General features: G+C 36.1%; 1 protein-coding gene, 1 non-coding gene and 1 pseudogene across 2 annotated transcripts; 2 read left to right on the forward strand and 1 right to left on the reverse strand.

Annotated features, from left to right (window-relative positions):
* The first annotated feature begins 192850 nt into the window (after positions 1-192850).
* Positions 192851-192923, forward strand: TRNAG-UCC (transfer RNA glycine (anticodon UCC)). Its single transcript has one exon. It is a non-coding gene; the product is annotated as a tRNA-Gly (tRNA).
* A 29016-nt stretch (positions 192924-221939) lies between these two features.
* Positions 221940-222314, forward strand: LOC132424430 (anaphase-promoting complex subunit 15 pseudogene; annotated as a pseudogene).
* An 18945-nt stretch (positions 222315-241259) lies between these two features.
* On the reverse strand, positions 241260-964544 carry NLGN1 (neuroligin 1). Its single transcript, XM_060011117.1, has 8 exons — positions 963911-964544; positions 946206-947018; positions 945720-945779; positions 731985-732044; positions 724600-724752; positions 248782-248967; positions 244710-245499; positions 241260-243913 (listed from the first exon to the last, which is right to left on the reverse strand). The coding sequence occupies exons 2-8, from the start codon at positions 946696-946698 to the stop codon at positions 243091-243093; spliced, it is 2565 nt and encodes an 854-aa protein (XP_059867100.1). The 5' UTR covers positions 946699-947018; positions 963911-964544; the 3' UTR covers positions 241260-243090.
* Positions 964545-1121928: the final 157384 nt, after the last annotated feature.

A 1121928-nucleotide genomic window follows, 5' to 3' on the forward strand; every position in this document is an offset into this window, starting at 1 on the left:
GGCTTGCTCATCACCCTTCCATAGTGAAGCTCACCAGAAACCAAATCCCACCTAAGCATATATTTATCACCTTTTAGTGTTTAATTCTTAAAATAGATGTTTAAGGATTATTAAATATGTAAAGAACGCTTCCCATGCAAAAACAAACAGCAAAAAAAGATAACCAGGAGGAAACAGACTATGCAGAGTGAGAAATACTTCAACAAAATAAAATTAATATACCGTACCATAAAACTAGAACAGGATATCATAAATTAGGAACAATCACAGAATAAAGAGTTCCTAAAAATTAGGAATATAATAATAAAAGACAAAGTCAAGGAAACCACAAGAGACAAAAAGAAATGGAAAGTTAACAGGGGTAAAGTCAGAGAATTAATCCAGGATAGCCAGCATTTTTTTTCAATAGAAGTTGCCAAAATAAAGAGGAAAGAAAATCACAATAATGTAACAATACCAATAAGAAAATTACCAAGCTGAAAATTCAGTTTGAAAAGGCACACAGATGCTCACTAAAGAGATCAAAAAGTTCCTAAGAAAAGAAGCACCTACCATTAGAATGGCCTCTGACTTCTCAACAGAAAGACTATAAGAAAGTAGAGGCTTCAGACTTCTGAGAGGAAGCAGCCTGTGATCACCCAAACTATCAATCAAGCAGGAGGGCAGAATAAAGACACATCTAGCTTGTAAGGAAACAGAAGACTTTCCCAGGCACCCTTTCTTAGAAAGCCATTGGAGGCAGAAATAAGATGTAGGTACCAAAGGGTCCTAATACAAAAAGTGGGAAAGAAACATTCCAGAATGACAGTTGTACTAGGCCTAGAAACAATAGCCACAACTGATGCAGGAGGATGAAGGGGTACAACAGGAATATCTCCAGGCCAAAACCAGAAAAAGTTTAATGTAGCCAATCGCTTATGAGTTTCATCTGAATCTGTTCCCTTCTTTATTCTTATCCTTCTCTCTCTCCTCAAGCTCAAGAGGAGTTTATTTTGTTGGTATTTCAGAACACTCTCTCGTTTCTTTTAGATTCTTTGGTTTTTCTTGTATACTAAGCTGAGGACTAAATTCTTTCTCAGGGCCTCTATTTGCTTTAATAATGAAGCCATTCAAGGCCACACTTTTCTGAGAACAACAACAATAAAAAATCATTTTAAAATGTTACTGATGGCCATTTAAACAGTCTTTTATAGAATATTTGGGAACAAATAGTAACAGATATACAGAAAACTAAGCAAACAAAAAAGGAAAGTGTTAATGCTTAAAAATGTATGAGAAAGGGAAAAAAATCATAATCTAAGTCTTGGCTCAGAAGTAAGTGATATTTGGCATTTTTCACAGAACTAGAACAAAAATTTTCACAATTTGTATGGAAACACAAAAGACCCTGAATAGCCAAAGCAATCTTGAGAACAAAAAACAGATCTCGAGGAATCAGGCTCCCTGACTTCAGACTATACTACAAAGCTACAGTAATCAAGACAGTATGGTACTGGCACAAAAACAGAAAGATTGATCAATGGAACAGGATAGAAAGCCCAGAGATAAACCTACGCACATATGGTCATCTTATCTTTGACAAAGGAGGCAGGAATGTACAGTGTAGAAAGGACAGCCTCTTCAATAAGTGGTGCTGGGAAAACTGGACAGGTACATGTAAAAGTATGAGATTAGATCACTCCCTAACACCATACACAAAAATAAGCTCAAAATGGATTAAAGACCTAAATGTAAGGCCAGAAACTATCAAACTCTTAGAGGAAAACATAGGCAGAACACTCTATGACATAAATCACAGCAAGATCCTTTTTGACCCACCTCCTAGAGAAATGGAAATAAAAATAAACAAATGGGACCTAATGAAACTTCAAAGCTTTTGCACAGTAAAGGAAACCATAAACAAGACCAAAAGACAACCCTCAGAATGGAAGAAAATATTTGCAAATGAAGCAACTGACAAAGTATTAATTTCCAAAATTTATAAGCAGCTCATGCAGCTCAATAACAAAAAAACAAACAACCCAATCCCGAAATGGGCAGAAGACCTAAATAGACATTTCTCCAAAGAAGATATACAGACTGCCAACAAACACATGAAAGAATGCTCAACATCATTAATCGTTAGAGAAATGCAAATCAAAACTACAATGAGATATCATCTCACACCAGTCAGAATGGCCATCATCAAAAAATCTAGAAACAATAAATGCTGGAGAGGGTGTGGAGAAAAGGGACCACTCCTGCACTGCTGGTGGGAATGTGAATTGGTACAGCCACTATGGAGAACAGTATGGAGGTTCCTTAAAAAACTAAAAATAGAACTACCATATGACCCAGCAATCCCACTACTGGGCATATACCTTGAGAAAACCATAATTCAAAAAGAGCCATGTACCAAAATGTTCATTGCAGCTCTATTTATAATAGCCCGGAGATGGAGACAATCTAAGTGCCCATCATCGGATGAATGGATAAAGAAGATGTGGCACATATATACAATGGAATATTACTCAGCCATAAAAAGAAACGAAATTGAGCTATTTGTAATGAGGTGGATAGACCTAGAGTCTGTCATACAGAGTGAAGTAAGTCAGAAAGAGAAAGACAAATACCATATGCTAACACATATATATGGAATTTAAGGGAAAAAAAATGTCATGAAGAACCTAGGGGTAAGACAGGAATAAAGACACAGACCTACTGAAGAACGGACTTGAGGATATGGGGAGGGGGAAGGGTGAGCTGTGACAAAGCGAGAGAGAGGCATGGACATATATACACTACCAAACTTAAGGTAGATAGCTAGTGGGAAGCAGCCACATAGCACAGGGATATCAGCTCGGTGCTTTGTGACCGCCTGGAGGGGTGGGATAGGGAGGTTGGGAGGGAGGGAGACGCAAGAGGGAAGAGATATGGGAACATATGTATATGTATAACTGATTCACTTTGTTATAAAGCAGAAACTAACACACCATTGTAAAGCAATTATACCCCAATAAAGATATTAAAAAAAAGAATAAGAAGTAAGTGATATTCACTTATTATTACAAACGTGAAAACAATTTAATGAGCAATTGTGATATAACCGTAATTTTTTTTAAAAGGGAGGATATTTTGGACGGCTGGGTATGAGATCTTAGAAAAACTAATTCTCAACCAACAAAACAAGAAGTCAATAGATAGTATCAAGTATCTATAAATCAAGAAATAACTACTTAAGCATAGAGCTATCAGAAGAAAAAAATAGAAGAGTTGAAAATCATTGTCTCAGGAGCCGCCTGGAAAGAAATATTAGCAAGGTGCTACTTTTAAATTTTAAGCCTATATGAGGTTTAAACTATTATACTTATATAAAATGATGATTAATTTATTTAAATAACTTAATAAAAAGCACCCTAAATTTTTGTTCTTTTAGGACGGAAAGTGAGAGAGGACAGAGAAAAAGGGTGAGAGAGGTAGAAGGAGAAGAATGAAAGATCAGTAAAAGAGAAACTATAGAGAGAAAGCAGACTATAAAGCATCTTAGAAAGTAGCTTTCTTCAAATGTTTTTCATTAAATGTAAAAGAGGTAATCAAAGTAATTTAACCTGATTACTAACTCCGGAATGTGTTAATTGTTGTACCACATTTGTAAATAAGAAATAAGTATCAGTAAAATATGGCTTAATTACTTACACTGTATTTCTTCATTCACTCCCCCATCAGCACCCTAATTCAGCCTACTCCTCATGTGCCTAGATGTCCACAGCTCCCTCCCACCAACCATCCTGCTCTAGTCCCAGCTCAGGATCATTTCACAGAAGACCCTATCTTCATAATGGCACTCCCAGCTCAAGAACTTATTGCAGTCCACTGCCTTGGTGTAACGCATGCTGCCTGGCTTTGAAGGCCCTGCCTCTACCTCTCCTCACATCCAGTAAGTTCCCAGGGCACATCCTCTGCGCCAGTCACTAATGCCTACTTCTCCAACTGCCATTCTCCCTTTATGGGTCATGCTGCTTGGTCACCCCTCCTCCCCCCCAGACAAAAAGTGTCTATTTACCTCTCTCATCTACCCAAATTCTCGTGTCACAGTCCACCTCAAACCATAGTGCCTCTAAATTGCCTTCTCTGAGATGTCCCCAGCACACAGATTTAGGCCTTTTCTAATGACTCTTACAAATATTGCCTTCATCTCATAATTAGCACCTATTTAAATATGTTCCTATTCTCTATTTCTGTATTATATTTTCACTGCCTATTTTGTTTTCCTATAATTGTAAACAGTTCTGTATCAGGAAACATACCGAACTCCTCTATACTCTATAATAATTAAAATCATAAATGGAGCCCAGTAATGCTTTTTGATTGTTTAAAAATATGTATTTTACAGCACCCAGTGCATTTTCGCACACATGCCACATACTTAGGATATGTTGAATGGTTGATTGATTAACCCACTTTAAATGTACTAAATAAACACATTGTATTTTTAAAGCTGTCAAATCCCTTGACTATTAACCTTTGTTATTTAACCATCGCCTTTCATCTTTCTGGGCTGAATCTGTGCTTTAGCTGTATCATCACACATTTCAATTTCCTAATTTAGAAAAAAAATAAAGCAGTATGTAAAAATTTCACAAAAGATGATTCAGATACATGGTTATCAAAAATAATCTGTTACCGGAATTCATCTCTAAATTGTCTTTATAATAGGTATCTTATTTCATTCCCAATTAAAATTAAATGGCTTTAAAATTAAATGGAATGTGGAATGTGGCATGATAGGCATTGAGATGAAAGAGCTTCTGAAAAGTTTTCTTTGAAATTCATGTTACCCAAATGTCACTATTTTAGGAATAAACATCCAGTAAGAGTTTGGAGGTAAAGAAGAGTGATACGGTAGAGAAAGAAATGTGAGAAAAGCTTTGGTTCTCCTGTGTGCAAAATTTTACTCCTAGTAAAAGGACTATGTGTCCCACCCAAAACTGTATTATTCCAGTTTTGAGGGATGTTTTGATTCTCCCCCTCCATCTTCATAAGGCAAAAAGTAAATAAATGGGCTGCAGCTACAAGGAGAAAAAATTCTATCAAATTTTTTTATAGAAAATTTCAAAATACCTATCATTTAGAAAACCCATGTGTAAAGTTCCCTAGTCTCCAGACAACAGGTTGGCATAAGCCACACTATATTGCTGGGAAAAGGCTATGTCCTAATAATATAAAAGAACTGTTTTTGTCTTAGTTCCTGGAAATTTGCAGAGGTATGTTAAAGAAAAAGAGAAGCCAAACTGGGCATGTTAGCATGAACAGACATCCAATAAACAGCAACAGAATGGAGGAAATTTACACCCCTTTGCTCAGACAATTAAAAACAATTAACGTTTTTCTCATCAACAAGCCAGCTTCAAATGTTGTGTGCAAAATTCACAAGCAGTCGTCCTGCCAGTAGCGTACTTGACTCCTTAGTCTTTATAGAAAACTGTTTTTTGTCTCACTTGCTCTGAAAGTATTTTAACAATTGCCTTTGGTAACTTAAGGAGAGAATTTGGCACAGAGAATTTGTTAAAATGTACATGAAATCTGCCTGCCAAGGTAATGGTACAGAACAGGTGCTATCCAAGTCAGAAGGTGGATGCAAAAGAAGGAAACCAACAGACGGAATAAGCACAGGAAGTGACCCCGAAACAAGGCAGCCGGCGCCTCATACTGTTCCCACCACCTGGCCCAGCCAGAGCCAGCCCTCTGCCAATTGTCCGGCCAGCAGTTGTTTACACATCCCACTGACAGGCCTGGCCACATCGTCTGCCTTTCTTTCTTTTTTAAAAAATTTCTTTCTCTTACTAGACGAAAGCCTGTTTTGCGAACTTTTGATTCACTTCTTTACTCTAAATATATAAAGGAGTTAGTAATGTTTCTAATTTGTTTGAGTTCTTGTTACAATAAAGAAAATAATCATTTTTGTCTTATTTGTTATAAATCCCCTTTTGCCGTTAAAGGTGTTATTGAAGGATTTGGGGCTGATTTCTTTGGGCACTTTCTTACTTTAAAGGAAGTAATTACGTTTTCATTTTACTTATTAGAAATTGATACTTGCTGTTAAAGACAGAGGGTCATGTTTTTGCTAAAGTCATTTAGCAGTATGAGGACATTTAGAATGCCTCTATGGTTCAACTTTAATCTCTTCATTAGTATTATTTCACCTGGACCAGCTGTAACCTAGAGGCAGGGCTGTTAAACTGAGATCAGATACCAAGAGTTAGTTTAGATCAAGTGTTGACTTTGATGTGGGGAAGCAAGTTCCTACACTAAATGTTCCTAAAGTGAAGTCCTTAGTACTCAGTATGACTGTGTGGTATAGAACCCTAAGTAGTCAATTAGTAGGGGAGGAAACAAATATTTTTTTCCTCTACTCATTTTAGGTTCATTGGCTAGGTCCCTGTAAATTAGACTGACAAAAGACAGATTAACAAAAGAAAAACAAATTCATTTACATGTGCATTGAGTATACATAAGAGAGAACTCAGAGATGAATACCTCAAAGGGATGGCTGGAATTTGGGGTCTATAGACTTAATTCACTAGGGGAAGGGGAAGGGGAGAAAGGGCACTTACAGAAAAACAAAGGACATTTTGGAAAGATAAAAGGGACCTTAGAAGAACCAATGGGGGTTATGTCAGTTTTGTGACAAAGTCTGTTTGGGTGTGATGAGAAGATTACAGTAGCTTTGCAGAAGCAGATTTAGTGACTTTTTTTTTTTTTTTTTTTTTTTTTGCGGTATGCGGGCCTCTCACTGTTGTGGCCTCTCCCATTGCGGAGCAGAGGCTCCGGACGCGCAGGCTCAGCGGCCATGGCTCACGGGCCCAGCCGCTCTGCGGCATGTGGGATCTTACCGGACCGGGGTACAAACCTGTGTCCCCTGCATTGGCAGGTGGACTCTCAACCACTGCGCCACCAGGGTAGCCTGATTTAGTGACTTTTGAGATCTTTGGGGAGGCTCTGCTTTTAGGCAGATACGGGATTTCAGAAACTAAATACATTCAGCTCAAAATCATTTTGATGCCCAATCCCAAAGTATTGACATATACACACTACTATACATAAAATAGATAACTAATAAGAACCTGCTGTATAGCACAGGGAACTCTACTCAATACTCTGTAATGGCCTATATGGGAAACGAATCTAAAAAAAAAAAAAAGTGGATATATGTATAACTGATTCACTTTGCTGTACACCTGAAACTAACACAACAATGTAAATCAACTATACTCCAATCAAAATTTTTAAAAAATAAAAACAAAAAATGAAAAAAATGAAAACTAGGGACAAAAAAATCATTTTGATGACAAAGAAGCATATTTTGGGGTGGCATATCCTGATCCTTCACAACATTTCCAGTTCTACTGCTCTCATTTCTGCCTCTTTTCTACTTTCATTAGACTTTCTTTAATTTGGCTATTCTTAACCTGTATTTTGAGTGATAGCAAGCCAGAGAAATGTCCATTTTTCCAAAACATTAGGCAGCATTTCTTTGAGAACTGCCTCTTCTTCACTTTGCAAAATGTTAACATTACCCTATGAACAACAGGTGACTCTAAGGTTGAGAGATTCTGTGTGCAACTTGGTATCCTTGTTCATATTTTCTTTATTGCTATATATATATATAGTTTACGTTTGATATATATATATATATATATTTTTTTTTTTTTTTTTTTTTTTTTTGCTGTACGCGGGCCTCTCACTGTTGTGGCCTTTCCCATTGCGGAGCACAGCCTCTGGATGCGCAGGCTCAGCGGCCATGGCTCACGGGCCCAGCCACTCTGCAGCATGTGGGATCTTCCCAGACCGGGGCGTGAACCTGTGTCCCCTGCATCGGCAGGCGGACTCTCAACCACTGCGCCACCAGGGAAGCCCAGGTTTTATATTTTTAAAAGTTATTTTCATTTTGGAAAAAAATATTTTAAATGTCCTAAAATTATCGAGTTTATTGAAACTTCCAGTTTGTGTCTATCCTTAGGTCACTAAAATATCACATGAGAGCTGATATCCTACTCTGTGTAGCCTTGGGTGGGTGTCTTAGTCCTTCCAGGATTTTATGTGGCCATACCAAAAAAAAGAAAAAATCACAGAAATGCTCCACGGGTTTCAAGCCCAATCTGGCAGCAAGGTGACCATAAGACAGCATATTTTAAAGGAATAACTCCAGAAAAGATGGTCATAGCAAAGTCTCTAGAATGGAGAACTTTACAATGGTAAGTTTTTTTTATAACTGAACCCAAAGTGTCCACACTATACAATAATATACACCAGTAATTTTGTGATTTGTAAATCACCATATGTTTTAAAGACTCCTCATTAGTTTTTCTTACAAAACAAGTACACTTTATCTTCTTGATACATTATTTTATATGATTAGTTTAATGATAGTTATCATCTCTTTCTCATTGCAAAAGAAAGCTTTTATAATGTATATTGACTACACAATTTTCTAGAGTTAAAATAAATAAAACTTGGATATATTGGCTATTTCTTCTTTTGCTAAAAATAATTTTCTTCACTTATTCTTAGCTTTCTTCAAACATTTTTTATGTCTTTAAAGAGAATTTACTGACATACATTTTTTCACTTATAAGTTGATACATTATTATTTATTTTAAAAATTGCATTTCATATTGATTTTGATGGAGTCCCCTTACTATGAATCTAAAAATCAAGAGGAGATGCAGAAAGCAGTTTTGCCATTTGTAACAACTGATCAGGGAAAGAGGAGTATAGGGCTTTAAGTAGTCAGTCTTTGTGGGGACCCTCAGTTGGGTCAATCTATCCATTCCCCAGAATTTACATTTGATCCTGTCATCCCACACCACAAACACCGAGAGCCTGCTATGTGCAAAATACTGCAACAGATCCTGGGAAAACAAGGTGCATCAGCCCAGGTCCTTGCTAACAAAGACCTTATATTCTAGGAAATATATTCTACTTATGTAGGTGTGAAGGAGGAAGAATGGCCTGCCTTCCTGGCTATCAGATATAGGAAGCTGGCCCTGTGAGAATTTCATCGGCCTAGTTTGAAGAAAATATTCAGTATCAGATGAAGTCTTTCCAGTTTAACTGCTACTGTTCACAATTATACCTGAATTCCTTGATATAGTTCAGAAGGACATTCATGATGTGCCCCTTCCTGAATTCTTTAGGCACACCTCCCTATCTTAAACACTACACTTCAGACACCATAACTACTTTGTAACCAAAATTTAATATTTTTCCATCCTCTGCCACATCCCTCCTTGAGCATTTATCTCTAGTCTAGCTTAGATGTCCACCTCATTTCTCACTTTGTATCCCATGCTTATCCCTACTGTTTTCACTCATCACATGATGGTGTACTTGCCTGTTCTTGACCGTTTGTCACTAGACTGTAAGCCCCTGAGAAATAGATACATATTCTTCACCATCATGTCCTCAGTGTAAAATAGCTCCCACTTAATAGGTGCTCAATAAATATCTATTGCATGAATGAGTGAATTGCTTCAACTTCTATTTTTCAAGAGAAACAGAATATTCCTAATTGGTCCATTCCATTATCTTTCAAGTAGAAAGATAAATAATCCCAAATGATCCATAATCTATAACTAATTATACTGATTAAAATTTCTTAAAGTATAATTATATGAAGATTTACTTTAATATCCATGGTAAAAGTAACAACTGTTAGTAATTTCTAATTAGTTGCTTTTCTTTCAAATCCATATTAACTTTGGATTCAAATACCACAGTGATGTATTCACATAAGCTGATTCATATAGCTAATTCATATAGCATATGGCTCAGAGTAAGTGCTCACTAATGCCAGCATGATGGCGTAGTGCTGGTGGACTGGTTTACGGTGATGGCAATAATGAATGTGTATCAGTAATGTTATATATAAATCATATGAAAGACATATATCCAAGATAATATTATAAAGAAAGAGTGATAAAAATTTGGACACCTATTTCAAAATACAGGAAGAGCATATTCATATATCTTCTTTTCAAGTAATTGTTATTAGAATTATTATTAGATTAAGTATTATAATAACAAACCATCATGTTAGGGAAGAGGATGTGAATTATAATTGTATAATTTTACGATGCTCTGTAGGGCACGGAATTATTCTCTCTAATGTCCAAAAATGCAAGTAAATGATATTGACATTGAAATGCTTTTTGACAAAAACAGCAGTTACAGAGAGAAAGAGGGAAAAATGTTTTTATACTCTCTAACTGCTCAAACCGTTTTACAAATATTTATAAAAGGTCACCAATAGAGGGCTTACCTGGGGTCAAGTGAAAGAGGCCCTAAACCATCAAAAGCTATTTCCAATGTCCAACTGGGATATCTAAAACAGAGAATAACAAAGACAGTTTGTGACAAAGCTGACACACAGTATCCTGGAAGGAGTGAAATCAATTGTGACATTTTTCATTTATTTGTAAATGCCTCTTTGGCAGTACACTCACTCAAAATGACAGTTGCTTCTTACAGAATAGGGGAGGTGATTGTAAAATAGAGGAATCCTGACAGTTGCTTTAATGAGATTCTGCATTAGGGCTATTCTAACACTTTCCCCCAACAAGGAGCCTGCCCTTCATTTTCAATATCATAACTCAGTAATTTGGAAAATGTTATCTCTGTGAAAACTAAACCAGTGAGTCCTTAATAGCCATCGCTCAGTTTATTTTCCTCTTATCTTTCAATTAGAAGAACACATTCTAAAGCAAGTATCTGAATAAATGTCAGCCATACAGACCAATTATGTCTCTTATTAAAAGAGTACTGTTTTTATTAAAAAACAGTAATATGGAATGTGACTGAATAACTCAAGACACACTCTCCAGTAACTCAGTATTTGTTTGGAAATATCAGGGAGTACAATATAAGCTACATATTTAAAACCTTTACTTTCTATATTTTAATAAGTTCCTCTGGAAAAGGAAAGTATTGCCAAGGTAGTTTCACTAGTCTTTAAAATTTGAGCAACTCCAAATTAAGCAATCTTAATGAAGATTCCACATCATTTCTTCATTTAATTATTCTTTGATCATATGTTAAGTGCTTGGTGCAAAGCAACTGGCCTAAACCCATTTCTAAAAAAAAATGTAAATTATACTGTGCAAGGAAAATGCAATCCAACTCAGGCCTAGCCCAGCACCTATCACCTGTTAGTCAACCAATAGGTAGTTGCTGAACTGGTAAGCTGCACCAAATCAAATCTCTGTGCATAGCAAAATGCATTTTGGCATTTCCCTGCATTATGGGTTCAAAGTCTAGATCCCAGAGAAATAAACTAATTATGAGACCTCGGAGAAGTAACAAACTCTCTGGGTTCCAATATCCTTTTCTATGAAGTAGAGTTAGTACTATTTACTGCATGTGATTTCTGTAGTGATTAAACAAATGTTGGGGCAGTAATAAAGCACCTAGCACAGTTCGTGGCTCAAAATATGCTGTTAATAAAGGGTACCTGTTATAATTATGAAGCTTTACTTGAACCAAAACAAATGACATCTGTCTCAAATAAAACAAGAACAAAAGTAGCAACAATAAATAAGTAAAAAGAGGAAACCGTGGCTGCAGGATACTAAGATAAGACCTTAAGTTCTCTCTTTCTTCCAGTAACAGCCTCTTTGCAACTCAGTTCTCTCATCACAAAAATGGGACTAACGTTCCTACCTTTACATAAAACCCCATCTCGGCTTGGCTATGAAGGCTGTCTGGGTATTTAAGTACCCCAAAATCATACGTTCTTGGAAAATATGCAATGACTATGGCAGTGAGCATCATTTCACATTGGCAAATTAACTGTGGTCTCAGATTTTGTGTTGGTAACCTTTCCCTGCTGGCTGCTGATTAATTTTTAGGTACTGCTCAGTAGAGATGGAAAACTGCTTGAGCAGCTAAATGTGTGCAGATTCATGGAGGGTTTTGTTTCCTTATTCTATCCTCAGTTTACCTAGAGCAGTGGTTCTCAAACTTAGCTATACATTAAAATCACCAGGATTTTTATAAAATGCTATTGATAATATCTATGTGCAACCTAGCACAATTAAATCAACATATTTTTTAAAAGCTCTCCAGGTAATTCTAATTATTCTATTTGCAGCTAGGGTTTAGAACCACTAGCTTAAAGTCAGATGTTTGTTTCTCCAATAGACACTATTGGCTTCCTATACAAACCATCGTTTCCTCTTTTTTGCTAGGCAGAGCCCTGATTCATCTTAGGTGTCTTTTCCCCAAGCAGCTCTGGGAAGGATGACTTATGCCCAGGTTCAGCCAACCCGATTAGACTCAGCCAATCGTAGTGAACCCATTTCCTTTGCCAGGAATTGATTTAAGCGTATATATGTTATCCATATCTAGCCAACAATATGCAAGGAAACATATTCTGGGGGCTTCTAGCAAAGTTTTCCACCCTCCTAACAAAATGCTTTTTCTTCTGCTGTTGTATATGGATATGAGGCCTAGAACTGCTTTAGTCATCTTGACAGCATGGAGGAAGTTAATCTGAGGATATAGCTAACATCTTGAGAATGGCAGAGCAGAAGGGTAGAAACAGATTCTGTGACAATGTCATTCAGCTGCTGAATTAACTTGTCCCACTTCTGGAATTATGTAAAATAAATTCAAACAGCATCAGAGCACTTTGATTTACATAGCATCCCAAAAAAATATTAAACAAGAAAAAAGCTATATCCCAAGCCTAAGTTTAGCTCAAAAATATCTTTCATTGTTTATATTTTGAAATCCTTATGAACTAAACCAATTGGTGAAAAATGTCAATTTTTCTTAAAAACTAAATAGTGTCAGTTTTACTTACGTGGCTTTATAGCACTTATTTTTACTAAGAAATAGTGTTTTGTAGCAAACATAAGAAATTTAATAGCAGATCCTATCATTCAAATATTTTTCAGAAGTACTAAGTTGTTCTAATATTTACATACACACATAATGTACAATATTAAATATATTTTTATACCGTATGTACAAATACGTGCATGTATTTGCTTTTTTAAGTTATTGCCAACCACATCGTGCTTAAAGTAGAGAAAATGAGTTTTTTAACATCTTACCATAATAATCCCATCATTTCCTAATAACTGTGTTTTTCCTTTTAATTGATTCTATGTATAACTTGCATTCCTTGCAAGTAGTACGTCTTACTGTCAAAATCCATATTATAATTTTGCTTCCAAAATGTCCTTTTACTAGAGCAGTAATTTCCTGACTCAAAGAATACAAGGGATATTTTGGAATGATGCTTTACTGTCAACCACACAGTTGGAATGCGATTAAAAGGAATTTGTTCCAAGATCTACCATGGAGTTTTAAAGTGGCACACAGTGTAATCACCATGCTCCAACTTGCCACTTTAAAATCTGGTTACTTCCAAACTCTCTAAGTTCTTTTGTGTTGCTTTCTCTCTCTATTCCATCTGCAATTTCTGTATTATTTATTCAACAATAAAAAAATCACCAGCACTTTTGTGGGAAGGGAGGAAACTAGACTACCCTTGGCAGGTGGTATTTGCTAGATAAAGAAGACAGCAACATGTATTAGGGGTCTTAGCTTTTGGGAGCCAGCAGAGATGACCCCACCAAATCTTCAACTAATTTACAAACTTACAACTGTCATGGTATGCTTAATGTGATGGATTTCTTGTGAAAGCCAATAGAGGATATAGTTTTGGTGCAGGACCAAGTGAGTTTAAAAAGCTAAAACTAAGTGGGTTCCATGAAGAAGGAGGAAAAGAGTGCTGGGGGGAAAAAGGGGCAGAAATTCTGAGAACATTCCTTTCCCCAGAATAGATCAGGATGTGAAACGGGCACTTGAACCAGTTTTCCCTCAGTAGTTTGGGAAACGTCAATGTATCTTTTATCTCCCTCATTATTCTACAAGCCCCTGAGACCAATGCTGCCTTTTACTCTTTGAATCACAACAGAACACAATAAATGAATTTGATTCAGGTGGGAGAGCTCCTCCAGAAAGGGTCTTTGTCCCTGCTACTCCCAAATTTAGGCAAGCTCTGTACGCAACTTTCCTTTTCTACTCAAAATATTAATAAGACTGACTTCTCGATAGCACTAAGAACTTGGCAGAGCTGAAAATCTCATGGGTGACTTTAGTTCAGGCTCAAATCTGTATCTCTGGATCACTTATTGCTTTGTACAGGACACAGGATTGCTTCCACCCATCAAACCCTGCTCTTAACACAGTTCCTGACAGCTACCACTACTTAATAAGAGTAAGAAAGAGTCTCAAAAGTGCAGTATGTTTTCCTGAACTTCATCTGGAGCTCCAAGTTCCATTTCTGGTATCTTTTCCTCTCTACAAAAGATGGGAGTTTCTAAAGTCATAGTAATGGATCTGCACGCTCTAAAGTATTATAGGTGCTCATGTCTGTCTTCAATCCTCCTCCTCCAAAGATAAGTACCTGACATCATCTCTGCAGGGACTTTCACAAAGTAGAGACATAATAAATGTCTGGTGCATTGAACTGAATTATAAATGAAGTACTTATTGTTTGCTCTCTTTTTATTTATGCTATAACTATCCTTAGATAATGAATTTATCTTTTGGAGCACTAAAATACAACCATTAGGATCAGATATTTTATTTCACAAGTACAAAAATCAACATTGGTCTTAAAAAGTTCTACAAATTTTTAAGAGGAATTTAATATTTTGAAGTTTATTTCTGGAGGCAAGCCCTTACTTCTTGTGAATTTCATTTCACTGATAGAAATATATGAGGTGTGTTAAGAACCATTGGTATTTCAATTGTAAATATTAAGGAAAATTGTATTACAATGCAGACAGGTAATCCTGAGCCCCAGGAGAGCAATAATGATTAACAACACGCTCTAGAGGGAGTATAAATTTTAATACTATCAGTCATAAAATCCATGTTTCAAAGGTTACAAAACAGAATCAAGTTTACCAAAAAGCAAATAAATCATTTTGCTTAGGGGTTTCTTGTTTCATCTCTGATTTTTAAATAATCAGCATCATCTCCCCAGAGCAGGAAAACTATACCTACCTGCAAATGAACTATATGAAGTTCTAAAATCCTTACAGAGAATTCTCTCACTGGATTCTGCTCCTCATAAATTCTATTACCAGTATTTATTCAAATTTACTTTTAAAAAGATAAGTGAGACTTCAGGGAGGTGGCCTTTACATGGATTTTATTTGCTGATGATAATGATGACAGACCATGCCTCTTTATAAGATGGGTTAGAGATTAATCCCACACTAATCACAGTACTTTTTGAGAGCGGATCTCAATTCTGGACTCTAAGAGAAAACTAAAATAATCCAAAAAATATGCCAGAAAGTCATGGAAATGACTAAAAAGGCTAGAACTCCATGAGTAAAAGTGCAAGAGAATGTGATGAAAATCAGGGAAGAATATTGAGAAACACAACATGCATACAAACAAAACCAGATAAACTCAAACATCAATAGATTTTTAATGACACTATTTCATGATAGCTTGTTTGCTTTAATGCTTCTTAATACCCATAATCTTACATCTTTTTTTTCAAGTCACATGAACTATATAAGTCAATGTGTTTAACTTCAATTTCTTCAACAAATTAGTTAGCAGTTTCACAAAATAAGGTGATCATACGAGATGAATCAGTTGTCCCATTCAATATTTTAATAGTCACATTTCCTATTTTCTATGTTTGTGATATTTTGTAATTTATAAAAGGCTATCCCTATAATTCTAAACATGCTATGGGAGCTTATAATCTAAAGGAAAGGAAAAGACTAACACATGAAACAGTAGCCATATTTAATCAATACTATTGATGCTCTTAGGAAAACCTAGTGAGGAGAGTTAATCTTTCCTGCAGAGAAAGTAAGAAACATCAAGTTGGAATAAACTCTCATGGGTGTATTTAGCTCTGTCTACTTCAGGGATTGGCAAATTTTTTTCTGTAAAGGTCCATATCATAAATATTTTTGGCTTTGCTGAACATATTGTCTCTGTTGCAACTATTCAGTTTTGCTGTTCCAATGTGAAAAAGCCATAGACAGTATGTAAACAAATTTGCATGGTTGTGTATGTTCAAATAAAACTTTATTTTTGAAAACAACTGGGGGGCATAACTTGACAATTCCCAGTCAAGTTCATCATTGAGAAGTTATGCATCCCATTTTCAATATGGAATAGAAAGCAAGAAAGGGACAGGCCAGGTAGAATTTTTTGTAGATACACCCTGGAATCCAGAACACCAAAAACACTTATATTTGAATGTAATTTCAATAAAATATGATGGATGATTTTATTGATCATTGTTCCACATTTTCCATGCAAATTCCTCCCTCCATTAGGACAGATTCTTTAGAACCTGTCAACTAGATAAAGCTCTTCCTAAGCTTCCTGTCATTGAATTTCCTTGGCAACTGAGATAACTTTAAGATGACAGTCTACATATCAAATTTTGACAATTAAAAGCTTAATTACACTTTAAAATAAAAGACTTTTTTCTATCACTTAGATGTGCCCCAATTTTCTACGTTTTTCCTAGAAACCAGTATTTCACTACATCAGAAGGTAGAACAAAATTATTAAATAAGTACAAGTACCCTGAATCATCATAGCAACTTCCTCCTTTCACTCCATCCTCCATCATGAAATGTATCATAACACATTCAAAATTCTGAACAGAAATGTTGTAATATGGCTCTCAATTATTTCAGTGATAAAACACTAATACAAAATTTCAGTGTTACAAAATGCAATTGCTAAACAAGAGCTAGCCATTTAAAAATTCGAATAAAATTTCCTTTTCCTCTAATATTGTTTCCTTTAGAAAAGTTATGAAAGGTGACCATGATGTAATCACAAATAATAATAGCTAATATTATTATATGCCAGGCAATATGTCAAGTGTTATACATTTATTAAATCATTTAATACTCAAACAATCCTATATAAAAATTCATGTACTATTATTACTCTCATTATACAACGATGAAGAAACAGTGCTTGTCCAAAATCACAGGGCCACTAAGAAGCAGAGCTAGGATTTGAAAGCAGGTGTTCTAGGCTCCCAATGCTAATGAGGTCAAGGCCTTGATTCAGTGTCTGCACAGGAATGCTAGTCTCCTGGCACAGCCAGTCTGCCCTACACTCTGTCTGGGAAACGTCACCACTGACAAAGAGGATGATGAAATAAGAGATGGAGGTGAATGCAGAGAAGTACAAGCCAAAAGTGGTAGAAAGTGCAAGGGGGGGTCCAAACGTCATTTATTCAACAAATGCTACAGGTCAGTCATCCTCCTTACAGACATGGCAACCACATTTATTTCAGGCTTTGGAATCTGATCAGCCTGTTTAAAACCTTGCTCCACTACTTTTTTGATTACTTGATTAAAATTTAGGAGACTCAGAATCCTCTTACATAAAATGAGGATACAAATCAGGATTGTTTTTCAGAGATGTTATGAGGATTAAATGATCTCACGAGGGCCTGATACATAGTGGGTGCCCCCAAAATGGTAGCTGCTACTATCATTCAGGGTTTTATTCATTTTAAATATGGAAGTGTCAAATAGTATGTTAAAAGATAACAGACAACTGGATAAAAAGTTAAAAATGTATCCAATCATTTGAATGGCCTGTCTATATAACTTTGGGTTTTTCAAAATTTACTGATTATCTACCATGTACTAAACTTTATTAGAAAAAAAAAAAAACCCAGCTGTGGTTAGTCATAAAGACAAACTCTCTAGAAGATTGACTGAATTTTTCACTTTCATCTGAAAAAATTACATGTATACAACAGTTAAGACATTACTTCAATTCACAAAGCTTCCTACCTTGTCTATGGCTACAGTATGTTTTGACAAATCCTTCAGTCTTCAGCAAGGCTTACAAGGCCAAGCAGGCTGAACACCCCCTCCTACGAACATATGCTTATTTCCAGTTTAAAGCCACTTCATCCATTTTTCCCAATGCACCATAAAAGTATCATTTTATCACCTTGATACACCAAAGATAGAATTGTGTTGGATGCCATCTGATGTCATCATTAAATGAGGTAGTGACAGTCGTATTTTAATGTAGTTAAATCATACTCCAGTAAAATTTTTAACATATGATGCTATTAATTATGTAACATTGCAAACAAACATAAAGAAACAGATCATGTTTCAAGGAGCTTTTGTTAACTCAAAGGAGGGAAAAAAGAGAAAGACAAAAAAGGAAGAAATAAAGAGACAAACTATATTCAAAGAAAAAAAATTCTTTTGTAATTTTCTCTTAAGAGAATTGTCTGATTATACATTTTCCAAAGAAGACATACAAATGGCCAAAGGCACATGAAAAGATGCTCAGCATCACTAATCGTCAAGAAAATGCAAAGCAAAATTACAACGAGCTATCACTTCACACCTGTTAGAGTGGCAATAATCAAAAAGACAAGAAATGACAAGTGTTGGTGAGGATGTAGAGAAAAGGGAACAAACACTTGTGCTCTGTTGGTAGGAATATAAATTGGTGCAGCCACTATGGCAAACAGAGTGGAAGTAACACAAAAATTTTAAAAAAGAACTTCCACCTGACCCAGCAATTCCACTTTTGGGCATTTATGCCAAGAAAACAAAAACACTAATGCCAAAAGATATATGTACCCTCATGTTCACTCCAGTACTGTTTACAATAGCCAAGACCGGGAAACAACTTGTGGCCAGCAAGAGATGAATAGATGTTAAAAAAGTGCCCCCCAGACAGACACACACTAGAATATTTTTCAGCCAAGGAAAAGAAAGAAATCTTGCCATTTGCAACAACATGGATGGACCTTAAGCATATTATGCTAAGTGAAATACGTCAGAAAGAGAAAGACAAGTACCACGTGATCTCACTTATATGTAGAATCTAAAAAAAAAACAACCTAAAAAAACCCTGAGCACATGGATATAGAGAACAGGCTGGTTGTTACCTGAGGGCGGGGGCGAGGTGGGGGGTGGAGGGAGATAGATAACAGGGTTAAAAGGTACAAATTTCCAATTATGAAATGAATAAGTCATGGGGAATATATGCACATCATGGTGACTATGGTAAATAATACCGTATTGCATATTTGAAAGTAGCTGGGAGAGTGGACCTTGAAAGTTCTCACAAGAAAAAAAACGTTTCCCACAAGAAAAGAAAATGTTTGCAACTATGTACGGTGAACGGATGTTAACTGGCCTTATTGTGGTGATCACTTTGTAATACATACAAATATCAAATCATTAAATTGTACACCTGAAACTATTATAATGTTATATCAATTGTTGTCACTTATACCTCAAAAAGAGAATGAAGTACCTATTGGACTTGTGCTACTCTGTTCACAAACTGAATTTCAAAAGGAGGAAAAAGGAAAATAATGTTACAGAACCATATGATTATGATTACTAAAATAATAAGACACATAATTAGGTTATATTTAAGCACAAGTTGGCAATGACCTGGCAATATATGAATAGCAAAGTCATAAATGAGGGAAAAGACATTTTCCCACAGATGAGATAAACAGTGTGAAGCCTCAGGTGGGTTAGAATTAATGTGATTAGCTCCAGCAGGCAGCAAATCCCACGAGGTAGAATTTATCTTTCATCTGTTTTCAATTCATCCAGCTGGTACAGAGAAGTTTTTTTTCCTGTCACTCCACTGTTGTCATCCTGTCTTAGGTTGTTTTCAAACTTAAACCACCTATTACATCTTTGTTACAGGAAAGCTTAAACAAAGTGCATTTGTATAAGACATGCAGACAAAAATGTCAGAATACTCCATTAGATGACTATCCTTGATCTTTGCTTTTACAGAAAATTTATGTGAATTAAGCCAAAATTATACTGAAATGACAGAATATGAGTTATGACTATAAGAATTTGTATTAAGTATAACCAGATATAAACGATGTGCTTTCCTCATGGGAGATTCTACATCTATTCCAATGATACTGCCATTGTTTAAATATTTTTAATAAAACAAATGAGAGTTTGTTAAACACCAGTTTCATCATATAACAAGGTTACATTACCGAATCAGGTCCGTTTGCCCGACGAGCAGCAAGCCACACACTGAGATGCCCAGGTTTGCAGCAGAGAAAAGTTTTATTCACAAAGCAGCCAAGTGAGGAGATGAGAGAACAAATCTCAAATCCGTGTGCCTGAAGGCAAGGGGCCTGGGCTATTTATGGGGTAGAGCTGAGGCTGGGGAGTGTGAGGAAAAGTGATTAGAGGCAAGAAAAAGGTGAGGTAATTATTGTTAGGGTGGAGTTTTCAGCCCTCTGATGTCAAAAGGTCACCGACGGGACATTGGTGCATGCCCAGTCGGAGGACTGGTGATCCCAACCAGTCTTAACCAGCTTTAGCTCAAACTAGACACAGCTGACTCCAAGTTTCTGGAAAGCAACTCCGGCAGAACATCTTGTTTAGGCTCTGTGAAGCTTGGAGGACCTGCAAGTCTTTTGTAGCAACAATTAAAGCAAGCTTGATCAGTGAAGGCAGATGACAGGTGTAATGGATTTAACTGATGATTACCCTCATTTTAGTTAGTCATCTCTAAGCTCCTGGTTAGTGTTATATGACTACCAAAATAGTCCATTCAACCACTAGCTCTACTAATACTGGGACAAAGTAGAGGACGCATAAGATCATTATCTTATGTGGGACACAGAGGATGCCACTGTACGTGGAATTTCTCTGAAAGGTATTGATACATTGAAAACAAGAGTTACCGGTAAGCGAAGGGCAATGAAAGAAAAACAGGAAGCACAAAAACACACACACACAAACAGGCAAAAAAACCCACCAAAAACCACTACTCTTCACTGATTCATTCACTCTTTTAAACAACTATGCCAAGGACTAACCTTGACCTTAATGGTGAAGCTTTTGAATAATCTTATGTTGCAAAGACTTATGAAAAAAATATCATTTGAAAATGTTATCTCCATGTTTAAGAATATAAAATCTGTGTACTGAGCATACTCTCCGAATGTTGGTTTGAGTCAGGATTATTGATTCTAATAAAACTCTCGTTAATACTTTTTGTTTGATATGCCTGTCTTATAGGTGCAGTGTGTGAATGTGTGTGTGAGAAAGAGATGGAGACAGAGAGATAAACACAAATAGACAGGGAGAGAGATAACTTGCTGACTCAAATAATTTTACGACATACCTTTGTAATGTCAGAGCTTTTCATACTCTGGATAATTCAAATCACTGAGCCTTTATCTTGAAAAAACCCAGAATACAAAGAGACTTATCATGTAAGGGCTGCTACTTCTGCTTTCTTAAAAAGTTGACCACGTCTTTGAAAAGGCAACTGGGACTACCATGTGCTCAGTGCAATTAGAATAGATCTGAACTTTCTTATGCTTTACCTACATCCTCTTCTTCACACATCAATTTGCTGCAGAATGGGTAAGGGGAAGAGGCCTAGGATGGAGGACCACATTTACAAAGACCCATAAACAAGAAAAAATATAAATGTTGAAGGAATTCAACCTGACTACAGCATAAAATATGAAGAGGAATGGCATGAGGTAAAGTTAGACCTGTAACCAAAGACCAGATAATAAAAGGCCTTGTGGGTCATGTTAAGATGATTAGATTTTATTCTCAGGTTAATGGAGAATCCTTGAAAGATCTGAAGTAAGGCTGTGATTTACTTTATAGTTAGGTCATTCCTCTGTCTCAGTGTGAGGAATGGATTCGGAAAGATTAAAAGAGGAGAGACTAGTTAGGAAACAGTGTCATTAATCAGACGAAAGATGATGGTGGACTCAACTAAGTAGTTGAGGTGGATATGAAGATAGATGTCAACTAGTGGAGATGAATGTCAAGTGAATAGAAATGAAAGCTATTAAGGAGGTAGAATTAACTGGGCTTGTGTATTAACTGGTTTGGTGGAATAAGGACAGTACAGCACACCAGGTGGAAACACAAGAAAGGAGAGGGACTCAGAGATGTTGAAGGGAGAGAGAGATGGTCTCTAAACAGTCTTTGTCATCCAAACTGTCAACCTTGGGTCTCGTTTATTTTTAGATAGGTTTAAAAAGTTGGGAATCAAAAATGTTTTTTAAAATCATCTTGCATAAAGATGGTCCATACAAGGTGTTGGACCATACAATGTTTTTTAAAAGTTATTTGCCAAACTTCAAAGATTAGGAAATTAAACACAAACATCCAGATTTTTAGCTTCTCCATACAACTGGAAGATTTGGCAACCCTGGGCCATCATACCCACATAGTAAAAACTGGGTGAAGTTGGTTAGTGACTACTGTCCTTAAATAGAGCACATACTCTCCAGGTTTCTTGAGTCCCCACACTCCCTACTTTCTCACCAGCATAAAGGCCTTTTGTTAGTTACCAGAGATCATCTTTACACTTCATTCATCTATTTTACTTACATGGGCTCTAAGGCATTTGAGTTTGAGTAATTTTTTTAATAACATTCTGGTTTCAGGAGGAAATCAGTGAGTGACAGAAACATACTATAAAATACTGAAAGAAACATATAGAAGGACATGAGAAAGTTAATAGAATAATAATCCATTGTACCATCAATCAAGGAGTAAACGCAAGGTATTTATTTAGCTTGGTGCCATATCACTTGGTACCAATTTGGTCTTATAACTAAAACAAACGTCTTCTTTTCAAGAAAGAAAAACAACTTTTCAAAGTTCAACTTGAATTTAAAACTTCTTAAAACTAATCAAAAACAAAATCAGCTACTCATTAGCTAAATACCTCATCTAGATTTTCTTCAAATATAACTTTTTTTGTGTGTGGTACGCGGGCCTCTCACTGTTGTGGCCTCTCCCACTGCAGAGCACAGGCTCTGGACGCGCAGGCTCAGTGGCCGTGGCTCACGAGCCCAGCCGCTCCGCAGCATGTGGGATCTTCCCGGACCGGGGCATGAACCCGTGTCCCCTGCATCGGCAGGCAGACTCTCAACCACTGCGCCACCAGGGAAGCCCAAGTATAATTTTTTTTAAGTCTATTTTGGTTTTCTTTGGGGGGGTATAATTTTTTTTAACTGATTAAGAAAGAAAAGAATATAATATCCACGGTGAAGCAGAAATACTTGCCATGTTATATTACCATACCAGAAAAACATCCTAATATATGTATCAACACTATTTTCAATCAACTCTAATAAGCAAATATAATTCTAAGATTATGAAAAGGAACTGCTAGGATAATTGTTCTAGAAGTACTGCAATTAAAGATGAAAGTACATAATGCTTTCTTCTGGCAAAAGAACATTTCACTGGCACAGACAAGCAGTCCCTCATGTAACATTTAATAATCAGTAGATGATACATAAATAGTAACAATCCCTCCCCCCAAAAAACTCAATAAATCCAAGTCTTAATCAGAATATGAAAGTTTGTTCATTTTCTCTAATAATAATATAGAAAATAAAATTAAAACTAACCTGTCGGTTGAAAGAAAAACTTAACATCACAATATACATTGAAATCATATGTATTTTACTACAGGAAAATCACAACCATTTAAAAATTAATTTTAGAAGTAACTATAGCAAAGGAACTTTCAAAATTCATTTATTTTTAGTTTTTTCAATTAAAGTATAGTTGATTTACAATGTTGTGTTAGTTTCTGGTGTGTAGCAAAGTGATTCAGTTTTATATTGTTTTCTTTTTCATATTCTTTTCCATTATCGTTTATTACAGGAGATTGAATATAGTTCCCTGTGGTATACAGCAGGAACTTGTTTATGTACGATAGTTTGTATCTGCGGTCCCAAACTCCTAATTTAGCCCTCCCCCTGACCCTGCTTTCCACTCTGGTAACCATAAGTGTGTTTTCTATGTCTATGAGTCTGTCTCTGTTTTATAAATAAGCTCATTTGTGTCATATTTTAGATTCCACACATAAGTGATATCATATGATATATGTTTTTCTCTGACAACTTCACTCAGTATGATAATCTCTAGGTCCACCCATGTTGCTGCAAAAGGCATTATTTCATTCTTTTTAATGGCTGAGTAGTATTCCATTGTATATATCCATTCATCTGTTGATGGACATTTAGGTTGCTTTCATGTCTTGGCTATTGTAAATAGTGCTGCTATGAACACAGGGCTACATGTATCTTTTCAAATTATAGTTTTGTCCAGATATATGCCCAGGAGTAGGATTGCTGGATCATATGGCAAGTCTATTTTAAGGTTTTTAAGGAACCTCCATACTGTTTTCCATAGTGCTGTACCTATTTACATTCCCACCAACAGAGTAAGAGAGTTCCCTTTTCTCCACACCCTCTGCAGCGTTTGTTATTTGTAGACTTTTTAGTGATGGCCATTCTGACCTGTGTAAGGTGGTACCTCATTGTAGCTTCAATTTACATTTATTTTTTAATAACTTAAGGAACAGTTTAAATGTTGTAATAATATTGTTAAATATTAGGCTTTCAAATTTATTCATTTCTTGATATTTTTCTCAAATTTCATAAAGAAATTGCTGTTCTTTGGATGAATAACAACATTATAGACATGACTTAAGAGGTTGACTTAACCTCTTATCAAAGAGGTTGTTCCAAATTATATATACCTCTGGTTTTAAGCAAAGATAATATAAAAAATAAACCACTTTTATTAGATAGCAGTATACAGATAAGTTTTTATCATCTTTGTTCAATCAATAATTTCATAGGAAGCCCTTCAAACTAATCCAAAGGAAAAACAACTCTTGCTTAATAAAGTAGGATTAGCAGGTAGAACTGAAGTGTCTGCAAACAGAAGGTGAGCTACTGTGTGTCTCGGGGTAGGTAGTATTCCCTTTCATGTATATAGTGGTGGGTCAAATGGGTAGATGTATAACTGATATCTGAATATAGACTATATTTAAAATATAATTACTAAATGCCATTAAATAAACAAAAATAAGATTGCTATCAGAATACTGACAAGAAGCAATGTCAATATTTTAGAGGCACTTGCTCCTGGACTGTAACATTTACAACTCTAGTAAGAGAAAAGAGATGGAGACAGTATAGAAAGCATGACGACTAAAATGTTTTTGGTTGCCAATGTAGATTAGTATGAAAATCAATAATAAATGTTCTATGGAATATTCTAGTAGCAAACAGGTAATTGGATCAACCTACCAGTTTATCTCTATTCACATTTTAAGCTACATCTTTTGCTCTTTTCTCCTACTCTACAATTTCTTTCTTCTCATCTCTTTTCCCTTTTGCCCATGCTCAATGTCTATTGTTATCTGAGACTATTTTTGGAACTTAACTAAAAAGTGTTCTTTCTTCTTTCTAGGTATCATATTGAGACAGTTTCACACTAGTCTCAGACAACTTTAAACCACTACTGCCAATTTGGTTCCCCAAACATAATATCATCACTAAATGCAATTCTATCCAATTTAAACTCTACTCTACAGCCTTTAAGGTTTTCTTCCAGTTGTCATTCCTTTGATTCCCATCAGTTACTTACCCAAAAGGTTTCTCTATTTTGGCAAAACACTTATTTGTCCAGTAAAAATTGGCCACACACCTATAATATTTATCAATAAAGTACCTGATATAAAAGCTGCCCCTGCAAAGAACTGTAACCTACCAGGGTGATAAATGAGCATTGTAAAATGTGCTAAATACTGATCTTAATGGAAAAACATACTAAGAGCTGTAATGTAATTAACTTAGTGTTACTATTTGTAAAATATTTTAGAATGTTATTTTTATTTTGATGTTCTAAATTTAAAACAATGTGTTCTGTGTTACATACATCCTGGGTAATTTCATTGCCTCTATCTTCCAATTTAATAATTATCTCCTCAGCTGTGTTTAATCAGCTGTTTAACTCATCTATTACCATTTTAATTTTAATAATTATATTTTTAAATTTCTAATACACACTGGTTATTTTTAATCTATCTTTTAATAAAATAACATTTTCCTATTTTATGTTTTTACATGCTTTTAAAATATTTTTAATTTTTTTTTAATTTTTCACCCCCTCTGGGAAATATATTTATTACAGGAGCTGTTTTTTTAGTAATCTATTTCAAATATATTAGTGTATATATGTCAATCCCAATCACCCAATTCATTCCATCACCATTCCCCCCCAACCTCCGCTTTCCATGATTGGTGTCCATATGGTTGTTCTCTACATATGTGTCTCTATTTCTGCCTTGCAAACTGGTTCATCTGTACCATGTTTCTATATTTCACATATATGCATTAATATACGATATTTGTTTTCCTCTTTCTGACTTACTTCACTCTGTATGACAGTCTCTAGGTCCATCCACCTCTCTACAAATGACCCAATTTTGTTCTTTTTTATGACTGAGTAATATTCCATTGTATATAAGTACCACATCTTCCTTATCCATTCGTCTGTTGATGGACATTTAGGTTGCTTCCATAACCTGGCTATTGTAAATAGTGCTGCAGTGAACATTGTGGCACATATATTTTTTTAAATTATGCTTTTCTCAGGGTATATGCCCAGTAGTGGGATTGCTGGGTCATATGGTAGTTCTATTTTTAGTTTAAGGAACCTCCATACTGTTCTCCATAGTGGATGTATCAATTTACACTCCCACCAACAGTGTAAGAGGATTCCCTTTTCTCCACACCCTCTCCACCATTTGTTGTTTGTAGATTTTCTGATGATGCCCATTCTAACTGGTGGGAGGTGATACCTCATTGTAGCTTTGATTTGCATTTCACTGATAATTAGTGATGTGGAGCAAGCAGTTTTTCATGTGCCTCTTGGCCATATGTCTTCTTTGGAGAAATGTCTACTTACTTCTTCTGCCCATTTTATGATTCAGTTGTTTGTTTTTTTTTGATATTGAGCTGCATGAGCTGTTTATATATTTTGGAGATTAATCTTTTGTCCGTTGATTCGTTTGCAAATATTTTCTCCCATTCTGAGGGTTGTCTTTTCATCTTATTTATAGTTTCCTTTGCTGTATAAAAGCTTTTAAGTTTCATTAGGTGTCATTTGTTTATATTTGGTTTTATTTCCATTACTCTAGGAGGTGAGTCAAAAAAGATCTTGCTGTGATTTATGTCAAAGAATGTTCTTCCTATGTTTTCCTATAAGAGTTTTATAGTGTCTAGTCTTACATTTAAGTCTTTAATCCATGTTGAGTTTATTTTTGTGTATAGTGCTAGGAAGTGTTCTAATTTCATTCTTTTACATGTGGCTGTCCAGTTTTCCCAGCACCACTTATTGAAGAGACTGTATTTTCTCCATTGTATATCTTTGCTTCCTTCATCATAGATTAGTTGACCATAGGTGCGTAGGTTTACCTCTAGGCTTTCTATCCTGTTCCATTGATCTATATTACTGTTTTTGTGCCAGTACCATATTGTCTTGATTACTGTAGCTTTGTAGTATAGTCTGATGTCCGGGAGTGTGATTCATCCAGCTCTGTTTTTTTCCCTCAAGATTGCTTTGGCTATTCAGGGTCTTTTGTGTCTCCATACAAATTTTAAGATTTTTTGTTCTGGTTTTGTAAAAAATGCTACTGGTAATTTGGTAGGGATTGCATTGAATCTGTAGATTGCTTTGGGTAGCATAATCATTTTCACAATATTGATCCTTCCAATCCAAAAACATGGTATATCTCTCCATCTGTTTGTGTCATCTTTGATTGATTTCATCAGTGTCTTATAGTTTTCTGAGTACAGGTCTTTTACCTCCTTATGTAGGTTTATTCCTAGGCATTCTATTCCTTTTGTTGCAATGGTGAAAGGGAATGTTTCCCTAATTTCTCGTTCTGATATTTCGTTGTTAGTGTATAGAAATGCAAGAGATTTCTGTGCATTAATTTTGTATCCTGCTACTTTATCAGATTTATTGATTAGTCCTAGTATTTTTCTGGTGGCATCTTTAGGATTCTCTATGTATAGTATCATGTCATCTGCAAACAATGACAGTTTTATTTTTTCTTTTCCAATTTGTATTCCTTTTATTTCTTTTTCTTCTCTGACTGCTATGGCTAGGACTTCCAAAACTATGTGGAATAATACTGACTAGAGTGGACATCCTTGTTTTGTTCCTGATATTAGAAGAAATGCTTTCAGTCCTTCACCATTTAGAATGGTGTTTGCTGTGGGTTTGTCATATATATGGCCTTTATTATGTTGAGGTAGATTTGGTCTACGTCCACTTTCTGGAGAGTTTTTATCATAAATGGGTGTTGAATTTTGTCAAAAGCTTTTCCTGCATCTACTGAGATGCTCATGTGGTTTTTATTCTTCAGTTTGATAATATGGTGTACCACATTGATTGATTTGCATATATCGAAGAATCCTTGCATTCCTGGGATAAATCCCAATTGATCGTGGCGTATGATCCTTTTTTTTTTTTTTCCCAGAACGCGGGCCTCTCACTGCTGTGGCCTCTCCCGCTGCAGAGCACAGGCTCCAGACGGGCAGGGTCAGCAGCCATGGCTCACAGGCCCAGCCACTCCACAGCATGTGGGATCTTTCTGGACCAGGGCACAAACCCGTGTTCCCTGCATCGGAAGGCGGAATCTCAACCACTGCGTCACCAGGGAAGCCTGGTATGATCCTTTTAATGTGTTGTTTGATTCTGTTTGCTAGTATTTTGTTGAGGATTTTTGCATTTATATTCATCAGTAATATTAGTCTTTTCCTTTTTTTGTAGTATCCTTGTCTGGTTTTGGTATCTGGGTGATGGTGGCCTCATAGAATGAATTTGGGAGTGTTCCTTCCTCTGCAATTTTTTTGGAAGAGTTGGAGAAAGATGGGTGTTAGCTCTTCTCTAAATGATAGAATTCACCTGTGAAGCCATCTGGTCTTGGAGTTTTGTTTGTTGGAAGATTTTTAATCACAGTTTCAATTTTTTTACTTCTGATTGGTCTGTTCATATTTTCTATTTCTTCCTGGTTTGGTTATGGTTATACATTTCTAAGAATTTGTCCATTTCTTCCATGTTATCCATTTTATTGGCATAGAGTTGCTTGTAGTAGTCTCTTAGGATGCTTTGTATTGCTGCAGTGTCTGTTATAACTTCTTCTTTTTCATTTCTAATTTTATTAGTTTGAGTCCTCTCCCTCTTTTTCTTCATGAGTCTGGCTAATGGTTTATCAATTTTGTTTATGTTCTCAAAGAACCAGATTTTAGTTTAATTGATCCTTGCTATTGTTTTCTTTGTTTCTATATCATTTATTTCTGCTCTGATCTTTATGATTTCTTTCCTTCTACTAACTTTTGGTTTGGTTTGTTCTTCTTTCTCTAGTACCTTTAGGTGTAAGGTTAGCTTGTATATTTGAGATTTTACTTGTTTCTTGAGGTAGGCTTGTATTGCTATAAACTTCCCTCTTAGAACTGCTTTTGCTGCATCTCATAGGTTTTGGATCATCATGTTTTCGTTGTCATTTGACTCTAGGTTTTCTTTGATTTCCTCTTTGATTTCTTCAGTGATGTCTTGGTTATTTTAACGTATTGTTTAGCCTCCATGTGTTTCTGTTTTTTACGTTTTTTTTCCTGTAATCGATTTCTAATTTCATAGCACTGTGGTTGGAAAAGATGCGTGATATGATTTCAATTTTCTTTATTTTACTGAGTCTTGATTTGTGACCCAAGATGTGATCTATCCTGGAGAATGTTCTGTGTGCACTTGAGAAGAAAGTGTAATCTGCTGTTTTCAGATGGAATATCTGATAAATATCAATTAAATCTATCTGGTCTATTGTGTCATTTAAAGCTTGTGTTTCCTTATTAATTTTATGTCTCGATGACCTGTCCATTGGTGTAAGTGAGGTGTTAACGTTCCCCACAATTATTATTATCTTTTTATTATTATTATTTTGGCTGCATTTGATCTTCTTTGCTGCGTGCAGGTTTTTCTCTAGTTGTGGCGAGTGGGGGCTACTCTTTGTTGCAGTGTGCGGGCTTCTCATTGCAGTGGCTTCTCTTTTGGTGGAGCACAGGCTCTAGGCATGCAGGCTCAGTAGCTGTGTCGCATGGGCTTAGTTGCTCTGCGCCATGAGGAGTCTTCCCGGACCAGTGCTCGCACCCGTGTCTCCTGCATTGGCAGGAAGATTCTTAACCATTGAGCCACCAGGGAAGTTCCCCCAACTATTATTGTTTTAATGTCGATTTCCTCTTTTATAGCTGTTAGAATCTGCCTTATGTATTGAGGTGCTCCTATGTTCAGTGCATATATAATTGTTATATCTTCTTCTTCGATTGATCCCTTGAACATTATGTAGTGTCCTTCCTTGTCTCTTGTAACATTCTCTATTTTAAAGTCTATTTTATCCAATATGAGTATTGTTACTCTAGCTTTCTTCTGATTTCCATTTGCATGGAATATCTTTTTCCATTCCCTCACTTTCAGTCTGCATGTGTCCCTAGGTCTGAAGTGGGTCTCTTGTAGACAGCATATATATGGGTCTTGTTTTTGTATCCATTCAGCGAGCCTGTGTCTTTTGGTTGGAGCATTTAATCCATTCACGTTTAAGATAATTATAAATATGTATGTTCCTATTACCATTTTCTTAATTGTTTTGGGTTGTTTTTGTAGGTCCTTTTCTTCTCTTGTGTTTCCTGCTTAGAGAAGTTTCTTTAGCATTTGTTGTAGAGCTGGTTTGGTGGTGCTGAATTTTCTAAGCTTTTGCTTGTCTGTAAAGCTTTTGATTTCTCCATCGAATGTGAATGAGATCCTTGCTGGGTAGAGTAATCTTGGTTGTAGTTTCTTCTCTTTCATCACTTTAAATATGTCCTGCCACTCCCTTCTGGCTTGTAGAGTTTCTGCTGAGAAATCAGCTGTTAACCTTATGGGAGTTACCTTGTATGTTATTTGTCAATTTTCCCTTGTTGCTTTTAATAATTTTTCTTTGTCTTTAATTTTTGTCAATTTGATTACTATGTGTCTCAGTGTGTTTCTCATTAGGTTTGTCCTGTCTGGGACTCTCTGCACTTCCTGGACTTCAGTGGCTATTTCCTCTCCCATGTTAGGGAAATTTTCGACTATGAACTCTTCAAATGTTTTTTCAGGTCCTTTCCCTCTCTCTTCTCCTTCTTGGACCCCTATAATGAGAATGTTGTTGCATTTTATGTTGTTCCAGAGGTCTCTTAGACTGTCTTCATTTCTTTTCATTCTTTTTTCTTTATTCTGTTCCGTGGCAGTGAATTCCACCATTCTGTCTTCCAGGTCACTTATCCGTTCTTCTGCCTCAGTTATTCTGCTATTGATTCCTTCTAGTGTAGTTTTCATTTCAGTTATTTTTGTTCATCTTTTTTTGTTTGTTCTTTAATTCTTCTAGGTCTTTGTTAAACTTTTCTTGCATCTTCTAGATCCTTGCCTCCATTCTTTTTCCAAGTTCCTGAAGTATCTTCACTATCATTATTCTGAATTCTTTTTCTGGAAAGTTGCCTATCTCCACTTCAGTTAATTGTTTTTCTGGTGTTTTATCTTGTTCCTTCATCTGGTACATAGTCCTCTACCTTTTCATTTTGTCTATCTTTTTGTGAATGTGGTTTCCCTCCACAGGCTGTAGTATCGTAGTTCTTTCTTGCTTCTGCTGTCTGCCCTCTGGTAGATGACGCTATCTCTGTGTAAAACATTTTTGATGCAACATTTTATTTTTTCCTTAAGGTAGGTTAATTTTGTCCCCATTTTAAAAATGAGAAAAATGAAGCTTGCTTAAGAACACATAACCAGTATATGGTGGTTCAGAATTTGAAGCAATATTTGACTCCAAACCTACATTTTTAACAGTTACAAGTTATAAAAAAATAATGGGCATGAGCCCAACAGTAAAGGGCTATCCTTTGCTTTTACTGTGTTCATATCATCTTTATGCCTTAGAGCATTACTTTCTTCCCCACCTGATATACGTTTTCTGAAATGCTGTTTTCCTTCTATTTAGGACTATTCCAAACTCACCTCATGATGCCTTCCTGACTTATAGTGCTTCATTCTCATTGCTCCCTTAGAGTCATTGCTTTATATCTGAAATCTATCAATATTTTGAATATTAAATATGAACTAACTGTAAACATTCTTTACAATTAATGTCACAGGTGAATACTCTATGGCCTTAACTAGTTATTAATACCCTTGGAAGCACTAGCTTCTAAGTACTTGGTACACTAGCTTCATGGTACCTAGTGTAGTAACTTACAAATGATGACATACAATTCTTTTGGGAGCAGAAATCAATAAAAGAGTAATGTTATTGAGTAAAAGCCAGTATTGTTATTATTTTCCAAGTTGACTTTATTTTTTCCAGAAGTTGATAATAAAACATATATATGATCAAATACCAATATAAGAACATTTATACAATTTTGAAGAAACAATAACATGGAAGCAAACATACTGTTTTATGAAAGAAAGAGTATCAAATTTGAAACAGGACCAATAACATATAGATAATTTGATCTCTTCATGTGTACAACTCATTTTTATTTCCCTAAAAATATTATTTAATAAGTACCTAGTAACTAATAAATTCTATTAATAGTCCAACAAGTAAGACTCTAGATAATCCTCAATTAAATCCATGGGTATAAATGAATAGACACATTTCATGTTAGATATCTTGAATTGGAAACTTTATATTACAGTTGATTATATATTGCAGATATTTTTCATCTGACTATTCACATGACTGTCTTTCTCTTATGAAACTTATATACTGGTAATTATCATTATACTGCTCAAGACTATAATTAAGATAGTAGCATCTGGAGTGCTTCCACAGCCATCAAATCTCCTGGAATAATATACATCTTCAATTTTGAAAATTAAAATAGAAATACAAAATTCAAAAATATACAGCATTATTTCATAAATGTAGTGGGATGAAAAATTCATTATCTTAACGGTAGGCAGCAGAATTTAGTAAAAAAAAAAAAAATGATGTTTCAATTGGGGTGAAAGTAGGACCAGAAGGTCTAGTAGAATAAGTTCCAATACAGGTAAAGAGATAGCTAAATTTCTTTGCACTAGAAATAATCAAAATCTCAAAGGTGAGTGGGTAGAGAGAAGAGAGCTAAGAAGTAAAGGAGTTAGATAAAGAAAAGACATCAGCAAGACTCAGGTAGGCACAGGGCTGAAGAAAGTGGTAAAATAAAAATCTGATGTTGGGGTAACAAAAGGACTTTTAAAAACAGGGATATCTCATGTTTTATGTGAAATTGTTTGTATTACTACATCTCAGTGCTGTCCCTCCAAACCCAGATATTTAATAAAATATAATTTCATATGCTTTTTGTGAATGGATTTCATAAACAGAGCTGAGTTTTACATCTGGGTCAACACTGTAGAGTGTAAACTTAGGAAGCACAAGATGACAAGAGGATAACTAAACTGAATTTTATTCAATAAAAACAAGACCTTACAGAAAACAATATTGACAATGTGAAACACTTCTTTTACCCACCCCTGCAAATGATCTTATCAATATTAAAACAAATCCCCTACGGAATATTAAAATTTACATGAAATTGAAAACATGTCAATTATATAATTTTAAAACCAACTACAATTAAAAAATATGTTTTTTAAAAATGAATAAAATAATTAAATTGTTGTGGCATTGGTGACCCATAAGTAAGTAAATAAATAAATAAATAAGCAGGTAGATACTTGTAACAGAATGAATAATCTAGAAAGAGATGGAGGTATATAAGATATCAGCCTAGGGCTTCCCTGGTGGTGCAGTGGTTGAGAGTCTGCCTGCCAATGCAGGGGACACGGGTTCATGCCCCAATCCGGGAAGATCCCACATGCCGCGGAGCGGCTGGGCCTGTGAGCCATGGCCACTGAGCCTGCACGTCCGGAGCCTATGCTCCGCAACGGGAGAGGCCACAGCAGTGACAGGCCTGCGTACCACAAAAACAAACAAACAAAAGATATCAGCCTATCATTGGAATTCAAACTTATATTCTGACACTGATAATCTTTGTTCAAAGAAATTGTATGCTTCCACTTCAATAAAGATGAAGTAGCAGAAACAAGACATATTCTTACCTTAAACAACAAGAAAACCAGAATAAATATATGAAAACACTGTTTTCAGACACTGAAAAACAAGTAACACTGTGTCTTCTGAGAGAAAGGAAACAATAAAGATGAACCTTATGATTGCCCCAGTTTGTGCTTGGAGGCAGTTTCCAAGAGGTAGCCTGGAAGAAAGAAGCTAAAGAGACCATGGATGTCTCACTGAGTTGGGGAGATAGAGATCGGAGTTTGGAAAGACCAAGGCAGCTTGAATCAATGGGAGAGAATACCAAGGATACCACTACTGCACAGATAAAGAAAGCTTTAAATATCTGCATGAAGTCCATTCCAGGAGTTAGGTGGCTACTGATCTGCCCTATGTAAGTAGAAATCACTTGAGGCCAGAGAAAGAAGCACTGGAAAACAGTAAAATAAACATTTCTCAGAGCTCACAGTATTTGAGAGAAAGATTTCTACCACATTGAATGGAAAGACAATCAAAGAATACCTGGACATTCAGAGGAGACTCCAGTGGGTCATGCCTTAGTGAAAGCAGACAGAGGAAAGAAAGGCTTATTCTCTACAAAAGAACAAAGATGAGACTTACAGCCAACTTATCATCCAAAACTGAAAGACAGAAGACAACTGTAGACACTTTAAAGCACTGAAATAAAACAACAAGAAAAAAGGATTCTTTGCCAGCACATAAGAAACATGAAAGGACATTTCTGAGGTAGAGATAAAGTGATATAAATGGGAATTTGCACAGAAGATGAAGAGTTATGAAAATGGTAAATACATGGTAACTATAGGGTATAAAATGTTTCTCATTTTAATCATTTTAAAAGATAACTGTTTAAGGCAAAAATAATAGTGCATTATTGTAAAGTTTATAACATACGGAGAGGTAAAATAATAAATGCAAGAAAACAAGGAAGGGAGGGGAAAATGGAGGTATGTTGTTAAAAGGTTCTTACATGTTTACGTGAAGTGGCATAATATCATCTGATGGTGAACTGATAAGTTAAAATCATGTTGTAGACTTTGGAGTAACCACTAAGCAAATAAAACAAAAAGGCACAGATGGGAAAAATAGTGAAGATAAAATGGAATCATAAAATATATTCACTTTATCTAAAAGAGAAAAAGGGGGAAAGTAACAAAAAACAAATATAGGGAAAAGAAAACAAATATCAAGACAGTTGACTTAAACCCAAACACAGGAATAAGAATATAGAATATAAATGGCCTGAACAATCTAATGAAATGGTAGAGACTAAATAAAACACTATATACTATCTAACAAAATTACTTTAAATACGAAGGCATATAGATTAAAAGTAAAAAGATAGGAAAAGAAATGACATGAAAACACTAATAAAAAAGAAAGCTGAAATGGCTACATTAACATCAGAAAAGCAGATCTGAGAGCAATGTATAATATCAGGATAAAAAGGATATTTACATAATGATAAAGGGGTCAGTTCATCAACATAACACTCCTAAAGGTTTATGCATTTAAAAACATGAAATAAAAACTGATAGAATTTTAAAAGAACTAGAAAAATACACATTCACAGTGAGAGATTTCAAAATACCTTTCTCAGTAATTGACAGAACAAGTACAGAAAAATGTCAATAAGTATGTAGAAGACTTGAATGATACAATCAATTGACTTAACCCAATTAACATTTGGAGAACATTCCACATTTTTTTCAAGTTCATGTGGAATAATCACCAAGATGGACAATATTCTGGGTCATAAAACAAATCTCAACAAATTTAAAAGACTGAATCATACAAAGTATGTTTTCTCAACACAAGGGAATTAAACAAGAAATCAGTAACACATATATATATGGAAAATCCCACATATTAGAAACCAACATTTTTCTAAATAACACATGGGTCAAAGGAAAAAAAGTCATGATGGATTAAGAAATATTGGGTTGGCCAAAAAGTTCCTTTGGTTTTTAAGTAAAAATAAAAGACACATTTTTCATTTTCACCAAGAACTTTATTAGACAACACATTCACCATTTTGTTCCACTACCTTCTGTTATTTTTCAGGCAACTTCATAATTCCATCCTCCCAAAACATTTTATCTTTTTGAGCAAAGAACTGTTCCAGGCACCTTTTACAGTCTCTTAGGGAATTGAACTGTTCCAGGCACCTTTTACAGTCTCTTAGGGAATCTCTCCATTAAGAGAATTTTGTAAAGATCAAAATAAATGGAATCTGAAGGTGCAACATCTGGTGAATACGGTGGATGAATCAGAACTTCCCAGACTAGCTGTAATAGTTTTTGTCTGGTCATCAAAGAAACATGCAGTCTTACATTACCCTGATGGAAGATTATACGTTTTCGGTTGACTAATTTCAGACACTTTTTGTTGAGTGCTACTTTCAGTTGATTTAATTGGAAGCAGTACTTGCTGGAATTAATCGTTTCATTTTCTGGAAGGAGCTCATAGTAGAGGACTGCCTTCCAATCCCCCCATATACACAACATTACCTTCTTTGGAGGAAGACTGGCCTTTGGTGTGGTTGGTGGTGGTTCATTTCCCTTATCCCACAATCTCTTCCATTCCACATATTGTACAGTATCCATTTTTCATCACCTGTCACAATTTGTTTTAAAAATGGAATGTTTTTTATTACATTTAAGTAGAGAATCACATGCACAAATATGGTCAAGAAGGTTTTTTTCACTTAACTTATATGGAACCCAAATATCAAAGCAAGAAACAACCGAGTTGGTGCAAATGATTTTTCACACTGGATATGGATATTTTGAGTATGCTGGCTATCTCCCGCATGGTATAACGTTGATTGTTCTCAATTAATGTCTCAATTTGATCACTATCAACTTCAACTGGTCTACCCGACTGTGGAGCATTATCCAGCAAGAAATCTCTAGCACGAAACTTTGCAAACCACTTTTGACATGTTCGATCAGTCACAGCACCTTCTCGATACACTGCACAAATCTTTTTTTGCATTTCAGTTGCATTTTTACCTCTCTTGAAATAATAAAGCATAATATGCCACAAATGTTGAATTTTTTCTTCCATCTTCAATATTAAAATGGCTACACCAATTTCGATTTTTTTAAATGCATGCTGATATGACAGCTGTCACAAAACAATCTAACATAATTGTTCCAATGAAGTTAAAGACAACCAAGCACTGCTACTAGAGCAATCTTATGGAAAAAAACAAATGAACTTGTTGGCCAACCCAATATTGTAATTGAAGGAAATGAAAACACCCTATATCACAATATGTGAATGCAACTAAAACAGTGCTTAAAAAGAAAATTATAGCATTAAATGTTTGTATTAGAAAAGAAGGAAACTCTTACATCATCTTCCTTAAGCTTCCACCTTAAAGAACTAAAAAGATTAAAAAAAAGAGGACCATAAACCAAAATAAATGGAAAGAAGGTGTATAAAGATAAAAGAGGACTTCCCTGGTGGCCCAGTGGTAAAGAATCCACCTTCCAATGCCGGAGACACAGGTTCAATCCCTGGTCAAGAAACTAAGATCCCACATGCTATGGGGCAACTAAGCCTGTGCACTAAAATTACTGAGCCTGCGTGCCTCAACTAGAGAGCCCACGCACCACAAACTACAGATCCCATGCCCTCTGAAGCCTGTGCACCACAACTAGAGAGAGAAAGCCCACATGCAAGAACTAAAGAGAAACCCTTGTGCTGCAACAAAGAGCCTGTGCGCTGCAACGAAAGATCCCAGGTGCCACAGTGAAGATCCCATGTGCCGCAACTAAGACCCAACTCAGCCATAAATAAATAAATAAGTAAATAAATAAATTAATTAATTAAATAATTCTGTCCCTTGATTTAAAAAAAATAAAGGTAAAAGTACACACCTATAAAATAGAAGATGCACAAAATATAGAGAAAAATCAATGAAACCAAAAGCTGTTTCTTTAAAAGAAAAAAAATGATAAACCTCCAGACAGATTGATCAAGGAAAATGGGAAATGACACAAAATACCAATATCAGGAATGACAGAAAGGACATCACTCAGACTTTACACAAAGTAAAAGCATAAGGAAGGAATATGAGGAATAACTTATGCCAATAAATTCAGTAACTTAGATGAAACAAAAAATTCCTTGAAATATGTGACTCAACATGGAATAAATAGCCGAAATAGCCCTTAACAAAGATAGAAATTAAACTCAAGTTTAAAACCTTTCCAAAAGAAATTTGCAAGCCAAGACAGCATCTCTGGGAATTCCATCAAACATTTAAGTAAAAAATAATATTGATTCTATATAAATTCTTTCATAAAATAGAAGATGAGGGAAAATTTCCCAAATTGCATAAGGTAAACATCATCTTGATCCAAAACCAAGCAAAGACATTGCAAGAAAGGAAAATTACAGATCAATATCTCTTATAACTTCTTAGACATGAAAATAAGTCCCTAACAAACTTTTAACAAATTGTATTCCCCAATATATAAAATATATAAATTATACTTATATGCATATAATAAACAAATACTTAAAGTGCTATACATGAAAGCCATATAAAACATGCAAGTAAATGAAAGATGGGTTTAACATTCCAAAAATGAATTATGTTTCCCCATATTAATATACTATAAAAAGAAAAGAAAAAAACATATGATCATCTCAACAGATGCCAAAAAACATTTCACAAAATTTAACGGCTATTTAAAATAAATATTTAAGCTACCTGGAAATATAAAGAAACTTCTCAATCTGATATAGAACATCTGTTATGTTCTGAATTTTGTCCCCCCAAAATTCATCTGGAGTTGAAGCCCTAACTCCTCATATGACTATATTGGAGATAGAGCCTTTAAGGAGATGATTCAGATTAAATTAAGTCATAGGAGTGAAGCCCTAACCCAACAGGACTAGTTTCTTTATAAAAAAGGAAGAGACACCAGAAAGTTCTCCCTCCCTCCCTCCCTCCCTCTGTCTCTGTCTCTGTCTCTCTCTCTCTCCTCTCTCACAGAGAAGAAGCCATCTGAGGACACAATAAGAAGGCAGTCATCTGTAAGTCAGGAAGAGAGCCCTCACCAGACACCAACCCTGACAGTACCCTAATTTTGGACTCCTAGCCTAAGGAACTATGAGAAAATACATTTCTGTTGTTTAAGCCACCCAGTCCGTGGTATTCTGTTATTGCAGCCCAAGCAGACTAACACAGCATCTCTGAAAAACCTGCAGCTAACGTCATTCTTATATAGTGAAATACTGAAAACACTGAATACTTTCCCTCTAATATCAGGAACAAAAAAGGATATCTGCTTTTATCACATATATATTCAATATTGTACTGGACATCTACACTAGTAAAATAAGGCAAAAACAAGCAATAAATTATATACAGTTTGGAAAGAAAGGAAAACTTTTTTTCAGAAAAAATATTCATACAGAAAATCCTGAGGAAACCACATAAAGCCATGAGAACTAATAAATGAGTTTACCAAGTACACAGGATAAAATCAATATATATAAATCAATTGTATTTTATATACTAGCAACAAAAATTAAAAATTTTAAGACTGCCACTTCATAACATCAAAATATGAAATACTTAGGGATAACTTTTTAATTTTATAAAACACGTACCCTGTCAATTATCAAACTTTGCTGAAACAAGTTAAAGAATATTTAAATAAATAAAAATACATACCATGTTCATCAATACTGTTACAATGTCATTGTCCCCAAACTGTTGCCTCCAAATTTATTCAACAAAATCAATATTAAAATATCAGCAGGTTTTTTTGTAGAAGTTGGGGAACTGCTTCTATAATTTATATTGAAATGCAAAGGACATTAGCCATTAAGAAAATTCAGTTAAAACCACAATAAGATACCACTACTTACACACTAGAATGGCTAAAATTAAAGAGACTGTCCATACTAAGTGTTGACAAACGTGTAAAACAACTCGAATTCTCATACATTGCTGGTGGGAATGCAAAATAATACAGATATTTAAGAAAACCGCTTGGCAATTTCTTATGAAGTTTCTTATAAAATTATATGTGCACTTACCATTCAACCCAGTAATCCCACTCTTAGGTATTTAGCCTAAAGAAATAAAAACATATATCCACATATGGACCCATATAAGAATGTTCACAATAACTATATTCATGATAGGCAAAACCTCAGCCATATTCATGATGCCTAGATATCCACACGTGACTGGATAAACAAACTGTGTTATATCCAGATAACTGAATACTACTCTGCTGTATAAAGGAACAAACGATTTGAACATGAACAACATGGATAATCTCACAAGCATTATGCTAAGTGAAAAAAAAAAGCCAGACATAAAAGACTACCTGCTGGTATTATTTCATTTATATGAACTTCTAGAAAAACCTAAACTATAATGTATAAAGCAGATCAACAGTTTCCAGAGGCCAACAGTAGAGGAAGAAGATCAACTACAAAGGCACAATGGAGGTTTATTGTAGTAATGGAAATGTTCTCTAACTTGAATGTAGTACTGGTTATACCACTTTATTGATGTGTATGTTATACAATATCTGTATTTAGTGTACTTCAGTAAAACTGATTTTTAGAAATTAAGAAGAAACTGCATATTTGTAACTATGTATGCTGATGGATGCTAACTAGACTTATTGTGGTAATCATTTTGTAATATATACAAATATCGAATTGTTATGTTGTCCATCTGAAACTAATATAATATGTCAATTATGCCTCTAAAAAATGAAACTATTTTAAAATATGTAAAAAATGAATTAGAAAAAAATCACAGATATTTCAATGGAGATATAAGGATGGTAAGAAGAAAATCCCAGTTACCAAGTTTCCAGCTCTTCAAGGATATCCCAAGAGCACACCACAGAATGTCTAAAATACCTCAGAACATAGTTTGAAAACTATTATGATAACTGAGGCATGTCAAATTAGTGAGGAAGGTTGGGCTACTCATTAAGCGATACTTTGTTAACAGCCAAGCCATTTGGAAATATAATAAGTTAGCCTCTTTTCTCAAATCATACCTGAGAATAAACTGCTTATGGATTAAACATTAAACATAAAAAGGTCACAGAAAAAAATTAAAATAATTAATCATAAAACTTTGTGTAGGGTAAGCTTTTGTAAGCATGGCTTCACAGCCAAACCATGAAAAAAAATTTTTTTAAATATTGGGGAAAATATAAATAAATTAAAATTCACAAAATGGAAAAGAATAAAACATACGTGAAGACAAAAAATATAAAGAATTATTATTAAATAACAATAAGAGGACTATACAAATCAAAAAAAATGGGCATGACATAAACAAGAAATTCAAAAAAGAGTGCAATAGCTACTAAGGATTTGAAAAGACAGTTGACCATTGCAAGACACAGGTGTTAGGGGTGCCAACCCTACCTGCAGTCGAAAATTCACTTATAACTTTACAGTCTTCCATAGCTACAGCTCCACATCTGCGGTTCAACCAACCACAGATGGTGAAGTACTAAAGCACACATTTACTGAAAAAAATCCATGTATAAGTGGACCTGGACAGTTCAAACCCATGTTATTCAAGGGTCAACTGTATATTCTAAATCACTAATTAAAAACACACACACAAAAAAAACAATGCTGAGATATCAAAGTTCACTAATCTAATTAAAGAAGACCCTTGTAAGAATGTGGTGCTAGAAGTATATACTTACATCTTTCTAGAGAGCATTTTGTAGTAAGTATCAAATGTTTAAATTTCCACCAGTTTTAGTTTTAAAATTTATTTTATAACATAATCTGATGAATGTAGAAAGTTGTCTTTATTTCAGAATTATTCAACTGCTGAAAAACTGTAATTCTCAATGTTCCGAAATACCAGATGTTACCAACAAAAATATGAAGCCATTAAAAATGAAAATGTAAACCAATGATTATTGACCTAGAAAGATGTCCACTCATCCACCAGAGGGCAGACAGCAGAAGCAAAAAGAACTACAATCCTGCAGCCTGCAGAATGAAAACCACAATCACAGAAAGACAGACGAAACGAAACGGCAGAAGACTATATCCCAGATGAAGGAACAAGATAAAACACCAGAAAAACAACTAAATGAGGTGGAGATAAGCAACATTCCAGAAAAAGAATTCAGAATAATGATAGTTAAGATGATTCAGCAACTCGGAAAAAGAATGGAGGCAAGGGTCTAGAAGATGCAAGAAATGTTTAACAAAGACCTACAAGAATTAAAGAACAAACAAACAGAGATGAACAAATAACTGAAATTAACAATATACTAGAAGGAATCAATAGCAGAATAACTGAGTCAGAGGAATGGATAAGTGACCTGGAAGACAGAATGATGGAATTCACTGCCATGGAACACAATAAAGAAAAAAGAATGAAAAAAAATGAAGACAGCCTAAGAGACCTCTGGGACAACATTAAACACAACAACATTCTCATTATAGTGGTCCCAGAAGGGGAAGAGAGAGAGAAAGAACCCAAGAAAATATTTGAACACATTAGAGTCGAAAATTTCCCTAATATGGGAAAGGAAACAGCCACCCAAGTCCAGGAAGCACAGAGAGACCCAGGCATGAAAAACCTAATGAGAAACATGCCAAGACACATAATAATCAAACTGACAAAAATTAAAGACAAAGAAAAATTATTAAAAGCAACAAGGGAAAAATGACAAATAACATACAAGGGAACTCCCATAAGGTTAACAACTGATTTCTCAGCAGAAACTCTGCAAGCCATAAAGGAGTGGCACAATATATTTAAAGTGATAAAGGGGAAGAAGCTACAAACAAGAATACTCTACCCAGCAAGGATCTCATTCAGATTCAGGGGAGAAATCAAAAGCTTTACACACAAGCAAAAGATAAGAAAATTCAGCACCACCAAAACCAGCTCTACAACAAATGCCCAAGGAACTTATCCAAGCAGGAAACACAAGAGAAGAAAAGGACCTACAAAAACAAACCCAAAACAATTAAGAAAATGGTAATATGAACATACATATCAATAATTACCATAAATGTGAATGGATTAAGTGCTCCAACCGAAAGACACACACTGACTGAATGGATACAAAAACGAGACCCATATATATCATGCCTACAAGAGACCAACTTCTGAGCTAGGGACACATGCAGATTGAAAGTAAGAGAATGGAAAAAGATATTCCATGCAAATGGAAATCAAAAGAAAGCTGGAGTAGCAATATTCATATCTGATAAAATAGACTTTCAAATAATGTTATAAGAGAAAACGAAGGACACTACATAATGATCAAGGGATCAATCAAAGAAGATGATATAACAATTATAAATATACATGTACCCAACATAGGAGTGCCTCAATACATAAGGTAAATGCTAACAGCTATAAAAAAGGAAATTGACAGTAACACAATAATAGAGGGGAAGTTAACACCTCACTTACACCAATGGACAGATCATCCAAACAGAAAATGAATAAGGAAACACAAGCTTTAAATGACACAATAGACCAGATAGATTCAATTGATATTTATAGGACATTCCATCCAAAAACAGCAGATTACACTTCTTAAATGCACATGGAACATTCTCCAGGATTGATCACATTTTGGGTCACAAATTAAGCCTCAGTAAATTTAAGAAAATTGCAATCATATCAAGCATCTTTTCTTGCCACAATGCTATGAGATTAGAAATAAATTACAGGGGAAAAAAAGTAAAAAATACAAACACATGGAGGCTAAACAACACATTACTAAATAACCAATAGATCACTGAAGAAATCAAAGAGGAAATCAAAAAATACCTAGAGTCAAATGACAATGAAAAGACAACAATCCAATACCTATGGGATGCAGCAAAAGCAATTCTAAGAGGGAAGTTTATAGCAATACAATCCTACCTGAAGAAACAAGAAAAATCTCCAATAAACAATCTAACCTTACACCTAAAGGAACTAGAGGAAGAAGAACAAACAAAACCCAAAGTTAGTAGAAGGAAAGAAATCATAAAGATCAGATGAAAAATAAATGCAATAGAAACAAAGAAAACATTAGCAAAGATCAATAAAACTAAAATCTGGTTCTTTGAGAAGATAAACAAAATTGATAAACCTTTAGCCAGACTCATGAAGAAAAAGAGGGATAGGACTCAAACCAATAAAATTAGAAATGAAAAAGGAGAAGTTACAATGGACACCACAAAAATACAAAGCATCATAAGAGATTACTACAAGCAACTCTATGCCAATGAAATGGGCAACCTGGCAGAAAAGGACAAATTCTTAGAAAGGTATAACCTTCCAAGGTTGAACCAGGAAGAAATACAAAATATGAACAGACCAATCACAAGTAATGAAATTGAAACTGTGATTAAAAATCTCCCAACAAACTAAAGTCCAAGACCAGATGGCTGCACAGGTGAATTCTATTAAACATTTAGAGAGGAGTTAACACCCATCCTTCTCAAGCTCTTCCAAGTTATTGCAGAGTAGGGAACACTCCCAAACTCATTCTACAAGGCCACCATCACCCTGATACCAAAACCAGACAAAGATACTACAAAAAAAGAAAATTACAGACCAGTATCACTGATAAATACAGATGCAAAATCCTCAACAAAATACTAGCAAACAGAATTGAACAACACATTAAAAGGATCATACACCATGATCAAGTGGGATTTATCCCAGGGATGGAAGGATTCTTCAATATACACAAGTCAATCAATGTGATAAACCATAGTAACAAATTGAAGAATAAAAACCATACGATCATCTCAATAGATGCAGAAAAAGCTTTGACAAAATTCAACACCCATTTATGATAAAAAAGAAAACTCTCCTGAAAATGGGCATTGGGGGAACAAAGGACATATATGACAAACCCACAACAAACATCATTCTCAATAGTGAAAAACTGAAAGCATTTCCTCTAAGATCAGGAAAAAGACAAGGATGTCCACTCTAGTCAGTATTATTCCACATAGTTTTGGAAGTCCTAGCCACAGCAGTCAGAGAAGAAAAAGAAATAAAAGGAATACAAATTGGAAAAGAAGTAAAACTGTCACTGTTTGCAGATGACATGATACTATACATAGAGAATCCTAAAGATGCCACCAGAAAAATACTAAGACTAATCAATGAATTTGGTAAAGTTGCAGGATATGAAATGAATGCACAGAAATCTCTTGCATTCCTATACACTAAAAACCTAAGATCAGAAAGAGAAATTAAGGAGACAGTCCCATTCACCAATGCAACAAAAAGAATAGAATACCTACGAATAAACCTACCTAAGGAGGTAAAAGACCTGTACTCCGAAAACTATAAGACACTGATGAAAGCAATCAAAGATGACACAAACAGATGGAGAGATATACCATGTTCTTGGATTAGAAGAATCAATATTGTGAAATTGATTATACTACCCAAAGCAATCTACAGATTCATTGCAATCCCTATCAAATTACCAATGGCATTTTTTACAAAACCAGAACAAAAACTCTTAAAATTTGTGAGGAGACACAAAAGACCCTAAATGGCCAAAGCAATCTTGAGAAAAAGAAACTGAGCTGGAGGAATCAGACTCCCTGACTTCAGACTATACTACAAAGCTACAGTAATCAAGACAATATGGTACTGGCACAAAAACAGCAATATAGATCAATGGAACAGGATAGAAAGCCCAGAGATAAACCCACACTCCTATGGTGAAATAATTTATGACAAAGGAGGCAAGGATATACAATGGAGAAAGACAGTCTCTTCAATAAGTGGTGCTGGGAAGACTGGACAGCCACATGTAAAAGAATGAAATTAGAAAACTCCCTAACACCATACACAAAAATAAACTCAAAGTGGATTAAAGACCTAAATGTTAAGACCAGACACTATAAAACTCTTAGAGGTAAACATAAACATAGGAAGAACACTCTTTGACATAAATCACAGCAAGATCTGTTTTGACCCACCTCCTAGAGTAATTGAAATAAAAGCAAAAATAAACAAATGGGACCTAATGAAACTTAAAAGCTTTTGCACAGCAAAAGAAACTATAAATAAGATGAAAAGATCACCCTCACAATGGGAGAAAATATTTGCAAACGAATCAACGGAGAATGGATTAATCTCCAAAATATATAAACAGCTCATGCAGCTCAATATCAAAAAAACAAACAACCAAATCCAAAAATGGGCAGAAGATGTAAATAGATATTTCTCCAAAGAAGACATACAGATGGCCAAGAGGCACATGAAAAGCTGCTCAGCATCACACTAATTATTAGAGAAATGCAAATCAAATCTACAATGAGGTATCACCTCCCACCAGTTAGAATGGCCATCATCAGAAAATCTACAAACAACAAATACTGGAGAGGGTGTGGAGAAAAGGAAACCCTCTTGCACTGTTGGTGGGAATATAAATTGATACAGCCACTGTGGAGAACAGTATGGAGATTCCTTAAAAAACTGAAAATAGAACTACCATATGACGCAGCAGTCCCACTACTGGGCATATACCCAGAGAAAACCATAATTCAAAAAGGCACATGCACCCCAATATTCATTGCAGCACTATGTACAATAGCTAGGTCATGGAAGCAACCTAAATGTCCATCGGCAGACAAATGGATAAAGAAGAAGTGGTACATATATACAATGGAATATACTCACCCATAAAAAGGAATGAAATTGGGTCATTTTTAGAGATGTGGATGCACCCAGAGACTGTCATACAGAGTAAAGTATGTCAGAAAGAGAAAAACAAATATCATATATTAGTGCATATATGTGGAATCTAGAAAAATGGTACAGATGAACCAGTTTGCAAGGCAGAGATAGAGACACAGATGTGGAGAACAAACGTATGGACACCAACAGGGGAAAGCGGGTTGGGGGTGGGATGAATTGGGAGATTGGGATTGACATATATATACTAATATGTATAAAATAAATAATAAGAACCTGCTGTATAGCACATGGAAATCCAGTTCGCTATACAGTGGAAACTAACACAACATTGTAAAACAACTATACCCCAATTAAAAAATAAAATAATGCACTATTTCTAATTTCAAAATTAAGAACTTAACTAGTAAAAAAAAATAAAAAAGCAAGAAAGATGTCCATGGCAAGTTGCTAGATAAAATGTGAGTATATCTTCTGTGAGCTCATTTTTAAAAATCTGTCCTCTACTCATCTATCTCTCTTCTCTACCCACATATACACAGATGCACACACACTGATGCACATACAGATCTGAAAAGTATATACTAAAAGATCAAGAAAAGTTACCTGTGATTGGTAAAATTATGGAAAAGCTACATTTTCTTTTTTGTATTTGTCTATATTTGAATTAGTTATGTATACAAATAAAATTATTTTAAAGAACTATTTATAATATAATTTTAAACTGGGCAAGAGAAAGTAAATTTGGAAGTTTTCTAGAAGTTTAAAAATGAACTATAGGTGGTCATAAGAATCAATGTCTATATAAAATTCAATCAACAATTTTTTTTTTAAGCATCAGACTAAAATTCTAGGAAAATATCCCAAGGATTTCTTTCCCAAATGAATGCTACTTAAGGACCTAGTAAACACTGTCCCTCTATTATCCTTACCTCTGGTGTTTTATGTTGCAACATTATATGTCTAGAAGATAAAACAGGCTTTCATTTTCTTTTCTTTAAAAATTATTTTCTGCCAGGTATTAAGAAAATAAAGTGGAATTATTATTGGCATCTTATTTGAGAAAGATAGATAACCTTGTCTTAAACCTTCTCTGGCATTTTCTTGATCTTCACTAACGATGACCGAGGTAGCATAGTCTCATCTGCAAATTACTAATAATAATCAGCTCTGAGAAATGACCTTGGATGAAGCAATGTTAAATTGGCCAGGAAATTTTTTTGAGGCATCACTCTTATTAGCTCACAATTTTTTCATTTCACTCTGCCACTGATGCTTGGCAGGTTATAATTTTTCATTTTTGCACTTGGATGATACTCAGTGAAGTAGAGATTATGGAGATAGTAGTGCAGAATTTTTACAAAGGTATTTCACCCATTGCTCCATAATATTAGGTTACAAAATGGAGCTCTATTTGGGACAAATTATCAGCTGAGGATACATAATAAGACTTTAATATAACAGTAATGATCTACACCATATTTTAAGTTTTTTTTTAAAGTGCTCCCTTTTGTATACAGAGTTGATGTTATGATATATATATATATATATATATATATATATATATATATATATATATATATATATATATATATATACTTGGAAATATTTTCATTAGTGGAGATGGTTTGGGCTGATTTTCCTTTTGACAACTTTGTGCCTTCATGAGATGGTTGGATGGGGTTAAAGACAATGTCTGTGAAAATGGAAAAAACTTCTTTCTCTACTGAATGAAAAATTCATTAAACTCCATAGTGCTTCACAATTTTTAAGTTTCACACATTTCATATAATCCCATAATAACTCTTTTTTCCCCTACCCCTATATTGCTCCCCACTTACTTGTCCCCACTGGTAACCACTACTTTGTTCTCTATATCTAGAAAACACTTATTTATATAGAGATATCCAATGACACAGATTGGAAATAGACTTGTACTACTATTCGTGAATGGACAGTCTCAGGTAGGTGGCAACTATTTTTATTGCATCCTTCCTCCTTCTTTATCTCCATAAGACCAGCCCCAATGCCAGTAGTATAGTGATGATCACTTATATCCATATCCTTTCAGAATCTGCTTTCAGCATGCTACTTACTACCTAGCTTATAATAAGCACAAAATTAGTGTAAGTTGTCACTACCTTTAGTAAAGGAGGAAAACTCATTTTAAAAATAAAAAAAATATTATAATATAGGATACAACAAATCAAGAACAAATTTGAGTTTGGAAATATTCCCAGAACAGGAGACAGTGTTTAAATAGGTAGTTAGAATGGAGAATTAGAGACCAGTCTCCTCTAGATTGAAAAAACTAAGAATTGCCACTTGAGACACCAAGTGACTTACCTTATCTTGATTTGACCATTAGCACCCAATTGCAACTAGGGTAATAACAAGTTGGAATACCAAACTAGGGACAACTACTTGCTAAGCAAACCATTAAGTTTTGTAACTTCTCTAAGTTTTCTAAGTATGTCATCCCCAGTGTATCATCCCCATATTATTTGAAAGGAAAATTAAATTGCTGCTCTCCCCCAGAACATCTGAATTTGGGGGCTTGGATCCAATTGTGGAATAAAATATCTTGTCCCCTACATAAAACTAAACTACATACTGTTTCACCATAGGACATTATGATTACCTCACAATAGAACTTTGATACAAATGGAGATTTAATTGATCTTTCTTTTGTCCAACCACTGGCAAGATATGTAAATTGACAGAATAGCTGCATAGTAAAGAGCTTCTTTTGAGTGACTACAGTACCCTAGATTTGTACAGATTGGATACTTTTGCAGCAAAATGCTAAGAGAAAGTAACATTTTGCTTTAACTGATGTTCCAGAATAATATGCAGAAATGAAATTAACCATTACATTGAGGCAAAGAGGGGCCTTCTAATCTAAACTTTTTAAAAAAGAGGATCAGCAAAAATTATAATATCATACAGCATCTTCTTTATTAATCTGTACCATATACAGCACATGCTGGAGTTTTAAGAAATATGATTAAGATAAAGTTATTTTAATACAAATAATAAAAGCAAAACAACAAAGATGATAAAAATATTTTTTAATATAATAGAGTACCTAAATGAATTTTTTGTCAATATAATGTTTTTCTATTATAGATACTAATTAATAGCAAATAGACTGTTAAGCCAACATAGTCGATATTTGTTTTTTCTATCAGCCACTGGCGTGGGGGGAAAAAAAGGAAGAGGAGGAGGGCAAAGAGGAGGGAATTTCTCTTTTCTTTATTTCTCTAATGCTCTAAAGACATAAAGACAGTGCTCCAAAGATTAGAATGAGCTCTACTCTTGTCCTACCAATCAAGTCCCATTTCAACCAAAAAGTGGAGTAGTTTGGTTTGCTCCTCTATAAAAGCTGGTAGTACAGAAAAGGAAAGTTAGCTCAGATTTGCTATGCATTAAGGTAGCAGCATTTGGTGCAGAAGCTACAGAGAAACTTACCATTAAAATTTCCTACTTTTGAGAAATACTGTCAAGGTTCATTATTTATATTTCAAAAATTATTGATTTGACTCTTCCAGAGAAAATATTGAAAATTAAAAGATGGTACACAATGACTTATCTTAGCATTAACTCCTAGGAAACATGGATTGATAAGTATTTTATTAGAAGATCTGTTGCAAGAGGGCTTCATTATATTCTAATAAAAAGGGAAATTCTTAGTCAAAACTTGTAAACCTTTTTATTCTTGCAAAATTACTAAATTTTTAAAGGAAATTCATTTGCTGTTCTTATACTATAAGACAATCCAATTAAATGTTTACCACTTCCAAACACTTTCATTTGTTCAAAACTGCATTATTTTTAAATAGCATTTCTAGTATAAGTGAAATAAGTACAAACCTAAGCCAGTCATTTTAGTTTTAAATAGTCAAATTATTAAATTAACATTCAAAAAAGGCATTTTGAAGGACCATAAATATCATCAGGAAAAACAGAGGTTGGACAATTATATTTTTTAATCAGTAAGGTAAATGAACCAAATCACCAAAAATAAACACTGTCTATCCCTTAAGATAAATGTTGATTTTGATAACTTCTTTTTTTGTCTTTTTTTGTTTTTATCATTGACTAAGATAATAAAATAGAAAATATAAGTAGGTAATTTATGGTTAGGTTTGCTTTAAAAAAAAAAAGATATCAAGAACTACATGTAGCATCTGAAAAATCTTTATGTAAATGCAGAAATTTTGGGTACTGTTAGAGTACTGAGTCATGCTACTTGGGGGTAGGAGACATTAGCCTTATGTCCTATATGTCCTCACTGCTCTACAACTTATATCTTCAACTTTTGAAAATTTGACTGACTAAGCAGAATCAAATAGCTCCTTCCTATTTCCCTTGCTTTGGAATTGACCACCCCACCTTTCTTGCACTGTCAACATTTTCTGAACATATGAAAAATACCAATACTATTTTTTATTCATATCAAGCCTGTTATGTTTGCCTCAGAAACACACTTTAAAAAGTATAACATATCATTGAGAAGTTGGAAAAATTATTCTCTCCAATTAACAGGCTCCCCCATTCAAAATTGTAAAACATAATATATATACCTGCCAATAACTAGTATTAGGAATAAAAATGATTGACTAATGAAAACTATAAGAAAAAACATTTGAGATAATTTAATGACCACAAATAATGTGTATCAAAAATGCTATATCAGTTTTTAATAGGTTATCACAATATATTTATTAAATGAATATGATGCTGTTCAAGAAGTAGAAGTAGTTCAGGTAGTTAGAATACCAGGAAAAATTTTGAGCAGTTAAAAATATCTTAAAAGAATTATAAGAATGTAAATTTAACATCAATTAAAACTATTATATATTATAACAAAAATAATAAATATTAATTTAGACCAATGCTCTTAAAGCATGGTAAACTTGAAATTTAGAGCATGTATACTTTGCAAATCAGACAATGCATTTCATTAGCAGCGGCTTTCAGGTTGGCATTGGAAAGGGATGGAAGGGAAATGCACTTAGCTTAAGCATGCATTAAAGTCTTCTACTCTGCTCCAGAGGAGAAATGAGTAACTTCCCCTTAAGCTTCTCTAATTTTCTTCTTAGCCTACAAAATATAAAACTAAACAAAGAAAAAAAACCTGAATATGATCACAGATATCTATCATATGAGTAATCTTTAGTTAAAAAATGTAATAACTCCTTTAAAAACAAAAAAGAAAATTAAAACTAAAGTAAAAGAAATGAAAGAATAAATAATATACTTGAAATCAGAGAAACAGAAAATAGAAGAATTCAATGAAATAAAAAAACTGATTATTTGAAATAATCAGAAAAAAATAAACTTCTAGCCAGACTGACTGAGGAAAAAAAGAGAGAAGATACAAATTACCAAAATATTGGCCCATAGAATCTAACAATATATAATGATCAAGTGAGATTTATCCCAAAATGCAAGGTTGGCTTAACAAACAGTAATTAACAAAATTCACCATATTAACAGACTAAAAAAGAAAACAATTCAATGGATGCAGAAAAATCATTTGACAAAATCCCTTATCCATTCATGATAAAAATTCTTAGCACACTAGGAATAGAAGGGAACATCCTACCCTAATATTACCAAAAACCCTCCATTTAACATCTTATTAATGGTGAAAGAATTAATGTTTTCCACCTAAGATCAGGAACAACATAAAGATTTCTGGTCTCACAATTTACATACAACATAATTCTGGAGGTTCCTGCCACAGTAGTTGTGTGTGTGTGTGTGTGTGTGTGTGTGTGTGTATGTGTTGGGGGAAAGAGAATTTAAAATAATAACAGGCATTCAGATTGGGAAGGAAGAACTAAAACTGCCTTAGTAAATTATAGTATATGATCACCTATATAGATAATCCAATGGAATCTACAAAGAAGCTACTAGAAATAAATGAGTTTACAAGGGTGTAAGATCCAACATTGACATACAATCCATAAAAATTAATTGTATTTCTGCATACTAGCAATGAATTATCAAAAAATTCAAATTTAGGGAAAAAATACCATTTAAAAACAGATAAAAACACGAAATATTTAGGAATAAATCTGACAAAACCTGCACAAGACTTGTGAAGCGAAAACAACAAAACACTGCTAAGAGAAATTAAAGAAGATATATGTAAACAGAGAGACATAACTTGTTCATAGGTCAGAGGATGCAGTTGCGTTAAGATGTCAATTCTCTCAAAATTGATACATAGATCCAACACATCCCAAACAAAGTCCCAGCAGGATTTTTGTAGAAATTTGAAAACTAATTCTAAAATTCAAGCAGAAATGCAAAGGATTCAGAATGATCAAAACAACTTGTGTTGTTTCTAGGGCTAACTCTACCTGATTGAAAGACTTATTATACAGTCAGTAATCAAGGAAGAATAGTGGTGGATCAGAGACAAACAGATCAATGGAATTAAATAGGCATTCCAAAAAGAGACACAGATGGACAACTGATTTTTTTTTTTTTTACAAAGGAAATAAGACAATTGGGTGGGAAAAGGACAGTCTTTTCAACAACTGATGCTGCAACAATTGAAAATCAATATGCAAACAAACAAAAGAAAAAGAAAGTTGATCCATGCCTTAAGCCATATGTAAAATTACTCATAATGGATCACAGATCTAAATTTTTAAAACTTAAAGCTTTTAGAATAATACATAAAAGAAAACCTTTGTGAGCTTGGCGTAGACAAAGATTTCTTAGTATGATATTGAAAAAGCATAATCCATAAAAGAGCAAAATGACAAATTGGATTTCATCAAATTAAAAACTTCTACTATTCAAAAGACACTGTTAAAGAGAATGAAAAGACAGGCCACAAATTAGGAAAATGTATTTGCAAATCACGTATTTGATAAAGAATTTGTATCTAAAAAGCATAAAGAGCCCTTGAATCTCAATAATATAAAGAACCCTCAAGACTCAACAAAAACAATTAAAAATTTGGCAAAAGATTTGAATACATCATCAAATAATATATATGGATGGCAATAAGCAAATAAAAAGATAATCAACATCATTAGTCATTAGAGAAATGCACATTAAAACCACAAAGATATACCACTATACCCTTATTAGAATGGCTAAAATTTAAAAGCCTGACCAAAGGTTAGCAAGAATGCTGTGGACCTGGAAATCTCATTGCACTGCTGATTGGAATGCAAATGATACTACCACTTTGGAAAACAGTTTGGCAGTTTCTTAAAATGTTAAACATGTACCTACCATACAACCCAGCCATTCTATTTCTAGATATCCACAGGTCCATATACAGTCTTGTATAAGAATGTTCATAACCATTTTATTTGTAAGAGTCAAAACATGGAAAACGTCAACTGTTTCTCAATAGGGGACAAGACAAAGAAATTGTAGCATATCCATACATGGAATGTCACTCAACTAGAAAGGAAATAAACGATTAATACAACATGATAAATCTCAAAAGTATGCTTAAAGAAGCAAAAAAAAAGTACATGTTATATGATCCATTTACATAACTCTATAGAAAATGAAAACTAAATATATAATGACAAAGCAGATCAGTGTTTGCCTGGGGTCAGGGCCTGGACAGGAGGGAGGGCTTATAAAGAGGCAGGAGGAAATTTGGGGACCTAATGGGTATGTTCATTATATTGTGGTGATGGTTTCATCAGTGTATACATGTGTCAAAACTTCACAGACTGTTAAATATAGGCACTTTATTGTATGTCAATTATATCTCAATAAAGTTGTCAAGAATAAAAAAGAAAAGAGATACGCTTCCAAAATGTTAGGATTCACTGATTTACTCTTGAAGCATTTAACACGTTTAGTTTGAAAACGTTTGTTTATTTTCATTCCAAAAATACTCTTTGTCAGGTTCATCTTGCAGTTTTTGATATTAAAGACTCTAACATTGAAAACTGTTAGAATTAAATATATTGTCACATATTTAGTCAAAGTCCTCTAATTTTCAACATTATCACAAGCAATCAACAGGAAATGGAATTATTTATTCATTTAAAAAGTATTTATTGAGTGTTGCAGTCTGTGCCAGGTAATAAGGAAAAAAGTTAAATAAGATCAAGTCCCCACCATAAAGGAGATCATGGTCTAGTGGGGAAGAGAGACATTTATGAAGCTAATGTTCAAAAGATGTGGCAAGTACAATAATAGAGGTATACAGAGATGTGTTCAAGGCATAACGTGACCAAGGAGGAAGCATACCGGAGTTGGGGGTAAGAAACACAGTGTAGGCTAAGGGAGGGAAAGCTTTCTAAAGGAAGACTCTTCTAAGCTAAGTGTAAAGTAAATGGTAACATTGAATTAACATGACGATTCAGTTAACAAAGAAAAATCTCTTCCTTTCAGGCCCTACTGACACAAGTTGCAGGACTGGAAAAACTTTAACATAAATATAAGATGAATATATGGGAATGATGCCCCTTTAAAACTAAAGTAATGATTTTGAAATATATTATCTGTTTGCACATCATCTATATAGTAATCCCCTCTTATCCATGAGGGATAAGTTCCAAGACCCCCAGTGGAGGCCTGAGACCTCAGATAATACTGAACCCTATTTGTACTATGCTTTTTCTTTTACTATACATACATAACTATGATAAATTTATAAATTAGGCACAGCAAGAGATTAACATTAACTAATAATAAAATAGAACAATTATAATAATATACTATAATAAAAGTTATATAAATATGGTCTCTCTGTCTCAATCTCTCTCTCTCAAAATATATTATTGTTGAGGAGGATATGGAGAAAAGGGAACCCTCGTGCACTACTGGTGGGAATATAAACTGGTGCAGCCACTACAGAAAACAGTATGGAGGTTCTGTTGAATTGAAAATTGAAAATAGAACTACCATATGATGCAGCAATTCTACTCCTGAGTATTTCCCCGAAGAAAACAAAAACACTAATTAAAAAAGATATATGCACCCTAAGGTTCACTGCAGCATTATTTACAATAGCCAAGATATGGAAGCAACCTAAGTGCCCATCAATAGATGAATGGATAAAGAAGATGTGACATATATATATGTGTGTGTATATATATACATATACCAATCACTTAGTAGTGATACACATGAAATATTACTCAGCCATAAAAAAAGAATGAAATCTTGCCATTTGTGACCACATGGATGGACCTAAAAGGTATGTTTTCATACTGTATATTTATACTTCCATGTGGAATCTAAAAACAAAACAAATGAACAAATATAACAAAATAGAAACAGACCCAGAGATATAGAGAACAAACTAGTGATTGCCAGAAGGAAGGTGGCTGGGGAGATGTGAGAAATAGGCAAAGGGAATTAAGAGGTATAAACTACTAGCTATAAAATAAATAAGTCACAGGGCTGTAATGTACAGCATAGGGAAAATAGTAATACTGTAATAATTTTGTAGGTGTATGTATAAAAATATTGAATCACTATGTTATACACCTGAAACAAATATACTATTATAAGTCAACTAAATTTCAATTTAAAAAAACAGACCTTATTGCACAAATTTAAAGCCTTTTCCATCTTAACTAAACATACTCATCACACACTGTGGCCGTAACTTTTGCAGTTTGAGGTGTGAAAGCAAAACTAGCACAAATTTCTTTTTCCTTCTTTACAATTTAAGTACAGAATATTCATTCTTACCATAGATCTTAGCAACCTCAGCGCACCATTTTTTTTTTCTTGTTAAGTCGATAACTTTCACCTTTTCACTTAAAAGATGAAAAAAAGGTAAGCATTTTACAGCTTTTCTTTGGTATATCCAAACTGTCAGCATCATTACTCTTAATAATGGCACGTTGGGGCCATTATTAAGTAAAATAAGGGTTACTTGAACACAATCGCTGTGATACCAAGACAGTCAATAGGTTTGATAACCAAGATGGCTACTAAGTGACTAACAAGTGGTATATGCTGGACAAAGGGATGATTCATGTCCCTGGCAGGACAGAGGGGGATGGTGTGAGATTTCATCATGCTACTCGGAAAGGTGCAAAATTTAAAACTTATGAATTGTTTATTTCTGGAATTGTCCATGATATGTTTAGACCAAGGTTGACCTTGGGCAACTGAAACTGCAAAAAGTGAAATTGGGATAAAGGGGGGCCACTGTACTTTCAAATATTAAAATATTTTGGCAAAATAATTGATAAGGAAATGTTAAGAAAAGATTAAAGATAAGATTCTAAAGGTATAGTTTTTTGTAAATGAACTAGCTTAAATAGATAATTCACTTTTTGCATTCACGAGCAAGTAATAGAACGGGTAAATAATGGGGTGGGACAGACAGTTCATCTGGATGCTGGCTGCTATTATTTTGATCACTTAGGATGAATTAATTAATACATCAATGAACACATTTAGTCTAGATCTCACTGCCAATAGCCTCATGCTTAACTTCTTGTAGTATTATAGCCCTTGAGGAGTTCCACAGGGATCATGGCAGTTATGATGGTAAAGAGGAATAGTTATGGAAGTGTTCTAACATAATTTGGGTTCAGGGTTATTAATTTTCTATTATTACAGCATCCATCAGAATAATAGAACTGTAAGTGATCTCATCAAGGTCAAGGATAGCAATAAGCTGAGATGGAAACTAGATGTTAACACTGTTTTAACTGAGGATACTTAAAAGATTAATAATTCCAACCCTGAGTATTGAACAAATCTCAGCATATATATATATATATATATATATATATATATATATATATATATATATATATATATATATATATATAAATGGACAAATAATCCTTTCCTTTAACCAATTCTACATTAGGAGAAAATTCTCTGCCTTACAATTTAGGTAAAGGAAAAATAAACCCTTACAGTATATGATCATGCAAATAGCCAAGAAATGAGTCAAATGCATTATCAACATCTAATGTCAACACAGAGAGAGCCAAAGTGCTAATGGAAGTTGCATTTTCTCCTTGGCATATTAAGTGCTTCAAGGGTGCCCAGTGTTCTCATAGACCATCAAATGAGAAAATTTCAGGGTAGTAGAGACAGTATGTGCATGGACTGAACTAGGAAATACTGACAGATGCCTAATGAGGTTATGGAACAAATCAACATAGCTGGCCTGCTGACTGTTCATCAGCCACCCTAGAAAAGCCAGAGGTGTCCCATCTAGAGCAGCTGCTAAACCAAAAGAAAGCATAACTGGAGTTCAAGAGCTCAGGCGTAATAAAATCAGAAAATTTTAGAGCTGGAAAGGCTCTAAGAGACCATGTAGTTCAGTGTCCACAAATCTGTAGGTCATTGTTGTACCTCAGTGATTCCATGAATTTCTTGAAATTACATGTGAAGTTACATGTATACATGCCTAAGAACCACTGATCTAGTTCAATTGTTTCATTTAACAGATGAGGAAACAGTTCCATTGAAATTGAACCACAACTCACTAGTCCTAAATTGGAGATAGCATCTCTTGAGTCCCAGCTATTTGATTTTGCTATCACACCAAGTTGTCTAATATTATCAGTAAGTATTAAAAATCTTAACTGCAGCAGAAAAAGATAGACAGCTGGAATCCCTAATCCCTGATTCTCAAAAGATTCAATATCTTCTGTGTAATCACTCAATAAGCTCTCCATGAGCCCATTTATACTGCCATGCCTTGTAAACACGCCAAATATAACCTGTGTGATGTCTGCTTTCTGGCAGCCTTTGCAGTTGAAACAATATCTGACGTAAGTAGCTCATGAAACCAAAAGTAAGTCTGCCAGAATATGCAAGGGAGAAAATAGAGGATACAATTTTGGCTGAGAACAGATCCAGTCCTGCTTCACTTGTAAGCAGGCAGTACAGTCAGGTCAGAATCTCAGGCAGGTGTCTGGAGGCTGCACACACGGAAGGGACAGATGTTAGGGGGATGAGTGGGCCTTTCCTCCTTTGGCAGGTAAGGGCTCAGAGTGAGATAACTTGGCTTATCAAAGTAAGTGTGGCTTTACTAGTATCTGCATTGGTGAAAACAGGATATATTAGTTGTAGCAGACCAGAAACTCCAAACTCTTAACGCTACTGGAGAACATCAAGGGAATATGTCTTTTTTTTCTACCTTCTCTGAATTTCTCTTATTTTTTGTTCTTATTATAAATGGAAAATATTGTTAATTGAAATTGAGAGGTAAATCAGGTCCCTGTTAAAACATCAATGGAAATACAAGAATTCCAGATTGTATCATTTATCTTCTCAGTTAATAGGATATTAAATACTATCAACTTCAGAAAAAGGATTTGATTAAAAGGTCCCTGGTTTTTTTTTCTCAGATAGAAAATTCTGTGCAAAAAATTTTAAAATTTGAAAATTTTAAAAATTAAAAAGGTTTTGAGAGACTATAAGTGTGCAAGGACAAGGCTACATAGTTACTTACACTGCCTTGTATATAAATGATTCTCAACAAATGTTTGTTAAATTGAATTGAATTGGTGTATAAACCATCTAACAAATGGTCACCCTGATGGTTCCCAGAGGAAGAAGAATTGCCCCCCTTATTAATGCACTAAGGCTATTTTTTTTAAATTGGCTTTCGTTAAGCAACTCCATATATATTTTGATCAATCTTTCAGTTATTCCAAAATGGCTCTCAATTTACAACTAGATGCCAGGACTTTTATATGTTCAATAAATTAACAAGATTTTCTCTCAATGTTGCTGTTATTAAAAAAAATGATACCTTTCCAGTAACGTATTTTGGCTAATGAACAAGAATCTCTCCTTAAATTAATAACACCATTAGATTCACTTTCAGATGGTTTAACAGTGGTCTCCGGGGTCTAATAACATATTGCTGACTTAGGCACGTTGCCAACAGACTGAACATGAATTTGTACAAAGTAAATCTCCATCTCAAATCTAAACAAAGTGTTTCCCCTGCTAAACCTGCTTCTTTCTCTATATTTATTGTGATTAGGAGCATTATAATTTATCTAGTCCCCAGTCCAAAAAGTTGACTAAACTTTCCTCTCCCTCACTTAAAACATGCACTGAATAAGGATATCCAATCAAATATATCTTATAAACATCCATCAGATTCATGCCTTCCTTTTTCCCATGGTCATTACCTTGTTGGAGGCCCTCAACACTGTGAGCCTGAACTGACAGGTCCTCTCTACCTTTAACTGCTCCCATTCTAGTTTTCCTGGAATATGACATCAGAATTAGTTTTCTAAAAAGTAAACCTGATCATTTCTTCCTCCTGCTTAAAACCTATCAGCATCTTCCTATTGCATCCAAGTACACACATTTTTGCCTTAAAATACAAGGCTTTTGGTAATTAAATCTTGGTGTTCTTTCCATTCTCATCTCCAGCAACCCATAGCATCTCCCACAGGCTCTTTAAACCACCTGGCTAGAGATCTTGTCAAGTTTCCTTATGTCAGCCTCATTTTTTATTCCCTTAACTTTTAGCATATACCATACCCAGTCCAGGAAGTGCCCTGACACTTTTTCCATCTGGCACAGAAGCTAACCTTCCTTCAAGGTTAATTAAGGCTGCGAAAAAAAAACATACCTGTCTGCCCCATGTGAAGTTAATTCTTTGCTCTCAAATCTAGCACACTTTTCCATATTTCTAGCATAGAACTTTTAAAACAATATTTTATGAAATATACATACTGAAGTCAAATATATTATCTGAACACAATGAAAGTTAATTAAAAATCAATACCAAAAAGATATCTAGAATCCTGGAATACCACACTTCTAAACTTCCCATGGGTCAGTAGAGGAATAACAAGGGAAATTATAAAACATTTTATACTAAAAGATTATAATACATGTTATATAAAGTACAAGAAATGGAGTGACATCCGTGAAAATCAGAGTGAAACTCCAAAAATTCTCCTTAAAGCAACAAGAGAACTAGAAAAAATTGTTAGAATCAACTTTTTCAGAACTCTAGAAATTAACCAAACACTTGCAACATTCTGGGGAGTTTTTATTCAAGAAAAGTAACTGATCTCAGTAAAAATAGTGATCTTTGTGGAATTTGAATTTGCCCTAGTCCCTTATCCCATTAGTTGAAAATTAATACTGTAGTTCACGTTTGTGGTGAATACCAACAAACCAGCAACTGCTACAAAAAGCAGAATGGGGCTGGCGCATCTTAAAAATCTCATTCCCAGAAAAATGGCATGATTTGACCTATTTAGTGGATCCTAAAAGACCTACTTCAAGCTTACCTATATTTAACCTAAAGCACCTAATGGGAAAAGGCTTTTTCCCAAAGGCATTTGTTGAAAATAATGACAGGCAATTTTTTTTAAACTTTACAGTTGTCTGAGGCGGCGCATAAGAGTGGGGCAAACAATTTTATACATGTAATATATATATATATTATGATTTGTTTAGGTGTTCACTTCTACCATTAGAATCTCTTCAAGGCCACATACTATACCAAGCAAATTTTTGTGCCCACAGATGCTAATAAAATGCTCAAGACATAGTATAAATGTTGGCTGAGGAAATAAGTGAATGAATGAATGAAAAGATACGGAAGAACTAAGATCCCTCTTCTGTTGTATATGTAACTGTTTCGATCATGAATTTTTTTTCTTTTTTTACATATTAGAACTTTCAGAATGTACTTGTTCCCACATCCTTAGATACAATTAAATAAAACTCATTGTTTTCTAGGGCTGCCATAACAAAGAACCACAGATTGAATGCCTTAAACAATAGAAATTTATTTCCTCACAGTTTTGGAGGCTAGAAGTCTGAGATCAAGAAAGAACGAGCAGGGTTGGTTCCTTCTGAGGGCTGTGTAGAAGAATCTGTTCAAGGCATCTCTCCTTGGCTTTTGATGGCTGTCGTCTCTGTGTCTTTACACGGTCTTACCTCTCCCTCTGTCCATGTCTATGTCCAAATTTCCTCTTTTTACAAGGATATCAATTGATTTGGTTTAGGGCCCACCCTAATGACCTCATTTTAATCTAATCACCTCTCTAAAGACCCTATCTCCAAATAAGGTCACATTCTGAGATACTGGCAGTTAGGACTTGAACGTGAATTTTTGGGGAAACACAATTCAACCCGTAACACATATCCTCACTCATATAAAAGGGTGTGTTATGGTTATGTTCTTCAGTCTTTTCAGAATGTTTCCAAATAAGCCAGATTTTTCAGAATATTTTCTATTACCTTTAAAACATTATATCAAGAAGAAATCCCTAAGGTCTCTAGCAGTGGTTTTGAAACCCAGTTGTTACATCAAAGTTGGCACCAGAGCTGAAGGAAGAACAACTGGACTAATATTAGTCCTGGCTCAGACATTAAACATTGAATTTACCCTGGGCACAGGCCTTAAATAATCTGTGCTTCAGGGATATCAACTCAGTGCTTTGCGACCATCTAGAGGGGTGAGATAAGGAGGGTGGGAGGGAGACGCAAGAGGGAGGGGATATGGGGATATATATACACGTATGAACATAGTTCATTCACTTTGTTATAAAGCAGAAACTAACACAACATTGTAAAGCAATTATACTCCAATAAAGATGTTAAAAAATAAATAAATAAAATGGAAAGGACACTGGATGCCTATCAACTAATCATAATTTATGAATCTTGTTAGGATCCTAATCTAAGCAAAGAGAATCAAAATATTCATGAGACAATTGAGAAATCTGAACACTCACTGGATATTTAACGATACTAAGAAATTATTATAAATTTTTTAGGAGTGATGATGGTATTGTGCTTATGGTTTAATAAGAATTCCTTATCTTTTATAGATAGGTGCTAACTTATTTACTAATAAAATGATATGATGCCTGTCCAAAAAAAAAAAAAATCTGTGCTTCAGTTCTTCACCTGGAAAAGGAAGTGTCTGGGCTGAATCCCTCTGCAATCCCACAAGCCCAAAGACTCTGATTCTACCTGGTCTTATTTTGCCACAGCAACTGACACTGTTGGAGGTAACCTAGAAATAACATAGGAGTACTTATTTAAATGAAGAGATTAATATAAATTCAGTCGAGTTTGGAAATGTTTGCACAGCTGAAGACCATGAACCTTCCAGACTTCTTAGACAAATTCCATCCGTTCTCTGAGGACAAACTGCCTTTGGAATTATAAATGCACACAGATGTTGCTTTCAGCACAAAAAAGTACCTACGGTAAGTATCGCTCATGGCAGTGCCTTAAGCTACTCCAAAGTTATTTTCATCAAGATTGAGTATTCTAGCTGTCTTCATTTTCTCAAAAATTAGTCTTAGAAAAATAGAACTTATCACAACAGGTTACAGAATTTAAGTTATATATTAATTTCTAAAAATTATCTTGGATTCTATGATACAATTCAAAGCAACTTACTAAATGGTATCCAGGTACTCTGAAATAGTAAATTTTAAAAGTATATATTTTTTAAATACGCCAAGTGACAACAGAATCAAGACAATGAAATGATCTTTATTGACGCAGGAAAAACAAGAATGCATTTAGAAAAGATTCATTTCTTTTGATAAAAGCACTTTTATAAATTGCATACAGAGTATAATGATCAAAAGTTTTGGGAAACTTTTTGTTGAAAGAGAATGACTCATACAAACATTTCCTTTGAGAAATAATCATGGCATATTACAACACAAACCTATCATATATGTTAGGACAATTTGAAGCAATATCAATGCTGGAAGAAAAAAAAAAATCCAGTACTTCAGAAGATTGTTTAAAACACAAAAGACTCCTTAGAAGGGACATCTACTTAAATTATCAGCTGAGACTAATTCTTGAGGGTATCAGATATATATTAAACTGGTATTAATTTATTTAAGCATATAATAGATGTTAGAGAGTAACAAGTGAGCTGACATCGAAAATCAACTGTCTCAATAACCAATATTGGACAATAATAATAATGACAAATAGTTTAAAGAGTACTACCAAAATGAAACTTTTAAGAAAAGTAGAGTGCGTTTGGGCTTTTTTTTATAACTATGATAATGAACAGCGTGAGTCTAAGATGGTGCTTTGAATACCTTAAGCTTCTAAGACTTAAAAATTTTACTGCGACTGCTGCTGTTCTGGATAGCCAAAAGGTACTACAGAGCACGGGGCAGATGGCTATATAATCATGGCCTACAGTTACGAGATTTAGTAATTGATATAATGGTGAAAAGTGATACAGGGTTGAAAAAAGAACACCAGCAATATTAATGCACGTTACGGTGATCTGAGATTCATAATGTACTTTCTGAGAGTATACTGATCACCCAAAATTGATAAAGTAATTTCTTCCATTGAAGCAATATCCCATTCTACAAGTAATTTCTTACAAGATACTGAGTGTCTCAATGTTCTTATGTGGTTCATTCACTTCTTATGGCTATGTGCTCCCAGAAAATGATTTACTCATTGTTTCTGGCAACAGCTCTGGAAAATATAGGTACTACTTTATATACCTATATAATATTTTAAAAGTAAATATTTCTCCTTTTCCTCCCATGATGTAAACCCCACTGCAAATTTTAATTAAGAGAAGTGGTACTAAATATTTTATGTGTGAATTTAAAGTATGAAGAGATTAAATGGCCAGCTTATTTTGCTAATCATGAAATAGAAACCCACCAACTCCCACTTCACTTAATAAGACACCCAAAAAAAGGCTCTCAGAGGGCTGCTCTCTGAATAGAAGGGCTCTTCCTACCTGTAGGATGAGAGCTGACATTCCCCCCTACTTAATTAGTTCATACCATTATTTTCAATTCACCTAAGCTTTCCCTCCTTTTACTCTCCAGAGGCTTTGCAAATTATAAGACTGCCGCTTTCCTCTAAACTTGAAACCAGGAGTTCTTGACTTTTTAAAAAAATCATCCTTGAGATATAATTCACATACAATAAAATTCACCCATTTGAAATGCCCGATTCAATGTTTTTTAGTATATTCACAAAGTGGTGCAATAATCACCACAGTCAATTTTAGAACATTTTTATCCTTCCAAAAAGAAATCCCATACTTATTTTCAGTCACTCCCATTCCCCCCTCTCACACCACTAGGAAACCAATAATCTACTTTGTCTCTATAGATTTACCAATTCTGGACCTTTCATATAAAAGGAATCACACAGTATGTGGTCTTTTGTGACTGGCTTCTCTGACTTACCACATATATATTTTCAAGGTTCAACCATGTGGTAGAATGTATCAATACTTCAATCCTTTATTGCCAAATAATATTCCACTGTATAGATATACCACATTTTATTTATCCATGCATCAGCTGATGAACAATTGGGTTGTTTCCACATTTAGGCTATAATGAAAAATACTGAACATTCATGTCCGTATCTTCGTGTAGATAGACATGATCTCATCTCTCCTGGATATATAGCTAGCAGTGAAATTTCTGTGTCATACAGAAAGTCTATGTTTAATTTAAGGAACTGCCAAACATTTTCAAAACAGCTGCACCAGTTTATATTCCACTCATCAATATATGATGGTTCCAATTTTTTACATCCTCACCAACACATACCATTATCTGAGTCATACTAGTGGATATAAAGTGGTATGTTATTGTGGTTATGATCTGCATTTTCCTAATGTGTAATGATGTCAAGCATCCTTTCGTGTGCTTATTGGCCATTTGCATATCTTCTTTGGAGAAATGTCTATTCAGATTCTTTGCCCATTTTTAATTGGGTTACTTATCTTTTTAGCATTGAGTTTAAGAGTTCTTTATATCTTTTAGATACAAGTCCTTTTTCAGATATATGATTTGCAAATATTTTCTCCCATCATATGGATTTTTTCACTTTTTTGATGGTATAATCTATAACACAAAGTTTGATGTAATCTATTCTTTCGTCATTTGTGCTTCTGGTGTCATATCTTTAAAAAAAAAAACACAAAAAAAACTGCAGAGCCCAGGTCATGAAGTTTTCTTCATATTTTTTTTCCTAAGAGTTCTATAGTTTTAGCTCTTACATTTAGGTCTATGACACATTTTAACTTAATTTTTTTGTATGGTATGAGGTAGGGCTATGCAACTTCATTCTCTGCATGTGGATATACAGTTGTCTCAGTACCAGTTGAAAAACTCTTCTTTCCTCCTTGAATTGTTTTGGTACTCTTGTCAAAAAGCAACTGACCAAAAATTTGTGTTTAATAATACAGAAAGAATTTAAGGAAAAAGATGACCTGAAAATTTCTAAAATCATAATCTGATGAGATTTATCCAGTAACCAACAATGGGGTCGAGAAATAGCTGGTCAACATCCAGATGACAGATACAATGTGGCAATGCAGACTCTATCCACATCAGTAACAAAGTTGATAATGGGTTAGGAGGGGGAAAGGCTGAAATATCACAGGTAGGCAATAATATCATGTGTTTATTACATCATGTCATGACCAAAGTCAAGTAGGTGGCTGTGATTTTATGTGATTCATCTAGTTTGAAGATGTTATAAAGAGCAGCCTCAAAGGGTGAGTTGGGGTGTTTATAGGTGTGAATGGCAGGAACTAAGCAGGATGTGAGAACCAATTGCTCAGTAGGCTGGCTCAGAATAGGGTTTAGATCCAGTAGAGGCTGTGAATCAAGAAATGAAGGAGGAAAAAGAAATGAAATTGAGTTATTTGTAGTGAGGTGGATGGACCTAGAGTCTGTCATACAGAGTGAAGTAAGTCAGAAAGAGAAAAACAAACACCATACGCTAACACATACGTATGGAATCTTAAAAAAAAAAAAATTGTTTATGAAGAACCTAGGGGCAGGACAGGAATAAAGACGCAGATGTAGAGAATGGACTTGAGGACACGGGGAGGGGGAAGGGTAAGCTGGGACGAAGTGAGAGAGTGGCATAGACTTATATATACCTACCAAATGTAAAATAGCTAGCTAGTGGGAAGAAGCCGCATAGCACAGGGAGATCAGCTCGGTGCTTTGTGACCACCTAGAGGGGTGGGATAGGGAGGGTGGGAGGGAGACGCAAGAGGGAGGAGATATGGGGATATATGTATATGTATAGCTCATTCACCTTGTTATAAAGCAGAAACTAACACACCATTGTAAAGCAATTATACTCCAATAAAGATGTTAAAAAAAAAAAATGACACTGACAAAAAAAAAGAAAAAAAAGAAATGAAGGAAGAAACCAAGCCAGGCAGACAAGGCAAATATGACAAAATTTGGGGAATGCCATCAGATTGTAAAGAAATAGACTAAGAATTTACCCCAGGTACTCTAGATGAGAAGTTGAGAACAGTCTCTACTCTTACGGTAGAAAGAGGCTTTTTACATACTGCGTTCTTATTAAGGACTGGCTTATGAATTTGTAGGGATTTAGGCAGTATATCAATGCCTACAACTAAGAAGCATTTACTGAATCCTTGCTGTATCCCAGGTATGCTTCCAGTTGCTTTGCATATATTAACTCACCTGATTCTCATGAGTACCATAGTAGGTTAATCCTATTATATTAATAGAAGAGGTGACAAAACTAAGATTTATAAAGGTTAAGTATCTTACCTAAGTCTCACAGCTATAAAACAGCTGAAACTAGATTTAAAACCAGATCTAGCTAACTCCAAATTATGTGGTCTTTTGATTATAATGGTGAAGATGAAGAAAAACTGCATTCAGATCAAGCTTAGTCTTCTACTTAAGTAATAAAACGTGGTATGCGGCTTGCGTGCTAGAGGTTCATAGGGCTTCTAATCTTCATTGGTTACTAGTATTACCATCCAACTAATCATCTGTATATGAAACTTCTGAGCTATCTCTGATTTCTTCTCCCAACATGTCACTTCTATCTGACATCCATTTTCCATTCCATTCTCACGGATCTATTGCAAGTAATCATCACTCCTAAACTTGATATTTGTAGTATCTTCCAAACTAATCTTTCTACCTGTTAGCTTTCCTTATACAAATCCAAGTGATTCACTACTGCAAAACTAATCCTGAAATGCAGTTCAGATCATAGTATATCTACATTCAAAAATACTCAATATTCTCCCGTCATGTTCACCAAATCAAATAGAGCTAATTGACCTTCACGTTCCTGGCTTCCACAATGTAGCCATGACTTCCCATTCCAGCCTAGACATTTTAGCTGCCTACAGCTAAACTGTACCGTTTACTATTGTTGAAAACTACTCCATACTTCCAAACTTAATGCATTTATTTATTCTTTTCTCTGGGCATGGAATGCCTCCCCACATGTCTGCCCAGTGAAATCCAATCCATCTCAAATGCCACCTCTTCCATGAAAACTATCCCAATTCCCTCAAAACAATAATTCCTTCCTCTTTTAATTACATTTTTTTCTTATATAGCTCATATAACTCTAAATTATTATATCTTTGTGGATTTTCCTAATCTCCCTTTCTAGACTTCAAGTTCTCTGAAAGCAACAATGCTTGTGTATTACTCTTGTCTGAATTCCAAAACACTTAGCAGTTGCTTTGAAATTATGGCCATTAAAAAAAATCATTGGATTAAATTATTAAAGTTGAAAAAAATATAGTGGTGTATTAATCAGAACTATCTTGGTTGCAAATGACATATGCTCCATCTAACTTAGACCAAAAGAGAATTGTTTTGGGCTCATATGAACAAACTATGGAAAAGGAATGATAGGGCTATCTTCCAAATATCAAAGATACAGGGATTTGTATCATGTTGCTATTCTTCTCTTATGGGTTGGCTTCATACCTACCTATTAAAGACTGACTTTGTCTTCCTTGCCAGAGACATGGCCACTAGCAGCTTCCCAATTTCCATCCTCTAAGCTTCAGGACCAGAGAGAAAAGGAATCTTCTGTAACACTCACCTCTACACCTGCACCTGTTTAAAAAAATACCAGAAAAAAAGTCTCTGACTGGCCCAGCTTGATTCACGGATTCACTGAACTTTTGACAGTGGTCAAACTTGAGCATAAGAAGGTAGTAGCTCCTGTTAAAGACCTCATGGATAAAGTAAGGCATCCATGTGTGTATGAGTTTTTTAGAGTGCTTTCTCAGAAAATGAGAGAAGGGGTTTATATAGACAAATATTTAATGTTTACTATAAGTAGTGAAAGGTTTCAGTGGTAATAACTAGTTACTGCTTCACAGTTGAGTTTAAAAAAAAAAAAGGAAAAGAAAATTTTAGTCTATCAATATATAAATAGCATTTTGGAACAAATGGTATCATTTGTTTTCCCATTTCTCATATTACTGTTCTTTCTCGAGCATTCCTAAGTGGGCAGGTTCAGATTTTGCATAGTTTATGTAGAAGTAAGACTATGTACAACTGTTGATAAATTTCCCAGATTGATATGGAAAAGAAAAAGGCTGCTTATCATAACTATTTGGGAATCCAGTATTCCATGACGGTTAAAACAGTGTTACTGAATATAAATTTCAGCCTTTCTCATGTAGATTATTTTTTTCTACTTCCTTGCATCATATTTATCTCTCCTACTTTTATTGTTGGAAGGATCCCCCATGTATCTTGCAGAGTATCATATGCACAGGACATCAAGAATCATAGTCTCAAATAACTATAATGGCCAGCAAGACAACATAAATGAGTAGGAAATAAGGTGATCTGAAAAGTGTCTACTCTTGAAATGGGCAGCTGCTATGCTACTCCAGCCAACTGAGGGAAGGCAGATGAGTGTTGTTAAATCAGGTGGTTCCTTATATTAAAAAATTCCAGAAAGTCAGGGTTATACATGAAACCCCTTGATTTTTGTGAGCCACCAACTGAAGTATTTTTCAAATGCTTTACAGACCAAACAGAGCAAATCTGCAGGTGAAACCTGACCTGCCAGTGTAATCTTCTGTAGATATGTTCAACAAGTACTCATTGAATGAATGCTTATGTACAAAACTAACGAGTTGAAAATCAAATCATGGTTTTCTACTAATTATGTTCCAATAGTAGAGACTACTTTCTCCAGAAGAAAATGTTGGCCTCAGTCCACTAAAACACTGCTTAAAATTTTAACATTTACATGAGAATCATTCTTCTTTTATTAATGGGAAGCATAGGCAAATCTAATTTTAAAAATGACCCCTGAAGACGTTAGTCAAATGGATAATCGATTCACTCTTATAGATGCCTTCTCATATGGTATTAAAAGGATCACACAGCCAGCATTTATTGGCATTCTTGTTTATTTCTTGTTACTTAAATAACAAGAAGTTTAAATGTTTAAACTGCTCAACTTCATCCTTTTCAAGAAGGCATTTATAACTGCTATCAGCCAAACTGATACCTCTTTCTTTGAATTTCTATAGCCCTTATTTGTTGTATGTCATTTAATCATATTTCCAGGCTTCAAGGAGTTTCTTGACTAATAGAAGTGAAATATCTATACAGTGAAGCAATGGAAAGAACAACAAACTTGTTATTAGAAGATCCAGTCAGATTCAAATTCATTAATTGTGAATTAATTGTGAATATCAGAAAATTGGATTTCAGAGCAAAGAATAATACGAAGGATAAGGGGTTTTATAATGATAAAGAGGTTAACCCCTAATCAAGAAAACATAATAATCCTAAAGATTTATACATCTAATAAGGGAATATCAACATATGCCAGACAAAAATTAATAGAACTTTAGGAGAAATAAATAAATCCATAATTACAGTCAGAGATTAATCACAGAGCAGAAAAAATCAAAATAGAAATATAAAACAATAATGAAAATCAATTATTCTCTGAGAAAAATCAGAACAATTGATAAACATCTAAAATGATGACAAAAAAAGGAGACTCAATACAAATTAACAGTATCATTAGATAAGATGGAAAACCTAACAAGAAGACAGCAACTACCAGAGTTCATTCAAGAAAAATAGAAAACCCTGTACAGACCTATAGCTATTAAAGATATTGAATTTGTAGTTACAAACTTCTCTCACAAAGAAAATAAGATCAAAGAAGATCTAAATAAATGGAGAGAAAAATCCATGTTTATGTACAGGACAACTCAATATTGTCAAGAGGTCATTCTTTCCCTACTTGATCTACAGACTCAATCCCAATCAAAATCAACAAACTGATTCTAAAGTTTATATGGAGAGGAAAAAGACCCAGAATAGCCAACACAATATTGAAGGAGAGGAACAAAGTTGGAGGACTGACACTACCCAACTTCAAAACTTAACTATAAAGCTAGAATAATAAAGACAGTGTGGTACTGGTAAAAGAACAGACAAGTAGATCAATGGAACAAAACAGAGAGCCCATAAATAGACCCAGATAAATACAGTCAACTGATTTTTGAAATAGGTGAAAGGCAATATATAGTGGAGAAAAGATAGTCTTTCAACAAATAGTGCTGGAACAGCTGAACGTCCACAGGGGGAAAAAAAAAAAATTAATCTAGAAACAGAACTTACACACTTCACAAAAACTAACACAAAATGGATCACAGACCTAAATGTAAAACACAAAACTATAAAAACTGTAGAAGATAACATAGGAGAAAACCAAAGAAACTAAGAAAACTCCACACCCAGATACCTTAACTTGTGAATTCTGTCACACATTTAAGGATGAAATAATATCAATTCTACACAAATCCATCTAGAAATTGAAGAGAAGGGAATACCTTCCAAGTGATTCTATTAGGCCAACATTACACTGATACCAAAACCAGGCAAAGACTTAAAATAAAACTACAGAACAATAGCCCTTATGAACACAGGTAAAAGGATCCTAAAAAAAAAAATTAGCACATCTAATCCAACATTGCACAAGAAGGGGAATACATCATTACAAAGTGGGGATTATCCTAAGAATGCTAGGTTAATTAAACATGCAAAAATCAATGTATTTCATCATACTAACAAAAAGAAAAAAGTATATAAACCATTTTAATAGTCAAAGAAAAAGCATCTGTCAAAATCCAACATCGTTTTCTAATAAAAATTTTCAGAAAACTAATAATAGAAGTCAACTTCCTCAACCTGATAAAGGGAATCTGAAAAATCTACATCTATCATCATATAAGTCTGTGTGAAAATCTGAATGATCACCAACAAAACAAGAATGTCCACCCTCACCACCTCTATTCAACATGGTACTGCAACTTCTAGCCAATAAAATAAGAAAAATAAGTAAAAGGCATTTAAAATTAGATAACACAATAACAATATCTTTGTTTATAGATAACATGATCATCTATGTTGAAAAACTGCTGGAATCTATAAAAAAGCCATTAGCACCAAAAAATGAGTTTAGGAAGTTGCAGGATACACTTTAATATAATATTGGAAAAATTAATTTTGTTTGTATATACTAGAAATAAACAACAGAAACTGAAATAAAAACAATACCATTTACAATCATATTAAAAATATGAAGTACTTAGGGGAAAATCTGGCAAAATCGGGCAAGACCTGTACATTGAAAACTTTATTTATAAAAGATGACCTAAACAAACAAAGGGATAAACTTTGTTCGTGGGTCAGAAGACTCAGTAGTGTTAAGATATCAATTCTCCCCCAAATTAATCTATAGATTCAACATAATTCTAACCAAAATTCCATCAGGCTGTCTTAAAAAAATTGAAAAACTAATTCTAAAATTCATGTGTGAACTCAAAGGACTTAGAATAGCCAAAGCAACTCTGAAAAATTTGAAAGTCAATCCTACCTGATTTCAAATCTTATTATAAAGCTACAGTAATCAAGACAGTATACTATTGGTACAAAAATAAGTGAATCAATGGAATAGAATAGAGATTCCAAAAACAGATCCAAATTACATGAACAAAATATTCTGGAAAAGGTAATTAATTCAGTAGAGAAAAGATTTTAAGCGAATGGTGCTAGAAAAATTATAAATTTATTTGCAAAAAAAAGGATTTTAATCCATACTTTACACCATATATAAAAATTAAATCAAGGTGGATCACAGCCTTAGCATAAAATCTGGGACTAAAAATTAAAGAAAAATAATAAAGAGAAAGTGACCTTAGATGAGGTTAGATATGACACCAAAAGCACAATTCATAAAAGAATAAAATGATAAACTAGATATCATCAAAAAATAACTTCTATTATTCAAAAGACACTGTTTAGGAGAACAAAAAGACAAGTCACAAAAGAGAAGAAAATAGCTGGAAATCATATAACTGATGAAGGACTTGTATAGAACATACAGAGTACTTTGAAAACTCAACAATAGGAAAACATACAATCCAATCAATTTTAGCAAAAGATTTAAGCAGAAACATCACCAAAGAAGATATGTGGATGGCAAATAAGCAAACGAAAAGATGCTAAAATCATTAATCATTAGGGAAAAACACATTAAAATGGCAAGATATTACCACTACAAACCTATCAGAATGATTGAAGTTTAAAAGACTAACCATACCAAGTGTTGGCAAGAATGTGGAAGGACTGGAACTTACATACATTGCTGATTGGAATGTGAAATGGTCAATTTTGGAAACCAGTTTGACAGGTTCTTGAAAAGTTAAACATATATCTGCCATAACATACAGCCATTTAACTCACAGGTATTTACCCAAAATAAAAGAAAGCATATAACCATACAAAGATTTGTACACAAATGTTCATAGGGCTTTACTTAGGATAGCAAAAAAACTAGAAACAGAAAGACCTGCATGTGAATGGAATTGTAACTATTGTCACAAATAACACAGATGAATCTCAAAATTACATTGGATGAAAGAATAAGAGTTCATACCATAAAATTCCATTTATATAAAACTGTCAAAAATGCAAACCAATACAGAGTGATAGAAGGCAGAGCAGCTGTTACTTGGTGATGCAAAGAAAGAGATCAAGAGAAGTGGGAGGGAGGGATTACAAAAAGGCATGGGGAAATGTCTGGGGATGATGCATATGTCCACTATCCTGATGGCTATGAGGCTTGGCAATGTATAAACAAATCCAATCTTATCAAATTATGTATTTTAAGTAGGCATTGCACATTGTGTGTCAATTATATCTCAAACTGTTAAAAGAGAGAGAGAGATGCATCCCTTACCAATCTAAGAACACGTGATAGAAGAATTTTGAAAGAGCTTTTTCTCTTGATTACCATAATCAAAAGCAAATGTTAAGTCTAAAACAAAGTAACAGACAACAATTTTCTCCAAGTCATCCATCCTCTATCAAAATTCCTAGCACAAACAGTAGTAAAACAACATTTAGAATGTTAAAATAAGGCTAAAGGTCCTCTGACTCATGATAATGGACAGACTTTCTCATGGAATCCCTCCAATATCGAATGACATGAATAAAAACCAGTTCTCCATCTGGATCAATGATACAACAGTTTCTGAAACATTCTTACTTTAAGTCTTTGATCATGTTGTCTCCCCAACATGGAATTCTTGCCCCTGACTTCTTTTGCTCCATCCAAATGCCTATGATTCCTTCAAAACACATCCCAAATGCCATCTCTTCTATTAAAGTGCTCCTTGATGAATATAATCCTTCATTCCAGGAGTGGGAAAACTACAGCCTGGCCTGCTGCCTGTTTTTGTAGAAGTTTTACTGGAACACAGCCATACCCATGAATTTAGGTATTATCTATCTATGGCCTCTTTCATCATACAATGGCAGAGTTGTGCACTTATGACAGAGACTATATGGCCCACAAAACCACATATTTACTATCTGGCCTTTTATAGGCAAAGTTTTCTGATCCCAGTTTTATTCCTTTAAATTCTCACATTTCATACCTCTCTTAAGCAGCATTCATTATATTATTCATCTTCTTAACTTATGTTTAAGATCTTTAAGGGCAGGGAGTCAATTGTACAAGCACCATGCTGTGCTTTGCGGCAGTTCTCAATAAACATCTGTTAAATCAGGCAATTTATGAATGAAAAGAGTTAAATCAACAGCAGATACTCACTAGGAATAGCTTTTAATTGTGGAATAATAAGAGTGCACTGCTTTCATCAGGTTAGGCTATGATACTGCAATAACCTTTGTCTTTAGCTCAAAGAATTTCAGAGTTGGAATAGGCTTTAAAGCTCATCAGATCCAATCTGCTCTTTTTTACCTGAAAAAACTGAGGTCCAGAGAGTTTAAGTGATTAGCCAAGGATAAATTAAATATTGTTAGAACAAAGACTAAAACTCATGTATGCTAGAGATAATGGAACAGACAGGTCCATGGTCAGGCTTCAAGAGATAGGCTAACTCCCTCAAAATGTATAGCTGCAAAATTTTGTGTATGTGTATGTAAACATCTTCTTGGAAAGGATTTTTTATATATTCTCATCAGAGTCAAAAAAAGTTCATAATTGCAAAATGGTTAAGAAAAAACAAAACTAAGGAAAAGATATTCTTTGGAGAATTACTGATTGTTATCATCTAGTTAAGTAACAAAGCCATGACTGGCCCACAGGTCTAATCATCCCTGTATTCTTTATTACATCCAAGGCAGAAGCCAATACACATTCTACCAGTTTAAACAGACACTGTGAGTAGCAATTCAAGCAATCCAGGTATCCCTCTTTATTTTCCCCTAAGGATACTTCAGTGTATAAGTACTTCTGCAGTACTTATCAAAACAATCAAATCAAGATTGTGTGTGTGTGTGTTTAGCAGGGGGGTGAGGGTGGGAGTTAATGTGAAAGTAAAAAGGTGTATATTTCCTATTTTAAGTAATATTCCAAGGAGGTTATTTGGTATGCGTGAAGAAAAATAATTTAATGAGATGTCAAATAATTTATTATCATTACCATTCTATTTTCAGAAAATCTCTGTCAAAAAAATCTTCCACTAAAATGAATCAATGAGACTGATAATACAAGTACAAACTCAGCATGACATAAAGTTTCTGTAGATAATGATACTTTCAAGAGTGATACTTGTATCAAACAGCGATACTTTCATATAAACTAAATACTAATGTGCACTGCCTCTAAATAGTAGCATTACTATTGCCAAACTTATCAGACCACACTTAAAATTGAGCTTAAAAACCTGTTTGTTATCCTACTTAAAACAAAACAAAATAAAACAAAACACTTATTTGAAAGTTCTACTGAAAGGAAATTAGCAGTAAGAGAATTGGTTAAGGAGATGAAAAACAATATAAACATACAAAAATTTCACTCATATTACTCAAAAAAGTATAAAATACTTAGAACTATTGTTGACAAGAATGGTCACAGAACCTTTATGAACAAAAAACTAAAATCTTATTAGAGGATAATGGAAAGATATTTAATGTTTTTGAATAAGAATTCTAAATATTATTTTTAAAGTAAGTCTCTCAATGTTACTATGTATATTTAATGAATTCCCTATTAGAATCCCAATTTTTGTCCTTTATCAAATAAAATTATCTTAAATTTATTTGGAGAAATAGATGCTCAAAATTTGAGGAAAAAAAAAGTTTTGGAAGTCCTAGACACGGGAATCAGAGAAGAAAAAGAAATAAAAGGAATACAGATTGGAAAAGAAGAAAAACTGTCACTGTTTGCAGATGACATGATACTATACATAGAGAATCCTAAAAATGCCACCAGAAAACTACTAGAGCTAATCAATGAATTTGGTAAAGTTACAGGATACAAAATTAATGCACAGAAATCTCTTGCATTCCTATACACTAATGATGAAAAATCTGAAAGAGAAATTATAGAAACACTCCCATTTACCATTGCAACAAAAAGAATAAAATACCTAGGAATAAACCTACCTAGGGAAACAAAAGACCTGTATGCAGAAAACTATAAGACACTGATGAAAGAAATTAAAGATGATACCAACAGATGGAGAGATATACCATGTTCTTGGATTGGAAGAATCAATATTGTGAAAATGACTCTACTACCCAAAGCAATCTACAGATTCAATGCAATCCCTATCAAATTACCAATGGCATTTTTTACAGAACTAGAACCAATCATCTTAAAATTTGTATGGAGACACAAAAGACCCCGAATAGCCAAAGCAGTCTTGAGGGAAAAAAACGGAGCTGGAGGAATCAGACTCCCTGACTTCAGACTATACAAAAAGCTACAGTAATCAAGACAATATGTTACTGGCACAAAAACAGAAACATAGATCAATGGAACAGGATAGAAAGCCCAGAGATAAACCCATGCACCTATGGTCAACTAATCTATGACAAAGGAGGCAAAGATATACAATGGAGAAAAGACAGTCTCTTCAATAAGTGGTGCTGGGAAAACTGGACAGCTACATGTAAAAGAATGAAATTAGAACACTCCCGAACACCACACACAAAAATAAACTAAAAATGGATTAGAGACCTAAATGTAAGACCAGACAGTATAAAACTCTTAGAGGAAAACATAAGAAGAACACTCTTTGACATAAATCACAGCAATATCTTTTTTGATCCACCTCCTAGAATAATGGAAATAAAAACAAAAATAAACAAATGGGACCTAATGAAGCTTCAAAGCTTTTGCACAGCAAAGGAAACCATAAACAAGACAAAAAGACAACCCTCAGAATGGGAGAAAATATTTGCAAATGAATCAACGGACAAAGGATTAATCTCCAAAATTTACAAGCAGCTCATGCAACTCAATATCAAAAAACAAACAACCCAATCCAAAAATGAGCAGAAGACCTAAATAGACATTTCTCCAAAGAAGACATACACATGGCCAAGAAGCACATGAAAAGCTGCTCAACATCACTAATTATTAGAGAAATGCAAATCAAAACTACAATGAGGTATCACCTCACACCAGTTAGAATGGGCATCATCAGAAAATCTACAAACAACAAATGCTGGAGAGGGTGTGGAGAAAAGGGAACCCTCTTGCACTGTTGGTGGGAATGTAAATTGATACAGCCACTATGGAGAACAGTAAGGAGGTTCCTTAAAAAACTAAAAATAGAATTACCATATGATCCAGCAGTCCCACTACTGGGCATGTACCCAGAGAAAACCATAATTCAAAAGACACATGCACCCCAATGTTCATTGCAGCACTATTTACAATAGCCAGGACATGGAAGTAACCTAAATGCCCATCGACCAACGAATGGATAAAGAAGTTGTGGTACATATATACAATGGAATATTACTCAGTCATAAAAAGGAACGAAACTGAGTCATTTGTTAAGACGTGGATGGATCGAGAGACTGTCATACAGAGTGAAGTAAGTCAGAAAGAGAAAAACAAATATCGTATATTAATACACGTATGTGGAACCTAGAAAATTGTTACAGGTGAACCGGTTTGCAGGGCAGAAGTTGAGACACAGATGTAGAGAACAAATGTATGGACACCAAGCGGGGAAAACCACTCTGGGGTGGGGATGGGGGGGTGCTGAATTGGGCGATTGGGATTGACATGTAAACACTGATATGTATAAAACTGATGACTGACAAGAAACTGCAGTACAAGAAAACAAACAAACAAACAAACAAAAAACAACAACATCAAAAAAAAAATGTTGCTGGAAGCCTCTATTATCAAATCATGGACTTAACAACAAAGTGCATCAGATAATATGATTATTGTCAGATAGATAATCTCCCCAATAATGAGACCAAGGATTTGAGAAAGGGGTCAATGGCTTAAGAAATGGTACTGGCAAAACTAAATATATGTCTTGAGGAAAATCAAATTAGATTACAATTTTACATCATATCTTTAAAAATTTAGGATTAAAGACTTGAATATAAAAGGATAAAACAATAAAAATCCCATAAGAAAATACAGCACATTCTATGTATAATAAAGAGTTTTGAAAGACTTTCATGATCAAGAATGAATTTATTATAAAATTATCAAAGTAAACATATATTTATTCAAAGCTTTGAAACTTTTGTATGGCAAAAGATATTATGAACAAACTCAATCAACAAACTATAAATTTAGGGAAAATATTAAATAAAGAGAGTAAACTCTATGTTATAAAGAATTCTTAAAACTTGGTAAGGCAGATATGAACACCCAGTAGAAAAATTAGCAATTAAAGGGCTATTTACATAAAAGAAAATTCAAATTTGAGGGGGAAAAAACATTAAACAGAAGCTCAAACGCAGAGATTTGTAAATTAAAATAACAATGAACTGTCATTTCACACCTATCAGCCTGGCAAACACTTAAAAGACAGATTACAACATTAGTGTAGATGAGCCAAAAAGTGTAGTCTCATACATAGCTATGATAAATGTTAAAAAAAAAAAGACATTTAAAACAAAATCTGGCATTTCTTTAAAATATATGTTAAATGTTAAAAATATATTTATTTTTAATTACCCATGAATACTATCATTGAATATCTTTTCAACTGATATCTAATACACATTTATTAATATATTTTAATGAGGTTATTTATGAGCAATATATTTTTATAGAATTAGAGGGAAAGAAGATATCCCAAATTATATCTGATTTCTAAAACTGACATATTTTTTATCACGGTTTGAACAAGTAATAATACAAACATTATTTTTTCTATATCTATTAGGAATAGTTTAAATGTCAATCTTAATAGACTCTAGGTATTTGTGTGACCACAGTACGTAAGAGAGTACTGCTTTTCTGATGCTTAAATTCTCGGAAACACTGTTCGAGACTGTCACCGGGGGAAGTCTTGTTTTCCAGAGGCTAAATTTAAATTAACATAAATCTTACAATTGTACATTTCTATGAATAAATATATCTCAGAAGACACAATTCAAAACACAAGACAAAATTCCACCTTCTAATTCAGTCATAAGTTTCTGAAAACACAACCAATCAACATTTGTAAAATATAATGTTAAAGATAATTTTGTTTTATATCATAAGTAGATCACAGTTTTCACATATAAAATGGAAAATAATAAGCCATATTTTACTTTAAATAGCCAATAATTAGGGTATTTTTCTCTTTAGCTAAATATAGAAACCACTCAATTCCTCATTAAACTCCTCCTGCATAGATATATATAATCAATGACCTTACTCCATTAAATCTATGAAACCTCTTTACTTTTTTACCACCTTCATACTACAGTTGTTCCTTAACAGTTTCTATTGAAATACTCATGGATAACAGTGAAAGAACTTGTATAGTTCCTTAGGAAAATTATTCATCTATTCTATGATGTTTCTAAACCAAGAATATTAAGTCTCTTTAGCTCACTGACTTTCCAGTTTTAATCCTTCCCCAGAGGAAATCTATGTGTGGGTAATTTTTGCTCTAGGGCACTTGCAGATTTGTTCCAGATAATAGGAAATGAACAGCTAAGTTACAGCATGCAAATTTCTGCTCTGGTAGCATGTTTCTTAATGCCATAGCTCTTATTATTTCAAAAACAAATTAAACAAGGGAGTTCTGTAGAAAGCCAATTAACCAATTTAGGCAGCAACTTAATACAAATCACTGCCCCTTACTTTCACCCAACATGATGTTTTGTGATTCTGTTTCAGTGCGCATCTGTAGCAAGTGACTGTTTAAAAGTGACTCGAGGTGCCTACACAAGCATTCTACTGGGATGCATATGGTAAATGTAAATTTTGATTTATTTTCACTTCCTACCTCTGTCATGTGGTTTCATTCTTTTAGTGTCATATTATAAACAAAATTGGAAAAAATGTGTAGAAAGAGCACAGAGCTAAAAATCATCAGAATGAGATTATAATCCCAGGTTTATATCAAGGAAACTGTATTTGGTCCAAACACCAGTTACACGATGCAATGGCCATAAGGAAGGCTACTTCATAATTTCAAGACTTTATGCACGTTTTGAAACAAAGTTAATGTATATGGATAATTTTGCTGTTTGTTTTTCTCTTTAATTATCACAGAACTTTAGTCCTGATTATGAGCCGTTGGGGTCAATTTCAACAGGAAATATTTAGTGAGACCCAGCTCAAAAGACATCTGATCTTTGAGACTGCTACACCTTCCCTAGACAGAGTTTCTTCGGCACCTCCTCCTCAGTAATTCCCATTTAAAACACTTAGATTTGTTGCACCATGTTCAACCAATCTGGGTATAATTCATGAAACCACTTCAGTCAATACATAAACATGTATCCAGGGGTCAGCAGAAAAAAATAAACACAACATAATAACTATTGACAATGACAAGTAAATAATGGTTTATAAGAACTAATTCATTTCTAAACATTTATTTACTACTATTTAAAATTAACCTTAGCATTTCTATAACATGCAACATGTATAGTTTATTTCAAAGTTTATATAGTACAGAAACGTTTTAAGAATTGTACTCATTTATGATCATTTATATTCCTAGAAAAAAATTTTAAGTGTAAAGTGAATGGACAACTTGAATAAACTTTTAGAAAATTAAGACATTATAATGAAATATTAGAGACGAGATTAAATTATCTACAAAACAGATATAAGGGCTTCCCTGGTGGTGCAGTGGTTGAGAATCTGCCTGCTAATGCAGGGGACACGGGTTCGAGCCCTGGTCTGGGAAGATCCCACATGCCGCGGAGCAACTAGGCCCATGCGCCACAGCTACTGAGCCTGCACGTCCGGAGCCTGTGCTCCGCAACGAGAGGCCACGATAGTGAGAGGCCCGCGCACCGCGATGAAGAGTGGCCCCCGCTTGCCACAACTAAAGAAAACCCTCGCACAGAAACGAAGACCTAACACAGCCAAAAATTTTTTTAAAAATTAATTAAAAAAAACAGATATAAAACTAAAGAAAAGAGAGGAAGACTGAAAATGAAAAGAGCAAAGTACCACAGGACAAATAAAAGCATTAAATGAAAATAGCCAAACACAGGAAAAATATATCATAACTGATCTCTATAAAGCTCTTAGATATTATGTACCTCTCCTGCTGCTCCCACTTCATTCTATCAGTAATAACTGTGGTTTTTATGTCAAAAGAAGACTGTTCTATTTTTAGCCTTTGAATAACCATTAAAAAATCACAAGGACAGATATTTGGCAAAACCTGCTTACACTTTAATAAACTTGCATGGGGTCCTTGACAAGTAATGATGTTATTCTCATAAAGACTTGATTATTTCATTTACTAAGTATTGTATTTGAAAAGAATGATAACACTTTTGTGTTAAGAATGTACAACTGAATAAGATGTGTTAATACTGTTGGTGTTGATTTGCAAGATCTGCCAACACAGTATATGTTTTCCCCTCACAGAGCTAGAGATATGTATTCTCTGGAATGGCATCTCTGGTATCTCTTAACCAGTTTCCTCGGCCCATCTCCCTGACTAAATGCCCTCATAACAGAGTTTCACTTTTTATCTTAATACCCCTGCACTTAGCATAAGGCGCTATATATTCTAGGGGACTCATTAAGTCTGTTTTTTGGATGAACAGATGAGTGAATGGACTGATGGACTAGGCTTACAAAGGGAAGAGGAAGAGGAAAGGGGGGAAGAAATGCTCCATCCCCAGGCTGTGAATTCCTTGAAAAGAGCTCATTCTTATTCATATTTATCATTTTAGCAGTTAAGTGTGATATCTGGCATATATTAAATCTTCAAATAATGTTTGCAAAATGAATGAGTGCATGATTTATGTTAGAATTTCACTGAGCATGTGATTCTTACAAGTGTAAGTTTGTATCATTAATTAGAAACTTAGTTGATGCTTTCATAGAATATTACTCTCTTCTGTTCTAACTTTAGCCCCTATAACTACTTTTTTATGAGACTAAAAGAAACATTTCACAAACTATACAAAACATTACTCATTATTTTTACAATCATCCCTTATATACCTTACTCATTCACTAATTTAATATTTTCTCTAAACTGTATTTTATATATGCTGTAACATATTGTCTACTTTGTTTCCTGCAAATAGTTCACTTTCTTTCCCTTTTAAATACTTTATGTTAAGAAATCTTACTTTAATTAAATCTGTTTATCTTTTCCCTAATAATGTGTTTCTTTGCTTTTAGAATTTGAAATTCCTTTCCCTTCCAGATATTTGATATTCAATTTTACGTTTTCTAATGCAACAGTGGCTTGATTTCTTTCTCACTCTGCTATTAACCAGTTGGAATTTATTTTGCTATGAACTATGAGGTGAGGATCTAAATATTTTCCTAATCCCTATGAAATAGTCCAAACGCCATTTATTAAATATTATTTTGCGGGACTTCCCTGGTGACACAGTGGTTAAGAATCAGCCTGCCAATGCAGGGGAAACGAGTTCGAGCCCTGGTCCAGGAGGATCCCACATGCCGCGAAGCAACTAAGCCCGTGTGCCACAACTACTGAGCCTGTTCTCTAGAGTCCACAAGCCACAACTATGGAAGCCCGTGTGTCACAACTACTGAGCCCACATGCTGCAACTATTGAAGCTTGTGCGCCTAGAGCCCATGCTCCACAACAAGAGAAGCCACCACAATGAGATGCCCATGCACCACAACGATGAGTAGCCCCCGCTCGCCACAACTAGAAAAAGCCCATGTGCAGCAATGGAGACCCAACACAGCCATAAATAAATAAATAAATAAATTTAAATAAATAAATAAAAATAATTATTTAATAAGACGATTCGTGAGCTCTTATAAATGGACGCACTGATCACCAAGAGCTGTCATGAGTTCTTTAAGAGGTCACACCAGATTTTAATTTTCTTTTATTTTTTAATTAGAATTACTAACCTGGAAAATTATAGACACATCAAAGTTGCTAACAGTAATATCAACACTCATTGAACACTTACTTTATGCCAAGAATTGAGTATTATATCATTTAATCCTCACAATAATCCTATGAGGGAAAATATTGCCATTTTAAAGATAAAGAAATTGAAAAAAAAAAAAAGATGAGGAAATTGAGTCAAATAGACAGTAAAGCAACCTGCCAAAGGTCATGGAGTTAGTCAATTATGGGTGTAGTATTCAAACCCAGAACACTGCAAAGGTTTTGTCCTCTTTTTTTTTTTTTCTGTACGTGGGCCTCTCACTGTTGCGTCCTCTCCCATTGTGGAGCACAGGCTCCGGACGCGCAGGCTCAGCGGCCATGGCTCATGAGCCCAGCCGCTCCGCGGCATGTGGGATCTTCCCGGACCGGGGCATGAACCCGTGTCCCCTGCATCGGCAGGCGGACTCTCAACCACTGCGCCACTAGGGAAGCCCAAGGTTTTGTTCTTATAACCACTATGCATATGGCCTCATATAAGTGGAAAAAATTTGATTAAGGCTCTCATGAAATTATTATAGAAAAGATGGAAAATATTAGGCTGGATGACCTTTCCGTTAGGTAGTTTCAAAGTTGGCTAAACATTTGCCCAAGACTCTGACTGATCAGTAGATCTTTATCAATGTAGAATGTTTCTAGTATCGTGCCTTGTGATTCTATATTTGGACCCAAACTATTAACAATATTGTTATCAGTGAACTGGGTGAAAACACAATAGGCTTATAAAATATTTTCAGATAGCATACATCTTGGAGTTATAACTCATCTTTTAGAAGGCAGAAAGAGTAACTTAAAAGGACCCAAAGTGTTTTAAGGAACAGCTTATATTTACATGTTGAAATATAGAAGAAACAAATACAAGGTTTCACCTTTAAGTTACAAAAATCATTTTGAACAGATAGAATGTAAAACAATAACCTGCCATCTTAAACTATCAAATTGATAGGCACCACAAATAAGAGCACTGTTGGAAGGCACTTGGGAACTTTTTATAAGATTTGAAAATATGCCTGTCCTTTGAACCACCAATCCTATTTCTAGGGATTGTTCATAACAAAAAAATGCTGGAGAAGGTGTGGAGAAAAGGGAAGCCTTCTACACTGTTGGTGGGAATGTAAATTGGTGCAGCCACTATGGAGAACAGTATAGAGATTCCTTTAAAAACTAAAAACAGTTACCGTATGATCCAGCAATCTCACTGCTGGGCATATATCCAGAGAAAACTCTAATTAGAAAATATACATGCACTCCAATGTCCACAGCAACACTATTTACAATAGCCAAGACATGAAGCAACCTAAATGTCCATCGACAGATGAAAGGATAAAGATGTGGTGTGTATATATATATATATATATATATATATATACACATACATACACACAATGGAATACTACTCAGCCATAAAAAAGAAAGAAAGAAGGCCATTTGTAGCAACATGGATGGATCTGGAGATTATCATACTAAGTAAGGCAGACAGAGAAAGATAAATATCATATGATATCACTTATATGTGGAATCTAAAATATGATACAAATGGACATATTTACAAAACAGAAATAGACACAGACAGGGGAAACAAATTTATGTTTCCAAAGGAGAAAGGGGGTAGAGGGATAAATTAGGAGTTTGGGATTAGGAGATACAAATTACTATATATAATATAGATAAACAACAAGGATCTACTGTTTAACACAGAGAACTATACTCAATATCTTGAGTATACTCAAGATACTCAATAACCTACAATAAAAAAGACTATATATATGTACATAAATTATGTAATTTAACATATATACACATAATTGTGTATGTGTATAAATTGTATATGTGTATAAAATTGAATCACTTTGCTGTACACCAGAATCTAACACAACAGTTAAAACAAATTACAGAATCAGTGAATGATGGGGCCATCTATACAATGTAATATTCTTCAGTCATTTAAAACGCCTCTGGAGACAAATGCTTGACACAGAAAGTTGTTCACAACATAGTTCAATGAAGTAATCATTATAAACAGCATGCACAATGGATTTCATTTCTGGAGGAAAAAAAAGAAAGAGAAAGGAAAGGAGGGAGAAAGTAAAAGGAGGGAGGACGACAGTGAAACAGAAAGAAATGGAAAGAAAAGAGGGAAAGTGAATCTACTAATAAACTTTTTTTTCATTGTGTTCCATTCTAATAAATGCATTGTACATCTTCTTCCACATATAGAAGTGCTTAATTAAAACACAGATACAAGTACTTAATCGAAACATTTTCATGGAACAATACTCACTTTTTCTGTGTATAAGGCTGTAAAATATTTTCTAATTTATACTATTCTATTTCTTTTTTTAAATGCTAGTTGTAATTAACTAAGTTAACTTCACAGCTGACTTAATAGGTAGCATCCTACAGTTTGGAGAAACACAGATCTAGAGAATGCCTGCAAGAATACACAATGATGTATTAATAGAGGCTATAATAAGTACAATTTGGAATTTCTTTTTTGCTTTTCTATGTTTTTAACTTCTATGATAAACAAATGAGAAATACAAGAATATTTTCTGTAAGAAATAAAAAGTACTGTAGAGATAGTAATTGTAGAGACAGTAATTAATAGCAGTTCATGTGAAAAATATCTAGTTACTCTAATGGACCTCTAGCTTAAAAATAAGACAACAATGTGCATTAGGTGCCAGCAGAACTCGTATATTCTTAGCATTAAAACATACATACATACATGCATGCGTGCACACACACACACACACCATGTAAAACAAGGCAGGTTTATTTACACAAGGGTCTACTGGTCTTTGTATATTGAGATCCTTGTGTTCACTTCTGCATACCATGCTTCCACTGAAGAACCTCTACAGGAGAAACAGTATGATAGAGTCTGTAAATTATATAACATGAAGAACATCAAAGGAACAAAGGATCTGTAGCCTGATGTCTTTTCAAATATCTGAAAGGCTTTTATTTGAATAAAAATAACAGAATAGAAATAAAATTTAATGTATGGAAGTCATGGAAGAGGTAAATCTGGGTGGATTTTAGCTTTATATAAAGAGGAATTCTAACACTTATTTAAGAATGGTATGCACTGCCTCAAGTGGGAACTATGCTCTTTACAATGTTCCTCAACAATCTGACCCTTTATTTCAGAAAATTGATTTAAAATTTTTAGTATCTGTAGGCTAGTAATATATCCAGTTCCCAGATCTCTGTCCCACCCTAGACAGATCTTTTTTGGGCTTTCTCACTGTACCTAAATATACAGAACTAGCTCCCTTGGGAAGGTAATCAAGTGCCTATCAATGGCAGTGTTCAGACACACAAACGATAACCAGTAAGTGGGGATACTGTAGAACAGAACTTCTACATCAGACAGAACTGAACTAGCCAATCAGTACATTTTCTAAAATAAACAGATTTATATTTTAATGGAGAAAAATCTCCTTTGCTCATTAAAATTGACATAATTTCATAAGGATAAAATTAGGATTCCTAAGAGGGAGTTTATAGTGTAATTCCTAAATAAAAATATTTTGGCTCTATCATATGCATTTGTAATTCTGTGGGAGGTACTTTATGTGCTTACAAGCATATATGAATATATATTATTTCATTCCCTTCTTTATACACAGGAGTCTTAACACACACAGTGTTCTGTACTTTTTTTTCCACATAGTGATGAATCTTAGAGAATTTTTCATTTCAGTATTTAAACAGCTTCAACATTTTATATAGCTATATAGTACTCCATTTTATAGCAGTACCATTGTTCATTTGACCACTCCATGATTGATAGTTATTCAGGATGTTTCTGTTCTTCGCTATTACAAACCATGTTGTAACAAATAACCTTATAAACACATCATGCCTCATGTGTAAGTATACCTGCAGAGATATATATTAAATATATATAATAAATACTATATTAAAGGGAATATGTATTGGTAATTTTCATAAACATTAATAAATTGCTCTCCAAATGACTCACATTTTAGAATCCCACCCACAATATGGGAGGGTCTGATTTCCCTCAGCTTCAACAACACAGCAATTCCATAGTGTTTTAATGTGAAAAGCCTTACATTTCAAGATAGAATATATAAACCATAAAGAAAAAATGTTCTAGAATCCAACAACACATTAAAAGGATCATACACCATGATCAAGTGGGATTTATCCCAGGGATGCAAGGATTCTTCAATATATGCAAATCAATCAATGTGATACACCATAATAACAAATTGAAAAAGAAAAACCATATGGCCATCTCAATAGATGCAAAAAAAGCTTTCTGTCCTACACAGTAGACAAAATTCAACACCCATTTATGATAAAAGCTCTCCGGAAAATGGGCAAAGAGGGAACCTACCTCAACATAATAAAGGTCATATATGACAAACCCACAGCAAACATCATTCTCAATGGTGAAAAACTGAAAGCATTTCCTCTAAGATCAGGAACAAGACAAGGATGTCCACTCTCACCACTATTATTCAACATAGTTTTGGAAGTCCTAGCCATGGCAATCAGAGAAGAAAAAGAAATAAAAGGAATACAACTTGGAAAAGAAGAAGTAAAACTGTCACTGTTTGCAGATGGCATGATACTATACATACAGAATCCTAAAGATGCCACCAGAAAACTACTAGAGCTAATCAATGAATTTGGTAAAGTTGCAGGATACAAAATTAATGCACAGAAATCTCTGGCATTCCTAAACACTAATGATAAAAAATCTGAAAGAGAAATTAAGGAAACACTCCCATTTATCACTGCAACAAAAAGAATAACATACCTAGGAAGAAACTTACCTAGGGAGACAAAAGACCTGTATGCAGAAAACTATAAGACACTGATGAAAGAAATTAAAGATGAAAAAAACAGATGGAGAGATATACCATGTTCTTGGATTGGAGGAATTGATATTGTGAAAATGACTATATTACCCAAAGCAATCTACAGATTCAATGCAATCCCTATCAAATTACCAATGGCATTTTTTTACAGAAGTAGAACAAAGAATCTTACAATGTGTATGGAGACACAAAAGACCCTGAATAGCCAAAACAGTCTTGAGGGAAAAAAATGGAGCTGGAGGAATCAGGCTCCCAGACTTCAGACTATACTACAAAGCTACAGTAATCAAGACAATATGGTACTGGCACAAAAATAGAAATATAGATCAATGGAACAGGATAGAAAGCCCAGAGATAAGCCCATGCACCTATGGTCAACTAATCTATGACAAAGGAGGCAAGGATAAAAATGGAGAAAAGACAGTCTCTTCAATAAGTGGTGCTGGGAGAACTGGACAGCTATCTGTAAAAGAATGAAATTAGAAAACTCCCTAACACCTATACACAAAAATAAACACAAAATGGATTAGAGACCTAAATGTAAGACTGGACACTATCAAACTCTTAGAGGAAAACATAGGAAGAACACTCTGACATAAATCACAACAAGATCTTTTTTGATCCACCTCCTAGAGTAATGGAAATAAAAACAAAAATAAACGAATGGGACCTAATGAAACTTAAAAGCTTTTGCACAGCAAAGGAAACTACAAACAAGACGAAAAGACAATCCTCAGAATGGGAGAAAACATTTGCAAATGAATCAACGGACAAAGGATTAATCTCCAAAATATATAAACAGCTCACACAGCTCAATATTAAAAAAACAAACAACCCAATCCAAAAATGGGCGGAAGACCTAAATAGACATTTCTCCAAAGAAGACATACAGATGGCCAAGAAGCACATGAAAAGCTGCTCACCATCACTAATTATTAGAGAAATGCAAATCAAAACTACAATGAGGTATATCATCTCATACTGTTTAGAATGGGCATCATCAGAAAATCTACAAACAACAAATGTTGGAGAGGGTGTGGAGAAAAGGGAACCCTCTTGCATTGTTGGTGGGAATGTAAACTGATACAGCAACTGTGGAGAACAGTATGGAGGGCCCTTAAAAAACTAAAAGTAGAATTACCATATGATCCAGCAATCCCACTACTGGGCATATACCCAGAGAAAACCATAATTCAAAAAGACACATGCACCCCAATGTTCATTGCAGCACTATTTACAATAGCCAGGACATGGAAGTAACCTAAATGCCCATTGACAGATGAATGGATAAAGAAGAAGTGGTACATATATGCAATGGAATATTACTCAGCCATAAAAAGGAACAAAATAGGGTCATTTGTAGAGATGTGGATGGATCTAGAGACTGTCATACAGAGTGAAGTAAGTCAGAAAGAGAAAAACAAATATTGTATATTAACGCATATATGTGGAACCTAGAAAAATGGTACAGATGAACCAGTTTGCAGGGCAGAAATTGAGACACAAATGTAGAGAACAAACATATGGACACCAAGGGGGGAAGTGGCGGGGGTGGTGGTGGTGTGATGAATTGGGAGATTGGGATTGACATGTATACACTAATATGTATAAAATGGATTACTAATAAGAACCTGCTGTATAAAAAAAGTGAATAAAATAAAATTCAAAAAAAAATGTTCTAATATGTCCAACATTTATTAAGCTAAGAGAGTGCAGTGAACGATATACTAACAGCAGCACTGGGAATTAAGACTTCACCAAAGTGCTGTGAAGAAATGAAGCAAATTATCACAAAAACACTAACCTAAAGAAGTGTATTTCACAATGGACACCCAGATATCCTGTGAGTGAAACCCAATCTCCCTTAATAAAACCCCTCAAACCCAAATTCTGTTAAGGTTGGTCCTGAAGGGACGGTCCTTACATGGGGTCATATGGCTTTAAACACAACTACTGCTTCCTAGGATTTTCTCATTGGGAGTCCTACTAATTATGCTTGACACACCATGCTGCTAGGTCACAGTAGACATATTCCAGAAAAATAGGAATACTGTATCCTTCCCTTGATCCTTTCCTTAATAGCACAAATGAAACACAATTACCAGCCAACAGGATACAAGTTAAATGCAATGGGCAACTAGTAGTGGTCACCTAAATTCATTTTCCCTTGCTTCATAGTAACAGAGTTTTAGCTCAGTAGCCAAGCATACAGAGACTATACTTCCCAGTCTTCCTTGCAGCCATGTGTAGCCATGTGGCAAAGTTCCAAGCAATGGAATGTGAAAATTTTCAGGCACTTTCTTAAAAGGAAATTGTTTGCCTTCTACTTATGCTTTCTCCTATTTCTCAAACTAGAATGCAGAAATGGTAGTGACCCAGATCTAACTTTGCAGACAAGGACAACTTCCTCCTAGACTACAAAGTAAAAAAATGTAATAAACTTGGGACTGGTAACCTTGTGAAACTAACCACTTTGACAACCTTGACTACCCTACCCTACTATTGCTATGTCAAGGAGAAATAAGGTTCTATCTTTTTTAACCCAATGGATATCTTTGTTACAGTAACTTTGTCTCTCATATACACACACAAACAGATATACACAAACATATGCACATACACAAAGATTGGCCAAGGGAGGTATTAAGAAAAGATAAAAATTTTTTAAGTACAAATAAAAGAAAAAAGGTGTGTGTAGGTTTAGGCATCAGGATATAAGACTACAACTAAGAAATAAAAATGAGTAAAAAGTAATAAACAGAAAGAAAATAAAAAACTGACCAAAACAGAAGAATGACATCAGAAACAGATATTTTCTGTGCTCAGAAAATTGATGTTATTGCAAAAGCATTAGAAAGAAAACTACACTGTAGTTCAGACACCTTGTTTTATATTCAAATAATTACTTCTCACAAGCAGAAAAGCACAGTAACTCAAATATAATTAACTGTATTTGGAAATATTTAAATACATTTAAACTTACAGTGAATTATAAAACAAATATGTTATCTTAGCTTGATTAAATAATGACAAATAAGAATTTAGCAGAAAAGATACTGAAACTCACCCAGTAAATATTATTGAATATGTACTAGACAGACACTTGTGCTGGATTTGGGGATACAAAGGTGAATAAAACACAGTTCTTGTTTGGGAAAAGATCACTAGCGAATGTCACTAATTGTGTTGATATATAAAGGTAAACATTCTTCAGTTCAATTGTGTCAAAATTAGTTTATTATCAATTTTTTGAACAGTTATTTTTTAAAAACACACAGAGAATTATACATACACACTCAATCTCTTTAATACAATGATCCTTCAAGAAAAAGTTTTCACTGTGTTTAAAAATAAGTTTCAAGACAAAAAAAATTTATTTTGAAATGTAATGAAAATTCACATTACATATACTTTAAAATTATTAATGCCTTTTTTTTTTTTTTTTTTTTGCAGTATGCGGGCCTCTCACTGTTGTGGCCTCTCCTGTTGTGGAGCACAGGCTCCGGACGCGCAGGCTCAGCAGCCATGGCTCACGGGCCTAGCCGCTCTGCGGCATGTGGGATCTTCCCGGACTGGGGCATGAACCCACGTCCCCTGCATCGGCAGGCGGACTCTCAACCACTGCGCCACCAGGGAAGCCCTATTAATGCCCTTTAATCATTAAAGCATTGTTCCAGAAGTAAGATATTGAAGTTTGTTAGGCCTTTATATATAAACCATCTGCTCAATAAAGACTGTAAAATGCTTAAAAATAACAGCATGTACTAAATTATTCCTTTCTATTCTACATGAATTTATTCTAATTATTGCAGGAAGGAAAATACTGGCAAACACCTTGCTATTTCATTTACATTTTCACCTGAAAAGTGAATCATAGAATATGATATCTTAAAGTGTTATCTACCTAAAAATGACAAATATTTAATCTAATGAAAAATAATCTATAATTAATCTAACAACATTCACTTGGACTTTGCCAAAATCAAACATTTTATTTGTTTTAACTCACTTTAATGCATTAAAATTCTGGAGTAACTAGCTGTTTATTAGATAAATTCTGTCAATTGAAAACATAATTGTAACAATTTTATTCATTTTAAAAAACTGTTTGAAGCTTATAAACTATCCTACCATTGTTATGTAAAGGAGAAATAAGCTTAGATCTTATTTAAGACAATGTAAATGGCTCACTGATGACAACCCCCCCCAAAAAAAGTGCCAGAAATTACAATAATATAAGAAACTAAGGCAAAATTATACAAAAAAAGAAATGAAACTAACAACCAACTTTAAAATGATCATTTTAGAGTTTAACATATGAAGTTTTGTACTACGAAACCTGTTATTATGTAACTTTAAACTAAAAATTGTTACAGATATAGGTTAGAATAAGATACTACAATCTCATAAGTATTATTTCTTTAAATATAAAACACTTTTTAAAACCTTGAACATTAGTTTGTGGAATAAGCCTACAAACTAAAAACAATAAGATCTAAATCAAGAAAATAATAAAGGTTAAAACCAAGAAATATTATAGCTCAGAAATATGAGGTTTTCTGGAATTCCTTATTTTTTTCCACCAATACATATATCAGCATCCTAATTTCCAAATATACCTTCTAACCTCTAGTGATTACTTTTAAATTTATTTCTTTCTCAACTTTGCATTCTTCAGCAACTTTTACTTCTTTTTAAAAAGGCACCTGGGAGAGTAAATTTCAAAATCTGACTACAAAAAGAAAAAAATTGGAAGATAATTAATCATTAGTGTATAGCATTAAATTTAGTTTTTAGGATTCTCACAAAAAGAACTTCAGATATACCTACATATCAGGTATTCTTCACTCAACCTATTGGCTTTCTCCCCTTTGAATATGATAGCTATTTTTCAAAATAAAAGAGTGTATGTAAAATCATATCAGCTTATCTAATCACCCTTCAACTTGACTCCCAGGCTTCCTGTCAAGCTTGCCTATAAAAGTCCTTCTCAGATAGCTGAAATTTTTCATTATTCTTTTATCCTTTTCTCTCAATGTTCCAACACTGCTACTGTTTCCAGCAAATGGAAGGCTTTTTACATAGTAGGACAAAAGCATACAGAGCAGAGATAGTCGAGACCTCTAAGCAGCCCTTCAGATTCTTCCCCACAGGAGATAATGTGCTATAATGCAGATTTCACTGACACTCTGCAGGATCTCACAAAATCTGCAAATCCCTCCTTGCAGACCCAGCAACAAAACCATATTTTCCTAATTGCCTCTTCTGTACAATTGTTTGTTTTATGTAGCATTCCTCTAAAGAAGGTGATTCACTGTGCACAAGTTATCAGAGGCTGAGCAATTACTTTTACTTTTAAACTCTGCATATTTCCAGGGCTAATTAAAGCCCAGAAATTTATAGACTGTTCACAGTAGCTTTGTAATATAACAGAACACTGACAATGAAGCAAATGGGATAACAGAATTACCATGTTTATAAACCAGAATCTACTAGCACCGCTACGTTATCAGTCAATCAATTAAAAAGAAAACAAATAAACCTCAATTTTGTGGGACCCTTCCCTATTCTAACTCTGCAATATGAATTGACTTGTTTTAACTAACTTTGTTGTGTGTTAATACTTGTTCTAAATGGTCCCTTCACCTTTCCTTACTTTCACTTCAAGAGCATAGTGAGAACTACTGTCTCCTAATTCAAAGATGCACATACACTGACACTCACCTCTCTACCAACAACTGACTTAATTCTCTAAACTATCTCAGTCTTGTCAATTTTGAATCCAGATTTATCTTTATTTTTCAGAGCACCAGCCATTTTAAAGAGATTTCTACATTACTGAAGATTTTTCCATTTCATCTTAGCAATTTTTCATTGGTTTTCATAGTACTTCCATATTTTTATTCCTAAAAAATATTTTTTAAAAGTCCTTGGTATCCTCAATAAATATTTGTTAAATATTTTAAGAACTGCTCCATTATTAAAATAGCCCAAAAAATCATACAGAGAGGAAATTTTCCTTCTGATTTCAGTAGATGTGTGAAAATAAAATGATTATATATTCTGATTTGATTTCCATTTGGACATATAGTGCTGTCTTTGTGTTGAGTTCTGAAGAATTTTCCACAAGTCAAGGATACATGCTCTAATAATCACTCATTTATGGAAGTAAGGAACAACATTTAAGAAGAAATATTTAAAGAAAAAATATTTAAAAACAAAAATCAAGGTTTTTCTATGGGCAAACTAATATTTTTCTCATGCCTTCCATGTAAAACAATGGTATTAAATGAATAGACTATTAAAAATTAAAGCTGCTTTAACAATAAAACCCTGAGAAACAATAAATCATGCCTTGTTTCATGATGAATTCCTAAAATAGTCTAAATGGAATACAACCATAGAACACACAATTCATTATATCCATTTCAAATTATTCTTTTAATGAGATGTAAAATTCATAGACTATAATGCCAGATAAGCTATTTATTCTTTAAAGTAATTTTAACATATAGATATTAGAAACACAATAACTCACACACACAGTTATTGTCTTAGAAGTTCCCTCCCCCACCCCCCCACCAGGGATCGAACCCATGCACCCTGAAATGGAAGTGTGCAGTCCTAACCACTGGGCTGCCAGGGAAGTCCCTCTTAGAAGTTCTTCAAAGTACATGAGGGAATTGTGGTATAGAAAGTCTAATGCTATCAAAAAGCATCTTGTTAAATAAAAATGTAAACTAGTTTATAATCATATATTGTGACTATTTCCAGAAATAATCTTAACATTTAATTAATTTATTTTCAAAATAAGCCTGTGTAATAAAATTTATCATAAGGTTAGGAAAAGGGATGTTGAAGAAAGTTTCCCAAAGAAATATATATTATTTTGAATAGCAATCTACTTTTGCACAAAGTAGTACTTTTTCCAACATGAATAAAAAGATCTTAAAGCAGGGAAAAATCTACATAACCTTATCAAGGGATCTAAGGACCAAGCATTTTGCTCAATAATCTTGTCCACAACACTATCCATCTTTTCCTACAAAATGAAAAATATTATTGAAAAGAATAATAAACTCAGATAGGTCCCATATAACCAATAGAATGTTTATAATACAATACTGACAAACTGTTGCTGTACTCTTGAAATCAATAAAAAATACATTATGAGTAAAAACTCAATACTTAATTCATGCAACCATCAGTATTAATACTGGCGTAAAACACTTCATTTTGCACACAACTGAGGTAAAAAACTTAACTAGTGAAAAAACTATAGTGAACGAGTACTATTTCATTCCTTACATTCTATTTAGCATCTTTGCATATATTTATGGCTCTCAAGTTGCATAAGGACCTCCTGTTAAGGTTCAGGGTAACTTAACAAAAGGAGCCATATGTACTTACCTTTTACAGTCACAATACATCCATCACAACTAAGCTGAAGCTGCCAGACCAGTCATAGAGAACAAGGAGTTTTTCAGATTACAAAGAACAGGTAGGGGAAAATTCCAGGAATTAGCCAGCATGTAATTGAGGGGATGGGAGAAGAAAAGGAAAATCTAATCCTAAAAAGAATCTCTTCAATAAGCTAACTCAATTGAACAGAAGAGCCTCAAGAAAACAAACTTCCATTAATTTAAAGATTGAATATTTATGCAAACAACTTGAATGTCCAGCAACAGAGAAATAGTTAGATTTACTATGGCCACGTCAGATGATATACCATGCAGTCATCAATAATTACACTTATAAAGTTAAAATAATATTTTAAAAATACTCTATACATGTTATGTTGAAAAAGCAGAATGTTAAAATATCTGGTATGATCTCAAAAATATAAGGATAAACTAAAATAGAAAAAAAATCAGAAGTAAAAAATACCGAGATTTTAACAGGACATCGCTGGGTAGTGAATTATAGGTGACATTTTTTTCTATTTCTTTATATATTTCTAGGCTTTCTAAATGTTCCGTAATGACTATATTATTTTGATCACTAGAAAAAAGCTTATAAACATAAAATTTTTCAAAGAAAATATTCTCTGAAAGTCAATTTGAAACTAATGTAACAAATCAGAGTAATACTCTACTTTTAAATAGTTGTACAGTTGACACTACACTTGAACAACATGGGTTTGAACTACATGGGTCCACTTATACCTGGATTATTTTCACTAAATACATACGACAGTACTACACAATACTCAGTTGGTTGAATCCACGGATACAGTACCATGGACATGGAAGGCCAACTGTAAGGTTAAAAGTGGAATTTCAATTGGTGGGGGGCAGAGGCGGGGCCAAGAGGAGGGATACGTGCCCCTGACCCTCAAGTTGTGCAAGGCTCACCTGTACTGTGCTCTCAGAAAATAACACAGGTAAACAAGTCTTATATACATGATCTATATCACCTGGATCTTTCTAACCAAACTTTTTCAAATAGAAGTAAATGCTAAATGCTTCCATTTTCACACACTGCTTTTATATATGAACAAAAAAGCCAGCCAAACACAAAACTGATCTTTGAGTTATTTCTCTTCCTTATGCAAGAGGAAAACACATTTAGGGCTTATATGATATGGAGAAGAAAAATCAAAAATAGTTCTTAGTATGCTTTATTCTGTATGTTTGATTCCAGATGCTATGACTCAATGCACTCTAGCATATCCACTTATCATGGGGGATTATTTACGGATGTTATTTGAGGAGGGAGAGGGGGAATTGCTTTTGGTTTTGTCTTGTTTCTTCATTTTGCTTTAGCAGCATGTGTTTATGTTCCTAGAAAGTCAGATTATCTAGAAAGCGGGTTTCATTTTTTTAATCCTGGTATATGTTGCCATTATCCCACTAACATGTTGACCCAACTTTCCAAAAAATTAAATAATTTTTTCACATCACTTCATAATTACAGACCATGTACAATATAACAGGTGGTTTTGAAAACATGAAAAAAAGGCAAGATTGCTGTCATTAGGTGCTGCACTACCACTTTGTAAAGCTTCAGTGGAATCCCATTTCAAAGACTGTATCCAAGTGAAGACACTATCTTTGAAGCTTAGAGTGGTATACTTGAAGATCACGAAGCACTTTAAAAATCAGCATTTTAAATTCCTGTTTTGAGGGTAAAACACTCAGTGATTCCATAACTGGGGTAAGAGTACCAAATGAATCCTGTGCAGACAGCAAGAATTCCAAATAAGCATTCTTCCAAGTCACTGTCTACTGCACGTTCTTCACATGTAAACCTTATTTAACACCAATCCTGAGAAAACCAACTAAATAAACAGTCTTCATCTTCATTTTCCCCATTTCCCCACTATCCTCAAATCTGACATCTCCTCCACTTTAAAACACACTTGTCTCTTAACACCTCTTTCATTCCAGGCATCTAGCCCCAAATGTCACCCAGTGGTTCTATTATAAGAGGCCTCCTCTGGGCTTTTCTCCCTGAACAGCACTATAGATTCTGGATGAGCATCTCCTACACCTTTTGGACTTCACGGACCCATAAAGCTAAAAACAAAGCAGAACAAAACAAAACAAAAAATATATATATATGAGAGTATTGATATAGGGTTATCAACTTTTTCTCAATAATGTTACTAGAAAGAGTAGGACAGATTTGATTATAGAATAAAAGAGAGTGGAAAAACTCACTGCATAATCCTTATTTCCTCATTTTGTTAAAGACCAGTGGAAATTTCCTAAAAACCTTGGGAACCACTCTTCTGGACCATCCCTTCCTTAGAACCCTTCTCCCCTCACTCTCTTGCCCATTCCCTCAGGTTTTCCTCTGCCCTGGAAGAATAATGGCTCGCTAGTCTACCTTCATAGCCCCCTAAGAGATAAGAGAAGCTTGAAGAAAATATTAACTAAATTAGGAAGCAATCCTGAGTCGCTTAGTAGCTCCACTAGAATAATGTGAAATAAAGAATAAAAGTGCACTGAAAGTGCTTCTGCACATTTTAATAAAACAATGGGAAGGCCATTACTTGTAACAAAGTTGGTGTTTTTATTTTTAAACACCAATATGTGGATTTGGATAGTGGAAAAGGCCTGGATTGTAAGCCAGAACACCAACTTCTAGTCCCAGCTTGGTCTCATTTGAGTCAGACCTATGTGAGTCTGAGAAGGTCATTTAATACTTCTTTATAAATGAAAAGGGGTAAACTAGACGACCTCTTAAAGTAACTACACCTCTAAGAATAAGAATAGAGAATACAATTAATTAAATGTAAAACAGTGTCAATTTTTGTATCCCAACACTTGTGCTCATTTATTAGTTTTACTTTAATTAGTTATATATTTCCAAAAAGGATGTGATGTGGCTTCTAATGAAGGACACATAAGACTGTTATAGCAAAAAAAAGTGACATTCTAAAAATATTACACTACTTTTTTCAAGTTTACCAACCTCATTTTTCACACTCAACATTTTCAATATCAGTAGAAGAAGAAATGGAGTGAGCTGAAAATGGAGTAGGCAAAATAAACTTTCGAAGAAGCAAATCCTAAATATATGTTATAAGCTACTGCTATCTAATAATATTAGCATCAAACCATCATCTCTCGCCTATGTAATAAAATATAAATCAGAGTCTCAGATAAAAACAGTTTTGTAAATTAAAAAGAAAAAAAAAATAGGGGCTTCCCTGGTGGCGCAGTGGTTGAGAGTCCACCTGCCGATGCAGGGCACACAGGTTCGTGCCCCGGTCCGGGAAGATCCCACATGCCGCAAAGCGGCTGGGCCCGTGAGCCATGGCCGCTGAGCCTGCGCGTCCGGAGCCTGTGCTCCGCAACAGGAGAGGCCACAACAGTGAGAGGTCCGCGTACCGCCAAAAAAAAATTAAAATAAGACAAAACAATATCTTACCATTTAGTGGCTTTTATTTTCTCATTCCTCCAAGTACAATAAAAGTTCTGTGAAAGGCAAATCAGGGTATTCGTGTTTTCTCTCAGCAAAGAATAGCTCTCAGTGTTTACTGAATTTAACTGAAGTGACCTGAATTCTAGGCCCAAATTGTCTACAGTTATCTGTTATCACTATAAAAATAAAAAATCCTGATTTCCTATATCCGTCCCCAAACCATGTTTCAGGCCATATATCCCTATATTTATTTTGCGAAAAAACACAGCCAAGCTGATTTAATCTTTCTATTTCTCTACTTTTCCCCATGCCATCCCTACCGTGCAGTGTAACTCGTTGCCTTTAAGTGTCCCCAGAAGTGAACATGGCTCCAGCAGATGACATTCCTGAGATCTACATGTGACCCATTTATAATTAAGTTCAGCTCCAGTTCTCTTATTGACCTTCCCTCATTCCTGTTTAGCTCTTCCTGCTTAATACAACTCTTGAACATCTTTTATACTCTCAGGCTTCCTGCTTCTTTACTCACAAAGTTCTCCTTATCTACTTATATCAAGAGTCTTTGGGGACTACCTCAAAACAGACCTCCCTTGTATGACCCTAGGAGTCATGGTCCTCCTCATTCCTGCCCCACTTACCCACCCACCCATTCATACCCTCCCAAGCACACCTACCCACCCCCTCCACCCATCCCCACACACAAACACACACAATGCGTGCGATATCTCAAAAAGGGGCCAAACTTGGCCCTATTGGCTATTCTCAAACAGTTTCAGGTAAGGAAATCCTCACTTCCTATCTATTAGTCTATCTTCTCCTTTCAGTGCACCAGCTTTGCTTAAGCAGCAAAAGGCAGTGAAGTTGTAAGATGAAGTTGTATCTTCAACCCCCAATCACACCTGATGTGAGCCTAGGCAACCTTTGTGTGCCTGGCAAAGCTAAGTACAGGGATACTTATGAGTTTATAATCTATTTGGGGAAGTACATCTTCACAAGGGATGTGGGGGAGGAATTCGGGAACAGCTTTGGTTTGGGCTGTTATGTTACAGCACATTATAGGTACTTAGCTTTTGTCATGAAGACAAATTTATTTAAAAAGTTTAATAAGGGGACTTCCATGGTGGCGCAGTGCTTAAGAATCCACCTGCCAATGCAGGGCACACAGGTTCGAGCCCTGGTCCGGGAAGATCCCACGTGCTGCGGAGCAAACAAGCCCGTGCGCCACAACTACTGAGCCTTTGCTCCAGAATCCGCGAGCTGCAACTACTGAGCCCACGTGCTGCAACTACTGAAGCCCTCACGCCTAGAGCCCGTGCTCAAAAAGAGAAGCCACCGCAATGAGAAGCCCGCACACTGCAACGAAGAATAGCCCCCCGCTCGCCACAACTAGAGAAAGCCTGCTCACAGCAACGAAGACCAACACAGCCAAAAAAATAAATTAAAAAAAAAAAGTTTAATAAGCACACTCTGGGCAATATAATGATAGACAAGGAGGCAAAGAATAAAAGACGTTGTGTCTGACCATGTGGCAAATAAAACATGGCAGGGGTGGGGGATGAAGATACATTCAAAATGGTGCTAATAAAGGCAGCCATATATACAAGGAATATAGGACCACAGTAGAGGGAGTGTGACTGGCTCTGGGGAAAAGGGGTGGGGACATTTACAAAAAGAGATATGGCTGGATATATGAGCATCTGTCATTTAGGGAAGGGAGAAAGGCATTCCAGGCAGAGTGTCCACATGTGTGTAAAGATGGGAGCATAGAAGGAGGATTACTTATATCACAAAGTGTGTTTAGGATAAGGGACAGGACATGAGGATGGAGTCTTTAATGGAGGCCAGATTATAACTGGCTTTGTTCAGTGGGCTAAGAAGTTTAGCTTCATCCCAAAGGCAGTGAGGAGCCACCAAAGACGTTTCAGCAGAGGAGTGATAGTATTAGATGATCAGATATCAAACAACTGTTGGTGGATGGTGACTTGGAAAATCTTCCCGGTCTTTCACCCACAAAGAAAGCCCCTCACTAACTTTCCTTTGGGAACGAAAAGCCCCTTACAGCTTGACAAAGAACACAGAACAAAATGATTTCATCCTAACCCATATCTGATCTTTTCCAGGTCCCCTTCCCCATGTCTGGGGAGAATGAGAAAATGGGAAAAAGAAAAGGGAAATAGCATTTACTAAGTATTAGGTGCCAGGAAATGTACTAAGTGCTTCACATACATTACAGTATTATCAATTTAACTCCAAAACAACCTTCTGAGGTAGGTAAAATCATTTCCATTTTAGAGAGGAGAAAGCAGAGGCCAACAAGTTGTCAAAAATCACAGAGTAATAGAATACCAAGGTAAAAAACTGGCATTTAAACCCAGACTTGACTAACTTCAAATATACTCATGTATGTAGCATAATGTAGTTTCCTCACATGCCATCTTAATTTATTCTTACAATAATCTTACATAGTCGAGTGTTACTAGCATCACTTTATAAATAAAGAAATTAAAATTCTGAAAGGTGGTCATAAATATAAGTGCGCCAAGGAGATGAGGTGCAAGAGAAAGACAAGGCAGATGTCCTAAAGACATTTTTAACTGCTTAAAAGTGAGCTACTGAAACAGATACCAAACTTGACAAGATTCTTCCTTAATCCCTCCACTATCCTTAACACTGCATTAATGAACATTGTTTTATTGGTTATGTTATTTTTGTCTATATTAAAGTGAAGGAATAACTATGTAGAAACAAAAATGTACATGTTATGAAAATAGGTAAAGATTGTTTTTCACTACCCCCCCCAAAAACATGTAAACCAAAAAGAAGACATGAGAAATAGAGCAATTCTAATCAGAGATAGAAACTAGTAATAATGGCAAGTCCATTTTTATCAAACATTAATTTAAAAGTTTTGTAACTACTTTGTCCTAAATACACTCTGATGGGTTTTTTTGTTTTTGTCATAAAAATGCTTAGAAGAGTTCAAACTGGATACGTACTAAGAAGAGTTTAGATTATAATACAAACACACACTGCTTGCTTTAAAATTGAATTCTTAATAACAATAATATGAAAAATCACACAATTAGATTTTTACATTTGATACTGAGCAAGTAAGAGAACAGTTGCTTTTTTATAGATATACACCAGGCAGCAATGAAGTCAAGAGCAACTTTCTCCACTCAAGGGAAGAAATGGTGATGATGAGTCACTTGAATCTCACTAATGTCACTGTCTCTAATACTGGCAATAAATAAAACCCTCAGTACCAGCAGAATCCATACCAACATTCCCAAATTGAGGATGATACAGAAGTTAGAGACACATGGCAGCATACCATGCTAATCTTGGTAAAAGTAAAAACCAAGCCACCCTTTCTTTCTATACTTACACAATGTCAGTTTTTTTATTAACTTTAAAAGTGTTTGACATTTAATAACCATTAAAATAGATTTTTTTCATTCTAAGTGAAATTAAGGATTTGGGGGGGAATTACATCATTTTCAACTGCTGTAATAGAATAAAATATATTTGACAAAATGAGCATGCTCACTCTCTGCCTTGCCCTTCCTGTGCACCCAACTCAAATTTAGTAAAGCAAATGAAAACAATATCTATAGTTATACATATATAATGCTGTTTTCACCTTGGAAAATTGATATGGAACATAATGAAGATGACAATAATCTGGACCTAATGTTTAACTATCACTACAATAATAATATTATGAAGATTATTCAGATAGCAAAGCAAAAACTGAGAAGAGAAACAGAAATTCTTTGCTGTATTCAGATAACCTAAAAAGATTGGGGAAGGACTAATGGACAAGCAGCTATTACTAATTACAGTACAAATTTTCAATAGTATCTCCAAAACTCCAAAAATACTTTATTGCTTGTATAGCTGAAAACCGTACAGAAGATAGCTATTTTATACATTCAAAGTCACAAAGTTTCAAATAAATGAAGTTAAAATATCTTGTAGGGGCTGCCCTGGTGGCGCAGTGGTTGAGAGTCCGCCTGCCGATGCAGGGGACGCGGGTTCGTGCCCCGGTACGGGAGGATCCCACATGCCGCGGAGCGGCTGGGCACGTAAGCCATGGCCACTGAGCCTGCGCGTCCGGAGCCTGTGCTCCGCAACGGGAGAGGCCACAACAGTGAGAGGCCCACGTACCGCAAAAAATATATATATATATATACATATATATTATCTTGTAAATTGCTAAAACTAAGATCTATGCAAACTGTAATTTAACAATACATTTACACTGTTCATATGACAATGAGAATAAAATCCCAGATCATGATTGCTGAAAATACTTCTGAGAAAAACTATCAGGAAGGATTTCTGAGGCCCTAGTAATAGAATAATTATTCTCACATAATCTGATTAAACAAAATAAGAAAGTGAGTGATTCTGACATAGCTGTAGACATGAACATTTAATAGCACTTTTGATAATACTGAAATATTATTTTTCTCCAACTCTGGGTTCCCCAGGAAGAGACAAGTCTGCTTGACTACTTAGGACCTTAAACAAGATCCCTCTTTCTATTTGCTCCCCCATTTTCTCTTTTTTGTCCAGGCAATTCCAGCACACATATAAGGATTAGTCACAAAGATGGATGGAACCACATGGTCCCTACCTTCAGGTATACGAATGTCTAACCTTCCAAAACAAAGGGTTTTTTTTGTTTGTTTTGTTTTTTGTTTTAATTTATTTATTTTTGGTTGCATTGGGTCTTTGTTGCTGCACGCAGGCTTTCTCTAGTTGCAAAGAGTGGGGGCTACTCTTCGTTGCGGTGCGTGGGCTTCTCATTGTGGTGGCTTCACTTGTTGCAGAGCCCAGGCTTCAGGTGCACGGCCTTCAGTAGTTGTGGCACGCAGGCTCAGTAGATGTGGCTCTTGGGCTCTAGAGCATAGGCTCAGTAGTTGTGGCACATGGGCTTAGTTGCTCCGCGGCATGTGGGATCTTCCTGGACGAGGGCTCGAACCCGTGTCCCCTGCATTGGCAGGCAGTTTCTTAACCACTGCACCACTAGGGAAGTCCCAAAACAAAGGTTTTTGAAGACAACTTGAGATTAAGCCTTCAAAAACTTCTTTCACAGATGACTTGATCTGTTATAACTTTTTTTTTATTTATTTAATTTATTTTATTTTTGGCTGCATTGGGTCTTCATTGCTGCACGCGGGCTTTCCCTAGTTGCGGTGAGCGGGGGCTACTCTTCGTTGCGGTGCGTGGGCTTCTCATGGGGTGGCTTCTCTTGCTGCGGAGCACAGGCTCTAGGTGCACAGGCTTCAGAAGTTGTGGCTCGCGAGTTCTAGAGTGCAGGCTCAGTAGTTGTGACGCATGGGCTTAGTTGCTCCGCAGCATGTGGGATCTTCCCGGACCAGGGCTCGAACCTGTGTCCCCTGCATTGGCAGGCAGATTCTTAACTACTGCGCCACTAGGGAAGCCCCGTTATAACTATTTTGATTATTTAAGCTCTCCTGCAGTGTAATGATAATATTTCACCTTTCTCTTACATGGCCCAAAATACAAAACAATGTAGCATTTGTGTAAAAAATCTCAAAAACTAGAAATAAGAAAGTGAATAATTCCTTTACTAGATTAAATTCCTATGATTTTTTTAGTATCTCTTTTGCAGGGTACTGTAAGAGGGATCTCTGTGGTGATGAAATAGTTCTATATCTTGATTGTGGTGGTAACTGCATGAATCCACACATGAGAGAAAATGATGGAACTATATACACAAACTGTACCAATGTCCACTTCTAGGTTTTGATATCATACTATAGTTATATAAGATATAACCAATGGGTGAAACTGGGTAAAGAGAACACAGGACCTCTCTGGTACTATCTTTGCAAATTCCTATTTATCTACAGTTTCGTAAAAAAAAAAAAAAAAAAAAGCGGGGGGGGGCAGCTTCTCACAGAAATCATAATATCTCAATGCCAAAAGTATAGGAAAAACATAGAAAGAGTAAAGAGGAAAATCATTCCCGCAAATTTAAAAGATCAGTGTGGGTAAACATCAGAACAGCAAGTAAACCAAAGCAGGCGGACAATGGTTATAACCTGAAGATTTGATGGGACTGATTATAAGCTTCTGAATATAAGCTTAATGGGACTAAACATGATGGGAATATGACAACCAAACTACTATCTGTATGTCAACCCATATCCTTTCCTGGGGTCTGAAAATATGTTCTATAAAGACCTACTATATGCAAGAAATTATTTTGAAGTCTTAAATTTTATTTTAAAAACTACATATTTTGCATTGGATGTCATAGTCACAATCTTTTTATGATCTTAAACATTTAATTTACCATATAAGTGACTTAACTACTTCCTTCAAAAAAAATTTAGTGTATTTGACATTCCAAGAAGATAGTCATGTTTACCTGTGGCTTGGAGCCTTCCAACATAGCTCAGAGTACCCCAGTTGGAGAATCATCATCTTATTTTACAGCTCCAAAGTGGTGATTTACAAATCATTTAGGCTGGCCTACTCTGAGGTAGACACTAGACCCCTGGTGATTAGGCTATCTTGGGGAAAATTCTTAGAAGAGGGATAACTGCTAGCACTCTATAATTTCAGCTGCGATTTACTGGAAAAGGGCTTATCCTAAGAACCAAGTACCTCCTGTAAACAGAGCCTCCCTGGGAAATATAACTCCAATGCTATCTCATCTCAACAAGAAGCAATAAAGCAAGCATTTTCACAAACATACACACACAAGAGTAGGCTTCCTGCATAATTGGCAGCTGTTGTGCTTGAAAACACCTGGTTTTTAAAGTTTTCTGGGAATTTAGGAAAATTAAAGGAAAGGGTCCAAGACTACAAGCCTTCTTAAGTCATTCCCAAACAGATTCACATCTCGAGAAGGTCAGATAAAGGATGCTTTTATCACCTAAATGTAATTAAAAATTCAAACTGACTTCTACAACCAGCATTTCAGAAAAGCATTACAGTGCACCAGAAGGTGTTTACTTTGGTTTGAGCACTCTCTGAGAGTTCTGAAGCCTAGCGGGGAATATGTTTCAGGTTTGGTTCAGAAAAGCTGAACGTTCCCCTCTGGAAGCTGACTAGGCTGTGAGTGCTTCTTAGAAGCAGGAGATGCTCCAAGAGGTTGTCAAATCATTGACTGGTGTGTTAAATTGAAAATAAATAAATTTTTAAATCATTACTATATACAGAGAGAGTATAATTTGTTTAAAAGTGTTTCTGCTTTGTGTTTTATTTTTTTCCTCCAGTAAGTGTAAAAAGATAAGGAGACCCAAAGTATATTTAGGAATACATTATTTGAGGTTATTTTTTCACCAATGATAACTGGACTCAATGCACAGGAGTAAGAGAGCACAGCCTATGTAGAGTTATAAATTTACCAACAGAGGCTGGACCAATATAATAAAGCCCTAAAACTGAAGAAGTTCATGAATAATTTTCTATGCGAAGGTTGTAAAAAAGCAAAAAGCTATCTGTAATATAGAAAACATTCACATGTGATATTGTATGGAAATGGAAAAGTCAAAGGGTATAGAATTTTCATTATCTGTTTTTAAAGGATTCATAACTCTTCTAAAGTTTTTCATGACTGAACATCTAAAACATAAAGTATCTGTAATATACTCCTAACCAAACACGTAATTAATACTGAGAGCAAATTCCCATTATGAGTAAAACCCAACATTTTAAAAACTGAAACCACATTTATAAGCAAGTAGTTGGGGAAAAATTATGCTGAGCTCAAAATACAAGGTTTCTATGAAAGATAAATCACCTTTCTTATCTGAATTGCTCAGATCAAAATATCAAAACAATTAAATCACAATTTTGTCTGACATCAATATCCCATGCAACAGTGCAAAACAGACAACCCTGATTTCGGGCATACTGTTTGCTTTTAACTGGCAAACAAATTGAACAATGAATCAAATTTTGCTAGAGAAAACATGAGGCACACTGACAGATCACAGAGGTCAAGGAATTCATCAAGACTCGCTTTCTATACAACTGTATGTTTTTGGCTAAGGAAGAAAAGAAATCACCCATTCTCTCATATAAATACAAAAATACACTAACATAAGGACAGATATTTAACTGCTTCTACATCAAATGTGACTAGATATCACATATAAAATGAATCACACTGATTTTATAGTTATACGTGCATGAATTTTTATGTATACATATCTTATATGTGTTCATATGTGTAGACAGGATAAAGGGGGAGATTAAAGTTTTGTGTTTACAAGCCTAGTTCTTCCATGTTGCTATCTCATCTATTTCTTTGAATGTGCCATGTAAAAAGTTACAGCATCATATTTTTGAGCTGTAGGAAGCCCTAAAATGATCTTGGGCTACCTGCTCATTTTTCAGTTAAAAAAACCAAAGGCCAGAGAAGACAAAGGACACAAAAGCAAGCTGGGGACAGAACTGGGACTAGAACTCTGGGCCCCTGACTCCTAATCTTTCGCACCAAACAATCATGTCATATCCTAATGACATGGACTCCTGAAAACTCGTAAATATTGTCAAAAGAAACAATAATAGACTCCTATTGGTATATCATTTTATATTTATTTTCTTTTTAAGTACAGCGTTCTACTTTCAAAAATCCACTAAGGCTTCATCAGAAAATTATGATGTACTAGAATTTTCTACCCAGGCATATTTGGATTTCACACACTATTCACCTCTAATGTACATTCAGGATTAGTCAGCATCCTAAAGCCTTTACATCTATAATCACAATATAGAACTTTACTTAAGTGCAAATCATTGATTTATGAATTTTCATTCTCTAATTGACTAAATTTTTTCATATATGTATTTTTCTATGTATCTAAAGGAAATGCAACATTACAATTAAGGATATAGATGCTGTAACAGGATTGCCTGTCTCCACTACTTAGTACTATGTAACCTTGGGCAAGTTAATGTATGCCTTAGTTTCATTTGTAGAAATAATAGAACCCACCTAATAGGGTTTTGGTGATGATTAAATGAGTTAGTACATACAAACCAAAACAACAGTGCTGGCTCTTAGTAAATGCTCAAAAATTACTAACTTTTAGTCAGCTAATAGAGTAACATATTGGAGCTAAAGGAATATCAGAGACCATATAGAACAGGACTTGGCAAGCATTTTGTAAAGGGCAAGAGAGTAAATATTTTAGGCTTCTCAGCCACATCATCTCTGCCTCAACTACAAAAATATAATCTATGACAAATGCAGACACAGACAATAAACTGATGGATGTAGTTGTGTTCTAATAAGACTTCACTGTTCATGAAAACAGGTAGCAGGCTGGATTTGGCCTGAGGGCCAATGTTTGCAGCCTCCTGATGTAGAATAACAGCCACACTCTACTGAGAAAGTAAAGAACAGAGAGGTCAGTTGAGTAACAGAAAGTCAGCCAGCAAAGCACTGGCAGGTACAGAACTAGAAGCAAGAATTCTACAATTGGCTCAGTTCAATGTTCTTTCTACATCTCCACATAGGAGAGGCTTCATGAAATCTCCCTATCCCGATCTACAAACAGAAACAATTGCTGCCTTCCCTACTCTCACACAACATACAAGTCTGGCAGAAAACTGATAGGTTTTGAAGAGTGATAAGTACACTGGAGTTCATTATGCTATTCTTTCTACCCTTGAGTGTCTGATAATTTCCACAATAAATTAAGAAAAGAAAATCAAAGCATTCAGTTCTCTTCATATGGCATTTATCAATTCTTCAGAATATTTGTGTACGTTCTTTTCTTCTCTACTAGAGACGGTAATTTGAAGGCAAGGATCATGTCATTTGCATCTTGGTATCACCATTTCTTGCCAAGACCTCACACAAAACCCTATTTTACAATTATGATTTAATAAACAAATGGTCCCTAAATAACTGAAGGAAAGTCATTTCAAACAAGGTACTATTTCCAACTGCAAAATTCTCTCCACCTACTAAGTGCAGTGGCTTAGTATCCATGAGCAGTGTTGTCAAGATGCTCTTTCCTTACACCCAATTTGTTGCCAATACAGTTTTCATTACATCATTTTCAAAATCCAACTGAAATCTATTCCTAGCTAACATCTCTTTCCAGGTCTAATACCACCCCTCCATAAGTAGATTCACCACCAGCAATAACACGGTTCTCTATTAGATCACACTTGGTACTTAAAAAGTAAGCTATCTCTTTGATATGATAATAATATTTTTAGAACATTACTGTAGTTAGCCAGCAGCAATGGAGGTAAGATTCAATGTTTTTACTGTCCTCACCATAGCCTTTCTCAGACTTCATGATATAATCTTGCTTACCTTACTTCCCCCTTCACCTCTAGCTACCTTCTATTTTATAATCTCAACTTTCTTTCTAAGTCTTCTCTCAAGCAGAAATTCGAGAAATTCTGAGAATCTCAAAGTATTTTCTCATCAAATACATCCGTGACCAAATGGGAAAAAGATACCATTTCCTACAAATTTCTTATGCACTGTGTGCCACTCATCACAATGAGAAGGAATCCAAAGAGAACATGCACACACCCCCACCTGCACCTGTGTCCACAGTTTTCCTCCTCTCTTATTAGTATAGATAAATAGCCCATAAGCCTAGAAACAGATAGCCTCTCCTGTTCCATCCTTAGAATACTGCTCCCCTCTCTCTCTCCTGCATCATTTTTCCATCTCTACTGACTCTTTCTCAGAAGCATAACATACTTTTTTTTTCTTTGCACATCTTTAAAACTCTTTATATCACATGGCCCTCCAACTAATGATCCAGTTCTCTCCTTTCCTTTTCAATAAAAATCTTCAAGGGATGTATACCATTACCCTCTAACTCCTCTGCTTCTGCTGCTTTGCCAAACATTCCAAACAAGGCTTCACCACCCACCACTCCAAGGAAACTGATATCATCAAGGTCATCAATGATTTCCTTTGCTAAATCAACTCTCAATCCTCAACTTTGACAATCTCCCTACTTTTTCAAACATTTCCTTCATTTGGCTTCTGTGATTCCACACTCCTGCCCTTCCCCTTACGTAGCATACAGCTAGCTCTTTTTCAGAATCTTTTGCTGGTAGCTCTTCATCTCTTAATGTTGAAGGCCCCCAAGGCTCAGTTGTTGGTCCTCTTCAGTTTTCTAACCCCACATATTTTCGATGAATCTACCCTATCTCTTTGCTTTTAAAACCAGTTGTAGGTTGAAGAATCCTAAATGCATATCATTAGCCTGGCCTTCAGACCATCTGCTTGACATCCCCACTTGGATATTTAAAATGCATCTAACCCTTAATATGTCCAAATCCAAATTATTAATCTTCACCACCATGTCTTTCTCCTGCTATCTTCCCCATCTCAGTAAATGTAAATTCTATCTTTTCAATTGCTTAGGTGATTGAGTTCTCCCTAATTTCTTTGCTGTCACACTCCATATCTAATCTGTCAGCAAATCCTGTGGAACATACTATCAAAGCACATCCAGCATATGAACTTTTCACCACCTCCACAGTTACCATCCTGGTCTAAGCCACCACCTCTGTCACATGGATTATCATAATTGCCCAACTGGCACCCCTACTTCTGCCCTGGCCTTCCTTCAATCTGTTCTCAACACAGTAGCAAGAGTAATGGAATTCAACAGTTCTGTTGGACTGTTCTGATCAAAACACTCCAAAGGCTTCCATATCACTTCAAGTAAATGCCAGAGTCATTACCACAGCTTACTAGACCATGCAGTACTATCTAACCTCTATTTCATTTAAGACCACATAACCTACTTTCCTCCTTCCTCTACACCACTCCACTACACTGGCTTCTTTGAACACACCAAAATGCAGGGCCTCTGCATTTTTATCTTCTCTGAGACTGGAAAACTCATGCCCCAAATATCACCTGGCTCACTGCCTCATCTGCTTCAAGTCTACTGAAATGTCACCTACTCTGGGGGCCTTCCCTTGCAATCATATTTGAAACTGCTAAACACATGCACACACACCTTTTCTTGCTTTATGTTTCTTCATAGCACTTAGTACAGGTATACCTCATTTTACTGTGCTTCTCATTACTTCACAGATAACGCTTTTTTTTTTTTTTTAACAAATTGAAGGTTTGTGGCAACCCTGCATTATCAGATGATGGTTAGCATTTTTTTTTAGCAATAAAGTGTTTTTTTTTTAAAGATATAATGCTATTGCACCCTTAATAGACTGCAGTATAGCATAACATAACTTTTTATATGCACTGGGAAACCAAAAAATTCCTGTGACTTCCTTCATTGCGATATTCCCTTCATTGTGATGGTCTGGAACCAAGCCCGCAGTATCTCCAAGGTATTCCTGTACAGTATCACCTTATATTTTTCTATGTATTATATATAATGTTTCTCTCCACTAGAATGTAAATTCCAAAAAGGCAGTACTTTATTCCAGTGCCAAAAACAATGCTTGGCACACAGTAAACATGAAAAATATTTGTTGACTAAATTAATAAATGAGTATTGAGCTCTCTATGTGAATCTGATAATGCTTTTTGTAAACAATAATTGTACCATTTCACTCTTGTTGGTCCTATAATAGTCTATAATACTCTTTGTATGGTACCAGGAATCATAAGATCATTCTTGTGAAGCAGAATTTCTCCTACATTCCCTGTAAGTCCTGAGATCAGAGATTACTGCCAGTTGCAAAGATGAAAAACCTGAGTAGTTTGAGGTGAAAGTTTTTTTTTTGTTTTTTTTTAAGAAGATGTTGGGGGTAGGAGTTTATTAATTTATTTATTTTTGCTGTTTCTGTGCGAGGGCTTTCTCTAGTTGTGGCAAGCGGGGGCCACTCTTCACCACAGTGCACGGGGCTCTCACTATCGTGGCCTCTCTTGTTGCGGAGCACAGGCTCCAGATGCGCAGGCTCAGTAGTTGTGGCTCACGGGCCTAGTTGCTCCGCGGCATGTGGGATCCTCCCAGACCAGGGCTCGAACCCGTGTCCCCTGCATTAGCAGGCAGATTCTCAACCACTGCGCCACCAGGGAAGCCCTGAGGTGAAAGTATTTTTGAAAGATCTCTTCTTTCTATTAAGAATTCTTAAAGGGGAAAATAAAGAAAATGAGGAAAATTCTACTCAAATATCAAAGCCCAGTTTCAAACCTAACCTTTTCATTAATCCTTTCCTCCCCCATTCACCCAGAGCACTTGGTACCACTATCCCAGTGCTCACCATGGTCCCTTCTAGGTATGCACTCTCTGGACGACAGGAACTGGATCTCTTTTCTCTCTTAGTCCTTCACCAGCTCTCCATGATTGACATTCAAAGAAATGTTAGTGGATTGAACTGAATGGAATGAATACTACAAGAACCTATGATGTAACTGCTTGTTTGTCAAGATGTAGTCCATCAACAGAAGCAACACCATGCTCTAAGTTCCTAAGGTTGGTTTCAAACAAACCCTTGTCCTCTGTACAGCATGGCCAACTGAGGCAACAGGACACACAGTCCAATAACTTAATCACACATACAGGTCCAGGATCCAATACTCTGCTCCTCAAGATGCACAAGCCACGGTAAGCAGTCTTGCTAAGGACGACAGAACAGGAAAGGATACTGTCTGTGTACTTGTTATTCTAACAGTGCGGGGCAAAAGAATACAAGACACCAAAGGATGAGATACCCAATAAAGAGGAAAAATAAAAATAATAATAGTAAGTGTGGATAAAGAAAGGGGGAGGGAGGACTAAAGGATGAAGAGGATGGGAAAGTGAGACCGTGGGGGAGATGTGGTAGTAAGAGCCAGACACTAGGGTAGAAAGCAGCGCAGGCGCTAATCACAGGCTGCTCCTTCAACATTCTCTCCTAAACTTCCTAGAGCAAGCGACGGTGCGCGTCCTCAAGAGAGGCGTTCCACACGCGAGGGCGCCCCTCGGGCGAGCCATCCCTAAAGCAGGGTCAGCAGCGCCGCTGTCTACCCCGGCGGGCGGGCGTGCGTGCGTGTGTGAACGTGTCAGAAACGGGCTCTCTGGAGCTTCGGGTCTCTGCACTTAGACGACCGGCTTCGGGAGATGAGCGGGGGTCGCGAGGCGGGGCCGCGGGCTGCTCCGGCCGGCGCGTGCCCGGGAGCGGCCGGAGCCCGGTGCCCCGCGCGCCGCCCCTCCAGGTCGCTCCCGCCCCGCCGCCGCCGCCGCCCGAGCGCCCCTCCGCCCGGGGACCTGACACCCGATCGGCGCGCCGGACCCACGCAGGGGTGCGGCCCGCGCCTCAGCCTCGCCGGTCCGGTAGTGGGGACGGGAGGGAGGGCCGGACGGCTGGGCCGAGGCCGCGCCGCCTCCGAGCGTCGAGCTGGTTGGGGCAAAACTTTGGAAACAGAAGGACTCGAATTACCTGAGCGGCGCGGGCGCGGGCGCGGGCTCGTCTGCGGTACGGCTGCCGGGCGCGGGCCGGGTTTTCAGCAGCCGTAAAGCGGGAGGAGCGCGCGAGCTCTCGCCGCCGAGCTGCTGCCCCGGCGCCTCCGCCGCGAGCGTCAGCCGCTTGGCAAGGAGCGGGCTGGGCTGAGTCATAATAAAAGACACGTTTGCCGAGCGAAGCGGGAAGGGGGCTGAGGAGCCTTGTTAAATGGCAACAGGCTCAAGAATAGGGAAGGTTTTTTTTTTTTAAATGGGCAAAACTGGAAAACTTGCCCCATGGTAGGAGAGAGATGAGCTTCTTTTATAATTTGAATATATTTTACAAGTACTTTTCTATATCTAATAAGACTTCTTAAAGATTACTTTTTTAAGTGCATTGCCTCCGGACAGGTACCTAGCTGGGTATAGTGCTGAGCCTCGTCCCTTCCAGCTTCAGGACCTTATTCTGCAAGTTACTTGAGTTCGTACCTTTGTTTCTTTCATCCCTTGAACGGGGTAATAAAGCCATGTCCTTCGGGCGGGAGAATATTGAGAGGGTACTTGGCATTGTGCTTGCAGTTTGCACTTACTAAAGCTTAATTATGAGTGAAAAATAAAAGGGGGGATAAGTGAACAGCTTTAAAAGGAAGAAGACAGAAAAATAAGGCAAGGATTTTTTTTTTTCACGAGGGATAAATGAGACAAATGTCTCAATGGAAGAAAAGAAACTGGAACCTTCAAGAAGCAAATGAGGCCGAGAGATGTAGCTGAGATGGGAGAGGGAAAAAGTGGGGGGGAGGAGAAAAACCAATAAAACTAGGCCCAGTGGCCAGAAAGCTGAAGCTTCATGGGGGGAAGGGAGGAGGAGTGTGTTTATTTGCTATTTAGAAAAGCATGACAAACTCCCTCTACTGAGGGAGATTTTTTTAAATATTTAAACAGATAAACAACTGTTTAAAAATGAGCCCCAAATGAGGAGCCTTTGCTCCAATGAATGAGATTTGGCAGTTCTGCAAAATGAGGAAATTCTTCCCGTGCTGCCTCCTAGGGGGGTTGAGTCATCAAACCATAGCAAAAATTAGTGGGCTGGATTCCTGAAAGGCATGCCAGATGGATGCATTCTGCTTAGTTTTAATAACTGTATTATGCTCCATCTGTATTGTCAATTTTGGAAGAAAGGAATCTGAATAAAGATTTGAGGAGTGAACTTGAAAATAAAAGCCAAACTAGTTACTTAATGTATGAGTATCCACCCACAATGAGCATGCAGTTAAAGATTCCAAGTAACAATTTCTCCCACTTTCATTCTCCCTCCCCTTTGCTTCTGCTTTCACTGTATTTCTACTTTTGCTATATTATTTTTGTACAATGGAACTGCCTAGGGGAAAGGTGGTTTTAATTAATACTAAGGAATGGAAGGAATTTTAGCTAGGCCTCTGTAAGTAGGGTCAAACTTTTTGAAAAGAAGATTTTTCAGTTGAAGTTTTAATGAGAGTAAGGGTAAATTGACAGATGTGAAATCAGAAGTTGTTTTAGACAAACAAGAAAACAGTAATAGAACTGTTGTGCAAGAATCAAAAAGAAATCAGAAACGGTTCTAGTCCGTAATTAACTGTAAGCACCAAAGGCTAGAGGAAATTTTTTCTCTCAGATAAAGAAAGATGGGTGCCTTGCTCTACCACCCAGCCTTTCAAATAGGAATAAAAGAAAGAAAAAAAGAGAGGAGAAAGAAGAAAAAACAACATAGAAAAACAAAACAAAGAAAAACCTCTATCAGATTCTTGTAGAAGGATTTCTACAGATTTGCATTTTCCTAGGAGATCTCCTACAGGGTAAAATACTTGTAGGTGCCTCTTTCGGTGTAGAAGCACAAGCAAAATATTTGAGGAGATTAAATTTTGTAGAATTGGGGAAAACCCTAAGTAAGATAAGAATCCCACTCTGTTTCTGTTTTGCTAAACCTTGGGGCTGAGGCAAACAGACTATCATTAAACCTGTATTAAAGTGAAACAAAGAGATAAAATCTCAAATGGTGTGAAGCCCTTAAACTAAAAGGAGCAAGAAAACAAAACCCAAGCCCAAAAATAGAGAAAGATTAGGAAGATTTTCTAAGGGAACCTTTGAACTTTCTGCAATATGAATACTTACGACTTGCTTTAGACAAATAGACAATATAAACCAAAGCTGAGAACCAAGAAGATCTGGTCAGTTCAGATAAAAAAGCCTTCCTTGCCTGAAATGTTTTGGTCTGAGGTAATTCCATTCATTTTAGGTAGAGACAAAAATTCCCCACATGATTTTGTGTGCCCATAAACACCTCAATCACCTGAATCCACTTGAATGCACTTTTTAGTTTGACTTCTCGCATTCTGTAAACTAAACCTTGACTCAAGGCCTTTTGAGCATTTTGTGAATTTATCCAAAAGTAGATTTAGACTAGTAAGCATTTGCTTTTAAAACTTTTAAATCCATCATTAATTACTGTTAATAATGTAAAGCATAGAGTGATCTGCTTTTCAAGGCGTTTTATAGATAGAAAGTTATAATTAAATTATATCCATTTGATAACATTACAAGTCCCTTTTACACAACTGACTTTAACCTTAGTGTGTTAATATGATTTTTATTTAAGATTTCATATAAGATTATATTGGAAAGGATTGATTGTTTTGACTGCAAAAGACTGTATTGTTCTTTCTAACTTAAATCTTCAGGGTAGTAAGGATTTCATGTCACATTCTGAACAGTGTTACAACATCATCTGTTGCTAAATTACCATGTAACAGAAGCACTAGTTAAACAGGTAGACAGCTTTAACAAATTCATAGTTTTCTAAACTAATTTCATATACTAAAGACTGTATCAGAGCCGAAGTGAGATTCCCCAGCCAAATTTGAACTTTAGCTGAGAACACTGTGTTCCAAGATTGCTAGTTAATCCAGCTCAGTAGGGGAGGACAATCTTAAAGATACAGATCCTTGTTCTGCCCTGTCAACAGCGCATATGTACTTACGGAATCCATTGTACGTATTTTAGAATAGGTCTACATGAAACTATTCAAACCTAAAAATCAGCACTCTGGTCACTTTAGACAATTGCGGTAGGTTGAAGAATGGTCACTTTATGGGTTTGGTTTTTGGGCACTGTCACAACTAGAAATTCTCAGGTAATTAAAATTTTCATTGGAAAAACAAACAACTTTAGGAAATAGGCATTCTCATACATTTCTGACTGGAGTATAAAATATTTTACCCCCCTACAGAGAACTCTTTAGTAACAATCAAAATTACAAACACCAGGATTATATTCCCCTGGAACCACCAAATTGCTTTTGGGAGTTGATGCTATAGAACTAATGCATGTACAGTATTATTCATTGTAATAACAAAAGTTTGGAAATAACCTAAAAGTCCATCTATAGGAGACTGGTAAAATTAATTATAATACATTCATTCAGTACATTGTACTATATGCAGTTGTTGGGGGAAAAATAAAGAAACAGAATGAGGAACTTTTCTGTAAACAGGTTTGAGAAATAGAACAAGATATATAAAGTGAAAGAAAAACAAGGTACGGAACAGTGTGTAAAATATAGTACCTTTTGTATAAAGAGGAGATATGGTTATATTTACTTGCACATGCATAAAGAAATTCTGGAAGGAAACATAAGAAACTAGCAATAGTTACTCATATAAAGGGGAGCTCAAATGTGCTGACTGGACTGAGAATGGGGTAAAAAGAGACTTTCACTACATACCTTTTTGTTTTCTTGTGGGGGGCTGTGTAAATATATTATCTGTTTGAAAAATCAGGTTTAAAAAAAGAAAACAAATGCTAAATAGTATGCATAATGTGTAAAAAGATAAAGTTGGAAAAGTTATTTTGAAATTGAATAATCTCCCTGTCATAATCCCAAAGCACTGAAATTTACTATTAAGAATTCCTAACTAAACTATGAATTCTATTTACATCTGTTTTGACTATAAAGGTCTGTACTATTTGAAAATATCAGGTAAACCTTCACACACAAATAAAATTCATATTCATTTCTCTCTAATGATTTTAAAGTTCCCAGTAATAGAGAAATTAATGCATAAAGTACAGTGTATTTTATGGTAATAGACTGTCCATTTTCTTTTGCTGCAAATACTGGATAGTAAGTAGCAAGTACTAATATTTTAATTCTGTAATGACTAAAAGAAAATACTTCTTACATTAAAGTACCTTTGGTCTGCAAACTCTCTGTAATTGTTAACTATATAAAGTCCCTGCTATTTCCAATGCTTTTCAAGAAATTAATGGCCTCAGTGTGAGGAACTCAATGAAAAATAAGTAAATAAATTCAAATCACTCGGCTTACAGAGTGTTTTGAGTTTTTGCAGAAATTTTTTGTGTAAAGAAAGTTACTTAGCTGAGAAAGTGGCATCCAGGAGGTGTTGACAATGTGTGTATGACTTCTTGAATATTAAGCAGGGTGGCAGAAGCTGTTCGTTTCATTGATGTTGGTGTGCCCCATACATTTCTCAGCCTCCCATGCAGTTATATTAGTCATGTGACTGAGTTCTGACCAATGCAGTGTGGATGACAGTATGCCATGCTGTCTTTATTTGTTGAGCCGGATGGTTGGAGAAATTTCAGCAGAGGATTCTAAGTACTGTATCTCTCCATATCAAGTCAGCTAAAATAACCACACTCTTTAAAGAGAGGCAATTTCATATCAAGGCAATGATTACACAGAGTGTAATCTGTGAAGCTGAAGAAGTAGAAAGGGAACACTCAGGTAATTCAGAGATAATTGCAGGAGACAGCTACCACCTCCTGGTATTCATGCTTGTACAATAACCTCCCTTTGAATATGGGCTGGATCTAGTGATACTTCTATTGAACAGAATAAAGCAGAAGTAATGAGATGTCACTTCCAAGATTAAGGTATGAAAAGACTATAGCTTCTCTCTAAGCATGCTTTCTTTCACTCTCTCCTGGGTTCCTCATCTGGGGAGAGCCAGCTGACAAGCCATGAGGCAGTCCTGTGGGGAGAAAGTCTCCTGTGTCAGGGAAGTGAGGCCTGCCAAAAACCATATGAGAGAGATTGGAAGCTGATTTTTCCTCCCAGTCAAGCCTGCAGATGTGACTGCTGTGCCTGCCAACAGTTTGAACGCAACCTCATGAGAAACTTTGATCCAGGGGCACCAAGTTAATGTCTCCCCATTCCTGACCTGTAGAAGCTGGGAAACAATAAATGCTTTAAGGCACTAGTTTTGGGTACTTTGTTATGCAGCAGTAATAAATGCACTAGGAAAACAAAAGAGAAAAGATGGATTACCAAAACCTGGGAACTCAGAGAGTGACCATGTGTGATTGGGTTCTCAGTCCTCTGAGGAGGAACTATATTTTATGGTTACCTCATAAAGGTGGAATGGACTCCCTCCCAATTATGGGTGGGATGTAGAAGCTGATAACACTACACACACCACGAGAATTTGAGAAAAAGTTGATGACACATACAAGGGAGCCCTGGGGAAAGAAGAGTAGGCTCAAGTAGGTTCATGCTGACTTGGGGGGAGACAGAGGGAGTGATTGGGCCTCTAGAATGCCTCATAGGCGCTCTAGGGGTGTGGGTCTGGGGAAAAAGTTCCTGTGCATGGGCTGGAGATTTGCAAGGTGTTAAATTGCCCACCGGAGTGAAAGGAGGAGGCACCCTGGGCTTTCTTATCAGCCTGTTCACACATGGGGCCAAATAGGAAAGGGAGGGTGAGGCTTAAAGTCAGAAATCAAAGGTCAAAAAGTGAAGTCAGAGCTCTTTGTTACAGGGTGTCTCCCAGCTATTGCTCATACCTTAGGAGCTCAGAAGAGGGTCCCCAGAAGAATGGTACTCTGACCTCTTAACAAGGGGCATGTTTGGCTGCAGCTGATACCTCTGAGAGAGCAACGCAAGACCAGTTTGGTGAGCAGCAAGAGACAACTGAGACCTTATCTGCTGCTGCTCAAACCATGCTGACAGGGAAAAATAAAGTCTCTTCTCTTCTCTTTTACTTTCCAAAATCCCTTTCGTGCTGCCTGTGAGTAGAAATTCATCAGTGTCTCAGAAATGCAACCTATCCTAGCCCCAGCATCATGGAAGACACTGTGGAAGGGTGGATTTGGAGCAGAGTCCATGGGCAAACACCCAGCACATTCCTCACCTTTGTCATCTCAGCATCTGTGCACATCTCTCCTCACATTTTTTTCACTTCTATAGCAATAACTTCATGCTTCTGCAGTTATTCAAACAGCAATACTCTCACTTTCTCCCTCAAAAAAGGAGACACAGACAAGAGCAGCAACATCACCCTTCTGATTTATTAGTTAGGTTAGTTCCTCTATTGGTTCAATCATAAATCCACCTTGGATACTCTATAACTGAACATGAAAGTAAAAGTAATAACAATCATCACCAAACTTTATTTAAAATAATAAGGACATAAGGAGGAAAGAGGGAAAATACTATATACAAAATGCTGGAGTCCTTGTTTCTGTAACCAGTCAGGAGAAAGTTGATAATTGTAACTTCCATTATCCATTGTACCTCAGCTGGTATCTCTGCTGGTTATGGTTATTAAGCTGGTAGAATGACTCAGATCTTTATTCCCGAAGAATTTAATGCCTCAGTAATTCTGTCTTTTTTGTGTTTCTATAGTTTTCCATTAATTTTTACTATTAAATATGTACATGGTAAGTGGTAACCCAGAGAAGCTGCTGGGTTCCAGATATAGTCCTCTCTGGACATCGTATAGCAGCAGCCTAATTTCTCCTTGATAATCAAGATCAATCGCTTCAGCTAATTAAGTATGCCCCTCATTGACAGTTAATTCAGTGATATGGAAACCTCAAAATGGCCAGCAAGAAGTCTCAACTTCCAATTCAATGGAACAGTAGTCATGTCCCCTGGTACTAACATTCCTTAGTTCCTTGGAAATTGAGATCACTAAATCAGAAGCATCCAAAGTTTCAGTAATAATAATACTATTATTATTACTATTACTATTGATTGATTTTTTTTTTCAAAATATCAATATCCAAGTAGTTCAAAGGATTTCTTTCTATCTGTCTAAAGGATATGTTTCATTAAAGAATCCGTGAAGGACTATTCATGAAATCAAAATTTTAATTACTCAAAAACATTAAACTGAAGTTTTCTCTATTCCTCTTTTCCTCTAATGCACAGTATAATTTGCTTCTTTCCTTTTTTTACTTTTGGTATTCCAGAGTGATTTATTAACTAAAAGAATAACTGTATAATTGCCAGTTTTCTTTTTCATCACATTATAAAGCCTTTAAAATATGTTCACATCTTGAAAATCCAATTTTTACAAAAATTATTGATACATGGCTAGACTGTATGGTGGAAAAGAAACTTGAGAATTTCTCTTTTCCTGCTCTGTCAATATACCAAATGATCCAGAAGAAAATATTAAATGGTATGTACAGCCCAAGCTCTGTTTATTGGATGGATGGCTTAGCATGAATACCTGTGAGACTTTTCCATACTAGAACGTGTCTTAAATAGCTATAAGCAAAACACTCTTAATATAATTTAGAGTCTTCTTTGAAATAGAATAAAATGATCATCTAATGATTAAGAAAAAAGAAGTCTACTAGAATACAGAATGGTTTGAATAACTTAATAAACCTTGCAAAAGGTAAGGACAAGATAACCCATCCCAAATATTACATAACACTTGCCCTCCAACTTTCTTAATATAGTATATATATTTGAGGTTTCATCACTTTCATGATTTTTCCATTAAGTATATGATATAACTATTGATGTAACTTTCATATCTTCCATACTAGCATTCCAGTTTATGCAATGGACATAACTTCTTTTTCCCCTGCCATATGTCCTTGCCTTTAGGAAAATGGTTTTCTCCACCCCAGATGAATTTGATAGAACTATCTAGAAAAGAGCCCTGACTCCACGACCAGAGGCAAATTCTTTTTTTTTTTTTTAAGTGATATTTAGCATTCAGGATTTCATGTTTAAATTTTATTTATTTATTTATTTAATTTTGGCTATGTTGGGTCTTCCTTTCTGTGCGAGGGCTTTCTCTAGTTGCGGCGAGCAGGGGCCACTCTTCATTGCGGTGCGTGGGCCTCTCACTGTTGCGGCCTCTCTTGTTGCGGAGCACAAGCTCCAGACGCGCAGGCTCAGTAGTTATGGCTCACGGGCCTAGTTGCTCCGCGGCATGTGGGATCTTCCCAGACCAGGGCTCGAACCCGTGTCCCCTGCATTAGCAGGCAGATTCTCAACCACTGCACCACCAGGGAAGCCCAGAGGCAAATTCTTGATCCATGAACACCAATTATAATTCTTAAGTGACAAAGAGTTGAAAATCTCTAGAGGAAAGCAGAGTTGAGACAGATATATCAGCCCTAGCCTCTGTGCACACCCTTAAGCCTCCCAAGCACATGAGCCATGAAACCCTATTTTCCTTAAAAAGGTTTCAGTTGGATTTCTGGCATTTGCAACCAAGAGTCCAGAAATCAAAGCTTTCACTTACCACCCTTTTACTGGTTATTTCATCATGCCTTCTAACTTATATTTAATTTATTTATTTATTTTCTTGAATTTTATTTAATTTACTGTTTAGAAAGCAGGTTCTTATTAGTCATCATTTTATACACATCAGTGTATACATGTCAATCCCAATCTCCCAATTCATCCCACCATCCCCACGCCCCTGTGGCTTTCCCCACTTGGTGTCCATATGTTTGTTCTCTACATCTGTGTCTCAATTTCTGCCCTGCAAACTGGTTCATCTGTACCATTTTTCTAGGTTCCACATAGATGCGTTAATATACGATATTTGTTTTCCTCTTTCTGACTTAATTCAATCTGTATGACAGTCTCTAGATCCACCCATGTCTCAACAAATGACCCAATTTTGTTCCTTTTTATGGCTGAGTAATATTCCATTGTATATATGTACCACTTCTTCTTTACCCATTCATCTGTCGATGGGCATTTAGGTTGATTCCATGACCTGACTATTGTAAATAGTGCTGCAATAAATATTGGGGTGCATGTGTCTTTTTGAATTATGGTTTTCTCTGGGTATATGCCCAGTAGTGGGATTGCTGGATCATATGGTAAGTCTATTTTTAGTTTTTTAAGGAACCTCCATACTCTTCTCCACAGTGGCTGTATCAATTTATATTCCCAGCAACAGTGCAAGAGGGTTCCCTTTTCTCCACACCCTCTCCAGCATTTGTTGTCTGTAGATTTTCTGATGATGCCCATTTTAACTGGTGTGAGGTGATACCTCATTGTAGTTTTGATTTGCATTTCTCTAATAATTAGTGATGTTGAGCAGCTTTCATGTGCTTCTTGGCCATCTGTATGCCTTCTTTGGAGAAATGTCTATTTAGGGCTTCTGCACATTTTTGGATTGGGTTGGTTTTTTTTCTTTAATATTGAGCTGCATGAGCTGTTTATATATTTTGGAGATTAATTCCTTTTCCATTGATTCGTTTGCAAATATTTTCTCCCATTCTGAGGGTTATCTTTTTGTCTTGTTTATGGTTTCCTTTGCTGTGCAAAAGCTTTGAAGTTTCATTAGGTCCCATTTCTTTATTTTTGTTTTAATTCCCATTACTCTCAGAGGTGGATCAAAAAAGATCTTGCTGTGATTTATGTCAAAGAGTGTTCTTCCTATGTTTTCCTCTAAGAGTTTTACAGTGTCCGGTCTTACATTTAGGTCTCAAATCCATTTTGAGTTTATTTTTGTGTATGGTGTTAGGGAGTGTTCTAAATTCATTCTTTTACATGTAGCTGTCCAGTTTTCCCAGCACCACTTACTGAAGAGACTGTCTTTTCTCCATTGTATATTCTTGCCTCCTTTGTCATAGATTAGTTGACCATAGGTGCGTGGGTTTATCTCTGGGCTTTCTATCTTGTTTCATTGATCAATATTTCTGCTTTTGTGCCAGTACCATATTGTCTTGATTACTGTAGCTTTGTAATATAGTGTGAAATCAGAGAGTGTGATTCCTCCAGCTCCGTTTTTTTCCCTCAAGACTGCTTTGGCTATTTGGAGTCTTTTATGTCTCCATACAAATTTAAGATTCTTTGTTCTAGCTCTGTAAAAAATGCCATTGGTAATTTGATAGGGATTGCATTGAATCTGTAGATTGCTTTCAGTAGTATAGTCATTTTCACAATATTGAGTCTTCCAATCCAAGAACATGGTATATCTCTCCATCTGTTTGTATCATCTTTAATTTCTTTCATCAGTGTCTTATACTTTTCTGCATACAGGTCTTTTGTCTGCCTACGCAGGTTTATTCCTAGGTATTTTATTCTTTTTGTTGCAGTGGTAAATGGGATTGTTTCCTTAATCTCACTTCAAGAATTTTTGTCATTAGTATATAGGAATACAAGAGATTTCTGTGCATTAATTTTGAATCCTGCAACTTTACCAAATTCAGTGATTAGCTCTAGTAGTTTTCTGGTGGCATCTTTAGGATTCTCTTTGTATAGTATCATATCATCTGCAAACTGTGACAGTTCTACTTCTTCTTTTCCAATTTGTATTCCTTTTATTTCTTTTTCTTCTCTGATTGCTGTGGCTAGGGCTTCCAAAACTATGTTGAATAATTGTGGCAATAGTGGAAATACTTGTCTTTTTCCTGATCTTATAGGAAATACTCTCTGTTTTTCACCACTGAGAATGATGTTTGCTATGGGTTTGTCATGTAGGGCCTTTATTATGTTGAGGTAGATTCCCTCTATGCCCACTTTCTGGAGAGTTTTTATCATAAATGGGTGTTGAATTTTGTCAAAGCTTTTTCTGCAGCTATTGAGATAATCATATGGTTTTTCTTCTTCAATTTGTTAGTATGGTGTATCACATTGATTGATTTGGGTATATTGAAGAATCCTTGCATCCCTGGGATAAATCCCACCTGATCATGGTATATGATCCTTTTAATGTGCTGTTGGATTCTGTCTGCTAGTATTTTGTTGAGGATTTTTGCATCTACATTCATGAGTGATATTGGTCTGTAATTTTGTTTTTTTGTAGTATCTTTGTCTGGTTTTGGTATCAGGGTGATGGTGGCCTCATAGAATGAGTTTGGGAGTGTTCCTTCCTCTGCAATTTTTTGGAAGAGTTTGAGAAGGATGGGTGTTAGCTCTTCTCTAAATGTTTGATAGAATTCACCTGTGAAGCCATCTGGTCCTGGACTTTTGTTTGTTGGAAGATTTTTGATCACAGTTTCAATTTCTTTTTTTTTCTTTTCTTTTTTTTTTTTTTTGTGGTACGTGGGCCTCTCACTGTTGTGGCCTCTCTTATTACGGAGCACAGGCTCCAGACGCGCAGGCTCAGCCTCCATGGCTCACGGGCCCAGTGACTCCACGGCATGTGGGATCTTCCCGGACTGGGGCACGAACCTGTGTCCCCTGCATCAGCAGGCAGACTCTCAACCACTGCACCACCAGGGATCCCCACAGTTTCAATTTCATTACTTGTGATTGTTCTGTTCATATTTTCTATTTCTTCCTGGTTCACTCTTGGAAGATTATAGCTTTCTACAAATTTGTCCATTTCTTCCAGGTTATCCATTTTATTGGCATAGAGTTGCTTGTAGTAGTCTCTTAGGATGCTTTGTATTTCTGTGGTGTCTGTTGTAACTTCTCCGTTTTCATTTCTAAATTTATTGATTTGAGTCCTCTCCCCCTTTTTCTTCATGAGTCTGGCTAATGGTTTATCAATTTTGTTTATCTTCTCAAAGAACCAGCTTTTAGTTTTATTGATCTTTGCTATTGTTTTCTTTGTTTCTATTTCGTTTAGTTCTGCTCTGATCTTTATGATTTCTTTCCTTCTGCTAACTTTAGGTTTTGTTTGTTCTTTCTCTAGTTCCTTTAGGTGTAAAGTTAGATTGTTTATTTGACATTTTTCTTGTTTCTTGAGGTAGGCTTGTATAGCTATAAATTTCCCTCTTAGAACTGCTTTTGCTGCATCCCATAGGTTTTGGGTCATCGTGTTTTCATTGTGATTTGTCTCTAGGTATTTTTTGATTTCCTCTTTGATTTATTCAGTGATCTTTTGATTATTTAGTAACATATTGTTTAGCCTCCATGTGTTTGTGTTTTTTATGTTTTTTTCCCTGTAATTCATTTCTAATCTCATAGCATTGTGGTCAGAAAAGATGCTTGATATGATTTCAATTTTCTTAAATTTACAAAACTCTGTCATGTGGTCACCCTTAACTACAAGATATCTGGAAACTATAATCTTTAGTTGGGCAAATATGTGGCCACTTAAAACTTTATTATAATACATGGAAAGAAGATAGAAAATAAGAGACAACAAGGAATCTACTGCAGATCTCAACAGATCCAGAGGCTTCAACAACATTCATTTGCTTATTTATATTAATTACTTTAGACTTAGAGTATGAGAAAAGAAGGGGAGGAAAATGGAAGTTAGGTCATGATGTTCCTTATGTTGTCTTTTTATCCCTTTTTGTAAGTATTACATGAAACAATACATAAAATATATCCTGAAGAATTCTATAGTGGGAATGCTATCTATTATAACATTTTTAATGTTAGTATTAGTAGTATAGATAGATGTGATAGATTGAGTTATTATATTTAGGTATTCATTTCCTCATCTTTGTAGGAAAATTTTACATCCTTACAATTGCTGCAATTACTATCTCAATCCCAATTTTTAGTCCTTAGCTAGTTCTTAGAGCCACAACTCATTGGCTGAAAAAGAGGCATCTCAAGAAGAAGAACTCAACAATATCACAGCAAGTGTATACAGCCATGATTCCTCCATCGTTATTTAAAGGTATCTATGGCTATTTACTTAGATAAACATACTCTGGGGAAAGAGAAATGCACGTATTGAAGAATTTTGGCTAAAGGGTCTGAATTTATGCTGGACCCAGAGTCCCATCTTGGTTCCCTCAATTAGAATAGGAGATCTGGTTAATAATCATAGCATATTGACAGGTCCTATGAGGGGAAACCTCACTGTCATCAGTTCAGGTGTGGGTGTAACCAGAAGACTTTGTATATAGAGGGTCATTGTGATGCAAAAATGTTTGCTTTTGACTTGTTCTAAAATATCCATCCAGTAGATGATGAAATGCAAAGAGAAACTCACTATTAAGACATTAATACTTAAGACTATTAAGACACTATTAAGACATTAAGATAGTAAAGTTTCAGGCAGGATTCCCCAGCATTCTGCAGAATGAAATTTTAACTGCAGACATATTTGCTGGATGAATCCTGGACTCATACAATCACCCCAGAGTGTGGTCCATGGGGAAATAATTCCCCTGATTAGGGTAAATTTTCAGCAATTGTTTTATATCCTTAGTATTGAGGTCTCCAGAAATATTTGCCTGAACTGCCCTGCAAATAGGAATTATAAGGGGCCAAAAGTTGGAAGATCTGGTGGAGAGAGTGTGGGTACTGGAGCTACAAATATCTGCATTAGAATCCTCATTCACTTCTCACTAGTTGTAGGACTTATAGTTGATAATTTTTTGTGTGTTGCACTTTTCCTATTCAAATTACTCTGTCATTTCTCTCTTTCAATAGGACTAAGATGGATATACCATCTGTAAGAGAAAGCTATCCAGAATTCAAAAACAGCTCCTGGCATACTACTACTGAACTCAGATAGAAACTGAGCTTCTGACCTGAGAGCATCAAATAACCAAGTAGTAAAAATTATCAATCTTGACCTATCAAGTCATAAAATTGGGCGAGCCCTGTAGCAATCTGTTGTAAGATGGAAGTGGTCTATCAATGTTCAGGCTCACATACGTCCAGAGAATATAAGTAACCTATAAGAACAAATGGCCCAGACTCCCATGTCAGCTGCAACTGCTGTATTAACAGCTCTCCTTCAGCTTCTTGGGAGGGGTTCTCCATTACCAGCTGATAGAGGAGGGAAGTTTGGACTTGATTCATGAATGGATTTTCTTGGCATATGGTTGCAAGCTGAAAATAAACTTTTTTTTTTAACCTACATCTCCTACTCCAGAATGGTCCTGAAGGAGGTAAGGGGAAATCCTCTCAAAGGGCAGAGCTTCAGCCAGGGCATCTGGTCATTTACTTTGTGTAGAGAGAGAAGTGGTCCAAAATAAGGGTATAACTGGACGCTTAGGCAGTGCTGAATGGGTTAGCCGTTTGGTCAGAAGTCTGAAAGGAGCACAGTTGGAAGACTGGGGACTGTGTTTAGAGCTATGACAGCGGGCATACAGTGTGAGCATCTTTGTTTAGCATGCTAACGACCCTCCCACCCCCCGCTTCCATCCTTTTATGCCATTTCTCATTAAAGCACCAGATCATTTGTACTGCAGAATTTCTCACATTTTCCACTGGACTGATTATATCAGTGTGGTATTAATTAACATGTTCCTTCACACTCATATCTTTACAGTAGTATGACAGCAGATACAGACTTGATTAGGTCAGCTTTGTTTTCTCTCTCTCTCTTTCTCTTTTGGATAATAAACCACAGAAAGATGATATTATGTGTACTACCTATTGCATCTTATCAAGAAGAACATAATATGATTGTCCTACTTTTGAAACTGTGCACCTCAGATTGGGACTTGAACCCACGTGTCCGGACTTGAACCCAGCCAAAACCCAGATTGGGACTTGAATCCACATGGCTGGGACTCAAACCCGGCCAAAACCCACAGTCTTCCAACTGAGATCACACACTTGGTTTCAGGACTTAATGAAGCTCAGGTTCTTGATGTCTCATCGCAGAAAGAATTCAGTGAGAGACAAAGTGATAGGTAAGAAGTGGATTTATTTAGAGAGAAACACACTCCACAGACAGAGTGTGGGCCATCTCAGAATGTGAGAAAGGCACCAGCGTATGGGGTTGTTAGTTTTTACGGGAGTGGGTAATTTCATAGGCTAATGAGTGGGAGGAGTATTCCAGCTATTTTAGGAAGGGGTGGGGATTTCCAGGAATTGGGCCACTGCCCACTTTTTGATCCTTATGGTAGGTCTTGGGACTGTCATGGCACCTGTGGGTGTGTCATTTAGCTTGCTGATGTGAGCTTGCTGATACTGAGGCTCAAGGTCTAGTAGAAAAAGTCGACTTGTCCACCATCTTGGATCCATTTGGGTCTAATAAGTTTGTCCTCTGGCTATGTCATTCTTTCAAAAGTTGTGCCCTGTCTCCTTCCTTCCTTATATAAACCATATATATGATTTATATATGTATAAATCACATATATATGAGAGACATATTTTGATATCATTTTGATAATGATTGCAGACATTGTCTTTTCATTGCAATTTCTTGCACCTTTTGCAAACCGTGCTAGAAAACAAATTTTTTTTAGAAATAAATAAATAAAGCATAAGTTTGTTATTTGTTTTACTTATCTATTTGATTTTATATTTGTATCTCTTCTGTTACTTTGAAAAACCTTGTTTCTTAATGATATAAATATAATTATTCATTTGCTTTATCAATGTGCATATATAATACATATATTAGTTTCAAACTAATAATATCATTATATGAAATACCAGAATAATGATATCAACATTACTATTCACAAGAGCATTGAATACAATTTCAGTGTGCTTTTGGTATTGTTTCTTTGTTTCCCTTAGGATATGTCCACTAGGGATGTAGAGTCAAAATATTGTGTTTTAAACTTATTTGGAATAATTCTTGTCCATTCAGTTATGGTACCAACCAGATATACACTTAGGTTGACAATTTGTCACTTAGGTTGTTTCAATTTTTTTTCAAATTTGGGGCATGGTTTGTTCTGTCATCCTGATTTATTATTTTTTCAAAAAATATGTATGACATTTATATAATTCTGTATTCAAAACTAGCTTTCATCCTGAGCTCTCTCTCCTGTTCTCTCTTTTCTTGTACAGGTAAACCACTTTTATTCATTTTTGACCTACCAAGATTTTGGATTTTGGACCCAAATAGTCTGGTTCCTTAGTCCATGTTCTTAAAATGCTGGATTGAAACTGCCCCATCAGAAATTACAAAATCTTTTTTTATTGGGGGGAGTGGGGGAGGTGTGTACAGTTGAAAATTGCATATATTTGTACCCAGTTCTTAAGATGTAAACTTGGAAAATATCATTCCTGGGCTCTCCATAAGTTTCACCCCTTACCTGTACCTCCCAAATTCAAAACCACCTGGCAACAGCTAAAAGCCTCTTTTATGGCTTTTTGTATTGTTCCAAAAGCTTACAGTCTTAACCCAGATACCTACTTTATAGATTCAAAGCATGCAAGCTTTGCAGATATTCTTTTGAAGTTTGCATTTATAAGCCTTTGTGTACCAGCCTCTGTAAATTTCCATGTGACCTGTCTGAACTGCTTGAAGACAGAGTATGAACAAACATTACAAGCTTTTTGTGAAAGAGAATGTAGGTTCCATATAAAAGATTTTCCTTAAATCCAGTTATATCTCCTTTAACCATCCCTGTTCATTCTGACAAAGTTTCACTACCCTAGGTTACTATCACATTTCTCTCCTCTCCTACTTCCTGACTGTTAAACTGAAATTCTGTAAAGAAAAATATCAGTAAGCAAAAACAGAAACCAAATTTGATAGCTCCAGTTATATTTTATCTCCCTATTTCATGCAACAATAGACTCAACCACATCATCCTACATTAATTTACTGTTTGTGTTAGGGCTCTATATATTGGGGTTTTTTAGTGTTTTTGTTTGTTTTGTTTTTTTTAATTGTTGACTCTCATGTTAAGATTGAATTTCCCTAGACATAAGTAGGACATTGGTAATTCATATTTCCAATGTTCTTCATTTAAAAAAATTATCCGTGTCATCCTGTGCAAGTTACTTAATTTCTCTGTGCCTAAATTACCTTAACTGTAAAATGGAGATTATAATATGTATTTCCCTCATAGCAGGGATAAAATGAGGGAATATATCAAAGTTTTTAGATCTGTGCCTGGTACAGATAATTATTTTTGCACTCCTTCCAACACCAAGAGAGCTATTTATTTTATTTATTTATCCACCAGAACACTTTATCCCTTTTCCTAATAGTTGGATAGTTTAAATGCCTGATTTAAACTGAGTTTAGCCTCTACCCATAAAAGAGAATGGTGGTTAATTATAGTCAAGAGATGGGGCAGGAGATCAAAATTATTGGAGTTATTGCAAATACCCACTTAGGACATACCTCAGGTACTGGGCAGACTGAGGTAACTGGGGTACTGAAGAGACAATCAAATTTAAAATGAGAATCTTTTATGAGTAAGTAAGTCCCTCTTCTGCCCTCTGGCCATCATCATGAATTATTTGTGAAACTAGAAGAAGGTCATGGTCAGCCGGGGAGCATCACTTGACTGTCACTAAGTAAAGAGTGGCCTGATCTAGAAATTATACCAATGACTGTCAACCTATTATATCCAATGGCTCCCCTTTTAACAAATATTTTGAATATTCTCTTTATTGTGTTAAAGTTAAATTCATAGTTAATATAGCTTATCTACACAATAACAAAATTAATGAATCAATATGTTTAATCTGATATAAGGGAGAAAAAAATGCAATTTACAATAAAATAGTATGTACTTCAATATGTGAATGTTCCATCTCCTTAGTTACTAGACTATATAACAAACTGGACAATTGTTTGTACCATATGTACAATAATTGTGAATGCTATAACCACAAATCTGGACTGATGAGACATGTTTTAATGACAAATCAAGTATATAAGTAGCATTGTCACTGTGAATTTCAGCAATGGTGAACACTCTTAGTTAAATCTTCCCTCAGTTTACACAGTATTAGCTTTATTGGAAAATTCAATATATGTTAAACTTGCAAGAAATATAGTTTTTTTTTTTAATATATACAATGAAGTTAGGTTTCAGAGTCCTATTGTTATAAAAAGGTTTTTAATCTATGGGAAGATTTGGTGGTACATTTTAAGATCTTATGGAATGTGGGGCAGTGCTTATTGTGCAGAACATCTAACAGCCCTTCTTCCACCCAAATGAATACCAGTATCATCTACTAATCTTTGCGACAAACAACATTACTTCCCCTTACTCCAATATTTCCAAAACCTCCCCTAGAGGGTAATACTAAGAGGAGAGAGAAGTGCCAAAACAGCATAAGTACATTACATGGATTAAAGAATCTCCATTTTTTTCCTCATTGCTAGAAAGATATGATAAGCGACACGCTACTCTGTACCTAACTGTCATCTTGGAGAGATTTCTGGGATAGCAACAGATATCTGAGAAGTTAGTAATTTTTACCTGAAGAAAATAGGATCTAATGATGTTGCTTAAATTATTACATAGAACTAAATTTTTCCCCCATTATACATTAGGTGAGGAATTATGGTTTTTCAGACAGCTTAGCTGTACCCAAGAAATAGTTGTCAATAGTGTATTTTAATACCTCAGGGAATAAGCTAACTGCAAAAGCTAACTGCAATATGGAGGCTACTTGTGACCTAAGGGAGAACAATCTTCATGGACTTCTGTGTTGCCATGGGAGATATCCTTGGGAGACAAGGATATGGAGACAAAGAAGCCTGGCTGTGAAAAAAAGAAAAATGTCTTTTCTCTTACTAATCTGCCTTTTGTCAGTGTAATTTGCAGGCCCCCAAACACTGAACATAAGAGGGTAGTAAAAAAGTATTGTTCTACCCTGACAATGGCATATTAACTAGCAGGAGATGAGAAGCAGAGAAGATTTTTTTGTTTTTGAAGATGGGAGAAACATAAACAGGTTTATTTGCTATGGAGAAAGTGTCAGTAGAGAGGAAATGGTTGAGATAATGAAGAGTGGAGCTGATCAATTAAGGGTGCATGCCGCAGGATGAACTGGTAAGCCACAGTGAAGAGATTTCTCTTTCCCAGGGAGCAACTGTGGAAGTCAAAGCAAAATATTTGGGGATTTGGAATCAACTGAAGGGAAAAGCTCAGGAATTCTTGCATTTCATTCAACATATTTAATCATTAAATTTGGATTATATTTTGAGTAAATCTTCAGAGGGTTTATTAACCTAGTTTCAATTAATTCTTCATACTTGTTTTTTTATTGAACTTTTAAAGTATAACATATATAAATAAAATTGCCTAAATCATAAAATTATAGCTCAATGAATGGAATAAACCCCTATAACCACCAGCCAGGTCAAAAGACAAAATATTACTAGCACCCTCAGAAGTCCCCTCTTGGCCTCTTCAAGTGACAGTCTCCCCTCAAGGTTGACCATTAATCTGACTTCTAAATCATAGGTTAGTTTTGCATGCTTTTGAACTTTATAAAATATATGGAATTATACAATATACTCTTTTTTGTCTGACTTCTTCCACTCAACATGTTTTTGAGATTTGTTGTGCGTGGTTGCAGACTTTTTATTCTCATTGCTGTATAGTATTCCATTGTGTGTATACACCCCCAGGGTATATATCCATTCTACTCTTGATTGTCATTTGGGTAATTTGTAGTTTTAAATATTATGCATAGTACCACTATGAACATCTTTGGTTTTGCCTTGGTTTACACACTTACATATTTCTGTTGGATATAGACTTAAGAATAGAAATAAAGGGTAAGTTGGTTTTTTTAACTGCCAAAATTTGTTGACCTGTTTTACTAGCATGGAGAAACAGTGACATCTGGTGCATAAAACAATGAATTTCAGGTTTCGGTATATATTTGAAACTTTTTAGAGAATCTATTCTTAAAGGTGATATGATGTCACAAGAATCCATATGTACAGTGAACTTATAGTTCTTGTATCCGATATTAAAATTAATCTACAATGTATTCACTTTGAACACAAAGAATTTAAGAATAAAATTCTTAAACTCATAAATAATTGATAGGTCAAGTAATTAGGTAAGATTAACAGATTTATGGAAGAAATGCTATTTTGATGTGTACTAATGACAATATTTTAAAATGCAAATCACTATCCTTAATGTTGCCACAAAGTGAAAGGCTTTAAGGTTTGTGAAATACGCAATTTTCTTTCTAACCTAAACTAAAAAAGCTTGAACAAAACAAAATACAAATATACAGGAATACTATGTTTATAAGGTAATTAAAATGTAAAACTAATTTATATGTTGGAATTTTTTAGAATAATTAAGGAAGTTCTCTGTCCCTTAATAAACATTTCTAGGTCTGCTGAAAAAGCTAAACTTTAAAAAGAAATACATTATATGATTAGAAAACATACAAGTGCATACTACTTTACTTTTATGTTTGCATGTAATCTTTGTTACAAAATAGATGGATGGGTCACGTACATCCTTTAGGGCATTGTTTGGTTATATCTACAGTTCTAGAAGGATGGTAGAGTTTTTTTCCATGACACCATGAAGCTCATGTATCAAGGTTTATCACACTGAAACTTAATGCTCTTTAACATTTATTCCACAAATATTTATTATAACCTTTTATCTGCAAGCATATTAGCTAGTGGAGTCCTAGATGAAGTTCCCACTTTCTCCCCCCTGCCCTCCTGAACTCCCTCCTATCCTTTTCTTCCTTTCTTCTATCTCTCTTTAATGTAAGAGAAACATGAGTAAATTTAAATGCTGACAAAAAAAATTGATTACTGGAGATATTGAAGACACATGAGAGAGCTGGAGCGATGGATGGAGCAGAGAAGGCAGAAGAGCAACAATGGAGGAGTAAAAGATAAAAATAGAGCGACAGGAAGCTGAGGAAGATTTGGTTACTGTTTTCTATAAGTAATGATTGAGTTCGTATTCTGAAAGTGACATTGGAAGAGGTATCTTGGTAGTTTGAGAAAGTGAAGAAAATTTGTGGTAGTAATTGTTGACAACTGGGGAAAGTAGGAGCAACTAGAGGAAGTATAAAGGATTCCTGAAAAGCACTGAAAGCCCAGTTGAGGCAAAAGATCTTGAATTGTGATGGGGCTAATTATCAGCAGTGCTTATCAAGCAAAGTTTGGTCAGAGAGGAGGAGGATTGGTGAGCTGGGTTGGGTTGAATTTTTTAAGAATATATATAACAAAAGATAAATGGGCCAGAGAGATAAGGGTCTAAAGGATAATTATGAAAATATTTCATGGAGTCGATGTGGGATCTGAAGATAAGGGGTGTTTCGCAGATAGATTACAGATAGATTTGATGGAGCGAGAGAAGTTTCATGATTCTTCCGTACTTGGAAATTAGATGAAGACAAAGTATTATGGTAATAATGAAATAGAAGAGATGGAAGGACGAGTGAGGTTAAGGTGAGAGGAAAATTGTGAATTGATGACTTTATGAAGCATTTGCAGTGGTGAGTGCAACGGGAGAGTATGGCAAATGTGAAGTGGAAATGGAAGTCATTGGAAGTGAGGAAGTCATTAAATGAGAGGCAAAGATATTAGATGGACGTTTGTAGATAATCAGAATAGCTGCGGAACTTAAGCAAGTCTGAGTGATTTAACAAAGCCCTTAATAAATGAGGGACAGTGATCGGGATATTAGTAGATGAAAGTATATTGGTGAGGACCAAAAGTAAATAAATGAAAAAATTAATAATTTTCAATAGAAGAAAATTAACTGATTAATACGCCTATAAAACAATGTCTGAACTTACAAGTAATAAAATGACTGTAAATAGAAAAAAGAGAAACCTTATATTTTATCTATGAAATTATCAGAATTCTAAAAAATCACTGTCAAGGGTGTAATGAAATAGACACTTTAATAAATGTGAATGTAAACTATTGGAACATTTTGGAAAGTAATTTAACAATATTTATTAAATATGTATCAGTAAACTTTGACCAGGTAATTCCACTTCTGGGAAACTATTATAAAGGGATTGTACAAAATAATTTCAGTGTTACTTAAAATAATCAAAACTGAAAAGAATCCAAGTACTTAACAAGAGAGGAAATTCTTCTTGTGTAATGTTAAGTAGAAATGTATCTTGCAATATTAAATATACAATATGATCAAACTTTTTAAAACCAAAACCTATGCATTAAAAAAAAAAAGAAAAAAAGATTGGAACAAAATGTCCTAAGAAGAAAGAAAAATAATACTTTTTCCTCATTTAAAAATATTTTCTTTTGTGTTTTTCAAAGTTTCTCTATTTAGTGCTTTATTAATTTTTACTGGAAATATAAAACCAAGTTTATTAACAGTAGAGCCAACCACCAACAGCACTACCACCACCAAAAATTCTAACGGGTTAAAAATATAAAATAAAATCAAAAGAAATGTGAACCAAATAAACAAATAAAATAAGAGAATGATAATCTAAATTAAGATTCTAATGATATTTAAAAGTGGAATTTCATAGGTTGATTTGAAAGTTATTCTTGAGGAGTAAATGAAAAGGGAAACATATACATTGTAAAGTTTAATTTGGTAGAGCCTATTTATAAGTATCTCTAAAATTTTTAAGTGTTTAGACCCTTTGACACAGCAATTCCACTTTTGGGATCCAAACTTTAAAAATTGTTAGAACAAGTGCAAAAGATATATTTGTAAGGCTATTTAACATAACATTATTTCTAATAGTAAAATCCTGTAAGTAACTTAAGTGCCTTTCACTGAAGAATGGTTAAATATATCATGCTGCTTCTGTTATGGAATGCTATGCTGGCTCTGAAAAGAATGAGATGTGATATGTGACATTGATGCAAAAGATCTCTAAGACATAGGTGAAACTCATAGCAGTCCTGGCTTCTATCAACAGGTGAAAAAAAATCATAGGAGTTTTGGAGTATCAGACTCATCCTCCTGCTGATAACAATGATAAAATTCTGGGGAAAACATTAGAAACAAGATTGTTTAAAGGCAACCAAAATCAGAAACTGGAGGGAGTTTGAACCTTGGAAGAAGGAGACCCCATACAGATTGACAAAACTCATTCTCTGTGTATCTCCTTATTCTGATTTCTGAAAATTCTAGCTGCACTTGTCTCTAAGCTCTCTCCTCAATTCAGTGAGACTGTTGGACCCTTTTTGCATTTGCCTTCCTTATGCCAAATAATTTCCAGTCAGAGGTCAGGGCCATGATAGGACTCACCTCATTTGATTTCCTTTCTTAAGGATCACAGATCTGTCTTACCTATTGCCCACTATCTAAAAATAGTTGTTTTCTATAATTTTTCCACTTTCTAGTTGACAGCAAGAGGTAATTCTAGACCATATTACATCCCCATGCCTGTAAGTAGAAGTCTCACCTAGAATTTTAGATCCAGCAAAAATATCTTTTGAAAATGAAAGAAAAATAATACATTTTCAGATAAATGGAGGCTGAGAGAACTTGTTGCCAGAAGAATTTGCCACAGTACAAGATATGCTAAAGGAATGTCTTCAGACTGAGGAAATTGATACCAGATGGGAATTCAGGTGTATAGGAAGGAGTGGAAAATAATGGAAATATTATATGCACAGGTAAACACAAAATATTAACTTAATTACTTTCTTAAATTCTTCAAGTCATCAAATACTTAAAAGAAAAGTAAAAGCAGTATATTTTGAGGTTTATAACACTTTCAGAGATAAATATGTGACACAGTATCACAAAGGAGAGGGACAGTGCAAACTGAATTTTACCACTATTTCTTACACAATGTGTGAAGTGACATAATATTAATTCAAGAAGGCTGTGATTGATTAAGGATGCATACTATAACCCCTAGAGGAAACATGCCAAAACTCAAAAACCTAAGCAAAGCAAAACTCCACAAAGCTGTATTAGCTAAACAGCCCCATAGAACAGACAGTACGAGATATTAAAAATTTTATTAAATCAAAAAAAGACATAAAGGGAAGAACAAATAAACAAATAGCAAATAGAAAGCAAATAGCATGATAGTAGATTACATCTCAATTACATCAATAATGTGAATTCAGAGTTTATAAAATGCATAAAAAAGCAAATCCTGGTCTTCCATGGTGGCGCAGTGGTTGAGAGTCCGCCTGCCGATGCAGGGGACACGGGTTCGTGCCCCGGTCCGGGAAGATCCCACATGCCGTGGAGCGGCTAGGCCCGTGAGCCATGGCCGCTGAGCCTGCGCGTCTGGAGCTTGTTGCTCCGCAACAGGAGAGGCCACAACAGTGAGAGGCCCGCGTACCACAAAAAAAAAAAAAGCAAATCCTAACTATTTGCTGCCTACAAGAGATCCACTGAATAATAATAAAGACAGAGTGAACATAAAAAGATGGAAATACACCAAACAGTAAACGTATGAAAGCTGGTATGCTATAGCAATGTCAGACAATACAGACTTCAAGACAAGAAGCATCGTCAGACTTAAAGAGAGTCATTTTATAATCAGGAAAAGATCAGTTCATCAAGAAGACATAAAAATCCTAAAGTGAATACACTTAATATTTCAAGGACTCCCCTGGTGGCACGGTGGTTAAGAATCTGCCTGCCAATGTAGAGGACACGGGTTTGAGCCCTGGTCAAGGAAGATCCCACATGCCACAGAGCAACTAAGCCCGTGTGCCACAACTACTGAGCCCGTGGGTCACAACTACTGAAGTCTGCGCGCCTAGAGCCCATGCTCCACAAGAGAAACTACCGCAATGAGAAGGCCACGCAACACAATGAAGAGTAGCCCCCGCCTGCTGCAACTAGAGAAAGCCCACTTGCAGCAATCAAAACCCAAAGCAGCCAAAAATAAACATAAAAAAATTAATTAATTTAAAAAAATAATGATAATATTTCAAAATACGTGAAACAAAAATGGCCAGAATTAAAGGGAGCAATAGATAAATCCCCAAAGTTAAAGATTTTAATACTTCTTTCAGTAATTGGTAGAATAAGTAGACAAAATATCAGAGCAGGTCATCATATAAGATTTGAACAACACTATAAATCAACATGATCCAAGTGACATTTACAGAACACTATATCCAACAACTGCTGAATATATATTTCTTTCAAGAGTGCATGGAACATGCACGAAGATAAATCATATGCTGAACCATAAAACAAATATTAATAAATTTCAAAGTTTTGAAATCATGTTCCCTGTCCACAACCAAATTAAATTAGAAAAAAGTAGCTGAACAATATGTTCAGTATGATCTTATTTTTGCTAAACAATATTTTTTAACATCTTTATTGGAGTATAATTGCTTTATAATGGTGTGCTAGTTTCTGTTTTATAACAACGTGAATCAGTTATCCATATACATATGTCCCCATATCTCTTCCCTCTTGCATCTCCCTCTCTTCCACCCTCCCTATCCCACCCCTCTAGGTGGTCACAAAGCACCGAGCTGATCTCCCTGTGCTATGCGGCTGCTTCCCACTAGCTATCTATTTTACTTTTGGTAGTGTATATATGTCCTTGTCAATCTCTCACTTCCTCTCAGCTTACCCTTCCCCATCCCAGTGTCCTCAAGTCCATTCTCTAGTAGGTCTGTGTCTTTATTCCCGTCTTGCCCCTAGGTTCTTCATGACCTTCTCTCTTTTTTTTTTTTCTTAGATTCCATATACATGTGGTAGCATACGGTATTTGTTTTTCTTTTTCTGATTTATTTCACTCTGTATGACAGACTCTAGGTCCATCCACCTCACTACAAATAACTCAATTTCATTTCTTTTCATGGCTGAAAAATATTCCATTGTATATATGTGCCACATCTTCTTTATCCATTCATCTCTTGATGGACACTTAGGTTGCTTCCAGGTCTTGGCTATTGTAAATAGAGCTGCAATGAACATTTTGGTACATGACTCTTTTTGATTTCTGGTCTTCTCAGGGTATATGCCCACTGGTGGGATTCTTGGGTCATATGGTAGTTCTATTTTTTGTTTTTAAAGGAACTTCCACACTGTTCTCCACAGTGGCTGTATCAATTTACATTCCCACCAACAGTGCAAGAGTGTTCCCTTTTCTCCTCATCCTCTCCAGCATTTATAGTTTCTAGATTTTTTGATGATGGCCATTCTGACTGGTGTGAGATGATATCTCATTGTAGTTTTGATTTGCATTTCTCTAATGATTAATGATGTTGAGCATTCTTTCATGTGTTTGTTGGCAGTCTGTATATCTTCTTGGGAGGATGTCTATTTAGGTCTTCTGCCCATTTTTGGATTGGGTTGTTTGTTTTTTTGATATTGAGCTGCATGAGCTGCTTGTAAATTTTGGAGATTAATCCTTTCTCAGTTGATTCATTTGCAAATATTTTCTCCCATTCTGAGGGTTGTCTTTTGGTCTTGTTTATGGTTTCCTTTGTTGTGCAAAAGCTTTGAAGTTTCATTAGGTCCCATTTGTTTATTTTTGTTTTTATTTCCATTTCTCTAGGAGGTGGGTCAGAAAGGATCTTGCTGTGATTTATGTCATAGAGTGTTCTGCCTATGTTTTCCTCTAAGAGTTTGATAGTGTCTGACCTTACATTTAGGTCTTTAATCCAGTTTCAGTTTTTTTTTGTCTATGGTGTTAGGGAGTGTTCTAATTTCATACATTTATATGTACCTGTCCAGTTTTCCCAGCACCACTTACTGAAGAGGCTGTCTTTACTCCACTGTATATTCTTGCCTCCTTTATCAAAGATAAGGTGACCATATGTGCGTGGGTTTATCTCTAGGATTTCTATCTTGTTCCATTGATTTAAGTTTCTGTTTTTGTGCAAGTACATATTGTCTTCATTAATATAGCTTTGTCATATAGTCTGAAGTCAGGGAGGCTGATTCCTCCAGCTCTGTTTTTCGTTCGCAAGATTGCTTTGACTATTCAGGGTCTTTTGTGTTTCCATACAAATTTGAAATTCTTTGTTCTAGTTCTGTGAAAAATGCCAGTGGGGGGCTTCCCTGGTGGCGCAGTGGTTGAGAATCCGCCTGCCGATGCAGGGGACATGGGTTTGTGCCCCCGTCCGGGAGGATCCCACATGCCGTGGAGTGGCTGGGACCGTGAGCCATGGCTGCTGAGCCTGGGCATCTGGAGCCTGTGCTCCGCAGTGGTAGAGGCCACAACAGTGAGAGGCCCGTGTACCACAAAAAAAAAAAAGAAAGAAAGAAAGAAAGAAAGAAAAATGGCAGTGGTAGTTTGATAGGGATTGCATTAAATCTGCTTTGGGTAGTAGAGTCATTTTCACAATGTTGATTCTTCCAATCCAAGAACATGGTATATCTCTCCATCTATTTGTATCATCTTTAATTTCTTTCATCAGTGTCTTATAATTTTCTGCATACAGGTCTTTTGTCTCCTTAGGTAGGTTTATTCCTAGATATTTTATTCTTTTTCTTGCAATAGTAAATGGGAGTGTGTTCTTAATTTCACTTTCAGATTTTTCATCATTAGTGTATAGGAATGCCAGAGATTTCTGTGCATTAATTTTGTATCCTGCTACTTTACCAAATTCATTGATTAGCTCTAGTAGTTTTCTGGTAGCATCTTTAGGATTCTCTATGTATAGTATCATGTCATCTGCAAACAGTGACAGCTTTACTTCTTCTTTTCCAATTTGGATTCCTTTTATTTCTTTATCTTCCCTGATTGCTGTGGCTAAAACTTCCAAAACTATGTTGAATAAGAGTGGTGAGAGTGGGCAACCTTGTTTTGTTCTTGATCTTAGTGGAAATGGTTTTTCACCATTGATGATGATGTTGGCTGTGGGTTTGTCATATATGGCTATTACGTTGAGGAAAGTTCCCTCTATGCTTACTTTCTGCAGGGTTTTTAATCATAAATAGGTGTTGAATTTTGTCAAAAGCTTTCTCTGCATCTATTGAGATGATCATATGGTTTTTCTCCTTCAATTTGATGATATGGTGTATCGCATTGATTGATTTGCATATATTGAAGAATCCTTGCATTCCTGAATAAACCTCACTTGATCATGGTGTATGATCCTTTTAATGTGCTGTTGGATTCTGTTTGCTAGTATTTTGTTGAGGATTTTTGCATCTATGTTCATCAGTGATATTGGTCTGTAGTTTTCTTTCTTTGTGACATCTTTGTCTGGTTTTGGTATCAGGGTGGTGGTGGCCTTGTAGAATGAGTTTGGGAGTGTTCTTCCCTCTGCTATATTTTGGAAGAGTTTGAGAAGGATAGGTGTTAGCTCTTCTCTAAATGTTTGATAGAATTCGCCTGTGAAGCCATCTGGTCCTGGGCTTTTGTTTGTTGGAAGATTTTTCATCACAGTTTCAATTTCAGTGCTTGTGATTGGTCTGTTCATATTTTATATTTCTTCCTGGTTCAGTCTCGGCACGTTGTGCATTTCTAAGAATTTGTCCATTTCTTCCAGGTTGTCCATTTTTTTGGCATAGAGTTGCTTATAGGAATCTCTCATGATCCTTTGTATGTCTGCAATGTCACTTGCTACTTCTCCTTTTTCATTTCTAATTCTATTAATTTGAGTCTTCTCCCTTTTTTGCTTGATTAGTCTGGCTAAAGGTTTATCAATTTGTTTATCTTCTCAAAGAACCGGCTTTTAGTTTTATTGATTTTTGCTATCGTTGCCTTTATTTCTTTTTCATTTATTTCTGACGTTATATTTATGATTTGTTTCCTTCTGCTAACTTTGGGGGTTTTTTGTTCTTCTTTCTCTAATTGCTTTAGGTGCAAGGTTAGGTTGTTTATTGGAGATGTTTCCTGTATCTTAAGGTAGGATTGTATAGCTAAAAACTTCCCTCTTAGAAGTGCTTTTGCTGCATCCCATAGGTTTTGGGTCGTCGTGTCTGCATTGTCATTAGTTTCTAGGTATTGTCTGATTTTCTCTTTGATTTCTTCAGTGATCACTTCGTTATTAAGTAGTGTATTGTTTAGCCTCCATGTGTTTGTATGTTTTACAGATGTTTTCCTGTAATTGATATCTAGTCTCATAGGGCTGTGGTTGGAGAAGATACTTGATACAATTTCAATTTTCTTAAATTTACCACGGCTTGATTTGTGACCCAAGATATGATCTATCCTGGAGAATGTTCCATGAGCGCTTGAGAAGAATGTGTATTCTGTTGTTTTTGGATGGAATGTCGTATAAATATCAATGAAGTCCATCTTGTTTAATGTATCATTTAAAGCTTGTGTTTCCTTATTTATTTTCATTTTGGATGATCTGTCCATTGGTGAAAGTGGGGTGTTAAAGTCCCCTACTATGATTGTGTTACTGTCGATTTCCCCTTTTATGGCTGTTAGTATTTGCCTTATGTATTGAGGTGGTCCTATGTTGGGTGCATAAATATTTACAATTGTTATATCTTCTTCTTGGATCGATCCCTTGATCATTATGTAGTGTCCTTCTTTGTATCTTCAAATAGTCTTTATTTTAAAGTCTATTTTGTCTGATAAGAGAATTGCTACTTCAGCTTTCTTTTGGTTTCCATTTGCATGGAATATCTTTTTCCATCCCCTTACTTTCAGTTTGTATGTGTCTCTAGGTCTGAAGTGGGTCTCTTGTAGACAGCAAATATATGGGTCTTGTTTTTGTGTCCATTCAGCCATTCTGTGTCTTTTGGTGGGAGCATTTAGTCCATTTATATTTAAGGTAATTATCGATATGTATGTTCCTATTCCCATTTTCTTAATTGTTTTGGGTTCGTTATTATAGGTCTTTTCCTTCTCTTGTGTTTCTTGCCTAGAGAAGTTCCTTTAGCAGTTGTTGTATAGCTGGTTTTGTGGTGCTGGACTCTCGCAGCTTTTGCTTGTCTGTAAAGGTTTTAATTTCTCCATCAAATCTGAATGAGATCCTTGCTGGGTAGAGTAATCTTGGTTGCAGGTTTTCTCCTTCATCATTTTAAATATGTCCTGCCAGTCCCTTCTGTCTTGCAGAGTTTCTGCTGAAAGATCAGCTGTTAACCTTATGGGGATTCCCTTGTGTGTTATTTGTTGTTTTTCCCTTGCTGCTTTTAATATGTTTTCTTTGTATTTAATTTTTGACAATTTGATTAATATGTGTCTTGGCGTATTTCTCCTTGGATTTATCATGTATGGGACTCTCTGTGCTTCCTGGACTTGATTAACTATTTCCTTTCCCATATTAGGGAAGTTTTCAACTATAATCTCTTCAAATATTTTCTCAGTCCCTTTCTTTTTCTCTTCTTCTTCTGGAATGCCTATAATTCGAATGTTGGTGCGTTTAATGTCGTCCCAGAAGTCTCTGAGACTGTCCTCAGTTCTTTTCATTCTTTTTTCTTTATTCTGCTCTGCAGTAGTTATTTCCACTATTTTATCTTCCAGGTCACTTATCCGTTCCTCTGCCTCAGTTATTCTGCTATTGATCCCATCTAGAGTACTTTTAATTTCATTTATTGTGTTGTTCATCGTTGCTTGTTTCATCTTTATTTCTTCTAGGTCCTTGTTAAATGTTTCTTGCATTTTGTCTATTCTATTTCCAAGATTTTGGATCATCTTTACTATCATTATTCTGAATTCTTTTTAGGTAGACTGCCTATTTCCTCTTCATTTGTTAGGTCTGGTGGGTTTTCATCTTGCTCCTTCATCTGCTGTGTGTTTTTCTGTCTTCTCATTTTGCTTATCTTACTGTGTTTGGGGTCTCCTTTTTGCAGGCTGCAGGTTTGTAGTTCCCGTTGTTTTTGGTGTCTGTCTCCAGTGGCTAAGGTTGGTTCAGTGGGTTGTGTAGGCTTCCTGGTGGAGGGGACTAGTGCCTGTGTTGTGGTGGATGAGGCTGGATCTTATCTTTCTGGTGGGCTGGTCCACGTCTGGTGGTGTGTTTTGGGGTGTCTGTGGACTTATTATGATTTTAGGCAGCCTCTTTGCTAATGGGTGGGGTTGTGTTCCTGTCTTGCTAGTTGTTTGGCATAGGATGTCCAGCACTACAGCTTGCTGGTCCTTGAGTAAAGCTTGGTGCTGGTGTTGAGATGGAAAGCTCTGGGAGATTTTTGCCATTTGATATTATGTGGACCTGGGAGGTCTTTTGTGGACCAGTGTCCTGAAGTTGGCTCTCCTATCTCAGAGGCACAGCACATACTCCTGGCTGCAGCACCAAGAGCCTTTCATCCACATGGTTCAGAATAAAAGGGAGAAAAAGTAGAAAGAAAGAATTAGTAGAAGTAGAAAGAAAGAAAGAAAGGAGGGAGCGAGGGAGGGAGGGAGGAAGGAAGGAGGGAAGGAAGGAAAAAAGAAAGAAAGAATATAAAGTAAAATAAAATAAAGTAAGATAATATATAATAAAGTTATTAAAATAAAAAATAATTATTAAAAGAAAAAAATTAAAAAACAAAATAAAACAACAAAAAAAACTGGACAGATAGAACCCTAGGACAAATGGTGGAAGCAAAGCTATACAGACAAAATCTCACACAGAAGCATACACATACACACTCACAAAAAGAGGAAAAGGGTCAAAAATCATAAATCTTGCTCTCAAAGTCCACCTCCTTAATTTGGGATGATTCGCTGTCTATTCAGGTAGTCCACAGACGCAGGGTACATCAAGTTGATTGTGGAGCTTTAATCCGCTGCTTCTGAGGCTGCTGGGAGAGATTTCCCTTCCTCTTCTTTGTTCTCACAGCTCCCAGGGGCTCAGCTTTGGATTTGGCCCCGCCTCTGCGTGCAGGTCGCCGGAGGGCGTCTGTTCTTCGTTCGACAGGACTTGGTTAAATGAGCCGCTGATTCGGGGGCTCTGGCTCACTCAGGCCGGGGGGAGGGAGGGGCACGGAGTGCGGGGCGGGCCTGCGGCGGCAGAGGCCAGCGTGACGTTGCAATAGCGTGAGGCGTGCCGTGCGTTCTCCTGCGGGAGTTGTCCCTGGATCCCGGGACGCTGGCAGTGGCGGGCTGCACAGGCTCCTCGGAAGTGGTGTGTGGATAGTGACCTGTGTTCGCACACAGGCTTCTTGGTGGCGGCAGCAGCAGCCTTAGCGTCTCATGCCCGTCTCTGGGGTCCGCGCTTTTAGCCGCGGCTCGCGCCCGTCTCTGGAGCTCCTTTAAGCAGCGCTCTTAACCCCCTCTCCTCGCGCACCAGGAAACAAAGAGGCAAGAAAAAGTCTCTTGCCTCTTCGGCAGCTCCAGACTTTTCCCCGGACTCCCTCCCGGCTAGCCGTGGCGCACTAACTTCCTGCAGGCTGTGTTCACGCCACCAACCCCAGTCCTCTCCCGGCCCTCCGATGCCTCAACTCCCAGCCCTGCCGCCCCGGCGGGTGAACAGACAAGCCTCTCGGACTGGTGAGTGCCGGTCGGCCCTGATCCTCTGTGCGGGAATCTCTCTGCTTTGCACTCCGCACCCCTGTTGCTGTGCTCTCCTCCGCGGCTCCGAAGCTTTCCCCCTCCGCCCTCCGCAGTCTCTGCCCGCGAAGGGGCTTCCTAGTGTGTGGGAACCTTTCCTCCTTCACAGCTCTCTCCCACTGGTGCTATTCTGTGTCTGTTTTTTCTTTTTTCTTTTGCCCTACCCAGTTACGTGGGGAGTTTTTTGCCTTTTGGGAGGTCTGAGGTCTTCTGCCAGCGTTCAGTTGGAGTTCTGTAGGAGTTGTTCCACATGTAGATGTATTTCTGATGTACCTGTGGGGAGGAAGGTGATATCCGTGTCTTAACTCTTCCGCTATCATGAAGCTCATCCTCTCTTGTTTTTATATTTTGGAAGTGATATATGTTTTATTATGAGTGTCTTTAAAAATATGGCAATGGTTGGTAAAGAAATATAGAAAATGAAATAAAACTCTAAATTAGGAGGGAACAAGTAAAGAAAGAACAGTAACTTAAAAATCAGAAAAAAATAAGTAGAAGGACAGGGTAAGGGAGAAAATATTAAAGTAAGTAGGAAACAAAGTAAGATGAAAGGAATAAAAGCAATTATATCAGGTACCTAAATATGAATGAAACTAATTTTCTCATTTAAAAACAGAAATGACACTACAAAACAGAAATTACAATAAAAAAAAACTAGGTATATGTTGTTTATAAGAAACAATGTAGGGGCTTTCCTGGTGACACAGTGGTTAAGAATCTGCCTGTTAACATAGGGGACACAGGTTCGAACCCTAGTCCAGGAAGATCTCACTTGACGCCGAGCAACTAAGCCCGTGCGGCACAACTACTGAGCCTGCACTGTAGAGCCTGCGAGCCACAACTACTGAAGCCCGCATGCCTAGAGTCTGTGCTCCACAACAAGAGAAGCCAACGCAATGAGAAACCCGTGCACCACAATGAAGAGTAGCCGCCAGCTCGCCACAACTAGAGAAAGCCCGTGCACAGCAACAAAGATCAAATGCAGCCAAAAATAAATAAAATAAATAAGTTTATTAAAAAAAGAAACAATGTAATAAAGAAGGTGTAAGGTGATAAAGAAAGAGGTTGTTGTAGAGATACCAGGCAAATAAAACCTGAAAACAAGCAAAGGTACAAGATAGACATATTTAGCTATATGAACATATTAAGGGAAATAAGACATATTGCCTGGAAAAACATACCATAAACAAAGTTGACAGTCTGATTATAGATAATAAAACATATTTCAAACAAACATATGATAGATAAAAATTTAATGTCTATTACACAAAGAATTCATATAAATTGATAACAAGAAAACAAATATCCCAATAGAAAAAATATCAGAATATTAAAATGCAGTTCATGAAGGAGCCCATCTAAATGACTGCTAAACACTAATAGTGTGTTAAACTTCCCTAGTAGTAAGGAAAATGCAAATTAAAAAAAACTGAGCTACATACATTTTACATTCATCAGATTGGCAAACTTTAAAAGTAGTAACCCCAAATGTTAGTAAGCATGAGAGGGTAAAGCTGTATACAGCTGATGGAAATGTAAAAGCTTACAATCTTTTTGGAAAGCAATGTGATGATAGATTTTAAATTTATATATATATATATATATATACACACACACACACACACATACCCCTTCGGTCTAGCAGTTTTACTCTTGGAAATCTATTCTGTAGAACTAAAGGGAAACATGAATATATTATTACAGCATCTTTCCTAATGTTAAAAAAACCAGACGCAAGTAAATGCCTCTTGATATGGGTATGTTTGAATACAGTTTTAAAGAGAAGACTTTTTATTATGGAAAATTTAAACATACATAAAAGTGAACGACATAACACAATGAATCCCTATAAATTCATCAAATCACATGGAAAATTATGACCATTTTTTCTGATTTTATCTTATGTGTCTACCCTCCAATTTTTTTTTCCTGGATTATCAAAAGATATCATTTCACCCATAAATACTTCAAATAAGAATTCTTAAAAAAACCACAATATCACTATACCTAGGAAAATTAATAGTAATTCATTAATATCTAACATCACTTGTTGTTCAAATTTCCTCTTTGATTCGAAAATGCTTTTTACAGTTGATTTGTTTGAATCAGAATCCAAACAAGACCAACACGTTGCATCTTGTTGGTATATTTCTCAAGTCTCTTTTCATCTGTAAGAGTTCCCTGCCTCCTGTTTTATGCAATTTATTTGTTGAGAAAACTTGGTTATTTGTTTTGTAGCATTTTCTACATTCTAGATTTAGCTGTTTGTTTCCTTGTGGTCTTATTTAACATACTACTTGATTCTTCATTTTTTTTTTTTCTTGTAAACTAGTCAGCCATTATATACTGAGGGTCTACTAGATTTTAGTTAAATTATTTAGATAGAAATATTTCATAGGTGGTGCTAAATACTGCCTGTTACAACACATTTGTAGGCATGTAATGTCTAATTGTCCCACTTTTCAGTGTTAACATTGATTACTGTGTTCACATGTTATTGGTATGATCACCAATCTAGTCTTCACCTAAAGGGTTTAGCATCCATTGATCATTATTTTCTAGATCCATTATTTCATCAGGTTTTCTGGTTTAATACATTTTGGAACATGTATACCATGAAATAGTATTTTGCAACTATTACAAATAATAATAGCTAATGTTTTTATGGAGATTACTTTGAGTAATGTTCTGTTCTAATCACTCTTTATCGATAAGCAGATTCAACTCAAGGGTGTTGTTCTTCAGGATTTTGTCAATTGGAAGGCATCTTCTTCCAATCCTACCTAGAAAAAAAACCAAAACATTTCAAAGACCTTGTAATTTTTCACCCCATTCCAAGGATACTGGCTTACACCAATAGCCATAGTTTCCCATTATTTTATCTTTCTTTACCTAACAGTTGCTATACCTGGTTTCTAGAACTTATATACTGAAGACCTATCCTAAGCAGAACTCAAGGTTGAACAACAGAGCATACAGCATAGTTGATGGTTCGCAAGTTTATATCTGCAGTTCTGAACCTCAAATCCCAAGCTCAAATATCCAACTACCAACTGTTTATTAAGCCTCTTAAACTTCACAGGTTCAGAAATTGCAAACAAAATTGTAAGCATCACCTCTCTACCTCTAGCTCTTTTTGTACCATTCTCTTCCTGATTTATTGCACTTTGCCACACTGGCCTTCTATTTACTTGAAAACACCAATCTTGTACCAAACCCAGGGGCTTTCCACTGTCTGTTCTCTCTGTCCCAGAAACTCTTCCCTCTGATTTATACATGGCTAACTTCTTCACCTCATTCAGGTCTCAGTTCTAATGTCATGTCCTCAGTGGACCCTTCCCTGACTAAACTAACTCAAGCAGTCCCCTTCTCCATTTTTTAATATCCCACTATGTTTCGTTTTATTTATGACACTTTCACTGTCGGAATTTTTGTCTTATTTATTTGTTATTGTCTGTCCCTCTCCACTATTCACATACTCTATTAGAGTAAGAACATTATCTGTCTTCTTTACCATGTATCTTTAGGCAACAAGAAATTACTGTGTGGTACACAGTAACTGCAGAGTATTAATTTTGTTTTCAATAAATTATTGAATGATATTATTTTTCAATGAGTCCAACACAGCCAGTGTTTTAAAACTGTGGAACATATCACCATTTCTTGTGTTGAGCATTAAAGAAAGTAGTTGGTTTGTTTAAAGGCCATGTTGTACAAATAGTATGCATCTGTAATCCCTAGATTCAAATTAAGAGTGGTATATTGTGGCATAACGGATTTGAAACCTACAAACGAGAAATCAGATTCATATCTTCTGTTTCACTCTCACTCTGTGGTTTTTTCCAATTATAACTTTAGCCTCACTTTAGTTTGCCCTTCCCATAGATAAGATTTATTAGGATACCCAATTACAAAATTATCCTTGTTTTCTGACAGCACTCAGTTCACAGCAAAACCCTACTTCATTGGACTCTCTCCAAAATCACTCAACCAAAATCCAAATCCTTTAATAAGTTCTTTTTGATACTCTCTTACTGAGACACCCCAGGATTCCCCATGATGTGTGTTCTCTCTTCAGGCAACTGGTAATAAACTCAACTTGTTCAATTACCTGTGTTCTTGGGTCTTTGGCTGGAGGACACTGTTGCACCTGACAGCTTGTTACACCTGGTGGCAAGTGGTAAAATCTCATCTATACCCAGGTAACCCCATATAAGGGAAATTCAAGGACTCCTCTTGGGTTACTTTACATAGCAGTGATACGCTATACACCTAAGCAGAGAGCTGCAGCTGCTAAGATCTGCTGTTAGAAATATTGTGTCTTCTTCCTCCAAAAGACCACAGCCCGGTATCTGAGGGCAGTGACACTGAAACTATAATGTGCATATGAATCACCTGGAGATCTTGTTTAAAAAGTATACAGATCCTTTCAGTAGGTTTGGATGGGATCTGACATTTTACATTTTTAACAAGTTCCAGAGTGCTACTAGACTTTGAGTGGTAAGTTTTTAAAGGACCTAGAGACCCCTACTCCCCTTTTCCCCTTAATGAGGATGCTCAGATGACCCCCAGATAGGTAAGATGTAAGTTATGTCCTGAAATGATACAATTCTCCTGCCCTTTCTTCCTGTTTTGGGCCAAAGGGTAGAAAAAGGTGGAAGCCTTTGTATTTAAATTAGAAGTGTATATATGCTTGTGTTCCTATGCTTTAGGCACAACCAAAACCAAAAAAATATTTGAGATTCATTTGTAACAAGGTGTGTTACCTGAGTGTTTTTGTTTGGATTCCCCCAGAAACAAACGCTGAGGCAAAGATTGAGAGTCAGTGGGGAGGTGATTCCAGGAAACACCAGTAGGGAAATAGGGAAGTAGGCAAGAAAAAGAAGGAAGGCAATAGAGAGTAAATTATCAAGCAAGTTACCACTGTGGGCAACAGGAAGGTAATCCCATTAAAGAACTCTGGAGGTCTGTGCTGACCATACTTTAGAATTACCTCAAGAGAGGGGTGAGTATTCTTCATTGGTTGAGGCTTGCTTCTAGGGCCATTAACTCCTATCACTTTTGCCTAGTGTTGATGGCAAGTCTACTGGGCTACCAGGCTGGGGTGGGGTGGCAGACCTCCATTAAGGAGTGACACTTATTCACAATAAGCAGCCTTCAGCTTAGAGGTGAGCACTGAGAAGCTGTGGGTGGGACTGGACAGCACTGCTTCCTGAGCAGCAGGGGCCCTTCACTAGTACACAGGTGAGAGGTACTTCATCTATTACCATCAAGAAACAGATGTTTCTGATCAAGGGAAGAAACTGCCTGAAGCTAGCTTCTGTCACCAACAACCTTCTCCATTGAGAGTTGACAGTAGGGCCTCCTGAGAGACCCTGAGGCATCATTTCAAATGGCTGAGACCTTGCTTTTCAGATAAAAGCTCTGTTCTCTTTATCTTCAGCCACCTATCTAACTAGTAATACCCATTCTGCAAATCTAACCAGGTGAACTCTCCACATTCTTTACAAGCAGTCTATTCATGACTCTTGGTTCAGCAATGAACTGTATGATAATTCACACTCTCTCCATTTCTTTCCAGTCTCCTTTCTCACTACCACAATTGGAGAGGCATATGGGCTATGATGCAGTAATGATCCTATTAACCAACAGTTCTTTAAAATGATCCCTCAGGTCATTAACCTCCTACAAAGCAATCCTCCTAGATTGTTCCCGAAATGCCCTTGAATCCTCTAAGTGATGCCGGGCTGCTCCCCTTGGGCACATCCCACGAGCCAGGCCTGTAGGGACTGACTTCAGTTTTCACCTCAAACTCTCCTTCTGCTCAGATGTTGGGGATACCTCAGAGCGCAAGAAAACTGGGCTCAGGCCACAGGTGTTTCTAAGACAAGACCAAGGAGGAGGGAATAAGGGGTTGTGGGGTTTTTTTTTTTTTGAAGAATATCTGGCCTCTCATGCTTACAGAAGCCTCCATGCCACAGACTTAATCTCGAGACATAGATCTATATCTGCAGCAACGTCCACCGCCAAGGCCTAGGTTAGGACACAGCTACTAGCGTTACACTTGGTCCCAGAAGCTTCTAAAATTGTTGCTTTTTCCTTCTCCTCTGGGATAAAATTCAGTATTAGTGAGAAATCAAGGAAAGGGGTCGATGAACTACTGTTCAAGTGTCTCACATACTATTAAATTTCCAAAACTTCCACAGCTCATATTAGTTAGAAAACTCCTGCTTTTGCTGCTCTAAATGAGAATGGTTTGCTAATTTTAACTCAGAAGAGTGGTTAGGACTCTGCGGTTTCACTGCTGAGGGCCTGGGTTCGATCCCTGGTCGGGGAACTAAGATCCCTCAAACAACACGGTGTGGCTGGGGGGAAAAAAAAACCTTAACAACTCCAACACAAATGTTGAAGATCTTTTTCCTCACTCTTGATGTTGCCATGAATTAAACTTCCAGATTCCTGTCACCCTTATAATTTTCACTCACTTGGTTGACCTAGAGATTTCCATAAGCTGGTCCGAGCTGCACATAACATATCCAGCCTGGAGACTGAATCCTGAGAATTCCCTTTGCCTTTTCCTAGTAGCCCTGTGCCATGGGAGCAAGGATGCTTCGTTCTGGCTTTGGCACTATTGCAGCTCCTCGGTACTCAGGACTGACCTTCCAGGATGTCACTTACCTCACTGGATAGCCTTTCCCACATCCATACTTTCCCTCTCCCCATGCAGTTGTCTATGCAGAAAAGGGGGTGACCCAAAGAATTTTTTTTTGCCCACCAAATGCTAATCATTGATATTTCTATCTGCTTTCAGCCTCATGCCTCCTTCCAGTTTTCTGAGCAGATTCTGTTTCCAGATATTTACCCCACAAATGTAGGTATTGTTATCATTATGTTTTCTTACATATGTAGCTGGTTTATGCTATTCCCTTTGCTTACAGAGTATGCCTAACTCAGCTGCATCAATTAAGATCCATTCTTGTGTCTTTGAGAACATCCATATTTCTACCTTTTTCATCAAAGTTTCCTTTATCCTTTGAAAAGTACTCTGATTCATGTTTTTTCCCAACTTAAAATATTGAAACTTAGGATAGTACTGGTAGGAAAAAGCATTAACAGACACTTAATACTGCCAATCCTTTCATAGATGGGGATATTAAGGCTCAGAAAAGTTGTGACTAAGCAAATGCCAAAAGCTAGTTAGTGGCAGCGCTCAGACCTGAATCCGATATATCACAGTTGTATCAAGTGCAATTTCCTCAAAGAGAGAAGCCCTGTGGGTCGTAAGCACCGGAATTTTTATCAACATAGGACACATCACATTCTGTCATTTATTTATCAATACATGTTTTGTTGTCTTATGTCCGCTCTGAGATTGGAAGCTCTTCACAGGCAGAGGTTGAGTCTCCCTCATTTCTGTATTTCCTTTATTATTAGGCACAGTACCCTGCCCTGAGAAACAGCTGGTGCTCACTAAATGTTTAACCAGTAAACAATGCATGAACAAATGAGTGAATGCTCTTTTGCTAACAGTTATAAGGCAATACAGTTTAACTGGAAGAAGTAATGGATGGTTTGGAATGCCAGTTGTTCTGTACCACATTACCTAAACAGCTGGTTAATTTAAGTAATGTGAGTCAAACCAATGTTCTGTCATCACATCGACAAAAATTGGCTCATTAACTGGATTGTTCACTTTCCAGTTTGTGGCTTTGAGATCAAATAGATAGAAACTCATAGTGTTTTGCATTTTTCCCAAATAAAGCAATGTTTAATTGGGTGATCTTGACCATGTAAATTAAAGTCCCCTTGGGTCTTCTGCTTTTCATCTACTAAACGGTGTAGTCAATCCTACCCTCTCATTGCCTCACAAGGAAATTGCCATGCCAACATTTTTAATTAATTAATTAATGGCTGCTTTGGGTCTTCGTTGCTGTGCGCAGCCTTTCTCTAGTTGCAGCGAGCGGTGGCTACTCTTCAATGCAGTGCGCGGGCTTATCACTGCGGTGTCTTCTCTTGTTGCGGAGCATGGGCTCTAGGCGCGTGGGCCTCAGTAGTTGCAGCACGCAGGCTCAGTAGTTGTGGCTCGTGGGCTCTAGACTGCAAACTCAGTAGTTGTGGTACACGGGCTTAGTTGCTCTATGGCATGTGGAATCTTCCCAAACCAGGGCTTGAACCCATGTCCCCTGCATTGGCAGGCGGATTCTTAACCACTGCACCACCAAGGAAGTCCAGCCATGGCAACATTTTTATAAAAGAGGATTTTGTGGAGAGAAATAAAGGGACAAGTGGCCCAGTTCCTATCTCTTTCCAAGGAAGCTTGTGTAAACGAATGGTTTTATTCTAATCTATCAACCCAGCTTTGTGTTAGACTTTGGCAATTTGTGAGGCATGAACTCCTCAGCATCATCCTTATTGTCACATCCTGACTCTTTGGTTGATTTACTAAATAATGTGATTACAAATAAAGACATTTGATGGATATTCTGGGGTTCCTTGGGCTATAAGACACGTACACACACACACACACACACACACACACACACACACACACACACACACACAAAGAGAAAGAGAGAGACAGAGGTATTTGCTTTTGAATATCTTCAGACTCCTTGGAAATTGGATTTCTGGGTTTTGCCAAAAAAAAATTAATTATTGACTTAAACTGGCATATAATCTATTCTTGTGAGTTGTCAAAGGGAAAGTTCTCAGTTTGAGTTCTGAAGGGGATCATATGTTCTAAAAACCTGACCGACTCATACTTGATGAATGTTGCTTCTTTCTCTTCATGCTTTATACCAAATCTGTTGAGTCTTAGTCTTCTCAAGCTTTATCTGCCTCTATTTTCTCCCTCCCCTAAATCATCGTGTACATTACTGTTAAATCTATCTTCAAAAAACACATCTTTGATAAAATCCCTCTCAAATACCTTCAATCATTTATTATGGGCTATATCAGGGTTGGTAAACTATGGTGTGATGACCAAATTCAACCTACTATTTTCATAAATGAAATGTATTAGAACACAGACATGCTTATTTATTTTCTTATTGCCTATGGCTGCTTTGGTATTATAGCAGCTGAGTTGAGCGGTTGCCACAGAGACAGTATCCCCCACGAAACCTAAACTTTCCACTGTCTTACCCTTTACAGAATTAAAGAAAAAAGTTAGCTGACCTCTGAACTACAGGACAAAATAAAAACTCTACAGCCTGGCAATTATGGCCTTCTGTAAATGGTAGTTAGTGCATAGTGGGTGATCAATAAAAGTATAATATATGTAAAATTGTATGCTGGAAATAAATCCTGCTCTATTAATTCCTAGCTCAGTGTCTTAGCTTCAGCAGTCTCCTGTCCTATGGGGAGACAGCATACAGTGAATTGTCAGGGCATGTACATAGCCTGTGCAGTACAACATGCCTGGGTTCAAGTTCAAACTTTGGCATTTAGTAGCTGTGTGACTTTGACTAAGTTAGTTTTCTTTTCTGAATCCTGGTTTCCTTATTTATAAAATGACTTCAAGGGGTTCTAAGAATAAAATGAAGTAACATATTTAAAGTACCTAGTACAGGGGACTTTCCTGGTAGCGCAGTGGTTGAGAGTCTGCCTTCCAGTGCAGGGATCCCTGGTTGGGGAACTAGATCTCACATGCATGCCGCAACTAAGAGTTCACATGCCACAACTAAGGTGGCTGCCTGCTGCAACTAAGACCCAGTGCAACCAAAATAAAAAATATTAAAATACCTAGTACAGTGCCTGAAACATAATAGTTCACACTCAAGAAAGCCTGTTGCATAGTTTCTTGATTAGTCCAGGAGCTAGGATTGACTGGAAAACATGGTATATTTGTCAGCTTGCGCTGACGTAACAAAATACCACAGACTGGGTGGCTACACAACAGAAATTTATTTTCTCACAGTTCTGGAGGTTGAGATACCCATCAAGATGCTAGCCAGTCTGGTTTCTGGTGAAGTCTCTCTTCCTGGCTTGCAAATGGCCACTTTCTGGCCATGTCCTCACATGGTGGAATAAGAGAGAGAGAGGGAGAGAGAGAGAGAGAGAGAGAGAGAGAGAGAGAGAGAGGAAGAAGGAGAGAGGGGGAGAAGGAGAGAGTGCTCTGTTGTCTCTTCTTATAAGGACACTAATCATATTGGGTCAGGGTCCACCCTTATGATCTTATTTAACCTTAAGTATCTCCTTATAGGTTTTATCTTCAAATACAGTCACATTGGGGATCAGGATTTCAATGTGTGAATTTTGGGGGCACATAATTCCATCCATAGCACATGGCATACAGAGAGTGGTGATTCAGGTTGTATTTGGTGGATTGGCCATTGTGTCTCCCACAGAGTAGATTTAACCTTTAAATGAGGTGTGCATTTGTTTTCAAATTTCAAAACCATGACATCTTAGCATAATATAACATTTATGTATATTGTTAAGCCGCAAAACATATTGTAGGACTATGTATATGTGGTAGGATTACATTTTTGATAAAAACATACAGAAAAAAAGACTGGCAGGATGTATGTGCACAAATTAAATGAAATTATTACTAAGAAGTAGGATAATGGGCAATTAGGTTTTTTTCTTTCCTGCTTTTTATATAATAAATATGAATTATGTATTTAAAAGTAAAGACGTGAATAAGAACATGATTAAAAAACTTAAAATAAGTACAAAAAACACACATTCTGACAGTGTTCAAACTTTTTAGTTATTTAGGTTTTGAAGGTGAAATTCCCATAACATAAAGTATGCAAATCAGTGGTATTCTGTACATTCAAATGTTGTGCAACTACCACTTCTGTCCATAACTTTTAAAAACATCTTTTTTGAGGTATAACTTGCATGTTATAAAATTCCTCTATCTAAAACGCACAAGTCAGTGAGTTTTATAAATGTAGAACTATACAACCAAAACTGAAATCCAGTTTTAGAACATTTCCATCACCCCAATAAGATTCTTGTGTACATTTAGATTTTACTTACATTTTCACTTCTAGCTCCATGCAAACACTAATCAACTTTCTGTCTTCTTAGATTTGCCTTTTTTAGACATTTCACATATATGGAATTACACCAAATGTAACCTTTTGTTTTGGCCTCTTTCACTTTATGTAATATTTTTGAGGTTTATCCCTGTCGTAGTAAGTATCAGTCGTATCAAGTATCAGTGTTTCATTCCTTTTTTTTCTTTCCTCAATAGTATTTCATTGTATGGATAAATCATATTTTGTTTCACTCATGAACACTTGAGTTATTTCTATATTTTGCCTATTATGAATAATTCTGCTATAAACATTCACATGCAGGTATTTGTGTAAACAAATAATTTCATTTTCCTTGGGTAGGATCTTAAAAGTGGAATTACTGGGTTGTATGGTAAACTTATGTTTACTTTTTCGTGAAACTGTCACATTGTTTTCTTTATAACTTGGTTTTTAATTTATACAAGCATGGGACAAAAACAACTACATCTTTGCTTTCATAAGTTGTGTAGCCTACAGTGAGTTCCTATGGCTTCTACATCTGTTTCCTCATCTATAAAATAGGGACACACATGGAACTTATACCATGGAGCTGCTGTAAGAATTAAAGGTATAATGTGCTAAATGCTTAGAAAGTGATTTATATGGTTACATGTAGAAATATTTATAGCTATGTGTTCACAGACGTGTTAGTGTACATGCATATATTTCCTTGTTCTTTCAGGTAAGAGGAACTAGAAACAATGGCACACTTAGAGCTCAGATCTTGGTTTCTAACCCCATTCTCCAATAAATGTATCCAGGGCTGCTTGGAGAAATGGTTGATTCTAGGAATAGAGAGGAAACACACAAGATGATCCTAGAGAATCTACTAGTGCCAGAAAGTAAGGAAGTGTTTAAAAAGAACAATAAAAAACTAATAATAGGGGTATGTCCATGGGACAAAAGAACCAACTGAAATAGCTCTCGATGGCTAAAACTAAAAAAAATTTGAGCACCGAAATACACAAAGTAGTATTGGATTATAACCCAAAGTATAAAATAAATATCCATAAGACCTCACAGATATACATTTTCAAAAAGTAAGTTGATGAAGAATTTGACATGGAAGAATAACTAAGATAAAGCCCAGGGTAGGGTTAGTACAAAAATTCCATCTTATTCTCTATGCTTCTATAGATGGACTGCATATTTCTTCTGAGTTTCTAAGCAGTCAAAACAGAGAATAAAGTAAGTTACAGGACTCCTAGAAAATACAAGCATATGTAAAAAATCAAATTACTTGTTCAGGGGCTTCTCTGATGGTGCAGTGGTTAAGAATCGGCCTGCCAATGCAGGGGACATGGGTTCAAGCCCTGGCCCAGGAAGATCCCACATGCCGCGGAACAACTAAGCCCGTGTGCCAAAACTACGGAACCTGCACTCTAGAGCCCGTGAGCCACAACTACTGAGCCCACGGGCCACAACTACTGAAGCTGGCGCGCCTAGAGCCCATGCTCCGCAGCAAGAGAAGCCACCACATGAGAAGCCCTTGCACCACAAGGAGGAGTAGCCCCTGCTTGCTGCAACTAGAGAGAAAGCCAGCATGCAGCAATGGAGACCCAACGCAGCCAAAAATAAAATAAATAAATAAATTTATTAAAAAAACAAACAAAGAAACAAAACCAAATTACTTGTTCAGGAGAAGGCCAGTTTCTCTTGAAAGTGAGATTCAGGAGACATTTCTTTCTTTGGTTCTTACAACATCCTTGCAATAAATATAATAAGGAGTTTTAATAAGATCTTTTACCATAGACTAATTAATAATAAATTTGTTTAATTTCTTATGGCATATGTACAAGATAGTGTTTATAGGGACTACATAATCTGTACTAACCTAAAATCTAAAACCATTACTTTCTGAAAGAGGAGGTTTTGATTTAGTTGAAGTCTTGAAATCATAGGTGGCAGAAACTGGCAAAGAGTAAAATATTTAAACATTACTTGAAATTTTATTTAGTTTTACAATCCTGACTTTCCCCTGATTATTAAGAAATTGACTTGTTAGAAACACATATTTCCAATTTCAATCCTGGGTTTCATATACATGCATTTAAGAAATGGTTAAGACCCCAGCTACTGACATTAATCCCTCCTTTTAATACTATTGCATCCTCTTCTGGCTATAAACCTCTGCCTATCTTCAGCTGCTTGCACGACTTTATCTATAAGCCAAATTGTTCCAGCATTACTTAGAATAGGTTGCTTACACATTGAAAGGCAGGGGTTTTCATCAACTGCCAGCATTATTCTGAACTTTCTAAGTAAGATGGGCTTGTCTTTCCTAATCTACTGGAGTTGTAAAGCAAGGCTGTGAGATCACACTGGAAATGGTCAATGGGTGTCCCACAGGGCTCACTTCCAGAGGAAGAGCTAGGAGCTCTAGTGGGGTGGCTCACACAGCATTAGGTCTAAGGAGAAAACCAATCTATATTCACCCCCATTGAGGATTGATACGGGAGGGCTCATTTGTTCCAAGAGGGGAAGAAGCACTACAGACTCCCTGCTCTAGGCTGTGTGGGTTCTTATCATTTAACTCATCATGGAGCGTCCCACAGACGCTGACCTGGAATTATTCTGAAGTGAGACTACAGGTGCTTGTGACGGTACTCTGCGTAACTGCTTCCATCAGACATCACATTTTTTTTTTAAACATCTTTATTGGAGTATAACTGCTTTACAATGGTGTGTAGTTTCTGCTTTATAACAAAGTGAATCAGCTGTACATATACATATATCTCCATATCCCCTCCCTCTTGCGTCTCCCTCCCACCCTCCCTATCCCACCCCTCTAGGTGGTCACAAAGCACCGAGCTGATCTCCCTGTGCTATGCGGCTGCTTCCCACTAGCTATCTATTTTACGTCTGGTAGTGTATATATGTCCATGCCACTCTCTCACTTTGTCACATCAGATATCACATTTAAATTACATTATGTTTTAGTCACTCAAATACATTTCTGTAAACAGAGCTCCTGCTTAACTTGCAACACTTCCATTACTTGTAACATTTTATCCAAAATGGGAGGCTCTATCTAAGGAAGTGATTGGCAAATTGACTGAGGCTCCCTTTCCTTGTGTTAAAAGACCAAGACCTATATGCTCTTCACTGTGTAATTTAGTAGTCTATGATTTTAATGATTGTCTTAGATCCAGTCATTTTGTCAGGTATCAAATAAACTCCAGTTGAAATGAACATTACCCTCTTGGTGTTTGTCAGTAGGGTATTATTTAATTTAAGATAGATTTAGCAATTCCCCTTTCAAAGCTTGAGCAGACACTTTAACTGAGAAATGAATTTTTCAAAGTATGTCCTTCCCTACATCAAACCTCTGTTATGCTGTGTTTTATTTCCACAGGGAAAACATTTCTTCTAATGTAATTGTGCTTTTTAAAGTGCAGTATCACTTGGGGACATTTTTTCTTATTTTTTTACCTAGGAACGTGAAGAGAACAAGATAAAAATAACAATCAGCAGAGTACTTTCGTAAAACCTAAATATTTCTATTTAAAGCAGGCTCTTTTAAGGTTTTTATTGATGGATAAGAGTAAACATTAAGATACACTAGAATGGTAAGGTACAGATTAGGTAGACCAGAACTTCAAATATAAAAGTAGTCAATGAGTTCCTAGAGTGGAAGGAAAACAATTGTTACATAACTTTGAAAAGTTAATTAGGAAAAGTAAATAATTTTTAAAAATAATTTAAAAAATCATCAGGAAAAAATAGAGTCTCCTCTACTAAGGAGATTCACTTTTACTTAAATTGTTATCAGAATCCATATTCCATTCTCTCTTGCCACTTTTAGCAAGTTTGCCTGCCTTATCTTCTTTTTAATATCTTCTATCTCTTCCTCTCTGCTAGCTACTTCTATAAACATTCTAAAATAATCTCAGGTCAGAAAACAACTTCCTTTGATCCTGTTCCCTTCTGTGTATTGCATTATAACTTCTTTCATTGACCTATAAACATGGTGAAACTTATTTACCATTCATGTTTCAATCCTTTGCAAACTGTCATTTTCAACTGTATTTGATTCATTATTAATTATCTTCATATTGTCAGATCTCTTTAAGTTATTGTTTGACATGAACTGTGTTCCCTGTATGCACCCCATCCCTACTTCCCACATGAAATGTCTTCTCTCTCCTGGCTTTCTGGATAACATTGTATATATTTTTCCTTTTTTTTTTTTTTAACTGTAATGCTTTTAAAATCTCTTTCTTTGAAGTCTCCTCTATTGCCTGGTCCTAAAGTATTGGTTTGCTCTCCCCAGCCTTCTCCATCTGTGCTAATGCTGAGTGATCTCATCTATTACCAGGGCTGCAGCTCCCATTACTGTGGTGATGAATACAAAATCTAAATGGATCAGACAAAGGAAAGTGGGACTACTTTAAGAAGGAAAAGTGGACATTCTGGGTAATAAAAGTGGAAGGATAATTGTAGACATTATAAGAGAACACTCAATACAGTTAATTACAAAGTAAATTTATAGGCCCTAGTTATTTAAAAAAAGAAAATTAACCCAAGGCATTGAATTCAAAGCATGTAGAAGATAATAGAATTACTTAAATTAAGATAAAAGAGTCATCATAGTATTTTTGAGCTCAGAGATGCTCCCTCCCCCTCTCTGGATAGAGCAGGAATCTCTTGGCCTGTATTCCAGGTGGTGTGTACTAAACGATAGAAAAATGTCATGATATGGATTTTTTTTTTTTTGCTATGATTACAAGTTATGAAGCTTGTGGGATAGGGAGAAGAACCTAGAAAATAACAAACATCAATATTTCTAAATCACCCATAATATATGCTCTTTCTACATCTTGAAGTAGTAAAATAAGATGAGTAGGCAGATCAGTTAAGACATTAAGACAAAGGGTCCAGGACTTCATTGCTGATTTATTGAGAAGTGTATGCTTCAATGTTGAAAGCAAAGCCTGAAAAAATTGCCTGAGTCAGAAATGGGTTTTGTGAGCCAGCAGTAGCACGGCGGACAGGCAGTGCTGCTTCAGATGATAGCCAGGCTTACAGGATGGGGGCCATAGAGAGTACAGTGTACCATTCATACTTAAAAGGTAAAGGGAAAAAAGAACTTCTCTGATTAAATAAAGTCATACAAGTGTTTACTAACAGATAGTATTAGAATCCAGACTTCTGTCTAGTGGGCCATCATACCAGGCAGCTTCTAAAAAATGAGGAGGAATTAGAGGATCTTAAGGAAGTTCTTTCTGTTTCAAAACCACTTTAACAGTGGTTTGCCCCAACTAAGTAAACATCAACATTTATTAAACAACATGCCTTAATTCACAGGGAAAATGCTAAGTTATCGAGGGTGGCTGACAAATGTCTTATTGCTCCTTCTACTGTTCTGCTCCCTGGAGCCTCTTCAGCATTGTGGGCTGCAGGAACAATTCACTCCTTTTAAAATTCTCTAAATTTACAGCCGAGATGCTCAGAAAATCATTCATCACATGTAAATGAACAGACTGATTGTCCATTCCAAAACACTGAAAATCTTGGGAAAAACAGGAACACAAACTTTCCTTGAAGAATGTAGTGTCTTTGCTTTGTGGGCGTCTCCATTTTAAGAGGCTCTTCATTCTGGATAACTCAGAGTCCATTCTCATTTGACAAATCATGTAGTTTTTTTTCTTTTTTCAGTGAGATTATTCTTTTGCAGACTTTCCTTTCTCATTTAGCTTGATTATTAGTAACTTAGAAACACTTACAAATGTCATAAATGATCCAACTTAATTAAAAATGCAATATAGATGAGAGGTGTATATTGAATGAGATTTTGTAATAAAAGAAGTCAATCTTTGAAGGAGAAAAGCCCACTTCATACACAGCCCTTGCATAAATTGACTGCTCTTGGGAATTCCCTGGCCTTCCAGTGGTTAGGACTCCGAGCTTTCACTGCCAAGGTCCCTGGTCGGGGAACTAAAATCCCACAAGCTGTGCTGTGTGGCCAAAAAACAAACAACAACAAAAAATTGACTGCTCTCTCTGTAGCTCCATCCTCCCAGCACAGGAAATCACTTCATGGGTGCTGTACAAAGACTTGGAGCTTTAAAGGATAGGCTATGTTGATTGAGTTTAGGTATTGTTTTTTATTTCATTTTTGTTATGCTACCTGAAATTCTTAGAATATTTGGGCTCAAAAATGAACACTGATAAAATTGCAAACATTTATGTGAACGGTAAATGGGTTTTAGGTATTTACACGTTAGTATGAACTCATTTAATCAGGTTGCTTTCCTCCTAAACTCAGCTGGCCCTTGGCAATATTTGTTTTTGTTTGTAGAAAGGAAAGCAAATAATTTGAAAACATGAAACACTTTGGTTGCTGTGGACCAGGCCTGGGTGGGCAATATTGTGGTACAGGAAGAATATTGAAAATAATTTTAATGAATTACAAGAAAAGAGATTTCTCAAAAAGTATCCTCTGTTTTCTGTGCGGGAGCTTGTATGCACATACACACACGCATGCACACACATACACACAGAGGCTATATTCAAGATCTCTGCTCTGTCAGGAAATAGAACTCAGGGAATAACAGTAGCACCATAAAAATAAGCTATATTGTGGCTTAAACAGCTTTTATGGACTGGCCTTTTAACACCTTTCTGAATTTCAAAGTACAGACCAAAAAAAAAAAAACATTTTCAATATAATTGGATTATACATTTTAGAATCTCTAGACACCATAAATAAAAGGAGAGTCTCCTGGATGTTTTATATAATAAGATTATCTTTAGGGTTTAAGCACCCCAAAAGAGTGGCTCTCTCTTGAAGAACTGGAAAGTTTTCTTTTAATCAGATAATTTTTGTTCCAGTCTCTAATAAATTCAAATTGGAGCCCTAATCATATTAATAAACCTGGTTCTTAATATGGTATTGGCTTATATGTCAGTCATTCCTTTTTATTATTTTCATTTTCAACTTCTAATTAGGCAACCTAAGTATAAGCTGCCTTAACTCTTTTTTTAAAAAAATATGGCAACCAAGAAAAGAAGGCAGAAGAAACAGGATGTTATTGTAAATTATGTGCTATGTGTTACACACGCATTACCTCAGTTATTTCTCCCGTCAGCCTGTGACATAGGTCGTATCACCCCATTTTTATAAATGAAGCTGGGTTCAAACAAATCTGACATGACAGTATTGATACTCAGACTTCTCTGTATGTAACTACTTTATTACACGAGTGAAATTCTGATAGGTTATAACCAGGACACAGCTTTTTTTCATCCATGTTTGCATTCTAAAAAGGTCCTTTGCATCTCCCCCTCACCTGATCAGGAGATGGCACAACTTTCAAGTCACTTTCAGCTTAAGAATACTTTTGATAATCAGGTGTTACCAAGTCTGATCCTTCTTAAAACAAATCTTCAAACGTCCATCTGATTCAAAGTTCTTCCCCTGCCCCAGCTAAGGTCAGAGCTGGGCATCAGAGATTGGAAGTGAGAAAGCTGCTGTAGGCTTTTTACCCCTTCTCCATTTACTCGGCACTGGGTTGCTTCAATGTATTCAGTGGGGGGGGGGGGGGGGCGGCCCCAGGGGGGGCTGGAGGGGGTTGAGGTAGGAGGACAAAGCAATGTCTCTCTTGCAGTAGCTCTATAGTTCATCTCTCGGTGTCCTCTCTGACGGCACACTTCCAAATGCTGGCTGACACAGGGGATTCATGCTCTGGCCGACTCCTTGAAACTTCACTTCGCTTACAGCGAGGAACATTTCCAGCTTCTTCCTGAGGGATGCCCTTTTGGCTGGGGTCCATCGATATGTTTTGAACCCTACCTTCCAAGGAATCCATTTGGCATGAGGGAACTCAAACCTCCTTGCTTCACAAAACAATATAAGTGCCGTCTGCTTCCCACTGCTGCCCTCTCTACTTGCCTTGCAAATCAAATCAGTTCCACCATCCTCCCACCTTTAACATTCTCCAGGTGAGAGGCAGCAACCAGTTTCCATGTTTGTATAGGTCCGGGGAATATATGTCAGGTTCCCCAAACAGCCAACCGGGGAGTGAGATCCCCAGTGTGCCCCTTTTAGACACTCCTAATATTTATGTAATTCTCTTATTCTACTTATCTTGGTGTGGAGGGGGGAATACTTCAATAAGGCTGATGACTCTTTACCTTGGTTACCTCTCTGATGAACTAGTGTTCTTTTATATAGCTAGGAAGTAGGGGTTCATTGCTGCCCTGGTTTTGCTGCCTTAAGTTAGTCTCACATGGATGTGTCTAACACTTTTCTTTAGAATGTAGGAAGTACCTATCATCCATTTTTCTCAGACTTGGGGCTTCAGCTGAAATTTAGAGGCAATAGGACAAGCCCTAGCTAACACCCTGTTATATTGTTTTTAGAGTTAATATTCTTTTCACTATAACATGCTGTTTCCCAAAATTTGAGAGGCACTACACATGGCTGGCCCCAGGAAAGCTGTAGGAGCAGGTGAAGCTGTCTTTCCTTCTGGGCTCTCTCCATCTGTCCCTAACCCTTGTATGCCCCATCTTACCCCTACCAGAAAGTAAAACAACAACAATGACAAAAACCGAAAACAAACCAAAAACAAAACACAGGATGTTTTCATTGTCCATTGCTTTGCATTTTAATAAACAATTTTTAGTGTGAAAAAAAGAAAAAAGTCAGATCTACTCCTATTTTTCAAATGCCCTGTAATCTATGAGTTCAATATGAAAATAAATGTATATATAATATATAAAATGAGCAGACCTTACATTGTGAAGCTCTTTTCTACCTCTCTTGTCTTTTATGAACATGAGATACATATTTTCTGCTACAAATATAATATTGAATTACAACTATAGATCGTCAAAATGTCAGGATTTGCCAAACCCAGCAATATTTCTATGGAAATAGTTGCAATCGAGCATTAAGGACTTTACCACTTTATTCTCGTTTCTTTCCAACATGGCCACTAGTTGGCCAGTAAATAGTGTTCTGCAAAGAACCACTTACTGAAAAAAGGTGAAGGTCTTGTTTTTGGCCTTAGAACTACATAGCTGTGTGAGCTTGGCAAATATGTTAACCTCTCTTCCACTCAGGGTTCTTATCATTAAAGACTCTAAGTAATCTTTATAGCCACAAAATGTTAACCATGCACAGAGTGCTCAGATGAACCATTTCAGGGAAGCACTGAAATCCTTCTAAATAAAACCAGAGCCATTGAAGCTGCTAACTAGAAAATAACCCCTGAATGATAATAAGTCTGGACAAGCCATTATCCAGGATGGGTTGCTTTGAGTTCAGAAAAGTGAAGTGTTAATCTAAGCAGTTAGTTCTTCAGAGTTTCCAGAGACTAAAGAGATGTATACCAACAGATAAGCACACTTACAAAACATGTTATTTCTTAAACTGACAATGCAGTGTGTGTGTTCACTAGTATTCACAAAATATTATTAATAATATTCTGAAACGTTTTCACAAGTACTGGACTAATCTTTCTAGATAGATGTGTTTCAAAATATGGATGAATAACCACTAGTTCCAGGATAAACTCCATGGCATGAATTACTCTGACCTCCATAACGTGACCTCTGCTAACCCCTTTCAGTCTTGTCTCTCGCCTTGCCCTGACTCAGACTCTGTCCTTTGGCCATGCTCAGCTACTTGTTCTTGCTTGAAACACCAGGATGTTTTAAGCCTCCACAATTTTTCACAGGCTGCTCCCTTTGGCTACCATTCTGGTTATCTACTGCTGTGTGATAAATCATGCCAACACTAGCAGTGGTCAGGAGAGTTGGTGGTGCTTAGTTAGGTGGTTCTTGCCCGGTGAGGTCTATGCTGTGGATACAAAAAGATGGTGTCTGGAACTGGAATTGTCTGAGACTTGTTAATTCACATGCCTTGTTCCTGGGCTCAAAGGACTCAAGCAGCTGGTATCTGGAACAGTTGGCTCCTTGGGCATCTCTCTATGTGGTCTTTTGAATTGGTCTCTCCAGAATGGCAGCTTCAGGAGGGTCAGACTTTTTACATGGTGTCTTGGGCCTTCAAACATACATGTCTCAAGTGAGCAAGAGAGGTGGAAGCTATATCATCTTTTAGGACTAGCCTTACAGTAGTCATACAGTGTAATTTCTGTTGCATTCTATGCATTAGAAGTGAGTCACTAAGGACAAACAGTGTTCAAGAGAAGGGTTATTAGATTCCACCTCTTGGTAGAAAGAGTGTCAAAGAATGTGGGGATATGCTTTCAGACCACTATATGTATATAGCAAATACCTGTTATCTTTCAAGACAGTCATCTCCACTATGAAGCCTTTGGACCATGTTCATGTCCTACCTTATTCCTTTCCCTTTTTCAAATTGATCATTTGTTCCATTGTACCTCTACTCCTTATACCTGCTGTTATTACTACATGTATGATTACATGTATTGAATAAGACATATGAGAGTATATATGAAGCTTATGAATACTAGAAAATTTATTTATTACAAGCCAGATTTGCTTTCCAAAATGATATTAAAGAATTTTCCAAAGCTGAGAACATTAGGCTTTGGGCATTTTGAAAAATTACAAGTTGCTTACTACTGTGTCTATATTGAGAAACAGGTGACTAGAAACCCTAAACTTATTTTCTCTTTGCTAGAATTATGGTCATTGTAAGTAAAGTGTCTTAGCCTACATTAATACTCTTAGTTTTGAGGCAGTAAAAAAAAAATTAGAGAATAATGTGGAATACATTCATTTTCTTTCTCTCAAAACTTTAGTCCATGTTAATCTTGTAGATCTTCCAGTGCTGATTACTGTGAGAGCCATCAAAGGTCCATAAAAGCCCAATCCAGTAATGGAGGAAGGAACTTTTCCAAGATGAATTTGAGATGTGATGGATTTGCAAAATATAATGGCTAACTTCCGGGCAGCTGTGTAATGAATGATAAGCAGAAGTTAAGCAATGCACTTCTATTTGCTTTAGATTTATATGTTTGCCTTTTGGATACATGCTGGCCATTGAAATTGACAGCATTAATCTTTGGCATCTTCATTTCATCTCCTATATAAAAGCTAGTTAAAAAGCGTGTTGCAACTCTCACCCAAATTAGTAGAAGCAAGGTTATTTATATATATATTTTTTAACATCTTTATTGGAGTATAATTGCTCTACAATTGTGTGTTAGTTTCTGCTTTTTTTTTTTTAACAGGGGTTATTTACATGTAATTTTCCCAAGAGCTAGACTTTTTACTTCCTATGCATTCCTTTATCAATATTAGCACCCCGTATGTTGAGAACTTTTCAAAAGTTGAGTAGTTTACTGGCATATTTGGCAACTCAAGGTCTCTGGCACACGCAGTTGCAATTGCATGGGGAATGGGTAATTATTCTTTAATAGGACAAGAATAGTAGGGGTCACATTTGACTCAGAGTCATGGGTAGCATTTTCATTAAATATCACCTTGTAATCATTACTCACTGCACACTTTAGCAAGACAGCTGATGAGGAAGGATGACAGAACAGGGACATTGCCATCAACAGGCAGAGCACGCACAGGCTCAAGAGTGTAATTTGGTTTGACTAGTACTTGGAGACACTTACTGTCACATTATGCCACCCTACAACTAAAAAAGAGTTTAGGGGATAAAAACTATTGTTTAGGGGAAATGTGTGGTTTGCTGATGACACACACTTCAAATTCTGATCAAATAAAAGCTAAGACAAGTGAGAGATCCCATCCATTCTATTGTGCCTTCAGGGAAATTTAGGACACAATCCCACAATTTCATAATGTTTCCTGAGGTAATGCATGTAATAGCATCCTTCACTCAAGTCAAGTGATGTGAAATGAGAGATACTACCTAATCATTGAACATAGAGGGAGGTAGAGGCAGGGCTCTTTTACTAATCTTTCTATGCCTTTACAAATAGCATGAAGAAAACTTTTACACTGATTCCCACCATACTTGTTTTGTATATTTTTAATTTTTTCGGTTCAGAAATTGTAAAAAAGATGACCACTCATTTATTTTCAGATATTTTCATTCTAAATATGTTTCTTTGTTATTTTTGGTGTGTTCATAAAGTGAAAAACAAAACCCAAATCCCGACAACCCAGGTATGCATGGTGTTTAGTGTCGGCGCACGTGGACGGCTTGAGAAGATTTATCCCGTTCACAATCTTCATCAGCCACGCTCTTCTCCTTAAGCTTTCCCCAAACAAACATATGTGCCAATAAAACAGAGAGCGTGCACGGCCGACACTTCTCTCTAATAAGTCTCTCAGCCTCTGATTCCAGCCAAATTCCTGTCTACAAGTCCTTTCTATGTAGAAATTTTCAAGTTGCCACTGTTTACATAATTTTCATTAGAACACTTGGCTCCCATTAAAAACTTCCCACTTCTTCAAATAGATATTTGCAGCATATGAGAAAAATAATATCTGGATATTTATTATTTATACTAATTTATGATTTAAATTATGACAGAAGAGGTCTGGGATAAAAACTACTGAAAGAGCATGAAAGGATGGGTAAGGTCATTAATGTGTGATATATAATACTTGCTTGAAGTGATTTTGGAGGGTTTTATAAACTTATTTTGAGGGGAAATTCTCTCTTTACTTCACGCTTCATGCTTTTACTAGTTTCTTATCTGTATGTTGAGTTAGAGTGGTCAGTGTTTGTGTATGATTTCAGCCAATGGCAGCTTTCGCTTGCTCATTAGATGGGAAAAAAGAATAGGAAATAGGCAAAAGATTCGCTTCAAACAAGGAGTCACAGTTTGGAAAGTGATAGATAGCAAACATAGACTCCTTTCCTTATCAAGGATGGTCTGTCATAATTTCCCTTTTCCTACCTATTGTTTGTTTCTAATTTGACTTCTGCCTTTCACATGACCTTAGTGGCTCTGTGTAATCTCTTTTATTTTCCCTTTATTTTCTTAAACTGTGAGATATATTATACAATGCATAGAACATAATGTAGTTTAAAAAATAATTATACATACCCTGTATCCACCATCTACACCCAGTGCTGAATCACTTCTAGCCCCATTCCTCAATAAGTTTAAAATTTTAGTGGGAAAAAGAAAAAAGTAAGTGACCGAGAATAAAGAAATGATATAGATATTTTAACAGACACATGCCTATAAAGAGAGGACACCAAAAATAGGGCGTGGTCAATTGCATTCTTTGGAAAGAGGAAGGAAGAACAGGGATGACTTCATAGATTAAATTAGAGGTGAGTCTTAATAGACCAACAGGCTATTGCTGAGTGAACAATGCATTGGTATAGGATTCTAGGCAGAGAAAGTGCAAACTCCTGACGTGTGAAAAATCTTGGTATATTTCACAAGTGGGATTGTGAGATGTAGGGCAGGGAGAGGGCCTTAGTACCTTACATTTTCTCTAGAATCTCAGTTCTGAAATTTGAGTGGGACAAACCTGGAGTCAGAGTGACCTGATAGAAGGCTGTTTGGGTAATCCAGAAAAAGATTACAGTATGGATTAGGGAACATGGCAACACTATGCCAATTCAAGGACTTTTAAAGAGGTACAATTTTAAAGGAGTACAATTTTCAAGAATTGTTGATTAATTGGATCTAGAGAGTAATGAAATGAGGGTACAAGAATCAGCCCCAAGTTTTTATTCTAAGTGATGTCGCTTAGGTTGATGGTGATACCACTAAGTAAGATAGAGAGAAAATTCAGTAAAATTGCTTTATAACATGAATTTGGATATAATGGGATTTATGATTGGTTCCAATCCTCCTCCCAGCCCCAGGGAAAGAGGAACATGAGGAAAAAAACACAGGGGGGAGGAATATGGAACAAAGAATAGTTGGGAAGTGAGTGCCTTTTGATCATTTGAGCCTTTTTCAGTCAGTGTATGGCCATCTGTACTCAATATATGTTTCACTATCTTTACTTTTGTGCCTATTACAATTTTATAGCATGACTTTTTAATTAACCTTACAATAATGTGACCTTGAATTTTAGCCAAAGCAATTTTTTCGACTCCACATATAGCATTTTGGTGGGGTTCTGCAGTATGTATAAGTAGGGGATAGGATCAAAGATGTTGAATTGAGTTTTTGTGGTGCTTATCTCGCATGAACATGGAATTCATTAAATAGGTATATGAACACCTATATCTGAATATCAAAACTGTTTGAGATGGAAATACAGATTTGGTGGCCATCAGTGTATATTGGTACTTGAAATCATGATTATATTTTTTGTGGGAAACTGACATTTTAAGAGTAGATGGAAGAAGAACCCACACAGAAAACAGGAATAAAACATTTCAGGGGATCAAATGAATACAGAGTCATGGGAACTGAGAGAATAGGAAAAGGTTTTGAGATGAAAAAAGCAAGATGGTAACATAAGACTCGAAATTTCCCCTGTGTTTGATTATTAGGAAGCAGTTTGTGGTCTTGGTTAGAGCCATTTTAGTAATATTCTTGGGGTGGAGGGTAGATTGTAGCGAACTGAGAAATGAATGAAGTTAACAAAGTGAGACTGAGTGTATTCTTTCAAAATGTTTGAATGAGAAGGGGAGGGTAGGATTTGCACGTAGTTATTCAAGTAAGTAGGATCAGGAGGCTTCAAGATGGAGGAAACTTAAGCCTGTTTGTGGTGCCAGGAGCTAGAGAGAGGTCTAAGCCTCAGGAGAGAGAGAGAGAGAGGCTAGACTATTGAACAAATCTCTTGGATATTGACAAGAATTAGATCAAGTGCCAGGATGGTAGATTTAGCCCTGAGAAAGAGAAGGAACATCTCTTTCTCTAAGGTTAACCAAGAGGAAAGTAGGATAAATTTGTAGATCAGAAGTAATCAGAAATAGATCAAGAGGAATCAGAAGGAAAAAGTGACCTTGGCTGATGGCCTCTATTCTTTCAGAGAAATGGGGGGAATGTTGATGCCAAACCATCAAAAGAGCTCTTGAATGCAAACTAACAAAGATTCAAGGCTGTTTGATATGTGTTAGTGAGAAAACTACTGAAATGTACCAAAGTGCCTTATGTTTTCTTAAGTATTGTTAAAAAAACACCCTGTTGTCTTGATTACTAAAAAGAAGTTATGAGAAAAAAACTTGCTGTAAAAAAAGTAGCACTAGACTGAAGGTCTGGAGACCGGCTTCTGACTATAGTCTGGCCGTAGTTCTAGCTCCATTATATTAGAGGAGCCAATTTAAGAGGTTTCTCATCTAAAAGGGGAGAATTGAACTAAATAACCTCTAAATGTCCTTCCTCATACAAACCTAACTTTATCTGTTTTGATTTTGATTAAGGCAACTAAAAAGGGTGGAGAAATGTTTAAACCACACTATTTAATTTATATGCCCATGTCGTTGTGCGGTCACCTGATAGCAGGAGACAAACTATAGTTTTAAGTTTGGGGTAGAATTTTTTATTTATTTCAAAAATATTTATGACATACCTACTTTGAGTCAAACACTGTGCTAGGTGTTGTGGGAATAAAAAGATGTATTAGATGGGTTTAGGTCCTCAAGGGAGCTTACAAACTAGTTAAAGAGTGGAATATCCATCTTTCAGATGTTGAAACTATAAAACCAAGACAGGAAGAGACTATGAACGTTCCAGGACTGAGCATAACAGGGTAGATAGTCTTTGTTCCCAGGCTGTTTGTTAATTGCCAGAAACATTTGCTGTTAATTGGCCAGGACATTTTCCAGTTCAGTTCATGTGATGTGCTGCTAGTTCCCTCTTGTCTACTAAATCTGTTGTCACCATAGCCTGGAGAGATTCTGAAAGTACCACAGAAGACTACAGATATGTTACCTCCCTGCAGAGGGAATTGGTTTGGGCATGAACCCATGAGCAGTTTAACGTCATTCAGCTTATGCCTTGTGTTATCCTTGCGCTAACCAAACTCTGCCATCAGAAGCAGGGTTGCTGCTTGGGGGCTAAGGGTTGGGGGTTTCAAGGGATAGTATTCTATTAAACTTGACACTAACTCATCCTCTGCTTCTCTGCAAACCAAATGAATTTTCAACCCTCCCACCCTCCCTCTCTCTTTTCTTCCCTGTCTTCTTTCCTGCCATTCTCTGTCTCTCTCTTCCTGCTTTATTTGCTCAGGTACTCTATAAATTTTCATCCCAGTGTTATTGGGCCTGTGCTAGGTGATAAAGGTGTAGAGATAAAAAGTATGGTCTTTTTCTCCTAAAGCTCCTAGAGGAAGAATATACAAATAAACAGTAGGAATCCACCTCGGTAACTGTTCAGGCAGTATTGTGCAATAAAGAGAAAGAGGAGTGATCCACATAAAGAGGAAAGAGGGCAGGGACAATGGTGAGGGAAGACGTTCTGAATGGAGTCTTGAAACGTAGCTGTGTGTGAATATTTGCATATGCACATGCTTTCTGGGGAGACGTTACTGCATCTTCAGAAATTCTGAGGCAAAAAGGGCCACATGTGGTAGAATTTGATAGAGGTCTGAACATTTTGTTTCTGCTCCAAATGGTGGAAGAAAGTTGAACTTCAGTCCTACTTCGGCCACTCACCTGCCAAACTAGAGTATATCCATTCTTCTCTCCTATTCTCTCACATCTTCTCTCCTCTTCAATTGACATTTCAGCAAGGAACACCTCCTACACACACACTCACAGGTCTCAGGACCTTGTCTTAATCTATTTGCACTGCTCAACAGCAACAAAAAAAAAGTAACTTTCTTGTTGTTATAGAGTATATGTGCTCATTTTTACTAGTCAGGCTGCTGATGAGAACAGGACAGGGTCATTAGGGGAAGTTCCAGTGGTTTGGAAGGGCTGTAGGGTACAAAGAAAAGAGTGCATAGTATGAGGTTGGAAAGGTAGATAGAGGTCAGATGACGAGGTGCTTAGTATGCCATTCTAAAGAGAATGGATCTTACTCTGAAGGTGATGAGAGCCACTGATGCTATTCAAGGAGGGGAAGACACAATCAGACCTATATTTTATAATGGCCATGATTTATTCTGAATCGTGAATCATATTTCATAGTATGTAGTCAAGAATTTGGCATTGCCCAAAGAGAAGTCTGGCTTTTGTCCTCAGCTTCTTGGAGATAATCCATGTCATACCTGATAGAATTATCTTTGTTCAGAGTGGGGGTGGCCATACCAGATTTTAGGGTGGGGTCAATCACATCTGATAATCTTAGGGTCGAGATTGGTTATAACAGAGAGACCAACCTTGTGATTTTGGGTGGGGTCATGTGGTATCAGTCAGACTGGAGGCTGAGATCAATGACATGGGTAATCAGTCAATCCTATGTAGGGACTTCTCTGGCGGTCCAGTGGTTAGGACTGTGTGCTTCCACTGTAGGGGGCACAGGTTCAATCCCTGGTCAGGGAACTAAGATCACGCATTCAGCATGGTGTGGCCAAGAAAAAAAGAAAGAAAAGAAAATCAAACCTGTGTAATGGAACTCCAATAAAGATGATGAATTCTGATGTTTGGGTGAGCCTCTCTGGTGGCAGTGCTCCATGAGTATTGCCACATGTTGATTCTGGGAGAGTAATGCATCCTGACTCCATGGGGAGCAGACCAAGGAAGCTCACATTCAGAACTCTCCTAGACAGTAAGTTTTATGAGTCTTTTTTATGAATTATTAAAACTGATGATGGCTTTGGGACACCGCTCTTCCCCTACCCAGCCCCCCTCCCCACCACACACACACTGCCAAACTCGCAGCTGGTATAAAAATTGAGGTCAGTCTTGGGAACTGTGCCATCTAACTTTGAGGTTGCCTGAAACTTCTTACACATAGGAGTTAAAAGTAGAAGCTTTGGAGTCACACGTGAATATAAATCCGCGTTTGATTACTTTTCAATCTGTGTTACCTCTCAAACCTTTACTTTCTTCATCAGAAGCAGATGCCTTTGGTGCTCTGTGTCACCTCCCCTTAGCTTACCTTGGGTTTAGCTGCAGCTGTGCTTAATAGTTCCACGTGAGCTCAGGCTCACTTTGCCCTGGTAGTAGTCCAACTCAAGTGTATGGTGTGTATCTTTTCTCTTTTTGTCCCTGAGCTGTAGGAGCCTCTCAATCAACGCAAAAATGGCCCAGGGCCAGTCCTCTAACAAAGGGTGATGGCAGGTGTGGTAAATGGCTCAAACTCTTGTCTTTTGGATGGCCATTTCTTGGAGGCCTTCTGTTCATTTCTCAAAGATTCCAGCTCCTGTTGCCTATAGAAGCAATCATAGCAATACACCTTAAATTGGCTCTTCTTCCCTCCCTCACTTCTGCTTTTCTCACCTAAGACCTTTCTCATGCTCTATTTTAGAACCTAAACTACAACATTATCACACTGTTGCTATGAAGATTAAGTGAGATACATATTTATTTAAAAGAGGTTTAGTGCTTAGTAGATAAAAGCTGCTATTAGAACAGGACACAAAACAAGCTAGTGTTTATATGGTTGGAGAGAAGGAGATTCATTTGAGAGATTTGGGGTATTCATGTGAGAGATTTAAAAGATACTGCATGGGTAAAATATATGGTTAAATATGCTAAGGGATAGTGGGAAATCTGAGATGACTTTGACAGTCTTTGAGGAAGTGACTGTGAGAGAGAGAGGCAGGTTTCGTGGCGGCAAACGCCAAATTTAATATCTGACGTATGAAGCTTGATATTCTTGTGAGTAGACAAGTGTGACTGTCCATTATGATGTCCTTTCTACATCTCTACAACTAGAAAGATGGGTAGTCTAAAAACCAGATTACCACTGATCCTAAGTGACCCTCAACATCATCAGAGAGATGTATATAGAACAGAGGTGGCTTCCGTGGTTGCGCAGTGGTTGAGAGTCCGCCTGCCGATGCAGGGTACACGGGTTCATGCCCTGGTCTGGGAGGATCCCACGTGCCGCGGAGCGGCTGGGCCCGTGAGCCATGGCCGCTGGGCCTGTGCATCCGGAGCCTGTGCTCTGCAGCGGGAGAGGCCACAGCAGTGAGAGGCCCACGTACCACAAAAAAAAAAAAAAAAAAAAAAATAGAACAGAGGTTACCAACTGGACCTGTGAGCCATTCACATAAATGGCTTTTGTTTGGTCTGCATAGTGTTTCCCCACATATTGGTATTTTTATTTTTTGTTGTTTTATTTATTTTTGAATCATTTTCTAAGTGATTTTATATAAAAATCAAGATTTCCAGTTTTTCTTAAAAACAAAATCAGCTTAACGTCACTAAGCTTGCATTTCTGAATGCCAACAGTCAGATGGGCCTGAACAGCTTGTCACCTTTAGAATAGGACACGCTTTCTTCAGTTGACCACAGGCCATTCCACCTGCCTTTAGACCAAGGGTCGATTGTTATTTACTAGGCAGGCGTTTTTTAGTTTTCTTTATAAAAGAACCATATCACTCATTTTTGTCATATGTTTGCTTCCTTGTAGGCATTTGTGTTTGAAACTTGTGCAAAATAAGAGAGTGGGGAATGAAGAAAACCCTGGGCAAGGTTATATTTTAAAGGATGGGTGCTTTGAAATAAGGTCCAAGAAAGGAGCCTGTGCTGAGTTGAATAGTTTCCTGTCAAAATTCATGCTCACTGGGAACCCATGAATGTGACCATATATGGAAATAAGCTCTTTGTAGATGTAATCAAGTTAAGATGAGGTAATATTGAGTTAGAGTGGACCCTAAATTCAGTATGACTAAAATCCATATAAGAGGACACATACACAAATACACATGCACGCACACACATGCACAGACAAAACACTATGTGATGACAGAGGCAGGGATCGGAGAGGTGCATCTACAAGACAAGGAGCACCAAGGATTTCCAGCAGCCACTAGAAGTTAGGCAGAGGCAAGGAAGGATCCTCCTTAGAGACTTCGGAAAGGGTATGGCCCTGCTGACACCTTGATTTTGGACTTGCAGACTCCAGAACTGTGGAAGAAGAAATTTCTTTTGTTTTAAGCCACCTATTTTGTGGTACTTTGTGATAGCAGCCCTAGGAAACTAATAAGGGTAAGATGAAGAAAAGAGGAGATCAACAGAAAAGCCAGTTCAAGGCAAAGTGTGTCATTATTATGATCAAATGCTGAAAAGTGGTCAAATAAAATAGACTGAGATTGGTAGAAGTGACAAGTAGGAGTCTAGTGATGATGCTGGGAGGATCCCTTTCAAGTGAGTGATGGGAGTGAGTGGAAGCCAGAGGGAAGTGGGCAGAGGAATGAATTCAAAAGATGGTGACAGTAAGTAGATTCAAGAAGCTTCTCTTGGAAGGAGATGAGAGCGACAGGATAATTGAGGCACGTAGAACTTAAGGAGCAAACATAACTTCTTAAAAAAGATAAATACTTTGCATATCTGTAGTGACCAATTGCTGAATGTGCCTGCAGATCCACTCAGCACCCTTCTCCGACTCTATCAGGAAGTCGACCTGTATGAATCGCATTATGAGCGCTCGTGCACTCTGACTGTTGGTGAGTTTTGGTCAATGGGAGGCACCAGCAGATGTGGAAGCATTGTCCAAAAGTGAGATCAAGGTATTTATTGCCCAGCCTTCCTCCCTGCTGGTGTCATGGGTTAGCAGTGGCTAAGTGCTCCACAGCTTTTGTCTGGTGATACTCTCCCACAGCAATGGTTCTCTCCCCACCTTCTGGTAACTGCTCCTTCCTCTTCCCCCTTCAGGCCTGTGGGTGGGAACCAGAGAACATCACTTTCTTTTGTTGGTTTCCCTTTACCCTTCCCCTATTCTCATATGCAATCCCTTTCTTACATGTTTCAGTTACTCCATTTGAATGTTCACCTATTGCAAAGAAGCCCATGAAAAAGGCAGTACATAAGGATTGAGACAATAATTGATATATGTAGATAAATCCAGAGAAGTTGAGAAAACATGACTTTCGGAATCTCTTTCTACTTATAGTTGATCCTTCACACAGGCACCAGAGTGATCCCTTTAATAACATTGATTCTCTACCCTGAGCATACAGGGACTTCCCATGTTAGAGTGAAGCTGCAGCTTTCCCCATGACATCCAAGGCTTATATGATCTGGTCCCCAACTAACTCCCTGACCTCGTTTGTTTTTACACTCCATCTTGGTCACTCTACAGTAGGCTTCTACTCTCCCTCTTATTTTCTCAACTAGCTTCCTTGTGCTTCCTCGAGCAAGACATGCATATTCCCTCCTCATAACCTCTGCATTTACTGATCCCTCTGCCTAGAATGTTCTCCTGCAGACATTAAAGTGGATTACTTCCTCACTTGATTCAAGCCATTGCTTGATGTTACCTATCAGAGACAATTGTAACGCCTGCACTCTCTAAAATGGCAATATATATCTGCAAGCATCACATCTGCAGAGTCCGGAGGAAGATTCACAATATTAAAAAATCCCCAGATTCTCTTATCCTCCAAATGAGTATTGTCCCATTTTTATCCTTCAAAACATACAAGGTGTGGTGGCCACAAAAATGCCTCTCTAGGGTCTCTAATTGGGGGGAATATAATTCCTGTATGGCCCTAGCTGCTGTGCTCTGAAATTCAACAACACATTCATGACAACACAGCACTTTCTGGGGGCTGCTCCCAGCCGGTGACTGAGTGCAGCAGGAATACTAAGGCAGGCCCAGTCTTGTGGGATGTGGGACTTGTCTGATGGACAACTTTGCTTTGAGGACTCCCACTGACATTGCTGGATTATTTTAGAAGTGCACCCTAGTCTAAGATTCTTCTATCCTAACTTCATTCCTTCTCTGTCTTTTGTAAGAACCAGGCTTACATTTAGTCTTGTGGCTCCTCCAAGCTTCCCTAGCTTCCTCCTCACTTTCCCTCATAGGCACTCATCCTTGTCAATCTTTTCCACATTTAACTCCGTCTCCCTGTCTGCTGCTTGCAGAAACTGGAATAACACATAAAGGAACTTTCTCCCCAGGGCTCAAGGCACACAGCATTGCCTCTTGCTCAGGTCTTTGCTTTCCTAGAAAGCATGTTGATGACAAATCCCAAGGTATTTACAAATTCACTCCCCAAATCAATAACTTCCAAAGAGGAGTTTCTCCCATATTTTTCATTAGTGTCATTATTCTATTTTCTGACCCTTCACACTTGTCATATTTCCCTCCTTTCCATTCTAGTTCTCTCCACTGCCAGAGAAAGCAAAGACCTCCACCAGTTTTAAGCCATGAAACTTGGCCTGCAGGCCTCCTTTTTTTGAAGGGAATACAACACATCACCAGCAGATGATGGTGAACTATGTGCATAGGAAGCAGGCTTATTGTTTAGAGTATATATGCGTGTGCATGCATGCAAGCACATGTGTATAAATGAGATTTGTGGGCATCCTAGAAATGGCAACGATGAAGAGAAATTTGGTTGGATGTGGCTGAGGTGCCAGGTTCCTTCAGGTCCATGCTCTGCTAGCAAACAGCACATGACCCCTGATAATTCCCAGTTTGCAGTTTTCTTTCCTTTCTCCTGCTTCTGGGGTCCTTTCCTGTGTCCTTCTCAGGGGTCTCACTTTAAAATTTTTCTTCCTTCCTTCTCACATCCTGCATCTGTTACCTCTCAAATGGGTTCTTCTGTGAAGCACATAAGCATGCTTAATTATCTCCCAATGAAACAAACAAACATGTAAACAAACACATAAACAAACAAAACTGTTTTCTATCAAAAATGTAATCCTACCACATAAACAAACAAAAACTCAAAAGACCATACCTTCTCTACCTACTTCACAGGAATGTTATGGGGGGACATGGGTGTAAACTCCATGCAAGTGGGGATTAGGTCTGCTTAATCTGTGCAGCATCTCCAGCCCCTTGCCTGTTACCTGGAACATGACAGGGAACACATAAGCAAACAGACAAATGAACAGTTATGAAATGGATGAATAAAATGAGATAATACATGGGCTTTGAAAGTGGTGTTCAATATAAATAGAAAGGCATATATCATAATTAATTTTTATCTTCTTTTTTGAGTAAACTTTTGCTGAGCTATAAAGTACATGCAGAAACATGCACAAACCACAGCATAGCTCAACGACTTTTCAGAAAGTATTCATGCTTGTGGAGCCAGGACCAAGATCAAGGAACAGAATATTAGTGACACCCAGAACCCCAGCCTTCCCCACCTTGTTCCCTTCCAGAACCTCCTCATACCAAGCTCTCTTGTATCCAGCTTCACTGATGAGATTTTTTGCTTGGGAATTTCATGCATATTATTCTGTGAAGTTATCTATTCTCATGGCTATGCAATATTTCATTGTATGAATAGGTGACAGGAAAGGAGGGGGGCAGGGCTCAACCCTTAAAGAATGACACAGCTGTTGAGAAAAACTGGATACTACAAAAACTGGTTAGAACTGATGAGGCCCAAGATGGCAGAAGATTTGATTCCCAGTAGACCTTGAGCCTCCTTATGAGCTCACTGTAACACATTAGCATATGCTAAGTGACACACGCACAGGCACCATGACAGTTCTGAAGCTGACCATAAAAGGCCAAAGAATGGGCGGTGGCCTTCTTCCTGGAAATCCCCACCCATTCCCCAAAATAGTTGGAATAATCCTCCCACTATTTAGCCTATGAAATTACCCAGCCCATAAAAACTAACCACCTCCACAGCCCCGGGCCACTGTCACCTTCTGAGATGGACTCCATTCTGCCTATGGAATGTGTACCTCTCTCAATAAACCTGCTTTCACTTTACTATGGCTCGCTCTTGAATTCTTTCCTGCACGAAGCCAACAAATCTTACTTGGTGGCCCGTCCCAGGAACTCACCCGAGACCTGGGACATGATCATTCTCTCTTGCCCCATTTTCCTGAAACAAATATTCTAAAATTTAGGAATCAGTTCTACTTTTGATAGATATTAGCTTTATCTCCAGGTTTGGCTACTGTGAATAGTGCTTCTCTGAACATTTTTGTATGTGTCTTATGTTGGATTATATCCAGGAGTAGAATTGCTGGGTTATATAGCTGTTTTTTTAAGGCTATGTATTAAAATGCCTCCTGTAAACACTCCTAAAACATCTAATGAGTAATAGAAACTCAAATCCACTAAAGTAAAGAGGATTTTATTGCAAGCTACACAAATTCCACAGAATTCAAAAAAATAGAAAATTACTAAGAGCAGACATATAAATTCATAAAGCACAGCATTTGTGTTTAAACCACACTACATATTTTAATAGATCCAGAGCACTTAAAATTTTATAACCCAGAAGGATGCTTATGAGGAGGCCACTCAGTCATCAAGAGCAGATTAAATTGTCAGGGTCATGTAATATATTTTAGGAAATTTTCTATTAAAAAATTAAAATATAATCTGAATCTTAATAAGAAAAATATTTAGCAATGTGGGAATATCTTCTACCCCAATCTTACTTTACTCAGGAGTCGAAATAGCTCCTAGTTTTTTGAGAGGAAAAAAGCACACTTTTTGTATGGTGAGGAAAAATATAATGGGGAACACTTAAATTTACTTTCAGCATATTTCAAATAAAGTATATTTTCATATACTTTAAATATACATTTTATAAGAACATACATACAGTAACCATTTAATAAACATATTATTGTATTTATAAATTATGTAATTATCTTACATATAATATACATATAATGAAGCACAAGTAGAAGGACTTTCATTAAAATGTGTTGATTAAATATCTACACAGTGCATATAATATACATCATGTAAATTTTATATTCATCTACCTACACTATTAAAAATTCTATTGGCCACACAGTTCCTCACAGGTGATTAATTTGTGCTGGAATCTTTATGCTGATTTCCACAGTGATATCCTACCTACATCATAAGGGAAGTAATCACTGTTTTCTGTAGGTGCTTACATAGGTGACCTTGTGCTTTGTTATTCAGCCTTCACTGAAATATGTCATGAAGTGCAAGAGAGAACGGGACTATTATATTATTAGATAAGCATACCTGTCCCCTGGCTAGTTCAAAAGGACATTGTAAGAATTAATGAGATTATATCATTGAAGTACCTTTAAATACTGGAAAAATTCAAACGATGTAATGGTTATGACTGTAAAATAATCACCAAAGGTATATTTTAGGAGTTTGATTGTATTCCATTCAAAAATTATTAAGTCAATAAATTAGCTTTATAATGTCATTTTTACTAAATTCAAAGGGTAGAGTCTTGGATTAATTTAACTTTTGTGAGAGACACCTTTTCTATGCAGCAAGATTCTTTCAGTGGCAAGTCTGAAAACACAGCCCAAAGGGGCTTAACTATTATAGGGAATTGATTGGCTCAAGTAATTGAAAAGGCTGCGGGTGGTATAACTTCAGGTCTGGCTGGGTGCCAGAGGATGGAGCAATGAAATGGCCACACTCGTCTGTCTGTTCTCAGTCCTGCTTCCTCCTAGGTTATTGCCATTTTCAGGCAAGTTCTCCTATGTAAGAGCAAACTGGGTCAATAGTAGCTTCAGAGGTTTTTTAACCCATGTGGAAACCCCAGAGGAAACAACAGCTTATCTCTCCCAACGGTTTTATGAAAATCCCCAGACTGCTTTGGCCCACAGTGGTGATGCATTCCCCACTGTGGTCAGTGTAATGTGACTCTGTTAGCCAGGGCTGGGCTGCTAGTGGATCCAGGAGTCAATAGTTTCAGCATTGTCTGATCCATAGAGTGAATGGGAAAGGGCTCTCTGCCCAAAGGAAGAGCAGGTGCTGCTACCAGAGGATGAGACTAAAGGAAAACACAGCAAAGGACCAAGTTTTCTTTCATCAGTGTGAAACGTATAAATCAGAAAGTCCAAAAAAAAAAAATTCTTCCACCAAACCCAGTTTTTAAAAAAAAATTTATTTAATTTATTTATTTGGTTTCACCAGGTCTTAGTTGCAGCAGGCAGCCTCCTTAGTTGTGACATGTGGGCTCCTTTGTTGTGGCATGTGAACTCTTAGTTGCAGCATGCATTTGGGATCTAGTTCCCTGACCGGGGATTGAACCCAGGCCCCCTGCATTGGGAGCGCGGAGTCTTATCCACTGTGCCACCAGGGAAGTCCCCAAAGCCAGTTTTGTTTTTAACATTTCTTAAATATTGATGAAACATTTAATGGTCTGTGCCTAAATGTTCTGCCACTCTAAATTACCTCCTGTATTTAGCAAAACTACTTGTCAAAATCTCATTGACTTTGTATTTCCGATTCACTGCCATGTTCTTCCCCAGCAAGATCACAACTGTACATGTGTTAATCAGGATATTTGGGACCCATAATCGAACACAATGAATACATAAGACAAATTGGATGACCCCGTCAGGTTCAAACACCTATTAATTAGGAAGCTGTGAGGTTTCAGAGAGCAAGTGACTTGTTAAAATTCCGTTAGAGGAAAACTAGAAGACTAATCAACTTGATTTTATCTGTAGAAGAGATTCTCCACAAATAAATAATTAAAAAGGAATTTAGAGCTTCAAGGGGAAAATTCAAAATCTTACAGAATAGTAGAAAAAAGTAACAAGGGCAAAGAAAGTCAAATTACAACAGATGTACTTGTTGGTGGGTCATTTGAATTTTGCTGGCAGGATAACCCCAGCAGGAGAGGTATTTTCACATTGTTTAGCAGAGGCCACAGCAGGGATAAGGACTTTTAATCACTTTATTAGAATTGCAAAGTCATCAAAGGAGGCATGGGCATGTGAGAGCTATTTGTAGAAATATTCAGTGAAATGCTTTTGTGACCACAAGAAATAATGGAAAGTAGATGTTGTTCGTGGACACATTAAGAGAAAAAAATTGATTTATCTTGGCTGAATAGATGAACTCATGAGATTCTCTTTGGTGAAGGAAAATAATTGTTCTGAAAATGAGGTCTTATGCTGGCAGCTTTAGTGCACAATCTTGGACCATCTACTCCAATTAAGTTCTTATGCCTCTTTGGTAATGGCGATTAAAATATTAATCTACCTTATAATGTTGATTGTAACATATAAACTTGAACATAGTTTTGAACTACTGTATTTGGGATTCTGCTTTTCCTACCAATAATTTCTTTCTTTCTTTTTTTTTTTTTTTTTGCGGTACGCAGGCCTCTCACTGATGTGGCCACTCCCGTTGCAGAGCACAGGCTCCGGCATGTGGGATCTTCCCAGACCGGGACACGAACCTGTGTCCCCTGCTTCGGCAGGCGGACTCTCAACCACTGCGCCACCAGGGAAGCCCCCTACCAATAATTTCTTAATGAATTTTTTTTAACCTAGACACAAGAGATCTTGGTGATTTTATAAACCTATCTTTGATATGTAAAATCTGCTGGTTCATTACACCAATCTCATTTATAGCTGAGGTTCAAGAAAGTCAAAGTGTGCATAGCAGTGGCTAAGTTCAGTTAGGCACCTATCACCACAGGCCAGGTCACTTTTGTGCAGCTGGGTATGGATTAGTTTTCAATTGCTGTGAAACAAATAATCATACATGTAACAGCTTAACATCCATTTGTTACCCCACAGTATTTTAGGTCAGAAGTTCAGATGTGGAATGACTGAGTTCTCTGTTCAGGGTCTTGCAAAGTTGAGACTGATGTGTTGGCCAGCTGTTTTTTCACTTGGAGACTCTGGGAGAAAATTTGTTTCCATGTTCATTAAGCTTGTTGGCTGAATTCAGCTCCTTGTGGTTGTAAGACTGCAGTCCCTGTTTCTTTGCTGGCTGTCATGTGGGGCCTTCTCTTTGCTCCTAGAGACTGCCAGCATACCTTGCCACATGGCTCCTTTTAACTGCAAATCCAGCAATGGGGAATCTTGTCAAGCCTTTCTTATACAGTGAATCACAAACATCAGGAAGAGCCCAGTCTCTTTCAAGAGCTCACCTGATTAGGTCAGGCTCACCCAGGATAATCTCTCTGTCTTAAAATCAACTGTCCCATCTAATATAACCTAGGGCTTCCCTGGTGGCGCAGTGGTTGAGAGTCTGCCTGCCGATGCAGGGGACACGGGTTTGTGCCCCAGTCCAGGAAGATCCCACATGCTGCGGAGTGGCTAGGCCCGTGAGCCATGGCCGCTGGGCCTGCGCGTCCAGAGCCTGTGCTCTGCAACGGGAGAGGCCACAACAGTGAGAGGCCCGTGTACTGCAAAATAAATAAATAAATAAAATAATAATAATAGTAATAATATAACCTAATAATGGGAGTAAAATCCATCATATTCACAGTGTCAGGGATTATACAGGCTATGTACCCCAGGGAGGGGGCATCTTGGGAATCATCTTGGAATTCTGCCTACCAGAATATATCTTTCTTTCACCCAAACGTAGGTGGCTAACTCTATAATGGTCTATATTTCAAGCAAAGTATTTTCACTCCAGTTTTCAACCTGTTTCTACTTATCTATCACTGCCCTCCCTCCCCACAGCTGTGAAAATTGCCAGGCTATGACACAACATTAGGTAGTAGTTTCCAAATTTAAGTATGCATGAATCTCCAGGAAAATATTAAATTTGCCGATTGCTGGCTACCAGTCCTAAGAAATTCTGGCTCAGTAGGTCTCAGAGACAGCCCAGGAATACATATTTTAATAGTGATTCTGATGTGTCCATTCAGCAGAACAAAATTCATGAAACACTATGGCTTCAGCATCTGTGCTGTGATCTTGGCAGTCTGGCCACACATGCTCCTCATAGCCTGGCATACATAGCATTGTTCAAACTTGAAAACTGGAATTTCTGAAAATATTTGAGGGCTAAATTTGAGATCCTCTCTATCTAGTCCTGAAAATGACAAATTACTTTAATGTAAAGCAACTTTGGATGAGAAACATAAAACAAAAACTATACATACATATATATATATATATATGTAACAGAAGAATTGCTTTTTAAAGAATTTTAATGTTGTTTCTCTAAGTGTCATTATTAAAAATGTTATCTTTAAAAAAACAATCACAACAAGATCCTTTTTGACCCACCTCCTAGAGAAATGGAAATAAAAATAAACAAATGGGACCTAATGAAACTTAAAAGCTTTTGCACAGCCAAGGAAACCATAAACAAGACCAAAAGACAACCCTCAGAATGGGGGAAAATATTTGCAAATGAATCAACAGACAAAGAATTAATGTCCAAAATTTATAAGCAGCTCATGCAGCTCAATAATAAAAAAACAAAAAACCCAATCCAAAAATGGGCAGAAGACCTAAATAGACATTCTCCAAAGAAGATATACAGACTGCCAACAAACACATGAAAGAATGCTCGACATCATTAATCATTAGAGAAATGCAAATGAAAACTACAGTGAGATATCATCTCACACCAGTCAGAATGGCCATCATCAAAAAATCTAGAAACAATAAATGCTGGAGAGGGTCTGGAGAAAAGGGAACCCTCTTGCACTGTTGGTGGGAATGTAAATTGATACAGCCACTGTGGAGAACAGTATGGAGGTTCCTTAAAAAACTAAAAATAGAACTACCATATAACCCAGCAATCCCACTACTGGGCATATACCCTGAGAAAACCATAATTCAAAGAGTCATGTACCACAATGTTCATTGCAGCTCTATTTACAATAGCCAGGACATGGAAACAACCTAAGTGTCCATCATTAGATGAATGGATAAAGAAGATTTGGCACATATATACAATGGAATATTACTCAGCCATAAAAGGCAATGAAATCGAGCTATTTGTAATGAGGTGGATGGACCTAGAGTCTGTCATAAAAAGTGAAGTAAGTCAGAAAGAGAAAGACAAATACCGTATGCTAACACATATATAAGGAATTTAAGAAAACAAAAAGTCATGAAGAACCTAGGGGTAAGACAGGAATAAAGACACAGACCTACTAGAGAATGGACTTGAGGATATGGGGAGGGGGAAGGGTAAGCTGTGACAAAGTGAGAGAGTAGCATGGACATATATACATTACCAGACGTGAAATAGATAGCTAGTGGGAAGCAGCCGCATAGCACAGGGAGATCAGCTCGGTGTTTTGTGACCACCTAGAGGGGTGGGATAGGGAGGGTGGGAGGGAGAGAACGCAAGAGGGAAGAGATATGGGAGCATATGTATATGTATAACTGATTCACTTTGTTATAAAGCAGAAACTAACACACTATTGTAAAGCAATTATACTCCAATAAAGATGTTAAAAAAAATATAAAAAAACAAAAAAATGTTATCTTTTTTATCTGTGCTATGTCTTGTTAGATTTACATTAGACAATGTAAGGCATTCTTCATTGTGATTAATTGTCATGAATATTGACTGCATTTTGCTTTTATTCATACATAATGATGAACATGGAACAAAACAAGAAAAAAATGTTGTAGACTCTGCACTCATGCTGAAATAGACATTGTATTTTGGGATCATCAGTTAAAGCCTAAATACAGAGGCAAAGTCTTGATATATGGATAGAAATGAGAAATGAAAAATAAAAAATACCACCATATGAAGAAACACATTCAAAAAGAATGCTTTTTTTGGACAGTTTTTTAGAGTTACACTAAATATAGGATTGTTTCATCTTTTCTAACTCTAGTGACTTAAGTTTTATTCATATTTTATTTTCAAGACCTTTCACCTCGTCATTAGATTAAACCTTGTTTGTCTCTGGAAAGTATTAAACTCTTTAAACAAGAAATGTGTGCATTTCACCTAAGACATTTGCAATCAGGCATGCAGTAACTCCCTCTTGATTATGCCACTTTTTGAAAAACAAGGTAGTAGATACAAATTCAGATACTTTCTTTAAGAATTGCAATCCATATAAAATACTTACTTTGTTTCACCTGGTAAAATGCAAATAAAATTTTTCAATTGCCATTAGTACCAATGATTGTGGTAATAAATAAATATGAATATCCAGCTTCACTTTTACTTACCCATTCATAGAAACCAGTATAAGATTAATTTATCAAATTTTCATGCCTGCTAATTCTACTATTAGATAAAAATCTTGGCTTTTTAATAGCAGAGTTCCATTTGATATCTGAACATTGTATATGATATTGTTACTGAAATTTATTAATTTCAAAATATATGTGATAATATATGATGATTACCAAAGTGAATTCTAGAACATATTAATTTGGCTAGTATGATTGAAAATATAGCATATATCAGGGTGTTTTTTTTTTTACCATTGCATTTCCATATGAAGTTGTTCCCAGGAAAAAAATTTTTCCCTTTTTTTCTTTCTTTTTTTAAATTACATTTTCCCAAGTCATCCCTCAATGAATTGAAAGGCAGATTTTTTTCCTCCAGTTCAGATCTTTCTTCAATATCTCCCTTAGGCACATGTCCCTTTCTCGTCTATACACTTCCCTCTTTTTCTTCTTGGTTTAAGTTCCTACGGTCTTGAATTTTCACTAAGTTGCTGGAATGTAAAAGTGGTAATTTTAAAAATTTCCATAATCTTCATTACCTTTCTCATCACCCTTATCACCTGAAGACAAGGCATATGAACTTCCTCCTCCTTTATTGAGTAAAACCTAAGCTCCCATACATAGACTCCCTCTGATTTCTTCTTCTCTGCAACTCAAATTATATTCATATAGCATGTCCTGCTTGCTTGAAGAAGAAATGCCTTGTCATAGAAGAAGAAATGCCTTGTCATATTAATGCTAATCCCTTTGACTATGGTCCAGATTCCAAATGATCATGTCTCTTCTGAGAACTGTTCAATCTCTTGCTTTTGGATCTTCAATTTGACCACTAACTTTTTCTCTTTAGTTGTGTAAGGGAGGGAAAATAATTTTCCCTCTACCCTATTAGGTTCTTGGCTGAGACCCCCATGTAATAAAAAACAGATTAACAGGAGAAAAAAACAAACAAACAATTTAAACTCCTGGTACGGCCCCCTTTCTAATGTAAATTTCCCTTACAAAAGGGAAACTTCTACTGTTTTCAGAGCTTCTTCTGTGTCTGCACTTTTTCAAAATAATCAGCTCAAAATAATCCTTATGCCAAAGGAGCATATTTTGGAGTGGCACCTTCTGCTACCCCTCAGCTTATAAACATACTCAAATCTCTATTAATCAGTTTTCCCACAAAGAGCCAAAATTACCTCTGTAGACCACCAAGTTTTCTTAAAAGCGTAGTCTACATGAACTCTCTCCATTTCTGATCTTTAACCAACAATCTCTTGCAGTCTGGCTTTTCCTCTCATGAATTCCCACTTTCCTTCTGAAACATTTATCTTCTGGTCTTTTCTCTTTCTATTCAGTCTCTGCTCATTTTGATATTGATGATTCCATCCTTTTGGAAACATTCATATAGATTAATATCACTTGGATGATATTCCAGCATTTTTCTTTTTCTATTATTTTATATCCATCTCTATCGCTATTCTAACTTAGTCTTCTTTGTTTCCTCTTACAATGTATAACTATAAATATCAGGGTTGTAGTTTTTGTCTCTGGCTGTTACCTTTTATTCTATTCTCTTTCTCTTGGTGATTTCATATATGATGATAACCAGAAAAATCACTTCCTAATCAGATTTCTCTTAGCCTAACCTCTCTCTTGAATTTCAAAATCACCTTTTCAATTGTTTTATTGAATATTTCACAAGGATGTCCTGCCTGAATCAGAATTTCAAGTTGTCCAGAACTGCCACTCTCATCACAGTAGTCACATTTCCAGAATGGTGCTCCTTCCTCTTCATCTTTATGTCCCTAGTACTTGGGAAGGCTTCAACATATGCTGAATAAGTTGCTCCCTCTCTATCAATGGTCTTTCTATTTTACTTGTGACTTAGGTTAAGGCCATAGAATTTTCTGCAAATTCTTCCTTTTCTTGACCATCAATATCAAGAGGGTCCTGTCAACTCAGTCTTTCCAATATCTCTTGCTGTCATAGTCTTTCTTTCTATTGCTTTTGCCCTCAGTTGCTAAAATGTGAGTCACTAGAGGGTAAGAATGTTAGACTGTTTTGTTCACAATTTTAACCTAACCACCTAGAAGAGTACTTGGTATATAGTCATTGTTCAATAAATATTTGTTGAGTTGGATTGAATCAAAGGTTCATTGTTTTTGTTGTTGTTGTTTTTTATCTGCTTTGTTTTTTGTTTTTGTTTTTGTTTTGCAGGGACTATTACAATAGACTTCCATCTGAACTCTCTGTACCCAGTTATTTCCCTAATCCATCATGCATGTCACGGTCACTTACAAACTCCTCCTCCTCTGTCTTGATATACAAATTCTTATCCTCTGAAGTATATGCCACTCTTTATTCTGACTCATAGTGATCATTTACCAAACTCCTGGTTATTCCCAAACATCTGTCTAAGATAGAGATGCAAAAAACTCATTTTTCTTTTCCATTTCAAATTTTTTCATCACTGAGAGTACATCAGTATTTATGTATATGACCCTCTACATCAAATATCACAATTTCTAGCTCACTGTATCAACCTTCCAGAAACTCTTGATTACCTTTTAGCTTGTTGAAAGTATACAGGACTTTGCTGAGGTATCTCTGTATCTTTTAGTTTGTCCAATGTATTTTAAGAAGGTTTCACCTAATATCAAAAGATAGCTTTCATAGCCTATCTGAGCTTTCATAATCCTTTGGTTCCATGAAAACAAACTGAATACCCACAGAACTGTGTCTCTTTCTTTCTGATAAAGAATGGGATGGGGTCAGGAAGCTCATTTTTAACCAAATTACAAGTTATTAGCTTAATATATGGAGAAGATTATATTCCATAAATGATACTGCCAGACATTGTAGAGGACTGTGTTCTTATGAATAGCTCTCTTGGGAAAAATAAATTATTTCCTGCATTTGAGTTGCCAGTCCATTTATGTTAAACTTTAATCAGGTTAGCGAGACTTTATTTCTCATTTTACTCTTTGCATTATATTACTATAAAGTGATTGGCTTTGTAACTATATGATGCATGTTGATCTTGCTTTATGCTCTAGATCTGTGTTTTGAAAGAAGAAATGTTATAAAATGAACATCGTGATTTAGAGCCATGTTTCTGTTTATATCTGTTACATTTCATTCTCATAGGATTCCTTTGTCAATAAGCAGAATATGTTCCTTGAACTCTCCTCCATATTTTGATTATAATTTGCATGACTTTTGATGTCCCACGTGTTACAAAGCAACCCAGAGGTAATTCCCTTTTTACATTATGTGAAATTATGAGTTATTATCACTAAACATCATTTAATAGTTTAAGGTATCACCTTGCTATTATCTGCAGTCTTGTGCAGAAAGTTTGGATTAGAAATGTTATGAATAGATAATGTTGCAAATCGAGTTCATGAACATTAACGGGCATTTCCTGTATTAACACAGATGCAACAGTTTACATGTTTTAATTCTGACTTGATTTAGAAACTACTAAGGTGAGTTATTTAACAACTGTCATTTAAAAAATCACCAAAATTAAAATTAAGAAAGATAATAAAAAGAGCAAACCGTTTAATACAGTGGAAAACCTTAACGAGAAGGATAATTTTCTGGAAAAGTATAAATTGCCAAATTTGAATCAGGAATAATTTAAAAAATATAATTAGAAAAATACAGGGAACTTGATAATATAATAAAATAATTATTCTAGCATATATTTGGAGTAAGATGGCTTGTTGGCCAACTATTTAAAACTTAAAAAGACATATAATGCTTATACTACATAATATATTACATGGTATAGCAAAAAGGAGAAAACTATCCAAATTTATTTTTGAAACTGGAAAACCTTGATATTAAGCTTGACAAAATAAACCCAAAACAAACTCTAGGTCAGTATCATTTAGAAATATATATGTATAGATTATAAGCAAAATATTAGCATGTTGAATTCAAGTCTGCATTAAAAATTATCATCTATCATGACCAAGTAGAGTTTATTCCAGGAAATATAGATGATTCAAGCTTAGGAAATCTATTAATATAATTTATCACTTCAAACTGTCAAGGGAGAACTGTCTTTTTTTTTTAAATTTATTTAATTAATTAATTTATTTTTGGCTGTGTTTGGTCTTTGTTTCTGTGCGCAGGCTTTCTCTAGTTGCCGTGAGCGGGGGCTACTCTTCCTTGCGGTGCGTAGGCTTCTCATTGCCGTGGCTTCTCTTGTTGCAGAGCACAGGCTCTAGGCGCACGGGCTTCAGTAGTTGTGGCACGCGGCCTTCAGTAGTTGTGGCACGCGGGCTCTAGAGTTCAGGTTCAGTAGTTGTGGCGCACGGGCTTAGTTGTTCTGCGGCATGTGGGATCTTCTCGGACCAGGGCTCGAACTCGTGTCCCCTGCATTGACAGGGGGATTCCTAACCACTGCGCCACCAGGGAAGCCCTGGAGAACAGTCTTATCATCCTTCACATTGAGTCCAAAAAAAGCTATTTCCTGAGAATATTTGTAAGGAAATTCAGAAAGAAAAATCTTACTTAAAAATCATAATATCTACTTTGATCAATAGCTCATGTCATGCTTAATGGTGAAACGCTTAGAAAATTGCCTTTAAAAGTCATGAACAAGATAAGGATGGCTTCTGGTTGTCAGTTCTAAAGGAAATATAGCCAGGATCCCTAAGTCTTCTAATCTCTTCCAGTCATCAGTTGCTGATATAGTTGCTGCTGCCTACCCTTAGTTTTGACACATGAAATGTGATAGCCAAACTGATACCTTTTCTTGTATGTTATGGCTTCAACCATGCTATCATGGAGGATGAATGAATGTGAAGGATCAAACTTTAGCCTGTTATATGGTGTACCTACTAGTGAGAAAGGAGTCAGGCAAGCAGGAAGTCCCATGGGTCTTAATATTATTAAACCATCCACATTAGATAAAAAAGAGAAGAGAGATACACAGAGGGCAGAGAAAAAAAAAAACTCTAAATGAGTGATCCTTCCTAATCCATTTCTACTTATTTAACCTATCTGTTAGTATAGTCTAGGTTTTGCTGTTGTGACAAATTAACTCTGGAATCTTAGATACTCAAGTAATAAAAATTTGTTTCTTGTTTATGCTGCATTTTCAGTGAGGATTGATATGGGTATTGCTTCACTTAGTTACTCAGGGACCTAGGCTGATGATGGCTTCACCATCTTGTACCTGCATCATCTGGCACATGTGGTCTCCTTGGATGGCTTGGCCAAAGAAGATAAAGAATGGACGTTGCTCACGGGCTTTTTATTGCCTCAGTCTAGAAGTGATTAGTGTCGTTTCAATCACACTTCATTGCATAGAAAGTAGGACCCTTTAGAATAACAAGTGGGATATTTGTTGACCATTGCTGTCTACCACAAAGATTAAAACTAATCCTCTTTGGAACTTCCCTGATGGTCCAGTGGTTAAGACTCTGCACTTCCACTGCAGGGGGCTCGGGTTCGATCCCTGGTCAGGGAACTAAGATCCTGCATGCCCCATGGTGTGGCTGAAAAACAAACAAACAAACAAACAAAAAAACTAGCCCTCCTTGGTGGCCCTCTGGCTCTAATCAGTATACAAATGAGATTGCACTGGCTGGGATGGAAAAAAGGTTCAAAAAAAGTGGAGTATTTATTAGTTCAATTATTCCTTACTGTAAGTAACTGTGACCTCCCAGGTTTTACTAATAAATTGATTTGAAATGTAAATACCAAATATATTCTGTAATTGTTAGCTTGACCAGCACACTCTGCTTATGAACAAGCCATAGGAGATGCCAACATTATCAGAAAGTTGAGGTGAGCCTAGCTTCAGAAACAGGAATATAGTTATATGATTTTACTTATAGTAATAGTAACAATATCACAACAACAGATACTACTTGTATTAATCTTCTATAGTTGCATAACATATTGACACAAACTTAGTGGCTCAAAACAATACACATCTATTCTTACTATTTCCACGAGTCAGGAGTCTGATTATGGTTTAACTGGGTCAACTGGTCAGGATCTCATGATGAAATTAAGATATCAGCCAGGGCTATAGTCTCACCTGAGGTCTGAGGTCCTCTTCCAATCTCACTGACTATTGGCAGAATTTATTTCCGTGTAGGTCTGTTAGGTCCTCATTTTCTTGATGGTTTTCAGCGCAGGACCACTCTCAGCAACTAGAGCTTGCCCTCAGGTTCTTGCCTATGGCCATCTCCTCTCATAAAATGGCAGTTTGCTTAGTCTTTGAAACCAGCAGGAGAATCCTCCTAATTTTAAAGGACTCCCCTGATTGTGCCTGGCCTATTGAGAATAATCTCCATTTTGGTTAACTTATAGTCGACTGATTAGGAATCTTAATCATGGAAGCGATTACTTCATCATATTCATTGGTTCCTGCCACACTCAAGGGGAGGTGATTATACAGGCTGTACATGAGAGAAGGGAATCTTTGGGTCCATCTTCTTATTCAGTCTACTATACTCATAATATTTATTGAGTATATACTTGTGCCAGGCATCATGATAAGTATTTTACATGCCTTATCTCATAATTTCATCTCACAAAACCCTATGAAGTAGGTATTATTAGTCTTATTTTATAAAAAATTGGAACGTCCCAGAATAACCTGCTCAAAGTATCACAAGCAGCAACTGCTGGGACAGAATTTGAACCTAGGTTTGAAGGACGCAAAGTCAGTCTGCTTCACCTCTATACTGCATGTGTTTCCTTTTACTGCCACCTACTTAATAGAACAACTGTTGGGTGTGCCTAGCACTACTGCCCTGGACATCGCTTGTGTCGGTGTTGGGTGCTTTGTCTTTTCTCTATGCACCCTTTATGATCACAACCTCTTCTGATGGACATATTCTTTAAGGGTTTAGACTCAAGTGCTACTGACCCTTGAACCATTCTGTTTCCTTGGGAGGGCTTTGGTTATCTTTGACTTGATCCATCCATTTAAAAAATTAAAAAAAATTTTCTCTCTCTTTTTTTATTGAGGTATAATTGATTAACAATATTATATAAATTTCAGGTGTGAAACAGTGATTCACAATTTTTAAAGATAATCCATTTATAGTTATTATAAAACATTGTCTATATTTCCTGTGCTGTACAATGTATCCTCATAGCTTATTTATTTATTTATTTATTTATTTTTTTTGCGGTACGCGGGCCTCTCACTGTTGTGGCCTCCCCCATTGCGGAGCACAGGCTCCGGACACGCAGGCTCAGCGGCCATGGCTCACGAGCCCAGCCGCTCCGCGGCATGTGGGATCTTCCCAGAACGGGGCACGAACCCGTGTCCCCTGCATCGGCAGGCGGACTCTCAACCACTGCGCCACCAGGGAAGCCCGCTTATTTATTTTATACATAGTAGTTTGTACCTCCTAATCCCCTATCCCTATCATGCCTCTCCCCCCTTCCCTTTCCTTACTGGTAACCACTAGTTTGTTTTCTACATCTGTGAATCTGTTTCTTTTTTGTTATATTCACTAGTTTGCTTTATTTTTTAGATTCCACATATAAGTGATAAAATACAATATTTGCATTTCTCTATCTGGCTTATTTTACTAAGCGTAATACCTTCCAAGTCCATCCATGTTGTTGCCAGTAGCAAAATTTCATTCTTTTCTGTGGCCGAGTAATATTCCATTGCATGTATATACTACATCTCTTTTATCCATTCATCTGTTGATGGACACTTAGGTTGCTTCCATATCTTGTCTATTGTAGCTAATACTGCTATGAACATTGGAGTGCATGAATCTTTTCAAATTAATGTTTTCATTTTCTTCAGATATATACCCAGGACTGGAAGTTATATCCATTTTTAATGTAACTTCCTGAAAGTCTGGTTATTTTATCGTGCTCCAGGTATTCTCTACATATACAGAAGTTGTGGAAGGAGACATGAAGAAAAGGCTGAAGACTAGAGTCCATGACTAGTCCAAGACTAGAGTCCATTTCAGAAAATTTCCAATTTTTCTTACAGTAAGATATCTTACAGGTACTGATCTCTGAGAAAGAAGGATGTCTTCTTAAGCAGAGTTGTTGTTTTTAATCCAAGTATATGGAAATCTTAGTTTCACAATTTATCTCTTTTGAGGATGTATCTTCTAAGTGTTATGAAGTTTACTTGTGGTAGTTTCTAAAGAACTGCACAAGATGCCTGGCACAAGGTGAAACTCAGAACTTGAAACTCAGAACTCTCATCCATCTCTGTAGCGATCTGTGTGCTCCTCTGATTCACTTAATCACTAATTCTCTGATTTAGTATTCAGATGATGATTCTCAGTTTGAAAATGAGTACACATTTCAACTAGGACACATTTTTAAATAATTCTTTTTCTTTTTTCCCCCTACCTTTTCTATGGGGTTACACATCCTAAGAAAGATTTTTGCTTACCTCTTACTCATCTCCATTCCCTCAAATCATTGTAATGAACCACCTTACTGGTAGAAGTAGATACTATCTTTTGATGAAAAATTGTTTGAGAATTATTGTCCTAGAAATTAAAATTATAATGGAATCTGTTACTAAATTTTTGAATGGGAAATATAGTTGCAAAGAGAAACAATGCATAGATTAATAGCTGTTAAATTTGTTACTATTTTTTCTAAGGCTGATTGTGTTCTCAAAAATCTGGGGGTATGGGGCTAGCATTGTTTTGTTTGTTTGTTTGTTTGTTTGTTTTGTCATGCCCATTAGTTCTAAGATCAGAGATCTTAGTTCTCTGATCAAGGATTGAACTTGTGCCCCCTGCTGTGGAACCACAGAGTCTTGACCACTGGACCACCAGGAAAGTCCCAGAGCTAGCATATTTGTATGTCACTAACTTCAGAAAACAGAAGGTTTATAAGAAAATCTTGGAGCTGAAGTCACAGAATTTTGGAGGTTGCGGCAGAGTATCCCAGCTGTGGCCTCTGAATGAGAAACCCAGACTCCAACCAGTGACCCTCTGAGAAGAATATGAAGAAAATCAGGAGGGGAGTTCTTTATGTATAGTCAGCTAATTAAAAAAATATACAATAGGTGGTTTAGCAGACTTGAACATTAGATAGGGTTTGAAGCTTTACATTTTATGAAATGGAGTATTAGATAATTATATATTATTTGGATTAAGATGATATTACTTTGGGGCAAAGATGGGGTAGAGGGAAGTACTCTCTCTTTGGGGCCAGACTTTATGGATTCTAATCCCCTCTGGGTGAATTAACTGGAGCTAGTTACTTAACCTCTGTGTTTTCTAATCTATAAAATGAGAATAGTAGTAGCATCTACTAAATAGGGTTATGTGAGGATCAAATTGATTAATGTCTGTCAAAGTACTCAGCATACTGCCTGACACATAGTAATTAATTGATGTTAACATGGTGCCATTGATGTAGTAGGACAACAGAGTCAGTAATATTTTGAGAATTAGGAATAGTCTAGGGGTGACTGCTACATTTAGTGTATAAGGTGGGCTAAGGTCACTTGAAACATTTCAATGGCTTCTAAGCAATATCAAACAGCATTTTTAAATGACTTTGAGGCTGGAAATAATTCTCATGAAGGTGCAGGAAGTGTTCAGGAATAATCCTAATAGGGAAAAACAACAGCCAGAAAAGACTATAAACTTATAAATACACTGGGTTAACTCCAGGAAGAATACATGACTGGTAGTGTGGGTCACAAGATTTAACCTCTAAGGGGAGTTGAAGTGTTCCCACTCCTTCTGCCACATTAGTCTTCGGGAAGAAGAATTTAGATATAAGACAAATATAAAGTGCAACCCTCAATCACATAAAAATTTAAGACAATGGCTTCGGGCTTAATTTGGTTGTGGGAGAGATATACATTACAAGTAAAATTGAATCCATCATGAACACTTTCAGAAGCAAGTTGAGTAAGAAACAAATGTATCAAATCTAGAAACAAATTAAATTGATTCATTTAATCTTTTTCTTACACCCCTCTGTAGGCTCTCTCCTAAATCTTTCTTGCACTATGCTCTTTGATTCCTTTCACTAGCATTTGTAACATATGATAGGCCTGGGAGAACATGAGAAGTCATGCAAGAATCTGGGTGTGTTCAGAGGAAAGAGTAGTGAGGGCCACACTTGCCTGTCTTTAAGCCTTGTATGTAAAGTATGGATGCTTACATCTGGTCCAGTTCTCTTGATCAGAGGAGACCTGATTGCAATACCAATCCAAAGCACCAGTTGGAAGTAAAGAGCATGAAGGAGCTTTGGGGTCTAATACATATACTGCAAATGTGGGGTTAGTTAATGATGTGTGCTTTGAAGTGTTTGGGGTCCTGGTATTTTCCTTTTACATTACATTTACATTACAAATACTCGTATTCACATTGTCCTCAAATTTCTTTTCGATAAGTAGAGATAATATAAGTTGATTCCTGAAAAACCCACATCTAATATCTCTCTGGTACAGAGGCTGCAAAGCTGAACACCTACCACAGGAGTAACCATGTAACCCAGTGACAGGTAAGCATAAGTCCCCAGGAGGGCTTTCTTTCATAATGAAAAGCAAAATCTCACCAAGAGAAAGCCCTTTACCCCTTCACTTTTCAGTCCTTTCCCTGCTGGGAACACAGAAGTAATGCCTCAAGGGGGAGCAGCCATCTAGAAATGGTGATGCAATAAAGACAAAAAACCCAAGCACAAAAAAGCAGAAAGACAGAAAAAGCAGCTGCTAGGCAGATGTGTCTTCTTCCCAACTTCTTTAGATAAACTTTTAGTTGACATATAACAGATATAGAAAAGTACAGAAGTCATAAGAACACAGCACACATCTGTGTAACCACTACTAGAATCAAGATAGTATTAGCACCAGTATTAGCACCTCTCATACCTTCTACCTGTTATTATCCCCTTCCACAAAGGTCATCACTATTGTCTATCATCATTAAATAATCATTAAATAATTTTTAAATAATTATTATTTTAAAATATTTGTTTTAAATAATGAGTATAAATAATTATTTATTCACCATTAAATATTTTTTCCTGTTTTGGAGCTTCATATAAATGGAATCACAAGATATATATACTTTTTTTGAAAATTTAATAACCATGTGGCCAGTTATTACAGTACTGGGAATACAGTACTCAGGAGCTCATGGAGCTTATATTTTAGTGGAAATAAACAGAAAATAAAATAAGTAAAATAAATGTTAGATGATGATAAAGCATTGCAGGGAGATGGAGTATGTTGCCGGGGGGCCCGGAAAGATTACAATTTTAAATCAAGTGGTCAGAAAAGGCTGCAGTGAGAAGGAGACATTTTAGCAAAGGCCTAGGGCATGGGCAGGCAGACCGAGATTAGGAGTCTGGATGTTTGCCAGAGTACTCTATTAGCAATAACATTTTCATGACACATAATAGTACGAGCTTTTCTGTAGGGTAAGGGAACACGCAACAGTGTTTCCTTCTTGTCTTCCTGAAAGCTTTTTCACCAGTCTTTCAGACTCTCATTTTTCAAGACCAAGTGATGGAACTCCATTTAGCAAAAAATGGGGAGGAAGCAATCCTGACAAGATCGAAATTTACAACATGAAAAGGAAGGTGGCAGAATTGGATTACTGACAAATGGGACAGGGGGCATGTGGCATTGAGCCCTTTGCCTTCCTTGCCTACTTATGGGAACTGCGTTCTATGGATTGGTGAGTGTTCCTTTTCAACCATAAAAGGACACTATGCAAACTGATGATGCTTGGCTCTCACTGTCTATTCTAGCAGCCCCAGCTTCACCTCCAGTCCAGGTCCATTTCAGTCCTCCTTTACACTGCTGTCAGAAGGTCCTTTCTAATATCTAAATGTGATCCAGTCCTTCTCTCCTGAAACTCCTTTAGGTAGAAAACTCTCATTAGGATTTACAAGACTTGTCAAGGTTAATCTGTGCCTAAGTTTCAAGTCTCCTCTGTCATATTTCTGCCACATGACATCGAATTCTAGCCAGAGGCTGCACCCTTTTGCCTTTCTGCATGCTGTTATATTTTCTTAGATGTCCTCTCTTCTTTCTCTTTCTCAGCAATGTAGGGGAATATCTCTGCCATGGCTCCCTGGCAACCTTGCACATATCCACATAGATCATGCAGGCAAAAGCTTGAGCCACAGCTAATCTGAGTCTTGGCAGAATGCCTTTTCTTCTTTCCAGGACTTGAAAGGATGAGAGGCTTGTGAGAAGAAGCTATGAGGTCATCTCTCACTTTCTTCCCTATTTCTCTGGGAGGCTGTTGGGAGACAGTTTCTCATCACCTCTGATGAAGTATAAGGCTTTCTGTCCTATCTCCTTCAGAGAACAGCTGTATAACACCACTTAGCCACAGTCTAGAATTGAGTCTTCAGCAGTAGGTTATCCCACAACTCATATAGCAGTCAACCAGCACCTTTTTGTTTTCCTGTCACCCTTTTTGGTGTGTAGGATAAAGACCCAGGGAATTGGTATTTTTAGTTATTCTTTCTTTCACTGTCAGTGTAAGTAATAAGCTTCCTGGATCTAACTGTGGCTTATTATATTTTTACTGACTGAGTCAGTCAGGGCTTACCCTTGACCCTTGCCTTGGCTCTGCCTGGTGTTTTGTGCTTAATAGATAATTCCTGACTCCTTCAATTCCCAGCTCAGCCCTCTCCTCACTCTGAAGCCTTTCTTGTCCCACAGAGGTTGCCTTAAATACCCCTCCCCCCACTTTTATTATATCCGTAAACACCTCTATCCTAACAATTAAGACATAATTAATCTACACCTGCACTGTCAACTATGGTAACTATTAGCCAGATGTGACTATTAATTTGACTTCATTAGACTTGAAATTTGTCTAATGGATTACAAATATTTAGTGTGAACAAAAGTATAAAATTTTCTTGATACTTAAAAAATATTGATTACATGTTGAAATAATACTTTGGAACTGTAAAATTGAGTATGTTATTAAAATTAATTTTACCCATTTTCTTTCTTTTTTTTAAATAGACTTTATTTTTTAGTAGTTTCAGGTTTACAGAAAAATTCCCCAGAAAGTACAGTTTTTCATGCCTCCTCTACTCCCAGTTCCCCTATTATGAATATCTTGCATTAGTGTGGTACATTTGTAACATCGATGAACAAATATTGATGCATTATTAACTAAAGTCCACGGTTTACATTAGGGTTTACTCTTTGTGTTGTACAGTCCATGGTTTTGACGAATGCATAATGTCATGTGTCCATCATTACAGTATCACACAGAATAGTTTCTCTGCCATAAAAATCCCCTGTGATGCATCTATTTATCCCTCCCTTCCCCTCAACCCTTGGAAACCACTGATCTTTTTTACTGTCTCCTTAGTTTTGCCTTTTTCAGAATTTCATACAGTCGGAATCATACAGTATGTAGCCTTTTCAGACTGGCTTCTTTCACTTAACAATATGCATTAAAATTTCCTCCATGTCGTTTTATGGCTTGATAGACAACTTCCTTTTACTTAGTAAGTCTAATTAAAGATTTGTCAATTTTGCTTACCTTTTCAAAAAATCAACTCAGTTTTATTGATTTTTTTCTATTGTTTTTCTATTCTCTATTTCATTTATTTCTGCCCGCGTTTTTATTGTTTCCCTCCTTCTGCTAACATGGGACTTAGTTTATTCTTCTTTTTCTAGTTCCTTGAGGTGTAAAGTTAGGTTTTTTATTTGAGATCTTTCTTCTTTTTAATGTAGATGTTTATTGCTATAAACTTCTCTTTTAATACTACTGTTGCTGCATCCCATAAGTTTTGGTATGTTGTGTTTTCATTTTTGTCTCAAGATATTTTCTAATTCCTCTTTTGATTTCTTTTTTTAATCCATTGATTATTCAAGGGTATGTTGTTTAATTTCCACCTATTCGTGATAGACTTTTAAATGAATATTTTAGTATATGGCTTTCATGATAATTGCTTTTTAAATTTGTATGCCTATGGAACATTTAGCAACTCCTCTCTTCTCTGTAGCATCCCATGCCCATCTCTATAATATACATATCACATTCCATTCTAATAGTTGCTTATACAACTGCACACAGCAGCCTGGATTGAGAGTACATTGAAAGCACATTCTCATCTAGTCTTCACAGTGCCTAGCTCAGTGTTTTGGTGGCTTATGGTTTGCTGAATGTTTGCTGAATCTGTGAATAAGTTAATGGATTTAAATATTAGTGGTGTCACGTGTGTTCTAACATCACCAATCAATAAACATATGTGCCAGGAATAATTGTATGCCATAAATGTTGAATTCAGAAAGCCAGCACAATTTTAAGAAGCATGAGGGTTTGAAAGGAGAGAGTGACATCCATGTCTTAACCCTAGGAAGCACAACAAGTAATCCGTGTTTGAAGGCAAGCATAACACTTCATTACAAAAGTCAGTTTCCAGGACTTCGCTGGTGACGCAGTGGTTAAGAATCTGCCTGCCAATGCAGGTGACACGGGTTTGAGCCCTGGTCCGGGAAGATCCCACATGCCGTGGAGCAACCACAACTACTGAGCCCTTGTGCCCCAATTACTGAAGCCCGAATGCCTAGAGCCCATGCTACGCAACAAGAGAAGCCACCGCAATGAGAAGCCCATGCACTGCAATGAAGAGTAGCCCCCGCTCACCGCAACTAGAGAAAGCCCGTGCGTAGCAACAAAGACCCAACGCAACCAAAAAAAAAAAAAAGTCAATCTCCTACCATATCCCTGGAGCAGCTAACACAGGAATTGTCGGTTTTCAACCTATTTGCAACTGTTTTATTTTCCTCTTCAAGGGCAATATGGATTTTAGTAATTTTAGTGCTCTAGAGAAGCAGCACATTTGAGCATAAGCCTCTGTTCAAATAAAGCAGGTAGCTGACCCTTTAATTCTCTGAATGCTATATTGTTTTTTTGTTGTTGTTTCTCTCAGTGAAATAAAAGACGGGAAATTTTTAAGAAAAAGTTTAGGGGCAGACATTGCTCCAGAGGAAAAGATAAAAGGAAGAAGTCTGGAGAATTCATATAAATCAATTGCTCACTGCATATCACTCAGCCTACAGCAACCAAAGCAGTTTTAAACTTGTAAAACCAATATGTGATATTATATTTCAATTTGCTTTGGACAGATTTCAAAGATAATTTGCTTTAATGTTAATTTTTAAGGTTTTACATATTTCATCTAATATCTATATACTCATACAATCATAAATTTATTTACATGAAAGGGTTTTTCTGTCACCAGCGAAGACTTTTGTCTATACCTATATATTTTTTGCCTTACGTTTAATTTTTTACTTGTCTAGATTTGGCAAGCCTTTATTCCTACTAATCACAAATAGAGATTCCCAGCTGTATTTAAGGAATTGAAATTTTTTTGACTCAGATGTAATTGACACATGCTGTCTTGGTGATAAATCATGCCAATAATTCTCTCTTGAACCTGACCAGAATAATAGCATACTTAATAATGTAACAGAAGTTCGTGGGGGAAAACAATGGTTCCATAGAGTACCAAAACAAGAGCGCCAAGTGTCCTAAGTAATTTGACTGGGAAACCTTATGGAAGGAAATGTGAGGTCATATTATGAAAGAATTTTTTTTTTTGGTCCTTTATAAAATTTCGCCCTTACAGTTTGCAAAATGCTTTCACATGTCTTTTTTTTTTCAACTCCATATTATTATCCTCATGAGTCAGAAGTTCAGAGAAGTTAAGCAATGTCTGCAACATTTCTCATCTCAAAGATGTGGCAAATATGCCAGTTGAACTCATGTCATTCAAGGGCATATTTTACAGACAAACTGTTAGGAACATATCTGTTCAGTGTGTGTTTTATGAAACATGTCATTCAGCCTTGAGAAGAGAAGCAGAAGTACCCTATTTCCTAAAACAAACCAACAAATCCCTAACAACAATAAAGTACATCCATTCATAAACAAATTTCATTGCCAGCACTAAAGTAATTGGTACATCAGTTTCTTCCAAATCTCTTAGGGCCTGTAACAGAGTAGTATTATAATGCTTCAGTTGATGTTGTATGGAATCTTCTTGCACTAGCATTCTGTAATGGCATAAGATCAAAAATTTATTTTCGGAATCCTTGTTAATCGCTTTCAAAGTATCAGCTACTCACCACAATGTCACTTCTGAAAGGTAGTTGTTAATATTTATAGAGTTCTCGTATATGTTAGATTCTGAGCAGTATACAAATGGCCTAAATCTCTGTTCCCTGGAGCAGTAGTTTCCAACATTACACCACCAAGAGCCCTTATTGTAATTTGTCTTTCCATTGACGGTTCAGACAAATATTTTGTCTTCCAAGTAAACTGTTTACAATAATTTACTGTGGTCTTATATTGGGAAAATAGAATTTTTCTCTAAGGATTTTTCAAATATTTAAGTTATGATTACCGTGGCTACTTCATGGATGTCTGGGTTCCAAGAATTCTAGATCTCTTGTGCCAAGGTTTGGTTCAGCTCACACAGTCAAGTGCACAGAGCAGGCGGAACCTTCCTAAAGGGACCAGAGTGGTAACATTTACTCCTTTGCCTGGGCACAGTCCATACCCTAAAATTCCCTCATTTGCCTTTGGTAAATTGAACCTAGGCTCCAGAAGGGTCTTCTGTTTTATTCCAGAAGTAGCTGTGAATGAAAGCTAGTGTACACTGCATTTATCTAATGATTAGTGATGTTGAGCATCTTTTCATGTGTTTGTTGGCAATCTGTATATCTTCTTTGGAGAAATGTCTGTTTAGGTCTTCTGCCCATTTTTGGATTGGGTTGTTTGTTTTTTGATATTGAGCTGCATGAACTGCTTGTATATTTTGGAGAGTAATCCTTTGTCAGTTGCTTCATTTGCAAATATTTTCTCCCATTCTGAGGGTTGTCTTTTAGTCTTGTTTTTGGTTTCCTTTGCTGTGCAAAAGCTTTGAAGTTTCATTAGGTCCCATTTGTTTATTTTTGTTTTTATTTCCCTTTCTCTAGACAGTGGGTCAAAAAGGATCTTGCTGTGATTTATGTCGTAGAGTGTTCTGCCTATGTTTTCCTCTAAGAGTTTTATAGTGTCTGGACTTACATTTAGGTCTTTAATCTATTTTGAGTTTATTTTTCTGTATGGTGTTAGGGAGTGTTCTAATTTTATTCTTTTACATATAGCTGTCCAGTTTTTCCAGCACCATTTATTGAAGAGGCTGTCTTTTCTCCATTGTATATTCTTGCCTCCTTTATCAAAAATAAGGTGACCATAGGTGTGCGGGTTTATTTCTGGGCTTTGTCTCCTATTCCATTGATCTATATTTCTGTTTTTGTGCCAGTACCATACTGTCTTGATTACTGTAGCTTTGTAGTATAGTCTGAAGTCAAGGAGCCTGATTCCTCCAGCTCCATTTTTCTTTCTCAAGATTGCTTTGGCTATTTGGGGTCTTTTGTGTTTCCATACAAATTGTGAAATTTTTTGTTCTAGTTCTGTGAAAATGCCATTGGTAGTTTGATAGGGATGGCATTGAATCTGTAGATTGCTTTGGGTAGTATAGTCATTTTCACAATGTTGATTCTTCCAAATCCAGGAACATGGTATATCTCTCCATCTATTTGTATCATCTTTAATTTCTTTCATCAGTGTCTTATAGCTTTCTGCATACAGGTCTTTTGTCTGGGAGACCTTATTGAAGACAGTCTAGAGGAGAAGATTAAGAAATATGAGGTTGTATTATGAAAGAATATAAAGCTGAGAAAAGATTTTTAGGCTATTCATACTCAAACCAAAAAAGTTCAGTCTGAAATATTAGCCAAAAGTGGATCCTCTAGATTTAACCAGATGTCAGAAATGTTACTGCAGGTACATCTTTACTGAAGAAATAAAACCATGTATAAAAATGTGCGTGTGTACATACATACATACATAAACATAATATTTCTCACTACATAATATTCTTTTTCTTTTCTTATTTTTTTGGCCATACCATCTGGCTTGTGGGATCTCAGTTTCCCAACCAGGGATTGAACCTGGGTCTTGTCAGTGAAAGCCCAGAATCCTAACCACTAGGCCCCACTAGGCCTAATCCTTCCCCACTAGGGAACTCCCTGTATATAATATTATTATTTTCTACATTAATTAATTTTTAATTTTTGGCTGCATTGGGTCTTTGTTGCTGTGTGCAGGCTTTCTCTCGCTGCCGCAAGTGAGGTCTACTCTTCTTGGCAGTGCGCCGGCTTCTTATTGTGCTGGCTTCTCTTGTTGTGGAGCATGGGCTCTCAGTGTGCAGACTTCAGTAGTGTGGCACATGGGCTTAGTCGTTGTGGCTCGTGGGCTCTAGAGCACAGGCTTAGAAGGTGTGGCGCATGGGCTCTGCTGCTCAACAGCATGTGGGATCTTCCTGGACCAGGGCTTGAAGTCGTGTCTACTGTATTGGCAGGCAGATTCTTTTTTTTTTTTTTTACATCTTTATTGGAGTATAATTGCTTTACAATGGTGTGTTAGTTTCTGCTTTATGACAAAGTGAATCAGTTATACATATGTTCCCATATCTCTTCCCTCTTGCGTCTCCCTCCCTCCCACCCTCCCTATCCCACCCCTCCAGGCAGTCACAAAGCACTGAGCTGATCTCCCTGTGCTATGTGGCTACTTCCCACTAGCTATCTAACTTACGTTTGGTAGTGTATATATGTCCATGCCTCTCTCTCGCTTTGTCACAGCTTACCCTTCTCCCTCCCCATATCCTCAAGTCCATTCTCTAGTAGGTCTGTGTCTTTATTCCTGTCTTACCCTTAGGTTCTTCATGACATTTTTTCCCCTTAAATGTGGGAAAAATATGTGTTAGCATACGGTATTTGTCTTTCTCTTTCTGACTTACTTCACTCTGTATGACAGACCCTAGGTCTATCCACCTCCTTACCAATAGCTCGATTTCGTTTCTTTTTATGGCTGAATAATATTCCATTGTATATATGTGCCTCATCTTCTTTATCGATTCATCTGATGATGGACACTTAGGTTGTTTCCATCTCTGGGCTATTGTAAATAGAGCTGCAATGAACATTTTGGTACATGACTCTTTTTGAATTATGGTTTTCTCAGGGTATATGCCCAGCAGTGGGATTGCTGGGATGTGTGATAGTCCTATTTTTAGTATTTTAAGGAACCTCCATACTGCTTTCCACAGTGGCTGTATCAATTTAAATTCCCACCAAGAGTGCAAGAGGGTTCCCTTTTCTCCAGACCCTCTCCAGCATTTATTGTTTCTAGATTTTTTATGATGGCCATTCTGACTGGTGTGAGATGATATCTCATTGTAGTTTTCATTTGCATTTCTCTAACGATTAATGATGTTGAGCATTCTTTCATGTGTTTGTTGGCAGTCTGTATATCTTCTTTGGAGAAATGTCTATTTAGGTCTTCTGCCCATTTTTGGATTGGGTTGTTTGTTTTTTTGATATTGAGCTGCATGAGCTGCTTATAAACTTTAGAGATTAATCCTTTGTCAGTTGCTTCATTTGCAAATATTTTCTCCCATTCTGAGGGTTGTCTTTCGGTCTTGTTTATGGCTTCCTTTGCTGTGCAAAAGCTTTGAAGTTTCATTAGGTCCCATTTGTTTATTTTTGTTTTTATTTCCATTTCTCTAGGAGGTGGGTCAAAAAGGATCTTGCTGTGATTTATGTCATAGAGTGTTCTGCCTATGTTTTCTTCTAAGAGTTTGATAGTGTCTGGCTTTACATTTAGGTCTTTAATCCATTTTGAGCTTATTTTTGTGTATGGTGTTAGGGAGTGATCTAATCTCATACTTTTACATGTACCTGTCCAGTTTTCCCAGCACCACTTATTGAAGAGGCTGTCCTTTCTCCACTGTACATTCCTGCCTCCTTTATCAAAGATAAGATGATCATATGTGCGTAGGTTTATCTCTGGGCTTTCTATCCTGTTCCATTGATCTATCTTTCTGTTTTTGTGCCAGTACCATACTGTCTTGATTACTGTAGCTTTGTAGTATAGTCTGAAGTCAGGGAGCCTGATTCTTCCAGCTCCATTTTTCGTTCTCAAGATTGCTTTGGCTATTCGGGGTCTTTTGTGTTTCCATACAAATTGTGAAATTTTTTGTTCTAGTTCTGTGAAAAATGCCAGTGGTAGTTTGATAGGGATTGCATTAAATCTGTAGATTGCTTTGGGTAGTAGAGTCATTTTCACAATGCTGATTCTTCCAATCCAAGAACATGGTATATCTCTCCATCTATTTGTATCATCTTTAATTTCTTTCATCAGTGTCTTATAATTTTCTGCATACAGGTCTTTTGTCTCCTTAGGTAGGTTTTTCCTAGATATTTTATTGTTTTTGTTGCAATGGTAAATGGGAGTGTTTTCTTGATTTCACTTTCAGATTTTTCATCATTAGTGTATAGGAATGCCAGAGATTTCTGTGCATTAATTTTGTATCCTGCTACTTTACAAATTCATTGATTAGCTCTAGTAGTTTTCTGGTTGCATCTTTAGGATTCTCTATGTATAGTATCATCTCATTTGTATACAGTGACGGCTTTACTTCTTCTTTTCCAATTTGGATTCCTTTTATTTCCCTTTCTTCTCTGATTGCTGTGACTAAAACTTCCAAAACTATGTTGAATAAGAGTGGTGAGAGTGGGCAACCTTGTCTTGTTCCTGATCTTAGAGGAAATGCTTTCAGTTTTTCACCATTGAGGATGATGTTGGCTGTGGGTTTGTCATATATAGCCTTTATTATGTTGAGGAACGTTCCCTCTATGCCTATTTTCTGCAGGGTTTTTATCATAAATGTGTGTTGAATTTTGTCAAAAGCTTTCTCTGCATCTATTGAGATGCTCATATGGTTTTTCTCCTTCAATTTGATGATATGGTGTATCACATTGATTGATTTGCGTATGTTGCAGAATCCTTACATTCCTGAAATAAACCTCACTTGATCATGGTGTATGATCCCTTTAATGTGCTGCTGGATTCTGTTAGCTAGTATTTTGTTGAGGATTTTTGCATCTATGTTCATCAGGAATATTGGCCTGTAGTTTTCTTTCTTTGTGACATCCTTGTCTGGTTTTGGTATCAGGGTGATGGTGGCCTTGTAGAATGAGTTTGGGAGTGTTCCCCCCTCTGCTATATTTTGGAAGAGTTTGAGAAGGATAGGTGTTAGCTCTTCTCTAAGTGTTTGATAGAATTCGCCTGTGAAGCCATCTGGTCCTGGGCTTTTGTTTGTTGGAAGATTTTTAATCACAGTTTCAATTTCAGTGCTTGTGATTGGTCTGTTCATATTTTCTATTTCTTCCTGATTCAGTCTTGGCAGGTTGTGCATTTCTAAGTATTTGTCCATTTCTTCCAGGTTGTCCATTTTATTGGCATAGAGTTGCTTGTAGTAATCTCTCATGATTTTTTGTATTTCTGCAGTGTCAGTTGTTACTTCTCCTTTTTCATTTCTAATTCTATTGATTTGAGTCTTCTCTCTTTTTTTCTTGATGAGTCTGGCTAATGGTTTATCAATTTTGTTTATCTTCTGAAAGAACCAGCTTTTAGTTTTATTGGTCTTTGCTATCGTTTCCTTCATTTCTTTTTCATTTATTTCTGATCTGATTTTTATGATTTCTTTCCTTCTGCTAACTTTGGGGTTTTTTTGTTCTTCTTTCTCTAATTGCTTTAGGTGCAAGGTTAGGTTGTTTATTCGAGATATTTCCTGTTTCTTAAGGGTAGGATTGTATTGCTATAAACTTCCCTCTTAGAAGTGCTTTTGCTGCATCCCATAGGTTTTGGTTGTCGTGTCTCCATTGTCATTTGGTTCTAGGTATTTTTTGATTTCCTCTTTGATTTCTTCAGTGATCACTTTGTTATTAAGTAGGGTATTGTTTAGCCTCCATGTGTTTGTATATTTTACAGATCTTTTCCTGTAATTGATATCTAGTCTCATAGCATTGTGGTCGGAAAAGATACTTGATACAATTTCAATTTTCTTAAACTTACCAAGGCTTGATTTGTGACCCAAGATATGATCTATCCTGGAGAATGTTCCATGAGCACTTGAGAAGAATGTGTATTCTGTTGTTTTTGGATGGAATGTCCTATAAATATCAATTAAGTCCATCTTGTTTAATGTATCATTTAAAGCTTGTGTTTATTTATTTTCATTTTGGATGATCTGTCCATTGGTGAAAGTGGGGTGTTAAAGTCCCCTACTATGATAGTGTTAATGTCGATTTCCCCTTTTATGGCTGTTAGTATTTGCCTTATGTATTGAGGTGCTGCTATGTTGGGTGCATAAATATTTACAATTGTTATATCTTCTTCTTGGATCAATCCCTTGATCATTATGTAGTGTCCTTCTTTATCTCTTTTAATAGTTTTTATTTTAAAGTCTATTTTGTCTGATATGAGAATTGCTACTCCAGCTTTCTTTTGGTTTCCACTTGCATGAAATACCTTTTTCCATCCCCTTACTTTCAGTTTGTATGTCTCTCTAGGTCTGAAGTGGGTCTCTTGTAGACAGCAAATATATGGGTGTTGTTTTTGCATCCATTCAGCCAATCTGTGTCTTTTGGTGGGAACATTTAGTCCATTTACATTTAAGGTAATTATCGATATGTATGTTCCTATTCCCATTTTCTAAATTGTTTTTGGTTCGTTATTATAGGTCTTTTCCTTCTCTTGTGTTTCTTGTCTAGAAAAGTTCCTTTAGCATTTGTTGTAAAGTTGGTTTGGTGGTGCTGAACTCTCTCAGCTTTTGCTTGTCTGTAAAGGTTTTAATTTCTCCATCAAATCTGAATGAGATCCTTGCTGGGTAGAGTAATCTTGGTTGCAGGTTTTTCTCCTTCATCACTTTCAGTATGTCCTGCCATTCCCTTCTGGCTTGCAGAGTTTCTGCTGAAAGATCAGCTGTTAACCTTATGGGGATTCCCTTGTGTGTTATTTGTTGTTTTTCCCTTGCTGCTTTTAATATGCTTTCTTTGTATTTAATTTTTGACAGTTTGATTAATATGTGTCTTGGCGTATTTCTCCTTGGATTTATCATGTATGGGACTCTCTGTGCTTCCTGGACTTGATTAACTATTTCCTTTCCCATATTAGGGAAGTTTTCAACTATAATCTCTTCAAATATTTTCTCAGTCCCTTTCTTTTTCTCTTCTTCTTCTGGACCCCTGTAATTCGAACGTTGGTGCATTTAATGTTGTCCCAGAGGTCTCTGAGACTGTCCTCAGTTCTTTTCATTCTTTTTTCTTTATTCTGCTCTGCAGTAGTTATTTCCACTATTTTATCTTCCAGGTCACTTATCCGTTCTTCTGCCTCAGTTATTCTGCTATTGATCCCATCTAGAGTACTTTTAATTTCATTTATTGTGTTGTTCATCGTTGCTTGTTTCATCTTTATTTCTTCTACGTCCTTGTTAAATGTTTCTTTCATTTTGTCCATTCTATTTCCAAGATTTTGGATCATCTTTACTATCATTATCCTGAATTCTTTTTTAGGCAGACTGCCTATTTCCTCTTCATTTGTTAGGTCTGGTGCATTTTTATCTTGCTCCTTCATCTGCTGTGTGTTTTTCTGTCTTCTCATTTTGCTTATCTTACTGTGTTTGGGGTCTCCTTTTTGCAGGCTGCAGGTTCATAGTTCCCATTGTTTTTGATGTCTGTCTCCAGTGGCTAAGGTTGGTTCAGTGAGTTGTGTAGGCTTCTTGGTGGAGGGGACTAGTGCCTGTGTTGTGGTGGATGAGGCTGGATGTTATCTTTCTGGTGGGCTGGTCCACGTCTGGTGGTGTGTTTTGGGGTGTCTGTGGACTTATTATGATTTTAGGCAGCCTCTCTGCTAATGGTTGGCGTTGTGTTCCTGTCTTGCTAGTTGTTTGGCATAGGATGTCCAGCACTGTAGCTTGCTGGTCGTTGAGTGAAGCTGGGTGCTGGTGTTGAGATGGAAAGCTCTGGGTGATTTTTGCCATTTGATATTATGTGGAGCTGGGAGGTCTCTTGTGGACCAGAGTCCTGAAGTTGGCTCTCCCATCTCAGAGGCACAGCACTGACTCCTGGCTGCAGCACCAAGAGCCTTTCATCCACACGGTTCAGAATAAAAGGGAGAAAAAGTAGAAAAAAAGAATTAGTAGAAGTAGAAAGAAAGAATGAAAGAAAGAAAGGAGGGAGCGAGGGAGGGAGGGAGGAAGGAAGGAGGGAGGGAAGGAAGGAAAAAAGAAAGAAAGCAGATAAAGTAAAATAAAATAAGGTTATATATAATAAAGTTATTAAAATAAAAAATTATTAAAAGAAAAAAAATTAAAAAACAAAACAAGCAAAAAACCGGACGGATAGAACCCTAGGACAAATGGTGGTAGCAAAGCTATACAGACAAAATCTCACACAGAAGCATACACATACACACTCACAAAAAGAGGAAAAGGGGAAAAAATCATAAATCTTGATCTCATAGTCCACCTCCTTAATTTGGTATGTTTCGTTTCCTATTCATGTATTTCACAGATGCAGGGTACATCAAGTTGATTGTGGAGCTTTAATATGCTGCTTCTGAGGCTGCTGGGAGAGATTTCCCTTTTTCTTCTTTGTTCTCACAGCTCCCAGGGGCTCAGCTCTGGATTTGGCCCCGCCTCTGCGTGCAGGTCGCCGGAGGGCCTCTGTTCTTCGCTCCGACTGGACGGGGTTAAAGGAGCCGCTGAATCGGGAGCTCTGGCTCACTCAGGCCGGTGGGGAGGGAGGGGCACTGCGTGCGGGGCGGGCCTGCGGCAGCAGAGGCCGGCGTGACGTTGCAACAGCGTGAGGCGTGCCGTGCGTTCTCCTGCGGGAGTTGTCCGTGGATCCCGGGACGCTGGCAGTGGCGGGCTGCACAGGCTCCTCGGAAGGGGGTGTGGATAGTGACCTGTGTTCGCACACAGGCTTCTTGGTGGCGGCAGCAGCAGCCTTAGCGTCTCATGCCCGTCTCTGGGGTCCGCGCTTTTAGCCGCGGCTCGTGCCCGTCTCTGGAGCTCCTTTAAGCAGCGCTCTTAATCCCCTCTCTTCGGGCACCAGGAAACAAAGAGGGAAGAAAAAGTCTCTTGCCTCTTCGGGAGCTCCAGACTTTTCCGCGGACTCCCTCCCGGCTAGCCGTGGCGCAGTAACTCCCTGCAGGCTGTGTTCACGCCACCAACCCCAGTCCTCTCCCGGCGCTCCGAAGCCTCAACTCCCAGCCCTGCCGCCCCGGCGGGTGAACAGACAAGCCTCTCGGACTGGTGAGTGCCGGTCGGCCCTGGTCCTCTGTGCGGGAATCTCCCCGCTTTGCCCCCCGCACCCCTGTTGCTGTGGTCTCCTCCGCGGCTCCGAATCTTTCCCCCTCCGCCACCCGCAGTCTCTGCCCGCGAAGGGGCTTCCTAGTGTGTGGGAACCTTTCCTCCTTCACAGCTCCCTCCCACTGGTGCAGGTCCCGGTCCGTATCCTTTTGTCTCTGTTTATTCTTTTTAATTTTGCCCTACCCAGGTACGTGGGCGGGTTTCTTGCCTTTTGGGAGGTCTGAGGTCTTCTGCCAGCGTTCAGTAGGTGTTCTGTAGGAGTTGTTCCACGTGTAGATGTATTTCTGGTGTATTTGTGGGGAGGAAGGTGATCTCCACGCCTTAGTCTTCCGCCGTCTTCCCGGAAACCCTATCGGCAGTCATATTCTTAATCACTGCACCACCAGGGAATTCGCTACATAATATTCTTAAACGGTGGAATTTCCTCTTGAAAATTCTGGTTGGTTCCTGTTCCAGATTGGTCAGAACCATTGTTAGCAAAGCAGATGTATAAATCACACTAGCTTAGGTAGTTGTTCTATTTACACATTTAAGAAAAATTGTAAAATACAAAATACATTTTAAAAGCATAAAACATAAATATATAGGTAGTTGAATTATTGTATACACCAACATCTGTGTAGCGACCTCTCAGTTCAAGTAAGAGAATGTTGTCCGCACCCCTGAACCCGTGTGTCCCCTTTCCCAATGACAACTCTCTGTCTCCCCCTTAGAAGTAACCACAGTTCCAGCTTCTGTGGTAATCACTTCTTTGTTTTTTTTTTTTTTTTTTTTTTTTTTTGCAGTACGCGGGCCTCTCACTGTTGTGGCCTCTCCCGTTGTGGAGCACAGGCTCCGGACGCGCAGGCTCAGCGGCCATGGCTCACGGGCCCAGCTGCTCCCCGGCATGTGTGATCTTCCCGGACCGGGGCACGAACCCGTGTCCCCTGCATCGGCAGGCGGACTCTCAACCACTGCGCCACCAGGGAAGCCCCACTTCTTTGTTTTATTTGATAATTTTCACACCAAAGATTGAACTCTTAAACAATAGAATTTAGTTTTGCTTGTTTATGAAGAGAGCATATTTTTGGCTAGAAATGATTTAGCATTTGCAGAAGCCCAGGTCATCACCATTCAGTACTGATTAAGCACAGCCAACATGCTCCACTGACAACATGAGAGGCAGTGTCTTCCCCCCAAACAGCTTAGCTGTGTCTTCGTTAACAAGAAGTTAAGTGATTTTCAAGCAATATTTTCTACCATTTAAACTCTTTTCCTCTTGATTGCTTCTTTTTAATCTCCCTTCTTCTTTAAAATGTCACTGGGGCTTCCCTGGTGGCACAGTGGTTGAGAGTCCGCCTGCCGATGCAGGGGATACGGGTTCGTGCCCTGGTCCGGGAGGATCCCACTTGCTGCGGAGTGGCTAGGCCCGTGAGCCATGGCCACTGAGCCTGCACGTCCGGAGCCTGTGCTCTGCAACGGGAGAGGCCGCAACAGTGAGAGGCCCGCGTACCGCCAAAAAAAAAAAAAAAAAATGTCACTGGATGTAAAGGTTAAACATAATTTCATAATAATGCTTTTTTTTTTTTAAGTCATGAGCTATTTCTATATTCATGGCTGTAGACTGTTCCAACCTTGACTTTGATTAAGCTAATCAATTGCTATTTCCCTACACAGCAGTGCGACTGGCAGAAGCTGGGAGGTATTGATTAGTTCAGTCTTGCTGATGTCTGTAGACTGTTGAGCTGTTTGAAAGAAAGTTGTGGCTTGGACAACTCTCAGTACCATTCTGCCATCTCCTGTGTAGGCTAGTCTATTGATCTCGTAAAACTTATAGATGTACTTCAAATTGTTTTACTTGTACAAACCAATGTAAGAAGAGTTTAGTCCTTTAAAAAGCAGCTGCTGGGCATAGAGAGGCTAAGAGTTCAATACCTCAGAGTATTTGGGGCTAGTAGATAAAAATAAAGTTAGTTTTCTTCAAATCAAAAAAGACTAAAGGGACAAAGAGTCCAACACATTAATAAATGAGACATGACCGTTTCCCCTGATCCCAGATATTAAAGTTGCTTTTCCAAAGTAAGAGTTTTATTCTTCAAGAGAGACAAGGTCATGTGGGAAAGAAAAAGATCAGAAAATGAAAGGTGATGTTACATCAGAGTAGTAATAATTAATAAGTCTTGCTGGAAACACTATGAGAAATGTTGAGAAAGTAAAACACATAATTTTAAATGACTATTATAATCTAGAATGTTGTTTTAAAAAGAAAAAATACTTTCAAAGACAAATTTCCATGTGTTCAATCAGATATAGCTCAGTTGAAATTAGATTAAATACCAGATGTACACGAACTGATTTCAGGGCATGTGGGATTAATCTTTTTTAGTTCATCATGTGAAAAAAGATAGGTCACCCTACGGCCAATGTCTGTTCCTTATTTTGGGAACATTATATAACAACATGTTAAAAGACTTTGTGGTATGGGAAATTTAAAATATATATAAAACTAAGATAATAATGACTCTGTGTTTCCATCACCCAGCTTCAATAATGATCAACTCAGGATTAATTGTTTTCAACCTGGACACCACATAATTTCTTTAGTAAATAATATTTTAACACTCATCTCCAAAGACATGGATGTTTATTGCCATTTTCATAGTTACCATTGATGTTTTATGTTTGTAAAATCCTTTCTCTCAAATAATTACTCTACTTTCTCTTCTCTCTCATAATAGTTCTCAAACATTAGTGTGGGTGAGAATCATCAGGAAAGCATCTAGGACAGAGATCAAGAATGTGTAGTTTAAACACACATTCTGGAAATTTTGATACTGTTGATCTGTGGGACACACTTCGAGAAACATGACTTTGGAAATTCATACTAGAGTTTCAAAGTAATTCAGTGAGGTTAAAAGTAAAGTATTTCATGTGAAGTCCACTTTTAAAGTTGTTTTCTCTGTGTTCATCTTAAATATTAATATTTAGAACTCATCAATGTTCTATTTGCCATTTCCTCTTGTGATAATTTTACATTTGTTCTCTGTTTAAATGACTTTCAAATTTCATGTAAATGAGATCTATATGCTATACTCCTAAATAAATTGAGGATTTATCCCTTCTTTTAGGAGGTATTAGTTTTAGGAAGCAGTCATTTCTGATCCTGTCTACAATATTTGCTATGGGGATTATTAAATATTTAACTTTATACATTGCATAGCTGAAGCTTTATAAATTGCATAGCTGAAGCACTCTTCAGGAAAGATGAAATAAATTTGGGTTTCTATTAGAAAAAATAAATACTAGTTCAATACAAAAAGGCATTCCTCTTACTGGTTAAAGCAAAATTAGAAAATCATTCTTTTGGTAGAGAAATGCTTGGGATGATCTACTTTGTCTTTCTGTCTCGGCCCATGAAGAGAGAGGCAGACAAATAAAAGATAAATGGGGAGACTTAAAAGCCAAGCTAAAAACCTTTGGCCAAAGTTCTGGGAGTAGAAGGATCATTGTGAAGAAAAGCTAATGGTTGCTCTTTTATAAGTTGTAAGTAAGCAGGGGTTCTCACTAGAAAGAGAAACAAAAGCTTTCCCTGTTCAAGAAAGTTAAATAGGCTTTGCAAAACATTCTCAGCAAGCATCATTATAAAGGATTTGGATCTCTATTGGCCAAAAAGGGAAGTCTGACAAGGAGAGATATGTGGTCACCAAAAATTACAAAAGGAAAATGAAAATCATCCTGCTTTTAAGATGAAGGTAAGTGTAGAATTTGCAAGAAGATGCAAAGACCATCTCACACCAGAGCCTGTGGCTGCTTAATGTCATTCTTACACAGTTACAAGTATGTTTGAGGTCCTCCTTGGTCCCCAGTTGTACAAGTCAGCTGGAAATTATTAGTGGATGTAAAAAGCAGATGTGGCACTGAAGGTTGAAGGAAAGCAGTGCAAATGGAACTTATAATTTCCATGGAAGAGAATATTATAGGTAGAGGAATGCAGGGAACTATATTCAAATTCTATGGTGTCAAGTAGATGCACCAGGTATGTGCTAGTAGGCAGTATAGGATTAAAAATTCTCTAATGATCAATGGATACGTTCCACTAGGTCATCAGTTTGATTTCTGAGTTGCGGATGTGTTAATGGAGCCTGAGAGCTCCTTAAATAGTACTGTCAAAAGCTGGAAGACATTTGGAACAAACATACCCTTTTTTTAGAATATATCTGCTTAAGTATTTGGTTGTAAAGTGTCATAATATGTGCAACATACAGCCAAATACTTAAGTCAAAAGAGAGAGGCATAAACAACTCTTGCAAAATGTTAACGACTGGTGAATCTCAGTGAAAGGTACCATTCTTTAAATGCTTCTGGGGCTTCGAGAATTTTGAAAATGAAAGTTGGAGAGTAAAAGAAATAATACAAGCATGTTTATAAATATAAAGGTAAATACCACATAAAACTAGTCAAAAGAGTTGAAATTGATTGTCTCTGGAGAGAAAAACCTGATAATAGTGGCTGTCTGCTGTTTTTCATTATATGACTGCTGTTTTTCATTATATGTTTTTCATTATATGTTTTTCATTATATGAATATATAAACATATTATATATGTTTTTCATTATATGACTGTTTTTCATTATATGACATTATATTCATTATATGACTGAGTCATATAATGTTGCACTAATGTTGCACTATGAGTGCAACACTTTGACTAAAAACTAAACACTGGCTTTAAATGAAAAAAAGTCAAATAGGCAGACTAAGAGATCAGATTGCCAGATGCTTCACGGAATCAGAAAACCCACTGATAAATATGCTGAAGCAGTTTTATCTACGTGTATAAGGAAAAAAAAGTATACCATCTCAATTCATTGAGAATCACTCCAGAAGAGGGTGATAGCCATATGCGGGACAAGTCAAAGATGAAATACAGGGAGTCTGCGTGTCAGGAGAGAGGACAGCATTCCCTATGGCCACTCAGTTCAGTCTTTCTTAAGAGATAATACAAGATAATTTATTCATGAAGGATTACCCGAGCTAGGCTATTTCCCAAATCAAATGAAATCATTACATGCTTTTACTGACATAGGTGACATAGGTCATCGTCTATACCTCAGCTTCATGGGCACATTGTAGGTGCCCTAGAAAATCAATTTACTAACTACTGGTTCTTGCTCAAGAGGTCAGAGATCATTTGTGGGTAGAGGAACGCAGAGAGCTACCTCACATTTTATGATTGTAATGGAGAAAGAGCTCACCATTCTGGTTGTTTATGTTTTTATTTTGTTGTTACCTCTTGAACAAAAACACCAGGTGCCCTAAGAAGAGGGGGAATCCTGATGATATACTTATCTGTGTTCCAAAAGTTGTATCAATGTGCTTTGAAATGGCCTCAGCCTTGATCTCTAAAAGGAAGTATCAGTCATAGGTGATGGCCAGGGTGGACACTGCACCATTGAGCAGCTTGGCTGGTGGGTGAGTGATAGGACTAAGTAGTTGATATGCTCCCGACATATGAATCAATGGAGACAATCGTCAATTTCGACAAGAGATTTAGGCTGACATGACCAAGGTTTGGACCCTGATGCTGCTGGATAGTTCTGAATCTTGGTGCCAGTGAATCTGGGCTGCCAGTCCCCTGTCTCTGTTCTGTTACTCCATTCTTGTTCCTGGCTGAGGTGCCAGAACTGCAGAGCTTTGTGGACTTTGGATCTTGCCTCCTGTCAAAGCTGGTAAATGACCTTAGTGGCTGTCTCCTTAGAGATTGTCAGAAGCTGCAACTCAGCGCTGAGCTGCCTTGGAGGCCATGCAATCCTAACAACTTGGCTTAAAGATGGAGGAGAGATCCTGACCCACATCAGTCTTTGTGCAAATGAGAAATAAACCTTTATTATGTTAGATCATGACTAAAGATTCGGTATCATTATTGTGACAGCTAAAGATGATTATCCCCATTAGATGCAATATGACTTGGAGAAAGAAGTGGAAGATCTCCAGTTCCACAGTGAATCACTACAAGGCATCAAAGACTTCAGAGTTACTGCGGAGATAAGGGTGCTGAGTTCTACAGTGAGGGAGTAGATTCCACATCTGTGATTAGGTCGTGGTTCCTGGCTGGCAAAATTGGGTAGGAGACTTCAGCAAACTGCCACAAGTCAGGCTCTGCAGCACATCTCAGTTGCTGCTTGGGGAGAGAAAAATCAGTGACTTAAAGAGAGAGAGAGGCTCATGAAAGATATTACTCCAGGGTATTCTGGTTGTGTGGGTCCCAGACATCTTCCTGGAGATGGGATATCAAATACCTGCCTGATCTCCAGTCCTGGATGAGAAGGGGACTATGACAGTCATTGGGCATTTGGTCTCAGATCCATTGCCAGCCTTCTCCTGATCTGTATCACAAGGGATTAACCCTGCTGATTTTCATTTGGTTTGGCCAATGGAGGGAATTGGCAGAAAATTGGAAGGCAAAATCAAGAAGCCAGAGTCTATTCTCCCTCTTGTACTCTGACTTGGGAGATGTTTAACATAACGGTTGTGCCTTTTCTTGTGGTACCAGCTTACCATTCAGTTTACCCCCTGGTGGTATTTGTTCGTATCAGGCATCCCTGAGTCCAGGGTTCTAGTAATTTCATATTCTTTTTTAAATCCCTGCAGCCTGAGGGGTGATAGTAGCTTTCTGCTGTTGCTAATGTTAAGGGTTCTCTCATCACCCATTTTGGTTGTGCATCTTTTCCAACACATATGTAAGTAGTTCCCTGTGTTTAAGGTCCCTTTGAACTACATGTCAGGAGCTCTGTTTTGCTAATTGGGCCAGGCTGACTCGGACTGTAGACCTTGCTGAGGTCCCAGGACCCAGAGTTGGATAAGGTACCAGAATGGAACTCTAGATATAGGGGGAAAGACAGAGGGTGATGCCATTGGATGTGTGGGGAGATTTGGAAAAGTGTCCTGGAAGAATGGGACACTGAGGGAGAAAGATGTCTTTTATGGGATACCCACATTTGAGCTGTTAGGTAAGGAGTGTGCATTTTCTGTACCCTGTTAGCCGTGTACTTGGGAAATCCTCAGAGTACCTAACTTTTCTCTTACTCACTCATTAAAAGTATCTGAATCTGAGTTTCTCTCCTAGTGAACAATCAGACTCCTGGTGTCCAGGGCAAAAACTAGACCTCAGTAATATAGAAAGTTGTCTCTGGAACATCTAAGTTGGTTTTCTTAGGTCGACTCTCTCTTCCATCCAGTTGGTTTGCCTTTTGCAGATGGTAAGGCCCTTATGCAGACTCTGACCCTCTTCTTAGGAAAGGGATAGAACTATGCCAATGTTCAAAAAACTTGGACTTAGGTTCACAAATGTAATTATTGAAGTGAAAAATAGAGACTTTAATTAAGTGCCTGTGTGTGTTTGTAAAGAACGAATGATGTCATAATATCCTTTAAAAAGCTCAAATATAGGTTCCCAGATTTTCTACTTATACGTTCACCATTCACACTGAAATGTGAGAGCAAAGAAAAGAAAGAGATGAACTTAAATGCCATGAACTTAAATTTGTTCTAAGCTTTTGGAGAGAAGATACAAATTGCTAAGGAGGAACTTTAAAGACAAACTGAAAAACACTCTATTTCATTGTAGCATGCTTCATTTCATGGGTTTTTAAACTTAACCACAGCGATATGTACTCGTGGTGGCAGAGACGTTCCACAATTGTTTGCACAATTCCACTCAGGCAAACTGGGTCAGGCAAGGAGGCATGACTGAAATGACAAATCATCCGAGTTCTCTTTCAATTCTTCCTCCTCTCTAGCTAGTCGTCTCTAACCTATTATTTAAGGCCACCTCAAACCCTGCTTCTTTTGTACAAATTTTCTTCTTTGGGAACCCTCTGCTTTTTTCTAACCTGTTTGGTTTTACCGTTGGCACCTGTAGTTAGCACATTATGCAGTAGAAAATTTTATTCCAACTTTTTTCCATTGTACCATGTAACACATTTTTTTCCTTCAGATATGACATCACTTAAATTGAAAAGAAAAACCATGGGAGCAGGCATGTTGAAAAGAGCTCAAATAATACTAAATAGTTATAGTTAAAATGGTAAGTCTTTCTATTTTTTCCTCTCCAGGACCATTTCCTTCCCAGATGTAACTGCGTCAACTCAACTTTTTCACATGTGTGCCTTCATGCTTCTGTGCCTTTGGAGTCATTTTTTTCTCTGCCTGGAATGTGTTCTCACATTCTCTGCCCATCTTTCAAGACCCTGAAAAGCGACATGCTCTGTAGACTCTTCCTTGGTGTGCTCAGTCAGTGTTTTTTTCTCTGTACTCATTTCATTCTGCCCTGTTTTGCAACAAGCTCTTTACATATCACATTTACTATAGTATGATATTCTTTCCTTGAGGGAAGGAGCCAATTTTATTCATCTTTGTATCTCTTACAAAATCAAACCCAGCCACTCTTACTACATACTTAGGTCAATGAACTAAATGTATATGATATAGTATATCCATTATCTGTTTTATGAGGCTTTGTCACAGCCAGACTGGCAGCATCTTTGGGACAAGGCTTGAGACTTTTTGCTTTCCTACTAAAATAAAAATGAAGTTAGTTAAAGTATTACAATCACATCTTTCTGTATGTTTTACTTTTTTAAAGAGTTCTTTAATTTACAAAAATTCATTTGAATATCACAACATCCTATATCAGTAGGCTGCATTGGTGTAAAGAAAAAAAAATACATGATCTTTTACATGGTCTTAGAGTCAGTCAGACCTGAGTTTGACTTCCTTCTCAGCTATCTGTAAGCTATGGGATCTTGGGATAATTCTTTAATCTCTCTAAGCCTCAGTTTTCTCATATTAAGGTTAAAAATTAGTCTTACAGAATTGTTGGGAGGAAAGAGTGACATGTGAGTATAAAGACATGTGATACATATTTGACACTGAACATAAGTGAAGATACCTCTGCCCATCACACTGCCTAGGAAGTAGAGCCTTAGATGGGCTAAAAGATTGTCCAAGGCCACATGGCTGGCAAAGGATTGCAAGCAGTAACAAAACCAGGAGTGGAATCAAAGCGTATGCACATACCTGTTCCCTTGTGCTTTAACTCTGGGCTGAGACTGCACATTCCTGCAGGAAGCTGGAAATTCCTCACCTTTGCTATCATCCTGCTACCATGCAAACTCCATAACCTAAGATACCACTGCAGCCTGCTGCTTCCTGGTGTGATGATGAATCTGAGGTTCTCAGAGGTTAAGAGACTCGTCCAAGGTCAAACAGCTATTTAGGAGCCATGTCTACCTTATTGCCCCAGCTCTTGCCTCGTGTGCCTGAGACACTGTGGTTGAATCTGGATGGACCCTGGGTGGAGGAGAGAGCTGCAGCTGCGGGAACAGCAGCACTAAGCCTAGCTCCAGAGCATCACACAGAAAGACAGCAACTTGGTATCTCTTGGCAAGCCAGCCTCAGAACACTGTGATAAGAAGGAGGAGGAGGGTAATTAAGACGAGGAGAGTGAAGACTCAGAGAGCAATGAGGTCATCCAGGATATGGAAGAGATGAATGATTACAGTGAGTAGCCTGATGATGGAGAGTCACTGAGGTGGACCTGGAAGACAACAGACAGGATCAGGACCAGTGGATAATTGAGGTAGACAGGGCAGGGTAGCCCCAGGGAGATTCCATGCCAGCCAATGTGCTCCACACCCCATGCAGAACCAGCTGCTGGTTGTTTAGGAAAAACAAAAATGAAACACAGCAAGAAAGACTTCTGCTCACCTGTTCTACTCATGAGGAAATGTCACACTCAAGCCATCTCCGATTAACAAAATACAGATAATAAAGTTGTAGGTAATTTATTAAATTACAGAGATTTATCTGTTTCTCATGAGTGAATATCTAGTTAACATAAATTGGTTAAAATGATACATCCAGTAATTGAAATTGTTACCCATGAAGTGGAACTAGGGAGAAATAGATATTGACCTGTAATGCATTCCACTTCATCCCAACACATTCTTTCTGCCAACTGCACTCTCTTCTTCCCATACTAAGATTTGTACAACTTAAGTTGGAAAAAAGTAAGAAGTGTGTTTAGTGGAAAAAAAAAAAACCCTTATATGCATTCAACCACTATGCTCCAGTATAAGGAGCCTGGAAACCCTTTGGATGATTGGCTATTTATGATCTCATGGAAAGTGATCAGAAGTAAAAGAAATAAGAAATGTATATGGGCTTGGAGCTCCTGTGATGTCATAGAAATGTTTGCTGGAAGGATTTTAGGAGACAAAATTCAGAGCAGTTTCTGAAATTTCTATGCTTTAGATCAGAGCTTCTCAAATTTGTGAGGTGGATATGAATTACCTGGGGATCTTGTGAAAATGCAGAATCTGATTCAGTAAGTCCTGGGAAGTCACTAGTTTTCCCTTCTCTTACAGGCTCCCATGTGTGCTGATGTTGCTGGTCCTCAGACAGTACTTTGAGCAATAGGGCTCTAGACCATGTTGACCATTTCTGGGTTGCTGAAACACTGAGATCCCCTAAAATAATTGCTAATATTTGCATTTTGAAAATAGTGGTTTTATCTGGATTAATGATGGTGTAGAACCAAAACATGAGTCAAAAGTAAACTCCAGGATGAGCTTCAGTCATAGTGACATCAGCTTTAGAACTTGTCTTAATCCATGTGACGATAAGCCTACATTGTTTCTCATGTCTGTAAGTGCTGAATTATTCATATGAATGCTTCAGAGCAGCCTTCTATAAATCAAATGGCGAGAATTGAATTGGGAATTGTAATGGTGAGAAATTTTGAGCTCCTAACCTGATTTACCTGGGCACTCTCTCAGTTATCTTTCTTTTGTTCCGACCTAATCATTCCTGGTGATTTAGCAGCACCTAAATATAGCCCCAGAGACTCTTTCATTGCAGTATGTGATTTTTAAGCTCTTTGATTTTAAAGCCTGGTCAGGTGGATGTTAGAGTCAAAACTGAAATCTCAAGGTGTCATGTCAGAGACTTTATAGAGAAGGTTTGCAGTTGGTTCATCCAAATGCTTTTACTTGGTTCACAAGGTTGGGCTAATATGACTCTCTCATAACAAGTTATTTGTGATAAAACACCTGATCTGACTCGTTTGACAGCAATATTTTATTATTCCTTTTAATGAAAATACAATATTCTCTCCACTTCCCCTCAGGACAACTTGGCTTATGTAAGGATTGAAATATTTTATATGGATGATAATCATTCACTTCTGTTGATTTTCTATTGATAAATAGATCCTGAATATTAGAGACTAAGAATTTGACCAAGAACCCTGATACACTGATTAGAGTAGTAAGAAACTGAGCACATTGCAAGTTACAAGCAAAGCTTTAAAAGTAAGTTGAAATAATTGTCAATATAATACAAGTGTTTTTTGATGATATAACAAAAAGGTTGGCCTTTGATAATGCGTTGTCTTAACTGTCTCACAAGGTTGCTGTGAGGATCAAATAGGAAAGTGTCTTTGAAAGTGATCTATAAAGTCTAAATAGTATTTCTGCCTTAATTCTCCCCTTCTACCAATCTATTTTACATAAGACCACCACAGGAGTCTTCTTAAATCATCAGTTTGATGTCATCATTTCCCAGTCCAAATACCTCCAGATGCCCATTCCAACCTCCTTCTGATGAATTGGGTTTGGCTTCCCTTGGCATTTAAGAAACCTCATGCTACCTTTCTAGTCTTATCACCAGTTATTTTACTGTTCTAACCTCATATTCCAAGGCTGTTGGGTTATATCTGATCTCCTCTGAGTTCCTGGACCAAATTTTCCACTGTCTCCTGGATATCTCCATCTGGTTGTTGCATAGTGATCCTAATTCCAAAGTGTCCAAAACTAAGATCATAACCTTTCCTTATATATTTCCTATTATCTATTTAGTTGCTTAAGCCATAAAATGGGGAGTTTGGGGGGGTTGTTTTGTTTTTGCTTTGTTTTTTTACCTACACCTCTCTCACAAGCTCACTGTCAATGAGCGATGGGAAGTTTTCCTTTACCTGCCCTTCTCTCATAGGCGCACCCTCTGTGTTACCCATATCCATTAACTCTATCATATCCATTAACTCTATCAGACATTTTTTTCAGGCCTAATATCCTGTGGTTCTTTTAGTGAACAAATATTTATGAATCACCCGCCATGTGTTGGCTACTGTATACGTTTAACTACAAATTTGGTGGCTTAAAACTACACATTATTTTACACTTCCAGAAGTTAGAAGTCCAACATGGATCTTACCAGGTTAAAATCAAGGTGTAGGTAGAACTGTGTTCCTTCAGGAGGCTCTAGGGAGGACTCCACTTCCTTGTCTTTTTCAGCTTCTAGAGGCTGCCTGCATTCCTTGGCTTGTGTCACTTCCATCTTCAAAGCTACTGATGGTGTTGGTCCAACCTGTGCTTCTGTTGACACGTCTTCTCTGACTCTGACTCTCCTGCCTCTGGCTTTCACTTATAAGGACACTTGTGATTACATTGAGGTCACACCTGGATAATCTCTCCATTTCAAAATCCGTAGCTTAGTCACGTCTGCAAAGTTACTTTTGCCGTATTAGGTAACACGTGAACAGGTTCTGGGGATTAGGACATGGATGTCTTTGGTGGGGGCAGAGGTGGGTAGGTGAACATTATTCCATCCACCACAGCTATCTTCCTAAGCAGTGTGAACAAAAAAGTCAACATCATGATGTAGTTCCTGCCCTCAAGGAGATGAAAGACAAAGCAGTTAGATGAGTGGGCAGCTACAATATTATGTAATTACTGCTGTGGAATTATAATACAAACTCTAGAATTTCTTTGGGAATCAGGGAAGACTTTGGAATGAAGTGATATCTAAGACATGACTAAAATTCGATTTGAGGTTTTTGTTACATCTTAGGAGGGAGAATAATGGCACCAAAATAAGTTTGGTATAGCAATTTAGACTCTAATAACATCAATCTGATTCTCTCACTTTTACAGTGGTCATCAGACTGGCTTAACATGGATATTAGTTCTGCTGCAAAGATACAAATATGGGTACTGTATGTACATACTATGTTTATACACATAATCTTCATGTATATGCAACATGCCATTTAACAGCTAATATAAGCTATAGAACCAACACATAAATGCAAGGCACTTTTCTATGGGCAAAGGGGAATAGCAAATCAGGCACAAATTCTGCTGTCCGGGAAGTCACAATTCAGAAGGGATACAAGACATGGGCATACATCTTTACAAAAATATGAGGGAGAAAGAGATGACTGTCATAAGAGAGATATAGATATAATATTGTGTGTATACAGGGCTGGAAGGGAGTACTTTCAAGTTAGAGGAAGCAGGGAAGACTTTGCAATTAATGTCTGATTTGAGCTGGAGTATTGAAGGATGGGTGGTTGGGCTTTGGTTACATTGGCAATGAGAGAAAACGTTAAAAAGTCATGTGCTCCACATTGCTCTTAAGTAGAGGAGAGGAACGTTCCTGCCAGATATCTTTGAGTCTTTGAAACATCAGTTGAACAGATGTGAATTCTAATTACAATTTCACCTGTACCAAGCAGAATTATTCACACATTTCTATTGCTCCCACCAAATCTTCAGAAGGATTTCTGCTGCAGTCTGGTAAGGAAAATGTATAGAAATAACTCACATACTTCCTTGTTAGAAAAGGAAAGATTAAGAAATTCCCAAGGGGGAAAAGTACTATTACTGAACACTTTCTAGAGGAAACACAGAAAAATTTGGAAAATTATTTTACAATAAATCATTTAGTACATATTAAGCACTGGCACTCTGCAAAACACTGTGATAGATGATATGGGGAATACAAATATTTTAAGACATAGTCTCTATTTTTAATCCATCTATTTTGGGAGAAAAAACAAGAGATTGAGTACATGATAAAGCCATGTTTGATTCACATTACATGGCTAGGAGATAAATCAGATCAATTCTAGTGGGTCTGATTTGGGAATGCTCATGAGAGAGAGAACACCTGAGTCTGACCTGGAAGAATAAGCAGGGTTACAATAGACGAAGGCATGGTTAGAGGGCTGGAGGGAGGGTAAATTTGTAGGGATGAAATTCAGGCAAATAGAGCTGCAGGTGAAAAATCACAGAGGTAGAATAGTCAAGTCATTTTCAGGGACTTCCATGTCATTTTCTTTCCCCAAATCTGAACTGAGCAGTAATCGTGGGGAGTGAAACTGCAAAGAAGATGGTCCCTGACTGATGAATTTATAGCCTTGAGGAAGGTACAGAGAAAGACAATCAAGTAAAGTGTGATTTATATTGTGGCAGAGACAAAACAGAGAGCCCAGTTTTTGCCTAGTTTAGAAGTCACCAAGACCAGAGAGAGCTACCCAGAGGATGTGGTCCATCTGAGCTGAGTCCTGAGGGATGACTTTGAGTTGGCCAAGCAAAGAGAAGGAAGATGGAGATGTCTGTGCAAAGACCCAGAGCAGAGAGACCAGGAGCACAATGCATTTGAAGAACTTCAGAAAATTTCTTTGTGGTTGAAGTCTAGGCTTTTGGGAGAAGAAGATGAAGAAGCTTATTGATGGTAAGCAGCAGCTGGATCATACAGGATTTTAGAGACAATGTAGAAGGCTGTTTTAACTTCCAGATTAGAGTGATTGAGAGTCAAAACTATAAAATGTCACTGGGGATTAATAAAGATGTTACAGATGAGATAGATATGAGATACATGAAAGGAGATTCCTTAGAAACCTGCCTAACTGGGAGGGCACTAAAAGTGGGCTCTACGAATGCATTGCCATAGAGAACAATAAGGAAAACCTACTCAGGAGTAAAGTCGAGGTGAGAAAGACTAAGTAGTGCATCTGAGGAGAAAGGGCAAAATAAGTTACAAATAGGAAAAGAAAGGTTGGGGGCCATGGAGGGCAGGAGAAATGAGGGAGAAACTCAGGATTTGCAATGAGATGTTCATTTGCATAGAGGTGAGTGTAGACAAAACTATGTAGAAGGAAAAAAAAAAACCCACCAAAATAAAAAGGTAGGTAGAAGGTAGCCTTTGCAATGGAGTCACCTTAGCTGGGTAAATGCAACTTGATGGATCTTTTTATCTAATGTACAGAAGAGTGGTTTGACAATTTGACCAAGATATTTAAGGCTGAATCCTCAGAAGAAAAAAGCAATCTCATGAGTGTTAATTCACCTCTCCACTTTACTGTTTTTTTGGTCCACATAGCAAAGAAAGGACAAAATATTTTCTGATAGATTAGCATAGTTACCTCCATGTCAAATGTATATAAGCTATAGTATTATGTTTCTTGGTTTTTGGTAAAAAGGACTTTCTGATTTAGGACAGGGAAAGAAAATGTAATTTAACATAGAATTTGAACTGTGGAAAATTCAAGGGGAAATTGATGAGATTGAATCCTATCAAAGAATACTGTCTTGATGACTACTTCCTTCCTCTTAAGAATGATGATTTGTCAGCTTCAGCTCTAATTTTGGGGGGCCTCACTCTTTTCTCATAGTTTTAGAGCCCTTGAAACAGACATATGTGCTTACTCTTCAAAGAACCTTTTGGTTGCCAGGGGGGAAAAATACTTAAACTTTTCTCTCTTTAACACATCTTTTCACATCTGCTGGGCATCCCAGTTCTTTCCCCTTTCCCTTCCTCACCTAACTCCCCAAAAATGTTTTATTATAAACTGTGCACACGTTGCTAAGCTCTTTTATTTTGTCTCCCAAAACACTGTGTAGACTTTGTGTAGAACAGCAGCCTGATGTAGACATAAGATATATGAATATTAAGTGTACTTAAATCATCAACTAAAGGGTTCCTTCTATATACAGTCTTGCTCACACTCTACCCAGTTAACCTTTTATCACTTTTTAAAACATACACAGCTTCATGGCATGAGCTCATTCATCTTTGCTAAAAGGCTTCATGGAAATCTGAACAAAAGTAGTTTCCATTAGATATTCTCCAACTCTAATGTGGATCCTTTCTTTTATCACTTCCTTTTAGTTTTTACTTCTTTTTTTTTTTTTTTTTAAATAGCTAATAGCTGTTCTTAAGCTCTTTGGGACTTAGAGTAAAAAAGCATAGTTATAAGTCATATAGCATTAGCAAAGTGTGGTCCCCAAGAATCAACCTCAAAAAAGATGGCCAGAAAATTAGAGTTGCAATAGACCTCTTGGGCAGTGGTTAAAGAAATTAAGCAAGCAATTAAATAAGATCTTTCTCAGTAGCAGGGGAAAAAGTGATTAGAGGACTGTCTATTGCTGTACAATTTGGGAAGAAACTCAAGACCATCATGTAAGGTATCTTAAAGATGTCAAGACAACCACTCTTGTCTTTAAGATACCCTACTTGGGAGACATCCCATGCAATCTTGTGGCAACATTTATTAAGCATTTGGTTTAGGTCTGTAAATCCAGGTGCAGGTGAAGATATACTTTTGTTGTTGCTCTTTCCTGACTCCAACCTAGATCAAACTACTAACCCACCACAATACTTTTCTTACTACTGATTTTCTTCTGATTATAGGGCCAGCAAATTTGTTATTTTTAAGCTAGTTTGATAGTGAGTAGCAGTTAGGAAATATGGTCTGTAGATGTAAATATACTTAATAACCCAAAGCCCTATGATGGCACCCATGTACAGACTGGGATCATAAGCCAGAGGACCTTCCCTTCACTGGCTAGATAGTTTTAAACTCCTTGGGAATTTCCCATCTGGTTGTAAGATGTCACATACTAAGGAAACAGGTAGGTTTCAGTCATAGGCATGGAAGGAGACAGAGGTAGTAATGACCTACATGTGGTTTAGCTAACATCTTGCTCTTCTACAGTCTTGTAGATTTCAGTAGCTAAAACTAAAAAGTTCTCAGTTTCACAATACAATAGCATTCATTTTACTCAGGTCTGAAATGAATTAAAATCTTGACTTAGCTGGGGGAAAAAACCCCCAAAACCTAAATTCCTCCTTACCTGTCACATCAATATAAATTTCAGATGGATCAAAAAATTGAACTATAAAGGATGAGACTGTCAATACAGAAGATAATATGAGCAAATTAAAAAAAAAAATTGGAATGCGAAATGTATTTCTAAGCAAGACACAAAATCCAGAAAACGTAAAGGAAACACAATACACTTAAATAACAAAACACAAACATTTCTGCCCAGCACAAAATAACATAAAATTCAAAGGAAAATTGAGCAAAATTATTTACAACACACATGACAGAAAGTACTGATTTTATTTATCTATAGAGAGCTCTCATAATTCCATATGAAGAAATTAATAAATAGAAAAATATACAGAGTAAAGAAAGATTTTTAATATAAAAAGAAATACAATGGCTTATAAGCATAAGAAAAGATGCTTTACCTCAATTTAAAAATGCAAATTAATACAATAATGACTTTCCACTTATAGTAAAATGGAAAAGATAAAAAAGTGATAATTACATTTTTGGCCATAGTGGAGGGAAATGGGTACTTTAATACACTGTTGTTGGGAGTGTAAATTTGTATAACATCTTTGAAAATCAATCAGGAAATAGTCAAAAAAGAGAAAATATCCTTTGAACCAACCTTTCTACTTGTAAGAATTATCCCTTAAGTGTACTTCCATTCATGTGCACAAATATATGTTCAAGGATTACATTCCATTTCTTATAGCACTTTTTGTTTTTCTCTGTATCAACAATGATCATTTTATTTGTTGCTTAGTTTTCTACATCCTTCTCAAATTCAGCAAAAAATTATAAAATCCATACAAATGACATTCTTTTTACATGATGAAACATATCAGATACTCCATCAGTTTCAATTTTATTCTACAGGCCTCTCTATTGGGGTCCCCAGCATCACACTCTGAGTGGAACTGGTTGTTCTCTGGCCTCCTGAGCAGTTGTCCTGGCTGTTCCCTCCCTCTGTCTCCTGGATCCATGTCTTCTTGGACTGATACATTGGACTAATATTTTGTTTATATATAAAATTCTAAGTAGATCATAATTTCCCCTAAAAAATGTGAAGGCATTTGTTTCCAGAGCTGACGTTGAGAACCACTTCTCTTTCTCTCTGGAAGCTGTAGAAACTTTTCTTCTGATGCCCTGACATTTCATGACTGTGTGCCTTGATGCGGTGCTCTTTCCATCCATTATGCTAGACAGTTGGTAGACCCTTTCATTTAATAAACTCATGTCCTTTAAGGCTGAAACATTTTCATGTATTACCTCTTTTATTACAATTCTTTTTATTTTATTGTAAATTATGATACAGGTACAGAAAAACCTCATGAAATAAATGTTTATTTAATAATACATCATTGTAAGAAAAATACTCTGGAAAAAACCACCCAGATTAAGAAATAAAACTTTGCAGACCACCTCAGAAGTCCTCCACATGCCCCGTGCTGATCACAACTTCTTTCCTCTCCTTTAAATTAACACCATCTTGGGTGCTTGTTACCCATCTTGCTTTTCTTTATAATTTTATCACCAAGGGATACTTCCCTAAGCAGTTTTTTTGTTTGTTTGTTTTTGTAAATTTCTTTTAATCTACAGAATATCTCACCATATTTTTTTCTTGAAATTTGTTCATTGAAGAAGCCAGGAAATTTAATTGATAAAATATCCAATAGTATGAATTTTGTTGTTTTTATCCCCATGGTGTATTTTAAGCTGCTTCCTTGTCCTATGTATTTCTTAGTAGTTGGATATAGAGACTTCATCAGATATAGGTTCACTTTTGGGTACAAGACCTCTTCAGAATTGGTGCTATGAATTTCCATCCAGAGGCACATCATGACTGGTTGTTTCTATTTTTATAATGATACCAATGCTCAATAGTTAGCTCCATTAATTTATTGGAAGTGAGAAAATCTGAAATTCTAATACAATGATCCTTCTTTTATTAGCTGAAATAATTCTATAGTGAGTAAATTCCTTTCATCTATGATTTGGCTACCTAATTACATAGTTTATAGAAGAATGATAGGACAAATTCTTTAATGCTTCCTTTTATTTATCGTTTTCAAAACAATGAGTTGAATTCCAGTTATCCTCCATAAGTGACAGAAGAGTTTTTTTTTTTTTTTGCTGTTATTGACTTATGGATTCCAATTTGATTTGTTTCAATCAATTGAAATGATCCTTATTGATACTCAAATCGTCCCATCTTTAGATAGTGAGATCTTCAAGGAGGCTCCTGAGTCCTTCTGATATATTTATAGAAGTCTTTGACAAGATGTTCCAGATTCATCTCGGACAGTTTGTTCCCCAGGTGTCTCTCTCTGTTTCTCCCTCTCTCCTTCTTTGTCTCTCTCCCTGTGATTTTCTTTTAAAGTAGTGACTTATTTCAAGACCACAATGTGAGCTCTGGAGATTCTCATTGCTACTGGCTAGGTCATTATTTGCTTAACTTTTTTTTAGTTTTTATTCTGACACTTCTACTTTAAAATCCAAACCACAGGGCTTTTACTTAACCTATTCTATCTTGCATCAGAATATCCTTTCTTCTACATTAAGATTGCTGGTTCTTTACAGATGAACCTGTTTGCAGGGCAAAATTGAGACACAGATGTAGAGAACAAAAGTATGGACACCAAGGGGGGGAAAGCGGCCGGGGGTGGTGGTGGTGTGATGAATTGGGTGATTGGAATTGACATGTATACACTAATATGTATAAAATGGATAACTAATAAGAACCTGCTGTATAAAAAAATAAAATAAAATAAAATTCAAAAATTCCATAAAGAACTATTGCTGGTTCTCAAAACAGTGGGGATGATAGAATTAGCATATCACAATATTCCTTACTTGCTGTATCCCTCTTAACAGGTAACAGTTTCAGTGCAGCAGTAGCACTATTACCAACACCAATATGATTACTGAAAGTAATGAAAATTTTTGCATATGATTTTCCTATTCTCACATTTTTTATAAATGTATTATGTCTACATTGTCAAAGTATATAGCCATTGTCTAATGTACTCTCTACCTTATAACCCTCATTTAGTCATAGTTCTTTGAGTGAATATATATTTAGTGTTCATCATAAGTCCTTACATCAGTGTCATCTTTCTGTTTGTCTGAGGTCACTTTCTGCTAAATTTCTCAAGAAGTGTTCATGGAAACAATATTTTCTAAGCTCTTGAATGTCATTAATGATTTGTCTATGGCCTTCATACTTGTATCTTAAGTAAAGTTAGTTTATGGCTCAATATAAAAATCATTGGCTCGCATTCTCTTTCCTTGAGCGTCTTGCATATGCTACTCGATTTTTTTCTGCCATAAAGCGTTGCTTTTGAAAACTCTGATGATAACCTAATTATATTATGAGACTATCCATCATAAGAGACTTGATCTTTTTACCTGGCTGTGAATGCCCAAAGAATTTTTTTCTTTGATATTCAGTAATCTTAATAGAATATGTCTTAATGTAGTCATTTTTTATCAGTTTTCTCAGATACTCAGTACATCCTTTCAAAATATAATTTCAAATCTTTTTCTATTACATTGAGAAAATTTTCTGTAATTATACTTTTATTGTATTTATTTTGTTCTCTGTTTTGGTTTTCTTTTTGGAAGATTCCATATACACATATGTTGAGTCTTGTTTGCCTCCTTATTTGTCATTTATACTTGAATCCTTTTTCTTCTTTCTTTTCTTTTTTCTTTTTGGACCTTTTCTCCTTTTTACCTCTATTTGTCTTGAGGCATTTTTTAAGTTTCTTAAAACATTCTTTGCTCTTGTGTTTCTTTCAATTTAATCTTCACGTTTGAAATCATTGTTTCTTTTATTTACAATTATTTCTTGAGTTCTATTAAGGCACTTTTTAACCTCTCTAATTCTGATTTATGTTATTATTTATAGTTTGTATTATTTCCTTAATATCATTTATCTAATTTTTATCATCCAGAAGCTTTATAGAAATCCCAATCTGTAATCTCTTCTTCTATTCTTCTTGTTCTGATGGATTTATGTATTTTTCATCTTTCATATTTTTGTGAGGATTAGGGAGAGGGAAGAAACAAAGACATGTTTTCAATCCACAATATTTCATCAGCCCCATTTTTCTTGTGGGTTATTTTCCTATTATTTACAGGAGATTTCTATTCAACTCATTAATTAATCTTTCATTGCTTACATATGTTGTAAATATTTACTTTCAGTGTGTGCTTGTCATCATTAAAAAAATCTTATCTGAGGTATTGAGATTTTGATTTCAATTCTTATCCTTTCATTTATAGTTTATACTATTTTATTTCTTGTTTAATAAATTCTTCCCTACTTCAAGATGTTACAATATTTTCTTATGTGTTCTTCTAAAACATTTAAAGTTTGCTTTTCATATTTTTATCTTTAATTTATGTGGGATTAATTTTTGTGTGTAGTAAGACATAGAGATAATTTTCTGTCATGTAGGTAGCTACTTTTAGCTGAAGAATTTTTCCTTTCCCCTTGATTTGTAATGTTACTCTGGCATACACCAAATTCCTCCTTTTTCATTGATCTATTTATGAGTTCACTGTTTTTCTCCATCTGTCTCTCTTAATTGATACTACACTGTTTTAATTACCACAGCTTATTAGTAACTCTTGAAATATGGTAGGTGAAGTTGTTGCCCCTTATTCTTTTGCTTCGAAATGATCTTGGTCATTCTTGACATTTACCCCTCTAAGGTCTGGAAAGAAACAAATATACTCTGCTGCAATTTTGATTAGAGTAGTTTGGATTCATGGATAAATTTGAAACTTATTTTTATTTACTTCAGTTATCTCATAAAGCAGACCTACTGTGCTCCCATGGAGCATTTCCAGATAAGTTAAAAAAGAATATATACATATTCTCCATGTCCAGACATAGGCAATGCACATTTGCACCTGTTCATATATGAATGGAATACTCATAGAAATATATATAAAAACTAGTAACTGTCAATGTTTCTGGGGAAGGAATTGAGATCTGAAGTGAGACAGATGTTTACTTTTCACTGTAAAATATGTTATACTATTTCAATTTTTCTACTTTGTTCATGAGGTAGTTTTTCTATTAAATGATCCCATTTGAAGAGTACAGTTGTCTTGCCTAAGCCAGCATCTTAATTATGACAGACGATTAGTGTAAGAATTGGGGAAAATATTGAAGTGGCAAAACCACATTCTTTTTTTGTGATATCTTCTACCATTTACCACAAAGCTCTAGACACTCAGAAATCTTTAAATAGAAGTTCTAGGGTAATTACCCCAATTTTCTTACTAAAGATGACTATGATGTCATTCAAATATTTTAAATGACAGAAAATCAATTCTTCAAATTTATCTGATAATGTCTCAGGCTATGTGTGTAAACAAGATGAAGAATTAATCATTTGGTTGCTAGTAATGGGTGAAAAAGGCTATAGTTTATTCACTTTTCTATCACAAATAGCTCAGTGACTTGTATGTAAATGATCTTTAATAAGTATCTTTTAAAGAATGAATTAATGAATAAGTGCATAGAAAATGATTGATAGGTACTGTGAGGGTGGTGTGTGGTGGTTTGTTGTGGGGTGTAAATACAGAACCTAGAATATAGCAAGTGCTCAGCAAATATATCTATTGCTGTTCTCAGTACTATACATACTACTATTCCTATTACTCCAGAGCTTTGTCCTCAACTTAACTCTGGACAGTATTTTTGTTAATGATCTGGGTAAAGATAGAAGGATGTTCATCATTTTAATGGATTTCACTCCTCTTGAATGGAAAGAACTTCATAGGCTAGAACAATGTGCTGAATCTAATGAAGTGTCATTTAATAGTGTTCAGTATCCTAAAGATGAGGTAAAACTCAAATTATCAAGGACAGGGTGAAGGTAGAATTTCCTTAATGGCTGTATGTGTAAGATTTTAGAGTCTTAGTAAGGAGTATGTCTCAGCCTGAATTACTAGTGTGCTATGGCCACTAAAGAAGGTGATACTATCATAGATTTTATTTTAAAAACTTATTTTCTACAATGAGGACACTTACAGTGGTGTTCTGTGAAGTAAAGATCAACCTATACTTGAAACATTTGTTATGTTCAACTCTTGACATCATACTTCCTGAGAAACTTAGTTTGGTAGGATATTCAAAAAAGTGTTCAGAATGGTGTATTGAAAATAGAAATTCTTCCTTTGAGAAGAGAATGACTCATGGAAGATATAATAGCTGTCTTAAAATATTTAAAAGGAAGTCAGATGATGGAGACTTTATGACTTTTAGGGGGAAAAAAAGAATAGATCAGTATAAGGAAGAAAGTCCAAATGGTCCCAAACGTAGCCAGCTGCTTTAGAATTCCTGATTCATGGTATTGTGCAATGATAGGGTTCACAACCACATGTTAGGATTGTAGTAGAGGATTAAGGAATTAGTTACGTGGTTGGATCAGGTGAGCTTTAAGCTGAGTATTTCGTATTCCATGATCTATTTTGGCCTAATATAGGGTGACTTCAGATATGGCCATATTTATTATTAGGAAGCATTATTATACACCTGCCTCTGTTGATGGACTTGCTCAATAGAATTCATATAATATTGTGGGAACTGAACAAATGTTGTTTTATCTTTACTATTTTTAGACCTATCAAATAGATAAAACAAGATGTTGCAAAATGATGTGATATAGTTGGTAGCACAAAAGGTGATCTGAGTAGTTTAAGTGTTTAAAACTATTCCTAGTGTGGCAATAATTGTTATTGGGTAAATCACAGAGTTGGTTCATGTGTCTAACACTCAGTACATTGTCTGGCACACGTTGGGCACCACTTGTTGAGTGAATGGATGGCTAATTCCTCTCATTGCTTGATTGGTGATCACTAGCTTCCAACCTGCCTGAAGCACCATTTATTTAATTCACCTTAAGACTTTCCCCACAAATTCTACATCCTTGAAGAAGGAGGCATACATAATAATGGGAGAAGGCATGGGAATGGAAGCTGCAGGAACTGGTGGGGAGATCTCTGGCAGTGCAGAGGAAGTCAGCTCTGAGAGTGAGGCTGAGGGTTTTCAGGAGAGAAACAGAAATGTTTAAGGGGAGATTCAAGGCAACTCTCCAGGATGGGGGCAGTAGAGAAAGTACTTCAAATTATGGCACTCCACTAGAAAAGATTGCTTTCATATGAACATTTATAGAATATATTTGGGACATCTCTTTTGAACTCAAAAATAACATTCTGTAACCTGTAAGGAAATGTAAAAATGTAATGAAAAAGTGTAATCATATAAAACAACATGAAATCCTACTAAACATCAAAATCCTTTTGTGGAAAGTGAAACTCTTAGAATGTGTTTTTGAACTGTTTGTTTATTTGGTACTGATGGCTATATGTGGTCACAGAGACCAGCAAGGCCATGACAGTTCTATTTAGCAGTTTGAAAATATTGGTCTTTAGACCATGCATGGGGAAATTCTATGATGTCCTAATTGTTTACTGTACTCTTATCTTGGATGATAGTCAGATGAGAGATGTCCACACTTCACTTAGTCTTCCCTACAGAGATCATTATTGATTGGATTGTACAAGACGAGAAATACATATCTCTAGATTTTATTTTTGTTTCTAGTGACACAATTTGACAAAGACTTGTATCAACGATTAAATTTTGTGCCTCTTCCTAAACATTATGAATCTTCTTCTCTAAGGACAATAGATTATGGTTTAAAGGGATTTATTTAAATCCCTTTGTGCTCTTTTTGAGTAACTGTCATATATCTCTGCTTAGAAAAAAAAAACTATTTGGAGGCAAGAAGTCATTAATTAAAAATTGAGAAGTTTTTCTTCCTTTCTTTCTCCCTCTTTCCTCAGTCCTTCCCTTTTTCATTTTTCTCTTCCTCCTCCCACTTTCCTCTCTCTTTTCTGACAAGCTGTGTAACAACTGTATCCAAGTTCCCAAACTTTTTACCCTCCAAATTCTTTCCCTGCCTTCACCAAGAGGTGAACAGACCATAAAATACTGTTTCCATGAAATCAGAACTGTCAGCACATGTGTGGGCAAGAGAAAGGAGTTGCAAGGGAACATTTATCTTGGAAATGTTTTTGTGTGTGTCAAACAGAGATGAAATTATTTCTGAGTTTAAAAATGGTCAACACAACTTGGAAAACATGGCAATATTTATTCATGATAATAAACCTGTTTTTAATGAAATCCATGGATGTCCAAACACAAACTGAATCATGACAACCCAATGGCCTTTTGTTACAAAAAACATGACATATGTCCCATTAATTTGCTAAATGATACGAGTGCAGAGAAGGATGAATCAAAAACACTAAAATCCTTTTAAACACACCATCTAATATAGATATCAATCCTGGAAACGGCATTCAAAAATAGTTCCTCTGCTTTAATTTCATCTGCTGATTTTTTGTTACTGTACTTTTACAAATTTCTTTAAAGCTCTAATTGTCATCATTCATTTCAACACAAAACTGCTAGCACTTTGGCTTGACTTTTCATAGAGGACTAAATTCTATCACACTAATACATATGTAGGGAGGTATACAATGTCATTTGGAAATATATGAGTCTGAAAGGGCCATCATAAATATCCTACAAACTATATAGTTCATAGGCTATATATACCACATGGTATATATGATGGTTGACTAGATAAAATTATATACCTGTCTGATTTGATTGTCCCTAACAACTTCAGACTTCTTTTACATTAAAATTACTTATTTGGCAGAAAAAGTTTAAGTTTGCTAGAGATTTAAGTTTCCACACGTACAATTAAATCAAATTCCTAAATAACTGTTGCTTTTCAAAAATTCACCTTGCTCTTTTCCAGAAGTCATTTGGACCCATTTGATAACATACAAAAATCAAACTAAATGCAAGAAAAGACCTTTCTAAATAAAATTTTCTTATTGTTAACTTATAACATGGTCACCCTATTATAACTTTTAAATTGAATTATTAGGATCTGCAGATTTAAAAAAGACAATAATGTTCATAAATAAAATCCTAGAAAGAAAGGCACTTATGCCCTGCACATGGTTATTCCAGTCTGTAGATGCTACAACCCTTTTCAAATGAAACTGGTTTCTGGCCTGCATACAAATACAGCAAAGTGCCAGAATAAAATAATATCAGAATGCTTATGAAAAATAATCAAGTTTGTTACCAAATGTTTCACATCAGTAGGAAATTTCTTTAGAGACTTCTGATGGAAATTTGAAGTGTATGCTGTTATATCAAGTGCAGGAGAGGTATAAGGCTGTTGGAGAAATTTCCTTAGTTTGTTGACTCAAAAGCCAAAACAATTGTTGTAACAAAAAGCTTGACAAGATAATTAAATGAATGACAACAAAATCTCGTCAGGGAAGTGCCCATTAATTGAATTTATTTGGGAGCATGTTTCACATGTATAACCAAATTATCTAATTTTCACTCATATTAAAAAGTGATAGTCTATAACAACTAATTACTAGAAATGAAGGGAAGGCCAGTACTTTGAGCCAATAACACAGAAGAAAACAAATATCAAAGGACTGCCACCATATTCGACAGCTTCCTAAGAATTCCATTCATCATTTTGCCCTATGAAAATATTTCTGTGAAACTCGCCAAAGAAAAGAATCCCAGTAATTTCTATGTAGTAGTGTCTTTAAAGCTGGAACACAAAACCACATTCTCTGAATCCTTTCATTACATTAACATGTGTCAGTATAAGTGTGCCAACAGGTGAAATAACTGAGAATAATATGTTATAGATAAAACAATTGAGTTCTGGTATTTCTTTTCTGTAAGAAGATTAGTGCCATCCTTGTTTTCTTCTTTAGTATTACGTATGGTTGATTGTTTTTTAAAAAAATTTGTTGCTGTTTTTATGTTACACAGATAAAAAAATTGAATTAAAGAATTATTATGGTCAACTTTTAAATTTGAAATGAAGAATGAAATAATCTATACTTTACTCAGATTTTCTACTTTGAGCTATTAGCATGATCTCTCCAGATTCAAATTGGGTATTTTTAATGCTTTAGCAAATGACTTTCCAGTTTCCTAAAGTTAATAGTGAAACTCATGATGTATCTGTAGCAGTCAACTAGATTTTGTTCACAGTCAACATATTCAATAAAAATTTAAAACTATGAGATCTGTCACTCTTATATTGCTAATGCCATCCTCTAAAACAACATTAATCTGTTGGAAAACATTTGGCAAGAATTTTGTATACTAGCAAGACAATGAAATAAAGTCAATTTTGGCTTAATGTTTGTATAAACTGTAAGCAGCCTTGACTATTTGCAGTTTCATCAGAGGCAGGAAAATCTGAAGTAATAAGTGATGACAGGAATATTCTTTCAATTTTGCAACTTTTTTCCTAAAGAAAATTATCATCTAAATAAATATACTTTAAACATATTGGGTAAAATTTCATAACAATATTCAAAATATTTCTTGCATTTAAAATTTATGTTTCAGCTTTAAAAACAGTTCTTAATGTTCTTTTTATTGTGGGACATCATTTTACATTCAGAAAACTAGCTGTTGTAATTATAAATCTAGCAACTAACACTCATTCACAATGACTTCATCACGACCTGAAACAGTAATAAAACCTACAGCTGCTTTATCTTCCACAAAGTTGATGCTACATTAATTTTAAAAAAAAGAATAGGGCTATGCTTTGTTTTCCTAAATCATTTCCCTAAATTAGTATAAAATAGATGTCTGTTATGGTATAGCTATGTAGATCAAGTAATAGATAAGTTTAGAGCAACAGATAGGTAGATATAAATATGGCCATCATTAAAATATAATAGAATGGTTTTGCTAAGTGAAGTAATGCATGTGAAAGATTTCATTTATATCTTATTTTGTTGTCATTTCTATTTCTGTTTTTATCTTTTGTTTAATCAATACAGTAAAAGACAGTTTCTGATTAAACAATATTTCAGATGTTAAAACAATTCTTTTTATTTGTTTACATTGGCAGTTCACAGTCTAAAAGCATAACCAATCAGGCAAAAACTGCACGTAGACTGCTCTGGATTTTGAAGACTTTTTGCTTCTAACAGATTTTTATTTGAAGTTACGGAGCAATATCTACATTTTACTGATAGTTAATAATTGGGAGGGGGAATTATAAGTAAACAAATTCCTTGAAAGAAAAGATTTTTATCTTTAGTGTTAGCTTAATGTCTTGCTCAGCACTTTAAAATTTTCTTAGAAGGATAACTTTCTAACCACTACTTTATGATAATTTAATCACCCTTATATTGTGAACCTAGCTATCCTATTTCATGAATATTGCACATTTATTTCCAATAGACCTGTTCCTTGATGATCAGAATTGGAACCTGTGTTTCTAACTGAAAACAATTGGCACATTTTATTTCCACACCACTTTCACATAAGAGGTATTTAAAAATACAAAGCTAGTATTTTTTTCATGAGTTCCTGGGCTTAAAAATTCAAAATATTAAAGTTTCATCAGTTTCATCTTAGATGAGACTTGCCTTTAAATACATGGTGTGTTTTCTGTAGAAGTTACCTATATGTCTTCAAAAACCTGACTTGTCTAGAAAAATGACTCTCTGAGACAGTCATGTTTCTTTTTCTGTTGTTCTTGTTTTTTTAAAAAAAGACAAAACAGCAATAAACATTTTAGCTCTTTAATGAGCAAAGATCATGTCTCTTAGCATTGGACTAATAGTCATTATTATCTTTATTTCACGCAATGACCAGTGACATGGCCAAGATGTACAAAGTTGTTTCCATCAAGTAGTATACAATTTTTTTTTTGTATAATAAGCTTTCATTCTTGAAAAAGAGTAACTGAAAAGAAAGGTTTCTGTTACTGCAGTTAGTTTGTCAGAGAAAGTTCTTTGCATTATCTTACAAACTATCAAAATTGCTAGTCATCTGAAAAAATGTAAAAAAAAATCACATAACTTTAGTCTAATAGAAATATAGTACAGGTAAGAGAGAAAGTATTTATCAGGATGTGCTCTTTAAGTCCATCTCAATTTTTTTTTAATACAAATGTACATCTGATTACATATACAAACATTTGGAAAGGTCTGTGATATACTGTTACTGGTAAACAACAGGGGGATGAAGAGTTTCCTGTGGTCTTAGAATATTCATTTAAAATCACACGCATGTGTAAGACTAAAATCCTCCAGGTGTTGACTCTCCTTTTAGGTTTTGCATCTACGTTGCACTCTACTGAGATTGCGTGAATAAATTCCAGTGAATGAACCTCAGCGAGAAAGATAAGTGACGTGAGAAGGGACATAACTTTATATTGAGTTATTATTAGTAAACATTTTGTCATGCAACATGAGTAAATCAATGAACTGAGAACTGTAATCAGAGTGGTAATTTGGGGCATCCTTGTATCATAAAAGACTAGTAAGTAACTCTTTGGACACACTTCACCTTACCAAAAGGAACAAAACACAGAGTAACAAAAACCACAGCAAAGTATAGATCCTGTAACACATGTCCAATTAGGGTTATATTTCCATGAAGTACTTAGATGGGAATGAAAAGAATATTAAAAATATAGGAATTTTTTTTTCTGGGATTCATATCAGCGAGTATTCACCACTATACCTATAGTTTCTTCAAATACCTTTCATAACTAATTCCATCTGTTATCAAAACTACTATGAATTATTTTATTGTAATTACTTTTGCCCCTTAAAATCTTCTTTAGGTTCTGCCAATTGATGGAGGAAGCTTCTATTAAAAACTCCAATGGGATGAGAAGAATTTTAATTACAGCTTAATCAGCAGCACAGCCACCAAGCATATAAATTATCATGCACATCGTGCTAAAAATATCCAGTTTCCTTTATCCCCACAACTTTATACTGACAGCACTTATGTGATAATGTTGTACCTGCCAGTCTTTAAACTTCGTTGTTTTACTGGCAAATTTCAGCATGAGCCTCCGCTAAGGCCATTAACAGCATTGGTGCTTTGTGTACTTATCCAAATATGTAAATATGGTCTACACAATAAAACAGCTCCAAATAAAAACTGGTGAAAATTAGCTGACATTCCATTGGTGTGTCCCTTGTGCATATTCATGGTTGTTTTTTAAATTTTTTATATTTTATATTTCAGACATAGTTCTTTCCTGTTTGGTGTTCCACATGCCTAATTCCATCATGTAACATAAATCTTCAAAAAATTAATTCTTGAATGTGAATGAAAAAGTATCATTCAGAACAATTGCTTCAAGCAATTGAAATTCATTTTTAAAGTTGATTTGTGTATATATGTACAATTCATGTTTTTTTCAAAGCCCCCAAAGTTCTTGATATGTATATTCACATAGTATTCCTCCTTATTTAAATAGTAAGCGTCTTGTAGGTTGAAAGCCAAGGAATCTTCAGTAATCTTTTACTGCAATCCATCAAAAAAATAGAGTTTGCTTCTCTTATCTGGCTATACCCTGGTTGTTGAATGTGAGTGGGGGTGGGGATGAGGATGGGGCAGAGTATTGTTCTGTCCTCCAGTAAATGTATTGAATGTGTGTAAGGGTTGAATCCCTGGTATAGTGTTGGGAATCATTGTAATGGTGTTGGGTGTCATTAAGGGAACATCATCAGGTGACCTCCTCATAGCTAGTGTGTAATCTGGGGGGCAGGCGGTCCGAAGAACCACCTCATGTGGATGGATGGACTCACATTCATGATCCAAATCGGTGTGCTTCATTTGGAGGGACATGATCTCCTCTTCTTGTGCGTGGGTCAGATCATTCGTAGTCGTGCGCTGAGGGCTGCATCTCCTGTGAACGTCATGTCTCCTCTTATCCTTTTTGTAGTACAGGGCTGCAAAGGCCAGGATGTTCAGAAACAGCAGTGATGCTCCAACTGCAATAGTGACGCTCAGCTCTGTTGAGTAGTCCCTTTGATCCACTGAAAATGGACTCGGTTGTTGTTTGGGATCATCCTGCTTGGCAGTGGGAAAGGCTGATGTGACAGATACAGAATTTTTTCTCGTAGGTCTGAAAGTGATGTCAGTTGATGGCACTTTAGTTGTTGTCGAGGTATACTGAGAAATGTCATTGAGATTATGCAGATGAGGTACCAGCTCCAACCAGAGGTTTACTTTATTGGCTCTGTAATGTTCTTTAACTCTTGGTTTTAATCCAATATGGAGATAAAGTTGGTCTTTCTGGGAATATCTGGTCCATGCTACTTCTTCAAAGCGGTTGGGTTTGGTATGGATGAATTTTGTGTCTTGAGGGACTGGTTGATTTGGGTCGCTAGAAAAGAGAAATTATGAGAAAAAAATTGTTTTATTCTTTTAAAAATCAAAACAATACTGGTTTAACATCTAATTGAAGAGGGTGAACTCAGCCAGGCTTTAGACTGTGTTTTAACATAACTTGGGTCAATTTAGAAATATCAATCCCAGCTCAGGCAGGTTGTTGGATGATAATGTAGTATAAGTAAATCTCACATTCTTGTTCTCTCTACCCACGGGCTGCTATATACCCAAAGATTTAAAAATTCATGTACATATGAGTTGTCTCATAGGCAAGCTAGCAGAGACAGCATTGGAAAAAACTTGGCATTTGGAATTGGCAGGTGAGGATTTGAGTCCTGATGCTGCTGTACACTAAACATATGAATACCGAGGTAAAGCTCTCGTAGCCTAACGTCCCTTTTCTGTAAAATGGGATTATAGTATCTGAGCTGCTCACCTCACAAGGTAGTTGGGAGGATCAAAAGGCATACAGTACTGTAAATTGAAAAGTCTTTATAAAATATTTGTCACTATTGAATAACAATAATAAGTCCTGTGTAATTAAAAAAACAAGATAAATTTAATTATTGAGTAATGCAGTAAAGGTATGACTGTCTTAAACTTTACAAAGGAAGAATAAAGCAGTGATTTTTTTGAAACACCACAAATATAAATTTTGAATAAAGGAACTTAATGTATTGTTGGTATTAATCTATTAAATTAAATCATTTGGACACAAAATATGTATTTTTTAAGTGCTTAAGAGGATATTTTAATTAAATTATAGCAAACTTCATTCCTTAGGTACATACCCAGTTTTAGCAAAATTTGTCCAGTATGTCATTACGACTGCACTCAGCATCACATCATTTTTGGAGAAATTGCAAGGAAATAACTCTGTAGGTCCAATCATGGGGATTCCTAGTACGTAGGGAACCTCATCACCATGAGCTGCATCAGCCCAAGCTGGAACCTGATCTGTTTGGCAATGATGGTAAAAGGCATAGAAATATGTGGGTGAACCAAAGTTTGAGTGAAGATCTGCTGTAGCTACAGCTGGTGCCACCCACTGATGGTCCGTAAACAAAGCTAATAATGTCTTCCTTCTGGTTTCAGGGTTATGACGGTCAGCCCAGTCAGTATACATGAATTTAATGGTTTCTCTCAAAACATCTTTGCCTTCAGGGTATCCATATAAGTTATCAACAAAATTAGAAACAGCAAAGTCAAAATCACTAGCGGAGATACCATCATCGCTATCTACTATATTTTCAACAAATTTTAACCCTTCCCCTTGGTTAACTCCTAACATTATATCATAGTTGAGAAACTCTCCTTGCTCCATCAGTATCTGAGGATCATCTGGTATTACATCACCATCAATCACAGGTCCAAAGGCTATGTGGTATCGTGCTGGTTGAATATCTTGGTCAACAAGTTCTTTGTAAGGCTTCTTCTGTAAGCATTCCACTAACTCTACTGTATCTGAAACATTGCAACCAACTTTTGTGGCCAACATTCTAGCATATTTTGCAGGTTGGAAACTAACAGCCCAGCTGGAAAGGGCAGTTCCACTTTGAGCTATTGCTCGTTGAAAAAGTCCTATAGGAAAAAACAACAAAGAGTTTCAGATGACCTTTGAATAATGCTGTGGTAAAACAATAAAATCTGATATTTGAGACATGTCCCAGATATGACTCAAGAAACAGGGAGATAGAGACAGTTTTGCTTAAGAGAAGGTACATAAAGTCATCCCCAGGGTATAATGAATTCGAGAGGTGGACATTAGTCCTCTGCTTTGAGTAGCAACTACTTTGGGATCAAGAGATCTAAATTGTGCAATGTCTCAAAAAAGCAGTAAGCAAGGAGAGAAGGAGAGTGTGGAAATACTTGGCCCAAGTATTTATTTGCTCAGCATGTAAACACCTACGCTGTTACCATAGCCAACCAGATGCGGCTAACTCTCTCCCCTTTAATTCATCATCAGACTTTGTATTGTCTTTTGAGTATATTTCCTCCAATTTGGCTGCAAGCATTTCTTCAAAATGGCTCTGTGTGTTTGTTTTAATCAGATTTTATCTGAAAAAAAATTGTTCAGACCTCACATAACTACTGGGGCTGGGTATTTGCTAATACCCTGGGGATGGCCCTAAAGGCACACGAAACAATATTACTTTAGACATACTCTTTCCAGTTCTTTATGTCAGACATAGTATGCTGAATATTCATCTTTCAGAAGAAGTTATAACATTTGAAGTATTTTCACTAGGTTAAAGAAAAAGCCATCAGCAGAAGGATTTAGTGGGGGGGTGATTTAACTTTCTCCACTGTTGAATGTGCACTGCTTTATTTTATCATAAAAGATGAAAAGTACATGGTCCACTGCTTTTCACTTAATTACATTTAAGAATTATAAATCATGGTCCCATATGCAGCTTGATAAGAGCTGCATACCATTCAAATTTATAAATGAACTTTACTTATTAAGGTATTCTCTAATAAAATTCTTGTTTTAAAAATATAATTTATCTATTTTATTTAAGAAATTACATTTATTGTCAATTTCCAAATACAGCTTTGTAGTTCAGTTATTCAAACACATGCTCAATCATTCATATGTGTTAATGTGTAAGAACTCTTTCACAGAGGTGTTAAAGTAATGACTGAATTAGAAGCAAAGTTTTCATTTTTTCTCCAAACACATATATGTATTCAAAATGTCTGTAATATGTTTCTAGATAATTATAAAAATATTCAAAAAGTCAAACAATACTAATTTAAATTTGTTTTGGTTTCTGACATCTTTATGAACATATTTTCAGTTTGCTAGAGCAAAGTTTGCCAGAGCAAATAATATAAATACAAATAATTTTAAAAAATTATATAGGCTATGTGTTTGTCAACATTTGCTCAGAGAAATATTGTACTGCTTAAAAACTTTATAGCTAAAATAAGACTTCTATAAGATTCTTTCCCATTTTAGGGACTTAATGACATTAATTAAATATATCAAAAAAGGTTTTAAGGACAATACACATCACATTTGATATAGTCTGAAATATGCCATCTAGATGATACTGGGAAAAACCACATATTCTGTTGTCAGCAAGAGTGCTTGTTATGTGTGGTTGACTCCTGATAGATACAGGCTTGAGCATTGTTGCAGCTCTGGGAAGTTCCCAGACCTTAAAGTCTATGTCTGCAATGGAGATAAAATTAGCCTGATGATTTCAAGACCTCTTCTGGGCATCTCCTGGTCAATTCAGGCAGCTTTGCTAATAGAGATAAACTTATGACTAGATCAAACGTAAGTCCATTTATCTAGCCAGGCATGGACAGATTTCCTTGAAGAGTGTGATGGAATGCTATATTTTCAATTGTTTGCATAGCCATTTGCCACTGTTTACCATATTATGAGTTGATGAATAGCAATGCTAGCTGATGAACTAATTGATTCATCTCTTTATGCAATGCTAGTGTTATACTGGCTGAAAATGGCTTTGGTGCCCATGTTCACTTTTACATTTAGAAAAAGTTTTAGAAAAAATCAGCACAAAGAGCATTTGAGACCAAATGATCCTAAGAAGTCTGAACAGATTGTCCATTGTTATCCTAGATAAGTATTGGCGTTAGTATAGTCCTCAGGCTAGAACAGTCTAATCTGTTCAATTAAGAAAAACAACAGCAACGAAGTTTGTTATTTCAAAATAAGTCATTTCACTACAGACCAAAATCTCTATACAATTGAAAGAGTTCTCACACATGTGTCATTTTGTCATCTCGGTTCAGAACTCTACTAATACAAACGAGATGTTACATAAACTATGTCTATAAATTAAGTCAATAATAATATATGATCCTCCAAATATACAAACTCATTTAATGACTGTTATTTTGAAATTCCACATTAATGTGTCTTTGATACCAAAACCAAATATTCTATGTCTGTTGCTCATATCATAAAACTCAGTCTTACAAATTAAGAAGCTTCATGAATTACAATTGACAGTGTATACTTTTGTGGATATTTCAAGTTAATAATGCTTTAAGAATGGGTGACTAAACTCATGGTAAAATGGGATTCCATCAAGATCAGCATGATAAGCCTTGGGCAGGCATTTTGGAAAACGGATGTCAAGGCCAGAAAATGGAGACAAGAAAAATATTTCATGGATTTAAGCAGCCTCAGTGCTCCATGCTGCTTTGCCAGCCTTCAGGGGAAAAAAAATGAACACTTTTGGAGTTGAAAATAGAAAAAGCACAAATTCAAACATATTTTTCTTTTTAATCAAAAGCTCTACTAGTGACCTTGATGCTTTGACAATTCTGGATCACGCATGCAAAATAATCAAACTCCATTCTCTACTCAGACAACAAGTGAAAATCACGTTTCCAGACAAACTAGCTTACAACTGCCTCCGTATTATCTTCATACTAGTAAAGGGTTTAAAACATCTACTATCTAGAAAATAGATTATATACAAGCCTTGCATTAAAAAAAATAATTAAAAAAAACTCTTGTCTTTGATTTTGATTACTGAATAAACAGAGATAACAGAACTGTGAACATCTTTGATTTTCCCCAAAATCACCCTTTGGAGGAGAGGAAAGTAGTGTAATGTTAATTATTCTGAAGTGTGTTTGAAAGGGCATCCATACCAAGCTCCACAGGAGACAAAGAAAAGAGTTTGACAAAAATTTAAACATGCATAGAGAAGCTGAAGAAACAAAGTTGTAAACAGTTATTGAGTTCAACCTAACAGTTTAAACAGAGAAATATATACAGAGCATCACATACTACTGATGGTCGTGGCATGCAGACACCAAATTTGTCAAAATTTGCAACCTGCATAATACCTTTGGTTGAATTGCTCCAACGGTTACCTTCAGAATAATGGGATAAAGTCAGCAGATTGACACATGAACCCCCAGCACCAGATCCAAAAACAGTGATTCTTAAGGGGTCACCACCAAAGAATCCAATATTCTCACTAGTCCATCTTAAAGCCTGTATGAGATCAAGGAGTCCATAGTTTCCTTTTGCAGCCTGATCCCCTGTGCTCAAGAAACCTGGAAAACAGAAATAAAAAGACATCAGAGAACACCCTTTTGAGTTGACATGAATCAGATAGACATCAAATTTAAATAAAATTGAAGCCTGTGTTCATCAAGATGAGTACAATCCAAGTTCTTTAGTAAAAATTTATTTCCCACCAGAATAGCATAATTTACTTTAGGAAGAATAGCAGAGACTAAAATCTGAAAAAAGACATTTATCTTCCCCAGATGTTCCCAAGTTATCCAGGTAACAGGTAACAGGGGGCAGATAAAGAGAATGAAAACATTCTGAAAGACCTCAAGGGAGATATTCTAGGGGCCAAGTTACCTGGTGGAGATATTTGGGATAGTATCATGGGGTGTATGAGAATGTGTTTTTGCATAAATACTGTCAGTCCTCAAGTTGCTCGTGGTCTAATATGGTTGGAATTTAAGGTATGTGTGGCAGAGTGGCAGGATATGACGGTATAGAGCAGGGGTATTTTTCCAAGACTGGTGCATAAAATTATACGCAACTCTTTGCATATATAGGTGTATGCACATTTTTATTGATGATGCCCCATGGTTAAGAATCACTGTACCTGACGTAATTTGAGGTTACATTTTAGAACGCCCTAAATGCTAAACTGAGGAGATCTGCTCAACTAGAAAACAGTGTAGAATATTTGAAGATTTTTGAAAAGTTGAGATTCATATTTCTCCAGTACTCAAAGCTCCATTTTATAGTGAATTTAATAATGAAAAGAAATATATGTTGAATAATAGAAAGAATGGAGGTGGTGAGACATTATAAAGATCTAAACTGATAGAGTGGAAAAGGCAATTGAAGAAAAAAGGAGAAGAACAGTCTAAAATTAATGAAAAGAAACCTCAATTAAAATAGAATTGGGAGGTCAGAAAGGAAAGCGCTCATGCCCTATGACAATAGCAGAGCTCAGCAGGAAGAACAAAAACTTTCCTTGCCTGGCAAGAACTCAGCCAATGAGAGACTCTCACAACTCAGCCAGTGAAAAGCCACTCTACTTCAAACTCTCAATTCCTCCAATGGACTCTTTGTTTACTACAGCCCTCCCAGCTTCCTTTTCCCCCTTTTAAAAAAGTTCTCCTCTCCTTGCTGTGAGGGGACTTGCATGTGGCTTGCCATAGTTGTAGACCCAAACAGCAATTCTCTCTTGATCCCCAACAAACCCATTTTTACTGCAGAAATAGCTGGCAGTCTACTTGTTTTAGGTCAGCCTTTTGATAGCCTGCATGGGGATCAACAGAAGACCCTTGATGACTTCCAGGTTGGTGGCAAACAAGTGTGATACCCTCATTGAGCCTGTTGTTACTCACTGCTTTACTCGCCAGCCCTGGAATTGAAGAGTAAGTTTTTCTCCACTAAAGTGTCTGCTCTATTTGCATTTTGAAGTCCTCCAGGTTTTACTGGGGATCTGTTTTTTTTTTTTTAATTTAATTTTATTTCTTTTATACAGTAGTTTTTATTAGTCATCCATTTTATACACATCAGTATATACATGTCAATCCCAATCTCCCAATTCATCACACCCCCACACACACCCCCCCCCCCCCCCCCCGCTGCTTTCCCTCCTTGGTGTCCGTACGTTTGTTCTCTACATCTGTGTCTCAATTTCTGCCCTGCAAACCGGTTCATCTGTGCCATTTTTCTAGATTCCACATATATGTGTTAATATTCAATATTTGCTTTTCTCTTTCTGACTTACTTCACTCTGTATGACAGTCTCTAGATCCATCCACGTCTCTACAAATGACCCAATTTCGTTCCTTTTTGTGGCAGAGTAATATTCCATTCTATATATGTACCACAACTTCTTTATCCATTCGTCTGTCGATGGGCATTTAGGTTGCTTCCATGACCTGGCTATTGTAAATAGTGCTGCAGTGAACACTGGGGTGCATGTGTCTTTTTGAATTATGGTTTTCTCTGGGTATATGCCCAGTAGTGGGATTGCTGGGTCATATGATAATTCTATTTTTAGTTTTTTAAGGAATCTCCATACTGTCCTCCATAGTGGCTGTGTCAATTTACATTCCCACCAACAGTGCAAGAGGGTTTCCTTTTCTCCACACCCTCACCAGCATTTGTTGTTCACAGATTTTCTGATGATGCCCATTCTGACTGGCGTGAGGTGATACATCATTGTACTTTTGATTTGCATTTCTCTAATAATTAGTGATGTTGAGCAGCTTTTCATGTGCTACTTGGCCATCTGTATGTCCTCTTTGGAGAAATGTCTATTTAGGTATTCTGCCCATTTTTGGATTGGATTGTTTGTTTTCTTAATATTGAGCTGCATGAGCTGTTTATATATTTTGGAGATTAATTGTTTGCCCGTAGATTCATTTGCAAATATATTCTCGCATTCTGAGGGTTGTCTGTTCGTCTTGCTTATGGTTTCCTTTGCTGTGCAAAAGCTTTGAAGTTTTATTAGGTCCCATTTATTTTTGTTTCTATTTCCATTACTCTAGGAGGTGGATCTAAAAAGATCTTGCTGTGATTTATGTTCTTCCTATGTTTTCCTCTAAGAGTTTTATAGTGTCCGGTCTTACCTTTAGGTCTCTAATCCATTTTGAGTTTATTTTTGTGTATGGTGTTAGGGAGTGTTCTAATTTCATTCTTTTACAGGTAGCTGTCCAGTTTTCCCAGCACCACTTATTGAAGAGACTGTCTTTTCTCCATTATATATCCTTGCCTCCTTTGTCATAGATTAGTTGACCACAGGTGCCTGGATTTATCTCTGGGCTTTGTATCTTGTTCCATTGATCTATGTTTCTGTTTTTGTGCCAGTACCGTATTGTCTTGATTACTGTAGCTTTGTAGTATAGTCTGAAGTCAGGGAGTCTGATTTCTCCAGCTCCGCTTTTTTTCCTCAAGACTGCTTTGGCTATTCGGGGACTTTTGTGTCTTCATAAAAATTTTAAGATTTTTTGTTCTAGTTTTGTAAAAAATGCCATTGGTAATTTGATAGGGATTGCATTGAATGTGTAGATTGCTTTGGGTAGTAGAGTCATTTTCACAACATTGATTCTTCCAATCCAACAACATGGTATATCTCTCCATCTGTTGGTATCATCTTTAATTTCTTTCAACATTGTCTTATAGTTTTCTGCATACAGGTCTTTTGTCTCCCTAGGTAGGTTTACTCCTAGGTATTTTATTCTTTTTGTTGCAGTGGTAAATGGGAGTGTTTCCTTAATTTCTCTTTCAGATTTTTCATCATTAGTGTATAGGAATGCAAGAGATTTCTGTGCATTAATTTTGTATCCTGCAACTTTACCAAATGCATTGATTAGCTCTAGTAGTTTTCTGGTGGCATCTTTAGGATTCTGTATGTATAGTATCATGTCATCTGCAAACAGTGACAGTTTTTCTTCTTCTTTTCCAATTTGGATTTCTTTTATTTCTTTTTCTTCTATGATTGTTGTGGCTAGGACTTCTAAAACTATGTTGAATAATATTGGCGAGAGTGGACCTCCTTGTCTTGTTCCTGATCTTAGAGGAAATGCTTTTAGTTTTTCACCATTGGGAATGATGTTTGTTGTGGGTTTGTCATATATGGCCTTTATTATGTTGAGGTAGGTTCCCCCAATGCCTGTTTTCTGGAGAGGTTTTTTTTTTTCCATCATAAACGGGTGTTGAATTTTGTCAAAGCTTTTTCTGCATCTATTGAGAGGATCATATGGTTTTTATTCTTCAATTTGTTAATATGGTGTATCACATTGATTGATTTGTGTATATTGAAGAATCCTTGTATCCCTGGGATAAATCTCACTTGATCATGGTGTATGATCCTTTTAATGTGTTGTTGGATTCTGTTTGCTAGTATTTGGTTGAGGATTTTTGCATCTATATTCATCTGTGGTATTGGTCTCTAATTTTCTTTTTTTGTAGTATCTTTGTCTGGTTTTGGTATCAGGGTGATGGTGGCCTCATAGAATGAATGTGGGAGTGTTCCTTCCTCTGAAAATTTTTGGAAGAGTTTGAGAAGGATGGGTGTTAATTCTTCTCTAAATGTTTGATAGAATTCACCTGAGAAGCCATCTGGTCCTGGACTTTTGTTTGCTGGAACATTTTTAATCACAGTTTCAATTTCATTACTTGTGATTGGTCTGTTCATATTTTCTATTTCTTCCTGGTTCAGTCTTGGAAGGTTATACTCCTCTAAGACTTTGTCCATTTCTTCCAGGTTGTCCATTTTATTGGCATAGAGTTGCTTGTAGTAGTCTCTTAGGATGCTTTGTATTTCTGTGGTGTCTGTTTAACTTCTTCTTTTTCATTTCTAATTTTATTGATTTGAGTCCTCTCCCTCTTTTTCTTGATGAGTCTGGCTAATGGTTTATCAGTTTTGTTTATCTTCTCAAAGAACCAGCTTTTAGTTTTATTGATCTTTGCTATTTTCTTTGTTTCTATTTCATTTATTTCTGCTCTGATCTTTATGATTTCTTTCCTTCTGCTAGTTTTGGGTTTTGTTTGTTCTTCTTTCTCTAGTTCCTTTAGATGTAAGGTTAGACTGTTTATTTGAGATTTTTCTTGTTTCTTGAGGTAGACTTGTATTGCTATAAACTTCCCTCTTAGAACTGCTTTTGCTGCATCCCATAGGTTTTGGATCATTGTGTTTTCATTGTCATTTGTCTCTAGGTATTTTCTGATTTCCTCTTTGATTTCTTCAGTGATACCTTCGTTATTTAGTAATGTATTGTTTAGCCTCCATGTGTTTGTGTTTTTTATGTTTTTTTCCCTGTAATTCATTTCAAATATCATAGCATTGTTGTCAGAAAAGATGCTTGGTATGATTTCAATTTTCTTAAATTTCCTGAGGCTTGAATTGTGACCCAAGATGTGATCTATCCTGGAGAATGTTTCGTGTGCACTTGAGAAGAAAGTGTAATCTGCTGTTTTTGGATGGAATGTCCTACAAATATCAGTTAAACCTATCTGGTCTATTGTGTCATTTAAAGCTTCTGTTTCCTTATTAATTTTCTGTTTGGATGATCTGTCCATTGGTGTGAGTGAGGTGTTAAAGTCTCCCACTATTATTGTGTTACTGGCGATTTCCTCTTTTATAGCTGTTAGCAGTTGCCTTATGTTTGAGGTGCTCCTATGTTGGGTGCATATATATTTATAATTGTTATATCTTCTTCTTGGATTGATCCCTTGATCATTATGTTGTGTCCTTCCTTGTCTCTTGTAACATTCTTTATTTTAAAGTCTATTTTATCTGATATGAGTATAGCTACTCCAGCGTTCTTTTGATTTCCATTTGCATGGAATATCTTTTTCCATCCCCTTACTTTCAGTCTTAATGTGTCCCTGTGTCTGAACTGGGTCTCTTGTAAACGGCATATATATGGGTCTTATTTTTGTATCCATTCAGCAAGCCTGTGTCTTTTGGTTGGAGCATTTAATCCATTAATGTTTAAGGTAATTATTGATATGTATGTTCCTATGGCCATTTTCTTAATTGTTTTGGGTTTGTTTTTGTAGGTCCTTTTCTTCTCTTATGTTTCCCACTTAGAGAAGTTCCTTTAGCATTTGTTGTAGAGCTGGTTTGGTGGTGCTGAATTCTCTTAGCTTTTGCTTGTCTGTAAAGCTTTTGCTTTCTCCATCAAATCTGAATGAGATCCTCGCTGGGTAGAGTAATCTTGGTTGTAGTTTCTTCCCTTTCATCACTTTAAGTATATCATGCCACTCCCTTCTGGCTTATAGATTTTCTGGTGAGAAATCAGCTGTTAACCTTATGGGAGTTCCCTTGTATGTTATTTGTCGTTTTTCCATTGCTGCTTTCAATAATTTTTCTTTGTCTTTAATTTTTGCCAATTTGATTACTATGTGTCTCTGCATGTTTCTTCTTGGGTTTATCCTGTATGGGACACTCTGCACTTCCTGGACTTAGGTGGCTATTCCTTTCCCATGTTAGGGAAGTTTTTGACTATAATCTTTTCAGATATTTTCTCGGGTCCTTTCTCTCTTCTCCTTCTGGGACCCCTATAACGTGAATGTTGTTGCATTTAATGTTGTCCAGAGGTCTCCTATGTCAGCCTATGTCTTCATTTCTTTTCATCCTTTTTTCTTTATTCTGTTCTGCAGCAGTGAATTCCACCATTCTGTTTTCCAGGTTCACTTATCTGTTCTTCTGCCTCAGTTATTCTGCTTCATTCCTTTTAGTGTATTTTTCATTTCAGTTATTGTGTTGTTCATCTCCATTTGTTTGTTCTTTAATTCTTCTACATCTTTGTTAAACATTTCCTGCATCTTCTCGATCTGCCTCCATTCTTTTTCCGAGGTCCTGGATCATCTTTACTATCATTATTCTGAATTCTTTTCCTGGAAGATTTCCTATCTCCACTTCATTTAGTTGTTTTTCTGGGGTTTCCTCTTGTTCCTTCATCTAGTACATAGCCCTCTGCCTTTTCATTTTTCCTATCTTTCTGTGAATGTGGTTTTTGTTCCACAGGCAGGATTGTAATTCTTCTTGCTCCTGCTGTCTGCCCTCTGGTGGATGAGTCTATCTTATTGGGGATCTATTTTAAGGCTTTCTTCTCTGGCTACGACTTTGTTCTGTATGCAAGTACTTGTTTGGCACTTATGCCTGATTTTTGAAATTGGGCTTTTTGAATTGGAACTGTGCTCACCTTTGGCAGGATTCCTTTTGGAACGGGGCTGGCTGTTTATCCTGGAATCGCCTAGCTTTTTGCCCATCCTTCAGGAACAGGGGCTGTTTCTTTAGAACTGTGCCAGTTCAGCTTTTGACCCAATTCCTTTTATAATAGGGGTGTTCCATTGGCACTGCAGTATTAAGCCTTCAGCCTGACTCCCTTCAAATTGGGCTGCTCCATTAAAGCTGTACTTAGCATACTTTGGCTTGGCTCCCTCTGGACTAGACTGTTCCTTTTCAACTGGCTGGTATTAGGCCTGCAGGCTGTTTGAGCTCTTTGAGTTGCTTGAGCTGTTTAGGCTGTTTGAAAATGATTCTTTTACTCTAGGTTGAAACCTCTGAGGAATGGGATCCCAGTTAACTAAACATTTTGAGCATGCCCCACTTACAGGGACCTTTTGACCACTTTTATGTTTAAAAACTATGGTCCTGGGGTTCCCTGGTGGCACAGTGGTTGAGAGTCCGCCTGCCGATGCAGGGGACACGGGTTCATGCCCTGGTCCGGGAAGATCCCACATGCCACGGAGTGGCTGGGCCTGTGAGCCATGGCCGCTGAGCCTGCGCGTCCGGAGACTGTGCTCTGCAACAGGAGAGGCCACAACAGTGAGAGGCCCCCGTACCGCAAAAAAAAAAAACAAAAAAAAAAACTATGGTCCTTTTATTCAAACAGAAAGTCACAGAAATTATAATCATCCTCATCAGTTCACTCAGTCCCATGTAATTAATTTTTTTTCATCTTGATCTTTTGTTAGCACTTTTATGAATTCATCAGTTTTCCATTAGAGTTCTGAAAATGCTTATTCATTCAGTTTAGCAGTATAGTCAGTTACCAGAAACCTGTACTTGTCAGAGTCTTTTCCATGAATTCCTTGAAGATGAAACCCTTTTATAGGAAAATATTTGCAAAAGCATCAGAGTACACCCAGAACTGACTGTAAATGACAAAAGACTTAAAAATGACCACAGTTAAAGATTTGATGAAAGTTCATAATAATGCAATTGACAACAGAGGCAAAAAATATACAAATCAATTTTCACTGCAAAGTAAAGGAGCTGTTACAGTGGAGGATTACTGGACTGAATGTCAATATTATGACATAGTATGAGTGTTTCGTGTTTGGTAATTGCAATCATTTTTGCTTTTGTTGTGGTCATCCATTTACAATGCTTGGTGTCAGTTTATTTATCTCTTGTAAGAATAAAATACAGTGTGTGTGTGGAAAAAAAAATGAAAATAATATTAAATAAAAAATAAAAGAAACCCCAAAAACTATGGTCCTTCCTCACGTACCTTTCTAACTAATGGACCAACCTAACTAAAGGTGATTTAGAATATCAGTGGCCATTATGGGAAGCTTTTGAAATCCCCAAACTTACTTTTCTTGAAACTGAATTGGGCAACCATAGCTCTAAAATTTCCAAAAACTGAATGTAATACGTACTTCAATTGGTATTTTGAAGCTTCCAAATGTTATCAGGAGCCTAAAATTGCCTCTTTGCAAAATAAGAGTTTTAAGATTAACTGAGGCAGGGCTTCCCTGGTGGCGCAGTGGTTGAGAGTCCGCCTGCCGATGCAGGGGACACGGGTTCGTGCCCCGGTCTGGGAAGATCCCACATGCCGCGGAGCGACTAGGCCCGTGAGCCATGGCCGCTGAGCCTGCGCGTCCGGAGCCTGTGCTCCGCAACAGGAAAGGCCACAACAGTGAGAGGCCCACGTACCGCAAAAAAAAGAAAGAAAAAAAAAAAGGTAACCATGTGCTTTATTAAGGCCAGCCAACTAATAAAATCGTATCTCTTTAGACTTGTTAAAGTGATATTATATGCTTGTATGAATTCTTTGATTTTTGGTTCTATATCCAAACAAAACTTTGTGGCTCAGCTAAGGGCACAAAATGAAGAAAGTTAAATAAATTGCTACCTTGAAAGAGCCACAGTTTGCTAATTGTCCAACTTATGTGCATTGGCAGTATTCGTTATACCTTGCTATTGAATGAAGTATTCATTTAAAGTTCTTTTTAATATCGACTCAGCTGTCATGTCCTTAACAGCAGAATCGTTTCAGATCACTCTAGCTGTAACTTTACATTTGTATTCAACTCTTTAACTTACTTGACTCATGACTACAAGACCATGAAAAAATTATTACTTTTAAATTTAAGGCAAACTTACAAAATTCAAAATTACAGTTTTGTCAAGGATGATGTCACTGGCTCATGTATCCACTACATTTGCCATTCAACTATGTGTTCAAATATAATTTACTTAATGTCATTCCTCCCACCTAAAACTTTATTCTATTTTTTAAAAATCTCCCAATATTGTTGTACCTACCTACATGGAACTACTACTGATCTGATTAATTTGCTGAGCAGATTTGGCTTCAATTTGATGATTACCTGATTTAGCAACTAGGATTACTTTCTAGGTATTACTGAGAAACCACGTAATTGATCATAAGTCCACAGGCCCTTGGAGTAGAAAAATCAGTTTATGCCTAAAATAAATTGGGAAAGGGGAAAAAAAGTAAAGAATTACTGTGACCAAGGTATTGGCTTGGGTTACTGATGCACAATGAATTCAGACAGCTCTCTGATAGGCAGACCCTAAGGAGTGTGGGAAGAACTAAGTTAAATTGTCTGGCAGCAGCCTTGCAACTTAGTGGTTGACCCAATCTGTATCCAGATCTCTTACAATACAACCATATAGGCAACATCTTTAGAATGTAAAACGAAAGGAAAGAATCGTGTTTCTTAGTAGAAAAAAATATCTAAACATATTCAAGGAGAAACCTGGGATTAGGAAAAATGCAGAATGTTTACATTTGAGATGACATCTAGAATGTCAGAAGTTTAAGATATCAGGGATTCTATACTTTCTTTTCTTTGGGAGGGGGGAGATTTGAATGTCTATGTTTATTGTGTTTAATTTCTAAATGTGTTAAATAGAATATATATACATTTTAGATTCTACAGTATGTAATTCATGATATACAGAGTAGAAAAGAAATCTTTTGTGCTTATCAATGCTGTTGTCTGGATACAGATGATTGTGGTTGACTCCTTGAGTCAAATTGATAAAGCACTTCAAGAGACCATAATGACTAGTAAAAAGCCAGCCTTGCAGACATGAGACTTTGAATAGTAGTGAGGCATCCTTCTAGGGACTTGGGAATACGGATCAGCAAATTAGCTCATTAAGAATTTTGCACCTTTAACATAACTGAATTTAAAACTGTGGGAATAGTAGCTCAACTTCTCTGGCTAAAAATACACTTGGAAATCCCATGGGCTAACTCTCCCTATCTTCTTAGTTGCCAAGTCAAGTCAGTTCTTCCTCTGCATTATGTTTGTGTCTTCTGTCTTCTACTCATGTTACTGACTTAGTCTGGATCCTCCTCTTTTCTTCTTAGACCCATAAAATCCTTCTAACTAGTCACTCAACCTTCAGTCTTCCAGCAAACAAGATTCCTTTTTTTCTGTTCGCAAACTCACTTTTGAAAAATACTCTGTTCTGATGGGGGACACTGTTATACCCAAATAAAACTCTCACTGGGAATTCCCTGGCAGTCCAGTGGTTAGGATTCCATGCTTTCACTGCTGAGGGCCTGGGTTTGATCCCTAGTGGGGGAACTAAGATCCCTCATTCAGTGTGGCACAGCCAAAAAAAAAAAAAAAAAAAAAAAAGATATGGGAAAACCCTCATATTAATACATAATTGGATAGTTTCCCTTTATATTTTTGAGTCAAGATTGTTTAAAATATGATGGCTTAAAATTCCTCAAATTGGATAACTTGGGGTCTGTGTAGGGAAAAAGAACACACAGCACCATTTAATTACCCATCATCCCTACCTAGCTTCCTTGCTGTTGTGTTCTCTTGAGAGCTACTGTCCAAATTCTTCTTGGAAAGTGACAAAAGATAAAGTCAAAATAATTTCCTTTTCGTATGTATACTCTGGAAAAAAACTGCTGTAAAATGAGGCTGATATCTTAATATCATATAACTTGGTGGTATTTCTAAACTTTTATGTTTTGGTGCATTTTTTTATTTGTGTCTTGTGAGATAGTTTGCTTTTTAATGACCCATCTTTGGGAAGAGCAAATTGAGTTACTGGCCAAGGCTTTTATTCCTGGTAGCTGAACATGAAGGAATACAATGAGAAAGAAGGTGACTGCTAACAGATACCTGGAAAGAAAACACCTGTAGATATTTCTAAGTCCCCAAATTCTCAGTATTTTCAATATTTTCAAGGTCAGTAGGTGAGATTGATCCTTCTATATTATAATTTAATTTTAACATTTTGTGATTCCTTCCCCCAAACAGGACTAAAATATTTATTTTAACCAATTTCTTCTGAATATAGATAGTAATAGAGAGGAAAAGGCCATGATTTGCTTAGCCCTGAGTTGTGCATGCTATTTCCATTACAAGAAGGGCTCAAGATGCTGGGGAAAAAGTCATCCCCAGCCCCAGCTCCAACACCTTCTCCTCTATTCTCCACCCCAACCTAAGGTTGTTAATGTTCACACTTCTTGGTCTGCATGTCAAGAAAAGCTTATCCAACATCCACTGAATTAGGCTATTGTGTACTTCTTGTCTATTTGAATCTGGACAACAAACCTGTACCAAAATTGAAAAAATTTCTGTGCTTTCCGAATAACCTGTTCTCACAAAGAAGTGAAAAAAGAGAAGTCTCCCTTTTAAAAGGCCTACTGAGAGAAAAGAAATCACATTGTTCATTTCTAACTGTTTGGTTATGCAGGAATGCGTCTAGCAATTTAAATGCATACTTTACTTTACAATGAGGGACCCACAGTGGTTGCCATATAAAGAAAAATTTTCACGAACTATGTAATTTAGAGCTATGCTATATTGCCTTAGGAACAATAAGGACTATAAAAATTTTTGTAAATATCTAACCATCTAACATATATTTTGGTCTCTCTCATGCACTCCATTGCAATGTGTGTGTGTATGTGTGTGTACTTTGTAAATTATAATTTGTATTCATAATTTGCCCATCTTTATCTTTTCTGGATTGGGTGTTCCACTATATCTGCCCCAAATGGCCATGCTATACCTGTTTGCTGAACAGGCATTAATATATTACAATTCTGTTACCACATGGAGACAAACAACTAAACTTTCCAAATGAAAGAGGTCTGTGTGTATTTCTTTGATGGCAGCAGCAGAGTGAAATTTAGGAGCAAACCCTCTCAAGCAGCCAATCTCTGGGGAAAATGCTCCTAGACATAAAGTGGGTAGCAGTAATTTTAAAGGGAGAAAAATAGGACAGTACTGGGTAAGGCCTACATGAAAGAAGAGAACACATGGACCAGCAGGCTGGCCCAAAATATTGGCCCAGATTATTGCCCAGGGACACAGAATTTGAAAGGCATTTGAGCTTTTCTCAGTAGCTGGTGTTGTGAAAAGAGCACCCGGACGTAGTAGGACAACTTGGGTGTATAAGAAAGTTACAGTGTGAGCACTTTTGTTAGCTCCTCTGAGACTATTTCCTAGTAGACAGTGTTAACAATCACAGTTCTACCCTGCACAGTTATCATTATTAAAGGAGATAATGTCTTTTGGTGCACAGGAGGGCTTAGTGTATGTTGGGTAAAAATGCTTTGGCTTTAATCAACTAAATTGGACATTTTCTTTATCACTTATTAAAAAAATAAGCCATTATTCCATTTTTATTGAAAATCAATACAAATTTCAAAAAGATTAAAAAATGTTTGAAAATTATAAAATAGTTGAATATATATATATATATATATATATATATATATACACACACACACACACAACAAGGTTAAATTTACCACAGAGGTTTTTTAATTGTTCTACAGACTGCAGCTGGTGAGGCAACTGAAAATACCTATGTTGCCCTCTAAGTCTTATTCAGGTAGTAAGGGTATTTGCTATGATATAAGCCCATTTAAGGAATCCCGCTAAGGGTAAAGGACATGTTTGTATTCACTGCAGGTAGTGCCTTAGAATTTCAAGTCAAACATTTAATTGGGTTTATTGTAACGAGAACAGTTTTGTGAACCAAAATACTATGATGTTGATTAAGTAGAAGACATTGTGAAACCCAGGGTCTTCCCTGGAACAAATCCTTTCCCTGTCGCCTGTTTCCTGTTCGTAGGAAACAGGCTTCATTCAGCCTCTGAGACCTTCCCTGAGTTCCAAAGGGCAGATTCAACAGTTGCTAATCAGGGAAGTGAGGGAATGCAGAAGCAAAGGACGAGCAGTCAAGAAACAGTAGTGCAGCAATTAAAGCGGTATCCTGATTCTTGCTTAAAGAATATATATAACACTTTGAGTTCTTCTGCTGGAACTAAGGCCCACACTCAGGTGGAAGATGGTAACTTCAGGCTGAGCCCAAGATTCCTGGAGCACCGCCCTGTTACCTCATCACCAACCAATCAGAAGAAAGTCACACACCCTGCCGCCCTCACCCTAAATTTTCCCTGTAAAAACTTTTCAGGGAATTTGAGTTTTTTGAGCATGAGCCACATGTTCTCCTTGCTTGGCCCTGCAATAAAGCTTTCTCTGCTCCAAACTTCAGCGTTTCCATTTGTTTGGCCTCACTGTGCACTGGGCATAGGAACTTGGTTCAGTAAAGGCTCTGTCTTGACTTGCTGATGGCTCATTATTTTAGAATGGTTAGCAAAATTGTTAACACATATCTTAGACTGTAGGAGGAAATAGAGAAAAAAAAAGAAGACAAGTGATATTTGAGTAATTTTGACAATTATAAAACAAGCAGCAGTAGTCAACTGCACAGAGCTGGGACCTGAGTGGGAAGGAGACAGGTGGTGTTCCTCAATCCCACACTAGCTGACCCCTGAGAAGGACACAGAAAATAAAAAGGGAAGAACAGGACATAAAGTCTGGGCAATGAAAAAAGCTGACAAAACAATTTACTTAATTTCATACTAATATTGACCAAACCAGATTCTTTTTTTTTGTTCCTGAGATAATTTTGTTTTTAATTGAAGTATAGTTGATTTATAATGTTGTGTTAGTTTCTGGTGTACAGCAAAGTGATCCAGTTATACATATATATACATATTCTTTCTCATATTCTCTTCCATTATGGTTTATTACAGTCTATTGAATATAGTTCTCTGTGCTCTACAGTAGGACCTTGTTGTTTACCTATTTTATTTTATTATTATTATTTTTTTAACATCTTTATTGGAGTATAATTGCTTTACAGTGATGTGGTAGTTTCTGCTTTATAACAAAGTGAATCAGCTATACATATACATATATCCCCATATCTCTTTCCTCTTGTGTCTCCCTCCTTCCCACCCTATCCCACCCCTCTAGGTGGTCACAAAGCACCGAGCTGATCTCCCTGTGCTATGTGGCTGCTTCCCACTAGCTATCTATTTTACATTTGGTAGTGTCTATATGTCCATGCCACTCTCTCACTTTGTCCCAGCTTACCCTTCCCCCTCCCCGTGTCCTCAAGTCCATTCTCTAGTAGGTCTGCATCTTTATTCCCATCTTGCCCCTAGGTTCTTCGTGACCATGGTTTTTTTTTTTTTTAGATTCCATATATATGTGTTAGCATATGATATTTGTTTTTCTCTTTCTGACTTACTTCACTCTGTATGACAGACTCTAGGTCCATCCAGCTCACTACAAATAACTCAATTTTGTTTCTTTTTGTGGCTGAGTAATATTCCATTGTATATATGTGTCACATCTTCTTTATCCATTCATCTTTTGATGGACACTTAGGTTGCTTCCATGTCCTGGCTATTGTAAATAGTTCTGCAGTGAACATTGTGGTACATGACTCTTTTTGAATTATGGTTTTCTCAGGGTATATGCCCAGTAGTGGGATTGCTGGGTCATATGGTAGTTCTATTTTTAGTTTTTTAAGGAACCTCCATACTGTTCTCCATAGTGGCTGTATCAATTTACATTCCCACCAACAGTGCAAGAGGGTTCCCTTTTCTGCACACCCTCTCCAGCATTTATTGTTTGTAGATTTTCTGATGATGGCCATTCTGACTGGTGTGAGATGATATCTCATTGTAGTTTTGATTTGCATCTCTCTAATGATTAATGATGTTGAGTGTTCTTTCATGTGTTTGTTGGCAATCCAAAGCAGATTCTTTTATTTCTACCATCATAGGATTTTTTGAGAAGATAAACATCAGTATAAGGTATGACTAGTAAAATCTGGTCTTTATTAAAAGACCAGCTGTTTTTATTATATTCTTCTCTATTAAAAGCTAATCTGACTGATTTAATGATTTTAATACTCTTTAGTTTTGAAAACTTTCAGTGTTACAGGAACATTTCAAAAAATAGAATAAAAAATGACCATGTATCCCTTCACCCAGATTTCTCACATCCTAACACCTTCGTTTTTCCCTCCCTTCCTTCCTCCCTTCCTTTTCTTCCTCCATCTTTCCTTCCCTCCTTCTCTCTCTTTCCTATCAAATCTGGAATCACATGTTGAATTTAGTTTTCCACTTAATCTCCTTAACTTCAAACAGTTCTTTGGTCTTTGTTTTTCTTGACTTTGAAATTGTTTTGAGAAATACAGGTCAGTTATTGTGTAGAATGTCCCTCAATTAGGGTTTATCTGCTGTTTCCTCATGATTATATTTCCTCAGCTTATGAATTTTTGCAGAAAAATCATAGAAGTAATGTTTTTATCTCAGTGCATCATAACAGGGGGCACTTGGTTGATCTGTCCCATGACTGTTTGCCAGGTTTTTCTACTACTAACTTATTTTCCCTTTCCAGTTAGTAAGTATAAAGTAGAGAGATTACGTTGAGACTATGTGAAATCCTGTTTTTCATCACACTTTCATCCACTAATTTTAGTATCTGTTCATTCTTATCTGAAACAAATATTAATTTTACCACATTTTATTATTAGTTGGAATTGGCTGTAAGAAAAAGGTTTTCTTTCTCCCCAATTTGCATTCATTCATTCCTTCCTATCATTATAGCCTCATGGGTTCTTATTTTATCCTGGGGGTTATCATCTTTTACTATTATTATTTATTTTGATGCTTAAATTGTCCCATATTTGGCCAGTGGGAGTCTCTCCATACTGGTTCCTATGTCATTTTGACATGTATCCATCATCTTTGAGCACATTTTTACTTCTCTTTGATGCAGTAAAATAGCATGTTTTGCAAGAAACCTCTAATAGTTGGGGTCTTTAACTTCCTTTTGGTTAAAATTTTTGAATAGTGTTTTCATATATAAAGCAATAAAAAATATTTAGTAATTACAAAATTAAGTAAACTTACAAAGTAATTTAGTAAAGTGTATTAATTAAGATTACAAAAATTAATTACAAAGATTACAAAAAATTTTAGTGTTTTCAAAAGATAGAAACTGAAGCATCCTGAATTTTGGAGTATAGGATATCTCATTTGTGAAAAAGTGGCATATAATGAGGTTAAAACTGCTAATCTGGAGCAACACTAATCTCACCAATACCACATATAGAAGTACCAACACCCCATTACACACACACACACACACACACACACACACACACACACACACACGCACACGCACACATCAAACAAAACAGGTAGCGATAATAAATCTATAACTCTCCCTAGCAAAAAATAATTTTAATGACTTAAAGTTTGAGGATTATGGAAATAGCATGGTAGTTTGAATAACCTAGATGATGCCAACAGAATAAAATAAAGGCAATAAGGAGAATAGGGGAACAACTCCTTCCTTGAACACTTCAAATGTACTTTGAAAACTGTAAAAGACAGGAAAGATATATACAAGATGGTTTAGCACCCAATCTCTGGGTTATCTCTACCTGAGCTCTTGCCAAAGTGTATTATCACTGGTGTATAGGTCTATCTCCCTGAGTAAACAGAAACCATCTTTGTGTTCCTGACACTTAATTACCATTGAATAAATATTCCATGAAACAATCCATAAATAACAAATGAGTGAATTTCCTAGTAGAACTTTTATCACTATGCTCTCTTGCCTGATGGAGCATGTAGCTAAATTTGTATAGTGCCTTCAGTTGATTGTCAAAATACCCTAGGAATGCGATAATATTAATATACACTATATTTAATACATTTAGAACCCCCTTTGTCTGTTTTGAATAAAAACTTTCTTTTAAGAAAAAGCCTAAGCACTATAATAAACTTGAATATTCCCTTTAAATCTCAAAAGTCACCAAAATACTACAGTCATTGCAGTTAGCGAGAACCTGGCTTTGACTGCATCACTTCATCACTCTCATCCACTGATTTTTCTCTGCAGAGGACCACTGTTTTTTGGCTTGCTTAAGTGGTCAACTTCTACTCAGTCTCCAGGGCTCAGCTCAAATATTATTGTTGGGAGAACTTCAAACACAGCTAGTCCACTTTCCTCTAAATGCCCAGTTTACTCTGGACATTCTTTTGTAAGTATATACGAACACTGGATTGTAATTATTTGTTTGTCCCTATCCCCAGATGGGGCACAGTACCATACAAATAGTAGGTGTACAGTAAATGTTTGTGAAGTTAAAGATGGCTCTTTCTAAGTACCTTTGATTCTAGGAAAAAATAGTTAAAAATACATATGGCAAGAGAGAATTAGTTAATGATTTTTTTATGCAAGCCTAAATATGCATATAATTGAACTATCCTGGTTTACAAATACCAGAAAAATCTAGCACCATTCCTGATGTTACATAAACACAATCACTAAGTAAAAACTGAACATTCACAAGATAAACCTAGTGAAGGTAATATGTTTACTTTCCTCTAATACAATTATCCATGATTATAGGCATAATAGATTCAAAGGCGAAAACCAAGAATGCTGTAAGTATTCTACAATAAATGATCTAGAAACATATGTCAAAAGAGAAGTCTCAGGTTAAAAGTAGTAAAATCTGCAGTATAAAGAAAATTACACTAACTTACTTCCCAATAATCAGATCTCTGATTAAACTTGAATGAAAATCCAAATGTCTCACTCCTGCAAATTTTAAATTATAACGATTTTTTTAAAACCTAACGTTTCCTAGGAAGTTTCAATTAGTGGTTCTTAAAAGACAAGCTTGTGAACCCTAGATTAGGGCCATATGGCATGCATTTTGGAGCAGCTGCTAAGTGTATACATAAAGGCACTAGAACAGAGACCCAAAATATCCTGAGGCAAATCACTAATTCCAGAGTCCAAGGTAGCAGCACCGACGCCAGCCTAGGGTAATCTTATTTACTGATGCCAAAGGGATATACGATAGGTCTTGATTAGATGTTAACAGTAAATCCACCTAATATTGAAAACTGGCATAAATCTTTGCTTTTGGATTCTACTGAAGCCTAAGTAGCTTGGTGATATTGGCCCCTGCAATGCATCAGAAATATTGCCTGAAGCCCCAAATCTATTGCTGTGTTAACCAGTGAAGGCTCATCATAGAGGAAATTATTCGTGTAACTTGGCTTTCAGCTGAGAAATTCTTCAAAAGTTTTCCTAGCCCAGCAATTTTTACAGTAGCTAATATGGATCTTCAGCTTAGAGGGTCACGGAATACTGTTTAATAGCGAAGGAAATATTGAAACAAGTAGAAGGTCAATTGAGAAGAAGCAGTGATCTGAATCTCCCCCAGGGTGCCCTCACATTAAGCTTGGATTTGTAATTGAAAATAAATCTTTCATGTCTGGGTGACAAGTCCGAGGTCCTGTCCCGGGTGCAGTTTTCACGAAGCATTATATTTTCCAGCTTGAAGTCACTGTCCTTTTCAGCTGCTTTTGACCTGCAATGTTACAGTAGGCTGTTGGCTGCCAAGTGATTAGCTGTTCAAGAAAAAAGTGAAACTAATCACCGTATTAATGTACATGAGATGAAATGAGAAAGAACCTGAGGCTTGGAGGCACAGAGACTGATGTTACAAGCTGTGCAGCGAGGCATACTCCCCCGGATCCGGTGGCAGAATCAAACCCCAGCGAGGAAGGGTGACATTTGGCAGAGATGCTGCAAGAGACAGTTGCTGTGGGTTGAAGTGACAGCTTGACTTTCTTGCACTTAAATGTAAAGAGTTAGTCCTCTTTTCAGAGTAAAAAGAGCATCCTGTTATTATGCCACTTAGCAAAAGGCATACAAGGGCAGAATTCAAGTTTTTTTATTTTTTTACTTTGAGGTTTGTAAGGGAGCCACATTGAAGAGAAAGTATGATTAAAAAAAATGCTAACTTACAAAGTACTTCTGCATCAATTTGTAGTTTCTGAGAAACCTATATATAGCCTATCTTCCCTCTGTTAGAAATACCCCTTCTTTCTCTTAGAGAATCAGATAATTGTGGAGATCAATTAATATCACAAATATGAATCTTTTAATGAAAATTAGTTCACTGAATCAACATTCATTGGGTACCTACTTTTTCCCAAGCACTCTGCTTGTTACTCAGTGTACAAAGTCTAATAAGACATGTCCTCTGTTATTCAGAAGGTTAGGTTTTATTCAAATGTCTCTTGAATATATTTCTTGGCCTTCCTGCAGTCTCAACATTGAGAAAGTATGTGAGAAAGATTCTTTGGAATCTATGTCTGGGAAATCAGAATGTCTGGGGAAGGAGCCCAGAATCTCCATGTACACTAAAATTTGAGAATTCTGATATCTTAGAGGTAAAGAGTGTAAGAAATTCCTACCAAAAATATTAGGGCTGGAAGGCATGTTAATAACTAGTGTAACCACACAATTGTACAGATGAGAAGCTGAGGATCAGAGAGTGAATATAAATTGCATGATGTCACACAGCTGTTTAAGACTCCAGGTTTCCTATCTTCCAAGCCCCATGCTTGCAAAGGGTAAGAAATAGGTTGTGGATTTCTTTACTCAAACTTATTCACTACATTGTTTCCTCTTCTTTTTGCTTTACTAATCAACTATTTCCATGTAATAGTGTTTTGTGTTATAGGACTATGATGGCAAAAGTTTGCTATATGAAGCTATGTGCTCTGTTGACCTGTTCTCCAGACTACCTTTCATCTGCCCTTTATTCTAGACAAGAAAGGGTATTTACTCATGCAAAAATCAGTTCTCCCACAACAAAAAATGAATGTGTGAAGCCTATTCTATGTACCTTTATTAATTTTTCTTGCAGTTAAGAATGCCGATTATTATCTACAAATTATCCCTACATTTCCAAAGGAAAGGAAAAACTGGATTTTAAAATGTGGGGCAATAAAATCCTTAATATTACTTTTAAAGTTCTAGCTACCTTGGGAAGAAAAGTTCTCTTATCAACTAATTTTATTATTCTCTTTGCTAGGAAATTCTTTTCAGAGTTGAAGTATCTATGTAGTTCAAGCCAGTTTCCTTTTGTTTTGCACTCTGAGATGCTAAACATCTGGTGGGTTCTTCTGGCAGGATATTCAAGGAAAATCTTTACTCTTCAGGCAAAATAATCCAAATTCTTTTTGGTCTACATTGTATGAAGATATTCCCCGGCTCTTATACCAATGGATAAATACATAATATAGATGAATATTTGTTGATCAGAGCCAAGTTATAGTAGTTTAATTTGCAATTTATTTGAATAAAGTTGATTATAACAAAAGCAATGTTATAAATTCTACAGAAAATAATTTGCTTTTTAGGTTTTTCACCTCTTATCCATGCCCAGAGAAAAATCATCATGCAGCACGATAAGGATTTTTTTCAGCTTATCTAAGAGGAGAGGCCGCTGGCATTTGACCAGCTCTGCCCTGGTACCATAGGGTTGCACATAAACAGGGCCACCTGTGTGAGGAAATTGTCGCAGCACAAGGGAGTTGGCCTGCAGGGGGCGCCTTTTTCTAATTTGCACATAAGTGCATTATGAGTTAGTGGTAGCTGGTCCAAGAGGTCCACAACACGCTTCCTCCCATTGTTTAGGATTATATTTGTGTGTAAACAGGCTTAGACTCTTTCCCTATCCCACGATTCTTACAAAGAAAAAAAAATTATACTCTGCAAACTGTTCCAATATTAAATGCACATTATTTGTAAAGTTTTCATTTCTTAGTAATCATTTCTGTGAATATTTTAGAGTTATAAAAATAGCAGTTTTCTATTTTATACGTAGTTTCCTTGTGTTTCTTAAAATTAGAGTTGGTTAATATTACTAGCATCAAAGATAAAAAATTCCACCAAAGCACACATGGTGGGCTGACTCATAAAAAATAGCCCGAGTTACAGGTGCAAGTTTGGCAATAGAGCAAACCTTGATTTCCTCCTCAGCTGAGCTGGTATAGTTATACAGTGGTAAAACAGAAAAGCCCTTTCCTTATTAAAAACAGCATGTCAGATCCTGCCCAGAGAAACTTCACTCAGAGGAACAAGTACGGCTTCGAGGGTAAGAAGGGGTGATCAATGTTTGATTATATATATCCCAGGTCACAGCTGCTCCTTTCCTGAGCTGGGCCACAGCTCCTCTTAAATTATTTGTGATCAGAAGTAAAGAATGTTAATTTCTCAAACTTCCAGACACAGCACCAAGTCTGTTCCACTAGTATGACCTCCTTCTCCTTCTCTTTTTTTCAGCCTCTTTGATTAAGCCAGGTCAGACTTCTATTCCTTTTTTTTCTCCAGTCTTCCTCCAGGCTTTCAGTTAAGTCGATGTCCTTCTACTTGTGTTTCCTCTACCATCTGAAAGTTTCTCTGCATTAGATTCTCACTCCTCAAGCCGCCATTTTTTCTTTTAACAAAACCCTTTCCCCTGCACACAAATAAACCCCTTAATTTAAACCAAATAAATAAAATTTAAAATATTTTAATATATATTATAATAAATTATGTGTTTTTATTTTAATACATATATAATTATAATTTTATATATATATGGTCTTTCCAGAATATGGACTAATTACATGATTTTTAGTAATACCAATTCTAATACTATGTAGAAATTAATAATAATTCTTGTCCTATGTAATATAACTAGAATTTATTGAGAACCTTACACTATTCTAGGCTCTTGGCTAAGTACTTTGCATACCATGTTTCATTTAATCTAGATAATGACCCTGAATAGTAGATAAGAGTTTGAGGTCACCTAGTGAGTTATTGACAGAGTAAGATAAAGGTTTTGTCCTAAAAAAAAAAAATGCACTTAATATTTTGATAAAGAAGTTTGCCTTTATGTATGATCTTTTTTTAAGCCAAATATTCATCTGCTGTAGCAACCTAAAGGATGACTTTTCCTGGGCTTCTAAGCATTTCTCTTCTGAACACTTAACTTTTTTCTCCCTTAACAAATCATCCAACCTACATAACCTCCTTTTCTTCCTTGATAATATAATCTTCTCCTTTCTATAGGTCACACATTGGAACAAATGCATGATCCATTTGTGAACAATGAAACACAGCAGCCTCCTTCTTACGATACAAAAGGCACAATCAGAGAAGAGAAAAATAACGAAGCAAAGAAGGAAAGTGAAGGAAACTCCTCTGGTTTTAAACATAACTCAAGAGAAAATTTGTCTTTCATCAAAAGTATTTCCGGGCTAATGACTTGTGGTTTCTTCAGCCTTCATGTAAGTAGAATAGGACTCACTTTTCATAAAGTAGGTAAGTGGATAAAGTACTTATTCATTTCTACATTAATTTTAAAGGGAATGTGAAATAGCTTCACTTGAAATCAGCACTCATCTCAGAGAAAGCCAGCTGTCAGTCAGAGCTCCTGGGGACAGAACTGTCTAGTCTTATTTCAAGGAGGGGCTATCTATGTTCCCTGGTCATGTAACTTAAAGAGACTGGCATTGGATCTTTGCCTGAGTGCTCCATTCTTCATATCTTCTATATAGGACCATACGGTTCTGGCGGGAGGGGGCTGTCTTCATTATATTCATAACATACCTTATAGTTCAGCTCAAGGGAGAATGCACTGGAGCATGTGCAGGCACAACGCTGGGCACCGAGTTTAGAGGGGCATGGGAAATAAGCAACACATACATTGGAACAATCACATTATAATAAAAATGAAGGACGAAATGCAGTTCTCAGCTTATTGCTGTTCTTAAATGAAGCAGTGACAAAATATTAAAGGTGGGGGAAGGGCTCTATCCATAACAGGTATGTTTTTAACATCTAGAAACTAGGACTTCAGGTGTCCAACATTTTATTCAGAGTCTAAGGCTGTACCATTAAGAGACAAATATATGCGCACTAATACAACTGTTAACATTCCCTTGAGGGCTCCTTACATTGTCATCTGAAACCTTCCATTGTATGGAGAGCCCTCACAAATCTTTTGGACATGGAAAAGCCACAGAGTAGAGGGCAGAGAAGCAAGGGCGGGGAAAATGACATTATGGAAGTAATATAAAGAACTCTAATATCAAGGCTGTATATGGGATTATAGTGTCCATTTTTGGTTCTAACCTCCCACGCTATAATCTGAAATACAATCTTTATATTAGAATTCTTTATTTTGCAGTATGTCCCCAGTACACTTCCTAACAAACCATAAGTACTCAATAAATGTGTGCTGAATTGGTGACTGTACATACTTATTGTGGATAATCTTTATAAATACATGACTCTTCCATATCAGACTATAAACATTTGAGTGAGATGGAGGGGAGAGAAAAAAATTTCAGCTTTGTATCCCCTGCCAGCCTTTAGCACACAGTAGGCCATGATTTGTAAAATGATACAACGTATAAATGAATTTGAGTATCATTTCTCCTAGCCAGTTCGGGGTCTTGGCTTTGCTGTTCCCTCTGTGCATCCCCTCACTTGCTAATGATCTGGCTGAGCTCCACTTGCACATCTGAAGGTGGAGCTGGAAGCCTGGCCCCTACCAGATCTGAAACTGAACTGACTGTGCAGTGATCCACGTTGCTTGCTAACACAGCCAATGTGAATGATTGAGGCATTCCCGGTCTGTTTATTTCTTGTGTACAGACACAGGCTAAAAACATGTCCTGTGGATGATTATGTTTTCAAGAATCTGTAATTTACATACATCACACATTGGCAAATTTTCAGGCAAATTTATAGACACTCTGAGTCCTTATTCAGATGAGGTCAGACATTGGAGCAAAACAGAGCAGTAGCCATCGCTGTGGAGCCTGAAACAGCTAGTCTTTCACAGCCGGGAGGGTTGCGGCTGAGATGGCTGTTAGTGACTTCCTGCCATAGCTGTGATGGAGTGTTGGCGTAGGCTTGCTATCTCATCTTCTTTATTGGTGAATGATGAATGCAAGTTGGTCTAGCTGACAGCTGTCTACTACGCAGGGATTATAGATAACTGTGAGTCAAGTTAAAAGATCAGAGAGACTTCCCTGCTGAACTGATAAAATCATTTAGATAAGAAGTCTGAATAAGAGGTAGAGATGTGAGAGAGAGCTGGGACGAGAGAGACCCGTCACAAGGCCCTTCATACAGGTTTTGAGAAACAGACTCTTAAGAGAGAAATGGAGGTGGGCTTTTCTTTCAAAGACATTGAATATACCTTCTGCCAGATAAGGATGAAGAACCCATGTTAAGAAGAAACTCAATGATTGATGAGCCTGTTGAAGTGAAGGATTATTTGTACAATTTCCAGGAATTGTGTATTCCTAGGGCTTACCGTAAAATAGGCTCTCAATAAAAGTCCATGGACTTGAACTGAAAATGGACACAGTACTGTCAAGACTAGAGAATCATATTTGATGCTGGTCTCTAAGTAATGCCTAAAAACATGGACGATTCATAAATTTTAGTGGCATTATAAAGAAGCATAGATAATCTTCCCTAATGCATGATTGATTTACAGTAATTTAGAGAATGCTTAAGATGTATCAATCTTCAGACTTGGAAATGCTCCAATTAAATAGGCTTTTGAGCTATTGGTTCTTGAGGATTATTCTGGCCCATATGCCTACCTGGCCCATAACATAATACTGTTAAGGATCGATGGGCATTTAAGTTGAATTAGCTCAATTTACTTGTCACTTTCCTAAGGTAGACTAACCATGCTCTCTTTGGTTCCGACTGATTCCATCCAAGAGTGTGGCCCTGCTGATTATCAAGAGCCATTTTTCTTCACTGCGAGAAACCTAACCACCCATTCATTCATGAGTGTAATTCCTCTAGAATCAAGAAAATGTCTTATTAAAACTGAAACTAGGGCCATCCCAGTGAGATTTTTACTAAAGCATAGCCTTGCCTATGCTTCCCACAAAATTTCGTCTGTGTGTGGAAAGCTGGATTTGCAATTATAACCAGTTGGATTAAGAGATAAAATCATATATAGAGCAACCAATACAACTGAAAGATGAATGACTTCATTTTCATTAAATTTGACTAGGCAAAATAGATAAGTAAGCGTGTGGTGGGAATCTTGCCATTTCCGCATTTCTTTTAGATCTTTTTGCTTTCTTTTAATCTCAGCAGGCCTTAACCAGGGTCAGCACTACCACTCTCATTTCTGAAATACTTGTTTTGGGACTAGCTAAATAATCTGGTGAATGACTATTGAATGCCTAGGAGCCACTTGGTGTATATCCCTAGGGCTTATCACATAATAGGTACTCAAATATACCTTGAATTGAATAAAAAATGGGCACAATTTTGTCAAGGCTAGAAAATCACCTTTGATGTTAATCTCCAAGTAATGCCAATTAGGTTCCATATTAAATAACATATTAGGTTACCATACCAGGTACATTTTCATGTAATAGGAGACTTTTGGATATAACATTCAGAGCTGGTTATGAGTCTTAAGAATGTGAAAAGAAATTGGGCAGAATATTTGACTCAAAACATAAATTGATCAATTTGTCCATATAGAGAACTTATGAAACTTACTTTTAGAAAACACCTAGAGGTATAATCCTTGATATAAATAATATTTACTAGTAATATGGAGAATTAGGGAATAATTTCATCATTACTTTACAGCCTTTGTGGAGCTTGTATCTATATCTGTTCAGTTACTGTGTGTTTAGAGACCAGATTTATTTTCCTCATGGTTTTTAATTCCAGGTAAAAACTATTCAAACAAGAATATTTTCCCAAGTGACACTGGCTAGAAAAAACAGAAGACCATAGTTTTAAATCAGTTGCCTATTAATACATCAGTTATTGGCAATATATTCTTCCAAGTTTTTAGAATTGATAGAATGGAATGCCTAATATAGAGTTCACTCTTGTTGCCCTTCCCCACAATCTCAACAGAAAGCTTAAGTCATGTTTCATATATTAAACAACAGCAGCTATGTAGAATTAGTTTAAAACAATAGGGTGGTTGTCTTTTGAATTAAATATCACGGGGACTCTAAATGCCACTTTGAAAAAGAATGAGTGCTATGAATCTACGCTTTCCAAATGGAATCTGGGGAGATTAAACTACTGCTGGCTGCACATCTGTTACACAAAACAGCTGCATCAGGGGGTATGGATTAAAATAGCAATAGACTGTGCAGATGCTCTTTTGGCTCTAGAACATCCTTATAAAGCACCTAGTCACACACAGTCTCCCTCTAATTTTCTATCAACAATTTAAATAAATACAAGATGTCAGACAATAGTCCCAGTTCAGGGAAAAAAGTGCTTCAATTCCACCCAAGTTAATTGAGGCTAGAATCATTCCTGTGATATCTATGGCAATTTCACATTTGTGCACTTCAATTAAAGAATAATAAGAGTGCAAAGTAATTTAAACTCATAGATTAGATGTCTGTGAAAAATTACCGATTAACTGAAAGGTGGCCTCTGGAGTGCTCACCAAGCATTTTAATGGGGGTCTCTCTGTCACCTCTTGTCCTAATATCTGGTCAGAAACTAGGAATACTCTAAATCTGCCTTTTAAAAGATTCAATATACCTGTTTTGCACATCTATGACTTCGCCTTTTAAAAATTCTCCAAAACACACTGTTTTGCAGTAATAATTTTAATCTCCTCTTATATTTCTATTGTTTTCCCTACACTTTTTTTTAAATTTCAATTCTTCAAGTTTTACTTAGCGTTTTCTTCAATAGGGTGACAATAAAAAGACATTTGGGGGGGAATAATGTTGTTATTCAAATGTTCTGTATTGTATTTCCACCTCAATGAGCATACATAACTAACTCTCAATGAGGAAATGTGGTGTTCGTAGTAGAGACCAGATTCTTAATTACTGCTTTCTCCAAACTAGAATTTTAAGTCTTAGTTGATGATGATTATCATGTAGAAAGTTTTGTGCATAATATTTGACCATTTTAAACTCTCCACAAATTAAGCAGGAGGATTATCCCTTGATTATCAGCTCTCAAATCAGTACTATCTTCTTTAAGTGTCTAAAGACATGGTTAAGAAACATTAAATGAAGAAAAAAAAAGACTAAAAATAGCTTTATTGAAATCATTACTCCCTTTCCCTTCTTCAGTGATTGTCTGAAGAAAAACAAACTAAAACATAAAGAAAACCTGCACTTATTTTATTAGGAAAGAAAATGATCTAACTTTCAGTTGTTAGTAATTTATTCTAAGAGATGAAAGACCACAATTAAACACAAGTGAAACAAGTTGACTTTCCCCCTTTCTCTGTGATGATGGAAGTGTCAGAGAGCCTGGACCTAACAAGTCAGAAAATCTGGGTACTAAGGTGAGTTCTCCCACTTATCAGAGCTGTGAATTTCAGTGAATATATTGCCTCTTGCGAAACAGTGTTCTCTGAAGACTGGGACAACACCTCATAGGTTGTTGTGTTGACTAAATGCATTAACATGTGTTGACCCCGTGTGCTAAGGGCAGTTGTCATTTTTGTAGGGTACTTTTCAAGTAGGATCCCAGAAAAACTTTTAAATGTTTATTTCTATCTGTAACAAGTATTTTGTGGTTCTTTTTTTAAGAATAAGGAATTATATATACTGTAATTAGTGAGAGCCTGAAATATCACCAACCTAACATGACTTCCAGAGAACATATTAGGAAAGTTTAAAAAGAAGCTGGGACAGAAAAAATTATACAGAGGGGGATTTGAAAGAGATTTCGAGAAAGAAAAGACCCAGGGGTAGGGACCCGGCTAATCTAATGTTAGGTAAAAATTTCTGAGCTTACAGTCATGGTTCTGAGTTATGGTTCTGAGTTTGATTTGGAAGTCTTGCTTTGTGGCAGCCGCTTATTTATATTGCTGACACTGTTTATTTAAACCTGTCATTGCCATAGTGACTGTGGTCTCCAGCCTGCCCACCCACAAGCCTGAAAAGCCAGTTAAGTCATTCTGTGGGCCCTGGACCTGGGAACACAGACATGTTTAAAAGGAGGAATTTAAGTATGATCTTTGTCTTCCTTGAAGCAAAGGGTTATCAAAGCAGTAGGCAAAGGGCATACTTGTTTTAGAAATTAGAAATGTTTGTAAGTGAACATTTAAATACCCCAGTGCCTTGGGCCTGTTTAGATATTCTATTCAGCTTTGCAAGATTTGTGATTAAAAATGGTGTGTGATTAAAACAGGCCCAACACACCCTCTCTCAACTTTCCCTCAAATAATGAAAAAGACGTAGAGAAATAAAACACTTTAAATGACAATAAAAATCAAGTCTGAAAGTTAGACTATGACAAACATCTTGGAGAACTTTGAACTGATCATAGAGTTGATCAAACTGGATTTTATATATTTAACACCTATACATCATTTACAATATAGCTAGCAGTCTAAGCAACTTACAAATGTTGACTCATTCAATCCTGATTAATCTTATTAGGTCAGTAGTATTAACTGATAATTATTATTATCAGCTCAAACTCACACAGTTGATAAGTAGTAGAGCCTGGATTTGAACTCAGATGCTCTGACTCCAAAGTCCATGTTCAAAACCAACATACTCTGCTACTGTGAAAACCAGATAAAAGACTACTTTTTGGAGCAGAGTTGCAGTGCTGCACACACAGCCAAATTGGCAAGGATGTGTGTGTAGATAGGTTTATTGGTTTAGAACCTGTCTCCCCAAAAGACTGTAAGATGCTTGAGGACAAGAGCTGTGCTGAGTTTGTTCTCTTATGTAAGTTAAGTACCAGGAAGGTGTTCAAAAATAATTTTTTTTGTATTGGCAAATAAGCGTATGCCTGACTGTTGGTTGCTTAGGAAACTGTTTCCAAGGACTCCTGTCTCAAAAGTCCAAGGTCAACATCTGGTGGTGAATTCATCTCTCTACTGCATGAGAACTACTTTAAAAATTTTTAATTGCCTCTGTTTTTTTTTTAATGAAAAAAGCAGTGCATTAAAGAAAACTTGAAACCTGTAAAAGAAAACAATAAAAACATAAAATGGAGAAAAAAAATCACTCAGTTATTACTAGAAAGACAGAAAAACTGTCTTAGGTTTGAAATAAGAATTTTCAAAAGATACAGAGGGCTGCAATTACATTTTCTAGTAATTAAAATGATAACAGGACTTCATTCACCTCTGCTTTTCTAGGTGGAAAATAAAGGAGAAAAAAAGATGTGGTGTTCAAAGCATTGTGTAACTCTCAACACTAAGTTTTGTAATTGTTAGCAACTGTTAGGCTAGGATAGCACCTGTTATTTTAAGTAGACACCAGATAAGTCATGCGAGGCCATCTTAGTTGTAAAGTGGAAGGTGTGGCACAAAGCGCACATCTTGGAAATTGGTGAAGTGTGGAAGCAGAAGACAAAGAGCTGAGGAAAAATGTAGAACCTAGTATCTCCCCTAGGTTGCAGAATTCCCTGACAAGACAGTTTCCACCTGGACTCCTGAGTTGGGACCGAAGTAGGGAAAGAACCATAAACTCTCTTACATATATCATGTACTTGAGTTCTTACTTTGTTTCAAGATGAATGCAGGTGTGGTATTAATTCCGAGCCCTTGAATATCTGAGAACAGGAATTTTGTTGTGTGTAATGTCCTTGGGTCACAATGTTTTTGCCTAAAACTCTGTGTGTGCTGCTCTGTTGTCTTCTGGAATGAAGTTGGATATAGGGCTTGATTTTTTTTGTTCCTTTCTAGGTATCCTATTGTGTGTTGGTTTTCTTTATATACTTTATTTGGGCGGGGGGTGAGAGTATGCATTTTTTCAGTCTTTGTAATTAAAAAAAAGTTTTAGGGCTTGTCTAAATGTGGGTATCTCTTTTTAGCCTTTGCTTGTAATAAGAAAAGCTCTCTCAATTTGGTTACTCATTTCTTTCAACTCAAGAAAATTCTTCCATAATACATTTCTTTATGCTTCTGTTCCAACTTTTATATCTTTCTTAGAAAACTCTACTATTCTAAAGTTAGTTTTCTATGTTTTTAACATCATACCTATCATTTTCTCCCTCCTCATTGCAACTCTAGTCTCTTTTTTTCCCTAGATTATAAGTGGGCTTTTAAAGTATAACCTCCACATCAATGAATCAGTTTTCTACTGTATTGATTCTACTCTTTGTTAACATCAATCATTGTTGACTTAAAATCTGCCACTTTAATTCTCTTGATATCCTTCCTTATCTCACCACCCATTTTAAAATATCAGACTGATGTCTTTTATTTCAATTTATTTTTTCTAAGTTGATTTATACCTCTGTTGCAGAGGTAATATATTATACATTCTAGGAAGAATGTCAAATTTCTAAAATTATATTCTGGTTTCTGTATCATTTTCAAAGGTCTGCTTTTCTTTCAGTATGGCGATACCTTTCTTTTGCTTGATAATGTTTTTAAATAGGAAAATATTTTTTTAGTTTTGATGTTTTCTCCTTTTTTTTCCCTTGAGCATGGTATCCAGACCTGGAATCTGTCAAATTATGAGTTTTGACTTGTTCTTAGTCCTACTCAGTCAACTTTTCAACTGGCAAAATTCCCTTCTTAGATCTAAGACTGAATAGCTGGTTAATGAACGTGCTCCTTGACCTGGTTTTCAGCAGTTACAATTTTACAGACTGCCTCAGTCTCTAACATGCTAAAACACATAAAGAAATAATAACTATTGTATTAGCTAAGATTCTTTTAATTTATAAGAAAGGAAAATGTTTAAAGGAATCAAGCAAAAAAAGCAACAATAATAAAAGGAATTTATTGGGTCATATAATAAAATAACTAAAAAGTAACTGACATCATGCATGGGTTAATCCAAAGGTTTAATCTCCTCTACCATCAGGACCCTCTCTTGCATAAATTCTAGATACAAGCAGCCAAGAGGATATCAGTATAGTACAAATATGCTAGATGCCAGGATACAAATTCTCGGATTTGGGCAACACATTCTGCCTTTTAGCTATAGGTATGAAATGGGTATGTAACTAGCTGGTAGGTTATCAAAAATCAGAGCCAGGACATTTCACCCACCCTATTGAGTAGTAAATATTCAGTGTAGATGCCGTTCCATTTGAGAATAAGAAAAGAAAATTAGAGACACTGAGAGAAAGAGACAGAGAGAGAAAATATCTGCATGACTGAGAGCCAGTGCTTATCTCTAAAAATTTTTACTATGGGGATTGGAAAACAAATATGGACAATACTACTTTGCATTCTTTGTGTGGTACAAAAATATATAGTATATGAAGTTGGATTAGGAAGTTATAAAGATAAAATAAGTCTGAACTGAAAATGCAATCTGCAAGGAGGAAGAAAAACTTAAGAAGCTCCCCTATAATAAAGCATAAAGGACAACAATACAAAAACAAAGAAAGGAAAGAAATTAGAGTTTGAGAAAATGGCTATGTAACCCGAGAGTTATAGATATACATTTTAGAGGAAAACATCATCAGGGCAATTGCAAAGAAGGCGATTAGCAAGTGCAAATTAGCAGGGCAAAAATTTAAGTACAATGATGATATTTCCCTGAGTTTAAACATCAGTATTATAATGGCCTAGAATAAAAAGAAACAAATATATAAACACCTACTAGAACAAAATGTTTGAATCACAAGTATAATTAATACATCCTACTGTCAACTATACAGGTAAAAAGGTTCCCCAGAAAGGAATGAAAGTCTGACTAGCAACTGACTACTTTGAGACATGAACTATCTGGAGACAACTAAAAAGGTGCTACAGAGTTTCGAGGGCAGGATATCAACCGATGGCTAAAAATTTTTATCCTAATTAAATATTTATTCACACATGAAAGCAAAAGAGTGAGAATTTCAGATATGCTTGGCTCAGAAATTATGTCCATTTTGCAGATATTACTTAAAGATGAAGTCCAGCTGACTGAATGACGAATTAAAACTCAGAATTTAAAAACTGGAAAAATGTATCATTAAAGGACTGGTGTGATGTAAAATTATAAAACATAGTTAATACTCTAAGTAATTGTGGCTTTGGATAGACAAATGAATAAAACATAAAACATTACTGGAATAGAAGCTGTTTAAGCTGTAAATAAAAATTAATGTAAAATTTTAGGTCTAAACAAGTAGATAATATTAATAAGGCCTTTGAATGGAGGGCAGCAAATAAAGGTGAAGATAACGTATTTGAAATTCTTCACATTAAATTAGGAAAGCAAAAAAGACTTTATTTAATTTTTGACTTTACCCATGAATTAACTATAATATAACTATTGTTTCTAATTTCTTAAATGCAACTCACTATTTAGATCTTCTGCCCATTTTTGGATTGGGTTTTTTTTTTTTTTTTTTGATATTGAGCTGCATGAGCTGCTTGTATATTTTGGAGATTAATCCTTTGTCAGTTGCTTCATTTGCAAATATTTTCTCCCATTTCTGAGGGTTGTCTTTTTGTCTTGTTTATGGTTTCCTTTCCTTTGCAAAAGCTTTTAAGTTTCGTTAGGTCCCATTTGTTCATTTTTGTTTTTATTTCCATTTCTCTAGGAGGTGGGTCAAAAAGGATATTGCTATGATTTATGTTAAAGAGTGTTCTGCCTATGTTTTCATCTAAGAGTTTTATAGTGTCTGGACTTACATTTAGTTCTTTGATCTATTTTGAGTTTATTTTTGTGTATGGTGTTAAGGAGTGTTCTAATTTCTCTCTTTTACATGTAGCTGTCCAGTTTTCCCAGCACCACTTATTGAAGAGGCTGTATTTTCTCCATTGTATATTCTTGCCTCCTTTATCAAAGATAAGGTAACCATAGGTGCGTGGGTTTAACTCTGGTCTTTCCATACCATTCCACAGTATGGAGGTTCCTTAAAAAACTAAAAATAGAACTACCATATGACCCAGCAATCCCACTACTAGGCATATACTCTGAGAAAACCATAATTCAAAAAGAGTCATGTACCACAATGTTCATTGCAGCACTATTTACAATAGCCAGGACATGGATGCAACCTAAGTGTCCATCCACAGTTGAATGGATAAAGAGATGTGGCACATATATACAGTGGAATATTACTCAGCCATAAAAAGAAAGGAAACTGAGTTATTTGTAGTGAGGTGGATGGACCTAGAGTCTGTCACACAGAGTGAAGTAAGTCAGAAAGAGAAAAACAAATACCAAATGCTAACACATATATATGGAATCTAAAAAGAAAAAGAAAAAATGGTTCTGATAAACCTAGGGGCAGGACAGGAATAAAGACACAGACGTAGAGAATGGTCTTAAGGACAAGGGGAGGGGAAAGGGTAAGCTGGGAGGAAGTGAGAGAGTGGCATTGACATATATACACTACCAAATGTAAAATAGCTAGTGGGAAGCAGCTGCATTGCACAGGGAGATCAGCTCCGTGCTTTGTGACCACCTAGAGGGGTGGGATAGGGAGGGTAGGAGGGAGACGCAAGAGGGTGGGGATATGGGGATATATGTATACATATAGCTGATTCACTTTGTCATACAGCAGAAACTAACACAACATTGTAAAGCAATTATATTCCAATAAAGATGTTAAAAAAAAAGCAGCTCACTAGGATTCAAGGTACATGTTTTTTTGTGTTTTGATAACTGATGTACCTCAACTGCCTAGAACATTTCCTAGCATATAGTAGGTGCTCAATAAATATTAGTTGAATGAATTAATGAACTTACTTTTAGAGTTAGAAGCACAGTGTGTATGTGCATTTACTTCTGTAGATTTGGAAATACCTGTACTCACTGGAAAAGTAAAAGTAAACCGAATCCATACAATAAAAACTACTAAAATAAAGATAACTATCAGGAATTATAACCGAGATAAAGAATAGAAAACACTAAAGCTAAAATACATACAGCCAGGAGAGTGGCGATGATAATACATATAAATAGGATAAATTCTACTTTTAAAAGATGAAGAATTTCTGACTGGTTAAGAAACAAAATCCGAATACATGCTGATTATAAGTAGCATGTAAAAAATATAAAAGTCAATGGATTGAAAAACATTACAAGGTTAAGAAACTAAAAGCAAGCATTGAGGGCAGTATTAAATTTAGATAAAGTAAAAGTCAAGAAAGAAAATATTAAATAACATATTTATTTCCTAAAGAAAAATCCACATTTTGGATCAGAGTTATAACCTACATTGAAAATAGCTGTCATGAATATTTACATGACAAAGAGAATAACATTAAAACATATAAAAATAAGCCTCCTAGAAATATAACAATTTTAAAAATTAATAAGGAAAACACTGGTAGAAGAACAATTATTTTAGAAGAATTTTATGTAACTCTTTGCGCATTTGACAGACTATGCAGTAAATATAAATGGGCACAGAGAACTTGAATTACATGATTTGAATTTTGTGATGTTTGGATTACAGGTTGGATTAATTTGCCTGTATTATACCATAAGCACCCTACAGAGAACACAAGTTCAACGACCTATGTCATATTTACCAAAATTGATCACATGCTAGGCCCCAAACCTTTGTAGATTTCAAAAAGCATATCAATAATATTCATTCCATCATTTATTTATTACTATTCATTGAGGGTCTACTATGTACCAGCAATCTTCCAAGCATTGGAGATACAGCCATGAACAACACAGACCAACTCCTGCCTTCTTGCATTTTAATTTTAGGTGAGGGAGACAGCAATAAACTAATAAGCCAGTAAATATATTGAATATCAGAAGGTGAAAAGTTCTACAGAGATCAATAAAAGAAGGGTAAAGGGGAACAGGGGGTGATGATTTTGGAAGAGTTCAATTTATTCCTTGTCTGTTTGGGTCATTTTTCTCAAATCTATTCTTAGTTCTGCTCTTTAAGAAAACACTATTCTATTTGGAATGAAGCCTTTTATAATTTTATATAAGCTATCTGACCATCATACAGAGGATAAGTTAACAAATCCACACTTTTAATATTCAAGTAGCAACCATAAATCCTATTTTTAATCACAAAGGACATACATCAATAAAATAGCAAGCCTATTAAGGAGGATTTTCCATTTTTAATTAAAACACATCCCCTATTTTACTTTCTCCGGGTCTTAGGAATCTGAAGTTATGATGTATCGGACCAGGATATTATAAGAGATAATAGGGTAACATGTACTAAAAAAGGTTTGTTAAACCACTGAGCTGGAGTCACATTATCTCACACAGATACAGAGAAGTGCTGGAGTGTGAAGAAGTAACTGAATTAAGAAGTATGTGCTCTCCACTGTTCCTTTTTCCTCACACCAGTTTCACTGAAGTTAATTATTATCACTGCCTAGAACTGAGGTCTCAGCCAAGAAGAAAAGTTCAGGGGAAGGAGCTGGAATGAGTGGGAGTTACAGGTTTTGAATATACCAAGGAGGGGTAAGGAGGTGGACGATTCTTGTTTAGTTCCCGGTTTCACTGGGTTAAATGTTCTCAAGAGTAGATTTCTAAATGAATTTAGGGGAGACATCCTTAAACTTCAGAACATATGAATTATGAATTCTCAGCCCAAGTCAGTGACAAGGTTGATAAAATTCCGATCTAATGCTCTTCATGTTGGTTTGATGATGTGTTAATGCTACAAACAACAAACTAGCCATCATTAGAATGATGAGAGTAACGATTGCCTTTTTTTTTTTTTACACAGTCCAGCAGGATGGGATATAAAACATGCATCAGAGGAAGAAATGTGAAGGGAAATTGTTTAAAAATTCAAGATACAAGATAATTTTAGGAAGAGAAGGTTTTCTTATATATTTAAAAATTGCAGTTATAAACTGCACAATTTTATTTTACATTAATTTGTTGCTAAAAGCATAACTGAGTGATTTAGTGGGGCAGGACTAAGTTTCATATTCTTTTATTCACATGAAGCTTAAAGTAGATTACTGAAAAGAAATACAGAAAATTAACGTTTAAATGCCCACATAAAGAATAAAAGGAAAGAGAAACTATATGTCAACTTGTCATAGGCACAACCAAAAATAAGCTAGAAATTAGCATATAATACAGATTGTAATAAATACTGAATTTGCATTATTACCAAAGAAGTAAAAGGCTGGGGTGGTAATGGTGACCACTCTTCAGAGATTTGTATTCACTAAATGCCATCTTCAGTGCCGGACACTCTCGTGGCTGAAATTCCCATGCTTGCAAATCATTCCTTTGGCTCAAGAGAATACTCATCTAAAGGTTCAGCTATCACTATGCATAAAGCCAAGGAATGTGCAACTCCATAATTTTATAGAAGATCAACCCAGTCTTAGAAAGGCAAACCCATTTCTCTACATAACTGCCAGGAAAAGGAACCTTGGGGGTGGAGTCGAGATAAGGAAAGAGGCAAGTGTGGAGCACGCCAGCACTGGCGAGGCCAGCTTGACTTAGAAGCGATATCCCAGTTTGGGGTTCTGGGGTGACTGACAGAAAGGTATGAGAGCCCTGGATATCAGGAATCATGAGTGTGGAGACCCCAAATTAGGGAAGAGTGATACTTTGCAGAGAAGATGGAAAATACCAAAGGCAAAATCCTCTCCTTCAATGCCACTCGTCAATGCCATCTTGTTGGCAGCCTGCAGTCTTGAACATTGAAGGCACATTGCTTTGGGAAACTGTGGAAGAGTCTGTTATCCAGACTACTTATCTCCCCTCACTTCTACCATAAGTATTTCTTTTTTGTCGTAAGTTAGTCACCCATATTTAGACTCCTAAGGCCCTAATTTTCTCCATTCCCCTTTGTAAATCCACCATTAACAAGCTGACTCATTGGAAAGACTGATAAACATCAATCAAAAGTTAAATTTCATTTACTAAATATTCATTTTTGAGCACCAATTCCTAGGTACTCTGGGAAACAGAGACATATACGATCCAGTCTTTGCAGATCAATAAGGAACACAGACCTACAGTAAAATATAGTATGAAAAGTGTAACAATAAAAGGTGTAGAAAACAGTGAGGTAGCACAAAAGAACTAGGGAAAGATTCCTTAAGGAGCTGATATAGCTGGTTTGGGCAGGATAATAAAAACAAAAGCTAGCATTCGTTGAGTATTTTCTATGCTGTTGGTAGAAGCCATATTATGAAGGATCATATGTGCCATCTTAAAAAGCTTATCTTTTAACCTTACACCATGAGGAATTGAAGAAGGGCTTTAATAAGCAGGGGAAATAGGAGGTTATATGGATCTTCTGTCAATTTGGCATCCACATGGAAGGTATTTTGGAGAAATGTAAGGCTAGAGAGAGGGAATTTATTTCAAAGGCTATTGGATTACTTTTAGTGTGGTATGATGTCACCTAAAACTAAAGCCATAATAATGAGAAGGGAAAATAGTAGACGGTTTGTTGCAAATAAACAGCAGTTTAATCTGCTACTCTTCGAGGTATATTTGCATAGTTTCAGGGGTTACAACTTCACTAAACTAGGGCATTTTGAGAATGAAAGGGGACACTATTAACAATTGTATCTAGACAGGAGGTATAAAGCAAGAAGGACTATTCTAGGTAACCTGTTTAGATTAGTTTTAAGAAACTAGTGGTAAACTGACAGAGGTCACTTAAGGGTGGAAAGGAAAGAAACACCTCAGAATACCTAAGATACAAGTGGTCAGCTCTGAAAGACTGCCCTGCTGAAACCTAACTCAATGTGTTTTTTGGAAAGCAGAAGGTAGATGTGCATACTTCTTCATCTATGACTATCAGTTATAAAGCTACCCAACATTTAGAAGCTTCCAGACTTACTGTAACCACTAACTTTTCACTGGGGCGATTTCTCAATACCACACACTTCCCCCTGGCTCTAGTATACTCTTCCTTGGGACATCCCCTAGTTCTCTCTGAGCTCCTCAGAGGGACAAAGCTGAAGGGGCAGAATATTCCATTAACCCAGCTGGACTGTAACTGATACAGCAGAAGCTTTCAAAAAACTCTCAGAGTTTGAGCAGCATAAAATTTAGCAACAAGTCAGATGTGCTTTTGAGCTGCTGCTGGTCAGCAAGTTGACACTGAGATGAGAGGAGAAAATACCAGAAAACACTCTGTGCCAATGGAATTTCTTCCCCTTTGAATTCATTAGAAAACTTCCTGCCATGTGGATTAGGGATTAAATTAATTTCCATAAGCCAACCATATGTTAATATTTTTGAATACTTTGCTGTGTTTCATAATGTCATTTGTAATCACATTTCCATAGTTTTAAAAGGCATTTAAGTGACAGTAATAGCAGTACATGCCATTGCTGGAGAATTAGGAAAAAGAAAACTATGAAAATGAAAATAATTATCCATCATTTCTTCATCCGAGTACCTACTGTTAAATGATAAGAGAATTTCTTACATTTATATACACAATATGTACAACTTTCATTTGGCTTTTTCATTTAAAATTGTATCAGAAATAATTTCTTATACCATTAAAGTCACTTAAAAGTATAATATGTAATAACAGGATAATACTTTGTCTTATAAGTGTACTATAATCTATTAGCTATATCTTTATACTTAAACGTTTAGATTAATGACAATATTTCACTAAAACCAATAATGCTGAAGTAAACAGCTTTGTTCATAAATCATTTTTTTCTATATTCTGATCTTTAGATTTTTAGTAGTGAAAACACTGGGAAGAACTCTATTCATATTTTAAGGTAGATATATATTATGAAATTTCTTTCAAGAAAGTTTATATCACTTTACACACCAATACTTGTGAATGTTAGCTCCATATCACTGTATTAATCTTAGCACTGGATATCATAATTTTTGTAATCACCTCTGATAACTTCATGGGGGGAAATGGCATCTCATTTTCTTTAAATTCGTATTTCTTTGATTTTTTAGTGAGGCTGCAAATTTTCTCATGTTGTTCATGAACACATTTAAATTTTCTTGATTGAAATTTTCCAGGAAAATACTCAATTCTCAGTCAGCTTTTGAGATTGAATGCAGTGTTTTTTCAATTTTACACTTCTCCAATGATGGGGGCTCATGAGGCACAGAGGAAGTTGCTGTGCACACAGTGGGTGTTCAAGATATATCAGGGTGAGAGCCTTATTTGAACCTTGCTACACTTTCACCTAGGAACATGGGAGGCCTTCACGTGAAAGAAAATCTTCTGGAAAAAGTGTATTGGAAGACTATAATGAAATGGGGGAAAAATTTTTTTTTTTTTTTTTTTTTTGCGGTACGCGGGCCTCTCACTGTTGTGGCCTCTCCCGTTGCGGAGCACAGGCTCTGGACACGCAGGCTCAGCGGCCATGGCTCACGGGCCCAGCCGCTCCGCGGCATGTGGGATCTTCCCGGACCCGGGCACGAACCCGTGTCCCCTGCATCGGCAGGCGGACTCTCAACCACTGTGCCACCAGGGAAGCCCGGGGAAAAATTTTTTAATGAGAAGGAATTTAAGCACTTTTCTGAACTTCTTTTAATTCATCAATTTAGGATGAGTGTGTTTCCTGTCAAATTAATATCACACAAGAACTGGAGGCTCAAGTATATTCTGCTCAGACAGGAGTGGAGAGATAGGTCCCCATATGCAGGCAATATAAACAACAATAACAGGCTTAGGGAAACCAGGCCTAAGAATCAGTAGTCACCTTCCTACTGAAAGAAATCCTTCTAAAAGTGGTATCACAACATCACAATTACAAAAACTTGAAAATTTATTATATCCTTTTGTTCTTATTGAAAACTTCCTTGAATTAATTAGCAAATCCTACAGATACAATATATATATCTGCTAGTTTTCTTTTTAAGCATTCATTGGTGGGAGAACTTTGCCTAAGACAAAGATCTGAAAGAAAGTGTATTATACCTCAAATCAAGCAACTAAAACAAACATCATTCCAATTTTATTGATTTGGGAATTATATAGTTTGATTTTGTTACAAATTTGTAAACTGAGAATTTGAGAAGAAGGGGAAAGGGGTTGGGTGGGTGTATATCATGAGCCAGGCTTGATGGAGATCTCAGTCCCATTTTAGTCCCATTTGAAACACAAATTTTAAGAAACTTGCCCAAGATTACACAGTTAATACGTGGCAGACTCATAATTAAAATCTACTTCTGTCTGGCAACAAAGCACATTTTCTTTCTGTCTCTCAGGTCTCCTATAAGTCCTTTAGAAATAGTAGCTCATTTAATTTTCTTAATAATTCTATATGGTGGGAACTATAATTACCCCTAGTTTACTGTGGCGAAGTTAAAACACAGAGAGGTAAAGAATTTACCCAAGGCCACACAGCTAGTAAGTAGCAGAGCTAAAAATTAAAATCCAAACAGTCTGAGGCTATAGTCTGTGCAATGAACCCCAATGTGCTATGGAAACAAATGGAATCGCTGATCTTCAGTGGGAAGAGGACACTACAGACTAATTTCTATGTGGTAACACCCTCCAGGAAATTATCAATGTGTGCTTTATAATCTATATAATACAAGTCTACCTACATGATATTTGTGCTATTTCTTGGTTCCCACAGAAACCTCACAGACTAGAAAAAGCATGTTATTATTTCATCACTAGATTTGTATAAACATACTTATTGGGAGCAGGCATACTCTGAAGAAGAGCTGTGGAAAGGATGGGCATATTTCATGCTACAGTTTGAAATGATTTTTTTTTTTTTTTTTTACGGTACGCGGGCCCCTCACTGCCGCGGCCTCTCCCGTCACGGAGCACAGGCTCCGGACGCACAGGCTCAGCGGTCATGGCTCATGGGCCCAGCCGCTCCACGGCATGTGGGATCCTCCCGGAGCGGGGCACGAACCCGCGTTTCTGCATCGGCAGGCGTACTCTCAACCACTGCGCCACCAGGGAAGCCCTGAAATGATTTTTTTTTTCACCTGATGTAGATAAAGGGCAAATGGAATTTTATTTGCAGGAGCATATCATTGTGGAATTAAAATAGCAACTATGTAGTTATCACATGCTGAATAGCATCTATGTCACACTTATTTTCTTCAATAAGTGGTGCTGGGAAAACTGGACAGCTACATGTAAAAGAGTGAAATTAGAACACTCCCTAACACCATACAAAAAAATTAACTCAAAATGGATTAAAGACCTAAATGTAAGTCCAGACACTATAAAACTCTTGGAAGAAAACATAGGCAGAACATTCTATGACATAAATCACAGCAAGATCCTTTTTGACCCACCTCCTAGAAATAAAAACAAAAATAAACAAATGGGACCTAATGAAACTTCAAAGCTTTTGCACAGCAAAGGAAACAATAAACAAGATGAAAAGACAACCCTCAGAATGGGAGAAAATATTTGCTAATGAAACAACTGACAAAGGATTAATCTCCAAAATATACAAGCAGCTCATGCAGCTCAATATCAAAAAAACAAACAACCCAATCCAAAAATGGGCAGAAGACCTAAATAGAAATTTCTCCCAAGAAGATATACAGATTGCCAACAAACACATGAAAGGATGCTCAACATCACTAATCATTAGAGAAATGCCAATCAAACTACAGTGAGGTATCACTTCACACCAGTCAGAATGGCCATCATCAAAGAACCTACAAACAATAAATGCTGGAGAGGGTTTGGAGAAAAAGGAACTCTCTTGCACTGTTGGTGGGAATGTAAATTGATACAGCCACTATGGAGAACAGTATGGAGGTTCCTTAAAAAACTAAAAATAGAACTACCATATAACCCAGCAATCCCACTACTGGGCATATACCCTGAGAAAACCATAATTCAAAAAGAGTCATGTACCACAATGTTCATTGCAGCTCTATTTACAATAGCCAGGACATGGAAGCAACCTAAGTGCCCATTGACAGATGAATGCATAAAGAAGATGTGGCACATATATATAATGGAATATTACTCAGCCATAAAAAGAAATGAAACTGAGTTATCTGTAGTGAGGTGGATGGACCTAGAGTCTGTCATGCAGAGTGAAGTAAGTCAGAAAGAGAAAAACAAATACTGTATGCTAACACATATATGGAATCTAAAAAATATAATTTTTTTTTTTTTTTTTTTTTGCAGTACGCGGGCCTCTCACTGTTGCGGTCTCTCCCGTTGCGGAGCACAGGCTCCGGACGCGCAGGCTCAGCGCCCATGGCTCACGGGCCTAGCCACTCCGTGGCATGTGGAATCTTTCTGGACCAGGGCACGAACCCGTGTCCCCTGCATCGGCAGGCGGACTCTCAACAACTGCGCCACGAGGGAAGCCCTAAATATGGTTTTGAAGAACCTAGTGGCAGGACAGGAATAAAGACGCAGACATAGAGAATGTACTTGAGGACATGGGGAGGGGGTAGGGTAAGCTGGGACGAAGTGAGAGAGTGACATGGACATATATACACTACCAAATGTAAACTAGATAGCTAGTGGGAAGCAGCCACATAGCACAGAGAGATCAGCTCCATGCTTTGTGACCACCTAGAGGGGTGTGATAAGGAGGGAGATGCAAGAGGGAGGAGACATGGGGATATATGTATACATATAGCTGATTCACTTTGTTATAAAGCAGAAACTAACACACCATTGTAAAGCAATTATACTCCAATAAAGATGTTAAAAAATAAAAGATATTTTACATCCTCTTATATACATGGTAAAGAAAATACATTGATGTCTTTAGTTTTGTTTCCTTAGTCCCTACTATGTAGTAGGTATCCTACAAGTATGTGCCTTTGGGGATGAAGGTAAATGATCTACGCTAACAGAACAATGATTAGACTCATAATTGAGCCAAATCTCTGTTATGTGGAACTGCATGACATTTGATTTGCAAAAGTTGTTCCATCTGACTTTACAGGAAGATACGCTGATGATGTATCATTTTAATTTCTCTCCTGAGCACTCATTGGAAAACAGTAGCAAATGACAAGGTTGTTTATTTGTTACAGTAGTGCTCCTCCAAAATCAAATGAACAAAGGTAATCTTAATTTCATGAATCAATTTTCTTAATAAATACCTACATAATTAACTGAGGAATTCCCTTTGGAAAAGCCAACTGAGAAATGATTTCAAGATAAGGAAATAGCGAAAAAACACAATTCTGAACTAATATCAAACTTTCTCACTACTATCAAATATGATGTAAGAACTTTCATAAGTATACATACAAATATATATTAAAAATCATTTAAGGGCTTCCCTGGTGGCGCAGTGGTTGGGAGACCGCCTGCCGATGCAGGGGACGTGGGTTCGTGCCCCGGTCCGGGAGGATCCCACATGCCGCGGAGCGGCTGGGCCCGTGAGCCATGGCCGCTGGGCCTGCACGTCCGGAGCCTGTGCTCCGCAACGGGAGAGGCTGCAACAGTGAGAGGCCCGCGTACGGCAAAAAAAAAAAAAAAAAAAAAAAAAAAAAATCATTTAAGTATATATAATGTGCAAATAATGTCAGATTTGATTCTGTTATTTGTGCTCATACTCTGGCCAAATTTAATGGCAACAAACAAAATTATATTTTTAATACACTTGGTATATTTGTATGACAAATAAATATTAGATTATGATAGCATTAATTTCTTTTTCCATCTCTGTACTTTAAATATAATTCCACTTGAATTAATTAAATAACACTATTTAATAAATATTTTTAAAAGACTTGGAAATCTAGGTTCCAACACTTGAAATATTTACCACCAGACATCTATTAGTCTTTAAGAAATTTTCTTTGCCTTTTTTGGTCACAGTTTTCTCATCTGTAAAATAAACAGGTTGAACTAGATGAGTTCTGAAACTCTTTTTCTGTTATAAAAATTATACTCTTAAAAAATATGACTACACTGATAAATTATGAAATAATTGGAAGTAAAAATAAAATAATTATATTAAGTGTTATGACTACTGTGTGCTGTAGATAAATCAAGAGGAGATTAAGGAACTGAAAACATTCAAATGAGTTTTGTGAACTTCCATTGACTTTTCTAATCTTTAGATTCCTCCTTACTAAAATGGAGATGATAGTAAAAATCTTAATTCTTTTTTTCCCCAGTAAGTAGCAAGAGTGGGTATTCCCTTGGGTGGCTATGTTTTAGTCACAATTTCAAGGAATTCGGTTGACGTAATGAATTCATTGTGTTTAAAATTACCTAAGTGTTCAATTAGCTAATTGTACAGGTAATAAACATTGCCTTATGTTTTTCATATACTGTCTATGTGAACCTGGCAGGTAAGTATAACAATTGCTCGTTCCCATTTACAAATTTAAGTAAAGCCTATGAAATTAATCCTTATTATCCTTAACTTGCCTATTATAAACCTTACTAGACCTAGCCTGGAATTATTTTCAATATTTGAGTCACTTAAAGTCAAGGATCCTATCTCTATTTGCTTTTAATTTTTGTATACCAGTAACAAATAACCAGGTCTTTAAGATGTAACTTCATTAAAACACATGCACTCCTTTGCAGCTGGGACAAATGGAAAAAGTCATCACCTCCAGAAGTGAATAATTCCCTGAACTGCCAATTTGGATAGAAAGGCCATAATCAGGCAGCCCAAGAAATGGGGGGAATATTCACAAAGGAATATTTCAGCAAGTCACTTCTTCATTTTAGTGTTGTTTTAAATTTTAGTGGATGGTATATAGCCCTTTTTAATTGAGTAACAGACATACAGCACCTGGTCCTTATGTTGTAAGATACTTAAAAAGTAGGGGAAGTAACAATAAAATTCAATGCATCATGAGTTTAGTAAAAGCTGAGCTCAACAAAAACTAGCCTAAAAGCATCTTATATATTGTCTTTAATAGTATCCCAATGTTACAGCAATATTGAAAGTCACATTCAAACTAGAACTTAAAATTACCACTTCTGTGTCATGCTAACTGAACCTGGAAAACAAAAGAAAAACAAAAGAAACAAAACACAACTCTGGAGAAGATCCCTCTCACAGTATGGCCTGCTTAGCTCTTCATACTGAGCTAGGTCAAGGTCTTGCATTATATGAGAAATGGATGGTCACAAATACACCTCGATAATGAGGGGGGAGCAGCTAACAGTCCATCTCTTCCCTCTAGATAGTATATGCCTTTAATTAGAAACCATGTACTTTCTTAGCATCCACGATCATTTCCTAGCTGTGCTTATAAAGAACTTCCACGCTCTCTTCATAACAGAGACAATTCCAGCCATCTGTCTGTTTGAACAGATTTTGATGATCCAGGGGGTAATTAAGTCTTGGTGGCCATTAGTGAATTTCAATTTTATTTCATATAGGAAACACGACATTCAGTATAAAGGAGAAAACTATATGGAATTTTGTGATGATGTCTACACAACTTCTAATAAAATAAGGTCTTTATGCTTCTTTGCTATATTTCATACTGGTATTTCTGCTCTAGAAATCTTTTCCTTGATGTGCATAATATATCTTGCTTTTCTAGAGTTTAATTATAGTGACACACACAAAAAAACAAACACAAAAAGGACTCAAAATACCCCCCAAAATGAAGATACTTCATGGTCCTAACTATAAACCTTGTTTTTCTGCACCCTTGTATTTTGTTTTTTTTTTTTAAATACCCATTCTTTTTTTAAAAAATTAATTAATTAGGGCTTCCCTGGTGGCGCAGTGGTTGAGAGTCCGCCTGCCGATGCAGGGGACGCGGGTTCGTGCCCCGGTCCGGGAAGATCCCACGTGCCGCGAAGCGGCTAGGCCCGTGAGCCATGGCCGCTGAGCCTGCGCATCCGGAGCCTGTGCTCCGCAACGGGAGAGGCCACAACAGTGAGGGCCCTGAGTACCGCCAAAAAAAAAAATAAATAAATAATAATTAATCAATTTGTTGGCTGTGCTGTGTCCTCATTGCTGTGTGCAGACTTTCTCTAGTTGCGGCGAGCGGGGGTTACTCTTCGTGGCGGTGAGCAGGCTTCTCATTGCGGAGGCTTCTCTTCTTGTGGAGTACGGGCTCTAGGCACGCAGGCTTCAGGAGTTGTGGCTCGCGGGCTCTAGAGCGCAGGCTCAGTAGTTGTGGCGCATGGGTTTAGCTGCTGCACAGCATGTGGGATCTTCCCAGACCAGGGATCATACTTGTGTCCCCTGCATTGGCAGGCAGATTCTTAACCACTGCGCCACCAGGGAAGTCTCCTCCCTTATCTTTCTGACTTGCAAGAATAATCTAATAATAATAATACAAGGATAGACCAACAGTGCAAGGCATATTGCATCACTTTGGCTGTTTATGTTGCAAGTTGGTTGGACCAAATGCTGGTTGTTGAATTTCTTCTCCCCTTGCCCATTACACAAATTGAAAGTCCATGGGATTTCTGGAAGGGTTTAGTGGCATCTGAAAACCCTTAAAATTCTGGGCATACTTTTGTTTGTCTGGAGAAAAAGGCTATATTTTTCATTAAAATTTCAAACAAGATTCAAAACTCCTGTCTTGGGATTTTTTTTTTCAGAGTATTATATTGTAACTAACATCTCAGACTGCACAGACAGCCCTTCCCAACTCAGGTATTGAATTAATGAGATACTTAGGACTGTTGTCATTTTCTGTTCTGGGAGAGGGGAAAAGGGCAGCAGAGATGAGGAAAGAACCTGCATCAAACCTAAAATAACAACAAGGGCTACTACTTGGAAGGTTTGGGTTTTCCTTTTGATTCAACCTCTGAGAAGCTCTCTGAATTTGGACACATCAACTGTCCCCTCTTGGCCTCAGGTCCCTTACCTCTAAACAGAGTGTGCTGGGCTATATCAGCGATGTTCAAAGCATGTTCTGTGAAAAATCCTGGGGGTTCTGGAAAAGTATTTGAGTGACTCTCCAAAGATGAAAGACTAGTGCAAAAAAAGTTCAGTTAGCTTCACACATCTCCTAAAGGGAAAGGTAGAGATGGTAGATACCAGATGAGTGTATGTGTATACACTAGCTTTCTGAAGACAACAGCTTTAAGTCAATTCCTTTGGATTTCCATGTCATCCCTTTCTTGAGATGTTGAAACTCTTCAAACTTCTAAAATATTTTATATTTATAATTTTATTAATATTTTATATTTAGATCTATATTTTATATCTTATATTTATTAGTTTACAGTTCTGTTTCCTCTGCTGGATTGTAAGTAACTCAGGAGAGGCATTATTTCTTGCTCATATCTAGAACCTAGAAAGTGGTGGGTATATGGAAGGAGAAAGATAAGCAAACATCATTAAATAGTGTATGCAACAGGATGGAAGATGGGTTAAACGTCATGAGACAGATAAGAGACAAGCAGCACTATCGGAATTATCATGCAATAATAGTCCATGCGGTGGGATAGACAGTTGGGGTTAAATTCGAGAGATATTTAAGAAGTTGAATGCTAATGACTTGGTGGCCAACTTGGTAAGAGATGTAGGAGAGTCCAAAATAACTTTTGGATTTCTGTATTAGGGTCTCATAAACCAGGAGAGAAAATACAGAAGGAAGAGCAATTTGGAAGTAGTGATGATTTGTTACATTATGGTCATGTTACTGGGAGCGCCAAGTCACGCAGCCCTTTTGTGTCTCTGGGTATACTTTGTGATTTGAAATGCAAAATGCATTTATTTCTGTGGAAAGAAGTCAACAAAGTTTGAAAAACATTTCTTGGAAAAGTACACATGAGATATTCAGTTGTCAACAAAGTACTTGTTCTGGATCTAGGACACATATTTAGAAGTCAGCAAAAGACATCTGGCTGCACACACTGATTTGAGAGTTACCAGCGGGCAGGTTGGTTAAAGGCAGGTGAGTGGGTGAGATTAGGAAAAGGCAAAATGAGAAGGAAGAAACCCTGTAGAATAACAATATTAAGGGACTGACAGAGGAAAAGGAAACAGGGAAACAAAGTGAAAGTGAAGGAAGAAGACCAAGCTAGTTAGGAACTTAATCGCATGTGATACTTTGGTTTAGTGCCAAAAAAGATTTGAACCTTCCCTTTATCATCAAGGACCAAAAAAGGCATTCACCAGATTAACAATAAATATAAAAAGCAGAAGCGCACACTGATTTGGCACAAAGGGAGAATAAAGCGCATATTTAGTTAGGAAGGCAAGGGTAGATGTGGGAGGTTCTGGGGGTGGGAACAATGTGAAGTTGTCAGCTCTCCTCTGATCCATGTGAGAACCCTGTGAGGAGAAGGTAAAATATTCTCAGTAATATATGGAAGAAATATAAAACCCCCGAGGAGTCGAGATTGGCTACTCCCCTCTCTGGTGGCACAAACCATGTAAGAATCCCAGCAAATAAGTTCCATGAAACATGAGAATTGATTTTGAAAATGTGAAAAAATGATTAGTGGTACATTTTAAAAAGTAAAGTATGACCTTAGAATAGTAAAAGGCTAAGGGGAAAAGTGATATTTTCAAATAAACACTTCCATTTGTATCAATTCAACAACTCTGTATGGTACAATAGATACAAACGGCAACTGGGATTGTCTAATCAACACCTGGGAAGAAATGGAAGAAAGAAGTGGATCCGTGGTGTGCATAAGGGAGATTACATTTACATGTGTCTTGTGAACATGAAAAATGGAAGAGAATTGCAAACTCAGAGAAAAGAAAACTTTGCTTGTCCAAACAGGAATCTTATTTGGCCATATATATTGACTGCGCTGAATCTAATGAGTTCTTGTGCCAATGCAAAGTGGACCCCAAACCTAACCTAGGAACCTTTTATGCAAAAATATGATTAAGTGAGACAGCACCATGTTGATTGTGAAATAATAAGTTATTTACTTTGCAAGCCACATACTACGTCGGTTTACGATATGAAATAATGTGTGCACAGATTGGGGCAGGGAGAAGGCTCTGATTTATCAGTTTTCTAAACTTTGAATCAGATTAGCGTTTGCCTACCAAGTTTCTGTACACAGCAGAAGAATGTACTCTTAAGCCTAGAAGTCTTTTGTTAGTTGAAGTGCTTGCAAAGTAAAATACAAGAAGGAATTCACAATCTGCATGAGTTTTTCAGAAAAGAAAATGTTTATGTATGTCTGTGTTAAGTACTGCTGCTCCAGGAAACTGGTTTTAAATAAACTTCAAGGACTGTTCATGACACCAAGAAGTTGAGTGACTTGTCCAAGGTCATTTGGTAAATCTGTGTCATTGTTATAATTGGAACACAAGACCACCACCCATTTGGAGTCTTTGCTGTAGTCACTGTCTCTTGATGCCTCTGACTTTATGAGGATAATGCTATAGAAAAATGACTCCTGTAAATTCTGTTGTCAGTCAGTAGGAGCTGGCAAAGCACCCGTGCTGATGGCTTTCTTGATTAGAATGCAGTGCAAACAGGCCCACACTCTGGCTTGTAAAACAAGCTAAAGTGTCGCCTGCTTCCTTACCTCATCATTTCTAGAATGGTACTTATCTTTCAAGCCACAAAACAGTACTGATGCCAAGGCCATAAAAAGTATTATATGGTTCTCCCTGCCATCTTTTCAAGGTGGGCTGGCAAAGCAGAGGACCACAGACAGAAAAATGGAGTAATAAAGTTTAAATAGTAGGCAATAATATTAATCTGCTGTGCTGCAGATTAAGAGATGGAACCAACTCCCTGCAGTTCTAATTGGACTTTCCTGTGTTTCCTACAACCCTTAGGGCTTTACCCTGGTAAGTCCTATTTTTGCTTGCCATCTATTCCCCATGAATGACTCGCTGTAATGGATTTATGTGTAAAAGCACACAGTGCTTGTACTGCCATAGAATTATTTTGTGGTTTTCTTTGCAGATTGCTGGCAAGTTACTTTCTAAAAATCAAGTAATTAATACACTGAATTGCTGGACTGACTGCTGCCTAAATATTTCATATGCATAATAAGATATAAGACTATAACTCAGGTACTGGGAAAGCACAATCATGTGTAAAGTGATGCCCTAGAAAACCGTATTATGATAAGACTAGGAAAATAGATCCATACATCATATGGACAATGTCTGAGGTAATCAACTGTAAAATGAAAGAGGAATAAAGCTTTAGGTACACATATGTCAGGTATATTTCTCAAATCCGTGAGATCATTCTCACATGGTCAATTCGCTATTATTTTTGGAATAACGCTATCTTCCTCTTAATTTGTCTTCAAGTGTGTGTGTGTAGGCAAAGAGTACTTTTGTCAGGATATTCTGCACTTAAGGATCAAATCACTGCTTGGTTATGATTCCACTAACAACCATGTTTGCTCCAGTTATAAAACATTAATTATATATATTCCTAGGTCTAGATCAGAGGTGGAGAGTGTGTGAAATAGGGTCCCAACAGGTGCATCTCTGCAGGAGATCGCCATACAAATTTACAACCAAATTTTTGATTAACTGGGCCTGCTCAATTTGTCTGATATTATCATACAACTAACGATGCTTCTAGTTTTGTTCAGTATGTTTTTAATTTTGATTTAGTCTGGTACCACCCCTGAAACTGCCAACCTCTGATGATTTGCCCACCAGATCTCCCCGAAAATTCCCACACTCAGCTGGGTGCCCAAATTTTCTGCTTCACACTCTCAGGGCAAAGTCTCTGCTCTTCATCTTGTGGTGTCTTGTCCTTCAGATTTTGTGGACACCTTAATCCTGATTGCCAATGAGTTCTGCATCATCTCTCTGCCTGGTTCCTTCCTGCTACAGTATCCATGATATTTCTAACTTCTTCCTTCCACTGTCTTCCTGATGGTTCCTACCTGATACCTGGTGGCTGCTTTTCCCCACGAATGCTGACATCTGGAAAACTGAACTGCAGTGAGCAATCCTGCTTATTTTCTGATGGGATGTCTTGTTTTTATGCTGTTGCACTTGAACCAAACATTCTCTGACTCTCCTGGTCTTTGCTTCCAACTCTGACTAGTGATTTCTAACCATCCACATCAACAGACATTTACAGAGCATCTGTCATGTGCCAGGGTATTGGACTAATGGTGATGCAAGGGTGAACAGACAGCAGCCCTGTTTTCCAGGAGCTGATGATTTGTCCAGGATAGATCTGTTTTGTTGTACTCCTACTATGTACCACGTGGTTTACACTTAAATCTCACAGCTGTGGTTTTCTAGGCTTGGCAGGCTTGGTAAGATCTGAGATGTTTGCTAAAATGTCAGAGATCTGGGCTGCATTCCAAATTTATTGAATCAGAAGCTTCAGGGGTGGGGTCTAGGAATCTGCCTAAGCAAGCAACCACTATGATTATGTGATTATGGAGCAGATGATCTGAGGACCCTATCTTGAGAAGTACTTTCAGAACAAGTCTATGGAGTAGGTCTATTAATCCCCTGTTTACAGATAGAGATACCGAGAACTGGAAAGTTATGTAACTTTCCCAACTGAAGAGTGGAAGAGGCAGGGTCAAAACCTAGTCTATCTGGTTTTAAAATCCTTGGCATTTCCACTCTACTCCTTCACAAAGCCTCTTACCTGTCTCTTCCATGGGTCCTGGTTTCCATTTCAGAGTGGTCTCCCGAACAATCCGTGTGATTACGGCACTAGCTGGCACTATTAACAGCTGCAATCGTTTATTTTATGTGTCCGTTTGACTGGGTCATGGGGTGCCCAGACATTTGGCCAAACATTATTCTATATGTGTTGTTTAACAATACTTTCTGGATGAGATTAACATTCGAATCAGTAGACTGAGTAAAGCACATTCCCCTCCCTAATGTGGGTGGACCTTGTCCAATCAACTGAAGACTTGAATGGAACAAAAAAACTGAGAAAGAAGGCCCGACTGTTGAGCTGGGATGTTGGTCTTTTCTGGTCTTTGGACTTTGGACTGAAACACTGGTTCTTTTGGGTCTTGTGCCTGATGGCTTTTGGACTGCAACTACTGTCAGCTTTCCTGGGTCTCCAGCATACAGATTGCAAATCTTGGGACTTCTCAGCCTCCATAATTGCATGAACCAATACTATGTATATACTGTGTGTGTGTGTGTGTGTGTGTGTGTGTGTGTGTGTGTGTGTATTCTTTTATTGGCTCTGTTCCTCTGTGGAACTCTGACTAATACAAATGCATTAGAAAATAGGGAACCACCTTTTGGGTATCTTGACAAGTTACCTGCAGTAAAGTTGGGTATCTCGTACTTATTTGAAAGAGGGAAGACTGAGTATGAACAAATATGGCAGAAAATCATCTAGGTCAGAATGAGTCACCAGCTGAACATAAACCAGAATTGTTCTGTCAGAACTAGAGCATCATCTCAACCTCGATAAACGGCAACAACAGCCAGAGGCGATCCTCCCACTTTAGGGAACTGATGAAATGCTTCCAAACAACAGAAAAAGGGCTACTGTCATCTGGATCCCTGCACAGAGTGGGAAACTTAGAGAATGTCAAGAACCAAGAAACTACAATTACAGTGAATTCTGTGGGGGAAAATAAAGCTTGGGAAATGTTGGTGACCTATCTGATCAAAGGCTTAATGATCAATGCTTCAATTACATTGTTCTGATATACTTCTCTTCAGGGTGGTCTTATTTTTGAAGGGACACATTGGCTTCCATCCAAGAGTTTTCCAAAGATGAGAATGCCTTTTTTGAAGGAGGTCTACAACATGGACCTTGGCTGCAATACTACATGAGGTGAAGTTCTCAAGGACATAAGTGCTGTTTATTGAAAAAGCAACTCTCTGTGCCGAGGGGCAAAGAAAAAGAGTATTTGTGCTAGGAAATATTTTGGTTAAACTAAGAAAAATTTATAAGACTCAGTGAAGTAAAGCAGCATCGTACTTAAACCATTTCTGAAAACCTCCTTACTATTCCTTAATCTCCCTCAATGAAAAATGATGCAGCAATTATGGAAAAAAGCACAAAAAACAAAAAACCCATATTGGGAGCATTTTTATTATCTGTCTTAAATCCTCCCTACTGCAACTTTACCTTATTACTCTCAGGAAGGTAAGGGGTGGTCAAAGAATGGTATTAGTCATAGTTTACTTGGTAAGAGATATTCCCCTGGTGGCAGGTTCTATTACCATGAATATTCTCATTTTAGCCTTGCTTGATTATTTAAAGGGAACTTAAGTGGTATGGATTCAACTTGTCTAAAGTATTAATTTTTCCCATGAAAAATATAGTATAAGCCATAAAAGTACTGTGAGAGGGCCAAAGACAATTTTCTGAGGAAATTATTCATTGACTTAATTGACTTTAAATTGCAAAACTCTGCTTCTAAAGTTCATTTATCTTCTGGCACAGGCAAACTTATGAAGTAGGTAAAGTCTTCCTCACCACCCTCACTCTTTTCGCTGGCATAGTCTTTGGGTGCCCCCCCCCCCCGCCCCCTCTGATGCCTGATATGTTTCTGTGGTCTTCTGGTTGACCAAGGATTTTTCATCATTGCATCTTACTTGGGGTTGCCATAGTGGCTTCATTCCGTTCTCCTTCATATTTCCTCCCTGCCCTCTCACCCTCCCCCTTCACTTCATACAAACTTTTCAGCCCTCTTTACCATTCTTCCAGGGTTCTTGCTTCCTGCTGGGGTAAGGTCTAACTAATCTGATAAACAACTTTATGTGTTAATGGAAACTGCTATGGATTGAATTGTGTCCCCCCAAAAGATATGTTGAAGTTCTAACCCTCATTACCTCAGAATATGACCTTATTTAGAAACAGGTATAATTAGTTACAGGTGTAATTAGTGAACATGAGGTCTTCCCTTGCCTTTTCCAATGTCTGGTAGCCTTAGGTATTCCTCAGCTTGTGGCAGCATACTCCAATCTCTGCCTCTGACATCTCATGGTGTTTTCTTTTCATGTGTCTTCTTCTTATAGGACCCCAGTCATATTGAACTTATGGCCCACCCTAATAGAGTGTGACCTCCTATTAACTAATTACACCTTGTTAATACCTGATTTCAGAGTCCTAACCTCCAGAACTGTGAGAGAATAAATTTCTGTTACTTTAAACAACCACAGTGGAATACTACTCAGACACGAAAAAGAATGAAAATTTGCCATTCGCAGCAACATGGATGGACCTGGAGGGCATTATGCTAAGTGAAATAAGTCAGACAGAGAAAGATGAATACTGTATGATATCATATATGTGGAATCTAAGAAATACAACAAACTAGTGAATATAACAGAAAAGAAGCAGACTCACAGATATAGAGAAGAACCTAGTGCTTACCAGTGTGGGGAAGGCACAAACTATTGGGTATAAGACAGGCTCAAGGATGTATTGTACAACACAAGGAATATAGCCAATATTTTGTAATAACTGTAAATGGAAAGTAACCTTTAAATATTGTACAGAAAATTTAAAAATTAAAAACAAATAGAGCACTTAAAACAGTAAAAAAACAACCAAGTTTGTGGTACTTTGTTGTGGCAGGCCTAGAACACCAATACAGAGCCTAATTTGTTAAAATGTTATTTCTGAATAACTTGCATATGTCTATTACAATAAGGCCTTCAGTAGACATAGCAGAAGCAATCCTACTAATGATGTGACTCAGGTACCTGACAGGTCAAGGGGAAAGGTATTTTGAGATGGAAAGGGATGTGTGGCATCCATCAACCACACATGACAGATCCTGGTGTCAGGGTTCTCTGAGCTTACCCAATCTCACAATCTGACATCTAAACTATCCTAAATATTGCTCTTCCTAAATACTGCAAATACAGAGGGGAACATGGCCAGGGGTGTAGTTATCATTGGTTGAGAGCCTAAAGAATCAGGCGCTCTTGTAGATCCTTGGTCTTCTCCTGCAATTTTGCTCCTCAGACAGCCTTCTCCATTTTAGGAAGGGGCACTTCCCTCTACCCATTTGTTCAAGGCCAACATAACTGACAGATGGAGGAAGAGAAATATTTGTTCCCCTTGAATTCTCAGCACCTTGCATAGTGCATGGTACAGAGCATGTGTTCAAAACCTGTTTGAAAGAATGAATGAGATAATGATCAGTCTGGAAAACTTGAGCTGACTTATCCTCCTGATAGGGGTCACCTGTCACCTGTACTGGGGGAACCCTGTGTCTCTCTGTTTAACTCTCTCACTGGTTCCATGAAGCCTTTTTAAAAATCTTAGAATGCAAACCCATTTGCTGATGACAGGATGTATAGAGGGAGGTATAAGGAGTCAATGGGAGGAGTCCAGATACTGGCCTCAGCTCAGCTACTAACCAGATCCCCAAACCTGGACAGGGCACAATTTAACAGGAATTATTAATGAACACCACACTGCAATTGAAAGTGAATTGGAAATCCAGTAAAATTGGATTTCTAATCTCTGTACCGCCAAAACTTCACCCGTGGGGTGTTCATGAATCTCCTCTGGGTCACAGTTTTCTCTTCTGAATATTAAGGAGATTTGAATATTTAAGAGGAAAGCATAAAACCATTTGGTTCTGTGGGGTAAAGGGGTCTGCAAGAGTGAAAGGAATGGAGGGAGGAAGGTTGTCATGCTGGGAAGCTGGAGTAGAAAAGATAAAAACACCATTTTATTTGGAGCCAGTGATGAGTGTAGAAATAGTTTTCTTTTACTGTCCTCAAGTATATTCACTGGCAACGCACTGCCCTTCTGTTAGATTTCCATGGTTTTCTGCGACCTACATTTGCTGTAATGTTTTACTGACTCCTTCATTTGAATTAGCTGCTTTTTGTACATGCCTCCAAATGCCATTATGAAGCACTGAAGCTCGAGACCATCTATCACAGTTACAAGGCATATAAAAGATGACAATCGTCAGTCACATATCTTCACTCTTCCTGAAACAAAATTTTCTCAGTACAAAATAAATACTTTCCCTCCTGCTAGCTTAGCTAAAATGTATACTCCTAAAATGCAAATAGTTCTCAGATTTTTATATGAAGGAAAGTATTCAGTGTGTTGGTTCAATCCTAGGCAGGAGATATAATTTTAAATAGTGTTTTTATTTTGAGGCTTATGCACAGGCTTCTGGAAGTATCACATTTCTATTAGTGGGACAGCAAGTGGCACTCATATGCTTAAAAATTTCTCCAAAATGTTTTTAGTTTCTGTCTTGAGCATTCCAGAAGCCTATATAATAATAGTTAAATCCAACCATAATTTGTTTCTTAGGCCAAGAAAGAAATATTATAAAAATAGGAAAATATAAATTTTATAATTTGTATTTTATTATAAATAAATGTTATAAAATCACTGGATTTTTGAACTGGAAGAAACCCAAGATATGTTCACTGTTAAGTCAGATGACGATTTGAGGTTCAAAGTTTAGGTCATTAACCAGGGAAAACTCCTAATTAATAATAGCTCGACCTGAAATTCTGAAGTCTTGACTTTGATTAGAGCTCCCTGTCAATTCCATCAGATTCTAACAGTTTAAATAATTAATTAAACATGGCAAAAACTACTCATTGCCACCGAATATTAATTTTTCCCTTCTTTTTCTGATTTTATTTGGGGCATCCATGCATCCAATCAAAACACTGCATTTCCCAGTACATTTCAGACAATAACATCTAAGTGTAAGGATTTGGTGCAATTTCTAAGAAGCTGCCATCTTGGATTGTAAAATGACTTTAAGAAGGAACTCAGGCTAGGACTATAGAATCCTGGGTTGCTGATAACCATAGATCTACCCTACTGATCATCTGTGAACTTCTTTTACTTGAGAAACAAATGATCACCTTTTTATGAGCCACTATATTTTGGGTTTTCTATAATATTACATATAGTCAAGACTAATCTAACTGCTCACTAGCTTATTCTATACTTAAAAAATAAAAACAAAAAAAAAACAAAACAAAACAACTGAAAGCTTTCTAAAAACTCTCAGTAACTGAATGTTTAGGAATCTGCCATCTTGGGTAACCAAAAGGGGTACCAAAGGGTCTTGTGAGTATGGCTCCATTCTTAAAGATATAAGCATTATCTCAAAAGATAACACTACAATATATGCCCATAAATGTGTTAAGTACTTATTAACACTTTTAATAGGGACCATTGTTGTTGCATGGCAAAAAAGACTAAGTTCACTAATAATTGTCTGTTTCTATAAGCTAGTTTCACAGAAATTTACTAAGCATTTCAGAATAGCTAATATAAATTCAGGTAAATAATTGCATAATTTAGAAACTCAATATAACATGTGTTTATCTTAAACATATATGAGAGTCCTATTTTTAACTTTTGAAAAATTATACTTTAACACAAAAATTAACTACGTCTGTGGGCAACTATTTCATCAGAATTTTATTAACATTAAAAATTGTCTACAACTCAAATGGTGCATACTCCAAAAGGTAAACCATAGGGATTTTGAAAGAGGGAGAGTTATCAATTTTTTTTTCACATTGCTTCTTGGAGGATGAATAATGCACCCCCCCGCTCCCCAATTTTCATAGTCTCTTCCGCACAATGTGCGAATCTGCTACACAGTGGGAGGTTGCAGATGGAATTAAGATGGCTAAATTGCTAGCCTTAAAATTAGGACATTATCTTAGATTAGGCAGGGTGGTCCGGTGTAATCACAAGGGTCCTTAAATGTGGAAGAGTGAGGCAGAAGAGAAGGTCAGAGTGATGAGATGTGAGAAGGACTTGACCAGCTGTTGCTGCCTTGAAGTTGGAGGAAGGGAACATGGTTGGCTTCTACAAACCAAAAAAGGCAAGGAGATGGGTTCCTCAACTAGATTCTCCAGAAGGGAATGCCGTCCTGCTGACACTTTAATTTTAGCCCGGGGAGACTTGTGTCAGACTTCTGACGTACACAATTGTCAGATAATAACTTTGTGCTGTTTTAATCCACTATATTTGAGGTAATTTGTTATAGCAGGTATGGAAAACAAACTTCTCTGCATTTAAAAATGCCATTTGTAATAAAGCTAATAGGGGAATACAGTTTAGAGCCTCAAGTTCTTAAGCTGGGGGTTGGTAAGGAGAGGGAAAGCAGTACAAAGACTTTGAACTTAGCCTCAGTTTTGCCAATTATCAGCCAAGAGACTAAGAATCTCATTTCCTTTGAGCCTTAAGCTCTTTCCAGCTTCTAAATTCTATGACATTTCAGGGTCTCAGAAAATTTAGTCATCGGGGAAAATAGGCAATGATTCCCCTTCTCTCCGACCTTTGCTAACATCAGTCACCTCACTAATCCTGCCTACAGTTCTCTTTGAAGGGCACATTATTTTTCCAGAAATATTTGTTGTACATCTACTGTGTACCAGGCACTCCTCAAGGTGTTGGAGATACAACAGTGGGCAAGATAGACAAGGCCCTTAGTCTCATAGATCTTTTATTACAGTGGAGAAGAGAGAAATACACAGGGAACAAATATGAAAATCAATGTAAGTTCAGATAGTGGTAAGTAAAATGAAGAACATCAAACAAGGGGATGTGACAGATAAAAATTGGTGTTAATGTGTAAGAAAGAGGTCAGGGAATATAGGCGATGTGACTTTTATGGAAATAACATATGAGCTCAGAAGGAAATGTTAAGGGGAAGCCTGCCTGTCGTGTGACAATCTGAGGGAAGAGCATTCCAGGAAGAGGCAACAGGAAGTCCCTAAGATAGGGATGACCTCAGTGGGTCTAGAAAGAGAGAGAATGCCAGGGTGCCCAAGGCATAGCGATCTGGGTGAGCAGAGGAGGAGATGAAGGGTAGAAAGGTAGACAGGGTAGCCAGTAGGGATGTACCAGTGTGGTGAACATCATCCTTCTCCAGAGTGACAACATGCCTACTCAAATCAACACGTATCCCATCTGATCCAACCACTTCATTAAACATTTACCTGCAGGAATGTGTCTACCCCTGTGTGATGGAGAGATCCACTAGAAAATACAGGGTAAATACTATATTCATGGTGACAAGAACTAAGTAACAACAAACTTTGTGATGTTCTTCCATACTCTGATTTGAAGAATGTATAATGCAAAGGGCTAAAGATTGCAATACGAAAGAAACAGAGTAATGGTACGGTCAAAGGGAAGGATGAAGGAAGAATTTAACAAATCATCAAAACAAAAGTAGCAGCACCTCAGTTAAAAACATAGAATTACTACCTACCTATATCACTAGGGTAAGACACACATTGCTTCCTGCCGCAAATGTACTAAAGACCTTCACAAACACAGACGAAGAAAGAAAAATGAGTATTCAGTACTTTTGCGGCTGTTGGTGATTTCCTTTGGGTCTTTGCTGATTGAATTGAGGTTCTAGGCACTGTGCTTATTTTCTTAACTCTTGAGATTGATGAATTATCATTCTCTTTTTACTCTGTAATGGCATTATCTAGTCATAATGGTACACCTTTGATGGCAAAATATAGACAGGCGGTCAGATTTATAAATGCAAGTTACCTAAGGCCAGCTATGTGCCAGCAATACTACAGAGGATTGGGGAACTTTCAGTGAGGACTTAGACTATATCTGATCCCAGTCTTAGCTCTTTGAAGTAGATCTGATCAGATTTAAATTAGGTGTTTGAAATGGGGGTCATGTCAGCTACAGTAATGGTGAATCATCTGCCTTGGCCTACCATTTATTTCCTCCTCTTGTCTGAATAAACTCACTGTTAAGCTGTGGTAGCAAACTGGATCACCCTCACCCTGCTCTTTGCTTCGTAGATTTAGTACAAACTTTGCTAAGACAAAGTTTGACTTGATTGAATTCAACTGCGTCTTCCCACCTCTCACAGACTACCCTCTGTTTGAAATGAGGATAAAAAGTCAGACTGCTGCTTTCCTTTGGGTGGTCAGGCAGGAAGCACAGAATTGGAAATGAATGATATTTTCATGATCTGGAAATAATGGTGAGCGGATGCCTTTTTTATATCATTCATTCATGTTCCCCAAAGGCATTCTTAAGAAGTCTCTGTTAAAATAAATTGATTTGCCTTTTGCGAAAGCTTTGTTTTATAATGTGTCAAGGGGTTTGAAAAATATAGGCAGTATTAAAAGAAAGCAAAGCAAACACATGTGGTGCTTGCATTATTTACCAATTAGAATTTGGCAAGCACTTCTAGTTTGCATATATTTGTATTAAGAGAAATTCATTTATACATCATTAACAAGAATATTAATTCAACTTTTACTGAAGGTCTAGAATGTGTAAATTTCTATGCTTGGCACCATGAGGGGTTCAGAGAGGAAAAAGAGATTATAGTTTGGCCAGGCAGCAAGACACACAAAGAATTAATAGTTATAAAAAGTACAAGCAAATGTCTGTGGGGACAGTTATTTCTGTCTTACTTGGAAAATAGGATAAGAAAATAATCCTGGAGTACAAAATGTCCTTATAGTAAAAATGTCTCATAATCTGTGGTACTTATGTACAGGAGCCATATACATTCAGTTCACACACTTAGCTTGGCAAGACAATATGAATCAATTTCTTTGTAATAAAAAAATACTCATTTCATTTCTAATTGAGCTAAGAACAGTACTGCATGCATTCGGTCTGTATCCTTGTACTGGTGCATTTGTTGGACAGATAAGCATTGAGTGCCTACTACATGCCAGGTCCTGTGCCTGAGGCTAAGAATCTTTCGGGGTCTCATCCTATGTGGGATCTGGGCATTGCCATTATATTGAATAGAATAAAAGGTTACATTGGCCAAGTATGTTGTCTTTGTTCATAATTACCATTTTTTTTTGGTAAATCTTGCCCTCTTCATCACAGATGAGCTGTACAAAACACTGTAGAGTCCTCATGTAACCCCTACAAGTCTAAATGCCAACCTACTAGGCCTGAGCACCCAGATCGTTTTTATTTACTGTTCTTTTCACTCTTTTCAGACCTACTTAGTTCTCCAGAGGTATAAATCCTCAAAACATAAGCACCATTCATTTTTCAAATCTCATCGGGCTGGAAGAAGAGGAAAGAGAAAAAAGAAGTTTTAATATCCTTTCACTTTTCCCACAGAAGGCTAAATCGGCAGCTCTTGGGGCTGGGCAGGGTTATTTTACCCATTGTGAGTCTTTGATGTGTGTAACTCTGAAAGCAGTCCAGAGTCTAGGGAAAGGGAGGATAAGGCAAATATGCAGGAAATCATACTTCACACTCCCAACAAGAAATATGGAATAATCTAGCAGGCTCATGCCAATCGAGTATCAAGTTTTTTCCAGTCCTGTACTAGGTCTTGCTGGGTAAATAAAGGCACATCTCTGCCTTCTAAAGCCTATTAGTTTCACAAGAATAGGAACATCTGGTGCTGCCTGGGTTCTAATGCTCTTTTCCCTTTTCCACACAGGTCTTCAGAATGCTACTTAAGAAGGGAAGCCCAGCAAGTAGTTCTCAGTAGAGATCTTAGCCTGCATTATCTCACCAGGAGATGAAAAGAAGGTCTGGGAAACTCCAGGAGGCAAGTTCTCTAGAGTACTGACAGGTGTCCAAAGCAGTTCAGAATGAACAGCAGTGAGAGGATGAGTCTAGAACATAAGGCACTCCTTCCTTGTCTGGGAGTAGGGGACCTCAGTAGAGAGCAGTGATGAGAGGTATTGAGCAAATTAGGGGTTTGAGCGGAAGCCTGTGAGTCAAGGGAAGTGGTGTGAGGTAAAAGAAGGGCTCTCTCCGGAAAGATGGAAGGGTGTTGTAGCTAAAATGCAATTCATAATTTTGTCAAGGATTGGCCCTGCTTCCATGGTGCCTGATATTGCCTCCTCGATCTGGACCTGCCTCCTTGACCTTGGTGGCTGACAGCTGATGTGAGCCTGGAGAACACCATCTGAGTTCACTCCTCCCACCGCAGACACAGAGGAGACCAAAGGAAGAAAGGAACACGATGCCTCCTCAAGGCCTTTGGAGCATCTGCTCAGGAGATGACCTGGGATTATTCTGAGAATGCATGCTGCATTTTCTTGATTTGAAATCAAATCATGTGTTCTTACTTTTCGTTTGAAACAAATATGGTCAACATAGCTAAAGAGTTCTGGTAGACTCATTTGGACTTTAACAGTTGAGGTGTTTGCCCAGTTGCTCCATTTGTTATTCTAGGTTCTAGACTAATCAAATTAACCATATGACTTCCATATTTACTTCACTATGTTGATTAAAATATTTAATAAAAATAATCACAGCCACTGGCTATTGAGCACTGGATATCAGGCATTATATTGAAGCACTTTACATGTAGTTATCTCAGTAACCTTCACAAGGGCCTTGTAAGGTTGAACTTACTGAATAAAAGCCCTGACAAACAGTCTTTAAAACAGAGTCCTTCTCTACAATATATTGTGGAAGCATATTAAAATTAAAAGAGCACACATTTACTAATCAGAATTTAAGTGCTACCGTATTTCTTATTTAAAAATATATACAATGTATAGTCATCTGTCTCAATATTTTCTTTTTAAATGCAAAATCATAGAAATTAGAAAGAGGGATATACTTTCAGGTGGTTTAATTATTTTACTGTTGTAAAACTTAACTTCCAAATGCCTATGCTAATACAACTTAAAAAGAAATACAAAAGAACTGCACATATATAGGTACTGTGACTGCAAAAACATATAAAACTCCTGAAGAGTTGAAAACTTTAAAAATGGCTGCTATAATAGAAAAGAATGAAATAAAATAATGCCATTTGCAGCTACATGGATGGACCTAGAGATGATCATATTAAGCGTAGTAAGTCAGACAGAGAAAGGCAAATACCATAGGATATCACCTATATGTGGAATCTAAAATATGACACAACTGAACTTATCTACAAAACAGAAACAGACTCACAGACATAGAGAACAGACTTGTGGTTGCCAAGGTCGGTGGGGGGAAAGATGGACTGGGAGTTTGGGATTAGCAGATGCAAACTATTATATATAGAATAGATGAACAAGGTCCTACTATATAGCACAGGGAACTATATTCAATATCCTGTGATAAACCATAAGGGAAGAGAAAAAATGGCAGCTATAATATAAGCATTAAAATATTTTCAGTAACAAAAATAGTTACTTTGATGTTTCAATGTTAACTAAAGTTAAAATGTTCATTTATTATTATGTTTGGAGAGTTGTACAGACTAATTATAAAAGAAGTGTTGAAGTAATAGTGAACAATGGAATTTTAAACATCTCCATTTTCTTTTTGAAAATTGTAATGATATAATATTTAGCTTTAACCTCAGGCTAATTGTATTCTGAAAAGGGAATATGACAGAATCAATGTTAAGATTTTCAAGGGCTTTGATTTCAATATCTTAGTTTTCTTAAGAGGGAAATTCAGTGGATTCCTAAGGGTAAACTTACCACAAATATATTTTCATGTCACTTGAGATATCTGTTGAACATATAAAAATGGTTTTTTATTTTGAATCATATTGAAATTAATAAAAGTGCCACAATAATTTGCTAACTATTTGTGTTAAGCACAATTAAATAATTTCTGGATCAAGAGGCTTTGAGTCCATATGATCACGTGACTACTTTTCTAAGTTCCATTTCTGCCAACTCATTGCCGGTAATCACGTTTAAATCCTTCTTTAATAAACCCCTGCAGACTAAGATATGCTATCTGGAGGTGTGTAATCCAGAAGGATTTACAGGTGGCATCTAAAAAAAAAAAACACCTGTTTGAAGTTTAGTTAATATGCATTTTAATATTTTGCCTGCCTAGAAATTCAAAAGTTGGAAAGTTGTGGTGATGATATACTAAACTGTCTTAGACATAAAAGAGTATCCGTGTTAACAACAAAGTCTTCATCTGTGAAGCTTTTCTAGGGTGTTAGTCATAGGAACACCATAATCTTCTATAATTTACCATGCACAGATACAAATCCAACTAATCAGATTACATTTTTTGCTTCCTCATGAGCTTATACTGTCTCAGAACTTTCACCCCAAGGTTTATTGTTTAGGAAAGAAAAAACCCTATATTTAGTGGAGAAAATACCAACAGAATCTGACACACTCCACTGAAACCACAAGGACTTCAGTTACCACTCATGAATGAGTTTATCTTATGAACTAATCCAGTGACTGATCAGCTGAAATGTCCAATAAAGACTTCTTTACATCAGTGGAAACACAATTAATCCATGCTTTTGCTTAATTAAATTTTAAGTTAAAAATTTTTTTTAACATGCAGAGACTACTTCGCCCTCTGGGAACACATATAGGGTATTGTAGAATCTTAAAATATATTGATTCATTGTCCTTAAAGAACAACAAAACTACTCTGGCATTAGAAGTTATTAAAAACTTGAGCTAATGATATGCTAATTTTATGAAGTTTTTAAAAAACAAAACAAAACCCCCCACTACTGTAAAAAAATTAGAGATTTAGAGAAATAAACCATATTTAATTAATGATTATCATCTGATTTAATTTTACTTATGGAGATATAAGTCTGTTTTCTCTTACGTTTAATAGAAAAGTATAAAACCTGTTTTGGGCATGAGTTCCTTTCCTTAAAAATCTTAATATTATTGCTTCAAGAAAAATATCTGTACAGTCATTATAATTTTAAAATAGAAGTTCTGTATTATCTGAATCAAATTATGATATTACCCAGAAAATCTGTTTTGTGTCTATGTTGCTATGGAGATGTTTTTTTTAAATAAAGAATGATTTGATTAAGTCTCTGATAATAACAAAATAGCCACGGCTTTATCACTTGAATCTAGGAATTCTGTAGAAGTAGACCTAATAAAAAAACCTGCCTCTTTCAAGACCTTGCTTCATGAGAAATTCCACAACTCCTAGTCTATATTCATGTCAGAAAGCATCCTATGTTGATGATGCTGGAGGAGAGGGGATGGAAGGGTGTTCTCTGGTCTTTCATCCAGTTTCTTCATATATCTGGGTACCCTGGATGAATCGGAGCTATATCTGCCTTCTGAAGCTGAAACAGCATGGTTGATGATGGGATAACAGTGCCCTGGGCAAGGGAAGAAAGCCCTAAGACAAAACACCACAGGAAACATCCACCTTGAGCTGTCCCAGAACAAATGTGCAACCAACTAATCTGCCAGGTGAATGCTTACATCCTCCTGTCACTCTCTGCCCACCCCAGGACCCTCCAACAAGAATTCTAAATGTCTCTCAATGAAGGAAATCCTCAGTAGCAATTGGAATAGTAACCTTTGCCAGACTGCACAGGGGCAGAATACTACTTCTCTCGTCTAGGTCACTGCAGCATCAGGGAATTTCTGCTAGGGGGGATGTGAGATGGTGGGTACCCATGCCAAGAACTCTAATAATCATAGGAGAAGAGATCTTAAGTGTGTGTTTCAGTAAGCAAGCCCTTCATACAGACATATCTGTTCAGTGACACATTCAAATCTGTCTGCAAAAAATTGTAAAGGAAGTGCTTTCTCTTTTATAAGAAAAAAAATCCAGAAGTTCTAACAAAAAAATAAGGGCAATTTACCTGACTGATATGTATCAATACTCACTGAGGACTAAAATCCTGCCCTCCGCCACTCCTGTGCAACTCACTGACTTTGGTGAGGGCCGGCCAGATATTTAGTCTCAAATAACAGCTTTTTTAGATGAGTCACACTCAGGTTCTCCTCTACTTCTTCCCCACAGTAACATCAGAATATTTCATCTGCATCTCTGTTGCCATGGAAAAAGGAACATTCTGAAAAGCAGGCAGGATTATGAGTTGAAGGCAAAGCCTAATAAGTAGGGGACAGAAAGAACTCAAGTTGAAAACATATACATACCACAGCTAATATTACAGAAAAATGGCAACTTGAATAACAAGGAAAAAAGAACAGAATTCCATTGAATCTTTGACCTTTTAGATAAAATACTTTGAGTTTCAAAACTATTTTTCAGGTGTTTTTTTTTTTTTTTTGTCTTTTACTTTTTGGGTTTTTTTTTTTTAATAGTAGAAAAGCATCCTCATGCTTAGGAATAAAGTAGGCTCACTATTTTCACCACCTGGCACATGGCTGGCAGATACAAGGCCATTGTGCAGCAAACAGCAGATAATTGGATTCCATCTACACAGTTGGAAATAGACGTGACTAAGAGATGCCGGGAACCAGCCTCTGTATTTAGCTTAGTGGAGCAAGAAGGTTTGTGTGGGACCCAGGTCATTTTATCCCAAATTCCTCAGGTACCATGGGTATTGTGCATACAAGACACGTGTCAAGGGAGAGAGATAAGAAAAAAGAGAGACATCAAGAGATAGGATGTGTCAAGATAGTAAGACGAGAAAAAAGAAGTGGATTGAGAGTGTAAGAAGCAAAAGGAAGAAACAGAAATGGGAAAAGAAAGATGCATAAGAGAAAAAGAAGGTATGATCAAAGAATAATGAGCAGAGAGAGGAAATGAATGGGAAGAAATATGAATGAAAAAGAGAACACAAAGGGGAAGAAAATCTGCCTTCAACAAGAAATTTCACCAAAAAGGTCTGGGAAAATTAGGTAAAGGGGAACCACGGAAAGAAGTAAGTTCAGTGCATGTTAACATTGTCATGGACTCATTATCTTGTCCATTTAATGAGGTTTCTATTCCTCACACCCTAAGCATGTAACCCAGCAAGACACTATGGCATCTTCCTGGGACCGACCCCTGCCCCCATGTCCTCTGCCTGCCTCTTGTTTGTAGAAAAACTATAGTGTCCCAGGCCTCCCCTGAGTCAAAAAAGCCTGGCTCAGAATGAATGACTGAAAGGATGTGAATATGTAGTGACACAAGGAACAGTCAGGCCAGCAGAACTTGTAACAATATCTGATGCACATTTCCTGAGTTGTTTTACAGATACCAAAACCCCTACACAATGGAAGACATTAACTACTTGATGATCATGAACTCATAGCCCTCAGACCTACTGGAGCCTGAGGATTGATAATGTTAACCCCCGTGACACCTATTACCGCACCTTCAGCCTATCAGAATTTTTCACAAGCTGATCACAAACCCAGTGACTCCCCTCCCTACCTGGCCTTTAAAAGTGCTTTCCGGAAACCTATCAGAGATTTTGGGTTTTTCGAGCATTAGCTGTCCTGGACTCCTTGTCTGGTGTCTTACAATGAATGCTGCACTTTCCTTCACCACAACCCGGTGTCAGTAGATTGGCCTTACTGCAAGCAGGTGAGTGGAACCAAGTTTGGTTCAGTAACAGGCACAAACTTTAGTTGAGAGTGGATGGCAATCCTGGTGGGAGATATTTATGTGTGACAAACCTCTTTCAAGGTTGCCCTCACCTTTTACATTTAAGCTCTGAGAAGAACTTGAGGATTTTCTGACATCTTGATCCCTACTTCTTGTTAGACCTCATTCATCCAAACTTACAATCCCTGGATCTCCAGGCTGCAATTTAACCCAACTGTCCACAGGGTGAGAAAGCTGTCAGTGACCCACCATTGCTGAGGGGAGGTGATGCCATGCAGTAAGGAGAAGAGTAAAGAGGTGAGAGACCTGGAATCAGTCTCAGCAGAGCCACTAAGGAAAAGAGACCCTAGCAGGGATGAGAACAAACAAACCAGTTTCTACCTTCGGGATCTAAGCATTTACAGATTCTGAGGATACTACTTCTCTAGAAGAGCTAAAGAGGTTATCAGCACTTTGGACCCCCACGCTATTGAAATATTTCTTCTGATAGCTAAGGAGAATAACTAGTGAGAGGAGGGCTAACTGGTCTTTTTAAGATCGAGTAAGATAAAGTTGCCCACTTTAATGGCTGAGAGGGAGGCTGGAGTGAGATTTTAGTCCCAGATAAAAGCCCATAGAAGAGGAAAGCATTGTTAATATTATTACCTTGTGACCTTTATTAGTTGAAATTAATCTTTCCTCAACATTCATAGCACTGTCTCTGAAATCTTCTTCTACTGAAGTATTTACCACTTTCTGCTATGTGTACCAATTCGCACCTCATCGCGTCTGATAGACTGTAGGGACGTTCAATGCTGAATCTGTGTCTGATTAATCTTAATGCCTTCCACAGCACCTAGATAGAGCCTGTGCACAGTAAGCACTCACCTTACATTTGGTGTATAAATGACAGAAGCAGTAGAGGAGGTGTTTCTGGGCCAGGATATGAAGACTTAAGCTCTGTGCTGATTTTGAGACAATTGAATTGAGAACACAGAATTCAAGCCTTAGAAGTTGAGTGGCCAGTGTCTGAGTTATTATTAATAATAACTATAAATTACTATCATGTGCTAGGAGCTTTCAAAGTTACATTTCCTCCCAGCATTGACACTGAAAGGTAGCTGTTATTATTTCCACCTTACAGATGAGGAAACAGGGAATTAAGTACTTTGTCCAAGGGGCCATAATGAGTAAAGGGCAGAGGCCAGAGGCAGAATTCAAAGCCAGGGCTGTTGGTGCCTTAATACTGGAACCCACGCCCCCTGCTGGCCAGACCAGGAACTCCCAAACTTTCCCTGTCAAATCTGGTCTCCAGAGAGAGGTCTTCATGCCTAGATGTCCAGAAAAATGGCCACTGGCAGGGGAAAAAAATGGCAGACGAACTCGACTATAATGTGGGCTTTGGACAGATGTGTATATGTGTGTGTGCATAACTGTTTGTAGGAAGAAAAAAGGGAAAACGTTAGTATGTCAATGCTAGAGAGCTCTTGGGATTATAGGTGACCTTTGTGTATTTTCCAAATTTTCTACAGTGGATATGCGTTACTTTTATAATCAGAAAAATATACTAAAATATAATTTTAAAGCAGTTTTCACAACAGATTGCTTTAATAAACATACAAACACACTCACACACGAGATAATGGTAATTATTTTGAAGGTTGCAACCATGGATTTTGTGGGATTTTGACTGACCATATGTATTTCCGTTTCCTAATAGCAGGCTCAATTGTCTTTAGGAAACATATGTTGTCCTCACTGAACATAGCCTAGCAGGATTGTATTCCAGTTCCCTCCCTCTCCTAGCATTTTTTCAAAGTCAAGCTAATCGGTTCCTCCTTTATTAGAATTTGAATCTAGAATTTCAGTAGAGCAGCAAACAGGTTGTAAATATTTGGAATTCACTCATCTTGGTATGGCTCCCCTGACCACACTGTACCTGATATAAATTGTACCTATAGTTCTGTCTTACTTCTCCAGCAACATGACTTGGTTCTTGCATTTCCAAGCTTGGTTCTCCAACCTCCCTGTGATTCTGTGGCCTCCCACTGTATTTCAGTACATTTCCTTTTGCTTAGGGTAGTCAGAGTTGTCTTCTGTTTCTTGCAACCAGAGATCACTTCACTTGTATTTAATCTATAGGTTTGACGAAATGGCTAAAGAAAAGGTCATTAGCTTATTAGTGTTGGCTTCAAGATATACAAGAATTTTGGCTCATTATTAGAACACAACATATGCACTACATTGCTGAAATGTAGCCTTGTTTTTTCAGTCCTACGCTCTATTTGTTAAAACTGTTTACATAAAACTTTCTCACTTTCTGTGGGTATGGCCTACTCAACATTTCAGCAAAGGTGATAGCTGAAAAGGATAGTGATTTTTTTGCCATTCATGGGTCCGCAATAACAAGACACGCTACAAAATACTTTGTTCCAAATAGATCAAATGAAATATTCATTAAGAGCATGGACTCAGGGGCTTGACCACCTGAGTGGTGTAATTAATTCCTACTTCTCCACTTGCAAGCTAAATGACCTTGGGAAAGCTACTTAACCTTCAGTTTTCTTCACCTGTAAAATTGAGATAATAACAGTTCCTATTCATAGAGTTGTTGTAAAGATTAATAAAGTCAACATATTTAAAGCACTTAAGATAGAGCCTGGCATATACAAAGTTCTACGTGTGTTAGTTAATTTTTTCTACACACTGTTGATCTTGACAACGTTGATTATTGGCCACTATTTAAAATGTAACTGATTTATTTTTCACATTATAACTTAAGTGCCATATGAGTATTTGTTATAGAAAATAAACCCCAAAATATTTCAGGGTGCTTTTTGATCTATGATCAATGAAAATGCTGCAGAAAAGAGTCCAGTCTATAAAAACACACCAAAACTCTAAAGAAATAGCAACTTCTGTGCATGAAAAGTTAGGATCAGTAGTCATGGTAGATGGTTATAATAATTTTTTAAACATATATGTATTTTAACTTATAGTCTTGCATACAAGATGTATCCAAGATGACAAAACTCAAATTGAGAACTTTTGAAAATAAATTTCAGTTTTACTTTAGTTTATAAGTGAATATTAATGAAAATCTAAGTATAATTTTGGATGACTATTGGGAGATTTTCAGATTACTTATAATGTGAATAAAATAAGAGAAAAGTTGATACACAGAATTATCCTCTGAATTATCAACAGCTATAAAGTTATGTTAGGTTCTGGAGATAAAAACTGAGTATGACAAAATCCTAGATTATAGAAAGTTTAGAAACTACCGCCAGGTACACAATAGGCATTTGTGAACGAAATGATGCTACTTAACTGAATGCATTACATTAATGAAAATCTTTTTAGGAACCAAATTTTTAAGTTTATTATTGTCAGTCTATGCCTTCTAGAATAGTCTACCTATATACACTGCTGAAGATTCAACTTACAAATTTAGAGCTGCGTCTTTTCTAGTTAATCCTCATCAGATTAGGAGTTCAATGACCTTCAATATTTGGGGTCTAGGAGTTAGGTTTACTCTCCAGGCCTGGCAATTGGTGAACCTGAAATGAGCTCGCTGAACTGCAGCCTACCGCCAATCTGTATGAATGTTTGGCCATTCTCTACTAGTAGATTTCCACTTTAACCTCTGATTATACTTCATCTCTCCTGAAACAGGCAACTTTTTCTAAACTGTAGCCTGCATCACTGGTGGTTTCCAAGAGTTGGGCCATGTGTTCTGTACCTGCTGTTCTTTAGTGACATCTCTTCTAACCTAGATGAAACATGTGGAATCAAGATGATGTGGCACATCAGGAGAGGGGTATTGCTTGTACACAGACACTTGGCCTGTCTTGTACAATCAATGGGTTTGACCCTAGAGATTTCCCTAAGCCCCCACGAAGTCCAAGTCCAAATTCAGACTTGATATTTGGCTGGATGTACAATCTCATAGATTAATTGGCCCCCTAATATCTGTAGTGTCTTTTCCTGGTTTATTAATCTGTTTCTTCAGATTGTCACTTTGAGTGTTAATATAATAAACGCTTAATTATTCATACATCTACTTACTGCAGCTTTTTAACTTGTGTTATAATGATACAATGATAATTGCTGTTAAGAATTATGCCTCTGAAATATCATCAATGATATCTTTAAAAGCTCCATTTTCCAGACACAGAATCCTGGGAAAACTGGCAGAAGTGAGCAAGGGGTGAGAATTCTTACCAAAGTCAGCTCTTCAGATCTCTATCTGTGGTGCCTGGTCAAGAGAGGAAGAATTATGCTCACTATTCAAACAAAATAAAAAGGAATTGTGTGAGCTGCGATGAACAAAAATGCATAGTTGGAGACCGCCCTGCTGTGTTATCCTTTATCTCATAAATACCCCAGCCCCTTGTCTTCTGGGAGCCAGATTTGAGATTTGTTCTCCTGTCTTCTCCTTGGCTGCCTTGTGAATAAGCCCTGTCTTCACTGCAAACCTTGTATATCTCAGCATTTTGTCTTGCTGTGTTTCTGACAAAGGGAACCTGGCTTGGATAAACTGCCCAGAAAAGAAAAATCCAAGACACCAGTCAGATTTTTGCCACAGTTGTCTATGCTGTGTGACTGACAGGGTCTTGGTGCTCCAGCCAGGACTCAGACCCAAGCCCCTGAGGTTGGAGAGCCGAGTTCAGGACTTCGGACCACCAGAGACCTCCTGGCCCCATGTAATATCAATCGGCAAGAGCTCTCCCAGTGATCTCTGTCTCAATGCTAAGACCCAGCTCCACTAAATGACGAGCAAGCTACAGTGCTGGACACCCCATGCCAAAAAACTAACAAGACAGGAACACAACCATACCCATTAGCAGAGAGGCTGCCTAAAATCATACTAAGTTCACAGACACCCCAAAACACACCACTGGACGCAGTCCTGCCCACCAGAAAGACAATATCCAGCCTCATTCACAAGAACACAGGCACCAGTCCCTTCCACAAGCAAGCCTACACAACCGACTGAACCAATGTTACCCACACCAGAAACAACAGGAACTACGAACCTGCAGCCAGCAAAAAGGACACCCTAAATACAGTAAGTTAAGCAAAATGGAAAGACAGAGAAATATGCAGCAAGGTATAAAAACAGCAGACTAAACACATGAAGAGGAAATAGGGAGACTACCTGAAAAAGAATTCAGAGTAATGATAGTGAAGATGATAGAAAATCTTGGAAATAGAGTGGAGAAGATACAAGAAATGTTTAACAAGGCCCTAGAAGAACTAAAGAGCAAACGAACAATGAAGAACAACACAATAAATGAAATTAAAAATTCTCTAGAAGGGATCAATAGCAGAATAATTGAGGCAGAAGAACGGATAAGTGACCTGAAAGACAAAATATTGGAAATAACTGCTGCAGAGCAGAATAAAGAAAAAAGAATGAAAAGAATTAAGGACAGTCTCAGAGACCTCTGGGACAACATTAAACACACCAACATTCGAATTATAGGGGTCCCGGAAGAAGAAGAGAAAAAGAAAGGACTGAGAAAATACTTGAAGAGATTATAGTTGAAAACTTCCCTAATATGGGAAAGGAAATAGTCAATCAAGTCCAGGAAGTGCAGAGAGTCCCACACAGGACAAATCCAAGGAGAAACACGTCAAGACACATGTTAATTAAACTATCAAAAATTAAATACAAAGAAAAAGTATTAAAAGCAGCAAGGGATGAAATTGAGCTATTTGTAATGAGGTGGATAGACCTAGAGTCTGTCATACAGAGTGAAGTAAGTCAGAAAGAGAGAGACAAATACCGTATGCTAACACATATATATAGAATTTAAGAAAAAAAAATGTCATGAAGAACCTAGGGGTAAGACAGGAATAAACACACAGACCTACCAGAGAACAGACTTGAGGATATGGGGAGGGGGAAGAGTAAGCTGTGACAAAGTGAGAGAGAGGCATGGACATATATACACTACCAAATGTAAGGTAGATAGCTAGTGGGAAGCAGCCGCATAGCACAGGGAGATCAGCTCGGTGCTTTGTGATCACCTGGAGGGGTGGGATAGGGAAGGTGGTAGGGAGGGAGACGCAAGAGGGAAGAGATATGGGAACATATGTATATGTATAACTGATTCACTTTGTTATAAAGCAGAAATTAACACACCATTATAAAGCAATTATACCCCAATAAAGAAGTTAAAAAATAAATAAATAAAATCAAATAAAATACAAGCAGTAAGGGGAAAGCAACAAATAACATACAAGGGAATCCCCATAAGGTTAACAGCTGATCTTTCAGCAGAAACTCTGCAAGCCAGAATGCAGTGGCAGGACATTTTTTTTTTTTTTTGCAGTTAGTTGGCCTCTCACTGTTGTGGCCCTTCCCATTACGGAGCACAAGCTCCGGACACGCAGGCCCAGCGCCCATGGCCCATGGGCCCAGCCGCTCCGTGGCATGTGGGATCCTCCCAGACCAGGGCACGAACCCGTGTCCCCTGCATTGGCAGGTGGACTCCCAACCACTGTGCCACCAGGGAAGCCCAAGCAGGACATTTTTAAAGTGCTGAAAGGGAAAAATCTACAACCAAGATTACTCTACCCAGCAAGAATCTCATTCAGATTTGACAGAGAAATTAAAACCTTCACAGATAAGCAAAAGTTAAGAGAATTCAGCACCAACAAACCAGATTTACAACAAATGTTAAAGGAACTTCTAAAGTCAGGAAACACAAGGGAAGGAAAAGACCTACAATAACAAACCCAAAACAATTAAGAAAATGGTAATAGGAACATACACATCGATAATTACCTTAAATGTTAATGGATTAAATGATCCAACCAAAAGACATAAACTGGCTGAATGGAGAGAAACAAGACCCGTATATATGCTGTCTACAAGAGACCTACTTTAGACCTAGGGACACATAAAGACTGAAAGTGATGCGATGGAAAAAGATATTGCATGAAAATGGAAATCAAAAGAAAGCTGGAGTAGCAATTCTCATATCAGACAAAATAGACTTTAAAATAAAGACTATTACAAGAGACAGAGAAGGACACTACATAATGATCAAGGGATCAATCCAAGAAGATATAACAATTGTAAATATTTATGCATCCAACATAGGAGCACCTCAATACATAAGGCAAATGCAAATGCTAACAGCCATAAAAGGGGAAATCGACAGTAAGACAATAATAGCAGGGGACTTTAACACCCCACTTTCACCAATGAACAGATCATGCAAAATGAAAATAAATAAGGAAACACAAGCTTTCAATGATACATTAAACAAGATGTACTTAACTGATATTTATAGGACATTCCATCCAAAAAACAGCAGATTACACTTTCTTCTCGGGTGTTCATGGAACATTCTCTAGGACAGATCATATCTTGGGTCACAAATCAAGCCTTGGTAAATTTAAGAAAACTGAAATCATAACATGTATCTTTTCTGACAACAACACTATGAGACTAGATATCAATTACAGGAAAAAAATGTAAAAAATACAAACACATGGAGGCTAGACATTACACTACTAAATAACCAAGAGATCACTGAAGAAATCAAAAAAAAACCTAGAAACAAATGATGATGAAAACCTGATGATCCAAAACCTATGGGATCCAGGAAAAGCAGTTCTAAGAGGGATGTTTATAGCAATACAATCCTACCTCAAGAAATAAGAAACATCTCAAATAAACAACCTAAGCTTACACCTAAAGCAATCAGAGAAAGAAGAACAAAAGAACCCCAAAGTTAGCAGAAGGAAAGAAATCGTAAAGATCAGATCAGAAATAAATGAAAAAGATATGAAGGAAACGACAGCAAAGATCAATAAAACTAAAATGTGGTTCTTTGAGAAGATAAAAAAAATTGATAAACCTTCAGCCAGACTCACCATGAAAAAAAGGGAGAAGACTGAAATCAACAGAATTAGAAATGAAAAAGGAGAAGTAATAACTGACACTGCAGAAATACAAAGGATCATGAGATATAACTATAAGCACCCTATGCCAATAAAATGGACAACCTGGAAGAAATGGACAAAATCTTAGACAAGCACAAGCTTCTGAGACTGAACCAGAAAGAAATAGAAAATATAAACAGACCAACCACAAGCACTGAAATTGAGACTGTGATTAAAAGTCTTCCAACAAACAAAACCCAGGACCAGATGGATTCACAGGTGAATTATACCAACCATTTAGAGAAGAGCTAACACCTATCCTTCTCAAACTCTTCCAAAATATAGCAGAGGGAGGAACACTCCCAAACTCATTCTATGAGGCCACCATCACCCTGATACCAAAACCAGACAGTGATGTTACAAAGAAAGAAAACTTCAGGCCAATATCACTGATGAACCTAGATGCAAAAATCCTCAGCAAAATACTAGCAAACAGAATCCAACGGCACATTAAAAGGATCATACACTATGATCAAGTGGGTTTATCACAGGAATGCAAGGATTCTCCAATATATGCAAATCAATCAATATGATACACCATATTAACAAATTGAAGGATAGAAACCATATGATCGTCTCAACAGATGCAGAAAAAGCTTTGGACAAAATTCAACACCCATTTATGATAAAAACCGTCCAGAAAGTAGGCATAGAGGGAACATACCTCAACATAATAAAGGCCATATATGGCAAACCCACAGCCAACATCATTGTCAATGGTGAAAAACTGAAACCATTTCCTCTAAGATCAGGAACAAGACAAGGTTGCCCATTCTCACCACTTTTATTCAACATAGTTTTGGAAGTTTTAGCCACAGCAATCAAAGAGGTAAAAGAAATAAAAGGAATCCAAATCAGAAAAGAAGAAGTAAAATTGTCACTGTTTGTAGATGACATGATACTATTAATAGAGAATCCTAAAGATGCTACCAGAAAAGTACTAGAGCTAATCAATGAATTTGGTAAAGTAGCAGGATACAAAATCAATGCACAGAAATCTCTTGCATTCCTATACAGTAATGACAAAAAATCTGAAAGAGAAATTAAGGAAACACTCCCATTTACCATTGCAACAAAAAGAATAAAATACCTAGAGATAAACCTACCTAAGGAGACAAAATACCTGTATGCAGAAAACTATGAGACACTGATGAAAGAAATCAAAGATGATACAAACAGATGGAGAGATATACCATGCACTTGGAGTGGAAGAATCAACATTGTGAGAACGACTATACTACCCAATGCAATCTACAGATTCAAAGCAATCCCTATCAAACTACCAGTGGCATTTTTCACAGAGCTAGAACAAAAAATTTCACACTTTGTATGGAAACACAAAAGACCATGAATAGTCAAAGCAATCTTGAGAAAGAAAAAAGGAGCTGTAGGAATCAGGCACCCTGACTTCAGACTATACTACAAAGCTACAGTAAACAATATGGTACTGCCACAAAAACAGAAATATAGATCAGTGGAACAGGATAGGAATCCCAGAGATAAACCCACCACATATGGTCACCTTATCTTTGACAAAGGAGGCAAGTATATACAATGGAGAAAAGACAGCCTCTTCAATAAGTGGTGCTGGGAAAACTGGACAGCTACATGCAAAAGAATGAAATTAGAACACTTTCTAACACCGTATACAAAAATTAACTCAAAATGGATTAAGGACCTAAATGTAAGGCCAGACACTATAAAACTCTTAGAGGAAAACATAGGCAGAACACTCTATGACATAAATCACTGTAAGATTCTTTTTGACCTAACTCCTAGAGAATAGAAATAAAAACAAAAATAAACTAATGGGACCTAATGAAACATAACACCTTTTGCACAGCAAAGGAAACCATAAACGAGATGAAAAGACAACGCTCAGATTGGGAGAAAATATTTGCAAACGAAGCAACTGACAAAGGATTAATCTCCAAAATATACAAGCAGCTCATGAAGCTGAATATCAAGAAAATAAACAACCCAATCCAAAAATGGGCAGAAGGTCTAGATAGACATTTCTCCAAAGATGATATACAGATTGCCAACAAACACATGAAAGGATGCTCAACATCACAAATCATTAGAGAAATTCAAATCAAAACTCCAATGATGTAGTAGCACCTCACTGGTCAGAATGGCCATCATCAAAAAATCTACAAACAATAAATGCTAGAGGGGGTGTGGAGAAAAGGGAACCTTCTTGCCCTGTTGGTGGGAATGTAAATTGATACAGCCACTATGGAGAACAGTATGGAGGTTCCTTAAAAAACTAAAAATAGAACTACCATATGACCCAGCAATCCCACTAGTGGGCATATACCCTGAGAAAACCAAAATTCAAAAAGAATCATGTACCACAATGTTCATTGTAGCACTATTTACAATAGCCTGGACATAGAAGCAACCTAAGTGTCCATCGACAGATGAATGGATAAAGAAGATGTGGCACATATATACAATGGAATATTACTCAGCCATATAAGGAAACAAAATTGAGTTATTTGTAGTGAGGTGGATGGACCTAGAGTCTGTCACACAGAGTGAAGTAAGTCAGAAAGAGAAAAACATATACCGTATGCTAACACATACATAAGGAATCTAAAAATAATAATTTAAAAAAGGGTTCTGAAGAACCTAGGGGCAGAACAGGAATAAAGACGCAGACGTAGAGAATGGACTTCAGGACACGGGGACGGGGAAGGGCAAGCTGGGACGAAGTGAGAGAGTGGCATGGACATATATACACTACCAAATGTAAAATAGATAGCTAGTGGGAAGCAGCTGCACAGCACAGGGAGATCAGCTCGGTGCTTTGTGTTCACCTAGAGGGGTGAGATAGGGAGGGTGGGAGGGAGACGCAAGAGGGAGGGGATATGGGGATATATGTATACATATAGCTGATTCACTTTGTTATACAGCAGCAACTAACACAACAATGTAAAGCAATTATACCTCAATAAAGAAGTTAAAAAAAACCCTCCATTTTCCAAACAAGTGAGATCATAAACTTGCTTGTTTACTCTATTTTGAACGTAAAGTTCCAATAATTATTACCTATTATGGAAAGAAAGTAGTCTAAGTGTTAAGACTTCTGTGTTTGCATCCAGGTCTGCGTGGAATAAAAAATATGACCCTGAGTAGGTCACTGAATCTTTCTGGGCCTTTTTTTTCCTTTATTTTTTGAGTGAAGAGGTTGTACTTTATTATCAACAAGATTCTTCTTAGTTATGAAAGGTAGTGCTAAATCTATTTATGTTTATATCTATATCTATATCATCTATACCTATCAATCTAATTTCTTTTCAAAGAATTTAATTCTTTCTCTACAAATAGTGCTTTTACATCACAGTTAGCTTTAGTTCTGGATATAATCTAAATAATTTGATTTAGTTGAAAGCACTGAAAATGGATAGGTGGAAAATGTATAAAAGAGAATAATAGAGATTATTTCTCAAATTTAGAGTAAGATTTTGCACTTTTGGTATTGGGGGAAAGTTTTAGAAAGTGAATCTGAAATCCAATTAAGAAATATGGTGTTCCTTTAGTATAAATAAATAGAGGAGCATCATGATACAGTGAATAGAAGCACCATTTAACAATGGTGTGGTGTGGAATTCCATGGGTAAATATAAATGAAGAAAAATAATAAAAAAACCTAAATTTATTCTAAGCTCTGGGTGACTCTTGGCTTTTAAATTAATTTTAAAAATAAACAACAAATGGAAAACCTTATAATACCAGAAAATAATTTTTTAATGTACATTATCTGAAGCAACACTTAAAAATAGTAATGTTATACCAGATAGCACAGTGGTGTTTTTAGAAATGAGAGATGGATCATCTTTTTGGCTTTCTCTTCATAAAAGCACTTATTCATTCACTCTTCCCATATGCCCATTTACACTATTTTTCCATGGCAGGATGGAATAATCTTAATCATAACTCATTTCCCATATAATAGCAATATGTCCATCTCTCACAAAAACCTCATCAGGAGACACAGGACTGATACTGGTGGAGTGGGAAGAAGTTTTTGGGTTGTGTAGGCCTCTGAGAAAACTGTTCCTACCTTTATTTCTGCTGCTGCCTGAGACCTCACAATTCAAAATCTACTTCTTTGGCTTAAGCTCATTTATCTCTCACTGAAATATAAATACCCCTGGAAAGAGTATCATCATTAAACCAATGATCCCTTTCCAAACTGTGGTGTGGAAGACTTTAAGGTGAGAGGCTTTTGAAGCAGAGGATATGTGGGGAAGGTACGCTAGGGAATCCGAAGAGCAGAGAAGTCTAAAGGAAAGGGAGAAAGTTGGAAGCAACCACAAGACAGAATTATCCCATTTAATAGTTTAGCCAATACTGGCAATGATTATTCTTGGACAAAGTCTGAAATATCCCCAACTCCATTTTTCTATAATATGGTCATCTTCTTTGTTCCACTGTACCAACTGTTCTGTGTCATCTTATAGATGTTCATATGTGGCTGGGTATTTGATATGGTAATTTTGATGAGGCTATACCAAAATGTAAAACTGCCAATTTGCCAATAGATATCTTTTATGGTCATCCTATCCCTCACTCTCACTTTCTCACTAACCTCTAACCTATCACTGGTTCTCACCCTATATTTGAACCTTATTCCACTTCTCATCGTATCTGGCACGAGGCATGTGGACCAGGGTTCATATGTGGTCTGTTTATAGACTACTAGGTAAATTTAAAAGGCTGATATTTATTTATTTTTTTAGATTGTTTCAAAATAACCCTGGCAGCAAAACAGCATGTGTCCCACAGTTGCTGGCAAATAATAAAAGCTTAGAATATGTTTTTCAAAAATATGGAGGAGGGCTTCCCTGGTGGCGCAATGGCTAAGAGTCCGCCTGCCGATGCAGGGGACACGGGTTCGTGCCCCGGTCCAGGAGGATCCCACGTGCCACGGAGCGGCTGGGCCCGTGAGCCGTGGCCGCTGAGCCTGCGCGTCCGGAGCCTGTGCTCCGCAACGGGAGAGGCCACAACAGTGAGAGGCCCGAGTACCGGAAAAAAAAAAAAAAAAGGAGTAATAACTATGTGTGTCTCATTGATTAGATTTAATTCAGCTAACACTTTTTGAATACCTCTCCTGGGCATTAGGCATTCTCCTGGGCATTGTGAATGCAAAGACAACAACAACAAAATGATACCAAACGTCTAGTAGCTTAGTGAAGGGGGGAGACAATTACATACCAATGAGGTAAGTATTTTAATAGTGGCAAGTTTCGAAGGAGGAGTTAAGTTTAAGGACAAAGGGGCATAGGGCTTTTTTTCAGGTTTTTAGCAGGAGATGAGCAATAACAAAGTCCTTGAGATGTGGAAACACAAGTCATTCTGGGGAATAGTGAGTAGTCTGTATGGTCAGAGTTCCTTGGGGGAAAGAGAGTGGCAGGAAATGAATGTGAAGGGAGGAAGCTCATAAAACATGCTCTTTATTGGTCAAAAAAAAAAAGTTTACTAATCTATCAATAGTTCTTTGTGGAAAGCACTTTGGAGAACACATAAGACCATACAGCTTTCCCCAAGAGCTTACAGGCCAGTGAGGAAGACAAGGCAAAAACACAGAAAAACTAAGCAACAGTAATCGTGGCAGGAACTACATTGTCTGTATTATATGTTTCTCTGGGAGCCCAGTTCAATGCTAAGCCCAGAGCAGCCACTTAATAAATAAATATTGAATGCATACTTAAATAAATATATTTCCTCTGTTAACTTGTTGAGAAAAAAATTCATGAGTTATAACATCTGCACAGTATCACTGATTTCTGTAAGAATTTAATCTTCTCTTAAATTGCATCTTAGATAGGACACCTAAGCACCTAGTTGAAAAGGTAATGTTCCCCGAAGAAATTACTAGTCATCAAGTAGGCAAAAAACCCTGGTCACTTGAGTGAATTCAATCATTTTTCAAAAATTAAATTGAGAGTAAATAAGGTTTCTGTTTAAGACTGAATTTTTCAAGTCAAAATTTCTCTAATGTGTTTCAAAAATCCTATTACAGTGTATCTTCTATGATCTCTTCAAATGAAACATTGTTTTTTTTACAATCTGACACCGTCAAAAATAAAACATATATCTGCTCTGGATATCCTGCTATATGGCCAACACACAGTGAAATTTCAGGCGTTTAGGCACAGTAGAAAAATTGAAGTATAAGTATTATAAGCCACAATCATGTTTGTTTGTTTGTTTAAATAAACCTCTATTAAACTATATGGACAAGTAGTTCTAATAGATGTCATTTGCAGGACTGAATAAGGAACCCACCTGAAGTAAATTTTAGAGACGGGTACCATGCTCAAACAGTCAGGTTATCTTATTTGAAGACAGACCTTTGAAACAGAAAAAAAAAAACAAAAACCCGAAATCTGAAAGTCTAGGTTCAAGCCCCAATGCCTGGAATGCAGCTTCTAAGTATTCTCAATGATTCCACTTGATGCGTTATTGCAGTTGTAATTTTGCTAAGCAGACAGTGGCTGTCAGAACTTTCTTCATAGTTTCAGTGAGGCGGTCTGTTCAAACAAGTACATGAACACTATCAAACAACATGTGATTTGTAGTTTCATTTTTGGCAGGGAACACGCTTTTACATAATGACAGGCCATAGAGTTGCAAGCCAGCCCCCTTTTTGATCTCTGTCAAGAGAAAAACTGGGAGGCAAAAATAACTTCGCTCATTTGTCTTTTGCTTATTAGCTGCATAATTTGACTAACAGCTTAAAAGGAAGCATAGCTGTACCACTCACTATGTACTAATAAATAACTACATACCGTACTTTGATTACTTCTTCTCATGTGCATAGCAAAGCAGTAATTGTGACACCAAAGGCTCCTTTCTAATAGCAGGTGGAACTCCGATAGGGCAGAAATATGTTAGGGAGATCACTGTATAGGTCTGGTTATTTGCATAAGAAAATCTCCCCACAATAAACTTATGGAGAACAGAAAGTGGATTTCTAAGGAAGACTTGATCTATGAAGGGCCAAACAAGTCTGGCAACTTTGGCTTCCTTTCACAATGCATGCCATTTTTACCACATGCAAAAGCTTCTGTTAACTGAAAAAACAAGTGTAATATATTGGGTTTATGTAGGAAAATAAGTTTTATAAATACATCTGTTATTTAAACATAAATACATATTGATATAAAATATGCAAATATATTTATATAAAATCTGTGTAAGTTTTATATATAAGTCTGTATTACATATTATATATAATACATGATATACATAAATAACATATAAGTATATACAGTTTTATAAATATACTGTTATATACACATATGATTTATTAGTTGGCTGTATATAACTGATACCTAAATAAGTTAATATATATATAGTTTATATAATGTATTACTGTCAACAGAAAGAGGAGAGAATAGAATAAAATCATAGCAAGTATTAGGTATCTCTGCTCCCAATCAAACCCTTAATATTTGCCTTTGGAAGGACAGATTTCTGGAAAATCAGTTCCTTTGGCTATGTGAAGAGTCAAATGTGACATTCCCTGATAACTGTATGTAGATCAGAACCTGTTTGGGCACAAGGGAAAGGATTTTGGAAATGTACAGATACCACTAAAGTGATGTGAGCCTAAGGTATTTAGGTAACAATTATACACAGCCAACGAATAAATCATGTGCAAACCAGTAACTGTATGTAAACATAATGAACTTTCTTCCTTAAATGTGTACACATGCACAAATGAATATACTAATGATTAGAATAAAATAATCTTGGTGAACATAACCTACATTAAAAATATCTGATGTTTTTATAATCTTTTACAATCATATATAATTATATATACATATTATATAATATATATAATTATAATCTTTTATTGTTAATTTAAAACTAATTGTACTTCTCCAAGTGCCTTAAAAAGTTGCATGTTTTCATTTTTTTTCTAAAAGTGGTTACCTTTTATAATACTTTCACAATAGGATGAGGGTTTTGGTTTTTATTTTTGGCTTTTTTAACAGTCCAAAATTCTGGTAGGTGCTATTTTTTTCACTTGATATTTTCTTTCTTTTTAAAAATATGGAGCAAAAATTGCATTTGAAATCATAAACAAAAAAGTCTAAAACTCTTATTCACTGTGCTACTTAAATACGACTCAACAAAGTAGAAAACATACTTTCTAAATCACATAATAATTCACTTTTAGAAACTGAATTGTAGTAGAGCGCTCAAGTGTTGTACCTTTTCTACTCTTAAATCCCAAGTGGTATCATGTTCTCATTTATTGAATGCCCCTGATATTCAAGTCACCTAGCTGTAAACTGGCTTCCCTCCCAGCCTAATAACTTGGAGACTTTTTGTAAAACAATTGTAATATTAAAATTCAGACAAGTGACCCAAAAATGGTCCTAGAGGGCAGGCCTGCAATTTCCTGATTCACAATTTCCTTATTCCTTCATTTGTTAAGTTTCGCAACATCAATTTTTATACTGTTGCTGTTTTATCCTGGCCAAATGGTTGTTGAATTTTAATGAACTGTCTCCCTTTGACAAATGAGTTGTTGTTTGATATATTACATTAGGGATATAGAGAATAAACTACTTATGGATACTAGATATTTGGATAAAATACATTTACATAATACTAGACTATTAGTCTAATGAGTTTTATTAGTTGTAAAAAAGATAATACACAGCAGATTTTGAAACCTGCTCAAGAATGATGGACATATACATAATTTAAATCCCACTACCTCAAATGCAATGGCAAGTTCTTTCATATAACTTGAATTTTTTTTCCTCATGGTGCTAGGAAAATTTCACTTTCATGAAATAGATTCGAAGGATGGGGAAAGTTTTCCTGATTATTAACAATTACTTAAATAGGGTGGTAGTTGAATGCACTATTAATGGAATGAGTTAGATGTTAAAGAGTAATTTAAAAAATTGAGGACACTGGAGCTATGCTACCCTTCTCCCATAATGCTTCCATTCCACTAGGGAAGGGTGATATTTTTTCTCTCATGTGAGGGTGTACGGCTTGGATTAAAAGTACTCTGTGCTCTGTGCCTTCCATTCATACTTGATTTCAAAACAAATTTACTCAAACACAGTTGCAGTAAAGGAAAATGTTTCAAGCAAACTCCCACATCCTCAGAAGCTAAATGGCCCAAAGGTTCTAATACCAGCACTTTAAAAATATTATTATATGCTAATTATGGGCATGATGACGAGGCACTTCAAGATTCTGAAGTGCCTTTCTAATCATTGTAGAAAGAGGAAATTACACTTGGTATGACTTTAATATTAAGTGTAGGTATGTTATTTTATTCTAGCTATAGTAAAAATTCATATACTCTAAATATAATAATTTCCTCCTAACCAGAACACTTAATTTTCATTAACATCAGGTGGTGATTAAGGACCCTGCTGGCTCTTTGAAGTGAATTTGAGTCTGTTCTCTACTCTACCACTGACTAGCTTTGTAAACACGGGCAAGGAGCCAAGATTCTTTAAGCCTCGGTTCTCTCATCTGGAATACAGGATAATCAAACCTACAACTTCCTATTGTTTTGAGGATAAATAATACAATGAAGATCCAATACATGGAGCACATGATGGGTTTATAAATAGTATTAGTTCTTGTTATTTAGCACTGGGGAGGCAGCTTAGCGGGGTGGTTAAGAGCAAGGACTTTGGGGGCAGACAGATTTGGGTTCCAATCCTGGTCTTGCTATATCCCTGCTGTATGATCTTTGACATTCTAAGATTTCTAACTCTGAGTTTCCGCCATGGTGTCAGGGAGCTTGCAATAGTTCCTATTTCATAGGATTGCTGTGAGGATTAAATAAGATGGCACATGAAAGGTACTTATTATACTAGCTGGAACATAGCAACTACTCAGTGAATGGTAGCTCATGTTTTTGACCTTATTGTTGTTATTATTTTTACTATAATTGGCTATTATTTTATGCCTTTTCATTTCTCGAAACTTTCTGGGTGAAAAGATACTTATTTTAAACAAATTCAGATGACCATATTTCATAAAAATACAAAATATAAAGCTAAAAACCGAAAGAACTTTAGAAAAGCATAAAGTGCAATACAAACATGCGATATTATCATAAATACTATTTTTATTATTAAAATCATTTGGCAGCTGTTAGTTCTGCCTTCAAAACTTTCTTCTCTTTGATAAACATCATTTAAGTATTTACATTCTGGAACTCAAATAGCTATTTTAAAAAACTGTTTTACAAGTTTTTAAACTTTACTATTGAATAAAACTAGAATATATTCATTCAGTAATATGTCGTTTGATTCATTCATTCCATAAATATGTAACAAGTATCTATTGTGTTCTAAGAGCTGAGCTTAGAGGATACAAAGGTAACTGAAGCATCGTCCTTGGCATCTAGGACATCCTGGCAAACACATAATATTAACTTTTACCAATGAGAAAATCATGAGTAGAGGTTAGTGATTAGGAAATGTTTCTCCCAGGAGCCCATCAAGTCAAGGTGGAGCTAGAAATAGTTAATGTCATCATTCATGACTTCTAAGAAGCTCTCCAGTTAGAGGCCTCATCCTAAGATCTGCAGGTTTTTTTGGGACCCTGTCGGATTTGGTTGACTCCCTATCATGGTTGCCAAATTTCCTAGGCAGCTCTCTGCTTACAAATCCCCAACCTTCTGATCTTAGTAAGCATGTCACTAGGATGGGTTTTTTTTTGTGTGTTTTTGGCTGTGTTTGGTCTTTGTTTCTGTGTACAGGCTTTCTCTAGTTGAGGTGAGCGGGGACTACTGTTCATTGCGGTGTGCCGGTTTCTCATTGCAGTGTCTTCTCTTGTTGCGGAGCACAGGCTCTAGGCCCGTGGGCTTCAGTAGTTGTGGCACACAGCTCAACAGTTGTGGCTCGCAGGCTCTAGAGAGCAGGCTCAGTAGTTGTGGCGCACAGGCTTAGTTGCTCCGCGGCATGTGGGATCTTCCCAGGCCAGGGCTCAAACCCGTGTCCCCTGCATTGGCAGGCGGATTCTTAACCACTGCGCCACCAGGGAAGTCCCACTAGGATGGGATTTGAAGTTGTTCTTCTCTCTGGCCCCTGATCTAGCTACTAGATGAGGATAAAATAACCAACCATTATTTCCACAGATCTGGAACCATGTTTAAGACAGGATACATCATGAAGGAATTGACCTGATTTGAGATATAAAGAATGGCTACTTTCACACTTACCCCTCACTGAGTCCTGGTCCTGTGGCCCCTTTCTTTTTTATCCCTCACCATGATGTTTGTACATATTTTCCTCTACTAGGTAATTACTCCTGTGAGAGCAGAGACCATTTATATTTGTGCCATCCCTCCCCACGGCACCTAGCATGGTACTTCATACACTGTAGACATTTAATATTTAGATAAATACAACTATTAAGAAAATTAATAACCTACACCAAATCTCCCGGCCTTTGGAATTATTGTGTATAATGTTAACACCCTTCTTCTTAAACCTTGCCTTTGCGTTTTCTATATCTAAATCTTATCGGTCTTTCTGTCTCAGATAAAATTCAGGTAATCCATACAGCAGAAACATCATTTCTCTAAACTTAGAAAGCACTTTGCTTTGTGCCAGGTACTGGCTAAGTGTTCATACGTGTGCCAGGAACAGAACAATGTTAAGGTAGCACATGCTTTGTCTCTTTCATACTCCACCAGAGGGTTTGCCTTTATTCAAATTATAGCTCAAGAATCCAGAAACAGAAATCAGTATTCTTCATTTCACAGATGAGGAAAATAAAGCTCAGAGAGGTTAATGTATCTTGTCTGATGTCACACAGCTCCTAACATGGGAGGCAAGATACAAATCCAAGGCTGCTTTCCCAGGTCTGTGCTCTAAACCATTGTACTAAATTTATTCATTCCTGCTTTGGAACTAATATATACATATCTGAAGTTCCAGAAGAGACCATGTTCTTTGAGTTCAGGTTCATGCACGATTTACCTCTACATCCCTCAAAGCACTTAGAACGTGGTCTTGCGTAGTAAGTGCTCAATAAATATCTTTGGAATTACTATGTTTCATTTAAGCATTGACAATCAAAGACCTGCTTTCATATTGATTCCTGAGCCCCTTGGAGGATGGAAAAAAGTAAAGAAGGTAGCCAAACTTGGAGAAGTAAAAATAATCCCTTCTGACGTGACAGGGTGGAAAACTATGCTTTGAGAACCATCACTGGCTGGAAAATATAAACTAGACTCTAGTCTATCAGAAATGATAAATTGGATATGCTAGTCGATGTGTTAGGTCTGATGCACAAGCATTAGGCAAAACTCCTGCAATCTGTTCTGATTAGTCTATGGTGATGTTTTTCTCCTTGCATAATGTTAACCACCTACTATGAGAAAGTGAAGGAAACTCCATTCCAATTCCTTAAGGTCACAAAAATACAAAAAGAAAATAGTGAAAGAGCTGAAAAGGCTGACACCAAATGTAAAACTAAAAGCAATGGGACTCCATAGAACAACGGGTGGGGGACAGGGAGAAAAAGATAATTGAGATTTTGTTTTAGGAAAAGTTACTTGAAATAACACAACTTTCTCAAGCACAAGGTGTAAATGTACACATAAAGTAGATGCTTCAGGATGCTTTATTGCTGAGAGTCACTTAGGGCCTTTGAAATAGCAGCTATCTTTCCTTTCTGAACATTGACTCTGCTAGTTTTACTAATATAGTTTATTTCCTGTTTTATCATTTGTTTCATTTACCCAATAAACATTTATTGAGTGCCTACTATGTTCTAGGCTTTATGTTAGGATCTGGAAATACAGTGAGATTAAAAGTCCCTGTTCTCAAGGAGGTCACAGCTTAGCATGTGAAGACTTAAATATAATGAAGAAAGTACAATGTAAGGAGATAAATGTAGTTTAAACCTTTGTATATAAACTGTATAGAGCATCAGTATTTCAGCAGATTTTTTTTTGTTAATTTCTATTCTAGGCCACCATTGCCAGTAATTATTTAAAAGTATGCCTACATGCCTCATTACTTTCCATTCTCATCTTTTTTTTTTTTTTGCGGTACACGGGCCTCTCACTGTTGTGGCCTCTCCCGTTGCGGAGCACAGGCTCCGGACACGCAGGCTCAGTGGCCATGGCTCACGGGCCCAGCTGCTCCACGGCATGTGGGATCTTCCTGGACCGGGGCACGAACCCGTGTCCCCTGCATCGGCAGGCGTACTCTCAACCACTGCGCCACCAGGGAAGCCCCATTCTCATCATTTAATACTTATTTTAAGTACCATTAAGATTTGTAACTTTTTCATGTATCTAATATTTACATTCATTACTTTGTCATACACACTGGGATCCATCAGATTTGAGCATTCACTCATTTATTCATTCAACAAAACTTGCTTGATTACTTTGTTGAATACCACCGTGATTGAACATGCTGAGGTATATGGATGATAGTACACAATTCTTTCCCTCAGGAAGCTCATAGTCTAAAACTGCACTGTCTGATACAGTAGCCACAAGCCACATGTGGCTGGTTAAATTTTAATTTTAATCTATCAAATTCAGTAACATAAATTCATTTCTGCTGTAACAGCCACGTTTCAAGTGCTCAGTAGCCAATGTGGCTAGAGGCTCTTGTATTGAAAAATACAGAAATAGTTTCATCATCACAGAAAGTTCTACTGAGCAGTGCTGGTTTAGAATATGTGGGGAGGTTAGTAGAGGAGTTGGTAGGTTGATTATATAGAATCATGGCCTATGGAGAGAATTGTTAATAGATGTACAGAGTTGGATGCCAAGTTGAGGATCTGGAAAGGTTTCACAGAGGCAGAAATGTTTGGGTCTCAAAGGACAGAATCAACTAAGTTCAAGGAGGCTTAAAACAGCACAATGTGTTCAGGGAGCTGTACAGCAGGGCCTCTGAATACAGCTGGGCAGGTTGTGCGTGTAGCAATTCTAAAAGGTCCCACTTAAATCTTAGTTGTGCTACAGGCACCTGGCTGTGTATTATACTCATTCCTGTCTCTAGATCTATAATCACACCTTTCCTGGACTCCGAAGAGCTTTACATCTCCTCGTGTCTCTTCACTCTGGACTTCACTTCATACCTAGCTCCTCCTGTAAGTCTTTTTCATCTTTCCATCCCCAACCCATAAAACCAAGCCTGAATTGTAGAACTTCGCAACACTGAATCCCAACAGCACTTTCATTCTGAGCTACAGGATAGAGCGTATGTACTAGCTTCCACAGTTCCTCACTGTTCTCACTGTTTGTATTGTCTTTTGTCTACATTTTAATGCCCAGGAAGGTAGGCAGTGCCCATGTGTCTGTTTCTTCTATTTCCTTCAGTGTAGTGCTCAGCATATAGGCAGATGCTCTGATTGACTGATATGGTAACTAATCATAAATCATTTTTGTTCGACTTCAATAAGTATTGCATTTATAACCTGGTAAAACACTCTAAAGTATTGGGGGTAAAAAAGATTAAAATGAAGGATGATATAGAAAAGTAATATTACAATTTTGGGGGGAAATAAATTACATATATTTAATTGTTATAGAAGAATTATCTGAAGTAAACTTGAGGCTAATACTTACATAATGTGACACTATTCTTTACACTATAACTGCCCATTGATGTTTCTATTTACATTAATTTTGATTTAGTGCTTTTTGTTTGGAGTGAGATGTACAGAATACTTTTAAGTCATTTTACTTATTGTCAAGTTCCTTTCATATTAATGATGTAAGATTTCTGAGTAACAATTCTGATAATATAGTTTATTCAGTGTAAATGGCAAGTAATCTTTTCATCTGTTTGCTTATCACTATATCTAATATTTTTGACTTTTATATTTTTTCTATTGAGAGGTGGTCTAGAAAAGATGCTAAAGATATTTTCTCTTTTACCAACGTGGTCATTTATGTGGCTTTCTTAGGCGTTGCTATGAGGCATGATTTATTTTTATTCAGGATCATCTTTGAATTGCTCCCTGACATTCAAGGTTGAGCTTCGCTTTCAACTGAAAAATAATAATTCATATATGTTGTCTATAAGCCCAGCCATGCCTTCTGTAAATAGGGGGAACGTTGACTGTTCTCACCATGAGACCCTCATTTCAGTTCAATCCAATATCTGAGACAGGACTTCCAGGACTTAGGCAAATAATAAGTGACCTGAAAATAAGGAGTATTTACACACTTTCCTGCCTTTTCTACTGATTTCTGGAGGTTAGCTCAGATTTGGTAGGATTTTTTAGGGCAGCTTAAATTACGAATGTCCTGTGCATGTGTGCATGTGTGTGTGCAAGTGCAGGAGAGCAGAGACAAGTGTAAGTGACAAATATCTGTCCTCCCTCTCCTGTTGCAGGGTGTCCTAGAATTTCCCTCCTCTACTTTCTTTCTCCTCCCCTTTCACCCCAACATTTGCTTCCTCCGTATATTGAAAACTCATCCCAGTATGTATTGGTTTTGTTTATTAGTGCTGTTATAAATTGTTTTTTATAAGTTAAGATATTTAAGTAAGTAACTAGTTGGGATTTATTCATTCATTCATTCATTCATTCTCTTAGCCAATGGTTATTGAAGCACCTTCGATATTTTGAACAAAGTCTTATAGGTAGAAAATGCAAAGAAAGATGAGATTCAGATCCTTCCAAATAGAGGCTCATATGGGAGCAATGGCATCAGTGGAAATAAACAGAAGAATGCAATCATGTGTTTTGTGCTATGGAACTAAAAGGGGCACTGAGACACCTAATTCTGCCTTGCACGACAGACAGGATAGACAATGGGGCAGGGCTTTCCAGACAAAGGCAGCAGCCTGTGAAAAGCAGAGGTAAGAAAGCATGAGGTAAAGGCTGGCAAACACAGCTTACGTGTGGTGGAAGTGGTGGAAAGTGAGGCTAGAGAGCTGGGCACTGCTCCTGGGGGACAGATCTTCAAGTCTGGAATTTATATGGCAGGTGACGGGAAGACACTACAGGGCTTTAAGCCTACGAGTGGCAACATCAGATTTGGATTTTATACAGATCTTTCTGAGTGTACTTTAGAGGACAGATAAGAATGGAGTTGGGAAGAAGAGAAGCAGTGCTGCGGAGATTCACAGGCCTTAAAGAGATGAGAAGTGAGCCAAGTCCCAAACTGATTGGAATAGGGCACAGACTTGCATCTTCTCGGCTTACATTCTTTTCTCAACCTGAAGACTTTCTCATTCTATCTCCTGCTGCCTCGGAACTCTGCCTGCCCTTAGAATCTTCACTGTAAGGCCACTCTAAGTCACTTAATGGGTTTTACTTTCTTTCTACTGAAAGGATGGTGCACAGGTCAGCGACACAAGCATCACCTGGCAACTTATTGGAAATGCAAAATCTCAGGCATCACCCAAGACCTACCGAGTCTGTATTTCAGTAAGACCCCCAAGTGATTTGCATGCATAACGCACTTTAAGAAGCACTTTCTAACGGTTCTCCATGCCCATATGACAGTGTTTTGGGAGTAGAGTGGCACTTTCTATGCTCTGCTTCTTCTGACTCCCCCAAAGCACATAACAGTGCATATTGTTGGCGGGTAGCAGGTATTTGCTGGTTGATTTATTTTCAAAATAAGAGGGTTACTTTAAACAATTCAGCCATTTCAATTTAATAGGCATTTACTGCAACTGGGAGACCAGTTAAGAGGTTATTGCAATATTGTCCAGGTGAAAAATGAGGTACTACATTAGGGCAATGTTAGTAGAGATAAAAAAAGAAGAGGCAAGGGAAAAGAAATATTTTGAAGGAAACATTGGTAGGTTCTGCTAATTACAGATATGAAACGTGAAGGTGAGAGGAAGTACAAGACCTATGGTGAGGTGAATATAATCACTTACTGATTTTACTGGCCAACTGAAGCCTGGATGAGATCCCAAGTTTATTCAGAACCATTCTTTCTACATTTTTCTATCTGTATTTTTCCCAGTCAACGAATATTTATTGAGTCGGTGCCTTCCAGAAAGCAGGCTCTTTTCTAGGTGTTGTAGATAAAAAGGCTTATCCTAATATTATTTGGTCTTTGCCCTCAAGGAATTTACAGTCCAGCGGAAGAGACAGAAAAACAAACTGACAACTGAAATAGAATGAAGTAAGTGCTATGATAAAGGTAACAGCAATGGGCTGGTGGCCCTGAGAAGGAATATTTAATCTAGATTTGGGATGCATGATTTCAGAAAATGCTTCTCAGAAGAGGGGACTTCCCCAATGAGCCATCAAGACCTAATAAATAGCCAGGTATATGTGCATATGTTCAGTGGATAAGATGGGAGGGTGGGTGAATACTGATGTTTTTCATTATTCTATTGCAACACTCCAATATATTTTCTCTCCCACATATGTGCATATGTTCAGTGGAGCCATCAAGACCTAATAAATAGCCAGGTATATGTGCATATGTTCAGTGGATAAGAACACAAAGGAAACCACGCAGAGAAGGCCTGCGAGAGGGTTTGTTCAGTAAATTTATGTTGTTCCATGTGGCAGTAGTATGCTGTGTCAAGAGGAGGTTTGCTATATTGAAAAATACAGGTAAATAATGTTATGAAGTGTCACTCGTCTGGTTATTGCAGATCAAGGTACACAGTAATTTCTTGCAAACCATGTCTCTCATGTGAAAAACACAGCAACTTAGTGATATCCTTGCTCCTCGTTTGCAAAGAAATAAATCAAATATAAATCTGTTTTCTCTGCAAGCCAATCTCGTTAGACTCTTGTTGATCTTTCAAAACCCATTTAAATACCTCTTTTTTCTTTTTAAAGAAGCTAAACCATATTCTTTCTCCCTTTTCCATAGTTCCCAAGTTTTCTGTACCTCAAAATTCATAGGCTGCCTTTTCTCTTTCTTATAGTCTGAGTCTTCTAATTGCTTATGATATCCAGGAAGTAAGGAATATTATCTTATTTATTTTTATAAACATCACAGTCATTGACATCATGCTTGGTACAGAGTAGGCGCTCAGAGAACAGATGTATTATCTCAGACAAATTAACTGGATTCTTAATTATTGAATGAGGCAGATAATTGATGAAGGTGAGATTTACCATCTTTACAGGAATAAAATTAAAAGTGAGCTTTTCCCACATTTGCTTTATATGTATAAATCATCAGTAACTTAACACTAGGCTTTAAGGGGCAAAGGATTAACACCTTTGCCCCTTCATTAAAGCCATTTGTACCCTGTAAAATATTCCTGACCACCACATCTGCTTTTGCTATAATGGCATGACATTTCTCTACAAACAGTTCAAAAACAGACTTGCACTTGTTAATTTTCTTTGTTAGCTAAATGCAACCATTCAGCTAGGTCAAATTCGCACGAAAATTGGACAACACATTGTAGTCTACAGGAAAGAGAAAGAAAGAGTGATAAAGCTGCAAACTTTCCTTCAGTTACTGGTGGTTTCTTTTTGTGAGGGAACGATTGCCCGCGATACTCGTGTCCTTGATATTTTACTCTCATCTCCCTAATGTATGCTAAAAGGCACTCTCATTTTTGCATTGTGTTTAATTTTTCTTTCATCTCTAACTCTTCTTTGACTTTTCTGCCTCCTTACTAAATTGAAAGAAGGTGGCTGCGTTCTTTTCATATAGAAATGGTGGCGTGGGGCATAAATGGTTCTTGACAGCTCTTTTATTTTATTTTATTAAAGGAAAATAGATGGTCTCACTGAATCAACTTGGGATGATATTGCTATAATTCTGTCACTGTTTTGGAAAAGAATGTCCCTCCCAATCCAGGGCATCATAAATGATTAACTATGAGTGCAGATCAAAACTTCACTAGGTGGCTTCTACAGGAGGAGGTCACACATTAAAAGAAGGTGTCGTAGGGTGGCCTTTTGGATGTTGCCCCTTAGAAATGGATTTCAAATTAAAATTCTCTTCTTAAACTGTTAAGGATCTTGTGAGAAAGCTGAGATCACATTTGGATAGCAGTCTTAGGGTAATAACCCCCAGAAATGTTCCATTTCGCTAGAGCTGAAACATACTCATTTGTCTAAAGCAGTGTAACTACTCTGGGTTTGCCACAGACTCTGCATTGCCCTCCTTCCTCTCAAGGGTTGACACGGTATTCTTTAAAAATCAACAAAATAAATGTATTAAGTTTAAAATACATTTATACCATACTAACCTTTCTTCTTGCCAACATCTAACAAATAATCTTAAGGTGGCATGATCTCAGTCGGGGAGACTAAAACAATCTACTTGATGCTTGACCCTGACTATATATACAGCAGAAACTGTCTGAATACTGATGTTTTTCATTATTCTATTGCAACACTCCAATATATTTTCTCTCCCACTGCAGCCATCACTTTCTCAAATACACATATTCAATTTTACCTACCCAAGTCTTTTCTGCAACTTATGTTTCTAAATAATCTTGTAGGTACACATAGACCTTGGAATCTCATTTATTCTTCATAATGAAGACAACAAGGTAACTGATATATAGCCAAAAACTCAGTATCATCCTATCTAAGCTTTAATAGTTTAAAATACTATTCTCTTATGAGGCAAGCAATTTATTTTAAAATAAATACGGCATTTCTTATATCATAATCTTGGCCCTGCATTTGTTGAATATTTGAGGAATCTAATGACAACCTTTAGTTTATCACTATGGTTATCATAATTTCACTACTAATAATAACCTACTGACTTTAAAAAATAATCTGAAAAACAATGATATGGTAGTTGAAATGAGTTTGAATTGCATATACTTTATACTCTCCCCAGATCTATCACAGAATGGTTTTATAACCTTGGGAAAGTCACTGAACCTCTCAATATTTCTATTCTCATCTCTCTAAAATAAAGATAATAACTTCACCTTATCATCTACTTCAGTGACGAAGGTGTGAAGACTCATAACCACAAAAAGAACATCAGGCTTTATGAAAGCCAGACTCGGGATAAATATAAAGTATTTTTGAGAAAGAGCACATGAAGAGTTTGTAAGTACAAAGACATAGTTTTTATAAAGTGTCTTGGAAAAAGAAAATACATAGAGCAAATAAATCATACCTCGATATTCATTTTCTGAGGTATTTCTGTGTCCACCATATCCCCTGCATTATCAGTTCAGTTGAAGGACCTGAGGAAATTTTTACATGGCTGCATTTAGCATTCAGCTATGGCTTCCCATTGCTAGGCAGTGAAATACTCATCTTCTACTTTATGCACCGGATTTATTGCTTCTAATGGAAGATTTGCATTTGTTCTAAGATTACAAATAACGATTAAGCCAAAGTAATTACTCTTAACCTCAATTTGTAGCTCTTGCTTGCAGCAGGGCACTTTTATCTGTTCCATTTCATTTCTTTTCTTCTTTTAGGATTAAAAAGAATAAATTTTATTTTATTTTTTTTACATCTTTATTGGAGTATAATTGTTTTACAATGTTGTGATATGTTCCATTTATTTTCATTCTCCTTTTGGTCTGGTGGTATTTCTAAATAAATCAATTACAGTAGACGTTGGAACAGGTCTATTGAATAACACCTAGGCTGACTACACACATTGTGTGGAGAATGGAGAAAATTATAGCTATAATTCAATTAAAAATGAAAGCATACTTCAGGGGTCAGTTATCTGAATAAACCAAGGGAAAAATCTTTTGCCCTAGATTAGTTAGATAGTTTATTCTTCTTTCCGCTTATTCTTGTGAGTACAGAGATAGCACTTTAAGTGGCAAATATAAAACAAATAATGCACTGCCTGCTTTATAAATAATTTGTGAACACTCCACATAGTATGTAGAGCTTCCTTTATCAACAACCATAATTGGTAGAAATCGCTAATGACTATAATAATTGTTAATCTTCATCAAGAATTTCCTACCACGTCAGGCACTATTAAGCCCATTACCTTTTTTTATACCTATTTTACAGATGAGAAAACTGAGGCAAAGGGACATTAAAGAACTTGCCCAAATTCATGAAACTAGTGTGTGGCAGAGCTTAGAATTCATCTTGGGCCTGACTCTGGAGCCTGTGTTCTCCTCACTTCACTCTTCTACTTTCCCAGGATGAGCCAAATGCCTCACCGAGCAGTACTGTTGTCTGAAATGTCATTACGTCATGGTTGAAGACTGACTGCAGCATGAAGAATAAAGCATAAGTTAATTAATTGTGACTATGCTTTTACTTCTACTCTCTAGACTAATATTTCTCAGGAATATAACACAATGAAAGGTCATGAGTGATATTTTGACTGTATGGAAGTATATTAAATTAAAAACCTTGCATTTTTAAAATATTGAGACTTGTTAATAAAAGAACCATCTCTTACTTGATATCCAAATGATTATTCCTTAACTATAAAACTGAAAAGAATTGTGTTCCATAAATTTCAGTAATGTCCTCCCTTGCTGAAGACAGTGCCTTGTACTTAGTTATTTCTTCATATTTATCACATACAGTACATATATATAATCAATAATGGAGCTTATGAACAAAGGAGTCAAACAGAATTTATCACCAGTCAATATGGCCACTCCTTCTAATCATAATACAAATGAATGTTTCTCAGTAGATATTAAAATTTTACACTCATTTATTTTTAAAGTAGCTTTTTAAAACCCAAAGCTATAAAATATGTACTGTAGGAAACTGGGGAGAAATGAAATGTAAAAAGTAGGAAAAAATCACCCACAGTACCCTCAGTTGGAGAAAAATAATGATACATTTCCTTCCAAATCTTTTCCATGAATATTTTTGTTATTGAAGTAGAGTGTCTATATAGCCAAAAATTCTGAAATAATTTCCAAATTTTCAGTATAGTGCACAGTTAAATTACAAGAGTATATTTTCCTAAACTATTTCTATGTTGTACAATAGCATCATTTCAAATTAAATATTTATAGCTTGTCAGGTTGTAAAAATCTCCTTCTCTAGGGTTGACTAGATAACTCTTTATCTGATGTGTTCCATAAAATTTAGCACTGAGCAGTTAAAAGTTTGCGTGGATTAATTTTGAGTCATCAAAACCAAGGCAACTTTCAGTTGAGGCAAGACATACACATTATTAGGAACTCTCCTTTCTGTACACATTATTAGGAACTCTCCTTTCTGTCTGTATGTTATGCATATAAATTATGGCTAAATGATATTAACTGTGAGTGTGCATGAGTGTCTGAATGATTGCATGTGCACACTTGCATTTAAAGATGTATGCTTGGGCTTCCCTGGAGGCGCAGTGGTTGGGAGTCCGCCTGCCGATGCAGGGGACACAGGTTCGTGCCCCGGTCCGGGAAGATCCCACATGCCGCGCAGCGGCTGGACCCGTGAGCCATGGCCGCTGAGCCTGCGCGTCCGGAGCCTGTGCTCTGCAACGGGAGAGGCCACAACAGTGAGAGGCCCGCGTACAGCAAAAAAAACAAAAACAAAAACAAAAAAAGTATGCTTTTGATTTTTCGGTCCAATTAAAATGATGTTACTGGTCTCTGTTCTTTTCCCTTTGGATAGCCAATCTATACCACAAAGTCATTATTCACTGTTCCTTCACTATTTTGCACTTGAACAGGCAAAACAATTTACAATCTTTCTAAAAAAAAAAAAAATTCAGAATACTAAGCTGTTATGGCTTCCTCCTTCCCAAGGAGGCAGTCTGTTCAGTAGAGAAAGGGATCTTACAGCTGATGGCCTGCAGAAAAGCTGTTTACTATAAACACAAAGTCCTGTTTTTCCATACATCATGGTTGGAACTTTTAAAATGCCTCTAGTGATTTATCTTATTTATATCTGTGTACAACTAGAGTTAACTTAAGACAGTTTTAAACATCGTTTGAAAATTTTTCCTGTAAAAATTCTGAATGTTCATGTAGGTAACAGAATTAGGAAAATTCTTATTTGACTGCTTCCTATATTTACTTGATATAAATATATTTAATGAGGCTTTACTAGGGTACTGTAAGGTAAAAGGTGAAGGGTATTTTGCACTTAAAAAAATATACAATTGCATTTTCCTATTTCCCAACATGACTTGTAAACTACACCGTAAAATACAATATTCAACAAAACTGATTTCAGAGCCAGAAATTTGACCCCAAAACAGAGCTCATGGATGTGTGTTAAGTACAAAACCTTCCTAATAATGTATTCCTTGACCTGTTTGTGGATGTGGATGTGGTTTTAATACACAAAACATATGCTGAGCGTGGTGAATGGGAAAGACAAATCTAATATTTTCACCACAGGTGGGAAAAGAGAAATATTACAAAGATTTTTCATTGGCAATCACACCAGTGATAAGCATGGCAGAGTTGTTCAGAATGCATCATAATATCTCTAGCATGGAGCCACCCATGATTGGCTCTTTATTGTACTAGGATTGCATTACTTTGGGCAAGTCTTTTAACCTCCTCTGAGTCTCCTTTTCCTCACTCTGAAAATGGTGAAGAAGATTTGTGGTCCCTCACAAATAATTTACAATAATTAAGTATCGAAGCACTTTATAAATGCTAATACCTTCTGCACATGTGAGGTAGAGGGGTTAGTAGATAGCACAGGGCTCTGGGAGTGGAACTTTAATGATAATCTTCCATGCAATATCCATGTCACTAAAGTAGTGAGTGGATATTTTAAAGACCAGAAGAGCTGCGAAAAGAGATATTTGGCATAATAGAGAAAGCCTTGGGAAAACTCTTGGCATCCAAAGATCCAAATATCCAAGTTTAAACCCTATCTAAGGATTACATTAGAATTTGGAGTCTAGCAAGTAAATTAGGAAGATGTTATTATATTGACCAAAATGATGACTAATTTGGCATAGAAATAAAAGTTTGGGAGAAGAATGACAGAATTGACTTACTGTCACCCAAGCTGGTGACCCTGACATGTGGAATGTGAGCTTCTCAAGGCCACAAAACTTGGAGTGAGAGGTGAGAAAATTGGTGACAAGGAGAGTCCTGGGACTATGAAAGAAGAAGTCAATTGATGTAACTAAATGTTTCAAGTTTGGGAGTAATGTCATACCTGAAACTTCAAAATCGTGAAGTAAAATATGATTTGAGGTGCTGGTATTATGAGAGCTCTGAAAAATGCTTATGAATTCACTTTACCCAATTTTATTAGTGGCCTTAGAAGAAAATTAAAGACTTTAATATTAAATTTTCAACATAAAAGATCTCTTTAAAACACTAAATGAGTTATTAGAAAAGGGTCAAAACTAGTTTACAAGCTTATATTCCAAATCAGTGTTCTCTTTGCCCATAGCATAGTGTGTCACTATTTATTTTTAATGAGCAAATCCTACAGTTGGAAAATGGTGCAGAGGGGGGCATATTCAGGGTAAGAGATATAACAGACTTTGTCCTAAAACTCATTTTGTTCATGATGCTATTTAATTTAGGAACAAAGTAGAGCAGCATAGGCAAATTAAAATAAACATTAACTCTTGCAAAGTTCATGTTTTTCATACAACTCTCTAATGACAATCAATAAGAGACACCTGATTTTAAATTATTTTTCATAGAGTTGTATATTTATTGAATTTGCTTGCAAAAACATTTGACTTTATTATTCTCAAAAACATGATGTTACTATATTTTTCAAACTGATTTCTCTAGAAAAAGAAAGAAATTAACTTAGAGATTTAATCATATAATTGTCTACCTATTCTTCCAACAAACTTATTAAAATCCTATTAAATGTCAAGTGTCGAGTAAATGGATAATAGGACTCATGACTGCTTTTCCTTAATAAGAATGCAAATTTTTGTTTCACGTTTTTCATGTATAAATATGTAAACAGATATATTTAAGTTTAGTGACAAATCTGTTACCCAATAAGGATACAAAATGCAGAAAGTAGTTAATTAAACATTTGGGTTAACAGAGCCATAGCATACATATGTAATACGTTACTGAAGAACCAAAGTTCACGTATTATAAAACCTATTCTGGTATTACTTAAATCTTTTCTTTAATTCAGATGATCCAAAGTCTCTTCAAGACGTTGTTGAATACGGTGGTCACTGTTACGCACGTTAGCTGGTATCATCATTTTAAAACAAAAAGAAAATTCCATCTTGCGAACTAGAAAACTTCGGTGGCTACTCTCACGTGTATATAATTCAAACTAGAGCTGGAAGGTATAGTGAGTTTTCCTACTCATCTATACCCTTTCAAACCATTATTTCTTTCATTAGGACTAAAACAATTTATGAAAGAGGCCTGTTTGAAGCACTTTCTTTCCTGTCAGCCTCTGGGCTGATGATGTAATACAATAACCCATCATGGAGCCAGGGAGCCCTGTTGATGGATTACAGCAGTGGTTCATCCACCTGCCGCTCTGCTCTGTAATACACCATTACTGGGGCACAAAAGCAAAGTAGCTTTTAAAGAAGTAAAGATTCCAGGAAAAGCACTGTTTGGATTTTATTTTTCAATCTCAAAAGATATTATTAAAGGTTGTAGCAGGTGAGAAATGTTGATGGACAAATTGAACAAAACTTAAAAGTTATCACAGAAAAGAAAACAAAGTTTTCTAGGTTCTGATTCATATCGAAATTTACTTTATATATTAAAGAAACAACGTAAGCTTGATTAGAGAGCTTAGAAATCACTATGGGTAGTGAATGAAGATTTCGTGAAAGGAGGAAAAAGAAAAAAATTAACTTCATAACCTTCGGAAGAAGGTTGGTATTATCCCCAGTCCTATCTAGAAAATATTCTAGTCTAGTAGATAGTGGTGTCCTGTTAGTAATAATCTTAATACAAATAGCACTTAATGAGAATTCTCTTTGTAAGGTTTAATCTCATTTGTTCTCCACTATAAAATGTAGATTCAAGGAACTTGCTTAAAACACATGGCTAGCAAATGGTAGGGAAAAGATATAAACCTAAGCCTCTGGACTTTAAAACCAGTGTGGTAGAGTACAAAGAGAACAGATCTGTATATATCTTCCTCTTAGGATTGGGTGTCAATAAAGAGTGATAACTCATATACCTAATCCTGTGCCTGACAGAGAACAAACCGAAGAATTAAAGTGATTTTTTTTCTTTCCTTTCCCTCATCCTCATGTAATCAGATGCCTCTGCCTTGAATTATAGGCTATAATAACATCCTCGATGTTAACCCATGGAGAGTTTGCATATTCACAAGATGGCAGAAGAGCCATTAGAATGCTTTAAACTCGCCATGTTTCTTAGTGCAAATCCCTAATCCGGATCCACAGCCATTTTATCACTGAGGACAATCCCATCGTTTCTTTGGAAAATAATGAAGTAAAATTTAGAAGAATGAATACAAAATCTTGAGTAAATTCAATAAACCAATCACGCGATACAGAACTGGACATAATTCAGTTGATATTAAAAAGCAGAACAAAAATATTTGTCTTATAGATTACTTTCTTAATGAATGAAAAACTATGAAGCAGCTGCTCTGGAAGTTAACGAAATGGGAACAGCTTTTGATTAGAGTTTATAGTCCTGCCAAACTCAATCCATACCTGGATTACTTGGTGCGGATCTGGATATTTCATTTTGACAAACTAAAGAATGATGTCAGAGTCCGGAAGCCATCTCATGTTAGTAAGGCACAGAAAAATTGACTACGTAGAGCCAGGAGAAAGAGGGAAAAAAAGCCCTAAAAAGAACATGAGAGTTCTAATTTCTATTTGTGGGTGAGGGGTACAGGGTAATCATGTTTATATTTCTCAGAAGTCATAGCTAGGACACATTGTATGAGATACTGGGGGGCCAGATTGTTCCTCACTTTAGATACTAAATTGTCCTGAAATAGGTTCTGCTGCTTTTTTACGTGACTACCGAGGAAATTGTTGAACTACATGCTGGAAGATTCCTGTATTGGATGTAGATTTGGATCAGTCCTCTAAGCCCTTCCAACCCTGGAATTCCTGATTTTGTGGAAGCAGATGGAAGCTGAGGCTCACGATGATGAAAATCTTGAGTCATACTGAAACAGCCTTTTATTTTACAAAATATTTTTGGTGTTTTGTCAAAATCGGCGATGTTTGTGGGAGTGTTTTCCACGGTTTATATTGTGGCAGAAAAAAATTGAGAACTTCTGGTCTAATCTGTAGGCCTTGTTTATTAAGCTTAAGGAAAATTAAAGAAGACAGTTAGAACTCCAGTGCTTTTTAAAAATTGGTATAGTGTAGCATTACTTTCTTTTATTTGAAACTGTAACACAAAAGAGACAGCCCATAGAAATGAAAATATCTCAGGCTTGTATTTGTGCTAATATTTAATCAACAGGCTCAAGAAATTTTATGGAGAAGAGAAATGAAGAAAATTTGGAAACTTCCTGTATTAAGCGCTCAAAGTCTCCCTAAACACATAGTGAATCTTGGTCAGTGGCTGTTGAACATCCTGAACTTCTCAACAGTAGAAGGAATACTTGACATCCTGTGCATATAGTCAGAGGGGAAGCGATAAATCAGTCATTCCTTAATTTCCCTTAAGAGTACTAATAGGTAGGGTAAGATATCATTGTTTTTCATTATAGCTTAATAAGAATTCACCATTTTTTAATACCTCTGGTGTTTCTTCATTTATTTTTAAATACTAGTAATATGCTTTCATTTTTTCTTGTGGAAGACTTTAAATAATAATTAAAGTCCACTTGTGTATCCACTATAACTCATATAACTCAACTGAAATGACAACAGTATAAACAGTTATGGCCAAGTAATCACATCACAGTCAATGACAATCACATCAAAATTGCTGTCTGGCTCATAGTGATTGTAAGATGCCATCAACTCTTAGAATTGAGTCAAAACATAGGGGAAAAATTGTCTCTGTATTGATGAAATGCGATATATGGAGGGAAATTGAGCCTGGCATATTCCTCATGTGCCTCAAACTATTTTATGTAAAGGTACAAATATTCAATGGCAATCAACCCTCCTTAATAGATTGTTATTTTAAAGCCATGCACTTGATCAATGCAAAGAAAAATATACTATAATAAAAATAAAAACAATTAAAATTTAAAAGCTTATTTTTAAAAATCCAAAATGGAAATCTCTTTCTCCGGTTTAGAAATCTGTTCATCAGAAAATTAGGCCTATTTACTTAAGATCTTACTACCATCAAGATAGTTGAAATTTCTAAGCAATATGCACAGTGCTGAAATTAATATTATATTTCTTTATTATTTAGCTCTTTAGTTTTTTGCACAAAGTTCCTAAGTAGAAAAAAGTAACTTCAGTAGATACTATGCTCTTTTTCCACAAGTTTTCTGGATTCTAAATAATGTCAATTCAATAACAAAAACTAACCTTATAATACTTTACTTTAAAAATTATATTAAAACTTAATTATGTACAGAGAGGAGTAGTAGCTAAGTATTTACCAATTAAATGGTGACTATAATAAAAATTGGCTAATACTTGTTAGAAGTTAATATTACTTCTTAATCAAACTGTAACTAATATATTGATTATATTCACTGCAGAAATTTGTCAATGAAGTGAAACATTTAATTGAACCCTATTTTTGGTATTGTTCTCTCATATTTTTCCACCAAAGAACTTTGGGGTAAAACTAAGTTTAGTGCTTTTTTTCAGTTGATTTAAACTAACAAACAAACAAATAAGGAACAGTTCACTCATTTCTTCTACTTCCCACCCCTTACCACTGGCAACAAGCAATCCTTTCTCTGTATCTATGATCTTGTTTTTGTTTTTTACATTTAATTGTAGGAGAGATCATATGGTATGTGGTATTTGTTTTTCTGTCTCCTGACTTACTTCACTTAGCATAATGCTTTTGAGGGCCAACCATTTTGTTGCAAATGACAAGATTTCATTCCTTTTTATGGCTGAATAATATATATATATATATATCTCTCACAATTTCTTTATTCATTCATTTATTGATGGATACTTAGGTTGTTTCTGTATCTTGGTTGCTGCAATGAACATGGAGGTGCATAGGTGCATATATCTTTTCAAGTTAATGTTTCTGTTTTCTTCAGATAAATACCCAGAAGTTGAATTGCTGGATCATATGGTAGTTCTATTTTTAATTTTTTGAGGAACCCCTATAGTATTTTCTATAGTGGCTGCACCAATTTACATTCCCACTAATAGTGCACAGGGGTATCCTTTTCTCCACATCCTCACCAACACTTATTATTTCTTGTCTTTTTGATAATAGCCATTCTAACAGGTGTGAGGTGATATCTCATCACGGTTTTGACTTGCATTTCCCTAATGATTAATGATGCTGAGCATCTTTCTGTCTACCTGTTAGCCATCTGTATATCTTGTTTGGAAAAATGTCTATTCAGATCTTCTGTCAACTTTTTAATTGGATTGTCTTTTTTTGTTTTTTTTGCTATTGAGTTGTATGAGTTCTTTATATATTTTGGATATTTAAATCAGCCATTTGGATATCTGTTGATATATATTTTGCAAATACTTCTCCCATTCAGTAGGTTGCTTTTTCTTTCTGTTGATGGTTTCCTTTGTTGTGCAGAAGCTTTTTAGTTTGCATTAGCCCCAGTTGGTTAACAGTTTTGCTTTTATTGCTTCTGCTTTTGGTGTCCTATTAAAAAAATTGTCACCAAGTTCTATGTCAAGGAGATTACCACTTATGCTTTTTTCTAGGAGTTTTGTGGTTTCAAGTCTCTGTACAAGTTTTTAATCCATTTTGAGTTAATTTTTGTGTATGGTGTAAGACAATGGTCAAGTTTCATTCTTTTGCATGTGGTTTTCCAGTTTTTCCAACACCATTTATTTGAGACTGTCCTTTCCCTCTTGTATATTCTTGGCTCCTCTGTCATACATTAATTGAGCATATATGTGTGGGTTTATTTCTGGGGTCCCTATTCTGGTTCATTGATCTATGTGTCTGTTTTTACACTAATACCATACTGCTTTGATTACTATAGTTTTGTAATATAGCTTGAAATCAGGGAGGGTAATGCTTTCAGCTTTATTTTTCTTTCTCAAGATTGCTTTGGCTATTTGAGGTCTTTAGGGGTTCCATACAAATTTTAGGATTATTTGTTCTATTTCTATGAAAAATGCGATTGAAATTTTGATAGGGATTAAACTGAATCTGTAGATTGCTTTGGGTAGTATGGACATTTTAACAATATTAAATTTTCTAACCCATGAACATTGAGTATTTTTTTCATTTATTTTTGTCTTCAATTTCTTTTGTCTTCAATTTCTTTTGTCTTCAATTTCTTTTCTTTTGTCAATCAATGTCTTATAGCTTTCAATATATAGGTCTTTCACATCCTTGGTTAAATTTATTCCAAGATATTTTATTATTTTTGAAGCAACTGTAAACGGAACTATTTTCTTAATTTCTCTTTCTGATATTTCATTTTATTTCAGTGTATAAAAACACAACAGATTTTTTGGTTTTGCTTTTGTATCCTGTAACATTATGAATGCCTTTATTACTTCTAAGAGTTTTTCCTCTCTACATGCTTTTCATTGTAGAGCATGCTGTCATGTGGTGGGCTGGTTATAAATGGCTTTTCTTATGTTGAGGTATGTTCCCTCTATACCTGCTTTATTGAGAGTTTTTATTATAAATAGATGTTTTTGTCAAATTCTTTTTCTGCATATATTGAGATGATCATATGTGTTTTAACCCTCCTTTTGTTAATATGGTATATCACATTGATTAATTTGTGGATGTTGAATCATTCTTGCATCCCTGAAATAAATCTTAGTTGATCATGATGTATGATGCTTTTAAAGTATTGTTGAATTCAGTTTGTTGATATTCTGTCAAGGATTTTTGCATCTATGCTCATCAGGGATAGTGGCCTATAATTTTCTTTTCCTGTCATAGACTTGTCTGGTTTTGGTATCAGGGTAATACTGGCCTCATAAAATGAACTTCCCTCTTCTACTTTTTGGAAGACCTTGAGAAGGATTTGTATTAATTCTTCTTTGAATGTTTGTTAGAAATCACCAGTGAAGTCATATGGTCCTGGACTTTTGTTTGTTGGGAGGTTTTTGATTACTGATTCAATCTCCTTACTAGTAATTTGTTCAGATTTTCTATTTCATCATGATTCAATCTGGTAGCTTGTATGTTTCTAGGAATTTATCCACTTCTTATAGATTGTCCAATTTGTGGGCATATAATTGTTCATAGTAGTCTATTATGATCCTTTGCATTTCTGTGGTAACAGTTGTAACACCTCTTCTTTCTGAAATGACTTTTATACAAGCACATATAAGCACACATTTATTGAGCACATAGTAGATACTCAATAAATATTTCCCTTTCTTGATTTCCTCCAGAAGCTTCTGGTAGACACTGCCTAAAACTATGTGGAAGCCAAAAAATAATATTTTCCTTCCTAAGTAAATATTTTACTTCTGACATATGAAAATCTGCCAGTGAGAAACAGTTTTCAGGTGAATTGTTTTGGTTGTTATTGCATTTCTAAGCTATGATCCACGAGCATGAATATTATTCATACAGTTTTCCATCACAGATTTGGAATTGCTTTCACAATCCTTTACTCAACTGAATAGGAAAAGGGAAAGATAAAGAAAACACAAAAATCTACATTATCAGGTTGTTTAAAAATTGGTCACTATTTGTTCCATAAAAATGGAAGTGACAAAATATGTATGTAAAGGAAGTACTACAATTGACATTTAGTTATGTTAACCCTTTAAAGACACACTAATCTTCAGTTTTCTCGTGTTGCCACATTGATTCAAGAATGGAACTATAGATAACACTAAATAGAATTTTCTCCTAACAACTGATTAAATCCAGAGATATTTCAGTTAAAATGTAGCATAACAATAAAATTCCACATAGGACTTTATATTCTACAAAGTACATTCACAAATATTCTCAATTAATGGCTAGATAAAAAGAGAAATACATTGCAGTGAGCAGGAGTATTTGGTGTGAAGAGGCTGAGGTAGGATGTTGTGTTTCCAAGACCTTGGAAGAAGATCACCTGGGGAAGGTAATCTGATAATGTTGTATAGAAAGACTGGATGGGAGGAAGAGTTGGAACTGGGGTACTAATGTTACAGCAGACATATGATGTGGTGAGGTCTGGCCCAGACTGGAGGCAGTAACGTCAGGAACAAATGCAATTACAAAAGTAGAAATAATCAGATGTGTTTGCCTAGAGGTAGAAGTAGGAATGAAGTGACAAGAGAACAAGAGAGAAAGTTGACGATCACTCTAAGAAATTGAACCTATGTGGCTAAGAATATGACATAACCATGGAGAGTAGTAGGAAAATAACGGGAAGGGAAAATGGTTTTGAAGAATTATCTGATGTTAAAAAGTAATAATAGCAGCTCTCATACAAAACTTACTACCTGCCAAACATTTTTCTTAAGTGCTTTACATTTATTAGCAAACTTAATCCTCAAAAACTTATGTACAGACAGCCAAGTTGACATGATTTCAGTGAAGTCAGAAGTGCAAAAATTGTTGTTCTGGAATTTGATACTGACTGCCCAAAATAAACCATTTTCAGTTCTTCAGTTGCCATTGTTAAAGGTGTATATTATATTGATCTGTTTGGAAGTGAGATAGCATCACACTACTTGTAGGGTCAAGCACGAAGTTTAGGAAGGAGATGGGGATAAATATTTATAGAAAAAAGCAAAAAATGTTCACTTAAGGTATTATGCTTTGCAGTCATCTCCTCCAAAATACTTCACAAAAGTATAAGAATGAATATGGAGAAATGAGATATCAGCAAATCAAGTAAACCTCTTGTGGAAAAACAAATGTTATATTAAAAAGATGTTCTTAAATCTCGATTTTATTATATATAAGGTACACAGTGGTGGAGGAGGCCAAACAATCTTATCAGTAGAAACAATATTTAAATAACTGATTACTATAAGTAAATGTAAAAAAAATCTTTTTCCTTCTTTCTTTCCTTTTTTTTTGGAGGGATGGAAATACTGAAGTACTTGGGAGAAAGAGACAATCAGGATCTACAGGTCTACAATGTTCTCACAAATGGCTCAGATAAAAAATGAGAGAGAGAATGCCAATGTGATAAAATATTAACATTTGAAAAATCTTGATGAAGTTTTTTGTATAATTCTTATAACACTTCTGTAAGTTTGAAATTATTTACGAAGAGAAGTTGAAAAAGAAAAACAAGTAATGGATTCTGTTTGTAGAGTCTGTGCTTGTGTGTGCATGTATCTATTTGGGGGTTCTGGAGCTAGGTGAAAGGAAAAGAATCCATGCTAACAATCAGGGAATAAATGGAATATATGCTTTGCATGAAAAAGAAAATCCCACAAGAAACTGATTTCATCTGTTCCATTCTAAGTACTTATGAAATGATATTGCTATGGTTGTAACACTGCATCTAAGAGAATGAAATCAATCCCCTGTGGAGGCTGTCATGGCATCTTGTTAAATGCCTTCTTAAGGTTAAGCATAATAAGAATAGTTGAAGAGCAATGTCTAGTGGATAACGGCTGAAAAGCTCATTGGAATTTCAAAGGAGAGGGATAACAGGTGATCACTTCCTTTGATGGTTATAGTACAAATAAACTGGAGTCAGACTGGAAGCCTAACTTGATTAACACAGCAACTTCACAGCCTAGAGAACTTGTCTCTTGCTGCCTCTCTAAAGTTTTTCTCTTCTGTGTGATCTGCTCTTTGTAAATATTTCTTCCCTCTCCACCTCTTTTAGAAAATCTCTTTCCCTACTGAGCTTTCTTTCTCTTTTCCTCTCCCAGATGTTCATTAGATCCTGTTTCTCTTTCTTATCTTTCCTGTCTGTATAATCAGAATAAATTGGCCTTTATGAAATTGAGTTGGTGTATTTAGTGAATACAATGTGAGCCTTATCATATTTAGAACTGAATTTTTAAAAATGTTTCTCTCAATTAAAAACTACCCTCAAATTGCTATTTCCTTGGATTTGGCCCTTTGTTGATTTGTTTGTTGGTTGGTTGGTGGTTGAGTGACACTTATCAGTTCTAAAAATGGATCAAAATTTAACTGTAGTCAGGTAGGTACAGACACCAAAGATGAAAATCTCTCAAGTATCTTATTTCATACTGGTTTTCAGAGTGCCATAAATTCAGAGAACTGTGGATAAAGAATAGGAAGTCTTACTTTTGTTGTTGTGGCCGTTCCCTAGGGAGCTAGTCAAGATATTTTACTACAGATAACATGGTGTCCAGTGCATACTGGATGAATATCAACCTGGCTATTCCTGAGTTGACCCAGTGGTTACTCAGGAGGGAATTCTTCTCTACCCCTCAGAAAGGAAATTTTTATATCTTTCATATACGTTGTGAAGACTTCAGAAACAAGATTTTAGAAAGGAAGACTAAAAAAAGATAAGGGCATCCAGGAGTTGTGAGCAGCTGTTATGGTCTAGATTAACATAGAAGGTGACAGGAAAGACCTGAAGAATGACGAAAATTGATTTATAAGGTGGAATTCAGGAGCTCAGACATGATGAGCCTGATGTCTGTATTAAGTAAGCCTTGATAGTTTGATTAATGGCTTTTTCAAACTGTAGTACATATATCCTGCCCTGGCTCCCCTCACCTGCTTCCCACCTCCCCAGCCCCTGACCTTATGAGATACATATACACCCATACAAAAAACACTGTTCCCCATAAGTGTTTCTCAACATCAATTTGTTTTAAATTTTGGCATTAATTGTAAATTTTGTGCAAAACTCAGACTTTGTTAGTATTATTAATTTCATATTTTTAAAATCTGCACATTACAAATTATATTTACCTCTTAAATACGAGGACCTCCTTAAGTGAGATACCCCCTTATGTTTTATGTTAGATATCTTAACATCATTCTTAAAACGATTACCTTTAATGTACATAATTTTAACATATACATTATATGTTAACATAACATAATTTGATAGGAAAAAACTCACTCTTCCTATTGACAGATGAGTAATTATATGAAGCCATTGAATGAAAAGGATTTCTAAATATTCCATTCAAATTTGATCATCTCATTTTTATTCAGAAAACTAGGAGCATTAAAAAAAACAAAACAAGGGCTTCCTTGGTGGCGCACTGGTTGGGAGTCCGCCTGCCGATGCAGGGGACACGGGTTTGTGCCCCAGTTCGGGAGTATCCCACATGCCGCGGAGCGGCTGGGCCCGTGAGCCATGGCCGCTGAGCCTGCGCGTCCGGAGCCTGTGCTTCACAAGGGGAGAGGCCACAACACTGAGAGGCCCACGTACCCAAAAAACAAAACAAAACAAAACAAAACAAAATAGGTCAAAAAGAAAACCAGGTGCTATGGACTAAGTTGTGTTGTTCCTTCTCCCAAATCATGTGTTGAAGCCATAGCCCAAAGGTGACGGTCTTTGGAGATGGGAGCCTTTGGGAGATAATTAGGTTAAGATGAGGTTGTGAAGGTGGGACCCTCATGATGGAAGTAGTGTCTTCTAACGAAGAGATACAAAATACCTCCTCTCTCTCTCTCCCTCTCAGTCTCTCTCTCTCTGCCTTCTGTCCCTTCTGTCTCTTTCTCTCTCTCTTTCTCCCTCTCAGTCTCTCTCTCTCTCCGCCTTCTGTCTCTTCTCTCTCTTTTCTCTCTCTCTGCCTCACACTTTGCCCACCCCAACCCCACAATGTGACCCAGTGAGAAGGTGGCTGACAAGGGGCCCACATCAGGGAACCAAATCAGCTGGCAACTTGATCTTGAACTTCCCAGCCTCCAGAACTATGAGAAATAAACGTCTGCTGTTTAATCCACCCAGTCCATGGTATTTGCTTATGGCAGTCTGAGCTGACTAAGATACCACACAAGACGGTGAACATATTTCTGGAAGCCCAGCTGACCCTAATTGAAATATCTCCTGGACAGATTTCCCAGAGAAATGAACTATTCTGGAAATAGCTGTTAGTTTAAAAGGCTTACTGTAGTATTACGGCAGCTGACTGGCTTAAATGGTATTCCTAAAGCCACTATCCAGCACACAGCATGTTTCAGCTGCCTTTACCCCATATAGGCCTTCGAGGAGAAGAGAAGTGGAGCATGATGTTATTTATTAAAGAAACACAACTTTTTTTTTTTTTTTAACCAAAGCCGCTACCATTGCTCTTTATGCCTTGGCTGGTTAAAGCGGATGAATTTTCTTCTCCCAGCCTGTGTACCATGCTACTTAAAATAATCAACATGTGCCTTGAATTTGGCCTCCTGCCAGTTTACGTTACCACGGAAAGGCTAGATTACAAATGAAGACGGAAACAATTGTAAGGAAAAAAATTAAAGGAATAACATTCTTTCTGTAAGCGCATAAAATGGATTTCACTAAGATCTACTTTGCTCTCTGAGAACCACGCAGTGTTTCCTTTACATTACAAAAAAATGTGAACACACACACACACTCCAGCTCTTGCCACCCTTACTTTTTTTATTCATTTTGATACTTCATTATTCACTTTGCATGTTCTTGCTTATTTTCATTGCAATTTGTGCTATATACTACTTCTGTAACATAAAACAACTCTAGCCAAGGAGACATTCCTTTTGTCTGAAAATGAGAACTAAATGGTAAAAAAAAATCCATTACACCCTTAGTAGCTATGCTATTTGACATCTCATTGAAACCTGAAAAACATACCCGTAAGATTTTCCCATACTGTCTAGTGAAAACTTTGCAAGCATTTTTTCACAGTATATTGTTCACAAATGCTTCATTGTCCCCTGACAAATGGTCTGTAGTGAATCTCTAAAATCTTTTCTCACAGTACTACGGCCTAAAAGATTCATACCATCAAACACTGCACCTCAAAGGCTAATGTCTACTGTCCAAATTTCAAATACCATAGTCTAATAAAAATTTTAAAAGTCCGAGCGCCTCTCCAGGGAGCAGCTGTCAAGCATCTCTTGAAAGAAAGAAACGTAAACAGCCTCCACCTAGAGCACCAATGTCTTGTCTTTGAAAAAAGACCTAGTAAGGGCAAGGTTTTTTTTAATAAAAAAGGAAATTCAAGTTATGCTAGTTGATGTTAAAATGATGGGCTTTTGATCTCTCAATAACCGAGGAACAAAAGTGTTTCAAATATATCAGATGTATTCAGGAAGGAAAATGAAAATCTTTTATATACACACACAAGCACATATACACAAACATATACACACATATAGATTCTATTTTGGGAACACTGTGGTTTCTTTTTAAGTGCTTTCATTGCCAATTTTCTGTGCAAAGTCTGATTTATTCTGCTCATAGCTGCATTTCATTAAGTCAGGGCTGCCCTGGAGACAAAACAAAGTTCATTTTAGTTCAGCAGCATTTCACATTTTGCCCTCCTCTCAACACATTTCATAAGTGATCCTTCATTTACACTTTCTGGTTCAGTAAAATTCCTTGTAGTAATATTTCTTCATAAAATATCTGAAAATTCCTGTGTAGAAAGGACCAAACCGCTTTCTTTATGTCATCTACAGAACAATTTACTTGAGGACAGAGAGCCCTAAATTAAATTGGAAAAGTCACCACTTATTCCACAGAAATGCAACCTCATTTTTCCTTTGTAGAATCTTAAAGTGTATTATACTATCACTCTAATAGAGAAATTTATTTAAAATCAGTTTAATATTGAAGTTCTTTATAAAATGAAGTGTAAACTATCTCTCTTGAGATTCATTTTCTGTCCAGGATCCTTCTGCTAACTTCTGCTTTGAGAAGAAAAATATGCCATCTTAAAGAATAATGATAGTTTTAGACTCCTTCTTAATTCTCTAATAACCTAATATAATTCAGTGAAGACCTTCAAGATTTTGCCACGAGCCATTAACCAAGTATGGAAATGAATCACAGTTACATTTATTTTGGCTACGTTGTGACTCTTCTGTAAATGCCAAAGATATCCAGGGTTTTCTCTATTTGAGAAAACCCTGGATAGCCATTTTGAATTGGCTAGTGTTTGGAAAAATGGTGAGGCTTTAAAGGGACAAAATTCAGATGAATTCACTTACATTGTCTGCATTTATAAATGAAGTGATGAAATTCATATTCATCCATTATTTCTTAGCCAAAGTATATTGATAATTTGATTGGACCCAAATATTGTAAGCTATTATAATCTAGTACTGTTTAAGAAAAAAAAAAAAAACTTAAAAAATAACCATTTGGCAATTGAAATTTGGTAATTGAAAATGCTACTCCATAAAAAATATATAAACATATAAACATAAAAATATAAACAGCACTCACTTAAAAATTTTAAATCCTTATGGTTCAAAGTGCAGCTGATTTAAAAAAAAATATATATCCTACAACATATTGTAGTTTTGTTCTGTGATAATGTGCCAACTTCAATTCAATTTAAATTTAATAAAATCATAAGCATTTCAAAGATGTTTGCTATTTTAAAATCATGAAAAATTAAGTATAAATATGAATGTAATTATTAAGTTGTACAGTTGACATTGTAGATAAAGATGGGAATTCCCTGGCTGGTCAGAGGTTAGGACTCCACGTTTCCGCTGTAGGGGGCCTGGGTTCAATCCCTGGTCGGGGAACTAAGATAAAAGATAAGACTAGCCAGACTATAAGCTGTTTTAGTATAATTTGCTCTGTAAGCAAAATGCTACATATATCTATACCTATGGGTAATTTAAATACGTTTGGGAAAGTGAATATCACCACTTCTACCTATACATTTTTTTCAAACCTGAGGGAAATTGAGTTGAAAATTGTCCTTGAAATGTTACCTTGCTTATATTAAGTACACACATTACATTGACCATTGGCCTATAAAATACAACTGTCATAATTTGTCAAAATTATAAATTGCGGTAAGTTCTAGGACATGCTGGGGAAGACGTAAGAGAGTAACGTTTTAGAGATAAACCTCTTCAAGGGAGGACCACTTAAACTAAGACTTGAAGATAGAGAAGTCACCAACAGAAGAACCTAGCTGCCCATGTGGAAGACAAACACGTGAGCTGGTGTTTTCAGGCTGCCTGGAGTGTAGTGAGACAGAGAGAGGAAAGAATGAGGTCAAGTTGGAAAGGTAGGCAAGGGCTAGATCATACAGAAACTAGTAGAGACTGGCAAGGAATTTGCATTTTATTCTAAATGCATGAAAAGCTATTGTAGACTTATAAGCAGATGAGTAAAATGATTTTATAAACTTTTTAAAATGATCATACTGGCTAATGCCAGCGAAAATAGACAGTGGTCACAGCAGGTGGTACATAGGAATAGATGGTTTAGGATCATCATGTTACATTAATTATCTGGATTTCGTAGTTGAGTATAGAATTGTTTAAATTTTCCCATAATATGATAGAACTCTCTGGATCCTCAATGAATACTACATATGAAGGCCTAAATGATATGTCCTTTAAAACTAATATATTTGGTAAGCAAAATACTATTCATCTTTAAATTATTTTATTGTTTCATTGAAATTGAGAACATCTGGTTCTTTCCTTCTGGTGAAGAATCCTAAGTATGCTAAATATGGTTCAGATGATACATTTATATATATATAAATATAGATAAGTAGGTAGGTAGGTAGATAGATATTATAAGTACGCTATCTGAATAGTATATGGTACTTTTGGGGCAGGCCTAGATGAAAAGTTTAGTTCTACTTTTCTTTAAGCAGTTTAGCATTTTAGTTAATAATTTTTATTTCCCACCATTGTATTTTGCAATTCAGAAGAATAAAAAATTCAGACCTGGGACTTCCCTGGTGGTGCAGTGGTTAAGAATCCTCCTGCCAATGCAGGGGACATGGGTTTGAGCCCTGGGCCGGGAAGATCCCACATGCCATGGAGCAACTAAGCCCGTGCGCCACAACTACTGAGCCTGTGCTCTGGAGCCCACGAGCCACAACTGCTGAGCCCATGTGCCACAACTACTGAAGCCCACGCGCCTACTCTCACCGTAACTATAGAAAGCCTGCGTGCAGCAACGAAGACCCAATGCAGCCAAAAATAAATAAATAAAATAAAATACATTTATTTAAAAAAAATCAGACCTATTTTGGTTGGCTGCTTTTGCACATGGTTTGTGATTGAAGCCTTTTCTTAAAGTTTTGATATGAAAACTGATATACAGAGGTGTTTTTGTATATGTATTCTTTCCTTCATAGCCATTTTTTTTCTATTTACATTATGAGGTCAAAAAAATGCTAATAAATGTTCATGAGATATTCTTTTTCTCAGCTAACTTTTAACTAGGAAATGGGTTTTTGAAATAAATCTTTTGTGCACTTGCAGTGTGGGAATCAGCTAAAGAGAAGAAGAGGAACTCTGTTCAAAGACTTTACGAATATCTGGATCCCTGTTTAATACACAATGGTTCAGGCAGCATATTTCACCTAAATCAGTCACTCAGTCCTTGATGCAAAAAACTTTTTAGCACTAGATCTCACAAAGAAATCCGTCAACAGAACACAATGATCTGAATAAGTCTGTACCAAGCTGTGCTTGTTTTCTGGAGGCTATGTAAAGGTTTACAAAGACCAAATATTCTAGAGATTCCTGGGAACTTAATCTGTCTGTGATCAGTTCTTATGAGAAATTTATTTGGGAACATAAATATGTTCTACCTTAGAGGCCTGAGGACAATTCAACATTCCAGAGAAATGCAAACACACACATACTATGGCTGAGATGTCAGAAGAATGTTTGAAAGATTGTGCACACGATCAGCATGTTCAACATGAGAAACTATTTCAAACACCTGTGGAGGTTGTCAGGCGGTAATGAAGGTAGAAAGTAAAATTTTTAAATATTAGCATGTAGAGATCGATTGATAATCGATAGATAGACAGCAAAACGTTATATATATATATATATAAAATACAAAACAGCTTTTTCTAAACTTGTATAAGTAAAAGTGAGGAATTAACTTCTTTTATGTAACTCACTGTTTCAAAATGAAGATTGCTTTTGTTGATTTCTATGTGTAAAGGCCACCACTTGCCAATATATGATATCACAGCCCTGCTCTGTTAGACGTACACTTAGAAAAGAAAGAGGGAATTATGTGAGCAGTAGAAATGTTTCCAGACTTGGGGAAAACATGTCTACGGCCCAGGGTATTCAAAGGCAGAGGAGAGTACCTGCAATGTGGAAAATGCTGTTAAAGACAAATGACCTGTTATCTATCATATGTTGTTCTGGTTTTGACATATAAATCACTTCAAATATTTTTAGAATTACTTGGGTTAAAATTTTTGAATTTTATTCAGTTTATCAAATATTTGTTCAGCACCTATATCATTTAAAGAAAGTAATGAAAGGTTTGAAAGCCATAAAAAATAAAAACCTGTCTTTACATTAAAGGATGTTTATTTGAAATGCAATTGAAGATATACAGGCTAATAACTATTAAACAAAGCAGAGAAATTAGAGAAGAAGATAGGGACAGACTAAATGTTCAAAATACAGAAGTTCTTCTCTTTGGGAAGGAGAGGTGTATGCAAACCTCAGGATAAGTTTCAGTTGGCTACTGAAATGGAGGTTTTTAACAGGTGAAGATGTCAGAAGAAGAAGATATTTCAGAGGAGTCCTATGAGGGAAGATGAAGATTTAAGAGAGGATGTTAAATCTGGGTTACAATAAGTGTTTGTGGCAGATGCTACTGGTGATTGCTCAATACTTCTGGCTAGGGCATCACTGGGATCCAATTCTGGCCAACTGAACCCTGGTGGAAATTAGGGAGGGGTTTAATGTTATCTGAAAAGTTTTCCTTCTTATTAAACATAAAAATATGAGAGCTAGATGAGGTCATGACTGCTGGATGAAATCACACCTTAAGAATGTCGTTATTCACCAGGTCCTTGCAAATACAAGTATTCTATTAGTGTACATACAAGAAGAGTAGGGAAAAATGTCAGAAAGAGCTTATGTACTGTTGCAACAGGTTTCAGATGGTATACTATGGCAACCTGTACTTCATTTGGTAGGTCTATAATAGCAGAATAGTATAATTGTGGAAATGTGTAGTATAAGTAATAAAAGCTTTACTGCTGTATTGTTCACACGTATACTTCAGTCAGGCATATAGCAGGTGCCAAGTAAATATTTGATGAATAAATGAAGGGTTGAAACCACACAAATAGTTATTATAGAGTCTTCAATAATTCTTAATAGCTTAATATCTTTGACCCCTATTTAATAATCCTACTTGGATTTATAACATGTAAAATTTCTTAGAATACATGTATACGTGTAGTTGGTATCTGAATTATCAAGATCTATATACTTAAGTGGGAGGACACAATTAACTGCTAGTAAATTCAGTTATGCTGCTGAGTATTAATTATATGTTACTGAAAATGAATTTAAAGGAATATATGCAAGAGAGTGGGAAGCAGAGAAAAAAATGTAAGTGTAGCTATTGGATCATGGTAATTTGTCATATATTTCCAAATTAGCTAGGGGACAATTTCATAAATTTATATATTTATGCATATGTAAGTAATGGGGAAATACCTTCCATCTAGGAATCATTACTTTTACTCTACAACTTCTATAGATAATGTATGGCTTCTGCAAGATTGTCCAGGACATATTATGTCACTTTTGAAATCTAAATTAGTGAAACTGAATAGAAAAACAGTATATTCATAAGTGACACATTTTCCTAAGGCCTTTTTTGTTAATTAGAAAAGGGGTGCAAAAGTGGGAAAACACCCATACCCCTTAATCAAATTGGAGAATAGCTGATGTTCGTCACTGACAAAATTAAAAATTCATTGTTCAGTTCAGTAGCTTGAAACCCTGTTATGTCACATTCTTCACTGAATGACACACATTCTTTTGTAGAAGTGTTCTTCTGCTAAATGCACACCAGAATGTTGGTAATTGGGGCATGCAAATTTGTTCTGCAGCTAAGAACAAGAGGAGGACTTAGAAGCTATTTTAACGTGGTAGTACATTTATGTTTAAAGTACAATAATATTCATGTCATTATCATGTATTATTCATATGCAGTGTTTGAAGTGGAGGTCTTTCCAAATATATTAAGAAACTCTTATTCACAATAATCTAATTAATTCCCACACCCTCCCTTCCTCTGGTTTCAGCAAGTATAAATCTTCAGGATGAATTATATCACAGCCTCTAAACTGGCACCTCATGGGCCAGATCCAGCTAGCAGTGTGTTTTGTTTTGCCCACACGGTGTGTAATATTTTAAAGATTATTTGCCAGAATCCAGAAATAGGAAGCTATTACACAAAAATCTAGATTTTCAGTCCCTTTTGTAAAAAAAATCAGAAGAGCTGGCAACAGGGAGCCTACACTTCTCATGCCAACGACTTGCTGTAGCTCGGTAGGCCTGTAGGGGACACCCTTGCGCTCTGATTCCACGCATGCCCCACTGCACGTGACTTGTCTTCCTTAGGTCTAAAGAGGACTTCTCCAGGCTCTGGGAACACTTAGAGCAACTCATGACATCCTTACACGCAGCCCAGTTCAACTTAATAGTCTACGGTGTTAGTTGTAGTTTGGCGTGAATAAAAAATACTGGCTACATTTGGAATGCTGTTTCTGTAACTGGGGATGAATGATAAAGCCAATCTCAACTATTAGGGGGGTTCACTGGGTATCTATATCCATAAAACGTCTTGAAGAAACAAAGTTTTCAATTCTGCTTAAAAAGGTGTTTTTCACCCTTGTTAAAGCACAGTGTCCATGAACCGATTTTCTTTCTCTCATAAACCTGTTCTATGTAAACCCTACTAAGGGAAAGAGTATACCATAGATTGCGGATTACTGTTTTAAAGGCTCACTTTTTGTAATTCAGATTCACGTCAGCTATTGTATAACAACAAATTTTATTTGAATTATCTTCAAATATTTGGAAGTATTTGGTTTGATTTAAAATTCAAACTACTAACACTTTTATTGATACCTAACATTTATTGAGCAATTACTACTGGTTATAAAATAGTGCTATCTTTATATGCATTATTTCATTTAATCTCACAAAATCCATATGAAGTATACCCAAATTTTACAGCTACAGATTAAATAACTTCCCTAAGGTCTGAAAGTGGTGAAGTCGTCTTGAGGCCACTTTTGTTTGATTTCAGAGTCATGTTTCTTAACCACTACAACAGTGTGAAAGAAAGACAAGAAAGAAAAAAAATAAAAAAGAAAGACTGCAAAGGATAAAAGAAGGAAAGAAGAAAAAAAGAATAGAGGAGAGTAGAATAGAATAGAATAGAATCGATTAATAGAAGAGGTTATATTTTGGCACCTGTATATATTAGTGGTAAATTTTGACTCTGAAACTTTTGATGCAGTTATAAGATTTGTGTGTGTGTATATATACATGTGTAAACATGTGTGTGTACATGCTAGGAATAATGTAAAATATTTTCTTACTGGAAATTTGGTCAAAAAGTTTACAGCCACTGCACTAGAGCATATTGTCTCCACCTGTTAGAGCTGATAATATTTAATGAAATTGTGTTACTAGTTTAGGTAGATACGGAGTTTAGATTTAAACATCTTTTTAAATACATTATGTTCCTTTAGCTTTATAGTGCAAAAGAATTACTAAAATGTATTATAATTTTACAAACTAAGAATAATGGTAGTATCTTAGATTTCAGGGAATTTTTTGGCACTTTAAAACAGAGAATGTTATTAGAATAAAATCAATGTGCTGCAAAATGCAAGCAGCAATGTCAGAGATTTAAGACTGATGCCTCATTTAAAAAAAAGTGCAATATGTTTCTTCAATGTCTTTTTGTATAACTATTTTGTCTACTTTATCTTACATGCCTTCTATCTTCTATGAATACAAGGTAGACACATTAATTAATCAAGCAACATTGATTTATTCAGCTCTGTAGATGTTGTTTAATCAGTAATTAATTTCTGCTGTGAAGAGTTTGTTAACAAATCCTAAATTCGTGTCTGATGGAGAAAAATAAACACACTGGAGCTTTAAATAACTGTTGAAGGAGGTAATTGAGAGGATGTGACTGCCTTGTCCTGAGAACTGGACCTGGGCAATTAGAGGCTCCTCAACCCCTCCCTGTCCTTGGAATGTACATCCTGCCCACTGTTCCCACAGCGGGAGCCATTTTCAAGGGCGCAGCCTTGAGACAGCGATGTGTCGCTAAGACCATCTGGACAGTATTTGTGACTGAACCCAGGTAAGGCCTCTATATACACTTTTAAGATGCTGGTAGGAGGGGTGTAAAGATCTACTCTTCTTGTGGCCGCCCAAGAGGAGCCTTGTACGGAAGTTCCCTTGCTAATTAAATCTGCCGTCTACCAATCTGAAGTGGTCTGCCTTTTTCTTCAGTTTCTCCCTACCCTCCGTGTAAGGGGGCCTGTTTGGGAACTAATAACTGACCATAAATTCATACTTGAACTCCTTCTCTGTGGTTGTGCCGACAGGTGTGTTGTGGAGAGAGGCTTTCCACCTCGATCATCTCCATCAGCACCTCACAAAGTTCACCCTGAATAAAGAAAGCTAGATTTTAATCTAATACAAGTCTCTGCTGGCTACTTCTTAGCCAGGCTACACAACCACCGAGGCCACTTGGAGCAGAGAGATAATTAGAGGTGACATCTTGTGGAAAAGCAATTGCATCTTATGATGCAATAATAATTGTAAAGTTATGGCCAAACATCAATCATAGCACCTTAGCTTCTGTGGTTCTCTTCACTTTGGTTTCAGAGCTTGGAGTTTTCATAAAACACAAACTTCCCAGTGGCTAACTGTGGCTTCAATTGTCTCCCTGTTCTACGTAGTCTGTAGCAGTCTATAAAAAATATATATATAATTTTATTATCTTATAAATTATTTTATATCTCTATTCTACATGATAACATGTATTATACATTTTGTAATACATAACTGTGTATTATAATGCATTACTATTTATTATCAACATATATTATTGATAGAAATTAATGTATATATATTTGAAGATTACTGACAATTAAGAGTAGTACATACAATCATGTTCTTATCCTGATCACTATTTCAAAGGTCCTAAAGGCTCTATCTGATCTAGCTGTTTCCCAACTTTTAGACCTCTTGCTATGTTTTAGCTTTTTGGCCTTTCTTTCTTTTCTTAGAACAACCGAGCTCATCCCACCTTATGGCCTTTGCTTGTATTCTCTTTGGGTGGAACATTCTGTGTTCAAACAGTCACATTTCTAGTGTGCATAGGTACTACTTGAAAGAACAGAAAATGTATCTAGAAAATGTGAACACAAACTTACCCTGTGACACAGAAATTCCATATCTAGGTACATACCCATAGAGAAACACATATGCATCAGATAAAAAGCATGATTTAAAAAAAGTGATCAGAGTTATGTTAGCTGTAATAGCAAACAAGAAGAGAACAAACAACTTGAAAAAAATCCAAATGTCAATAGAGAGCAGGATGGATAAATACACTGTGATGAATTCACACACTGGAATATTATAACATAGCACTGAATATGCATAAATATGCATCAGCATGGATGAATATCAGAAACAAAATGTAGACCTAAAAAAGCTAGTTGCAGACAAACAGAAAAAGCTATGATTTATAACATTTTAAGCATGGAAAACTAGACAATCGTATACATGTGTGTGGTAAAATCATTAGGAAAACTAAGCAAATGACAAACAAAATTAAAAATGGTGGCAAATTCTGGAGGTGGTGGTAATGGAGAAGTTGAGATCAGCAGGTATATGAAGGCTTCAAATGTTTTATTTCTTAAGCTAGATTTTACACATTTGTGTATTTTATTTCTATATATGTGGTATAGACATGGAATAAATAATATAAATAATAATATTTTTATGTATTAAATTGGCCATCCGTCCCTCTGTATTCATGTTTTATTTTCTCATACTTATCACTAACTGAAATTACTATATTCATTTACTGATGATCTGTTTATTGTTTGTCTCTCTCCTTTTCCCCACCAGACTGCAGGATAAAACTGGTACCTGGTCTCTCTGGGCTCAAAATAAGAGAGTACCTTGCACTTAGTAAGCACTGAATATACTAATCTGTTGATTTAATGAATCACTAGTGGATATGTATTACAGATATATTAACTACAGAGTACTGTGAGGGAGACATTTTTTAGGTATTTATATATTGATCCTGTAGGGGACTTAGATTTTAATTGGATTTATTTATATCTTCAGCGAATCAAACCATTTTCTCATCAAACTGAGTTTCCTGTTTCTGCACCCATTGCTCTTCCTTGAATAGCTGACCATCGAAACGTGTGATTTTATTTTCTTCATGGGAGGCATTTTGAATTTTGACATCTAATGAATCCTAATGTGACAAGATGAAAGATTAGGAAACACTTTAGCAACCCTCCTCTCATCTATTCTATCAACTGGATAGGAAAATTACTCGTAAATTTCCTGAAGGATGTAATCCTATTCCTGTTAACTGCCTGAAAAATAATTTGCTTGTATTAAAGGAATGACTTTTTCTTGTTAATTTCTTAATGAAAAACAGTGTGAAAACTATTACTTAAATGGCATGGAAAAGCCAGAAGTACTTAATTACTAAAGGAAGACCAGAAACATGTTAAGTGAAGTGTAACAACAATTATAAAATGGGCCAAGAAGCCATTAAAGAACATTTAGCATATGTATTTTAAAATTTTGCTTTTGCTCAAATTGGACTCTTTGGCTGTTTAATTATTTCAGAAATAATAAATGCTAATACTTTAATGTAGAGATTAAAAATAAATTCCTAACATCATTCCCAAGAACTGAGTCATTAGCTAATATAATTTTTTTTTCCAATCACAGAGTTATAAAAAAATCCATTCAACTTTTGGCTTTACAATTTATGAAGTAACCTAATCTTCCTTCTCAGCTTTTTCCTCAAAATTTAATCACTGTAAAAAATTGCTGATTAAAAAAATAATAATAATCCACAAGACAGAAAACTGAAGGAGATACTACCAACCAATAACAATCACAGATTTAATGCTGCAGAGAGGAGAAACATGACCTACCATAATGGGATGTAATAGCTCAGCCCCAGGTTTCTGGACTATAGTGCTGGAGTCTGAATACTACTTTTGCTGCCCAGGCACTAACCTTCAGAAAGTTACTTTCTCTTTGTCTTGTTTCCTCATCCATAATATGAGCATAATAATAGCAGTCCTTGTCTCATAGAGTTTTGAAGGTTGAATGAAGTAATACATATAAAATACTTGGAATACCCCCAGCATATAGTATATGTTTTACCATTGGTTATCTGAAATACAAAACTTTAAATGTCAAGATTAATGTATTTGACTCTTAAGTTCTGTGTGAAAGAAATGATGGGTGTCTTACAAAATATCTCTTGAAGCCTAACAAGACAATGAACATGTCTAAAAAAAGCTGAGAAAATATATTAGAAATAGTCAAGTTAGCATATAAATTTATCTGGCAAGAAACCATGGATCAACTCTATGTTTAAATTCTTATAAATGTTTTTTGCTTGTCTAAAATACAGGATGTCTTTAAAGTAGGATAAAATAAATAATATATCACGAGTCACCTGAAAGGTATAGCTAATATTTCTACAGAAGAAAAGTATCTGGTCAACAGAAGGAGGAGACAAGCCACAGACTAAGAGAAATTATTTGCAAAAGACACAAATGATAAAGGACTGTTATCAAAAACATAAAAAAGAACTCTTAAAACACTACAGTAAGAAAAGAAACAACACAATTAAAAATAGGCAAAAGTCCTGAACAGCCTCCTCATTAAGGAAGATATATAGATGACAAGTAAATTTATGAAAAGATTAGGGAATTGCAAATTAAAACAACATTGAGATAGCATTACACACCTATTAGAATGGCCAAACTCTAAAACGCTGACAATACCAAATGCTGACAGTGACTTAAAGCAATAGGAACTCTGAGTCATTGCTGATGCAAAATGGTACCCACTTTGGAACAGTTTGACAGTTTCTTATAAAACTAAAATATTCTTATCATACAATTGAATAATTTTGCTTCTTGATATTTAGCAAAATAAACTGAAAACTTATGTCCACACAAAAATCTGCACACAAATGTTTAGAGCAGCTTTATTCTTAATTGCCAAAACTTGGAGGCAACCAAGATGTCCTTCAGGAGGTAAATAGATAAGTAAACTCTGGTACATCCAGACAATGAAATATTATTCAGCGTTAAACATAAATGAGCTATCGAGCCATGAAACAACATGGAAGAAACTTAAATGCATATTACTAAGTGAAAGAAGCCAATCTGAAAAAGCTACATACTGTATGATTCTAACTATGTGATAGTCTGAAAAAGACAAAATTATAGACACGGTAAAAAGATTAGTAGTTGCCAGGGCTTAGGGGGACAGAGCACAGTATTTTTGGGGCAGTGAACCTATTCTGTGTGATACTACAATGGTGGATACATGTCATATATTTGTCCTAATTTTGTCCTAATTTGCTTGAATCCCATGGAATGTATATCACCAAGAGTGAACCCTAATGTAAGCTATGGACTTTGGGAGATAATGATGTGTCAATGTAGGTTCATTATTTGTAACAAATGTACCACTCTGGTAGGGGATGTCCATAGTGGGGGAGGTAGTATATATGTGGTAACAGAAGTTAATGGGAACTCTTTGTACTTTCCCTTTAATTTTGTTGTGAGCCTAAAACTGTTCTGAAAAAATAAAGTCTATTCATTAAAAAAAAGTATCTGGCTTGTAGATATCGACTAAGCAATAATACAGTAATGTTAGCAGAATACAGAATCTAATTTTTCTGCATAAGAATTTGAAACTAGGTATTGAAAGTATGTTTTGCTTATATATGCTTTAGCCATGATTATAAAACAACTAGAAAATTAAGTTCAGATAGACAAACAAAAAAGTTGCAAGTTTACTGCCCAAAATTAATCAACTAGGTGATTTAATTTTTTTACCTTAAATACCTGGCCCTTCTTTTGTATATTTTTGTGAACACCCAAAATTGAGGAAATAAAGATTGAAAATTGAAGTGATATACTCATAAAAACATTTACAATTATACAGTTATTGAGAACAAACTAAATATTAACCCAAGAGTTGTATAAATTAGTAATAGTAGTGAATGTAGAATAAATTATAATTTAAGAATAATGATATCAATAACCTATAATGGAATAGAATCTGAAAAAAATGAATCACTATGCTGTACATTTGCAACTAACACAATTTGTAAACCAACTATACTTCAATTAAAAAAAATTATATCATTCTGAATTGCAACTTTGAGTTAAGCCTTGAAGAGGTAAAAAATAACCTTATTAAAAATAATTTGCATAAATTTTGGCAACCAACATTTCTTTCTAGTAGCTTGAATTAACTTAAAGAGACCCTATTCCTTGGAGACTAAATTTTTATGCCAAATTTCAAGTAATTTCCATATATATATATGGCAGTTATATATGTATATGTATACTTACATATATATTTATATATATATATATATATATATATATATATATATATATATGCAAACAGGCAAATTCTACTGAGACCAAACTTGCTATCTGTTACACTATTTTATTTACCCCAGTGTCAAGTTATTTGTATTTTATATTAAGCATTATGTTAGATTTTAGGGGACCTGAAATTTCCTAGTGTTCTGAATGATGCCTATAGATTAACGGATAGAATGGTTGGAAAACAGTGTCAGTTCTAACTTTGAGTCAAATGGATTAGCAGTCCAACTGGAATGATCAATTTCTTCTATGCTAATGGTGTTAACAAGCAGAATGACACTTGACCAGATAAACGGTTTCCAGAATAGTTTGAGCACCATATGTGTAAATAAAGCCTGTTTTTGTTTCTTTCTAGAAATCAGGAGCTGGAATAGATGTTATTGCCCCGTTCTGCCCCATAAAACCAGAGAAAATGACTTCAGTTTTCAGTATTTAAGTTCCCCCACATGTAAAATAGCTGAAATAATACAGACTATTCTTTTTTCTACCCAAAGAAAAGTCAAAATTAATATGTCTGTACTGATTCATTACACATATTTACAGCCTTTTGTTATACCAGGACATTCAATGACAGATAGTATTTCTGGTGGTACATCATAATAATCCTTCCATGCAAGATTTTTGAAAGTTGTTTCATATCTATGACCTTGTCTGAGACTTTTCAATGTTCCAGCAAGGTTGTCAAAATAGATATTAGTATTCGCATAGAACAGATGAAAACAACTGAGGTTCAGAGAGTTGACATTGCTTTCCCACGATCATTTCGCTAGTAAGTTACGTGGAGTCTACATGAAAACCTAGGTTAGTGACTCCTAAACAAATCCTCTTAGCTGCAAAATGATGTTGTTTACATTCTTAATGTTAGAGTGCAATATTTAAACAGTGTTAAGAAACTGCATAATTCATATTTGTTTGTGATTTTTTTGTGTTGTGCTTATTGGTGTATTTCATTTTCTTTTAGGTCATGTAGAAACATATTCCAGGAGATATTATTCAAGGCAATAAAATTTACAGCAGTGTTTCCCAAACTGTTCAGTGGGACACATGTTTTGTGAGACTGAAGTTAATGAGTATTCCAGAAAAAAACCAGATTCTACAGTCAAATTAGTTTGGGAAATCTAGCATATTAGTACCTTTTGAACAGTCAGTGTACTAAGTCCTGCAGTAAAGCTGCCTGTTTAACTTTGTTACGTATCCCTCGTGCACCGATGATATAACTTAAATTGATTTTCTTATGGACTGAATTAGAGTATAATTGACTTTAGAACAGTTTGTGAAATACTTCTTTAGAGAAAATGTCATGAAAAATAAATTATTTGTAGTCTTTACTTTTTCTAGTAAAAAAGCCTTGACTTGTCACTAGTTATAATGATTAAATTATCATCATTTTAAGCACTTAGAGGGCAGATACTAGATGTTGCTCATCCTCTTCTTTCCTACTAACTAAAAATTGCTGGGCACACAATGGTTTGTTTTTTTTTTTCATGCACCTTTATTGGAGTATAACTGCTTTACAATGCTGTGTTACTTTCTGTTGTACAACAAAGTAAATCAGCTATATGTATACATATATCCCCATATCCCCTCCCTCTTGAGCCCGCTCCCACCCTGCCTATCCCACCCCTCTAGGTGGTCACAAAGCACCAAGCTGATCTCCCTGGGCTATGCGGCTTCTTCCCACTAGCTGACTATTTTACATAGTATATATGTATGTCGATGCTACTCTCACTTTGCTCCAGCTTCCCCCTCCCCTCCCCGTGTCCTCAAGTCCATTCTCTATGTCTGCGTCTTTATTCCTGCCCTGCCACTATGTTCATCAGTACCATTTTTTTTTTTAGATTCCATATATGAATACAATGATCAGACACTTATGGAGTTACTATGAGGAACATGCTACTGCATTAAAAGTTAAAAACAAATTATAACCAATTTGTAATAATTTTCCTTGACTTGAATAAATAAGTGACAAGGAAAAAAGAAGAGAGCTCTAACCTTGAGATCTTTCTCTTTTCAGATGACAATACAAATGCATCCTACTCTGCAAGAGACCAAAAGAAGAGGCAGAAATCACATTTCTCCTGCAAAATCCCCACTTGAACAGGGGAAAATTGGTTCCACTGTTGACAAGATAAACTAGAATTATACACAATCACACACACATTTCTTTAAGTAAGATAAATGCAATATAGCACCGTGGGGAGGGGCAGTGCATTGACTGAACACTTACTTTCATGAAAGAAAGTGTGCATATCTTCAAACATTGAGTGTAACACTTTATCATTTTTAGCAGAATGTTATGGCTAAACTCTTAACTCCCATGAAGGCAAAGACTGTATTTCCTTCATCACACAGTACGTGGAACTTGGCTGACATATGGTAGACACATGTTGTATGAATGAATGAATGAATGAGTGTACCATCAATCCTTCCCTTTTCAGTATCATTTGATTAGTTTTCTCACTGGGCCAGAGAGTTAAGAGTATCTTCAGTTGAAAACTCCTACTATTTTCTTCTCAGAGTTTTTTCTCACTAAATAATTTTTCAGGAAAACACTCTTTAACCAAGAGGTGAAAAGCAGTGACATAATACACAGTATTGTGTATCTGGTTAAATCCTCAGGCATGGAGTTGCACAGCAAGATAATTGCAGGGTTAGATCACTGCAAGCTATGCTAGTAAGTCTGGGCCAGGACCAAAATGGCCTTTAGGTCCTATTACAATTCTGAGTGATGGCTCCTCTTTCGTCATATCTGACCCTAGAGATACTTAAGGAACCTAGAGGGTTTTGCCTAACACAGGAATCCAACTCCCTGTCCCAAAGTCTCATGCAAAGCTGACCTGCCTACAGCAGACATATTTTCAAATGGAAGAGAGCTAGTTTATTCATGGTAAACTGAGTTGTTTCACTTGAATCTAGTGAAAAATGTCAAGAAAAGAGTATTTCTCCCTTGCTTCTAGTAGAATCCCCTCCCCCAACTTCCTCTTAATAATCAGGTGGTCTGTACTAGGTATGCTTTTCCTAAAAAAAAATTATAGTTAGATAATTTTCACTGTCAGAAAAATGTTGCTCTGTCTACCCCGTAAGTATAAAGTTTTCCTTATATTTTACCTGCCTCTGTAGCCTCGGAATTCAGTGACCTAAGTCAAAATTTGATAATAGTGAGACACATATGTTTAGCATTAGGTTCATGAAAAGTCTTGAGTATTCATTTGACTCAGTTCCTTCCTATAGCATCTGAAAAGTGGAGGTAACAAATGCCAATAATATTAAGTATTGCGATGTGGCTTTTATTTTCCTGTTCTGAACATTAATGTGAACCCACCAATACATCAGACACATTTTCACAGCTTACAGACGTCTGCCATACCCTGTGAGTTGCAAAGTATTCAGTAATCGAGGACTGTTTCAATCTTATGATTTTGGAATTATTTGCAGATTAAGCAAAGATCAAAGCCCCCTATGTATGTGCATAGCTTTAAACACATTAGAACAGAAACTAAGCCATGTTTGTTGAGAAAAAAAAAAGGAAGGTAGAATTTTAAAATTTAAAAACAATAGTCTGCAAATAATAGTCATTTTCCTCTTTATTGAATTTTAATTTCCAATGATACACTAATATCTATTTCTTTACTTCAACAGATTTGATCTAGGTCTGAATCTTAAAAATGGCTTTTCCAGAAGCTACTAGTTTAAAATAATAATTACTTAGTCAAGATAGTTCTGTACATTTTATGCTACATACTTAGTAATAGATAAACTTCAATTTTTATTTTAAATTAAGCTAAAGCATCAGATGATCTCAGTGATCATTTCAGCACTGGACCCTGTAGCCCCCAGTATTTAACAGGCCATATTTTGAACCCTATAGGTGGGTACATTTTGTTCTGTGAAAGATCTGGAGATGACAGAATATATTTTTAAACGTCAAAACTGTTAGAACTTTAAACCCACTTACCCAGGACTAGAGTAAACAGTAAAGCTGGCTATTTCAAAAATATATTTGGATTATTAATAGGAATCATTAAAACCTTCAGAGGGTTAGAAAAATATTTGCTTTCAACTATGTATTTTATAGGAAACTACCCCCCTCTCCAAGCATATTTAACACTGTTAACCTTCAAACACATGTTACACCTTCCCATCTTCTGCTTGTCATTAGGATATAACAGAAAACAAACCTATTATATGTTCTAGCTAACTACTCACAATCTTATTTGCAAAAAAATACAAATAAAAGTTGTACCCTATCCACTTACTCAGTATTTTTAGACATTTACCTAACACATGATTTAAAATAAGGGCTCTGAGTAATATAATCTTCATGAAATTGCCTCAAAAGTGGTTAACTTAGGAAACCAAATGTCTGATTAAGATGCATTAGAAATCTTAAGAAACAATAATGTTAGAAGTGGGATGATCAGAATGATAGCTATTATAATAAAGATATTAGGAAAATGGTTTGAATAATCTCAGAATTTTGGCAGAACGTTAAATTGCCTTTTTCTATATCAGAAGTAGTTACAATTGTTTCTGAAAGGAAAGAATAAATAGCAGGTTCTTGCAGGGAGAGCGGCAGCCCCTCCAGGAAGACAAGAGGGCACAGCCCTGGATCTCTCTTGCATACCCTTTGGAGAATTTGCTTGATATCTGGGAAGATGGGATTAGACCCTGGCCTCTGCTTGCACCTGGGCACCCAGCTGTACTGCCACTGCTCAGGTAGCATTTCACTGTGTATGATAAATTGATCAAGTCTTCACTCCCATGGTAGCATAAGAGAGTTTCTTCAAAATTGCCGGGGCCCACACTATCCAGCTTCAAGTCATTTACTCAGAAGCTGCAGGCTCCTCTGGGCTGTCCAGAAATATGAGGATAAGTCAGGTTTCTCTTAGTACTTCACATACCTCAGTCTCTTTATGTAGTGTCATATTGGGTACCCACCATGGGGTCGGTTACTTAGCCTCTTATTACAAAGTCAGGAAGGGGACAGGACATCTCATTCAGGTTCACAAAGAAATATAGCTTTTCTATTCCAAAGCCTTAAATGCGGATATAATTTAAATTATAAAGATTCCCAAAACGATTTAATTAATTTTTTTGGCTAAGTAAATGGCTTCATGTACATGAAAGTACTGAGCTGATAACCAAACAAGATGGGCCATGTTGCTTTCTCATTTCTTTTTCTCTCGTAGACTGTGTAAAAAGTGTTCATTTTTACCTCACCAATTCCTCATAATCTTTTCATTCCTTAATGTTTTGCAAACTGGCTTTCCCATTCATCACTTTCTAAAATGGTCCTTTTGATTCTCTCCTTAGTCTGTTGACTACTTTTCAGGTTACTCTCCTATTTCTGTTCTTGAATCACAGCCATTCCTTCTTGGTCTTAGAGCTACAATAAAATAATTTGCCCTCTTCCTTCACCTTCAAGATCAAAACAGAGGATGAGGAATGCCTTGCCTAAGAAATTATTAACAGTTTAAGACCTTATTGGTTGTAGCTGCAAAGTATTTTCTGGGTATTGGAATAACCAAAAGAGTTACCCAGGTCTATTTCCAATGCTTAAAAAGGCTCAAATAAAAAATGTGTGTGGGTGTGTATGTGGGAGGTATGTATGGGCTTGTGGTGTGAGGTTGTGTGTGCTAATAGTATTGGGGGGGTATTGTATGGGGCGGATGGTAGGGGAAAGATTTTAAAAATCACTATTTTTTGTGATAAGAAGTATTCATTCCATTGTGAGAAAGATGGCCTTGCTAATTAAGAAGGCAGGTAGGAAAAAGTTTTCTTTCATAAGATTGACAATCTGCTTCCAAAAAGTTATTGTTTATCTTTGCGAAGTGTGTGAATTTGCTCCTACAGTCAGAGGAGAAATTAAGGTCTTCGCTAGAGGGAAGACCTACAAGGGGACTAGGCTGGGAGGTCTTGTCCACCATAGACTATTTCGCCTGACTGGGAGTGCCAAAGCCTCTTCCCCCATCCTCCATCTCATTGGTACCCAACCTTCCACCCACCTCCTAACAAAAGTCAAAACTGTGCTCGATTCAAAGGGCAATATCCCTCCAAGAACTAACTGGCAGGTCACCCAGGGATTAATTCACACTGAATTTTTTAGACGTGAGACTTGTACTGTTGGGAGAAAGAGAGATGGATCCTGAAGGAGAGATTAAATAGATGGGATTGCCTAAAAAGTAGTTGGAAATTTAGATGGCAAAGGATAGAAAGACATTTTTCCAGTGAGGCTCAACCTAAAGATAAGGAAACAGGATAGGCTCTGGAATCTTTTATGATCTGTGAAGGTTTTAATTCCTTGGCTGCTTTTTCTTTGGTTTTACATTTCTCCCCTTCCAACATACAATTAATGTTATTGACCACATGACCTCTCAAAATTCCAATAAATCATAAAATCCTTATTTTAAAATCAAGAAGTGGGGCTGAGCTGACATGGATGGAATGAGAATGGATTCACTGGCAGAAGCTGAGTAGAGTCTGAGGTGACCATGAGACTTTGTGGTACCCAGGAATTCACAGCAAGTTTGGGGAGGGCGCTGGACTTTCCGCAAATCATGGACTAGAGCTTGAGCCTAGCTTATCTGTGGCCAAAGGACAGAGTGACCCTAGCAGATTCTTGGATTCCATGCTTGGTGAACATTCCCTATGGTTCTCTCATCTACTCCCTTGGCACAGAGCACTGAGTCTTATACCTAGAACATAATCATTTGCCAGATTGAATTTCCTTATTCAGATCACTTAAAATAATCTATTACTGGATAAAGAACAGAATCATTTTCCTGACACCTGAGGCAGTGACAGAGTCTACTCTGAACACTGTTAAGCCCACAGTGACTAGCAGAGTGCCCTGAACTCTGGGAAGTGCTTAGTAAATGTTTATTGATGATTAATCCAAAAGGTTCCAGAAGATTTACAGGAGGTTACAAACAGACTGAAAAAAAAAAATCCATAAATCCCTCAAGACAGGGTCAGTCTTACAATCTTATTTTCTCTGAAGCAGTTTTAAAAGAAAAGTTTTCTTTAAAAGAAAAAGAAATTTTCCTTTCCATGAAAGGAAAATTTTAAATATCCTATGTTTATGATACAGGTTTGCAAATACAATCAGAATGCCAAGTATTACTATAAAGGGCTTGATTTTTTTGGTTTAACCTTCCCTTTTCCCCCTTTTTGTTATGAAGAATTTCAACAACAGGAAGTTGAAAGAGTAATAAAATGAGTGCTCATATACCCACCGTCTAAAATCAACAATTAATATTTTACCATGTTTGCTTGCCCTCTCTCTTGCTCTCTTACTTTCTTTCTCATTCTGGGAGGGACTATTTGAAAGTAAATTTCATACATAAGTCTTTCTCTCAAATAATTCAGTTTTCATCTTCTAAGAATAAGCATATTTTCTTATGTAGCTATAATATCACTATCACACTTAAAAATACAATTCTGTAATATCATTCAATATCCAACTCATATTCAAATATTCCCAATTGTCATTAAAATGTCTTTTATAGCTATTTTTGAAAACCAGTATCCAATAAAGGTTCCCATATTGCACTTGTCTGTTATATCTAGAGCAGTACCCCACCAGTTTTTTCTCCCATTACACTGACTTTTAGAAAAGACCAGGCCAACTGCCTTGTAGAAGGGCTTACAATCTGGATTTCTATGTTTCCTCCTGGTTTTAGTTAACCTGTGCCTCTGTCCTCTGTACTTCCCGTGAACTGGAAGTTATATCTAAAGGTTTGGTTAGATTTAAGTTAAATAGTCTTGGCAAGGATACCCTATAAGCAATACTTTGTTCTTCATATTACTTCAAATCAGAAGGCACATAATGTCAGCTTATCCCACTATTAATGAAGTTAAATTTGATCTCTTGGTTAAGGTGGTTCCCACCGATTTCTCCATAGTAAAATGAAGTTTTCCCATTTGCAATTAATAAGTAATCTATAGAGTAATACCTTGAAACCTTGCAATTATTCTGTTACCACCACTCCCACTCCAAACTTTCACATAATGGCTTTAGCATCCATTGGTGATCTATCAACTGTTTCACTGGGGATTACTCAGCACTTTTTATTACTACTATAGACACAAGTGACATCCTAGAGGAAGTGTAAAGAGGAAGCCAAACCATTAATAAAAATGTTTTGTCTTGAACTCATTTGGAAGCCTCCAGATCAGCATAGGACAGATAAACAGCAAGGTCCTACTATACAGAACAGGGAACTATATCCAGTCTCCTGGGATAAACCATGATGGAAAAGAATATTTTAAAAAAATGTCTATATGTGTATAACTGAGTCACTTAGCTGTACAGCAGAGATTGGCACAGCACTGTAAATCAACTATACGTCAATTAAAAAAAACACTAAAAACACACACACAAACAGATAGCAGATGGGATATGTCAACTACATAGTGGAACATATTTGCTTCTATGGAACAGATATTTGAAAAATAGTTCAAAGATTTAGGGAAGTTTGAAGAGGATAATCTTTACAGTTTGTCATTATGACCACTTTGGTGGTCTTCATCAATTGTTGGTTACTTAGTCTATGAGAATCTGGAACAGTTTGATAGCAAGCATATTAGAATCACCTCCCATGAAAGAATAAACATAGGAGGGGAAAATCACATAAACAGCAAATACCTTTGAAGTATGAACAATAAGATCATAAAAGTAATTTAAACTAGAAAGACAAAAGGATATCTTCAAGAATGGAAAGAATTCCTTAATTTCTCTAGTTCAGACCGTTTTAACACTACCAAAATCAAGGACTGAATGAGTACAAAGCGATGGGAGTCTCTGACATGTGAAGAAGCACAGCTCATCTGCAAACCTGAGTTTGTGAGTTAGAGTTACCCAACTGGTTTAGTCAGCCTGTCATTTTACAAGCTTATCTTCTGGTTTTATGATTTAAGATAGAAATATGAGGTTTTCCTTTATTGTTTTTTCTGAATATAAAAATTGGATATGCCATTAACAGAAATTATAAAAAGAAAAACAAGGATCACTCCTAATTATGCCTTCCAGACATAATCTTTTCTATTATTTTGGTATATATCATTCAAGATGTTTTTCTATACATACATTTTTTTTTTTTTTTTTTTTTGCTGTACGCAGGCCTCTCACTGTGTGGCCTCTCCCATTGCGGAGCACAGGCTCCAGACGTGCAGGCTCGGCGGCCATGGCTCACGGGCCCAGCCGCTCCGCGGCATGTGGGATCTTCCCGGACTGGGGCACGAACCCGTGTTCCCTGCATCGGTAGGTGGACTCTCAACCACTGCGCCACCAGGGAAGCCCCCATCCACTTTTATATGATACTTGTCTGCTTGTATTAAGTCTTTCATCTCCAGATTTGACAACAGGCTTAACCACACGTATTTGGACATGTCTGCATTGAGGATTGTTTCCTATAATGTCTAGGTAATAGCCTCAAACAGATGCAGTTGTTCTTTTGCTCTTCACAGGACAAGGACACACTCTGAAAATAAATTTGTTTCTAATTTCCTTTGTTTCCTGTTTCTATTTTGATTTCCTAAGCCTGCTGTATTTGGCAGGCAGACACATTTTCCAGATGAGGCAGTGAGGAAGGCAAGAATCAGGACATGTTTTATGATGTTCTTTTCAGGTTGCTTTACGCAGCACCATATCTAAAGAACCCAGCCTTCCTGAATGTCCACACATGTGGCTCCTTTATGAAGCCACTGAAATAGCTCGCCCCAAAATGGACAAGTGACAAGCTCCCAACTGAGTAGGTAAAAGCACTGCACTCGGGGTTCTCTAAGGTCCGTCAGTTTGACTAAATGTACAAAGACAAGAACTACACTGACTTTGGGTCTGCTTTTAAAATGGGTCAATAAATAATCACCATTCAATCAGAACAGCAGTGAAGAGACTGGATGTATTCAAAGGCAATTAAATGGAGGTGAGAGTAACTTTCTTTCCATTTAACTGAGCTGTTGTAAGGATCAAGTGAGAATCCAAATGAAAATGTTTCAGAAAATGTTAAGTGTAATTCCTATCTATCCAACACATTCTCTAAGTATTTAACTAGTTTTCATGATTCCAGCCAGAGAGAAGCTAGAAATAGTACCCAAATTATTACCCTTTACAAAATTGTTAGAAGAGAATTCCCTCTTAAAAATCAAATGTAGGATGGGTAGCAAACTGCTGGCTCTCAGGTCAAGCTTGATCAGTAGATGTATTTGGTCAGAGCATACTTTTCATTTCAATGGACTAGTCATCAAATTTAAAAATTCAGAATGTTTCCAAAAAAAATTTGAACTTCTCTTATTTATTGAGAAAGTGGGAGATTTGGGAGCCTGATTTCTCATTTAGCATTCATTCATTCATTCAGTCACTCATTCAACAAATATTTATTGAGGTTCTACTATGTGCCAGGCACATTTCTAGGCATTAAGAACATGACAGAACAAAGTAGGACAAAAATCAGCTAAAAGTAGCAGGAGCTGCTACTACATACAAGAATATGTTCTTTAGTTTTATCAGAGCCATACCACCCCTACTTTACATTCTGACCACCAAGCCCACTATATTCATTTATTTTAACTGTCTGGTCCCCGTAAACATTTGTGTTGGAGATGCCTGCAGTACACCTGCAGTTTGCACATATTCATTCAAGTTGTAGAAAGAGACATTTAATGGACCCAAATTATTCATTCTTAATAGTACATGAGGGATTAAGTTAGGAAGAAAATTGCTGTCTGTTATTAAATTCAACTCAAGCCTCTATTGAGTCTCTGCTACATATACATTCCTGGAGAGGGTATTCTGGGAATTGAACCTTGGAAGGAGGGGAATTTCCACAGTAGGATGCATGGGAGGTATATGCCATTTCAGGAGAAGGTAGTAGAACCGGCACATTGGAAAATGTTGAAGAGACCAGTTTGGCAGGAGCATGGGATGAGGGAGAGAACAGCACTATTTCATGGCCCTACACATGATCCAAAAGGTACTATTGTCACTCTGTCCAAAAAATTAGCAATCACAGGTAAACAAATCCTCCAGAAAAAAACAGGATAACAAAGAATCAAGTGGTTTTAAAATATTATGTTCTTATAATACCTATATAATAGAAAATGAGCAGTATACTATACCTGTAAAGCTTTGAAAGGGAGAAAAACAGACAACTGAGCAGTTTTTAAACATCTACATTTGGTCCCAAATAAATTCCCTCATACTTGGGCATGACTGAACCATTCAGATAAGAGTTCTCACACAGCATTCCAGTATATTAAGTTTGATGAGTCATGATAGTAAAGTACTTATTAAGTCTTGGCTTCAGTCTAAGAAACATTTTTAGCTTGTTCGTGTGTCAAAAATAACCTCTGAAATCATATTTTTCCATGACATTTTTGGAAAGGATGATAAGATATACCCTATATATCTTATCAGATAAGATATACCCTATATATCCAGTGTATGCCTATAACCTGTATAACAAACAGAAGTGAGTGTGGTAGTTAGGAAGTTAGAATGCCATGCTAGCACCTGACATTTTGTAGTTCAGAAAACTTTTGATGTCTTCAGGGGCCAAGAAATCTCTTCTTCATCAACATGCAATTTGTTTATTTTATTTTAGTAAGGACTGTGTAAATACCATGCACCTAGGGCTAGATTAGGTACAATGGAAATGGTAGCTTGGAGAAATCAAAGAACTTGTTGTCAATGAGCTCGTGATTTTCAGGGGTCTAGTTTTCCAATGTGGCATTTGCACAAGTTTAAGGAAAGGCAGAGTATCTCATTATCTATTCTCTTCTCAGTCCCAGGGTAAGGCAAGTTTTCATTATTGGGAGTGGATTGACTCCTAAACTATATTAGCAATTATGATGGGTACAATTAACTGATAAAGAATTTATTATCACTTACAGTACCCTAAGAATTAAATTTGATATTTATTTAACCTTACTCTGTACAGCACACTGGGCTGAAAGGGATACAAAGAAATAATGAAAGTCGCATTCAACACTTGGCTCATCTGTACCTGTCACTCCGCTAGACACTTCATGAACATTATAATTTTTAAACTATGACCGAGGTCTGTCAGGTTGCAAAGTCTATTTTCTTTCCCTACACTATGCTCTGGTGCTTGCCCTTAGTGAACTCATAAATCCAGTGGGAGAGACAAGGCTACTACATACATATAAAGCAGTAAGAGAATAAACAGAATCTAGTTCTGTGGCCTTGATTTTAATACCAAAACAAACAAACAAGTAGCAACAACAAAACCAAAACCAGTTTAGGGAAGGGCTTAAGTGGCAGAATAGAAGTATAGGGCTCTATGTCTCCAACATCATAGACTTCGGTTGAAGCCCAGATTTGCCCTCACCCTTTCCAACTCTGTGACCTTGAACTCTGATGCTCAGTTTCTTCATCTGTCCCATGACAATAATATGTACTGCACTGTGAGAATTAAAGCTAGATGTAAAACACCTTGCATAATGTCTGCCCCAAAGTAGAACCTCTGTGTCATGCAATTCAATGGGCATTTTCTGCCTCACGTTAAATGACCTACATAATTTTTGACAAAGTGACTGGTGACAACTCTCTAGAAACATCTTCATTCCTCATGACCTGAGATTTCAGTCTTAAAGCTTTCCTCCTACCTCTTTGGAACTTCTTGATTTTTTTCAGGGCTCAGTGCTGGATCTTAGTCTGCTTCTTTTATCGCTGTACTCTCTTTCTATAGAATCTCACATACAACCATGACATATACATGTATATTCTGATAACTCCAAAGGTATTTCAGAATTCAACCTTGCTTTTGAGTCCCAAAGTGGATTATACAATTGCCTATTCAATACCTCCATTGACTGTCTACTTGACCAGTTCCCAAGGGGACTATGTCCACACCTGAACTCTGTGGATCACACCAACTCCCCCAACCAGTTGAAAATCCACTCACACCATACCTTTACTTTAAGCACTTCAATGGTTTTCCATTGCTCTTAGAGTATAAAAATAAAATTTTTGCCTTTGCCTACACTGCCACACTGTAATTTGCCACATAAGTATTTCTCCAGCTTCATCTCATGCCACTCACCATCACATTCAATAATCTTCAGCTAGACTATTCTTTTTTAAGTTCTTCAAATACCCCAAGTTCTTTCCTGAGTCACACGTTTTGCACCTATTGTCCTTCCTACCTCTTTGCTTAGTAAATTCTTTGTCAAATTTCAAGTTTTAGCTTAAACTTTTCAGAGAAACCTCCAGGAACCTCCAAATTAAGCAGACTAAGCTTGGTTCTTTTGTTACATGCTTTCATAGAACTCTGTATTTCTCCTTCCTAATACTTAGAGCATTTATTTATATATATGTATATGTACATATATATATGTATATATACATATATATGTACATATATATATGTACATACACATATATATATATATATATCTTCCATCTCCCCCTGAAGATTGCTTCATAGGGCAGCAACTGTTCACCAGTTCCAGTCTATCTCCCCTACCCACTACAGGGCCTTATACAAAATAGGAGTTCAAGAAACATTTTTAGTGGATCAATGTTCAATGTCCAGTGGATTAATGTTCAATGTCCAGCAGATTCAAGAAATGGTGGCTATTAATAGAGCAACAATGATACTAGTTACAATGTATATTAATCTATTAAGACTGCTATAACAAATACCACAAACTGGTTGCCTTGAACAACAGGAATTTATTTTTTTATGGTTCTGGAAGCTAGGAAGTTCAAGATCAAGGTACTGGTCAATTGGGTTCCTGGCTTGAAGATGGTCACCTTTTTGCTTTGTCCCCACATGTCAGAGAGAGAGAGAGAGAGAGATCTCTTCCTCTTCTTACAGGGTTCCAATCCTATTGGATTAGGATGCATTCTTATGACCTGATTTAATCTTTTTTTAAAATTTTTATTGAAGTTTAGTTGATTTATGATGTTGTGTTAGTTTCAGGTGTATGGCAAAGTGAATCATTTATACATATACATATATCCACTTTTTAGATTCTTTTCCCATACAGGCCATTTAATTTTGATTACCTTTTAAAGACCCTATCTCCAGATATAATCACACTGAGGGTTAGGATTTCAACATATGAATTTTACATGAATACAATTCAGTCCATAGCATAAAGTTTCATAAAACAGGTAAGACTTAAGATGGGCCAAAGTATATGGGAGGAGAAGAAAATTAAAGTACATAGTATATATTACAGATTTTAAAAGCCAAGTAGAAGTGTTGATTAGTGCAGGAGGCATTAGGAAATAACAGCAGGTATAGGCAGGATGGATCAGATGGGTTCTGGCTATGATATTCAACCATGCATAAGGCATGGAAGCAAGAGCTTCAGTAATGACAATGGGAATAGATGGAAGAGAGTCATTCTAGGAGAATTTTTCACAGAAAGAGAAAATAAACTTATAACAGCTTGGAAGAAAAAATATATATATTTATGACTCTATGAGGCAAGAAGGTGAAAAAAGCACTATAAGAATGAGGAGGCTGTGAAGGAAAAAATTTTAAACTGGAGTAGAGATCTCAAGGTAGACCTGCAAACAAAACAACACAGCCACTTGACAACAAACTCAGCACTGATTGCCCATGGGCAGAAATCTGACCACCACACCAGGTACAGGAGCTCTCTGCTCTCTATCCTGTAATTCATCAGCAACGAATCCCAATGTTCAGGTGACCATAATTTTTCTGCCTTTGCCACTGATTTTCATCTTCAAAACCTACCTGCAAATGGCTTTCTCTTTGCCTTGGGGTCCCCAGTTATGAATCCTGGTGAGCTGGTGTGGTATATTAAGAAATATATTTGGTCTTTGTTTCTGATTCCTAGGACAGAGCTTCTGAAACCTTTGGAATTTCCTTAGAGATAGGAGTGTCTTTTGTTATTCATAAGGAGCCCTTTGAGCACAGCTGAATTTATGCTAATGAGGTGACAGGGTAGGGTCCCTAGATAGCCTCAGGATGGGGCTGGTCATGGGAAAGACCAAGTGACTGGAGGGGTTCTCAGCCCCACCCACCGCCTCCAGGAAGGGAGGAGGGCAGAGAAGGCTAGAGATTGAGCTCTAGAAAAACTCTTGAACAAGCAGATTTGATGAGCTTCTGGGTTAGTGAATATGTGGAAGTGCTGGGAGGGTGTGCACCCAGACATAGCAAGGAAGCTCCACGCCTTCTCTCCCATGCCTTGCCATATGCACATCTCCCATCTGGCTGTTTCTAGGTAGTTTCCTTTCATAATAAATCAGTTAATGAAAGTAAATATTTCTCTGAGTTCTGTGAGCCATTCTAGTACATTATCAAACCTGTGGAGGTGGATTGTGGGAACTCAGAATTACAGCTGATTGGTCAGAAGTATCCACGACACCTGAATTTGAGATTGACATCCACAGTGGGGGCAGTCTTATGGGATTGAGCCCTTAATCTGAGGGATTTGATGCTATCTGCAGGTAGACAGTATCAGAATTAACTTTGTAGGACACCCAGTTGTTGTCTGCTGAGAAATAAAGAATTGCTTGATGTAGAAAAATCCCCACACATCTGGTGTCATGAGAAAAAAGAAGAAAAATCTAGTTTTCCCTTACAGTTAGAGTCAACACCAGAGCGCCTCAGGTTAGGTGAATTTATCTCAGATTGAACATCTATGGTTATACTTACCAGCTACCTAAACGCATAACTGGTAGCATTTGGCATCCCCATTCTTGGTGGCTCCAAATTATGCTCAAATATCAGCGAATATTTGAATATATGCTTACCATCTTAAAAAGGTTCCTCCTTATTTATGTGAAGGATGGGATATGTATTCATTGATTAGTGTATCTTTTATTTTTGTCTTTAAATAACATGCTGCTGAAACAAAATTTTTTGGTACATCTGTGACTACAGAATCTACCACCATGTAAGCATGCCATGTGTAAGCATGGCAGATCCAGCTATAAAAAAAGAGAAGAGGAATCTCTCTTCTCTCTGTTATTTAAAAACATAAACTAAGCAAGGCTAGGCATGATTTTCCGTGTGACAGAGAAGCCAGAGCAAGCAATCTTCGCTTTAGGAGACCTAGCTCTAGGTTTTGGCTTAAAAACAATGTCATTGCTGAATCTGAAGGGCAAATTTGCCACACGATAATCATGGGGATGTCATAAATTGCATTCTTTCCTTCTCCCTGAAGAGGTTATTATAGAACAAGGATTATTTTGAAAATGTCATCAGAGAGGTGGAAAAAAATAATCTCCCCCTCTAGGTAGAAGATAATGAAAGACTAAGGGATCCTGGTGGATTTTCAGCTAACAGAGGGCACAACCTTCTTTCAGTTAAAGCAAGAAAGAATGCGGCAAGGTTACATCTCTTTTGTACAACCCTGCTATTTTTATTTTATGGTTATCAAGCCTTTCCTTCATGCTCAAGCTCTTATAGAACACGCAGAAAGACAGTTTTCAAAATGGGTTAAAGTTTTAGGTGAAAAAAATTTTTCTCTCAAGAAGGTTACCTCCGGAAAGAGAAAAAACAATTAGATGCAGGCAGCATTACACAGATTGCTATGTTTTTATGGATACTGAAAATAGACAGTATGACTGGGCTTGGGAAAAATGTTTACCCATTTTTCTTTTCATCTATTTCCTTTATTCCACAGGACACTTCAAGGCAGCATGATTAAGAGCCAGTCCACAGGTAAAGGGATTTCGAAGAGGAAAAAGAGAAGTCTTTACTTGTGAAAGATGGGAAAATTTTCCACATATATGAAATAGGGTAAAAGAATAGATGGAGGAGAGTGTGGGTGTAAATTAGAAGCAGTAAAGTCTGCTTGATTTAAAAAAGAAACTGACAAGTGTAAGAATAGTGAGTTCAGTTTCTCATATTTATATGCTCATGTAAGTTCAGTTCTACAAAGAAAAGAAATTAGAAACATGCCCTAGTAGTACATCCTAAGCTTTGATTTTGTCCCCATAAAATTCCATGTACCTGAAATGATGGGTGCTTTAACAGATGGGTGTATAGATCCTGAAGGTGTTGAAGTTTAAAAGTGAAAACTAGTTGTTTATATTTGATGGAAAATTCCATGGTAATATTGGAGACTTGAACATCCAGAAATGAATCTATTAGACTAAATTTTATTAACATAGCTATGAAGCAAAGCTTAAAAATTTTTTTTAAAATACTTTCCTGTGCTGAAAGCCTACTTTATTTTTTTTTAATTTTATTTTGTTTTTTGAAATACAACAGGTTCTTATTAGTTATCTATTTTATACATATTAGTGTATATATGTCAATCACAATTTCCCAATTCATCCCACCACCACTACCACCAATTCCGCTTTCCCCGCTTGGTGTCCATGCATTTGTTCTCTAAAACTTTGTCTCTATTTCTGCCTTGCAAACTGGTTCATCTGTACCATTTTTCTAAATTCCACATATATGCGTTAATATATGATATTTGTTTTTCTCTTTTTGACTTACTTCATTCTGTATGACAGTCTCTAGGTCCATCCACGTCTCTACAAATGACTCAATTTTGTTCCTTTTTATGGCTGAGTAATATTCCATTGTATATATGTACCACATCTACTTTATCCATTCATCTGTTGGTGGGCATTTAGGTGGCTTCCATGACCTGGCTATTTTTAATAGTGCTGCAATGAACACTGGGGTGCATGTGTCTTTTTGAGTTATGGTTTTCTCTGGGTATATGCCCAGTAGTGGGATTGCTGGGTCATATGGTAGTTCTATTTTTAGTTTTTTAAGGAACCTCCATACTGTTCTCCATAGTGGCTGTATCAATTTACATTCCCACCAACAGTGCAAGAGGGTTCCCTTTTCTCCACACCCTCTCCAGCATTTGTTGTTTCTAGATTTTCTGATGATGACCATTCTAACTGGTAGGAGGTGATACCTCACTGTAGTTTTGATTTGCATTTCTCTAATAATTAGTGATGTTGAGCAGCTTTTCATGTGCTTCTTGGCCATCTGTATGTCTTCTTTGGAGAAATGTCTATTTAGGTCTTCTGCCCATTTTTGGGTTGGGTTGTTTGTTTTATTGCTATTGAGCTGCATGAGCTGTTAATAAATTTTAGAGATTAATACTTTGTCCATTGATTTGTTCCAAATATTTTCTCCCATTCTGAGGGCTGTCTTTTCATCTTGTTTATAGTTTCCTTTGCTGTGCAAAATCTTTTACGTTTCATTAGGTCCCATTTGTTTATTTTTGTTTTTATTTCCATTATTGTAGGAGGTGGGTCAAAAAAGATCTTCCTGTGATTCATGTCAAAGAATGTTCTTCCTATGTTTTCCTCTAAGAGTTTTATACTGTCTGGGCTTACATTTAGGTCTTTAATTCATTTTGAGTTTATTTTTGTGTATGGTATTAGGGAGTGTTCTAATTTCATTCTTTTTACATACAGCTGTCCAGTTTTCCCAGCACCACTTACTGAAGAGGTTGCATTTTCTCCATTGTATATTCTTGCCTCCTTTGTCAAAGATAAGGTGACCACAGGTGCCTGGGTTATCTCTGGGCTTTCTATCCTGTTCCATTGATCTATATTTCTGTATTTGTGCCAGTACCATATTGTCTTGATTACTGTAGCTTTGTAGTAAAGTCTGAAGTCAGGGAGTCTGATTCCTCCAACTCCATTTTTTTCCCTCAAGACTGCTTTAGCTCTTCAGGGTCTTTTGTGTCTCCATACAGATTTTAGGATTTTTGGTTCTAGTTCTGTAAAAAATGTCATTGGTAGTTTCATAGGGATTGCATTGAATTTGTAGATTGCTTTGGGTAGTATAGTCATTTTCACACTATTGATTCTTCCAAGGACAGGGTATATCTCTCCATGTGTTTGTGTCATCTTTGATTGCTTTCATCAGTGTCTTATAGTTTTCTGAGTACAGGTCTTTTACCTCCTTAGGTAGGTTGATTCCTAGGTATTTTATTCTTTTTGTTGCAATGGTGAATGGGATTGTTTCCTTAAATTCTCTTTCGGATCTTTCATTGTTAGTGTATAGGAATGCAAGAGATTACTGTGCATTAGTTTTGTATCCTGCAAATTTACCAAATTCATTGATTAGCTCTAGTAGTTTTCTGGTGGAATCCTTAGGATTCTCTATGTCTAGTAACACATCATCTGCAAACAGTGACACTTTTAGTTCTTCTTTTCCAATTTGGGTTCCTTTTATTTCTTTTTCTTCTCTGATTGCCTGTGGCTAGGACTTCCAGAACTATGTTGAATAACAGTGGTGAGAGTGGATATCCCTGTCTTATTCCTGATCTTAGAGGAAATGCTTTCAGTTTTTCACCACTGAGAATGATGTTGGCTGTGGGTATGTCATATATGACCTTTATTATATTGAGGTAGGTTACCTCTATGCCTACTTTCTGGAGAGTTTTTATTATAAATGGGTTTTGAATTTTGTCAAAAGTTTTTCTGCATCTATTGAGATGATCATATGGTTTTTATACTTCAGTTTGTTAATATGGTGTATCACACTGATTGAGCTGCATATATTGAAGAATCCTTGCATCCCTGGGATAAATCCCACTTGATCATGGTGTATGATCTTTTTAATGTGTTGTTGGATTCTGTTTGCTAGTATGTTGTTGAGGATTTCTGCATCTATATTCATCAGTGATATTGGTCTGTAATTTTCCTTTTTGGCAGTATCTTTGTCTGGTTCTGGTATCAGGGTGATGATGGCCTCGTAAAATGAGTTTGGGAGCGTTCTGTCCTCTACAATTTTCTGGAAGAGTTTGAGAAGGATGGGTGTTAGCTCTTCTCTAAATGTTTGATAGAATTCATCTGTGAAGCCATCTGGTCCTGGACTTTTGTTTGTTGCAAAATTTTTTTTTTTTTGCGGTACGCGGGCCTCCCACTGTTGTGGCCTCTCCCGTTGCGGAGCACAGGCTCTGGACGTGCAGGCTCAGCGGCCATGGCTCACGGGCCCAGCCGCTCCGCAGCATGTGGGATCTTCCCGGACCAGGGCACGAACCCATGTCCCCTGCATCGGCAAGCGGACTCTCAACCACTGTGCCACCAGGGAAGCCCCCAAATTTTTAATCACAGTCTCAATTTCAGTGCTTGTGATTGGTCTGTTTATATTTTCTATTTCTTCCTGGTTCAGTCTCAGAAGATTGTGCTTTTCTAAGAATCTGTCCATTTCTTCCAGGTTGTCCATTTTATTGGCATACAGCTGCTTGTAGTATACTCTCATTATCCTTTGTATTTCTACAGTGTCAGTTGTTACTTCTCCTTTTTCATTTCTAATTTTATTGATTTGAGTCCCCACCCTCTTTTCCTTGATGAGTCTGGTTAATGGTTTATCAATTTTCTTTATCTTCTCAAAGAACCAGCTTTTAGTTTTATTCATCTTTGCTATTGTTTCCTTCATTTCTTTTTTTGTTTTGTTTTGTTTTTGGCGGTACACGGGCCTCTCACTGTTGTGGCCTCTCCCATTGCGGAGCACAGGCTCCAGAAGCGCAGGCTCAGCGGCCATGGCTCACGGGCCTAGCTGCTCTGCGGCATGTGGGATCTTCCTGGACCAGGGCACAAACCCATGTCCCCTGCATTGGCAGGTGGATTCTCAACCACTGCGCCACCAGGAAAGCACTCTTTCATTCCTTTTTCATTTATTTCTGATCTGATCTTTATGATTTCTTTCCTTCTGCTAACTTTGGGGGTTTTTTGTTCTTCTTTCTCTAATTGCTTTAGGTGTAAGATTAGGTTTATTTGAGATGTTTCTTGTTTCTTGAGGTAGGATTGTATTGCTATAAACGTCTCTCTTATAACTGCTTTTCCTGCATCCCACAGATTTTGGGGCATCGTGTTTTCTTTTTCATTTGTTTCTAGGTATTTTCTGATTTCCTCTTTGATTTCTTCAGTGATCTCTTGGTCATTTAGTAGTGTATTGTTTAGTTTCCATAGGTTTGTATTTTTTACAGATTTTTTCCTGTAATTGATATCTAGTCTCATAGCCTTGTGGTCAGAAAAGATACTTGATACAATTTCCATTTTCTTAAATTTACCAAGGCTTGATTTGTGACCCAAGATATGATCCTTCCTGGAGAATGTTCCATAAGCACTTGAGAAGAAAGTGTATTCTGCTGTTTTTGGATGGAATGTCCTAAAAATATCAATTAAGTCCATCTTCTTTAATGTACCATTGATAGCTTGTGTTTCCTTATTTATTTTCATTTTGGATGTTCTGTCCATTGGTGAAAGTGAGGTGTTAAAGTCTCCTACAATGAAGGTGTTATTGTTAATTTCTCCTTTTATGGCTGTTAGCATTTGCCTTATTTATTGAGTTAGCCCTATGTTGGGTGCATAAATATTTACAATTGTTATATCTTCTACTTGGATTGATCCCTTGATCATTATGTAGTGTCCCTGTTTGTCTCTTGTAATAGTCTTTATTTTAAAGTCTATTTTGTCTGATATGAGTATTGCTACTCCGGCTTTCTTTTGATTTCCATTTTCTGGAGTATCTTTTTCCAACCCCTCACTTTCAGTCTGTATGTGTCCCTAGGTCTGAAGTGGGTCTCTTGTAGGCAGCATATATATGGGTCTTGTTTTTGTATCCATTCAGCCAGTCTATGTCGTTTGGTTGGAGCATCTAATCCATTTACATTTAAGGTAGTTATTGATATGTATGTTCCTATTACCATTTTCTTAATTGTTTTGGGTTTGTTACTGTAGTTCTTTTCCTTCTCTTGTGTTTTCTGCCTAGAGAAGTTCCTTTAGCACTTGTTGTAAAGCTGGTTTGGCGGTGCTGTATTCTCTTTTGTTTGTCTGTAAAGGTTTGATCTGAATGAGATCCTTGCTGGGTAGAGTAATCTTGGTTGTAGGTTTTTCCCTTTCATCACTTTAAAAATGTCCTGCCACTCCATTCTGGCTTGCAGAGTTTCTGCTGAAAGATCAGCTGTTTACCTTATGGGGATTCCCTTGTGTGTTATTTGTTGCTTTTCCCTTGCTGTTTTTAATACTTTTTCTTTGTATTTAACTTTTGATAGTTTAATTAATATGTGTCTTGGCATGTTTCTCCTTGGAATTATCCTGTATGGGACTCTTGGCACTTCCTGGACATGATTATTTCCTTTCCCATATTAAGGTTGTTTTCAACTATAATCTCTTCAAATATTTTCTCGTCCCTTTCTTTTTCTCTTCTTCTTCTGCAACGCCTATATTCGAATGTTGGTGTGTGTAATGTTGTCCCAGAGGTCTCTGAGACTGTCCTCAATTCTTTTCCTTCTTTTTTCCTTATTCTGCTCTTGGTAGTTATTTCCACTATTTTATCTTCCAGGTCATTATCTGTTCTTCTGCCTCAGTTATTCTGTTATTGATTCCTCTAGAGAATTTTAAATTTCATTTATTGTGTCGTTTATCATTGTTTGTTTGCTCTTTAGTTCTTCTAGGTACTTGTTAAACGTTGCTTGTAATTTCTCCATTCTATTTCCAAGATTTTGGATTGTCTTTACTATTATTACTCTGAATTATTTTTCAGGTAGACTGCCAATTTCCTCTTCATTTGTTTGGTCTGCTTGGTTTTTACCTTGCTCCTTTATCTGCTGCATATTTCTCTGTCTTCTCATTTTGCTTAACTTACTGTGTTTGGGGTCCTCTTTTCACAGGCTGCAAGTTTGTAGTTCCCGTTGTTTTTGGTGTCTGCCCCCAGTGGCTAAGGTTGGTTCAGTGGGCTGTGTAGGGTTGCTGGTGGACGGGACTGTTGCCTGTGTTCTGGTGGATGAGGCTGGATCTTGTCTTTCTGGTGGGCAGGACCGCATCTGATGGTGTGTTTTCTGGAATCTGTGACCTTATTATGATTTAGGCAGCCTCTGTGCTAATGGATGGGGCTGTGTTTTTGTCTTGCTAGTTGTTTGGCATAGGGTGTCCAGCACTGTATGTTGCTGGTCATTGAATGGAGTTGGGTCTTAGTGTTGAGTTGGAGATCTCTGGGTGAGCTTTTGCTGTTTGATATTACGTGGAGCCAGGAGGTCTCTGGTGGACCAATGTCTTGAACTCGGCTGTCCCACTTCAGAGGCACAGGCCTGACACCCGGCCGGAGCACCAAGACCCTGTCAGCCACATGGCTTAAGGTTCCACTGGGGGAGGATTTGCTTGCAAGCTGCTATATGGTTGCAGGCAGGATTCAGTTCTTTGAGGGCTGTTGGACTGACAGCGTCAGTTCCTCAAGGACTGTGAATGAGCAGCTCCCTTCAGTTCTTTGCCATAGGGACCTCTCCATAGGGCAGCTCACATATGGCATCTCAAGTGTGTCAGGGGACTCAGCTCGGGTCCAGGTATGATGGGCTGGTAAGCCCTGAGTCTCTGGAGCAGCTTCAGGAATGGCTGAATCGGGCCTGAAGCATCGCTGCTGCAACTGCTCTTCCAAGAGGAAGCATAGGTGTTTGTTCCTTAATTCTTCTAGGTCTCTGTTAAACATTTTTTGCATGTTCTCGATCTTTGCTTCCATTCTTTTTCTGAGTTCCTGGATCATCTTCACTATCATTATTCTGAATTCTTTTTCTGGAAGGTTGCCTATCTCCATTTCATTTAGTTGTTTTTCTGGGGTTTATCTTGTTCCTTCATCTGTTACAGAGACCTCTTCCTTTTCATTTTGTCTATCTTTCTGTGAGTGTGACTTTCATTCCACAGGCTGCAGGGTTATAGGTCTTCTTGCTTCTGCTGTCTGCCCTCTGGTGGATGAGGCTATCTAAGAGGCTTGTGCAAGCTTCCTGATGGGAGGGACTGGTGGTGGGTAGAGTTGTGTGTTGCTCTGGTGTGCAGAGCTCAGTAAATCTTTAATCTGCTTGCCTGCTGATGGGTGGGGCTGAGTTCCCTCCCTGTTGGTTGTTTGGCCTGAGGCAACCCAGCACTGGAGGCTACAGGCTTTTGGTGGGGCTAATGGTGGATTCTGGGAGGGCTCATGCCAAGAAGTACTTCCCAGAACTTCTGCTGCCAGTGTGCTTGTCCCTACGGTGAGACACAGCCACCCGCCGCCTCTGCAGGAGACCCTCCAACACTAGCAGGTAGGTCTGGTTCAGTCTCCTATGGGGTCACTGCTCCTTCCCCCGGGGTCCTGATGCTCATACTACTTTGTGTGTGCCCTCCAAGAGTGGAGTCTCTCTTTCCCCCAGTCCTGTTGAAGTCCTGTAATGAAATCCCTCTACCCTTCAAAGTCTGATTCTCTGGGGATTCCCCCTCTCATTGCTGGACCCCCCCAGGTTGGGAAGCCTGATGTGGGGCTCAGAGCCTTCACTCCAGTGGGTGGACTTCTGTGGTATAATTGTTCTCCAGTTTGTGAGTCACCCACCCAGTAATTATGGGATTTGATTTTATTGTGATTGCGTCCCTCCTACCATCTCACTGTGGCTTCTCCTTTGTCTTTGGATGTGGGGTATTTTTTTGGTGAGTTCCAGCGTCTTCCTGTCAATGATTGTTCAGCAGTTGGTTGTGATTCCAGTGCTCTCGCAAGAGGGAGTGAGCGCATGTCCTTCTACTCCGCCATCTTCTCAGTAGACTTCTGAAAGCCTACTTTAGAACTAGTTTACATGGTGACTTGAAGCTTAAGACCCAATCGCTGATTGAATTAGCTAATTTCATACACTTGCCAACTTGTCCAGAATACATATGTGGACCAATGTGGCAATGTTGCCCTGTGCTCTACAGACAATCTTTTCACATAAAGCACAGGTCATCCTATTGGATGGAAATGTGTATGGTCAGTAATCTCAAAATAACATGCTGCCATAGACAATAGCACTCTCAGGAACACTCATTCCACTTTGGAACTGTGGGCAGAGTGGAGGTCAAGTAGAGTTGAAAAGGTCAAGTGGCTCTCAGACAGAACTCACTGCTTTTGTTCTTTCAAATGCTGTTGCTAGTCACTGCTCCAGAGCAGCAGAAATAATGGGCATATGTACTTGGCCTGAACCCTCCATGTTTTACCAACTATAGTTCACACTCAAGGCTACGCAGTTGACTCTAAAGGTATCATTCAAGTTGAACTTGAATTTCTATGGCTCTAAGGTACTTCCTAGTGTATAAGTTACAGAGACTTGAAAACTGCAAGCTATTAAGTCACTGAAGTGAATCGCTAACAACAAAGCCTATTGCCCTGCAGATTCAGATATACTGCGGGTCAAATAATGACTGCTGGGCCTTATTTTACTGATAGCTGGGAACACAGCCAGCAGAGTACTGTTGAGTGAAGCCTGGATTTGGACTGAAGTAGATCTGAGTTCTAGTCTTTGTTCTAGCACTTATAAGTTGTGATAACTTGCCCAAGAAACTTTATATTTTTGAGGATTAAAACTTTACCTTTTCGGGGGTTTAACTCTCCTCTGTCAATGTAACCTCCACAGTGCAGAGAGAGAGATTTTTCTAAAACTCAAACATGACCGTGTCATATCCTGCTTTAAAATCTCTAATTGTTACTCAGTGCCACAGGGTAAAATTTGAATTCCTTAGGAAGGCAAAGTGGATCTCTGGTAAATATTTTCTAGAGAGTTAAATTAATAAATGAACCAATGGGATGACCAGATAGAGGGGACTAATAATGACAAGACTTAGCATTTTTTGAATGCTTGCTATGTGCTTGATGCCCAGATGTTTCATATTATCATCTCATTTAATCCTCACAACAACCTAACACCTATTTCTAAAGATATTTCTAGCTCTATTATTTTATGATATTTTGTATTTAATTTGTTAATATTTGTTATTTTTAATGTTAAGGGACATTTTGTGAAGTATCTAGGCATCTGGACCAGTGGTTCTCAAGCTGTGCATACCAGTATTTCATGAGATACAGCTATTACTTTAAAAAGCGTTCAGCATTCATATTAAGAAATCCTAAATTAAGCAAATATAAGTGTTTTTTTACTATAGGAACTTCCTGACCTTTAATAGAAGTTGGTGCATTGTGAATATCCATGGGAAACTATTGTAATACTGTATTATATGACAAAGCAATTCCTTTTGGTTGAATGCCTATTGGAGATACACTGGTATTCTATAGAACACAGTTCGGGAAATTCTGATCTAGATAAAGTAATCTTAGAGTGATGAGTCCTTGGCAAATATTCCTGGAACACTTTCTTAGTCAAAAAAAGCCTGCTACCACCTGAGGGCTTGGCGTCTAAGTAAGTCATATAGTAATCCTGCAGTCATTCCAGGAAGAAACAATTATGTTGAAGCAATTTTAGAGCCCCTAGCAAGAGCATGTGGTATGGAACAAGAGGGTCCTGATATAAGTCCACAGAATAATTGGGTATATGGCAAAGCTTTCATAGATCTATGTGAAATACAACATTGTCTAGTTTAATGAGTTTGCACAAAATTTTAAGATGGGGGGATTTAAAAAATATTACAGTAAATCCAAGCTATGGAGTACTTTGGAGTGATTAAAAAGAATGAAGGAAACTTATATGTATTGTAGGGAAAGTTGTCTATGGCATATTACTAAATGAAAAAGAAACAAAATGAAGAAAGCACATTATATAATGATTGCACTTATAATGTTAAGAAACATGCACATTTAGAAAAGAATAGAAATGGGTCTGGAAATACACACACAAAACACTCAATGGTGGCTTATTTCTGTGGGATGATGAGTTGTGGATGAAGAAAGATATTCATCTTTTACTCTAAAAGCCTTAGTATTATTTGACATTTCATAACAGACATGTATTACTGTTGTATGAATTTTATTTTAATTGAATCACACATATTCTAACCATGAACAAATAAGATATTCCAGTGTTTTTTCCCCTAGTTCCTCTGCCTTAGCTAGAGTTGGAATATCAATTATTATCACCTTTAAAAAGATTACAGAGAAGAATATTGAGAGTACACAGGGTTATTTACTATAGATTATGGACAACATTAGGTAGAGCTCACATCCAACTATGCAATCTATATAAGCTAGGGGTGTTAACAGGAAAAGGCACACAATTGCCTTTAGTATGGAACACAAACCCACCGGTACCTTACTTTACACTCCACTTGTACATAACTTCTTTCCAGATCCTGCCAAATGCTTAGATTTTTTTGTGTCTCTTTTTGATCCCATTGGTAGGCAAATGCTAGAGAGAGCCTTCTTTCTACTCCCATATCACCTTCATGGTCTCACTGAACATCTAAGAATCCATCAAGAATAACTTTAGGATTTTACTCTTTCATGAAATGTTTCCTGACTTAGCTCCTTGTGCACTACAAGTGAATAAAGGATGCTTTTAAAAATGTAAACCTTAGCACTTATTATAATGTATTGAATGAAACTGCTGTATAACTTTAGCTTTTATCGCTAAATTATGTACCCCCTAAATACATCTTCATTTATTTATTTTTAATTCCTAGTGTCTGCATACAATAGGGTTCATAGTAGGTGCCCAATTAAGTGTACAGAAAATGGATGGCTTTTGTTGTGGTGTTAGGATGCTACGTGCAATATATTACAGTAAGCTCTCTGACGGCTCTGAAACTGAAGCAGGTATGTATGCTCCCTCTAGGAAAACAAGTTAAATGCCTACAAATAAGTATAATACTAAGAAAGTGATCAGGGTCATGAGAGAAATTTGGAGAAAATATATGCTATTCCCTTCCTCCCTGTAAAAACAACCCTCAGCAGTGCTAAATGGTAGTGGCTCAAACAATTTATGAATTTTAAAAATAAAAATAATTAAAAAAAGAAAAATTAGCAATTTTAAAGGTAGATGAAAAATCAACAAAAAAAAAGTATTCATGACATGCATGTGTGTTTTGGAGACTGTGTATTATTAAATTATAAGGCTGGCTGTCAATGCCAGCTTATACTTTCTCCCTCTGTGGAATAAAACTCTCTTTACGTGCATCATTCTGTTACTTCTAAGAAGTGAGAAAATATTATAAGTGAAAGTCATTCAGGACTGAAATGAAATTTAACTGGGACATGGCTCCTATGTGTTCTCTTTCAATTGCCATTATCTAAGAATATTTGAATTCTAAACAGGCACCAAGTTAATACTGAAGTCCAAAATCAACATTCAGCTTTCTGAAATGTGAGCATACAGTTTCCAAATGCTATTTTAGCCTGTGAGGAACCAAAATTGTTCATGTCCCAATCCATTTTGCAGTATATAGAACTGGTGTTCATAAATGTAAGGTAGTAATGTTGATGCTGTTGACAATGATGGTGGTAGTAATGATAATGATAATGATAAAAATCTCTTCCATGTGACTAAACCTCTGTGTTTTCTAAAGCTCGTATATTATCTAGTGCAACATTTATAAAAGTGATAATACAAGTTCCGTGGAGGCTACTAAGCTTGTAAATTGAGGGGTTGATTGTTTTCCTTCTATGCTGATTTCCTAGATGTTTAATATTCCAAGAAATTTTTCTTTTATGAACTTTTAGGAGGTAGATGGCATATACAGAACTCCCTATGGGAACATTTCATTCTCTCACCCTAAAACATCAGTAGAATATTGAAAATATTAAGTATTTAGTGGAATATATTTTATGATGCTGTCACCTAATGTATAGATACATAGAACCTTAGTGCTGGAGGTGACCACAGTCACATGTCATCCAGTTCCACATCTTAATTAAGCAGATAGGGTTTTGAAGATCAGAGGAGGTAAATGACAGTTTTAAGGCTCCACAGCAAATTAGTGGTAGAGGAGAAATGACAGACCAAGCTTTTAAACCCTAGGGCTTTGTCTTTTTTATTATATCTTCTAAGATGGAAGAATAGCCCCAGGCTTCCTTTATCTCTGCCCAGTGTCTAAGTTAATCCTGCCACCTTTCCCTTTTCACCTATTCTTAGACATTTTTATACCTTTAATTTCTTGGATCAGGAATTCAAAAGTTATCTCCATGACCTCCAGGCTCTCTGCTTAAAGGACCTCTCCATGAATCATTTATCTTTATATGGATTCTGTAATATGGTTTTATATCTGTTTAACAGATGAGGAAAACAATATCCAGACAGTAAGATTTGTTCAAGGTCACACAGCAGTTAGTGATACCTAGCCAGGGCTAGGTATTGTCTGATATCTAATCCTCTTTTCCCACATTTTAATTTTTACAAAATAATGGCTATTATTTATTGACTTTAAGTGACAAGCGCTGTCTTAACTAAGCACTTTAGTTATCTCATTTAATCTTCTCATTGGCAAAGAAGTAAACCCAGGATGATTGTATCACTTTCCAAGGTCATAGTGTTAGCAAGCAGCCATACAGGATTTGAACCAAATGTAACTTCAGTGTACTATTCCATCGACCATACTCTGCTGACTTTAATTTTTAATTTGCAAATAGGAGAAACCAAAAATCATAATAAATTTGGACAGAGACAGTCTACAATCATGGAACAACTTTATATGTTAGTGTAGTCAATAGTCATTTGCTAACCAGGCAGCACTGATGTCTCTATCAATGTTTGGAAAACCTAGGTTCTTGTCCAACTTTTACGCTTTATTGGCTTTATAATCTTGAGCAAATCACTCTGAACTGCAGTTTCCTTGCCTTTAACAGATGAATAATTATGCCTACTAGTTTGTAGTAGAGGTCTGAGATCAAGATCTGGAGAGTGAGAGATGACTATAAATTGGAGGGCCGCAGTCGCTGAGAGAGGAGACCTAGAAGCATTGTTGGAACCTTCGAGCCAAGGTAAAAATGAGTATTCGACAGAAAGATGTGTTTGCTGGGTACATCTGTGAGGTAGACAATGATAACAGCACCTTACAAATAACGTAGAAATGCATGTAAACTATGCAGCATAATGTAAATGTGACAAACATAACCAGAAAGTATGTGAATAAAATCATGTTTACCAAATTTGTAACTTAAGAGGAAACAGATTTTGAAGGAAAGAAAGCACGTTTATATTTTTGGGGTTGTTTTTGACATAGTAATTATTTTTGTGACTTGATCTAGTTGAAATTGAAAGGCTCACTGAGTGAGGCATCAGATAAACTGGTGTGAAGCATCCACTTTACAATATTTAGAGCACTCCTGGGAGTTTTGAAACTCTTTATATGCCATTTAAAAATAGAGGATTATGCAAAATGAGAGAAGAGATCATTTTTACAACTTCAGTCATATTACTGGGGGCTTTAAGTTGATATTCATAGATTGGTATTTTAATGAGCTACATAAAGTCTCCCTCTTAATGTTTATGACATATGTTTGTTCCTGCAAGCTGTGTTTCTAAGAACTTAAATGCCTAAATACTTCTAATACTCTAATAGCCACAAAGGTGAAAACAGCAAGGAAATACAAGCAGGCTGGATCAGCTGGCATAAAAACCAAAGCTTGTTCATGTACAACACTGAAAAAACTGGTACCTTAGCCTAAATAAATATGATGCAGAAATATGCTTCTGTTACACAAGAGTAGTTCCATTTAACATGTTGAAAATTTCTAGCTAATCTTTGTACCACTCAATCTAAAAATAGAGAAGGAGGGGGAGATAAAGGTAGAGAAGAGAGCTTCTGGCAAAGTGAAAAATTACCTTTATTAGAGTGGCACCTACCTCTGCTGTGCTGTAGTTAAGTTCTGTCTGAGCTGGTGTTATAAATCCTGTTTTCCAAAGATTTATAGTGTGATTATAAAAAAGGGCTGATATAGAGCCTTCAAATTTTCAGGCCTTAAGATTTAAGTTCATTCATCCATGTACAATTACTGATATATAAAAATTTAACAGTAGGCTTATCAAATATCAGAAGTATTTTAAAGTATTAATATATTTCTAAATATTAGGCACCTAAGACCTATACAAGAATCATTTTATTAAATCTATATGACAGCTCTATGACACTAGTGCTATTTGTATCCATATTTTAAATAATTAAAATGAGTCTCAGAGTAGTTAAGTGATTATTCCAAGGCCACACAGCTAACAAATGGCAAAGCCAGGATGCAAACCTAGAGAGGTTGAGTTTAGCTCCAATTATTTAATTGTGTAGAAGTTAAGCTCACTAGTTCCTATTACCAGATCTAAAACAACACAGAGCATCTCCAGTTGTTTTTATGGCAATAATTGTTGCAAAGTTCTCAAGACAAAAGGGGATTTAAATTCATTTAGCTAAGGGATGCAAGAATGAAAAGAAAGTCATAGTTTTAAATCAAAGTCTTAAATCACTTTTTACTGACACTTTCCCCTAATTAACACTAGAATAGAATATATTTAAATAGTAAAGAATATGTGTCAGAAAACTTTGTCTTACTTTGGAAATAAAACACATCCTTTATGCATTGCTTTCACTTTACCATTTTTCCTTAGAAACATTAGGAGCTCAAAATCTCTGTATGTTATTGTTTGATTCTTTGAAGATCAATTCTTTGAACGTATATGAAATTAATACCCTAATCTACTTGCATGTGAAAATGTGTCTTTTGGAGCTTATAGAGTGTTGATAAGCAGATGCTCTTAGGAGTGATGCCTTCAAATGAAGAAAAATGTCAAAGCATTTACTCATGGTATAGAACATTAAAAAAACAAAACATTAAATATCTGGTATGAGTAGTGGGATTATTTCTATTTTGACTTTTCTCATTTTCCCATCCTTACTAATGTATCTGTTCTATGATAATGCTAATATTCCTTGAAAATGAAAAAGCAAAAATTATAGAGGATACCATGTGCATGTAGGCATATATGCTTATATACATTTTCTACAGGAATAACATACATGCTGGTGTTTAGCCATAAAGGTTTGTGGTTTGTATCATTGTTCTGAGGATCAATTAAAAAAGAAAAAAAGGCAAACCATTAATTTATTTGTTCACTGACTACTGAATACCTACTTAAATGCTAATCACTGTGCCTGTTATTGTTACTACGTAATAATGAGACCAAAGTAAAGAATAAGTTATATTTGGATTTTAGTATAACATATCTTAAAAATGTGATAGTATTGGCTTATAAATAAAGACTTTTAAATCAATTTACTTTGGTCTCCTAGTGTTTGAATTCATCATTTTAATAGAGAAGCAGGAGTAATGAGTGACATTTTAAAATGACTTTTCAATACAGCTGGAGATACACAGTACATTCTGCATCCAACCTGGGCAGTTAATCTGTGTCCTGGATCTATTGAACAATGAGCAGAACAGAGTGGTATTAGCAAAACATCACTGAAATAGCACTGAGTCAAAAAAAAAAGAGAGAAAAATAGGAATTTCAGTGATTAGTTCAGTATAATAACAATAACACTGATTTCTCCTACATTTACTTTAATGACTGTATCCATGAACTTCAAACTCTATTTTGGGAATTAGTTCCTTTATTCATAACAGCCTTCTGAAGTATAGGGAGTTTTTTTGTTTTTTTAAATTTATACATATGGCAATGGAGTAAGAGAAAGTTTAAATTAATATCTATCTATGTATCTATTTCAATATCTAGGTGACTTTATTTTTCAACTGGATAGTCTGACCTTGTGAAGTTCCTACATTTAAACTACCTATACATTAAGACTTGGTTCTTATACCTCATACATACATCTTCCTAAGCAATTAGAGATTTCCCTAATTCATGACCTAGTGTCAACTGCCTATATATTAATTTGGCAATTATTTAGATATTACTTTGTGACCTTTCTTTAGTCATTCTATTAAACTGTTGTTGATCTTACATATCAACTTCTCACCTACATAATAATCTTGCTAGCTGGGTTTTTCTCTTAGGTTGAAAATTCGTGGTTCCAGGACTAGGTTCACTGGTAGATCTAATAGCATGTGTATTTAGCTTGGTCTAATACACTTTTTAATTAGACTTAATATGCACAGAATTTGACCCTTGTCTTATGACATACTTTCCTTTTAAGTTCATGAGTAAGTTCATGTGTTCATTTATTTAGTTCGTATTTTATTTTTAATAATGTAATGGTATCCAGTAACCCTCCATTCAATCCATAAGACAGGACCTTAATGATAACATGTATCTAATAATTCATTCCTTTTCTTCCTCCACCAAATATAATTACCATTCTGTATCACTTGTGTTCATCATTTCATTGCTTTCCTTTTTCTAGAGTTTTACTGCACATGCATATATTCATTAAAAGTAGATTTTATAACTTTAACTTTACAAAAAGTTAAAAAAGCTATATGAAATATTTTGGGATTCTATTTTTTATTTAATATATTGTTAAGCTTCATCTGTATTTTGCATCTTCCTGTAGCTCATTTGTTTTAATCACAGTTGGTTAAAAAACACAGGAAATATTTGTCTACATTTATGGATTGGGAGAGGAGAGTTTACATAAAAACTCAAAGTTCCAGCTTCTCTGAAACAATTGTATGATCTGGAGCTATTTGGTCTGCAGTCTTAAACATGACCGATCAGAGCTTAGAAGCAGCTACTGCTTTCCCTGGGGAGTGTGCATGCTTTACAGTCCCACCCCTGCCAACTTCACTACCTCACCTGGCCATATGGTGGAATATGAGTTGGTACCTCCGTTCTTAGACTGGCCGATTAGTAATTAATAAAAGTAATAGCTAATAGTTATGAAAATCACAGAACCTCAACCCTTTAAAATGCTTTTTTTAAAAAAATTAAAATGATAATTTAAAAATGATCTACTCCGGATGATTCACGAGGACAAATTTACTGCTGCTCAGTACCAGGTGGTACCCAAGCGTGTGTAAGAAGGACTGACAATAAATATTTCTCAACACTTGCCTTGGGTCTTTCTGAGTGTGACCTTAAAAAAGCAGCAGTAACTATTTACCAAAAGCCAGAAAAGGTCTGGAATAATACATTTCTTGTTTAGTGCTTTAAATTCGTTTAACCTATCTACATTTTACCCTGGGTCATTTATTAAAAGAAAATGTTCTAAGGTTCTGTGTTTATATAGTCAAAATATATTGACAAATTGAAGCATTCATCCAGATAACTTAAGCAAAGAGCCATGATGTTAGGAAAATAATATCCTTGACTAGGGTCCTTGGTCAAAATGACATTTTTTGGCAGTCTACTTCAAGCAAACATTCTTTATCTCTTATTCATTTGTTCATACACTGGAATATTTTTTGAGTATTTACTATGTGCTAGGCATTGTCCTTGAGGTTTATGTCATAATAGCTCTCTTTTGATAATATTCATTCACTGCCACAATGTACTTAAACCCAAAGAAAAAATACTTGAAAAGCCAATTAGTAAAAAAATAAAATATTTGTTTTCTATTGATTTCAGGTTTTTATGCTTTTCTTCTGGATGTTAGATCCAAACAGCAAGAAGAATAATATCTAACCTTACCTGAAAAAAGTATCAGGAAATAAACATCCCTTTAAAATAGCTAGATAGAAATAAAACCCAGACACAGCCAAACTGAAGGCTGTGATTAGTTCATTTGGGATGTAGAGATATGGAAAAGAAAGTACAAATCTACAAGGAAATGCAGCATAGGACCCGATGGAATAGGGAATTAAATAACTACAAATCAGGGAAATGTTCGCTGAGGAAGAGCCACCCAAGTGAACATCTGTAGTTTCAAGCTTCCCCAAGTCTGGGGAAGTATGTACTGGTAGAATGTTCACTTCTAAAAATGACATATCAAGTGTATACCACCCTGAAAACCAAAAAATGTGGAACACTTCACAGAATTCAGCGAAGGCAGTGTTTTAGATTTTTGCAGTTCTTTAACATGCCCTAATTCACAAAAAGGCCTTTGCATTGTCTCCCTTTTCAGTTGGCCAAGCGAGAAATGGTTTAGGAACTTATGGACAGCTTCTGATTTTACTTCAGACATGAATGCTACAGCATCAGCAGACACGAATCCACATTTAAATTTCAAAGGATTTGTTCCTGGAGAGTAACATCAAATGTAACCCTGAAAGGAATCTTTAGATGCTTAAAATATCTTCACATTTTTGCTTATCATAAATATTCCAACAAGGTACAACATATTAATGGCTAATGCTTTTTTCCACCCTGGATAAAAATTCAACTGAGCCAAAATAAAAAGGATAAAAAAAATTTTTAATATGTTAGTTTCTTTATAAAGACATAAGTTCAGCAATAAAGAAAAATACTATCAAAGAAAAAGAAAGAGAACCTTTTTGACAGTGTAGGTCAAATAAAATGTTTATGAAAATTAAGTGGCTTAATAAAATGTGCATGATCAAACAAGAGGAAGGAGTCCTTGTAAGTTAGGCATAGAGAATAAAAACTGAGAAGCAACTCCAAAAAGCTGTAATGGCCATTCAGTAGCACCTAACAATGACTTCAAAGCTAGTTAAATCCAAACTAGAAAGTGATGAACAAGAAAGAATGCCCACTCAATAGGGGGCTGCAAATAGACATAGGGGAAAAGTACTTTTGAAACTTTAGATAAGGGAGGTTATTATTTTTACAAGTTTCCCCAGAAGGAGAAATCACCCATAAAGTACAATAATGTTACCTTAAAATTATTAGAAGACACTTGTTTCAGATTATATTATACCATTAATTGTTCTCCATTTCTTTTTCCAAGTAAGCCAATTAATTCTAAAAGCTTAGCAACAAAACAAAACAATAAGACAATTCAGCATAAAAGTTATTTAAAATACTCAGTATGCAACTCTACACAGTTCTATTAAAATTTACAGAGCATTTTTTGCTATAAACATATCAAACACCCACATTTATAAAATACATAGATTCACTCAATATTAAAGACACTGCTTATATTTTAGTATGCAAAAATATAGATATAAATATATATGATATCACCTGGATGAATCTCCAGAGACTTAGGCCTAGTGAAAAATGCCAATCCCCAATCTTACTCAGATGATTACATTTACACAGTTTTCTTGAAATGATAAAATTATAGAAATGAAGTGGCTGCCAAGGATTAAGGATGGGGTGAAGCTGGAGGAAAGTGGGTGTGGCTATAAAAGGAAGCATGAGAGATCCTTGTGGTGATGGAGTTATTATTTATCTTGCCGTGTCAATATCAATATCCTGGTTGTGATACTGTACTATAGTTTTGCAAAATATTACCATTGTGGGAAACTGGGTAAAGGCAACATGGGACCTCTCTGTATTATTTCTTACAACTGTATGTATATCTACAATTATCTCAAATAAAATGTTCAATTAAAAATTATGGTGTTACAGAAATGCATGGCTATTAATCACTTTGAATAAATGAAATGAAGTAAAATAATTCTAAAAACCATTATAAAAGACAAGAAGAGAATATTTTGTTGAGGAAGCCTGAGCATGGATGTCTGAGAGAATTTTATAATTTGCTTCTATATCCAGGAATATTGAGCGAAAAATCAGATAGAAAAAATCTAGCTTCAGTTTATAATGGAAAAATGTAACCATTCTTGAATTTTTGAGAAAGTATTATATACAAAGGATAACCCTAAGTTCTTGGAGAAAAAAGCGTATATGAAAGAGCTCCTTAATCTCAAAAAGTTAACAATGTCTTATAAACTTTAAACTAGGGCTAGATTCTAACATCGGTTGAAATCGTTCCTCAGTGACTCTGGTAGTGAGACTTTGGTCACATGATTTAATCTTTTTGAAATTCATTTTACTCATCTGTAAAAGACTAATGGTTCCTACCAAAGACTGCATGAGATATTTTGTGTAAAGGTCTTATCTCTGGGTCAGGTACAGTATAGATATCCAATCAATGGTAGTTATTACACTGTTTTCAGGGGTTCAAGCATTTGAGGCAAAGACCGAGCCTCCACCTTCTTGAGCAGTTTACCCATGTGCCCAGCACACACTTCATGGCCGTAGGATATTGTAACCATTCATACAATGGCTCCCAAACCAGCATCACTGGTAACATACATTTCCAAGGGTCCCTAAGCGTCCTCTGTACTATTATTTTCTAATGGAGAAGTGGCAGGAATTCACTAGCTAAAATTTAAAAAGGTGGAAATACCTGAAGAGTCAGAAAGAGTTGTATATACCCAAGAAAGAAAACAATCCTTTCAATATGGTGAAGACACTTTCCCAGAATGAAAATAATCTGGGGTCACTGAGTTAAGTCAACAACAAAACCCTTTGATTCAGTCAAGCTAGAAACTCAATCAGTTTCAATTCCTCCCCCTCTGGCACCTTCCACATCCAGCGAGAACTTAAGTTCCATGAATTAAACTTTCTAACCTACCTCTTGGTTGCTCTTCAGCCTTAGCTCTACCCTACTGGCCAAGACACAAGTGTATATTATTTTTCACCTATATCTATGCAATAGCCTCCTCACTGAACTCTGAATGCTCATTCTTTTCTTGCTGCTAGTTACAATCTGAGAACACACAGTTACGCTGCGCATTCTTTCCAATGATTACCACTAGCCATATCCTGAAAACTCATAATGTCATGTAATTTCCTGGTCAGAAGAAATCTTTGGTAGATTTCCATTGGCTCCAGCATAATGTCTGAACTCCTCAGCATGGCACTTAATATCCTCTGTGATCTGACCCCGATTTCATGCCACCCATCTCAACACAATCTATGATCCTGCCAAAAGAAACTAACTCTAATCCTGCTGACTTGCACATCTTCATGAATATGGGAATCTCTCCACTTCTCCATCACTTACAAAAATCCTACTCATCTGCAAGAATGAACTCAAATCCTACTTCCTCCCTGAAACCCCTTTTAATTCCTAAGAACAATGAAAGTAAAGAGAAAAAACTCAACTTTTATGTAGCACTACAACTCATCAAATATGTTTATTGTATTATTTCTTTGATTTTTATTTAGATTATATTTAATTTTAATATATCTAACTTGGATTGTATGTTGAATTAAAAAATAATGTTATAAATACTCAAAGGCCGAATCTATGCCTAGTAAGACTATCTTTGAATCCACAGTATGCTATGCTCCTTGGTATTCGCCACACACAGTACACTGAGTTCTAAACATTCAACAGATATTTTTTGAGTAAATGAAGGAATGACTGCACACATCTGTATCCCTGGACGAATATACCACAGTGCAATATATCTAGTAAATACCCAGTAAAAGCTATTTGAGTAAAATAGCTCTAGTGAAATATTATTATATTTCTAGAACTCACAGAGTCAATTTGAGTGAAGCATCACTATAATATTTTTGAAGCTTAAATAGCCAAGCCATAGAACGTGGATAGAAGGACAAATAAACAACTGCGGAAGAAATAAGGAAATAACAAAAGCTTAAAGAAAGGATAGTTTGTAATGCTGAAGGATGAAATGAGAAGCCATTGTGAAAGAGTGGGAAATGGAAAACTCTATTAAATATGTAAGAGTAAACAAAAGATAAAGTGAAATATCATGACTCTATGAGATGAGAGGAAACAGCCAGTTGTTTTTATTTTTCTGCCTTTACACAGAAGCTAAGCTAGGAAATGTTACTAAAAACCAATATATAGCAAAAGGAAAATGATAAATGTCAGTTGTGTGAAGTACACAGTGTTAGGTATCAGGGATACATGAAAGAAAAAAAAAAAAGGAAAGATGTTGTTATGCCCTAGCCATTTCCCCTCAAAATCTTACAACATGTGTATAGAAACTTAATAGGTAAATGCACGGCTATGCCACACAGTACAAATTATATTCAAGAATATTGGTGATGAGGGATTTTGGTGGGATTCTAATAGGTAATAATATTTTTATGTTATGTACAGCAGTTCACCATAACACTAATACACTGCAACACAGCAAAAGGCCTCTGATTCAAAGACATACATTTTTGTAAAATGTTGATGGGTTTATATATATATTTTTTATATTTAATATATTTGATATGTGTCCATTCTCCAGAACATTTACCTGCCAATAAAAACCCATTCTCCCATCATTGTGTTTAAAATAAAATCTACTCCAGTTCCAAAAATTTAGATGAGAAGGTTCTCTGGCTATCTGTGACGGTCTTTCTCAACAGAGAATTTTTAACTGGAGGAAAAGGTGATATTTGGATAAGTAAAAATGAGCCTTTATCTATAAAATTAACTACTCTGAAATATTTTTGAAAGGATTTTTGATATGCTAACAGCAATTATTACTCTTTAGAATATTCCCTCTTTCCAGTCCAAAAATTTTTGAGGAAATTGCTTTTTATCTATAATCAGTTTTATGCTTAATCAAAACCTTTCCTGAAACATTTCAACAAATGTGACACACCAGGAAATTCTATGTAGCAAAATGAAATGTTACTCACTATGACTAACTTCTAATGCAAATAAACCCAAATGTCAAAACAATGTGGAAGTTATAAGAACAATTGCAAGCTGAGAAAAAGATTTACAGTTCCTCCCAGTCCCCCATTTATTTTATAGCAGCCATATGAGATTTTATTTCTGGATGAAAGCTGCATTGATAAAGAGGTTTAATTGTCTTGTCAGTGTGCCTTATGGTGAAGTTGCTTCATTTATTTCAAGCCTGAATCTCATTACCAGTTCATTTCTCCAGGCTCCTCTCCATCTTAAGGCAGTGCTTAATTAGTGTGGCCATGGTGATGAGGGCAAATACAGCTTGCTTTCCCTTCCCCATCTTCTCCTGAGGAATCTAATACACTATTGATTTTCCACCCTCAGATAGATCAGGCACCATTCAGTCATGTTATTAGCTGTCCATTAACTTGAATTCCCCACTTTCATGGGCTGTCAACACCATCAAGGCCATCCAATGAACCAATCAACAACTAGGTAGCACCTGCAGTTGGGAATCTCTTTGAAAACCATGCCTAAAATACTGTTCTTTGTTATTTTTTCTCCAGAGGAGTTTATATTCCTATCCTCATTTTTCTTATTTAGCATTTGAATAAGGTTTTCATTTCCTAACAACTATACTTGGAAAGAGGTGTTTGCTTTTGAAAGGTTGATTGTGTTATCTGCCGACAAGCCATAATTTTACTCAAAACTAATTCTACCCCTTTTCCACATCTGTAATATTTTGAAAATAATCTGACACTATAAACAGTTAGAACTTGTCAAAGCAAATAGATCCTTCTAATTTTAGAAAAAAGATCTTTATTAATTTTAACTCTAGTTTTAAGAGACGATTGCATCAAAAAGCAAAGGGGGAAAAAATGAACACCTCACTCCACCACCACACATACACATGAATGTTCAACCGTTAAACCAAGAGGAAAAAGAAAACCTGACTGTGATTTTTTAAAAGTGTGTATCAACATAGGAGGATTCACATTCAGCAATACCTGTGTCCTTGAAAAAATGGCGACCACAAAGGTCTCTTCAGAGGGTGGAAAGTCTGAACTTTTGCATTCAATTTTAGAAATACTCTTGATTTTTTTAAAGTTATATATTATTTACAAAGATATTCATTGTACAATGAAAATATAGTGATCATGCCCTTTGTCTGACATGTCATTTCTTCTCTACATGTTGAAGCTCTATTCAAGTACCCTTTTCTCTGTGAGTACTCCCTGATCTCCCCTATGAAAACAACTGCAATTTCTTCACTGTTCCCATTGTCTTTGATTTATTAGGGCACTTCTGACATAGCATGGCTTATAGTAAAAGCACTTTTCTTCCCTTGAGGACAGGTAGTAAGTCTTCATTCATTCATTCACTCAGTCAGTTGGTCAATCATTCTTCTAGTCATTTATCCATTTGATAAACATTTATTACAAATCTATAATGTGGTAGCTACTGTACTAGGCATCAAGGAAAATTAGATAAAAGATAAACAGAGGTCTGTCTTTAGGAAGCTCACGGTCCAGTGAAAGAGGTACTATATAATTAAAACACACTGTCATTACTAAGGTAAAAATCAACTGTAATTTACTGAGAGCTTACAATGTAGCAGGCGCTAAACTCTGTGCTTTGCGTGCATAACTGGATTTAAATCACAAACTACCAAAAGTTAGTTATCATCGTCCCAATTTTATGGAGGAAATTGAGGCCAAAAAGAGTCAGTTAACTGCCTATGTTCACATCACACAGTTGATAGAGGTAGAAGCCTTTGAAATCAGACCTGGCCAACTTCACAACAGTCATGTTCTTGGCATCTTTCTTGCTGCACAAGGGAATGTGGAGGCCCTAGAAGCAGGATGGCCACATAACATATCACCCAACCCAGGACAATATAAATACTATATTGAGAGGAAAAGGGGGTACTAACCAAACAGAATGCTGAAAATAGACACATAAATCGGGATTGTCCCTAGAAAACCTAGAAAAATGTACACTCTACCCAGAGAGGTACCTTCCTTACCCTTTACAAGGATTTTAGAAAGCTTCTGGCGGGGATGACTTGTAAACTGAACTTGAGGAATTTGGGAGAAAGAACACAAAGTAACTTTTTAGATATAAACCACAGCCTGTGTAAAAGCCTGGTGGCTTGAGACAGTGGTTCCTCCAATGGGCCATTGGGGAAACCACCCTTAGAAGTTAATATGACTGGAAGCCAGGATGTGAGAATGAAGAAATTGGATTGTAAATCAGGGCAGGCATGGTCAGATGACAAGGAACCTTGTTTGCTGCACTAAAGAGGTTTGACTTTATTCAAAAGCTTTGGGAAGCAGAGTCACTTCAGGACTTCAAACCGAGAGACAAGATTAGCCATCAACTTTTAAAAGATGATTTCATCAGTGAGGCAGAGCTTTAATATAAGCATGTTAAATTCATAAAAATAATTTACTTCATGGTGGACATTAAAAAACAACTGTGGGTAGGTAAACACTTTTAACATAAGGATGTGCTGAGTCATGCAAAATTTAACCCATGTTGAAAGATTCCTATGTTGTCTAGAGTCTGGCTTAGCAAAATGTGAGCGGCAATGAGAGCATATGATTGCATTGTGGGTTTTCATTTTAAGTAAAATATTGGAAAACTCAAGGAAGATTTTTCTTCCCATTTTTTTGCTCGACAAGAAACACAAACTCCATACTCCATTAATACAAAACCTGAATAAACTAAACTAATCATGCCTTCTGTGATCCACAGAAAGCTCGAAGAGTCGCCATGGGTCATAGCAAAGTTTTAGGGGACGTCTTTAAAGAGGACGCATCAACCTTGACAGCTGCCATGAGGAATCCCTGACTCAGCAAATCACATCAGCACTGCATCCCAGCCAGAGCATCGAGAAACACTGCAACTTTTGGAAAAAAATTCATTGCCTGACAGAATTAACTCCACAGATTTTTTCACAGTTTATCTCTCTTTGAGTCTCTGCATTGACTAACAGTAAGTTTTCTTTTCACAGGGGCACCTATTTCATGCTAGCAAATTCTTTTGAACTTTTTATTTCTGAGATTAATTAAATTAAGGCTTCCTTCTCAATTTCCTTACCATGTTTAACTAAATGGTTAAAATGATGGCATATATACTGCCAGTTAACATAATCACTGATACCTACCACTAATAAGTTTTAATCACTTTCTGTAACTGTTTATCCAGATACGGAACTGTATTCTCTCCTTTAATCTCAGAACTCTAGGGACAGCCTTCAATGAGAATGAATAATGTTACCACACATTTAAATGGAATCTGTGCCAAGAGAATCTCTAGCATATTTTCAGATGAAACCGGGCCTTTTTGAAAGTGTACTACCAAATAAAATTGAACGCTCTCTCCCTCACATATGTTAAAACCTGGAGATCATAAACAAAATCAAACACTGTAAATTAGCACATATACCAGCATGGCCTATATCATGGCTGGTATCTACAGCAGAAAATAATATTTGCAATTTTAAGAAGGTTTTAGGTATAAGTTATAAATTATTTCAAAATGCATACATGTGGATTTTCATATTCAGATCTCACGACACATTTATGAGATTTGGATCAGATGTTTATCATCTTCAATTTATAGAAAAAGAAAGCTGGTTCCACACAGAACCTGGACTAAAATGTCTGCTTCATACCTCCTACTGTTTTCCCTTGAACATTTGCTTTTTGATTTATACAGCTGATTCAAGGACTGCTTTTGGTTTTAATAGAAATGTCCAGTTTTAATAAAGCAATTTATCTTTAATATGAGTAACTATCAGAATTTCACATCAGGGAGCCCAACTTAGTTGATACCTTCATTTTGTGGCATTTTCATTCAATTAATGAGATCTTATTTAAATAAACAAAGCTAAGATTCCTGATAAATGCATAACCAGGCTCTTATGTAATGGATTTTCTAATGGCTTATGTATTTTTAAGACATTGTTCACTTTCTGATTTTTGGTTATAACACTCATTTGCTTTATGTTCTGTTCTTTAAACTGGAAGTGATTCTATCTATTAGTAGTTTAATAGACAATCCTTTTACTACTCAAAGTGCTACTGATTTATGGAGGAGCCGCCTTTATGGGATTTGGTTAGAAATGCAGAGATTCAGGGCTCACACTGAACTAATCAAAATCTGAACTTTAACAAGATGCCTAAGTGACTCAGATGCATATGAAAGTCTGAAAAGTATTATTTTATACTCTATTTAGTGTATCACTTCTGAATAGGACTGCAGAAAACTGTGACTACCAGACACCCAACTTTTAACATATTTTCTTATTGTCTTCCACACTTGAAACAACCTTTGAAGCAGCAAATTCCCTGCTATTGATAAAAATGTTCTCCTCCTTTTACCTTTACCAAATAATTTTCTAAGTGGGTATATATAGGCAGATGGACATAGACATATATGTATTACACAAAGAACAATTTTATCATTCACATCTGAATTTTCTACTTTTACGATAAAACAAATTTTCAAAGACTGAACTACAAGATGTGAAATATAGATAATCAAATATACTAAGTATATAGCCATAAACAGAGGAAAAATTTTTGTTCAGGGAGGTTAATGAAACTCTCAGTGGAAACAGGTCCAATCCTGTAAAATCTCATTAAGAGCTTTATTGCAAGTTGTAACAAATTAGCAGCATTATGCATGAGATTTGTATTTAAATTTCCTTTTCCTGTGAATTGCGTTTGCTTTGGTCCAACATTTATGGGGAAACGCTTTGATTTTATCAGATGAATGTTAATACCACCTCAGTGATATGCTGCAGAGAAAGTACTTGGAGAAGAAAGACAGATAAAACAGCTAACCCAGACATAAGTTTGGAGCTACATTAATTAAACTGTGGGCAGTTACGCTTGTAAGTACATACCACTCACTCACTGACAATGAATCACTGCATTATTAGGGGGAACTGGTGTGGAGTGATAATGAGCAGGTATCTTTGTCATTAATTAGAGGCTGTGCCACACCTCTGACTACTTCTGTCAGGACTTGATCTCTCTATGAAATTCCAGGAGCTATTTCAGTTACTCTTTATAACTGCTTTCTTTGTAAACCTAGAGCAGAGATGTTCCATTATACACTGTGTTTTTATTCACAGCTGGATACACTGACTCCAAAACACTACATAATTGTACCCTATATTCATATCAATTGAAATAATTTTGGATTTAATGATTGACTACTCAAAAGGCTGAGTGAGTGACTAGAGGAATTATCTGTTTTTAACACAGGCTTGATAGAATGGACTCATACACATTATATTAATACATAAAAACAATTCTTTGCAGATCTAAATCCAAACAATTTTAAAGGCTCCCTTTGGGGCCATGAATATTCCATCTGACAATCTACACTGATCAAATAAATTGAACAGCTGCCAAGTTTTCACTTTGCTGTTTGGTGTGTAGACCGTCCAAAGTTATTCACATTCATTCACTAATTTTTGCTCTGAAGAATAAATATGAATGGTTTCTAAAAGTGATTTGAGTTCTAAGCAGAGCTCTACTTGAAACTTTGAATAGTTACAAAAATGAAATGATTAAGCCTTTGAAATTCCTTGCCATGAACGGAAATTTCCCATCTGCTTATTAAGAAAACATTCAGAAAATTGGATAATTATAATCATTTATATGTAGCTAGCATCTTTCTACAGTGGTACTCATAGACCCATTGTCTCATTAACCCTCAAATCATTGCCAGAGTGGAAAAATGGAAGCCCTTTGAATATTCAGTGGTGGTGAAAGCCACAAGTTATTAGTTAAAAAAGTACACAAACACATATGCACATAAACACACATTTGTTTGTGTGTTTGTTTACTTAATTACTTCATTTACTCCAGGATGTTATTCCCATAAAGATATTGCTTTACCTTTTAAGGTCACCTATGAAAGTCTCAGAGAGTTTCTAAATACCACTAACATGGGTTCTACAAAGTCAATCACATTTAAAAAAAAATTAACAAATATTCTTAATTAATAAGGGCAGTGTTGAGAGTTCCCACTAAAATAACATAATTCAGTAGGTTTTCTCAAAAATTATTACTCCTAACAAAAACCTAAATAATATAAAAGAAACCAGTGGTTTTCCATTGTTATAAGTTCTGTTATTCAAAAAAATCATAAAATATTAGCAGAAATCCCATCTCAGTCAAACATAATAATTTATATATTTTTGGGGGGGTTTCCACATTTAAATTTTATCCATTTTCAAACTGAACTCCTCTCTACTTTTGTAATCTAGCAGTAGAGATATAGTCATAACCTCTTGCCATTGTATCCCTAACACTCCAGTTAGGATTATTTCCTCTGATTAAGCCTTATAGATCATTTTAAATGCATGTATTCTCTGCAAGAGTAAAGGAGACCTAGGTATTAAGCTATTCTGTTAATAACACATATTTATTAATCGTAATACCACATATTTATTAATCATAAATTAATTGTGAATTAGTTTACTAGATGAGCTGACTCTCATATGGAAATCCAGATTGTAAAAGAAAAAAATGAATCTGTATAAATGAGTGTGATGGTAGGAGGTATCAATGATAGGAGAACTGGCTTTCTTATGAGTAGTTCTCAGGGACAGAACTGGGGAGCTGTGTCATCTGTTCCTGCTCTCCTATCAGTATTTTAGGGTGTTACCTAATTAAAAGCAGAAGCATAAAGGAGTCATGCTATCTTGCTCCAAAAAGAATTTATCTACATTCTTAGTTATCAAGAGTGCTATTTGTTGGCATGATTTGAGTTTATCCATTCATAAAATTAATGTTCCTATATTAATGTAAAATTGAGAGTCTCCAAAGGACCAGGGGCTGTGATAGATACTGTGGCTACAGTGACAAAATTACACGGTCTCTGTCTTCACAGAATCTGTGGTTCATTTACCACCCACAAAAATACTCACGTACCTCCTGGACCATGTGAAAAGCATTATGATGGAGTCTTAGGGGATAAAGGAATAGAAAAAAGAGGTCGCTGGCCCAGCCTGGGGGAATTAGAGAGTTAAATTCAGTTGAAAAAGGGAGTCAGAGGAAGGGCACCTTGTATTAGTGTGTTCAGATGAGATTTCAATACTTAACTACAATTGCTTTGCCATTTCTCAGCAAAGCATAAGAAAGAATATGAAACCAAGAGTTCCTAAATCTCAGATGGTTCTTCAATGTTCTATGTCAGATGTCCTAATTTTTACTTAATTCTCATCCACACAGAAAAAGAAAGAAGGCAGCACTGACACTAACTGACTGATGACAAGCTTCTGTGAACAGGTTACAAGAAGAATTTCAGTCAACTTAATGAAGTTGCAACCAGCCACTCACCGGAACCATGCCAGAAGAAGAGGTTAATAATATGTCAAGAGAAAATACAGCAAATGCTTACCAATTTGAGGAGAGGTTTATTTTCATTTTTTAAAAAAAATTACTTCAATTGTGTTTCCCAAAATGAACAGTTTCCACATAATAGAAACTCACAGCAAGTGCTATGAAGCAAAAAGAATCATCAATGTTCAGTTTCTGAACTCATTCTACAAGGTTAGCATCACCCTGATAACAACACCAGACAGAGATATCACACACAAAAAAAGGAAATTACAGGCCAATATCACTAATGAATATAGGTGCAAAAATCCTCAACAAAATATTAGCAAACTGAATCCAGCAATACATTAAAAGAATCATACACCATGATCAAGTGGGATTTATCCCAGGGATGCAAGGATGGTTTAATATCCAAAAATCAATCAATGTGATACACTACATTAACAAATTGAGGAATAAAAATCATATCATCATCTCAATAAAGGAAGAAAAAGCTTTTGACAAAATTCAGCATCCATTTATGTTAAAAACTCTCCACAGAGTGTGTATAGAGGGAACATATCTCAACATAATAAATGCCATATATAATAAGCCCACAGCTAACATCATACTCAACAGTGAAAACCTAAAAACATTTCCTCTAAGATCATGAACAAGAGAAATTAAGGAAACAATCCCATCAAACACAATAAAATACCTAGGAATAAATCTCACAAAGGAGGTAAAAGCTCTGTACTCGGAAAACTATAAGGCACTGATGAAAGAAATTGAAGACAACACAAAACAGACGGAAAGGTATACTGTATTTGTAGACTGGAAGAATGTAAAATGACCATACTACACAAGGCAATCTAGAGATTCAATACAATCCCTATCAAAATACCCATGATATTTTTCACAGAACTAGAATAATCCTAAAATTTGTATAGAACCACAAAGATCCCTGAATTGCCAAAGCAATCTTGAGAAAAAAGAACAAAGCTGAAGGTATCACTCTCCTTGACTTCAGGCTATACTACAAAGCTATAGTAATCAAAAGAGCATGGTACTGGCACACACACACACACACACACACACACACACACACACACACACACACACAAAACAGACACATAGATCAGTGAAACAGAATAGAGATCCCAGAAATAAATCCACATATCTGTGGTCAATTATTCTATGATAAAGGAGACAAGAATATACAATGGACAAAAGACAGTGTCTTCAATAAGTGGTGCTGGGAGCACTGGACAATAACAACATGTAAAAGAATGAGATTAGAAAATTTCCTTGCACCATATACAGAAATAAACTCAAAATGGATTAAAAAACTAAACGTAAAACGTGAACTCATACAACTCCTAGAAAAAAACATAGGCAGAACACAGGCAGAACATTTATATGACATAGATCACAGCAATATTTTTTGGGGGTCTGCTGCCTAAGGCAAAGGAAACAAAAGCAAAAGAAAACAAAAGGGACCTCATTAAACTTAAAAACTTTTGCACAACAAAGAGGACTATTCACAAAACAAAAATACAACCTACCGAATGGGAGAAAATATTTACAAATGATATGACCGATAAGGGGTTAATATCCAAAATATATAAACAACTCATACAACTCAATATCAGAGAAACAGATAACCCACTTAAAAAATGGGCAGAAGAACTGAATAGAAATTTTTCCAAAGAAGGCATACAGACGGCTAACAGATACATGGAAAGATGCTCAGCATCATTAATCATCAGAGAAATGAAAAACAAAATCACAATGAGATATCACCTCACACCTATGAAAATGGCTGTCATCAAAAAGAGCACAAGCAACAAGTGTTGGTGAGAATGTAGAGAAAACAGAACCCTCATAAACTGTTGGTGGGAATGTAAATTGGTGCAGTCACTGTGGAAAACAGTATGGAGGTTCCTCAAAAAATCAAAAATAGAGCTACCATATGATCCAGCAATTCCACTCCTGGGTATAAATCCAAAGGGAAAAACCCCCACTAATTTGAAAAGATACATGCACCTCAATGTTCATAGAAGTGTTATTTACAAGAGCCAAGACAGGGAAGCAATCTAAGTGCCTACAGTAGAATATTATCCAAGTTCTACAATAGAATATTATTCAGGTTTAAAAAAGAATGAAATTTTGCCATTTGCAACAACATGGATGGACCTAGAGAGTTTTATGCTAGTGAAATAAATCAGATAGAGAAAGACAATTACTCTACATTATCACTTATATGTGGAATCTAAAAGATAAAACAAACCAATGTATATAACAAAACAGAAACAGACTCACAGATATAGAGAACAAACTAGTGGTTACCAGTGAAGAAAGGAAAAGGGAAGGGATGAGATAGGGGTATGGGTTTAAGAAACACAAACTATTATGTATAAAATAAATAAGTAACAGGGATATATTGTACAGCACAGGGAAATATAGCCATTATTTTGTAATAACTTTAAATGGAGTACAATCTATAAAAATATTGCATCACTGTGTTGTACACCTGAAACTAATATAATAGGGTAAATCAACTCTACCTCAATAAACAACAGTCATCAATGTTCATGTCCTTTTCAATACTGATTTTGAAAACTCACATTTGTAATTTTTATTAAGGATTATGATGATAATTAATATTATAATTACTCTGGCACATTCTTATTTTTGGATTTACTTATTTTCATGATGTCTACAAAAATGTTCATGGATTTCATACAGCAGTTGTCATTATTGGGAACCTGAAAGAGCATACTGATAGTAGTGATTGAGAAAAGAAATGAGGAGCAAACCTTACACAAATCACTTACTTCTCCCAGGTTTCTGGGGCCAGAAGCTAGTCCATTTACACCCAGCATGCATCTCTCATAGATTAGCAATGAATCTACACTTGGAAGTCTCTACCTATTGCCTACTTCATTTCTAAATATGAATATAATCTTCTATCATGACTTTGTGCCAAAACAAAGTAAGTGTGATCCTGGGAATCTTTAAGTAGAAAGCTAGTCTGGACTGGAGATCGACTTGGGTAGTCCACCTTTTGACTCCTTTCCCCTAGTACCACATTGATTTCTGAGGCCACGAATCCTTCTATGCCTGGGGCATGACAAATAGAAGAAATCCATTTCACTCTTTCTCTTTGGGAGTGGAGGTGATGAGAATGATTTCTGACCTCCCTCTAGAGTCCAAAGCTTTGCCATTCAGACATTTGAATATTAATAGAAGTCTACTTTGTTAAAATTTGCAAAGAACTGTATACTTGGATATTTGCAAATTCCTTTAACACAGTTAAATATATTGAGCAGCTTGAGAAAAAGAGCATTGTCTTACTGTATGATCTGGTCTTCTTTGATCTTCTAATTTCAGACTACTCTGATCTGAGGTCGTTGTGAATGTACTGATCTCTGTCATTACATCTGATATTCTTCACGACCCTTACGATGACTAACACATGGATGAATATGTTTGCTATGCAAGTTCCAGGAAATGGATTTCTAATGTCAAATGCAGAGAAATCATTTGCTCTTTACTGCCCATGCCCTCCTAGGAAAAGTTATGAGAATAAAACCACTATGAGCCTCATTTTCTTCAAAATCATTTGTCAAATTTCCCTCAAAGCCTTTCTGAATTCAGTAACATTTGTGAAATATTTATTTACTTTCTGATTTGTTGCTACAAAATAAGGTAAGACATATAACTTACACAGGTAACTAATGCTCTATGAAATAAGGTTTCCATGATTATATTAAGTGCATTTTAGAAAGTTTTACACTATTAAAGTATATAGATTGTATTGGTACCTGATTAAATCAGCCCAAGTTGTGTAGAAGACCTTTAGGGGTCACCATGGGAGACAGGTGGGAAGGCCAAGTGCGTGGGGTTTCCGATTCTTCCCCATAGTTGTTTTAACCACAGTAGTTCCATTTTAATCTATTTTATACACTCAGTGTCCATTAAAAATATCATACAAAAAACTATTCTACTGGTAAACATGTTTGAAAATTCACTCCTTGAATGTGATATTTATAGTAGTGTCTGTAAAATGTTACACATATAATATGTATGTATATATGGGCTCTTACACAAGACAGTGACTCCCCTATCATGTTTTTTAGCAATCTAATTTAGCACACATCATTGCTATTGCTAGTGACTTTCCAGGTAACCTGCAAGATGTGTGACAACTGCCCTTAATTTAATTTTCATTAAATTGATTTCATTAATTTTCAGGCTACCTGTTTGTTACTAAAATTAGATTTTTCTTCTTGAACTAAATCCAGCTCCATACCTGTGTTACTTTTTTTTTCATAAGCACCTTTATAACTTTAACTTTTGAAACTTCTTCAGCAGGTTCAAGGTCTGTTTATCTATTTTTCAGACCCTGTCAAGTTACCCTCGTACATTTAACTCAGTCATGTTGACCATGAAGAAACAACATGACAAGGGTGCTGAGGCAGAAAAAGGCTTGTCCAGTCACAAATCCACAAATGCCCCCAAGAAAGTGTCCACAACATTTGATATGAGGGCTGCATGCCTGATGAACTCTCATTGCCCCTTGCTGGGGCAGAGAGAAATGGTGAGATGCTACAGACAAGCCTCCTCTGATCAACCTGATCCCTCTGCCTCTTTCCACTCTGATTAGGCTATTACTTTTCAAAAGGTGGGACCGCTGCTGGCCAAGTCCCACAGCTGCTGAGATGAAAAAAGTTAGTCTTTGTGACTGGGTCACCAGGTTTCCCTTTTCTACCTGAAAATATATGCTTAACTCTTTTTTGTGTGTAGGGCCAAGGAATGCTGAGCAGAAAAGCAATTTATTTTCCCTAGAAACACACAGGGAGAATATTTATCAAGGTTTAATAGGGTATAACATGGAAATCCTAAAAAGTAAATAATAGATACTATTATTTATACCCTCAGGGCAGACTGCCTGAAAGAAACAGAAGAATCAGCAATATAGGTTTTAAATGATGTTTGAATGGTTACCAAATTAAAGCTAAATTATGAGACAAAGGATTTGAAGATGTGTTGTAAACAACTTTACAAATATAACTGATCGTTATTACATATCATAGCTTGGCTCTACAAAGACTTATAGGAACTACTGAACCTTAGCGTAAGTAAATAAGCACTAAGCAGGAATTGACCATGTGTATGTCACTATGTTATGAACTGTGATAACTAAGAGAATCCCTGCCCTTAAGATTTTTATAATTTAATAGGAGACAGCAGCATACAAATAAGGATGGAGGAACTGAAGACATGGACTAGTCAGGAGTTATGCAGATTTTCAGATAAGAGACACATGAATGTAAGATAAGAATGAAGAAGATACTTTCAGAGAAGGAAATCTATTTGGATGTATAGAGTGAAGAAGATGAAGGACCTAAGTATGATCCCCAAGTTTACTTTTAGACTAGGAGGTGGATGGAGCCATTTTAAGAGCTGGGCAGTGCATAAGGATGAGCAGGTGAGTACAGCAAGTAGAGAAATAATAATGAATTAAGTTTAAGGCATACTAAGCTAAAATGTTGGCAAAAGATGCACAAGGAGATGTTCGTCCAACAATTACAATGACCTAATCCAGCCTTCCGAGATGGTGCCTCTGGACAAATTCTAATTTCACAAGACACTAAAAATTATATTTTCTCTGTTCCTTTTATTAATTTACTCATTTAGTCAATAAGCATTTATTGAATGCCTTCTATGTATCAGGTACTTTGTTAGATACATGGGGAGGAACAAAACAGACATGGTAACCCTCTCGTATGGAGTTCACAGTAAACTGGAGGAGGCAAACAACAAGTAAGTAGATAAACAGATACATAATTACACAGTGAGATCAATGCTATGAAGGAAAAGGAAAGGGTAGTAATAGGTGGAATGTGTTGTGGATTTGGTAGCCAGAGACATCCTCTCAGATGAGGTGACATCAAACCTAAGACTCAAAAGATGAGATTATTTTAGGCAAAAAGAACAATGTGCATATAGATCCTGAGGCCCATAAGATCTTGCCAATTTTAGGAATTCAAGAACATTGTACTGTGCTATGAAATGGGTGGGCAAGTTAAGTTTGCAGTGATGGAGACCTCTAAATGGAGATGTAAAGTATGTGTCAGATAAGAAGCCAGTTTTGCTGGTGACCAGAAAGAGGAAGGATGTTTACTAAGAACAAAGGACTCCTTTGAAAAGATACAAATTTTTCTGATTTCCATTCAACTGACATCACTCCTTCCCCCATTCTGAAGCATCTCACTGAAATGAAGCAGAGCAGGAATTCAATGGAGAAAATGCAGGAGTGATGTTTCATCATTGTGGGTCTGTGCTATGAGACAGGGAAGGTGAAATCCATGTGAACTATTGTTATGGTTGAGAAGAAGAAAGCCATGTGTTTATAAATACCATCTAACATGGAATGTACATTTTTAAAATCTGTTATTTCAAATGTGAATGCAAAATTTTGTTTGCTTTTCAAAACACACAAAAAAACCTGGCAATGGCAATTTTGAGAGTGATATTACTGATTGATATCAATATATATGTAGTCCAACTTCACAACTTATAAAAAGATTTTTATACATCCATTTATCGAATATTTCTTACAATAATCTAGTGAGACAAATGTTGTTATTATTATTATTAAGGAAGAAACTGAAGCTCAGAGAGAAGAAAATTGCCTAGGGCATTATACTTGCAGATAGTTAAAGCCCAGACATTCCTAAAATCCCACGTTTATTCCATGAGATAATTATGCTTCACAACGAAAGTTTCAAGTAGAATTTTTCACAGAGATTTAGCGTAGATTAATAGAAATTGTAACCTTCAAATATGAGTCCAACCAAAATAAAATCCAAAGGATACTTATTAAATCTTAATAGCATATGGTGTGATAATAAGTCCCATTTCACATATGGGGACACTGAGGCAAAGTGACATGAAAGGACTTGAGCTTCAAGCCATACAAACTTCAGTCAAGCTGCAAGATGGTGACTTCACCTTGTAGCTACCAGTTCCTGTAAGAGATATTGAGTCCTTAAAATATAAATGTTTAAAACATATTCGATGTAAAACAAAAGGTAGAAACCACCTTTTCATTTTTGTTTCTACACTATGCTATTTTGAGGATGTAAAATCCATAAATTGCTTTTTAGACTATTAGTAAAAGATGAAGTTATTAAAAAATTTAAGAAAATATGTAAATATTCTGTAATAACCTATATGGTATGAGAATCTGAAAGAGAATAGATATATGCATATGCATAACTGAATTACTTTGCTGTACACCTGAAACTAATACAACACTGTAAATCAACTATATTCCAATATAAAATAAACATTAAAAAACAAAATAAAACAAAAAAGAAAATATGTAAAATCGCCTTGCTACCCTAGATTTGGATTAGGGTCACTGTACTATAATTGTATAGTCTATACTATATAGAACACTAGGATATAGATTTTTACTTTCTTGGATAATGTTCAGATTTGTACATCCATGTAATAAAGACAAATTTCCTCAACTTAATTTCCAGGGAAAATAGAATTTCCTTATATAATTTCCTTTCCTTATATTCCAAAACCATAATATTAAATTTTATTATATTTTCCCCTTTAGATATATAAGAATACAGAGAAGACCATTAGAGAGGGAGAAAAAAAAAAGATTTATGAAACACTTTAGAATGAGTATGTGTTGGGATGCGAAGAAGCAGGAAAGAGGCTCAATCTTTGTATTTTAATAAATATGTATAGTAATAAATAGATATTAACTAAATTATTGTGACATTGGCTAAAAGGATTGTCCAAATATTAAAGGTATACCAGCTTGCAGAAAAAATTATATTCAAGGTTTGAACAATTTATTTATAAGGTCAAACTTGGGAAAGAGGCAATCAAATTCACACCTTTATTAAATGTTTTCCGGGGTTTCATTTATATCAAGTAGGCTAAAGTGTTGCATTAATCTGTTGCTAGGTATTAGCATTATTGATGAGTTTGTGTGTAACTATTAATCAGTTCGCTTCAGAGAGACAAGCTACTGTTTTAATTTTTCTTAACTACACTGTAATCTGCCTTTCTTTCCTTCCTCTAACCAATATCTCACAGACAGCGGGGTATGTATTACAGTGGCTTAGCTGGAAGCTGTGCCTCTAAAATGCCCTCCTCTTCTAACAGGCTATGTGGGATCTTATTAAAGAAAGCACTATTCTGAAAACATGTATCTTTATTGCTTGCACTTATTTAGCCATAACTGGATCCTTGTATCTGGTTAAATTTACTTCAGATAGATATCTCAATTCTTCCTTTTCCTTCTCTCCTGCAAAATTGTGTTTGCAGAAAATAAGGTTCCGTCTTGTCACAATGCCTTTCTAGTTAATGCAAATAAATGGAAGATTGTATTCCTTTAGATCGTGATGTGCCAGGCAAGGCTAAAGCTTCATTCTTATAAGAAAACTAAGCTTTTTAAAGCCATCCCACATGTGGACACAGAGGCGGAAGTGGAGGGTGGGATGAATTGGGAGATTACGTTTGACATAAATATGCTACCATGTGTAAAACAGATAGCTAGTGGGAACCTGCTGTACAGCATAGGGAGCTCAGCTCGGTGCTCTGTGACCACCTAGATGGTTGGGATGAGGAGAGGTGGGAGGGAGACGCAAGAGGGAGGGGATATAGGTATACATATAGCTGATTCACCTCATTGTACAGCAGAAACTAACACAACATTGTAAAGCAATTTTTCTCCAATAAAAAAAATAATAAAGCCATCCTAGAGTTTGATTTATTTTTTTGTATTCACTGTTTTAGGTATGGCCCTTAGAACTGACTAGCTCAGGGGAATAAGAATGAGCTACGGGGCTGCTCCCTTCCAGAATCCTGGTACAGATTCAGTTCATTTTGATAATGGCCTAGAAAATGTAAAGACTCGATGGATTAAAGATAGGGGGAAGGGAGATAGAGGACCGCTTTGAAGTTAGAATCCATGGGCCACATGTGAAATGGCAATTGCCCATTAACTTTTGAATAACCATAAAGCTGAATGTTCATGTTTTCTTTAGGAATATTATGATTGGACTAACTATATCTTCATGAGATGACCAGAACTGTCATGTACCAACATGTACCAAAGTGCTCCAGAGACCCACTTTCCCCTCTGAAGTGAAAGACAGAGAGAGAAAGAGAGAGAGACAGAGAGAGAGAAATGTCATGAATAATATCACTTCTTGGTTTGTCTCAAAAATGTGAAACACAGGATCCTGTCGTTGGTATCACTTTCATTTATTTTTTCTAAATGGCAACTTATTTTGATAACAGTTTTTAATAAGACATAACCACAGCTCAGTGTACCTATGGATAAATGAAACCTTCTGATATACCAAAATTCTCATGTTACCTTCCACAAAATTTTCTTATAATTGCTAAGAAAACAACAAATCTTATCTGTCATACCAATGGTAACTGCTGTCCATTTTTTAAAATGAGATTATTCTCTCTCTTTTTTCTATTATACTTGTATATTATCCTCTGCATACCCTCTTTCCTCTGGTTTTTCTTATGTGTCTTTTCCAGCTCATAGTTGCCTCCTTGCATTTGCCGGTCCACTACTGTCTTAAAAGTTCTAAAGAGTCACCTGTTTTTGGTACCTTCTCAGAATAACTCCTTCACTTTATAGCCACAGTCATGTGGCTATGAGGTACTTGAGGGATGCTTTTCACAAAACATATTTTTTCTCTTTCTTCATACTTTTTAAAATTCAATGTATTTTTATTTGTAATTATAATTTAGATACATTTGTCTATTCTTTCATATATACAGGAGATCCAAAAGCTCAGAGGTAGTCAGAGATTTATTTTTCAAGTCATTTATTCTAGGATTTCTTTAGCACAGTATTTGTAGAGTAGATTCAGCTACTTCATTTGCTCTTCACTTTGGGACTTGGCCATATTTGAGGAGACTTATAATAGTAGTGATAAATCAAAGTTTAGATGACAGAAAGAGGGGAACCATTGGTTAGTAATTAATGAATTATAAATTGCCTTTTAAACATATTTATAAATTTAACTGGAATTAGGTAGACTTTATAAGGTTTTATAATGTATCTTAAATGCAAAAGAAAATTCCCCTAAACAAATGTTATTACTTTTAGAAAACCAAAGTTTAACACTTGGTTTTACAAATATGTTTTCTAGTATCTAAAGAAAGGAGAAATAAATAATTTATCAAACTATCTTAAAGAATGATATTTCTGGATTAAAAATGATAGTAAACACAGTATGATCTCTTTGTTAGTTTTAAAGAAGAAAACACTGTGAAAGATGAAACAATAGTTCTGGATCTAGTATGACCCCTGGCTAGATACTATACTATACTAGCTAAAGAAAATATTTCTGCAACAGGCAAAGGTTAAAGGCAAGCTTATTATTAATTTGGACTTTCCTTGTTAAGTAATTGGAAAATATTTCCTATCATTAGGTCTAATTCATAAATCACCTTAAGAAATTAAAAAAAAAATTCCCAGAATGGAAATACATTCTTTACTTGTTGAATAAATAGAGAAACTGCATGAAGCACTGGCAATCAAAATAGAAACTATGAAAACAAATAGCTGTTCTAAAAAGTTTAACTAGAGATGAGCAGCATTGAAGCCCTCAAATAATCCATTTGCCAGATTGATTAGAGATAACTACAATTTTCACCTTGGTTTCACAACACCAGGTTAATTTCCTTCAGGCACCAGGTCATCTAAGATCAATCATTGCTCTGGGTAGGTCAGAGCTGTCTGGAAAAGAGAAATTCTGCCTCATTGCTTCAGCACTGTTTCCTCAGGCTACACAGATTATGGTCTATCAATGCATCAAGGTTGCAACGTGATTTACAATTGTGAAAATCTGGAGGAGGCAGCAAATATCTTTGAAAGTGAGACATTACTACTCTAAAGTGAGTAAAACTCACCTAGGTGGGTCAGACTAGGGCCAGAGATCAACATTTCTAACCAGCTCCCCGATGATGTCTATGCTGCTGGTCTGAGGACCACACTTTTTTTTTTTTTTTGCGGTACGCGAACCTCTCACTGTTGTGGCCTCTCCCATGGCGGAGCACGGCTCCGGACGCGCAGGCTCAGCGGACACGGCTCACGGGCCTAGCCGCTCCGTGGCATGTGGGATCCTCCCGGACCGGGGCACGAACCCGTGTCCCCTGCATCGGCAGGCGGACTCTCAACTATTGCACCACCAGGGAAGCCCTGAGGACCACACTTTAAACAGAAAGCAACTAGAAATCCCTGGGTTTTCTGGAAAATTGTTATGGTTTCCTGCAAAAAATTTTTGTTTTCTTAAATTTCAGTATGGATCATGTACAAATATTGCCAGTCCTCGGGTTTTTGATCCGTATGTGCCTTTGTATTCAACCTGAGTTCTACTGGTTTGGTTATAGAGAGTTCCTTTTAGTTTGGTTCTCAAATAGCCAACTCACCCTGTATGAATTGATCCAAGTGTTCTTTCCCTTTGAAATATCTTTGTGAAGGCTTCCAGAGCAATAAACCATTCCTTCTTAAGGCACTATCTATTTTGTTTCTTTTTTCTATTTAAAATTCCAATGCAAAGTAATTTGCATTATATATATAGAACATTTTGTTGATTCTTACACAGAAACCAAATGGGTACACATAGGGATGCATGTTCTTCTTTACAACAGGCAGGTTGATTTCTCTCTACTTGTACAGCTCTGGTCTGTCTTATATTCATGGAAAGTTTTTTCTTTATTCCTCAATTTAGAAATCAATGCATTGAGTGGATGCCTATGTTATGAGACAAATGGTGGCAGATCCTTAATGAAAAGCAAATCTCTATTGAACTGCTTCTTGGCTGATAAAGAGTTAATGGGTTAAAGAAAAATGATAAATCTAGATATAGTAAATGTACCACCACAAAAACCTGGGTCTACCACATGTTACCTTGAAAGAAAAAATGGTCTGTTTATACAGTCTCTAAGGCAAATATTGTGTAGTATATTTTGCTTTCTGGATACATTTGTGAATTGGCCATAGAAATTTTGGATGCCTATCAGTGAAGGAATCACTTCTTGAACATAATTGGATGAAATGGATCTGTTGCACACTCCACATGAATACTGCAGAGCTCTCCTGGATGATTTATTGGTAGCCTAACCCTTTACAGTAAGAATAAAAGTGCTGCTGAAATATGTTTTAGATTAGTATTTATTAATTACTTTAAAATTTTTTAAGTAGAGGTCCCTTTTACCCCAAGGACTTATAAACACAAAGGGTAAGAAATACTTCCAGGTCCTTGGGAAAAACTATGTGCTTGTAAATTGTGCATTTCTTTAAGCTTGCGAAACTCTCAATGTAAATATTTTAATATCTTCTTTTGGAACAAGGCTTCTGTTTTTGTGGACTCTGGACTACATGTACACAAGCCTGAGGCAAAAGCCACAATTTCATAATATTCTGCTCAAGTTCTAGTTGAAAGAAGGAAAGCAGTAATAAAGACCAGGTTAGAGGAAGAAACACATACTGAGAATGGCTAGATAAGTTTCTAGGGAAAATATTTTAAGCAAAATGGTACCCAAGGCAGGTTATATGTTTATTTATGGGACAAACTTCCCATCTTCTATTATGCTCTGCAGTGAAAGAGTGCTGATCATTCTCCAGTCCCTGGAACTATATGCATTTAAATTAAAAATATAGAAAGTACAGTATACACTGTGGTGGGATCTACTGACTGTGTCAGTAACAGCAGTGTTTTCATTTTTCCTTTTGTATTAGAAGTCATCGTGTGTGTTCAGGATGGATTCTTGGTCTTTACTAATCTCAGCCATGAAAGCGTTTGGGATTTTAAAAGCTAATGACTTTAAAAAGAGACCGTAGCTCTATTCTCTGGTATCCTCAACTTCTATTTGAAATCTGTCATAAAATGGGTCCTTACTGCAGACGGTCCAGCACTTGGTAATGCATTTTAGGCACCTTCCTTACACTGTCTTGAAAAATTTGGATACTTGTTTAATTTTAAAGAATAAAAAATCATTTTCTTTTGGTTGATGATTTTTCTTTTGTCCCCTCTTTCGACAATTTAATAAACAAGGCCTCAACTGTGACAACAGAGGTTGCAAAATGGGCACTTTTCATGTGGTTTTTATTTTTATATTCTCTCAAGGCTCCTAAGTAATCTATTTTCCTTTCTGGTCACTTTTGAAATTTTCACTTGCCTCTGAATCTTACTGCCTTCTCTCCTGAAGGAAGGTATCTGAACTTTGTTGGCCCCTAGAATGAATTGTTTACACTTCTACAAATTAACCTTTAACTTAGGCTATTAAAGTCAATGCAAAGTAAATCTTGAAACAAAATGGATTTTTTCCCATCACTCTATGATGTTACTTTATTTTACATCATGACATCGTAGGGAAAAACACAAAATGTAATGAATGCTAAATAAGTATCATGTAGTAAAACCTATTAAAATTTTGTTTGCATTTATAATGATTTAAAAGTCTCTGCCTTGAGCAGCAAATGGTGCCACACTGCAGGAATACAAAGCAAAAGATGACAATAAAAAATTCTTTCTGAGGGCTTCCCTGGTGGCGCAGTGGTTGAGAGTCCGCCTGCCGATGCAGGGGACACGGGTTCGTGCCCCGGTCTGGGAAGATCCCACATGCCGCGGAGCGGCTGGGCCCGTGAGCCATGTCCGCTGAGCCTGCGCGTCCGGAGCCTGTGCTCCGCCATGGGAAAGGCCACAACAGTGAGAGGCCCATGTACCGCAAAACACAAAACAAAACAAAAAAAACTCCTTCCTCAGATTGAGAACTCATTTGCTTTCTTTCTCTGTTATGTAGTTCGAGATTAAGAGAATTCCATACATCACCACAGTTCTCACTTATAACTATCCAAATGAGAAAAGCATGGGGCAATGGATCCTTACGGTCAATTATGAAGAGTATCATAAGAACATGGGCAAACATAAACATGCTAAAAGTAATTTTGTAGTGTCCACAGGTATAGCTGTGTCATACAACTTTACACCACGTTTAAAGGCCAGGATACAGAGTCATGAAAAATCCCAGAGAATGAGTCTATGCAAAGATCTAAACCTCATATTTGGATCTAGATTTGAGAGAGAGAGAGAGTAGGGCATACTTGTTAGTTAAATCACTTAAAACTTGGCAACAGTATACATTTTTTTTCTTTCATACTATCTTTGTGGCTCAAGATAATAAAGGCATTTTATACCTTTAGCAATTTACGTATGCATTGGTAAGCTTTGTAATTTTACACTTAACTATTATAGAAAGGTTGATCAGCTTGTTCTTACTGTGACAAATATAAAACAAAATGGCTCTAAGGAGATGAGTGCTTGAAACAAACGCCTACCTGCTTATTTACAAAAAAAAAGTAATGGTTTGTCTATGAAAAACTGATAGTATCCTTCAGAAAAGATTTTACATTATGTCCCCAGATTAATTGCATTCTGGATGCTAAAAAAGATTCTGAATTTGTCTTTGGAGATGTAAAACTAGAAAAAATTTAAAACAACAATACAAACTTAACTTTATAGAGATTCTGCTATAATCTTTTTATTTATAATAAGAAAAAATAGATTCCTGTATTATATATTATCTAAGATTGCATTTCTCAAATATTTATTTCAAATAAAGTAATACTTTGAATATTTTGAAGGTTTTGAGATTGTTTTAGGAAATAGGAGGAAAAGTTTTCATGAATTTTACCACAGAGACACAAAGGCTATTAAAATTTTTGAGTTTTCCGTCCCAATCATTTTAAGCAAGTATATGATTTATATAGTTGCTTACATTAAGTTATAAAATTTGTACTGTTTTCTGAACTTAACATTATGCTGTATTCACTTCTCTATATTTCTCTTTTAAAAACATATTTATTTAGGCCGCTCTGGGTCTTGGTTGTGGTATGCGAACTCTTAGTTGCGGCATGCATGTGGGATCTTGTTCCCTGACCAGAGATCGAACCCAGACGTCCTGCATTGGGAGCATGGAGTCTTACCCCCTGGACCACCAGGGAAGTCCTACTTCTCTGTATTTCTACCAAAGCTTTTTATCCTATCGCTTCAAAGGCTGTAATGACCATTTTTACATATATGACCTTTTTCCTCTAAGAGTACAAATTAAAGTTATTAATAATTGAATTAATGTCTCAAGATCAGGAAAAAAAGTTAAAAATGACTTGTTTAACAGTCACATTAAATCCAAAATTGTATATATACACATAAAAATATATATATATACATGCTTCATCAAATATTTATGAAAGGACAAATTGTGGTTGACATAAGAAGTTGGTGAGATACTTGGTACATTCGGTCAGAGAAGAATAACTTTACACTATATATATTTTTTGTACTATTTGACTTTTTAAAAATCACAGATGGGGCTTCCCTGGTGGCGCAGTGGTTGGAAGTCCGCCTGCCGATGCAGGGGACATGGGTTCGTGCCCCGGTCTGGGAGGATCCCACATGCCGCGGAGCGGCTGGGCCCGTGGGCCATGGCCGCTGGGGCTGCGCGTCCGGAGCCTGTGCTCCACAGCGGGAAAGGCTACAACAGTGAGAGGCTCGCATACCGCAAAAAAAAAAAAAGAAAAAATCACAGATGAATATTAATGATTTGAACCAAAAATGCATTCATTTACTTGAAAATCAATTGACAATCTTTTTTGCAATGGAAATTAGAAGACTTTTATTCAAAGACTTTTCTTGACCATGGTAAGAGCTAAAATACTATTTGTTAAAAACTACAGAATAAATAAATTCATTTAAAAAATCTGAACTTAGATTCCAATATTTTAAAAAATCTGTTTGCTGACAATAAACTGGGTATACTAGCTATTTCACTTTCAATAAGCTATTTAACAATAGATAAAAATTAGAATTTTACCAATTAGATTTTTAATTTGAAGAATTAAAAAATGCCTTCTTTCCTCTCTTCCTCAGGGTCTCCTTTCCCACTCTGTAATCCTCTGCTGTGAAGGAAAAAATACAAAGGATCTCCCCTCAAAATGTTAAGAATCAGACACAGTGACTACAACGCAATTAGAAGGTGGGAGGTAGCTTAAGAGGAAGAGCTATGTGTTATGAAAATTCTTCAGCATGAAGTTTTGAGTAATGGAAGAAGGAAATTTGAGCAAGACCCACTGGATAAGAGTGAAATCACTTACAGGAACTATATTGCCAAGGAAATGACTTGACTCATACTTGATTTATGAGAGTACAGCTTCATGAAAGCATATTCATAAGTGAGTGATAATAGAAAGATACTTCAGTGAAGCAACTGAAGGCCTAATAAATGCTATTTTCTTAATTTCAATCAGGAGGTTTTAATTGTCCCATTCTAAGAAGTATATTTTCCCAAACATTTTATTTGGAAAAATTTCAAATATACAGCAAAGTCAAAAGAATACAGTAAGCATTCATATAACAACTATACCTAACATTTTATCACATATGTACCACCTATCCATTCCTAAGGTGCAAATTTTAAGAAATCATTTTTATATTTTTATAATTGTAGCTTTTATGAAATTGGATTGCATTTCACAACCAACTATCAACATATGTTTTAAATATGATACTGCTGTTTTTCTTTCAAGGATTGTTTCTAACTTGGTGATAATTCTTTTTTTTTTTTTTTTTTGCGGTACGCGGGCCTCTCACTGTTGTGGTCTCTCCCATTGCAGAGCACAAGCTCCGGACGTGCAGGCTCAGCGGCCATGGCTCACGGGCCCAGCCGCTCCGCGGCATGTGGGATCTCCCCGGACCAGGGCACGAACCCATGTCCCCTGCATCGGCAGGCGGACTCTCAACCACTGCGCCACCAGGGAAGCCCAGTGATAATTCTTACAATCAAAGATATTTTATAATTGAGGAAATATAGTCTTAATTTTGATAAAAAAAGATGAACTACAATTGTCTTCCTATTAGGTTTTTTAAAAAGAGTTAGTTTGCACAGTTTAAATATTTGAAGTCAACTTTAGTAAGCTATCAAGACTGAAGCTCATCATTCTAGTGTAAAAACATGAATCATGACTGAATTACAGAAGAATCGGCTTTTGTGGCATATAAGAGTGAAACAAAGATTATAGGAAGAATTTGGAGCATTAAATGTTAGGAACAGTATTTTCTCAGAGAAGTTATTAACAGGTTGACATAACTCTATTTAGACCAGATAATCCTTTCTAATCACTCTTTACTTTTGAATATTGACAAACCCAACCATAATCTCACCCTTATTTCAGTTATCTGGGTTCTCCTGAACAAAGAATATAAGAATATAATTTACATGTTCTTCAAGAACAAAGAATATAAGAATATAATTTACATGTTCAGTTTCTTTTGACTCTCCCTCCCGCATCCTCGTTTTTCACTCCATACCATCTTTCCGAAGAGTGGAAAAGAGTATGTTGTTTTGTTTTTGTTTCAAGTAAAACCTAGAGAGAAAGGGCTATGAGAAGATATATGGATTTTTATTGTAATCTACTCATTAATAAATCTTCAGGAATGTATGTTAGTTAAATAAATTGACTGTAGCTGTAATTTAAGTGCCTGTACAATCTTAGAAAAATATATGAGAAACTCAAAAGGAGAGAACTTTAAAAACTGTAATTTGGAATTTCTGTATTAGTACTCAGTTATCTGAAATTAGGTGATCAGCCTTTTCATGTAATTATTTCTTCCCATATCCCTTCCCACACAAAAGTACTAAATTAAAAAAAAAAACCTTCTAAAATGTGTGAAAAAATGTTTCTGCTTTATGAGATAGTGAATTCGAATTGTAACTTACTAACAATTTAGCAGAAGCATCATCTTTTTGTATTCATTGTACTGCAAAATACAAAATTATATTTTTTCTCCCAGAAACTGTCCTCCACAGAATGAATAATTCTTGGGCACTTTGTTGTTGTTGTTGTTTTTCATAATACACGGCTATAATGTCCCTGTCCTAACAATCTGGCTACTGGCTAACTCTCCGTATTCTTGTCAGAAACCCTGTTACTATGGCCAGCATTTTTCATCTGCCTTACTTGCTGTGGTTAGAAGGGAAAAAATTGAGATCAGGGTATTAGCACTGGTTGCAAAATAAGAACAATTACTCTGAAGGTTTGAGAGTTTTTAAAGGATGAATTACACAAGAACTATATATGAACTTTCTTACATCTATCTTTTAAATATTCAAAGACTTAAATATCCATTTTTAACTATGTTCCAAATAGCTAATTATGTTACAAATTTTAAGTAAGTGACCTCAAAATATGGGATGCTACTGAATATTATAAATCCAATTCTAGATATAACTGTGTTTTCAAAGAACACTGAATGTTAGGTTGTTCTCAATTTGCAACGTTCTTTAAATTATAAATTTAACCATCATAGTTAATACATATGGACTACCTCCAATGTGCCAGGCACTATTTTAATTGCTTTATATACATTAACATGATTACTCACAAAAGAGAGATGAGTGAAAACTCTTTAAGTATCCACATTTCATAGATGAAGAAATGGAGGTAGAGAAAGTTGAGACAACTTGCTGAAGAGGAATCACCTCTCAAGCTCAGTCAGTCTGGATCCAGAATCTACATGCTTAACCACTTGGCTATACTATGCAACATCATATTAATATATGTTCATCTAACATATATGTTATTTTGCTTTAAGAACGAAATCTGTGTTCATTAAAGAAAACTATAGAGGAGAAGCAAGAAGAATTAAATCCTGCAGCCTGTGGAACAAAAACCACATTCACAGAAAGATACACAGATGAAAAGGCAGAGGGCTATGTACCAGATGAAGGAATAAGATAAAACCCCAGAAAAAAAAAACTAAATGAAGTGGAGATAGGCAACCTTCTAGAGAAGAATTCAGAATAATGATAGCAAAGATGATCCAGGACTTCGGAAAAGAATGGAGGCAAAGATCAAGAAGATGCAAGAAATGTTTAACAAAGACCTGAAGAATTAAAGAACAAACAAACAAAGATGGACAATACAATAACTGAAATGAAAAATACACTAGAAGGAATCAATAGCAGGATAACTGAGGCAGAAGAATGGATAAGTGACATGGAAGACAGAATGGTGGAATTCAATGCTGTGGAATAGAATAAAGAAAAAAGAATGAAAAGAAATGAAGACAGCCTAAGAGACCTCTGGGACAACATTAAACAAAAACATTTGCATTACAGGGGTCCCAGAAGGAGAAGAGAGAGGGGAAGGACCCGAGAAAATATTTGAAGAGATTATAATCGAACATTTCCCTAACATCGGAAAGGAAATAGCCACCCAAGTCCAGGAAGTGCAGAGAGTCCCATACAGGATAAACCAAACGAGAAACACACCGAGACACATAGTAATCAAATTGGCAAAAATTAAAGACAAGGAAAAATTATTAGAAGCAGCAACGGAAAACGACAAATAACATACAAGGGAACTCCCATAAGGTTAACAGCTGATTTCTCAGCAGAAACTCTACAAACCAGAAGGGAGTGGCATGACATATTTAAAGTGATGAAAGGGAAGAACTTACAACCAAGATGACTCTACCCGGCAAGGATCTCATTCAGATTCGATGGAGAAATCAAAAGCTTTACAGACAAGCAAAAGCTAAGAGAATTCAGCACACCAAACCAGCTCTACACCAAATGCTGAAGGAACTTCTCTAAGTGGGAACACAAGAGAAGAAAAGGGCTTTCCCTGGTGGCGCAGTGGTTGAGAGTCCGCCTGCCGATGCAGGGGACACAGGTTCATGCCCCAGTCTGAGAAGATCCCACATGCCATGGAGCGGCTAGGCCCATGAGCCATGGCCGCTGAGCCTGTGCGTCCGGAGCCTGTGCTCTGCAACGGGAGAGGACACAACAGTGAGAGGCCCGCGTACCGAAAAAAAAAAAAACAAAAAAAAAAAAAACAAAGAGAAGAAAAGGACATACAGAAACAAACCCAAAACAATTAGGAAAATGGTAATAGGAACATACTTATCGATAATTACCTTAACCATGAATGGATTAAATGCTCCAACCAAAAGACACAGGCTTGTTAAATGGATACAAAAATAAGATCCATATATATGCTGTCTAAAAGAGACCCACTTCAGACCTAGGGATACATACAGACTGAAAGTGAGGGGATAGAAAAAGATCTTCCATGCAAATGGATATCAAAAGAAAGCTGGAATAGCAATACTCATACCAGATAAAATAGCCTTTAAAATAAAGAATGTTACAAGAGACTAGGAAGGACACTATATAATGATCAAGGGATCAATCCAAGGAGAAAATATAACAATTATAAATATATATGCACCCAGCAGAGAAGCACCACAATACATAAGGCAACAGCTAACAGCTACAAAAGAGGAAATCAACAGTAACACAATAATAGTGGGGGACTTTAACACCTAACTTACGCCAATGGACAGATCATCCAAACAGAAAATTAATAAGGAAACAAAAGCTTTAAATGACACAATAGACCAGATAGATATAAGTGATATTTATAGGACATTCCATCCAAAAACAGCAGATTACACTTTCTTCTCAAGTGTGCATGAAACATTCTCCAGGATAGATCACATCTTGGTTCACAAATCAAGCCTCAGTAAATTTAAGAACATTGAAATCATATCAAGCATCTTTTCTGACCACAATGCTATGAGATTAGAATCAATTACAGGGAAAAAGGTAAAAAAACACAAACACATGGAGGCTAAACAATACATTACTAAATAACCAAGAGATCACTGAATAAATCAAAGAGGAAATCAAAAAATACCTAGAGACAAATGATATAGAAAACATGACGATCCAAAACCTATGGGACGCAGCAAAAACAGTTCCAAGAGGGAAGTTGATAGCAATACAATCCTACCTCAAGAAACAAGAAAAATCTCAAATAAACAACCTAAGGTTACACCTAAAGGAACTAGAGAAAGAAGAACAAACAAAACCCAACATTAGCAGAAGGAAAGAGGAGATAAATATCAGAGCAGAAATAAATGAAATAAAAACAAAGAAAACAATAGCAAAGATCAATAAAACTAAAAGCTGATCCTTTGAGAAGATAAACAAAATTAATAAACCATTAGCCAGACTCATCAAGAAAAAGAGGGAGAGGACACAAATCAATAAAATTAGAAATGAAAAAGGAGAACACCGCAGATATACAAAGCATCCTAAGAGACTACTATAAGCAACTCTATGCCAATAAAAAAGAAAACCTTGAAGAAATGGACAAATTCTTAGAAAGGTATAACCTTCCAAGACTGAACCAGGAAGAAATAGAAAATATGAACAGAACAATCACAAGTAATGGAATTGAAACTGTGATTAAAAATTTTCCAACGAACGAAAGTCCAGGACCAGATGGCTTCACAGGTGAATTCCATCAAACACGTAGAGAAGAGCAAACACCCATCCTTCTCAAACTCTTTGAAAAAATTGCAGAAGAAGGAACACTCCCAAACTCATTCTATGAGGCTACCATCACCCTGATACCAAAACCAGACAAAGTTACTACAAAAAAAGAAAATTACAGACCAATATCATTGATGAATATAGATGCAAAAATCCTCAACAAAATACTAGAACACAGAGTCCAACAACATATTAAAAGGATCATACGCCATGATCAAGTGGGATTTATTCCAGGGATGCAAGGACTCTTCAATATATGCAAATCAATCAATGTGATACCATATTAACAAATTGAAGAAGAAAAACCACATGATCATCTCAATAGATGCAGAAAAAGCTTTTGACAAAATTCAACACCCATTTATGATAAAAACTCTCCAGAAAGCAGGCGCAGAGGGAACCTACCTCAAATAATAAAGGCCATATATGACAAACCCACAGCAAACATTATACTCAATGGTGAAAAACTGAAAGCATTACATCTAAGATCAGGAACAAGACAAGGATGTCCACTCTCATCACTATTATTCGACATAGTTTTGGAAGTTCTAGCCATGGCAATCAGAGAAGAAAAAGAAATAAAAGGACTCCAAACTGGAAAAGAAGAAGTAAAACTATCACTGTTTGCAGATGACATGATACTATACATAGAGAATCCTAAAGATGCCACCAGAAAACTACTAGAGCTAATCAATGAATTTGGTAAAGTTGCAGGATACAAAATTAATGCACAGTAATCTCTTGCATTCCTATACACTAATGATGAAAATTCTGAAAGAGAAATTATGGAAACACTCCCATTTACCATTGCAGCAAAAAGAATAAAATACCTAGGAATCAACCTACCTAAGGAGACAAAAGACCTGTATGTAGAAAACTTTAAGACACTGATGAAAGAAATTAAAGATGATACCAACAGATGGAAAGATATACCATGTTCTTGGATTGGAAGAACCAACATTGTGAAAATGACTATACTACCCAAAGCAAGCTACAGATTCAGTGCAATCCCTATCAACTTACCAATGGCATTTTTTACAGAACTAGAACGAAAAAGCTTAAAATTCGTATGGAGACACAAAAGACCCTGAATAGCCAAAGTAGTCTTGAGGGAAAAAAATAGAGCTGGAGGAATCAGACTCCCTGACTTCAGACTATACTACAAAGCTACAGTAATCAAGACAATACGGTACTGTCCCCAAAACAGAAATATAGATCAATGGAACAGGTTAGAAAGCCCAGAAATAAACCCACACACCTATGGTCAACTAATTTATGACAAACGAGGCAAGAATATACAATGGAGAAAAGACAGTCTCTCCAATAAGTGGTTCTGGGAAAACTGAACAGCTACATGTAAAAGAATGAAATTGGAACACTCCCTAACACCATACACAAAAATAAACTCAAAATAGATTAGAGACCTAAATGTAAGACCAGACACTATAAAACTCTTAGAGGAAAACCTAGGAAGAACACTCTGATGTGAATCACAGTAAGCTCTTTTTTGATCCACCTCCTAGAGTAATGGAAATAAAAACAAAAATAAACAAATGGAACCTAATGAATCTTAAAAGCTTTTGCAAAGCAAAGGAAACTACAAACAAGATGAAAAGACAACCGTCAGAACGGGAGAAAATATTTGCAAATGAATCAATGGACAAAGGATTAATCTCGAAAATATATAAAAAGCTCATGCAACTCTATATTAAAAAAACAAACAACCCAATCCAAAAATGGGAAGAAGACCTAAATAGCCATTTCTCCAAAGAAGACATACAGATGGGCAAGAAGCTCAACATCACTAATTATTAGAGAAATGCAAATCAAAAGTACAATGAGGTATCACCTCACACTGGTCAAAATGGCCATCATCAAAAAATCTACAAACAACACATGCTGGAGAGCATGTGGAGAAAAGAGAACCCTCTTGTACTGTTGGTGAGAATGTAAATTGATACAGCCACTGTGGAGAACAGTATGGAGGTTCCTCAGAACACTAAAAATAGAATTACCATATTATCCAGCAATCCTACGACTGGGCATATACCCAGAGAAAACCATAATTCAAAAAGACACATGCACCCCAATGTTCATTGCAGCACTATTTACAATAGCCAGGTCATGGAAGCAACCTAAATGCCCATCGACAGATGAATGGATAAAGAAGAAGTGGTACACATATACAATGGAATATTACTCAGCCATAAAAAGTAAAGCAATTGGGTTTTTTGTAGAGACGTGGATGAATCTAGAGACTGTCATACAGAGTGAAGTAAGTCAGAAAGAGAAAAACAAATATTGTATGCTAACGCATATACGTGGAACCTAGAAAAATGGTACAGATGAACCAGTTTGCAGGGTAGATAATGAGACACAGATTTAGAGAAGAAATGTATGGACACCAAAGGGGGAAAGTGGCTGGGGGGTGCTGCTGGTGGGATGAACTGGGTGACTGGGATTGACATATATACACTAATATGTATAAAATGGATAACTAATAAGAACGTGCTGTATAAAAAATAAAATAAAATAAAATTCAAAAAAAAAAGAATACTGTAAATAGGAAAAAAAAGTAGAAAGAAAAAAAAGGATCAGAATTTTACCACACAAAGGAAAGGAAACTTACTATTTTGGTATATTTTCCTATTTTTAAAATGTTTCACATTTTTTATAAACAAAGCTCCATTCATGTTTGAGATATATTATATATCCTTTTATTCAATTTACTATTATATCTTAAAATCTCCAATCTATTATGCAGTTCTTCTTATTATTATTTTTCAGTGACTGAATAAAATGCCACCAACTGCTTACATACTGGTCTTGTTTTAAACCAAAAGTCATAGAAAAATGATTGCTAAAGCTAGTATGAATAAGCCTGACAGAATATCTACCATCTACCTCTTTAAATTGCTACTTTCTTTTTTTAATGAACTTCTCCTTGGCCCAGTGATCTAAATAAAGTCTCAGATTAAAGTATATTAAGATGCATATAAAAAGGGAAGAATGGGCAGTCATATCAAGAAAGTACTGAGAATATATGTATACATCTCACATAAATGTGTGTTTTGCCTCATTGGAAAATCCCCAAATTGAAGGTTCTTTTAAAATTGCTTGATGTTTTCACTTAAACAGAGAGGCAAGTACAAAGTATAATTTGAATAATGAAATCCATTTCTTAGACTCTCATTTTAAAACATATCACAAGTCAAATAATAATAATAATACTGTAGCCATTGTACACTTTTCAGTATCAGTCTTACAGCCTAAATACCTCATATAAGAACCCCTCTTTTGCTCTCTGATATGAACAAACTGGGTAGTAGAAATGTCCTTAAATTTGATTAAATAATTCAAGGTAAACTTCTATAATTTAAGTGACATTCTTTTTCCAAGTTATAAATAAATACAATGCATGCCGTTCTCCCTCTGACGTAAGTAACATGGAGCAATGCAGACTTTTTCTTGTGCAGTTTACAACTCACAGTTAAGTCCACGGCAGAGATGTGCAGCCCACCCACTGATGAATATGATCTTCAAACTCAGTCACCCACACAATACAGCAACCAGATTTCTGATATTTAATCTCTACCAGAATGATAGAAAAGGGTTAATTTATTCTGTCTCTTATGATTTAGCATCTCTGTCCCATTGGCTATACGTTCTGGATGTAGGCATTGTTGGTGCAATGCTTTTTTGGACAAAAATTATGACAGCAGAGTGAAAAGAATCAGATGTAATACTTGGAGATCATGCACAGTCTTTAACACTGCAATCTAACAGAAAAGAAGGAGGAGAAAAATATACTTATATTTACACTCACACACATGCACACACGTAATTATATCATGGTATTTTGTTTCACTAAAGTAATAAAGAAAAGTAATCTGAATTTACAGAAATACAGCTAATATAAAAGTAGATTTGTAGATGGGGAAGGATTATGCAAGATACTCCCAGAGTAGGAAGTTGCAAAGCATGACTGAAATAAAATTTCTCTTAAAATGACAAATCCAATATTGCTTCTAATGTAAAACAGCCATAAATAAATTGCCAGTCCATTTTTTTTCAGAGACTTTAATGCAGAACTGGGAAAGTAATTTCTATCTTTAATATCACCTTATGAAAAAGGAACCAGGTCGCAAAGATTGGATGATAACCCTAATGTTACCTATGTAGGAAGTGGCAGTCAGGATTTAAGTTTTGATCTTTCTTCTGACCCTAAAGAGTAATAAGCTCTTTCCATTAGGCCATTACCATTTTTTGTTTGTTTGCTTTTGAAATGTCCATATGCTTTCTTGTGAGGAAGAATCCTATATATACATGAATAGGAGAACAAAATTGAGACAACATAGAATTTTAGTGTTGTAAGAGCCTTCAGAAATGATATGGTCTAAATTTCTGCCCAGAACCCTTCAGATGGACAATTGATTACTGTTAATACTTGTAATAAATGCTACTGAACACCTCTGATTTCCTCAGTGAACAGACTGGGCTGATTCCAGAACATAACACAATCAAGTGTTTGCAAACTTTTCTCCAAAAGGGATGAATCTAACACATATGCTGGTCATCCTTTTGCAACACGACATGTCATAAATTGATTAGCAAAATGAACTTACATTTGCTGCTCTCCTTAAAAACCTCACTAAATAGTAATTCTTTTTCTAATAATACAATAAATCCATCATATAAATTAGATGTTAAAAATATTCTACTTAAGTTTTAGCAGTACTATTTTCCCTTTGTAGGCAAAAGGCTACATAGCATATGTAGACATTTAACTGTTTGAATTTGTTCCTCCATCACTGACATCCCCATGGACTGACTTCAGGAAACAGCTTTGTAATTCATCAGAGAGTAACTGCACATCAGTGAGATGTTTCTGGCTTTTGTTCCCTCTAGAGACCAAATTTTTGATATTTTGAGCTCTATAAAAATGTGCCTTCCTTGCCTGATTGCTGTTAACCAAAAATTTGAGCAATGAAGATAAAGGTCTAAATATGCCAACTTTCTTCATGTTATTTGACTATTTTCTGAGCATTTGCTATTATCTATATAATTAGTCTTACATTACCTACTCTATTATAACAACTTTAGAAAGTAAACTGCTTTGCTTAAATAAGACAAGTTTCACTTAAAAACCAAGTTTGTGAAGCTATTTCACAGATTTCCATGATGTAGTAGTGCATTAAATTCCTGTAAAATTAGTCAGGGTATCTACGTTGATGCATTCTGACCTTAATGGAGCAACACTTTAAAAGTAATGCAATACTTCATTTCCTCCCACAATAGTCTCCATAATCTCATTTTAAAAATGAGATTTCAAGGGGGATCTTCAAGATGGCGGAGGAGTAAGATGTGGAGATCACCTTCCTCCCCATAAATACAACTGAAATATATCTACATGTGGAACAACTCCTACAGAACACCTACTGAACGCTGGCAGAAGACCTAAGATTTCCGAAAAGGCAAGAAACTCCCCACATACCTGGATAGGGCAAAAGAGAAAAGAAAAAAGAGACAGAAGAATAGGGATGGGACCTGCACCTCTGGGAGGGAGCTGTGAAGGAGGAAGTTTCCACACACTAGGAAGCCCCTTCACTGGCAGAGACGGGAGGTGACGGGGGGAAGCTTCAGAGCCATAGAGGAGAGTGCAGCAACAGGGGTGCAGAGGGCAAAGCGGAGAGATTCCCACACAGAGGATGGGTGCCGACCGGCATTCACCAGCCCGAGAGGCTTGTCTGCTCACCCGCCGGAGTGGGCGGGGGCTGGAGCTGAGGCACTGGCTTTGGAGGTCAGATCCCAGGGGGAGGACTGGGTTTGGCGGCGCGAACACAGCCTGAACGGGGCTACTGCGCCACAGGTAGCCGGGAGGGAGTCCAGAAAAAAGGTGGACCTGCCCTACAGGCAAGGAACCTTGTTTTGGGGTGCACAAGGAGAGGGAATTCAGAGCACCACCTAAAAGAGCTCCAGAGAAGGGCGTGAGCTGTGGCTATCAGCGTGGACACCAGAGACGCGCATGAAATGTTAAGGCTGCTTCTGCAGACACCAAGAAGCCTGTGTGCAAGCACAGGTCACTAACCATACCTCCCCTTCCAGGAGGCTGTGCAGCCCGCCACTGCCAGGGTCCCGTGATCCACGGACAACTTCCCCGAGAGAACACACAGTGCGCCTCAGGCTGTTGCAAAGTCACGCCAGCCTCTGCCGCCGCAGGCTCGCCCAGCACTCCGTACCCCTCCCTCCCCCAGCCTGAGTGAGCCAGAGCCCCCTAATCAGCCACTCCTTTAACCCCGTCCTGTCTGGGGGGGTAACAGTTGCCCACAGGCAACCTACAAGCAGAGGCAGGGCCAAATCCAAAACTGAACCCCAGGAGCTGTGCAGACAAAGAAGAGAAAGGGAAATCTCTCCCAGCAGCCTCAGGAGCAGTGGATTAAACCTCCACAATCAACTTGATGTACCCTGCATCTGTGGAACACCTGACTAGACAACATATCATCCCAAATTGAGGCGGTGGACTTTGGGAGCAACTGTAGACTTGGGGTTTGCTTTCTGCATCGAATTTGTTTCTGGTTTTATGTTTATCTTAGTTTTGTATTTAGAGCTTATTATCATTGGTAGATTTGTATATTGATTTGGTTGCTCTCTTCCTTTTTTTAAATATATATATTATTTTCCTTTTTTTGTTTGTATGTGTATGCTTCTTTGTGTGATTTTGTCTGTATAGCTTTGCTTTTACAATGTGTCCTAGGGTTCTATCTGTCCTTTTAATTTTTTTAGTATACTTTTTAGCACTTTTACCATATGGTGGATTTGTTTTTTTGGTTTGGTTGCTCCTTTCTTTTTTATTACCTTTTTATTCTTTATTTTAAAACGTTTTATTTTTCTTTCTTTCTTCCTTTAATTTTCTCCCTTTTCTTCTGAGCTGTGTGGCTGACAGAGTCTTGGTGCTCCGGCCGGTTGTCAGGCCTGATCCTCTGAAGTGGGAGAGCTGAGTTCAGGACACTGGTCCACCAGAGACCTCCTGGCTCCACATAATATCACACAGCAAAAGCTCTCTCAGAGATCTCCATCTCAATGCTAAGACCCAGCTCCACTCAACGACCAGCAAGCTACAGGGCTGGACACGCTATGCCAAACAACCAGCAAGACAGTAACACACCCCACCCATTAGCAGAGAGGCTGCCTAAAATCATAATAAGGTCACAGACACCCCAAAGCACACCACCAGATGCAGTCCTACCCACCAGAAAGAAAAGATCCAGCCTCATCCACCAGAACACAGAAACCAGTCCCTTCCACCAGCAACCCTACACAACCTACTGAACCAACCTTAGGCACTGGGGGGGAAACACAAAAAACAAAGGGAACTACAAACCTGCAGCCTGCGAAAAAGAGACCCCAAACACAGAAAGTTAAGCAAAATGAGAAGACAGAGAAATACACAGCAGATGAAGGAGCAAGATAAAAACCCACCAGACCAAACAAATGAAGAGGATTAGGCAGTCTACCTGAAAAAGAATTCAGAGTAATGATAGTAAAGATGATCCAAAATCTTGGAAATAGAATAAATACAAGAAACGTTTAATAAGGACCTAGAAGAAATAAACAGCAAACAAACAATGATGAACAATACAATAAATGAAATTAAAAATTCTCTAGAAGGGATCAATAGCAGAATAACTGAGGCAGAAGAACGGATAAGTGACCTGAAAGATAAAATAGTGGAAATAACTACCACAGAGCAGAATAAAGAAAAAAGAATGAGAAGAATTGAGGACAGTCCCAGAAACCTCTGGGACAACATTAAATGCACCAACATTTGGATTATACAGGTCCCAGAGAAAGAAGATAAAAATAAAAGAAAAGACTGAAAAAATATTTGGAGGGATTATAATTGAAGACTTCTCTAATATGGGAAAGGAAATAGTCAATCAAGTCCAGGAAGTGCAGAGAGTCCCATACAGGATAAATCCAAGGAGAAACATGCCAAGACACATATTAATCAAACTATCAAAAATTAAATACAAAGAAAAAATATTAAAAGCAGCAAGGGAAAAGCAACAAATAACATACAAGGGAATCCCCGTAAGATTAACAGCTGATCTTTCAGCAGAAACTCTGCAAGCCACAATGCAGTGGCAGGACATATTTAAAATGATGAAAGGGGAAAACGTATAGCCAAGATTACTCTACCACTCAAGGATGTCATTTAGATTAGTCAGAGAAATTAAAACCTTTACTGACAAGCAAAAGCTAAGAGAATTCAGCACCACAATACCAGCTTTACAACAAATGCTAAAGGAACTTCTCTAGGTAGTAACCACGAGCAAAGGAAAGGACGTGCAATAACAAACCCAAAACAATTAAGAAAATGGTAATAGGAACACACATATCAATAACTACCTTAAATGTAAACGGATTAAATGCTCCAACCAAAAGACACAGACTGGCTGAATGGATACAAAAACAAGACCCATATACATGCTGTCTACAAGAAACCCACTTCAGACCAAGGGACACATACAGACAGAAAGTGAGGGGTTGGAAAAAGATATTCCATGAAAATGGTAATCAAAAGAAAGCTGAAGTAGGAATTCTCATATCAGAAAATATTGACTTTAAAATAAAGACTATTACAAGAGGCAAAGAAGGACACTACATAATGAAACAGGGATCTATCCAAGAAGAAAATATAACAATTGTAAATATGCACCCAACATAGGCGCACCTCAATACATAAGGCAAACGCTAACAGCCATAAAAGGGAAAATTGACAGTAACACAATAATAGTAGGGGACTTTAACACCCAACTTTCGCCAATGTACAGATCATCCAAAATGAAAATAAATAAGGAAACACAAGCTTTCAATGATACATTAAACAAGATGGACTTAATTGATATTTATAGGACATGCCAACCAAAAACAGCAGAATACATTTTCTTCTCAGGTGCTCATGGAACATTCTCCAGGACAGATAATATCTTGGGTCACAAATCAAGCCGTGGTAAATTTAAGAAAATTGAAACCGTATCAAGTATCTTTTCCGACCACAAGGCTATGAGACTAGATATCAATTACAGGAAATAATCTGTAAAAATTAAAAACACATGGAGGCTAAACAACACTACTAAATAAGCAAGAGATCACTGAATAAATCAAAGAGGAAATCAAAAAATACCCAGAAACAAATGACAATGAAAACACGATGATCCAAAACCTATGGGATGCAGCAAAAGCAGTTCTAAGAGGGAAGTTTATAGCAATGTAATCCTACCTTAAAAAACAAGAAACATCGCAAATAAACAAGTTTACACCTAAAGCAATTAGAGAAAGAAGAACAAAAAAACCCCAAAGGTAGCAGAAGGAGAGAAATCATAAAGATCAGATCAGAAATAAATGAAAAAGAAATGAAGGAAATTATAGCAAAGATCAATAAAACTAGAAACTGGTTCTTTGAGAAGATAAACAAAATTGATAAACCATTAGCCAAACTCATCAAGAAAAAAAGGGAGAAGACTCAAATCAGTAGAAGTGGAAATGAAAATGGAGAAGTAAGAACTGACAATCCAGAAATACAAAGGATCATGAGAGATTACTATAAGCAAGTATATGCCAATAAAATGGACAACTTGGAATAAATGGACAAATTCTTAGAAAAGCACAACCTTCTGAGACTGAACCAGGAAGAAACAGAAAATATAAACAGACCAAACAGAAGCACTGAAATTGAGACTGTGATTAAAAATCTTCCAAGAAACAAAAGCCCAAGACCAAATAGCTTCACACACGAATTCTATCATACATTTAGAGAAGTGCTAACACCTATCCTTCTCAAACTCTTCCAAAATACAGCAGAGGGAGGAACTCTCCCAAACTCATTCTACAAGGCCACCATCACCCTGATACCAAAACCAGACAAAGATATCACAAAAAAAGAAAATTACAGGCCAATATCACTGATGAACACAGATGCAGAAATCCTCAACAGAATACTAGCAAACAGAATCCAACAGCACATTAAAAGGATCGTTCACCATGATTAAGTGAGGTTTATCCCAGGAATCAACGATTCTTCAATATACGCAAATCAATCAATGTGATACACCATATTAACATACTGAAGGAGAAAAACCATATGATCATCTCAATAGATACAGAAAAAGCTTTTGACAAAATTCAACACCGATTTATGATAAAAACTCTCCTGAAAGTATGCACAGAGGTAACTTACATCAACATAATAAAGTCCATATATGACAAACCCTCAGCCAACATCATTCTCAATGGTGAAGAACTGATACCATTTCCACTAAGATCAGGAACAAGACAAGGTTGCACACTCTCACCACTATTATTCAGCATAATTTTGGAAGTTTTAGCCACAGCAATCAGAGAAGAAAAAGAAATAAAATGAATCTAAATCAGAACAGAAGAAGTAAAACTGTCCCTGCTTGCAGATGACATGATACTATACACATAGAATCCTAAAGATGCTACCAGAAAACTACTAGAGCTAATCAATGAATTTGGTAAAGTAGCAGGATAGAATATTAATGCACAGAAATCTCTTGCATTCCTATACACTAATGATGAAATATCTGAAAGAGAAATTAAGGAAACACCCCCACATACCATTGTAACAAAAAGAATACAATACCTAGGAAGCAACGTACCTAAGGAGATAAAAGACCTGCATGCAGAAAACTATACATTTTCATCAGTGATGAAAGAAATTAAAGATGATACAAACAGATGGAGAGATATACCATGTTCTTGGATTGAAAGCATCAACATTGTGAAAATGACTAGATTACCCAAAGCAATCTACAGATTCAAAAGAATCCCTATCAAACTACCAATGTCATTTTTCACAGAACTAGAAAAAAATTTTCACAATTTGTATGGAAACACAAAAGATCCTCAATAGCCAAGGCAATCTTGAGAAAGAAAACTGGAGCTGAAGGTATCAGGCTCCTGGACTTCAGACTATACTACAAAGTTACAGTAATCAAGACAGCATGGTACTGGCACAAAAACAGAAATATAGATCAATGGAACAGGACAGAAAGCCCAGAGATAAACCCATGCACATATGGTGACCTTATCTTTGATAAAGGAGGCAAGAATATACAATGGAGAAAAGACAGCCTCTTCAATAAGTGGTGCTGGGAAAACTGGACAGCTACATGCACACCAGTCAGAATGCCCATCATCAAGAAATCTACAAACAATAAATGCTGGAGAGGGTGTGGAGAAAAGGGAACCTTCTTGCAGTGTTGGTGGGAATGTAAATTGATTCAGCCACTATGGAGAACAGTATGAAGGTTCCTTAAAAAACTAAAAACAGAACTACCATATGACCCAGCAGTCCCTGTAGTGGGCATATACCCTGAGAAAACCATAATTCAAGAAGAGTCATGTACCACAATGTTCATTGCAGCACTATTTACAATAGCCAGGACCTGGAAACAACCTAAGTGTCCATCGACTGATGAATGGATAAAGAAGATGTGGCACATATATACAATGGACTATTACTCAGTCATAAAAAGAAATGAAACTGAGTAATTTGTAGTGAGGTGGATGGACCTAGAGACTGTCATACAGAGTGAAGTAAATTAGAAAGAGAAAAACAAATACCATATGCCAACACATATATATATGGAATCTAAAAAAAAAATAAAAATGGTTCTGAAGAACCTAGGGGCAGGACAGGAATAAAGACGCAGATGTAGAGAATGGACTTGAGAACACGGGGAGGGGGAAGGGTAAGCTGGGATGAAGTAAGAGAGTGTCATGGACATATATACACTACCCAATGTAAAATAGGTAGCTAGTAGGAAGCAGCCGCATAGCACAGGGAGATCAGCTCGGTGCTTTGTGTTCACCTAGAGGGGTGGGATAGGGAGGGTGGGAGGGAGATGCAAGAGGGAGGAGATATGGGGATATATATATATGTATAGCTGATTCACTTTGTTATAAAGCAGAAACTAACACACCATTGTAAAGAATTATACTCCAATAAAGATGTTAAAAAAAATGAGGTTTCACAGTAATTTGTCACTTGATGTGTCCATCAGAGTGCTGATTTAGCAGCAAAATATGCATATAAGATACATAAAGTAAACACTCTTTTGGGAATGTGTTTAATATCCAGTTGTTTGAACAATTCAGCTTCTATTAACAGCTGCAGAAAATTCTGTAGGTTAATTGTTCACATGCTGGCCTACCCAGAGCTGCTTTGGACAGAAGAAATTTGAGCTATCTAGTTACCATTTTCAGTGACTTCCAAGATTTCCAAATGATCTCAGCTTGTTCACCAAGTGATTGGTGCTCTTTAAAATCAACAGAAGGCATACAGACAGAATATATTAGCCTTTTCCTGTATCCAAAATGTATAGTCATCCAGAAAGAGTCAATATTATTAAAGAAGAAATCTTCTTGACTTGCATGTTTGATTGTGTTGGTTTAAAATATTCTGTGTCCTCTGCCAGCCTTCTCCCTGGTATTTTCTTAGTGGGTAAGGTTAATATCTTGAGTTAAGAAAGGCCATGTCCTTCTCATAAAAATGGAACTCAGAGGTCTTTCCTTGTTGGGGAAGATCAGAAGCTACCCACTATTAAAGAGAGCTGTTAAAGGTAATATTAGCACCAAATTAAAACTCTTTCATGGCTACACTTGGAATTAAGAAAGAGATATGGGCAGAAGCCACTCCCCCAAACATTTTTTACTAAGAGGGTAAATAATCCTAATGGCAGTTACATCAGTTTTTGATTACCTGTGATTTATGAAAGATTTTAAATATGTCACCTCTAATCATCTCTAAACTCTGCCAGGTAGATACTATTGTCTTTATTCCACACATGTAGAAATAAGGGATCAGAAATTTTAAATTGATTAGTTATGATTATATCAGTGAATAAAGGCTAGGTGTAGGATTTGAACCTCGAATTTTGATTTCCCTGACTTCAGTGTGTTTGTTTCTTCTTTTTTTGTTGTTTCTTCTTTCTCTACTACAATGTCTTTATTTTTGGGTCTCCAGAAACTTGCCTTGCAAAAATTACATGTGAACAGGAAATAAGGGGAAAAAAGCAAAGAATTTTATTGTTCTAGTATGGGACCTTAGCAAGACTCTATTGAATGCAGTGATGAGTGCAAAAAAAATGCTAAGCTTACTCACTAGTTCAGTGACTTGCTCTCTTACATCTACTTTGCAGTTTCAAAAGAAGATGATTTAGGTTTTGTGTTGCCCGACGCTTATGCAATCAGGGGTAACTTCTTTAAAAAAAAAAAAAATCCTAACACTAATTTAGGCACAAAGTAAATATTTATTTAGAATAAGAAAGTAAAACACAGCTAATATTGAAATCTTGGGGATTCAAATGCCTTTCTTTTGAGATCTCTTCACCAGAAATACAAGCAAGTGGTTCATTATATACCTTCAGGTAATTGCCAGTACTCACAGGAGCCTATGCAAATAAGAAGTCCTGAATATTAAGCTTCGTTAGCGTCATGTAAATTACAGTGAGTGTGAATGATTCAAATGCATTTCAGTAATATTACAAGTTAATCCTGATAATTAATCTTTGGGCTACCCACCTTAAATCCACCCGCAGTACTTTTAAACACACACACACACACACACACACACACACACACACACACACACACACACACACACACACACACACAAGCACTCTAATTTTATGGTCCCCGAGGAGGGAGGAACTAACCCTTAACTCTCCCTGGTAGATTCAAGAAAGGTTTCATAGGAGATACGACAATTTAATTGTATTGAGAAAGATGTGTAGGAGTCTGTTAGGGAAAGAGAACGTAGAGAAGCATTTCTAGTTGCGATGAAAGCTTTGGTTGAACACAGTGGAACACTGTCTGGGTCTTCTCTGACCCACCCTGAATCGCTGTAATCTGGTGTGGATTCAGACCCACTGTGAGTGTTCAGGAAACCTCACTGAAGTTCGAATAGAGTGATGGAAAGAAGGCTAAGGCTCTCTCTGTATGCCAACAAAGCAGCTAAACCAATAAAGGAAAATTGGGTCTAATGGTTAAAGACCAGATCTTAAATATATTCTAAAATTTAAAATTACGACATGCCTGTATCACTTCTAAGAAGAACAAAATTCATTTGAAAAAATATTTATTTTTAAAATTACAAAATATCTTGGTGATTTATGGGTCCAATTTTGGACATGAGATATATATATTGGACAAATAACATATAATATGTTATATGGTATAAGTAATTATAATATAAATTATAATTTAATTGGGTTAGCAATTACAAGCTAATTGAATGATAGAGCGTGGGCAGAGATGTGTAAAATAAAGTGCTGTTGCTTAGTTTAATTACTACCTCAGACGTTGTTACACCCACAGTGATTCTTCATAGAACAGTGTAGTGTATATTCTTAGTATTAAATTAGCTATTTCCATGCATGATTTGATACTAATAAAGTTAATTAAAGCAATGAAATTAAGATATTAATAGCTTATTTTTGGTTGCATGGAGACATATCTAAATACTGATATACATAAGGATCAATAATCCACATGTGGATTACTTCTATGTACTCTTTATTTTTCTTTTTAGATCTAACAGTAAAAAATAAATATCTTGAAGTATATTTTATTTTATTTTTCCTCTAAGATATTCTTTAATACACAAATGCTTATGAGGTTTAGTGGTTAAAAATGGAAGGAAAAGTCATATTAATTTGCAGAAATGTCTACTCCTATGTGGCTCCATTCTGCCCTCAGCTAGGACGTGTGATTTCTGGGCAGGTTATACTGCCAACATGAGTATCAGAAATAAATTTTGATTCATTTTGTGACATTTTAAATCATGTCTGTCATTTATTTTAAAGATCCACTTAATCAAAATTGTTTCTAATCTAGGGGCTCTGATTATCATTTAAATTGATTTGCTATTTATTTATTAAGGAACACAATCAACCAATATTATGTGGTTTAAAATCATTATCTTCATGTAATAACAACTTGATACTCTGCTTCTTTAAAATAAATTATTGATTATATCCTAAATTTCTCCAGATCTGAGGACATGGAAATATACATTTTTCAAATATTGCTGGAATTGTTTTTTTTTTTAGATGCGTTAAAAATTAAGCTAGATTATTGTAAGAACACCCTTTAAGTGCCACTCAAATTTGGGATGAAAATTTATGGTAGATCCTGTAGTCCTCTGTCAAACAGCTCCTACAGCTCATCCATGGATCTGTTAGCATCACTCCAAGAGATATCTAGGTAACTAAACCTTGCTCTGGTTCCACAGCACTAAATTCAGGAATGTGCTTGGTTCAAGTGAGGTAATCTTAGGAAGGGCAAGAGTGATGGAGGAGAAGTTTGTTCAGAATTAAACAAACAAGGTTTCTAGTATACACTAGCTATCATATTGTGCATTGTAGAACCCTAAGATTGATCAGAAACTCCTGGCTCAGGTGTGGTGGTCATCAGCATATATCTGGACAAGGCTGTGTCCCAGCCAGCTTAACCTTCGTGTTTTTTAAGGCTGGGCTGAAGGGAGCAGTTGAGCTTTTAGAAGATCTGATGTGACCCTTAAGCACTAAGATCATGCACAATTGTTTCTACTAGTGAGGCCCCTTTGGGGAAGCCCAGAAACGTACACCATGTTTGCTATGGGATAATGTGGCTGATTTCTCTGCTGTCAACTTTGACTGTGCTAACTATACGATCTGTTCTTTAGAAAAGTAAACCCTGTGTAATTTGCTAAAGCTAAATTCATGTCTAATCCTGAATATTATGACTTCCATTTTGTTCCAGATTTTCAAAATGTTTTCAACAAGAAAATAATACCTCAGAAATTAAACTCACTCTTTTCATATTTTAATTGGTTATAACTATGAAAAATAGCTTTGACTTAAATATTTCCTTTTTCATGTCTATGTTTCTACTAAAATAAACATAATTTAAATTAGTGGGAAGTAATCACAAGCAACACCTAAATCACAGAAGCTTAACAATAAATATTAGCACATCATCATCTTTGCCAAAAGAAAATGGGCAATAATTGTGATTTATAAAGTCTGTTTGATTCTCTTTATTTTCCTAGGACTTAAACAGAGCTTGTCTGAGGCAGTTATCACTTACCTCAATCCTCCATTTGGAATCAAGTCTTTTATTTTGAGATGATCTTTCTCCACTGAACTCCAAATAAGCTTATGTTACAAACATTCCCAGAAGAGTCTTGTTCCTGACCTTTTCACTGCTTTCAATTTGATTGACGTCTTTTCTGCATATTGTATTGGCTTTTGCTTTCTGCTAGTGTATCTGATAACCCAGTCTTTGCTTCTGTATGAGGTGGGAGCCAACAGTTTATTGTGTCATTCCAGGCAATATTTACATTTTAAGTCAGGATATTATGATTACTTTAAAAATAGTGGTTCTTGTTTTTTTTTAAACCACAGAGGATCACTTTACTTTTTCCCCCCGTTGATCTCATGTTTTCCAAGATTTTGGCTATCACTTTGTATTTCTGTGGAAATAAGTGATCGAAATGGGCACTGTGATGACCAGTAAGCGAGTCTTCTACATCCATCACATCCCAAAAGTTTCAGTGATGACACTAACAGTTAATCCGAGCTTCTGATTAGCATGAAATTAGGATTGCTATATGTTCAACCAAATGTGAAGAAGTAAATTAAGGTTTTTATGAGGATTTCCAAAATATTGAAAATAATCTTTTAGGCTTCACTGCTACCTATGAGGACTTCTAGAAGGAAGAGAACTGAGGCAGAGAATCAGTGTCTTAATCCAAAGGAGTGATTTCAAGGTTTAGAATTTTCTACCAGTGGAGAAAATGATTTTAGGTAAATCTTGTCAGCTCTATGCTCAAAAGATACACTCTTAAACATTTCATCCTGACGCTACTCAGATATTCTAAAGCGGCCTCCCCAGGCAAAAACTCTGAAATCTATCCCTTAAAAGTTATTGAAATATACACAGCATAAACTCTTAGTTAATCTTAATGAAATAAAATACTGAAACATGTAAAAGTTGCATATAAACTTCATGATTGATTAGAATATTGTTATTCTAATGGTATTAAAGTAATGGCCTCTGTACCCCTAGTATAACTTTACATGGTTTCTTCATTCAAGAAAAAGAAAAACCCAAAAGGTTAGATTAAATATTTTCTAGGTCTTTCTTTGACAATCCATGCTTCTTGAACACATTAAACCTAAAATTTTATTTTTTATTGATTTGTTTTCTCTTGAGAATCTGAGAAAATAAAATAGTTGAGCTATATGTTGTACATATTAATACCATAAAAAGAAAACTTAAGGAATTGTTTAGGTAATGGAACTATTTGATGCAGATGAAATTCCACATAAAAAGGCATGTTTTATTCAGAGTCGTTCACTTTATTAAGAAGGGAATATTATACTCTTTACGTTGGGAGCAGCAATATATCTTAATGTCTTTAATTTGAGTCTTTTATGTTTCAAATACACTGCACAGGTATGAACACTTTCTAGTGGTAATGATTCACTCTTCTATTCCCCAGTCACTTGTACACCATTAGCTTCTTCATAGGTGCTCCGGTCATGAACTTCTGTGGGGTTCCCCAAACAATCCTCAGTAACCTATTACCTTATGCTACAGCAGCCACACCAACACCTTTGCCTCTGACACCCACAGTGTCTGCTTTGTCTGTTCCTGCCCTGGACTGAAAACATTGTGGGAAGCAATTAGACAGCTTTACGGATCCAGCTGGCCTCATATTCATGTTGCCCAGTTTCAACTCAGACCTCATCGTTGAAACACAACCCTTTATTTTGTTGTCAGTACCTTTGATGTGCCTACCACTTTCATAGTTTTATTATTATAAGTTGTCAACTTTTAACTCCTGAGCCTACATTTTCCAGTCTTGATTTGGATGTCCTGCTGGAATCTGTTACACGGCAATCTCAGAACAAACTCTTCATGATCATATGCCAAAGTTAGTTTTCTGCTGGCTTTCTTTGGTCCCTGTATAACAACACCATCTTTCAGCTCACCCAAGATCCTCTTCTGTCCCCTTCCCCAAAGACATAAAGTCTCTCCTTGGAATTGGGAGTCCTCATAACACACTTTCTGGTTAAATGATGTTAGACAAACCAATGAATTCTCTGATTCTCAAATTTCTCATGTGTAGAATAGAAAAAGCAAGCAACTACCACTTAGTGCAACTGTATTAAATATAATAATGCAAAAGTATTTTCCTACCCCAGACTTACTTTCCAAAGATTCTCTACTATATTTGCCCTTTTCTGTAGCCAAGTAGCACAACTGTTCTTATTGCTACGTTAGCAACCATACACCTCTTCTACTCATTTATTCATTCAGATCTCTTCCATACGGAACGCCTTCTAATCTCTGCTTGTCTAAATGTTTCTTGAAGGCATTGGCTGTCCTGATCCTGCAACCAGATCTAACCTGTATATAAACTACTTAAAAGCAGAAAATTATCTCTATGTCCTTGGAAATTCTTACCATGGTTTCTCACAGTAAACATGTGCTTAATAAATAACAGAATGACCTGAGACTATTTCTTACCTGCTTGCCAGCTTCATATTTTCAAATGTGCAGCTGACATCTTCTTAGGTGGTATAGCCAACTCTTTTTGTCTCACATTCCACACAACACAATTAAGCATTCATCACCTCCTTTTTAATTAAATTTATTTCCTTACAAACCTATGTCCTTCAATATTCTACCAACATTTCTCTGGCTTTCAGGATCAAATCATCAGTCATCTTTTTTTAAAATAAAGGCTTATCAAATGATAGAGTAACAGAAAACTAAAAGCTGCCTCAAATCCCTGTTCTTCTTTCATGTGGGCACCAAGAAATAGAAAAGTTTTCCTATTTAGACTTTCATTTTTTAAAAAATGTCATATGTTAGCCATGCTCCTTACTCTTAATTGGTAGACCAACTTCATAGTAATTTATCAGTTTATATAATTAGCCATTCCAGACATTTTAATAAGATAAATATTCTGATATTTAGCATACAAACTTTTATACTAAAATGTCAGGGACTGTGAGGTGCATGTTATAAATTATCTGGCAAATAATAACCAACTATAATGCATAGTTACAAGACTTTTATTTTCAATTTAATAAAAAAATCTTAGGCAGAAATCTTCTATCTAAGTTCTCTTTAATTCAGCCTTTTACAGCCTTAGTTTCCCCTTAGAGTTGTAGAAAAGATTCAACTTCAACATTGCCTCTAACCATCTCCCAAATCATCATTCTAAGTTCATTTGTCCATGTTATAACAGCACCGTAATAACAACAGCAACTAATATTTATGTACTGATCAATTACTGAATGCCACCCTTAGTACTGTACATTAGCTGTCTCATTTAATCCTCATAATCACCCTATAGGGAGGCTCTATTGTTTCCATTTTGCAAATGAGGATACTGAGACTTAGTGATGTTTCCACCCAGCCCAGGTTGCACAAGTAGTAAGATTTAGAGTTGGAACCAAAACCTGTTCTTTCTGCCTCTGGATCCTGTGTGAAGGGGAGCAAAATATGCCACCCCAAATATGCCACTTTGGCATATTGATTATTTTGATTTAAATTTACTTAAGAAACTACAGATGCCAGAAGGACACTCTGATCCTCCTTTATTCTCCTGAAAGCAATAAATAAATCTCCCATGTGAAGGGGAACCTCCCTGTACCAGGAGATAAAAAGACATCCTATCACCAGAGACAGGGAATTCAGGGCCAAAGTCTGTATAAAGAAATCTTGTTACCTCTTCACTAATTTGTTACCCCAAGCCCCAAACCCTTTGTTTTGTCAATTCAACACAAAGTTATTGTTTCTTTTCCTAAAAGGTATAAAAGCTACCTGTTTTGGTCACTTCTTTGACTCTCATATCTTTGGGGCTACCATACATAAAAAATTAAATTTGTTTTTCTCCTGTTAATATGTCTTATGTCAATTTAATTATTAGATCAGCCAAAGCACCTCAAAAGGAAGAAGGGAAAAGTTTTCCTCCCCTACATGTGTTAATAACCACTCGAGAATACAGTTTTCTCAAAAATAACAAGACTGAGGTTCAAACTACTTTCCTGACACTTACGTGACACACCGAGATGGTTTCTTTATCATCTCTTGACTTCCGGGCCAAAAGCTATCTAGACAGCTGCGTAAGCAATGAACTCCCTACACTGTCCCCTGTGTGGTCCAGTTTCACACCTTCATGCACTACTATCAACTCACTTGGTTGTATTTCTCCTTTATCCAACCTTAAAATATTCACTTGCTGCAGAAAATAAATGTTTAGATAACACAGATTTTATTTTTACCATATATAGGAAGAAATTGTAGGATACACATGCAGTTGGGTATCTTAGGGGTCTCACAGCCTCCTTCATGTGCTATATTTACATAAACAGAAAGTCTCATTAATTACTTCTTCAAAATATCTCCCAGGGTATTCCCTTCCTCTTCATTCCCACTATCATCATTTGTCTGGTCACTGCAACAGCCTCCTAGCTTCTTTCCCTCATCTGGTCTCTTCCTCTCTAATCCGGCCTGTGCCTGGCTATCATTTACATTTCCAAAACACCATGTTGATCATATTACACACAGGCTCACAAACTGCAGGGCACACCTGCATCAAAGGCAATGAAGTTCTTCCTAAGTATTTAAGCTTACTACCCTGTGAGGTTCTGCTACAGGTAACACATGACTTATTCTGACTTCTATATCATGCAGCTTCTTCTGGCTTTTCCGGAAAGATTAAACCCCATTCTTTATCCCTCTCCAAAGCCTGTGCACGTCTCTTGTCTGCTAATGATTCCCTCCTGTGAAACCTTGACTCTACCCCACAGTTCAACACAGAATCACACAGATATATACACACATATGTACAACGATAACGCTTTTCTCCCCACCAACTCATTTCTCTCCATACCTGGCATGTTACAGGTGTAAATAAATGTCTGGTATCACTCCATCCCCACACACCTTAATGTGGTGTATACTTGCTGTTCAACAAAATGCTTTCAGTTTGATATTTTACATTAAAAATTAAAAATGTATTTTTACTCCATCTATTATTTTAGGTAAACATCATGTTAAGAGTTTAAAATGAAGCAGAAATAAGGTTGATTAAAGGGCACATGTGGCTAGGATCATTTCTATATCAAATATAACTCCTTCAGGTACACCAACATTTCCTAAATTAATATTTTAAAACAAACTTTAAAAGCCTGCAAATAAAGTCAGTCTAAGGTGAACATTTCTGAAAGGCAACTAACGTTATGTAATTCTAAGTGCAAAATGTGCCTATCAGGTTCAAATTAAGTACACACGTGGTTTTGAAAGGGGGGACGTAGAGGTCAGAATACCTAGCAGACTGGGCTCATGGTGGTGGGCTGGGACAGACTTGAAGCTTTCCAATAGATGTTCCTGTATTTCATATAATGTTTGCATTTCATACAACATTTTCACTGTACTCACTAACTTATCCTCAAGATAGGGCCCTGGGGTGCTTAGACAGAGCAGGCAGCCGCTGTATAGTGAACTTGGAAAAGCTCTGAAAGGTCACCATACTCAGAAACACTTTTCTCTCAGTTATTTTCACAGCACCTGAAATGTCAATTTCCAATAGTTAAAGCAAGGAAGCCCAGTTAAAATGCAAATGCACATATAGTGCTAGAAGGAATGACACAAGGGGGAAAAAGGTACTCTAACCTTACCTAATTCCCAGTTCTGCCTCAGGCCAGCCTGCTGAGAGGAAATCCTGTATAGCTTCAAAGTAAAGAACTAGGGTGTGCTTTTCGGGACTTTTGTGTCCTGATTCTCAAGATAATTCTCTCTGCTTGAACATTCTACACTTACTTTCTTTAATATTTATGTCCTTTTGAATATTCTCTCAAATGTCCCAAAGTATTTTCTTCAAAGAGATGAATTTGATTATTCCATTTCTTCAAGGGTGTCTAAGTTTAGACATCTGGGGACCCTGGCACAGGGTGTAACAGATGACTTAAACTAGGCAACAGAGCTGGTCTGCACAGATTCATAACAAATTTGCCAAATGAAATTCCTCTGGTAGAACACTGTATGCCCATCAGAGCAAGGGAGACCTGACAATAATTATTTTCATAGGAATCTACTCAGATCTGCCTACTTTAACCCAATTAAGACTTCATCAAACTCTGTAATGTCACTGAGAAGAAAAGTAAACACTTTCCATGTGGACTTTTAAGCCACATTTTCTAAACAAACACCATTATAAATCTCTTCTCTAATTTAAAACAGAAGAAAATCAATTCCAGATGTTGAATTTGCAATTACTGATCTACTATTTCTGAATATTCAGTAGAAGTAAAAGTTACTACTGTTCAGACTACCTCTATAGTCAGTAAAAATATAACCCCCAAATATATTCTAGTTTTACTGAATTCCCATTTGTACTATGATTAATTTAATGGGGCCTGGCAGGTAGAAAGGTAAATTTATCAAATTTATTTCAGTCTCTTAGCAACAGAAGGAAAAAGATCAAGATTTGCCAACTCTGATGACTTTAAACATAGTATCATTATTTACCTATTTTCCTTCGTGATTATGTTTTTGAATTTTTTTCCTTATCTGGAGTTACCAAAGGCAACTTCTTTCAGTGCAACAGAGAAACAGTTATAATGTTTATCAAGCAAAGAACTCAGGAATAGAGGGAAGGAAAAGGATTTTAGATTGTGTCAAATAAATTTCTTTGTGTTATTATTTTTATCACCAAGAGGATCACAATCTGAGAAAACCACATTAACTTCAGTGAGAATATTTGAAGAACTTACTAGCTATCAACTCTCTCTTCTATCAAACACAAGGCCAGTCGCTTGAAAGATTGTTCGTTCTGATTTTTTGTATACAGGTCATAATTTCCAACACACACAAGTCATTCACATTTGAAGTCCTGCCAAAACACACTTTGCCCACAACAAGAACCAATTTAAGGTTAGCGCTGAAAGAAAAAGGGTGTCACAGAGACATGGTTTTACCTCGAGATCCTGTAAGACATGCTTGTTGACAAGATACTAGTTACTTCACCACAGTAGAATTGACCATAACCTAAAATCAACTAAGTCTACAAGATACACATACTGATACACATACAAAGATTCGCTCCATAATCCATCTAAAAGCTATATTGAGATAGAATTGACATCTTGGTCAACAGTGAAAACTAAATAAGAAAAGAAACTTTTTAAAAGCATACTCAACCTTGGAATATGTTGACAGGTTACTTATATACAGATTTGAAATAAATTGACTGGATGTCAAATACCTATCTTGATATAACTTCACTTTTTTCTTTGAGCCAGAGAATTCTGAAATCTTTTCATTTTAAAAAGTCCATTATTTTCAAGAGGGTTTAGTTACTAGATCATCTGTTCTAAATGAGGGGAACAGAAGGAAAAACAAAAAAAGAATAAACTGCCTCTGCAAATTTGTATTAGTGAGACCATGAATAATTAGTCTAAGAATCATTTGTATAGTGGTGAAGTTGGCATTAAGTCTATTGTAACAGCCCTTTTAAGATCTCAAAAAATGTCATTAAGCTATTCAGCTATTCAAATTTGTTTTAAAAATACACTTCTACAAAGCCAAGTATATTAGTTATTTTGTGATATGCAACAAATTAACCTGAAACTTCATGGCTTAAAACAACGACATTTATTATCTTACGTTTTCTATGGGTCTCAAATTTTGGTGCTGCTTCGCTGGGTCTTTTGGCTCAGTCTCTAACAAGACTGTGGTCAAGGTATGGACCAAGGCTGCAGTCATCTTAAGGCTCAACTAGGGGGTGGATCTGCTTCCAAGCTCATTTATGTAGTTGTTGGCAGGATTCAGTTCCTAGAGGGTTGAACTGAGGACTTCATTTCTCTCTGGCCATTGGTCAAAGGCTGCCCTAGCTCCTCGCCTCATGGGCCTCTCTGTAGGGCCGCTCACAATACAGCAGCTGGCTTCCTCAGACCAAGTAAAGTGAGGAGAGCTGGTGGAGGGGGGAGGAAATTAAGGACAAGACAAAAGTCACTTTCTTTTATAACCTCCTCACATATTAGACATATTCTCTTCACTAGAAGAGAGTCAGTAGGGACTGTGCTCACACACGAGGGGAGGGGATTACACAAGAGTGTGATTATGAGGACGTGGGATCATTGCAGGCCAGTGTAGAAGAAGACTGTCACATCATGCAGATGGATTTAAAGTAATGTCTTAAAATGTTTAGATCATGCCTGAGTTATTCCGCTGCACCAAGAGAATCTCTCTTTCAAAAGTCAAGGTTTGGTTATGTCTTTTGAATATTTTCCGCATGTATTTCAGAAGATATGATTAAATAACTGACAAATAATGAATGAAGAATTTGTCATAAAAATTTTATTCTGGGGCTATATATTGTATTTATTAATAAAATAATTAGATACCTCATTAAATATACAGCTTTCTTTGAAAATATTTTAAAAATTTTAATATAACAAAAGCTAAAACTTCTATAGTACTTATCATGTGCTTACCACTCCTTTAAGTACTTTATATATTAAGATGCGTATATGTGTGTATGTGTATATATATATGTGTATATGATGTGTACATGTACATATATATGTATATCCCTATATCAACTATACAGACAGTATTGTAATTAAACTTGTTCAAAAGTAAGACATAGAGAAGTTAAGTAATTTGTCCAATATTACATAGGTAGTAAGTAATGGAGTCAAGATTCAGACTCAAACTATGAATCTGGCTCCACAGTTCATGTTCTTAATTACTATACTATATGTTTGTTAAATTAAGAGGGTGGATAAATACTCAGAATTATTTTCCTTTTCTTCTTTCTAATCTCCCATCTCTCAAGTTCCTATTCATTAACTAACTTACCCAAAATATTTTACACCTACTAAATTCTAGCATTATATTAAGAATAAAGTATTGTCTTTATGCAGCTTCCAATATCTTTTTCTTAGACTCTTCCCTTGTTTGTTTCTTTTTCATCCTTAAAATTTATCCAGTTAGGTACTTCAGAATCTGCTATTTCCTTTATTCCCTTTTTATTATTGAAGTTTTTCAAACTATAAAAAGTTGAAAGACTAATAAATACCTATAAGCCCTTTCTTAAATTCACCAACTATTAACATTTTTACCACATCCTCTGTTTTAATCTCTCTCCCTCTCCCTCTCATACACACACAAGCCTGTGCACACACACACATATTATTCTTTTGCTAAGCCATTTGATAATAAATTTTAATACTTCTTTTAAAATATGAGAACCTCACAAGAATATAATTTCATTTATTCTCCCATCCTTTGTTATTGTTGTCATATACTTTAAGGCTACATGTGGAATAAATCCCACAGTACATTATTATTTTAAACAGACAGAAATTTTTAAAGAAATTTTTTAAAAGGTGATTATCTCTTATTTACCCCCTCCCAGTTTATCATTTCCAGTGACCTTCATTCTTTCCTGTAGATCAAAATTTCCACTGGTGTCATTTCCCTTAGCATAAAGAACTTTTTTTTTTTAGCATTTCTTATAGTACAAGTCTGTCAATGATGATTTCTGTTTGTTGTCATTTATCTAAAAATGTATTTATTTAATCCTTAATTTTGGAAGATGTTTTCACTGGAAATAAAATCCTGGGTTCAATTTTTCCTTCCTTTCAACACGTTTGAGATGCCATTCCATCCTTATCTGTATTCTGCTATGGCTCGTATCACTTTTCCCATGTACATAATGGTATTTTATCTCCTCTGGCTGGTTTGGGGGTTTTCTCTTTAACATTGGATTTTAGCAGTTTGAGATCTATCTGAATCAGGTTCTCTTTCTATTTATCCTGTCTAGTATTGACTGAAATTCTTGAACTTGATATTTTAAAACAAATTTGGTAAGCATTCAACTATGATTTCTTCAAAAAATTCTCTGCGCCAATTTTTCTCTCTTCTCTTTTTGGGACTCATATTACATGTAACTTAGATCACTTTGACATTGTCTCTCAAGTTATTGAGACTCCACTTTTTTCAAGCTTTCCCTGTTTTCTTTGGATAAAGTACTCTCTATTGGTCTGTTTTCAAGTTCACTAACCTTTTCTGCATTCTCCAATTTTATTTTAAGCCCTTCCTTGATTTTTAAAATGTCAGATATTGTCATTTTTAGCTCTAAAATTTTCATCTGGCTCATTTGTATAGTTTCTACTTCTCTGCTGAGATTTCTCCATAGATTTATTTATTGTGAACACCCTCTCCTTTAAATCACTGAATATACTTAAAATAGAGGCTTTAAAGTCCTTTTCTAATAGATCCAAAATAAGAATCACCCAAGTTCTATTTCTATTAACTGCCATTTTGTTGATTATGAGGCATACTTCCTTGATTCCTCACGTCTAACATACTTTAAAGTTTTTCTAGTAATCATTAAGGATGATATTATTGCTGAGAGTCTAAATTATATTTGTCAACATAAATATTATGAATTTTGCTTTCTTCAATTCACAATATATCATAGAGACTATTCTATATTTTTAATCAGATATTTCTCATTATTTTTCACAGTTTCATAGTGCTCCATTGTGTGCATGTATTGTGGTCTATGTGCACTGTTTCCTAGAAAATTATCTGTGTTATCTCAGTTTTCTAATCCATTTTCAGAGAGTTAGGAAAGAGTCTCGTAATTTTTAGTTGTTTTTGGTTTCAATATACAGTAAGATATATTATCTAATCTGTTTTCAGAGAGTTAGGCAAAGAGTGTCATAATTTTTAGTTTTTTCTGTTTCAGTCTATAGTAAGATATGTATCTTATTTCCATTTATTTTTTATTCTCCCCTTTTTTCTTGATCTAGGTAGATAGTGGCTTGTTTAATTTATTAATGTGTCAAAATGCCAATATGTAATGTGTCTATTATTTCTTCTCTTTTTCTCATTTCTATAATACTTAATTAACTTCACTCTCTTTCCTCATTATTTACTTTTTTCTGGTGGTTTTTTTTTTAAAGCTTTACTTGTTATGTTTCTGGGTTGAGAAATTAATTCATTTATATCATTCTTTCATATTTATATAAATATTTAAGATTATGAATTTTTCTCTTATCATTGCTTTATTTGTATCACTTAGATTTGAATACATGGAGTTTTAGTATTAATTTTTGGAAATTCTGAAATCAGTGTTTGTATTTTCCTTTTTCCTCAGAAGTTGTTTAGTAGAGAATTCTGATATTTCCAGGTTGAAAAGTCTTTTAAAATTAATATTTAGTTTTGTTGTATGTTGATAAGAACATGTCAGTATTATTGAAACTTTATAACGTACTAAGATTTGCTTTATAGCTTAATAAATGGTCAACTTTTATGAATGTTCCAAGTGCATCTGAGAAGACTGTATATGCTCTATTATCATGATGTACATTTCAATATATATTTATAGTATCTACCTTATTGATTATGTTATTTAGTTCTTCTACATCTATTTCATTTTGTCCTATCTTAGAGTGAAATTGATGTACAGTTGACCCTTGAACAATAGGAGGGTTAGGGGTGCCAACCCTCTGCACAGTTGAAAGTTTGTGTGAGGCTTATAGTCAACCCTCCATACCCCTGGTTCCTCAGTACCTGAGGTTCCTCCATACTTATGGTTCCTCTGCATCCACAGATTCAACCAAGCATGGATTGTGCAGTACTCTAGCGTTTACTACTGAAAAAAATCTAGCATATAAGTGGACCCATGCTGTTCGAGTCAACTGTATTAAAATCTTCTTTTACTTTGCTGTGCCATTTTAAGACTGCAATGTTATAAATTAAAATGAAAGATCTATGCTTTTCAGAAAAACTTGCATGCTCATATGTTAAGAAATTTCATGGTGCGATCAACCTTACCCCTTAAGTCTTTATGAGACATTTCCCTGAAATTTATACTCTAATATTCGACTCCCTTGCCATGCTTTTTTAGACCATCTTACTGTTCTATTTTTTATTCCTGCCCCTTGGATCAACTTTCCTTGTCCAGCAAATTCCAATTCATCTATCTAAGCTGCTGCTTCTTCCTCCACTTTTTCTCTTCAGTGAAGTCTTCCCAATCCACTCAGGAAGCTAATAAGTCCTTCCCCTGCAGGTTGCTAAAAGCATGATTTAAGCATTTATCATTATGGAATGATGTAATGATTTTATTTCCCCTATTCTTCTATTGTCTCCTTTACTTGGCAGTAAGCTCTTTGAGGGCAAGGAGATTGTCCTTTTTACTTTTATATCTAAAGAGTCTCGTACAGTGTGTGGCACATAGACGATCCTCAATACATATTTGGTAGATGGTGATCCAGTTAACTCTAATAGCTGTGAATACTTTCTGAATGCCATACCCTTATCTCACTTATTTCTCACAACCACCCTGATTTCTTATATATAGCAAAGTACCCTTTCGACAATGATTCTACTTGCTGTACGTACCCTTGTACGCTTCTACTATATACATTATCATGTTGGACTGCCATTATTTTCCTATATATCTGGTTCTCTACTAGATAATAGGCTCTTTTCTGAGGGGAAAGTTACAACAGGCTGGTATAGAGCAATTGCTAGAAATTGTTTGTTGGATGCGTGAATAAATGAGTAAATAAATGAGTAAATAAATGAGACTGGTACCATTGCCAAGAAAACACTCTGGTTGCTATTATTAGTATTTAATATAATATTATATTTAGGGGTGAACATAATGAATGTAATATTTATTATACATAATTATCATACTTAAATCATTGTTAAATTAGTAACCAGAGTGTTTTGGGTACATATATTTTAATAGAAAAGGCAGTTCTAAAGTAATAAAGACATAACATATTAATAAATGACTATGTTTCTTGATCACAAAGCCAATGATTTCACCAACACATACTTTGGAAGAAAAAAATCTAGACAGAAAAATAGCTATCTCTTCTGAACAATGAGACTATATTAATGAATGGTATATATGACACACATAAGTCCTTCTAGTTCTAAAGGATTGTGATGTAACATTCCAGTTCATACAATCATTGTTTTCCTTTCAAGGAATACTTTCAAGCCATCGAATTACACTGTCTTCTTAGTTGATGTATAATCAGTTAGAATTTTTGGACAAATTTTTTTTTTTAAATGTTGGGATTATTATATGTGAACAATAGCAAGAGATACTCCACTTGGCCCAAGGAGGTCATTTATAAAGTGTTGATAAAGAAAATGAATCAATTTCTATACAAAATAGAGTGCCACCTATTGAAAATAGAGCTATAGGTAGGTTTTCTACCTTAAATTATAGGCTCTGAAACCTTAACATTTGATAATTACAAAACAAGCTTTTCAATAAAATTATCTGTGATTTCCCATTGCCCTTTACTCCCAAACTTTCTAAAAAGTCATTTTCATTTTTCTAAAGCTTTTAAATCACTCAACTTAGATCAATGGAGCTGAATCAAGTTGAGACGCCTAATAATAGTCTTAATTTTATGACATATCTTACTGACTCTTTATCCTTCTGGAGGAAAAGATTTCTTATCCCTTCCCCCTCATACACACACAGAGAAAAGCCCATGAATAAATTAAAGAAACACACTGAGCCACATATTCTTATGGATTATCTAGACTTCTAATTATTTCCAAGTAAAATTCAGAGAGCTGACTTAAGTCAACAGATGGTTTAGGGCTTGTTTAAAGAAGAAATTATTTCACTCCATATGTAAGCTTGTGAGACATGCAATCAACTGCTGCACTTTTGCACATAATTTCTAGAATTCCATTTTAAGAAAATGCATCCAGAGGATATTCAATAGAGAACCAGTAGCTTTAGAGTTTCTTCCCCTTTTAGAGTAGCCAAGACCCCATTAGCTTATCTTGCTGGTCCTTAATAAACTGGTTTGAAGCTGCTGCTATTTTGATGTTATTTTCATCTCAAATTCATTTAATTAATTCTGTTGATGATGATTTTAAGCATTTTAATTAGCTATACTTGCACTTCTGGACTACTGAAGCTAAAAACAATACTGTATATCCTTCTAAGAATTAAAGTAATCATTTATGCAAAGTTCTTCTGAGACAATTATTTCATATGGGTTGATAATACTTCTTAGAGTAGCAACCAGGAAGGCTGATGTGCTTTATTCCTCTAGTTCTACTCTTCTTTATGGCCGACCCATCTACAGTGAATTCACCAATTCCACTGGCTTTCCTCTGAGTGTAATGACTTTCCTTGTACTGTGTTAAAAATATATCCCCACAAATCAAGAAGAAGCAGATTCAGACTAAGTGGCTGAGAAGATTTACATTCTATTGCTAACCCAGTTATTACTCTGCTGAAAACCCCATAGCATCAATATAATGAATCCCTCAACTTCTGCAGCAAGCACAATTTTTACTCCCAACCTCACTGGCTCCCAACTTTCTGCTTGACCTTTTACAATCTGTGTGTGGCAGAACTTCATTACAACATTTTAATGATGCACAAATGGCACACAACACCAAGGTCACAGAAGATCCCAAGTGAAAACTTTTCAAACACAACTAGAATAGATATTGAGACCTCATTTAAGAGGCAGAATAACCTTATGGAGAAATCATACCTTAGGATTCAGTGTGTTCCCCCAAGGGCTGGTAATGCAAAATATTGACAAGGTGGTAAGTTGAATAACTATCCTCAACAAATGTTTTTTAAGAGGAAAAGAATCTGATTTCACAAGCTATAAATGGCTAAGAGATCCTAAATGGCTCTTCCGGTGTCCCATCTCAGTGCTAGAAGGATAATAGCTTTAGAATTCCAAGCCAGACAGGTTTCATTATATAATTCACAACGTTGATGTAAGCTCAAGAAGCCAACACTCTTATATATTTTTTCTTATCAGCATGAGCCGGCAAAAGGCACCTCAAACTCCCATTGTAAAGTAAGTTAAGAATGTGAAAAGCACAAAATTACAGCACGGCTCTTCTCATCGTTTATTGACTGAAAGTGGAGGAATCTTGAATGCGTAGGAAGAAGCAAGTTGAATCGTAGGGCAGGATGGGATATGGCAAGAAAGAGGGAGAGTTTGATTCTGATCAGCAATCTCCTTCAAGAAAAACGAATATCTGCCTGGGGAGGGAGAGAGTAAAGATAAGGAGCCTCAAGGAAATGTTTGGTTCCACTTGCTTTAAACCTTACTGCTCAAGGAGAGTAAAGGCGAACACACGTTCTGGTTCTTTTTGCAGTTTTAAATCAGTTCCAGGGTCGTTCCCATTTTCTCTTTTCCTGCCCTTCCTCTTTTTCCTCTTTCTCTATTTTCACATCAACTCAAAAAGTCCAAGTTATGCATGGCTGAAGTTGTGTGATCTGCTAACATATAAGATGGGGTAGCCTGTTCAGGTTTAGCTGGAAAAGGGAAAACATTCCAATTCACTGCTTCCCCCACCATATTCATCCCCCAACTCAACTTTTTTTATTATAGAGTACATACTGAATGCCATGTGAAAACACAAATGAAAAATAAAAATGATCCTGAATTGAGGCTTCTAGTCCAACATTGGTGGTACCATGATGATTACTCTCAATGCCCTTAGGAAAGCTAAGTAACTTCTTTGGAGGCCTCTCCTCCAACCCACACACTCACCAGCAGTTTTAAAGGGGACAAAGATGAGAATTCAGAAGCCACATAAATTATTTCTAACTCCATGAGGGCCTTGAGCCCTTAGATGCAGTGTATACAACAATGTGAGTTATATATCATACAGCCAGCTTCAAATCTCCAGCTTAGACACGACAGCCATGCAAATTCGGCACAATTACTTAACTTCTCCGTGCCTCAGTTTCTTCCCGTCAGTTAGTGATAACATCTAACTTGAGTGGTTATTAAAAGAATTAGAAATAAGAATCCAAATAGAGTGGCATATGACTTGATTCAAATATTGCCAGAAGTCATAGATGTTCATTTTCACCAGCCAGAGTCTCAAGATTTAAAAATGGCTATTAGCTTAAAGAACATGTACTGCTTTCCCAAGGTTTTTGCAGAAAAGGCCATCTGATTTGGTTTAGCACGCTATTTAATAGGAGGTGAAACTGGGAGTAGAGGCTGATGCATATTATATCCTATTCACAAATTTGATTACTAAAGTTCCCCCACACTCCCCTAAAACCCCCTCATTTATAGTATCTTTGTCCTTAAGCCATCTTATCCCACTGGCACTGAAAATACTGTTATGTGGAATTCCAACATAGTATCTTTTCCATGCAAATTTGCCTTGGAGGACATGCTAACCCATGGCTTTATTTCATAGTCTAAGTCAATGCTGGGCACAAAGTGATCCCTTTACTAGATTAACTGCCTAGGCTTGCCCAGGAAGAAATACTAGATTGCACCATTTACCCTGTCAGGCTCTCTGCCATAGGCTTCAGGGCCCAAGCAGTCTGATGGCTGGCAGCTTTGGTAGTGAGCACAGATGGAGAATAATTGAGGTGCCCTAGTTAGCACCAGGCACATTGTGGAAGCTCAGAAAAGTATTAAACAGCAATGGGAAACTGTTCATATTCTCTTTACATACAGCTGTTATACACATTTGTGAATATATCTGCAGATCAGATTACTCACATTTCATCCTCAATCCTGCAGGGTTGAATGTGAAAGACCTGGCATTTGCTTAAGGGTTCTCAATATCTTGCCCAAGGATATGCTGAACTTTTGGCAACAGAAATTATCTATAGGCAAGGAGGTATCGACAAATTCAGTGCTTTAGATATTTCTGCATAGAAATTTGCTGCTTTAAAATCTTAGAAAAATGGTATGGATTATTATCTTTTCACAATAACCGTACAATGCATATATCTACTTCCAAACTATCCTTACACTTTCTGGCAGAGGTAGGTCAGAAAAAATTAATGATAGGAGATTAATTAATATTTTTATTAATATTTAAAATATATATGCAAGTTGATTTATAATGCAAATTCCTCAAGTAGTTTTTGATTGGTATTCATCTATTTATTTATGAATTCTTCAACAAATATATATGAGTATTTACCTATTGTGTTTCAGGCAATTTCATGGGCCCTGGGAAACGGCAAGAAAGAAGCAAGATGAAATACATAAATCTCTTTATTAGTGCTACAACATGGCACTCCTAATGCTCTTTTCCAAAATCTGTAAAAGTGAGATTCATCTGCAGTGGAATGGGAAGTGTGTCCAATTCATGTGCTTTTTATCTAGTTTAACTGAAACAGGTACTCTCCAGTATAAATGCTTTACTTTGCCATAAAATTTCATTACAGAATATGTCAAAATGATGTACAAGCAAAGGGAGTTAAAGAAGTTCAATTTTCATAATTCTAAAAGTCAACTGTGAAAATAAAAACTGCCTCTCTGCCTAATTCCCCATGCACAGACTGCTTTTACATGAATAATGATATAAAAGGCTCTGAGCTCATTCACTTGACAAAGGAGGCATAAAAAATTCTGGTAAATATATTCTTACCTGCCTTGTTACCATTTGCCATGTGTATTGTTACTGCATTCTACAGTCACTTCACTGCAAATGCAAAGAAATCATCTTAACTACAACTCTCTCTTCCCTCAAAATCACAATCAATGCCATGGGATAATACCAATCCAAATATTTTACTCTATCTCTGACTACACAAGGACTTCGCTTCAGCATCTATCTCCTTTCTATTGTAAAAGAGGTAGGAGGTCTTAGCAAATTACAGGAAATGATTTAACCCCACCTCCCAGCAGAGCTAATTTTGTAATTATACCCAGGGAATTCAACAATTCTCTTGACTGAAGATGATTCTCCTCTATATTGGAAGGTCATCCTTTTTGACTGAGCTTTGCAATGGATACAGATGGACAGTTGAAGGGGAAAAAAAAAGGGACCCCCACTTAGCAAGTTAGACGACCAGAATCAACTCTGGAGGCTCAATGGATGACAGATGTGGCAGCCAGACTACCCTCCCATGGACATCCACACCACGACCACTGCAGGATCAAGGTTACTTTCAGCCAGAGCTGGCTACTGGTGGCAAGGATGATATATAAGGAGGATGAGAAAACTTTATGGAAGGGCATTCCTCAAACCCAGTTGCCGAGCAACTCATTTTTATGTCCTGTGTCTTGGTGGGAGGTTTCATATACATGTCAAATTATCCTTTCACCTTTCTGCCTGGTCACCTACAGACCTGGGGCTAGATTGTTAGAATGAGACATCCAGGAGTCCCTGCTGGCAAATTAAGGTTCATCAGCATCTCCACCGGGGCTGGCTTCTTTTTCTGCTAAGCGCTGCATCATTAACACATGTCTAATTACCAGGAAGTTTCCTCTCCCCCCACAAAAACAGTGCCCTGACACATCAACGCCTCTAAATTTTGTTGTGATAAAAAACACCTAAGTTATGACTTACTTCTCTCCTCCTCTAATTACAGTTTAAGGCCAATTTAAAGCCAATTAAGTTCTTGGTTTTTTTTCCCCCAGTCTGCCATTAATAGGCCCTAAATTACAAGAATATAAGAAGCTGTGGAACATCAATCTACAGTCACAATACTTTCAGTAGAGTTGTCATGAAATTATAGAAGGATAAGGAAATGATTAGATGTAATTAAGCGGGAGGAAAATAGGACCCAACTCAAACTGTCAATCAGCAAGTAATTAATCTTAATGTAGAAAAATGAAAAAAAATAAAGTGGCTTAAAAGTCATATTATAAAAACTGTATTTCCCAAGGGAATGAAAGCATCCAAAGATGAATTAGAAGTCCTTTACTATTAATTTGATCAAGTTCATATTTACCATAATAAATGACAAGGCTTCTCAATTTATTAAAATGACTGAAAGGAGAATGGTTTTCTTAAATCTGAAATATAGCACTTGAGCTTATTAGCAAATGACATAGAGAAATTTAATGTTTTATTAAATGGTTCATTACAGGAAAATAGAAACAGAAATGGCCATTTATCTTCAACGAGTAACTATAAAAATCCCATTATATACACTGGTCTTACAGAACTTCTATGGTGAGAACTTTGAATTCTCCTTTGTACTGAGAGTAAAACCTGCTCCAATGAAAGATTTAAGGTTTACTCACCTTTCAAGAAAATTATAACACTGAGTTAGTAAGAAAAAGCTCAAGTAGACTGTTTAAATGACATCTGAATGATAATAATTCTGTACTACATATAATTCAATAAAGAGAAAAAAATTATTCTCAGAAGGGAAAGATTACAAAAGATCTTCCAGTCCATCTTTCTTCCCATCCATATGAATTGCTTTCAGAACCTCCAAAACCTGACTCTAAAAAAGAGAGAAAGAGAAACTATTCTACTCTTAGTAAGAAAACGCATTTGAAAGAGAATGAAGCATGAAGGGGGAAAAGCAACATAAGGAATTACCCAATACACTTATTATATAACTGCAAATTATCTAAAAGTATTTCTGGAAAAATAGGCTATCATGGTTAAGAGCTTGATTTCTGGGGACAGATCTTTGCTCAAATTCCCTAGTGCAAATTCCTTAACCCCTTTAAGTTCCTCATCTTTAAAAAGGGGATAATAATAGTATCTTCCTCATTGAGTTGTGAGGATTAAACAGTAGAAGTAACACATGCAAAGCCCTGAGCACAAAATTTGCTCTGCATACTGGAATACTGAATACTGGAAAAAAACAATGTAGACTTAGATTCTGCTGGAATAGATAAAATTGGCTGTAACATACTTCTGAGAGGCAAACAGAACTAATTCAATGTCCAGTTGAATTGGATAGACATACCTGACATTAAGAACGTTGTAAATTCATTTATAATAAGATCAAGGAAGAAGAAGTCAGGCATGTATTGGGGTAACATTTAGGGAGTGCTTACCACTGTTTACAATGATATGCAAACAATGCTTATGATAGCATTATTTTATCTGTTTACAGGTCAAATCATTTAATTCTCACCCAAAATTTTGAGATAGGTTCCACTGCTGCCTGTCTGGATATTCCATTAGCTATTTGAGAATGAGGTTTATGTTTTAAGAGGAGGACCAAACATAGTACATGACATTCAGTTACTTAGGAGCTATGGACTGAAATCATGAATGAATCTTTCCAAAATGCCCAAAATCTTTAATGATTTCACACATCCCACAAGGTAAGTCCAAGTCCAAGGTAAGTCTCTCTCTCCAGATTTCTCTCCAGCTTTATCTGAAAAAGGCCCAGCATTCTAGCCCTATAAAACAAGTCACGATTTCTTGATAAGTTCACGAATTCATGATCAATACCTCTTTTTTTTTTTTTTGCCCTGGCCTTTCTGCAGCCTAAAATATGTTGCCCCTTCCTATGCCTGCCAACTTCCTGTTCTTTCCAGGGCTAGTTCAAATACAGTTTCTTCAGTGAAATCTTCTCCAGTTCCTTCAACCAGAATTAACATCTCCCTATTCTGTGTTGCCGGTGCCACTTAATGTGCTTTGGTTCATTTGGTGATTCATTCATTCAGTAATTAAATATTAAATGTCAGTGTTGAGCACCAGGCACTTTTAGGCACTGGAGAGAAAAGACAGACCTTTCCTTTAAGGTATTCATACTTAGAAAAGTAAACCCTTATGCTTGAATGCAGGTAATGAGTACTGTGATATATGCAGAGGGTAAGCACAGTAATGGGGCTTTGAGTCACAGTCTTGGAAGGCTTTCTGGAGGAGGTGACTTGAGGTGCTGAATTCTGACAGGCAAGTCAGGGGTTAGTTGGGAGAAGAAGTCAGGGTCATTCCAGGAAGGAGAAACCACAAGTGGAATGGCAGAGGGTGCCACGTGGTTTGCAAACTGCAAGTAATTTAAAAGAGTGTTATTTAAAACTGTGATCCCCCAACTCGATGGCAGACTGTCCAAAAGAGTTAAGTTCAGAATTTGGGAGTAAGTGTGCAGAAACTTTCGTGGAAGTTTGATCCTGCTGTGACATCAAGCATCAATGGACTCATCATTGCCTTGAATATGGTATAAAACAATTCTCATTGTTGAACAAATGATTCACATGTGGCATAAGCAGTGTCCTAGTCACATGCAGTAGGACCATGTATGCGTCCAATGTGAATTAGAAATAAACAAACAAAAGTAATCGGTCCTTCAACCCAGTTTGAGAAGCACCGATTTGGAACACCTGAAGCACTGTCAGAGGAGATGGCAAGAAACTAAGAAAGAGAAGAAGTGAAGGGTCAGATCATGAAGGGTTATGGACTAATATAACAAGTTTTATTATAGAACTCATTTAATTCGTCCTCTCAAGGTTATAAACTCTTTGTCAATGATTTTATTTTAGACATCTTTGTAATCCTCACAGCTGCTCAGTTCTGCACTGTCAAATAATTTTTGAGTACAATTATGTGTTTGTGTGTGTGGTTTTCTCCATAGAAAGAGTCTAGTTGGTCTCCATGTAGTAATTGAGCTTTCTTGATGTGTTAGTGCAACCTCTTTGCTGTTTGAAAGCACTGACTTAGGTTTACCAATCTGTCAATTTTCCATTTTGTTTAGTTACTCAGAGCTCCAAGTGAGGCGCTGGGAATAGAGCCATGAATTAGACCCAGTCCCAGCTGTCTAGTTGCTCATAACTCAGTGGAAACACTTGAAAGAGTCATATCTGTTGTTCACAATGGAACAATATTTTGAACAAATTATGCATAATTCCTATTCTGAAGATTTTTAATAATAGTGAAGGAAGGCAACAATTTTAAAGTAATCAATTTTAGGTAACGTTGTGAATTTTCTTCTCTAATAATTAGACACCCCAGGAGAAGGTAGCAAAATGAAATGAAGGAGGAATTGAAGAGTAGCAATTGCGAAAGAAGGACAAGGATCAGGGAATTAGAAAATGAGAGAGGATGGCTCTGGGGAAAAAGAAAGAAGGATAAGGAAGGGCCAAAGCCAAAAGGGAAACAACTGTTAACTGTTAGTACCTGGAGCCAACGAGCATTTAGCCTTAGCCACTCCCTACTGTTCCTTTTCCAGACACTAATCCATCAAAACGACAACTTCAAGAGTATACAAAACAAAGGTTTACTTGGAATGATTTCAAACGAATAGAAGTTCAGTAAAACCAACTGAAAAAAGTACAGTAAATTAAATATGATGTCAAAACTGTATATAGATCTGTGCGGGAAGATGGCGGAAGAGTAAGACGCAGAGATCACCTTTCTCCCCACAGATACACCAGATATACATCTACACGTGGAACAACTCCTACAGAACAACTACTGAACGCTGGCAAAAGACCTCAGACCTCCCAAAAGGCAAGAAACACCCCATGTACCTGGGGAGGGCAAAAGAAAAAATAAACAGAGACAAAAGGATAGGGACGGGACCTGCACCAGTGGGAGGGAGCTGTGAAGGAGGAAAGGGTCCCACACACTAGAAGCCCCTTCGCGGGCGGAGACTGCGGGTGGCGGAGGGGGGGAGCTTCAGAGCCGCGGCGGAGAGCACAGCAACAGGGGCGCGGGGGGCAAAGCGGAGAGATTCCCGCACAGAGGATCGTTGCCGACCGGCACTCACCAGCCCGAGAGGCTTGTCTGCTCCCACGCCGGGGCGGGTGGGGCTGGGAGCTGAGGCTCGGGCTTCGGGCGGAGCGCAGGGAGAGGACTGCGGTTGCCGGCGTGAACACAGCCTGCAAGGGGGTTAGTGCGCCATGGCTGGCCGGGAGGGAGTCCGGGGAAAAGTCTGGAGCTGCCGAAGAGGCAAAAGACTTTTTCTTACCTCTTTGTTTCCTGGTGCGCGAGGAGACGGGATTCAGAGCGCTGCTTAAAGGAGCTCCAGAGACGGGCGCGAGCCGCGGCTAAAAGCGCGGACCCCAGAGAAGGGCATGAGACGCTAAGGCTGCTGCTGCCGCCACCAAGAAGCCTGTGTGTGAACACAGGTCACTATCCACACCCCCTTCCGGGAAGCCTGTGCAGCCCGCCACCGCCAGCGTCCGTGATCCACTGATAACTTCCCTGGGAGAACGCACGGCGCGCCTCACGTTGTTGCAACGTCATGCTGGCCTCTGCCGCCGCAGGCCCGCCCCGCACTCCGTGCCCCTCCCTCCCCCCTGCCTGAGTGCGCCAGAGCCCTCGAATCAGAGGCTCCTTTAACCCTGTCCTGTCTGAGCGAAAAACAGACGCCCTCTGGCGACCTACACGCAGAGGCGGGGCCAAATCCAAAGCTGAGCCCCTGGGAGCTGTGAGAACAAAGAAGAGAAAGGGAAATCTCTCCCAGCAGCCTCAGGAGCAGCGGATTAAAACTCCACAATCAACTTGATGTACCCTACATCTGTGGAATCCATGAATAGACAGAGAATGATCCTAAATTGAGGAGGTGGACTTTGCGAGCAAGATTTATGATTTTTTCCCCTTTTCCTTTTTTTGTGAGTGTGTATGTGTATGCTTCTCTGTGAGATTCTGTCTGTATAGCTTTGCTTCCAACATTTGTCCTAGGGTTCTATCCGTCCGTTTTTTTTTTTAATTTTTTTCTTAATAATTACTTTTAATTTTAATAACTTTATTTTATTTTACTTTATCTTCGTTCTTTCTTTCCTTCCTTCCTTCCTTTAGACAACGAATCATCACAAATTGAGAAGGTGGACTATGAGATCAAGATTTATGACTTTTTCCCCTTTTCCTCTTTTTGTGAGTGTGTATGTGTATGCTTCTGTGTGAGATTTTGTCTGTATAGCTTTGCTTCCACCATTTGTCCTAGGGTTCTATCCGTCCGTTTATTTTATCTCTTAATAATTATTTTTTATTTTAATAAATTTATTATATTTCATCTTACTTTATTTTACTTTATCTTCTTTCTTTTTTTCCTTCCTTCCCTCCTTCCTTCCTTCCTCCCTCCCTCCCTCCCTCCCTCCTTTCTTTCTTTCTTTCTTTCTACTTCTACTAATTCTTTCTTTCTACTTTTTCTCCCTTTTATTCTGAACCATGTGGATAAAAGGCTCTTGGTGTTGCAGCCAGGAGTCACTGCTGTGCCTCTGAGGTGGGAGAGCCAACTTCAGGACACTGGTCCACAAGAGACCTCCCAGCTCCACATAATATCAAACGGCAAAAATCTCCCAGAGATCTCCGTCTCAACACCAGCACCCAGCTTCACTCAACGACCAGAAAGCTACAGTGCTGAACATACTATGCCAAACAACTAGCAAGACAGGAACACAACCCCACCCATTAGCAGAGAGGCTGCCTAAAATCATAAAGCCACAGACACCCCAAAACACACCACCAGAAGTGGACCTGCCCACCAGAAAGACAAGATCCAGCCTCATCCACCAGAACACAGGCACTAGTCCCCTCCACCAGGAAGCCTACACAACCCACTGAACCAACCTTAGCCACGGGGGACAGACACCAAAAACAATGGGAACTACGAACCTGCAGCCTGCAAAAAGGAGACCCCAAACACAGTAAGATAAGCAAAATGAGAAGACAGAAAAACACACAGCAGATGAAGGACCAAGATGAAAACCCACCAGACCTAACAAATCAAGAGGAAATAGGCAGTCCACCTGAAAAAGAATTCAGAATAATGATAGTAAAGATGATCCAAAATCTTGGAAATAGAATAGACAAAAACCAAGAAACATTTAACAAGGACCTAGAAGAACTAAAGATGAAACAAACAATGATGAACAACACAATAAATGAAATTAAAAATACTCTAGATGGGATCAATAGCAGAATAACTGAGGCTGAGGAACGGATAAGTGTCCTGAAATATAAAATAGTGGAAATAACTACTGCAGAGCAGAATAAAAAGAAAAGAATGAAAAGAACTGAGGACAGTCTCAGAGACCTCTGGGACGACATTAAACGCACCAACATTCGAATTATAGGGGTTCCAGAAGAAGAAGAGAAAAAGAAAGGGACTGAGAAAATATTTGGAGAGATTATAGTTGAAAACTTCCCTAATATGGGAAAGGAAATAGTTAATCAAGTCCAGGAAGCACAGAGAGTCCCATACAGGATAAATCCAAGGATAAATATGCCAAGACACATGTTAATCAAACTGTCAAAAATTAAATACAAAGAAAACATATTAAAAGGAGCAAGGGAAAAACAACAAATAACACACAAGGGAATCCCCATAAGGTTAACAGCTGATCTTTCAGCAGAAACTCTGCAAGCTAGAAGGGAGTGGCAGGACATATTTAAAGTGATGAAGGAGAAAAACCTGCAACCAAGATTACTCTACCCAGCAAGGATCTCATTCAGGTTTGATGGAGAAATTAAAACCTTTAAGGACAAGCAAAAGCTGAGAGAGTTCAGCACCACCAAACCAGCTCTACAACTGCTAAAGGAACTTCTCTAGGCAAGAAACACAAGAGAAGGAAAAGACCTACAATAACGAGCCCAAAACAATTAAGAAAATGGGAATAGGAACATACATATCGATAATTACCTTAAATGTAAATGGACTAAATGCTCCCACCAAAAGACACAGATTGGCTGAATGGATGCAAAAACAAGACCCATATATTTGCTGTCCCCAAGAGACCCACTTAAAACCTAGAGACACATACAGACTGAAAGTGAGGGGATGGAAAAAGATATTTCATGCAAATGGAAACCAAAAGAAAGCTGGAGTAGCAATTCTCATATCAGACAAAATAGACTTTAAAATAAAGACTATTAGAAGAGACAAAGAAGGACACTACATAATGATCAAGGGATCGATCCAAGAAGAAGATATAACAATTGTAAATATTTATGCAACCAACACAGGAGCACCTCAATACATAAGGCAAATACTAACAGCCATAAAAGGGGAAATCGACAGTAACACATTCATAGTAGGGGACTTTAACACCCCACTTTCACCAATGGACAAATCATCCAAAATGAAAATAAATAAGGAAACACAAGCTCTAAATGATACATTAAACAAGATGGACTTAATTGATATTTATAGGACATTCCATCCAAAAACAACAGAATAAACATTTTTCTCAAGTGTTCATGGAACATTCTCCAGGATAGATCATATCTTGGGTCACAAATCAAGCCGTGGTAAACTTAAGAAAATTGAAATTCTATCAAGTATCTTTTCCGACCACAATGCCATGAGACTAGGTATCAATTACAGGAAAAGATCTGTAAAAAATACAAACACATGGAGGCTAAACAATACACTACTTAATAACGAAGTGATCACTGAAGAAATCAAAGAGGAAATAAAAAAAAATACCTAGAAACAAATGACAATGGAGACACGACGACCCAAAATCTATGGAATGCAGCAAAAGCGTTCTAAGAGGGAAGTTTATAGCAATACAATCCTACCTTAAGAAACAGGAAACATCTCGAATAAACAACGTAACCTTGCACCTAAAGCAATTAGAGAAAGAAGAACAAAAAAACCCCAAAGTTAGCAGAAGGAAAGAAATCATAAAAATCAGATCAGAAATAAATGAAAAAGAAATGAAGGAATCAATAGCAAAGATCAATAAAACTAAAAGCTTGTTCTTTGAGAAAATAAAGAAAGTAGATAAACTGTTAGCCAGACTCATCAAGAAAAAAAAGGAGAACACTCAAACCAACAGAATTAGAAATGAAAAAGGAGAAGTAACAACTGACACTGCAGAAATACAAAAGACATGAGAGATTACTACAAGCAACTCTATGCCAATAAAATGGACAACCTGGAAGAAATGGACAAATTCTTAGAAAGGCACAACCTTCCAAGACTGAATCAGGAAGAAATAGAAAATATGAACAGACCAATCACAAGCACTGAAATTGAAACTGTGATTAAAAATCTTCCAACAAACAAAAGCCTAGGAACAGATGGCTTCACAGGCGAATTCTATCAAACATTTAGAGAAGAGCTAACACCTATCCTTCTCAAACTCTTCCAAAATATAGCAGAGGGAGGAACACTCCCCAACTCATTCTACGAGGCCACCGTCACCCTGATACCAAAACCAGACAAGGATGTCACAAAGAAAGAAAACTACAGGCCAATATCACTGATGAACATAGATGCAAAAATCCTCAACAAAATACTAGCAAACAGAATCCAACAGCACATTAAACGGATCATACACCATGATCAAGTGGGGTTTATTCCAGGAATGCAAGGATTCTTCAATATACGCAAATCAATCAATGTGATATACCATATTAACAAATTGAAGGAGAAAAACCATATGATCATCTCAATAGATGCAGAGAAAGCTTTCGACAAAATTCAACACCCATTTATGATAAAAACCCTGCAGAAAGTAGGCATAGAGGGAACTTTCCTCAACATAATAAAGACCATATATGACAAACCCACAGCCAAAATCGTCCTGAATGGTGAAAAACTGAAAGTATTTCCATTAAGATCAGGAACAAGACAAGGTTGCCCACTCTCACCACTCTTCTTCAACATACTTTTGGAAGTTTTAGGCACAGCAGTCAAAGAAGAAAAGGAAACAAAAGGAATCCAAATTGGAAAAGAAGAAGTAAAGCTGTCACTGTTTGCAGATGACATGATCCTATACATAGAGAATCCTAAAGATGCTACCAGAAAACTACTAGAGCTAATCAATTAATTTGGTAAAGTAGCAGGATACCAAATTAATGCACAGAAATCTCTGGCATTCCTATACACTAATAATGAAAAATCTGAAAGTGAAATCAAGAAAACACTCCCATTTACCATTGCAACAAAAAGAATAAAGTATCTAGGAATAAACCTACCTAAGCAGACAAAAGACCTGTATGCAGAAAATTATAAGACACTGATGAAAGAAATTAAAGATGATAGAAATAGATGGAGAGATATACCATGTTCTTGGATTGGAAGAATCAACATTGTGAAAATGACTATACTACCCAAAGCAATCTACAGATTCAATGCAATCCCTATCAAACTACCACTGGTGTGTTTCACAGAACTAGAACAAAAAAATTCACAATTCGTATGGAAACACGAAAGTCCCCGAATAGCCAAAGCAATCTTGAGAATGAAAAACGGAGCTGGAGGAATCAGGCTCCCTGACTTCAGACTATACTACAAAGCTACAGTAATCAAGACAGTATGGTACTGGCACAAAAACAGAAATATAGATCAATGGAACAGGATAGAAAGCCCAGAGATAAACCCACCCACATATAGTCACCTTATCTTTGATAAAGGAGGCAGGAATGTACAGTGGAGAAAGGACAGCCTCTTCAATAAGTGGTGCTGGGAAAACTGGACAGGTACGTTTAAAAGTATGAGATTAGATCACTCTCTAACACCATACACAAAAATAAGCTCAAAATGGATTAAAGACCTAAATGTAAGGCCAGAAACTATCAAACTCTTAGAGGAAAACATAGGCAGGACACTCTATGACATAAATCACAGCAAGATCCTTTTTGACCCACCTCCTAGAGAAATGGAAATAAAAACAAAAATAAACAAATGGGACCTAATGAAACTTCAAAGCTTTTGAACAGCAAAGGAAACCATAAACAAGACCAAAAGACAACCCTCAGAATGGGAGAAAATATTTGCACATGAAGCAACTGACAAAGGATTAATCTCCAATATTTATAAGCAGCTCATGCAGCTTAATAACAAAAAAACAAACAACCCAATCCAAAAATGGGCAGAAGACCTAAATAGACATTTCTCCAAAGAAGATATACAGACTGCCAACAAACACATGAAAGAATGCTCAACATCACTAATCATTAGAGAAATGCAAATCAAAACTACAATGAGATATCATCTCACACCAGTCAGAATGGCCATCATCAAAAAATCTAGAAACAATAAATGCTGGAGAGGGTGTGGAGAAAAGGGAACCCTCTTGCACTGTTGGTGGGAATGTAAATTGATACAGCCACTGTGGAGAATAGTACGGAGGTTCCTTAAAAAATGACAAATAGAACTACCATATGACCCAGCAATCCCACTACTGGGCATATACCCTTGGAAAACCATAATTCAAAAAGAGTCATGTACCAAAATGTTCATTGCAGCTCTATTTACAATAGCCCGGAGATGGAAACAACCTATGTGTCCATCATCGGATGAATGGATAAAGAAGATGTGGCACATATATACAATGGAATATTACTCAGCCATGAAAAGAAACGAAATTGAGCTATTTGTAATGAGGTGGATAGACCTAGAGTCTGTAATACAGAGTGAAGTAAGTCAGAAAGAAAAAGACAAATACCGTATGCTAACACATATATATGGAATTTAAGGAAAAAAATGTCATGAAGAACCTAGGGGTAAGGAATAAAGACACAGACCTACTAAAGAATGGACTTGCGGATATGGGGAGGGGGAAGAGTAAGCTGTGACAAAGCGAGAGAGAGGCATGGACATATATACACCACCAAACGTAGGGTAGATAGCTAGTGGGAAGCAGCCGCATAGCACAGAGAGATCAGCTCGGTGCTTTGTGATCACCTGGAGGGGGGGGATAGGGAGGGTGGGAGGGAGGGAGACGCAAGAGGAAAGAGATATGGGAACACATGTATATATATAACTGATTCATTTTGTTGTAAAGCAGAAACTAACACACCATTGTAAAGCAATTATACTCCAATAAAGATGTAAAAAAAAAAAAAGAATCATCTGTGAAGGGGTGTTCTTTTTAAAAACTCACATGCTGTGTCATATATATGTCTTTCCTTTCTTTCTTTTTCTTTCTCTAGAACTTTTCTACATTGCAAACTGAAGCTTTGTATCTGTTAAACAACTAACTAACCATTTCCTCCTTCCCTCAGTCCCTGGAAACCACAATTCTATGTTGTTTCTTTAAGTGTGACTACTTTAGATAGAAATTTGTTTTGTTTTGTTTAATGTATACATGAATTGCTAGCTTCAAAGCTATTGAACACTTTCTTAACAGCTTTGTTGGAATGGTATTATACTATTAATTATTTGATGCTTTTTTTTTCCTATGGTAAATAGCTAAGCACATTGTGCAATATTAATGGCAAAGCATTATAGACATACATCAGTTATGACAATTTGATCTCTATTAGAAACATTTATAGCGTAAAAAAACCCAAAAAACTGTATATAAATATAGAGTTCATTTCAAATGGTGCATTTATAGTTAGTAAAACTGTGTTTGTAAGACTACTAGATGCATAGATTTAAAAAATATAACAATGGGGGCTTCCCTGGTGGCGCAGTGGTTGAGAGTCCGCCTGCTGATGCAGGGGACACGGGTTCGTGCCCCGGTCCGGGAAGATCCCACGTGCCGCGGAGCGGCTGGGCCCGTGAGCCATGGCCACTGAGCCTGCGCGTCCGGAGCCTGTGCTCCGCAGTGGGAGAGGCCGCAACAGTGAGAGGCCTGCGTACCGCAAAAAAAAAAAAAAAAAAAAAACATATATATATATATATATATATATATATATATATATATATACACACACACATATATATATATATAACAATGATCATTTGCTTCTTGCCTCAGAGTTTGCAAAATAATTTCAACCTCATCATAATATTTAATTTCATAATGGCACTGAGACCTGAGTGGAACAAGGAATTCTACTCCTAAGCTTTTGATGAGCAGACTGAGACTCAGGGATAGTGAGGAATTGGCCCCTAATTGCATGATATTAAGTCTTGAAGGCAGGAGACTCACCCAAGTTGCTTTTTTCTTTTAAGGTCGACTTCAAGGCACTTTCTTCCACACTCCAGTATCCCGCTAAAAGATAATATTGCTCTGACAGAATGCAATAACTCTAAAAAGTCCTATACATGTGCTTTGGGACTAGTACAAGGATAGGCATGGAGTACAAATAATCTCATTCTATAATGTTCCTCCCTGGATAAGGTAGTGATTAGTTAGTTATAAAACATTATTGCCACATCTATTTTGTTAGAAGCATTTTTGATAGAGTATTGCTGCTACTTTCACAAAGCAGTTGGCACTGTAATGTAATAATCTCGACAGATTAAGCCAAATTGGGAATTCTCTAGAAATCTACTGGTTCCAAGTTTTGTTGTCAGATTTGCAGTACTGAAAATCTCACAGATCTCCGCCATTAGTGGCAGTGACACGGATGCTTAAACTGTACACCCTCTACAAGAAGCAACCAATTACCTCACCTTTCTCTTATTAATGACTAGTAAGATGAGAATTTAAATAAATGGTATAGTAAAATATTAGCCTCCAGGCTCACCATCATAAAAATTTGGTTTGTTCCATTTGATTTTTATTGCTATATTGAAATATACCTGTATATCACCCTATTTAATGCATTAAAATATATGAAATAATAAGAAATATGGCTATTCACCAAATGTATTCAAGTTAAAAAATAAGCAGGTCCCAATGAAATTTGCTTCATGGGTTTTAAGTGTTGATGCTTATTTATTACAAATTATGCATTCTCAAGTATATTCCTTGCTTAATTAAAAAAAAACTCATCAATTCTCTTGTTAACTCTTCAATGAAGTCTCCAGAGAAAATAATTAACATACTTATGAAGAAAAAGGAAAAATAAACACGCTATCAAAAGAGGCCAGAATTGTGTCCGAGTCTTTCTCACACATGCATTACAGACTGATGCACTGAGTAATTTTTCTCCTACCCAATACATGCCTTCTCTTTGCCCCAGTTGAAATGAACCTCATTTTACATTTCCTACCCGACACATTCATAAAGTTCATAGGGGAAAGAATCCAGTGACATCTCAATATCAGTGTGAGGCTGCAAGTAAAAAAGAAATGAACATCTTACTGAAGAATTGCTTGGAGTTTGTGAGCCTTGAGTTAAGTGTTAGAACAGTTTATGCTACATGAATAACTAAATTTCTCCACAGAGGGGAAGGGGGTCTTTACTGGCCCTGGAAAGGCAGAGAATCCACGTCTAGAGCTATTACTGTCAAGCATATAAATCTACATCTCGTTTCAAAACTATTGCATTGCATTTTTATTCAGACAAACAGAAAATTAGATAGAGCGAAAGCATATGAAGCTCGTCTGTCTGCCAGGGATATAATTTTGACTTCTGGATGGGTGGGGAAAAGATTTTAATGACACAAAGCGTAATTTGACATTGTTTTTGAGGCTCTCACACAGGCTAATGCCACTTACTTTCAAGCAGTAGCTCCTTTTATTAGTTTGATCCAATTAGTTCTCCCCATAGTACTGAGTACTGTAATTACCTTCTTCCCTCAGTTTTTGTGACATGCCCTGGTTTATAAGGTATTCTGTCTCATTCTCGTCCTTCAGTCCCTGAAGCATCCTCCAGGCATCCATGTAGAGTTGATTGCCATATATAAGGGTAAGAGAAAGTCAGAGCCATTCCAAATTGATTGTAAGAAATCTGCCTTGCAGACAGTTAGTTCTGCTACAGCAAAAGACAATGCACATAAAGAAAGAGGGAGCTCTCCTTGGTGTATGTGGAGGCTGACCAGCTCACAAAGGTGAGAATGGAATGGTCTCATCAGTGAAACCCCAGCCTTGGCAGCCCTTCAGAGGGACATGCCAAATCTTCCTTCACTCTGTCTCTTAGACTCGGGCTATGAAATTCAGCCCACTTGGGTCTCTTCACAAATCAGCCTAATAACATTAAGTGGCACTCTGAAACGGGAGACCAGTGGGAACCTAGGTGAGTCACTTTATTCCTCGGATCCCAGTTACTTGACCTTAGGAGTGGACTCTTATTTCCTAGCATAATAATACTTGGAACATGGTAAACACATCAAGTAAAACATGTAAAAACAGAGTTGGTGCAGCAGAACCAGAAGTAGGGAACCAGAGGCCTCCCTGCTTGGTCCCTTACCTCCTGCATTTGGCCATGAGGGAAATCTAAGGAACATTAGAATCTCATAGAACTCTGTTTGAAAACTGTGGGATCAGTGATTTCACACACCCATCTAACTCCCTATGAAATGCCCCTGCAGTTTCTGGTAATTATACTAACAACATCCTTAGAAGTGCTGGTAAGGGCATCCCTCTACAATGCTCTGACTATAGGATGCCAGAGTTAGCCAAGCCTTTTCCCAATATCTGACCTCTCAGCCCAGAACTCTCTTCTTCCTGTGATGAGACTCATTATGCTCAACTGGTCGGACAAATAGAAAGAAGTGACACCTCTCACCCTCAGAGCAATAACTCTAGTCCCCATTTTACCATTATAGCTTTCCTCTTGTGATTCTAGAATGTTCTTCAGCATTCATGAGTACATTTTAAAGAAAAAATGGATATAAATGAACTTATCTACAAAACAGAAATACAGTTACAGTTGTAGAAAACAAATTTATGGTTATTAGGGGGCATGGGGGAAGGGATAAATTGGGAGATTGGGATTGACATAAACACACTACTATACAGAAAATAGATAACCAACAAGGAACTACTGTCTAGCACAGGGAACTCTGCTCAATACTCTGTAATGATCTATACCGGAAAAGAATCTAAAAAAGAGCGGGTGTATGTGTATGTATAACTGATTCACTTTGCTGTACAGCAGAAACTAACACAACACTGTAAACCAACTATACTCCAATAAATTTTTTTTTTAGAAAAGACATTATCAGCTGAGAGAAGAAAAAGCTTTAAAGAAACTCTTGATGAAAAAGAGGCCAAGCGGCTGGGATGGTAACATTTCAAGAGAAGGAAGGGTCAAAAGCCAGACATAATTAACTTCACCTTTTAATCCAAAATAGAGCCTCCTCTCTGCACACAGCCATGACATTAGGTGTCCATCTGTGACATTGCTTATTTGATGCTAAATGATGCAATATTTTCTACCAGTTGATTACAGACTTTTAATCTGTGATAAATACTAGGTCAATGTGATCCATAATCACACTAGGAAAATGCAAAAAAAATAGAAGTTTCAAACTCTCAGTTTCACTGACTTGGATTCCTTTCTTTTCATGGTTATTGATACAGGTATCAGCTAAAATCCTGATCCTAACATGATTTTTCTGAGCACTTTACATCTACCCCCCAAGGTCAGTACTGGTACCCTGTAACTGTGCCCATTCTTTTGAACTCTAGTCGCCTGACTCTAGTCACTAGAACTCTAGAACTGTAGTGACTTGTCTTTGAATTAAAGTGCTATTCTATAATGTGGCTGTACATAGAAGTGTTGACCACGTTTGGTGTAAAATTTAGAATGTACACCTATATGTATAACTGCTCTAATCCATTTTCACCTCTTTTTTTTTTTTTTTTTTTTTTTTTGCGTTACGCGGGCCTCTCACTGTTGCGGCCTCTACCGTTGCAGAGCACAGGCTCCAGACGCGCAGGCTCAGCGGCCATGGCCCACGCGCCCAGCCGCTCCGCGGCATGTGGGATCTTCCCGGACCGGGGCACGAACCCGTGTCCCCTGCATCGGCAGGCGGACTCTCAACCACTGCGCCACCAGGGAAGCCCCATTTTCACCTCTTTTCATAAATGTTACCAATGATCTAAAATAAAGTGACTTTTATTTTAAGCTTTTTTCTTTTTACTTAATATTTACTAGGGAACCTAAAATACTTACTCTTTCTTTAGAAATTATTTAACGTAACATAACCCTCTTTCATCAGTCCTAACTCCCAAATGCGTTATCCTCCTCTATTTCCCTTTCACTCAGTATCCTTCTATCAATGTCTTTAGCCTCCACATTAAACAACATATTGATTATCCAGCTTCTTTCTCTCTCAGTAATCTTAAACAGTTCTCTTGTGTAAGCTCGGCACATCCATCATCCTGTGTTCCTCTTTTATACATAATGAATAATCGTATTTACATAGTATCCAGTTCCAAGGAATTAAAGCACTTTAGATTACTTTGGGGAAATATGTGTAATCAATTCTGACAGCCTTTCTGAGACAGGTAGAAGCAAAACACTGTAATCCATTTTTACTAAGTAAGAAAGATGGCAGTGAAGATAGGGAATTAGCCTAGGTCACGCTGTCATTTTCCAGTAGTTACAAATTGACATTCAACCCCTGGCCAAGTGTGCCAGCCCTCTCAATCTCTTTCTTTCCATTCCCACTGCAACTTCCCTAGTTCAGGCCATCTACATATACTTTGCCATAACTGGACTTCCTCTGAGACCTCCCATTCCACACTCCCTGTGCCAATCCTGTTCCGCTTCGTCCTATTACTGACAAATGTGTCTTCCTGAACTTCTCTGATCATGTCACTTACTAGCTCAAAACACTTCAATAACTTCCTATCATCCAACAAATTAAATATAACTTTTCTCACACCAGCATCTGAGCGACTCAACCTAACTTTTCAAACACATCAATAAGTACTGCCTTATATATACTTGAATACTCTATGTGACCAACATAGTTACTAGCTGTTCCCCGAAAGTCTCAAACTTTTTCACTTCCAAGTCTTTGCCCATGTTGTTTCTGATGCTCAGAACACATGTCTCCCCCTCTATGCTCTAATCCTGTGGCTTTTGTTCTCTGAGGATCATTTTCAATTTTTCTACTTCCATTAAGCTCACCCTGGACCTGCTAGCCAGACGTAACCTATATTTTTCATAGGTGCAGAAATTTTTGCTTGTCTTTTGGCATTTATGATAGTCTAACTTATTCTCTCTTTTTTTTTTACTTATTTCATCACTTTTTATACAATATAAAATATTTTTATAGCAATAACTGTTTTACTAGTATTTTTAAAACTTTCTTTGTTAACTAGCATCTATAATTACTGATCTAATTAAAGTTTTTTATGTATTTAATTTGAATTCATTAATTGTATTGCATCAGGGACTTCCCTGGCAGTCCAGTGGTTAAGACTTTGCCTTCCAATGCAGGGGGTGCGGGTTTGATCCCTGGTCGGGGAGCTAAGATCCCATATGCGTCTCAGCCAAAAAACCAAAACATAAACCAGAAGCAACATCGTAACAAATTCAATAAAGACTTTAAAAATGGTCCACATCAAAAGAATCTTTAAAAAAATCAATTTTATTGCATCATACTTATTAATGTATCTTATCCTCAAGTATTATTTTTCATTGCAATTCATCATTTATGATATCCTTTTAAAATTCTTGAACTCTGTTTTTCTCTATCACTTTTGTTGGCTCCTCTTTCATCGCTTAATTCTGGTATTCCTTATGGATTGATTGTCACATCCTTCTTTATGGATTGGTTCTTGTCTCTTACCTATATACTCCCTCCAGAAGAAGTTCTTTTTCTCATAGCTCTAATTTGTGATACATGTCGTTACCTACAACTTTTGTTTTCAGTCCTGATCATTTTCTGTTGCCCTGCTTCCAACTGTCTCCTTAATGTTTCTGTGAGGATATCAACTTATATGTGACCAAACTCACACTTCTTCCTCTAAGCCTCCTTTGCCCTCATTGACACCAATGACTTCACCTCTTTGGCGCATTAAGCTGAAATTTATTCTCTAAATCATCTAATCAATCTAATTCTCTCACTGTTCACGTGAAGAAATTAAAGCTTAGAAAGGGCAAGTGACTAGTCCAAAACTACAGAACACAACTGATCTTCAGACCAAATTAATAGTGAACCACCAGCTGATCTGAAGGGATGTCTTAGAAACAATCTCATGAAATCCGTTGTGTTTATAGCAATGATGTGTTGCAGATGTTGACTCTCTCCCACAACATTCTCTTCTTGAGGATAGATGGAACACACTTCTCTTCTTGCTGAGTTCTGAGAATAGATGAGTTTCTTCCCATGCAACTGCTTTCCTTAGACCTTTTAAATGACAAACTTTATCAGATCTCCTTTTTATTGCCTTCTAGAAAGTTCATACTCCAATTTTTGCCCACCCATAGAATATGTTTAAGACCTCAGAGCTCCCAGTTAGAACCCTAGGGTCCCTCTTGGTTTCAAATTACTGTTCCTTCTAAAATATTTCCTTCACATAAATGTCATCAACTATCTTTGTCTGAAAGAAATAACTTGTAAATTATAGCTATTTTTTGGACCATCTTGAATATTTCTGGGGAATAAAACAGAAAAAAATAACTAATTGTAAAAATAAAACAGTGATAGAGACAGAACTTGGTACAAGGTCTCTAGACTACCAGTAGCACACTCTATCTTGCCTGGCTGTTCTCTATATTTTACTTGATACATATTGCTATGTGTACTTATGTGTGTGTGTGTTTGTGTGTAGGTATATATGTGTGTTTAAGATTTATTCACTTCTTATCCCTCCTATCAGATCATAAAATCCCCAACGACAGGAACTGTCTAGAAATTTTTCTTTGTAATTTTCTCAAGCAAACATAATAGTACGTGCATATGGTAGCAGCTCAATAGATGGATCTGGATGATTCTCAATCTATTGCTAAATCCTAACTCATACCTCAATTGTCAGTCACCATCTCACTTATATATAGAACTGTCTACCTGACCTTGGCTAAAACTGTAATCCTTCACTTGATAGAATAGATATGTAATCTAAGGGTTTACTGTAAAATTAATTTCTGTAAATGGAATCTTGTCTTCTCACTAACTTAAAGGAAATGGAAAAATTTGCACTTCATAAAAATATACAAGCATACCTCACAGATATGGTGGGTTCAGTTCCAGACTACTGCAGTAAAGTGAGTATCAAAATAAAGCAAGCTACATGAATTTTTTTGTTTCCCAGTGCATAAAAAAGTTATGTTTACACTTCATTGTAGTCTATTAAGGATGCAATAGCATTATGTCTAAAAAATGTATATACCTTAATTAAAACATACTTTATTGCTAAAAAATGCTAGCCATCATCAGAGCCTTCAGCAAGTTGTAATACTTTTGCTTGTGGAAGGTCTTACCTGGATGTTGACGGCTGCTGACTGATCAGGTGGTGGTTGCTGAAGGCTGGGTGGCTATGGCAATTTCTTAACATAAGAAAACAATGAAGTTTGCTGCATTGATTGACCCTTCCTTTCACCAATGATTTCTCTATAGCATGCAGTGCTGTTTGATAGCATTTTACCCACAGTGGAACTTCTTTCAAAATTGGACTCAATCATCTCAAACCCTGTCATTGCTTTATCAACTAAGTTTATGTAATAATATTCTAAATTCTTAGTTGTCATTTCAACAATCTTCACAACTTCTTCATTAGAAGTAGAGTCCATCTCAAGGAACCACTTTCTTTACTGATTCATAAGTAACTCCTCATCCGTTCAAGTTTTATCATGAGATTGGAGCAACTCAGTCACATCTTCAGGCTCCTCTTCTAATTCTAGTTTTCCTATTTCCACCACATTTGCAGTTGCTTCTTCCACTGAAGACTTGAACCCCTCAAAGTCATTCATGAGGGTTGGAATCAGCTTCTTACAAACTCCTGTTAATGTTGTCATTTTGACCTTTTCCCATGAATCATGAATGATCTTAACAGCATCTAGAATGGTGAATACTTTCTGGAAGGTTTTCTATTTATTTTGCCCAGATCCATCAGTGGAATCACTGTCTATAGCAACAGTAGCCTTATGAAATGTATTTCTCAAGTAATAAGACTTGAAAGTTGAAAGTACTCGTTGATCCATGGGCTTCAGGATGGATGTTGTGTTAGCAGGCATGAAAACAACACTAATCTCGCTGTACATCACCATCAGAGCTCGTGGGTGACCAAATGCATTGTCAATGAGCAGTGATATTTTGAAAGAAATCTTTTTTTCTGAGCAGCAGGTCTCAACAGTGGGCTTACAATATTCAGAAAACCATATTGTAAACAGACGTGCTGTCGTCCAGGCTCTGTTCTTCCATTTACAGAGCACAGACAGAGTTGATTTAGCATAATTCTTAAGGGCCCTAGGTTTAGCCAATGAAAATGAGCATTGGCTTCAACCTAAAGTCATCAGTTGCATTAGCCCCTAACTAGAGAGTCAGCCTGCCCTTTGAAGCTTTGAAGCCAGGCATTGACTTTTCCTCTCTAGTTATAAAAATCCTAGATGGCATCTTCTTTCAATATAAGGCTATCTCATCTACATCGAAAGTCTTCGTCAATTATCTTAGCTTTTCTGGATCAACTTGCTGCAGCTTCTACATCAGCACTTGCTGCTTCACCTTGCACTTTTATGTTCTGTAGACAGCATCTTTCCTTAAACCTCATGAACCAACCTCTGATAGCTTCAAACGTTTCTTCTGCAGCTTCCTCGTCTCTCTCAGCCTTCATAGCACTGAATAGAGTTAGGGCCTTGCTCTGGATTAGGCTTTGGCTTAAGGGACTGTTGTGGCTATTTTGATCTTCTATCCAGACCCCTAAAACTTTCTCCATATGAGCAATAATGCTGTATCTCTTTCTTACCATTCTTGTGCTCACTGGAGTAGCACATTTAATTTCCTTCAAGAACTTTTCCTTAGAATTCACAACTTGGCTAACTCTTTGGTTCAAGAGGCCTCGCTTTCCTCCTACCTCAGCTTTCAACATACCTTCCTCACTAAGCGTAATCATTTTTAGCTTTTGATTTAAAGTGAGAGATGTGTGATTCTTCCTTTCACTTGGACACTTAAAGGCCATTTTAGGATTATGAATCAGCCTAATTTCAGTATTGCTGTGTCTCAGGGATTAGGGATGCCTAAGGGGAGGGAGAGAGACAGTGGGACGGCTGGTCGGTGGAGCAGTCAGACCACACACAACATTTATCGATTGGCTGCTGTCTTATATAGGCATGGTTTGCAACGTCCCAAACTAATTACAGTGGTAACATCAAACAAAGAGCACTGGTCACAGACCACCATATCCAATATAATAATAATAAAAAAGTTTGAAATATTACCAAGTGTTACCAAATTACCAACATATGACACAGGGATACAAGCAAATGCTGTTGGAAAAATAGCACCAATAAACTTGCTCAACACAGAGTTGCACAAACCTTCAATTTGTAAAAAATGCAATGTCTGAGAAGCACGATAAAGTGAAGTATACCTGTATTTAAATGCAGACAGTATTCAAAACTCGGGCAACTTGATGACATTCAAATGCACTTAGAATGTTCAGAATCTAGTAATCTTGGTTTGCGCTTATGATAAGTTAAATATAAGAAACATAGTAAGTAAAGGCAGAGAAAAATACAAGAATTTCTGACCTAATGACACATTTCTATTATATTTAATATTTCTTTCAATGTGAAGATAGAAATATTTAGAACTCTAGAAATCCCATCGATTCATCATTGGTAACTTCCCCTAACAATTTTAATTTTACACTCAAGGTGGATTTGTTTTTAACTCTTTAAAATCTTTCAAAAACTATTTTAAGTATACTATACAATTTTCACAGATATTCACTATTAGCTCTTGTAAACACTGTTGGATGGTTGATACAACACTAAATAAAATTAAGGAATGAGAAAGCAATTTTTTGCTTAGCAGTGGAACCCACCCTCTGATACTTCATAAATATACAATTATTTAGCAATTTTGTTTAATCCTCACCTCAATTTTAAAATGTAGGCAGCATGGGTGTAGGGAGGCCTCTTATGAATTAGAGGTATAAATCTGTATTTCCTAAGATATAGTCCTTAGGTTGCACTTAGATTGTTTTCTTTATTCCATGTAAGCATAGAAAAGCATGTGTTTGTTGGACCCAAAATGTGGGCTCAAACACAGAAACAAGAGGTAACTAGAGTCCAACAAGTGTTACAATGTGGAGATTGTGACTGCAAGATCATTAGCAGAGCTCAGAAATTCTGCACAGCCCCATTTCCCATGCACTAATGTAGAGCTCCAGGAAGCATTAAACAGTCACACAAACAAACAAAGGAAAAGAATTTTTTAAAAAGTCTGTTTGTTTCTATTAGAGGCATTGGTGCCTGCTCTTAATGAAACGGGTAAATATATTATTCTGCAATGTTCAATTTTCCATTATTATTTAAAGAACAAAACTCTTGTTCCATCTGAGGAAATACTATTGTTATCTTTTTATATATAAAAGCAATTTCAAGTCACTGCTAAACTATATTTAAGAAAATATAGTATGGAGCCTCAATGTTTCACATGCTTTTGCAAAACAGAAGGTACAGTTCTTAGTAATATGCTTGCAATAAATCTCACACATATTGAGATAACACCTTTTTCTTTAGGTCATTGTTGAAACACTAAGACTATAATGACCAAATAGTCTCCAAACAAGTAGTTTTTACCCTAGTAGTACTCTAAATCATAGCGCCTTTTTTTCAGACTTCCTGAAACTAAGAAAATCTGATTTGAGATCAGACCTCTTGTTATATTCAATAGAAGTTATTTCAGAGGATTGAACAGCCTGCTTTGTTTCAACAAAGAAAAAGGAATTTTAAAAGCTCAACACTCTATTCTTAATCTCTGTTACACTATTTTCAAATCATATTTGCAAGTAGATTTAAACACTATAAGCAAAATATAAAAATGAAAACATAAGTCATTAAAGACATCATGATACCACTTTTTTTTTTTTTTTTTTTTTTTTGCGTTATGTGGGCCTCTCACTGTCGTGGCCTCTCTCGTTGCGGAGCACAGGCTCCGGACATGCTGGCTCAGCGGCCATGGCTTATGGGCCTAGCCGCTCTGCGGCATGTGGGATCTTCCTGGACCAGGGCACGAACCCGTGTCCCCTGCATCGGCAGGTGGACTCTCAACCACTGCGCCACCAGGGAAGCCCATGATACCACTTTTTAAAATGCTGGTTTGAAATTCCAGTTTTCTCCAGGTATTGTATAGGTTCAAATTTGCCTGTTTTCTAGATAGTAGAAGCAGTCTTAGCTAATGTCGTCACTTCTCACCAGGTGAAATGTATGATTGGCATATTGATCTTCATTACGGGGTGATACAGCACACTGCTTTGGAATGCAGTTTACACATTCAAATAGACCTGGGTCAAGTTTTGGTTTTGTCACTTAGGAGTTGTGTGACTTTAACAAATTTTTCTACCACTATCAGTTTGTTTCCTTATCTCGTAGCTGGCATTATAAAAATGTTTATTTAATAGAGTGGATTTGAAAATTAAATGAAACAATCTATGCTAAGAAACAGCACAGTGACTATTAATTCTTGGCTATTTTTATTAGCACTGTTTTTTATTAGCCATACGCATTTTGGGAAAGGACGTAAATAGCTTTTTTCAGTCAAATGTGATTTTTGACTTTTGTTCCTTGGCCTACTACCTGTGAAATCTTGGGTAACTTATTTAAAAGTCTCTGAGAAGAACCAAAGCAATACAATAGAGAAAGAAAAGTCTTTTCAGCAGAGGGTACTAGAAAGTTAGATATCCACATGGAAAAAAATAAAACTCAACAACTACCTCATATCACATACAAAAATTAATTTGTAACATCCAAAACATTAACGCTCTTAAAGAAAATACTGGAGAATATCTGTATGACTTGGAGCTAGACAAGCTAGCTTAGATGATAGAAAACAGTAAGTATTAAAAAACGGATAGATTAAAATACAGCAAAATTTAAAACTTCTGCTCATCAAAAGATACCAGTAAGAAGATAAATAGGGAAGTCACAGAGTGGGAGAAAATATCTATGAAATGTGTATCTGATAAAGAACAAGTATCCAGGACATATATAATTCTATATTTTAATAATAAAAAGTCCAACAACCCAATTTTTAAGTGGGCAAAATATCTGAACAAACCTTTCATAAAAATAGATAAATAATGGCCAATAAGTACATTAAAAGTGCTGAAGATCATTAGTCTCCAGGAAATAAATTAAAACTACTACAAACCCTACCAAACTGAATAATATTATAGTCTGAGCACACCAGTGTTGGTTAAGGATGTGAAGCAGTTGTAACTGACATATATTGTTTATATACAAAATGGTACAGTCACTTGGAGAAATATCTCACAGAAATTCCATTCCTAGGTATTTACACAAGAAAGATAAGAATAGATATTCATAAAAAGATTTGCATAATAATATTCATGGAAGCTTTATTCATAATAGCCTCAAACTGCAAACAGCCTAGGTGCCCATTGATAGAAGAATAAATAAATGGACTATGGTATAATAATAATAGGATGAAATAGTATTCAACAATAAAAAGGGAAAATGTACTAATATACAAATGACATGAACAGTTCTCAAAATAATCATGCTGAGTAGAAGAAGCCTTACAGGAAAAAGTGTATACTCTTTGACTCCATCTGTAAGAACTTCTAAACAGGCAAAATTAAACTATTCTAGAAAAAATATCAGAAGAGTGGTTGCCTTTTGGATTGGGGAATGACTGGGATAAAGCATGCTGGCGATGCCAGTGTTCTGTACCTTGATCACAGTTTTGTTACACAGGTCTGTTTGCATTTGTCAAAACTTTGTTAAAAAACACTTAAGATTTGTGCATTTGTATGTGTGTTTTCTATCAAAAGAAAAAAAATTATGAGCAAAATATTGAATTCTAGTTATACATGTGCCAAAGTATTTGGGGAGAAATGTACTGATGTCTGAAATTTACTTTGAATTACATCAAAAATTAAGATGGATTGACGGATAGATAGAGGGATAAATAGATGGATAAATATGTAGTAAAATAGGTATAAAACATTTTAATGACAAAATTTAATAGTAGATATATGAATGCTTACTATAAAATTCTTTCAACTTTGTTGATGTTTGAAATTTTTCATAAAAATTATTGAAAAAATTAAAACTTTCTGATGTTTTTCATCTTCTGGAAAAGAGGAGATTTTAATTTCTCCCTAAAGGATTTTCCTGAGATAAAATGAGACCATGACATCTCAGGCATATGTTTTGCAACTACTCTTTCCCACACTGTGGATTACCTATCCATTTTCTCAGTGGTGTCCTTCAACAAACAGAGGTTTTAAATTTTGATGTAGTTTAACAATTTTTCCTTTTATAATGAATGAATGTGTTGCCCAGCACAAAGTTGACCTACAATGTGTATTGCTTCTTTTATACTTTACTTCACCTATATTCCCCTTCAGGTTCACAGGAAGCTCCTTTCTGAGAAGGCTAGAATCTACTCAGATTTCCCCACCTAACTTTCACTCCACATCCCTCCTGTACAGAGTTGGCAGTCACTTGCTCAGTTTCTTTTGAAGGGTGTCCTTGACCTGCCCTAGGAACAGGCTTTCCTCTCCCTCTCTCCCCTCACAACACACAGAGCTAATCAGAAGTAGATCCATGGTGGACATTCAGCCTTTTGTAGCCTCCTGCACCTTTTCTCTGAAAAGAACAGAGTAGGCAAAAAGAAAGAGGACAGAAGAATGTAGCAGGCTGGGTGTCAAATTAGAGACTATCACGAATAGTGGGGAGCCAGAGTCAACTGCTACGGAAAGTCAAGGAGAATTAGGACAGAGAAAAATGCCTTTGACTTGTGAGAACTGTGAATATTGACCTCAGAAACATCATTTTCAGGAAAATGGTTGGAACATGCGAGGATTGGCCTTATTTCTATTCTGGGCTTATCAGTAGCTCAACTTCAACAAACTTTCCAGCTACCGTTGCCCCAACCTGAAGGTCCTACCTATTTTACTTGAGTTTCTCACATTCTTACGCAGAAAACTGTTACCTCTCGACGTTCCTTATCTTCCTAAGCACAGGCAGTCACAGGCCTACAAAGGCACCGTGAACACAGACAATTCCAAACACACCGCACCCTCACTGCCAGAAACCCCAACTGCGTTGGTTGGTCTGGAAGTCACCCCATTGCTGTTTTCATTTTTCGGGTATGCATATTTTGTCCTTTGCAAGGAGTGAGCTCCAACAGCTTCACTAACTTACTGAGTCTTATCTTTCTTCCCTGATGTCCTTGAATGCTTCATTCTCAAGGGAAAATAAATCCCTTGGAGCCAGTGAAAAGGCTTTTGGAAATACAGAAATTAACTGAGGGATCTTGGACTGTGCTTCCCATAAGATAACCTCTTTTGAGGTAAAAAAAAAAAATTATGTTCTGGATCTGAAGGTAAAATTATGATGCAACTGGCACTGGAGACTGGGTACTTCCTTCCTAAATGACTGGCTTTTAAGGGAGTCTCTCTTGTTTTCTTTTGCCTGAGGGGTCTCGTACTATGTGAAACGAATTCAATTGAAACTAGAGCTCGCTAAGTGAATTATGTTTACATTCAATGAGCAATTTGCGATGCTCAAGACTATGATGGGTTGTGTGGAGTACATAAAAGGAAAATGTCACATGGTCTTTGCCTCAAGAGTTATATACATCAAATAACTAAAGAATTTAGGGGCTTCCCGGGGCTTCCCTGGTGGCGCAGTGGTTGAGAGTCTGCCTGCCGATGCAGGGGACACGGGTTCGTGCCCTGGTCCGGGAAGATCCCACATGCCGCGGAGCGGATGGGCCCGTGAGCCATGGCCGCTGAGCCTGCGCGTCCAGAGCCTGTGCTCCGCAACGGGAGAGGCTACAACAGTGAGAGGCCCGTGTACCACAAACAAAACAAAAAACAAAACACCAATTTAAAACAAAATAATCAAGCATCACTGGCTACTGTAGGTCTAGAAGGGAAGGGATTAAGGGAGCTGGAGTATGTTTCTTCAGTTCTTCTTCAAGATTCCTAGACAAGGAGGAAGAAGACCACTTTAAGAATGTGTAGGGATTATGAAAGGTCACCTGAACACTCAGGAAATGAAACATAAGAGATTTAGGACATCTTTAGACCCAGCACGTAATTTTTTTCCAAAGCAAAAGACTTTAACTCTTTGTAGTAGCTGTTCTTGAAAGAAAGGGGTTTCTTTAAATAAATCAGTGATGGACTCAGTGGGTAACCTTAGGATATTTCATAAGCTACAGCACCTGCAGGAGCATTCCGAACAGACTTGTACAAGAAAGATGACAGAAGTTGGCATTGAACTTCATTTTTAGTATGTGTTTACATGATGAAAAGACTATCCTTAGAATAAGTTGTAGAAGTGGCTTACTGCTGAGAATCTTCTTATGGAAAGGTGTTTCAGGTAGAGTACATGTCTCACATCACAAGAAGAGCAAAGGATATAGTTACATTCATTGTCAATACGGTGAATGAGTTGAGAATGAAATGAGGCTATAATGGCTGACCCTCAGTGAATCTCCTTGGTACAATGAGTAAGATGTGCCCACTGGCCACAGAACACCTAGACAATAGATTTTTTAAAAAATTAGTTTTGACCAAAACCTAACAATTCATTGGGGCAGTAAAGTTCCATAACTTGCACACAGAAATCAAATGAGAGTTAAAACCCAATGAGAATCATATTCTTCAGATTCACACTGACTGTTACATTCTCTCTTTATTACCTTATTTTAGTTATTATTCTTCAGGAGACTTCACACCTCATGACATTCTTTGAATAAGAAACATAATTTTCCATATTGGCAAATATATTTTTGTCATAAAATTCATTCGATATATTTTTATTATTACTGGAGGCATTAACATCAGGCATCATCTCTGCCCTTTTTTTTTTTTTTTTTTTTTTTGCGGTACGCGGGCCTCTCACTGTTGCGGCCTCTCCCTTTGCGGAGCACAGGCTCCGGACGCGCAGGCTCAGCGGCCATGGCTCTCGGGCCCAGCCGCTCCGCGGCATGTGGGATCCTCCCGGACCGGGGCACGAACCCGTGTCCCCTGCATCGGCAGGCGGACGCCCAACCACTGCGCCACCAGGGAAGCCCTGCCCTTACTTTTTTGCACCAACACTTTCTCTTTCAACCTATTAAAATCCCAGTCCTCAGAGCACCATTCTTCAATAATGTTTCATCACATTGTCAATTGTACTTTTTCATTGTTGAAATTACCACTCAGTTAATATGCTCAAAACCACTGTCTTAGCCTTCCTCTATGGCTGTTTAATTACTCTTTTCATGTGTTTACTTCAGAGGAAACAAAAGGTGCTAAAACATGCAAAATAGCATGAGTGACACAGTGGCCTTTAAAAAATTAATTATACTAAATTAACACACTACAAAATGAAGTTCATCCTTAACTATCAACCTTAGCTGATATGTAAGTAGTTTTTCTTCCTATTTCCCCACCTGTGCGTATTTGTAAATAGTATTTTGTGTGGTGGCACCACCTAGATGCATGGTTGACCTTTGAACAACGCCAACCCTCAAAACTTCACACGTAATTTATAGTGGGCCCTCCCCATCCACAATTCCTCAGTATCCATGAATTCAGCTAACCATGAATGGTGAAGGATGATAGTATTTACTATGGAAAAAAATGCAGGTATAAGTGGACCTGCACAGTTTAAAACCATGTTGTTCAAGGGTCAACTGGGGTTGTTCACGGAGCTCTGTTATTAAGCCTTTTGCACGGAAGGACATTACATTGGTAGTTCTTTACTCAACGCTGTGATCTCTAACGTCAAGAGTTAGTTTTCTCAAGCTCAGTCGTGCTAGTGGAGATCAGCCCACTCAACAGAAAGGTGGTGCACTTGTTTCTGAATTGAGTTTATGGAGAAAATATCACTAACAATACTCAGTTTTGAAACATAAACAGAGGTGAATGTAAGTATGCCTGTATATTTTGAGCTATAGATAAAAACCTCTTTCCATAAATACTAGGAGTCACCAGGTAGAATTTATTTGGGTTTAGCTACCTAATTTTTCTTCCTAGGAATTCTCAGCCTTCAGACTTGTTGAAGCAGCCAGCTGAAAAGTGAGGGATACGGTTCATATGAAAGGGAGTATTTGGGAGCTTCGCTTTTCACTCTATGTCAGTGGTTTAGCTTGCATGAAAATCACTTGGAGAACTTGTTAAATCACATATTTCTGGATCCCAACCCCAGGGTTTCTGATTCAGTAGGTCCGGTGTAGGTTCTGAAAAATTGCATTTCTTATTTATTTATTTATTTATGGCTGCGTTGGGTCTTCACTGCTGTGTGCGGGCTTCCTCTAGTTGCGGTGAGAGGGGGCTACTCTTCGATGTGGAGCACGGGCTCTAGGTGCGCAGGTTTCAGTAGTTGCAGCACGCAGGCTCTAGAGCACAGGCTCAGTAGTTGTGGCACACGGGCTTAGTTGCTCCATGGCACGTGGTATCTCCCCGGACCAGGGCTCGAACCCGTGTCCCCTGCATTGGCAGGCAGATTCTCAACCACTGTGCCACCACGAAGTCCAAAATTGTGCTTCTAACAAGTTTCCAGGTGATGCTGAGGCTGCTCAGACCACACCCCGAGGACCGTTGATTATCTCATCTTTTCCAATGAATAACCTGCCACCTTCCTAATTCATGGACCACTTCCTCCATTATCCTCCCCTACCAAGCACTTTATGCTCTCACCTGTACTCCCACAGGCTATGTATCTTCAGGCCCTATTCATTTCCCTGTTGGTCCACCCAGTTCACTCATTCTCAAGAACGTTTGAAACATTATCTTCTCTGTGAGGCTTTCTCTGTGTTACTTTTCTCTGTGAGCCTCTAATAATTTTGACCTATCTCTACCTCAGCAGACTTAAACATCTATCTTTCCCACTAGACTGAGCTTTTTTAAAAATTTTATTTATTTTATTTATTTTTGGCTGTGTTGGGTCTTTGTTGCTGCGTGTGGGCTTTCTCTAGTTGTGGCGAGTGGGGGCTACTCTTTGTTGCAGTGTGCAGGCTTCTCATTGCAGTGGCTTCTCTTCGTTGCGGAGCAGGGGCTCTAGGCGCACGGGTTTCAGTAGTTGTGGCACATGGGTTCAGTAGTTGTGGCTCTCGGGCTCAGTAGTTGTGGCTCGCGGGCTCTAGAGCACAGGCTCAATAGTCGTGGCGCTCGGGCTTAGTTGCTCCACGGCATGTGAGATCTTCCCAGACCAGGGCTCGAACCCGTGTCCCCTGCATTGGCAGGCAGATTCTTAACCACTGTGCCACCAGGGAAGGCCCTAGACTGAACTTTCTGAAGACAGAAGCCTAGTCTCTCACTTTGTATTCTCAGAACATAGCCTTGAACCTAGTTACACAGCCTAGTACCTAGTACGTAGGTACTTATAATTTCGTTGGCTACCAGGATGAATAAATACATTTAAGTAAGATCTGCTTTGTCCAGTTAGATGTTGTCAGATAATACCAAAAATAAATTAAAAAACTAGAAAACATGTCTGCCCCGAAGGAAAAGAAAGTGAGGAGCTATGCACCTACCCTTCAAAGATGTCCTGAGAGGAAAGGGGGAAGCTGGGTTGGAGACTTGCTTTGTCTGAAACAAACTGGAGTTACATTCTGACGCCCAAAATAACTGAAATATTCCAGGAGATGAGAGTGACTAGAACTTCTACTTGGGATCCCCAATCTGTCATCTTTTGCCCACACCAGGCTGCCTCACTCATTTGACACTGTTGTTGCTGTTTTCCATTTATCCAAGGGGTCGCAGTCAGTGTGGAGGTAGACAGTATAATTCTCATCAGATTGTTCCTCTTAACCCTGTAAATCTCATTTGGTTTCTGTTAGCAATTCACTAAACTTCACTGCTCTACTTAATTGTTAGTTTGGGGTTAAAACTGCTTTACATCACATCTAGTTTCTCTGCAATCAGTAAACATCTAGGGTGTCCTTACATGTATCGTGAAAGAGAATAATAAACTACGCTTCCATAGAATGAAGAGTCTGGCTTGAAGTAATACTGAAATTTAGCCCTGGGAATACACTCTCGTTGGGTGAGATGATAAAACACAGATGTGGTTATAATCTGAGATTATGCAGCAGTTCTGCCTAGGTGGACTCTCAGCCCTGCCACTTTCTACGTGACTTACAGCATGTTACTTAAGCTTCTTGTGTCTCAGTTTCTTAATCAATAAAGTGGGGATAATAATAGTACCTATTTCATACAGTTGTTATGAGCATTAAATGATGTCATATTTGTAAAGTACCTAAAAGACTATCTGGCATAAAATGATCACTACATAAGAGTGTGTTAAATACAAGTTGTATGTATAAAATAAACCCCCAAAGCCAGGAAGTGTGGAGGAGGCCTGGGGCATGAATATCCAGGTTAAACTATTTGCTTGCTTGTTTTATTTTGTTTTTAAGTCCAATCTGGGCTTTACTTATTATGGTCCTGTAGTTGATTGACAATTTTTTAAAAGAATAATATTTATAACACTAAAATGTTAATTTCTTGCTTAAAGTTAATGAATTGCCACATACCCTTAATAATGAATGACACCAACTATCTCTTTACTGTAAAGATATAAAAAACCAGGCCATTTTCCACATCAGACCAAATAATATATTGTCTACTTTTTAAATGGAGAGTGTATAAAGTTGGTAATCCAAAGGATCATGTATCCATGAATAAGGTCAGTGGCCTGAAATACTGAAGTACATGGCAGTGGTAATGAGATGTAGCTTTGCCAGCACGTGGATTTCTCAGGCAGTTTCACGAGCCACATCATCAGCCCTTTCTATTGTTAAATGGAGTTGCAGATCACTGGCAACAAGACCCTGGATTCCAGCCAGCCCAGCAAGACTGAAGCCACGCTTCCTCCAGCTCTGCTCTGCAGGGTGAGATGTTTGTGGATGATAGATGGTAGCAGGATACTGAGGCAGGAGCTGCATTAAGTGGAGCAAACGCAAACTTGGCAGGCAGACGAAATTTGCTAAGCACATACCAAACACAACATCAAGCCATGTGGCAAAACTGTGAGACACTGGGAAGCAGTCGAAATTGCCACCAAGATTGCATGTGACAGAGACTGCAGGGCATCAGGAGCATACGAGACAAGACAAGATAACCACAGACCACACAAGGCAACAGGCCGAAGTGAAAGGTTCTGCTGACCACACGTCTTCCTGGGTCTCTTGTCTACCTGGGAGCAGCAACAGTGTCAGCAGTTTTGAATAGGCTTATATGACAATAATCAGTGTAATACAAGATGAGCAAACATGATGTCGCTTTGAGTTCCTGTTTGTAGTTTTCAAGTGACGGTTTTCTGTCTGCTGTTTTAATGAAATGAATTTAATAAAATGAAACCAAGGCACTGCCATTTTTTGCATCTTATTAATTTCCTTATATTCAAAGAGTAAATGCCTCCTAACAATTGTATTTCCGTGAGGAATAAATGAGGTAATGTAAGTGAAAAAAGGTGTCATGATATTAGACACAGCGGGTGCTTCCTCTGTGATACCCTTCTTAATTCCTGATAATCTCTCTTGTTCTGAAATCGTCTACCTCTGAAGTTAACGTTGCTCCTCCAGCGTTCTTTTTTTCCCATTTCCCGTTTGGTAACCGTAAGTTTGTTTCCTATGTCTGTGAGTCTGTTTCTGTTTTGTAAGTAAGTTCATTTGTATCATATTTTGGTTTCCACATATAAGTAATATCATACGGTATTTGTCTTTGTCTGGCTTACTTCATTTAGCATGATAATCTCTTGGTCCATCAATGTTGCTGCAAATGACATTATTTCATTCGTTTTTATGGATAAGTAACATTCCATTGTATATATGTACCACATCTTCATCCATTCCTCTGTCAATGGACTTTTAGGTTGCTTCATGTCTCGGCTATTGTAAACAGTGCTGCTATGAACATGGGGTACATGCATTGTTTTGAATTAGAGTTTTCTCTGGATATACGCCCAGGAGTGACATTACTTGATCATATGGCAACTCTGTATTTAGATATTTAAAGAACCTTCATACTGTTTTCCATAGTGGCTGCACCAATTTACATTCCCACTGACAGTGCAAGAGGGTTCCCTTTTCTCTACACGCTCTCCAGCATTTGTTATTTGTAGACTTTTTAATGATGGCCATTCTGACCAGTGTGAGGTGGTACCTCATTGTAGTTTTGATTTGCATTTCGCTAACAATTAGCGATGTGGAGCATCTCTTCATGTGCCTGTTGGCCATCTGTATGCCTTCTTTGGAGAAATGTCTATTTAGGTCTTCTACGCATTCTTTGGATTAGGGTTAGCATGGCACATCTTTCTCCATCCCTTAACTTTTTTTTTTTTTTTGCGGTACGCGGCCTTCTCACTGTTGTGGCCTCTCCCGTTGCGGAGCACAGGCTCCGGATGCGCAGGCTCAGCGGCCATGGCTCACGGGCCCAGCCGCTCCGCGGCATGTGGGATCCTCCCGGACCGGGCCACGAACCGTGTCGCCTGCATGGGCAGGCGGACTCTCAACCACTGCGCCACCAGGGAAGCCCCATCCCTTAACTTTTGACCTGTCTTTATATTTAAAGTAGGTTTCTTATAGATACATATATTAGAGTCTTGTTTTCTTATCCACCCTCAGAATCTGCCTTTTAATTGGTCTGTTTAGACTATTCATAACTGAAGCAACTGTTGATATTGTCGGACTAATATCTAGTTTGTAACTCTTTTCTATTTGTTACACTTGTTCTTTGCATCTATCTGCCCACCCTCCCTTTTTATGTCTTCCCTGGTTCCAAACAGCATTTTATATGATTCTATTTTATTTCCCCTTTCAGTGTATCAATTTTACTTATTTTTTTTAAATTTATTGGCTGCATTAGAGTTTACAGTACACTTTTTAAACTAATCTAAGTCTACCTTCAAATAATATCATGCCACTTCTCATGTAGTACAGTGATGTATAACAGAGAATCCTCCATTCCTTCTTCTCATCTCTTGTGATATTGTTATCAGGCATTTTACTTATCTATACACCATAATCACCCAATACATTGTTACTATTATTGCTTTAAACAGTTACATTTTAATTCAATTAAGAATAGGAAAAATGAAAAATTTTACTTTGCCTTCATTTATTTCTTCTCTGATGCTTTTTTTCTTCATGGAGATCCAAATATCTGGTGTACAGTATTTTCCTTCTGCCCAAAGAACTTCTTTTTAACATTTTTAATAAAGTAAGTCTGTTGAAAATAAACTTCTTCAGTTTTTGTTTGTCTATGAAAGTCTTTAGTTCTCTTTCACTTTTGAAAAATAATTCTGCTGAATATATAATTGTAGGTTGGTGGGGATTTTCCTTTTTTTTCAACACTTGAAATATTTCATTCCACCCTCTTCCTGCTTGCATGGTTTCTGATGACAAGCCCCATGTAATTTTGTCCTTATTCCTCTGTAGGTAAGTTGTTTTTATCTGGCGTTTTTAAGATTTTCCCTTTGTCTTTGATTTTCTGCAGTTTGAATATGATATGCCTAACTGTAGGGGTATTTTGTTTTTTTTCTTTTTAATTTTTATTTTTTGGTATTTATCCTGCATGATGTTCTCTAAATCTCCAGGATGTGTAGTTTGGTGTCTGTCACTAATTTTATAAAGTTCCTGAACATTATTACTTCTTCTGCTGCATTCTCTCTTTCTTCCCCTTCTGGTATTCCAATTACATACATGTTACACCTTTAGAAATCTCCCCTCAGTTCTTGGAAATTCCAATCTGCCTTATTAATTCTTTTCTTCAAGAGAATTTGCATTTTAGTTTGGGAAGTTTCAGTTTACCTGTCTTCAAGCTCATTGATTATTTCCTCAGCTGTGTCAAGTCTAGTAATGAGGCCATCAAGGGCAGTCTTCACTTCTCCTACAATATCTTTGATTTCTAGCATTTCCTTTTTATTTTTTCTTAGAAGTTTCATTTTTCTGCTTCTAAAGAGTTTTAACCAATATTCCCTTTTTTAAAATTCCAATTTTATCCTCACTTCTAGAGAGATCTAATTTGGTCATTTCCTGAGCCTTTGTGGATTCTGTAATTTAAATTGGGTTGGTTTTAGTTTAGGATTTAGTTTCCTTGGTAGTATTTAATCATTTATAATTTGTTCATCTGCTTTCCAAATTCCAAAATTTTATTATTTTCCCTCTACCACCCTTTCTCTCCTCCACACCCCTACCCCATCATGGATATAGCATTTTAAAATATCCTTTACTGTTATTTTATTATGCTTTCAGGAGGAAGAATAGGTAAATGTATGTTTATTCTGTCATCTCTGACCAGAGGTCGATTCTTCTTGAGGTCAGCAGTCACAGTATAGTGTATGATTAAGAGCACATGCCTCGAAATGAGACATACCTTACATGGAGATTCAACTTGGCCACAAACTGCCCACATGCTTCTGGACACAGTACTGAGCCTCACTCTCCTTCTCTATACAATGAGGGTAATAAGAATACCTAATTTAAAGAGTGGTTATAAGGATTAAGTAAAACAGTGAATGTATTATCCAGTGCCACAAAAGTGTATACTATTATTAATAATAATCATAGCCAACACCCATTATATATTTATCATGACCTATACAATGGTCTATGAATTTATGTATATTAACTCGTGATTATGATTTTTGAAATTGATGTACAGAACCACATTCCCTTATCCTCAATTTCATAATTCAAAGGTATAAAAATCAAACTTTTAAAAACTCATTTGACAGCAAAACTTGACCTGATCTGAATTTATTTCAGGGTAAAACTTGACCTGAACTTATGTTAAGTCTCAATTCCATATAGTGTGAATATTAATATGTTTTGTTGCAGAAAAAATAATACAGCTGTGATAAATAGTGCAGTAGAGTCTCCTTAATAGTGTTTCTTATGCACTGTATTACTTCCAAAAATCTGGAAAAAAATGGAATTCTGAAATACATCTGTCTCCAGAAGGACTGTCACCCTATGTAAGTGTTTTATAATCTTCCTCCCTGAACCTTACGTGCTAGCCTTTTTTTGTGTATTAGGGTAATAAGTAGAGCTGTGGAGCTCAAGATGAGAACAGAAGTAGCTACATTAGGAAGAAGAAAAACTAAACAAAGTTTGAAAAGAAGGTGTGAGAGAGAAGGGTTGGAATTGTTGAAAGAGTCCAAGAAGATACATTTTGGAGGGAGTAGTTGCCAGGATGAATAGGACTTTGGGTAGACAGCTGGGTAAATGGCATTTTTCAGAATTCCTGCTGGGTGCTATACTATGAAACAATTTCAGTATAGGCTTATATTGCTTCAAAGGCTTGGTGAAGTTCAGTTTCTGTTTTAGTTTTTCTCTATTTTTTTTTAATGGAATTGGACCTAACTTATCCAAGTTTTATTTATAAGTTTTATAAAACTTATTTATAAGTTTTATTTGGCTTACCCTTTTGGCTACACAGTATTCTTTTTGAACACCTAAGACAATCTCTCACACACAACTGCTACTTAATAAACGTCTTTGAATTGAATTATAATGATCCTTATAGCATGAATACATTGTGGAAATATTTAGTTTAAAAGCAGTACACAATATAGAAAGAGGGTAAGATTAGGAACAGAGGTTTTGTGAGTTTGCTCCAAGTTCTGCCTTTGTTGTTAATAAACTGTATAATAGAGGAGGTTTTGTTTGCTTATTGGATCTCAAGGGCAGAGAATTGGGTTAACCATTCCTAACATTTCATGGCACATGGTCATGACAAGTATCCTAAAGCTATTTATTTATTTATTTCCCCTTTTATTACTGACCACTTCTTTTATCTAATCTTCCCCCACCTCATACTCTATTATGCTTGTTATGTGTCTTCAGTTATGCTTGTAAAATATGTAGTAGTATTTTATGTTTATCTATTCCTTATTTATATGAGTAGTGTTTGTGATATAGTCTACATTTTAGTTGTGTTTTTTCTTTTTTTTTTCCCCACTTATCATTTTTAAAATTAGCCATATGGCTGTATGTACATGTTGGGTTATTAGGATTTTAAAAACTCATCTACATTAATTTTTCTTTTCATCTAAAACTATTTATTAGTATCAAACATGTTCAAGGCACAATAATGGGCATAGTGTTTGGCCTCTGGGAATAGAGGATTAAATAAATGACTATATGTGAAAATTTTTTTCACTATTTTTACTAATTTAAATGTCTAGTAAAAGGCTTAAAACTACTGATAAAATGGCCTCCTTTCCCTCTCATAAGGGGATATTTCCCACAAAATACAAGTTGCTGTCTCTTTGTGACTTTTTAACTATATGAGTTTTGCATAGCTAAGTTCTGCTGTGTAGCCAGTGTCACAGAGCAGTCTTATAAATGCTTCTCTGCAGCAATAACTTTTTCTCCAGAAGAACTTATCCAGTTTATACTCCTATCAACAGAGCACAAGTGTTCCCAGCTTCCCACATCCTCAGCAATCCTGATAGTTATTCCTTTCTAGTTTTTGTCAATTGAATTGATATAAAGTGTCATCCCGTTGTTTTAATTTGCATTTTCCCCTCCTTACTAATGAGTTTAAACATCGTATTATATGCTTATTAACCATTTGGGCTTCCCTTTCTGCATCTTTCCTTTCCTAAATACTTAGCTTATTTTCTCTTGGAGTCTCTGGAATTGTTCTTGATTTGAAGGCGTTCATAATATGTTCTAAATAACAATCCCCTTTATCAATTTTAGATGCTGAATACATCTTCTGTTAAGCTGTGATCTTCCTTTCAGTTTTGTGTATAATATTGTTCACTGAAAAGAGTATCTTAATTTTCTTGTTTATGCTTTGTACTTTTGGTTTGTGCTTCTTGAGTCATGTTTAAGTCATATTTTGTAACCCTAAGTCAGAAAGAATACAGGCTAGTTACTTAACAATTCTCGGCAATGGGTGCCCTCATTTGGAAAATCTAAGTTTGGCCTATGTGCTTGTTAATCAGTTGTTCAAAACTGCATTTCTAGAAAAATCTACATAATATTATGATTAGGCAGAACTGGGAATGTAGTTAAATAAAATAATGTGTGTAAAGTATCTCTAATTCTTGGCCCACAGGAGGCATATACAAAACAGCAGTTATTATTATTACTATTAGAGGAGATTATTAGCCAGAAAGAGTTAAAGAAAGAGCCATCTGGGCTCATGAAAAATGACGGGTGTGATTTAGAGGTAGGCATTCAATCTTTATTTGTTTATCTTGTGCAACTAAATGCTGATAAAATGGAATGTGTTTATTTTCTCTTTTAAAGATTTCTATGTGAAAGATGCCACAAACTCCAAATGGCATCACTACAGAGCCAACTATTTAACTACAGCTAGACTGACAGTACGGTAGTGATTTTATATTGTCAATAAGCAGATGAAAGGATTCAAGGAGTCTTTGGTGTTTATGAAAGACTTAATTCATGGTGCCCTTTGGTGGGGAATCTGACTTTTACCAGACTTTTCAATGCTTCTGATAGAAGACTTCAGAATCTTTCATGACTCTGAATGATGACTATTTTTTAAAATATTACTTTATTTTATTTTTTGCCAGAAATGCCCTGGGGAACTCTATGGAGGACCACATACAAATGACTGTCTTGTGTACATGGAGAAAAATTTTCTCAGTGGGATATAGAAAGTGTAACTCTGCGATGTCATATATGAGTCGTAAACCTAAAGTATTCCCAATCCTAGCCTCTTTCCCATTCCTTAAAATATAATTGATTCTACCCAGAAGATAACCTGTTTTCCTGAAGAAAGACATGGTAGCCCTGTGGTCCTCATTGCATGTATTACTCATTTAGCAGGCTAACGTTTACTGACAGGAACCATGGGACTTCTCTTCTAGTCCCCTAAATAACTAACACTCCAAGCCTTATACCCAGCAGATACTCAAAAAATATTTTCTGATTTATGGATAATCTATGTGTTACTATGGAAGTTTAACTATGGTCAAGCCCATGTTATTATTATAGGGCTACTAGGAACACCAGGGAGCTATGAACTTCTGGACGTAGTAGAAAAAGCCCTGGTGCCCTGCTTGGATTTTTGCAATGAACACTAGTTTTATCTTCTGTCTACACTAGTATCTGTATATACTCTTCCGCAACTTGCGATGTTACAAGTGTGTTTTATTTCCTAAGTGTCTACATGTGATGAGTGGTATACAAGGAGTCAGGGGATGCACTGAACAAAACCCCCTGAAATGCTAATTGGCAGTCGACCCTTCCCATTTTCCAGATCAGTCTGCCCTTCACATAAAATCTGCAGCTGCTGACTGCAGGGCCTGTCACTGTTACCAATTCTGCCTCTTCATCACACAGCATGACTTTTTTGCTCAAACTTACCCAGATTCGAATTGTTCTATTGAAGTGGTCTGGCTGCTGCTGCTATTTCCCAGCTATTAACATAGACATTACAGCGCTCCAGCCACTTGAAGGCTGCAGTCATCCTGGACGGCAGCCACTTGAGGGAGATCTCAGACAGATGGCTGTTTGCAGAGAATTTAACAGCAGTGCCTCTCCACACTGCAATGATGGATTTCCACCTCAAAGGAAGTAATGGGTATTAATTCCCTTGATACTCATTCTCTGCCTTTCTACCCATATCACATTCCTCACCCTTGCAAACAGCAGGCAGATGCCAGCATTTCGGATGCCTGTGAAGAGGGAGCACCTGTGATTATCAAAAAGCCTTGTACATAACCTAGGAGAAGGAGCCCGTCTCCAAAGAGAACCCCAGCTCCTGCAGATACCAGGTTTGGGACCCTAGAATCATATATCTTTGCAGTTTTTTCATAGGTAAAATGGAGATGATGCCTCTCTTACTTCTTATTTTATTTTATTTTTTTTTTTGCCTTTTCCTTTTTATCTCTCAATGACTCCCCCTTCCAGGAGTTTATGGTAGTAAATGTTCCAGTCGTATTTAAAATATCCTTTTAGATTTTTTCATTTTTAAGTAAACCATATGCAGAGAAAAGTGCTCAAATCTTAAGTTTAGAGCTTAATGAACATTCACAAGGTGAACAAATCTGTGTAACTGACACCCAGATCTAAAAGAGACCATTACCATCACTTCCAGAAGACCCCTTTTGTCCCCTTCAAGGTCCTGTAAGGTTTTTGTTTGTTCGTTTTTTAAGGTCCTGTAAGGTTTTGAAGAGCAAGCCAGATGTACCCAGAAGATTTAAAGGATCTTGAGAAACTTTGTATCGGGGACAAATGATACATTGTACATCAAATGAATGGTCTTTAGAAGAAGAAATCTAGAACCATGATTTCCCCAACTTCCCTCTAACTCTGCCTCAGTACTCAGGGACAGCAATGTTTCAACAATTTACCCCAGGGCTTTCACTCCAGAGATTTCTTTCCTGACTTTCTGGAATAAATATTCAGTAAACTAGATTCTTTAAAATCTAGTTTAAAAAGTTACTCTCTCTCTTGCATCTTCCTACAAGCTAGTCCATAAACGGTGTCTTCGCAATGGGGAATTCATGCTTCAAGAGGCAAGATAACCCACCACCAGCCATAACTGTTGGCCTAATGGTATTTATTAGACATGGATTCTGTGGTGACACTGTTAGATAACTCAGAAAAAACTTTAAAAATCTCTAACCATTAGGATTTATTTATGAAGACAACCCTAAGATTTTTATGTTATGTAAACTTGTATTGGTACAACACTAATTATTCAGTTCAACATGGGGTATAGTCAATGAGAGTGACTGAAAATTTTAAATTTTAATTATTACTATACTGCATACGTAATTACCAGTTTGTTGTCAAGTGAAGGTACTTCAGAAGATAAGTTTAAATGTTCTAAAATTAGCATAGCAATTGTTTACAGGTATATGCAGATTTAAGGTGCTTCAAAAATTAGTTATTAACTTAATAACCATGCTTATATTATTAATTTTCTCTGTAAAAAACACTGTCCTCTTTATGAGGATAAAGATACATAACTTTACAATAAATTTCCTATCTGACTTATCATAAATTATATATTGCTTGAGTCTGACTTAAGGAAGATTTATTATTTAATGGCCTTAAGATAATAGAAATATGAAAACTATATGTCATTAGAAGAGAAAGAAGGCAAAAAATTGGAAATAAATACTAGACATATTTTAATAAAGAGTTCCCAAGATATGAACTCATACAAGTATATGAAAATAATGTGTTGAAAATCATACAAGCCCCCAATCTCTTTGTTTGTGTACTCACAGCTTTTGAAAATTAAATGCTCATGTATTCCTTTTCACCTTGTAATTCTAGGATTTTCTAGATTGTTTTATGTCATGGTAACAAACCTATGTTAAATTTCAACTCAGCCTCAGAGCAAAAGGCTATGTAAAGCAAATGCAGTAAACAAAGGGAGCTGCTTTACCGGGTTTGAAGAGAGATCCCAGGGCTGCCCATCTGACTGCCAGGGAGTGCTAGACATTAAAAGGAGGTTTATTCTAAGTAGAAATCAAGCAGGCATGCACCAAGAAATCTAGAGACATCAGCAGTTTGCCAAAGGTGGCAGAGATCTCCACCACCTACTGGCCATCTGTTAGAACACCAAGCAACACAGCCTAGAGAGGGAAAGGCAGCATCACGGAACCCTCCCCTTGGACTTGCGCCCACCCCTGTAACCCAGGTCAAGGTTCTCACTCCCATGTCTGCCTGTGGGCATTGCTCTTGAAAGAAAATGTTCAAGGGCCCCTCTAAAGAAACTGGAGATTGCCTTTTCCAGAAACTCCTTCACCTGGACACTGTTGTTTGCAAGTGACTGAAACCCAACTCAAACTATCTCATGCAAAAAAAGGAATGTATTATTTCATGTAACTAAAATCAAGAGAAGAGCTGGACTTAGAGATAACAAACCAGAAATGTGATGACCTCTGGGTCTCTCTCTCTCTCTCTTTCTTTCTCTCCCCCATCTCTCTCTCATCACTTTTCTCTGACTCTATGCATAAAGATCTATTCTCTCAAATCTATTTTCTCCACACACTTAGAATCATGGCATCTGGCAGTTCCCAGGTGTGCATCTTTACCTGAATGCTGAGAGGAACTGCCTTACTTCTTACTTCTGTTAGTTTCTATTACCTGGCTTCCAATATGACTGTGTTTCATAGAATAGTAAAATAAAAATAAAAATATATATATATCTGGGAAACCAAAACAGAATTTCCATCTAATTGTTTTCCCCAGAAGAGATATAAAAAACAAAACAAACTTTCTTCTACTAACACTATCATTTCATTAAACAAAGGGGTATTTTTAACTCAAAGAAGAGAGTTTTATAATCTCAAAATAAAGGGCAGTTCTTTAAATTGAATATATTTAGCTTTAGGAAAGTTTTTTTAGGAAAAACTTTATTTTTTCCATTTCACCCATGAATGTCTCATCACTGGCAAGCACCAGTCCTTGTAAATCATCGTTCAGTGATACTAAGAGATATGAGAAAAATATTATGGGGATGTGCAAGCGGTATGAATATATTTCTCGCTCCATACAATCTCGTTTTAAGTTTCTCTTCACACTGACCACCCCTCTCAATCCATCAGTTTACCAGATACCAGAGCCAAGACAGTCTTGCCGAAAGGAAGAAATCAAGGGGAAAAAGCAAGCAAGAAAAAACAATTAGGTAAAGAGATAAACTCAGTGGTAAAAATCATTTGTGGGAAAGGTGTGAAGCTTGAAGGGAATTAGGATATGACACCTGGAAGTAAGCCACTTTGACATTAGATTTATTTGAGCTGAAGGCATTTGAGTTCCTAAAATCACCTTCTGCCTAAAAGCACAGCCTCCCAAAGAACTCAGTTGTCATAAATTCCCTCCCCTGAAGCAGGTCATAGAAACAGCAGGTGCTGGGAGGCCTCTCTGACCTCCCTTGTCTCCCATGAAGCAGGTCAGAAGCCCCTCCCAGGACAGGTGCCCTCCCTGTACCGTCAGGAAAGGAGCATCCTATCTGCAAAGACAGAGGCACACCCGAGGCGTGCAAACAAACAGGCCTTTTTGCTCTTCCCCTGATTTACCTTCCTTAGAGCACACCCTTTGTCCTATCATGGTTTTCCATGATTCTCCACTCTTCATCAACCTAGAATAAAAATGCTCAGGCTTAACTCTTTCTTTGGGTCTTCGTTTTCTTAAGAGGGCTCCCATGTCTCATAAAACTTATGGTAAGTGAATGTGCATGCTTTTCTCCTGTTAATCTGTGTTTGTCAGTTTAATTTTCAGGCCCAGTCAGAGACCCTAAGAGGAAAAGCTTTTCCCCCTCTTACAAGTATCTCATCACTTTCTGGACTATGTACTTTTAAATCCTTTCCTCTCTTTGAATCTGCTACACAATAAAAAAACACAACCCACACCCCTAAATCTTTACTTTTAGCACCAACTAAAGGACACAAAATTAATTCTGAATTCCAAATAGTCATGTAAGAACATGCATGCTAATTTGCTGGTATTGTTTTCTAATTGCGTTTTACCCATCCCTCCCATATATTCATAAGCATAATGAGGTCTTTAAACTGAAAGTTCTTCTCCAGTGCTAAAGAGCATAACCCAAACTGCTACACTGAAATACATTCAGTCAGTCAACTACAAGCCAAGCTTTCAAATTAGTGGATGACTCAGATATAATATAAAATTAATCCTTTACAAATTTATACAGGCTTCCTCAAACTGTGAGTGTAATGGATTTCCTTATGAAAGCACATTTAATTACACCTTTTAGGGAGAGTAGTACATCAAGACCTAGACATCAGTGTTTAAAAGATTAGGTAAAATTGCATTCTAAAGAGAAAAAAAAAATTAAAAAGTAAAAACTAAAACAATACCAAAATTATCGACATAATTTTCAGTCTTCAAAAAGAGCTGATAGAAATCCCATCAATCTCTTCGTGTCATTTTTGGCAGGAAAAACAAATCTGTCCTTCCAAGGCAATGCAGCTTTTGCTCAAAGCTCAAGTGAAAATTTTTCTCTTTGACAAAAAAAAAAAAAAAAAAAAAAAATCGCATCATATTCATTTCACTTCCTCAAGCATTTATTACAGAGAGAATCAATTAACAGTAAAGTTAATTACTAACTATAAAATTGCTAATTGAGACAAATTACACATGATGGCTTTGCAATTTGGGTAAATGACAGGTTCAGATGGATGTGAGACCTACAACTTATGTTATCCAAGATATTTGTCTTTTTAACAAAAATTTCAAAAAGACACATGCGTTAAAATATAAAAGCAACAGAAGCTACCATAAGGCAATGTATTAGAGCACAAAATTCAGTAACAGGATGTCTCCAACCTGGAGGCTTTATTACTTCAAGTTTCAGAAGCAGGTTACTGAACATTGTTAAACTCATCATGCAATCTTGTGACACAGACCTTGAGGGCTGAGTAACAAGAGTCAAGGAATACTGTTCGAATGGTTTCTATCATGCTTGCTATTTACATATTATTATTCTAATAATAGGCAACCACTTGTTCTAGTGCATACCTATGCAAACATTTTAAAGTGTTTAAACCAAATGCTAAAAGAAAATAAAGCTCTTTGGATTTTTTTTTTTCCTTTGTGAAAACTAACTTCTCCCTTTCTCCTAGTATGAAGTGATACGTATCCAGAGCAGAAAACCTAAATGAGTAAGAAGAAAAGCAAAAATCACTGATAAGTCTATCATCCAGAGATACTCATATGAAGATGTTGGTGCCTTTCTATGTACCTATCTCTAGGTATATTTTCATGCTTGTAAGTGTTTACTTGCAACAAAATAGCATCCTACTGTACATATAATATTATAATCTACTTGTATAATATATAGATATATTTGGGAACACATTTCCTTGCCTAAATTCAACTATGTATATACATATATATGTGTGTATATATATATATATATATACACATATTTTTTACTACTGGTAGTATTTGGTGTTATTGAAGAAGTGGTTTAACTATTACTCCATTTTTGTGACATTTGGAAGTTTCCATTTTTGATACAAAGACACTGCTGTGGTGATCATCCTTTTAGTTAATATCTGTTTAGGGCTTTTTCTAGGTTTTCTTTCTTATATTTTAAAATAAATATATATGCATTGTTATTGGTTTGGTCCTATTTTTAAAAAATACGGTATTAAAGTTACACACACACAAATAAACACACACACAATCCACATTGTATGGGATCTAATTTATACACAGGAGTATTTGGCTACTTTAATCAAAGGTAATACTCAGTCTTGTACTTTCTAACGTACAAATGAGGTTGCAGAGGCAAAGGAAAAGTAGGGAAACCAATCAACATACTTGACTGTTTCACAGGCTTGAAAGGAGAACCTTGTGTATAATGTCCTCTAAAGGCAATTTAAATTTTGTCTTAAGTATGTGCCTAAATGTATCTGTGGAATCTCACTGCTTGAGAAGTCAGGTAGAACCTTCTCAATAAATCCATTCTAAAATGACCACAAACTCTACCAATCTCTATGATTCCTCTAAAGAGACAAAATCACGTGAATGGATCTCAACTAAGAATACTTGGCCAGGTTGCCAAAGAAATGATTTATTATATACAACCCAGAGATTAAGGCACACAGATCTGCATCATAAACCTGACTTCGATTAAAATGTTGGTGAAGCAACCATACACTTCTGTACAATGAGAGACTTTAGATAAATGAAAACTAAGTCCCTTTAAAATCGAGAGCTATATTGAGTCTATGGTTAAATATTAAAATATTTTTATATATAGCATATAATTTGATAATAGATTCTGTAAGAATATAATGTGCTGTTTCTTAACTGATGGCCATAAAATTAAAATAATGACTTAACATAAAACTATAGCAATAAATAGAGCAAAAATATAGTTTATAAAGATAAAAACACCACTTTGAGTCACAGAGTAAAGAAGACTATGCTTTTGTTCATATGAAAATCACTTAGATATGTGAGTTGCTGGAGATTTGCTCCAGCTACTCAGTTTGTTCACCAGCCCTGCCCCTACTGACCATTTCCACTTTCACTGCCACTCAGACTTGGAAATGATCTCCTTTCTCCTATTCTTCTCTCAAGAATAGTGATCACCATTTATTAAGTCTCTGCTCAGGGTTAGGTACTGTACCAAGTGCTTTACGTGGTATCTCACTTGATTCCCAGAACAAGCTTGAGAGGTAGGTTACTACCCTTATTTTATAGATGAGCAAACAGAGGGTTGTAGAGATTGAATGATTTGCTCTGGGACATAATACTTGTGAACTAAGATTCAAAATCCTACCTTGTTTGTCTAGCTCTAAAGCCTCTATCTTCTATGACATGCTATCAGAGCCTAAAGGGAAGGATAAAGTACGATCTCTTTCCTCTGGATACAATTTAATGGTGAAACACAGGTAAAGGATGAAATGCAATCACATGGGGAGACAGTAATAACGTTTAAGTATGCACCAAGTGTAACAGGTGAGGGGGAGGTGATTATTTCTTCCTAAAGTGATAACATTTAAATAGTGCCGTGAAGAATAAGTGGAATGTCGACAGATGGCAAAAAGAGAGCGAACAATACAGATGCGCAAGCACTTGACAGAAGTGGCTTAAACTTAAGCAAAATACGGGTAAATCTGAAAACATAGGTTGTGTTGATACAGCAAAATGTTTAAGACGATATGTTAAGAAGTTTGATGTTTCTTATACAGGACAAATAAAAGGATAAATTGGACACTTACTCATTTATATAGACCTATGTGATTTACATACCCTAAGATATTTAGAAGCTATTTGGCAATTAAAAAAAATTTTTTTTTACATTTTTCCATGGAACTTGGTTTGTTTTCAATTTTGAGAACCTCTTAACTATCTTGTTAACTTTGCAACACTTGTAAGATCTTTGACAAAGTTTCAGTTTACTAAAAACATGTAGCAGTATCAACCATAATCTTTAGAAAACACTACTTCTAGATGAGAATAGAAAAATGGAGATTTCTCTGATGTTTTCTCTGGCATAAAGAATGTATCTGAGGCATCACATATGCTTAAGTTCTGTCTTTTAGTCTGAAATTTTAAGGTCTATTCGATCGCCAATAATTTTAAATAACTGCTAGATGACCTTGTAGTTAATTAGAAACTGACACCATTGTATTGAATTTGATCTTCCTGAAGATAAACTATCACTCAACGACATAACTGCCTCTGGGTTAGTAAGATACTATTATTTTAGCATTTAAAAAAATGATTTCATCTAACTGTGTGCATATTGGTCTTAAACTCAATTGTATTGTTATTTTGAAAGCAAAAACAGTTATTTGCAAATCATACAGCACTAAAGCCTTTCAAATTCTTTATAGTAAAATATTAACAGTGTGAGGACTGCTAGGAATAAAGAACTTATTCAAGAACTCTCAAAATCCCAAGTGTCTGTTATCATTCTAAGAAAATACCCTTAACCAAGAATTGGACTCATCAAGATGCACTGTTTTGTGCAAAATCTGGAGGAGTTATTTGAAAGACTTCACCTGTCATGCGCATCACAGTTTAAAGTTATTCTCATTTCTGAATTTACTGTCCCCTCACATTTTTGCAGAAGCTGCTCTTTATATTTAAAGATGACAATTTTGATTCTTTTATTGCAATCTGTAAATATCAATAAAGCACCTGTGTTTCCTCCTTACTATCTGATGCACTTTTATTGCTCTAAACTTTGTGCTCTGCCTTGGTAACTTAATGTTGAAGTGTAGCAGACTGTGATACACCAAAAGGTGCCACTTTGGCATACAGATTATTTTGAGTTGAAAGCAGTTGAGAAGAAATAGATACAAAGAAAGTTCTCTGCTCTCCCCCATTTGCCTAAAAGCAGGACATAAATTTACAAAGGTGTCTCTCTTCCTTGCTCTACCAAAAAGGACAAAGTTTAATCCCCAGAGACAATTTTAGACCTTATCAGTCTGGAGAAGGCATGAAAAGAATCTATATAACATATTGTACTAACTAGCCTTTACCCTTAGAAGCCTGAAACTGCTTTTCTTTATCATTTCTTCAAAAATTTATCGTTCTCTGTTGACGATACTATCTAAACTGAAATTCTAAGCCACCTCAGGGAGTTACTCACTTTTCCCTGGGTTCTCCCTTGTGTACATATATACTTGTTAATCAACTTCTTTGTTTTTCTCTTGTTAATACATCTTTTATTATAGCAGCCTCAGCTAAGAACTCAGAAGGGTAAAGGGGCAATTATTTTCCTCTCCTACAGCATCGTATCAAAAATCCTCAAAAGAATGAAGTGCTCTTGGTTGTTATATTCAAATCTAGCATCTCTACTACATCCCTTGAAAGTGGTATGTACAATCTCAACCATATTACACAAAGCATGACAAAGAGAATGTAGTCTTATTTTCCTGGAGTTAGATCTGTAAAAGGGAGTAGACCATCTGCTGCTATCATCTTAGGGCTGAGCTATGACCAAAATTTGACCCTGGTTTCTCTGACACTGATGGTGAGAAAAGAACTGCAAATCTTCAAGTAGCTGGCTTCAAAACTAAGAAGCTTTCTCAAGGACAGCAGGAGGAACTGTAGAACTCCTCCACTGGAGGAGAAATGGTAAAGACAACATGGACTGGACAATAGGTACCCCATAGTGTTAGTCAAGGCTGATTGCTCTGTTCTGTCAGAAGCTGAGGGTAAGGACACATGCTGTTTGAGTGGGAAATGGTATTTCCTTTGAAACCAGTGAGATTTCCCGGTCATTCATACTGAAAAAAAAAGGTCAAATTAAGGGTTAGAAAATACTGATAACAGCTAGAGAAATGGGCCTCATCAAGAAAGGAGTTGGGGTCTTCCCTGGTGGCGCAGTGGTTGAGAGTCCGCCTGCCGATCAGGGGACACGGGTTCGTGCGCCGGTCCGGAAGGATCCCACGTGCCGCGGAGCGGCTGGGCCCGTGAGCCATGGCCGCTGAGCCTGTGCGTCCGGAGCCTGTGCTCCGCAACGGAAGAGGCCACAACAGTGAGAGGCAGGCCCGTGTACCGCAAAAAAAAAAAAAAAAAAAAAAAAAAAAAAAGGAGTTGGGATAAATTCTTGTTTTGCCTACCGGGCAGTAGGGCAATGTGGGCTCAGCATTCCCTGAGACTCGAGTGCAGGTACTGAAGGAGGGTGGACAGGGCCACGCTGGGGGCACTGGGCTGTGCTGCCCACAAGGTCAGAAGCACAGACTGACTGTCATGGTGGGCTGAGGAGGGAGAGAAGGGAGAGAACTTGAGCAAGTTCTCTGAGCTACACTAGAAGGCTCCTTGGGGGCTCTGAGAAGCGCTGAATGATGCTTTGAAGAGAAGTTCTGGCCCTACATCTATCAATTTGGCATTTAAAAGAAATGTCATCTCATAGTTATAGGCTGGAAAGGTCTGGAAATAGCGAACACCTACTCTATACCATAAAATTGCCATTTGTTTTTCTCATATGACAAAAGTTCCAAGGGAGAAGTGATTGTTCTAGGTTTTGTTTACTCCTGTAAGTTTTGCTTAGCCCAGTGTCTGGTACAAGATGAGCCTCAGTGAATATTGTTGAATATTTGTTATTTAGTCTCATCCTTACAATAACTCTGAAAGCAGCTAGTAGTATCCCCATTTTACAGGTGAGAAAATAAAACTTGAAGAAATTAACAGAACTGCCAGGGCCCCATGGCTTCAGAAGAGAGAGAAGAATAGCTTAGACTTGAACCTGGGTCTCCTCATTACAATTACACAGCTACAACCATTGTGGCATAGTTATGGATCCAAACAGCATGAACTAAAACTTTGACAATAAGTAGAAGCTTTAAACCCCCAAGCTAGTTTGCATTTTGTGTTTATAGCCACTGTTCTGAGTTGAAACTCTGAATATATACTTTTTTTTCTCTTAGGGGTACACCAAGGAAATTAAAAGAAACGGGCCACATTCACTAATGTGAAATTGGAACCATTTTCCCTCCAGCCAGTTAAAAAAATGAAGGCACATTACACAATACAGCAAAGCAAGGATGGCCGAAAGGAGGGAAAAAGCCAACAAACACTAAAGCCAACTTATTACTCCAATAAATGTCAGGTCAGTAATTGTGTGGGACACAGATTAATACTGAAAAGAATGGATTTGTGTCGTTCTTAAAATATAAATATGAATGCTTTTCACAGAGTTAATAAAAGTATGTTGTCCACAGTGACTGGTAATTGATGTGAAACAGCTACCTCTACTTTATCCTGTAAATGGCAGGAGCAAAGCTTCTACTGAGGGTGCTATTCACACATAAATTTTGTTTAATGGTTTCTCGTTAATGTGTTCTATTTTTATAATGAAAGTCTAGCCAAATTATAGGAGAGATGCTCTTAACTCCTTTACTGCTATCAAATTGAGCAGTAATTGAATCAAGCAAGAAATCCCTTTTTGACCTTGAAGGCTGATTGTACCTTCTCATCCCATCATCAGATTTGAGAGAGATATGGTATTAATTTTTCTAGCCTTTTATATTTTGTACAGTAACCCAATGGTACTAAATAAAATGCTTCCAAATGGAAAATGCAATAAATCATCAACAAACTCATTCATTTTCATACAGAAACAAGTCATTTTGATGAAGCCCAACTTTCATTCACCGATTCAAGTTTTTCATTCAATATTTTACCTGCTATAAAACATTAACTAATGAGCAATTTGGCTGTTATGTATAATCTGTCAGAAGAATTGTGACTATTTGTAGAAAAATCAAATCAGGAAGAAATGTAGTATATGGAATAGACAATACTACATATAGATGCCTTAACAGAATTATTCCTGAAACATTTAAATAATATTTAATTCAACTGAAAAGAGTTTTATCCCTTTATATTATTATGCTGTAAATTTAAAAAATCAAATAATGTTTGAAAAATGTCAGCATTTGGGTTTAACATGTTGAAAGGACTGTCCCTTTATATAACGTCAGTGATTTTCAGAAGAACATGATTTACGTGCAATTGCCAAATTACGAGCTACATGAGACAGATCCATCCTCATCTTGAGGGAGAAAATGGCTAATTATGTTCATGCTCATTTGAACTTCAGAGACTAAATTGGCCTTAAATATCACAAAGTTTGTCTTCAGAGGTATATTTTGATTAAAGATAATTTTTAAGTCCTTTTTGTAACCCATCTTTAAAGTTGTCATTCCATGTTCCCTAGAATACCCATAAAAAGTTGATAATGATTTAGAGGGGAAGCACCTCCCTACTGACTTCCATAAAAATGTCCAAATTCCACTACTATAGTTGCTAAGGTTCTTTGTGATCCCAACCTTCTCTAATCTCATACGTATCCTATTCATGCATCACCCAGATCTGTGCCCTGTCTTCTCCACATGGTCACATCTCTCTGATCTTCCTCAAGCCATAAATGCCCTCTGCATATGGAATTCTTACCCATCCTTTATGCTCAGCTGAGTCATTGACTTCGTGATGAAGGATTCCCATGTCCCCTTTCTGCTGTCTGTTAGACTTAATCACTCCTACTTTTCTCTCTTCTCCTATGAAACACAGCTTACAAATACCATATTTTGCTTTCTACTTTTAATTTAACCTAGATATTTAGAAATCACTACTTCCACTCATTATGAGCTATATAATAACGTTCCTGAAGAAGCAAACTATGTACACTTCGTGGTTGAGAGTGCCGACTCAGAAGTCAAAGAAACCATGATTGATTCAAGCCCCAACTCCACCAATTTCTAGCGAGCAAATGTGGCAAAGTTATGTAACCTCTCTAAGCTTTTTCTCTTCTACTATACAATAATACTATCTATCTCTTACGGTTCTGTAAAGATTTAAAGAAATAATGCACCTTGAATAATGCATTTATCATGGTGTCTGACATATACTAAACACTCCATAGCTATTAGATATTTTATAGTTATTTAGTATCTTTCATAGTGGAACACAGAATGTAACACAGGATAGATGTTCAATATTGTTAGATTAGTGACTGAGTAAATGAATGAAATTAAGTCAATAGAAAAAGAAGAAAAGGCTATAATTTGAAAGGGCGTTTTCAATCCTTCCCAAGAAACCCTGTCTATATATCCAAGACCATGAAAGAACCAAGTTTCATAAAGAAATTTGCTTCCTTATTGGGTAGGTGATTATATATGAAGCTATGGCCCTGGTGCCATTGTCTTACATTAATCTGTGTTTCTCCCTAACTCTACAGAGCTCTATTTGTACAGTAGAGTGAGGATCAGTATTTTGAATACACTCAGGACATGTTCTCCTCCTCTAGTGAAGGGCATACCTGTACAAGCAAACCTGTGTGTCTGCCTGAAGAGCCAAGAGTGAATCACTTTCTTAGGAGGTTAGGGCAAGGGTACAGGTGAGGAGAAAACAGAAAAGAATTTTGGGAAAAAAAATGTTGGGGTGAGAAGCAAGGGGAATTTAGGATTTTTCTGTACCTGCCTTAATTTTCACATATTTTCTTCAAAATCAGGTACTAATATAACCCTATTCATAAAGGGCCCCTCTCTGTGGGGGGAGGATATAATTGCCATCCCACTGACATCAGGCTTGGCCATGTGACACGCTTTGGCCAATGAAATGTGAGCAGTAGAGACATATGCTACATCGGAGCAGCTTTAGGAGATATTCTGTGGTCCTTTCATTAACCTTTTCCCCTCTACTGACATGTGCCTGGCAGAAATGAAGAGGGAATGAAACAGAGACAGAGCTAAACCAAAATTTGTATTGTTGCAAGGATGAAAATTGGGGAATTATTACCACAACATAACCCAGCAAAAGCAGACTAATACAGAACCCTTTTGGGGTTTATTCTTAGGGCAACTAAATCTTCCTACAAACCCCTGCGGTGGCTTCCCCCACACTCCCAACACACACACACACACACACACACACACACACACACACACACACACACACACACACACAACCCCAAGATTAGTCTGGGCCAGCAAAATCACTGTAGTCACTCTACTCATTCTGGAGAACTCAGTTAACAACTGCACACCTAAACAGCATCATTTTGTTTGTGCATGTTCACATGTTAACAAATGTGTGTGTGTGTACCTATATAGAGATCTAGCTATCTATCTATATCTAAACCTAACTGCATCTCCAGATATATGTACAGTGAGAAGATCTGACTTCTGCTTTCTAGGGCTTGCAATACTGATGGGATTCCACATATGAAAACTTGGGAACATGAAAAAGTAGTTCTCGTTTCATTACATTCAGCACTGCTTTGTCCCATTTAGTGTGCTAAGTACAGAGGATGATGCAAACACATCTTACTACATGTGGTTTCTCTTATCAAGGAGACGACTTCCTAGCTGGGGATATAAATATGCACACGGTCAGCTATAGCCTATCCTAAGATATAAAGTAATATGTGCCATAAGGGAAGGTGAAACAAAGTGCTCTGGGAGGTCACAGTCAGGAAGGATTCAGGGGATGTTCCGCAAAGAAGTGTTTTTTTGTGTTGATTGATGGGAGGAGAATTGCAACATTTGAAAATAAGAGAATGGCATGATCAAAAGCACAGAACAGGAAATAAAAACTCGTTTGATTAAAGTATGAGACTGTGAAGGACATAAGAGGTGTGTATTAGTTTGCTACAGCTGCCAAAACAAAATACAACAGAAGGGGTGGTTTAAACAACAGAAACGTATTTTCTCACAGTCTGGGGGCTGGAAGTGCAAGATCAAAGTGTCAGCAGGTTTGGTTTCTCCTGAGGCCTTTTCCCTGGACTTGCCATGGCCACCTTCTCACTGTGGACTCACGTGGTCTTTCTTCTGTGCAAAGGCATCCATGGTGTCTCTCTGTGTGTCCTAATCTCCTTTTCTTATAAAGCCTCTGGTTCTATCAGATATGGGCCCACCCTAATGACTTCATTTTAATTTAATTACCTCTTTTAAAGTCCTATATCCAAATACAGTCACATTCTGAGATGCTGAGGGTGATGGCCTCAACATATGAATTTGGGGGAGACACAATTCAGTCCACAACAAGGTGAATAGACAAAATAAGGTAGAGGCTGGTTGGAAACTGGAAAGAATTAAAAATGTGTAATAAAGAGCGGGACAAACAATTAGAACTGTGCTTTAGATAGATCATGCTTGTGCATGAGGTAAATAAGATAAGGAGAGAGACTGGACAGATCTTTTCAAATACAGGCAACTGATGATCTGATTAAAGAGAATGCCAGTGGAGTTGGAGGGAAGGGGACACGTGTGAGAGAAAATGTGAGACAGAATGAATAATGAATATGAAAATATAACTGATTTTATATTTGTGACTGGATGACTATATACTGATGGCCACAAAGTCAAAACTCTTGATGAGAAGAGAAATAGAAGTCTTGAAACTAGAAATACAGTCTAGAGAGATAGAAAGCGATCCCGGAACGAGCTATGAAATTAGAGGAGGGAGCATTTACAAAGTCACTGGCATCTTTAAAACTGTTAATGCGGAAAACAAGAACAAATTCCAAGAAAGGTCATTAGATGTGTGAACCAGGGAAGTATTGATAATCTTATCAAATAGTCCAGGAAAGACAGGGGTAGGTTATGGAGGAGATGAAGGTGGAGGCTGGGGAAGGAAGTTTGATTGCACTGCACAGGGGAGTATGAAAACAAGGTCTTAAAGATAGCTGAAAATATGATAAAGTCAACTTTGCTAACTATTTGGTGATTTAATTTTTACAACATCCTATGAGCTAGATGCTATCACAATCCTCTTATACAGATGGGGAAAATGAGACACAGGTGAAGTATCATATTTAATGTTACATAGCTGGTTAATCAAAGAGCTAGATTTGACCTCAGGCATCTCGCTCCAGTACACACATATATAACTGTCATTCTTTTGTTTCTCTATATAAATTTAGTTTGATGGTAAAAAAAAATCATTTAAGGTGGCAAGAAAAGCATGAATAATTTCATATGGACAAGAATGAGTAAGGCATAACTTTGTGTGGGTGAGGGTTTGGGGGCTGTGTATACTGAGATCAGGCAAATGCAGCAGTGGGCTTATGTTGTATACACATAACAGATAAAACAAGAGCAAGCTGATGGAATGAGTAAAGTTTATGTATTTGGACTTTGCAGTTGGAGTGATTTTCTAAGTGAAAGAGTCATACATATGATACTTTGTTAGTACCTTCATTCAATATTTATCGAACATCTACTACATCCTGGCACTTACGCTAGAATCTAAAGATATGATGAAGAAAAATCCAGAACTTATGGATTTTCCAGCTAGTGACACTTAAAGGGATCATCAGCAATTTTCTTTTCTTTTTTTTTTTTTTTGCGGTACGCAGGCGTCTCACTGCTGTGGCCTCTCCCGTTGTGGAGCACAGGCTCCGGACGCGCAGGCTCAGCGGCCATGGGTCATGGGCCCAGCCGCTCCGCGGCATGTGGGCATGTGGGATCTTCCCGGACCAGGGCACGAACCAGTGTCCCCTGCATCGGCAGGCGGACTCTCAACCACTGTGCCACCAGGGAAGCCTGGATCATCAGCAATTTGATGAAGAATGGAGCTACTATTTTATACTAGAGGTCATAGATTATAATAAAACTGCCTTTATCATTAATGGGACATACAATTCAAGGAAAGTCATTACACCTCTGATATCCCAGTTTGTCCACCAATGAAACAGAGATCAAATTGTAACAGACGATTACATCCTTGAATAAAAGGTACATTGGAGAGGTGAAGTCATGTTAATAACTGAAGATAGCATGTAATACTATTTAATAAGAAGAAATCTTTATTTTATTTTCATTAGGGAAATATTAATTATTGGATTTGACCCAGATAGACTTGTTATTTTAAATACATTGAATAATCTTTAGAGGTTGTTATCATTTTCTCCACCAGTAATAAAGCTATAATTTGTAAAATCAGAAGTTAATAAAAAAAAACCTTACAGTAAAATGATGTTATGATCGAGATTTAACACGAACATAATTTAAGCCACTGTTAGGACTCCCACAGTAGCCATATCTGGCCATACTTCATCCTCTCTATGTAGTCTTTTACTCTGTTTAAACAACAGATGCTAATATTTGGACTGATCAAATACAGGAAAGTATTTCTGCATTTTGAAATCTTGATGACTATCACTCCATTTTAAAGGTAAAGTAGAAATATTTTTCCTATTGCTTACAAATTAGCATCCTTTTGTTCAGAAAGTACCAAACAGAAGGAGCCAACATAGAATCACATAGGACCTTCTTCCAAACTAATTTAATTTGTAATCAAGAATATCTTGATTTTAACAGCGTACTTCCTTAGGCTTGAACATTTTGGTCAATTACTTAAATAAGGATATAAAAAGGTATTAAAATTGGCAGATGGCATGAAACATGGAGGGATAGCTGATATGAGAAGTGACAGAGTCAAGATTCAGATTTATCTTGACAAATACTAACAAGCCAGTCCTACACCTAAACAACTGTCAATGCAGCAGTTATATTTTATTTTCAAAAAATTCTATTGCACAAGCCTAGACTGGTAGACAACACTGTCAAGAATTCATGGGAAAGAGTTCTGATAGTTTTGGTTAAGCATAATTTTAAACAAATGCTCTAAATAATGTTAATAAAAAATAGAGTAATAACAAAGATAAAAGGAATCTTCAAGCTACACAAATTGAAATATAGATTCCAGTTCATAAAAAGTGATCATTGCTTGTGGATCTGGTGCTTGGTTCAATTCTGAGAAACATATTTTAAGTGATACAGATAATCAAAACCTCATACACAGACACAGAGGAAGGAACTGCAGAACTGAATGTGAATTATTTTAGGTCATTTATAAGGTCCATTCTAGCATTAAAATTCTATGATTCTATGGAAAGTATAAACTACTGCAGAGCATGCTTATATCAAACAAATCCCATAAATGCTGTACATATAATCTTTGATTATGCACTACAAGTACTTCTTAAATATGAGTTTCCATCAAAATTATTATCTTGATAAGTTCAATTGTGAAGCAATACCAGACCATATCCTATTTACTCAGAGGAAAGCCTAATCATATAGGCTTTACAGGTAAGATAGACAAATATATTTGTTCTTCAAAAATCTTATTTTCCATCCATTTTTAAACAAACCCTATTTTTACACTGAAATTTACTTAAAGAGATATGCTAGAATTTAAAAATATCCTTTTTTGTATTCCTGCAGGAAAAGTATCTATTAGATAAAAATCTTTTAAAATTGTTTTTAGGCTCAGCAGGATTTAGAATATGAAGGGTTTCTCAAAAATCATTTTATTTTAATATACATATGCTCAACTTTATTATTTAGAGCAGTGCTTCTCAAATTTTAATGTGCATACAATACACCTGCAGATCTGGAGTGGAACCTCAAATTATGCATTTCTAGCAAGCTCCCCGGTGACACTGATGCTGCCAGTCCGTACTGACCACTCACTGACTAACAAGGATTTAAAGAACTCTGCTTCACTAGTGCCATCAATTATTCTAAAACAATTCCCACTCAATATATAATGTAAAATAAAAGAAATTACTTTCTAAAGAGGAAAAGAACCTTTGCAATTTTCTCTTCCTTAGAAGTCCTTAGCATTTCTGATGCTATTCATCTGATTAATGCCCCTATGTTTCTTTTGAAACATTAAGTCCTTCTTCCCACCTCCCTTACCTCAAAAGGGCTCACAGACTTGTCCCTTGCCACCCCAGGCTCACTTCTCAATTCCCTGCTACTTCCTTATGGTGGTGTGCTGCACTCCTTTTCACAGGCTTTTGAGGTTGTTACGGACTGAATGTTTGTGCCCTCTCCAAATTCATACGTTGAAACTTTATCCCTCAATGTGAAGGCATTAGAAAGCGGGGCCACGGGGAAGCGATAAGGGTGGAGCCATCATGAATGGGATTGGTACCCTTAGAAGAGTCACGAGAGAGTTTGCTTCCTCTGTTCTGCTCTCCACTGTATGAATCTGCAACACTGAAGAGGGCCTCCACCAGAACCTCACATTGCTGTTCCCTGATCATCCAAGATCAGCTTCCAAAAAACAGATTTCTGCTGTTACATGCCACCCAGTTTATGATATTTTGTTATGGCAGCCTGAGCCAAGACAGAGGTCTTCTATGCACTTCTCTGATTTCCTTTTACTGAAGTATTGATATTTTATGGGTAAATGAATTACTTAAAAGGCTTTATCCCAACCTACCTTAAAATACTAACTGATAAAGAAAACTTCTACTCGCTGTGAATAGTCACGATGCTGACTCAAACAGAGCCATGAATGAGAAAATGTGGGGCAGCACCAACATACTTCCACTCCACATACCTCCACTGCTCTTCCAAATTTCTTTCCAAAAAGTGGTGTAGAATGACTTCCTCACTGGGCAGAAAATTTCACTAGAAATGCACTGTGGCCTTTAACATTTGTCTGCTTCTGGGAAACAAAATTCAGGGTCTAGTTTCATACATTCTTCTACCTATTCGTGATTTTATCTAGGCCAGCATTGTCTAGATGCCATTGGAATCACTTGGGAAGTCTTAAAAAATACTGGTCCCTGGACCCAGAGTCCTATTCCATTGGGTGGGGCCTGAGCATTGTTACTTAAAAAAAAAAATTCTTTGGTGATTCTATTAACGTATCCCACTTTCATTTCAAACTCCCTCATTTTTACGACTATGGCATCTTTTTACTCATGTTAAAGCATTTCTTCTATATCAGGGTTTCTAACCCCAGCAGTGTGGACATTTGGGACTGGGTAATTATTTGTTGTGGAGCTATCCTGTACGTTGCAAGATGTTTAACAACATTCCTGGTCTCTATGAGTAGATGCCCATGGCATTCGCCCAATTTTGACATAAAAACTGTCTCCAGACATTGCCAAATGTCCCCTGGTGGGAAAAATCATGTTAAGAACCTACTTTTACATCATTACCGTCATTATATTTCTACCACCATCACATTAACTATTATTCTCCAGATGTCAAGACACAGCTAACTGCTGTACACAGATTATCTAATCTCATTTACTCCTCAAAATATGGTTATAAAGTAAATACACACTTTACTTATGAGCAAAGTGAAGCTCAAGTGATGCAAAGATGGTACAAAAATTGCCAGAGGTCCCAGCCTGGAAACTGATGGGTGCAGAATTCAAACTTACATCTGTCTGATTATGACTCTAGGGTCTAAGCTCTTTACCCTTACAGTATATTTTTATTTTACATCATAGACTCTTTAGTTGCAGATCTCCTCATAAGACTATAAGCCCTCTGGAAGCTTATCACATGATTTATCCTCAATTTCTAGCACATGGTAGCTATTGAATTAATATTTATCAAATTGAATAGTATCTAACAATGAGTTTTTGTTTTTCATCCAAAGCCTACCTGCACTCCCAATTTTCTGAATTTTTCAAAGGTATCTCCATCTGTTTCTCACTCTAGTACTAAGTTCTCCTGTTGGAAGTCCATCATTTTCCTAGGTACCTCACACCTGGGCCTTTCCAATGGACTTTTTAAAAAATTAATAAACTTTATTTTTTGGAGCAGTTTTAGGTTCATAACAAAACCGAGTGGAAAGTACAGAGGATTCTGATATACACCCTGTGCCCACACATGCACAACCTCCCCGCTATCGACATTCTCCACCACACGTTGTTACACATGGACCTACACTGGACACCTTCATAATCATACAAAGTCCATAATTTACATTCGGGTTCACTCTTAGTGTTGTACATTTTAAGGGTTTGGACAAATGTACAATGATAAATATCCACCATTATGGCATCACACAGAATAATTTCACTGCCCTAAAAATCCTTTGTGCTCTGTCTATTCATCCTTCCCTCAACCCCAAACCCTGACAACAACTGATATTTTTACTGTCTCCATAGTTTTGCCTTATCCAGCATGTCGTATAGTTGGAATCATATCGTATGTAGCCTTCTCAGACTGGCTTCTTTCACTTAGTAAAGTTCATTTAAGTTTCTTCCATGCCTTTTCATAGCTTGATAGGTCATTTCTTTATAGTGTTGAGTAATATTCCATTGTCTGAATGTATCACAGTTTACTTACCCAGTCACCTTTGAATAACATTTTGGTTGCTTCCAAGTTTTGACAATTATGAATAAAGCTGCCATAAATGTCTGTGTGTAGGGTTTTTGTGTGGACAAAAGTTTTCAATTCATTTGGGCAAATACCAAGGAGCATGATTGCTGGATAGCCTGGTAAGAGCATGTTTAGTTTTGTAAAAGACAACCAAACTGTTTTCCAAAGTGACTAATATTTTGCATTCCCACTTGTAATAAATGAGAGTTCTTGTTGCTCCACATCCTTGTCAGCATTTGGTGTTGTCAATGTTTTAGACTTTGGTCATTCTAAAAGGTGTATAGTGGTATATCTCCTTGTTATATTTGCAATTCCCTAATGACATATGACATTGAATATCTTTTTATATGCTAACTTGCCATCTATGTATCTTCTTTGAAGATCTTTATAGGAAAACTTCTAAGTTTTCACCATTAAGTATTATGTTAGCTGTAGCTTTGTTGTAGATGTTTTTTGTCAAGTTGAAGAAGTCCTCCTCTCTTCCTAGTTTGATGAAAGTTTTTATCATGAATGGGTGTTAGATTTTGTCAAATGCTTTTTCTGCAATAACTGATATAATCTTGTGATTTTTCTTTCTTAGACTATTGATGTGTTGGATTACATTATTTTCAAATGTTGAACCACTCTTGCATACCTAGAATAAATTTCACTCAGTTATGGTGTATAAGTCTTTTTATACAATATTACTTTCACTTTGCTAATATTCTGTTAAGTATTTTCACACTGTGTTCTTGAGAGACATTGGTCTGTAGTTTCCTTTTCTTGTAATGTCTTTGTCTGGTTTTGGTATTAGGGTAATGCTGGCCTCACAGAATGAGTTAGGAAGTATTCCTTCAGCTTATGTCTTCTGAAAGAAACTGTAGATAATTGGAATAATTTATTTTTTAGATATTTGATAGAATTCACCAATGAGCCCATCCACATCTAGTGCTTTCTGTTTTGGAAGATTATTATTGACTCAATTATTTAATAGCTATAGGCCTTTTCAGATTGTCTCTTTCAACAGCCTTTTTAAAAAATTAATTAATTAATTATTTTATTTTTGGCTGCATTGGGTCTTAGTTGCTGTGTGGGCTTTCTTTGCGGCGAGCGGGGGGCTACTGTTCGATGCGGTGCGCAGGCTTCTCATTGTTGCAGAGCACAGGCTCTAGGCACACGGGCTTCAGTAGTTGTGGCATGCGGCTCAGTAGTTATGGCTCACAGACTCAGTGGTTGTGCTCGCAGGCTCTAGAGCACAGGCTCAGTAGTTGGGGCACATGGGCCCAGTTGCTCTGCAGCATGTGGGATCTTCCCAGGGTTCCCAGGGTTCAAACCCATGTCCCCTGCATTGGCAGGCAAATTCCCTATTACTGCGCCACCAGGGTAGTCCTCAATAGCCTTTTAAAAGTCCTTTCTCATTCCTATATTTTCCCCTTTAAACATAGACTCTATTTTGAACAAAGATAAATATTTTTGCAAAAGCAATAAAAACAAAAATTGAAAAGTGGGACTACATCAAACTAAAAAGCTTCTGCACACAAAGGAAACCATCAACAGAAAGAACAAGTGACCTACTGAATGAGAGAAAATATACGCAAATCATATATGTGATAAGGGGTTAATACCCAAAATATATAAAGAACTCATACAACTCAATAGCAAAAACAATCCCATTAAAAATGAGCAGAAGATCTGAATAGACATTTTTCCAAATACAGATGGCTAACGGGTACATGAAAAGATGCTCTGCAGCATTAATCATCAGGGAAATGCAAATCAAAACCACAATAGAGATATCTCACAGCTGTTAGAATGATTATTATCAAAAAGACTAGAAATGACAAGTGTTAGCAAGGCTGTGGAGAAAGAACCTTTGTGAACTGGCAGAGGGAATGTAAATTGGTGCAGAAACTAAGAAAATCAGTATGGAGGTTCCTCAAAAAATTAAAAATAGAACTACCATATGATCCAGCAATTCCACTTCTAGGTATTTATCTGAAGAAAACAAAAACACTAATTTGAAAAGATATATGTACACGCATGTTCACTGTAGCATTATTTACAGTAGCCAAGATATGGAAACAACATGTGTCCATCAATAGACAAATGGATCTAGAAGATGTGCCCTATGTATATACATGTATATATACAATGAAATATCACTCAGGCATAAAAAAGAATGAATTCTCCTCACTTGCAACAACGTGGATGGACTTGGAGGGCATTATGCTAAGTGAAATAAGTCAGACAGAGAAAGACTGATACTGTATCATCTCTCTTACATGTGGAACCTTATGAGATATATATATGTATATAATACACACACACACACACACACACACACGTATTAAACCAAGCTAACAGATACAGAGAACAGATTGGTGGTTGCCAGAGGGGAAGGTTTAGGGGTGGGAGAAATGGGTGAATTGTTCTGCTGGGGATTTTTTTGTTTGTTTAAATAAATGGAATTTTAAAAAAAACAACAACAAAAAAGTAAAATGTAGAAGTGTTCCAAACTCTAGTAGAGCATCTGCACGTGCTAATGGTGCCAGTGTAAACTGGTACAACTTTAAAAAAAAAAACTTTTTAAAACCTGGATTTTTAAACTCATTAAATAACCAGTTCAAATCATTCTCTCATAAACTTGAAGGATAAAATTGGAAATTTTAGGTCAGTTTGAAAGCCCATTTTAATTTTGTCCTTATCTGCTTTGTCAACTTTATCTTCCATGGAAAATGTTAGATTAGCATGCTTTACAAAGGTCCTTTGCTGATGAATCCTCAGCACAATTAAATCTTGCATTTAAGCCTGATGAAGTAGATCTGAACTATGGGGGTGGGGGTGGGGCTGGGGTGGGAGATAGTTTGCATTAGGCTGAAGTACTACACAACAAACACTACAGAAGGCAGGCCCTGGCTGGGCTCCTTAGATCTCCTGGGATTTGGAAGAGCCCAAAGGAAGACCAGTGAACACCCCATTTCCCCCAGTCAAGCAATTTAATCCTGACTACCACTGAACACACCTGACACATGCTGTACTTGCCATATTGCCCCTGTCAGGTCAATTTTACCCTTCCCTCCTTTATCTCAGGTTTTTAAGTTTACCTATCATCTAAGTTCCACTAACATCATGAATTCTTCTCTATCCGTCTCTACCCAATGAGTTCTTTGCATTCTTGCCCTCATTATGTGACTCTCACACTAGGTGTTTAACATACCTTAAACAAGACATACAGATAATTTCTCAATGTACTAGAATTTTCTTATATAACCTCGATTTAAACAATTCTGTGGATTCATCAATCTCTCTGACCTTTGTAAAATCTACTGACGGCTTTCCAACACCTACAGAATCTGGGAGATGGTAAGATTTTTCTCTGATTCCTCCACTCACTTCTGCTTCCACAAGTAGAGTTGTCTGCTTGGCAAAATTGTTCCAACACTGTTTATGCTAGTTAAATTTGTTTATGTATATAAATTAATTATTTACTTTAACAATGAAAATGAACGTGAATAGAGTCATTGCTATGAAAACTAACAAATACTTTGGAATAATTCAAGTTGCTGTAAATTAGGTGTGGAATTATAATAATTAAAAATAGGAAACATTTAGAAGTATTTTTTTCTCATACTGATGAGCAATTTTTTTAAAGTTTTTACTCCACTTCAAAGAAATGAAAGCAGGAAATCTGTAGTCAGGGTATTATAGATGAGAAAGAATGTGAGGAATTCCCATTAATGGACTAGGACACAAAGGAAAGTTGCTGGTCTTACATCAAAAGATTGGCACAGTAATGTGCACTTATATGTTTAGGGATAATAAAATGTTTAAGGTATTCACGCAACTCTTTATTATGAGTCCCTACGTTAATTGACTTTTAAAGATCTAGTCATATTAGAAAAGAAAACGTCTGTTATTTCTTCAAATTAATAACTTTAGAAAGACATGGAATTACCACATTGTTTAAAATAAGTTTTTACTCTTCTCTTGAAGATGCCACTCTACTTTGAAATGCTTTGCCCTGTGTACTTGTTAGTGATATGCTTTCATTATTCAAGGGTGGATTCTGTTCTCTGGAATTAGTTAAATGTCAATTGAAGCTACTTTTTGTGAATAAAATAGTGATCACAACTGGTTAATACGAGCTATGGGCAAAAATTAGGTGTAACTAGAAAGGAAATTAATCTCTTTGTCTTATGAATTGGCTGTGAAGAAAAATTAGAGGTAAGTTCCCAAAACATTATTAGGATTTTAAAATACAAAGTGGCAGCAGGAGAATAAAGGTACCCTTTAGCTATAACTCTTGAAAAAAATTTATATTGATTCTTTTAAACAGTGATTTTTAACAATTTTTCCACATATATTCTACAAAGTGTTCATTATTTGTATCATCTTACTGTTAGTAATTTTTTCCATTATTATAAAATGTACAGCTGAAATTATATTTCTGGCTATTTACAACATAGATTCAGAGATATCAAAGGTAAAATCATCTCCTAGAAGTTCTGTAATGTCATTCATCTAGGACCAAGTACTTCAAATTAAATTCAGTCCTAAAATGTTTAAAACCTTGCTGGGTAGAATATGGGGGAAAATGTCATCTAAAAGCTTTCTTCAAAATTCCTTGAAATCCATTTTGAGGAAGATTGTTTTTGTGTTCTGGGAAAAATACCAACCAGACTTTCTATTATGAGAATATCAAGGAACCACCCTCTTCTGAAATGGATATGACTAATCAATTGTATCTCTAAGGAGTTCAACTGTTCCATCAAGTAACAAAGACTATTTTACAGGGCATCCAGAGTTCACCACATCTCTGGAGATATTGGCTCCCATAGAGACAGTTATCTAAGTAGGAGAAAGCATGCTCTATGTCTGAAGACTGTTGCTGGCCATCATAGAAGTAAGCATGCCTCCTTTGTTGGTATGTACAACTTCTGACAGGAGATTAGGAGCTGAAGACCAGCAGTACAAAGAACTATTTGCAAGGGATCTTTCGTAGACTGTGTTATGGGTAATAATGCTTTCAGACCCAGGTGATAATGTCTGGTGTGGAGCTGGAGGGTGCAATAAGTGAATGATGCTCCTTTCACCTTTGTCCAGAGCCTAGCATCATACCAGCGTCTCAGGGGTTGGCCGCTTTGAGAGAACTGAAATCAGCAGGACCATTGGTTTTCTCTATGGGAGCAGTGGTAGGACAGTCAGTGACACCTGATGAGAATAAAACAGTGTAAACAGATTTAACCTGGAACACGTGTCAATGTTCTGGGGACTCTGTGCAATAACTGGAGTATAGGTGGCTAATCCCTAGTGGGTAGGGAAGGGATGAAATTGACATAGTTTGGGCTTTAATAAAAGTGATGTTTTTTATTTGATACACATAATCAAGTGAAGCTTGACTCTGAGATTACACTTTATCATTTCTTCTTAATATATTTTAGTCACTTGCTAAAAAGAGTCATAACATTATTATCTTCTCCACATAAACACTCAAGGCACACGGACATTTCCTTCTAAAGATGTAACAGTGTGTCTTAAGCTTGGATAAATTACATATGAATAGGAAAGCAGCCTCTGAAGTAAGCATATTCCAAATTCAGAAGTAAGGTGACAAGAGAGTACCTGGCAAGTGAAATATCAATGAATGAGGTGAAAGAAATGAATGTTTTGGAGGCTGGTTGTCCAAAGTGTAAAGCTCACCTATGCCCTTTACTAAAACATAACATAGGAAAAACTATGCATCCTTGTTGGACTTCACTTTCCTCCTCTGTAAAATGAGTATAAAAAGAGTACCTACCAGGAGGTTTTGCAGATCATGAAAGCTAGCCATGGTCATCCCTTCACCTAATCTCAAGTGTGGCTCAATCCATAGAGAAATTTGCACTGATGGTATTATGTTGCCCACGGGATATTAGTTGTCAAAGTGCACAGACGATGGGCAAGACCTTGGATGACTCCTTATTTAATGGGAAAAGCACTAAACAAACTGTGAACCTCAATTCTAGCCCTGAAACTGTGGAGCTTGGTTCTAGTGTTTTACTTCATTGAGCTTTGAAAGCCTCCTTCTTAAATTATGTGGTTAGATTAGATCAGGATTTTTTAAAAATGGATTTGTTTGTTTTTAACTCTGGTGTAGTGGTGCTCTGAGAGGTACAGCTGTAGTGTGATGGCTAATAACACAATCTGAAAACCTGGACAATCTACTTAAATGCACTATACTGTAGTTCCCTAATTAAAAATGGAGACGATGATAATACTACTGGTCTCACAGGATAATTATGAAGACGTACGGTGCTTAGTATAGTGCTAGGAACATAGTAATAATTCAAGAAACATTATTAACCCTAGAATCCATTTGATAAAGAGCTTTAATTGAAGTAGGATTAGGGATCAAAAGCCCCACTCACATTGGCCTCAATTTCACAATTCTTAGCAAACTTAATATACTCTTAGGATTCTGATCTGACTGATGCTCTATTCCTCTTGAGCATTTGATACATATTTGTTGACATTTGGGAACTAATTAGAGTCACTGCTATGATTATAAACAAAACACACAATAGTCTACCATTAATCAGGGGTATTTTGGAGTGTCTGATCAATTCACAATAATTTTTCCTTAATTCTCGCTTCGCATGGCAGAAAGTCCTCTGCAGCATTTTGTACAATAGGATGCCATCTGTGCACATTTGATTGGACCAGGATGAGCACCTGACCTATTCCAGCTCAGAGTCTCCCTTTTAGGAAGTTGGGATTGAGATTCATTCATTCATTTTCCTTTAAGCAAACAAGATTTGAAACATAAATTCAGGAGCTGAGCAGTGGCCAAGTTTCCCTCCATGTGCCTTTGAAAGAGAAAATGCAGGTCTACAGAAAGAATGAGGTAGGCGCCCAGAGAGAAGCACCTGGTTCCACCAGGCTCCAAGTCCCTTGCTGTAGTCCCTTGCTTGGGAACAATGGCATTCTGGCCTTTGGGTTTCATGACACCTGAATAATCTTCTAATAAAATCTCCTTATAGCTTAAGCCATCTGAGTTAGTTTCTCTCATAAGCAACCAAACGTTGCAAACCTTAGGCTGGTAGCTAGATAATTTTTAAGAAACTAGGAGTAGGAAAAATAAATTCTTTGGTCCAAGAAAATCCACAGAAGTGAGCATGTAAAAAAAGAAAAATGAAAGAAAAACACAAACATTAGACATTTTCACTTAAATTCAATATTTTTTTATATCTAATAGTTTCTGAAGGTTTGGTGCCCAATTCTGTTAGCTTCCATCCTTCTCCTTCTGCTTCTTCTTTGTAAGGTTAAAGCTTCAGACATTTCCTCTGTAAAGCTGTTGATGTTGGTCTAGCCTTCTGCTTTGTATTATTATAATTATTTGACATTTGTAAAGTGCTCATGGTGTTCCAAAAATTGTTCAGGGATTTTCAAAACAAAAAATATCCATCTCCTTCAGGCAAAGCACATGTCCCTAATTCTAACCTAAAGCCAAGGAATTAGATGCTGGTAGAGAGAAATAAAGGGTTAATGCTGTCACCTAATTTTGTCTGGGTCCTTTGATAAACAAAATGTTTCACTCTAAAAGAGGAATAAATCTCACATGAGCTTCAAATTTTGCCATCAGATGTAAGATAGAAAGCTAAATTCTGATGGGTTTTAAAATAGAGTTAATGCATTACAAATTAAAGCTTTTTTTGCTTCTTATCAAAGTTAAATATGGAAATATTCACACAAAAGAAAATCTTACTAAGCTAGTATCTACCAATATATCATCTATGTGCTTCACAGTTTTTAAAGTAAAGTATGAAACATATGTAAGTTTTCTAATTTATTTTACTTTTTCCATGAGCTAAACATGCAAAATCCTTTATGGTAATCCACTTATACTGACTGATGTGAAATAATTACCTATAATATCATGAAAAAAATGTATTTACTTTAAATTGATTTGTGTGCATATATATATGTGTGTGTGTATGCATACACAAACACACGCACATTTTACAATTAAATTACTGAATGGAAAATCTGAGCTACTTCTAGCTACCATGAACTATACATCTCTATATATACTGTTATGAATAAAGCCAAAGTATAAAAAAAATAAATAAACATTTCTGGGACCTGCAACTCCATCTACTGATCGCAAGTTACCATAACATTTGTAGGGATACACAAAAATACAGACAGACACACACACACACAAACACATCCTTTCTTAACTCTTGACCTAGCCACTAGTAACTCTATTCATTTCATGCTGTAATCACTTGTGCTACTCTGCAACAAGGAGAGTGAATCATATGTCCAAATTCCATCTGACATGATGCTACAAATATATTTAGCACAGAATGGACCATTCAGTGCACACATGGTATATCTTTTACAAACCACAAGTAGCAACATGAATAACTAAATGGGTGAATTTTCTTGGCCACATACAAGTGAACTCATGAGGAATTGATCTGTAAAATGGTTGACATATTCCCACAGCACATTTAAGACATCTCTATAAAAATGTTATATCACTGAATATGGGATCCAACTGTGTAGAGACCACTCATTATGAGAGTATTAAACTGTGTCCCAGTGACATCAAAATAATGAAAATGCCTGTAAGGTGTCCCTCTTCTATTTATTTACATATTTTAACAAGAAACAGGAGGAATAGTAAATGATAATGAAGAACCATTTATCCCCCCAGGGATTGAATAGCCTCTTGTCCTATTATACCAGACAATCATTAATTTTAATGGCTTCAGATTTATAACTCACAAGATAAAATTAAGAGCCATCCCAACATGAGAAAAAACAGACTAAGATTGCTGTAAACAGAAATATCTCCCAGGATTTTTTTTAACAACTAAGCACAAACATTGCTGCATTATTTGTCTTAAGGATCTATGATAAATATTTAGGTTTTTAAAATGAACAGAACTTCACACTATATGTATGCTATTAATATATTCTTGCCTTTTCTGGATCTATAAAAATGAAAAAAAATACATTGAGAGTATTGTATTTAAGACACTGAGAGTGTGTTAAAACTACTCGTTTAGTATTCAGCATAAAAAGTTACCACTGTATCTATTTTTGGACCAATTCATCATCATATTTAAAAAAAGGTAAGCCTATTTTACTTACGAAAATAATTCTTCCATGAGACATTTATGTTTGATTTTTATGGCAGCTAGACCATAAATATGTGGTTTACTCTTGAATCACTTAAAAGTAAAAAGAGAGCGAGCCACTGGTGCATGTGTTGAATCAGAAATTTCTTAGTGCCCATGGCTTAATGCAGGGTGGAACAAAAAAGCTTTCTCCATTTGCTGCCTCTGAGTCTCTGCCCTGAGGTACTATGGGCAGCTTCAGGGCCTGAATCATGACTCTACCACAATTTTTTTTTTTTTTTCACTTGAGTCCTGACACACTGTTGAGTCATAAATCATTTTAATGGGTCATCACCAGATTCTTAAAAACTGAAAGCAGAATAGAATTTAAAAGATCAGAGTTCATTGCATTAATAAAGGTAAATATGGTTTTGTGAAATTTATGTCTTTTTGGTGTGATACATATACATTATATATATATGTAGTATACAAACATAGATACATACATTCATGTGTGTGTATGTGTGTTCTGGAGAACGATAAACTTATTGCTTACTATGAGTTGTGGGCAAAAAGGCAGCAATGTTTGAAAGGCACTCTACAAGGGAGAGCAGCCACTGGTGCTGGTTCCTGTGGACAGGCAGGGGAGAGGATATAGGCAGACCTTAGAACAATGCTCTTCAAAGTGTAGTTCTCAGAACAATTGTATCAGAATCACCTGATCTTAGACCCCATTCAAAACCTACTGATCAAGCAACTCTGATGTTGAGGGGCTTCAAGTAAAACTGGTTCTTCAGGTAATTCTTCTGTGTCCTGATATGTGGGATTCATTGTACTGGAGACTCCACACTCTGAGAGGGGGGTGTCTAGAACCTTCAATAACGTATGATAGAAATATTCTCCCTTATAATTTACATTTCCTTCTAGATCTGTGATATCCAACATAGTAACCAGTAGTCACAGGTGGCTATTTAAATTCAAATTTAATGAAAATTTAATAAACTTGAGAAATCAATTCCCCAGTAACATTAACTATACATCAAATGTTCAATAGACATATGAGCTAGTAACTATGGTGTTGGACAGTACAGATATAGAGCATTTCTATCATCACAGAAGTTTATTCAGACAGCCCTGCTCTAGAGGTTTTCAATGAATTATAGAATTCGGCACACTGTGTTCTGACATTGAATATATTCATATACATTTAGGATATTGAATCACATACAATTTCTAAAATGCATATAAGTCATAGACACAATATATTTTTTATTGATTTTCAAAGTATTTTCTATTAGATTATATCAGTTATTAAGGTATTTTTAACATTTCAAAAATCAATGCTTAGGAAGGAGGGAGGGATGAACAGGTAGAGCACGAGGATTTTTTTTTTTTTTTTTTTTTTTTTTTTTTTTGCGGTACGCGGGCCTCTCACTGTTGTGGCCTATCCCGTTGCAGAGCACGGGCTCCGAACGCGCAGGCTCAGCGGCCATGGCTCACAGGCCCAGACGCTCCGCGGCATGTGGGATCTTCCCGGACCGCGGCACGAAGCTGTGTTCCCTGCATCAGCAGGCGGACTCTCAACCACTGCGCCACCAGGGAAGTCCAAGCATAGAGAATTTTTAGGGCAGTAAAAGTACTCTGTGTGGCACTAAAATGGTAGTTTTATATCATTATACAGTTGTCCAAACCCACAGAACATACAACACCAAGAATGAACCATAATGTAAACTATGGACTTTGAGTGATAATGATGTGTAAATATAGGTTCATCAGCTGTCAGAAATCTATCACTCCGGTGGAACATGTAGATAATGGGGGAGGCTATATATGTGTGGGGTCCGGGAGATTATGCAAAATCTGTGTACTTTCTCCTCAATTTTGCTGTGAACCTAAAACTGCTCTAAAAAATAAAGCCTATTAAAAATCAGTATATGCTTAGAAAAAACATTTTCAATAAGAAAATAAAACAGACTCAGAAAGCACATTTTATATTCTAATATCCTTTGCTATCTTTCTTAAGAAAAAATAAAACTAATATATTTTATTAGGATACAATATTTATGAATATTTATAACTATACACACGCATTTCATACCAAATAGCTGTGAGTTGTTTACTAATGTTCCCTTTAAATTATAATGACATTATCTCAAGAAGACACATACTGCTTGAACTGCCATTATAATCAAGTTGCCAATAGAGCAAACGATTTTCATGATAGTGGCTGCATCAAACAACATTCAAAATGGATTAAGACCCTCTGAAAAATAAAACTTTAAGGCAATGGAACATTCTTAACTGGAATTGTTATGCAAGTCATATAAAAATCTGCATGCTTATTTGCAAAAATTTTCAAGCCAGTTGCAATCTTCAGTGTGTTCGTAAAAAAAAAATGTATCTCTCTAAAAAGGTACTGTTGACTCTCTTTTTTAAATGTCTTCACCCAAGACAGGGAGAGTAAAGAAAACAGTTAACAGCTGAGTTTGGATGAGAAAGGTGAAGTAAGCAGTACCTGGAGAAAATTGTGATGTTGCCTAGCACCCAAAGACTTAAAAATATAGGCAGTCACATTTTCCTAAGAGTATAACTATATAATCACTCAGTGGGGTGGGGTGTGGCAGTCATTCATTCTAGCCTATTTCCTACTTCTTGCTGGTTGAGAGAATCCATCCCCCATTCCCTTCCTGGGTGATTTTATGCCCAGCTGCCAACCATGGATCATGATTATTCTAAACCAGTTATGCCAATCCTATTCTTCTATGCCAGTAATTTGTCTAGAGCTGAGCTGGTGATCCAGGTCTGCCCAAAGAGCAGTAAAGTGGGAGGGAGAGCTTGGATGAGGTGGGGTGCAGGAATGGTTCTGATGAGAGAGAGCTGAGAGATGAGAGAGCCTTCTGGCCCTGTCCCTCCCTTCTTGACTTGTTCTATGACGACTTGAAGCTGTGAGAACCATGAGATGCAAAACCAAAACCCTGAGCATGGGGGAAAGGAAGGTTGGGAGAAGGTCTTCCATGACATAATCGAGCTGCTTGCTATACTTGGCCTGACACTGCAAACTCTCAGACTTCTTTTTAAATGTCTTTATAGTTTTCGCCACCATGAATGGGATCTTTTGTTACCTTTGGCTGGACACATTCTAACCATTATAGTGGGTAAGACTGAAGATACACAAAGTCTTCTTAAAGCTATGGAGGAAGACTCTCCTAGGTCAGATTATGACTTGACTCAATGTGTCATCATAACTTAAAAAGAATTGTCAATCTTCAAGGAGCCTGCTCAGACATGGAAGTACGGAAAAAACAAAACATCGGAGAAAAATATAATCCTTGAATGTCCATTCAAGCCTGCCCATGGGAGAGGGGATTTTGGCAACACACTTGAAGCATTATGACGCTGTTGTCCAAGTTATCTTTAGAGTGGACAAGAGTTCTTCAAGCTCTCTTAGGTAAAGATCATTTCTGAAGAAAAACTGACTCAGGTTGTTTTGAGTACAGCATGTGATTTCCCGTGCAGATTTGCCTAAAGGTAAGGAATGTGTAAGTCATGCTGATGCTGTTATAGCAGCTGATGTGAGTGTGGGTGTTCTCATTTTATGATAACAGCTGCATTATATCTCAGGCTCTGTGGGCTTAGTTAACGAGTGACAAACTGTGAGAGAGAGATGGAATGCAGATAGCTGAGCCAAAGCCTGATGCATTCACCAAATTAAGTGCCACTTCATGAAGATTCTTGTCAATCAGCTGGCTGGTCTCTCCTGCCTTATCTTTCCTTCCACATTCTAAGTGGGAAAAACAAAAGTGGATTGTGCAATAGAGATGGACAGAGAGACAGCAAAGTTGAGAGGTGATTAAATAAGATGACAGGAATAAGTAGAAATGGCAGGGAAAGTAGGAAGATGCTGAGGAGAGAGCAGTGGTATGAAGGAAAAGAAAAAAAGAGGTCTGCACTTAATACAAAAATTAAAGTAGAATCGATCAGTTCAATTGAAGAAAGCACTAGATAAAAAAAAAATATTTAGGGATAAATAAATTTTAACAACCGAACTAGCAGTATATGCAATTTAGGAAAGTTGAGCAGGGAACAAAGAAAGTACAGGAGAAAAGGTTAACTTCTGCCTGGACAGTTGCACTTCCAGGAAGCATTATTAATAATTATTGGAAGAAATATTAGTATTCCTTGGAAGTCATGATAGGTAGACTTGTGCGAAGAAGGTAAAGCCCTCTCACCTTGGTTCTTCCAGTTAAAGTCAGAGCAACCTGCTCTTTTTCTTCATTTATCCTAGAACTGGCTAAAAATAGTGGCTATGGGAAGCTCTAAGAATACACAGCAGATTATTACAAAGGATTGAGAGAAACATGGTAGAAGAGAGAATAAAAAACTCTGCATCTTCACCTTTTTGTTTTTTTTTTGAGAATGAGCTTTTCCCTAACTCACACAGAGCCTTTATTCCATACAAATAAAGAACATTTAAGCTAGGATCTGCCATTTGTTGTAACCCTTTTCCCACAGAGAGAAGCAAACTGTGATGACTTCTGGTTCTAGCCCCCTGACCATAGTAATCAGACTAGACAGATTATATTTTATAGACTTGTTCCTGTTTACTCCAATGTTTGTTTCCCCAAATCTTTTATGCATTTGGAAACAAAATAAGAAATGAGCACATGAAGCTACATTTCAAAAGTGAGTATATTCAGTAATTGGGTATCTAATTTTTCTTTAGGTGGTAGAGAAATGGTGCACTTTCCCAAAATGTAGCTGTGCATCTCTATTGTGGCTTTAGTCACATTACCCGAGTAGAAACTACCAGCTTTAATAAAATGAAAATATACTTTAAAATGTTCGTATTGATAAGAAAAGGCATTTAGAATATTTGACAGTAAAGGCATGACTAATAGACAATCTCATTAATTCTCAAAGCAAGTGAGAATACAGAAGTAAGACCTCCTTTGCTGATAAAACCGAAAAGAATTATTAAGTCATTTTCTAAGTCCCACTGAATCACAGTATGGCATATACTCAATACAGTGATATAATTATAAATAACCACAGGGCAGAGTTGGGTCTGCACATTACTCTTTGCACAGGTTCAGGGGGATGAGGCACTGAATGACTGTTTAATTGATGAAAATGAAGTTAATGGTGACGATGATGATGTTGCTGCTGATGAAACTACTCTACTAAGGAAAACTGGGTTAACAGATATAGAAAGGAACCACAAACAGAGAAACAAATATAGAAAATGTCATGGAAATGTTTATAAGCTTTAGATTCAAGCCTTGATCTTTTTCATATTATTTCCATATTTTTTTCAACCCTCTTACATTGAAATTAGTGCTCTACAGAATTTAAACATGGGCACTAATTCCTTTTCTAACTGCAAAACATCAAAAAGAAAATGGAGCTCTAATTTAATTTTCTGAACTGGTAGCATTCCCACAGTTGATTCCCTCAGATTTGGATTTCTTGATTCAATAACAGGACCAAAGTCAATTTGAAGTAACATCTGAACTAATTAGTGACAAGAGCAATTTAACTCTTCCCTTTGTTACAAGTGCCATTTAAAGCTCTGACCCCTCTGTGTTAGGCTGAAGAGGCAGGAATTGCATTAGGCCAGTCCTCAAAGAACACTGGCAAGGGTAGCAGTAATTTCAGGGAAGATTTCGCTTCAATTTTCTATGTTACCTGCTTCTAACAACCACTTTAAAAATCTAGGCAGTTTTGCCCAAAATGTTGTTTGGTCAACCTTATGAGGCTGTACAAAGTGTGTTTCAAAGTAATTTCATTGCCTTTTATCTTTCCAAATGTTTGTAATTTCTTCCAATCTTTGCTTATTTCAGCTGAAGCAAAATACTCTAGAAGAGTAAAGTTAAGTTCAGCAAAATGTCATTAAGGGATCTACTCTGAGACGTGAGCTATTCTAGGGTACCAAGAACCAAAGAAAGTGGTCTGGAGAGGATCACTCACTGACTTGCTCCGTCACATCTTAGGACCACTCAGACATTTGGTATTCTGGAGGAAGGAACTCATCTGGCAACTGGATAAGCGTATATATAGGACCAAGAGACCTGATTACAACATTTAGACCCTGTGTATTAGTGGGCTAGGTCTGCTGAAACAAATCGGGTGGCCTAAAGAACAGAAATTTATTGTCTCATGTTTGTGGAGGCCAGAAGTCTCAAATCAAAATGTTGGCAAGGTCGGTTCCTTCCGAGGGCTGTGAGGGAAGGATCTATACCACGACTCTCTCCTTGGATTGTAGATGGCATCTTATCCCTGTATCCCTTCACATCACCTTCCCTCTGTGCATGTTGGTCTTGATGTCCAAATTCCTCCTTTTTATAAGGACGCCACTCATATTGGACTAGAAGTCCTCTCTACTCCTGTATGACCTCATCTTAATGTTATTAACTTTAAACTAATTACACCTGTGATGACTTTGTTTCCAAATAAGACCATATTTTGAGGTACTAGAGGTTAGGAATTCAACGTATGAATTTGGGGGGATACAATTCAACCCATAATGCAATAGTTTCTTTAAAAAATCACTTTATTACCAAATGCATGACTTCAGGGATACATGCATTCTCTTGAGCAGATGAGTCACCTGAAGTATGGCAACATTGTGTCAGTAACAGTCAAAGGGAAACTTTAAAACTCCCTGTTTTTTCAATGCATATTTTCTACAGAAATAGACAAAATGTTCTCGTTAATCCATCATCTGGCACAAGAATGAGTTTCTGCTACCTGGGTAAAGGTTCTCTTGGCCTGAACCCTTTAATTTTGCACAGCTTCTGAGATTCAGGATTTGTTGGGATGGAGTGGGAAGGCTGCCTGCACATGCTCTCATAGAAGGGGGCTGATCTTATCCAGCCCCCTGTGGATGTTGATGAGTGATTTCAGCACAGAAAGCAGAAAGTTTCGAATCACCATAGTTCTTTTTTTACTGCAGATGTGCAGCCAGTCCCAGGGGGATTACAGAATTTCTAGAGTGGGTGGCAAGCATGCTTGTAATGTGGAACCAGACAATTTTGGACCACACGAACCAGAAGTCAGCTTTAGGATCATCTAGTCCAGTATTTCTCATACTGAATTTTGTGGAATATTAGTTCAGAGTTGTAGCAGGATAAGCAAAGGTGCTGTGATCAGATACGTTTGATGAATTCTGGGTTAAATAAATATAAAGAGATTTATTTCCAGAGGATTTTTATTATTTTAAAACTACAAATGTGTATTGAGAATCTCTAAGAGAGAGCTTAGTGGTCAGAATTTCCTACATTTTTGTACCATACAAGCTTTTGCAATTTCTTGCATTATTTTTAGCGAGCCAATATTTAGGTTTTAATGAATTAGCATTTTGTAGAACCTAGTATGGATTACTAATCTGGTCTCATTCTCTTGTTTTATATATGCAGAAATTTAGACTCTGAGAGATAAAGCATCACCATGAAGTCCCTAAAGTCTACAATCTTTGGTTATTTGGCTAAATGAAAGGTACATAATAAACAGCAGAGCCAGGACCCAAAGCTAGGATTCTTTGGTCCCAGCCAGTAAACTTTTGCGCTGTCACAGGGCTCTTGGATGTACTTGAGCACTCCTGGAGGGTTCAATTAGGTTTGATTTGCCTCTGAGAAGATCTACTTATGCTGAAGAACTGGAATCACCTCAGCCACCACATTGCTTGGTTTTAATTGAGAAACATATGCTAGTCCTGAGACATCCTCTAGCCCCAAGGTGTCAATTTTGAGGATGTGTGACATTAACCTGAGGAGCTCGTTAAAAATTCAGTCATTTATTCTACCAGTACTTGTTGGAGCACCTCCTGCAAATACAGCTGTGAACAAAGCACAGAAAAGTTCCTGTGCTGGTAGAGTTTCAACTTTATCATAAAGAGACAGACGCTAAATGTTAAAAATAAAGAAATAAACAAGATCTGACATTGCTAGCTACTTTGATATGCATAAAACATATTAATGAGATAGAAACTCTTGGGTGAGAGTGGGGGGTTACTTTGGGGAGTCAGTGAACTCTGCTTTCTAGAGGCGACAGTTGAACTGAGACTTGAATGAGGAGAAGGAATCCTTCATGAGAAAGTTGGGAAATGAGAGATCCAGAAAGAGGAAAAGCTGTGCATGGCCTCTAGTGGAGACATACTTGGCATGAGTCAGAGACCAAAAGAGGCTGGAGCATAGGAGCCAAGAGGTAGGTAGAGAGCTGGGCATTGAGATCAGATTCCTGGAATCCAGCCCCAAGGATTTTGATTGAATAGGTCTGGGACAGATTTGCCTTTCAAACAAACGTCCAGGTATTTCTGATTCAGGAGGTTCATGAAAAACACATAAGAAAATTCTGCACTAATCCTTTGGGCATGCACTGAACTCAAACATTGTAAAGCAATTATACTCCAATAAAGATGTTAAAAATAAATAAATGAATAAAATATATGTAATGTAAAAAAAAAAATGTAATAACCATTCTCAGTTCACAGGCAGTACAAAAAGAGGCCAAATGCTGGATCTGGTCCAAGAGTTGTAGCTTGCTAACCCCTGTTACTGTATACCTGTTACAGTTCTAAGGATCTATAAATATTAAATCATTCTAGCGACCTAAAAAAAAATTAAAAAAAAAAATCCAGAAGCATTTCCTGAGCAGAGTGGGACCAGTGCTCTCCATTCACAGCTCATATATTCAGGGAAAATGGGGAAGAAGTCAACAACTGATCTGGGGAAATTTAAGGCAAGGGTGTCCTGTAGTCACGCTTTAAATAAAGTAACTTACTAGTTGCTTCTTTAGTACATGCCAATTGACAAACGTCCTGACAAATCCATGTAAGACCAAGTAATGTGTTGCCCTTCAAACATGAAGGTGAAATAAAAGAAAACCGACAATGTTTATGAGAAATATGCTAAGGAGTTTATCCAAAATAATAAAGGAAAAAAAACAGAAGAAATCAATAACTGTAGTTTTAAATTTAATTATTCTGTATTTGGTTCCTTTTTTTCCTTCAGAGAGAAAAAAATAAAGGTAATAGGAAACAAAAATGTTTTTATGAGGAAAACTGTAGAATTCCAATAGCATTTCTATTATTCTCTGTCCACTGTCTTTAGACAACTATCCACATACTACTCACCTACCTAGCAACTAATACCTCTTCAAGATGGGTTCCAGATATGGAGTTGCATCATGTTGCCAGGCGACAAAGAAATGTTTGGTGGTGACAAAGGAATGTAATGCATGAGCTAGAATTTGGAATGTATTTTTCAAAGTAAACTGCAATCAAAACTTAACTTCAAAAAGGGAATATCATATTTATAAGGTACTTAAATGTTCCAGGTACATATCAGCATTGCCATCACTGAAACTCACAGTAGCAACAGAGATGAAATCAATTTTATTACCAGTTGGGATCACCCTTACCAATATGACAGGAAGCAGGTTTGACTCAGAAATTGATACAGGGTATGTCTGACTATGACCATTAATCAATCATTTACTACTTTTCATTCCTAAATTTTCTTATTCTCTAGAATGATCAATCATTCTTCACCTTATAGAGTTAACTGCCCTTACTCTAAATTTACTATCCATGACATCCTCTGGCTCCCTATCTGTGGGCTCTTTATTAATTCTATGCACCAAGCATTCAGAGATATGTGGTAGAGTTAGAATGACAGCAAGGCTGTTGGAGTTCTATTTTTTTTTCTTCTAAAAGCATTTTCTTTTTCCTCCCATTAGTCTTATTCTTTCTTAAGAAAAAAATTGCATGGAATAATTAAATATTAAAATATAAATTATGCAGTTTCTATTTTTTTATTATAGATAAAGCTTCTTAGCATGTTTCTCGGCAAAATTGTCTATTTTCTTTTCATCCTTAGGAACCAGAGTGCCTCATTCTTGGCATTTACATTTATACCAAACTAAAGAATGGCACAAATGAGTGGTTTGAATAGAATTAATGGTTAGAGACCTGGATCCTAGACCTATTTGTTTCAACTTTTTATACATATGACCATGCAATATGCTATTTAATGTCTTGGAGTCTTAACTTTCTCATGTGTAAATTAAGGACACTAATACATGTTCTCTATTCCTGACATGTTTGAGGTGAATATCAAAAGAGATTTAAATAAAAATTTGAGAGTGAGGGTGTTTTGAAAGTCATAAGTATGGTACAATAGTGTCAGTCATTAAAATCATTTTACTTGAAACAAAAAGAAAGCAACATGGCAGGTTATTTCTGTATTTATGACATTCCTATGTGTATGACTTAATGAATGCTTGTAAAATGCTTCAAAAATTACAAAGTGCTATATAAGTATGTGTATTATCGCTAGAATATGATTATCTGTAAGAAAATATGCTTGGTACCATGGTATACAATGCAAAGAGTAGACACTATAACATAGATATAAGTTAATTCTATATCTTAAAAAAGGACACATCTAACAACATTAAAATAAACAGCACATCAAAATATGCCCCTACAATAGCAATACAAGAAACAGAAGACATATCTAGCCAATGCCACTGAACAACAGATGTAATACATTGAATAAAAGGAGATCCCTGCTTTAATATAACATAGAAATAGTTGGGATTATACAGTGTATCAGTGATACCTGTGAGCAATGACCTACACTCTCCAGCACTTTGAGCTAAAACAACTTCATATGGAAATGTATTTGGTCAATAGTCCTACTAAAGATTTCAACATTCTATGTTTTTATTTCCGGTATAAAACCATCCAAATACTATCAGCTCACATTGTTGGTGAATCTACAAGAGGATGATAAAAATAAAATGAACTAAAATAAAATCAGTTATCCTGACTTGCTCGGCTGATAAATTAAATCAGTGAATAGCTGGACTTTGTTGAACACAATGCTTCAGTACTTTATATTGAATCCTCCCACAACTGCTATACTGTAGTTATTAGTATCTCCAGATGAGGAAACCGGAGGTTAAAGTTACCAGTAGGACAACTAGATTCAGAGCTGGGCTCCAAATCAAGTTTCATGTGACTACAATGTCCAGAGCCTCAGACACTAATATACTCTTAAATATAGGCTGCAAGTAAAGGTTGGATAGAATTTATTTAATAAAATAAATTGTAGAATTGTGTATAATAGACATAACTGAACTTTAATAATTGGGAAGGTCTGAACTGGGAAGAATATATGGATCAAATTATAAAGAATTGGTTTCTCCAAAAAAGAACTCAAATAAACTGATAATAAATAATTGATATTCCTCAAAATATAAATGGGCAATTACAGTACTCAAATTTTGGAGGAATATTTACACTAATATGAAATGACATCCACCCCCACCCAAGCAAATCAAGCAGAGGAGCTATTTTATATATATTAAACTAACAAGAACTTTTATACCTGATGAGATGAGTCTGGAACAGTACGGCATTATACAACCTTTTTTTGAAAGCATATCAACTATCACATGAATGTCTTTATCTTTTGATCTGGCAATATATACCCATACGTATATATCCTAAGGAAACAATCCAACAAGAAAGAACGACTATATTCCCAAAGATGTTCATTAAAGTATTATAATGAGGAAAAAAATAGAAGTAACTAAATGTCAAACAAAATAGGAATAGCTGAGTAAATTATAATGTTTCAACCCAGTGGCATTTTTTTGCTGTCACCAAAAATGATAAATATGAAGACTATATAGCAACATGGAATACTTTTATGATATAATGAAAAGTGAAATAAAAATAATATTGTATGATACTATGATTAAATAATAGAAAGTATGAATGAAAGGTGAAAATAACATGAAGGAAAATTAAAAAGAACATACATTTTAGGATAATGTAATTTTTAGTCAATGTAGTCCTTTATGCATTACTTCTTACTTAATAGTTAATGTTTTAAATGGGAGGTTTATATGTTAATGTTATAAAATCATTTTTCATTTTTCAAATTCACTTTCCAGCGATTTAAATTTGGCAAGAGGCACAACTGGCTGGTTCAACCCACTGTATTTGTATTGAGTAGGTGGGTTTGGATCGGGAGCAACAACACACTAATTCTAGACCTTTATACCCTTAAGACACAATTCCTCAATCCAGAAAATGAGATGGAAGTAAATTTTTGCCATTGCTACTACCTGGGAACTCAACATTAACCTCAAAAGTACAAATACAGTCATCACTAAAATGGCTAATGAGGTCTTCCCTGGTGGCGCAGTGGTTGAGAGTCCGCCTGCCGATGCAGGGGACACGGGTTCGTGCCCCGGTCCAGGAAGAGCCCACATGCTGCGGAGCATTTGGGCCTGTGAGCCATGGCCACTGAGCCTGCGCATCCGGAGCCTGTGCTCCGCAACGGGAGGGGCCACAGCAGTGAGAGGCCCGCGTACCGCAAAAAACAAACAAACAAAAAAATGGCTAATGAGAAATCTCAGCTCAATCCATTGAACACATTTATTGAGTACTTTTATATTAAAAAAAACCTTGGTGTGCTTAAAGCAAGGAAAAAAAAGTATTCTAGGGGCTCATAATCTAGACTTGCCGGGCAGATACATAAGCAATCAAAAAAAGGATATGATGAAAAGACTAGAATAGGAACACAAAAAAAGTCCCATGGTTGTATAGGAAGATAATGTCCCTCCAGTAACCTTGGGAAGACTTCCAGTCTCATGGCTATCTTGAAAAATTTTGCACTGTGTACCAGGCTTAGCACAGACTATGTTATGACAGAACGTTCTTTAGATATTGCTGCTCAATTAACTAAACGGAGCCTTCGTTTGTCTCATTGGAGTCTTTACATAATTGGTACTTTTTTACTTCTTACCCATTAACCCTGTCTTATCTTCATGCATGTCCTATTCAACCTAGATTCTATGAGCCATTATTTTAATAAGCTCTCATGTTTAATAATCCTGTGACCTTGTACCTGACTTGTAAAAGCTGTATTTCATACGCTGAATCTCATCCCCTCCCATCTGTTGATTTCCCTTTTGTTTTATGTATTTCTAATTTCTTCCTCTCTCTTAGATTATTCCTATTTTTAACATTCCCAAGTGTCTCTCACCAAACAAATAAAATCACCTCTCTGATCCCACTTTCACTCCTTAATTCACTCCAATCTGACTTAATTCTCCCCTCCCCACCGGCCTTTGCCACCAGTTTATTAGTGAAACAATTCCTGATGTCACCAGTGTCCTTCCTTGTTAATTAAAATGAATATTTTTTTGTCCTCATTTTACTCATTTTTATTTCACTTGATTCTCAGGGTAATTTGACAAAGGTGATCACTCCCTTTTTCTTGAAAGTCCTTATTCCCTTGGCTTCAGTGATACCACCTACTTTTGATTTTCCTTCTTCCTGACTGCTACTTTTTGTTCTTATTCATTGGCTGTACATCTGTTCCTAATCCTTAAACGCTGGAGTATCTCAATGCTAGGTGCTAGGCTCTCTTCAGTTTCTTTATATCTTTATAAGTAATTCCATACACTTGCATAACTTTACATACCACTTTCTTTTAATTTTAACTGCCTATTCAACATCTGCACTTGGATGCCTCACATATCTCTTAAACTCAACTAAATTAAAAATTTCCCTCCAAAACTGTTTTTCCGCTGTTTTATTAATCTTAGTGAATAATGCCAATATACCAGGTACACAAGCCAGAACCTGGGATCCATCTTTATAAGTATTGTACACTGATCAATTGTGCAACTGGAGCTCCCAGGATCTGTCTTTAATATTCCCTTCTCACTCATCCTTCCATCCAATCACCCATGGATGAAGATGGGGCCAATGCCACAGAAGGCAGGAGGAGATATATGATTCTTGGTGGCATTGTGTCTGACTGAGACTTGCATGAAGCCAGACCAATGCTGGATATTATAACTGCCAGAGTCAATAAATACCATTTATTTGTTACCTGTAAAAATGAGAGTCATGACCTTTCATCTTTTCCTTAGTCTCTCATGGACAATGACATTGTTAATACTTTCTCTTCCCTTGGCTTCAAAACAATTGTCTCCTGGTTTTCTTCCTATTTTTTTGCCTCTCCTTTCTACTTTGTTGGCATGCGATCCTCATTCAAGCTACAAGATGTTGACAATCTTCTAAAACTGCTCCTTAACTCTCTCTCCTTTTCTAACTTGATATTTTCTCCCTATGTGATCTCATCCATGCTCACAGATTCAATTATCATTTAGTCACAACCGATTCATACAATTATATCTCTAGGCCATAACACTCTTCTGAGTTCCAAATTTGTATAACCAACTGCCTACTTTACATCTCCTCCTGGGTATTTCAAAGACATCTCAAACTCAACATGGCCAAAATTGAATGCATGAATTTCCTTCCCTCATGCTCCTAGAACCTGGACTCTGTCCATTGTTCCCAATCTCAGTAAATCGCACCATTAGATTTCTAGAAACACAAACCTGATCATTAAAGCCATCTTTGTCAGCCTTAACTTCTCATATGAAAAGTTTAAATCCCTGCTTAAAAAACTTCAGTGGTTGCCCATTCTTTTAGGGTTAAGAAACTCCTTAATATGCTGTTGATGACCTTACATGCTTCAATCTCTACCCACCTTATCAAATCAGATAAAGCTCTCCTTCACCCTTTACACTCTGGTTACACTATTACATTACTATTACGCCTATCCTTTGCCATAATCCCTCCCATCACTGAATCACAGGCAACTCCCCGCATCTGCATCTCCATCTGAAACATGCTTTATTCCATTTGTCTAATTACCAACTGGTCATGCTTCAGATTTCAGTTGAAATGTTATTTTCTCAGAGAAGCCTTCCCTTATCCACTTGGAGATGTCAAATAGCCTTGTTAATGGTTCACATAGCGTGGATATCTTTCCATTCTAGCATTTGGCACAGTTGTAGTCATACATATATCCGTGTGTGTGTGTATGTGTGTGTGTTTGGAAACTATAAAGGAAGGACCTTGACTATATTTGCTCACATTATATCTATAGTACCTAGCACACGGTAAATACTCAATACATATTTGTTAAATGAAAGAATATATGAAGGAATGAATGAGCGAGTGAATTTCTTTGCTGTAGTACTCAGAGATTGAGTATAGAACCTGGATACAAATCACTGAAGTGACAATATATACACTTAATAAATTGGCAAGTGGTCAAAAATCAAATTATTAAGAAGTTAAAAAAGTATTTATGAGGAAAGATGAAAAGAACTGCCAGTGTTTACTTGAGAAAATGACAGTTAAATATGAAAGGTCACAGATTCCTTAAGGGCACATGTCATGGAAAGAAGCGCTGGCTTGTAGAATCGTGCTCTTCGGTGTAGCTTGGAAATACTAACTGAAAATAAGAAAACTAGAGAGGCTAGCTTGTAGTAAGTCATACTTATCCATGATAGAGAATCAGTAAAAGAATAACTAGTGTTCATAGCCTTTTACAGCAGAGGAAGTACTGACTGAGAGCCAGAAAATCTGTGTTCCAGTTCTAGCTTTGCTATTACCTCTCAGCTTGACTGGTTCAATCACTTAACTATGCTGACCATCAGTATGTTGTCTTTAATGCTTCTAAAATTCTGATTTTGTTATTTCAGAAGAGTTATACATGAAGTGAGACTATAAACTACCCAAAAGAAGGGACGGCATCTTATTCATTGCTGCACTCCCTGGGGCCTAGCATGGACCACTGCACCTAGTAGACTCTGCTAACACTGTTGAATTGTGTATCCTATAGCAAATCCTTCAGAATATCTTGGGTCAATAAATCTCTCATAAAGTATATACAAAATATTATGTGTAGGTTGGATGTGAATTTTTCTATGTGGGTAAAAGAACAATTGCTTTTATAATATAGCCAAATAAGAGAATAAAACCCCCAAACGTGGGGTTTGGAATATTTATGTTATCTGCATAACTCCTGTTGCACTCAATGTATCAATATATCACTCAGTTGCAATTACCCTGATTTATCAACACCTAACCCGCTTTTTTATAGTAAATAGTCAGTTAATAAATATTTCTTGTGGATTTACCAATAGTGTGCTGGGTGCTGGGGATACAGCAGTGATAACCAGTTGTAGAAACAGTGGTGAACAGGATATATTATTGTTCTCAGGAGACTTAGTCTCTAGTAGAATAAACACACAAACATGAGAAAATCAATCAAAATGACATGAACACAAAAATGCCACGAAAAAAAAGATGAAGGGTAATATGATAGATGATGATCAGAGTGGAAGGGAGCTGCTGGGATGGTTAGGGAAGGCCTCGACATTTAGGTTCCAAGAGAAAAGGGCACTGGAAGAGGAATCATAAGATACTATCTCCAGAAAAGAGCTCACTAGTTGTGCAACCTTGGGTAAGTCAGGCACCCTGCCTGAATCTCCATTTTCTCATCTTTTCAAAGACACCCTGCTGGCACATATTTTTCATACTTCAAAGAAATATTACACTTGTAAGTATTAGTATTAAGGCATTTCCCCTCCTTGAAGATCAATTACATTTTTGCTCTGGAACCAATATTATCCCCTGGTTTACACAGCACCCAATTGTCACCTTCTTCTCATACCATAATTCTTGCCTTGTCATTCTTGCTCTCTTTCATTTATTTAAATGTAAAACACACACTCCCTATTACATATCTTATAAGAAGGCACTATGCCCTCCATCCATCACAGCAGGGTGGGCGTCGGCGTCGGGGAGAAGAGTTGAAAGCCCAAGTGTGAGGAGTCCAGGGCACAGGTGCCATGACCTGAATTAGCACAGCTCAGCTCAAGGGACATAAAGGTTGTAAATTATCTGGGCAGCGTGCACAGTAGGGCTCACTAGACCTCACGGGTCCCTAAGCGCTGGAGTGGGTGGTCCCCAAGGACATTCCAGAGCTGGAAGAGGCGGCAGCGGGCCCTGGGGGGTTCCCGGGGGGAGCAGGGGCAGTGGGGTTAGGGCTGAGGGTCTGCGCTGGGGGGAGGGGGCAAAGGGCGGAGTTCTGGGCTGCAGGACGTTTTGGAGAGCCCAAACGCTGAACCTGGACGCCCATTCTGATGGAAGGATTTGGCAGCCTCTTTCCCAGCCAACTACTCCTCACTGATTGGAAAGGAAAGTGGTGGATAGTAGTGGAGAGGAACCAAGGGAGGGATTTGGGGGAGATCCCCAGTGTTGAGCCCCATCCATCAAATATCCATGTGAACTCACTCTCTCCTTTCCCTGAATCCCCAAATTGATGAGACAAAAACTAGATTATTTTTAGGCCAAGGTATCTAGCAAAAAACAATGGATGTATCTGAAGACAGCTGAAGGTATAAATATACTCATCTTCAGAAGTAGGTAAAATCCATTTCTATGTGATGCTGACACCACCTCAAATCCCAGCCTTGGAAATATATAAATCCCATTAGCCCGTGTTCTTTCTTTATCTAGAGAGGTATGATCATGGGTCACCACTATATTTGAGCTCATTGAACCTAATAATAAATATTCAGGGTAGCAAGTGAAAAGAGTGTCACTGGATCTTGTATCAAAATAAGAGTGGAAAGCCTAATATTTATGACTTATGACCCATGGCTTTGCTTCTAGTTTCACTCATCTAGGAAATAAGACAGTGAGACTACAAAATCAAATATATACTTTCAATCATAAAAAAATACACATGGAAGGATAAAACATAAAATAGGGCCCCCCCTAGGGAGTACTGTAAAACAAAACATTCCTACTTTTACCAACATGTGTCACAGATTCTTCAAACTTTTAAGAATTAGGAAGCAATCCTAAAGCTTTCTCTGAAGTCCCCACAAAAGTATTCACTTCTTTTTTTATCTTTGCTAGTATTTTATCTATACCTTTGCTAAAGGATTTTCTACTTTCCTCCACCTTGAATCATAGATTTTAAAATTTTAATTCTCCACCAAAATCTAATTTCAAAGGTCAGGATTTGTGGCTGCTTTACCTCTTCTCAACAGTGTTTAATTTACAGCCTCGTATATAGTAAGTGCTTAATAATTATTTGTCAGATGAATGAATGAGTCAAAGTTTGAGGACTCTAATAAAAGTACAAGTGTTTTATAAAAAATACCAATGCAGTATGAAAAGTCTTACATGTTTCATAAACAATGTTATAAAAACATAAATGATAATTCCATCTTTCAAAAATTCAATGATTACTCTAGAACACCGAAACATTTTTTTAGGAATGAAGTAAATCTTTCATCAAATACCCTCTTAAAACTTTACAGTTTTATCTTTCAGCCTCTCTTAATCCTAATTGCACTATAAGACTTTTATTAACTCTAATTGCTCTTTGATCAGACTTTTGATTATTTACCCTGAGGCTACATTGCAGATTCCAAGTTGTTCTGCACGGTTGTAATTACCATATGTTTTCATTAATCTAATTCTGTTAGCCGGCTGTTTACTGAGTGGTCTTAGTGTCAATCAATTATCCTGCTAGCCCATGCATCAAAACAATTAGAATGGGATTTAGTTCTCAAGGTGTAGTCATTAGGGTATTTTATTACACATTTCCAGCCTAGTAGAGTAACACCAGAAAAAGACAAATAGGAGATTTGTAAATGTAGCTTTATCACTGATACTAAGTACAGAACTACTGGGGAGGCATCTATGTGGCTAACATTATGATCAAAGGATATGGGTCTTGGAAAGCATTATTAAACACTCAAAGAATGAAGCCATGTAGATCTAAGTAAATGGAAAAATAATCAGTGCAAATTGACGTTTTCTTTCAAATCCACTGGAAACCAGGCTTCTCTAGTTAACGCAGAAATTGTCCTTCACTGGACCACTACATTGGATATGGTCTCCTAGCAATATTTCTTCAAAGAAATACTTCAAATGTTTTTAAAAATATTCAAAACTATAATCTTACTCTTCAAAAATGAGTTATCACATTTCTGTTCAGAACTCCTATGCATATGCATTGCTCTGCACACATCATTTCACTCCTTCCTCCATTTCTTCCATCAAACAGTCCCTGAGCACAGGCCTCATGCTGCTAAAGACATTGCAAAAAAAGGAAAAGATGACACAGCTCCTGGGCTCACAGTCTTGTGGCAAGGGATTAAACCAATGAGTCCACGCCACTAAGGGGGCAAATATCACAAAGCAGAGCCCATTAGACTAATCAGAGCTACCAAGTCTTAGAGGGATAATTAGCATTTTATTTTATTTTCCACAATAATAATAATTAATTTTCAATAGACCAGAGACTGTTCTAAAGACTTAAGATGCATTGAGTCATATAGACCTTACAAGAATACTGTGAGCTGGTTGCTATTAGATATCTTCATTTTACAGATGAAGAAACTGAGGCACACAGTGGTTGAATAATTTGCAAAAGGCACTGATTTAATAAGTGACTGTGCTATGCTGTAAACATAGAACCTGCGCTTTTAAACCACTCTGCTGTACCAGGGTGGTTCTCAAATTCTACAGTGTGTGTGAGAATCACCAGCTGCTTTTGTTAGAACACAGATTGTTGGCTTCCACCCATAGAGGTGCGGCTGGGGCCTGATAATTTGCATTTTTTTAACAAGTTGCCAGGAGATGCTATGCTCCTGGTCCAGAGAGCACACTTTGAGAACCAGTGCTGTCCTATATCCTAAACCTCTATCATCCTCCTCAATCTTTCAATCTACCTACCACTTCATTACTAACTCTCAGCAGGGAAGTTCATCACTTCCCAAAGAAACTAGGACATTTCTCTCAACTTATTTCTGTTCCCTCACCCCGTCCTTCAACTACATCTTACTGTTATTGTCCCTCATTATCTCCTTCCTTCCACATTTGTGAAAGTTTGTTGCTCAGGGTCAATTTTCCCAAATGTGGGCTTCATTACTCTCACCTCCTTGGGACCTTATTTAACAACATGTACCAGTAAGCTCAATAGCATGACTTGTGTGTGCACTTAAACTGCAACTTTATTTTTGTCTCCTGTCTCTACATTTATTCACTGGAAAAGTACTTCTCCTCTACCACTACAAAAATCCAAACAATCCATGACTTTTCTGGTCTTTTTCAGGTAGTAGAAAACTAATCACTTTAAATCACAAATACTGTATCTACTAAATACTAATCCAGTCCTAAAAAGTAATCAAAACTCTGAACTCTTATCCAAGCTGAACCTACTTCTATTGCAGGCAGGCAGGTCTCCTGACATCAAGGAAAGGAACGTAGTAGCCTGTGTTTCTTACTTTTTCCTCTCCTACTAGGAAAGGGAAAGTGGAACATTCTTACTTGATTAATGCTACTGTAAGATGCTTTATGTTTTCTAGTCCTGTTATATACTTAAAGACTCTCTTTATGGGGATGTTGTGTGCTCTTCAGAAGCTCCTCAGCTGGGCACTTCCCACTGTAGCTGTCATAAGTGGCCAATGAATTGCTCCTTTTTTGGCTCCTGGTTTCCTGGAAGTCCACTCTCCAGAGACCCCTCCATCTCATTTGCATTCCAGGCAGTCCACTTGGGCAAGAGTCAATGTCTACATGCCAGTTCTCAGTTGTGAACTGTATTGGTTCAGAGGTAATCCTCACACATCCTTAGCCCGGGCAAATTCTGGGAGGGCACTTTCTTTCTAGATGTGCACAGGGAGGTCTTAACTTCTTGGTGTGAGTTGGGTACCTGTTCTCTGTGCCCTGTGACTGCAGGGAACCCATATGATGGCCTCAGAGAAGCCCAAGAAACCTAAGCTGACATCTCTAAGAGGGGTCTGGTACCTGACTTTAGAATTTCACATCTACTGTTTCTCTGTGTTCCAGGGGAACTTTCCAAATAAAATTTCTATTACAAAATTATTCACCACTTTTCTTGTGTACTTATCCTCATTAATCAGCTACTTCCCTGGGGTGTGGTAATATGCTCAAATTAAAACAAGATAAAACACATCCTTAACCTCCCCTCTCAGAGTCATGTCTCTCTCTCTCTCTCTCTCTCTCTCCATTTTTAGCCAAATCTCTATACTCTTTCTCCATTTCTTCATGTTTCAATCACTTCCCATCCCACTGCAATTTGATTTTAGCCGTTTTCACTCCCTGAAAGTTGCCAGTGACTCCCTAGTTGCTCTTTTCTGTGGATATTTTTCAGCTCTTATCACAGCTGATTTCTCATTGGCATCCATAGTATAAACAATTCCCTCCCTTGGAATCTTTTTTTGACTGTTGACACCACTTTTCCCTAGTCCCCTTTATGGTTCCCTCTCCCTAATTCAGAGGCTTTGATTTTTGTTTGTTTGTTTTTTCCAGACTAGTCCTCAAATAGTAGAGAGTGCACCCCGGTTTTCACCATTGACATCTTGCTGTCTATATCCTCTTTCTAGGCAGTAGAATGAGTGGTGAATCACCAACACACAGCTTTACCATTCATCACACCATTACCAATAACTCACAAACTGATTTCCACAAGATCTCTACTGTCCATCTCAGATTTAACATGTCTGAAACACCAAACTCCAAACCTACTCTTCTTCCTTTATTTCCAGTCAGTTCTCCAGTAGCACTCAATACCTCCATTACCTCTAGAATTCCATCTTCAGTTTCACTTTTTAAGAAGCAGAAGTAGCAGCTAGCATCATCAGCAACAGCTACCACTTATTGCAGAGTAACTATACACTAGGCAAGTATTCTGTAGATAAGGACACTTACGTTTGCAGGTTAAATAACTTGCTCAAGTCACAGAACTCTTAGCTTGCAAGGCCAGGATTTAAATCCAGATCTAGACAGGTCCTCCATGCTGTGCTCTTCTAGTAGCTCTGGAATCTACCCCTCCTATAAATGCCTGAGCTTTAATGCTTGCCTTATAACTTTGGATAAAATCCAACTTTCTTTCCAGTGTAAGCAAAGCCCTCATTATCTGGCTCCTACATCCATCCTCCTTAATCTCTTCCTACCTATCTATAAAACATCTGGACTACAGCCACAGTGAACTTCTTGGATTTGCATTCAACTCGGTGAAATGCTGTTCCTTCTAGCTAGAATGACTAACAATGAAATGGCCTTCAGGGCTGAGGCTGGTAAGGTGACTTTCCTCTGTTTTCACAAAGCACCCTGGATATCTTCTCTCATAATACTTACCATAGACTATCACAAGTCTTTTCTAACATTTACTTGAATCACCCATGACTAAACACATGTACTCTGTTGGTCTTTAGGACTGGGCTTACCTTCCTCTAGGGGCTTAAGAGACTAGAGTACATTTTTAAATTGATATGTATTCAGAAAATACCAATCTAAATTACTCCTATTATTTCAGGTATCAAAACATATGAAAAGAGTTAAAAAGAGAAACCCTTGTCAGCAATGCAGTACATGATATTCATGTATTGAGTGCATTAAAATAATTGCATATAGCTCATTTAAAAATATTATAGTGATGAATAAAAATAGGCCGTTTAAAGGTTTTATTTTATGGTTAGATTTTTTAAGCACAAATATCGTCTCCGTGCTTCACAAAGCAGAACTCTGAGATTTTCAATAAATTATTGGGCAATTACTTAGGATGAGTCAGAACTCTCTTTTGGTAACAATTTTGATTCTACTTGTAGGCACCACTCTGTGCAAAAGCGGTGAGAAGGCAAATCACGTTCCCAGATTTCCTAACAAATGTTAGTTCTAACACAGACTTATATCATGTTTAAAGAATATGGATTGCTATTGAATCAACAGCATAAAATACTGACACTTCAGAGACATCATAGAATCTAGCCCTGAAATGACTACAGCTTGATCTTAAAACAAACTCGTTTCAATCTAGAATATTTGAGACAGACTGTTTAAGGGACAGGCTAACTCTTGCTTTAGTTTTCTATATGCTGTCCATGTGTTAATTTAGAATATAAATTATCAAAGTTTTAGATAATCCCTAAAATATTTACTAATGGTATTTAATTCTTGGCTTTTTATAAGTGGATGATATAAAAGTATTTGAAGAAACTTTGCCTTTCTTCTGCAAAAAATACATTGCAACTATATTACTTTAAAACCCTTTGTAAGGATTCATATGATAAAGTCATATAAAATTCAATACTAGGAAATAATTTGTCTCTCCAGATGAACTGGTTTGCACTACTTTAGCAAATAATTAAAATCATGGCACATGGCATATTGTCCTTGTTACTTTGACTACAGGAAAACTGAAACTCCTTATAATTTTTTTTTTTTTGCGGTACGCGGGTCTCTCACTGTTGTGGTCTCTCCCGCTGCGGAGCACAGGCTCCAGATGCGCAGGCTCAGCGGCCATGGCTCACGGGCCCAGCCTTTCCGCAGCATGTGGGATCTTCCCGGACCGGGGCACGAACCCGTGTCCCCTGCATCGCCAGGCGGACTCTCAACCACTGCGCCACCAGGGAAGCCCAAACTCCTTATAATTTAAGTTTTGTTTCCTTTGGTCACATTTTGATGCTGAAATCATCCTCAAGTCATTTTCATTTAGGCAATAAGAAATAAAAATAAATAAAATGAAAAATACATATATACCTATTAAACACATTGACAGTGACAAGCAAATTTTCTTTTAAATCTCCTTGCATATTCCTGTCTTATCCAATTTGGTCGTGTTAAAGAAGGTTTCTCAATAACTGTAGAGTGTGAGAGAAAATGTTTGAATTCATCAAAGTTCGCTCTGTGATAACTTTCCAGAAAGCCTAGGATTCAATAAAGCATTCATTGTGTATTTTCTGGCTATAAAATATATTTTTCTGGTTAACACACTTTATTAAAAGCCTCAGGCAATATTGTGTCAAAGAAGTAAAAATTGTCATTAACCCATTTTTCAGAACTAGTGAAATTGTACAGGGCTGTAATTGTTTGAGAGACCTATATGGGTACAGAAAAAAAATATATATATGCACACACACACATATATATGTATGTATGCGTGTAGATAAAGATATATCTCATAATCCATTGTTAAAAGACATTAATTATATTTGAAAAGCAAAAGTCCAGTAACCATATAGCTTGTGTGGCAGGTAAAATGGCAATTCAAAATCCAGTCATTATTTTAAAACTTCATTTTGCACAGGAGGAAGAGATACTCTTAAGAGTCACTAAACTAGATTAGATATCGTAGACTTGAGAAATGCATGCTATAAGTTACATGCCTTATTTTACCACTGAAATACCAAGATGTTTTCAAGGGTTGTATAATTTCTTACTGTAATTTTATATTTATTACTATAAATTATGGAAAAACAAACACAAATGTGAACCACTCAACTTTTAAGGGATGAAGGTAATGTTGAAAACTCCAGCAAGTTTGATATCATGACATTTGAGTTATATATATACATTACGGGACGCATGCCACCTACCATCAGAGCTTACAAAGCCTGAGCCTAGGCTCCTTAAGGCTAGAAACTTGAATCTATCAACTTTGTTAGTTTGAGAAGACTTCATGCTGGGCCTTAGACTTTATGTCTTCTTTATGTTTTTGTCTAAGGAAGAAAAATGAGTGTTTAAAGAAATGGCAGCAAGGATGAAATAAGATGATGCATATTTACTTTTTTTTTTCCTTAGTTCTGTGAAAGTAAGGACTCATAGGACAGACAAGTTCAAAGACAGGGTAAGGCAGAGGGAAATGGGATGAAATGCTTTCCGGAAGGATTATGAATAATAGTAGACCTTGAAAGCGAGAAGTAAGGATCACACAGAGCATGCTGAAGGGGGCAGAAGGTAAATAAATATTTCTGAGAAACTGAAATGTGTAGTAATATAAAAACTTAACCAGAGGTTATAGGGAACTTTGGGGTGGCTTAGGAGTGAAAAAAGGCCCCTGTGAAGATGCCAAAGGACAGATTTTGACACGGAGTCTTTTTTAAAGGAAATATTAGTTGTGTTCAAATCAATACAATAAAGACCTATCTGTATTTAAAGTATTTCTAAGAGAAAACATATTATTATACAACCCTACAGAGTGACCTTATTACAGTTCAGGCAAGAGTCCTAGAGCTTGCCCAGCACGGTCACTGGAAGTGAGGCTCGCAGGTTCTGACTGCTGTGCACCAGCACGGTCTGTTTGCTGCAATCACTGTCTGGCAGTCAGGAGTTCTGCCACATTGCTTAAAGGCCTTTGAGTATTCCTTTGGCCTACTGTGCTTACAGTCACTCCATTTCAGCTATTCTATCAGCTGCTTCACCACCCTGCTGTTATTCATCTTCTATACATGTCCAGCCCAGTAAATCTGAATTTCAGTGAGCTTGACTTCCATGCTGATGTCCCAGGATCCTGCTGTTGTTGACCTTGTCTTGCTATTAGATGTTAAGTACGACTTGTAGGCAAAGTTGATAAAACTGTTCTAGAAACTGTATGATTTTTTCTTCTGATATTCATTTCCAATTTATCTACTGAAGAAATTTTGGCCTTGTCATTATTTAATCCTAGACTTTTCTCTTTGAATGAATGTAAAGGCTTGGTTCAGGTCATAGTTCTGTATACTGTACTTACCTTGCAAAATGTATTCTAGTTCATGAAACCACTCTCAATTTGGGGGTTTACCAAGGTCAATGCTAGACATTGACACTATTTTAAGGGAATATTTCCTCTATTTTCGTATAGTGTTCTGTTCAACTTTTGTCTTTTTAAATCTATCAGATTATCATGGTTGATTCTGCTGAGAAGGAATCACAACACAAAGTCTGCTTATTACTGAGTCTGGTGATACATGGCAGATAGTCAGTGTATGGAATGCATCAGCAATCAGCTGGGGCATCTGAACATTCTTAACTTGATATCTGTAAGTTTCCATATTCTTTTATGTAATATAACAAATGGGTGGTACAAATAATTCACATACTTTCTTAGTTTATTATTTAATTATCTTTATATTATTTGTTGGGTAACATAGTAATATTTGTTTCTGATGACAGCTTTTTCAAGATTGACCTTTTACTTCCTATTAGTATTTCATATCAAAACAAACAAAATTATATCTATCTTGGCATCTTCAGATTAACTCATGTGATACACTTTTGGGATTCAGGAAAACATGCTATCCCCTAGAAAGGGAATGCATGAAAGTGTGCTTTGAAAGGCAGAGCTGTAGACTTCTGACTGGATCAGAAAGATATTAACCATAAGAAGAAGAGATTTTAGGTCACTGGCTCCATTGTTAACAGAAAGGGACAAGAAACCAAAGTGCAATGGAAATAACATTTATCTCAAATATCAGTTCATGCTATTGAAAGTTAAAATCTTAATTGTCAAAAAGAATACAAGGTAAATACTACTAAATTGTACAAAATTGAAGCACCCTTAAGATATGAATAAGCCTGGCTAAAGACAGATAGCTGCATTGCTAGTTCCCTCCCCCCAAAATCTACACACAAACATACACGTGCATAATATAAAAATATGTATACTTATATATTTTTTAAGTTATTTTTTACTGTATTAGTATCAGTAGCATTTGCATTACTATAGCAAAGTGTGTCATGTTTTCTTCAGCTATTTAGCTTAGCAGTTCCTTTAGAGCAGCATGTGAACCTTTACTTCAGGAGAAGATAGGCAATTGTGTTCAAAGATGTTTTAAAAATTTGCCTACTTAATGAAAGATCCTGAAGGAAAAAAGAAAACAACCTAAGAAAAATTTCTCCCAACTGTGGAATACTTCTATATACGTTTTCACATAGTGGTAGGGAGAGGCAATAGTAAAAGTATAGCATCATTTGATCACAGACTTATTTATTGAAATAATACCTGTAAATAACTCAAGAAACACAATTTGGAAAACAATGGCTGAAAATATAAACCAAGACACTGGCACGCCACTCTTCAGTGTTGACCTGCAGAGCTCCTTATGATTGTGTATTTTCTTACTCAGAACGGCCATGCAGATCTCATATCTAAACAGCTACCACAAAATCCAAGATCTTCTCTAAATTTAATCCATGTGATTGCCAATCCTATCCTCACATACTACTTCAAAATGTTAAATGTAACTCAAACAATATTCTTATTGTTAAAAAATATTGGCATAATATTTCAAAAAAATGTTATTTGGGTTCAAGGACATAAATATATAAGACTATCATGGAAAATGAAACTGCCATATTTCAACCATGCCCATTTTTATCCATTTAGGAAGAACCATTATTAAAAATTAAAAGAAAAAAAAGTCAGAATTAGAGCTGATTCCTCCAGCTTTCATGAGCAGGGCAAGTTTAGAAAGCAAGAGGACTGCGTTTCAAGCTTCCACCTCATATCAGGTGAATTCGACTTTCAGGACGCTGCTGCGAAGAAGTGCTTTAACATCTGCCACCAAAAGCAAAAGTTTAAGTCTTTGTTTCCAGGCATAGTGGAAAAAACACTGAATGGGGAATCAGAAGCCGTCTTGGCTCCGCCGCTGACTAGCTACATGATCCCAGGCAAGTCCTGCACCCTCCTGAATGTGCTCAAATGTAACATGTCCAGGTTGCAGTAGACAACCTTGAGGTACTTTCTAATGACAACATTCTGTCATTTCAGTACGGTAACGGGATGAACTACAGGACTTTGTTCTGTCACTCACTATTCAGAAGTACATAAAAGAAGTACATATGTATATGTATAACTGAATCACTTTGCTGTACACCTGAAGCTAACACAACATTGTAAATCAACTATACTCCAATATAAATAAAAATTTTAAAAAACAGTAAAATAAAATTTAGTGTGGAAGATGTATGAAAATACACAGATTTACTTATTCTTCTCAAGGGGTAATGAACCCCAACCAAATGCTACAATCATTACAAATAAAGATTCTGCTTTGCTATGTACTTAAAAAATAAAAAAGCAAATACATTTTGGCTAACTACAAAAGTATACAGTAGGTCTATCTGATGTTGCTTGTCATTTGTTTCTTCATCTAGCTATCCAAAGATGATCAAAATGTATGCTACATTCCTGTTTCAATAACATATTTGACAGTAACTGTTAAAATTGTGTTTGAAGTTTGAAAGCTTTTCTATAACATGACATGGAGAATTGGAAAAAAAAACAAACACTGCCATTCTTATGCTAAATTTTGGGCTGCTACTAGCAAACACTTTTGCAAATTAGAAAAAAGCCACCTCTTCTGGGAGGATGAATTGTAAAAGGTGTCCTTTCTGCGAAGACTAAATAGAAAAAAAGTCCCATTTGGTGGGACTATTAACAAAAAAACACCATCTTCTCCAGCTGACATGGCTGGGCAAGAAAGGCTCAGGCTGGATTTCAGCATCCAGTCTCCCCTCCCCCAGTGCCTTATATCACCATCTGGGGCAGCCTTCTTGGGACATCCTGTTGAGATCTACATGCAGGAATTCCTTCAAGATCTCCTTTTGGTATCATCTATCTCTCTTATATCTTGATATTCTCTCTCTCCACAAATACATGTGTTTCAGTCCCTCTAATAAAATTCTCCTCTGGATTTCTAGCTATTGACCTCGTAATCTACTTCTCTGCACACTCTGGCTTCTATAAAGTTTCACTCACTTCCCCACTAGCCACCTAACACATGCTCCTGAAAAGAGCACTGAGCTTTCAAGCCTGCCCACATCCTCTTGTTCCCTTGTTAACCAATTGGCAAACCCACTAGATACTTTCAAGCCTTATCTTACTTAATCCCAGAGTTGAACATTCTTGACTATTTCTATATCATAAAATCTCTCTTCTATTAGCTTTGGTGATAACTCCCTGTTTGAATGAATAATTCTCCTAATATCCCTAATTTTTATTGCTTTTTAAATACCAATGTTTCCCCATACCCTATCTTTTGTCCTCTTTTCTACTCAGTCCACACAGTTCTTTTAAATTACATTCTCCATACCTCAAAGTTCAACTTCTACTATATACTGATGACTTTCAAAGCTATAACTCAGACCCCTTTCCTGAACTCCTGATTCCTACAACCAAATAATCGGCAGTCCCTCCTGAAATCTCCCATAGCATGTTACGTGCAACACGTGTGAAATGGAATTGGCCATTTTTATTTTCTTCTGTATTTTCCTTTATCTTTCCACATTATCTAAGGCACAAATACATTACAAAGGTAACGTATAAACCTACAAAAATGTTACTTTTAGGATTTTTAAAGTTCTTTAACGAACCCCTTTTCTAACTGCTCCCTTTACCCCCCACTCAACTCCATGGCTTCCATCCTTGTCTTATTTAAAACCAACCTCTTCTCTCACCTCAGCTGCTTTAACCATAGAATTGGAATAACTCTCACATAGTCGTGGCATGAGTCAGATGAAATAATACATTTAAAAGGCCTAGAACACAGCAGGAGTGCAATAAAGGGTAGATTATTGTTATTGTTGGAATTATTATTTTTATTACAATAGAATTATGGGGTTCCATAAATTGCAGCTCGACCATAACTACCACTAACTTTATTTGCTATAGTAATAATAGTTTAGGGTTGAACTTGGTCTGATTTATTAAATTAGCATTTTTTCAACTGCTACACAGCAGTGAAAGACTATAGACTAACTCAACATAAGAGATCCCAGCTTAATTTAGAAATGCAGAGAGATATGGTATACTGAGTATCAGCTTTCAAATTTTTAATTAGAACGCACCCTTAGGCTATTCTGTATCAGAAGGATAACTTTGTAGTTACTAAGTCACATCCAAGAATGTATTTGTTAGTTAATGGAACTAACACAGGCCTTTGTATTAACAGAATTTCCTAGTTTATTGCATAGTAAATTCTTTATCCTTACAGAACTTTAATCTTTGGGACTAGATTTCCCATTTGAAAAAGAAATGATTTTTTAGGAAATATTTGAGCCTTTCTAGCATCTGTTTTAGAATTGAAAGCTACTTTCAAGTATGTTCAAATAAAAGGGAGAAATAAAACATCCATGTTGAAAGTTTTAACTAAAATGTGACAGTTCATGGTAAAACTTTCACCAAGAATAGATTTGGGTGAGTAAGCTCAGACTGAAAAGGATGTTTGACCTAACAACATTGTATTATAAAAGAGAGGATGAAACACTTTCTTCATTGCGCCTCCAATTTAAGATAGCACTTGACTAAGAAGCTTCAAATTTGACTCCTCCTTTCAGTGACTTCCAAAATGACTTCAAAAACACAGAAAATAAAACTATATATATATATATATATATATATATATACACACACACACATACATATATATATGTGTGTGTGTGTGTGTATATATATATATATACATATATTCTGTATTCTGAACTTAACCTTGTTGCAAACCCAGTGTCTTGCATTTGATTTTCAAAGTCCAACTTCATTTTTAAAAATCATCTTCCCAGTAGAAACTGTTCATGAACAGAGTACAAAGACTCAAGGCTTTAAAAAACAGCTTACTACTTTTCTGTTTCCCTGTCACTTTTTACTCAGACCAGCAGAAAGTTAAGAAGCAGGAGACAGAGAGATGCTTTAAGGAAGAAGACCTTCATGAGTGACAGAGTAGCTGTAAGTCACTTTGGGGCTCAAGATAGCTAAGTAGATAGTAGGGACTGCCCTCATTAAGGTTTAAGGTCAAGTGACAGATGAAGCTTCTCTGACGTGGGGGAGTTTATGTGAAGTTATTTTCTCAGTTTTCTTCTCAAAAGAGAGGAGGAATTTTCAGAAGCCTGAATCCAGACCCTCCATGCAGCATGGAGTCTATCCTTCCTCATCTGCAGAGAAGGCACCATCCCCATCTCTGCTGTACTGAGTCCTTTGTCTTGCCATACGGGTTTTCTTCAGGTTTACAAAAAATTACATCCACCTTATATTCAACACCTATATTTAATGCCCTTCTCTGTCTTCATCTTAAGCAGTATACAAAAGAGAACTACACGTGCATACATTTCAACTACTACAAATGACTTGTCTACTTTATAACGTTTTCAAAAATAGTCCATATGTATAAACAATATTTTCATAGAACTCCTAAAATGGCCCTGGAATGGAAGAGAAATCGATTATAACAATTGTGATTAGTTAAGTTGGGAGTAGATTAAAGGTGTCCCCAAACCCAAGAACTGCTACACATCTTTGGTATACGTTCGAGGTACTAATTTTTTGAGCTTCCCTTCAATTATTTCCACCATAGTAAAGAAAGAAGCAGGAGATGAGCCTGAAAAAAAAGTATGAAGAGATAGACAGGTAAATAGATAGAAATAATTTATATTCTAGTTCATATAGCTAAAGGGTGTAAAGTATACATAGAATCACAAAGAATCACAAAAATTGAAAGTAGGTTATCAAATTGGCTTACAATACCAAATCCAAATGTGACCCATGACACCACATCTAAAGAATGCGCTATAGGACAATTAAAAATAAAAAGACAGATAAGGAAATAACATCTAAATTTGATGTGAAGATAGGAATCACAATAGTATAAATCTAAGTGGTATTTCAGACACTGATGGTGCAACACTGATAATCTGTACAATATATTGACCAGATATAAACATTCACAAAAGGAATAATATATTTAAACATATAAAGAAAAAAACTTTTATAATTTCAAGATAAAATGGGCAGAAACTTTAGAATAAAGGAAAAAAATAACTTGCCCCTCTGTTTTTACTTAAATATGTAACAGATAAGGATACCAAGGATCTAAAAATAAAATTAATACATATAAGTAATATATTTCTCTTTATATAGTTTATAATTAAAGTCTATATGCTATATCTTTGTTTTAAAACTCCATGAAAATATTTTAAAATTATTGTATATAAATACCAAAAACCTGAATAAATTCCAATAGTACATAGCCCTTAGGCCATATTCTCTGATCCCAATACAGTCAGCCCTCTATACTCTCAGGTTTTGCAGCCATGGATTTAGCCAACCACGAATTTAACCAACTGCAGATGGAAAATATTCAGAAAAAAAATTCCAGAAAGTTCCAACAAGCAAAAGTTAAATTTGTCGAGCATCAGCAACTACTTACACAGCATTTTACATTATATTTACAACTATTTACACACCGTTTGCATTGCATTAGGTATTATAACTAATCTAGAGATAATTTAAAGTATATGGGAGGATGTGTATAGGTTATGTGCAAATACCACAGCATTTTATATAAGGAACTTGAGCATCTGCAGACTTTGGTATCTGCAGGGGGATGAGGGGTCCTGGAACCAATTCCCTATGGATACAGAAGGATAACTGTACTATAAAAAATAAGGTTAGAAATAAAATTGCAAATCTCCCAAAATTCCCTGAAATTTAAACAAAAAGGACTCCACAAAGTAACTTTTGGGGCCAAAGAGAGGGAAAAATTCCATTCAGATATTAGTAGAAAAATGACAGTGAGAGTAGTACATATCAAAAATTGGAGGGCATGGTCAAAGGTTTAATCAGAAGTTAAAATTTTATCTGCAAATGCTTTTATTATTAATCAATAAAAACTAAAAATAAATAAATCAATTAAATTTTGCAGTGAATAATTTAATGAATTATAAAGCAGAAAAAAATCAGTGAAAGTTATTTGACAATGGCAATCAAATAGACAAATTTATGCCTTATGTAATACTGAGAAAAAGAGGAAAAAACCCAAGAAGCATCATTTAAGAATGAAAGAATATCCAAAATCTGAGAAAAAGTTTGAGAATGTGATATACGAATCTGTAAAATCTGGTATACAAATCTCAGCATAAGGATGATTTTCTAGATATATGTGGTTAACCAAATTGACCCTCCCCATCCCCTAAAAAAAAAAGGAAACCTTAAAATATCAGTAATTATGGAAGAAACTGGAAAAGCTGGCAAAAATGTTTGGGACCAAAGTGGTTCAAAAGCAACTAGCAGGAATCTGATATCATAACATTAAAAAAAAGAAAAATTTCCAGACTAATAGAACTTTTTATATTAACATAAATAGCCTAAATAAAATTGTAGCAAACTGAATTTATTGCAAACTTGACCAAGTAGAGCTTATTTCAAGAATGCAAGATGTTCATTCACTGAATATTAAAATTCAATATTCATGTAATTCCTCATAACATTAAAGAAAAAACAATGAATCATCTTGATAAATAACAAAACTTTACCAGCTAGGTTATAAAAAGTAAGTATCTTTCTCATGCCTCAGTGTAAGAATCATCAATCCAGGGTTCATATGCTGGCTCCAAGCATGGAGGATTCAGGCGCCTAGGTCTTCTTATCATTCTGCCATCCTTAGGTATTTCCTCCTTCCAACTGGATAAAGAGGGCTCACTACTACATCTTTATTCAGGACAACAGGAGGGGGATGGAAAGAAACTTCTGTTCATGTCCTAGTAGACAGAAATTATGCACATGCCCCATTTAAATGATTGTTTGTTGTCTAAATAATACAGCCATTATTCTGGGCTAAAAATCAGGGGTTAAGGGCTTCCCTGGTGGCACAGTGGTTAAGAATCCGCCTGCCAATGCAGGGGACACGGGGTTCGAGCCCTGGTCTGGGAAGATCCCACATGCCGCAGTGCAAGTAAGCCCGTGCGCCACAGCTACTGAGCCCACGTGTCACAACTACTGAAGCTTGCGCGCCTAGAGCCCATGCTCCACAAGAGAAGCCACCGCAATGAGAAATCCGTGCATCACAACAGAGTAGCCCCCGCTCGCCGCAACTAGAGAAAGCCCGTGCGCAGCAATGAAGACCCAACGCAGCCCCCAAAAATTAATTAATTAAAATAAATAAATTTTTAAAAAATCAGGGGTTATCCAAGAAGAATGGATATTGGGGAAACCCAGTAGTATCTGCTTCAGATCAATGTTTCTTTTATATGTCAGTATTTTATTCTAACCCATAAAAGAAAATAGACAAAGCAAAATAATATTTCAGAAGTTCCCAACAGACTATAACTATCTAAAATATAATGAGCTTTGGTATTTATATATGCATTATGATCTGCAAGGTTTGAGCATCTGTTTGGAGGAGAAAATTTTCATAATATTGCCCTTTTTGACTTCATGTAGGCAGTGATTAATTAAGGTTGGTTTAATCCAAACAACTTATCTACACAGATAAATATCATATTTTCCTCAGAAAGACATGCACATTTAATGCTAAGATATTTAAAATTCATCGTATATAGTACCCTTCAAATAGTTATTTTTTTCTGTAATTTTATAGCATGAATCATAGTCCTGTAGCTATATCTCTTATATTCTTTGTTTTGATAGCCTTTCACATAGATGCCTGAAATCACCATTTCATGATGCTCACCATATTATCAACTCATTAAAAAATATCCAGCTCAGTAGGAATCAGTGAGTTCTCTAAAGAAAGAAAATCCTTCATATGCTTAATTTAGTGGGGAAAATAAATTTTCCCATCCCCATAGAAATCTGTGAGCTATTTAATATGCAGGATTTTGCTAATCTTTCTTAGGATTCATGGATGAGAAGATTACATTTAATGTTATTTATCAATAAGTTTCAATCATGAACAGTATCATCATGCTTTCTTCTAAATAAAACAAATACAACTGAATACAACTCTTTAAGTGTATTTAGTGTGTTGGAAATGTTAAGAAATATTCAAATATACAATCAGGACCACCATGGAGGAATTAATGTTTCATAAAATACAATTTAATTGAGAATACATTTTTAGGATAGCAATACCTACAAATAATATTCAATTACATCTAAATTGAATTAATTTAGTTTCTTTTAAATTACAACATTAAGCTTACAACTAACTTATTAAAGAAGAAGGAGGAGAATGGGGGGAGTGAGTAGAAGAGGAGGAGGCAGAAGAAGATGGTCATGGCAATGAAAGATCTTGTGGCCAATTTAAAATACTGTCATTTTCTTTTCTCAGTTCACAAGCTGGCTTTCACTTGCTTCCTTTGATTGTAGAATATTGTAAGAGACAAAAAACTGGATTCTTATTTTGATTTACCACTAATTTGCCGTATAACCTTAAATAAGTCTCTTTACATCTCTGCTTAATTTCCTTGTCTAAAATGAAAAACTTGGATAGACCACATGGTGCAATTAAGTATTTAAACTCTGACTCACCAAGTGACTGTGTTCCAATAAATCTTTATTTACTAAAACAGGCAGCGGGCTGGATTTGGCCTACTATATAAATATAACACATAGTTTATGGGCCCCTGTTCTAGATCTTCAGTTAAGTGACTGGTTGACAGATGATCATTTTATTATTATGCTTCATAATTTTCAACCCTGCTTACATATGAAATATTAGATAATACATTTTAAAAATAAATTTTAAAATATATATCTTGAGACAGTTGAAAACATCTGAATAAAATCTGTAGATTAGATAACAGTATTATAATAATGTTAAAAAACCCTCTAAACACAACACTGTAAAGCAATTATACTCCAATAAATACGTTAAAAAACAAAACAAAACTCTGCTTCATCAAATTTGGATGTTTTTATTTTAATGTCATTATGTCATTAAAGATCTCTATAACACCTAGAAAAGGTTTTTCTATGTAGTTTTATGTTAAAAAAGAATTTACTTCACTATTTAAAAACATAAAAAAATAATTCTATATTTTGCTAATAATTAGCATTAGATTATAATTTACTCTTTCATATGATAAGCTGTATTTATTCTTTTTTTCTTCTTTTTTTAACATCTTTATTGGGGTATAATTGCTTTACAATGGTGTGTTAGTTTCTGCTTTATAACAAAGTGAATCAGTTATACATATACATACGTTCCCATATCTCTTCCCTCTTGAGCCTCCCTCCCTCCCACCCTGTATTTATTCTTGAGTGTTCGGAATGGTCTATAATTCTATTAATAATACTGATCTATATAATGGAAATGTATTCAAAATGAAGTATTTGACTAACCAATAATTTAAATATCAAACACTTTCAAGGTTCTTTCATCATTAGATCATGTCTTAGTTATAGAAGCGACAATTTTAGGATAATTCCTAATACATTCATATGTTAGTAATATTGTTCCTCTTCAACTATTTTTACCTAAAGTTTAAGTCAAGCAATTATTCTCTAGTTTCCTGTTTATATTCCATATTCCAACCTATCAGTCAAACTATGATTATGCCTAGCCATGATGTCATACCTATCTATAGCATTATTTGATTGGCAAGGAAGCTGGTTATACATGAAACTGAAATCATATCTCCACATAATAAAGCATTCTTTTGACAGTGTATTTGTCATGGACTCTTTATGTAAAAACCAGTTAGAAGCTGTTGTTATAAAATTTTCCCAGTGCTATAATATTCTGAATTTTCTAAGGGAAGAAAAGATACAGCTCCTCTTTTTCAACACATTATATGTATCTTGAAGCACACTGGGGAAGGTTGGTTGAATACCACACACAATTCTTTATTATTTTTTCTTCCTGATAGGGCACAGTGTTAATGCTCTCTGACAGGGGTCTGCAAACTATGGCTCACAGGCTAATTGTAGTCCCTTGTCTGTTTTTCTATGGCCTATGAGTTAAGAATGGCTTTTGTATTTTAAATGGTTAAATAATTCAGAAGAAGAGTTTTATTTCATGACTTGTGACAATTATATGAAAGCCAAATTTCAGTGTCCATGAATAAAGTTTTATTGGAATATAGCCACACATTACTGTTAATGTTTTATCTATGGCTGTCTGTCTGCTACAACGGCAGAATGAAATAGTTGCAGCCAATGTCATATGGTCCATAAAACCTACAACATTTACTATCTGCCCCTTTACTAAAAAAGTCTGCCAATCTTTCCCTATGGTCTGCTGATACCTAAAGGGGTTTTCATGGATCCTGCAAATACACAGTATTATTTCCAGATTCAATGGATAATAATCATATTTGTGAGCCAGCCCACTATTCCTATATTTGTGTGTATATGTGTATGTGGCAGTATAAGGTAATCTAAATGAAATGATGGAAATATATTTAAAAAGAAAGTCCAGGAAAAGCAGCTTTGGTTTTAGTTTGTCCACTGTGTCTGAACCTAGTTTATTGTGGTTTAATATGAATAATAAATTATAAGTAAGTTCTAAATAATTAGCTTTTGTTTCTTTTAATGCTTCAGAAGTAGATTGTGTTTCTACTCAAAGAATCTACATGAAGAAAGCAGGACACAAGAGAAGTAACAAATCAAGAAGTGACATTTGGACTAGGTGGCAGATGTAGTAAAATGATGATTTCACTTTAACCTAACAGTTTATCCAGGAAGTAAAAAATGAAATTCATCTTGCAAAGCAAATTTTCTGTAAATTTTAAATGCAGGTTTCCCAATGAAAATGGTTATACTTCTATGCACTTCAATGATAATGCTAATAACAATAATAACATTTTACATTTATCTCAAGATTTACAGTTTAGAAAGAGCTTCTTAGTGGTGACTACTGATGTAGATGATTAGTAAAGAATGCTTCATTTACCACAGAGTTTTGTTATAGAATGCACTGATGTCGATGAACCAGGTACTATCTGTGAGTCATATTTGATTATTATTTTTCAGGAACAGTTTGTTGAAGGTTAGTGAGTATAGCAAAATTCATCAATAAGCATCTACATTTCTTCCATTCTTTTCTTCCATAAATTACAGTAGTATAATGATGATAATATTTTAGATTTTATAAATTGTTTCCATATGTACCATCTGTAGTTATGTCTCTCAAATACATCATTTATTGGCCTTTTTCTTTTACCATTTGGCTATGGAGTATCTTTGGTGGCTGTATCTGGGGTGACCATATAATTTTTCTCCAAACTGAGATACTTATGATGGTAAAATGAGGGACCATTAATAATTACATCAGGAAAACAGATGTCAACTGAAACAGGCCCGGGCAATCCAGGACTGTCTACCATTAACTAGGTTATCACCCTAGTTTTGCACCCATTTGGAGTGCAGCTCTAAGAGTTAACAGAACTTACTTCAAAAAGTGACAGTCGGGCTTCCCTGGTGGCGCAGTGGTTGAGAGTCCGCCTGCCGATGCAGGGGACATGGCTTCGTGCCCCGGTCCGGGAAGATCCCACATGCCGCGGAGCGGCTGGGCCCGTGAGCCATGGCCGCTGAGCCTGCGCGTTCGGAGCCTGTGCTCCATAATGGGAGAGGCCACAACAGTGAGAGGCCCGCGTACCGCAAAAAAAAAAAAAAGAAAAAAGTGACAGTCTTTTTTTTTTTTTCAATGAAGCTCTTTCTGCAAGACAATTAATATGTTTTCTGGGGGTTTAAACAAAGTTTGTCTTGTGGTAAAACAATTTAGGTAATGATAATAAGATTTGGGTATTAGGCAAGAGAACCTAGTACAATAATCTCATTTATAAATGTGAATTTTTTCTTTCACAGTCAATTATATGGTTAAATACAATTGGTTGCCTTTATTAATTTTTTAAATTAATAATTTTAAGCTACGATGAATTTTCATAAATAGCAGAGTAGGTAATTAATCACTGAAAGATATAGAGGTTAAAAAGAAACTAGGTACCTTTAAAAACTAGTGTTAAGAAAAAACGTAAAATGAAGGAAAGCACTAAATACTTATGGTTTATTCTGATATAAAAAACATATGTGCTCTCTGTTACCAAGTCCATATAATCATAAAAATAGAATTTGATTTATGAAAGAGAGATCATGGAACATCTATTCTAGTCTTTTGTTTTATAGATGAAATAACCACAGTACAGATTACTGTATCTGTCAGACATATTTCAGTTGCAAGTAATATAAGTCCAACTTAAACAAGCTTAAGCAAAAATAAGGTCATTTATTAATTAAAAAATCCAGGGTAGTATTAGTTTAAAACGGGACAGGATCCCAGAATCAAAGAGTCACAAGGATTCTTCCTTGCAGGATATCTCCTCTTATGGGCAATATGGCTGCCAGAAGCTCTAGGCTTTCATTTCCCATCTCCGTGGCTCAGTAGAAAGAGTCGGACCAAAGTCTGGGACTTGAGACTCACTGATCTGACTGGGGCACGTACCCACCCTTAAACCTGTCTCTTTAGGGTGGAATGGATTGACTGGCTAGTCCCGGGTCACATGCCCATCTATGGGTCTGTAGGAAGGAAGTTCTCACGCCTAAACTGTATGGACTGACGAGGTGAGAAAGAGGTGTTTTTCCCAGAGAATACTCACCCCTCATCCTCTACCCCCTGCCACAATAGTGTTTTTACAAAAAAGAAGAGGAAATCACACCAGGTACATCATCAAGTGTGGTATTATGTGTCCACCACAGTATGGCCTTTATCACAGGTACATGTACTTTCTAATGCACTGTGCGTGAATTATCCTGTGGAAGAATTACATAAAATGATGTAACATTAAACCATGGTGAAATTACGTGAATATATAAAGACATACATTAAAATTCACAAAAATTCTATAAGATACAGAATACGAAGATCAGAATGATACTTGCTCTTAAAGAGGTTATATCTAATAGGAAGAAACAAGATCACCTGTGCTGTGGCTTCAGTATTATTAATATGCTAATCAATACTGTTAAAAATGCCAAGCAAAAGTCTTCGACATTGTCTGATTTTATCAGATAATATACAAATGTATTCGACTAATTTTAATAAACTGAAAAGCTACCACAAATTTTCCAAAGAAAATTTTCTTAATATTTATTTTTCAAGTAGGATGGAGACATAGTTCCATATATAAACATCTTTTGTTTTTATTACTTAGGACCTCTTATGAATAAGTGTGAATATGAATATATTTATTTAAACTCTCTTTTGCATATAAACATATATTTAATATGATTAAATTTACAGTACACACTTAAACATTCCAATTCCAGATTCTTTTGTAGCTATGAAAAGATATTTTATATTTTCCAGTAACTATATTTTTTATGTCAGCAAATGCTTAACTAATATTTATAAATGAGACTAAAACTTGTCTAAATGAAAGTCTTAATATTCACAGAGACAAATTTGAAAGTTTTTACCAATTTGTTCCATTTCGTTAATATAATTTAAAAGTTTAACGTAAGTTACTCCATGAAATATTCTTTGGAGCATTTTAAGAAATGAAGAAAAACAATAATTCATTAAATACCCTTCATTTTCTTAGTTACAAAATACGGTTCCAACGTTTGTTTAAGCCACTGTAACCACACAAAACCTGTTTGTATCTTTCAATTGCTAACACTTAATAAGTACTCTGTTGAAGCATTTTCCAGGTCTATAAATGGAAATCTTTCCAGAAGCAGATGGTTAAACATCCATCAAAATCAGAAGACAAAATTTATTAGAAGCTGCAAAGGTAACTGATCCAGCAATGCAAGACATATGATTTCCTCCTGACACATTAAAGTCTAGCAACACTCTGGTAAATCTACGGTAATAAATTCATATAAATTCTAGTTTTATTTAATTTTCATTTATTATTGCAATGCCATACTTCACTTTCTGACACAATTTTATAGATATTCTGTAGTATTTTTTAAGCTGAATGTTTATTAGATGCCTTCATTTTTTAGGACTTGGTTCTACCAATGGAAGACTATTTAACTATTCATCATATTTAGTCTCCAGGTAGTAAAGACAGGGTTTCAAAAGCACAATTCAGATGCCTCTGTCACCTCAGAGTCTATAAATTGACATTTATAGTACTGGCTATTAGAGGAGTTTTTCTGAAAATATAAATAAGCAGAAGTAGAACTTGTAAAATGCCCCAAGTCACATAGGAAGACAAATCTTTCTAATTATGTTTTGTTTACAGTTTTGCTCTTTTCCACCATGTAGATTAAGAAGTCTTGTATTTCTTAAATGTATCATTTCTGCTAGGAATGAAAAATGACTAAAGGCTGCATCATACATAAAGCTCCCCTTTTGGTAGCCAATTATTGAAATAATTAAGAATAGATGCAGAAAGCATATTTATACGTTGAGGATTTGCAACCATAATAAAAGGCATCTAAAAACATGCTCTCCTTACATAAAGGGAACTGTAAGTCTAGATAGAATGTGTGAGGAGTTTTTCTCCAGATGTTAATTTATACTGATTATCTAATTGTTTAACTGTTTCTCTTTATGAGTAAGTACCATTTTCTTTTTTTTTTTTTTTTTTTGCGGTACGCGGGCCTCGCACTGCTGTGGCCTCTCCCGTTGCGGAGCACAGGCTCCGGACGCGCAAGCTCAGCGGCCATGGCTCACGGGCCCAGCCACTCCGCGGCATGTGGGATCTTCCCGGACCGGGGCACGAACCCGTGTCCCCTGCATTGGCAGGCGGGCTCTCAACCACTGCGCCACCAGGGAAGCCCTGTTAAGTACCATTTTTTACATGGGTTGACAGCAGTTAAAAAACAGAGTGAAGAAAGATGTCCTCCCATTGGGCAAAACTTTTCTAGGCTACAAAATCATGATTCCTAAAAGTTTAACAAACTGTGCCTTCCATTTTTAAAAATGTCTTTTAGAATGCATTATTTATCAATTTCCACAAATTCCTTTATTTTAGCTAGGGTTTTTTTCTGGATTGCCAGTAAATTAGAGTTTATTGTAATCAATTAAAACTTCCAGACATAGAATACTTTAAAATAAAACTTTAGTAAGAATCAAGATAAAAAGCATTACTTTTTAAGATTCATAAGCACAAGTACTGGAGTTTTAGAGCAGTTTAAGACAAATACATAAATATTCATGAATCTGTCCACACATTTTTGCCTTCCCTCCTGTTGCTATGGCATAGACTTCCCTCTTCCTATCTCTAAAAAATGTTCTCTTCCTGTGTCCTAGGCCCAACTCCTGCCTACTTTTTCAGGTACCATCTTTCTCCTGAAACTTTTACCTCTGTCCATTTATTTACTTGCCCATATACTAATTGACAAACAAATCCATTTCTCAAGCTCAGATCTTTCTTTTGAATTTAAGGCAACCACACCTACTTATCTTCTGGTCATGTTCACATTTATCTTCTGCAGATGCCTCAGTATCAAATCTTGACACATCAACAGAACACATGTTGGATAATTCAGCATTGTCCATATGGTAATAATTATAAAATCAACAACTAACATTTAGTTTAGTAATATGCCTTGTGTTCCAGGCCCTGTGTTATACGTTTGGCATTCCTTATCTTATTTAATTCTCACATTAACTTCTGAGGTAAATATCCTCATTTTGTAAGTAAAGAAATCAGAACCTGGAGAATTTAAGTAACATTCCCAGTGCCAGCCAGCTCGAAGTGGCAGACCTGTGGTTTGAAGATAGGTTTTTCTGACACCAAAATGTGTGTGCTCAGGGCTTCCTTGGTGGCGCAGTGGTTGAGAGTCCGCCTGCCGATGCAGGGGACACGGGTTCATGCCCCAGTCCGGGAAGATCCCACATGCCGCAGAGCGGCTGGGCCCGTGAGCCATGGCCGCTGAGCCTGCGTGTCCAGAGCCTGTGCTCCGCAACAGGAGAGACCACAATAGTGAGAGGCCCGCGTACCACAAAAAAAAAAAAAATGTGTGTGCTCATAGCCATATCTCTGTGCCTCCTCCTGCATTGCCTCACAGAGTCTTAACTGTTGATACTAACTTTAAAACACACTCACTCATGGAAGCAACCTGAATGTCCATTGACAGAGGAATAGGTAAAGATGTGGTACATATACACAATGGAATACTACTCAGCCATAAAAAGAACAAAATAATGCCATTTGCAGCAACATGGATGGACCTAGAGATTGTCATACTGAGTGAAGTAAATCAGACAGAGAAATAAAAATATATGATATTGCTTATATGTGGGATCTAAAATAATGGTACAAATGAACTTATTTACAAAACAGAAATGGAGTCACAGATGTAGAATACAAACCTATGGTTACCAACGGGGAAGGGGGAGGGGGATAAATTGGGAGATTTGGACTAACATATACACACTACTATACATAAAACAGATAACTAATAAGGACCTACTGTATGGCTCAGGAAACTCTACTCAATACTCTGTAATGGCCTATATGGGAAAAGAATCTAAAAAAGAGTAGATATATGTATATGTATAACTGAATCACTTTGCTGTACAGCTGAAAATAACACAACATTGTAAATCAACTATACTCCAATATAAAATAAAAAATTAAATTTAAAACAAAACAAAACAAAAAGAATATCAACCGATGATTTTAAAGGTTATGTGTTTTTGAAATGGAAGTGAAGGCAAGCAGTGTTGATTGTTCCTTCAGAAGAAGATAACATAAGCAAACAGTATTTTTAAATTAAAAAGAAAAAATCTCAGAGTCTAGCATGATGTCTTGCATTGGATATTTGTTAAATAAGTATTATCTGGAAAACAAATGTAAAAAAATAAATAAATAAAACACTCACTCATCTCCACTGGAAGCCAAATATCAGGACTTTGAGGGGCAAATGAACAAATAGTTAACTGTTTGATCTTTCAGTTTCTTGACCTCTGATAGCAGCAGATAGTACAATTCAGTAAAATGGAGAAATCATTGTTTTTTTTTTCTTTTTTGACTACCAAATAAATTGCCTCCGCTGTTCCAATTCACTGAATATCTACTTGATTCTACTCCATGTAATCTGTATGTTCCAATTCCAGCAATGAGTAAGAACACCGAACACTGGCACTAGGTATGTCAATAATAGTGCTATTACTTAGTAATCAATTTTTTTCAAACATCCATCCTTCTCATAATTTTGTCTTACATTAAGCAAAAAAACAAAATTTAAATTGTTGCTCACAATAGTTAACTTCTGTATTGGATATTTTAAAGCAATTTTATGTGGATGATTTGCAAATGTTTTAGTAAAATTACTTTTCATCCATAACATTAGTCCCTGTGCTGCACATGCCATGAGAAAAACATATTTACAAAAATAACAGTTAATGTTTATTGAGGGTAGCAAGCATTGTGCTAAATGCTTTATCTATAACTTCATAATATAGTAAAAGAGTTAACATATATAAAGCACTAAGGACAGTGCCTGGCATGTAGTGAGTACCATAGAGATGTTTATAATATTATTATTTTCCCTCTTATTATTATATGTGGGAATATATTAATCCTAACAACTAATCAGTGAAGTATTTGCCACTATTGTCTACATTATACAGATAAGTTAAGACAGTTGTCTCAGGCCACATGACATGGGTGAAACATTGTGGAGGACCAGGCCATGTGATTCGAGAAACCCCTCTTTCAAAAATGACACTAAGCTACTACTTACGTTCGTTTTTCCTTCTAAATGAAATGACTATTAAACATATGATAACCATTTGACCTCACCAATGTGAATTAAAAAAAAAATGTGTATTTCACTTGTCATATTAATGATTAAAGACAATGAATGTCCCATTGAGCAGAGGCCAGTGCAGAGAAAGTCATTCTCTAATAGTAGAAGTATGAGAAGAGTTCATCTTTCTGTAGGGCAATTTGCAATAGATATAGAAAGATTCAACATGGACATAGCCTTTGATTCAATAATTCCATGTCTAGGAATCTGTCCTAAAAATATGATCCTGGAAATGCAAAGAGATAATCTGTGCAAGAAATGAGCTAAATATCCATTAATGGGGGAGTAGGTTAAGTAAATTATCATATTGCCACATGACAGTGTACTAAAAATCATACTGTAATAGTTACTGACGTGGGAAATGTTCATAAACTATTGCTAAATAAAAATGCATGCTACAAAAATAATATAAAATGCGATATACCTTTCCTGTGAACAAAACAATAAACAATAAACATCTGTATGTAGATACACACACACAATCGAACAGAAACTTTTACATGAACCCCCCCCCCAAAATGCACCAGAATATTAAATTGATTATCTGTGTGGTGGCTTAACAGGTTATTTTGGTTTATTCAGTATAATTTTTTGAGTTGCTTACATTTCTTCAGACTGAATGCGTATTATTTCTCCTATTTAAAAACTAGGTGGTATTTTTAAATATCTAATGTAACAAAAGAAAAAACATTGAATGGGCTTTTTCCGGTTATATGAAAGTTAGTCTCTGTAGAAGAAGTTGATGACATATCTAAGGAAAGAGACAGATGACACAGACACATAAATACACATGCTGTGCTCAGCATTGGTTTATGGCACCAGGGAAAGTCATACTGTATTTTTTTTTATTTTTTATTTATTTTTTATTTATTTTGCGGTACGCGGGCCTCTCACTGTTGTGGCCTCTCCCGGTGCGGAGCACAGGCTCCGGACGCGCAGGTTCAGCGGCCATGGCTCACGGGCCCAGCCCCTCCACGGCATGTGGGATCTTCCCGGACCGGGACACGAACCCGTGTCCCCTGCATCGGCAGGTGGACTCTCAACCACTGCGCCACCAGGCAAGCCCCTCATACTGTATTTGACTCAAAGTTGTGGCACTAAGACCCACCCTGACAGCCTGGAACTGCCCTCTCTTAAGAAATGCAGTCTACTTTCACAGGGAGGCTGCAGCTCACCCCTGTCCTTTCCCTAGGAATGCAACACATAGAGTGGAAGGTTGACAGCTTGTTAAAAGCTAATTAGGAAGAGCAGAAAAGAAGCAAGCCTTGTACAACCAAGTGGGTACATTTTCCTCCCTCAGTTATGCTGAAGACCAAACCACTTGTAAATGCAAGTGGGAAAATAGTACATTTTTGTATACTGAATGTATCACGTTAATATGTTTTGAGTCAAAATCGTGGATTCAGAAAAATAATATATGTGTAAAATAAACAACTTTTCATTGGCATTGAAAATATGTGCATATTTCTTACAGGGGAAATGGCATTCTAGCTCATTAAATTATGTCAAGAATCATAGCTAAAAGTCAACACAGGCTGTCACCAAGCATCATACAAATAATATGGCATGGGTTTGAAGCTGAATACTACAGACTGTGCAAATAATGACAAGGAAAGCCTTATTCCCAAACCACTTAGTGCAGATTCCAGCCAGCTCTGCACACTCCAGAGGCACTAACATTATGCACAGGGAAATTAGGTTTACACACACATCCAAAAATGTATTTGTTAGGATACAGGTGTAGGAGGAAATGCTGGTAGCTGCACAGATGCAACCAACATCACCAGAGAGATTTCTGGTTCCTGGTACCACCACCCTCTCTGAAGGAAGCCAAGATGTGATGAAAAATACCATCTATTTCAGAATTTCCAAAAAACTCCTGATATCAAGCAGATGAGGCATATATTAGAGTCCTGCTATCATATAATGTTATTGACTTTCAAATCAGGTCAAATGAAGCTCAGATTGGATGAAAGCAATCCAATCGAATTTCTATTTAAGGCCAGGTAAAGGGGACTTAAGGATCTAAATTATTCAGAAAGTGGCCTCCATCTCATTTTCTCTTCACCATCAAAGTCTGTCAATATAAAGTTTCCCATAGAATTCTCAGACAGAACAAATATAAAGCTTTGGTTAAAACTCTTCTCTTTATTATATATTAATTTATACAAATAATGATTACTGAATACCAACTCTGGACAACCAATGTGAATTTGGCATGGTCATTTCCTTCAAGGAGCTAACAATCCAGGAGGCAAACAAAAATACAAAATGGATAATTAAAATACGGTGCATCAAATCGTCAGGCTAGAAAACACTGGAATGGAGCAAAGGGGTAGTCAAATAGCAGATAGCCTGGGGATGATGGAGAAGGTGAAAGACAGCCTTCCTTACAAGTGAGTCTCACAATTTTCCAGCTACACCAAAATCGAATATAGGAAAAATCAATGAGACTAGATTGGGAGAATTCCCTTTTCTGCTGGAATCACATCTTTCTTCCCTCCTAGCTAGGCTTGCTAGTCAAACTCCACCCTGACAGTGAACACCCTGGGTTTAGGAGAGGGATCGCTGACTGATAACAGTTCGTCCCGACCAACCTTTCCAGGACCAGAGGCTGCCCCTCCCAGTTTCTCCCTGCAGTCCAGCATAGAGCGACGGGGAGATGCTGCAGGAAGGTTTCCACTGACTTCACATTGCTTGTGTAAACAAAGCTTCAGACAGAAGTTCACTTTTTGTCCTTTTTAAATATGGTATTTTTTTCCATATGATCATTCATGATTTATTTTAATTGAGCTCAATTTGGAATTATCATAAAATACAATATGAAAATACATGTTCTTGTAAGAACTGATTGTCCTTAAGAAAGGGGTGCAATGTTTTCTTCCTGGGATGTTTATTTTAATTCTCCTTTCACAGGGAAATGTCTGGTAATATTAACTGGACATTTAAAATGAGGTTCTATTACAAGAAATGATAAAATGTTTCAGTTTCTTATTTCATATTTTGCTTTGTCTAATATTGGCTGGCACACTTATTTGTCTGTCAAAGAGTTGCTCATTATCTGCGCTTCTTGTCACTTCTCTTGGAAAATATAAGAAAACATATTTATTACTAATGATGTTATGAAGAGATTGATTTTCCTCTGTTTTACTACTTACTGAATAATTCTTTAGCAGCTGCAAAACATTAAATGTTAAGTAGAAATACAACACTGCTTCCTGAAGTGGTTCTGGAATAACAAAATGTCATAGCGTCACACTTGGGAAGTTTTGCTGGGCTCCCTAAATGCTGTTCTTACTTTTATAGGCAATAATAGTAGGAGATGTGAAAAATCAGATGGCCGGAAAGGGAATTTGCCTGTAAAATACAACAAAAGCACAAACCCTCCAAATCTAAGAAGTTGAATTCCTCCAAAAGCTTCAATCATTTGGTTCATTTTCAATTCTTAGCATTCCCTGATAAAGCAGATAACACAAAATGTTACCCAACTCAAGTAGGAGCAGACACTCCAAGTACCTAAGGAAGAAAAAAGCTCCCATGTAATTGATTGTGAATGGCCTTTCACTGGAGTTAACTTCTAGTCTTTCCTGATCTGGCTTCTTTTCCTGGTGGGAGTAATGGGTGCCGCACTGAAACCTGAAGAACTGATTCTTAAATGCAAAGAAAGGATGGGTGGCTCAGCAAGGATCTCGCTGGAGTTACAAGGCATAGAGAGATACATAAGGCCCCTTTAAAAAAGTAATTGGGGCTTCCTTGGTGGCGCAGTGGTTGGGAGTCCGCCTGCCGATGCAGGGGACGCGGGTTCGCGCCCCGGTCCGGGAGGATCCCACGTGCCGCGGAGCGGCTGCGCCCGCGAGCCATGGCCGCTGGGCCTGCGCGTCCGGGGCCTGTGCTCCGCAACGGGAGGGGCCACGACAGTGAGAGGCCCGCGTACCACAAAAAAAAAAAAAAGTAATTAATATGGGAGTGCTTCCAAAGAAAACATGTTTAAGACTATGTTATGTCCTTTATTACTTTCAAGGCTACTAATACGCTAAACTGTCAGTCCAAAAAGAGAATTAAAAGTAAATAAACTGCACTTTTAATTAAATTAACATGAACATTTAGTTTTAACACTAACACCCAGATCTGTACCTTTCATCCTTGTAATGACTCTCACTATTTTAATGGAAGACTATCAGTCATGCAAGGAAATATTTGAAGCTGTAATAAACTATGAAAAAAGGGAAACAAATACAGGTTTATTCCCATAAGCACAAGAGTTTCACTTCTCTTTTGATTGCATTTTGCTCTTAATGGATGGAAACTTTGTTTCCCCTCCAAATTGAAAGAAAAAGTCTTTAAACCTCGAACTCTAAAGCTCATGCCGCACATTCAGTAAATGTTGGTGCTGTTCCGAGATTGGAATATGCTGGAAATACAGTAAAATCTGAACCACATCATAACCATCTGAATCAACCTGAGGTGTCTCACCCTCATCCTATAATGGCTACTAGGCTGGTCTCCATTGAATAACAGAGGTCAGGTTTACATTTTGATCCTGTTTCAAACCAATACCATTAGAGTCAGTTTTTCTTTCTGGTGTTACTTTTATGAGTTAATTAAGTAGATGTAAGTCTAAACTTGCCGGACCATATAGCTCTTAGCTCTAAAACAGTATAGCAATCATTATAAGCTGCCAAAAATACAGGCAGTGCTTCACTAAATATATATATATATATATATATATATATATATATATATAAATGTGTGTATTTTATATAAATATAAATACAAATATATATTTTCCTCAATATTCCTGATCATGATATTTCCCTGGAAAAAATACTCCAAAGCTAAGAACACAATAGTGGGTAAAGAAGGATCATCAAAGTTCTACAAATGTGGAGCAGTGGGCAGCCTCCTCCATCAGTGTTGACATCTGCTTAAGAACAAAGAGCCAGTGTCCTGTAGCATTGTGGATGTTGTTCATAAGTAGAATGCTTTTAAGGTAGATAATGCCCGTGTGTTCATGGTATAGTGTCAATTAGAAGCTGATAATGGTGTCTAATGAATAGCAAAATGGCCAAAATGGGAGAGACAAAGTCTAAATAATTCATCAAATGCATAGTTGGCTTCTGAATAATCCAAAGATGATGGCAGAAGGGCAGTTAATTCTAACTTCATCTTGTTTTCCCTTGAAAGAAATTAAAGAAAAACTGTTTGAGAGTCAAGGACACATAAGCCAATACAAAAAAAAATTTTTATCTATCTATCATCTATCTATCCCTCTCTCTCTCTCTCTCTCTTCTCTCTCTATCCATCCATCTATCTAAACAAGCCCTAAAAAGCCTTTGGCTTTTGTTGATTGGAACATCCAGCTTAATAATACATTCTGATGTGTTTAATGTAGTGCATGAAGTGAAAGTCATATCCAGTCAACCTTTTAAGCCAATTGTTTTGTTTTAGGCTTCAAACCATGGGGAGGTGCAATAGGATGATCCAAGCTGTCACTCGAAAACATTTAGAGATGCCTGATTCTAATTAAGCACATCAACTCTGATGCCTGACTTCAGTGAGACAAAGGGTGCCATCAATTTGATAAGACTTCACTAAGCAGGGTTTAAAATTAATTCACAATTTCTTTTATGTTTGTCATGTGTAGTGAAAATGAACTGCCATTCCATTTTTCATAAGCCATGCACAAGCAGAAAATTTAATTCCAGGCAGTGTTCTGGAAGGCCTGGGTAGTTTGGGGAGCAAATTATGATTCCATACTGTGATCTTCATATAATTGGAGCAGCAAGCAAAACTATCCGGCATGTGGATATTGACATTCACTCTCAAAGTCTATACACATTTATACAGCTAGACGACTTCCACTGTTTTCTCCCCATAATTAACCCGTGAAAGCTCCTCTAAAGCCCTTTTACCAAACTGTACCAAGTGTAACATTTAAAACTTTTAAATCAAATGTTCTATAATTATGGAAAATGGGGTAAGAATTGTGAAGTTTCAGAAGCAGTGAAAATAAATGGTGGTAAATTATGATCATTAAAGCCATTTATAGTGAGCACTCATATAATACAGTATGTCAATATTTATTACTATAAATGTAAAATAATAAGCAGCTGGCTGGTTTCAAGAGCACCTGGTTGACAAATGCACACAGAGATTCAATAATCTTAAACTGTTTATGAGAATTATGTCTCTATCAAATATCATCTGGGGAGAAATTATAAGGTTACTTTATGAAATCAGGAAATAGTAGAATATGATTATGGGAAGATCTCAAGGAATTTTAGATGAGATGTTGTCTCCCTACGTTCAAGTGTTCTCAGATGGGTCAGTCTCCTTCATTTTGTTATTGGGAGCTGGAGTAAAAGACTCATTTTGAAATTTAATTTGTTCACATTGGCTTTTCAGAATGGAGAATATCAAATCTATAGTTTTATATAAATGTTTCAGGACAAAACTCAGGAAAGATAAACTCATGTTGATCAAGTTAATGGGTTCCATTATTTCCTCTGATGAGAATGAGGTATAATGTATACTGTAGACCAGAATCTACAAGATACAAGAAATTTTTAAAGGTGAGCTTTAATTTAATCATGACTTTATTTTCTGTTCATAGATCAGTGCTTGAAGCATAAGTTTCAACATATTTAAGTTTATTATACACAATGTGCTTTTTAAGACCAAATAATCATTTTTGACTTGAAGATGCACTGAACCACTTTTTAAGAACACTAAGATAAATATCATCCAGCCTGTTAGATGATAAAAGTGGACTTGAGCGGATGCTTTATGCAAAAGCAAGGCAAAAAACAAAACCAAAAGCAAAAATAACCCAGTAATACTCTAAAGGTGACAAAAGGCATGTTTCTATTTGGGCAAAAAGACAAAGCAAGAATTTAACTGTCTATTAAAATAAATTTTAAAATGATTTTTTTTCACTTGTAATATCATTATAGTGAGTCAAGGAAAGTGGATACGAAAGCCAAATGTTAACAAAACATGTTTCTGTCAGCTGGAAACCCTTATGTCTGTTTTGACAATCCTATCGCACATATACGGACTGCCACAAAGGGAAAATCTTTCAGTTTCCTCTCAGGAAGATCATTATGAGACTTTTTTATTGATTGCTTGCTGCGGTATGTATAATCCTCTTTGTGGTTTTGTGCTATCCATGGAACCTGTTGTGTGTAAACAACCACAGGTGATTAGCGATCAATGAGTGATTTTAACCTACAAGATAAATGTAACAGGACACGGACCTTCACGTTAAGGGCTGTTTAGTTTTCATTCCCTACAGATTTAACTTGATTCTTTTCAGCTGAAGGGAGAGGAACATGGAAAATCAATGTTGCTGGTTGAGTCCAACACAGTTGAGTGCTTCTACTCACAAGAACAGTTAGATGGACGTTTCCAGTTGAAATTTAAGCTACATCATGGACTGTAGTTTTTCTAGTATGTGCATATTTGGCATTTTGAGGTGGGCTTTTATAAAATATTCTGCTAATGACTCATTTCTATAAGCCCATTTTGCATAACCCATACAGTGCTTCTCTAACTTTAAAGAAATGTGAAGAAAGGCCCAAAGAAGATCTAAGGTCAAAGTTATTTAATTGTCAAGACTAAACAGATGATGGTTTTATGAAGAACCAATGATACTGTCACAATTTTATCATTTATATGGACATATCTCAGAATCTAAAACTCTTGGAGCTAAAAGGAATATTACAGATTACCTACTGCAAAATTTTTCAGTGTGACTGACTATTGGAATTACCTGATCAGCTTTTTAAATATAAATATTTCTGGAGTTTTTCTTCTAGATACAGTCAAGCAGAGCCTGTGGAGGCCTAGTAATTTGGATTTTTAAAAGGTCCTCAGATGGAGATATATTGAGAAGAAAAAGCCACATGTATAATGGTATCATAAATAAATCTATTTTAGCAAAATAAAAGATTAAAAGTGTTTACTGTATACATATATTTTTTTCCATGTGCTACACAAATACATACATACATTGAAAATTTCTGGAAGCATACAAAAACTGTTTACACTAATCCCTTCTTGAAATAAGATTTACAGTCTAGGTAAGGGAAGAGATATATGTTCACTGTCTTATAACCTTTTGGTCTGGCTTGTGTTTTCCTTGTGTTCAACTTTAATTGCTTAAAAAAAAAATTCAACTTTTAAAATAGGTTCATCAGGCCATTGTGTTGATCAGCTAAATTTAGGAAACACTGATTTACTCATTTCACCCCCAAATATCATCCCTGATTCAGCTGAGAGATAGAAAGTTGTGTGGGGTACAGATCACCATCCCTAAACTCCACTCTTACCATCAAGGACATCTGCCATCAATCACTGATGCCGAGAGCTCCTGAGGTGAGACTTTTTCTCAGTACCTCTCTCCGTAGGAGTTGATCAAACGGGATGCAGAGTAGAGAACAAGGGGTAGGAGCCTCCCCCCGTCTGGAAGGTGTTCTGGTCCTCCTGTCAAGCTATAACACTGCAGAAACCAAGCTAATGATTAATTACTCATTTGATCTTATCTGTCATAGCCTGGAATAGTATGTAGTTCCTAACTTGTGCCTCTTTGACATTTTACACACAACTAGCAGTATCAGTCAAGAGAGGCTAAGATGGACAGCCAAGATGGACTGCAGTCTCAAAGAACTCCAAAGTCTCAGTGGTTTAATACAACAAACAAGTATTTCCTAGCCATTGTGCACATCCGACGCAGATCACTGAAAGGCCTGCTCATTCTAGTAACTCAGCCACTGAGGCTGGGGTCCTATAGGAAACACATGCTTCAGTGCTCAATGTGCCATGGGGAGGGATAGGATTGTGGTGAATCATAGTTTAGCTCTTAAATTTTCTGCTATAGAATGATACTTTTGCTTCATTTAATCTGTTAAAACTTATCCAAGTGGCCACACCTAACTTCGAGGAACTGGGGAGTGGGATTCTACTCTGAGCTTGGAAAGAGAACTGAATTTCTTGTGAACAGCACCAGAGACTACTCAACTACCTTCAAAATACAATGCGATTTTTCTCTGCTTTCCATGCTAGAAAATAAGCTTCTTGAGGATAAGCACCTTCACTTAATCATCATTGCATTCCCAGTGTTTGACAATAGATATTCAATAAATATTTGAAAACACAATGACCAATTTAAGTGTGATATTTACCTAATATTAACCCCAGAAGCATGATTTCAACATCAGGACAACTATATTAGTGGGTCACAACTACAAATTTTGAAATGTTAACAGAACATCGAGTATTAACTTTGTAAGCTGCAAACACTAATATATATCTTCTTACAAAATTGAACAGAGCAACTACTTTACAATTTTTAATGGAACACATTTGCCTCTACTATCCTATCGTAGGCTAATCACATTTGGACAATGCCCAACACTTTAGAGAGATACAAATAAAGAGTTACAGATGATACAGAATCACCTGTCAAGTGTAGTAGCTATTAGTGGTTCATGTCTAACAACTGCTTACTAAGTGATATGGTATAGGTAGGAGAAGTCACAGATTATATGCTTTCTTCTGCATGCTAGTCTGGTCTCTTTCTTTGCATTCTAATTGATGAAAAAACAAACTTTGTATATTTAATTCTCAGTAGTAATAAATCACTTGTAATATAAAGAGCTGATCAAGGTATACCTACTGCTTGTAATATCATCGTGAGAACTGAGCTCATTTGAGTCCAGTCTCCCCATTTGAGCCACTACTAAGGTTCGTAAAATCTATTGATTTTGTCCTCTGAGGCAGAATCTTTGCTTCATTTGTACGTACCCCAACACCTCTCGTTGATAGGCACGTTATTTCATAAACTTAGTAAATGAGACTCAATTTATCATTAAGAAAGAAAAAAGGCACCTGAGAAGCTAATATATTCACAAAAGGCGTTAGCTGAAGATTCTGCACTCATAACTAAGAGCTCATGCCCTTACTTCGAACCAAAGTATCTTAAATCTGGCCGTTTTTCTAACAGTCTTGATGATCTTTTTGCTCATTAAATGGTCTGGGAGCTGCCGTATGGAATCAGAGGAGGCAGATGGGAAAGAAATAAAATTATTAGTTCCATAATTTGAAAATTTGTGTTACAAGTTAATTCAGAAAACTTGCCTTATATGTCTATGTATGTATATGTCTCTGTGTTCACATGAGTTTTCTTTTACATGGTTTTACATGCTACTCTAGGTAAAAAACCTATATTTTAGTTACATTTCTAAACAATGAAAATAAATGTATTAATTCAAGACAGAAACAGTACAACTAGAATCACTTAAAAATCCTCCAATTTGTTAATATACTCACTGCCTCACATATGATAGTGAATGCTGAAGCAAAAGTACCAATGCTAGAGTAAAAACTGAGGCAATAAAGTCTTCCTTTCCAGGCGATAATGTTACAACCGTGCAACAGTGGTACATCAGTACAACAGTGGTACATCAAAACAAGGCATATACCTTGAAAACCTAAAAGAATGATAGAATCAATATGCTGATTCATGAAAGGCTGTACAAGTTGTTTCCTTTTAAAGGTACTTTCTTCAATATTGTAGCACCCTTTCAGCTGAGGATTTTAATTTAAAACTTGTGAAAATACAACAGTAAACTGCAATAATAATGTCCTTGGGTTGCCATCTGCCATTGTAATTCTGGTCATCCAAACAGATTCACAATGGTGTCACACTACTTAGATGTAATTACCTTTATAATGCTAGAATAAATGAGAGAAATAATTTTTATAATGCTTATTAACCTGAAGTGTCTAAACTCACAGTGTAGGAACCTGAAATAATGCAAATCAAACACACTGTAATAAACATGAAATGCATGGTACTTATGGGGAAGTGTAGGTAGACACCTATATGGCCATGCTTAGGGTGAAACATGGTACCCTTAAGGAGAAAGCACATGCAGAGACTGGATTTATAAACTAAAAATCAGAATAAGTCTTTGAAACATTAAAAAAAAATACAAAATCCGACCACTCACTCCTAGCCTATTTTGTTAGAGCTGTTACATAGGATTCTAGATCTAGTTTTTGCCTTAAGACAACAGAGAGCCCAGCTAGCATTCGACTAGACACAGAGAAAGATTAAAATACATTGACAAGCTATTACAAATTAGAATAGTACCCTCAAAACCTGACTCGTTTATAAAACTTATTACATTTACACTTCACAACAAACTTATGAAGTTGATATAATTACCCCCATTCACTGTATGAGACAGATCGAATATCCTACCCAGGAATTTGAGTCAACATTCACACTCTTTCAATTACAACATAGAGTCTGAAGAAGAACAAGTTTTTTTCTTTTAAAAATGAGATTTCCAGAGCCATCCTTTCAACACAGGCCTCTGTTTAGAAAATATTCTCTCAAGAAAATATTTCTTGTAATTAAGCTTTTAATCATCTTAATGGCTGACATTACCAATTTTACTGATACAATGAATAGGCTAGGCCTTGAGAGAGACCTGATAAAAGTAAATCAAAGGAGGTTCACATTTTGGAAAAAAAGGAAACATGTCTTCCACGTTAAAAGTAATTTTAGAAGACTTCAGAGTTATTGCCTTAGATCAGGATTTAGCAAATTTTTACTGCAAAGGTCCAGATATTAAATGCTTCAGTTTTGCGGGTTACAGGGTCTCTGTTTCCACTAATCAATGCTGCCACTGTAGCATGAAAGCAGCCATAAGCAACAATTAGATGAATGAACAGGTCTGTGTTCCAATAAAAGTTTGTTTATGGACACTGAAATTTGCATTTCATAGTTTTTACATCTTGAACTATTTTTCATTTGATTTTTTTCAACTATATAAATATGTAAAAAGCATTCTTAGCTTGAGGGCTGTACAAAAATAAGTAGCATGCTGGATTTGACCTATGGGCTGCAGTTTGCTGACACTTACCTTAGATAACCCTGATCTTAGAAATTATTGTGTGAAAATAATACATGTTTGGAAAAAAATAAAAATAACATAAAAGAGGAAACTATTCCTTTTAAAGGGTTAATATTAATGTAGAGACCCAAAAATCTTTATGAAGTAAATGATAATTTTGCACAACAGAATCCATGTTTGTGAGAAGTTTTGGCAAATAGTTCAATATTTTCCATGAGGCATTATCCTTGAAAATATGTTTAAGAATTTTTAACTAGCTCAGAATAGCATTGCTGAAGTCTTTCCACTGTCCATGGGGATTGATATATGTCTTTCGGGTCTAAATATCTGTATCAGTTACCACCTTCCCTCATGGTGTAATTCAATATTTCATTTGAGTTTACAAATTCTAATAATTTTTGTGGCCTGGTTACTAAAAAAAAATTGCTTTTAACACTAACCATTGGTTACAAAGACTCAAAACTACATACACAAAAATAAGACAAAATCTCAAACAAACTCGTTAGTCTAGACAATCAAAAATCTAGTTTCTGGTTTTAATGGATTTTTTTTTCCTTCATCACTTTAATAGAAAGCGTGTGTGTGTGTGTGTGTGTGTGCATGTGCATGTGCGTGTGCTACATAGACTCCATATTCTCATAACAGATGGAACCAGCCACTTTGAACTTCAAGAGGCTGGAACTTGGTTGACTTTGTGGAGGAGTGGCTTTATTGGATTTTTCGTTTCTCCTGGGTTCCAATAAAACTAGCATCTATTGCCTTTCGGTGAAGGTAGAAAATCCATACATTTATGCTGGACTGCATAAAAACGTTTTAGGTTAGACTTTTATTATTGATTCTGGTCGCAAGATTTAAACTAAGAATTGTATCTCTTATTCCTAAGTTGCAGCTAAATTCCATCTCTGATATGTTTTTGAGCTGTATGACCATAGGCAAGACTCTTAACTTATAAGCCTCAGATGATTTAACTATAAATGAGCTGACATGAGCAAGATCATGAAGGGCTTTATGTGCTAAAGAACTAGTTTGGATTTGAGCGAAATGATGAAGCCCTGAACTAAGGCAGTCAAATTAAAAACGAAAAGACTCCAAATTTCTGAGAAGGAGGGAACTTAGCATAGAAGTTAAGAACAATGGCTGGGCTGAAAAGCTACCTCTGTTTGTGAACAATGGAAAGCACTAGTAGAGCCCACATAACCACTAACTTTCACTTTATTCATTTGTATAATGGAGATAACAGTACTTACCTCACAAGGCTGCTATGAGCACTTAATGAACTCCTGAAAATAAAATACCTACAACAGGCACTGGTATGTCTTCATAAAATGCTGGCTCTTTTATTGGAGAGTTGGCCAGAGGCATGCATGATCTCTTATCTCTCCAAAGAGAAATTTATGAGTTTTTAAAAATCAACCTCATTGGATATTTAAATAATGACATGTTGGTGGCAAAGCTATGGACTCAACCTGCTCCGTGATTTGATCTTTTCTAATCAAGACCGATCTATCACCAGAGGGCAGACAGCAGAAGAAAGAACTACAATCCTACAGCCAGTGGAACAAAAGCCACATTCACAGAAAGACAGACAAGATGAAAAGGCACAAAGCTATGTACCAGATGAAGGAACAAGATAAAACCACAGAAAAACAACTAAATGAAGTGGAGATACACAACCATCCAGAAAAAGAATTCAGAATAATGATAGTGAAGATGATCCAGGACCTCAGAAAAAGAATGGAGGCAAAGATCGAGAAGATGCAAGAAATGTTTAACAAAGACCTAGAAGAATTAAAGAACAAACAAACAGACATGAACAATACTATAACTGAAATGAAAACTACACTAGAAGGAATCAATAGCAGAATAACTGAGGCAGAAGAATGGATAAGTGACCTGGAGGACAGAATGGTGGAATTCACTACTGCAGAATAGAATAAAGAAAAATGAATGAAAAGAAATGAAGAAGCCTAAGAGACGTCTGGGACAACATTAAACACAACAACATTCACATTGTAGGGGTCCCAGAAGGAGAAGAGAGAGAGAAAGGACCAGAGAAATACTTGAAGAGATTACAGTCGAAAACTTCCCTAACATGGGAAAGGAAATAGCCACCCAAGTCCAGGAAACACAGAGAGTCCCATACAGGATAAACCCAAGGAGAAACATGCCGAGACACATAGTAATCAAATGGGCAAAAAATAAAGAGAAAGAAAAATTATTGAAAGCAGCAAGGGGAAAACGACAAATAACATACAAGGGAACTCCCATAAGGTTAAAAGCTGATTTCTCAGCAGAAACTCTACAAGCCAGAAGGAAGTGTCATGATATACTTAAAGTGATGAAAGGGAAGAACCTACAACCAAGGTGACTCTACCCGGCAAGGATCTCATTCAGATTCGATGGAGAAATCAAAAGCTTTACAGACAAGCAAAAGCTAAGAGAATTCAGCACCACCAAACCAGCACTACAGCAAATGCTAAAGGAACTTCTCTAAGTGGGAAACACAAGAGAAGAAAAGATGCATAAAATATATATGCACCCAACATAGGAGTACCTCAATACATAAGGCAACCGGTAACAGCTATAAAAGAGGAAATCGACAGGAACACAATAATAGTGGGGGACTTTAACACCTCACCTACACCAATGGACAGATCATCCAAAATGAAAATTAATAAGGAAACACAAGCTTTAAATGACACAATAGACCAGATAGATTTAATTGATATTTATAGGACATTCCACCCCAAAAAAAGAAGATTACACTTTCTTCTCAAGTGTGCACAGAACATTCTCTAGGATAGATCACATCTTGGGTCACAAATCAAGCCTCACTAAATTTAAGAAAACTGAAATCATATCAACCATCTTTTCTGACCACAATGCTAAGAGATTAGAAATCAATTACAGGGAAAAAAACGTAAAAAACACAAACAAATGGATGCTAAACAATACATTACTAAATAACCAAGAGATCACTGAAGAAATCAAAGAGGAAATCAAAAATACCTAGAGACAAATGACAATGAAAACATGATGATCCAAAACCTATGGGATGCAGCAAAAGAAATTCTAAGAGGGAATTTTATAGCAATACAAGCCTACCTCAAGAAACAAGAAAAATCTCAAATAAACAATCTAACCTTACACCTGAAGGAACTAGAGAAAGAAGAACAAACAAAACCCAAAGTTAGCAGAAGGAAAGAAATCATAAAGATCAGAGCAGAAATAAATGAAATAGAAACAAAGAAAACAATAGCAAAGATCAATAAAACTAAAAGCTGGTTCTCTGAGAAGATAAAATTGATAAAACATTAGCCAGACTCATCAAGAAAAAGAGGGAGAGGACTCATATCAATAAAATTAGAAATGAAAAAGAAGTTACAACAGACACCGCAGAAATACAAAGCATCCTAAGAGACTACTACAAGCAACTCTATGCCAATAAAATGGACAACCTAGAATAAATGGACAAATTCTTTTTGTGTGTGTGTGTTACGCAGGTCTCTCACTGTTGTGGCCTCTCCTGTTGCAGAGCACAGGCTCTGGACGCGCAGGCTCAGTGGCCATGACTCACGGGCCTATCCGCTCTGTGGCATGTGGGATCTTCCTGGACAGGGACACGAACCCATGTTCCCTGCATCAGCAGGTGGACTCTCAACCACTGCGCCACCAGGGAAGCCCTGGACAAATTCTTAGAAAGGTATAACTTCCAAGACTGAACCAGGAAGAAATAGAAAATATGAACAGACTAATCACAAGTAATGAAATTGAAACTGTGATTAAAAATGTTCCAACAAACAAAAGTCCAGGACCAGATGGCTTCACAGGTGAATTCTATCAAACATTTAGAGAAGAATTAACACCCATCCTTCTCAAACTCTTCCAAAAAGTTGCAGAGCAAGGAACACTCCCAAACTCATTCTATGAGGCCACCATCACCCTGATACCAAAATCAGAGAAAGATACTACAAAAAAAGAAAATTACAGACCAATATCACCGATGAATATAGATGCAAAAAACCTCAACAAAATACTAGCAAACAGAATCCAACAACACATTAAAAGGATCATATACCATGATCAGGTGGGATTTATCCCAGGGATGCAAGGATTCTTCAATATACCCAAATCAATGAATGTGATACACCATATTAACAAATTGAAGAAGAAAAACAATATGATCATCTCAATAGATGCAGAAAAAGCTTTTGACAAAATTCAACACCCATTTATGATAAAAACTCTTCAGAAAGTGGGCACTGGGGAACCTACCTCAACATAATAAAGGACATATACGACAAACCACAGCAAACATCATTGTCAATGGTGAAAAACTGAAAGCATTTCCTCTAAGATCAGGAACAAGACAAGGATGTCCACTCTCACCACTATTATTCAACATAGTTTTGGAGGTCCTAGCCATGGCAATCAGAGAAGAAAAAGAAATAAAAGGAATACAAATCGGAAAAGAAGAAGTAAAACTGTCACTGTTTGCAGATGACATGATCCTATACATAGAGAATCCTAAAAATGCCACCAGAAAACTACTAGAGCTAATCAATGCATTTGGTAAAGTTGCAGGATACAAAATTAATGCACAAAAATCTCTTGCATTCCTATACACTAATGATGAAAATTCTGTTAGATAAATTAAGGAAACACTCCGAATTTACCATTGCAACAAAAAGAATAAAATACCTAGGAATACACCTACTTGGGGAGACAAAAGACCTGTGTGCAGGAAACTATAAGACACTGATGAAAGAAATTAAAGATGATACCAACAGATGGAGAGATATACCATGTTCTTGGATTGGAAGAATCAATATTGTGAAAATGACTATACTACCCAAAGCAATCTACAGATTCAATGCAATCCCTATCATATTACCAATGGCATTTTTTACAGAACTAGAACAAAAAATCTTAAAATCTTTATGGAGACACAAAAGACCCCAAATAGCCAAAGCAGTCTTGAGCGGAAAAAAATGGAGCTAGAGGAGTCAGACTCCCTGACTTCAGACTATACTACAAAGTTACAGTCATCAAGACAATATGGTACTGGCATAAAAACAGAGACATAGATTAATGGAACAAGATAGAAAGCCCAGAGATAAACCCACACACCTATGGTCAACTAATCTATGACAAAGGAGGCAAGGATATACAATGGAGAAAAGACAGTCTCTTCAATAAGTGGTGCTGGGAAAACTGGACAGCTACATGTAAAAGAATGAAATTAGAACACTCCCTAACACCATACACAAAAATAAACTCAAAATGGATTCGAGACCTAAATGTAAGACTGGACACTATAAAACTCTTAGAGGAAAACATAGGAAGAACACTTTTTGACATAAATCACAGCAAGATCTTTTTTGATCCATCTCCTAGAGTAATGGAAATAAAAATAAACAAATGGGACCTAATGAAACTTCAAAGCTTTTGCACAGCAAAGGAAACCATAAACAAGACGAAAAGACAACCCTCTGAATGGGAGAACATATTTGCAAATGAATCAACAGACAAAGGATTAATCTCCAAAATATATGAACAGTTCATGCAGCTGAACATTAAAGAAACAAACAACCCAATCCAAAAATGGGCAGAAGACGTAAATAGACATTTCTCCAAAGAAGACATACAGATGGCCAAGAGGCACATGAAAAGCTGCTCAACATCACGAATTATTAGAGAAATGCAAATCAAAACTACAATGAGGTATCACCTCACTCCAGTTAGAATGGGCATCATCAGAAAATCTACAAACAACAAATGCTGGAGAGGGTGTGCAGAAAACAGAACCCTTTTGCACTGTTGGTGGGAATGTAAATTGATACAGCCACTATGGAGAACAGTATGGGGGTTCCTTAAAAAACTAAAAGTACAATTACCATATGACCCAGCAATCCCACTACTAGGCATATACCCAGAGAAAACCATAATTCAAAAAGACACATGCACCCCAGTGTTCATTGCAGCACTATTTACAATAGCCAGGTCATGGAAGCAACCTAAATGCCCACCGACAGATGAATGGATAAAGAAGAAGTGGTACATATATACAATGGAATATTACTCAGCCATAAAAAGGAACAAAATTGAGTCATTTGTTGAGACGTGGATGGATCTAGAGACTGTCATGCAGAGTGAAGTAAGTCAGAAAGAGAAAAGCAAATATCATATATTAACGCATGTATGCGGAACCGAGAAAAATGGTACAGGTGAACCAGTTTGCAGGGCAGAAGTTGAGACACAGATGTAGAGAACAAACGTATGGACACCAAGGGGGGAAAGTCGTGAGGGGTTGGGGATGGTGGTGTGATGAATTGGGCAATTGGGATTGACATGTATACACTGATGTGTATAAAATTGATGACTAATAAGAACCTGCTGTATAAAAAAATAAATTAAATAAAATTAAAAATATTTTAAAAATTAAAAAAATTAAAAATAAATAAATAAAAAGAAGAAGCAGACTCACAGATAAAAAGAACAAACTAGTGCTTACCACTTGTGGGGGTGGGCATATAGGGGTGGGAGGAAAAGGGTTATCATGGGTTTATATGAAGTCACGTGTGTGAAACTTTTGGAAATTGTAAAGCACTATAAAGATTTTAAAATTTTTCATTCAATACAAAATTATATATATAGAAATAACTGATCCATCAAGAGGTTTTCTAAGAAAGCAGTTTGAGAATACAAAAACAAAGAAAAACAAGAAAATTGTAACTTATTTATAGAATGTGGTTTTCCAGGATATATAAGGGGAAAATCTTAATTGCTAGGAATAAGGACAACGTGTACAATGTGATCTCTGTTGCAGAAAAGGGACAGAAAGCTAAGCAGCCCAATGAGAAGTGGATAGTTACTCAAAATAATTCTTATCCTTCATTTATTTGAGTTGTATCACAATATGTGCCTATAATTCAAATGCAAATCTTTACTATTCACTTTTTCTTGCAACTTCTTCATAAAACAACAAAGTAGAATGAGCAACTAAGATAATTTTTAATTTATCTGCCACAGAATGTAAACCATCCCCGATTTCTCTGTGTGTGTGTGTGTGTGATTCTGGTAAATTGTTAGATGCATTTAAAACAGTTCATTTACATATAGTTGTTTTACTTGTGCATATGATTTTTCTCTAATGATATTATAGTCTTGGAAAACAATCAAATGTCTTTTGCAGCTCCCCTAACACTGAGAGTAGCACTGCGCATTGTTCAGGTGTTAACATTTCTCCTCCAATGAGTGAAGCATTTGTTTATCACATTGTTATTTAGTAAAGCATCCTTACTCAATTACAATATACATTTATAGAAAGCACTGTGATCTGACAAATATCTTAAGAAAAGAAAATCTATCAAAGCCAATCTGAGCCTTTGAGATTTGGCAAAGTAGCTGAGATTAACATCTCTGGAGTGCTCTAAGAGTCTGCTTGATGTTATTCAGAACACAGAAACCACCTAGTCACTGCCTAATGGGATTTGTGTCTACATTAAGAGAAAGTAAATAAAATATCACAAGAAACCTCCGCTGATTTATCTGATAGTCATTATCATCTCATCATACGTTTCTGAAAGAGGAAACAGAAAAGGCCAGAAGGAGTAATAACTAATTACATCAGATCTGACTTCTCCTAAAGTGCTTGGGGTCCTCCCAAGCACGAGTGGGTCTGAGTCACTTGTAATTCTGTGACAAACTAAATACACTGTCTCAAATGCCTGCTATTTTTATTCAACCCCCAAGACAGCCATTTTCCTACCCCTAACATGTGGTCTTAACTGAACTGTGGTTTACTGTGAAATGTTCTGCTAATGGAGGCTCAATTTTTATCTACTTGCCAGTCCAGTGGTGGGAGGCATGTCCTTTCTCTGCACCATGAGGCTTCCAAAACACTACCTTTCTACTTTCCTTTCTCCTGCCATTCACTGAACTTCTAGTGTCTCACTTGTGGTACCATCAGTCACTAGAGACTTTGACATCTGATTTATGGTCCTTTCTAATCCAAGTTCTAAAATTGCCCTGGATGTCTCCAGTACCCCTCTGAATGTTTAATTTGTTTGCTTTCTCATCTCTTAGACCATTGATTCCTTCTTTTCCCACTTGATCGTTCCATGACTCCCAAGATACCAATTTTTGCTCATCACTGGTACCTCTCCTACTTGTTCCTAAGAATCCTAAGATTCCCTAGGCTTCCTTGTTGTCTGTCCTTTTCAAGGTCTGGTTGTTTAGGACTTCCTGTGATTCTCTGAGCATACTTCCAATAAAGGCAACCCTCACCTATCACACCAGCCACCTTTATGCTTATGTTAATCTCCTTCGATTTCAGGTGGCTTATACCAAAAGAGACTTAGCAGATATCCCACACTTACACATGAGCTAAGCTGTAACACAGCAGCTACCTGAGGCAGTAGTGTCAGGGACTCATCCTGCACACACACTGGTCATTCCCTGGTCTTCAGTCAGTCATCTACCAGGTGGTCCTCAAGAGTGCTAACTCATTCATTCTCTTTAGCCCATAAGACATGTGATGAAACCATCACTCTAATCAAGATTAACAAATAAAAACCAGTTTAATAATTCCATCAGTTTAGTCCTCTCTACCCCCTGCCACCACAACCCTAAAGAATCTGTTCACACACCCAAAATTCAGTAACCATGGCTGATGCTACTATCCTAACAGTTTTCCTGAACAATAATATTGGAGCTACTTTCTTTCTATTTTTCTCCCAGATTTAACATGTAGAAATAGTCTATCAATTTTTAAAAAAAAAATAATATGAACCTTCCTTTTCTCTCACAGATTTCCTAGCTGAGGATGGGTTTATTTTCTGATGGAACACAATTCATTGCTCTCAGCATACTGGAATTAATCATAACATACCAGTGTATTTTTCTCTATACATCTATAGTTTAGTAATAAATAACAGAAATGACATAGAAAAAGGAGTCATAGCCTAATTTATTCCTTATGAATCCATCTTTAAAAAAACAAAACTAAGGACTAACCTATTGCCACAATAACATAAATCAATTTGAAATAGTACCCCTTTTTGCTTGATAGTTGCAGGAAAACTCATACTACTAAGTGGTAAAAAAATAAACAAGTAACTCATCTAATATTAATCTTAAGTACCAACGAGCTCACTCAGACACAAGCACACTAAAAAACAAAACAAAACAAAGCAAAGCAAAATCTGCCCTCAGTTAACAGGAACCAAATCCTTTCATTTGCTCAGGTGAAAATCCTTGGCATCATCCTGCCTCTGTTTTTCCTACCCCATCTCTCCTCCAAACTATGAACAGATGATGTTGGCAATACCTCCAAAGACATCTAGAATCTTAACACTTCTCACTCCTCTCTGTGCTACTACCCTTCCCCAATCTACTATCTTGTCTCACTTGGATTATCACAGTGGTCTCTTACGTGGTCACCTAACACCTCCACGCAGAAGTCAGAATGATCCTATTAATATACAGGTCAGACCTGTCATGTGTCTCCTCAAAACTTTCTAGTGCTTTCCTTTCTTCTATGCATGCACAGTAAAAGGTCAAATTCTTCAATGACCTTAAACACCCTATGATATCTGGCCTCCTATCTCTGACCCTATTTCTACCTATTTTTTCTCACACTCACTTCTTTTCCATTTCCTCAAGAGTTATTGATCTTCCTTGATCACCAGGGGCAAACTTCTGCCTCAGGACCTTTGCACTTGCTCTTTCTTCTGCCTGAAATGCTCTTTCTTAGATATCCATAGAACTTGTTTCCTCGTGTACTTCAAAGTCTGTCTTTAAATATTTGCATATTGAAGGCTTCCATGACTAATCTATTTTGAAAATACTGTACCCAGCTCTCCTACATCCCCTGCTACTCTCTATACTCCTTATTCCACCTCCATGCTTTATTTTCCTCCAAAGCACTTCTCATCTATAACAAACTTAATTTGTTATGTAGTTATTATGTTAGATTCTTGTTGACATTCCTTAACTAAAACATAGGGTTCACACAGGTAGGATACATTGTTTGTTATGTTTATTGATTTACCCGACCCCTAGAATGATGCTTGCAGTTTAATAGGTTCTCACTTAATATTTATTGATCGAGTGTCTGAATTCATTTATTAATTCATCTATTGCAAGAAAAGAGAATAGAGTCGATGAATGTAAAAGTGTCAGTATAACTAAGCAATCATTGAGGTTGGAACTAGGCTACACAAGTATACTGAAATAAATACTAGGAAATTATAACAGTAAATAGTTTCATAGTTCTTTATCATTTATAAAACACTTCTGCATACACAAACTCTCTCTCTCCTTAACAAGACCATGTGAGTGAGGAGGTAGTGTTATTCATTTTACAGGTAAGTAACAGCCTCAGAGATCTTAGCAACTTACTAGAGACCACACAGATTTGAAGAAGCAGGCCACTGTGAGTGCTTGAACAGTGCTATCTCCAGAAGACTACATTTCACTAGCTCTTCCAAGGGAACTCTCTAGACCTTCAAACCACCTCCCCAATTCAGATTATTTTGGATAGGATGTTTAAAAAATGCTCTGTTCCCTTTTACTGTGAAAATTGGGCATCAGAAGCACCAGGATAAGTATGACAATTGAATTAACTCTCCATCTTCTTACTTCAGAGTTTGGGATACAAAAGGCATGCTTTAAACTCTGTCCTCCTTTCTTAGATTATCTCATTCTATCCTGTTTCCTTAGCTGAAGTGGAATAGCTTTTCACCTACTGGTGTTGCATTACCTTCAGTACTTAAATTTCATTTTCATTGAAAATGAAACCCTGTTTAATGAATATTTATGAGTATGTCCCTGCAGTGTTCATTCAATGTGTAGACTTCCCTTCACAGCAGGCTGCAGTTTTACATTTTGCTTTTTATTGCTAAAATGTTAGCCACACAAATCGATATTGCTTAGGCAATATGAAAATAACAGTTCCTCGTCTAACTGGAACATTTCCGCCAGTCACTTGGTGCAACACTGATGGTGATAAAAAAATAATAAATAATAAATAATAATAATTAGAATAATCGGCCCCAACCCCAGGGTAATATGCAATTTACATTTTTGATAGATGACATTAAAGTATAAGTCTCCCAGTAGGTGCAGAGTTTCCTAGCTAAAACATTCATCATTTCTAAAAGCACCACGTGCAGATGCTGGGATACATATTCTCGTCTTGCCATGAATAACATCTACTAGTTCTTTCACTATCAGGTGTCATCAGGAGGAGTTCTAGGGAGGAATTAATTTGAAAGAGCTTATTGGATAGACATACACTTTAATAAAGAGATTTGTTCCTCCCAGAAAAGATTTGGGAAAATTTAAGTTGCTCTTTTTTTCTTCTTTTTTTGTAAATGACAGTGATTACCTATAAAATATTCCATTATAACTACAGAATCAAAAGTCACATAATTCCCATCCATTCAGCAAAAAGCTAACAAATTAAAAGTGGGTGGTCTGACATCTGATACTGTGTGGGCAAATCTGACAACCTGCCATATACTTTACATTCCTTTAAGGTGAATGTACAACTTAGCTGGTAATTTGCGAGAAAGAAAGAATATGCAAGAATGCAAAATAAATGACGCCAACCATATGGTGCTCAGATTGTAAACCCTTGATGACAAGAACATAGCTGATCACGGTGCAACTGTTACAAGTTTTTCCTCCATCTGAAGCCACTGTGAGGCATTGAATTATGCAAGTAGCACTTTGCTCCTCTCAAATCAAGGGAAAGTAAGAATTTCATGTAACTTTTGTTCATGAAACATGGATTAAATGGAACGTATCTCATTTGCCAAGTTGATATAAAACCTCTGGATTAGGTATGTCTACAGAAACTGACTTTCACAAGAAAATTCTGATGTTCTATTAACAGAGAATTCTATAAGAATGGTATTTACAACTATAATTGACCTTTCTTTTAAAATTTTATTCCTTTCAGAAGTTAACTATACATTGTCTATGTGAGAGTACTTCTAAATGTCATGACATTGTTGATAGAGGAAGAGAAAAACAAATCTCAAGTTGAAAATTAAGGCAAAAGCCATCTTATTACCTGTGAAACAATTCAATTCAAACAATATTAAGTGCCTTCTATGTGTCATACACTATGTGACATAGTCCCTGCCCTCAGGTATTGTAGATTTTAATTATTCCAATAAGTCCTTGAGGTAGATATTATTAAGATTATTTTATTTTAACATAAGATCGTTGAAATTCAATATTTTGTCCATGATCACAGAAGGTAATGTACCACTCAGTTGGGGTACACAGCACTCCTCACAAGGCAAATTGGAAAGTTATCAAAGTTTAACTGGCTTCCTAAAGAACAGAGGATCAAAAGGCTCTGTCACAAGTATGTGGTTGTGGGGAAAATAATTAAACTTTCTAAGTCTCAGTTTCCACACATAAGAGAATACAAATACTAACCACTCCCTATGATTAACAATACATAACTCAGCACTCAGGATGTAAAATCTGAAGTTTTATATTAAAAGTTGTTTACAACAACTCCTTGGTCATGGCAATAAAAACAAACTATAGAGATCTATCTACACTTGTATTCCAGGAAATCTGTGTGTGACCCTGAATGTTGGGGAATTTCAAGGACTCAGAAGAGGGTTCTACAGTTCCTACATACAAGGCCTTGGGCTGGACATGACCAGGTCTTCAGAGAAGTATGAGACTCTCAGAGCCCCTCTTCCTACCACTGCAATGGCAGGGTACAGGGACACAAGGGGTAGGACCCCTCACCAGCTGCTCCCTGGCTCAGAATGAAGAAAGGCTTTGATGTTCTTTTTGGCACACATAATGGCTGGATGAGAATGAAAGACCAAGGTCCCCCCAATGGTCCCCACTGTCTCCATCAATCCAAAAATGAGGCCACTCTTGAAAAATGTACAGACACTCACAGTTCCAAGAAAGCTCTTTCTAACTTCAAGCTCTCTCTTATTCTTCCTCTCTTTCCAAAGCCCGGGGAAAGCCAGAGAGGTACAATAGCTAGAGGTACAAAGGCCAGAGAGGTACAATAGCTAGCTAGTACAATAGCTAGAAAAGACTAATTGTGTCCCCATCCCTGCCCATAACTTCCTGAGCCTGGGTCAGGCCTGAGTTAGGAGAGGGGAGAATTCAAATTAGATGAGATACTTCAGCTTTGACAGTAGACTTTAAATATTAAAAATTAAAAAAAAATTAATTCACAAAATGTCCAGGAAAGGTATAAGAATATTTTCAATTATGGGAAGAAAAAAATGATTTGCCAAAGCTTATTAAAAGGGGAAGTGATAATAAAGACTCAATTGGCTTTTTGCATATACTCTACCAAAATCAAGAGGTAGTAAAACTACAATACAGCTATGATGATATTTTGAAAGAGGTACTGGATTACTGGATTGTCTTAGGTTTGGTAACACTGGGTTAAGGCTTATATTGAAACAGGAGGGAAGGGGGCAGGGCACAAACTTTAAAAGAATGACATAGCCATAGTACTTCAGAAAAACTAGTGAGAACCAACTAGGTCCACGATGGCGGAAGATTCTACTTCCAGTAGACCTTGAGCCTCATTATATGCTCATTGTAATACACTAGCATAAGCTAAATGACACACCAACCAGTGCCATGACAGTTCTGAGGCTAACCATAAAAGGCCAGAAAGTGGGAGGTGGCCCAATTCCTGGAAATCCCCACCCCTTCCCCAAAATAGTTGCAATAATCCACCCACTCATTAGCCTATGAAATTACCGAGCTTATAAAAATTAACCACGCCATATTTCAAGGCCTCTTGCCTCTTGCCTTCCAAGATGGCCCACACTCTGTCTGTGGAGTGTGTTTCTCTCTAAATAAATCTGATTCTTACCTATCACTTCGTCTCTGAATTCTTTCACAACAAAGAAAGAACCTCAAAATTCACCGGCAACAATATCAAAGTCAGAACTTATAATGCATCTGACACTGCCTCCACCCATCCCCCCCCAAACTCAGTTTCTTAAAATTCTTAACATAGATGTGTTCTCTGCCCTCGTGGAGCATGTAGCCACATATACATGTAAAAGAACTTTACAAGACACATATACGATAGGTACTAGAGATAGAACCAGTAATAAAAAACTCATGAGATCAAAGAGATGAAATTCACTGTGTACTAGTCCAGAAAGGGAACTAAGTTTTAATGTGGATAGAATCTGGATGGGTGGTAGAGGATGAGGATATGTGAATATATAAGACAAGTGGGTTTGTTTGAAGCAGATTGTTCTCAGAATTTAGTGGGAAATAAGGTTGGAATTGGACAATAGGAATCCCTACAAAGCAGACTCGGGTGAACTTTAATTTCTATGGGAAGCTAGAAGTTGATCTTTGAGTTTTATGGTTGGAAAGGGAAAATGAAATAAAAGAGTATTATCTAGGGAAACTAGAGCTGGGAACATAGACTTTTGTGAGGTTTCACGGTATAATTTAATTACAATTAGGAAAACTAAATGACCTTTTCCAGAACACAAGAGATAACTTTGGTAGTTAGAAAGGTAGTCTTTTATGATCTGTTTATTCATAGATAACATGAAAACAGAAAAAAACACAGCATTTAAAGAATGAAATTATACTTTAACAAATTATCTTTAGGCCTACAGATTTAGAAGTATTTCACTGCACGGTCACTATAAACTATTTTTAAATAGAACTAGACTATAGTAAGATCTTAGAGTTTTTAGCACACCACGATTCTAATGAAAAGGACAGCACTAAAATAAAAATGAATGACAGCTAGAGAAGTTTTGAATGACATTTATAATTTTTAAAAATCTTTGCATCCTAATTGGAGTGGGAGAAATCAGAATAATGACATAGATGTTACTTTAAAGAAATAATTTTTTTAAAGGTATTGTTCTAGTTCTTAATCTGGGTGCTGATTTAGTATTATGTAAACTATGAATATATATTTTTCAAACTTTTAAATCTATGGTATATTTTAAAATAAAAATTATAAGTTAGAAATGTTTCAAATTAGTCTTTTTAGAATAAATTTACAAATATATATTTGTCAACAGATCCATTCTTCATGGGAAGAAACCCCATAATTATCTTCCCCTGTTCTATAGATGGGCTTTGCTCTGGGAGCAGGCTCTCCCTTTCTTTTGTTCTATATCCGGAAATGGGACTGTAATTCCTTCAGCTCCCAGGTTAGCGGGAAGAAGCATGGTGGTTCTGTGAGGTGGGCAGCTAAAGAAAACATCTGGACAATAATAGCTGTTACTAGTCTACATTTTGTCCAGGTAGATTTTCTTTTTGTTTTTTTTGTTTGTTTTTGTTTTAACATCTTTATTGGAGTATAACTGCTTTGTAGTGAGATGGATGGACCTAGAGCCTGTCATACAGAGTGAAGTTAGTCAGAAAGAGAAAAACAAATATCATATGCTAACACATATATACGGAATCTAAAAAAAAAAAAAAAAAAAGGTTCTGAAGAACCTAAGGGCAGGATGGGAATAAAGACACAGATGTAGAGAATGGACTTGAGGACACGCGGAGGGGGAAGGGTAAGATGGGACAAAGTGAGAGAGTGGCATGGACATATACACACTATCAAATGTAAAATAGATAGCTAGTGGGAAGCAGTCACATAGCACAAGTAGATGTTTTTTAATTGTTCTGAATTGGTAAAATAAAAAGCATCTGCCCCAGAAGTTTCTCTCCTTATTCTTGAATGCACTGGGTTGGTTTGTCAGTCAGAGAGTTACTACTCTTTGAATTTTTTAAATGAACTATTTTTTTTCTTCAAAATGTTGTTAATCCAAAACTCACATCAAAATACCAACATCCCCAAAAGAACCTCAGTGGCTTAATTTCATTATCCACAGACAGCTTTCTAAAATGTCACTTTTTAATTAAGTACTTAAAATGGATTATCTTATTAACATCTACATAAAGGATTTTTCTATTACAATAAATAGTGCTTTAGTGAATATTCCTGGCTTCTCCCTTCCCTCCTACTCTTCTGCCCAAACGACCCCAAAGGTCTTGCCCATCATGTATCTCTATGTGTGTGTTCCTAATCCTTTTTTAATTTTCAGGAAGACTATCAAGTTGTCAAAGAGAATTTCCACACCAAAAAAAAAAAAAAAAAACCATAAAAAATTGAAAATAGGTTTTTGAAGATCGTAACACTAAATATTTCTAAAGCAATTCTTGATAAGATTTCAAAAAAATTTTATTAAATGCACTTAAATATTACTTCATTTTCAAAATAATCATATAATCTTAGGACCAGATGATTCCTTAAAAGGTTTCACCAGTGTGTGGTTTTTAGGTTTTTTTTTGTTCATATACCTTCTAAAGGAATATTTTTAAAACTATGAACTTTTATACATTTCACATCTAAAATGTTTCCTCATAAATTTAAGACTTGAAAATATGTAATTCCCAATACACCATAAATATTGGCAGGTTAAAATAATGTTTGTAACTCTTTTATTTGTATCTAATTGTCACATCAACTTAATAACCACCATCATATATTACAAAATAAATGAAATCAATAAACTTTGCTGAAACAGTTAAAATATTTTGCGTTTTCTTTTTATTATTTATTTTTGGTATAACAAAAATATACCCCGTGGCTTGAGGGATCTTAATTCCTCCACCAGGGATCAAACCTGCGCCCTCAGCAGTGAAAGTGCTAACCACTCCTGGACTGCCAGGGAATTCCTATGAATTGTTTCTTTCTACCCTTGAACTTTAGTTGATTTCACCTCTCCCTCAACATTGTATTTTAATAGAATAAATGTTTTACATATGAAAGACCTCTGTTGATCATCCTCTTACAATTTTTCTGCCACAAAAATATGTATATTAAAAAACTTAAGTAAAAATTTCCTGTGATCGTGAGAATCTGTGTTAACATTTTTATTCCAGTTTTAACTTTTAGTATAACTATTTTTAGTATATACTTGATCAAGACAAATAAACATAAGTTTTGATAATTACTAACCAAAATTAAAATGTTGGAAATTTGTTTCTTCATGAGATGGATGGCCCTTGATTCTACAACCAGTTCTTGTATTCATGGCTGAATATTTTTATTGCTCTAAAAAGATGGTATTCAAAATAAATTTTATTGTTAGTTTTTATATATCAGTCCTGAGAAAACTAATTCACATAAATAAGAAAGTGAGAATAGAAGGAGTTTTGTTATAGAAGTGTCATCTGATTCTTTAAATTCCTTCCAAATTATGTGCCAGAAATCACACAGTAATCTGTAATAAAAAATTACCATTAATGATCTCTTAGCTGACAACTCAATTAACATCACCTTCAATTTTGTTGAAAAGAAAGAACTGGAAATTAACTGACTTGTAAAAGGATTTTTTACTCAGCCATTCTCTTTCTCAATAAAATCACCAATATTCTAAATTTTCTTTAAGACTCTGAAGATTTTTTAATTAATTTATCAGCTATATACTGAAGATTCCATGAGCTAGAAGACGGAGATTATATTATATATCACTTAGAAAATTTTAAAAGTATTTCCTCAAGATTGCTTCATCTTGGAAGATGTTTAACCCATCCCTGAGAATTTTAAACCACAGGGATCAGTAAACTTTGGAAAGCAAGAGATGGATGTTGTTCTCTGTGAAGTGCACTTATAAAAGGAGAAGAAAAGGAGCACATGTAATACCCCCAAAGCAGTCACTTTCTCAGACCGATCCATCTTAGAGTGGAGTGTGTATCACCATTCAGGATGGATATTGATTCCTTTAGAAATACTGATTCTGAAATCTTTGGAATATCTTGAACTTCCAGGATTTGCTGGTTTAGTTTGAGGATCACAGTTATCAACAGGACCCTCTACTAAAAAGTCCAATCTCTCCTGCTTGTCCTCTGCCCTCTCTCACAGACCCTAGTGACCATGGTTATGATTTTTTTTAAATTGCGTATGATCTTTTCAATTATTACAGAAGCAGTTCATGTCCATTACAGAAAAATAGGAAATACAGACAAGTAAGAGGGAGAAAAATATAAAATGTGTGTAATCTCATCAACCACAAATAATCACTTTTATAATGTTATCTGTCCATACCTTTTCCTGTGCAAATAGTTTTTGTATAAATGGGTAATTTTTACATAACTTTTTTGTAGCTTAATATATCAATTAATATCACTTGCATATTGTTTCAATATTGTCAGAAGTAGTATCTTATAAAATGTACTGTAGGACTAAATTCCACCATTTCTTCTAAGATTTTATTTTATTTTTTCACTTACTTTTTAAACATTTTTTTATTGAAGGATAGTTGATTTACAATGTTGTGTTAGTTTCAGGTGCACAACAAAGTTATTCAATATTTTGTAGTAACCTATAAGGGAAAAGAACCTGAAAAAATATATATATATATATCCTTTGCTGTATACCTGAAACCATGGTTGTGATTTGACTTTTTCCCTCTCAGCCTTTCTTTTCGTCTCCAATTCTAAGACCAATATAATTAAAAAGATTTGAAAATATTGGACAAGAACATCTAGCTCATCCTTTAGCTTTTTAGGTAAGACTCTGCTAAGAAAAAAAAAAATATATATATATATATATGTATATATATATGAAACCACAAAAATGACAATGATGATGAGAGCAAACAATTACGTAACACTTATTTTGCCAATCACTATAACAAAAGCTTTTCATACATTAACTTATTTAAATCTCAGAACAGCCTTATGAGATGGGCACTACTGTTCTTCCCATTTCACAGATAAGGAAACTGAGGAATGAAGAGGTTAAGTGACTTGCTCATAATATTTAACCCCCAAGCAGTATGCCTGCTGTGACTGCACACCTACCAGTATCCCAGAAAAAAGTCATACTATTAGTCAATAAAATTGCTTTCCAGAGAAGATACACAGCATTAGAACAAAAAGGCAATGTGATAAGTTGTTACCAATAAAGAACTTCCTACTTCTTTTTTCCAATTACCTTTACCCAAAATCTGCCATCTTGCCTATTCTGAGAAGAAACTCTGCAGTTCTTGAAGATGGACGCAAAATTAATAAAAAATAAACTAGGTTGAAAAAATTCAGCCAATGTCCACTTGGGATAAATTTTAAATAATTGTGTGAAAGTATAATAGCTTTTATAAAACATAATATTAAAGTATATATCTATTTCCAATGAATAACTTCTCAATTTCAAAAAGTGTACAAGTGTGTTTGGATGCATGAAGAGAAATGGTTCTTTCTAAATTTGAGCTATATTTCCTAACAAAGTTAACATTATATATGAAAATTTGTTGAGAAATAATTAGCCACAAAATTGAGTTGATTGGTTTTAAAGTGAAAGATGTGGTATTTGAAAGACATTCAATTTTCTTATCAATTTTCATTGGATTATATTTTCACATTTAATATTCATGCAGGAATTATAATTAGTTGAAAGTTACAAAAGGAAAGCATTGTGATACCTTAGTTTTTTAATGGTCAAAAATGCAGCTCCTTAGCATTTATATAGTATTTTTACTTTAAAAGTACTATTAAGTATATAAAAATATATAGTGAATACTCTTGCTCACATAATTATGATATGGAATCTTTGTAAATCATTGTTAGCACTAGTAAAGATTATTTAACATAGTAATATTTGCTTTCATATACCCAAGTTCTGGTTTCCTTCAATAACCCACATCAAATATCTCTGAAAATCTGTAGAATACGGTTTGTAAGATGACTATTGGTCAGAACTTTTTTTCTTGCTCATTTGTTTCTTTTACTATGTTGTTATATGTTAATAGCTATAAACAAGATCAGTCATGATTAAAATAACTAGATAAAAATCTATGCCACCATGACAAAATATATTTTGTGAAATTAAGTATGAATGGGCCCTTGCTAGATAATACAAGGCTTTGTTATTTATTCATGTTTTGTCCAAGTAAATCATATTGTATTTTTACTAAATTGAATCCATAGTTTATCTTAAAAGGAAAACAATGAGAAATCAAAGAAGGAAATAATAAATGTACAAAATCAAATTTGAAAATATATAAAAAGTTAGACCAGCACACATAATTTTATACAATAGTTATAAAACAAGTATATTTATATCATTTAAAAAAAAACAGCACTTTATGCTAATAGCACAAGTCTCAAACCCAAATGCCTGCAGTGGCCAGGAAGGTAACATAAATATGAAGTGGGCTAGGTAGAGAGTGTGGGAAAGGGAAGTTTCACTCTCTGTCTAAAAGAGGTAGCCATTAGTCAGTTACAGAAAATGGTTGCCAGAGTTCAGTGGAAGACAGAAATACGGATTTTTTTTTAATGTAAAATATTCCAGTTTTTCAATATCAGCCATTGGCTCCATTTCTTTTTAAACTACTATGTTAGTTTACTTTCAAGATGGCCACTATCAATTCTTTAAGCTCTATATGCACATGACATTCCCCAACAGGGAGCTGGCACAAGTGACACTGTATCAGCAGCAGACATACTTTTTAATAAAGTCAAGGCCAGCTTCACACAGGACCCCACCTTCACGTGGGGCCCTGCATTTTTACCTTGCTCTGGGCTTCACAAATTACATACAATCTGTGAAGCCCTGAATAGGACTTGCCATCTCTGTTTCCTGGCTCTTGTTGAGAAGTCCGTGCTGCTCTGCTACAAAGAGTGGCCGCACAGAGGAATACAGAGGCATCTGATGTGTGAGTGAGGAAGCCGTTTTGGATGTTAAGCCCATTCAAATCTTCAGATGACTAGAAGCAAAGAGATCATCTGACTGAAAACCCATGAGACCTAAATGAGAACCATCCAGATGAGCCCAGCGAACAACAATATCATGAGACAACTCAAAAATAAATTGTTGTTTAGGCCACTGCATTTTGGGTTGGTTTATGTGGCAATGGATAACCAGAACAGGCACCCTGTGGGCCATACAAACATGTGCCTGCGGGCCTCTATGACCTTTGTCTGCTAGCCTGTGGCATATATTAGCCCACTGACCACCAGGGTTGACGGCTATGAAGAAATATTCATCAAAATATTATTTTATGTTGGTATTTTAACATCTTGATTACACTGAAGAGTTCAGACAACAGATTTTCTTTTCTTTTTCTCATATTGAGCTGTTTTATCATTTGACCTGATATTAGACAAAAAAATTAAAATATGATTTAAATTATTTGAAATGGTTCCTATAATTTGCTGCTCAGTTGACATACATTTGATTAGCGTATGTTGCCAATTCAATGTTTTTGATTTTGTTTTCATCTGAAGACAACAATTTGATTTGAAATAATTGCCTTATTACTGAGTCATTCCAGATACCTTTCACAAACACGTGTCTAACAAGCCATCAAATCCTCTCCCAAGTGCCCAATTCCCACTCCCCTCACCCCAAAATCTAAAACTATTTCTTTCTTCCAGAAGACAATTCCTCCAAACCTTTAGGCCATGTACCTTAAATTATTCATTTAAGGTGCTATGAAAACAAATGATTAAATAATTCTCTTTGATTTTATTTTAGTAAACATGAATATAGAGACAAATTGCCTGAACTATATTTATATTTTCTTTCTTCTATCATGCTTGGCAAATAATCTATGTTTGCCTGATTCTCTCCATTTGAAGTCCAAGGAGAGTTTATTAATGAAAATTGATCAAAAATATTAAAACATAAATATTTAGTTTTGTATACAACTTGGTTTTTATTCCAAGTCAGAAAGAAAATCTATTTCTATATTCTTCCTTAAAGATTTCTAGTTGTATTGCCTGGATCACTGAGGCTGTTTCCTTAAAACATTATTTTGTAAGTGTTATATTTAGCAAATAATCAAGGAACACCAAGACATTACACAAGACTTAGGAACTGTCTGGCAGCACCCTGGTTGCTAAGGCCTTGAACTTGGCCTTGCTATATATCTTTTGCTGTAACGCATTCAGAATGGCACAGAGGAAAATGTTCTGCTCAGGATAGAAAGTGAGTGACAAGTAAGAATAGTCATGTCCTCGGGGTCTGTTTCAGTCAATCAAGCGATTCAAATAATCCCAAGTACTACAATTAGCAAAGATCAACAGCACTAAATTCTTCATGGTGTCAATTTCTGAAGTTTGTGCTGCCCAAGTTTTTACATATAGAAGAAGAAACATCATGGTGAGAACACATACTAGTTGGTAAGAGTCTAGTTTCCTTTCTCATTTTGACAATCATTTACTGTATAATTTGGGACAAGTCATAGAATTCATACACACTTTAATTGCTTCCTTCAATGAGGATAATACAATCCTGTTGGAAAAATGCCTTGATAATCTCTTAAGTGAAGTGAAAATTCATATTTATATGTTCAATTAAATTTGAGTTGTTGAGAAAGGATTATTTTCTTAGGGTAAAATAGATGAGATTTGATCACAATCAATATAAAAGAAACCAAGCCTTTAGATGAATGAAAGAAAGCAATTTTGAATGTCTCCAGATGCATTCCTAGTATCAACTGAACTTGAACACAGAAAAAATAAATCACTACGACCGAAACAATAGATTACTAAAGTCAACTTCATTGTTTCTACTGTATACACAATAAGCATCGAAGTGTTGTAAAAACAGTTGATGTACTCCATGTAAGTTCCAAGTTGTTTTGGAGGGTTTTTTAGGTTTAACTCATTTTGAGTCTCAAAACTTGAAGTCAACATGTTAGTTGAAAAATAAGTCAACAGATCCTGAAATTGAAACACATACGCTGAATTTTAATTTACTTTTATATTATGTTCCTTGAATTTATAATTCCATGTTTGAAATTACAAACTGTTAATTTTAAATATGTTAATGCATTTGTCAACCAGGTATGAAGTGCTAGAACAGTGATTTTCAAACACTTCTCCCTCCTTCCATCTCTCTCTCTCTCAGTCAAAACAAACTAAGAACTGAAAAGCTCTGGTTGACATAGGTTGGGAGACCTGGAGCACTTAGTTTTCCTTTTCTCAAGAATCCTTCCTTCTTCATTTTGGTGGCTCCTAAATGAATTTGTGAAACTGTTTAAAACCTGTAGGTTGGGCTAGAGATTAGCTAGGTTACTACAAAGGTGGAGTAGAATACCTGATAACTGTAAGTAATAATCTTACTTCCATTTCACTTTAGTGCCTTTAAGTAATTGTATTTAGTCTTATTAGATTGGAAGATCAATATTGGAACTGCTGAATTCATAAGATATAAGGTTTTCTCCTCTTTTCTCAATGTCTCATTGAGAAATATCTCAACTATTCAGGGCAGTTTGCAGTCTAGGGCCCCTCTACTACAACTTAAAAAAGAAACAGCATCTCAGCATGCTCATTTGATTAAGTAAAGTCAACACTCTTCAGCAACCATATTAACATTTTTAATATTATTTATCTTCTAAAATGTATGTAAACCTTTAAAAAAGTATTAATTATCTTTTATGAAAGAAAAAGGAGATTACCCTGAATTATTAGGGTGGATCCAGCAAAATCATAGGAGTCCTTGCAGGGGAAAGAAGGAGGCAGGACACTGAGAATCAGAGAAGATGTGATGATGAAAGCAAAGGTCAGAGAGAGAAAATGAAATTTGAAGATGCTGGGCCGCTGGTTTTGAAGACAGAAGAAGGGGCTACAAGCCAAGGAATGCAGGCAGCTCTAGAAGACAGATAAGGCAAGGAAATATATGCCTCACTAGAGCTTCCAAAAGAAATGCAATCCTGCCAACACCTTGATGTTTGGATTTCTGATTTCTAGAACAGTAAGATAATAAACTTAGGTTGTTTTAAGCTTCTAAGTTTGTGGTTATTTGTTACAGCAGCAATAGGAAATTTACACAATTAGTGAAGATAAGAAATGACTTAGAAAAGGCTGCCACTCTACGCATTTTAACATTTTGTTGTCTAGTACCCTTTGGAGAACACATCATGTAGCATTGAATAAGTAGAGTAAAGATCCCATAAAAATATATACCAAAAGGATTACAAACATCAAACTTTGAAGATATTAATAAGTAATATTTAATGTACTGTTTATATTAATAAATAATAATAAAAATTACTACATTTGACTGAATATTTACTATGCATCAATGAGATAAGCATTTTATAAACACTATCTCATTTAAATCTGAAAATAGAGATAAGTGTTCATACTTCAGTATTACAGATGAGAAACTAAATCTATGTTTAACTTGAAAAGGACAAACAAAAAGAAAGTGAAAGGATTTTAACCAGAGTCCGTTGACTTCAAATTCCATGTTATTCACCCAAAATAAATTGAGATAAGGAACCAAAAATGAAAAGTTGAAGTATAAGAGGTTGCTCTGTGGGAAAAATTTGTGAGTACCTCCTTCCTGACTTCAGATGATAGTATTTAAACTTGTCATAGATATGAGGCCTCTCAAACAAGGTGGAAGGCATCAGGCATCCCAGAATTTCTGCCTTACTTTTAGTTTGAATATTTTCCCTAATAGGGAGTAACTGGTCTAACCATCACTAGAGAACTCAGGAGTGGCCATTTTAGGTCATGGCTTAGAAAAATCTAGAGGGGAAAAAAAAGGTATGTTTACATACTTTGTTTCATAGAAAATCTGCTTTTGTATTCAAATGATGTTCTAATGCTTGCCATTTTCATGAATATTGACTTTTACCTGGTCTTATACCAGTCACCATAACATATTATATTTTATACGTATTAGTGTTCCCATTTTTACAAAAGAGGTACCTAAGCCTCACAAAGTTTGTCTAAAATTACACAGTCAATTTAATTCCAGGCGTGACTGACTCCAATAGTTATGATAAAAGTATCAATCCAGAGAAATACAAAATAATCCAAAAGATCATTATCTCCTTTAATCTTCCTTTATGATAAAATCCAAGAACTTCCTCCTCATCCAGTGAAGCTATATCAGATTCTGCACATCAGGTCTTTCATCTCTAAATTTAGCCCTATTTTCTGTTATGTAAATTCTCAAATTCCCTTTGGAGTGAACTTACTCAGATTTTCTTGCTAGAACTAGTTTTTCAGCAATGTGTACCTTCTTCCTTTTCTAAGTTATTCTCACTTAATTAAGTAGTATGCTGGAAGTCGCTTATTCTGCAACTGTAGTCTGAAGTTGGGAGGAAAAAAACCACCCCAATTGACATAAAACAAGGTCTGCTTTCTTGCTCTCTGCTTTCTTTGACAGTTTGGTCCAATCACCAGAAACCATCCAGAACATTTCATTTGCTCTCATCTTCCAACATTACTCTAATTAAAGCCTTTAGATTTGTTCTCAGTATTCTCCAGGAGCCAGTGACCCCTCAGCCTCATAATACTAGGATATCCTTTATGGATAAACTGGAACATTCATTCTATATTACAGTCAGGTCAAATTCAAGCACTTTTATGAAAAGGTAGCCTCATCTCTGTTTCCCATACATTTTGTGTAATCTTCACTAAGCTATGTATCTTTTTAGGCTTTACAATAATTAAAAATTGCATTAAAGGATACATTCTACTCAAACTGCTACCTTGAAGGTCACCAGTGATTAACTGGTCACCATTTTTAGTGGTTTTCATGAAATCCTTTATTGTCACTATTATGACAACATTTACAAAGAACTTTTACATGTATCCAATTATTTGATACTAAATATTATAATTAGACTGTATGGTAATTATGTGCCTCCCTTATATATTTCCTTAAGCTGGAGTTTAATATTTCTTTGTTCCGAAAATCCCTCAACTTACAGTGATCAATAAATGAATGAATCAATGAATGAACAAAATATTTCTAGCATGCCACAGGTGTGTTTGACCAACTGTGTTTGTGGCTTCATAATACAATAGATAAAATATCTTCAGTACAATATTAATATCTTCCAAAGTGTGGGATTTGTAATTTTTTAATCCATTTTATATAGGATGTTAACTGTAGTTACTGAGTGTTTCATGATGTGTTGCAATATGAAAGGACCTAGTTATCAGATATCATAGTTCCCTACAACTAGCTCATTAACCTCAGCAATAGTGGGGTAGCTGAAAGGGAATTGGACTCAGACCCCTCAATGTCTGATGATCATAATAAGTAATCATCAAAACACTAACTTTTACTATGTATTGATACTACTGTATATGCTTACACTCTGCCAGTTTAAATAATGTGCTTATCTGATCTCATCCTCCCAAGAAGCCTAAGATAGAGTGAATCATTACCTAAATTTTACAGATTTGAAAACAGGATTAGATAATTTAAAATCATGCTCGTGACATCCATGTTCAAACTATGTTGCCTCTTTCACACAATCTTAATTCAGCCTAAAATGATACTTTAATCAAAACAAACAAAAAAAAGAAATGAGAAAAGAATAAGAAAGATTAGGATAGGTAGGATAGGCATTAAACATGAGCATGAATTGGAAAAAGAAGCTGCATGGACATTGGAAACAAAAGGAGACAAACACATAAGCATTACGGTTCTCGAAAAAAAATTTAAAAGACTAGTCAAGGCCTGAATAGGGGAGCAGCAGATGACAAGTTACATGACTTGAGCTTATAAAGTAGCAGTTCACCATCACTATTTCTGACACATTTACTACAGTATCTGCCTGGCTTAACAAATGAAATGGGTCTTTATTAAGTAGTTTGTATATTACCAACGCTGAAAATAACTCTAGAAGTTACTTGATTAGTTGTAAGGTAAAGAATCATAGGCAGGAGAGTATGTACATATTTTTTTTCCTTTTTGAACGCTCTTAGAAAATGTTGAAAAACTTAATTGTATATTATTCAAAAGCAATAAATTTCCTGCCTGCAGATATAGACTTCGGTCTACCTGTCAAGAGTAATCAATGTTTTTAATGTGAATTTGTTTTATCTTGATATCCATGTAGACATTTGAAAATAAATTAATCAATTACGTCTTTCATATGCAAAACGCTGGTTACTCATAAGATGTAGGTCATAAAATTTGAGTCTTTTTCCAATAGGAAATCGATTCCCATTCCCAGTCACATTCTCTTATAAAACACCCCTTGAGACCAGAAGAGTCATTTAAAACTGGCAGGTTGGGGTTAGAAGTCTAATCTATAACCATGGAATGGAGTCAGGTTAGCCAGGTCTGAAGAAATTCATGCCTGAAATCTCAGCCTTGTTAATATGCTGCCCAAACAAGCTAATCTAAAGGGCCAAAGTCAAACTTAAGGTGGAAATGATTTTAAAAAGTCACAATTAATGCTATTAGTAATTTTATTAAAAACTCATAATCAAAGATCATATGTCATTCAAAATAAAATCTCATGCCACATTCAAATACAGGCACATCATCTAATGAACGTCCCACCACACAAAGTATGGCACTCTTTTAAGTTAAAACAAAGTCAAAACAAATAAACTTGAACCAGTTATTGATTTATGAAACAGTGATCGCTGGAGCTGACCTAGCATTAGTTTGAAGGGCCTATATCAGGGAGCTCAAATCGTTACTCCACTCAACCTGGTGATCTTGTCGTTATTGATTCATGTTTGCTTTAGCCTTTCTCTGTCTCTAGGCCTCAACGCTTTCACTTTCACTTTCACATAGCAACAAAAACCACACACACACACCCCCCACATACACACACATGACTTTATTGTGTGTTTTGTCCTGGACTGTGAAGGTATGCATCTCAGTAGATAATACTGTTTTTCCTCTCTCTGTATGTTCTCCTTTACCTTTTTCCCTATTTTAGTAGCCTCTATGCTTCATTGCCTCTGGCGATATATAAGGCTGATCACAAATCAGGCAGAGCCTGTAAGCCTTGCCAGCTTTTTTTTTACATCTTTATTGGAGTATAGTTGCTTTACAACGTTGTGTTAGTTCCTGCTGTATAACAAAGTGAATCAGCTATACATATACATATATCCCCATATCCCCTTCCTCTTGCATCTCCCTCCCACCCACCCCATCCCACCCCTCTAGGTGGTCACAAAGCACCCAGCTGATCTCCCCGTGCGATGCAGCTGTTTCCCACTAGCTATCTATTTTACATTTGGTAGTGTATATATGTCCATGCCACTCTCTCACTTCATCCCAGCTTCCCCTTGCCCCTCCCCGTGTCCTCAAGTCCATTCTCTACATCTGCGTCTTTATCCCTGTCCTGCCCCTAGGGTGGCACACATATATAATGGAATATTACTCAGCCATAAAAAGAAACGAAATTGAGTTATTTGTAATGAGGTGGATGGACCTAGAGTTTGTCATACAGAGTTAAGTAAGTCAGAAAGAGAAAAAGCAAATGCCTTGCTGGCTTTTGCTTTACAAAAGCCTAAACCTTTTGAACACAGGCTGAAGTGGAGCAGAGGTTCCCTCTGATTCAAAAGTGATCTGCCCAGGAATTTGGGCGAGGGGAGAAGCCGGTGGCTAACAGAGCAATGGGAACTTAGCCACATCCTAGAGAGAGATGAGATCTCAAAGACAGATGGATGAACGAGGGAAAGATGGGTGAACTAGGGAGGGAGAACCATGGTCCAAAACTATGACCCATGCGTCATAAGGAAGCACAGGGCCACCAAATTTCAAGAGGCCACTTGGGCTTGTCGGTGAGAATGCCAATGACACAGTACTTGACTAAAGTGTAATTTCCTTGTTTTGAGTATACCATATAAGTCCACTGGAGTGTGGTGTGACTTTGGCCTACAGAGGGGACCCTAACAATGAAGGAGACATAATTTACCAAGACCAGTAGGATAGAGTTTCAGTCTATATTTTTAATCTTTTTCAATATATATCCTTCTGCTTTAAAACAGCAACATAAAATTCAACAGAGACTCTTCAGGTACATTAAGAATCACCTCATGGTTGGGAGCAGAGCAGTCTTGGTAAGAATACTGTAAAAAGGCATCAAGCACTTTTCTTTGGCTATTACTGAGTTCTTCTGCTTGACATACTTTTTGCATGAAGTGAAATGTGGCCTGTCCTTGGCAGAGTAGATAAGCGTACCTGGACACTAGCCAGTTTAACTAGGATATTGAGAGAGGAGAGCATGTCAGCATTCACTGTGAGACTCACCCAGCTGCCTCGTTCAATGCCTTCTTATCTGTCTTCCTCACTCCTTCCTGGGCTGTCAGCACCGAACCTGGCACTCAATGAACCGCTCAACTGCTACTTTAAAAACTCAGCTAGGGCTTCCCTGGTGGCGCAGTGGTTGAGAGTCCGCCTGCCGATGCAGGGGACGCGGGTTCGTGCCCCGGTCCGGGAAGATCCCACATGCCGCGGAGCGGCTGGGCCCGTGAGCCATGGCCGCTGAGCCTGCGCGTCCGGAGCCTGTGCTCCGCAACGGGAGAGGCCACAACAGTGAGAGGCCCGCATACCGCAAAAACAAACAAACAAACAAACAAACAAAAAAACTCAGCTAGAAAATCATGGCTCTTAGTTCCTGTGATCATTAGTTTGAGGTTATAATGAATTTTTAGTGCTACGGAAAAAACTAGAAGGTGGACTTACAGCTGTTCCTTCCATATGCTAGGATATCTAAGGTCTAAGTCCTAAATTTGAAAGAAAATTGCGTTCCAAATGCAAACCACACCTTTTAATCAACCTTGCAAATTGCTTTCACTTCCACTCACTATCTCCTTGGTGCATAAACTGCAATTCTTTCACACATGGATTCTTTCTTGAAAAGTCTTTTCTGTTTCTCACATGAAGCAGCACTGCTCTGGGGACATCCAACAGTGTTAGCAGAGCCACATTTTAGTTCCTGTCTTGGAGTTTGGGTGAACGGTTTTCTCTTAAGTGAAAGAGAAAGAGGGACGTAGGGGGCATTCCAGTTGCTGCAGGCCACTGAGGGTGCTCACCTTGCCACTCCAACCTCTACATTTTTTCTTTCATTATATATTTTTAATTGAAAAGATAGTAAAGTACCATAAAGGAGGTGCTCTACATTAATACAGTAATCACTTATAGCCATACTACCTATACTATTTTCGTTTGGAAAACTACCTTCTTCCTAAATGTATATTTCACACGATAGTGTAATATAAAGCCCATTATTCTACTTCTGCTATTTGTAATGCTGCTGTTTTTATATTAAGTTATAAAAGTTCCCCCATAAGTCCTATTTTTTTAAGGTCAAAATATTAAATGATTACATCATATTTAATTCTGTTGATATACCTAATTTACTAGTATAGAATTTACTAACTCAGATTTCTAATTCAGGGCATGTGCATTGTTTCCAGGTTTTTGCTTTACAGACGATGCTGCACTGAGAAGGGCTGCATACTGAGAGCTCTGATAGATACACGAGGCATAGACCAGACACCTAACACATATGGTTTATAAGGCTCCCAATCACTGTTCAGGATGGATACTCTCCAGTCTGTTTTACAAATGAGGAAACTTGAGGCTCACAGAGGTAAAATGCTTCCCCAAGGGCACTCAGTGAGCAAGTGGCAGAACCAGGATTTGAAATTCATATCTATTTGACTCCGAATCTCATTCTTTCTCCCCTATGTCACAGAACTCTTTCTTTAGTGGAATTTCCTCAAGACAAAAATCCCAAGAGTGAAATTGTGGAATCAAGGAGTGTGACTATCTCAATGGCCCTTGTTACTTACACATCAATGAAAATTAACAGTGAAAAGGAGACAAGAAAATTTATGTGCAACCTATTGTCTACCTTCCCTAAAGATCTCATGCTCTTTCTGATCAGAGGGGAACACTATCAGGCTCTATATTTTTTTATATTTGAGAAAATGATATGCAGGGAAATTTAATTATTAGCTCATATTTCATGCAACCAGACTTCTTGTGATTTTATGAAAAATATTAGAAAAATGATGCTCAAAATCTAGCACATTGTAAGTAAAATATCATTATTATCATAAACGATTTAAATACTTGTTGTTTGTAACTCTATTGGCGTAGATGGAATTCTTAGTAAACAGAGAAACACATATTTAATCTGTGAATAAATAAGGGGGCTTTGTGTAACAAAAATTAGAGGGGTCCCTTTAGCCAGAATAAAAATAAACGTCAAGGAGACAAAGGGACGCTTTCATGGTTTGAGATACACTATTATTATTATGCCTTTTCAACAAGTATCAATGCTCTCTCTTCCTTTTCACTGGAAACAGTGGAACCTTTGCTGAACTGACAGTCAATTAGAGCCAGTCAACAGAAACTGCTTTGGGTCACATGGCACCAAGAACTGTTGTTGCCATCGCAACTGCACTATGATAAATTAGCCTGTCTCCAGTAAGTATCTGGTTTGCCTACATGCCCTAGAAGGTGCCGTTTTGATATTCTCCTTGACAGTTTTGAGCTAATCTCTGATTCAACCTTTTCAGCAGGCAAGCTAACATTTACATATATTGGGGGAGAGTAAAAGAAAATTAATATTTTTGACTCATTAGATATATGTGTCAGTGTTTCTGAATGATTATCATATTTAAGGAGTATTTTTGCATTCTCATGAAGTTTGATCATTGTTTTAGAAGCCATTTTATGCAAGGTTAATATGAATTTATTTCACCTCTTAGATACTTGCATATTAGTGTCACATAATAATTGAGATAAACTATTAGATTTCGCAAAGCTAGAGGAAAAAATGTTAGCTATAAAACCACTGGAGCTTGTAATAGCTTAAATAATTATTTCTCAAAAATTAGCACATTTTTATTTTTTAGGGGATTACTTTCTTAATAAATTCTGTGTGTATATTATAAGTTTGTTTCTTTCTAGAGGTACAGTGAGTTTAAGGAGTTCTGCTTTTGTTTTTTAATTTACTATCTCTCTTTTACTTACATTTAATGAGGTTCGTTGATACTGGCATGTGAAGTGCAATAAAACATATTGTGATTTCAGACAAGGTATACGAAAACAATGAATCAGCAATATTTAGCAACGATACAAAATGCTTTCAGTTACAAGGTGTTTCACGTAAATTTCCTCTTTTAATTATCATAGTCATTTTACAGATGATGAACAATTTAAGAAGATAAGAAAATTGCCAGTTAAAATGAAATTAAAACAGCCCAAACAAAATCAAGTATCTGACTCCAAACATAGATTCTTTATGCTGCATCACCACCAAGGTGATTGTTTTCCTCAAGCAAGCACACAATTATTTACATAATATACACATTGGCTGAGAGCCTTATATATTATTTATAAAACTTTAGTAATCTTAAAATCTTAAATACAGTAGAATATATATGCTGAAGTTGCATGTAAATCTGTATACCATATATAGAACTTAAAAAAAAAGGATACCGAAGAAATATGAGCTATATTAAGGAATTTTCTACATAATTTTTCCCATTTTTTTCCTGTGTGGGAAATGAAAAGAAGAAAGAAAAAAGAGAGTCACAATAGAGCAGAATAAAATAGTAGCAAATTTCAAATTTTTGACTTAGAATGATCACATGAATTACTAGAAGGGAAAATGAAGGCTGGTATTCAGTTTGTTGAAGGAAAAGATTGCATTCTCTCCTCCTCTGTCCTTCATGGTTTGGCTCATTCCTAAGCCAATGCTTCTCCAAGTGTAGCCCATGGATAAGCAACACAACCTGCATCACCTGAGGGCATTGGTACTGCAGAATCTGAGGCACCACCCCAGTTCCACTGAACCAGAATCTGCCATTTAGCAAAGCCCTGGATGATCTACGTGGCCTTTAATATTTGAGAAGCACTGTATCCACTGGAACTTTTACCAACAATGAGGAAAAAGAAGAAAGATATTGAATATCAACCCCAGTGGTTTCAAGTGCATGGATTAAGACTACAGTGACTTTAGGGTTTAAAACTAGGAGACCTCTGGGTTAATAAATTTCTCGCCCATTGACCTGACAGATAAGAAACCACATAATTCATCAGCAACAATGAGCATCTTCAGGTGAACTAATTGCTCAATAGCAGAGACTGAACAAGTTGAGTCTTAAAATGAGATTGTAAGGTCTAGGATGCCAGGGACTGTACCTGGCACAGCACACACACACACAGAATCCCTTTTGAATAAAACTTTGTTATGGGAAAGGCCCAAAGCCGGCAATCCTTTGGTTTGGGAAAGTCCTATGATAAAGGATGATCCACAACATAGGCCCCTGGGAACAATTTATCCACAGAAGTATCCAGAAGGAAACAGAAGATCAACAGCTTGCTAGCCTTGATAATGAGTCAATCCCAGGGTTAAAATGAAGTTTGCATTGCTTTTCTTTTCGAGATACCAAAGGCCAGTGTCTGGGCTTTTTCTATATCTTAACTGAGCCTCCCCGACCCCCCTCAATCAAATCCTTCTTGCCTTGAATCATTCCATAAGGACTTCCTGACTTAGTAACTAGCTAACATAATAAAATGCATATGCTAGTCATTTCCTAAAAATGAATAACATTAATTTTGGGAGACAATGTCCTAATCCAAATGTGTGCCAGTAATGGAGGAATGATCCATTTTCCTGTCCCACTGGTAGGAAGAGGTACTTTGTGATAGTTGAGACAAATGGTGACTCTTAAGGCACTGGGTTTAAGCTGCTTGAGTCTGGCCAGTTGATGTTATTACATTTTAATCTTTAGATAAATTAATAAAGCTAAAAAATATCTTTAGCCTGCCAATAGTTCCCATTAAAAAGGTTTGTACAGACATTAAAATTATGTTAACAGAATTCAAAATGAAAGAAAAATAATTATTGTGCAGTCCCTCTATTTCAACAAGCCAAATCATTTTCATTTTTCTCAAATGAAAGAAAAATAATTATTGTGCAGGCCCACTATTTCAACAAGCCAAATCATTTTCATTTTTCTCTATTTCCTTCTGGTCTTTTACAAGCAGTGTCTTTTTTTAAAGTCTAATTTCAGAAATGACATCAGTACTAATTGTCCCTGGCTTTGCCAACCCCACTAGAGTCACAGATAACTGCCACCAGTAGGCTTCATTCTGCCTGGTTCCAGAGCCAACTCTGTACTAGACAGGCTTCAAGCCCAACACAGGCAGGTGGTGCTATATTGGTGGGTGTGGGGTGATGGGGATAGAAATTATTATTGTCCATTAAATATTTAAACTCTTTAAATTTTTATGTATAATAAATAATTCTGAACTCTTCTCATGTAGCTCTTCGCTTAGTTTGAATTATTTCTTTAGGATAATTTACTACCAGTGAGATGATGAGGTTTAGAAATGCAAACATCTTTGTTGCTCTTTAAATATTATGAAAATCTCTTTCAGAAAGCACTTTTTGCTCCATCCCTAAGGGTTTGGGGTGGGGATGGAGGCTGGCATTGGAAAGTTGGAAGAACTCCCCAGGGTGTTCTGATGCACAGCCCTGAGTTGAAACTACCAGATGAGTGTGATGTTTTCACTGCAATCAAACTAGCTTTGGTATTAACATTTAAATACTTTTTTTTTAATTTAGTAACTATAAGTATTCCCTTAATCCCTTATTTTTATAGCTTTAACTGACATTTATTTCTACAGAATGTGCTGTTTTCTCCTTTTAGCTCTACAGTATGTTGAAAAGTGAAAAATAATTGAAGCAACTGTAAGTTACACCTTCTCCAGGATGCTTCTTTCATAGTCAGTCTCAACTCTTCATATGGGATAAGAAGAGAGAAAATGACTTAGCTTGAGGACAGAAATGTAGGGACATGGGCAAGGAGAGTGTTTGTCCTTGACTCCAAAGAAACCCTCTGTGGAATCCTGGACTCTGGAAATACCATGAATGCACTGCTCTCCACCAACTGAAAGGGGCAATGCACATTTTAAATTGTGCCTCAAAGTCAGAGGGTATCACCTGACATAATACTTCAATCTGAATAACAAGGACTTGCTGGGGAAAAACTCTTACACTTAAATATCCTTTCAGAAAGTGAAGTGAGAAATGCTGCTGGTGGCATTTCTTTATAATGAAGCTGAGCTGTAGGCTTTCTGGGTTTCGAATCTTTCCTGCCTGCTGAGCCTGGCCAGGGGCAATAATAAGTAGATATTTCACGCCACCATTTTTTCCTCTTTAGGTTTTAGTGATGTCTAGGCCCAGACAATGGGAAAGCCCTTCAACTGTTCCTAGAGGAGAAAAATGCCAAAAACTATAGGAGAAAATAGCTTATAATTTGCTTAGGATTTGAGGCTTTCAAAGACCTTTTCAAGCAGTTATTAATTAATCAAAAAGAGCCTGAGTAAGGTAGACATTCTTAATATTTCATTAAAAGAAGGGGAAAAAAAGGAAAGAAATCTAGTGTTACAGAAGAAGTAGATTTGAAATAGCCCAAAGAAGCAGCCACTGTTTTGGCTCTGTGTTGGGAATGATGGAAAATGTAGTTGTAACTTTATCACAAATTTGTTTACAAATAGTATTAGGTTGTCTAGATAGATGGCAGTGCATTAATGCTCTGGAATTTTTCAGGGCAGGGTGATATCTCTTTTACATTCTTAGAAACTATCACAAAGTAGGTACACAATAAGTGTCATAAGACATTGTCTTAACACAAGTCATATATTAGTTTATCAGGCGCTTACTAAGTCAAAAGTAGCAGAGATCTATAGAGTGGGTGAATTGGATAAAGAAGAGAATAGATGGGAGGAATGATAATAAGATAGAGAGCGATATAATCTTGTGCAAAGAGCACAGGCACTTAGGGGCCAGATAAAGTTGGGTTCAAGTTCTAACTATGCTACTAACCTAGTTGTATAATCATAAACATATTACTTAAACTCTCTGCTTTCAAGTCTCCTAATCTATAATAGTTGTTAGTAGCTAGTGAATAAATACTAGTTTTCTTTCCCCCTGAAATCAAAGAGAACTAGTTGGTTAGGGTGCTTCAGTTTCCTTGACTAGAAAGCCATAGTACTGGATCAATGACCCTCGTGTTCCTTCTCACTCCAAGAGGTCTTTAATTCTACAATTTATTCATGTAGCAGAGCTCAGTTTCCTTAGTATATCACAGGGATATGTTCCCTGTGATTAAATTTCAAGGACTGCCCACAAACTGATGGAAGAAATTTTTATTTCTGTTAGGGCAAGAGTTCTCAGAACCCCACAAGTCCTACCATGTCAGTGACATCCGTTTTGCTTCAAGGAAAGACTATGTGCTGAGACTTCCCTGCAATTATAGAGGCAAATCTGCTAGAGAAATTGCTTCTGGATCCGTGTCTTCTGTTATTTTTACCAAACATCTCTGTGCTTGCTTGAAATGCCCCAAGTGATGTATTTCTTATCACATCCATCGTCACTGGTAGATCTGGTAATCTAACTCACAGACAGCATCCAACAGGCCAGTGTATGCCACAGGGCGGGCCACATGAGAGGTCTGTCTTCTGCTCTCTTAAAGATTTCGGATAGTGATAGGCCAGGAATGGGAAATGTCAGGAACACATGCCATTGCTGCCTTTCCCTGCCAATGGAATATATCCCTGATAGACCAGGGCTCTCTCTCACTGAACTAGCATGAAGCCTTGGCATCCTCCTTAACGTGTTGCTCTAAGCAGGCAGTACAAATTGGGGTTGGAAGTTAATACGAAATCTTTGGCTTTCCTTGCTCTAGAGTCATTTTAACAACTGGGCTCAAGTTGCAAATTCAAACTGTGCAAAATAAGAATAAAGAAATAACTAAGACATTCGCAGTGCCATTCATCTGTAGAAAATTAATATAATCTGGAACTTGTAGGAATAGACCTCAGCAGGCCTGAGGCCTCATCCTGCTATGGAGATGGTCCATTTGGGAAATAGAGCTTAGGCAAGCACAGAGGTTCTGGAATTGTTACCAATTACTTGCCTCAGGCAAGTAACCAGAACTTGCCTGAACTTACTGTCAGGAGGTGCCAAGGGTGTTCAAAACCCCATGATACTAGAAAGGAGAGCTTTTCCAAAGTTCTTATAAGATCCTCACCTCAAGAATATGGTGGAAGCAGTGGTATCAGGGTCTTTCTGGGTCCCAGAAATCCAGGGCACCTTGGTCTTCTCACCGGGAACACTGAAGTGTCTCCAACTTTGTGTAGTTTGTATTGGGAAGCTTATCCTGCATCTCCCTGAGTGGAGCTCACTCTAGTCTACATCCGTTGGCATTTTTCTGTCAAATCTCATCACCATCACTTTGCTGGCTACCAAGCAGGCGCACAAACACAAACATATCTTTATATGGTCAGATCTGGCCCCAAGCATTCCCTCCCAGAAGTAGAAGTGACCCAGAAGAAGAAATGAAAAGCTAAACCATCCATATCTTCCTCCAGCCGCCTTGCTGAGGATGGAAACTTTCCGTGGGCCTATATGTCTCGTATTTGTGCTTGCCTACTTGAACGCTGAATGGAAAAAAAAATGCTATCTACTCACATACGTACAAAAGTGTAGTCCACTTAGGGAAAAAAAGGCAGAACAAATAAGGCAAGATATATTTTTAAAAGAGGTGAAAGTTAAAAAGAGAAAAGCAGGAGAGAAAGGGATTCTAAACACTTGACAGTAGGGATAGCCTCTTTTTCTTTTTGAGTTTCCAAAGCCTCAAATGTATTAGCCCAAGAATAAATATTTGTTGGGCCAAAACTGAATAGAGGAAAGGGAGAGCTAAGGAGACAGAAAAAATGAGAAAGGAAGATTTTTACACCATACCTCTTTTTTTTTTAAAAAGTCCACACAATAATGAAATAACGTGTGGTGCCTAAAGGAACCCACAAGAATTTCTATGCGGACTAAGAACCTCAGAGAGTTTAACTTTTCAAAAAATAAAATTGGCAGCCTGAAGTCACATAAAATGAATATATTACAAAGTTCTTAAAGTTCAAATTGTACCATCATGTAGAAGACCTTCAAAATTTCTTGGAAAAGTAAATCTCTACTTCAACAGTAAACTTTGTAGCTACTTGAAAATGGAAAAAGAAAAAAAAAAAAAAAAGAGAGCACCTTCTGAGTCTGTGCTGGGGAAGAAAAGACTATAAGTATTTTAAAGCCAACTTCTAGAGGGCACATCAGGATTAGAAAGGATGTAATAAAAGATCCCCTTACAGCTCCCTGAAATATATGACGGTATTTCAAGGAATCTGGCTGAGACTGACACTGACTCTCATTTGAGACTTTAAAATAGAAGACAAACTGTCCCAGCTTTCAGCAACCGCTTCATTGTTTCAGAAGGTATATACCCACAGGTATAGTTTCCTACCTTCTCTCCTATTTCCTGTATCTCAAATGCAACTGCCTTGATGAGGTAGCCCTGGCCTCACCAATAGATAATTCTCACTTTTTAATCACCTCTTCCCAGTCTGAAGCTGCCATCTGTCTCTTCTAGAAAGGAAATATGAAACTGCAGTAGTAGAGAGCTTTATTTGTTAAAGAATTTAAAGGAGGGCTTCCCTGGTGGCGCAGTGGTTGAGAGTCCGCCTGCCTACGCAGGGGACACGGGTTCGTGACCCGGTCCGGGAGGATACCACATGCCACGGAGCAGCTGGGCCCGTGAGCCATGGCCGCTGAGCCTGCGCGTCCGGAGCCTGTGCTCCGCAACGGGAGAGGCCACAACAGTGAGAGGCTGGCGTACCGCAAAAAAAAAAGAATTTAAAGGAACATTTTTATATTTTATATAAATATTTTATACATATTTTTAAATGGTCAAAGCACAAAATTAGATCATTATCATACAAAAGCTTTTTAACATTAGCACATACATGTCCTAAGGTAAAAGTTTCATCATCTGTCCAGGTCATGATTACTCCTGATTACTCCATTTCCTTCCTTCATTCAGTCAGTAGCCAAGTCAGGTCTGGTCTGTTCTTTCTCCAAACCATCCCTTCTCTTCATAGCAATCCCTCTTCCTTAGATCTAATCAACACTCTCCCAGACTGTTACAGATCCGATCTGATAAGGCCATAGCCCTCCTAAAAGCCCATCAGTGTGGTGTCCTTTTGTCCCCTGGGTAAACTTCTTAATCAAAGAGGCAATGCCCTCCCTGACCTGGCCATTGTTAACTTCACAAGTCTCTTCTCCACGCTAAACTTTTCTAGACTTTTACATGTGCTGTTTGCCCTGTGTAGGATGTCCTGATCCACTAAAGCTAAGTTAGGTGGCAAACCCAAGGGCTCTTATAGTATTTTCATCATGGCAGTAATAGCATAGTACTTTGTGTTTATTTGTCTTATCCTATGGAGGCTCTTTAATACAAGTAGTGAGTCTCACTTTTGTTTCTAACACCAGAACACTGTCTGGCAGATAGTAGTCAGGAAATACATATTTGTTAAATAGATGCTCCTGATATCTTTAGACTGGATGCTGTGAGTTCACAGAATAGTTAGAGTCTAATACAATTACAATCGTGTTCTCAGCTGGCCCAGAAGCAAGCCAAAATGCACTATTCCATGTCTACTCCAAGCTTTCTCAATGACAAAGAAAAAAAAAAAAAAAAAAGAGTAAGGCTATCTAGCCTGTTGAAAGAACCAATGATCAAATAGTAAAATATAGTTGCCAGCTGAAAAACTGAGTTGAATAGCCCTGGTTACTCAAAGATCATGTGGAAGAATAAATACAATCTTAAATTATTCCGTTTTGTGAAAAGCAAGTTTATGTAACCATTAGAAAATGTTGCTATATGAAATCAAGTTGATCTATAAATTTGAGATATCACATTTTTCTTTATCCTTACACAAACTCTCTTAAAAATCACATTTTTAGTGCCAAGAATCAGCTTTTTTTTTTTTTTTTTGGCCACACTGCACGGCCTGTGGGATCTTAGTGCCCCGATCAGGGATCAAACCCTTGTCCCCTGTAGTGGAAGTGTGGAGTCTTAACCATTGGACCACCAGGGAAGTCCCAAGAATCCGCTGTTTCTAGTCCTGAAATCCTCACCAGACAAGGAGGAATGTGAAGACACAGGCCAGTCATGTATCCATCCCTGTGGGAAGGCCAACACAAAGGACAGAAGCTAAGACCCCTATGTGGACTGTTTAATGGGTCCTATCCAAGAGGAATAGGAAAACTGTGGGATTTGGAAAAAGTTAAAGTATCCAAGCTAAAAGAAGTTAGGATACAGAGATATGGCAGAATGAGGGAAACTGGAGGGTTTCTTGAAAAAAGTATGAGCACTGATTAGGATAATTAAATAACATTTATTCAAGGGCTATCTGTGTAAGCAACCAGATTTTCTACACCAGAAGAAAATCTACAAAATCTACAAAAAGAAAATCTACACCAGAAGATCTGATCATTAGTTTTTATACTAGCTTGTCATTAAAATGACTTAAATATAAAAGTTGTATTTTAGACAAGCAAAATCTATCTGAAGTTTCAATATATACTGTGTAATTCTGTGAGACAAATGACTCTGTCTCTGATATAGCAACTGCAATATGTCCTTTCAATTCAGTTCAGAGTTCTTGAAGGGTGGTGCAGTGATTTTCAAAGTAAATCAATAAAATTCCACACCATTTTAGGGCCTATTCTTGAAAAAGAAGTTAAATCCCCTGCGTAAATTCAGATCATTTCCCAACATAGTTTCCAAAATGAAATGAGCAAAATCAAAATGTCCCAAGTACCATGAAGAGAGTTATCACTATTTTATACTTCAGTCTTGAAAAACAGAACCCTTTATCACTTTGTAGGGATCTTAGAAATGAGGATCTCACTTACCTAAGTTTTATACACAAAATATGCAAATCTTGAAAAAGCAAACTAGGAAATATTCTTTAGGGGGCAGCTAACAAATGGAACAAACTCCAAAATGAGATTGCAAACAGATTTAACCATAATTTTATTATTCAACTCTAACACGCAATAGAGAAAAATGCCAAGCTGCTAAAAGAAAACACATTCTTTAAAAAAAAAAAAAATCACACAAACAACAAAAAAATCACACTAGCTTCCAAATATTGTTTCTATTTCTATTTTTTAGTTATTGGTTTCAGAAGTGAGTCTATGTATTAATTGTGCTTCTTCCTTCCTCCCTCCCCACACCGTGGTGGGCCACACACTGTACACGAACATCTTGAAGAGAGCAATGCATGTGAATTCCTAATGCATGCTCGGTCACAATGCCATGTTCAAAACTGGAAAAGCGTTCTTCTGGAAGGTGAGGGAAAATATATCTATATTCTAGCTTCTGCTAGGCTAAACGACAGTAACTGAATATTTTTAAATTAGATGGTCAAAAAGTCCTAAGAGAGAATTTCTATGTGCTTTTCTTGAACTCTATGCTGCTTTCCTTGAAGAACAGTTGCAAAAGATAGGAGTTTGGAGACAGAAGACTTGGCTTTAAAACAGGACTATGTTAATTATCGCTTTTACAACCTTAAAATAGTCACTTCATAACTACCTAGTTTTCTCTGCAGCAGTATTGGCAATATATCACACATCCCCTATCAGGATAAAATGCTAAGCAAATAATAATTAAGCCTGAATTGTTTCACTGAGTTTCTAGGATTACTTTCTTGGTCAAAATAAATGTTGCCCCGTCTCAGTGTCAATTCTGTCTCTGAACCTTTGTACTTTGCATACCTGCCTTCCTCTGAAACTCTGAAGACCTCAAGATGGTTTGGGATTTGGATAGGTAATCCTAAGTAAACCCTACCTCTTAAAAATGAGAAGTTACAGTAGATTCCCTCTTCTACTCCCCCCACTGCCGTCCCCCCATAGTTATGAAAACCTACACGGGATAGAGATGGAGATAGAGTTATTCAAAACCACATTTAATTATAAGGAAAGTAATTAAAAGGGAACCATGGGGAGAAATCCATGATATTTTAAAATCCATTTTTTTCTTCATTTGGGCAGCCTTAATCCAGCAATAATTACTTTTTTTTTTTTTTTTTGCGGTACGCGGGCCTCTCACTGTTGTGGCCTCTCCCGTTGCAGAGCACAGGCTCCGGACGCGCAGGCTCAGCGGCCATGGCTCACGGGCCCAGCCGCTCCACGGCATGTGGGATCCTCCCGGACCAGGACACGAACCCGTGTCCCCTGCATCGGCAGGCGGACTCTCAACCGCTACGCCACCAGGGAAGCCCAATAATTACTTCTTTTCCTCTGGTTGGCTACCTGCATTTGCATATAAGCAGGACAAATGACATTAGGGTATAGTCACATCTACAATGTAACAGATGCACCCAAAGCTATGGTCAGACTCTGAGAAGGTCCAGATTATTCCAGTCAAAAACTTGGGCACATATTAAAGTTTATGTTTGAGAAATCAATGTTTTTAGCATTCAGTAAAAAAGAATACAATATCATTATGAGCTTTCTTCTTTATTTTCTGTCTTGAGCATTATCTTTACTGATCTCTTTTCAGTATTTCCAAAAGGCTTTGCCCTTTTATCCTCTGTGTTTTGGTGAGGAGAGAACATGAGGAGTAGAAGATCCACCAGCTGCTCAAGAGCCACTGGCTGGAGACAACTGAGGGGAAAGGGAAAATCTGAACACATAACCTGCAATGAACTCAGCTGATTGATATGCACTGTTTTATTTCCATGTTTAGATGTTTCATAATTAACTTATGTAGCTCTTTGATGCCCTTAAGAAAACTGTTGATTTTGCTAATTTGATTCAAGTAAAGGAATGGAATAAAACCATCAAAAAAAATAAGTATAATTTAGTCCCTGCTTAAGCAAATTTCTTTTGTAAAGGGACATACAGTAAACATTTTAGGCTTTACAGGCCATATAATCTCTGTTACAACTAGTCAAACTCTGCCATTATGGCCTGAAAGTGACCATAAGGGCATGTAAAAGAATGGGCATGGCTGTGTTCCAATACAACTTTACTTATGGAAATTTATATTTCATATAATTTTTACATCACAAAATACTTTTCTTTTGATTTTTCTCAATCATTTAAAAATGTAAAAATCATACTGAGCTCAGCAACTGTATAAATCTGGTGGTAGGCTACATGTGGCCTACCAGCCAGAGTTTGTCAAGCCTGGTTTAATCTCGCTGGTCTAGTTTAAGTAGGAGCTGTAAAGCAGTGACCAAGGGTCACTCATGTTCCCAACTGAAGAGTTTCATAGAGGTAACATCTTTCAGGCTTGTTTTTTGAGAGAAAGTTAAACAATGTAGTCTACTAATGCAAGTCACTCTAAATTATTTTTTACCAGTTAGTTTGAAAAAAATTTCAGTGCATTAATTTTAATCACAAAAATCATTAATGCAGACTGTTTCAGGTTCAGCAAAATTTTGTTTTCTGAGATCATCCTTTAAGTTTTGAAGCTTATGTACCCCAACACCTCAAAGCTTTTCACCTCTGCTAAAGTAATCAAAGCCCACAGTTTCATGGAGATTGAAATGGGGGTGAGGAAGGAAAAGTAGAAGGAATGGAATTGGCTTCCTGTCTATCTTATTTTGCCAAAAGATTCAGAGATGTATATGTCTATCATTCTCTCTCTAAACTGAATTATTTTAACACAATATTATCAAATAATTCTATTATCTTTGGGAAAAACTAATTTCTTAACCCACTGATCAAACTTGATTTTTTATTGCTACTATCATTTTCAATGTTCCTTTAAGCTCTATATGAATCATCCACAGGACAATTTCATCTTTCCTTTAAATTTCAATTTGCTTAAAGTCCTTGGATCTCTTTGAAAGTGTGTTGACTCTGTGGCTGATAGTCTGTTTATTACAGTGACTATGGTTGGTGCCCTGTCAAGGAGTGCACAACCCCACTATTAAAAAAGGATTCACAGTTCATACTGGCAGTTTTACCACAGAAATGGATAAGTCCCTAGTCAACTGCTAAAAAAAAAACAAAAAAAACCCCACACAAACAACAACCACCACACAGATGACAACAAAAACAAAACAAAGCCAATTAACCAGTTCCTTTGGCTCCCCAGATCTAGCAGCTAAGTATATTAGGGAAATGTATATACCCTAATATCAGTGGTATGCTGGTTAATACTTTAAAAACCAGCTGTCTGGGGAGAAGAGCCCTGATCTGTAGCTTTTGCTGATTTCTATGGTGTGAATATGCCAATTTTAAGCTACGAATGTGACATATTTGAATGCAGAATTGGGGAAAGATGGATGCAATTGGCTTTTACAAACCAGTATGAGCTAGCTCCAGCACATCACTGCCTGCTACTGTATTAAGAAACTATAGTAATTTTTCTCCCTATATCTAAAAGAGAAACTGAAAAGGAAAACTCCTTCCTATATTTACTTAAGCAAAATGTAAAATAAAAATGCATGGTGAAATATAATTGTATAAATGTACAGTTATAAAAATAAAATCCTCCAAATGATTAAAAGATGGAAAAATATTGGACTTTAAATACATCTTCAGGATAACTTACAAATAAAGAGCTTGACACTTTATAGTTTTTAGTAAGTTCAAAATTGTTACATATAACGAGGGGCCACCTAGTAGAAAGATGATCATTTACGTCAGTAGAAGCTAATTGTTAAGACATAACCTTTCATTAGATATATTTTCTCTTTCAAATCTTGACAATTCAACTATAATCTCAAAATGCATTTCTTTTATGTGTGGCTTTTAAATTCTTTTTTTCCTCAATATTAACTTTTTACAGTACACCGTGGCTTTTATGAATAAATTTGATTGATTGAAATGACTCATGTAGTCTAAAAGGGGCAAGAACACCCTGCTATTTTATTAATATTGATTTGTAACATGAGTGGTAGATGTTTATGGCAAGGAGAGAAGAAATCTATAGCTTCCTTGTAGAACTGAGTCCTTAAAGTTTATCCAGCTCAGTGAAAGACTTGCCTCTTGTTAAGATATTTATTGTTTATCTTGCCTTTCACTAGTTAGAACAAAAACACTTTACTTGTTCTACATTCAAGTGAGGGTATCAGTATGACAGTATACCTAACCTAGATATAATAAGATCAAAATGTAAATTCTCACTGGATTTAGGGTACACACTTTAAAAGTAAAATCTCTTTATTAGGATGAACCGTGCCTGTTGGTGACTGAGACTATATTTAGACTATAGTTAGTAGCTTAACAACTTATCCAATCTTAGATATTCATATTTACAACCTAATTTCTAGGTTCTACAGATCCACAGTGGGCATCAGCCAGTGTGTTTATTTAATAATATATTTATAGGAATTGAAAAGGGTAGCAATGATATGGAAAAGTACCCTTTGAGGGAAAGTACCAAATCTCACTCTCTCAATTTAACATGGTAGTTATTTAGGGAAATAGTAGGTGCTTGAAGATTTTATTACAAAGACATCTAGGTGCTACAAAGGTGATGATCTCTACTAGGATTTCCAGAAGGGAAAGCAGTGAGGCTGAATCTTGGGGGATCTTATTATGAGGCAAAAAAAGCCCAGAAAGATGGTAAGAGTTTAAAAATATGTAAAAAACAAAAGAGTAAAAAATCATAGATTCAATGGAATTGAGTTTCAAAAAGGAAGTAGTTAAATGCAAAAGAGAAGTAAGGTACTTGCTTGTGAGTGACAGAACATTGGTCTGACAAAGAAGATCTTTGGGGACCCTGGAAACAGCATTTGGTAAGGCATAAGAATAATTATTGTGAAAATTTGATGGGATATATTTACTAGTAGGTTTGGGAATCAAGGCAGGTTGGGAATACCAACTGACAATCCAGTTCAAGGAAAGGGAAAAGGGAGTGTGACAAGGAAGGAAGTATCTATTTGAGTGAAATGAGAATTGAAGTCAAGGTCCCTTGCTGAGGAAGAATATGATTAGGTGAGAAAAGGGAGAGGGAGTGATGCTATATAAGAAGGCTGAATTGAAAGAATTGGACATTTCAGGCCTGAGAGGCACCTTATAATGATGTATGCCAATGTCCACTGGGTGAATGGGAACTACAGTCCAAGGTTGGAATGGAAAAGAGAATGAAAAGCAGAGGTAATGTCAGAGAATTCCTAACAGAGCATATACCAACTTTGCTCCACATGCCTATATTTTGTAAACCAAACAAACACATGCCAACTAAGGTCCTAAATACTAGGGAAGTAAAATGCCTTTCCAGGGCATGGGGAATTCACATAAGCAATCCCCAAGCCTTGCTACACTGGAGATGGAAGCCTATCTAGTTCTTTCAGATACTTCACAGCAGGCTATTTGGAAGACTCAACTTAAAGGAGACGTCCTATTTCCCAGAACCAAAGAGACTTTTATTCTACATACTATAAACCTCCTAGTTCTCAGACGGACCAGCCTGACAGTAATTATTGGGTTCTGTGTACACTAGGCAGAATAATGCTCCCCAAAGATGACTATGCCCTAATCCTGAGAACATGTGAATATGCTCCCTTCCATGGCAACAGGAACTTTGCAGCTGTGCTATCCAGATAGACCTAATCTAGTCACATTAGTTCTTAATGAATCCCAGCCCCACCACTGCAAGAAACTGAATTCTGTCGACAACCTGAAAAAACAAGGAAACAGGTTTTACCGTAGAGCCTGCAATAACTAACGCATTCCTGCTGACACTTGATTTTAGACCAGTGAGACCTGTGAAAGACTTTCTAATTCCTTGATAATAAATATGTGTTATCTTAAGCCACTAAGTGTGTGGCAATTTGTATGGCAGCAATAAAAAAACTCATATACTGTATGACTGAAGTATCTATTAGAGTGTATCTTTACACTCAAATAAGAACATCAAAGAAGATCTTCCAGGACAGTGAACGACTTGGAGACTCCTTCCCCCACCCCAAGTGGTTGGAAAACTTATCAGCTACCAAGGACTACTCCATTCTTATAAACTTGACTCTCTGAGATGAATTGTGCCTGGCAATGAGCTTGTATGTCTTCCTTTTACCTCTTGGTAAGCCACTATGCTCCACTGGTTTCCCAGGCTTCTGCTCAGGTTCCTGTTAGGTGTTGTGCTAGATGTCGGCATCCAGTGGGACCAGAGTAGCTATATAATGGTAATAATAATTATCATACTGTTGCATTATTATTATTGCAATACTCCGTGGTAGTGTTACAATGGAACTCAATACCAAATCCAGTATGTCATAAGAGAGAAAGCAACCAGTTTGGGAAGGGGAGGAAAGAGGACACGGAGGTGCTTCATGGGATTTTAAATAGCGAATAGGAGTTTGAAAGTTGGATAAATTGGCAGGATGTTTCAGGCAGGAGTAGGGGCACAAGTAAAGGCACGAAGAGGGGGAATGACTTTGGTTCCGTCTCATTCACATCCTGCATGAAAAAGAATGAAGGGTATAAGTGGCAGGATGCCAAAGATGTTGTTAGATAAATATTCAGAGTTCATATCACACAAAACTTTTTATGATGTGAAAAGGAGTTTGGGATTTATAAACAATAGGCAAGCTACTATAGAATTTTAAGCAGAGGAAAACAAAATTGTATTTATGCTTCTGGGGCAGCATAAAGGACAGATGGAGGTGGGTTAAGCAAGAAGTAAAGAAACAGTTTAGGAGCCCATACAATAATGATTATACAAAAAAAGATCAAGGATTAAGGCAAAGTGACAGACATAAGGTGAAGATCTGAAAGTACTTAGAATGTGTAGGATTTGGTAACCTGTGGTGAGGATGAGTGAGGAAAGAGTCAAGGACCATCATTAATCATCACGGTCATCACCATAATTAATTTTTGCTGTGTCTTAATATATGCTTGTCACTATGTTAAGTATTTAACTTGGATTATATCATGTGACCTGCACAATAATACTAAGAGAAAGGTATGATTCTTATATCCATTTTAAAGATGGAAAAACTGAGATTTAAAGAGGTAAACTAACCTTTTCAAAGTCACACTGTTAGTATGAGAGCCGGATTCCAAATCATGGCAATTGACCTCAAAACCCACTTACTACAAAAGCTGTGCTCTTAACCACTATGTCATTGCCCACAAGGCTTACCCCCATGTTAATGGCTTGGATGACTGGGTGGACGGGGGTATCTCTAACTAGAAAAGTCAGAAAAGAGAGATAAATAGCTTGAGGCTGGAAATATATTCAATTTAGGATGTGGGTTTGAGGTGTTAGGAGACATCCAGGTGGAGAGCCAAAGGGCCCTTAGATATTGGGATCTGATTTCTCAGAGAGTTGTGGAAGGGAGATACTTGTTTCCTGTCTGAAGCTCAGGCTGGGTCAAAAATTAATGTAACTAGCAGGTATACAAGAGGCAGGGGCCCAGGAGATTCATAGCTGTAGTATAGATTCACTTCAGATATTAAAAAAAAAAAAAAAAAAATTCCCCAAATTTCCAAGGTAGTACAATATCGCCACCTACTGCAATGACTGTCAAGGACAATATATCTTCTGAGTCAGCTTAAAACCTCACTGCTGCTTATGGCAGTAACCCTTTGGCACTCTTCACTTCCCCTTCCCCTCTACTTGCTGCAGTCACTGTTGTCTGTTACCTCACATTTGCCTGTCTCGTGGTTCCTGAACCATAATTGGGATATAGAGCTGGGTAGGAACCCCACAAGAGTAGAGAGATATGGAAGTCATAGTAAGCGTTCAAATTTATAGATGTTATGATATAATGTCTTATGTCTCTCATTTCTTAACTGTCATTTTCTTTTTTTGTTGTTTTGTCTTTTCCTGGTTCTGAATAGTGTGCTGATACATTAGCCTGCGGGAAGTTATACACTTTTTGAAACTCAAGTTTTCTCCTCTGTAAACTGGGGCTACTGTTAGTTACCTAACAGTGCTATTTTGAAGTTTAAAAGAAAATGATGCATACCAAACATGTATAGGAAAATCCTAATAATGTTTTGTTCCTCTCACCCTTCTTCTGGCCAACCCACATTTAGAAAGAATGCATCACATCTGAAAAAAGAAGTTGCCTAAAATGGAAACAGAGAACAGAGATGGCAAGAGCTACTGGAGGCCATGATATAGAAACTTACAAAGCAGTCTGTGTTCACAGGCCCAAACAGAAAAAGGGAACTAAAAACGAAAATACATAAAAAATGAAAATGCATAAAATAAGGCACTTGCAAAAAACTATTTAAATATGTGTAACAAACTCTGATATAAAATATATTTAAAATAAGTAAATACTAATAAAACAAAAATAGATGATTTCTCTCAATTATCAAGTTTCCACGATAAACAAAACCATTTCATTTATGTGCTTCAGTAGAACAGTGACGCAGGCGACTGTTACTTCCCCGTGAAGTCTGCTTCCAAAATGTAATTGCTCTGACCTTGGCTGTAGAATATGCATTCTGCTGTTTAGTGCACTTGCCTGCATATTCATTCATCAAGTATTTATTACTTACTGCTAGGTGTGAGGCAATGTGCTAGAAGCAATTTTGTCTTTTCTGCACGATGGGCATTATTATGACTTGATTAGGACAGAGCTGGAGGGTTTATTTAGGGATAGCATAATTAGATTTCATTTGATCACTGGGTATTAGAAAGGACCAACCTTTCTGAATTTGAATATGTTGGATTTGAGAAGAGTCCCCAGGAAACCTCAGTGGGGGCCACTCACACCCACTATCCTGGTAAGCTTTGGGATTGTGCTGCGGAGGTTGGCAAATGGCCCTGAACATTGGCCAGGAGTAAATCATCCCCGCTGTTCAACGTTTGTGGATGTTTCAGCTAGAAAAAATTGGATTCGGGAATTTTAGAGGAAAAGGTAAAGGTCAAGCTAGGCATACAGGTGAAGAGGGATGTACTGGGCAAAGGCATAATGTACATAAAAAAGAGAAATTATTTTAGGGTTGTGCTTTGACCAAATGCAATACACTGCAGGGATTTGAAACCCTTTTTCTCTATAAATATTTTAAATGATTTTCAGATTATTCAGATAACTTGAAAATCCAACAAAATACCACATCAAGTTACAGAGAATCTAGGGAGATATTATTAGCCTACAATGCTCCCAGCTGGGAACCAAGAGATCGATGTACGTATTTGCTACTTTTGGTTATTTAGTAACCATTGCATCTGATCAATAGTCCAAAAAATGAACAGTGTGCAGTATTACTGTTGTGTCCAGAAAGTTCACAGTGCTTTACTGACATTACCTGTCAACCTTTCCAACATCTCTGTGTTGCGTGGAACAAGTGGTCTTGTTTCACCCTGTTTCTCACAGAACTAGACATGCAGGCAAGGCTTTGGTTGGAGAACAGGTCCTTAGCAGGAAAGAATAAACAGAAAAGGGGCCATGTCTGCTCATCTCCACTCTTCTCCAGTCTATACATTGTTCCCTTCAAGATAAACACTCAGTGACGAAGGATTCAATATTTATTTCCTTCTAGTTTTTTTGGGTTTTTTTTTGCGGTACGCGGGCCTCTCACTGTTGTGGCCTCTCCCGTTGCGGAGCACAGGCTCCGGATGCGCAGGCTCAGCGGCCATGGCTCACGGGCCCAGCCGCTCCACGGCATGTGGGATCTTCCCGGACCGGGGCACAAACCCGTGTCCCCTGCATCGGCAGGCGGACTCTCAACCACTGTGCCACAAGGGAAGCCCTCCTTCTAGTTTTTTTCCCCAAAGTTATTTAATTGAATTCTCATTACAGGTGCAACCAATTCTTTTTCTATTTGTAGCTGAAAATTGCCATAGCACACAGATCCGGACCATATTTTAATGAAGACTTTTATCAGCACAGTGGCTCCTACTGCCACGTGTGAAGGAGCTCTCAGATTTTCCATTAGAGGCCACACTTTGGATGGGTTTATAACTTGGAAATAGACCTTTTCATCAGGTTGAAGTAAGGCAAAAATGTTTTAGCCTTAAGAGTACTTTGTTATTTCATGATAATAAATCAATTTTCCTTCAAGGTCAGAGTGCAATAACAATTTGCCTCCAATGCTATCTCCTTGTATTTCTTCAGGTTTATATAAATGACCACCTTTCACACGTTTATATCTCCAGAAAGCATTTGTTTGGGGTCAGGGAAAAGGGTTCAAGAGTAAGGCAGCTGAACATTTTGTGCATGATGCTAATGCAATATCCAATAAGGGCGGTTAGATTTTACACTGTGGAGCATCTCTGTACCAAAGGCACAGGCTGCATCTCTGATCCAAGCAGCCTTTTCACAAATGCATTCTGTCAATCACCCAGGAAATAGACAAGCATGTGTGGGTGGTTCTGAATAAACCTCTCACGGCTCTCTGAAAAACAACTGAGGGGATAGGTCCCAGGAATGAGGGTCAGTATTTTGGTCTGAACACATGAAAGACAGTTCCCTGTGTGAAATGGGAATTTAAAAGGGAATTTCCTCTCATAGTCCAGGTTAATACAGAATGTTAATGGGGACAGCTTTTGGTTGCAGATTCCTATGCTATACTCTTTATAGGTAAGTGGAGTGACTGAAAATGATTACTGGGTAACCAGAAAATGATACCGAGTCCAAATAAACTCATAAAATTTTACCTAATCATACACACACAGACACATGCTCACACACACACACACACACAGTGAACACTTTATTTTTGGCAAAATCTCTCCTGATTCTCACAATTCGACACACTCTTTTTTATGTCTATGAGACTGAGGAATTTAAATGTTTTTTCGAGTCATTCAGAATTGGAGTTGGTGATGGTGCTTTTTAGAGTATACATTTATATACTGTATATCTTTTGAAGGATGTGTATTTTGTTGGATGCATCTGAATTAAACAGCTTTCTCAACCAGAACAACTAGTCCTTATTATTGGTACTGGCAGCCGAACAACTAGCATGGTTGTTGCCAGATCTCATGTTTGCTGTGTTCTTTTATTCCTTTTCATGTTTCGCTGTCTTTCAGACACAACCATCCTAGCTACCTTCTTTAACATAAATTGGACAGGATTTTAAAACATCATTTAACAACAATGAAAAACCTTTTACTTCTTGACAACCCAGAGTAATGGATCCTTCTAAGGAGGAACAGGTTGCTTAAAAAACCGGCATGTCACATCTAAATGGTCATGCCACCGAGCTTTATGATAAAAGGTATTAACCCTTTGGGATTCCTACACTGACCTCTATTTTGCTCTCTTTGTCACAGTCTCCAGTATAGCAGTAGCAGGTAGGTGGCTAGAGACTACAGTTATGCAGAAAGAGGACAGAGAAGCAAGATGGCTGCAAAGATGGGTAATCCACCTGTCAGCAATTCACAAACCTCCTCCCCTCAATAACCATCTTGTCATGCTGCCTATAGTCAAAGCTCCTTTTGCTTATATGCAGCTCTGACAATTATGCTTATTATTGCCATGATCTCAAAAAGGCAAATTATTATTATTATTCATTCCCATGTCCTACTTTCACCCTGAACAATTATGACTTCAGATGAGAAAAAACAGTTTCACATCAAAATGCTCAGACATTTATGGAAATACATAGCTGTCATTCTGCATAAAATTAGAAGCTTTCAACTTTGGTTTCAAAATTATTCTACATGCAAATAGTGAATACAAACAAAATATTTCTATAGCTGCTGTGGAATGTAGTATTCTACCCTAACAATAGGAAGCTTCCAGCCAAAGAAGTTAATTAACAACTAAATAACCCTGTCATGATAACCCTGTCTTTGTGCATGTCTTGTAAATGATGAGCTGTCAATAGTCCGTATTCAAATGACAAAGAAGGTAAAAAAATGAGGACCTCTGAGTTTTGGTTTTAACTGGGACACTGCAGAGTTGAAATACTCCCCAAAATCACAATGCCCTCTTCAACACCTGAAAAAAAAATCATGTAGGTACATAATGTAGAGAAAGACACACTTCACAATAACTTTCTGCTATCTATTATTTTAGGTAGAAGTTCTGGGGAATCAAATATTCATATTAATACATTTTCATAGTATAATATACATTCATTCAAAAGATTAGCCTATATTGAAATGAGCATAACACAGAAATATGTTCAACACTCTTTAGTTTATCTGTGATGTCAAGAAGCACTTCAGTATCTTATTTTGCTTTAGGATAGCTGTTAATACATCAATTATTATTGGACTGGGAAGTTCAGATATACTGATAATTGAGAGTCCTGGGAATAGAATAAACAGGGTATTGTGATTCACAAAGATTCTATTCCCTGCCTCATATATGCATATCACATACACCAGCATGTTCCACTGTCACTGGCAATAAACATTTCCTATTGATGCTACATATATGCATTATTTTAAGGAATGAGATACAGTTAGAATATCAGTTAAAAGTCACTTAGAAAGTTCTAATTAAAGTTCATAAATTATTTCCTTGAAAAGAGCTCATATTTTGGCGATGATGGTAGTGGCTGAAGTGTTTTTTTTTAATGTTGTTTTGAATTTTCAGAGTGAAATTTTTATAAATACAGATTGATAATTTTAAAAAACAGTTATTAAAATATGATAAAACTTGGAAAGATCTCTTTCAGAGCTGGCTATTTTTAGAAAGCCAAAAAATATGTTTCCCTAGTATATTTAGAAAATGGCTGTGCTTTAAGACTAACCATGGAAAATTAGAAGTAAAATTATCCTCAATAGCAACATAATATATTGGATAGAGCACTGAACAGGAGTTGAGAGACTTGAGTTTCCTGTGAGAACTCTGTCCCTAATTAGCTGTTGCCCTTCACTTAAAGTTTTCAAAATTTTTGTGAGGTGGAGAGTGGGAATTGGATGACAGTTTTTACGACTTGTTCCAGCTCTAAATATAACATATTTATTTGATATTTTAGACAAAATTTACCAAATACTTTTTTATCAAGATCACTAGAAAAGTTAAGTCCACATTTTGACTGGATTTTGACTTTACAAGTCCAGCATTTAGCTATGATGGTGAAAGAAGTCAAGGAAACAAAATTGAGAAAAGATGTATGAGATCTGAATTATGAACTATTTAGGCTTTTATTGATAAAATGCATTATTAAAATTACGTTTGCTTCTAAAATATTTTGCCTTATGTACAGTTTAAGGGCTTAGTTTATAATTTAAGTGCTATGGAAATCCTGAGAACCAGAGGGATACTTGCACTTGGCTCCTGTTTAATACTCTCTGTCTTCATAAGGAAAGAAAAATAATAGTTGGTAAAACTGACGGAAGTGTTAAAAATGTTGACTACGTATTAGAGTATTTCTGGTATTCAACATGCAAATTTAAAAATTTTTATACCTAACATTTATTTATTTATTTGCAGTACGCGGGCCTCTCTCACTGTTGTGGCCTCTCCCATTGCGGAGCACAGGCTCCGGACGCGCAGGCTCAGCGGCCATGGCTCTCGGGCCCAGCCGCTCCGCGGCATGTGGGATCTTCCCGGACGGGGGAACGAACCCGCGTCCCCCGCATCAGCAGGCGGACTCTCAACCACAGCGCCACCAGGGAAGCCCCTTAACATTTATTTTTGCAGTTAAAAAGTAATATCCATATAACAGTAAATTTGAGGAGTAGAACAAGGAAGACAAATATTATTCATAGTGTCTCCATAATGCACATAATTTTACAATTTTGAAGTACTTTCGTTTTCTAAGTGTCCTTCTTTTACATAGCTATAATCATATTGTTTTTATCATTTTGTATGCTGATATTTCATATAGCATTATATAATAAACATGTTGCCATAACTTTACAGGGTCTAGTGACCATTATTTGTAATGGCTGCGTAAGAGTCTGTGTGTACCATAATATACCTAAATAGTTCTCTACTGATGGGCCTCTAGGTGGTATGAAATAATTCTGTCTTAAATAACATTGAAACAAGCATCCCTACGGTAAAATTTTTTTCATATTTTGGATTCTTTCCTATTAATGCATTCTTTGTAAAGGAAATTATGACAAATAATGTTATCATGTATATGATTCCTGATACAAATTTCCACTCACTTTCTAAAAAATCTTTTACCAATCAAAATACAACTGATACTATAAGATACTATTATTTAACAATTGTTGATTTCGGGACTAAAAATAGATTTTTAATGTCATTTCAATGTACATTTTTTTAAAATTTTTATTGTGGCCTCTCCCGTTGCGGAGCACAGGCTCCGGACGCGCAGGCTCAGCGGCCATGGCTCATGGGCCCAGCCGCTCCGCAGCACGTGGGATCTTCCCGGACCGGGGCACGAACCCGCGTCCCCTGCATCGGCAGGCGGACTCTCAACCACTGCGCCACCAGGGAAGCCCCAATGTACATTTCTTTAAATACAGAGGGGTCAACTCTTTCTTATAGATTTATTAATTACTTTTTTTGGCAGTGATTACTTCATGTCTTTGTCCATTTATCTTCTGAGTTTTAATATACTTCAGTATTTAATGCTTTAGTAATAAAGATTTGTATTTTTTAATATTTGCTGAAAACGATGTCTCAGACAACTAATTTTTTTTTCTTTCCTGCAGCTTATTTCTTCTCTGTGTTTTCTCTGTTTCCTGAGTTTTGATTTTCAGCATTTAAAAAATATTCAAGTGTTTAACTGAATATTTAGTGAATTGATAATGTTGACATACATTTTATTTCCTGTAGATACTTATCCCTTAATCACTTACTGAATGACCTTCCTTTTTATTAATGATCTAAAATTCTTATTTATCATGTATTTAATATAGTACATATATCAAATTCTTATATGTAACAGAATCTATTTCTAGGCTAACTATATAGCATTTACTATCTTAAGTATTTCAGTTTTGTCTTAAAGTGTTTCCTTGCTTTCAAACTCTAATATGGCAATGACAATAAACAATTTAGCCATTCTTTCACTTCTCAATCATCTACTGTACCTAGCACAAGTACTTTGAGTTTCCTTTAAATAAAGTGCTTCAGATGAGCTGGACGGATATAATGTATTTATGAAAAAATAACAGAATACAGGATATGAATATTGTTCTAAATTGCGTGGGGAGTTGATTACAAAAACCACTTTAAAGAATAAAGTGGAGGTCAGGGAAAAATGTGCAACATAATTTCACAGTAAAACATTAATATTTGCTAGATTCCTCAGGAATGATCTTCAGAGGATTGCAAACAGTTGCGACAGTTTAGCTGAATCTTACTGTATTGGTAGATTATATATGTGTTCATCTGATTTTAATTTATATGAGATAAAAATATGTGTACAGATAGAGTCTAGGGTTTTATGCATATACATACGTAGGAGACTTCCTTTCAGTTTCCTCTGTGTGTTATGGGTATATGTGGGTGTAAAAATTCCAGCTCACTCCAAAGTATGTAGGTCCTTATTAAGTAACCTAAATCAGAACTTCCCATCACTCACTGTTAACAATATGTTAGCCAATAGTACAGAAAGTGCTATATTTATATTTTTTACTTGAAGATCACTCTGAACAGGGCAGGCCATAAATCTGAAACCACCTATATTCTAATGTGCCTCATTACAAATAGCACATAAGGGTAAAACTTTAAGACTAGGACAGGTAGTTTTAGCATGCCCAGAAATAGAAATTAGATTCTAGGAAACAAAGTCATAAATTGAAGTTGATCCCTTCTGTCCGATTTTTCTGGCTTATTTTTAATATTTAAAAATCTCTATTTATAATTCTATCTCCTCCAGAGAATTCTTGTCAATTACAGAGAATTCTGTGTAAAGGCAATGTAAATTTATTATTTTTTTAATGCTGATCTAATTTCACAAGAAAGAAAATCTCTGAATTATCAAACACGTCAATAGGTTTAAAACTTAGAAAGAAAAAAGCATATCTACTTATAAACTACAGGTACAAAGTAATGAAACTTAAACAAAGTCTAGAGAATTTATCTCTCCAGTGATGGTCTATATGCAAAATGCTCTTCTGATGCTCAAAGCACTTTTTTTTTTTTAACATCTTTATTGGGGTATAATTGCTTTACAATGGTGTGTTAGTTTTTGGTTTATAACAAAGTGAATCAGCTATACATATACATATATCCCCATATCTCCTCCCTCTTGCGTCTCCCTCCCATCCTCCCTATCCCACCCCTCTAGGTGGTCACAAAGCACCCAGCTGATCTCCCTGTGCCATGCGGCTGCTTCCCACTAGCTATCTATTTTACATTTCGTAGTGTATATATGTCCATGCTACTCTTTCACTTCGTCCCAACTTACTCTTCCCCTCCCTGTGTCTTCAAGTCCATTCTCTACATCTGTGTCTTTATTTCTGTCCTGCCCCTAGGTTCCCCAGAACCTTTTTTTTTTTTTTAGATTCCATATATATGTGTTAGCATATAGTATTTCTTTTTCTCTTTCTGACTTACTTCACTCTGTATGACAGTCTATAGGTCCATCCACCTCACTACAAATAACTCAATTTCATTTCCTTTTATGGCAGAGTAATATTCCATTGTATATATATATATGCCACATCTTCTTTATCCATTCATCTGTCGATGGACACTTAGGTTGCTTCCATGTCCTGGCTATCGTAAATAGTGCTGCAATAAACATTGTGGTACATGACTCTTTTTGAATTATGGTTTTCTGAGGGTATATGCCCAGTAGTGGGATTGCTGGGTCATATGGTAGTCCAATTTTTAGTTTTTTAAGGAACCTCCATACTGTTCTCCATAGTGGCTATATCAATTTACATTCCAACCAAGAGTGCAAGAGGGTTCCCTTTTCTCCACACCCTCTTCAGCATTTATTGTTTGTAGATTTTTTGATGATGGCCATTCTGACTGGTGTGAGGTGATACCTCATTGTAGTTTTGTTTGCATTTCTCTAATGATTAGTGATGTTGAGCATCCTTTCATGTGTTCGTTGGCAATCTGTATATCTTCTTTGGAGAAATGTCTATTTAGGTCTTCTGCCCATTTTTGGATTGGGTTGTTTGTTTTTTTGATATTGAGCTGCAAGAACTGCTTGTAAATTTTGGAGATTAATCCTTTGTCAGTTGCTTCATTTGCAAATATTTTCTCCCATTCTGAGGGTTGTTTTTTCATCTTGCTTACACTTTCCATTGTTGTGCAAAAGCTTTTAAGTTTCATTAGGTCCCATTTCTTTATTTTTCTTCTTACTTCCATTTCTCTAGGAAGTGGGTCAAAGAGGATCTTGCTATGATTTGGGTCATAGAGTGTTCTGCCTATGTTTTCCTCTAAGAGTTTTATAGTGTCTGGCCTTACATTTAGGTCTTTAATCCATTTTGAGTTTATTTTTGTGTATGGTGTTAGGGCGTGTTCTAATTTCATTCTTTTACATGTATGTGTCCGGTTTTCCCAGCACCACATATTGAAGAGGCTGTCTTTTCTCCTTTGTATATTCTTGCCTCCTTTATAAAAAATAAGATGACCATATGTGCGTGGGTTTATCTCTGGGCTTTCTATCCTGTTCCGTTGATCTATATTTCTGTTTTTATGTCAGTACCATACTGTCTTGATTACTGCAGCTTTGTAGTATAGTCTGAAGTCCCAGAGCCTTATTCCTCCAGCTCCATTTTTCTTTCTCAAGATTGCTTTGGCTATTGGGGTCTTTTGTGTTTCCATACAAATTGTGAAAGTTTTTATTCTAATTCTGTGAAAAATGTCATTGGTAGTTTGATAAGGTTTGCATTGAATCTGTAGATTGCTTTGCATGGTACAGTCATTTTCACAATGTTGATTCTTCCAATCCAAGAACATGGTATATCTCTCCATCTGTTTGTATCTTTAATTTCTTTCATCAATGTCTCATAGTTTTCTGTATACAGGTCTTTTGTCTCCTTAGGTAGGTTGATTCCTAGGTATTTTATTCTTTTTGTTGCAATGGTAAATGGGAGTATTTCCTTAATTTCTCTTTCAGATTTTTCATCATTAGTGTATAGGAATGCAAGAGAATCCTGTGAATTAATTTTGTATCCTGCTACTTTACCAAATTCATTGATTAGCTCTAGTAGTTTTCTGGTAGCATCTTTAGGATTCTCTATGTATAGTATCATGTCATCTGCAAACAGTGACAGCTTTACTTCTTCTTTTCCAATTTGGATTTCTTTTATTCCTTTTTCTTCTCTGATTGCTGTGACTAAAACTTACAAAACTACGTTGAATAATAGTGGTGAGAGTGGACAACCTTGTCTTGTTCCTGATCTTAGAGCAAATGGTTTTAAGATATTCTTGAGAAATGCTTTCAAGAATCATTTTACATGCAATTACATTTCTGGTCATGGCCAAGTGGCTTCTGTTGGAACAACTATCCCTAAGATGACAACTATAAGTTCTGACAATTATAAATCACACAAAACTATCTGAAGACACTGGACAACAACTGCAAAGATATGCATATCTTTGGAAGAACATAACAGAACCTAGAGTCTCTACAATATATCATTCATAATATCCATTGATATATTCGAAATTACATTAAAAGAATAGGAAAACATGATACACACTCAATAGCGAGGCAACTAATGAAGACTGATTCTAAAGTACCCCAGGGTCTGAATGAATAGACAAGGATTTTAAACAGCTGTTATAACTATACTCAAGGATGTAAAGACACTACACTCAACATTAATGCAATAATAAATTATGCCAGGTGAGAAATAGAAGCTGTCAAAAAAAATGAACCTTTAGAGCTGAAAAATATATTATCTGAAATAAAATTTCACTAGATAGAGTTAACATTAAGGGAGACAATAGAAAATTCAGTGAATTTGAAGATCGAACAACAGAAATTATTCAATCTAAAGAACAGAGAAGAAAACATTGCAGAATCAGTTTACCAGGACTTTCTAAAACATTTCTGATGGGTTTTTAAATTGTCATAACTTCTTTAGACAATAATGTTGCAAATAGGTCAAAATATATTAATATCCATATAACTGTTGACTCAGCAATTCTACTTCTAGGAATTTATCCTAAAGACTATGAGATCCTTGGACTTCCCTGGTAGCACAGTGGTTAAGAATCTGCCTGCAAATGCAGGGGACACAGGTTCAAGCCCTGGTCCAGGAAGATCCCACATGCCGTGGAGCAACTAAGCCCATATGTCACAACTACTGAGCCTGCGCTCTAGAGCCTGCCAGCCACAACTACTGAGCCCGCATGCCACAACTACTGAAGTCCTCACGCCTAGAGCCCATGCTTGGCAACAAGAGAAGCCACCTCAATGAAAAGCCCTCACACCGCAACAAAGAGTAGCCCCCACTCGCTGCAACTAGAGAAAGCCTGCACGCAGCAATGAAGACCCAACACAGCCGAAAATAAATAAATAAAAATAAATAAATTTATTTTAAAAAAAAGGAATATGAGATCCTTAAGGGCAGAGGATAACTTCTTTTTTTGTCTGCTATACTTCTGGCACCTAGAACAGTGCCTGGCACTAGTAGGTAAAAATAAATATATTTGAAAGAATGAATGAGAAAAAGTATGGATGAATGCCTAAATGTATAGATGGAAAATGATACAAGAATGTATAGCTGACCCTTGAACAACACGAGTTTGAACTGCAAAGTCCCGCTTATAAGTGGATTTGTTTCAATTTCTACCATCCAAGATTGGTTGAATCCACAGATGTGGAACCTTGGGTCCAGAGGAACTGCATATACAGAGGGCTGACTATAAGTTATACGTAGATTTTTTACTGCATGGAGGGTCAGCGGCCCTAATCTTCTCATCGTTCAAGGGTCAATTGTATATACAAGGATCTTTATAGCAGCATTGTTTCTTAAAACAATACCAAATATCCAAACTTGATTACATGAAGTCTAATATATTCATTGATTTAAATGCTTTTCATATTATAAGTGATGAAAAAGAGTATTTATCTCTAATATATCCATGATACAATGTTTAGTGAAAAAGCAGGTTGCAGAACAGTATATACATGCCATGTATTTTAATAGAGAAATGTGATTAAAATCTTTTCATTAAAATTTAAAAATAAAACCCATAATAAAACAAAAAAACGCTGAGGTCATTACTAAATAACCACATCTTACTTTTTATTTAAAACTACCTAGCTCACGTGGCCCTATATGATTTTTAAAGACCAAAGACATTCTCAAAGGACAAACATTAGCTAGCATACAGGTTATTTTATAAAAAGTGCCACAAACTGTGAAATAAATTCCCAAGGTGTTTAAAACAAAGGTAAAACCACTACAGTAACTGTATTCCTTATAGGTAAGTCACTTATCTTGGAGACCATTAGAGAGTGGTTTAAGAGTACATATTCTAGAGTTACAAGCCTGAGTTGAAGTCCCAGCTCCACAATTATCAAGATGGATGACTTTGGAAGAAAAAGGTATCCTCTCTTTGCCTCAGTTTTCCTATCTTTAAAATGGTGATGCTAATAGCAGTTATATGATAATACTGTAAACACTATATAGTTAGTATATATAAAGCATTTAAAACAGTACCCGGCACACATTGCTGTATAAATGTTACTCATTACCTTATACTTGTATATGTCAGTTTTATTATAATAGCTTTAAAAAAACCTTTTTATATTGAGATAATTTTAGATTTGATATAAGAGTAGCAGTTCCCATATATCCTTCACCCAGGTTGTCTTTATGTTGACATCTTATATAAACAGAGACCATTTATCAAAAGTAAGAAATTAACCTGGTTGCTCTACTATAAACCAAAGTACAGAATGTATCCAAGTTTTTCCAGTCTGTTTCACTAACATATTGTTTCTGTTCCAGGATCCAGTCCAGAACCCTACATTGCATTTAATTGTCATGTCTCTTTAGTCACCTCCATTCTCTGACAGTTTCTCAGTCTTTCCTTATCTTTTATGACCTTGACACTTTTGAAGAGTAATGGTCAATTATTTCATAGACTGGCTCATGATTTGGGTCTATCTAATGTTCTCTCATGATTAGATTCAGTTTATGTATTATTAGAAAAGATACCAGAGCAGCATTGTGCCTTTCTCAGTGTGTGGAATGGAGGTATATCAATCATATCATTATGTATTGCTGGTGATGTTAACCTTGATCACTTGGTTAACATAATGCAGTATCTGTCAGGATTTCTCTATTGTAACGTTATTATTTTTTCCTTTGTAATTTCACATTTGGGGAGGAGGATACTTTGAGACTATACAAATATCCAGTTTCTATTTAAACTTTTTTTTTTTTTTTTTTTTTTGCGGTACGCTGGCCTCTCACTGTTGTGGCCTCTCCCGTTGCGGAGCACAGGCTCCGGACGCGCAGGCTCAGCGGCCATGGCTCACGGGCCCAGCCGCTCTGCAGCATGTGGGATCTTCCAGGACTGGGGCACGAACCCGTGTCCCCTGCATTGAAAGGCGGACCCTCAACCACTGCACCACCAGGGAAGCCCTCTGTTTAAACTTTTACTCACCAGTTTTAGCATTCATCAGTGGATCTTGACTAAAGCAATTATTACTTTGGGGTTTAATGGTGATTTTTCTTATTTTCTTCATTCTTTCTACATTTATTCATTGGAATTCTTCTCTAGAAAAAGTTGTCACTTCAACCCCATTCATGTATTTACCTACTTACGTATTTGTGTCAGTATGGATTCACAGATATTTATTTAAGATTTGGGATATAATCTAAAAATTATTCATTTATTTAATGTATTTATTATGCTATTTATTTTGTTGGTTAAGTTGTTCTAGCTTTGGCCATTGGGAGCTATGTCAGGTTAGCTTCTGTGCCTTTTGAATATGGCCCAATTTTTTTAGCACTTTTTACTTTCTGGCAACACAAGATGCCCCAGGCTTATCTTATGTTTTCTTGCCCCAGCTCTGGAATCATATAATAACTTTTTAAATCACACTATTTTTAGCAATGCTCCATATTTCTTTCACAGAAATGTAAATTAACAATATCGGTCTAAAATTTTCCTATTATTGTTTAATTGTTTAATTTGTTTAATTAATATTGTCCCTTCATTAATTGTTCTAAACTGAAAGGTGTTGTTTCAATTTTATGCATGTAAAAAAACAGCTGACCATTATTTTAATTAATCAAAATTAATCAATTCTTGCTAAATTTTTTAAATAAAATGAAGTTCCCCAAATGTTTTAAACTGAGATATAAATATTCGATGACTGAGTTACAAAGAAGAAAAAGTATTTTGTAAAAGGGATTTAACTTGTTCTGACGCACAACCACTGCAAATGTGCTATCAAAATTACCCACTTCCACAGGTGTCATAACCTACTGTTCAAAACGTAAACATCTTATTTCCTCTAAGAACTCCTACCAACTTGACATTTCTTAGTATGTGCCTGCCTTCCAGGAAAATCAATTTGATTTTTCAGCTCTTTAGCACTGTTACTATACTTAGAATGTTATCACATTGATCAATCACTATCTTCAGTTTTAAAATTTTCTCAGGGTTTGTTTGTTTGTTTGTTTGCCGTATGCGGGCCTGTCACTGCTGTGGCCTCTTCCATTGCAGAGCACAGGCTCCAGACGCGCAGGCCCAGAGGGCCATGGCCCACGGGCCCAGCCGCTCCGCGGCATGTGGGATCTTCGCAGACCGGGCACGAACCCGTGTCCCCTGCACCGGCAGGCAGACTCCCAACCACTGTGCCACCAGGGAAGCCCCCTCAGGGATTTTTTGAGAGGCTTTTCAGGCACATGGTAAGCTTTAAAACCTCTTACCTACCCCAGCCTGACCTGCACTAAATTCTTTGTAAGCATCTCTTAATTTCTTATTGGGTAGTTACATTTCATTTACAAAGTACATCTGAGGTCCTGCTTGCTTATCTAATGAAAATAAGTCTGTCATTTGATTAGACAAAATGTTCAATTGAAATGCTGAACTCTTGTTAGAATTTTAGAAAGACAGAAGTTTCCTGACATCTATCCTGTTTAATATCATAAAACCAATTGAAAACGTAACTCTAAAAATGTAGGACATTGTTAGGACTACTTCTGGACTAAAGATTTAAAATCAAAGTGCTTTCTCATTAAAAAAAATTGTGACGCCATTTTTTATTTAAAATTGTTTTGAATAAATAAAAAGTCTTGCTACATTAATTTTCATTTATGAGTACAATGTTCAGTATGCTTATTTTTACTATCATGTTATTATCCGTATGTGCATTGTTTCACAACTTACAATAAATGGTTTTTGCATGTATTACTACATCTGATGCTTTCAACAAATCTTTTCAGAAGACAGAACAGATTTTATAAATGAGTAGTCCAAGGATGAAGGAAATTCAGCATACAGTGCAGAGTCAGGACTTAAGTACAGATCTTATGAACTGAGGTTCCAGACACAGAGTTTGCCTGGAAAGTAAAGTTTGGATGAAAGGAGGAGGGAGCTGAAAGTCACTGCCACATGTACAACTAATAATTGCTGTGGATTCATGAATTTCTATACTGAGTGTCTTAGCTCTTTAGGGCTGCCGTAACAAAATACCACAGATTGCCTAGCTTATAAAATGACAGAAATTTATTTCCCACAGTTCTGGAGGCCATAAGTCAGAGATCAATAGACTAGCACGGTCTGGTGAAGGCCCTCTTCCAGGTCTCAGGCTTCTCCTTGCATCCTCACATGGTAAAAGGGGCTGAGGAGCTCTGTGCGGTTTCTTTTCTAATAACACTAATCCCATTCATGAGGGCTCTCTGCCTCACCTAATCACTTCCCTAAGGCCGCACCTACTAACACCACCACCTTTGGGAGTTAAGATTCCAACATGAATTTTGGGGGGGACACACACATACAGACTAGAACACCACCCCACCAAAGCACACATTCTAGCAGTAGCCAAACATCTTTTGTGCTTTTCTTGTGGTGCTCAGGTGGTGCTGGCAGTCTGACAGGGAGTGGAGAAGCTTGTGAAAACTCTTTGCTCTGTTACAGGAAAACCTGAGAAGACAGGGTTTATACCCCAATACTCCTCTGCCTTTGAAAACCAAAGCCTGCTAAAATTACTAACCATGACTAGTTGCATTGCCTTTAGAGCATGTACTCCCTAAACACTTCAAAATCCATTAATTAAAAAGGGCACTGTCTTAGGGCTCGGGTTAAGTTCTCTCCATCTGTAATCAGAGTGCTCCCTCCTTTCATCACCTTTCAAAAACACTCTACTAGTCACAAAAGGGAATAATTAAGAGATGGAATAGATCTGTGCAAATTTATTTCTCAAAATGTACCTCCTATTAGGTAGTCTCAAATCTTTACCTTTTTATACAGTGGAGATCATGCTGTTATTACTGCTCTATGACAGGGGTTCATGACTTCAGTCTGTGAACTTGGATGAGGAAAAATATTACATGTCTATCATCACTAACCTCTAACTGAAATTTTGCATTGTGTTCCATTTTGAATGTAGGCAATAAACCACAGTAGTATTAACAGTACCATAACTATGTCATCATTACAAAGCATAGGTATTTTCATATCACATTATAATTGATACAGATACGCCAAAATATTATTTATGCTCATCACTACTTTGAAATGATGTTTGTTATTAGACCCACTTGCTAGATATTGTTATTCAATGTGTTAATAAGAACGTCCATATAATCTTAAACTTTACATTTAAACATATTTTGATATTTTATGTTTCCATATAATTGGTTTCCTTTATAATTTTACATATTTTATTTTACGCATTTAAAACATTATTCTGAGAAGCGATCCACAAGATTCATCAGATTGCCAAAGGGGTCTGTAGCCCAAAAAGCGTTAAGGATCTCTTCTAAAAGTGAAAAGCTGACAGTCTACACACGTGTATACCTCCAGGGGTAAGGGTAGGAAGCCTTTTGACTGTCCAATATCATAAGATAGTTACTGTCCAAAGTCTACAGTCCAAGAGACAGGATGTGTAGCTGAAGGAAGAAAATATTATATCTGGAACCAGGTCATGACAATTTAGTAATACTAAGCTTTCACAGTTGACCAGGATATTCTAACTTGCATAAAAGACTACTTCAAAAACATTTACAATATTTGTAAGTATCTTTTACTAAGAAAGAAAATTCCACAGTGAAACGAAACAAGAACTTTAAAGAATTTCTTGTTCTATATAAATATGGAACACAAACATCTAGAATTACAAATGGATCCATCTTTTAAATAATTTACAGTTAAAACTTTGAATAGAGTTATAAGTTAATTTTCATTATATTGATAAAAAATTTTAAAGCATCTCCTTAGCTTACAATATTTTAAAATCCGTAATACATGGATTTTTGCAGTTAGCAAGTAATAATTGAGTTCCTTCATGTGCCAGGCTCTGTTGACCTCAGGGTTTGGGTCACTTCATCGTAATACAATGTGAGTGACATCATGTCATCAGACTCTGTAAGGTCTGGCTCACATCCTCTTTCACCTACTTTTCCTATATCCTGTCTCCCTGTCTAATAAAGAACAAAAGACAAAGCTGCCAAAGGACGAAGGGAAGTTCCAGACGTTATCCAAGAGAAAGCCCTTTGTGCATGGAAATAAACTAGATACTTAGTGAGATTAAAAGCTTTAAAACCCACTTCAAAACTTTACTTTTAGAGAAGCCAAATAGAAACCAAACAGAAAATCCTTAAAGCAAGCTGCAGGGCCTCAGTGGAAAAGAAAAGGAGTCATTCTTCTAGCCCTGAAGGCACTTAGGCTCACCCCAAACACTGAAGAATCCTATGCAGTGGGCCCTCTGGTTAGCCTGAGGGAACTAAGGCGGTTCAGAAAGCTAACACACACACACACACACACACAGTGGAAAGACTTTTCTACAGCAAAAGTAGCAGAAAAACAAATTCCCTTAATAAACAAACAACCAACAAAATTTTATTTAGTCAAGCCATCGTTGGACAAATCTAGTGATTATTTAGGCATTTTCCCAGAGATCCTGCCTGCCCACAGAGATAACGAGAACATGGCAGAGATAGTACAGAAGTCATTTGTAATTCTAGATTTTTTTGCTTCGTTTTAGTTCAGATTACACTGCAGTCTAAATCACAGCCGCTCAGTCATTAGCACAGGCCCACCCTGGAGACACATTAAAGACCCTTCTATTGCCCACACGTTCAATTTAGACTAAAGAGCTAGCCAGTTAGTCTGTCAAATCAAATTGTCCTCCTGACTGTGTAGTGTTGGCCAGGGGACTCCCTCGGTCCACGAGAGGGAGGCAACTTCAATGTCCTTGCCCACATGATCACACTCCCCTGTCTCATTACCCAGCTACCCTGGCTACAGCTAGCACTGCCTCACCTGGTGGATCACCCAGCCAGTCTTCATTTGTTTAAATTATAAGCCAAAGGTGCTGTTCAGCAATTTATTTCTCATGAATTCCAGTAAACTGCCATGACTGTTTGACAATAAAAAGTTTTATGGATAATAAATATTTCATATTTTATTTTAATGTCACGCAAGTTTAAAAGAAATCTTTTTTTCAAGTTTTAAAATTTTATATCCTAAGTAATGTCCCAAAAGTTCCCAGCCGAATCAAGACAACGATTAGGTATTTCACACATTACCTGAAGCAGCAAGCAAACCTGAATGCGTGCTCTTGTGGCCTCTATCAAGACCATTCTAGTCCATATCTGCACCATGCTAGACCATGCTCCTGTGGCCTCTATCTAGACCAAGCAGCAAGCGTACCTGAATGCGTGCTCTTGTGGTCTCTATCTGGACCATTCTTCTTCCAGAAGAAAGGTATCAACAGCAGCAACATGCAGGTCTGACCCAGTTGGGAGCTTGTCCTGATACATTATCAAGATTGTAGTCCAGACATGACTCTATTGTACCAAGTTGTCTGGGTTTCAGGTATCGTACACATGTTTAGCTACTAGTAGGGCTATACTATCTTTTGGAGAACAAAAACCAGTGATCTATCTCCAACTTGCTTTTTAACTGAGATTGAGATATTTCAATTCAAACAACATTTACTGAGATCCTCTTATATGCCAGGCATTTTGTTAACTCCTAGGGAAACAACAGTCAAGAAGATCTTTCTGCCTCTGGTGGCTCCTCAGTGTAAAATCCTCACTGAGCAAACATTTAATTTCGCACTCTCCCATTTCACTGAGAGCTAATGTAAGAAACATGAAGATTGTTTCTGTCCCTTTTGAAAAACTATAAAGCGTCAACTATCTTCCAGCTTGATATATTTTTAAATTCAGAACCAGGTAAATCTCTCATCCTGGGTACTCCTTTTACTGGACCATTACAGCAAAACTCAAACAGTTCCCCTTTTTGCTCGAATTATCAGAAACCTCTGAGCTAAGACAGAGAAAGACAAACATCTATGATCTCACTTATATTTGGAATCTAAAAACTAACAAGCATGGACTTCCCTGGTGGTTCAGTAGTTAAGACTCCGCACTCCCAGTGCAGGGGGCCCTGGTCCGATCCCTGGTCAGGGAACTAGATCCCGCATGCTGCAAACAAAGGAGCCCGCATGCCGCAACTAAAGATCCTGCATGCCCCAACAAAGATCCCACATGCTGCAACTGAGACCCAGCACAGCCAAATAAATAAAATGAAACAAAACAAAACAAAACAACTAACAAGCAAACATAAAACCCCAAGCTCACTGGCGAGGGGTCGGGGGGGGGGAGGCAAATGGGTGAAGGGGGTGAAAAGGTACAAATTCCCAATTATAAAATAAATAAGTCATGGGGATGTAAGGTACAGCATAGTGACTATAATTAACAATACACTATATTGCATATTTTAAAGTTGCTAAGAGAGTACATCTTACAAGTCCCTATCACAATAAAAAAAAATCTGTAACTATGTAGGGATGTTAACTAGACATATTGTTGTATACGTTTTGCAAAATATACAAATATTGAATCATATGATGTATACCTGAAACTAATAAAATGTTGTATATCAATTATACGTCAATAAAATATAAAAAAAACCTTAAAAAGAAGAAAACACTGAGCTACATTAGCACAAAATTTTACCTAAAACCAACCTCTAGGGCTCATGTTTTTCGAGTTATTTTTAATTTCCCAAGCTGCTTCTAACTAAGCAAGTATTTATTATTTCAACAAATAGTCAACAACTAGGTGAGATGTACTTTATTAGGTTTTTGTGATGATGTGGTCCTTAATTTCATGAAATTTATAGTTTTTGGTTTTGAAATCAGGAGCAGATATACATAAATAAATTTATTTAAAAGCTTGAATTTCAAATAAGATAAAAATAATGACAAAAATATATTTAGGCAACTTAATAACAGGCCTGAAGAGATACATGGTAACGTGTATGGTAAACACCACAGTTTTTTGATGCAAAAGTAAGGATCTCTGCTAAAACCTAGGAGGATGTGTTCTGAACAGACTTTCTGATAATCCAGCATGCTTCACACACTGAAATGTATTTGTACTGGTCAGCACTTCCTCTCTCTCAGCCTCTGGATCTATTGCTGAACATCACAGCTAGCAATGAAGTCAGCCGTGTCTAGAATAAAAGATTTTCTTTCAAATGTGTGCTTAATTTATCTGAATCAGATGCCTCTGCCTGCTGGAATTCTCGATACAGACTGAAACTAATTTGTCCTCTGTCGGTCATCTGATGCAAGCAGCAACAAAAACACTAGTCAAAGAGACAATGAATTAGAGCCTCATTTGCCATATATATATATATATACACATACACACACACACACATATGTATAATACATATATATGTATAATTCCATAGAGCCCAGTACAAAAATTGGAAAGTAGAAGTGGAAAGATGGGCTTTCTCTCATGCTGATTTGAGGGCCTCTTCCCACACCAAGGAGCCTGTGTTTCCATTGATGTGGTCAGGTTAGGTTACTGACCACCCGCAAATGCAGCTTCCTAAAGACAGACTTTTTCATTCATTTCCTATTCAAAAAATAAAAAGTGTCCTCTTAAGGTAGGTTCTGGGTATGGATTTTAAGAGAAACTTCATTTTTCCTTACAATAAAAGATTATAGATTTCTGGTGTCCAGGGAATAAAACCAAACAACATTTTCCATAGGCCATTAGTTAGCATACATATACAATCCTAGGTAAGATCATCTCGCAAAGTTCAAGATTATTTATCATTTTCATCAAATTTATGGGCACTCTTTAGTAGGATTTTTATATGTAGAACTGGTTTTAAAGGCATATATTCATTTCTATGTTGAGAAAACAGCTCATTTTTATCAAATATAAGCAATTAGTAATTGCTTTTATTTCTTCCTGAATCTGATAGCAATTTCAATAGTGGTGCATGACTCTGCCATTTAAACTACAAAGTTCAGATTTAATGCTACTCACCATCTATCTGCACTTAAAAAAAATAATGGTGTAGCCAAATGATATCCTTTGCAGTTGGAATTAACTTTTTTCTGATCTATTGCTATGTTCCTTAAAAGTGTGAAATATCACTCAGTAAAAATATACTCAAAAATATGAAAAATGACATCTAAGTCGAGAATAGACTATCTTATGCTCTTTCAGAATCTATCGATAACTTTTGCCTTTTAGTTCAACTGAGGGTGTTTCCAAGGCTTTTCTCCTCTTTCTGTTTTCTTTACTCTCTCTTTCTCCCTTTCTCTCTCCCTCCTTTGTTGCCTCCCTCCTTCTTTGCTTCTTCCCATTTTCCAAATGCCTCATGCAAATATTATGGGTTTAGGCCCAACTGGCAACTAGAGTACCTCAAGATATGGAATATGGTCAGAGGAAATATGCCTTAGAGTATCTGAAGTGTGTGTAAAATGCAAGGGTCTTGTTCCACCAGAACTAATGAATCAGTATCCTTGGCCACAGGACCCTGTTAAGTTCACATTTTTACGGAAGTTTGATATGCCTGGTGAAGCTTGAGAGTCACTGCTCTAGACTTTCTTTATGTAAAACTTCAAGCAGTCAGACCCTGCCTGATTTCTGGTTGAATCCTTCTTTTGGCCATAACTAGAACCATTTTACTCTCACTTAAAGATGTGGAAACCACAACCAAGAGGGACACAGATGTACGAGTGCCTTTTTATTCACTAATAAGTGAATAGTGGTCAATGTAACTTTACTTCGTGATTTACTGTATCCTAATTATTTGAAAACAACAACCCAAGTAAACCCTACATGATGCCATATAAACCAGAATTTCTGGGTAGCGAAAACATGGTATTTTTCAGCTGCTGAATGATATCAATATAGACAAAGGTGTTGACTGAACATATGCAGATAAATCATTTGAAATATTACTGCCTTCAGCATCTTGCCTTAACTTCTTGGTTATCCAATCTCCTTATATTCTCACATTCACCTTCTCCATACTCACCCACATCAACTACTTCTCCCCCCACTCAGTAATTGGACCCATAGGATTCTGTAACTGCTGAAAAAAAGCTCAGGACTCTCCAATTGTTGCACTTTTACCAACCATTTACCAATCACTGATGTGAAGAGAAAGCCACAGATATGAATTGGATGGCATTTATGAATGTAACCGGGAAATATTAGAAAGCTACAGTTTTAAAATCTGCATTAAAATTCGAAGACATGTAGAAAATCTGGACTATTGTCTTTGCAGGGATTAAGGTTTTGGATAGCGAGTTACTTTAAAAAAAAAAAAATGGGGCTTCCCTGGTGGTGCAGTGGTTGAGAGTCCGCCTGCTGATGCCGGGGACACAGGTTCGTGCCCCGGTCCGGGAAGATCCCACATGCCGCGGAGCGGCTAGGCCCGTGAGCCATGGCCGCTGAGCCTGTGCGTCCGGAGCCTGTGCGTCCGGAGCCTGTGCTCCGCAACGGGAGAGGCCACAGCAGTGAGAGGCCCGCGTACCGCCAAAAAAAAAAAAAAAAAAAAAAAAAGGCAATAAAGCCACATAAGAACACTCTCCAGGGCTATAATTGGAAAAGCTAAAGCAAATCTAACTCTCAGTTCGAACAAGTGAATCCTGGTCCACCTCACTTTGAAAAAATATATATACATCCAAGTATTCTTAGTAACTGAATTGGAAACTTCTCAGCCTATCACATGTCCCCCTTACCCTGCCTCTTCAGGTGATTATTTTCTAGGAGTGAAATGTGCCTACATTATTACAATAGAAAGAGTAATTGACATATCCTCCCAACCACCATCACCTAATAATAATAAACCACCTTTGTTCACAATGTTAATTAGCAGCTGCCTGATAATTAATATTAACCAATATGTTAGTTTACTAACAAGCCATGAGGCAAGAGAATATATGTAGATTGTATGTTCCTTTAAAAACTAGTATAGTTAGTTTAAAACTTCTGGAAAGTGGATTTGTAATATTTATATTTGACATAGAATTATTCATAAATATCCATAAAAATCAGTTTATCTATCAAAGATAGATAAAAATCAAAACCATAATATAAGTGACACACATTGGTAGTTTCAGTAACCTTGTGCAAAAACTTCTAAATTAGCAAATACAGAAAAATATATATTTCTTTTCATCTAAGACAGCCCGTTTACTAGATGTATGAACTCAAGCTATTGGCCACAATTGCCTCTACTTTCTGGTCAATACAGCAAACACATTTTTGCTAGGTTGAAACTAAATTTAGGAGACACAGCTGACTGATTGTTGTGCTGGGATCTGGTATCATTTCTGTAGACTTGGTAAAGACAGGGTTACATTTTAAATTTTACTTGACGGTTTCTATACAAATCAGTTTTAAGAGTGCTAATTAATCACAAAATTGACCCTTAATGTGCTGCTCAGATCTTCCTAGTAGTACAGATGGGTTGTACTGTTGGAAGATAGTATTGTGCCTAAGACAGCCATAAACATTCAAATACAGTTGGAAACTTACAGTTCTGAATGATGTAATTTTCTAAGTTTTAACTCTTCTCCATTTTTACTACTCTTTCCCCATAAAGACATTAGAAATGTTGCACATCTTTCTGGAATAAATTAAACCCTATTATATCTAAGTACAGGATAATGACTATCCCCAAAAGGGTGCTAGGTAACTAACATCATCACTGTATAAATCTCCACTACCAACCTAATACATATATTCTTAAATAAGAAAACATGGCTTTATTGAAAAAGTGGTCTCTTCGGTGGCTACGTGTTAACACAGGCACAACATCTTCCATGAGATAGATTCCTTTTTGTTTAAAACCTGAAAATCAATTGGATGCTGCTGAGGTTTCGAATTTGATATTGACTAAAACTTAGTTGAGAATATAAAATCAACTCTATGTAAGTCAATTGTCAATCTCTAAAATAGTTTTACTCATAATAGGTGATACCAAACACATGACTGCTTTCTCAAAAAAACAGCATTATTCTCTCAGCCTCTCTCACTATCTAGTCTTTCATATAAAGAAACAAACCTTAGCTCCTATTAACTATATAATGTAGAGAAAGGATTACTGTCTATTTAATTACTGTCATTACTGTTTTCAAATGCCGGCCCCCCACCATTAGAAATTCTCAAAGTAATGAGCTGCCTTATTATTTGCTTGCAGAGCATTTCACAAAAATATTCTTGCAACCAGATCTCCTAAACCACAAAATTACCCTCATGAAAGAACAGATGTCAGGCTCATGGGAAAGAAGCAGATGTGTTCATAGGTGTCCTTTTTTTTAGGGGGTTCTCTCAACTGTGCAGGCCTGGTGCTGTTAAACTAGTCACCTGAAGAGGGAGCCTACCACCCCTTACTTCTCAGACTCCAGAACACATGGCTAACAGCATAATACAGTTCTCACACATTTTTCTAATCAAAATTGTCAAGCAAGGGTCTTGTGTTTCTAAGATTCTAGCATCTCAGCTCTTTGTCATATTTCATTCCCAAAGAGCCATCCCTCTTCCAATGTCAAATTTATACTCATCCAAGTTTTCCTCCATTCATTCATTTTGAAGCATAAATAATGTCTACTAGCCACATTAAAGAGCATCCTTCCAAGAGGCATCTGTATTTCCTAATATCAAAACTCCATGTTTAAGATTTAGGGCAAAGTCTGAAATCAAGCCACCTGAATTTAAACTTCAAAATTTTTAGTTCCCAGCAAGGTTACCTTGATCAAGTTTCTTCATTTTTGTGTCTCAGGTTTTCCTCTGTAAGCCTGCAAATATAACAGTACCTCTCTCATTGGGATGCAGTCAGGAATAAACTACTTAGTGTATGTAAAGCACTTAGAGTGGTTCTTGACACATTATATGTTCAATAAATGTTGGCTATAATTATGCATGCATGAGAACTAAGCACAGTCATTGAGGTTGGAGCATTTTGGAGGCAAGGAAGTATTAATATCTTTCCTAAAGGCACTGAAACGATAGTATATACGTGATAGTATAATACATCGTGATGTTAAGACCTTAGGGGATGAAAGGGCTGAAAGTGAGTTTCAAAACTGAGATTTAAAAAAAAAATGGATGAACTGAAAATAAATACAAAGAGTAAAAGTGAAGAATAAATACAACTGGGGTTATATTTACTTCATACCAAGTCTTTAAAATAAAGCTAAAGATGTCACTTAGTACGGAGTAGCATTTACTTTTGACAAATATCATACTGCACTCACAGTCTTACTCTGGAATTAGTACTAGCTAACTATACCATCAAATTGGCAGTCCAATCTGAAATAATTTAAACAAAGTTTCATTAGTTAAACATCATCTACATACACTTTGTTTTACTCCCAACAAAAGCTGATGGATGGGCACACGTGATTTTTTTCCCCTCAAAATGTAGTTCAGACTCTTTTACTCTATTTTTTTCCATCTCTCTTCTCCACAACCCATGTGCCCAGAGTTCCTCTACAAATAACCCCTTTTTACCAGTAGAACTGTTTACTTAGGCCTTTATAGGTGAAAGGGATGCATATGTGTCAGAGTTAAAACTGTAGAAGTGGCTTCTGCCTTCAGAGCTGACCAGAAGTGTGTGATTATACCTTGCACTTAAGTTTCAGTTGCATACATAAACACTGCCTTAGTCTACTCAAATTTTTCATGGCGTGGTTACGAAATTAATGGCAAAATAATTACATATTGAAGGTAAAGGAAAATTTCAGCATTTTGTAGAAGGCAAATATCACAAATATTTTTACTAAAAATAAAATAGTTTTCATTATTTTTTTCAAGATGCCAAGTAGTCTGAAAATTCAAAAATTAAATGATTCTTATTATGGTTTCCTCCTTTATGTAACTGTTTTGGTAAAATTGCCTTATGATAAATAAAGATTTTGCTTAAGGGAAAGAAATTTGTCATCCATGACGTAAATAGATTAAAGACAATGGAAGATCACATTCTAATTTAAAAAGTGACAGTAAATGATAATCTACTAAGTGAATTGCCAATATGTACATCAATTAACTGTCACATCCACGAACTAGGACAAATTTATAATATGTTACTTATATCTCATTTCTAAAATGGAGACAAGTGGTTATTTTTCCTGTCATATTATGCTAGTTAAATAAAGAGTATAATATTGTATTTCTTGAATACTATACTAAGTTCTTGCATTTAAACAAGCCATTCAACAGCCTATTATTGGACTGACAGCTTTATACCAAAGTAAAATGGTTAAATTTTTCCTTTCTGATCATAATTTTTCCGTTTGAGACAGATCATTACTCTTTCAATTTTCCTCTCACCACCATCATCAGAATATCAGAAACAGCTATGTCAGGTTGTACTTTGAGTTTGAAGAGAAAATTAACTATGTCTTTTGCAAGAGACTGATCAATTTCCCTTTATTAATATAAGACGCAGACTCCATGACAACTGACCAAGTTCTCTGCCTGAAAACTTCCAGACCTCATCTTCTAGGTTACTGTATTATGGTTACCATCCTACTGTGGAGTGCCAGTCCTGTCAGTAACACAACTGACTTACTTAAAGCTAAATCAGAGCAGCAAAGTACCTCTGGCATCTTGCATTTTAAATACTTTTGCTTTCAGCTTTAGTCCAAAGCCTGAAGGGAAATGGAAACTCATCGGAAGCCATAACCATCCAATTAGTCCATGTGCAATTCTCCCTTTTCCTCACTCTGTTCATGACTGAGGCTTATTGTCTATTAAAGACATTCAGAATAACTTCATTGACACAAGTTCTAGCACATTCACAATGAAATTAACTGAGGAAGTAAATGCCATTACATACTCTTGTACTCAACAGGATTTTATTGTAGGTAGAACTTACGAGAAAGAAGCATCACTGCTTATCAGAATTCTAAAACCTAAAAGTAAGCAAAGATTTGCTGGTATGAAGGATGATAATGAAGAAGCTTTAGGAATTGTATTATCCGTTTTGGAGAAATCTGGATTAAACATAAACTGCGAAGAAAGGCAGGTATATGCCACTGACAGAAATAAAAAGGCACAAGTGAGAATGTTCTGTTTGTAATCTTGAGCCAAAACAATCTGGAGTTAACTTTTTAATAGCTTTTTTATTTTAAAAATGAAATGTGTGTACAAATAGATCATCTAAAAACTACAGAGAGGAAAATAATAGAAAAAATAAAGTTTTCCACCAGCCATCACTCACATTGTTATCTGAATGATTTTTAATTTTAATTACTGAAAGCTGTTCGTTCTTACTAGTTCATATAGGTTATTTAACAAAACAAAAGCTTTCATCTATTGCATACCTTCTATTAATATATGTCACATATTATATTAAGAAATTTGCTTAAATTTATGAATTCATTCCAGAAATATTTAAAGAGTTGCTGTTGTGGTTTTGTGACTGACCTGGTCTGGCTGCTGAGCCGTGACCAAGGCACAGAGAGTTCCTATACGTACAGAGTTGAAAACCTGAACACTGGAAGCACAAAGTAAACTAGGTTAAGTTAGATATCCTGCCAACTAACTTACCTAGAATCTCTTTTATGCTTAAAACTGTACTATATAATCAATGCATTATTGTAGTGAAACATTTATTTAAATAATACAACGGAATACAAGATAAAGCACTGTCCAAATAGTCACTGTTATTAGTTTGGTGTGTTTCTTTCCTGATACTTTCCATGAATTGATTAATAGAAACATATATGTATCTTTATCATTCTTAAACAATCAGAATATGTAATACACACCATTATATGTATTATGTTTTTATTTACTTATAAATATATTGTAGTCCTCTTTCTATATCAGTAAATACAGATGTAGTGAAACATTTATCTGAACAGTATTCTTTGCCTGAATATAGGATGATAAATAAATTATTATGTCAGACTCATAATTAAATATTTTCAACCACACAGAGAGGTATAAAACTAAAAGTTCAGAAACACACACACACACATATATACATAAACTTCAGTCCATCTTCACTACCCAAAGTTTTATTTTTAATTGTTTTGTTGGCAGTCATTTTAACTTTTACTGTTATTTGTTAAATATTATAGTTGTGTATTTACAATTACATAAACACATACATGCCAATTACTGGAATTAACAACTCATAACAATGTCTATTAACTCACCAATACAAAAAATAAGAAATTTAGGAGACAAAACACTATCCCTCTCTTCCTCTCCATCTCCCAACTCTGGATTTTGTTATTTCTTTTATTTTATCACTATTTTCAAAAAATTTCTAGTGGTTGCCATAAGGACTTTAAGATTTATAGACCTTTACTTTTTTCTCTTGATTTGCCAAAATCATGCATCATCTGTAGACTTCACAGTATAAAGATAACAGGAAGTAGTCACTGTTCTTTCAAAACTGTACCTTTACCACCATCTAATATGTGTTATTTTATAATTATTATTTTTATGTTTTCAAGGTTTAAAACATGCACTTTAAATTTTGAGATATAATGAAGTCTTCCCTGACTTTACATTAGGCTAATTAAGAACACCTAAAAACAGATAAATGGCATTAAGAGTATAAATCATGTACTATATTGAACTATAGAAGGATATACAAACCTATATTGTAACTCAAAGAAGATGTCTAATACTCTTTGGATGTCCATTTATGTTTATGCTGACTAGTATAGGCAACTGGTATGCATTTCTGTGACAGTCTTATAAGCCTCTATCCCATAGGCCTGTCCTTGAATGTGCCCTCTTACTGAAGCAGGGCAGGCAGACAGACACTGTGGAAGATTCTTCTTTAAGAACAATGTTATGAAGAATTAAGTGAGAGAGCAGCATTGACATATATACACTACCAAATGTAAAACAGATAACTAGTGGGAAGCTGCAGCATAGCACAGGGAGATCAGCTTGGTGCTTTGTGACCACCTAGAGGGGTGGGATAGGGAGGGTGGGAGGGAGGGAGACGCAAGAGGGAAGAGATATGGGGATATATGTATATGTATAACTGATTCACTTTGTTATAAAGCAGAAACTAACACACCATTGTAAAGCAATTATACTCCAATAAAGATATTAAAAAAAGAATTAAAATCATTTACATTTCATCTCTTTAGACAGTATTTCTCTTTATAAGAAAACAGAAGTTTGGATATAAATGTCCTTGCCTTTTGGAATCTTTAAGGAATCAACCTGATCACATTGTTCACAAGGGTAGGTTATTTACTCTTTTAAATGTATTTTAACTAATCCGTTGATGACACTCATCCTTCCTCCTGCTATAATATATATATATATATATATATACACATATATACCTTGATTTATTAATTTTAGAAAACATTTTTGAATCTCTGGAATGAAATAGATAATATTTTTATAACAACAATGGGCCACAGAGGAACATCTGAACAGACATAAAATAACTGATAGGCTACAAACTGCAGTCAGAAAAATCAATATAATTAGAAATTTAAAAGTAGCCAACAATTCTCAGAAATTCAAAAACAAAAAAAATGCATATAAATAATGCATTGGGTCAAAGAAGATACCATAGTGGAAATTTCTAAATACGTAGAACAGAACAACAGTCAAATATTACCTATAAAGTATCTGAGATACATCTAAATGTTAATGTCAAATAATTAATAAAATATTTACTAATGTTAAATAAAAAGTAAGCTAGGGTTAATAAACTAAGCGTTCTAATAAAAACTATAAACTATAACAAAGTAAAACCCAAACAATAAAAAGGAAGATAAAATAAACAAAATAAATAACTACTAATACGGAAAATAAAGAAACAAAACAGTGAGGGTTAATAATACCAAAAATTGGCTCTTTGAAAGATGTATAAAATAAGCAAAACTCTGGTAGGATTGATTAAGAAAGTAAGAAAGGAGCACAAACTTTAAAAAATTAAGACTAAAAAGGAGGAGGAGTGATATAACTACTGATACCCTTGAGATTTAGAAATACCATGAGAATAGTGTGAACAACTTGATGCCAAAAAATTTTAAATTTGGATGAAATGGACAATGTTTAGTGTACATGCCCTGTATAACATCTAAGAATTTCAAATATGTAAAATAAGAGAACCCATCTATACATTATTTAGTTCAAGCCCCTAAATAGACAGATAAGAAACTGAGGCCTAGAGAAGAAAATTCAGCTTTTCAATGGGGGGAAAAGTATTTTAATTAACTGATTTTATTTACTGTATCAATGGAGTCAAAAAATATTATCAAATGTCTCTTTAACTGTTATCTCTCTCATTCATATCACATGAGAGTATTGTCTCCTAAGGACTAAAATCACAGCTCTTAAAAATATTTTCCAAGACTCCTACCTGCATAGTGGTCTCTCTGAATATACTGGGTGTGGCCTGTTATTGGTACAAAGCAATAGACTAAAAAACAAGCCAAAATAATTTTGCTAGGTCACAGTTACATATGCCTGAGAGGCAGAAAAAAAAAGAGGCCCAAAGGCATACATTTTTAGAGTGCAAGAGTACTAACAGGAAGACAGTGTTGTGTTGTTGATTTTTTTTTTAAGTATAACAATACTGTAAGCTCTTTGAGAGTGTGATATCGTTTTCATAGTATTAGTTATTAGAAAGATGCTCAAAGTACTTTTATTTACTGTCAAACTAGATAAAATACCAAATCCCTTGAATTGGGAAGATTTCATTTCTTTTCTTTCTTTCTTTTTATTTTTTCTTTCCCTGAAGTATTTCAGGCTTCATTGCTGTGCAAAGTGAGACAACAACAACAAAGTGAAATTAAGCCATACACAAACAGAATATTAAATATACATATTTTTATTAAGTAGAGAAACAATTTGAAATTATACTATGATTTTCTCCAATCCAAAACCTTAGAAGTTTTTACTGTATACAAAAGCTACAGAGGCATTTTCAAACTAAGACACGATCCATGATTTCAATTAACTACTGACATTACCTGTGTGGCTTCTATGGTTGTGAAGACGTGTATAAGTGATCTGAGAATCATTTTCAGACCTAGAATGAGTATTTTGCAGGGACATTGTATTAATGAAAAATCCAAGGCTACCTGTATGAACTATACATGCAATTTATTCCTAATGATGAATAAGGAGTTTCATATAAAAATTTCATTTGGGCTCAGTACTTACAGGTTTAAAACTGACATTCCAAATGAAATGAAATCAAATAATGTATGAGTTAGGAATTATCATGGGAACCATCTATGCTGACTCCTTTCGATATTAAAGTTGTATGTTTACAATGAGATAACTAATGATAGAAATCATGACCCATTTTAATCAACAACTGGGATAAATAAGAGAGTTCAGAAATTGGAAACCTATCCAAATGGCAGTGCTCTCTGAAATATATCAAATCTTAACATTTTACCCAGGCCATACATGGGTTTGATTACTAGATTAGAACTTTAAAACAGAAGGTAACTGTTTTTCCAGACCTTGAAAAAGGTGGCTGAAATTAAACATCCCAGAACAGGAAATGACAAATCATTCTATCCTTCTATTTTGCCTGGTGTATGGATATAGGGAAAATATATGACTCAGTCTAAAGCAGAGAAATCTGATGGACCTCATTTTTCTTCACTCATGCTTCTTTTAAATCCAGCACAATGCTGTCCTCTGAGATTTCAAAATGGAAAAGAAAAGGCTGGAAATCTCTTTCCAGGCTCACTATGCAAGTGGAGATGATAACAAAGAGGTAACTGCAAAATGAAGTCATTGAAATAGTAAGATATATATGTATGTGTGTGTATATATATATGTACACACACACGTGTGTGTATGTGTGTATTAAATGAAGTCACTGAAATAGTAAGATATATATGTGTGTGTGTATATATATACACACACACGTGTGTGTGTGTGTGTGTGTGTGTGTGTATATATATATATATATATATATATATATATATATATAAAATACAAAGAGAAATGTTTTTGTACCGAGGGCAATACTGAGATTTAAACAGTTTTTTTAAAACTATTGTTTCTGTTATTAGCACTTGGTCATTATTGATTTAATTTTTAAAAAATATGCTTGAGAGAGGGAATAAGGGGATCCTGGAATTCTTGGGCAGTAAAATAAAAAAAAGTAATATCCTGAAGATACCCAATAGAGCCCAATAAATGGAATCTATTTCAGAGGCCACAGTCTTTAAGAATTTTATCCCTCTTTTCTCCTTCCAAGGTGGTAACGTGATTTTTCGCAATTTTTTTTTTTTTTTGTACTTGTAGGTCAATTTTCAAAGCTTGTTCGATATTGACAATTTGCAAAGTATTTATTTCGTGTCCACTTCGTACGACTGGGAGGTGAGAGAGGAGGAAAATCATTCAGGTTAGTTAAGAAAATTGGAAGTTAACTTGGGTTTTGAAAAATAAATGATAAAATCTCCAAGACTGATATGGGAGGGAGTCTTAGGTTGAGAAGACTGTGTGTTTCAAATCATGATACTGGGGATGTTTAGAGTATACAGGAGACATCAAGTAGTTTTTTAGGATTTTGATCACGAGTGTGCCGGGCATCAGCAGCCAGTGGGTTCAAGTTGGATCAACAGAAAAATTTGGATCAACCCAAATTACCGTGGCTCTCAGCTTCAGTCTGCTTGACTTACGGCATTTCCACTCAAGGTCCATCCACTTCAAAGCCTTTGGCAGTTATTCTTACATGTTTCTAGAATGTTAGCCAGTAATTCTTACATGAACTTCTTCTTGTGCTCAAGAGTGAGTCTTAAATAAAAACATGAGCCACATGAAAGATCTTGTTTCTTCAGTTTTTTCTGTTTTGTTTTGTTTTTTTAATTAATGCCCTGGGAAAATGCCAAAAGAACGTTTTCCATATTTCCAAGTTCCCAGGGTCCCCAAAGCCAGAGTAATGTTGGGTTCTGTGTGGTAGAATGGTGACTCTGTGCAATTTGTACTTCCCTGTGAATATGAGCTCTAAAGTTCATTCTATACTGAGTCTCACAAAACCTGTTATGAAATTGCATCCGTCAACCTCTGGCTTTCCAGTGATATTTTGGACCTCTTGCCATTTGCTCAACACTCTAGTCTTCTACTACTCCCTGGTCTTCCATTTACAAACCAACTCTCATTTTCTTCCGATTCCCTGTGGAACAGTCTCCATGCATATGCATTCATGCAAATAGATTCCAGGAAGGATCATCAGCCTCTCTGTTTTTGCAGAGCTGGTTTTGAATCTAATTTGGACCGAACTGTCACACCTACGGTGTATAATATCGCTGCCACTTTTGCTGGACAATAGCTCCTGGCTACAAGGGAAGTTTTCTGTGACAGAAATATACGTGCTACTTTCTTTTTTCAACCTCTGGCAAATACAATTACTAAATATCAAGTTTTGTATCTATATTCAGACAGTTTTCACCTGAGAGAGATCTGCCTTATATTCCCATTTCAACTATGTGACTTAGACAAAGTTTTTAAACACTTTTTAAAATTCAGTTATGCTCAGTTGGAAAACAGGATTAACACCTCCAAAATACAGGTGGTTTTAAGGAGGAAATGAGATAGCATGAGCAAGTAGATAATGTGTAGTGAAAGAGCTACAAAAATGCTACTCATATTTGGCAATGTTACTATTACTACTATGGCAACAGCATAAACGTGTTGCAACTACACTCCTTAGAAGTGAAGTCTCTGCAACATTAGGAAAGTCTCTTTTTTATTCTATCCACACCAGAATAAGAGGCTGTACACTTGACAAAATACCCCGAGAGGAATGCCTTAAGATCCTGATATTGGACACGGCTGAATAACAGAAGAGAACTAGTATCTTTCCTTCTCTTTGCTGTTGGTGGGAAAAATAAGACCTGGCAATGAAAATTCAGGGAGAGAGAAGATTCTGAACAGCATTACTATTTCATCACAAAGTAACCGATATGATGAGGAAATGTGAAATTAAATGTTTTTAAAGGATGATAGTGCTGTGGCAGTGTATGGTCCCCAACCTTCAGTGTGGCCACCATAATAATATAAATTATAAAAGATTTGGCATATTTATTTATAGAGTTGAATTGTAATGCTGCCTTGTCTCTACTGGGGATGATGGGCAATACTCAGAATTATCTAGAATTTCATGTTAAAATTAGTTACAGTATTTCTTGACATTCAAGCCATGTATGTTGAGTAATAGAAGTTTGTTAGAAAGTGTTAGTATTGGCAATTCTCTTTGAACAGTCATGGTCATCCTTTACTTTACATATGGCAGGCCTCTTGGTGTGTGACTCTTAGGAAAGATTACAAAGTGTGGCACATCTTGGAAGCCTACAAGAATGCATTATGTTGCCATAGACACATCTAAAATTAATGTTTCAAATATGTAGGCTTAGTGCAGAAAACTCCTTTGCCAAGTACATCTCAACTTAAAAAAATCAAGACTATTTTGTTATTAGTAGCTTCTAGTTAACCTACCAAAATAGACATTTATTAAACAATGTTTAAAGTACAGTTACTTCTAAAAATTTTAAATATTTTCATGAATTTTTTTTTTTTTTTTTTTTTTTTTTTTTGCGGTACGCGGGCCTCTCACTGTTGTGGCCTCTCCCGTTGCGGAGCACAGGCTCTGGACGCGCAGGCTCAGCGGCCATGGCTCACGGGCCCAGCCGCTCCACTGCATGTGGGATCCTCCCGGACCGGGGCACGAACCCATGTCCCCTGCATCGGCAGGCGGACTCTCAACCACTGCGCCACCAGGGAAGCCCTTTCATGAATATTTTAAGTGACAATTTTATTTAGACATACACACTTGAATGACAACATGCAAACATCCAGAGGAAACAACTTGAGCAAAGAAAATGTTTTCATATTAATTGTATTATAATTATTCTTCCAAAGAGTCGACTTTAGTCAGTAACTTGGTGCACAAACAGGACTAATTTTAAAATACAAGTTTTTATATCACCACTTTTATGAACACTATCATCAATTGTTAATGTAACGATCCTAAAAAAATTCATCCACATTTTGGCAAATACTGTTTGTTAAAGCATCTAAAGTGACAGACTATGTCACATTTCCTTTTTACTCCTTCCTTCTAATAGTGAAAAATGTGATATAGTGCATTAATATTTATAAGACAGGATTGATACACTTTGCTCTACCAAAAAATAATTCTTCATGATTTTGAACAAAATGTTTAGTCTCTTCTGATTTTTGATCTTGTAGTATGCTCAAACAGGCAAACCAGCCTGGCAAAGATCTGAGCTTTTTTGGTTCGACTTTTCTAGCAACTAGGTATAAGTAGGAAGGTAACAATCTTGCCAAACCTCATCTTGGCAAAACAGTAGTGACACCTTTCTATATGTCTCCCTCTGTTTCAGGGCTATATGTCTTTCAAGCCCCAGTTATCAATTCCTCCACACTGTTTTTCCCAATGAATATCAATTTTAATGGCAATCCATCCGCTGTACTTCCATACTTTTTTATCAGTCAATAATTTTGAATTTATCATGCAACTTTCTTCTTGGGCTGTCATTACTATAATAAAAGAATGAATAAATATTGATTTGAAAAGAGCTAAAGGAGTTATTCATTATCCTGTAGATAAAAAGTTAGTCCTGGTTATGATATGAGTGAATATTATATACACACAGAAAGTTAGCACAATTTCATACTCACATAACCTACCCTTCTTTCTTTATAATAATTATTATTTCCATATATGCTTCAAAAGAAAGGGTCTTCCTGGGCAAACCCAAAAAGAAGTGAAGCCTTCAGTTGGCATTCTTGCACTGTTTCCCTTTTTGTATATTGAAATTGAAGAGTGGTTATGGGGGGACTTCCCTGGTGGCACAGTGTTTAAGAATCCGCCTGCCAATGCAGGGGACATGGGTTCGATCCCTGGCCCAGGAAGATCCCACATGCTGTGGAACAACTAAGCCCGTGCACCACAACGACTGAGCCTGCGTTCTAGAGCCCGCGAGCCACAACTACTGAGCCCGCGTGCCGCAACTACTGAAGCCCAGGCATCTAGAACCCGTGCTCCACAGCAAGAGAAGCCACCACAATGAGAAGCCCATGCACCGCAACAAAGAGCAGCCCCTGTCTGCTGCAACTAGAGAAAGTCAGTGTGCAGCAACAAAGACCCAATGCAGCCAAAAATAAATAAATTTTATAAAAGAAAAAAAATGAGTGGTTATGGGACATTTAATTTAGGTACAAATATAATTTGATTACTTTAATTAAAATGAGTTCCCAAGTAGCTAACATTTTTAAAAAATCTGTACTGGTGTACTTTGCAAAGGAAAATGGACATTTGAATTATTTGAAAAAAAAAGGTTTTTTTCCCTATATTAAAGGTGCATTTTGCTTAAAAATTAAAAAAAACTAACAAAATTCTACAGCATAAAAGTGATAAAATGAGAACCTGGACATTTGGTAAATGGTAAAAAGTTACCTACTTTGTTTTTTCACATTTCTGAAGTGTTTGATCAGTGTTTACAAATAGCATTTATAAATACATTAAAGATATAGTATTTTTACATATAATGAATAAAAATATTTGGGGTGTAATATATCAATTATATAAAACAAGGTACATCACCATCAAAAGTATATTCATTTTGGTAACTAACTTGTAAAATGATTATCACAATAATTTTAATTAAAACTCAGAAAAGATACTATCACCATTATTGCTGACCCTGAGTTCCTAACACACTATTGGGTTGATTTATTTTGATGTTTAAAATCGTGAAATTTCTTAAGGCACAGGAAAAATCTGCAGAAAACATGAAGCTTAAACACAATCTGTCTTTGTTAAGTAATGCAAGTTTTAAAGATTGTATCAGTTTATCAAAAGAGGGGGTGTGGGTTCGATCCCTGGCCGGGGAGCTAAGATCCCACATGCCTCGGGGCCAAAAAACCAAAACATAAAACAGAAGCAATATTGTAACAGATTCAATAAAGACTTTAAAAATGGTCCAAATAGAAAAAAAAATTTTTTTTAAAGGACATGTATTCAGTACAAAGACTCAGTCAAAATGCACTTAGTAGACACATACAAGAAATAGTTGATGTGTTAGTGTATAATTCAATCCATTTGTGAAATTCAGCCACCGAGCATGCTGCAGTGTAAATATGCAATTTTCTCGGTGTTAGACTTTTGGGACGCTCTGTAGTGTATTTGTTATACTTATTTTAGATTGGATTTAATGTTGGATCTACCGCTTTACTTACAAAAGTACTTCTTCTGTAAAAGGGACTGAGATTAGAAGAAAAAGTTATTAAGGATATTATTTAAAAATGTAACCAACGTTGTATAAAATTCAGTTCATACTGTTTCCTGACTTTTCAGATGTGCTGAAACTATTTTATTAGTTCATACTTAAACTTAATTCTTTAAGCGCCAAAAGCATCAGCAATAGGAACATTAAGAGAGAGAAGTATTTCTCCATCTCACAAATAATTGACTACCTGCCAACCTTAGTAAGGAAAGGTATCATTTGTTGCTATTCTTTCTGTGGCAGCACCACCATGCTGACAACCTACAGTTAATATCTGGGAAGACATCTAAGGAGTTGACTAATGAAGCAGGTTACATGTGATTGTGGCTGTGTCTTAAAGATAGAACAGTATGCAAGGTGAACAAGATATGGGTATAAAGGTGTGGAAGATTCAGTGTATTTCTCCTAAATTTCTGATCAGCAATTATACTAAAATAGCAATAATATAGGAAGATTGGAAGATCACAAATAAACTCACTTGAGACTAACTGGAAACATCTTTGCATTTATGCTCTATCAGTATCAGCTTGATGAGATTAAAAACAACTCATCAAGTTGTTATTGATAATTTCAAGAATATAAAAGACTTACAATTTAAACAAGAGCATTAAGCTCCACTAGAATATAAAATCTACAGAGAAAGGAAAGGATGTTTCTCATTTGTTTTTACAAAATAAACGTCACTGATTCACAATTTTACATGAATCTTAATGCAAAAATACCCCTACAAATATATTAATAACAAATAGAAGTAAACAAGATATTTAATGAATTATGTCATGACCAAATAGGGTTCACCTCAGAAACACAAGGTTAGTTAAATATTAGAAATTCTCTATAATTCACAACAACATGAATTTGATAAAGCTTTAGATTCAATACCTTTTATTCCTAGGGAACTCTCCCATGGCAGCTTTTCTTTTTCCATCCTAAACAATTATTCACTTGCAGACTCAACTAGGCATTCATAATTCTGTATTCCTTTCTTAAAGAGAGTCCTTTAAATTGTATACGTTTTAGGCCCTGTATAAACTGGAAACACTCTAATTTACCATATTGATAGGTGAAAGGAAAAAGTGCCAAATGATATCAAACGGCATTTGATAAAAATTTTAAGTCTATTTTAATAAGACTCTTAGCGTATAAGAAATGGATGAGTAGTTCTTTAACATTTTAACATGAGTATGTTGTGACTCTGATCAAAAGACCAAGTCTGGTTTAATGGTAGAATTCTTGAAGCATTCTTGAAATTAGGCAAAATGAAGGTTGCTCCTTCTCTTATTTAAATCCTAAGCTAGAACCACGAGATAAAAATCTTTAACACACTCACAGTTATTTATTGAGCATCTTCCAGGTGCCTGGCATTGTTAATGAAGGGGATAATATTGTTAGCAGCCAAACCTGGATCTAGTCCTCATTCAGTTAATGTGTATGGAAAGCTGGGGATAACATTATTAATATTTTCAAATATCTTGGTTGTTGGAAATTTAAGTTATTAGAAAAGTTATTAGAAAGTATAAAAATCATTCTTTAAGCTGGATGTTTAGGAATCACTTCAGAACAGTAACCATTTGTAAAATATAGTTTAAAAAACTTGTCTCAAATGTACCTTTACAAAACCCTGAAAAATCAAGGAATACATATAATCACAAACTTATATGGCCTAGATATATGTGTCTATTGAAATAAACATCAGAGACCTGAAAATAGAAGAGACCTTATTCTTGAAAATGAATGACTTGACATTGTAAAAAGCGTTTATCTTCATTAAATTAATTTATATATTCACTACAGAATAATTACAACCCTATAATGAATTTCAGGAAGTTAGATTTGATGAAATGTTCTAAAATTTGTCAGAAAATAAATTTTTGAACATAGGAAAATGATGAACAAAAAAGTAATGAATGTGTGTGAAGTGATCTTGACCCATCAAATATTAAACCATATTATAAAGCTAAGTAAAAATGCCATGATATAAGCAACATAAAAGATTAAAAGACAAATAGAAGAGTAAAGAGAGTCTAGAAATAGACCCAAGTAAATATATAATTCTTAATGTGTACTTCACAAAATTATTTAAAGTTAGTAAGGAAAATACTTGTTTCAACCAAAAGAGTAGAGAAATGGCCATCAAACAGGGATGTGTGTCTTTAACTCATTCTTTATACTAAATTCCAGACAGAGTCAAGAATTAAATATATTTTTTAAATTCCCACAAAGGAAGTACTAGAAGAAAGTAAGAATAAACATGTTTCTAATCATTTGGTGAGGAAAATCTAAGCATAACCCAGAAATTATAACACGGTGATTCTTAAGATGAGAACTTGCCCCCCGGGGACCTAAGAGGATCACCTTCTGTAATTATTATATGTTATTGCATGTCATCATTAATAAGTATGGTCATTATCATTGAGAGATGTCTGGCTATATTGCTAAATGGAAATATATATAAATATACACATATACAGATTTATATGTATAAAATGCAGTTTATATAAAATTTTACATTACCTTAGTATGTAAGGATTAATGCAAGCATTAATGTTTGGAAAGTTGTTCACAAAACTATTTTTACTGGCTGTCTATGAGCAGTAAGACTTTAGGGCTTTTTACACCCTTCATTATATTTTTTTCTGTATTACTTGAGTTTTCTGCAGGAAGTATTACACTTATATGAAGAAATGTGTGTGTGTGTGTGTGTGTGTGTGTGTTTGTGTGTGTGTGTGTAATTAAAACAAATACATTAATATAGAGAAAACATTATGCTTAGGTAAATATATTTCATTTTAGTATATATGACTCTTACATTTGAGCTCAAATGTACTTGGTTATATCAATGAACTATGAACACATCTATTTATTGAATGGAAAATTTTCCATAGTCATGGGATCTGAGAATTGCATCACAGTAGAGGAACATAGAAATCATCTGGTTTAATCATCTGTCATAATACTATATATGAAGAGGGAGCCTCAGGTAGTTTAAATGAGTTACCAAAATCCACATTAGAGGCTAACGCCAAAGCAGGGACAATTTCCTAATCAGTACCCTTTTTAGTGTATCACACTGTTTGCTTCCCATGTTCCCAACACTGCCCTAAAGTGCTTGACTAAGGACAAGTAATTAGCATTGGCTTAAAGCAGTATTTTAAGACAGCATGGAATTCATACCTAATTCATGCTGAATTACGAATCCTAAGAAGTACTTAACATTTTGCACACCACAGGTTTTGTATTAATAAAATGGTATGAATTTTCTTTTTTAAAAAATTTGTTTGCTTATTTATTTATTTTATTTTTGGCTGCATTGGGTCTTCGTTGTTGCATGCAGGCTTTCTCTAGTTGTGGCGAGTGGGGGCTACTCTTTGTTGTGGTGCGCGGGCCTCTCATTGCGGTGGCTTCTCCTGTTGAGGAGCACGGGCTCTAGGCATGAGGGTTTCAGTAGTTGTGGCACGCGGGCTCAGTAGTTGTGGCTGGCGGGCTCTAGAGCGCAGGCTCAACCGTTGTGGCGCACAGGCTTAGCTGCTCCACAGCATGCAGGACCCTCCTGGACCAGGGTTCGAACCCGTGTCCCTTGCATTGGCAGGCGGATTCTTAACCACTGTGCCACCAGTGAAGCCCAAAACAGTATGAATTTTCAAACAAGCTTCTAGTAACGTGAACCCTTCTAATGTTTGTAGGTTGTCAGACATATTCAGATGAAGGAGCCACTGCACTCTGCAGTCTCTTGCTTTGCCTAATTAGTCTTATGGTTTTTTAGATGGCTGAGTGACAACACATGGAGTCAACTAGAGATCGAATTTGTCCTTTTTTCCCTTAATGTCTATAAAGCTCAGTAGAGACTTAGAAAAGTGACTAATCAATGTGAGCTAAAATTAAGTGCATATTTATCTGGAACCACATATAGAGTAATTCAAACAAAACAATATCAAGTTGAAGGAAAAAAATATAACCCTTCCCCCCATGGAAAAAAATGATCTTTTAATTATACGTTACTTACTGTAAAGCTTATATAGTATTTCAAAAAATCATCTGTAGTCCAGGAAGAGTTGCTGATAAGCTGTACATAAAATGATTAGAAATATCCTATGTCCCTCCTGCATTTTTAGGAGGTTGTGAACCCTTCAACTGGTTTCTCATCTCATGTGCAACTAGCCACTCACCCACCCTTCCCCAACACACTTTCTTTATGTGTAGAAAACAGCTTTTCTGTTCTTTATGGGTGGTTTAAAAATACACCTATTGCAGGTAATTATAGCTAATTTTTAATGTCAATAGATACTATTTAATTCTATAACAGCTGGAAAATAAAATACTTCACATCTCATTGAAACCCAATAGGAGGTAAAACAATTCACATAAAAATTAAATGAAATATCTATTAAAAATAGAAGAAAAATTAGCTGAGAAAATCAACAAAGTATTCCAGATTGGAAGGTGACTGTGTATACTTCAATAAATGCAGGCCAATATTCTAGAAGAGCTATTGCTTATTTCACATCTTCCTTTTCTTAGCAGTTCAGAGGAAAATGGCATTTTATATATATATTTATATAAAATATATACATATATTTATACATACAAATATATGTAGAAATGTATACATTTCTATATTTTAATGCTAAAAGCAGTGAAAGAGTATTTTAGCATTCACAAAGATGACATTTGCAATAGAAATAAAATATATAGCTTTATACTGTTACTACCCTGTGAGATACATGACTTAAAGGTTTCTAATCGTTAAAATTAATTTGAAAACCATTGTGAAGACCAGTGGAATTGGGAGTCTGCTGAGCTGACACGGGACTAACTCATGGCTCTGTCCTCTCTAGCGTACAACTTTGGAAAGACTTGATGTCTCTAAGGTTCTCTGTCTGTCAGAGATTACAACACCTACCTCATAAATGTGGAATGAGGATTCAAGTTACTAATAGCTAATATTGATTTCATGCTTACTGTGTGCCAAGCACTCTTCCAGGATTTTTACCCTTATCAGTTTATTAAACTATCATAACAACATCAGGTATTACAATTATCACTATTTTACAGAAAAGGAAAAAGCGGTTAAGTAACGTGCTCAAGGTCTCACAGCTAGTAATTGGCGAATTTTTATCTGAGTCCAGGTAATAGGGCTTGAAAAATCATGCCCTGCCATTAAGAAGATGGCTGGCATAGAGTAAATGTTCAGTAGAGGGAAATATAATATACTTGTTTGTTACTTACTCCTTTCATTAGACGGTAAGCTTCTTGAGAACAGAAAGTTTTTGTTTACTGAATAACTTTTATTCATCTCTTTGACACTATAATCACCTAACCTGTTTCAAATCTTCAATAAATGTTTCTTGACTTATACAAGTACATAGCAGTGAATGTAAGCTTTTCTCCTATTATATTATTGGTTGAATGAAAATAATTATCCTTAAGGGGAATAATTAGTATGGTTCACTTTATTATTATTTATAAAAATGTTCCCATGCAGCCAAGGCTGTATTTTAGAGAAATACAGGTAGGAAAAGGTGAGAGTGAATGAATTTCATAATATAAAGAAGTTTTATCTTTTTCTCTACATACTTAGAAAATAATTTTATAATGAGTACACTTTTTAGGAGTGCCTAAAGTAATACAATAATATAGCTTTTTAAAAACTTCTCTTCAGAATAAACCACTGTCTTTAAAGCTAACGTTTCTAATATAGCTGGTAACTCATTGTTAGAAACATTTATTTGAAGAATTGAGGACTTGATCAAAATGTCTGTTTTCCCTTTGTGTTTGATTTGCATTTTGTAAGTAATATAAAAACCATACCATCTTTGAGATGTGAGAAAAATGCACTGAGAGATCTAAGTAATGTATAAAAAGCTTTCTGGCAAAAAAAGAGCAAAACAAAGCTATTCATCAGTTGTCATCTCAGAATGCAATCCCAAGATACGCTTTAAACAATCTTCTCATTGCAGTGTTTTTTTTTTTTTAAACAAGAACATATTTAACTGTCTTTTGCAAGTTCATCATTTCAAACAGTTGTTCTTTAAACATTTAATCAGGTAAAGGAAGACATGTAAGAGAGTCACCTTTAATATACTTTTTAAGACAACTACTTTGGAATATTATTAAGCATCAGAGGCAGTTTAACATTTTCCTTTCTTGTGCACTCATGGAGCAGTAGGAAAGAAAAAAATGTTAACTACAAAGGAAGGTTCTAAAATTTTTTTAGACTATTAATGCTTCTGGGAGATATGTATTAGAGTGGTTCTTGATTCATTTAGACATAAGGGCAATGTCTGTCCACCATTCACATGGTTATTAAAAGAAAAGCTTCCATTTAATTTAGTAACTCAGACTCACAGATGGCATAGCTCATGACCATCAAGAAAATTACCATCCTTAAGGTGAGTGATATCGGTTTGAGTTCAGTGATACTAAGACGTGGAAGGGGAGTATCAGTTAGGTGTAATACTGTGAGCACACGTAATTCATCTTACCCTTGAGCAAATGAGTTAATCTTCCCATGTCTTAATTTCCTCCTCAGTAAAATATCATCATTCTCTCCCCAGCAGGATTCTCTCTGGTTCAATTCATTTGTGGAAATGGGAGGGGATGGCACACAGTGAAATCAGATTCCCCATCTTTCCAGGTCAAGAGTCATGGTTGTAGCATCCAGAGGATTAAGAAACTTGCAATTTTGGTGGGATCTGAATGAGGATTTCCCCAGCTTGGGTCCATCCTATCCTCCTCCCATCTTCTCTCATCCCAGACACTCCAGGTAATCTCCAGATCTGTTTCTAACTTCCATTCTAAATTGCTTAGAAATGTCCCTGAAATACCAGGGCCAGTTTACCTTATATGAAAGCACTGAGCCCTGGGTCTCCTGTTAGCTGCTGAGAGTGTACCCTAGTAAGCCAGAGGATGTAACAGAGTGTGGGCAGGTTTTTCTGTTCAATGAGGCTTCATTCAGTAACACTGGATGGAGTCCTGAGTGGAGGATTTATAAATATGCATCTTAGATAAGATGGCTCATTCATTCATTCCTACTAATATTTTCAAACTAATATTTTTAAATATCTATTATGTTCTAGGAGCTGTACTTGTACCTGGGACACAAACTAGCAAAGCATAGCTCTTGCCTATCAAGAAAATTACCATCCCAGTGGTGAGTGATAAATAGATGACTAAACAAATGGTTATAGGACAAAGTGTTGAATACTATGATATCAAAACATTTTAAATTAAAATTTAAAATGAGAGTAAAGAGAACTAGATTCAGCCCTATTTTTTCTTCTAATACCTCACCTCAATTTTTAACCTATAAAGAAAGAGTTGGACTAGATACTATTTAAATCCCTTTCACTTTTAACATTCTTTTTTCCCTATTAAGTTGCTCCTGGATTAATTCCTATATCCCTATCTATCTATCTATCTATCTATCTATCATGAATATTACTGAATCCTAAAGAAATATTTGAAAAGAGTAGATTTTTAACAATATAAATTTCTCATTATAATTCCAGGGTGTGTGTGTCTGTGTGTCTGTGTGTGTGTGTCTGTGTGTATGTGTTCTGGTTTATTTTGTTTCTTTGCTTTTGTTTATAGAAGATCATTAGCCTAGATGTTCTACAGTAGAAAGTGGATAGGATTTGGCCTTACAACTCACAGCACACCAGCCATATAGTGAAGGCCCAATAAAGCACGCCCTATTATGTATTGATACTGTAATAAAATTGCAGGGTTTGCCCATTAAGGCACAGACTCATTTTACAAGACTACTTCAAAATTATATTTGTTCTACCATTAACAATGATATGTCTGTTAATAATTAGAATTTGTTCAACTAACATCAGCAGGATGGTGGGAGTATGGAATTAACAAAATGAAGAGTGAGCTACCTTTATGGAAATCACTATCTTTTAAGATCACTGAGAAACTCCTTTTCACATAATCCAGTGGCTTTTTCCCCAAACCCTTTTCTTCCCTAGAGATACCATCTTAAATGCATGGTATTTTGCCAGTTCAAAGAATTTCCACAGATCATAAGATAATGTCTTTATTCTTATGTCATAATCTTCTTTGCTTTATAACGGTTGGTCATTTTAAACTACTGAACTGTGAACTCCTTGAACTTCGCAGCAACTCTGTGTTGTTTTTGTCTTTTCTGGTATAGTGTGTAAACCAAACTAGATACTCAATAAAAGTTGTCAAATGAGTGCAAATGTTGAATAATCATGCCAAATAAGTTCAGAACTATGCTTACTCTGTTAATGTCTATAATGAAACAATGAAAAACATTATTATTCACTGTTCCTTCCTTCCAATATTTACAGCCTAACTCAAGAAATTTAAATGTAGAAGCAGATGAAACAAATTGAAAACTTTTCTTACTCTGCTGTTAAATTTACAGAAAAGGTAATACCTCAGCCCCTCCCTCGTGTTTCAAGAACTTATTGCATCAAATTTGCATCCCGTTAACAAAGTATTATTCTCCACAGCTTTTGTTTTCATATTTAATTTTTCCTTAGAAATGTTTTCACATTTAATTTTCCTTAGGACCACCCTTCCAAACATACCTACCCACATGCAACCAAACCCACACACTCCATCAATATATGAAAACAAAATAAATACAGCACTTCCCTTCACTCTACTTTCCCCTCATAACACTCCCTCTGTCTTACTTTCCTTCATTACCAGAGTTCTTGATAGAGCAATCTAAAAGGGCTACCTCCCTGCCACCTCAACCCCAGCTAAACATAGGTTCCTTAACCATTTGCCATTTGAATTCTGGCCCTATCATTCTATAAAAACAATGTTCCCCAATGTCACGCATGACCACCAAAGTCACCAGCATTTCTCCATTGCCTTCTTGGAGAACTAACCATTCCTTTTCATCATACTTCATCCTTTGGATCTCCTTTCACTTCTGTGTTTTTTCTTACTTATGCTGATCCATCTTCTTCGTTGTGATTTCTTCTATGTAGAAATTACCCAAGGTTTCTACCTTCAACACATTTTGCCATCCAATATTACTCCTTTAGTCATTTCATTTGCACCCAAGACTTCACCTATGCCCTCTATGGATACCATCCAAACGTCCATCTCCAACAACAGGTCCCTCCAGACCTACTGATCAGTGTTTGCTATTGCTCATTGGGCATCTCCACCTTGCTATCTCACTACAAACTTAAATCAGCAAACGTGTAAAAGACTGAACTCATCCTCCATCCCCCGAACAACTTTCTCTTATCCCATGTAGTTTGTGAATGCCAAGACAATTCTCCAATTTCATCTACTTTAGGTGCTAGATTCAAAATTTTTCTAAAGCTGCCTTAACGGATAAATATACTCTCATTTAAGAGGGGTGGGATGAAGTCATACCAGATGATCTATATTTGGGAAAACGTATACACTGGAAATAATGATCCATTTACAATAATACAACAAACAATTTTACCACATTTGACTGGTATTTGATTTGGGATATATACACGTGGAACAAATATGAAGACAGTTAATTTGGTAGAGTGTTTAAATTTTTCCAAAAACTTTAGATTTGCTTAGACATTGAGAAAAAAAGTAGGAATAATTATTATAAAGCTAGTAGCTTCTATGCTCACAGTGCAAAATGATCTGTGTGTTGTAATTCTTAGAGTGGGGTGACAGCTATAATATTCACAGAGATGCTGGAAGAAATGAAGTTGTACAGGTAAGTTGAAGTCAGGTTGTGAGAGTATTAAAAACTGGGTAGGGAATATCAAAAACATAGTTTCACCTTTTTTTTTTTTTTTGCGGTACGCGGGCCTCTCACTGCTGTGGCCTCTCCCGTTGCGGAGCACAGGCTCCGGACGCGCAGGCTCAGCGGCCATGGCTCACGGGCCCAGCCGCTCCGCGGCACGTGGGATCCTCCCGGACGGGGGCACGAACCCGTGTCCCCTGCATCGGCAGGCGGACTCTCAACCACTGCGCCACCAGGGAAGCCCCCTAGTTTCACCTTTGACTCCTCCTTCCTGCATCCATTCATGAGGTGTCCTACAATGTCTCTCACAAACAACAACAACAACAAATCCTCTTTCTTCTCATGCTCATATTTATAGTGCAACCCTCCTTGCTGTGTAGGTATGTGATATCCTCTTTATAGTCTCCCACCATTATATACATACTTATTATCTCTGTTATTTTGTTAATCACAGTCCAAGCATATCTTTTTACCTCAAAAACCATCACTAAATTTCTAATCTTAATTTGTCTGTCAAATTAAGTATAAAATATACCCTTACCCAGGTTTTCATTTGTAAAACAGCACAGTAGTTAGGCTGGAATCTCTGCCTCAGGTTGTCTCTGGGTTCCAGTGTCCACAGAAACCACTTACTAGCAGTGTAACTATTTCAAGTTGTATTTTTCTGTGCCTCATTTGCTTTATCAGTTAAGAGGGAACAACAATAACAGGGCTATTAGGTACATCCGTAATACATCCTCTCTGACTGCCACACTTGTTTGGATGATTTAAGCATTATCCGCATAGCCTGAAACATTTGTTAAGAGGGTAGATCTCATGTTAAATCATCTTACCACAATAAAAAAAAAAAGCACACATTAGTTTTTAGAGCCCCTCAGAGGGTCTTCAGGGTCTCATCATGCTGATGACTTGACCTAGCTCAACACTGGGTAAAAACTCACTGTTTAAAAATACGACAATTTCGGGCTTCCCTGGTGGCGCAGTGCTTGAGAGTCCGCCTGCCGATGCAGGGGACACGGGTTCGTGCCCCGATCCGGGAAGATCCCACGTGCCGCGGAGCGGCTGGGCTTGTGAGCCATGGCCACTGAGCCTGAGCTTCCGGAGCCTGTGCTCCGCAACGGGAGAGGCCACAACAGTGAGAGGCCCCCACACAGCAAAAAAAAAAAAAAAAAAAAAAAAAAACACGACAATTTTATATAATAGGTAAACACTCTAAATCCAAGTTCACTTGAAACTAAAAAAAATTAAAAAATGACAGGGCGATAGCTATTGTGTTACATGATTTAAGTTCAATGATTTAAGAAAAGGTTGGTGGATTGTTTTCTTTTACTCACATTAACCAAAGGTGAAATAAATTACTGGCTTGTATCCTAATCTCTAAAGAAAAAGTAGTTATCTAATTCAAGGAGTTAAAGAAACAGTAGTGTGAGGGTCTAATTTTCTCTTCAAACTTTCGTTCTTGATAATATTAAATTAAACCAAGAAAACCTATTTCCTGAATAAAAATAATTCATACACTCTAACATCTTGAACTGGATGAATATATGCAGAAGAAAACTATAGCCCAATGTCAGTAAGACTTTTCATGTGAAGCATCAGTCAACCTCGACTGCTTGCACATCATATTTTTATTCGCACTCTCAGGATTCCAAACATAGAGACAATTTCACTCTATGAGTATAGAATCCATTGCCTCAGCAATCGTAAGTCCCAATTTTTTTATTCTCTCTCTAAGCAATTCAGAAGTTCTTGGAAATATTCTGAAACTCCACCAACATCATTATCTACTTTTTTTTAAAACAAGTTCTATAGAAAAGCAGCAATGAATCATTCATTCATTCAACAAAGATTTCTTGAAAGGCTCTTTGTGACAGGCAGGGATTTAGGGCTGGGAATCCAGCATTGAATCAGGCAGACAAATCCCCAGTTCATATTAAACATACATTCTAGTGGAATGACTTTAAGACTAGGGTTGGCAAAAGTTATTTATCATACTAAAGAAGAACTTAACTTCTCAAGGTATACAAAATTACTAAGAAACTTTTCACTTGATAAGTGTGATAACCTGAATCAGTAATTGAACAAACCATAATGTAAAGGCTAAAAGTTAACTTTCAAAATAAAATATGTCATAAATGTGCAGTTGGCTGAACATAATCTGATACACTTAAAGTATCCCAAATATGCTAAATGTAAATTATCCAAAATTAGGGGGTCATACTTATTTTACAAGGCTACAAATTTGGCCAAATCTGATGTTAAAACTGATACAAATAAAACGTTCTTATATAGCCGGTTATCAACTTTTCCTTGTCAAAATAGCAAGTTGACCAGGTGGTATGCAATTTCAAATGTTCACACTAAACAAAATTCTCAGGTTAACCAGGCACAATGTAAAAGAACAAGCCTTGACTTGGGGATCAAAAAATCTGGTTCTAGACTCAGTTCTTCCATTACTTCCTGTCACTTACCTGCACAGCACTATTTCCTATTCTGTCCAATCAAAGTAAGACTAGTTTTTTTTTTCAACTGTAAGTGTGCCATTTGTAAAATTTCAAAAACACAAGTTTCAGTGACGCACTATTCACAACAGCCAACTTATGGAAGCCACCTAAATGTCCATCAACAGGTAAATGGATAAAGAAAATGTGGTATACGGGCTTCCCTGGTGGCGCAGTGGTTGAGAGTCCGTCTGCCGATGCAGGGGCCACGGCTTCGTGCCCCGGTCCGGGAAGATCCCACATGCTGCGAAGCGCCTGGGCCCATGAGCCATGGCCGCTGAGCCTGCGCGTCTGGAGCCTGTGCTCCGCAACAGGAGAGGCCACCACAGTGAGAGGCCCGTGTACCGCAAAAAAAAAAAACAAGAAGAAAATGTGGTATATATATTTAATGGAATATTATTCAGCCTTAAAAAAGAAAATAAATCCTATCATTTATGACAATACTGATGAACCTGGAGGACATTATGTCAAGTGAAATAAATCAATCACAGAAGAACAACTACTATATGATTCCATTTATATGAAATGCCTAAAAGAGACAAACTCAGAAACAGAGAACAGAATAGTATCACCAGGGACTGGGGGAAGAGGAGGATGGGGAGTTGTTTCAATTGGTATAAAGTTTCACTTATGCAAGATGAATTAGTTTTAGATATCTGTGGTACAGTGTAGTGTCTATAGTCAACAGTAGTATATTATGCAATTAAAAAATTTTTAAGAGGAGAGTCTTATATTAAGAGTTCTTACCACAAACAATAAGGAGAGACAAGGAAACTTTTGGAGGTGACGGCTTGATACCTTGGTTGTGGTGATGGTTTTGTGGGTACATGCATATGTCCAAACTCAATGAATTATCTACATTAAATATGCCCAGTTTTTAGAATATCGATTACACCTCAATAAAGCTCCTTCAAAAATACAAGCTGATTATTTAATGACTTGAAATTATATAAAAATTTCAGGATTACCCATTGTCTAGAGTTGCATAATCTCCACCCCTTCCCACCGACCTCCTCTGCACAGAACCTAATAGCCACACACATACATTTTGGCTAGTTATTGTTTTATTTATTTACTTATTTTTGATTTACCACAGTTAAAAAGAAAAATAACATAAATGTATACTACTAAATATGCTAAATACTCTGCAGTAGAAAGAGTTAATTAGCACTTTAATATACGGATACAAATGAGAACATACAGTACATTTGAATTTGAATGTTCAGTGTGTCACTGAGTTTGCACTTCCATGCTAAGACTCACATACTCAGCGTCTACCTCAGGTGACAGCTATTCCTTTTGCTCAACATATTGTACATTAATGAATATCATTATGGAACAAAGGCTTTTCAGAGTCTTCAGATACGTTTACAGCAGACGTTCTTTTAAAATTCAGGTTGTCTCATAAAGAAGGGGGACTTGTCTATGTTTACTGTCCTAAAGCAGATTTTCCTTTATTCTATAGTTTCTACGAGGAGCACATTTAAATATAGATAAACACATTCAAATGTTAATAGAAATGTTACCCTAAAGTATATGTATGGTTTTATTTAATTTTATATGCATTAAGAACTTAAAAAAACCCTCATTTTTGTCTTGAAGGCAAGGAGGAGAATTAAGAATGAAAATGGAGTACGCTTAATTTCCTATTTCTTGTCATTTTCATGCATAGTTTGGGGAAAAAGAACAAAACTGTTTCCTCAACGTACAATTTTAGAATTATTTAGTCCATTGTGTTAACATGTAAAAGGGATGCAAAAGTTCCAAAGGAGATATTAACATCTATTATGTAAGTATATTTCAGATGATTTTCGTAACACATATTACAGTGATTTTCAAAAATGACTACCGTGTTACCTAGTAGATCAATATAGGGGCCTTGAGATCAATTTAGCAAGTAATTATATATTCTAGATCCACTTCCCCATGTGAGCATTATCATTTTGTTGACAGCCTTAGAAAAAAATCCCAACCAGAAATGCTCATTTTAACTTGAAGTTATAGAAAATGCTATATTGTTCTAACTTTTGATGCCACTAATGGATTGTACCACACTGTCTGAATAGAAAAATTATGACACAGGCATAGTAATAGGGGCCTGAAAACTTTTCTTTTTCAGTAATAGAGTCTCAAAAGTCTAGAAAGTTCTTTCATGAATCATAATACCACATTAAAATATGAAATTAACAAAGTCAGTTAAATTTAAATTGCCTGGAAGAAGTTGCTAAAGAAAATTCCATGAAACCACAATTATTTCCCCAAGTTTATATTGTTCCATCGGTGAGAATATGTTGTCAGGACTTTATACTTTTTTCTTTAAAAAATAAATTTATAAAATCCTCCAACTTGTATATACAGTAAGGTCTATAAATGAATAAACTATCATTAATATTGTTTTAACTGGTATTATGATTATTACTACTATAGTATTAGTTGTAGTAATAATAGAAACAGCAGTTGTAGTAATGTGGTGGTAACCTCGAAGAATAGTTAACTTCATAGTATGAATAACACTTCAAAATTCCAATATATGTCTTACTTACAATAACGTTATAGGACTCACGTCATTACAGAATTGTCATAATGGTTGAGACGATATATTAGGCATTATAAAGTTAGGACTGTACTTCAAAACATTCTAGTGTCTTTAATATCCCCTATAGTCATGATGCTGTAGATTTATATTACAGATTTATCTTAACCATTTTGAATTTACGTTTTATCCTGAGTGAGGATACCTGGTTGCAAGTTCCAGCTCTGGCATGCAAACCTATCAGTAGTGCCATCCTTACTCACATCACTGAGCCTCACACGTCCCACATACAAACTGGAATTATTAATACGTGCCTTGCCAACTTTACAGAGATCTTATGAGGATCAAATGAAAAAAGAACTGTGAAAACAATTCATAAATGTCAGTGATATGTAAATCTATTATTTTTCTAACGTCCTTTAGTCTATGGAGCTATATTCATTCTCCAATTCTAAGTTTCTCATTTTCAAGGTGAGAAAGACAGATGACCACTTCTTTTTTTCTTCCCGGAAGGAAACATCTAGTATTCTTGGATTGTGACTCATGACTGTAATTCAATATTAAAAATTTTTTATGTATCTGTGGTAGCCAAATGCTGTTTTAAATCATTTTGGAGATAGAGAAGACATAGATAAAAGAATGTGTGTGTGTACATGCGATATTGACTATATTATTATCTATATTAATTGCATATAATAATAACATGTATATTGTTCAATATATACTACATCTCTATTAAAATGAATAACCCACTGACTTAGATTATTGACAATGAAATGTGTTCCCAACGAAAACATTTGGGCCTAAGTTTTACTGTTGCAAATTTAAATGATCACTCCAGAAAGAAAATTTTATTGACTATCAGTTGCAAACTAAACAGATCTTTTATTGAGAAGCCTCTCCCCTTTTGGTAAATAATACATGCCTAACACTAGCACAGCCTGCTTTGTGTTCTAGAAAATTATATTTTATTTTCTCCTAAATTTTAAAAAAGCTAAATATCACAACATATTTTTAAAAATAGTTGGGTTCCATTTGTTACATGATTGAATTTCTTCGATATTTCCTAGCTCTATGGTGTCATCATATTTTTTTAAAAAATAATAAAGCAACCATGTGTTCTAAATAGATGGATAATGCCACACTATATTGTTGGAAGGAACATAGAAATGAGATTCATATTATAAGAGCTATATATTTTCAAGAGGCTCACTTCATAAATAACTTGCCTGTTGTGCATTACAGTTGACGCTGTTGGCATATCAAGCACTAACTTCTTGTTTATTACAGATAGACCCATTTTGTCATTTTGATGGTACAGATTCAAGTATGGCAATCTTCTTTCCTCTCTCTGCTTCACTGGCTACATGACTTCCCTTGGCTAAAACCATACCGAAACATATACTTGAATGTCACAAGTTATGACAGCCTGGGAGCTGAATGGGAATCCTATTAACTGACCTATGAAATTAGAGAATTATAAATCCTGATGGGACAGGTTGGGCTGTATGCATAGCTTACTATATTAAATAGGTATCTCTTTAACATGCTCAGATAAGTCCAAGTAAAATAAAAACATAGGCTAAACACATGGAAACATATTGATAAACTGATTGAATATATATATTCATATACATACATACATACATATTATATATATGTACACATTCACATATATAATACATATATGTACAAACCCCAACTCCAGTTATTCTATAACCTGATAAAACTCATCTTGAAAGTAATATTATGGCCACTCAGCAGGGCATCTTGGGATCAATTACCTATTTGCTGTAGATAAGAAGAAAACATCACAGATGATGTTTAAGACCGTTAGATATACGACTATGCTCGAGGCCAAGTATTAAATAAGATGGGCTGCATGTTAACTGTTAGAATACAAGAGGGCAGAAGAAAAACATAAAAATCTGAATGAAACAGATTTGAGGAAACAAATCAGGTAAACCCTACAAAAGAATCCAAACCCCAAAAGTCATGATTATTTGGATTATGAAAAACCACTAATTTTCCCAGTTTTTCTTTCTCGCTGGACCTCTCCCCTAAACTCCAGACTTGCATATCCAATTACCAAGTAGAAACCTCCACTTTAATACCTAATAGGCATTTCCAAATTGATATCCAGACCTGAGCTCCTGCCTCACCACTGCAAAGTTGTTCCTCCCGCCATCCTCTTCTCAGGATATGGAAGCTCCCTCTTGCAGTGGCTAAGGACAAAAACTTTAGAACCATTCTTGACTTTGTAAGTCCATCCTTCAAATCCTATCAGCTCTATCTTCAAAACACTCAGAATCCAGCCACTTCTACCACCTCTACACTTACCACTTTGGTCTGAGCTACCATCATTTTGCCTGGATAATCATGGTAGTCTCCCACCTAATCGCCCTTCATACACTCTTGCTCGCCTCCAACCTATTCTCAACACAGAAGCCAAAAGATCACAGTTAAAAAGTAATTCAGGTCATGGTATTACTGCTCAAAACCATTCAAAGCCTTTCCATATTACTCAGGGAAAGAAAAAAAAGAAGCCACACTCCCTCCAAAGGCAACTCTGCATCATCTGCAGAGTCCCCAGGGCCTATCTGACTTATCTGTAGGCTGAGTTGCTGTTTCTTGAATACACATAGTCCCTCTCTCAGCTCAGTTCCTTTGCTTTTTGCTTTTCCCTCTGCTTAAAACCCTCTTCCCCAGATATCTATTGGTACAGACTCTCAGGCTTTATTCAAAGCCTTCTCTGGCCACCCTATTAAAATTCACTACTCCTTTTGCAAATTTACCATCTACCTTCTATGATGTGTTTTTCTCCTCAGCACCTATCACTATCATAACATACTCTGTATTTTACTTATTTTTGTTTATTGCTTTTCTCTTCTCATTTGAATATGAGGCACAAGGAAGAGAATTTTTTCTCTTGTTTGCTGTTGTGTCCCCAGTACCTAAAACAGCATCTAGCGTGGTAGAGTAGACTGTGAATATTAGTTGGATGAATGTTGAAGGACTCTTACTACCTGGAATCACCTGTCTTTATCACATAGAAAGAGATCCCTATTTCTGGACATACACCCTCAGCCTAGGTTTTTAAATCTCCTAAGCTTTTGAAGGGCCTTTAAAATAGTTTAAGTCCTGGAAAACATGACAGAATTCACACTACAGAAAGAAACCTGCAATGTCAAAATTAACGTGTTTAAATAAGTGTCTACATAACATGACAGCAACACAAATCATGCCATTATGTATACATATAATGAAGAAGCTTCAATCATAGGAATGATTTTAGCGAACTCACGATTATGAAAACTATAAAACATCCTTTAATTTTGTTTTCTTTAGATAAGCAAAATGTTAATGTGAGAAATGGTACAATTTTTTCTGATATTTTTTGTGGGGCCCACAAAAATAAAATGGCTTAAGGTGCTTTCCCTTTGCTGTCCATGCCTGCAAATTCTCGGCACAGTCAGATATATATTTACAATTCCCTTCCTCTCATTTTCAGCTCTAATAATAATGTACAGCTTAACATTCCCTGCATGTGCTGACCCTCAACTGTTCTGGGCCAGCTGATTCATATTCATTCTTTAAAATCCAGCTCAGGCACCCTTTCTCCCCAAGCAGTTTTTCTCATTGATCCCTGCCCTGCTGTAAGATAATAGGTCCAATTTGGTGCCCCTAAATAGAATAAGCTTATTTACATTGCTTCACTAGAATGCTCATCTCATTATACAGACCCTATGTAATCTACATTTTGCCTCCCTCTCCAGATTCAATCCCTATCACACTACTCCTGATATGTTGTGCTGTAGCGCCACTGGTCTGTTTTCTCTAGTCTCACTAATCACAATTTAAGAAACTTGGTCCTTCCTGGTCTTTCCCCATAATGCTGTGTCCCTCCATCTTGGAATGGATGGCTCCTCAGGTCTCAGCAGGAAGGGCCCCACCTTGGGCAGTCTTTTCTGATCACCTAATCTAAAGTAGATTTTTTAGCTTCATCTCTGAGCATCATAATGTTTTACTCTTCCTTGCAGTACTTACTACTCTCTGATATAACTTTTTTTGTTTTTATTAGATTTCTTATATACTCTCTTTACCCTCATGTAGAATATAATCACTATGAACCAGAAACTTTGTCCTGATTCCTATTATAGGACCTGGCACCTAACTGGTGATAAATAAATACTTGTTGAATAAGTGAGAGAACTCAAAATGTATACGTTTAAGTATCTTTTTCACAAATCAGTAAGCTTCTTAAGAGCAGAAAGATTATGTTTCACTCTTCTTTGTATCCCCAATATCTAGCTTAGGATAAATTAACCGTTTAATTATTGTTTTTCAAATGAATTAATCATTATCAATATCTTCACCAGAAGCCCTTATTTTCAAAACACTGCAAACTGGCTTTTTAAGGAAAAGTATTCAGACAGAACCTTAGAATGAATCTCTGAGAAATCAGACACACAATGTTTAAGTGTTGCCTTAAATGACTAAAGCATCATGGCTGAAATAGTAATAACATGTTCTATTGCTTCCCTATGTGTACTCTTGCAGTAATAACATGTTCTATTGCTTCCCTATGTGTACTCTTGCAGTTAGTTGGAGGCATATCACTTGCTGTGGCCAACGCCATCAGTTACTTTGAACTGAGGCAATGAAAAGCTATGTGAAATTCTGTGATCTTCCTCTGCCTCAGGAAACAAGGAGGCCATGTATTGCGATGGCAGAGACACAGGTCAAGATCAAGACAATCTGAGTTATAGAAATGTCACACAGAGGACAGACGATCAACAGAGTTGCCTGTATCTCCAAAAGAATTTGAGTGAGCAAGAAAAAAATAGTTTGTCATATTAAGCCACGGATATTTTGTTTTTATTGCTGCAGCAAAACTTAGCCTATTCTGACTAATAGAGAAACATCCTCCTATTTAAACACACACACACACAGTCAATAGTCAATGCACTCTTTGTTATAAAAAGCACTCTGGAATTAAATTGCATAAATTTGTCAGCTTCTTGAATAAGTATGTCTCATGGGTGCAACTACATAAGAAAAGTAGGAGATGAGTGTCCATTTTCAGTGAGGTGGCTTAACCTTGCCTATTTCCATCAGAGCCTTGACTCAAAATGCACTGTAATTTGCTCTACAATATGAACCAAAATCACAATTTAGGATTAGCCTCCTTCTTAGCTATCTGAGAGAAAATATCTTAGAGCAGAAGATGAGTAATATTTCACCTGGGAAACCTCAAGTATTTTAGAATCTGAAATAATAGGACCAATCAAATAATTTGATAATTTGAATAATCAAAAGGAAGCATATGGTGATTTCAATTTTATCATTCCTTTGATCTAATCCTCTTAGATCTACTTCTCATTAGTGGAAAAGAGCATATCAAGCACCATGTAGGCAAAGATCATGTTACATGGAGATGAGCATCCAACAAATTTGGCCAGAAAGTTCTTGAGTTTGGAGAGCACGGTATAAACACCAATTATTTTTTGACTAATAAAAGGCCTTATATTTGGGGGAAATAGGAAAGAAAGGAAAATATTAAATAATAGAATACATTTTACTGATATTAGCCACTACAAATATAGCAAGCCAAGCAAAGGATATACAAAACACAATCAAGTTGAAAGTTTTGAAAAATGATATATGCTTATGTTTTTTCCCACCATGAAATATGAAAAAGGATCTTTGTAAGTGCTCATTATCATAATGGCATTTGCAAATAAGTGAAAAATAAATGAAAATCATACTTCCAACACTTTAAAACATCCTTTAAAAAAGTTTTTTTTTTTTGGCTAAAAAGTTTTCTCAATCCCTTTTAGCAGAGTATCATAATCTGAAATGTAATAAAGCCTAATTTGAATTCTTATGAAGTGAATGATATGAGGAATATTTTAAAAATAGAGATCTTAATTCCTCCACTCTTGCATTTGTTCATTGGCTGGCACAGTTTTCTGTGCTCTTCTCCTGGGAACAGTTTGAGGAGGATTAAGTGGATTTTTGGGCCCACTTTAGGCTGTGAGATGTTGGATGGAGTTTTTTCAACTTTCACAAAGTTGAAAGAGCCCATATAAAATTTCTAGCCTGCTTTAATAATATCATGGTGTTCAATGTTAGACAATGAAAGATATTTCTAGTTACTTATATTTGATATATTGAAACTACTACCAATGATCAATGAGAAAAATCCTCAAATCATAATATCTGTACATAACGTCACTGAATCATACTCCTTATGATAAAGAACATTTAAACTTAGATCAGTAGTCTTCATAATGGTAAGTGCTTTCCCAAGGGAGTCATGATGTGATTCAAAGGAGTGGAAGAAGAAAATAGCAAAACATATATTTATATTTATCTACCATAAAGAAAAAAAGAAATATAACTTTTCTAATATATAAAATGACACTGAAGCCTTCCTTGGGTATGTAAATCAAACACACCATTTATGTGCACATGTCACATACACATGTCATATACAGTGCATGACAACTCCTGAGGGCAGGGAGGACATTGCCTAGCAGCCTTTTATGTCCTTGTTAATTTCATTGTTCTAAGGCATACTGCACATTACACGAGCCCAGTTAGGTAGATTTATTGTTTATGTTATCTAATTTTAACAAAACTAGCACTCACCGGGGGGGGGGGGGGGGGGGGGGGGGGGGCAAGTGGCTTCAAAGGATTCCTGCAATAAACCCACAGATTGAAGGTGTTACAAGTACCAATAAGACACAAAATGACACTTTTATTTTTCTGTTAAGAGTGAGCTTGTAGCCAACTACATTCCAAGGCAGAAACCATGACAGTCTAATCCTATCTAACAAGAATTCAGCCTTCAGAACTATCAAGACATTATATGGATTTAAATATACTATGATTAGTAATGAACTGCTCCTTAAATGTACTTTGGTGTCTTTGTGAATCATCTTTTTCAACCCTAACTGCCATTAAAACTAAACATTAGACTGATCTTAGAAACAGTCTTCTGAATATCTGGATGACAAAACATGAAACGAATATCTTAAACAGAGCAATGCTTTTAAAACACATGTCTTTAAATGTGCTTAAAAATGAGTAAGATAGTTCTATTTTTAGTTTTTTAAGGAACCTCCATACTGTTCTCCATAGTGACTGTATCAATTTACATTCCCACCAACAGGGCAAGAGGGTTCCCTTCTCTCCACACCCTCTCCAGCATTTATTGTTTGTATATTTTTTGATGGCCATTCTGACTGGTGTGAGGTGAGGGTAAGCTGGGATGAAGTGAGAGAGTGGCATGGACATATATACACTACCAAATGTAAAATAGATAGCTAGTGGGAAGCAGCCACATTGCACAGGGAGATCTGTTCAGTGCTTTGTGACCACCTAGAGGGGTGGAATAGGGAGGGAGATGCAAGAGGGAGGAGATATGGGGATATATGTATAGCTGATTCAATTTGTTATAAAGCAGAAACTAATGCCATTGTAAAGCAATTATACTCCAATAAAGATGTTAAAAAAAATGAGTAAGATAAAATAACCATTGTTTTAAAATGATATTTCATCTTTAAAACTTCTGTTTTCTATGTATTTTTATAATATAGATAATATATTAGTACCATAATATATGTATATAATTTACAAATATATTCATGAACTGAGGGTTCTTACTTCAAAAGTGTATCCCAACAGGTGAGTATAATCAAAAAAGTTAAGAAACAACAGTCTAGAGCAGCGGTCCCCAACATTTTTGGCACCAGGGGCCGGTTTTGTGGGGATGGGGGATGGTTCAGGCAGTAATGCGAGTGATGGGGAGTGATGGGCAGCGGCAGATGAAGCTTCCCTCAGCCCGCTGCTCACCTCCTGCTCTGCCGCCTGGTTCCTAACAGGCTGAGGACCACTACTGGTCTGCGACCCGGGGTTGGGGAACCCAGGTCTAGAATAAATGGTGCCCAGTATGGTAGCCACTATCCACATGCAACTATTGAGCACTTAAAATGTGCTTTGTGTTACAGAACTACATTTAAAATTTTTGTTTAATTTTAAAAACAAAGCAGCGTCAAATACTGTTTTCTGTTAAACTCAACTGTATTATTTTGGTAGAACTACATTTTACTTTATCTGTTGGAAATAAGCATATGAATTGAGACGTTCTGTAAGTTTAAAATATAAACCTTATTGCAAAACAGAAAAAATACATAATGTCCATTAAGAATTTCATATTGATTCAATCTAGAAGTGATTATATTTTGGTTGAATAAAATATTAAGGTGAATGAAATAAAATTTTTTAAATTAGTTTTATTTGTTTCTTTCCTTTAATGTGGCTACTCTAAAATTTAAAATTACATATATCAATTGCATTATAATTCTTTTGGGCAGCTGGGCTAGAAGCAGTCAGTGCTAGATAGGGAGTTTTACAAAAGGAACATTTAGGAGAATAGCTCCATAACCTTTGCAAGATTCAAAACTAGACTAACAGATCATTTTTTTAACCTGAAAAAGTACATGTATATATACAACTTCAAAATAATGTGAAGATATTTTTAATTAGGGTTTACTCAGTTTAATACAATCAAGAATTTCCATTGACATCTACTGAGTCATATAGAAATCATGTACAGTTAACTGACATGACATTAAATTGTAGTTACCCAATTTTAATTCTACTTCAGAAAAAGAGTAGATTTTTTACTTCTATGTAAAGACTGGAGCAACGAGGACTGAAAAAAGAAAAAAGATAATATAGCAAGTTGATCTTTTTAAGAGAATAATAGACAGAAACAAATTTGGGTTCTTGATCATATGATACCATTTAAAAAAAAAACACAAAAAACTAAGTGTATTATCCTTTCCTCTTAAGAATAGCAGATGAACTGGGCCAGCCACAGAGAGGCTTTTGTTTTTTTTTAAACCAAACTCTCTGATTCCGTTTGCCTATAAAAATAATGGGTCAGCAAAATAAGATAACTAGTAGTTTTCTCATACAAAACAAATATCCAATTAGAAAACTTACTTACAGAATGTGTACATAGCTTAAAAATCCGTCCCTCTACATGCTTTATTTTCAACATCTCCTGCCCCCACCTGCTCTTTATCTGAAAGATTCATTTTGCTGGACTCTAGCAACAGGTGGAGAATAGGTACCCTATGGGGTAGATGATTGTAGGTAAACAGAGCACATCAAAATATGGTGTATAGGGGCTTCCCTGGTGGCGCAGTTGTTGAGAGTCCGCCTGCCGATGCAGGGGACATGGCTTCCTGTCCCGGTCCGGGAAGATTCCACATGCCGCGGAGCGGCTGGGCCCGTGAGCCATGGCCGCTGAGCCTGTTCGTCCGGAGACTGTGCTCCGTAACGGGAGAGGCCACAATAGTGAGAGGCCCACGTACGGCAAAAAAAAAAAAAAAAAGGTGCATAATTAAGCTTAAATTACAGGGTTTTGGCTGTTTATTTTTAAGCATTTTCATCATAGAATTCTATTTGTATAATTGTCCTTTGAACATGAAATAACACATGAGGAGCTTTTTTTGAAAAACTCAATGCCTGGAGTATCTTTGATTTCTCTGAAGAATTGTCATGTTTCACAGTTAAACATAAATGAAACTTGGTAGAGTCCCAACTCAGAGCCCAAATCTTCAACTCTGAAAATGTTTTGAGACTATGTTTTTTCCCCTTTTCCATGTCTTCTATTTTCTATAAACCCAATTCATTATTTATATATAACCATAATTTTATTGTATATACTCTGATAAGCTGCCACAAATACTTTGTAGAAAATGGAAGGTTAAAAATAGGTGTTTATTTAATATGTAGTTAATAACCTTTCTAAATATCAAGATTATATAACTTATGGTGAAGTATTCCTAAGGAAGTATGTAGATACTACTCATTTCAAAGCAGAGTTGCTTATAATTAGGGAACAGTTATATAGGGTTGCTGTGGTTCCTCTAAACATGTTCTTCTAGAAAATTAACCTCAATATAAACTGTAGACTAAAAAAAATCTGCTTTGGTAAATATTACACATTGGCTCTAAAACAGAAGGGTCGAACATACACTCTGAAAAACAAATTTCTTATGAGTTTAAACAGATAACGTTATGATATGTTTCAAGGGAAAACACTATGTAGTGGAGCACTGTTTTTATTTATGTTAAAAAGGAATAATGAATATTTGTTAAAGCTTATTTTCATACAAAATAAAAAAAACAACTCTAGCACAATTAAATAACATTAAGAATAGTTACTTATTTTCTGTCAGAAAAACTATCCCTAATTATGATGATACTAACACAAAAATCCTTTTTAAAACTTATTTCTATTTGAGTGTGTTGTATATTCTCTATGAGAACTGACTTTTCTAGAAAAGGTGCTGTTTTTCAAAGGTCAAATACAGGAAGCTAGCACATACCGGAACAGAAATTAATATTTCTCTTGGATCTGTCTCAGCTCTTTAGAAAGGTTTCTAAATGGTGACTTTATTGATATATGAATCAGTTATGAAATATAACTTGTCTCATATATGGAAAAAATTTCGAAGAATAATATTTAAACCTATGGTCCTAACTGCCCTATCAGAAAAAAATGGGTTGGAATGTGGGTAATCAACAGTCAGTTTAAGATCTCTCACCCCAACCGCTGTCTGTTCATGGCAATAGGTGAGCACCTGTAATGCTATTCAAGACAGGTAAAGTATCAAAAGGCAAAGTTAAAGAAATTACGAAAAATTTTTCCTTTTGTTTCCCTTTGTCTTTACAAAGGAGCAACCCTAAGCTGAGTTCAAAAACTTTATAGATTTCATAGCCCATTACACATATAAAGTCAATAGTTATCCTTTCTGCCATATTGTATATATTTTAACTCAAAGAGTGGTGTTTTAACAGTTTTGTTTTTGTTTTTGTTTTGCGGTACGCGGGCCTCTCACTGCTGTGGCCTCTCCCGTTGCGGAGCATAGGCTCCGGACGCGCAGGCTCAGCGGCCATGGCTCACGGGCCCAGCCGCTCCGCAGCATGTGGGATCTTCGCGGACCGGGGCACGAACCCGCGTCCCCTGCATCGGCAGACGGACTCTCAACCACTGCGCCACCAGGGAATCCCTTAACACTGTTTTTAAGTTTATCTATTGCTCAGGAGCACCAATCTTTTCACTTACCCCGTGCTAAGCAGGAAACAGAATACTGTAAATATTAAATACATGGTAAATGCAGAAATCACTAATCAGTTTAAAATAAATTACAGCTTTCATGTGTTACCGTTCCAGTACACAGGGTGTTTCTCCAGAGGATCCAGGGGCTTTTCTTGCCATTGCTACTGGGGGCAAAGTATTGCTACCATTAACAAGATCTAACTTCATTTACGTGGGACTAGGCATGAGGCCTGTGTATGGACATGGTTAGTACTCTTTACTATCCACATCCTCCAGCAGCAACCACTATTTCCACTTGCTCTGTATCCTAAGACATGTATATCCTGAGAAGAGGACACAGTGAATATTAATAGCTTTTGAATTATATATGCAGAGTACTCTATTCGTCTTAAGGAAACTGGAAAACCAGATAACATACAGTGTTTTTTTCTAGTTTGGGTTGCAAGGCAGCTACCACATTAAGCAGTTAATAGATGCATTCTGCATGCCAAAGTGAAGGTTATGGAAGCAAAAGAAGAGATAGATCAATCTGGCCTGGGTTAGTTTTGCAGAAGGTAGGGTGATAGCTGATTCTTGGAGACTGGGCAAAATGTGGCAAGTAAGTGGTTGGAAATGATCCAGGTAGGCTGTGAAGAAGTCATTCTGGATTGGGTGGAAGGAACTTTCCAGAAATGAACAGAAGATACAGTTTGCTAAGATGAAGAGCAACATACTTTAGCAGATCTGCAATGGCAGGAAAAATCTGGAATGGATCCCAGAGTTGATGAAAACCATTTAGAGATGTAGACCAGAGGAAAATAAAACAAAACAGAACAAACAACAACAACGAAAACAACCAAACTGATACTCTTTTGTATTTTTAAGGTATTTTGCCTGCTTGTGGTGTGGAATGAAATGACACATACATTTGAGTCTAGAGGCTGGAAGGTCAGCTAGAAGGCCTGTTAACCCAAGGTGAACAGTTAGTAGCAATAGAAATAGAAGGAAGGAAGCAAATATAAGCAATTAAAAAAAATTTTAACTCTGCCAATTAAAAACAGGAAGACAAAGGAAAAGGAGCAAAATTTGAATGTTTATGAAGTAGTTCAAGGAAAGACTTTAGAAAGAAAAAGAGAAAGACCTCATGAGATGTCCTGGCAGATGAAATTGCAGTACGTGTTTAAGGCAAAGTAGTGAAAGTGAGTGGGATATCAAGGACTACGGCACTAGGTCATGGGAAGTTGGGGGAGTCCTGCCTTGGTCTGATATTGAGGACTCATCAGAGGGAGGAAAGGATCATTTGAAAGCAAACCAAACTCAAAAGCAAATTCCAAGCCCTCATTGTTTGTTTGGAACAAAAAGGAAAAACTGACGCTGGATGAAGAAGGGACCCATATCTCCGTTTAATAATAATAATAAAAAAGTCAGTAATGGGACTAACTTACTACTTTGCATAGATCATCTCAGGGATATAAGGCAGGTGAGGGAGGACATCTTCAATTGTCTCTGAAAAGTACTACTGTTTAGCTCTCAATTTATAGATCCAATAGCTAAGAGCTAGTCCTTCTCTGGGGTTCTTTCCCTGTGTATTTGTATTTCACAAGCCAATTTTGCTCACTTAATTCTGATAGAGACCTTTGCCTGGTTGATTGTGGGTGGTCTGCTTGTTTGTCTGGATTTTTGCATTTTTACCCCAGCTGCTTGTTTAAATGACTTTTTTTGCTTCTAATTATCTTACATCTTTTAAAATTATTTTCAAAATATTTATCGATCTTTTAATATTTAACTGTGTAAATGCATGGAGAAAAACAAAAACTAAAAACTACAACTGTGCTGGCATGAAAGGTACATAGAGGCCTTTCCTAAAGTTCTCAGTCTACATTTCACCACAAATATTCTTTTTCTTAACAGTGTATTCTTTTTGGAAATACAACTTATCAATATTTGTGCTAAGAGTTTTGTTTATTTGTTTAATGGAAATCTTTTTACTCACTGTGAGGCTCAGAAAGGAAGGATTGGGTCTGATCTTTTCTCAACATTGTGAACACAGACCCCCAACTACCAGGAACCAATCGTGGGCATATAGTAAATGTTTGTGGAATTAATGAGTGAATAAGTGAATGACTGAGTTAAGATGATGGCCTCTGCTCTGAAAGGGAAACAAAATATATTTTTGTTCATGTATTGGTGAGTTGCAGTCCTTTTGAGTGCCTGAAAGTTGTTCAATTCTGGCCCCAGAAGAACACCTTGACTAGAAATGAGGGAAATGTTTCTTCTATGTACTAGGCTTTATTCAAAATCACTGATCTTAATGAAATCTTAAACCACAGACGTCCAACTTTGTCTTAGAATTGAAAAAAAAGTCTCTTTTTTAGGACAACCCAGAGCTTAAATGAGGTCATATTAATAACACAGAAACTCAAATAAGAAAACATCATAATACAGTAATTTATTACAGTTTTTTTTATTGGCCAGTCTCTGGAATAATAGTGATCATATTGATTCATACTCCTCAAAGCAGGAGTTCAGTAGACCTCTCCACAATGATGGTTTGATTCTTTCCATTATCAAAAAAAGGAGGGAAAAGCAGCAAAACCCCTGTGTTGCTCTTTGTATAAAGGACAGATTCCCATACTCACCTGAGTCAGGCAGTGCCCAGCTTATCCCTTGATCCTCTATGAGTGAAATATCTGTCTCATTCACTGACTTTACCAAGCATCTCACCCTAATGAGGCACAAGCCATGTTTTTTTTTTGTATCCATAGCAGAATGTCAACTTTGATCAAGGTCTAGGCCTACTCAACACACTTTTTAAAATGCAAATCTAATCATTTCACTTATCTGCTCAATGCCCTATCATTGTTTCTCATTGTTCTTAGAATTCCTAAATCTTTAATGAGATACTGTGTGGCCTGCTGCCTGTTTTCAGCCTTACTTGACACTGCTCACCCCTTACTCAAAGCATTTCAGCTGGCTTTGCTCATCTCTTTCAACATGCCAAGCCTCTCTCTTCCCCTGGCTTTCACCCAGACTTTTTCTCTGCCTCAAACCTGGCCTCCTTCACTCCATGACCACATCAAATCAACACCTAGTGACTCTTCAGATCCACTTTATATTTATTTAACAAATATTTTCTGAGCGAATACCATGTGCCAGGGACTACTTTAGGCTTTAGAGAACTAGACAATAATAAAACAAAAAAACCCATCCAAATATAAATAGGAAGTAATTGGGTATGATCAATGTAATAGAGAGAATTTTAAAAGGTAGATGACTTGTAACATGGTGGTTCTTTTTAGATTGGATGAACATGGACAGTCTCTCTGAGAAGAAGACATTTAAACCGAATCAGGAGAATAAGGAACTGGCCCCACAAAGATCTGGGGCAGAGGGAAGAGCAAGTATGATATCCCTAAAATGGGAATGAGTTTGGTGTGTATGAAGAACAAAAGATGGCTTGCATAGAGAGGAAGAGCATTTTGAGACAAACTAAGAGATACAGGTACAAGAGGTACAGGTACTGAGAGATACAGATACCTATTCATGCAGGGTTTTGTGAGACAAAGGGCAGGGAAGGACTTTGGATTTTATTCTCAGTGAACAGTCAGGAAGCCAGTGGAGGGTATAAGCAGAAAAGTGAGCTGGTATAATTTATGGTTTAAAAAGATAATTTGATTTTGCTGTGTGGAGAATGAATTACAGGTAGGGAGCAAAAGTGAAAGAGATAAATAATATAAGAGGTTCAAGGAGAACTGGCTTAGTTTGGCAGAGGGGGAAATGGAAAGGAGACAGACCCAGGGTGTACGCTGGAACAATTCAGTAAGAGAAGCTGATGAATTGTATGTTCAGCCTAAAGGAAAGACAAATTGGAAAAAAATTTTAGAGGTTTTGCTTGATCGTCCAGATGGATGGCAGTGCCAATGCCATCAGTGCAGTGCTGTGCCCAAGAGAACACTGTCTGGGTTAGAATTCTGGCTCCACCACTTAACACTGACCATATGACTGTGAATAAGTTACTTAACCTCTCTACTCATTTGTTTCTGTGTTTATAAAATCGGGAAAATAACAACTCTACCTCATAAGCTTACTGTGGGAATTTAATAATGTAATCCTTGGACTCCCCAGTGGGGAGCCAAAAAGAATGTCACCTATACAAACTGCCCAAACAGCTTTTGGAATATAAGTTCTCAAAGAATGTGCCTGTGATTGTTATTACTGTTGTTGCAAGTATTATTATAACCTAGATGTGGAAGACAATGAAATATGCAGACCTGAGAAAATCAACATATTTTAGCCATTAAGCTTGAGATATTCATTAGTCATTAGAGATGTTGGTAGGCAGAAGTACACAAGTCTGATGCTCCGAGGAACAGTCAGTCCTGAAGATACAGTTTGGAAGTCACTTATCTACAGATGGCATTTAGAGCCATGCATAAATTCCCCTAGGGAGATATGGTAGGGAGAGAAGAAAGGGAGCCAAAATTTCTGCTTAGTGGCACTTCGACATGTAGATTTCAGGGTAAGAGAGGAGCTAGCAAAGGAGGCTGAGAAGGAGCAGACCGTGAGGCAGGAGGAAACCCTGGTGTGATGCCAAGAAACAAGCATGACCGAAAGGGACTGCTTAACTGTGTCCTGTGCTGTGGAGAGATGAAATAAGATGAGAACGGAGAAGTCACCAATGGAATCGACAATCTCGAAGCCCCGGGGAGTCTCAACAAGGCCTTTTTCAGTAAAGTAAAAGAAAGGGAAACCTGAATGTCACCTCCTCTGGGAAACCTTTTCTGAGTGTGTAGAATAGATTAGCTGCCTTCTCACTGCACTTACTAGGTAATTATAAAGAAAGTTAACTTTGCACTAAATCATTATCTATGTAAAGGACATCATTTTTGTAATGATTCATTTATTTTCTATATCCCCCAATAGCTAGTAATCTACTGGACAGCAGAGATCACATCCATCTTGTTTTTCACAATATGCTCAATAAGTATGCCTGATACTTAATATTGCTCAATTTATATAGAATTAATGAATGGCTGAATTAATCAATTAATGAATGATACTACATGACTGTACCTAAAACACATTTTTGTTGTTTTTTAAACTAACTTCTTTTAACTAACACTCACACTGACCGACATGCTTACTTTCAGGTTTTCTATGTTTTTGGCATAACTAAATACTTGCTTTTATTGCAACCTACCATTTTGGAGGGAAAAAGTAGAATAAAAATAATGAACAGTCTACTTTGCACTGTATCGTTATCTATCTAAAGTTTCTATTTTTCCAAAGGACAAACAATATCTCTACTCCAGGAGATCATTTTAGCACTCAATCTAAAATTGATTACCATCCAGCCCTTATTAAAACTCAGTTGACACAACTGGTATTTGAGAGAAGAAATCTATGGACTCAGTTAACTGTCATTGCTCTAAATTGGTTTTTAGCTCTACCTTATTATAAGTGAATTCTTACTTGAATTGTATTTGGTTACCTCTTTGCTGAAATGACACTATAGAAGTTGTGGTCATTTATTATTATGTCTTTGGCTTTTACAGAGGGTTAATACATAATCATATGCTTGAGAATATTTCTGCATCTTCTAATGACATAAAGACTATCACACGATTCCTATAGTTTTCTTGGTGTTCCAACTAAAAACAACTCATGATAAATTTCTCTGTACTATAGTGTGAAAAAAAACTTTGTGTATTTTTTATAAAATATAGATATATATGTTGCCTTTATCTGATAATAACAATTATGAAATTCAATCCATTATCCTTTTTACCTTGCTTCTAGGAAATTGGGATATACATTTATGTTCAATTCCAGTATATATTCGTAGTCTAAGTTTCTCCTCTTTCTTTATAGTATGGGTATTCATATTCAATATGATTTTAGCGACCTATTTATATGTGTGTCTTTGCCACAAATTACATCCGATTTTTTGAAGTAGAAAGAGTATGAATAAATAAAAATAAAAAAGGATTTCCTTCTCTCCCCTCTTTAGTTAATCCCAGAGACAGTCCATCCTTCATGGTTTTGCTCAAATACTACCAAGTTCATGAAGACATTTTTGACTCTTCAAGTACAGACTGATTCCGTCTCCCACCTCCTAAGAACACATTTGGATGATAGTGGGTTATTATCATCTTATAAAATTTAATAATTGATTATATATTACTCTCAATATAAGGTCACATTTAGCATTGTTTCTTTGCTTTAGGATTTAGAGCCAAACAAATAAAAACAATGCAAAAAAAAGAAAAATAATGACAAAACACTGTGCCACTTGAGAAATGAATATGCTTTTCTTTTTAAATCATAACTACCTAGAGTTTACCAAATCTCCTTTCTGCTACACTGCTCAGATTCAAATAAGAATTTTGATCACTGCATTCATATTGACCCATCTGATATTCTATGCTTCCTTTCTTTCTTCATTGTTCTGATTTTTTTTATATATCAAGTGACCATGTACATACAAATCAATTAATAAATATATATTATTATGAAGTACAAAATCAATTATTATTCTCTATTGACTGCTTGTTTTCCCCCTCAATTAGATTGAAAACTCTGTAAAGATAAGGACTGTATTTTTCTTACTTTTTATCCTGCATAGAAGATGTACAGTTCTGCAAACAAGTGTTATATATTTGATGACTGACCACACCAAAGTTATATTTATTTCTGTCATTTGTCTGATAATACTTGAAGCATTATTATTGCATAGACATTATAGTTTATAAGAATTAACAGGTCTCACAACCATTTCTAATAGAATAAATATAAATTTAGTTGTTCATTAAAATTGATACACAGTAACGTTAATGAAAGCTTGTTTTAAGTGGTTTAGCCTCACATGGCATTATGAAGTTAGCTAAATGTAATTCTTCAAATGTAACTAGTAAATAAACTAGCAGTCTATTATTTTTTCCATAGATGGGTAGTAGAGACATAAGATTACTAAGTAAAATATTTAATTAGACCCTTTACTAAAAATTTGCCAAATATCCAGAGATATCAGTAGTTCTGAAATCTTTGAGAATTTTTTTCTAATATAAATCACATGTGCTTGAATTATGAATGCATAATTGTCGCTAAAATATCCATAGCAAAATAAAAGTATCTTATTAAATTTCCATCAGATAAAAATCTTATGTTTGCCTAAGTTAGATCTCCACAAAGATAATTTTTAAAAATTTTTCTCTAATAAATAACATAATTTTATTCTAAATTTAGAGAGGGGGCTGAAACACATTTTTAACACTAAATTAGTTAATGTATTTTTTCATTTTTAATATTTGAAAATATATGTAGATAGTTTCTATTTTCAAATAGGTTTACTGTATAATACCTCATCTTAATAGTGAAGAATTTATTTCATATTCTCTTTCAATGCTTGTCCATAAGTACATATGTTTACCCTAGTTACAGTAAAAATATTTAATACTATTTTCCTCTCTTAAGACCACCTAATCAAAGCATTTCTCACTGTTTCCAACACGATAATTTTTATTTTTATTTTAACTATATACCAGAATATTAAAAATAACTCAATAATTATTTTAAATACATTTTAAAGGACATTTATATAACATGTATTAGATAACCAAGGACAAAGAGTTAAAACTGGCTGAGGACAAAGAATGTATATAACCAAAAGTGAAAGAAAGTCTAACTGTTTACTAAAAGAAGTGTGAGACTGAATGAGATAAGATTATGGAGAACTCTAAGATGAAACTGGGGAAGAGAGGTTAGCAGGCAGAATCCACTACCCCCTAGGCTTTTTTTTTCCAAACTTATTGCAGTTTTTCTTACCACCAGTAGCATTTTCAATGCAATGATATTGATAGTCTGTGTTACCACTTCAAAGGAAACCACAAAAGGGTCTTGGCTGAGAAACTAACTCCAACCTGTTGATAGCTTCTTCAAAACAATGCTATCATAGGAGGTATTTTTTTCTTCTATGCTAATTCTTCTTTGTAATGAACAAAATATGTTTTTAACATTAAATACTTTAAACTGGAAATTTGGCTGCTAGATAGCTGTATGAAATTTTTTACTGAAACATTATCACCTTTTTAGTTACTGCTAAAACAAATAAACTTGTAATATATTTTTCCTCTGGGATGGCAAATTCAATTCAAAATGAATTATATTATCTGTTTCAGACATCCTGATATTTCCTGGCAATCAGCTGACAGTAAGTCTCTTAATTAGCCAATTTGTACATTGGACCCCAAAATTCATTTCCTTAACACCAAAACATCCAAATTAAAACACAGCTCAGGATTTCCTCTGACATGGGATCAAACCTTATTTTCTACTTAATGTCCAAAACTCTTCCAAGTGCCAACTAAACAGCAATACTTTTGGATCCTACACCCAAGAAACCTTGGCTTACCTTGTTACTGTTAGACAAAGTATTAACAACAACAACTAAAACCCTACAGTCTTTATTGTTGCAGTTCTCCTGGCAGATCAGCTGTTGAGCTGGTTGTGGTACACCACACAGGCAAAGTGTGCTGAAACAAATGTTATGATAACTTATTCTTCATGAATTAATTCATTTAAATACATTTTCACAAGGCCCAACACATATTTTAGAAGTGACCAGAATACATATGTTCTAGAACTAATGTCCCAAAACTCACCTAAGAATGTTTCACTAACAAAGTTTTGTACTTTATCATATTGAGAGGAGGTCTATAAAGGACAGCTGATTCTTAGTAGTGATTATTAGTTTACAACGTCTTTAAGAGGAACAAAGGAGGCAACTAAAGGTTAAATCCTAAACTGCAGTAGAGCCAGAACAAATATTTACCATTGGAAAAATCATCCATCATCAACACCAACACTGCCTGCCATTATACAGACAAAGTTCTTCATTTTTTAACTGGTTAATCTTTTGTCCTGAAATCCAATTATTCAGAGTATGGAATTTAAAGATAGGATATGAACATGAATATAGGATTCAAATTGGATCAAAGTCAGGTCCTCATCAGTTCTGAACACATTTTTTAAAATGGGCAAAGCTTATACCAACATAACACAGTTTATTTTATGGGACCTTACTGTATGTGAGTACAACCAGTAACAGAGTGAGGCAACGTAAGGGGTGGCCAAAAGACTTTTTAAAAATAAAATCAGTGTATATGACTTTGTGGATGTTCAAGTCCTTAAAAATACTGTTACCACAATTTGGCATCTAATTTGAAATTTTCAATTGGAAAACTAGTCACTGCATCAGGATTTTCAATTTAAGAAATTCACAAAAATATGAGAATAATAATCGCTAAAAACAACTAAGCTATAAACAATGCCATGATTAAAGTTAAATGCATTAACGATAGTGCAGATCCTCACATTCAAATCTTGCCTAAGAAACAGATGACAACACTATAATATTTAAGATTAATTTAAGAAGATTATTATTAACATCTCTTTATATATATTCTAATATAGAGAGTTTTCATTGGTGGGAAGTCATTCATCCCTATGCAGCGAAATTATAAGAATAACTGAAGCAATGCATGATTAGACATGATGGGGAAACTAATGTGTACTTGAACAATGGTACAGAAATACTTTATATCTACATTGACAGAGTGTATCTATTATATCGTCCACCATACTCCAAATTCAAAATAGAAAACTAGAAAAAGATCAAGCTCTCACTTTGCTTTGCTAACATATCTCCTTCCCCAAGACACACAAACGTGATTGACAAAAATCATTCCTTTTTATATTTTGAGATTGGCATAAACACAGATTATGATTACATAGAAGGGATTAGAATAATAATAACTAACACTGAAGAGAAAAATAAACTGATTCTCAATGGTTAAAATAAATTATATTAACAATTATTATAAAGGAGAATATAATTCAAATAATTTTTTCAAAATATTTCAGAGTAAAGAATGAGTGAGGTATCTTTTTGTGCCCAAATAACACAAATGATAACTTTTAAGTGCATAAGAAGGGAAAAGACTTTGATCAATTAAGATTAAAAAAAAAACCAACTTTTGTAATGAATTGTACTCTTAGCAAATACCTTTAACTAATACCACAGATAAAGGTGTCTTATTAAATGATACAGTTATTTTACTCACCAAATTGTGACAATACTATAAAAAATAAATTAATACAAGTAGAATAGCAAGTTTATGCCTATTTCAGAGTACTTAAAAATTTATTTTAAATAATATTGTTCTATACTTTTCTTCAAAACGAAAGATAACTAGTTTGATTTTGTTTTACATGTATATACATTATTGAGTTGAACTCTTTGACACTTTATGAAATCAATGCATGTTTTGCAAATCAAATAATTCAATCAAAATACATTTAAACAAAGTATTTCTAATTATATTTGATAAATTTAAGAAACAAACAAACAAACCTACACAGAAATGGCAATCATTCCCCAAAGCTAGTCCATACACATATTCTTGAAGAGAATAAAAACTTATTTCTACATTCATGGCAAACCTCAGGCAATTTTATAGCACTGTAAAAAAGAAAAGTAGAAGAGAGAAAAATCTGCCCAGGGACTAATTCTTCTTAAGAAAGGCCCTGCCATTGCTGCCTTTCACATTTCTATAAAGCCAAGCTAAGAAGAGCACTCCATAACAATGTGAATAATTTCATTACCTTTTATATTAAATATTAAAACCAACCCTAGCTGTCTTTTGTCAAGTAATTTATGAATATTTATAGAATTTACTGAAAATATCAAAAATTTTGCTTCAGAATCAGCAAGCATAGAACAATGAGTGAAACAAAGCAAAGCAAAACAAAACAATTCAAAACAAAACTATCACATATTTCATGGATTAATGGGGGGGAAAAAAGAAATTTCTTACCGAGTACCCCAAGTCGATAGTTGACTGTGATGACGATCACATTGCCATAACTTGCCAAGACACTCCCATCATATAAATTTCCAGTCCCTTCCATATATGAGCCACCATGGATATACACCATCACTGGTTTGGGACCCCCACTGTCCCGAATATCTGAAAAACAAATGGTTGGGAATTGTTCTTATCCTCAACACGCATAATGAAGCAGAGAATACATTTTCCATTTTAGGGACAAGAGGGAATGATTTTAACATAGTTCCTTAAATTACTGTCTTTGTTAAAGTGTTTCTTAAGCAACTTATGTTAAGATCTATTGCAGAAAAGAGCAATAGATATCCATTGTTTTCTACCTAAAATTTTGTTAAATATCATAAACTGAATTACAAAACTTGGACAAATTGGAAGTAGGTGTGAATTTCAGTGCTTTTTTTTTTTATTGATTCCTGATGTGACAGTAGAATCAAAAGAAATAATAGAATGATAATGATTCTTAAAACTTCGTTTTACAAATGTTATAAACTTCATATGGAATTTATGAACCATAAACTAAGTACAATGGTATCACTGCTACTATGAATAAAACACTGTTTTTCCATTTCTTAATTACTGTAAAGATATGTACTGAATGCATCATAATTACATGGAATAACTTATGCTCCAATTTGAGAACATAATTACAACACTGTGCTATAGAAGTTGCAAGAAGTTTCATTTAACTATTCAAGTACTGTCAGATGAATGTTTAGGCAATAGAGTCCAAACATCTATATTTCTGTCTTTGTTGCATTTAGGGGACTTTCATTTAAATGATATTTTTCAGTTCAGTCCAGGTCTTCTGCTCACTCCAATTACCCTTACCCTTTGGAAGAAGAAAACAGATTAACTTATTTTTTACCCTCTTTTTGTAAATATTCTACTCTTCTTAGCCCCACTTTGGCTCTAAGATTTTGTCATACAGATTTGAGACAGAATACAGCTAAATCCAAGTGCAAAATGCTAAAGTTTAGGGTGATGTTAAAGTGATTTCTACAGCTCTAAATTTTAATCAAATGTATGTGCTTTTCTAAGATACTTTACCCTGATTATGCAGTTTCAACAAGGGTCTAGAAATAATACATAAGGGAAACATAGGATAATTATAATTGGTATTAAAAGATACTAATTTCTAGAGATAAAAATGCTAAACAGTATATTGGTGAACATGGTTTTAACTATTATGTAGATTGAAGTATTATATGTGTACATGTATCTATATGATTATGAATATAAACATACCTAAAACATTACCATTAGATAATGGTCGATGATCTCTTCTGCCCACAATTGAAACAAAATTACATCGTGTATTATCTTTCTTTTATGACAATATTAAAAGTGTCATTTAAAAGTATGGCTTTGTTCCTTTGCTTTTGACATTTTTTATCAGACAAATCTCCTACATCATAACAACTGAGGTTTCAACTTTCAGAATGGACTAACATGATATAAACTCATTGAAAAAACTGGTGATAATTTAGAGGCTGCTTTACATTTCTTGTAAAAAAGATGACTAGTATAAATGCTTCAATTTTTCTACTATAATAATAAAGTGATTTCCTTCAACGAAAATCATTTTAAGATCAGGAATTGTAGCTCAACTTGTTTGTCCAGATTTTCAAGTTGGGGAAATAGCTAATTGCAGAATTTAGGACTTTAAAAAAAAAGACTACTTTATGTTTGACTTAGTATTTAATATCAGTGTATAAATTTATCAAAATCTCCCCCTCTCCCTGTGAGGGTGTACCTGAGAAGAGTGTCTAATTTTTTAACTGGTGAGATGAGGATACTTTGACATTCACCAGACTCAGCTACATTTAGTGAAAAAAACCCTAAATTTATTTTCTCCTTAAATCGTTGGGAGGGAAAATGATATTCACTCATTTGTAAGATCTGGGGGCTTGTGGAGATGTTAGGCTTACAGAGAGAAAACAATTCTTCTGAAATTGTCAAACTCTCCTCCTTAAACGCCTGTTCGCTGCACACAGTTTTAGCGTGTTTTTCTAGTATGTCTGGCACTGAAAAAGCAATAATAAATTATTAAACTGAAGCCATTAACTGACTGTTCACAGCAGACTCTGTGCTCTTCTAATTGTATGCTTGGAGGTAGCACAGAGGGAGGCTGTTTCAGAATTCTTCTTTAATTAAAATTACATAGAATTACAAAGCACCAACTGTGAACAGTAATGAAATCTTGGTAGAATCGTTCTGTTCACCTGGAAAACAATGCAGGCACACATTGGGAAGACCTGCCATATTTTATACCTAATAACAGAATGAAGTGGACTTTGTCAGGAAACACTGAAAATACAATAATAGATGCTAGGAGCAATTTTGAGTGGTATATCTCTATTTTTCTTTGAAAATTAGATTTGAAAAGATTACTGATTGTTTGGGCTGATTCTAATTTCCAATTTGTCTTCCCAAACTTCTCAATGATTTCAAATTTGCCTAAGAACTTAGTGTGTCCAGCAGTTCTTTTCCAGAATGTTTTATAAAATTCTAATGCTGTGTTCTGAACAGTATTTCTTTTTGCTTGAAGTAACCCTGAAGTTAATGCTGTATGGTGTATTAATTGCCAAAATAGGTACAATTTTTGTACATAACAACTCAATATTGCTAATAAAGCTTGGAAAATGCCATATTTATATTACAGAGCAATTAGAATTATTTGATAATGTTTTATCAGAGTGGTCAACCTTAGACTTTACTTTTGATAGTGTTTTATCATAAGTTCTATCTTAGACTTTACATTTTTTCATAGTCTACAGCTCTTTTTTTTTTTTTTTTTTCCGGTACACGGGCCTTTCACTGTTGTGGCCTCTCCCGTTGCGGAGCAGAGCACAGGCTCCGGACGCGCAGGCTCAGCGGCCATGGCTCACGGGCCCAGCCGCTCTGCGGCATGTGGGATCCTCCCAGACCGGGGCACGAACCCGTGTCGCCTGCATCGGCAGGCGGACTCTCAACCACTGCGCCACCAGGGAAGCACTACAGCTCATTTTTGATGTAAATATAATAGTAAATTGTTTAAATATGATAAATATAATATCATAATAATATAACAATAAATGTAAATAGTTTAAATTATATCTCTATTTACTTTGATTTTAAAAAGAACCAGACCTCTATAAGTGAAATTGATATATCATATAGCCTACCATTGAATGCTATCTGCTAATGCCATCATTTTAATAACAAAATTTCGGGTGGCCACTGTGTCTTAGTTCAAATATATTAGATGTAGTGGCTTATAATGAATTTATTAGAGCCATGTTGTCCCTCTAAACCTTGTCTCATATTTTCCCTTAGAAATAAAGTAGATTTTACCTAAGATATCTGAGTTTGCCTAAACTAGCTGCTACTGACCTTACTAAAATCAAAAGAATACCCAAAGACTAAAACACTAGTTCAGGTTTAGTAAAACTACAAATATTCCTAAAGCATGTTTATATTTTCTGTTATTTGCAATGTTTTAAAGCTTTGCTAAGCATCTAGGTCTCTGAAAAAAGTGGGAAGATAAAAGAGAAATACTACACTGATGATTATTTTTCTTCTAAAATTTTTATGGTAAGAAAGTATTTAAGATTTTCAAGTTAAAAAATAATAAACTGGAATCTGAGTAGACATCTTGATTTTTAACTTTAGTAACTTTTTATCTTTCTGATAAACCAAAAATTTAAGCCAATGTAGCAAGTGCCAACAGCTCTAGAGCAGTTAATGTGGATTTATTTTTGCCTGACAACCTATGTTTGAAGTCATAATTCCCTTTAATAGTCCTAGTGAATTCATGTGCCCCAGTGTTCATTGCAGCACTGTTTACAGTGGCCAGGTCACGGGGGCAACCTAGATGCCCATCGACAGATGAATGGATGGGAGGAATGTGGCACACATATACAATGGAATATTACTCGGCCATGGAAAGGAATGAGATTGGATCATTTGTAGAGACGTGGTGGATCTGGAGACTGTCATGCAAGGTGGGGTGGGTCAGAGAGAGAAAAACGAATATCATGTATTGACGCATATATGTGGAACCTAGAAAAATGGTACAGATGAACCGGTTTTCAGGGCAGAAATGGAGACACAGATGTAGAGAACAAACGTATGGACACCAAGTGGGGAAAGTGGCGGGGCGGGGTTGGTGGTGGTGGGATGAATTGGGAGATTGGGATTGACATGTATACACTACTATGTATAAAATGGATAACAAGAACGTGCTGTATTAAAAAAAATAAAATTAAATTAAAAAAAAATAGTCCTAGTGAATAATTATTAGTCACATAACTCCTTAAACATGTCTACTGGTTTCTCTTTCATTAAAGGACTCATGAAGTTTTTAATTGCCCATAATTTTGAGTTTTGGAGCATTTAGCAGTTTTTAAATTGTGGGGTATTGCCTCAGTTAAATCTTTCCCTGATAAATTTAAAGATATTTCAAGATTTTTTTTGCCCCCTACTCATTTGATGAACCTCAGCTATTATTCAGGACCAGCAAAAGAATATAGAAGTGTTGGATAAATCTGCGTTTGTTAAACTGGACTTATGATCAAAAGTACAATTTTTAGTTAAAAAATATACAAAAATCTACAAGAGTAACTTTTAAAAAGCTCTATATAGGATAGAAAATTGCATTTGAATATTGAAAAATTAAGGTATTCCCAGCACAGTTTAAAAAATTAAATATTTCTTAAATTCCCAAAATAAATTGGTAGAAACCTAGGATTTTGCTTTGACCCATTTTTAATCACTTCAGATTAGTCTTTCTGAAACTAGGGAAAAAGCCAATAAAATATGCAGCTCTTATGATTATTATTAAAATTTGATACAATTGTGTTTGGCCTAAAAGTGGCAAAAAATAATGGCAAAAACACAAATGAGAATTAGAAGTAAAGAACAGTGCTCCACTGAGAAGCTTTGGATGAGTTTAAGTGAATGAGGGGCGCGCCCCAGTCAATGTCTCAGGTAGCCTCTGAATACAGTGTTGAGACAGAAAGCTAGAAATCAAGTAAAAGAGTTGGGCTATCAGGAAACAATGGACAATCCCATATAAATGACCAGATAACTAGACTTCTGACTGAAGTAAAAGGAGTAGTTTATCAAGTAGTTTAAATCTGTTGCTTTATCTAATAATGCTGATTCAAGATTTGAAACAAATTAAATGTGAAAATCGGCCTCGGTTTTCATTCACCCTTACATCAACAGAAAAATTTTCAAACAAATTCAACAGAAGATGCTCAGACTTTTCTATGAAGGTTTTTGTCTGGAGGGTATTTGAATTTATCCTTCTTGTCTTCTAAACAATTACCCAAATAACACAGAGGAATTGACAGAACTTGAATTGAACTGCTTTGACTCTACACTTTTGAGCATTTAAATATATTTATTGATTTGATAACTCTTATGACGACTGGCTTAGTACGTAACCTAAATACTACCTGCCAATTTAAGTAGGGGTTTAGGATATTTTTAATGGCTATTTAAAAATGTTACACGTGCTTCAAAATAGGTCTCTGAGATATATTCATGTTTATAGGGCTTAGCTCACTGTGGTTGCTCAGAGGTATCATCTGTAAACATGTAAATATCTCACTTAATGCTGTTTTACCAAAAAAAAAAAAAAGCATATTAAATCAGCAATCAAAATATTTTTAAAACAGGAAAATGATGTATACTAACCTTGTGAGTACACACTAAGAACTTAGGAAGTCTTAGGTATTATTTAGATAACAAATGTCTAAGAGTTAAGGATTTTCAGAGGGTTCAACAAATCTCAAAGCCCCCAAGTGGCAGCACTCTTCATAGGGAGAGCACTAGGAACAAAAACCCATGTCCTCAAAGTGAATAAATGTCTTTGATGTTTTAATACTTCAGATTTCCAACAACGTTAAAAACAATCACAATTTGCATTTTGATATTATGTCTATTTTTAGCTATTTCGCATTCAAAATGACAATCTTGTGCAGCTATAATGATTTATTTCAACTATTAATGACTGCATTGTATTTAATCTTTAATCCACTGGTGGTGTTCATGATAAATGAATTTTTAATCAAATGTCATAAATTTCATTTAATCAGAAGAATTCTTAAATGTTATAAATATATTAACACTCAATATAATTTTTAAGCTTTTAATACTTTACTTCTATAATTTAATTTTCTACTATGAAGTAGTTTATTAAATATATATATCTTAATGAAAACAGTTAAGGATGCATTCATTCATAGTTGTACCTCATGGAACTAGCATGTCTACTGACTTGCTTGTGGATTATTTTATTTTGGAAAATCTTTCTTACCATATTATTAATATCCTTATGAGATTTAATTGCTAGGGTTCTGGGAATTATTTTTAAGCCTGAGATTACATTAATTATCTCTATAAGAATCATAACTAGGATGGTATTAAAAAAAAAAAAAACTAATTGGAGCCAAAATGAACTGAAAGAATCAACGGTCCTCTCTAGACACTCCATTTAATACCAGGTAAAGGTACACAATGGAATGAGAAATATCAAATCAATCTAGTGAGTACTTACATTTACAGAGTATGTCAGAATTGTATGTCATAAGAAAGTTGGAAAGAGAAAAGAATTTTGTTATTAGTACAGTAGGAAAAAATTATTACTTATAGTTGGCAACAATTTGAAATTCAGAATATTTTCATTTGTCAATCTCAAAATTACGTGCCTTTGAAATTAAGGGATATCCATCTAATCTTCTCAGGGTACTTAAGTGGTTGCATAATGTTTACTACAGTTATCTAAATAGGTGTAATATCCTTCATATCTATACGATTTCATTTATTTATGTGATATTTAAGCACACCAACAGAAAACAGTATTTTTTTAATCTAAATTATACTGCTCAAGAAACACTTTATTTCAGTCTTTAGCTTGTCCTTCATTTTATTGGGTGTGGGTTTTTTTAAACAAATATCAAATGTAAAAATGAAATATTTTGATATTGGGTAAAATATTTACATAGATTAGAAAACATGCAAAATGGGTACAGAGAGACTACAGGGGAGAGATTGTTAGTTCAGAGAATATGGACAAGTTTCAGTCAAAATGTGGGATGAAACATATCAAAAGTCAGTTCAAGAAAACAAAAAAATGTCCCCTTTTTAAAAGGTTGTAATGGTTGGCATCAAAAGCAAAACTTAACACTCATTTTTTAAAAAATTAAAAATGCGTATTTATATGTAACAACAAGCAAGAAGACAAAACACATCAAAAACGGGAATTAAAAACAACTCTTCAAAAAAAGACAAGAAGTAAAAAAATAGAAAGGGGTGGAAAAAGTGATTGAGGCCCTTGTCATGCAAATAGATTTGGTGGAAAAAAATACCTTCATCTTCAGCACCGTCATTATCACCTAAATCATCTGTCTGTTTCTTTGTAAGGGGACCTAGGATTGAGAACGGAGAAATGGAGGGAAAAAAAAAAGACAATTCAAGAATAAACAAGACTGAGGGGAAAAAATAAATGTAAATACCAAAATTCTCAAGGATATTTCCAAAAAAGAGTGGGAAAGTGGTTACATCAAAGTTGATTACCTATTTTGTTTAAGAAAAAATACCCTTTCCCTAAAATATCTCATAGAAGATTTGGTTTGTGAATATATCCAGCATAAAAAAATACGTTATGGTTTAAAACTCAAGTCATAAGCAAAGGAAATGATTTTTTTTTAAATACCCACTGCATACAAAAAAAGTAAACAGTTTTATTAGATGAAAGAACTTAATTTATTCAGTGTCTTTTCTAATCTGAATTGGAGACAACAATAAAGAAAGTAGGCCAAACTCATTCTTTAATTTGGGACAGTATAATAGCATTAGGGAAAACAGAGATACGAAAAAATTTAGGCTTCTTTTTTCTTTTTTCTTCTGTTTTTTTTGTAAAAGCATTAACACTTAAGTTTTATACATTTTTATATCATACATTTTTCAAAACTGTGACTTTTTAAAATTACTTGTCATTATACAAATATTTCCCCATGTGTTTTGATTAAATATTAACTGTGGATTTAAGAAATTTCAACTTGCACAAATGTATGAATAAATAATCTCATCACTTGGTAGAGCAAAGGTACCACTGTAGAAGTTGGTGTTTAGCAATTAAGGTAGTTACAGAGTCAGGGCTTATATTTCATAATCAATTTAGAAATATAATGGAATTATGCCCTAGTGCAATTCCATGCCCAGTATAGTTATTTATAATGGGATCATATTTTAGGATAATAATTGTATTAAAATACTGTGGATGTTTAATAAATGTTTTATTATTCTTAACCACACTAATTTGCTAAGAATAAAGGCACACACCAAAGGGGAAGTCACAGGCCATATGAAAGTAATTTTAAGTGTCACATGATTGACATATTCAGTGTACAAAAAAGCAGGTGAAGCCCTGCATTTCACAACCATTTAATTTGTATGGCATTTCATAATCCTCATGCAAAAAGCAATCATTACAAACACATAACACTCAAGTTAAAAGACAGACAACCACATAACGGTAAGCAAGAGAATTTTGTCATGCATAAAATAATAGTTATAGAAAAAGGAAGAAAAAAAAGAGGGCTGAAAGTCATATGTTGATTTCAATAATATAAATAGTAAAGAAGCAGGCATTAACTCTAAGCACACTTCATAGGGAAGGATTGTTAAACATTTTGAGAAAGATTTCGAACTCTTCTCAGCGATTACTATGCATTATGTTTGTAATTCAAAACTACACCTAATATCACGGTCTTCAAAGAATTCAAGAACACCATCCCAGAAAACAGAAGGAAAATATGAGATATAGATGAGTTTTGTCAGCTCAGAGAGACAGCCTTGAAAAACAGTAATAACTGGCAAAGATCTAAAGATTGGAAATGGAGAAATTGATGATGTAACTGAAGGGACCCATTGACTACTTGATTGTAAGGTCATAGTTTCAAGGCCATTCCAAATACAGACAGAGGAGCTGTACACAGTAAGTTAAATGATATAGTTCACAGTTCTGCAAGCAATCATTCCATTAAGAAAAAACCTAGATGAAAGCAATAGTTTATAATTAGCACTCAGTTGCAAGTTCACAGAAATCTACATGTCTTGAATATGACCCTGTTTAAATGCAGAAAGTATCTCAGTATTATTTAATGTTCATGCAACAATGTTGCTGCATTTCTGAAAAATAAAAAAAAAATAAATTTAAATTTAAAAATTGCTGTATCAGAACTATATTTGAAATATTTCTAATTTTAAAATATCATGTAACATATTAGACTTAGAAAAATTTTAATTTTTCTGTAATTACCTAAAGGAGTAAATGGACAAACCTCAACAAAAATATTTTCTTGCATTTTTATTTTCAAGGATACTATATAAAAATTATGGTTTTATTTACTAGTTAATGACACACATTAAGCGGTAGTTATTTATTGCTGCCAAAACCACACCTGTTTTCCAATTTTAGTTAAATTACTTAATTTGCTTGACTCTTGGCTATATTAGGAAACTGTTAATGTGAGCTCAAGTTTTTCTTTGCTGAATTGTTAGTTCAATAATTTTTGGAGACAAATGTAAACCTATCACAATTAAATTAAGTGTGGGGCTTTATAAGGTGTCTCTTGGATGATTATCTTTATTTCTCCTCCTAGGGTAGCCAAGGCAATTTACATGACTCCCTTCTTTGGGAAATCATTCAGGTTCTACAGACAAGAGCCAATAGTTTTACATACTTTGCACACATACAGAATTGTTAGCTCTTGGTCTTCATGAGATGGGACAGTAACAAAATCTTTATTAACATATGATCTCCCAGTTGTTTGCATGGGGAACATAGATCTCAGTTGCTATTTGACTCTGGGTCTGCATTAGTAGATAAACCATGGAAATGATACTGTATATACGAGAATTTTTCTGTGAAGGGAATGGTTGAACCAGCCTTTTGCTACATTATTTATTATCACCTTCCCTATTCAGAAAGCTGCATGCCTCTAACTGATGTGGGATAATGATTACATACATACACTATATAGAACATCCTTTACTGTAGCAAATTGGAAGGGTTAGAAACAGATTACAGATATTGCTTCAGCATCATGAGTAGATGAGGGCATCATTACCCTAGGGAAGGATAAAGTCACTCTCCCAGCTAAAGAATTTCATTTATTGAATACTATAGGTTTTATTTAAAACCTTATTATTGGATGATATTAAATTGTTCCCACATTATGGGTTCCAGCAGTACTTTAGTGAGTCAAGCATAGCTGGGTTTTCTTAACATCAAGAATTTTTTACACATCTGATTTTTTGAAGGTTACCTGGGAAAAAGAGGACTGATAACAGTTTTCCCACCAAAAAAAAAAAAAAGATTATAAAAAGAAAGAAAGCAGATTTCCTTTATGTCGTGTGCCTAAAGAAACTGAGAATACATATCTGAGAGGTTTTGGGTTGCAAATTGAGAAACTAATTCAACATTGGTTTCCCTGAGGAAGCCTCAGTAGAGTAAACATATGTTTGTGGATTACAGAAACATCCCTATATGATCTCAAGATTCATTATTCCCAGGCTGGAAAGAAAACCATTGTCTTGATCTCCCTTCTTTCAAGGATATTAGCAACTCTGGCTCATTTTTCTTTTCTTTTAATCTATTACTGTTGATATAATTACTGATGTTAAAAAATTTTAAGCAGAAATAAAATATCGTAAGGGGTAACTGTCATTAATTTTCTTATGAAAATTAGGCAACCACTATTTAGATTATGTATTCCTGCAAGTTGATCAACATGATTTCCCTAAAGGGTAAAACATTTATCCGTCATAATAAATAACAATCATTATCAACATTCCAACCACAGCTTATGATTCTTTTAAACTACAGATAGTGCATCTTCAATACCAGCAGTTTAAAGGGGTATCTTAAATCACCAAAATATAAAGCAAATGAGTCCTCTAAAACCTGAGTGTAGAAGTGATTTATCCTATCTTGAAACACTATAGGGTCTGTCCTCCTTGAGGAACTCACACATAACTCTTATTAGAGTTAATAAGAAAGTGGACCTCATGTCTTTTTGAAAGGGAGTGAGAGTAAATACTATATTTTATATCTCCTAAGGGCAACAAATAGATTCAGTGGTGAAACAACAGTACTACGAAAGGTAAAGGGACTCCTAACCATGAACTTTGAACTCACTTAAATCTAAAATAGTTCCTTTGCTATTAACATAAGTATAATTCAAAGTTATCAGCCTTTACAAAAGATGTATGATGCATTCTTACATTTCAGAATCTGACCATAGTGCCTTTTACTTTTTCAAAAAGGAATAAAAATACCAGCATTTCTCTGTAGTTAACTGGAGAATAATTACGAGCTTCGAAATAATTACTATCCACCCACATTAATGCTGCTTCTTATCATTCCCTTTGATGAAAGTCTAATATACTTTAGGTCTCACCTACATTAGAACTGATTATAAATTCCTTCATTACAGGTTCAATTCAGCAGAAATTTTCCGTACTTTGTGTCACACATATCTGCCCAAAAAGGCAAGTAGGTTGAGGGTATCATTAGCTCCTGACTTAGAAAGCTGTCCATGAGAATATGTGTCCTTCTTAAGAGAATATGTCTTTGAAATTTTTAGGATTATTGAGAGCTCCAGGCTCCAGTGAGTCCCATTGGGATAAATGGCGAGCCCTGGCTAATGACACTGCTATACTCTTTCCCCACCCTCTTTACCCAACAGCCTTTGAGGTAAACTGACTCTAAAGGATTCCTAAGGCAGTTTCCACAGAATGGGAAATTTTAAGGATGTTACCATTGTGGTTCTGGAACAACTGGAAGCAGGCTAAATCTTTTCTTTACCCAACAGTCTTTGAGGTAAACTGACTCTGAAGGATTCCTAAGGCAGTTTCCACAGAATGGGAAAATTTAAGGATGCTACCACTGTTATTCTGGAACAACTGGAAGCAGGCTAAATCTTTTCAGGGATGTTCTTAGGACAAATTTATTTATAAAACTAAGGTCAAGGATGTAAAAATCTAACTACGTCTGAAGAACATATGGAGGGCAATACCAGAATTTGATCCATTTTAGATAAAAATAGCAGTATATTACTGTATCTGATTGTTTTCCAAACTGATAAACATTAAAATACAATGACTTTAAGAAATCAAATATCACAACAATTGGTGTCATTGCAAAGGTATTAAATTTTACCCGTTGAAATTTAGTCGATTTTATATAACTGCAATACACACCTCTTAAGAATGGAGAAATGCGTGAAAGAAACTGATTTGGAATAATAATTAATTTGATACTACTGTATTACTTAAAGTTATCACCCTTCTTAAACTATCAATTATACGAACATATATCAAAAAATCATGGCTGGAAAATAACTTTCTTTCCTGAAAATTTGTCAATTTAAAAGACATCTTTGAATAATGTCATAAATCTACATTATGATAAAATTAAAATGTAATGCAAACAGCTGTGCTGAGACACTGGAAGCAAACTTTGGAACAATTGATAGTTTTCAAAGAATCCATACCTGTGTGAATTTTGGTGGCACTAGCATGTCATTCATGACTTTTGAGTATCTTTTAGGTGAGCTGACTATTTAGGCTAGTGGTTCATATGTACACATGCTATGGAAACTGGCATCCAAGGGTATGAAAGCAGCAGGCATGCTTTATGTTTATCTTTGTGTTGGAAGAAAATGCCAGTATGAACACAAAACATATTCCCTTGGACAGTTCTTTAGAGGAAGAACACAGTAGAAAACATGACTCTTGGGAAAAACAGAATCTGATGTTAAAATCTAGAGAGAGGGGAAGAAAAATCTTTTTGGTCCAGTATACTAAGAAGACCTTATTTATATTTATATGAAAAACAAGTTTTATCTTCATAAAATTACCCTGATTACAACACTTTGAAGTCAAAAGCAATCCTGTCTAAAATAAAAATTATAGGATCTGGGGAAAATTTTTTTAACTAGATAAAAAGTAACTAAAATAGGTTAATCCCTAATCTGAGCATCACCAAATTTGCACATGCTCATTATTTTTTATATTTGTTTGATTTTTTTAAAACATGCAGATGCAGTATTTTTATAGCTTGAAGAATGTCAGAATAATGTTCCCTTCCCATCTGGAGCAGCATGGCTGTATGCTATATAAACCCTTCAGTACTTTGTGAAGATACACTCTCCACTGCCCTGGCTTTCCACATATTATCCAGAGATGTACCTGGAGTATGGTGAGGACACAAGTACCACCAGATGCTCAGCACTATCTCAACAAGGCTGGAAGATTGAGATAGCATCAATAGTCCAACCTCCCTGTCACGGCTGCCAGTATTCAGTCATCTAGTCATTCAACAAATGCATATTATGCTAGGTCCTTAGGATACAGTGGGAAAAAAAGCAAGACACTTGCCTGCATGAAAATTAATTTTGTTGGAGAAAGAAACACTAAACAAATAATCACACACATAAACACACACACACAAATTGTGTTAAGGATATTAAGTCTTGATGTTACCAAAGGTTGTACAAAGGGACCTGGTTGAGCCCAGGCAGTCTTCATTGAATGAGTGCAATGTAGCCTGAAGAGTGAAGGATAAGTGAGTACTAAGCAAAAACGGAGGCTGCAGATGGGTAGGCAGGGTGTGAAGAAGATGCCAGACAGAAAACAATGACGTGTGCAAAGGCTTAAAATGAGAGGGATGCCTGAAGGTCACTGTGGCTGCCATATGGGGAGTAGAAGAGAGAGTAGTGCGTGGTGAGAATGAAGAGATAGACAGGCATCATTCAGAGCATGCAGCTCCTCTAGCCTGGGGATTTTTGTCTTAATCCTAAAAGCAATAGGAAGTCATTTAAAAGGTTTAAGCACAGACTGATAAACTCTGCCCTATCTGAATCTTAAACAGAAAATTAGAAAGAGGCAAAGTCATTCGAAGAAATATGGCGGAGGATATTTTATACAGAGGTTTTGCATTATATTTTTATCAGATGAGAATAGCTTTATTAGAAGAAATTAGATCAGGAAAAAGAGCCTACAATGTCTTATTCTATTTTTGTTTGCAAATAAAATGAATGTCACAAAATATAAAATCTAAGACTCCAGCATATCTGAGATTTTATAAATATTTTAAAGTTTTCTATTAAACACATATTTAGATCTATTTTGCCTGAGAATTAACATATCCTAACTATTCTTATATTCATAGAAAAATATAGTCCACAAGCTATTTCTGCTTGGATATCTCACTCTTATCTCAGTATAACAGGGATGCCCAGCATGTCCACCTCAAAACCAGTTTTACCTCCCAACACAGGTTTTGCTTTCATAGGTATAACGCTTCCCTCTGTTTCTAAACTATACATGTGGAAATAATCTTGAACCATTCCTTCTTCCTCCCTTTTGCCTTAGCCAGATTTCATAAATTTTCCAAGAGAAATTTTGTTCTTGTCACCCTCTCCCCAAACTGTCTATTTTTAACCTGGTCTGTGGCCACAGTTACCATATGCCTGAATTATTACAGTAGTCTTGTAGTTGCTCCCACGATCATCCAGACTCTAGACTGTCTCTCAAGCCATTTTGTATTCTATAAGTTTTTGAAGTAGTAGATTATAATAGTGGTGAACCCAAAGAGAAAAGGATTTAATAATCATCATCAGCTAAAATGTACACACATTCAACTCCTTCTAAGACTAAAACTGAAAGCACTCCAAGGGAATGGGAATGCAAAAGTATATACAACAATCTTGTACTGTGAGATTTAAAATAGCTATAAAGACAGATGAAAACTAAATATAGTTTAGCACTCATTTTGATGCTTTAGAAATTCATGAGCAAAAATAAGATTTTTTAAAATTCAAAATAGAAACAAATCATGTAAAATATTTTTTAAAATACAGTTCAGATTAGTGTTCATTAAACACCACTTTCATTGTTTCACTACTCTATTTAAAAACCTTTACTATCTCCTTATTCTGTATTATCTTAGACTAAATGCCCCAGACTGAACCATAAGACCCTCTCTACTATTTCCAGATTTTATCTTTTCATTCCACTGAAAAGATACAAAATACATTGTATCTGAATTCTAACAAACATTTAAAGAAGAGCTAATACCAATTCTTTGTAAACTCTTCCAAAAAATAGAAGATGAGGGAGTGCTTCAAGATTCATATTACGAGGCTAGCATTACTCTGATATGAAAGCCAGACAAACACACTACAAGAAAAGAAAATTACAGGCAATATCCCTGATGAACACAGAAGCAAAAATTCTGAAGAAAATGTTAGCAAACCAAATTCATTACAAATACATTATCATTCAAATACATTAATGGAATCATATGCCATGATTGAATGGGATTTATTCCAGGGATGCAAGGATGGTTCAACACTTGCAAATCAATGTGAAAAGACCACATTAACAAAATGAAGGATAAAAATCAAGGACCATTGATTAGGAAAAGCATTTGGAAAAATTCAACATCTTTTCATAAAACAAAACAAAACAAAACGCTTTCAACAAACTCTGTATAGAGGGAAGGTATCTCAATTTAATAAGGGTCATATATGACAGACGAATGTAAAGCTGAAATCATATTCAATGGTGAAATGCTGAAAGCTTTTCCTCTAAGATCAGAAACCAGAAAAGGAAGCTCACTTTCACCACTTTTCCTCAACATAGTACTGGAAGTCCTATCCAAAAGAATTAGGCAAGAAGAAGAAATGAAATGTATCCATCAGACAGGAAGAAGCAAAACTGTCTCTATTTGCAGATGATCTGATATTATATATAGAAATTTTTAAAGATTCCATCAAAAAAAAAAACCTGTTAAAACTAATAAACTATTTCAGTAAAGTTGCAGGATAGAAAATCAATATACAAAAATCAGCTGTGTTTGTATAACAATGAAATATCAGAAAGAGAATTTATGAAAACAATCCCGCAAGTAATGCCATCAAAAAGATTAAAATTCTTAGGAATAGATTTAACCAAGGAGGTAAAACATTTGTACACTGAAAATTATGAGACATTGATGAAAGAAACTGAAGAGGACACAAATAAATGGAAAGATATTCCATGTTGACAAGGTGAAAGAATTAATATTGTTAAAATGCCCATACTACCCAAAGGGATCTACAGATTGAGTGCAATCCTTATCAAAATTCTGGTGACATTCTTCACAGAAATAGAACAAGTAATCCTAAAATTTGTATGGAACCCACAAGGTTCCAAATAGCCCAAGCAATTTTGAGAAAGAAGAACAAAGCTAGAGGCATCACACAACCTGATTACAAACTATATTACAGAGCTACAGAAATCAAAACAGTATGGTCAATAAACCCACGCATATATGGTCAATTAATTTTCAAAAAAGAAGCCAAGAATATACAATGGGGAAATGATAGCTTCTTTAATAAATGGTGTTGGGAAAACTGGACAGCCACATGCAAAAGACTGAAACAGAACCCCATCTTACACCATACACAAAACAACTCATAATGCATTAAAGACTTGAATATAAAACATTAAAACTCCTAGAAGAAAGCCTAGAGGGTGAGCTCCTTAACGTTGGTCTTAACAATGATGTTCTGAATTTACCAAAAGCAACACGACAAAAGCAAAAATAAACAAGTGGGACCACATCAAACTGAAAAGCTCTTCACAGAAAAGGAAACCATCAACAAAATCAAAAGGCAACCTATGGAACAGGAGAAAACATTTGCAAACTACATATCCAATAGGGGGTTAATACCTTAAAATGCATAAGCAACATGTTCGACTCTGTAGGAAAAAACACAATTTAAAAATTCAGGACCTGAATATATATTTTTCCAAAGAAGACCTCCAAATGATAAACAGGTACATGAAAAGGTGTTTAGCATCACTAATCATCAGGTAAATGTAAGTCAAAACCACAATTAGATATCACCTCACATCTCTTAGGATGTCTCTTATCAAAAAGACAAGAGATTGGGCTTCCCTGGTGGCGCAGTGGTTGAGAGTCCGCCTGCCGATGCAGGGGACACGGGTTCGTGCCCCGATCCGGGAAGATCCCACATGCCGCGGAGCGGCTGGGCCCGTGAGCCATGGCCGCTGAGCTTGCGCGTCCGGAGCCTGTGCTTCGCAACGGGAGAGGCCACAACAGTGAGAGGCCGGCGTACCGCAAAAAACAAACAAACAAACAAACAAACAAGACAAGAGATAACAAATGCTGGAGAGGATGTGGAGAAAAGGGAACACCTGTACACTGTCGGTGGCAATGTAAACTGGTACAGCCAATATAGAAACAGTATGGAGGTTTCTCAAAAAGTTAAAGATTGAAGTACCATATGATTTAGCAATCCCACTTCTAAGTATATACCCGAAGGAAATGAAATTATTATCTCAAAGAGATATCTGTACTTCCATATTTATAGCAGCATTATCCACAATAGCCAAAGTGTGGAAACAACCTAAGTGTCCATCAACAGATGAATGGATAAAGAAAATGTAGCATACACATACACAATAAAATATTATTCAGCTTAGAAAAGAAGGAAATCCCCTCATTTGCAGTAACATGGATGAACCTGGAGGGCATTATGCTAAGTGAAGCAAAACAGACAAAGAAAGACAAATAGACAAATATTGCATGGTATCAATTGATATGTGGAACTCATAGAAACAGTAGAAAAATAAGTGGTAGGGTCTGGGGAGTGGGGAAAATAGAGAGTGGTTGGTAAAAGGGTAAAAACTTTCAGTTATAAGATGGATAAGGTCTGAGGATCTAAGGCATAACATGGTGACTATAGCTATAGTTGATAACACTGTACTGTATAATTGAAATTTGCTAAGAGAGCAGAGCTTAAATGTTCTTACCAAAAATCATATGTGAGGAAAAAACAAACAAACAATAAAAACAGAATACTTCTTTTTCCAGTGTGAGTCTTATCACTGTTGCACAGAAAAGAGCTCGCACACTCACACCTTGTGTGTTTTATACCATAGAGTTAACTCATTAAAGTTCTAATTATAATCAACTCAGAGAGGAGGAAAAGAGATGGATAATCATGGGTATCTCCTCTAGAGTAATGTGTAAAAATTTTTACACCGAAAAAAAGGAGTACTACTGTGTGTTTCAGCCTCAACTGCTGTCTTCAGGATATGAACTAGAGGTAGTTCTATACTCCTCAGCAAGACCTGATTGTGAAAATACCTTAATTCCTCGACCGTACTACATTCTATCTCCAGAAGTGAGATAAATAAATTGAACAAGTAATTATGAAGTTCCAGTTATTAAGTTCCTATTATCCAAGTGGGTCTCATTGAGAAATAAGCCAGTGAAGACAAGCCCTCGAATGCTAAAGTCCTGAGGAAGCCAGGCTAGTGACGAGTGTGTGTTCCTGAGATGACTTCTTGAGTTTCCAGTCTCACACATGCCCGTCCTTGTTAAACATCTGTGATCCTCAGTGAAGCAGTTTTATCCTCTTTCTACTCCATGCACTCCTTTCCACACGGGTTGTCTCTCTCTTACCATGCAAGTGGAAATCTGCTGGGGACACAATTCTGTGCTCCTTCTCGCCTGACACAGTAAGTGTAAAGCTTACACTAGATACTACAGAAACACTTTTGAATCCAGTGATCATACATGCCCAGATTCACAGGGCAGACACTAGAGCTGGAAGGGACCCTGCTGAGTGACTATCAAACCCTCTCACTTCACAGGTCCTGAAGAAAATAAGAGTGTGAAATGACTTTGCCTAGCCCCAGAGCTAGTCAAAAGTAGAGCCAGGTCTAGATCTCAAATTTCTTATCTAGTTAGCTCCTTTACAATAAGTCACATGGCAATAAAAGACAAGCAGAGAAATGGAAAAATTGGGTGTGGAAGTATCTGATGTAGTATAGATCTCTTTTAAATAAACCACAAACCAATAGACCTACCATAATTATATAACAACTATAAAGCCATTAGTATTCCCCTAATCAGCATTTTATTTAGAAGTCATAGAAATGCCTTTAAATAGAAAACCAGAAAAATATCAAAAACAAGCCAACAGATTAGGAAGGACAAAGAGCATAGGGTTTAAACCAAATAAGTAATACAAGTCAAGAGGAACAGTTTCCCAGTATGCATATTATTAAACTGAATTGTTTATGGAATAATTTAAGTGTGGACAAATTAAAGTCAACTTGACTTAAAAGAAGAACAAGAATAGCTAGGGCTAAGGTATGGCCATATAGGCCAATGAAATAGTGAAATTCTTGCACAGATTAGCAAATTACTTTTGCCCAGAACCCTGTACTCTACGACCTAAGATGCTTTGGCTTTAGTCCCTTCCCCAGATGTCCTCACTGCAGCAGGTTTAAGAAACTAAAGGGTTCATGCCTGGCATAGCAGGGGGCTCCTAGCACCTAGCCACATTGCTAGGCTGATATTCTTTCTAACTAGACAATTTATATTTTTAATATTACCTCTGGATTAATCTCAAAGACATTTCCAAACCCAGAAGTCTATGACTCTAAAATGTATTCCCTAAAATATATATTAATACTTCTTGATATTGCCACTACGTTGTAATGGGTTTGGAGATATATATATATCTCCAAACCTATACGTATACATATATATATATATATATATATATATATATATATATATATACACACACATATATACACACATATATATATATGTTCAGATCCTGACTCATTCATGTTTGGACATGTTTTTTTAACTTCAGAGATTCTTAGTAGCACAATGCTAACCCCCCTAAAAATATTGTTGTAATAATTATAAATGGCTAGGAAAGGGCTTAACATAGAGAAGTTTGGTTAAATTTTTGTCTGTCTTTCACTTCTCTCCTATCCATTGCCTCAAACCAAATTCTTAATATGCACATACACACACACACACACACACACTCACACATATACCTCCTATCGTATCATGTACTAAAGAAAAAAGACTTAGAATTAGGTCATCCCTACTCAGCCATCTACTAGTTATGTGACTTTTGTAATGTTCTTACCCTCTGTATTACTGTTTCTTCAAATGTAAATTTGGACAGTGCCCACGGAACAGAACTGAACAGAATCCAGAAAGATTATGTTAAAGTACTTCTTCACCCAAGAACAATTTCCCTATTAGCTACACATAGCTCCATATTTTGACAATGACCATCTGGCAGAAATAGTTTTCTGGATGAGCCATCAACTGAGTGTTTATCTTGTGTCTAACACATAATGGAATTTCATATAATTTTAATAGGCTAAGCCAAGCAATACAGCATAGTGATTAAAAGTAGAGGTTCTAGAATTATGCTACCTGGGTTCAAATCCTGCCTCTGCTACTTAAAAGCTCTGTGATCTTAATTTACCTATTTCTCCATTTCTTGGTTTCTAAAATAAGGATATTAATAATGTTACTATCTATGGAGTTGTAATAAGAACTAAATTAGTCAATATATCAAATTGCTTACTTGATGCAATGTAATGGTCAATCAAAATCTTAGCTATTGTAATGACATAGGTGGTATTAACTTCATTTAATAGTTTGGGAAATAGAGATGAATAAACTTGTTTAAGAAAACATGCTATACTAACTACTCCACAGGGATTATCTCACTGACTCCTCACAACTATTCCAAATCCCAGAAATATTATTATTCCATTTACGGGTGAGTTGGAAGGGGAGTCCAGGGCTTAGAAAAATGACAAATTTGTCCAGTATCTTTTTCTAATAAGTAGGGAGCCAGGATATGGAGCCAGATCTATATTGTTCTGGAATTCATACCATCAGGATTATTCTGTGCCCCTGCGGAATATCACAAAAATGTCATTAAATTGCTTTCAGGGAGATCAATGGAATAGCAGTCAAAATCCAGGAGTGTCTCATTGGGAGACATATATATATATATGAGACTCCCAACCCACTCAGAGTAAACTCTGCTGCTAATTTATTATATGGCATTAGGTGCATTAAAATGATGAAGAAAACAGTAAATGAATCATTTACAAATGTGGGAAAGTGGAAGATAAGATGTGCTGAGTAACTCTTCTATGGTATGAGGAAAGAGAAACAAGGTTGTATACCCAGGATTAAAACAATAAAGACATACGTGAGTACTGTGGTCTGCAGAAGGAATGGGTCTCATAGGGGCTTGTCCCTAACAGAGATGCTAAGTAAGCAGGAAATTAGCTTTATGCAAGCAAGGCAGCCTGGAAGAAGGCAGGAAGCATGATCTATTTAAATGGAGAACATCACATTTGAACCTGAGTCTGTTACTTTGTCCCAGCGGTATGGATCCCACAGGCACACTAGGGCCCAGATGGTGAAGCTGTAAGGCAATTGCGCTCACAGTAAGTACCCAGAGGAATTAGCGGCATGAGATGGCTCATCTCAAAATGACAGCTGTCAGATTCTGTAGTGAAAGAGCGCAAATTAGTAACAAAAGGCCTGGGTTCTAGGTTGAACTCTGCCACTTAACTAGGTGATAATCTGTGTGACATTGTTCAAGTTACTACACATCTCTAAGCCTCCCTTTCTTTAGCTGTAAAAAGGAAAAGACACTGCCTTCTAGCCATCTCAGGAGATTATTGTAGAATCAAATAAGATGATGGTTCTGAACATATTGTGAAAGACTTTTCACATGTAACGTGGGAGCTTTGTATTATTGGAATTAAGTGAAGTGGAAATAGTGGGGACTACCAGTTACAAAGGTCATGGCTATGACACAAAGAACTGACTGCATCACATGTTCAAAAGAAGAGTATTTGTATTATCTTAAAGAAGAAAGTCCATATATACTTAAAACAATTTTTTAAAAATTAAAATCCCCTTGCTTCCTATTACATGCCTATTAATAATACAAGTTCTGGAATCAGATTTCCTGTTGTTGCACCCTGGCTGCACTATCCTATCTGTTATCAGACTTTAGGCAAGTTACTTGATAACTCTGGCCCTTGACTTAACCATCTGTTAATTGGGAATAGAAATAACACCAAGCTCATACATTAAATGTAGTAATAAACCAGTCCCTGGAACATTTTAAGGACACACTAAATATTAAGAATTATTAATAAAACACAGTAAATGAAACATTAAAAAACTAGACTGATACTAGAACTGCACGAGAAAAAAATAGGTATTTTTATGGTGTCTTTATAAAAGGTTCCAAATGTATTTAATATAACCATTACCCATTTAATTTTTAGTCATTATAGATTTGAAAATGATTACCAGCAAATGAGGATTAAAAAGTACTTTTTCATTTTTGGCAAAATGTCAGGTCTGAGTTTGTAGCATGAGGAAAAAAAAAAATTTAAAAGCAAAATGTCACAGCAATTCTTTATTTCCATTGTAATAATACTCATCAAGAAGTGAGTTCAGGTTTGGGACAAGCTAGCATTCTCATACTTTATCCAGTTAAGATGCCAAAAATTTTTGCAGAAAGGTTAACAATGATCTTCTGGATGACATTATGCTTTTAAATTATTTGAATATTAAAATATTATTGTTAATTCTATTACCAACTTGGATGTTCTAGCTTTATTTTTATAATGTGTAGCATTGCTTAAAAGGTGAAATCGCATTGTAAGAAGCGATTGCTTGAAGGTAATCCCACTCACAATGTGCCTTTAAGACACTCAGCTTAAGAATATCTGTAATAGATGCAGAGAACAAACGTATGGACACCAAGGGGAGAAAACGGCAGGGGGGTGGGGGGGTGATGAGTTGGGTGATTGGGATTGACATGCATACACTGATGTGTATAAAATTGATGACTAATAAGAAACTGCTGTATAAAAAAATAAATTAAATTAAATTAAAAAAAAAAGAATATCTGTAATAGGAAGCATGACCACTGAAAGCTTGCATTCTATCCTGTGCATGAACTGTATTTTGGGAAACCCATGAGCAAAATTAGCGTATTTGATCTTCAAAATATAAACATGCCATTTTAAAAGAGGCTTATCTCTCAAGTATTTAATGGTTACTGGATTATAAGAATCAATATAGGATAAGAGGTCCCATGCTTTATTGATTTCTCCTTCCTCTGATTTTCATTCTTCCCTCTAAGCCATTAAAATGCCTCGAATCAAGCTACTTTCTGTAAGATAGTTCAGAATAAAAATATTTATCAAAAACAACATATTTAATAACTTATATTTTGCTACTGGCAGTCAAGATTTCCTTTGAAGAAAAAAAAATATCTTACCCATATAAACACTTTTATATTTAGTCTCCAGTTTTTTACAATGAAAACAAAAAGCACATTTTTCAAATATATGGAAATCACATTTGATTTTGTGAAATATTTCACATTTAGTTAAACAGCCATGTCACAAATATCACAGAATTTTTATTTTAATACAGAAAGCTCAAAACAGCTGTACTAAAATTTAAAGCAATAAAAAATATGCAGTTGACTTCAAGCAAGAGATGTGTTTCAAAAATTTGCACATGAATCAATGTTTGTAAATTTCAAAGACACTAAGAGATGCTGCATTGTTGAACACCCTGTGGTGAATTATTTGGATAAATAAATCCCTTTTATAAGAGAAAAATCACTCCAATGTGAGTTTTCTAAGTTACCATTCCTAGGTATTTTTCCTTTGAATAGGATTACATCTGTATTTATTTAGTATTAAAACTCACCTTTTCTGGAACACATTAAGAAACAGTATCTAATGTTTTAACTGCATAGAATCAGCGTTCATTTACCCTTTGTGATTCACCTGAAAATAACTTTTCCTTGAGAATGAATGAGTTTCAACACTATTTTGTTGGAATGGTGTAGAAATCTGTAGGCAACTTAATTGTTCTAGATATTCCTTATTAAGCAGAAGGGCAGTGAAGAAACTCACAAGAGAACAGGAGCATAAAAAGACTAAAATGGTTCATCATTTTAAAAAAGGAAGAAAGAAAACTTAATAGATAGGGATATTCAGGACAATTTCATTGCACAAGATTCACAGCTGGAATATTTTCCCACATTGTCCTTCATCTGTATCTGAACATATCTTTCAGAATTAATCCCTGTAAGAAAATCAATATAATTTAGTTCTCCAGATAGTGCTTCTCCAACATGTGTGGATAAAAAATACCTAAGGAGCTTATTAAAAATGACAATTCTTACTTCCCCTTCCCCCTGAGATTGGTCAGGGTTCAGTCTAGAATTCAACAATTTAATGATAAATGAAGTCCCTGGGCCATACTTTGAGGAAAACTTGGGTTCTAGACCCTTTTCCTATTTGGGGAATCTTGACTCTTTTTCTGTTTTAACTCTCAACGTGGAGTAAAATGAAAAGTTGTACATAAATATATGAAACTGACCAAGTTGCGTACATGTTTGGCTATGACACACATCAGTTGGAAATGTCTGTGTGACTGCAAGCTGAAGGCCAATGGTGCTTTCTGTTTGAGAAGACAATGCCCAGAAGAAACAGAGTTGCCCATTCCCCAAAAATGCTGTATTTCGTGGGAATATTTAAATAGGTAGATAAGTAAATAGATATATATATATACAGATAGATTGTGTGTGTGTGTGTGTGTGTGTGTGTGTATATATATACACACATATATATATAGATCTCCATGTAAACATGTATGTGCCATTAAAAGTACTAAGTAGCACCATTCCTTTGCTTTCATATTTATGTCTAGTCAAAAAATAATCTTTACCTCAAAATGTTTTATACCATATTGGTGTGAATAAATAAAATTTATTTAATACGGATAATATTTTTGATTCTTTGGGGTTCACCTATTAGTAAGAATATTCACTTTACTATTATACATAATATAGGAAAAAATGCTACGTAGGAAATCCTAAATAGGAAAATGTCATTTTTAGACAAAACAATGACCCCAACCTGAAGCAGTTCAGAACTTTCCTTTAGGATAATTAAGGAGTGTAATGTAAGGAAGATGTGAAAATTGTCAAGAAATATCCAAGGGGGATAAACATCAAAGAGTGAAAGAAATTTGTTCCCTAGAACATAATGAAATGAACAGAAATATAAAAATGTAATAAGAACAGAGCACAGTAATCCAAGGGTGGTGGCGCCATCTGTGGCCTGGGAAACGAGGAATTCCTGGCCCTCTGCCTGAAGCAGGAGCCAGGGAAGCAGGCAAACTTTGGAACAATTATTATATTAAGAACTAAAGTCTTATTCTCTTTGTCTCCAGGCTATGGGTATCTATGTCTCCCTTCCTGTTTATGTGTGTGCCTATCTTCGTGTGCATGAATGTTACATCTGTCTCTCTGTGTTTTATTTCTCTGTATGTGAAGGTGTGTGAATTTTTCTGTCTAGTTAAGTGCATGTTTCATTCTTGTGGAGTTACATGTCACCACTTTTCTTGTGTGTCTAAATGGCTCTGAATGTATGAGACTCTGCCCAATTATGTCTTGCTGCTTATTTGCATGCTTCGCTGTGCCATGTGTATCTCTCTGACCAGGCGCGTACTTTTTTCTATCTGTTGTATATATATTTCCCTGTGTCTCCATTTATGAGTCTCTCTTTTGCTGCTTCTGAAATGTCTTTGACACTCTGTGTCTCATTCTATCTGTATTTTTGTGTATTTCTCCGTGAGCCTCCCGGATCCATCTCACTGTATCTCTGCAGTGGTTGTCTCTGAGATTGTGTTTCTGAGGGCATGTATCTCAGTTTCTGCATTTTTCCCTGTATGTATCTCCCTTTCTCTCTCTTTCCTTCTGTGCCTGTGGGTATAGTTTGTGGGTCTTGCTTGTTTGCTCCCATTTACATGGGCATCACTGAGTGGGTGTCTCAGTGTGTCCACTTTTCTCTATATGTCTCTCTGTTGAGAATGCCTGTGGGACAGTAGGCAGACAAGAGAAGCTCCCATGATACATACCCTCTCTCAGACCCAGTCTGTCAGTGAAAAGACTTAAAGAAATTATCTAGCCCTTTATTGCCTCTAGACAGGGCTACAGCTAACATATTCTATGGAGGGATGTTAATATTCATCTTCCTTGCCTTTTCAAATACATTCTGTTGACACTCAAGTTTTACACTTAGAATATCTATTCCATGATCTAAATATCTCTAAGCCCTATTTCCTCAAGAGGAAATATACAGGTAAAAGCAACTTTTTGTAGGGTTGGTGTGAAAATTACAGACGTAAACTTCCTAGTACACTACCTGGGACATAGGTGATGCTCCATAAATTCTATCACTATTATCAGGGCATATTTCTAGGCTAAAATTTTGTTGAAAAGTTAAATTCCTCTAAGGGAAACTGCTATATAATCAAATATTTTACAGAGAGATTATTTCACGCAATGTCCCTACCTTTAAAAAATACAGCTAGAAGAACATTATAAAAGGGACCTCTTCAAAGAAATATTATGACAACTTTTTGGATGGAAAATACATTAGAAGATATGTTTGCATTATTTCAGTGGCCTATGGCACTAATCCGGTAGCTCTAGATTATGCACAGTCTTAGATCAATTAAAATACAACCCAAATGACATCTAGGTCATGAGATAGTCTACTGCAGCCTCTTCATCTGAAGCAGGTGAGGACATTGAGGCCAGGGAGACTGAGAGTCTCAGAAACTTGTCCTAAGTTACAGGCTACAGTGACACATGTGCTACAAAAACCCATTCCCTTCAGGTTTATAGTCCGTGCTGTCTGCAATGCATTTTGCTACATCCACTATGAATTTCAAAATTTTTTTTCATTTAGTGTATCTTTTAAATAGACAATTCATTCACAAAGTTGAAAAATCAAATCAATAAATATCAAAGTACATTGAAAAGTCATAGTCCCATTTCATCCACCCCTAACTCCCCTATTCCTGCCTTTTATTCCCAATCCTATAAGTAACTACTCTTCAGTGTGTGTCCTTTCTGTATCCTTCATGCAAATTCAAGGAAATTACTTATACAGACACAAGCAATTATTAACTATATGTATTTTTATTTTTACTCTTTTTTACATAAAGGATGATATTCTAAATTCACTGTTTTGCTCCTTGCTTTTTTTTACTTAATGATATATCCAGGAGATCTTTCTATACCAATAAATGTAAAACTTCCTCATCTTTTTTTTACAGTTGCATAGTGATTTTAGATTTTTGAAAAGAAATCTAATTAGTTGTGAATACTTAAACCAAAGAAGGGGGGAATGAAATGTGGTAACTAGATATAAGTCTACAGTTTGAGAAATTCCTGTAACAATTTTAATTCATGGGTGCTAAGGAACAATGCAAAGAAAAGGGAGTAGGCAAGCTTTGAGAACACAATAAAAGCTGCCTGGCCACACCACACCTGTTCCCTTTCCTGTTCTCCCAGGGGCTGCCTGAGGCATGGAATGAGTAGATAAAATACCTGCAGTTATTTTACTATTTACTCCCAGGAGCAAAAGTCCATAAAATACAAACGTTCATAAAATAGGAGCTGTTAGAAGGTACTGAATTTTTTGAAATATGCAGTGCTCAGAACTGCCATAGTAAGTTACCAGTTTACCAAAACACACACACACACACAGTTTTGTACAATACATTTTTTATGGTTTTATAGTAAAATGAAATATCTTGCTGAGATTTTTCTTTATTATAATTCCACTACCTATTGCCTTTACTGCATCAGCGGTCCCCCAACCTTTTCTGCACCAGGGACCGGTTTCGTGGAAGACTATTTTTCCACAGAGGGCGGGGGAGGGTTCAGGTGGTAATGCGAGCAATGGGGAGCGGGGAGCGGCAGATGAGGCTTCGCTCTCTCGCCCACCGCTCGCCTCCTGCTGTGCGGTCCGGTTCTGGTCTGTGGCCCGGGGATTGGCGACCCCTGTACTACATTACGATTAACTTGGTTATCTATGTAACAGGAGGGAACTTTGCTAGGTGTTGCATGTACTTTATCCTAGCCTAGTTAGCACTTTCAAAGTCCTATCTTCCCCAATTGCCACAGGGCCACAAATTAGATTCCACAACTGATTTGTCTTACTCCTCTCTATCCACAATTTACAGATAGACAAAGATAACTAAAAACTTCAGAAGACTCTCCGACAGTAGGATTGCTTTTGCTGGGCTCACAGGACCAGTTGTAATAACAGTAACTAAAGGCACAAGGAGAGGCAGATTCATCCACTGTGTCTTGTGTGTTGCCCAGTGAGACCTCGAACTTCCCTTAAGTCTCAGATTAAGTAAAGTCTAATAAAATAAAATTACCAGAAGTTCTTTTTCCATGACTGAGACATGTAACATTGTCCAGATTTGAGCTAACAGTTTACAACTCTATAAGAGCATGGGACGCTAAATCTACATTTAAAAGAGACTTCATCTTTTTCAAAACACTAAACACACATTCTTTCACTGTGTTCTCCTAACCACCTTGTAAGTCAAGGGTTGATGTTCCTGTTTTAAAATATATCCATCTGGGACTTCCCTGGAGGTCCAGCGATTAAGACTCCATGCTTCCACTTTAGGGGGTGCGGGTTCCATCCCTGGTCAGGGAACTAGGATCCCACATGCCACGGAAGGCAGCCAAAAATAAATAAGTAAAATAAAAAAGAGTCAAAGGAAAGCTCTAAAAGAACAATAAAAATAAAACATATCCATCTTATAAATGTAATCACAGAAACATTGGAAGTTAACTCCACTGGTCCAAAATCCCATCACTAACTAGTGGTGGCAACTCTGTTACCCATGTTTGATCCAATACTTTTCATGGAGACCAACTTAAACCATCTTCAGCTTCAGAAATAACCAACTGCCCATGATAACACACGGTAATTAAGTCAATCCAAAAATGGGAATGATAAAAACGCAAAATGGAAACTAAAATATCTATTAAAGTTCATCTACTCACTAGCAGTGAACCAATTCACTCTTAGGCATTTGTTAAAATGAATTAGATCCATATGTTCTGATATTAAAGTTATGTAACACATGATTAAGAAGAGAAGGCAAATTTCAGAACAATATGGAAAGCATCATCTCATCTGTATAGAAAAAGGATTAAAGACACACATGTTTAAATGTACACAGATATTCCCTGGAAGGATATCCAGAAACTGTTATAAATTGTTTTCTCTAGGGAGTTAGTATGGTATGTGTTATAGGGAAAGAGTGTGAACGTTTACTTTTTCACCTGCACTCTTCTCAGTGTTTCCATTTTTTTATCACTAAAAATATCATATGGTCATAATTTTTAACTTCTGTTAAACCTGGGACAAATCAAATAAATATTCAAGGCATACCTTTAAATGTCTGCTTTTCTTAGATTACTTCTTGCTCTATGATGCTTTGACTTTATTTGTGCCAAAATCTCTATTGACTTCTGAATAAATATTTAATTTCTCCAATTAATTATAACGCTAGTGGGGAGTTTAAACTACACAGGGATAAATGTGTTGAATTTTTACCTCATCAATAAAATGGCCACTCAGAATGATATTCCGGTTGGATTAGCAAGACACACGCTATTATCTTGATTACCAGTGTACATGACATTGAAGATGCAGATGGGCAACTCAAAAGTGTATATGTTTCATGAAACATTCTCTGAACCTTTTAAGTCTTCCAGCTATTTGAACTTACCACAGCAATTATTTCAGCTGATAAACTACAGAGTATGATTTGAGACTCACATTTAGGACATAAATATAACCTGTGAATCCATTTATGATCCCAATAAGCACATACATACACATGTATGCATGTATTTCTGTATCATACAGAGAGAAACATGTAAGAGTCATTGTTATTATACTGTTAAATATATGAACCAAGTGACAGCACTAGCAACTATACATTAATACAGTCCTTAACTCACATTATTATGTAGGGAAGTTAGAAGCATCGCAGCATGAATTAAGGACAAAGTGTCAACCTTAAGTTTAAATAAGGACTTTTCAAAGAACAAATGACATATTCCATGGACAGCTGTCTAGAAAACGTGTAGCTTTTTACATTTTTGCAGAGCAAGTTTGAAAGTTTATTCATGCATTTTAATTCCCTGACTCACAGACCTTGCAGATTAATGGATAGCACTTTTTTGGCAAAAATAAATAAATAACTAACAGAAAATTTTTAAAAATGGTTAGTTGTAAACTGAAGCATCAATTTGTGAACATTTCATATAATCTTGTAAAAATAGTAGTTGAGGGAAAACTAGTAAAACATTTTTTGTTATTTGACTCCATATTCAGCTACTCATCCTTAAGGTCTGTTACCCCAAGCCTGGGACCCATACAGTTAGATTTGTAGCTGACAACTCTTCTCAAAATCTACTTAACTGAAATACAATCAGCTTAATTTTAACATTTCTGTAATATACAGATTTAACTTATGCTCCACAATAATTAGTCCAAACTACATTAATCCCTGCCATACTGCTTTCAGTTGGTTTGATGTTTCTCTGGTTTCTCCAATATATTTTGAGCATCTGAAGGAGAGAGGCCATGTCAAACTCATCTTTGCACCTGAAGTCACTGCCCAAAGCTTGACACATTTTAGAACTCAGTAAAGGTTTGTTAAATAAATAAGGGGGAGTAACAAAAATTAAGGGAAATGACTTGAATCAAAGTAGCACTTCACCTAATCTGGATGTCTTCTAAAGAGTCAAACAAATCTCTTCTACCTATATAGCTACAGGTACCACATGCTATAAGTTTAATGGATAGCATTCACAATGTTTATTCTGAGGCTTTTCAGACACCTTATACATGAAGAAAAATAAAAATAAAAAATGCAGTCTGTGTTCAATAAAGTACACTCAACTAAGAAAAATCAAGCAATATTTTCCAGAAAAAAATGAAGTATTAAAATAAAATGAATATTTGAACTAATGTCTAATTAATGAGAATATTCAAATTTTCTAGCTTATCAGATCTTACTATTTCTACAATCCTACTATTTATCTCCACAGATTATTGATGTAAAATAATCAAGTATAACTATTTCTTATTTAATGAATATTCTTATTATTAAAATATTTGATATTTTATGAATAAAACATTAAATGTGATACTAGCCCACTTACCTTAAATTATTTGTTATACCAGGGATATATTAGATATTCAAATTAAATAGGATAATTCTGCATTTATTTTTACTCCATAAGAATAATTTTTACCATTATAAGTATTATTGGTTAAACAGTAATATATCAAAATCTTCAATCACATTGATTATTATTTTTGTTTGTATAACCCTTAATCCTAAATTCTATTTTTTGTAATGTATAATCCTAAATTCTACTTTTGTTCCTCTATTTAAAGAACATGAAGTGATTTAAGTTGCTTATTGAAAAAACATTACCTGACAGTTAAAATTGATTTCTGCCATCCATGTTTGGAACACTAACTTCATTGTTAAGAAAGAGACGACTAAGACACAAAATACGCTCAACAGTAATATAATATTTTTTGACAAGAAATATGGAGGTTAAATATTGTCTTTCTATAGCAACCTTAAGGCAGATAAAGAAAAGGAAACAGATATTATTAGAGAATGATGGCAAAAAATTATTTTTAAGAGGTATATGTTATATTATTCATATCTTCTTAGGAAAAAGATGGCAAGTTTATTGGCTTCCCTCTGCCCTTATCCTCTGCCAGCAAGAGCCATCTGTAATAAGATGGAAACACTGGCACACAAAAAATTCACTTCTGTTTCCTAAAACCACTGCTTAATAAAGTCTGCTGAATATTTTGCAGGGCTCTAGTCTTTTCCATTTTTCTTATTTTTCAACAATGATAGGGATACTGAGGTACTTGTTTTGGACAATTTATAGTCTAATTTCAAAATAAATAAGAGATTCATAAAGCTAGAAAAAAATAAAGTGGACCCACATGAATAAGACACTCATATTGTAAATATAAATGTATGATCACAGGCTATGAAAAACGTGATTAAAAAAAGAACACAAAAGAAACTGTATGCTATTTTAAAATACACTTTTACAATCCCAGCTTCTATCATCAGGAATGGCCTTTCAGGGACCAAGCATCAACTTTAACACCTTAATTGAAAAATGAATTTGATTAATGTTCATAGGATTATACTCCTTAGGAATGCACTATAACCACTGGAGCATCGGTTGCTTAATAAAATGTTTATTCTCATTATTAGTCACAAATGTGCTAGATTTTTCATGCATGAAATAGATACTTAGGAAAGTTGCATGAACCCTTTCAGACCAGCATGGAATTTGGAAAAGAGTGGTAAATGCTCTTTAACATAAGTCATTTGAGTGTTCAGGGATAGATTCTACCACTTATTTATGAAGATTCACTCACAGAATCTATAACACACTACTTTGGATATTCAAAGTACTATCTTATGGTTGTAATAAAATCTAATAAAGCTAGCTTTTATTATCTATTATACCCCGGGCACTGGCAAAACAACCTTGCATGAATTACCTTATTAATTCTACTCAATAACTCTGTGAGGTAGATACTGTTATTATCCCCATTTCATAAGTGAGTAAACTGATATTTCTAGAAAGATTAAGTAACTCGTCCAAATCAATGAGTGGAGAACCTGAATTTAAAGCAGTGTCACAGAGCCTGCAAGTTTAATCATTATTATTGCTTACTCAGTTATATAGATACTCTATTTTGACTAAGTTTTATTTTTAAAATGTTTAATTCATCAACACCTCTCTATGGTCTACACAGTCTACACTGTTGGCTTGGATATAAAGATACTGGCAATAATGAAGTCAGACTCACAGGTTTGATTTGTGTTCAGCTGATGTTGTCTTATGAAAGTCTATTCCATTGCTATCAAAAACCCATCTATCAAACCTCCCTACAAGAGTTCCTTTTCAATGAATCATAAGAAAAGACTGGAGAGGTATCTGCATCTAGTTTGGCAAAAAAAAAACCAGTCACTCTCGTTGGAGAATCACTGTAGGGTCACACATATTATTTCTGTGTATAGAGGAAAATAAACATATTAACAGCCAAGTCATTCACATGGCTTCCACAGGAATTAGATTTGCCATCAGAGAGTGATCAATTATGAGGAAATCCCCTTTAATCATTCAATTGATTTCCTTCTCTTACACTTAAAGTAGCAAAGATTGATCCAGATGGTGGAGTGGGAAGACTTGGTACTCACTTCCCCCCACAAACACATCAAAAATACATCAACATGGGGAAAAAATCTTACTGAAAGCTAGCAGAAAGACTCCTGTACAACCAAGGCTGTAAGAAAGATCCACATGGAATTGGGTAGGAAGGGAAGGAAAATGATCAAGTCAGAACCTGTGCCCCTAGGAGGGGACTCGGAGGGAAAGGGAGATTACATGGGCAGAGATCTAGCCTGGGGAGTGAGCAGTTCGAGCCACAAATTGGGTGCCTCAGTCCTGGAGTCTGACATGGAAGATGAGCCCCCTTGGCTGGTTGGAGGGCCATTGGAACAAGAGGGCTGTGGGAAGTGTGTACTCCACTTGGGAGGAGTGTGCAAGTGCTGACATACTCACAAGGTAGGGTGGGAGGGTGGATTGAGGACTGCCCCAGTGGCTGCCCGGTTTCCCATGACCACCCCGGCATGGGCCTCAGCTTGAGCCAAGTGAATGCTCCATCTCTGCATACTTCACCTCGCAATTCCACACTGGAGTGAGGGCTGCCATAAATGGTGAGAGAGCTCAGCCCTCAGCCATGGGACGCAAAGGCGACTTCGACCCTGGGCAGTGTCTGATCATAGTGGGGGTGGCCATTGTTGGCACTTACACAGGTTGCACATCACAGGTGGTCCTGATCTCTTGAGAGTGGCTGGACTGTGACAGTCTGCACCCTGATACACACTAAGAGCCAATGCAGGCCTGCCTGCTCCACAAAAGGGTGGGGGCAGCAGAGGCTGGGGGGAGCAATCAGCTGTAAAGGACAATGGAGACTCTGAGACAGTGGAGGCTGCCATTGCCAGCATCTGCACAGGCAGCGCATCAGAAGCACTGCCTCTGTCTGTGGCCAGCCTACTCCAGCTCACACCATGTCATGAGCCAAGAGCCTGCATGGGCCCCTCTTGCTCCAATACTTTTACCCTTTGGGGCAAGGATGCTGGTGCTGGGAGAGAGAACTGGGAATAGAGCCAGTTTGGCCCTGACACTCATAGTTTCTGCTCCATCACCTTGGTATCTGACCCCACCCCCAATATGGAGACGATAGTCCCTGAACAGAGGGGGAGCCCCACCTCACACCTGGCTCCAGCTCTAGCTCTTCCATCTCCAGCCCCACTTCTTACCAAGGTGACAGCTGCACCCTGAAGAAAGACGTGACTTCTGTTCACATCAAATCCAGCTCTCCCACCAAAGACATGGGCACATGCAGACTATATAGAAATACTCCTACATAAGAACACCTCTTCAAAACCTCAATAGGTAACTGTTTCACCTAAATTCATAGAGAAAGAGAAAGTTAAGCAAAATATAATGACAGAGGAACTGGTCTCAACTGAAAAAGAAAATCCCTCAAAAAATAAATAAAACAGAAATAAACAATTTACCACATAAAGAATTTAAAGCATTAGTAATAAGAATGCTAACTGAATTAGAAAAAAGAATAGATGAACAAAATGGGAATTTTAACAAGGAACTAGAAAATTATAAAATAACCTATCAGACTGAAGAATACAATAACTGAAATGAAAAACCCTAGAAAGAATGAATGGCAGACTAAGTGAAACAGAAGAATGCATAAGTGATCTAGAAGACAAAATAATGGAAATCACCCAATTAGAAGAGCAAAAAGAAAAACAAATTTTAAAAATGAGAACAGTTTAAGAGATCCCTGGATAACATCAAGTATACCAACATTTGCATTATGGGGTCATAGAAGGAGAAAATAGAGAGTGGGGTTAAAAATAAATTTGATGAAATTATGGCTGAAAACTCTCCAAACCTGCAGAAGAAAACAGATATCCAGGTATAGGAAGCACAGAGCATCCAAAATAAGGTGAACCCAAACAGACTCACACCAAGACATATTATAATTAAGATGGCAAAAGTTAAAGTTGAAGAGAAAATTCTAGAGCCAGCAAGAGAAAAACAAAGAGTAATATACAAGGGAACCCCCGTAAGGCTATCAGCTGATTTTTCTGCAGAAAATTTGCAGGTCATGATATATTCAAAGTGCTGAAAGGGAAAAACCTGCAACTTGGACTACTCAGCAAGATCATTTAGAATTGAAAAAGATATAAAGACCTTATCAGGCAAAAATTAAGAGTTCATCAATACTAAACCTACACTAAAAGAAACTGTAAAGTGTCTTCTCTAAGTGGAAAAGAAAAGGTTGTAACAAGAAGAAAGAAACTATAGGAAAGGAAAAATTCCACAGGGAAAGACAGGTAGTAAGAACAGAGGATCAACCAATTAAATGAGCTAGTACAAAGATTAAAAGACAAAAAAATTGTAAAAGCAGCTATAACTACAATAAGCAGTAGAGAGATAAACATGAAGATGTAAAGTAAGACAAAAAAAACACAAAATGTAGGGGAGGGGAGTAAAAAAGGCAGATCTTTTAGAATGTGTCTGAATTGAAATGTCTACAAATTTAAAACACATAGATATAGTTATAGGTCAACATATAGGAACCCCTTGGTAACCACAAATCAAAAACCTACAATAGATACACCGAAACAAGAAAGAAAGGAACACTATTAAAGAAAATCATCAAAACACAAGGGAAAAACAAAAAAACAGAGAAAACTACAAAAACAACTGTTAGAAAACAAATAATAAAATAGCAATTAGTGCATACTTATCAATAGTTACTCTAAATTTCAGTGGACCAAATGCTCCAATCAAAATACATAGGGTGGCTAACTGGATTTTAAAAAAGGATCCATCTATATGCTTGAAGTGCTAAAGACTGAAAGTGAGGGGATGGAAAAATATATTTCATGCAAATGGAGATGACAAAAATGCACGGGTAGCAATGCTCTATCGTACAAAATAGACTTTAAAACAAAGTCTATAATAAAAGTCAAAGAAGGGCTTTATATAATAATGAAGGGATTAATACAAGAAGGGGGTATTATACTCCTTAACATATATGCACCCAATACAGGAGTGCCTAAATATCTAAAGCAATACTAACAGACATAAAGTGAGAAACTGACTATAATACAATAATAGTAGGGAACGTTAACACTCCCTTGACATCAACGGACAGATCATACTGACAAAAAATCAATAAGGTAACAGTGATCTTAAATGATGCAATAAATAAGTTAGATTTTACAGATACCTACAGGACACTCCATCAAAAAACAGCAGAATACACATTCTTTTCAAGTGCACATGGGACATTCTCCAAGATAGATCACATACTAGGCCACAAAATAATTCTCAACAATTATAAGAGGATAGAAATTACATCAAGCAATTTTTCCAACTGCAATGGTATGAAACTAGAAATTAATTACAGAAAGAAAAATGAGAAAAGAACAAACACATCGACACTAAGCAACATGCTAATTAACAAAAATAGGTCAATGAAGAAATCAAAGAGGAAATCAGAAAATACATTGAAACAAAGAAAAATAGAAACACAACTTTCCAAAATCTATGGGATGCAGCAAAAGCAGTTCTAAGAGAGAAGTTTATAGCAATACAGGTCTTCTTTGAGAAACAAAAAAATCTCAAATAAACAACCTAACCCACCATCTAAAGGAATTAGAAAAAGAAAATTAGGGCTTCCCTGGTGGCGCAGTGGTTGAGAGTCCGCTTGCCGATGCAGGGGACACGGGTTCGTGCCCTGGTCCGGGAAGATCCCACATGCCACGGAGCGGCTGGGCCCGTGAGCCATGGCCGCTGAGCCTGCGCGTCCGGAGCCTGTGCTCCGCAACGGGAGAGGCCACAACACTGAGAGGCCCACGTATTGCAAAAAAAAAATTAAAAAAATTAAAGCCCAAAGTCAGCAGAAGGAAGAAAATAATAAAGATAGAAAGGAAATAAAAGAGTGCTTTTCCTTATTGTTACAATATTTAAACTCATTCAAAACTTTTAGTTGCACTTTTAATGTAATATCTACTAGTTTTGAAAATTTTTCAGATTTGATACAGTAGAGTTGTATTCCTCAGGTATTGAAAATGTTGTTTAAATTTTTTATCAATGCATTAAATTAATGCAGACAGTCTCCACCAAAAAACTACTAGAACTAACAAATGAATTCAGTAAATTTGCAGGATAGAAGATTAATATACATATATCTGTTGCTTTTCTATAAACAAATAATTAACTATAACAAAAAGCAAGAAAACAACCCAATTTAAAATTGAACCAAAAAGAAAAAAATGCCTAGGAATAAACTTAACCAAGGGGGTGAAGACCTGTCCTCTGAAAACTATAAAAGATTGATGAAGAGATTGAAGATGATACAAAGAAATGGAAAGATACCTTGTGTTGAAGGATTGGAAGAACTAATATTGTTAAAATGCCCATACAATTCAAAGCAATCTACAGTTTTAATGCAATCCCAATCAAAATACTCATGATGTTTTTCAGAACTAGAACAAATAACCCTAAAACTTATAGAGAACCAAAAACGACCCCAAATTGCCAAAGCAATCTTGAGAAAAAAGAACAAAGCTGGAAGGATCATGCTCCCTGATTCAGACTACATTATAAAGCTAAAGTAATAAAAACAGCATGATACTGGCACAAAAACAGCCACACAGATTAATGAAACAGAACAGTGAGCTCAGAAATAAACCCACAGGTCTATGGTCAATTAATCTACAATACTGGAGGGAAGAATATACAATGGAGAAAAGACAGTCTCTTCAATAAGTGGTGCTGGGAAAATTGTACAGTTCCAAGGAAAGAATCACACTCCATGTACAAACATAAACTCAAACTGGATTAAAGACATAAATGTAAGACTTGAAACCATAAAACTAGAAAATAAAGAACATGAGCAGAATACTCTTTGACATAAATCACAGAAATATTTTTTTGGCTCTATATCCTAATGCAAAAAAAAATAAAACCAAAAGTAAATAAATCTTTTAATCAAACTTAAAAGATTTTTTGCACAACAAAGGAAACCACTGAAAATGAAAAGACAATCTACTGGATAGGAGAAAATATTTGCAAAGATATGACCAAAACAGGTTAATACCATATGTATATATATATACCTCATACAACTCAATATAAAAAAAAAATCAGAAAATGGCCAAAAGGCCTGAATAGACATTTTTCTGAAGAAGATATATAGACAGCCATCAGGCACATGAAAAAAATGCTCAACATCACTAATCAGATGAGAAATGCAAATGAGAACCACACTGAGATATAACCCCAAACCTGTCAAAATGGCTATCATCAAAAAGTCTAGAAATAACAAATGTTGGTGAGGATGTGGAGAAAATGGAACCTAATAGACTGTCAGTGGGATTGTAATTGGTGCAGCCGCTATGGAAAACAGTATGCAGGTTCTTCAAAAAACTAAAAATAGAACTACCAAGTGATCCAGCAATTCCATTTCTAGGTATATATCTAAAGAAAATAAAAATACTAATTCAAAAAGATACATGCACTCCAATGTTCACAGCAGCATTATTTATAGTAGCAATGATATGGAAGCAACCTAAGTGCATATCAACAGCTGAATGAATAAAACAAGATGTGGGATATATATATTATATATATATATATACACAATAATGCAGATGGACCTACAGATTATTACACTCAGTGAAAGAAATATACTCTATATTATTACTTACTTGTGGAATTTATAAAATAAAACAAATGAATGTATATAACAAAACAGAAACAGACTCACAGATATAGAGAACAAACTAGTGATTACAAGTGGGGAGAGGGAAGTGGGGAGCGGTGATGGGGTACAGGATTAAGAGACACAAACTACTATGTATAAATAAATAAGCAACAAGGATATATTGTACAGCACAGGGAAATATAGCTATTATTTTGTAATAACTTTAAATGGAGTACCATCTATAAAAATATTGAATCACTTTTTGTAAACCTAAAACTAATATATTATTATAAATCAACTATACGTCAATTAAAAAAATACATGCACTAAGGTTGACACAAAAAAGAAAGAAAGAAAGAAAGAAAGAAAGACAAAGAAAGAACTGAAAATGTGGTACTCGATGGCAGTTGCTGAAGGTCCATCAGCTAAATCAATTTCTCCACACACATTACTGGAGTAATCCCAGTTGTATCAGATTGGCAACACTACAGTAGATTAGACCTTATCATTGATGTCAGTTGATTATATCAATCTACAGTAAGAAAACCAAATATCTTCAAATAACTCATATCATCAAATATTAAAATAAGAAAGGATAAAAGATGCAATTATACTTTTAAAAAGCCATTATTCCTTTATTATATCTCACCAAATTCTTCATATAATCCATAATAAATAAATTCCATTTATGAGCATATTATTTATATTTAGCTTAGGGGCTCCCTAAAACCCGCTGATGAAGTTTACAAATGACAGATGTAGTAAAACATGATAATTTCTAAGGAAATATTCTTGTTTGGTACACAAATATTTGTAAGAAATTGCAATTATTTAGAATTGCACATTTGGGACTAATGGTTAAGGCAGAAATTTAGTTAAAGAAAAATATGAATGGGGCCTCTTTACCTGGATGTTTTGTGATGAAGCAAAGGGGAGAGAACCTGTAGGAAAAATACAAGTTGATCGGACAAGCTAATGTTGCTGGTAGAAACTGGCTATAATGCACGGTAAAGAACTCCAGCAGAAAATCTGAAGTAGATAGACAAGAGTTGATGTTTCCATATCTGATACTGATTGTCTATTATGACTGTCCACATTTAATCTCAGTGCTGTGTAGTCCTACTACATGATTACTGTCTTTATCTTTCCTTCTACTCTGTAATTATGTAATAGTGATGTATTTTCTGATGTCCTAAGTTAAGAAAAGTGTCACTTTAATTCTGTTTTGCAACCTTTGCATTTATCAAATACTTTATTGTTTTTAAAGTACTTTAGAATCTACACTCATATTTAATTAACCCCTAAATTCTATGCTCTCAGAATTATTAAATTGCTTATGTGAGATTATATCAACACAACCAATAAGTGGTGATGCCAAAATTGAAATCGAACGTGGAATCGGGAAGAAGAACGATAGCAATGAATGTTTATTAAAAATCTGGCATTATGAAAAAGACTTAAATACATTACATCACCAAATTTCCACTACCTCCTGCAGTAGACATGATCCCAATTTTATGATGGGAAAAAGAAGTAACAGAGATTAGTATTTTACCCAAGGTTACAGAGTGCACAGCTAGGAATCAAATTCAGGTCTGGTCCACTCCAAAGACCAAAGTCTTAAGGGAGAGCCGCACATTCCCATTAAAAGATTAAAAAGTAGACAGAAGACACATATGTATTTTAAAACTCATAAAAGTAATGAAGGATGTAAAGCCATGAAATAATCTAAATTATATAATCTGAATATATAATAATGAGTTATATTTGAAAGATTTAAGTTCTTGTAACTTTAATTTTTAATTATTGCAAATTCAATGCAGATTTAGTAAACCTAGTATTTCTTATAAATACTCAGAAAAGACAAGCATATTCGATTATGGTAATAAGCATCTAGATGAAAAAAAGACAGGAAATTCAGGACATATAAAATTATTTTATTGACTTAAGATTGTCTGCATTAACTTAATGCGATGATAAAATGTTTAGACAACATTTTCAATACCTGAGGAAGACAACTGTAATGTATCAAACCTGATTTTTCAAAACTAGTAGATATTCCATTAGAAGTGCAACTAAAAGATTTGAATGAGTTTAAATATTGTAGCAATAAGGAAAAGCACTCTATATTAAAATGATATGTAATATCCAGTGTGTGTGTGTGTGTGTGTGTGTGTGTGTGTGTGTGTGTGTGTGTGTTGCAGGGCTGTATTAGAGACGTTCAAGATCAAGACAGTTGATTAAACAAAAGCTAGAATCTCTCTCACTCCCCACATATCTTGAAATTCCAAGAAAAAGATATGAATAAGACTACCAATGTACTCAGAAATATCACGGAATTCCAGAAATACAGAAAACAAATGAAATTGGATTGAACATAGAAAACACCATCAAAACACTCACTGAAAATTACCACAAAAGGTGGCTTCAGTACCAAGAGAGACCAGAAGTAGAAAGGACTCCAAAGAACCCATAATGTAGCTATTTGGGATATGATAGTAGAAGCAGTTGTGGAACCTTATAATGTCCTCCTACCCCTGTCTTGGGCCAGGCCAGAAACAGGAGTCACTGTTTGTTGAAAGGATTTTTAAATATAGCATTTGTGTTGGAAAGATAGGCTGACCAGGTAGCCAAAAACTCAGAGGAAGATTAGGGAGTGCCCAGAGGCAAAGACTGGCTATTTGAAGCACCTTATGCTGCAGGATGTCCTTTTCTTCCCCCATGCGCACTTCCTATGAGTTCTCTCCATCTCCACTACTAATAGCTTTATCTGAGCCACTAACATTTCTTGCTTTGGCTATCTCAGGAGTCTTATAATTAGGGTGATCACACATCAATGTCTGCTTGTGACAACTTCAGTTTACACCTTAATTCACTCTCCTGGCTGAAAACCTTCTAATTTCTTCCAGTTGCTTTTAAACTAAAATTTAGAGTCTTCCGGGAAGATGGCGGAAGAGTAAGACGCGGAGATCACCTTCCTCCCCATAGATTCACCAGAAATACATCTACACGTGGAACAGCTCCTACAGAGCACCTACTGAACGCTGGCAGAAGACCTCAGACCTCCCAAGAGGCAAGAAACCCCACACGTACCTGGGTAGGACCTGCACCAGTGGGAGGAAGCTGTGAAGGAGGAAAGGTTTACACACACTAGGAGCCCCTTCGGGTGGCGGAGGGGGAAAGCTTCGGGGCCGCGGAGGAGAGCACAGCAAAAGGGGTGCGGAAGGCAAAGCGAAGAGATTCCCGCACAGAGGATCAGGGCCGACCGGCACTCACCAGTCCAAGAAGCTTGTCTGCTCACATGCCGGGTCGGGCGGGGCTAGGAGTTGAGGTACGGGCTTCTGTCGGAGCGCTGGGAGAGGACTGGGGCTGGCGGCGTGAACACAGCCTGCAGGGGGTTAGGGCGCCATGGCTAGCCGGGAGGGAGTCCGGGGAAAAGTCTGGACCTGCCGAAGAGGCAAGAGACTTTTTCTTCCCTCTTTGTTTCCTGGTGCGTGAGGAGAGGGGATTAAGAGCGCTGCTTAAAGGAGCTCCAAAGACGGGCGCGAGCCGCGGCTAAAAGCGCGGACCCCAGAGACTGGCGGGAGACGCTAAGGCTGCTGCTGCCGCCACCAAGAGGCCTGTGTGCGAGCACCGGTCACTATCCACAGCCCCCTTCCGGGGAGCCTGTGCAGCCCGCCACTGCCGGGGTCCTGGGATCCAGGGTCAACTCCTCCGGGAGAACGCACAGCGTGCCTCAGGCTGGTGCAACGTCACGCCGGCCTTTACCGCCGCAAGCTCGCCCCGTACGTACTGCGTGCCCCTCCCTCCCCCGCCCCGGGCTTAGAGAGCCAGAGCCCTCGAATCAGCGTCTCCTTTAACCCTGTCCTGTCTGAGCGAAGAACAGATGCCCTCCGGCGACCTACACGCAGAGGCGGGGCCAAAGCCAAAACTGAGCCCCCGGGAGCTGTGAGAACAAACAAAAAGAAAGGGAAATCTCTCCAAGCAGCCTCAGAAGCAGCGGATTAAAGCTCCACAATCAACTTGATGTACCCTGCATCTGTGGAATACCTGAATAGACAGCCAATCATCCCAAATTGAGGAGGTGGACTTTGAGAGCAAGATATATGATTTTTTCCCCTTTTCCTCTTTTTGTGAGTGTGTATGTGTATGCTTCTGTGTGAGATTTTGTCTGTATAGCTTTGCTTCCACCATTTGTCCTAGGGTCCTATCCGTCCGTTTTTTAAAAATTTTTTTTCTTACTAATTATTTTTTTATTTTAAAAACTTTATTATATTTTATCTTACTTTATTTTATTTTCCTTTATCGTCTTTCTTTTTTCCTTCCTTCCCTCCTTCCTTCCTTCCTTCCTCCCTCCCTCCCTCCTTTCTTTCTTTCTTTCTTTCTTTCTACTTCTACTAATTCTTTCTTTCTACTTTTTCTCCCTTTTATTCTGAGCCGTGTGGATGAAAGGCTCTTGGTGCTGCAGCCAGGAGTCACTACTGTGCCTCTGAGGTCGGAGAGCCAACTTCAGGACACTGGTCCACAAGAGACCTCCCAGGTCCACATAATATCAAACGGCGAAAATCTCCCAGAGATCTCAGTCTCAACACCAGCACCCAGCTTCACTCAACCACCAGAAAGCTACAGTGCTGGACATCCTATGCCAAACAACTAGCAAGACAGGAACACAACCCCACCCATTAGCAGAGAGGCTGCCTAAAATCATAATAAGGCCACAGACACCCCAAAACACACCACCAGACGTGGACCTGCCCACCAGAAAGACAAGATCCAGCCTCATCCACCAGAACACAGGCACTAGTCCCCTCCACCAGGAAGCCTACACAACCCACTGAACCAACCTTAGCCACTGGGGACAGACACCAAAAACAATGGGAACTACGAACCTACAGCCTGCAAAAAGGAGACCCCAAACACAGTAAGATAAGCAAAATGAGAAGACAGAAAAACACACAGCAGATGAAGGAGCAAGATAAAAACCCACCAGACCTAACAAATGATGAGGAAGTAGGCAGTCTACCTGAAAAAGGATTCAGAATAATGATAGTAAAGATGATCCAAAATCTTGGAAATAGAATAGACAAAATGCAAGAAACATTTAACAAGGACCTAGAAGAACTAAGGATGAAACAAGAAATTATGAACAACACAATAACTGAAATTAAAAATACTCTAGATGGGATCAATAGCAGAATAACTGAGGCAGAGGAACGGATAAGTGACCTGGAAGATAAAATAGTGGAAATAACTACTGCAGAGCGGAATAAAGAAAAAAGAATGAAAAGAACTGAGGACAGTCTCAGAGACCTCTGGGACGACATTAAATGCACCAACATTCGAATTATATGGGTTCCAAAAGAAGAAGAGAAAAAGAAAGGGACTGAGAAAATATTTGAAGAGATTATAGTTGAGAACTTCCCTAATATGGGAAAGGAAATAGTTAATCAAGTCCAGGAAGCACAGAGAGTCCCATACAGGATAAATCCAAGGAGAAATACGCCAAGACACATATTAATCAAACTGTCAAAAATTAAATACAAAGAAAACATATTAAAAGCAGCAAGGGAAAAACAACAAATAACACACAAGAGAAACCTCATAAGGTTAACAGCTGATCTTTCAGCAGAAACTCTGCAAGCCAGAAGGGAGTGGCAGGACATATTTAAAGTGATGAAGGAGAAAAACCTGCAACCAAGATTACTCTACCCAGCAGGATCTCATTCAGATTTGATGGAGAAATTAAAACCTTTACAGACAAGCAAAAGCTGAGACAGTTCAGCACCACCAAACCAGCTTTACAACAAATGCTAAAGGAACTTCTCTAGGCAAGAAACAAAAGAGAAGGAAAAGACCTACAATAACGAACCCAAAACAATTAAGAAAATGGGAATAGTAACATACATGTCGATAATTACCTTAAATGTAAATAGACTAAATGCTCCCACCAAAAGACACAGATTGCCTGAATGGATACAAAAACAAGACCCATATATTTGCTGTCTACAAGAGACCCACTTCAGACCTAGAGACACGTACAGACTGAAATTGAGGGGATGGAAAAAGATATTTCATGCAAATGCAAACCAAAAGAAAGCTGGAGTAGCAATTCTCTTATCAGACAAAATAGACTTTAAAAAGACTATTAGAAGAGACAAAGAAGGACACTACATAATGATCAAGGGATCGATCCAAGAAGAAGATATAACAATTGTAAATATTTATGTACCCAACATAGGAGCACCTCAGTACATAAGGCAAATACTAACAGCCATAAAAGGGGAAATCAACAGTAACACATTCATAGTAGGGGACTTTAACACCCCACTATCACCAATGGACAGATCATCCAAAATGAAAATAAATAAGGAAACACAAGCTCTAAATGATACATTAAACAAGATGGACTTAATTGATATTTATAGGACATTCCATCCAAAAACAACAGAATACACATTTTTCTCAAGTGCTCATGGAACATTCTCCAGGATAGATCATATCTTGGGTCACAAATCAAGCCTTGGTAAATTTAAGAAACTTGAAATTGTATCAAGTATCTTTTCCGACCACAATGCTATGAGACTAGATATCAATTACAGGAAAAGATCTGTAAAAAATACAAACACATGGAGGCTAAACAATACACTACTTAATAACGAAGTGATCACTGAAGAAATCAAACAGGAAATTTAAAAATACCTAGAAACAAAGGACAATGGAGACACGATGACCCAAAATCTATGGGATGCAGCAAAAGCAGTTCTAAGAGGGAAGTTTATAGCAATAGAATCCTACCTTAAGAAACAGGAAACATCCCTAATAAACAACCTAACTTTGCACCTAAAGCAATTAGAGAAAGAAGAACAAAAAAACCCCAAAGTTAGCGGAAGGAAAGATATCATAAAAATCAGATCAGAAATAAATGAAAAAGAAAAGAAGGAAACGATAGCAAAGATAAATAAAACTAAAAGCTGGTTCTTTGAAAAGATAAACAAAATTGATAAACCATTAGGCAGACTCATCAAGAAAAAAAGGGAGAAGACTCAAACAGAATTAGAAATGAAAAAGGAGAAGTAACAACTCTCACTGCAGAAATACAAAAGATCATGAGAGATGACTACAAGCAGCTCTATGCCAATAAAATGGACAACCTGGAAGAAATGGACAAATTCTTGTCAATGGACAACCTGCCAAGACTGAATCAGGAAGAAATAGAAAATATGAACAGACCAATCACAAGCACTGAAATTGAAACTGTGATTAAAAATCTTCCAACAAAAAAAAGCCAGGACCAGATGGCTTCACAGGCGAATTCTATCAATGATTTAGAGAAGAGCTAACACCCATCCTTCTCAAACTATTCCAAAATATAGCAGAGGGAGGAACACTCCCAAACTCATTGTACGAGGCCGCCATCACCTTGATACCAAAGCCAGACAAGGATGTCACAAAGAAAGAAAACTACAGGCCAATATCACTGATAAACAAAGATGCAAAAATCCTCAACAAAATACTAGCAAACAGAATCCAACAGCACATTAAACTGATCATACAACATGATCAAGTGGGGTTTATTCCTGGAATGCAAGGATTCTTCAATATACACAAATCAATCAACGTGATACACCATATTAACAAATTGAAGGAGAAAAACCATATGATCATCTCAATAGATGCAGAGAAAGCTTTTGACAAAATTCAACACCCATTTATGATAAAAACCTGCAGAAAGTAGGCATAGAGGGAACGTTCCTCAACATAATAAAGGCCATATATGACAAACCCACAGCCAACATCATTCTCAATGGTGAAAAACTGAAAGCATTTCCACTAAGATCAGGAACAAGACAAGGTTGCCCACTCTCAACATTCTTATTCAACATAGTTTCGGAAGTTTTAGCCACAGCAATCAGAGAAGAAAAGGAAATAAAAGAAATCCAAATGGGAGAGGAAGTAAAGCTGTCACTGTTTGAAGATGACATGATACTATACATAGAGAATCCTAAAGATGCTACCAGGAAACTACTAGAGCTAATCAATGAATTTGGTAAACTAGCAGGATACAAAATTAATGCACAGAAATCTCTGTCATTCCTATACACTAATGATGAAAAATCTGAAACTGAAATCAAGAAAACACTCCCATTTACCACTGCAACAAAAAGAATAAAATATCTAGGAATAAACCTACCTAAGGAGACAAAAGACCTGTATGCAGAAAATTATAAGACACTGATGAAAGAAATTAAAGATGATACAAATAGATGGAGAGAGATACCATGTTCTTGGATTGGAAGAATCAACATTGTGAAAATGACTCTACTACGCAAAGCAATCTACAGATTCAATGCAATCCCTATCAAACTACCACTGGTATGTTTCACAGAACTAGAACAAAAAATTTCACAATTTGTATGGAAACACAAAAGACCCCGAATAGCCAAAGCAATCTTGAGAACGAAAAACGGAGCTGGAGGAATCAGGCTGCCTGAGTTCAGACTATACTACAAAGCTACAGTAATCAAGACAGTATGGTACTGGCACAAAAACAGAAAGATCAATGGAACAGGATGGAAAGCCCAGAGATAAACACATGCACATATGGTCACCTTATCTTTTTTTTCTTTGTTTGTTGTTTTTTTTTTGCGGTACGTGGGCCTCTCACTGTTGTGGCCTCTCCCGTTGCAGAGCAATAGGCTCCAGACGCGCAGGCTCAGTGGCCATGGCTCATGGGCCCAGCCACTCCGCGGCATGTGGGATCTTCCTGGACCGGGGCACGAACCCGTGTCCCCTGCATTGGCAGGCAGACTCTCAACCACTCTGCCACCAGGTAAACCCGGTCACCTTATCTTTGATAAAGGAGGCAGGAATGTACAGTGGAGAAAGGACAGCCTCTTCAATAAGTGGTGCTGGGAAAACTGGACAGGTACATGTAAAAGTATGAGATTAGATCACTCCCTAACACCATACACAAAAATAATCTCAAAATGGATTAAAGACCTAAATGTAAAGCCAGAAACTATCAAACTCTTAGAGGAAAACATAGGCAGAACACTTTATGACATAAATCACAGCAAGATCCTTTTTGACCCACCTCCTAGAGAAATGGAAATAAAAAGAAAAATAAACAAATGGAACCTAATGAAACTTCAAAGCTTTTGCACAGCAAAGGAAACCATAAACAAGACCAAAAGACAACCCTCAAAATGGGAGAAAATATTTGCACATGAAGCAACTGACAAAGGATTAATTTCCAAAATTTATAAGCAGCTCATGCAGCTTAATAACAAAAAAACAAACAACCCAGTCCAAAAATGGGAAGAAGACCTAAATAGACATTTCTCCAAAGAAGATATGCAGACTGCCAACAAACACATGAAAGAATTCTCAACATCATTAATCATTAGAGAAATGCAAATCAAAACTACAATGAGATATAATCTCACACCAGTCAGAATGGCCATCATCAAAAAATCTAGAAACAATAAATGCTGGAGAGGGTGTGGAGAAAAGGGAACCCTCTTACACTGTTGGTGGGAATGTAAATTGATCCAGCCAGTGTGGGGAACAGTATGGAGTTTCCTTAAAAAACTACAAATAGAACTACCATATGACCCAGCAATCCCACTACTGGGCATAAACCCTGAGAAAACCATAATTCAAAAAGAGTCATGTACCAAAATGTTCATTGTGGCTCTATTTACAATAGCCTGGAGATGGAAACAACTTAATTGTCCATCATCGGATGAATGGATAAAGAAGATGTGGCACATATATACAATGGAATATTACTCAGCCTTAAAAAGAAATGAAATTGAGCTATTTGTAATGAGGTGAATAGACCTAGAGTCTGTCATAGAGAGTGAAGTAAGTCAGAAAGAGAAAGACAAATACTGTATGCTAACACATTTGTATGGAATTTAAGAAAAAAAAATGTCATGAAGACCCTAGGGGTAAGACAAGAATAAAGACACAGACCTACTAGAGAATGGACTTGAGGATACAGGGAGGGGGAAGGGTAAGCTGTGACAAAGGGAGAGAGAGGCATGGACATATATACACTACCAAACGTAAGTTAGATAGCTAGTGGGAAGCAGCCGCATAGCACAGGGAGATCACCTCGGTGCTTTGTGACCTCCTGGAGGGGTGGGATAGAGAGGGTGGCAGGGAGGGAGACGCAAGAGGGAAGAGATATGGGAACATATGTATATGTATAACTGATTCACTTTGTTATAAAGCAGAAACTAACACACAATTGTAAAGCAATTATACTCCAATAAAGATGTAAAAAAAAAAAATTAAAATGTAGACTCTTTACCATGGTCCACATGCTCTGCTATTTGAATGAATCTACTCTCTGCCTTCCTCACTGTTCTATAGCTATACAGTCCTTCTTTCTGTTTCTTAGATATGTAATTATATCCTAATCTTATGACTTCACAGATGCTACTTTCCCTGACTAGAAGGTTCTCTTCCTTACACGATTAGTTCCACTTGATAATCCACCTTAAATGCCATCTCTATAAAGAAACCTTTTCTCCCCCAATTCATCTGCTTTCATACCCAAGTCACTCTGTCACATAACCATGTTTTGTTTACTTTATAGCACTTATCAACTTCTAAAATATTGGATATATTTATATATGTAATTATCTGTGTGTATTATACATTTATGACTCCTCCTCCAACTACAATGTAAGACAGAGTACTTTTCCTCCTACTGTTATATCTCCAGGATCAAAAACAGTGCATGGCACAAATAGGTATTTAATCTAATTATTAATTCAACAAATTTTAATAAAGTAATGAAAGTTATCTACTTGAAATTTATAACAAAACCCACATTTAGTGGTAACAGATCAGCTGAAATCAAGAATGGCCAGGATTTTTTTTTTTTTTTTTTTTGCGGTACGCAGGCCTCTCACTGTTGTGGCCTCTCCCGTTTCGGAGCACAGGCTCCGGACGCACAGGCTCAGCGGCCATGGTTCACGGGCCCAGCCGCTCCGCGGCATGCGGGACCCTCCCAGACCGGGGCACGAACCCGTGTCCCCTGCATCGGCAGGCGGACTCTCAACCACTGTGCCACCAGGGAAGCCCCAGGATTTTTTTAAAAACAAGATATTTAGGGGGACTTCCCTGGCGGTCCAGTGGTTAAGAGTTCACCTTCCAATGCCAGGGGTGCATGTTCGATCCCTGGTGGCGGAGCTAGGATCCCACATGCCCCAAGGCCAAAAAACCAAAACATATACATATAAAAAAAACCCCAGAAACAATACTGTAACAAATTCAATAAAGACTTTAAAAATGGTCCACATCAAAAAAATCTTTTTTAAAAAAGATGTTTATATGAATTTATATGAATGTTTTCTTTCTTAGACAAGGTCAAGAACAAAATTACTCGTAAGTGAGCTTCTAGATTGTCTATGTAAAACTAGCAAAAGAGGTGACCAAAAAGCTGGCTTGTGACTCCTACCCCAATACTGATTATACGGAAATAAATGATTTATACGTGGACACATTTTCCTTCCCCTCCCCACGGAGGAGGGAAGATGAATGCTTTGCCTCACTTCCCATTCAGTATGAGCTTCAAAGAGTGGATTGGAGAGCTTGGTATGCATGCCTTGGAGCTCAGTGGGAAAAAGTACAGGCAAAAATTGACTGAAATGGGGCTTCCCTGGTGGCGTAGTGGTTGAGAGTCCGCCTGCCTATGTAGGGGACGCAGGTTCGTGCCCCGGTCTGGGAAGATTCCATATGCCGCGGAGCAGCTGGGCCCGTGAGCCATGGCCACTGAGCCTGCGCGTCCAGAGCCTGTGCTCCGCAACAGGAGAGGCCACAACAGTAAGAGGCCCACATAACAAAAAAAAAAAAATTGACTGAAATGAGTCATGGCAGAGGGGCAGAATGTTGTATTGGGGCAGTAACTGCCCTTGCACTGATTGAAGACCAAAGGTGAATACTTCCAGGAGAGTGAATATGGAATTCATGGTAGAGATGTTGACCACGGGTTATTTGAAAAGAAAGTTTACCCAAGCAGGCTTTAGCCACAGTAAAACAGCTTTTTCAAAAGATGTCCAAGTGGTGCCCTTGGATGCAAAATTGAGAGGAATTAGAACCTGCTGGCAGAGGGAGAGGAAGCTGCAGTTGAAGGAGTCAGGCAACCCACAAAAGAACAAAAGAACACACTCAATGAGTGGGAAGGAGGATCAGAGTCACTAAGGAGCAGGAATGGGAAGAGAAAAAGGCCACCACACCCCATTCTCTGGTGCAGGCTTCTGATCTGAAGCAGTAGCAAGTAGCAGTAGCAAGTTGAGGGAGAAGAGAAGTTTAACTTTGAATAAAATGTGAGTTTTTCACAATTACAGTGGTCTAGGGGACCACTGTAATTTCCTCCAAGGGACGGGAAATTGTCCACCAAGTGGATAAAAAGGCACAATAGGAAAAAAAGAAGTTGCTTTATGATTGTGATATAATGAGTCATTAATTCCATCATTGATTCTACTCAATAGAGAAGAATTTTATGCCAAAAAATAGAAACCCCCCCACAAAGATGTATTTATAGGAAAAGAAGAAACAATATTTTCAAAATCTGTAAGAAATATTAGCATTTACATAGATGACTTAAGAATCTAGGTCAAACTATAGGAATGAGTTCAACAGGTTTAACACATAAAAATCAAAAGCTTTCAAATATAATAATTATATTTGAGCAATCAGAAAATATTATAAAGAAAAGTGTCCATTCATAATAGTAACCAAAAATATGAGCTAAACTTAAAAAATTTTAAATGCATTAGAGATAAAGCCATTAACTTACTAAAACGTACAAAAGACCAAAAAAAGGCAAAGAAAAAGGGTGCAGAATGATGTGTATGTTTTAAAATACACATAAAATGTTCTTGCAAACTCAATGAGTAGGCCTGTAAATATATAGGAAATGATGGCAGATATACTGATTACAGTAGTTGTTTCTGGGAATGGAAGAGAGTTTGGATAAGGGTAAAGGGAGATTTTAACTTTATCTTTAGAGTGTGAGTGTTTACAAACACAATATAATCACTTTTTTTTTGTAATTATAACTTTGCAAAGGTAAAGTAAAATAAAGGAAAGAGATTATACAGTTCTGAATACATTGACTTGTTAGGAAATAAGTGAATTTAAACATATATGAAAATTTGATTTTGTGTAAATTTGAGAAGCACAATCATTATAATTTTGCTTTATTCATTTTTTCATATTCTTTTTTAAACAGAGTATCTTACAAAATTTCATTATTCAGTATGAGAAAATGTGAAAAAATTTGATTTTTACTTCATTATAATAAAAAGTGTTCTTTCAAATTAAAAAAAAAATATTTCCACTGTACGCTATTTAAGATGAGAATAAGTTAGTCAAAACTTTAACCTCGGGACTTCCCTGGTGGCACAGTGTTTAAGAATCCGTCTGCCAATGCAGGGGACATGTGTTCGAGCCCTGGTCCAGGAAGATACCACATGCCACAGAGCAACTAAGTCCGTACACTACAACTACTGAGCCTGCGCTTTATAGCCCGCATGCCACAACTACTGAGCCTGCATGCCACAACTACTGAAGCCTGTGTGCCTAGAGCCTGTGCTCTGCAACAAAGAGAAACCACCACAATGAGAAGCCCACGCACCACAATGAAGAGTAGCCCCCACTCGCTGCAAGTAGAGAAAGCCCACACACAGCAATGAAGACCTAACACAGCCAAAAATAAATTAATTAATTGATTAAAAAAACCCAAAAATTTTAACATCTACATAAGGGAAAATGGAAATGAGTCAATAATCTTTTAAATCTCTTCTCCCTTTAAATAACTGAAACACATATTTATATGACTAATAAAAATGTACCAAGGATTTTGTTCCCTCTGATCAATACTAATGAATGGTCAATACTAATGATTAATGATCAATACTAATGATCAATAATGATCAATACTAATGATTCTATAGTTCTCTTTTATCAGTGTACTGATAATTACTATCATTCATCAAAGAGACCTATAGAATTTTTAAAAATAAGATTACACTTTACTGTTTTTTTGTTAATTTCAAGACTGAAAAGACTTCAAGTTAATTATAACATGTTAAAATGTGAATGCACAGCTATTTGAAGATGTATATATATATATATATATATACATATGTATGTATATATATATATTTAGAATTAGAATATTTTAATTTGTTTCCCCATCTTCTTCCTCAAAGGAGTCCCATTCTTACAATACAGCATGTACAAAATAATTTGTTTAAATAAATATCAAAACTTATTTTTAAAATCTAAATCAGGTGTAAACATTCTAATTATCAAGTCTAATATTACCATATTTTAACAATATTGAAATCTTGGAGGGTAAGGTAATAATATTTTAAATTCTAGAGCCCTATTGAAATCTCAATAAATATTTGAAAGAAATGAATGGATAAATGAATGAAACTCAAATTACCCATTTACTAACTTATTTTTAAAATACAGTGTCACATTCAAACCTTGTACAACTCAAGTTCTCATTTTATCCCTTGAGTACTTACTCATTCAAGGAGTAGTTCTTTAGCCCATCAATTAAAAATGAAGGCATTCAAAATGACCGTGTAGGAAGACCCTGAACTCACCTCCTCCCAAGGATACAACAAATTTATACCTACATATGGAATAATTTTCCTTGAAAAGGACCTGAGCAGTAAATGAACAGTACCTCCATAGTAAAAAAAACAAAAGAGATGTATCAGGAAGGGTAGGAGAGTCAGAAACACAGCCTTCCTCAGACCGCCCCCCCCCAGCTGTGGTGTCCTCATAATCAGAAGAGATCCCAAAATTACAGAACTCTCCCTCTAGGAGTGAAGGAATTATGCCTCACATCAGCCACACCAATCCTGGGGGCTGGGACTGGAAAGATGAGCCTCCAAAAGGTCTGGTTTGAAAATCAAAAGGGATTACGATAAAGAGAATCATAGGCTGGTAGGGAAGAGAGATCCTGCAATTAAAGGGCTTGTGGACAAACCCACTGGCCCTGAGATCCAGTGCAAAAGCAACAGATTGAGAAGCAGCTATACCATAAGTGAGGGAGACCCACCTACTAATTTTAAACCATCTGTCAGAGAGTTAGGGACCAACAGGAATTTTATCTGAGGATGGAAGCACTGGTGGATGCCATTTTTATAATCTCATTCTAACTTGCTGGTTATGGAGCCTACAGCTGTCACTTTTGGTGCACTATCTATATCCTGCTAGTACCAGAGGAAGGGCTCTGACCATCCCATGCCACACCAGGAAGGATGAGAGTCCTGAGCTACATCCTCCCAGCAGCTGAGCTGCAACTGGGCCAGGCAAATGCCCCAAGCCCTGCCTATCTCATACGAACATGAAGCTGTAACCAGGACAATTAAGTGACTCAAATCTGATCCTCCCCATGCGATGACTGAGCCATCATCTGGTCGGGGGGAGTTCACTGAGCCCCTCCCTCCCTGCACAGCAGTCGTGGCCCTATCACAGCCAGTGGATGCATGCAGCCCACATGAGGGACATCCATAGAGTGCCTGGCTCTGGTGGCCAGGGCAGATTGTGGTTCTGGGCTACATGGATCTGCTCCTATATAGACCACTCCTTCAAGATTGAGAGAGGTAGCCATTTCAGCTAATACATATAGACAAACACAAAGAGATATGCAAAATGAGACAGAGAATTATATTTCAAAACAGAGAACAAGGCAAATCCCCAGAAAAAGATTTTATGAAATGGAGATAAGCAACCAACCTGATAAAGAGTTCAAAGTAATGGTTATAAAAATGCTCACCATTCTTGAAAGAAAAATAGATGGATACAGTGAGAATTTCAACAGAGATAGAAAAATATAAGAAAGCACCGAACAGACATTATAACTTAAGTGAAAAATACAGTAGAGGGGTTCAACAGCAGAATAGATGAAGTAAAGCACAAATCAGAGACCTGGAAGAGAAAACACCCAGATAGAGCTGCAAAACTGAAAACGAATGAAAAGAAGTGGGGATAACTTAAGGGACTTCTGAGTCAATTTCAAGTGGAATAACATTCACATGATATGGTTCCAGAAGAAGAGAGAGAGAAATGGTCAGAAAATTTATTTGAAAAAAATAATGGCTGAAAATATCCCTCATCTGGAGAAGGAAACAGAAATCCAGGTCCAGGAAGCCCAGGAAGTTCCAGATAAGATAACCTACAGAAAAATACACCAAGAAACACTATAATTAAAATGTTAAAAGTTAAAGATAAAGAGAGAATCTTAAAAACAGCAAAAGAAAACCAACTTATTATGTACAAGGGAAACCCCATAAGGTTCTCAGAAGATTTCTCAGCAGAAACTTTACATGTCAGAAGACAGTGACGTGACATACCCAAAGCTCTGAAAGGAAAAAAAAACTGCCAACCAAAAATTTTGTACCTGGCAAGGTTATTATTCAGAAGTGAAGAGGAGATTAAGAGTTTCCCAGATACGCAAAAGCTAAAGCAGTTCATCACCACTAAACCAGCCTTACAAGCAAAGTTAAAGGGACTTCTCTAAACTAAAAGACACTAATAATTTAAAAGGCATACAAAAGAAAAATTTCAGAGAAAAATATAAATACTTGATAAAGGTAGTGAATCAATCACTTCTAAAGCAAGTATAAAAGGTAAAAGACAGAAGTAGTAAAATTAATTGACATAAAATAATTACTTGAGGAATACATAAAAGATAATACATAATACATAAAATGTGTTATCAAACATATAAAATGTGCCGGGGGGAGTAAAAATATAAAGCTTTGGAAAGTGTTCAAAATTAAATTACTATCAAACTAAAAAAGGCTGTTATATATATAGGATATTATATGTGAACCTCATGGTAACCACAAAGAAAAAAATTATAATAAATACACAAAAGGAAATGAGGAAGGAATCTAAACATAACACTAAAGAAAACAATCAAACTAGAAGGGAAGAGAGAAAGAGAAGAAGAAACAGAGAGGAACTGCAAAAACATCCAAAAACAATTTACAAAATGGCATTAAGTACTTACCTATCAATAATTACATGTAAATGGACTAAACTCTTCAAACAAAAGACATAAGATGGCTGAATGGACTAAAAAAAAATAAGACATTTCTCTATGCTGCCTACAAAACTCACTTCAAATCCAAAGGCATTCAGACTGAACGTGAAGGGATGGAAAATGGCATACCATGCCAATGGAAAAAAAAAAAGCTGGTGTAACAATACTTATATCAGATGAAATAGACTTTTAAACAAAGACTGTAACAAAAGGTGAAGAGGGTATTATATAATAATAAAGGGGTATTACATAATGATAAATATAAACATTTTTGCATCCAACATAAGAGCACCTGAATATTTAAAGTAAATATTAACAGAAATAAAGGGAGAAATTAACAGTAATAGTAGGGGTCTTTAACACCCACTTACATCATTGGTAGATCATCCAGACAGAAAATCAATTAAAAAAAATTGGCCTTAAACAACACATTAGATCAGATTCACTTAATAAACATATATAGACTATTCCATCCAGAACAGTAGAATACAAATACTATTCAAATGCTTGTGGGATATTTTCTAGGATAGATCACATTTAGACCACAAAACAAGTCTCAATAAATTTAAGAAGATTGAAATCATATCAAGTATCTTTTCTAACCACAATGGTATTAAATTAGAAATCAATTATAACAAGAAAACTTAAAAAAGTACAAACACATGGAGACAAAACAGCATGCCATCAAGCAACCAATAGGTCAATGAAGAAATCAAAGAGGAAATCAGAAAACACCTTGAGACAAATGAAAATGAAAACACAATGTTCCAAAATCTTTGGGATGCAGCAAAAGCAATTCTAAGAAGGAAGTTCATAGCAATGCCTGCTTACCTGAAGAAACAAGAAAATTCTTAAATAATCTAATTTACATTTAAAGGAACTAGGAAAAGAAAAATACACAAAGCCCCAAGTCAGTAGAAGGAAGAAAATATTACAAACATTAGAGTGGAAATAAATGAACTAAAACTAAAAGAAAAGAAGGAAAGAAAACATCAATAAAACTAAGAGCTGGTTCATTGCAAAGATAAACAAAATTGACACATCTTTAGTCAGACTCATCAAGAAAAAAAGAGAGAGTTCAAATAATTACAGTTAGAAATTAAAGAGGAGAAAGTATAACCAATACCACAGAAATACAAAGGATCATAAAAGAAAACTATGTACAAAGATAATACAACAAATTAGACAACCTAGAAGAAATGGATAAATTCCTAGAAACATATAATCTTCAAGACTAAATTATGAAAAAGAAGAAAATCTGAATAGGCCAATTACTAGTAATGAAATTGACTCAGTAATCAAAAAATAACTCCCAACAAACAAAAGTTCAGGTCCAGATGGCTTCACGTGTAAACCTACCAAATTTTTTTTTTTTTTTTTTTTTTTTTTTTGTGGTTCGCGGGCCTCTCACTGCTGTGGCCTCTCCTGTTGCAGAGCACAGGCTCCGGATGCACAGGCTCAGCAGCCACGGGTCACGGACCCAGCCGCTCCACGGCACGTGGGATCCTCCCGGACCGGGGCACAAACCAGCATCCCCTGCATCGGCAGGCGGACTCTCAACCACTGCGCCACCAGGGAAGCCCCCAAATATTTTAAAAAGAGTTAATGCCTATCTTTCTCAAATTATTCCAAAAAATTGAAAAGAAAGGAACACTTCCAAACTCATTTTACAATGTCACCATTAGCCTGCTACCAAAGCCAGATAGACACTGAAAAACAATTATAGGTCAGTATCCCTGATAAACATAGATGCAAACATCTCAATAAAATATTAGCAAGCCAAAGTCAACAATACATTAAAAGGATCATATATCATAATCAAGTATGATTCATTCCAGGATTCAAGGATGGTATAACATCTACAGTCAATTAACATGATACACTACATGAACAAAATGAAGGATAAAAATCATATGATCATCTCAGTAGATGCAGAAAAAGCATCTAACAAAATTCAACATCCATTTATGATAAAATGTCAATAAAATGGGTATACAGAAAACATATCTCAACATAATAAAAACCATATATGACAAATCCACAGCTAACATTATACTCAGTGATGAAAAGCTGAAAGTTTTTTCTCTAAGATTAGAAATAAGACAAGGATGCTCACTCTTGCCACTTTGATTCAACATAGTATCAGTAGCTGTAGCCACAGCAATTACACATACAAAAAAGAAAGTAATAAAAGACATCCAAATTGGAAAGGAAAAGGTATAACTGTCACTGTTTGCAGATGATATAATATTATATATAACAATCCTAAACACCACACCAAAAAAGGTATTATGTGAATTCAGTAAAATTTCAGGATACAAAATTAATATACAGAAATATGTTGCACTTCTATACACTAGTAAACTATCAGAATGAGAAATGAAGTAAACAATCCCATTTACAACTACATCAAGAAGAATAAAATACCTAGGAATAAATTTAACCAAGGAGGTGAAAGGCATGTACTCCGAAAACTATGGGACACTGATGAAAGAAACTGAAGGTGACACAAATAAGTGGAAAGATATTCCATGCTCATGGATTGAAAAAATGAACATTGTTAAAATGTCCATACTATCCCAAATGATCTACAGCTTCAATGATATCCCTATCAAAATTCTAATGGTACTTTTCAAAGAAATAGAACAAATAATCCTACAATTTTTACAGAACCACAAAAGACCTTAAATAGCAAAAGCAATTTTGAGAAAGTAGAATAAAGCAGGAGGTATCATGCTTCCTGATTTCAAACTATACTACAAAGTCATAGCAATCAAAACAGTATGGTACTTGTACAAAAACAGACACATAGATAAACGGAACAGAATAGAGAGCCTGGAAATAAACCCAGGCACAAATGGTCAATTAATCTACAACAAAGGAGACAAGAATATTCAGTGGGGAAAAGACAGTTTCTTCAATAAATGGTGTTGGGAAAACTGGACAGCTACATGCAAAAGAAGGAAGCTGGACCACTTTCTTGTACCATAAAAAAATAAGCTCAAAATTGATTAAGTACTTAAATGTAAGACCTGAAACCATAAAATTCCTAAAGAAAACATAGGCAGCATGCTCTTTAACATTGAACTTAGCAATAATTTTTGGATATGTCTCTTCAGGCCAGGGCAACAAAAGAAAAAATAAACAAATAGGAATACATGATACAGCCAAGGAAATCATCAACAAAGTGAAAAGGCAACCATTAATGGGAAAAGATATTTGCAAATCATATGTCAATAAGAGGTTGATATCCAAAATGTACAAAGAACATATATGACTCAATATAAAAAAGCATGCACTCTATCAAAAAATGGGCAAAGGACCTGAATATACATTTTTCCAAAGAAAACATGCAGATGGTCAACAGGTATATGAAAAAGTGCTCAGCATCACTAATTATCAGGGAAATTCAAATCAAAACCACAGTTAGATACCACCTCACACCTGTTAGAATGGTTATTACCAAAATGACAAGAAATAACAGGGGTTAGTGAGGTCATGGAAAAAGGGGACCTCTGGTGCACTATTGGTGGGAATGTAACTTGGTACATCCACTATGGAAAACAGTATGGATGCTTCTCAAAAAATTAAAAATAGAACCACCATTTGATCCAGCAATTCCACTTCTAGGTATTTATCCAAAGAAAAGGAAAATACTAAATCAAAAAGATATATGCACCCCTATACTCATGGTAGCATTATTTACAATAGCCAGGATATGTATTCAACCTAAGTGTCCATCGATAGATGAATGGATAAAGAAGATGTGATACACACACACACACACACACACACACACACACACACACACAATGGAATATTACTCAGTCACAAAAAGGAATGAAATTTTGCCATTTGTGATAACATGGATGGACCTAGAGGATATTATGCTAAGTGAAACAAGTCAGACAGAGAAAGAAATACTGTATGATTTCACTTGTATGTTGAATCCAGAAAGCAAAACAAATGAACAAATAAAACAAAACAGGAATGGACTCATAGATACAGAGAACAAACTGGTGGTTGCCAGAAGGGAGAGGGGTCAGGGGACAGACTAAATAGGGTAAGGGGATTAAAAGTTATAAACTTCCTGTGATAAAATAAATGTCACAATAATGTCATGTACAGCATAGAGAATATAGTCAATAATATTGTAATAACATCTTATGGTGGTGACAGATGGTAACTATACTTATGGTGATCACTTTTAATGTGTAAAAATATCAAATCACCTGAAACTAACAGGATATTGTATGTCAATTATAGTTCAATAAAAACTAAAATAAAAAATAAAAAATGAGTGAATTTACCACTGCTCTCCAGTCAAGAAAATTACTTCCTCTACAGTTTTCTAGAATTATGATATTCCTCAATGTGCTCAAATACCCTAATCATCACATCTGCATTTACGTTTATAAATTTGTTTCTAAATGATGGCATATGATTGCAAAATTAAGATGAGTCACAAGGATAATGAAGTTCCTCATTTTCTTTTCAGTTTAGAAGAACCTACTATGCACAAAATTGTGCTAACCATTCCCCATATGCTTACAGATCTCATCATACTATGGGAAGATAGACTTGCAGACAATTTTAAAATCAGGATGTTTGAAATCAGTGATAACAGCAAACTACTATGGGAAGGGAAAAAAGGGGGGATTCAATTTTTCTGTGCAGTCTTAGTGAAGGCTTCTTTGTGGAAGTGCATTTGAGGTGAAACTTAAAGCATCATAGGGATTTTGAGAGGTGAAAGACAAGAGCAAGACTACTGCAAGTTGAGGAATCAGCTTGAACAAAGGAGTGAGCAAATGATTTTTACTTTGTAAACTGAGTGAACTCCAAGTTCAGTTCTGAAGTGCTATGTTATTGGTAGTATGTTTTCTGATTCACAGACTGTACTATAAAGACTGTATATAAGTGGCAAAATGACAAAAATAGCAAACTTTTTTCCATTTTATTGAGTGCTTACTATGTATGTTGCATGCAGTGTCTTATTAAATCCCCTAAAAGCCATATGTGGGAGGAACACTTCCATTCTTATTTCACAGATGAGGAAACTAAGAGAGAAAGGTCAATTAATTTGTCTGAGGTTGTATTTTTTGTTAAGTGGTGGACTATAGCTGTGATTCATGTGGCTCTCACTCAAAAGGCTGTTGTCTTTATCAATATACCATACCTTCTCTCAAAGGAATTAGGAGTCTATGAGGGACAGCACTGACCTGAATTTTAGATATACTGCAGTAAATACTGATTTAATATTCTACCAGTAGAAAAGCAAAACATCAAAGGGTAACAACAAAGTAATTAAAATATTCATATATCTATAGTTTACAAAACTTTTAAAAACAATTTTAGAAAGAGCAAAGGATAGAAGTTAACTCATTTGTACGCTACACTTTAGATCAACCACCAATTTTCTGTGCATGAGGCTTTGGGCAAATCAACTCACCTCTTTGGGTCCAAATTCTGTAAATGTTTTATCTGTGTAATTACCTTATTAAATGGCATTATTTCTAACTAGACAGTGAACTCCCCGAATAAGAGCATGCTTACTCTTTTTTGTCATGGCACCAGGCACTTTCCTGACATTTTCAACTATGAAATGGATGATGGATAAATAAGCAAATGTTTCCTCACTTGTAAAATAAGGAGTTGCTCTAGATCTCTTAAGATTCCTACCAGCCTGAGAATTCTATTAGGGTGTGACATTTTCCAGAAGTCCAGGAAAAGAACGTAACTTCCAAACTTTGCTGCATCTTTGGAACACAGTAGAAACTGGGGACCTCCATTAACTGCCTTGAGCTTTGAAAAGTATAGATTTTGTATGAAGAAAATATAAAAAACAAAAATACTGTATATTTTTCTGTTGTCCTGTAGGAGAAATGCCACCTTTTTCCAATGGGGTGGGTGATGTAATGGAAGAGTGTATCAGAAGCCAACTGACTCTGAACTCTTCTTTTGTGTATTTCAAATCATAACAAGATGCTCCTGTTCATTTATTCACTGGAATATGACTAAAGGAAGTTAAATAGATGAACTCAACTTTATACTCTTCTATCTTTCCATTCAGTGTCTCTCTCACCAGCTTAAAGCCTGTCTCCAATCCTGCCATTGTGTGTGCCAAGCACTGAGTACGTGATTCTTGAGACATAGACCCACCTCTCAAAGAGCTAAGCACCTAGAAAGGCAGACAGCTGCATGCATAGCATGTTTTACTCCAGACACACACATGAGTTGCCAAGGGAGCACATGCTGAAAAGTTCAAAAGAGTTTTCTGAGTGGAAAGTTGGGTTTTTCTGAGCTGAGAAGAAGTATGACTGGCAGAGAACACAAGACACTAGTATATATGCTTGGGGAGAATGTTGGGAAGTGAAGTACAGATTGAGAAGGCAAATGGTTTAGTCACTTGAATATGTACTGTAACTCAAGCATTGGTGGAAGATGAGGAATGGGGCAGGTTATGGCTGCTCTTGTAAACCATGCTAATTAGCTTGTTTTTTCTCCTGGAAGAAACAGTTAATCACTGAAAGATTTTGGCAGAGGAGTTTCATGGTAAATATGATATTCTGACAGTTGTGAAGAAGATGGATTAAAGGGGAAAAAATCAGTTAATACTAAAAAAATCACTATTAATCACAATAATCAAAGCTATGCTTCCTGGGCTTCCCTGGTGGTGCAGTGGTTGAGAGTCCACCTGCCGATGCAGGGGACACGGGTTCATGCCCCGGTCCAGGAGGGTCCCACATGCCGCGGAGCGGCTAGGCCCGTGAGCCATGGCCACTGAGCCTGCGCGTCTGGAGCCTGTGCTCCGCAAGGGGAGAGGCCACAACAGTGAGAGGCCCGTGTACCGCAAAAAAAAAAAACCCAAAAAACAAAACTATGCTTCCTGATTCAGACTTTTTGAGCCATGAAGAGTCTCAAATAAAGTAATGGAGATATACCTAGGTCAATTAAAATTTAAGTTTTGTTGTTTTGCTTTTGACTGAAAAAATAATTTAGTACTTGTGATTGGATATCATATGTATTTGATAGGTAAAAGGAAGAAAATTAATTAAAACATAAATGTAGTTTGATGGAAATAATTTTCTTTTAAAAATACACGGTCCTAGGGAGAGGTAAATAAAAGGTGACGTTGAGGAAATACTTAGCATATGTAATATGTAAAGTGTAAGCTGATGAATGGTGACCATTCCAAGAGTTTGAGCATCTTTGAAAGAGGTACATTTGAGATGAAAATCTTCTCAAGATGCTAAGAAGCAAATCTGCACAGGATTGTTTACTAGAATTGGAGGAGGGGGCTATTCATTCATTAATAAACTGCTTAGTGCATGCATTGTCTCAGCAATTTTTCTCTCACTTCCTGTTGAATCATCTTGAGTAACTGACAACTGATGAGTAAACTCATTCTTTATCAGATAAGAGCTTCACAAAGAACATCTCAGCTCTCACATAGCAGAAATTGGATATTTTCTAAAAAATCAGTGAAGTACTATTCTCTGAAAAATAACTCTAATCTCTCTCTCTCTCTTTTTTTTTTTGGCCAAACTCAGGTATTGGAAAGTCAAATTGTTTTTGGTTACCTAATTTCCAGTTTCTAACGTGGATAAATTTTCTAAGTATTTCATGAATACATATGAATTTGAGACAGAACTTCAGATAGGAAAAAAAAAAAATAGAAGGCAATATCAGGAACTTTTTTTTTTTTTTTCTTGGCGGTACGCGGGCCTCTCACCATTGTGGCCTCTCCCGTTTCGGAGCACAGGCTCCGGACGCGCAGGCTCAGCGGCCATGGCTCACGGGCCCAGCCGCTCCGCAGCACGTGGGATCTTCCTAGACCGGAGCACGAACCCGTGTCCCCTGCATCGGCAGGCGGACTCTCAACCCCTGTGCCACCAGGGAAGCCCTCAGGAACTTATTTCTGAATAACTGTGCTTAGGTAATACTGAGATGAACAGAGAAATTTAAATAAAATTAATCTTTAAACGTTCAAAGGAACCTTAAAAGTTACAATTTAAATTACAAAAAATTATTGTTCAAAAGCAGAAAGTGAAATGATTAGGGATGCAATTGTATCAAATATGAAGATTCCTTTAATCGCTGAACTTTGCCAAATGACTTGATTTGTCCAGACTAGTTTCTAGATTTTGAAATTATCATTTAATTTCAAAAAAATTTTGAAACTTTAAAACATATACAATTAGAATATCAATTAATGTGTGCCTTACTCCTCCAGATTGAATGGGTCACCATTGTTTACTCTGAGTCCACTCTTTTTATTTACTAAACAATGTATTCATATGTTGAATGATTTAATGAATTAGCTGGATAATTTAAAACAAATAATAAATTTCTGGTGGAGAGGTCTTGAAAAGTCAGTATCTGAGACTGTCTGAATAATTCTCTAGTATTATTATTTTTAATATCTTTTAGGTGAAAATGCCTGTTCCCTTGTAAATACCTTTGGACCCTCCAAGATTTTGGCCATCATCCCTTACATATTAGAAAATATCTTTTATGCTAAGTACAAGCCAACTTCGGTCTATGTTGTCCATCCCTCATTTATTCACCAACATATGCTGAATATCAATTATGTACCAAATATAATTTGGTCATCAAGTGTAAGAAATCCCTTTAGGCTTACATTATTGTTTTAAGTACCAATTTCATATTACTGATTCAGTGTCTATTGGAAGACAAATGTTCAATATGAAAGGAACACATGCCAACCCCTTCTTTTGTTTTTCCAGGTTATTAATTTATTTCCACATTATAATTACACATTAAACATTTACAGCCAGTTATAGTTGAAGTTTTAAAGTACCCTCTCAAGATAAACTGTAATTACTATTTATCATTACTGATCTAGAGAATGGAGCATCAATGAAGGAGATATTTTAGGGAGATAGGCAGCAGAAACTTTTAACCAAAATTTCGAAATTATTATTTATCTAGATAAAACTTTGGTAAGAATCATTTTCAATTAACACAGGAGTTTTTAAATGGCACTATAATAAGATGACAGCCAGAAATAACTCATGTCCACACCGTGATTTCATTTATAAACTTGTCCCGAAATTATACAAATGGAAATATTTATCATTACTTGCATATGTAAAACAAGTTTACCTTTGCTTCTTTCAACATCCATTGAGACCAGTCCTCTTAACTTTACAAATTGTGAAATTTTAGTTTCAGCACTACCTGACTTTTAGAATAATTCAATGCAGGGATCCTGCTCTACTAACTCTGTGAATTAACATTTTCCCCCCCTCTGTTTCTACCCCTATAAAGTGGGGAAATACTAACATTTTTAGTGCTACACATAATGTATGTAGGCTGACAAGCACACACCAAACATATGGTCATTGTTCAATAAGTAGAAGATATTACTGTTGCTATTGCTACTAGTAATAAAAGTAGGAGGAAGAGGAGGAAGGAGAATAAGGTGAATAAGAAAAAGTATGAGGAAAAGAGGAAGAAAAGACAAAACATAATAAAGAAATTATGTTTGTGCGTGTGTGTATATATATATATATATATGCATCTATATAATAACATGAATACAGTGACTTAGAAAATAGATTTTCTCCTCCACCAAGTTTTACTATGTCACCAAAACCCTGAGTATGACCTACCTCCAAAGGACATAATGGATGTAACACAAAGGTGATGGAAGGATCTTGACCAAATAATTATATGTTGGAATAAAATGTGCTGAAAAGAAATGGAAATCAATTTTTTCTTTTCTCATTGAAGCAGATAGTAAAAGTGTGTAAAGCAACTTTTCTTGGAGTCCTAACCTCATAATATAAGAGTAGGACTCTCCATGGCATCAGTGCTCATTCCAAAACCCAATAATTAAAGGAAACTGGACAGAGTTATAGATTTAGACTGGACCAATGGAATGTATGGTTTGAAAACAGCATGTAAAATTCTCTAAAACAGGATACCATTCCAATTAGATGCTCGCTTACTCTTTTGGGTTCTAGAGAAAGGAGGAGGCTATAGGAGAAAGATTTCAATTTCAAAATAAGAAACAAGAAATTCCAGATCCTTTTTCACCTTCTGCTCATACTGGTAAATTTTCTCTTTGTTTCTTTGCATATCATTTTACCATCTCTCCAGGGACATTATCACTGATTTCTCTCAATCTGCTTAGTCTACAATGTAGAAACAGCTCTTGCCTATCTGGTCAATTACCTATTATTATTAAACCAATGGAACTTTCCCCTCACACTGTTTTAGATTCTGAAAACTCATTTTCCTGTATATCTTTCTCCACGAAATTAAAGTTTTCTCTGCTACGCCAGATTTCGTGTCTCTTTTTCTTTCTTTCTTTCTAATATTCACAAACCAGAAGTAATTCTGTGAGCCAGAAGTAATTCTATTCCTAAATAGACAACCTCCTCCATACAAATGTTTGTGTACATACGCATCTACATGTGTAATTTCTGGCACATGTCTTCACTTATCCGTCTTGAAGCCCTAATGATGGACATAAGGATATTTTTTCTAGTGAATAAGATAGAAATTATCATATAGTATCATGCAGTGTTATAAAAACCAATATAAATGACTGGTTCATTGACATAAGGTAATAAAAATTATTTATTGAGGAAAACTATACTAAGATATTTATTAATACATATACCTTTTGATAGACTAGAGAACTCTATATTTCTATTTTCTATTAATATTCAGAAAGTTATGTTTTCGAGTAGAAGGAGACATAGAAATCCTTTCATTTAGCTATCCACCTGATGATCGAATCTTTCAACAATATTCTTACCGGGTAGGTATCCAGATTATGCTAATTGTGGCTAATAGGAATTTGGCATAGCCCAATCTATTACTGGCATCTGTGAGGACGAGAATACCCTTTAAAATGTGAGCTGGAATATACTTCTTACTCCTAATGCTGTGAGGCCATAGGAACAAACATACCTGTTCCACATGGTGGCCCTTCAGATAAGTAAAGACAGCCATGCTGTACCCCTAGTTCTGCTCTCATCTTGCTTACTCAACAGTCCAAGCCCACAGGAGGCAGTTTACTCATTCTCCTGGTCATACCCTCTAAACGGAGTATAGGAGTATAGTCTGTCTGCAGTCCTCCGTGATGAATGTAAAACCTAAGGCAGGTCTAATCAGACACAGTATAATTATCACCTCCTTTTTGCACATTATACTTCTATTACGTCACTTAAGATCATATTGGTTTTCCTGATGATCACATTATACTTTAACACATTTTTAAGACCGCACTCTACTGCAATCCCAAGGTGTGTTTTGTCATGAGCTCCCGTTAAACTTTTCTCCATCCTGAACTGTAGAGGGTTTGTTGTTGTTGTTTGTTTGCTTGTTTTGTGCTGTTTGTTTGGAACTCATCTGTGAGAATACAAAAACTTCACAGACAACTTCAAAAACTGAACATGCCCAATGAAAAGAAGGTTTAAAAACAATAGATGAATAGTGTTTTGTAATTTTTTAAATGCAATCTCTCAGACATTTGTTAGATTATTGGACACAGTGAGGATCTGCTTGTAAATGTTTGGATAATAAATGATTATTTACCTCTTAGGAAACAGTGAGGGGCTGTGCTTGATGTGTGAAACAATAAATAAGTATGAGTTTGCTTCTGTCTTTAACATTACTTATTGTTTCCCCACTTCTGAATTTCCTTGTCTTCCTGTTACATACTATCCCTTTATCCTTTCCATCTTATTTCTTTCCATTTTTTTGTGTTCCCTCTTCTGTTTTTTTCTTCCTCATATCTCTCCTTTTTCTTATATCTCTGGCATATAATAAAGGAGAGTCCACCAGGAAGAAGCTCAGAAAGAACAAAGTTGAAGGCATGGGACAGTTCTATTACCTGTTAACTAATAAGTTCTGTTAGCTGTACCATGTATGCAAATTAAATGAGAGACTTCATGGTATCAAAAAATGTTTTACAGGTCTAGGAAAATTTCACAATGAATGAGATATAAAGAAAGGTAAACTAAAAAAATCACAAATGTCCTATCAAACCAAAATTATACTTGTAATATAAAAACAAACCAAAACCGTGAGTTTCTCTTAAGTGTTTTCCAATTTTATTCAAAAGGACATGGATATATATATCTTATTTTTTTCCTACTCCTTGCATACTACCTGGCACATAGTAGATATGTGAATAAATGTTTGCTGAATAAAGAAATAAATTCAATCAGACAAGGGAATATGTATTTATACTTTCTAGTAGAGATTGGAACAAAAAATGGAGGGGAGCTTCCCTTACATCATGTGTTGGGATAACATTAATGAAATAATCAACAGTTAATTATCTCTGTCCTTAGCAGTACAGGAAGTATAGAAAAATTTTCTGACCAAATACGTTTAACAGATTGGAGGAAGAGAAAGAGGGAAGTAAGTTCTCGAAACCCTGTACATTTCTCTAATCATGTCCTTATCAGCAGTGGTATCAGGGGAAAGGCTACAGACATGCCTCGTGCCTGTTAAGGACCTATGTGAGGGGGCGGTTAGAAGGGCATGTCAGAGCCATACTCTTTGATCGTTTGGAGAATTCTGTGACAGTTATTGAAATGGATACCCTAGAGTATCATAAAATCAGCATTGAGAATTTCTGTTTCAATGAATTGAATTTTTCCCCTCTTCTTCCTTTTATGTTTTATGACATGCTCTGACCCCACTCCTAACTTTATCCTAATCTTGGCAGAATCAGAGTCAATGAACAAGCAGTCACTTTTCAATGTCTAAGTTACCTTGTTGTAGTGAGCTAAGCACTTAAAGAGATACATTAACTTCCAGGACTCTTGGGTGCTATTCAGAGTAATGGTTTATAACAGTTAATAATGTATAACATAACTAGAGAATGCCTTAGGCAGACTCATTGTGTAGTAAACATAATAAAACAGTTTCTTTTTAGTATCAATTGGAAGTACATTATTTCCCCGACCATTAAGATATAGTAAATGAAGAAAAAGATCAGATCATTTGCATATTTTATGTAACCATGGTATATTTAATCTCATTTAGATTTTAATCACTCAACTGTTTTGTTGTTCACTTCTTTTTATGTATTATATTTTTAAATGGGTCAAATATCTGTTTACATCATCACTTTTATGATGGATCTCACGTTTAGCAACCCACTGTTATAGTAAACTGCTTTTCATTTTATGACAAAACAAAAAGTGCTTCATTACCAGGGAAGGCAAGTTAGACCCAGCATGTTTGCTTGTCAGAGAACATCATTCTCTGGTGTCTACTTTAACACTGTTCTTTTGTTATTTCCCTTCTTTCCAAGGGAGTCACTTCTCTGCATTTCCTCTAAACTCAGCACCACCCAAACCACCCTTGGCTTATTTCCTGTACTGGAGAAATAAATAAAATAATCAGGATTAAATCAGAAGAATGTCTCAATATTACTGACTAGCACTAAAATTACTAGCAAGCCATAGGATTCTTTTCCCTCTGACTTTCTCTAACCCTTCAACTGCTTTCTGGGATTATTTCTTTGCTTTGAACTCTGAGAACTAGATGTGTCTACCGGCCCATTCCAAGGATTTAATCAAAGACTTTGATATTAAGCTGATGGCTCTTGGCTTATTGTTATTAGGTTGGCCTTCTGACATTGATTTGTTCCTGGTAAAAAGTCTATGTTATCTCAAATGAGAAGCTTAAATCAGAGAAAAAAAAAAGTAACAAGGACAAAAAGAGCATCCACTCAATTCATACAACAATGGCCAAGGCCTTGTTTGCTCATTTTGCTAATTTTGGAGTTACCAGGCTAGAAGAAATATTTCTGTAGGAAATGAAGGTCATTAAGGAAGATGAAGTCTATTAAAACATTAATGGAGGGCTCCTGATCTCAGAAATATGATGATTTATTTAATAAAAAATCTCAGAAAGAGCTGCCCAAAATGAGCTGAATAACCATATTTAAAAGTGGCAATGTTCCATAAATCCTGCCTATCAGTCTGCCTCATCAGGACCCCTTAGCTTTTGCCCCAGTGCAACTGCACTTTTGACTCACACTTTGAGCATCCTACCAGAACAAGCAAATTAGGGTGTTTTTTTAACACAAGGACTGCATCTCAGTATTATCATTACATGCTCATTTGAGTATTAAAATTTTTTGCACACTGCCTTATATATATATGCTGAATATAAAGAAAGAAAACATTATGTCAAAAAGGGCAAAATTGAGTCAGCTTTCAGGTTTTCTCAGTGTATTTCACAGAATGGCTGGAAATGAAGCAGAATTTCCTATCTTATTTTACCCAGAGGCTACCACAAACAGTTCCTCTGCAAATTGTTATAGGCCCAGAGCTAAAGCTGCAAGATTTTAGGTAGCTCCAGGTGAACATTTGTTAATCCCTCTTTTTTGCTGACTTGAATATCAAGATTTATGTAATGCGAACATATTAATGAATTAGAAATTTTAGTTGCTCTGATTGTTGTTTGTTATTGTATTACAGCAGAATTGGCATTTCAAGAGCTGTGATTAAGAAAAATATGTGAATAAACCACCTTTAATAATAAATGCTTTTCTCTGGTTTGGTTTAATATTATCAAAGTTTTCTGGATCTTGTAGATGTATGAACTCATTTATGTCATTCATGACTTTATAAGTGGGAAAAGGTACTAAGTATAAAACTAAATTAAACTGAACCACTTACTAAATGTTCATATAGTAGAATGAACTATGCAAGAAGAGTTTATACACCAATGAGTAAAACATTAAGAGATTACATAAATAAAATTTCTTGGTTCAAATCCATTCACTGTAGCAAGAACTTCTGAGGTAAAACAAGAACAAATCCTGCATCATCTTGATTAGAATCACCATATTTGGGGTTTCTAAAACTGTATGAAACTCTTATGGTTTTCATAATTTGTGTTTAATCATTAGTGTGTTCATTCAATAACTATGTCCAAAGTTTCTAAATTGCTCAAGAAACTGTGGAACGTGCAAAGATAAATTAGATGGGCATTTTTCCCTTAAAGGATTTTATAGCAAAGTAGAGACGTGTATAAGCAACGATAATTTGAGGTAGGAAGTGGTAATTGCCTTAAGAGAAGTAAAAATAAAGTACTATGGGACCCCAAAGCAAGAAGACAGAACTTCCAACTAGTAAGAGAGAAGATTTTATATGAATGTAAAATTTTAAAGCCACTGGCAGAGAGGCACACATGGCTCAGAAATAGATCACAGTATATTGTGGAATATAATGAATCACTAAGGAGGTTTTTCAATTTATTTGAAAAGGATGGTCTAATTTAGTAAGTGAATATTATAACTGACTATCCATTAGAAGAAAATACATTGGATCCCTGTCTCACCCAATTCCTGTTGATTAAAGATGTAATTATAAAACAATAAAAATCTTAGAAGACAATTTAGAGATTATATAATACAACCTAGATGTTTCAGAGTTTGTTATAAACAAGACAAAAGACTTAGAAGGTATGAAACAAAAGATAAACATATTTACTATATAAACATTCAAAATTCATCTATGAACAAAGTAAAATTTTTTTTTTTTTTTTTTGCGGTACGCGGGCCTCTCACTGTTGTGGCCTCTCCCATTGCGGAGCACAGGCTCCGGACGCGCCGGCTCAGTGGCCATGGCTCACGGGCTCAGCCTCTCCACAGCATGTGGGATCTTCCCGGACCGGGGCACGAACCCGCGCCCCCTGCATTGGCAGGCAGACTCCCAACCACTGCGCCACCAGGGAAGCCCCCAAAGTAAATTTTAAGCAGTTAATAAATGATAGATTAGAGAAAACAAATACTTGTAATGTAGATAATTTAAAAGGGTTATTATGCTTAATATTCTAAGTTATTTAAAAACAGATAACAAAAAGACTTATATCTCAGAAAAATGGGCCAAAGATAAGAATAGATAATTTATAGAGCAAATCAAAATGGGCAAAGATAGATGGAAGTATGATGAACCACCATGGAGAGTGTGAGAAATGCAAATGAAAGTAAACCTGAGATACGACTATTTTCCCCAGTGGATGGCATATGACCAAAAGTGTAATAATGCCTAACATGCCCCCATGTACTAGGGGACTCTTATACATGGCTTAAAGAAATGTTAACTCTCACAAACTTTTCAGAAAGCAATTTGAAAGCATGTGTTCAAATTAAAATCCACATATTAGTGATTCCACTCCCACAAGGTGTTAGTGGCAAAACTAGAAGAGGACAAGTGAATGCTTATCAATAGGGAGATGGTTGAGTAAACTGTGGTTTATCTCTGCTGAGAATATTATGAAGTTATTTTGAAGAATGAGTCAAATCTTCATCATCTGATGAGGTGGGATTTCTGTAATGAGCTGTTAAGTGAGAAGGAGCAAGATGCAGAGAAGTATAGATGAAATATTCCCATTTTGTAAACCAAAGACTGAAACTTTTGTATGTGTGTGTGTATATAATTACATGAATTAAAAGAATATGGAAGTAGCAAGTTAAAATCAACATCCTGGGGGGCGGGGGTTATGTAAAAAGAAGGTGATGGGAAAGAAAATGTGTAAGGTAAAAGAAAAGCAACACAATAATATGGGCTGAACATCCTGCAAGTATATAAGTGCAAAACTATGAACTCATCAATAAAGGTATTGAAACTAGGAAACATGCCTGCACCAATGAAGCTCCCAGAGTGAGAGTCATAAGAGAGGATGTACAGTTCTATCTGAAGTAATTTCACAGCCACATTGATTGAAGGTTATTACCAGTTCCCTAGGAAGGAAGAATCAAGGGGTGCTGTCGGAACCTATGCAGCCTTCATTTATTTGGTTGCATATAATTGGATATAGTAACTGTTCAGTTATCTTTTTTATTTTAATGTAAAATTGAGCTGAACTTGAAGAATCATTACAAATATAAATGGAGAGAGGGCATTTTTGGTAATGTAAAGTTAGTTTCTTTTGTTAAAGTATAAAGATGTGTTACAGAGAGCAGAGAGAGACATTTCTGGAAATATTTACTTAGAGCTTAATTATGGGAAAGACTGGCTGGCTAAGCAGTTTGGATTGTCTCCTGTAGGCTGCAGGCTGCTAGTGACATATTAGCAGGAAACCTACAAGATCAAATGGATTGAGGTTAGGGGACAGAGTAGTAAAATGAGAATTCTATTTTTAAATAACATTTTATTTCTACTGACATAGGTCAGAAACTGTCAGCAGAAGAATTTTTTGTTTTCTAAATACATAAAATTAGAAAGCCTAATATAATCAATTCCCCCCATCCATTGTCTTAGTCTGCTTGGGATGACAAGACAAAATTCCATAGATGGGGTGGCTTAAACAACAAAAATTGATTTATCACAGCTCTGGAGGCTGGGAGATCTAAGATCAAGGTGCCAGTTAATTCAGTTTTAAGTGAGAAATCTCTTCCTGGCTTGCAGAAGGCTACCTTCTTGCTGTGGCCTCACATGACTGCTCCTCGGTATGTGACTGCATTGGGAGAAAAACAGAGCCCTCGCTCTTCCTCTCCTTATAAGGCTACCGGTACTATTAGATTAGAATCCCACCCTCATAACCTCATTTGATCTAAATTATCTCCTGTAAGTCCTATCTCCAAAGTCACATTGGGTTTAGAGCTTCAATAGGTGAATTTGAGACAAACATAATTCAGTCCACAGCACCCATCATCCAAGATTGATGAAGGTTTTTAAATTATACGTCCTACTTCTTCTTTTGTTACAAAGTATCTCAAAGCAATTTTCAGAAATCATATCATTTCAAACCTATAAACTTCAGCATGGGGAGACTTTCAAGATGGTGGAGGAATAAGACATGGAGATAACCTTCCTCCCCACAAATACATCAGAAATACATCTACAAGTGGAACAACTCCTACAGAACACCTACTGAACGCTGGCAGAGACCTCAGACTTCCCAACAGCCGTGTGGCTGACAGGGTCTTGGTGCTCTGGTCGAGTGCCAGGCCTGTGCCTGTGAGGTAGGAGAGCCGAGTTCAGGACATTGGTCCACCAGAGACCTCCCGGCTCCACGTAATATCAAACGGCGAAAGCTCTCCCAGATATCTCCATCTCAACGCTAAGACCCAGATCCACTCAACGACCAGCAAGCTACAGTGCTGGACACCCTATGCCAAACAACCAGCAAGACAGAAACACAATCCTACCCATTAGCAGAGAGGTTGCCTAAAATCATAATAAGGTCACAGACACCCCAAAACACACCATCAGACGCAGTCCTGCCCACCAGAAAGACAAGACTCAGCCTCACCCACCAGAACACAGGCACGAGTTCCCTGCACCAGGAAGCCTACACAACTCAATGAACCAACCTTAGCCACTGGGGGCAGACACCAAAAACAACGGGAACTACAAACTGGCAGCCTGTGAAAAAGAGACCCCAAACACAGTAAGTTAAGCAAAATGAGAAGACAGAGAAACACATAGCAGTTGAAGGAGCAAGATAAAAACCCACCAGACCAAACAAATAAGACGAAATAAGCAGTTTATCTGAAAAAGAATTCAGCAGAATGATAGTAAAGATGATCCAAAATCTTGGAAATAGAATGGAGAAAATACAAGAAACATTTAACAAGGACCTAGAAGAACTAAAGAGCAAACAACAATGATGAACAACACAATAAATGAAATTTAAAATCCTCTAGAAGGAATCAATAGCAGAAAAACTGAGGGAGAATAAGGGATAAGTGAACTGGAAGATAAAATAGTGGAAATAACTACTGCAGACCAGAATAAAGAAAAAAGAATGAAAAGAATTGAGGACAGTCTCAGAGACCTCTGGGAGAAAAATAAACACACCAACATTTGAATTTTAGGGGTCCCAGAAGAAGAAGAGAAAAAGAAAGAGACTGAGAAAATATTTGATGAAATTATAGCTGAAAACTTCCTTAATACGGGAAAGGAAATAGTCAATCAAGTCCAGGAAGCACAGAGAGTCCCACACAGGATAAATACAAAGAGAAACATGCCAAGACACATACTAATCAAATTATCAAAAATTAAATACAAAGAAAAAATATTAAGAGTAGCAAAGGAAAAACATCAAATAACACGCAAGGAAATCCCCATAAGGTTAACAGCTGATCATTCAGCAGAAACTCTGTAAGCCAGAAGGGAGTGGCAGGACATATTTAAAGTGATGAAAGGGAAAAACCTGCAACCAAGATTACTCTACCCAGCAAGGATCTTATTCAGATTCGACAGAGAAATTATAACCTTTACAGACAGGCAAAAGCTAAAAGAATTTAGCACCACCAAACCAGCTTTACAACAAATGTTAAAGGAACTACTCTAGGCAGGAAACACAAGAGAAGGTGAAGACCTACAATAACAAATCCAAAACAATTAAGAAAATGGTAATACGAACATACATATTGATAATTACCTTAAATATAAATGGATTAAATGCTCCAACCAAAAGACATAGACTGGCTGAAGGTATACAAAAACAAGACCCATATATATGCTGTCTACAAGAGACCCACTACAGACCTAGGGACACATACAGCCTTAAAGTGAGGGGATGGAAAAAGATACTCCATGCAAATGGAAATCAAAAAAAAGCTGTGTAGCAATTCTCATATCAGACAAGATAGACTTTAAAATAAAGACTATCACAAGAGACAAAGAAGGACACTACATAATGATCCAGGGATCAATCCAAGAAGATATAACAATCGTAAATATTTATGCACCCAACATAGGAGCACCTCAATACATAAAGCAAATGCTAAGTCATAAAAGGGGAAATCTGCAGTAACACAATCATAGTAGGGGACTTTAACACACCACTTTCATCAATGGCCAGATCACCCAACATGAAAATAAATAAGGAAACACAAGCTTTAAATGATACATTAAACAAGAAGGACTTAATTGATATTTACGGGACATTCTATCCAAAAACAACAGAATACACTTTCTTTTCAAATGCTCATGGAACATTCTCCAGGATAGATCATATCTTGGGTCACAAATCAAGTCTTAGTAAATTTAAGAATATTGAAATCATATCAAGTATCTTTTCTGACCACACACTATGAGACTAGATATCAATTACAGGGAAAAAAATCTGTAAAAAATACAAACACATGGAGGCTAAACAATACACTACTAAATAACCAAGAGATCAGTGAAGAAATCAAAGAGGAAATAAAAAAATACCTAGACACAAATTACAAGGAAAACATGACGACTGAAAACCTATGGGATGCAGCAAAAGCAGTTCTAAGAGGGAAGTTTATAGCAATACAATCCTACCTCAAGAAACAAGAAACATCTCAAATAAACAACCTAATCTTACACCTAAAGCAATTAGAGAAAGAAGAGCAAAACCCCCCCAAAGTTAGCAGAAGGAAAGAAATCAAAAAGATTAGATCAGAAATAAATGAGAAAGGAATGAAGGAAATTATAGCAAAGGTCAATAAAACTAAAAGCTGGTTCTCTGAGAAGATAAACAAAATTGATAAACCATTAGCTAGACTCCTCAAGAAAAAAAGGAAAAAGACTCAAATCAATAGAATTAGAAATGAAAAAGGGGAAGTAGCAACTGACATTGCAGAAATACAAAGGATCATAAGCGATTACTACAAGCAATTATGCCAATTAAATGGACAACCTGGAAGAAATGGACAAATTCTTACAAATGCACAACATGCCAAGACTGAATCAGGCAGAAATAGAAAATATGAACAGACCAATCACAAGCACTGAAGTTGAAACTGTGATTAAAAATCTTCCAACAAACAAAAGCCCAGGACCAGATGGCTTCACAGGCAAATTGTATCAAACACTTAGAGAAGAGCTAACACCCATCCTTCTCAAACTCTTCTAAAATATAGCAGAGCGAGGAACACTCCCAAACTCATTCTACGAGGCCACCATCACCCTGATACCAAAATCAGACAAAGATGTCAAAAAAAAAAGAAAACTACAGGCCAATATCACTGATGAACATAGATGCAAAAATCCTCACAAAATACTAGCAAACAGAATCCATCAGCACATTAAAAGGATCATACACCATGATCAAGTGGGGTTTATCCCAGGAATGCAAGGATTCTTCTATATATGCAAATCAATCAATGTGATACACCAAATTAACAAATTGAAGGAGAAAAACCATATGATCATCTCACTAGATGCAGAAAAAAGTTTTCAACAAAATCAACACCCATTTATGATAAAAATCCTCCAGAAAGTAGGCATAGAGGGAACTTACCTTAACATAATAAAAGCCATATATGACAAACCCACAGCCAACATCGTTCTCAATGGTGAAAAACTTAAACCGTTTCCTCTAAGATAAGGAACAAGACATGGTTGTCCACTCTCACCAATATTATTCAACATAGTTTTGGAAGTTTTAGCCACAGCAATCAGAGAAGAAAAAGAAGTAAAAGGAATCCAAACTTGAAAAGAAGAAGTAAAGCTGTCACTGTTTGCAGGTGACATGATACTATACATAGAGAATCCTAAAGATGCTCCCAGAAAACTACTAGAGCTAATCAGTGCATTGGGGAAAGTTGCAGGATACAAAATTAATGCACAGAAATCTCTTGCATTCCTATACACTAATGATGAAGAATCTGAAAGAGAAATTAAGGAAACACTGCCATTTACCACTGCAACTAAAAGAATAAAATGCCTAGGAATAAACATACCTAAGGAGACAAAAGACCTGTATGCAGAAAATTATAAGACACCGACATATGGTCACCTTATCTTTGATAAAGGAGGCAAGAATATACAATGGAGAAAAGACAGTCTCTTCACTAAGTGGTGCTGGGAAAACTGGACAGCTACATGTAAAAGAATGAATTTAGAACATTCCCTAACACCATACACAAAAATAAACTCAAAATGGATTAAAAACCTAAATTTAAGGCCAGACACTATAAAACTCTTAGAGGAAAACATAGGCAGAACACTCTATGACATATATCACAGCAAGATCCTTTTTGACCCACCTCCTAGAAAAATGGAAATAAAAACAAAAATAAACAAATGGGACCTAATTAAACTTAACAGTTTCTGCACAGCAAAGGAAAACATAAACAAGAGGAAAAGACAACCCTCAGAACGGGAGAAAATATTTGCAAGTGAAACAACTGACAAAGGAAAAATCTTCAAAATTTACAAGCAGCACATGCAGCTCAATAGCAGAAAAAAAAACAACCCAATCCAAAAATGGGCAGAAGACCTAAACAGACATTTCCCCAAAGAAGACATACAGACATATGAAACAAACACATGAAAGGATGCTCAAAATCACTAATCATTAGAGAAATGCAAACCAAAAACTACAATGAGGTATCACCTCACACCAGTCAGAATGGCCATCATCAAAAAATCTACAAACAATAAATGCTGCAGAGGGTGTGGAGAAAAGGGAACCCTCTTGCACTGCTGGTGGGAATGTAAATTGATACAGCCACTATGGAGAACAGTATGGTTGTTCCTTTAAAAACTAAAAGTAGAACTACCATATGACCCAGCAATCCCACTACTGGGCATATATCCTGAGAAAACAATAACTCAGAAAGAGTTATTCAGGAGAGGTCAATGACAGAAGGAAGGAAAATAAACAAGGAAACTATAATATAATTACTGGGCAGCCTGAGAACCACTTGAAGTTGGCAGTATATTTAGAGTGGCCAGCCACTCAACGTGGTTGTGGCCTTTCCTATCATATTTAGCAGAATGAGTGAAGAAGCAGACAATCAGGGTCTAGGAAGAGAGGGGTAGGGAATTAAATATAGTTGTAGGTAAGAGATAACAAAGATGGACTGTGAGCTTCTTAAACCTGGGGAAGAAGATATCAATGGGATGAGAAACAAGGAAGAGTTGGTTGAATCAACAGTTGCATTACTGAGTAGGACTGAAGAATTTTAAGATTTTGGGGCATCAAGGGTAAGCTTGGAAAAGAGTAGTTGGTGATTGGAGAGAGGAATACTTGAAAGCAAGCTCATGGAGGAATTTCTGCTTCTGATGGAAGATACAGGGTGTGTCTGTGGGAGTGAGTGGTTGACATAGGGCTGAGGGCAAGAAGGAAAGAAAAGAGTTCAAGAGGTCAACAGTCTTCACAGCAAAAACTGCGTACGTTTTCCAAGTTAAAAAAAGTCAGGTCAAGAATGCAAATCTGCATTTTTCAGAAACCAGAAAATATATGTTATTTGCCACTCAGAAGTCTGGCAGGAGGGATATTTGTTATCACCATAATCCTGGAAATAACTCACATTCATGAATGAAATTTTGAAGACCAGAAAAATACAAACGCAGTGCACAGGGTCCATAAGATCTTCACCTGCCTGGTAAAGAGACTGTGTTTCAGCCACTTTTCCCAGAATTCTTTTCTCCAGCTGTGACAAACCACTCAGTCTAAGACTCAGAGTTTTAAAATCACAGGAAATGGAGTCAGAACCAGATTCAAGTCACAGCTCCATGATTTACTAGATTTGACAATTTGCTCAAGTTATTTAACCCTCAGCTTCTTATCTGTAAAATTGGGAAAGTAAACTTAACTTGAAGGATGGTTATGGGACTCATAATAGATAACACTAATATTATAATATTAGAGAATAAAATAGATTATTATATTATAACATTAGATAATAAAGTTCCTAGCATAGTACCTAGAACAGGGCTTACTAACAATTATTATGTTTTATTCCCAAATTCTCTTAAGCTTTCACACTTCCATGACTTTATTTCTGTTGTTCTCTTTTATGGATAATCTTTTCCTTCCTGTATACGACAAAATCGTTGACTTGTTTATCTAGACTCTTGATGCCTTGGCGGAAGACTCTGTCTTATCAGTGTCTGATTCTTAGCACAGTAGGCTCTCACTCACAGAGGTAACTTAGTTAAGGCCTGTTTGAATGAATTGGACAAATGGATGCAACACGTCTGCATTTAGGAAGATGTGATAGTTGTGCTTACATGTGTTTCCTTTTACAAAAACATACAGCAAATAAAATGGACGGAATTAAAACTACTTCATTAAGAACTAGAAAACTGATAAATAAGTGTTAGATTAAATCCACAAGTTATTGGAACAGGAGGGAAGGGGGCAGGGCCAAACCTTTAAAAGAATAACATAGCCCTTGAGGTGAGGATATGACATAAACTGGTTAGAACCAACTAGGTGCAAGATGGCAGAAGGTTTGACTTCCAGTGGACCTTGAGCCTCATTATATGCTCATTGTAATACATCAGCATAAGCTAAATGACACACCCACCAGCACCATGACAGTTCCGAGGCTGACCATAAAAGATCAAAAAGTGGGCAGTGGCCCAATTCCTGGAAATCCCCACCCATTCCCTGAAATAGTTGGAATAATCCTCCCACTCATCAGCTTATGAAATTACCCAGCCCATAAAAACTACCCACTCCATATTTTGGGGCCTCTTGCCTTCTGAGATGGCCCACACTCTGTGGTGTGTGTTTCTTCCAGGGCCATTCTTGCCTTTTGAGACAGACGACATTCTGTCTGTGGAATGTGTATCTTTCTAAATAAATCTACTTCTTACCTATCACTTTGTCTCTCACTAAATTCTTTCTGAGATAAGACATCAAGAACCTGAGCTTCACCAAGTTCTGAGACCATGTGTGTGATCTCAATTAAAAGACAGTGGGTTCAAGTCCCAATCTGAGTTGTGTGGTTTCATTATGACCATGATGTCTTTATTATATATATTAAATAATTGACAAACATATTATATGCTTCTATGATCCTCTGTGGCAAGCAATGAATGGAAATGCAGAATATTTAAGTCATTTGAAATTGGATCATGTCGGTTTTGTTGTTGTTGTTTTCCAAAAAAGCAAATGGTCTGTCTTTGCACAAAACATAATTATAACTAGTATAGTCCAATTATAGATATTCCCCTACTTTGGTTACACTAAAATCATATTTAAAAATTCAAAGCTATACTTCTATAGTTTGTAACCAGAATTCAGTTTCAAGGGACATATCTGTCACATGGTTGAACACTTGGCCTTCCAACTGTTTTTTGAAACACGTTCTCTGGAGCTATTACACTTAATGTGATTTTTGCACCATCCACCATAGTTAAAGTTCTTCCTCTACAGCACTGTTCTTTCTTCAGGCAGTTGAGTTGTGCTGAAATGTTCTGATGATCCCAGGGTCAAGTACATTACAAAGAACTTTTTTGCCTTTGAGTTTTCTTCCACACAACTCTGTTGGAGTTTAGACCTCAATGTAAACTGCAGGACACCTGCATTTGCATAAAGAGATTATGTACCATCTAAAGAATTAAACTACAGGGAACTTGATTTATCTGCCTTTCTATCAAAAGAAACTTCTACTAACTGCTATTTCAGCAGTGTACAATAGTAATTAGTGTGCATAATGATTCCTCTGAGGCACAGAAGTGCATTCTGAATTCTCAACAGATATAAAATTATTTTGGTACAGATCCACAACTACTTGTACTGTACCGCGTTCTAATTCTTAGAAAACTGGCAAATTCCATTCAGTCTGTAAGCTAATATTTTGTTAAGTTTTGTTAAGTACAAAATATAATACCCTGACTATGCCAAGGAAATGAGTTTTCTATCTTAGTTCAGTAACCTCCAATTTGCAGAGGTGATGCAATTCAGTGACACACTGTTACCAGAAACTTCATTATCCAAGTTTAAAACAAATACAGGAAGCATAAGGTTATGGTATAAGACATGAGAAAAGGGTTGTTGTGATAATAAAATTTCATTAAATATGGAGCAAAATAAAGTCCCAAAGCCTGGACAACATGAAATAGGCTTCAGCAGAAAGTCCAAAATAATGAGCAGAGTTACAAGGGGTGGAAAGAGAAGAAGGGCAGGGCGTAAGAAAGATTGCTTTGGTATAGCGTAAATCAGGGCAGGGCAGTATCCACATTCTGGAAGAAGCCTCTGATGGGATGACAGAATCAACTCAGTCTAGGTCTCCACAGTTCCAGTTGGACAAATTTCTGACCAGAGCAGAGGAAAAGCACAGGGGAGAAGACTGGAGACAAACTTCATTAAGTTTACCTACTTCGGGCACTGTTATCTTCAACTGAGCACGAATAAACAAAAAGTATACAAAATTTACCAGTGGAACATTCCCACTGTCCAGATAACTTAATGTAGTTTATGAAGATTTTATTGTAATATAAAAATTTTACCCTGTTACACAGGGAGTTATTCTCAGAAAACCAGGTGATGGAGAAACACTTCATTCTGTTCTTAGTTAGTATGTATTGGTCATCACAGCCCAGTGACAGCAATGTTTAATGGGTTATAATCACCTTTTGCCAGAAGAGAAACATTTTGAATAAACACATTACCTTCACAGTTAATTTTCACAGTAGAAGTACTAGTTAGGAAATGATGTCTTACATGTGGAATAAGGATCACTGGTGTTGTTTCAAACTAGAAAGTTGAGCGTTTATTTTGGACAAAAGGTCTTTCTGGTTAATGAAATCATTAGTTATGCTTTGGTTTACTGACATCAAATTATTTGTCTACATTAATTGAATTTGTCACTAACATGCCAAATTCTCAAGTCATGTAACCCAATGTAAAATGTATAATATTACAATTAGAAGGGATCCTTAGAGACCATTCAGCTAGGACAATCTCATTTTACAGAAGAGGAAACTGAGGGCTAGGAAAGACAAATTGATCCATTCAGGGCCTGTTCAATAGCCTTTTGACTAAACTACGTGATCATACAAAAAAATGACTTTGTAAATCTCACAGGCCATAAATCATCGTCTTATTTTTTCCTGTGACTTTATTCCAAGTTTGCTTTCTAAATTATAGCAAAAATATGCTTAAATTAAAAAAGAAAAAGGACAAGTGAAACATGTTTTGAAGACAAGCTGTGTATTTAATTCAATCATAGTGTTCTCCACCTTATATTTTCACCTTCACTTTTCAGTCTTTGATTAACTAGAGTAAATTAGGCATAAAATAAAATATAGTCTACCTAAGGTTTTTCTTTCTCTGTCATAGCATTTCTGGTTTCCTAGAAAAAGAAGTCAAACAGAAAGAATGTAGATGAATAAAAGAAAGGGTAAAAAAAAGTAAAGAAACTGTGCCTAAGAGTATGACCGGGAAAAGATGACCACAGATCCAATTAGGTGTCAAAATAGGGGATGCAGCCAGAGGGGTTTAATCCATGTACCAGAACCTCTGAGTACACCTGAGTGATACCCAGGTATTCTGTTCACCTCTATATGATGGCATCAAGCACACAGAAGATGCCACATATATGCAAACAAAATATAAGCATGCATTTGAACTCAATTTCACAACTTAATCATACTATATGCATATCATGACTCCACATGTTTGCAATCACAGGGCCACAAAGAGCCTGGATTCTCTATACCCAGAGGCAGCACCAAGGAGTAGCCATTTTATTACATCAATTAGCCTCTCAGCAGCAATCAAAACTTCTCCAAATAAATAAGCAGTCTTAAACTGCAGGCTTGATCTACAAATGTAGCTTTCAGAGGATACTTAGACACAAATCTCCCATTCTTCCAACTGTATTGCTACCAAAATCCTCTCCTTTCAGGAACTTTAAAATTTCTTCTGATCATTTCTTTATGAGAATTGTATAGGTAGGTTGGATCACACTCATAGAGTAACATTTAAGAGAGAGGATCTAGGCCTTAGGCTAATTTGTAATAGACTTTAATTTGGAGTCCATGTGAGAATTCAGGTCCAATAAACCAATGAGCAAAGCATTTATCATAAGAAGATGCAAACTATTTTAAAGAATAGAATTATTGCCTATGTGTAATAAAGAATTTGGCCTCACCTACAGAGAGGTCTGGGTTTTGCCCGGGCTCCTTTTTAAACTCTTGGAATTTCCTGAGTGATGAGAGTGTCTGTACCTATCGTGTCCCTCCTCTCTTACCTAATCATTTTTCCTAACCGGATGACTCATGGAGGGCCCCATGGACCATACCTGATAGTTTATGTTAACAAGGTGATTTGGGATTGGGGGTTGACAAATCTTAAAAAAAAAACAAAAATCAACCACATGGTTTTGAGCCACATATCTCTACATATGTCCAAGGAGGAGAAGGTGGCTGATTGAATTTAACTCTCCTGGCAATAATTAAATCAATAATGCCCAGGTGATGAAGCCTCAACAAAATGCTGGACACAAAAGGCTCAGGTGAGTTTCCTGGTTGGCAATACTCTTTGAGTATTGTCATATATCGATGTCAGGAGGGTAACTCTTCTGTGAAAATGATGGAAGTTTCTCATTTGGAACTCTCCCAGACTTTACCCGACGTGTCTCTTCCTTTGGTTGGCATGTGAGATACAGTGTAATATAATGAGATACTGCTGTGACCACTGTGGTGGCCTTGCCCACATACCCTTTATCAGGCAAGTGAACTCTCCTCAGTGGCCGCTAACAGTCACAGTTTCCCCTTTCTTTGGAGAGTTGTCTTTGGGCACACAGGAGCCACCTTGCCCAGGAGATTACATATCGCACCCCTGGCATGCCTTCCCCCATCATGCACACGTTGGACAAAAGGCCACACCCCCATACAGCAAGATGGGACCAGCTCTGTGGGGTAATTAATGCTCCAGGACTCCTGGAGCCATCAGGCTAAAGCTCAGTTCCCACTAAGACCACCTTACTTATAAGCTTTATCTCCTACCCTATCCTGCTTCTCTCATGCCATTTCTTGCATGAGCACTCCCTCAATAACCACCTGTACAAGAATTTTCCACCTCAGGCTCTACTTCTAGGTAACTTGAGATATGATGGATAAATTAGCCCCTATATGAGGAATTGAATTATAAATATTTTTTATATCTTTTAATTGTATAGTTCACATCTTATATTGAGAAGAGATTCTTCTATTTGATACTGTTATAAGAATGCTAGTTTGTTCCTTGACTTTAAACAGAACACAAGAGAATGTACTTTCCTATGTTTTAAGTACTGGATATGGGTCCACACTGTGCTGGTCACCACCACGCCATGTGTGTGCTCCTGTGCATATGCACATAATCGTCTCAGCTCCTCCATTTCTCCAGGAGATCAATCATTCTTCCTATCTTACAGAAGGGGTAAAATCTCCTTAAGTTTACACATGATGACTGCGGAGATGGGGGTCAGAGACAGGTTTGAGTCCAAAGTGCATCATTTCTCAGGGGCCATGTCATTTTCTCAGAGGCTGATGGAAATGTACTATGAGCTATAACCCCTGTAAAAAAATATGAAAGTAAGTAAATAGGCTGAAATTCTGACAGTTTTCCAATGCCACTTCTACTTTGCATGCATCTGTATTTATTTATCTATTTATCTATTTATTTACTTATTTATTCTCCACTTTGTTCCACAAAGGCCTTTTTAGATAGTTATAGTGAAAGTGCCACATTTCTGGTCATCTATGGGGAAGGAGAACGTCTCAGCTAACTCTCCATTCCTAAACACCCGCATAAAATAACCTAGAAATAGGTAATCCATATATACCCAAGTAAAATTAATTTTAAGGGTAGTGATTTCAACTTACTAAATTAAAAAATGAGCATTAAATGCTACTAAAATTATTTCAAATTAAATTTTAGAGGCAAAACAAAATTTATCATCTAGATAGAAAATCACTGGAGTATCTTTTTACCTGTAACTTTAAAAGTATTGATATTTCCAAAAGACTGACAGATACTAATGCTAATTATATCTGCTGACAGATATAATGCTATATATATATATAAAGAATTACAGCAAATTAAATTGTGTACACAAACTAAATATTTCCAAGTTGTGTTTCCAAACTATTTCCAAGTAACACTTTATTACCAGTATAGTATTTTCAATGAGATAGATATTGTTGTTAACAAGGGGCAATGTTAGCAATAGAAGAACCTGAATGCACAATATGTTAAGAGTTTATACACTAAGTTTCTGAAACTTTTTTTTATCTGGCTGTATATTTAATGGACACGATTTAAATTGATTATGCTCAGAGAATAAGACTTGGCATCTGAAAATCTGGATTTGACTCCTTTCTTTAACGTTTTTGTCACCTCAATCAAGATAAGATTCTGATGATATTTTTACATCCTTCAGAGAATCATTGTGAAGATTCAATGAGAAAACATATACAAAAACACTAGGTAAACTTTCAAAGGTAATTCAAATGTTGGACAATATTGTTATTAGTAAATAATAGCAGTCTATCTAGCCATGATAGATTCATACAGAAAAAGTTGTTGACACCTGCATCGAGAAGAATTTGGAGCCACCATCAGAATTACTTCTCAGACCTTATGTCAATATTCCAATGCTGTGTTGCAGTTGTTTTAAATACACTTTTTAGGGTTATGATATAACGGCCACATTTATAGACAGGTAGATGTCTACACATTTTATACAGGTAGATGTCTACACTTTTCATTCTCCAGATGAAAGGTAAAAACATAAGGCCATGCTCAGGCAGTTTTTAGTAGTTAATGGTTGATCATATGGAGAAAGATGATTTTTTAAAAAAAATTATATCTGGATGTTGTGATAATATGTAGATACAGCCAGTCACTGTGAGGCTAATTCCTCACATCCATCCTTTTCTTATTCTCTCTCCCTCATCTAGATATGGGAAGGCAAACAGTCAATGTTTATACAGAGATGAAAACTCTTCTGCTCACATACATTGGTGGATAACTCTGGGAGAACCATCCCACCATTACATTTTCTTCCCAGAAGCTGTCACCAGGTATCAAAAATTGTTCCACACATACTAGGTAGATATTGATACCATTTCCTCCATTATATTCAATAACTTCCACTTTCCTTATGTGATATATTGAACAAAAAGACATGATCTGTGTTTCGTGGGGATTACTTATCTTCCGGTGATAAAGAAGATAAGTAATTTACATATCTTGAGTAAATAATTGCATACATAACTATATTATGATATCTGTTACTATAAAGCTATCATCTGCCCCCACTTCCCTTTTTTCTTCATTTAAACTGTAGTAAGGACATTAGTCACAAGCAAGCCATTTCTGAACTCAGAAAACATGGTAAGAGTTGAATTATCAAGTCATTAATTCTACAGACATTTCACAATAGATGAAGAATACAAGTGCCATTGTGCATGTTTGCCACGGACTGCCCATACACAGGGCTCATCTACCAGGGTCAGGAATTGACCATTAGGAATGCCCACCACTGACCCAACTGGACTTCCCAGTTTCAGTTTAGTGCTAGGAAAGACAGGTAGCCTGTTAACAATGTTAGGAACATCTGGAGTTGGTGATGTGGACAAAGAGTGAGTGATGGACTCTGCTGAAGAAGAGAGAGGATTTTAATTGTTGGAAGGTATGTACAGTAGATCTATCAGCCTTACCCCAACAAAGCAATAAAGAAAACAAAAGATTAATAACAGCCTCTTCAGTACCACTGCTGATCAGCAGCCTCCAAAAGTGACCAAAGGCAGGGGTGTGCATACAGAAAGGCAGAAGGAAAGACAACGATGTGATACACAGCACAATTTAATGAATTGCAAAATTTGGAATGGAGTCTCCTTCTCTGGAAAAACATTAAAAGAGGCTCGTGTTTTATAATGGTGATGGTAGGGATAATGATGATGATGATGATGGTGGTGGTGATGATGATAATGATGATGATGATGATGGGTTTTCACCCCCTACTATGCCTGGTTAACTCCTAATTCTCTTTTAGACCTTAGATCAACTGTCACTGCCTTACAAAAGTCTTCCCAGACCTTCATGGCAGACTCAAATTCTTCTGAAATATGCTCTCATCTGTCCCTCCTTTCTGTAGTACCTGTTCCAATGACAGTGTACCTCTATTTGTATGATTGTTTTTTTGTTGTAGTTCTCTCCATTCAGTTATATACCCCCTGTGAGCAGATAGTACATCTGCTTTTGCTTATCACTGTCTCCTTAGACCAAAGCATAGTGTCTGAGGGCTCAATAAATGTCTGTTTAAAGGAAGAGGAAGAAACGGAAGGAAGAAATTAAAGAAACTTTTGTATACATATTGTGTGGTATCTATTATCCTGATATGATATATATTTCTCATGTCAACCTTTCAAGGTGAGTCCTATTATTTGCATTTCATTGAATCTCAGAGAATGAAGTCAATGGTCTTAGGTTCCATAACTAAAATATGTGGAGCACAGACATAAACCTTGATCAGTGTAGCCCCAAATCCATGCATTTTCCACTACTCCTTACTATATCATGCTGCCTCTTTATGTTACAGAAATTTGTCTGAATTCCTAACTGGCTTATTTTAAATTTTTTAAAAAATGGTGATGCTCCAGTGTTCAGAAATCTTACACAGTTGACAACTGCCTCCTCTGACAGGTTTTACAATATTAAACATTAAACATATGACAAATGAAATATGAGTGTCTATCTCTGAACATCGGATTCTGCAGGTAGTCAAAGAAACTGCAGAGGCTGGAGTTAACCTTGAAGGAGAGACAGAGAACTTGCCTAGTGAATCAGAGTTCATTCTTGAACAATTCCCACCCCCTCCACATCAAACTGCCCAATGAGAGGCCAGCAGCTTGCTGCTTCTGTTATTTCATCCCTGTAGCCCCACAAAGGATGAAACACTTTTCCCTAAGACACAGAAAACAGAATGTTGGCAATACTGTTTCAAAGCTGAAAAAAGTGAAGAGGAAATTCTAAAGAAAAAAACTGATTCTCTTCTCAAATTCTATGTGAAGGAAGCAAAGAAATGGATATTTGCTATGATATATTTGATAGTACAAAGCCCTGACATGAAGTAATAAGAATACTAAGTAGCAGCTGTTCAAAGAAGGAAATATAACACAGTAGAGTAAATAGTGTATTTGTCCCTCGAGCTGATGAGTACTTAGTCACTACGAAATCATTATCACAGAGAACATAATTTAGACTACACTCCAGGACAAGCTACTCAAGATGCTATACATGTCACCACTCCTTGTTAGATATTTGTGTGATTTTAAATATTAAAGCTGCTATCAAATATTAATGATAAATTAAATTTAGACTGCAGAACTCAACTGTTGCCATATATTGCTGAAGTGTGAGTTTATTATGAGTCTTTAAGGGTCAACAGCAGAAAACTTCCATCTACAGAAAGGTCTCAATAATAATACAAGTTTTGGTAGACAAAGCATATTGAGGGAAACAAGCTACGCCCCGTAATGATCTTCTGTAGCAAAGTTGCTGCTATTAAGACATAGGTCTAGCCAGGCAATCTCTACAAGTTTTGGGGGAAATATACTAAATTCAAACATGTACAAATAATTTTACAGGTAATATACAAACAATCCACCCCCAAATCTAGAAAAATAATTTATCCAAAATAGCATTAAATATGCTTTCTGCTTTTCCTACGTTAGGGATGACCCATAGGAACAGGTTCCTAAAACCTCAACTAAAATAAGGAAACCAGAAGCCACTTTCATGAGAACAAAATCACAACTTGCCCTCTTGCAAAGGAATCTAGCATAAAGCAAAAGTGAAGGAGAAATATATGCCTGAACTCAGGTAGAATTTGTTGCATCAATATGTCATATAAAAAATTAAATCTTTATTTTCATATATGGGCAATAATGTTTTATGAAAGAAAGTATAATAAGAGTCTAGAGCTATTTCTATAATATACCTAGTTATGAGTCCTTAACGAAAGCTCAATCTTTCTGACACTGTTTCTTCATCTGTAAAATGGGAATACAGTAGCTACCTTTTTAAAAGATCCTTGTAAAGATTAAGTAAGATAGTGTATATAAAATGTATGCATAATGTAGTAGTCATGTATAGCATGTAGTAGGAGCTTGAAAATATTTCACTCACTTTCTTTTATTAAGGAAAACAAAGTATTTTGGAAATGGCATTAACTACATTTAATCAATTGAGACAAATAGAAAAATTCTATATATACTACGTGGTACAGTAACAATTGGTCATAATTTTAAAGAATCTCAGCTCTTTTATCTCCTCCCTCTTCTTCTTCAATGTCCCTGTTGATGACTACTTGAGTCTTCAGTTTCACTAAAAGTGTCAGCCTCCTTTAAAGGGAAAATAGATATACTGTTCATCCCTAAGAGAGGTAATATAGTTATCCTTGGAGAAAGGGAAGTGGAATGGGGTTCTGGAAGGAAGAGAGATGGTTGAAACAAATCATATTACAGAAAGGATGGACAGCATTGCAGGATAAATTAAGACATCTCTGTGACTTGGTTGATGTAAGAACTGAAGTGAGACCAGTTCTGCTTGCTCACTAGAGGGCTTAGAGGGAGCAAGAATGCCAGCTTCCATGAAGGGAGCATGAAATAGAGGGATGCGGTAGGTGTATGGATACATACTCAACTTTCTCAGGGATAGAAGCTTTCTTACTTTTTCCAGTCTTTGTATCTTAGATTTTCTTAGCTGTAACATAACTATGTTTTCATGAGTTCGAGAGCTGTTATAAAAGACCACAGTAAATAGAATAAATGTCAATGAGCCCATTTATGCCATTTCAAAGTTTATCAACCCCTCAGAACATGTGTGTCCTGTGTCCCTTTTATCTGGCACATAATGGGCATGTAAGAAATATTGGGTGAAGGTCAATAATATCATCTGCTCTGTGAAGGCACTCGATAAAACGTATTTATATACTAACTCAAGAAATAGTTATTGATTGCCTGCTATGTACCAGATATTGTGCTAGGCACATGAATACAGTTGGTGCCACTTAATGAAAATCAAGCAGTAAGTTAATGGATTATTACTCCTTTGATTCTTATGATATTTAAGATATAATACTTATGTACTAATAACTATCTTAATTAGTTTATAAAACTCTATTAGTTTATAAAATATCGACTAAGTCAAATTTCTTTGTATTTAGTCATTCTGATAACTAATTCCATATCTATTTGCTAAGAGTTTTCCTAAATCTACTAGCTGGTTTTTGGATGTTAATAATACAGTGTGTGTTGTATAAGGTCAAAACTTTTTCTATAGGCCTTGAAAGTGTCACAGAAGATAATTTGACTCCTTCTTGATTTCACATCTCATCTACTTTCATTTGGTTCTTCTTTGTCAGTGCTGGTCCTTAGCCCTTACCTCTTCCACCTATGTACAGCTATTTTAGTTTTTGAGAACAATTTATTCTTTCAGTTTCTCCTTCAATTCCAAAATCTGTCATTATCCAAGAATGCTTCCTTGCCTATGACCTGTGGTATGAGAAAAAGCAAGCATATTTTCACTTTAGACGTTGTTGCCTGTCGTCATTAGTTTTGTTTTCTGTATTCTCTATTTCCTAAACTTCACTGTATTTTGTTTAACTTCTATTCCTGAGATTTTTCTTTCTTTTTTGTCTTAACTCATTTTCTTCTCTTTCCAGTCAGCATTTCTTGGGAAAAGGGGGTTGGGTGAGGGATTAGGGAGAAACTATGGCCAGGACACTGCTTTTATATTGGTTTTATATCTGACTTTATCTAAAGAGTCATATTCATTCTGTACCTTGTGCAAAAGATGGTCCATTCTTTCACTGTTAAACTCACCTAAGAAGGCCATGAAAGTGGGAATCCACTTTTTTAAAGATCAGAATTTTTCAATTACCCTTACTGTAGGATTAAACCAGTATTTTCCAAAATCACTGATGTCGTTCCAACTACCTAGTTCAGTTGATGCCCAGCAATTTTAATTGTTTGGCTTCTATGGCAGCCCCCAGGGGTAGGACTGTGTATAAATTTACCTACCTTCATATTTTATGTGTTTATCACAGTGAGTTGGATCCACGTGGAGGAATGAACTGGTTTTGAATCACAATACTCTCTTATCAGACTATACAACCAAAAGCTAAAGTAGGTTTATTTGTTTCTTTTTTTTTTCCTTTTTTAAATAAACAAACTAAATTAGGGAAAGTGAGGAAAGCAAGTACAACTATTTCATCCCTAACATATTTCGAACTATCTATTAGGAAACAAATTACTGTTGTATCATTCTGTTCAATTTTCTTGTGAACATCAATCCAGAATGAAAGAAATCCCGTTTAGAATCCAGGAATTTCTATCAACATTATCAAGACAAGCAATGCTGAAGTGTATTCACTATCTTTGTTTTGTTTACAAATAGTTTATTCACCAAAGCCGCTTGATTGGAAGTCCAGAGCCACTAGATAGAGAGCCAGCCTTTTTTACATGGTATAAAAATATTTTGACCCGACATTCGTATTTTATCATTTTCCAAGTCATTTTTTATCTCTGCCCTTGCCATGATGTGACGTTTAATCATGGATTCCCCAGAAACCATTCCCTGAGGACTTTTACATCACAAGTACCTTTTCTGGAGGACTCCAATGGCGTTTATCATCATGATAGCAGCTCCCCATGGCTCAGCTTGCTATTAAATCCTGAATTAATATATGCAAACCCCTTCCATTGACAAGATAAACAATGGTTCCCTTTGTTTTCCAGAAGATCTACTAGGTTGGTTGTCAGAGCGTGGATCTTTAGTAGGTAGCCTTTTGTGCAGGTTAAAACCTTTACAGATACGTGTGCTTTTCATCTAACCAGATTTTGCACGTCTATTATGGCACATCCTTAATCAAAAGATGGCAGTGTTTTTCCATTGCTTACCAAGTAAAGGCTAAACCCATAGAAAGTGACATTCCTCAGCAAATATATTTTAATTTTTGTGAGAAGAAGATTAGGTAGATAGATATAGATAAATAGATAAGATAGGTAGATCATATATAGATCTACATCTACAACTTTTTCCTCCTTACCTCAAAATGGAGGCAGGGACATTTTCTTTCTGGGACACCTAGATTCAGATTCAAAATGTTTTTCCTGGTTATAAACTGGAGGTTAGGATTGGCATGATTTTGGTATTTTATGTATTTCTTTAGCTATGTCACTAATGCACACGTATATTTAAGATACCAAATACTTTAAATTTGTATCTCCTCATTTTTGCTGCTGATGACAAACATGTTGAATGAAAACAGGGCAAGGGTGGATGCATAGTCTGTTTGTATCTGTCTTTCAGCCTGCTTTTACAAGTGCTTTGCATTGTAGAAGTGAGTATGCTTCTAAACAAACTACCAGCAAATTATATCCAGGAACATATAAAAAGATCATCTGCCATGACCAAGTAGGATTTATCCCAAGAATCTGAGTTTGGTTTTACATTTAATTAATGTAATACACCATAACAACAGAATAGAGGACAAAAATCACACTATTACTTCAACATATACAGAAAAAGCATTTGAAAAAAATCTACAGCTCTTCATGAGAAAAACACTCAATAAACTAGGAATAGAAAGGAACGACTTCAGTCTGACATAGGACATGCTCAAAACACCCAGAGCTAATTTTACCATTTTAATGGTGAAATACTGAATGCTTTCCCATAAAATCAGAAACAAGACAAGCATGTCTTTTCTTGATACTTCTATTTAACATTGGACTGGATGTTTTTGATTTTGAAATAAAAGGCACCATTTTAGAAAAGAAGTAAAAAATCTATTTGCAGACGATGTATCTTGTTATATAAAATCCTAAGGAATCCACTCAAAAACTATTAAAACTTATGAGTTCAGCAATTTTGCGTTGTGCAAGATCAATATAAAAAATAAATTCTAATTTTATATAGTAGCAATGAATAATCAGAAAATGAATTTAGAAAGCAATTTATTAAAGCATAAAAATAATTATAAAAGAGTTAGGAATAAATTTAACAAAAAGTGTAAAACATACTCTGAAAACTATAAAACATTATTGAAAGAAATTTTTAAAAACATAAATAAAAGGAAGACATCTCATGTTCATCTATCAAAATACTTATTGTTTGTTAAGATGGCAGTAATTTCCAAGTTTATCTATAGATTCAACACAATTCCTATCAAAATTTCAGCTGACTGTTTTGCAGAAATTGGCAAGCTGTTTCTAAAATTTAAATGGAAGTTTGAGGGACCCCAAAAAGCCAAAATAATCTTAAAAAATAACGAAGTTAGAAGAGTCACAATTTCCAGTTTGAAAACTTACTACCAAGGAAGATTGTGTGGTACTAGCATTAAGGATAGAAATATAGATCAATGGAATAGAATTAAGAGTCTAGAAATAAACCCTCACGTTTGCAGTAACTAATTTTTGACAAGGATTCCAAGTCGATTCAATGGGGAAAGAATAGTTTTTTCAACACATGGTACTAGGTCAACTGGATATCCATATGTAAAAGAATGAAGTTGGACCTTCCCTCACACCACACACAAAATTAACCCAAATGGACCATAGACCTAAAGAGCAAAGCCAATAAAACTCTTAGAAAAAAATACAGGAGTGAATCTTTGTGACCTTGCATTAGGTGAAGCCTTTTTAAATATGACACCAAAAGCACAAATGGCAAAAGACAAAATTTATAGACTGGATTTCACCCAAATTAAAAACTTGTGCTGCAAAGAATACTATAAAGAAACTGAAAAGACCACCCACAGAACAGGAAAAAGGAACTTGTATAGGTACATGGATTTTCAAGTGAAAACTCATTTTGGTCACTCTAATGACTCCTCTCTCACACTGCAATCCTCCCCAAGCTCCCAAGCCTGCCTCCTACATAGGAGAAAGCTCCATGAGAAGTGACAAAGGAAACATTTTTGTTCAGAAATAGAAACAAAAGGGAGAAGGCTTAATCACATCTCATAACTATGTTCTGATCCCTTTCTCTGTTTGCATTTCTTCTCCATTCCTTTGATACTGGTTCTGCATTCCTGTCTATAAATTATGTTCCTTGGACATTAAGCTTGCCAAGACATTACATACAAAATGTACATAATGAACCTACATGCTTTTTCTAAGCTCAGTGATCACATTTGCAGGGCTTTGCAGGGAAGGAGGGTGGGGCACAGGATAAATTTCCTCCTTCTTCAACCACAGAAATCAATGAGCAATTTCACTTCCATAGTTGAGAAGGCTGGGGGGAAGAAGGAAGGCCAAAAACAAAGGTAGGTAGAAAGAGTTCTCATTTTCATATATTGTACAAAGTCGTAAATATAAAGCCTAAAAATGAATCAAGCTGAGTTCATTTTTACCCCATTCCCACAATCCTAAATCCTGGGAATTATCTCTAACCTAGGGCATCTACTTCCTTCGGTCTTTGCCTATCTTCCAATCATGGAGTCTTGCAACTTTTCTGTGCTCCCATCTGTTTGGTGTCTGCCTGAGAAAGAAGTTTCTAAGAGCTCCTCCAAAGACCAAAATCACCCTAAGGGAGAGTATGGGCATACAAAGATAAAATATGTATTTTTATAATGTGTTTGAATGACCCACAACACAGGAAAGTATTTTGAAATGCCACCTGTAATTGGAAAAATAATATTTATATATAAAACGTATTTTTTAAAAGTCATGTGGATATCATAATTCCCCTGTACGAGTCAACTTTAGACCTGAAGGTGACAAGCCTAACTGAATTGTCAATCTTTAATGTTATTTCAAGATCCCAGAGCAGAAAATTATTATACAGTGTCCTGTGAAAAGGGAATAACAAAACTAGCAAAACCAAATTTCGTCCCCAAGGGTCTCTGCTCCTCTCAAAACTTATCTCTAGGCAGATTTGAGACAGAAGAGTTGGCCTGGTGTGTAAAGAATCAGCCAGCTGACAACAAGCTTTATATGCAGAAAAAGAATGAAAAGTTAAATATAATTTGTGAACTGGTAAGAAATTTTAGTCCTTCTCATAAATTCGTAAGAGGGGTCTTTTTCCTAACCCTTTGAGTTTGATTTGCGGCACTCTGGGATTGTGAGCTGACATTGTTTCATTAGTATTTTACATTCCATTTCTCTAGCTCTACAGAAAATTCAAGTAGCCAAGGATGAACTGGGAAAGAAGAAATTTGTTTCACTGGTTCTATGTGCAAGATCTGAAGGGAGAAAGGATATGAAAATAAGCTCCCATGAATAAAAAACAAAATATTCACTCCCTGGACCCAAGATCATTAGGACTTTGTATTTTGGTTATTATGTTTTTCAATAGCAGTTGGAGTTTGAATGAACCGTGTATACATTTTGCATCTATGTCCACTCCTAATAATAAAAACCTGGAAAATGGAACATTAATGTAACGTACAAACCAATGGAGCTTACACAGGCAAAATGAATTTCATTCCCTTCATCAGAGACCTAGCAGACCCCCATTTTCATAGCCTGATTTATAACTGACAAATAGTGTATTAAGTTTAATTCTAAGAGGGAAAAGAAAAATTTTTGAAGAAAAGGATGTGTGATGCCATGTTAATCATACAGAAGGAAGGCCCATTATTTTATTTGCTTTACTCTGCCATTGCTGATACCAACTGGTCTGACCACTTTAAATCAGAGTTAGAAAGGAACCATTACAATAATTGGTTGAAGAATTAACTCTGGGAGGGAAAATTCCTACAGAAAAAAAAAAAAAAAAGGAGAAAGGGGACGTTTTATGAAAGGAAAAATGTGATCTATTCCGATTGCTTATATTAAAATGAATCAACTATCCACATAGTCTAATTATTATCTAATATAATTCATAATAAATGGAGAAACAGCACACCTATTACTTTAGGAATATAACTTAGTTAACAACCAAACTAAAGCATCAGAAACCTGATGGTCCAAATAAACTCTAGGGCCTTAAAATTATCCTTACTACAAAACAAAATATTACTTAATAAAAACAACCAATAAAGGGATTCTCTAAAGTTAATGCAATTATAAATTGCTCTCTGATTATTTCTGTAGCAACAGTGGACTATTTAGCACTTTTTTTAGATTTAATAATCAAAATGTAAGAGTAAAATATACTGGATATGCTCATGGAAAGAAAAAACACTAGGTATGCAGCAGTATAATGTCCATTGTTATTTAGGTACTATGGTCATTCACTAGTGTTAGTACATCTAACTTAAAAGTGCACTATATATATATACATATATATATGTATATATATATGTATATATATATATATATATGAGAAACGGAATCATTTTGCTGTATACTTGAAACTAACATATATATGTTAGTTTATATATATGTATATATATATATATATATATATGAAACTGAATCACTTTGCTGTACACTTGAAACTAACACAACATTGTAAATTAACTATATTTCATAAAAAATGCACAATCTACCGAAAAGCAATGATTTTTGATGTCCGGTTGAATTTGGCCAAATGGTAAACTCTTTTCTGGAGAATTTAGTACATAAACACCATCCTTCCTACTTGTAACAAATGCGAAAAGACATAACTTTGTTACCTTTCAGACCATATGTGTTTTGAGGATTTAAGAAAGTGAAGTCACAGTAAAGAATGCTGCATGCTAATAACCACAGGCAAAAAGAGAGAGCAGGCACAGAACAGTGAACCTGGAAAGTGGAGCCATAAACATATACTAAGATTTCAAGATGAAGGTAGGAACCTCCTTGAATCCCTCCCAGATAAGAAAGTGATGCACTTGCAGACTACCTGCTGGAATCTCTCCCTGTGCACCTGACTGTAGAAACAATATATTACCACTCCTACCACCCAGGTGCTCTGCTTTGGAGAAAAGATTTCACCCTTCCTACCTGACAGTACAGCTGCTGAAAGCCACTGTGGAGCAGGAAACAATGATTAGAGAAAAGAGGGAGGGAGGGAGGGAAAGAAAGAAAGGAAAAGAGTTAAGCCTCTCAATTCCAGAGATACTTCAGAATCCCTAAATAATATTTTCCCCTCTAAAATGTAATGACTCCTACAGAATAAACAAAAACAAGAGCAACCATCCCTGAAGACTGTGCAAGATTTAAAAACAAACAAACAAACAAACAAAACTCTATTCTAAATGCACTTATAACTCAAGCACCACCTGCTGGCTCAATGCTGGATTTTCCCACTCAATAGCAATTCCAATTTGATTTGCATTCAAGTCGGCCACGAAAACAATTCAATTTTTCATAGGAATAAGGCAAGACCACTACTGATTTTTAAAATCAGATAACCCAAAATTTTGCTAAGATTTAAAACTAGCTTTGTATTTCCATCTTACATTTAATCGCAAACCAACTTTTGGTGAAACATTAAAAATGTACTATTACAGGAATTGGAAGGTAACTTGTTACTCTGAAAGATATAGTAACCTATACACCAACTGTTGAAATTTATGTACATTTCTGTGGTTCAGCATCTCATTAGTTACTTGGTTACAAATACTGTCTTGCTAATGTTTATTTTTATTGTAATAAAACTTTTATGATAATATATGAACGTTGCAATATCTTAAAAAAATAAACTGTGGTATGTCACACAGACTAAATAAAAATGTAACAATAAAAGAAACTATCAAATGAAGAAGCTTATAGAGATGATTCCATCTGATTAGCTAGTTACCTTTTTCAGTACTTCAGTAACAAAGAAAATTATAATCTTGGAGAATGGCCTGAGAATTAGGTCACTGAATCAATTTTGCATTTGTTTTATAAACAGTCACTTTTAGCCTGTCTCACAGAAAATTACACTAAACTAAAATAAAAATAACTATTAGCAATGTAACTACTCAAAAAATACAGTTGGTTATTTCATTAATCAAAATGCACCTCCCCCAAAGTGTCTCTGTTAAATTTCTCTAATTTATTAAAAAGCAGCTATATGCAGCACTTCCAGGCATGGCTTCAAAGCCTAACTGGTAGCAGCATCTTAGGGCTACATTAACTGTGTATCCTAGGCAACCAAGTAATGGCTAAAGCACCACAGTGTTTGTTTAAAACGTGATGTGGAAAGCAATCAGAGGAGCTTCAATTCCGGGGAAATTCCTTTTCAATGTAAGCCTCACACTGTATTAGAGTGGTGCTATTTGCACCATTATAATTAAGATTGTGTCACCATATTCATTATTTTCAAGGGTTTGTAACTGAGCTGTAAAAATTAGTCATAGTAATTAAAAGACGGAAAACATCTAGTTATGCTAAGACATCCTACTGGGGCATGTAGGGTTCTAGTGAAGCAGGTTTAAAGCAATTTAAATGACATACAATATTTTATCTTAACTAGCTTAAAATACTGTCCTAACCACTGATAAATTGGAGGTGTGCATTAGAATAAATGTAGAAAATAATTTAGTCTGTATTTCTCTTGAAAAAATATACATCAGTTATTCTAAACTATAATTCTTTTATGATTTTTATTGAGTTAATTCTTCAGTGATTTTGTCTTTTGATTAACCTGTTGGCAAAGAGCAGTATTTTCATTTTTGATTTTTTATTTTTTGACTGCTTCAACTAATCAGTCATGATCGAAGAACCTAAATGCATGTTACTTTGCACTTTTTGTTTAAATATTTATATGCCTACATAAATTATAGGAGCAGGATTTTGTTCTTGATGCATTATTTTTTAAAACCAAGTTTTTTTTTTAATTTTATCAGTTTCCTTAAGAAGAAAAAAAATGTTTCATCTGCTGTTGTTCAGATTGAAGATAGAACTTGGTTTTTTTGTTTGTTTGTTTGTTTTAACAGAAAAATAAGCCGTGATTATGGTAAGGGAGAAGGAGTAGTTAACCTTTACTAATAGTCACACAATGCTGTGATACTCTTACAACGCTGTATGTCATATTTATCTCATCTAATCCTCTCAACAGACCTGCAGTGAAGGTAGTATTGTTCCTATTTCACAATGAGGAAACTCATAATCCTGGTGGGACCCAAGATTCAAAGTCCATACAGTTTTCATACCATTTGTGCACCTCTGAAGTAAAAATTTAAAATTAAACATAGTCTATCCTATAATTAAATGATTTTACAAAGTGTTAGAAACAGAATTATAAAGTAACTCCATTTCTCTTTTCATTCTCCAGATTTCAGTGCTAGGTTTCATTGTCATATTAAATTAACAAATGTATAAAACTCATCAAAACTATAAACTCATCAAGAATAAAATGAACCTAAGAATTGCAAAAAACCTATTTTTCGTTAAAGCCAGAGTAATAACACAATCTAAATTATGCATAAAATAGTACTGAATTCTGCCAGAGAAAAAGAAAAAAATCATCATCTGAGACTCAACGTGATAGATATTGGAAAGAAAACAGTAACAGGTTATATTATAAAATTCCTCTGCAGAGCTGCTCGAAGAGAAAGAAAAATCCCTTGGTGCTGGCCAAAGATCTCTCAAGGCTCATATCATGGCTTCTTTTGAAGTCTTTTCCAAATTTCTTTAAATTTCTAAACTTAGAAAATATCATTTGCTCAGTTATTTTCAAAAAGCATATATCAGGGATTTTATTATCTGCTTCTGATATCCAAATCTGATACTTTTATAAGCAAGCTATGAACATTTTAGCTTTATATTTTTTAAATGTCCTTTTAATAAATCCTATCCTTTGTGTTTTTATTGGAATACTGGAGAAAATAATTGAGTATAAATCCTCGCTTTTCTCCCCCATCTTTTCCATTTGTAGAATGTTGAACTAGAGAAAAAAAAAAAGATCGGATGTCCCTATTTTAAATGGAAAAGGTAAGGAAAAAATCAAGGCATTAGATAGGCACTGTGTCATATAGTAACCACTAGCCACGTGTGGCTTTGAGCACCTGAAATATGGTTAGTCCAAACTGAGATATATTGTATGTGTGAAATACCCATTGAATTTCAATGCTTGGTACAAAAAATGTATGATCTCAATAATTTTTACACTGATTACTTGTTAAAATGATAATGCTTGGAAATATTAGGTTAAATAAAATATATAGTTACCATATATTTTAATACATTTATTTAATATATTAAATATATTCCATCTATTTTTCTTTACATTTTTTAAGCATGGTTGCTCAAAAATTTAAAATTACATATGGTGAAATTTGTAGCTCACATTTTATTTCTTTGGGACTGCACTGTGTTAGAAAATCAAACCCTGAGGCAGTTTGAGTCAGAAGTCATTGATATTCTGTATGTGATATTTCGTAAAACAATTTTCTTTTACTATTTCTTTTATATCCTAGTATTTCCCAGAGAATTGATCAAATTAATCTCTTATGTATGCATACACATAAGCATATAACCATATTTTACACTCTCCTGTTCGTTATTATATTTTCAATATCTAGAATAGTGTCTGGCCAATAGTATGCACTCAATAAGTAAATGTTGATTGTATTACGAACCAATGCGTTTTTCTAGCAGTAAACACAATTCAGAGCAGAGGGCAAGCAGAGGAGAATTTGCCTCCTAGACCCACTCAGAAATTATAAGTCCGATAAATGAAATATTTGAAACAAAGAGACATGTAAATGAAAATTGAGATTTCTGAAGCATTTACAATAATATGGAAATTGGCAATAAATAAAAATTTATATGATATTATTGAATCACCCATTTATGAATCCAACAATGTATACATTTATAATGTGGGAAACCTGGAGATTTAAAAATTGAATTTACCTTCAATATATACAAGCATGGCTATGAAAGACATTTTTATTTATTTATTCATTTATTTTTATTTATTTATTTTTTTGTGGTACGCAGGCCTCTCACTGTTGTGGCCTCTCCCATTGTGGAGCACAGGCTCCGGACGCTCAGGCTCAGCGGCCATGGCTCACGGGCCTAGCCGCTCCGCGGCACGTGGGATCCTCCCGGACCGGGGCACGAACCTGTGTCCCCTGCATCGGCAGGCGGACTCTCAACCACTGCGCCACCAGGGAAGCCCGAAAGACATTTTCAAAGCGTTCTATTCAATATTGGTGATATTTCTCCTTCAAAAGGAAAAAAGTTCATTTGCCAGTGTACATCTTCTATAAACAGCAGAAACTCCAAAGTGCAGATTTGCATTCCATCAAAGGCATTATGATAAATTAAGAAGAAATCATTAAAAAAAGCTTAAATATTTTGCATATTGCTTCACTGAGACTCCAAGTTTATGGAAGTGTGTGTATTTTAAACCACCTACACAACTTATGTCCCTGTGTAAAAAACTTTAGAGATTATAAAAATCTTTAGTTACCAAAGACTGGAGAATTGGGAAGGATGGAAACAAAATGAAGTTTTTGTAATCCCCAAAGACTCAGAGGCCCACAGAAAGCCCAAGAAGTCTAAGCATAGGAATAAGATGTCTTATCTGGGGCAGAAACACTTGACCCATTCCTAATTCTAATTACTCCAACGAAAAACGTTTTTCAGAGACCCTTAAACCTTGAAATACATTTCCTAGGAGTTGCTCTGAAGCTGAAGGAATGGAGGAGAGGTCATTTGCTTGGTGGATCTTGAGTCCAACTGTAATTTTAAGAATCCCAGCTCCACCAGATACTACCACTGTGTTCTTAGGTCCAAAGTCCTTCAAAGCCTTGGTTTCCTCATTTAAAATGTATGTAATAATAAGCCCTCCAACACAGATTTCTGTGAACTCATCTGAACAAAGCACTAAGTACAGTGTTTATAACAAATTACCACAGACTTGGTGGCTTGAAATGAGAGAATTTTATTCTGCTAAAATTCTAGAGGCTTGAAATCTGAAATCAAGCTGTCACCAGGGCCATTCTCCCTCTAAAGTCTAGGGAAGCATCCTCCCTTGCCTCTTCCTAGCTTCTGGTGGCTCTCAACAATATGTGGTGTTCCTTGACTTGTAGCTGCCTCATGCCAAAGTCTACTCTGTCTTCACATGGCATTCTCCCCTATATGTGTATCCCTGTGTATTCTCTCCTTGTCCTGTAAGGACACAGGTCTTTGGATATAAAGCCCACCCTCATCCAGCATGACTCAACTAGTTACATCCGCAAAGACCCTATTTTCAAATAAGGTCATATTTTGAGCTTCTGGGTGGACATGAATTTTGGAGGGGCACTATTCAAACCACTATAGATACTTAACTAATTCTAAGCCTCACATGGCTTGAAGCAAGATAAGAGAAAGGTCAAAAAACAAAATAATCACCTCTGTTATACACTGTTTTCTCATACATACCTGCAATGTTTACCTAGATCTGTAGTGTAAAAATATTATTTTTCCATTTTCCAAAACTTGCCTTTAAGAGAGCTTCTATGAAAGTTTTTCTGTTTTTGTTTTTCTTAGGACTTACAGTCTAGCCACATCTTAACCATTTGTCACTCAAATCTATCACTAACTCTAGTCATTTTTCTCTACTACACATCCAGTTGTCTTTCTCACTTCTAATTCTACCCAACCTCAGCACCTCACACCAGCATGAGTATAACCACCTTCAAAGCAACACTGGCCTCAAGGTGTATGACTGAATCATAGGACAAACCACTAAAGATTACTTTCTTACTTTTTTTCACATTTCCTCATAATCCCTAAACTCTCAGTGGCTCCCTATTTCTTTGGGGTAGAATCTAAACTCCTTAGACCAGGTACAAAGACTTTTATGTTTTGACCTGACTCACCTACTCAAATATACTTTGTTTTACAACTAGATGGGAAACATCACTTCCAGTAAGCCAGAGTGTATTGTGTCTTTTGCCCTCCTTCACTTCTTGCTTGCAAGAGGCAGTAATTACAAAAATTCTTTCTCAGCAATATCAAAAAATGTACAGAATACATCATATCAGAATAATTCTGCCTTCATCTCAAAGGGTGCTATAAACCAATGTTCCAGGGTAGAAAAGATTGGTAAATGTACCAGAATGTCTTCCCTGAATGAAGGATAAAGAATTCAGATACATTTTTGTGGACTGAGGGCCCATAGCACATGCCAGGTGTGGATGTTCTTGTCCTTATACAGATGAAGAAGGAAAAGTGGCTGGGCAAGAACCAGGTTGAAAGGTTAGAAACTTGCTTTTGCTGAAGTGAATTTCAGTTGAAAGAAGATTTATTTGGAAATACCCAGCAGATGGTGAAAGGCGACCCTGGACGTGTTAATATTATTTCTAGGAGATCGATTGAGATGCTGAAAGAGCATAAAACTCCAGCACTAGAAAGACAGTGACAGGCATAAATGCAAAATATTGACAAGATGCAATTATTTTAAATGATGAGCACTGGAAGATGTGTTTAATGAAATAAAAAAAATTAAAACAAATACAAAATAGATATTGTTCTACAAAGAAAATATGTTTCTTTCCCAGGGATTCAGCTCTGTATATCACATAAGTTTTCTGGGAATGGTCATTTAAGCTTGCCACTTTGACCAACTGACATGGTCCCATGAAATAATTATGGTACCCAGATTGCTCAGTTCCCCTCCTAATGTTTCATTGTTTTCTCCTCCCAAATATGAATATGGTTCTTCTGGGAGTTGAGGAACCATCCAAATCAAGCAAATCCCCAATTTTGTTCTCAATTGAAAGATGCTAAGTAGCAAATTTAAGCTTCAAGTTTAAAAGTTTCTTATTTCTTTCTCTATCTCCTTTTTTAATACTCCCCTGATAAACCACCAGAAGGTTTTCTCATCTTTTTTTTTTTTAATAAGAAATGGAAAGTCGGTTGCTTCTGAAGCAAGTATCATAACCTTTATTATCCCTATTCCCTGTTACTGACTGTTATTAATTTTAAATTTTTGTTGCATTTTTCAGGTAATAAAAAAAGCAATAAAGTAGTCCTTTAGTACAAACTGTGCAACACTTGTGGTTTCTCTTAAAAATCAAACATACTTTATAAAAGAAGGTAAAACTATCTATGGCTCCCAAGATAAACAAAACTAGTTATAAACCAAATGGAGAAAAACACGTCTTACTTGTCCAATAAATATTTGAGAGCTTGCTATGGACAAGGTTTAGAGCAAAGTGAAAAGCCATAAGCCATTTATAATATTGCTGTATCCTCCCAGATGGCCAATGAAAGTTTAGAGAATTAGAGTATAATCATCATATAGAATATTGTCACCTTATAGTTTTTGTATTGTCACTACTTCATAGCTCAAAATTCAATTTTACATAAATTATTTCATATCATACTCATGAGAGTCCTGTGAGAAAAGATTCTAGAAAGACACTGCCACCACCATTTTAAAGATGGGAAAACTGAGGTTCTGACAGTTAATTACATTGTCATATTCACCTGATAACAGTGAAAGTACTCATAGTAGAGGTCATGTCTTTTTAACCCCTAGTTTGTGCTCTCCTATTTCATAATCACGATGAAGAACAGAAATTTAACACTTTTCTACAAGTTCCAGGTTGTGAAGAATACCTGAATAAAAAGGAGAAAGGCAGGAGGACACACCTTAAGGTGACCTCCAATAAGCCAGGTCCTCTTATAGTCCTTTCCCCTATGGGCATAACAAATGACTTGCTTCTGACCAATAGAGTATGACAAAAGTGATTTCACTCCCTTGATTATATTATGGTGTATGGCAAAGGTTGTGTTGTCATTCTCATGATTATGTTACATTATATGAGTCCATCTTAGCAGACTAGAGTTTGAGAAATTCACCTGCTGTGCTTGAAGAAGTAAGATATATGCTCTGAACTGTCTATGGAGAGGGTCAAGGAATAGAAAAAGGAGGTGGCATCTAGAAGCTGAGAGTGACCCCTAGGAGACAGCCAGCAACTAAATACTTCAGTCCTACAACTCTAAGGAGATGAATGCTGCCCACAGCCTGAGAAGCTTTGAATTGGATATTTCCCCAGTTGAGCTTCTGATGAGACTACAGCCCTAGCTAACACCTAGAATGTAACCTAGTGGGATCCTGAAAGAGAAAACTCATCTAAACTGTACTCAGACTTCTAAGTCATCAAAACTGACATAATATATGTATGCTGTTTCACGTTACTAAATTTGTGATTATTACTTATACACCATAGAAAACTAACATAGTACCTATTTCTTTTTCTGTAAACTACAGCCTGAGTCCTCTAACTGTAAGACCGGTAACAATAAATCAAGGAATATTTGGGGGAGGGAGTGCATTTTAATAATAAAAATGAACATTTTTTTGAAAACTTAACTTTTCGAGTTAGGCATTGTTGAAGATATTTGCATATACTACATCAATTAGATTTCTAAATGTTGGAGAACTCCAAGGTTCAGTCTTCGGAACTCATCTGTTCTCCATCCTCATTGTCATTCTAGGCTATTGCTTTTCAAGGTGAGAAACATGCAGTAACTTGTGGTTTTTGAACAAAAGGAGAAAAGGAGACAGGAAAAACAAAATGTATCACACATAGTAAGATAAAGTTACATGGAACAATACCTCTTTCTCCAGTGTGTATGTTGTGTACCTTTGTGATGTAAAATGTTATTTTAAGTGTGGATAGTGCCAAAAATATTGAGAAACACTGCCCTAGGTGATGCCATCCTGCTTCATGGTATTAAACAGCATCTATCCTAGGATGGAGTCATTTTATGTCAATTTTGATTCTCTAGACTGTACTTCTCCAAAATCCAGGCCCATTTTCTAACTGCCTACTCAACATTTCTATTTGAATGAGTAATAAGTTTCAAATGTATCATGCCTAAAATCAGACTCCTAACCTTCTCTGTGGACCTTAAACCAACTGCCCACAGTCTTCCCCATCACCTGAGAGTCATTCTGATTTCTCTTTCTCTCATTCCCCATACCCAATTATCAACAACCTTGTCAGCTCCAGCTTCAAAATATATAAGAACCTAACCATGTCATACCATTTCTGAACTACCACTGGAGTCAAACCACTACCATCTAACTGAATTATTGTAAATAAAATAAACCTCCTGCCCACTCTCTGCCTCCACCTTTGCTCATTTCAGTCAGTCTATTCCCTTTATGGGGACAAGAATGATTCTTGAAGTAAATCATCACCCCTTTTCTCAATACCCTCTCTTCTGAATTTCTATCTCATTTAGGCCTATATTTAACTGATAATAATACACATTTACTTTTTATATATGAAATCAAAAGGTGTATGATATTTGCTGTCAGCCAGGTGGCAGTTTTGATATAGTGGTCACTGCTTATGCATGAGCAAACTTGGTCATAGGTGCTCACAGCACCATCACTTCAGCTGAATTATAGATACTGTTGGGACTACATATCTTGAGTTAACATCTTCAATAAGTTTCTACTATGATTCAACATTGAAATTAGAAGTTACTGTGTTTGCAACAAGACACAGTGGCAGGCTAGAATGAATGGCATAAAGAAGAATCTTTGCCTAAATAAAGCTAAATGAGCTCTTTAAATAAAAACAAAATAAAAAAAATTAATTGGAAAACACTGTACCACCGTTTACATGGAAGGTTTGTTTTTTTCTTAGTCATATATGGAATAATGGTGAAACTAAAACTGTCTTAAATGTGATGATATATGGTAAAAGCCAGTACTTATAATGTTCTACAAGGCCCTTATATGCTCTTACCATCCTGATATCTTTTTGAACTTATCTCTGCAAAATTCTCCCCTAACCACAATGGCCTCTTTGCAGTTCTATGACTATGTCATGAACACTCATGTCATGGCCTCTGCCTCTGCTAATCCTTCTACCAATATGTTCCCACTCCCTCCACACCTGTAAGACTTATTCACTCATTTCTTTCAGTTCTCTGCTCAAATGCCATTTTATTAGCAATATCTTCCCTACACATGCTATTTAAAACAGTCCTCCTCTCAAATTAACCTTTCTCCATACTCTATTATTTTTTTCTTTTATTTAATGTCTTTCTTTCTTCCACTGAAAAGTATCATAGTACCTAGCACATAGTAGGTGCTCTTAAAAATGTGTTGAATGAATAAATGAATGAATGGGTCTTTACAAAAATCTTATGATAGGTATTAAGCTTATCAATGATAGTGAGAGTATTATCAGTCTTATTGTACTGATAAAGAAAGGGAGGTACAGAGAGGTTAAGTAAGTTTATGAAGGTCACATGATAGTATAGTTGTCAGATCCTGGATGTGGTGTGGCTACAGTGCCTGCACATGAAACTTTTCTTAGTATTGTCTCCTGTGGCTTAATATATGAGTACAGTCTAAGACCGCTTATGAGGATAAAAGAAAGCAAAGTCTGTACAGGGTAATGGCTTTTACAAAGCTATCACAGAGTTTATTACTGAGACAGCAAAGGATACCAACCCAGTCTGTAGATACTAACTTTGGAGCAATTTTTCAATCAATTCTGTTATTTTACTAATCTCTCAGAGGTGCCATTGCTTAAGGTATTTCTTCATTCTAAGAAATTTACAGTTTTACAACAGACTCCTGAAAAATACAAAAGACTCTAAAACTCTAATAATTAAATATCTAACTCAGGTCCATGGGGGCCCTTTTTTTGCCCAGCATATATTCATGATGTCCACCAAGTCATAGCAGCTTCCTACTCAGGACCAATGCCTGCCTGGTACCTTATCCTGGCCAAATGGGAGCCACTTTTCCATTCCATTAAAATGATTAAATGGGTATGCAGAGAGAAGAGCAAGCCGTAGTTTTGTGACTACCATACTGCAGAGATGATACAAAATTATTTTATAATTGTTCTAGCAGTAATAAACATATTTTCTTACTTTTAAAATTCTCTACTATCTCAAGGCCTTCTCTAATAATCTCTATAAATAATTACATAAAATTTATATAGTGTGTTTTGCCTTTGAAAAACTCATTGGGTTGTTGTAAAGATGAAATAAGATAATTCATAAATATACTAAGAGCAGTAGTTAGCACACAGCAAGCACCCTGAACATAGTATTATTATTATAAATTATTACGCATTTGTATTTTACCTTAGAGTTTGGTGACCAAACTGACAAATTTGGAAGTAGAAAGTAAAGAATTGATTATGTACAACTAAAACGATAGAGTTTACTTAGAAAATACGTGCTGTGCTGCATATGAACACTCAAAAACAAAACAAAACAAAACATCTTTTACAAATGAAAGGATAGGCTCTTCACTGATGCTGTCTCTGCCTGAAATGCTTTACCTGACCCTTTGCCTGGTCATCTACCTCTTGTTCATTTTTCAGGACTGTGATGAAATATTATTCCTCAAGGCAGCCTTTCTTGACCCCTAAGGCTGAATCAGGTGCCCTGGCCTCCCACTCACATACTTCTCATTGCAACTGTACTTCGGTATCATTAAAAATTAACTTCACAAATAATTATCTCCTTAGAATTATCAAAAGCTCCATGAGAACAAGTATGAAGTCTTTGTTTCTTCCTCCATCTCCAGATCTTAGCACTATGCCTTCTATCTGGTAGGCATTTAATAATATTCATTTAAAGAATAAATTTAACTCTGTTACCCTCGCTAGTAGAGAAACTCAGATGGAAAATCTAAAGGTCTCGAATATTCAGAATATATTTGCATAGAAATACGAGTAAAACATTTAGTTTTGTTGTGTTTTTTCCTTAGTGGATTTAACTTCCAAATAATGTGTAGTATGATGAACGTTTTGGGTTTTTTTCCCCTGGAGCTGAAACAGGATTAAAAGATCATCTACCTCTATCGTCTCAAACATTTTTGGTCATTACTAAGTAAATAATCTGCGATAAATGAACACTAGCTCTGCCTATTAAGGAGGTAGACTTTTGATAAGTCTTGATAAGTAGTCTAGAATTCACTGTACATTCCTACTAAACTGTGCTTTCATGTCACATGGTCCCAAAGCCCATTTATAATGCAAGAGGAAAAATAAGTGATGTTTGGATCACTTGAATAGGGGGACATTGAAACTTATCTTCAAACAAGTTATCACAGATACTTTGCAACATGCAAAAAAAATATTTAAACTGTGGGTCTTCAGTTTAATGCATGTGTACCACTTGAGACAGTTTATTTTAAAATAAAGATTTCTGGTTACTATATTCAGAAATTCTGATTTAATAGGTCTGATTTATGACTCAGAGACTGACCCTTTTTAGAAGCACCCCAAAATCCACAACCACAGTTTGAGAAAACTCTCCTATAGGGAGGGTGGGAGGGAGACACAAGAGGGAGGAGATATGGGGATATATGTATATGTATAGCTGATTCACTTTGTTATACACCAGAAACTAATATACCATTTTAAAGCAATTATATTCCAATAAAGATGTTAAATAGATAGATAGATAGATAGATAAATAAATAAATAAATAAATAAAAGAAAACTCTCCTAGACCACAGAAAGGTCTATGTTCCCAGCGTAGTGTCAGTATTTTGAGGAAAGTTCAAAATCAACCATATGAGGTTATTTGTGAGACAGTGACAAAATATCCTCCTTTAACTTTCCCATATCTTTCTGACAGTGCTAATAACACCATCCAATAGGATGCCTTCTCCCAGAAAAGAGATGTAAATTCTTCTGAAAGCAGTTATACTATAAGCAATTAGTGAGATTTCTTCATTCCTTTACATGAATTAATTAGTGTGTAACTAAATGGACTGAAGAACCAAATAATGGGCATTAGTGTGTAACTAATGATCTGAGGAACCAGATAATAGGCTGGTCAGTTTTGTGAGGAAAATGTAAAAAGAAGATGGTCAGGAGCTAAGTCAGGCAAGAAGGTACTCAGAAGGAAGTGGTTTAGGTGAAACGAGATCAGAATGGGTACATTTACTAAGGGAATTAAGTCCAGGAAGGACTAAAAGAAAGTAAAACCAGATATAATAAGACAGTTTTGTTATTTCTGGGTTGTCTAGTACAAGCCTTAATAAAACAAACTTACTTATCCATCCATTGATCCATTCATTTACATTCATAGACTCTATAAATACCCAGTGAGTGCCATGGAACTGGGCCTAGAATAGTGCCTTGCTTTGGGAAAAAAATGGTCAATGGGTCTTAAAGACACAATGGCCCTGTCCCCATGAAATTTCCATGACAGCCTGGTCTATCCTGGGGACAGAGAAAATGATAGTGGTGTGAAAAGTGGATCTCATTACATAAATTACCTTCAACTGTGGCTCAGCAATTAGGAAATTATTTTATATTAGTGGTTCAAAAAAGGTTTTTCACATTCAGTTCACCAATTGTAATACTCACATATTGTACAATAACTGTAAAATTTCAGGTATTTTTATAAGCATTTTTTGGGGATTATTAAAAAAATGTTCTTTAAAAAATCTTACATTTTACCACTTATTTTAGAAACAATTTGCATCAGAAAGGCACATACTGAATGGGATCACACAGGCAGGTGATGCATCTATCGGCCTAGTCAGGATATTCATTGATTTGAATCTACCACGTGAGGATCACATCTACATGCATTTTCTAGTCAGAGTCATAGATTTTTACAGTTGGGAGGAACTTTTAGAAATAGATTGCATGCCTCCCTCTATTCTGAGTTGTGTAATTTGTGGTCTAGAGCAGTGTTTTACAAACTGAGACCCATTCATGGATGGTGAAATCAATTTAGTGATTTGTGACCAACATCTCTTCTTAATGAAATAGAATAGAAAATAGAGTCCATTGTCTGTTACAAAAGGCATTATTCTGTGAAACTTTTTTTTTCAATTTTTAACATACTGTGTATACTGTATGGAAAATGTGCTGCTTACTAAGGATCATACCCTAAACACTTCGGGAGCCACTGGTTAGGAGCCGTTACATAGCAAGCTGGGACCAAGACCTCTAGTTTCCTGCTTCTTATGCACTCCCAATTTTATCTGGCGGGATAAACCTTTTTTCCTGAAAATGGAAATGAGCAATATCAAGTGAATGCACTTCCCTTAAGAGATTTTAACAGCTTAAAAATGAAAACTACTTGACTTGATTCTTTTCCACAAATTTCTCAACCATAAAGTCTGGCAGGAGAGAAAATAAACAGAACCATTTCAGACCAGATCACATCAAATTCTATTAAAACCAAAGTTCACTCGCAATGTCCACTAACCCTCAGGATTGCCACGGCATCATCATATCGAATGGCTAGCTGAAGTTTCTTTTATTAGATGTTTCTTAAATGAACTTCTCATGACAATGCAGTGCAAGGATGGGCTTAGCAGTTGTTAAAAGTCATCTGCTAAGGCGGAGTCACTTAATAAAAAGTAGCTTGTAATGGTTGCTGGAGGCGCAATCAAATACTAGAAATGAATTCAGGTCCTGGGATCAAAGGCACAGTTTCACTGATTTATGTGTCAGGATAGACGTTCTGAGGCAGTTCCCTCCCCTCAGTGCCTTCAATGTGTTTCAGTTGCTGTGATATCTTCATAAAGATAGATGGTAATTATTCACCTTGGAACAGTAGGCAATAAATGAGTACAGAAGAAGGGAAAAATTAAAAGGCCAACTTATCAAATAATAATCTAAGCTACGTTATACTTCACCCTGATTGCAGTGTTCTCTCTTGGACTTAAGGATACATTTGGCTCCCAGCAACACTAAAGCTCATTATAATCATCATTAAAATAACACTGTTCTTAAGCCAGCAGGAGTTGGGTGTCTTACTGAAGCTGTGCGTTCAGCCCCCAGGAAGAAGGAGAATCAGGCAGTGCATCAAGTGACCCCTCGGGATAAATCTGAATGGGCTCTGATGAGCTCCAAAGGTGTGAGATCTGAGGTTCTCTGGAGGTAAAGACCGCGCTGCCTCTTGCTTCCTATATATTAGTAGTGCTTAGGCTGCTGTAAGAGAGACTAGAGTTTAAATGAGTCACTTACTTATAGATTATATGAATGATACTTTACCTGAAATGCAAACATTATGTATATATGGTATATATTATACATAAATAAAAAATTATCCTACTGACAAGCACTCATGTTTAAGTAAAATGAATATATCTAAAAAATTTGTGACCCATCTTTCCAGTAAATGAGATATTTTAGTTAAATTCAGAAATTTAAAATGTCTGTAAAGATTAATTCCTTTAAATCCCTTTTCTAAAACTTCAAATTCATTTTCTCAACCAGATCTTGTATATAGTCAATTTTGACAGGAAACCAATAAGGTTGTAGACTCAATTTTGTTTTGTAAAATAACTCAAAGAGGGGCTTCCCTAGCGGCGCAGTGGTTGAGAGTCCACTTGCCAGTGCAAGGGACACAGGTTCGTGCCCCGGTCCGGGAATGCGTGTCCGGAGCCTGTGCTCTGCAACGGGAGAGGCCACAACAGTGAAAGGCCCGCGTATTGCAAAAAAAAAAAACCCTCAAAGCTTTTTATATTAATGGTAGAATTGTTTTATGAATATCTCTAGCTATTAGTAAACATGTTTATTAGGGATTTTAAACATAGTAAACATGTTTATTAGGGATTTTTAAAATCCTCCAAATAATTTAAAATACAACTCTCTGCTGTCTTATGTAATTTTATTTGTTCAGCAAGAGTTGAAAAAATTCATTAACTCTAAATAAAGAAAAAAAATAAGTCTGAAACCCTGTTTTCTTATTGTTATGACATAAAAGACAGTGTGAACAGAACAAGGATTTTATTTTTTCATTTAACTATCAACCAATGCACTGTGTGGAATAGTTTATATATTTTTGACCAATAAACTTTCTAACTATAGAAACAATGGATGCTACTCATCTAAGTAACTTAATTTTTCTCATCAATGCAGTATCAGAAAGCATAATAAGACTTCTATATACTGGCCAATGGATAGAAAATGAGGAGAAAACTGAAGTCAAGTTTGTTTGTAATAAAAAGGATGTAAAACCTTTCTCCTCTCACAGAGAAATAGTCCCTTTTTGCTACCTTTATTCTGTAATAGCACAAAATCAGACCCTCAAATGTTAAAGCTCTTTAATAAGTGAGATGAATCACACCAAGAAAATTGTTTGTCACTTATGAAATAAGGAAAAAAGAAGTGGCGTATTTATTTTGCCTCTTCTTCTCTTGGTATTGGAACCACGAACCTAATACATTTCAAGCAGAAATGGTCTATATGATAGTTGTGGAATTGGGCAAGAACAATGCTTATACTGAGGCCATCAAACATGCATATTATAAGTTCTTATTGGGCAAAACAAATTACAAGGTCCAGATTTATACTCAGGAAATAAAGTGAAAATGGGTATGGAATAATCATTTGAGGGAAGGTCTGTATTCATATTTAAAGAAGTGAGGAAACATCAAGTTCCCTTGATTCCACCTGAGTAAAATCCATCCACTTATCCCTCTCCCCACTGTTGGGCCCTTTTGGGGGCTACTCTGACCTCGTGACTGGAGTTTAGGAAGTGTCTCCAAAGGGGTTGCCTTGCCAGAAACCTCCTTCCTTCCATCTTCTATGTTGTACCAAAGGGACCTTCTACAGCTTCATTCTCAACATGTGATTATTCTGAGGAATCCCTGGTGGTCTAACCTCCTTGACACCTATAACAAAACCCTTCTGATCTTACCCCTGCTCACTTTTCTTCTTCTATCAACTGTTCCGCTCTCATCAGCCTACTCGCTCACTTTTCTCCAGCAATACTAGACAACTTGAATTTTCCCAAAGTATCCTGGGCACATGCAGTGCCCTCAACTTTTGATACCCTTCCCACTCTCTTCTCAGGTTAAATCTCATTTTCTTAGAATCCAGTTCAGAGATCACATTCTCCAGAAAGGCATCCTTCATTCCCTAAAATGATTGGGTTCTCATTACTCATTATGAGCAGCGACCTATACATACTTCTATCTGCTGCAGAATAATTACCATACCATATTACAGAAGCCTATTTACTCTTCAGTGTCTTCCAATTGACTTGCAATCTGCTTGAGACCAAGAACAAGGGGTGGGGGGAGGCAAAAATTGGGAGACTGGGATTGACATATACACACTACTATACATGAAATAGATAAATATTAAGGACAGACTGTATAGCACAGAGAACTCTACTCAATACTCTGTAATGGCTTGTATGGGAAAAGAGGCTACAAAAGAGTGGATATATGTACATGTATAACTGATTCACTATGCTGTACACCTGAAACTAACACAACATTATAAATCAACTACACTCCAATAAAAAGAAAAAAGAACAGCAACTTTCTGATCACTGTCCCTCCTAACCCAAGGATTAATATAATAAGTTACAATTAGGGAATGCAAATGTGGCATCAAGCACAGTTCTAAGCCCTTTATGTGCATTAGTCCAATAAATCTCACAACAACCTCTGTGATAGACATATCGTTTGCCCTTTTTTTTCAGATGAGGAAATCAAGAATTGGAGAGGTCAACCAGGGTTGTAGCTATGAGTGATGGAAATGAATTTTGAACACTATGTCATTTGCCCCAAGAACCCATTTTCTTTTCTTTTTTTTTTCCATTTTCAGGGTCCTACTTTATTCAGTATATGATTAAAAAGAAAAGATTTTTTTCTTTTGTTTTTCAACAAAATGAATCAGTTATACATATACATATGTTCCCATATCTCTTCCCTCTTGCGTCTCCCTCCCTCCCACCCTCCCCATCCCACCCCTCCAGGCGGTCACAAAGCACCTAGCTGATCTCCCTGTGCTATGCGGCTGCTTCCCAGTAGCTATCTACCTTACGTTTGGTAGTGTATATATGTCCATGCCTCTCTCTCGCTTTGTCACAGCTTACCCCTCCCCCTCCCCGTATCCTCAAGTCCATTCTCTAGTAGGTCTATGTCTTTATTCCTGTCTTACTCCTAGGTTTTTCATGACTTTTTTTTTTCTTAAATTCCATATATAGGTGTTAGCATATGGTATTTGTCGCTCTCTTTCTGACTTACTTCACTCTGTATGACAGACTCTAGGTCTATCCACCTCATTACAAATAGTTCAATTTTGTTTCTTTTTATGGCTGAGTAATATTCCATTGTATATATGTGCCACATCTTCTTTATCCATTCATCCGATGATGGACATTTAGGTTGTTTCCATCTCCGGGCTATTGTAAATAGAGCTGCAATGACCATTTTGGTACATGACTCTTTTTGAATTATGGTTTTATCAGGGTATATGCCCAGTAGTGGGATTGCTGGGTCATATGGTAGTTCTATTTGTAGTTTTTTAAGGAAACTCCATACGGTTCTCCACAGTGGCTGTATCAATTTACATTCCCACCAACAGTGCAAGAGGGTTCCCTTTCTCCACACCCTCTCCAGCATTTATTGTTTCTAGATTTTTTGATGATGGCCATTCTGACTGGTGTGAGATGATATCTCATTGTAGTTTTGATTTGCATTTCTCTAATGATTAGTGATGTTGAGCATTCTTTCATGTGTTTGTTGGCAGTCCGTATATCTTCTTTAGAGAAATGTCTATTTAGGTCTTCTGCCCTTTTCTGGACTGGGTTGTTTGGTTTTTTGTTATTAAGCTGCATGAGCTGCTTATAAACTTTGGAGATTAATCCTTTGTCAGTTGCTTCATTTGCAAATATTTTCTCCCATTCTGAGGGTTGTCTTTTTGTCTTGTTTATGGTTTCCTTTGCTGTGCAAAAGCTTTGAAGTTTCATTAGGTCCCATTTGTTTATTTTTGTTTTTATTTCCATTGCTCTAGGAGGTGGGTCAAAAAGGATCTTGCTGTGATTTATGTCATAGAATGTCCTGCCTATGTTTTCCTCTAAGAGTTTGATAGAGTCTGGCCTTACATTTAGGTCTTTAATCCATTTTGAGCTTATTTTTGTGTATGGTGCTAGGGAGTGATCTAATCTCATACTTTTACATGCACCTGTCCAGTTTTCCCAGCACCACTTATTGAACAGGCTGTCCTTTCTCCACTGTACATTCCTGCCTCCTTTATCAAAGACAAGGTGACCATATGTGCGTGGGTTTATCTCTGGGCTTTCTATCCTGTTCCACTGATCTATCTTTCTGTTTTTGTGCCAGTACCATACTGTCTTGATTACTGTAGCTTTGTAGTATAGTCTGAAGTCAGGGAGCCTGATTCCTCCAGCTCCGTTTTTTGTTCTCAAGATTGCTTTGGCTATTCGGGGTCTTTTGTGTTTCCATACAAATTGTGAAATTTTCTGTTCTAGTCCCCAGAACCCATTTTCTTAAATGCCATTTTTTTTTAAGTATTTAACAAAGACTCTATAAATGGATGAGTGAAAGTTTATGTCCTTAGAGTTATCAACACTTGCATTTCCACTTTCAAGACATTCTCAGCTGAGCTGATGATATAACACAAAAAATTGAATGTTTTCAAAACATTGTTATAACCAATTATTACAACTAATGTAACATTGTAATTTGAATCTTAACAAGTTAATATCCTTAAAAGATATTATTTTCTAATAACACAGAGTTACAAATATATTCCCATTATTCTTTGCCTTCAAATATTCATCCCTCTTTTCCTTAGTTTATTTGTCTCTTCATATTTCTCTTTTATCTTTGTATCCTGGGCCATCTCTAACTTGGTTGGAGGGAGCAAAATATAAAAAGCATTAACTCTTTAGGAATAAAGCCATAAAATATCACTGAAACATTTTTATAACATCTAACAAGTGCATATGTAGCCTGGTTAATGGAAAGTCAGCTAAAGAACATAATCACATACATAATATCTACTGCTAATAATAAACATCTATTGAGTACAAATAGGTGTAAGGCAGCATTCTAAACACTTTGCATATTTATCCTACTTAATTCCCACAAGAACCCTCTACTATCATTAATCCCATCTTAAAGACAAAGAGTACAGAAAGGTCAAATAATTATCCAAAGTCAGTCATATAGTAAGTGGTGAAGTTGGGATTCAAAGCCAGGCAATCTGGCCATATATTATAGGATTATTATAATTTTGAAAACGGAAATAATTTACAGTTTTTCCCAAAAAGGAGGGCAATTTTCAGTGTCCTAAGCATCATATCTGAAAATATAAAGCTAACATTTGTGCCATCCTTTTCCTTTCTTTAACTGTTCTACTCTTACACTGTACTAACTCATTATCACTTTGCTCCCCACAGATAAAGAAAAAATAAAGTTGATTTTTAAACAAATGAGAACTAAGTTATGAAGCCATGTGTCTCTGTAATTTGTAAACCCCAAGATGGTAATATTTTATTGAGTAAAGAGAACACAAATAAAGTATCCATTTTCTTATGTTTTGCTTATTTGGGACCTAGCCTCTGTTCTTTATTCTGATTCCACATTATCACAGAGTTCTCAGTGATATTGTGACAGCTATTTTTTTGGAAAGCCTTATTTAAGCCTCCATCTGAATCAATACAAAGAGAGGATATTTTGATGTCTGCCTAGAATTATGAAAATGCAATCTTGTTTAAAGTAATAGTTCATTTGAAATCACAAGCTAATTGTATTGCTTGATGAACAGTCTCTTAGAATGTACATTTGCCTCTTTGTCTTTGGGCTTATCATTGACTCTATCCTGGCTGCTGCTGTATAGGTCTCTCACTGTCTCTTTGTCCATGTCTGTCTGTCTCTCTCCTTCTCATGTTTTCTTGCTGTTTTGCATTTCTCTCCACCCTTGTCAGTCTGTTTTGAAGTGTTGAAATTAATCTGTTACTTAACATATAGCACATTGCTCATCATAACTTTAAAAATTTGAATTTTAATACCCCAAGTTAAAAAAAAAGTCATTTATTTATAAGGCTTTGTTTAGTCCTTACTTGTAGGGTTGGTGGTATTTGATAATTAGTAATAGTAATGATAATGATAGCAATAATAGCTGCTATTTATGGAGAACTCACTATGCACTAGGCAGGATTTAGTCTAAGCATTTCCCATGTATTAATTCGTTTAATATTAATGAGACCCCTAGGAACTGAATTCTATTATCCTCATTTTATAGTAAGAAACTTGAGCTTCAACAAAGTAAAGTAACTTGCTTGAGGTCACACAAGTAGTAGGTGGTGGAGCCAGGTTCTTAACCCAGACAGCCTTGTATAGAGTCCAAATCTTAGCCGTTATGCTAAAATGACTAGACAAGCTTAGTGATTCAGAATCTTAAGCATAGCTAGCTTAATCATAGCTAATAAAGAGTGGCTAGCTTAGGCTTGAAATTCAACAAACATGGGTGTGAATCCCCCTTCTTACTAGCTATGTGTTCCTGGACAAGCAACTCACCTTCTCTAAATTTCAGTGTCCTCAGATGGAAATCCACTAAAAACAAAAAAATCACTATCATATACTACATGCCTTATAAATTATTATTAGGCACAGCCATAGAAAAATGTACAGTACTTCCTGATCTACATTCTGTTCACTTTTTAAAGCTGCTTAAAAGCAGGAACCAAATAATACACGTGGCTCTTGACAAATGTCAGATTGAAAAGTAAAATGACCTGTATTGCTCTGTGCCCTCACAGTTTTCTATTGCTCACTCTCTGACCCACTTAGTGAGTCATGATCTCTGTGCCACTCCAAACCTGGAACAAGTATTGTCCCTGCTCTGGGAAATGTAAAGGGCTGTTGATCAATATGTCAGGTGGCATCCAGACAGCCTCACTGCCAGTCAGGTTCTAGGCCCTAACCTTCCCTCCTTAGGTAGCTGGGCTCCCATTTCATGGGGACTTGGCAACACCTTGGTGAGCCAATTCCCATAACAAGCATAAGCAGCCACCATACTTACTGGGTACCCCTAAGAGCAGGTAAAAGATACGAATGATGGAGACACATCCCCTGGCAAAAGGACAAGTCCCTTCAGCCTCCATTTTTTTTTTAACCCTTTGATTGACCTGAACCTAGTAATATGAAAATTATGAGCCTTGCTGCCTTCATATGTTAGCAAAGAAAACAGACGTGCAGTAAGTGGTAGCTTTAACAGTTTTTGTTTCATTGGGGGACTTCTTTTCTTTATGCTCCATGTTTTGACTTAAGAGATTGCCTTTTACCTCCCTGACTTGAAAAGCAAGTTACACACTGATTTTTCTCCCTCGTCACCAGACACAAGCTAATAAGCCCACTGTTGGTTCTAAGCCAGAAAACATCTAAATTGGGATATCTGTGAAATAGTACCCTGACTCACTTAAATCTTAACAGATAGCCCAAATGAGCTCAATAATACCAAATATCCATCATAAAATCAATACTATTTTCCATCCACAAATGTCTGCATCTCTTGATTTTGTGTTTTTCCTGTTTCCTCAATTTAGAATATGGCAATCTATGGACCTTCTTATCTGCATTGGTAAATACAGAATATTAAATATGTATAATAAGTGAGAATCTGAGTTCTAGAGTCTCAAACTCAGAGCCCATAAGAGTGTTTAGTTTCACTGGCACAACACTTTAAAAGAGCTCTAACGGATGCCTTTAGGAGATGTATGCACTCCCAGGTCACCGCACGAACCATGAGTTCCTCTTTTCTTATAGACTACCTGATCTACTCTCTCATAGTACTTGACTGGTTTGGGTTTTTTTTTAATTAATTTATTTTTATTTTTTATTATTTAAATTTTTATTAGACTATAGTTGATTTACAACGTTGTGTTCGTTTCAGATGTACAGCAAGTAAATCAGTTATACATGCTTTGGAGTTTGCTAAGCCTGAATTAGATGCCTCTAAAAGTATGTAGTACCTCTAAACTGTCTCAGGTATGAAGGGACTTCACTGTGAAAAGACCCTCAGTTAACAAAAAATTTATGGCTACAATTAAAAATGCAATTATTAAGCTTTCATTAATTTAACAAAAGCCCCGCTATCAGAGACACTGCACTCATGCACTGTGAGGCATTCAATGGTCATTGCAGACATAGACTTAGTATTCTACGTAAACCAAGCTTTAGAAAATTAAATCATCTTTAAGCAATATGACTTGTTTTTAGTTGCTTTCAGTAGGTAATAACTGGAAATAATTCAGAAACTTAGCATTTAAAACTAAGTTTGGGTACTTAAATGCTGAAAAATTAGACTGTGCTAGACAGTCAAGTAAGAAAGAAAAGCATGAATCCTGGGAAATCAATGCAGAGATTTTTTTTGTTGTGAGTGTGAGTAGGAATACAGCAAGTAGAGTATTATTAAATGAAATGTTAAACGTGACAGTAGTGAGATTCCAGAACCTATAGGATTCCAAAGAAGTCAACAAGGGTACCTTCTTGTTCCTTTTCTATTTTATGTAAGGCTAATATTTTCTACTGTATCTTTTCATATGTTCATTAAAATTTTCTTACAGTGTCAGATTAAATATATATTCATTCATTAAATATTTGAAAATCCAGAATTAGTTGTGTCTACTGAGTGTCCAATTTAATGAAAGATATGTCCATCACCAGTTTGGCATGGCATAAAAGAAAAAGTAATGTTAGGTAGACAAATATTGAAATTTCAACATATAAGTACTGCATTAGGTATTTATACCTTTAAAGTCTATCAATGGCTTTAGTTTTAAAAATATTACAAAGGTACTGAAAGCACAAAACATTAGAAATATAGACTCCACCCCCAAGGAAACCATTGTTAACAATTTGTTGCATATGCTTCTAATGTTTCTTATGCTTTTCTAGATATATACTTCTATACGGTGTACAGGATAGTCATTAGTCCTGCTGGACAAATACCTAGACTCTCCAGACTTGTGCATATACCTATAGCTGTAGCATTGTCTATGTGAACTATTTGGTACACTTTGTGACTTTGACATATAGATTTCTTAATAACTACATGCCCTACAAAAATGTTAAAAAAGAAATCATACCACAACTCAACAGAAATCACAGAAATTTTGTTTCAAACAGAAACCTTGTTTTTAAAACAAAATTAATATACCAAATAATGCATTGGTTTAAATATAAAGCCTTCTTTATTACATAAAGTGTATATAATTTAAAATCAGTATATGAGACATTATTATCTTTGAGATATCTGTGGCATTATCTATTGATAACTCTGAGATATATTCAAGTCCTTCATGTGCAATCATTACCACCCCTAGACCTAGGTGAGGTGGGCCCCTGGACCCCGTACTTTTTAAGGCCTATCTATGACTCTCTGTGATTCTGCACTCCTCAAGTGATAAAGAATATGCAGGGCCAAATGGATGTGCCCACCTGCAGGTTATGGTACCTTTTCTAGACCATTCTCCAGGATATGTAAAACTCTGACATTTCCTGCCCTAATCTTCCTAAGGTTAATCCAGGAACTTGTAGGACTCCTTCCTAGTCCATCTTCCTAAAGGTAGAATATGTGTATCACTAGACCAGAAGGTTGGCCAAGACAGAGCTTTGGGGGCTGGGAAGTAGCATCAAGGGACTTAGAGATAGGATTCATTAGAATCGGAGCATGAGATCCCTTGTGGTGTAGCGTTGAGCTGGGGATAGAAAAGTGATGCCTCAGTCAACAGATGAGAGACCTGCTCTTCAGCCAAGGTCTGACATAGAAACCCAAGGGTTAGAGAATTCTAAATTCAAACCTGGGCTTCTAGGTCATTATGAAAATGTATTTATCAAGAAGAACATATTTAAGAATTCTTTAATATTTGCTCATGTCTCACAAACTGTTAGGGGTAAGACTATATATGATTAGTACTCTTAACCTCAAAGTAAAACTGTGATAATTAAAATAGAATTTCTTATATAATTGCTAATATAAATTCAATCTGACTGTAAGGACTTTTACCTGTCACTGTTAATTAAAACTGTGCTTTGTCATCTGTGATGATCCACTTATTACAGTAAAAGTCGTTAATTTTTGAACCAATGATAAATTACAAAATGTAATTGCAAGGGCTGTTTTATTTCTAAGGACAGGTAGCAAAATTGCCTTAATATTCAACAATGTGAGGTAATTTCAAGTGTTACCATACCCCTATCTCACAGTCCATTGGGTTTTGTATTGGCAGCAGGCAATGCTGTAATTTTTCAGTTTCTTAATTAGATTTAGCCATTAATTTAACTATTCCATCATACAGGAAAGAGAGTATAACCCTATTTGTGAGTTGATTTTCCTTTCGGTTTTTACTAAACAGTTTCTGATGGATGCATATGGTCATAACATTTACAACTGGAATCTTGTTATCTATTTACCTACTTAAGATTCACATCATTGGAAACACATTGGGAGATGGGGACTCAGCCTTCTTATTTACTTTCTACTGACACAAAAATTCACATCTTAACCCTAATATTTACGATTATAGAAAAATGTATAAAGCACTTATCAAACTATTATTTATTCTTCATTACTACTTTGTGAAGTATATTGTTATTATCTTAATTTCACAGATTAATTAAACTGAAGTGCACAGAAGATGAGGAACATCCCCAAATCACACAGCATGTAAGTGGCAAATTCTCTGACTCCATATCCTATGTTTTTTTCCCAAAACACCATATTTCTCAAACATCACACGTTTTGTGGCAGACAACGATGGGAACCCATAAGTACACAACACTGACTTATTACCTTCCCCAAATCAATAAATATTGCCAAATCATAAGGTAGCTGTGGAGGATGAAAGATGGGTAAGACATAGTTCCTGCAATCAGGGAGTGTACCTACTAATACTGAAGTTGAGAAATGCCTATGTCAAATTAAAGAGATAGGATAAGTCTAAGTGTCCCAGAGGAGTGCAAGGCACCACAGACGTCCTAAGGAGGGAGATACAATTTCTGACTCTTGCAATCAAAAGAGTTATGACTCAGTAGGGATGGAAGAACATGAGCTCAGCTTCCCAGGATGAATCAAGGTATATAGGGAGAAACCCAAGTTTCTAGATAGATGAAACAGTGTAAGCAGAAGCTAGCGATGGGGAAAAGAAATGTGTGTGTTTGTGTGTGTGTGTGTGTGTGTGTGTGTGTGTGTGTGTGTGTCTTTGTCTATGTCTATAGTCTATATCTATGTCTACATCTGTGTTTACAACTATATCTGTAACTATATCTATAACTATGTCTATATCTATATGATCTATAATCATAGATATCTATAGGGAGATATCCATGTCTACAGGTTTGGTAATGCCTGCTAGATCTGATGGCTGAAAAAAACAATAGTCTACTAATAACAGAGAGCAGCGGATTCAAAAACCAACTGAATATATTTTCAATTATCATAGCAACACAGAACAAAAAAAGATAGTTAAGAACAATGTAAATGAGGGATGTGGAAACCCAAAATTTCATATATCGCTGGTGGGGATGTAAAATAGGATTAACGGCCTGTACACCTTGGAGCCAGCAAATCCAATTCCAGAAACCGATACCCAAGATGTACCTGAACAAGTACTCAAAGACATATGCATACGCACATTGATTATAGTAGAATAGTATGGTAGTATTTTTATTTATAATGGAGAAAATTTGAACAGTCCGAATCTTAATCATATGGAATTTAAAAAATAAATTACAGAACATCTTTTTCTAAAAACTGGTAAATCTACATGTATTAACAAATCATCATTATATTGTTAAGTGAAGAGAGCAACTGATGGAACAGTAAATACAGTATGCCTGCATTTAAGTAGATAAAATATATGTACATATGTATGACAAGTATGGAAAAGTCTATACCAAATCATAAACAATATTTATCTCTGAAAGTAGAACTACAAGGAACTTTCAAGTTCTACTTAACACTAGTACTGTTTGAATACTTGCAAGGAGTAGGTTTAATTATTTTAAGTTTAAATATTATAAGTTGTCATAACTCATAACACATTATTCTCCCCAACCTTACTGCCTTTGAGGGGTAAATTACTCAAAAACTCAACCTCTTTTAGAATTTTTTTCTTAATTATGTTTGATCTGAAGACCACAAAACAGGACTACAACAACTAATTTTCATAAATACAAACAAGGTTTTTTTGTGGCCAAAATGTCCAAAGAAGAAAAAGGACAGATAGGTTAGGTTTTCCACTTGATGACAGAATAATTATTCCATGTTTTTATAACCAAAGAAGTCAGATTATTTCAAATAAAACTTCCTACCTGCTAAAGTTATTCTTGGATTTTCTATTTTCTTCGTATCTTTTCCATAAAAAGAAATACTCCCTCAATCTCTCATCAATATTTTAATTAGGCAAGTACTTATACAACTATAAACCCCTCTTAGGATTTCAAAGATCTCAGGTATGCTTCAAAGCAACAATATGCATTTTTACCTGTCTGAAATCCATTACCCAAAATGGAATCTACCAGGTAATGTAAAGGTGTTTTTCTATTTTTTCCTTTACCTTGGGGGGAAGACAAAGAAAGAAAGAGAGAGAGAGAGAGAAGAAAGAAAGAAAAAGAAAGAGAGAAAGAAAGGAAGGAAGGAAGGAAGGAAGGAAGGAAGGAAGGGGGAGGAAGGGAGGAAGAAACATCTTAGTACCACTGGTTGCTATGACAACATTTTCACAATGACCTATTTCTTTATATCAAAAATGACAGGTCATCCCACTCCCCACCGGTATATTTCACTGTGGCTCCTGAAACTTCACATGACATTCTTCAAAGTTAGCTTCAGGTTTGCCACTAGATTTAGGTCACAAATTTATCTAGTTTTTATTATTTCAGTAAAAAAAAAAAATGTTTCCAAAGGATATTAGTTGAAAAATAATATTGATTTGTACATGCATATATCTAAAGCTGTCAGTACCTTTTGGGGGTTGATAATGCCTGACACTGTAGATTTGAGTGAAGATGGCTTGTCAGTCGGGATGGTAAAAAGCCTAGGCAAAGTAATTTTCCACTAAAGAAAGTTGTCAAGATTGAGAGTACCCTGACTGTTATTGATTATATGGTAGCAGAAGTAGAGTTGCCTGAGCAACCAGTAACTGGCTAACAAATTGAAGATACAGAGAAGGAAAAGCACTGTTAAGTTCAAGGCACATGCAACAGTACACACATAGAGCTTACTGTCATTTGATGAAAGCTTTTTGGAAAGCGAATACCAACTCTTCATCTCTATTTGACAACTCTAAGTAATACGCAGTTTATACAGGCATTTTAATACAGAAACAACAGTGACTTTCATCATCATTAAATTATTAACAGTAATCTCATTGAGTCCTTCTGTGTCATGGAGAAGCTCAGTAGGCCAAGTGGCCAAAATGTTTCAGCAAAATTTTCTACTGTAACATGAATTTCTCTCAAAATACTATCAAACTTTGCAACATTTTTGACAATGCCTCTATCGGATCTCACCAGGGGAGTCTCTGACTCATCATATAAATTGAACTCTCAGAAATGAAATGTTGATTGTGACCACTGTTATGAGCACGTTTGAAAAGTGTCCCCATTATTTACCTCACTGAACAACAAATAATTCCCAACTGACTATGGGAAGCAAATAAATTATTTTGGTTGAACAAATCCATACGTCCGAAAAGACTGCAGTCTGACCAACTCTGACCACCATTTTAAACAATGAAACCACCCTGCCATTTTAGAGAATGGTTAAAGACTTGTTCTTCTATGATTGAGAACATAAGCATTGTGGGGACAATGTTAGACATCAGGACACATTCTGCCATGTGCCAGACTTATGTAACATGTTCCTCTTCCTAGCTTATGCCTCCCAATCCAAGCTTTTGCACTGGCTAACAATTACTCTGTGTACTCGCAAGTAACTGAAGCTTTTGCATCTGCTACTGCAGGTAAAAAAAATAAAAAGCAGGCAATAAAAAATATGTGTGTGATTAAAGGAACAGTTCTGCCATAGCCTCTAATTGCTCTCAGGATCTGAATTGGCAAAACCATAAGACATTCAACAAAAGGTTCTATGTAGGTAGGCCTATAAAACCTAATAATTTCTCACAAAGCAGACCATTCCATTTAAAATAAAAGAAAGCTATGAGCAATAAAGACCATGCTATTAACAATTAGTCTTCTGCACACATGATTAGACTTAGAGAGATAAAGAAGCCTCTAAATTTAATGGTGAATCCCATATTTCTGGCAGGGTTCACTATTCTGTGCTAATTATGTTGAAAGACCTTGTGCTACTTAAAAGTACTTAGACTGCAAAGTATGACACCATCTCCATAGATTCACTGTTAACACTTAACATTTAACTTTGATATTAAAGTGCATTTGAATGTGTGAATTCAGGAGTAATTTTTTTTAAATATCTTACAACCATTTTTAGGAAAGGTTTTAAGCCTTCACCAACTCTAATATTTACTGATATGTATGTAATTCAGCATTTCATAGAACTTAAAAAAAAACAAAACAGTAGGCAGAGAATCCTATTTTAAGGAGGAATTAAAATGAATCAAAAGATCTACCCAGTAAGTAAAGCCAGTGTAAAAAGGAAGTTTGGAGCAGGAAATCCTATCTGTTGTTTACCAAATACATTTTTAAAAACTTATTTTAAATGATGCAAAAGAAAACAGAATGGATCCACCAGAATCCAGAAAACAAACGCTAATGCGAATTTCTTTGTTAAATAGAATCACATGCCTCTTCTAAGTAGAAAAGACTTGTTCTTTCATATAGCTTTATACTAATTTGGTTGTATAAAGGGTACTTTCCTATTAGCATACAAATGTAACTTCAGTTAATGTAAATGGAAGTTATCTACACACCACAGTTGTACAAAAGATCAAAGGTAAAGTTATTGGTAATGTTTAATGTATAAGTTATTAAAAAGGAACTTAAGAAATATAATGCCAAAAACTTCTAGATTTATAAAGCAAACACAGGAAACACTATCTTTGCCATTAGAATGGGATGGTCAGAGAAGATCTCATTTTCTGTTGGACTGTATTTAATTTGTAAATGTTTACAGTCTTGGGGAAATAAAAGAGAATCCTATTGGCATTCAGATAACATTATTTGAAAAGAAAACCATTTTAATTTTATTTCTGAATACGCAGAATAGGAAAACAAGTAAAAACAGTTTTAAAGCCACAGGGAAGCAGAGGAGTCTTTTTTCCCCCCCTTAACTGCACAATAGTTAGTGTCTCCATAGAAACTGATGGTAACGCAGTAAAGTGTCATCAGCAAACCTGGGCTTCTAAAATATACACAAGTATGTTTCCAAAGATATTGAAAAACACATATATCCATCCTTCCCCAAAGTAACAGGTGATTATGAAATCTCTACAGGGCAAGAACAACAGCTCAAAATTATGGTGGTCTCTTGGTGAAACTAAATTCTTTTTTGGTTATCATCTTATTCAAAGACCATATAGATTATGGGGAAAACTCCTTGCATATTGTGATTGAAGGCTTCTTTGCAGAATCTTCCTCCTTGCAAGTTATTTATTAATTGTAATTGTTTATGTCTGCCTTCCTAACTAACAGAAACCAAGAGGGCAGGGGCCATGGCTAATCAGTTCATGACTGTCTGCCTAGTCTTGAATTCAGTAGGACATGTATAAATTCTTGTTCTGAAGTGACCCCTCCCCAGCCCTATGCCCTCACCGTCACACTCACTTTTACCCCTGTTCCTTATCACAACATATGAAAACACTTCTTAAGCACTGACCTTTTGTAAGCAAATGTTTTCATATCATGAAACGGAGGCAGCTGAAGAGAAATTACATATCAGTAGTCTAAGAGTCTTATGTAGCCCCAAAGTTACTCTGCACTGTAACTAGCTGTGTTACCTTGAGCAGATCATTTATCTCCTCTGGCTTTAAGTACTCAAGTGCAATAGGCTTATATCACTAAGATATATTCTAGCTCTGTTATTTGAAAAGAACTAAGAGCATGGCTCAGGGTCGTGTCTGAATCACTCTATTCTAATTTAAACCTCAATCTATATTCTAAAGTTGAAAAGTCAGATTAACAACTGTCTATTAGTTTCTTGTTAACAAATTTCCACAAATTTTACTGATTTTAAAATGCCAGAAATTTATTATCTGACAGTTCCAGAGGTCAGAAGTCCAAAATCAGATTCACTAGGCTAAGTTAAGGTGTCAGCAGGGCTGCATTATTTCTGGAGGTTCTAGGGGAATTGCTTCCTTGCCCTCTCCAGCTTCTAGCAGCTACCCTCTTTCCTGGCTCAAGTCTGCATCACTCTGCTTTCAATTTACTTCCTCACATCTCCTCTAACCTTAACTCTCCTGCCTCCCTCTTATAAGGGCACTTGTGATTACATTGGGTCCACGCAGATAATCCAGCATAATTGCCCCACCTCAAGGTATTTAACTTAATTATATCTGCATGTAAGCTTTTATATATAGAATGAATAAACAACAAGGTCCCACTGTATATAGCACAGAGAACTATATTCAATATCTTATAATAAACCAAAATGGAAAAGAATATAAAAAAGGAATGTATAGATGTATAACTGAATCACTTTGCTGTACAGCAGTAATTAACACAACACTGTAAATCAACTATACTTCAATAAAAAATAAGTAAGTTACATCTGCAAAGTTCCTTTTGCCATATAATGTAACATATTCATAGACTCAGATTAGAACATGGACATCCTTCGGTGGGGGGGTGGCATTTTTCTGACTATATGCTTCAGAAAATCTTTAGATAAACTTTAATGGGATTTTCTGGCACGTTTGTGAAGTCTCGGTTTTAAGATTTCTATTAGCCACTCCCAAATACACACATTAGCACTCTATTCTGGCTTCTTGATAATTGCCTTGCCCTGCCATATATCAGTCATAGCTTCTATAGCAAAATCTTTTGCATGCAAAAGATAAATGTGGCAGAAATCTTTGGAGACTGGAAAGATGCAAAAGATAAATGTGGCAGAAATCTTTGGAGACTGGGTTATATTCAGGTAATAGCTAAACACCAAAAACACAAACACAAGTTTCTGCCTAAAAATGATGCATCAGAGAGGAAAAACAGGCATTTTGTTACGTACAGATGCTATGAAAACTCGATGAAAATATGATAGAAATTCTCCATTCAACACCAGAAACTCACTGTGAAAACATAAACCACTACTGCCCAGCTTCCTTCATAGAGTCTTAATGATGGTGGAATTTATTTGTTTCTACTTGTAGAGTACAAAGTACATTATAGTAATATGGAGGTTTGGGTATATCTTTTCTCACCTTGAGAAAGTCACTAACTAGGATTCACATCTATAACAAGGCAGTTTTCCATAAGATTTAATTCAAATGAACTAATCTGGTTCTTTTGATTAATTTTTAAATTATCTTGTATTTTTCTGAGAAACAGAACATTATAAGACATAAGGAAATAGAGCGCTTCTGCAGTAGTGATTAACATGAGTGCATTTACAAGAATTTTTGTAGATATACAACTAACAATAATATTTTAGTATATTTCCCAGGAGCCTGTGGTTTTCAGCATTTCGGAATACATTTCATTTTGCTGATTTACTCCATTGCTCATATCTTACCAAGTTATTTCCCAAAAGATGAATAACTAGCTATGCAGGGTCTCATCCTTTGGATGGGAATAATGTAAATTTGCTCAGTTTGGCAGGTGAATTAGCTCTTTTTAGCCACAAAGGTCCACTTAATAAATTGCACCCCAGTGCACTAAATGGTTCCTCTGTGACCAGCAAAATTCTTTTTTCTTTTTCTTTTCTTATCATCCTCTAACCTTCCAATAGTAGGTAATTTTCTCCCCACTGGTAGGAGAAGAGAGCTCATTATTTGTGAGGCAATTTACAATGTCTCTATTATCCAGTCCCCCCCAAATTACCTGCTGCTACTCCTATACCTTTCTACATTATTCTTTCCTCCAAACCTTAGGACATAAAATGCTCTCGATCATATTATAATTCCCATTTTCAAGACTGAAAAACAAGTCAAGGTCACAGAGGCTATGATGACAGTACTGGAGACGAGGACTCAGGCCTGTGACTTTAAACCGCGCATTCTGTTGCTTAGCTCACTGACACAGGAAGCTTACATTTATATTCACTGCAAGAGCAACTTATTTCAAATAATCCATGAGAAAGCAGAACACTTTTTGCTTCTGGCCTGGAAAAATCAGGCCATCTGGCTGCCCTCATGACACATATGAATCAGAATACCAGGCTGGAAATTTAGGTCAAAGCAAACAAAGAAGAAAAGAGCTTCACAAGAGTAGACTAACATATTTAATATCAGGCTGATTTTGGATTTTTCCTAAAATTTATAGATGTATGTTTTTAACTGTATTGGTGACATTTAGTTTGGATTCCTTTATCTTATATTCATGCTTGGTAAATCATGAAATTTGGGCTCTGAAATGGAAAAATAGATAAAGTGGATAGAACACAGAATAAAATTAAGATGAAGGTGGTACTTACATTTTAAATCTCTCCTTCAAGTAAAAAAAAAAAGCTTATTCATATTCAAGGAAATAAAACCAAATAAAAATAGGATACATTACAAAAATCAACAATCAAGTTGCTGAAAATATCTATGTATGCACAGCTATATAATGCACAAATTGTCATTAAGTTTTAAATCAGAGTCATACAAACATTTGTCTTTGAGGTAAGGCTTTGCAAGGTGTTTTTTAAATGAGGCATCCCATAATTTTAAGGCCATGTCCTGTTTTTGAAAGGGAAATGTAATTTAGTATCCATATTATTATCAATTTTGATTACAACTATGAATGCAAGGAGAAAGGCCAGAAGGGTGCATATAACAACTAAAATAAAAACAGTTATCTTACAGGTTACAGGAGTGAGGTCATATGTGCTTCACAAATTATGTAATGATATTAATTCAAACAGAAGAAAATTTAGATTACTTTTAGATTAACCCCCTTCAATTAATTATAAGAAACACTGTGACAAGTGATATAGTAACTCATACTATTATTAAAACAAATGAGGTAATTCTACAATATCAGTCAAAGCATATATTTGTCAGCCTTACTGTATAATTAGTTCATCTAAAATTGTTATTTAGAACTGGCATTTGCCTTACTTTTTTTACACAATACACAATGTGGAAAATTGGGAGAAGTAGGGACAATAAATATATGTCCCTAAGATTGGCTATTGCAAGGATTAACCATGGTTTATGAGCATGACCAAACAGATTAGTAATCTAAGAAATGGTTTTGCCATGATTAAGAGGTAAATGGTCCTAGTTTTTGTTGTTAAGAATTTCAGATATTTTTTCATAATGTAGAAAATTTATCTAGCAAAATATTGCTTTTTGAGGACATACTTCTTTAGTATGTCCCACAGGGCATGGTAAAGAACAAGGTGTAGACTAAGAGCACAGGCTCCGGATGCGCAGGCTCAGCGGCCATGGCTCACGGGCCCAGCCGCTCCACGGCATGTGGGATCTTCCCGGACCAGGGCACGAACCCATGTCCCCTGCATCGGCAGGCGGACTCTCAACCACTGCGCCACCAAGGAAGCCCCCAGTTTAAGGCATTTTGCCATCAGTGGGTGAAGTCTTAACATATCAAAAGGGAGTATTTTGTTGTTCTCCCATTAGAAAGTGCATGGAATAAGTTAGGTTACCAGAATCTATTTAATGGAATAGTTTGAAAGGTTTTTTACTTCTCATCAGTGGAAGAATCAGTATTGAAAAGAACACCTGAACACTGATTTTATTTTCACTTGTATATAGAAAAAAAAATCTTCAGTTTGATAATTCATTATTGCAATGTGATGCTTTTCTTTTCTGAATTTCCATTTCTTGAGGGGAAAAGAAAATACCACCATTATCTTCAAGTAGCATTTATTGAGTGTCTAATAGTTGCAAAACAATACAAAGCTCCACAAATCAACAACCTCCTGCAACAAAGCAATGATTCTCCAAAAAATTTATGGACTGATACACTAAAACATGGAAAAGCAGATAGTGTTTAAATTAGCTAGAGATAAGGCATATTTTTTTCTCACTTCTTAAGCCTTATCTTAATGCTCTTAGGCCACTGGTTACCATTCAATGCACTGCAACACACATTTACAAAATGGCCACAGTAATCTGAAAAATATTAATGTAACAATAAAAGGTGAGTAATTTACTCTCTAATTACAGAGAGGGTCCAGCCTATATGAGAGAATAGGCATGAAAATTAGATTGAAAATCTTTTTCCCTCTCCCTAACTAACAGTATAAACATTTGCATATTGCTCTCAATCTTATTTAAAAATTCCATAAAATCAGACAAGAGATAAAAATGGTCACTAATTCATTTATAATCACCTCTATTATCACTAACCTATATGAAAGCACTGTGTGCAAGATACTTTGCATGCATTATTTATATTTCTCAAAAAAGATCTTATGAGGTAAGCACTATTTATATCTGCATTTTCTTTGTTTACCAGATGTAGAAACTGAGGCTTAGAACTTGCTTGAGGTCACATAGACCTGGAAATCCAGACCCCCAAAATATCCACAAAAAAACAAAGAAAAAATCACTGGTCCGCTCCCAGACCTGTGCTTCGCACACAGTGCCACGTTGACTCTCACAGAGTTCTCTATGGATAGCTATGAAATCTCACTGTAATTAAAATATGTATTTATACATTGGTTAATAAAAGATAGCACAAAAACTGATAATTTAACTTTCCCCATGATCAAAACCAATATGATAATATTACTTCTGATCATAGTTTTAAAGTTATATGAGAAGAGTAGCATTGGTAAGTACAGCCAGGGATACTCGGGCCTCCTCTATGGCTATAGTAGACTGTCCACTTTTGGAAGAGTCATATCTTCCGATCGTTTTCTTTACAACAAACATGTTCTTATTTGGCAAAACACTCCTATGAAACATATTACTCTGTTAGGTATTTACCCCATAATGTCTGTAGAACTCCTTGCAGGTGAATAATGATCATAATATAATCATGGAAGTATGATTAGACTGCAGAAATTGAGAATTTTTTGTGTATGTGGGGCAACATGTCTATGTGGCTCAAGGAAACAAGTCTAACTGGTGTTAGAAACAAGGAAACAAGTCTAACTGGTGTTCCTTCAATTGTCAATTGGCCATATTTTTAGGTAAAGGAAAGAGAAGAAACGTGAAGGAAAGGAAAGAACTAAGAAGCATAACAAACAGGGTTGTTTGCCCAGCATTTGTCTTCCATTTTCTAGAAACTTCAGTCTACACCCTCCTCATAGACAGTTGCCATATGAATGTTCACTTTAGCTCAGAATGACTCCATTTGGGGCCACAGATGATTGGTTTAGCAGTGAGTAGACCACTTAAGCAACATGGTCAACTCAAAGTCCTTTCCCTAGATTTAAAGAACTAGAGATGAAAAAGAAGGTCTTAGGAGATTACATAGCCATTCTCCCACTATGTCATCAGAGAAGTTAGAGTGTTCAGGGAGGCCCTGAAGTCAAGATACCAAGACAAACAGAAATAAAAGCTAGGGAGAGAATGCTGTCAGCAGTTAAAGCTTTGATTGTAGTTATTTCTGAGGGCCAGTTGCTCCTGTCGCATGCCACTATTTTATTGTTCACTCTTTCCTTGAAATATATAATCTAATAGATTTCCAGTTTTTGATCAAGTTAGTAGGAACTTAATCTCTTCAGAGGCACCATAAAGTGTCACACATAAATGGCTACCACATATTGAGTGTCTCAACATATGCTAGGCACTGTGACAGACCTTTCACAAACTCTCTCTCTAATGTTCACAGACATCCTATGATAAAGGAATTACTCTCTGCATTTTACAGGTAGAGAGAGAAACTGAGTGAGAGTCGGAGAGTAAATTGCCCAAGATTTTACTGCAAGAGTGAGGAAGACAAAACTGACTTGCAGGTATGCCTCCTATATCCAAACCAGAAAGTCTATGGATTACTCACCGATATCCAATTAAAAGAAACAAACAAAAACAAAAATTTTAGAGGTAGCATACCAGTGTAAATAGCATTGGAAAATAATAGGATCAAAAGATTCAACGCAACGGGAGAGGCCACAACAGTGAGAGGTCCGCATACTGCAAAAAAAAAAAAAAAAAAGATTCATATATGAGGCCAAGTTTTGCCACTAAAACTTTACCAGTAACTCAGAACAATAAATGGGTGGTAATAAAAGCCCCAGTATGAATGTATCCCATGAGCGGCACTTATTGAGGAGGATTTTGTGAGTCAGTCTGGGAACCTAATCACCATTTCCTACATAAAAATATGTATGTATACTATTTTACTTCCAAGAAATTGACTAACAAGTGAATGTTAGGACACAACTCCTTTGAAACTTGGGGACTGACTGTATTAATACTGTTCAGTTTGATAGAATATTTAAAATTACAGTACTACATTTTCAAAGTACTTTAGGTTTTGAAGGTAAATATTCTTCCCTTTTTCTTCTGAAAAATTAGTGTATTTTGAAATGCATTATTTACTGGCAACTTTATTTGGCCATAAAATGTGTAATACTTTAAAAATTGACTAATTTTAAAAAATTGGAAGTCCGTGACTACACATAAGGCTCCATATACACGGTTAAAAGTCTCTGGAAAAGTGTCATATAACAAAGCTAAAGAGTCTCAATACCATTACAAAAAAGGAGGACAAATAAAGATATAGGTAGAAATTTATTAGTAGAATCTGATAAACCTGCAAATTTTCAACAGCTCAACTATCTGTCTACACTTCAGTGAAGGGCTGGCAGCAGAATATATTTCTATTTTCCACCTTTGGAATTCATTTCTTGTTAATACTCTTTGGAGCAGCTGGTTGTACGAATGCCGCAAGTGTGTTCTGTCACAGTCAATAAAAGGCAACACAAAATTGCACATGAGAGTAACCTTCCAATCAGGAGCATTGCATACATATGCTGAGGGTCCTAGCTTAATAATCTTACTTTTCAATTTACAATCAAGGCAGAAATCCATCAGGCAAGTAATATTTTCAATGATGCCTATGCAACAATGGCAGGCTTTCAATCTGGATACCTGAAACTAGGCACAAAAGCATGTCTTATTTATCCAACCATACACTCTGACAGACAAACAAGAGCTTGTGCAATGCTGCTTCTTTTTGTAGCACAAGACAATGTAATAACAAAATATGTGTTGTTGAATCAATTCATATCTTGATATCGTTGAAGCCCTCGATCACGCACCCCTCAATGTGTCCCAATGCACCAAACACACTGAGACACTAAATAGGACCTCGTCATTATTGTTCACAAGCTTTCAGCACACCACTTGCCCCTCAAGCGTCCAACTCATTTTCAGGTTGCTTAGCACCTCTACATTATGTTTAGCTTTATTTGGTGGTTCATCTTGCCCTATTTTGTCCTACCCTAACCACAATGAATCACTGACTTAAACATATAGAAAAATAGGTATAATTGATAATTGATATTATTTAATTTAGAGCACAAAGAGAAAAACCCCTGAGTTTTACAACACTTTTAACCAGTAGCAACCAATATATGTCCCACAAAATTACTAATAGGGTTGGTCAATTTCACAGCACTCTCTGTTTATATATATAAGGATACAGTTTCCTCTGGACTTTCGCCATGCTTTTCAAGAACTATTATTTTCCTGATATTCTTCATATCGCTGTCAGTGTGTTGCCCTTAAAGTGTGTGCTTCTTTTTTTTTTTTTTTTTTGGTACGCGGGACTCTCACTGTTGTGACCTATCCTGTTGCGGAGCACAGGCTCCGGACGCGCAGGCTCAACGGCCATGGCTCACGGGCCCAGCCGCTCCGCAGCATGTGGGATCTTCCCGGACCAGGGCACGAACCCGTGTCCCCTGCATCGGCAGGCGGACTCTCAACCACTGCGCCACCAGGGAAGCCCCTGGTGTGTGCTTTTATGCTTTCTTTATAAATTTCAGTGTGTGCTTTTATGCTTTCTTTATAAATTTCATTCTGCGGCATGGATTAAATTAAGATCTCTTATATTAAGAGTTTTCTAATCACTTTTTCTTTTTCTCCAATGCAGTATCTCCAATTCCCCCTGAAAATATTTGCTCTGGATATCTGGAGACCCAAAATAAAGCCCAAGAAAAAACCTTTTTTGGTAAATTCACTTCTTTTTTCATCTTTCTAACCACAATTTCTTGTTTTCCTTTTGTTCATTATTTTCCATGTTTTCAACCCCAAATATTAGTTATCTGTGATTCTGTCCTACAGCCAGTATTAGAGAGAAAAAATTCTTTAATTCATGCTACTAAATTCAGGAGAATAAAGGCTAATATGAATTAAAGTTCTAATAAAACACAAGTATAACCAGGTTGTTAAAGTGATGCTTACAGAAATTCTCTTCAATAAATGGATCATTTAACTTATAAATACCATATCAATATTTAGGTAACTTTTTATGTAGTGTTTGAAGTATTGGTAAAGTTTGAACTCATGGTTTAGAATCTCTACTAAATGTTATTTTCTAATTACAGTCTTAATATTTCTGGAAAACCCTTTGACATATATCAGAGAGCTCAATCTAAAATACTGCAACCTGAAATTGGGCCTGCAGATGTTTGTTTTTCTGGCCCAAATGCAAAAGTGTAAGTTGGATTTGAATACATGGTGGGTTATTTATTCTTCACTTTCCTACATGCTCCATTATTCTCCTTTGCTTTTACCTCTGATGCTACCACTCACCTATGCAGGAATTTGCAATAATGGCCCTTGTTTTCTGTAGTTGATAGGTAAATTTTATTTCAGTTGCTCCTTGAAATTTATAGTTAAAACATATTCCCAGTCCTTAATAAGACTGACCTTACAGATGGTTCACTGGTCACCCAAAATATTTCCCCCATATTGCAAGATCCTCAGTATTTCATCTCACTCTACTTTAAGATGTCAAAATTACTTGCTGTATTATTTTTCCATAAAATTATCTTAGAAAGATTCCTAAGCCAGCTTCTCATAATTCTTACTCTCACTTAGTGTATTCTTGAGGAAATCATGTAACAAAACTCTCCAAGGCCACACATTTGTACCATGTGAAACAGCAAAGATATTTGATTTGATTGACCTGTCCCACTAGTGGAGAAGACAGTTGTGTAATCAGCTCTTTCTGAAATCAGGCACGTACTTTTCACTCTATACAGTAACTGTTAATGGGGAAGTGACCCCTCCTTATTTCTATCAGTGTTCTTTCCGTTGCATTTAACCCTGTTCACAGAGACCATCTTCACAGATGTATTCTGAGTATTAGACGTAATGCAGCTAAAGACTTCAGAGTATCTTGCAAAAAAAGTTAGCTTTTGAGTATAAGGTATTACCATTTTAGTTCATATTAAATTCAAGTAGCTCATCTTTGCCTTCAGGGTTCTGAAGATTTCTGTGCACTTCCAAATCTCAGCTATCAAACACATTTCTAAAATAATATAAAAGTTAAACTAGTACGTTACCAAGGATTTTCAACACCCACTGCAGATATTTGATAAGTCCAATCTTACCTCTTTACTTCAGAGAAATGTGGTTGAAAAGAGTCACAGTTTGCATTTATATAGTATTCTATATTTTCAAAGATTGCTTGCTATATTATACAGCAGTCACATGGTATTTGGGCCTCAGAGATATTTATCAGTTAATTCTTATGCCACATATGTAAATATATCATTGCTTTTTAAAAAATAATTGAGTAAAAATGCACTTCTGCCATGCACAGAGGAGTGATATCTGCCAAACAAGGTTTACAGCTTACTTATTTTATACCCGAAAAGACAGTGGCTACCTCAGTAAGTGATGCAATGACATTTACCAGGTTAATATCAGAACAATTCTTTCTTTAAACACTAGTGGGCTTTAACAAAATCTTGATTTCAAATAAGAATTTCTTATCTCTAGAAACTAAATACAAAGGAAATCATAATGATGCCAGTTTTTTCTAAAGATGCCAGATTTGACATAATAATCAGTACACTGAATTTATTTGTACATTGAATTTTACTTACTAATTATTGCTACCAGAAAAATAAATCTTCTACTAATTTCTGATATATTAAATCCACAGTACGCAAGATATATGTATCTAAGAGCAATGAAATTAATCTTGTATTCAGTTATAAAAAGATGCATTGTGCTAGACCATCTTGGCTTTCACATGACTACAGTCCTTCTGCAAATGGGAATTCAATTTGTCTATTAGTTACCACCTAGAAGCCAATAACTTTTCCAAAACTTTCAACAGTGAAAACATTTCACCAAGAGGAAATATTTGTTGCTGCTGCTTAATTTTATTTTCTTTTTGAGACAGATCAATATCATTCAGAACCAGGTATGGTGAGCCTAGCATATGATCAGTCTAAAACACCACCGAGGGTCAAAAGTGTGATACAAACCATTGGTACTGATTCCATATTTGATCCCAACACAAGCTCTGAAGAGGACTCTAGGTCCCTTCTAACCCTTAAACTTTATTTATTTCTGAGCTGATAACTGGGTCATAGGTTTTTCCAGTGTAACTTAAAGATATGTATTAATCATCCATGCACCTAGATCTATTCTAGAATATAATATACAATCCCTTCCTGCAGAGACCTTATTTTCCATCGATGTACACAAGAAACTCTGGACTACTGAATATGACCATAAAATAAAACAAAAATTAAGGGGCTTCCCTGGTGGCGCAGTGGTTGAGAGTCCGCCTGCCGATGCAGGGGACACGGGTTCGTGCCCCGGTCCGGGAAGATCCCGCATGCCGCGGAGCGGCTGGGCCCGTGAGCCACGGCCGCTGAGCCTGCGCGTCCCGCAACGGGAGAGGCCACAACAGTGAGAGGCCCGTGTACCACAAAAAAAAAAAAAAAAAATTAAGGAGTCAATTATGAATTAAGAAGAAAGAATTAAGAAGGGTGCTAATTTTGTAGTGAATGCAATGGGGTGCAGGTGGGAGAGAGACATTGAGAGAGAGAGAGAAAGAGAAAGAGAGAGAGAGAAGGAGATTACACACGTTGACTAGAATCATCAGAAAAGCTTCAGAGATGGAGGGCCTGAACAAATCTTTGAAGGAAAATGGGCTAAAGAGAGGTGGGAAGAAAGGAAAAGAAACCTTCCAGATGGGAAAACAGCATGAGCAAAGGACAGGAGTAGGAGTATTCCCTAAATGTTATTTCAAGTTCCCCTTCTCAGAAGCCAACAATGGCTCCCAATTATCCCTTGAATATAATTAAAACTCCTAATCACAGGCTTCAAAGCTTCCACCTCCCCATCCCCTAGATTCTCCAGCTAATACTCCATTCAGGCATATCAACTTATACTCTACACAGAACTTGTCTTCACCCTTTATAACTTCTGCAATTTCTAAAGCTTCTCCTAAGCCACTTTTTCCAAGGCACCACAACTTTTTCAGCCTGTACTTCAAAAACGGTTTAAACTCAAGTTCTTTGTCTTCGGCTCCCTTCACTAAGCACACCTGGCTCTGATCTCCTCATATACAAAATTAGTCACGTATCTATATTTATGCTTCACTGTGCTTTTATTCTTGCATGCATTCAGTGTTGCTGTAAACAGAAGCAGAAACTATGTCCTTCATTAACTAGATTAGATAATGAGGCCCTTGAACCATTTATGTACCAGGAATTTCTATGGAATCTAGAATCATGGGTTTTTATTACATACTTCATGTATTTAGTCACCAAATAATTACCAATAACTGTGAGCAAAGCGCTATATACATTTATAGTATATAGTATTTGGACCACAACATGATTTCAACTCAGTGGGAAACCAAACAGTAATTCAGGCAGTATGTGAAAAATGCCATATGAGGTAATTACAGGAGCTGAGAGCTTATTTCTAGATGTGGTATTCAGAATTAGATTCATGAATAAGGATGTGTCTAAGCTGGAAGAGAATTATGATGCCTAGAAGTGAGAGCATATAACGTTCCAGGAATGAAAAAGAAAAAAGCACAAAGGTATGAAATATGTAAGCTATGACGGAGGTGGTGAGCACCCTAGTTTAATTGGAGCAGAGGATATTTTATAGCATAATATTTTATACAAACCAGTCAGACCGACACTCACGCCAGAATCATTATTATTTTTAAATGTCACCTGTAAAATGGGTTCACTCAGAAAGGATTCTGGAGTTCGGCCTCTACTCCTGACTCTCCCAGTAACTAAGTGATTAATATTTGAAAAGTTCTAAGTCTCAGTTTCTTTAAATATAAACAAAAAATCAGAATCACCCAATATCTTCAAGCCCACCAATATTCCCTGCTTTAACATTCTGTTTACTTTTTTGGTATACTCATTTCAATTTATTTTATTTATATTAATACTTACTTATCTTGTGTCCATTCTCCACAAATAGAATGTGGACTCCATGAGAATAGGGATAATGTCTACCTCTCTACCACCGTTATCTTAAATGCTTAGTTTACTGGGGATATATTTCGAAAATTATCAAAGTGCTTTTTTATCATGAGAAGAGGATTTTTATTGCAGTTCACCCAAAGCACCTAATTGAATGGGGCGAGGTAGAATGGGAAGATCAGGATTTGTTAAAGACGAAATACAAAAAGGAAGAAAAAATGGAGAAAAAAGTTAGCTTTTATTTTAGTCAAAATCTGATTTTTGTGCACATCTAAGCCTTGCAAACGAGGTTCCCGTTATCTTGAGAAATAATTGTCAAAATTAATTAGGCTCCTCCTTTAGGGTAATGAGGGTCAGACCTTGGCAGGGTCAACAGGAAAAGGCCATGGAGCCAAATCCCACTCTCCCCTTTCTGGCCCCAGAGAACACTGGAAAGAAGGAAAGGAAAGAAGAAGAGCCATTTCAGTAGATGCATGTCCTGACTTTCCTAGATTGTCCAAAACATAGGGAGGAGCATCAGGTAAGTGGGAGGAACCTTAAGAGCGGAATGGGTCTTGTACTAGTTGCAAGCTCCACCATGACTCTATCTAGTCTCTATGACTTGGCGAAGAAGCCAACTCATGTGCTATCCCACATGGTCTTGGAACACAACTAAATTTCATACCCTTAGAAGCATAAGTAGTCAGACAAAGAAAGGCTCTTGGGTAGGTTTTGCTATGTTGCAAGCACTATCTTACATGGTCAAGATATTGAGTTGAGAACCAGCAAACCTGCTGAGTAGTCCACCAGGATAATGTAGAAGAATCCAAAGAAGAGGCTGGAAGTGAATTAGGGCAGAAAACAGGGTCTGACTGTCTGGATGCCAAATGGGGCCAATGCAGCCAGTCAGAGCAGAGTAAGGTCTATCAGAGCAGGACATAAATTGCACTAGTTTCAGATGTCAGTAATTAGTACAAATAATTGGTACACCCACGTGGAATGTGCAGGGACTAAATTTGACAACAGGATGCTGAAATGGAGAAACTCAACTTTTGCCATCGTCTCATACATAACACCCTTCCAAATACTCCTGGACAGTTTTAGGGAGAGAAAAGGCAATAAGAAAAGTTTGTTTCAGAAATTGGCAATTTGTCCGTGAGATTTTGAAGACCACTTTTGAATATTGACTGTAAGGACTGTTTAAAACAGATGTAGAGGAAGGCAAGATTAGTTTTCCTACACATCCAGTTAGAGGGAGAGTTAGACCATGAGACTTGCCTACAATGTCTTTAATAACATAGTGCCTGGCATATGTTTAGTATTCGATAAACAGCCTTATTTTGAGGACTAAAACAATTAAAGGGCTCTCTGAGTGACTATGATTCTTTGATTCCAGTGGATTACTAAGATTAAAAAGAAAATGCAAATGACCTTTTAGTTGTTCTCTACTTCCCAGCCATGCAGCACTCCGAGGAATACAAAGTCCTAAGAAAACAGTATTGTTTTGGGGGGCCAAAGTTCAAATCCTAATGAGTCATTAACTTTGTCTAAGCTTACTTAAACTTACTACCCCAGGAGAGCACACAAATTAAAAGGATTCCATTGCCTTTTAGGAGCCATTAACAAACCCTTATGTCAGTATTTAAGGAAATTTCCATAATAGAATTGCTAGCTGAGCTCCCTGTGCTATACAGCAGGTTCCCACTGGCTATCTATTTTACACATGGTAGTGTATATATGTCAATCCTAATCTCCCAATTTGTCCCACCCTCCCTTTCCCCCTCTGTGTCCGCATGTCCATTCTCTACGTCTGCGTCTCTATTCCTGCCCTACAAATAGGTACATCTGTACCATTTTTTTAGATTCCATATATATATGTGTTAATATACAATATTTTTCTCTTTCTGACTTACTTCAACTCTGTGGATGGACTCTAGGTCCATCCACATCTCTACAAATGACCCAATTTTGTTCCTTTTTATGGTGGAGTAATATTCCACTGTATATATGTACCACATTTTCTTTATCCATTCCTCTATTAATGGACATTTATGTTGCGTCCATGTCCTGGCTATTGTAAATAGTGCTGCAATGAACACTGGGGTGCATGTGTCCTTTTGAATTATCATTTACTCAGGGTATATGCCCAGTAGTGGGATGGCTGGGTCATATGGTAGTTCTATTTTTAGTTTTTTAAGGAACCTCCATAATGTTCTCCATAGTGGCTGTATCAATTTGCATTCCCACCAGCAGTGTAAGAGGGTTCCCTTTTCTCCACACCCTCTCCAGCATTTATTGTTTGTAGATTTTTTTGTTTGTTTGTTTTTGTTTTTGTTTTGTGGTATGCGGGCCTCTCACTGTTGTGGCCTCTCCCATTGCGGAGCACAGGCTCAGGATGTGCAGGCTCAGCGCCCATGGCTCACGGGCCCAGCTGCTCGGCAGCATGTGGGATCTTCCTGGACCGGGGCACGAACCCGTTTCCCCTGCATCAACAGACAGACTCTCAACCACTGCACCATCAGGGAAGCCCTGTTTGTAGATTTTTTGATGATGGCCATTCTTACCTGTGTGAGATGATACCTCACTGTAGTTTTGATTTGCATTTCTCTAATAATTAGTGATGTTGAGCATCTTTTCATGTGCCTCTTGGCCATATGTGTGTCTTCTTTGGAGAACTGTCTATTTAGGTCATCCACCCATTTTTTGATTGGGTTGTTTGCTGTTTTGATATTGAGCTGCATGAGCTGTTTATATATTTTGGAGATTAATCCTTTGCCAGTTGCTTCATTTGCAAATATTTTCTTCTATTCTGAGGGTTGTCTTTTTGTCTTGTTTATGGTTTTCTTTGCTATGCAGAAGCTTTTGTCAAATTACCAATGGCATTTTTCACAGAACTAGAACAAAAAATTTTTTAATTTGTATGGAAACACAAAAGACCCTGAATAGCCAAAGCAATCTTGAGAAAGAAAAATGAAGCTGGAGGAATCAGGCTCCCTGACTTCAGACTATACTACAAAGCTACAGTAATCAAGACAGTATGGTACAGGCACAAAAACAGGAATATAGATCAATAGTACAGGATAGAAAATGCAGAGGTAAACCCATGTACCTGTGGTCACCTAATCTATGACAACGGAGGCAAGAACATACAATGGAGAAAAGACAGTCTCTTCAATAAGTGGTGCTGGGAAAACTGGACAGCTACATGTAAAAGAATGAAATTAGAACACTACCTAACACCATACACAAAAATAAACTCAAAATGGATTAAAGACCTAAATGTAAGACCAGACACTATAAAACTCTTAGAGGAAAACATGAAAAACTCTTTGATATAAATCACAGCAAGATTTGTTTTTGACCCACCTCCTCGAGTAATGAAAATAAAACAAAAATACTTAAATGGGAGAAGTTTATTATTTTGATTTTAATTGTGTGATGACATCTGAGGTTTACAAAAAGTAATGATCTGTCCACACCCACTTTAAACCCTCTCTTAAGGCTTGCCTGTTTGATACAGTGTATATAGAAAATCCCAGTCCCTGCTTCAGAGTCACTCAGAATCACCCAACCTTGATTTAGGTTGATTTACTGAATTTCCTGGATTTGGGTTCTTACCTGACACATTCGTCTCCCTTCCCTATCAACACAGAGCTCACCTTTTTGAATCATTGACTTTCAACCTATCTCTGATAATTAGATCCTAATATCCTCCTTTCTTCATGCCTAGCAGCCCATGTTCTATGCAGCAGCTATGGAATAACAATGATACCTAATAACTTAAGGTCTCAAAAACCACACAGCAATATTGTGTGGGTAGGAATCTTGGGAACATTTTTACCATAGTGTTTAGAACACTTCAAATTATTGATGCATTCCAAAACATTAGCACTTAATTTTCTTAAGATATTAGTAACCTCAACCCACATAGCTCATAAAACCTGAGGATATGTCTTAACCATACAAAAAAAATGATTCAAATGTGTCCTCTTCTTGTCCACAGAGTTCTTAATGATTTTGTCTCATAATTAGTAATTACCAATATGTTTCATTTTGTGTCTATTGTAATACTGGGAGCAATTTATTTAAATTGATTTTCAACTGGGGCAACTACTGGGTATCCTGTAATTATCTTTTATGTAACACAAACCGTACATTATTAAATGAGTTTCCATTATGAAAGAGAAAGCCCCTTAGATAGTCTAATAATGAAGGCTAACATCACGGTAGGACTCATCTGGCACCATACTGGGGCATAGAGGCTTAAAATGGTGACATAAATTAAGTTCTATCAGTATGAAGTAATATATTATCCTCAACATAAAGAACTTTATTAAAAACAGTAACTTCCGAATCATTAGATGTAGGACAAGGATTATTTACCTTTAAAGCTTCTGGAGTATCATTCCATTGTTCATTTGCTCAAGTTTTAGAATAGCTGAGTTATGGTCTTAGCTGCTATGGCCAGGAAAATACTAAATTGAGATGACTATATAGTCAATTAAACTACATACAACTTTCAGATTTTAAATATCTTCTCCAGGAAATATAAATTCCACATAAATTCTCCGTATATAATTTTAAAACTAACAAAGAAGCAAACAATAACCTGAGTCAGTGACCAGCACTTCCAATATGCTCTAAATTGGGTATCACATGAGCTCACAGATCTAATGGGACCATTTCAGCACATTTTAAACATTGAGTTCTTTGGACATCACAAGCATATTTTTCTTTGGCCTAGGTCTTCAAAGTCCAGATGTGAGAAAAGCTAATGTCCTGTAAGTATATTAGAGCAATAAACATCGCTTATATCTTATTACTCAGGTACAATTCAGACTTAAACTATGCTGAACATGGCAAGTACACTATGCAGATTCTGATGTTTAACCTCCAAATTTATCCTTGTCAAATATGCTTCATCTACTTTCTGAGCTCAAAGTGAAAATGCACTGAAGGGACATGTCAATTTAGGCAAACCACGTTTCTGGAAATTTGAATATAAATGAAGTCTTTAAATATCAAATTGTATCTTAATTGCACTAGAAAAAAAAAGTTATATTTAAAAGACACTATTGTGTCATCAAAAGCATAGAATTCTTTTGAAAAGTTAATAATCACTCTGAATTATTTTCTGTTTTAGCAGGTTTGAATTTTAACTCACTGAACAAAATAAGGTACTCTTGTTATATATAATTAAGTAATAATAATAATATCTTACATTTGCATATTGTGATAAAAAACAAAAACCACTAGCTTTGGAATCAGCTGCATCTTGGTTAAAATCAAACCCTATAGACAATTACTAACATGTATCCTTAGAGTCTGTTTTTTCATCTGCCAAATGGTGATAATATGCATCTCTTAGGGTTGAAAGGATGATTAAATTTGAAAAAATTCACAAAAGCATAATACTTGACATACCCTTCTCAACTTCACAGTTTATCCTGTGCCTTCATCATATACATTATCTTATTTGATCCTATCAACCAAGTGAAGGGAATTACTTGTGTCTTAATTGTATGGACCTGAGGTTAAGTATAAATGATTTGCTCACAGGAAGTGATTAACTTGTAATTAAGTCATTTTTTTTTTATTACCATGAAAATGGGGAGTGCGAGAAAGAGGATAAGAAAACTATATTTTGTGTTACTACCTCTAGGTTATCAAATCTAGTCTTTTCTCTAATTCTTTACCTTTTACATGTCTCAGCACTGGTCATCGTTCTGTCACTGGGAGATTCCCCCCATTTGGAGTCAATTTCACATCCTCAATTGTGACAGGCTGAGGAAAACTTAGTGGGATCTGGGGAAATTTCAACCCTATTTTCCAGAAAGATAATGCCAGCACTCACTAAACATGGTGTTTTCAAACACACAGTGCATGAAGCAGCATTAAATTCATGAGGAGCAGAGGAGGGGGCTGGGAAGGAGAACCTGACATATGCAGGAATGATCATTTCTTCCACTGAGAACACAAGAGGATTAAAATGAAAGAAAAGTGAATCAAATGAAATTCTGTATTTTAAAAGGAGCAAAAAATAGCTACTTATACATCAGTTATAAATACATGCCAGCTGCATATTAATACTAAATGAAAGAAAGCACATTTAAATTTATTTTTGTAAAACTAACCACAAAAACGCATGCTGTATACAGAATGCCCTATAATGAAAAGCACAGCTTTCATCTCTGTCAATAGTTGCAAGAGCAGCAACTTATACAGGATGACAATTTAATAACAATCTCTAAATATTCTCTCATGATGGAGAAAACTCCTTAAATTACAGTGGCTTTGGTGGATTTCTTCAACTAAAGAGATACCTAAGTTTAGGTATGACCCTCAGGTTTCAACATCCATGACATTCTAATATATAATTCATTGACACCTCAGGCAGCAATTTAAAAGATAAGGAATATCTTTTGGAAAATCATGGCATATATAGTAATAGCTATTGTTATTGTAGGTGGGCAGAGATAACTTCATAAAGGGAATCACTTAATGAAAAATTTCAGAGTAATATTAATAATAACAATAGTTATCATTTCTTGAATTCATTATGTCAGCCACTATGTGAAGTGGTATATATATACTTTCCCATCTAATTCTTTCAAAACCCTATAAGGTGGATATTACTAGCATTATGACCATTTCAAAAATGAAAAACAGAGCAAAGAGAGTTTAAATGAATTGCCCACAGACAACACTAGTAAATGGCACAGTCAGGTTCAAATCAGGTCTAACAAACTTCATAGCCTGCTTTCCTACTTAATAGGGCTTACACCGTCTGTCAATTCTTAGTAAGTTCATTTTACAAATCTCAGAATCTGTTACAAATATTGTTAAAAAATAAGGAGGTTGAGTGGGGTAGTTAGATGAATTCCCAAACAAACATCATAGTAAGTACAGTACTGAGCATTCATTGAGCTCAGCATTCCACGCCTGCTCATTCAGCTTGACATTCCTGTGAGGTAGGTTGCTGTCAGCATTCCCATTCTCAGTGCAGGAATCTGGTGCAGAGAGCTTAAATAACTTGCCCTGATCATATATCAAATAGGTAGTTACCAGCAGGTTTGAGTCCAGAGCACAAGTGCTTAATCAAGTCATTCAACTGCTTCTTACTCAGGGAGTTCGTCATAAAAACAGTTCGAAAAGACTGTGCAGGTCTCATCCTGAGAGGTAGGGAGTGCAGAGGTACACCTCAAGTACAGCAGCCAGGGAGGGCTGAAGAAGCCAAGGACAGATTCATCACACAGGCTCCAGAGGGCTGACTGTCACAAAAATATCCTCTTACAATTACTGATAACAGCTTGAGCCACAGAAATATATAATTTAGAATGACAGCAAGGAAGCATCAGTGCAAATTCATCCTTGTCTTTAGAAGAGTGAGAACAGCTAAGAGTCAATCATTATCCATCAAAACATCAATCTTCTATCCCTCTTTCATACCCAAACACTGACCATAAAGTCATTTTGTTACCTTGGCTTGGAGAAAACATTTCATGTTTATATTTCCTTACCGTATTAAAAAAAGTAGTGCTCAGCATATAAAACAACCTCTGCTTATCTCATCTTACAGGACAGAAAATGCTACATGTATTTTGAAGAGAGAGTAGTCTGAAGGTATATCAAGTGAACAGTCAATCTTGTCATCATGTATTTGATAGAATAACAAATTTCAAATAAAAAATGTAGCTGAAATCCCTACTGGTAAACATTATTTTCTTGAAAAATACTGCTTTAACATGAGACAAATGGGCAATCTTTAAGATGAATTGTTCTAGCTTTCTTTTTAATGTAGCCTGAAGCAGAAAGAAAGTCTGACCCAATTTCCCATGTCTCAAATTCCAATTCCTAGGCATCAGATTGCTTAATTTGGGTTAGAAAGGGTGCATTTGTTTCAGTTCTTGGTTCAGAACATTCTTTAACCTTATATTATGTATATGATATATATATATATTATGTATATATCATATACATAATATATAAATATATCATATCTAGTAGGTATATTTAATATGTACTATATATTATATATGTATTGTATATATATTTTTAATATATATGTGTATGTATATGTGTGTGTGTATATATATATGTGTATGTGTGTGTATATGTGTGTGTATGTATATATATATATATATATATATATATAAAAATCAGATCAAAAATGTTCTGCACCAAGATCTGAAACAATTATATATACATATAATTCAATCCCCAAAGTCACTTCAGTTTCCTTACAAATCCCCTAGTGACAGAGGTCTAAATGGATTGTCAACCAACTTCCTCTCCTTCAATTATTTGCCCTTAACACATTTCAAATTCACGCTGGAATATCATTATTGTCATAAAATGGTATTATTGAGAAAGCACAGGGACCATGCATGACCTTGATCCATCTTGCCGCCTGACATTCAGAGAATTAGAATTTAAAATGAATTTAGTTGTTTAGAATTTTTAAAATTTACCACCTCCATAACATAGAGAACAGTGTTCTAAAAACTAATGATTATATTTTAAATTAATCAAAAGATTACATTATTGACCTTTCCACCTTTGCTTCTTATTACTTTTAGGCATTTCTAAAACTATGACAGTGGTGATTCATACTAAAAGTATATCTCTGATTACCCCTAAAATGGCATCTCCTTTTTCAAATAAATGCTAAGTTACTATTCGACAAATGACTTTATCAGTAAGCAATATACAAGTAAAATTTCTAAGAAACCTGCAGTATATTCACATAAATTAGCACAAAACTCATACCCCTGCTAAAGAAAAAAAAAGAAATTTTAAAAGACAGGATAAAAGATTTCCAACCTCATCTTCTTTTCACTGTAGCCTCAAAATATTTGCTATTCTGAAATATTTCCCTCCAACTTCTTCCTCTTTTCTCCTCCAGTGAAAATCCTATACACCTCCCAAGTATTAGTCCAATATTTTATCTTTTGTAGAACATTCCCTGACTTCCCTCAATCATAATCAATTGTTCCTTCAGCAGGCACTTTCCAAAGAACTTTTATCATAGAACAGGCCATATTCTTTAGAACATGGAGCTGGTTTCCATGACTCAGTCATCCATGGTCAGCATCTGGTGATAGTACTCATGCAGTTGGTTTCTCATCAGACACAGGGGTTACCTCAGGCATTGTCCTGGCTTCTGGCTTCAATTTTAAGAATATTATTAATTCATTCTTGAAAAAGTCCTTTCTCCTTCAGGCCAAAATATTTTACTATACTATACTTCACTCCTCACGCTAATCATTTCTTTTACTGATCTTCAAATCATTCCCCTATATTCACAGAAAAAAATAACTTGGCTTACAATCTCCCTTTCCAGTCTAACTCATGTAATGATTTTGAGTGATTTCAGTACACGTATCCAATTTCCTAGCTTCTCAGTTTTTTGATCTCTTCTTTTATAATAAAATTTATCCTCAAATAATTTCAGCAACCCATTCATATAACCTTAATCTATAGAGTACCATATGACTCAGAATTCTTCTACCTGTAAAATCTTTAAACTATTTTCAGCTCTTTCATTCCCTTATTCTTTCTGAAATCCTGGGACCTCTAAGTCCTTGATCTGTGTATTTTCTGCTGATCTACCAGTTTCTCCCTGTACTTATTCATTTTTACCAGCCCTAGTGAATCACATTTTTCTCTCACAAAAAACCTCAGTCAACTCATCCACTTGTCCTTCATCAACCTTAGGTTGCTTCTAAAATCTAATTGTACATTTTTAACATCTAGACTGCATAACATTGCAGAATGGAATTCTTTGTACTGACAGGCTGGGTCAGTACTAATTGATGGTCTCCAGAGTATTCTCAAACTCAGCAACATAGCTACACCAAATTTATTTAATTCTCAACAAAACCCTGCTCCACTAACTATATTCTCTATATCAGTTCATAGAACCACCCAGCTTTTACAGACTCTTCAACACCAACATGTTACAGAGCAACATATTCTTCTAAATATCTTTAAAATCCGCCCCTCTTTTCAATTCCTATTGAATTGACCCCTGTATTTCTCACCTAGATTACATTCGTGGCCCCCTAACCAGTATTCTGCTTCCAGGGCTTTTTTTTGGTTTTAATCTTTTTTCCATGCGGTTGCCAAAGTGATCATTTCGAAATTTTTATCTGATCATGTCACTCTCCTGATAAAAAACTAGCTCGTGAATGGTTTTCATTACCACCAACATGAAGACTAAACTCTTTGGCTACTGTACAAGTTCCTTTAAAATCTGGCCCCAGTGTACCTCTCTAAGCCTCTTCTTCAGCCACTCCTCAACTTTTTACTCTGTAGTTATTATAACAACAATGAACTATCACAGCACCCTTGAAACCTCAGGGCATGAATCTTTCTCTTTAGAATGACCCAAGATGTGTCTATCTGATAATTCCTACTACTCCTTCAATTCATAGTCAAGCATCATCTCTTTTGTGAAGCCTGCCCTAGTTTCCTCATGGCTTCATAATAAGTAGGCAACGATAAGCTCTCCTTTCTTTGTACGAGCAATATGGCCTTTTCTTTTACCTCTAATGCTAATTACTCTATGGAGTTCTTATTTCTTACATATCCCTTCCACCAATCTATAAGTTCCTTAAGAGCAGGAATCATGTCACATTCATCTTAGTGTTTCCAGTATGTAGAACAAGTACTGATAAATAGTAGACATTTACTATATGTTTGTTGTATGACTACATCAGAGACACTGTGAGAATGAACTGCTCTTGTCACATTAAAGGCCTGTGGGCACTCAGGTTGACTAGATGTATTGCATTTCAATTCAGAAACTGTTTCAACAGCTTAAATCATAACTGCTTCCACATACATATAGCAAGATAAGGGACAAACTGCGGAAACTGCACATATCCCACTGACAGAATTGAACATAAATTTTAAACATTACAGCAGAAATTATAGATAACTGAAAATTAAATTATATTTTACTGGGCCTTTTTTTTTTTTTTTTTTCCTGAAAATAGCCACTTGATGTCACAGAATAAACAGGGCTCTGTAGTCAGCCATCAAATTTAATCCCACCTCAAGTATTTTTGTATCTCTTTCAATCAATTACTTAATGTTTCCAAAGTTTAGTTTCTGTACCTACCAAATGTGTACATTAGTACACAATGAAGGGATGATTATTAGGAAGATTATATGAGTGGTTAGCACACAGTGTCTGGTTGATCGTGAGACGGTTCATTTATAGTAGTTTCTTTTTGTCCCATGGATGTAAGTATTTAGATATTTACATCTCTATTTCTATCTATGTTAAAATATTTTTAAGAATACACGTTCAGAACACATAAGCTTCATATATTGGTTATACAGTTATCAAGTCTATATGGTGGTCTCTAAACAAAAATATTTCTGTCTATCTGTGAAGAAACTGTTCTAGTTCAAAAAAATTGTTGCTAAGGAAGTCAAAATCAAATTCCCTCCAAAACAGTTTAAAGGCAACTTGAAGACCTTAAATGATAAATTTATTAATATGTTATGAGGAATGAAAATGAAGCAATAAAAGCAGACAAAAGAGATGTGAAATGCATAGAATTACATGCAAGAAGAGCTTAAATTTCGTACACTTTCTGGACTAGACTGGATGTCAGAAATATATTCCAGCATCTAGCTCCAAGCAGATGTAAAATGGAACTATTTTTAGGTCTGGTAAAAGACAAAATTCTCTAATAATTGGCTGGCTTCCTATTTGTATCCTCAGGTGTGAATCTTGGTCTCCAGATCACCCTTCTGGCCCCGATGATAGGCATTTTTCATTCCATACCTGTTTGGACATCTGTATATCCTGCCCTGGTCCCTCAACAAAGCACTTGTCTGATGGCTTTAGAAATATTCTTTCTCTGCGTCTCAGGTCCTTCAGTTCCAATTCTGTAGCCTTCTCCTTCCCTGGAAATTTAATATGCTCTGGGCAGTTATACATGCTATTTTACCCTTTTTCTCCTCACCATTCACTTTTATATTATTTCAACACACATTAATTAAGATCACTATTTGCATGGTATTATGCCCACAGTAAAAGAAGAAGAGATTTAAAAAAAATGAAGAATTGGCCCACAATCCTAGGACTCAATGTCTAGACAGGGGAGAACATGAAAACAAATAATGAAAAGAAAGTATGAAAAATTGCTTTGTTTGGAGTATATTGAGACGTGCAGTGGAAATTTAGGCATTCTTAAGTCTAAGGATGGATATTTACTCAACATCTCCAGTATGTAGCAACTATATGTTCACAACAAAAATATCATTTGTATTAAATGTATTTTCTGACATATAAATGTTCATGAACAGTACACCAAAGGTATACACATAAAATCAATTATACATTTAACATAGTACCTTTATTAGGAAAAAACCCTAAAATTTCATTTTATCTAGAAAAGATAGCCTGTGTATTCTCTCTTTTATCAGTTATTGGGGGCTAAATGGCCACTGTCAGGGCCCAAGGAGGGTGGACTGGCTAAAATTCTTTACATGGCATTTGCACTTATTTGAAATATAGCAGGGCTCTGGCCCTACTACCAGGCCTTGTTTTTTTTTCCAGTTTTCCATCTGGACCCTGTTAACATCCAGTCCTGTTGGTCTGCCCGTTAGCCTGCTCAGATTTTACAATCTGTCCAAGGCATCACTACCCCACCTCTCTGACCGTTCAGAAAGCAGGAAAGATTAGCAAGCCCCAAAGTTTGCTGAAGGTTTCCCTTTCTGCACTCCCTTTCCTACCTTTTTAAAATTAAACTTCTTATTTTAGACAATTGTAGATTCACATACAGTAGAAAGAAATATTGCAGAGAGATCCCCTGTACTCTTTGCCCAGTTTCCTTAATGGTAACATCTTACAAAACTTTAATACAATATCACAACCAGGATATCAACATTGATGCAATCCACTGACCTTACTCAGATTTCCACAGTTTACTTGTACTTCTGTGTGTATGTATGTGTATATGTATGTATGTGTATATGTATGTATGTGTATATGTATGTGTGTATATGTACATGTGTATATGTGGGTGGTGTCAGTGTGTGTGTGTAGTTCTGTGCACTTTTATCACTTGTACAGTTTCATGTATCCACCACCAGAGTCAAGAAACAGAAAGATACATGCACCCCAATGTTCACTGCAGCACTATTCACAATAGCCAAGACATGTAAGCAACCTAAATGTCCATCGACAGATGAATGGATAAAGAAGATGCTGTACATATATACAATGGAATATTACTCAGCCATAAAGAAGAATGAAATAATGCCATTTGTGGCAACATGGATGGACCTAGAGATTACCATACTAAGTGAATTAAATCAGACAGAGAAAGACAAATATGTTATCACTCATATGTGGAATCCAATTTTTAAAAAATGATACAAATGAACTTATTTACAAAAAGGAACAGTCTAACAGATATTGAAAACACACTTATGGTTACCAAAGGGGAAATGTTGGGGGAAGGGTAAATCAGGAGCTTGGGATGAACATACACACACTACGATATAAAAGATAGATAACCAACAAGGACATACTGTATAGCACAGGGAACTCTACTCAATATTCTGTGATAACCTATAAGAGAAAAGAATCTAAAAAAGAATAAATATATGTATGTGTATAGTTGAATAACTTTGCTGTACACCTGAAACTACACAACATTGTAAACCAGCTGCAGGCCAATCAAATTAAACTTTAAATAAATACAGTAATAATTGTATAAAAAAAAAAGAAACAGAACAATTTTATCACCACAAAGATCCCTAGTATTATTCTTTTGTAAAGACATCCACTTCCGTCTTGCCCCTTTCCACATACACTCCCTCCTAACCCCTAGCAACCATTAATCTGTTCCCCATTTCTACAATTTTGTCATTTCAAGAATGTTATATAAACAGAATCACATAGTACATAATCTTTTGGGATTGGCTTTTTGTTTTTTTCACTCAGCATTATTCTCTTGAGGTTCATCCAAGTTGTTTAGTGTATCAACAATTCATTATTTTTTTATTGCTGAGTAGTATGTCATGGTACCATTGCTACATCTTTTATTACACTGCATTTAAAAATGGCATGATAGAAGAGATGGGCTTTTGCATCAAGCAAGCAGGGGTTTAATCCCAAGTTATATAACCTTATACAAGTTACTTAACCTTTTCATGTATAACCTTTTTCATGTATAAACCAACCTCGAATGTTTTTTAGAACATGAAATTATATATTTACAAAACATCTAGCTTGGTTCCTGGCATCAATAAATGATAGTTAATAAAGTATTAGCAGACACCAAGAATAAAAGAATTGGTTAAAACGATTGGGTAGGGCTTCCCTGGTGGCACAGTGGTTGAGAGTCCGCCTGCCGATGCAGGCGACACGGGTTCGTGCCCCGGTCCGGGAAGATCCCACATCCCGCGGTGCGGCTGGGCCCGTGAGCCATGGCCGCTGAGCCTGCGCGTCCGGAGCCTGTTGCTGCGCAATGGGAGAGGCCACAACAGTGAGAGGCCCGCGTACCGCAAAAAAAAAAAAAAAACAAACAAAAAAACTATTGGGTAATGTGATACTTCCCCTACTTACAACCGCTTTTTTCTCATTTACCTGTAGTTTGATTTTCAGATTACTTCTGATATGTAAGGACTTCTCAGTTGTTTTTGTTTTTGTTGTTGTTCTAATAAATTGCTCGGTTTACTTCTGCTACCTGAAGCTCCTAAACATATTAATATGATCAGGTCTGGATATTGAGCTGGCTGGTCAATTGAGAAATGTATGTGCAATGAAATGAGCCTGGGATACCGGCATTTTGAAAATCAACTACTTTGAAGACCAAAAAGAACAAAAAAAGGATATTCTATTGACATTCATCCATATTTGTGTAAAAAGATTTCATTAAAAAAGATCCACATAGATTTCAGTATAATCATTTCCAAATATTTAATCAACAAAGATTTCTTTTTTATTGCTTCACTCCTTCTTTATACTAAATCCAAAGCTTCATATTTTTAAAGACTAACAAATACCATTTATTAATAATCAATGCATTTTATAAATTAAAAGCATATAGCTGTCAATCAAAACTCCTGGTCAGCTTGGGGAGAATAATGTTACCTTGCTGGTTGATGGATATGAGTAAAAAACAAAGAAATGTAGTGAACCTGAATAACCTCATCATGCAAAAAACATGAAAAGAGTTAGATTTTTTGTAACAATAAAAATAGATCTCAGGGTCCTATTACTGCCATTACAGATACCTGGGGACAGAAAACTTTGCCTAATTTGGATCACTTCCTCCAAGTTTATGAACTTATGTCTTATGCCAACTAAGACTCTCTAAATTCTTTTACCATGTCTTATTTACATAATTTCAGAAAAAAACTAACTTCAGGAAAGGTCTTTGCAATGGAAATTTTTAAAGCTAACCTAATAATTACTGGGCTTCAACCCTTAATTTACTATTGTCCTAAAAACTCCCCAGTACTGGTTTCTTATACAGATACCATTTTTGAAAGGATAGTCTTTTATATCTTTAACAAATTTTCCTACAGCTTTGAATAATGTGTTCAAACTTTACCACATTTTTTCCCCTACAGGGCTTCCTCTTCAGCCCAAGAGAAAACAAAGCTATTAAGTGCACAGACTTTGAAGTCATCCAAACATTGGCTCAAATCTTAGCTTTTCCAGTGAAGGCCTGGTGACCTAAGTAAGGTATTTAAACTCTCTAAGCCTTGGTTTCCTCATCTTTAAAACTGAGATAATAATGTGAATGCTTAACGTTTGGTATGCAATAAGGGCTCAATAAATATGCTTGATAAAATGACGAATAATTCTTATATGAAATAAGTAAATTTCAGACAAGACCATTTTACTATTGATTGTCCTTATATTTTCTTTTATCTTTTACAGAAATCTGCCAAAAGAAATTTTTAATATTGTACACTTTTCATTCACTTCTTATTACTCCAGAAAATGAAACAAACCTTCATGACCTTAATATGGATCTCCAGACACTAATGATTATTGGGTGACTGCATGTAATTAAAACAATAAAAAAAAACTAACAAAAATGGATATTGTATTCAGAGATTGCACTGTAATGTCTAACTAGTTGTGTGACATTAACAAGATGCTAATCTTTTCCAAGCCCCAGTTTTTCTCATGTGTAAAATGAGATAACACCACTGAGCTTACAAGGTTATTCTAAGAACTAAATACAATAATGTAGGTAAGATACTGGTATCATGCTCGATACTCCCTTCTTTTTCTTAAAAATTGGCATTTTAACATCACTGCAAAAATCATGGTCAGAAGGTATGCTACCTTGACAGACCAGACCAGTATTTCAAAAGGCGGCCGTATTTTAAAGCTTCTCCTCTTAACGTATATCCTAAAGCTCTTATACTGCTTTCAGGGTAAATGCACAAGGATTCTGCTGTAGCAAACAGGAAGACGTTCTCTTCCTCTATGTGGATGGCATGACCACATCATCATACGTTAAAGATTTTATCAGGGATTAACTAGGACTGGAACCTAATTATTGCCAAACAAATGACATAACATGAATTATGCTCAAGTAAAATCACTGTATTTGGAGACACTCTTCACAGTTCGACTCACTATGTCTTTTGGCAATTTAGTTTGCTCAGTTACCCAGGGGTACATTTCATAGCATCAGAAAATGCTGTTTTGTCTCTTCCATATTATTCACGAGGAAATAAATTTATAATTTATTATAAATAAATACAAATCTTTGAATTATAAATAAAATTTCCTAAAATACCCATTTAGTCCTTTAAAAAAACAACTTTTATTTACCACAAACCAGCTCCCTTGTTATACCATAACAGTTCTTAAAAATAAAACTCTGTCATTCCAAATTCCCTTACTCTGAGAGATCAATTGCTTACTGAGAAGGCCTAAGCCAGCAAAACCTCCAATGAGTCCCTAAAGGTCTGCTTCCTTCTAAAATGTCCCCCAAATAATGAGCATAATCATTTATGCTGTTATAAAGTGACATTGACCTCTATTTTTCAGCAAGGAGAATAAAACAATTCAGTTGAAAGAGGCACACTATAATAAGTACTTAAACTTGAGGATAAAACTGCAAAATACTATAAATATGATAACGAGGTAAATAGTAACTAGGCTTGATTGAAGTAAACTAGGCTGAAATCATAAAGAAGTGCCTTAGGTGATGGAGAGAAGAGAGAAAGGGAAGAAGCATGTTTTCTTGAATGTGTCAGGCCTCTATTAGGGAATTTACATGCGCTCTCCCATTTAATCCTTAGGTCAACTCTATCCAAGACGAATTACCAGCAGCCCATTGTACTGATGAAGCACAGAGGCTCTCAGAGGTTTAATAACTTGTCCAAAGCCATTGAGAATTCAGCCAGGATTTAATCTTTATCTCTCCAAGGGTTTCTAAATCATTAGGTGTCAGAATAGACTGTGCTGTAAACAGTGGCCTTATGCAGGTCCCTTAAGCATTTGGGCCAGTCTTTATCTACTCTAATAGTCACCATCTGCTATCTCACAGGTATAGATTAATATCATTTGAAATATTTATGTATTCTCTTTGAAGGAAGGGTAGCAGATAAATCCCAAGTGTTACTCTGCTCAAATCTTAAAGACCAGTATAGCTTCATGACTAAAAATAAGCTATTCCTTTCTTGCTTGAACTCTGATGAGCCCTAAATCTTTACTCTGCACTTAAAATATCATTTTATCCACAATACTTTGTAGTGGATCTCTGACCTCTAGAAGACCCAAATTCTTGTCCCAGGTCTAGCCTGTGTTTGCCTTTGGGTCAAATACTAGAAACACCAGAGGGTCACTTTTTTGACCTCGTTTGTCAAGTGGGATTTCCTACTGGCTCCATCTGCATCCTGGGGAGGAGCAAATGAGCCAAGTGTATGTGAAAGTGTTGGGAAGTTGAGCAAAGAGCCAAATATAAAGTGTCAGGAGAAATATTGTTGCAGGTATAGTGAGCATAGAGTCATTTCCTATGCAGGTCTTCTCTCTTCCAAGTGGATAAACATGTTAAAGTAAAATGGTCTAATTCTATATCACTTCATTAAAGGTTTTAGGCTACTTCCACATGCTAAGAATTTCGCTGAGGAAGCAAAATTATATTTTCCCAAACACATTAATAGCCACATATGTATCTATGTGTATGTGTATCTAGGTGTATGTGTGAAGGGTATACTAACCAACCCTCAGCCCACCTATAGTAGTTAAAAGCCAAGGCAAATCACCTTATAGGAATAAAACTAAAGAACATGCCATTATATGCTATAAAGGTGCTTGCTACCTATGTCGTTCTTAGCTATTGTAATTTATTTGAGTATTTTTAAAGTACTCAGATACTTATTTGAGTACCTTTTTAGCATTCCGTTTTCTTTTTGTACATTGGGATATACACTACCATAGATGCTTAACTTTTAACCTTTATGTTTTATGTTAAGAACTTCTGACATTTTAAATCTCAACACTGATGATTAACAGTTTTGCTTTATGCCTGAAGCTAAAAACTGATAGGCCCCTGCCTACAGTGACACCTTTTAGTAGTCACACACTCCAGCAGTTACTAATTTTCCAACCCAGTACCTGAAGATGACATTTTGATAAATTTGCAAAGGACTTTCTGAACTATTTATTAGTTCAGTATATGACAAAGTACACCTTCGGTAATGACATTTTGTTCTCAAAATAACTTCACACACTTTGCCCATTTTTAAATTGAGCTACTTATAGAATTTCTAAAAATACCACCAATAACTCATAATTAACAAACGGCACACCTCTATTTCTCGTTTCATCTTACTCAAAAGCAGTGCCTTTTTAGGTGGCGTCCAAAATTATTTTTTCCTGAAAGAAAAAGCTACCATAATTCTTCTGTAAATGAATGAGATGATCAACACTTTTTCATCCTTACTCTAAGTTAAAATGAGACTGAGTTAAACATTATCTCTCTCAACATCAAGAAATGGGCCAACAGTTAAAACAAAAATGGAATAGATGCAGTTAAAACAATTCAGCACTCTACTCACTTTCCATGTCACATCTGAGCTGTGGTATTAATAATCACATCAAGGCACGAAGCATTTACTAAGCTTCTTCTATATGCTCAGAATAATGATGATAGGTTTCAAACTGCATGGAAATCAAGATCTAGAAGTCAAAGCAATCAGTTTTAACAAATCAGCTGATGTTTTGGATTTATCTGCTTTCTCTTTATTTATAGGAAAAATCAACTTAAAGACAATTTTGGAAAAATTCATAATCATAGCATCATAATAAAACTAACACTTCTTTTTAGTATGTTAAATTTTAGACATGCACATACATGAATATTCCTTATATAGCTTTAATTATATTATAAACAAAATTTTATACTTTGCTTTGTTAAAACCTGATATCACTTAATAATTTTAAACTGCCTGATCCATGAATACATGCATAATTAAGAGAAGTTATAGGCACCATCCCATACTTGCCCAGTATTTGAATGGTGAGGTTTGTTTCTGATTAGCACTGATGAACAGAGGCAGTTGGTTCTATAATAAAACTGACCTTATAACTACAAAGTAGCTTTGAATTCTCACTCTGTAATCTTTACCACAATGCTCTTTCTGAAGTCAGAAAGAACAATGTTATATCTTGAATTGTGTCCTCCCAAATTCATATGTTCAAGTCCTCACCCCCAGGACCTTAGAATGTGACTTTAGTTGGAAATAGGATAGTTGCAGATGTATTTAGTTAAGAGGAGATCATACCAGAGTAGGATGCGCCCCAATCCAATTTGACTGGTGTCTTTATGAAAAGGAAGCCATGTGAAGGACAGACATTCACACAGGGAGAATGATGTAAGAAGACTGGAGTGATGCTGTCACAAACCAAAGAACTACCAGAAGCTAGATTCCTTCTTAGCACCTTCAGAGGGAGCACGGCATTTCTGACACTTTGGTTTCAGATTTCTGAACTCCAGAACCGTGAGAAAATAAATTTCTGTTGTTCCAAACCACCTAGTTTATGGTACTTTGTTACAACATCCCTAGGAAACTAATACAAACAATATATTAAAAGATTGTCCCACATTACCCTCTACACACTCAATAAATGTAACACTTTCCTAAGAAGTCTGTTTCTTAAGTCCCTTCAAGTCATTCCCAAATTGCCACCACACTGCTCTTTCTTAAATTAAAAACACAATCATCTTGAGGATGCAAATTGGTGCAGCCACTATGGAAAACAGAAGGGATGTTTCTCAAAAAAAAATAAAATAAAAATAGAACCACCATATGATCCAGCAATCACACTTTAGGGTATATATCCAAAAGAAATGAAAACAAGATATGAAAGAGATATCTGTATTCCAATGTTCATTGCAGCATTACTCACAGTAGCCAAGATATGGAAACAACCTAAGTGTCCATCAACAGACGAAAGGATAAAGAAGATGTAATATATATATATATGACAGGATATTATTCAGCCACAAGAAAGAAGGAAATCTTGATATTTTTGACAACATGGATGGATTTTGAGGGCATTATACTAAGTGAAACAAGCCAGCCAGAGAAAGACAAATACTGCATGGTATCACTTATAAGTGAAATCTTAAAAAAAAAATTTAAAAGTCAAACTCCTAGAGGGTAGAAAAGTGGTTGCCTTGGGTTGGGGGTGGGGGAGTTAGGGAAAGGTTGATAAAAGGGTCCAAACTTTCAGCTATAAGATGAATAAGGACTGAAGATCTAATGTATAATGTGGTGACTACAGTTGATAACACTGAATTGTACAATTGATATTTGTTAAGAGAATAGAACTGAAATGTTCTCACAAAAAAAAAGGAAAAAAAGAAAAATACATGAGATAATAGATAGAAAAAAGAGAATGTGATCATTTTCCTCAACTAAACTAAAAATGAAAATAAAATTATCCCATCCCAATTTTTTAATAAAAGAATGTAATCATTTACTTTCCTGCTTAAAATGGCAGTAATGACTTCTCAACGTCTATAGGAAAAAAAATAAACATAGCACAAAAATACAGCAATGATAGCTTTAATATTTATGATAAACTACTACAGTCTATGCATGGGGTTTAGCCACAACTAGTATATACTACTAGCATCCTTCTGAATTAAGCATTAGTATTCCCATATTAAAGATTAAAAAAATAATAAGACAGTGAGGAAGTGAATTGCCCATGGCAATACCACTAAAGAAGGGCCAAGCCAGGGTTTCACCCAGGATTGTCTTTCTTGAGAGCACAGATAGTTATGGACCATGTGAAAACTACAATAACTGAAAAGCCCATTCAGATATGGTTTCTACTTGTGTTGTAATTCAAGATTATTTCTTCACGTCACACCAACCTTCCCACTACCCTACCTACCATCTCATACACTCATTTTAAATTATGTGCCTTTTAATTTAGCTGGGTGTTTCCCTGTTCATTATTTCTGCTAACACCTTTCTTTTTCTTCAGATTTGAAATCTCAACCAAACTGACAACTGCCTTCTCATATTTGAGACCCGTCAACTACCATTTCCATGAAGTCTAGTTAGGTTCTCCTTAAGGAAAATTTGATGATCACTGCCTACTTTCTGAATTCATGATAACCTGGAAAAATTCCAATTATAGTATTTAGACATTTATATTACTATTCACAGGTCTATATCCTCCTTCTAGACTGTAAGCTTCTTAAGGAAAGCACATTGTATCCCTAGGGCCTACAACCTACAATAAACATATATTTATGGATTACATAAATAAATGAATGAGATATAACATTATTTTTCAGGTTTATTGAGGTAAACTGACAAAAAAATTGTAAGATATTTAAAGTGTACAATGTGATGATTTGATATACATCTGCATTGGGAAAGGACTCTACCATCAACTTAACACAACCATCACCTAATATTTTACAATTTTTTTCTTTTTGGTGAGAATATAACACAGTATTAAGTTTTCATGGTTCCAAGTTTTTGCTATTACAAATAATGTTGCAATATTTGTACTAAAATGTAAATCCTCTTTCTCTTTAAGGAATCCACTCTAAAGCCAGAGAATAAAACATTCTCTGGCCCCATAGTAGCTGCTCAATAAATCTGACAGACAAGATGAAAAGGCAGAGGGCTATGTACCAGATGAAAGAACAAGATAAAACCCCAGAAAAACAACTAAATGAAGTGGAGATAGGCAATCTTCCAGAAAAAGAATTCAGAATAATGATAGTGAAGATGATCCAGGACCTCAGAAAAAGAATGGAGGCAAAGATCCAGAAGATGTAAGAAATGTTTAACAAAGATCTAGAAGAATTAAAGAACAAACAAACAGAGATGAACAATACAATAACTGAAATGAAAAATACATTAGAAGGAGTCAATAGCAGAATAACTGAGGCAGAAGAACAGATAAGTGACCTGGAAGACAGAATGGTGGAATTCACTGCTGCAGAACAGAATAAAGAAAAAAGAATGAAAAGAAATGAAGACAGCCTAAGAGACCTCTGGGACAACATTAAACACAACAACATTCACATTATAGGGGTCACAGAAGGAAAAGAGAGAGAGAAAGGGCATAAGAAAATATTTGAAGATGTCATTGTCTAAAATTTCCCTAACATGGGAAAGGAAATAGCCACTCAAGTCCAGGAAGCGCAGAGAGTCCCATACAGGATAAACCCAAGGAGAAACATGCCGAGACACACAGTAATCAAATTGGCAAAAATTAAAGCCAAAGAAAAATTACTGGAAGCAGCAAGGGAAAAATTACAAATAACATACAAGGGAACTCCCATAAGCTTAACAGCTGAGTTCTCAGCAGAAACTCTACAAGCCAGAAGGGAGTGGCATGATATACTTAAAGTGATGAAAGGGAAGAACCTACAACCAAGATTACTCTAGCCGGCAAGGATCTCATTCAGATTCGATGGAGAAATCAAAAGCTTTACAGACAAGCAAAAGCTAAGAGAATTCAGCACCACCACACCGGCTCTACAACAAATGCTAAAGGAACTTTTCTAAGTGGGAAACACAAGAGAAGAAAGGCACCTACAAAAACAAACCCAAATCAATTAAGAAAATGGTCATAGGAACATACATATCGATAATTACCTTAAACGTGAATGGATTAAATTCTCCAACCAAAAGACAGGCTTGCTGAATGGATACAAAAACAAGACGCATATACATGCTGTCTACAAGAGGCCCACTTCAGACCTCTGGACATATACACATGGAAAGTGAAGGGGTGGAAAAAGATATTCCATGCAAATGGGAATCAAAAGAAAGTTGGAGTAGCAATACTCATATGAGATAAAATAGGCTTTATAATAAAGAATATTACAAGAGACAAAGAAGGACATTGTGTAATGAACAAGGGATCAATCCAAGAAGAAGATATAACACTTATAAATATACATGCACCCAACATAGCAGCACCTCAATACATAAGGCAACTGCTAACAGCTATAAAAGAGGAAATGGACAGTAACACAATAATAGTGGGGGACGTTAACACCTCACTTACACCAAAGGACAGATCATCCAAAATGAAAATTAATAAGGAAACACAAGCTTTAAATGACACAATAGACCAGATAGATTTAATTGATATTTTTAGGACATTCCATCCAAAAACAGCAGATTACACTATCTTCTTAAGTGTGCATGGAACATTCTCCAGGATAGATCACGTCTTGGGTCACAAATCAAGCCTCAATAAATTTAAGAAAATTGAAATCATATCAACCATCTTTTCTGACCACAACACTATGAGATTAGAAATCAATTACAGGGGAAAAAAACGTAAAAAACACAAACACGTGGAGGCTAAACAATACATTACTAAATAACAAAGAGATCACTGAAAAAATCAAAGAGGAAATGAAAAAATAGCTAGAGACAAATGACAATGAAAACACGATGATCCAAAACCTATGGGATGCAGCAAAAGCAGTTCTAAGATGGAAGTTTATAGCTACACAAGCCTACCTCAAGAAACAAGAAAAATCTCAAATAAACAATCTAACGTTACACCTAAAGCAACTAGAGAAAAGAACAAACAAAACCCAAAGTTAGCAGAAGGAAAGAAATCATAAAGATCAGAGCAGAAATAAATGAAATAGAAACAAAGAAAACAATAGCAAAGATCAATAAAACTAAAAGCTGGTTCTTTGAGAAGATAAACAAAATTGATAAACCATTAGTCAGACTCATCAAGCAAAAGAGGGAGAGGACTCAAATCAATAAAACTAGAAATGAAAAAGGAGAACTCACAACAGACACCGCAGAAATACAAAGCATCCTAAGAGACTACTACAAGCACCTCTATGCCAATAAAATGGACAGCCTGGAAGAAATGGACAAATTCTTAGAAAGGTATAATCTTCCAACACTGAACCAGGAAGAAACAGGAAAAATGAACAGACCAATCACAAGTAATGAAATAGAATCTTTGATTAAAAATCTTCCAACAAACAAAAGTCCAGGACCAGATGGCTTCACAGGTGAATTCTATCAAACATTTAGAGGAGAGCTAGCACTCATCTTTCTCAGACTCTTCCAAAAAATTGCAGAGGAAGGAACACTCCCAAACACATTCTATGAGGCCACCATCGCCCTGATACCAAAACCAAAGATACTACAAAAAAAGAAAATTACAGACCAATATCACTGATGAATATAGATGCAAAAATCCTCAACAAAATACTAGCAAACAGAATCCAACAACACATTAAAAGGATCATGTACCATGATCAAGTGGGATTTATCCCAGAGATGCAAGGATTCTTCAATATACACAAATCAATCAATGTGATACACCATATTAACAAACTGAAGGAGAAAAAACATATGATCATCTCAACAGATGCAGAAAAAGCTTCTGACAAAATTCAACACCGATTTATGGTAAAAACTCTCCAGAAAGTGGGCATAGAGGGAACCTACCTCAACCTTAAAGGCCATATACAACAAACCCACAGCAAACATCATTCTCAATGGTGAAAAACTGAAAGCATTTCCTCTGAGATCAGGAAGAAGACAAGGATGTCCACTCTCACGACTATTATTCAACTAGTTTTGGAAGTCCTAGCCATGGCAATCAGAGAAGAAAAAGAAATAAAAGAAGACAAATTGATAGAGAAGAAGTAAAACTGTCACTGTTTGCAGATGACATGATCCTATACATAGAGAATCCTAAAGATGCCACCAGAAAAGTACTAGAGCTAATCAATGAATTTGGTAAAGTTGCAGGATACAAAATTAATGCACAGAAATCTCTTGCAATCCTGTACACTAATGATGAACAATCTGAAAGAGAAATTAAGGAAACACTCCCATTTACCATTGCAACAAAAAGAATAGAATAGCTAGGAACAAACCTACCTATGGGGAGCAAAAGACCTGTATGCAGAAAACTATAAGACACTGATGAAATAAATTAAAGATGATACCAACAGATACAGAGATATACCATGTTCTTGGATTGGAAGAATCAATATTGTGAAAATGACTGTACTACCCAAAGCAATCTACAGATTCAATGCAATCCTTATCAAATTACCAATGGCATTTTTTACAGAACTAGAACAAAAAATCTTAAAATTTGTATTGTGACACAAAAGACCCCGAATAGCCAAAGCTGTCTTGAGGGAAAAAAACGGAGCTGGAAGAATCAGACTCCCTGACTTCAGATTATACTACAAAGTTGCAGTAATCAAGACAATATGGTAGTGGCACAAAAACAGAAATATAGATCAATGGAACAGGATAGAAACCTAGAGATAAACCCACACACCTATGGTCAACTAATCTATGACAAAGGAGGCAAGGATATACATGGAGAAAACACAGTCTCTTCAATTAGTGGTGCTGGGAAAATTGGACAGCTACATGTGAAAGAATGAAATTAGAACACTCCCTAACACCATACAGAAAAATAAACTCAAAATGATTAGAGACCTAAATGTAAGAACGGGCACTATAAAACTCTTAGAGGAAAAACATAAGAAGAACACTCTTTGACATAAATCACAGCAAGATGTTTTTTGATCCACCTCCTAGAGTAATGGAAATAAACAAATGGGACCTAATGAAACTTCAAAGCTTTTGCACAGCAAAGGAAGCCATAAACAAGACGAAAAGACAACTGTCAGAATGGGAGAAAATATTTGCAAATGAATCATCGGACAAAGGATTAACCTCCAAAATATATAAACAGTTCACGCAGCTCAATATTAAAAAAAACAAACAACTCAATCCAAAAATGGGCAGAAGAACTAATAGACATTTCTCCAAAGAAGACATACAGATGGCCAAGAGGCACATGAAAAGCTGCTCAACATCACTAATTATTAGAGAAATGCAAATCAAAACCACAATGAGGTACCACCTCACACCAGTTAGAATGGGCATCATCAGAAAATCTACAAACAACAAATGCTGGAGAGGGTGTGGACAAAAGGGAACCCTCTTGTACTGTTGGTGGGAATGTAAACTGGTACAGCCACTATGGAGAACAGTATGGAGGTTCCTTAAAGAACTAAAAATAGAATTACCATAAGACCCAGCAATCCCACTAGTGGGCATACACCCAGAGAAAACCATAATTCAAAAAGAGTCATGTACCACAATGTTCACTGCAGCACTGTTTACAATAGCCAGGACATGGAAACAACCTAAATGCCCATCGACAGACAAATGGATAAAGAAGATGTGGTGTGTATATATATATATATATATACACACACACACACACACACACACACACACACACACACACACACACACTGGAATATTACTGAGCCATAAAAAGGAACGAAATTGGGCCATTTGTAGAGATGTGGATGCATCTAGAGACTGTCAAACAGAGTGAAGTAAGTCAGAAAGAGAAAAACAAATATAGTATATTAACGCATATATGTGGAACCTAGAAAATGGTACAGATGAACCGGGTTGCAGAGCAGAAATAGAGACACAAGTGTAGAGAACAAACGTATGGACACCAAGGGGAGAATGCGGCACGGGGTGGGCATGGTGGTGTGATGAATTGGGAGATTGGGTTTGACATGTATATACTGATGTGTATAAATTGGATGACTAATAAGAAAAAATAAATAAGTAAAAAGTAATATTATAAATAAAGCTGCTCATCTTTATTATCCATTTAGTTAGTATTCATGGAAATGTAGGCCTTTTTTTTTTTAATATGTGACTGGAACAGAGTTTTCACCCTCAGGATAGCAATGAAGCTATGATACATTCAGAAAGAACTGGGATCATTTTCAAAGAAAGACAACATCATCAGGAGACTCCCTGTTATGGAATGATTGATCTGTTAGTCATATCTCTGTACAGGAGAAAAGGTCCTTAAATTCTGACATCTTCTGATTAAGACAGATCTAACTGAACACAATTTTCCTTCAAAAACAATAAATTGTTTTAACATGAACACATCAGGCATGCTTTCAACTCCCTGCAGAGTATAACTTTTAACTCTCACTGAATATAGTTCACTCAAAATGATACACATCTTGGTCAGAGCGTATGGTTTGGTCCAGAATTGCATCAGTGTATTCTATTAATAGAGAAGAGGATCCTTAGGCTTGTGTGTATCTATGTCAATAGAATATGATTGGCAGAGGGGGAAAAGGCTTCATATAACTTCTGCAATGCTATAATTTTACTTATCAGGAACTCAAAGTCAAGAGACATTTAAGAGAAGATGTGGAGCTAGAGTTTCCAGTCCAGGCATGATGCTTTTTCCAGTTATATCACAGTTTGCATCCTCAATCACATACAACAGTACTGTAAACTACGAATTCACCCATTAACCACCAGCAGGGATACAAAGATGAATAGCCAGTCCCTGCCCACCAGGAGTTCACGAGAAGAGGTCAGACATAAACAAAATACTTGGGCAGCACTCCATTATAATATCAGTTGGGGCTAGAAACTAATACCAATTACAAATGCAAAAAAACGTGAACAAGTATAACAAAGTTCCTATTATAGAAACAATTTACCAAAAGGATTTGGTCACCACTACTTTAGATCTTCTAATTACAGGTGATTTGTTCCCTTTGCACATTGAGAAATACACACACCACATAGGTAAATGTAAATGTTTTCCTTTGAAATACATATCTTCTTATTTTTCCCATGTTGTTTTAGACAAACACTATTTTTGAACACATACCTAAAGAATTGGGTTTTTTTTTCGTAAGGTGATTCAAGTAGACAGAAGTTAAGCAGTCTTTACACATGTTGAAGTCTTCAGTGTCAATTACGTAAACTCTGTCACTTCAGCAGAACTAAAACCACACGTTTATTTAACATTGACCTTCAGAATATATAAATGCTTTGACAGGTATGCCATTCTACAACCTTTGCTTGACAAATGGAGGATGATGCACTTTGTGAATGTTTTCAATCTTGGCATCTATCTAACAAATATTTGTAAGGACCAACCATATGCCAGTCAGTAATACTGAGTATTTGATGAGCACTAACATGTGTAAACCCTGGCTTCTGACTCTGAAGAACTAACTCATCTAGCAGTGGAGATTTAAGGTGGTTGAGGAAGTTTTTTTAATAGAAATACATATAAGAGAACAGCAAAGAATGTAAGCAGTGTGATTAGAGGAAAGGGTATCAAACTTTAGAGACCTCACATTTGGACTCAAACTCTGTCTACTCACTAGTTGAATGAGCTTATTTAACCTCTCTGCACCTCAGTAGTCTCATCTATGAAATATACACAATACAGTGCCACTCACCCTGCATGGTGCCTCAAAGGATTCCATGAGAACATATGTGAAAGCATCAGAAGAGTGCTTTACCCACTGCAGGTGCTCAGTGACTGGAACTTCCTTATCCTTTGCCTTAGGATCACAGAGGAGAGAATTGCTAGTTCTGTCTAGTGCTCACTTTTTACTTTTAATTTTTCTCTTATCTAAGCTGCCCATTACTTTCTCATAAAGGGGATGATTTGGCCATACTTTTTCTAGAACTTTTTCCCTGCACAATGAAGTGATTCTGTATTTCTAAAATTTAGACACTGCTTCTACTTAAGTGTTCATTTCCGGAAGGAAGCAGCTCAGTAAAAAGGCAAGAGATAGTAGATGTAATGTGTTGTAAAATAAAGATGTGGTGAGCTTTCAGGGCATCATTAAAATTTTTCAAAAGTTCATTTTAGGTCCAACTAGAAGAGTAGCCCTTAAAAATGTACTGATAAAGATTTTAAGTGTTTTGTTTTTGCAAAAGGATGTGGTTTTTATTATTCAGAAAATACCATCCTCTTAGCTAAGATATGTGCATAATTCCATAGGGATCCAGTCCAATTGTTTCATATTGTGAAGAAGTACATTTTTTAACAATTTATATTGTTTTGGCACAAAAATAAATTACAGTGCTGAAAAAGCCCTAGAATAAATATAATGACAGTATACCTCATGCTGAATACTCCTCCAGCTACCCAACGGTTTGCTAAAGGGGAAAAACACCTAAGAAGTACTCCTGCAGTTCTTTCCAACAATGCACTCCTACTCATCAGCCAGGATTCCTTTGGGAAAAAGACTGCTCATAATGGGAAAGAATAGCACTGATTTATAGATTTTAAACTGATCATTTTCAGGAAGCTCGGCTTTCAAGTATCTGAATTCACTGCTCTACACTTGACCATTTTCTGGTCATGGTTACTGACCCTTACAGGTCACATTAGTACAGAAAAGATGGAATATTTAGAAAAGGAGCATGTTGAAGATGGTTCCCAGCTCAATTACCAGTACATTTCTAGTCATCTTTCAACTGTAGCTTTTTTCTGATTCATTTGTGGGTGGTTTTAATATCTTTAGGAGCTTCTCTTGTTCAGCACAGTTCTTTATAGTATCTTTCCAATGCTATTTATTATTTTGGCACCAGTTTCTATATATGCAAGTACTTTCTTTCTTACAGCATATAAAATTATTTTTTTCCATACATTATTTAAAAATGGGAAAAAACTTTTTTGAAAGTTGTTTTTGTCCTATTTTCTTTTCTAATTTCAATAAGAAACAGAAGCATCACTCAGTATTTCTTTTCTGCTGTAAAACCTTAATAAGTCAAACAACTGGTACAAAGAAATTTTTGATTCATAGAATTTTTTTAGGAAATCAATTAACAAAAGTATACTATTCATTGAAATCACTGTTAACATAATCATTGCCATGTGTCAGTTTTAAACAGCTTTTAGTTATAAGCACTTAATACTCTCTTTTAATATGGGCTATGAAGTTATATCTGCCCACTCCAGAATCTCTCTTACTATCTATCCCACTGCCTTTCAAATATTCCTCTGTAGAAACTGAAAAACATTATTTACAACTCAATGTTGCTTGATGGATTTAAAATAGGTAATGAATTGATTTATATATTTTCCCTGTAATATGTTATATAATATGGTACAAAGTAAGACCCCCAGACTAGTTCCTATTTACTCTAAAGTGCATATTTAGTTTAGGATTTCTCAACCTTGGCACTGTTGACACTTTATTCTTTATTGGGGGTAGGGGTCTGTACTGTGCATTATAGGATATAAAGCAGCATCCTTGGTCTCTACCAATAGGTACCAGTATTATTCCCCGATCTGTGACAATCAAAAATGTCTCCAGACATTGCCAAATTCTTCCAGTTGGGAATTACTGATTAAGTTAAAGGAAATTAATAAAATTGTATGCCAATGAATTAAAAAAATCCAATTTTCCAGAGAACCAAACATCTAATATTTATAAGGAATAAAAAAGGAAAGACTGTAGCTATCTTGAAAGAGATACCACAAATGGATTTCTGAATCAACCTTAAACTGCACAGATTATTCTAACAATTTTAATATAGTTTATGAAATTAAACATAGTTAGATGACCAGGTTTTAGGATATTATAGATGAGAAACACCCTAAATTGTACAACCTCCTTATTTCATATGTGAGGAAACTGAGATAAAGTGACTTTGTCAAGGTTGAATTTTTTTTTTTTTGTAAGTAGCAGAACTATGTCTAGAAGCAAATTATCTGAGTCTAAGTTTATCATCCCTTCTTTATGTATTAAGTTTAGGACCTGCAAGGGCCTATCTGACAATGGAATTGAACAGCCTTAATATTTTTCTTCTTAAGATCCCATAATGTCCTTTGTCATGAGTGCACATGGGCTGAAAGGAGACTTCAGTAACCAGTGAAAGATAGCTTGTTTATCTTTCACTGGAAGGGTAACAGAATTATAAGCTATACAAAGAAGAGTGAAATGATTAAAGAATTTACCCGTGCAAACACTGGCATGAGTCTTGTCATTTGAGTTCTGACAGACCAATGCCTTCAGCAATCATCCCACAGCAACTTAATTAGTAAAAAGCTGCGGTTGTCTGATTAATGGGGATCCCAAATGTTGTTGCACACACTACTTCTTGTTCTGATTTGCATTACTATGCACATAGCGTAAGTAGATCACTGTTTACATTAACTATATTGGTAAATATTCCTTTTTAATCAATAAAATGGTTATTCTAATGACCTTCACTAAACGGCCCAAAATGCTGGATTACAATCTTTACCTAATGATTCTGGATAATTTATAGTCATGAATGGCAGCTGTATTTAAGAGACAGCTGAAGACAAGTAATAGTATACCTTTCTCTAATGAGAACAAAGACTTATGTCTGGTGATACATAGCTCTAGGAATACACATGCCAAATATCTAATCAAAGAAGAAATTCTTCTTTCAAATGGTGGAAGGAAACTCAGAATCCTAAGGGGAATTATTAGTGCTTTGTACATACCATCACTACCACTATGTAATGTAGTATCAATACTAACCATATACTGTTACCATATAGTTTGGTTTGTACCTAATTCTGGGAGCTTAGACTTTGAATTCAGACAGATGTAGAGTCAAATCCAGATGCTTCCACTTCCCAGCCACGTAATGCTAAGGAAGGCACATGCCTTCTCTGATTTCAATTTCCCCATCTGAAAAAGGTGGATAATATCATTCACCTTTACTAAGACACATAGCAGTAAGCCATTAATAAACATTAAGTATTATAATTATCATAGTCATCAACCAAATATTTTCTCTTGGAGTCCTAGAGAAACTCTACAAAATTTTTCAACTCACTACTCTACCTTTAATTCTCTTGATCTTCTTCATCTAAACATTTCCTTAATTAGTTCATTTCTCTTCAATTCTGCCGCTACTACATTTACGAAAGGCACAATCATTCTCAAGTGGACTATTATAATAGATCTTTAACTGGACACTACTCATTCCTGCTTGCTCTCCAGTCTCTTCAAAGAATGTTTTAAAAGCACTCTCATACTCTCCTGGTTTACAGCTGAAGAAACTCAAGCCCAGAGAAGTTCATTAACTTGAGATCATACAGAGTAAATAGCTGAGTCTGAAATTGAGCCAAACATCTTTCCAGGGCATAATGATACCTCAAAGTGTAATATGAAGAGAGGACAGACTGGGGAGACTCATATAATATATGAACCAGTATTTTTGTTACCAGTCAAAAGGACTTTATCATGGAGAACCTCATGTTTCTTTGATTCTGATTCCTCATTTTAAACTAGTAGTAGTACATTTTAGCATTTTAATAGTGTCTTAGATAAGATAAAGTATATTAAAGCAGTTTTTGTTGCACAAAATTGTTTTGTTTTTAATTCCAAGTTGTAAAGTTGAATTAATATATAAAGCATCATGTTCCAAAGATCTTCACTCAAATAGCATTCTCATATTAATTGACTAGAATGGTTTTGATCCTCAATCATTCAGGCAATTTAAGAGGTTTGACAACTTTCTAGAAGTTAAAATAACGCACATATGTTCAGAAACCTATAACAAACACAACACTTGAAAGTTGGGGGACATAAATTTCAATGCACATATACAGAAAATGTCTTTAATGTACCCCCAAATATGTTTTTCACTTGAAAAGAATATAAAAGTACAATTAGTCCAATGTAGTGTTCTGTCTTTCTTTGATAACCAGCTTTTGCCCCAATGGCTGTGATACCTGAAACAAGTGTTCCATGGATGTCAACTGACTTTAATGAGTGATTCATTGTACAATGGAAACTACTTTGCATTCTCTCTAGATGCTTTCATTGTGTGGAAAAGATAAAGCCCCATTTAGCTTGGGGCTGACATAGAGGAACATAATTCACCTGCCTCTGCTGTCTCTATGTCATGGAGGTTTCTACAGAATGGCAAGAATAACCACTCATTTTACTACAACATGTATCACATCTTCTCTTGCTATATACTTAGGATAGGAGACCTACATAAACCAACAGAGTACAGAAGAAGAAAACTTATTTTCTATTAATTAAATACAAGAAGTTAAGTAAATTCAGAACAAAACACATGACTTTCAGGAATCACACTTAGCCTACAAGATATTGAGGTGGGAGACCATTATGATAGGGGATTTTGACAAAACAGAACCACACACATATAACTCCTAGCTAAAGACAAACACAAGCATGCAAATGATGAAAGCAGTGAAGAAAATACACTCAAAGGCACACGAAGAAGCTCAGAGAGTCACAAATAAGCAGCAACAATACACACGTCAAGATTTGAAGCTAGCAATGCTCTAAAATGTGTGAATCAGGGATCAAGGCATCACAGTGTCCCTCTTATATAATAAACCCAGGATGTTAGCTGTCAAAGAAGACCCTGTGGCCCAAGCCTATTTTTTAAACTGCTCCTCTGGAAGGTTCTAAGTGCTAAATGATTCTGGTCATACTTACTTGCTTTTTAAATGACTCCCACATGGTTAATATTTCTGACATACCCTTGTATACGCCAGGTACATGGTTATATCATGCAGTGATTGTCATTTTAGCTGTGTCACAAAGAGTTGACACACAGCAAAAAGAGAAGTCAGCAAATAGAATAGACTTAGAAATCACCACTTGTTTATTTGAAAAAAATAACAATACAAGTGCCTTTTCTTTAATCCACTTTGTTTTTAACAGCTAATACATCACAATTAAATATAATATGAGAATATGTATATATTAACTTGGCACCCTTTTGAACTCTAGAATTCTTCTATATTTTATTTTCACTGGATATTTTATTATTACTTGCACTGGCTATTGCTCACAGTGACACAAATGGTAAGCCAAGATTCTCTGGTTAAAATATAAAAATAGAGGCAATAGAAGTTAAGGGACTCATCTGCCTAATGAGACGACACTAGGTTTTACATTCCTTGTGTTACATTTCTCCCTTGTAGAAGAGAGGGCTGTGATAATTATGTGCCTGTCTTCACAGAAGTGCCAAATAAGGCTATCTGGGATATTTATTCTCTTTGAATAACTTTTTTACTTTATAGGATAGTTTTACAAATGTTTTAAGGATGGACCTCCATTCTATGCATGTGTATAAATCATACAGACACAGTCCTGTAAGAATAGATTGCAATGTACATTATAAACCATACAGAGATATTAGGCCCAGTGGATCATTTGGGGCCCCCACTTAAAGACCATGGCTAGCACTGGAATCAACACCCCACCTTCGTACCCTTGAAACAGGGCCCTGGGGAGAGACTAGCAAGATTAACCCAAAGAGAGTCTTGGGTTAGCAGCACCTTTAGCTTTGAACCAAAACAAAGTAGCAAGAAGGCTTTGATACCTTTTCACACTGACTCATTTTTGCCAGCTCCGCAAAAGCATGCACACCTGAGAGCGGACATATCAGAAGTCATCTGATGGAACAGGAAGGTTCTATGCTATTTCCAGATTAAGGTTAGAGTAGCCAAAATGTTTCAGTATAGAAATCAGAAGTAGCATTATCCTAGCATGTACAAAATTCAGATTATCATTCTTGCAGGTCACTATCCTGAATTCCAAGATCCTGCTGAATGCTAATAGTTGTAGGATGTGGTATCTTGGACTTGTGTTATAAATATGTACAGCCACAGCTTCTACTAATATATACACTGTCACCTCGTCTGTTAAGTTACTTCAACTTAGATATACAAGTTATACTGTTTTCCTCTCCTTAATTATCTATGTTTTATTGGTAGAGTTGCTATAGCCTAATTTCTTTCAGTCCCTTTTACTGAATTTTGGTGAAAGTGTCTATGCACTTTCAAACTTAGGTTTATCACTCCCACAGCAGATCCGGGCATACATCTGCTGTCACATTTATCAGCTTTTATGAGAAAAATAACATGAAGTAATAAGAAACTTTTGGGAAGAACATTTCCAACAAGGATCATCATCCAGTACTTCTCAAAATTATCCATTATTCATGGCTCTGTCTCTCAGGAAGCCCTGGTGTTTGTTTATTTAGTTAGTTAGTTATCTAGTGTTACTGAGGATGAAGTGAGTGAATCTGGGACTTTGGAGTGGGTGGGATAATTCTAATTTCTTTTTTTAGCTGAAGGCAGAATATATGCACCATATTTTGAAACATTCTAAAACAAGAGTGTGTTATCAGGTTTCTAACTAATGATTTTAAGGAGGAAGTATTTATACTTCGATAAAAATGAATTCAAAGCAAAAACCTTGTGTTAGCAGTCCTCACTACTCCCCAGTTCCCCTTAAAATGACAGTTCAGATCCTTTGAAAGAGGCAAAATATCAAAATAACAAAAGAAGAGAAAGCAGACAATCGTACCATTTTGGAAGCTAGAACACTGAAAAACAAGAAATGAAGTACTTAGCTAAAACAGTTGATTTCTAAGCTGCAGTAGGAAGGTCAAAAACCAACCCAATTTCACTGCAGAACTCCAAATAGTCCAAGAATTGGCAAATAAGTAGTTGAAAGGGTGGTGAATCAAGCCTAAAAACTTCAGGATTGTTTGAAAATCTATTTAACAAGCAGAAGGATCCATAGATTCCCTCATCCCCAGAATTTAAGGCTCCTACCTGAGATACCATAGTGAGTGGAATTCAAGAGGCAAACACACTATGGGATCCCAAAGCCATACAACTTCCTTAACACTGCTAGAAGGGCTATTAAACCAGAAGGGCTATTAAACGCCACGTCTTCATGTATGAGTAACCAAGAATTTGTAGCCATCTTCAATCAACCATATCAACACATAAATTCATTATGATGTCTACAAAAATGCTAACTTTTCATTTTTTGAGCTAAAAGAGTTAATTCTAAAGTTTACGTAAGAAAATAAACATGCAAGAATAGCTAGGAAATCCCTAGATATGAATAATTGAGTACCAGTCCTGCCACATATGAAAACATATTCTTCAGCCTTTACAATCTTAAAACTATATGACGCAGCTCTAATAGAACAAAATAGAAGACCGAAAGTATACCCAAGGATATGTGAAAATTTAGTGTATTATAAAAGCAGTATTCTAGGGCTTCCCTGGTGGCGCAGTGGTTGAGAATCTGCCTGCTAATGCAGGGGACACGGGTTCGATCCCTGGTCCAGAAAGATCCCACATGCCGCGGAGCAACTAGGCCTGTGAGCCACAACTACTGAGCCTGCGCGTCTGGAGCCTGTGCTCCGCAACAAGAGAGGCCGCAATAGTGAGAGGCCCGTGCACCACGATGAAGAGTGGCCCCCGCTTGCCACAACTAGAGAAAGCCCTCACACAGAAACGAAGACCCAACACAGCCAAAAATAAATAAATTAGTTTAAAAAAAAATAGTATTCTAAATCAATAAGAAAAAGATGGAGTGTATAAATTATGTTGAGACAAGTGGATGGTCGTTTTTAAAACAATCAACCTGGCTCTGCATCTAACATTACTCAATAGAATACATTCCAAATGAAATACATTTAAGTGAAAAAAAAGTAAACCATGTTGATACTAAAAGGACATATAAGTGGATGAATCACTTTATAAACTGAGTGTGGTTTCTAAATTATAACTAAAGCTTTCTTAATTATAACCAAATATCCAGAAACAATGAAAGTTTGATAACTTCAATTACAATTAAAACAAAAAAAACTACCATGTTCTAAAAGATACCATAAGCAGAAACAAAAGACAAATTACTAACTGCAATAAAATAATTGCAGTTTATCTCACAGAAAAACCACCCTAATATAGAAAAAGATTCTAAAAATCAAAAACAGAGACAGAGACAGAGACCTAGAGAGACTGACAGAGATGAAAGTACAGATAAAAAGATACCAATGGTCTTTGAACATATATTAAAGGGTACTCAACCTCATTATAACCCAAATAGTAAAATAATACCAAATTTAACCTAAAAGGTGAGACCATTCCTAATCTGTCAAATCGGTAAGACTTCAAAACTTTGGCAACACACACAAAGGAGAGGCTGTGGGGGAAATGAGTAGACTATAGATTGCTGGTGGCAGTGTAAATGTACAACCACATGGAGTGGAAGTTGGCAATTTCTTCCACAATAAAAGCAAATCCACTTCTAGGAATTCATCCAGAAGATAATCCTCCAAAAGTAAAAAACAGTACATGCAACAGATTATTCACTGTGTCATTATTTGCCATGGCAAAATAGTGGACACCATCTAAATGCTATCTATAGGAAACTGATTTGAGTAAAGAATGATGAAAGAGAAATGTAGGCAAAAAGACAGTCTGCCTTCTTCCATTTAGAATAATTATTCTGAGATTCACTCATGTTGTTGCTTGTATCAGTAGTTTATTCTCTTTTTATTACTGAGTGGTATTCCATTTTATGAATATTCTACAATTTATCTATTCAGCTGTTGATGGATATTTAGGTAGATTAAGGTTTTCGGCTAATACAAATAAGGGTTTTAAGGACATCACATATAAATCTTTCCATGGACACATGCTGTCTTTTCTCTGGGTTAATTACTTAGCAATCAGATGATAGGATCATATAGTAGTGTCTGTTAAGATTCTTAAGGATCTGTTAAACTGTTATCCAAAGTAGTTGTACCATTTTACATTCCCACCAGCAATGTACAAAAGTGTTCATTCCCCCACATCCTCCACCGACTTGGCATGGTCAGTCTTATCTATTGTAATACATATGTAGTGGTATACTGCTGTTGTGAGTAATTATGAATAATTATGTTGAGCATCTTCTCATGTGCTTGATTCCTATCCCTAAATTTTCTTTGGTGAAATATTTGTTCAAATATTTTGACCAGTTTTTATTTTGTGTTTTGGTTTCTCATTATTGCTTCTTGAGGTTTTGTTATATATAATCTGGATATAAATCTTTTATAGAGATATGATTTGCAAATACTTTCTCCCAGTGTGTGGCATTTCTGTTCATTCTCTTAACAGTATCCTTTGATGAGCCAGAGTTTTAAATTTTGGTGATGTTCAATTTATTAATATTTTTCTTGAAATCAGGTAGTACTAATTATCCTAATTTTTTCTTATTTTTCAAAGTTGTTTTAGATAGTCCAGATTTTTTGCATTTCTCTATGAGCTTGAGAATCGGGTATCAATCTTTGTTTTAAGAAAAAAGCCTGTTGATATATTTATTGGCATTACACTGAATCCATAGATCATTAGGGAGAGAACTGACACCTTAACAATACATATTCTTTTGACTCTTTTGACCAAAGATCAAGGTATATCTCCATTTATTTCAGTCTTCTTTACTTTCTCTCAACAATATTTTTCAGGTCTTGAATATCTTTTGGCAGATTTATCCCTAAGTACTTCATGTGTTTTTATATTAAATTTGAGTAAAATTTGCTCCTAATTTTCTAGATTCATAAAGTAGAGGCTGGTGCCATGGATTTGAGACCATTCTTTTATAATATAGGAGTTTATTGTTATAACTGTCCCCCTATATTCTGCTTTAGGGGCAGCTCATATATTTAGATATATTGTATTTTTGTTTTCACTCAGTTTAAAATACTTTCTAATATTCATTTTGATTTGTTTTGATCCATGTGTTATTTAACAGTATATTATTTACGTTCCAAATATTTGGGAATTTTCTAGAGAATTTCTCTTTCTGATTTCTAGTTTAATTCCATTAAGGTAAAAAAAAAAACATAGTTTGCATGACTTTAATCTTTTTAAATTCATTGAGAATATTGTGGCCTAGAATATGGTTTATCTTGGTAAATGTTCTGTGTGCACTTGGAAAAGAATGTGTATTCTGCTCTAGGTTGAGTGGAATGTTATATATATGTCAATTAGTTCAAATTGTTTGTAAAACTGTTCACCTTTTCTACGTTCTTGTTGATTTTCAGCCTATTGATTCTATCAATTATTTAGAGAAGATTATTCTAATTTATCTATTTCTCTTTGAAGTTTGATCAAGTTTTGATTTATGTATTTTGAAGAACTGCTATTAGGGCATAAACATTTAGGCTGGCTATGTTCTCTTAACCTCTTTGTCATTTTGCCATGTTGTTTGCTGTCAGACCAAGTTCTACACCCTTCACTCTACTTCTGGACTCAAATTAGTCACCTGCCTGGCTGAAATTTCAGGACTGTAAGACCCCAAATAACTATCTCACTCCATTGGGTAGGTACGAGAGAGATTGCTAATCAGCAGCATTTTCCCTAGGATATAGCCCTGAGTCAGAAAGAGCATGCTGGCCAGGAAAACTGTTTATTGATTAGATATTTTATTCTTAATGGTCTGTCCCATTCACATTTATAGTCAGAAAACAAATCTAGTGGAATCAAATTCTAACTGGGTGAAGTACCTTGTATCAAAGATTCAAGTTCAACAATACTGCTACTTTCCCTATCCCTGCAGGTCTCACAAGGCCTTCAGCATTCCTGTTTAGCACATGAAACAGGCTAAAAGTAATACAAGGAGTGACAATCACTCACTTTAAAGTTTCAATTCTTTTTTTTTTCTATTTTTATTAAAAATAGAATCCCTTAATTCATATTTTACATGAATGATTAACCTTTGGTAACAGCAAATATGAATACGTTATAATTTGTAAGTATGGGTGGTATCAAACCTGGAGCTAAGTTCGAACTTTTTCTTAAATTCCCACTTGTTTGACTTTTAAACATTGTGACTATACTTCTTCAATTTATGCAACACTTCCTTTAATGTGTGGCAATACCTTCCTGTACTGTGTGCCTATACTCTATCAGCTGGGAAAGCAATTAATGCCTTTAATTAGTACATGAAAATTAATACAGCAAAAGAATTCCTCTCTCCAAAGCTACTTTGGGTGCTTCTTATAATGGTCTTATAGGAAAAATTATCATAGAACCATGAGATTATAGATCATATTTAAAAAATTGATATTCCCATAAAAAGCACTTCATGGAGATTTCATCTCTGACAAAATAACCCATTACATGCAAAGGGTGATAGACAACTCTTTCACATTTTTTCATCTAACTGCTCATTAATCCTTGTATAGTAGGTATCACCTTCATTTTACAAATGAGAAACAAAATATCAAAGGAATTAGAGACCTAACCTCACATACTTAGGAGGTAACTGTTAAAAAAATGAAACAAAAATATTTATAAGACTATGACCAAAAACTTTATTTTAAACTTCTCCATATACAGTTCTTTTAACAATGTTCACAAAGCTGCAACTTACTGTACTTTTTTTTTTTACTTTTTGAATTTTATTTTACTTTTTTATACAGTAGGTTCTTATTAGTCATCAATTTTATACACATCAGTGTATACATGTCAATCCCAATCGCCCAATTCATCCCACCCCCACCCCAACCCCCCACCGCTTTCCCCCCTTGATGTCCATACATTTGTTCTCTGCACCGGTGTCTCAGCTTCTGCCCTGCAAAATGGTTCATCTGTACCATTTTTTCTAGGCTCCACATACACGCATTAATATATGATATTTGTTTTTCTCTTTCTGAGTTACTTCACTCTGCATGACAGTCTCTAGATCCATCCACGTCTCTACAAATGACCCAATTTCGTTCCTTTTTATGGCTGAGTAATATTCCATTCTATATATGTACCAAATCTTCTTTATCCATTTGTCTGTTGATGGGCATTTAGGTTGTTTCCATGTCCTGGCTATTGTAAATAGCGCTGCAGTGAACATTGGGGTGTATGTGTCTTTTTGAATTACGGTTTTCTCTGGGTATATGCCCAGTACTGGGATTGCTGGGTCTTATGGTAATTCTATTTTTAGTTCTTTAAGGAACCTCCATACTGTTCTCCATAGTGGTTGTATCAATTTACATTCCCACCAACAGTGCAATAGGGTTCCCTTTTCTGCACACCCTCTCCAGCATTTGTTGTTTGTAGATTTTCTGATGATGCCCATTCTAACTGGTGTGAGGTGATACCACATTGTAGTTTTGATTTGCATTTCTGTAATAATTAGTGATGTTGAGCAGCTTTTCATGTGCTTCTTGACCATCTGTATGTCTTCTATGGAGAAATGTCTACTTAGGTCTTCTGCCCATTTTTGGATTAGGTTGTTTGTTTCTTTAATATTGAGCTGCATGAGCTGATTTATATATTTTGCAGATTAACCCTTTTTCCATTGATTCGTTTGCAAATATTTTCTCCCATTCTGAGTGTTGTCTTTTCTTCTTGTTTACGGTTTCCTTTGCTGTACAAAAACTTTCATGTTTCATTACATCCCATTTGTTTATTTTTATTTCCATCAATCTAGGAGGTGGATCAAAAAAGATCTTGCTGTGATTTATGTCAAAGAGTGTTCTTTCTATGTTTTCCTCTAAGAGTTTTTTAGGCCTCTAATCCATTTTGAGTTTATTTTTGTGTTTGGCATTAGGGAGTGTTCTAATTTCATTCTTTTACATGTAGCTGTCCAGTTTTCCCAGCAACAATTATTGAAGAGACTGTCTTTTCTCCATTGTATATCCTTGCCTCCTTTGTCATAGATTAGTTGACCATAGGTGCATGGGTTTATCTCTGGGCTTTCTATCTTGTTCCATTGATCTAAGTTTGTTTTTGTGCCAGTACCATATTGTCTTGATTACTGTAGCTTTGTAGTATACTCTGAAGTCAGGAAGTCTGATTCCTCCAGCTCCGTTTTTTTCCCTCAAGACTGCTTTGACTTTTTGGGGCCTTTTGTGTCTCCATACAAATTTTAAGATTTTTTGTTCTAGTTCTGGAAAACATGCCATTGGTAATTTGATAAGGATTGCATTGAATCTGTAGATTGCTTTGGGTAGTAAAGTCATTTTCACAATATTGATTCTTCCAATCCAAGAACATGGTATATCTCTCTATCTGTTGGTATCATCTTTATTTTCTTTCATCAGTGTCTTATAGTTTTCTGCATACAGGTCTTCTGTCTCCCTAGGTAGGTTTATTCCTATGTATTTTATTCTTTTTGTTGCAATGGTAAATGGGAGTGTTTCCTTAATTTATCTTTCAGATTGTTCATCATTAGTGTATAGGAGTGAAAGAGATTTCTGTGCATTAATTTTTTTTCTTTTTTTTTGCGGCACACAGGCCTCTCACTGTTGTGGCCTCTCCTGTTGAGGAACACAGGCTCCGGATGCGCAGGCTCAGCGGCCATGGCTCACGGGCATAGCCGCTCCGCGGCATGTGGGATCTTCCCGGACCGACGCACAAACCCGTGTCCCCTACATCAGCAGGCGGACTCTCAACCACTGCGCCACCAGAGAAGCCACTCTGTGCATTAATTTTCTATCCTGCAACTTTACCAAATTCATGGATTAGCTCTAGTAGTTTTCTGGTGGCATTTTTAGGATTCTCTATGTATAGTATCATGCCATCTGCAAACAGTGACAGTTTTACTTCTTAGTTTACAATGTGTATTCCTTTTATTTCTTTTTCTTCTCTGATTGCCGTGGCTACGACTTCCAAAACTATGCTGAGGGCTTCCCTGGTGGTGCAGTGGTTGAGAGTCCGCCTGCTGATGCAGGGGACACGGGTTCGTGCCCCGATCCGGGAAGATCCCACATGCCGCGGAGCGGCTGGGCCCATGAGCCATGGCCGCTGACCCTGCGCATCTGGAGCCTATGCTCTGCAACAGGAGAGGCCACAACAGTGAGAGGCCCGCATACTGCAAAAAAAAAAAAAAGAAAAAAACAACAACTATGCTGAATAATAGTGGTGAGAGTGAACATCCTAGTCTTGTTCCTGATCTTAGAGGAAATACTTTCAGTTTTTCACCATTGAGAATGTTTGCTGTGGTTTGTCGTATATGGCCTTTATTATGTTGAGGTAGGTTTCCTCTATGCCCACTTTCTGGAGAGTTTTTATCATAAATGGGTGTTGAATTTTGTCAAAAGCTTTTTCTACATCTATTGAGAAGATCATATGTTTTTTCTCCTTCAGTTTGTTAATATGGTGTATCACATTGATTGATTTGCGTATATTGAAGAATCCTTGCATCCCTGGGATAAATCCCACTTGATCATGGTGTATCATACTTTTAATGTGTTGTTGGATTCTGTTTGTTAATATTCTGTTAAGGATTTTTGCATCTATATTCATCAGTGATATTGGTCTCTAATTTTCTTTTTTTGTAGTATCTTTGTCTGGTTTTGGTGTCAGTGTGATGGTGGCCTCATGGAATGAGTTTGGGAGTGTTCCTTCCTCTGCAATTTTTTGAAGAGTTTGAGAAGGGTGGGTGTTAGCTTTTCTCTAAATGTTTGATAGAATTCACCTGTGAAGCCATCTGGTCCTGGACTTTTGTTTGTTGGAAGATTTTTAATCAGTTTCAATTTCATTACTTGTGATTGGTCATTCTTATTTTCTATTTCTTCCTGGTTTAGTTTTGGAAAGTAACATCTTTCTAAGAATTTGTCCATTTCTTCCAGGTTGTCCATTTTATTGACATAGAGTTGCTTTTAGTAGTCTCTTAGGATGCTTTGTATATCTGCCGTGTCTGTTGTAAGTTCTCCTTTTTCATTTCTAATTTTATTGATTTGAGTACTCTCCCTCTTTTTTCTTGATGAGTCTAGCTAATGGTTTGTCAATTTTGTTTATCTTCTCAAAGAACCAGCTTTTAGTTTTATTGATCTTTGCTATTGTTTTCTTTGTTTCTATTTCATTTATATCTGCTCTGATCTTTATGATTTCTTTCCTTCTGCTAACTTTGGGTTTTGTTTCTTCTTCTTTCTCTAGTTCCTTTAGGTGTAAGATTCGATTGTTTATTTGAGATTTTTCTTGTTTCTTGAGTAGGCTTGTATAGCTATAAACTTCCCTCTTAGATCTGTTTTTTGCTGCATCCCATAGGTTTTGGATCATCGTGTTTTCATTGTCATTTGTCTCTAGATATTTTTTGATTTTTTCAGTGATCTCTTGGTTATTTAGTAACGTATTGTTTAGCCTACATGTGTTTTGTCTTTTTTATGTGTTTTTCCCTGTGATTCATTTCTAATCTCATAGTGTTGTGGTCAGAAAAGATGCTTGATATGATTTCAATTTTTTAAAATTTACTGAGGCTTGATTTGTGACCCAAGACGTGATCTAACCTGGAGAATGTTCCATGAGCACTTGAGAAGAAAGTGTAATCTGCTGTTTTTGGATGGAATGTCCTAAAAATATCAATTAAATCTATCTGGTCTATTGTGTCATTTAAAGCTTGTGCTTCCTTATTAATTTTCATTTTGCATGATCTGTCCTTTGGTGTAAGTGAGGTGTTAAAGTTCCCCACTATTATTGTGTTACTGTCCATTTCCTCTTTTATAGCTGTTAGCAGTTGCCTTATGTATTGAGGTGCTGCTATGTTGGGTGCCTATATATTTATAATTGTTATATCTTCTTCTTGGATTGATCCCTTGATCATTATGTAGTGTCCTTCATTGTCTCTTGTAACATTCTTTATTTTAAAGTCTATATATGCTCTTTTAGACAGCATGTATATGCTCTTGTAGACAGCATATATATGGGTCTTGTTTTTGTATCCATTCAGCAAGCCTGTGTCTTTTGGTTAGAGCATTTAATCCATTCACATTTAAGGTAATTATCAATATGTATGTTCCTATGACCATTTTATTAATTGTTTTGGGTTTGTGTTTGTAGGTCCTTTTCTTTTCTTGTGTTTCCCACTTAGAGAAGTTCCTTTAGCATTTGTTGTAGAGCTGGTTTGGTGGTGTTGAATTTTCTTAGCTTTTGCTTGTCTGTAAAGCTTTTGATTTCTCCCTCAAATCTGAATGAGATCCTTGCCGGGTAGAGTAGTCTTGGTTGTAGGTTCTTCTCTTTCATCACTTTAAGTATATCATGCCACTCCCTTCTGGCTTGTAGAGTTTCTGCTGAGAAATCAGCTGTTAACCTTATGGGAGTTCCCTTGTATGTTTTTTGTCATTTTTCCCTTGCTGCTTTCAATAATTTTTCTTTGTCTTTAATTTTTGCCAATTTGATTACTATGTGCCTCAGTGTGTTTATCCTTGGGTTTATCCTGTATGGGACTCTCTGTGTTTCCTGGACTTGGGTGGCTATTTCCTTTCCCAAGTTAGGGAAGTTTTCGACTATAATCTCTTCAAATATTTTCTTGTGTCCTTTCTCTCTCTCTTCTCCTTCTGGGACCCCTATAATGCAAATGATGTTGCGTTTAATGTTGTCCCAGAGGTCTCTTAGACTGTCTTCATTTCTTTTCATTCTTTTTTCTTTATTCTGTTCTGCAGCAGTGAATTCTACCATTCTGTCTTCCAGGTCACTTATCTGTTCTTCTGCCTCAGTTATTCTGCTATCGATTACTTCTAGTGTAGTTTTCATTTGTTATTGTATTGTTCATCTCTGTTTGTTTGTTCTTTAATTGTTCTAGGTCTTTGTTAAACATTTCATGCATCTTCTCGATCTTTGCCTCCATTCTTTTTCTGAGGTCCTGGATCATCTTCACTATCATTATTCTGAATTCTTTTTCCAGAAGATTGCTTATCTCCACTTCATTTAGTTGTTTTTCTGGGGTTTTATCTTGTTCTTTCATCTGGTACATAGCCCTCTGCCTTTTCATCTTTTCTTTCTGTGAATGTGGTTTTTGTTCCACAGACTGCAGGATTGTAGTTTTTCTTGCTTCTACTGTCTGCCCTCTGGTGGATGAGGCTATCTAAGAGGCTTGTGTAAGTTTCCTGATGGGAGGGACTGGTGGTGGGTAGAGCTGACTGCTGCTCTGGTAAGCACAGCTCAGTAAAACTTTAATCCACTTGACTCCTGATGGGTGGGGCTGGGTTTCCTTCCTGTTGGTTGTTTGGTCTGAGGCAACCCAACAGTGGAGACTACCTGGGCTCTTTGCTGCGGCCAATGACAGACTCCGGGAGGGCTCACGCCAAGGAGCACCTCCCAGAACCTCCAACTCCAGTGTCCTTGTCCCCATGGTGAGCCATAGTCACCCCCTGCCTCCGCAGGAGACCCTCCAACACTAGCAGGTAGGTCTGGCTCAGTTTCCCTGGGGTCACTGCTCCTTCCCCTTGGTCCCAATGTGCACACTACTTTGTGTGTGCCCTCCTGGAGTGGAGTCTCTGTTTCCCCCAGTCCTGTCAAAGGCCTGCAATCAAATCCCACTAGGCTTCAAAGTCTGATTCTCTAGGAATTCCTCCTCGCGTTGCCAGAGCCCCAGGTTGGGAAGCCTGACGTGGGGCTCAGAACCTTCACTCCAGTGGGTGGACTTCTGTGGTATAAGTATTCTCCAGTCTGTGAGTCACCTGCCCAGAAATTATGGGATTTGATTTTACTGTGATTGTGCCCCTCCTACCATCTCATTGTGTCTTCTCCTTTATCTTTGGATGTGGGGTACCCTTTCTGGTGAGCTCCAGTGTCCTCCTGTCAATGATTATCCAGCAGCTAGCTGTGACTCTGGCATTCTCACAATAGGGAGTGAGAACACGTCCTTCTACTCCACCATCTTGGTTCCTTCCTCAACTTATTGTACTTTTAATTTTATAACAATTTTTGCATTATCTATTCCTATTAGAGGATAAAATAAACATATGCCTACTGAAGTTGATGCAACCATCAAACTCACTTCACACCCACTTCATTTCACAGCTATAGTTACACTTCTTCAGCCTGGAACATCAAAATAGAGGCACATCCATGGTTTTTCACCTTTACTGTATATAAAAGAAATATTGTAGCAAATGCATTCCCCTATCTATTCACTGGTTTTAAAAAAAAGAACAGGAACTGTATTGATAAACATGAAGTGGCATAAAACCAGAATTTTATCCTAGCTGAAAAAAAAAAGTCTTATCTCAAGTTTTAGATCTCTGGAGGATGTAGGGAAAGAAAACACCTCTACTAAAATCTATCAATATACCTAACAGCATACACCTTCAACTGCAGTGAGTGGTTTACCATCAATTTCACAACTTTCCACTTCCAAATGCTGAAAGGTAAGGAATGAAACAGTGTGTCTAGTGATTTTTATCTGGGTCCAGAGGGCCAAATCCAATACATAGATACAGAGAAGCACAAGCACCCATCAAAGTTTATATCCTATGTGCATATTATAGTGACCTAGGCACAAAAGAAACCATCTTTATGTCCTTGCATAATAGTATAGCTAGTGATGTAATTTCCCCATGGCCTTCTCACCCATAACTCAGTTCTGTATGTTAAGGCATCACAGAAGGTTCCCTAAGCTCAGCTTCCAGAGAACATCTGTGCTATGTAGACACGCCTCATAACATCACAGTATCCCAATATCTCAACTATAAAATAATGCCTGTAAAAGCAATAAGGGTCATAAAAATCAAATTCTGATTATATTAGTAGCCTTAAATAGGTATACGGTACTGTTTTTTAACTCGTTTTTTAAATGTTACTTTCACCATTTTCTAGTGACTGAAACAAAGTCATGTAAAAGACTTACCTATAAAGGAATAGGTATAAAAAATTATTTTCTATTTGACTCATACCAAGTGTGGGTCATTCAATTTGAATGTTATTCAGAAACCAACTATGGACCATTGTGATCACTGTTTCTTTTATGTATTATAATAGCAGAGCAAATGAAAAAGCAGGAGGAAACTAAAATTAGTCTCAATATTTTAAACTGCATATTTCCAAAGCTATTTTATAATAAAATGTCTCCTAGATACAGCTACCTATTCACTCCATGTATAATATGCTAAGACATCTCACAGGCCTCTTGATTTTCCTTGACCTTCAGATTTTACAGATAGGTGAGCCAAGTCCTTTTCTTGAGAATAAAGGACCCAGTATGTGTCTTCAGCCAAGGTAACACTTTTCTTATGAATGTATCAGAGTAACCTACATTACCTTATTCGCTGTGAGACTAATACGAGACAAAAAATTTTCCCGGAGCTTATCTTACTTCTATTCTACTTTGAATCAAAGTTAACAATGGAGAATTTACTTTTTACACTGGTTTAAGTACAGCACTGTCATGAGACACCCAAAGGTCCTCTTTTGACCTCTTTACATGGGAAGTCATTTTCATCCTAATTCTTTTAGATTTCTAATTTTCTTTGTTATTGTAATCTTTTCCATTATATTTATTAATGATCCCAACAGTGTATGAATCCAATAGAAATATGAGAGTCACTGTGTTATCTGGAAGATTAATATCCTTTTGTCAAGTTAACAGTAAGTACCCATAGAACAATTTTCCAGCTAGTCCCAAAAATGAACAAAAAGTTTACTATAATCGTGTTCTGAAATTCCATACCATGAACTCAATTCTCTTTTGCTTAGAAATTTTTAGTTATACCAAAAATATCCCAGGCTGAAGAGTTTAAAAAAAGGACACACTAAAGATGAGGAATGAGGGGTTTTCTGGTTAACAAAATAAAATAAAAGGAAGAAAGGCAGAAGAAGAGACAGAAATGTCATGGACAAATTATGACCTTAGGGAAGATACTCAACTTCTGAATCTCAGTTTTGTAATCTATACTAGGTTATAATTTCCTTTCAGGGTTTACCCTCCCCCTCTAACTCTGGTACTGTGAGTCTTACTTTTCTCTGGGGCTCTATATTACCTCTAAGTGTAATAGGACCACTTCACTGCTCTATTAACTAATTATACAGGAAACAGGTGGTTGACAGAAAGCATTTTTTTCCCTCTTTCTTTTCTTTTCTCTTTTGGCACTGGTGGAAGTACCAAAAGGGAAGGACCAAATGTGAAGTTCTGGAAATCAACAGGGGTGAGTTCTCCTGGAACTCAAGAAATGAGGGGTGAGGTAGGGGGAATCACAGATACAATTTATACAGAGCAATTTTTCCATATACTGACTAATTACATCCTACTAAACAATCAATTGATAAATACCATTGTTAAGGTCCCTTCTTATTTTTTAGTAGGCATACAGAAACTAGGGTAGGCAATTTGGCAAATACCAAATTAAAATAATTTAGAAGTTGGGAAAAAAACACTCCCTCCTTGATGTCTTTGCATGGCCAATAAATAAACTATAGTTCTCCTCTGCTTGGAATTGCACATCAGGAGGCTAATGTTCTTGATCACTATCTTCTTCCATACCTATTTATTAACAGACTCAGTAGTAAAATAATTCCACAGAATTGTGGGTCTCATTTTACTAAACATAAAACTCAGTCCTTTCAAGAATGTTTTATATACTGAGCTCCCCATAGACAGAGTCTCTAATAATTTTGAGGAACGAATGAATGATATTTTAAGCTTTTCATTGATATAAAATGTCTTCCAATCAATAACAGTAATGAAAAAATTAAGATAATAAAGAAAAATTATTTCTGAGTATAGAAACCCAAGCAAAGGGAGAGAATTCAAATTGTAGTCAGTTCCTTGAATGGCCTGAGCATACATTCCAGAAAAGTGTGTTCTGAAATCATTTTCTTCAGAAAAATCTTGTATACTCCTATTAGAAATATAGTCAAGACACCATAGATCTCTGTGATTGTTTTTCTCTTCTAACAAACAGAAAAAATAAACCCAAACTTTCAATTCAAAACAGAAAAGTGGAACGATAGTACCTGTATTTCAAAACTAGACAGAGGACTCTACTTCTATTGCCATCATGCCTTATTTCATGTTTATTAGAGAACTAATGAGAATTAATATAGGAAGCAGGAGCTCCCTTGCCCTTATCTGCAGAAGCAGCATAGCTCCAAAGATAATAACTCCTTATAAACTTAAATTACTTAATATCTCTGAGCCACACAGATAAAATAAAATAGGGATGACAATGCCTGCCTCACAGGGGGATTGTGGAAAGTGGATGGCATGTGTATAAGAAGCAAATGGCAAGTGGAAACATAACAATGGCCTGTAAATATTTTCTGTTATTATTTATGGTATTATATAACTATCAGTGGGTTTTAGGCAAAATTAATGTTCATGGACTCTGTTGATGACTTTATTTTTTTAAGTGTGTTTTATTTTAGAAGAGATCCAAAATTTCAGTCTATCTATGTGTCACAGTGGCAACGTTCCTACACTGTGTGACAAAGCCCTCTCATCTTCTTCATGTCCACTCAGATGTTCTACTGTCATCCCATGGGCCCCTTCCCTGACTGTGCTTCCTCCAGCTCTCAGCTTCAGCCCTTCCTCTGCACCATCCCAGTCTCTCTCCATCTCAGATCGGGATGATCACAGGGAGAAAAAATATCTTATTGCTCTTCTCGTGCACCTTCTTTCCCAATTTAAATTTCTCCTGAACACTGATGACAAAGCAATCTTCCTAAAGCACAGTTTTCATTAACAACAGTAAATAAGCTAAAGTATAAATGCATTAAATAAAATAATATTTAGTATGCATCTTAAAATATATTTTCAAGACAGGAATGGTTAAATGAACCATGGTAAAACCTCCTATTACATGTTTTAAAAATTAGTAAAAAAGAAAAAAAAGGGAATGTGGGAATATGTCTATAATTTACTGCTAAGTGAAAAAAAGCAAATTGCTGAATAACATCTATTATGTTATCCCGTTTTGTAAGAGTTAATTATATACTTATTCATATGATAGATATTTGTAATATGTATGTAAGAATATATTACATGAGGCACAGCAATATATGTAAATATAGAGGATTATGAATTTGTTCATAGTAATCATATTTGTGGGATGGGATTGGGGAGCATGAGGGAGGAGATTTTATTTAATTATTCATTTCTTTTATGGGGCATATAATGGGCATTTTGTTTAATTTGTGTTTTATAACCATATTTTTCATATTTTCTGTCAGTAAATTATCTAGTAAGATGCAAGAGGTCAATGGAGATTTTCACTTACTGTTTTATCTAGTATTATATTGTTTGTTTTTTAAAAAAACAAGGAATATGTATTTCACAAGTAATCTGAAAAATTTAAGGGCCTATAATGTTTTAAATTAAAAATATGGATTTAGGCAAGGTTACCTTTATTGGAATATAAAGCCTTGAGTAGATTGTCTTTATTATAGTAGGGAACTATTTAGACAAGTTGTCATTCATCACACCATCTCAGAATTCTACTAAAATAGGCAACAGAACAATGCCCTGCAGTGTCGTTTTTAGTATAAGCTAAGAGAAGCAGATTATGCATAAGAAGTTTAACAAGCTGTGGGAGATCAGTAAAGGTTAAGAGTAAAAATAAATCCAGACCAATATATTCTGTTTTTCTATAAATACTGTACTGTTAAATGAGAGCTAGAAGGAGAATCAGGAAGTTTCTTTCTGTTGTGGCCCTAGAAGTCTAATTTTCTTTACCTGATACACTTCACCAGGAATTCTTTTCTCAGAGAAGTTGTTTCTAATAGCTCAAAGGACTGGGCTTTCTTACAGGTGGCAATTCCTTTGCCTGTCGCTGGAGGTGTCCACATAGAACCCAAGTCGCCATTTTGGAATGCTAGGAAATTGTTTGAACCAGATACCTCCAAAGTTTCTTCCAAGGGTGAACTCCTGGGCTACAAAGTACGTCTTTTAGGAACTTACAAAATCTCCCACTTCCTATCAGATCAGTTGTAAACACCCATCTTGTCACTTAATGATATACATATATATGGCTAAGAGCATACAATAGGAGAAACTGTCCTAGTGAAAGTACATTAGAAATGTTAAAGGAAGGACAAAGTGAAGGCAGTCCAGATAGCAAGGGTGAGTGTGGAACCAGATAAATCTAGAAAAAATTGGCAGAGACCAAACCACGAAAGATATTATAAGAAGAGCAAATGAACACCACAGAAGGTTTTTAACTAGAGTATGAAAGGATGGTAAAATAATCTGTCATGTTTTGAAGATATCAATTCTGGATATACTATTATTAAGATTGAAAGGAGCTAAAAAAAAGTCAGCTCATTATGATTCTTGACTCAAGATCCTTCAAAGACTCCTCATTTCAAACAGAGTAAAAGCTAAAGTCCATAATGTAGCCTACAAGGCTTTCTATGATCTGCTCCGTACCCCTCCCCCACCATTTATCAGATTTTAGCTCCCACGAACCTCTTTTATATAACAAATATTTCATGGTATCAAAAGTTAAGAATATTTTAAGAACTACAAACTTTTCACTACCGAAGAAACTTTCCAGAAGCACTTAGACTCATAGTTCTCTGAGACTAGATACTGAAGTAATCTCATCCCAATCCTTCTTTGGAAGACAACTACGAAAACCATCCTTCAAGGTGAACCCTCTGTAGTTATCAAAAATCCTGTCTGTGTACCTAGTGAGCCCACAGTATCAGAGGAACACAAATATCTGGGAGCTGGTTTCCCTGTCTCTTAATTTCAAGAGAGAAAGAATGGACAGGGGGAGCAGAGTGACCTGTAAGCAACCCTGCCTCCTTGAGCTTTGCTAGACAGGCAGAGATTCACTGTGCTGCACACCTGGAGCTAACACAACACTGTAAAGCAATTATACCCCAATAAAAATTTTAAGAAATAGTCAAGCACCCAGCTGGTATTCAAATATCTAATGATTGATTGACTGAATTCTCTGGCCTTCACCTGAACATAAAGCACAAAATGACAAGGCGAAAAGTAAACCAAGGTCGTTTTTTTCTGCTGCAGTTTATGGCCATTTTTTCTGAGTGTTTATAATATACAGACCATCAACAGAAGCATCCCTTCAGATAAAATAATCTCACAGTAACTTCAGGCATTTTCCACAAGACTAGGATGCACCAACATTTTTGAAAGGAAAGTAAGATGAAATTTTTTACTCTATTCCTAGAAACTTCATAGCTACGGTTTCCAGACACTCTGGGGAAAAAATAATGCAGAACAAATGTTTGCACAACCACCATTTGGGAAGCCCCATGTTATAACCAAAATATATAGCAAAATTCAAGAAGCACTAAGTGAAATGTACAGCATACTAAACCCATTTCCACTGATGCTGCCCTCAGCAAAATGAATTTTTTTTCTCTAAGAGGAAGATACTTTATTTCCTACAATCTGGACTGCTCAAGATAGACATTGCAGATGCATCTGAAAACAAACTTCTATGTTGTCAGCAAATCATGAAGATTGAAGGTTGCCTCCTTTCACTGCTAGATTTAAAGTTATGGCAGCATTTCTATTATAAAAAACGTTTTCCAAAAGTTTATACCCCAGCTGTAAAATAATCTGCTCCTGGATCAAGTTTTGTAGGCTTAAGACAGGAGAAAAATATTAAAGTTCATTATGAAATCAGGAACATTTTTAAACTGCATCTTTAAATTATAAATTACCAAAAAACAATTTTCAAGGCTTTTGTGCCACAACTTAATTTTAATGTACAATGCAAGAAAAATAATGACCAGAAATTTGTGAGATGGAAACCCGTTTTCACTTATTCTGAAGGCATGCTGGAAAATAATTTCCCAAGTAAATAACTGTTATTCCAGAGTAGATTTTACTTGTAGTTGGACTGGATTTACTCTTGTAACCATGGTTATAGGTAACTACAAATATCTACACTTACTGAGTTGTCAAATGATATTATACTTCAAAAATAACTCTCAGACAAAAACCAACATTTCTGAAGTACAAAGACAGAAGTGAAACCCTTGCTCCTAGTAGCAGCACTTTCTTTCATATATACATATTTCATAGAAATATTTACTACCCGCCAAACACACGCATACACATACACACACAGAAACACAGAAACATATGAGCCAAGCACAAAGTCTTTTGTTGTTTTTGGCTGTTCAGGAGTAAAAGGAAAGTTAAGTCCCAAAATAAATAAGAAAAAAAGGAAAGAAAAGTTAACCCTAAAGATTTTTTTTAAATCTACACTTAGGATGAACAAATAGCATCATAAACAATCTTTTTCAAAACAAAGAATCTGTATTCTCTACATGTAAGAATCCCCTGCCTGCTTACTTAATAGAATACTCCTTATTCAGTGATCAGTTAATAGATACTTGCTAATAATAATGATTTGAACCACACATTTGATATAAAGTAACCACTTTCAGAATGGACTTGTCTCTCTCCAATCATTGAAATCTAAAACTATCTATGAAGTTACCAATCAGAAAGATCACTGAGAAGGCCAAATTGTCATACCACATTTTAAGTCCTGAGAAGGCAACTTACCTACTGGCTCTTATCTTGGAATTTTATCTGAGGCTCCCCATCTGGACCAACTTCAACCAAACCATACCTCTTCCTTACTACATCCCTCAAGTCTCATCTCTCTCAAGAGGCTTCCTCCTCAACCTTCAACAACTCTAATATTTGTATGCAGTGTTAATTGGGGTAACAAAGTCAAGGAGGTTTATAACACTTGAAATAAAATGTAAGCAAGGCACGTCAGAAGCATATTGTTCTACCTCGAGGAAACATGTAAGAAAGGAAATTTAAAGAATGCTGGTACCTGACAGATGCCCTTGCAGAGACAGACCTCACAAAGGATTGAGCTTCCCTCTATGGAAAAGAAGAAATTCTGAAGGATGATAATATTAAATAAGAATGCTGTTAAATTGATTACTGCACAAAATTGGTGGTGGGGTGGGGGGTGTTGTCTAAGTATCTAAGGTCAGTAGGAACTACCTGAAAGGAATATACTGAACCACTTGATTTGGGGAGAAATGCAGAACACTGCCATCCACACATATTTTAATAAAATTTTCTTTTCTTTCCTTTCTCTCTCTCTCTCTCTCTTTTTTTTTTTTTTTTTGGTTCTATCTCCTTAAACATAGCAGACTTACTCCGAAATTAGAGAAAAACAGGTAAGATTATGAATAATTATAGTACACTTAGGGGTTCTAGAACTTCATATTCATTACTTTAAAAAACATTACTGTTCTCTATTCATGATGCCAACAGGGGAAAACATTAGCTCTGTGCCTTGAAAATTTTCCTCATCCTTTGGAGAGAATGTCAGCCATTTAAGCGCTTCCCTGGAAATACTTTTCTCCTTGTCTGTGTAGACTTGGTAATTCCTTCCAAAATAGCTTAGCTTCCCAATTACACTTGACTGGCTCTGCCTTTGTTCGTTTTCCCAGGCATGTCTCATAAGTAACCAAGAAACATAGTTTATTCTAAAGACATGCATTTTTCTCTCGTTTCCTTTGCTAGAGAAAAGAAATCCTCCTCAAACAACTCCTACCTTTTTTTAACTTTCAGCATTTTTCAAGTTCTCTTGAATTTTTGGTATACAGTATTAAAAAACTTTTCTATAAAGGTTAGAAAAAGAATTTATTGAATTTTGAAGGCTTTTTCAACTATAATTATACAAGTCTGATAAAGTCTGAAATGGAGATCGATTTCTTCAATGTCTTAACAGAGTCAAGCCTTCTTTTCTTTTTTTAAAGCAATGAAGGTACAGATGTTTAAACCAGCAATATTAAACAAGACGCGAAGGGGTTGGAGATAAAGGGATTAGTTATGCATACATGACTCAAAGGGAGTTGTCTAATAGAAACTTGCTTAAAAGCCCTTTATCTAAGGATTCCCAAGTTTCAAATAACCTTTCATTGGATATTTTACAACCTATTGTTACATGGCTCTTCCTTTAAACCTAAATTATTTTTTTCTATTTTAATGATAACCAAAGCTAAGTCTCTGAATAAAGAATATTTCTTTTTAATTTGAGAAGTACTTGTTAATTAAAAAGGTAATTGTCTATTGATCATTTTGCTATTCTTGAAGTCTAATTTTTAAGAACTTAGAGATGGTGTTTGCCAACCTAATTAATATTGGATCAACTTTAGTCTGAGGATTTGGTCCATGTGCAAGGAAATAATTAGATCCTCCTGGTTAGAGGACTGAAAAAAAAAAAAGGCAACAAGATATTCTACAAGTCAGATATGCCCCTTACCACTGTAATTAAAATAAACAATAAAGAAAAAGATTATAGGAATCCTAAAACTGCTTATAAAGTAATAATAATTACTTATATAAAGCTCCACAAAGTGTCTTTACTTCATTAAGTAATGAAAATATTACATTTAGCTTCTTAAGACAAAATTTTAAAGTTATGTCAGGTCCCAAACAAATTACTTTCCTAAAAAATAATGTGGCTTAAAGTATCTCTAAGATTCTCCTCAATTTTATTAAACAGTAACTATACAATGTTTTACATATTGAGTGAATATATGTTTAAAACTCTCATTTGGCATACCCTCTAACTCCTTTCTTTATGTGCATATTTACATGGATTCCTTCATATGTAACCAATCACAAGGCCAATATGTTGCTCTGCACAGCTTGGATGCTCGATGACTATTGTTAAAAGGCAAAACCTAAAATTCGTGAAATGTGTGGAAATTCATATGAATTGCAGGCAGAAAAACTCAGTAATAATGAAAGAATAAGAAAGAGGTTTTGTGGGGTTTTTTCCCTCCAGATGAGTGAGCTCACCCTAAGGTTAATGTCAAATGACATCCTCACATCTATAAACAAGAACAGAAAACAGTCTTCACTAAGAAGAGCATGTTACAGAGCAAGATTATCTCACAGGTGAGGAATCCAAGCCGGTTCAGATGACCCTGGGGCTTCAGGAAGGTTGCTTATTCAGGCAGGACAGGCTCAAGTCAATAAGAACTATTTTTCACTGCTTAAACTCCCAGCTATGCAAATGATAGAAGATGAGAGCAGTATCTGACAAGAAGAGAAGCAAGCATTCACGTAAAAGAGAAAGATACGGAGATATAAAAGAGAGAAGTTCAAAGGACAAATACTGGATTCAGATACAACATCAACAAAAGCTTCATGGGAAGACAGCCGAGAATTCAGACAATGAATACAGATTTTCAGGAACGATTCTTTTGCTGAACAGGCAGCAGATAAAAAGTCTCACCTGGATGATAAGCACAGCCAGCTTCTTGAAAGCTTAAAGCATGAGTCCTTGTGACAAAAAAAGTATGCAAAATAAGTGACATGTAATCTTCTTAAAAATTAGAAACAACTCAAGCTGCTATTAAGAAAATCATGAGTAAAAGAATAATAGCCTTAAAAGCAAGAGGTTTTGTACCAAGGGCTGCAATGAACTCATTTGCTACAAACAAACAACAACATCAAAAGCCACGCTAGGTGAGATGATGCAATACTGCAAGTTAATATACTAGAAAATCACAAATTGCAAATGTTTCCATATAATGCATTCAGCTTAAAACCATAGTAATCAGAGTAAAGAAAGAAAGGCAAGAAAGAAGACATCACTTTTGGTGACGTTGGCTTACTCATGAACCAATCTTTTTTTTTAAATAAATTTATTTATTTATTATTTATTTATTTATTTATTGGCTGAGTTGGTTCTTTGTTGCTGCACGCGGGCTTTCTCTAGTTGTGGCGAGTGGGGGCTACTCTTCGTTGCAGTGCACGGGCTTCTCATTGTGGTGGCTTCTCTTGTTGCAGAGGACGGGCTCTAGGTGTGTGGGCTTCAGTAGCTGTGGCACACAGGCTCAATAGTTGTGGCTCGCGGGCTCTAGAGCGCAGGCTCAGTAGTTGCGGCGCACGGGCTTAGCTGCTCCGCAGCATGTGGGATCTTCCCGGACCAGGGCTCAAACCCGTGTCCCCTGCATTGGCAGGTGGATTCTTAACCACTGCACACCAGGGAAGCCCTCATGAACCAATCTCATGAAAATGTTTTTGTTCCCCAGACAGTGAGTTTCAAAAGATCCCGAGGAAAATCTACTTTTGTCTCTCACTGGGATAGTTTTGCCATTTTTGGCAACAGCTAGTTTTTGAAAATGAAGGATAGATTATGATTCATCAGCACAGTCTTAGAAAACGATTTGAAAATTCAACAGTTATAATGGTCACTTTAAAATCTCTAAAAACAAACCATATGACAAGTTTGTAAGCTGAGAGTCATAAAAACAACTAATAAAAATAATTCCAAATGATTAAGTCACTATTCAGAGACCAATTCTAGAATAGCTAGGGGAATGTGGCCCACAATGGTATATGTCCTTGAGAGAAAATTTGGTAAACATTAGTTTCAATAACAAAAAGAAGCTCTTAAGTATCTATCTCTCTGAAAAAAATATTATCAAGAGTACCCTGTATAAAATAATAACCTTTGATGCAACAGACTGTTCTGAATATCTTTTGTTTCAATTTTTCATTGATGATAAAATTTCAAGGAAAAAATTTTGCAAAGAGCTGGTTAAAATAAATTTTATAGTGTCCTATTCTAAAAATGCCTGAAATTAAAAATAATCATACTTGACATATTCCATTTGAATAAGTTCCTTTTTTGTAACAGTTAATAGCTATTATCTTCTAAATTCAAACTCATGAAAATAAAGATACTAAGTTTTTACTCATATATGAAAATCCTAGATAACCCTTATCTTTCTTCTGGTGATACTAGTATTCATCCTCTAGCTTCACTGTCCAAAATGGTAGCAATTAATCATAGATGGCTGTTTAAATTTTAATTTGTATTAATAAAAATTAAGTAAAATTAAATAGTTTCTCAGTCACATTAGCTATATCTTGAGTTCTTAATAGCCTCATGTAGTTAGTAGCTGGCATACCAATCAGAGCAGATATAGAACATTTCTATGACTACAGAAAGTTCTATTAGACAACATTGATCTACAGGCTATAAACAGAGAAGAGACTTCATAATTTGAATGTATTGTGATACAGATGCTAATATAAATTCAATTGCCAAAGCTATATATCTAGCTACAAGAAGAAGTAATCACACTAAATTTCAAAGATGTTTCTATCACCCTTTATATTAATCAAAGTCCATAGTCCTAACACTAAGTTTTTTCAATTTGGTACTGAGCTTTTCAAACTGATAACTCTGTTAAAAGTCAATTGATTTGTATCTGTAGACTCCTTAAATACTTATTTTATTACGTTAAACATTCCAAGATTTTTGAGGCAGATTTAGGTGACTAGGTCAGGCAAGTTGAATGAATACTTCTTAATTACCTTATTATTTTACTAGTTAACAGTTGCTCTTAATTTTGGATCAATAACTAAAATATTGATGTGTTAGTTAATTCATAAATAATACATAACAGATTATTTAGTAAATGGTTCATGATTTGTAGCTTGAAACAAACATGTCTTTTGTATCTTCTCAAAGAGGAAAGGGAAAGACCAAGACCCATTTGGAAATGCTACCTGGGAGACGATGTAGAAGCATGAGTAAATGTACACATATCCCCACTTAATCAAATATACTAAAACCGATAAATAAATCCAAATTTGTTTATTCAACTGCAATATGAGCAAAAGTACCAGGTGGTAGCAATGATGGTATGTGTGTCTGAGGGAGGGTTAGGGTGGGAAAGAGGCAAAAATTTTCCATTTTCTACAACGTCAAAATACTTGTCCACGTCTCAGAAAACAGTTCACATTAGCTTATCTCTAAAACTCATATGAAGGATACTGTTCCTAATGTATTAATGTCATTCTTTTACCCTAATTCTTTACCACCGTAGTTCACCTGTCCATTTTTCTGTAAAATTAAAGAAAAGGGGAGTGGTACTTCTAACAGTAGTATCCCCAGTCCCCCAATGACTCAAACTCTGTTTGCTGAATACTGTTTAAACATAATAGAGTATATCCAGAAACAGTTGATGATTCTCTAAATAGAATCAGGAAAGTGGCAAGGGAGTAGAGTTAAGAATATTTGACCTATCTGTCTGACCAAACTGACATGGATGAAATTACATACAACTCAAGAAGATTCTCACTGAAATACATATTAATAATGTTATCCTCACAAGCCTTTTATAAGACTATCTGGAAGCCTCCAGAAAAAATATATAAATAAAGAAGGAAAGAAAAAAATATAAGAATTATAAACCATATCACCTCCCCAGTTAAGAAAAATTAGGCAACCTGTGAGCTATAAATCAGTCTTGGAAATACTACCATTGGTTGCCTAATGCTAGCTATGTTCTGTTATAATTTAATTAATTAGTAGAAATAGCCTCTGTTTGTTCTTATTGCATGCGGCAGCTGTCTTGCATTCACGTCTTTAAAGTATTACACTTCATAGCTAGCTGATTTAAATTATTCCCTTGCAGATAAAACTAAGATATACCAATATTACACCACAGCTAATTTATTTAAATTGGTATTCTAAGTCTTTTTAAATATAAAGAAGAAACTATATCTTTAAGGTATCCTTAATTCATTGTAAGACGGGAACAGACATCTGCAACAGTTTAGTTTCCTGGAAACAGGGAAAAACAGCAAGAGTAGCATGACAAGAAAACATTAAAGATGGCATTTAAACTGTTGCAAGAAATGAAACAAGCTCATGCTACATTAAATCCACGCACGAAGTGAAGTGTTCAACTCATCCTCCTCTCTAGAATTCTTGGTGAGTCAGTGAAATAGGCGGAAGAAAATGTAGACAGACATTAATCCTTTATCCATTGCAATTCCCTTTGTTCCTATTAAAAAAAGAAAAAAAAAACTGAAAGAGTGAAATATGAAAATGACTCTAGAGGTCATGGAGCCCAAACCTCATTTCATAAATGAGGTGAAAACTGAGGCCCAAAGAGGTGACACGACTTGTTCAAAGTCACACAGCGATGCAATGACAGAAGGAGAACAGGAAGCCATGAATCCAGCCCGAGCTCTTTCCACAGCTAATGTGCTGACAGGAGGCTGGAGGGCCCAACCCCTTTCCCAGAAAACAACCTTTCAACTTCATGTACTGGTTCTCCTAGCACAACTTTCTTTCTTTGAAAAAAAGAAAGAAAGAAAGAAAGAAAGAAAGAAAAAGCTAATAATGTTCTTTATACTCTTTTGGAGTCTTTTAAACAGATATCAGTGGGACTACAGGAAATTTTAAATATTTATAAGATTTTTTAAATTACTGATCAGATGACACAATTGTAAAAGCCTATTAACCAATTTTTTCCAAGTCCCAGCCTCTTGCAACATCAATCTAACCAAAGACAACTACCAAATTAATCTTCGTAAAACAGTTTTAGTCATGTCACTCTCTTATGCACAAACATCTGGCGGCTCTCCTTTGCCTACCAAATTAAATGTAATATCCTCACACTGGCATTCAAAGTCCTTCACAAAGTCCCAATCAGTCTTTCTTTCCCGGTACTCCTTGCCTGCTTCCCAGCCCAACTCCAGCCAGGAGACAGTAACAATCCTTGTTCTTTCCTACCTCCTTGCCTCTTCTCATTCATGCTCTTCTGTCCTCTTGGCACACCTGCTCTCCTTCCATATCTGCTTGTCAAAAGTCCAGATCACCTTAAATACTGTCATTTTCTGATTGCCCACTCTCTAACCTGATCTAAAACACATTCACAATTAGATATCATCCCTCCTATCTTTTAAGCCTCCAAAGACTCCACTTTTTTCTTCTTTCATGAAGATTATCATACTCCCTTATACTTACATTATATACGTACCTGTCCTAACTTCCTTTCCCATCCACTGAGCCCTTTTAAAACCCTGTCATAGGCTCCCCTGCTGTCAACATGCAATCAGTATCACTGACTTTCATGCCAAAGGATCTTCAGGACAAAACACATAAGAATGATGTAACATTCACTAAGTTTAACCTTCACTGAGGTTTATGTGGAAGCCCATATTAGAGGCAGGCCACCAACATGGACATGGCAAACAAGATGGACAGAGAGGAATAAACATCATGCATTGCTGTGATGGGACAGGATGGTGATGGGACAGGATGCTGGATGCTGGCATGTGGGGTTTCAGGAATAGTCATAGTTTGGTTCTTCCCACAGCTGAGCTTCCCTGAGACCCAAAATTTCCTTGGGTGTAGAACATATTTAGATGCTTTTTTAACTCTTTCAGCATAATTAGTGCACTGCAGAAGTCATTTGTTCAATGATCTGGAAGGCGGCGTGCAGCTCCCCTAAGGCCTGCATCTGTTATTGGGCAGGAAATATGGCAACTTGCTGTGTTTACTAATTGGGTTGGCTAGTTACTTTGTTCTCTTTTTATTTTTCAGAAATCCCCCCAAATAAGTAATTTTCCTATTTGAAACTTACTATTAAAAGTGATCACTGTGATCACTTTAGAAATGTAAACTTTCATTTTCCTAAAATCTCAAAATGAGTTTGATTTTTTTTCCCCCTTTTTCCTGGGACTATTTTTCTTCTTCTTCTAGCAGGTCAGCATCAGAAAGCAATTTGGGCATTCTATCATGCTCTGATCTTGCCAGATGTTCCTGCCACTGCTTTAGATAATTTTCTACCTCATGTCCCACATTCTGTATTCTCAGTCTTTCTCTGAGGTTTATGTGGTTTTAATGATCTAGGAGTATGAGTCTCAGGGAAAAGCCTCACCAGCCCCTGCATGTACTTCTCACAGCAAGACATGCGGCTATGCTGCTTTCAGGTTCTTTGGGTCCATTCCACTTCCATGCAAGTAAACACAGCCCTTGATGTGAACAGTTAAATAGCTGGAAAAACAGGCTGAGTCTGTGTAATTGGCCTTGTATACATTTCTCAATCTTGGCTTGTCAATGAGAATTATACTCACACAGGCTATGGCAGTATATGGGTGGCTTTTTTCTGAGCAAAGTATTATGCACCCTATTCATTTCTCTTTTGGAAATCTAGAGCTATACTCAGCTCTGAAATGACAGTCATAGAGGAATTTTAGTGCAGAAGATGCATCATCTTTTTTTCCCCTCTTTGATAAAAAAATGAATGTAGGGTTTTTTTCAGGGGCTTTCCTTGCCTTGATGAGGTTAATATTTTATTTGAACACACTACAAAGGCATAAATAGCTTTTCTTGTACTTTCATTTTGATAAGAATACAGGAAAGGAGGGCATATTCATTCCCATGATCAATTTTGCTGAAAACTTCACAAGCTCATCTACTCCTGGAGTAGATCTGGAAATATGACTTGTTAACAGCATCAATTTCCTCAGGATCATACAGTCTCCTATCTTCTGTCAACTTTGACAATGGCTCCTTGTTCACTGTCCACCCCCATATTTTTGCAATCAATTTCCAATTCTGCTAATTCTGCTTTGAAATCTCTCTCAAATTCATCATCTTTTTGTTTCCACTGCAAGCCACTTTTCATTTGAACTATAGGACCATTATTTCCTATCTAGTCCCCTTTCCTGTAATCTAGTCAATTCTCCAACCTTCCTGTTCCTTGCCCACTTTCTTCTGAAACCACACTTATCATAATCCCTTGCCCCCAAAATCATTAATGCATAATCGTTGATAGTAAAATCACTCATCTTAGCCTTCTAATATTTCACTAAAACTAGTACTGATCTTTTACTATAATTCAATATTTTCTGTGATATAAATAACTGAATACTATTGTCCCCAGTCTTTGTTAATTGCTATGCCTTTCCTTTTGCTGGATACAAGTCCTACATCTTTGCCTGCTGAGAGTCTACCCATCCTTCAAGGCTGATTCAAAATATTACCTCATTTAAGGAACTTTTCTGATTCACACCCAACTTGATGAGTTCTTGCATTCTTAAAAGGATCTATAACATGTCTTTCTTTAATGACCTCTCTAGTCTTTTAGTACACATACTTGATTATCTATAATTTACCTTCATACTAGATTTTTTTTTTTTTGCGGTACACGGGCCTCTCACTGTTGTGGCCTCTCCCGTTGCAGAGCACAGGCTCCGGATGCGCAGGCTCAGCGGCCATGGCTCACGGGCCCAGCCGCTCCGCGGCATGTGAGATCTTCCCGGACCGGGGCACGAACCCGTGTCCCCTGCATCGGCAGGCGGCCTCTCAACCACTGCGCCACCAGGGAAGCCCCATACTAGATTTTAAGTACCTGAGTACAGCATGTATAATGTGTACGTCTGTATGTGTCATTAATTTGTACAGACTGGAGTTTATATTCCAATAGCTAGCATGAGGCATACCGCACAGTAAATGCTCCACAAATACATGTTGAATTCAATCAACATGTATTTTCTGAGTTATTAGTGTTCTGAAAATTTACGTTCGTTTGTCTAGTCATTAATACAAATCTACATAAATTATGCACCTGTATGTTCTTTTTAACAATTTACATGTAACTAAATAATTTTCCTCTCTTTCTAGTTGACAGTTTGTGATTTGCTGTCTATGCATTTCTTTCTTATCACTTTCAAGCTTGCACCAACCAAGGGTAGGTTACAGACTCAGGACTCTTTCTAAGCGTCTAAGTCTTTCTCGTGCTGACATACTTCTCTCTCCCTCTAAGTTCTACTGTTAAAAGATGACTCAGTTTATATATATATATATATGGCATTATTTTCAGAAGTTTAACTTACATTTGGCATATGGGAGATTAAAAACTTGTTCAGTATACTATCCTGTCCTTTTGTTTGTTTTGTTTTCTGGAAGCTTTTTTCCTTTTCTCTTTCTCCTCTGTTACTGACATTTTCCCTTTTCTCAAACTTCATTTCTTAATTTTTTTTTTTTTTTGGCCTTGCCATGTGGCTTGTGGGATCTTAGTTCCCTGACCAGGGATTGATCCCGGGCCCTTGCCAGTGAGAGCATGGAGTCCTAACCACTGGATTGCCAGGAAATTCCCTCAAACTTCATTTCTTTATTGTAACTCACTCTCTATCCTGCCCTTCCCTCTTGAGTCCTGGTGAAAAAGCACGTTAGAGAAGGCTGGTTAGGGGAAGCAAGGTCAATGGGTCAGAATGGAAGGCGCTGGGCACCGAGACATCCCAGAGACATCCTGTGCTCCATTCCTTCCTCGCCGTCCCAACACTAGTCAACCCCCAATCCTATCAGGCTGCCAATAAACATCTCTTACCCTTCATTTCCTCCTTTCTACCCTCCAGCCATTGCCTTTGGTAAGGCCTGCATAGTCACTAACACACCATTACAATAGCCCTCTACTCATCTCTACTGTGGTTTTTCATTCGTGGATTTACACTGTTGTCAGAGAGAATATTCTAAAGTGCTCATCCGATCATGTCAAGTCTTTGCTTAAAATGTTTAATGACTTGCCATCACCTAGATAAAACCTCCAAGGTCCTTAGACACAAAGATCTGGGAGCTGCCTTATCAAGGCTTCAGTGTACTCTCTGACCACATGCTGCTCTCTACCTAGTCAAGCCCCCTCCCTCGTCATCCCAGGAGATCCTCTTCCTCAGTGGATGGGCCACCTCCTCATGCTTCACAGTCCATTTCAAGCAAGATGATTACAATAAGCCCTTTTCTCTCCAGCTCCCATCCAAGATGGAACTAGCCATTCCCTCCTCAGGACAGCACCCTACCACACATAACTGTTATTTACTTCCCTCATAGCACCCCTAACATCTGTTACACTTAATGACGGAGGGCACTGTCAAAGGAGTTAAGCTGCTTGGTTCTGAATCCTGGCTCCACCGCTCTCTAGCTGTGGAATCTCATACAGTTTATGGAACCTATCTGTGCCTTACATTTCTCATCAGTAAAGTGGGGACACAAACAGTAACAAGTTCAAAGAGCTTCTACGAGAATTAAGTTAATATATAAAATGCTTAAATCGATGGCTAGTCCACGATAGGCATTGCACAAATGGTAGCTATTATAATAATTATTTTTTAAAAATTATTCCTTGCTTGATTGCCCCTTATGGGCAAATACCATATCTAGTATATCTAGTTGTTTTTATTCTCAGCTTCTAGCATAGTCCTTAGGACATATTAGACACAGTAACTGCTTCATGAAATGAACAAATGCATAAAAATAGCAATAAGAGAAAAACAGACCTTTTATTTCCCCAAATTACAACATGTCCCTTTTTCATTGTTCCCCTTAGACGTGAAGGGAACTTTAAGGGTACAAACACAAGTGTTCATAGCGTTTCAGTTGAGAGTTTTAATCAGACTTTCCGACATGCACAGAGGGTTTCTGTTCTACTGTCTCTCAGAATTACAAGAGCATCTATGGGTATGCAGAATGGGGAAAATGCCAGCAAAGCCAGGAAGCAGGACTGGCTGCATAATTTGTGAGGCCCAATGCCAAATGAAAATGCAGAATCCCTTGTTCAAAAATTCTTATGAATTTCAAGATGGCAACAGTAGAGCATTTAACTAAGTGTGAAGACATTCTGCATACAGGGATCAGTTTGACTGCACAGACTACCCTCCTATGAAGCCAGCCGTATTAGGAATCTAATATCCTCTACTCATCAGCTCTGCAATGTGTTCTGAAACACAGATTTAGTCTACGTTACTGCCAGATTTGTCTCTCTCAACTAGATTAAGAGATTCTAGGTCTACCATGCTCTTACTATGCCTCTCCATCCTGAATTGTACAAGATCCAGCCTCCACCATCCACTAGAAAAGCCACTGGCCTCTCCATTTATCTCAGTAATATAAGCTGCCCATTATTCGTCAGGCTCAAAATACTCCTTCATTTATCAGTCATTTGGGGGCACAAACCATGTTCCAAAACTCTGCCTATGGTGCTGTACATAGAGGAAGGTCTCAATCTCTGGTTTGCCTCATTTTAAAAAGAAATTTCTGGTTTTTCATAGGAAAGCCAGTAGTTGATAATACCTAATAAAAGAAGAAAAGGGCAAAATAACCCTCTGGATACACGCACATGCTAATGGTGATATGAACGAACTGAAGCCTAAATCATAAGGAAGGAGTTCCCCAGCACAGGCCACTGGAGGAGTTATTTCATACTATCTAGAAAATCCCTTGAGCAAATTCAGTTAGACCTCCTCTTAGCTCATCTAGCACTCAGGTGCTGCTTCTTGAGTAACCTCAAATGAAATGCCTTAGTAGAAACAGTGGCGAGGAGTCCTATCACAGAGGTAGATGGTAGAACAAGGACAAAAGAATGTAAAATAATTACAAAAGAAGGCAAAATAATGACAAAAGAAGATATATTTGTCACAGGAGGGAACTTGGGGTTGGGTAAGAGGGAGAGAAAATTAAATTAGAAGGTGGGAAGGGAAAATGAAGCATCTGGCCTGGAAAAGGAAAATCATTCTCCGTGCTCCTATTACACAAATGCGTTGCTGGCGTCCTATATTAAAATATAAATTCAGTGCAGAGGCAATAAGGCTGGCAGAAACGTGCAAAGGCAGAGGGCCAAGAGCCTCGGCTCGGCTGTTGGCAGCCACTCGGGCCCCTGCAACAGAGTCCAGGTTATATCTGTCAGACACTGAGCCACTGAACACTGTTATTTCTTAGTTAAGGACTCTGGTGTTGGCTTTGAAATTTTCTTTATTTTGGGAGCCATAAACAAATAGTGATTACATAGCAGAGAGGAGCAGAATATATTATTACTTGCTCTGTCTGGTGAGGAATGATAGCAGGTGCAGTATTACTCAAATAAATGTAGATGGTGGGAGATGAAGGCTTTCTCCAACAAAGTGCATTGTTTCTTAAGGTTGTTTATGTTTTGGATGAATATTTATTGAATCCCTTGTGAGTACTGAGGATAGAGCAGTGAAGAAGAGAAATGTTCTTCTGGGGCAAAGTATATATGTAAGCACATAAATGAACAAGATAATTTCATATAGAGATAAAAATATAATGAAGGAAATAACCAAGGGGATGTAAAAGAATAAGTGGAAGAAAATGATGAGGTGAGGTTACCTTAACAGAGTGTTCAGCAAAGGCTCCCTTGATAAGGTGGCATTTTGCCAAGACTTGATTTACAAGACTTAGGAAAAGAGGCAGACATTGTACATTTGAGGTAGAAGGAATAGCAAGTGCAAAGGTCCTGAGGTAGGATAGAAATTGGCTATTCCAGTTATCAAAACAGGATCAGCAAGGCTAGAATTTAGAGAGCAAGGGGGAAATATATGGAAGGAGGCTGCAGAGGTGGGCAGGAATCATCATGTAGGATCTCGTAGACCATGGTTGGTAGTACTACATTTATTCTAAAAGCAATAGGAAACCCCTGAAGGGATTTGAAAGGGGTGATAGCATCTGATTTCAGACTTTAAAGATCACATTGGCCACTATGTAAAGAATGTACTGCAGGAGCAGGAATGGAAATAGAAAGACCTGCTATAAGGCTATTGTAGTGGTTCAGGCAAGAAATGATGGAGGTTCTAGATTAAGGTAAGGGACGTGGAGAAGGAAGGAGGGAAGGGGTGCACTGAGGTGGAGGGATAATGCCTGCAGTATCCTGAGTATCAGGAGTAAGTGATGCCTGCACACATCCCTGAGGGGTCACCTCATGAGGACGAGGTTGGCTCCTATAGCTTCACAATTAGTAAACACCTCACTTATCTGGAGGCTACGATCTTCAAAAGCCTCAGTTATTTAGAACACAAAATTTTAAAAAAATCTTTGAAGAGAGACCATATATTTAAGTTGCTATGGATTACTCATAGTGGAGACAGTCATTTCAAGCCTATTTATTTTTTACTTCACAAACAAGTTTTTTTTTGTTGTTTCTTTTTAATTGTGGTTGCTCAGTTTCCCAACCCATGACAGATCAGATTCATTACCTCAGAAGTGGGCAGGCAGTGTTTGTAAAGCCTGTCAAAGTAAGAGCAGTAACGGAAGACAACTGATATCTGGGCAAAGAAGGTGGAGACACACAGATACACATACTTACACATCCCTACCCACAAATAAACAAGCAAACATTTGAAATAAACACTCAGAGATATTTTAATCTGGAGTTACTTGGTAAAATGGTCCCACAGACCATGCTAGCCTTTGAAGGCATGAAGGGACTACAATATTTATTCCTGGGTGCTCACATAGGGGACAACTTTCTACCACGAGACATCTCTAAACCACAGACACCTCTCCTATGTGTTCCCATAATGGTCCTTGCTTCCCTTCCTCAGGGCTCTTACTACCTTGTTGTTTTCTCTTTCTGTATCTGCTACCCACACAAGACAGGGAATGCTTTGATGACAGCTCTTTAATGCCCTTTTTATCTCTGTATCTCCAGGGCCCACCACAGGGCCCTGCATAGAGTAGATGCTCAACAAAAGTGTGGAAAGAACCACAGAGCAGCAGCTGACAACCTACCTCTGGAGGAGACAGCCTGCAGCCCAGAAACTTGGCAGCTGTTGTATCAGTAGCCAAAGCATTCCCAAGGTTTACAGAGATTTGCAGAGGTACAGCATAGGCTGTTTTTTTTTTTTTTTTTTAAACAGATGGATAGAAAGTTTTAAACCATTGCTTCTTGGCAGAGCAACAAAGGTGGGCTCAGGCAACAGGACTGATATAATTATAGTTTTGGTTATGCCTGATGTGCATATTTTGTTCTCCAAACACATTTAAAGATTTAATTAAATGTTTTATTATAGGGAACACAGTGCCAAATATCAGCCTCATTACCTTTTTTTTTCTCACAGAAACAGCCATTCCCTCATTTTGTTTTGAGATTTCAATACAGATCAGGCTTACATTTGCTTGGTCATATTGACATGGTCACTAACAAAAATGTCCTGTTGGCTGTCACTGCAGGTTAAGCTCCCTGAGAGCAAAGAATATGTCCTGCCCAACTGAGCCTCCAGAAGTTCTGGACATGAGTGCTTTGTCCACAGTGGGCTCAGGCAGAGGGAAGAAACAGTCATGTAGGAAATCTGAAGCACCGCTTTCTGGATGCAGAACACAGAACAGAGCAAAGCAACATCAACACCAAAAGAATAATACATAAATATATAGATATACAGATAGATAGATAGATAGATAGATACATAGATAGATATATAGATAGATGATAGATAGATATAGATAGGGAAAAGCACGGCTTGGATAGTCAAAGAGTCCACTAATGGCAATATGAGGCCCCAGTAAATATTCTACGTTTTACGTGTGTGTGTGTGTGTGTGTGTGTGTGTGTGTGTGTGTGGTGTGTGTGTTCGTGTATGTGTGTTTCCCTCAAAAAGCCCTTTGCTAAACTGCACAGCTGACCAAAGATCTTCATAAAATAAAAACAGGAAAAAAATCTCATCCCTGGTCTTTCAGAGTAAATTGAAATACAAAATATTTTAAATGGTCATTACAGAAAATATTCCTCTTCCGAATCCAAATTTATAGATATTTCAGTTCTCATTGAAATAAAGTTAATCCCCTAAATAAATGACTTCCAATTTTTTTTAAACAACAGAATCCCGCCCCTTCCTTTTTTCTTTTTTTTTTAAGAAATCTTGACACGGTAGGTAGTCTCTCCCTATATGTGTAAGGAATGAAAGCCAAGTTGTGCTGGTGGTGTGGATGTGTGAGGGCGTGGCACTGGGTGATGGTGGGGACTTGGGTGTGGGTCAGGAGAGGCGCTGGCACTCAGAATCCTCAGGAACTGCCTGGCTTGTAAACTACTGTGCCAAAGGGACATATCAATTCTTTCTGGCCAAAGCTTAGAGCTGCAAACTGAGGCCTGACCTTTCACTACTTGGAACGATGGTGAGCTTGAAGAAGATGGTGAATGAGAACTTAGCAGGAATGGAGAGTGATCACTAGCCAGGGGCATTCCCCTTTCCACAGACCCGCTTCATGGGGACATATCTGTTCCTGAGAGGCCTAGGAATCCAAATCAGAAGGAGCATAAATGTTCTTAATAATTCTACCCAGGCCTCCCTCTTCCTTTCCTGGCAGCAGCAATATTTACAAATGCTTCATATCTACTTGGAAGTGTTACATTTGTCCTTATGTCATCCCTGTGCTGTGCACACTTATCCCTCTATCCTCTCTCTTCCTCCTTCCACTTGGAGAACTTGGAAAAGAAGGTTCTAGAAGAGGAGCCCTGAACCGTTTTTGGAAGAACAGAATGTGAGCCAAAAAGAAGAGAGGGAAGGTATTTTTGTATCATCCTCCTAACTAGGAGACAATATGTCATTTCCTTTTTGACGTAACAGTGGCAAAAGTCTTTGCCTCAAAGGAAAGGGATGAAGGGGAGAGTGAAAACTTCTTCCTTCAGTCCTGAAACAAGGAACAGAATATTAAGACTATTATTGATTAATCAGTTTTTCTACTTTTGAAAATTATAATAATGGTTGCAAAGACCCCAGCTTTTATTAAGATTTCTTTTTGTCATTGTTGAAAACTAATTTTTGCAACATTTCACATACTTTAATGAAAATTATGGGCTATAATTAAATTGCTCTAATGCTATCATTACATAGATACCAGATGAATAGGATTAAAGTGAACAAAGAAATAGCTCTTCAATTAAAAATTATTTTAAGAAGAACTTGGTCCAATTTCCTAAATATGACAAATGAAACAGTATTGAAAATCAATGCTACTACAGCTTTAAATTGGTAAGATCTTAATCTTAACTAAAACAGTGTTTGCATGTAAGCAACCATCTGGATAAAATGTTTAAAATTCAGGGAAAATTTTTTAAAAGTCTGAATCATTTTGTCTACACAAAGTCAAACACTTAGATATTTAAAAGTATCTAGATTAATGCATAGTACACTATCTTGATAGAAAAATGCTTAAAAACAAATTAAAGGAACTTCTCAGTAGAGGAGAGAGAATCTGTGTCTATTAGAAGGACTGGATATCAAGTGAAATTTGAGTTTTGATTTGAAAAGAGCCCCAGCATTCCTAACTAGCAGCCATGTGACCTTGGGTAAGTTATTTAACCCCAACAAGCAATAATTCTTCAACTGTAGAATGGGTATAATTATAACACCGTTTTGAGATCTTTCCAGGGATTCAGTTTGAATGAAAAAAATGGAAGAGTGCTTGGTATCCCTCAAGAACTCATATCCAACTAGAACCTCAGAATGTCACTTTACAAGTTAAATTGTGTTACCCCAAAATTCATATAGTGAAGTCCTAACCCTGAGTATCTCAGAATGTGACCTTATTTAGAAATAGGGTCTTACAGATATAATTAGTTAAGAGGAGGTCATTAGGGTGGGCCCTAACTCAATATGACTGGTGTCCTTATAAAAAGTGGTAATTTAACAATTCAAGAGCAAAAAAACACAAAAATCCAATTAAAAAACAGGCCGAGGATCTGACAGACATTTTTCCAAAGAAGACATGCAAATGGCCAATGAGTATGTAAGAAGATGCTCAACATCACTAATCATCAGGAAAATATAAATCAAAACTACAATAAGATACCACCTATAAGAATGGTAATTATCAAAAAGACAACTAATAATAATCGTTGGCAAGGATGTTGGGAAAAGGGAACAGTTGTGCATTGCTGGTGGGAATGTAAACTGGCACAGTCACTATGGAAAATAATGTGGAGGTTCCTCAAAAAATTAAAAATAGAACTACCATATGATTTAGCAATTCCACTTCTGGGTATTTATCTGAAGAAAATAAAAACACTAATTCGAAAAGATGTACCCACATGTTCATTGCAGAATCACTTACAATAGTCAAGATACGGAAACAACCTAAGTGTCCACTGATAGATAAATGGATAAAGAACACATAATAGAATACTATTAAGTGTCCACTGATAGATAAATGGATAAAGAACACATAATAGAATACTATTAAGCCATAAAAAAATGAAACCTTGCCATTTGAGACAACATGGATGGGCTTTGAGGGCATTATGCTAAGGGAAATAAGTCAGTGAAAGACAAATACTGTATGATCTCACTTATAAATGTGGAATTTAAAAATCAAACAAACAAACAAACAAAAAAGCAAGCTCATAGATAGAACAGAGGCTGGGGGTGAGGGGTGGTTAAAATGGGTGAAGGGGGGGGGTCAAAGGTACAAACTTCCAGCTATAAAATAAATAAGTCATGGGGATGTAAGGTACGGCATGGTGACTATAGCTAATAATACTGTACTGCATATTTGAAAGTTGCTAAATCTTAAAAGTTCTCATCATAAGAAAAAATGTATAGGGATGGCTGTTAACGAGACTTATTGTGGTGATTGTTTTACAATATATACAAATATCAAATCATAATGTTGTGCACCTGAAACTAATATAATGTTACATGTCAATCATGCCTCAATAGAAAAAGGGAGAATGTCCTGTGAAGAGATACAGGGAGAAGATAGCCATTTACAAGCCAGAGAGACCTACAACAGAATCTTCTACACAGCCCTCAGAAAGAACCAACCATGCCAGTGTCTTGATCTCAGACTTCCAGCCTTTAAAACTGTGAGGCCAAAATTTTCTGCTGTGTAAGTCACGCAGTTTGTGATACTTTGTACAGCAACCCTAGCAAAGAAATGACCTTATTTGGAAATAGGGCCTTAGCAAATGTAATTAAGATGAAGTCATACTGGATTGGGAAGGGTCATAAATCTTATGACTGGTATTCTTATCAGAAGGCCATGTGAAGACACAGAGACACTGGGAGACACCCAGGGAAGAAAGCCACACGACAACAGAAGTAGAGACTGGAGCAATACAACTACAAGCCAAAGAATGCCAATGACTTTTGGCAACCAGCAGAAGCTACAAAAAGAGGCAGGAAGATTCTCCTTTAGAGCCTCCAGAAGTAACCAAAACTGCCAACTCCTTGATTTTGGGCTTCTCCGCTCCAGAACTGTGAGAGAATGTATCTCTGGTGTTTAAAGCAACACAGTTTGTGGCAATTCGTTACAGCAGCCCTAGGAATCTAATATAGGGAGTATTACATAGAGTATTCTGTCCACTTACAAAGGACTATGTGAAGATTTATGATTAGAAATTATGCTTCCACATCTAGTCCAGAGCTTCAGATGATCAAATCCAGAATGAGATCATGTGATTGTTACTAGCAAATATATGTACTGGTGTGATTTTTGAAGTTGGTCATTTCCTAAACTACTTCAGCATGTACCTCCATGGGAGGAAGAAGAAGAGGGGGAGAAATATGAGAGGACAAAAGATTATCAACAAAATCTGTAAAAGAAAGTAATGTAGAAGTTAATTAAAGCAAAGATTACATCATAATTATGAAGCTAGTAGTATATTCTATATGTGAAAACAACACTTTAAAACACGTATCATTACACTGGATAGTAGAAAGGAAAGCATTTTCTACAGAGGATTTATTCTGTGACATAGCTCTTTTTGCTGGTGGCATGTCATATGTTTTCAACTTCAACCCCAATTTCTACAAGAAAAAAAGTATTTATTCTCTGGAAAAAATGAGTTGGACACCTATAACAGTCTTTTAATCATCAGCTTCAGGAGACTCTCTCTGCCTATCAGTAGACAATGGAACAATTGATGTTGTTCTTTTAAAACTTTACAACCCTTTTAGATCTGCTTCATTTCAGAGTTCCAACTTAAACTGTTTAGCTTTTAGAAGACTTAACCACATCTGTCCAAGGATACTAATTCAAATATGAAGCCAAATCTCTGGTTTAATCTGATTTCCCATTTATCTTCAGACCCCAAATAAACCAGACGTTTTAATTATTTCAGTATGTAGTGATTTTTCTACTAGCAAATTGGCCACCAAATTTTCTATTTGATCTGGGATCCCACATAAACAGAATTGTTATTGTTGCTGCTATATTGTTTTGCTTTATTCCCTCTGTTCTAAAATCATCTCCTTAAAGAAAATACAGTTGGCCACTAACAAATTATGTATATTTGGGCAGGATACTTAACCTCTTTGGTCCTCCATTTATTTCTGCATTTGTAAAGTGGGAATAAAAATCTCACAGGATTGTTGTGATATTAAATAAATGAATAAGGCTAAATGTCTAGAACATATTAAGAGCTCACCAATGCTAATTCTATCTCCACTTCCCTTAATGTTACACACTGAACAATTAAAATAGGAACAATCAGATGAGAATAGAATCATATTACTACTTCTACCCATGTACTCATACTCATGTACTCTGCCTAGCTACATGTTAATTTAAATTATCTACTAATGCTCTTTTTAATCTGAAACCTCCAATTGTATACTAGATCCCAACTTTCTCTAAAGATATTATTCTAGAAGTCTATCATCTTTCCTCTATATTTTTAATTGTTCCCTTCCTACTATATACAAACATTTCTCTTTTTTAAATTTTCTTTTATTATAATAAAATTGCTTTACAATGTTGTGTTAGTTTCTGCTGTACAATGAAGTGAATCAGCTATATGTATACATATATCCCCATATCCCTTCCCTCTTGCGTCTCCCTCCCACCCTCCCTACCCCACCCCTCTAGGTGGTCACAAAGCACCAAGCTGATCTCAGTGTGCTATGCGGCTGCTTCCCACTAGCTATCTATTTTACACATGGTAGTGTATTTATGTCAAACTTAATCATACAAACATTTCTCTATTTCTTCCGTCTTAACCTATAGCAACAAAACAACCTCTATTGTCCTTACACTTCCATTTTTTCTGCTCCTTCTTACAGCAAAACTCCTTAAAATAATCATTTATGCTTAGTGATTCCAAATCTTCCGCCATTCTCTCTTCAACCCACTCCAGTGTGTCAGACCCACACCACCCCACAAGAGTTCATTTGGTAGAGTTGATCACTCTTGTCTATTTTGATGCATTTTCTTTACTTAGCTTCTAGGACAACAAAAATATATTGGTTTACCTCCCATCTCACATGTGACACTTTCTCAGTCTCCATAGTCTTTCCTTCTCTTCTTCCAGACCTCTTAATGTTGGAATGTCCCTGGATTAATCTTTGGTGTCATCTCTTTACTCTATTTTCATTCAATTCCTTTTATTCTCACTCAGACTCATGACTTTAAAACTCTACCTTCTATATCACAATGACTCCCAGATATATATCTCCATTTATACCTCTCTCCTGAATGCCAAACTGGTTCCTTGATGTCTACACTTGGATGTCTAAGAGTCACCTCAGATTTAACATGTCCAAGCTAAACATCATTCTTCTACTGTGCCTCCTCCTACACTATTCTACATTCCTTTTTTCTGTCTTAATTGATGGCAAATCTATTTTCCTAGACATTCAGACCAAAATCTAGGAATCTTCTCTGACTGCTCATTTTCTTTTACAACCCATAACCAAATGAGCAAGAAATGTGATGTTTGTAATATATCAAGACTATGACTTCCACTGTTACTCCTCTGGTCTGAGCCTGGACCAGGCTGACATCTTGTCCAAGCTACAACAACCTCTTCTTTGCTCTCCCGGTTCCTCCATACTCTCCTACAATCTACTCTCAATAAGTCAGTCAGAATGATCTCTTTAACATAAAGTCAGATCATTCTGAATCTCATTGCCTCGCTCTCTCTACTCTTTCCAGATTTACCATACCCCTAGTTCTTCCTTAAATACACAAGGCAGAATCTCATCTTAATGCCTTTGTGCTTGCTCTTTGTCATGTTCTTTCCTCAGATACTCATTTCGTTTCCTTCAGGGCTTTGTCCAAAAGAAGACAATACTGGCTAACTTATTTAAAATTACCTTCACCCTCCACACCAGCACACCCAAGCCTCCATACTCTGTTTATTTCTCATCTTCTTATACCCTCTAAATTTAGTTGTTTATTGTGTTTATTGTCTACAATGTGTCTCCACACACTAGCATATAAGCTCCAGAAGGGCAAGGATTTTTTAATTGCTTTTTTTTTTCACTGATGTATCTCAGGGGCCTAGAGCAGTAATCTAATCAGTACGGAGTAAGGACTCAATAAACATTTGTTAAGTGAATAATAAATCAGATAGAAATGTATAAGCATGAAGGAAGAGCATTCTGGAATATAATCCCCTTTTAAAATCCTAAACACACTGACAGTGATAGCAGTCATTTTTATACATATCTAATTAGGAAAAAAATCAGTCTCTATGTTCAACAAATGACCAAATAAACCCTAAATTTATGGAGAAGGCTCTTGAATGAATTCAATATTATCTCAGGTAAAGACTACTAAGCAGAGTGTGTAAATGTTAAATACTTATGAAAATCAGGAATAAAATTCTCAAGGAGTCAAGAACTGTACCACAGCCATCTACAGAGATTGTAATTTTCTATACAATAAAATTGGGGTAAGTGAAAAAAGTGAGTTAACTTATGCAGAAACGAAAATTAATTCTGTATTCGTCTCACACGAGCTATGCAAATTATAGTCAAAGTACTGGAGAAATACAAAGCTAAACAACTCTAGGGTATCCGTAAGCCAATCAATTTGCTGTGGATTCTCCGGGTCTCTTGTTCCTCTTCTCATGTTTACTGCCTAATATTTGACCACTTTACGGTTTGTTGGCAACTCTCATAAGAGAGTGAACTAGAGAAGCAAAATGAAACATAAGCAAATTAAAGCTACTCCTGATAGCAGCCAGGAGGAATACGCTGGGATCTTTGTCTGGACAGTGAGAAAACGTGTACTATTTAAAAGTATTCACTAAAATGTGTACTAAGCATGTTTTCTGGAAGTCAGTTGCTAACATTGGCTTGACCCAATTCAATAAGGTGAGCATTAAACCCATCTAAAATAGAGTCAACTGATAGAATAAAAAGAATTCACGATATATTTGAATGTGCAAAAGCAAGCAGGAAGAAAAGGAGGGTAAAGGGGTGGAGACATACAAGCCTCTGCTGTAGAAATCATCCACAGGATGTAATTTAACATAATGGAAATGCATCTAATATAAGCAAGAACTAGGGCCAAACCTGACTCCACCCACTTACTAGCAGTAGAAACTGGGTCAGAATGCTTAACTCTGAGAACCTTCTTTCAAATTTGTAAAATAAGGACAGTCATATACTTTCTTCATAAAGTTTGGTGATAAATTATGTCAGTCTCTACGTCCAAATTCCAGCTTCTATCACATGTTGCCTGCCTATTTGGCCAAGTGCTGACAGTTATCTCATTTTAAGCACTCATCCTTTCTTTCAGTTTTTCAAGGATAAAGCCCTGAAGAAATATCTACAAGAGTAGTTAACATATGGCTAAAACTATCATGGGAAATTTAAAAAGATGGATTAAAAAGTGCAACTGGGACCTTTTGTAAATGAGAGGCAGCCTATTGGTAAAAATATGTTTTTTTCTTCAATTGTATAGGAAAAATAGTATAAAAGCTCTGTTTAAAAATTACAGCAAAGCATCTTTTGGAGGAGGGAGAAGATGTTCTTCCTTTCATACAGATTAAAGTGCAGAAAATGCTTTGTTCTTTGTAAACTTACTTGAACACAAGTTCTATGGGAAGAGAGATCTTTGTTTCATTCATTACTGATAGTGCATATAATAGGCAATTAAGAAACAGATTTGAATGAATACAGCATACACAGATTGGCACAAGGGTGGTGGTCCATCTGCCTCTGCAGATGACCATACACAATTAAAAAAAAACAGATAAACAATAAGCCAGAATTTTATTAGCACCTAGATAAAATGCAACACAACTATTTCTATACTTCCTAAACTTCCACAATTCTGTTGAAGAACTCAAAGTCCATATGCAGTATATATATTAGCATATGCATAAATATGAAATAACTAATATTTTTTGAACCAGGAAAATATGATTTCCTGAAGTGACTAGACCCTTCACGATAGAGAAGGAAAAAAAAGCTGAAAGTTTGGGGGGAAAAGTTCTATTCCTCTGCTTAAAAGTCAAGCTCTAAACTTTGATTTTGTTTATTTTTTAAAAAAACTATTTATATAGAAAATTACATTTAAATTATTTATTATTTAGATGTTAGGATAATATACAAAGAGCTAATAAACAGCATAACTTAGTTATAATAATATATTAAATACCAAAGTGAACAAATGTTTTAGAATTCTTAATATGAAAACACAGTAGATTTGGACTATAAACCACAGACTGATGTAGGTATCTATAGATCTTGTCCTCAGGCTAATTATAAAGTAGTTCAAAGTTTGCCAAAGTAAATAGCACAGCCTACATACTTCTTTGCCAACTCTCTCATAAAGCAGATGGAACCAACCATCGAAAGAACCATGAAAAAGAATTTTTTAATGAATCCATTTCTTTCTGAAGTTGTATGAGGAGAAGGTCACTTTCTCACTTACTAGCTTACCTTTTGATGTCCTTATCAATTTTTAATTGTACACATTTTTATGTATTATGCTATATTTATGCATTCTTCAATGGCATCTTTATTTATGACTTTGTGAATCAACATCTTTGTGATAGGAGGCAAAAGTCACTTAGCTAATTACACGTGCTTGATAAGCTGCATAATAATAACCACTGCAGTACTGTACATTAGTTGAAAGCATATAAATTACTGCAGTTATTCTCATTGGGGAAAAAACAAGAGACTTTTTTAGTTATCTAAAACATCTTTGTTGCCTCCATATCCACATTCTTAAGTATACTATTCTTTTAACCCAAATCATGACATTAATAATAAAATAAAGGTTAAATTCCATTCTATCAGTCTGACCAAAGAAATAAGAACAAAAACAAAGCAAAATTCAATTTAATGCAAATACGTCTGATCTGCAATTGAGGATTTGGTGATATGAAGCTTCTTCCACATAATGCAATCCCAGTGAAAAAAAGCAGTTTAGACGTTCCCCACCCCACAAGAATGTTGTAATGAAATCTGACTTGGTCCAGCCAGGAGATTAGAAATGCACAGAGAGAGAGAGAATGTACAGAACTGGAATATTAATATGACTTCTGTATGAAGATTGAAAATTCTACAAAGTTATAATAAGGTCAAAATAACACAGATAATTTACTGCCAGAGAAAATCATACTCTCCTATGAGTGATTTACTAGATGTTCTATAAAAATGGAGTGTGGACAAGCTACATTCAGATGCAAGCCTGCAGCTGTCAGTGTCTACATTTGCTCAATCTGGCTAGAGGATGCTTTGAAGGTTGATTTAATTGTAGCTTCTGAATCATGTTCTTCCCTATGCTTTAAATTGTTTAACATAAATATAAAAATGTTAAAGCAATTTTAAGACTGTAAATATTTAGTATAAAAAGCTGCAAAATCTCATTTTTTTCTGGAAGAGTGACTGAAAACAGAAAGACTGTCTGGGAAAAAATACCATTACTTAATAATGGTAATTGCCCAACAGTTATGGAAAATTTACCCTTACATGAGAAAGTTCATAGGGTGTTCAGAAGGAACTAAGGATAAACAAACAAAAAACTAGGTTTGTGACTGAACTGATCAATTTTAACAGAAACAGGAATCTATTATCTGTAGAAAAGGGTTCAGAGATCAAAGCTGAACAGCTGGGAAGGCAGCATCTTTGGGTTCCCTGCAGGCAATGTAACAACCTAAGTATCTTTTTCTCTATACACAAACTCAAAGCAGAGATTCAACTCCTGTCCATGCCACCAGCGCCAGCACACAGGGCACCACCAATGAGCTTTGTCAATGTCATCTACTCAGCTAGAGCTCTCCTCAACCCTCTTTCTATTCTTTGACAGCCTTCAATAAATTCCAAATATCGCCTAACCATTCACTTCCCAGCGTCAGCAAGTCATCCTTAGGGAGAATATCTTGTTCTTCCTCTGCAAGCTGTTTCCCCCATTTTTTATTTTCACTTTTATACATACCTCCTTTTCTACATATTTTCTTGCCGGGTTTTCTGGCACATTCCTTGGATATTCTTTTTACTGAAAAATGAATAGAAGACTAGAAAATAACATGGCGCTCCATCACAGACCGCCGGAACATGCAACACCACTATCTAACTTAATACGCTCCTGCATTTACTGAGTGCGAAAGATCCCCAATTCGGTGAGCCTGCACATGCAATGGAGAAATGTTGATGCATCTTCTCAGAAGTCATTCGGTAGGAAATGGAAATTAGGAACCCATTTCTACCTAAATATACGTGCTGCAGAGGAAAGAAAATGAGTAGGCACAGGAAAAAAATAAGAACGCCAACACACATAAACAAAAAGAGCTGCATGCACACATGTAAAATATGTCTACATGCCGACAGGAAAAGCCATGCATGCTACCAGTACACATGAATTAATATTGTTAGAATAGAAAAATATAAATATATCTCCCTGTTTTTCCTGTAGTAAACTCACCATCCTCAGTTGGGACGTATATATTTAAATACAGGCAATCTTCACTCTGGTCTTGTACGTACGATGAAACCACATCCAAGTTATTAGTAAACCACACAGGAAGCATGACTTCTGGCAATCTGCCATCAATGATATTCTGGGGACACACAGGAGCAAACTGAGTAGCATTCCTGATATCTGACCAAGGAGATGGTGGTTCTGGAGGCTGAAAACGATGTTCTCCTGTTGGCGGGGCTGCATATGGAATGCCAAGAAACTGAATAACTGGACCCAAAATTTCATTATTGAGTTCTTTCTTAATCCCTCTTATCTTGCCGAAGTTGGTAGTCACCAGTGGGTCTCCATCATCCAATTTTTGTGAGAGCACGTGAGCAGCCTGAAGCAAACAGCCCAACACACAAAGAGTCAATGAGGCACCCAATCCCCTGTGTACCAAGCATGCCATTACTGCTCTCCAAACATAAGCTGGCCACATGCATCTGGGCAGTGCCATGGTCCCACATCAGTTGTGTAGTTGTCTGGTTGCAGTGAGGCAAAGGTGTTTGTATCCACTTGAGAAAAACCGTATAACGGTAGAATACACCTCAGATTTCTCAAAGGCGAGCTTGTCAAGAAAAGCTCAGAAAGCTCTTCATGCAGCCAGTATCTCCCATTGATTTCACATGTATTGAAGTAGCATCTTCAATCATCGCTATTTATCAGGCCATATCCTATTGACCATTCTGTTTTCCATAGTAGCAACATAGTGAGAGTGGCCATTGACTGTACATTTCCCTCTTATAAATCAAATCCAGTTAGCTGCAGGTCTATATCCTAGAGAAAATGAAAATAAATCATTAGTACAAACAAGCTAAAATAGACAGAGTGATAACTAGATGTTTTACAAGCTACAGAAATACTTTTATAGTGGCTGGACTCAGGTGAGTTAAATACTACCATAGGAAAATTATGGTTTGATGTGAGATGACAGATGAAATCACCGATAATTAGAATATTGAGAAACTTGCCTCCTGGCTTTATACACACTTAATAGAAAGCAGGCCTTGTTAAAATATACAGTTTCAGGAGCATTTCACAATATAGTTTTCTTAAAATACTGAAGGTTATGTGTGAAGTTTTCCCTTTATTGAAAGTCTTCAATCACTTTAAGGGACCACAGTATTAATCACCAAACATACTAAAAATTAGAATTCAGTAGCAGAAAAACTCTTTAAAAATATTGGTAGGGGGCTTCCCTGGTGGCGCAGTGGTTGAGAGTCCGCCTGCCAATGCAGGGGACACGGGTTCGTGCCCCGGTGCGGAAGGATCCCACATGCCGCGGAGCGGCTGGGCCCACGTGAGCCATGGCCGCTGAGCCTGCGCGTCCGGAGCCTCTGCTCCGCAACGGGAGAGGCCACAACAGTGAGAGGCCCGCATACCGCAAAAAAAAAAAAAAAAAAAAAAAAAAAAAAAAATATATATATATATATATATATATATATATATATATATATAGGTAGGGAATTAGTGGAATATAAACAAACTTTTTAAGAATGACTATTAAACAAACAAATAAAAGGATGGTTCCCCAATCCTGTGCTATATAGAAAAAACAAAGATTATGCTAGAACAAGAAAACCAATATTAGCTCAACTATGATCATTTACGTGCAACTACCTTATAAGGTCATTCACCTTAAATTAAGATTCAAGAATTTAAAAGACAAAATGCCTTTAGACACAACTTGAAAAAGAGACAGAAGTTGGCATCATTTTTTGCAGACTTTTTCTTTTTACCATCTAGCTAGCTATATATTTTAGATATCAGTAAATCTGCAACAGGAAAATTAACTTCTGAGTCAGTCAATATATTTTAAATTACAAATGTTCTCACTACCTGTTAAAGGTCAAAGGAACAACACAAAAAGAAGAGTGCGGCAGTTTCAAAGAGCAACCATACCTAATCATAGCGTTGCATACTGACATTAATCAAACATCTAACACTCTTTACCCAGTCCAACTTAGGATGCATCAGAATAAAATGTAACATTCAGTGCAATGCAATTCACAGTGTAATCTTGCGTTAACTGCAAAATAGCACACAACTGGACAAATCTGTCTTTTCTTGTTCAAGCAATGTTTTAAAGTGCATAGTTTGAAAATAACAGTGTTGATTTGTATTGTAGATGGTTCTATCCTGTCATATTATGGGGAAGATTCCTGAAGAAGTGCTGGTCTGGCAGTGAGGCTGTCCTGACTTTATATTATTGAAAAGGAGATTGCAAAAACTATTTAGGGCAGCAGGAGATTTGGTTCAAGCCTGGTGTTCCTTTAGCTCTGAACAATTCATCACAGCTGGCAATAAGATAAATGCCTTTCTTCAAGAATACTTGTCTGTGTTAATGCTCATACCTTTGTTGTGAAAGCACATTAACATACAAAAGACAGGCTTAGACCCATCCCATTTCTGTGCCAGAACTCTAGCATGTATTGAAGATTTAGCTACACAAACCCACCTCTGTTAAGAGTACATAATGCTCATTCTTGCACAGAATCGTGGTGGGCCACAGCATGACTCAGTCTTCCCTACTCACCTTTTGGTGTTAAAGAGCAGCATTTTGACACCTAAAATAGAGAACCTGTGGTGAGGACTTAAAAATTTCCATCACCATATTTTATTCAGCTTAATTTTCAAATACAGTGATTTCTAAAAATTCTTCTTTACATACTTGGTATCTCACCCAGAATAAAAAGTACTTGATTGGCATATGGACACCAAGGGGGGAAAGTGGGGTGGGGTGGTGGTGGTGGGATGAATTGGGAGATTGGGATTGACATATATACACTAACATGTATAAAACAGATGACTAATAAGAACGTGCTGTATAAAAAATAAATAAAATAAAATTTAAAAATTAAAAAAAAGTACTTGTTTGGTTACTAACAAAATAACGCTCATTTTTGTACTCACAAATCCTTAACTGTGTTAAAAATAAAAGGGCTGCTGTTTCCCACTTTAATGTGCTACTTTAACACAAACTGTGGAGGATGAGAATTCTGCATTCCATGGTAAATTTTCAAATTCTAATGGTTAGCTTTTAAGGTTACATAAATATCCCATTATACATGGGCTTACCTGTATAATTACAGTATCGACCCCAGATATTTTTCAGAGGTCACTGTTATAATAATAACAGTTGCCCAAGTTTAATGTAAAAATATGGCTTGTTTAAGTAACTGAAAATTTACATATATACGTATATATATGCCTAAATATAAAGACTCTCAAATTTGCTGGCAGGGTTTTTTTTTTTTCCTATTTGTTGGTGCTTTATTAGTACAGTATATGCCAAACCCTTAGTTTTTAGGCATTTACATCTCATTTACAACAACTCTAAAAACTAGCTTCAACAGTTATCTCCTTTTTACTTACAAGGAACTGAGACTTAGAGGTTAAGTGTCTTGGCCCAGGTCTCTCAGCTAAACAACAGCAGATCCAGGAGCCCACTGGCATCTAATTTAAAGGCCATCCCCTTGATCATTACACATGATACAGTCTCTCACTTCACAATGAACACTTTTTAAAAAACTGATCCTAGTGCATTTAAAATTGAATTGTAAAAGTGTTTTATGTTCCTTCAGAAGACAGAATGGAGGTAAATACTCTGACAATTTCATAGAAACAGAAATTTAAATGGTCTACCTTGTTCTTACTGGCACTTTAGATTTTGTTACCTTTTTTACCTTTTTTTACTTTACATTGAATGCAGTGATTGGGTATCTATATGTGTTTACGCAAGATCATGTTAAAATAATGAGTAACCCCAAAAAGCCCAACTTCATAATAGGATAAATGTCCATTAACAGATATTGATAAATGAATTAGGATATATTCACAAATTAGAATTCTATACTTCAGAGCAAATAAAGAACCTAGACCTAAATATATCAGCAAGAATAAATCTCAGTATTTTTGAAAAAGATTAGATATAGTAAAATGCTATTTAAATAAAGCTTAAAATATGAAAAACAAAACTATATATTTTATTCACAGATGCATAAATATGTAATAACAGAATATTTGCTATCCATGGGTAGGGAGAAAAGGTATGAAATTAGTTCTAGCAATTAATGTTATTAATTGATTAATCGGAACTCTGAATGATAATCTGGGATGAGGCCTTAAAAGACCACAATTAACTACAGCAAGTTTTACAAATCTAAGATTTGATGGTGTTGGGTGACACACGCAAACACACACAAGCACACACATCTTTGTTATGGAATTCTCTGTATTTTTCTGTATGTTTGAAATATTTTATAATAAATACATTAAAATAATGAGGTCAGAAAAGCCTTATTCAGTAGTCCAGGCAAGTAGATGAGCTTATCAATCCACACAGGACTAGCTTTCTCTGACTTTGCAGTAGGTGGAGATACTAGCTCACAAATTCTTCCATTATTCTTCCCTTTGGGTTAAAGCATGTGCAATCCCACTGAGATAAATAAAACAAAAATAAATAACATTTAAAAAAACAAAATAGATGGGAATATATTACCTCCTTGCATTAATTTATCATAACACCTGGTCCATCAACTAGTTTGTTCCTGAGTGACCCAGATCAAAGAGATGATGCTGGAGAGAGTAGAGAGAAATTTCTAGGACATTAAATAATCACAGTGGGTGGCCACATGCATCCAATTTTTCCTTCACTCAACAAACATTTATTGGATATCTATAACGTATAAGTTATTGTGCTAAATCCTATGAGAATTTAAAGATAAGTACAATCTAGTCATTATTCCCAAGCAGCTACAATATTGTAAAGATCTGAATTGACTACACGCTTATCACCAGAGCTGCATGGAGCTTGGCCAATGCTACACAACTGATGGTTGTTATTTACCATAGTTATGTTCTATAAAGTCACTGCAAACACTGAATTAGAGAATATGAATCCATTGCTCCGAGGGAAATGCATGTGTATACATACATGCATGTGTGCATGTGTATGTGCATTTACACACAAACATATATTATATATACATATTTCACATAGTTACAAATTATCATCTTAAACCCTTAAAACAATTCATCCTAGTAGAGTCTATTTTCTTTATTTTACAAAAGAGAAAACAAAGTTCAGAAGTGTTTAGTGACTTGTCTGAGGCCACCTCACTGATAGATGCCAGAACTGGGATTCAAGTCCCCTCCACGGGCCCCAGAGCTGGAGCTTCTTTCACTATACTGCATTCTCTACCATCTCCATCCTCTGTTCATCTCTGCGTGAGAGCTGAAACCAGAAGTCACATCATCACCTTGCTCAACCTCAGCAGGAAGCACGCTCATGGGGTGACTCACATTTTTTGTTGCTTTGCTCATGTCTGTGAATGACTGCAAAAGCACCGTGAGTATTGACTTTGGGGCTATGAATAAATTTTAGTGAACATGCAAATTTGCAATCCAGATCCAGAAATAAATGACTGACTGTATTAACTAAAGATAAATAATGTTTCATACCTATGAATCTATAAGTTGAAGTCAGAACATAGCCTGGCAACAGCACTTAGTAATAATAATCGGATTTAAGAGCTGGATTTAGTAATAATAATTTAATAATAATTGCATTTAGTAATAACTGGATTCAGTGGAGTGTGACAGTTTACAATGGCCAATGCTGGCCATGTAACTGAAATGTGCTTATGGGAACGGCTCACTGTAAGAGAACCTGACCACCAGCAGATTGTGGGCTTCCTATACCAAGATGTTTCACATGCACACTGTTGGTGGTTCAAGACCTGGAGACAAGGGGTATCCCGTGGGACCCAGGAACGGGAGAACAAAGAAGCCTGAGTCTGAGATTTACAGACCCTATTCAGTGCATACCCTTCTCCTGCTGTTGCTCTTTTATATTATTTGCCTGTAATAAAGCTGTCCAGTGAGTATAACCTATCTGAGTCCTGTGGTTCAGTTCAGTAACTGACCACTTAAAGTAAATAATGTGTAATTAATTCACATAGTAATTAAAAATGAGACAAATAAACAAATGAATGCAATCAGAAAAAAAAAATGTTCTTAGGCTTTAAAAGGAGAGACAGGTCTACCTTGAATTAGTGGATAAGGAAAGAGTTCATGAATCAAGGGGAATATGAGCTGGGCCTCAAAGAATTGGACAAACACTGATGGTTACAGAAGGGGTTCCAGGTAGAGGGCATATTCTAGAAACAGTGGAAAAGATATGTAGTGGTAGTGTGGTGCTCAACCTCCCTGGGAGCAGCTCACACTCCAAGTAGAAAGTCCACACCAGTGTAGAAAGGTCTGGTCTTCTTGCTTCAATGCAGACCCACTCTGAGGGGCCATCCCAGATGCAAAGCTCCCTGTGGAAAGGGGCCGAGGGAGGAGTTGGTTGTGATTCCCTGACTGCCCTCCCAGGTGTTTTTCCCGATGGTATGTCCAAATAAACTTTTAGCAGGCAAACCTCCATCTCAGAGTCTTTTTATTTTTTTTTTCCCTGGGAAACCTGACCTACGACAGAAAGGAAAGCAGCAGCCACATTTGAGGAGGGCACAGTTTAGTTTGGGCAGAACACAGAGTAAATGAGGTTGAGCACTGGATGAGACTGGAAAGGCAGGTTACAGCCAAATCAAGCAAGCCCTTAATTAAAAGGCTAAAGAGTTTGGATTTTATTCACTGGATGATGAAAAGCCATGAAATGTTCTTAGCAGGGGAAGAGTATTATCAAATCTATTCACAAGAAAATTAAACTGGCGGTACTGTGGAGCAGAGATACCCAGAGCAGTGTGTTCATACCCCACCACAAGAGTACCAGATGAGAGAAGGGAAGTAAATCATTGAACTTCTATGTATTGTAATTTTTTTATAAAGCAAAAAGAGGAAGAAATTAAGCTTTGCTAATATGAATATATGGTTTCATGCCAGTGTCTTCACGTGGTTGTGTGATGCACAGAACACTTGAGATGTTCTTTGGAAGGTGATGGTTCTACACTGCGGTGGGTTTGCCAGCAGGTGGCATTTTGTTGTTACCGCTCCTTTTCAATGTTTGGTGATGTATTAGAGTTAATATCACTGGATAAGCAGATGTATACCTTTTTCATCATGTTTTAGTTCATGTAACACTCAAAAAATTGGCCACTACATTAAGATTTTCCCACAAGATATAGATTAAAGGAAATACTAGTAATAGAATAAGGACAGGGCTTCCCTGGTGGTGCAGTGGTTGAGAGTCCACCTGCCGATGCAGGGGACACGGGTTCGTGCCCCGGTCCGGGAAGATCCCACATGCCGCGGAGCGGCTGGGCCCGTGAGCCATGGCCGCTGAGCCTGCGCGTCCGGAGCCTGTGCTTCGCAACGGGAGAGGCCACAACAGTGAGAGGCCCGCGTACCGCAAAAAAAAAAAAAAAAAAAAAAATATATATATATATATATATATATATGGACAAAAACAGAGCAGAAATGAAACTTCTCCTAGTTCTAGCATAAGTTATTTTTCAGCTACATTGCAAGACTGAAAATAATGGCTATCTAATCATATATAATAACAAGCAGACAAAAATATTTGCAAACATCAGAAAGATAATTTTGAAATGCAAATTTATATCCATTTTAGTAGCTGTGAACTGTGCCCTAAGAATCTCTACATCTTGAGCTATTAATGAATCATGGGAAGAAGGCATCAAGTTTATGTTAAAAAAAAAAAACTGACATCTTTCTCATCACTTAGTGTCTATTTTTGTGTATGTTTTGCAACCTGATGGTAGAGATATTTATGTAGGAGTATAAGTATATATTTTGTACTTTTTTATGATTTGGTTATCAAAAACAGAGGATTATGTAACCACAAAGGTGTGGAAACCATTACTTTAGTGAATGAATTGGTGGGAAAGAAACTGGAAACAGTTTTATTTTCATGTACAGTTTGAAGTACAGCTAAATACATCCACATTTATGGGAAAATGACGTCAAGAAAAGCTAATATTATAGATCATCAAATATTTGCCAAGCTCTGTCCAAAGCACTTTACATTCAGTCCTCACAACAAAATTATAAGCCAAGTATTATTATCTGAGATGAGGAAAATGAGGCTTTATGTGGTTAGATAACTTTCTTAAGGGCACAGAGCTAAAATAAATAAATAAAAAGGCAGACTCCCTAACTCTAAAGAATATGTCCTGAACCTTTATGATACATGACATTTTGCTTTGCTCCTGAATGAGACAAACTCAATAAAGTCGTACGCTCAGTTTGAAGGTATTCAGGAGAGTGAAATACACAGGACACCAACAGGAGGGAAATAGGAAGGTGGCTGATTAGCTTGCTGAGGTTAATTAATAGGCATAATTTGGAGCGGCTCCAAATGGTGTGGTATTGAAAGTTTTTCCAGCAACATTCCATAACCTGGGTCAGAGAGTAAATGACAGCAGTTAGGAATAGGGATAAGCAAGGCAAGAATGGTAGAATTTCAAGGAGCAAAGGTTATAAGAAATGGTAATTCTAGTGTTGAATAGATTAACTAAATCTGGGTAGGAAGGCAGGCAGAACCAGAAGGGTACAAGGAGAAAACGTAAGAAAGAATTAGAACCAAAAATCACAAAGATGGGAATATCAAAGTTCAAGACCTTAATCATGTAGAAGTTCAAGGTCTATCACAGCCCATGTTGTGGCCATACCAACCCGTAGCTATGGACAACATGGTGACAAGTATATACTGGCATGATCATCGTTAATTAATTAATAACTTGATTAATGCTAGCACCAACAAGTATGGACTGGGGCCAGTGAGCTAACTATATCATCTCATTTAGCTGTGTCTAAATACCATGAGTTAGAGACAATTATCATCTCTATGTAAGAGATAATTAAACTAAAGATCAGAAACACAAAGCCACTGAAACACTTTTCAACAAAAAAAGAAAACATTTTTATGAACGTAGGGAGTTCCAACAAATAGAAAGAGATAAGGCAGAAGAATTCAGAGACTCTAAAGATAAACCCTGCCTCTTCCTCAATTCTATCCAGAGCCTCCTTCTAGGAGGAAGGGTAAGCAGGCCTCAGTGGGTTCCCAGGTTACATCCCGTTCTCCCTTCCTTCACAGAACATGTAAGCAGGGTTCTACTTGTTCTCTCTCTCCTTGGGCTATTTCTACTCTGAATGAACTTCTCCAATGATGTAAGTAAATAACAGAGAAAATAGAATGTTATGGAGAAAAGGCAAACTAAAATTTGACAGAAATAGGAGAAAAAAATTTTACCAACAAAATATTTTAACAGGAAAAAATCACAAGTATATCACAGAGGTTATACCTGGTAGCAAACTATCTTTGTGAAAAAACAATATTAACTAAAACAAACAAACAAAACACAGCACTGGGAGCCATGGTCAGTGAATTGGACCTAACTTGTTTACCAAGATCTTCCTTCCTGAAAAATACTCTCCCCATCAGATTTTGCCTGGAGGGACTCCAGCTAGGATCCCTCAAGGTCTGGCTCAAATGTCAGTACTTCCTTCTCAGACCCTCCCAGTCACAAAAACACTCCCTCCCCGCAACTCTCAAAGCATTTGTTGCCTTTCTTGTAACGGAACCTGTAGTACTTTTTACTGTAGTAATTTGTAAACCTGGATTCCCTATTCATTCTTATATTATTACATCATTTATTGTCAGGCACGGGGAAGGCCAACATGAAGGAGAGAGGCATAGTGATGATTCCCAAAGAGACTAAAGTTCAATGGGGAAGACAAACTTTATGTAAATATATCACACAGGTAACTATTTAGTCATAAATGCTTTGCCAAGAAGGATAATGCTCTGAGGGGAGAGTTAATGAGTCTGGAGTGGAAAGGATGATCTTCCTGAAGAAGTGATCTGTAAACTGGGTTCTGAAAGATGAGTAGAAGTTGTCAGGGGGCAAACTGCGTCAGACAGAGGCAAGGGGAGACCCAAATGCTGTGAAGCCTGGGGCTCCCTATTAACAAAGAGATCAGTGTAACTTGAGAGAAGGGTGGGGCATCAGGCTGGAGAAGAAGTGACATTTCAAGAAATTCTAGGCCAAAAAATTAGGGATGTGAGATCTTACTCCAAGTATGATGAGAATAATTATAATCACAAAAATAACGTAATCAGATTAGCCTTAATCTTTGAGAACAGAGGCTATGGCTTTTGAATTGCTGATTTGTAACTACCATCCCCCAAACAATTTATTACATTGTAGGTCACTGGAGAATATTTCTTGACTGAATAACCCATTCATTCATTATATTGTTTTTCACTAATTAACCCTATCCTCAGATTTTATTTATTCATCTGTGATACCTGACCTCTGTGAAGGCATTACCTTAATTACAGTTGCAGCAAGAGAAGATAAAACAGAGAAGAGGTGATGACAAGTTGAAGTACAATGAAAATTCCTCATCATGCAGAGGTGTGCATGGACGGTCATATAGACTGGTGACTAATTCCATTACTGTTTGGCAAAAATTGGGATTTTAAGATGCTATAACAGCTTTCTGACAACACAAAGAAAAAGAGATCTAAGTGGTAGTGTTTCCTTCTGCATTCTGCAACTGAATATTTCTACTAAGACCATCATTACACAAATGGCTAAACATTGGGTGGTTCTTGTTTGTTTTGTTTTGGGTATGCAAGTAAAACAATCCATTTAACATCTAACTGTATAAAACAAGTTTTACTTTCTGTTTACTCTGAACCTATTCTCAGATAGAATATCTAAATATTAATTGTTAAATTTAAAATCTACCGAGGAGCAAGAAGGTTAAGGGGGCAAGAAGGGCAAGAACTGTAAAACAGGTTGTTAAAAAAAAAAGCATGGGCAACAGTTTTAATGTATATGTAAAATACCACAGGACACATTTTTAAAACCATTTGGTGACCCTGTGATTCTCCCAAAAGAAATGAATAATCACTCAAGAGCTCAGGAGAGACAGCTAGGTAGAGCTGATTACTTCCCTTGATATTAATGAGGCTTTTGTCTGACAAGAGCCCCTTTTGGGTTGCAAGTCATCGTATCCAGAAGCAACTTAATTATGCCTGCCAGTATCTTTATAGAGAAGGCAGTACAACCTAAGAGCAATGCTACCTTCTCAGTTCAGTATTTAAGCCTATTTTTCTTTCTGGTGAGTTGCTGTGCCTGGGAAGAGTGGAGAATTGCCATTCCTGGTGCCCTGTTTAATTAAATTCCTCTTTAAAAAATCCCGTGCTGCCAGAGAATAGCTACAACTTTGGCAGAGGAAGGGCTAAGTTTCTCAGTATGGCCCTGTGCCAGGGTGAGTCAATCTTGACCCCTTGGAGGATGATTAGCAGAGAGGGGGGAGTTAAACCTTTGTGCCCATTCAGTCCTAGGCTTCTGCTGGAATTGGCAAATACTATAGTTACTATTGCTTAAGCAGTAACTGTCTGCTAGGAACTGGACTGAGACCACCAACTCCTTTCGTGTAAGGCACCAAACAACAATAAGGGTTCTGTCACTCCTGACCTGGCTTAGAGCTCAACCGGTGCCCCAAAGGGGAAAGGCTATTACACTTGCAATCTTCTTCAGATATCCACATCTTTTATTTTCTCTTCGTATTACAGATCCATTATACACTGATGCATTACAGTATTATTAGTACTAATAATAACGAAATTCAAAACAATGCTCTATTCATGGGCCATTTGTGTAACAAAACATCAATGAATATATATTCACAAGAATTTAATATACACATGGAGTAAGTTTAAATTATTTCACCATTTAAATAAAACTGAACAATAGGAAATTTGTAATTATAAATGGCTTTAAAAATTGAAAAAAGAATTAATGGCCAAAATGCCAAATATCATTATATTTTAGATCTTACTGCCCGTGTTCTAAGTGTTTGAAATAATGTTTAGTGCTTCCAAAGTTCCTTGAGATATCACATTTTCTACATGGCAGAAAATAATTCTAATGTACATTTTAGTAAAGTATAACCACAAACAATCCTATTATACTTATGAGTCTTGATAAAATAATTTAACAAAATAAAATAAACTGTATAAAAATTTCACTAAAAAGTTTTAATTATTATTTATCTTTGATTAAAATGCAATCTTTTAAATATATTCCTTTCTACTTTTGGAATTTTGCACATAGCTTTAAATATCTATCAATTCAAACAACGATTTATGTTAAGAAAAAATTAAAAGCAAAAATGAAGAGATCAGGTATTAAGCAAGAGGTTACCAATTTAGTTGTTAACATCCAAGGTTAGAACCAGGTCTCTATATTTATTTAGCAATATTTATTGGTCACTACTGATATACCAGGCACTGTTCTAGGTGTTGGGGAGAAACACACATAGCTTTGAAAAGCCAGACAAAAATCCCTGCCATTATGGCTGTTATACAGACTACTACTACTGTATTATTGCAGCATGTAAAATGTTTTACTCTTATATATTAAATAATTCTCAGATTTATTACTAAAGACCACAGCTCTAAATAATAGAAACTTTTGGCATCAATCTTAGAGCAACATATGCAATCTTAGAGCAACATAGGCACAGTTAAAGAGGTAAAGAAACTAGTAACTTTTTTTTTTTAACCCATAATAGAAAGGATAGATAACAATGTCACTTGCATGTAAAGTTTTGGATAGCTAAGTAATATAGATTTAAATTAAAAATGACAGATGCACTGACTTGCAACATAATGGTTACAGAAGTGAAATTTTACTCCTTTTAGCTTTACGGTTAACGAATTGATGGCTCAAGTATTATTTTCAGGTGTGAATACTGTGATAACTGTTGGTCAATGTGATATGTAGTAATCACTGTTTTCCTGGTCAGTTCTATCATAAGCGGAATGGTTGTCCTATGGGAAAAACTTACGCCAGTGATAATTCTAAGTTAGTTTTTTATCAAATCAGTATTTATTGATTTAACGTGTGACCATGTTAAAGTTCCAATATGGAGTATTCCATACGACAGTATGAAAGTATTCACCATAACTATCTAAAAAAACGGCAAGATTTTCAATTCATTTTGAAATGTTACAACTAACCTCTTTTCTTCTGAAGACTCAATATTCATTGGGTGTTTCAAGGAAGAAAAAACTACTGTTACACACAAGTGATGCCAAAGGTCTGTATGAATAATAAATTAGCCTATCAATTGGATGTTTCCAAAAAGGCAGTTGTTGAGGAGCATACATAAGACCTTCATATTATTGCCTGACTGCTTCACTCTTCCCAGAATGTACCTACATTATTTAAATACAGACAAAATATGAGAAAACCACATTCTAAGGAAGTATTTGCCCAATATTCTCTCTCTCCTTCAATTTCTGCCCCAATATACAATGCCACTACCAAATAAATAAATAAGCAAGCAAACAGATAAATAAATCCACTTATTTTCTAAATTATGCCAGAAATTAAACTATAGGTGCAGGTAAATTGATATATGAGCAGACCTCCTATGGAAGCACCACTTACAGCACACCCAAAGGGATGGCATGGGTTTTGGCAGGTAGCCCTACCTGCAGGCATATGTGGTATTAGAAAAGTAGACCATAGAAAAATGAAAGGCTACTGTGTGGCCTGTCTCAAGGGGACTAATACAGAACATGCCTGGATACAGAGTTAATGTACTAAACCAAAATTGCTACAGAAGAGTGAAAACTGTGAAAAAGTGTATATTCTTCGATTTCATAAGTCAGACCCAAGCTCATCAACTTAAAGGCAGGTCCTAAGATGTCAACTGCATTTAGTAGGTCTAGTCTCAGGCTGGAACTTTATTTCCTGTGATGTATCCCTGTGATTTTTGATTTTACATCTGTAGAAATAACTTAACTTGCATTTGTTCCAAAATGAATTTCATGCTCAACTTGTTTTTCTTAATTAAACTTCCTTTAGCAACCCCTAATATGTGTATTATTCAAGCTCATTAGTCCCATTCATGCTTGCCTGTCATTTTTTTGGGTACACATTCATATACTGAAGTGCTCTGTTGCTATATATAGGAAGAAAATTAAATAATAAATATGGGGAATTGAATGTTTTATGAGTGTCAGGATGAGAAAGTGCCTGTAAGGCCCATAAGGTTTCACACAAAAGAGGCATTACTGCTAAAGCTAACATGCTGACACATCTCTCATCTATAAAGTCTGCAGTAATGGCAGCAGTAAAGCATTTTGCCATTGACTAGAATTTCTCTTACATGCAACGGAAATAGACACAGAAGAGATTATATCGACTGTTATAAAAAGACTTCATATAAAATCCCCCAAAAGTTTAATGTCTAATAATTTCAAATGTCTGGAGTGATTTACTAGTTTTCCCTGACTTCAGTTAAGCTTAGAGTTGGCAGTCTTTCTCTTTCAAACATGTTTGCTACCAAATAGGTGGGTTTTCTTTGGGGGGGGAGATATTGAAGGCAGAAATATATCATATCCTTTTATAGCAACATAGCAAAATTTGACATTGTCAATGTGATGCCATTAATAACAAAGCATAAATAATCAAACCTGTTACTATTAAGGAATTATTCTTAGGAACAGTTGAGAATGTAGCTATCCCACAAGATTAAGAGGTTAGCTACCTCAAAATGTTTTAAATTACCTTTTAAAAGGCATTTAAAAGGACACCTTAAATTCATCGTGAGTGTTCTATATGTTAATTTTTTAATGTTTCTGTGCTTTGCAAAATTAAATATTGAAACTTTTTAAGTTTTAAGGGTTTTATTTTTTTGCATTTCTTGATAAAGCAGAAGAGATGGAAGATTGGCACTTTGAGAAGCCATGTGTTAAATTTCAACAAATCATTAAAAAAGGATTGCCCTTTTCATTTTGCATTCAATTAAGAGTGTGTAGCAATTTTCTTTAAAAAAAAATCAGTTAATGTAGAATAATATTTAACTGTATTTAAATGTCTCAAAATCATGGAACGAATCTGCAGCAAATGTATTCAGCACCCCCTGAATGTTAGGCCAGCTAGAACACATGGAAGGCTTTCGAGAGACAGGTGCAGCAAAGCTCCAGTGAATCAACATCAGTTTTCCCATGGTGATAAGCTTGGGGGAATCCAACGCTATTTCTTGTCACATACATTAGGAACTGTGCTTGCAACTTTCAGGGCTAATTGAGAGTTTCTATTTCTTTACCCCAAACTACCACATTTTGTGTTATTCAATAGCAAAACTGAAACAGCTGATCAAGGCTACCATGTTCTTTTTAATAATCATGACCCAAAAAACATGTATTTGGATAAAGTAGAGCAAATGTAATTAATTTTCTAAATGAACTCTTCAGGTTTTTCAATAGTTCTTAGAGTCATCCACTCTATTAATAGAGAACTTTTATGTAACTGGGTAACTTGCTCTTCATTTACTGGCTACAGCTTTAAAATTTTTTTGTGGTGTATCATTTTGTTTATTTTTATTTCTATCATTATTAACCTTCCAAAGTGGATCTACCACCTACAAAGTTTACCAGAGTTTTATGTAGGAACCGCTTGTAGAAACCATAGAGTGGGCCGAAGTTTCCCCCTTTTCATTTTTACTGCCAAAAGAAAATGGAACGAGGGACTACTAAGTATTGATTATTCTTGACAAACGAAAATATTGTTCAGCCATTACAAAGGTCCTTTAAGCTGACTCTTCTGGCGTTAGCACTATGGCACATGCCATGACCACTGCGTCAGTGGTTGTGAAATATGCAAATTAAAATTTAAAATGACTTCCTCTTTCATATTTCATACTCTCCATCTACTTTTATAGTATCAACATTATATTCTCTACTAGTCTAAAAAGAGGAATCCCAGCCCATCTCCCATTCACCTTCATTATTGATTTACTATTATCATTTAATATGTTACTTGCTAGCTGTCTTTTTTAACTTAAACTTTGAAAAAGATGTTAATATTAGTGGACTCTGGCCAGCATCAGTGGCTAGAATGTAACAAAATGCAGAATATCCATTCTTCTAGTTCTTGCTGCACATAAACCACGTGATTTAGAGCTGCGTTTTTTTTAAAAAAAAGGCAAACCCAACCTCTCAGATATCTTCTTAAAACTAACAGTTAGGCTTGTAGAAACTATTTCTTACTGTTTTTATCATCTCTAGAAAAACTTACGCAAAGTCTGCAGAAGTAAGTAACTTTTCCACTGTAGAATCCTTGGGAGACAAGAGTTTCATATTTTACTATTTAATCTTAAAAAAGGAATGGCATTGTTCTTGTTTCAGTGTTTAGATTTACGAAACACATATACACACACAAATCCAGGAAGAAAGTTTGGTGAGGCTCCTCTTTTAATACCTGAACGTCTGATGTATCTGGAATTCCTGAAATAAGTATTGGGATGATGAGTGCTTTAGATGATATTGAAGAGTTGCCTTTCAATGAGTTCACACTTAATGAAGAGGTTTCAATGTTAAAACCATAAAGGTCACATTTCATAATCTATAAACAGAAACCCCTGAAAAAATATTTGATGCTTTTCTTTAAAAGATTAAAATGTAGAAAATACATTATTTTATAGTTTAACTATTATATATCTCCATTTTATTCTAATACAGCTGAATGTCTGAGGTTTAAAATTTAACAAATTGGCCTTAAATAGGAAAAGCCAACTAAAACTATGATGCTGAGGTATTAGAAGCTTATAAAGGGAGGGGAGTGCATTAACTTATTTAACGTATCTATCTACATATTTTAAACGAACCTCTTCTTTATATGTAATTGTTCTGAACCTATGTGGACTCCAAAATTGGTTCAGAAATAATATGCTTTTCTGATTCCAAAGCAACTTACAGTTTCCTAAGTCAATTAATATTCACTCATTTGAGTGATTAATTTTAATTATATCTGCTGAAATTGATTTTCCTACTGTAAATAACGACGAGCTTTTACTGAGAGCAATGAAGTAACATTTTAAAAGAAAAAGAAAAAAAATCCCTGAATTCAGTTGCAAGAAAATGTCTGGGAACGCGCGCACCGCTCAGTTGGAAAGAAAAGCCAGTAACTGGCGAGGGAGCCAGGGTAGGGATCCATCAGAAATGCAGCCGGCTGCCTGGCGCACTTGCCAGCCTGGGCCCTCGGCAGAAAGGCTGCAACGCCTTCCTGGACTCGTCCAACTCGAAGAAAGTTACCTCGGACTGTATTATGCAAAGTCGAGCAAGTGAATTACAAAACAACATGTGTGGCCAGTCACCCACTTCTACTGTCTCTATCCGATGCAGTGACCCTGTAACCCTTTGGTGTTTCTGAGAGGAGAGGCGGGAAGGGGAAGGAAGAAAGAGCGAGGGAGAAAGAGACAATATGAAACGGCCAATTCCCCCTGGAAGCCAAGACAGCCACCAAAACCGCGGCCGAGGCAGCAGCGATTTCTACTTGGGTTTCCCCCCCTTCCACATGCAGGTTTTCCAAGGCGTCGCTGCCGCCTCTCCTTAAAGTATCACTAGGAGAAAGCACTAGATCCAAGAGGGATCTCCCAACTGAGAGATTTTCAATGCAAACTTGAGAGCTTGGAGGGTTGCTTGGCTTCCCCACCGACGCCACAAAATAAGGTTTTTGAGCTCGATCTAGGTAGCTCCCTAGCGATCCACCGGAGATGCGCGAGGTGGTCTACATCCCCCACTTCTCTTTCCATTTCACAGGCACCCTGTCCGCAGCACCTTCCGCGCGGCGGCACACAGACCCAGGCAGCCCCCTCCCAATAAAAGACCCCACACTTACCCTCAGTAAGATAAATCCACAGAAGGAGCCCCCTCATCTTCCCCCAGTCCCCTTCCAATAATTCAAGGAGACAGTTTCTGTAACACTTCGCCGTCAAATTCAAGCTGAATTGCTCTAAGTATTTACCAGTTCCTAGACGCTTATTTTGGAATCTCGAGCACCCGGTTAATTCTTGCTTCAGAATTCAAGATGCTTCCTTTATTTTATTTATTTTTTTCTTCTCTAAGCAGCCGCAACCCCAGTTTTGCGCCCCCCCTTCCTTTTTTTTTCTTTTTTTTATTCACCCACGGACACTTCCAAAACGTGTCGATTGATCCTTTTTTCTCTCCAGATGCAACCACGATCCAGAATCCTTGAGACTCAAAGCCACCTCCATGTAAATCCGACCATCAGGCGAAAAATACAAATGATCAAACAACGTTACTTCTTTCAGCTGCAATCAGATAATCCTACTAATCCAATAGATTTATCTCGATTGGAAATTGACCTCAAAAATGAATCCCTGGTGCTGATGTCCAGTAGAGCGATTTCGTAGCCCTGTTCAGATGACCAAAAGAACTGTGGATTCTTTCCTTCTTTCTTTTTAAAGTCTTTTTTGGATTCTGGGTGCACTGCTCGCAAAAAATGCCGAGGACCCTGGTTTTCCCCTAATATAGGTTTCTACTCCAAATCAGTGCAGGATGAAAAATGGTACAAAGATACCCCTAGTGGCTTGACGTGATATTGCAGGGATCTCACTTTTTTTTTTTTTTTTTTTTAATCCCCTCTCCTCACCGTTTTTTTTTTTTCCCTCCCCTCTCCCCCCTGTAGATAACTGGCTGCTATAGTAGTGAAACAAGAAGAAGGCTGAACAGAGATTAACATGAATAGTATGTGACTACTTGAAAAAATCGTCTGATCTTTCTTCTTTGTTTTACTTTAAAGACTGAATCTTCTGTGCTTCTGTCTCTGCAGTATTCCATCTTTTTTCTACAGAATTTTCCCCAATGGCTTATAGTAGCTAAAAGGCCAATTTGGGGCAGCTAGTGATTTCAAAGCAAATGTATTTGTTTCCTGAATAACTACAGATATCAAAAGAAGCCTCAGTATTCCTGAGATACGCTGTTTTTAGAAAAATCCTTAACATTCTGTTTCCTTTAAAGGAATATTCATATGTGTGTGTGTGTGTGTGTGTGTGTGTATATATATATATATATATATATGCATTTTTGGCAGGTTTTAGAGAAAAACAACCAATGCAATGAATTTCAGGATTGTTTGGTAAGCAATATTTCATAAACTTTAATGTGTCTACCAATAACCCAGGGATCTTTTAAAAATGAGGATTCTGATTCAGTAGGACCAGGGAAGGGATGAAATTCTGCATTTCTAGCAAGCCCTCTGACTACACTCTGATTTATCAAGGGCCTAGTAAACTCGGGAAGTTGAATTCACTTTCCTGCTGGTGGGTGCAGTAGCTGCAAGGACTCCAAGGTCTTTCTTAACTGACTAAATAATTAAATGTTTTTAGTGTACGAGCTACTAAGGAGTCAAGAGATCTTCCTTCTACCACTGGTTTTGTTATTAATTGGCTATGTGACTTTGAGCAGTCACTTCTGACCCAGGGTTAATTTATCTATTAAAATTAAAGAGTAAACTCAAATAAACTAACAAGTATACTTGCTCCTGGATGGAAGACTCAGTTGTAAATTAATCTATAAAACTGAAGTAATTATTATTGAAAGCCCACTGTAGTTTTTCATAGAACTTGAAAAGTTAATTCTAAAGTGTTTATACAAGAGGAAAGGGTCAAAACTTGTCAATACAATTTTGAAGAACAAGGTATGGGGAATTTCTATATTGACTATTAAGGCTTAATATATAATGACAGTAATTGAGGCAATGGAGCTTTGGTTCATAGCTAGAAGTTGGTCCAGGGGAACAAAATAGAGGGCTTAGAAATCTATCCCCACATTTATGGAAACTTGATAAATACCAGGTGGCATTAGAGGGCAGTAAGGAAAGATGAATTATTCAGACAATAGATTAGGCATATGAAAAAAATGTATGTACATACAAAAAGTCAAAGCATAGACTGAGAGAATATATTTGCTATGCGATATCTCTGGTTATATAACCAAAGAAGGATTGGTATCCAAGTACATACAGATTTCTTATAAATCGATAAAGACAAAAATATTATAGAAAGGAAATGAGCCAACAAGATGAACAGTCAGTTGACAGAAGAGGATTCTCAATGTCCAATAAACATCTGAAAAAGGTATTCAATTTCCCTAGTTAGTAGAGAAATGCAAGTTAAAATGATGAAATACCATTTCACAACTATGAAATTGGCAAAATTTTATAAGTCCAGCAATATGAAATATTTATGAGGATGTGGAGAAACCGTGAAGAACAGGTAATAGTACAACTTTCAAGAGAATGAGCAATAAAGATTCTTCCATCCCAAAATCCAGTCTCTCCACTCGTGCATTCTTCTCTAGGTCTCTATGCATGTATGGAAAATACCCATTGCAAAATTACTTGAAAGAGAAAAAATAAAAACATCTTTGGATATATTAGTGAACAAGGAATTTATAGAATATTCACATACTGCAATATTAGATGCAGTAAAAAGAAAAGTGAATGCACTATAGCTACTTGAGTTAGCATGACTGCACCTCAAAAGTGCAATGTGGAGCTGCAACAACAAAAGCAGAGTTGCAGAAAGGTACTTGTGGGATGATATATTTATGTATCAAGTTTTAAAACATTATTATATCTAATTATATCTATTGTTTTGAGCATATCTGTATGTAGCAAAATTATATAAACATGCATGATAATGATAAGCATGAAATTCAGGGCATAGGTTATCTCTGGGATGAACCAAAGTTAATGAAATTGGAAAGACATTGTGGGGAGCCTCAACCCAATGTTCAGCGCTTTCTTTCTCATACTTAATGTTGACCACACAGGTATTTATAATATCACATTGTAAAGTGTTTGTAGGTCTGAACCATTTTCTTAAAATGAAATATTTAAATTAGGTGATTTCTACGAATGCTTGTAGTTTTAGAAAAATTTCTGTTTAGAATAAGTATATGTAGAAGTGAAAAAAATAATATGAGAGTTCAGAATTTCATAATGTACTGTCTGCATAGAAGTCTATATAGATTTTTTAAATCTATACAGATTTTTTTAAATTTGTAGTTCTTTATATTTCTAAGAACTGGAAATGCATAGATGCTTATTTATTTCTATAAGGGGTATAAAAATTTCCAGCTAGCAAGCAAAAATCACCACCTAAATGAGAAAAATATGGTTGAAATAGGGGGAAAAAGTAATGCTTAACTAGCTTTTTTGGGGGGCGGTATTTTCCTCTGATCTTACATATAGCAACTGGGCCTCTGAAATTGTGAAACAGGCAATTAATTGACCATGTTCAGTTCTGACCAGTTAACTGGAAACCACCAAATTCAGAGTAGCCCCAAGCCAAACTACAACACAAAAGAAGATTCTTCCAGAACATTTAAAACACACATGTGAATTCAAATAAGGCGACTTTGTTGATGTGAAACATGAGAACTGGAAATCTCATTTCAAAGTCATTAGATAGTATTTTTCATAATTAATGCAAAATAGGAGAAGGTACCAAATATTCGGGAAGAATTTTTTAGAGCCCAATCTTAGAAGTAAAATGAGCTATATTAGCAGTTAATATTCTCAACTCACAGTGAACTCAGGAAAGATGTCTGGACAAATCGTCAAACAACAGATTGTAAACCATTCAGAACAGTGTTCCTGGGCAATAAGCAAAGAAGCTTTGTTATAAAGAAAGAGTAAGAGAACAATTTAATTTCCTTTGAGAATAGAGCAGACAAGGGGTCTACAAGAAGCAGATACAATATTTCTGAAATTTGGAGAGGCTGACATATTCTTTCAGTAACCACTTATTGAATACCTCTTGCATACTGGGCACGGTACAAAGCATATCACAGAAGACTTGACTTTAAAACAAACAACAACCACAAACCCTGAATTTGCTATTGATGATTGATTTGTTGATTGTAAATGGTTACCAGTTATTCTGAATTAATACTTCACCATGCATACTGAAGAGATAGAGATATTAATATAAAAATGAAGGTGCATTTTTAGTGTGTTTAAGTGCAAACTTGTTTGACAGGTTGAAAGAGTCACTGAAGGTGGAAAAGTAAAAGAAGAAGTAGGAGGATGAGAATAAAATATGAATAAAATTCACTTCTTTCCCTGATGGTTTACTTTACAGAGATGATAGAAACTTACTTAATCTTTATATTCCTCATAGTGCAAATGATTAGTGAATGAATGACTCAATAGATCAAAGAGTGAAACTAGTCAGTACATGAAGAAAACAAATTTATTCTCTATGCTGGATGGGCTCACTAGTCTCTCTTCAGAGAATGAAATAGAGGAGGGAAGTAAAAAATTACTATGACTAACAATAATGGGAAATGAAGGGCCAAGAAGGGCAAACTTGAGTGCCAACTGGAATATGGGATTCTAATTTGATTGTGTCACTAAAATTTCAGCTGAAAAAACCCACAGTAGGTAGGATTACACATCCTATTTCAATTTCTTTACTGTAAACAAATTTAAAAATGATTAATACCAAATGGATCATATAAAGAAATTGCATGGTTCTATGAAAAACTAGATGAGAAAGTATTTAATTGTTGCTTTTAATACAAGAGTCATTATGAAAAGAGAACTGTAATTTTTTTTTGGATAATTGATATAAAAGCGCACTTTTACGACCAGGTCAAATCAATCAAGTTCTGCCTGGTAGTAAACATGTTAGGATGTTATGAAAGATTGGTCTATGTCTGAAAAAAAAATACCTTATAAAATATTGTAAAACATATTTCAAAAGCAAGTCTTCGGAAAAAATACTCCTCTACCATCTTCAGAACTCCCCTGATGTAACCTCATTTTAAGTGCTCAAGTCTTGAATCTAAATGAATGGCAATTGGGGATTATGAAAGGCATAAAAATAAAAAGTGTTGCAACATTACAAGGTCTAACTACTGCAAAGGTGGCTGTTTACGAAGAGGTTCTTTCTACAGGGAAGAATCTGCTCACATAAGCCTGCTTAATTAGAAAAGACTACTTAAAACACTTGACTGATACTGAATATTTCAGGTATGTATTGGGAGAACACACCTGCTTGAATGCTAAATTCACCAGATGCATCTTTATATTTCTTGGTTTGAAGACCTGTAATGGAAACCAAAGAAGGAATGATCAAGACTAGATATTTTAGGATGAAACTATTACATAGAGAAATGGGGCTTCTTCATCAAGGGTTGTATGAGATAATGAAACATATTTTCAAAGCTCAGAGACTTAGTCAGAAATACATCCAAAATTTCAAAACAAGCTTAAATCATTTTGATCTATTAAAAACTTCCAAATGTTTGTGCTATTATGCTAATAATATGCTAATAATTAAGAATCTGTTTCATTTCTTTTTGAAGGAGCTCTTTTTTAAAATACCTATTATTGATACTTATCTTTAATTGGTACAATTATTCTTTACTTAAAAATATATACGTTTTCAAAGGTCATGAAGAACCTAGGGGTAAGACGGGAATAAAGACACAGACCTACTAGAGAATGGACTTGAGGATATGGGGAGGGGGAAGGGTAAGCTGTGACAAAGTGAGAGAGTGGCATGGACATATATACACTACCAAACGTAAAATAGATAGCTAGTGGGAAGCAGCTGCATAGCACAGGGAGATCAGCTCGGTGCTTTGTGACCACCTAGGGGGTGGGATAGGGAGGGTGGGAGGGAGGGAGATGCAAGAGGGAAGAGATATGGGAACATATGTATATGTATAACTGATTCACTTTGTTATAAAGCAGAAACTAACACACCATTGCAAAGCAATTATACTCCAATAAAGATGTTTAAAAAATATATATATATATATATATATACATTTTCAACTTCAAAGATTTTAGTTAATAGCTTAATACATTATCATTTTGTGGAAAATCTGATTTATTTTAAATTGTAGATCTTTATATATTTGTAAGATTGAATAGTATTTATGCTGACCCTCTCATAACTGTCACAGCAGATTCTCTTGATATTTTAGCTGCTTTTGACTCCATCATACCATGATTAATTTTAATACATTATAGTGCAGTCTAAAATGTATTTTATAATAAGTATTAAAAGTATTCCTTAAGTATTCCTTTAGTACCAAATAAATACAACCAGGAAACCAGGAAACCATCCTATTGTGCATCATCCATTAAAGTTTATTGTATATTAGCTTATTTGAGTCTTATTTCCAGTATTAATAAAATTTATTGTAAAATTTGACCGAACTATGGAAAAGTCACATGAAAATTAATGTTCTGTAGTTCAAGCTGGAAAAAAAATTTTTAGTTCTATCCCAATGGCATTGCCATCTCATTGACTTCACACACATGGGTTGGTTACTCTTTCTTCTCTGAATAGGATTTTATGCCAATTACACAATTAAAAGTAAACACTAGCCTGGATTTTCATTATTGTTCAATTACTGATTTAATGAGCATGATCTACCTGTCCCAAAATATTTAGTTCCATAACTTCCTAAAACATTAAATAAAGGAGACCTTTAAATTACATCTTAAAAAGGAATGGATATTCCCTTTCTCTCTCTCTCTCTCTCTCTCTCTGTTTCTGTATGTTTCTGTGTGTGTCTCCATCTCTTTCTTTCTCTCCCTCTCTCTCTCTGTTCGTGTCTGTCTCTCCCTCTCAGGATCTCTGAATACATAAATCTGCCTCTTTAGTTAATGTTTGATTATTTACATTGAACTAGGAATTATGTAACAAATGTTTCAAAAGGATGTTTTTCTAAAATCACATGTATTTGGATTTAGAGCTTGTTTTTTGATTGTATGTGAATAAAATCATTTCTGATACCTGGAAACAAACAGTAGAATGATGCAATCAAACAGAATGATAAAACCACATTACACTCAATGCCTAAGAAGTTGTTCAACCTTCCAACCATCCATTCTAAAAATCATGACCTTCAGCTTAAGCATTTTGGTTTTTTCTCTAAAAACTTCCCAAACCTCCCTAGAGATAAGCAAGCTAATAAATGATGTTTTGTTATTTTAAAAATGAAATCTTGACCACTTATATCTAAGTTTACTAGAAGGGAGGGAGAGAAGGAAAGAGACAAAATAGTAATTTTTAAAAAGTAGTTGCTTAAGTACATTATGCAGAGAAGATAATGTCAAAAAAGTTCAAAGCAAGATTTGTTATAAGTCACAAAGTTAACAGACTATAAGGTAGTTTAGAAAAATGGAGTTTACCTATTATACAATGAAGCAAGTATAATTCTTAGCTATCTGCAATACATTAAACCAATTAATAATTCATATTCTCATTCACAAATCTGATAAAAGATACAGGAAAAATAGCTGAAATTAGTTGTACCAGGATTCAAACTAATCATTAAACAAAGTAGAGTATATTTGAACTGTGACCCAAAGAATTACCGTTTTATAGTCCTTGCATAGACATCCCAAATCTCCTTTTGCTAAACAGAAAAAGCCCAAGAAGGCAAATGACTGATGTAACTAAGGTCACACTGTGGTCCATGGCATTGATAGATGAGAAACCATTGCACCATGCCACTTCAGACTTGTTTCTGTTTCTGTTTGGTTGCTTGTATTAAAGTGTCATTGTTCTTAAACTAGATTTTAAAAATTGTAATTAACAAACAAACCAAGGATGCATAACATTAAATGTACTTAATATAGTAAACAGAACAATGGCCCTCCAAAAATATCCACATCCTAATCTCTGCAATCTGTGAACATGTTACCTTATATGACACAAGGGAATTTGTAGATGTGATTAAGGATCTTGAGATGGGCCTGATGTAATCACAAGGGTCCTTAATAAGAAGGAGGCAGAAGAGTCAGAGTCAGACTAAGAAATGTGATAACAGAAGCAGAGATCACAGGGAGATAAATAGAGAGAGATCTGAAGGTGCTACACTGCTGGCTTAGAAAATGGAGGAAAGGACCATAAGCCAAGGAATACAGGTAGCCGCTAGAAGCTAGAAAAGGCAAAGAAATGGACTCCTCCCTTGAGCCTCCAAAGAAGACAGCCTTTGCCAACCCACTTTAGACTTCTGACTTCCTGAACTACAAATTAATAAATTTTTGTTGTTTAAGTCACCAAATTTATGGTAATTTGTTACAGCAGCAATAGGAAGATAATACAATTAATTAAAAATATTAGAAGTATTCTGAGAATAATCAATGCTACCCAACAGAAACAAGTGTGTGTGACATATGCAATTTTACATTTTCTAACATGTTTTTTAAAAAGAAGTAGAATCAGGTGAAAGTAAATTCAATATTTTATTTAGCTCAATGTATTTTTTTAAAGTATCATTTCAACATGCAACACTATTAAAAATTATTGAGATATTTTATAATTTTTTCATACAAAGTATAAAATCTAATCTTTATATCGGACATCTTGGTATCCAATTCCATTTCAAGAGCTCAAAAGCCACATATAAGTGACTACCAGCATCAGACAGTAAGAAACAAATTAAAAAGAAAAATTCATATATTATTCTACAGTTGATTCTAATATTCTCTTATCTATAACAATCTAGATTAAGAATCATAAAGGAATCTAAAGAAATCAGGATGATTATATGGCCGATTTTCTTGTAACTTTGCACTTAAGAAGTATGTTTAAAAAGAAAAACTGGGAAAGGAAGAACAACATAACATGTAAGAAGAATATGAATACCTAACAATACTGAGTTGTCTGATGTTTGTGAAAAATGCTGAGGATATAAGAAAAGAAATTTCTCTGATATTTTCAGAGCAAAAAGATAACCAAGGATAGGATAAGAATGACATTGCTTGGGGCCAACTAGGTAATATGAACAAATGACCAATAGAAAAGCAAACCATTAAACCCTAGCTTCCAATTTCTCCACAGAGAAGAATGATGCTCGAACTAGAAAAGAATATGATGGTGAGGAAATGGTAAGAAAGCCTAAGGTGATTTAAATTAGTTTTAAGATTCCAAGTCTAAATCAATTACCTAATAGGATACTAAAAATACATGAAGATGTATTCTGGGAACTAATATCTATTATCTTTGAGTCACCATGGAAAAATGCCATGAAAATTGTTAACTGTCCTGTTTTTCAAACAGAATTCCAGAAACTGAAGTTTACTATTCTGGACATTAACTGAAATTCTAGAACCCACATTCACATGTGTTCACTAAGTGTATGACAAATCAGAATAAAATCTTTTTATTAGAATTACTGGGGTGGCAGATCAAAAATGTGGCTCGATTTGTTTATCCTGACTCCATCCAAGGCCTTTTATAAAAACCACTCATAATTTTCTTCTGAAGCTGAATGATGGAGTAGTTGAGTAGATCCTTTGAAAGTTGAACAATCATTCTCTGTGGCATCCAATGAATGTTCTTTGATGACCTGTTCTTTTTTCCCTTTCTTTGAGGATTAAAGTTTCCAAAGGAATTTGTTTTGTAATCAAGACTGTCCATTAAGCAAATTAGTCTAATGATGGGTATAAATGAGAAACTTTGGTAGGAGCCTGCCTTGGATCATACGCTTTTAAAAACAGAATACCTAAAATGATCAAGTGTTTTTGGAAATATGCTTTCCAATAATGTTTTTTCAAACTACTTATTTATAGGAAGCCTGATATAAATTATTTATTAAATTTCAAATTGAATTTTAATTTTATTTAATCAAATTTTAACATCTAGTATCTTGCTCTATCTTCTAGTGCAGTAAGGTCTCCTTATTTCTGGTTTACTCATCAATATTATGTGAATATTTCTTTTTAATTAATCAACCATATTTTTATCAAAAGGTATTTCTTTTTTTTAACAGATCTTTATTGAAGTATAATTGCTTCACAATACTGTGTTAGTTTCTTTTGTACAATAAAGTGAACAAATGGCATTCTTCACAGAATTAGAACAAAAAAAATTTACAATTCGTATGGAAACACAAAGGACTCCAAATAGCCAAAGCAATCTTGAGAAAGAAAAATGGAGTTGGAGGAATCAGTGCCCCTGACTTTGAACTATACCACAAAGCTACAGTTATCAAGACAGTATGGTACTGGCACAAAAACAGAAATATAGATCAATGGTACAAGATGGAATGTCCAGAGATAAACCCATGCACATATGGGACCTAATTTATGACAAAGGAGGCAAGAACATACAATGGAGAAAAGACAGCCTCTTCAATAAGTGGTGCTGGGAAAACTGGATAGCTACATGTAAAAGAATGAAATTAGAACACTACCTTACACCATACTCAAAAGGTATTTCTTATTGATAGCATTTAATTGAGTTACAAAGAACTTTGGGTTATAAATAGAGTGTTTTTAATAAAAGCTTCAAAATTAATCCAAATCTAAAACAAACTAGTCAAACTACAACTCAATATGAATCTTAATTTTGGCTACATACATTTGAAATGAAATTTTATGATATAATGCTAATGTTCTTTCATCTTTTTTGACTCCTAATATTGGTGAAATTAAAAAATCTTTCTCTATCCTCTTGTTCCCTGAATACCTCAAGAAGTAGACCAGAAACCAATGTAAAAGACAAAATAATAACAATAATAATAGCAATAATAACAGAAAACAGAATACAGTCTCAATATAGCTTGCCTCCCTCCTTTTCTCATTCTCGCTTTCTCCCCTTCTACCTCTCTTTTAACATACATACAATACAATATATAATGTATAAGTGTATATAATATTAAATATATTTAACTGAATTAAACTGGACCTTCTAGCACAGAGTGATGTGCACAGGATTTGCTTGCTAACAGATGGATCTGGGTTCAATTCTTAAGTGTTCCACTTGCTAGTGACACTTTATTCCCTCTGAGTTTCTCTTTCCTCATGTGCAATATTGAAATGGCCACATTATTTGTGGAAAAGCAGAATTATCTATTTTCCTCAATTTTTTCACCTATTCACCTTGGATAGAGAAAGGTCTCTTAACCTAACACATGTCTAAGTTCTGTTATTGGGAATGATCAGCATTAATAAGAGAAAGGTTTGTTGCTTTTGTAAATGCTCTACTAAAACACCGCCAACAATCAAGAAAACCAAACATCTAAACCTACTCTCCAGAGCTTTGTAAGGAATGTACTATGAACAACAGATACATTTTATTTCATACATAGTATCTCTATATACTTGGGAGAGGGAATGTATAACTCAAGGAAACATCCTGAAGGGAATTCCCTGTCAGTCCAGTGGTTAGGACTCAGTGCTTTCACTGCGGTGATCTGGGTTCAATCCCTGGTCAGAGAACTGAGATCTCGCAAGCTGTGCAGCACAGCCAAAAGAGGGAAAAAAAGGAAAAAGGAAAAATCCTGGGATACAGGGTTACCATCACTGGTCAATGAACTATATAATGCTTATTAATATTAAATTTTATTAAAATAAAACTTTAAAATAAATAAAACTCATTCTGATATATCTTGAACGTTGTGGAGAAAGTTGTCCACTACAGAGATTTTTATCTCAATTCTAGGTAAAGGAATTTGAGCCAAGAAATGTGTGACATAAGTGTGATACTTCCCTTAAATAACCAAATCCTTCATGCCAAGAGCATCTTTGATATAAGAGATTCTTGCACATAGAAAGACCTTTCAGTATAGGTGATATTTTCCTCAAGAATATCAATCATGGTTGTACTTTGAGTATTAAGTACTTTAGCATAATCTAATTTTATTTGACTTGTAAAAAAAACCTTTGAGACAAGAGAGCAGATAATATTTGTTCCTTTTTATTACTGAAGAAATTGACTAAGAGGAAAATTGAGTTCCTTATGGTCACACAGGGGTTTGTCAAGTGTAGAAATCAGACCTTGGACTCCCAGTCTGACGTTTTTTTCTAACAGTACACATTGTTATTTTTCCTAAATTGGCAGAAAGACCTAAATAGTTTAGTCTTTTAGTTCCCAAAATATTTTTGGCGGTGATAAGTTTTTCAAAAAAATTACGTGAAATTATAAGTCAAATATTTCAGATGAAAACAGAACTGATGTAGTAGAAGGGAAGGAGGCAGGGGACCAAGAGGTCTGCCCACCATGCTCCTCCAGCCCCTAGGAGGGCAATTTGGAGCACCACTGGAAAACCACTTGCTCCTTTTACAGATAAGAAAACAAAGTAATCAAGTGATTCGTCCAATAAGCTCATCCAGTTAGTGACGTCATGTCTCTTGATTCCTCCTGTCCAGCCATTGCACACACTACTTTCTCTAAGCATGCTGAGCTACTTGTGATTTTTCAAATCCACCGTGGCCTTTCTTAAGCATTTGACTTCTTCACATGACTTTCCTTTTGTCTCGAAAGTTCTCTTTGAAAGCCCTCTTTCTCAACCAATTCACCGTTCTTACCTGTACAGATCCATCAAATCTTACTATAGTCAGCACTGACTCTAGAGCTCATGACACCACTCACTCCACCCAACCCCACCTCTTACCAGCCTCTGGTCTCACTCCCAACCTGGGCTAGGGAGGAATTTTAGTCAACCTTTCCTTTTCCTTTTCTTTTATCACACTTGCACTTTTTTTTTTTTTTTTTTTTTTTGCGGTACACGGGTCTCTCACTGTTGTGGCCTCTCCCGTTGTGGAGCACAGGCTCCGGACGCACAGGCTCAGCGGCCATGGCTCACGGGCCCAGCCGCTCCGCGGCATGTGGGATCTTCCCGGACCGGGGCACGAACCCGTGTCCCCTGCATCGGCAGGCGGACTCTCAACCACTGCACCACCAGGGAAGCCCCACACTTGCACTTTTACTAATTGCTCTTTGAGGGAGAGAGTCACCTTTATTCACAAGCACTTTGAACTTATTCAGTGTCACAACAAAAAATTTTGTTGAAAGAAAAAACGCAAGAATGAATTAATGCTATTTTCTAAGTAATTTTTTACAAAAAGCACGAATGTGGGACAATGTGGTATACATTCCAGAGAAGTGGGCCTCACTTGAACTTGCTGCATATACTGTATCACACTGCCAGAAAATAGGGCAACCATGATCCTCAGCGGCTCCTAATTCACAGCTCTAAAACTTTCCATTACCATGAGAGGACAACCTTGCCAGATACCTATGTTGAACAATCTAATCTTTTATTCATAAATTCGAACAGAAAACCAGCAAGCATTTAAGGAAAACCCATAGCATTAAAAAGAAAGAACAAACAAATAGGAAAAAAAAGAGAAAGAAAGAAAACCATGGTGGGGAAATATATATTTAAGAAAACAGAGGAAATTGTTTTTTTCATTTAACCTGTTACTTTTTTTTTTTGGCGGTACGCGGGCCTCTCACTGTTGTGGCCTCTCCCGTTGCAGAGCACAGGCTCCGGACGCGCAGGTCTCAGCAGCCATAGCTCACGGGCCCAACTGCTCCACAGCATGTGGGATCTTCCCGGACCGGGGCACGAACCCGTGTCCCCTGCATCGGCAGACGGACTCTCAACCACTGTGCCACCAGGGAAGCCCTAACCTGTTACTCTTAATGAGACTCAAGGGACTACTGTTTTAAGACAACAAAAATAGGCTTCTCTGAAACATACCTATAAAAGAATGATGAGTTCTTATAGAATTTAAATACTGAAATGAAAAATGTAATAGAAGCCCTCAGTAACCAAATGAACATGGCTACAGATTAAGTCATAAACTGAAGATGAAGTAAAAATCTCTGTTTTAAAATCTAATACATAATAGATTGTGAAGAAACATTTGTATGAAGGCTCACAATCCTGGGCTTTCCCTTGGTTTCTTTTACTTCTTTTGCTTTTAAGGTAAACAATACAATAATTTTATTAAAATTAAGTCTAATCAAACATATTTTCCATAGTACAAAACACTCTCACAAAACTGATAGGGTAAACTAGTACATTATTGGTGTTAAATACTTTTGGAGAGTAATTTTACTGAACTTTTTAAGAACCATAATATTTCCATTGTAATTTTGCATTTTTCACCTCAGGCAAAAGTAGTGACAAAACAAACACATAGTGCTGAAGAAATAATTCCTGGAATCTTTTTTTGTTTTCTGAAGCTACCTTTATTTCCCCAATTTCTTTTTTTAGTTTTGTTTGTTAAGTAATGGTTTTAAATATTCATGACATATCTCAAATTCTTATTTGTCATTCATTTAATTTAGCTTCAGGATTTTGACGCTCAACAGAAGAATTCTTTATTAAGAAGGAAAATATTTCCCCTTTCCTATATAGGTGTTTACTGGAGGTAAACTTAGCCGAGTGGTTTAATTTATCCCTACTCTAGAAATTTAATCCAAAGAAATAATCCCAAAGAAGGAAAACCTATTTACAGAAACATGTTCCTTCCAATATAATTTATAATAGCAAAATTAGCAACAATCAAAATATCCAGAATTAGTGAAATATTTAAGTAAAATATGGTAATATGCTTGATAAATATTATTAGGAAATTCTGTAGCAACTTGGAAAAACATTCAAGATACAATGCAAGCAAAGGAAACAGTATTCAAAATTAAATTTCTGCTCTGATTTCAATTATATAAAAATGTAAACATTTGGATTTGAAGAATTTTGAAGGATAACAAAAACATAAAATATTTGATTTATTTGAATCAATGTATACCTCCGTTATTTCTATTTAATAAAACTAGTACACTGGATTTTTAAGAAGGAAAAATAAAACAGAATTTTCCATCCTTCCCATTAATATCTCAAACTTAGTGAGATTAAGAGTACCCCAAAAGAGGGCTTCCCTGGTGGCGCAGTGGTTGAGAGTCCGCCTGCCGATGCAGGGGACACGGGTTCGTGCCCTGGTCCGGGAAGATCCCACATGCCGCGGAGCGGCTGGGCCCGTGAGCCAGGGCCGCTGAGCCTGCGCGTCCGGAGCCTGTGCTCCGCAACGGGAGAGGCCACAACAGTGAGAGGCCCGCATACCGCAAAAAAAAAAAAAGAGTACCCCAAAAGAAAAAAAAATGATTCAGTTTAGAATTAATAGTAAAATATATGTATGGTTCATACATTCAACCCTAATATTAAATAGGGGTTCTTGAAATTGATTAATGCCTTTTCTAATTTATTTTATAGAAGGTGACCACTTTTAATGGAGCAGTGGAAACTTACATGTTTTAACATATCATGGTTTTCAGAATTTACACACACACATACACACACGATTATGCAATTCTCAATTATCTTCAAAGCAAAGATTAAAGTAGATAATAGGAGTAGGTATTATAGGTATTATCATCCTTTTTAACAGGTAAAGGGGTTAAAATTTTTTCCTAAGGTCCTATAGGGTCATAGAATGAAACTCATTGCAAACCTTTCTTCTACATTAGTGTCATCTTATGACACCATTTGATATTAGAATAATTCATTATATATTTGACTTATGGGTGATAAATCTTTTTTTTTTTTTTAGTTTTCAAACTGCAGGAAAATTCTTCTTTACGTTTCATTTGTTCATTCCTTTTTTAACCAAAAAAAATTGAAGACACACTATGTACCAGGCCGTCTACCAAGCCCTAGAGATAAAGAGATGCCTAAGTTACAGTTTATCCTTAAAGGATTTGCAGTCTAGGAATGGTGGCACAGTGGTTAAGAATCCAACTGTCAATGCAGGGGACACAGCTTCGAGCTCTAGTCTGGGAAGATCCCACATGCCGCGGAGCAACTAAGCCTGTGCACCACAGCTACTGAGCCTACACTCTAGAGCCCACAAGCCACAAGTACTGAGCCCATGTACCACAACTACTGAAGCCCGTGCACCTAAAGCCCGTGCTCTGCGAAAAAAGAAGCCACCGCAATGAGAAGCCCGCACACCGCAATGAAGACTAGCCCCCGCTTGCTGCAACTAGAGAAAGCCCGCACACAGCAAAGAAGACCCAATGCAGCCATAAATAAATAAATATTTATTTAAAAAAAATAAAGAGGTATGAGCCAAAGAGATAACTGCTGAAGTAGAGCTATCGACAGCACATAGACAAGAAAATGTTTAATCATTTGTGTGATGGGGATATAGAGGATGTTGGGAAAAATACTTGAGAAAGGCTAAGTATGGAAGAGGAGCATCAGTTAGTATTGAGATATAAAGTGGGGCAGAGAGTGATACTATTTTAGAATGCAGATTCTTTTTCGGAATTTAAGGATTTCATAGAACTTTGTTAATGAGTGTCACTAAAGAATCTAATTTTACAAGCATTATTTAATTCCCAAATAATTTAGTCTTGATTTGCATATGGTTTGTTCAATTATACATGTTTTGGTGACCTACTAACCCATATAATTAACTAATTTGTCTGAATGCTGTTGAAGTTGAGGTGAGGGAAGGTCAAGAACAACGCCTAACAATTAAAAGCCTAGGGGAAAAGCTAGACTCTGTAGCTTCAATCTCCATCCTAAAGCTATTTCCTATTGAAATCATGACGCATGAAATTTGTGGATGGTTAACCCATTAACAAACAGGATACGGTGATGCATGCTTTCAAGCCCTCTTTAGACTAATTTGAAAGAATAAAGTACTATTTTGTAATAACTGCCTGACATCAGCTGCTCTCAGTGCCATTAATTATAGGCTTACATCTCTCCATTATACCTCACCCCTTATAGCCCATTCTTTACCTAATCCCACTTCTCTCAGGCCCTCTTCTTTATGAATAATTCTGTTTGCTTTGAGTTTGAAGAGGATGAACATAGTGATGGATTAAATCTCTATTCACAATTAATGAAAAAAATCAGTTTAATTCACTGAATTCTAATATGCCTAAAACAGCTTTAATTGGCATTGTTTTCTTTCATTCAAAGGAAATGCTCTTCAATACATACATCTATAGTCTTAATAAAATTCTCATTGTAACATCTGCTCCATCTTCACTCCAATTAATTCTGAATTTGAAACTGTCAAGTCTGTCAGAGCATTTCTTTCTGTCAAAGCACCTTGGTGGTAGTATGAATCAGTTTATCTTTATGTGATATTACATATAACTAGGAATCTGAAGAGCCATGTCTCAAAATCATGTCTCTGGAACTTTTCCTCCTTTCTCTGTGGTGACAGATATCTTACAACTTCTCTCTTTTTCCCTATGCAATGGGAAAAATAAAGCTATCTCTCTGAAGAACTGCCCATGTTACTTCCACCATCTTTTAGTACCTAGCCTTTCCTAGGCCCATCATAATTGTTAGAAGAAGGCTCCAGCTTTCTAAATGCACTCTGGTTCTTTTCCTGGCTTCAGAGAAGTAGAACAAGTAAGAATTCAGCAGCCCAGATCCTGGGATTTACTAGAGTTTGCAAAATATAATTTTGCTGCTCAGCTACCAAATCCCAGTCACTTTCAGGTAATCTCCCTTTTCCCACTCCCATGCTGCACCACTGCAAAATACTTGCTCTCACCTTGGCATCCGCTTTATCCTCCATCTGTAAGGCAGCCTGCAACCTATCTTACTCTATTCAGTCTACACGGGGGACTTCTTGGGATGCTGCCATCTCTTCATGAGCTCAGAGTTCACAAAGGAGAAGAAAGCATGGATAATTGCACACTGGCTCTTAGATGTACAAACAGCATACCTTTAACATCTTCCCATATGACCAAAGTAAGTTATATGGTGACTACTCTCTTGAATTCCTCACCTGGCTGCCTGCTCTCTTTCACATCCTCACAGTGCTCGCCTTCCCCGTTTCCCAGGACTGAGTTCTAATGGTCCTCTGCTGACCTCCCCAACTTAAAATGGTTGTAATCTAGCTCCACATCCCGTCCAACTTTGCCCTGTGCTCCTCATCCTCATCACCTTGGGCTGGGTTTCCCTCTTGGCAGGACATTTGCTTCATAGTTCCCTCTACCCAACACTTGATTCCAACTTCTCCTAGACTGTAAGCTCTAAGAAGACAGGAAATTTTACTTATCACTATATTCCCAGTATCCAGAAAATAGGCGTGGTTAACACATATTAACTGAATGGAAGATTTTCCTCATTCATTCCTGTTAGCTTTCTGAACTCTTAATTGTAACCTTGGTAAACATGATAAGTGAATTAAAACAATAGTATGTTATTCAGAAAAGATTAGGTTGGGCTATAATAATAACTTTAAAATCCCTGTTATTCATAACAATAAAGATTGATTTCTTGTGCATGGCATGTACAACATGACTCAGTAGAGATTCTGGTCCTTATAGACACTGAAGAGTTCAGGGAATGAGGATTGAACCATCTTGTGATGCTTCCATCTCTTCAGGAGCTCAGAGTTGATGGGATGATATCCTTAAGCATCCATTTCTCAGTAGGATCAGCATAGTTCTACTTAATGTCTTTCTACTTGAACAAGTAGGATAAATAGAAACCTGCACTCTTCATTATTAATCCTATATCCCTATATTGTTCCCTTCACTGAGGTTTATAAAGGGCATAGAGAAAAAGCAGAGGTATTTAACAGAAACCTGTGCCTACAACAGGTGGAAGGTGCTCAAAGAAGCAAACTTCTTTTGGGGAGAAAAACATTCTATGCAGATGGAAGAGCAAGTAAGTACCTGGTGTGCCTGGTATCTTTGTTCATGGAGCAGCAACAAGGCCAGTGTGGCTAGAGCAGAGAGAAAGGGGAAAGAGACTGAAGATGAGGTCAGACAGGTAATAAGGTCCAGATCACATAGGATCTTACTTGCCATTATAGGGATTTTGACTATTATGAGAAATGGGAACCCCTAGCAGGATGTTGAACATGAGAATGGAAAATAAGTTTTATTTTGTAAAAACTCAGTCTCCTGCTGTGTTGAAGATGGATGTAGAGGGGTAAGTGTGGAAACAGGAAGACCAGTGAGAAGCCAGTTGCAGAAATCCAAACGGCAGATGCTGATGGCTCTCACTGGGGTGACAGGAATGGAGGTAGTGAGAAAGGTGTGGGATTCCCGTATCTTTTGAAGGTAGACGCAAGAAGATTTCCTGAATATAGGAGGGAGTGAGAAAAAGAAATGACTCAAGGATGACTCTAAGGTCTGTGCCCTTGTTGCATAACATTATCACATTTTCAAAGATCTCAGTAAAATATAAATCTGTTTGAGAGCAAACATATACAAGCAGATTGGAGAGAATCTAGAGTCCTGGTAATGCTAGAGGCTCTTAATTAGATAAAGTTGTTGTTGTTTTTCTTATCTTTTTAGTAATATAATTTTACTACTTGATGTAAATAAATGTCTCTTGATAGTCAATAAACTTAAATCATTCCTGGCTTTTGGCGCCCATTTACCTACATTTAACTTCCTTTAGCTTTTCCTACAGATATACTTGTTTATTCTGAATTTCTCATGCAATACCTTTTCAGGTGAGTTTGGAGCATCTCTAAAAGGCCCCGTTGATGTTTTTCAACTAGCAAATGCATGTATATTATCAATAATTCCAAGTTGTTTTCGAATTTTTATCGAACAGCAATTCACCCTGAGCAGGCACACTGTGTTCTCATTACACAATGTTTGATGACTGCAAAGCTGCAGGCTTGTGCTGTGGCCAGCTCATGTCTTCAGATGACCCATACTGCAAGCACGTTTATCTACTATTGCAACATATACTACAAGCTGAGTGACTGGAATGGTGGAATCAATATTATCTCAGGTGGCGAGGCTGCAGGTTGAATAGGCTTTTTTTTTTCGGAGGATGTGAAGAGATAAGGATTGCAACTTTGGATATGTTAGGCAAAGTTTATGAGACATCTTGCTGGAGTGTCCAGGAGGCAGTACTGACTTGTGCCTTTATATAAAAATTTGGAATTCAAAAGAACTTCCTGGAATAGAGATGCAGCTTTGAAAAACTATAGCGTCTAGATGCTACTTTCAGCCATGAGACCGAATGAAATAACAAAGGTAGTGAATGTAAACACATAGGATGAGAACCAAGAACTGAACCTCAGAGCACTCCAATGTTAAAATGTCTAGAGGAAGTGGAGTAACCAACAAAGGAGACTGAGTGACGACAATTGCTGGACAGATTAAATAAGATGATATATATAAATATAGATTGCTATATATATTTTAGTTACTGCAGTCTTTAGTGGTTGAATTAATGATGTAAGGCCCCTTACATCATTACCCACTTCCAAGACACACATTCACACACACACATACACATCTGATCCTGGTCTACTTCTCTAGGATTATCTCCAGCTATACCATCTCCACATTCCCTAGCATTTGCTCAAATTGCACTGTTTTTCATTCCTTGAGCATATGCTTCTCAGTGGCTCCCCTTTATTCTTGGCTCACATTCTTTTTGCTGTCTGAAATATCTTCACCCTTCTGCCTCTCTACAAACACATGAAAAGATGCTCAACACCACTAATTATTAGAGAAATGCAAATCAAAACTACAATGAGGTATCACCTCACACCAGTCAGAATGGCCATCATCAAAAAATCTACAAACAATAAAATGCTGGAGAGGGAGTGGAGAAAAGGGAACTCTCTTGTACTGTTGGTGGGAATGTAAATTGATACAGTCACTATGGAGAACAGTACGGAGGATCCTTAGAAAACTAAAAATAGAACTACCATATGACCTAGCAATCCCACTACTGGGCATATACCCAGAGAAAACCATAATTCAAAAAGAGACATGCACCCCAATGTTCACTGTAGCACTATTTACAATAGCCAGGACATGGAAGTAACCTAAATGTCCATCAACAGAGGAGTGGATAAAGAAGATGTGGTACATACGTACAATGGAATATTACTCAGCCATGAAAAGGAATGAAACTGGGTCATTTGTAGAGACGTGGATGGACCTAGAGACTGTCATACAAAGTGAAGTAAGTCAGAAAGAGAAAAACAAATATCATATATTAGTGGAATCTAGAAAAACAGTGCAGATGATCTTATTTGCAAAGCAGAAATAGAGACACAGACGTAGAGAACAAACTTATGGATACCAAGGGGGAAAGGGGGGATGGGATGAATTGGGAGATTGGGATTGACATATATACACTATTGATACTATGTATAAAATAGATAACTAATAAGAACCTATTGTATAGCACAGGGAACTAAATTCAGTGCTCCGTGGTGACCTAAATAGGAAGGAAATCCAAAAAAGAGGGGATATATGTATATGTATAGCTGATTCACTTTGCTGTACAGTAGAAACTAACACAACCGTAAAGCAACTATACTCCAATAAAAATTAATTAAAAAACTAAAATAAAATAAATAAAAAGTCCAACTGTGCTGATCTTCCATGACCCAACTTCTTCAATCCTTCTGCCACAACACTTCAAAGAAATTGGACCATTAAAGCATTTTCCCAGAATGTTGTATAGCCTTCAGCAGATTATACCTCTCATTATACTTTTTAATGTACATATTTCATCTCTCCTACTGGATGGCTAAATTCTTTACAGGCAGTGATAATGTCTCAAGTAATCTCTATACTTTTCACAGCATCTAATTTAATGCTTAATATGTCATATGGGCTCAATGAATTAACTAGTAATCCAATGAATCAGTTAATGAATAAAGTAATACATATGTTTGTTTTAAGCAATGTCTTACTTCTTTTGCAGCAAAAAGTCTTCAACTAATATTTTTCTTATGATATAGTACTTTTTAATTAATTTTATATTATTGCCAAACGTATGTAATGCCTGCTATTGTGTTTTTAAGTTGAAGGTGGAAGTCCCTGTGCTGTTTGTGGCCCTCAGGGGATCTTGATGTGAGAGGTATATCTACAACCATAGTGACCTACACCCCTGTTTCTGCCAGAAGATAATAAAGCTTTTGGATGGGGTTTTGAGCTAAGACCTAGGGAGACATGAGATCTGAAAACAAAGACTAGGAAAAATGTGGAAGGGAGTACACAGATCTTAGAAGTCAACATCACAACCATATAAGCAACCAATGTGTTCAGGGCAGACACAAGAGGCTGAAAGTGAAGGCGATGCTTCCTCAGATAGAAATTCTCTGATGGTTTGCCTGCTAGAGCAGGACCCAATGATAACCTTCCTAGAGAGCAGCCATCACTAAGCTGAGGCCACCTAAAGCTTCTGTCAAGTAATGACAAACTTTTTTGCAGTGGCTGAAATCTAAGCCCAGAAGGAAGTACTTATTGATTCTCGAGTGTATTGTAGACGATTCTTGACAGGAACAATCTAGGCTTCTCTTTGATATAAGACTAAGGAAACAAACAGAAAACAAAATAAAATAAACCTTATTGTACAGATGATAATTGATAAACTGTTATATATTTTAACATCTTGATTTTTCAGCTAAATAGCTTATAGCAGTATATGATCTTGTGTTCTTCAACATACTTAATCCTTATCACTGATGCAAATGATGAGAAGGTATGGCTATATTACCTTGTGAAAGCCCAAGAATATCCAGGCCTGAACAGTCTTACAGTCTTGAAGAGAAGAATTTTCCAGAGACAAATATGTATAAAGATAGATAGATAGATAGCTGGGTAGGTAGATATAGATATGCATACATACAAGTTATTGTGGCATTTTAGTTAATCTTGAGTAATTTCACCATTTCTAATGTTTGCCTTTTTATCTTGGGGTAAATGCAACTAACTAAAATTTTCTGTAAGTTTTATAAACCTCTGCAATTTTAACATGTTAGAATATATCTAAGAATCTGTCCAAAATGTAAAGGCCTGCAGAAAAACTAGCACTGACCTAAAACTGGTATTTGAACAAGGAAAAAAATCACTCTGTTGACTGCTTTAAATTTACAGCAGTAAATAACCAGGCAGTGATAATGTCTCAAGTAATCTCTATACTTTTCACAGCATCTCCCTTTTCCTTCCCTCCCCTCTTTCTTCCTGTTCTTTCTCTCTCTCTCTCTCTTCATTACAATTCTACATCTGTAGGACTATAAGGAAAGTCGTAATGCTCAGATTTACTGCAAAGCTGACCTAGATAAAGTAATTTTATCACTGAAGTCAATTGATAATATACTTTACTGCCTTTTATTAATGATCAGATGTATTCTCTTCATGGGAGAGAATATTTCATATACTATTTTAAAGTCTACTAATATATAACTCTCATTTAACTAGCCATATAAAATATATATATAAAGCTTTCTAGCATTCACAGAGCATAAAACATACATTAAGCTAAAACGTTTCTTTAAATCTATTGTATATCTGTCTCTATCTCTCTCTATATCTCTATCTCTAGTTATATCTGCAGAGAAAGAGAGTATTGATTTAAAGTATTTACTTGCTGGTGTGTCTTCTACTTCCAAATAGGATGTAGAGGAGTGCAAAACACCTTCACTACCCTTGTAATAATAAGGAAAAACTAGACAAATAAAAAATCATAACATTCTGTGTGGTGAATGAAGCATGGTAGATGCTAGGAAGCCTTGATGAACCAAATTCCAGACAAGAACAGGCACTTAATAGGTGAGCCATGAGTGTAGCAGCTTCTACACACTGAGTTAAGTGCTTGATCTGGGCAGAGAGAGACTAGGTCTGTCATAGACAGAGAGACTTTTCAAGGACAAGGGCAAATCAGTCATGCCTTAGATAACAGTGTAGGGCATGTAGGTTGTGCGTGTATCTAAAAGATACCCAAATGCTAGAACAAATTGTTTGGACCATCAATTCTTCCCTCCTGAATCTTTCCAAGAAAGCAGCAGTGGAGGAGGGGCTGAAAGTTGAGAGATTGCACAGTATTCCCAGCACCTCAGATTTGGGGGCTCTGCTAAGGGTCAATCCAAAATAAACCCAAATATCTGAAAGTACAAGCTCTTTCCTCTCTCTGGTAGTTAATATGAGCGATTGCTCTTTCAGCATCCTTGCAGGCTGAGTTGATCTGGCAATGGCACTCATATTTAATTAGATTAAATTCATCTACAATTAGGTGTACCAACTACCATCAGTGATGCCTCTGCCTTTTTGAACTTACAATATTGGAAGTAGGAGGGTGTTGCATTGCAGTTTATTTCTCAATTTGTTTAAAAACAAAGCAAAATGATAACAAAGTGTCAGGGGTTAGTAATATAGAAATAAGTGTAGCAATAGGACAAAATATAAGGGAGGAGGTTCTGTGAAGTCGTAAGTAATAAATACTTAATTTAAGGTAGACTTTGATGAGTTAATAATCCATATTATAAATTCTAAAGCAATCACCAAAACTAAGAGGTTTTGCTAAAATTTTAACAGAAGATATAAAATGGAATGTTCAAATACACTCAATTAATTCAAATAATATAAAAAAGCAGGAACAAAATAAGAGGATTAGATAGGGTAAACAGAAAATAATAAAAGAAGATAGGAGACTTCAACACAATCTTACAATAATTATATTAAATGTAAGTGGATTAAATAATTCAAAGACCAGACTAAAATTAGGTTAAAAGGTGAGATGAATTATATGCTGTGTACAAGAGTCACACTTCAAATATAAAAACACAAATAGCTTAAAAATAAAAAAGATAGAAACAACTGTGCCATGCAAACCCTAATTATAAGAGCACTGGTGTGGCTATCATAATAGCATAAAAATAGGCTTTAAGATAAAGAGTTTTATGAGAGATTAAAATTTTATCATTATTTCATAATGATAAAAAGTCAATTCATTAGGAAGACACAAAAATTGAATATGTATATACCTAATAAATGAGCTTCAAAACTTAGTTGAAAAAGAAGTAAATGCATTCACAATTATGGTTATGGAATTTATCACTACTTTCTCAATAACTAATAAACAAGCATATTAAAAAGTCAGTTAAGTCTAGGGAAATTTGGATTAAGGTATCAACTATCTTGAACTAATAGATATTTATTTATTTACATATTTATTATGTATTTATTCATTCAAACAAAAACTACAAATGTACGTGGAACATTTACCAAGATGTAATATATGCTGAGGCACAAAATAAGTTTTAAAACCTTTAAATATTAAAATCATGAAGAGTATTTTCTCTGACCACAATTAATTATTAGAATTCAACAGCAAAAAAAAAAAAAAATCTTAAAAAAGAACACTTCATACATTTGGAAATTAAAAACACCCTCCTGAAAACACATTGATCAAAGAACAAATCACAAGGAAATTCAGAAAACATTTTAAGTAGATGATAATACAATTATAAAATATCAAAATTTGTGAGATGCAGCTAAAATGGTGTTTAGATAGAAATTAATAGCCATAAATTAATGTTAGAAGAAAGAGACTAAATAACACCCCCAAATATGTATATATATACAAAGAAACAATTTAAAACACCAACAAAACCAAAAGCTGTTTTTATGAAAAGATCAATAGCATTGAAAAACACCTAGAAGACTGGTCAAGCAAAATAAGGGGACATAAATTACTGATATCATGAATGAAAGAGGTAAGATCAAGTAAAAACAAAACTTTCAGATAATAGAAGGAAATCATAGGAATATTATGAACTCTATGCCAATAAATTTGACAACTTAAATAAAATAAATAGATCGCTTGAAATGCACAACCTATCAAAAGTAGTGGAGAAAAGAGAAAATCTGAATAGCCCCATATCTATGTTAAAAACTGAATAATTAAAAATCTTTCTTAAAAAAAAGTAACAACAAAAAAGTTATAGGCCTAGAGGCTTCCCTGTTGCATTTTATCAAATATTTAAGGAATAAATAATGTCAATCTTTCAATCTTTAAAAAACTCTTTACGTAAAAAACTCTTTACGTTAGAAAAGTATGGGATACTTCCCAATTCATTTTATGAACTCTACATAATCCTGATACCAACACGTGACAAGAAGATCAAACACAAAACTACATATGTTCCTTCTGAACATAGGAGTAACAGTCCTTAACAAAATATTAGTAAAATGAATACAGCAATATATAGAAAAGCTTCAATTTGTAGTTTCCCATTAATTCAAGGCAGGCTTAACATTCAAAAATAATTCAATGTAATTCATCAATTAAATGTTAAAAATTATATAAACATCTCAATTGATGAAAAATAACTATAGAATTTTATACCCATTTGTGATTTTAAAATATTTATAAGCAAACCAACAATAACAGGATTTTTTCTTGATCTGATAAAGGACTTATATATAAAATACACTAAGCAATCAACAATATATAGATAAACAGCACAATAAAAAATAGCCAAAGTTTGAACAAACCACTCACTAAAGAAGACACATAAATGGTCCATTAGGGCACAAAAAGGTGTTCAACATCATTAGAGTAAAATAAGTTAAAAGAACAATGAAATACATTTTCATAATCACCACCCCCCCAGCCAAGAAGGGCTTAAAATGTAAAATACTAAAAATACCAAGTGTTAACAAGGATGTGGAGCAACTGGAACTCTCAGACATTGCTAGTGGGAATGTAGAAAGGTTTGAGTATTATGAAAACCAGTTTGTTAGTTTTTTTATATTTACACAGCTACCATAGGAGTAAAAATTCTACTACCTATTTACACAAGAGAAATAAAAAAATTCATAGTAACTTTAATTTATAGGAGCCAAAAACTTTAAACAAGCTAAATGTCCACCATCGAGAGAACTAATAAATTGTGGAATACTATTCATAAATAAAAGGAACAAACTACTGATAAAGCCAAAAACCTGAATGAATCTTTCAGACTCAAAAAAGCCAAACGTAAATCATATACACTGAAGTTCAAGAATGGGCAATGCTAAGCTATGCTGATTAAAGTGTGATTCAATTCAGAAAAGTAGGTGTTAGAGATTGACTGGAAAAAAAGCACAGTAGGAACTTTGGGGGATAATGGAAACATTCCACATTAGGGTATTTTCCCCCCATGTGTTGGATTCTCCCTCAATAGCACCACTGCATCCTGAAAATGATAGTGAATTAACCATCATTGTTGATTCAGTCTTAAACAAACCTAGTTTTAAACATATTGAAGCAGGGGTAGACCTTTATACAGTTTTGTTTCTCTTCTAAAGTAATTTTGAATTATCTTTCACTCTTAATTTAGGAAACTGCCAATTATTAATTATACTTTTTAAAGCTTTATATAATTATAAATTTCAGCATAATTTTTGAAAATAGATTTGGTTTTAATATTTAAAAATTGATAAGTCATCTACTGGTGTCACCACATGGCACCAACTGAATCAACTGCTCTAACAAAGATAATCAAAAATAAATTTCCAAGAGTCAAACAAGTTGCAACTCTCACGAGCCATCTTAATCAACTGATCCTTGCTCTTTCTCTATACCTCTCTTTATGTACAAACACCAGCTAACATTATACCCAGAGGGGAAGTTTTGTTTCCTTTCCTACCCCAAAATCAGTGCTGCCCTGCATATCAGCCAGCAGAGGGCTCAGTGAGAGAATTTCCACGTCTTCACAAAATAGTTTGAAGCACCTCTGTTAGTCAGCTTTGTTAAACATGTAATTTGCCTCTTAAATCTACACAGGCAGTGTAGCTGATTATTCTTATTAGCTGTTAAACCTAACCACTACTTATGTTCATTCAAACAGTTCTCTTTTCACTTGTCACATATATCCAACGATTCACAGGCATTTTTAGTACCTGAGTAGACAAATCCTAGAATTTTAAAGTTGAAAGTCACCTCGGAGGTCATTCTTCTGAGGTGTTTCAGTTTAAACCTCCTACCCAAGAAGCTCTTTCAACAGTGTTCCTGACAGATAACTGGGTAACCTATGCTTGGGGAAGGGAGATAAACATATTACTTGTGAAGGAATGTAATGCGCATATGCACAGTTCAATTACCTGTCACCAAAATCTCTTTTCCTCTATATTCTATTCATTGATGCTAGTAATTCTCTCTGCATATACAATACATGGAGTAATTTCAATTTCTCTTCTGGTGAACAGCCCTTCATATATTTAGAGACTCTTGTCATTGCTTTGGATTTGGTATCAGCCTTGGTAAACAATGTAATTTCCTTTTCATACATATCTATGTGCACTTAGATTTTTTTTGTTTGTTTAATTAGGATTTCTTTCTTAATGAACCACTTAACTATGGTAATTCCCATCACTTTGGAAATTTGGATCTGCAGGACTAATTTGCAAGTATTTATAATTTGGAAATATAAAGACCTCCGAAGTCAGGAATAACTTTGGGATCTAACCCAAGGCCTCTCAAACTTTAATGTGCACTGAATTACCTGGAATTTTATTAAAACACAATACCTGATTCAATAGTTCTGAGGCAGAATCTGAAAGTGTGCATTTTAAATAAGCTTCCTTGTTGCTAGTCCACAGATCATATTTTGAATATCTAAATAGTTTCTTATATAGAAATCATTAAGTTTCAAAAATATAGTGTGCTTTTCTACACTACTGTATTATATAAACATATAAATAAGGCAAAACATTAACAATAGTACATATATATAAATAAGTGATGCTATTTAATACAAAAATCTCAAATGTGTAGGAAAAATTAGAGACTATCACATTAATTCTCCACTGCCAACAATTATTATCTGAAGTATGGATGATTTGAGCTAAGAAAAAAATATTCTTTCAAATTATCTTGGATTATTTAGAAGCCAATAATTGCTCAAAAGTCATGCTGTATTTAAAACCACCGTAACTTTTCTGACCCTGTACCTGTTAAGAATCTGATTTCTATAGGCTGACTTCCTTTCTTCCCAGGTGGCCAGCTCTCACTTTTGCCATCAAAAAGACTTTTCCATGTTTTCACAAAGGTGAAAATGAACTTATTATACAGTGGATTAGTCACACATTCTACAGAAAATTTCCCATGTATCACAGCATGAATTTTACACAGTGCATCTATTTCAATACGGAATAAATAATTTTCTCTTCTCTAAGGAAAGGATCATCCATTGTTTAACAGTCATCATCTTATGGCTGGCTTACAAAGAGTATTCTCTATCATTTTGGATATATTTGTTTTATTTAGTTTTCTACTAATTTGCTGACAGGAATCACTGTAATTTATAACTATATAAATTGTAATTACTGCTAACTTACTATAGTGCCTAGGAACTTTATACAGAGCTTTTGCTAATAACAACAATAATAAAACAGCTACTACTACCATTTTATGTGCCTTTTTCTTGCAAAGTACTGTCATTGGTCATGCTTACAGAATTCTGAATAAGTAAGTACAATTGGTACCATTATATAGATGAAGAAACAGAAGTTTATAGATATGAAAGAGCTTGGTTTGGGTCACCTGAGTAGTAAATAGTTAAGTTGGGGTTTGGAGCCGGATGGCTTTGATTCCATGATCACAGTGCAACTCTGCCTGCCTCTGGAAGGGATTTCATATTGATGCATAAAAGATTTTCTGTTAGACTCACAGACTTAGAGAATGAACCACACTGGGGTGGGGAAGCATGGGGGGAAGGGATAGTCAGGGAGTTTGGGATCAACATGTACACACTGCTATATTTAAAATGGATAACCCACAAGGACCTACTGTATAGCACAGGGAACTCTGTTCAAAGTTATGTGGCAGCCTGGATGGGAGAGGAGTTTGGGGGAGAATGGATACATGTATATCTATGGCTGAGTCCCTTTGCTGTGCACCTGAAACTATCACAACATTGTTAATTGGCTATACTCCAATATAAAATAAAAAGCTAAAAAAAAATAATAAAATAAAATTTTTTTAAAAAGAGATTTTCTGTTGAAGAAAGTAATTATAATTATCTTTAAAATTGAGAGATTACATCAAAGTAGATCCAAAGTTTATGTAAAAGACAAAAGGATCTTTTAAAGGGTGGATCCTCAGGGCATTAATATAACCCTTCTTAGGATCAGAGATCATTAAAAAAAAATTTATGTCAAACACAATACTTTCAAAAACACAAAACAATTACTCCAGCCGTTAAGCCATTTAAATCTTGTTAAATCTATTAACTAAGTGACGAAGAGTATCCAACCAATTTAATCAATCCATAATATAGACGGTAGCAGAACTAACACCTCCAATGTTTAGTTCAAGCTAGCACTGAGCTGGCTTAGCTCTGTGTTCTTTTCCCAAGATGTGATGATCCTTCACTTTAATTCCATTTTTTATTTATTTTTTTTTCTGTAAAAACTCAGGTAAGAATCTGACAATTACACCGCTCATCACTGATATTCCTTTACTTTCTGTAGTCATCACCTCACCACCTGTCCGCAACTCCAGCCCAACTCAATCTGTGACTCCTCTGCTGCAAAAGTTACACATGAGGGTTAAGACAGAAGTGGAGGTGATTAGAAGAAAGAACCAGAATGAAGTTTTTCAATTAAAGTGATAGTGCAGTGAAGAGATCTGATTATAGAAATGTTTGCGATGAAAAAAGACCATATGTGTAGGGAAAAAAACTGGAAGAATGTCAGGGAATTTAAATTAAAAATATTCTTATAGGATATAGTTATAAGTGACTAAATTGTAGTGCATATTTTAATGAGTCAGAACTTCTCAATGTCTAAGATGTTTCATGATAAAATCTTAGTTTACATTCTATTGTTCTAGTCGCTGGTCTACGAGAAAAGTTTATGTTAGTAAAATTAATTTCACTAAATATTAGCATAATAGTCTCACAAAGACTTCGCAGGTTACAAATGCGGCTTGTGAACTTTAAGAATTTAGCAAATACTTTCAACATTTTTTCAGTAGTTTTAGGAAATATACTAAATACCCAGTAGCCATATGATGACTATGATGACTCCCAGGTCATTCGAAAATTCTGTGTGATGAATGTGTTGAAGGGAAATAATAAGGTAAATATCTAACATTATTCTTATTAACTCATTTAGACTCTTTACTTTTTTTTTTTTTTTTTTTTGCGGTAGGTGGGCCTCTCACTGTTGTGGCCTCTCCCGTTGCGGAGCACAGGCTCCGGACGCGCAGGCTCAGCGGCCATGGCTCACGGGCGCAGCTGCTCCGCTGCATGTGGGATCTTCCCGGACCGGGGCACGAACCCGTGTCGCCTGCATCGGCAGGCGGGCTCTCAACCACCGCGCCACCAGGGAAGCCCTCTTTTCTTTACTTTTACTCTTCCTGCTCTCCCTAAACTTCAGTCGTTTGTGAAGACTGATGAAGGACATACAAGCATTAGATCCTTCCTTGACACCAGGCACATGTGCCTAAACGCACTATTTATCAAAACGTGACATATATTGGATACGATACCCAATTACACTGATATTTGCTCTAAACCTCTGCATGTATTTATTAAAAGCAAAATTTTCTCCATCTTAATTGCCTAAATGTACTTCTCATTCACATTCCACTTGTAAAAAATCTTCAAGATTGCTAAAAAAAATTATAACAAACTGCAATACTCTGCAGGAAAAGCGAAAAGGGTAAGTTCAATTGAGATATTAAAAGTCAAACCTTGACTGAGCCAACAATAGAATTCATGACTCCTTTCAGGCTTTCAGAGTCTAACTCAAGTGACACATATCCTCATAATCTCCTCATCACTTTCTGCATTTTGAAAACCATCATCTGCCAGTGACCTGTGGAATTAATCACTAAGGTAGAAGATAAGGTTATGTCACCAATCATGGCCCACTGGGAAGGGTTAGCTTTTAGGAGAGACTATGTGACTGACTTCTGTAATAGAGTGAAAAATGTTGGATGACTTGCAGGCAAAGGAAATATGAACATAACTTACAAAGGACTGCTTTGTCCTCCAAATTTTAAGGGTTAACATTGTCAGCAGGCTAAATTTGGTTCAGAAATATGCACAGTCATCTTCTCCAAGAATGTAAGCATCATAAAGAACCGGTTCAAACAATTTTTATAACAAGCATTGCATGATTTAGCATCCCTCCTGTAAATAATTTAATCTAATAAAAAAAGAGGAAGCATTGTTTTCATTCAGGGAGAAAGTAAATTTTAGTATAAAATGATAGGCAACTTTTTTGTTGACACAGGAGCATAGATCAGTAAACAGGAAAAAAAAACATGTATGGCTCACTGAAACTATATTAAAATAGATATACAGAGTGAAAGATATTATATAATCACTTTGTTCAACCAAAATTTGAAATATTTACTTTTGTCTTTTGCTAAAGAATATTTAGAGCTTGTAAGTATGCTGGAATATTAGTCTAGGAAGCAGGCTTTCATTTATTCAGGGAACAGATAAGCACAAGTGAAAAGAAAAATCTTGATACTCCTTTTATTTTTTTATTATTATTTTTTACATCTTTATTGGAGTATAATTGCTTTACAATGGTGTGTTAGTTTCTGCTTTATAACAAAGTGAATCAGTTATACATATACACATGTTCCCATATCTCTTCCCTCTTGCATCTCCCTCCCTCCCACCCTCCCTATCCCACCCCTCTAGGTGGTCACAAAGCACGGAGCTGATCTCCCTGTGCTATGCGGCTGCTTCCCACTAGCTATCTATTTTACGTTTGGTAGTGTATGTATGTCCATGCCACTCTCTCGCTTGATACTCCTTTTAAACACATAGCTTACCTGGATTTACTATCTAGTTGTGTGAAAGAGGGATAGTTATGGACTATTTTGATCCACAATGATAGTGACCATACTTGTGGTCTTCCCTTAGAACATGTGGTACCTTTAATCTAACAGAAATTCAGAGTTAGTGGTTTAAAAAAATCCCTAACACATAAATATATCTTATGACAAATCTTTTTCTTAAATGAAAGCAATTGTGGTAGGAAGAACATAATATAGAAATATATATTCACAATTCTCAAGGAATCACAATAGAGCAGTGTTTTTCAAACTGTAGTGTGTAACCCATTAATCGGGCATGAAATAAATCTAATGGAATATGATTAGTTATTTTTTAATGGTACACAGTAGAATAGAACAGAATATATCAGACAGCATTGCACATTGTAAAGTAAGAATCGTTTAATAAAATCTCTGCTCCATATCATATACATGCACATACAAATCTAAACATATTTATATATATATATTTACACATACATATACGTGTCAGTGTGTTTGTGTATACTTGATCCTAATATAAAATACTACATGTTTTGCGGGCCACAGTAAAAAATAATGGAAAAATTCTTCAATAAATAATATCAAAGTCCAGTCTTTATTATCAAACAAAAATCATATACTGTACTTTCCTTCAGAAAATTGTCTTAAAACATACTGACCACTATTAGCTCTCCAGACAGATCACATTATTTCTGTAACCACTTCAGATGCATCACATGTCTAGAAAGGAAAGTTTAGGCGCATCGAAACATTCTAGATTTCAAGCACAGTTTCCAGTTTGATTTCCTCAATGCTTTCTCTTTCACCTTTTTATTATATTAAGGTATGCAAAACTTTAAAGTCTGGCTGATATCATAGAAGCATTTAAGAATCATCTTATATATATTTTTGTATCCTAGTTTGACTTGGTTAAATGTACATAAAGCTTCTTTGATATATTGACCAACCATTAATTTTAGAGACACAGGATAGATTTACAGCCATCATTTGACAGGATGATAAACTATGAGATCCAGAGAAACATCAGTAATAAGGTAGCTGCAGGTGTTAAGTGAAGGACCAAAGATGTTTGGTTTTGGCAGGCTTTGGTTTGGAACAAGGAAAACAGAAACAATCTCAAAGAACATTTTGAGCTTTTACCCTTGGAGAAAGCAGTAAATGGGTAAGTTAATAAATTTATAAATTACTATAGTATGAGCAAATTGCTGGGAAGAGAGAATGAAACATTTTATTGCTACTCCACAGATATAACTTTTGGGAAAAAAATTCAAACATGTTCAGGTTTTGTTTTAACAGGCTATTCAAAGAAGACATCTGGTCTCTTTACCAAGACTTCTGTTCCTGCCTTAGAATTGTACTCTGACCACCTTCACTTTATATAGACCCCAAGAGAGTACTAACAACTTTTGATTACTGATAGCATGGGAAGAATTCAAACCACTAATCCATTGTCTGGAAATACTTTATTCTCATACCAATGCCATAAACAACCTAATTCTGTAAATGCTGACACATGATAACTAGTATGAAGAGAAGAACTTATGTTTAGTAGCAACCTGAGAAAAAATAAGTACATAAAATTAACAAGGAAGTATCAGTGTGGTTCATTGGAGATCTGGGATTGCATATCTGGATATAATATTGGATAAATTGAGAAAATTAGAGCAGTCATGGATCAAAAGTTATAACACAGCATTTCTGTGCATCACAGAGACCCTTTAAGGAAACCCCAGCTCAGCAATGAGTTCATTTATCAAAGGGATAATGACCCAAAAACATTCTTCTGGAGACAGTGTGGAAACTATTTCCTTTGGAAAAGAAAGGCACCTGTGGAACTAATTAGAATGAAGTACCCCTTTCAAAGTATGGGCTATAATCCTGTTGAGTGAATAAAAAATTTACAAGACTGTAGTTCAGAATGAGAGAGAACTCAAATGACAGCTGATGGTGGCCTCTGGTATGAAAATAAGATTTGGAAAGATTCAGACTGGTATGCACTGAGATAGTCACAAGAGAAAATAGTAATTGTACCCAAGAACAATTTAAATAATGCAAGTCACTCTAGTCCCAAGTTCAGTTAACAAGTGCCCCAAAGTGGATAAGCCTCCCCTAAAATGCATATCTTACTTATAGACTCAGGGAAAAGTTCTGAAAAGATGGTTTTCTCCAGGGAGTAAACCGGGGGCTTAATGTAAGATGTTATATTTTTATTTCATACATTTTGAGTTGAGCAGTATTTGCTTTTTAAAAATTTTTTTTAAAAATTTATTTATTTTTGGCTGTGTTGGATCTTCGTTGCTGCGCATGGGCTTTCTCTAGTTGCAGCGAGAAAGGGCTACTCTTTGCTGAGGTGTGCGGGCTTCTCACTGCAGTGGCTTCTCTTGTTGAGAAGCATGGGTTCTAGGCATGCAGGCTTCAGTAGTTGTGGCGTGCAGGCTCAATAGTTGTGGCTCGCGGGCTCTAGAGCGCAGTCTCAGTAGTTGAGGCGCACGGGCTTAGTTGCTCCGCGGCACGTGGGATCTTCCCGGGCCAGGGCTCAAACTCAGGTCCCCTGCATTGGCAGGCAGATTCTTAACCACTGCGCCACCAGGAAAGCCCAGTATTTTCTTTTTAAAAAAGCATGTGCATGTATTAATTTGCAACAGTATTTCAAAAGAGCATTGCTCTTTTTGTTAAGGAATTTAGTAAGATACTGAATTATTTTCTTCTTCATTCAAGATGCAGAATACTTTTTTGTTTGCAGATTTGTGAGTATTGCTCAACTTATGTGTATAAGTATATATAAAGAGATGATATTGAACATTTGTTATCATTTCATTGTCAGTTGAACAATAATGCAGAGATTTGACAGCACAACCCACTGCCCAGGCTTATCATACCAATACGTACCAGACAGAGGATCTAGTGAAATCTAATTCATATGCATTTTTCTTTTATTACTCTTGTGAGAAAGTCTCGAATTTTACTTAAAATTAATCTATCTACCTAACTTAATCTCTATTCTTGCAGGACAGGGCTTCAAAGAAAGCTAATTCTCACATACTTTCTTAGAGTTACAAGTCTTCTGGGACGTATATTTGTTTCTATCTCTGCCTTTACACTACCTCTTAGGCATCAGTTCATCTTTGACAATAAAATTTTTGCAGAGTCGTCAATGACTATCTTGCCGCTAAATCTAACTTATAACTTACACTCTTTATCATGTGTTGACTTGTCAGTATCAATTCACATTCTTGATTACTTTCTCCCTCCATGTCACAGCACTTTCTTTCCCTGATGCTGTTGTAATACCCCTTCCCGGTTTTTTTCTCCTAACTCTAGGGCCTTCTTGGTCTCCCATCCCTTCAATGTTGAGGTTCCTCAGTTTTCTATTATGGACCCTTTCCCTTTTCATTCTGCAGTCTTTTTCTGGATTGTGTCATGAACTCTATGGCTTAGTTTGCCACCAATATATGGAAAATTTCCAAATCTTTGTCAAATATTTTTTAAACCGATTTTTCTAACTATCTACTACATACCTCTTTCTGGATGTTCCACCAAGTACTTGAAACTCAATATATCTCAAACTTATCTCAAGGATTTCTCCAAACCCAATTCTTTCCATGTACTCCTTTTTTTTTTTTCAGGGAATGGTACTGATAACCACTTAGTTGCCCAAGCTAGAAATATGGTGCTTCCTGAGTCCTTTTTCCTCATTCATTATATCCAATAAATTACTAGAATGTACAAATTCTATGACATCTACTTTTCTCTGTTTTCATTGCCACGTCCTTATCTCTTACACAGTTGAAGGCATAGCCCTTTGCCTTTCTACCGTCCTATGCTGCTTCTCTCTAGACCATTCTCCAACAGAAGCCAGAGTAATAAACACACACACACACACAAGTAATCACGGCACTTTCTTACTTAAAATCAAATAAGTGCTTTCTATTACTTTTAAGATAATAAAGTCTTTATTATGACTTAGCACACTTATTTTTTTTAATTGGAGTATAATTGCTTTACAGTGGTGTGTAGTTTCTGCTTTATAACAAAGTGAATCAGTTATACATATACATATGTTCCCATATCCCTTCCCTCTCGTGTCTCCCTCCTTCCCACCCTCCCTATTCCACCCCTCTAGGTGGTCACAAAGCACCGAGCTGATCTCCCTGTGCTATGCGGCTGCTTCCCACTAGCTATCTATTTTACGTTTGGTAGTGTGTATATATCCATGCCACTCTCTCACTTTGTCACAGCTTACCCTTCCCCCTCCCCGTATCCTCAAGTCCATTCTCTAGTAGGTCTGTGTCTTTATTTCCGTCTTACCCCAAGTTCTTCATGACCTTTTTTTTTTTCCTTAGATTCCATATATATGTGTTAGCATACGGTATTTGTTTTTCTCTTTCTGACTTACTTCACTCTGTATGACAGACTCTAGGTCCATCCACCTCACTACAAATAACTCAATTTCGTTTCTTTTTATGGCTGAGTAATATTCCATTGTATATATGTGCCACATCTTCTTTATCCATCCATCTGTTGATGGACACTTAGGTTGCTTCCATGTCCTGGCTATTGCAAATAGAGCTGCAATGAACATTTTGGTACATGACTCTTTTTGAATTATGGTTCTCTCAGGGTATATGCCCAGTAGTGGGATTGCTGGGTCACATGGTAGTTCTATTTTTAGTTTTTTAAGGAACCTCCATACTGTTCTCCATAGTGGCTGTATCAATTTACATTCCCACCAACAGTGCAAGAGGGTTCCCTTTTCTCCACACCCTCTCCAGCATTTACTGTTTCTAGATTTTTTGATGATGGCCATTCTGACCGGTGTGAGATGATATCTCATTGTAGCTTTTTTTTTTTTTTTTTTTTGTGGTACGCGAGCCTCCCACCGCTGCGGCCTCTCCCGCTGCTGAGCACAGGCTCCGGACGCGCAGGCCCAGCGGCCATGGCTCACGGGCCCAGCCCCTCCGCGGCATGAGGGATCTTCCCGGACCGGGGCACGAACCCATGTCCCCTGCATCGGCAGGCGTACTCTCAACCACTGCACCACCAGGGAAGCCCTCATTGTAGTTGTGATTTGCATTTATCTAATAATTAGTGATGCTGAGCATTCTTTCATGTGTTTGCTGTCAATCTGTATATCTTCTTTGGAGACATGTCTATTTAGGTCTTCTGCCCATTTTTGGATTGGGTTGTTTTTTTTTTTTGTTGTTATTGAGCTGCTTGTATATTTTGGATATTAATCCTTTGTCAGTTGCTTCATTTGCAAATATTTTCTCCCATTCTGAGGGTTGTCTTTTGGTCTTGTTTATGGTTTCCTTTGCTGTTAGCACACTATTATGACTTACCACCTTATTCCACTCTCACACATGATTCAACACAATACTTCAGTCACTCTAAACATTATTTTGGTACTCAATTATACCCATGCTTCAGAATTTTCCATGTCCTTTTTCTCTAAAACACACTCCTGACCTCTTATATACCTGGTTAACTTCCATACATCATTTAGATTTCAGCTAAGACATTATTCTCACTGAGAAAACTTCCCTGACCTCCATCCCTCCACCCAAGTCTTTGTTTACTGTCACTCATCTGTGTTCCCATGACAAACAATATTTTATTACACTATCACATTGTATTACAATTGTCTCTTTACTTATCTCTAAGCTTTATGAGGGAAAGAACTGCATCTATTTTCTCTACCATTTTATTTCTAGCTTTCAGTGTAGTGACTAGCACAGATTTTGAGTTCAATAAACATTTAATTGCATATATAAATGAATGAATCATCATCAATCTTATTGATGTCTTAGTCTCAGAAATCCAAGATTCTTTGGCTACTCTTATAAGAATTTAACTTATGATATCTGACTTTATTTAATCTCTTTTAGTCATGTTTCAGAATATAAGATAATATTAGAATATGCTTGCTATCTTCTGATAAACTTTCAACTCACTGGACACTGTCAAAATTATCAGAAAACTTCAAGACTATTCAAGAACTGGTTTTATCCTAATGAATATGTCATATGTATATACATCAGGAGTTTATGTACTGCTTTGAAAAGGCAGACTAGTGCTAAAATTAATCATTATCTTGAAGAAGCTCTGAGTTCTTTACTAAGTTGTGCCAGGGAAGCCCCACATCCAAGTGACAGATTTCATTAGTAGCACATCCGTTTTTGCTATCTTTGTAGAACATTGTTAAGTGCTATGATAATAGTCAAAAGTAGAAAATCTGAACATATGTTGTGAAATTAGCTGGAAGCTATATAAGCAATGATTTTTCTTTTCTGGATGGAAAGTTCTGTTTCAATGACATAGTTTCTGACATTTTAGTGCAAAAAAACAAAAACAAAAAATAACCCCCCAAGAAACCCAAAATAAAACCAATAATGGATGTTTCAAACAGAATTAAGAAATTGGACAAAATTAAGCTAGGTAATATGCTCACCTGAGTTGTCTAAAGCCAGGGTAGCAAGAGAACTAGATAAAATGATGCAAGTAAATACTGAGTTTTCTTCAATACATTCAATACAATAGACCACCTACTGCAAACGAAAAGCTGAAGACAGGTCATGTGAGTATGATGAGGTAGAAAAGTTAAAGGAAATATCCAGAACTCTGGAGAAAAATCACACCAGCTACAGCTATTTGAACAAAAATATGTATTTTATAGTTATTGGAATAGAAGGGATAACAGACATGTAGCATGGATTTTTAATCGCTCTTAGAGTAATAGTTGACACCTGCAGCAACAACATCTTTAAATATAAAGGTCAACTCTATATAAATAACACTAAAATTGAGGGATGAGACTGAAAAAAGGGAGATTAAACGGAAGTCTAAATAAAATTCCTGATCCCGCAAAATACCCAGTAGTCCATCACTTATCCCAGGTCAAAAACAAACAAACAAACAAACAATAAACAGAGAGTTCTTTTCTAATGAAAATATAAGAAAACTCAGTACCTGACATTTACAGAACCCCAGTATAAGGGCTGGCCTCTTTCCTATTCACCATAAAGAGAAAACTAATGATCAATTCTGTCCACATCTATAGAGCTTCTAGGAAACGTTTACATACTTCATTTCTAACCATAAAAGGTAACCAATCATTAAGGAAAAAAAAGCAATGTGGAAAAAAAAATGGCCTAACTATGCAAATGGAAAAATCAACTCCAAAAGAGACAGAAAAAATGTAGAGAACAGAATAAGACTTTAAAAGAGGCTTTCATTAGTATCTGGGAAGAAGATATAGGAAGACATCGAATGCATAAAATAAGAAATGGATTCAACAAAAATGGAACAATAAAAGAACAAGAGCTCTTGGAAAAGGCAAATAAAATTTCCAAAATAAATGTTCAGTAGAAGAAATGAAAGTCACATTAAAGGAAATATTCTAGAAAGAGTAAAAATATATTAAAAAGATGAAATAAATAAGAGAAAATATGTAATGCAGGAGGTCAAACAAGGAAGTCCATTACCTGATTAACCAGAATTCAAGAATGAGAGAATAGGAAAAAAATGTAGGGGAAAAATTATCAGAGAAATAGTAGAAGAGAATTTCCCAGGGCTGGAGGATATGACTTTTCAATTGAAAGAGCTCATCAAGTACCTAGTAAAAAGAATGAAAAAAGAAATCCACGTATAGATACATCTTTGTAAAAATTAACCACATCAAGTTCAAAGATGGGATCACAAATTCTTTTAAGGAGAAAAAAAATAGGTCAGCAATGCAGGAACATGAATCAGATTGGATTCTAGTAATACTGGAAGTATGAAAACAAATTAGAGCAAAACCTTCAAAGTAACGGACTATAAATGAAAAAAAAAGATTCTATGTAAAATGAAATTATCAGTTGAATATGAAGGTAGAATAAAGGCATTTTTAGGTACGCAAAGTATCAGAAAGTTGACCACTCTTGCTTCCTTTCTCAGGAAGTTAATCTTCCAATCCACATATAATTAAATCACTATCCTCAGTCCCCTCATTGATACCTTTGAAATTTCAAACCTCCAGTTCAAATGTCAGGAATCACAGACAATACGCACTGACTCCACATTTTGCAGAATGAGAAAGGACATTAATGCCCCCACCCATTCCTCACCCTCTTTTTTGCTCTACCTAAGCTTTGACAGCCTTAAATTTACTTTTATATTTATATAGTTAGATTAGTTCCAAACTCTCAAACCTAGTAATTGTTATTACTGTGATGCTGCTGCTGCAAGTATAGTCAGTTGCAACCTTGAGTCATATACTAGGATTTTGTTTCATCTAAGTCCAATAGCCCCTATATTTCTATAAGGAAAATACTTTTTTGTGTCATTTAGAATGAATTCTCATTTTTTAATCCTCCACCAAATGCCTTTACCATATTCGTAATTTTGTGCAAGTTGTTAAATCATTCTTTGTATCTTACAGACTCCTATTTTCCAGTCTTCTACCCAAAACCAGTTGTTCTACTCTTCTCTAAGTCAGCAGTATAGCTATCATAGTAGGACAGCATGTGACTGTGCTTCTAAGTTAAGCCCACTCTTTCCTCGACATGTATTCATCTTCCTTGGTATAACCTCTTCTTACTATAGTACATCTTCAATTCACTTCCAAAGAAGGCAAGATAGTTGGGGATCAGGGGCAGGGAACAGAGAGGTTGATGGGGTGAATGAACTAAACTCTTCTTTCACAGCAGGAAATCAATATACTATGTGTAAGTATATTTTTAAAAAAAGAGATATAAACATATCATTTAAAAATACACATCAGAAAAGGTAAGCACAGAAACAGAAGTGGTTGTCGCTTGGGGACGGAGCCTGGGAGGAGGGAGGAGTTTAAAAAATAAACTTGCTTTTCAGTAAACTTGTAATCATTAGTGCTGTTCACCAAATATTCCCAGTCTCTGCCCTGTGAGAATATGGCAGGACTGAACTTCCTGACAATGGAGCTGAGTGAAAGTGACATGTGGAAGCTTTAAGAACCAGTGCATAATTCACCACCCTCTCCCTTTTTCTTTGTAACATTAGTCAGAAACTCTGGTGGCTAATCATCAGCCCGAGTTTCTGAATGAGAATACATGTTTCAGAGCTAGCCCCCAGACAACCTGGGATAGATATGCAGTATGAGCTAGAAATAAGCCTTTGCTATGGTGAGCCAATGCAATTTTGGAGTTGCTTTTCACTGCAGCAGAAGTTAGGGGAAGAACGCTACTTGATTTTTTTTCAACATGAGCATGATTTACTTTGATAATAAGACATTTTGAAACATCAAAAGACATTGCCAATTTCTAATTTGTCCTAAGTAACATAAATATCATGTCTTTGTTAATGGATGAGAATGCCAAGTTTATAAACTCAATAAAATGATTTCAATTCTCCTTCTCAATAAGGTTGCCCCTCTGAACCTCAGAACATGGAAAATTGAATGATTATTTTTTTCCACTCTCTGGTAGTTGCTACATAACTAGTATCATTCTAGAGGCATAATAGAAAAGCTCATTACATATAACAGATGCCTTAAGTCATTAGGGTTTAATTCCTTGTGGGACACCAGTTGAGAACCATAGTCCCCACAGGAGTTAGTATGGTAACTCATGGAAAGATAGCTAGCATTATTATACCTTTAAATAATTAAAACAATGAAGAGTAAGTAAAAATTACTTTTTTGCTATGCTAGTTTACATAAGGTACTGTTTTTCAAACTTCAATGAGTCTGGAGTGGGGATTTTTTGGCTGCAATGGGTCTTAGTTGTGGCACGTGGGACCTTGGCACGGGGGCTCCTCTCTAGTTTTGGCATGCAGGTTTTCTCTCTCTCATTGTGGCGTGCAGGCTCCACGGTGCGTGGGCTCTGTAGCTTACAACACTTGGGCTCTGTAGCTTGTGACACGCGGGCTCTCTAGTTGAGGCACGTGGGCTTAGTTGCCCCACAGCATGTGGGATCTTAGTTCCCCGACCAAGGATTGAACCTGCATTCCCTGCATTGGAAAGTGGATTCTTTACCACTGGACCACCAGGGAAGTCCCCACATGAAGAGATTCTGATATGGGTAGCCCTTAGACACACTTTGAGAATACTGCCTTAATGTTTTACTATTTACACATTAAAGTTCAAAAGATTGTTTACTTTCTGCTTCAAATGTTGATGAATGATTAACTCTCAGTGAAAAAAGTAATGGAAATGGAAAATGGGAGGAAGTAAAAATCACAATTAAAACATTATTAAATCCTCATTATCAGGGAAGATTAACCATCTAAAGAACTGGCTGTGATTAAGACAGAGTGGAAACCAGAGAGTCATGCTTGGTCACCTCTCAGAAGAGCTCAGTGATTGGTAAGATATCAGCTGGATCAATGGCCATCTTCCCATCTCTACAGACACATCCAGGAGAGGCAGAGGAGGGTCAAAGAGAAAGGGATTCACCAAGCCAGTCAAATTCCTGGAGACCCCAACGCCACTCAAAAAGATCACTCCAAAAGGCAACTTGGTTTATATTTTCCAACTCACTTCTGCTGCCTAGTCACAGTGCTTCGTTTTTGCCACGTGACTCTGTAAATCAGTTAATCAGTTTCAGATCATGACAGCTGACCGATGACTGTGAACGTATTCTTAGTTTTGTCAAAACTCATCTGTGCATGTCCTTGGCTATACTCAAATCTCATGCCCTATTTTGGAATAAAAAATGCCATATCCATTTGACCTTCTCTTTTTTTTTTTTTTTTTTGCGGTATGCGGGCCTCTCACTGCTGTGGCCTCTCCCATTGTGGAGCACAGGCTCCGGACGCGCAGGCTCAGCGGCCACGGCTCACGGGCCCAGCCGCTCTGCGGCATGTGGGATCATCCCGGACCGGGGCACGAACCCATGTCCCCTGCATCGGCAGGCGGACTCTCAACCACTGTGCCACCAGGGAAGCCATGACCTTCTCTTTTTCCCACTTATTTTGACAGCAGAAAACCAAAAGCTAGCAATGGGTGCTAAAGAAACAACAGTGAAATGTGAGCAAGTATTAAATATACGTGAAATCATTACTGAAAATAGGTCTTGTTCATCATCATCAAAAGTAAATGAGTCAACATCTGTGGTCATTGTTTAGTCTGGTGGGACCATCTCACTCCAGTTTTGGAGTCTGTTCATTTTGGTAGCCTAAACACAATCCTACTTACATTTTTTTTTGGTAGCCTAAATACAATCCTACCTACATTTTCCCCTTCATTTTATATGTGTATTTTAAGACTCATAGTTCCCTCCTCAGTCCTGCCACTGCCACCTGCAGCCTGATATCTAAATGTAGTAGGGAATAAGATGGGCATCTGGTGGAAAGACAGAATACACACCATTTAATAAGCGAGTTCTGTTGCACTGCTGTGACACAAAGCAAAACTTATCAAGTAGCCATGGAAAATGTAATGTATTTAATAAAGGATATTTTTCACTACACCAAAACATGCCTGCATATGTTAAATTTCCCTTGAGAAAGCAGTCTTTTCCATATTAGGAACACTAAACCTCATATTTGATTACATTTCTACTTTACTTAGGTGTAAAGAAGACCAGCAACAAATTTCCAGTCTTTTCCCCCTAGCTGTCTAGGGTCTTACGATATATCCTTGTGAACAAACCATACTCCTGGCATCTAGCTTTTTCTATTCTTATTTTCCTTTATTCCATGTTTAATTTTTTCCATCTTTTCATTGTAATTCTATTAAATTGTATCTTTATGAACTATCTCAAAACATAGGCTAAAAAAGTAGAAGTAATAAGTAGGTAATAAATAGAGATAGAAGAGGAAATGTTATCAAGAGTGTAGAGGAACCATGCACCATGAAGGAAGCTCAAAACTGTGGCCCTAAGCTTAGAAGTTAGCTCCTGCCCAGTTGAAACAGGCCCTCTCAGCATGTTCTGTGACTGGTCTTCTTTATCTAAAATAATGGAAGAGAGAGGTATTACTTTCTGTAGTTCTTAAGTTATTGATGCTTTTGATCCCTTCGGTTTTCATGAATAACATGAGTTGACTACTAATAAAAGTAATGATGTTTAAGAAAAGTTAAATTTATTTATTAATCAAGTGAAAGCATGAATCAAGACAGTATGTTGAGTGTTACAGGGAGTGGAGAGGTCCACAGGAGTCGAGCAGAGGTGGGGCAGGAAATGTGGGCAGTGGTTTAGAACCTGAGTTTTAAATAGAGGCCAGCTTGGCTTTGAATCCTATCAGTATTACTTTGGGTACTTATTGTCTTAGCCTCAGTTTCCCTTGTCTATAAAACAGGAATAACACAGCATCTGTCTTTTTGTGTCCCTTAGAGCTTTAAATTGAGATAAAGGCATTGGAAAGCTTAGTACAGAATGTGTTTTCCATTTACTTTTAATTGATTCTTACTGTGAAAGTTCCCTCCCTTAAAAGCCTAAGATTTATAGAGCAATAACTCTTATACATAAGACTATAGTAGAAGGGCATATGTAATAAATGCTATGAAAGTGGCATAAGCATAGTGGGGAAAGGCGCAGAAAGAAATGATCAAAGTCAGAGACCCAGCTGTGAGGCCAACTTGAAGGAAAGCCTCTAGTGATTTAAATGAAGGGCTACCTAAGGTGTTTGAGAACACATAGTAAAGGTACAACAAGACTCAGGGTTGAAGGACAAATTGAAACAGACTGTATAATTTCAAAATAAAATGAAAAAACTATCGAGAAGAAACTAATAATGAGAACACTTCTTCTGCAAAAGGAATCCATCTGTGAAAAGTAATATGCTCTTTGTTGCCACCAATTAGGATATGAGGCTACATTATAGCTCTTCTCATAACAACTAGCATTTACTGAGAAATTAATACATGCCAGAAGTCAGTTAGACACATATCAGTCCTACACAGTAAGAACTACCCCCATTTTCCAGAGCAGGTGAAGCTTAATAAGCTTAAATACTTTAATTAAGGTCAGTTAGCAAATGGTAACATGGAGATGCTTCCTGGCTAAAAAGTCTGTGTTCCAAAACCTGTGATATTTTCATTATCACCCTTCACCTCTCTGCATAACTGCATCTTATGGGATCTTTGTGGTGATTGTGTCAATAATGTAGTTTGGTCGTTTTCATGGAGAGTGAGCATCTCATATAGGATTTTACGTCAACTCTCTGAAAAAAGCATAAGGTGAATTTGAATAAGTAAAATTACAGGCTTTATTTTCCAGAAGAACCAGGTGACACCAACTCCAGCAGTGTCTCATAGAAAGAATGGTTGCCCCCATGATCATAGGGTAACAAATAACTCAATATTTTCTGTTCTTCTAGTGATTACAGCTCGTGACAGTGTGTTAATTGCTATGAAGTCTCTGCTAAACTGGAAACACATCTCTGTAGCATTATGAAAAATATAAAAGTCCTTTAATTTGGGAAAAAATCATGAGGAAATAATCTATAAACAAAGAGGATAAGTGAAAACTGCCAATATTTACTTTTCTAAATTTTCTAATACATATTTAATTTGAACTATAACAATTGTATGAGACATCCAATAATGACTAAGTTCTAATCAGTAACTGAAAATAATTCAAGATACCTCTGAAGATTAAATAACTACTTCCATTATTCTATAAAAAATGTAATGGTATGATTGCGAAAATAGCATTTCCAAATAGGCGACTAAAGGAAAACAGACAACTGAGGCCATTTTGCATTAAAGACACTAAAATCAATGGAGAAAAACAATCAGAAAGAACTTTCCAAAAGACTGTATAGTAGATTAATGCTATTTGTTATATAGTTTTGGCTTTCTACCTTCTGGACATAGTAGTGCTGTAGTTCCTGATCTTACAGCTGTGTTGGACCATGCAACCTTTGCTGATAAATGAATCAAAACTAGAGATGTAAAGTGAGTCACTTCCAGGCTAAAGCATTTCATTATTTGTTCAAGACCCCTGGAGTTCCCTTTCCCTCTATCCCACTGACTGAAAGACTTTGAGATAGTGGCTGTTCCATCAACTTGGATTCTAAAGTGAGGGGATTTAGAGCATAAGTTGCAGTCAAGCTGCAACAGACATGAAGCATGAGTGAGAATTAAACTTTTGTAGTTGTGAGTCACTAAGATTTGGGAGTTGTGACTGTAGCATAACCTATCCCAGAACTGCCCAAGAAAATAAAATGTAAGCCACATATGTAATTTTAAGTTTTCTAGTAGCCACATTTAAAAATGCAAAAACAGGTGAAACTTTCACTAATATTTATCCCTATAGATAGAAAATATATCATTTGCGTTTAAAAATAAAAAAGAAACAAGTGAAGCTAATCACTAGCCACATTTCAAGTGCTCAACACCCAAACATGGCTAGCAACTACTGTATTAGAGCAGATTTTGCTTATTATGATGACACAGACAATATATAGTATCTAATTAATCACTGAGATTCCCTCAAGAAACACATATACATGTACACAGTAAGACAAATGGCTTAGAAATAGGAAAGAGTTGGTAAATTCTGGTTTGCTTTAAGATGGCAATGGGTTATTCCAGTGGATATGTCCTCTGGACAGTGTGAAAACTGAAGAAAAAACGCATTAGGAATGTAGATGTAGTTCCAATTATCCTTCACTTTGCCAGTTCCTGAAAATAGAGGAGTTATACCTTGAAATGTCCACAGTTGGTCCTCAAGAGACCAAATAATATAAATGACTTTTAAAAGTTTGAAAGACATATCTGAAAGAGATGACATCAAACATCTACAACTCATAGGGTCTTAGAGCTGAGAAAAAAATATAAGCAATAAAGAGAGTTTTAAATGTGTCTAAAGTAATCAAGAGTGAAAGAAATGCAAGAGCAGAGAGAAAGCTTTGGGTTTTTAACAAGAAATGATTATTAGTGACATTTGGAAATATAGCTTTGGTGAATTCATGAGTTAAGGGACCAAATTAAAGGAAATTCAAAAGAAATCTAGTGAGGAGGAAATTGAAATAATGACTAAAAGGATATAGTAATAGTAAGAGTAGAAATGCATTTCTATAAAATAGAGCCCCATTTTAGCTGAAGAGCCCAAGGAAACTTAATAAGAGAAAACAGCCATTTGCAGATCTGCATGAAGCTAATAATGAAATGCAGGATTTTATAAGGAGATGAGTGGCATCACGACAAAAAATAGCAGAGGACTTAGACCAAGGATCAAATATCCTATTTCCTTACAGGAAAATGTAAGGTAGAGCTTTAGACTGTCTGCCAACCAAAGGTAAAATCTTTGATCTATTGAGAATTACATGTTTAACCTTGCCTTTGAATGAAAGGAGGCATGGGATTTATAGGTAGTTGGAAGTTTAGCTGCAATAAAGAAGATAAGAACCTGACTGTCTAATAACATGATTTCTATAGAAATGTGTATGTATTTTTCCATACAGGTAAAAATTAATAAAATTTTTAGGAAAAATAAAAAGGAATCAAAATCAAGTCTATCACATAAGCTAGAAATAGCCTAAGAATGAAGAAAAAATTAAAGACAATAATGGAATTTTTTCACAAAATTGAATACCATAAAGACTTGTAATTTTAAATGTCCTACAGAATTAGCAATAGTAGGAAATTCCAGAAAAGTTTTTGCAATACCTATTGCCATGTTATTTTGCCTATATACTCTTCTTCTGTTTATACCAAGTTTCACAATTCTTGAAAAATCAAGGTCTTCAAGCACTATACTTCTATATTTTCTCCCCTATTTTCTAACATATATCCTGACATCAAGGTGTTTGGAAAAATAATAGTAATAAAAAAATGATAAAGGCAAAATCCAAAAGTTCTCTGGATTTACATGCTTGAACACAAAATTTATGGAATATATGTTATTTTCAAGAAAAATAAGTGTCACAATAGATTAATATATAATTTTTTGAATAGGGTAACAGTATATGTTAAAAGTGAAGAGCTGTATAGGTCACAGAATACCAAAACAATAGCAGGAATTTGGGAAGTAAAAAAAAAATTTGGAAAGTTTCAAAAAAGCTGGAGAACTGGAAGGTTATGTCAATTAAAGCAAAGCCCAAGACAATCAAAAATACTTCAAGAAGCCTAATTTTTAAAAAAGAGCATCGACTAAAACCAAATATTTTAAATACAATTATACACTAAGCAACTGACAAAAGAAAAGTGATGAAGTGTAAAGAAATAGTCTATGAAGTAATTATTTAGACTCTATCTTCAGAAATAAAGAAAAGGAGCAGGCATTTACTTAGCATCAAATCAGATTTATGAGTAGAAAGATGAGAAATGAAAGAACCAGCAGTTTAACACCTTAAGTGACAATTAACTCAGTAATGTTTTCTCTGCTGGTAAAAGACCAACACCAGCAGCTCTCAGTCAAAAGTGCTAAATTAAGTACAGATGATGGAAATTCTTCATTCAAATATCTGAAAGTAATCCAACTAAGCTCACTTCTGTAAATTACCCTCACAAATATCTTCTGTGTATGAGGATAATATCTACTACTGTCCGGAAGAGAACATTTCTTCCTTAAGAGAGTTTAGCTTCTGTTCCATTCATTCCCCCCACCATCTCTCTTTATTATCCAGTATGACAGCACATTGAATCCATCAGCGTCCTTTATTCATTCCCCACTCTTAGGACCCAACATGGATGAGTAGAGCTAGTTCAGAATGACGGGTAGGCTCCAGGCATGGATGGACTGAGATAGCTTGGGCTTTGGAGTCAAACAGGCCTGTGCTTCAATTATCCCGGATTCACCCACCACCTACTAGCAAGTTGTTTAACCTCTATGATGCTTACTTTCCTCATTTATCAAATGGGGATAATAATATCCACCTCACAGAGTTATTGTGAGAATTAGAGCTAACAGTGCAAATAAAGCACCTGCTGCATCTCGGCACATAGAAAATGTTTAATAAATTAGTTTCACTGTTAAGGTCTGAGCCAAATCATGCTCTGCCATTAGAAGCTCTGTGGCTTAATTCTTGCTGATACAGTTCCTACCTCAGCATTGCTGGGAGGACTAAATAAGTTAAAATATGTAAAGCACTTAGAACAGTGTCTGGCAAATGATAAATGCTATATAAGCACTATCATTATTATTACTAGACTCAGAATAAGTGAGCTGGTAGGTTCTGGAAACAACAAAGTTCTAATGTATAGGACTTTGTATGTAAAGTATAGAGGTCAAACTTTCTATGAGAGCAGATACAATTAGGAGGGTCAGAAAAGGGGTCAAGAATTCTTGACCTTAAAAATTAGTGAAGAACAAGAGACCAGACCATAAGCACAATGTTGAATCTAGGCTTTGCCACCCTTTTTTAGAGTCACTGCCACATTTGGGTGTTCAATACTTGTAGGCACATAGTGGCCACAAGGAGAACTGGGATCTTAACGTAGGCAGTTTGTAGAGATAGAAGGCTGGTCCCCCAGGGAGCTCTTACATACTTCTCCATAATTGATCTCTAGCTTCACATAAGCTGCACACTGGCATGAACATACACAGGACTTGTGTGACCTCTCAAGGCATCCCTTCAGGTTTGTGATGTTGTGTCTCTCACTATACTCCAAAACCAGGCAGACATGGGTTCTAATCCTGACTCAGTCACTTACCAGCTTTGTGACTTAAGCACACTACATAGTGTATCTTACCCTTCACTTATGAAATACCTATCTCTCGGGGTTGCTTTGAGGTTTGGGGATAGTACATATACAGTGTCTGGCATGCATTCAGCTGGAAGTTGTTAAATATTAGCTACACAGTCTCATCTGATTTCTTTTTTTTTTTAATTGGAGTATAATTGCTTTACAATGTTGTGTTAGTTTCTGCTGTTCAATGAAGTGAATCAGCTGTATGTATACCTATATGCCCTCCCTCCTGGGCCTCCCTCCCCCTCCCCATTTTACAATTTTTATGGAAACACAAAAGACCCTGAATAGCCAAAGCAATCTTGAGAAAGAAAAACAGGTGAAAAAAAAAAAAAAAGATGAATCAGGTTTCCTGACTTCACACTATACTACAAAGCTACAGTAATCAAGACAGTATGGTACTGGCACAAAAACAGAAATATAGATCAATGGTACAGAACAGAAAGCCCAGAGATAAACCAACGCAACCTATGGTCACCTAATCTAAGACAAAGGAGGCAAGAATATACAATGGAGAAAAGATGCCCCCTTCAATAAGCAGTGCTGATTTCTTTCTTTGACACCATCAGAATGTGTTTATTCTCAATGCCTCTCTCTTTACATAGTGCAATCATTCTTACCCCTCTTTGGAAGAAATGCTCATTGTGCCCAGAACCTCACTAGGCTCTTGCACACATTGACTTCTACCACCTGGTTACACCTGGGTGATTTTAGTACCATCTCTCAGGCTAGAGAAAGGTGCTGTCAACCAAGGTAGCCATATAAATGAAATAAGTCCTAAGTTTCTTTTCAGCCTTTATATAATAATTCTAGTCAAGTTGGCACTTCCTTCTGTGTACGGGCTACCAGAAACCATCTCCACTTTGTTTCCTAACAAATTACACCCTGTTGCTGCTCCAGGTACACCTCAAATCAAACTTCAGTCTCCAGCACATCATCATGAATTGAGGATGTCCCACCTGCCACCCTCTGCATTTCTTTCTTTCCACTTCCCAAGTTTAGGGCAAAACCTAAACTTGCCCTTCCAAACCAGATGATGTGTCACCATCTGTGGTGCCCTCCCCAACACCACCATACATCCAGGTTGTCCCAGCCTCTGAATTTCCATGGCCGCTATCATCATAAAAGCACTGACCACAACGCATTATGATTTGTTGAATGTTTTTCTGACTGATCTTTGAAGATACGAATAATGTCCTACTCATCTTTTTAACCCCAGTGTTAAGCACAATCCTCGCTTCTAGGATGGGCATTTAAAATGTTTAGTAATTAAAGAGATTATCATTCCTCTTACTTCAGTGAAATGACCAAGGTTATTAATAATAAGCACATAGCGCATACATTTGCTTGTTCCTATCTCAACATAATTTTCCATCTATTCCCATCATATTAGTCTAAGTACAAACAGATTTCAGCAGCATATTAAAATACCAAGTATTTTTTCCCAGAAATGTGAAGAAACCAAATATTAAGAAATGCATTAGTGTAATTCACCATGATAACAAATCTAAAGTGAAAAAAATCATACAATTATTATTATTATGTACAGATATTACATTTTATACTATACTAGATTTTATGTAAATCAAAACCCATTCTTGATAATGATTACAATTGTTAATGAGAAGAGAGGAATAAAGAATTATCTTACTAATATGATAAAACATAAATATATTTACCTGAAATCATAAACTCACAACATGAGTTTAATAAGTTTACAATAGAAATACCCCCATTAATGTCAGAAACAAGATAGAGATGGTTTCTCTTACAAACATTTTTCATCATAAGTAAGGAGGTACTATCCAACACATTTAGATAGGGAAAAGAAATACAAATTGGAAGAGAGTTGAAAAATATATTATTTGATATTGATATATTAAACAAATATCAATTGATTTAATTATATTAATTAATATTATATTAATTCAATTAATATAATTATTAAATTATTTTATCTGGAAATTCAAAGATATCAATGAGTAAGTGAAAAATTAATATGCAGAAATCTATAGCTTTCATACATGCATACAAAAACCAATCGTGCTGAATAATGAAAGAAAATATTCCATTTAAATAGCATCAAATATCAAAGATCGAGGAATAAATTAATAAGAAATGTGCAAATTCTATATAAGAAAAATCTTTTAATCCTCTGAGGAACATAAAAGGACTAAAACAAATAAAAAACATGTTCTTGCAGAAGATACAAAATTATTATTAAGTTGTTAGTATCTGTAAGTTAATCTATTTTAATATGCGTTAATGATAATATTCAACAGATTTTGTAAAAACTAGGCAAACTAGTCTAAAGATAGTCTAAAGAACACATAGAACAATAAACAATCAAGGCTAGGTAGTAAAAAAATAAAGATTAATGAGAAAGACTATTTATTAGATATCAAAATATATTAGATAAGGCTTTAATAATTAAAAAATTGATCTGGTGGAGAAGTAGAAAGAGAGAAGAATCAAACTGAATCCAACAAAAACCCTATAAATAAATCACATATGAAAACTGAGCAAATCATCATTGACATATATAAAAAGAATAACATTTCCAAGCAGTGAAGAAAATATGTATCATACATTGAATAACACTGTGACAATCTGGGAAACTATCTGAAAAAAAAAAGTTGGATATGACCTCATATTTTATAATGAAATAAAATTCTGTTGAATTAAAGATTTAGATGTAAAATTAAATTCATTACTCAAAGAAAACAGCAGAGAATTTTTAAAACATAATTTAAAATGAGGAATGACTTCCCAAATTACACAAAACTCAGAAGCAGTAAAAGAAAAACTGATAAGTCTGACTACGCAGTGCTAAAAGATTCTCCAAAGGGGTAGCAACTTCATGAACAAAGTCAGAAGATAAAAGATAAATGGGGGAAATATTTTCTATTCGTATCACATACTCATGCACACACACACACACACACACACACACATATATCTTTGTGATATGTAACTATAGCTATATATATATATATATATATATATACGCATACATATATAATAATTACAGTTACCATTATAAATATTTAAATATAATTATAGGTTACATAAATATTTATAATGATATAGAACTTTGAAATAAATCATCACAATACTCATAGCCCACTAAGAAAATAATGAGCAACGCATATGGACTGTTTACCAAAAAGAAAAAAAATCAACAACATATGGCTTTTAAACATAGAAAAGGACACTGTATTCTCAGCTATATTAGCAGAAATTTAAATTAAAACTAAAATGAGATGCATTTTAACCCATTAGTTTGGCAAAAATAAACTTGCCTGGCAACATATTGCATTGGTGACAGTGCCAGTAAAGGCAGCTGAAGATGCAGCTGGTGGGAGTGTAACTAATGCAGCTTCCAGTGAAGGCACCTTAGTAAAGTCCTTCAAGATTAAAAATATTTCCATCTTTTTATGTGCCATTTCTAATGTTAAGTATTTATATTTCATGTAAGCAAAATGATGCTGGTATAGGGTATACATTGTGATGCTCTTTGTCACTGCAGAAGATAGAGCACAGTCCAATTGTCCATAGTGTGGAGCAGATTAAAGAAAATATGACACATCCATATTATGGAATTCTATGAAAGTTTAAAAAGAATAAGGTTATGCTGATGAGCACATGATAAATAAACAGATAGATAGATGGATAGATACTTTAGATAGACAGACAGATAGATGATAGATAATAGCAGAAACAAAGCACAGAAAAGTGTATATCATGCTGCTGACTCTATAAAATATATTTTAAAAAACATACATATAAACATATATAGATGTTTAGGAATACATAGACTGTACATAGAAGGAAAAGAAGAAAACTAATCACAGTGATTGTCCCCAGGGTGAGTAAAAGGATGGCTGGGTGACAGGAAACATGGGAAATTAACTTTTCACTATACACTCTGTTGTACTTTTGAATTTTGTAAAACAGGTATAAATTAGTTCATGAAGATAAACAAAATCTATTTTAAATATTTAAAGTAAGAGATATCCCTTCTCTCCAATACTTTTCCCACATCTTTCCTAAGAAGCATCTTCCAGCTGCTCCCCTTCCTTCCTTTGCTTCCAAGCATTTTCAAATGTAGCCTCCCCTTTCTCTCTGTGTAAATATCAGAAATCTTTATGGGTAAGAACTTCAAAAGTGCAAACAAACAAACAAAAATCCCTGCTATTATTTATATTGTTTTCTCTCTTCTGCCTTAGTTTTTATTCCTCCATTAAGAAAATAATTTTAACTACCTATTCCATGTCAAACACTGTGTTAGATTCCAGAGGCGTAATAGTGAAAAAGGCCAAGGAGTGTCAAGGAGCTTGCAGGCCAAGGGAGGAGACAACTAATCAGGCAGTAAAGAAACAGTGCAGTAAGTCTTACACTACAGAGTATACAGGACCATATGGAACTTGTAGACTATATGGGACACATACTTTGGATGTCCATAAAGTGATTTCAAGAGAAAGCAACATTTAACCTACACAAGAAAGATAAGTAGAAGGGAATTGGTCATGAGAATGACTTCCATTCAAGGAAAACAACCTGAGTGCACATTTAGACAGGAGAGCAAACCCATTACTCTTTTTGAAAGAAGTTTCAAGTGTTTGAAACTTCAACTACTCTGGACAGGGTGTGGAGAAAAGGGAACACTCTTGCACTGTTGGTGGGAATGTAAATTAAATTGATACAGCCACTATGGAGAACAGTATGGAGGTTCCTTAAAAAACTAAAAATAGAACTACCATGTGACCCAGCAATCCCACTACTGGGCATATACCCTGAGAAAACCATAATTCAAAAAGAGTCATGTACCAAAATGTTCATTGCAGCTCTATTTACAATAGCCAGGACATGGAAGCAACCTAAGTGTCCATCATAGGATGAATGGATAAAGAAGATGTGGCACATATATACAATGGAATATTACTCAGCCATAAAAAGAAACGAAATTGAGATATTTGTAGTGAGGTGGATGGACCTGTCATACAGAGTGAAGTAAGTCAGAAAGAGAAAAACAAATACCGTATGCTAACACATATATATGGAATCTAAGAGAAAAAAAAAAAAAGGTCATGAAGAACCTAGGGGTAAGACAGGAATAAAGACACTGACCTACTAGAGAATGGACTTGAGGATATGGGGAGGGGGAAGGGTAAGCTGTGACAAAGTGAGAGAGTGGCATGGACATATATACACTACCAAACGTGAAATAGATAGCTAGTGGGAAGCAGCCGCATAGCACAGGGAGATCAGCTCGGTGCTTTGTGACCACCTAGAGGGGTGGGATAGGGAGGGTGGGAGGGAGGGAGACGCAAGAGGGAAGAGATATGGGAACATGTGTATATGTATAACTGATTCACTTTGTTATAAAGCAGAAACTAACACACCATTGTAAAGCAATTATACTCCAATAAAGATGTTAAAAAAAAAAGAGTTTGATAAAGAATGGATAAGTAGAAAGACTGGAGAGAGGAAGACCAATTAGGGGCTAATGGTGGCAATTCCATTCAACTATGATAATAACACAAATTTGAAAAGATAGGGGAAATTGAATAGATTCAAGAGATTTTACGGAGTTCAAATACACAAGATTTGATGATTGATTGTATACTGGAGATGAGAAAGAGGAGCTAAGAATTATCCCAAATTTCTCTGCTAGAGCAACATGGTATGGTGGACTGATATCATTCACTAGGTTAAGGAACACAGAAAAAGGACTAGAGTTATGGAGAAAATCTTTGAATTCAGTATTCTATACATTGAGTTCAGGGTGTCTGAAAGATTTCCCAGTGGAGTTGTCCAGTAAGCACTTGAATATGCTGGTCTGTAGCTTATGGAGATTGACCTAAGCTGGATGTGTAGACGTGGGAGTCATAACTATAACAGTTGAAACTTAAGCCATAGAAGTGGACACATCTGTTCCAGGAAAGTACTCAAAGGGAGAAGAGGCTTTAAAGTAATGTCATAAAGTGAACCACAGTTTGCAGGGTAAGAGAGAATGAAATATCTGAAACAGAGAAGAGTAGAAAGAAAAGTTAGAGAATAAGGAGATTGCAGTATCACAGAAAGCAAAGGAAGAGAATATTTCAAAAGAAGAGAGTAGTCTAGTAGTCTGTGTGTGTCAAATACAGTTGAGGGAACAAATAAGATAAAGACTAAATATTAGTTAATTGGACTTGGAACAAGTAATTTCATAAATGAGTTATGTGTGCAGAATTCATAATTGCATTTGGTTGAGGAATAAGTGAGATTGGTGAAAAGAGTTTGTGCCTTCTTCCTCCAACTAAAACCTCCATAATGCTCTCGTTCTAACTCCTGCTGTATTCCCTCCTCATTACTTCATTTAAGCCCACAAGCTCACAGTGGAAGAGCAAGAAAAACAATAAGGAATAAAGAGGGGTCATGCAAAATGATAAAAGTGTCAATACTTCAAAATGACATACAATTCTTAATGAGTATGTGCCTAACAACAGAACATCAAAATTAGTGAGGCAAAAACTGATAGAACTACAAGGAGAAATAAAGACACTATTATAGTTGGAAACTGTAACACCCCTCTATTAGAAATGGACAGATCCAGAAGGTAGATAATCTGTAAGGATACAGTTGTACTCAACAGTATCATCACTTCATTAGATAAATGGGCATATATAGACCAGTTCACCTAGCAACAGCAGATTACACATTTTTTTTCAAGATCACATGGCACGATCACCAAGGCAGATGACATTCTGTGCCATAAACACACCTTCACACATTGGAAAAATAGATATACAAGGTCTGCTCTCAGCCCACAATGAAGATAAAATAGAAACCAAAAACAGAATGATAGCTGAAAAATCCAAAATACTCAGGGATTAAACAATACATTTATAGATAACACATGGGTCAAAGAAGGAAATCTTAAGAGAAATTTTAAAATATTCTGAACTAAATGGAAATGAAAATACAATTTATCAGAATTTGTGGGATGCAGTAAAAGCAGTGCTTAAAGGGAAATTTATAGCATTGAACACATATATTTAAAAAGAAGAAAGATCTAAAAATCAATAATCTAAACTCCCCCCAAGACCTAGAAAAAAAGAGCAAATTAAGTCCAAGTAAGCAGAAGAAAAGAAACAATAAAAATCATAGCCACAATCAAAGAAATTGTAAAGAGAAAATCAACAAATCCAAAAGCTGATTATTTTTAAAGATTAAAAAATTGATAAGCTTCTAGACAGGCTAACTAGAAAACACCAACACCACCAAATGCTGGTGGGGATGTGGAGCCACAGGAACCCTCATTCACTGCTGGTAGGAATGCAATATGGTACAGCCGCTTTGCAAGACAGTTGTCAGTTTCTTATAAAACAAAACATACTCTTACCATGTGATCCACAGTTGTGCTCCTTGGTATTTACCCCTCAAAACTAAAACCTTATGTCCACACAAAAAGCTGTATATGGATGTTTATAGCAGCTTTATTCATACTTGCCAAAACTTGGAAGCAACCAAGATGTCCTTCAGTAGGTGAATAGAAAAATAAACTGTGATACACCCAGACAAGGAGCAATGAGCTATCAAGCCTTAAAAAGAGAGTCCTCCATAGGAAACTTAAGCGCATCTCACTAAGTGAAAAAATTCCAATCTGAAAAGGCTACATATTGTATGTTTTCAATAATATGGAAAAGACAAAACTCTGAAGAAAGGAAAAAGATTAATGGTTGCCATTGGTTGGGGGTGGGGATGAAGGGATGAATAGGTAGAGCACAGAGAGCTTAGTTTATTCTGTATGATACCATAATGGTGGATACATGTTTATTATACATTTGTTCAAACCCAAAGTATGCACAGCACCAAGAGTGAACCCTAATGTAAACTATGGACTTTGAGTGATAATGGTGTATTAGTGTAGGTTCACCTATAATAGCAAATGTACCATGTGGTGTGGGATATTGACAGTGGGTGAATCTATCACCCACTATCAATGTGGGGACAGGGGTTACATGAGAACTCTGCACTTTCTGTTCAATTTTACTGTGAACCTAAAACGGCTCTCAAAAATAAAGTTTATTCACTAATTAAAAAAGAAAAAACAGCAAAGCAATGAATCCAGTTGCAGGTTTTGACCCATTCTATTTAGTGGAAACATAATGATTATAAGGAATAACTTAGCTTTTTCTCTTCAATACACAATGATATGCTCTGATATCAAATGTTTCCATAAATCTGTCATAAACGAGTATAATAACATAAAATTATTGGTATTATCTTAGCTTCATTAGAATTTTAAATTTTAATTTTAAATTTCTCTTGACTTCCAAAGCACATGCAAAAGTACATTTGTCTATGCTACAACTGATTTCTAGTTTGAAATAATTTAGTATGGGTAAAAGCAGATGTTTAATCCTATAAATTTGTAATGATCTATCATATATCAACTATTACTAACAATGAAAGTTTTATGTTTTGTCCTGAGTTCTTTTCACTTTCATTTCCAGACAGGACTCAACAGCATACATCCTACATATGATTTGTGAAAGGAAAAATCCTCTGTGCTCTCTCTAGGGCCTTCTCATCTCCTGCCAGGCCAGTGAACAAGATGAGTTTCTTTTTATAACGACAAGGCACAGAGATAATTCATCAACTGGAGAGCACAAACAATCCTTTATTCAGCAGATGACAAAAGGTTATTTAGCTTCTGGCACCTACTATAGTTCTTGCAAGAACGAGGCCCAAGAGCCAATATGATAATTAATAAATTTCCAACATCTGGGCAGTAAAACAATTTTTTATGAATGCTAAACAACGCTAGTGCCAAATTAAAACCTCCCCTTCTCGTATTTATCTATCTGAACCCTTCACTGTAGAGCCAAATTTGCCTGTGTTCTGGCTATAAAGTGGGGATAGTGATGACAGAGTAGGAAGATATTACACAACTTGGAAAATCCATATTACTAAGTGTCATTTAATCATATGGACAGTGACGATATCACCCACTGAGCCTAACGGAGAATAAACCTTGCCAAGAGTAGAGTATCAAATTAAATGACAGGGGAGTGATGTTGATCCTCACACTGAACAAAGGAGCCACGTTTAAGGGACGAATTAGAGCCTCAGTTTCTCTGTCCTCCAGCATCCTTTTTATATTTTCTTTTTTTTAAAAAATAGAAAAATAATTTTGGTTATGTGGTTATTGCTTGTATAGATCGAGAAAGGTGACATTCAAGTCCTAAAAGCCTTCTCATAAACTCAGAAGCATCAAATCTTAGAATCAAACTTAGCAGATCATCCACTTCAAGCCTCTGTCCCTTCCTTAGATTTCCCAACAAAAACAGCATACGGCAATGACTGCAGCTGTTTGAATTAGACAATACATGCCATTAGAATTTTTAAGGAGAAATAAATGTAGGCTAAAGTATTAAAGACATTTTATGAGGCAGTATAAATGGTATAAATCATAACTCCTAGGTAGAATACATTGCAATTTATGAAAGATTGAATAGATACAAATTGAAAACAACATGACCTTGAATAAAAAGCGGCCATATTTAATTGAATTAAAATAGAATCCTAAAAGGGGGAATCTGCTAGGATGCATGAGGGCTCCCTTTGTTGTTTAATTAATGTGTCTGTATATGAGAAATATCCCTTCTCCCACTTTGATTGGAATCCATCATTAAGTTTTTACACAGAAGTTATATTTTTAGATGAAATTATTCAGAAATTATTAACTTTGAAGATCAGTTATAACATACTTGTAGTTCTCTGGTGTTTACAAAATGAGGCATGCATACACCAGGGAACTGATAGATGGTGCACAGAATTGCAAGAATACCTTAGTATTGTAATAAAACGTAAGTATATAGATTATAATAAGAATACATGTTTGGATGTGTCACCTCAAACATGTTTTATTAATGAGGGTGTGTCATCAAAGGAGCTTGGAGAGCAATGTTCTAGAGTGACAAAGCTCAGTAAGGTGCATTATCCAGTGAAAGCTCTATGTTATGTGATAAAAATCCATAGACTATGAGTTGGAAGAATAATTCATGCACTGATTTCCTCATTCACTCAACAAATTTAGATTGAACCATTTGATATCACTAGTGTTTGAGTATTTCTGACTCTATACAAAGAGCAATTTATGTGGTTCGGTCTAATAGTTACCAAGTGTCTTTTATAGGCAAGGACCATGCTACCTGTTGCAAGGAACACAAAGACAGCTCTGACTCTAAAAACGCATGTCGATTTATAAAATTTGTACAGAAATAAATATGCTAAAACTGTGCAGTATTGAGGAAAGGAAGAGAGAATGTTGAGGAATGGCTCTAGTCATATTTTTTGTTGCTTTCTTTTCTGGATTTAGCCACGTGATTTACCATTTTGTGCATATTTTTTTAGTATGAAGACAATTAATACATTTCTCAGGCCTAACAATTAGAAGAGGGGTATAGGGGCACATATTAAAGTTCCACCATCACAAAATGGTACCAGCTTTGGTAGCTGAGCTAATGGTTATGTGGAAGTTTTAGACAAATACTGTGAAACATGGTTTTGTTAAAACCTTTTCTCTGTTTGATTTCTAAATATGCCCCTGATAAGGCCATAAAACTTGCTGAATTTCTTACAGGAAAGTAAGCCCTCTAATAAAAATAAGTATCTTTTCCTAAGCCATTTAAAATCCATTTGACTTATTCTCAAAATAAATAAATAAAAACAAAAAAAAAACAAACAAAAAAACTTTTGGATTTAGTTAATCAGTTTTGTTCCAAACTGCAAACACAGCAGCAAGAAAGGGCAATTGTGGAATGCTTAACTGTGTCTAGCAATGTGAAACTTCATGTTTCTGTTGACTAGATTGCCTAAGATTTAAACACAGTCATTGGGGTGAAAACTATATTTAAACTACATTTATCTGAAGTAATTATCTACTTTGAACTCATATGTTAGTGATTCCTAAAAGAACCCTTCAGATAAAGCCACTTCCCGGTTCTCTGACTTGACTTAATATTGCTCCCCAAAGAAAAGGAAATGTGACATGGATGCTTGCATGCATTTTCACTTGTCACAATTTTTAGGTTTTAAAATTTTTTATTACTTTTTTCACCTAACGTGCTTGAACACAAAAATAAATAAATAAATCTCTAATAACAATCCATATTATTCGTAAGCTATTAATTGAATGCTAGGTCCAGCAACCATAAATCCCACCTCTTTTTCAAGAATTCGCTCATGAAATAGACACATTCCTCTCCACATCCACTTTAACGCTGTCCCTCTGCATACATGCCACAGCTCTCATTTCCTTCCACTGTGTGTGAATTAGTTGTCTGTATGTCTCTTTACGCTAGTGGATTAGAAGATAGTGCAAATTCATACCTTATTCATTTCTGTTTCTCCACAGAACCTAACACAGTTTTTTCCAGATTTTGCTGTGGAAAAAGCCAAATGGAATAAATGTTTGTTGAATGAAATTGTGAAACATTAATGAAGAAATAAACAGCTTACAACAAATAACGGTGAAAAAAACCCACAAAAAGCAAACAAACAAAAGCTCCCTTTCACATTGAGGCACAAAATAAACCCTAGGAGTGAATGATGAAACAACAGCATAATCATAATGCAGCAAACCTAGAAGCTATGTAAGTCTGCCTTACATTTCGATCCCTTAAGTGAAGAATTTACCTCGCTACATTGCTCCTCATGTAAATTCCTGTTACAGCCGAATGTGATTCCTATCAAATTTATTCCTATGACTAAACTCTGTTCTGTGTACTGAAGCATCTTCCATGTGCTTATCTCCTTCACATTATGGGTCATTTGAACATTGAAGTTAGATTTACCACAGTCCTTTTAAAGAAAATCCATTCTCCTAAGATTAACTTGTTGATGAATTCATGAATTCAAAGAAAAAGAATTATACCATAATATTTTTTAAATTCAAAAATGTACCACATGAACCTTATATTTTCATGTGAAGTACAATTTCTAATATTCACAAATTTACCTAAAATTTTTATAACTATTTCACAGCTAAGATATCCTGACTTTTTGCTTGCTAGTGAAAAGAAAAATCCATGAATATAGAAATACTATTTATAATTTAAGTACAGTTTTGATGGCAAAAAAGTTGACTTAAAAATGTAAATCCATAAAAACAGGGTAAGAGGAAAAATGTACGGCGAAAGCTTCACACAGGATGAAAATGAGTTTTAAAATCTTTCTTCAAAATATCTGAATGTTGAAAACATCAAAATCTGTCAGAATTACTTTTGTAACAGCATATTTTAACTCAGCCAGAGGTGAAGGTTTTATTAGAATTTTACTTTGTGTTTGTTTGGGATGGAGGGGAGAAAGAAGAGAAGGAAACCTTCTATTAGTGAGTGTTTGATGAACTTCCTGTCCCAAAATATTCTTAAATATGGGCCCCGCAGGAAATACATTTGAACCTATTCCAGAAGTAGCATCTTTCTGATGGACTTGGGATGATGGAATTATGACTTTGGAATGACAGGAAGACAGAGAGACTCTCAAGGAAAATTGTGAGACAATGAGTAAGAGACATCTAATGGAGATGGGTGTCAGAATGTGCAGTCAATCCAGGCATAGAGTTTAGGTTGAACTCAACCCCACCAGGGCCCAACATGCCTCCAACCTCACCCTATGGCTGCTCTCTGCCTTGGAGAGGACAGTTTCATATGATTGGAGAACTATATTCCTGGGGGAGCAAACTGAAGTGTTGTGGGCTTCTCTCTTAATGAACAGGAAAAGAAGAGTAGGTTGCACAACTCAGGAGACTGACAAATGTCCCAAATCTCTAGCATACACAGGAACAGAGGGACAGCAGGAGTAGTGACATCCCCCAGATGTATGACTTGCAGAGCCTAGGGGACATCACACAGGAAAGCAACCTCAGATTACATTTGTTTATTCATGGTAGTTCCCATAATCTCAAAAGAGACCAAACAGAAAAGAAAAAGAAAAGCCTCTGAACAACATAAAATTTCCCAAAAGACAATAGGATATGTGAGAAAAAATTATCGCATGCTTTGAAGTATAATTCATTAGTTCATTGATCAAATGGAAAAAGCATGTGCAATGGCTAACCCTGCCTATGAAATGCAAGAATTGGTAATCATAACACTAAAAGTTATGAACCAAAATTACAAAGAGAGGAAGAAAAAAACAAGGCAAAAATAAGGAAGGAGCTAGAAAGTACAATTACTCTTTCAGCAGTGATATGCTAGCCACTAAAAGTAGACAAAAGAACACTAGAACAGATCTTTCATACAGGAAAAAGCACAAAGTATTCAGTCGTCCTGAAGATAGAACTTTACAACACACTAATTCTGTCACTACCATTTATTAGGTACCAGATATGTACCTCTCAATGTACATCTACTATTTCATTCAATTAATGAGGCAGTATTAACACCCTCTTTTTACAGTTGAGTAAGCTGAGCTGTGGCTAAATAAATTGCCCATGGTCACAAAACTGCTTGTTGAACAGAAGAGCCAGAAATCAAGCCCAGATGTCTTGCTTCAAAGCCAATGTCCTTCGGGATACCAACATTTGCTCTCATTATAGGTAATCTGAAAATGTCAGGAAAAGTGAACCATAATTAACAGAATGCAATACTATGGTCACAATTAAATCATTTTTAGAATGCAGGCAAGAAATATGTGTGTGTGTGGATGTGTATATATCTGTATATACATCCACAAACACACTTTAGGAAAGCAAGAAGATATGTAGTGCATTTATAAATAATCTGATCAATAAAATAATATGGATCAAAGTTTCTACATTTACAAAAACAATTCAACAATTACCTAGAAAGTTCACTAAAACAGACAGTTCATTGCTAGTTTGTTTAAAGCCATTATAGCATGGTGGAAATACTGAGTCTCACTATATTTTCATTAGCAATCACTGACCAACTCCTCCACCCTCAGTGTGACAAAATAATAAGAATGCTTCCTGCAACCTCCTTCCATTCGGAACCATAGGCTTATGCGGCCCAGAATAGAGTGAGCCTGAGGTTAATTCTTTCTCATCGTCAGCAAACATGTATTTATTCCCTACAGGGAAAGAGAAAAATTTAGTCCCAAAGAATTACTTCCATGCAGAGAGGTGTGAAGTGGCAAGTGTTTAGGGACCCAGCTCTACTTCAAAACCTCAGTTTCAGCCTGAAATGAGTAGAATTTGGGTTCAAACAGGATAGGGATGGAAAAGAACATACTACATGTTAAAGCAAGAAATTTACAAAACTGTTTGAAAAACCAAGATTTTAACAACTGAATTTGAATGTAGGACCTGTGGCATTCTTTTTCATTTTGACCCTTCTTTTGAAGACTGGAGTCTCCCCGCTAAAGAATTGTTTTCTGAATGAACACTAAACACAATGAATGACACAACTAAAAAAATAGTATAATGCAAGAGTTCTTTACATTTTGTGATATGGAATCCTTGGCAATCTGGTAAAACCTAAAGTCCTCGTTCCAGAGTAATGTTTTAAAAGTCATTTTTAAAACACATAGAATTTCAAAGGAACCAATATACAGTCATCAATATTTTAAATGATTAAGTTCGTAATATAGCATTTTATGTCTCTATTAGAACATTAAGTAACAAAATGTAACTACCCATAATTTCAAAGTAGAGATTACTTAAAATGATATTTGAGATGTCTGCAGCAACTCTAATATATGTAAAGCTTTTAATTTCTATAGGTAATGGAGTCACAATTAGAGCTAGTACTAGTGTGTGTATTGCCTAAATTCATAATTAAAGAAAATACTACAATTCAGCAGAGGTTACTGAGTTTGTCAGTGAAGTCTTGTGAGTTTAAAACATCTAGAATAATATAATGACAAAATCAGTTAAACCTAAGAGTTGCAGAAAATTTTATTCCACCCCATTTTTTAAAAATCTGAAATACGTAGACTCTGACAGGAAAAAACTTCCTATATATAACATGGTAACTATCAGCTTTAGTATGATGGCATTCAAGCATTCCACGTTCTCTTCTCTGAATTGTATGCTTTTAAGAGAATAGAAAACTCCCTCTGCCAAAGCAAAAAATAACAAACATCATTTTGATAATAAAAGGTATAGTTAATAATCTGGCCAGGTTTCAATACTTACCAGGAGCATTCTTTATTTAAGCAAAAAATGGTATCTTTTAAACATTCATGGATTGATTTATAAACATTTATTAAGTGCCTACTATGTGCCAGTGTTTTAGAAATTCCCAATATCAGTTATCATTTAAATTGTTACTTGTTCGTTTGATCATTCATTAAATACACATAAGTGAAACTGCTTTCATGGCAAGGTACTATTCGGGCGTTGTGCAGCAACAAGCAATATAAATACAGTTCTTGATCCCATGGAGCATATATTACAGCAGGTGAGAAAAACTTCAAACAAGTAGTTAACTAAGCCATTATTTAATATTTTTGTTAGATTCAACAACAGAAAAGGACAGCCAAGGAGACTTTATAACAAGAGGATTCTGAATGGTCAGGAAGGCTTCTGAGGAACCAACATTTTCACTGAGCTTTAAAGAATATGTAGTTATTTACTGGGTGAAGGGAGATGAGATAGGGTTCAATGGGTGCAGAAAGCTTTCAAAATGGAGGGAATGGACTATGCCAAAGTCCTGAGACAGAAAGGAACCTGGTACACTGAAAGGCACTTAGGAGAAGAATGGCACAGAATAAAGCTGGAGAGGTAGCAGGGATTATATTCTGTAGGGCATCTTGGGATGTATTAAACACTTGATCATTATCCTAAGAATTATAGTATATAATTAAATTGTGTTACATTAAAACAACACAGAGTTTTAAGTAAGGCAGGGACATGATAGATCTATGCTTTCAAAAGTTCACTTTGGCTGCAATGCAGTGGCTAGATTAATGCAGGGAGTTCAGTGAGGATCGGCCATTGCAGATCCTAACCCAGGCAAGAGAAGAAAGTAACCTGAACTTGGGTTATGACAGTGGGAACTGGAAATAGACAAAATCAAGGAGGATTTGGAAATTTAAATTTATAACTAGATAAAGAAGATGAAAAAGAGATAGATGTCCAGCATAATTTCCTGTTTTCTGATGCAGTGGTTGAAGGGGGATACCATTTACTGAGACACAGAATACAAGAGGAAGGCTGTCTATGAAGGAGTGAGTGGTGTGTGGTTGTGTGTTTGTGGGGTGGGGTGGGGTGTGTGTTTGATGTGTGAGATGTGTGTGTGTGTGGTGTGTGTGTGAGGGGAAAAGAAAGGTATACTTTATTTATTATAGTTTATTTAGTTATAGATGTGTTAAACTTGAGACATCTATGAGATACCCAACTGGAGATATCAAGCAGGCTCTTGAATCTCTAAGCCTGCTTAGAATCGGGGCCTCGCCCGTTTACATCCAGGAGTTATTGGTCTTGAGAAACTGACATTTAACAGTCATATTTAAGAATACAAGCCTTCAGGGAATTCTGAAAGAAGAAATGAGATAGATAAGAAGAAAAGATAAGGAAAAGAGAAAGTAGCCAATGAGGTCAAATGCTGCTGAGAGATCAACAATAAAGAGGACCGAAAGATGTTATTTGATCAAATCTGTTTTGGTGCAGAGTTGATGTATAGCCAGACTGGAGTGGTCTGAAGAGTGAATGAGAAAAGAGGACATGGAAACTTGGATGTAAACAGTTCTTTTTTTAACCTTGGACTGTGAATGGTAGCAGACTAGTGTGGAAAATAAATGTGAGGTCAAGAGATTTCACGGGTCCTCATACTATCAGAACATTTGAACCACAAGATATGCATTTTGCAAACTACACTTTTTCTCTTTTTAGGCTAAATTTTGAGTTATTGAAGCTGATGGAAAAAATAAGCTTGAAATAAATTTGATGTAAAGGAAATCAAAACATTGACTATTTCTGGAAATGCTGAAGCACACTTATGAACCATCAGGTTAAAAGTCTTGGAATATATTCCACATGTTTCTTCATGAATTCACCAATTGCTTTATACATGTGTTCTGTATTATGTACAAATAAGCAAATACATGGATTATACTCAATAACTAGAAACAACATTCCCTTGTAACCTCCAGATGAGAATTCTGAAGTGAAGTAAAAAGGTTTGCCCATAGTGGTCCAATGAAACAAAAGCCAAGTTAGACACTGCACTGACCACTGACGGTGGTCAAGATCTTCTGGAAGAGGAATATTGGTAAATGAGGTTGACTACATTTCTTATAATCAAGGTTAATTGGCAGTTTACGACACATATGCGCCATTACAGGCCTCTTAATTGTCACATTTCTGATGTTGCTATTTTCCTATTTTGCTGCCAATAACTCTCGTGTGTTATTTCTTCTCTTCACTGAGCAAGGGAAACAAATTGTCTTCAGTGGAGAATATTAAGTGAAGGAGAAAGAACCCTAGCCATGGCTCCCTTCTAGATATGCATTTAGAATTTCCCATGGAAAGATATCACAAAGTGAAAATTACCACGTATCAGACTTACAGTGCCGTTCTCTGTAGCACCTTTGGAAATAGCATTAAGTATTTCAGGATAATTAGAGACTGGTAAACCAACAAATTAATAAACTATCCCCAGGTGGCCTCAAAAAGATAATATGGTTCCTGCAAAGTGACAAGCCTTCCCAGGGAGAACAGCAGGCACTAGAAATGTCTGCTTCTGTAACGACTAAGTAGGCCACATTGATCAACAGTCTTAAAATATAAGTGAAAACAAGTGGTTTAACTCAAAAAGTAAAATCTTACACATGATTTTATATAAAGCATATTTATAGAGATCTTTCTCATGGACAATTTTGCTTTTATAAATTATCAGATGACAAGAATAAGTTTTTGCACATTATCTCATGCTGTTCAGTATTTGGCTTGAAGCCCAGGAGAGGGTCATGCCTTTATAATGATGGAAAATGCAACTATAAAACAGCCAAGGAGTTTAGAAAGTGCCACTAAGCAATGAGAAAATGAGGTTCCTACACCGCTTTGCACACAGTAGGCACTCAGCAAATATTTGCCAATAGATTTGTTCTATTTGTTGCCATATTGCTTAATTCTTATATACTTACTGAAGTAGGCTTTAACCAAGATTTTAAGTATCCAAGTTGTTGTGTATAGGCCTTAATAGCTATGAGGCTTCAGGTTAGTCATTTGATGTCTTTAAGTGTCAGTTCTCTCATTTGTAAATGGGGTTAATTTTATAAATATAATATGTACATATAATTATGTTATATATATATAAAATGTATATACACAAACATCCATATCTTCTTGCACATTATTGTGGAAAAAAGGAGATACTATACACATACACAATAAGGCTTCAATAAGTTGTAAAAGGTCTATAAAATTATATATAATTAATAAATATATTGTAATTCACATATAATTCAGCTTTAGTTTATAAAACTACAACAAACAGCAACTCAAATATAAGTAGGCTCCAAGACTTAGAAGTGCATTTTTAGCTTCTGCTGCTAACCTGATCACTGCTTCCTCTAAATGTTTTAACATGAAACCCCTCTGTGAAGGTCATATAGGAACTTATAAGTACTGCCAGGGGGAGAGGATGTCAATTAAAATGCAGTGATGTGTGGCATTTGCTGTATCTCTTTCCCAGTTGTTCTACACTTAGTATTTATACTCTGCACCAAATTATTAATACCTCTCCTGCAGGTGACTGATGTCATAGAAAAAAACAAAACCCCCATATATTTTTCAGTATGAAGAATAAAAAATATTTAGCAACACACACACACACACACACACACACACACACACACAAATGAACTTGAAACATATGTGGGCACAGGAAGAAAACATTAGCTAGAAAAGCATACAGTCCTGTTGTGAAAAACTGAGAATTGTGGCAACATCAGAGTAGTAGTCATATTCTCTGGAAGCATTTATTAAATACATGACTTGACATGGCGCAAACCTCAAATCAACTTAATTTGTGTCATCTAAGAGTTCACACATGAATAAAGGTATCACATTTCACTGAAATTACCCCTTTAGACCTGGAGATTTATTTATATACTTTAGAGATTTTGACACATAAGATCCTATCTTCCTAAGTCTCCAGGAAAATTGCCAAGAACTAGAGTTTAATGTTTATGGCCAAAAAAATTAATAATCACTTCTGAACACTGAAAAACAGAAATCCATTCTTGATAATAGAGTTTGATTGTTGTCGAAATGAACTACTTACCACTTGAAATGTTTAAACTTGCAAAAATATTTTGTAGAAAAATTATTACAGTATGAGTTAAAATATAAACTCATTAAGTGTCTAGCAACTTCAAAGTGTAGGTCATGACAGGTATTATTAAATCAAGAATGAGTGAAAGGATACAATTTTGGGATCAGCCATGGACTTGCAAACTGTGGGTACTCAAACACACTGTCTTATTATTATAGGGCTATGACTATACTAAGGCATGTGGGGGTCCTGGGTAGGCTAACCATTTGGAACACTTCCAATCAACAGCCTTGAAGTGATTGTGCAGCATTTAATTAATGAGCCAGGAAGAAGCCAACTTTCTTCTGATAAAAATTTTATAAACTATATCTATTCTTTACACTAATGATAATTTTTTACATGCACTAAACAGAAAAGAAATTAATATATTTACAATTATCTTCCATTCACATTTTTCCCTTCTCTCAAAACTGAACAAAATCTATAACTGAAAATCATTAATTAAGTGGTAACAGAAATGGTACATAGAAAACAATTATTGTTGTATGCTAAAGGAAAACTTCTAAGTGAGAAAAGCATGTCGGGAAAGTCCTCTCCAATTTTGGGTTTTGTTTTTGCTTATTTTTAATATTGCCTAGGTTCTTACAAAATAATTAGTACTAGACTTCTGAGAGCCAGGCCTTCAGAGGTCATCTTATTTCCTGTTCACAACTCTGAAATATCTTATTGGAAGAGTTAAATAAACCTGGAGGATGTCAGCTTGTACATACACATAGTCATTAGATAACCACTGAAACGCAGCAGATATTTTCTTTAGTGTCCACCATGTATCAAGCTTTGTGTTTGGTGTTGGGGTAAACAAGAAGAATCTGACACAGACCTTCAAGAAACTCACAGTAGAGCAAGGAATACACACAATTGGTCAAGTGATACTACTAAGTGTGCTAAGTGTTGTGATTAGGTAAATATAAGCCTAGGATGTCATGGGAGCTAGTAGCAAGGGGAGTAAACCAACACTGGGGAGTTAGAAAAGGCCTCTCTGTGCAAATGAAGCTATTTAAAGGAATAATCCTGCTCAGTTTTGGGATAGGGTTTAAGAAAACTGGAATTCACCACCCTGCAGGTGGGAATGTTTTGTTTTACTTAACTGTACATTAAAAAGTATGATATGAAATAGGTATATATGTATATCTGAATAATTTTAATCTCAAGATTTTCATAAAAAGAAGTATCTAAATTATCTTGTGAGCTGATTCTGCTGGTTTACTGGATATCTGTAGAAGTTTAGGAGAGGACATGAATAAAAGGCTTTCTAAAGAAACAATGACAAAGTCAGAAAACAAAAATTCTTTGTCTAGAGAAAATGTATTCACAGTGATTCATGGAGAACAGTGCTCTTACACCGCTGCATAACTGTCTTATTCCGTCATTTTGGAAGTAATTGGTACGCTTTACTAAAAAAGATGAAAAAACAGAATAAGAAAAGCTGAAAAAAGCTGCTGGTAGAGTAACAGAAGCCCCAGGGCTTCAAAATCTCAGAGTTGGATTAAGAAGGGATTTAGTAATTAATAAAGATTAAAAGACATCTAGTTAAAACAAGAAGTCATATTTCTTTAAATCTTACTCTAAGTATGTGCTCTGTTTAAACATATGAGTAATATTACTAGCTACACCAATCTTTTTTTATGTATTCTCCCCAAGAAAAATCTTTTCTTCTTTCCTCTATCAGCGATATTTATGTTCGTATTCCAAACTCACAACCAAAGGATCTCTGTTAATTGTGATGAGATAGCAACAGAAAGGCTAAATATTAATGTGCCCCTGATTGAAAAATCTACATAGCTAGTCTCTCCACTGCTCATGATTTCAATGTATCTCAGATTTTCCCATGTTTGGTTAAAAGTATTTGTTATTTAATATCGATCACCTAATTGGTTCCAATTTTCAGCAAAATAAAAAAAAATAAAATTTACTGCATGTTTATATATCTTCAATTTAGTCCTGCTCACCTGTGGTATATGCTGCCTCTTGATGAATATAAATTTCAGTATTTTGTATGTTTACATAAAACTACATTTCTTATTTTTATTAGACGGGGAAATATTTATTGATCTAACCTTTACCTGTCCCCAATATCCCAGAATACTCTAGAAGTTTGCTATTCAAATTGTGATTCTTGAACCAGCAGTACAGGTATTACTTAATAGCCCATTATAAAGAAACGCAGGCCCACCAAGACTTTCTGAACCAGAATCTTCTTTTGACAGGATCTTTGGATAATTCATACTAACATTAAAATTTATGAAACACTGTTCTAAGAACTTTCTGAGTATCACTAGAGATGAGCAATTACCAGGATATTTTACAACTGTCTCAATCACCAGGTTAAGATAACTATTGATGGACTGCAAGTAGTGACGATTATGGGCTAAATAAGAAAAAAAATTTAATAAAAAATTACAATTTCAATAGAAGTTGGAAGTTTAGTCTAGAGCTCAAAGTTTGCATAAGTGAAAATTAACTATAACTTTAAAAAGAATATGCAGTATGACAAAAATTTTTAAGTGAGGGTGCATCTAATTATAGACTATTTAAATAATTGGTGGCTATTCAGTTCAGTAATACGCTCTTTATTACAAAGTGTTAAGTTAGGGACTGATGAGAGTGGTAAAGATGAGGGATGAAAGAGTGCGCATTCTACACAAGCAAAGACAGGAACTATATCTTTGCAACCTAGATTCTCAGAACAATACAGACACAACACAGGCACTCAGTTAAGGACTGATTGATGAATACAGAATGATGAAGACATGATCTCTATTCTCAGAGCTGGGTGACGAAAAGAAAATAGAATCCTGTTAGGAAGAACCATAAGAAAAGGCATGAAGATATAAAAATCCAAGTGTAACTGGTAGCACAAAATCCATGGAAGTTGAGGGGAGATGAGAACAAAAGCATAGAGAGATTTGTCTAGTAAAAAAAAAAAAAAGGGTCTAGAATTGTGAACTTTGAAAGGGAGAAGGAAGTAATTAATTTTGCAGCCGGAATCTGCAATATGGACAAATAACAAAATGGTAGAAAGATAATAAGTAATGAAACAAAACTTTATTTGAATTAATTGGAAATTAGGAGGGAAGATATAATGAAGAGAAAAAAGAAAAGGGTAAAAGAAAAAGAGAAAAAAACAAGTAGGGCTGAACCAACACCAAACTGTGATAAGGAAAGACATTTAGAAGATGGGGTACATGTACAGCTGTCATAAATAATACAGACGGTACAAAAAGAATGGATAAAGTATTTGTTAATTGCTATCCAGAGACAAGGAAGAGCTTGACCTTAGGATCCAGGAAAACTTAATTACATAGTTAAGTTAAATAGCAGGCAAAATATATACTCCATAACTAAGAAAATGTGTTGGGTTTTTTTGTACCAAGTACAGAAAAAAAGGAGTTGTATGTAAGAGTAACTAAAATCTCAATTATTGCTTTATGCCAGAGATAGCTTTTCTAACAATAATAGAGTGAAATTAGATTCAATATAGAACTCTGCTTATCCAGAATATCATGTAATACCTTTGTATATAAATTATATTCTGATGGTATAGACATAAAACATCTAGGTAGACATAAAAACAACTGTCAACACACTGATCTATCAGCACAGTCTCAGAAGCAAGGTACAATTTTAGATTCTATACATACCAGATATAAAGAATATAAAGAAAGTAGAGCCTATGGCAGGGTCTCAGTACTTAACTCTGGTCATTTCTGGCTAGATAACTATAAAAGAAACTAAAACTGAATTTCACTAGTGATAAATATATCCAGATAATGATTCTCCTCCTTGTTCAGTTGTCAGTTGGTAACCTGAGAAAATACTGTTTACTCAATTTCAAAAGGAAAACCTTCAATAAAATCCATAGTGGTCACTTCCCTTAATTCACATAATAGTCACATATTAAACATTTACTGTTGTTGTTGCTGTTATTATTATCATATCTGAAGACTAGAGAAAGCTTGGGGTCTCTGTTTACAGTTTTAGAGTTCATATTTGCAAGAATGATAAGGGGATGGCAGGGTGTGGGTGGTATACATAGTATGCATTTATTAAGGAGAAAGCCAAATAAAAGAAATGTATACCAATCCTCCTTGATGAGTGAGGGAAGTCTACTGCTAAATCCATGGTGACTGGCTTGATTTATTATAGCATAAAGAAAAAATATGTTAAACAACAAAAGCTAAAAGTTTAAAATAGTTTATTAGCAAAACTCCAAAGGGTAAAAAAAGAGATTTAATAACTATTACAGAAAAAATAAAGAGTTAACCAAGAATTAAAAATAAGAAAGAATTAACATATAAAATCAATAACATGAAAAACCAAAAACCAGTAACACACAAAAAAACAGCACATCCAAGAAGAAAAAAAAAAAACAAACCTGAAATTTAAGCTGGTACCCAAAACAGTTTGTAGTTTGAATCCAACCAAGTTAGTTGATAAAATCAAAAATAATAGCACTTGACAGGATGAAAATAAAGCTCAAAGACTCTACAACATAACATTCACAATGTCCAGGATAAATCCAAAAGTGCTCAGCATATGAAAGACCAAGAAACACAAACTATTCTCAAGAAAATAATGAAGGATAATGCTCAGATGATCGATGATCTTGAGGCTGAAATTAGCAGAATTTAATGAAGTCCTTATAACCGTACCCAACAAGTTAAAATACCCTCAAATAAAAATTAAAGAACTCTCAGAAAAAAAGGAACTATTGATAATAACTAACAAAATATGGAATTGAAAATAAAATATTTGAAATAAAATACTTTATTGTATATCACAATGGAGACAACAGAGAAAAGAACAGATAACTTTAAAGATAGAATAATAGAATTTATACAATCTGAAGAACAGAGAGAAAAAATATTTTTAAAGAGTTAACAGAGCCTTAAGGACCTCAGGGACAATATCTAAAGGTCTAATATACATGCAATAGGAGTCTTGGAAGGATAGAAGGAAGAAAAAGGGACACAAATTATACCAGAATTAATGGCTAACTATTGCACAATTTGGCAAAAGACATAAATTTACCTATTCAAGAAGCTTAATAAACTAAATACACATAGGGTATATCCAAAAAAAAAGAAAGAAAGTAAAGTACACCTAGGCACATAAATAATAAAATTATAACAACACACCTACAAAGATAAACAAAAAGTCTTGAAAGCAGATAGAGAAAAAGGATATATTATGAGCGGGACAAAATGATTCAAATGACCACCGAATTCTCATCAGAAATTATAGAGGCAGGAAAACATCTTTAAAGTTATTTTTAAAGGACTGTCAATCCAGGATTCTATATCACTTGAAAATATCCTTCAACGATAAAGATGAATTAAGGAGAATTCACTGTTAGCCAATCTATAGTGAAATAAATATTAAATAAAATTCTTTAGGTTAGGGTAATTTTTACCAACAGAAAATTTGGATCTTCAGGGAAGAATGAAAGCATTGGAACTGAAAGTATCTAGGTAACTTATATAAAAGACTTTTTTTTCTTATAATCTCTTCAAAATTCATATGACTATTTAAAAATTACATTATTATATTGTGGGCTTTATAATATATGTAGGTATAATATATATGACAACTATAAATAAAGGATGGTGGGGATAAGGGTAGATGGACCTTTATGGATTCAAGATTGCTGTATTTTTTTCTGTGAAGTGATAAAATATTAACTATAAGCATACTGCAATATGTTAAGGAGGTATATACTGGAATCCCTACAGCAACTGCAATAAAAGCAAAGAGGTATATTAAAAAATTAATAAGGAAATTAAGTTAAAATTCTAAAAATATTTTAAATAATCTAGAAGACCAGAAAAAGGGAAAAAAGGATCAAATAAAGAGAAGAGACAAACAGAAAAATAATAAAAATAGTATGCACGGATTCAAGTATTAATAATAATAATTACATAAAATGATAAGGGACTAATATACACTCTAATTAAAAGGCAGACTTTCTCAAAATGCATTAAAAAAGAGACTTAAACTTATGGTAGCCACAAAAGATACACTTTAAATATAAAGATATACTTCAAAGTAAAAAGATATAAAAAGATATATCATGCAAAAGAATAAGCATAATGGGGATTATCTATATTAATATCAGATAAATAGACTTCAAGCAAAGAATATTGCCATGGATGCACTTACTGATGATAAATGAATTAATTCATCAGGAATACAAAACATTCATAAAGATATTTGGGCCTAATAAGAAATCTTCAAAATACATGAAACAAAAATGAAAAGAATTAGAGGAGAACAAAGACATTTACATAATAACAATTGAAGATTTTGATACCCATTTTTAAGAATATGTAGGTATATTCTTTAAAAACTAGACCAAAATTAAGTAGGCTCATAGATGATCTGAACAAGACTTTAATCCTCTAGATTTGATATTTATAGAATAGATCATGCAACAATTGCAGAAAGCACACTCTTGGTACATTCATCAAGAACATGGTACATTCACCAAGGTAGACAATGTGACTGGCCATTAAAAACAAAACCTCAATAATTTAAAAAAGTATTGAAATCATAGAGATAATCTACAGGTCAAAGACAAAAATCACATGGGATAGTAGAAAATTAAATGATAAGAAAGTTACAACATACAAAATGTACAGGAAAAAAACCATAAAGCAGTGCTTTAAGGAAATCTATAGTTTCAAATGTCTTTATTAGAAAAAAGTAAAGATTCATAACCAAGTGTCTAAACATCCATCTTAAGAAAAATAGAAAAAATAAAAAGAACAAATTGAATTGAAAGTAAGTAGAAAGAAATAAAATCATAAAGTTAGCAGAAATCTGTGAAATAGGAGATGATAAAGCAATAGAGAAAATCAGTGAAAAAAAGAAGCTGGTTCTTTGAAAAGTTCAAAACAATCAGTAAACACATAATCAGTATGATCAGGAGATATGGAAAGGAAACACAAATTAACAAGAAACGCCAGAAGAAATACCACTCAGTTGTCACAGACATTAGGGTAATAAGGGAATAATATGAACAGCTTTATGCTAATACAGTTGACAGCTTAGATAAAACAGACTCCTTGAAAGACACAATCTATAAAGGCCACGCAACAATAGTTAAGCTGAAATTGAATAAATTGAGAAATATTCCAATAAATAAAAGTCCAGTCCCAGATGGTTGTCACTTATGAATTCTTCTAAACAATTACAGAAGAAATAATACCTATCCCACGAAAGCACTTTCAAAAGATAGAAGGAAAAACTTTACAACTTATGAAGGTAACTTTAATGGGATAGCAAAATTTAAAAAAAAAAAGACATTCTAAGAAATGAAATCTACAGACGAGTAACCCTTATAAACCTGGATGCAAAAAAATCCTGAGCAAAATATTAGCTAATTGAAATCAGCAATATACAAAAATAATGATACATCTTGGCTAAGTGGGGCTTTTCTGGGGAATGCAAGGTTGGTTTAATGATTGAAATTCAGTGTGTAACCAGTCATACTAACTATGTGACTAAAAAAGAAGCCAATATGACTTTTTCAATAGATATTTTTTTAAACAATTTCAGAAAATTCAATACCCCTTATGGTTTAAAAAAAAGTCTCAGCAAATTAGTAAGAGAGATTAGAAGGGAATTTCCTAAAACTGATAAAGGGCATCTATTTTTTTTAAAGTCTACAGCTCAAAACAAGATAAAAAGTGAATGGGTACTGATATCCTTTTGTGACATCTCTTAGATTTCTGAGAAATAAGTATAAAAATGAATGTATATTTCTGATAGCTCTGGCACAGTCAACTAGCCAAACAAGTGCAATTAGAGACATACCTCCAGATAGTCTTATGTTAAAAAGCAATAAACTCATATTTGATAAAGTCTCTTTAAAAAACCAACAACTGTGGCTAATAACCTACTTAATTGTGAAAGATTGAACACTTTTCCTTAAGATTGGAAACAAATCAAGAATATCTGTTTTTACCACTCAGCAGACTGGAAGTTTTGCTGGAAGTTTTAGTCAGTGAATCAAGGCAAGAAAAAATAATACAACCAGACATATGGGAAGGGAAGAAGTAAAAACATTATTGTGAACAACATGATCATATGTATAGAAACCCATAAAGAATCTATCAAAAAGCTGCTAGACTAGAAAGTGATTTTTTAACACTAGCAGGATATGTGGTCAATATTAAAAATTATATTTATATAGACCAATACCTAACTGAATATTAAAATTAAAAGCAATTCCATTTATGACAGCATCACTATACAAAATACTAAGAGATAAATTAAACAAAAGATGTGGAAGATCTATGCAAGACAGTTAAAACCACAAAACATTGCTGACATAAATTAAAGAAGTTGTAAATAAATGGAGCAATATTTCATGTTCATGAATTGAAAGATATCTATTCTCCCAAATTAATCCATAGATTCAATACTATCATTAATAAAATCCCTACAGCTTTTTTATAGAAATTGACAAGCAGATTATAAAATTTATATGTATATACAAAGGAATTTGCACAGCCAAAACAATTGTCAAGCTGCTTATAAAACTTATGTGGAAATGTCTAGAACATTCAAAGCAATTTATTAAGGAACAGCAACATTAGAGGATTCATACTATCTGACTTCAAGAGTTTGTATAATTCTACCGTAATCAAGGCTAAATAATACTGGCATAAAACCTAATAGATCAATGAAACAGAATAATGAGCTCAGAAACAAATTCCCACTTACTTGACAAATATGTAAAAGCAATTAAATGATAGTGGAAAAGTCTTTTCAGCAAATGATGCTGGAATAACTGGATATCCATAGCGGGAAAAAAGAAGACTCTCAGCCCTACCTCATACCACATAAAAATAATTCAGCTTATACATTTAAACATAAAATGCAAAATAAAAAGCTGTTGGAGAAAGATACTGAATGTCTGCATAATTTGAGGATAGTCAAAATTTCTTAGGTAGGCCACAGAAAACAGACCAAAAGAGAGAGAGAGAGAAAAAAAAAAAATATATATATATATATATATATTAGACTTCATCAAATCAAAAAGTTCTACTCAATAAAGAAAAAAGATCATTAAGAAAATGAATAGGAAAGCAACAAACTCAGAAAAATATATGTAAAACACAAATCTGGCATAGGATTAGTATTGAGGATATATTACAGAACACTTACAATTCAATAATAAAAAGACAACCAATAAAACAAATGAGTAAAATACCTGAAAGAAACACTCCATTAAAGAAGACTTACAAATGGCCAATTAGCACATGAAAAACTGCTCAACATCTTCAGTTAGGAGACAAATTTAAATTAAAAACACAATAAGATACCGCAATAACTACAGAACAATCATTCTGATATGGTGAAATGCAGTAATTGTTGAATATGGGGCAGTGACTATATGGAAGTTTTTTGTAATTTTCTTTCAACTTAGAAGCTTTTAAAAAAAGTTTAAAAATCAGAGTATAAACCCCAAGGAAATACTATTTACATATATATATGTGTGTGTATATATATATATATATACACACACACATATATATATATATATAGCAAATAAATCATTCACTGTGCATGTGTTAGATCTTTTTCTACGTGTAGTATTTGTTTTACAGAGTAGTGGTCAAGTATATAAATTCTTGTGTTCCACTGGCTGAGTTTTAATTTCAGGTTTCTACTTACCGTTTGAGTGGATGTGGATGAAACAATTAACGTCACTGTGCCTCAATTTCCTCATTTGTAAAATATGAGTAATAAGAGTACCATTTTTGTACAGTTGTTGTAAGCATTCAAAGAGCTTATGCATGCAAAGCACTTCTAATTTGACCTAGCACAAGGTAAATACTTAAAAATGTTAGCTATTATAATATTATGACATACACAAATTAACTCAAGTACATCATCCACTCCACATGTATTTGCAACAGACAAGAGTACACACTGAAATCGCTGAATAACTGATCCCCGTTTTTATTAGCAGTTTCATCTGATAAACACAAATTGACGTCTGTTATTAGATGCTGAAACAAAGCCATTTTATGTTCTTTAGACCAGGGAGCATGTAAAAACGAATTCCTTCACTACGCAGGCAAAATATGGCACATATCCAGAAGGCAGAGACTGTGATTCATACTTCATAAACATGCCTGGATTAAATTCTCAGACAAGTGACTTAACAGCTGTGTGACCTGGGGCGTGATATTTAATGTTGCTGAACTTCGATTTCTTCATTTGTAAAATGAGGTTGATAATACCTCACAGGCATATACTGAGGAATAAATGAAATTTACTATATGTAAAACTTTAGTACAGAGTATGGCATATAATATAAACTCAATAAGTGGAGTTCTCATTTTTTACTACTTGAGAAATATTTATTGATATATATATAATAATATGTCTCAGGGACTGCTGACAATGACCTGCAGCTGGATGATAGGCTCAAAGATCCAGAAAGTTCTTTCTTCCAGGACTCTTAGGAAGATACTCATAATCACCATGTTAGAATATCAGTGTCCCAAATTTTAAGCCCAAGGTAAGAGGGTTGCAATAGCAAAATTAAATTTCCAGATATGGAGACTATTATTTGTATTTTTACTACGTTATTTTTATAATGTAAACCAAAAGACTGTGTAAGTGCCAGAGAGAAATATGACTGAAAAAATTCCTGAGAAATATGGATTATACATAGTACTCTATAGTTTACATTCACATTGTTTGAATATTTTATTACTTTGAGTTGATATCACCTTCTCAGGTAATTTATTTGCCTCTCTGGATTTTAAAACTGAGAGGCATACGTATATTTTTTTTAAAAAGTCTGCATTTTACTACCAACCACAAATTCGAAGAGACACCATTCTTGTTGCCTAGTTGCTCAATGCCTTAAAACCAATTTATTCACCTATCATGCTCTTTAATAATTCAGTGCAAATAAATCAAAGGTTACTGTTTCCTTTATCCTTTGATATTCTTCTACCTATTCTACCTTTCTATTGGCCCACTGATTCAGTGAATTACAATCATCCCTTGCTATCCACATAGAATTTGTTCCAGGACCATCCCTCCTACCCCCCACCAATACCAAAATCCAAGGATGCTCAAATCCCTTATATAAAATGGCATAGTATTTGCACATAACTCACACACGTCTTCTGATATACTAGAAATCATCTCTAGATTACTTATGATGCCTAATACAATACAAATGCTATGTAAATAGTTGTAAATGCAATTAAAATGTTATATAAATAGTTGCCAGCATACAGCAAATTCAAGTAAGTCTTGCTTTTTGGAACTTTCTGGAATTATTTTTCCATGTATTTTTGATCCAAGTTTGGTTGAATCCAAGAATGCAGAATCCATGGATATGAAGGGCCAACTGTATTGTATGTGAAATGGATTCTGATCCAATATGTTTAAGACTATCTTCCCTTGCTAACTTTATTTCTTATTATGTAATTATGACTAATTCATTACTATATTCTAATATATTTATAATTTTAATAGAACTATGAACCACATATACGCACACCAATCTTAACCTTCGCTAGAAAACATCCAAATCTACAGGAAATCCTAAGGTAACAAAATGCTACCATTTATAACTTTCAATCCTTTCTGCATTTACATATTGCTGTATTGACTCATAAGAAGTACACATGTATCAAAAGAAGTTGAAATCCAAAAAAAGGTAAAACAATACACAAAATGATGAGGTAGTAGTGATTAAAGGTATATAGTATTCTTAGATTTTATATTGTTAGAAAGGAAGGTACAGGTATTGTTTAATGTTAGGCACTGTTCTGGCACGAAAAGTCTTTTTTTTAAAATTTAAGTATAATACTGAAAAATAGAATATAAAACATACAAAATAGAACAAAAAATGTCAACAAACATAAGGCAGGAAAAAAGAATGAAAAAGCAAAATACCTCCCCACAAAAAAAATAAAACAAAAACTAGTAATTATGAAACATATAAGATAAAAAAGAAGAAATTAAAATGGATCAGTATCCACAATGAATATACATTAAATAAACTCATAAGTTTAGATGAAACAGAAACTCTTAGAATGCATTAAAAATGACAGTGTATACTGTTTACAAAAATAACTAAAACATAACAGAAAGTATAAAAGTAATGAAAAAGAAGAAATTAAGCAAATAGAAAGGAAAACTGGTGTAATTATATTGATTTCACAGAAAATACATTTTGTGACAAAAAGAAATATTAGAGGTAAAATGAGTAATTAATTACACAGTGATAAAAAAAGAACAGTTCACTAGGAAGACATAATAATATTTCTCCTATATCTTCCCAGGAAAACCATTGAGTGAATTACAAGAAGAAATGAACAAAAACAAACATTTAATTTGGCAGTTTTAACCTAGATTTCTTAATATCTGACAGACAAAGCAAACAAAAAAGCTAGGATACAGAGCATTTGGAAAAGACAAATAATGATATCTAATGGACAAGTACAAGACTCTAGCGAGAACAATTAGTGAATTGACATTATTTCAAACACACATAGAAGATCTACAAATATTGATCACACAAAAAAAGCTTAACAAAGACAAAAGGAATGATATACAAACCACACTGCAACAAAATAACAAATATTTAACCCCTCCATATCATGGTTTGAAACTTTATAAATATACTTTTAAATAACTCATGAGTCAAAGAAGATACCACAAAAGTAGCTAGTATATATATAGATCTGAAATGGTAATAAGAACACTACATGTTTTCTGGGATACACCTACAGCAGTACTTAGAGGAATATTCATAATCTTAAAGGCATATATTGGAAAAGAAGAAAGATTAAAAAAGAACAAGGTAGAAGTCTAACTTAAGACATTAGAAATTTTTTTTAAAATTTGAAATCATTAAAAGGAAATTCTATTTGAACAAAAATTAATGAAATATACAGATTAGTTAGAATAAATCAGGCAAAAGTTGATTGTGTGAAAAGAAACTGAGAAAACAGAAACTCCAAAACTGAAGAGGACTGTTTTGCTCAGGTATGCATCTTGAGCAGGAGACAGCCATCCACGAGTGTGGGAGGATAAAATAGTAAAGAACAACTAGCATTATACCCTTGCTTCCTTCCTGCCATTGCCTTGAGCCAAATAATGCCTGTTCTAAGAGCTGCAGTGACTCAGAGCTCTTCTTCAGTATCTAAGAAGTACATCAGTGTGGTACAGAGTCACGTGTATGTGGAGGGATAAAAAATAGGAGTACTAAAGAGCCTTAGGAAGTCTTTTCTCCACAACTTTTGCTCCAAATCCCTGGACATATAATTACAGTCTAAGGTTCTTAGCTTTTGTGTGCCATGAGCCCCTTTGACAGTCTGTTGAAACCTATAAACTTCATCTCAAAATATCCATAAATACAGCATTACAAAGAAATTAAAATTCAACCACCAAAATATTTTTTTAAATTTATGACATAGCACTGTGTGCGCTTTTTCTTAAAAAATAAAGCATTAACTATGATAGCTACAAGACTAGTTCTTATTGTAATTTCAAAATAATAATAAGCAGAAATAATACTTGATATATCTCTAACTATAAGGGGCATGAAAACATCTGTGATATGTACTGTGATAACGTCTACACTGCTGTATGTTTATTTCTTGTTGTTATTGTTGTTACCCAGTAACTTGAATATTGTTTAATGTGTTGTAAGACATTGTAGAGTTTATCTCAAGCTGTTAAAAATGGTAATGTACAAATGTAAACAGACACATCTATAATATGGGTAAGTTTTGTTTCACCTATAATAGATGTTTATAAAAACAAGTGATGGGGCAATTGGTCTTTTTGCTTCTTTTTTTTTTCATTCCTTTTTTTTGCTTGCACAGGTTGCACTATTGAAAAACTAAGACTGTATAAACCTGGTCAAAAGCTTCAATATACCACAATCCTGTAGGTGTCAAATAAAAAGTTATCATACTAACCAAAAAAAAAAAAAAAAAGAAAATGCTAAAATTCAGTAAGATAATAGTAACTGTCTTTCAAAGAGCCTTAAATAAAAATGTGATTTTGTTTTATATATTCATGGGCCCCCTGATCCGATGTTTTCCCCTAATGCTGCTTCTCCTGAGGGTCAAAGAGGGAGGCCTTGACCTGAGGATTTGTTCTGTGGCACAAGGTAGACTTTTTATGATTTTGCACTGTTTGGGCATCACTCCACTCCCTATGGTTCACCCACTCCCCCTCACTCCCTGGCTCACTGGGGCTAACAGGGGCTATCGTCTAAGCCTTCCCCATAAGGATCATCTGACAGAGTAGGCAACACTCCCAAGGGAAAAGAAATGGGGGAAATGGGAAGGGGGAGAAGAAAAGAGTGACCTCCCTGACCACTCTACCTATAATAGCTCCAAGAGAAACATTAAAAATCAACAGAGCTCATCCAAAGTACCAAGGGATTTACAAGTTTTTTAATTGAAATTCCTATGTGATATTTTGAGGAAATAGAAAAATGCTCCTATAATTCACGTAGAAAGGAAAACTTATATCCAGGAAATTTTTGACAGTGTATTGGAGGTATGGAGATGGAGGGGATAGTGGTTAGGAATATAAATGATTACCAAAACCAAAAGACAAAGGTAGATCCATACTGGGAAAAATAATCAATTATATTAAAACATTTGTATTGCATAATAAATTAGTAATTTCAAAAGTACTTTAGTAAAAAATGTGAGCTCCTCCTCACACCTTATGTAAAAGAGAAATTGAGGAATATTAAAGTTTAATTGTAGAAAATGAAAATATAAAAACACTAGAAATATACATAGATTAGCATAACATAAGAGTGAAGAAGATGTTTCCATGTGCCATCAGAATTGAAAATAACACATAAAGGGCCACTTTATTTGATTACATACAAGGGAAATATCAAATACTACTACAAACAAAATTGGAAGACCAATGACAATTTAGGGAGAGTGGAGAGGGTCTGGAAAACAAAGTCTCTATGTGTAAATTAATAAGAAAGAGATAAATAATAAAAGATATCAGCAATTCATAAAAGACATAAAAATGACTAACAAAAGTGTTTCATCTTATTAATATCATAGAAATGAAAATTAAAGTACAAATGAAATGTAATTTTGTCACTTATCAAAGTGCCAAAGATTTTTTTAAGTGAAAATATTCATGCTAATTAGGGTGTGATGAGATGGGTATTTTCACACTCTGCTGGTGAGAATGTAAACTGGCATAATAATATTCCTGGAGAGCAAGTTGGGAGTGTCTTTCAAGGAGCCTTAAAAACCACGTATTTTAACTAAGCAATTCAACATCTAAGTAAGTACCTTTACAAATTTTTCAAAATGCATAACAATGATCATCACATTATTTAAGTACATAAAATACTGGATCCACAAAGTATCCAACAATAGAAGACATTTAATATATCACGATACACCCATATGAAAATGTCATATCCAAAAACATACTTAATTTAAAGAATATGTATAAATTTAGGAAAATATATGGTCCCCATCAAATGTTGAATGAAAAAGGCAAAATACAGAAATTTATTTAAAATTTGATCCAAATTTTATAAAACAAAAAAATTAATATCTTACTAAGAAGGCCAGAATAGACCAAATTGGTTAACAGTTAATAGCTCTGCATGATAGTTTATGTGTAATATTTAGTTTTCATTGTTTTTTCCATGATGATTCATATTACTTTATAGTCAGAAAAATAATATTATTTTAAAATAGTAGGTAGTTACTACAAATATTTCTGTAGTTGTTATGAATCATTACTGGAAAATAATAACTCTGGAAAAAAATTAAATTCTGTACATAAAACCTCTCTAAAATAGCAAATATTTAAAGCATAATCACTGTATCATTGGGAACATGGACTCCGGACCCAGACTGCCTTGGTTTGAACACCAGCGTTTTCTGTCTTAATTTCCTCATCTAAGAATTCAGAATACTACCACTAGACTAATAATAATAACATGAATATCTACCTCCAGGCATGTTTGTGAAGATTTCAATGAGTTAATATATGTGAAGTATTTATAACAGTGCCTGCCACAAAAAGTACAGTATAAGGGTTTGTGTACATACACACACGTGTGCACATGGGCGCACGTGCGTGCGCGCACACACACACACACACACACACACACACGCTCATTGTGCTCATGAAACACTAATTACCTGATATGCAATTGATCTTATTTTACTTCTCTTGTGATGAACAAATGAACTAAACAGTTTGGAGTTTTGCTGTAGTCTAGGTAGTTTCAAAGATTCTGTAGTTACTAAATTCAAGCAACATTTGAATGAGCTTAGAGAAAGAGCTTAGAGACCAAGATAAGTGATTGACTAAGCTGAATAATTAAAAAGCAAGAACTATCACCTAGCCAAATTATCCAGAGATTTCCTATTGACAAATTAGAAAATTTACTACCAATTTAATCAGACTACATCCTGTTGATGTCCTTGATTAGGTAATTATGTAATGAGATATGGAAAGTAACTGCTATAAATCTTAGTATCTGTCCAGACCCCGTGAGTAACATCTTGGACCTATTCTTCTTATATTCTCCATCGGTTTATTCAAATCTGAGTGCACACGTGCAGAGCATCACCAATATAACAGGTTCAGTTTTTAAATATGTCAAGACCAGAGAAAGAAAAGTGAACTTTGATTTCTTTTTTACATTTTCTGTTCAGTGAAAGTTAAATATTCGTTTCAAGTGGAAACCCATTATTCATTTCTTTTCCAAGAAGCAAGTCATGCATTGTCTCCTATCACTTTAATGTCATTCATCTGATTTTGAGTCTACAAATCCATAAGGTAATATCCAGTTTGTGGCCAGCCCTGAGATCCACATGCTTTACACATTTCATTTGTAAAAAATGAAAAAAAGAAAATAATAGAGGGTCAGAGGAGTTGCCTAAACTCACACAAACAATATGTGACAGCACTAGAATATACTCCAATCCCTCTGAACGAAATCTAGTAACTTTTCAACTGTCTTATATAAGAAACATCCTACAACTTGTCCATCGCTTTACATATTCAGGTCAGATTCCTTTCTAGGTCTCTTCAATGACAGTTGCAAACCTCCATCACTGTCTGCAAGTCTCCTACTTGACGCCAATACTTCTCACTTTTATAACATCTTTCTACTTTATACGCACACACACACACACACACACAGAAGATAAAAATGATTGTGTGTTTACTCCCTCAATCTTAAGCCCTTTCTCAAATCATATCAAATTTTCTTCTCTGTTGAATACTGCTGATTTTTCTTCCCTGTCCCACACAATTTTGATGGTTCCTCCCACATCCCATTCCCATCTCCTGTGGTCTTGGCTAGGCTGTCAACAATGTTCCCCACCCCCACCTTTGTCTGTAATCTGGGGCAGGCACATGGCCAGGAAAAGTCAAGCAGAGAACTCCTCTGGATTGATACATCAACACTGAGAGTAGAAGAATCTTTTCCCCAGAGGCTGCTAAAATGGGAGGAGTGGAATCTGGACCTCTCAGAGACCACCAAACTAATGACACAAAGAAAGCCTGTGTACAGAATTAAACCATAAAGGACCATGATTGTCACAGCTGCAATGACTTTGATCCTCTGGATCTAGCTTTATGGAAGCCAGTTCCAGCCCTGAGTTACACAAAAAATGACAACCAATAAATTCCCTTTTTTGTTTGTGATATTTTGGTTTGGTATTTTAAAATATGTATCAGTTCCATTTCCTCCCTCTTCCTCTCCCTCTCTGCCTCCCTCCTTTATTTTCTTACTTCCTTCATCCTCACTCTTACCCAAGGATTCCTTCCATCATTTCAGGAACTTTGCTTCACCAACTCATTCCATCACAGCCTTCATTTTCTATGTCTTCATAGAAAATGGCTTTCTATTAAGTATTTTTCCATTGCATGTAAAGTCTTTTTTCATATAACAAACAAACAGAGACAGCTTCCTTGGCATATCCTGCTTTATTTACCTCCTTCTCATTCTACTTTCTTTCACAATTAGGCTTCTTGAAAGAAAAGTCTATACTTGTTTCATCCACTTCCTCAACAGGTTTTAACCCTATTTACTCCGTTGAAATGCAATATGCAACAGTTAAAATTGATATAACTGTTTTCCAAATCCAAGTTTCACTTTTCTGTCCTTGTTTTACTTGGCCTATCTCCAACACATGATGTTGTTGATTACTAACTCCTTGAAACTTACTCTTCCTTTGGCTTCCATGCTTCCATTCTCTTTGCTTTTCCTCTCTCGTTATTCAATCTCAGGTCCCTATAGAGGCTCCATTTCCATGACTATCCCTTAAAATTTATTATTTTTTAGAGTTTAATTCTTGGCTTCATCTCACTTTCCATGGCTTCACCTACCACCTATATGTAAATGGCAGCCATGTCCACATTTCTAGTCCAGATCTCCCTTCTGAATTCTGAGCAATATATACAACTGGCTGCCAATGCTCATTCCATTTAGATATTACAGATACCTCAACCTCAACATATCAAAATATGAACTTGTCTCTCCCCTGTTCTTCCTCCTCCCTTCCTTATGTTGGTCAATGTCACCACCAACCATTCAATTGCTCCCACAATGACCCTGGTTCAAGTTAACACCTTAGATTCCTCCCTCTTTCTCCAACTCATAAGCAATCCATAATCAATACTTATGGATGCTACCTTTTACATGCAGATAAACAAATTTTCTACCTCTTCTAGCATACTGAAATATTCTATTACTGGTCTCTGTATCTCTGGTACAACCCCATCTACTCACACTCCATAGAGATGTCAGAATGGCCCTTCAAAATACAACTTTAATGTTTCACTCCACTTTAATGATGAATAAGGCACAGATTCTTTATGTTAGCACAGAAGGACCTTTCATCTTCAGGTCCTTCTTATTTCTGCATTCCATCTTAACCACCTATGACATCTACTTATTATACAGTTCCCTAAATGCTCCATATTGTCTTATGCCTCTAGGGCTCTGCCCATCCTGTTTATTCTTCCTGGAACACCTACTCCATTGTGAAGCAGGCTCACATACACCAAAAAAAACACCAATTTTTACAGCAATCTTCAAAGACTTGATAAATAGATTTAAATTATGTATGCGGTTATCTTGCCTAATGGTTTAACTCCTAAAAGCTACAATATTAAGATTATCCAAATCTTTCTTCCACATACAGGTTAAGAGAAGAAAAATCATTTTTATATAGCTTACTATAAAATTTTGACTTTTTGCTAATACCTGTCTGGAAACCTATCTTCAACTTACAGCATTACTACTGTCTCTAGAGGACGAAGTCCCTGCTCAGACTATGCTCTGCTGGTCAAAGGGAGACATCAGCTTGCTTCTGAGTTGAATTATGTGTTCCTGCCAATGGGGTTTTTGTTCTCTTCTTGGCCTTCTCCTTAGGTAATTCTCCAGCTTATCTCACTCTACTCTCAAGTAATCAATATTTATGAGACACTGGAGGCAGAGAACTACAGTCATAAAATATCATAACACCATGCCGACTTCTCTATTTTCTCAGAGTAGAAAAGGACTCCCTTCCTTCCTTTCACCCCATTAGCTGTACTGGATGCCAATTCTTTTAAAGCACAATGCTTCTTTAGTTAATAAATGAATCCAATTAACTGATTTCCAACAACATTTAGCAGATGGACTCTTTTAGAAACTGTTCCAGATGCAAAGATTAAAGTATTTACATCACCTTCAAATTTTATAAATCTTGCTAAGAGTAATGTGTTTAGTCAGAAAAGATGAAACATACACTTGAAGAATGATTAGTAATAATTATTCACTAAGCAAATCAATCATTCATTCACTGATGCATGCTACAAATATTTATTAGATCGCCACTACATATCGATCACCATGTAAGGATTTGGGAATTCAATGGTGGACAAGATATAGTGCTTGCTCCCCAAAAGATTGTATTAATATTTAGCCAGACTTGTAAGCAAAAAATAGCATATCATATGAGATGTTTTGCTTTTGACCAGCTGATTGCAATTCATATATTTTGTTGGAAATTTGGAAAAAAAATAATAACTCTACATATTTAAAGGTCAGGTAAGAGAGCTGAGTAATCAAACACTAAGCAATAAATACACATGTATGGAGGGATGCATGCAAGCATGTATATATACAAATGCATACACACAGAGATTACAGTTATTTCATAAGGCTTTTTCTTAATTAATCAGAAAACAACAGAATGATTTGTTTAAGAAAAAGTTTAAACCATTATAAACATGTAACTTTTTACATATAGAAATAGCATTAACTACTCTAACAAGTTATCGCAGTAACATTACTTTTGCAACTATATTCTATTTTTCACAAATATTAGTAATTATAGAGGTGTGACTTGAAAGTCTTAAGTTAATTACTAAAAGATAAAGTATCATTATTATTTGTTCATTTTTGGAAAACTTACTAGGGTGTAACTTTATTTCAGTAAATTTCATTCTGGGAGACCTTCAAGATGGCAGAGGAGTAAGACGTGGAGATCACCATCCTCCCCACAAATACATCAGAAATACATCTACATGTGGAACAACTCCTACAGAATACCTGCTGAACGCTGGAAGAAGACCTCAGACCTCTCAAAAGGCAAGAAACTCCCCACGTACCTGGGTAGGGCAAAAGAAAAAAGAAAAAAACAGAGACAAAAGAATAGGGATGGGACCTGCACCAGTGGGAGGGAGCTGTGAAGGAGGAAAGGTTCCCACACACTAGGAAGCTCCTTCGCAGGCGGAGACTGCAGGTGGCGGAGGGGGGAAGCTTCTGAGCCGCGGAGGAGAGCGCAGCAACAGGGGTGCAGAAGGCAAAGCGGAGAGGATCAGTGCCGACCGATCGGAGAGGATCGGTTGGCACCGAGAGGATCGGTGCCGACCGGCACTCACCAGCCCGAGAGGCTTGTCTGCTCACCCACCGGGGCAGGCGGGGGTTGGGAGCTGAGGCTCCAGCTTTGGAGGTCAGATCCCAGGGAGAGGACTGGGGTTGGCTGCGTCAACACAACCTGAAGGGGTTAGTGCACCACGGCTAGCTGGGAGGGAGTCGAGGAAAAAGTCTGGAGCTGCTGAAGAGACAAGAGACTTTTTCTTCCGTCTTTGTTTCCTGGTGCACGAGGAGAGGGGATTAAGAGCGCTGCTTAAAGGAGCTCCAGAGACGGGCGCGAGCCGCGGCTATCAGCGCGGACCCCAGAGACGGGCATGAGAAGCTAAGGCTGCTGCTGCCGCCACCAAGAAGCCTATGTGCAAGCACAGATCACTATCCACACCTCCCCTCCCGGGAGCCTGCGCAGCCCGCCACTGCCAGGGTCCCGTGATCCAGGGACAACTTCCCCTGGAGAACACACGGTGCACTTCAGGCCGTTGCAACATCACGCCAGCCTCTGCCGCCGCAGGCTCGCCCCGCATCCAAATCCCTCCCTCCCCCCGGCCTGAATGAGCCACAGCCCCTGAATCAGCTGCTCCTTTAACCCGGTCCTGTATGAGCGAAGAACAGACGCCCTCAGGCGACCTACACGCAGGGGCGGGGCCAAACCCAAAGCTGAACCCCGGGAGCTCTGCAAAGAAAGAAGAGAAAGGGAAATTTCTCCCAGCAGCCTCAGGAGCAGCGAATTAAATCTCCACAATCAATGTGATGTACCTTGCATCTGTGGAATACCTGAAAAGACAACAAATCATCCCAAAATTGAGACAGTGGACTTTGGGAGCAACTGTAGACTTGGGGTTTGCTGTATGCAACTGGCTGGTTTCTGGTTTTACGTTTATCTTAGTTTAGTATTTAGGGTTTATTATCATTGGTAGATGTGCTTATTGATTTGGCTGCTCTCTTTTTTTTATATATATAGATTTTTTTTTCCTTTTTCTCTTTTTGTGAGTGTGTATGTGTATGCTTCTTTGGGTGATTTTGTCTGTATAGCTTTGCTTTTAACATTTGTCCTGGAGTTCAGCCTGTCCGTTATTTTTTTTGTTTTTGTTTTTGTTTTTTAATACTTTTTAGAGCTTGTTATCCTTGGTGGGTTTCTGTTTTGGTTTGGTTGCTTTCTTCTTTCTTTCTTTCTTTCTTCTTTTTTTTTTTAAATCACTTTTTTCTATATTTAATATATTTTATTTTAATAACTTTATTTCTTTTTCTTTTCTTTCTTTCATTCTCTCTTTTTTCCTCCCTTTTTTTCTGAGCCATGTGGCTGACAGGGTCTTGGTGCTCCAGTTGGGTGTCAGGCCTGTGCCTCTGACGTGGGAGAGCCAAGTTCAGGACATTGGTCCACCAGAGACCTCCCCGCTCCACATAATATCAAATGGCGAAAGCTCACCCAGATATCTCCATCTCAACAGTAAGACCCAGATCCACTCAACAACCAGCAAGCTACAGTGCTGGACACCCTATGCCAAACAACTAGCAAGACAGAAATATAACCCCACCCATTAGCAGAGAGTCTGCCTAAAATCATAATAAGGTCACAGACACCCCAAAACTCACCACTGGACGCGGTCCTGCCCACCAGAAAGGCAAAATCCAGCCTCATCCACCAGGACACAGGCACCAGTCCCCTCCACCAGGAAGCCTACACAACCCATTGAACAAACTTCAGCCACTGGGGGCACACACGAAAAACAACGGGAACTACGAACCTGCAGCCTGCGAAAAGGAGATGCCAAACACAGTATGTTAAGCAAAATGAGAAGACAGAAAAACACACAGCAGATGAAGGAGCAAGGTAAAAACCCACCAGACCAAACACATGAAGAGGAAATAGGCAGTCTACCTGAAAAAGAATTCAGACTAATGCTAGCAAAGATGATCCAAAATCTTGCAAACAGAATGGAGAAAATACAAGAAACGTCTAACAAGAAACTAGAACTAAAGAGCAAATGAACAATGATAAACAACATAATAAATACAATTAAAAATTCTCTAGAAGGAATCAATAGCAGAATAACTGAGGCAGAAGAACGGATCAGTGACCTGGAAGATAAAATAGTGGAAATAACTACCACAGAGCAGATTAAAGAAAAAACAATGAAAAGAATTGGGGACAATCTCAGAGACCTCTAAGACAACATTAAATGCACCAACATTCAAATTATAGTGGTTCCAGAAGAAGAACAGAAAAAGAAAGAGACTGACAAAACATTTAAAGAGATTACAGTTGGAAACTTCCCTAACATGGGAAAGGAAATAGTCAATCAAGTCCAGGAAGCACAGAAAGTCCCATACAGGATAAATCCAAGGAATACACGCCAAGACACATATTAATCAAACTATCAAAAATTAAATACAAAGAAAAAATATTAAAAGCAGCAAGGGAAAAGCAACAAATAACATACAAGGGAATCCCCACAAGATTGACAGCTGATCTTTCGGCAGAAACTCTGCAAGCCAGAAGGGAGTGGCAGGACATGTTTAAAGTGACGAAAGGGAAAAACCTACAACCAAGATTACTCTACCCAGCAAGGATCTCATTCAGATTCAATGGAGAAATTAAAACCTTTCCAGACAAGCAAAAGTTAAGAGAATTCAGCACCACCAAACCAGATTTACAAAAAATGGTAAAGAAACTTCTCTAGGCAGGAAACACAAGAGAAGGAGAACACCTACAAAAACAAACACAAAACAGTTAAGAAAATCGTCATAGGAACATACATATTGATAATTACCTTAAATGTAAATGGATTAAATGCTTCAGCCTAAAGACACAGACTGGCTGAATGGATACAAAAAGAAGACAGGTATATATGCTGTCTACAAGAGATCCACTTCAGACCTAGAAACACACACAGACTGAAAGTAAGGGGATGGAAAAAGATAATCCATGCACATGGAAATCAAAAGAAAGCTGGAGTAGCAATACTCATATCAGACAAAATAGACTTTAAAATAAAGACAAGAGACAAAAAAGGACACTACATAATGATCAAAAGGATCAATCCAAGAAGAGGATATAACAATTATAAATATTTATGCCCGCAACATAGGAGCACCTCAATACATAAGGCAAATGCTAACAGACATAAAAGAGGAAATCAACAGTAACACAATCATACTAGGGGACTTTAACACCCCACTTTCACCAATGAACAGATCATCCAAAATGAAAATAAATAAGGAATCAAAACCTTTAAATGACACATTTAAGAAGATGGACTTAATTGATATTTATAGGACATTCCATCCAAAATCAACAGAATTCACTTTCTTCTCAAGCACTCATGGAACATTCTCCAGGATAGATCATATCTTGGGTCACAAATCAAGTCTTGGTAAATTTAAGAATATTGAAATTGTATCAGGTATCTTCTCCAACCACAACACTATGAGACTAGATATCAATTACAGGAAAATATCTGTAAAAAATACAAACACATGGAGGCTAAACAATACACTACTGAATAACCAAGAGATAACTGAAGAAATCAAAGAGGAAATCAAAAAGTACCTAGAAAAATATGAAAAGGAAAACACAATGACCCAAAACCTATGGGATGCAGCAAAAGCAGTTCTAAGGGGGAAGTTTATAACAATACAATCCTACCTCAAGAAACAAGAAACATCTCAGATAAACAACCTAAACTTACACCTAAAGCAATTAGAGAAAGAAGAACAAAAAAACTCCAAAATTAGCAGAAGGAAAGAAATCATAAAGATCAGATCAGAAAAAAATGAAAAGGAATGAAGGAAACAATAGCAAAGATCAATAAAACTAGAAGCTGGTTCTTTGAGAAGATAAACAAAATTGATAAGCCACACTCATCAAGACAAAAAGGGAGAAGACTCAAATCAATAGAATTAGAAATGAAAAAGGAGAAGTTATAACTGACACTGGAGAAATACAAGGGGATCATGATAGACTACTACAAGCAACTATATGCCAATAAAATGAACAACCTGGAAGAAATGGACAAATTCTTAGAAAAGCACAACCTTCCGAGACTGAACCAGGAAGAAATAGAAAATATAAACAGACCAATCACTGAAGCACTGAAATTGAGACTGTGATTAAAAATCTTCCAACAAACAAAAGCTCAGGACCAGATAGCTTCACAGGCAAATTCTATCAAACATTTAGAGAAGAGCTAACACCTTTCCTTCTCAAACTCTTCCAAAACATAGCAGAGGGAGGAACACTCCCTAACTCATTCTACGAGGCCACCATCACCCTGATATCAAAACCAGACAAAGATGTCACAAAGAAAGAAAACTACAGGCCAATATCACTGAAGAACATAGATGCAAACTCCTCAACAAAATACTAGCAAACAGAATCCAACAACACATTAAAAGGATCATACACCATGATCAAATGGGGTTTCTCCAAGAAGACAAGGATTCTTCAATATACACAAATCAATCAATATGATACACCATATTAACAAATTGAAGGAGAAAAACCATATGATCAGCTCAATAGGTTCAGAAAAAGCTTTCAACAAAATTCAACACCGATTTATGATAAAAACCCTCCAGAAAGTAGGCATAGAGGGAACTTATCTCAACGTAATAAAGGCCACGTAGGAGAAACCCACAGCCAACATCATTCTCAATGGTGAAAAACTGAAACCATTTCCTCTAAGATCAGGAACAAGACAAGGTTGTCCACTCTCACCACTATTATACACCACAGTTTTGGAAGTTTTAGCCACAGCAATCAGAGAAGAAAAAGAAATAAAAGGAATACAAATCAGAAAAGAAGTAAAGTTGTTACTGTTTGAAGATGACATGATACTCTACATAGAGAATCCTAAAGATGCTACCTGAAAACTACTAGAGCTAATCAATGAATTTGGTAAAGTAGCAGGATACAGAATTCATGCACACAAATCTTTTGCATTCCTATACTCTAATGATGAAACATCTGAATGGGAAATTAAGGAAACACTCCCATTTACCACTGCAACAAAAAGAATAAAATACCTAGGAATCAATCTACCTAAGGAGACAAAAGACCTGTATGCAGAAAACTATAAGACACTGATGAAAGAAATTAAAGATTATACAAACAGATGGAGAGATATACCATGTTCTTGGATTGGAAGAATCAGCATTGTGAAAATTACTATACTACCCAAAACAATCTACAGATTCAGTGCAATCCCTATCAAACTAACAAGTGCATTTTTCACAGAACTAGAACAAAAAATTTCACAATTTGTATGGAAGCACAAAAGCCCCCGAATAGCCAAATAAATCCTGAGAAAGAAAAATGCAGCTGGAGGAATCAGGCTCCCTGACTTCAGACTATACTACAAAGCTACAGTAATCAAGACAGTATGGTACTGGCACAAAAACAGAAAGATAGATCAGTGGAACAGGATAGAAAGCCCAGAGATAAACCCACGCACATATGGTCACCTTATTTTTGATAAAGGAGGCAAGAACATACAATGGAGAAAAGACAGCCTCTTCAATAAGTGTTGGTGGGAAAACTGGACAGCTACATGTAAAATAATGAAATTAGAACACTCCCTAACACCGTACACAAAAATAAACTCCAAATGGATTAAAGACCTAAATGTAATGCCAGACACTATAAAACTCTTAGAGGAAAACACAGGCATAACACTCTATGACATACATCACAGCAAGATCCTTTTTGACTCACCTCCTAGAGAAATGAAAATAAAAACAAAAATAAACAAATGGGATTTAATGAAACCTAAAAGCTTTGGCACAGCAAAGGAAACCATAAACGAGATGAAAATACAACCCTCAGAATGGAAGAAAATATTTGCAAACGAAGCAACTGACAAAGGATTAATCTCCAAAATTTACAAGCAGCTCATGTAGCTCAACATCAAAAAAACAAACAGCCCAATCCAAAAATGGGCAGAAGACCTAAATAGACATTTCTCCAAAGAAGATATACAGATTGCCAACAAACACATGAAAGGATGCTCAACATCACTAATCATCAGAGGAATGAAAATCAAAGTACAATGAGGTATCACCTCACACCAGTCAGAATGGCCATCATCAAAAACTCTACAAACAATAAATGCTGGAGAGGGTGTGGAGAAAAGGAAACCCTCTTGCACTGTTGGTGGGAATGCACATTGATACAGCCACTATGGAGAACTGTATGGAAGTTCCTTAGGAAACCAAAAATAGAACTACCATACGACCCAGCAATCCCACTACTGGGCATATACCCTGAGAAAACCAGAATTCAAAGAGTTACGTACCACAATGTTCATTGCAGCTCTAGCTACAATAGCCAGGACATGGAAGCAACCTAAGTGTCCATCGACAGATGAATGGGTAAAGAAGATGTGGCACATATATACAATGGAATACTACTCAGCCATAAAAAGAAACGAAATTGAGTTGTTTGTAGTGAGGTGGATGGACCTAGAGACTGTCATACAAAGTGAAGTAAGTCAGAAAGAGAAAAACAAATATCGTATGCTAACACATATATATGGAATCTAAAAAAAGAAAAAAAAATTGTTCTGAAGAAACTAGGGGCAGGACAGGAATAAAAATGCAGATGTCGAGAATGGACTTGAGGACATGAGGAGGGGGAAGGGTAAGCTGGGACAAAGTGAGAGAGTGGCATGTACTTCTATATATTACCAAATGTGAAATAGGTAGCTAGTGGGAAGTAGCCGCATAGCACAGAGAGATCAGCTCCGTGCTTTGTGATCACCTAGAGGGGTGGGATAGGTAGGGTGGGAGGGAGGGAGATGCAAGAGGGAGGACATATGGGGTTATATGTATATGTATAGCTGATTCACTTTGTTATAAAGCAGAAACTAGCACTCCATTGTAAAGCAATTATACTCCAATAAAGATCTTAAAAAAAAAAAGAGAAAAAAAATTTCATTCTGCACTTGATGTGAAAACTTTTTAAGTTTACATATAATATCAAAATATCAGAGACCATACTAACTTGCTATGTATAACTTCTACCATTTCATTAGGACATATAATAAAAAATATGTATATTTTATGTTTAAAGTAAGCACGGGATATTGTGGCTATCAGTATATGTATGTGTGTGTGTGTGTGTGTGTGTGTGTGTGTGTGTATATGTCAAACTACATCAGAATAACTTTCAAAATATTAGCAAAATGTTCTCATTTTTTTCTGTTCTTATAAATAACTTTGAACATTTCAGTTAAATGCTGCATATATATATGTGCAGATACTTTATATATACATATATGTATGTATCTAAATCTGTATCATCTATGTCTGTACCTATATGAACATATCTATATCTATAGATACATAGATAGTTTTAAGAAATTATTTGGAATTAATTTTTTAGGATGATGTAACATTCCACAGAATATACAGCATATTTCCCATGCAACAATCCCAGAACAGTTTGTTCAATCAGCTACTGATTCAGGTTTATTCTGTGTTCAAGTAAAAGAAAGATAATTCTTTTATCAAGTACTAAAGATCCTATCTCATACTAGCTGAGGGTGGTTTTAAGACTCTCAAAGATGACAAACCAAACCTGAAGGAAGATGATGAAGGGGGAGGAGGAGGAAAAGTGAGAGAGGAGGGGAAGAAAAACATATACACGGGACTATAAACTTCACTAGAGACCTGGCCTAGGTTAACCATATATTTTACTTCCTTTCCTTTGTTCTGGGTTTGAGGCTGACAGTGGCACTCTTTCTGCTGCTACTGGAAGAAATTTTATAAGGGAAAGGCAACCCTATGCCAAAGTACAGTAGAGACCAACATTCATAATTTTCAGAGGCAGGAGATCCGCCACCTCGTTAAAGGGAGCCCTGTGTTATCAGCCTGCTGGCATCCTGGCAGCTGTAGAGCACACAGCAGGCTTGTCCTCCTGACCATTAAGAAGATGCTGAGAAGCTGACTTAAGAATACTTCTTTGGGGACTGAAAAGGGAATGCACACATGAAAGTAGACTAGGAATTACTGCCCGATGGATAAAGAAAGTCATTATTTTATTATATAATACTCCTATTTAAAAACAGACCATTGGCAGTGGGAAAATCAGACGGGAGGGGTGAGAGAGAGCGTTTTCTGGAAGAGACCATGTTGTGTCACTATCTGAGAGGAGCAGTACTCAAGGTTCAGATTCCTCAAGTGACAATTATTTCACTAAAGTTTCATGTTTATAATTTTTTTCTTTCTGGAATTCAAGGTCTATATTTGAAGGTCAAAGCAGAGAAAACTGAATTCATTCTAAACATCTTTTCTGCAAATCAGCATTTATAGAACTTCGAAGCTCATTTTCCACAGTGGGGAATTCATCTCTACTTTTAACCCGATGGCCAACATTCAAAATGAACAGTGAAAACAACGTCTTCCTTGAAGTTTTGTTTCATTCTTCTGGGAAGGCCTGGTACTCTTGCTGGGAAAATACAGATTCTCAATTTGCAGTAATTATCAATACAGCTTCTCAATATTTCTTTTACTTTGTATAGCTTAAATTCGCATACTTAGAGACAGTATTTAAATATTTCATAGATCTTAATACTAGGAAGGATAATGGACCATTCATGGATTTCTACTGTGTGCTTATTGACTCTTTGGCTATCAAGGGTTTTGACTTCTCATTCCACGAAAAATTTCTCATGCTACACACTTGAAAGTAAGCTTTATATAGAACTGACAGATTTGTTTCCTCAATATAGCTGTCTTTTGTGAAATAAATACTAATCTCTGAGATACTGCGTTCTCAATGGAATTTACAATCCAACACTGTTCAATTATTCATGATGAGAGATCCATCAACCCAAAAGATTCTTGAGAAGACAGATAAAAACAAATTGCTATCTTATTTGGGTTAAAAACTCAGTGTTGAATAAAAGTACCTAACACAGTATAAATAACAGATTTTTTAAAGTTGATAATCAAAAAATACTAAGAACAAGACACTGCTGGCACAGTAATTAAATTCTCTGAGAACTTGTGTCCCTGTGACATTTTTTATGTGTTTACATTCCAGGTAGGACTATTTCTTTATTAGTAATAATAAAAGAGCAAAATATTAATTTTTAGTAAAAAATATTGAATAGAGGATAATTTGAAGAAGTCCAAGGGGGTTGGCAATATTAATAAATTCCTTCTATCCAAGGCACCATGCTACATACTGGCAGTTCCTCAAGGTTAACTCAAATACAATTTGCTAACTGAAGTTATTCTCTATTTGAAATATTTGATATAATTCCTAACTACAAATTTTATTCTTGAAATATTCTTTCTGGGTAAGGAACATAATTCCCTGTAGGGCTCACATATACATTTTCTATATAGGTCAAGATTTACAATGAAATCATTCATAAAGACATTACAAAAAGGATAAAATAATAGAGAAGATAGGGGCGATGGTTTTCTTTGTTGGAGAAAAGGGAAAAAAGAAAGAAGAAAGAAAGAGATAGTTTTAAAGTTTACGGTCAAATTTAAGAGATACCACCACTGGGCACACTAAGAAGCTAAGCATTTTCAAATTTATCTTACACTGTAATATAACCAGCATCCTGTCTCTGTGCTTAGTGACTGAGAATACAGTATTCTTTATTTTGGACATAATTATCTTAGTAGAAGGACTGCATGTTTCCCAAGTCCCTAAATTCTATGACATCTCCACAGTTCTCCTAGATATTTTACTTCTGGTGAGTTTCATATTAACCCCAAACACTTCTGCATGAATAATAAGATTTGAATTTCTGAAAGCTGGAATTCATTACCTTTTTTCTTGGGATGTCAATACTGCTAAAATTTGCAAACCTGCCTGCTTCAGCAAAGTTCAGGTTCATGATCTCTAAGCAATCATAAATCTATCTATTTGGATAGGAAATTGCTCTAGTACACAGGAATATCGAGTATCACAGACACAAGTTGAGAAACATTAAATGGGTTTGGTCTCAGCACCTAAGTTCCAAAAAGCAGCATCTAAAACAATGCTATTCCAAGCCCAATAGAAGAACAAAATCACATGCATTGAAATTCTGCCTTTAATAAATTTTAAACACATTCTTTAAAATCTTTTGCTATAGGTTGATGATGTCCCTCCAAAATTTATATGTTGAATTCCTAACCCCCAATATCTCAGAATGTGACCTATAGCAAAAGAAATAGGGTCCTTTCAGATGTAATTAAGATGAAGTCATACTACAGTAGGTTGGGCTCCTAATCCAATATAACTTGCGTCCTTATAAACAAGGGAATTTTAAACACAGACACTCACACCAGGAGAATGCCAAGTGAACACAAAGGCAGAGATCGGGGTGATACATCTATAGACCAAGGAACACCAAAGATTGCCATCAAAACACCAGAAGCTCAATGAGAGGCATGATTCTTCCTCACAGCCCTCAGAAGGAATCAACCCTGCTGACACCTTGATCTCAGACTTCAAAGGACTATGAAACAATAAATTTCTGTTGTTTAAGCCACCTAGTTTGTGGTACCTTGTTATGGCACCCCTAATACATCTATGATAAATTTTGACCTTAGTAACTGACTCAGAGATACTGTTGGCTTATTGTGAACTTTTATTCTAATGGATGTGTTTCTTTGTAGTCTATCTCCTTCATATTTCTGCCACCTGCACCGCATGGGAGTCATTTCCTAGAAACTGCCTTTATTTCCTCGACAATGACATGCACCAACAGAAGCATCCCAAAGTGTAATGTCTTCCTTCAGTAAATTGCTGAAATGACAAGGGTTTCTACTGTATTTTTTTTCTGAAGATCAACATATTCTTTCACTTGATTTTTTCCTAGAAAAACATTAGAATTCTTACTTGCTCATTACAGATTACAAAAGCAGTTATGAATTAAAGACTCCTCAATGCAGTGTGTCACTTCAAGATGCCTCTTGTAATCTACTCTGCTCTGCAATACCTGTAGAATTAGCAGTATTTATTATCCAAGAGTAAACTCTACTGAAGGCTGGGCAGGAGGTATGAAGATGAATAAATACAGGTTTTAACTGTTAAGAAGTTCATAATCTTCCATGGGAGACTGATATATAAACAACTAATTAAAATATACTGAGTTGTGCTCTGCAAAAAACTGTAATTAACATGTTATTGACAGCTTACTATTTTCCATACTGCTTTAGGAACTTAGAATCCTTATGTCATTTAATCCTGTAACAGCTTCAGGAGGTGGGTACTGCTATTATTATCACCTTACAGGTGAGCGGCAGAAGAAAAGACAAGGGAATGTAGCAAAATCACATGCCTAAAAAGTGACAGAGTCAGGATTCAACCAAACAAATCTATGATTTTAGTGTCTCTGCTACAAACGCTATGTGTGTTAGGGGTGGGGGAAGAGGTCAGGGAAGCCGTAACAAAAATATGCATTTAAGCTGAGCCACAGATGAATCTGACAAGGAGATAAAGAGATGTATATATCTGGAAGAAGAAATCTCCAGAAAAATAATGCAAGACACAGGTAATCAGAAGCAGTTTAGTATGGATGGAGTTGGTGACAGATAAGGAAATAGTGGCAGCAGAAGAAGTGGGAGAGAAATTGAAGACAGAGTGTGAAGCACACTGAATGCCCTACAAAGCAGTTTGCAGATTACTCTGTAAGATAAAAGGAGTTTTCCTTGGGTTTTGAGCATATGAGAGACACAGCCTTGTCTGTGCTTTAGATGCAGCCCTGGTGGCTTGTGGAAGAAGACAAGCCAGTTCTAAAGTCGAATCTGTCCAAACCACACGGGTCTCCAAGGGTCACCACAAAATGGTTCAGAATTATATCTATATACATAGGTATAATTATATATAAGAAAATATATCTATAATTAATATATATATATAATTATAATTATATATATAAAGGGAGAGGCAAAAGGGGTAAAATGTTAATGGTAGGTGAATCTGGATAAAGTGCATATAGGTGTCCTTTGTACTATTTTTATTTTGCAACATTTCATAAATTTGAAATTATTTCTAAATAAAAAGTTTTTAAAAGCACAGAATTCAGAATGGTGGTTGCTGCGGGAGGGTGGGGAAATGAGGAGAAATTGCTTAATGGGTTAGGGGTTTTAGTTTGTAGTAATAAAAATGTTTTAGAACAAGATAGAGGTGGTGGTTGAACAACACTGTGAATGTGCTAAATACCACTGATTTTTTTGTGTTTTCCTATAGATAGATCAATCGATCGATAGATAGATATAGATATATACACCAACAGTTTGAGGACTTAATTCTGCTTTGTAGACATCCCCCAAATGCCAGTTTCAATCCAGCTACCCTAGGAATACTCTCGTGAATCTCTGAAGGTTAACAGGTACAAGTGCTACAAGCCAAGGAGCATTTTCAAATGACAGATACTAATCACCCAACTAAACATACAGCAGCCTATGTAATGGGACTGCTTTGCCAGGAACAACTAGATAAAAGGAGGCAACCACCACTATAAGTGGGAGTAGGAGAACTAATTAACAACATGGGAGGGTACTGCTATCTTTCAGTGGCCTACTGGTGGTCAGACACCTAGTTGGAAATCTACAAAGTTGCTCCCTTTGAAGAGATGTTTCAGTAACTATTTTAAAGGTGCATTATCTATCGTAATGTCAAGGATAAATTATTGTAATTTTGTGTAAAATATATCCAAACTAGCAATAGATAGAGAAAAAAGAGATGATTAAAACTTAAAACTTTACAAAAAGTATAAATAGTATATTATTTAATACAGTAGTATTACTTTAAGCTTTGATATCATTTTTATTTCTTCTGAATACTTGATCTCACCCAAGCCTAACAACCTTATGATGGAGATAGAACAGGTATTATAAAACATCTTTTAGATGAAGATCACACATCTAGTAACTGTGGAATCACAAGTAGCTCTTTCACATACCCTAGTCATACACCAATTCAGATCAGTTTCTCAATTCCAGAATACTTAAATGAATTTCCCTATCATACACTAACTTTTAATTCAATTGCAGTGGATAACATTTAGAACAAGTTTTATTTGCAGTTTCTTCAACCATAATATGAAACTGATTGAACTCACTTATTATAGGTGTACTATACAGCACAGTAACCATAGTTAACAATACTGTATTGTATTCTTGAAAGTTGCGAAGAGTAAATTTTAAATTTTCTCACCACACACATGTAATTAAGTGAGGAGAAGAAGGTGTTAACTAACCTTATTACGGTAATCACTGTGCAACATATACGTGTATCAAATCATCACGTTGTACACCTTAAACTTACACAGACTTATATGTCAATTATATCCCAATAAAGCTGGAAAAACAAAAAAGAAATAAAAAGAAGGATTCTGAGGCCCCAAGTGATGGTGGAGCCAAAAGATGGAAGAAGCCTGGATGTCTGAATGCCTGCATGGAGCAGACTCCTCATTGACCCATACTGAAATGGGAATGAGAAATAAATCTTTATTGCGTGAACTCACAACTCGGACCTATGAAGCTATTTACTAATAATAACTATGTGCCAGGGAGTATAGTAAGTTTTCTCCCTTACATGATCTCATTTATCCCACTTATATGAACGATTGTGACTCTGAATCGTTATGACATACAGCACAAAGTTTGAAAACAATGGCAAACATGGCAATACTTGCTGATGGCAAGAACACAAAGAGATGGGTACTCTCATACACTTCTTGTGGAAGTATTAATTATCATAATCTTTCTGAAGTCAAGGTTTGACCAATTTGTACTAAAATTTGACCAATTTCACTAAGAGTCTAAAACAATAACCTTATCTTTTGACCCACTAATTCCACTTCCAGGAACTTATTATCAGAAATGTCAAAGATGGGGCTTCCCTGGTGGCGCAGTGGTTTAGAGTCCGCCTGCCGATGCAGGGGACACGGGTTCGTGCCCCGGTCCGGGAAGATCCCACATGCCGCGGAGCGGCTAGGCCTGTGAGCCATGGCTGCTGAGCCTCTGCGTCCGGAGCCTGTGCTCCGCAACGGGAGAGGCCACAACAGCGAGAGGCCCGCGTACTGCAAAAAAAAAAAAAAAAAAAAAAAGAAATGTCAAAGATGTACACAGAGATAAATAAAATTGTCCATTCAGCACATAATTATAAAAAAACTGAAGCCACCTAAATAACTAACATTATGTATATATTTTAAATAATTCTAATATATCCATTTGATGAAATATTATGCACCCATTAAAAATCACGTATTCCAAGAATGGCTAATAATGTATGAAAATGCGTACAAATAAATTTATGTGACATATGCTAGATACAAAATATTTCAACTTGTTACAAATATGAATGCAAATAAGAAGATGAAGATGAAATAAACCAACATGTTAATATTAATTGTCTCTAGATGGTGGGATTAGAAAGATCTTTATTTTATCTTCTGTCTCTATTTTAAAATGTTATATAATGATCATATATTATTTTTGAATTCACAACATATGTTATAAAAATAAAGGAGGCAAGGAATTTTCTAATCCATTTTTGAAGTTTCCACATAAATTTGTTTAAAATTAAAAAGTGCTAGTGCTTAAATCTGCAAGTTCTAATAGGAAAATTCACTTATGTGAAGCAGCTCATTTCCTGATGATGTTAGATAAGTGAAGTGCTATTACAGTATTTCTAAAAGTTGTCTACCATCTGTGAGTTTATTTTTTAATTGTCTGTTGCTTTTCACATCTAAATTTAAAATTATTTTCACATATAAAGATCTATGACTTATGGTAAATTTTTTGATAGCTTGCATTCCTCCTGTTTTTGATTCCACCAAAACTATTCAACAATAAACTCCCTCTCCATAATAATTGCAAAATATTTTCTCCATTGTACAGATGAATGAACTAAAGGCAGAGAGGTATGTTAATATAGCTAGAACAGGGAACTCTTCTCAGTGTTATGTGGCAGCCTGGATGGGAGGGGAGTTTGGGGGAGAAGGGTTACATGTATACTTATGGCTGAGTTGCTTTTCTGTGCACCTGAAACTATCACAACATTGTTAATCAGCTATACTCCAATATAAAATAAAACGTTTGAAAAAAAAATATATATATATACCGGGAACACAAAACAAGACATGCCAGGACCATGCTGGAGCCAGCTGTACTGGCTTCTGGGAGGTCATTCTGCACATCTTCCCCAACTCATGTCAGTGGTATCATGTTGTAGCTAGGAACTGGCCATCGTGTAATATTTATACCTAGGAAGTCCTCAAATACTACACCAGGGCTTTTTATTTTTTATCTTTTTTTTGCAGTGAGCTAGTTTACTAGCACACCACAGCATATACACAACAGTATGATTCTTCTAATTTTGCTTAATTAACTCAGGGCCAGGAGATTGTTAAGTAGTCAAAAAAGACATCAGGCTTCACAGTGTAGAGCTTTGGAGTTAAAATGCTCACTGGTATTCCAAGCACCTAGAAGAGTGCCTGTATACCATAGGTGCTCAGTGAATATATGTTTCATGTGTTTACCAGATACCTGCAGATAAACTCTTCTCTCAAGTCAACCATGCGTCACCCTAACTTCATCTATCAGTCTTCTTTAAAACCTTGTCTATTTTCATTTCTTTGTTTATAATTGTTGTCTTTCCATTAGTTCCTTAAGCTATCATCTCATTTCTATTCTCATGTTTCCAGGATCTACCCTTCACACCAACAATTCACAGGTCACCAGTGACTTCCTGATTAATAAGCAAAATATTTTTTTCCTCTCTTAATTCCACATCCTCTGGAACGTTTTATACTGTTGATATTCTTTCCTGAAACTTCTTTCTCACTAGAACTTGAAGGCACTTGTGTATTATAATTGCATGTTCTACCATATTTTATTTTGGCCATTTTTATCTTGTTCTTTTCTTCATCTTTCAGTCTAACATAGGATTTGTACAATGTTTAGCAGTCATCCCTTTAAGCTTATTTCTTTGTGATTTCCATTCAAAAAAAATATGGCTTCATCTCTCACCTCTAATCCAAAACATTCACTTCTGTAAATTCCATCCAGTTCTTTCCTTAAGCGCAGAGATTTCTAACTGCCTACTCTGACATTTCCATTTGAAAGTCTAGTCTTTACATCAAATTTGACTAAAACTAAATGTATTATCTTTTTTTACCAATTCCTTTCCTCAGGTAACTACTGTGTTTCTGTATGCTAAGCTGGGGTGTTTCTCTTTTCCCTGTTGCCCTGGTAGGTCTCATCCACTAGGATCTTTCCCAGCACAAAGTTTATGTAAGGCTCCTACAAGATGAGTCAGTTGTCCTGCAGTACTACTTCCTCCAAGAAGTTCTCAGAAACAAATAAAATCAATTATTCATTTTTTTCCCCTAAGCATTATGTCTTCAATGTTGGCTCAGTCTACAAAAGCCAGCATCCTCTGTGATGCTGTTTTAGTTCTCTGAGTTGCAGGACACAGCACCCTGCAAGCATGGTAGGAGACTAGTTAATTGAACAAAGCTTAATTGTGCACTGGTAACTTTGAAAATCTTAATTCCTCTGTTGAGAAATGACTAAGCATATTATTAAGAAATGGAATTATGAAATGTTTCCAGATCAAATTAAGCATCTACAGGTGAATTAATATAGAATTGGGCTTCAAAAGCTTACCTTAGGAAAAGCTGAATGAATTGTGCTCATTCTTTGAAATGTATTGATTTGTAAAACCAATATCCACTGTCTACAGAAGGCAATCCAGAACTGAAAATATTTTGGAAAAAAATACTTCTAAAGATAAACAGGTCATTTTAAGATTAACCTTCACCATTAAGGGCTTCTGAAGAATGTCCATATCTATTCAATAATCATTTTGTTCATTAACTCCTTGTGCATAGAATTTTAACTCATGCCACAGGAGGTGGTTTCAGGAATAATACGCGTTTATGAAAGACAGTGTAAATAGTAAGAAGCACTAAGGATTTGGAGTCGAGCAGTAGTCTGACTCTACCACTTAATTTCTGGGAGAACTTGGAGGATTCCTTGATTTCTCTAAACCCCAGTTTACGATCTGTAAAATTAGAATAAGAAAGCTATTACAGGGTTATTATGTGGATTAGAGATAAAGTACATAACATGCCTCTCTATAGTAGACTCTCAGTAAATGATATTTATTATTACTTATAAAGCTAGAGAGTATGAGCAGATAAATAGTAACAAAATGCCCCTTACATCTTTTTTTTTTTTTGCGGTACGTGGGCCTCTCACTGTTGTGGCCTCTCCCATTGCAGAGCACAGGCTCCGGATGTGCAGGCTCAGCGGCCATGGCTCACGGGCCTAGCCGCTCCACGGCATGTGGGATCTTCCCAGACCGGGGCACCAACTCGTGTCCCCTGCATCGGCAGGCGGACTCTCAACCACTGCGCCAGCAGGGAAGCCCTGCCCCTTACATCTTAATGCCTAAAACAACAGTTCTCAAATTTTTGGTCTTTGGATTTTTTTTAGACTCTTAAAAATTATGGAGTACTCCAAAGACTTTTTCTCATTTTGTATACACCTACGGATTACCATAATAGAAATTAATTTTTTTAAAATTAAAATATTTATTTACTGATTTATTTTTAAACAGTAATGAATCCATTACATATCAATATTAACAACATATATTTATAAATATAAAAATATTTTCAAAATCAAAACTATTCAGTGAGAAGTGAATAGTGGCACTGGTTTACACTTTTGTAAGTGTCTTTAATGCTGGGCTTATTATAAGACAGCTGGGTTGTCATATCTACTTCTACATTCAATCTGTTGGGATATGTTGTTTTGCTTGATATATTACAAGAAAATCTGTCCACACACAGATATGGAGTTGAAAGGATATCAGGAACTTTGAGGGATTCTCAGATCACACTTTGAAAACAGCTTGCCTAAAGTTAGTCAAGATAGTTTCTTGGAGGAAGTGAGTCATTAAGTCAGTTCAACCATGATGAAGATGACAACGATAAGAGTAACAATAACAACAATAATAAATGAATACTAATTGGCAGAAAAGTTACAAAGAAACATTCTAGGCAATGGTAACATCTATGGTGAAAGTTGAAATGTGGAATAGAACGTACCCAATGTAAAATATCATCAGGGAACCAGGTCAGGAGGGGTAATAGATCTGTACTGAAGAGAACTAAGAAAAAAAAGGAGATAAATTGGGGGGCTCAGGGGTGGAGGAAACGTGGGATGTGAAAACTTCTGAATGAAATTGGGAGTAAGCATACTTGTATTTATATTTTGTATTGACTTGTATTTTGTTTTCAAATTGTTTTAGATGAATAATCTTCTGCTGATGTTTTTGAGCAAAATGATTCATACTAGTGAAAGTAGAGTTTTGATTATTCAGAATAGTTAATAATACTGATGCTTAGGGTACATATAGAGTCACCGATCACTTGCAGAAATTTTAGCACTCCCCCAGGATCTTCAGCCCATAGTTTGAGAACAAAAGATTTCTTCACAGAGCTAGATTTGGACAAAGAAAATGTCCCAGAGGGATTAGAACAAAGTGAAGACTGTGCCTCTCTTACATAAAACAATTCACCATGACCAGAGTTATAAACAATCTTCACAGAAGATGTGAGGGATGAACAGTGGATGGATAAATGAAAGAAGCTAAGAAGAGATGGATTGTGAATTTTTAATAGAAGAGCTAGGTAGAAGACATTGTTGGAGTGAAAATAAACCTCAAGAGAAAATGAACACCTCCTCTTGAATTTGCTTGGAAATACGAAGTTATCAACTCCTAATAGAAATTTGAAAAGGAAAAATTAATAAATGGCAATCATTTGAAGTAGAGGGAGGTATTAAGATGGTGAATAATAACCACTGCATACGAGATAATTTGAAACAGAAAGAAAGTGATAGTAGAGAGTGCAGTAGGGGGTTGTTGCCTTAATCTGGAAGTGCAATAACAAAGCTGAAGGTTAAAGTCACCCTGAAGGCAGAATTATCTGAATTAGAGACTTGCTATGGAAAGACACAAAACCCGGGAGGAAGTGGTAGAGGCAGGGAGGAGAGACTTGGTGATACAGATTTAGAAGTGACCTTCTCATGAAATGAACGACCCAAGGAAATGCATGGAAAAAGAGAGAGCCTCGAGTCCAAGGGTTAAATTTTAAGGAAGATCAAAATAAGTTAACAAGAGCAATAAAGGTGCAGAGGAAGATAGGAAGTGGTTAAAAATCTAAGGGAGAAAATCTAGAAAGAAACAGGTAGTTTGGAGGACAGGGAGGGTTAAAAGGGCAAGAAATGACTCCTAGTGTCTTTGGTATCTTGCTTATTTTCAGTGGAAATGCAAATTCTTACCGAGCATTTACTATGTGCAGGGTAGTCTTTTAGGGGCTTTATATCAGTGTTAACTCAAAACAGGGCCAGAGGACTACCACCATTCAGGGATCTATTCCCTATCAGTCTGCCATGAGACAGGCACAGAAATGAGAGTAACCTTTGCAAAATTTTATAGCAATTTGGCACAGTAACATCATCTGCTGAATCTAACCATAAAAATTTCTTTTGATTTTTCATTTAATTTTTCCTTAAGGAAAACAGTCCTTCCAAAAATGGTCCTTCACCCGAGATAGTCTGAAAAGCACAATTTCACAAGCTTTATCTAATTTATTTCTCTAAGCTATGCCATGAAGCATTATTCTCATGCCCACTGTACAGGTGAAGAATTTAGGCACTGAGCAAACTCATACAACAATTAAGTGGTAAGAAATTTAACCTACATAGAAGGTTTAAAACAATGCATGAGGAGAAGGAAGGAGCAGCAAGGGAAGGACAGATTTTTCATAGAATATTACAGTACACTTTCAAAGTATAAAGAAAACATCACATGGGGAGAGAATCTTTCTAGTTTCCTTTGTGAGTACACAGCACATGGTTGAATATCTGTGGCCTAAATCACGAATGTTTATAGAACAATGATAAAACCAACCTGAAAATTAAAAGAATGGTATTAATGTGGACTTGTGAGTTATTATTCTATTTCTCAAATATGTATTGAAGGCCTACCACATGTATGACATACGGCTATGCTGAAAGGTGGGCCCTGGGGGAAGGAGATATTCTAATTGGGTGAAGTTAAGTAAGTTGATAACTTTTCTAAGCCTCAGTTTCCATATCTACATAATGGTAGTGATAATAGAATCTTCCCCATTTGAGAGCTAAATGATGTGGTCCGTGTAAAACTCAGTGCAATGCCTGACTAATGCAAAGGCTCAAAAAATAAAAATAGAAATGAATGAGGTGGGAGGAACGAGTGTACTCAGGAGCCTATATTTTCCCAAGAGGACTGGATAACCATATGGTTAGCTAGACTGTAAAATTCCCCAAGTGCTACTAAAAGCTCTAACTGAATTTGGTACTTTACCACCCTTTTAATTCAGAATCAACGATTTCAGCCATGCATAGACAGTTCAATCTGTTTGATTGATTCTTTTACATCAAAGCTCATATAGGTGTTAATTGCTTGAAGTTGATCGGGAGATGTATCTGACTTGCTTGTAATGGACCTCTCTGGCACTCAATAATTTCTAGAGTAAATTCCTGTCTCTTCATACTCCTTTCTCTCTGATTCATCCCCATGTTTAATGCTGTCTACATGTCCCTGGGGAAACAGCCTAAGTCCCTTTCAAACCCAACTCTGTAAGATGGTTACAGAATGGTCAGAACTGTGCTTTAGGTCTGGAAAGAGAATTCCTAGACAGATCTTTACACTGTGGGAACATGAGAGTCACCTGGGACCAATGCCTATCCCCAAAGATGATTTATCTCTGAAAACCTCTCTTTTATTGTCATGTAGACACCAAAAAACTGATTATAACCAAGTTAAACTTTCTTTATCCTTTGTAGATCCAACTCTTGTCTGGGCCAGGGAAATAGGAATTCTGCAATATAGACCACATCTAATTTTTGGCAAACAGTACAAATGCAAGGATCCAATCAATTGCTGAACTCTACTGATTGGTACTTCTACCCTTACTGGTTCCTAAGAAAAATCAATAAAACATACCTTGAGTTCTTGAGCTCTAGGTAATATTTGGGTCACAACATCCAACATTTTTGCTTTGTTTTGTTTTTTTGTGGTACGCAGGCCTCTCACTGTTGTGGTCTCTCCCGTTGCGGAGCACAGGCTCCGGACGCGCAGGCTCAGCGGCCATGGCTCACGGGCCCAGCCGCTCCGCAGCATGGGGGATCTTCCCGGACCAGGGCACGAACCCGTGTCCCCCGCATCGGCAGGCAGACTCTCAACCACTGCGCCACCAGGGAAGCCCAACATCCAACATTTTAATAGTTCAATCTTAGCTGGTTGAACTATTACAGGAGGAAGACATGCCAGTGTTTGAACAATAAAATACTCAAGGTTTAGAATTTTCCAGAAGCCATGCTGTTGTCTTAGTTATGAACATTTTGGCTTTTTAAATGTATTACTGTTTCTTTCTTTCTTTTGGCCTGTTTTCAGCTAGCTTAGAAGTACTTCACAAGTAACTAAGATACCTATATTACACTAAGTCCAAAGGGTAATTACAGCACATCAAAATTCCTACATGATTTATAAAAATACATATTGCAACTCTGAAATTTGCAATCAACTCATTACCACAGTGCCTAGCCTACATTAGTAGCTCTCTAAATATGTGTTAATTAATGTTAATTAATAAATATTGATTTTTTAAATTACTATTTAGGGTATGTATCTAAGAATTCTCACACCAAAATATAATTTTGCATAGCCAATTTTCATCCACACATGCTAAAAAATAATTGCATCTCATATAATTCTTTTATTTTAAATAAAAGCTTAAAAATTCCCAATAACCCAGGATAACAGATTTATAAATAAGGTCCCTGATTATAATTTCTTTTTTAAATAAAATAAAAATATGTATGTGACACTCTTACAAAAAAGTGCTGTTACAGTGTTTAACTCCAAATTATTTAAGACTAGCCTTTCACTCAAACCTGTTATAAAGATTCTTGAAATGGGTCTGTTTATGTCTTATCATTACCATAAAATTATCATAAATACAGTTATGGTAATAGTTTTACTTTTCTTCTTTAAGTGCAATCAGGCATTAATTTCTTCAGATTATTTCAGTTATTAGGAAAAAATGTGAATACAGGAAAGTTTGCCATACTTTCTCAGAATCTTATTTTCAACAAGAAATTAAATAACCTCATTGGTCTAGATGCCACCTGTTTGTCAATCTCTGCTGACCTTAACAAACTCAAGAAGCAGAAAATTAGCATGTAAGGCTTCTGAGTAACTAAATAAATGTCACAGAGTTTGTGCATTGTTATGCGAGAGTTGTCAGTCATTCTTGCCAAGCCTATTTGCTATGATATTCACATACCAACATGCATGTGCGTGAACACGCACACCCACACACACACCTGAAAGGACTTGGGGATTTGGCTAATCTCCAGCAAAGTGGAAATAGAAAATTAGAATTTTGAGTGTAGTTAATTGAAAAGACACACTGAAATTCATTCATTCACCCATTAAACAACGGTATTTTAACTGAGTTAAGCAATGAGCTGAGCATTAAGAATAAAATGGTGGGGCTTCCCTGGTGGCGCAGTGGTTGAGAGTCCGCCTGCCGATGCAGGGGACACGGGTTCGTGCCCCGGTCCGGGAAGATCCCACATGCCGCAGAGCGGCTGGGCCCGTGAGCCATGGCCGCTGAGCCTGCGCGTCCGGAGCCTGTGCTCCGCAACGGGAGAGGCCACAGCAGTGAGAGGCCCGCGTACCGCAAAAAAAAAAAAACAACAAAAAAAAAACAAGAATAAAATGGTGAACAAAACAGATACTGCTATAAGATCAAGTAGTTTAGTCTAGTAGGCATTCATTGGTAATCTAATACATATACAAACTGATGAACGCAACAATGCAAAAGTACAGAAAACTGTAAGACTGAAAAAGGCGGGCAGCATGGGGCAGGTCAGGTGGAGGGAATTAGGAAATACTTCCCTTATGAAGTGACTTTTGAACTGAAATTGGAAGATAGACAGGCATGAACTAGATAAAGGCATTGCAAGAACTCCAGGGAAAAAGGCTAAACAGCATGTAGGAAAGTCCTAAGGCATGGGAGTGTGGTTCAAGTGTCTGAAAGCAGATCCATGTAACTGAAGGGCAGAGATCATGAGGTAATGTGCTCTTCGGCAGAGCTGAAATGGCAGGGAATCTAGTGATGAAACTTACTTGGGCTAGTAGGGTAGGATAGGCATTTGGGGTTATCCTGAGAACAATGGGAAGCCACTGAGAAGTAGACATATGAGGAAGAAATCCAGAAGAGCATGGTGACGCTGAATTCAAAGGAAAAAGTTTTTCCAAAAAGGAGGGAGATCAAGTGAAATCAAAACTAAAAATCACGATGGAGCTACTATCACTAATCGACGTAAAAGCTCTCTTAGTGGAGGGATCTGGTGAGAGCAATACTGGAGTGGTGTGGAAGACAGCATTCTGTTGCCTACCTAATGGCCGTTGCCCTCTTTTTTCTCATTGACAGAGCCTGTCTCCCACCACTGAAGCTAAAGATGCCTCCCTTGTAGCTAGAGAATGCATCCTAGTATTGGCCAGTGAAACCTAAGTGACGAGTGCTTGGTGGCTTCTTGAAAGGTTTTTCTTCCTTAATGAAATGTGAAACACTGAGAGATAAAAACATGTCTTACGTGAGGACATATTCTTAGAACCACTGCAGTTGCCTTGTAACCATGAGGGGAAAGCCAAGATCACAGAGTATAACACCCTTGAATTGTTGACTTAAACGTGCATAAAAATGCATAGAAATCATCTGACATAGAAAATAAACCCTCATTTTAAAGTCACTTTTAGCTGGGCATTTAGTAACTTGCTACCAAAAGAATCACATCTCTGTTAAGGGGATTAAGAACTGTCTGGGTAATAAAGAACTGGAAACAGAGTTTAGATTGCTCTTGGAAATGACTGAAATACTGAGGGGTGGGGAAGTTGCGGGAACAGGAGTTTGGGGAGAGATTTGGATTTTTAAATTTTTTTTGGTTTTCTTTTGTTTGGTTAGTTTTTGTTTTTAAGAGAGAAAAGATTTGAATATACTTAAGTGATGATTGGAAGGATACAATACTTAGGAGAAGATAAATGATACAGAGGAAAAAAAGAATCAACTTTAGCATAAGCTTACTGAAACTGAAAGGAAATGATATGTACAGCTCCACAGGACACAGGATATCTCTTCTTCCTTAAAACACTTACTTTCTTTCTTTCTTTCTTTTTTTGACATTCATGTCACAAACACTCCTGGTTTCCCCTACTTCACTGTCAGCTTATTCTCACTCTCCTATGTTGTCTATACCTTTGTGGGATCTCTCAGTGTTGGGGTAGACCCGGAGGGCTCAATCCTTAATCCTCTTCTTTAACTATACTTTCCATAATTTTAATTACCATCAATATGCTGATGACATTTAAATGTATATTTCAGGTCTTAATTAACCCCCGATTGCTGCATTATCTCCTCAATATGCCTACTTCTTTGCCTCACAGACATTGGTCCTGATTCTGCAATTACCACATATCACTCCCTCCAGTCCTGCCCTCCCCCAAACCCCACACACATGCAAAATACAGATATTTCTTCTATTTCCAGGCCTTCACTCTTGGTAAATGTCAATCTAATCTACCTAGGTGTTTAAACCAAAGGTCTGGAATCATCCTTGATTCCTCTTTTTTCATCATCCTCAACTCTTCTCATATTCAACCAATCAGAAAGCCTTACTGGCTTTACTTCCCACATACCCAGATTCAGTCCACTTCTCTCTCCATTTCCTCCACTCTAGTCCGAGCCACCATAGTCTCGCACAAGAGTACTGTGACAACTTTCCTGCTTCTCTGTTTGCCTGTCCAAAATTCAATCTCCAGGTAGCACCCAAAGTTGTTTTTTATCAGCATAGACCAAATCAAGCCACTTCCTCATTTAAAACCTCAAGGGCCTTCCTATTACATTTAAAATAAATCAAATTCCTTAGCATGACTATAAGAACCTACATGACCTGGCCCTGCCTATCTCTTCAGTTGCACCTCTCCCTCAATTTCCCTTATTTATTTTATTCAAACCACACTCATCTCTCTGCTTTGGGAACATAGCCTCTGTGAATACCAGCCCCTACAAAATCTGCACAACCAATGCAGCAAGTCTGATTCAGAGCACTGACACTTACTTACTTTTCTCTCTTTCTGGTACTTTCACCCTGATCTCTGAATGGCCTGACTTCTCAGCTCCAAATATACTTAATAATGATGACAATGATTTCCCAATATATATGCATATCAAATCATAAAAAATAAAATAATAAGATAAAATATGACAATTCTGAAATGGAAGAAATGTACCTGGGTGAAGGATATTGGAACTTTGTGTACTATTCGGTTGGCCGAAAAGTTCATTCGGTTAATGAATAAATAAAGTTCTTGGTGAGAAAATGAAAAACGTGTCTTTTATTTGTACTTAAAACTGAACGAACTTTTTGACCAACCCAATATTTTTGCAGCTTTTCTAACTTAAAAAGTTGAATATTGAAATCTGAATTCTTTAAAAAATAAAATTTGAAAATTTGGAAAATGGCAAAATAATGATGGTGATGATGATGATGATGATGATAACAGCTGATTGCCTACTGTCTTCCCCAAATTATTTCTCTACTCTTCTCTTCCTTGTTCTGTGCCTTGGAGGGAGGACCTCCAATGATGGCCCCACCTAAATTCTCTTATCCCTGAATTCTGGTTGGGTGTCCTGATAGTAAACACTGCCAGGAGATTGAAGGGTGGGAAGAAAGAGGTCAAGGTGTTACCCACACTCCCATCCCCAGTTTCTCCTCTTTCAAGCCATTCTTCAAACAGTGGCTGAGTTTCCCCATCACCTCAGCTCTTGTTGGGGGATCCTCAACCATAGTGACTTTTCTGTCCCACAGGCTCTGGTAAATAACATCATTCCTTCTTTTTGTCCCTTTAGGCTTAAAGGTAGTAATGGCTTCCCATTATTACTATTACCTGGGCGATTTGCCATGTCCTGCCAGTTCCCTTAACTAAGTCCACACCTCTGTAAATACCCCCTTCATTAAACTCTCTTCAGTTGAACCTTTTGAGGGTGCTAATTGACCTTTGACAGATACGATGGCTATGATCACTGAACAGTTTCTACAATCCAGGCACTATTCTAAACACATTGCATGTATTTAATCTTCACATTAACCTTATTATAAAGGTCTTGTCAAGGCTTCAACTTTACAAATGAGGAAACTCAGGAACAGAGCTTAAGTTTAACTTGCTCAAGGTTTCCCAGCCACTAAGTGGTAGAATTTGGATCTCAATCTATATTCTTAATCACCACGCTATATTGCTTCCCAAGAAGCATCTTTCCTTGCCACCCTATTAAATGCTGCCTTCTCCCAAACCCTCTTTATTCTTCTCCTAGAACTTCTCACTTTTAAAAATTATTATTTATATTTATACAGGAGTTTACTCTCTGTCTCTACTATAGAAATGATAACTCCATGAGGCCAGGAAACTAGTTTGGCTTATTAATATCTACACACACAATGCACAGAATAAAGTTTATATATCGTAAGTTTTCAACAAAATATGAGTTTCATTTTAATGCAGCAGTAAGAAAGTTTGAATGTGAATGCTGGCCAGAAAGTTGACAGAATTTATATCTGATAGCATTTATTTTCTCTATGAAGCAGAAAGAGGGGTCATCTGTTCAAAGTAATAGGAGGATGGATAGAGCAAATGTCTGCTAAAGGTGAAGAAGCTTTGAAATCCTCATTGCGCAGAGCAGGAGACTAGAGAAAAGCACTAGAATTGCTTAGGCTGTGCTGAGAGCTCAGCTGAGGTTGGTCAATATGAATTTGAAGTATTCCCAAACTTCTCTGTTTTCAGATTTCCTCCAGCAGTGCTCAGGTGCCCTGGTGCAAACACAAAGAAAACAGTCCCTAGTGGAATCAACCAAGAAGGGGGAAGAAGGCTGATGATATATAAAAGCACAATGTTCCAAAGGCTTAGCTACCTGAAACTATTTAGTGCTGAAGAAAACTGTCCAACATACCTCAGCAGGATCTAAAACCATTAGTGTATTACTGCAGAGGGTAACAACTGAGATCACTGTAAGTGGAGGGCAACAAGCTCAGAATTGGAGTCAGCTCAGCCATTAACTAGCTGTGTGATCACTGGCAAAATACCTAATCTCTCCAAGTCTCAGGTTTTGCTTCTGTAATCTGAAACATGTATGCCTTCTTTGAAGAGTTGTTTTGAGCCTGGGAATTAAGCTTTAATTAACCTGGCAATGTCATACATATGAAACAGATCATTCTACTATTATATCCAATAAAAGAAAAGGCACTGATTGACAGAAAACCATGATGATTCTCCACACGAGTAAGTTTTTTATGTATTTCCTTACAGCTTTCATTTCTGAAGCAGCAGAACAAAACACCAAAAAAAACTTTAAAAAAATAATTTAAATAAGCTATAAAATATAATATATGCATGTATATATGAATTAATTATCTCAGTATGCTCCTGCAGCCTATAGTGGTGAACATCTAGCTTTTGAAGGTAGAGAGTATAATAAATAAACTAATATGATAAAGGCACTTTTAAATGTTAACCTTTTTGATCATTACCCATTTTCTTCAGGGCAGCCAAATTGAAGAAAGTAAAATAAGGAAGATATATTTTGGGCTTTTGATTTTATTTTTACACAATGGTAAGAGTCAGGAGCAGGAAGCTTTTAAAGACCAAAATCTACACATTTGTATTTAAAGTAACAGTTGTAATACCTAGATCACAAATCAACTATACAAAAGTTACCTTGTCGAGATTGGAAGAAGAGAATGGCAGAAGTAAAGGTGAAATAAATGTATCCTGGACTAGCATGAAATTACATCAGTGGCTCATTTAACTCAAGCAGAAGCCTAAGGTTTATCTTCCATTTTATGGATATTAGAGTCTACCCATTTTGATGAGCAGCATTACCTGCTCTCCTTCTGCTATACAGACAGTCACAGAAATCTATCAATCGTTTTATCTAGGCATACAACATGGTATCAAATATGAAATAGATTTCACAATAACCTTTAAAAAGCAGATACTGAACTTTTTGAAAAGGTGTTTTAAGTCAGAGTTTTATGAAGAGGACTGTTAATTTGATTTTCAATAATCTTTGCATTGTTTTCCAGTAATATCGCCAAGATTTGTTAAAAGGTGACGAGTATGTGCTATAGTTTTCAAACTGCATTTTTTGAAGATTTTTTCAAGTTAAAATTACACATAGATATCACCAAAAATAAAATAGAACATAAATTATGAAATAAATATCAAAGTGTCAATACAATCATTTATAGCTTATTAGCCAAGAAAGTATGTTCACTGGTCAGTTAAGTAAGTTGTTATTTACAGAGGACATGCTGCCAGTGAATAACTATGAGTAGGTATAAATGATCTATATCAAAAGTGAATTACGTTGCAAGAATTTGATCCCTTCTAGTTTTTTACAGTATTCCAATTTTCAGTACTTAATGGTAATGGGTTTAATTGGCAGAATAGTCTTCCTACTGAGAAAATACAATGCAACTGTTCTCTAGAAAAAATTTCCAGCTTAACAGTAATGTTTACACTTTTTTCCTCCTTAAGCAATGGAAATTCATAAATTGGCAGAAAAATATATGTTGCTGAAAGTTGAGAATTAAATATCCAAAGTTCAAGTCTGAAAATAAATTTAAAAGATCTGCTATGGGCCAGCATGTACATAGCGGTTCCACATAATCAACGATGTGATCTATAGAGACTTGAGGCCAAATCTGTCAATACTGCAAATACACATATATGTCTCGTTTACCCCTTCCTCCCTTCTCATCAACTGCTTTCAGAATTAGGAAACAATTTTTAGAAAAATCTCAAGGCAACAGAAATCATAATTGATACAATTGTGTAAAACAGTATTGGAAGTAAAGTACATTTTCAAAAACAAAAGTCACAAAATACCTCAATCTATTCTTTTAAGAATACATGTTATCAAAGAGAAAAAATTAAAATGTGGTACTCAATTTTAAATCTTGTGTTTCCACTTTAAAATATACAGCTAGGGCTTCCTGGTGGCACAGTGGTTGAGAGTCCGCCTGCCGATGCAGGGGACACGGGTTCGTGCCCCGGTCCGGGAAGATCCCACATGCCGCAAAGCGGCTGGGCCCGTGAGCCATGGCCGCTGGGCCTGCGCGTCCGGAGCCTGTGCTCCGCAACGGGAGAGGCCACAACAGTGAGAGGCCCGCGTACAGCAAAAAATAAAAATAAAAAAAATTAAAACTAAAATAACATATACAGCTAGTTGCATCCCCTGGAAAGATTAATGATGCAAATGCTTTATTACACCAACTAGCTTCAAACCACTCTGTCATTCCTCTAAACTGGTTATACAGAGTTATATTTTGTGAATTCTGAAGGTTGCTGGCTTAATTAAATATATATATTATATATATATACACACACACACACACACACACACACATATATATGTATGTAATGTGTGTATCCTAGTTTTTCGACCAAGTCATACTATAATTAAGTAGGCAGAGTAAAAATTTTTAAAGATTTATAACTACTAATAAAAAGAGACAGGTCATTAATATTCTTAAATTTAAGACACCTAGGTTTCATTGTCTCCCCTACTGCTTATCATATCTTGTAAAACTTTAATAGAATAAATCAAGCACCTTTCAAAAAGAATGTAATTTTTAAAAGTTTTAACATAATCATGAAAATATATATTATAGTTGTTTCAAGTCTAATGTTAAGACTCATTAATTACTGAAAATATACAAGAAAACTGAAGTGAAAGTTAAACCCTTTAACACAGACATCTATATACAGTCACATGGTAACAAAGTAAAGTTACAAAAATTAGTCTGTAGGAGTCTCTCCTTCCCTGGAGAACACTGAATACTTTACATTTTGCATGTTATACATTATTTTTTGATGGATAAAAGGAAAATGTGATCTATTTTATTAAATGGAGGGACTAAACCAAGTTAACCCTATAATGAAAATGAGAACAAATTAGAGGGAAAATATAATTAGTATTTCAAAGGGGAAAAAATAACCATTCAACACATGTTAAATCCAACTATAATAACTCAATATTCTTCATACACTGAAAATCCTTTCTAGTTCTTTATAGCATTACAATTTTCAGTATTGAATAATTTTAAAATCAAGAGTAAATTGACAATGTACTCAACATAAATCATTGCAAGAATACTGGATGATAGAATTAAGCTCCAGAATGTTGCTGGCATTTTTCCAACCTACAAAGACATTTTCGTTCCTCCAAATTTAAGTTAATTGCTGTTTGTACATACTTTTTACATAATTTGAATGCAAGTGTCATGATTTTTAAGTTAAAAGGGTGAATATGCACCTCTACTTTCTATAATAAAATTTTCTATAATAAAAATAGGTTTATTTCAAAATTCTAAAATTAGATTAATGCAAAAAGCATCCAGACATTTACATCAGGGCCTGGTGGCTTAATATATTTAACATACACTTCATATAGGTTATTTTGCAGGTGCATGGAGAGCACTTTTAATAGTATAAAATAAACCTCAGCTTCTCCAAATATGTGGAACCAGCACATTTTTCCTTGTATTCTCCATCCTGGTACACATATTTCATAGGAATAAAAGTATAAAGCATTTACCCAACCTCCAGGTACTTCCTTTGTATAGTTTCCTACATATTTCTTATGTAACTCACATTCATCTCTTGGATTAAATTCCACAAGTTCATAACCATTTCTTAATGTAATCTTAAAAGTCAACAGTGAGCCTCAACAGGTTTGGAAATTCATTCTCCAGGCTTTAAACCAGTGCTTCCTCGACAGGTATTAAAGAGAAATCTAAAGAATATGATGTGTGCTACAGGCGGATAAAAAATTTTCCCTTCTGGAAATAAACAGTGTCGCCTAAGCATTAAACAGACCTCAGCAAGCTCCTGTCTTTCCAGGACTTCTCAGAGCCTGCAGTACGCTGATGTGTACTGTTCACATCCAAGGAGAGGATGGGGTATGCAACCTTTCCCGAGCATCTCTGACCAAGGAAATCTTAGAAAAATTAGTCTTGCTGAAAAACCATGTCTCTACTGAATGTAATTTGGGAAATGCTGGAAAAATTTTCCAGATAAGTCTATTTTTGAAGAACTTCAGAAAAAAGAATGCTAAAAATGTCCACACAGAAACTGTTTTTTACTTTTCTTACTAACATATATCACTGTTCCCTCTCCTTACATTTAAGGAAGAAAAAGGAACATTCAGTCCCTATTAATCCCCTGAAGGCAACTGGACCTTCATCTTTCTCTCTACTGAATAATTCTAATTCCTTTAAGCTTTCTTCAGAGCTCCCATTTTAAAACTCTTGAGTCATTTTTAATACTTCCTAAATCTTCTACAGTTTGTCTATGACTTTCTTAAAAATGGTAACCATAAACTTTGAAAATAAAACTATAAAAATAAGTAAAAGCTTTTCTTAGTGATTATGTTCATTTTTTAAAAATAAGAGTGTGACATTATATACTGCTTAGGAAAGGCTGCATACTATGTCTGTAATCCCAGCACTAGTGGTATAGCCCAGAATCTAGAGAAATTTTTCTGAAGAAAGTTGGCGGGTCTCCTCGTTCAGTTATCTCTTTCATTTCTGTCATTTTTTTCTTTACATTGTTTTAATAGGAAAGACAATATGTATATTATTCAGTTTTTCATCATCTTATTTAAACTCGACTCCTGTGTTAACCAGGAAATTGGATTTCTGTTATAGAAACTTTTTTGCACAAAACATTTATGCACCTGCTGTATAAAAAAATAAATAAAATTAAATTGAAAAATTAAAAAAAAATTATGCATCCAGGATATAAGATTTTCTCCATTGTCAAATGAACAAGGTTTGGGTTTGGAAACAGAGTCCAAAGGAAGAAAAAAGAAACACTATAAAAATGAAATTTATCTCAAAATGACAAAGTGATCAAAGGCATATTCCTACTTCCTCAAGAGAAAAATATATTCATGTGCATCTGCTATAAACCACAAACTAATGAATCCTTGAGAACTAACCTCCCTTTATATTTTCTGCAGTGTTAAAAACAAAATTTAAAATACCAAACTCCACAATCTGTGGGGACTAGATATTTGGGAGCTCAGTTTAAGGGCTGAAATGCAGAAGGAAACAGACTGTTAAATTGGCAGCTGGTGCAAAATACAGAGCTGGTGGCGGAGATGATCATGGCAGTGCTTGAAGGGTGATCAACGGCAGGGAAGGCAGAGTCAAGGAAGGCAATGATGGCAGACCAAGGAACAGCAGGATGGCACGTGTGGTGGGTTGTAGAGGGGCGTGTGAAGGGTAGGGGATGGCAGTGGTGAAAGTAAAGGCACTAGCAGAGGCTAAGCCAAGAGTGATGGTGTCAGGAACAGCAATAGAGGAGACAAAGATGGTAGCGTCTACGTGATACTTGGCATATTATAGTCTTGGAGTAGGACTTAAAAGAACATCAAAAATGCACAGACAAATGAGAGGAGAGTAAGTCCAGTAAGCCAAACAAAGAGTCAGGTCAGAGTAGGGATCAGGATCCCAAGTATCAGCATCACAACTGGGATTAGAAGAAAAGTCATTTCCATCAAGATTCAATAGCAAGAGGTGCGGTGGCTGCCCACAGGAGTGCTAGATAAATCCCAATGCATGTTTTATTGCAGCCTCAACTATCTTCTACTAATGCTCCTGAAATAGCCTTGCTTTCTTTCACCCCACCTTAAAAGATTTCTGATCTCTGTGGGCAATAGGGTCCTGGCAATGGGAATGGTAGGTAATGCCAGTAGCTGAGGAGCTGGTTGCAGTCATCGAGAAAGCAGGAGCTGAGAAGCAGTAGGGAGCAATAGTCAAGCTGTATGAAATGTAAGGACTTTCTAGGTAGATCAGGCCTTAAGACTTTTTTCTTTAGGTTTCCCACCTTATTTCTATATCCAAAAATGGAATTTTTGACAATCAAATGTGTCATGTAGTGCATCTTATGGCTGGTTCATGCTGTGTCAGTCATGCAGGAATCAGAACCCAACTCAGAAGATTTTAAGAGGACATCTTATAGAGGTGAGGGCAGGGTAAAGGGAACCAAAAAGGAATGCTGCAGCACCTAAAGAAGAGCAACTGAAGGAAGTCATTTCCTGGCTCAGAGCAAGAGGAATAACAGTGTTACTGGAGTGCAGTTAGAGCTGGAGGGTGGAAAGAAAGAAACTTGTTGAAGTTGTAGTCATGGAAGGATGCCAGAAACCATGGCCCAAAGAGGAAAAGAAAGGGGAAAAAATAACCCAAAACTCTCTCTTCTACGACCCTCCATTCTCCTGCCATTGACTGGCACCTGCTAGATTTAAACAGGAAGCCAGCTGTCCAGGGAGCCTGGGTAAATGCAGCTCAAAGAGGTCAAGGCCAGCCTCCCAGGGCATAGAATAAGACAGAAGGGCAGAACAGGGACCTGGGTGAGGTGGGGTCATGAACAGATAATAACCAGTACATGTTTATAGCATTAACAGGATGCATAGTTAAACCATGCCAAGAAATCAACTCTCTTGAGCACAGAGTCTTCCCCATTTGACTTCCCTATAGCATGGGGTCCCCAAATTATCAGATGGGTCATGAGTGGTAGGGAATTCAGAGTTATTAAAATACGTTCCAGAACTCCTATGTGTGCCATGCATTATTTGCCAAAGAATGGGACCATAAGCCAGAGCAAACAGAAAATGTATGATAAGTAGCAGCTTTTTGCTTGTTTCTAAAAACACTGAAATAATTTGAATATTGGGAAATATAATCTAGATTTTTCTTTATTAATATATTTGAATGGTGATGAAAAACTATTTTGCTTTTAATGTTGGTCATTTAAAGGTGATGCTTAATTTCTTAGCAAAGGCTACATAATAATCATTTCTGCCTTTTTGTTCAAGTGCCTAGTATTTGATAAGTTGATTTTAAAAGGAAGTTTTAGACATATGCTCAAAAGTAAAAACATTACTGCTAGTAATAGAGATCATGTGCGTTTGATTTTGCCCTTGTCCTTGTAGATTAGTCAGTTTCTGAATAGAGTTACAAAAAGCCAAGCAGTTTGGTTTGGTACTGGTGTTTCTGTCTGACTCAAAAGTCATTATTTCCCCCTCGTAATATCCCTCCTTCATTAAAAATGTTAGTCTTCTTTCTTGACTGAATGCATAGACTATATTACATTTTTCCCTAAAAATGACTTTCTTTTACTTGGACTGATGCTAAAATATCACAAAATAATGTTTCAGTGAACATGAGGTTTTTATTCATATCTATACTATTAAAAGAGGATCTAACTTTATAACATAAAAACACCATATATTTAAAGTGAAAATAACAGCTTAAAAGGGTAAAGAAATCTTTAAAAATAAAATCAACTTTTCTATGGCAGATGATGGGGATAGACGGAAGAAGAATGTGAGAAACAGTGGCTACATTCACAGCACAGTTAAAGGATTACGCCAGTTTGTGAAAACCATACCATATATTATATGGAGAGAAGTATTAAAATTATTCAACAACAACAAAAATCAATGGAACAAAAGAGGTAAGTCATCACCATGGCGGTCAGTCAGGAAACAGAATTGCTGTTTTCCATGGGAGCTTTTGTTGCTACTTTTCTAACACTTCAGTGGTTGAAAGGAAATCAAACTGTGAGAACTTACTGCCACTCCAGTGAGCCCTGGGGGATTTGTCACAAATTTGGAACCTGAGTGGCCTCAAGCTTCACAGTTCTGGCCCTTAGAAGTGACAGATAGCAAAGAGACCAACAGAGAAAGTTAGTTACACAGAACTGAACACCAACATATTTTAAAGTTGTGGGGCGAACTTCGGGCCACTTTTCAGTTTTACATTAGACTAAATGACCAAATAATTTCCTCCAAAACATATGCTATACTTAGGAAATTCCAAGCAACAGCAGATATTTTGTAGCTACTCACAGATAATTCTAAACTTACTCTTGCCTAGAAGAAAGCTTCTGAAAGACTGAAAATTGGATAAATAACTAGAGTAGATTCGCAACTCCTTTTAGACTATTTTGTATTGTGTCATTTCCCTAAAAACTTAAAAAAAATGATAGGAACATTCAAAGAACTTAGGTCTTGGTCCCAGACAGATGATGAACATCAACAGTCTATTTTAGAAGTAGATTTTATAGAGTGAAGTTGACTCCAACTACATAATACCTTCTATTCTATGAATTCTGATATCCTCATTGGGAAACTGCTTGTTACACTTGGAACAAAAGTGTATTGTGTGTTCGTTGAAATATTTATTCAAACATTGTCTCACTCTAAATCAATGTTTCTTAGATGAGGCTCACAAACCTGCTGTCACCTGGAATGTTTGATGAAAATGTGAATTCCCAGCCCCCATACACAGGTAATTCATATGCCTGTTAAAGTCTGAAAACCACTGCTACAAAGAGCTCATGCATTATCTCAGAAGAATATGAAAATTAGAATCTATTTTGCTATGCTTCTGATACTTTTAGAAGATTTTAGGAAATGATGGAAGAATATTTTGAGTAACTTAAGTCGTTCAAAAATTGTCTAATATGAATCAATCATAATACATAGTTTTAATTTCATAAATTTCCCATCCCACCTGACCCCCACCTTCTGGTTAAGGATTTTGGATTCAGTAGATTCTAGAATTCTGTGTAATCACGGATTTTCTACTTCTATAGTCTGGAAGGAAAAAAAATCTAAACTTAATGATCAATCAGTATGTTAGCTGATTCTTAAGTATATTTAAAAGGCCCTCATTCTTTTAAATTTAATAATTTTATATACATTAATACAATATATTAATCAGAATATAAACCAGAAATAAATCTTAATACTAAGCAATAAATTTTACAGAAATGTTTATTTAAGTAACTTTTTTCCTATAAATACAAATTATACAACTTAAGCTAAGAGGTTCCCAAATGCAAAGGACTTCTATCTATTTAAGGAAACTTCCATTATGCATAAAATAAGAAACTCATGTTCTAGGAAAAGTTCTATTAAATACATATGAGTAAGAAGCAAAAAGATCACTATTTGAAGATGAAATTATGATTCCTAAATTGAAAATGATTAAATCTATATAGAAGAGCTTAAGAAGTTGGCTGGCTATACATTAAACACTCAACATATAAATAAAACTTTCTTATATACCAAAAATAACATGAAAATAGAAAAAAAGCATTCACAATACAAACAAAAATATAAAATGGCTAGAAATCTAACAAAGAAAATAACACCAAAGTATAAATTTCACTAAAGGACATAAAAAATCTGTCTCTCTTCTCTCCCCCTTATTTTTCATCACTAAACAATCAAGTCAAAATAACTGGGTAAAGCAGGGTAAGGTAGGGCATGGATCCATGATGGCCCAGAGCAAGGTGTCAGACCCTGGCAGGTTGAGGAAGGGTTTCACAGAGGAAAGCAACCCAGTGTGGGGAATCAGAGCATTAGAAGGGCAACGAGAGTATACATAGAAGGGCAAGCCCAGACACAGGCTGTTGGAGCCCAAATGAGATGAGGAGGGTGTTCACACGGGGAGCAGCCCAATGAGGACTGTCAGAGTACAAGTTGGGTGAAGAGGGCATCTATGCAGAGGAAGGAGCAGTGGCAGCAATGGGAAATTTTTCATACAGGGCAACTGATCAAATGAATAAATATCTTAAGAATACTGGAAGATGTGCTCCTCACTTACAGATAAGCAATTTGCAAATATGGGAAGGAACAAGACCAGAATGAATTCTGTGGTATTTGATTAGATTTGAAGTATTAATGATAACTCATTGTTTTAAATAGGTAGAAAGACATAATAATATTGATGTAAGTGTCTGTGAATATATATTCCCAGATCTGTCTACTGAGAGAGCCTGGAGGGAGTGACACTCCAATAGCAGTACCTAGCACCCAGATTTTGGCTTTTATATATTATTTTCCTCTAAAAGGAAATAGTCACTGCTAGAAGATAACAAAAGAGAATATCTCGATGACTTTGGGTATAGCAATGATTTTTAGAGACATCAAATGTGTGATCCATGCAAGAAATAACTGATAAGCTGGACTTCATTAAAATTAAAAACATCTGCTCTTTGAAAGACTTTGTGAAAGAGAATGAGAAGACAAGCTACAGACTGAGGGAAAATATTTACAAAATACATATCTGATAAAGGACTGTTATCCAAAATATACAAAGAACCCTTAAAATTCAACAATAAGAAAACAAACTTGATTTTAAAATGGGCCAAAGACTTTAAAAGACACCTCATTCACCAAAGAAAATACATACATCAGAGATAAACTCATGAAAACATGTCCCACATCATATGTCATCAGGGAAATACAAATTAAAACACTATAAAACTACAGTGCTTTAATACACTATAAAACATTATCACTATACACCAATTAGAAGGGCCAAAATCAGGACAGAGACAACACTGAATGCTGTTGAGGATTCAGAGCAACAGGAACTCTCAGTCATTGCTGGTAGGAATGCAAAATGGTACAGCCACTCTGGAAGATAGTTCGGCAGTTTCTTACAAAACTAAACATACTCTTACCATTCTATCCAGCAACCACGCTTCTTGGTATTGATCCAAAGAAGTTGAAAACTTATGTTCACACAAAAGCCTGCACACAGATGTTTATAGCAGCTTTATTCATACTTGCCAAAACTTGGAAGCAACCAAGATGCCCCTCAGTAGGAGAATAGATAAATAAACTGTGCCACACTTAGGTAATAGAATGTTATTCAACACGAAAAAGAAATGAGCTATCAAAACATGAAAAGACATAAAAGAAACTTAAATGCATATTACTAAATGGAAAAAGCCTATCTGAAAATGCTACATACTGCATGATTTCAACTATATGACATTCCAGAAAAGTCAAACTATGGAGACAGTTAAGAGATCAGTGACTGTCAGAGGTTAGCGGGGACAGAGGAATGAATAGGCAGAGCACAGTGGATTTTTAGGGCAGTAAAACTATTTCTATATGATACTACAATGGTAAACATATGTCATTATACATTTGTCAAAACCCATAGAATGTAGAGCCCCCAGAATTAATCCTAATGTAAACTATGGACTTTGAGGGACAACAATTTGTCAGTGTAGGTTCATTAATTTTAACAAATGTACCACTCTGGTTGGGTGGCATTAATGAGGGAGGCTACATGTATGTGGAGGCAAGGGGTGTATGGGAAATCTCTGTACCTTCCATTCAATTTTGCACTGACTCTAAAACTGCTCTAAAAATTAGTCTATTTTATTTCAAAAATCATACAAAGGAAATTAATTACCAAAATGAAAATATGCTTACAGATATTGGTTTAATCAAAAATGTCACTAAATATGCCATGCAAATAAAAACATTAATATATATGAGATAAAGATTTTATATATTATATATTACATATATTTGCTAGATTTGATAAGAAAAGTAGACTGACTGAAAACAGATATTGACTTCCTATTTGCCCCAAACTACTCTTTCCCTAGAAAAACTAAATGAAGCGTTAAGTGACAAAAAAAAAAAAGGAAATAGTGCACCTTGGAGAAATTCCTGGTTTTGGGGCTGGAGAAGAGAAAGTACAAGATGAGCCTGGAACATCTTACTGTGCCAGAAAGCAAGGTATTATTTCTCCAAGCATGATAGAGGCATGTCAAAAGGTCACAAGTTCTGCCCCAAAGCACTCCACTGGTCAAATACTGGAAAATTTGAGCAGAAAAAAGAAAGAAGAGATTAACTTGTTGTACCCCCATTAAATAAAGTTGAATATCATGAGTACATCCTGATAAAAAGTAGTTAAATAACTAATTAAAAGTTAGCTGGGAATGAGATATTTATGTAACTTTAAGGCATCGCTTTCAAAGTAATTATTCATTACAAAGGGCAAAAGAGTAACTTTACAGAGAGGAAGACCGGCAGACATCACCTTAATCCAATGCCACCAGAGAGGATTCAGTGAAGAAGAGCGTAACATCCCGTCTATGATATTCTTCCCAAAGATTCATGCTCATAAAGCTAATCATGAGGAAACTGAAACAAACTGACTGACTACCAAAATATTGCCCTATATCCTTAAAACTGTCAAGGTTATGAAGTCAAAAAGATTGAAAACCTGTATCAGATTGAAAAAAGCTAAAGAGACATGGCAACGAAATACAAAACATGATTCTAAACTGGATCCTTTTGTTATAAAGGACATTAACGGAACACTTGACAAAAACCAACAGAGTCTGAGAATTAGATGGAGTAATATATCTACGTTAATTTCCTCATTTTGATGGCTATATTGTGATTAGGAAGCAGAATGTCCTTATTCTTAGGAAAATGCTCACTAACGTATTTGAAGGGGAGATGGGCAACTTACTTTCAAATGGCTTAGAAGAAAGACAGGCATTTGTTTTCTCCTTGCACCTTTTCTATAAGTTTGTTTGTTTCAAAATAAAAAGTGTATAATAATTTGAAAAAAGTGATAGGTAGACTGGGTTCCTGATTCTGAAAATTTAACAGCATAAAGATTATTTAAAATTCATTTGGTTAAATTAATAAAATTCTAAGAATGTTATTTTAACTTAACAAATATACTACAATCCATCTGCAAGAAAGCCTGGATAAGACAGAAATAAAATACTTTAAAAAGTGTAATACACAGGACTTGTATTACTTGACATTATAAACATATCAGAAATAAACAATAAGTCATAACAATGTAGCATTTTTCAAAAATAAACAGATCAACAAAACTGAAGAAAAAGTCCAGAAGATGCATGTACATGTAAGTATTTTGGACATAATAAAGAACACATTTCAAATTAGGATGGAAAGATGCGCTCTTCAATACTGCTATTTAGAGCTTTATCTCTACTTCACAACAGGGAAGTAAAAGTTTAATTGTAAAAAACTCAAAACATAAAGGTATCTAAAGAAAATATAGGTTAATATGTATATAATTTGGTGTCACAGAAGCTAAGCTTGAAGTCAAAGAAGGAAACCGTAAAGGAGACCTATATTCCCATAAATAGAATAAAGGGACAATAGATTAGAAAAATCTCAAAGATGGAATTCATTTGGCTAATAAAGTGTTTAAATCATTAGTAGTCAAAGTTTTTCCAATTAGGCAATGAGAAAGAAGATCACACCTATTGAAACGGCATATATTAAAAAGAATGTAGGGACTTCCCTTGTGGCATAGTGGTTAGGAATCCACCTGCCAATGCAGGGGACATGGGTTCGAGCCGTGGTCCGGGAAGATCCCACATGTCGCGGAGCAACTAAGCCCGTGTGCCACAACTACTGAGCCCCCATGCCTAGAGCCTGTGTTCCACAGCAAGAGAAGCCCACACACCACAATGAAGAGTAGCCCCTGCTTGCCTCAACTAGAGAAAGCCTGCGTACAGCAACGAAGACCCAACGCAGCCAAAAATAAATAAAATATTTTTAAAAAGGAATGTAATGTACGGTACTGAGGAGCGCACAATGAACCTTTGCCAGAGGGATTATATATGGCCACCACCGTTAGGGAGAGCACATTGGGAATATACATTAAAAAGACTGGAAATGTACAGATTCCTCACCAAAAAAATTCCCCATTAAAAATTTACCCTACGGAAATAATCAAACAACTGTATAATGTGTATGCAATGTTTGTTGTTGATAACGGGAAAAACAAACCATAAATCTAGAAACAATTAAAAAAATCAAGTAACTAAGTGTTAAATTATGTCATTAAAACAAGCTAATAATTATGTCATCTAAAATTTCACATATAAACATGAGAAATAAATTTATGACAGAGCTTAAGAGGTCATTTTTGTATTAAAAAGTGTGTGTGACACTTCTCAGAAGGAGAGAATTAAAGAGTAAAAGAAAGGCAGAGAAAGAAATTGAAAGGATAAATGGAGTTATCTCAGGATGATAGGATTCTAGGGTTTTTCTTTCTATCTGCACTATTTCTTTTCTAATGATTATAAAGTGAGCATGTGTTTCTTACTTAATAAAAATAATAAAAGCTTTAAAAAGTTGTGAGGAAAACAATCTGAGAATAAGGAGGCAGAAAATTTACAAAATTTTTAGTTAATGAAGAAACAAAACATCTAAAGAATGTAGTTAATTTTTCATATTGTGCATTCTCTTCATATTTTGTATAACATTATCTGCTATGCAATTTAAAATATCTGCTATTAAGTTACAGAAGAATTGTATAACTGATAGGGATCCAACATTATATTTATAAAACTGCAAGTCATTGTTGCAAGAAATGTTATAAATTTGTACGTTTCTGTGTCATGTATGACATAAAACTAAGCAACCCAAAAGATTTAGCAATGGTATTTGAATCATACTTTCTAAGAGATAATTTAAATCCACATGACGATAAAATATGAATTACTAATTTTATGAAAAGAATGATTGTTTCCATGAAATTAGAAATGCTTATATTTGATTCAAATAATTAAGCAAAATATGAAAACATATATTTTAAATGTAAATAGATTATTTGAAGAATTGAGTTGAAGCATCATATCAAGAACTATTTTTAAGTCACTTCAATTAGTAAACTTTTAAATGACTGTCCAATTCTATAGTCTTAAAATGGGAAAGATACCATTTTTCTAAAAAATATCAGAAAAATTATTTTAATTTATTTTCTACACTACAAACTTTCTTGGACTAAAAATTTGAAATAGGACTCTAAAATTCAATGACATAAATGACATACAAAAGTAATTTGTGCAGCCACAGGGAATACCTCATGACATGGAAGAATATGTCCAAATACAATACTTAATACAAAAAGGTAGATCATTTTCTATAAACAAACAAATAACACAAAGTACTAATTCCAAATAACCAATTCCCAATGTCACCAGACTGTACTCACAAAAAGTTTTAATTTTACAATTATAAGAGCATATATTGATATTACTGGACATAAGCTTTGAATTAAAACATACACGTGAAATGCTACAGTTCAATCCATGGTAACAAAAGGATTTATTCTATAAAAAATTATAAAAACATATTTGTAGACTTCAAAATAAACACTTGGGTTTTCTTATATCTCTACCAAGTATATTAGACTCACTTCAGCTATATATTTTAAAGGGATGTAATCTTTGTGCTTGAACCATGCCAGCATAAATTTGATCATACTGAGTTCTAAAGAATACAATTATCATTTGCAAGCATATATCTCTGTATCCCTCCTTTCCAATCTTGATTCCTCCATGTTTTGGAATGGTATCCAAGTAAGGAATAAAGACATTACCTGACATGTAAATTTTTACATGGCTTTACTGGGCAGTCTCAGAATTATACTTGACAGGCGTCTACTTTGTGATCAAAGACAATATTTTCGGAACTGAAGCAGTCATTTAGAAATTGGGAAAGCAAAAGAAATGTGAGTTAAGGGAAAAAAAATTCATGCTCCTCCTTGATGCCCTGTTTTTCATTTGACCCTTCAATGCCATTTTTGAAGGTTGGGTTATCATTGAAAGAACAGAATAAAATCAATCCATGAGGTGCCATGTATTCTATATACACTATCTCATTTGATCCTCTTATGCTAAGAGGAAAATACTGCTATTTCCACTTTACAGAGGAAAAATGAGACTCAGAGGGATAAGGGGCTTGCCTAAGGTTATACAGCTCATAAATTTGCGGAATGGAATGCATATTTGGGACATTGATCTTGCTTACTCCTTTGGTGATCTAATCCAGTCTCATGGTTTAAATGCCATCTGTATGTCAACAACTGCCAAATACATATCAATATATTATAGATGATATAGATGCACAGAGATAGAGACAGAGATATAGCAAGCCTAGATCTCTTGCTGGACTCTGGATTCTTGTGTACAACAGCCCAAAAGATATCTCTACTTGAATCCCTAAAAGACTACTAAGTTCAATATGTCCAAAATTGAACTCCTGAATTCACCTCTCAAAACCTGCTCCACCCTAAGTCTTCTCTATCACAGTTGATGGCAAATTCATCCTTCCATTTTCTCATGCCCAAAACCTTATTAGAGTTATCCTGTACTCAACTCTTCTCCTAGAAACTACTTTTAATCCACAAACAAATCCTGTAGGCTCTATTGTCAAAGTATTTCCAGAATCCAAGCATTTTTTTAAAACCACTTCCATATCACCATCCTGGTAAAAGACACTGTTTACCTATATTATTGCAATAGTGTTGTAACTGGTCTCCCCACTTAAACACTTGGTTTCCCTATATTCTGTTACTGACCCAAAAAACAGAATTGTCCTTTTAAATTGTCAGATAACATCAGTCTTCTGGTCACACCCTTCAATGGACTCATCTTAAGCAGACTAAAAGCCAAAGTCCTTACAAGGGCCCATAAGGTCCTACATGATCTGCACCACTCCCCTGACTTCTGTTACCTCATCTCCTACTTCTCTCTTCCTCCCCCTTATAGCAACTCCTGCCTTAGTTGCTTCCTTGATGATCACACCAGGCGGAATTTTGTACTGACTGTTCTCTTCACCTAAAGAGCTCTTCTTTCAAGTCTTTTCCAGCTTCTTAGTGAGACTTACTCTGACCATCTGATTTTGAATTGAAATGATACCTTTTCTCCTCAATATTCCCCACACATTTTCTCTCCGTGGTGCTTATCATCTTTGAACACACTATACAATTATTTATTCATTTTGTTTATAGTCTGTCTCCCCAAAAGTAGGATGTGAGCTCCATGAGCTCAGGGATTTCCTTTTGTATACTTCACTGTTGTAGCCCAAGATCCTAGAACTGAGCCTAGCATTATAAATATCTTTGACAAAGTGAATGAATCAACCTAACTTTGGATATTAGTCAATTTTCACTATTAATTCTACCTAGCCACACTTCTTTGTTTGTCTCTCACTAAGGAGAATTTTACTTTTAGTTTATGGTAATTGGGATTGATTACCATAAATTTCATAAACATCTGATTGTTCAGCTGCAATGGAATCTTCATAAAAACATGCCATGTTTTAACCAGTCTGACTCATACATGAAAATGTCTATCCTCCACTTAATTTTCGTCAGCCATTTTTTGCAGAGATTCCCATCTTAATGTCTTAATTCTTTATCTTCTATTACTCTCAGTAAAAAAGAATATATGGCCAGAGGAACAAAATCAGGAAAATGGTCAAGTATGAAAGAATCTGGTGAAAGAATAGAGTGAAAGATAAATGCAAGGACAAATCAGAAAAATTATTTACAAAAGGTCATCAAGAAAGATTAATTTCCATGACATGGAAATTAATGTTTCAAGATCTGAATCATGAAAAAAATCTCTACAAAAGCTTAAGGAATGAGAATAAAAGATAAAGGGTAGAAGTCACCTGAAATATTTAGCCTATCAAGCTACTGGTGAACGGTATCACACACTTTCTGAGAAAGCAAGTGAATATCTGTCCAGAAAAAGCTGAGTTAAGAATGAAAGGAAATGAACCTTTATTGAGCTCATCCTCCATCACATATCGGGCACTTAGCAACAAACTGATGCTCAAAGAGGTTAGTTAACTTAATGAGATCATGAAATGGCCAGAAACAGTGGATTAGAAACCATTTCTATCTGATTCTAAAGCTCACTCATACAATTCAGAAAGCAAAACCTTCTAGAATTTTGCTATAAGTCAAAGCAAAAGTTTTTGGAGCCAAATGGCAAAGATAACTGGAATTTTTTTAAAAATAGGATTGTCATACCATACTATCCACAGGTACAAAAAAACATCAAGGCTTTGTTTGAATATCCTACTTCAAGACTTCAATAACTGGCAAACTCCCACTCTCCTTTAGAGACTGAATTCATGCGCCCTTCTCTGTCACAGCATCACCAATCACCAACAAATAACATTTACTACTCTATCTATGCAAACCTACCAGCAGAGGTTGGGAGGAAGTCTTCCAGTAGTATGGCAACAAACCACTGGGGGAGGCATCAGAGTGGTCCATCACTCTTAAAAACTTATACTGAGAACCCAGTAGACTAAGCTCTCAATCTGCTTGATATTAGGAATACTGAGCTAAACACCACTATCCTCCTGTCTTAGTCATTCAGGCTGCTATAAAAAAAAAAACCACAGAGTGGGTGGTTTATTAACAGAAATTTCTCACAGTCTGGAGGCTGGAAGTCTGAGAACAGAGTGCCAGATTGGTTCAGTGACCTCTTCTAGGTCACAGATTTTTCTTCGTATCCTCACAAGGCAAAAGGGTCAAGGGAGCTCTCTGGAGCTTCTTTTATAAGGGCACTAATCCCATTCATGAGGTCTTCACCTTCATGGCAATCACCTGCCAAACACCCCACTTCCTAATACCATCACATTGGGCATTGGGATTTCAACATAATGAATTTTGGGAAGACACAAACATTCTGACCATAGCACCACCCTTTCATGGAGTTCAGATAGAGTGAGGGAGATAGATGGTAATGGGCTACAAAAGCATAGAGTACAGCCTTGGGCATGGATCAGGGCAGGAAGGGAACCAGGAGCAATAAAATATCCAGTGTTAGGGCAGGCATGGTGTTAGGGAAATTTAGAAGCATGTACCATAACACAGATGATGAGTTGGCTTCAGGGTGTGCAGAGAGCAGGTAGCAGGACCTCAGTCTCTCAGGTAAGGCTCCGGGGCCCATTCCCTGTCAAAGTATCTCTTTATGAGGCAGGTATCCATTTACCAACTGATGAACAACAAAACAGGAATGGGATGGGCAGAAGTCAAATTACCACTAACATATAGCACCCCCAAATTCCAGAGCCTCTCTTTTTTTTTTTTTTTTTTTTTTGCGGTACGCGGGCCTCTCACTGCTGTGGCCTCTCCCGTTGCGGAGCACAGGCTCCGGACATGCAGGCTCAGTGACCATGGCTCACAGGCCCAGCCACTCCGCGGCATGTGGGATCTTCCCGGACCGGGGCACGAACCCGTGTCCCCTGCATCGGCAGGCAGACTCTCAACCACTGCTCCACCAGGGAAGCCCCCAGAGCCTTTCAACAAGTTTATGTCATTATGCTCTCAAGCAGTAAGGTGGTAACTTACTACAGCTATAGCTATAGCTATTGCTCCATTTACATTAGCTTTGGGAAAGAACTGCAGAGGATAAGAATTAGGAGGGGCCAACAAAGATAAAGGTAAAAATAATTTTTGCATTCATTATACTTCTAAGCATTTGTTTGCAGACCTGCCAAGTCATAAGCTACTGTAAGAAAAACACTATTTGGCAAAACATTATAAAATATTTGAAATATATAAATACTATTCTAATGGTTCTTGAAAGAAAATCATCTATGCTAATGATAAAGAAAAAAGGAGAAATGAAGGAAACAGTAGCACAGATCAATAAAACTAAAAGCTGGTTCTTTGAGAAGATAAACAAAATTGATAAACCATAAGCCACACTCACCAAGAAGAAAGGTAGAAGGCTCAAATCAATAGAATTAGAAATGAAAAAGGAGAAGTTATAACTGACATTGCAGAAATACAAAGGATCATGAGAGATTACTACAAGCAACTACATGCCAATAAAATGTACAACCTGGAAGAAATGGACAAATTCTTAGAAAAGCACAACCTTCCGAGACTGAACCAGGAAGAAATAGAAAATATAAACAGACCAATCACAAGCACTGAAATTGAGACTGTGATTAAAAATCTTCCAACAAACAAAAGCCCAGGACCAGATGGCTTCACAGGCGAATTCTATCAAACATTTAGAGAAGAGCTATCACCTATCCTTCTCAGACTCTTCCAAAATATAGCAGAGGGAGGAACACTCCCAAACTCATTCTACGAGGCCACCATCACCCTGATACAAAAACCAGACAAAGATGTCACAAAAAAAGAAAACTACAGGCCAATACCCCTGATGAACATAGATGCAAAAATCCTCAACAAAATACTAGCAAAACGGAATCCAACAGCACATTAAAAGGATCATACACCATGATCAAGTGGGGTTTATTCCAGGAATGCAAGGATTCTTCAATATACGTAAATCAATCAATAAGATACACCACATCAACAAACTGAAGAATAAAAACCACATGATCATCTCAATAGATGCAGAAAAAGTTTTCAACAAAATCAACACCGATTTATGATAAAAACCCTCCAGAAAGTAGGCATAGAGGGAACTTATCTCAACATAATAAAGGCCATATATGACAAACCCACATCCAACATCGTTCTCAATGGTGAAAAACTGAAACCATTTCCACTAAGAACAGGAACAAGACAAGGTTGTCCACTCTCACCATTATTATTCAACATAGTTTTGGAAGTTTTAGCCACAGCAATCAGAGAAGAAAAAGAAATAAAAGGAATCAAAATTGGAAAAGAAGAAGTAAAGCTGTCACTGTTTGCAGATGACATGATACTCTACATAGAGAATACTAAAGATGCTACCAGAAAACTACTAGAGCTAATCAATGAATTTGGTAAAGTAGCAGGATACAGAATTCATGCACAGAAATCTCTTGCATTCCTACACACTAATGATGAAAAATCTGAAAGAGAAATTAAGGAAGCACTCTCATTTACCTCTGCAACAAAAAGAATAAAATACCTAGGAATCAACCTACCTAAGGAGACAAAAGACCTGTATGCAGAAAACTATAAGACACTGATGAAAGAAATTAAAGATGATACCAGCAGATGGAGAGATATACCATGTTCTTGGATTGGAAGAATCAACATTGTGAAAATTATTATACTACCCAAAGCAATCTACAGATTCAGTTCAATCCCTATCAAACTACCAATGGCATTTTCACAGAGCTAGAACAAAAAGTTTCCCAATTTGTATGGAAACACAAGAGACCCGCGAATAGCCATTGCAATCGTGAGAAAGAAAAATGGAGCTGGAGGAATCAGGCTCCCTGACTTCAGACTATACTACAAAGCTACAGTAATCAAGACAGTATGGTACTGGCACAAAAACAGAAATATAGATCAATGGAACAGGATAGAAAGCCCAGAGATAAACCTACACACATATGGTCACCTTATTTTTGATAAAGGAGGCAAGAATATACAATGGAGAAAAGACAGCCTCTTCAATAAGTGGTGCTGGAAAAACTGGACACTACATGTAAAAGAATGAAATTAGAACACTCCCTAACACCATACACAAAAATAAACTTCAAATGGATTAAAGACCTAAATGTAAAGCCAGACACTATAAAACTCTTAGAGGCAGAACACTCTATGACATACATCACAGCAAGATGCTTTTTGACCCACCTCCTAGAGAAATGGAAATAAAAACAAAAATAAACAAATGGGACTTAATGAAACTTAAAAGCTTTTACATAGCAAAGGAAACCATAAACAAGACAAAAAGACAACCCTCAGAATGGGAGAAAATATTTGCAAATGAAGCAGCTAACAAAGAATTAATCTTCAAAATTTATAAGCAGCTCATGAAGCTCAATATCAAAAAAAAAAAAAAACCCAATCCAAAAATGGGCAGAAGACCTAAATAGACATTTCTCCAAAGAAGATATACAGATTGCCAACAAACACATGAAAGAATGCTCAACATCACTATTAGAGGAATGCAAATCAAAGTACAATGAGGTATCACCTCACACCAGTCAGAATGGCCATCATCAAAAAATCTACAAACAATAAATGCTGGAGAGGGTGTGCAGAAAAGGGAACCCTCTTGAACTGTTGGTGTGAATGTAAATTGATACAGCCACTATGGAGAACAGTATGGAGGTTCCTTAAAAAACTAAAAATAGAACTACCATACGACCCAGCAATCCCACTACTGGGCATATACCCTGAGAAAACCATAATTCAAAAAGAGTCATATACCACAATGTTCATTGCAGCTCTATTTACAATAGCCAGGACAATGGAAGCAACCTAAGTGTCCATTGACAGATGAATGGATAAAGAAGATGTGGCACATATATACAATGGAATATTATTCAGCCATAAAAAGAAACAAAATTGATGGACCTAGAGTCTGTCATACAGAGTGAAGTAAGTTAGAAAGCGAAAAACAAATACTGTATGCTAACACATATATATATGGAATCTTAAAAAATAGGTTATGAAGAACCTAGGGGCAGGACAGGAATAAAGACGCAGACCTACTAAAGAATGGGCTTGAGGACACGGGGAGGGGGAAGGGTAAGCTGGGATGAAGTTAGAGAGTGGCATGGACATATATACACTACCAAATGTAAAACAGATAGCTAGTGGGAAGCAGCCGAATAGCACAGGGAGATCAACTCGGTGCTTTGTGACCACCTAGAGGGGTGGGATAGGGAGGGTGAGAGGGAGACACAAGAGGGAGGGGATATGGGGATATATGTATATGTATAGCTGATTCACTTTGTTATAAAGCAGAAACTAGCACACCATTGTAAAGCAATTATACTCCAATAAAGATGTTTAAAAAAAAAGAAAAGAAAAAATGAGAGAAGATGGGAAGAATGTGGATGGGCCATGTTTAGGGTAGAAAAGAAAAGGAGGAAAAAAATAAAAGGAAGGTAATAGCAGAAAATAGAGAGACAAGGAGTTGAAAGAAACACCTCTGCACTTCCCTTTTCTAAACCATCTGTGGTTTCCAAAACATCTGTGCACCACTGGATACTGTATTTTTCTGCCTCACAGTAAACATGGTTGTGGCCATAGAATGGGGAAGGGGAGTTCTCAGGATTCCTTCATTGTGACCAAACAGGTCTGCCCCTTCAGCATGATGTTCATTCACCCTCCTGATGTTGATGTGACACAAGAGATGATGGCTGAAGGATGCAGCAGCCCATAAAACTAGATAGATATAGATAGATGATAGATAGATGGATAGATAGATAGATAAATAGATAGATAGATCCCAATAATACAATGCTAAATTCTGGGTCACCAAATTCCCCAAGTGAAAAAAAAAATTGATGTACTTCTTGTACACTGTTAGCTGTAAAATATATAGATTTCAGTCCTTCACTCTTCCAAACTACATATCCAGATAAACTGATGTGAGTATTATATAGAAATATAGTGCTTGGGTTTCGAGATCCCTTTCTGTGAAGTTCAAAGGTTTATTATTTCCAAGTTAAATAAACTCAGCAGAGTCAACCATAATAATCACACCTAGTAATAGCTAATATTTATTTGATTCACTTATCCTTATGTGTTACACTCTGTGCCAAGCATTTTATCTACATTCTCCCTAGACTTCCAAATGCTTCAAAGGTAGAGCTATCCTTATCTTTCTTTATAAATAAGGGAACTGAGGCATAGAGAGGACAAATGACAGATGGTTAAGCTGGAATTCACAGTTAGGCCCTCTGACTGTAAGCCTATACTCTGAATCACTCCACTTCCTGACTCCACTGGAGGATTCTACCTTCAGCTCTGCTGTATTCAACAGTACCCTATATTCACATAGAGCTTAACAGTGTATAAAATGCCCTTTCAGACTTTGACTCACTTGATCCTCACAACTACTTTGCGAAATAGGCAAGGATATGTCGTCTTTCCCATTTCATGGGTAAAAACTGAGCTAGGTTAAGCAGCTTCCACCAATCATTAATATATGGCAAAGTTAGGACAGGACCTATATGTACATCATCCAACTCTAAATGCAGTGCGCTATCCACTGCATCAAGCTCTTCTTCATCTGACTTCTTCTAGGAACAACCAACATTTGTCTTCACACTGTTAAATTACTTGTCGAGGACTAAAAAAATTAAGGATCAGAGAAAGAGATATAATGCCTGTCAATTGCCTTAAATTATCGCCCCCTCCCATCCCCTGCAATCTCCTTAGATTTAAACAGCAATCCCTGTATAATAGGGAGCTGTAAATTTGCCTATTTTGCACTTGACAAAAGAGGTTTTTGCTGAAACCATTACTTGAAGGTACAGAATTTAACTATATACCATTGAGTTACTATAATTATTTGAAGGAATGTTAAATCAAAGCATTTGAAATCACCCTTTAATCACAATTAGTTCAAAAAACAAATATGGTTTTCAAGATACTCCAGGTGTTCTGACTTTGCTTTGATAAACATTGAACCAAAGACCAAGGAAGACTTTTGTTCACTTTGCAGTCTCCTCCTTGAGTGCCCCTTGTCTCCTTCTGCATCTTATTTTGAGTTCTTATTTCAATTTATTTGTTTAGGAGTTCCAGGTGAATTTCTTTGATGGAGGTTTTCATATGTGGATGTCTTAGGGCCTCTCCACTGTTAATTCCCAAGATTCTTTCCCATGTCAGACTTCCTATTTCCTACTGTTTATCTTTTTAGGTCCTATACCTTCAGCCTTAATACCACTCACTCCACCCCTTGTGGTCCAGCTCCAATAAATCTGACTTCAAAGTGAGACGTTGCCCCCCAAATCCTCCTTCCTTGCTCTCCCCAAAGACATAAACGTGCAGGTCCTTTTCCTTTCAAGGGTTTTACTGCTAATCACAGAGGGAAACTAAGAGTAGTACAACACACAATGTCATTCTAATTACTTATCTAAAGCTCCTGATCTCCCTCTGAGGTAGCAAACTGAAGCCTCCATGTGCCCTCTGCTAAACAAAGTATAGCAGTAATTCTGGGAAGATTAAAAGGAAAAAACACTGATCCCTTAAGTCCATTGCTATCCTAGCTGCCTGAAGATTGCTCTTTTGCCAGCCCAATGCAAATATCACCATCTAATCATTCCTGAGCAGAGACTGGGCCTTCTACTTGCCCTGCCCTCTGCCCTTGCCCAGCTTTTTGCATACTACCAATAATAGTACTGTTATAGACTGAATGTTTGTGTCCCTCCCAAATTCGTATATTGAAACCTAATCACCCATGTGATGATATTTTGAGGTGGAAACTTTGAGAGGTGATATGGTCATGAGGGTGGAGTCATCACAAATGAGATTAGTGCCCTTATAAGAGAGACCCCAGGAGACAGTTGTCTGGGAACCAGGAACTAAACCCTCACCAAACACTGAATCTGTAGGTGCCTTGATCTTGGGCTCCCCAGCCTCCAGAAGTATGAGGAAAAAAATTATGTTGTTTAAGCTACCCAGTCTATGGTATTTTTGTTATAGTAGCCAGAACAGAATAAGACAAGTACTACATAATAAGTACCTCCTTTCTCACATTCAAATCAATGTTCAGGAATTCCTCTCTCTCTTAAGCCAGTGGTACAGCTACCACGTTGCTGCAAGACATAGCTCAGGGTCAACAAGGTGTGAGGATGACCATTTCAGATCCTACATGCCCCCTTCTCTGGGATTCCTGTTCTGATATTTCACACATCCCAGTGAAACCTAAGAATGGAGATGCCACTGAGGCACTCTGGGGCACCCTCTCTCTGCAAAGCTCACACCAACCCCTCTGCCATTGATGGCTGCCTTCCACATTATCGCCACTGATGATTTCTCCCTCATCCTCTTCCAAGCAAGAAAAGGTCTCTTCCTCCCTTCTTGCCCATGGAGTGGGCAGATCACCTGATATCTTTAGATCCAGGCCTCCCCACATGACCCATGGCCTAGGCCCAGAACTTCTCTAGACATCTGCGAGCCAAGGCTCCCTGAGGAAGTGCTAATGGATGTCAGCTAGACTCCTGGCAGCTGGCAAAATTCCTTTGGATTCTTTCCCCAGTAATGGTTCATCTCTCTAGATTTGGAAGTACTATTTTTAAAATGAAATATAAAATAGACAGAGATGCATTGGTGGGTAGATAGATAGGTAGATAGATAGAAAAACCAACCAAAAAATAAGCGGTACATGCTTCTTTGACTCAGAGGCAAATCTGTATGACTGAAGTCCCACAGGCAGAAGGACATTAGATCAGATCACATTAAATACCCCCAACTACCCTCCCTCAACCACTTCCCTCATAAACTGATTAAGTATGAGCAATTTATCAGGGGAGCAGTTTGGCTGGGGCGGCAGTACAGGAAGACAATGAAAGACTGTTATAAACAAAGAAGGATAAGTACTGCCAGAGAGTCAAGTGCAACTAATCTTCTCTCTCATTTTCTCCTTTCCATCTGTAGCACAAACCACAAATAATCAAGTACTGTCTTGAAGAGAATGACTGTTACCTGGAAAGGAACCTGAAAAAGCATTCATTGTCAGCATTATGCACTGCAGACTTTACCGTAATCAGGTCAAGAAAGTGCCATTACATGAGCATGGAGATCATTTTACTTGAAAGAATCATTCTTTCTTGTGATTGTGTGTAATGAAATTTACCTGATGCTGTCAAGGCTGGTGGGTGCTCAGCAGTATTAAGAATAAAGCCCTTTTGTTCAAAGAACAAAGGCAATTCTCCCTTTCCAATGTTTTTATGATTGGGGTTAGAATTGGCAAAGGTAAAACAACAGAGGACCTAGAAATCTCCCCTCCAAGAACAGACAGTTGGAATCAATACATTTTCCTGAAATATCTTGTCAAGCGTGGTATTAAAGAGACTATCTTCAGGACTGTATGCACTTGACTAACTCTTCATAAAAAATGTCAGTATGCTAATAATGTTATGTGCCTTCTATTTTCCTTTCAGTGTACAGATTTTCTCTTCCCCACTATGGGACTCAAAGGCAAGCTTACCTGATGTCTTTAAAGCAATCCTGGTTCCACTGTTTTACAACAAAATCTCTAGTGCAAATATGTGTGTGCATGTGTTTGTATGTGTCTGTTTGCATGTGTATGGGTGTGTGTGAGAGAGAGACAGGGAGTGAGACAGAGAGAGAGGATGTGTTTGAGCACTGGAACGTGCATCTAGAATTTTATCCTTCATCTTTGTTTTTCATAGCATCATTTACATTACAAAAACAGTAAACTGGCATAAGTTTCAAACATACAAACTTGCTGATAGTTTCCTGCAAAGGGACAATGGCAGGATCAGAGAGATACCTCTTGCTCCAAATACAATTTAACATTTTGAAATATGATTTACTTTCTGGACTACAGCCAGGCAATTACCATTGGCAAATATTTCAAGTGGGAGAAATGAAGTGGTTGCTACTAGTCCCATAATTTGGGATTGCTGCTAACAGATTTTACATATCATCAACTTTTCTGCTATTCTTTTTTAGAAAATACAATAAAATCTTAATATTTCTGCATTTCAAGCCTTAGTGTCAGCTTTGCTGATGCTTGAGACAAAACTGTGTAAGTGGCTCCCTCTGGTGCTGCCACTAGTATTAGTTTTGGGATTTTTTGTTTTGTTTTATTTTTTTGTTTGTTTTTAATATTCACAGCCATAGATGTAAACCAGATTAGCTGCTGGGAAAGGTAAGTAGAAGCCCTGAGGGCCTGCATCACTAGAATTGTCTCTTGGAATACAATTCCACTTGGAATAAAATTAGATGAAGGGTGACATCCTTTATGATATGGGAATAGACACAATTTCTTCCTTGGCCTTTTTCCTTCACTTCATATACACCAAAGAGAACTGCAAAAGGTAAAAGAAAAGTCATGTTCACTAAACCCTGGCAAGATACCCCCATCCTTGTTCCTGAAATTCTAATGCCCCAAGAAACTTCTTAAGTACTTCTAACAGACCTCCATACGGCCATCAATTCTCCAGCCCTGGATTCCACTTTGACTTGTGGACTCCATAGTAGTGATTGGAGCAAACATGGTGTCATAAATAGTCTGTTGCAAAAGGCAACTGAGGGCTCCAGAACAGCATCACTTAATGGCAGTGGGAAAGAAGCTAGCAAAATCTCCTTTCATGGCTGCGATCCATAGTTGTCTCCAATGACTGCTCTTTCAAAACAAGTCCTACCCACAGACGGCCAATGGTTGAAGTCTAGGCTCCTAGGTCAGTCTCCACATTGTAAGGCAATGGTGATTAGTCAAAGGCAATCTGCAATCTTCAGGCTCTCCCATGTTGATCTTGTCCTCCTTTCTCTCCAAGAGGCAGTACATCCTCCCTGATACATTTCTCTAAAGCACAGCATAGCTTCCACCATCAGCCAGGATGTTAATGCATTATATCACTCTGTACACTGAGAAAACAAGTGACCATATGTAGCCTATGCCAGCAGAGCTCTAACTGTGAAGAACAATGGCTCTGAGTCAACAACAGAATTAAACTACTCCGTCTTGTGAAGCTCTTCTGAATATTTTAAGTGTTGCCTTGAAAGTGTGGGATTATGTGCAAGCATAAACATTAGCTTAATGCAATTTTTTGGTACAGAATATGCCAGAGTTTAAAAATCAGAATTGAAATGCAGAAAATAACTTCGGGATAAATTTAATTTTTTTTCATGTGTGGTTAAAACATGATTGAAGAGGCATACTTTATGTATAATTAAAGTTGCTTTATAATTAATAGATTTAAGCATGTATAGAAAATGATACAGCTTAGTTTGGAGATTTTACGAAGGCGCCTATTAAACACTCACTCCCTAGCAAGCCTGACTCAAATGTTTTCACATTCTAATGCTGATAGAGTCCTTGGATTTTTTTGAAGCTGCCAATTTCACCATTTCTAAATGCTTTACCCTTCCTTCCATGAGCTTGTAAAATAAAAACAGCCCTATCTTCCTTGCATTAGCCAAAACAATGATGTAGAACACCCTATAGCCTAATTTCAAAGCCTCCAGAGGCAAAAAGAAAGATTCCCTGAATGTCTCAGACCGGGTCTGACTTAGCTTTGCCTTCTCTACTATGCCTAGCACTATGTCTAACCTGCTGCATAAAAAAATATGTATCAAGTGCCTATTACTGAGTAAGCAGAGAGTGTGTTTGTATATATTTGTGGAGGGTTATCATGGTAATAAGAACACATTTGGACATTTTTTTATGTGCCAGACAAATGTGCTATAATACATTATTTCATCTAATCCCACAACAGCCCTATGAAGTTGACAACATCAACCCTTTTGGACAGATACATAAACTAAATCAAAGAAAGTTTGAAGACTACAAAGCATAACGCATTTTGTACTATCTTGGCAACAGGATCACCTTTGGGGCTAAAGAGTGAGGCAGAATAAGTTCATTTTCCTCAGTCTTGTTCATTTTTTGCCCCTTTCCCATGGCCCAGTTCCTCAATCCCCCACCATCTCCAGGGATTGCCTCTTGGACTCTCTCTAGAACCCTAAAGCATTCTTCTGGTAAGCACCTGGCATGAACAGAGGCTTCATCTCACTGGAAATGGTCCTAGTTTAAACTCATCTTCCAGGCCTTCCTCATCAATACCTGTCTATTTTTTATTTCATCCATTTTAGCCAAGTATCACATGGGGGAGGGAAAAATTCAGACAAACATATTTGTACTAGAGTGTTAGTTGCTGACATTCATAGTTAGGAGGCTTTTGCAATAGTCCCATGGTACAATGGAACATTTTTAATTTGAGTTTTGGTTTTAGATACAGAAAGGGAACCACAGAATATACTGCAGGGATGAGGAGTCATGAGTACAGGGGTGGGAGGCAGGAGAGAAATAAGATTCATGAGGATAAGAAAAACATATACAGACTGATAGATGGATGCTGGGTTAATCTTCCCAGCAGCCAGGAACACATTTCCTAGTGTCTCTCCCCTTTCTCATCTAAAGAGTACATGGAATATTAATAACCTTTCCAAGAAAAGTACTTGTTTCTTCTCATACTTTCTGATATCAGGCAGTCATCTACAATTTTCAATTAAATCAGATAGATAGGTACATAGGCAGACAGGTAGATAGATAATAGATACACACACACACACATATATAAAACTGTTTTGCAAGCTTAAGTATAGCAGATTTAAAGCATATTGCAAACGTAAATATGCTCTTTATATTCTATCTCCCTGATAGAGGTTTCCATTCCAGTGATTATGCCCTCTTTCTGCCCTATACCAGCATCACCTCACTCTCTTGTTCTTTATGGGTTTGCATGGTACAGACAGGGCCCCAGGAGGAGAGGTGGTTCTGTGAAGCCTCATGCTTCTTTAGAGTTTTAGAGAAGACTGGTGAGGGAATGACATTCTAAATTGAATACCAAGACTATTCCCAGCGTATTTCTGACTAGCAGAGTCGTAATGCACCGATTTGTGAGAAATCATGACCATGTTTACGGAGTTCTGTAGAAAACATGCTCATGCTCTTCTAACTGATTCCTTCCTTGTTCCCTGGGTGCTGGTTATTCTACTCACCGATTCCCAAAATGAGCTGCTGTTTTTACAGAGAGTGGATTCAAGGAAAGTCAGGAGGGACATGTTGATTTCATGTGCAATTTAGTAGAAACTGAGGAATGTATCTCACTTGAAACTGCACCTCCAAGACCTTAGAAATGTTACAATTGTTTAAGTGATGATGAGGATGATTGCTGGGTATTAAAAGGCAGATTAGCACCAACTAGAGCCTCTCTCCCTTAAGCAAATGGGACATTTCAATAAGTGTCCTATAATCAGCAGATCTGGAAGGATTCAGTCAAGCATTATATTGAAAGAGAGGTTGGGAAAGAAGGTATGTTTGGAGAGGCAGAGTGTTTCTAGTACTTCCTGCGGAGAGAGTACCCAGGTTAGAAAACAGTATCTAGGCAGGCTATGATAAGAATCTCCTCTTTTGATGACAAACAATCAAATGATCTCAGATGGATTTGTTGTCAATCACATATGCATAAACACATACTCAGAAAGTCATATTTTCCATTTTAAATAATTTATTTGCTTTCCGGTAGAAATGAGTTTCTTCTTATATGAGTAATATAAACCAGTTTTTCCAAGGACCTGTTTATCTCAGGATAAGTATGTAATTTATATTTCTGATCTGCATAGGTCCTAAGCAAAACTACTGAACACGGAATGAGATGAATTTTCTCAATGAGTACATTTCTTTCTTTTCTACAGTAACATTACTGTGGATTGGTATGTTTTTTGATTTTGGTTTTGCTTTTTTCCTTTTGAAAAAGTCTAGAATGACCAGTTACCTCTGTAACATGTCCTATTCTTAATTTTTACTGCTTTTGATCAAGCCGTGCTTTACTTCCTCTTCTTCTCCATTCATTCATTCATATCCCAATGTCCTTCAAGTAACACTTTCTTCACTAAACCTTCCTAAAAATAAAACTCTCTTCTTCCTATCTTCTGGCAATTATTGCCTATACTTCTAAACTAATAATTCTATAATCACAGATACAAATCATATATGATGCTGGTATATGTATTACTGTCCTGTATGTAAAACTGATGCATGAAAATATTACATGAAGATTGGGATGTTCCAGTCCAAGTTCTATCATTGTATGTACTCAAGTCATTTCTTATCTCAGCCTCAGTTTTGCCACCTGCAATCTAAGAAGGTTGCCCTATAATTGTCTAAAAAAACCATTATGGCCCATTCAGTTTCTCAGCTGGAAATACCACTGAATATTTATTGAGAGCTTTAAAAATGAACTGTTCTCTTTTTAAAACATGTTTTACAGATCATCTGGGGTCAAAAATTGTGATTTTTCCCTTTTAGTCATAAAATAGTGATTGCAATGTAAATATAATCTCAACATCCTATTTTATGGTGTAAGACTCTACCATTAAATAATATTCTCCATGTTAAATACTACTATCTTGAATATTTTTCTTATGGACAAATGGACCTACATAGAGGATTAAAATAATTTAATTAATTATTCAATAAAAATCTACTTACTTGCAGCAATATTGTATCTCTATCTTACATATTCCATGCTTTAATTATTTTAAAAGAGAGCTTCCAGAATATGTAGATTAAAAAAATAGGGAAAGGTTTCTTCATGCTGTATAAATCAACTCACTTTTATGGCAACATCATGTTTTCTTTGTGGTGACTACAGCTACAATGAGAGAAAAGAGAGTGGGGCACCTTTGGAGAGCTTGTTATTCATCAGAAAGTAAGTACCCAGCTTTCTGACCACTTAAGAGCAGTGGCAATTTTCAAATACAATACAGAGAAGAATCACTGTTGTCTGTGGAATTGCACAGTAAGAACTGTCAAGATATATCCACAAATAGTAGCATCTGACTGATCCAAGCCAAGACTCCTCTTCCTTTTATTCATATTTTTTAAAATCAGTAGTATGGCGTTGAGTAATGATAAAAGAAAAATTAGAAAAGAAACTTCATTTTTACCTGCTAATTTTCTCCTGCTTTTTACTGATGACTCTCTTTTTAAGCAGAACATTTATATATAGTGATAGTTCATTCCTTGTGGAAGTTTTCTTTGTTCTTGATGGAAAATGCATTATCTCCTTGCCTCTTCCCAGCTCTACATCCTTTATTTGGCTTTGATTTATTCAATAATCTTTCCATTCCAGTATGTTTGAGAAGAAGGGTCCTCAGTTTTAACTGTGTTCTTTTGAACCTTCTGCATTGCTTACAGTTGTTTTAAATAGCAAATAAGATATGCATGTGTAAACCTCCAAAAAAGCTGTATAATCTTAAAGATATACAATACATATTGTATATCTTAAGCTTACCAGTTTAGAGTGACACATCTCTATTACTATATATCTATATAATACCAGCTTAAATATATATATATATTATTATTATAAACATTCTTTATTACTGATAATCTTTCCCCAAAACAGTTCTGAGACCCAAAAGACACATTTAATTTCAATTTGTCCAACTATATATTTTAAACACTGAAACCAAGGCCCAGAGAGATGAAGTGAATTATAGGAAGTGACACATATAGTTATCAGAAGAGTCTGCTCTATAAACTCAGGTCCCTTGATTCCTAGTCTTGTGCTTTTTTCATCCTACCATTATCCATCTGGAAGACTAGCTACATTTTGTACATTGCAAACTGGGAGGGTAAATAGAGAATAAAAAGGGTTAGAATTAGATTCTAATCACACTCTCTAAGAATTACGTATTATTCTCTCTTATCCAAAAGCTTAGAGATTAATTAAATAGCTTGGTTAATTAATTATCATTATTCCACTAGCTTGTTTAAAAATGAGAACACATATATCATTAAAGTTGCCATATTTCACTGACTCTGACACACTATTTTTTAACCTTTAATATCTCTGAAATCAGGATGCATTTTATAATTCCTTATAGCCAAGCAGTAGTGGAGGCATAGTTGCCATTGACTTTGTATGTGAAAATTGGTTGTATTTCTCTTGCCACGACCAGACAACCATCACTCCTGATATTTTAGGACAATTGAAGGAAGAAATATGAGATCTGGTTGCTGTCTGAAAATCTTCAACTGTCACATTCTAGTAAGATCAACAAAACACCACCATCAAAACTTTCAGAAGGTATCAGCTGCTTGGAATGAAATCCTAAAGACAACCATGAAGTACGCTTAAGAAAGGGTCCATCACCAACACACACAGACTACTGTCGGGAAAAACATGGATATGGATATGACTCTAAGTCAAAAAAAAAATGATTCAAAAGAGTGAGAATCTAAATAGGACAAAAATTTTTGAATTCTTAAACCAATGTGTTTTTTAATATACTTTTTATACATGCATAAGATTAATATATTAGAAAAATCTACATCTATTTAAGTCTAAATTGCTCTTTGTTAAAGTATAAAATTCTAAGTGGTAGGAAAGCATTGTATAACGATTTAATTGGGATGCTGCTTCTTTCTAAAGCATTCGTAAAATAACGATGTGTCCTGTAGTCAGTGGTTCCTTAGTTTAAATGAAATATTTGTAAAGTATTCAATAAAATTAAACATTTTATTCCCTAAGAGAAGCCTCAGAAACTTGCAGTACCTTAGGGTCAATACTGTAAACCATACTATTTCACAGTGGATATGCTGAAGTACAAGACGCTGCTAAGTCCAGTGGAGAGAAGGTCAGACAGATGCCTAGAACACGCCCTCCCCTCGTGGTCTTTACTTGATACAAATGTGTCCACTAAAATGTGAACTATTTAAAATCCAATTTCACTCAGTTTTCACTTTCAAATATGCCTTCTTAAAACAAAAAGGGGAAGCATATGTTTCTGACCCCAAACACAAATGGAGTTACTCATTATCATTTTAAGTTTGATTCAAAAATCAGTTTCCCTGGAGGCAAGGAGCCCAGGTCAGAGGTGGTAGCTGTGCTGCAAACCGCTTCAGGCCTGGAGCCTGAAAATAGAGCACTGACGATGCAAAGATGTGACTCTGAACATACATTCTGAAACGCCAGGGGTAACAGAGAAGATTGCCAACGACCACAAAATTTGCTTTGGAACAAAGAGAGAAATCAGATCCATTCTTTTCTAGTTCACGGTTCTTTTACCGTGTAGCTTTGGTGTTAAAGTTTAATTGCCCCTTTATATTGGGGAGAAGTTATAGGGTAGAAAGGTGGTTATTGAAATACTGAGGATAGAGGGTAAAAAAATTGAAAACCAATTGCTATCTGGTCATAGAGCAAAATACATATAATGACTTCAGCTATACATCCTCCACCCACCCTGCCTTAATTTTCCATCTGTCTGCAAAAGTACAATGTGTATCTCTCTCGAATGGCCCAGGCATCACTCACATCTCCTTTCCCTGAAATCCTATTGTACATGTTGATGGGAGCATAATTCAGAGTTTACTGCACACAATATTGTCTAATCTCTAAACATATATTCTTTCAGGAAGAAAACATTTATTGAGTGATGTATGACACCATTCATTTTTTGTACATGTATATATACATGTACATATACTTCCTCCTTCCAAAAATAATTTGAAGCAGCTTATGATAAAAAGCCCAAATACAATCAAATCTTCAACCAAAGTTTAAGTTTTAAAATGGATTCAAATAATGAAACAGGGTAAAAGGAGATAATTCAGGACCTCTTTTTCAACTGAATACAAAACTGGCTCTGAGCTTCCATGAAGTCAGACCAAAAAAAAAATGAAAATACGGCTTTCTGTGCTTAAAAAAAAGACTCATAATGCTTAATGAGATACTGGCTTGTGAGCTAAAAATTAGTTCCCTCCCCTAGACTCTCCAAGTAAACAATTATCAAAAGCAGGGAAGTAATTTTAATTGGGCATAACTGATATCAAGTCCTTCATGAGAATAACTGGCAACAGTGTTCAGTCATTTCTCACATTATTTCTGATTTATGAATATAAGATAATATGACAAACATAGATGACCTATTTAGTAAGAAGAACATGCTCTGCTTTAACTGTGGTTTCTGTTATTATGATACAGTTATAAGTTGAAAATGTAGGGTTTTGGATTTATATGTGGAATGTAGCATAATAGTTCTCCAGATAATACTGGAAAAAAAATCTCTGGAACATTATGAAAGCAATCATTCTATATCAGAAGCATGCAGCCTGACATGTGTACAGTTTATGTCCACGGATCCAAAGACTGTTTAATTCTTGTGTGTATGAGTGTGTGTGTGTGCGTGGGCGTGTGCACTTAATTCCAGTGTAGACATTCCATATTATAAGAACTTCAAGCAGGTCAGGGCATGATGTTTATGGCACATCCTATTAGGTACCCTAGGTTACAACTATTGCCTCCTTCCTGTCAGTTAACAAGAGCTCTGATTTTGTCTAAGTGTAACACTGCCATGTCCACAGGGAAAGCAGACCTCTCCTCCAGCCCCTGGGGAAGGACTATGATTGATCAAAACCAGTCATGCAATGTATTATCTCTTTGCCAGTGATTAGTTTAGGAGTGGGATGTCATAGTTTTAGTCAATCAGGCATAAAGGGAAGTTTGCTGATAGCTTCTGGAAAAAAATTTTCCTTTTTGATTACAAGAGACATTTCCATGAGAAGAAGACTTCCTCTCTTCTTTTTGCTTTGGGTGGGACTGTTTGAAGAGGTAGTGTTTGGCTTGGTGGTAGTCATATTGTTTATCTTGTTTCCAAAATGGAGAGCCAAGAGAATTACAGCAAAGCTGTCCCAGAGCTGTGACATCCTTGAACTGCTGAGGTAGCCAACTGTGGACCAGTATACCTCCATAATCCTTGTCCTGAGAGATGATTCTTTACTGTTTAGATGTTTAATTGGGTATTGTGTTGCTTGCATGCCAAGGTTTCGTAACAGACACCATATTTTATATTTCTATATTCTACACAGACATGAGCAAAAATCAGCATTCAACAAGCTCATGGGAAAAAATTGTATCAATCAGATAAGATCATTGGTCATCAGGGCAATACTGATACAGCTTTGTAAGGCAGAATTCTTCCCTATAATGGTAAACTACACTGAGGTGAATACCTGAGCAACCTAATTTAAAGTTACTACAGTCCATGCTAATACACCTGTACAAAAAACCATTATTTTACCAAATGCCATCACTCGCATGTGCTATCTTTATACATGCATTAGAAAAGAGTACTAAAACAAAGATCTGCATTTTCTTTCCTTGACAACATTTCTCATATGATTGATGACTAATTTGTAAGCATGAATAGCAACTTTTATTGCTTTATTCAATAGATTGAAGAAGACAGGGTGCTCTCTGACCAAAAAAAAAAAAAAAAAATGCTAGGAAGAGTAGGATGCCTCCATTCTGCTGTTATTTTCCAAGTAAACTATCATCCAGAGGAAAAATAAAATCACAGTGTTATCACAGTTATTTTATGAATATTTAGCATGTGAAAAATTATATCTATCCCCTTTTATGGCTATTTACTTTTTCTTTTTCTCCTTTCTGAAATATTTAGGTGATTTTTACATATTCATTTATTCTGTCACAGTATCAAACACTTCTAGTTTCCAACCCCGAATCAGTTTCCCCTTCTTTTTTCACAGATTCTGATTTTCTCCAAGGTAGTGGTATGCCAGAGGAAAAACATGTTTCCCAACCTGTCGGGTATGTAGAAGTAGTGATTTGACACAGTTCTGGTAGGTATAGAAGTCTACGGGGAGAATGTCCACATCACAAAAATGACAAAATGCTCAAGGAGAAGGCTTGTTTGGTCCTTTTCTCTCCCTTTTTTCTTTTTTTAATCTCATAAAGAGCCCTCTACCATTTATTAAACAAAAATCAAACAGATCCTCACTACCACTGCAATGCAAAAATGGGGAAGTAGGAAACAAGGAATGTCCTTCCTTCAGACTCTAATCATTCTCAAGTTCTCAACCCAGGAGGATTTAACCTCTAAGGGACATTTGGCAACGTCTAGAGATAGTCTCGGTTTTCAGAACCAGGTGGGTGAGTGGGTGGAGGGTGCTACCGGCATCTAGTGAGTAGAGGCCGGCGATGCTACCGAACAGCCTCCCACATGCAAGATACTCCCTCCACAACAAAGACAACGACTTATGAGTCCCACATGACACTAGCGCCAAAGTTGAGAAATCCTGAGCTAGAAAACCCTTTGTTACATTCCCTTGCCCCCTCCTTCTTTGGGTCTAGAAAGCAGACATGATGCCAGAGGCAGAGCAGTGATCTTATGACCATAAGAAGGAAAGCACCTAGATGACAGATGAAACCTGATTCCTTGTTTAAATGCTTAAGCAACTGTCTTCTCCTGATTTTGTTTTAATAATGTGAGATAAATAAATCCTTATTTGCTTAATCCACGGTTAGCCAGATTTTCTGTTGCCTCATAGCCAAACGTATTTCTAAATAATACATTTATCATTCACTTATGGCCTGCTTTATATTTAGACACGGAGCTAAGCATTCTGAATGAAACGATAAATTAGGCATGGCTTCTGACCTCTGGGAACTTACTCTCCAGGGAGGGAGCCAATCATCAGCAAGTGTGAAAGGTGGGGGACTCCTAGCATGAATAACATGTTGTGGGAGCTCAGAGTAAGGACAGCAGGGTGACAGAGAAAAGACCACTCTAAGGAAACAAAATGTTTTCCCATCCTACAGTTGGGGTGTATGTGCTGGGAAGTAATCCATAAAGAAAGACTAGTATAAGAAAAGCACAGAAGCCTAAAATGTCAAGTAGTATTGGGGAAAATGGTAAGGAGGAGTCAGGTGAATGGAATGCAGAGTAAATTGGGAGGAGTTCCAGGTGGAAGGTGTTTTAATCTAAAAAGGAAGGTTGGGGAGTAAATTGTGAAAAGACCTGAATGCCCTCAGAGGTCTAAATATTACCATCCAAGCTATAAGGAGCCATTGGCCATGGCTGATAGAAGATCTGCAAGACCAGACTGTGTTTTAGAAAAAAATAAATAAATGTTTGGTGAACTGGACTTGGGTGATTCCATTTACAAATAATTAAATATAACTGAGGAACCACATCTTTCTCTTTACAATCTAATAAGATAGAAACAGACACCAAACTTCACTTCAAAATACTTGAAAATGTAGCAGAAGTGTACTGTTGAACTGTTGCAGTTTCCAATGTTATTGTTAATTCCAATTGTGTTTTGCTTACAGAAACTACAAATTAGTATTTGTTTGATAATTCATAAAATAATTCCTTTGTGTAAAAATTTTAAAAAAGAATTCTAGAAATAAAAAATTACTATGCTTTGCTTTAAAAAAAAAAATGTTAGAAGTGGTTTGTTTCAGCATACGGAATCCCAGAGAGGTATTTTTCAACTATGCCTACTATATCAATATTGCCCCTCAAAAAGTTGTCAATAACACTGGAGCTTAGATTTATTTATATCTGTATTCTCTAGTTATAGCTACTTAATTATCCTATAAAAATTGTATCTAACTAATTTAAAGAAATTTGAAGGAAGATATAGACCCTGCTACTGGATAACCATGTGGAAATAATAAGAATAGAATAAAATATGAGAATTTCAGGGTTGGAAGAGACTTTCTAAAGTCAGGGAAGTCAGCCAACCATGCAAAGAGTGATCAAACCTTCAAACACTCTGCCTGCAGCAAATGAAGTTCTCAGCCTACCTTCTGTAAGTATATATTCCACGTTCAATTTCAAAACAATTCAGACATTTATATTTGAAAATATGTTATACCTAAATATAAAAGGAAAATTTCACACAATGAACCGCCACTAAGGGAATAAAAGACTGACAGAAAGTACTTTGGCGTGGGAGGAGGGAGACTATGGAAAGGAGAGTTGCTTAAGAGGGCTTTTCTGAAGCCCACACTGCAGGAAGTCTAGTACAGTCGGTTGAAAGACTGACTCCCTCAATTTTTGCTTACGTTAATAGGATTGGAAAGAGTAACTGCAGAATAGCAGGCTTACAGAAAACAGTTACTTCTTTTAATCAAACCATGTAATCAGAAGGCCTGAGTAATAATTAACTTCCACTTGCTCTGTGAATCACTCCGCAGAGCAGGTAGACTTGAGATTCATTCTCTGCCAAGGGCACGGTAAACGTAATGTTTTTGTACTTAACACTTAATATTTTAAGTACGTGCATGGCCCTTGCTTCTGAGCTCATTTCAGAAAGCTGGTGTTCTGCTAGGTTACAATGGCTGAATGAAATGCCGAGACATTTTATACGTTTTATGCTCAAACACATGCACCCACACCTTTCCTTAGTGATATTTTTATACCTATGGTCTTATTTATAATTAAGCACAATTAATTTTTGAGAAATACATAACTGTAATTTTCATGTAGAGCATGATCATTTATTTAAGCAAAAATAGTCTACTGTAGTTTCAGTATAAAAAAAAGAAAAATGAGTATATTGAGTACCTATAAAAAGGCAGAGTAATAGATACAGGGTTAGTTCTCTGATTCCATGTTTTCTAAGTCCTACATGTATCACTATGGTCCTGGAAATGAAAAAAGAAAGAATACCTTTGTGGACGCCAACTGCTCGTGATTCAGATAAACACAGAATTTTTCTCATCTTTATAACCCTCTAACAACCTCTTCTGGAATAAATCATTCCCAATTGAAAAATCTCAACCTAAATAACTTTAAATTCACTGCAGGCGGCTTTTCATCTCTACTCCCAAAGCATTGTGCTGGCCGGTCGGGAGCCAAGGGAGAAGGTCGGCAATGTTTGGACTACCTTCTGTGCCCAGGGGACTTGACTGCCCCATAATGCATAATCTATTAGCTGCTCATCGCGGGGATCTACCGAGAGTGACATCTTGACTCAAACCAGGCAGATCTGAAAACCACTTCGCAGGAAATGTTGTGCGGAAGCGCAACTTTCTTATCCCCGTCAAACTCCGAGGCGGAACCGGTCCCGGAACGAGCCGGCGGGCCTGGGGAGAGAGAGCCTGAGGCTGGAGGCAGCTCCTCCGCGCTCCGCCCCGGCCTCAAGCAAGGGTTTGCTAGTGGAGGCGGCATTGTTCCTCCAGCAGCTCAGCCTTCGTGTTTCGCCAGGAAACCCTCCCCGCTCTCTCGTAATCTTTTCCCTATTGCTTTGGTACCTCTCTGCCGATTTCTCGGCTCCTGGGTTCTGTGGTCCCTGGACACCGCTCTAAGGTGAAAGGCTGCAGCGACTGGGGCGCCGCTCTAAGGCGTCGGAGGCGACTGCACTCTTCCGCCCGAGCTCGGGCGGCGTGCGCGCCTCACTCTCGCTTCCTCCCTTCTCTCCGGGGCTCTCCGGCTCCGACGGGCTCTCCCGGCCTCTTAGCCCGACTCCGGCTCGCCTCCCCCGCGGTCTCTCCTCACACCCGCGTCGCGCGCGCCGCACGCTCCGCGTCGGCCGCCGGGTCGTCGGCGCGCTGACACGACGCCCCCCGGCCCGCAGACCCGGTCTCGGGCTGGAAGGGTCAGAGCGCCGCGGGAGGCGGGGAGGAGGGGCGAGGCGAGCCGGGGCAGGTGGAGAGCGCGGGGGGCGGCGCGAGGGGGTGGGG

The sequence above is a fragment of the Delphinus delphis genome, chromosome 4 (genome assembly GCF_949987515.2).
Source record: "Delphinus delphis chromosome 4, mDelDel1.2, whole genome shotgun sequence".
Lineage (NCBI taxonomy): Eukaryota > Metazoa > Chordata > Mammalia > Artiodactyla > Delphinidae > Delphinus > Delphinus delphis.

What these genes read in the sequence shown, in the direction of transcription:
- NLGN1 (XM_060011117.1), bottom strand. Translation starts at nt 946,698, where the DNA reads ATGGCACTGCCCAGATGCATGTGGCCAGCTTATGTTTGGAGAGCAGTA. An exon ending in GAAAATATGTAGAAAAGGAG is followed by an intron (nt 732,045 to 945,719) that starts GTATGTATAAAA and finishes TCTCAATCCTAG; the next exon opens with GTCCCCTTACAAAGAAACAG. An exon ending in ACAAATTTTGCTAAAACTGG is followed by an intron (nt 243,914 to 244,709) that starts GTATGTACCTAA and finishes TCTCTTTTCTAG; the next exon opens with CGACCCAAATCAACCAGTCC.